This window comes from Natrix helvetica (genome assembly GCF_964273705.1).
Source record: "Natrix helvetica genome assembly, chromosome: 2".
NCBI classification, from domain to species: Eukaryota; Metazoa; Chordata; class Lepidosauria; order Squamata; family Natricidae; genus Natrix; species Natrix helvetica.
This window is the reverse complement of record NC_138552.1, coordinates 257,083,208-258,192,857: the sequence shown is the minus strand read 5'-3', so window position 1 is coordinate 258,192,857 and position 1,109,650 is coordinate 257,083,208. Positions and strand designations below refer to the sequence as shown.

Genomic DNA, 1,109,650 nt, shown 5'->3' with positions numbered 1-1,109,650 from the left:
TTATAAACTCCACATATGCATTGTTTAATCAATAAAGGAATAGATTTGTTTAGATCACTAAAATGATAATACATGATAATGTGATACCTGAATAAATGTCTTTGTAATATAGAGTGACTGAATCTAGGCTACAAATATGCAGACACCCTTGAAATGATAGTAAAGATTAGTGGGGAATTCTCTTTGATGTCATCTAGTGGCTGTTTCTATTTTTGCAGCTCAGATTTCTATTTTTACATTGTAATTGTATGAAAGTGAAAACAAACACAACTTTATCTTAAAAATGGAGGAAAAGCCATAATAACTTCAATTTTCATTTAACTGGATTTTTAAGCCATCTAATACTACAAGGACTTTCTAGAGTTCTCTTTCATCAGATGAGCTAGAAAATGCAACATTTGCAAGAAAAAGTCTCTGGATTCACAGGTATTCTTAGAAAGAAAAATAATAAGTGATTTTTTTATTTAATTTGGAAAGATGATATTGTGCCCTCCCAAAAAGACAAAGGTAAGGTATCTCAGTAGGAAGAATCCTGAAGATTAATTGTAGTGGCAAGAAACAATCTCACCAGTTTTGAGTTTTTTTGGCAAATCTTTACAACCATTTTGTGAACATGTAATCCTTCTCCAAAAGTAGCCATTTGAGAAAACACCTATACATAGTTTTCAAAATTATAAATACTTGTAGTCCTAAACCTTTGTTGTTAGTTGCAAAATCGTGTCCGATCCAGCATGATCCCATGGACAACATTCCTCCAGGCCTTCCTGTCTTCTACCATCCTCTGGCATCCATTTAAGTTCATGCCTACTCTTTCAGTGACTCCAGCCAGCCAGCTCATTCTCTGTCATCCCATTCTTCTTTTGCCCTCAATCTTTCCCAGCATTAGGGAAAGACTCACTTCTCCAGTCTTTCTTTCTCATTAGGTGGCCAAAATATTTGAATTTCATCTTCAGGATCTGGCCTTCTAAAGAACAGTCAGTGTTGATCTCCTTTAGGACTGACCGGTTTGATTGCCTTGCAGTCCAGGGGACTCACAGGAGTCTTCTTCAGCACCATAGTTCAAAGGTCTCAATTATTTGGTGCTCAGCCTTTCTTATGGTCCAACTTTCACAGCCATACATTGCAACTGTCCTAAACCTTATGTAAACCTAGAACCAGGTAATTAAAAATCCATGTTTGGCTTGTTTGAATATTTTTAAAGTAGCCATTTTTAAAAGTTATATATTTATCCAAATCATTTAACAAACATGTACATTTCTATAGCAATAACATATCTATGATATCAGCCACACAGGAAAACAGCATTTCCTCTCTATGAGCTTGCTCAAGGAGCAAAACAATATATAATAAGCAAGCTCATGATCAATAGTTCTTGGGGCAGTCAAGCATAGCCTTACTCCATCAGATATATTACTACACTGCCTTAACTTAATTGAAAATTTCATGGTTTGCTGTTGAAGAGAAATAAAAGCATTTTTTATTATTAAAACCTCAGATTAGTAACTAGACAAAACTGAAATATTCCTGTGAATATCTTTCAAGCATGATTGTTGACTTGTTCAACTAGACCAAATAAAGCCCCACTTGTTTTAAAGTTTTGAAGTAGGAGGGAAATGGTGTAGTGGTTAAGGCAGGGGTGTCAAACTCACATCGTCAAGGTGGTGTCACGTGATGTATCAGGACTTTTCGTTAAACTGGGTGGGGACATGGCCAGCACGTGACTCATCCAGCCTGCAGGCTGAGAGTTTGACAGCCCTGGGTTAAGGCATCAGGCTAGAAACTGGGAGACTAGGACTTTAGTCCCATTTTAGGCACCTGCCAGCTGGGTGACCCTGGGTGAGTCTCACATTCTCAATCCTAGGAAGGAGGAGGCAAGGGCAAAACCATCTCTGAAATCTTGCCAAGAAAAGTGTAGGAAGTGTACTATAATGCTTAGTACCTAAAACTTGCTCTAATGCCTAAGTTTCATGTGGATAACATTTTAGACCAGGATAGTTTTACTTTGTTTTAATACTGGTATTTTGCAGTAATAATATCCACTCCTTCTAACTGTCTTATATGAACCTACTAAAAAGCTTTCTTTTTAAAAAGTTATATTTAGATCACTGCCATCCCCCTTCAAAGATGTTTTCCCCCTTTGCAAATCTAGAAACACGAAATGGATGTTCCATCCTATGCAACAGATCCAAGGAAGTTCAGAAGATTATAGTTATCTACATAAACATACATGCACACATACATACATACACATAGGGGTATAGCCCCTTTCTGGTCCATTATTCATATTTTATTATTTTAAATCAACTCCCCTCCTATTGTATCATAAAAATACATTCCATTTTTCTCCATCATAAGGTAAAAAATACAATATCCTGTTCTACTTCCACCAAGAGTTTCCTATAAATGGGAGCTCCTTGGTTCTGGTTGTTTTCTTGCAGACATTTTGTTATCTGACTAGGTGACATCTTTAGCACAAGAAGCAGTGGGTTTTGTCTTTTGTTTTCTGTTTAAGTACATTACTTGGCTTGTCAGTGTTTTTTACTCCTTGGTAGTTCCTAGATTTTATAGTTGCTTTTCCTTTAAATCCCAATGCATAAAATTAAGTGACTAAAGTGAATAACTGAAATACAATGGGAACTAAAAACAGCACAAAAATTCTCATGCTCTTATCCACTCTGTGTTTTTCCCCCCTGTTATCACATATGTATAGTGAGAGTATCCTCAAGGAGCAGAAATCTATCAAAAAATATTCTCAAGGCAATCATTATCCTATTTCAAACAAGGGTTTGTGACTAAAGAAATATTAATTCATACCAAGGACCACCTACAATATCTGTTGGCCAAAGGAAGACTTGCATTTCTGACTTCTGTCTTTAAACTCTTCCCAGAATATTCTAGACCATGAAAAGTTAGTTGAGTTTTATATAATTGGCTCCAGAAAAGTTTATGTGAAATGTTTTTGATATTACTTCTAGTAGTTAAGAACTTTCTAGATGCAGGGGTGAATAACAAGCAGTAGAACAACAATAGAACAAATTAGCATTTTGTTCTTTGTTCTCCAGCAATCTCTTTATTTCAGCTTTATTATCTATTTTTATTGATAACATCAGTTGGGTTGGGATTTGTAAACATTGGCCACAACACTATTCTACCTTCATGCAGTTGCAATACAGATATTATTATTTTTTACCAAGCTAAGAAAGAGAAATGTGGATTCATTCAGGAATTTGATATGCTGACATTGTAATTAAAATAAAAGATCATAGATTTCATTTCTTACATGTTGCCATCACGGTCACCGACACTGCAATCATAGAAGCTCTATGTATTGATTGCATTGTTCCCTGGTATCCAAATCCTAAAATATTTGCAAGGTTTTGTACCTGTCTGCATTACTGGAAAAAAAGATTACTATCATCACAGTCAAGTACACTGAATGCAAGCAAAGCAGTTCTTGTCAATGATGAAGAGAAAGAAGGAAATGCATACCAGAGTTGCAGAGAACACAATCCTGGCTGTAATTGCTAATGCCTTAGAAGGTGGAAATAAAAGTTAAAATGATTTTGATTAGGGAAAAAAAGGGAAAAAAGCAGCAGAAATAACTTAAAAGACAGAAAATGTTCTTCACTTAGGAAACATAAATCATCTGCATTTATTATTTATTTGCATTATTCATATCCTGCATACTACTTTAACTGTTCTGGGCAGCTTATAAATAAAGAATAAAAACTCCCATAAATACAACATTAAGAGCATCACAGATATAATATTTTAGCATTAAAATTGCAATGTTAAAAGGCTTGGGAAAATAAGTGTATTTTGACCCCCGCCCCTCTGCTGGTCCATAATAAGCTCAGTGGCATTTTGTTCCTACAACACACATAAAAATCAGAATGGATATAACTGAGTCAAACTTATATCCTTAATAAGATCTCTAAGTACTGCCTTTTCAGCAGAGCAGGTAGTATTAAATAGGATTTTCGACAATAGGGTATAAGCAGTGGTAGGATTCAAGAAATTTAACAACTGGTTTTCTGCCCTAATGATTTTTTCCAACAACCAGTTTGCCAAACTGCTCAGAAAGTTAACAACTGGTTCTCCTGAAGTGGTGCTAACTGGCTGGATCCCACCAATGGGTATAAGCTATTGTAGTTTTTATACATCATTGTCAGCATCTTATGTGGGTCTTAGAAGGAAATCAGCAAACAGTGAAACTATCTCAGTATGAGAGATAGCTTTAACCTTAAACTATCTACCGTGGACCTCACACTATTCCTAAGAGGTCTGTAAGGGGGCGTGTATAAGCACACCAGTGTGCCTACCATCCCTGTCCTACTGTCCCCATTTATTTGTACTCATTTCATGTGCTCATGTCCATGTTTATACTTATGCCTGTTATCTCGTACATGTTTGACAAACTAAATAAAGTAAATAAATAAGTAAAAATAAAACAAAATAGAATTCTGGACCAGCTACTATTTTTAGAACATATGGAAAGGTTGCCCTACAAAGAAATGCATTGCAATATCCCAGCCTTGAGATTACCATTTTATGAATCATTTAAGACCTTAAGAATTTATTAAAGTCAGCCAGCCCTGCTTACTGTAGATGTTGCATGATTTTTCATCTTCTGCTAATATATTTTGGATGGTGTGGCATTCAGAACAGGCATATCTACCAAATCCTGAACTCCAGCTTCTGAAATTATTAGTAGATCTATATTGCTTACATTCGATTTCGACTTGTTTTGTCATATCAGAAATTCACACACTGGAGGCAGAGAGTTTCTAGAGACAGCCAAATCATAAATGTCAGGCTTACTAGTTCTAAACTTGCTGTCTTCTCAAGGAATCACATGAAATAGTATAACTGTATTTTTATTGCAAGCAGATTAGTTGCCTATTAAGACAATTGATCAGCTCTAATTGTTATTGAAGTTCTCAATGTAAACAGATTTAAACACTTTTATTCTATATTCTGCATTTCTTTTAGTCAATCCAAATCTAATTTTCCGTTCCTTACTGTCTGTCCAATATTTTGAGCATCCTTTCCCACCACAGAAAAGAAAGCATTGTCTTTGACCTATCTCACTTTTCTAATATGAAACCCATAGGAAAAGATAGGTATATCTAAGTATCATCAGCATCAAATAGCTGGTAACACTAATCTTGTGAAACTTTTCATTGGTTTCATATTGATGCCAATTATCCTAAGAGTTAAAATATAATTTTGGAGGACCCTTGTCAATTTTCAAAAGTTTGAATAGAAGTCTCCCTTGTTGATAGTGCCCAGAAATCTATGAGTAGAATCATTGCAAAGTAATACAATACAATACAATAGTAGAGTTGGAAGGGACCTTGGAGGTCTTCTAGTCCAACCCCCTGCCTAGGCAGGAAACCCTATACAGTTTCAGACAAATGGCTATCCAACATCTTCTTAAAGACTTCCAGTGTTGGGGCATTCACAACTTCTGGAGGCAAGCTGTTCCACTGATTAATTGTTCTAACTGTCAGGAAGTTTCTCCTCAGTTCTAAGTTGCTTCTCTCCTTGATTAGTTTCCACCCATTGCTTCTTGTTCTACCCTCAAGTCATGCTTCCAATAGTCAAACCTGCCCTGGGGATATAATAGCTGTATTATATATATTCTCTCTAACAGTTCCTAGACCTGTATCATCACCACCCTCTTTAAATGTAACTGAATAAGGGACTAATATCAATAGCTGTTAAATTCAGACAGGACTAACCATAATATTGTACTTTGTTTAAAGTGTTGGAGTATTTGACCTACAAACGGGAAGCATGATCTAAGTGACCATTAACCAGATGGAGTTGTCAAAGACCCTTATAAACTAAATGAAGAAAGAAGGAAATAATATTGCAAAGACATCCATGCCTGTTTTCCATTTCTTCAAGGTATTGAGAAAGGAAACTGGTTTAAACAAATATAAGTGTGTTATATTTAGCATATAAGCTAGCATCAAGTCCATTAATAAGCTAGTTTTTTTCTGAAAAGAGATATTCAGACTGCATAAGCTAGAGGTCAAAAAATATTAGAGCATCAGCCACAGGTTCTGGAAGTTGGCTCATCCTCTTCATTGGAATTTAAAAATTATCCAGAAAAAATACTGCCATTAGACATTCTTTGCACCAATTAAAGGCAATTCTTTAAAGAATTGTAGTGCCAAGCAGCATGGGAATAATTTTCAATACCTTAATACTGAAAAATTCATACTGAAACATTTACAAAGTGAGCAATTACAGTTTCGAAACCCTTGTTTGGTGTTTGACCAAGTTTAGTGAACAACATCTAGGAGATGAGCTGTAACTTAATTTTTTTCTCAATTAAAAGTATTTTTTTAAACAGTCAACAACATTTAGGGAAAAAAAATCCAGCCTGACATTTTGAAGATAAAGGTTTTTTTTTTTAAATAAAAAAGATGGCTGCAAAGTTGTTTTCTTTAAATTCCCAGTAATTTGTCAAAGCTAAACTAATACATGCCAACTGGTTATAGTTCTTGGAAATCTCCCTTAGTTATTTTTCCATAGTAACAAATGCCACAACAAAAAATATCACATTGCCAAGGGCTGTTATAAATGGATTCCAGAAAATGATGAGCAGACTGCCCCCAGATTAATTCACTGGTGGTCATGTTTCCAAATTCCCAGAACTATTGAGAAAGCACTTTTATTATTCCGTTGCAAAGATTGGGAAAGCCTAGACCAGCTGTGGGTGTAAATTACACAGATGTGCATACTTAGAATCTCAAAACTTTATTAGTTACTGTCCAGAAAATCTATTCAAACAAAGTGCTTCTTTTGGTAGTAAAAATGGAAAGAATAAACAGATGCTAGATGCTAAACAATAGGAACAGTGAATCGGATCTTCAATATCTAAGTAGCAATCACACTTGGAATTAGTCTGATTTCACATTGCTTTCTTTTCCCACTATATCACTATCATAAGCACCATTTCTAATTTTTATTTTCTTAACATTCATTCAATGATTTTACAAACAAGAAACACAAAAACCTAAGGTTGTTTTATATTCCTTTCTAACATTGTGGGTATTTCCATTGGCATAATACTTTTCTAAAATCTGCACTGCAGTACATAAGAATGAAGACAGTGTTTATGAATTCAAATATAATGGACAAGTTTCCTTGTCACCTAACATAAAGATTGACACACTTATACACAGCCTACCCAAAACAGCTTTGTTGCCTGATTTCTATCAAAGTACTTGTTTCTCAAAGGTACCAATATTATTTTGGCATCTCAGACTACTACAATATCCTTTTTAGTAGTAATAGATGGTCTCCATCTAAATACTAACCAAATCTAATCCTGTGGAACAATTTTGCTTGTTTGTTTGCCTAGGTCAGCCAAGGTCTAATAGGTGTTGCCTGAAGTAATTAAATCAACAAGCAATGCTGAATTATCTTGGATCAAACTATAATTGCTTTGGTGGACTTTTCTAACAGCATTTATAGCACATTCCTTCAATAGATGGTCACAGTAAGGCTATAGTAAAGGCATTTTGTACTGCAAAGAAGTGCTTTGTCAACCTAATTCTAAAGGTAAACCTCAGAGTAATATATTTCCCAGTACAATGCAAAAAAGGTTATCATATAAGGCAGGCAGAAGTCTGCATACTTTTTCTAAGTACTTGATATTTTTATGATTACTATGAAGAGAATGTTCCAAGCTCTGCACAAAGATAGGGTTTGCCTTGGAGGGGGGAGGGGTCTCATTGGAACTACCTTTGGTAATTTTATTGAACAATATAATTTAAAAGATGAGAAATTATACAAATTTTAAAAAGAAAAACAGAAAGTGCAGAAATGAAAAGAAAAAGGAGTAAGAGCAAAATAAATTAAAAGAAAATAATCTATAAAGGAATGACTTCATTCTTCATAACAAATATTAACAATTTTAATGACTTATCGGTTTTACTTAAAATACAATAAATTGTCTCTTCTTCCCATACCTCATCTCTTATCTATAAACAAATACTTAAGTCCTTATCAACAAAAAGTCCATTGAGGCTTTTCAGAGATAACAACATATCTAATTTAACCTTTGTTTAAATAAATCAACTTTATGTTATTTCCTTCCTTTTACTTTTAATGATCTTGAACTTTTATATTCCTTCATCCTTATTTTTAACAATGTTGAACCTTAACCCCCTGAAATAAAGTCATAGAACTTGCTTTCTTCTCATTTTTTTGTCCTTTCTTACAAATTTCTTCACAATGGTCTCTTGTGTAAATCCAATATAAAAAAGTTATCTGGGTCATTTTTTGTTTGTTTGGTGAAACATTAACTTATTTCATTTGTATAAGTGTAACATTTTCTCCACATCCATTTTCAGATCTGTCTCAATCTTACTCTCAGTCCTATCCAATAAAGTTGGTTCCTGTTTCATACCATCTTCCAAATATAGTCTGTCTATAAAGTTTATAGTTTAAAGTTAATTTCTGGGTCCATAGTTCATCAATATGCTTCAACACATCCAATGCTGAAGTGTTTTTCTCCATTACATATTAGTCATTACTTACTTTCTCAATTATATATGATGTATCAGTAATTCCTTCTGGTTCCCTTAAATCCTATCTAATCATATTTTTAAGTACTCAAAGCAACAACACTTTTCCACAGAAAGAATGTTTATAACTAGTTTCAAAAATATATTTCAAACCAACCTGTTCAAATTAATTTATTATGGTAATGCTGCTTTCCAAAAGCAACATTGATTTCCAAAATCAATGCTCTAATCACTTTTTTATGTTTACTCCAAAACAGAGAGAATTTTTAAAGTCCTTAAATTTATATGAAACTTATTTTACTAAGGTGAAGACAAGTCATCCAGTGTAATAAAACTTGCCATAATGAAGGTTCCTAATATCCAAAAAACAGTTAACAAGCATTTTCTCAAAATGACTAAGAAAGGAAATATGTGAACCCTGTGCTGATTACAAAGGCATAACCCATAGTTTGGGCTACAATGGCATTCCTTTGTCTTCCAGTGCTCTTAAGCCACTGGAGCTGCTGTTTTTTTTTACAATCTCCTTGTGAAGATCAGTTATCTGGAGCAGGGGTCAACAACCTTTCGGACCTCAGGGGCCACTAAATTCATAATTGTAAATCCCACGGACAACTAATATGATCTGCCTAATGACCGGCTGGGTGGCTGTGGCTAGGTGGGCATGTGAATGGGTGGGCATGACCAACTCGATGTCACTCACATCAAGAGACACCTCACCAGCCTCTATTCGCCCCTTCCCTCCCCGCCACTCCTTGTCTGCCTGCCTGGGCTCCTTAGGGCCCCAACAGGAAGCAGTTGTTGGGGCTAAGCAGCCACCATGACAAAGAGTTGGCAAAACAGCTGGCTCAGTTCAAATTGGATCTGATCAAAAGGACTATGAGCAAAGGCTTTCCAGGCAGAGGGAAGACCTGTGGGAGTGCAAGGCCAGGTATTGGCACATGGAGGCTTAGCAGGCTGAGATGGTCAGCCAGTTCCAGACCATGATGCAGTCCCACTGGAACAAGGCCCTCAAGCTCTTTGCCACCAATGGTACTTCCCTCCAACCTTCACCCAAAGCCCCGCACCAGGAGGTTGAAGCAGACCCCAATCAGAATTTCTCCCCCTCTCCAACCGGTACAAAAAGACCCCGAAGGGGGAGACTCTCTGTAGCAATTGCATGTATCCGGCCAAGGGGCTGCAGTTTGAGGACCCCTGATTTAGTGCAATATTAAAAAATGTAAATAATTTTTCTGTGGACCACCAAAATTTTCTTGCGGACTATCAGTGACCACTGATCTGAAGCACTTGTGGTGCTTTCCTTGTACAGAGAGGAATCATGAAATGTTGGCCCATTTACTGGCTCTTTATTCCATTACAATTGTCATCTCTGCTCTTAGTGGATCCAACTTCAGTTAGCCATGTTTTCCCTGGAATTCTCTCATTATAACCATTTTTGAGTGATGGTTACAAACTAATTACATCACAATCTCAGAGTTGTAACAACAACAAAAACTTGCTTTCTTACCTACTGGAAAACCAGAGAGAAACTGATTTTCATTTTTTAAAAAACAACAAAACCTGACATTTTGTAGAGTTGTTTGGGAAATGATAGCTGAAGCCTAGATAAATCATAGCCACAATAAACTAATTTTCCTGACTGACTGTGCACCCAGGTTGCTAAGGCAAAAGACAGTCACTCATCCCAGTGCTGCAGCCATCTGCTATGCTATTTCTGTGAGCGGGAGTGATTGTTGATTAACGCTTTCTATGCAAATTCCTCTCTCCGTATGAAGTAGCCTGTGATCATTTACATGGCATAAGCTGAAGAAGAAATTAGGACATCTATTAATGGAGATGATGGATCATTAGTGGTCCCAGACTGCCTATGAGTGTAGAACTGATGCATCCACTTTGGCACCTGTAATTTAGGGCTGGCCTGGAGCATCTCCTCTCCAGAATGCCCAGCCAACAATCATCTAGGCTCTTGCAATGACATGCTGTGTTCTCTTTCAGGGAGGTTGAGGACACTCAGCATTATGCCAGCTCATCAGACAGTGATGCATAAGAACGCTTTGTATTGAGGGTGGGAAGCTTTGATGAAGCCATGCAAATTGCCACGAAGAAACAGATTGCTGAGCACTATATGTGATAGGGAAGGAAAGTACTGCAGAGATATGAGGTATGCCACTTTCCTAGCATAGCTGGCAAAAAGCCTTTCAAAAGCCTAAGCAAGATAGCAACCACAATATCAATCTTCTCCATAGTTACTGACTAAAGTTTCTCACCAAAGTTTTGTTTTATGTCCACTTTCAAGCACAGAAAAGATTGATCTTTCTGGTTTAGCTCTTCCCAATAAATACTCTGAACAGGCAACAATTGTTTTATATTTTCCCAGATTTGGTTTACTGGTTGTGTTATTTAATTGTTTTACCCAAACTGCTCATAGTCACAGATGGGCAACTGTACCCATCAAATATACTTTTCACCATACTGTTTCTGCCTAATGATAAAAAGTTAAGGATTGAATCTTAATCCCCAAAATCTAATGGACAAAAATAGTAACAATTTTGTGCTTTCTAATCCCAAGATGTCAAAGATGAAAGAGTCTGAGAGAGGACAGTATTTTATACTAAAGCAAAAACCAGTACAGGGAGATGTCACTCAGAAACCTACAGGATTAGTTAGATAAGCAGCTAGAAGTGCATTTTGACTGTGTATAAGTCCTAGTTGGTGTGATGAGCACATAAATCTTTGCTTATATAGTAGCTTCTAGATTAGAAATCTTAGTTTATAGAGGTAAGGATGAGCACATTTAGGACAAAACTAGACTTTGCTTTGATCAAATGATGCCAAAATGCCCAGTACTGCCTTTAAAATGAGGAGAAAATGTTCCATGGGTACAATTAAGGTTTTGACCTATTCAATCTTGCTAAAATAATTGTGTGAATCCTTCAATTGATCAAAGGCAATTTTGCTTGTAAAAGTCAATATTTATGGAACCATCTGTAGATAACCATTATGTATTGTACATTGTCATTTGGCAATGTACAATAGCAAATGAGAAATTGCACAAGTTAATAAAGAAAATAAGTGAAGGAAAACAGATATGCTGTGGATGTGTGCAACTATTAAAAAATGAGCGAAATATGATCTGTATAAAGGCAATCCAAGCTGTGAGAGAGCTTAATGCATGCAGAGAGAAAAAAATAATGTAGGTTCAATTAAGAATTAAAGGACTAAAATGTATGTCAAGAATTACAGTATGAATAGATGTTATCTAGATTGCTTTGATTTTACAGGAAAATAAGAATGATAGATTTCTGACTGCTGAGTATCTGCTTTTTAAAAGATCTGCTTTTTTGAGTATACAATTTCAGGATAGATCCATTCATAAGTACACATGCAAAATATATAAATATAAATTTAAAACATAATTGATTTCATTGTTTATAATGAACGTGAGAATTGGTGAAAGTATGTTATGTAGATCTTGGGAAGATGAGCATAACAAAAAAAGAGAGAAAATGAAATAAATGCAGGAATGATTGCTGCTTTGAAAGTAACTAGCAGAGATAATAACTGAAGAACTAATAATCGCTTTCATTTTATTTATTAAACTTTGAAACTCCTAGAGAATAAGTGACGTTCCAGGTCATTATCTTCAAAAAAGAGAGGAGGAAGACCTGGAACCTCACAAACATATCACCTTGAAAATCCTCAAGCACATTATTATTAAACTTCATAAATGAGGCCACTTGTATAAGAATGCAACAATTGACAATTGACAACATAGACCTGTCACATACAAGTCATGCCAGATGAATCTGATATTCTTTGCCTTTGACATACTTATTAGGTTAATAGACAAGAGGAAAGTCACATACATAGTTTAACAGCAAAACATTCAACAAGGACCCTCATTAATGAAATGGTAAAATATACCTTTATATTCATTGCATTCATTTATATCCTGCTTTATTATATTTTTCCAAATAACTCAAGGCAGCAAGCATATCCAAAACACCTTCCTCCTATTTGCCCCACGACAACAACTTATGAGGTGATTGGACTGAGAGAGTGACTGGCTCAAAGTCATCCAGCTGGTAACTATGCTCTAAATCAGGGGTATCCAAACTTGGGAACTTTAAGACTTGTGGACTTCAACTGCCAGAATTCCCCATCCAGCCATGCTGGCTGGGAAATTTTGGGAGTTGAAGTCCACAAGTCTTAAAGTTGCCAAGTTTGGACACCCCTGCTCTAAATGATACAATTGTTAGATGGACTCAAGATGGACTCAAAGTTGATTGAATGACTCCCCCCAATGATGCTTATTAATGGCTTCATTTCATCTTGTAAAGAAATATAAAATGTCTGCACTGCTACCAGAATCTGTGCTGTCCACTGTTTTCATACATGACTTCAGTGAGGTGACTGTGATGACACTTATCCAGTTTTCAAATGGCACACAGCTGTGAGAGATCTCAGGGGTTGCCACAAAGAAGAGGGAGTCAAACTATTCTCCAAGGCACCTGAGGGTAGAACAAGAAGCAATGGGTGGAAACTAATCAAGGAGAGAAGCAACTTAGAACTGAGGAGAAATTTCCTGACAGTTAGAACAATTAATCAGTGGAACAGCTTGCCTCCAGAAGTTGTGAATGCCCCAACACTGGAAGTCTTTAAGAAGATGTTGGATAGCCATTTGTCTGGAACGGTATAGGGTTTCCTGCCTAGGCAGGGGGTTGGTCTAGAAGACCTCCAAGGTCCCTTCCAACTCTACTATTGTATTGTATTGTATTGTATTGTATTGTATTGTATTGTATTTTAGCGATGAAAAAGAAGATTCAAAAAGAAGGTTCAAAAATATCTGGAATGGCTTAAGCAGTAGACTTAAGAGAGTAGAGTTATTCTATGTTGCCCCAGAGGGCAGACCAGGAACAGAGGCATTGAATTAAAACTGCAAAGATGTGAGTTCAAGTTAGAAGTCAGGAAGAATGGATCTGAGTGTATGAATTGGTAGCCAATTGAACAGACTGCGACATAATGTGGTGGATGGTCCATCACTGGAAGTCTTTAAATAGGGGTTGGACGGTCATCTGCCAGGGATATTCTACATGAAGCCAGAAAAAGACCTAGATGACTTCAAAGGTACCTTTCCTTTCCACTCTATAATTCTATGAAGAAGAATAGAATTATGGGTATTAAAATATGCATCAATGTACCTAATATTAGGATAAGGTTGAAATGCTTGAGCTGTAGAAATATTTACACTCTGCTGAAATCTTTCTTTGCTCATATTAATGGTGAACATTTTTTGCCACATAGGATAATTAATTAATCTACTTGATTAAATTCTTTACCATTTTGGGTTACCCCAGATATTTTTATCATAACTGTAGTTTTTTTTTTTGTGGAAGGTCATTTATAAATGTTCTGTTCATCAAGCAATGACCCATCACACTGAGACAGAACAACAAAGAGATATGTGAAATCTATGTGAAATACCATTTGCTATTTTCCTAGCTACAGGCAATGATTTCTACTATAATGTTGCTCAATTTGACTTTGATTATTTTCAAGTACATTTATATATTTAAAATATATTTTAGTGGCACAATAATTCAAGGCCCAAGTATCTTCATGCACTGATTTCATTATTAGGTACGCTGTCATAAAACTGAAACAACATTTGTGTGTGTATTGTGTATTTTTAATAAGTATATTTCACTTCATTCACATTATATTTACATTAAAGATTTTTGCAATGTTAAATCTATATAAACAGCATAATTTTACATCTCTTTGCCAAGAAATCAATGCTATTTATTCCCATTGTATCTTACAGCTAAGCAATGTGCATAGAATTGCAATTATTTTGCGCAATATATATATACACACTTATAATTGTAATTCATCAGCATATTCAGAAGCTAAAATTTTATTTCTCTAAAAGAAAAGTGGTACAAAGACAAAAACATAAAATGTTATTGATAGTATGAATAAAATTTTAATAAAAAAATTAAAGAAAAAGGAGCAAACTTGTTAGCGTTAAAAGAAACTTAAAATATGGATTTATTCCAACAAAGTTGACAAAAATACTTGTAAATTTTTGGCACTTTGTAAATCCAATTTCAGGATGAACATGTATTGAACAGAGTAACAGAGTAATTTAAGTATATTTTCTGCAACTAGTAATCTTGGCAGCAAAGCTATTGATCTTTTAGGTGAGAGCAATGGCTATAGTAATGATTGCCAATTCCTAGCTTGTAGGAAAATCACTGCATATATGACTAAATGAGGGAAAGAATTTATTTAGTTAAAGTGTCTATTTTGTTTACACACATAAATACAATGCAATGTAAAATATATGCCATATTATAATGTGTTTATTGTTTGAAGATTATGTCAGATATGCAATTGGACAACCATATAGCAGAATTGAAAACATGGTGGCAAATAGATTTAATTTCAGGCAGGTTTCCAATAAGTAGAATGTAATTGGGAGCTACTTAGAAGATTTTTTTCCCCACAGCACCTGCCCAATCTCATTTAAACATGCTAAGCCTATTTGAGTTTTGTGTTTAGTAGCAGATTTAGTGGGAAATAGGCCTTACTGCAGATTCTACCATTCTGAAATCATGATTAATTTCAAAAGATATTCTACTAAGTGTATTTTTCACAAAATGCAAAATGTCCTGTTCACAGACTGTTCTGTGCTCAGAACAAATAATTCAAATTGCCCATCCCTGGAAAAAAGGTATACTTTTTCCAGGCATAGATCCAAAGCAAACCCAAGAATTATCCAGAGATACTCCAGGGTGGAAGACTATAAGGAAAAGGCAATACTATCACAATTGCAGCAGCCACACAAGGAAAGGTAACAGGAAGCCCATCAAGAAGAGAAGCAGAGAGGAATACACACTTCAAATCTTCCTCTACTTACCACAAACAACTCCCTTTGCTTCATCAAACCTTGAAACAATTGAAATATTCCAGGTTTGGCTCAGCCAAACTGCTACCCGCCCATAATGGTTTGAAAAAGCTTCCAAGCCACAATATGTGTATTTAATGCATAGAACACAAGATGTTTTTTGATTCATGAACAGCCCTAAGGAAAGGTTATGCAAAGTGAAATCTTATTATAAAGAGGTTGCATGGGCTCTACCAAATAGGTCTGATTTTTGTGACAAACCCAAACTTCATTAAAGAGCACTTCCTGTTTACTGACTGACTATGTCTCTTTAATGTTGAAATTTTCCAACACTGCCACATGAGAAATGAAAGAGGCTTGACAATAATATCTAAATAAAACCTGAAGTGATTTTTAGGACATTGTAATACCATTGAAACATTGATTTATTGAAGACTTGTTACAAAAAGCAATGTTATTTCCTTTCACTGTCAGATAAGGAGAAAATATATCTAATCCACAATATAATATCTCTTTTCCAATCTATGTTTTTTTTCCACATTTGCTCTCTGCCTGCTATTATGCTATGTGACAATTGTAAGACAGAACACATCTTAGCTACAGCTGAAACAGTACTTACTTTTTAATGCATTTTGATATGTTTTAGTGAAGTCTTCTCAAACCTGGTGCCCTCTAAGTCTATTGGACTTCCATCAGTCATGCTTTATCATGAATGGTGAAAGTGCTAGTTCAACAAGATGGAGGGCTCTCTGTAGTGGAAAGCTGTTATAATGTCTATGTCTGTGCCCTTTCATATTTATGATAGCAATATTCAGCAAATAGGTTTCAGAACATATAGTCATGCACCAGCATGATTCCTCCATTGTTTTTCTGCTGAAAGCACACATAATTTGTGCATAAAAACTTTCTGGGAGAAAAAAACCAAGATCACTGAAAATACACAAAGAACCTTTCCTCTGAAAATTATAACCAGGCTAGGAGGTGTTTTGAGTATTCAACTAACAGTTCTTTTTTTTTAAATGCAACCCAGAAGCTGCTTATTAAGGAAACGTTTGATTTTGGCAATAGCATATCTTGGTGAATTGACCTGATAACTATGTATACTCTTTGATGCAGGCAAGCTGTTTATTAAGTAGTTTATTAAGACACAGAGAAGCACAAGAGAATTAAAGTCCATTCCATTTTAATAGAGTTAATTATTCTACAATTATTATGGAATAAAGTTTAAAGGCATGTAGAAAAGATAGCCAGTGTGGTGTAGTTGTTAAGGTGAACTAGGACTGGAGAGATTCAATTTCAACTCCACTTATTATTTTCAGACACTTATGTGATGGCTTTGGGACAGTCATTGTCTCTTCATACAATAGGATTGTTGTTTTGGGGAGGAAATGTTATGTATCCCATCTTAAAATTCTTGGGGATACAAATGTAATTAATTATTTTTAATGAATAAAATAATAAGAGATAGAAGTAAATAGAAACCATGCAAATCAAGCTTAACAGGGAAAATGTCACATCTGAATAAAGTTGGCTGGAATTTGAGAATTTAGATAATGATAACATGAATCTGAGAGACTCTTCAGAAATTGGAAAAAAACAATGAAGAGAAAGTGAAAAATGAATAATAACAAAAGGTACTAAAAGAGGGACAGGAAGCCAACTGAAGATGCCTAGAAGGCTTATCCAATGCTAGTAAGAGGAATCATGTTGAAAACATCTGGGCTATATTTACAACTCAGTTATAGTCTAGATCTCTGTGCACCTTTCTGCCATACCAGTTATTGAAGATTTGCTTAGTGGGATAATAGACTGCTAAAATATTATCCAGCAATCCCATTAAAACTCAGAGGATTAATTGACTTTTAGATGCCATAGGCCCTGAAGGACTCATCTGCTAACTAGATTGTGGAAATAATTAATGTCTGGGGTCATGTGATCATAACACTAAAATGTCAAGGAAAAACAATTTGTTTGAACAAACAAAGCACTGCAGAATATCATCAGCCTTGGTAAGCAATGAGGTTTTATTTGTTATGTTTTTATTTGTTCTGGATTCAACGTATATAGAACATGGATTTATTTTTAATTCTGAAAAATACATTATAGATATTGCAGTTTCTTTCAGTATAAAAATTCCAATTATCAATGGGCTGGTTCATGATGCATTTCATTAAGAGATTCATATATTAAAGGTAGAAAATATCTATTAAGAAATGGAAACACGCAGCCTGTAGCTACCTCAAAAAAAAAAATAATAGGAAAATATATTTGTGAGCATGAGAACTTCCCACTGAAGATTATTGAGTAGGGATGCTTCCTGAAGCAACTGCCTCTGCTTAAAGTACAAGAGATCAAGACCAAAAGTTTCCATTTGGGCTTCTTTGGGACTTAAAAACCACTGTTCCAACCCCAGCAGTATTATATGTCTCTTTTTCTCAGGAGAGGCATCTATCGGCTAATGTTTTTATTTACCCTAAGAGTCAGTTCATACTGTTCAGATATTTTTGCTCTTAGTAAACATTCAGTGTTCTCCCATGTTTTCCTTTTGGGGGATACCCGCTGTTATAGTAATACGAATTATGAAAATCATCTCCTTTTTTCCCCTCAAGTTTATAAAATCCCAGTTTACTGTAGTGGGTGAATGCAATATAATTCTATTACAGATGGACAAAAACAAATATATGAAGGTTCCATGTAGTCTATTGTACCTACTGATTCCTATTTTGAAACATTGTTATCATATTGTAAGACAACTACATTTGACTGATTCATCTTTAATCAAGGGAAACAATATTCTCTTTAAAGGTACAGTGAATCATACACCTCTTATCCACATATCCTTTTACAGAACTGACATACATCCTGAGGGTGGGGGAAAGTATTTTAAGGGCTGTACTAACCATAATGAAAATAGCCATTTTCTCCTCCAAAACATGCCCAGGAACAAAGCTACATTAGGGGCTAAAAGAATTCCATCACAGGACGGTGGGCTTTTAATAAAATAAACATTGGATATTTTATATTCAGCAGTAAGAACTTGCTCTCATTCTCTTAATCCATCTTTTTCAAGATGGGAATAATCTCCAGATCTTTTTTTTTTACTTAGTGTCTCCTTTTTTTATCTTATTATCATTTACAGTTGAAGCCCAAAAATATGCAGAATATTTTAAAAGTTCTAATTGCAGTATTTTTCTCTCTTCTCGGCAATCTGGTTTCTGGTTCCTTCAATGGGGCAAAATCCTGTTCCAAACATTTCATAGGGAAAGATGCAATACTAGATCCATCCCTAAAACACAAAACTTTTACCTGGGCTAGATATTTGAGGCAGCACTCTCATTTATTTATTTATTTAAAAGATAGAAAACATGTTGTGGCTGAAAATTCTTTCCTAAAATAATATAAAAATAACTGCCATAATCCAATGCTTAAGAAACATTTCAGAACAGTGAAATGGAATTTGGGAAAGTGACACAGGTTGCCTAATTCAGTGTTTAGTGTTCCAAATAGGTTTGGGAAAACCTCAGGTCAGAAAATCCCCACAGTTTCTGTCTGACAGTTTAGATTAACTAAAGAATTGTCCTTTTCTATATATATATATTTACTTCTAAGATATTGGAAGGTACAGTATGTGATCAAGTAAAGGTGTATACTTTTCTTTCTACCATGATATTAGAAAACAGATGCTGCAGTTCTAGAATTTTCATACACGCCACTTGAGAAAACATGTTATGCTAATCATATAAATTAAAGGAGTGTGGGTAAACATCTCATTTCAAATCTCAAACTGTTAATTTTCATGTGTACATCTAAAAATCTAAAATTTAAATTTCTCAAAGGCTTAGGCTTTGCTTGATTTATGGCTTGGGCAAATCTTTGTAAGTCATTCATTGTGAATCTTTTGCTAACAAATGCAGAACTTCCACTAGAAAAAACCTTTCTGTTTTTTGTTAGCACTGCATCAAAATTTTAGCTCTGCCACAATTGGTGATAATTTGGAGAATAACAAAAGTGCCTTCACCTCTCCTATATCTTTTTAACAAACTGGCTGGGATTTTCAATTGAAATCTAGTATCTTAATAGTTCACCTCATCTCCTAGTTCCAAGGTGGCGAACCTATGGCACACCGGCCAGAAGTGGCACACAGAGCCATCTCTCCAGGCATGCCAGCCATTGCCCATTGCTCTTCTGAGTTCCAACCTGCACATGTGTGCCAGACATCTGGTCTTCATGTGTGTATGCATAGTTGATTCTTTTCTATTTTTTTTAGATTCTTTCTTGTTATATAAGGCATTGTCTCTTCTCTTATTCACTGATTTTGGTCTCATTTCACTACATTTCCTCTTTTTCAGTATTATAAATAGCAACTTAGTGCTCATTTTCCTATCTCTGATGAGTAAGATGATCCCTCACATGTAATAGTGACTGATATCTTGTACAAACCATGATGATAAAAAAAAAACCTGACAAGATTTGCCTTGCAAATTACAAAGCAAACTCTCACTTTTCTACTTGTGTCCCAATGTCAAACACAGTAAGACTTGTTATTTGTGTCATAACATCGAAACAGACATTTCCTCATTGGCCTCTTCCCCTGTCCCCCTCTAGATGCCTATTCTAGGCATTTATTCTGCCCAAATAAACAATGCCTATTTCTACATAGACAAATTACTCTGTAATGTGACGGCTTCTGAATCACCCTGCTTCTAAAATTATAGGTTCGGTGCTTAAAGCTTAGGAGCAAGCCTGATAATGGTATTTGTACATTGTCATTACTTCATGATATCTACTTCGCCTTCTGAGTTTGAATTTCTTGGCAAGCCTTCTATGCTTGAACCTACGTATTTCTGGAAGTTCTTGGGGAAATGAACTACAAGTGCCTTTGTTTCTTCTAACAATCCAACATAAGAATGTTTGAATGGAATGTTTGACAGTATCTCTACACAGATGATGTATGTGAGAATGACCTTGAGAGATGAGGGGAAAAGATGCTCCCTAGGAAATAATCAGAGAATGGATTGGGGAGCCCTTGGTTGCTTAATGGTCAAAGGAAGAAATTAAAGAAGGACACAGCCTAGTTGAGCAGGCAATTTAAAATGATGATGTGGGATCTGTACCTTCTGATTTGCAACTTTCTGCTAATGTAGTTTTACAATAAAGTAGCATTAGCTCCTCCAGTCCTGTTTCCTTCAGTTCTGATTTACCTGAGAAGGTTGATAGAAGTTGGCAGTTATCATTCTTCTCATCTACATTATTTCACACTTCGAATAATAAATATACTTATTCATGCTTATCAAAATTGGATTTATAGATTGTTTTTGCATCAAATCAACAGAATTCTCTGAAATCAAATTTTAAAATATTTATTGACATTTATATCTATCAGCTCATTATTATTGAGGGAGTTATAGTTAATTACAGGGATAGAAATGGCTCTCTCTCTCCATTTTCCTTTGCTGGAAACTTCCTTTGTAGTTTGAATCACTCTGATTCCTTATAACTTGACTGTCCCTTTACTTCTGGATTTTGTGTCTGAGGTGGAAAAAAAATAAAATTTTGGGCTTTGCTGATTAGAGAGATTTATTGTTATAGAAATGGCTAGTATAGATTACTATGTAAAAGTAAAAAGTTGAGATTATTATTATTACCTTAGTCTACTGTTAAAAACAATTGAAGTCAGCTTTTCTTTTCTTTCCCCGCTTCTTTGCAATTCTTCTTCTTTTGTTTTCCTACCGCACTTTCCCATTATTTTCATTTTTCTCTCTTTTTTGTGTTTTGATAAACTAATACAATTTGAAATGGCAAAAAAGAGATTGACTGTCTCAGTCCATTCCAATAGTGTCTATAACATTGAAAATTTTCATCAAAATGGCAGAAAGGAAAAAAAAAAAACTCTGACCCTTTCATACAGATGTGTGAGGTCTCACAGTGCACATACAGTTGAGAGTGAGGTTAGGAGAGACTTTGAGGCACAATGTTTGTCATTTTTTTCCCTTTGTCTTCCCCACATAGACAATTCTTTTATGGTCTACATACAGCTAGAAGGATTCATGCTCATAAAGGAACTTTGAGCACCATTCATATATTCACAATGCTGTGAGACATGCTTTCTCAATTTGGGATTACCAAGTTTCTATGCCTATGAGGGCTCTGGAACAATAGACATAGTGCTTTAGCACTGCTGCTATTGGCAGTCATAACAGCACCCTGATTGACATCATAAAACAGCAAAATTGCTCTTCTATATGCAGAATTTTTATTGAAACTTTTAAATCTGAAGATAACGGCTAATAAAGGAAGTAAGGAAGACAAGAAATAAAAAGGTGCAAGACAAGAGAAAAAAGAAAGAAAAATAAAAAAGAAAGACAAGTATAAAGAATGCACAAGCATCTGAACTATATTCTTAATTTTTTATATCTTATGAGAAACAGGGAGATGTGTTTTTCAATTCATTTCCTAGAAAAACAACAGTAGCTGCTCTAACCAGATTGCTAACTAAGAACCACCAGCATCTTACCAGAGCATTCCCAAATATACTGAGAAGAAAGGAAAATAGGGTTTGTAGCAGATAATAGTGAAGAACAAGGGTCTTTCAGGAAGGAAACTCTTCTGACAAATGAAATTATGAACAAAAACACATGCCGGCAATACTAAATTAACAAAGAAATGTCTGACTAATAAGGGATACATCTGGCGTACTGAGCAGAGACACATACAAATCTAGTTAATATTGAGGATTAATGTGAATGTCTGGCAAATGGCTTGGTTGAAACAAGCATATTGAACTAAACTGAATCCAGATGCCATTAGTTTCTTTAATAGCAAATGAGGATGGAGGTGGACTACAAAATTTTCTTTGGTTTCTCTGATTACTGTTATAGATACCCTGGTGTTATTATACCTATATATTTAAATTAAATAAATAACATTGTAATTAAAACCATTACTCATCCTGTTTAGAAATGTTTACGAAAAGTGCCTTCACACACACACACACACACACACACACACACAGGGAGAAGAGAGGGAGAAGTGAAAAAACAAAGAAAAAGATTGCATTATGAGAGTGTTCACAGAAACACATACACATTTTATGTAAACTAACAGGATAAAAAGGAGATAAGGACCTATTCATTCTACATTTAGAGTCTACATACAGACTAAGGAACAGAGAAAGAGCACCCAAATGAAAGAGAAATGGATGCACACATACAGTATATCTATAGCTGCCATCCATATCATCTTAGAAAAGACAGTGTATCTTGATCTACAGTCCAACTAAAACTTAATATTTTCCCTAAGGACCGTAGAAATTATAGCCAATATGGTGATGTCAATAGAGTGTGTAGGACTACTTTTGATTTGTGGGTGTTTTAAGCATGAAATTAGGTCACAACACTTGGAGAGACTTAAGATGGTAATTTTGTCTTTTCAATCCTCTCCTAAATAGCAAGAAATTACCTTTTTTTCTGCAGTGGAGAAGAAGGAATAATTTAAAGGCATATAACTGGTGCAAGCTTTCTTCCTTAAAACTATATTTTCCAAAGCCTAATAATAGTGATGATGATAATATATCCAAAATGTTTCAACACAAAATATTTTTCCCATATGAAAGAGACTTCTGTTTTTCTAATTATATTTTCAGACCACGTGAACATTTCTTTCAAATTTCTTTTTTGGTGAGAGTTTTTTTAAAATTATTTTCTTGATGGAGATAGCAAAAGTGTCAAACTTGAATCAAAATACTGCATCCTGAATGTATCCTCGAATTAGTTTGAGATGGCTGCAGTTCAACAAATACAACTCCAGTGGATGTCAGTATTCCATGTTTTTGTAATGCAAAACTCAAGATACTTTCAAGTGATTCAGCAAATGGAAACAGTGGAGACTCAGAATGAGTCTCTTGAGATACAAAAATCCTACATGATAGCATAGGTAGACAAATTTTAACCTTTCCTGCAGCCTAGTGATTGTCTGAGTTTTGGTGGCTGTAACACTAGCTTTCCCTGAATTTGGATGGTATATCTAATTTGCACTGGTTGAAATGAATGTGAGGAACAATTACTTCTACAATGGCTATCTGCATTAAAATCTTCTTTTTAAATCTCTCATACAAGAAAGATATAACTCTAATGGTCACCTGAAGCTTTTCAATCTACCTTTCTAGCTACAGCCTCCCTTTCTTAGAATTCAATATTAATTGGCCAGAGAGAAATTCCCTGAAGTTGGGCTCCAGCACAAGTCCGAAAGCTTGGAAGACAAAACAGACTCAGATTGGATCCTGCAACATTATCCTGGGACATGTATATTTGCCTTCATTCTTGACAATATTAATTTGTTTTGGGAGTATGGTTACAGTATATATTAATTGAAAGAAATATGAGAGAAGCTTACTATTAGTTATAATTACAATGCTCTCAGACTGTACAAAAGATCCTGAGATGATCTAAAATGTTTCCCAGCTTTGGGTGGGAAATGGATGAATTCCTGGATATTTCTTATTTCCTATCCTTACCATGGTAAATAACTCCTGGAAGTTTACAGTGCAGTCCCAAAGTCCAACTAACATCACACATGTCCAGGAATCTCTCCAAACTGAGAAGCTTAGAGAGCTTCATGCCTTCAACCAAGAAGATAAACTACAGTATGGTATTGCTACTTGAGATGGTTTGAGCAGCAAAGAAATAAAAATATTTAAATTTGGGAGAGCATATTAAAAGGAATATTTATGTGTAACTTCTACAGTTGCTATATGTTTCTTTTTATCTCTCACACAAAACCCATCCTTTTTGGTACAAATCTCCTCCAGGGCAGGAGGACTTCCTGACAGAAAATATTACATTCCAAGTCAATCTTTTAATGAGTTATTTAAAATACATATATTAAAATAATTTTCTAAATCCATATTTTTTGTGTCTAACCTTGCAGGCAATTATCAACATGGATTGCCCTCTTCCCCAGGTTCACTGTTTGGTTTACTATTTTTTTATGTCCTTCTGAGAGTCAAAGAAAGAACGAATGGCAAATTCTGCCTGATGGAGTGAGAAAATAGGAATGAAAGAACAAAAGTGGAAGGGAAAGAAAAAGGAGGGAAGGAGCCAAACTGCTTATCAGGAAAGGAGTTTCACTCAAGGGAGAAAAAATTGTTTCTCCTTACTGTCTTTTATAAATGTTCGTGCATAAACACTTGTTACATTTTTCTTTAGTAATTCACTGGCTTTTCTTTTCAAAGACACACATTATTCCAGTCTCAATTTTGTGCTTGAATCTTCATCCAACCAAATTCTCTCTCCCAGCCCCAGCTCATGTCCCATGCAATCTAGTAATAACTTGATGAGTGGAGAATAGTTGTCACCTATCTCAGCAATGTGCCCAAAGTGCTATGTCCATGCTGTGTGTATATATATCTGAAGTATGTGTGGCCCCAAACCGGTCTGCAAAGATAAACAGAGGAGCAATGTGGATCTCCTCCAATTTGATTCTCAATCAGTAATTATTCTGGAAATGAAAGGGACAGTCAGATAAGCCATGATGATAGATCTCATCCAGTGTGCATCTCTCAGATAAGCAAAAGACATAATGCTAAAGCAATCATTGCCAAGTCTAGGCAGACTTCACAATTGTTGCTCAAAACTGAAACTGGTCCACCTTTTTACCTTCCTCATTTGCTTATGTAGTGCAGGACAGAGTGTTCTCGATGAAACATATCATTTGTCCTTGCAAATGGTCTACCATATTGATCCACATTGAGATTGCCAGGCTTGGATCTTCCTGGGTATAAACCATGCCAGAACTGAGCCTGCACGCAATCCTGCTGAGGTAAGGGTTAAGGTGGCAAGGAACTAGAAATTCCCAGAATACAGAAGGAACTATGGAAGCATATCACTTTTGCCTTACCTCAAGGCTTCCAAATATCAGCTACCTGTATTGTGGTAGCAAAAACCCTCAAGTTTAAATATTTGAGAATATATAAAAGTTTTTCATATCTTGGTGATCAACCATTATGTAAGTGGTTTCATTCTTCTCCGCCATATGCTATTTCTTTGAATCTGTGGCCAAATAAAGCCCAGCAGTTGATTTAAGGTGATGTGTTGGAACATTAATGATTGCTAAACCTCAGTGCAAAGTCTGATAGCTGAAGAACAACTACCATACTTGACTGACTGCTCATTCATCTAGCTGCAGCCTGGTTTTTTCTCTTCCACCAAGGTTACTTCTGCAACAAGGAGGTCTTTTCATCAGATGAGACACTCATTGTGGATGTTAATTTTCTTAATCTTTGGGCCACCCAAGATGGTAAACATAAATGCTCGCTTAGAATCCAATGGCTTCAACTTCTTCACCAACTTGTAGGCAAATTGTTCTGTTTGACATCATGCTGCTTGTAAAACAGAAGTCTGAGCAAACAGATAGAAACAGATGAAAATGATCCCCCTTCTTCCAATTTTTTTTGAAAACTTACTTCAGTTTGAATAAAATTTACATTTGATACACAGCAGTTGCTTTAATTCTTTATAATAATTGTTATTGTATTCTTGGATGCATTTTTATATGTTGCAGTTTGCTTGCCAGAGAGAAACTGGACAGCTGCTAGTCAATTTCATAGGCTATGTACTGTCACTAGATGCAGATGGATATCTGGATGTTATCTGAACAGGCGCTTAAACATTCCAGGGACTGAAAGCTTTGGTGTCCTTTCTCTTCCTGACCTGCAATCTGCAGTGGTTGCAGACAGGATGATATCGGTCCACAAGAGCAAGTTCCTCTATAGATGTGCCTCTTAATTTTCTTTGGTTTCATTGAAAAGACCCCCACAGATTGTTTCTCAGTCAGTCTAAGCAAATAGCAGCAAGGACTTGACCGATCCCTTCCTGTTCAAATTGGCAAGAAAAAATAATTCACAAGATAACAGCTGAACTGTTCCAGGCAAGACAACTTCTAATCACATTATCCAAAACAGAATGGAACACTTGAAACACTTTGAAACAGCTGAAACCATATTTTGGTCCATATCGGAGGGGGGGGAGAGAAGCAGCCTTGTTTTGGTTCATAATTATACTTTGGCTGATACTTCATACTTTAGCTCATACATACAAAATATCTGAGACATATGGTGTGTGCTTTGTTCATATATTCACAAGTTGAAACATTTGTCCATGCTTGACATGGTTTGGATATGAGCTGTTTTGCACCCATATTCTGAAGTTTCATCTCAGATCTTGTAACCATCTCAAACATTCTTTTCTTTTCTATCTTTTTCTTGTCTTTAACCCATAACTTATTGGAGAAATTATGCCGCTGCAGAGGATAGTCAACTAAATCCCTCTTTCTAATTTAAATATTTACCCTATGCTCTAACTGCAATGGAAGAATCTCTTCATTCAGACTGAACTTTTTAACCTACCCTCCTGAATGAAAGGAGAAAGAAATAACATATTCCCCAAATTGTATTTTTTATTATTTTATTTATTTTTTATTTATTTTAAACTTTATTTATAAACATGTAAAATACACAAACACAAAACTTAGACGTACACCATATTTACACAATACAATACGAACAGGAGCTTCCTGTTCTTTCTAATAGCAATTGCCAATCGATATCGCTCACCTTAAATTGTTTCCCCTTCTATTATATTTCATTTGCATTTCACCATTCTTAACCCTCTTATCTTACTCATCTTTCTGCTATATTGGCTGATTACCTCTAGTAAATTTAAACCATATATGTATGTATGTATGTATGTATGTATGTATGTATGTATGTATGTGTGTTACAACCCCTGGTATGCCTAAATATGGGAGGAAGGTCACTACTCCCTCTTTCTGTCCTTGACTCCACCGATAGAACTTCAGGCTTCTTGTCTTTGTCTCCATGACACTCAGATAAATCTCTTGTTGTATTCTATTGGACTCCCTTGGAACAAAGGACTTAACTACTCTACTCCCAGAAGCTGTAATCAGAAAAAGTTCCCTTCTGCTTGGACTCCTTGCCTCCTAATCTCTCTTAGCGGTTTTCCTCCCCAATTGTTTCCTCTCTGTATTGACTTTGAACTCTTTCTGCTCATTACAACGCCACCTAAAAGACCACCCCCGGGGAAGCCGGGCTTTGCTGTCTCCGCCCCAACATCTACAGTATCCAGTCCTAGTGGACAACAGACCTTAACCTCCCTGATGCAGCCCAAGCCTTCTGAGACGGACTTTCAACAGATGTTTCAACAAATTTTAAAGGGACAGGAGGACATTAAAAGTCAACTAAAGGAGATGAAATAGCAGCTTAAAGAGAACCAAGATCAGACGAGTAAAAATTCAGTTTGTTATTGATTTTAGTCTATGAAACCAGCAGCACAATGCTAAGTCAAAAGAGTTTGGATATAAAATCTCAAATTAATTAATTCGTACTCAAGTTGAATTTGGGAACCAGGTGAATAGTCTTAAAACATCAGAGTTTCCTGATCAGTTTACTGCAATTTGACAATCTCAGCACTTCTAGAGGGCAGATTAAGGAAATTTGCTCATACTAAAGGAATATATCCATGTAGTGTCTGAACAGTTAATTTGCTGGATCATGACATACTATGCTGTGATTTTTACAAAGATTTCCCTAATAGGCTGATTGCATTATTAAATCATTTCCTGGGTGAACAAATGAATTATATGTCCATTATCTTTTTTTTGAGCAGGACACAAAAACCAAGTTTTATGTAGCCATTTCTTCTGTGTTAGCTTGTTGAATTGCCTGCATCCAGCTGATTAATTTCTTCTTGATTATCTTTGCTAGAGGTTTTAATGCTTGAGCATAAACTTGTAGCATATAATGATACATTTTGAAATGTCTATTGATTTGATTCAGTTTTGTTCACCATGATGTAGAAAAGATATGGAGACTCTAGAAAGAGTGCAGAGAAGAGCAACGAAGATGATTAGGGGACTGGAGACTAAAACACACAGTATGAAGAAACGTTGCAGGAACTGGGTATGTCTAGTTTAATAGAAAGAAGGATTAGGGGAGACATGATAGCAGTGTTCCAATATCTCAGAGGTTGCCACAAAGAAGAGGGAGTCAAACTATTTTCCAATGCACCTGATGGTAGAACAAGAAGGAATGGGTGGAAACTAATCAAGCAGAGAAGCAACTTAGAACTGAGGAGAAACTTCCTGACAGTTAGAACAATTAATCAGTGGAACAGCTTGCCTCCAGAGGTTGTGAATGCCCCAACACTGGAAGTCTTTAAGAAGATGTTGGATAGCCATTTGTCTGAAACGGTATAGGGTTTCATGCCTAGGCAGTGGGTTGGACTAGAAGACCTCCAAGGTCCCTTCCAACTCTGCCATTGTATTGTATTGTATTGATACCCATTTTAATGCTTTTGTTGTTGTTTTTCCTCTTTGTATTTTATTGTGTCAAACACAATAAAATTTGCTAAAGATTATATTTTATCCATTACATTTGTCAGTGATCATAATGAAAAAATTGAAATGAGCTGAATTAAATACTTTTTTATACAAATACTAAATAAGTATATGGGTGATTTGGTAAAGATTTGCCTTTGATTTCTTGTCAAAGTACCTTTATGTTAGCTTGGTGTATTTTTTCTAATTATGAAAGATAGTGGTACAAATAAAAAAATATTCAAAAATTATTAATTAGCCCTTAGCTAACACAACAATTACCCATGTAAGAATTAAGGAATTGATGGCTTTTCCTAGCCAGTTCTTACATCAAATTCTAATCTTTCACAATCTGAGAGGTGGTATAACTGAGATGTAGCTGGTCCTATCTCTAGATTAGGAAAAGTTTTAAAAACAAACAAACAAAATAGTACAATTCAATTCAATTTTGTAATTCCACTGAATAATGAAAAAGTGCAGTGTCTGACAATAAAGCATGAGGATCATTATCAAAAAGTTATATTTATGTATGTATGTATGTATGTATGTATGTATGTATGTATGTATGTATGTATATATATATATATATATATATATATATATATATATATATATATATATATATATATATATATATATATATATATATATATATATATATATATATATATATAATGTTTTGGGGGAAAAAAATCTTTACAGAATGAAGTGTTATTTCCACATATCATGATATGCATGAATTATATTGGTATGACTTTACAATTATGCTTATTCTATCTTTTTATATGAATAAACTTTCTTTGTATTATAGTGCCTTTATTTCCATAAGGTGTTTATATAAGATAGTCACAGATTTATGAGACTATTTCTAGAATATAGGAGCTGAAAATGACTATGCTTATGGTTGCATTTTTTTAAAAAAAGGATAATTTGCATAGCATATTTACTATATATACTGGCACATTAAATGGTTTACAATTCTCTTCCCAATCTACACCAGCCAGTTTGGTGTAGTGGTTAAAGTACCAGGCTAGAAATCAGGGGACCATGAATACAGTCCTACCTTAGGCACAAAGCCACCTGGGTGACCTTAGGCCAATCTCTCTCTACTTTAGCTCTAAGAAAAAGACAATGTCAAATCACTTCTGGAAGTCTTGCCAAGAAAATTGCAGGACTGGTCCAGACAGTTGCCAGAATACACAGAAAAAGATGAAGGAATGTTTGACTTTAGCTGAGTCCCTCAAAAAGAGTTTTATTACTTATCCACAAGGATGCTGAGACCTTTATAAACAGTGTCCAAAATACAGGGTCACTGCCAGGCATTGATAAAAGTGAATGTTTTGACAGAACATTGAACATCCTATTCCAGTAAATGTTTATAATATTTTTGAAGAAAATTAAAATAATGTCCAAAAGGCTCACTATATTTGTATCTATTTCTGGAAAATTAATCCATTCCAAATATGTTTGCCTTTCACATCTGTGTAGGTTAAGTAAATGGTAGATAGAGGCTATTACACAAAGTTTACACAGAGCAAGATTAACTGCCATTAATCATCACTGAGTTTATTCAGAATATTGACCACATCAAATGAGGTGTTTCCTTTTACAATCAATTGCTATGGCTTATTAATTTATTTATGTTCCAAAGGGTCAGATATTGCCTTAACAGCTTTCAAAGGAACCAGTAAAATACCTATTAAAAGATACTTAGCTGTAAACTGAAACAATAGCATTAAAATGTATGCAAAAATAGATTGTGAGTATGCAGATGAACTATAGTAAGAAATACTAATTCAACCATTGCTGGCTTCTGTCTACTGCTCCATCCCCAGCCTTTCTGGCACCCAAAGAAACCCCTAGATTTCTCTGGAACCAGTTTAGTTAATGGTTAAGATTAGAAATGAGGAAATAAGTTTCTAGTCTTGCTTTAGATGCAAAGCCAACTGCATGACCTTGAACCAGTCATACTCACTCAGCCCTAAGAAGGAGAAAATGGCAAGTCACTTCCATAATCTTGCCAAGAAAACTTCAGGGACCTGTCAGGCAATTATCAGGAGTCAACAATGACACAAAGTCAGAAAAATACATCTCTGTGAGTACGTGCTTGTCTTGCAGCAGATCATAATGAGGGCTGTTTTTTAAGCACTGATGATACCAAGAGGGTTTCCAATGCCTGCAAACTCTGATAGTCACCCCCCCTTTCCTTGATTATATTTATACCACTGGGAAAAGTTTAAATCAGTGGTTCCCAAAGTGGGCAATACTGGTGGGATGACTTAGGGGGGCGTTAAGAGGCAAGGGGGCAGCAGGGGGGCACTAAGAGGCAAGGGGGGTGGGAGAGGAGTGCTGGAGGTGGCCCCCTCACAGGGCGCAGTTCTGCCTGGGGCTCTGTTGGGCGCCAGTCAAACTGTTTCCCTCTGTCTGGACTCTCCCTTGCAGAGCTGAGCCTAGCATTCAGTTTAAAATCCAAGGCGGGGTAGGGGGGCAAAAGAGCAGCCAGGAGGAGGGGAAAAAGTTTTTCTTTTTTGCTAAGCTATTTCTTTTTTCAAAAGGAGAGGATGAGAGATGGACAGAGAGAGGGAGGTAGAGGGAGAGAGGAAAAAAGGAGGAAGGAAGTGAGAGAGGGGAGGAGGGAGAAAGAAAGTGAGAGGGAGAAAGATGGAGAGAGAAGAGAGTAAGAAAGAAGAGTGGGAAGGAGATAGGGAGAGAAAGGGGGAAGGAGGGAGGAAGAGAAAGAGAGGAAAGGAGAAAGAGGGAGAGAGAATTTTCGAGCTTTTTTGAACTAGAAGAGAAAGGTGGGATACAAGATGATGATCTTCAAGTTTTTTGTGACCATTTGGACATGCTGCATAAAGATATGTCTGAGCTATAGCAGGATCTTCTTTTGATGGAAATTCCAGATTGGGTGATAAATCCATTTTCAGATACTGAGGAAGATGAGGTAGTGGAGGAACAACTCATAGAGCTGTAAAATGACATTGAGCTGAAGCCAAAGTTTAAGAAATCGTACCAAGAGTTTTGGTTACAGAAAGAAATGTCTGATCTCTATCCTGCACCATGGACAGTGATTAAGAAGCTCCTTGTTGCATTTCCAACATCATATTTGGTGGAACATGGCTTTAGTGTGGTCATCCAACTTCTCTCCAAGCAAAGAAATCAACTCCAGTTTACTGAACATGGTGATTTAAGACTCCTGCTAAATGACTTAAAACCATTGGGAAACTGGTATCACTTCATCAAGCCCATCCATCACATTAAGAATTTACTGAACAGTGAAGTCGTTACTAAATTTTACTGAGTTTACAAAGTTACTAGTTACTAAAGTTCTTGATAAATGACTATCAGACTTTGAAAACCTAGTATCACTGGATCATGTTCAACAATTTTGTTGAATTAACATTAGCTAAAAAGGTCTGTAAATTGGATTTTGAATAAATGTGCAATTAATTGTTACAGTTTTGAATTTTAATGTTACTATCTTCCTTCCATCATGCAAACCCCCCAGTCACATGACCCCCCCAGCCATGCCTACCAAGCCACGCCCACAGAACCGGTAGTAAAAAAAATTGAATTCCACCACTGAGGATCAGTTTGTAGCAACAAGTGGGCAGTGGACTGAAAAAGTTTGGGAACCACTGGTTTAAATCATGTAAGACTTCATATACTATTAAAGATAGGGGCTCATAAAGAATGGGAAATTAGTGAAGGCATTTCAATATGTAGATATTGTGGGGTTCAGAAGCACTGCTCCCCAGATTAGCTGCTTCATTCTTGGTCAGGTGCCAGGTACAAGTACATAAGTCACTGAAGTTCTTTCTCCATCAACACATACCTGATTTATCAGACAAAACAGAAAAGAAACTCATTGCCACCAATATTATGCAGCTGTCCATCATCATTATTGGCTCCAGGATAAATCTACCCACCTCCATATCTCTCAAATCCTGATATTTCTCAATGCAGTAGAGTTGCAAACAATGTTTTCTAAACTGTTCTACTATGAAGAGCTGAATTTAGGTGATATTTTCCAGAAGAGAGTCAAGGAAAAGGGACCTTTGTGGATTCTCCTGGAACTTAGTATCATGAATTTTTTTCTGAAATAGTTGTCCAAACTATATGTTGTAGACTAGCCTTGGAGTCATTTTGTTAAAATAGATGGCCATTTCCAGAAGATGGTATTAAGAATTTTCACTCAGTTGCATGGTTTTTGTACTGATTCCACAGGGCTCTTTTATATCTACAATGTTCTTCAATGTTTACGAGAAACCACTAAAGTCATTCAGAGATTCAGAGTAAAGTATCATCAGAAAGAACCTATGATAGAAAGGATTGAGATAATCTATTTCTTCTAATTGCTTCTGGAACTAGAGCAGCATCAACCTCTTGAAAGTTTAAGGTTACCTTGGTGAAAGAGGAGGCTAAAAGATCTAGGCAGCATGATTTCATATCAGGAATACTGTGTTTTCATCATAGTCTAGATCAGTGGTCGGCAAGCCGCGGCTCGCGAGCCACATGTGGCTCTTTACACACTTTAATGTGGCTCTTTAATGTGTGCCGGGCGCCCGCTCCCCTCCCTCCTCTCGGGCACTTCAAAACAAGCGCCCCTTTCCCTTTTTTCTTTTTAACCCACAATGATTAGGGAGGATCCTGAAGTCGGGCGGGGACAAGAAGCGAGGAGGCAGAAAAAGAAACGGAGGCTAAGGAGCTTCCCCCCGCCTCCTCCCAGCAAAAATCTAACCGGGGAGCCGGGCGGGCAGTAGCAAATTAGCCGATCACGCCGCGTGATCAGCTAATTTGCTACTGCCCGCCGGCTCCCTGATAAGATTTTTGCGGGGGGGGGAGAAGCTCCTTGGCCTCCGTCTCTTTTTCTCCCTCGTCGCTTCTTGGGGCTCCACCAATGGGGGAGCAAGGCCCGCCCAGTGCCAGGCTTTGGGCTAACACAGAGGTCTGCAAAGTTGGCTGTTTTAAGACTGGTGGACTTCAATTCTCAGAATTCTGGGAGTTAAAGTCCACCAGTCTTAAGAGCCAATTTTGCAGATCCCTGCCTGGGCTAAAATGATTGATGCCCTTGGTGGACTTCAACTCTCAGAATTCTGGGAGTTGAAGTCCACAAGTCTTCAAGCTGTCAGGTTTGAAGACCCTGGGTTTTTTTTTCTAAAGGGTTAGGGGTGCAAGGGTCTTGCAACTTGACAGCTTTAAGACTTGCATGCTTCAATGCCAGAGTTCCTGAGCCAACATGACTGGAGGAGGAATTCTGGGAGTTGAAGTCCACAAGTCTTACAGCTGTCAGGTTTGAAGACCCCTTGGGGTTTTTTCCTAAAGGGTTAGGGATGCAAGGATCTTGTAACTTGACAGCTTTAAGACTTGTGTGCTTCAAATGCCAGAGTTTATTGAAACTAAAAACAGTGTACCATCCTATGTATTTTCGGTTTTAAAAATGTGGCTCTCAAAATAAATTTCAATCGTGGTTTTGGCGAGATTTGGCTCAGTTGAAAAAAAAGGTTGCCCACCACTGGTCTAGATAGAAGGAGCCCAGTACTTTAAGGATCTTTTCCTTGAGATATAATATCAGGAAGAATAAAGGAAGTATTGAGGCAACCTTTCAATCAAGAATTTGTTCTATATGGAGAACTATCATGCTGATGAGATTTGTTACTTGCGTACTTCAAAAAAAAACAAAACACCCTAGTTAAATTATTTCAACCAGACAACCAGTTCTCTAATCTTTATTTAGCCTACCATTAGTATGATGCCAAGATAGGTCACCTATAATTTCCATTTGATGAGGTTAGATGGGGATAAATTAAATTATATTCCTGGTATTTATTATGTTGATGTATGTTATGAGATGAATTGATCTTTTTTATGTATGTTTTTGTGTTTAACGTGATTTATAGATGCTGGTCTTGTATTCTTTTATTAGTAATCTGAGTCTATAAGCACAGCCATCAAGCAAATGAATAAAATCATGTTTAAAAAACTCCAGCTCTTCATGTTACAAATATATATATATATATATATATATATATATATATATATATATATATATATATATATATATATATATATATATATATATATATATATATATATATATATATATATATATATAAACATACATGAATGAGATTGAGATGATTAGAATAAAAATACATTTTCATGCTTTCAAAGCCATGGCTAACCAGGGATTTAGGCATCCAGATGCCTTTATAATTATTACTCAGGATTTTGTGAATCTGAGCTTTCACTAAAAGAAAGGTGAAACTGAGTTTGTTATTCCCTGGAACATGCTAAATATAATTGCTGTCTAAGATAATTTTGTCCTTCTGTCCAACTGTTTTTATTTATCTTCTTTATTTTCCAATTAACTTCAGTGGTGACCCGTTATCAGCTCTGTAACTCTGGTATTTTCTAAGCAAATAGCATACTAACAGCATAACATCTACAAAATTTCAGACAGACTGGAGAAAGAACCATTATTTTAGAGGTGATTAAACAACATGTTTCATACATAATTAAACTATGCATCAATTATTAAACTGTTGAATTTGCTGCCATCAAATGTGCTGTTGGCCACCAGTTTAGATGGTCTTAAAAATGGAATGGAAAAATTCATGGAGGATCAAACTATCAATGGTTGGATACTGCTTCCTGAATCACAGGAAACAGGAGCCATGCTGCTTATTTTAATAAATAAGAATAAGGATATCTATCCTGAAGCTCTGCCCAAATAGCATATCTTTTTGCAATTATTCAATACAACAAGCTTACATGAAATCCATGGAGTATGAACTTGCATTGATAGCACACAAGAAATTCCATATGCAGATTGTAAAAGCATTCAAATTCATTATATTTTTCATTTTAAACACTTCACTTGTTTTGATATGCAATCCTCCTTTTCTTAAAACAGCTCATTTAGCTTTGGTTCACTGTGGTAAGTTTATCCTGTGGTAAGATGGGCCATCAATAAATTTGATTAAAAAAATAAAAATAAAATAATAAAATATTTTTTCCTGTTGACTTTTTGGTGGTGTCTGAAAAACTGTTAGGTTCTCTGCATGCTGAATGGCGCTCTCTCTCTCTCTCTCTCTCTCACACACACACACACACGATAGATGATAGATAGATAGATAGATAGATAGATAGATAGATAGATAGATAGATGATAGATAGATAGATATAGATATAGATATAGATATAGATATAGATATAGATATAGATATAGATATAGATATAGATATAGATATAGATATAGATATAGATATAGATATAGATATAGATAATAATAATAATAATAATAATAATAATAATAATAATAATAATAATAACAACAACAATAATAATTTTATTTGATTAGCCACAACCCTCTCCCGAAGGACTCAGGGCGGCGTACAATCAAACGGATAAAAATACACATGAGACAAACATATATACAAAAGAACAAAGACATATACATATGTGCATAGAGGAGGATTGACTTATAAGTGCAAGACAGTTAAAAATACAATTTAAAATCCCCTTAGATAAAATTACTAAATTAAAAAACCCATCAGGAGCGTTACGAAGTTATGGTCGAGCCAGGCCAGCTATTTGGAAAAGGTGGGTCTTGAGCTTGACACGGAAGGAGCGGAGGTCAGTAGTGGTCCTAATATCCGGGAGGAGGTCATTCCACAGGGCTGGGCCCGCCACAGAGAAGGCTCTGCTCCTAGGCGCCGCCCCATGGCACTGTCTGGTAGACGGCACCTGGAGAAGTCCCTCTCTGTGCGAGCGGATAGGTCATAGGGATGTATGGGGCAGAATACGATCCCGCAGGTAACTAGGTCCTGAGCCATGGAACGCTTTAAAGATCGTAATCAAAACCTTGAAACGCACTCGATAGACCACAGGAAGCCAGTGCAGCTCGCGCAGGAGAGGTGTCACATGGGAGTACTTGGTACTCCCCATAATCACCCACGCGGCCGCATTCTGGACCAACTGCAGTCTCCGAGTGCATTTCAAGGGAAGCCCCATGTAGAGAGCGTTACAGTAGTCCAGGCGAGACGTCACCAGCGCATGGGTGACTGTGCGTAAGGCGTCCCGGTCCAATAGGGGGCGCAATTGGCGCACCAGGCGAACCTGGTGGAACGCCCCCCTGGCCACGGCTGTCACATGTTCATCCATGGACAGCCTGGCATCCAGGAGGGCGCCCAAATTGCGCACCCGCTCCACGGGGGCGAGTTGAATGCCCCCAATGGCCAGAGATGGAATTATCTGGTTGAACCGGGGGGCCGGAACCCACAGCCACTCCGTCTTGGAAGGGTTGAGCCTGAGTCGGTTGTCATCCATCCAGACCCGTACGGCTTCCACACACCGGGACATCACTTCGACGGCCTCGTTGGGGTGGTTCGGGGTGGAAATGTACAGCTGAGTATCATCAGCGTACAGATGATATCCCACCCCGATATAGATATAGATATAGATATAGGTGGGTATTTACGTTTGTGTTTGTGTGTGTGTGTGCGCGCGCGCAGATCTTGGCATATTCAGGTCTTTTCCCGTGTAAGATTGACAGTATCTTGGCGACGTTTCGATGAGGTCACATTCGTCATCTTCAGGTTGGTGCCTTTGGCTTCGTGCTTGTGCGAGCAAGCCCCGAGTCCTTCCGGGGAGAGGGGGCGGTCTAGAAATTTAATAAATTATTATTATTATTAAAGTGTGATTGGAGCTGCTGTTTTTCTGTAAATATAGGTGGGTGGGTGTGGAATGTTGGCTCTGTTGCTTTAAATGTTGTCACATCTTGATTGGTTGATAGAATTGATGTTTGGTGAGGGTGATTGGTGATGGTGTCCTGTGTTGTTCTTGGTCCTGTGTCAGTTTTTGTGGCTGGGACTCACCTATTGACTAGGGCTAGTTTCCAGATGTCTGTTAGGCAGGAGGTATATATATATATATATACTGTGTATATGTATATAATCCTCACACTTCAAGAAGGACCAGGGCTAATGGAAATTTATTTAATTTGTCTCTTGTTCATTGATACTCACACCAAATGACAAAACATGTTTAAGATTTTCCCTGGGTATGTTTAAAGTTATAGTACACCCCCCCCCCTTTAGCTGTGACAAAATCTGAGAAACCCTATGATTGGTGATATACAGTATTTCTGGGCTGGGAAACTGCACTCACCCTATGTGATCAGGCTCTATGGATACTCTGGATCAATCTCCCCACACCCTTGCCTCTTGGAGAAAGGTGTCCTCTTCTACTCTGTGTGTATGAGATGAGGGACAGGGAGATATACAGAGAGAAAGAACTATATAACCTCACTGTATTGCAAAAAGTCTGTCCATTTTTTATATTTTCTCTAACTAACATCAAATGAAGCATCTTCACATGAGCTGAAGATTCAACTGACTTTTTCATGGATTAGTGGTCATTCATTAGAGAAGACTTTTCTGCCCCTGTCTACATGAAATGAAATGAACAGTACAGTGTTTCTCTACCCCTTATTAATTTATTTATTCATGTATTTTAAAATAATTATGAAAGGGGGGAAATCTGAAATATCATTATGATAAAAAATATATTCAATGTCAAGAAAAGAAAAGAGATAGGAAAAGAAAAGAATATAAGGCACCAAGTTAGAAACCAGAAGACTATGAATTCTAGTTCCATTTTAGGCAAGGAAAAACAGCTATGTGACTGAGCCAGTTGCTTTTTCTCAGCCCAACTCACCTCACAGGGTGATTGTTGAGGGGAAAATAGGAGGAAGAAGGACTATAAGCATGTTTGCTGCTTTCAGTTATTTATAAAAATAATAATAAAAAATTAAAATCTAATCTAGCTTCTTTAGCAAGAGTGCCAATAGACTTTATATTATGCATTGTACAACAGAAATAATATTTAGAATTTATTGGACTCCATTATGTTTACATTCAAAAGAATTGTCAAAAGCAGGATTTTATTAGAGTTGTAATAAGATTAAAGGCTTATTTAAAACACTTGTTTTCACACTGTCCTGCACTTATTTCATTTTGATGGAAAATAACAGCCTATATAAATATAATTGTGTGACAAAAGCTAAACTTTCTCCAACATCCTAAGCTAATATTCTCTCGGACTATATATATTAATAGAATGTTTAAAATCTTTGTTTTTAAATTATCAAAATATAAAATATAAATTAAAATGAAAATAGTGGGAAAATAGAGGAGAGAAAATGGGGAAAGTATATTGTAAAGGGGGAATAAAGAAAAGCATTGACTTCCAACTCTTGTTAGCATATTAAAATATAGTAATAACATTACAGACTCATCTTTTTACTTTTGCATACTGGATATCTACTAGCCATTTCTATAACAAGGAACTTATTTAATCAGCAAGAGCCAATGTCATAACCAATATGTTAGAATAGTTAGAATTTGACAACCAGATAATGTAAATGGATTCTCTGTGCCCTTACTATGACCAAAAGATTGATAATGGGCATTTGGAAAGATAAATGTATGGCCCAATTCACTCAATGGATTCAAGATCAGATTGCATTTGCCACCTATAAGTAGATTGCCTACAGATACAGATTTGGATGGACAAACATGGGACTCATGTATACAGAATATAATAGGGCAGCGATGGCGAACCTTTTTTGGCTCGTGTGCCATAAGTGGGGGGAGTGCAGGGGGGCGTGAGTGGGCATGCTGCACCCATAATCCAATGTGCGACACACCAGCACACATGCGTGCATGACAGGTGTGACCCCCCCATTTTTGCATGCGTTTTCACCCTCCCCAGGCTCCAGAGGCTTTATAGGAGCCTGGGGAGGGCGAAAACAGTCTCCCCGCCTTCCCGCATAGGCTTCCCAGAGTGCAAAAAAACAGCCCTATGAGTAAATCAGAAGTTTGGAAACGGACTTCCGGTTTGCTCGTAGGGCCGGTTTAAGCCCTCCTGAGCCTTCAGGGAAGCCTCCAGAGGACGAAAAACAACCCTACAAGCAAACCAGAAGTTTGCTCATAGGGCCGTTTTTAGTCCTTCGGAGCCTTCAGGGACCTTCAGGAGCCTTCAGGAGCCCTATGAGTAAACCGGAAGTGACTTCCGGTTTGCTCGTAGGGTCGTTTTTCATCATCTGGAGCCATCAGGAAAGCCTCCGGAAGGCCCCTGAAGGCTCCGGAGGTCTTAAACCGGCCCTATGAGCAAACCAGAAGTCTGTTCCCAAACTTCCAGTTTGCCAGTAGGGCCGGTTTTTGGGGGCTCTGGAGGCTTCAGGGAAGCTCCTGAAGCCTCCGGAGGCCTCCGGGAGGCGGGGAGGCTGTTTCCGCACTCCCCAGGCTCCTATAAAGCCTCTGGAGCCTGGAGAGGGTGAAAAATGGCTTTAAAAAGCCTGAACTCAGCTGGCCAGCGCGTTCATGCAGTGCAATTGGTGGTTTGAGGCCACTCCCTCCACCTCTTTTAACATCTTAATTTTCACCTTGTTCATCATTCTATTTTTGTCTTGGTTTTTTTAACTATGCTTTTTATACTACTGAGTGCTTTTATTGTAAATTGTCCAGAGTCACTTTGATTGTAGGTGATTTCAATGGTATAGAAATTTGATAAATAAACATAAATTGATTTGCACCCTTTAATTCTTTTCACCTTCCTTAAGACAACTAAACAGACTGCATTGTTTTATACTGTTCCACTGTGTACTATGTCCCATTTACAATTCTTAGGTCTGGAATGAAAAGACACAAAGAGAAAATCACTAAATAGATTAGGGCAATTGCAAACTCTTACCCAACAGAAACAGAGCTTTATTGATACCATGTGCTACTATTACGATATGCACAGAGATAGAATAATTGCTTTAATCAAAAAAAGGAACTTTTTCAATGAGAAAACATCATTTTTCTTCTGAAAGAAAAAATAGATTATAAGTGAGGGAGATAAGGATCTGGTGAAAGACAAATGTGGAAAATTGACCAGTGTTGAGTTCTGCATCTGGCAATGTATAGATTCTGTCATTATCATAACATTGATTAGCCCAATTATTTCCATGTCTGTATTCAGTTTGCCATATTGTGCCAGTGTTGTATATAAAGTATTGCAAAGAAGGTCCTGGGGACAATTCCATAGGTATATCGTATAAAGCCATAAAGGTTTAAACTTTTGGCCACCATCTCCTGTGTGAATCTACTTGGAGTTTTAAAATCTTCATTGCAGTCTTTTCTTTCAGTCGCAGAATCAAGTGGCACTAAGTTAGGGTGAAAGTTAGAATATTTGGCTTGCTTTGGCTGTCATCACATTTGTATCATTTGTTGTCTTACTTTGTTTTGTTTTATATGGGCTATTAATGTATATCTTTGTTTAACTTCTGAGGGATTGATTAAATATAATTTGTTTTTAACACTGCTTTTTATTGTCTTGATTTTTCTATGGGTGATGTTTTAATATTTTTGATTTTTTTTTACAGTTCATCTTTGGGTACATTTTCTGAAAACTGAAAGATATTTTAGAAATTATTTTAGAAGTAAAAACTGTAAAATAAAATATGTTGACTTGTAACCTTCTCATCTATTCCCGTAATTACGAGAAGAGATAATAAGAAACCAATGTTCTGATGAGATTCCGTGAATTGTACCTTTCTTATTTAAAAATTTATCATGCTTATTGAAAGTTTTTTCCTTCAGCTGGTTCTAAAAGCAAAGTGAGGCTATAAATCTTTTAAGATTTAGCATAAATTGCATATGTTTACAAATATAAGAAATGGAAAGTATTTTTCCCATAAAAATATAAGCAAAGAGTTTTCATTTTGATTCCCCCCATGTGTTAGCACCATCATATGTTATATAAGCTTGCCTGAATATGTATGTCTTATGTACATTAACTGACACTGAAAGGTACAACTTCTATTATTATAATAACTAGTGAAGAGACTGAGTTGTATGACAATGGTTGCTTTCAGCCCACAAGGCATTGTCTGGAGACTAGAAATGGTTCGTGCCAAAAATATGAAAGTCACATTTTCTGACTGAGTTAATCCATTTTTTTTCTTTTTAGTTATCCAAAAGAAAAACCATATCACTGAATAGTTCCTTTGATCCAAGTTTTTGGAAACATTCTTAGCCAAATGTTTAGCTATAGACATTGCTAGTGAAATTTTGTAGGGAAGTTAAGGCTACACAATGGGTCTGGAAAAACAGTAAGAAAAACAGATGAACCCCCTATTTTGGAATGTTGTGAGGTTAGAAAAATATTGGTGTTAAGCATATCAGAAATGAAGGAAGCAGCATAAATTAGAGGTAAAATCACTTATATGCCATCAAGTCATTATTGACTCTTAGCAGCCACATAGATTTTCTTTGTGATAGAGGTAAAAAGGTAAATGCAAATTGTTGGAAGTTTAGGTGTTGTTATTGTTGCTGCTGTTCAGGCTCAGTAGAAAATAACCTTCAGAGTTGGGGGCAGAGTAAATAGAGAATAGAGATTAAAAGAAGAGATATATTATCAAAGTTAAAAAGAGATGAGTCTGAATTAGGGAGCTCAGAATCAGGAAACCTAATTTCCCAAGGATTAAGAGGCAACAACAAAATTGAACTATGAGGAAAAAACTGTGGGTATATAAGAAAGACACATATGGTGGGAAAGAAATGTGAGATATGAGTACAGATTCAAGAGAAGAGAAAAGAAAAAAGATTCTGATTCGCAGATCTGAGAAAGCAGAAGGATTTTCTCCTTGCAATATTCTAATCAGCAAGGATCCCACTCTCCACAGCAGGAAGGGACAGTTTGGGAACAATAGAAAATAAACATTTGTCCGTCAGAAGATGGAAAAGGATAGAAAGACTGGAAGAATCTCCAGTGGGGAAAATGCCCAAAGGATCTGTTAGAAGCAGCTGAAGAACTGAGATTTTTCATGGAGATTGGAGAAACAGACTCAGTTAGATAGGACAACAAAGATATAGTCTAACCCTGAAGAATGCAGAGAAAAGTAAGAAAAGTGCCAAGTCTCCAGCTGTTGGATTTAGTATTGCAGGAGGGAAGCAAAAGCCCATTTGGGTTGGTGGCTACAGCAACAGGCTAGAAATCAGGAGACTGTAAGGTCTAGTCCAGCTTTAGGGAAACAACCAATCACATCTAAGAAATAAGCAGTGACAAACCACTTCTGAAATCTTCCCAAGTAAACTGCAGGGACTCATCCAGGCAGCTACCAGGAATCAACACTAAAACTGAAGGCACTAAAGAGGAGGAAGAGGAATAGCTTCAGTTCTATAATAAACATTATGGGTATCTTAGCAGGAGAGGATAGACAGATAGATCTCAGCTAAGCTCACTCTGTGCACCAAAGAGCATCTTCCCATCGAGTTCAATAGTGTTTATAGTTTTTCTTGTGGCAGCATGGTAGTGTTTTGGCATTTGTATATCTGTATACAAATATAAAGCCCTAGTAAGACCACACCTAAACTACTGCATCCAGTTTTGGTCATCACACTATAAAAAAGATGTTGAGACTGTAGAAAAAAAGAAGAACAACCAAGATGATTAGGAGACTGGAAATTAAAACATATAATGAACAATTGCAGGAACTGGGCATAGTAAAAGAAGTACCTGAAGCACCTGAAGACCAGACAAGGAATAATGGAGGGAAACTGACTAAGAGAATTTCAACCTAGAAATAAGGAACACTTTCTGACAGTGAGAACAATCAACCAATGGAAGAGGTTGCCTTTGGAAGTTGTGGACTTCCGACTTTCCACTTGAGACTTTTAAGAAGAGATTGAACTGTCATTTGTCAGAAATGGTGCTTGTTGTGTATTGAAACATTCCTCACTTTCACTAGCTTGTTAACTGCGGACTGAAGTGTTCCTAACTTTCTCTAGCTCGCTACTTGCTTGCTGTAGGTTGTTGCAGGTCTGCTGTAGACCTGTCAGATAACTCATAAGCTGTGGCTTCATCCACAGCTACCTGCAACATCAGCTCTTTTCGCACCAGCAAACGACGCTGAAGTCTGAGGTCTCTAATGCCACAGACCAGCTGTTCTCGTAGGGCATCGTCCAGCACAGGGAACTCACAGTGGAGAGCCACCGTTCTCAGGGATGCCATGCAATCCGACACTGATTCGCCCTCTCTCTGTACTGTTAGATATTAGCATATATCGTAGTAAGTCTCCCCTCTGGTCCGCTGCTACAGCGGGAAACAGGTATCGTTCTGATTGGTCGAGGGGCGTACCCGATCCCTATAAAAGGGGAACCCTCCGACCACAGAGCAAGCTGGATCACTACTACTATTAATAAAGAGCTGTTAAGTCACTTCGTGTCCGCAGTCTGTCTCTCGTTGCCCAGATCTAACATTGGCGACGAGGATGGGATCGAGAGGCAGATAGGACGAAGAACGCTACCTCCAGAATCTCCGGATTTGATCCAGCCCAGGAATTCGGCAGAAATTCCGGCCGCCATATCAGATCACCGCAGCGCGGCAAATTCAAACAGAGAAGATGGCGATGCATGCTCCCCCCGCTCCTTTCGACCCAGAAAACGATGAATGGGAAGCCTTCATGATTCGTTTCGAGTGTTTCCTCAAAGCGAACGAATACACGGGGATCACCGACGCAAGGAAGAAAAACATTTTCCTCGGCTACTGCGGAAAGGAAGTCTTCAATACGGCCAGAGACCTCACCGCGCCTACTCCAATACAGGCAGTATCATGGGCGACGTTGCAACAGGCTCTACAGACTCATTACGCGCCAAAACCTTCCCGCCATGTTTGCCGCCAAGCGTTCAACACGAGGAACCAGAAGGCAGGAGAATCTATCAACCAATATGTTGCAGCCCTACGTAAAGCAGCCACACATTGTGGATTCAGAGACCTGGATGAGCAGATTATGGATCGACTCGTTAGCGGGCTGAGAGACATTTCCCTACAAAAGCGGCTGTTAGCAAAAACCAATTTAAGCCTACAGATTGTACTCGAGGAGGCAAGAGCTTCAGAAGCAGCAGACAGATCAGCGGAGACAATTCAACGCGGTTTCAACACTGACCAGCCAGTGCCAAGACACACCAAAGTTCACTACGAGGACACAAGCCCCGCCTACGAGGATCCCGAGTTCGAGGACAGTCACCTGATGCGGAGCAGTCACATGAGGCCTGGGGGGAGACCCGGATCCCGCTTGCCGCCCTGCGCAAGTTGCGGAGGGAATCACCCCAGGTCTACTTGTAGGTTCAGGAACGTTGTTTGTTCGCACTGCAACAAACTTGGGCCCATCGCACGAGTGTGCCGGAGCGGAGTCCCTGCCTCATGGCAGCCACCCATGTACCGCCAACAGAAGCCCAACCCAGGGGCTTGGCGAAATCAGAAAGGGCGCCCAGAGAGAAATCCACAAGTGTATACCCAGAGAGAAAGTTCCCAAAGAGCTGAGCGAGCGTATCCCCAGAGAGATTACTCACAAGGAGCTGAGCGAGCGTATCCCCAGAGAGAATACACACAAAGAGCTGAAAGAGCGTTCTATCAAGATGCTCAACGAGAGTATTTTCAGGATGTAGACGATGAGATAGAGTTGACCCAGAGAGGGGAGTTGCGAACGTATCTCACCACAATACATCAGGTCCGCCCTAAGCGGCCAAAAAGGCTGAGAGTCACAGCCCTCTTGGAGGGCTCACCCTGCGAGCTAGAAGTTGACACAGGATCGACCCTGGCGATTATTTCATGGGCATCCATGAAACAGGCTATCCCTAGCCTCAGAAAGAGCCAACTACGCGCTCCAGACGTCCTGCTACGAGACTACCAGGGGAACCAAGTCCCCATCGTGGGCCAAGGCACATTCCACATCCGTTTCAAGGACATCGAAGCCCAGCCGCCCGTGACCATCGCCAGCACACCATTACAGAACCTTCTGTGGCTTGATTGGTTTGAAGCCCTGGGGTTAGAAGTCACCGGAATCAACGCCGTGAGAAACAGCAGCGCTGAACAGATTTTTAAGGAGTTCGAGGATGTGTTCAGCCCCGGTCTTGGTAAGTATGTGGGTAAACCAATATCATTCAATTTAGACCCCAAAGTGGCGCCAATCCGACTTAAACCGAGACGAGTGCCTTTTGCACTCCGCCCAAAAATAGATAAGGAAATAGATAAGTTAGTGGAGCAAGGAATCCTTGAGCCGGTAGATCACGCGCGCTGGGAAACACCCATCGTGACCCCAGTCAAACCAGACGGATCAGTCCGCATCTGCGCGGACTATAAATGCACAATTAATGTCGCGCTACAACAGAGCGCATATCCTGTGCCTGTAGTACAGCACTTATTGCACTCGTTGGGGCCAGGAAAGGTATTTGCTAAGTTAGACATGGCACAAGCTTACCAGCAACTGCCAGTTGATAGCGCCACAGCGGAGGCCCAAACTATAGTGACGCATAGAGGAGCATTCAAATGCAACCGGCTACAATTCGGCGTGAGCATTGCCCCAGGATTGTTCCAGAGCGTCATGGAAAGACTTTTGCAAGGGATACCGGGAGTCGTCCCCTATTTTGACGACATCTTGGTGTCCGCTGCAAACGAGGAGCAATTAAATAAAAGAGTCAGAACTGTTTTGGCCAGAATCAGAGAAAAGGGTCTCCGCCTTAAAAAGGAAAAATGCCAAATTAACGTGCCTAGCGTAGAATTCCTGGGTTATAGAATCGATGGTCAGGGAATACACCCCACTTCAAAGAAAATTAAGGCGATCCAGGACGCCCCCACACCACGAAATCAGACCGAGTTGCAGGCCTTCCTCGGATTACTTAATAATAATAATAATAATAATAATAATAATAATAATAATAATAATAATAATAATAATAATAATAATAATAATATATTTATTTCTTAGCCGCACCCTCTCCCGAAGGACTCGGGGCGGCGTACAACGAAACATACGAAATAAATATGTGGACAAAACAAACATATAACAAAGACATATACTAAGACATACACAAGGAGGAGGTCGGCTAAAAATAAAAACAATTAAAATACAGTATTAAAACCCCTAGAAATATAATTAAAATACCCAGTTAAAAACCCGTCAGGAGCGATATGGTTAGATCAAAGTTGAGCCAGGCCAGCTGCTTGGAATAAGTGATTCTTAAGCTTAATACAGAAGGAGCGGAGGTCAGAGGTAATCATAATATCCGGAGGGAGGTCATTCCACAGGGCTGGGCCCGCCACAGAGAAGGCTCTACTCCTAGGCGCCACCCCACGACATTGTCTAGTGGACGGCACCTGGAGGAGGCCCTCTCTGTGCGAGCGAATTGGTCGCAGGGATGTATGGGGCAGAATACGATCCCGCAAGTAACTAGGTCCTAAGCCATGGAGCGCTTTAAAGATAGTTATCGAAACCTTGAAACGCACCCGATAGACCACAGGAAGCCAGTGCAGCTCGCGCAGGAACGGTGTCACATGGGAGTACCTAGTACTCCCCATAATTACCCGCGCGGCTGCGTTCTGGACCAACTGTAGCCTCCGGGTGCATTTCAAGGGAAGCCCCATGTAGAGAGCGTTACAGTAGTCCAAGCGAGACGTCACCAGCGCATGAGTGACTGTGCGTAAGGCGTCCCGGTCCAGTAGGGGGCGCAATTGGCGCACCAGGCGAACCTGGTGGAACGCCCCCCTTGCCACGGCTGTCACATGGTCATCCATGGACAGCCGGGCATCCAGGAGGACACCCAAATTGCGCGCCCGCTCCACGGGGGCAAGATGAATGCCCCCAATGGCCAATGATGGAATTAATTGGCTGAACCGGGGGGCTTGTACCCACAGCCACTCCGTCTTGGAAGGGTTGAGCTTGAGTCGGTTGTCATCCATCCAGATCCGTACGGCTTCCACACACCGGGACATCACTTCGATGGCCTCGTTGGGGTGGTTCGGGGTGGAAAAGTACAGCTGAGTATCATCAGCGTACAGATGGTATCCCACCCCGAAACCACGGATGATCTCACCCAGCGGCTTCATATATGTGTTGAACAGGAGTGGCGAGAGGACCGACCCCTGTGGCACCCCACAAGTAAGGGGGCGTAGGGTCGACCTCTCTTCTCCTGCCAACACACGCTGCGTCCGGTCAGAAAGGTAGGAGCCGAACCACTGCAAAACGGTGCCCCGGACCCCCAACCCCTCCAGCCGGCGCAGCAGGATACCATGGTCGATGGTATCAAAAGCCGCCGAGAGGTCTAATAGGACCAGGATAGAGGAACAACCTCTATCTCTGGCCCTCCAGAGATCATCCACCAACGCGACCAAGGCCGTCTCCGTGCTGTGACCGGGGCGGAAGCCGGACTGGTGCGGGTCTAGATAATCATTTTCCTCCAGATGTCATGGGAACTGGTAGGCCACCACACTCTCTACAACCTTCGCCAAAAAGGGAAGGTTGGAGACAGGACGATAATTGGCCAGCTCCAAAGGGTCCAGGGAAGGCTTCTTGAGCAAGGGTCTCACCACCGCCTCTTTCAAGGCGGCCGGGAGAGACCCCTCGCCCAACGAAGCATTCACTAGGCCCAGGAGCCAGTCTCGTGTAACCTACCAGGATGCCAGTACAAGCCAGGAGGGACACGGGTCCAATAAACATGTGGTGGGTCGCAGTCGTCCACGCAATCTGTCCAAATCCTCGATGGCAACCAAGTCAAACTCCTCCCAGATCGATACCTCAAGACTCGCCATGGGCGTCTCCATTGGACCACTGACAGGAACCCAGTCTCTCCGGATTTGAGCGATTTTATCCTGCAGATATTTACCAAATTCCTCTGCCCTGCCCTGTAGAGGGGCCTCCCGCGGCCTCTGAAACAAGAGAGAGCGGGACACCCGAAACAGGGCGGCAGGGCGGTTGTCCGCGGATGCAATGAGAGTGGCACAATATTGGCGTTTGGCCGCTCTCAATGCCACAAGGTACGTCCTTAAATGGGCTCGTGCCTGTGTTCGATCAAAACTTAACTTCTACAGCGTTTTTCTGAGGCAGAAGGCGACCGTTGCTGAGCCACTACACCGTCTACTCCAGAGGAATGCACCATGGAAATGGGGACGATCCGAAGCTGCAGCTTTCGCTGGGGTAAAGCGCCTGCTCACCACTGACTCACTGCTTGTCCAATACAGCCAGACCCTACCGCTGGTATTGACCTGCGACGCATCACCCTTCGGAGTTGGAGCAGTCCTCAGAAGCACCCATCGCCTTCTACTCCAGAACTCTTTCATCGGCCGAAAGGAATTACAGCCAAATGGACAGGGAAGCGCTGGCTGCTGTAGCTGGAGTAAAGCGTTTCCACGAATACCTCTACGGCCGCGATTTTGAACTAATTACAGATCACAAACCATTGTTGGGACTTTTGGCGGGAAACCGCCCCACCCCGGTCTCCCTTTCTCCACGCATGACCAGGTGGACTGTTTTCCTGGCTGCGTATTCATACAAATTGATTCATCAACCGGGCTCCACTCTCGGACACGCAGACGCACTCAGCCGTTGCCCATTACCTGACATTCTGCCAGACCCCACTCCATAAGTACCAGTATTGCTCATTGACTGTTTGGACTCTGGACCGGTTTCTTCATACGACGTTGCTAGGTTCTCCTCTAAAGACAATGTAATAAAGCAAGTTCAAACTTGGGTTTGGAGGGGGTGGCCGAAGGGAAATGTGGGCCCGGAATTCAAAATGTTTTGGTCAAAACGGGACGAACTCTCAGTGTTACAAGGTTGTTTATTGTGGGGGGATCGAGTTGTTATTCCGTATGTTTTACGTAGGAATGTATTAGATGCTTTACATGTGGGTCATCCGGGGATTGTTAGAATGAAGGCGTTAGCAAGAAGTTACGTTTGGTGGCCAAACATGGACAAAGAAATAGAGGAGTGGGTGGCCACTTGCGACCCATGCCAGGAATCGAGACCAGCACCCCCGGAAGCGCCCGCCACAGAATGGGAGAAACCTAAAGCACCCTGGTCGTGAATACACATCTACTTCGCAGGGCCATTCCAAGGTCAGACTTTCCTTATAGTTGTGGATGCATACTCAAAATGGCTAGATGTAGTCCTAATGACTTCAACCACGGCAGAGGCAGTCATTAAGGTTCTACGGCGACTTTTCGCCACTCATGGCCTGCCCGACCTCCTGGTCTCCGATAACGGGCCCCAATTCAAGGCCATGCATTTCGAAACGTTTTTAGCAGGTCAGGGAATTCGGCATGCCCTCGTCGCGCCATTCCATCCGGCATCAAACGGACAGGTGGAGAGAATGGTGCGATTCGCAAAAGAGGCCCTCGCTAGGATGGGTCCAGGTGATTGGCAAACACGCATTGACCATTACCTCCTAATTCAGCATATTACCCCAAGCGCAACGACAGGTAGGAGTCCCGCTGAACTACTCATGGGCCGCCGTCTACGGTCTCACCTGGACCGTCATCACCCAAATTACTCTGCCACAGCTCCCCCAGACTCCACAAGCAAAATTCGGTCTTTCAGCATAGGGGATTCAGTATACGCCCACAACTATGCAGGGGGAACATTGTGGATGCCGGCAAAGGTCATTGGCATCACGGGTCCACGATCGTATCTGCTGGAACTAGAAGATGGGCGGAACTGGAAAAGGCACATCGATCAACTTCGGGGTCGCCTAGCACACTCAGACCTTCGAAATGAAGACGAGATTTTCCTGCCTACAGAAAGTCAGCCACGCGAGAGCCCCATCATAGAAAACTACGACACCTGCGAACCAAGCTTGGAACAAGAAAACACGCACGAAGCAGAGCAAACCCCAGACAACGCAACCGAGCAGACTCCAGAACGCCCTAGCAACGAAGGCACAAAACCTCCCGAACGTGAAACAGGAAAAACACCCGATCCTGCAACCACTTCTAACCAACCCGAACTACGACGCTCCTCCCGAGCAAGACAAACACCCACATACCTAAAAGACTATGTTACCTACCGCAACGTTCCATCTAGGAGGGGAGGGGTGTTAGATATTAGCATATATCGTAGTAAGTCTCCCCTCTGGTCCACTGCTACAGCGGGAAACAGGTATCGTTCTGATTGGTCGAGGGGCGTACCCGATCCCTATAAAAGGGGAACCCTCCGACCACAGAGCAAGCTGGATCACTACTACTATTAATAAAGAGCTGTTAAGTCACTTCGTGTCCGCAGTCTGTCTCTCGTTGCCCAGATCTAACATGTACCCTCTGTCGGAAAGCATAGCGCCTGGCCAAAGGTGAGGGAGTTGGGGAATAGTGGTTTTTCAGTCTCTCTAGAAGTGTCTCTCAAGGTATGGAGTGCACTGACAAGGGGGCAGCTAGGGCCTGTGCTGTGCCAAACATTTCGTGGCCACAAGCGCTGAGGAAATAGCCCCTCTTACAGCCGCTGGACAAACCCGTGAAATCGTTTGCCTCTAGGAAGCACTCAAACCTTTTGAGGTAAGCGTCCCAGGATTCGGTGGCCGGGCTGAATGCCGAGAATGCCGGTTGAGAAGCCATCCTGAAAAGGACGGTATGGAAGCAGTGACAGAAGAGGAATTTCAATACACAACAGTGCTTGAATGGGGGGTTGGACTAGATGACCTATAAGGTCACTTCCAACTCTGTTAATCTGTTAAACTTATTTCTTATCTCTTTTTATTAATAATATTGCATTATTGTTCACAAGTAAGGTTTTCATTTTTACTAGACTTCATAGAATGGGATTAGGGGAGGGACCTGATCCATTATGTCCTTGCTACTTAAACCTTTGGCATTATTGTTTGCTTGAAGTAAATTGCAAAGATGCTAGTAAGGAGCCACTTAGAAATCTCAGGGGAAAATCAGCTTTTTGAACCCTGAATGCTCTCTGCTTTAACAGACTAATACGTTAAGGAGCTTTTTATGAATCATTCCATGTAACACTGCCTCTAATAATTGTAACGCTACATGGAATAGAGTTAGAAACTAATTTCAATTAAAGAAAAGTCAACAATTGATAGAAAAAGAAATGGATTTGAATGACTGACAGGTCTACTTTCTAATAATAGTTCATTAGGGACTGTATAGTCATCATGTTTTGCTAAGAAAGAGTTGATTTCTTTGCCTGAAAAAAAAGGCAGCTACATTTTAATGTGTTAGAGACCTAACTCTAAAACCTTAAATATATAATTCTCTAATTTTTCACAGTTTTTGCCAGACAGTGCTTCTATAAAAAGGGGGAAAGGGATAAAAAGTTGGGCAAAAAAAATCCCTTACAAAATCAAAAACTGATATGCTTATTCCCCACAAAAGGAGTAGTGGACATCTCATTCTGACCAAAAGCAGGATTCATTTCCTTAGGAGAATCTACTATAACTGCAAATTTCATCAAAGGACACTTGTGGGAGTAGGTGATAGTAAATATGAGATGGTGATTGTGACAGTGTGGTTACAGCCCTATCCCTTTATACAAGTATTGCATGCGTAATATATGTAGGGGAAAAAAAGATGATCATGATTTTCTCTGATCATGTATTTTCAGCCACTCCCTGCAGAGGCCATTGTTTCAGCCTCTTTTATTCCAAATAGAAGGAATTACATATGAGGCCTTGCTAGTCAATGAAAAACAGAAAACTTCATTTTCTCAACTCTTGTCTTAGCCCTGGTCAGTGATTTATAATCTAACGTGATTATGAATTAGAATAAGTGGAACCTCTAAGATACTGTCATCAGTAAATTAGACCTTTAAAAACTGACCTTTAGATCAATGGGTTTGTCTAAATAATATACATTTCATCTAAAAAAAATGTGATGGAAGAGACAAAATATGCCACCTTTTGGCCACTTAAAACCAAAAAGCAAAAGTCATCTTTACTTAGATTTATTCAGAAAGAAAATAAATTAGGTACAGAAATCTTGGCAACTGAATAGATTTACTTTAGCATCTGATTTATCTTTAACTTCATTAAGGCAGAGATTAATTGATCCTCCTGCTAACCTCCAACTGATGCACTAGGCTAGCCATTTTCCTGATAAAGAATATGCAATAATTCTGCATTTGTAATAATTTACACACAGTGTATCCTTCTTGCTGAAGTTTTGAGAAACCAGTTGTAAACCTATTCACAACAATCCATTATTCAAGCTGTAGATTTTTTTTCTCTTTTTTTACTCTTCACTGGAAATGAACAGATTTGGACATAAAGCTATTCACTGTTGGAGATTGTTTCCAAATCCACACATCCCTTGCAGCCTATGAGTTTCTCCAAAAAAGTCAAGCACAAATAGAGCATAATTAAACAGAGGCAGAGAAGCATAAAGTGAGAGAAATCACATCATGCTAATATTTCTTGTTCTACAGATGGTGTGAGATGCCAGAAATGATCAGCACAGACTTAATTACAGGAATAGTCTGATAGATTCTAGGAAAAGAGGAGAGTGACTATGAGTTTGACAATGCAGACAGACTATTGTATGAGAAACAGTAATATTGGCTATTAAGGTAACCAAGCGAAAGATATAAAAGCAGCCTTTGATGAGGAAAGGAATGCAGCCTGAAGTTCTTAATGGAGGGAGATACTGTACGTAGATTACAGTGACAAGATACCCATGTCATTTATTTTTATGTAACTTGCATCCTTCAACAGGTATTTAATCAATTTAAACTTATATAATAATTATTATTATACATTTTAACAATTATTGTATAAAAATACAGTTTGTATGAGAATGATGATGGAGTGTAATCTTTTATTTTAAGAGATATATCTCATGTTTATTATTTCACTTTTCCTTCTCTTAACATGTACATATTACTATGTACTTATAGTAGTGCATTCTTCTCAGTACTCATAATATTTTATCTAATCATTTTTTTTTAATCCAATACAATAACCCAATAGAAATGAAATCAAAACTCAAATAGCAAAAAACTAGGGATGCATGTAAAATATATGTATTGTTTCCATCTTGAAAAAAAATGCATACCCCAAAAGTGAAAGCCCAGCAACTTCAGATTGACCATAATTAATTAAACAAAATATGAAATGATTTGTAATAGCTTTCTAAGCATTTTGGCTTTGAAAAACAGGAGGTAATCCAGAGGTTTTGCTACTACATGGTAGCAAAGAGAAACATAATATTCTAAATCTTTGTTTCTCCTTAATGATCATCCAGAGTTTTGCACATCCAGTGTAAAAGCACTACTCTTCATTGAGCACTATCTAATGTGCTCTGCTCTTTTGTTAAATGAAAAGAATGTAAAATTATAACTGAATGGGATCTGCAACTTTAATCACTTATAGACCAAAGCCACAATCTTTTCAAATTAGCAGAACATCCTGGCAGAAAATAGTTTGGGTCAACCCATTAAAAGTTTTTTTTAAAAAAAAACCTCTTCAAAATTGTCTAGTTCTAAATGCAATCCTTGAGATACCCAAGATCTTCCTTCTTAATAGTTAAAGATCCGCCCGCACTGCAGGTTATTTTTCCTTTTGACAACCAAAAGCAAACAAAACAGAAAAAATAATGGATTGAAGAAATGTTGGGAGAAAGAGAGTTGGAAATTCCTCCCTGCCTGGCTGCCAGCATTTCCGGTACATCACACAGAACCTTGCTTTAACAGAATAAAAGAATCATGCACATATCATTGTTCAACAACATCACTCTTCTTTTTTTACACAGGAAGTTCTAAAGAGACAGAAAAACGGCAAGAAAGAAGTCTCAAAGCAACAAATTTAAACATGTCTTTGCAGCAAAATTCAGTAGGGACTTCATCTACAGGAGGCAAGCACATTCACAGAGTGTACATGCCCCTAGGTTTAGCAGACAAGAGTACAGGCTCTTTTTGCATTTTTAAATGCACTTTGAAGACTCCAGAAACAAAAAAGAGAAAAAGCAGGTACAGAGTGCAAAGATGATTGAACACAAAAATTTCAGCAAGCCAACCCAAGTACCATTTGCTTGTCACATGCATCCAACATCAAAAACTACATTGTGTGTAGCAACTCCAGATGCAGCAGAAAAGCTATCAAATCTGGGAAATGCTTTGAAAGGTTATGAAACACTTCAAAGTTATTTTATTTGATTCACTGCTTTGAAGCAACTTCCCATTTCAATTTGCAGATTTGTTTCATTGGAAGGCCCAGCTCTGTAAATTATAGGCCAGATTATTACTTCTGACAAAGGACTTTGGGGGATCTAGCTTGCTTCAGTTTTGAATCATCTGGGGGAAATGTTTTCTGATAGATTTAGTGATAATTTAGTTTCAAGTAAATAATCCCAGGAAAGTGTTTCTCTATTGCCTATTGAGATGATTTTTTCTTCTTCTTTTGATTTTGGGAATTTGGGGAGATGGTTGTATAATGTGTCTTATAAAGAAAAACTATGTTGGACCATACAATCTTTTCCAGATTCTCTGACCTTTCTTGTAAAACTTGAAGTAGGCTTTACTTGATATACTTGCCAGAGACTTAAGGGATGTATAACTACCAATATGCTATAGGTATTATTTGAAAATATTTGAGCATAAGACCAAAAACAATGTCTCTAAAATGTTGGAGACTTCTGGTGGCAACGTAGGTGCTGATGGACATTCCTTTGGGAAGCCAGCCCCGAGATTGCATTAGGCTGCTAGAACAGCGTAAATCAGCTGTATGGCAGTTTGAAAACTCTCCCCTCGGGAAAAGAGGGGGAGGTGAGCAACAGGGTAAGGGTAGAGCTCCCTCAGACCCACAGGAGTAATTCTGCGGGTTGAAAGGTGAGAGCCCCCCTGCAGCCCGATAGTGCTCCGCTCCCGGGGCGTCTCCGCATTGGCAGAACAAAGCACCATGACCACTCCTGCTATCAGTGCATTAATCTACATTTGAATAAGAAGCAGGCGGAGCAAAGACAGGAGTGATTATAATCGCAAGTACAAAACTTAACTCAGATTTATTATAATTTCCTTCTGTGAAGATTAAGGGGGATAAAAGTGAAGATGGCGCCTGAACATCAAAGGCGTGGTGAAAGTGAAACTTAAGAAGCAAGTATCTGTTAAGTGCTTGCTAAAGTTGTAAAAAGAATCAAGAGCTTGAGACTAAACAAAACAGTGGTGGTTTGCTAACAAGCTATAAAATCTAACAAGTCTGGGGGTTAGGTGGACTTTTTGGATAAGCAATTTGGCCGTTGAAAAGTTTGATTTGAGTATTTGGAAATGGCTTCAAAGCAAACTAAATTAACTGCCTCTAAGAGTGCTGGAAGCTCTCCAGCCCAGACACAAAAAATGCAATCTTTATTACCCCCAACAGAAGCATTAACACTTGAAGCCCTTCAAAGTAACCTTCAAAATGCCTTAAAGGAACAAGCCTCTGCTCTGGAAGGCAAAATTATTCAAGCCCTTAAAGATGTGTCTAACAAAATGTCTGAAATTAAGGACTTAATCCAAACTCGCAACCAGCAAATAAGGGAAGATATAGTGGATACATTTAAGGGCTTGCTTGGTTACGTAACATCACTGGAGGATAGAGTGGAAGAAATCAATCAGTCCAATGTTAATTTGGAGAACAAGGTTGTAGACATTCAAAGCAAGATTGATAAGTCAGAGGCAGAAGTCACAATGACACAATATAGAGCTATGGAGTTTGCTTTGAGAATAAAAGGCTTGAAAGAAAGTAACCAAGAAGAAAAATTAAAAGAGATATTTGCGGAAACTTTTGTCCAATTAACTGATGAATCCAAGACCAAATATGACTGGGAGATGGACAAAATTTACCATGTAAATTCATGGATTGCCAGATGGAGACAACTACGAAGAGATATTGTAATCTAGTTTGTTACCAGGAAAATAAGGAATGGGATATTACAAGTGACGTATAAAAACAAATTGCAGGTTGCAGGTCAAGAAGTGAGAGTATTAAAGGAAATTCCCCCTAAAATGTTGAGATCTAGAAAGGATTATGCATTCCTAGTGGATGAACTCCCAGATACAGTACAGATGGGAGGTTCCAGAAGGATTGGTGGTGAATTACTTAGGAGAAAGATATCATCTTAGTTCAGTCTGGAAAGCAAGAGATTTTTACAGCAATTTATTAAAGGCTGGACATCCTCCATCTCCAGGATCTAGAGGAAGATAAGAAGCAGGGGAAGATAAACAGGAAGATATCCAGGCACAAGCGGGTGCTGCTCAAACCCTGGACTTACTTGAGATAGAAGAAACAATGGAACAAAGACAAACCCAAGAGATTACCAAACATAAAGAGCAAGAATTAAAAATGCAACAAGCCCAGACAACAATCCAAGAAACTATAAGCATAAATACAGAAGCCGTGGGGGGAGCCAGACCGAAGATGAAATTCCAGCAGGATTTCCAGGTCGCTCTTAAAAAGCGTCAGGGGGCTGAAGATGACAATTAAATTTCTAACCTGGAACATTAATGGTTTAAACTCACCACAAAAAAGGAAAAAAAATATTCCACTATCTGAAACAATTTGAAAATGATGTGATTTGTCTGCAAGAGTCCCTTTGGGGAGAGGGGGTGGTCTATAAATTTAATAAAATTAAATTAAATTAAGAAACACATATTAGAACACAGGACCAGAAATATCTGATGAATGCAAGATTGGGACTACATTTTGTGGCATCTGTTCTGGAGAAGAAAAATTGTATAGTTATATACTTAAGAAAAGATTTAAAGGCTGAATTAATTGAAGCAGATCCTCAAGGAAGATACATTGCAATTGAACTATTAATAGAAGGAAAGAAAATACTTTTAACAGGAGTATATGCCCCCAATCAACAACAGGAAAAAAATTACAAGTTGCTTCATAACAAATTAATACAATGGGATTATAGATCGTGTATATTACTGGGTGATTGGAACGGAGTATTGGACACTATGAAGGACAAGAAGAGACTCTTGCAAAGTACTCAAACACGCACAAGATTGCCTAAATATTTTTTTGACATGATAGATGATATGGAACTGAGAGATATCTGGAGAGAATGGAATCTTAAAGAACGGGACTTTACATTTTTTCCGATAGGCATCAATCCTTTTCTAGAATTGATTTTATACTAATTACAAATGATTTCTTTTCCAGAGTGAAGAAGATGAAGATATATCTGAGAACTCTAACAGATCATAATCCGGTTGGATGGAATTGGAATATGGAGAGGGATCTAGGAGGTCTTGGAGGTTAAATGAAAATCTATTTAGATATGAGAGAAATGTTACAGAATGCAAAAAATTATTGAAACAATATTTTGCTTTTAATATGCATAAGGGGACATCTATGGAAATGGTCTGGGACGCAAGTAAAGCATATATGAGAGGTGTTTTAATAAACTTAAATAACCTACATAGATGTAGACAGGGAGAAAAGTGAAGGGAATTGGAAGAAGAGATAAAAAAGAAAGAGCAGGTGCTAATATCTAACCCAGATGATAAGAAGACAAAATAAGCAATTACTTTACTGCGAGGGCAGTTTAACATGTTGATGTCAATCAAGTAGCCACTAATCTGCTATACACTAAACATAATACTTTTTGTAATGCAAATAAACCAGGCAGGTGGTCAGCATATATGTTAAGGAAGAAACAAAAGTTTCATACTATAGAGAAAATAAAATACAAAGGTAAAGAAGTCTATCAACAAGACACGATTAAAAAGGCTTTTTTAGAATTCTATACTAGACTGTATGCTGGTGATAAAATACAAGGTTTAGATATAGATAGATATTTAGAGAAAGGGAAAATCCCTATAGTTACAGATGAGCAAAGGGAAAGACAGAATCAACTGGTAACCACGGAGGAAACTCTCCTGGCTATTAAGCAGTTAAAAATTGGCAAGGCCCCTGGTACAGATGGATTGACAGTGGTTTATTACAAAAAGTTACAATTAGAAATGGTAGAACCTCTTAAGGAATTATTTAATAAAATTCAATTGGAAGGAAGGGTACCACCATCTTGGAGAACAGCCTTTATTTCCCTGATTCAGAAAGAAGATCAGGATCACACTCAGCCAAAAAACTACAGGCCTATATCATTACTTAATACAGATTATAAAAAATTTGCTAAAATATTAGCAAACAGGCTGATGTCAGTTATACAACAAACGATTCACAATGATCAATCTGGTTTTATACAGGGGAGACAAATGAAAAGTAATGAAAGACAAATTGTTAATATATTGGAATATTTGGGGAAGAATAACCAAGTCCCCGCAGTGCTTATATTCTTAGACACAGAGAAAGCATTTGATCGAGTGAATTGGCAATTTCTAATGAAAATAATATGAAACATGCAGCTTGGAGAGTATTTCACACAATCTATTAAGGCAATATACCAGAAACAGACAGCACAAATTATAGTTAATGGTAGCTTAACAGAATCCTTTAAAATTGAAAAAGGAACAAGACAGAGGTGTCCCCTGTCTCCATTATTGTTCATCTTAACCTTGGAGTTATTGTTGGACAGAATATGTGGGTCAGATGATCTACAAGGAATTAAGATTAGGCATTATGAATATAGAGTATGAGCATTTGCGGACGAATTGGTTGTAACTTTAACCCAACCGGGGAAATCAGCTATAGGTTTAATGAATATAATTAATCAATATGGTCAAGTATCTGGGTTTAAAATAAATCTAGGGAAAACAAAGATGATAGTTAAAAATATGACCATAAATCAAAAAGAAGAATTAGAAACAGTAACAGGATGTGACATAGTAAAAAAGGTTAAATATTTAGGAGTTCATATTACAACCTCAAATGGGAAACTATATAAGTATAATTATGAACCATTATGGCATAAAATACAGCCAGAGATGACTAAATGGAAAAAAAATACAACTGTCTTTGTTGGGAAGGATAGCAGCAGTAAAAATGAATGTTTTGCCCAAGTTTCTATTTCTTTTTCAAATGATACCAATACTCAAAAAAGATGCAAATTTGGAAGAAGGACAGAAATGTATTAATAATTTTGTTTGGGCAGGGAAGAAACCGAGAATAAAACTTAAAATAATGCAAGATATATGTGAAAGGGGAGGTTTGAAAATGCCCAACTTAAAATTATACTATGAAGCAGTAGTTTCATCAACAATCAGTGATTGGATTAATTTAACAGAGGATAGAATACTGAATATTGAGGGGTATGATTTGGTATACGGTTGGCATGCTTACTTAATATATGATAAGAAGGTGGACAAGGTTTTTAAAAGCCATATTTTAAGGAATGCTCTACTGTGTGTCTGGAAAAAATATCAATATAAGTTAAATGATAAGATATCTATGTGAGTAGTGCCCAGACACGCAATAGAGAATATAAGTATAGAACAAAAACAGGATGTAATTACATATAGAGAGATTCTTAACATAGAAAGAGGTGTACTACAGTTAAAGCCTTGGAATGTACTAAGAGAGGAAAGGGTAATTCAAACCTGGTTTCAGTATGGACAGTGACAGGCCAGATGGAAAAAAGATCAGAAAATTGGTATCATGCAAAATGAGGATAATTTGGTAAAACAAATTAGGGACCAGGGTCAAATGCATGTAAAAAGGTTGTATAATATACTGATAGAAATGGATTCTGAAACAGAGTTAGTTAAAGATTGTATGATAAAATGGGCACAAAACTTTGAAGAACCAATAATGATGGAAACATGGGAAAAGATTTGGGTAAAGAATGTAAAATTTACACAAGCTCAAAACTTGAGAATTTTTATAAGATGTTTTATAGATGGCATTTAGAGCCTAAAAAGTTAGCTTGTACGTATCTGAATTTACAACCTAAATGTTGGAGATGTGACTGTACTGACGCTACGTATTACCATATATGGTGGACTTGCAAAAAAGTTAAAGCAGTTTGGATAAAAATATGGTGGATTATTCACTCCACAGCTGTTCTTGTTAGGGATAATTACAGACTGTAAAGTTATAGAGACTAATTTGATTCTGAATTTAACAACGGCAGCAAGATGGTGGTGCAGTACTGGAAGAAGGAAGAGTTGCCTACTATTCAAGAATGGACGTTAAAAGTAGTAAACTTAGCAGAGATGGCCAAAATCTCAGCATATCTCAAGGACCATTCAGATGAGAAATACAAGTTGGAATGGAGAAGATGGATTGAATATATTCAAAATAAATATTGGACTAAGAAATTCCAATTAGCTTATGAGTGAAAGAACAAGGATTGGTATAATTTATCTAAAGTTAGCTTAACAAAAGAAGAGTTAAAGTACAAGAGGAGGAAGATGTTAAAGTTAGTTAGCTTATGTTAGTGTATGATTGTTAAATGTTTATACCCTGTATTTTGCTCTGGGAGGTTGGGGGGAGGGAGGGTTGGAGGGAGGGTGGGATCGGGGGGGAGGGAAGGGAGGGGAAGTGGATATATTTGTAAAATTTATTAAAACTCTCTAATAAAAAAAATGTTAATCAAGATGAGAAGTTTTTGTGGATAAGATACAATAAAAACCATCAATAACATATAGAAAAAATATAGATTAACATCCAGGAAAAAAACCTAATAACCATTCAAGACAAAAGGAATAGGATCATTCAACCCAAGGCTTGGGAAAAGAGAAAAATTTTCAAGGCTCTAGAATCCTAGGAAAAAATATTCAGATCTCTATCTGTCTATATACCTACAAAGATCAGAAGTATGCAAGCTATAGTATTCTCTGTGACAGTCTACAGAAGTGAAAGCTGGATTTTAAAGAAACAAGATTTGAACAGTATGGATGCTTTGATGTTGGAGAGGGACTTCTATTTCTTTCTCTCTCTTTCCACCTTATATTTCTTCCTGATTGTTAGTTTACATAAGTTTTTATTTATACATTTTGTAAAAATATTAATAAAATTATTACACTTAGAGAAGCCTCCTGAGAATACTGTGGGCAGTCAAGAAAGAAAACCACAAAACCATCGAATAAATCAACAAAGAGTTTTTATTCAAATCACAAATAATCAGGCTCAAATTATCTGATTTGGACACTCTTTCTGGAGAAGGGAAAAGTAGTGGATAGGAACAGATGGACATAGAGAAAATATAGTGTGTAGTTTTTAGGAGTCAACAGAGACTTGATAGCACAAAATCAATCAATCTACAGTAGATGAACTTCAGAGGAGATTGTGTCCAAGGAAGCTAGTGCTGTCACAGGGAAGGCATTCAGCCCTCTGGACAGCCATACCTTTCTAAGATTCATCTAAATCAATAAGTAGAGAAAAATGATTACATTAAATAATTTGTATGATGCTTAATTATTTTTAAGATTATCATTTATCTTAAAGGTTATAAATGTAGTCAAAGAAGTTTGAGAGTTTGGGTTGCTTTCATCCACACAATCACTACTACATTACTAGGTAGGACATTTATATTTTATTAAAAATGTTAAGAATATTATTTTTTACTAATTAAGAAGTAATGTATGCTGCAATATTAATTTTTGTCATGAATTCCTTTAATGGTAATATTTACTAACAATGCTTAAGATTTTATGAAAAATTATAAAAAATGTCTATTTTCCAGTTTTCCATCCAAATCTGAATGCTATTAGTAAGTTCTGCCATTCTCATTTTCATAATATTGATGATAAAATTTGGTAATGTTATAGGATTCTTGAAGATGTATTCTTAGAACTTGTTAAATTATAGAGTCTGTCTAGAATTCTTTGGCCTGTCAAGTGAAAAATAGATAAAAATCTTAATTATGGTGATTTACTACTCACTATAATATTTATTATTTAATATGACACTATTTAATCCATATGCCATCAAAACTGTTATGTTAAATTATAAATATTACAGTGAATATCTCATGTTTCCTCCTACCATTAATTATCAATACACTTATATAGATTTATTTTTATCTATTGTTAAGTAATGGGACTCAGAAATTATTGTTGACCATTTCTGCAAATTATTCAGAGATCAATCACTAAAATTAGATCTACCTGTTACTTTCCCATGGATCATGGGATAAATCATTCTTTTTGCATTATAGGAGGGAAACCAAGGCACAATATAACATTAGAGAAAATTTGATCTCATCCTGGCATAAGATGTTCTGGAGATGGAAGATCCATTTTTTAAACCTATAGATCTCTGTTTCCCAATTCAATAAGGGTCATATGGTGTTTGTCTGTTTTTTCCACATATGTTGATTCAAAATCTGCTATATGCTTGGCTGAAGCAAATTTATTTTACCTTTCCCTGAATCTGGGGTGCTTGCTCTCGAAAGCCAGTGATAGTTGCTGAAGTCTAAGACAAGTGGAATAAGGGAAAAAAGTGTTGTTTCTATCTGGAAATGCTATTGTGTGGTCTGCAACTGAGTGCATGCTAAGGTCACCTCTGATACATGGACCTGGGATGCAATTATGATCAGATCAAACAGGGAGTGAAGGACAGCATCCAGTGTTAAGAATGCCAAGAGTTAACTGCAATGCAATAATTCACACTGAGCATTGCACCCTAACAAGTCAAGCTAAGGTGATATTCAAAGGAATTCAAGAAGAAAACTCCCAAAGGATAAAAGGACAAGCTATACAGCTGTCTTTTGAAAGGTTCCATTGTCTGAACTTTCCACCCATGCTATTTAGCTGTCCTGTCCAAACCAGGTAGAGTTTAACAGATTAACAGAGTTGGAAGAGATCTTGTAGGCCTTCTAGTTCAACCTCCCACCCAAGCAGGAGACCATTTCTAACAAATGGCAGTCCAGTTCCTCAATAATTCCTCAATTCCTCAACAGAAGAACACATGGAAAAATGGCAAAGATAGCAGAAATGGCAATACCAACAGTTGTAATTCGAGAAAAGAGTCATGTCCATTCTTAGTCATGGCACTTCACAGAGTGACTTTGGACAGATCACTTTCTCCCTCAGCCCAATTTGGATTGTTGCCGAGATAAATGGAGATCTCCATGTAAGTGACTTCAAACTCCTGGAGATAGACATGATATAAATCAAAGGATTAAAAAAATTAACTTACTAAATACCGTATACATATACATACACAAACACACACACACGTGTGTGTGTGTGTGTGTGTGTGTGTGTGTGTGTTGTATTTGTGCTGATAAATAAATAAAGGGAGACTAGTATAGATCTATTTCAAGCTATTTAGCTCTCATCAGCTAGCCATACCCTTACTGGGATTCAAACCTGGGCTGTAATACATATTAGGCAGATGTATTAGCCACTAAGCCACAAGATCTCCTCCTTATCAGCTGAGCCAGGGAAATATGTATGTATTTGTGTTACAACCCCTGGTATGCACCAATATGGGAGGGAGCTCACTACTCCCCTTTTCTGTCCTTCTGCTCACTACAGAAGACCATCCAGGCAGAAAACCATATTTTCATCACCACTTATTTAAATAAATACAAAGCTATAATTGCTCCATCAAGAAAAATGATGTGAAATTCTACTCCTGAAAGAATTTCAACAATACTTTTCTTTTATTAAATCAAATAAGAATTACTGTGGAAAAAAGTAGATTTCTTTTCCTGCTAGCATACATTCAGTGTTGTATTTGTGCTGATAAATAAACGGCATATTTGGGCATACCAGGGGTTGTAACACACATACATACATACATACATACATACATACATGTATGTGTGTGTGTGTGTGTATTCTGTTTGATAATATTTTGAAATGTATTGCATTGTGGTATTTAGGAAATTTGAAGAATATTTATGATCATATGTTAATGATTACAGCAATTTAAATTAGAATTTAAAAGTTCATACTCCTCTAGCATCTCTATCTATCTTCTTAAGACTTCTAGTTGTGTTAAAGTGGTAACTACCAAACATTCCAACCAGCATGGTATTTGGCTATGATTTTTGGAAATCATGTATTCATTTTTTTATTCTAGCCCCAGAAGTTGTGAAAATTGAGTAGGTAAAGCAAAACTACATACTGATTAGGGCAGATAAATTTCTTGCACTGAATGTATGCTAGCAGGAAAAGAAATCTACTTTTTTTCCACAGTAATTCTTATTTGATTTAATAAAAGAAAAGCATTGTTGAAATTCTTTCAGGAGTAGAATTTCACATCATTTTTCTTGATGGAGCAATTATAGCTTTGTATTTATTTAAATAAGTGGTGATTTGTTTTGTTGTGCTAATGTGCTGCCTTGCTTTCTTTCTACCAACATGTCTCCAGTTATCCATAGCCTCTCGGCCTCCACGTTTGAATTTAATCTGAAAGGAAGGCCTGATAAGAATTGCTTTCATTGGAGTTTCTCAACAGTAGCACTACTACCTCTGCTATGCAGATGTGTCTTTCCTCTAAACAAATTTGAAAAAGTCATCCACATAAATTTAGAGATGGGAGGAGTACATTTCAAAAGGTTATTTGTGCCAAGATTAATTGAAAATTCTCTTGTTAGCATATAGTACATGACTTTCAACAGCTCCACTAGCAGGAGCTTCATTAAGTTCAGCATACATCTGTTCTTCAGATTTAAGAGTAAGCCACAGGCTAATGTTTAACTTGCATTTATTTCTCCTTTCTTATTTTCCTCCATGCCTGCTATCTTCCCCATCTCCAAGTCTGATTGCTTCTATTTCAAATCTTTCAAAGTAAATTAGACAATTGTTTTGATGGCTACTGCTGCAAAGGGGTGTTCTTGAGTTTTACCTTCAATGTACTAATTAAATTGTATATAATAGTGACAGCACATTGACACTGCAGAAGTAAATGATCCAATCTGTTGGCAGTTGAGAAACATTTGGAGTTAAGTTAATTTCATTTATCTTGACCAATGTGAACATTATGAAGTGGGATATTTGAGGTAGAAAAATATCCTGAAGCATATTTGGCTGGCTGAATTGGTATTTCTAATTTAATAGAATGACATAACCAATTATTATTATTTGAAGATCAATTATCAAAGTGGATGTTATTGGGCTGGATGGATTTAAGACTTCCTGTGACCAGTATTGCTGTGTTTGATACTCCTGCTCTAGAGTCTGAAATGTTTTTAAAATGTAATTTTTTTAAAAAAAAATGATAATATGGTGACCAGAACCGTATGCAATATTCCAAGTATGACCTCACTAGTGCAGCAGAAAGTGGTACTATGGCCTTACTGAAAGTCCAAGTATACTATGTCCACAGCATTTTCCTGATCCACTGATTTAACCAGTTTAACCATGAAAATAATAGTGTTTTTTTGGTATGATCTGGAGCCATGGTGGTGCAGTTCTCCATTTAGGTTCTACACTTAGGCAAGAAAAACAAAATGCACAGGTACAATATACGTGTTACCATGCTCAATAGTAGTAACTGTCAAAGGGATCTTGGAGTTCTAGTGGACAATCATTTAAATATGAGCCAGCAGTGTGCAGCAGCTGCCAAAAAAGCCAACACAATTCTAGGCTGCATAAACAGAGGGATAAAATCAAGGTCACGTGAAATGTTAATACCACTTTATAATACCTTGAAAGGCCACACTTGGAATATTGCATCCAGTTTTGGACACCACAATGTAAAAAATATGTGGGGACTCTTGAAAGAGTGCAGAGAAAAGCAACAAAGATGATTAGGGGACTGGAGGCTAAAACATATGAGGAACGGTTGCAGGAACTGGGTATGTCTAGTTTAAAGAAAAGAAGGATTAGGGGTGACATGATAGCAGTGTTCCAATATCTCAGGGTCTCCCACAAAGAAGAGGGACTCAAGCTATTCTCCAAAGCACCTGAGAGTAGGACAAGAAGCAATGGATGGAAACTAATGAAGGAGAGAAGCAACTAGAACTAAGGAGAAAGTTCCACTGATTAATTAAAACAATTAATCAGTAGAACAACTTGCCTCCAGAAGATGTAAATGCTCCAATATTGGAAGTATTTAAGAAGAGATTGAATAACCATTTGTCTGAAATGGTATATAGGATTTCCTGCCTAAGCAGGAGGTTGGCCTAGAACAGTGATGGCGAACCTATGGCACGCGTGCCACAGGTGGCACGCGGAGCCATTTGTCAGGGCACGTGAGGCGCTGCCCTGTCAGCTCAGTTCACTCTTTTTAAAAGCCATTTTTTCACCCTCCCGAGGCTCCAGAGGCTTTACAGGAGCCTGGGGAGGGCAAAAAGAGCCTCCCTGCCCCCCCTGGAGTCCCTCCGGAGGTTTCAGGGACCGTCCCTGAAGCCTTTGGAACACTTAAAATGACCCTCTGAGCCGGTTTGCTCGGAGGGTCGTTTTGAGTGCTCCAAAGGCTTTAGGGAAGCCTCCGGACGGTCCCTGAAGCCTCCGGAGGGCCTCGGGGGGGGGCTCTTTTTGCCCTCCCCAGGCTCCCATAAAGCCTCTGGAGCCTGGGGAGGGTGAAAAAAACATGTAAAAATGGGGGGGGTCTGTGCCTGTTGTGCACGCATGCGCACGGGGGTCGCACATTGCATTATGGGTGCGGCACGCCTGCACACGACCCCCCTGCGCTCCCCCCACTTGTGGCACATGAGCCAAAAAAGGTTTGCCATCGCTGGCCTAGAAGACCCCCAAGGTCCCTTCCAACTCTGTTATTCTATTCTAGAATATGTGTTATGGTTAGAATGCAGTATTGCAGGCTAATTCAGCTCACTGTCAGGAATTCGATTTTCACTGGCTCAAGGTTGACTCAGCCTTCTATCATTCTGAAGTCAGTGAAATGAGGACCCAAATAGTTGGGGGCAATATGCTGACTCTGTAAACTGCTTACAGAGGACTGTAAAGTACTGTGGAACAGCTCATAAGTCTAAGAAGTGCTATTACTATTAACAAACTCAGTAACCACCTTGTTCAGTTATAAATGGGTATTGATGTCAATCTGATTGACCTATAGTTTCCTGGTTCTATTTGCCCTTTTTCTGAAAATTGGAACACATCAGTCATTTTCCAGTCTTTTAGTAGTTCTCATGTACTTCAAGAGCTTTGAAACATTACATTCAGTCGTTCTGAAATCACATCTGCCAGCTCCGTTAAAACTCTGGGATGTAAACCATTTGGTCAAGGTGGTTTGTATTCATTGAGGGGGGGATAAATAACCTCTTACTAATTCCTTGCCTACTTTGGCTTGCATTCTTATTCTATATCCCTCTGGGCTGCTTTTGATAGGTTGGGCTATTTCTTCCTTATGCATAAAGACAGAGGCAAAGAAGGAATTAAGCAGTTTTTCTATCTCCTTGCTGCCTGTCACCTTCTTGCCATCTTCGCCCATTAGTGGACCTATCATTTCCTTGGCTTTCTTCTTGTTCCTTACATATTGAAAGAAACCTTTTTTGTTGTACTTTTTGGCATTAGTGTTAGTCTTACCTCATTCTGGGCTTTAGCTTTCATGGCTTCCTCTTTGCAGAATTGGGTTATTTTCTGATGTTTTGTTTTAGTTATGTGTCCCTCTATCTATTTTTTTATACTTGTTCTTTCTCTCCTTCAATTTGTCCAATGATTCTTTGTTCAACCATGTTGGTTTCATCTGGAGTCTCTTATTTTCTTTTTTTGTATGTGCTGTGCTTTTTTTTTGTTTGGACTTTTATTGTCTAATACTTTTAGAGTTTCCAAGCATCTTGAACTGTTTTTTCTTTCTTTCTAGGAAGGACTCACTGGAGAAGAGCCTAATGCTGGAAAAGATTGAGGGCAAAAGAAGAAGGGGACAACAGAGAATGAGGTGGCTGGATGGAGTCACTGAAGCAATCAGTGTGAGCTTAAATGGATTCCAGAGGAGGTAGATGACAGGAACGCCTGGAGGAGCGTTATCCATGGGGTTGTCATGGGTCAGACACAACTTCGCAACTAACAACAATAAGGATTTTCATCCATGTAATCTTTGCTAACCTCTCTTATTTTATTGAAATCAGTTTTCTTCAATCTAAAACACCAGTCTGACTTTGTTCTGTTGCTTGTACCTGTATTATGTTGAATTCTAGTATGTCATGGTAGATCTGTCACCAAATTCCCATTACTTCTACTCATTCAACTATTTCATCCCTATTAGTGATGAAATACCCCCTGCCCCCCCAGGTCAAACACAATCCTGATGTGGCCCTCAATGATATCAAGTTGGACATCCCTTATCTAGTCCAAATTCCATTGCTATATCTGCACTAAAAAGTGTTACAGCATTTGTCAATTATTGGATTTTGTGGGACTTCAGAATCCAGACTGACAGGAACTTGGCCCATAACACACCTGACATAACAATAGTTGAAAAGAAAAAAATATGGTTCATTGACATTGCAATATCCGGAGATGCACGAATTGAAGAAAAAATCACAAAGTACCGGGACTTGCAAATTGAAGTTGAGCGACTGTGGAAAAAGAAATAGTGTGTTGTCCCGATTGTAATTGGAGCCCTTGGAACAATACCTAAAGGACTACCTCGCTATTTGGAAATTTTAAATTTATCAGATTTGAACATTCTGATTCTACAAAAAAACGCCCTACTTGGAACAGCTTATATCCTTCGACGTTACCTTAAGAGTTCCTAGGTCCTTGGTTAGGACTTGAGCTGTTGAGCTACCAACCAGCTCCAAAGGCTGTGGATCTCACCAAAGATTAACCACGCAATAATAATAATAATAATAATAATAATAATAATAATAATAATAATAATAATAATAATAATAATAATAATAATTCAGTAGCACAAATGATCCACTGGAATTTGTGCAAAAATTATAATATTAAAACAACAGCAAACTGGTGGGAACATAAGCCTGAAAAAGTCACCGAAAATCAGATGGTCAAGATCCTGTGGGATTTTCGTATACAAACAGACAAAATACTAGCGCATAACACACCAGACATCACACTGGTTGAGAAAAAGAAGGTTACAATCATAGACATCGCAATACCAGGTGATAGCAGGGTTGAGGAGAAGGAACATGAAAAAGTCGCGAAATACCAGGACTTAAAAATTGAAATCCAACGATTATGGCACAAACCAGCAGTGATAATTCCAGTGGTAATTGGCACACTGGGTGCTATTCCAAAAGCACTGGAATTACATTTAAAACAGTTAAAACTTGACAAAATCACCATCAGTCAAATGCAAAAAGCTGCACTGCTTGGATCTGCACGTATATTACGAAAATACGTTATGACATCCTAGGCCCCTGGGTGGGGCCCGACTAGTAATCAATGCCAAATCCGGCGAATCAACTGGCCGCTGTGATACAATCGTATAATAATAATAATAATAATAATAATAATAATAATAATAATAATAATAATAATAATAATAATAATAATAATAATAATGACTCACCCTCGAAAATGCTTCTCCTAAAGTTGAGAAGCCCATATTTTTCATTTCATTTCATTGTAATTTTTTAGTGACACCAATTGTTTCCAAATAGTTGATGATCCAATGATCTGGTAATAAATCAAATGCCTTTTTATAATCAGTTCAAACCATATGTACAGTAAACTGTACCATATGTACAGTAAATTGGTTTATCAGTTTTTGCAATTTTCCAAAATGATTTTATCAAGCTGATCTTTTGTACCTCTGCTTTTTCATTTATTTGCTTCATTTCCTTTTTATTATTAATGCTTGTGAATAATTCATACATTGTAGGAAAGCATGTTATCAGCCTATTGTTGTTGTTGTTTGTATAGTCAGCCAAATATATGGAAAGGACTTGATAGGCAGATATGTTCCAAGTAAACCTACCTCTTGCAATTGACTGTTGGTGATTTTGTCAATCTTGATGGTTCAACTGTTTTTATTATTATTATTATTATTATTATTATTATTATTATTATTATTATTATTATTATTATTATTATTATTATTATGTTAATCTTTGATGAGATTCACAGCCTTTGGGGCTGGTTGGCAGCTCAACAGTTCGAGTCCTAACCAAGGACCTAGGAATTGTTAAGGTAACGTCGGAGGATATAAGTTGTTCCAAGTAGGGTGGTTTATTATTATTGTTGTTGTTGTTGTTGTTATTGTTGTTGTTGTTAGTGTTATTGTTGTTATTATTATTCACTGGAATAATAAAAAAATGAGTAATTCTAAACTGTTGCTGAAAAATAATAAGCAGCTTCTAAAGGAACAATCCCCTTTAAGTTTAGGTTAAAATGATCAATCTTACACATTCATTTATTTGAAAGAAATTTGATATTGTTAAAACAATTGCTGTAGAAGTGCACACAAAAGCATAACAAAGGTTTAGTTCCATGAACCTGCACTGGCCAAAATCTAAAAAGCCATGAGGAAATTCAAAATAAATTTGCCATGAGTGTTCTGAAGACCAAATGTTCCTATGTCTGAAGGATTAGCCCATCTAAAAGGCCATATGGTTTGGAAAGTGGTTTTTTATATAGCATTTTTTTAAAGCCACCTGTACATGCCTGTACATAAAACCTTCATTCTTAACAGTGTTCAGAATTGTTAACAAAACAAAATAGCCATGATTAGAGGTGTCTTTGGAACACAGCCAGTGTCTTTGTATCACCTGAACCATCTCATAGGCCATATGGATTTTTCTCTGTAATTATTTTATTATTGGATTTCCTGCCATTCTCGTTGGTCTGGTAAACATTGTACTTACTGAGCCAACACAATTACAAATAAGTGTTCCCATGCAATGTGTTCCTTAAATATGCACTTATTGTATTATGTAGATTGCTTTTAAGAAAAAAAAATATTAAATGATTATATTTTTAAAAACAAAAATGCCAAGTGACCTTTCATTCACCCTCCATTCACTTTCTAGCATTATCTGACAGTCTGAAACAGGTGAGAATTTGCCTCAGTTATATTTGCCAAGATGCTAGCACTCTGACACACTAAGTAAATATTATTATTAAGGCATAGAAACCCTATCAGACAAAAGAAGTAGCCAATTTCTCATCAGTTTGTGTCACATCTGTGCACAATTATCTTTTCTCCTTCCTCCAGATAAACTGGAGTAATAAATAGCTGTGAGAAATTTGCTGGGCAGGAATCATTTGCTGCCTCATAAACTCATAACCAAGTGAAGCCATCGCTTACAAGAACAATTAAACAATCCCATTGCTGTTCTGGAAGAGTTTAAGTGAAGGGGATATTCTGCAGAACAGTAAGTTAGCCTGCCTCTGCCTCCACAAAATACACCTCCCCTCAAAAAAAAAAAAAAAAAAAAAAACCAGAAAGTCGGCTTCACGTTTTTTTTTAAATAATGTTCGAAGTTCTTTAAATTTGACATTATTCTCTGTGCTTCCAAACTGCCTAGATTTCAATATGTTCTCTGTGATTTGTGATCTAATTACCATTTCTCATTATGGGTGCTACACTAAAAGAGCAAATGAGCATTTGAGGATTTTGTTGTTGCTGGAATTGTAGCTGTTGTCTAATGTAAGTTATTTATGGCAGGAACCTTTCAACAGCCCTTTTGCTACAACTGTCAAAGGAAGAATTGCACCTTGCCCAAGAAATTTAATCAAATAAGCAAAACTTCAAAAGGCGAGAGCTCCACAGGCACTTGAAGGTATTAATGAGCAGCTGCATTACTTTTAAACTCTTAATGTGGCAACGTGTAAATGGAATGACCATGATTTCTTTTTTTTTCCTTGATAATATATGTTTTTAAAATAAATCTTCTGAAAAATCATAGAGGATTATGCAGCAATAATTAGAGGTTCTCTACAACATCTCTACTGATGTTTGAAGACTTACTTTCAGTGATGGACTTGAAAACATTTTGAGTTCTTGTGAAGAATTTTAAGTATCTTTCCCTACCTCTAATTCCTCCTATCAGTGCCCAGCTGGCAATTTTCCCACCCTATATGCTTTAAGAATTAATGTGTGATGACCATGATCTAAAAGTGAGCTCTGACATAGTAATTTTTTTAAAATTAAAAACTCATTGCATTTCTTCATAAAACCACTGACTTGGAAGTTTAAGTAGCTTTCTTGATTATTCTCTTCCTCCTTCTCTAGATAATTTTATGAATCTGGACTGAATATAAGGTTAGCCATCTGACTGGATGACTTCAGATTTACTAAGTATATTCTCTTTTCAAATGAGGAAAATGCAGAGTAGATTATGCCTCCCAAACAGAAGGCAAAGAAAACCTCACCTCCAGTCAATGAGGATGTGGCTATTCCCTTACTCCCTGAGAGCAACTTGAAATACAGTGTGATAACGTAAAAATGATGCAGGGTCAATTTTCTGAGTTTCTTTGAGAGCTGGGGATTTTTAAGACAATAATAGCACATTCATATGAGCCAATGTAACTGTATCTGTTAGATCTGGGCAACGAGAGAACAGACTGCGGACACGAAGTGACTTAACAGCTCTTTATTAGTAGTAATAGTGATCCAGCTTGCTCTGTGGTCGGAGGGTTCCCCTTTTATAGGGATAGGGTACACCCCTCGACCAATCAGAACGATACCTGTTTCCCGCTGTAGCAGCGGACCAGAGAGGAGACTTGCCACGATACATGTTAATATCTAACACCCCTCCCCTCCTAGACGGAACGTTGCGGTTAGTAACATAGTCCTTCAGGTACGTTGGTGTCTGTCTTACTCGGGAGGAGCGTCGCAGCTCGGGTTGGTTAGAAGTAGTTGCAGGATCGGTTTCTTCCTGTGTTTCGTTTCCGGGTGTTTGCAGGCTCTCGTTGCTTAGGCGTTCGGGGATCTGATCGCTTTCGTTGCTTGGGGGTTGTTCCGTTTCGTGCTCGACCTCTTGTTCTGTCCTTGGCTCGCAGGTGTCGTAGTTCTCTGTGTTAGGGCTCTCGAGTGGCTGGCTTTCCAATGGCAGGTAGCTCTCGTCCTCTGTTCATAGATCTGAGTGCGCCAGGCGACCCCGTAGTTGGTTGATGTGCCTTTTCCAGTTCCGCCCATCTTCTAATTCCAACAGATACGATCGTGGACCCGTGATGCCAATGACCTTTGCCGGCATCCACAATGTCCCCCCTGCATAGTTGTGGGCGTATACTGAATCCCCTATGCTAAAACTCCGAATTTTGCTTGTAGAGTCTGGGGGAGCTGTGGCAGAGTAATTTGGGTGAAGACAGTCCAGGTGAGACCGTAGACGGCGGCCCATGAGTAGTTCAGCGGGGCTCTTACCCGTCGTTGCGCTGGGGGTAATGTGTTGGATCAATAGGTAATGGTCAATGCGTGTTTGCCAATCACCTGGACCCATCCTAGCGAGGGTCTCTTTTGCGAATCGCACCATTCTCTCCACCTGTCCATTTGATGCCGGATGGAATGGCGCGACGAGGGCGTGCCGAATTCCCTGACCTGCTAGATATGTCTCAAATTGCATGGCCGTGAACTGGGGCCCGTTATCGGAGACCAGGAGGTCGGGCAGGCCATGAGTGGCGAAAAGTCGCCGTAGAACCTTAATGACTGCCTCTGCCGTGGTTGAAGTCATTAGGACTACTTCTAGCCACTTGGAGTATGCATCGACAACTATGAGGAAGGTCTGACCTTGAACTGGCCCTGCGAAGTCAATGTGTATTCTCGACCAGGGTGCTTTAGGCTTTTCCCATTCTGTGGCGGGCGCTTCCGGGGGTGCTGGTCTCGATTCCTGGCATGGGTCGCAAGTGGCCACCCATTCCTCTATTTCTTTGTCCATGTTTGGCCACCAAACGTAACTTCTTGCTAACGCCTTCATCCTAACAATCCCCGGATGACCAACATGTAAAGCATCTAATACATTCCTACGTAAAGCATACGGAATAACAACTCGATCCTCCCACAATAAACAACCTTGTAACACTGAGAGTTCATCCCGTTTTGACCAAAACACTTTGAATTCCGGGCCCACGTTTCCCTTCGGCCACCCCCTCCAGACCCAAGTTTGAACTTGCTTTATTAATTTGTCTTTAGAAGAAAACCTTGGAACATCGTAGGAAGAAACCGGTCCTGAGTCCAAACAATCAATGAGCAGTACCGGTACTTCAGGAGTGGGGTCTGGCAAAAGGTCCGGTAGTGGGCAACGGCTGCGTGTCCTAGAGTGGAGCCCGGTCGATGAATTAACTTGTATGAGTACGCAGCCAGGAAAACAGTCCACCTGGTCATGCGTGGAGAAAGGGAGACTGGAGTGGGGCGGTTTCCCGCCAAAAGTCCCAACAGCGGTTTGTGATCTGTAATCAGTTCAAAATCGCGGCCGTAGAGGTATTCGTGGAAACGTTTTACTCCAGCTACAGCAGCTAGCGCTTCCCTGTCCATCTGGCTGTAATTCCTCTCGGCCGATGAAAGAGTCCTGGAGTAGAAGGCGATGGGTGCTTCTTTTCCGTCTGGCATCCGGTGGCTGAGGACTGCGCCAACTCCAAAAGGTGATGCGTCGCAGGTCAATACCAGCGGTAGTGTCTGGCTGTATTGGACTAACAGCGAGTCAGTGGTGAGCAGGCGCTTTACTCCAGCAAAAGCTGCTGCTTCGGATCGTCCCCATTTCCATGGTGTGTTCCTCTGGAGTAGACGGTGTAGTGGCTCAGCAACGGTCGCCTTCTGTCTCAGAAAAACGCTGTAGAAGTTAAGTAGTCCGAGGAAGGCCTGCAACTCGGTCTGATTCCGTGGTGTGGGGGCGTCCTGGATCGCCTTAATTTTCTTTGAAGTGGGGTGTATTACCTGACCATCGATTCTATAACCCAGGAATTCTATGCTAGGCACGTTAATTTGGCATTTTTCCTTTTTGAGGCGGAGACCCTTTTCTCTGATTCTGGCCAAAACAGTTCTGACTCTTTTATTTAATTGCTCCTCGTTTGCAGCGGACACCAAGATGTCGTCAAAATAGGGGACGACTCCCGGTATCCCTTGCAAAAGCCATTCCATGACGCTCTGGAACAATCCTGGAGCAATACTCACACCGAATTGTAGCTGGTTGCATTTGAATGCTCCTCTATGCGTCACTATAGTTTGGGCCTCCGCTGTGGCGCTATCTACGGGCAGCTGCTGGTAAGCTTGTGCCATGTCTAATTTAGCAAATACCTTTCCTGGCCCCAACGAGTGCAATAAGTGCTGTACTACAGGCACAGGATATGCGCTTTGTTGTAGCGCGACATTAATTGTGCATTTATAGTCCGCGCAGATGCGGACTGATCCATCTGGTTTGACTGGGGTCACGATGGGCGTTTCCCAGCGCGCGTGATCCACCGGCTCAAGGATTCCTTGCTTCACTAACTTATGTATTTCCTTATCTATTTTTGGGCGGAGTGCAAAAGGCACTCGTCTCGGTTTAAGTCGGATTGGCGCCACTTTAGGGTCTAAATTGAATGAGATCGGTTTACCCACATACTTACCAAGACCGGGGCTGAACACATCCTCGAACTCCTTAAAAATCTGCTCAGCGCAGCTGTTTCCTACGGCGTTGATTCCGGTGACTTCTAGCCCCAAGGATTCAAACCAATCCAGTCCTAGGAGGTTTTGTAATGGTGCGCTGGCGATGGTCACGGGCAGCTGGGCTACGATGTCCTTGAAACGGATCTGGAACGTGCCTTGGCCCACGATGGGGACTCGGTTCCCCTGGTAGTCTCGTAGCAGGATGTCTGGAGTGCGTAGTTTGCTCTTTTTGAGGCTAGGGATAGCCTGTTTCATGGATGCCCATAAAATGATCGTCAGGGATGATCCTGTGTCAACTTCCAGCTCGCAAGGTGAGCCCTCCAAGAGGACTGTGACTTTCAGCTTTTTAGGCCGCTTGGTGCGGACCTGGCTTATTGTTGTGAGATACGTTCGCAATTCCTCTCTCTGGGTCAACTCTATCTCATCATCTGTATCCTGAAAATACTTTCATTGAGCGTCTTGATAGAACGTTCTCTCAGCTCTTTGTGTGTAGTCTCTCTGGGAATACGCTCGCTCAGCTCCTTGTGTGTAATCTCTCTGGGGATACGCTCGCTCAGGTCTTTGGGAATTTTCTCTCTGGGTAAACACTTGTGGATTTCTCTCTGGGCGCCCTTTTTGATTTCGCCAAGCCCCTGGGTTGGGCTTCTGTTGGCGGTACATGGGTGGCTGCCGTGAGGCAGGGACTTCGCTCCGGCACACTCGTGCGATGTGCCCAAGTTTGTTGTAGTGCAAACAAATAACGTTCCTGAACCTACAGGTAGACCTGGGGTGATTCCCTCCGCAACTTGCGCAGGGCGGCAAACGGAATCCGGGTCTCCCCCCAGGCCTCAAGTGACTGCTCCGCATCAGGTGACTGTTCTCGAACTCGGGATCCTCGTAGTCGGGGCTTGTGTCCTCGTAGTGAACTCTGGTTTGCCTTGGTACTGGCTGGTTTACGCTGAACCCGCGTTGTATGGTTACCGATGATTTCTCTGCTGACTCTGACGCTCTTGCTTCGTTTAGAGCTATCTTTAGGGTTAAATTCGGGTTTGCCAACAGCTTCTTTTGTAGTGAAATGTCTCTTAACCCACAGATAAGCTGCGCTAAGATATGCTCGTCCAGATCCCTGAACTCGCAGTGAGTTGCTGCTTTCCGCAGGGCTGCAACATATTGATTGATTGATTCTCCCGCTTTCTGGTTCCGCGTGTTGAATTCCTTGCGGCAAACATGGCGGGAAGGTTTTGGCGCGTAATGGGTCTGTAGAGCCTGTTGCAACGCCGTCCATGATACTGCCTGTATCGGAGTAGGCGCGGTGAGGTCTCTGGCCGTGTTGAAGACTTCTTTCCCGCAGTAGCCGAGGAAGATGTTTTTCTTCCGGGCGTCGGTGATCCCCGTGTATTCGTTCGCTTCGAGAAAACACTCGAAGCGAATCATGAAGGCTTCCCACTCGTCGTTCGCTGGGTCGAATGGAGCGGGGGGAGTGTGCATCGCCATCTTCTCTCGATTGAATTTGCCGCGCTGCGGTGACCGAGATGGCTGCCGGAATTTCTGCCGAATTCCTGGGCTGGATCAAATCCGGAGATTCTGGAGTAGCGTTCTTCGTCCTATCTGCCTCTCGATCCCACCCTCGTCGCCAATGTTAGATCTGGGCAACGAGAGAACAGACTGCGGACACGAAGTGACTTAACAGCTCTTTATTAGTAGTAATAGTGATCCAGCTTGCTCTGTGGTCGGAGGGTTCCCCTTTTATAGGGATCGGGTACGCCCCTCGACCAATCAGAACAATACCTGTTTCCCGCTGTAGCAGCGGACCAGAGAGGAGACTTGCCACAATATATGTTAATATCTAACAGTATCTAAAATTCTTCTCTCTTAACTCATTCTAAAATTTTGTTCAGTTTTCTCTATATAGTATTGAAAGATAAAGCTGTTTTCATTTTTAAAAATCTGCAATGATTGGACATTATATATCGGACATTAATACAATTGAGCGGTCCAGGGGTATTTCATGAGAAGAGTACTCCACTCCTCTGCTCACAATAGAATCCCTTATGCCACCAGGCTCAAAATTTTGGGCTTGGACAACCTGGAACTATACCACCTATGGTCTGACCTAAGCATAGTACACAAAATTGTCTGCTACAATGCCCTACCTGTCAAAGACTACTTCAGCTTCAACCTCAATAATACACAGGCAAACAATAGATACAAACTCAAAGGTTAACCACTTCAAATTTGATTGCAGAAAATAGAACTTCAGCAACAGAGTGGTCAATGCCTGGAATGCTCTACCTGACTCTGTTGTTACATCCTCAAACCCCCTTTAACCTTAAACTGTCTACTGTAGACCTCACCCCTTATGCATAAGTGCATAAGTATATACCAACATCCCTGTCCTACTGTTGCCATTCATTTGTACTCATTTCCTTTGTTCATGTCCATGTTTATATTTATAACTGTCATCTTGTACATGTTTGACAAAATAAATAAAATGAAAATAAATAAATAATCTGTTCATGCTAACCCATAATAAAATTGTAGATTTACCACCACCCCCACCCACAATGACATTAATATTTCTGAAATTTCTTCACATTCCAGTTGAAATAAATATAAATGTGTGAGTCTGTTCCATAGTTAAACAAAAATGAAGTTCTCAGCTTGCCTAATGGGAAACTTACTCCTTTTTTTAAAATATGCAGTTAACAATGTTAGTTATCTAATATTGTATTTCTTCTACTCGGTGTGGTCAAATCTCTGTGGTCATAAAATGCCTGTTTGTGCACCGTATGCTTCTTGCTATTCTAAAATGATTAAGCAAGCATTGAGGATGCCAAGGATGTCAGATGGTATATCTGTCATTTTACTGATTATGTACTTATACACAATAAACAAAGTAATAAAGAAGCATACAAAATAATTATTCATGTGTGTGATGCTTATGCAATAAAGTTTTTTTATACAGATGCCCATGATGTTACTCTCCAGAGGTTAGTTTCCTAGATATATCTGGTACTTTGATACATTTTCTATCTTTTCTTCAGGCATCCATGGCTATATGCAAATGTGCTTTCATCTTTATAACAAAATCATGAAGTACATTATATTGAAATAATGTGTTCAATCAAAATCCATTCAAAAAATTCATGGTTAACAGTATACCTAAATGTCCTTATATCCTGGGTTGCCGAACACATAATCGGTGAATAAATATATACTTGCAGCTACTTTCCTGATTTCTGCTCAGAAATACATGTAATGTATTTTTTAATTACTCTACAAAATAATCAAAAGAAAATTGACATAATGAAAGCAAAGTGCCGTTTTCCTGCATCCACTTAATTTATAAGAATTATTACGAGCTATACATGAATCTCATTGGCCTGAATATAAAAATGGTCCACTGATTTGTTTAAAGTATGTCCAGATGCATAGAAAAAAGAGAGAGAAAATGGATTTTTCATAGAAAATACTATGGACAATTTTCTTCCTAGTAAAAGTTGACCATTTCATGAATATATGCTGGAACTATTTTGTGATAGTGTTGATGCTCTCATAATTTCAAGCAAAACATTGAAACATAATTACCTTAAACATGCACATATTAGAGAAATGTATAAACAAAAGTTCATATATTAGAAGAAATATTCACCGAAATAATTTTAGTGTATATAGTCTGAAAAAACTAAGAAAAAATATATTATTCAAACTTTACAGTTATACTTGTTGCAAACTAAGAGAAATGAACTGTATTGTATGAGAAAGATGCAAGAATGTACCGTTTCTATAAAGAACCAACAGAACTAGACCAGATATTACTAGGGACAGATGAAAAATTAATTAAGAAAATATACAGCTACTTACTGAGTATTAAAATGGAAGCAGGACAAGTAAAAGAAAAATTATAAGATGGGCTAAAAATTTTGGCTACTCAATAGAATTAGATAAATGGCAGAAACTGTGTAAACTAACAATGTCAACAGCCTATAAGAAAAACCTATACTAAATGTTTTATAGGTGGCATTTATCACCAGAGAGGTTACAAAGATGTTTGAAAACCTATCAGCTAAATGTTGGAAGTATAGTCAGATACCAGGTTCATATTATCATATATAGTGGACATGTCCAAAGACAAGAAATATTGGATTAAAATACATAATTGGTTAGAAAAAAAAATGATAAGGCAACATATAGATTTGAAACCAGAAATATTTTTCTTGGGTATATTACCAGAACAGTACAATAAAGGGAATACATATTTAATTTTGCATGTAGTAACAGCAGCAAGAATAGTGTTTGCACAACAATGGAAAAATGATGAGGTCCCGACAGATGATGGTGTAATAAAAAAAATATTAGAATGTGCTGAGATGGATAGATAAAAGAAAAAGAAGAAACAGAATGCTTTTTAACACGGGATTTATTTTACCAATGGTTAACTAATAAGAACAGAGCTTAGAAACTAACCAGAATGAAAAAAAAGATGACAAAAATGTGTATTGAAAATTTGTAAGATGGCTAAACAAACTGTATTATTTGTGATTAATATTGATAAGTTTATTAAAATTACTAGTACGATTATGATTACTGTTGTATATTTATTTTAAATTAATGGTGCCCAGATATCATGCTGTTTACATGGAATTTTTTTTGTTTATAAAAGAAAAATGTATCTCTCTCTCTCTCTCTCTCTGTCTCTGTCTCTCTCTCTCTCTCTCTCTCTCTCTCATATATATATATAATCTATATCTATATCTCTGTGTGTGTGTGTGTGTGTGTGTTTGTGTGTGTTGTATTTGTGCTGATAAATAAATAAAGGGAGACTAGTATAGATCTATTTCAAGCCATTTAGCTCTCATCAGCAAGCCATACCCTTACTGGGAATCGAACCTTGAAATAGCTTGAAATAGCTTGAAATAGATCTATACTAGTCTCCCTTTATTTATTTATCAGCACAAATGCAACACAAATGTATCAAAGGCAACACTAAAAAAATGGCTTTCTGCCTGGATGGCTCCTAGGGTGAGCCGAAAGACAAAAAAAGGGAAGCAGTATGCTCCCTCCCATATTTGGGCATACCAGGGGTTGTGACACTCTTTTCCAGGGTAAGATTGAGATTGTCTTGGCAATGTTTCGGCGAGGTCCCACTCACCATCTTCAGGCTGGTGTTGTTGGCTTCGTGCTTGTGCGAGCCTGAAGATGGTGAGTGGGACCTCACCGAAACGTTGCAAAGACAATCTCAATCTTACACAGGAAAAGACCCGAATACAACAAAACCAACATACCTACACCCGTGAAAATCTACGAAAACAAATATATATTATTCCCATATATATATATATATATATATATATATATATATATATATATATATATATATATATATATATATATATATATATATATATATGGGAACTGTATTGTAATACTAACTTTTGCAAGTTGAATTTGTCTTACAGCCTGATAACGTTGGTCCTGTTGAATTTTTTCTCCTTTATGTAATATTGGAAGGTCAAGACCTTTATTCTGCTTGGATATATTTGCTCTATAAATGCTAAAATCTTCTCAGAATACTATAACAAATGAAACAAAATAAAAAACCTCAGCTTGCATTCAGACTTTCAATCTATTCCACTTGAAATAATTACTGTTGCTTGTAATAAGAAACTCCTTTATTCTGAGTTGATAAAGACTAAAAAACATTTTGCAAGAGAAGAACATCCAAGTATTATGCAGATGTTGGGGGCATAGTTCCCATAATAACCATGTGGCTGACATTTATGGAAGATATAGCAGGACATCCGTGGTACATGTGGATAATTTCCCTCATCCATGCTGTTGTGGTTCTCAGTTTTCCAATCAGGGACTTTCCCAGATAATTGGAGAAGTTTGAAACTGAATGTTCTGTATGCAAAAAAGATGCTACACTAATGAGCTATAGTGTTTTTCTGATGCTCCATTAGTATTACTACTATTATGTTGTTATAATACTGCTGCTACCACTATTCCCAGTACTGCTGCTGCTACAATTTCCAATGCTAAGAAATAAAAACTCACTCAGTTTGAGCTCCGGGTCCATGAAGTTTTCTTTGCAACAACATGAAAGTGATTTGACTTTCATTTCCTTTGGGATTTTTGTTTCCTACTACAGCTCTATTACTATTTAAATATTAATAGTAGTACAAATAATAGTTAATAATATGAACATTGTTTATAACTAGCACTCCATCAATATTTTTCTACCTAGGAAACTTGCACTTTACATTATCTCTTTATCTAAAAAAAAGGTGTCCTGCCATGGGGAGTAAAGGAACATTCCAGTTTAGAGTACAATTGGGGGGGGGGAATAAAATGTCTGAGATCAAACCCTTAGGTCTATGTCTGCCATTTTGCAAGGGCAGGCAGACAATCTGCTGAGATTCTGTAATATAGGTATCAATAATAAAATATCTTTTTGAGTCTCTCAATGAGTGGTTCTGTGCTTGCCCCTGACAAAATATAGATAATAAATTAATTCTGGGTTTCAGTTACAACAGACTTTCATAGGAACAAATGCTGAAAAATATGTTTCAATAACTTATGGCAAATATTGTAGGTTTACCTCCCCAATAAAATTCTTTGGATTGAATACTTTTTTAAAAAAAATCTAAGGAATGTTACAAAGGGGAGTTGATATCAATCTAAGGTCATCTTTCTTACTTTTAACATAAACCTTCAAATTTCAAAATTATTGAAATTTGATATGGTCTCTACATAAACCTCAACATTAATCTCAACATTATTTTTAAAAAACAGTAGCAAGTTGAATAATTTCACCTTTTCACCTAAAATGGTTGGACATTATCTATGCAATATACAGTACATGTTTCATTTTCATCTTTGAAATGGTTTTTAATAGAAGTGTCCTTCATGCAAATATGATAAAATGGAAGAAAGGAGGAATGTGGTGGAAGCACTGGTCATTACATTCCCATCAGCTGAACTCTACAACAGTGAACTTACCATCCATGGGCTGTTCTTAAGATTTGGAAGCATGACTGCACCAACACAAAGAAAGATTGTTCATATGTACCTGATTTTCATTTCACTGAAATCAGAGTATGGGAGGTGATAATGGGTTCAGGAAAGTAGAAGAACGCAACCATTATGTTAGGACTGGTCAATGGACCCAGGTTTCTATTCCAAACAGTTATGATTGAAAACAGGATGGCAGGCAAGGTTCAGTCATTATAAATATTCAATAAAACTGTGAAAATGTGTCTTCCTTCTTTAAATATTCAAGCCACACATATCTCCTTGAAGCATGATTGCAAAGCAAAGGAACATGCAGCTTTTTGAATGGCTAGACACTGCTTTGCTTGGTAACAGTGGCTTTAGCATATGTGTTGCTGAAGTGGCTAGTCAGTCAGGAAGAACTGGTTCCACATCAACATTTTGTTAAGGCAAAAGTCTATACCGCTCTAAAATGTTTTACAAGGCAGAGAAATGCACCATCAGAAAATTAGATGAAGCATCTCCTCAGAATATAATGGAATGGAGTAGAGTAGAGTAGAGTAGAGTAGAATAGAATAGAATAGAATAGAATAGAATAGAATAGAATAGAATAGAACAGAACAGAACAGAACAGAACAGAATAGAATAGAATTCTTTATTGGCCAAGTAATTGGACACACAAGGAATTTGTCTTTGGTGCATATGCTCTCAGTGTACATAAAAAGGGAAAAAAAGAAAAAAATACATTCATCAAGAATCATAAGATACAACACTTAGTGATAGTCAGAGGTTACTAATAAGCAATCAAATCATACTAGGAAACAAACAGAACAATATAAATCATAAAAATACAAGCAACATGGTTATAGTCATAAGTGGGAGGAGATAGGTAATAGGAAGGATGAGAAAAAATAGTAGTAATACAGTGTTAGTAAATAGTTTGACAGTGTTGTGGGAATTAACTGTTTAGCAGAGTGATGGCATTCAGGAGAAAAAACTGTCCTTGTGTCTAGTTCTTCCGGTGTGCAGTGCCCTATAGCATCATTTTGAGGGTCGAAGTTGAAACAATTTATGTCCAGGATGTGAGGGATCTGTAGATATTTTCTCAGCAAATTAGAAAATTAAATGAAAATTAGCTAAAACATCTCAGAGTAGATTATTATCAGTCTCCAAATCCTAACAGTGATAATGGTAATAATTACAGTATTATACTGGTTGTTGCATTGTTCATAGGCTTGTTTTATGTAATTTTGGTTTTATAAGTCATATTTCCCCAACCTAGTGTGAAAAATGAATACAAAATATTTATATCACTTGAGTTTGTATTACAGTTGACATGGAACTTTATTCTGTGGAATTCAATAGAAGATTCATTTGCAATTGTATAACTTTTTGCCTGGGAATGAAATAAATAAGCATACAATTATCTGTGAATGGGACTTGCTTCTGGGCAGATAAGCATAGGATTAAAGCAATGACAATTTAGTATGCCAAGACAGAACTCTGCAAGTGAACATTTTGGAACTGAAAGGAATCAGATGTCCTTGATCTCCTTTGGCCCTCTTGCCTATATTGGTCAGACTTTCATAAATCATATTTTGCTATTTATCTCAAACTTAATGTTGCTATGCACCAAGCGAGATTCCATTTTTTTAACCTTAAACTGCAGTGACCAAGCACCTTTGTATCTTTTTATTTGTTGCTTTTGTCAAAAGAATGAAGTTTTTTCCCCCTTTCTTTCCTTCTTTGTTTACAGAAGGTTTCTAATTATTTTGTGGGGAGGGGGCTATATTAGACATGCTTTATCTAATAAAATCAAGCAGATACCAGAATAAGATTATTTTCCCTGTGCATCCAATGTCTTTAAAATATAAAAACATTTTATGAAGACTATTACAGCAGATACCACCTCCGAGGGAGGAAGGTGCATAGGTCAAAAGTAGAGTTAAGAAGACAATTTTGTTGTTTTGTTTGTTCCAAATGGATTTTTTTCAACTTTTCCTATCTCCTGTATTAATAGTCAATTGCTAGTGGATCTTCTTGTGCCTGATCCTATATAATTTTATAGATGTCAAGGAAATAAAATAAAAAGCAAAGGCAAGATTCAGAAGAAAAGCAAATTTCTAATTTGGTTAGCAGTTTTTATTGCTGTTAGCTTGGTCCTCTTTGAAAATCAGACGATAAATAAATTGCATTTCCATGCAGCCTGAAAAGCCACAGTTAAATATTGATGAATGAAATAATAAATGTATGTAAACTTCTGCATATCTAAGATGTTTGAATTCTGACATAAAAGACAACATTTAGAAGGCGCAGCACTTCAACATGTACTTTCCATTGATGCCTAATCTCTTCTTGTCCTTCAAGAAACATCTTGGAAATAACTATTCTTGGCCAATTTAGCACGTCTGGTATTAAATCTTCAGAAAAAAATGTGTATGTTATTGAGCGATTTTTTTTTCTAAGCATCATATTGATTTCTGTAGTGGAAGCAAAGAGTTCCCAGATGTTAGTTTTTCAAGTCACTGACATTTCAGAGCTTTTGGGGGAAAATGTTCACAGCTCTCTATCAAGTAAAGCTAGTGAAAATGCTCTCATATGTATATGAAAGGAAAACTGTCTCAATAATAATGTTACTTCTGCTCATATTTCTAATATTCTCATACTAAGATCCATTAACATTATATCAATGCAGCAATCCAGCAAATATTTATATATTGCCTATATTAGATAGATATATTAGATAATTATATTTAAGTATTTCAGTACATATACCTATACAATTGCTTTATGTTCTTTATTTGCTTTCCCTTTAAAAGATTTGCTTTCCCTACATGTTAAGAATATGGATATGGAAGAAGAAGAAGAAACCGATCTCTGCAGTACCCCATAAAGAAATAACCATGGCACTGTTTCCCTTTCCTCTAACACCAATGACTGGAGCAAAGAAGAAGAGGAGGAGGAGGAGGAGGAGGAGGGGGGGAGGAGGAGGGGGAGGAAGAAGAAGAAGAAGAAGAAGATTATTAACAACAACAACAACAACAACAACAACAACAACAAAACTGATACTTAAGACACAACTAAACAAATCGTAGTAGAACTCCCAGAGGAAGCTGTCGGAGAGGAAATAACAACACTACCACCAGAACCAGTTACCATTGAATCAACTGATGAACCAACTCAAAAACACAAAGAACTGAAGGACAAGATCATGGAGCATTTTCTGGCTAGTGAGGAAAGGCAACATTTGCAAACTGTCCCTAAGAAAATTTTGGGTCCTATCATGAAAATGGTTAATGCAGTGCTTTCAACAATTGAATCGGGATCCATGTTGGAAACGAATCAGTTAATGTACAGTGCAGCTGTAATAGTCACTAATGAACTAGGCATTAAAATCAAACCACCTAAGCACACAATGGAAAAAGCCAAAGTGGAAAATCCGATTAGAACAAAAGGTCAAAAAATTAAGGGCAGATCCTAGCAACTTAAAGAACATGCATGAGCAATGGCTAAAAACAGCAAAATCATAGATCAGCTAATCAGAAGATATAGATTGGATACAAGAAACATCAATGAAGCTGTAGAGATTGTAAAACAGCAGATAACAGCAACAGCTAGAAAAATTGAGAGATATGAGGCACAAATCATCCAATACAAACAAAATCAACAATTTTGATCAGACCAACAGTGTTTTTATCAGTCTTAAAGTGAATGGTGACACCAAAAGTGAAAAACCAGAAAAGCAGGCTACAGCTGAATTCTGGAAAGGATTGTGGGAAAATGCAAAGGACTACAATAAGGAAGCAAAGTGAATACATGACTTTGAGAAAAGCATTGGTAACAAACAAATGCAAGTATTAGAAATAACAACTGAGATGGTCAAAAATCGAGTAAAAAAAGTAAAGAATTGGACATCACCTGGAAATGACCAATTGCATGGTTTCTGGCTCAAATATCTGACCAGTTTACATGTTTACAGTTTGCAATATGGTCAGGCAACTGAATGAAATTTTACAAAATGAAAAACATACTGGAAAAACATACTTGATTCAGAAGGATTGAACTAAAGGAACAATACCTGAAAACTACAGACCAATAACATGCTTGCCAACAACCTTCAAATTACTCACAGGCATTATTGCAGATAGTATTATGGATTATTTGGAAACAAACAACATCTTACCAGTAGAGCAAAAAGGCAATAAAAGAAGGAGCAGGGGCACAAAAGATCAGCTCCTGATTGATAAAATGATATTAGAAAATTGTAAGAAAAGAAAAATGAACTTGAATGTGGTCTGGATTGATTATAAAAAGGCATTCGACTCATTGCCGCAAAGTTGGATCATAAAATGCTTAGAAACAACTAGCATTAGCAAAAATATTACATTCTTCACTGAAAAGGCAATGAAATAATGGAGAACTGAGTTGGCAATAGGGAATGAGAATTACGGAATGGTTAATATCAAGCAAGGAATTTTCCAGGGTGATTCATTTTCACCTCTTCTCTTCATCATTGTGATGATCCCGCTATCAGTGATCTTTAAAAAATATGAAATTAGGCTACCAAACAGCCAAAGAAGCTGAAAAAGTTTCGCATGTATTATATATGGATGATTTGAAACTCTATGGTAAGTCAGAAATAGAAATCCAATCACTGACAAACACAATCCGAGTATTTAGCACCGATATTTCAATGCAGTTTGGCATAGAAAAATGCACTGTATCCATAAAAAGGGGCAAAATCACTGCGTTTGAGGGAATTGAAATGCCCAATGGCCAACTAATTAAATACAACGAAAATGAAGCCTACAAATACTTAGGCATTCTGCAGTTGGATAACATCAAGCATGGAGAAGTAAAAACTATTGTCAGGGGAGAGTACACCAACAGAGTTAGGAAAATTTTGAAATCTAAATTGAATGGTGGAAATACAATCAAGGCCATAAACACCTGGGCAATACCAGTTATAAGATACACAGCTGGTATAGTTAACTGGACACAAGCTGATTTGGACATTTTGGACCGAAAAACCAGAAAACTAATGACAATGCACTACAGTTTACATCCACGTGGTGACACTGATAGACTATACCTGCCCTGAAAATCAGGTGGCAGAGGATTATTACAAGTGAAGCAAATAGTTGAAGAAGAAAAACATGCACTGGCTGATTATTTAAAAGAAAATCAAGAACATCTATTAATCGAAGTAAAGAACAAAAATCTATTGAAGGCCCAACAGACGAAACAAGAATACAAAAAAGATGTGATAAAATTAAGAATGGAGAGTTGGCAGAACAAAGCATTGCATGGCCAATTTCTGGAAAAAATAAAAGATAAAGTGGACAGTGAAAAAACTTGGTTATGGTTAACAGCAGGTACATTAAAGAAAGAAACAGAGTCACTAATCCTGGCTGCGCAAGAACAAGCTATCAGAACAAATGCCAGTAAGGCCAAAATCGAAAAATCCTCTGATGATGCCAAATGCAGACTCTGTAAAGAAGTTGATAAAACTGTTGACCACATACTCAGCTGCTGTAAAAAAATTGCACAGACTGACTATAAAATGCGGCACAATTCAGTGGCACAAATGATCCACTGGAATTTGTGCAAAAATTATAACATTAAAACAGCAGCAAACTGGTGGGAACATAAGCCTGAAAAAGTTGTCGAGAGTCAGATGGTCAAGATCTTGTGGGATTTTCGCATACAAACGGATAAAATACTGGCGCATAATACACCAGACATCACACTGGTTGAGAAAAATAAGGTTACAATCATAGACATCGCAATACCAGGTGATAGCAGGGTCGCCGAGAAGGAATATGAAAAAATCGCAAAATACCAGGACTTAAAAATCGAAATCCAACGATTATGGCACAAACCAGCAGTGGTAATTCCAGTGGTAATTGGCACACTGGGTGCTATTCCAAAAGCACTGGAATTACATTTAAAACAGTTAAAAATTGACAAAATCACCATCAGTCAAATGCAAAAGGCTGCACTGCTTGGATCTGCACACATATTATGAAAATACGTTACGACCTCCTAGGCCCCTGGGTGGGGCCCGACTAGTAATGAATGCCAAATCCGGCGAAACAACTGGCCGCTGTGATACACTTCTGTTGATGGAATAATAATAATAATAATAATAATAATAATAATAATAATAATAATAATAATAATAATAATAATAATAATAATAATAATATATTTCTAAGATCTGTTAAGCTGAGAAAGAAATTAACAGTCCCAAATTTAGCCAATAAGTAGCTAGGAATGGACTTGGATGTTGGTTTCCCCAATCACTACTGTACTACTACCGTTCTATAGACACTACTGTATACCACAATTGTGTTATCATATAAGCTTTATGATCTTCCGTGAACTTCTATTCTACAATCTAAAACATTGGTCTCTTCCAGCACTAGAAGGGAGACTTTTTTCATTAACCAACCAAATATGTAGCAACAGTAGTTGACTTTTGTGGATATGGATGAATTAGTTTCAGGGGACCACTTTGACTCCTTCCTCTTTTTCCAAGCAGCAGGTAGAATTTCACTATTTGTATATTTATTGTATATACCATATTTGCTTGCATATAAGCCCATCTGCAGATAAGCCAACCATTGAATTTTTAACCCAAATATCACAAACAAGTGGCTCCTGCAACCACCCCTATTTTCATGATACTTTGCTAAGTATTCAAGGGTTTGTTTATCTGCAGATGAGTTTATCTGTAAGTACTTCTGGGAAATACAGGTAATTTTAACAAGCATTGTCATCTATACTTGCAGATAAGATGATCCACAGATATTCAAACCTAATACCTAATTTTGGACTTACCCACAAGTATATATGGTATTCCTTTTTCCTGAGGGAATTTTGTAATTTTACAATGACATCTATTCAGCTAGGCATTTTGAGGTCTTTACATGTATATATGTATCTTCTTCATATCTTATGTTCTAGCAAATGTTTTCAGATCTATTGATATGTCAAGCCTTAGACCAGCAAATCTACTGAAATGATCTAGCACCTGCATGATTTTGCAATATTTCAGCTCTTCAGGCTAGGTCAGATCATATGATCAATGGCAGATAACACAGTATTTTACTATAAAGCTATAGTAACAGAATCTTGCAAACCTGAATTTAAAGTTGGTATCTCTATTGTACAGAATTTCAGTATATTCCTTCCTTGGAATATATTGAAATTATATTTGCCTGGAATCAATTATTGTCTATTCATTGGCACTCATTGGCAATTGTTGTGTTAACAATTGGAACTTCAGAGTTGAAAGGGATCTTGGAAGTCATCTAGTGCAACTTCCTGCTATACCATTTCACACAAGTGGTAGTCCAGACTCTTAAAAGCCTCTAGCGATGAGGCACCTACAACTTCTGAAGAAATGGTCCGCTCTACTGGTTAATTGTTCTCACCATTAGAAATTTCTCCTTAGTTCTAGGTTGTGTCTCTTTTTGATTAGTTTCCATCCATTGTTTCTTGTCTTACCATCTGGTGCTTTGGAAAATAGAAAAATTGACACCCCTTATTTTGTGGCAGCCCCTTAAATATTGGAACGCTGCTATCATGTCTTCCCTAGTCCTTCTTTTCACTAGACTAGACATATTTCGGCAACTATTCTTCGTAGATTTTAGGCTCCTGTCCCTTATCGTCCTTGTTCCTTTTCTCTGCATTATTTCCAGTGTCTCAACATATTTTATATATTGTTAGATAAGACCCAGTGTTCAAGTCTGTCAAGGTCCTTCTGGATCTTGAACTATGTTCTGGGGTGTTGGCTATTCCTGCTAGCTTAGTGTCATCTGCAAATCTGATGAGTTCCCCTTTTATTCCTTTACCTAAATCATGTATGAAGAAATCAAAGAGTACTGGGCTGAAAGCTTCACAATGTTTAGCTTGAAAATGTTGGATAGAAATTGGTTGGCTTTGTTTTTCTCTTTTAATTTCACTTGGAAGTTACACATTAGCATTTGATTATCTGTTCCACAGACACTTATAACTGAGCTGCCCCATCTCTCTATGCCAATAATATAGACAATTTTACTTCTGTGTCCTCCATTATGTGCATATTGGCATTATTTGGTTGTTTGAATGATAGGTTAGTAATGAAGAAATCATTGGATGGCAGAACTTTGCCAATTCTCCTACTTCATTTTTGTTTCCTAACCAATGTACAATTACTCCTCAAAATACAATCATTCATTTAGTGACCATTTGAAGTTACAATGGGACTGAAAAAAGTGACTTATGACCAGTTTGTGCACTTATAACCATTACAGCTTCCCAATGACCATGAGATCAGAACGCTGGGTCTTGGCAACTGGCAAGTACGTATGATAGTTGCACTGTACTAGGATCATGGGAACACCATTTGTAACCTTTCCAGCTGGCTTCTGACAAGCAAAGTCAATGGGACTCGCTTAACAATCATACAATTTACTTAACCACTGTGGCAAAAAAAGGTCATAAAAATGACCATACCTCAAAATATTCAGTGTCTTCCTTTTCCTTAATTTGAAGTGTTAATTTATTCATTTCTGCACATTCTTAAAATTTTTGTTATTTTCTTTTCCTCTGTGGGGATCTCCTTGCCTTTCCAATGTTGTGTGAACACTATTCTGGCTGCTGCTAACACATGTATTATTAAATATGCTTTTACTGTATTTCTCTGGTATATTTCAGAAATACTTCCAGTTTTAAATCTATATGTTCCTTTATCGTTTTTTCTAGCCAGTTATGTATTTTGGTCCAGTATTGCTTTGCTTTGGGACATGTCCACCACATATGAGTCAGGGGTTTGGTTGTACTTCCAACGCTTGCCAGACATATTATTAAACATTCTAGTTAATTTTGCTGGGGGGAGAGAATGCCACCTATAAAACATTTTTTATAAGTTTGCTTTATATATGCAGTGGGTGTTTATAGTTTCTGTCCCACAACTTTTGCCATTTGTCCTATTCTATCAAATACCAAACATTTTAGTCAATGATATCATGGTTTCTTTTACGTGCTCCTCTTCCATTCTAATGGTCAATAAATAGTTAGAGATTTTTTTAATCAGTTTCTCCTCTGGTCCTATTAAGATTTGATCCAATTCTGATGGTTCTTTATAAAAAACATATGTTTTAACTTCTTTATAATATCTAGATTGCACCTATACATGCAGCCACTTTGCTAAATTTATTCCTTGGCTTTTCAATTCCTGTTTGTTTTTCAATTCTCCCTTCTCATTTAAATTACCTTTGTCTCTTACAATTTTTCCCATATCCATCACATTTGGGTATGTTAGAGTCTCAATAGTGGAGAGCCAGACTGGTATTTTTCAAATAGTGCTTTTCCTTGATTTTTGCCCATATTGAGAGCAGAGCATTTCTATGTAGCATCCCTGAAAGTATTTATGTGTTTTGTGTTTCTCATGCCATAGAAAGGCATGCCACCCCAGTTGTAAATTATGTTCCTCCAGTACAAGTAATCATCTGTCTCAGAGTTATCCATTCCTTTAGCCAAGTAAAGACATCTGCTTGATAATATAGTCCCTGATTTGGCAACCCAAAACCTCTTCTGTTGGTAGAGTCTTGCATTAATTTCAGCCTAATTCTTGCCTTTCTACCTTGCCATATAAATTTGGTTACCATTCTATTTAGTTTCTTAAAATATTTCCTTTCTAGCTTTATTGGTATTGTTTGGAATAGGTATAATAGTCTTGATAAGATATTCATTTTGATGGTGGCTATTCTTCCGAATAGAATAGAATAGAATAGAATAGAATAGAATAGAATAGAATAGAATAGAATAGAATAACAGAGTTGGGAGGGAACTAGGTCTTCTAGTTCAACCCACTGCCTAGGCAGGAAACTCCAATATCTTTTTAAAAACTTCCAGTGTCGGAACATTCACAACTTCTGGAGGCAAGTTGTTACACTGATTAATTGTTCTAAGTGTCAGGAAATTTCTTCTCAGTTCTAAGTTGCTCCTTGATTAGTTTCCAACCATTGCTTCTTGTCCTGCCCTTAGGTGCTTTGAAGAATATTTCGACTCCCTCTTCTTTGTGCAATCTTTGATAATTGCATGTTTTTTTTCCATTTTTCCAGATCCAGTTTGATTTGCTGTGTTAATTTTAAGTAATTGTCTCACTGATAGGTGGATTTAAAAAGCATTTCACTTTTTTTAATTATCTGAATATCTATCTTTTCCATTAAAATAAAGATTCTTAACTAGGAGTTTAGTTTTCTATTTGTTTACTTTCAACCCTGCAATGTCACTGTAGTCTTCTATTTTCTTTATTAGTTTGGGTTCCGTTTCTTGTGGTTCTTCTATGATGAACCTTACCTGGCAGGGGAGATACCTTGATCATGAAGGAGGTTTTCCCAGGGCGAGGCTCATCTACTTGTATCTTTTCCATTTCTGCCCCCAACCACAAGCAACATATGTTGCTTACATATTATGTCAATTTGAGATAGAACTTGACTATGAAATTAGTGATTTCCTTTGTGTCTGTATCAATGGTTGAAGCATAAACTTAGATAACTGTCATGTTAAAGGGTTGTCCACATTAAATGAGAGTATTCTGTCATAGACTGCACTGTACCCAAGTATTATTTTTACCATACCCTTCCTGATTATATAAGCAACACTGTTTCTTCTTTGATTTTTGTGTCCCAAGTAATAAATAACATGATCTTCTGACTGAAAGTCTATTCCAATTTGCTAATGTCTAAAATGTCAATGTGTAGTCGATTCATTTCATCTTTCACTGTGCTGAGCCGTCCTTGTTTATGCTTCTTTCATCCCATGTTTCTACTGTATTTCTGTCGTTGTAGCTTTGGATTTTGTTTTATAAGTTGCAGCATCAGCAACTAGATATCTCAAAGGTTTTAATCTAGTAGTATTATAAACACTTTGAAAGACCTTTACTTCTTCCTCTGTAGCATGATCATTGCCATCTGACCTTTGGGGCTGATCATCTAGCCTATATTGCCAATCTTTTTTTTTCTATCGATGTGGGGGTTGGGGTTGGGGGAGAAGTTAGGGATGGCTTATCTTTGTCTTCTCCTGCACAATATGAAATGCTCCCTTTGCTGTTGCTGTTGCCATGATCATCCAGCTCCAGTATCTATATATTACTGCATGCCTAATATATGAGCTGGGCATTTAAGAAGATATTCACACATACACTCCCAGAGTTCTTAGTTCCTGATCCTACAAGCACTTCCCCTAGCACAATGAGACAGCATAGCATACATGATCCGAAGATCTAAAATATTTGGTGGGGATTTATATGCTTAACAATATTAAATTGGATATTTAATTGCGTGCCCGGTGGAACGGGCACGCAATTTGGGCGTCCTCCTTGATGCCCGGCTGGCTATGGAAGATCATGTGGCAGCCGTGGCGAGGGGGACATTCCACCAGGTTCGCCTGGTGCGCCAATTGCGACCCCTTTTGGACCGGGAGGCCCTGCACACAGTCACTCACGCGCTGGTGACGTCTCGCCTGGACTACTGTAATGCTCTCTACATGGGGCTCCCCTTGAGGTGCACCCGGAGACTGCAGTTGGTCCAGAATGCAGCCGCGCGGGTAATTATGGGGAGATCGAGGTTCTCCCATATAACACCGCTCCTGCGCGAGCTGCACTGGCTTCCTGTGGCCTACCGGGTGCGCTTCAAGGTGTTAGTTACCATCTTCAAAGCGCTCCATGGCATAGGGCCTAGTTACCTGCGGGATCGTGTCCTGCCCCATACATCCCTGCGACCCATTCGCTCACACAGAGAGGGTCTCCTCCGGGTGCCGTCCTCTAGAGATTGTCAGAGGGCGGTGCCCAGGAGTAGGTCCTTCTCTGTGGCGGGCCCTACCCTTTGGAACGACCTCCCCCAGACATTAGAACAACAACCGATCTCCGCTCCTTCCGCAGTAAACTGAAGACCCACCTGTTTCGGCTAGCCGGCCTGGCATAATTCGACAACTTTTCCACCCCTAGGTCATTTTTAATTGTCAATTTTAGTTTTTAAACTATTAATGTTATTTATTGTAATTATTTATTTATTTTTTACCTCCTCTGTATGACACTGTGCTAACTGTTGCTTGTGTACGTCGCCCCGAGTCCCTGTGGGGAGAGGGGGCGACTAATAAGTTAAAAGCTTAAATAAAGCTTAAATAAATTTATTTAATTATTTGATTCACCAGTACACATTTCACTTTTTTTAACTACAGGAAAATAGGCCCATTTTCTTACACTAACTTGCACAAGATCAGGAATGCACTCTGGGTAAATCTTAAATGGGTCACTACAATCAAGTAGATATTATGTCACATATGAAAAAAAATCCAAATGATAAATAGATGGCAACAAAGAGATACAGTACACTCTATTTCAGTGCTATTATCTAATTGTCCTTTATATTTTTTGCAAACTAGTCCTAAGGTAATCATGATCCAATAACAATATTCATGCTTAGACTGCCTAATAGAGTTGCCAGGCTGAAAGGGAGGCACAGTGGCATGCAGTAATAGTTGTGGTGGAATGTGTTAAATAAATTGAAAGTGGGTATCTTTTTCAAATGCACAAACTATCATGTGAGAGTTTGCATGTGTCATCCAGAAAACAATATAACTCACAGAAGAGCCCAAAGGACGTATTCCAGCAGAAAAAAGTTCCCTGAATATGGGCTTCAGCATGAGACCAAAATCTCGGAAGACAATATCTCTGGTCCTAGTGACTGATCCAGATTTGATCTTGCATCATTATCCTGGGAGACATATGTTTGCCTTCAGACACATGTGCCTTCATTCGTAATATGAACATTGTGGTGGTTTTTTTTAAAAAAAGCACCAAGAAAGAAAGTATTTTTTCATAGTCAACCTTTTACACACATATATGAACTACATTAATCTGTGAAAAATAATTCCAACAAAGAGTAATCAGTAGGTGCCTTTAGATAATCAATGCTCATAATGCCTGTATCAGTTATGCTATTCATTTCCCTTTTTAGTTTTTGTAAATATGTTTAAATACAAAGCTCAACTTCAAAATCCTATAGACTGATAGCAGATGTGTGTCTTAGAATAGCCATATGTAAAGCAATGGAACAAAGTTCCATTGTGTTTTTTAATGTTGTACGCTGCTCTGAGTCCTTTGGGAGAAGGGCGGCATATAAATCCAATAAAACAAACAAACAAACAAACAAACAAAATGCAATTCCATGGAATGTAAGAATTAAAAAATGACCTGGAAAAAATAGTCATAATATTTTTAAAAATGGGAATATTGGCACAGTATTCCTTTCTCTTCCTTTGAGACTAAGAAGAAAAGTTCTTAAAAGAATCTAGAGAACTGGTCTATGGATTTTCCCAGGAAGGAATTTCAAAAGAATACATTCTTTAAAGCATACCGTAGCTCTGACTACATTTTCTATTCACTTCAGTGCACTGTCAAATTCTAAGAAACTGTCAAGATGTAAAGTGCATCACCGACCTGTGGTAATCAGAACTGAAGATGGAGTTCTGAATCATCTTGCCAACAATTGCTCAGTTAATACTATTTCTTTAATACCAGCCACCAGGTTGGAAGAGTTGACTACATTCAAATTAACATGTTGTGATGCAGTGTTTATTCCTATTCTATTTGCTATTAAGCAGAGCCAATAGCAGCTGATATCTCCAAAGACAGGGTTTCCTCCCCCTCCAATCCATTCTATTTTATTCTCCATGGGTTTCACCCAGTCACCTACCAGAATCCTGATAACTACCTTCCACCCCCTCTCCTTCTGCATAAGTGCATATGTAACTTATATCCATATGGAAGGAGAAGGAGAAAATCTTAAAGCAAATGTGCAGGTTCACCCTCAGGCAAACTAACTGATGTCCAGAGAAGACTAAAAGCAGTTTGTATTTATTTCTATTTAATCATTCTACCTAACCCCACCATAAATTAAAAACTAAAACTTTTATCTAATATTATAAAAATGCATAATGGGAAGGGGCTGATTAAAGAAATCATGTGTCCCCTGGATGGAAGGAGTCTTTTCCCCATCTCTGCATGAAACATTAGTATGGTCTATGAAATAACATCCCATAAACCAAGGGATTGTAGTTTAAAGATAATTTTAAAAACCATGGAAAGAGAGGTATCTTGCTATCATTTGCATTGTTTTTTATATATATTGTTATATATAATTTGCTACCTCTGATGAAGTGAAAGGGATCTTGGAGTCCTAGTGGACAACCATTTAAATATGAGCCAGCAGTGTGCAGCAGCTGCCAAAAAAGCCAACACATTTCTAGGCTGCATCAACAGAGGGATAGAATCAAGATCACGTGAAGTGTTAATACCACTTTATAATGCCTTGGTAAGGCCACACTTGGAATACTGCATTCAGTTCTGGTCGCCACAATGTAAAAAAGATGTGGAGACTCTTGAAAGAGTGCAGAGAAGAGCAACAAAGATGATTAGGGAACTGGAGACTAAAACATATGAAGAACGGTTGCAGGAACTGGGCATGTTTAGCTTAAGAGAAAGAAGGACTAGGGGAGACATGATAGCAGTGTTCCAATATCTCAGGGGTTGCCACAAAGAAGAGGGAGTCAAACTATTCTCCAAGGCACCTGAGGGTAGAACAAGAAGCAATGGGTGGAAACTAATCAAGGAGAGAAGCAACTTAGAACTGAGGAGAAATTTCCTGACAGTTCGAACAATTAATCAGTGGAACAGCTTGCCTCCAGAGGTTGTGAATGCCCCAACACTGGAAGTCTTTAAGAAGATGTTGGATAGCTATTTGTCTGAAACAGTATAGGGTTTCCTGCCTAGGCAGGGGGTTGGACTAGAAGACCTCCAAGGTCCCTTCCAACTCTACTATTGTATTGTATTGTATTGTAAGTAGTTTCATATATTCTGAAACGATATGACCCTACATTTGTTCTTATCTTTGCCATAGATTATTCTTTCATTTCCTCTATAGAATAAGAGCTTGCTTTTACAAATCCAAAACGAAGATTTGCTGCTGAAAGCAGAATTGCCCTGGGAAAGGCATAATTATAGTGACTGTACATTTGCAGTCTTTGGTTATAGGTTCAGTGCCCCTTAAAACAGATGGATAAGCAGGTGTGGTGTCATTGCCATAGCTGTATAACAGATGGTCATTCAGTGCACACAGAGCAGGGCAGTACCCGTTGGTCATATAAATGATGCATATTAAAAAGAAATGCATGGTGGCCTTGAATTTCAGCTCCCAAATCTCTGGAGCCAGTGATGGTTGTAGCAGAAATGTGTGACAACATGACCACTGTTATTCCAACCAGATGTTTCTAGAAAATATTCTACTTTACTCTCAAATTTGACTCCTGCTCTTGAGGATTGTTGGAGGAATCAATGTAACATATTATTTGAAGGTAGTTTTTGGCTTGATCTTCAAGCCTTTACAGCAGATGCCGTCACTGTAACATTGGGAAAATATCAGCAAACATTTGTTCAGGGATAATTTGGGGGCACATGTAGTGATTTGCTAAACAGATTATCAGTTACTGGTTTATAAAAAGAATTTTTCCAATGAGGAATCCAAAAAAAGATTATTTTTGTTCGCAGAACTGTAATGATGAGTACTTTTTCATTTGGCTCTATGGAATGTATAATTTGCAAGAGTTAAATTACCTACTGAATTTTAACATATATATAAAAGAATTTTTGTTTCTTTCCATATTCATTCTAGCCTGAGATGCAGTAACTATGAGATCAACAGTTTGCTCTATCAAAGAGGACCATGCCTGCTTTGCCTCCTTGGTATTTTTCCTGTGTCTCTCTCTCTGTACCTGTATTGGACATACAATATTTTTGCTTGCCACCTCTCTTTTCTATTCTTCATTTCATCTTTCTTATAGGCCAATTTGGTTTCTCTAATACTCAGTAAATCTTCATGGTATACTAGTTTCAATGCATCTTTGTCACTATCCTTCTGATAGTCTTCCAGTGCCCTTCTATCTTCTTCAACTGGCTGATGTACTTACAACATTCCATGTGCCAGGATCCAGCCTAGAGATAAGACAGGGAGGTCTAATCAAGTCAAATCCTAGATTTGCTTTCACATAATAGGCAGAATATTGCCAAACTAAAGCTATAGCTTTCTAATCTATTAGATATATCCTGATTGATTCTAGGGTGTGGTTATCCTGAACCTTTTTCCTGGTCCTCCTTCTAGCTCAGAACTATGCAGTCTCTTGATCTGGGTCTCCTTCTGGGAAGGTTCTGGGTTGGCAAACTCCTGACCTTCAGCTGCTTCAGTTGCACATTCCATCAAACCATGCCAACCTATGCTTCTTGGTAAGTAGAGTCTGTCAAAATCATGGGATAGATGAAGAGCATGATTAATTGCCATTATTTTTCTGGTTTTCCAATCTCAAAAATTATCATTAACTTTATTTACAAAACACATGAATAGCAATAACAATAGCACTTATATACCACTTTACAGTGCTTTACAGCCAGATCTAAGCATTTTACAGAGTCAGCATATTGCCTCCAACAATTTGGGTCCACATTTCACCCACCTCAGAAGGATGGAAGGCTGAGTCAACCTTGAGCCTGGTTAGATTTGAACTACCAAATTGCAAGCAGCTGGCAGTCAGCAGAAGTAGCCTGCAGTACTTCACTCTAACCACTGTGCTACTGTGGCTCATACACTAAACTATTACACCAAACTAAGTCTTGCTATGTTTATCCTTACTGCTGTTAATTGTGCAGTAATGATATCTAGAAAAACTCAGCAAATTTATAAAAAAAGAAAATTAAAAAAATATATATATAAGAAGGGATCTGAACTTGTTGGTTGATCTCTAAATATTTGACATTAACTACTAACCATCTTTATTTTTGGTACATCTAATTATTTACTCATTATAGCTTGTAGATATGTGGCTGGAGGTCAAGCAGGATATAAATGTAATAAATTAACCTACTGAACTTCCACAGTCCACTTACAAACTGTAAAATTGAACTGATGCATAGGAAACTTGAATTTCATCAAATTTCTCCAGACAAATAAGCATTTCTTCAATAGTTTCTAAAGGATAGTGCTCACCAGTAGCAAAGGTACATGACAATTCATCTTCTTAAGATGCTTTGATTTTTGCCATGCAGCAAATAAATATCCTGACAAGCATTTTGCAACCAGGATGTATCATTGTTCTGGGTCACACAGGGGAAGAAAAGGACAACTGCTACAAAAATAGAAAATGGACAGCAGAAGAACAAAAAAAATATGCAGAGCTGTCTTGTTAACATCACACATTTTCTAAATATCCTCAGAGAAACTTTTGCTCAACTCTATTTGTTACATCTTGACCATTTTGTCAAAGGAAGGAGCTAATGAGATAGCCAGAGATAGAATTGTCTAAGCCCTATAAAAACAATGTCAAGGAAGTGCAGTCTGCTGGGTGCTGAAGACCTAGATGGCCTCTACAGTTCTAGGTCTGAAGTTCAATTTGTAAACCCAAACCTCTTCCAATGTTTATTCTCTACTCATTTCCATGAATATACTTTTATTTCTGCTAAAGATCATTGTGACCACTCTGTGGCCTCTGCAAGATGGTGCTGCAGCATTTTTGACCCAAAAAGATTGGGGGGGAGGGGGAGGATCAGACAGAAACTAAATGTAAATTAATTAAAATTTAATTACACTTAATACTTTACTCTGTTATTATCAGAAGCAAAATATTATGGCAGGTTCACCAGGAGCTGCATCTAAGCTCTAGAGATTGCAGTTTATTGGATTATATCTTCCAATTGGTAGGGGCTGCTACAGGATCTTTGTGATCCTGTTCTTATTTATTGGAAGAGGCAAAAGCCCGAGGCTTCCCCCCTTCCTTTCAGCAAATATGTTTGAGTTTATAGGGTGAGGAAGGAAAGCCACAATGAAAGTTTACCCATGGGAAAGCTGTATTTATGCACATGTCCTTCATTCAAAAGGCTTTATTAGTCAATATGCACATAACCTGACAGCTAAAGTGGGAGGCTGTGAATTCTAGTCCTGCCTTAAGCATGAAAGCCAGCTGGGTAATCTTGGGCAGTCACTCTGTCTCAGCCCAACTCACCTCATGGGATTATTGTTGTGGAGAAAATGGGAGGAAGGATATTAGATATGCTTACCACCTTGAGTTATTTATAAAAATAATTGAGGCAGGATAGAAATAAATAAGTACATACATACCTGTATAGACACCAGTAAGAGAACCTAAATAATTCTGCACACTTTTTCAGAATAAATTAAAACCTGCTCTTTCCCTCCTAAAATACTAATTTTATTTTATTCATGGGAGCCTAATTGACCATTGGCTTTATTGTCTAAGGATGATAGAAGCTAAACTAATATGTTCAGGGGCAGTTAGAATTAGTCACATTGTCTCACCAATGATTTATATAGTTCTAACTAGGACTGTTCCTGGCTTGGGTGATAATGTCAGGGGAAAAATCACCCTGAAGAAAATGAGGTCTATGGATCGGGCTGATTCCCAACAGCATATGCATTAAGATATGAAGAAAAGAAAATAATAGTCTTGGGAAGCATATTCTAATTAATAAACAAACTTTAATATGAAAATAATAAAAGTAAATAAAACAGAAGCTAACTAATTGTTACATTTTGATAAGAATGTCCCGTCTGCCAGCTTTCTTGGCAGGCGGACAAAAGTTCAGCAGTAGCTTTCTCTTTCTCCCTCCTTCTCTGGAATGTGTGAAGACATGCGCAAATAAATCACTGTCAGATAAGAACTTTTATGACCTGCGCAATAACTCTTTCTCAGTTTAACTCTTCAGTGTCAGTTCAGTCAGTTCATGTCTAGCAAACTTTTTAACGTCGTGACAGATAATTCAAAGAAGATTTTACTTCAAAGTAAGTCTATGCTCTGGGAAAACAAAGTACCAATAAGGCCTTAGAGATTTCAGTGTAAAACATTACAAACTGGGGTCAGTCTCAATTTCAGCACTCTATTTCAATTTAACTGAGAGCTTAAGAAGACTCAATAATCAGATGATTCTTTAGTTTCACAACTTTTTGTTCTTTTCTTTAAAGAGATCCTATCCCATTCAAAACTCTAACATTTCTACATAGCTAAGTCATCATAGACATGATGGCAGAATCTGAATATTCAGATGAAGGGAGTTTTCAGAAAGCAGAAAGGTATAAAAGGGGATGCTTTATGGTTGGCAGGCATTTGGCAAGTTAAGCGTAATTTTCAAGAACAACCTGCCCCTTATGCCTGAAGAGAAAGGTTTTCAATCAGTGTGTGCTACCTATTCTGACATATGCCAGTGAAACACTAACTTCACAATTAATACGAAAACTAAGAGTGGTGCAAAGAGCCATGGAAAGATACATGCTCAGCATTACGAGACAAGATAGAAAGACTTGCATGTGGATTAGAGAACAAATAAAAATATGTAATGTCATCAAATGAGTAAAATAATTGAAATGGAAATGGGCTGGTCACATAGCAAGAAGAACTGATGGCAGGTGGACTAAGGCAGTCATAGAATGGATTCCACTTGAAAAAAAAAGTGTCCACAAAAGAGACCTAAAGCAAGATGGAGTAGCAATATAGTCAAATATTGTGGGCCCAATTGGCAAAAGACAACTCAAAACCATATTGGTTGGACACATGGGGAAGAGCCATTCATCCTGCAGTGGATAGACAATGGCTAGAATGATAGTTATGAAGAGTTTCCCAAATTAGGATTAATTCCCAAATTAAGACTGCCATATTTGAACTGCAAAATCTAAATAGCCATTAGATGGGAGCACAGAATTTGAGTTTTCAGTAGCTCTTTACTTCCACCTAAAAGTTATTTTGCAGCCCAGATGTGGTAGTAGCTATGGATAAACTGGGGATGATTACACTCTGAGTCTTTAATAGAATGCTTTTGTGCTCCTGACACTGGAGATATGACAAGATCCATGATATTAATTTCAGAAAAGTTGTATTTTTATGCTGTTATTGGTATATTTATTTCACATGTTCCAGCTTTTCCTCCCTCCCTTTTCCTCCTTTCTGACTGTTAAAACAGTAACCATCTTTGCCAATGGATTGTATGCATTAAGCATTTTCAAATAACTTTCTTTTCTTTGCTTCAGATTGTCTATTTGCAATTTCATGAAGCATGAAATGATTGAATTTAAAGAAGTTATTTTTCTTCCTCTTTGTTCTCTTCCACATTTTTACTCTGTTATGTCTTTCCTCATAAGTGTTGTTTTAAACCAAATATTCTTATGAAAAATCATTATCTTTATCATCTTAATCATTTGTTGTTGTTGTTTTCCAATCCCTTTTCCTGTTCTGTTTGATAGAAATTGATTTTATTAAGATTAATTGTACAATAATTGTCTTATTTATGTTATTGATTTACTCAGTCAACAATCTTTTCTGATTATAGAATGTAACCTGTTCTGTTCTGCATTATCAGGCCACATTTGGAGTTTTCTGTAATTTTAAATGTCACAATAGAAGAACAACATCATCAAATTACAGCACCATAAAGAAAGAATAAATAATATGTTGAGTGGCCTGTAGATCAAGTCCTGCAAAGAATGATGGAAACAGCTCACTTGACTTAAATTGGGGATTTAAGGGAAAGTTTTAAATAATCTGAACAGTTGATGTGCAGATGATGAAGCAGACTTGTTCTGTATTACTTTAATGGGCATGACTTGAACCAATAGGCAGAAATATCAGACAGGCAGATTTTTCTTAGTTTGAGTATTAAACAATACTTGATGGAGCTGATCAACTTATTAACTGAAAAAAGGCCAATAGCCCTGGAAACAAAAATTACTTATGGGCTTGTTTTTTTTTTACTGGAGATATTTTGAAGCAAGTTGGATAGCCATCTATCAGATATGTTGTAAAATGCACACATTTTGCATCTTTCTTTGGAATGAACAGAAATTGCTTAAATGCAAGTTTATTCATATTTCCTGGAACGATCACCACCAATGTCCCAAAGGTGCTTTTTCAGGAGACAACTGGGCTTTCTGATTTTTTTTCTTTTGAAGACGTTTTGCTTTTCATCCAAGAAGCTTCTTCAGCTCTGACAGGATAGTGGGGACCAGTATGGTCCTGTAATTGTTTTTACTTCATGACCCAACATGTTTTACCAGGATTTCTCTTCTCTTGATAAACTTTTACTTGAGAATAGGATGATTCTACACACATGCACCCTTAAATCAGTGATTTTCTCTTGGTGATTGCTTGGGCAAGTCCATGAAATTTCTCAGCAATATTTTTGGAGGTAGTTTGCCATTTCTGTCTTCCTAGTGCTGGGAGAGAGTGGCTGGTCCATTCATTTAGTTGACTTTGTGCTTAAGGAACAATTAGAACTCCAGTATCCAATTTCTAGCATGTTATTTTTAACTAGTTAACTCCAACTGTGATTCATAGCATTAACACTTTTTACTGTAGAAGTTGGACCAGATGATCTCTAACTTCCCTTTAATACTAACATCCTATGACAGTAAAAAAAAAAACTACTGCAGGTTGAACATCAATTATGTTTTCTGCATAATTTGGAAATAAAAAAACGGAAGAGGGAAATAGTTAACTAGAAACTGTACAATCAAGGGAAAATTGGTTTGTATAGAACAGGGGTGTCAATCTCATATCGTCACATTGTCATCACGTGACATATCACAACTTTTCTCCCTTTTGCTTAAATGAGGGTGGACATGGCCAGTGCGTGATGCATCTGGCCTGTGGGCCATGAGTTTGACTCTCTTGGTGTAGAATATCTAAAGCAGGAATATTCAACCTTGGCAACTTTAAGAATTGTGGACTTCAACTCCCAGAATTCCCCATCCAGCTGTGCTGGCTATGAAATTCTGGGAACTGAAGTCCAGAAGTCTTAAAGTTGCCAAAGATGGACTTCCCTGATCTAAAGTATACCCTGGAAAGTCATTCCCAGAATAAAAACAACTAAACTAGAAAGACTGTTGATCCAAGAAATTACTTTCATTCACAACAGACTGTCAGCATCCTGAGAACTGGGTTTTTTTTTTCCTGGGAGGCAAACCCGGATGGTTCTCCTAGACAGATTTCCCACTTTCCTTCCTTAAAGAAATTACTGTTCCTGAGCTGCAAAATAATGTGGTTTTTATGTAATGGATTACACAGGCATTTCTTTCCTCAAATTAGTATAACTAGCAATTAGCAGCATGTAATCATCTGCAGGTGAATGAAATAAAATGCCTAGGAAGCACATTAAGTGTCTGTGCAAAATACAGACATATGAGGAAATAAGAAAAGATAACAATAATTTAACATTTATTAATATTCCCCTAGTTCCTGGTCATCATTCATTCTGGCTGTTTCACATTAAATGCTCTACCATATATACAGTGATGGTGAACCTTTTCGGCACTGAGTGCCCAAACTGGAACACATGTGCATATGCGCATGCTGCAGCCCCAGAGACCCGAATACCAGCTTGCCAGTGTATGCATGCACGCCTGGGTTTTTTTTGGCCATTTTCAGGCTGTTTTTAGGCTGTTTTCAGGCTGTTTTTCAGGCCATTTTTTGGGCTGTTTTTCAGGCCATTTTTTGGGCTGTTTTCAGGCTGGTTTGGGCTGCTTTGGGCCGTTTTCAGGACCTCTGGCACTCACAAAGACCAGCTGGCCAGCACATCGGAAACCAGAAGATCTGCTGGTGACAGCATGCATGCCCATAGAGAGGGCTCTGCGTGCCACCTCTGGCATGTGTGCCATAGGTTCGCCATCATGGTGGTAGAGCATTTAATCTGAAACAGCCAGAATGAGTAATTATGAGGTCTCCATAAGAAATATGTTGGGGTACATAGTCTTTTAATGGAAGCTAACCAATTTCATTGTATTTATTTTGTACAATGACAATAAAGATTATACTATGCTATAAAGAATGAATATCCTATCTGGACAACTATTAGAATGTTCTCTGAATCTTTTCTGCTATTTAGAGCTTGCACAATGTACCAATTTTGCAGCTCAAATATGACAGCACTACCTAGTGGAGCGATGCCATGTTTGGGTCCCAGATATTATTTATACAGCTAGTCCTCAAATTATGGTGACAACTGGGACCTAAATTTCCATCCCTATACAATGTGATTCTGAAGTGCAACGTCATATGACTGCATCAATTAGGGATAGCATCCCTACAGTTCCCACTGCTGTTGTTCAGCAACATTAAGGGAGCACTTCCTTGCAACTTCTCACAGACATCCAACAATCAAGGTTGGTGGGGATCCTGGCAGAAAGTTGCAAGTTCCGGACAGTTCCCAAGCAGGCCAACAAGTAGATAAGCAGCTACTGCTGAGTAGAAGAGGGAGTGAATTGCACAAATGGTAGAGGAGGTATAACATGAACATTGTTGAGATTGGAGTAGCTGTTGTCAGGAGGTAAGGATACATGAGAATCAGAGGTGGTATTCAGCCAGTCCTGACAGGTTCTGGAGAACCGGTAGCAGAAATTTTGAGTAGTTCAGAGAACTGACAAAAAGGGTGGCCCCACCCCTACTGCCTCCCAGCCTACTAGCTGATGTTCTTCTGTTGCCCTGAACAGGAGAACAGAGCTGGAAAGCAGATTAGTGGGATGGGGAGGGAATGGGGATTTTGCAGTATCCTTTTCCTGGCACAAAGCCCACAATCACAAAGCCATGCCATGCCCACCAAGCCACGCCCACAGAACTGGTAGTAAATATTTTTGAGTCCCATCACTGATGAGAACGTGTGAATGCCAGGAGAGGCATGGCAGAAGTCCAATGAGGCCTGGAAAGTGTTGCAAGGGTGTGCAGGTGATTAGTAATGCATAGTCCAGTATGAGTATAGAAAGGTTAGGGGAGGATATGTGGACTAGGAGGCCTACCAGTTGTGGGTTTCAATTTATTTTACTACCGTTTTGCTCATGCGTGTGCTCACGCTCATGTGTGTGCAGGACACTTCTGTGCATGCACAGAAGCGTCCAGGTGGGTGGGCAGAGCCTCCCGCTGTCACCATTACCAGTTTGCCCAATCTGGGGCAAACCAGCAGAAACCCATCTCTGAGGCCTACCCAAGAAACTTAGGGCAAGTTTGGGGTTATTGTTTCTATTATTTTTGTTTTTATTGTTGTAGGCTCCCAGTCACTGAAATATGGGTGGCCATATAAATCCTCTAAACCAGTATTTCTCAACCTTGATGACTTTAAGTCCTGTGGACTTCAACTCCCAGAATCTCCCAGCCAGCTATAAAGGTTTGTTTGGCATTGTCTAGGCATCAGAGTTAGGCAAGAGGTTTAAACTTGGAAAAGTACTATTTTTTAGATATTAAAATATGGACTTAAGAAATAAATAATTTATCCACTTTTGAAAGACTATTTTTTCTATGAAACCAAAAAAAACCCCAACAACTTTCCTTTCTCCAGTTTCATAATTTTAAATTATTTTATGCACAATTTGATACATTATTGTTAAATAACCGAATGAATATGTGATATTTAGGTGATTTAGATTAATTTAGTAGGTTGGAAAAAATTTTCTGTTTATTTCTTTAATATTTCTTAGAGTTATATTTTCACAACTAATTGATTTGTTGGATATTACTGGTTTCATTTTAATTTTGGACAATGTTTTCTTTGTAGTTATCTTTTAAAAAATTAAATATATTTAGAGTATATTAGGATTGTTTTAATGTATCAACTTAAGGAATGATTTTTTTCCCCAGTCTTGTTTATCTGAGTTACGTAAACTGCAAAAAGAAAACGAGATGGAAGGAAACTGCTATATTTTCCATCTTTTATTTCAGAGTAGTCTAGGAATAATATTTTCAACACTTTGCAGCTTTTTTTCTTTTATTTTGAAAGGAACTTGCAGTCACAAAGTTTCCAGAGCAAACCAAAAATTGTAATGGAGAGTGTTGGGTTTATTTATTTTTGTTTTTCTTAGCTTACCTTACCAAATCTGTCTGGATTTGTTATTGCTGTTCTTTACTTGTTTCTCTTGAAAATCTCCACAGCTTCCCACAGCCTTACCATCTGCCTATGCTTCCTAAAAAGTTGTAGATTACAAACTACACAAAGGTATAACATTCCCAGCAACTTCAGGACATGCCAAATCAATTTAAAAAGCCATCAGCTCAAATTGTACAAATAAGACCCTGAAAGTTAACTATGTAAATAATGTATCTCAGATCTTAGGAGGTAACCAGCAATGTTGGCCTCAAGGTTACAACTGAACTGCAGAAATCCAGATGACCATTAGTTGGCAGTACAGAGTTACAAAACAGCTTTACAGACTTAGATGTAGAGTTAGCATCTGGAAACTGCAGTTCAGATTTACTAACTTTGAGAACCTTCAATATCTAGGGAGCTAACATGATGTCTCTAGGAGTCAGCAGAATAGGCATAAAAACCGAATAGGCAACAGAATGATGGAAAACGTGTAAGAGACATCTAGTTGATTGGGAACTCCATCTATCTCTTCCTTGACGTCTCCAACATCCTTCAGCAGCAGCCTGAATGGTCTAAAGAAGGAGGAAGAGGAAGTGGAGAACAAATCTTAGTTCAGTATTTGCAGGACTATAAAGTCATATTTTGCCACTGGTGGTCTCATTGCCAGACTGAATTTATAGCAGGCCATTTCATTCACTGATCTAAAAAGACAAAATGATAAATTCCTCACACCTTCACCTTGTTACAAGAAATAAAATATTGAACAAATAAATTAATGGGATTTCACCCCAAGGAAAATAAACAAAGGGATTTCAACCCAAGGAAAAATGGCAAGTACAGAGAAGGGTGAAAAGCAAGGAAGCATCCAGAACAAATATTGGCACCAGTTGCCAAACTAAGAATGATCATGCAACAGGAATAGGGGAAGTAAGTCATCAGAAACAGAATCAACAACTGCCACGAAGCACTAGCAGACATGTTGTAGTTAATACAGGATCGATGGCTATTAGCCTTGATGGCAATGTGATTTCCTGTGAAAACATCTGCTGAGAGACTATTGTTCTTCCTTATGAAGTTGGTGGGTTATTGTGAGGACAAACTACTGGACTAGATGAGGTTGAGGTTTGAGGTTTATTGGACTTATATGCCACCCTTCTCCCAAAGGACTCAGGGTGGCGTACAACATAAAACACATATTACAAAACTTAAAAGAAAGATTAAATAGAAGATGAGCCAGGCACAAGCAAGGAACCTCTTATGTTCGCAAGAAAAGGATGAAGTGAAATGCAAAGAAATGTGTGGCGGATTTTGTGGGTAAGAATTAAAAGGAAAGCTGTAAGAGACTCATTTTCAGAGACTTTGCAATTTATGGAAGCTACCATTGGACCTTAGCACTTGGTTTGCACTCAGCCCCTGGCAAATTTGGCCAATTTGTACTGGGAAAATGTGAGTAAAAGTGTGTACGTGTAATGTTTACGGGAGCTAGAGCCAATAAAATTTAGTGAGTTAAATGACCTGTGTGTTCCCTGGAGCATTTCATTACCGTATAAGATCTTGAACTCCTCTATCTTATTGACACTGTATAAATGTGTAGCGCTAATAAATCAGCCTTCCCCCAGTCCTGACTGACTAGGACCTTGTGTCATGAAGTCTAAGGTGCACCTCTCCAGTCTCTGGATTAGATAAAACATGGGAGACAAAAGCCTTGGGTACTTGAGTGGGAGGTCTGAGAAGAAAAATGAATGAATGAACTATAAATGGAGGGAATTGTAGCAACTAGATAGCAAATGTAGGTGACTGAATGGATCCAAAAAGCGATGAATGCATCTTAGCCATTATGTAGAATGTGTCACTATTGGAGGGTGAGTAAGGATAGGAACTGATCCAGACACAGAAACAGAGTAATCAAAGAAAGTGGCATTTATTTCAGTTTACAACAGATTCTACTACAACAGAAGTGGTAGTTTGTATTTGTATAAGTGAGTGCAAAAATTACAACAGAGGCTGTACAATTAGGGTGTATATAAATGAGAGCAAAAACGAAGCCCTAATGGAAAATGTAACAATAATATGCAATACGTACTTATCCATCTCTGTCAGCAAGACCCTTAACTTTCCCCAGCTTGCTAATGCACTTTGTTTTCGACTCCTTTCTCCCTCAATCACTTTGCTTAATTGCCTTCTTTAGAATGCTAACTTCCCACCTTCACTAGTCTTGCTGGTGCCACTAGAATAAGGTTTTTCTTGCTGGAAGAAAAGCCTTATTCTAGTGAGAAAAGACTCTTCTGTTCCCATTCCAAGAAACTTTCCTGCCAACATGTGAACTACTGCAACAGTCCTTGGTCCAAGGCTGCTTTTTCTGGCACTGCTTGGTTCTTCCTTTCTATGATGTTTCCCCGAGATTCCACTTTGGTCTGTTGCAGATGTAACAACTGCATCAAATACTAAATGACTTGGGAGCAAATACTCGGATGACATTTTGTTATTACATACCTGGTAAGATAGGAAAACAAAACTTTAAAAAATAAAATTTAAATTTAAGACCCCTATTTATTGTTTTAATGTTTTCCAAAGGTAAAGGTAAAGGTTCCTCTTGCACATACTTGTTAGATATTCCCAACTCTAGGGGGCAGTGCTCATCTCCATTTCAAAGCCGAAGAGCCAGTGCTGTCCGCAGACATCTCTGTTTGTCATGTGGTCAGCATGACTAAACACCCAAGGCGTATGGAACGCTGTTACCTTCCACCAATGGTGGTTCCTATTTTTCTACTTTCATTTTTACATGCTTTCGAACTGCTAGGTTGGTAGAAGCTGGGACAAATAATGGGAGCTCATTCTGTTATGCACTGCTACAGATTCAAACTGCCAAACTGCTGACCTTTCTGATCAACAAGCTCAGCATCTTAGCCACTGAGCCACCATGTCCCTTAAAATTTTATAGTGCATTTTATTTGAATGTTTGTAGCTGTTTGGGTGAGATAGACAACACAAAAGTTTAATAAATAAATAAACAAACCTTTTCTCCACACCCACCTTATTAGAACCCTAATTGAAAAGACAGATTATTCAGTAGCACCTAAACATCTTAACAATATAGGCAGTCCTCATTTAGTGACCCTAATTGGAACCAGCAACCCTTTCATTAACTGAAATGGTTGGTAAGTAAAACAGCTTGCCATCTTACTTCAACTTTCCTTTACTTTATTGTAAAAGTCATAAATGCCAGGATTGGTCATAAAGTTACTTTTTCATCACCATCATAACTTTGAAAGGTTGCTAAACAAATGAGGACTATCGGTTAAATACATCACCATGGAGAAGACCTGCATGTGTTTATTACTTATGGATGTATTTGTTTTGTTGATGATATTTATATATAGTGCTGTTCGAATATTACTGGATGTGTAACCTGCACATTAATTTATTGCAAAATATTTTGGAATGGAACCTTTTGGGAATTGTAGATAAATATCAGATGGATGGATGGATGGATGGATGGATGGATGGATGGATGGATGGATGGATGGATGGATGATGGATGATGGATGGATGGATGGATGGATGATAGATGATAGATAGATAGATAGATAGATAGATAGATAGATAGATAGATAGATAGATAGATAGATAGATAGATAGATCGTATGTAGAACTTTTCCACAAGAACAATCTGCTTCAGTCTCACAATCTCCCCTGTAGTCTCTTCCATCACTCACTGGCAACAGATGAAGGAGTTTTGTGATCAGGTGCTGCACACCTGCAGAAATTCTTTGGGGTTTTAGAAGTACGGGAAGAAACCTGTGCAAGAACTGGGAAGTTGAGGCAAGTGATGTGGGCTTTTCTTTTCACTCTTAAAAGAGAGGCTACATGTCATTTGGAAGGGATGCTTTGCCTGAATCTTCATCAAAGCAATGTAGCCCTTTAAATATATCAAATACAAGTGCTCAGAGATAACTTGATGCACGTGATTTTTAAAACACTGTTTTAACTTTAAAAGAAAAAGAAGCTAGCATAATGTATAGTACCAACAAAATTACATATATCCCCAATGTAAACATACTGCTGAAATTAAGAAAAAAGAATAGGGTAGCTGGAAGAGATCTCAGGGTTCTAATAAAAATACACTCTAAAAACTCAAATAGCATACTAGAGAATTCAATAATGGATTTCTCTTCAAGCAATTTGGGAAGATCTACCTAATACATTGCTGCATTATTGTCCATTATTATCCATTTTGAAATGTTTTGGCTTTAAATGTTTGTATGTTTTGAAGACAGAAGTGTGTTTGGATAGGAAGGAATTAGATGTCATTATCAATGTTACTCCTAAATATGCAATCTTATGCACCAGGAAAGCCCATATATAGACTACTTTCTAGGCCAGGGGTGTCAACTTTTTTATTTTATATGGTTATAAACAGTTTTGACTGTTTTGATAGAGATGTGATATTGCATACCCAGATAGACAGAGGTACACAGAGAGAGATGAATTCATTTATTTGTCTTATAGGTTGTTGCATTTGATGATGAAATGTATTATATACTTCATGAGTGTACAAATATCTAGTTCAAAAAAATGGGAGTTATAGTATCTGTAAAGTAAAGGTAAAAGTTCCCCTCACACATATGTTCTAGTCATTCCTGACTCTAGAAGGCAGAGCTCATATCCGTTTCAAAGCCGAAGAGCCAGCGCTGTCTGAAGACATCTCCGTGGTCATGTGGTTGACATGACTAAATGCCGAAGGCACAAAGAACGCTGTTACCTTCCCAGCAAAAGTGGTCCCTATTTTTCTACTTGAATTTTTACATGCTTTCCAACTGCTAGGTTGGCTGAAGCTGGGACAAGTAATGAAAGCTCACTCCATTACGCAGTGCTAGGGATTCAAATCACAAAACTGCTGACCTTTCTGATCGACAAGCTCAGCGTCTTAGCCTCTGAGTCACCACTTCCCTTCTACAGTATCTGTACATACATGTATTTGTGTGTGACTATGTATGTGTCTGCATACTTATATATAAAATGGTGTTTGTCCTTTTGGTTCAGACTTTCATGCTTTTCCTCTGGGTCTCCTGAAAGCTACTGTTCAACCATATTACCAAAATCAGAGTATTTTATTTATTTTTCTGAGTTGATTTATGAACTTCTACTTTATTTCCTGTTTTTTGTACTCTTGGAACTTGCCCACAGATTCTCCCAATTTTCTGACCACTTTTACTTCTATTCTTTATAGTATATAAGATTGCAGGATAATAATGAATCTATGTACATTTAATAGATGATTGGTGATATTATGCATAACTCTAAGTAGTGATGTATAGTATAAAGATATCTTGTTGTTGATAAATAGTTTAATAAGGAAGTAATGAAAGATTGGTATATCTATGAAGTGAGTATTTAGAATATTGTGTTTAAAAATGAAGGTATAACATTTTTGTTTGAATGTATGATGTACAAGGACAACAATGAACATAAGCATACTTGATGGATGATTAGCGGGATTATGCATAATTGAAAGTAGTGATGTATAAACATAAACAGTTGGTAAATTCTTTTACACTGTAAAAATAATCAGTGAGGTAAGTGATTATATAAAGGTATATTGTTATTAAATAGACAATCAAGAATGCAAGGGAATTAGGTTCGCTGAAAGGAAAGAAAGATTAACTGTAATTGAATATATGATGTACAATGAAAGTGAGGTATCTAGTCATATTAGATGGAAACTTTGTGATTGTATACGTAATTGAAAATATGGATGCACAAAAGCTTGTAACCAAACAACATGCTGTATGTAATGGATGAGAGTTTTTTATGTTGTCTTTTATGTTTAAAAATAAAATAAAAAATTATTTAAAAAAAGAATTGCAATTATGAATGAAGGTTCATTTATTCATCTGTAAATCTGAAAAAAAATATGGTTAGAAATAGATGTCTCTAGATTCATAGCTTTCAGCTGTGATACACTTTTATTGCAAAGATCAGAAGGAAAACTGGCTTATATTCTTATTTGTTGTTCACATGTGATGGGCTGGATAGTGTTCATTGCTTCTTACTCCACAGTAATAATCCTTCTTCACACTGGGATAAATACTATTATGAACAAATCCTAAATACGGCACCATGTTTCCTGATTACTAATAAACATTTATAAAGTGTAAATGATCACAGCATGTTAACAAACATGATCCAGCTCATATTTCTGTGACAAAATACTGATGGTTTCATCAGATGTGTTCTCAGCAACTAAAATAAATAACCAAAAATAAAAGTGTTATGTGTAAACAACAGCTTTGCCTTCTATTTTATCAAAAGCAGATTGATTATTTGGTATTCCTAACTGGAGTAATTTTCAGAAAAGGAAAGACTAAATAGGACATCATTTCGCAATGGAATACTAATCTTATTTACTACCCATAGTAGGGATACTGTGTCCTAATACAGATTTCAGTAATTCAAATGCAGGTATGGGATCATAAAATGTATAGCTGTTTCATTCTAATTCATATAGTTATTCATTACTTGTGGATGAAAATTTTCCTTGGTGCAACGTGATAGTGGAAGCAATGTCCAATTTCATAGAAAGGCAGTAAAAATTTCCTTTACTGGAAATGTTCAAGCAGAGGCTAGATAGCCATGGGTTAGGGATCCTTAATCTGGATTTCCACCACCAAGCAGGGGTTTGGATAAGATGGCATAGATCAGTGATTGCAAACCTGGCTGACATGTCAGGATATTTTGGATGCTGGTGTATCACCCAAACAATTTGAAAACATGCCTTGTTCTTGTGTGGTTTTCTGAGGCTATGGGGGCTGTGAAAGAATGGGGTGTACTCTTGTGTGTCCTCTGAACCTTCTGGAAGTCACACAAAAAGATGTACTCTCAGGGCCTCCAGAGCATCTGAAAATTGTGTGAGAATGAATAAGGGTACTTTTTTGCATGAAAACATGCCACGAACTCTGCAAAATTCTTGCAGACAAATATGTGAGAGTAACTGAGTCCGGCACTGTGTGATCTTTTGAGGGAATAATATTATCCTGGGTAGCATTAAGGAAATGTTGATTAACCCATTTGTGAAGTGGCTATCTCTGGACTCACAATATATTACACCACTATCATCAAGTTTCCAATCTTCTCTTTTTTTTAAGGACATTTGTTGCAATGTGCCCTAAAAGAAATGGATTGTCTCACCCCTTTCTAGTCAAGATTCAGGCCCAGGCATGGAACTAAGATGGTATTTGTCACTCTGGTAGATAACTTTTGTCAGGATGTGGGCAGGGAAAGTGCAGATGTCTTAATCAATCACTTATCTTCTCACTGGCCTTTAATGCCATTGACTATGATATCTTTCTGGATTTCCTAAGTGAGCTGAAGACAAAGCTACTGCTTTACAGTGATTCTGCTCCTTATTTGATTTAGATTTATTACTTATCCAATTTATATGACCATCCATCTATCTGAAGATACTGTGGGCAATGAACAAAATAAAAATATTCCATTAAAACCATGAACAAATTGAATTAACAAAATAAAAACATTCCATTAAAACTGAAAAAGAAACAAAATTGCAGGTCCCATTTAAAATTTAATTCTCACTTATCACATATGCCTATGCCAGAGATCCAGTTACAGTCTAACCCCAATGCCCAACTACATGACTCCAGTCAATAGTGGGGAGGATAGTTTCATTTCTTATGTATGTTCCCATTGGTTTGAGGTGAAATGCCACCTGTATACTGATAATACTTAGCCACAATATAACCTTGAACTATGTCTTCAATAGTGTAGACCAAATTACTATGAGAGTCTAGATTGGATGAAAGCTATGGTTGAACCTCAACAAGGCAAGACTTAGTGTTTCTCAAAAGTTCATCTGGTTCTCTGAATGCTCTGATGGTTACTCTGCATGAGGTAAAAAATGCAGTGTATTTACTCTGAAGATATGGTTGATTCATGGCTATTATTTTATTGGTAAGTAGATGCTCTAACCAGTAGGTCATCTGCCCAGCTTTGAATGATGAGCCAATTACAGCCCCATTTGGAACAAAAGGTACAATGTTAACCCATACTTCATCACTACCAGTACAGGCTACTGGAAACTTTCTACATTGGGCTTACATTCAAAACTCTCAGAAGCTGCAGTTTGTACAGAAACAACTCACATGTTCACAGGTGAGAGCTTTAAAACCATCAGATATACTGATATTGTAGGAATTTCATTGACTGCCAAGAGGTCTCTGAATAGAATTTTTCCATTTCTGGAGTCTTGCATCCACATGTTTACAATAACTTGCCACCCTATGTTGCCTACTGGTGCCAAATGAGTTTTTTTTTTTACAGATTTAGAGACAATAAATTGAAACCAGAGTGAAATGCCAAAACAGATTTTATTGAATAAATTTCAAGAGAGTCATAGAGCAAAAGATACCAATCTACATCTCTGCAGCTCGCCAGAAGCCCCAAAGAAGAAATCTCTGAAAATAGGATCTTAGGTCTATACTTTCGATCCAAGTTATCAAGTTCTAGCTGAGTCCAATCCAGAGGTGGGTTGCTACCAGTTCGCACCAGTTCGCACCGGTTCAGCCGAACTGGTACTGGAAATTGGGACTCGGTGGCCGAACGGGTATGGATGGCAGGCTGGCCACACCCCTGAACTGATTCCCTGGTCACTTCTGCCATTGCTGGCTTGTTTTATAGTCATTTTTTCATGTTCTGCACATGTGCAGAACAATTTACAGGCAACTGTGCATGGACACGCAGTTCACACGAAGTGTGCACAAAGCAAACTGGCAGCAATGCCGGGAGCAACCCACTCCCTGGTCCAATCAATTATTCCAATTGAATATAATATTACCAACATTGTCCAAGAATTAATTGCCTTTATATTTCCTTCACTTAGATTTGATCTCAAGATTTTTCTGGACTTGCTTTATGTATTTTGTTGAAGTAGCTTCCTTGACTTCGTTGTGCAACAGGTCAGAGGCTTTCAAAACTCCTAAGTACTTGTACCCTTCTTCTGCTGTTACTGCTTTTATCAACTCTTCATTATCAAGTCCAAATCCATCAACTTCAACTATTTTTCCTGCCTTAAGAGCAACTCTTGCACATTTGTCAATGGCAAATTTCATTTCAATGTTTCTGCTATACTCTTCAGTGCTTTTCACTAAGGAGATGATGATGACAATGATGAAGATAATGATCTTACCTTATATTTGTATTTTGTTTTTTTACATTGTAAGCCACCGCATGTGTGTGTGTGTGTGTTACAAGAAAGGAAAGAAATATAAGAAGGACTAGAACCGTGATGGCGAACCTATGGCACGTGAGCCCAAAGTGGCATGCAGAGCCCTATTGCTTGGCACGTGCAGCGTCATCCATTCCTCTTCCGAGTTCTGGTGCGCGTGAGTGCGTGACGATCAGCTGGATTTCATGTGTATGCCAGTGTTAGAAATTGGAAGAGCTGGTTTTCTGTTTTCCGGCGTGAACATCCATGCCAGACAGCTTATTGTTGCACATGCATGCATGCCAGTAAATGGAAGACTAGATGGCTGGTGTACATGCGCATGCCAAAACCCAAAAGCTCATTTTTTGGTGTGTGCGTGACCCCTGGGTATCTCCTCTTCCGGGTTGTGGCTCAGACGAACATCTGTGTACAAACGAACATGAGCAAACATGCACATACTCCCTTTTTGTCACTTGGTGCCGAAAAGGTTCCTCATCACTGGACTAGAACATACAGTATATGATAGAGCCCTAGCAGCGCAACGTTTAGAAAGCATTATTGCAGGCCACCCACTTCCCGGAAGTTTGATCCTGACCAGCTCAAGGTTGAGTCAGCCTTTCATGCTTCCAGGTTTAGTACAATGAAGACCTAGATTGTTGGGGGTAATATACTAACTCTGTAAACCATGCAGAGAGTCCTGTGGAGCATTATGAAGCACTATAAAAGTCTATGTGCTATTGTTATTGCTGGTAGATCTTGGTGATAGTCATATGTTTCCTCTGATATTCAGCAATTTCATAAAGAGGGAAGAAGTCACAAAAGCATTAGAATAGAAGAGAAGAGGAGAGTTGGAAGGGACCTTGGAGGTCTTCTAGTCCAATCCCCTGCCTAGGAAACCCTACATCACTTCAGACAAATGGTTATCCAACATCTTCTTAAAAACTTCCAGTGTTGGAGCATTTACAACTTCGGAGGCAAGTTTTTCTACTGATTAATTGTTCTAACAGTCAAGAAATGTCTCCTTAGTTATAAGTTGCTTCTCTCCTTGATTAGTTTCCACCCATTGCTTCTTGTTCTACCCTCAGGTACTTTGGAGAATAGTTGGACTCCCTCTTCTTTGTGGCAACCTCCAAGATATTGGAAGACTGCTATCATGTCTCCCCTAGTCCTTCTTTTCATTAAACCAGACAAACCCAGTTCCTGCAACCGTTCTTCCTATGTTTTAGCCTCCATTAATCTGATGAAACAATATGTATTTTTCCTTCTCCCCACCTATACCAAAGTGCACCAATAATATAATGAAAAGCTCATTGCACAATGCAGTTATTGATCAGAATGGGGAAAACGTGGTTTGCTTAACAAACGTCACATTATTTGCATTCTTGTATTTTTCCTTAGGTCTCTGCAAAGGAAATTGCACCAAGAAGCTTATGTTTCAGAATATGCCCATCCGTTGTTTCTCTTGTGCTTATACCAGAAACATATTTTATGTTTTAAATACGACAAGCCCAGCAGAATAGTTTCTGAAAGTTAATGAAATATTGTAATGTGATCAAGATCAAATAAGTTCATTTTTTTCCCTTTCTCTCTCACCCTCCTCTTACAAAAGTAGTGATTTATCTTAATTGCCACAAGCTGTTTACAGATGCATTCCATATAATACAGAATCATCACAATCAGCACATGGCTGGAACAAGAAAATGCAAGAGGAGGACTAGTCCCTCCTTTTTTGTACTGAACTGAACAGCCACTATTAATTAATGAACATCTGGTTCATTATCTGGTATAAAGATTATAATGGCCTAGAAGGCAGCATTGTCACTGAATGGCAACTTGGTAGTGCCTGAGGAGTGGCTATGGAACATAAGGCAAAGGATATTTTTAAAAGATCTCAGCAGTTTTAATTCTTACCATAGAGATGGCACTTGGCAGGACCCTTTCGTGGTTTTGCTGATTGCTTTTTAGCCAGACAGTTATTATATTCTCAAGTAGGACTTTCTCTTTTTGGGAGCTGGTGGCCCCTTTCGTGGTTTCCTATATCTTCTGCCATGTGTAGAGCTTGATTACAGCTTCTAGAACCCAGTTCTAGAACCCAGTGCTCTAGGCAGGATGGTAACAAATTGCTTTAAGACTATGCACTCACACCACAGACTTCTTGAGAAGTCTGAATTTTAGGACACAGCTACTTTCTGCCCCTCTCTCTGAGCTGGTTCAAGGCTTCTTTATATAGTTCCTCTACTTCGTGGGTATGAAACTCATTGTGTCATGTTGCCGTCACATGATATTTTGTGATATTTTTCTCCTTCGCAGAGTTGGGATGGGTGTGTCCTGCATGTGACACCAGTTTGACACCCCTGCTCTACTCTGAACCTCTCGCCTCAAAACTGTTGTCAATAAGCATCAGCAAGGAGTTTCAACTGTTATAGAATTACAGTCTGAACTAGTTTACAGTCACAGGATCCTGAGGTGAAAAACTGCTAAAAGTTTTCAAGACCTTCATAGTCAGGTAAAGAGCCAAAAGTGTACCTCATTCATCTGACTAGTGGCACACGGTAGCCACTCTTTCAAATATCCTTAAATAAGTGTCTTCTCCCCCAGCTTAACCAGCTTTATTTCTATGCAAGTTTGTGGCAGTGGAACAGCAGGAGGGGTTAAGGAAAGGGCATCCCATCTGCAGAACTCCAAAATAGCCGACATCTGCTTCTGATGCCTTTGCTCATTAGCGGGATCATTCTGATGCCTTTCCTCTCTGGCAAGTCTTTCTTTTTCCAGTTAATTTCGGTATACTGGCTCCCATTGTGCTGTATATTCCCAAGCTTATTCTGGGTCCATCATGGCTTGCAAAATGGCTATGGGATCCACTCCATATGCAGCCTGGTCTGGACTGGCTTCTTTAAAAGTGTTCTGGGGTTGGGCTCATCAGAAGAGTCATTCTGATTTAACTGCTGCATCTTTTCTTTCCATCTACTCAGTCATATCAAGAAACTTTTCCTAAACCAATCTACAGTAGGCTTAGGTTTTGATATGTAACTCTGATTCACCCAATTCATAAAATTTTAAATATTGAGAACTTTAAAAGCTTTTCTCAGGCATTATTTTCATGAATCATCTGCTTGCACTTTATGGGTGGGCCACTAGCTAGGGCCTCTTCCAAATCCCATTGCTGACACTCACAGAGAAGTAGAAATCCTTGTACGCAGAGAGGTGTGCAACTGACTGGTGAGTAACAGAAAGCAAACACTGGTCTCTCTCCAAAGATTTAGAAAACCTTCCTCAGTTTATTCCCCCCAGATGCTTGACCAGTTAGGGAGACAGGTTGTCAACAAAGATGGAATCTGAAATTTTCAGCAGTCCAAACCAAATACTTAAAAGTAACTCTCAAAATATAAAATCAAGGATGTAAATGGGTGTGGCTATAGCAAGTTGAGACTTATTCTCCTACTCTTTGCATTAATAGTCCCAGTGTGCTTTCCAGTTTCAGCTGTCAGGATATAGTCAATTCCTTATTTGAAAAGTCTCTGACTCCTTCATGCTTCTGACAAAGACTTTCTGTGTCTGGAAAATGAGCTGAATCCTGTCCAAGCAACATAGAATGACAGCAGAGTATGTTTATATTCAGATCTGATCAGAGTAATCTCAGCAGGCTTCTTTTATTGTCTTCTGGTATCTACCATCTCCATCAACCTTCTTCACCAGCCGTTTCCACATACCCTTTCTTCAGAGAAGCCTTTGTGCTTAGCAACTCAAAGTCTGCAGGCACTCATAATCTGGAGCCATGACTTAATCACAAGGATGCTGATGTTTTCCCTTCACCACACAAAGAATTTCATTTTTAGTTCATTGGGTTTTAAATGCTATGCTCTAGTGGTGCATTAATGTTCATCAGTTTGACTTTAGTTTGTGGTTCCTAGTTGATCCTTTTGTTCAATTAGTGTTGCAAGCAATTAAAGAATTCCATTTGACACTGAAATTATAAAATGTATTTGTAAAAAAAACTAGCAACCTAATATAAAACTAGCTTAAACAGACTGATTTACAGACTGAATATGCAGTTGTAAGTTGTACTTAATATCTATTTTTAAAAAAATTTCATACATATTGGCTCTCATATTTGGATGATTCACTGAATCTGAGGAAATACTTACAAACATTCTCACCTCTCCAAAGGCCTACATCTTGCACTCCCTCCAGATACAAATCAAGGCTACAAAGTATTCACATATTGAGGAAACACTGAACAATAGAATTGGATATAATCAACTTATTGATGAAAGTTCACTGTGTTTATTCTATTAATCATTCTCAAAAGTCTAATACTAATATTAAACAGCATTAGAGATAGACTTGAGCCCAATGGTTTAACTGCTATAGGGTTAAAGTTTAGCCATCAATTGCTGTCCTCTGACTATGATCACATAGATAAGAATATTGTCAGTGTATTAGAGTTCTCTAGTCCCAAACCTACAGCTGTGTGAAAAAGTCCTGCACCCTTTCAGTTTTAAGCTGTATTTACATGTTTAATCAACTTTTCACTCATAGAAACCACGCAAAATTAGTACTTTGATGAACATTTCTGTAATCGGATTGAGATGCATAATTTTTATTAATATAACTAAAGTCTTTTAAAGGTTTTGAGTGAGTTTATGGGCTAAAACAAACACAATGAATTTTTGAGAATGTTAGGATCGAAAGTAGCCAATCAGCAGGGAGCTTTGGCAAACCAATCAAAATGCATAGAGGCTAATCTATGAGCCAATCAATGTTGTCATACTCTCTGACTATAAATAGGTATGAAAAGCATTGAGAAATTTAATTTAGCTCTGGCTGCTGGCAAGGATGAAGACCTTTGCACATCATTGTGCTTCATGAAGGGGGTTACTTCTGTACAGAAATAGCCAAGAGAGTGAAATGCCATCGCACCACAGTGAGCAGAGTGGTTGAAAAATACCAAATAACTGGTTCAGTTGATGACAAGCTCTGCTCTGGAAGACCAAGAAAGTTAACAAAACGGCAAGATCGGGCTCTGCAATGCATTTTGATGGCTGACAGAAAGCTCATCTCACCTCAAATGACAAGAATTTGGGATGAAACATGTGATGTAAAAGTATGCACAAGCACAGTGCATCAAAGACTGCTTGCCAGAGGGCTCAAAGTAAACCTTTGCTCACAGATGCTCATTGCTCTCGTCAATGTGCGTGGGCCAAGAAGTATGCAGAGTGGACCAATAAACAGTGCGCCAAGGTCATCTTCAGTGACAAGAGCATTTTCTACTTGACTGGGAATCAGTGCAATGAGTATGTCAGAAAATTCCCAGCTGAAGAATTTAGGCCATACTGCCTGAATCTATCTGTGAAGCATCCATTGTACATGATGATCTGAGGCTGTATCGCTGCTTCTGGTATTGGTCGAATACAAATCGTGAAGGGTAATCATGAATTCTAAGCAGTATGTTGAAGTCCTGGAAAAGACCATGCTTCCTTCAGCTCAGCAACTTGTAGGGAAGGACTTTTACTTCCAGGATGACAATGCTCCTTGTCATTGAGCCAAGTCCATCCAGTAGTGGATGAAGAAGCATGGTGTTTGACTCCTGGATTGGCCAGCTCAGAGCCCATATTTGAACCCAATTGAGAATTTGTGGGCCAAGATTGGTTACAAAATAAGGAAGAAGCATCTGAAGACCAAGCAGGAGCTGATTGAATCCATTATTGCAGCCTGGCACCATATTGTCACCAAAGATCACATGCAAAGGCTTATACAGTCTGGTGATAAGCAATAAGGACTGGCCAATTTCATATTAGTCACCATGTTTGTTTATCTAAACCAGTGGTTCTCAACCTGTGGGTCAGGACCCCTTTGGGGGTCAAATGACCCTTTCACAGGGGTCACCTAAGACCATCAGAAAACACATATATTTGATGGTCTTAGGAACCAAGACACCAATTTTATGGTTGGGGGTCACCACAACATGAGGAACATTAAAGGGTGACGGCATTGGGAAGGTTGAGAACCACTGACCTAAACGGTCCTTTTCAGGGCCACAAACAATAAAAATGTTAACAAAACACTAGCATCAGCTTTAGTAATTGCAACACGTATGCCACTGGGTATGCATCAGTTAATCTGTTTTCATAGTCATTGTAAGCATGCATTGTTAGCATGCAAGAAAATTCACAATCCCCATCCAAACAGTACCAAATTGCAAAAAGCTTATGCTTTTCACTTAAAAACCACCAGTATTTATTTAAATATAACAATATTTGCATAACAGCTAGCACAAAATATCATAAAATCAATGGCTTATCCAAAAAATGTCATAAACCGTATACCGTAAACCATAAAGCGTGCAGGACTTTTTCACACAGCTGTAAAAGGATATCACAGTGAATTGAAACAAATGCTGCGGTGAATCGGTATTTTCTCCATGGAGAGGTAATTAATCAAAGTGACTACAGCTGGTTTGCTTCAAACTATCATGGTCCAGATAATACCCAGAGTGCGTGCCATTATATTATGTAGCCATTCAGTTGATGAAATGGAGTAGCTGTTGATACAACCATGAGACTTTGTAACATAGCCCTCAGATAAATCAGAACTCAGAGAAAGTTACAATTAGTTTGGTAATGACCACTCTGGCCAGTTTTCACCTGCTAATTCAACAATACAAGGAAGACACTCCCCTTCCCCCAAGTCATATATCTATTCCTGCAAGGGTAGTGCAATTATATTAAGAGTCGTTATTTGGAGTATCCTAAAGCCCCACTATATAAACCTATCCACCTTGCTAGGATTCACTTGAGTCACTTCTCCCCACTCCACCCCTCATTGCCTCCAAGCTGCAGGACAAGAGTTTGACAACATATTCAATGGAGCCTGGGGTCATGATATAAAGCTGGAAATCATCAGCATACTATACTGATGTTACTGGATCTCAAACTACCACATCTCCTCCCACAATAGTGGATGATAAATAATGGGAAGGAAAACCGATCTCTGCAGTACCCCATAAAGAAATAACCATGGCACTGTTTCCCTTTCCTCTAACACCAATGACTGGAGCAAAGAAGAGGAGGAGGAGGAGGAGGAGGAGGAGGAGGAGGAGGAGGAGGAGGAGGAGGAGGAGGAGGAGGAGGAGGAGGAGGACTCCACTGCAAAATGCAACCCAGAATTGTAGTCCAGAAGGATAATCTGTTTCCTCTGGGCTGCTCTGCATTTGGCCCCAAGCTACTGTCCCAACAAAGTTCACTAAAAATAGAACTAATATTTTTGAATTTAAGGAGGTTTCTTAACTTCTTTAAGGGTGGAAGCATTTATAACATCCTGGATCCAATGACCTACCCTCTTTCAGCTGCTCAAAGGGACAGAAATCTAACCCATGGGTAGCCAAAGATATTCTGTAATCCATTTCTCTATGGTTATAGCCCTAAAATAATACCAGAAAATATAATAAGGTGACGATATAGTCACCACACAAGACCTTGCCCAAATAGAATCTAGACTTTAGCAAATTTGAATAACTACATGAAAATTGGCTAGGTGACCTTGAACCATTCACTCTTTCTCAATCCAACTGACCTCACAGATTGTTGTTGCGTAGAAAATAGGAGGAGGAAGGAATATTAGGTATATTTACTGCTTGAAATTATTTAGAAAAATAATAAAGGTGTAATATAAAGAAATTGTAATAATTGGTAATAATTGCCAGATGGTATCTCTACTAAATGATTTTTATCTAGAACCTAATTAACCATCCCATGAAGGGCTGCTAGATCGCAATTGCCTGATATAGTAAAATACATCACCATATTGTATCTTCTGTAAACTGCAGGCTTCTCTTCCTTTTTTAAGCACAAAGCCAGCTGGGTGATTTTGGGCCAGTCACTTTTTCTCAGCCCTAGGAAGGAGGCAATGGTAAATCACTTGTGAAAAACCTTGCCAAGAAGCCTAACTCATGGGGCTTGTTCAAGCAGTCTCTGAGAATCAGATACAAATGAATGGAAGCATTCTTTAATGAAAAAAATACCAATCGAATGGGTTTATGTCTTGCTTTTCACCATGAGAAAGGATTCCCATATCCTCTATAAACAGCAGCCTTCTTTTTAGACCAAACAGTATGAAGATTAATTTTTTAAATCAGAAACAGGTAAGTTAATTCTCTCCAGAGGATTCAATCTATGGTTGCCACAATACCATGCTGTGAGCCATACTATTGGGGGCTTACAAAACTTTATGTGTTCATTTTACTGAAAAAAAAATATAATTATGTGGAAGACACTAGGTTGCCTACTTTTGTCTTTCAAGAAGTACGTAACAAGTCATATTTAGTATTTGGATTGTGTTACTAAAATATTTTTTGCGAGAGTAGAGATAGATTTGCTCCTTCTGTCTCTTGAGCGCTCTCTGGTCCTCCACGCTTCTCCATGGGTTACAGATTAAAAGTGCACAACAGAGAATCTTTGCTACTAATGTCATTTTGCCAAATGGTTCAACATGCTGGCAGATCATGTACGCTGCATGTTGAACTAAGTTGAGCAGGCTGTCTACTGCATGGGATCGCTGTACAAATTGTAGAGGGTAACAGACCTAGTATTTGAGGAGTCAGAACTATTGTACTTATTATTGCTCCTCTCTCTATGATATCAATTTTCTAGGGCTTAAAATCTTCAAATATGACTCAGCTATTCAGATGCTTCTTGAACTTCACATTCTAAAAGAAAGGTCTTCGTACCAACTGATAAATAATCTGAAGCAACATAAACAGCGAAATAGGAAAGTATCTCTACCTTTCTTAAATAATGTCATAGAACAGGAAATGATGAAAGGAAGGTTGATAAAAATGATTAGACAGTTCAAATATTTAGGATGAAAGTTTACATGATTATAGTTTAGGAAAAAATCATACTTTATAGTTTGAGGAAGGGAATAGGACACATAAACTGCTGCAAACCAGGGGATGGGATAAACTTCTAACAAAAAAGAACTGATCTCAACCAATGCTATTGGTCAGTCCCAATTTTGGCCAGTCACCTCCACATTCCATCAACATACTCAAAACCATGAAAAAGGGTGACCTTACACCTCATGTATCATTGTTGTGCCTTTGTTCTTTGGGCCAGTCACTATCTTTCAGTTCCAAAATGGCATAAAAGTATACACACACAATCCCCTTAACCATCCCAGACACAACATTGATGAAAAAGAAAGATCCTACCCTATCTGGATCCAACAAATATTCAGCATGTCTCAAGATGACTCACAAATATGAGAAACCATAAAATATTTTAGAATTACAAAATGATTAGCAACGGACAATAAAATACTATTGATAGTTAAACAGTAATTGAAAATATTTTTAAATATTTAAATATTTTAGGAATGAGAAAATAGGACAGTTTTATCTAATCCATAAAAAAATCCCTAGATCGGAAATGAAGACTGATACGTTGTTTTGTACATTTATTACCACTTTTTTGCAGGTATATTTGGTGTAGGTAAATCATTTATCGATTGTAATTATTTGGGAGTGCAATTGGGGAGGGGAAGGGTGTAAGGGGGTATTCCTACTTTGTAGAACCATCTATGATTATTTTGCAAGGAATGTTCATTATATATAAAGAGGTATAGCAAATGATCTTGAAACATATAGCAGTAGTCCTTGATATTTAATTTACTGGATGCTAAAATATGATTCCAAGAAAATCTCCTATCAAGAATCATTTTCACCTCATTATATATTGTGATTTAATATTATTTAAGCTTTTATACTAATCCATTGTTTCTCATATATTACCTGTTTATCTATAGTATTAGTGGGAAAGAAAGGGCTTTTCTTTTTAAGCGCAGAAACATTATTCTTCATTTTTAAAATTTTCATTTAATGAAAGAGAATTTTCTTTCAAAATTTCAGTGAAATGTTCAAGGGTTCAAGACATTTTGGTGTAGATACCTGTACATCTACTGTCTTTTACTGTAATATTATATTTCTAGTGTTTTGCAGTTTTCTTGGCTACCTGCACTTCAGTTAAATCCCGAAGGAAGATATTCCCATTGAGAAATATGGATTGCTGAAGTGACTTCAAAATGATGGAAGGACAAGTAACACAGAGCAGCAATAGCAGCTTCTTCTACTGTTTCCACCAATAAATTAAATCCCAACAAAAAAATTGTAACCTCCCCTACTTTAAAAATGAGGTTGGAAAACCCAGAGGAAAATGTTTGAGAAACTGCAATGTAGTTTTTAGCACAGTAGAAAACAAAATAGACCACAAAACAACAACAAACTCTACTCTCCACTGAAACAATGTTTATTTTCTAAATGGGGGTTACAGCGCCCTGTTGAAATTCTGGGAGAATTATATCATTTCTGCTCAAGCATTCATAAAATCAAAGGTTCTTAAATATCACAAGGCAACTGATGCTCCAGCCTAGTGAAGCCTGTAGATTGAAGTATTTTTCAAGTATTTGTTATAAATGTTTGCACAATATAAACTGGTATAAAGTGACCATAGGAAGCATTCACAAAGTCTGCAATAACAAAACAGTAAAATGCAACTTCCTCTTGTGTGTAAATGAGATTTTTAAAAAGTGCTGATTGTTCACACTTTAGTTGCAATGCATGCATACCACTTTTTATATCCGTGCACCATGCTAATTTTCTCTCTGGGCATACTGTGAACCATTTACATAATTTCAGCTTCCTAAAATCTGGAAACCTCAGGAAAATGCATGTGTTCATTTGCCTGGAGCAAAAATTCATTGAACCTCCAACAATTGGCATGAGCTCTTGGAAACATGAAAAAAAGGGGGAAAGGGAGACACTTTTGGAAACCTGCAGTTTAGCTTTGACAACTAGCACCACAATTTCAATTACTGTGCAACCTAAGGCTACTTGTCACAGTGAATGGTTGTTTAAAAACGGCACTTATAGTCCTAAGTACAATTGTTATAAAAAATAAAATTATGGAATGGTTATTCCACAATAGTCACAGTAGCAAAAGTGCAAATTATAATTTTCTGAATATTTTTTTTTAAGTTTCTATTGTGGGGGCAGAAAAAATATGATCTGGAAAAATATTTCAATTTGGTTGTTAGGATAGTTTATATTTTATGTGTATAATTATCATTTTAAAACAAGGCAAAGCAATTCGCAGCATTTAGTTGCAGCCATAAATATGTTTAAGCAATTCGAATCACCATTATATCATAACCTTCCATTTACTCAGAAATAAGTTGTCTGACCTCAAAGGACACTTCCCAGGCTCCCAGGTCATATGACTGCATTTTCATTATGTAATGCTATTTACTTGGACTTCAGTTAAAGAATTAGTTATTGTTATCTTACACCATACAATATCAAGATCATGGCATCTGGCCATCTCAATTCCTGGCAAATAGGTGGGGAAGAAATGGAGGTAGTGACAAATTTGATTTTCCTCGGCTCCAAGATTACTGCAGATGGGGACTGCAGCCAAAAAATTAAAAGATGCTTGCTCCTGGGGAGAAAAGCTATGGCAAATCTAAAGAGCATACTAAAAAGCAGAGACATCACCCTGCCAACAAAAGTGTGCATAATAAAGACTATGGTTTTCCCAGTTGCAATGTATGGCTGTGAAAGGTAGACCATAAGAAAGTCTGAGCGCCAAAGGATTAAGGCCTTTGAACTATAGCAATAGCACTTAGACTTATATACCACTTCATAGTGCTTTACAGCCCGTCTAAGCAGTTTACAGAGTCAGCAAATTGCCCCCAACAATCTGGGTCCTCATTTTACCAACCTCAGAAAGATGTAAGGCTTAGTCAACCTTGAGCCAGTGAGATTTGAACTGCCGAACTGCAGCTATCAGTCAGCTTAAGTAGCTTGCACTGCTGCACTCTAATCACTGTGTCACCTCGGCTCTTAATTATGGTGCTGGAAAAGACTCCTGCAAGTCGTCCATGTAAGATGACCAAACTGGTCAGTCCTATAGGAAATCAACCCTGACTACTCTTTAGAAGGCCAGATCCTGAAGATAAAACTCAAAAACTTTGACCACCTAATGAGAAGGAAGGGCTCACTGGAGAAGAGCCTAATGCTGGGAATGACTGAGAGCAAAAGAAGAAGGGAACAACAGAGAATAAGGTGGCTAGATGGAGACACCAAAGCAGTAGGTGTGAACTTCAATGGACTCCAGAGGATGGTGGAGAACAGAAAGGCCTGGAGGAACATTGTCCATGGGGTCATGAAGTTAGACACAACTTTGCAACCAACAACAACAACCTTACAATAAAGAATACTTTTGTATAATGAAAACAAATACCACAACCCCATTAGCAATGAGAAGAGAAGAACATGCTATTGAGTTCTATTAAAACATTCCATGTCTGGTATTTCTGCAACCAATATGCTGTTTCTATCCTGGCAAGTTGTGATTCAGGTGTTCATACATTCTAAACATAGCCTTTCCATGATTGATCTTCGACCATCAATTCTGCTTCTCTCTGAGCCCCTGGATTATAGACTGCTTCCAGCAGAAGCAGAAATGTAGCTATGCACAAGAGTATAGCGAACAGCAGACATTAAACATTTGCACATGAGATTCAGAAATACCATACTTTCAAACTATATATAATAACAATGTTATATTCAGACATACATCAGCAGCTTATTGAGTAGGGTAGGGAAAGAGGGCATTATAACTCCTAGAATTATAGAAATCCTTTGGTACTATTCTTTTCTATGCGTAGTTGCAGAATTACAACCCCAAATATTTGTTTGTCTTTCCTTTGAAAAAATATAAATTGCATGAGTTCTGACTGTAGAATACAATTAATATGCTGAATAAATATATGGTTAAATTGGGTGGGTACTTCTCCCTCATTTCCATATACAAAATTCAATGGAATAGATAACATGGAAAACAATTGTATAGCAACTATATAATTTGACAAACTAATCTATTATTATTTATCCAGGCTCATAGCAGTTCTTTAGAATATAAGGCAGTTATACAGTATATATTTTCACTGCTACCTTATAGAGATTTACCCTGTATCTCCCATCCAATTCACGGATTTACCAGGGAAAAAAAATCCACAATTTTTCATGCTCAGAATAAAAACTGTTTCTGAAGAAGATGAGATCACAAAATATAGTCATAACCTTCTTTATGCTTTCATTAAATTATTGGCAGGAAAAAAAAAGTGAAAAGGCAGCTCCCACATAGCTTGGCATATGTAAGTACAAAAGAAACAAGTCTTCCTTTGAGTATTATCTTTGCTAGCATCTTTATGATCATACTCATAAAGAAGAGACTTCCTGTTTCTTCTTCTTACTGCTGTATTTGAAAAACTGCATAAGATTACCGACTGTTTTAACCATTGTAGAATGGACTCTTTAAAGTAAATATTTAATATTTATTAATGGGTAAGTAATAGTTAAGGTTCTGGACTAAGAACAGAGACTAGGAACAGGAAGAACCAAGTTCTAGTCCCACCTGAGTATGAAAGCCAAATGGGTGACATTGAGCTAGGCACTTTGTCTTCGCCTAAAAAAAGTAGGCAAATGGCAAACCACTTCTGACAATGTTGCCAAGAAAATTGCATGGACTTGAAAACCACACTGGATTTGTTGGTAAAGAGGTAAGGAAAGATGTCCTCTACTCTCAGTTTCATGAGATTGACTAGATCACACCTATCAAACCATGTGACATTTCATGTTTCCCCATGAGCCGCCAGTTTGACACCGCTAGACTAGATACTCTTTCAGAGACTATTGCAAATTTGTTAAATAATGATCATCCTAGATTCTAGAGTGATTGTAAAATCAATTCTGCCTAAAATTCAGAAATTAACTAGCATATTTTATTTAAAAAGTTGTAAGGGTGAAACAATTCCATTTCACACTTACAGTATGAAATTGTGCTCTATGTTTTTAAGGAACAGGTAGGACAAACAAGATGTGAAATAAAGACTAAATCTTGATATCAAAGATTAAATCCTCACATCAAAAACATAAATGAGAAGGACAGCTGGATTATGAATTGAGAGCTTTGATTTGCAATTCTGAGGTACAGTACTAATCTAAAAGCACAAGGTAGGTCAGGACAGAATGAAACATTTAGTACTTTTATACATTGGCCTTTTGCAATGTGTTTATTACTATTATTTATTGCACATATATGCTATCCATCTCATTGTCAAGCAGCTCTGTATGGCTTTTTAGATATTAGATTAGCAGAGTTGGAAGGGACCTTGTGGGTCATTTAGTCCAACCCCCATCCAAGCAGGAGACCCTATACCAGTGATGGCAAACCTTTTTTGTATTTTTGGCTCACGTGCCACAAGTGGGGGGAGCGCAGGGGGGTCGAGTGCGGGTGTGCCGCACCCATAATGCAACGCGTGACCCCCCCAGTGCGCATGTGCGCACAACGCGCGACCCCATTTTTACATATTTTTTTTGCCCTCCCCAGGCTCCAGGGGCTTTATAGGAGCCTGGGGAGGGTGAAAAGAGCCTCCCCCGACCCCCCGGAGGCCCTCCGGAGGCTTCAGGGACTGTCCGGAGGCTTCCCTGAAGCCTTTGGAGCGCTTAAAACCACCCTCCGAGTAAACTGGAAGTGACTTCCGGGTTGCTCGGAGGGTCGTTTTAAGCGCTCCGAAGGCATCAGGGAAGACTCGGACGGTCCCTGAAGCCTTTGGAACACTTAAAACGACCCTCCGAGCAACCTGGAAGTCACTTCCGGTTTGCTCGGAGGGTGGTTTTAAGCGTTCCGAAGGCTTCAGGGACGGTCCCTGAAGCCTCCGGGGGGGTGGGGGAGGCTCTTTTTGCCCTCCCCAGGCTCCTATAAAGCCTCTGGAGCCTGGGGAAGGTGAAAAAATAGCTTTTAAAAAGGTGAACTCAGCTGGCCAGCGCACAGGGCAGCGCCTCGCGTGCCCTGACAAATGGCTCCGTGTGCCACTTGTGGCATGCATGCCATAGGTTCGCCATCACGGCCCTATACCATTTCTGACAAATGGCAGTCCAATCTCTTCTCGAAAGCCTCCAGTAATGAAGCTCCCACAACTTCTGAAGGCAAGCTGTCCCATTGGTTGATTGCTGTCACTGTCAGAAAATTTCTCCTTATTTCTAGATTGAATCTCTCCTTGATCAGTTTCCATTCATTATTCCTTGACTGGCCTTCAGGTGCCTTGGAAAATAGCCTGACCCCCTTCTAACTGCATTGTAAGACATCCAAATATACCTGAGGTAAATTTTATAAGTAAATAAATAAATTTGAAAAATATAATGTCGAATGAAAAATTTTGATTTATTAAATTTGGATTTCATGTATGAAACTGGATTAGTTGTCCTCCCTGGAAACCCGGTGATAGAGGTTGACTTTTCCCACAATATTTGGGTGGCTAACAAATTTTACAAATAAATACATAAATTGGAAAAAAATATAATACTGAGTGAAAAATTGGATTTAATAAAATAAATTTGGATTTCAAGTCTGAAACTGGATTAGGTCTCCTTCCTTGAAACCTGGGGAAAGAAGTTGACTTTCCACACGACATTTGAATGCCAAGACAATCTTATCAAAGATTAATAGGTTGTTTATTAAACTTGGTTCAGCATTTTAAAGATTTGGAAACATATTTTGTGTTTAAGGCCAATCTTGGTGAATGTTGTCCAGAGTTGATCAAACCAACACTCTGGACCAGAGCATCTGCCAAACTAAACCAGATACTTTCTGTGGTAGCTCAAAGTTAAACAGACATTTCTTCTTTCTGCTGTGGATATGAACAATGTCAACTTAATATAGAACATACAATCATAGAGTTGGTAAGGGACTTCAGAGTTCAACTACTTTAACTTTCTATTCAATTCAGGATCTGCTGAAACATTTCAACTGATAACTGTCCTAGCACTATTTGAAAATTTTCAGTGAAGGGAAATACACTATCCATTCATTTTTCTGTATGATAGTCATTAGATACCTGAAGATTTCTAATGTATTTCCTCTCAGTGTTTAGTGTAAGCTAACCAGTTTCTTTAACAGTTCCTTATACTGTTTGATTCCTAATCATTTGTTCTCCTCTGAACTTATTTCAGTTTGTTGACATCTGTTTTGCATTGCATTGCATTTGCCCTTTTAGCTTATGTATCCTTTTCAGATGTACTACTGGGAAGCTAAGTGTCCCACCCACCCCATACTGGTGTCTTTCGTTTTCTTTCCTTCCCTTCCCTTTATCTTCCTAGTTCTGTGTCATCTGCAGATTTGAATGTTCATCCCTTTAATTTCTTCATCCATAAAACTGGTGAATAGTACAGAACCCAGGATAGAGACCTGTGGCCCTGAACTGGTAATATCAAATCTGATGTAGAGACTTCTGAAACTATAATCTGGGTGCGATCATTCACTTGGTTATGGTACCTTTATGAGTTATATCATATTTTCCCATTTTATTAATGAAGATGTCATGAGAAACTTGGACAAATGCTTTGCTCAATTCAGGTATACGCACACACTGTTTGTCCAATCTATTAAACTACAGTAGTAATACTCTGCATATGTACATATATGATCTACAAAGCATATTTGTTAGACAACATTATTGTGACTTTTACTAAAAATGATTTTGAAGAAGTGAACCTTTGCTTTGTTTTGGATTTGATTTCACAGATCAAAGAGTTGAATGATAGAACAGGCCAGTGGTGAAATTCATTTTTTTTACTACCAGTTCTGTGGGCATGGTGTGTCTTGGTGGGCGTGGCAGGGGAAGGATACTGCAAAATCTCCATTCCCACCCCACTCCAGGCGAAGTATACTGCAAAATCTCCATTCCCACCCCACTCTGGGGCCAGCCAGAGGTGGCATTTGCTGGTTCTCCGAACTACTCAAAAATTCTGCTACCTGTTCTCCATAACCTGTCAGAACCTGCTGGATTTCAAACCTGGAACAGGCTCTGTTTCAGGCAGGATCCTTTGCTCATTGGATCTATTTCCCACTCAGTAGAAGGACCTTAAAATCAGACGCATTCATAAATTAAAAGAAAAACTAGCCACACTTGTTATCTTGAGCCTTCAGGATCAGAGCCTGAAGATTAGGACTTGAATCGCAAAATAATTTGAAATATTACAATAGTATCCAGAATACTCCAATTACAGGAGTTTCTTCCTTAATCTTCCAAAATCATCCATGTGATGGTTGTCCCAAAGGTGCTTTTTTTTAAAAAAAGCAACTGGACTTGAGGGGCTGTCACAGAGATGAGACAGTCAACGTAGTCTCCAAAGCACCTGAGGACCATTGAAGAGAGATTCAACTAAAACCAAAGAGAAATTTCCTGACAGTGAGAACAATTACTTCTGGGTAATTATGGGTGCTCCATCACTGGAAGCTTTTAAGAGATTGGACAATCATTTGTCTGAAATGGTATAAGGTCTTCTGCTTGAGCAGGGGGATGGACTAGAAGACATCAAAAGTCCTTCCCAACTCTTAATTCTGAGAAACTGGAAGAGAATGAGGTCTTCCAACAGAAATCCTTAAAGACTCTACACCATTGCCCCTAATAATTTTGGGGAGGACATTCTTGTATGAAATGAGAGCATCTGTTTGTAACTCTTCTCTCTTGGTAGTTGCTCACCTAAGTCTTCCTGGGGAGCATTATGGACAGATTTCCATCCTATGTGTATTGGAGTGTGTGCAATGTGAGAACAGATACTATTTGATGGTGTAGTGGCTGCCGGTATGACAACCCTGCAAGATTCTCGCTCCTCTCTTTGAAGTCAGTGCATAAGGGAATCAGAAGATGGTGGTGGCCTCCTCGGTTTTATATTTGCCTACCGACTTTGGTCTCATTGTATGTGAAACAGTGATTATCAACGAGTTATGGGATGAGCTGAATCGTCTTGAATAATCAGCCCTGCCGCCTGTATCACCCACAGCAACTTGAGAGAGGCAACTATTTACTTTATATAAAAAAAGAAAGGCAGTAAGGAGAGGAGGTCAACAGTTGGAAGAGATTAAAAAGGCTGCTTTTCCCTTCTTGCAGGCTTCCCTCTTCCCTAGGGGCACTAGAGCTTAAGAGGGGGAAAAAAGGACTGGTGGAGGAATCTTCCATGATGAGGGATATCTCCCCTTGTTAGCATCTTCGACTTCATCTTCTTCGGAATAAAAATGACACTATTAAGCATTCACCCCACCTACTCCAGAGGGTTGCCCCAAACACTTTCAATTAACTCCTCCGCTTCCCGCTCCATAGAAAATCCACGAGGATTCCATCTTCCCCCTTACCTGCAGCGCTGGCCCGATCCCCGCCAGAACGGCTTGGGGAAGGGGCCTGTAAGAGGAAGAATCACGTCACCCCTGAAATAAGAAGGAAAAAAAAGCCGGGGTTGGCTGGGAGCGGGTGAGTGGGTTGGGAAAGAGATGGGATAATTTTATTTTATTTTCATTTTTTATCCAGCCAGTCCCATCGCTCTCCCTTCTGAAGGGACGCGATGGAAGGACGGAGGCCGCCGTGCAGGGAGAGGTTCCTGTCCACGACGCTGCAGAGAAAACAGCTCCTCCCTCCTCCGGCAGACAGACAGCAAGGAGATGTCACGTGGCTCTCCGCTAGCCCTCCTTTCTCTCGGCTCTCCTCCCTTACTCCCGGAGATAGATAGAAGCCCTAGCCTGACGCTGCTGAAAAGGCGAGGGACGGCACTTTCTTTCTCCCCCCCCACCCCTCACCCCTTTTGCTTCTGCTTCCCCGAACTGCCTTATTCAAAGAACCTAACGGGGAAATGCTCTTGGACCAACGCCTTACAAGCGAGGAGGATAATCCGCGCAGGTAAACAGAGCTGGGTTTGGGGAGAGGGACAGGTGTCCGTGTTGTTGCTGGGAGGGGAGCGGGAAATGCCCATTTAGCTGGGATTCTGAACTGTCAAGGCTGCGCAAGGGGCTGGGGACGGTTTTTTGCACGCAGGATTTGGAAAAGGGAGAGGGTTGCAAAGCGAAGCGGGGGAGATGGTGGCGGCGGTGCTGCTGCGATTAGGAAGTTAAAGCCTTCCTTGTAGTGATTTAGTAATAATCGGGGGGAGAAAGAAAAAAAAAATATTGCCTGGAATTTTAGAGGCTCGGATGCGCCGAGTTGCGGGAGGAGGGGGGGGGGCTAAGAATCAATCGTATTGATTTCCCCCTCACCTTCCCTCCCCCTCCCTCCATTGGTAAAATATGTGGCAATTTGGCGAAGGAGAAGGCTAGAAAAGTGGAGCTATGCTTCGGATGCAGATTTATATTTCGGGACGATTTAATTGGGATCCATTAAATGGAGAGAGGAAGGGGCGTTCTTTTCTGCTCCTCTTTGCTTATCTGACATGTTAGAAGAAACTGCCTTAATCCCAGCTGCTGCCTCATTTTAGAATCCGTGTGTGTGTGTGTGTGTGTGTGTGTGTGTGTGTGAGAGAGAGAGAGAGAGAGAGAGAGAGAGAGAGAGAGAGAGAGAGAGAGAGAGAGAGAGAGAGAGAGAGGTATAACCTGCAGCTCCCTTAAGTAACAGAATACATCCAAATAAGCAGGCAGGCAAAAAAGAAAGAAAGAAAAGAAATAGGAAGAAATACGTTTGCCTAACAGTTAAATAAGTCAATTCTCAAAATAATTATATTGGAAGGTATAAAGAATGGTGGAAGGAGTATTAGATGAAAATGAATATATAAAAAGTATTTTTTTTTAATGAGGGCACTTATCTCTCCTTGCAGCAGAGAGTATTTTTGTAAAGGGTGTGGGGAGTTCCTCCCCCTTCCCAGCCCCTTTTTATTTCAGCTTGTAATTTGTGTACTCCCCAGGTCCTTCCTGCATCCAGAGAAAATCCTTCTGATATTTAAAACAGCAGGATGCTGGTAAGGCTATAGATGCCAAAATGACCTGCTATTAAGGATTTATTGTTGGATTTATTGCCATAATGCTCTGCCTTATTTGATTATCTTTTTCTTCTTCTCTGTTGCTCTATCCTTATTTAATATCCAAGTTGAGGAACTTATAGCTAAAATGCTATTTTAATAATAATAATAATAATAATGATAATAATAATAATAATAATAATAATAATAACAGCAATTTACTTTAAGGTGGAGGTATTGAATTCATTGATGAGTTTTGAAATAGGTATTCTCATCTATTAATTAGGCAAAAAGGACCACAGGCTTTTAAAAAAAAACAAAAAACTCTTAACAGTCCATTTAAGTCATGCATGTTAAATCAGCAGTCCCCTTTTCACAATTGCTTTGCAAACCACTAGACATTCACTGTTTATCATTGTATCAGCCATAATAAATTTGCAAATGGCTATTATTTTGCAGCTGTTGTTGTGTTTATATAGGCATAAGAAAGGTGGGCAGCACAAAGAGAGCAGAAGGAGCTGTCATCAATTTAATGTAAGAAGAATATTTTAAAAAGGGATCTCCTTAGTTCAGCAGCTGGTTCAGCTGACATTTATAGGAACCCTTCTTCTATTCACTTCTGATTTGCATGTATGTGTATGTGCATGAGAGCTGAACAGGCAAACATACAGCCATACAGAGCTTCCCACTTTCTGAAGACAGCCTAACTGGCCACTTTTTCTCCTAAGCAATTTCCATTGAACCAACAACAGTCACGGACCCCATCCTTGAAGACACTCCTTTCCTTTAGAAAACAACCGTAGTTTTATGATACAAATTAGCCATAACTACACAAATCCTAGAAGAGAATCTTTGATTAACCCAATTTAATTAATGAATTAATTACATTAAATTTAAGGATTAATTCCATTTTCTATTTTAGTTTTGGGAAGGCACAAAATTCCCACCCATCCCTGATTCTAACATTCTCAATAGATCTGCAGTATGAAGAGAGACACAAAGTCTTAGCAGAACCTTGAACTCCAAGGCTGTAATTCTGGGAAGTTTTTCCAACCTGTTAAGGATATCTTATACTCTATCTTTTGCCTCAGTAGCAGCCCTTATGCTGAAGCAATGTCACTTTCTTCAGATACACCAGGTTCTCTGTTACTTTTTTTGCATTCAGCCATTCACATAGAGGTACAAAAATATATCTTTCTCATACACTGAATCCATTTTTTGGCTCATAAACTGCTGCCAATCTGTTTCTCACTCTCATCACAATAACTACCCAGATCTCTATTTCAGTCTTTATTCACCCCATCATGGCATCTGCTGTAATGAGTTACACACTTAATTAGGATACGTTGATATTATACAACATTTGCAACATCATATTCCTGTAAAACTCTCTCTCTCTCTCTCTCTCTCTCTCACACACACACACACACACACACACACACACACACACCTTTCCCTTGAGTTCTCCCACCCCTTTATTATGCATGCTGATTCCAATCTTCACAATCTTAATAGTGACACCCACAACTATCCATTTTTTTTAAAAAAATCACACTTTGCCATCATGACTCTTGCCTGGGACACCATGATTAGGATAACATACCACAGTGATTCTTTCTATTCTTCCTTTTTTGCACACCCACCAACTCTTATCTGAAACACCTCAACATTCCTTGTGCAATCTTTGTTCTCATAGTCATACGGTCCCTGTAGATGGAGGATATTTTTCCTTCTTTGCTAATAGCAGTCTATTCTGCAAAGTTACTGATTTTTTTAAATTTTTTACCAACAAAAGGGTATTCCTTTTCCATTACTTACACTGTCATCTGAATACATTCATGCAAACATATTCTAGCTTCTTTGTTTAATCTTCTCTCACATACATTTGCACACAAATTAAGCTTTTCTTTCATGCAAAGTTAACTTTTACCTTTTACATTCATACATACATTCATGCATACATACATACATATCACATGCATTTATTAATCTTCTTTGTCTAATATTCTGCAGAAAATCTATTTTATCCATATAATCCTTTCCTGAGTTCTCACATATAGCAATCAATTTGTCTTGTGTGTTGTTTTTTTCACTCATTAATTCCTCTCCTCTCTTTAAACATTTTTTTTTCCTTTCACGGAAAAACACAGAATTATCAGGCATGAACATTTTGCTTTAATTCTGGGCACTTCCAGTTAAAACGATCTCTGACTGCAAAGGTGGAAAAAGCTCTCTGCTGCTTGTCAGATGAGACAGTAGACGGCTAGACGACCAAATGGATCCGGATTCATACAGACAAAGCAACATATATCCTGTTGGGACCTTTTTTTTGGTGGTGGTGGGGGGACACGACTCTGTGGTTCACCGCCGAGTTTTGCAGTGGTGGAAAATCCCAAGTTCAATTCTTGCTTGGCATCTGCATGGCGCACACCCTCATTCTGGGGAAGAGGCCGCTGTTCAGCAGCGAAGGGCAGTTTTTGCGTGCGAAGGTCTCCTTAGCACCTTCAATTTCGCGCGTTATCCGGGATTTTAGGAAGCAAGGCTGGAAAAACGGGAGCGCACTGTTGAGAGACCTTGGAGAGCTCTCGCAAGTTGGACGAGACAGCTTTTTTTTTTTTTTTAGGAAGCAAAGGCTGGGAAAACGGAGAGCTCTGGCTGAAACCTTGGAGAGCTCTCGCTAGTTGGACGCGAGAGATTTTAGGAAGCAAGGCTGGCAAAACGGGGAGCGAGCGCTGTTTGAGACCTTGGAGAGCTCTTGCCAGCTGGAGAGAGCGCGTCGTGCTTGGGAGACACAGCGCGTTCTTCACCGAATATTTATGTCTCTGTAATGCTTCGATCCCACTCCACCCCTTCTTTTCTCGCCCGCTTGCAGATAATGAATTCTCTCGCACAACTCTCCCACATATTCGTTAACACCGCCGTCCTGTAATACTTTCCGTCACACACTCCGGCGCTGGTTCTCCAGCACATTCACACACACACCCTTCCCCTTGCTCCCTCCCCCATTCCCCCGAGCTTCAGCACAGCCACCTGGAAACGGGGGTGGGGGTTGGAAACAGACCGACGTAGCCCGAGCGTCCCCCCCCCCCCCACTCCCCGGCCAGTCTCTAGCGAAAGCAGCCGCAGCAACGGCTTTGAAAAGCACGGGGCGTCTAGCTTGCAGTGCGCGCTCTGCCTGGCCAGAGGAGGAGCCCGGCAGCTGCCAGTGGGCGCGTGAGGAAGCGTGACGGCGAGGACCGGGGTGGGAGGGGGGCAGGGCAGCGGCCGAGGGCTGGATGCGGTGTCATCAATTTCTTGTTTCCTCTCCCCCCACCCCCCGGCACGTCCCCACCCTTCTCCCTAACGGAACAACCCTGACGGAAAGGGCCAAGGTGGTCCTCGGCGCCAAATAGGCTGCGCTTCTGTGAGCGGGAAAGGGAAGCCTCAGCGGGGTTGGCTGCCCCTCAAGACGGTGGAATGAGGCTTTTTTTTTTTCCTGCTTGATGGTGCTTTGGGTGGTTGCTGACATTGGCCGCTGCCTTGCTGATAAGTCCAGGCTGAGAGACAAGAGGCTTATTATGACGAAGACCACAAAAGCCTCAAAGGAAAATATCTGCTCTTTTCATAGACTAATCCCTTAAACATCATTTTTCTCCCTTCATACACTGTGTGTGTGTGTGTGTGTGTGTTCTCTCAAATAGTCTGCATGGAAATAAATTCTGCAACCAATCTAGGTGCCCCTGTACAGTAATTCAAACTTGCCTTTTCCTTTGCCTATTTTATTCACTTTTCTCAAATTTATTTCCATTCTTCCCTAATAATTCCTTGTTTTATTTTCTCAGGCACATATTCACCACTATGTGTGTATGATTCCCCCCCCCTTCTTAACATTGTGTTATCAGTTGGTGTTACGAGTTTAATGATAAAAGGTTCAGGTTATTCTCCCTCAACCAAATTCTGAAATTACAAGTTTGTAAGCTGCCTGTCCAGCACATGATGACAAATCCATGATCCATTTTTTTTTAAAAAAGCTTTCATCCCCCATATTGAAGTCTATTTTTGAACCAATAGAATGTCTATTCATATTTTTCTTAAAACCAAAAGAAAACTTGCCATTTTTAATAGATGGAAAATGTTTAGTAGAATTTAAACAAATAGAGCCAACATTGTAAAATATTAAATAGTAGGACAAGGAGGTAAGAAAATGATCCTTGATCAGAGAACAAGTTCTTGTAAGACTTTTTTTTCTTTAAAACATTGGGTAATATTAACTTTGAGAGTTAGTTTCTAAATAAATTTGAAATTTGCATCATAAGAGGGAAATATTATTTTAAATCTATTTCTACCTCTTTGAGTATTTGACTAACATGATGGTTTATGACTATATTATATACATGCAACCTTATGTATAGTTACAAAATTTAAAAAAAAAGTATTTGGGAAAAGGTATCCCAAACTCTAATTTCTCTCCTTTTAATATTTTTTTTAATATTTTGATTTCAAGCCAAAGTAATAATTATTCTTTGTGTCTCCAAAGATACAAAGTTTTATCAATTCCAAAATGATATACTTTTCCTTCTTCATGCAGTTATTTCTCACCAAATGGCATTAAAACTATAACAAGAAATCCTACATTCCATTTTTGGGGTACTTCTGGTGAACCACAATGTTGACATGCAAATTCTGTTTTGAAGTTAAAAGGTATTAAAATGTAGAAATTGCCATTAATTTATTGCATTTATTTAAAAAAAATATCCCAGTGTTTTCAAAATATTAATTGCACTACAATCATTGTAAGCTAGCCAGACTCATAGTGAGACAGGAGCATATAAATTTATTCATTTGTTCAATCAATGACTCAATCACAGTATACTGCTTGCACCAAGAAGTAAACAACATGAAGTGTTTTTCCTCTCCTACAGCCTTTGTGCTGTAATGGCATAGTGCTGAAATACTTCTAGTTGCAAAATGCAAATTATGGATATCAAGAGGTGCTTGCACTTAAGGTAGATGAAAGTAGCATATGTCATTTAATACTTTAGGCATAATCTGAAAGGTTTGTGCTCTGGTATTGCTACTATTGAGATTTTTTTTTATTTGCTGCTGCAAGTCAATTAGTTTTCTTAGATGACAGCTGTAGCTGCAGCGGAGTACTGGTATATAAATAATGATGTGATTGAACAAATATCAGTAAATATGCATTTTCCACAAATGGTGGGTATAGCTGGGAATATTTGAGGGGGAAGGCTGAGATAATATTTTAAAACATGGGAACCAGTTTAATTCGCTTTACAGAGAAACGTACATATAGTTTAGTTACAAATTATATCTCATGTGAGATTATGAGATTGCATGTAGTTGTTTATGCTAGAAATGATAGCAGATATTAATCAAAATTTGGCCTCTATTATATAAGCAATTGCAATGACTCAATTTTCCAAGTTTGAAAATGAATTAAAGGAAGCAGATTAAAATATACAAAGAGATATATCAATAAATATATTGATTCCAAGGGGAGGGGCAGGAAACAGGCATACCATTGAAGAAATTCACTCCTAGGTTGCTCTTCCTATGATTTCATCCACTTTATATAATATTACAAACATGTTTATTACATGGAAAATGGCTAAACATAGGATAAAGCAGGCAGAAATATACTTTTTACCATGAATCTTTTTGAGGGTAGTAAAATAGTAGTAAATATGTTTTGATATCCCCTTGTATCATAACTTTGTGTTTAATGAGGCATTTTCAATTTCTTTTTTGCATAAAAACTTACTGCTACAAATGTAGCTGGCTGTGTTACCAGAAACTTTTTGAGCACAATATATTAAGTATGTGGCTCTATTGCAGCAGAAGACATTCAATTTACTTCTGGTTCCATTTATATTTGCTGTTACTTTCAGCTCTTTATTTTTCAGGAATGAAGTACTCAGGATTGTGAATGTAATTTTGTTATCTTTGTAATTTTTGCAGGTTTTTGTAAAGCATTTTTTTTAAAAAAATGGTGCAGAATCTTCCAACAATCAAGCACTGGGATCTTTTCAGTTTTGGCTTTGCAGAAGAAAAACAAAATAGGAGCAGCTGTGAGGCTCTGCATAGCAAGTAGCTTCTAAGCTACATGACAGCTTCTGGATTTCAGCCCCATTGGGAAATACACAGTCTCCTGGTTTATTACATGGCAGGCAGTCCATGGTCTGATGAAAGAATCAACTTTGGAAAGACAGGATTGGAGTCGGTAAATTGCTTGCAGTGAAGGTGGCAAAATTCCTGGGAAATACGGCTATTGGATAAGATGACTTCTACATACACTTGGATACTGACTTCTCCATATATGCTGGAATATTGATTAAATCTTGCTGGATTTGTGGATCTTTTAAAAAGGTCTTCTAAGTAGTTTATGGACCTTCCTACATTTGTGTATTTTCCACCCATCCCCAGCTTCTTTTCATCTTGTCAACATAGATTTTTAATATTAATATATTTGCTGATTCACTCTTAGTCTTCGCTTTGAGAAGCAGATGACTGAATAACTTTTTTTATCAGTGCCTTTTATTTTTTAAACACTTTTTACAGTTCAAATAGAATTGCACATTGGTTGGTGCTTTATCTTTCCTTTCTTCCATTATTTTTATCTTTATTATTGAAAAAAGAACAATTTTGCATCTTGGCTGAAAAGCCTGAGCCCCTCCTACTGGGGGAAGGCAGCCACATTATTTTCCCCCAGAACCTGGAAAGCAAGAATTAAGTATCTGTTGTGAGTGGTCACTGGAAAGATTTTACCCTGTCTGCTTCAACGCCCCCACCACCACTCCCCCCTCCTCTTCCCCCTCTCCCCCACCCCACCCCACCAAGAATGGGGCCTGTGCTCCTTCGGCGTGGAGGCTGCCTCCTACTTTGGATGGCACTGCTCCTGGGATGTTGGGCTGAGCTTGGCAGTGGCTTGGAGTTCCCAGGAGCAGAGGGCCAGTGGACTCGCTTCCCCAAATGGAATGCCTGCTGTGAAAGCGAAATGAGTTTTAACATGAAAACCCGCAGTTCCAGTGGGCTGGTCCTTTACTTTGATGACGAGGGCTTCTGCGACTTCTTGGAGTTAATTCTGACACAAGGTGGGCGGCTCCAGCTAAGTTTCTCCATCTTCTGTGCTGAGCCTGCCATCTTGCTCTCTGACATGGCTGTCAATGACAACCTGTGGCACACTGTGGTCATTCGCCGCAATTTTAAGAATACAACACTATTAATTGATCAGGCTGAGGCTAAATGGGTAGAAGTGAAATCTAAGCGGCGGGACATGACGGTCTTCAGTGGTCTCTTTCTAGGAGGGTTGCCTCCAGAGTTACGTTCACCTACCCTGAAAGTAACACTCTCCTCAGTGAAGGATAGGGAACCTTTCAAAGGATGGATAACAGATGTAAGAGTCAATTATACACAGTCTTCACCTGTGGAGAGTCAAGAAGTACGTCTGGATGATGAACAGAGCCACTTATGTGCTAGAGATGTTTGCCTCAATGGTGGTGTATGCTCTGTGCTCAACAATCAGGCAGTGTGTGACTGCTCCCATACTGGTTTCCGTGGGAAGGATTGCAGTGAAGGTAAGAATCTGTTTTGCCCTTTCCCAGTTAGCCTGCCCCTCAATGAAAGAGGAGGTAAAGAGATGGAGACTGCATGGCTTTTCCTCCATAGGAGTGAATTTTGCAGCTGTGCTTTCCCCTGATTCATCTCACATTTGAATCTTTTGTTAAATATTCCAACCCCTCTTCTTCCATCTCTTTGAACTATGACACAAGCATATTTTTGCATTGTAAAGATCAAGCTGAAAATTAGGTTGAGGATCAGAATTTTGTAGAATTGTAAGGAATGCAAATAAAAAGAATAGAGGTTTGGAAAGCTGTATTGTGAATAGGTAGATATATTTTCTACCCCACTCAAGAAATGATAACGTTAGTTTTCAGGAAATAGGCTGGCAAATTGATCTACCAACCAGGTCACTTGAAGTATTACAATTTAACCTGAACAGTCCTAATAATTGGACAAAAAGGAATAATTCTAAATACAGTTACTTATATTTAACAATTGTGTGAATTTAGTTGTTGCAAGCCTCATTATCTGCATTCATGGGAAGAGAGTTTATTAGATTTATTTTTCATAACAGAGAAATTCAGTATTTCTCCTTATAAAGCTAGATTAGTAAATATATATAACAAATTTTATTTCATTTCAAAGCCATGGGATGCCCTCAGAGCCAATACAAATAATATTATATGAGGGAAAATAATGTATATTCTGTATGCTTGCACTAATAAAAGTAAGTTACATTATCAAAGGTGAAATGGAAAGGATTGTTTAAAATAGATACAAAATAGATAATTGAGTAGCTTCATTTAGTGAAGCCCTAGTCCTTTGTCTTTATAATTTTAATCTAATTTTACTGGCAATGGAACAAATACTTGTGGAGTATGTCTTTATGTGAATTTCCTGTCTTCTTTATACGGAAGTTAGCTTCAGTCACCCAACATTTTTTTTTCAATTTGACTCTTTATTTGATAAAACTTCATCTGATCTACCATTTTTCTACCATTAATCAAAAAAGCCACTCAGTCTGTTTTAATATATATTTACAGTTGCTCTTGAAATTGTAATATCTCATATGTTGTATTTTACTGGCTGCTTTATAAAGCTGGTCATTAACCAAAATTAATAAATATATAGCCTGTGTATTTGTAGTGGTTCACGAGGAAACACTTTTGAATTGGTCTTCTGGCAGTGCTTAGTTTTAAGATGGTATGGGACTTTAAAGGAATTTTTTGCATGGCTTTAGATTTTTCCATTTCGATATGTGAATTTTTTATGTAATTTATACTGATAATTAGTTGAGAGATTAGCTGAGAGATTAATTGTGATACCACCACAAAAGCTATTAGAAGTATAGCTTTAGTATAGCTTAAATCCTAAAAAACCTTGAAAAATTAAAACTCTTCATTTGAAACATAAAACTATGATATCTCCATTTTAGTTGTTTATTTCAGCTGATGCATATTAAACTCGTAACCCATTTTAGAAATCAGCAACAGTTTTAATAGGATAGGAAACTAAATTATAAGAGAAAATATATTTTCTCTTATAATTAAATATATAGTCCTACATAGTGTTTAGATTTGCCCGGAATCAATTTCTTTGGCTTTCTATTGGATATACAGGTAAGTGCATAAAATTGCAAAAATATATAGTATTTGTGTTCTCTAATTGCAAGGATGCTTTATCTAAAGAGTAAAAGTGCCTTAGATTAATCACAGAGGAACATGCACTGTTGTATAACTATAATGTTAGATAGACAGATAGATAGATGCATGGATGGATGGATGGATGGATGGATGGATGGATGGATGCATGGATGGATGGCAGGCAGGCAGGCAGGCAGACAGAGAGACAGACAGACAGAAACTTTCTTATTAATTATGGAGGACTATTACTCTCCCTTCCTTCCTATTTGTTAATGGAAGCAATTTTCATTAAGTTAAATTGCATATCAGCAACACATTGGTCTGTATATCAATTAATAATATTGAATTTGTATTTATAGGAATAAAATATCTATATATAACTTGTTGCACTCATTAAGGAGGGTAATCAGAATAGCTATTGGGTACAGTATTTTCATTTTTAGAATGTATTTTGAAGTGGTAGATTTGAAAACCTTCAGTGGATTCTACCCAGAGGCTGAGAAGCTGAAAGATGGTGTCCCTTGCATAGTGCTGTGTTTTATATGATTGGTGAAGTGTTGTTCATCAGACTTGTAATGTATTATTAATAGGTACTTAATGTATTTTGAATTTCTGGCTATTAACATTAATTGTATTATATTAGTACATATCATATAACTATTGCTATGGGTAAATCATAATTAACAAACTTACATTCCTTAAATATTTGCAAATCACCAAACGCTGCATTTGTAGTATTATTAAAGTTAGCAATCCCTACCCATTTTCTGACCTTGAAAAAGCTAAATAGCATGTTGTTTCCACTTAGTAGGAAACGTAAGGAAATCTTAGGCAGAAATTAAATTAGAAAGTTTTTTTAAAAAAAGTAGAAACAGGTAAAGGCAACCCATTTTCATTCTGTTGCCAGAAACCGTACATGGATATATTCATTAGTTATCAGGAATGAGAATTTTAAAAATAGTTTTGCATATTTAATCAATATTAGATACAGTAGTATGCAATTCATGTCTCAATTTAAAACATATTTCAGGCTATATTACCATGATAGCCTGTTCCATTTAGCTAGTCAGATTAAAAACCTTTCTATAGAATAGGAAAAAGGGTATAGCCACAAATATCTCTACATCCATAATCATCTAGTTCACTTGCTTTAAAAGACATAGCAAGCATGGTTTGGAACTAGAATGCTATAATTGTCTGCAATTTACAGCTTGTCAGATAATGGACATAATTTTTTTTATCACATGCATTGAATTTGAAGAAAAATCCAAGCAAAAAATTAAGATGTCTGAAAACCCGACATATTCTATTGCATAACCAGATCTTCAATTCCAGTTTAATTAATGGGTTTGTCAATTAACCATGCTGAAAGATAACAAAGAAAACTCATAATATTCTCACATTTTCAAACATTTAATATATTCATATATAATTTCCTTGATAAAATATCAAAAGATTTCTAACAAATTTCTAACAAAATGACTCATTTTTAGTAAATTAAAATAGTATTTCTGACAATGCAAATCTAGGCTTCAGCCTCCTGGTATAGCAACAGTCCAGGTTTGCTCCATATTACATTAGAAAAAGAATAGATGAAAATCAACTAGTAGAATGGCTAATTTTAATCAAAGACAACTGAAATTCATAACTACTAAACTACTAATTCCTTCATTACTACACAATAATTAACGTGGATCACTGAGTAAAAGGCTTCAAGGAAGCAAAATAAACCAATGGTTTATTCCATGTGAGGAAAATAGATAGGTATGAAAAGAATATTAGTGAAAAACATATATTAGCTGTGATAGAGATGAGTTCCATACTAAAGATGATTAGGATTTTTAAAACAAAACCAATTTCATATAAATTTATGAAGTCATATCATCAATACAGCATATATTTCTAGCTGTAATATCTCATAAACATAAATAAGATGTGTAGAAAAGGACCCCAAAAGGAGAATTAAAACATTTATGGAATTGGAAAGTCTTCATTTTTCCTTTATTAAAAAAAGGATGAATAACAATTAATCAGATTTATATAATTTTGTTCAAGGCATATATTGCATATACCTGATTTTTTAAAAAAACTTCCACAAGGTATGGCATGGAAGACACTGATGAAGTATATATTTTCTTGTAAACCTTGTGACTTAAGTATATACTTGGGTTTGATGTTGGAACACAAGGGCAAAAGGAATGAGGTTTGCACTATGACATATTTTGTTTTGTTATCATTAAGAACAGATGCCTATAAGAAGATGAGGGTTGTCCCCTCCACAAAAAATATGTGTGGATTGGATGGTAATCGTGCATTCTTTAATGAGAATAAAAAAAGTTGTTGAAAAGAAATAAATATGAAGTGCAAATAATTAAAGAGATTGCTGCTGCAGCATTGAATGCCTTTAAAAGGTGAACCTTAAGATTACTAGCTGCTTGGGTGGGACTGCAGGGGCGAGGCTATACATGCCTGCTAAATTTAACTCTTTCTATAATAATGTCCAATAATAAAGCTTTTCTCTATTTTCTTTACGTCTCTGTTCATTACTTCTTTCTTTTGCCTCATTTTATCCACTTCGTCCTGTGCTTCCTTTTGTCTTTCCCTTCCTGGACTAGTTAATAGAAAAGGAGGTAGAATATTTCTACACTTCTATATGAAGAGCTTGCATTGAAATACAGAATAGTAGATATATGGAATATTTTGTTTCACTATTAATATTAGCTATTGATTCAGTTAATATAAGGGCATTGCGTTTACATATGCATACATACATATGTATGGCAGATACATATCCACATGCATATGTAGAAGGGTGTCACATACATATATTTATGTCGATTGTGAAAATTTCTAGGACTGGTTTCAGTTGTATTGGATTATTTTAGGATGACAAGATATAGAATCTAGGATTCTTTCTGAGAGGATTTTCCCTTTTGCTTATTTCTCTATCTCAGTGGTAGTCAACCTGGTCCCTACCGCCCACTAGTGGGCATTCCAGCTTTCATGGTGGGCACTGGGCAGTAGGGTTTGCTGTAACTCTGCTTTATAAGTTTTATAAAGTAAAGTTACTTCCCTACTTTATAAATCACCATTACTGTGGAATCGGTGGGCGGTTAGAAAATTTTACTACTAACAGAGATACAAAAGTGGGCAGTAGGTATAAAAAGGTTGAGTACCCCTGCTCTATCTATTTTGCTTTCATTTATTTATGGATTTCTTTCTGATGGTTGCTTAAATTGAGAATAGTCTTTCTTTCAGGTAAATAGGGCAATGGATAGATGGATTATCCCATTTCTTTTTCTCACAATACCAGCATTTCACAATCCTAGCAAATCCAATGAAACAGTTTGGCAAGATTTCATAACATTTTTTTTTAAAGTCATTCTTCATACCTCTCCTTAATTCACTAAGATCTTTTCTTGCCAGACACAGAGCCAATGGCTTATACAGTAAAAGGAGATTAGATAAATCTTCAAAGAAAAGTATATTGATAGCAAATGGTTCAACTCTCAATACAGCAACAGCAAAGCATCAATAATGATTTCAGTTAAATAATATGTGCTCACAGAAATATAAACATAGTAAATCAGATCACATAATTTTAATTAGTTAAATCCTAGAATGTTTTTATGTTATATGATGGTATTTCTGCAATATTTTGAATTTGAGAAAATTCAATGGAATTTTCAATACTTTTTATTGAAAATTATTTTATTTCCATAAAAAACAACTTGATCACTATCTGAATGTTTTCTATTAAGACCAGAAATTATCCATGTACTGTTTTGCTAGTATTAAAAATCCTCCTCGAAAAATCTTGTTCCTTTTAATGAGACAATGATGAGCATTTGAAAGAAAACCAAGGAATAGAGTTAAAAGCAAACTAATCCATGTTTAAAACAATTATAATGTTCATTAAAGCAAAAGTTTTATAATATTATTCCAATATTAGTTAGTGGCCCTTCCTTTGAGCATTTTAATGACCAGAACATACTGCAACAGTAGTTTCTAGGTAATAAAGTAGTAAAACTGATTTATTTTATTTAAAGTCTTAAGGGTCATATTTGATTAAATTAAGGAAGAATATCTATGTACTTTCTAAATTAACTTAAATGAGCCTTCAAGTTGATGTTGATGTTTCTCTTCCACATTAGTAATTTATCCTTTCCTGTAATATAAAACCAGAAAACAATATCCTTTATTGCTTTTATTATTATTATTATTATTTGCTCAATGTGAAGTCATAGCTGCCAGTTCTTTAACTGGTGTTGACCTTTGTAGAACATAGAATAATAGGATTGGAAGGTACTTTGAAGATCTTTTAGTCCAACCTCCTGGTGAAACAGAAGATGCTATATAATTCTGGGCAAATGGCTGTCCGGTCTTTTTTTGAAAACCTCCAGTGATGGAGCACCCACAACTACAAGAAGTAAACTGTTCCACTGACTATTTGTTCTCACGATCAGGAAATTTCTCCTTAAATCTAGGTTGGATCCCTCTTTAATGATCTTCTACCCATTGCTTCTTGCCCTGCCTTCAGGTGTTTTGGAGAATACATTGAATCCCTCTTTTCTGTGACAGTTCTTCAAATACTGGAAGACTGCTATCATATCACTCTAGTTCTTCTCTTCGTTAGACTAAACATACCTAGTTCCTTCAGTTGTTCATCATATGGTATGGCCTCCAATACCCATTATCATCTTTGTTGCTCTTCTATGCATTCTTTCTAGGGTCTCAACAACTTTTTTGTATCATAGTGACCAGAATTGGATGCAGTATTCCAAGAGTGGTCTTACCAGTGCAGTGTAAAGTGATACTGTCAATTCACATGATATTGAAACTACCCTCTGTTTGTGCAACCTAGGATTGCATTAGTTTTTCATTTGCATCTTCTTCTCAAGAACCTTGGATGTCATAATATTTGTGTATATTATATATGTAGATCTAAGCAGAGTATATGTGTAGATCCAAGTATATGTGTAGATAGCATAGTGTATGTGTAGTTCCAAGCAGTGTGGCCTTTTGCAATTGATAGATTGAAATATTGCAGATCACTGGGACAATCACTGCTGGTTTATTCCAAAATCAATTTTGATGTTCACATCTTGACAGTTTGTGACCATCTCCTCCTCCCCCCTCCTCCTCCTTCTCCTCCTCCTCCTCCTTCTTTAGCAATAGTTTCTACATATACTTAACACTTGCCACATAAACTTCTGTTTTAAAATGTAATTGGCTTTATAATTACCATCTAATATCTTTGTTCATACAGGCGGCACACAACATTTATAGTTTACTACTTGGCACATTTCTTTTAATACAAAAGACAGCTGATTAATTTTATGTTAAATCACTGCTGAGTTTAACCCCCTATTATATATGTAGATTAACCAATATATGTTCCATTACTTACGTATTCTCAAATCCAGTAGCAGATGCCAAAGGCAATTACTCTGTACAGTGAGTTTTTTTTAAAACAAAATACAAATTTCATGTTGCATATAGTGAATTGTTTTTATTTTTAGTTTGAATACCGATTATATAAGCCACACAGAGTAACTTTGGATAGGGAGGTGGGCAGCATATAAAATAAATAAATGAGTAAATATATAAATAAATAAATTTTATTTGCTTCATGATGTATTATTTTTGTTTGTTTCTAATCTAAGTTATGGATTTAGGAAATTAGAAAAGAGGTTATATGATTGAGGCATCCTATAAAAAACATAGAAAGAAATACTATATACAAATTGCTTATAAACTATGTGCTCTACAGCTGAGTGATCTTTTAAGTTACTCACAATCGTGTGTATTACATTCACCCTACCAAAATAGTAATCAAAGCCAAATGGGTTTGATGTTAATCCAACCAAAGTTTAAAAAGTTATTCAATATATAGTGTAAATGTCAACATCTCAGACTTGGAAAAGAAAACAATATTAAACATGGTTTAATTTTAGAATAGGGTTTGAGCCACTGTCTCTGATGTTAAATTTGAAACCAAGTGCAAAGAAAGGTTACTGAAGATTAAAAAAAAAAGCTGCCAGTAATGGAAAGCAAGGGAAAGTATTTTAGTAAATCTTGGTAGAAGTTTTTATAAACATTACCGGGAAGAACAATGATTATTTGAGAGTCATCCATAAATTATTAAAGATTACGAAACAATATCTTGAGCATGCCTTCCATAATCCATTTCAGCAATAAACACAAATAGGAGTGTTGGAGAATCAGCCTAATCACCTAAATTATATAATATATCCATGAAAACATTATTTTTAAACAGTCCAAATAAACACAGGGCTCCTTTAAATCTATGAAGGCTTTCTCGTTGATAATATATCTATTTCTTTTGACCAATCAGTTTCTGTAATACATTTGGAAAAATTACCTCCTACATGACCTGCATTGATATCAAGGACTTGTGAAGGTGGGATTAGACTGTTCATTTTTCTTTGCCAGCCTGGACAAACCCTGGAGAGCATTTCCATGAATGGAATTCTTATGTGATTAGAAATATAACTACATTAAAGAAACCATAAACAATGGATATAACAATTGGCATATATTACTTCATATACAAACAAGCTGCTCATACATCTTCAACGTATTTTCTCAGAATAAGAATGCTTCAACAATCAATTTTCTACTGGTATGGGAAATGAAATTTGAAATGAAGTGAAATTCTTCCTCCATATACAATACTGAAACAATTAAGGTGCTAAAGCACAATCAGCTATTCTGCAGGACAGTAGGATTAGCTTCTTTCTATATATTTGTAATAGAAATGAACTATTAGGTCAGGAATGGAGTATTGGTTGTATTCTCTTATTATCCAACAGCAGTATTACTTTATGTTTTTATGTTAGCCTATTTCTACGCAACAGAAATGTTGCCTGTATGTAAAGAGACTAGTGTTTTAATTATTTTAACGTTATTCCTTTCTAGGCAATAATTTTATAAGTGATTAGTCCCCAGTAAAACATCAGAGGCCATTAAAATAGTTTGATAACATGTTTGTTATCATATATGTGTATTTATCTATCTGTCTATCTGCCTGTCATCCATCCATCCATCCATCCATCCATCCATCTGCATTGATGATGAGGAGTGGGGCTTCTGAATATCACTCACAGCATTACTGTAGCTATATACTGTAAAATGATTTATTTGATGTTTCCTATATTTCTTCTTGTATGTTTTGAATCCTAAAATCTCCAATTTATCTATCACATCGATCACTCTGTCCATTCGTCCATCCATCTATCCAGTAAATCACTGAAATGAATCTAAATAATCTACACAAATAATTATTTTACTATAGTGTAATAACTTACAACGCTATCTAAAATAGCACATACACATACTCCTCAATGAGTTATTGAATTTTATTTTCAGTTCTTTTTTACATATGACTAAAAGTGATTTACTTCATATAATTACTGTGAGGGACAATGGAAGGACGATGGAAGGTCTTCAGGCTGTGGGCTGGCATATGCCGCATGTCCGAAAGGGGGGGGCAGCGGTGGCGGTGGGAAGCTAGCATAGGCCAGCCTGTGGCTTTCGCATGGGAAGGCCTTCAGGCCTTCCCTCGCGAAAGCTGAGGGCTGGCATAGGCTGCGTGGCCGAAAGGGGGTGGGTGGAAGCCAAGTCCCATTAGCCTCAAAAGCCACTTCTGGACATCTATTGCAGTCATGAGGAACGCGCAGAGAAGAATGTGAAATCCAGTGGAGGCAGGAAGGTTCTCAGTGCTCTCCAGGCTTCCCAGACCGCTGACAACTTTCCTGCCTCCGCTGGACTTTGTGCTCTTCTCCGCACTTCTCAGTGAGCAAGCGAGCAAGGATCAGGCTGCCTGATCCTCCATCGCTCGTTTGCTCTTTTGCCCGCCCAGACCGCCTTGGCACCGCTCTGGCTACCTCTGTCCATCCGCGTCTGGCAGCTGCAGCGACTTCATCAAGATGAAGAGCGAGAGGGAATCACCCGTCCAGGAGAGGGCCCAGCTACTGCTTTGCCATAGCTGAAAGGTTTTCCTTGGGGCGGCAGGTGCGAAAACCTTGGGGGAAATGGGGATGGGTAGGAATCCAGGGTGCCTGGGGGTAGATGAGGCTTTTCCTTCTGGCTCACTTTGGCGCAGGCTCCTGGAAGTGACCGTGGGCTGCGTGGATGTGTGAATGACAAGGGTCAAGCCAAAAGAGTCAATTTCCTATCTTTAGGACACACCCTTGGTGTTGCTTGATGGAAGCCCCTTGAGGGCTGAGAAGAAAAGATGAACGGCAACTAAGAAGCCTTTTCTTTTGTTTATATCCCTCCCCACCTCCCCCGTTTCTCAGTTCTGGTGAATGTGCCTTCTCCCTGCCTTCATTAACTCCGCTCCTTCTTGTTTACCTGCATGTGCGGCTTCTTTCGTCAGGCTTCACAATTAGTATGTTCACTCTTAAGCAACGTGGAAATTACCTTGCTTTGGCTCTTTCAAAGTAGATGTATACTTTCTTTTGAGAGCAAATAACACCATTTCATTTTTAATAGATGCCTGCCAGTGTGCTCACCGTAAAGACATGACAACAAAGGTTATCTTAACCTGGAGGTTTTTGTAAGAATAGATTGAGGGGATAGCAGAGGAGTTATCCCTCCTATTCCCTCCCATCTCCAAACATTCACAGTTAAAGTGGCTACGTTTAGAGCAGTGTTTCTCAACCTTGGCAACTTTAAGATGTACAAACTTCAACTCCCAGAATTCCCCAACCAGCCATGGTAGTTGAGGAATTCTGGGAGTTGAAGTCCACAAGTCTTAAAGCTTTCAAGTTTGAACACTCCTGGTTTTTTTTTCCTAAAGGGTTAGGGGTGCAAGGGTCTTGTAACTTGACATCTTTAAGACTTGCGTGCTTCAAATGCCAGAGTTTCTGAGCCAACATTTTTGTTGCTAAGCAAGAGTGTTGTTAAGTGAATTTCACCACACTTTGCAAGTTGGCCATGCCCACCCAATCACATGACCACCAAGCCACTCCCACCTGGTCACATGACTGCCAAGCCACTCCCACCCAGTCCATGACCGCCAAGCCACTCCCACAAAACAGGCCACACCTACAGAAGAGGTTCTAAAAAATTTTGAAACCCACCACTGTGAAGCACCTGCAATTTCTTAAGGCAAACTGTTCCACTGGTTAACTTTTTTCACTGTTAGGAAGTTTCTCCTTATTTCTAGGTTGGTTCTCTCCTTGATTAGTTTCCATCCAATGTTTCTTGTCTTGTCTTCTGGTGTAGCCCCTGAAATTTCTCCTTAATTTCAGGTTCCTTCTCTTCTAGATTAGTTTCCATCCATTTTTTCTTATCTTTACTTTATTGTCTTTACTATATTCTTCTTGCCTATGAAAATAACAACACTCCCTCATTGTTTTTCATGTTCTGAGTATTCTAGTCAGTGATGAAATTCAATTTTTTTACTACCGTGTTTCCCTGAAAATATGACATGTCCTCATAATACAGCCATGCCACATTTTTCTGGTGAGCAAAAATATAAGTCCCCCCGCATATAAGCCCCCTGGACAACCCCCCCACCTCCGGCCAGGCAGAGCACCGCTAACCAACCTAGCAGTATTCCGAAGGTGCCAAGCCACGGGCACCTGGGGGGAGGCAAAGGTGATTGCATTGCTTGGTGCCTTTGGGATACTGCTAGGTTGGTGAGCAGCGCTGTGCCCAGCGGAAGAGGGGGATTGCCGGCCGGTTGCTCTCTTGTGAGCGGGCTCCCAAAGAGCCGGGCACAGTCTCATGGGCGAATGGCTGTGTTGCGCTGCCGCAGCAGCACAACACAACAGCCATGAAGCGATCATGCTCATGAGCAGCCACCTGGCAAACCCCTTTTGCAGCCGGGCACAGCACCATTCAATGACCTAAGGTTATCGCCAAGCCGCATGAGTGCCTGTTTGCTGCCACCCGACTCTCAAGGCTTGGCACCTTCTAAATGCCAGTGAATGGCTCTCTACACAGCTGGAGAGGGGGGTTGCACGAGCAGCTGTTCCATTCTGGCTCACCCACCTCCCAGCCTCATGATACATGGCCCAGCTCTCATTACGGAGCCACGGCACCTCCCCCACTGCCGCCATCCCAGCCTGGCTTTTTCTGTGGCTTCCAACCTGAGTCTTTCGGCAGTGGACACTCTGAGCGCACGCTCTATGGTTGTACGCTCTGCAGGCAGCTGGTCCACAACCATAGAACGTGCACCCAGAGCAGCCACTGAGTTTAAGTAGACACTTCTTAAAGTTATCAAAGTTGATAAATGCTGTCTTAGAGGGATAAGCATAATAGGAATGATGCATTGATTTGAAAGTACAAAACCAGAAAACAGAAATGAGGCTCTGCTTCTCCCATATATCATCAGTAGAAAAGAAACAAAAAAGGAAACATCAGGTAATGAATTACACTTGATTTGTTTCATAAACCTTTGAAATAGGATAAACAAGTTCAGTATAATTGTGATTGTACAGTCAATCACTGTATATTAAAGGCTAATTGATAAATCAACAGTAAACTGAACCAGAAGTGAAGAACAGTGCTATATTTAATAAAAGTAACAATTAGAATTTATTTTAATTTTTTTAGTGAGTAAACAAATCTGCCTCAACTGACCGCCTGTGGAAAGCTTTTTATTTTCCTTCACAGAGTGAGGAATAAATGTAGGAGGTTTTAAAGCAAGTCACATTCAATAAATGGTTGTCATGCTATTTTATGGATGATTATAAGGAAAAGGTAAAATAATCATCATTCTGAAACTTAAAAGCTGTTAAAAGAAGGCAATTGAAATGTGAATTGCTAAAATGCTAAAAATGCCAAATACTGTAAATACTGTAAAAGGATATGTGAATTTGTAACATATTTAATGGAATCTTGGATATTGTTTACATATTAATGTAATTACAATTTAATAATAATCTTCAAATATATACACATACTCTTAGATTAAAATGGAAAATTTAGTTTTGAAATAAACATTTCATAATCAACATTTTACCATGAAATACCAAAGAAAGTGAAAGACACTATGAGAGAGCACTGATAAAATGATCTGTTCAGATAAAACACAATGCTTGCCAAAATGACAGCACATTTTTAAGGTAACAAAAGGGCTTCATTAATTGATAGAAGAAGAAGAAAAGTCATACAGGTATTATTATGGTTCCTTGTACAGTCAACCAGATATTTAGATTGAATTTTGCATTTTTATCCAACTATTGAGTTCTTCCCAAATACCTCAAATAGCAGATGTTCTTGTTTGATGGTGTTAAAGATATCATTGCAGGATGTAAGCTGATCCAATTAAAGCTGCCTTTTGCAATTGACTGATGGTGAATTTGTCAATACTGATGGTATTCAAGGGGTTTACAATACAATACAATACAATACAATACAATACAATACAATACAATACAATACAATACAATACAATACAATACAATAGTAGAGTTGGAAGGGACCTTGGAGGTCTTCTAGTCCAACCCACTGCCTAGGCAGGAAACCCTATACCGTTTCAGGCAAATGGCTATCCAACATCTTCTTAAAGACTTCCAGTGTTGGGGCATTCACAACTTCTGGAGGCAACTTCTGTTCCACTGATTAATTGTTCTAACTGTCAGGAAATTTCTCCTCAGTTCTAAGTTGCTTCTCTCCTTGATTAGTTTCCACCCATTGCTTCGTGTTCTACCCTCAGGTGCCTTGGAGAATAGTTTTCTAGGTTTGGGTTTAGGATTGCAGCCAAGACACCTATTACTGGTTAGTACTATTTTTGCTTTCTTTTCCCACAGTTGTTCTACTTCAGTGTTTCTCAAACTTGGCGACTTTAAGTCCTGTGGACTTCAACTCCCAGAATTCCCCAGCCAGCTATGCTGGCTGGGGGATTCTGGGAGTTGAAGTCCACAGGACTTAAAGTCGCCAAGTTTGAGAAACACTGTTCTACTTCTATTTGCAGGACTTTGTTTCTCATGATTTTCTGTATTCTTTTTCTTCTATTCTGAAGTCTTCAGGTTACTGCCATGCCCACTACCAAGACTTTTTTTGTCTTTCTTATTGATAATTGTTAAGTTTGGGGTGTTATATTTTATATACTGGCTATGTAATACTTTGCCTTGCCATGTCCCTTTTCTGTTCTTCATTTGGTCTTTCTTGTAGGTTATTTTGGTCTCCTTTGCTTAATAACTTCATGGTATGCTAATTTCAGTCAGGGTGGATTTGATTTAAATCAAGTCGATTTAAATCACTAGTAAAAAAAGGCTTGATTTAAATCAACTCAATTTAAATCATAATTTTTAAGGAGCAACTGTCATCTCTGTCCTGCAGCAGCTCTTCCTCTGACCTGCTGTTGACTTATTGACAGTCCCAATACTGCAGAATACACAGCCTCATGCTCCATAACTAAGCTCCATTTCATGCTGAATAAATTAAATGCATCTTAAATAGAAAACTATCTTTAGATAGATTTTTACTCCAAAAGCAAATTTGACCAAAAAAAATCCAATTTAAATCCATTTTGATTTTTTTTTAAATCATCAATTTTTATCCACCTTGGTTTCAGTGCATTATCTTCACTGTCCTTCAGCTATTCTTCAGTTGTCTGGTATACGTGAAACATTCCTCACTCATTGTCATTATTTTTCTGGTTTTGCTAACCAGGGCTTTTAGTTCTGTTTGAATGCAGTCCATAATTCCACTTGTGTTTAATGACTGGAATTTCTCAGGTGCGAATTGGTTTTATGGAATTTCTGCCAGTGAGTTTGGATTTTAAGTTCTTCTTTATTCTCATGATGTACTCACTTCTAACATTCTTTTGATTCAGTGTGCTTGATAATGTCAGCTTGATGAATGCCCAGGCACTTGTAGTGACCATCCAGGCTCTTGGTATTATGTTCATAGTGCATCTTAACTTTTATAGTTTTCACTAATTTCCCCATTGATAATATGGCGCATTTGTCCAGTCCAAACTCTGTTGCAATATCTTGGTTGTATTGATAGAGATTGTTGAATAACACTTTTATTTCCCAGAGTGTTTTTCATTCAGATTGTATAGCCTGGCAGATGTTTTTGCTCTTTGATTACCATGGCCTGAGTTATTCAGTATTGTTGACAGAGGAATCAATGCAATGACAAACACTTGTGGGGAGAGTGTGTCTCCTTGACATTAACCTCTCCCGGTCTATCACCATTGACCAGCAACTGTGTCTTCCATTGTGCCATTGATCCTTGCACAGAGCTTCTGATGTTTCTACTACTCCTGTTATTTCTAGGCAATTGATTATCCAATCATGTGGCAGGAAGTCGAAAGATTTCCTTAATCAGTCCAAACTACATTCAAGTTGATCTTCCTTCTCTTAATTTTCCAAAATCATCTTGTCAGTTAGGAGCTGATCTTTTGGTCCTCTGCTTGTTCGATGGTTTTCTTTTTGCTTGATCTAGTTTTTAACTAGATGCTATTGGAGTGCATCCACTACCTCATCAGTTAGCTACTTGGAAGTTGTTGGTAAGCAGGTAATTGGCTTGTAGTTGCCTTTTGCCTCTATAGCAGGGCTGTCAAACTCCCAGCTTGCAGGCTGGATGCATCATGCACTGGCCATGCCCATGCCCAGTTTAGCAAAGGGGAAAAAAGCTCCAATGTCATGTAAAACTACCATGGTGACAAGTATTTGACACCCCTGCTCTATAGTCCCTTAAGATCTTTCATTATCAAGTACATTTTGCCATATGTTAACCAATCTTTAATTTCATCTCCTTTGTAATGTGTTGTTAAATTGCTTTTCAATGAGAGGGTGTAAACCAATTACATATTTCAACTAAAATGATGTATTTTATCTTTATGTGATTCCTGTATCAGTTCTTGATATTCCTTGCCCTTTTCTTTAACAATTCTGCTATTATTACCAGTTCTTTCATTTCACTTTCTTTTTTATTCTTATCCACCTCCTTTACCCAACCTGCATTCTATTTATATTTCTTTGGGTTGTCCATAGCTGCTGTAGGTGATGACCGGGCTGAGCCTGAGGGAGGGGTTAAATGCATCATCAGTCTTGACTCTCTTTGTGCCCACAAAAGATCTACATCCAGTCCACCTTGAATTCCATTGACTCCTATTTGCTGCCAATTTGCTTTGACCATTAGCAGTTCAGATTCTTATAGAGACAATTATCATTAACCTATATTCATTTGAACTGCCTGGACTCCTGATTTTCTAAGGTTGACCACTGTGCCCAGATCTGCCCTTTCAGGTGTTAACTAGTTCGCTTCAGTATTTCCTCTGATAGATTGGTAGAAACATTTCTGATTTAACTGAAATTGGAGATTTTGCTTCTAGGGTGCAATTACACACACATGCACACTTGTTTTTCAATCTCTTTTCTGCCATCTGTTCTAGCTTGCTTGGTTCTGATATTAGCATACTATCTTATTTTCCAATTTGATCTTCCATTTGGTGGTCCACTGGCTTTTTTGTTTGTTAATATTATATTTAGATATTCAGTTATAACTGCAGCTGTGTTATACATTAGTTGGTTTGTTTCTTGCAGTGAGCAGGTGCTTATATTCAATATTACAGTATTGATATCTTTCAATGTTTGTGCTATTTTGTAAAGCTGCAATTCATTCAACCTTATTGTGTTTCATGGTAATTCTTTGTTTCATATCATGAATCAGCATTTGATTGGGTAGTCTGTTTTCTATCACTTCCGATTTTGGATGGTATTCTTTCCAGAACTGGTGCATTCTTTTTGAATATTCTCTTCTTGTTGGACTTAATTTATAATAACAGATAATTATTTTTTTGTTTTTCAATCTTTGTAGATATGTCATGGGTAAAAAACTTTTCTTCCAATAGTGCTACAACTTCTGGCTCTGGTTACTTTGCCAATAGCTCTGACTCCAGTAGCTCATTTGTCACCAAATGTCAAGATACTTCAATACCTAGTACGGTTCTTATTGATTGTATATGGGTTTCTGTAAATTACATTTCATCATACGTTTCTGGCTTCTCTGATGAGGCCTGTACAATATGGTTGAACCTCTAGCATAGCTTTCATTTCCCTTAGAGTGCACAGTGCCACAACCATGTCAAGGGAGGGTTTCACTACAGTTGTTATTATTTTTGTCATATGACCACCAGATGTTTAGCTCAGATTTACATTTTTCTGCAGCTATTCAGTCTTATATTGTTGTTATTGTTATTATAATATTTATGATGCCCAGGTACTTAACAATTCTGGGCATTTCTTTGAGGTATTGGATTATCAAACAGGGTAAAACATACAACTTATTTCTTCTGTTCAAAAATATTATTCATATACTCAGACTATGAAAACTGATTCCAATCAAAATACTACAAATTGTAGTATTTCCCCATTATCCATTTCCCAAAATCAACAGAATGCCAATTGAGATAACGGGAAAACTTCTGAATGGTCCCATGTTTCAAATATGGACTATTTAAGTAAGTGCCACATTGTATAGAATTTATGGGGCCCTATAAGGCTTTCTTAGTGGAGCCTTTCATAATATATGCTTCCAATTTCTCATTATCTATCTGTAATTCCACTCCTACATGTTGCCTATGCTTTCACATTCTAACTGATCTGTACTTGTCACATTGTTGTACTGTACTCCTGCACATTGTTCATGTTTTCAACTTATCATCATCTGTCATTCTACTCATAGATGCTGCATTGAAAGAAAAGTTTAAAAAATAAATCATTCTTTCCCTTCACTGTATTTACAGAATAAAATAGGTATCATCATTAAATTATCTAAACTACTCATCTCTGGTAGTCACTCATCATTCACAAACTTCCAACTTAAGGAAGTCTTTACCTGCAAACAAAATAAACAAGCCAGCAAGTGAAAAACAAATAACCTTATTGAACAGGACTACCTGGATAACACTTCTGGTTTACTTTGTTATCTAATCAGTGAAGTGGACATCTCAGATGACAATTGATATGGAGTAGGGACAAATTGAATGTTTGTTAGGAAATAAAACCATATGTCACTAGAGTTGGAACTGCCCAATAAGCTTTCTACATCTTAGAATATGATGAATAATGCCATTGTTGCTGTTAAAGGATATGTAACTTCTGTAAATGGACTATGGGAAAGCTACTTTTCTTATTTGCCTTATACAATTTGAGCATATGGGTGGAAAACTGTGATGCTGTAGCTAATTTCTAGTAATCAACCCATCACTGTTTCCCTTTTGTGGAGTTTATTTCCCAGACTGATAACGGTTATAGAGGTCATTATGTAAAAAGATACATCATTATTCTTATTAAATTTATAGATATAGAGATAAAAAATTAATACAAAATGAGGAAAATATAAAAGTAAAAATGGAGTAAGAAAAAATTAAAAAGAAAAATAAACCATAAAAACCCACAATAAAAAAGAAAAAGGATTCCAAAGAAATTATTTTCCCTTCAAAACAAGTATAAACAATTTCACAATTTATCACCTCAAATATTATAATAATTCTTTTCTTCTCATATCTCATCTCTTATGTATAAATAAATGTTAAAACCTCATTCAGTCCTCTGAGAAAAACTAATTAGAGCTACTAGAAAGAACATCATATATATTTAAACTTGATCAAATAGGTCAACTTGATATTTATTCCTTTTGCTTTTAAAATTTTTTATGTTTATTCCCTTTGAAATGTTTATTCCTTTTATTGCCAAATGTTAATTTCTTTTCACTTTGTCTTTTCTCAGAAATGTCTTCATATTTTATCAGGTCTTTTTTGTAAGTCCAAGATAAGAATGTTGTTCAAGTCACTTCTCTGATTTATTATTTTTATGTCCCTTATATTTATTAAGATATCACCCAGTTTAATTTGTAAATCCAATGTAATATCTTTTTCCATATCATTCTTGTAGTGTGTCATTTTTAGATTCACATTCAAAACAGCCCAGTTTCAATATTGTCCTTCTATCACCTTTTATATATTAGCAAACTTATGAGACAGTTCTAAGTACATTGAAAATATCTCTGAATTCTCCCTGAGTTATAAATATTTATCTTCATACTTGAGTCTCTTCTTCTTTAATCATAATCTTTATGTCAAGCTTCAAAAGGCACTTTTGCTGATGCAACTATTATCACTTCTCAGCTTGCCATGGAACTATGGGGCAGGGAAGGAGGAGATAGAACTTAGGTTCCAGACTTCAAGATGCCATCCATGAGAACCAAGGACGATTTGGCATGTGTTTACCAGAGCCTAAAGACTTTCTCACAACAATACCAGGAGTCTCCATTGGACAATGTGACCTGGTCTAATAGGGGGAGGGAAGACATGAACTTTAACTATGCGGGTTTGCGCGAGAAATAGTTTGATCTGGTTTTGTTCTCATCTTTGCCAATATGATGTAGTCAATACAGTTTTGCATTAAGAAAGTGGATTGTCTCGGTCGTGCTTGCTTTGGTTGGGTTTGTTGGTCAGAACATTGACCCTTTAGTTCTTTTTGATTGTCTCTAGTGTCCAGCCTTCAAAGTTTCTTGCTATGTTTTTATCTAACACACATTTTGTAATAGAAAGATTTCTTAGATTCAAAATCTTCATATATTTTAATAAGATCTTAAACAACTGATAAGGATTCTTATATTTAATTTCACAATCTTATTTTAATGCATCTGTTTATAACTTTGAAAAATCAACATTCTAATTTCCCTTTTGCTATTTTTTTTTAAAAAAATGGACCGCCAACAGTGAGTCTTGTGAGACCATTCTGGGAGGAGTTTGATACTGTTGCCCCCGAGGATTTGGACAGGTTGCGTGGATGGCTGCGACCCACCACATGTTCAATGGACCCGTGTCCCTCCTGGTTGGTACTGGCATCTTGGGAGGTGACCCGAGGCTGGCTTCTGGGCCTGGTGAATGCCTCATTGGGTGAGGGATCCTTGCCAACCGCCTTGAAGGAGGCGGTGGTGAGGCCCTTACTTAAGAGGCCTTCACTCGACCCATCGGAGCTAGCTAATTATCGTCCAGTCTCCAACCTTCCCTTTCTAGCGAAGGTTGTTGAAAATGTGGTGGCGCAGCCGTTTCCACGACACCTTGACGAATCCGATTATCTAGACTCACGCCAGTCCGGCTTCCGACCCGGGCACAGCACGGAGACAGCCTTGGTCGCGTTGGTTGATGATCTCTGGAGGGCCAGAGATAGAGGTTGTTTATTTTATTTATTTATTTCTTAGATTTTTAGACCGCCCCCTCTCCCAACAAGGGACTCGGGGCTGTGTACAGTCAATGCAAATAAAATACAGTCGTAACAATGAAATACATTTAAAATACATTTGGACGGGGAGATAGACTGTACAAGAAATAAATTATTCTAAAACCCTAAAAACATCCCAATTAAAACCCCAAACCCAATTAAAATAAATCCCCGGGAGGTAAAACTAAGAGAGTGCCAGGCCAGCTGATTGAAATAGGTGAGTCTTTAACTTTTGACGGAAGGAGCGGAGGTCGGTGGTAGTTCGAATGTCAGGGGGGAGGTCATTCCAGAGGGTTGGGCCCATCACAGAGAAGGACCTACTCCTAGGTGTCGCCCGTTGGCATTGCCTAGCGGACGGCACCAGGAGGAGCCCCTCCCTGTGTGAGCGGATAGGTCGCAGGGACGTGTGTGGTAGGATGCGATCCTGCAGATAACTAGGTCCTATGCCATGGAGCGCTTTAAAGATGGTGATCAATACCTTGAAATGCACCCGAAAGGCCACAGGTAGCCAGTGCAGCTCGCGCAGGAGAGGTGTTACGTGGGAGTAACGCGTACTCCCCATAATAACCCGCGCGGCTGCGTTCTGAACTAGCTGCAGTCTCCGGATGCGTCCCAAGGGAAGCCCCATGTAGAGGGCATTGCAGTAGTCCAGGCGAGACGTCACCAGCGCATGAGTGACCGTGCGCAGGGCACTCCGGTCCAGTAGGGGGTGCAATTGGCGCACCAGGCGAACCTGGTGGAACGTCCCCCTTGCCACGGCTGCCACATGGTCCTCCATTGACAGCCGGGCATCAAGGAGGACGCCCAAATTGCGCGCCCGCTCCACAGGGGACAGTTGTTCGCCCCCTATGGCCAGCGATGGCGTCAGCTGGCTGAACCGAGGTGCCGGTACCCACAGCCACTCGGTCTTGGAGGGGTTGAGTTTGAGTCTGTTGTCCCCCATCCAGACCCCGACGGCTTCCAAACACCGGGACATCACTTCGACAGCCTCGTTGGGGTGGTTTGGGGTTGATATGTACAGCTGAGTATCATCAGCGTACAGGTGGTACTCAACCCCAAAACCACGGATGATCTCGCCCAGCGGCTTCACATATGCGTTGAACAGGAGAGGCGAGAGGACCGACCCCTGCGGCACCCCACAAGTGAGTGGCCTCAGGGACGACCTCTGCCCCCCTGTCAACACACATTGCTTCCGGTCGGAGAGGTAGGAGCCGAACCACCGCAAAACGGTGCCTCCGACTCCCATCCCCTCCAACCGGCGCAATAGGATACCATGGTTGATGGTATCAAAAGCCGCCGAGAGGTCTAATAGGACCAGGATAGAGGAACAACCCCTATCTCTGGCCCTCCAGAGATCATCAACCAACGCGACCAAGGCTGTCTCAGTGCTGTGCCCGGGTCGGAAGCCGGACTGGCGTGGGTCTAGATAGTCGGATTCGTCCAGGTGTTGTGGAAATTGCTGCGCCACCACATTCTCCACAACCTTCGCCAAGAAGGGGAGGTTGGAGACTGGACGATAATTAGCTAGTTCCATTGGGTCGAGCGAAGGTCTCTTGAGCAAGGGTCTCACCACCGCCTCTTTCAAGGCGGTTGGTAAGTATCCCTCACCCAGTGAGGCGTTCACCAGGCCCAGGAGCCAGCCTCGTGTCACCTCCCAGGCTGCCAGTACCAGCCAGGAGGGGCACGGGTCCATTAAACATGTGGTGGGTCGCAGCTGTCCACGCAACCTGTCCAAATCCTCGGGGGCAACAGAGTCAAACCCCTCCCAGAATGGTCTCTCAAGACTCGCTGTTGGCGGCTCATCTGGTCCACTGACGGAGGTCCACCCGCTCCGGATCTGATCGATTTTGTCCTGAAGATATTCCCCAAATTCCTCTGCTCTACCCTGTAAGGGTGTCTCCCGCGCCCCCTGAGATAAAAGGGAGCGGGTCACCCGAAACAGGGCGGCAGGGCGGTTATCCGCGGACGCAATAAGGGCAGCACAATGTCTACGTTTGGCCGCTCTTATTGCCACAAGGTAAGTCCGCAAATAGGCTCTTACCTGTGTTCGGTCAGATTCGGAGCGTGAGGACCTCCACCTGCTCTCTAGACGTCTCCTGTGGCGCTTCATCACCCTAAGCTCCTCAGTAAACCAAGGAGCCCGGGTGGGTCGATGCCGCAGGAGAGGTCGCAAAGGCGCAACCCGGTCCAAGGCCCCAGTCGTCGCCCTATTCCAGGCAGTCACTAGGTCCTCGGAGCGGGCGCGGGACAAGGCTACAGGTATTGGCCCAAGCTCCATCTGGAATCTATCCGATTCCATCAGGTGCCTGGGGCGGTACCAGTTTATAGAGTCTGGTTCCGCCTCCTCGCGGTGGGGGATAGCGCCAGGGAAGTCCAGCCGGAGGGATGAGTGGTCTGACCATGACAGGGGTGTGATGACTAAATCCCCTATTCCCAGATCACTCGTCCACTGTTCAGATACAAAAATGAGGTCCAGTGTGTGGCCCCCTTCGTGAGTGGGGCCCTGCACTAATTGGGTCAGGTCCATGGCCGTCATGGAAGCCATGAACTCCCGAGCCACCTCAGAAGCCGCTCCCGTTGACGGCAAGTTGAAGTCCCCCATGACCAAAAGTCTGGGAGTCTCAATTGCCGTCGTTGAGATTAGCTCGAGGAGCTCGGGCAGGGCTGCTGATGCATAGCGAGGAGCCAAGTATACAATCAGCAAGCCCCACTGCCTCCCTGGGCCCCAGTTCACACCAAGGGACTCACACCCGGGTATCTGAGGGACAGTGAACTCCCTCGGCTCTAAACATTCCCGAATAACCACCGCCACCCCACCACCCTTACCCAGGGCCCGGGGCTGATGGAATGCCCGGAAACCTGGTGGGCACATTTCCACGAGGGGTAAACCACCCTCGTGGCCCAACCAGGTCTCCGTTATCCCAGCAAGGTCTAGCTCCCCCTCTGAGATCAACTCATTAATGAGGGGGGCCTTGTTGGTAACAGACCTTGCGTTGCAAAGCATCAGCCGCAGGCCCTGGCTCTGTAGCACCTGTCCACCTAGACTGCAGGGGTTGGTACAAGCGACCGGGCATAACCAACAGCCACGGTCTCCCAACCGACCTTGGGATCTTATCCTGTCCTCGCATCCCTTCCTCCCCACAACCGTTGTAATAGGACAACCCTCTGCTTGAATGACCTTTACTTTCCCCACCACCACCGCATCCCCGTCCTTCCTAGACTCACCTATTTGTCCGGCGCTGGCTCTCCTCCCGGTCTGAATAGCCCTCCCCCCCACCCTGGAACCCCCTAAAAAAGATAAAAAACATTTTACTAAAAATCCCCTTAGCTTCCGGTTCCTGCACCTCTCGGGGTCCACGAACCCGTCCTCGAGGCGGGCCCTTGAAAGAGCCAAGGGCCAAACCTGCGAGAGAGGGGCCTCCCGCAGGCGGAGCAAATCTAGCCTCGAATAAGTTATTATCAAAGTTCCAATAGGGGTTAAGGTGCTGTAGGTGGTAAGAATAAGTCGGTATGGGGGGAAGGTTGAAGGCATTAGTCCCATAAGTCAATGTGGGAGGTGAGAGGCATTGTCCTAGATAATTCTTCAGTAAAGAGTGGGGGGGAGCAAATGTCCAAATGATGGGATTAGACGGATGCGACGATAATGGTAAGAATGATAGAAAAATGGGTGATAGCCCTAACTGTAAGGTTAGTGAAAACCCTCCGTAGTCTTAGATGGTCCTAGGTGGGGATAAGCTCAGGAACAGAGGTTCAGGGTCCTTGGTGGGTGGGGGGGCAGTCTTGGCCCAGGTATCCAGATAGCCATACTCCCAGGCAGCCTTCCAGCCTCTCCATGGTCATAGGCCCGGTCCATGGCTCTTGACCAGATCTCCCAGAGGCCTCAGATGATCCAAGCCCCACAACCACCATAACCACCATCTTCTCCCATTCTGTCCTGGCTCCCACCTGAAGGGTCCAGTAGTCCAGGCTCACCCAGTGCTCACCCAGCGTTCCTAAATTCCGGGCGTTAGTCTTCCGGCGTCTTCCCATCAGTGCCGGCCTCCAGGAGTCACCAGGAGCCGACAGAGGATGATACGAAGCCTCGGCGAAAAGCCCCTGCAAGGCCCTTGGCAGAGGCATTTTACAAGTAAAAAATACAAGCAGGTCTTCTTTCAGCCTTTCCTAATCGGCTGTCTCGCCTCTCTGCCGGCCGCTCTGTCGTCTCCACTTGTCTCCTCTGCCTCCTCTGTCTCATCTGCCGGCGCGCACGCCAGACGCCGAACGCTGCTGCGCCGCCGCCATTCCTTCCTACTCGCACTCTCCAGTCTCTTCCTGCCTCTTCCTGCCTTACGCCGATCTTCTGTGGCCTCCCCTCGACCACCGCGACCACCCTGGCGGACCAAAATACGTCCAAAGCCAGCCTGGGTGGTCTATGAGTCCGACTCGCGGCCCTCCGATGGAACGAGGGCCGGGAACAGCACCCATTGCCCCGTTGGAGCTCTCTGGCGTCTCCCGGAGCTCAGGAGGCGATCGCCATTACCGGAAGCTCCTCCCTCCAGGATTCCTCTATCCTGGTCCTATTAGATCTCTTGGCGGCTTTTGATACCATCGCCATGGTATCCTATTGCACCGGTTGGAGGGGATAGGAGTCGGAGGTACCGTTTTGCGGTGGTTCGGCTCCTACCTCTCCGACCGGAAGCAATGTGTGTTGACGGGGGGGCAGAGGTCGACCCTGAGGCCACTCACTTGTGGGGTGCCACAGGGGTCAGTCCTCTCGCTCTCCTGTTCAACACATATGTGAGGCCGCTGAGCGAGATCATCCGTGGTTTTGGGGTTGAGTACCACCTGTATGCTGATGATACTCAGCTGTACATTTCAACCCCAAACCACCCCAACGAGGCTGTCGAAGTGATGTCCCGGTGTTTGGAAGCCGTCGGGGTCTGAATGGGGGACAACAGACTCAAACTCAACCCCTCCAAGACTGAGTGGCTGTGGCTACCGGCACCTCGGTTCAGCCAGCTGATTCCATCGCTGGCCATAGGGGGCGAACAACTGCCCCCTGTGGAACGGGCGCGCAATCTGGGCGTCCTCCTTGATGCCCGGCTGTCAATGGATGACCATGTGGCAGCCGTGGCAAGGGGGGCGTTCCACCAGGTTCGCCTGGTGCGCCAATTGCGCCCCCTACTGGACCGGGATGCCCTACACACGGTCACTTATGCGCTGGTGACGTCCCGCCTGGACTACTGCAACGCTCTCTACATGGGGCTGCCCTTGGGACGCGCCCGGAGACTGCAGTTAGTTCAGAACGCAGCCGCGCGGGCTGTGATGGGGAGTACTAGGTACTCCCACGTAACACCTCTCCTGCGCGAGCTGCACTGGCTACCTGTGGTTTTCCAGGTATGTTTCAAGGTCCTGATTACCATCTTTAAAGCGCTCCATGGCACAGGACCTAGTTACTTGCGGGATCGCATCCTCCCACATACATCCCTGCGGCCAATTCGCTCACACAGGGAGGGGCTTCTCCTGGTGCCGTCCACTAGGCAATGCCAGCGGGCGACACCAAGGAGTAGGGCCTTCTCTGTGATGGGCCCAACCCTCTGGAATGACCTCCCCCCCGACATCAGAACCACTACTGACCTCCGCTCCTTCCGGCAAAAATTGAAGACTCACCTGTTCCGCTTAGCGGGCCTGGCATAATTACAACTGTTCCTCCTGGTAAACGTACTATTAACTGGTTATTTTAGGGGTATTGTTTTTAATTTAATTTGTGTGTGTCTTAGGGGTTTTAAAATTATATTTATATATACTGGCTAACTGTACAGTTCTTTTAATTTTATTTTAACCTCCTCCATATTTAACTGTACATATTTAATTCTTCTATTTATTGTATTTTGATATTTTTTGCATGGACTGTACACCGCCCCGAATCCCTTTTGGGAGAGGGGGCGGTCTAGAAGCACAGTAAAATAAATAAATAAATAAATAAAATAAATTCTTACATTATACTTGCATGAAGCTTATTTTGCTGAGGATTGAAGGAGAATTACCTGGTGTGATGAAGGCCAAAATCTACAATGATTGATGGTATTTAAAGATTGCTGTAGGAATAAAAACTTAAGATAGGAGAAGGAGTTTTAAACAGAATGACTGAATTTGAAATATTTAAATATAACTAAAATGCATATATTAATAAGTCTACTATGCTGTGCATATAAATTGATGTTAAAATATGACAAAGAGAAAAAGTAGAAAATTGTATGATAAAATGAATGTAAATTTTTAAACAGTTACAGTAATGGTAACTTACAGAAAAAATACTCAAGAAAATTTACCACATGTTATAAGTTTAAAAAATGGTAAAAATATTTCATAAAAGATTCAATAATTGCAAATGTCCTTCAATAATTGTAGAAATAGATAAATTATACAACTTAAAATGTTGAAATGTGATGATACAGAAGGAGCAGTTTATCATGTGTAGTAGTTGTGTAAAAAAAAATCTCCACAAAAGTACTGCAAAGAAATACATAGCAAATACATAGGACAAATGTGGCTTGGCATTGGAAAAGAGACACTTTGCTGGCAATTTCAGATTTGAAAACCAAATATGGGAAATATTCAGCTATATAAAAATAAATAGTATAAATTTAGAACAGAAGTTTTATTAAATTTAGCAAGAATAGTTTCCTCTATATATCAATATCACACAATAAGGTAAAATCAGACACTTAAGAGTAGAGTTTTTAAGAGGGAAATAATTGATGTAAAGTCAGTAATTAGAAACAGTTCCAATGTTTACAAATATGCTAATGCAATCATCACTTGGATAAAGTGGAAGGGAGTTTAAAACAATGTAGTTTCCCAACATCCTTTTTACTATTGCTCCTTTCCTTTATTTATTAAAATTGTTTATTATCATTATTTCCCTTCTCTTCTCTCTAAATATGCCAAATAGTGCTGTTATCAATATTATTAGGCTTATACTTTTCTTTATGATGTCATAAGCTTAATTCTATACATTTATTTATTTAATTTTGAATTGCATTAAAATCACAAACTTCATCTGTAAGAATCAAGAATGCAAGATGTAACAGTATAATATAATATTTTTTTGTGCAGAAAAAAAAATCATACTTGTGCTTGTGCAAAAGATCTTGATAGAGTAAGTGCAAACTGAATGAGAATCAGCAGATTAATGTTGCAGGAAAGAAAAGCCTACTGAAATGTTACTTCTATATTCTGAGAAGAAATATTTCCATACTACTGTTTTAATGAAACCATACCTCAAATAGTTGTCCAGTTTTGAGCAAAAAAGTTCAACAAATTTCAGAGAAATTACTACAGATTTAAAGAAGGGCAATGAAAAAAAAAATCAGGGACAAAAGTCTGTATAAAGAAAGTTGGTATGTTTAGTCTTGAGGAAAGATAACCAAGGAACAAATATAACCAAGGAAAAATAACCAAGGAACAAATAACATTTAGACAACGAAAACGAAATGCACAGGTACAGAATAGGTGCTACCTTGCTCAACAGTAGTAACTGTGAAAGGGATCTTGGAGTCCTAGTGGACAATCATTTAAATATGAGCCAGCAGTGTGCAGCAGCTGTCAAAAAAGCCAACACAGTTCTAGGCTGCATAAACAGAGGGATTGAATCAAGATCACGTGAAGTGTTAATACCATTTTATAATGCCTTGGTAAGGCCACACTTGGAATACTGCATTCAGTTTTGGTCGCCACGATGTAGAAAAGATGTGGAGACTCTAGAAAGAGTGCAGAGAAGAGCAACAAAGATGATTAGGGGACTGGAGACTAAAACATATGAAGAACGGTTGCAGGAACTGGGTATGTTTAGCTTAAGAGAAAGAAGGACTAGGGGAGACATGATAGCAGTGTTCAAATATCTCAGGGGTTGCCACAAAGAAGAGGGAGTCAAACTATTCTCCAAGGCACCTGAGGGTAGAACAAGAAGCAATGGGTAAAAACTAATCAAGGAGAGAAGCAACTTAGAACTGAGGAGAAATTTCCTGACAGTTAGAACAATTAATCAGTGGAACAGCTTGCCTCCAGAAGTTGTGAATGCCCCAACGCTGGAAGCCTTTAAGAAGATGTTGGATAGCCATTTGTCTGAAACGGTATAGGGTTTCCTGCCTAGGCAGGGGGTTGGACTAGAAGACATCCATGGTTGTATTGTATTGTATTGTAAAACTTCTTTTTGAATACCTAAAAGGAGATCAGGATTTATTCTTGCTCATTCCAGAGGGCCGGACCCTGAATAATAGATTTAAGTTACAGAAAAAAAGATTCCAAAATGAATTATCCTAATGTTAGAAGCAGTTTGACAGTGGAATCAATTTTCCAGTGAAATTGGGGCTCCCCCTACTTTGATGCAGTTAATTAAAGGCTAGCCTGTCATTTGTCTGCAATATTTTAATACGGGATTCCTGTACTGAGTAGAGAATTGAAATCAACAGCTTATAGGACCTTCCCATTTCTATGATTTTATACATGTATGATTGATCTACAGAATGAAAAGGCAGAGTTTCTCATATTTTTGATCTAATACAAATTCATTAGATGAGTTTTATGCGGCTTGTCTCATAAAGTTTTGTCCCTGTCTCCACTAAAATATAACAATAAATAATGCTACTGATAATATATTTTGGGATCAAAAATGGTATATAAATATTATTATACTTAAAAGATATCAGTTAAGTGATGATGATAGAAACTGGCTCAGGTCTATTTTTTTTTTTACTGTAACAGCAGTAATATTCTTACCAAAATATAATTTTCTCAGTTCCAGAGTAAACATACCATACAACTTTACTCCTATAAACAGAATAGTACCATGGTGATAAGATGTTTTCAGAACTATTTAGATTCTTATAAACCATACAACAGCAGAAAATACATATAGTTCAGAGGTCAACTCATTTTCTGAGCTTACTTTCTTGCAGATATTTTGTTACCAGGCTCAGTAACATCACTAGTGCATGGGGCATGATTTTTTCTGATTGTTTTGATATAACTAGTTTGCCTTGCTAGATTTGAGTATGTTTTTTACCTTGATAGTTTCTTGATAAAAAAAATATTACTTACTTTTCTTTGATAGCATAAGAAGATTTTAATCTTTTATATTCATTTGGCTTTTATTGCTGGTATTTGAATGCTGGGTTATGCCTAGTTGGGTCATCCTGCTGGAAGATGTTAGCTCACCAGTGGACTGGATTCTTAATAACTTTTGAGTATTTTCATATTCTGTAAGGATGGCAGTTGCTCAGGGCTGTTAAACTCGAGGTCTGTGACAGGAATGTGTCACGTGCTGGCCACGCCCATCCCAAGTTTAGTGAAGGGCAAAAAAGTGACGATGACGTGATGACACAAGTTTGACACTCCTGCTCTAAAGCCAAATTGGAGTACTTGGGGTGGGGAAGATTGAAACAAGTCCCATTATATAAGTGGAATTTTTGTATTGAATGTGGCCTTTCAATATTTTATTCTGCTGGTCTTAATTTTTTCTCTTAAGATATCTATATATCTATGTCTATGTCAATGTCTATGCCTATGCCTGCCTGTCTGTCGGTCGGTCGGTCCGTCCGTCCGTCCGTCCGTCCGTCCATCATCCATCCATCCATCTATCTATCATCTATCTATCTATCTATCTATCTATCTATCTATCTATCTATCTATCTATCTATCATCTATCTATCATCTATCTATCATCTATCTATCTATCATCTATCTCTATCTAAAATCACAACAATTTCAGGAAGTATGTCCATAAATAAGAGAGATTAAATCACTAACGAGAAAGCATATCTTTGAATAAGGAGGTAAATTTTATATATTCTGTGTGTGTGTGTGTGTGTGTCTGTGTGTCTGTGTGTGTATATACTGAGGTCAGATCACAAGAATAATGTAAATAATGGTTGTGCCATTAAATGGATAAAACAGCCACCACTATCAACATAGTTCAGAATCACAGAGGCAAATTCTCTGTCATCCTGGACACAGAAAAAGCAAAACATGTGCTTCTCCAGGGCCTGTACTACAAAGGCATTTGTAGTAGCCTCATCTCACTGCTCCTGCCTAAATACTCAGGTGCAAAGGACACTTCTATTCTTTCCTGCTGATTGCACATACTACCCTGCTAAATTATAAAAGTTGGGAGGTACTGGGCAGCAAAGCTGAAAATTTGTTGGATGATGACTTGTGCCCTAAATTAGATTTATTGAGCATCTAGTTCATCAAATTAGATTTAATTTGATAGGTCTGTAATTTGATAGTCATGTTTTTCCACTTTCTAAACTTTTTTTTGAAAAGATATTTTTTGGGTTAAACAGACAAACACAACACAAAATAAAAATAAAAAATCATCTTTCGTTACGTATTGTAGAAGTGTGTCGATTGGTTACAAATAACTTTCGTGCATCTCTTCCACAGTCATTACTTATAGTTCATATCACATTGTATATTTTAAATCAAAAATCTTTATATATCTTACTATCAACATCCCACAATTCTCATTTGACTATAATTGTTTTAACATCCTTTTGCATGAAATAATCCAAAATTGAAAACACAACCACATAGTGACATTTTTCTGTTATCATAGAGAAAGCAGCCAGACTGGGTATGCTCCAGTGTTGGGTTTCAAAAAATTTTGGAACCTACTCTGTGGTTGTGGCCTGCTTTGTGGGAGTGGCTTGCCAGCCATGTGACCGGTGGGAGTGGCTTGCTGGCCATGTGACCGGGTGGGAGTGGGATGTTAGAAGATCCAAAATGAAGTTAGAAAGGCTGGGTCCCAAACCGAGCTGGCTTAACTGGAATAGGGGGAATAGGGGCTAGAGGTTCACCAAGGACCCTCCTCTCCTTTCCCCTCCTGAGATCGCTGCCTTTCCCCCCAAAAGCAGAGGGCATCAGTATTTAGAGGGAGCGTCTCCCAACTTCCCCCCTTTGTGTGTCACTCTTTCTCTCTCTCTCTTCCACCCCCCGTTTCTCTCCCCCCTTTCCTTCCTCCTTCTTTTCCTCTGCATGGTTCCCCCCAGATTTTCACGCTGAGCCATTGGGGGAGGGCAGAGGGAGAGAGAGAGATGGAGTGAAGGGTGCAAAGAGATGGAGGCGTCCCATTTTGAGAAGCCTCCTTTCGCAAAAGATCGCTGAGAGGAGGAACGGGAGGATTCCCCACCCCACTCAGTGCTGTTTTCGAAGGGAGGCTTTTCCCCCCTCTCAGAGCTGTTTCCCAAAAGATCGCTGAGAGGAGGAAAGGGAGGATTCCCCATCCCACTCAGTGGGGGGGGGAGCAAGCAATAGAGTGGCTTCTGGACGGGTGGGGGCGAGCGAGTGAGTGACAGGGCCGGGGCAGAAACTTACTTCCGGGTTCATTGACCAACAGGTTCGCTCGAACCGGTGCGAACCGGCAGGAACCCACCACTGGTATGCTCTGTCCATTAACCAATCAGACTGAGTCTACACTTATGATGTCATCGGGCCCTTGTGGCACCTCCCCAGTTTCAGACTCAGTCCAACCTGGACTGGCTGTGAGAATTGATCTCCCCTCTAAATTATTTAATTATATCTTTAATTGGTGAATTTTTCCAAAAAAAATTCTTGTTCCTTTAAATTGGTTCCCTAAATAATCATCTTTTCTACAAATTGGAGAGAAATTCAAAACTGATCTCTGGCTGCCTCTCCTCAGCTGTCTGATTGCCTGCGGTCACGAGTTCGCTCAGGAAGCCTGCCTTGCAATCAGATCGGCCAGCTCACAAGCTATGGCTCCATGGCTGTTTCCCCGTGGCACTCCTTGATTCTGGGCACTCGGAGGGACACGCAACCGGTTGCTTCATGCGCAGCAGTTCCAGGCCATTCTGCAGATCACCTGGCCACACTTAGTATCGGTGGCCATTTTGCAGGTTGGAAAAGCCCACGAAGATAGCGGTGGCCATTTTGAGGCTCAAAAAAGCATCAGAGAACAAAAGTCGGCCATTTTGGACATTTTAAAAACAGTGCAAACTCTACAGCAGCCATTTGGAGTGCCCAGCAATGCGGGATCACCCCAAGTGGACTGGATCAGGAGTGCCTGGCCAGCAAACGGGTGAGACCGTTGCCTATCTCATTGGGGTGTTGATTTATGTTGGGGAAATGGCTGATCCAGCTATGGATACGAATGCAGGATTAGAGGAGGCAGGGCCATCATGGGCAAAGAGCAGCAGGAAGAGGCAAGCCAAAGAGGCCCCTTCCTCAGGAGTAAACCCCAAGGTCTCTAAAGTGACTACCAGGGCAGAAGAACGCAGCAGAAGGCCCTTGAGAAAGAATTTCAGAGGGCCCAAAAACAACAACATACTCTAACTGTCCAGCCCTCCCTCCCTCCCTCCCTCCCTCCGAAGATCACCAAGTGGTATCTCCAGCTCCACCTGCTTTGCCTCCCATGGGCCCTGACCTCCCCCCCTGGTCTATTCAGAAGGGGAATTGTCTTCTTCGGAGTCCTCATCGTTGATGGAACCTGACAACAGAGGCAATTTCTTTGATGTCCCTCTCAATAGGGAGTGCACCTTTGAACAGGCTTCCCTTCTGGTTACACATGGCTCTGGGACCCCCCACACCATGTACACCTCTCCTGCTGATATGGCAACCATCATTGCTGAAACCATTAAACAGGTCATGGCTGCTGGCCTACAACAGCAACCCCAATCTGCTCCATCACATGGCCATAAGCATAAATCTTCTGCTGCGGCTCAGCAACCTGATCCCTCTGCCTCTACTTCTCAGGACCTTCCTTCCCCCATCCACAATGCCAATCCTACACTCCCAGACAGGGATCTCACCAGGACAGGTCCAGTAGAAACACACAGCATTTCCCCTCCAAGAAATCTTACCGTGGAGGAGGCAACCACCATTTTTCATGTAGGAAATGACTATGTGGAATCTTCCAATCAGAGACCGCCTGGCATTCTTTGCTCACCACTGGGAGGAGGCCACAACAGACAATCGGGTACTCAAAACTGTCAAATTTGGTCTCATGCTAGAATTTCTCTCCATCCCCCAGGAACACTTCGTGCCATGCCCGGTCTCTCAGTGTCCTCGCAAGAGGACACTGATGGAGCAGGCCATTCAGCACCTGTTGGAGAGACGGGCCATCCAACTGGTTCCTCCCCATCAGGAAGGGCAGGGTTTTTATTCCCGCCTGTTTGTGGTACCGAAGAATTCTGGGGGATGGAGAGCAATTTTAGATCTAAAAACATTGAACTGCCACATTGTCTATCGGAGGTTCAAAATGCATTCTCTGCACACCATCCTCCAGGCGGTCAGGAAAGGCGACTTCCTCACGTCAGAACTTGACCGAAGCTTACCTTCATATCCCCATCTTCATAGACCACCGAAAATATCTCCACTTCTCCTATGGGGGGAGGCACTTCCAGTACCAAACTCTTCCATTTGGGGTATCCTCTGCCCCCAGGATATTCACAAAGGTACTGGCAGCACTAGCTGCCCACATTAGGTCATCCCCAGTTCGGATTCTCTGTTACCTGGATGACATCCTCTTGTTGTCCAGGTCTCTGGTTCAAGCAGAAAGAGATCTTATCCTCACCAGTCACACCTTGCGGAATCACGGATTCGAGGTGAATCTCAAAAAGAGTCACCTCGTTCCCAGCACTCGCCTTCTCCACTTGATACATAGACACCATGGCGGAGAGGGTGTTCCTATCCAATGACTGCATTCTCAGTTTGAGGAAAGTTGTCAGGAAGGTGCTACGTCTACACAAGGCATCCCTTCTTCTCTCCCAAGTCTTGGGCAAGATGGTATCCTGCTTCGGGATTGTCCCATGGGCCAGGTTTCACAGCAGGAGCCTTCAATGGTTCATGCTTCCACATCAAAAGGCCGACAAGGAACAGCTCCCCTCTCAGGGTCCCCCTTCCCAGACAGGTATTACACTCTCTCACATGGTGGCAGTCCCCGGTGTTTTTGCAAGGGATCTTGTTCAGAGAGCCGTGCCATCTCACACTTATGATGGACGCAGGTCTGACGGGATGGGGGGCACACATGCAGGACCTAGTGGCTCAGGGTCAGTAGTCCCTCAAAGAGAGCCAAAACAGCCTAAATTGGCTAGAATTGCAGGCGGTTCACCTCACCCTCAGACGCTTCCACCACAGAGTTCAGGCCCATCACATATTAGTCCTCATGACAATACCACAATCAAGGCACACATACACAGACAGGGGGAAACTAGTTCCTGGTCTCTGATGCGGGAATCCAACCTGTTGTGCCAGTGGACGGAATCTCACCTGTCACCTCTCAGGGCAGAACACATCTCAGGGGTTTCCAACATCCAAGCAGACTGGCTGAGCCAGACAACAATAGATCAGGCAGAGTGGACCATCCAGCCGAGCCCCTTCCATCGACTGACACTACGGTTCGGCCTCCCAGTCCTAGACCTGTTCGCAATGGCAGACAACAACCAGGTACCCAGGTATTACTTAAGGTTCATGGATCCCATGGCAGAAGGAGTAGACGCTCTCAGATGCCATTGGCCCAGGGGTCTCCTGTATGCATTTCCTTCCCTTCCCCTCATTCAGAAGGTAATTCAAAACATGCTGGAGCAGGAGGCAGAACTGTTGCTTAGTGCAGAATTGGCCATGCCGGCCTTGGTATGCTGACCTAGTGACTCTGTCAATCTTCACCCCATGGCACATCCTACGGTCTCTCCTGTCTCTACACCAAGGGTCAGTTTGTCATCCCGACCCCCAGTGGCTGCAGGTAACCTCATGGTGATTGAGCAGCAAGCCTTAACAGCTGATAACATCTCCCTCAACGTCATTGCTACCATTCAGGCATTACACAGAAGCTCTGCTAATCGCATTTATGATGCCACGTGGCAAACTTTTGCTCTGTGGTGTTCCAACCAGACTGTTGACTCACTTAGGGCATCCATTCCGCAGATATTGGACTTCCTGCAGAGGGGGCTTGATCAGGGACTTACCGCTAACATGCTACGCTGGCCTGGCATCCGAACATCTGCCTTCTCACCCCTTGATCCTGAGATTTCTCCGTGGAGCGTCCAACCTGTGTCCCCCTGCCATACATAGCTATCCGACTTGGGACTTGCCTCATGTCCTACAGGCTTTGACTTCCGCGCCCTTTGAACCTATGAGATCCACTTCCTTGAAATTGTTGTCCTTTAAAACGCTGTTTTTGTGGCTGTAACCTCAGCCAGACGTATTTCTGATTTGGCTGCTCTTTCAGACAGGCATGACTTGTGCGTCTTCCATCCAGATCAAGTTTTCTTAAGACTGGACCCGACATTCATACCGAAGGTCAATAGCTGTTTCCAGTGAGGTCAAGAGTTGACCTTACCTGATTTCTGTCCATCTCCCCATCACGTGAGGGAGCGCAAGTGGCACATTCTTGACGTGCATCGTGCCCTCAAGATCTACATCGACCGCACCACCTCGTTCTGCCACTCGTAAGCACTCTTCATCTCCTTTCACTAGGCCTCCTTGGGTACCAAGGTTTCACCGTCTAGTCTGGGGCGCGGGATAAGAGCTTGTATTAAACTGTCTTATGAACTTCAATCCACACAGGTCCCTGCAAACATTACAGCTCACTCTACAGGCAGCATTGTGACATCTGTGGCTTGGTCCACTCAAGCCACCTTGGAAGAAGTTTCCTGGGTGGCCACCTGGGCTTCTCCCACAGTCTTCATACGTCATTACAAGTTGGACAAGTACGCGTCGGCTGACACGGCTTTTAAGTGCAGGGTGCTACAACAAGTGCTTGTGCCCTAGCAGACCTTTTTTACAATTTCCCACCCTACTGGATAGTCCAGTCTTTGGTACGTCCCATTCTGGCTGCTATCTCTACGATAACTGGAAAATGGGCATTGGTTCATACCTGATACGCTCATTTTCTGGTAGAGTAGAGACAGCAGCCAGCCCCGCCCTGGTATGGGTCAGGCGAGTGAATTCCTTGTGCGGAGGAAAGAGATACAGTGACTATGGACTTTCACTTTTTGCTCACAATTCTCACTTGAGTTTACAGTTTTTCCTTCATCTGAAACTGGGGAGAAGCCACAAGGGCACAGTGACATCATAAATGTAGACTCAGTCCGATTAGTTAATGGACGGAGCATACCCAGTCTGGCTGCTGTCTCTACTCTACCAGAAAATTAGCATATCAGGTAAGAACCAACACCCATTTCATTAATTATTTCTAATATCATCCAATAACATTACACCTTTATAATATGTTCTAAATAAGAATTAATTATTATTGATAACAAAATTTCTAATCCTCTTTTCCAAGTCGCTGTTTACTATTTGTATCCCAATACCTTTAATTGAGCCAGTATATATATATTGTTAAGTATATCCCTTGTCATTTCATTGTTAATATTATAATTGTTATTTATTAATAGAAATTTATTCGCTAATTATATCAGGTTTCCTCTCTTCAAACCAACACATGTGTGTACCTTGTTATCATTATCAATTATTTATTTAACATATCACTCTAAAGATTACTAAATTACTAATCACTAATCATATTGTAGAAGTGTGTCGATTGGTTATAAATAACTTTCATGCATCTCTTCCACATTCATTACTTATAATTCAAATCACATTATGTATTTTAAATAAAAAATCTTTATATATCTTACTATCAACATACCACGCTTCTCATTTGACTGTGGTTGTGTTAACATCCTTTTGCATGAAATAGTCCAAAATAAAAAACACAAGCACATCGTAGCATTTCATTAATTATTTCTAATATCATCTGTTAACATTACCCCTCCACTATATCCCTTGTCATTTTGTTGTTATTGTTATAGATATTATTTATTAACAAAAATTCATTTGTTAATTATATCAAATTTTTTCTCATCAAACCAACACATGTATGTCAATTATTTATTTAAAATAGCACTCTAGAAATTGCTAAATTACTAATAACTAATTACTAAAATTAACTATTTTTTATTATCAACTTTCATATATCAGCTTGAATCCTTCCAATAATAATACAGTCTTATTTCTTTTGTCATTTGTGGAATTGATCTTCTATTTATTTCCTTAATAAATTTTTGGGGGACTTCTCTCCGCAGCTTGTTGCTTATAGCATCACTTAAGTAATCTTGATGCCCTCTATCTGCTATTTTAATCAGCTTATCTTTGGTTGTCAATCTTGCTTCTGAAAAGTTCTCTCTCCTTAAATCCATTGTTTTTCCTCTTTTTTCTTTTTCCATGCCTTGAAATCTGGGGTATAGTTCCTGTCAATCTAATTCCCTTTTCCTTACTCTCTTTTTCCCACTTTCAACCATATTCACTCCACTGATAAAGTAATCAGTTGTCTTGTCTTTATAATCATTTTCCCCTTCAATTTTTGGGACTCTGACCCCGTCATTTTTTGCCATTATAAACTCTATTTTTTCCATCTTCTCAATTCTCTCTGTTATTTCTAATAAATTTTGAATTCCAGCCAAGATATTTTGCAAAGTTATTGTTTCTTTTGAATATTGTGCCACTTTGGCAAGCTGGTACATACTGCCACTCTGGCTTTCAAGGCTTCTTATATTAAATTAGCTTAAACACAAGTTCATTTATGATCTTCAAAAAAAAAAAGGTTCTGTCTCTTTTTCTCTCCCGCTGCCAGTAAGACTCTCAAAGTGCACCTGTAAAACTAATTTGTGCCCTTGCTTCTTATCACTTTCTATAAACAAGTTGCCAAGCCTCGAGTTACAAGGTTAGTGAGATCAAAAGGAAAAGGAAAAGTGCATTGTTTCAAAAACTCAAGCCTCCAGCCTCCAAGTGGCAGTATTGCTTCCCACTCGCTAATGTTATTTCAAACTTTAAAAAAAAACAGAGTTCTTAAACAGAATTAATAGCAAGTAATAAAGTCCTTGTTGAAATAAAAAAGACTTTAATCCATAGTTTAAAAAATCAAAATCAAAAAATAGAATAAGAAAAACTGATCCGTTCTCTTAAAAAGCAAAAAAAAAGTTGCGAGCACTTCAATCCACAAAGTAAAATTACAAAGAAAAAGAAACATACTATCCAAAGCAATCCAATGTTAAGTAATTAAGTTCCCTGTTAGAAGAGCAAGTATGCAGAGAAGTGTAATGAGAGTGATATGGAATAACACGCACAAACCAGCATACACAGACACTGAATAGTATAAAATATAGTAGTTTACTATGTAGAAATATAGAGGTATTCAGAGTCCGGTTAACAGTCCAAGTCATACACGGTTCAGTAATTCAGTTATCAAATAGTCAGTCTAGCGCACAAAATATAGCTAACAGTAGCAAACCACAATACCTCACAATACCCGGACCAGTCTAGCAAAACAGAGAGCTAACAGCCATTCTGGCTCCCTCTTATGGTTGCAAAACATTCTCCCATCTTGGGTTGTCAATGTATTTACACACAACTTCACATTCCCAATCCATAATCATCACAACCATTGTTTATAACACACAATACAGTACATAATGTAGGTTCAAGATACATTGCATAATGCATCCCTTATCACACATAGAACATCATCTAACTCATCGGGGTTTACATAATTTCCATCCATAATGGTTTACATAATTCCCATTCACTCCAGTTTTACACTTATATACCTGTTTGCGTCCCCTTGCATATTTATTTGAACGTAAATCAGTCTTGTCAAGCACTCCCAAATCCTGCAATGACTTAAACTCACTGTTCATTTCAGCTTGCCCTACTTTTTTTTTTTTTGAACAAAGTTTTATTGGTTTTTTTAGAAATTTACAGGGAAAAAGGTAGTGGAAAAAGTATACAAATTTTGGCAGTTGCGAAGTGCGGTAGGTGCCCCCTCCCTCCATACTCATAATATACATCTAAACAAAATCATTAGTACATAGTAGTATATAGTCAGCATATTAATTCAATTGGTAATTCGATCAGTTTATATCAAAAATATTTTCTTGTTCATTTTTGTGATCTGAGCTTTCTTGGTATTGCCCCATCTCCTCCCGCCAACCGAGCTCCGGCCCCTCCCGTGTCCTGCGTGTCTGTTGTAGGGTCATCTGGTTTTTCTTCTGGTTCCGGCGGCTGACGGCAATGGGCAAGCTTTGCTCGCCCCGCGCTTCCCTGGTGGGTTCCCCATTCTGCCAGAGGGGAGGCACCGCGGGGGATCCCCGGGATCGGTGGCGGCTGGTGGGGGGCCCTCTGCCTTGCTCCAGGCACTGGGGAGCATGATGGGGAGACGCTCCGGCGTCTTTGCTGCGAGGCTGTGCGGAGAATGAGCAAGCAGAAGGACGCGGCTGCGGTGCGGTGAGGCGTAGACTCCTTTCCATTCCCTTTACCAACTTGGAGAAACTGCCAGCAGCTTAAATCTTTTCCTTTCGGCTGATTTGGAGAGGCGCAGCTGGAGGGAGGGGGATTTCCCCCCCCCTCGGACAGGCGGCTTGGAACAATTTTGCTCTCAGCCCCAGGGGAAGGAGGAGGGGGGAGAGCCAACCAATAATGTCACGCCCTTACTAAAAGTGATTTTCTCGGACTTAACCCCATAATATATTGATGATCTGGGAACTTTGGGAACTTCGAACTTTGAAAACTTTGTTATGCCTCTAAACCCGAAGCTGGCAGGGCAAGATGGCACACTTCCATTGTCTTTATGAACTGGGAAACCTGACTCCACCTTTAAAACTTCAGGCTTCCGGTCTTTGTCTCCGTGCTACTCAGACAAATCTCTTGTTGATTGCTACCTTTTGAACTCCCTGGAGTGAAAAACTCTGCTATATTGCCAGGGTGATTAGAGAAACTCTCTTCTGCCTGGACCCTCTGCCCCCTGGACTCTTCTGGCTGTTCTGCTGCTCTGATTGACCATTCTCTACACTGACTGAACTCTTTATTCCATAAACAATGTCTCCTAAAAGACCACCTCCTGGAAAGCCTGGCTTTGCCACCTCTGCCCCGACATCTGCAACCTCCAGTCCTAGTACACAATCAACGATAACAGCTTTCATGCAACCTAAATGTACAGAGACGGAGTTTCAACAAATGTTCCAGCAACTTTTACAGGGACAAGAGGAAATAAAGAAACAACTAAAGGAGATGAAAGAAGAAATTAAAGAGAACCAGGCTCAAATTAATAAGAACTCAAAGAGACTGGATCTTTTGGAGGGTGGGATGGCTAAGATGAGGGAGGGGGTGGAAGGGGTGCAGAAGGGAAACAAAGAACTTGATACCCAACAGATGAAAATAGAGTTTGAGAGAATGTCCTTTTACCTTAGATTCCAAAACGTGATGGAGGCAGATGATGAAAACATAAGGGACATCATGACAAGTATTTTGGCTGAATACATCCAGAAAGAAAAACAACAGATGGGGTGGGAAATTTGACCTGGTTTATAGAGTAAATTCAGCTTATGCTAGAACACACAACGTACCCAGGGAAGTACACATTAAATTTCTCAGAAAAAGTACAAGAGATGAAATTCTGAGTGCACAAAGGGGGCAAGCCTTGACATATCAAGACAGGGAAATAACCATTCTGAAGCAGATCCCCAAGAAAGTGAGGGAAAAAAGAAAAAGCTATTCGCAATTAGCGAATAAATTATACCAGAAGGGGGTGTGGTTCAGATGGTTGATGCCTGAAGGTATGCTAATATTCTGGGAGGAGACAAGAGTTAGAATTAATACACCCAAAGAGGCGCAGGCCTTTATGGAAAAAAAACAAAGCACACCTAAGCTTGCCCTACCAGCCAGGTACAAAGCACACCTAAGCTTGCCCTACCAGCCAGGAGGGACCCGTGCCCCTCCTGGCTGGTACTGGCAGCCTGGGAGGTGACACGAGGCTGGCTCCTGGGCCTGGTGAGCGCCTCACTGAGTGAGGGATACTTACCAACCGCCTTGAAAGAGGCGGTGGTGAGACCCTTGCTCAAGAGGCCTGCGCTCGACCCAATGGAGCTAGCTAACTATCGTCCAGTCTCCAACCTCCCCTTTCTGGCGAAGGTTGTCGAGAATGTGGTGGCGCAGCAGCTCCCGCGACACCTAGACGAATCCGACTCCTAGACGAATCCGACTATCTAGACCCACGCCAGTCCGGCTTCCGACCCGGGCACAGCACTGAGACAGCCTTGGTCGCGTTGGTCGCGTTGGTTGATGATCTCTGGAGGGCCAGAGATAGGGGTTGCTCCTCTATCCTGGTCCTATTAGACCTCTCGGCGGCTTTTGATACCATCGACCATGGTATCCTATTGCGCCGGTTGGAGGGGATGGGAGTCGGAGGCACCGTTTTGCGGTGGTTCGGCTCCTACCTCTCCGACCGGAAGCAATGTGTGTTGACAGGGGGGCAGAGGTCGTCCCTGAGGCCACTCACTTGTGGGGTGCCACAGGGGTCGGTCCTCTCGCCTCTCCTGTTCAACGCATATGTGAAGCCGCTGGGTGAGATCATCCGTGGTTTTGGGGTTGAGTACCATCTTTACGCTGATGATACTCAGCTGTATATTTCAACCCCAAACCACCCCAACGAGGCTGTCGAAGTGATGTCCCGGTGTTTGGAAGCCGTCGGGGTCTGGATGGGGGACAACAGACTTAAACTCAACCCCTCCAAGACCGAGTGGCTGTGGTTACCGGCGCCTCGGTTCAGCCAGCTGACTCCATCGCTGGCCATAGGGGGCGAACAATTGTCCCCTGTGGAGCGGGCGCGCAATTTGGGCGTCCTCCTTGATGCCCGGCTGTCAATGGAGGACCATGTGGCAGCCGTGGCAAGGGGGGCGTTCCACCAGGTTCGCCTGGTGCGCCAATTGCGCCCCCTACTGGACCGGAGTGCCCTGCGCACGGTCACTCATGCGCTGGTGACGTCTCGCCTGGACTACTGCAATGCTCTCTACATGGGGCTTCCCTTGGGACGCGTCCGGAGACTGCAGCTAGTTCAGAACGCAGCCGCGCGGGTTATTATGGGAAGTACACGTTACTCCCACGTAACACCTCTCCTGCGCGAGCTGCACTGGCTACCTGTGGCCTTTCGGGTGCGTTTCAAGGTATTGATCACCATCTTTAAAGCGCTCCATGGCAGTGGACCTAGTTACCTGCAGGATCGCATCCTACCACACACGTCCCTGCGACCTATCCGCTCACACAGAGAGGGGCTCCTCCTGGTGCCGTCTGCTAGTCAATGCCAGCGGGCGACACCTAGGAGTAGATCCTTCTCTGTGATGGGCCCAACCCTCTGGAATGACCTCCCCCCTGACATTCGAACTACCACCGACCTCCGTTCCTTCCGGCAAAAGTTAAAGACTCACCTATTTCAATCAGCTGGCCTGGCACTTTCTTAGTTCTACCTCCCGGGGATTTATTCATTTTAATTGGGTTTGGGGTTTTAAAAAGTTTTTAATACACTATATACTATATTTAATATTTATTATTCTATGTACAGTCTTGCAACCTCCTCCACCTACGTATTTAATTATTTAACTGTTTTGTATGTATTTTATAACGTATTTTAGTGACTGTACACCGCCCCGAGTCCCTTTCGGGAGAGGGGGCGGTCTATAAATATGAATAATAAATAAAATAAATAAAATAATAAATAAATTATCCTCAGTTGGATACGTAGTCAGCTCATGATATGCAGCAGGTACCTTATCCACCTTACATGCAACAAATGCCTCATACCTATCAGGTGGCCGCGTTACATGGGTTTACCATCTGAGTAACTCAGGCTTATAGGTGGACTATCCTGAACGTCCTCCTGCTTTATCACTTCCTCCTCCTGAGAAGACTCCTTCCCTTCATCACTCATTTCTGGTATTCCTGATACATTGTTTTGATCTACTCGGGTTTCAATTACTACCTCATCATTAGTTTCTAGTTTGTTCCAACCAACATGCTCCAGAAACTTTGCATTAGCACTGTGATAGATCTTAATTGTACCACCTTCCCAGAACCTATAAGATCTATGGTTTGAGTCATAATCTACAAATATTAACTGCCTTGCACGAGTTTGTCCCTTTCATCTGATCTGTGCTGGAATATGCACCCATGCAGAAACTTGGTTTCATCAGTTTTATGGATAGAGTTGAGTAAAAGACTACATGAGCATTTCCAAGCGAGCTAATGATTTGGCCTATGTTTTGCAGATGTACTGATACCCTGAGAATCAAAATTAATAAATGAAGAGGAGCTATTTAAGAGACTGTGCTTCCATCTTTTAGCCCATTCCACCACTCATTCACAAATAATATATTGGAAATGAATGCATATTATATCATTATGAAACATAACAATGGAGTTGGTGTGTTAGAACAAAAGTTCAGCCTTCTGCTTCCAGCCGCACAGCTGTCTCATACATTGAGTCAGCAGCCTGGATACTGTGTAAAACTCTCTTCTTTGAAAACTTAAGAGAATGTGGACTGTATATAACAGTGATGGCGAACCTTTTTTGGTTTGCATGCCAAAGCGGGGGAAGCACAGGGGGGTCATGCACAGGTGTGCCATATCCATGCTATGTGCATGACCCCAGCGTGCATGCATGCACATCCAACCTAGGGAGGGCGAAAACAGTCTTCCCCGCCCCCGCAGAGACCCTGTGGAGACTTCAGGAGCTTCTCTGAAGCCTCCAGAGTGCGGAAAACTGGCCCTATAGGGCTGGACTTGTTCATAGGGGCAGTTTTAGCCCTACAGAGCCATCAGGGGCCTTCTGGAGACTTTCCTGAAAGCTTTGGAAAAAACGACTCTATGAGCAAACCAGAAGTGACTTCCAGTTTGATCATAGGGTTGTTTTTTGCCCTCCGAAGCCTTCAGGGAAGCCTTCTGAAGGCTCCGGAGGACTAAAACCAGCCCTATGAGCAAACGGGAAGTATGTCCCCAAACTTTCGGTTTGCCCATAGGGCTGGTTTTTCACACTCCAGAGGCCTCAATAAAGCCTCCGGAGGGTGAAAAATGGCCTCAAAAGAAGGCCGAAGTCAGCTTTACCTTTACCTTTATTTTGATTTTTATACCGCCCCCTCTCTGCATGCTGGCCAGCTGACAGTGCAACGCCTCATGTGTCCTGACAAATGGCTCCGCGGGCCACCTGTGGCATGCGTGCCATAGGTTCACCATCATGGGTATATACCATTCTGACAGTGGTTCATTTCCTGAAATAACAGTAAATAAGTCACAGAAATCTACACCTTTGTGAAGTTTTGATCTTTCTGGAGTTCACTTGTACATTATAAAGTTACATGCAACTGTATCTCAGTACTGGAGATACAAAGGGACTTGGAGTTGCCTAGATTCTTAATGTCAGGAAATTCAAAGCATTAAGTTTATTACTTACTACTTAGACTCAAGAATCCAATGTACTAATGGTCAACGCCAATTGACACTATATAAAAATAAATGGAATTCATTGGGGGCTGGAATCAGTCTCTTGGAATATACGTAAGGATTCCAAACTGTGTTTGACCCCTACCATTGGGTTCTGTCTGGTTTCTCCCACATTGAAAATGGTAATAATTGGCTTTTAAGAATATAATCGTGAAGTGTATTTTTCATCTTTACTAGGTGAATTTTTGAAAATAAAACAGGTTCCAAAGTTTTAATGGGATGTTCTTTCAAGCATATTTAGACTTGCAGGTTCAGTTTTAGAAATTACATTGACTTAAGTGGGCATTACTGAGCATAATATTAAAGACTAAATGATTAATTGTGTGGTTAATACTAATAGCAATAAAAGCATAATCAATTATAATCCCATTTTCACAACTTCTGGAGCTTGCCTTGTGATGGCAAAACATCTGGGAAATTGTTTTATGGATTTTGGGAACCACAAATTGCATTTTATTTTCTTTCCCTGAACATTTTTGATTATTGGTGTAGAAAGACTATGCTAGTCTTTTCTCTTAAGTTGACTGCCACCATTCTCAGCTAAATGGATTAGTTTCTGGGGGGAAAAAATCAACATATGTTTGGACAATTTGCTAGCTTGCTCTGTCACAAAGAAATTGGCATTACTATGCCACCCACTCTGTTACTTCATCCATTGCCAGGCTGCCTAAATTCTGACAAACCATTTTTCATGTCATTTTTCCAGATGAAAGGCTTAGAGCTTGATACTTTCAGCAGGATATGTTATATGTGAACATAATCCTGTGGCCATTAGAAACACACTCAAATGGTTTTTGACATAACATTATTATATTTTTAGCAATCTTGAAGCTTTTTACGAAACTCAACTGCTTAACAGAAATGTGAATGATTATTTCTGTGAATGAATTCTGCTTTACTGAACAACATGTAGAGTTGCATGTTAGTTGCTTTTTTTTCCAAGGATGGGCTTTATAAATCAGTGAACAGACTAATAAAATGTTGAAAATATTAAATCAGAAGTAATTAAATGTTGCAGTATAAAAGAGTGGAAGCTTGATAAAGCTGAACCCAAGGACAATGCACAATAAATTGAACAAAGGCGGCAATGGAGGCAGATAGTCTTTGCTTGGCATTAAAATAAACCAGATGAACTTCCCTGAAAAGAGCATCCCACACAGTTCCATTGTCAAGTTGACCTATGCTGCAGCCTTTGAAGAAAAATCTCGTACTGTTTGAATGTATGAACAAGCATTCTTTTATGCACCCTCAACCCCAAATGATGAAAACCTTAAAAGTCAAAAACTATATCTGAGCAGGCTAGAAACAAACTGAGAGCCAGAACCATTGGCAAACCACAGGTAAAATGTAAGCATTGCACAGTCTCAGTTAATAGCTTCACATGTGCATTTTGGATTAATTGTAATTTCCAAATTGTTTTTGGAAATCTCATGTAAAGCATATTACAGCAGTCCAATCTAATTACTAATTACTCTTGTACTATTAAAGTTGAGTATCCAGAAAGGAGAAGAAAATGTAATCTCAAAGCATATAAATAAGGTCTCAAGAGCTGAATGCAAAGAAGACAGTAGCACAGGTAACGCGGACAACTGTTCTCATCTAATCCTTTATCTAATGTACAAGTACTGTTGTTGTAAAGAAAGAAATCATAGTTTAACAATATGCATTCTTTGCATATCAGCATCACCAGATTTTACCCTTTAATTTTATCAAATTAAAACGTCAGAAACCAAGATATGGAAAATACTTTTGCCTAATATCTTAGACCTTCAACCTATTGGAGAAGATGGCAGATCACTTTTGATTCTGTATGCAACAGTTTAAATTTAACTGTTGACAACTGATAAAGCTTAAAAAAATACAATGCAATTCATAGAACAATTCAAATGCGGGAACATGTATGGACTAATTGTTATGATACTAGGAAAGGGCAATGTTTTGTTTCCCTCTGTGGAAAAGATGACTGAGAAAGCAGAGACAACTTTGCCTAAGTTGTCTCCAAGGCATGTGAAAATCAGAAAGCTAAATGTAGACTGGTTGAAAGAAGATGTAAGGAAATGAGGTAGAAAATTATTTAAAGATAAGACCTCAGCAGGATTATAAATCCTGTCAATCAAAAACTCCCTAAAGTCTGAAGTCTCTGGGGAAATATCATTTTAATGGGTCCTTCAAAGATTTCTCACTGGTAATCTAAACCTCAGGAGGAAGCTGTTGATAAAGTTGTCATAGATATCTCCTCATTCCCCAGTCTAAAATTAGTTTACTATACAGTCACCATAACCAGATCCAAGCTATGACCTATTACATGAAAATTAACAGAAAGAGTTCTATATAGGTCACAATAAGCATCAGTTGCTCAGCTAGCTTTAAATTTGGCCTCAATCACCTCTATAATCAAATCAACCAGCTATTCTGGAAAGATTATGGACTAGAAAAATGATTTTATCTCACTGGCTTAGTGCCGAATACATGTTGTCAAAATTGGTGCTACAGCAGAAGAATTTCCTGGGATGTGAATGGAATCTCTAAACATAACAGTTAAGCTAGGCTAGTTACACCATGCAAAATAATATGTATATTTATCTATTAGATTTATAGGTCAGCCAACTCCATTATTATTCCAGGTTGCTCACAATATATATCTTGATTAGTTGATGGAGTTGATGTATGCAGATTAGTCGGCTGTTTTGTAACATCCTGTGTGGCTGAGGTACTAGCTATGTGCCCATTGTTCTTTTGTGTTGTAACAACCTGGGTAATGGACAGTGTGATGACATCCTGAGCTCTAGTGTAGTGATATCCTGAGTCCTGTGCTGCAACATCCTGGGAGGTTGTAACATCCTAAGCCTTTGTGTTGTAACCTCCTGACTTCTGTGAGGTAATGTCCTGAGCAGATAGCTGTGATGTAACATCCCGGGCTTTGGTTTGGCTCCGAGTTTGTAGTCTGGCCATGTGTTCATGGTGTGTGTCAGTTTGCTTTGTGTGGGAGTTGGAGGGGGTGCAGCAGTTGGTGATGCTGCCGTGGTTTGGGTTCTGGATGGTGGTTGCATTTTGTCTATGGGATGGGTTTGGGTTTGAGTCTGGTGAGGGTGATTGGTGGTGGCATCCTGTGTTGTTCTGGGTCCGGTGTCAGTTTCCGTGGCTGGGACTCGTTTGTTGACTAGGGCTGGTTTCCAGAAGTCTGGTAGGTGGGAGGTATCATCACGTTTATTCATGTTGTGGGAGTGTTTCTCTATTTCGATGGCTTCCATAATTATTCTCTTCTGAAAGTGCTCAGTTTTGGCGATTAATTTGGTTCCTTCAAAGTCAATTTAATGTCCTGTAGCTTTAAGGTGCTGGAAAAGGGAGGAAGTTTTTTTTTCTTTTTTTCTTACTGCATTCTTGTGTTCTGTGATGCGTGCATTTATTCTCCTGTTCATTTCTCCTATGTATGTTGCAGGGCAGATTTTGCATGGTATTTTATATAATCCTTGGTTTTCTAGCTGGATTTTGTCTTTGGGATTTCTTAAGATTTTGGCTATTTTTTGATCAGTGTTGAAGGCTGTCTTGATATTGTGTTTGTGGATAATTTTGCTGATTTTATCTATGGTGCCTTTGATGAAAGGGAGGAGGGTGATGCTGTTGTTCTGTTCTGTGTCTTGGTTCTTGGGGGGTATCTCCTTTTGGATTAGATTGGTAATTGTGTTTCTAATCCATTGGAAATTAATACGTTTGTGCGAGTGTGTAATTCAGTTTTCAGGTGGTCTTTTTCGGCTAGGGTTTGGTTCTGGAGATGAGGGTCATGGCTACAGAGTTGATCTGTGCAGGGTGGTGATGGGATTGTGCGTTTCAGTAGCAGTTGGTGTGTGTTTTTTTTACGGTAGATGGTGTGTCCTAGGGAGCCACTGGGTTTTTTGTAGATTAGGACGTCCAGAAAGGGAAGGTGGTTGTTTGCTTCTATTTCCATGGTGAATTGTATTTTGGGGTGTAGGCTGTTGAGATGTGTGAGGAAGTTGTCCAGTTTTTCCTTCCCGTGTGGCCAAATTACGAAAGTGTCATCTACATATCTAAGCCAGAGTTTGGGTTTGTGTTCGGATTTATCTAAGGCAGGGGTGTCCAAACTTGGGAACTTTAAGACTTGTGGACTTCAACTCCCAGAATTCCCCAGCCATAGTGGAATACACTGGCTGTTTCAGTGTAGTCCAGGATTCTCCACTCATAACATTTAAGGAACATTATTTATAACATTTGAACATTATTTATCGCAGCTTTCCTTTGATCTTACCCACTGTTGGTGTGAAAGAATTGCAGCTTTACAATTTTTAGGTAGTATGATCAGTGGCTGCAGAGTTCTGAAAGGAAAAGAAACAAGATGTGCCAGATTAGGAAGGACTGGCCTAATCAACTCATTAGACCAGGTGTGTCCAAACTTGGGAACTTTAAGACTTGTGGACTTCAACTCCCAGAATTCCCCAGCCAGCTGGCTGGGGAATTCTGGGAGTTGAAGTCCACAAGTCTTAAAGTTCCCAAGTTTGGACACCTCTGATCTAAGGCATTGGTTTCAAAATGTTCCATGTATAGGGTTTTCTTGATTTGATTGCTTCAGCTATCCAGGTAGCACCTATGTTTAATCGGCTTCATGTCTCCTAGGGCTGACATTCCACAGGTTCAACATCTTCTTCAGATTCAGATTTAGAATCTGAGTTCTGAACCTGGGCCATGACAGGCTGGGCATTCAGGAGCTACAGTACATTCCAATGTATGAGTTTGTGTGAAAGCTGTTCTAAATCTTATGGCAATACAGGTAGTTCTTTGGGTACAACCATTTGTTCAGTGACCATTCAAATTCACAATGATACTAAATGATACTTAAGTCAGGTCCTCATAATTCCAGCCATTGCATCATCCCTGTAGTCACATGATTGTGATCTGTGTACTTGGCACCCAGTTAGCAAAAATGATGTTGCAGCAAGCTGTAATCACACAATCACACTTCCCAACATTTCCTGCCAGTTTTCCACAATCACAGTTAATGGGGAAGATGGCAAGAAGTTATAATTTTCAACCATGTGAGGTCCACATTTGACAACCGGCTTGGCCCTCAATTAATGATGAAAACTAGAATTGCTGGAATTGCCATTTTAAGTGATGTGGTCAGGTGACCTTGCACTTTACAACTCCGACATTTAGTAATAACAATTCTGGTCCCAGTTGCTATCATAATCAAAGGACTACCTATAAATTCTACAATGAAGACAGCACGGTGAGAAAAATCTACTGTGCATTCCTTCTAAGAGATTGGATATAAAATTTACAACATTAATTGTAAAAGCATTAAAAAAAACATTAATTTTCTGTAAAATTTATATCTAAAGTATGTTGGCAATACATTTTATTAATTTTTTAAAATATATATATATATTCACTTTTGTGCAAGAAAGTTTCCCCACAACAACAAGCCTCAAGATGGACTGCAAGAGAGTAATTGACCAAAATCACAGACTCGACTTGTGTGACTTAAGATAAACTAGAATATGGGTCTTCTCCTAGATCAACACTTTAACCTCCATAACCATGCCACCTCTCACTTGACAGTTTTTAAAGTAAGAAAATGTGATTTTATGTTGCAATAGTTTCACACTGAATGTGGCCTATGTTCCACAAAGGAGAGTGTTTCTTAAAGACATTTTTTTTCCTTTCCCTCATCAAAATTGGCATAGGGAGATGATGGAACATCTCTGAGGCATGAACACTGTTGGGCTCCTCACTTTTAGCCTCACCAATTAATTGGTAGGCAATTTTTAAATTTGTGATTAAAGTTTTCATTTGATTAATGTACTAATTAATCAATTACACTTCTTAGCCATGATTCCCAAGGGAACTTTCCCTCTCCCCATATCAGAAGGCTGCAGAAAAATTACACAACTTTGTATGAATTTGATAAAACCACAAGTAGCTGTGTTTCAGGTACAGTAATATTTCTAATGGGAAGTGGGGGAAGAGAATAGTATTTTCAGGGTTCATTTTTTATTTTTTATACAGACATGGATTTTAAATGTATGTGTGATAAATTTCAGTCAAGCCGAGAAACAGGGAAGAAAAAGACAATTTGGACAAATCACTATATTGACTCATGAGGACACATTCTGGCATTGTGAATTCTGTTCATAATCCTTATGCCACTAGTGTTGTTTGCAAAGATAGCTCTGACTCATTTCCACGTAAAAGTTCACTATCATTAATCATAAGAAAATTACTTTATTACATGACTTTTTAAACACAAATAGCGTAGCCCCTTATTCTAAAACAACATACGCACACATACACATATACATGCACACATGCACACATGCTCGCGTGCGCATGCACACATGCAACACACAGAGAAGTATGCCCAGGAAGACCTGCTCATAGGAGGAAAAGAAAATGGCAGTCTTTTTATTGGACAAGAAAGGTGGCAGGGCACAGCTGCAAAGGAATTATCAAATGGGATGATGTGGTGGCTACAGGTCATATTGAACACTTTGCAAAGTACTGCCAATAGATTTTATAAAATGATCTTAGAGGCAAGCTGGAATGAGTACAGGAAAGAAAGCAGTTTAAATGATGTGTGTCTAAGTCCTTCAATTTCAAAGATGCCACCTGGTAAAATTTCCATTTAAATAGTGTACAACAGTGATGGGATATGATCGATACGCCCCGGTACGGGCATACCAGTGCCTGCTGGGAGCACCAGGTACTGTTCCGGTATAGTGCTCTGGAGGGCTTACCTGCCCGCATTCCTTACCTGTATTTGAGCCGATTGGGGCTTTTGTGCACAGAGGGTACGGGGCCTGATACTGTAAAGTGGACAATGTCACTAATAAGCATGACTCCCTCCCAATATAAAATATTGTATGCCATTTCAGAAGGTTCTATATTCTATATTCAGAGTCTACCATCATCCAAAAGACTAGATCATTCAAGTATCTTGGAAGTTCTTTCCATGCTTCAAAGCCATAATCCAAACAGTTGAGAGTAGATTCTTTCTATGCTCAATAAGTTGGTTGCCATATTGTGTTTTGTCTCCTGCAATAATGATAAGTATGTCAGCTCTTCAAAAGCAAGGGCTTATCTGATATCTGTGATGCTGGTTTGTTGTTATTGTAGTATGGCCTTTGTAGAAATCATGTAACCTAAATTCTTAAGGACCTAAATTCATGTCTTTGGGTGTCTCTAATGTTTTACTAAGATTAGAAGTATGGTTGAATTCTCTAGAAGCCCAGATTCAACTTGGTTGCCTTTGACACTTGCTCAAATTATTTTCAAAATCTTCTGGGTTTCCTTGGCTTTACATAATAACTTCGTTATTAATTACTTTAACCATCAGACCTCCCCATGAAATACATGAGTTTAGTTAACCACGAGAAAGTTCATGCAGAGATAAAAAGAGTTGATCTTTGATCTCGATCTACGAAAGGATTTAAATTCCATCCTCTCAAGCTCAACACAGTAAGCAAGATCAAGGAATCAGGAATTACACATATTTCAGTAAGAAATTTTCAATGCTAATCACAGAAAATGCAGAATCTGGGAAACTTTAAGATGAATTTCCCATTATTGTTTATAGAGAACTCATTACGGTAGAGTATCTTTTAATGATTTGAAATACCTTTTCCCAAGTATGTCCCAAAGTGATTTTTAAAAAGGCAACTGGGCTTTGTTTTTTTTCTTTGAAGACATTTCACTTCTCATCAAAAAGCTTATTCAGTTCTGACTGAATGGTGGAAGATGGAAGGATTTCTATTCCTTGAAGTCATCTGGTTGTTAGCACTCTTTCTGTGAGTTGTTGAGGCCACTTGAAGGCCACTCCTCAGATCTCCTGAATATTGCAAATGGATGTGAAACTTCCTTGGAACTGCTGAAAGAACTGTGTTGTAAACAGGAGACATAATGGTGTTTTATCCCTCCTCCTAGGCTGAGAGAGTCTTAAAGTAGATGGCTCTTTGATCTCTCTTTCAAATACGTGGTCCGCTCTGTCCAGAAAGTGGACTTTGCTGTCTTCAGAACAATGACTTTGTCTTTCAAATGTAGATGGATTGCTGAATCTTGTCCTGATGGGTTTGTTTTCCAAAATTGTTCCATGAGTTTGTGAATGGTTATTTTGTTTCTCCAATGTATAAATCTGTACATGTCTCACTGTTTTGTACTGCAGTACTGTTAGACTAGAAGATCTTCAAGATCCCTTCCAATTCCTAAGCATTTCTGCAATTAAACCACTTATTTTAGCTTGATGATTTTACCTAGCTAATGGAAAGAAGCCAGATACATTTTATGAAATAAGAAAATTTACAGTAACATTGCATAGCTTCTCAGAAATAAATCTTATTTCAGAGTGGTTTATCTGACATAAATTGCTATAATATTGTAACCCTTTCCAGAAATTTGAACATTTAAAAATTTACCTTGTAATTGATTACTTTAAAATAAATTGATGATTAAGAGATGACAACTTTTGAAAGGTTAATGAAGAAATAAAAATAAAATGTATGAATTAAACTATACAATGTACTTTGATGACATAGAAACCAAACAGGTTTAAGAAGGCATGAGTAACAGGAACCATTTCAATCTGGAATCAAACTTCAACTTCAGACTGAATCAGACTTGGTGCTGTTCAGATCTGGTTGGTGCTGAACATTTAAAGTTTTAACCCCATTTGAATTATAATTAAACTGCTATTGCTGTGCTGGAGAATAACAGGCTCCATTTTAAGGTGCTTCTTACTTTTAATACACATATTATTTTAGAAATTGTATTGAATTAATAACATGCTAATGATTTTTAATGCACCATAAATAATTTAATGCTTTTCCACTTGGAAATATTTTGTCATTATTAAATAATAAAGAAGATGATTGTAAATACTGGTAAATAGAAAAATTCATTGAGAAATATAAAACATTGAACTATCTCAAAAGGATAGATTGAAGCACATATACAGCATTTAATTATCTATAATTTTTCACTTCCCTTTAATAATGGCAAATTATATAACTGTGAAGTTTTATATAAACTAATATATCATATAAATAACTAGATAAATAGAATAAGTATTATATGGATAAATATCAGTTTATTTTTTAAAATTATCAAGAATATTATGTTCAAAAATATTCAAAGGAAACTAAGTGAAAACTCTGGTATTTTGATATTAGGAAAATATCATTGTGCTTTTATTTATATTTCAAATTTCTGTACTGCTTTTCATAAAATTATTTCAAATTTTCAGAACTAAAATGAAATTTAAATATTATAAACAATTATAAAGATCATTGAAATCATATATTTCAAATTTCACCCAGCATCCAAAGAATAAAAAATAAAAACAAAAGCAGAGAATTTTATATAGAAATATGTGTTATGCAACTGAGGTTTTAAAGATTTTTGACGCATATTAATTGTATCCAACTGAGTCTGATCATATAAGTCTTTGTAGTAGCAGGATTTTTTTTCTCTAAAATATCTGTTTGTTCCTCAAATATACTGCCAAATGACAAATAATCCTTTAGTAGATAAGAATTGTGTATTAAGGTGTAGGAGGAGAAGTGAAAGCAAATCATACCACATGATCTAAAATGCCATTTGCCTAAGATTGGATTTATTCATATATTAAACTATCAGAAAGGAGTTGAACAAAGATGTAACAAATTTGCAAAAAGCTGGTCATGCTTTAAATTGATTTTTATACAATTAATAAATCCAATTCTGTACTCACTTAGCTGAGAATAATTCTCACTGAACACAGAAAGAGATAGCAATGAGAAGATGTATAAAGAGTCAAATTATAATTAAGTTCAACACTATGAAAATAAGAAAGCATAATATAGGCAACCTTCATACAACAATAGGAGGCAGTAAGGTCATAAAATGTAGAATTTTAATAAAACCCAACTTAAAAAGCCTGAGCATATTTTTTTTGACCCGGCGTCAGAAAAATTGTAATGTTAAGGACCAATCAAATTTTCTTGAGAAGCAGTTCCGAACATGAATATTTACAGTGTACAAAAGATTTTCTCCTCTATACATACACATGACGTAATCCACCAACTGTAATAAACCTGGTGAATGACCTCATCTTAAGTTCTTATTTGACCATAAGGCAATCTGTGTATGAGTCCAATGGCTTTTGAAAGCCATTTAAAGAAAATAGGCAGTCAATATTTTTTAAAACACATTGTCATAATTTTCACAGTGACTTTTTGTATCGCAGCTTCTGAATTGTCAAGGACTCTTGACAATTCTTGATTAATGCATCACAGTAATCCAAACCAAAAACAGACCCCAGCATACAAAATTTTATAAAATTATAGCACTAAAAGGAATCTTGGAGGTCTTCTAGTCCAACCCCCTGCTCAAGGCAGGAGATTTATACCATCCCAGACAAATGGGTATCCAGTCTATTTTTGACACCCTCCAATGATGGACCACTCAATAATAGCTGCAAATTCAGAAATAGCTAAAGCTGATAAAATATGTTTCATAATACTATTGATAATTATTTAATAAGCTATGAAATATCTGTGATATGATGATAGTATATAAATGGACTGTTTCCTTAGTTTTAACAATTTTCTGTTAGAAAAATAAAGACTCAAATGAATCAGTACAAGAATCATAAAAAAAGAACACCTAATTCTTTTTTAATATTGATGTTCCACTTATTTGAGAATAAATTACTTTGTGTTTGGAACATCTTATAGACACTTTTGTTGATGTTTCAATAAGTGATCTGGGAAATAAAAAACTAAGAATCACTCTGTCTATGGTTCTATTTAATGGATATGAAATCAAATGTTGAATAACAAAGAATTGAGTGCCGCTTAGTTCTCCAACTTAAATGATAGGTCTATTTTTATGTTACCACTTACTGCAATAAAATAAAATATCAGATGATGAAGCAGCAATGGCAATGATTCAGCTTATGAATTTTCTATGTGTCTTCGATATTTCTCATGAACTTCCTCTTTCCTTTGTTCTTTCTGATATGATATGCTGCTTTTTTATTATATATTTCCATCTGATGTCATGCAAAATGCTTTAGATTATCATTAGATTCATAGTTTATATCTTGGAATTAATACAGCTAACTAATGTAAAGGACATAACTAATAAATAGATGATACAAAGCAGTTTGGCACATGTTTACACTGATAAAACCTATTCTGGAGCTAGTATGATTGATTTATACATTACTTAGTATTTATTCAGTCTAATTTAAGTACTTAGTATTTTGGACTTCCACTTTACTTTGATAAAACGTATCAACAAAGTGATTTCATCACAATATATTTATGAATTTACCTATGTTTGGCTATGTTTGCATATAAACAGGTAAAATGAGTTGGGGAAGAATATACAGTATTTTTTTAGTCAAAGCTACAGTGCATTTGATATTCAATTAAACTAACTCCAATAATTGTATTATGTTCTATTATTTTTCTATAAATAGTGAACAATGCATTTTGCACAATATGGCTTCATTATTACTTCTATTAAGTTTACCCAAAATCTTGATAATAAGGTTTTACTTGGAAACTGATTTCTTCTGTTTCTACAGTTGTTTGACTAACTATCAATCCATTGACTTTCCAAGTATCTGAACTGTACAAGAATTCTGTAGTCCTTGTGTAACAATAGAACACAGAATATTAGGATTGCCATTGCTAAGTGATGTGGTCATAAAGCTTGGCATCATGTGACCACATTCCTTAGTGATAGCAATCATGGAATTCCTTGTGGCAATTGTTAATCGAAATCTACTGGTCAAACTAAGAACTCCCCTTGATTCAAGACATTCCCAGCTTGGTTCTTCAGAGCCCAAAGCCTCAGCTCTTCCATGATTAGTGACTGTCTCCTCTTCAACTTCACTAATTGCCTATTCCCTCCCATTTCTGTCTTTTTGGTCATTCTGCCCCTGCTTTGCACGTGGCTTTGGGGCTGCTTGTTAAACTGTGGCTCAGGGGCTTTCTTGGCATGCTGCAAGAAGCCCTCACAGCACAACATTATATGTGTGTCATAGCACAATATTAAGTCACTATTGCACTGGGAGCAGTGTTCAGCAACACAACTCTATAGTGCAGTTCAAAGCCACAGCCACCCCTGCAAGCCCTAAGTTCAGCCCACCTCATCCCACTCTAGTCACCCTGAACTCTGCTGCCCCAATTGATGTTCATGCTCTATACTGCTGATTAGGTGGCCCTGCCTGGCTCTTTATGTGGCAGCTGATTGCTATGTGAGACTTTCTTCCCCAGGTTTAACAAGGAAGCCAGCACATGCAACCTTTGGAAAAAAAGGAAGGTCAAGCTGGGCACATCTCATAAGCAGTAGGAACAAGAAGATGATGAGGGTCGGTTAGGGATGGGGGAACAGAGGATGGCAGAGGCTGCGGAGGGCAAGGGGTGAAAAAGACAGAGATGGGAGAGAGATAGCAAGGTTGGGGAAGAGGAAGTCCCCTTGTGGTTGTAGTGTGGGCAACCTGCCAAACATGATCAAATTATGGTCATGTGGCTGTTAGGGGCACTGCAGCATCCATAAGTTTGGTCACTGAATACCATTTGTTCAGCGCTGCCATTACTTGAGGACTACCTCTAATGGAAAATAAGTTGTTCTATCTTACACAGTTCAGATTCTTAGAAATTTAACAGAACAACAAAGGGCATCCTTGTGCATGTACATACATACATGCATCGGTCAGAATTAAAAATTATAACAGCTTTAAAACTTTAAAAAAGAAATCAAAAAGGTGAATCAACTTTTACATAGTAAATGCAGATCGATGGGGTGATCTATAGGGAGAGCTTTCCAAATTCTACCACCATTAGAAAGCAAATAAACAAACATTACCTAAGGTTGTCATTAAAGTAACAATAAATGGCTAGTAATAAAAAGGTTCCAGAATTGGTTCCCTTAAACAGAAGTGTAACTCCCATTCATTTTGGAACTTTAAATGAGTTTGAAGACTTAAAATCTTGAGATTTATAATAATGAGGATAAAATTCAACTGACATTCCACTTCATTGTGACAATATTGCAGCCACATCATTTTTTCCCCTTTCTATACCTTTCCATCCCAGTTTATACCTTTTTGAGTAATTTATCAGTCAGACTAAACCATGATACTGCTTACATGATGAAATGTAACAAATCATCGTTCAGTGGGTTATTATAAGATTTGAATTCTTCAAGACTCGGATATATGCTGTATGCAAATAAATTTGATACTTCAATTTGGTCTTTGCAATATATAAAATGTTAACATTGCAGTTATTATTACCATTATGTAAATTACACACACACACACACACACATACACATACATATATGCATATATGTATAAACTATTTTTATTATATAGTTCTTAAAACCAGTCAAATAACTTAGGTATCATTTGTAAATTAGCTAGGCATAATTTATAGGCTGGCCATTGTCAACTGGATTGAGATGGGCAGCTAAAGAACCTGAATAAACAAACAAACAAATAAATAACTATAGTTTCTAAGTGTTGTTCATTACATTGCTCAGATGCTTTAAATTAAACTATAGTCCAAATTCTAGAAAAAATATAGCAGCAAATTGGGATATTCTAATAGCGGAGCAACTCATAGCACACATATAGAATCAGAAAGCCTGTTTGCAGTCCCTAGAATTATTCACCACTGCATCATTCTGTCAGCAGTTTATAAATATTTAAGGCAGCAAGCTGATGTTTTAATTTCTATATAGCTTACATTTTATTACAGTGATAAAATTTGTGTTTTTCAAAGGCTTAATTTTTTCATAATTCCCCTTGATTTTGCTGCCTATCATATCATCACCACAGCATTGATGACACAATTTAGGAATAATGTTTTGGAACAAAATCTGATGCCTCTCCAAGTTTCAATATTAACAGGCAGGTAAAAGATTAAGGGATGCTCTTTTTCTTATTTTGTTCAAAAATGGATCTCCTAAAGTTGTGCTCTCTATTAGGGTTGATCATACTTACTGTATTATTAGTATATTAGTTTAGTATTAAAGATGATAGCATCAAAATTAATAAAATATTGATATTGAAAACATGATGTTTGGAGTTTATTCTGTGACTTTGAGTTAGAATGTTTTCATGAGCAGAGAAACAAATGTGAATGAAAAGAAGCTGTTATTACAAGAGGAGGAAGGAAGATATTTTGATTTACTGCATATGTATGAACAGCTAGGCCAAGGGTCTGCAACACGGGTGGGTTCCTACCAGCAATACTACCCGTTCGGCACCTGAAAAAGTTTGTGTGCACGCGCTCTCTTCACTTGTGGGCATACCAGATGCCAGTACACAGTTGCACTTTAAAAGGTCTGTGCATGCACACAACATTAAAAAAGGCAAAAAATACATTTTTTCAATGAAGATTGTTCTGCGCATGTGCAGAACAGAAAATCAAGATGGTGCTGCCGAGGATAGAACTGGTTCGGTCATGTGTCCGGTCGAGTTACTACCTATTTGTCCGAATCGGTCCGAAATGGTAGGAACCCACTTCTGGTCTGCAACCCGCGGCTCTGAAATGTGGCCCTTTCATCCCTCTGCTGCGGCTCCCTGTTGCTCAAAATATGAGTCACAACTGTCAATGTGAGACATCCGCCGGCTTGTGATTTATTGAGGTTTTCAACCCATCTTTTCGTTTTCCGGAGTTCAAAATGTTTTTGTTGCATGCAGAAATTAAAAAAAAATGTTTTCTTTGTAGCAGTTCATCGATTTCATAAATGCAACACACTATAGTTTTTTATACATAGCATAAAGGTAAGAAAAAATAATATATGCAGTGCTAACTTCATTTTAGATGTCAAAAGGGTTTTGTGGCTCCCGGTGTTTTCTTTTCTGTGGGAGACAGGTCCAAGTAGATCTTTGAGGGTTTAAGGTTGCTGACCCCTGATCTAAGCTTGTTGAAAAGCCCTTCTATCAAGAAATTGGTTGGCTCACAAAGCCTTTCTCTTTTTAAAAGAACACAGCAACTTTCCATAGAAAGAAGAACATTTTCTTCTGGCCCAAATGATAATCCATGCCATCAATACTCTAACCCTTTTGGGTTCTCTCTAGTTTTGTGTATATCATCAACAATTCAGAATCTTAACGGGAATAAAATCAATTGATTGTGGCCTTAAACTAATGATTAGAAGTCAAGAGATGACCTAGGCTTAGGAAAAAAAATTGTCACAAATATTCACTGCATTTAAATGATGATCTAAATGCAAAAACATGGATTTAGTTTCCTAAAATAATAAAAGATACTGCCTTAGAATTTATTGCTATAGTGCACATCCCTTTCCTTTCTTTTCTTTTCACCCCTTCTATTTATGCTGTTCTCTGTGTCCCAGATTTTGCGAAACAGAGAAAAGTAGGCCAATATTTTTCATTGCAAATAGGTTACTAGGTTTTATGATAAAAGTGGTTAAAATACATCTAATAATCACATCTCATGATAGTGATAACTATGTATTTCATCGCTGTCTTTAGTTGAATAGATGATTTAGTCTTACTAAACAACAGCATTGCATTTTTGAGGATTTCCTGATTTGTGAAATGTTTCTTATAAGACAATCTATACATGCAGATATGTTTATACATTCTACAATTTTTAGAATTGTATTGTGTATTACTATTCATGATTTTTTAAAAAAAAATATTTCCTCAGATTAAGAGAAGGATTAAACATATTAATTTAGTTCATTCATGGAAGCATGACAGGTACCTAATAACATGTCTTTTATTTAGTGTTTTAATATCAAATAGAGGGAACACAAGGCTTGTTAGTTCTCACATATACACAGGCAATTGTGTTCAGAAAATAATTTGCATCTAAGTGTAAAAAGAAAATACAAAACCAGCAAATCTCTGTAAGATTTTACATATTTCTGCTTGCTGTGGTAGTCAATTAGTAGTCATGCTACTAATGAGATCAGCAACTATGAAAAAGAAAATGATTTTTGTATTTTTGCATTTTATATCTATCTGGAGGTAGGACAGTTTAACTTGTTTGAATTTTGGATTTTTTAATAAGCGGGGAAAAGGAAACAACTCCCCCCACACCATCTTTTTGCATGGGGCGAATATGTGGTATAGGTCATTTTTATTATCAGAACGTAATTAAATGTATATGAAAGCTAGATTGCTATTTTTAAAAAAACCATGTCAATTTTCACAAAAATCTGCATTTTTTTTAAAGCTTTGACATTTTCAGTTGCAGGGAAGTTAAACAGAATATAATTTGAGGAAATGGGGAAAAATAGGGAGGGAAATCTGATCAAGAATAGAATCCAGTATTTCTACTCCATCTCTTTCATACCAAGAGTACAGTATGTTTTTAAAATCATTTTTATTAGCATCAGAGTTCCCAAGCTACAAATCCAAGGCAGGGAATCATGGCAAATTTTGAGAAAAGCTAACAGTAATTTAATTCAACTGAAGTGAGGTACTCTAAAGTGGCCATTTCTGTTCAGATTTTATGATTCATGTCAAGTAAGTGCACAGCTCACTTCACATAAATAGAGGACTAATCTAACCAATTTTGTAAATAGTGTATATAGCTAGTTGAGTTTGGAAATCTAATCTGGCATTAATTTATACGCCGCCCTGAGTCCTTTGGGAGAAGGGTGGCATATAAATCCAATAAAAAGAAAACAAAAAACCAAACAAACAAATTTCCATCAGCTGGTAAATAGCCAAAGCAGGATATAATGTAATAGGAGAGCATTTCTTCTATCAGTTTATCCTTTTTCTGATACCTTTCAAATTACTTTTTTTACAACTTTGGTGATTCCAAACCAGCATGAAAGATGCTAATCTGAGGGAACTGTAGTACACTGAATATGTAAACAAATAATGACAATAAAAAGAATAATTTCAGAAGCTGCAGTCTCTATCTCAGAATTTTGGAGGAGATTTTTTTTTGCACCATATAGTATTATAGTCCAAGAAGAAAATTTGGAACATAAGTGTGAATGTAATACTAGAAGAAGAAAAAAACCAATTTCTTACACTAATCTGAAGATACTACTACGATAGCTGAAAATATAAATGATGTGCAAGTTGTAGTAATGGAAGTCAAGAAGCACGGTGAAAAAGTGGATTTGCCACTAAATATAAATAAAATTGAACTATTGAGAAACAGGCATAATAACCAGATCTGGAACTGACAGAAGTAATAGATAGCTTCTCCCCTATAAGATTGCTTATCAACTTTAAAGGAACCAACCATCAAGAAGTAAGTTACTGATTAATATTTGGTAGGCTATCAATAAAAGACTTGGAAGAGACATTGCAATATCAAGATGTGTCTTCTAGCCTTCAAAAATCACAATAGCAGAGGCCATGAATTTCCTGTGACACTTTATGGAAGCAAAAGTTGTATTTAAAGTAGTAGGAAAGAATTGGTGTTGGAGGAAACTCCTAAGAATGCAAGGGATAGCCAAGAAATTAAAAAAAAAACCTCCAAGTCCTTACTCAGGACGTAAATGAACCAGCTATCATATTTTGGATGCATGCATGAAAGTCAGTCCCCTTGAGAAAGATGGAAGGAAAGGAAAGAACATGACCAACTGCAAAATGGATCAAATTAATTACAGAAGAGATGCTACCCCATTGGAAGACCCGATCTATTGTGGACAGATCATCCTGGAGAAAACCAATCTGTATAGTCACTAACTGTTAGTACCAACTTGTTAGCACATAATCAATAAGTCAATAAATCATGTTTTGAACATCAGGAAGAAAACTTACTTGAAATCCTTATAATAAAAACATTCTAAAAGCTATTCTATTAACAAGCTTGAGAAATAATTAGCAAAAACAGAACATTTCCTTATATTACTCATTATTTAAAGCAGGAGTCCCCAACCCTTGGGCCATGGACCAGTATCAGCCTATGGCCTGTTAGGAACTAGGCCTTGCGAGCAGAAGGCAAGCAAGCAAAAGTTCATTGGCACATGTGCAAGATCTAGGTTGTGCATGAAAAAGATCCACCCTCCAAGTCCATAGAAAAAAATTCTTCCAAGAGACTCTAGTTTTGCTCTAGTGCAGTGATGGCTAACCTTTTTTGGCCCACATGCCAAAAATCGCAGGGGGATCGTGCATGGGCATGCCACACCCATAATGCAGTGTGTGACCCCCAGCACACATGGACGCATGACAGGCGCGACCCCCCCATTTTTTGCATGCTTTTTTCGCCCTCCCCTGGCTCCAGAGGCTTTATAAGAACCTGGGTAGGGCTAATACAGCCTCCCCACCCCTGGAGGCCCTCCAGAGGCTTCAGGAACTTCATTGAACACTCTGGAGTGCAAAAAAAAATGGCCCTGCAAACAAACCGGAAGTTGAGGAATGGACTTCTGGTTTGCTCGTAGGTCCAAGTCCTCTGGAGCCATCAGGAGCCTTCTGGAGGTCAAAAAACCACCCTCCGAAGAAACTGGAACTCACCTCCGGGTTGCTCGTAGGGCTGGTTTAGCCCTCTGGAGCATTCAGGGAAGCCTCCTGGAGGTCCCTGAAGGCTCCAGAGGGCTAAAACCGGCCCTATGAGCAAACTGGAAGTCCATTCCCAAACTTCCGGAGGTCGAAGTCAGCTGACAAATGGCTCCACGTGCCACCTGTGGCACGCAAACCATAGATTTGCCACCACGGCTCTAGTGGAAAAAATATTGAGGAATTCTGATTTAAAGAATGTTAATTTCATTGGTGAAATAATTCAGAATCCATATACTGTATTCTTAAAGTATATTGCATTCTTGAAGGAAAACTGAAATGCATTCTGTACAATTGTGAGAAAAATGTTTACAGTCTTTTGTATATAAGAGGAAAAATGGTATGTGGGGATACCTGTTCATCTACTGGATTTTATTTTTGAAGCTGTAAATGACCATGGATAAATTTTAAGTTTATAAAAACATGGGAACACGTTCCAGTATTCTGAAGATATAGGCCTTTTTACAGCTGATTGTAAAATTTAATATATATTTTTTAAAGAAAGCAGTAGAAAATTTTAAATGTCTAAACTATTTTTGTAATTCAAACTCTGGTTCGTGAATCTTGGTGAGATCAGTGTGCCCAAGCAAATTTGGGTTGGTTTGCACACTGTTCAGTTGTTCTCATGTAAGCCTCTTGGCAATATACAACATTTGGCAAACCTATAGCTTGGCAGCTTGGCAGCACTCACAAAGAAATGCTAGTTGTGTGAAGTGACATACATATTTATTGTTAGCCATTATTGACTGCACAGCTGCAGTACACATGAATCAGTTGCCCTGCACACTAACTGTGAATGTTTTATTAATTTGATATTAACAAATTAAACCCCCATTTTTAAAATTAAATTTGAATATTTATTTATTACATTATTAATGTACTGCAATTCTAACTGGACTCCCAATGGTTTACATACATACATACATACATACATACATACATACATACATACATACATACAGACATACAGACATACATACATGCATAATCTACCAAACATTCCTTTAAAATAAATCTCTCTCTCTCTCTCTCTCTCTCTCTCTGTCTCTCTCTCTCTCTCTCTCTCACTCTCACTCACTCACTCACTCACTCTCACTCTCACTTTCTCTCTCTCTCTCACACGTATACACGCACACACACACACACACACACACACACACAGAACATTCAAATTCACAAGGCAGGGAGAGAAATAAAAACAAGTAGAAATAGTTTTCTTAATTCAATTTCTTTAATGGAATTACCCTGACCTCAACACTCTGTCTATTTCTTAAACTTAAATGATGGAATTATTCCAAGGAATTAGGCTTTGAAGGCCAGAAGGCATCAACACCATGTTCATTTCTATTGCATCAGATATATAAATGATAATCACCAAAATATTACACTCATTTGAGTTTTAGGAATACCAAAAAGTTGTTTTCCTTTGGGAAAAAATGCATCTGTGCAAAGAAAAGTATTTTTCTAAATATATTTTTAAATTATATCATAATTATTGTGGTAAGTGTGAACATTCATTCTTGCATTGATAAGAAACATGTACTTTGAAAACAATCATAATTTTGGTTATCCCATCTTCACAAAAGAGTAGACAGTCTATTGTCTTTCCTAACACCTTGAAAACCTGGCTTTGTACTCAAGCGTGGATGTTGGTTAGAGGCATCCAAGACTCCATGCTGGATAATGGATAATGGATTTGATTGTGTCCAACTGCTATATGGTTCTTGTTTAATTGTATATTATGTGTTATGTATTATGTATTTTTATTTGTTTTACTGCAAGTTGTTTAGTGTCACATAAAAGTGACATGGGCAGCTATATAGATTAAGTGAACAAGCAAGCAAGCAAATAAAAGATACACTTCATCACTGGATTTTAGCTATTCCTAGCACTGCACTCTTCTGGACAGGGAACTCTAATGTCTACTGAAATCTCCCAGTTTAGGAGCCATAGCCCCAAGTGTTCATCCCACTACTGGGATTACTTTGATCTTTACTTCAGTTCCTTCTTCAGGCACTTGTACTTATCCAGTTTCTCATGCTTCTTTCTGATGTTGCTGTCACTTGGCACCACTGTATCACCACCACTGTCTTGTGGTCTCTGTATACTACCATGCTGTCTGGTTGATTGGCATGTACCTGTCTGTCTGGATCTGGAAATCTCATGGAATCTTAGCCATCTTGTTTTCCATTACCTTCCGTGGGATCTCCCATTTAGACTTAGGAGGATCTAGACCATATTCTGTACAGATGTTTCTGTATACAATGCCAGCTACTTAATTGTGTACTTAATTGTTCATTGTATGCTGTTCCAGCCTGCGTTGGTTTAGACTGTCTCTGAGGCTTCTCTGTATAGTCTGTACTTTGGGTGCTGTCTAGCGGGTGGACCCTTGCTTCTATGGATCTGACGCTTAGTGCCTGTTCTTATGCTACTATGATCAGTGCCTCAGGGCTGTCTTTTAGTCCAGCCCTTTCCAGCCAATGTCTAGCATCTCAACTTTATATCAATGGTACATCCCATGCAGCGTCTTCTCATGTAACCTTTTCTGCTTGATCTTTCTGCTTGGTCTTCACATTGGAAGTTTTGCTATATTGGCAAGATAATTGAAGATGATAGATCATATATGTTGATAGCAGAGATCTTGTTCTTCCCATAGAGTTGGTTCTTCAGGACATGTCTGATCCTTTGGTGGCACTTAGATGTTGTTATCTTCCTAGCCTCTTTACTTTCTCATGTGTTCTCATGTGACTCTGGGATACCAAGATATTTGTAACTAGTCTGTATGTCCGCTATGTGACCCACTGGTGGATCCATCCCATTAATCTTAACTACTTTTCCTCTCTTGGCGGCTATCCAACTACAGTTCTCTAGTCTGAATGACATCCTAATGTCCTCACTGTAGATTCATGTGAAGTGGATCAGCAACTTGATGTTGCTATATGTATATTCGTACATATAATTGATGTCATCCATATAGAGCAGGTGGCTGACGGTAGTTCGAATCTAGAACTTTATCCATATCTAGTTCTGGTTGATGGAGTTCTTGATGGCTCCATGTATGAGCTGTCTTGAGTTGATTTGCAGTGTTGCCTTCTACAGTCTTATTGAAAGGGGTGTTCTCAGTGTCCAGCTGATTTTCTGTAGCATCAGCCATTTGTAAATCCATGTATATTGTATTGAGTCATAGGCTTTCCTGTAGTCAATCCAGGCTGTGCTCAGTTTGGTCTGTCTAGAGTTTGAATTTTGGGCAACTCTCCATCTATGAGCAACTATGTTCTTGTGGGCCTGATGCCTTTCTGAGCTATGCTCATGTACTGGCCTGTATGGTACTGTAGCTTGCTGGTTAGGATGCTGATAGGATTTTGCATGTGTAGGTAGTTGGATTATTGGCCAGTAGTTGGATGATACGTTTCCCTTGTAAGAGTCTTATATGGTCAATACTGTCTTTTCTTTAGTCAGTCTTGGTGGGAGCCTGTTGCTGGTTTATCTACAATATTTCATGCACTACTGTAGTTTCCAGTAGATGTGGATCATGTCTTGCTCAGGTGCTGTCCAGCTCTGCATGTTCTTATCCTGCTGTTGGATGTCTGCTACTGAGATGGTGACTGGTTCTTGTTCTTGGAGATTTCTGTGGTCTCCATCAATCCTGCAGCCACTTTGCACTGGTGTTTATGTGTCTTTTGTTTTCCCCATATGTTTTTCCAGTACTGTCCAGATTCTGCTGTTGGTGGCTTTGCTGTTACTGTGTTAGTGCACTGGAATTTGATAGCTTGTTGGAGAACAGGGCATTTGTTTTCTTAATTTCTAGTATATATTCTTAACCTAGAAGTTAATGTGGTACACCTTTGTTAGGTAGTCTCGAGAGTTTCAGATTGAGTCAGGCCCTTTGTATTTTGCCAGTAGTGGAATCTTACCCCTAATCATCACTCCTTTCTTTATTTCTACCAGCTGACTAACTTCTCCTTGAGTTGCATTGGTATCAGCCTCTAATCTTATTTTCCTGGGATGATATGAACTGCTGTTCTTCTTAATTGTCTAGCAAAGCATCTCTAGGATTACATCATTTGTAGCATATATTAGTTCATTGGTTTGAGTTATTTGTGGTAGTGGGGATCGTTGTGAGGGCTCTATTAGCATTGCCTAGCATATTATCTAATGGTACATCTTTGTTGAGCCTTGGTAACCGATCTTGAGAGTTAATTGTAGCTTGTTTATCTGTGCTTTTCTGCCTCATATCTGCAGCTGTGTTCTGTAATGGAGAGCATGGTAATGACATTCCATCTTCGAGGGTTGACTGCTCATCCAGTTGTTCTTCTGGGTATTCTTAAATATGGGATGTAATCTGCAGCTGGTCTATCTCAAGATGTGATAACAGCTTCCTCTTTACTATGTTGAAGTGTTGGGTTACTACCTGTTGTATCTCACTGTGCACTGTCTTCCGTCCATCCATAGATCTTGCATATACTTCACATACCCTCTCTCATTAGCTTTGCTATTGCTGTGTGTGTGTATGTATGTATGTATGTATGTATGTATGTATGTATATGTGTGTGTGTTGTGTGCGCACATGCACATGCACATCTATCAAGTTATGCCACTTGTGTCTATTTTTTTTCATATTTACTGTTGAATAACTAAAAAATGCATGCATGCTTTAATCTAATCAAATAGTTTAAACATATATACATATGGGGAAGGGCCTCATTTCATTTTTATTTGTTTAATTATACTTCTTAATTCTTAACCACTCATCTTCCTCAGATTATCAACCACAAGTTTGGGGAGCTCAATTTTGGATCCACTAAAAGGGTTGTCATATAATAGAATGCAGCTGGTCCTGAAATATAGATTTATCAGAAGCCATTCTGGTGAGACCACAAAACAAATATTTAGAACAGAAAGTTTAAGATCTGAGCCTCAAATATTAAATCACATATTTGTCCCCACAAAATACAACAAAGTACCTGTTTTCTATGAAACAACTGGGAGTACTCAAAAAACTTTTAATGCCTATAGATTCAAGAGGCATTATTGTAAATAAAAGTAATACTAGACATTGCTGTATTGCTTTGCAGAATGCACTTCCTACAGCAGACAATCCTCAAATGTAATAGTTTTCAATTGTCTGAATTTTGAGTAGATTATAATCCAATGTATTTTATTTTCAGAATAACAACCGTAACACAAAACACATGTAGGTGATGATTGGAATTTAGACAGCTGTGACCATTTTTTTTATACTGTTACACAGAATAAGATTTTCTACTGCTGTGTTAAAATACTTCACAATCTTTTATTGGAGTATTTTTAAGCTGAAGGTTCTTCTGAAATCAAGGGTCTGTGAGTTTTTTAGAGTATGCATATTTGATTAAGTCACAAAAGAAATGTCAGAATCCATCTTATGTAGGAGAAAGAGCTTGACAAATCTCCAGTAGCCTGATGTACAACTGACAGAACTTTGACACTGAGAGAAGTATCTTATTATCTATTAAGATGGAGTTGTGTGTTACCTTTTTTTTTTTAAAAAAACATCAATTTTAAAATGCTGATAGTATAAAATTGTTATTCCCAGATTCATGCACATTATAGTATCCTACCTTATTTCATTAGAACAGCATTTCTCAACCTTGGCAACTTTAAGGATTTCAACTTCAATAATTGCCCAGCCAGCATTCTGACTGAGGAATTCTGGAACTTGAAATCAACACATCTTAAAGTTGCCAAGGTTGAGAAATGGTGCACTAGAACTTCAGAAGTAATGGAACTTCATTCAATCATAAATCGCAAGCAGCATGTTTACTATTTGCTGTCCATTGTTTTTAAATCCTTTCCAGCATCTTTAAACAATAGTACAAAATACAGGAATAAATATTAATTCTGTTCAGTTAGTTTGACATTTTTATTTTAAAACAAGATGCTGATTCACACATTTCTTCAGTCAGAATAAGATAGATAAAAATTTTGAAGGATAATGAAGGGAAACATGAAATTAACAAATATATTCATATCTAATTAACTTCTTCCAGTGTTTGGTAGATTTAGCAGTATAGAAATAGATGCATGTTAAGATGCAGAGCTTCTGGAAGAAACAGGATGTAGCTTACCCTTCTTTAACTGTTGGCACTACAGCACAATTTCTAAAAAGCATAACCAAATGTTAAGATTATTTCAGTATTGTGAAAAACTATAGTCTTAATACACTAAAGCATTCCAAACTAAGGAAGTCTGGGGTAAAATAAATTGTGACTGGTATTTTCCCCCTTACCCATTTTTTTCCACTTATTTCCCATTTCTTGACATTATTAGTGAAACAAAAACAACTGGCTTTTCTACCTTGTCTTTCTTCCTCCCCATTTATGTTGCCATCTAATGTAGGAAAAGAGCTAGCATTAGCCCAAAATATTTTGCTTTATGGGAGTCTTTGGACATCATAGAAGCAGTGGCTTGAGCAGCCATGATAATACAAGTGGCTGACAGAGTTATAATCAAGAGGAATGAAGATAATATAGTCTAATTTTGAAGAATCATCAGTGCTCACAATCACAAGAACTTCCAGAAACAGTTTCAAGTGCAATAACTGTGTAAAGAGACCAAAATTTGAAACATAGTATCATCAAAGGATCCAGTGATTCATGTTCCTTATTTTCAAGCACAAACACTGACTTTTAGAAACTGAATAATGTGAATGCCTGCATATAGGGACTAGTAAAAAGAACAATAATTGTGGTGAACAATTCCTCAGTTCTCTTAGTTGTTATTCATAGTCTACTCATCACCTCATCACCTGTAGAACTTTGAAAATTCTTGTTTATTATGTATGACTGAGTAGTGAAATACAATAATCAATGAATCTAAGAACGGTGGTTGGTATTCTACATGGCCAGGAACAATTTGAAAAGAATATAAACAAGTTAGCTAGAAAGGCAATGTTTCTATTGAGAAAAAAGAAACAAACGGGCCAATTTTAATATTGTAGAAGTGTTCCATCACCCATATAAACCATTCAATCTTGGAATAGGCTTTTTCAGAATAGCCAGAATATTTGATGGTGGATATTTTGCATACCCCTTTTATATATTTATTTTAACTAAACTGATGGAAAGGGACTGAAGAGAAAATGTAGGAAATCACTGAATTTTTTTTTAAAGAAAAAAGAAGCCATACCATTAACTAATTTATATCTATGTTTAGCCAAGTTGATCTTCATTTGCTTTGCTATTGGATGAATAGCAATTGATGATTCCTGTTCTTTTTGCTTAATGTGGAGAGTGGAGTGTACTTTCTGCAATCCTGAAACAAATAGTCCTGTATGTTTATAGGAATAAATAAAAATATATATCTTACAATATTTTAAAATCAGTTTGAAAACTCTGTGATTTTGGAAATGTATAATACATGAAAAAATGGAAGAAGCTTCATAATGTCTAGTTCTGTCTTAAAATTAATAGGAAAAATTACCTACTTTTAATTAATGTATTTCATTAAGGATTCCCAGTCACAGATGGTTGCGTACATGTTAACTTGGGATTCTATTTTCTATATTTAATGTGCACAATAAACATATCCAACACTTTTAGAGTGTTTTGTGGCACATAAGGCTGCATATCCAATTTGGCTATTCTTCCATTCTCAAATTATGCATGTTCTAATACAAATAGGATTTTCTTTTGCATGCTTATAAAGGTCCATTTAAATAGACCATCTTGCTTTAGTATTTCAGTTATTTTTTTGGGGGGGGGGGGAAATGGGAAAAGATTTGGGGGGAAAGTCAGATTTTGACACACCCCAGTCAAAATATGTTTATTTAAAATATTAGTAGTATAAAATACACTGACATATGAATCTCAGCATTTCTCTTGGGAGATCAGAATAGTGCATCATTATAACAACCTTCTGATTTAATTGAGAAGATAGGTGGATGCAGATAAAGGTTTGTTCTCTGAGCTTATGGATTGGTTTCCAAATGTTTCATTACCAGACTAGGTAACATCTTCAGCAGAGTGTAGGGGATGTCAGTGTCAGTGTTCTGTTTATAAGAGTTTAGGTGTGAGTCTGTCAAGTGAAGGTCTTGTGATGAGTTAGCTGTGAATCTTGTGATGGGTCTTGTGATAAGGAGATTACCTGAGGTCAGGGTCATTTGGAGGTGAACTGCTGCTATGTGTCAGTGGGGAGGGGGAATTGCATGAGTTGGTTGAAGGTTGGTGCTGTCTCTGGTTGGCTGATTTGGATTCTGACGGATTCGTAGGCTGGTTGTAGGTCAATGTGTCTGTTGATGGAATTGCTTGTGGAGTGCCAGGCTCATCACAAGACCTGTCACAAAACCCTCACATGACACACCCACACCTAAGCCCTTATAAACAGAACACCGACACTGACAACCCTGAAACTCCACTGAAGATGTTACCTAGTCTGATAATGAAATATTCGGAAACCAACCCACAAGCTCGGAGAATCCTATACCTGAGCTACAGATATTCACCACTATAGCAAAGATAGGTAGATCTTCAGTATACTGTATATCATCTTACTATTTTCCATATTTTGAATAATATTCAAAGAATGGCATATGGATCATGTTTCAACTATAAATATGGCTAACTTCTATGTTTATCATTAATTTTCTTTTGAGGATTTTAATCTATAGCAGACCTAGTTCTAAAGTAACATTGATGGTTCATAATTACTTTCTGTGCTGAACTAGAAACAGGCATTTTGCAAACAGGCTATAGATCTTTATCATTGTTGAGTCAATATGTAGAATTTATTGATTTCTTGTTTTTTAAAAATCCATGTAGGTCTAAGTTACATTTTTACTACTTTTCACATTATATTTGCATCTTCAAATGCAAATATGAATTCTACGGTCTAATTTATGCATTTAGTGTGCATATATCTTTCAGAATAAGATGTTTTAAAAACATTACATCTTTTAAAACTTTTATTTGCTAACTGCTATCTTGTCATACATTTTAATGCCTCATTTAAGAAAATGGAAATTTTATTATTCTCGGGTTATACTCTATAAAGAAGAAGGTGTTAGAAAACACAATTATATCTAAGTGACCAGGCACTTAAGTTTTTCTTGCTATGAAGCTCAATGCTTTCATTACCCATATTAGAATGCTGAGGTGATAGAATGTTCATAATTGTGTGTATAAATTTATGTATGTCTATTTTGTTTTCTGTCTTTTACTCTGCTGAATATTCAGGTCATCCTTTAATAAGGAAAAAACAAAATTTTAATAAAAAAGTTATTAAATTAATTATTGACCAAGTAAAAAGGTGACTATTAACTTACGTTGCAAATGCAGAAATAATAAGATCCAAATACTGTTCCAGAAGTAGTATATTGTTGGGTAGATTATCCCCATCCACAAATTGTGGATTTTCCTGGTGCAAAATAGACATAGAATTACCTGATGTCCAATTTTCCACCTCTGTTTGGATGCTGTTATTGTACATAAAAGAGCTAAGACTGGATTAGCTAACCTTAATTGCCTACAGCACAGTTTTTTTATTTAGGCTCTAGAAACTTCTGAGTTTTTTTTTAATGTAGCTATAGACTGCAAATTCTTGACCATTCACATATTATTAACTCTGTTTTCTGTCTTTTGTCCCATTTTGCTAGTTATTTAGTTTGATAATGTTTAATAAATTTATTGATTGATATATTTATACTAGCTGAACTGAGTAGCATTTGTGTTTAATCTGAATATAATTATTGACTTGGTGTGTACTGTGGGCAAATTAAACTGAAAGTTACTCAGAATAACTTTCTAATATATCTTGAGAATAGAGCAGAACATTGATTTACTGACAAGTGCATTTCTTCTCTGAGTAGTTCATGTCATGGGAGTATAAATCAATTGGTTCTTGATTGTTTCCTCATCTAGGTAGACTTCTGATTGGTCTATGTTGAAAAAATCCCAAGATAACCATTTCCTGAATGCCTTAACCTTAAACCAGACTGCTGATTCATTCTTTATATAGGTACCCTTCTAGCTTATATATTTTGGAGAAATTTAAGAGAAATGTTAGGTGTTCTTTCTAGTGAGGCTGCTGCTGATTTTTCAGATTCTCCTAGATTTTAATCAAATATTTTGTAGTTATAATATACATTTTCCACAAGTACAGAAGATGCTGTAGATGCATAATGATGACAGTGGATTTCTGCAGTTGTTAGGTGATTGAATTATGTCTTGAATATTTCTCTTTGTTTCCATTAAAATGTTCCATAAAACATGCTTTTTTTTTAATATGATTTAGTTGAAAAGTTGACTTAACTGTGTTTTCTTTTTGGGAAAAAATCTGAACTTGGTGTTTAGGCCACCACAGTATTAGGCTTTAGCATTTTTTTAAAGTTAATTTAATTTTGAAAAATAGCATTAATCATTTCTTGATAACAAGTTTTGTTAAATGAGGTGCTTAGTCTTGAAATCAACTCAAATATTTATTTAAAACGATTAAGCATAGAAGTATCTAAAATATCAAGTTGATATTTCAATGTAGATAGCCTCCATAAAATCAGATATGCATATCACTATAACTATAAGTGGACAGATATAAAACCATCAAATAATAATGTGAGAAGCTCAAAGTATAAATGATATTTTGAAAAAGAATGAAGTTTTAGAATTAGGAAAATAATTATTAAAACTATGTCAATTATTGTCAGTAATTATATTATATATCATCATGTCATTATGACATATCTTCCAAATTTAATAAAACATTTTCTCTATCAATCAACTGTACTCGAATATAAATTGAGCTTTAATACAAATTATCTCAGTGTATTTTTTTATTCTTTAAAAATTGCATTACATTTCACTGCAGCACCCTAAGTGCAGGTTTATATTTTTAAAGTTATTTCTAGTTTCTAGAATTGAATCAATATCATAATAGTTTGAACTTTTGTTGTTGTTAGTTGCAAAGTCATGTCTGACCCATTGCGACCCCATGGACAATGTTCCTCCAGGCCTTCCTGTCCTCTACCATCCCCCAGAGTCCTTTTAATCTCATACCAATTGCTTCAGTGACTTCATCCAGCCACTTCATTCTCTGTCATCCCCTTCTTCTTTTGCCCTCAATTGTTCCCAGCATTAGGCTCTTCTCCAGTGAGTCTTTCCTTCTCATTAGGTAGCCAAAGTATTTGAATTTCATTTTCAGGATCTGGCCTTGATTTGATTGCCTTGCAGTCCAAAGGACTCGCAGGAGTCTTCTCCAGCACCATAGTTCAAAAGCCTCAATTCTTTGGTGCTCAGCCTTCCTTTAGTCCAATTTTCACAGCCATACATTGCAACTGTGAAAACCATAGCCCTGACTATATGCACTTTTGTGGGCAGGGTAATGTCTCTGCTGTTTAGTATGCTGTCTAGGTTTGCCATAGCTTTTCTCCATAGTGGTGGAGGTAGCATCCAGGCTGGGTTGACCTTCATCCACTCATTGCAGGGACTGAGCCTGACAGTTAATTGAAACCACGCCCCTGTCACTAGGCAAAGCCCAGTTCCGACTCAGTCCCTCAGTGAGGATGAATGCATCATCACCTTGTTCCTAGGCTGAGAGGAATAGTTGTGGTATTGCCTTTGTGAGTACGGAGATAGTCTTGATTTGATTCCATCGTACAGGAGTGATCCTGGCTGACTAAACCTCCTCACAGAGCTAAAGAACCTTCATGGGTCAGTGTCTTTGAGCCCTTTCAGGGCATGACAGCGTTATCAGGTGAAAGCGGTTTAAAGCGGTTTTGCGGCTTGAAAAAGCGAGAGTGGCTTGAATTGCTATATTGCCTGTGAGGTTTGCATCTTTCAAGCCCACCGCCACCGCGCGCCCCTGCCTTCGCCGCTGGTCATTCTCCGCTTGCACTCAGGAACTGTCAGCTTCCGCTGTGAGTTCTGGACATTCTATCATGCCGGGAAACGCTCCGCCGCTCCTGCTTGCAGCAGTGGGAAATTCAGCTTGCGGAGCAGCGTGCAGTTAAGAGAAACAACTTGCTTCAGTGACCAGGACCGTTGGAAAAAAGGCACAAAGAGCCATTTTCATATTTGCATGCCCTTTTCTCCTGTCAAAATGGCGGCCACCATAGCCTCTGAAGCAACGGACGTTAGCAGGGAGACTACTGCCGAGGCTAGCATTCCCCAGATGGTGGAGGAACAAATGGGAGCTCCCCCCCCACTGCCTCCACCTCTGCCTCCTCTGGCACCACCAGGGGGCGCAAGAAGCCCTTAAAGACCTCAGCAAAAGCCGGCATGTCTAAGAAATCTTCTAAATCTGCTTCTTGTTATGAGAAGCAGAAGGAGAAGGAGTTAGAACACATTTACAGGAAAGCTGCTTCCAAGAAACTCCCCTCCTCTAATCCTACTGATTCGCCTCAGCTTGCCCAGATGCCATTGACTTTACAGCTTTCTCCTGGGGATAGACAGGGCAGGGAGGCTTCCCTTAACCCTCTTTTTCCCATTGATGTGTCAGGCATCTGGGGGCCAACACAGGAGATAAATCCAGCTGTGACTCCTGCAGTATCACTGGCACCTCCCACTTTGCAGAGGGTAGACAGTATTCCATCTACTTCAGCAGGCATTGGCCAACCTAATCCCCTCTGCATGGTCAATTTCCAAGACATCATTGCAACTGCCATTTCACAGGGCATTGCACCTGGTTTGCAGCAAAGGGATGCTCAATCCAACAAGCAGCCAGCCCAAATGCAATCAGCTGATAGACCTGCGGTGCCTCCACCCTTGGCAACAATAGAATCTTGGGCCCCAGTTGAGGAGGAATAAGGCCACTCTTCTGAATCCGAGGAAGGGGAAATTAAAGAGGCGAAATGTCCGAGGATGAGGGCAGGGAACTGGACCAGAAGACCTTTTCTGGCCTTTTTCCACCAACCCTGTTCCCTTCATTACTGTACAAGGCCAAAATGGCTTCAAATTTTGGCACGCAGCCATCGACCACCACCCCCGCCCAGCGACTGTGTCCGTAGACACCCTGTTTTCCAAGCAGGCTCCCCCATCATAAACGATACCTACCCCAAAGATCTTCGTTGACCTGGTGCAGCATCAGTGGGAAGCTCTCACCTTGGGTCCAACTCCATCGGCTTCTGACAAGAAAATCTTCAACATGGCCAATGAATTGGCTCAGTTTCTGTCAATCCCAGATATTGACGGTCCGGTAACTGCCCTCTATACTTCAGCCAATATGCTGGGGGGGGGGGGGGGCAGAAGATGTCCTTAAACCAGAGGACAAAAAAGCAGATCTCACTCTGCAGCGTGGCCACCAGGCAGCGGCATGGGCAGTCCGCGCCTCAACCACTGCCTCATTCTTCACCCGTTCCTGTCTTCTCTGGCGGCAGGACCTGCAACTGCGTATTCCCATTGCAGACCTCTGTGCCCATCAGGATATCACCATGTGGCGGCAGTTCAGTTTACATCTGTTTCTACCCTCTCATCTGCCAGATTTGGCTCCTGAGCCATGGCATCTTCTGTGGCATCTCACAGACTGTTGTGGCTTTGCCAATAGCAGGTGGACATGCGTCACAAATGGTGTTTGGCCTTGGCGCCTTTCAAGGGCAAATCTTTCTTTGGAGACACATTGGATCCTTTTCTCATCGAAAACAAGGAAAAGAGAAAGGTTCTCCCTTCAGCACCCAAGAAAGGGTTCTCCCGCTCCACTCCCTATCCCAGGCGGTCTTCCTTTCAAGGCCAAGATGGGGGGGGGGGTCATCCTTTCAGAACCAAGATTATGGTTCGTCCTTTCGGGGGGCAGACTATGGCAACCAGGGGTATAGGCAGCAAGGAGGATATTCCTCTAGGCAGAGGGGGCAGTCAGACTGCTACCAGAGGGGTAAGGCCTCCAAGTGCCCCTTTCACGGGCACAGGGGACATTTTTACCACCGGACCTAATTTACTGGCATCTAGTTATCCCATTGGAGGCAGATTTGCTTTTTTCGCTGATCAATGGGATAGAACCACCTCCAATGTTTGGGTTAGGTCTACTGTTCATTCAGGGCTCACCCTCGAGTTTATCTCCAATCCCCCTACCTCTTCAGGGCCTGCCTGTTATCTAACAACCCGGCACGACGACGCCTTATGCAAGAGGAGATTCAACATCTTTTGGACATACGGGCAGTCCAGCTGGTGCCGGTGGACCAACACGGCCAAGGATTCTATTCTATACTTTTTGTCATCCCCAAGGCCTTGGGAATCTGGAGAGCCATCCTTGATCTTAAAAAATTAAACAAGTTTATTCATTATAAATGTTTCAAGATGCATTCCTTGCAGACTATTTTGAGTAGAATTAGACACAGAGATTTTCTAACATCAATTGATTTAATGGAGGCATACCTCCACATTCCCATCTTACCCCAGCATAGGCAATTCTTACGTTTTTTCCTACCTTGGCCACCATTTTGAATATACGGCGTTGCCCTTTGGGCTGTCCTCCACTCCTCAAGTGTTCACCAAGGTGCTTGTGGCCCTGGTCGCTGCACTGCAGTAGGTACCTGTCAGATTACAGGCATATTTAGATGATATTCTCATACAATCTTCACCACCTAGTCAGGTGCAAAGGGACCTTGCAACCATGATGTGGGCCCTTCAGGTCCATGGCTTTTCAATTAACATACCCAAGAGTCATCTCCATCTGACCACCAGGTTAGTGCACCTTGGTGCCTTAATTGACACAATTGAGTGTAGAGTTTTCTTGTTGCAGGAGCGTCAGGAATCCCTTAAGTCATGGGCAGGCCAAGTGGCCAGGGGACACAGGGACTCCTTAGCCACACTTCCTAAATTGCTGGGCACCATGGTGTCCAGCATTGGAATAGTTCCTTGGGCATGCCTGCATTCTCGCAAGCTCCTCTAGATGCAGATGGCCTCCGGGCCTCCTCTATGCCTTTTCCCCATTTCCTCTCCTACCTCGTGTCATCCAGAAAATCATGGGAGAGAAGGAGGAGGTGATCCTGGTCACCCCCACTGGCTGCACACACATTGATTTGCAGACCTATGGACTCTTTTGGGGGACAGGCCCTGAGGATCCCTCGGGACCAAATCTCCCTCAGCCAGGGGTCGCTGGAACACCCCGATCCTCAGTGGTTCCAGTTGACTGCCTGATGCTTGAGCGGAGCGTCCTGAGGGGGGACAATTTCTCCTCCAGGGTCATCTGCACGATCCAGGCCATGTGACACCCATCCACCGAACAAATCTATGATTCCACATGGCGGTCCTTCTGCTCCCAGTGTGATGGTAAGACTACACATTAGGGCCACCATCCACATGTCCTGGAATTTCTACAGGAAGGTTTAGATAAGGGTTTGGCCATTAACACCATCCTGTGTCAATTGGCGGCCATCTCATTCATTTTGACCTGTGGGAGTTCCCCATCACTGTCCCAACAACCCACGGTATATCATTTCCTTAAGGGGGCTTCCAACCTTAAACTGCCAGTGGTGCACAGATATTCTTCATGGGATTTATCCAGGGTCCTGGATGCTCTTACTTCAGCCCCATTTGAACACCTTCGAGAAACTTCCCTTAGGTTCTTGACTCTGAAGGTATCCTTTCTGGTGGCCATTACCTCTGCCAGGATCTCTGAACTACAAACACTCTTGATCAGAGAAGACCTATGTGTTTTCCATCCAGACTGGGTGGTGCTATGGCTGGATCCCTCCTTCATTCCCAAGGTGTGCTCCTGTTTCCACCGAGCACAGGAACTTCTGTTACCCAACTTCTGCCCCTGTCCTGCTCACCCTTTGGAACCCAAGTGGCACACCTTGGATGTGAGGAGGGCTCTAAAGATCTATTTGAAAAGAACTCAGCCCTTTCGATTCTCAAAGTCACTTTTCATATCTTTCCAACCATCATCTCTGGGCAGGAAGGTCTCATCCGCCACCATAGGCAGGTGGTTGCGGGCCTGTATAGCTACGGCATACCAATCCCACTCTGTTCCAATTCCACACGGATTGACCGTACATTCTACAAGGAGTGCTGCTGCTTCGGCGGCCTGAGCGGCCCAGGCTTCCTTGGTGGAGATTTGCAGGGCAGCAACATGAGCTACCCCATCCCCCTTCATCAAGAATTATAAGTTGGATGTTTTTGCATCAGTGGATGCAGCTTTTGGCCAGCGGGTGCTTCATTCGGTCAACAGGACTGGCACTCGGCAGAACCAGTCATAAGCCCACCCGAGGGACGGATACTGCTTTGGTACGTGCCAGCCTGGATGCTACCTCCACCACTATGGAGAAAAGGCGTTGGTCCTTACCTGAGATGCCTGTTCTCATAGGGTAGCATCCAGCCCCTCCTAGGGCAGGACTGTTTCCTTTGTTTAACTTTTCCTTATTATAGTTTTTTATATCATTGCGGTTGGTTATTATGTACCTTTCTTTTGCGGCTGACTGTTGTTTTAGAATTCAATATAGTACTTACCTGCATCAGATGATTGACAATCGGCAGACTGCATCAGACGATTGACATTTGACGGACTGGATCTCAGGAAGTGATGATGCATCTTGTCTGACTTCCTTCATCGGAACTGGGCTTTGCCTAGTGACAGGGGCGTGGTTTCAATTAACTGTCAGGCTCACTCCTCACAATGAGTGGATGAAGGTCAACCCAGCCTGCATGCTACCTCCACCCTATGAGAAGAGGCATCTCAGGTAAGGACAAACACCCTTTCTCTCCAGGAGCAAGTGTCTTTTAATTTCTTAGCTGTAGTTCCCATCTGTGGTGATCTTGGAATCCATGAAAATAAAATCTGTCACTACCTCCATTTCTTCTCCATCTATTTTTCAGGAATTGAGAAGGCCAGATGCCATGATCTCAGTTTTCTTAATGCTGAGTTTCAAGCCAGCTTTTGTACTTGTCTCCTTCACCTGCATCAAGAGGCCCTTTAGTTCCTCTTCACTTACTGCCATTAGAGTGGTATCATCTGCATATGTGAGGTTGTTAATATTTCTCCAGTAATCTTAATAGAAGCTTTTGATTCATCTAACACCTTTCTTATGATGTGCTCTGTGTATAAGTTAAATAGGCAGGGTGATAGTATACAGCGTTGCCAAACTCCTTTCTCAATTTTGAAGTAATCAGTGGTTTCATGTCCAGTTATCACTGATGCTTCTTGACCCGCATATAGGTTTCTCAAGAGACAAATAAGATGGCCTGGTACTCCCATCTCTTTAAGAACTTGCCACAATTTGTTGTGATCCACACAGTCAAAGGGGTTAGCATAGTCAATGAAGCACAAGTAGATGATTTTTTCTGAAACTCCCTAGCTTTCTCCATGATCCAGCGTAAGTTGACAATTTGATCTCTAGTTCCTCTGCCTCTTCAAAACCCTGCCCATACTTCTGGTAGTTCTTGGTTCACATACTCCTGGAACCTAGTTTGTAGGATTTTGAGCATATCTTTGCTACCATGTGAAATGAGTGTTATGGTGTAGTTTGAACATTCTTTGGCATTGCCTGGTCCTCCCTGTTCTATTATTTTTTTCTATTTCTTTGCGCTGTTCATTTAAGAAGGTATTCTTATATTTTCTAGCTAATCTCTAGAATTCTGCATTCGATTGGGTATATCTTTCTCTTTCTCCCTTGCCTTTCACTTCCCTTCTTTTCTCAGCTATTTGTAAAGCTTCGTCAGACAGCCTTTCTAAATGCTTTCTTGCATTTCGTTTTCTTTGGGATGGTTTTAATTGCTACATCTTGTACAATGTTGCAAATGCTGTCCATAGTTATTCAGGCACAATGTCAGCTTTCCAAAAACATCCAAAATTAAATCAGAGTCCAAGGCAAAGCATTGCTCTAAGTTAATTTTGGATGATATTTGGAACATTGACACTCTTGTCTATCAGATCTAATTTCTTAAATCTATTGGTCACCTCTACTGTATATTCATCAGATATATACAATACAATACAATAGTAGAGTTGGAAGGGACCTTGGAGGTCTTCTAGTCCAACCCCCTGCCTAGGCAGGAAACCCTATACCGTTTCAGACAAATAGCTATCCAACATCTTCTTAAAGACTTCCAGTGTTGGGGCATTCACAACTTCTGGAGGCAAGCTGTTCCATTGATTAATTGTTCTCACTGTCAGGAAATTTCTCCTCATTTCTAAGTTGCTTCTCTCCTTGATTAGTTTCCACCCATTGCTTCTTGTTCTACCCTCAGGTGCTTTGGAGAATAGTTTGACTCCCTCTTCTTTGTGGCAACCTCTGAGATATTGGAATAATGCTATCATGTCTCCCCTAGTCCTTCTTTCTCTTAAGCTAAACATACCCAGTTCCTGCAACCGTTCTTCATATGTTTTAGTCTCCAGTCCCCTAATCATCTTTGTTGCTCTTCTCTGCACTCTTTCTAGAGTCTCCACATCTTTTTTACATCGTGGCGACCAGAACTGAATGCAGTATTCCAAGTGTGGCCTTACCAAGGCATTATAAAGTGGTATTAACACTTCACGTGATCTTGATTCTAGATATGATTTAGTTCATAACTGAGTGGCCTAGTGCTTTTCTCTACCTTCTTCAATTTAAGCCTAAATTTTGTAATGAGAAGCTCATGAAATGATCTGAGCCACAGTCAGCTCCTCATCTTCTTTTTACTGACCGTGTAGAGCTTCATAGCTCAGAGCACATAGTCAGTCTGATTTCTGTGTTGACCGTCTGGTGATGTCCATGTGTAGAGTCATCTCTTGGGTTGTTAGAAAAGAGTTTTTGCTATGACCATTGTATTCTCTTGACAAAATTCTACCAGCCTGTGCCCTGCTTCATTTTGTATCCCAAGCCAAACTTGCCTGTTACTCTAGTTACCTTTTAGCTTCCTACTTTAGCATTCCAATCCCTCAGAATGATAAGGACATCATTTTTTGGTGTTAATTCTAGAAGGTGCTGTAGGGATTCATAGAACCGTTCAACTTCATCCCCTTCAGCACCAATGGTTGGTGCGTACACTTGGACTACTATGATGCTGAATGGTTTGCCTTGGATTCGAACTGAGATCATTCTGTCATTTTGGGGATTGTATCCTAATATTGCTTTTCCTACTCTTTTATTGACTATAAAGGGTATTCCATTTCTTCGGAGGGATTCTTGCCTGCAGTAATGTACCTGTTGGTCATCTGAATTAAATTCACCCATTCCTATCCATTTTAGTTTGCTGATTTCTAAATTGTCAATGTTCAGTCTTGTCATCTCTTATTTGACCACATCTAGCTTGGCTTAATTTATGGATCTTACATTCCAGGTTCCTATGGAGTATAGATCTTCACAGCATCGGACTTTCATTTCACCACCAGATACATCCATAGCTGAGTGTCCTTTCAGCTTTGACCCAGTTGCTTCATTCTTTCTGGCGTTTCTAGTACTAGCCCTCTACTCTTCCCCAGTAGCATATTGTACACCTTTTGACATGTGAGGCTCATCTTCCAGCACCATATCTTTTTGCCTTTTGATATTGTCCATGGGGTTTTCATGACAAAGATACTGGAGTGGGTTGCCATTTCTTTCTCCAGTGGATCACATTTTGTCAGAGCTCTCTTCTATGACCTGTCCGTCTTGGGTAGCTCATAACTTCACTGAGCTACGCAAGCCCCTTCACCATGACAAAGCAGTACATGAAGGAGAGTTTGGTATAGTAACGTTTTAAAAAACTGCTAGCATTTGGTAGAAATGTTCATTTTTATTTTGTCAAGTCTCAAATTGTACTTTGTTTTTACAATAATTTAATATCCAGTGGTTTTCATACCATTTTTAAATGCCAAATAGCTATTCATTTTAAATGTGAAGTGTAAGTTATACAGCTTTTCTGTAAAACTTACCTACTTCTTTTAATTTTTAGTTCTTCCTGATCTCCAGCATTCCCTTTATTAAAATAAATTATACCAGGGAAATGATTAATATGCTGAAAAGCATAGTGACAAAATAAAATGAAAGGTTTGAAAAGGAATGCAATAATAGATATAACTTTTGAAAAGAGTTCAACAAAACATATTTAAGGATTATATTTTATAGAAGTTAATGTAGGAACAAAATGACAGATGTCACTGTCGTCAGGCCTACTTTAGAAAAAGATATGCATTTAAAGACCTTTCAAATGCCAAATTTTATATACTATCATTGCTGCATTTAATTATACAAAATTTTATGGTATATATATAAACTTGTTGCTCCTAAAATGGAAGAACTAATAGGAAAATAAAACATTTTGTAGTATAAGCTATAAGATATAAATTCAGCCTCTTTGTGTTGAGGTTGCAGATCTCCTGAAAGAGCAGATAAAGAACTAGGATAGCAGATGCAATATTTTATGAAGTTTTATCAGAGTTCTCCTGGGAGAAAGTATGATACTTTCTCAACTTTTATTTTGTTTCCATTACTGTATTGTTTTTTTAGATTTTAGGAGCTCAAGGAATTTACATACCTTCAGATTTCCTGTTCTGCTCTGTAGAGTTCTAGTTCATATTTATATTCCTTGAATATCTTGTGCCTGAAGATACATAATTTGCTTTCATTCCTAAGTAAAACATATCTTTCTAACATTTATCTTCAATCTTATCATGGGTGCTTTGTATTGGCTTTTTTATTTATTTATAAAATTTATAAATGTCAAGGTAACAGCTTGTGAGCAACCTACAATCATAAAAAATAAAACTTAAAACATAAGTTAGTACAAAATCCAAAATATAATAAGAGAATAAATACTACTCTAAAACTACTAACTAAAAAATGGTTAATCCGCAATAAATGTATATAAAATATTCTGAACATATTTGAAATATATTCATCAAAATGCCAATATGCAAACTTACTCATGAAGCTGTTAATTGGAATCCAGCTGGTGAGAGAAAATGAAAACACTAGAGGGACATCTTAAGATGTTCCCTTATCATAAAGACTTGAACAATCAATCCAGGCACAGATGGAAGCAAATGCATTTGGCAGAGAAACTGATTGCCTCCCTGTGTAAAAATAGTGATGTGGAATGAGTTTAATCTTATATTCTTTTAGCCAGATCATCTATGAGATGATCTAACACCATACATAGAAAATAAACTAAAAAAATCAAATTCCTCCCTTCCCCAATCTCTTCCACTTTACTTCTGTTTTATGCTTTAGAGTTGATTTGATACACAATGTTTATCCTAAGACAATAGAAGGCTTTCTTCTTAGTATACCAATAGAAAAATCTGAGAAAAATGATGTTTGCTAATTTCAATCAAGATTGGGCACCCCATAATAAATTTAGAGTTCCTCAGTTCAAGTAAAATCTAAGGGATGGAATTTATGATAAGTATAGTTCTCAGATTCATATTTTATTTTGTTACAGGTTCACTATGTGATAATGTCCTTAAACTGTTACTAATGGACTCCTTGGACTCAATCTTGTGACCATTCTACATATTTAATGTCTGATGTATATTAGTGAAATTTATAAAGAAGTTTTAAATATGCTATATATATGCTGCACCAAAGAAACATAATATTTCACTGTCCCCAGCTTTGAAGTCAGTTACTTTGTAATTATTTTGTAATATAGCTTTCTACAACCCGCTGCATCAAAATTTTCCCAAATTTTAAAGGATCACCCTAGTTTGGAAAGTATAGGAGCTGTGTCCAAATATACTGAATTGAAATGACTTCAATTCATAATATCTTCTTTATTTTTTTATATAACTGCCTCTGTGAAATCCATTGACATTGATCTTAGCAATTATTCTTGAGGTCTCACACTTTTCCCAAAGAGTTCTTGACTTTATTAATTTATAAATCAATTTATGAAACCACACAATGCATAACAACTCTAGACTCTGGCCTTATGTTGAAATAGAAGAAATCCGTGGCTGGGCATCATTTCCCCAGCTTCAGCTGCTGTGCTAGTCTCAAGAAGATGGGTGGAATATTATTTGCCACAAATAGTTGGCAAACTAACATCCCAAAGAGAGTCACATATCTGTTTTTCAAGTAGATGACCTGGCTTTTACTGCTTTATTCTTTGTAATGTATTTCATGGCTTAGGTCTTTGCCTCACACATATACCTTGGGCCAGCTTGCATCTGTGTGTCTCTTCAAGTACATTCTCTTCTGTTTATACCAATAATGCAGACTGTCATTCTGTCGGGTCATGTTCTTCAGCTTCAGAATCTGAAATATCAAGGTTGATCCCTAAAAGATCTCCACAAGGGAAAGTAATAACCAGTTGCAATCAAAACATGTTTACTTCCATATGTTTCATAGACTGTAATGTACTGTATGTATTAAACCATTTTTCATAAGATGTTAGCATTATTATGTGACTGCACTTAAGTGGTTTAATAAATCTGTTAATGGAGAGGAGAACACCAAAAATGAAATAATGTAATAACAGCAATAACATCAGCACCAGGAAAACCAGTTGAGTGGTGGTGGTGTTCCTCTTAATATGGGTAGTAATAATAGTTTTACAAATTTTTTCTTGGAAATTTGTTCAAGGAACATAGGACTGCACCTTGTCATATACCTTGCACTAAAAGAACAAATAAATAAGGTTTTCTGGCATGCTTATTTAAGAGAGAAAAATATTGGATTTTATTTAGATATTTTTGCTGGAGGTGAGAAACTAGTTCACAAAAATCATTTTGTTTAAATAAGGATCACCTTTAAAATTTCTGTTTGATTATGATAAGACTTTCATCTTATTCCTGAGTGCATTTTAATCTCCAGTGCATAGTTATTTTCAATGCATGCACACAAAGGGTATAGGTTGTTGGGGCTTTTGAAACATTATTTTTAACCATGAATACCTGTCTTGTGACTTATGTTCCAGTTTCATCTGTTTCGTATTTTAACCATTTTTAATGGGTGCTAAAAGGAGTTCTGGAGTTTCAGGTTACTCACCCACACCAGATCCAAACTATGGGTAGGTTGGGAATGATGGTAGAACAGCTTAACCTGTTTGATTAAAGAAAACCATAAACATTTATGGTTGACTGGAAATCCGTTATAGACCTTTTGAATGAAGCAGAGAAATGCACTTATGATTTATTGTTCTGATGACTTCAGAAATAGCCACTAGATTATAGATAAATTGAGCTTTTCCATAAACACAGAGAAAGAGATAATTTTAATAGTACTTCATATTTTTTTTTACAAAAAGATACCAGAAGTTTCTTTTATTTCCTTCCTTCCTTCCTTCCTTCCTTCCTTCCTTCCTTCCTTCCTTCCTTCCTTACTTACTTACTTACTTACTTACTTAGGTACTTAGGTACTTAACTATAGTTTTGATTTTTTTCAACTTGATTTTGTATGCCTGATCCTCCTAGCAAGAAGAAATTAAGTGATTCTAAATTCCTTAAACTGCTTTTTATAACACATTTTAAAATAATTTCAGTCAAGTTATAATTATTGCCTGAACAAATGATCCCTTAAATTTCAAACACCAAACATTATTTTATGAGCAAATCATCTGATGGCTAGTGTATTTTTATTATTTAATATTAATCTTTATCAAAATTATATAAAATAAAAATTAAATATATTTTTAAAAATAAATATTGTATATATTTAGGCAATAAAAACAAAACACACTGGTACAGTATATGTGGTACTTTGCTCAATAGTAATAACTGTGAGAGGGATCTTGGAGTCCTAGTGGACAACCATTTAAATATGAGCCAGCAGTGTGCAGCAGCTGCCAAAAAAGCCAACACAGTCCTAGGCTGCATAAACAGAAGATAGACTCAAGATCACATGAAGTGTTAATACCACTTTATAATGCCTTGGTAAGGCCACACTTGGAATACTGCATTCAGTTTTGGTTGCCAGTATGTAAAAAATATATTGAGACTCTATAATGGTGGTTCTCAACCTGTGGGTCAGGACCCCTTTGGGGATCGAATGACCCTTTCACAGGGGTCACCTAAGACAATCGGAAAACACCGAGACACCAATTTTATGGTTGGGGGTCACCACAACATGAGGAACTGTATTAAAGGGTCGCAGCATTGAAAAGGTTGAGTACCACTGCTCTAAGAAAGAGTGCAGAGAAGAGCAACAAAGATGATTAGGGGACTGGACACTAAAACATATGAAGAACGGTTGCAGGAACTGGGTATGTCTAGCTTAATGAAAAGAAGGACTAGGTGAGACATGATAGCAGTGTTCCAATATCTCAGGGGTTGCCCCAAAGAAGAGGGAGTCAAACTATTCTCCAAAGCTCCTGAGGGTAGGACAAGAAGCAATGGATGGAAACTAATCAAGGAAGGAAGCAACTTAGAACTAAGGAGAAATTTCCTGATAGTTAGAACAATTAATCAATGGAACTACTTGCCTCCAGAATTTGTGAATGTGCCAATACTGGATGTTTTTAAGAAGATGTGGGATATTCATTTGTCTGAAGAGATTTGGGGCTTCCTACCTAAGCAGGAGGTTGGACTAGAAAACCTTAAGGTCCCTTCCAACTCTGTTATTCTATAATTTCAGGAGAAAGAATGATTCACAAGCTGTGCACTATGGCAGAGAGAACAAGTCTTCTGGGACCCACCAAATGAAGGTCTCCAGCTAATTGTACCTTCAACATGCCTACTCTGCCAAATCTAGTGGCATAGGCTGATCTAACTGGGGAGAGGTGGTATTGCTTAATTTGCCAGGGGTTAAAAGTAAAGATAAAGGTTCCCCTTGCACATATGTGCTAGGCGTTCCCGACTCTAGGAGGGTGGTGCTCATCTCCGTTTCAAAGCCAAAACACCAGCACTGTCCAAAGACATCTCTGTGGCCATGTGGCCAGCATGACTAAATGCTGAAGGCATACGGAACACTGTCACCTTCCCACCAAAGGTGGTTCCTATTTTTTTTTCTTGCATATTTATGTTTCGAACTGATAGGTTGGCAGAAGCTGGGACAAGTAACGTGAGCTCACTCCATTATATGATGCTAGGGATTTGAACTTCCAACCTTTCTGATTGACAAGCTCAGCATCTTAGCCACTGAGCCAACATGTCCCTTCTGCCAGGGGTTAGAGATATATAAATGATTTCTCACCCAGTGGCAATGGATGAATTCACCCAGCAGTCTCTTAAAAAGGAAAGTAAAAAGAACCCAATCTCCGTAGTAACCTACATAGTAGAAGCCAGAAGTGGATCCTCTTTCCCTAAGTCATCATGAACTGAAAGAAGGAGATGAACTAGCACAACTCTGTGCTCCTTACCCCCAATCTCCAAGATGATCCAGAAGGATAACGTGACTGATAATATTGAAAGCTGCTGATAAGTCAAGTAGGGAAATGATGGATACACTACTTCCTCCATTCCACCCATGCCAGAGTTCATCCAAAAGCACAAGCAATGCTCATTCCATTGCATTCCTGCATCTGAATCCTGACTGAAAAGGATCCTGATAATCCATGCCATCCAAGACCCAGAAGCTGTTACGCAACTATTTTCACAACCATATTGCCCAAGAAAATGAAGTGACATACTGGATAAAAATTGTCCATTGTGATGGCTTCTTGTAGAGAGTCTTCTTTAAGAGTTAAAGGAATAGCTCAAAGAAGAATTAACCAGCATCTGAACTCACTTACATGATACATGACCAAGGGCTGCTTTGACAAACCAGGGCAGACAGGGATATAAAGAACAGGTGCTTGACCTAAAGATCTTCTCTAAAAGGCAATTGGACTTTCTTGGATGCAAAGCAAAACACTTTGAAGGAAAAAACCAAAGTAAGCTTAGTTGCCTTTTGGAAAAGTACCTTTGGAACAACCATGACCTGGATGATTGAGAATCTTCAGACAGCTGAGTTCACAGACCTCAGGACTCTGCCAATTTCCTCAGGTCTAATGTTCAAACTGTTTCTGTTAGAAGGCCAGTGTCCAACTGGGAACAAATCCAAGCAATTTTATCTGGCATATGATGCACAAAATTTTCCACATGGCTCTGTAAAAGGTTTTCTGAATCACCTTTACTCAAGAGAGCACATGCCACCCAAAATAGGGCTGCAAGGGATGCAGAGAGGGCAGAGATATAGTGATATGTCAATACTCTTTCTGTCACAATTTAGGCCTGAACAGTGATCATATCCAATATTTGGTCGTTAGTTTTTTGTTTAGTTCCAGTAACAAACTTAGACCTCTATGTCCCATTTCATCTCCACAGACTTCCGTAAACCACAGGGAGTGACAGGATCCATGAGAAGATATATTGCATACGGCAGACCAACAGGACTAACCCCAGCTCCTTCTGAAATCTATCTGGGTCTGTTAGTTACTTGGAGTGGTTCAGTCTAATCAATCCAGCCTACCTGCAGTGGATAGTATTCCTAGGGAATCCCATAGAAATCAGGGGGTTATCTGGAGAGAACACACAAAGTTCTCTCAGTTTCAAAGTGCACTGTTACTGCTTTGATAGAAGCACTAAATCTGGAGTTTGACCACTGTCACAAGTAAGGTTCTGTAATGGAAGCAGGAAGCCCCAGAGCCTACCCAGACCACATTCTACGGGAAGTCTGAATATAATCCCCTAGAACCCTAATTCTAGAGAACTTAACTACCAACCCAGCAATGGAGGCAAGGAAGTCAGGCTGGGAGGTTTCTATGAACCAAGTAGATAGGTATAACAGCAAGAATCTCAACTGATCCCTAGAGTTGTTAGATATTGTTCACTTAATGAACAGTGTCTAACAACTAGGATATCTGTGGCAAGTCATCAGAAAACTATAAGAGTTCCTGGTGACAATCACCACACCTCCATGTCTGCCCCAGAGTCTCAGTTGATAACACTCTAAAAATCCAGTTGGGCAAATTTCAGAAAAGGCAGCTCTTCCACTTCAGAACCTAGGCAGATCATGGTAATATATGCCAGGTCAGCCCATTCATCAACAATCAAAACCTAGGTGATGGGAGTCTTATTACAGAGTAACCTGATATTCATTTGAAGCAGCCAGAGACCAGGACCACTGAAGGTCTGTTGATAGAGCATCAGAACTGAGATCAAGGAAGTGGAATGTGGCACCCTTAAGAAAAAAATGTTTCCATGGTCCTGAAGGGCAGGCCACTCCATCTCTCCCACCATCTCTTCCCCTGACTAAGGCCACCATTCTCTCTTGGGACTTTGAACCTCCTAGTGAGTTCACCACACACTCCTGGAACAGGAGTCTGAGAAGCCTGCAGCATCAATACTTCTCAGCACCAATATGGCATCCCACCCTTACTGCCTCACACACATATCCCTCCTCTCACATGCATACATTCAAACAACCAAACCTACATAGATTGTGAAATATGTTTTTATTATATATTTTGATCTCAGATTGCAATAATATATTATCATAATCATCACTTTCATCACAATTGTTCCCTGATGTGAGCAATAGATTACTGAAATATATTTTTATTGAAATATTGTTTAAAGCAATATTTGTTTGAAATTTTATTTTATCATGAGCTCTTCTAACTAATTTTTAGAATATATTAATGGTACAAATAGACTTAGCATCACTTTTTAAATATCATTTTTCTGGATAGTAAATTATTTCCTTATTGTACTTCTTTTAAAAAAAATGTTTTAAACAAATGCCTTTATAGATTGTGATACCATATACAACAGCTCTATTGTGCTTTATTGGAGTAAATGTATATAGTGCTCAAACAATGAAGAGAAAGCCACAAATACCATTTTCAATTTTAATGTTTTTTTAATTAAACTTTTTCAGATGCAGAGCTTTAAAATGCATCTTGTATAGATACTCAAGGTACTAGGTTCCTTTATGACTTTTAGTGGCTCTTAAAATGTATCACTTGTGACTTTGCTTTATTTATCCATCAGCACAATGAGTCTACCAGATATCTCTTATAGTCTTTTTTCAATAAATACATACATACATACATACATACATACATACATACATACATTATTTATTGCTGTTTATTTCTATTTCTCTAATAAATATGGAGTAGGTGAATTGCTAACTGCTGATTTCTTATTTTATGGAGTAACTAAAATTAAAACAACACAGAAAGCACATATATATATATATATATATATATGTATGTATGTATGTATGTATGTATGTATGTATGTATGTATGTATATATATATATATATATATATATATATATATATATATATATATATATATATATATATATATATATATATATATATATATATATATATATATATATATAATTTGTTTTCGTAGATTTTCACGGGTGTAGGTATGCTGGTTTTGTTGTATTCGGGTCTTTTCCCGTGTAAGGTTGAGATTGTCTTTGCAACGTTTCGGCAGGATCTCACCTGCCATCTTCAAGCCCACGCTTGAAGATGGCAGGTGAGATCCTGCCGAAACGTTGCAAAGACAATCTCAACCTTACACGGGAAAAGACCCGAATACAACAAAACCAGCATATATATGTGTGTGTGTGTGTGTGTGTGTGTGTGTGTGTGTGTGTGTGTGTAGTGGGATTCAGCTAGTTCGCACCTATTCGGGAGAACCGGTTGTTAACTTTCTAAGCAGTCCGGAGAACCGGTTGTTGGAAGAAATGTCATTTTGTTTTTTCCCCCACTTTATAGGGCTAATCCTGTAAGGAAGTCAGGAAGGAAACATTCTGGTGTTTTTTTCTAGTCTAATCTTTATTGCCCTGCTTACAGAAACTGCCTCTCCGGTTAACCCTTATTACATTATAACAGCTGTGAAGCGCCCATCGATGTGAGTGACATTGAGTTGGCCACACCCACCCCATCACATGACCACCGAGCCACACCTACCCAGCTGGTCATTACGACAGAGAACCAGTTGTTAAATTATTTGAATCCCATCACTGATATATATCAAACTAACTTCATGCAACAAAAGTTAGTCTTGTGTTTATTTATTTTAAATAATGTTTAATACATTCCAATAGACTCTCTGTAAAAAAAGTTAGAAGAACAACAGCATCACAATTAAAACAAAACCTTGACTGATGCAACACAATTTTAAGACTAGTATGGCATCCTCATTTAGCTTGGACCAAAGATGTCATGAAAGAGCACTGTTTTTAAGAAGTTACAAAAAGTCAGGAGGATAACTCTGGGGAAGAGAATTTTACAAGTAAAGAGCCTCCCACTTTCTACCCTAAATAACAAAAGCAAGGATACTCTTAGCAGGCCCTCTCATAACCATCAAACCAGACAGACAGATTTTATCTTAAGCAGCATTTTGAACTCAGTGAGAAAACTTCTGGTAACCAATGCAGTTACCAAAGGTGTTATTCTTCACTGGCAGGGTTGATCTGTTAGTACTCTAGCTGCTGCATTTTGTCACAGCTATAGCTTTGAGGTTGTCTCCAAAGAGCAAGTGGCATGTTGATGCTGTCTCAATGAACAGTGTGTAGTCCAGATGAGTGGTGATTATAGCATGAATAGCTATTGCCTGGTGAAGTAGGATTATACTGGCACAACAAACTGCCAAGCTGAGAAGTCTAAAATGCTTCCCTGTGTAGCCAATAGTTTAATTATTGGTTCAATGATTATCTTCTCTATAAATAAACATTTATTCAACTTGTAGGGATTTGTAGAGATTCAGGCCAAATATGAATTTAGATTCAGAAATCTAAATTTCCCAATAACATGGAAATTATGCAAAATGACTCAAAAGATTAAAATAAAAATAAAAGTAGAGTAAAAGCAAAGTAGAGTTGGCAGTTTTCAAGAAGAGTTTGGACAACCATTTTATAAGGCTTTTTTTGGGGAGGGGGGTCATTAATTTAAAATGTAGAATGCATAGAAATATGTTTTTATTGTTTCAGATAAAGTTGAATGTGCTTAGAAAATTTTAAGATGCAGAAGTGAGCCAGTGATATTGCTGAGAAGGGAAATAAGAAAGTAAGATCATGCCATTATAAAGCATATGCCTTCCTTTTTAGATCGAAACTTCCAATCTTGAGAGCATTTTTTCAAAGAAAAAATAGTATTTAAATGGGTTTTTAAAATATTTCCAGCTTAACTGTATTTAAAAAGAAAATATGTACCAAGATGGGGTGGATGATGGATGTGGAGTAAAAAGTGGCAGAGGCTGCATTTTCAAAGCAAGCAGTCTTTAGAGAATGCTAATTTGACAAGAACTGAGTATGCAGTACTCAGATAATGCTAATAAATGATGAGCAATTATTTAAAAGTAAATTTCATTCTCTTCAGTGGCTTTTTTCACTACGAAACTATAATATAGATTGGAGCCATAGTAATAAAAACCATTAAAACCAAAATTGAGAGATAAAATTCAACTTTGTTCTTTGCAAGATATTTTTTAAAATTAATCATGCATGGAACATTTCAGGTTTGATAAACTGCATCATCATCACTTTTTCATTCACTCCACTGGCCTGCTAGCTGTTTGGTCTAGTGGTTAAGGCACTAGACTAGAAACTAGGGAACTGGGAGTTCTAGTCACATGGTAGGCAAAAAAGCCGGCTGGGTGACTTTGACTTTGTCACTTTCTTTCAGTCCAACCACCATCCCAGATTGTTGTGGGGAAAATAGGAGGAGAAAGAAGTATTAGATATTTTTGTTGCCTTGAGTTATTTATAAAAATAATACAAATGGGATATAAATAAATAAAATATTAAAATCAGAACTATTTAGTCATTTTATTCCTTTCTGCAAAGATACTAGCTTGAAATCAAATTTGTAGTAGCAGATACATATTTTTATGACAGTATATATTATGAACAATTATTCAGTGATGGAGAAGGAAATTTTATACATTCTAGGAGTTATATTCTCATAAAGTTTAGTGCTAGTATTCAAAACAGATTGAGCTGAATCCTGCTTAATGGAGCTTCATTTACAGATAGATGAAAAATTGCATATAAGAAAGAAAAAGGAAGAATTGCCGCTCAAAAAAAGGGTTTGAATCATATTTTTACAAAGGGATTCTGGGAAAAAGCAATACAAGACAAGATTGCCAATTATTTATTTATTTAAAACATTTAGTAATTTTAATATAGCCACTCAACTTTTATCAAACTCTGAACAGCTCCCAACTATTAAAAAAACCCATTAGTATATCAGTAACATTTACATATAGCTTACATATGGATGAATACAAAATATAGGGGCTTACAGTTTAAAATAGAATATTGAATCTTTAATTTATGTAAGAAATATACCATCAATCTGTATGAGAGTATCAGAAAGACTGGACGTCATGGTTTCAAGTAATGAATTCTGGGAAGTCAGGAGTCTGAAGCTTGGCTCAGGTTCAAGAATCCCTTTATTGAGTACATCATATCAGTACTTAGAAGGATGAAGCTATTCTAAATTATTTCCATGTATAGGGATAGTTAAAAGAATAGGATTTCCTCATCCCCCCCTAAGTCTCTCAGGGCACATGGGCAGATCTCTCCAGTTGTTGGTTCCCGCCCGGCTTTGACAGGTGTCTGATGACATGACTTTGGTTCACATGATGGCTGGTAGATGTTATGACTAGCCAGCTGAGGCACCACGTTCCTAAGTCCCCACCCCTTCCTTAATGACAACCAAGAAATGAAGCAAAATTAAGCATGGTTCCAGTTGAAGTCATTTTGCAGGTTGATACTGGCATTGAAATAAGAAGATTTTCTTTACATATTCACTTTATTATTTTTTATTTACATTTATCCAATTGTGATTCAAAAAATTCTAGTAATTTAGAATTTCAAATATGGGTACAACATAGTGCAAGTATGTTCCATGTAATCTTGGGTAATTTGTTTCTGCCTATACTTCTATTAGTTAACCAGGGAAAACAAGTAAATATTTGGGTTGGGAAGATTTTAGGGGCATGTAGAAACTTATTCAGATCCTTCTGGTCAGACATCTGGGAGATATAGATAATCCTTGATTTATGACATTATGACAACATCTGAGCCTGGAATTATGGTCATAAGTCATTGTGATCATAAGACGAGGCATCGCTAACCACACATGGTTTTTTGACATTTTTGGCAGTAACTATTAAAACACAGGTGTCAAACCCTCGGCATTATGTTGCTGTCACATGACATTTCACAATGTTTTCCCCTAATGGTCTGTGCATGACATATCCGGCTGCAGGTGGTCAGTTTGACACCCCTGTATTAAAGGAATCAATTTTCCCTAATGGAGTGTTTTTGCCAGAAACAGAAACTGGCAAAAAAATGCAAATACCAATTATATGACTGTAGGACACTGTAAACAGTTGTAAAGGTGAGTTGGTTGCCAAGCACCCAAAATGCAATCATATGGGCATGGTGTGAGTGTGGCTGTTGCAACTTTGAAAACTGGTTGTAAGTAGCTTGGGGGGGGGATGTTGTAATTCAAATGATTGTTAAGCAACCTGTTGAAAGTCAAAGACTATCTGTACTCATTACAAAATGTAATAAGAAATAAAAGGTAATTATTTCTGTAGACTATTATGTTGTTATTGTACATTTCTGGGAAGAATAGGGTTATCAGTATATGTTATCTTGGCTGCAAAAATCCAGACAACCATTAAATATCAATTAAGTTATATAAAAAAAAACTAATTCTGATGAGCTCGTTTAGATTTTGGTATCTGTAGGAAAGGCCCACATGCAGAAAGTAAGAGAATCCAATGTGCAAAGTGCAAACCCAATGCACACTTAATGCTGGAATATAATCCTGTTGCACTTTACTTTAAAGGTTCTGTGTAGTGCAATAAAATCCTCCTCCACTCCCAACCACAATTTGGGTTATGACATTCAACTGTTTTTATTATCATTTTTAATGATAACTTTTGAATGGTTATCAATATACACATGGAGAAAAACCACATTTAAACACCATTCAAAAGTATCTGGATGCTTTAGTTGGTGCCAAATGGAATGGTGCAGGCAGTTATGTGAGTCCTAGAGCAGCACATGTTACACCTTTGAAGCCCTTCACAGTATGGGACTGTGCTGTTTGCGGTTCTTCCTATTGTTGGTTGCATCAGTGCATCCACTAGATCTGTCAGAGTTGGCACGTTGTGGGTATCATTGTCTAGGGATCTTCATTTGGTGGATTCCAGGAGAAGTTCCCTCTCTGCTATGGCAACCACTTTATGAAACATTGTTCCCCCAGAAATTAGATTAGCTCCATCTCTTTTCATAAGCCATCCAGAGTTACCCTGTAGTATGATGGGCAGCCAATCAATCAATCAATCAATATTTTGCAAAACCCTAAACGTTTTGGCTAGATTGTCAGGATTGGCACTGCCAGGCAACAGGAAACCTGCTCAGATGGCTCCATTGTGGAGATAGCCATTTTTATTCTCCCTCTCCTGTGGTTGTATCTTTCATTTTTATCATATTTATCAATGAGGTTTTGTACATTGTACACCTTTGATTTTATTCATTGTTTTATTTGATAGTTGTTCACCATGCCGAGTTGCCTTCAGTGAGATGGGCAGCTATATTTGATACATTTGATTAATCAATACATTTGATTAATTAATAAATTAAATAAGTAAGAGAAACAATAAAAAGCTAAAAAGGGGAAAAAACAGAAGCGTGTCTCTCCAAAATCCAGATTCCATCTCTAACATCTCCAAGAAGGATAAAACAAGACATTGCCTTTGTGAAATCCTGTAGAAATACTGTTGGTCAGTGTTCATAACTATTTGACAGATTCTTTCTTTGTCCTGTTCTTCCAAATTATCCAATCATGGAAATGATTAATATGTTTTGACTGTCACAGATCATCTTATTTTCCCCCAAAAATAGGATGGTTGAAGTATTCAGTACAAGGAGACTTTGGGTTATGATAGTAGTTGGGACTGAGATTGCTCTCATTAAATAATGTAGTTATAAACTGTGATGTCTTGTGATTCTGTAACTTACCGACGACAAAGCCAGGCAGTCCCAATTGCTGCCATAACCCCAAGATGTAGGCGTTGTTAAGCAGAAGAGGCAGGCAAAGAACATGTGATGGGGAGTGCCATGGGAGGGTAAGCTAAGGGAGGAAGGAGAATTAGATATGCTTCCTGCCTTGAGTTATTTATAAAAAATAATAAAGGAAGGATAATCTATTTAGCAAGGCTAGTAGCTTTGGACTGTATTAGTGATCCATTCTGAGTACTGAGTACAGGTGTCCTCAGGATATCCACTGACTCCTCAGAATATCCACTGACAGAGGCTTTTAGTTCTGCTCTTTTTCTTAAAATTGTTTCTCCAGTGTCTTGCCTGTTCAAATGGAATGAGCAATTAATGCTAGTAGGACAGAACAGTTATAACTTCCATTGCTTTATTGCTGGTTTGTTGGCCAGCAGTAAAAAAAAATGATGAGGAGGAAAATGATGGTTATTCATGAAAGGAACAGAGTTCTTTGAAGATTTGTTTTGAAAGACCTTCTGAAATCTGGAGATGATATTGAGGGAGAGATGTGACAGACTGTACATAATAAATGTAACATTGTATGAATAGCATTACAAGGGAAACCATATGATATCTGTGGAAGTTTCAAATGTGATGGAATTGATTAAGAACTGAAATGAAGTAAAGTCCCATTTCTTTTCGATATGGACATTTGTAAGATATAAATATGAAAGAGATATTAGGATCAAATATGATTAATTCTGACTGATCTGTCTTGTGATTTGTCTACTTTTGTTTCCTTTCCTAATTGACCTCCTATGTTTTGGTTACCAATTGATTAATTTATGCTTGCTAGTATTATATGAAACCAAATTCAGTCCAGCAAGCACAAATGTAGCTTGCCAAGAGATTGACAGTAACTCTGTTATAATAATCTCAGGCAGAAAGTATATCCTTAAAGTAAGCTAGCTCTTACTGTAAATTCATAGCACTTCTACTTAAATCAGTTTGATATGTTGGATACTACTTGTTTACCAGTTTCTATTCTCTATTGTATGTCATGATCACACTAATATTGGGTTATGTACATTTATGTTATCTCATTTTAAAATGACCTGTGGGGTTAAGAATTCTTGTTTAACTCTATGTGTGATTGTAATTCACACAACCATTTATATTGCACTCCTGTACACCATTTGATGTAGCAGGCTAAACACAACTCACAAAGCACACATGACAAACCATTAACAATTTATTCCCATAACTGTGTATTCCATGTTCAATATTTATTGCCCATCTGGATTAAAAAAAATCAAAGTTATTAAGAAACTGGCCATTTTTTTTCAAATAGTACAATTTTAAAATATGCAGTATATGATCACACTCAGTAAAATACATGGGTGATGTAATTATTCTTGTAGAAAGTTTAGCTTAAACCAATTTACCAAATTTAGAGCCAGAGAGTATTTTAAATTAGGATTCCATTTTAATCTTAATGTTTAACAGCTCTGCTTCTCCTGTGTTTTTAATCTGTATGTAGAGCCATTTAATAGATGAAGTACTGTATAGTACAAAGATGAATAGTATAAAAAGGTCATCTTGAACAAAGCAAAGGAAATAAAAAAATCACTGGAGCAGAGAAACTAAGAAAACAAAACCAAATAAACAACTCTTATTTTTTCTAATGCAAGAACATTTCTAATGAAATATATAAGGATAATAAATAGGATTTCTTGACTTTGAGTTTTCTGTTTGGTTTTCCTTTAGCTCCTGAATAGTTTTTCTACCCTCTAAGAAAAGGATTTAAATCCAGAGGGTGAACCCTTCAGATAAACTTGAATCCCAGCAGCTTTCTCTCTTGCTCAGTTTAAAATTTTGTTCATGTAGAAAATTCAATGCTTGACTGATCTAAAAAATTATGACAGCTGAATCCAGATACAGCAGAGGCCCATTTAATTATCAAACTCTCCTTTCATTTGAGAAATGGCATGTTTTTTTCTTCTTCCATATTGTGTGGGATTCCCTTTTTCTTTTAATTGAAGAGACACTGCTTCCCTGTGCTTCGGGTCTCCCCTGCCCTGCTTCCTTTTGGATAATAGCAATGGATCACTTGCATGTGGTGTTTGATGCCTTGCATGATGCTAACATGCAAAGGCAAGTTCCAGTCTGCATGCTGCTTAATGAATGTTTTTCCCCTTTCTCTCCCTCCTTGTTATGTGCTTTCAGAAGACAACTATGTGAAAGGTGGGTGATTTCTATCTTATTTTTTTAAGCTCTGTTCTTTCCTTGCATTATCCTTCTCTTTAGTGTTTTGCCTCAAGGTTAGTGTTTATAATGATACATCTTATTAAAACGGTAAGTTTATTTTGTTCTTTCTTTATGAGAGTGTTGAAATCTTAAGATCATGGTTCTGGATATTTCTCTGCTACCCACCCTCACCCGCCAACTGAAAATTCACTGCTAAAAATGCAAATGATATCTTCGTTTAATTGGGCAAAGCAGAAGTCAAGTACCACATATTTGTGCTTTGTAAACTTATTAAGTGGTTGACTTCATATACAAGTTGCTTTAATGCATTGTAACATGACAACCAAATAAAGTCCAATTTAATATTTTGAAAAATTCTAATCAACATATCATGTCTCAAACTAAGGCAACAATAAAGAAACTACCCTGGATATGCATAAGAATTTATATGGTTCCCTAATTTTTCCCTTTAAAAATTGGTCATAGTATACTATAAGTTGCTTTTGAAGTTGCATTGATTTTTTTAAAAAAAAACCTACATTGTGATATGGCATTAACTTTGTCTTCATAATCAGTGCATCTAAAATTAGAAATCACTATATATTAATTCAAAATATATTATATGCCTTTCTTGTAAGCATAGAGTTCAATTCTAACTTTGACATTAAGAAACTGCTTCAATAAAGAGGAAAGGGGAAATTTCTCTTCTACATTTCTAGAAAGGTTCATGACTTTATATTTTTTAATGGAATCAAGCAGAGGAAAATCAACAATAAGAACCACAAAACTGTATTCACTGCATTCTCTATGGTTGCACGATAACATTTTGGATTATTGCTTATATTACTGTGGTAAGGAGTATTTATACTATTATTGTATAGAGAGGATGTGATTTAGTTTTATTACCTTACATGGTAGAGGCAGGACATGATCCGTATTCAAGAAATGGATCATATTCTCAAATTGTTCACACTAGTTTCTAGTTTTGCAAGAAGGGCTATTCATTTGTGTATTTAATACAATAACACAATAGCAGAGTTGGAAGAGACCTTGGAGGTCTTCTAGTCCAACCTGTTTCCTGCCTAGGCAGGAAACCCTGTACCATTTCAGACAAATGGCTATTCAACATCTTCTTAAAGACTTCCAGTGTTGGGGCATTCACAATTTCTGGAGGCAAGTAGTTCCACTGATTAATTGTTCTAACTGTCAGGAAATTTCTCCTTAGTTCTAAGTTGCTTCTCTCCTTGATTAGTTTTTACCCATTGCTTCTTGTTCTACCCTCAGGTGCCTTGGAGAATAGTTTGACTCCCTCTTCTTTGTGGCAACCCCTGAGATATTGGAACACTGCTATCATGTCTCCCCTAGTCCTTCATTCTATTAAACTAGATATACCCAGTTCCTGCAACCATTCTTCATATGTTTTAGTCTCCAGTCCCCTAATCATCTTTGTTGCTCTTCTCTGCACTCTTTCTAGAGTCTCCACATCTTTTCTACATTGTGGTGACCAAAACTGAATGCAGTATTCCAAGTGTGGCCTTACCAAGGCATTATAAAGTGGTATTAACACTTCACATGATCTTGATTCTATCCCTCTGTTTATGCAGCCTAGAACTGTGTTGGCTTTTTTGGCAGCTGCTGCACACTGCTGGCTCATATTTAAATGGTTGTCCACTAGGACTCCAAGATTCCTCTCACAGTTACTACTATTGAGCAAGGTACCACCTATTCTGTACCTGTGCATTTCGTTTTTCTTGCCTAAATGTAGAAACTTACTCTTTTCACCATTGAATTTCATTTTATTAGATAGTGCCCAATGTTCAAGTTTGTCAATATCCTTCTGTATCTTAAGCCTGTAGTGTTGGCTATCCCTGCCAGCTTGGTGTCATCTGCAAATTTGATGAGTTTCCCATTTATTTCCTCATCCAAATCATTGATGAAGATGTTGAAGACATCTAAAACAGAGCCTTGGGGTACTCCACAGCATTCCTCCCTTCATATAGATGCAGTTCCATTGAGGATTACATGTTGAGTGGGGTTGGTCAGCCAGTTACAAATCCATCTGGTAGTGATGCTGTCCAACCCACATTCTTCTACTTTATCTAGTAGTAGGTTATGGTCTACTTTATCAAATGCCTTACTGAACTCCAAGTAAACTATATCGACGGCATTCCTCTGGTCCACTAATTTTGTCACTTTGTCAAAGAATGCAATAAGATTAGTTTGGCATGATCTGTTTTTGACAAACCCATGTTGGCTTTTGGCTATTACTTTGTTTACTTCTAGGTGTTCGCTAATTTGTTGCTTGATTATCTTTTCTAGAATCTTTCCTGGTATTGAAGTCAGGCTGATAGGTCTATAGTTTCCTGGATCTATTTTTTTCTCTTTTTTGAAGTTGGGAACCACATCAGCTTGTTTCCAGTCCTCTGGCAATTCCCTGGTGCTCCAGGATCTCTGAAAGATATAGTTCAGTGGTTCTGAGATCTCATCTGCCAGTTCCTTCAGAACCATGAGGTGTAATCTGTCCAGTCCTGGTGATTTGAACTTGTCTAGGGTAGACGGGTGCTCACTTGCCATTTTCTTCCCTATTTCAATTTGTGTTCCTAATCTGATTTCTGTGGTGCTGTTTTTGATAGGTTGGACTGTTTTATCCCTTTATGTAAAGACAGATGCAAAAAATGAGTTAAGTACTTCTGCTTTTTCTCTGTTGCTTGTCACCTTCTTGCCACTTTCTCCCAACAATGGACCAATTGTTTCCTTAACCTTTTTCTTGCTTTTAACAAGAAGCTTTTTTTGTTATTTTTTCTTTTGTGGCAAGCCTTTCTTCATTGTGAGCCTTAGCTTTCCTTACTTCATTTGCTGATATTCTGCCTTAGTTATGTCCCCCTCTTTCCACTTTTTATACTTAAGTTTTTTGTCTTTCAATTTGTCAGAGAGTTCTTTATGCAGCCATACTGGTTTCTTCTGGGAGCTGTTATTTTTCTTCTTCGTTGATATTGTGCTAGACTGAACTTTTGTAATCTCATTTTTCAAAATTTTCCAAACTTCTTGAGTTGTTTTCCCCTTGAGGATTCTCATCCATGGAATTCTTCTCAAGCTCTCTCTAAGTTTATTGAAATTAGCTCTCTTAAAATCCAAGACTCTAGTTTGACTTTGTTCTACTACTTGTGTTTGTATAATGTTGAATTCCAATATTGCATGGTCACTTGCCCCCAGGGTTCCTATGGCTTCAACACCTTCTATCATTTCCTCTCTGTTAGTGAGAATTAAGTCTAATATGGCCGATCCCCTTGTTCCCTTGTCTACTTTTTGGGAAACAAAATTGTCTGCTAGGTTTGTTAGGAACCTGTTGGATCTTCCACTTGGTGCAGTGTTTGTTTCCCAGTTGATGTCAGAGTAGTTAAAACCCCCCACTATTATTGTGGTGTGCTTCCTACATTAGTTAGCTGACTAGCAAAAAGTTCATCTACTTCCTCTGCTTGATTGGGTGGCCTGTAGTATAGACCTATGGCAATGTCATTCCCCCCCCCCCAATCTTTAATATTGACCCAAATGCATTTATCAATTTGTTCATGAAATTCCATTTTTTAATTCATTAGATGTATATTCTACTATTTTTCCATGAGTGTAAAATGGCATATGTAGCACTCTCATCTGTTTTTAAACAACATCCCTATGAACAGGTTATGCTAAGAGATTGATGCTTTTAAAATCAAACAAGACTAAGGATAGTCATGAACCTGAATCTATCCAATCTCAGTTTAACATTTGAAATATTGTGTTTACAATGACTTTCAGTTGGCATTGAGTTTAATTTATTCCAATATCACAAAAAATAAATAACAATTGCTTATTAATAAGTAGCATCTTTTAAATTATTGCCTCTTATACCACTATTCTTTCACACATAATAAGAACTCCTGAGAATCTGATTGTGATCCAAATTCCTTTAGATTGCGTACAATTTATTTTATTGAAATTGCTTTAATAAATATTTTTAAGAACATCTTCCAAAGCAAATAACAAAAAATAGCACATAACCTTGATAAGTTAGTATATTGGTAAGTATATTTTTTTAGATAATAAAACATCTATAAGTATGTGCAGATTCTGTAACTTTATGGAAAAGTTACAGCAGATTAGTGTTTTGTTTATCTGATGTTTACAGGGAATCTGATGAGCCACCTACCAAGGAGAAAACTGTATCCACCATCTGTTGTGGTATAATTGTATTTTTGCCAATTGTATAGCCCAGGCAGGAAGCAAAGGAGAGAAGGAACTCTTCTCTTGTGGACTACCAAAAACACCATATGGTTCATAAGTAACAAACAGAACCACTCCACTTCAGGAAAATGGATTTAATTGTTATTGTAATATGTTCTAAAGAAAGATATGGCAGTTTAAGCAAAACCATCCCAACTATTTAATGAAAGGAAATACCTTTGAAAACCCAATGAGGCAAATATGGAAGCTCATGGAGAATCAGCTGGCTTTTCATTGCACTCTGTGGGTTCACTTCAGTAAAGAAGATTAAGGATTTTCTCCTTTAAGGAAAAATTTTAACCTAATTATTCATAAGAAGGAAAAAATAAGATACATGCTACTATTCATATGTGTTGCAGAATAGTGTCTGAAGAACATTTGTAGTTAGGATGAATTTGCAGAGGCAGACATTGATGTTTACATATTCTCACTTATTGTATCACTTACATCCATAGACATTTATTCATATATAAGCTTACTTACTATGTGATCTCCTGCTACCTTGATCAACATGTCTATCATCTAATGAGAAAAAAGTAACGAACAAAGGAATGATCAGCAGAACTTAAAACCGCCAAGTAACATCATCCTTGTGGTTCAATAATTACAAATAGTTCCTGATTTACAATCCCATTTTGGACCAGATTTTCCATTGCTAAGGAAGTCAGTTAAGTTAGACACAATTGATTTTATGACCTTTTTTGGCCATGATTGTTAAGTGAATCACTGCAGTTACTATGGGAATTATGTGGTCATTAAGCAAATCCAGCTCCCCTCTCCCCCTCCTGGCTTTGATTTGCTTCCTCTGACTTTGCTTGTCACAAGCCAGATGGGAAAATAGCAAATGGCAATCACTTGACCCTGGGATGCTGCCATTGTAGTAAAAACTTGCGGTTTGTCAAGTTTCTGAAGTTTAATCATGTGACTATGGCAGTTCTGCAATAGTTTTAACTGCAATGACTGGTTGTAAGCAGAGGTGGGCTGCTCCCAGTTTGGCCTAGTTCAGCCAAACCAGTAGTGCTGATGGCAGCAGGCTCTACCCACCTGCCCGGATGCTTCTGCGCATGCACAGAAGCATTGCGTGTGAGCAGGCATGCAAGCATGAATAAACCAGTAGTAAACAGGTTAGCAACCCACTGCTGGTTGTAAGTATTTTTTTTCAGTGCCATTGTAACTTCAAACGGTTGTAGGCAATGACTACCTCACTTCCTGTTTAAACTGGGAGACGAGAAAAAACAATTAGCAAACAAGTTAATCTCTTTAAGTACAGGTAATCCTTGATCTACAGCCACAGTTGAGCCCAAAATTTCTATTGCTATGCAAAAGAAGTTGCTAAGTGAATGTTGTCCTATTTTATCACCTTTCTTGCTAGAGTTGCTAAGTGAATCACTGCAGTTGTTAAGTGATTCTGGCTTCCTCAGATGTGCTTTGGGTTTGGAGAGGAATCCTGCCATTGTTTCCCACATCCTAGACCCTATAGAAATATCTGTGATTCCATCTATGGTCTAACAGTGCCGGAGCAGAGGGCATGGCATGGGGAGAAATTGAGGGAAGCACTGATGCTGAATGAGTCAAAACCTTCATGGTAATTCAGCATGTCCAAGAGTTGGTTTAAAACTAGGCAAACCCCAACCAATAATGAAGAAAATAAACAAATAAATGATTCAAAATGGCAAAACGGGGGTAAATTAGACTTCCTGACTTTTTCCCTGCCAGCGTGTTACCAGCAGAGCACTTAAAATATTAGAGGCTTTGACATTCAGGTTATCTGCGAAGTCAGGCAGAAACACTCTCTCAATCAACCATCTGCATTGGTTGATTACAGAATTTACATCCTAATTAAGTGATTGTTTTCAAAACTGATTAAAAATCCATCTAGAGAAGAAAAATTAGGTTATATAGTGGTACACATTTCAGTGTGAACTTGTATGAATGAGATCAATCAAAATTCTTTATATGTAACTGTGTATAATTGTAGATATTCACACACAGCAGAAGTAACATCTAAGCAAAGTGTTCATGGCCTAATAGAGCAGTGCATAAACGTTAAAAGCTGATGCATGTCAAAACTGATCAAGGTTAATATACCAAAATGATTTCGCTATGTGAGGCAATGAAGCCCATTTTAGCCTTTCCCCTAAAGATCATTCTTTTGTTTTAATTATAACTACACTTGCCTTTCTCTGATTATATTTATAACAACTACCCTGTTTTCCTGAAAATAAGACCTCCCTGGATAATAAGCCCAATTGGGCTTTTGAGTGCATATGCTAAAATAATCCCTTCCCTGAAAATAAGTCCTCCCCCAAAATATTGCAACATAGCAGCAGCCATGAGGTGAACACACTCGCTGCCTCCTGCACCTCAAAAATAATAAGACTTCCCCAAAAATAATGCCAAGTGCTTATGGGGGGGGGGGGGTCAAAAGAAAATAAGACCTGTCCTATTTTCGGGAAAACATGGTAGATATAGATATAGATATCATTAGAAATACCTTTCTCTCATCCTCATTTTGGTAACATTCTCTTACATGCACTTTCTTTAAATTTGTCTTACTTCTTCATTCTATCAGACATATTTTTCCTACTTCTCATTAGAATATCACCACATACTAGTGTGGTACTTGGTGTGAAGCAGAAGCCCCAGCCTAGAGAAGATCACTATTTTAAACAAACCTTTGCTGCCCAAGGCCAATGATTAGTTAATTTGGAAAGCTGAGAGGAAGAAGCTTGGAGCTTAAAACCTGGAGAATTGTAATTTCTTTGCTTTACAGTTGGCAGTCAATTGTTGTTTAAGGCTTCATTCTTGTCTACAACACAGTTTCTAATCTAGGCAAATTATATCTGGGACTTTTCCATCTAGTTTAGTCAAAAGGTGAATTTAGGGTTAAGTGTCTAGAGATCTGAGCCATGTGTGAAGTCTGACACTTTATAACACAAACTTCTTTATTCATTTGCAGAGTCTATATCACCTTTTCTTTCATTCTCTTTCCATTCATTTTGTTTAAATTATTTTTCATAAAGGGTTTGAACCATTTCTTCCTGTAATTGTTCTTCATTCACTTCAATTTTTTCCACTTTTCTCTCTTTCTTTTTTCCAAGATCATTTTTCTCAGTATCAGTGTTTATACTGGCAAATAATGATCCATTCCACAATCATTGGAGTCTCAGTACAGAGAGTCTTCCCGCAGCCAGCCCACAATCAGAGAGCGTAGTCCCAGAGTGGCCGCTGCTGGAAGACTCGGCAGCGGATCTCAGGAGTTTGGAAGCCGGTTATGTTCGGAGCATGGTTGTGGCAGCAGGGCTGCAACAGTGCTGGCACTAGCACCCTGGCCCAGCCCTGCAGGGAGAGTTGGGCATGGTGAGGCAGGGAGTCATGCGAGCTGGAGGCAGAACAAGTGCTCGCGCAACCTCTCTTTCCAGCTGGGCAGAGTGTCATGCGGCTTAGTGCCTTTGGGATATTACTGGGTCGGTGAGTGGCGCTCTGCCCGGCTGCAAAGGGGGTTGGCTGGGTGGCTGCTCGTGAGTGTGGTTGCTTCATGGCTGTTGTGTTGCACTGCTGCGACAGCGCAACACAGCCATTCACCCATGCAGCTGTACCTGGCTCCTTGGGAGCCCGTTCACAAGGGAGCAGCCGCCCAGCATCCCCAAAACAATAAACCCTCCCCCCCCAATAAAGCCCAAGCCATATTTTGTAGGTAAAAAGAAAATAAGACCCTGTTGTATTTTGGGGGAAACACAGTGCTATTAAGAGTTTCATTGGACACAGTAAGAAGTATTTGTATGTCAATGCTTCATACATACTTAGCTACTTTATTTTACATCACTACATTTTAAAACAAAAAAAGAATTAAATGTTGCACATTTTTAAAAAATTCAGTTTGACATTATTATGGTCACAGACCAATGTGCAGATATATAGTTAACAGATAACACAGGGAATATACAATTCAGATATAATAAACTAATATAATTTTTAAAAACCATATTAATGTTTATATTATCTAGCTGAATGAGAATAATATTGTGAGAGTAAAATGTGAGAATAAATGCTATTGTTCAAAATTCCATTTATGACAGGAAACGTAGTATATTCATTCATTATTTATTTATTTATTTATTTATTTTGTATAACCATCCATCTCAATCCAGTAATTCTGGGTGGTGAATAATCATAAAACCAATTAAATAATCCATTGGTATCAGCATAAACATAGCCCTTCACATACTTGAAAGACACCACCAGGTCTTTAGGACAGGGCTGAGACCATCCTAATCTCATGAGGGTGTTTTAGAGGGCAGGCACTATGCAGAAAAGCATGACTTTTGGTCCTTGTTAGCTGACATGCCTTGGTCAGTGCACGCCCAAGGTGCATACCCATCCTGCTAGACAGGATTGGATGAATAAAAACAAATGGAAGAAGTCCTTCAGGTAACTCTGTCCTATGCCATAAAGGACTTGGGTACCAGTATCTAGAATTCCATCTGAAAACACAATAGCAACCAATGCAACCCCTGAAGGAAAGATGATACATTGCTGAATAGCTGACACCATTTGCAACCCATGCAACTGCCTTCTGTACCAGCTGAAATTTTCAAATGCTCATCAAGGGCAGTACCATATAGAGTGCATTGCAGTAATCCAAATGGGAGGTCATGAACCCCCTAATCTAGGAATCAAAGCTACTGGTGCCAAGCCCAAAGGCAGTCTTAGCGACAGCAACCATCTACTGTTTCAGCAGGAGAAATGAGCCCAAGAAGATGCCCAGATTGTGCATCAGGTCCATTTGAGACAGTGCCACCCCATCCAAGACCAGAGATGGAAAAACCTTGGTACCAGAAAGCCCAAGAACCTACAGCCACTCTAACTTGCTTGGTTTGAGCCAAAGTCCATTTTGCCCATCCAGTGTCCTACAGCCTCCAGGAACTGAGACAGGACTCCATGGCATCACTCAGGCCCAGGGGGAGGATATTAGCTGGGTATTATCAGCATATTAATGATACCTCACCCCAAATCATCAGATCACCTCACTTAATGGCCAAATGTACATGTGAGATAAGGGGGAAGAGACAATAAAACCCTGTGGGACACCACAAATCAGGAGTCATGTGCTGTACCTCTTCATTCTTATCATCATCAACTGGAACAAACCCCAGAGGGAGGAGAATCAGCACAGCACTGTGCCATCTATTCCCAATTCCTGAAGGCAGTCCAAAAGAACACTATGATTGAAGGCTGCTGAGAGGTCAAGAAGAGCAAAGACGGATACACTATCTCTATCAAGCTCCTGCCAGAGATCATTCAGGAGCATAATCAACACTGTCTCAGTCTTAATTCCCAGCCTGAAAGTGATCCAGATAATTCATGACATCTAAGCCCTTTGAATTTGCCTTGAGATCACTTTCTCTACAACATTCCTTGGAGAAGAATAACTGTATATTTCTTATATTATACAATTTTGATAATTGTACTATTATAATTTCTAATTCTAGAAAGAACTTTAAATTTGCATTGGAAAAAAATGGAGGCGGGGTGCATTTATGCAATAAATCCCATTGAGTTCCGTGGAATGTAATCCAGAGAAGATGCATTCTGTAGATATGTTTTGGATTTAATTTTAAGACTGCTTTTATAACTTATTTGAGAATAACTTCTGCTGCTTATAGTGGTATTTATTTGGAATAGATTCCTTTACAATCAAAACAGTTACTATGATTATTGAGATAATTATGGAGATGCAGGATTGAATTTGTAACAGAACCTCAGTTTGTGGTGCAAATTTACTATATTGTTAAAAATGTTATTTCTTTCATTGATAATTTGAAATTTACAATATGAACTCTGCTTATAAGAGCATTCCTAATTTAGGAGATCATATTACCTTTTATTGCATATATGCTTAATTTTCTGTGTGAAGTAGAACCCTTAGTAAAGTTTAGAAATCTTACCTTCCAGTGAAAACCAGCATATTCTTTTTCAAACCTTATTTATATGAATAAATGTTTAACAATGAAATGCATGAGACTGTATTTTATGACACTTCTGTCTTCTTCCCAAAGGAATAGAATCTTATTTTATGGTTTTGCTTTTAAATGACTTATATTGAGGTGTTTATTTTGTCTAAAGTTAATTTCTATTAATGTTTGTAAAATTGAACATGATGCATATTTCTTTTAAGAGGATGGAAAATACAGTCCCCAATCCCACATTTGTTTATTTAAGAAAATATAGCTTTTATGTTTTAGAAAATTTGATTGGTAAGGAATTGTATAACCTATAGTTCGTTATAATTTTGAAAAACAATAATTAAGAAACAGACCTTAATTTTGATGAACCAAAAGTGCAATTCATTTTCAGCTGGTCAAAGCAACTGATAATAAGGATTTCCCCTTCCTCTTTATACTCTACTGTTTTTCCATTCACTGTATAATGATGATGCTGATATTCAGAAATGTATTTATTTTAGGTTGAATGTTTCACACAAACAAGGAGATGTCCCTTGCATTTTCATTTCAATGTGATAAAGTAATTATTTTATTTAATTATTTGAAACACTCATTTTCAATGAGAGGAAAAAGATCAGACCCAGCCCATTCTTCAGATTGACACTACTCCAGGTTCGGAAAATAAAAAATAAAATAAAAAAAGAAACTATTTTATAACTGCAGGATGAAGCATCCATCTAGCAAAAAAAAAAAAATGTGATCCAAGTATTTATGAGATTTATGAACAAATATTCTAGGAATTGGTTGAAGTTGAAATCATTTTCTTACTAATTTTGTCATTAAAACCCATTTTAATACTTAAAGAAAATAAAAGGTAATTCAGAAATATTGTGTTCAAATAGTAGTGCAATTGTCCCATTCCCACCTCCAAAAGAATTCCAACTGGTGGTTGAAACATGCTCCTTTAACTTTGCAGCATTATGCAAATACCTCACAGGAGACCGACACCTGTTATCAAAGAAAATTAAAAAGTCACTGTGACACTACCACCTTCCCTTGAACCCTTGTTCATTGCTGACTGTGCTCTTGTTTCCCTTTAAGGTCTGGCGCACTTGATGATGGGCGACCAAGGTATGGGTTCTGCTCCTTTTCCACTCTGCTTCGATCATTTTATTTTATTTTATAAAAGTCTTTGTTTCTTTTTTGTGTAGCTGCTTCAAAGCCCATCATAACAAATGATGGTCAAATGCTTGTGAGCTATCTCAGGCTGTAAATAATCACACAGTCCTAGTTACATCTTTCGTTTCTTCCCCCTTCTTTTGCACTGTGTGTCTATAAATAGATATATCTTATGTTGCTGTTATTTTTTTACTATTTGCTCCTGAACCCCTTTGTTCTATTTCTTTATTGTTTCTCTCATCCCACTAACAATAAAATAATTGTTTAAAAGGGTGCCATTTCTAAAAAATCATATTGAGAAATTGCTTTGTTTTTAAATATAACGTTGATCATAAAACCTGAAATGCACTCTTCACATAGATATGAAAGAAGACACTTGACTTATAACCCCACCCCCAAAGAAAAAGAAATCTGCTTTGCATTAATGCATGGTTGTTTGGAAAATGCAGAAACCATTTGTTTTTGGCTTCTGGAATGTTAAGAAGACTTTTTTGCAGCATAATGGAATTAGTGATGTGACCTCATCACCTTGTGAAAATTTTTGCCCACCCAACTCAGTGTTCATGTTACTTTTGTGTCATGCCTTTGAAAAATGAAGCATGGGTTACTTCTGTGTTTTCGTGCATGTACATGAAAGTTGGAAAGCAGTAATTCTTAAAATGTGACACCAACTGCATCTCCATTTGTCTTCAATCATTTGCCTCAAGCGTTGTCTCTTCATGTTTGGACTGTGATGGCATTTACATTTACACACGCAACTCTTACTGTTGTTTCTCTTTTGTTTTCTCTTCTGTCTGGCAATACTTTCTTCATGGAACCATTTCATCAAATCCATAGGTAAAAGTAAAGGTATTACATGACTTTCTTCTTTCCTTCCTTCTACCTCCCTTCCCATTCTTTTAAAAACCATCTATATACTGTAAAGTATGTCTGTGTGATGCAAGTACTGTATATTTATTTAGTGTTGGTACATTGTGTTGGTGGGAGCTAGGTATGCTTTTTTATTTTACAAGAAAAGTTGGTAAGGGTCAGGGGGGAAACAGACTTAAAAGTTTTTTCAAGAATGTTTGTGCCTTGAATATGAATAACAGGGCTGTGATGCTATAATCTAATGTTATCTTGACAGTGTAAAAAGCATATAGATGACATAGTCCATTAGCCAAGTTTTCCAATAGAAAAATTATGCATGGATCAAAGGTAGGACAGAGATGGGCAGAAATGTAGGTGAGAATTAATTGGTAATAGCTAAAAACTTTAGTGAGTGTACAATATATGGTATTAGAAAGGCGATGCCAAGCACCAATATTTGTTTGGAGAAAATATAAGGAGGAAAGGATGGGGATGGGTTGATAGAGGCTTTTCCAGGACAGAAGCTTGGAAGAACAATCGGAGGCAGGCCCTGGAGAAGCTGAATTCAACTAACCATCTGAGGTATGAATTCTGTTTTCATTGACCTCCAAATGCAAAGCATATCTGTTAGAAGCTGTCTTTAAGCATGAAGTCACCAGATACAGTAGTTGAGTCATGAAACTTGGCCCAAGGTCCACTGCAATGTAAGACATGTAAGTCTGAGTACCATAAGAGCAGAAGTTTTGTCTACTATAGAATGTTGGCTACAGTTTTGTCTGTAAGAGTTTTGTGCATAGGTTTTTAACTTTGTGTGTACAGCTCAAAGCATGACTACAACAAGAGAGACAGGAGACCCAGAAGGTTAAAAGAAAGTAATGTCAGGGTTCCAAGTACCACCCCCAATGAAAGATATGCCCAAATGTAAAAGATGGCTTCCAGGTCTGACAAGTACATTGTGTAAGATTTTGGGGGAAATTTATTTGTCTTCTTAAATTTGTTATTTAAGCCTCTTTGTGAGAACAAGTAAAAACAGGTAACTCTTGTATCATTATATAGTAATTAAAAATGAAGTGCGAACCATCCAAAGCATTTTAGTGTCACTGACTTTAAGTGGAAAATGAAACACCCAATTTTCTTTTGTTGATATCAGTGGAACTCAAAAGGATTTCCAATTGAAAGAATGTCAAAATATTTAAGTATATATAGTATGTTTTTGGAAATAAATTGTTTTGGCAATGTAATTGTATTGTTTGGTTAACATATGAACCACGAAATTTTCAGCCACTCTCCATTTTACATTCCATTTTACTGAATATATTGTAAACTACCCAAATTACTACAATAAATGGTGCAGCTTGCCTACAATTTGCCCCTGAAGCCAGTTGCTTTAGTGTACCTGGCAGATAATATCAGGAATGACATCACTGTAATAATACAATAAAAATATAATAAAGAAAAAATGAGATATTTTTGTCCATTCTTAACATCTAAATCCTCCCTTTGCCTAATAATAGGCTCAGCTATACATGCACTGACAGAAAATGTTGTATTATGAGAGTACGTCTGCTGATGTTGCTCCTTAACCTTAATCTGTATTATAGGACTTTACCTTCCTGCCGTTTGTAAGTTAAAATATTAAAATCTTGCAATTTAGTGCATGTGGTACTATGCCTAAAAATGCCCTAAAAGTTACAGTTCAATAAGCTATTCGAATAAGAAGCAAAGGAGGAAAACAATTACATCAATATATTTTTTATTCCCTTAGAAATAGCTTTCCTATCAGGATATATTGTTTCATTTTGAATGCCTACTGATTGTGGGTTTTGAAACAAACAAAGAACATGGCACCAGAATTATACATGATTATTGATATAAATGGGAAGGATTAAAAAAATTACAAATTATTCTTTATGAGATATAAATGTGAATAAAGGAGAAGTTCCTCTAACACTATCATACTATCACATGTAGGACTGGCCTTGATTTATTCAGATTCAAAAAGAAATGACCATTGGGCTTAGGGGTGGGGGACAGCCAATATTATTTATCTTCAAAGTGCTTCATATAACCAGAGTTTTCTGTGATGGTAGAGTCCCTATGATAATGGAATGCATATATAGTTCAGCAAGGAGGTGGGTAAAATAGTGACAGCAGCAAGGTCATGGCCCAGTGGGGAAAAAACACATTCTCTTCTAATAAAACATCCCTCCTAAGGCTAAATGAGTCAATATTTATTACATTTGTCCCTCCTTCTAACATGGGACTTGAGTTGATATGCATGATTTTAAAATCAAAAACACATCATGACACCATTATGGAAGATTATTCCGTAAAGATTATTAATCCTCATGCAATAAATTTGATAGCAAATAGGGATTTAATCAACAATGCCATTTTCACACAACAATCCTTTATAGTCTAAGCCAGTGGTTCATAAGCCAGGTCCATATACCCTTTGTATACATAGGTAGATTTCAGGGAGGGTCAGTTAAGTTGGTTTTTTTTGGGGGGGGGGGGCGAAGTACAATCTTTTTTTCACAATAATTTAAATTTACCTTTTCATTCATTAATTTATGTAGATAACAATGTAATTTATGATGCCTAGCCCCTGAAATGTTTAACTTCAGTAATATTATTATTATTATTATTATTATTATTATTATTATTATTATTATTATTATTATTCTTAAAATGTCTCAATATTTATTTAATGGATTAATAAAGTTACATATTTGTTATTTTTCAATATTTTTATGTCTGTAATCATAATCCATTTCCTATGCAGTCTATATCTGTGCATTCTTATGCAAGGTATTCATTGCAGTGAAACAGTAGACTCTCAAAGGAACTCATGGCAAAAAAGCTTTAAAGCCTTGACAGCAAGTGACCCATTAACTTTTTTGTTTTGTTTTTGTGACCCTCAAATGCATTCTGAACCACAATTCCTCAAAGCCAGAAGAATGATTTCTTGCCATTCAGAGACACAAACTCCCTCTAATTAAAAAAAAATCAGTTTTGGGTCCACCATATCCATAAAATCACAGCTTCTTGCTTTTTATGCCACTGCAATTTTATTCCAATACCATTATTAAACATTGGTTTTTTAGCTCCCTATATTTTCTTCTAGTACACTTTTCTTCTTGTTTCATATTCTCCTCTTTCATTACCAACCTCTTTGCTTCTTCATTTCTATCTTCCATGTGTTCCTCTATCTTTCTCTCACACAGATACACACTCCATATGCTCACACACGAAAATATATACTGCCAAAGTATTGCACTGGAGGTTCACAAGAAAATAATTTCTTTATGAATGAGAAGTTACAGTAGAACATTTATATATTTTATTTATGTATTTATCCCACTTTTATTACTTTTATAAATAACTCAGGCCAGCAAACATACCTAATACTGCTTCCTCCTCCCATTTTTCTCACAATCAAAACCCTGTGAGGGAGCTGGTCTGAGAGATTGACTGTCTGAAAGGAGCCCAGCTGGCTATCATGGCTAAAGCAGGACTATAACTCATGGTTTCCTGGTTTCTGTCATATTGTCTTAATCACTAGACCAAACTGGCATTTTTATTTTTATTGTCCCCCTATTTTTGTCCCATTTCCATCTTTTACACTGTTTTTAAAAGAACAAACAGCCAAAGCAATCAGTTTTATTTTCATGCCCCATGATTAAATCAATTAAATTAGATTAAATTACAATTAAATCAGTTAAATCAAATTAAATTAAAATAAAGATTGAATTCTCCATTTCTGAGTTAGCTTTGTTTTTCCTTATTTACACGGTCATATAACTGATATCACCAGCTGTGGGAGGTCCATTTTTTTGAATAGGTTTTGCTTGAAAAATCTAAATGGCATCAAAATTCATAATGACTGTTAAAGAAGCTTAGTATTGAATTCCATCAAACACTTTGGCCACCTAATGAGAAGGAAGGACTCACTGGAGAAGAGCCTAATGCTGGGAAAGATTGAGGGCAAAAGAAGAAAGGGACAACAGAGAATGAGGTGGCTGGATGGAGTCACCGAAGCAGTAAGCGTGAGCTTAAATGGACTCTGAGAATGGTAGAGGACTGAAAGGCCTGGAGTAACATTGTCTATGGGGTTGTGATGGGTCGGACATGACTTCACAATTAACAACAACATTGTATACCAAGCAGTAAAACTGCAAATCTGTCCCAAATGTACATTGAGGACATTTTGCAGTGCTCTAAGTAAACGATTCATATATGAATCAAAAAAGATCCAGCTATAGAAAAGAAAACATTCACAGGTAGTACTCTAGTATCTTTAAACAACCCCTCTTGACATTCTTGTTACAAGCATCTTTCTGGCTCCCTCCTATTACTGTATAATAGTAGGCCAACCTGATCTCTCCCCCCGCTCCATAGATTATAGTATAAAGACTTTGGCAGTTTGGTGATCTGGGAGGTGTCTGAAGTTCCATTCCATTAATACCATTCAATGTCTAAAGTTTCATATCTGTCAACTTAACACATCAGAGTCAACAGGGTTCTGTTATTACAGGTAGTTCTCACTTATTGAGCTTAACAAATTTATGTTATTAAGCGAGTTTTGCCCCATTTTATGATCTTTCTTATCACAGTTGTTAAGTGAATCACTGCAGCTGTTAAGTTAGTACAAAATAATCACACATGGTATTTAATTATCCTATAAATTATGACTTACTGATCTTCAAAATGTGATTAAGCTCGAAATAGATCTATACTAGTCTCCCTTTATTTATTTATCAATACAAATACAACACAAATATAAAAAGGCAACATTAAAAATAAAAAAAAATATGGTTTTCTGCCTGCATGGTCTTCTGTAATGAGCTGAAGGACAGAAAGAGGGAGTAGTGACCTTCCTCTCATATTTAGGCATACCAGGGGTTGTAACACAAATACATACATACATACATACATGCATACATACATACGTGTGTGTGTGTGTGTGTTGTATTTGTACTGATAAATAAATAAAGGGAGACTAGTATAGATCTATTTCGAGCTAATTAGCTCTCATCAGCTAGCCATACCCTTACTGGGATTTGAACCTGGGTTGTAATTCTGGAAATGTGTGTAGAGATTCTCAGTCTTCCAGGCACGTCATGGTTGTCCCAAAGGTGCTTTTTCTTGAGGCAACTGGACTTTCTTGGTTTTTCTTTGAAGATGTTTCACTTTTTCATCCAAGAAGCTTCTTCAGCTCTCATAGGATAGTGGGGAATGGAATATAAATCCTTCCATTCCCCATATCTTGTCAGAGCTGAATAAGTTTCTTGGATGAGAAGCGAAACATCTCCAAAGAAGAAACAAAGTCTAGTTGCCTCCAGAAAAAGCACATTTGAGATAATTGTGGAAGTGCAATTTGATGTCATTTGCACTTTACCTGAAATATTTGTCTCTATGTCAGACACAGGGGCTTAAACATCCTAGTCCAATAGGGAAAGCAGACTAGTAATTCTGATCTAAATCCATGGATTAGGACTTCTCCATCTCTAGGTAAGTTGTACGATAAATGAAAGATGGAGAGAGAGGAAGATAATGCACAATTGCAAAGTGGCAAATACTTACTGTTCATGAGATACACAGAGTTTATAATTTCATGAGGTGATTTGTCTAGTACCTATTTCTTTCCACATAAAATAATGAGAATCTGCTACTGTCAACAGTTGATTTCCCACTGTGTTATAAATCCCTTTAAAATAAGTGAAGCGAAGTGTTCCCATAAATATCACAGTTTTGTAGAACAATGAAACAGAAAAAACAACAACGTGTAGTTTACATAAGAATAGGAAAACTATCCATGTGTTATTGATACATTTCATTCTAGAAATGAAATCCCCTGCTAATGCATTTCTACAATACATTTTAAAACTAATTCAGAATCACTGTTCAAGGTGGAATGGTTGAAAAAGAATAACACGGATGAGACAGTTGGCTAAGGAGGAACAGCACCCCTTTAAAAAAAATCTAAACTAATTTTGTAAACCTATTATTTCAAAGAGGGTACACCATCTGCTATGATGATTTCTCAGAAGTAAACATAATTGGCTTCAGAGGTAAGTTTGTTTCTATTGTGAAACTGAGGGACAATATATTGTGCCCCTTTTCAAAGCAACAGCAATAAAGCAGTCATTACCAATTCACTAAGCTACTTTTCCCCCCTCAAAGTGTCAAAGTTTTATTTTATTGCAATGATACAGAATAGGTGTGTTTTGTATAAGAATAATATGTTCTTTTTCCTGTTGATTTTCTTAAATTAACCAACCAATCAACCAATCCCAAGTAAACTTTTGGAAGTCATTCAGTTAGGCTAACTCATGTGGCTTTGTTTCTCAGAATTACCAAGGCCAAGGTACAAATCACCTTAGCCTGTGTGTCATCCTTTCAGGTGTTCTCTTAAAATAAGATTTATTACATTTATTTATTTTCCAAATATGAGAAATGGATTAGAACAATGCGGTATCTTCAATTGCACTTATTTTTTGCTGGTGAAATATAGTTTGTCAACTTTCAAGCACTCAGAATGCAATCTGTTGATCCAATTAAATATTTCAGCTTTGCAGTTTTTGTGGAATTTAAGAAGAAACAAAATTATTTAGATTGTTCCATTTGATTCCAACTTTTCTGTATGGGGTTTAGGAGAATGAGCAAGATTCCAACATCCCAACTATCATCCAAACGTATTGTTTCCTCCACATATCTCTTACAGTTATGCAACTGAAGGGTTGTACATCTGGAGGCATTCAAGTTGAAGGAAGCTGACTTAGAGCACTATTGGCCAGTTCAAATTTCTCTGCCAACCAGGGGTGGGTTTCAAAAAAATTTACTACCTATTTTATTTTGTGGACGTGGCTTGGCGGCCATGTGACTGGGTGGGTGTGGGCAACTTGATGTCATTCACTTGGAGATGTCAAGGATTGGGTAAAATGTGGTGAAGCTCACTTAACAGCGCTCTTGCTTAGCAACCAAAAATTTTGGCTCAATTGTAGTCATATGTCAAGGACTATCTCTGCCTTTCTCTGCATTGCAGCCTTGTCCTAGTAAACTCCTTCTCCTTTCTGGCAATTTTCCTCTATGTTAGAGGCACCAAAATAATCCAGACAATGTAAGGTTTCTTGCTGCAGCAGGGGGTTGGACTAAATGACTTCTGAGTAGCATTCTAGCCCTAAATTGCTGTGCTGTCTTTCTTTCTTTCTTTCTTTCTTTCTTTCTTTCTTTCTTTCTTTCTTTCTTTCTTTCTTTCTTTCTTTCTTTCTTTCTTTCTTTCTCTCTTCCCTCCCTTTGCGGGAAGCAACCAACCCCCCAACCCCAATAAAATATTACTCACAGAAAGGCTCATTCCACATGTCTGCCAAAAAGATAATGAGATAATGAGCCTATAGAAAGTTTGGCTCCATTCACAAGCAGGGAATGATCCAAACCCTTTTAGAAACACAAAACTCATATTGCACAAACCCCAAAACTTCAAAAACATAGAACTATATAAGAATTCTACCTTTTATCCAGTTTGTTGTTCAGTTGACCCAGAAACAAACTGCTGAATGTCACTTTGCAAACTTCCTTTCCAATTTAAAGCAGATTTCAATTTAAAGTTTGCAGCATTAAAACTTGTGGACTTCAACTCCCAGAATTCCACAACCAGGAATGCTCAGTTCTGATTTAAAGCAACTCCCAGAATTCCACAGCCAGGCATATTCAGTTTCGATTCAAAGCAACAGCATTTTTTCTCCTTTGATGAATCCCAGTTAAAAAGTTAGATTCCTTCTTTCTTTTTATTTTTTTCTTTCTTCCATCCCTTCCTTCCTTCCTCCCTCTCTCTCACCCCCCCTCTCTTTTAGTTTTTAAAACTTCTTTTCCCTTGCTTGAACTGGCAGGGAAAAAGGGCTATTTTTTTAAAAAAAGGTTCTGATGGATGTTTAGGGGCTTGGCCAAGCCACCACTCCTACCGGTCCGGTCCGGTACACCAGCTTTTCACTACCTCTTCTGGTGTACCGGACAGGACTGGGAGGAACCTACCTCTGGTGCCAACTTACAGTTCTAATTCAACCTCCCCCACCAATTATTAAATCTTATTATTAGCATTATGTTTTGACCTTTTAAGTTGCAAGATCACATCAGGTATATAAAATATGTTTGTTCTAAAATGACACATAAGTTAGCTGCTATTACAAGTTTCATATTTGTTACATTTGTTTCTGAATATAAATCATTTTAGAATGCTGATTTTCAAGTAATTGCTGCTTGAAGGATCTTTTCTAAACTGCATCTTTCCCTAAAGGCACTTCTACATTCTTTTAAGATCAGCTGTTGGATTCCTCTTAAAGTCCTTGCAAATTTCAGTTGGTGCTAGTGCAATAGAGGATTTCTGGTACCTCAGAAGATCTACCTCTATCTAGGAATTCCACCCCCAACATAATACATTTAAGTTTAAACAAGCATTAATTTTACTTTTGCTTAGTAAATATTTTTTTTAAAAAAAATGTATCTTTGCTTCTTTCTCTTTGCTGTTTTCAGTATAATGATGTCTTATTATTGACATTTAATGTTTGCTTCTATACTTTGTAGCCCCATTTGAATGAGTCCTTTAATGGGAAGAGGAGGCAGGAGAACTTATAAATAAATTAGTCAGCACAAGTCAACACTCAGCAAATTTTACCATGGTACAAAAAAAAAGGAAGCTTACATTCAAATAGTACTTCTTTTGAAAAAGTCCTTTTTTGTTTTTGTTTCTGGCCATGTCATAAATTACATTAAAAATAAAAAGTTAATTTAGAAAACAGGGTCTCTTTTTCTCTCTTATTGTTATTCTCTGTCCAAGCCAAACCAGGTAATATGAATGAATGTAGTTGAGAGGGGAAAAAAACATAGTAATAAAAATGAAAGATCATATTGCCTGAATGTCATGAAAACCTACCTCAGAATAGTCAAATATCTACAGCCTATATAGTCAATATTCCATCAAATGGTTCTCTTTCTCTTATATGTACATTGGTGCACAGGAGTCTGTGGCAGGTATCAGATCTATAGCTGCAGATATCAGAGAAAGCAAGGTTGCTTTCTAAGGGAGAAAAGAACTTACCCTCATTATTTTGTATTTTGCAAAGCTAATATTCCCACTGGTCTTATCTTCAGTTTTGCAACACATGTTTCCCACGTCTTTCTGGAGAAACAGGAAAAGTAGTCTATCAGCCATTATTTCTTTCTTTCTTGTTTCTTGTTCTTCTAAGCTTTCTGTAATATTGCCCCACACTTTAGTTCTTGAACATTGACCTCTAGAAATTTCTTGTGACCTAGGCTTCCCAAGACCATGAAGCAAACTCCTTGTCCTGACAAAAACCCATGTTATTAATTTACTGTGAATTCTGCTCATTCACATCCAGCAAAGTCTTTCAAGAGAGAATTTACAGTCACAGACCTTATCTGGCTTTGAGAGCTGCCAGGCCAATATCTGCAAAATTTGGCAAGGAGTCTCGGAGTCATGAACCAATTAAGCGAACTAACTGTCTCCTGCAAACTCCACTCCCCTTTCACTCCTCTTTAGTCCCTATGGGAGGGGCCACACTGGGAACAGGCTCCAGCTGTTCATTTGCCTCAATGATGTTTGACTCTGAAGGCAGCTGATAACTTCCATACGGCTCTGGCCCCCTCTCTGCCTCTGACACAGAGCCCTCATCAGAGACATCCCCAGACTCCAGGACTGGCCCATGTTCCTCCCCATCCTTTTCACTGTCCAAATCTGCTGCCAGCTATGCTGGTCACTGGCGAGCTACAACATGTCCTATACTACCAGCCAAACTATGAGTGATGTTAAATTCAACCTTCTATTTAACTTTTTTTTACAGCATAGGTAGCAACCAGTGAGGAAAAGCTGATAATGTTTGATGTTTCAAAAGAAAAGGAGAATTAGCTCCAACATTTCTTCAGTTTCAAATGGCTCTGGAAAAAAATGACATTAAAAATGTCAGAAGGCTAGGCCACACGTTTCACTTCCAGTGTATGCAACAGAACCACAAAAAGCAAATCTTTTATCTAAATGCTAATAATAAGATACGAATTACTTCCTCCCATACTTTGTTTATGGCCATCCAGTGTACCAAAACTATGATCTGTACATTTCAAACTTTCTTTCCCATCTTTATTTCTAATACTACTTTGAAAAGTAAAAGGGAATTTGTTGTAAATGTAGGAATAGTCTCAACAATGAAAAGATTCCTTAATTGCAGTAGCAAACAATTAATTTGGAAAACTCTTCAAATTTCCTGTTTTAGCATTCCTGTTTTAGCATCCTTATAAACCAGTTTCCCCTTTCCCTAAATCTCCTATAACATAGTATATACTGTATACTTATCCATCTTATCCAAGTGTCAACACTGTTAGGTCTAAGGAGTGAATTATATAACTTTTCCTGTTAAATACGTGTTGTTCAGTTATTTTTATATATTAAAGGTGTCTACATGTGCATATTTATAAAAAAAATACATCTAAAAAGTTATTTACACAAATTTATACCACATTTAAACCATCATCATCACTTCAGTCTTTTTTACATAAAGGGAAAAGAAGAATCTTGCTGAATCAGACTAAGCTCATTCAGAAATTTCTTCTGTACAGTTGCTGACCAGATACATCCAGAAAACTCACAAACTTGGGCAGGAGGGTGATAATCCTCTTCTGTTGTTCCTGAGCAGCTGGCATTTAAGATGAGCTACCTGGTTTATTTTTTTAATTGCATTTTTTCTTTGACCCATTTAAACTTCCTGCTTGCCTGGCTAATTCATTTTCCCTTTCTACCTCCTTCAGCTTTAACTCCATCTCCAGCTTGCTTTTCTTTCCTTCCTAGCCATCTGGAGTGCCTGTTTTGCTGTAGCTTTAACCCAATCATTGCCACTTGAAATACAATAAAATAATTTTGGATAGCTTGACCATGGCAACTCACCAAAACTGCCTTCCCGGATTCAACACAGAAGTTGATATCAGAAAAAAAAACTCTCCTCTTTCCTCATCCCATATTATCAATATTTATAAAGCCAAATTTCATATAATGCACATCCCTCAGCCCAAATATCTTGCCAACCCCAAGAGGGCATATAGACATTTCTCATTTTTAAACTGTATTCAGCAGTAGTGCTATATTTTTCAGTCTTTTGTAAGGTGATAAAGACCCTGGAATTGGACCTAGGTACTGGGTGAGGCTATTTTGATATGGTAGCTATTTATTCTGTTCTAAATTTTGCACCATGCCAAAAAAATGTTGCATTCAATTGAAATATTTATTTGATTGTTTGCTTGCCATACTGAGGCACGTGTCAATTAGGTATACATGTATACTGTATCTATGTAATTAATAAATATACTGAAATTTAATAATGTCTATCTGGAGAATATAGTTGAAGATTTTTTGAAATGAAAAAAAAAATCTACCGAAGTGAAGTCTTGTCCAAATTACAGTGTTTGATGAGTAAATTATATTTGGCACATAATGAAATATTTTTCACTTTATGTTCCTTAAAATATATTTTTTTATAAATAAAAGAGATTTTATTTTGGGCAGCTGATGAAAATTTATTATTAATGCTAGTTTAGATTCAGTGCAAGATAAACTTTGTAGTAAGGAGCTTAGGTACATTAATTAAACTGCATTTTTGGCCAAATATTGGAATTAAGCAAAACATTGCATTGCATGGAGAGATAAAACACCGTAAATTAAATGTAGTGTACATATTTCTACATTTTTCCAGCTTCTGGGGTATAATCTCATTGTAAGATTGAACATAAATTTGTAAAAAAAAGTTGGTTTCATGTTCCCAATGTCACTTTTTCTGCAAGAGCAAACTGACATTTTTATTAACGAGGGCCAAAGAAATGCCATATGTGATTACGTAAAAGAAATTAAAAACATTTCAGTAATCTCCATCAAAGATTAATTTTATCTATAGTTATAATGAACAGATTTGGTTGCATTTAATTAATTTCCTCCCAGTAGATAGAAATGGCACAGAGCCATTTTTCTTCATTTGCAGGTCACTTTTCAGGTTTTCCAGTTTGTTTACTATATCAATAGTTGATACAAATTAAATAAAAGATGGTAAAAATTTAATACCTGGAAGATTTTGCATTTTCTTAATTTTGTCACTCTTTCACCTTTCACTCCTTTCCATCCTGTGCCTGGTATCTAGAGTTCAGGATAACATTGCTGTTACGTATACTCTGCTTTGTCAGTTTATACAATTTGAAAAAAAGTTGAAAAGTTCAAGTTGAATGACTATCTCCAGCAATCTACAGTACTGATTTCTAAATTGCCCACTGATAACCAAAAGTATTTTTGGCCTTCAGCATTCTCCTCTTATATATTAATATGCAGAGTTTAATTAGTACAATGTTTGTATGCCATGAAACTAAGCTTACCAGATGATGCCAAGAAGAAGTGAACTAGCAATTCACATCTTTTTGACTGCAATAGGGTCACATGAAGTTAACAGTAAAATTAATTTTGTTGATATTTTCATTGATTGCCCAAACAAGTAAAATTCATATGCCATCCATATTTTTAAAAAAAAATCTGAACATTTCAGTCATATAATTTTCTAGTCTACATATGTAATGTGGTAGAATCAAAAGTCAAAAGGACTTAGCACAGATTGCATTATTTCATGACGGACTATATGACACATCGTTCAACCCATATTTTAAAAGTTGCCCGGGTTTTTATAAGGTTAGTTATTAGTTTTAAGTTGTCTAGTTTCTTGTGCTACTATTACCTGAAGAAATATATATTTCATACAGAAAACTACACAAACGTTGTTTCCTTTCTCCTCAGCTTCTATTAGTTTAAAGCTATTCTAAGGCTGTCACTTTATTTGCTATGGATATGTATGAGGAAGCATGAGAGAAAATGGGGAATAGCTTTAGAGTTTATCTGTTGCTGTTTTTGCTTTAAACTTTATAGCACTTACATTTTAAATGGTTTTTCTTCCTAAGCTAGACTCAGTTTCTTATTTCTGTAAAATAGCTTCTAATGAATTTGAAAATATATGGGTTAAAAGAAGTGTTTTCAGACTCTAACAATCCCAGTCAAGTTAGTTCCCTGTTATTCTTAGCTCTGCTTCTTGGTTTCACATAAGTTCTCTATTCTCCACCCACAAGCCATAATGCATGCCAATTATCATTGGAAAATGTCCGACCATATCTTGCATAAAATGTTCTCTAGAAATTCATGCTCACATTCTATAATATTAGAAGCTTCACAGTCTCATCACAGCTGAGTAAGCTGCTATGACATAGGCAAGAAAGTAGTCTTATTACTCAGATGATCTCCCAGTGTTTAAATTTTAGGTTTTTAGCTAAGCTTTTCTTAGCCTTGAGATACAAAAATATTTTTCCTTGCACCATCTGACCTAAGAATCCCTGATTCCTATTTTGCCATGTTCAGTCCTTACAAAAAGAGAACAATAGAGAAACCATTTTAATGATCTCCTGAAGAAAGGGTGTAGTGGCTCCTCAGTTCTACTTTCATCTTTCCCAAAGAACAATTAGCTATTTTAAACCACGGTTGCTTTGCACAGTAAGAATGACTGAATTTGACCATTATCCTGAAACACCAGCTGTGTCTTCGAAGAGTGAAGAAAATAGGACAAATGTATTACAAGAACTGTTACATTCAGAATTTGCTTTTGTAAAAGAAGTGATGCCCATGATAGCCACAACTGAAAATACATGCAAAAATAGAAATAAAGAAAGAAAACAGAGCTTTGCAAACAAACATGGTACTGGATCTATTTCAAACTTTTACATAGTTATTCAATAATAATTTAATGCCACATCTTTTAGCAGTGGTCATATTTTATCTTTATGAAAATTAAGGCCAATACAACTGAAGGGTTTCAGGTGGGGAAAGTTTGATATTTACAAGTAAATGTACATATTTTTATTCTTTTAAGACTATTCTCTAAAAGAGATGCATATAAACTGACAAAATTATGTGTGTATAAATTTAATAGGCATAGTATTTGAATACATTATACTTGCACAAATTTAATGGACTTTCCTAAGAATGTAAGGCATAAATAAACACATACTAAAGCAATGTCTGAAATATAAGTTTCAGGATGTAACTTGATTGATTGATTGATTAGGTGCCATGAAGTTGCTTTAGACTCCTAGCAAGCACATAGGTACATTTTCTGCATGGTAATCAATCAATTTTTCAGTGGCATATTATAAAGGAGAATAATATGGACCAGGGTGTCAAATTTACATCATCATGTGATATATCAGGACTTTTTCCCCTTTGCTAAACCGGGCATGGTCAGCATGTGACGGACCCTGCCCACGAGCCAGGAGTTTGATAGCTCTGATGTAGACCTTGTGTATATCATGTGTATATATAGATATGTATATTTCCTATACTTTCTTGTTCCTTTCATCATTTTGTCCTCATAGCAAACAAATGCAACCAAAATTGTTAAACAAATCTAATGATGTTAGGAGCCATTCCCCTGAAAGTCCTTCTTTAGTATAGTATTTCAATAGAGACCTGCAATATTCTCAATGAAGCTCTTTTTAATATATATATATTCTCTTGTTGAGGTGTTCTTTTTTGGAGATTAACCTGGCTCCTTCAAAGTTGATTAAGAATCTTAATCATTTTAAGAAACCCCAAAGACAAAATCCAGCTAGAAAACCAAGGAGTCTACGAAATACCATGAAAAATCTGCCCGGCAACATATATAGGATAGACAAACAGGAGAATAAACGCACGCATCACAGAACACAAGAACGCAGTAAGAAAAAAAGAAAAAAAAACTTCCTCCCTTTTCCAGCACCTTAAAGCTACAGGACATGAAATCAACTTTGAAGTAGCCAGGTTAATCTCCAAAACAGAACACCTCAACAAGAGAATAATTATGGAAGTCATCGAAATAGAGAAACACCCCCACAACACAAATAAACGTGATGATACCTCCCGCCTACCAAACACCTGGAAACCAGCCCTAGTCAACAAACGAACATCACCCACCACCCAGGCCGTTACAATACAAAACAACAATGCACACACAGCCAGCACCAATCAGCACCAATCTACCAATCATGATACAACCACACAACCAATCATTCCACTTACTGAAACAAAGCCAGCACCCCATCCCCTCCCACCAAGATTTACAGAAAGACGGCAGCTCCAATCGCATTTTAAGCCCAAACCTGAAGATATATATATGTATTTGTGTTACAACCCCTGGTATGCCCAAATCTCCCTTTATTTATTTATCAGCACAAATACAACACACACACACACACACACACACACACACACACACACACACACACATATTGGCACTTTCTCATTGTTTCTGTGTTTTAAATGATCAGGAGATGCAGGTGTTTGTTTTGTAGGGATACCGCCAACATGACACTATAAGATATTTGCAAGGTCTAGATTGGGCAAGTTAATACAGAGAGTGTTTGTCCTCTGGCATATAAACAGCACATTTTAGACTTTTCTAGACTGTATTCTCCCTCCCCTCACCTCTCTCACACACACGCCTCTCCCAAAATTATGTTGTCCACTTTTTTTCCAAACAAGAATAATTTTTCAATAAAATTTCAAATATTTCATATTGATTTGCAGTTCTGATGAATATAGTTTGTCACTAATGTAGATATAGATCCATCTCTATTTATACCTAAATCTTTAAGCGATGGGAACACTTGCTTTCTTAGTTTGCCTCCCACGTTTTTTTTTTCATTCTGTCCAGAACAGTGAACCTGTATATCATTTTTTAAAGTATTTATCACTTTCCCAACTGTCAGATTTTAAGCTATAAATCTGTAGAGTCTAAAAACTCAATCCTGTATTTAGGAAGTATATAATAGCAGATATTTTATAGGCATGACATTGTTAGATAAGTTGTTTTATTGCAAAAAGAAAAGAAGTCATGTATACATAGAAAATCTGAGTAGTGCGGAACTCAGAATTCAAGTTATATGTATGCATGTCTCTCTGTCAACTGCAGAGTTTAAACTTTAACCTTCTTCTCATTCTTTCAAGTCAATGGACTGTTGAATATCTTTTTGTCAGCATTGAAATTGATATTGATTGTTCTAAAGTTGTAGACACCATTGAAATGAAAATTGGAAGAAAACAAAAACTAACTAAATGCTGGAATTTATTTTTATATTTTCATTGCCCCAACTTCTACAGAGGTTGACAGAGAGCTGCTAAAGCTCTAAATATTCATAACTGAGGAATGAGATACATGTATTTTCTATCTTGAAGGTGGTTTTGTTCTCTCCATTTCTTCATGCAGCTATAGTTGAGGGGCAAAGATAGTGGACTCTCCAGTTAATATTTGAAATAAAACAATTACAGAACAATAGTATCTAATCCTTATGAGTGAGTTATAAAGTCCATAGAACCTGTTTCAGGATTCCTGTGCAAAAGGAAGAGGATACAAAAATACTTACCTGGTAAAGGAGATTTCTTGATCATGAGGAGATGCAACAATTCAGGCAATTTGTTGGAGAAATGCCTGGTATTGCAAAAAGAAAAAAAAAGCCTGGTATTGCAAAAAAAAGTAGAATCATAATCCTTGACAAGTTGTTTAATATAAATCATGGAGAAAGAGATGGATAGCTTAATCTAAGAAGCCTAACTGCCTGGCTTCATGGCACATCTGCAATAAGGCTTCCCACAAAAAAGAAGAGAGATATAACTAGTCATAGTTGTGCAGTTCCCTTGTTTCTGCCCTCAAAAAAGAAAAAAAGAAAGAAGAAGGAAGGAGACAATGGATTTACTGAAGGTCATGCATCCAATTTCCCATTAGAGACTTAATTATGGATTTGATCAGTTAGTTGCTTTTCTTTTTCATAGAACACATCAGTATCACATGGTGAGAGGATCACACAATGGGGATTGAAGGAGAATGTTATTGTAAGAAATATTTTGGTTTAGCCTGATTGTTCTTCAGGAAAATGGAAGATAAAAAAATAGAAAAGTTCAAAAGAAAAGATAAAAAGTGTAGTACTTGATTTGGTAAAGTTTATAGCTGTTCAAAATTCCTGTGGTCCATTTAAACATATAGAGAGTATCTACTGCCTATGTTTTGGAATCAAGGTTGATTAGTAAACATCTGGTCACTGAAATGCCAATGACACAGAATAGTATTATGCCCACACCTTTCCAGATGCCCAAGACAAAGCCATACTTAGTCTCAAGAATGCACATGATCTGTTTCAATTAGAAAGGATTGCTGTGATGAAATCCTTGTTTTAAGCAGGAAAGATTAGTTGTTTTCAGAAATAGGCGTAAGAGCTGGTGATAATAAAAGGACAATACTTGGGAGTTGCCAGGATGATCTACTACAAGTATAAATAGGGGGAAAGCCTGAAACTACTTCTTTAACTTCTTTATTGCATGCTTCCTTTTCCCCCTAGTATATAAGACTGGTGCCTTTGAGATTTATTAGCATTTATTGACCTGTGTTTTTTTTAAGCTGCATTAATGTGCTTTATGATTATCTAGTTTTGCATTCTTAAAATTCCTTTTTTGTTTGTTTCCATTCTAATTGCTGGATCCATACTGTTTCATCATTTGGGGGATTTGTTTTTTACTAAATTCCAAAGTCACTAACCTATTTTGCCTTGAGATTTATATCAATCTTGTATTATTCATATTTCAGTATTTAAATGTGTCAAGTCTATGGCTAGTTCAGCACAAATCAGCCTCCCAGTGAAAAATACTTAACAACTTACATGCCTCAATATCTCAGAAGAGCTTTTTCTAGAGCTCAATTCAAACAACTGGACTCCATGATAAGATATGGAGGTTTAATGGAATCCCATTTGAAAAGAAGACTGCATTTGTGGAGCAACAGCCATTGAAGACATTGAACACATACTTATTGACTGCAAACTGTACTGTGCAAAAACGGCTGCTTACTTAGACTCTTACTGAAAAACTAAAAATATTCACCTGAGAGAGAATTTTTTGCAGGGAACAAATCTGCAAATCATTAGTAAGATTGCACTCTTTATGTCAAAGGCCATTAAGAGTAGAACAGAATATTTAGATCAGATTGAAATTAACTGTAGGTATGATTATTTATTATGAACATGTCCTATTGTTTTCTTTGTGTTTATTTGCATTTTTATCTGTTTTATAAAGTATATTTGATATTGGTCAATTGAAAATCAAAAAAGGTTATCTATTGTCTGTCTGTCAGTCTTGTCTGTCTGTATGTCTGTCTACCAACCTACCTATAATCTCTGTAGTGATACAGTGTTAGAATGCAATATTGCAGCCTAACTCTGCATTCCATCACTAGGAGTTCAGTCCTAACCGGCTCAAGATTGATCAGCTTTCCACTCTTTTGAGATTGGTAAAATGAAGACCCAGATTTTTGAGGGCAATATGCTGAATCTCTGCTTAGAGAGTGCTGTAAAGTACTATGAAGCAGTATATATCTAAGTGCTATTGCTATTGCTAACATCTGTCTCTATTCTTAATAGCTGTATTTGTCTTTCTTTACTAAACAGTTAAATTTTTAAATCTTGTACTTCTTTATATTAATATTTATCTTCCCAATATTTTAAAACTATTTCTTCTTCATTATTTTACTTCTGCTGCTCTACTTTTCTCTAAACTGTTCATTTGAATCTATGAGACTGATTTGTTATGCTTCTATAATATAAAACTTCTGGTTTGTCTTCCTAATTTCCCTACCTCTTAAATATCTTCCCTAGAATGACACATTTTTCTCCATAATTGTCAAGATTCTTCGAAATATTATTAATAATTCTCATTATATTTTACCATTTTCATTTTGATTGATTTTTGAAATAGCATCTCTAGCCTTGATTATTATAATTTTCTTCAAAAGTTTATTTGCTTCTTATCTGATTATCTCTATTTTAAATATAGATTCTTCACATGTCCTTGTATCTTTCTACATTCACTACTGTTTCTTGTCATATATGAGTCCCCAGGACCATATATGAATTGCCAGCATATTGAAACATTAACAGGGAAGAAAGAACAATGGTTAAATAAACATTTAAATTTAAAATTTAATAATTACACTGTATCAAATAACATTATTAAATAAATTTGCCAGTTCGATTGGTCAAATATTAGATTTGTGCCAGGGAAATTTGTGCCAAGTTCTAACCAAGGACCTAAAAATTATGAAAGTAGCGTCTACAGAGTGTTCCCTGTAACAAAAAATTTCTTTTTCCATAAGAGTTCAACTTCGATCTGTAAGTCCCAGTATTTTATAATGTTTCCAGTTGTTTTTCCTCAATCCTAGGATTTGCTTGGATGTTAAAAACCCATAAGATCTTAACCTGCTCATTTTCTAAAACCTCAATGTGATTGTCTTAGTAGCAATAGCAAAAGTACTTAGACTTATATGCCACTCAAGAGTGCATTAAAGCACTTCCTGAGTAGTTTACAATGTCAGCACATTCCCCTTCAATCTGGATCCTCATTTTACTGACCTCAGAAGGATCGAAAGCTGAGTCAATCTTGAGCTCATCAGGATTGAACTCGAGACTGTGGACAGAGTTAGCCTGCAACAACCACTGCACCAGTACATTCAAAACTTTGGCAAAATTTCTAGTGAATAATTTTGGGAACTCTGATGCTGCTTGTAGTCAGTTTGAGAAATTTTCCTGCGGCATTGTTTTATCCTGTTCATTACACAGCACCATTTGCTATTGTTTGTTACATAATGAATTTTCGTCTACATGCAATTAGTTGGCAAAGCTTGTCTTTGAGTTGGTAAAATAAAACCTTCAGTTTCTTTCTTTAATATTCCTGGTATCTTAACCAACTCCATATATTATTAGTAGAATCATGTGTTAAAGTTGTATGCCATCTGACTCTGGCTGAATGACAATAAAAATAAATTACAGATAAAGATAAAAGATGGCAATTCTGATAAAATGAGGGGTCTCACTCTCTCTTGCAAATGACTTTTTTTTTTTGAACAAAGTTTTATTGGTTTTTTTAATTTTAACAAAGGGAAAAGGTACGGGAAAAGTTACAAATTTTGGCAGCTGCGAAATACGGTAGATGTACACCCCCTCCAAACTCATAGTATACATTTGCATAAAATTCAATATTAAGTAATAACATAATAACATATAGTCAGTGTGGTAAATTCAATTGGTAATTTCGATCAGTTTATATCAGATGACTTTTCTTACTCATTTGTGTGATCTGAGCTTTCTTGTTGTCACCCCATCTCCCCCCGCTGGCAGAGCTCCGGCCCCTCCCGTGTCTTGTATGTCTGTTGGAGGATCATCTGGTTTTTCTAGGAGCAGTTTATTTTTCTCCATAAGGGCCTGCGCCTCTATGGGTGTATTAATCCTAACTCTTGTCTCCTCCCAGTATATTAACATCCCTTCAGGCATCAACCATCTAAACCACACCCCCTTCTGGTATAATTTATTCGCCAATTGCGAATATTGTTTTCTTTTTTCCCTCACTTTCTTGGGGATCTGTTTCAGAATGGTTATCTCCTTATCTTTATATGTCAAGGCTTGCCCCCTTTGTGCGTTCAGGATTTCATCTCTTGTGCTCTTCCTAAGAAATTTAATGTGTATCTCCCTGGGAACATTGTGTGTTCTAGCATAAGCTGAGTTTACTCTATAAGCCAGGTCTATTTCCCACCCCATCTGTTGTTTCTCCTTCTGAATATACTCAGCCAAAATGTTTGTCATGATGTCCCTTATGTTTTCATCATCTGTCTCCGTCACGTTCTGGAATCTAAGATAAAAAGACATTCTCTCAAACTCTATTTTCATTTGTTGGGTGTCAAGTTCTTTGTTTCCCCTTTGCACACCCTCTATCCCTCCCTTCATCTCAGCCGCCCCATCTTCCAAAAGATCCAGTCTCTGTGAGTTCTTATTAATTTTATCCTGGTTCTCTTTAATTTCTTCTTTCATCTCCTTCAATTGTCTCTTTATTTCCTCTTGTCCCTGTAGGAGTTGTTGTAAGATTTGATGAAGCTCCAGGTCCGTAGATTTAGGTTGCTTGAAGGCTGTTAACGTTGATTGTGTGCTTGGACTGGAGGTTGCAGATGTTGGGGCTGAGGCAGCAAAGCCTGGCTTTCCAGGAGGTGGTCTTTTAGATGCCATTGTTATTAAAGTAAAGAGTCCAGTCAGTATAAAGAAGGATCAGTCAGAAGAATAGAACAGCCAGGAGAGTCCAGGAGACAGAGAGTCCAAGCAGAGGGAAATTTTCTAATCACCCTGGCAGATGAGCAAAAGTTTTCCACTCCAAGGAGTTCAAAGGCAAACAGTCCACAAGAGAGTTATCCAAGTAGCACGGAGACAAAGACCGGAAGCCTGAAGTTTGGAAGGTGGAGTCAAGTTTCACATTTCATAAAGACAACGGAAGTGTGCCATCTCTTGCAAATGACTTTGATGAAGTGCCAGACCTTCACTCTCCTTCTACAGAGCCACAGAGTGAGGTCATCAGGAATCTCAGAGCGAACCTTGCTCTGGAGCAGGGGTGTCAAACTCATCTCATCACAGTGGTGTCGTATTACTTATCGAGACTTTTTTCTCCTTCACATGGGTCCAGCACATGACACATCCAGCCTGTGGGCCATGAGTTTGACACCCCTGCTCTTAGAGGCCAGGCATTGCTTCAGCGAGGGTGTGGTTCCAGTGCTCCAATATATAACATCATTTAATTTACATTAATTTACATCAAATAATAATGTTTATTGGAGATTATAAACATTACTGATTATTGTTTATTGTAGATCTTTAGGATAGATGTTTGGCAAAATTATGTAATTAAATTAATTTTGTAGAATAATTAATTGAAAATAATCTAATGCTGTAACTTTTTTTCATAACTATTATCTGACAGATTTATTGTGATTGCTACTCCTAATTTTTTTAATCAAAAATCTTGGTATTATGCATAATAGCAAAATGTTCACTACTTTGATGCTAATAATAATAAAACTGGAGCCAGATACAGATACAATAAAAAATGTAAAGCAAGCAATTCTTGTGAATTTCCCACTCATCTATGGTGAGAATTAATATAAAAAGCTAAGAACTCAGAATGAATGAGGATTAAACATTTCATACTTACTTTGCATTTAAAGATCTTGGGTATATGCAGTGACCTAGAAATATCACAAGAGCTAATGTTGAGAATTATTTTTAAACTACTCAAACCTTCAGGAGGAGCCAAAAGGGAACAATATATTAGTATATTCAAGGACTCTTCATCTACCAGCTTTATCATTATTTGTGAGTATGACCAGCTTTTTAAACGTTTGTGCTTCAGTCTGAAAAATATATGGTACAGGGAAATTTAAAATAGCTTATTTATATTGCTTGATAGGCCATACAAATTCCAAAGTCTCTGAGCAGCTTATGGTATACCAGCAAATAGAATTACAATTTAGTAATAAGATCTGTTCATGATAGAATTACATACATTGAGGGTAATATGATTTTGCTAATACCCAAATGCTTTCTGCAAAGCCATATTTTCAAGGCTATTTTGAAACAAGAAAGGGTCAGGATCATCTGGTGTTCTAGATATCTGGGGAAGACTATTTTTGAAGCTTTTGCTGTTTTAATAACTAGTTTCTTCCATTTTCAAAATATATAGTGGGACATCACACACACTTGGAAATAAAATATTATGTGTTATTATACACAAACCTACACAAACCACTGCCGGTATAGATATATGTGAAGATGGATAATAATTTCAGTAGTTTGAATACAGGTAGTTCTCAACTTATGACCAATTGCTTAGTGACCATTCAAAAGTATGATAGATCTACTTGTGGGATACTTGTGATCCAGAATCAATGATCCAATTATTGCCCCCTGCGGTCATGTGACCACACGTCAATCACTTGGAAACTGAACATTCGCAGTATCTCTCATTTTATGCTGATTTTGCCAAAAACTGGTATTTATTTTAGATTTTTGACAAAACTGGCCCATAGTTGGCCACAGCTTAGTTTAACAAATGCAGCATTCACTTAACGAAAATCAAAAAATAGGTCATACAATCGAGTTGTTCACATGGATGGCCTGATTTATGAACTTCATGAGTTATGACTGTAATGGGTAGTCTCTATTATGGTCATAACTCAAGAATTGTCTTTAATTAAACAAATCTGGAAAAAAACATTTCAGTTTTTCAGTTTAACAAAAAATGATAGGAGATGCCATGTCTCCAATATTTCAGTTGATTGTAGATCTGCAGACAAGGGACTATGGTTAGATTCTATTAACAGACTTTAAACCATTGTCACTTTATAATTCATTTTCTATAATCAATTTCAAGCACCAGGAACTGTTAATTGTCATGTCAAGTCTTTATTGTGTTCTTTTACCTGAATTTGATTCAACTTTGTCTGTTTCTATTGAGTAATCAAATAACCACTGATTTTGGCAGCACTCCTAGAATTTTAGTATTTATCTCACACAAGCTTCTGTGAGCATTATATTCAGGTACATAAATAAGTAGTTGAAGTTAAAAAGGAAGAGCAAAAGTTGTAAGGCAAATTAAAAAAAAAACTTTCATTATCTCAACAAACAAAGAAGAACAGCTGCTGGCAAATGAGCCAGCAAATAGAATATTTATATATTCCTCTCGTTTTTAGAGGTGAATCATCTGCATGCCCATAATGGCCATTCATTATTTACTTGTAGTGTGTTTGAGCCCTTGTTTGGTCTTTTCACCAGACTAGTCATTATAATCATAGAATGAGTATAATGGGCATATAGAACTCATAGAATCATTATACTCAGATCTTCTCTTGCCTCAAGGAAGGGAGGCTACAGTGTGTGGGGAACAATGATGAAAAGCGGATAGAGCATATGGGCAGGGCTGGTAGTGGTATTATCTGTTCGTTTCCTAGGTCTTCAGTGATAGAAGCTATTTTTGTTTAACTTTCATGGGAGCTGGTTGGCACCCTGAGAGCACTCCTTTACCTTTTTAATTTCTAACAAATTTTAATCAATCTTTCCTCCTTTTAAATTCTACATTGTCTAATTTTTTATATGCTGTTTTTATATTTTAACATTTTATTGTATACCACATAGAGTCCCTCCCTGACAGAAATGGGCAGCTTAAAAATGTAATAAATAAGTGAATAAATAAATAAATAAAAATAATTCATAGAGACTGTTCAGGAGAATACAGTTGTCAGATATCAAAGCCATTGAGAGATTGAGCAGAATCAACACTTCTTCATCAAAAAGGGAACAAAGGAGTGTGATGGTTCATGTGGTTAGGACAATTTATTGGAGGTTATGAAAGCTCGTGTTTGAGATACGAGTGCTGCTGCATAGGAGCAGGATGAGCTCCTGTCATTTGCTCCAGCTCCTTAACTCGGACATGAAAGGCATAGACATCCCCCGGACAATGATGATGTCACTGGCTAATCTTTGCAACATAGAAGCATATTGAATGGTGTTTCCAACATGAAAGGGACAGGGGGATGAAAAAGGAAAAGAAAAGAATTTGCTATAAATTATTAGACCATTCCCAGGGAGAAAAATAATTCCCAAAAATCTAGCAAACTTAACCGATTTGAAATAAATTGATTGGTAACAATATCGTACAACTTAGTACCAGTATAATAACTTGAGTTTAATAAAAGGACAGCCTGGAGAATTGTTAATAAGATGTTCTCCTGATTATACACCTTTCTTACTGCATCCCCTTGAGATAATTGTGAATTCAAGATAATAATTTATTAGCGCTCTTTCGGTACTCTATTAGGCCAGTGGGATTTGTTACCAAGGGGTTGCTAAAGCTACATTCATGTTACCTTTATTATGCTTCTTTTTAAAAAAAAATCAAATAATAGGATAAATATAAAGATTGACCATATCATGTATTGCTTTTATTTCTTTCTTCTAAATTTACAATTAACAGCCATTGTTGATTATAATGCCCTTTTGTGAGGAACTGTTTGCATGAAACACTTTGAATTCTTTGACATAACAAAAATATTAATATTTAACATTTCTTGAGCATTTAGCATCTCTTTAGGTCACAGGAGATCGAAATGATCCTGTCACTTCTTGAAAGACAGATTTCAAGAATAATGGCATTGCATAGAAAAAAAGGTTCTGTGCTACTGTGCCAAGTTGCCATAGTTACTGAGCACTGCTTCATGGGAATTTCCTAGCTTTACTTTAAGATTATTTTTAAACTGAATTTTGCTGCATTTCTCCTCACCTCTCCGTGTCCACCATAAGATTGTTTTCTATTTTTATATTAGCACCAAATCAATCATTACAATGCAGTGATAAAAGTAGTACATTGTGTATCTGGGAAGATCACAGAGCTTCCAGCCAGAATTTCTATAAATAGATATTCTCATAGATATCTCTGGTGCACATTTACTGTTTTACAAGCAAGAAAGCCAAATAGAGTCATCTCAGTTCCCAAGAAATAGGAATGTTGGGTGTTTGTGTTATATAGCAAGTCAAAATATCACAGTTTAATCACCGATAGAAATTATTGTATCTGATTCTATATTAACAGTGAATCTAGTCTCCTTGCCTAAGGAAGAATAAGTAAGATAAATATTAGCAAGGCTTAGAGGCTCTTTTCAATCTGCCTTCTGATTGTTTTCTAATGATCTAGAAGGCAGCAGTTTCTTCACTACCTAGACTACAACATTCATTCTTGGTGGTGTTCTTCCATTTTTCCAAATTGGTTGATTGTCTTGGCCTTCATACAGTATCATAAACTTAATGTAGAATGGCAAAACTTAATATATGGACTATTGATTCTTTATGGTTGGAATGTCTCAAATTGAATTTTTACTTTGCATCTTTTACATTAAACACTTGAAAAAGAAATGGGATTCACTTGTAACTTATGTTTATATTTTATTCTCAAATAACAGTATATTATTTACAAAAACGTATAGATATTAAATCAATATTATACAACACAATCCTATTTTGTTGCCAATGTCTGTTTCTCTTCACAAATGAATCTTGTTATGTTTAGTTACATTTTCTCCAAATAAACGTGCCCAAAATTATAACTTACACTTGATATATGCCTTTCCCTTCCTGCCTAGCAACATTTTATTTATTTGATTGTCATAAATACTGATGATAAACTGAGCCAATATGCTGTGCTCAGATTATTCTTGACTATAGGTTATATTCCTTAGCCTGCACCTGCACTCAAGTACAAAGATGGACATAAATGAGGAATAGGTGCATTTTGGTATCACTGACCTTAACTCTGAAACTTCCTGTCATAGGATATTACTTTTAAGGCAGACTTTGCCCCATCACCTCAGGCCCCAAGAACCAATAATTGTAAAACAAAGCTTCTCATAATGACAGGAGCTGAATGATTATTCTGAAGGCTGCAGAAAGCTTCTGTATTGTGCTGAAGCAACTGCTCCTCTTCTTTCATACCGAAAAACCCAGCTGGCTTTCAGATCTGTTCAAGATATGATTCCTTATACTTTGCTATGTACCTGGCTTGTTTTGACCTTGTTGAGTGTGACTTTTCTTCACCTGCAGCTATGCTGCTCTGTTTCACAAGTTTCATTATTTTTTAATTCAGAAGAGGATAAATTATTTTAAAGTATTTTAAAGTAAATGGATAAACTTTTCAGCAGTGTGCCATGGATAGGTATTCAAGTACACTAATGTCTGATCTGGGGACAGAACAATTTAAAATATATCTTTTTAAATGTTGGAAATATTGAAGAATATGATAGTAAGAGCAAATAAAACAGAATGAGGAAAATATGTATACAAATTACATATTGCATTTTATTTTAAATAAAACCAGGAAACTTGAAAAGGAGGCATTGAAACATATGGAATATAGCATTTATTATTATTTTTTATTTATGAGGAACAGAGTTTTATGAGCTAAACTTTGAGTATGACCAAATACTTGAACTTGCTAAGGCATTTTGCTGCTATTATTATAGGCATGTTATCTTACTAAATAGAGGTGACAAATTACAACCAACAGTAATTAGAACATCATCCTAAAGTTTTCATAGTGAGAAAATTATCTAATTCAATCAAATAACTTAGCAAAAAGATGTCTGGTTGATGATATCATTAATTTTATTACTCTATTAATGAAGAGTTGGATGTATTTAGTAACCAAAACCAAAATGTTTTCAATACTTCCATTAATAGGGCATGCAGTGATTATAGCTAACTTAAAAAATGATCCAATTTTAAATATATCTGGACAATGGAATTTCTGTTCATGGAAGAAAAAAAACATGTTTTAAGAAAGTGAGAAGATAAATCTTCCTTGTCACAAAGCTGTAGAACAATAAATGTTTTGAACTAGAGGCCAGGTTATCTGAGGGACTGCTTCTTCCAGATTACATCCAGGGGTGGGCTGCTATGGATTCGCCCGGGTCTGGGAGAACCCATAGCTAACATTATGGCTGGTTTGGAGAACCTCCAAATCCCACCCTTGGCTGGCCCCGCCCCTTCCACCCTGTCCCATCTGTCCCAGGAGTTTCCACACATATTTTGGGTGTGAGGTAAGCGCAGGACCTGTGTGGAGGTTCAGGGAGGGGGAAAAACGGGCTCTTGGGGGTTCCAGAAGCCCTCTGGAGCCCAGGGAAGGAAGTTTTCACCCTCACAGAGGTTTGAGGAAAGCCTCTGGAACCTGGGGAAAGTGAACCCACCCACCCTGCCATGGTGCAGGAGGCTGCTAGGCCATGCCCACCATGGCGAAGCCCATCCAGCAACTGGGCAGAGAACTCATTGCTGAAATTTTTGAAGCCCACCCCTGACTACATCCACTGGCATATCAAATCTGGCAGTAAGGGCAAGATGTGTGCCTTATTTATAAGGGTGTTCCATGTGGCAGGATTTAGGAGATGAGCATTTGCCCTTTGAGAACATCATCCCTCACTAGATGAGGTTAGGCCCGACCTTATGATCTTCTGTAAATTCTTCTAAATTGGTTCTTTTCTCAGCAAGCTTAGGTTCCCTGGTAAGGGGAGGTCTTCATGTTGGCTATATGATATATAATATTGGCCCTCATGAACTTGCTTTACTTATATTTATTGTTTTTAACTGTTTTTATATAATATTTTGATTGCTAGTTTCATTATATGCCACCCAGACTCGCTTTGTGGGTGGCAGTAGAAATTTGAGAAATACATGAACAAATGTGATGTAACGTAAATATAAACAAGTTATACTATAAACAAATGAGCCATAATGGCACAGTGGTTAGAATGCAATATTGCAGGCTACTTCTGCTGACTGCCAGCTGCCTGCAATTTGGCAGATCGAATCTCACCAGGCTCAAGATTGATTCATCCTTCCATCCTTCCATGGTGAGTAAAATGAGGGCCCAAGTTGTTGGGGGCAATATGCTGTCTCTATAAACTGCTTAGAGAGGACTTTAAAAACACTGTGAAGTGGTATAAAAGTCTAAATGCTATTACTATTTCTATTATACAGGCATACTTTCTGATATAATGCATTACTATTTTGATGAAAGAAACAAGTGTGAATTTTTTTCATCTTTCTTTAGAACAGCAGTTGGCCTTTAAATTGTTTGTCCCTCTAAGCCACTTCCTTCCATGTTACCCCTTGAAATGGAGAGGGAACCTTTGTTTTGTAGAAACAAAAAATTAACTGTAGAAGAAACACAACTAGAAAAAGTAATTCCTTTTCATTGATCCTTTGTTACCAGACATAGAACTCAGTAGGCTGCTGTGTGAAAAAATGATTGTTCCAAATTAGGTAGAATTTAGATGTTAACAAAATCACATATTGCTAAGAGGCTGCTCTCTGTATTTTTCATAATCTAAGCAGTAAATATATAGACAGATACAACATATTACAGTAAATCATATTGAGAGTTAGTTTTAGCTTAGGGGAATGTCTGAACTCTGACATTGTGGCTTATAAATTATGGTATGTACTATAATATTATATTGGTTTATCAAAAAAAAAAGATTAAAAAAATGTGCTATCATCTCTAGCTATTTTTTCCTAACTTTTACAGCTAATAAGATGGCATGTTATTAATGACAAATGATCCATGCTAGTTATCACTGACAATAAATTTATTATATTAATGTTACATTGGGCAAAACAAAATGAAACACTTTTAAAATGAACTTTTAATCAATTTGATTTGACAACCATAGGCGGTAGTGTTTTGAAATAGAAGACACAACTACCAACAGACAAAATTATTTCTAACACATAAGAGCATGCACCAACAAAATGTTTAATATTTAAAGTATATGGTAGCAAGTGTTTTTTTAGCCAGATTCTCATTTTTTTCTCATACTTCTACACGCATACTATAGAATACAAGCAATAAATGAAAGTTTGAGGCTGTCTAATTATAGTGAATTTACCAGAGCAATAAACAAACCTAATTTCCAACCTATGTTTTTTTTTTTAAATTCAGGTTTAACAAAAAAAAGCCCTGCCATTTCTGTCAGTCCAACCTTTCCAATCTCACCAAGAAAAGCAGCTGCTATCTCTCATTTTTTGGAAGCAGGATAACAAAAGCCAATGGAAGGCATTATTTTGCTTAGCAGGGCTGACCCTTGGAATGTCCCTCCTCTCTCCCCATAGAAGGCTTGTTTGGCTGCAATGTTATCTGCCTTCCAGAAACAAATGAAAACAGAGCTTTCCTGGAGGATGTATGTAGTGTTTGTGATATTATAATGATCATAGCTCTGCATTGTCTTCTTTTGTGAGCTACCAAGAGATTACTTGTGATTGCAGCAACGTATAGCATTAACATTTAATAAAATGAAATAAGTAATTAAATACATTTTTCATATGAAGATGATTCAAAATAACACTGGGTATTAAATGCTGATGGGAACCTCATGGGAGGCTTGCAATACATCTCTGTACATCAAAAATATATCATTGCTAGAGTGGATATCACATACGTTTTATGCTAATTATATACTCTAGATTTTAACCCTCTTTTTTTAGTTTTAAGGAAGATATTTTCTTCTGTTCAACCTTTTTTTTAAAGATGGAACAATCGGGAGTTATATACCATACTCTAAATATAGATACATCATACACTGGTAGAGTATTGTATGATTTTTTACAAAACAAAAAGTTAACAATATTGGTCCATTCCCGTCTAAAATAAAGTCTCCATATACAGCATTTATACCAACAGGGCATTGGCATTGTAATAGTGTGTTTCCATTACTTTATCTTCCCTGGATAGCTGAACCTCCTAGGCTAATTTTACTTTGATTTGGAATGGAATTTGATTAGAAAGAATTGTTTTCACATTTGCAAGAAATCTTGCACTCCTAATTCAGAAACTGCCAGTAGATTCCACAGCTTTGTTAATAAAACCAATCTTAATCCTTATGTCAAATTCCAGTTAATTTGATAATCCTTGAATAAAATGTTGTATTTCCCAATTAAACTGAATGACATATATCAAACCCTCACTTCAGCCCAGCTTTTGATCTCGGTACAAACAAGATACTGTTTTCCTGCCCATTCCCTAATTTATTTATTTATTTATTTATTTATTTATTTATTTATTTATTTATTTATTTATTTATTTATTTTATTCGATTTATCAGTTGCGCCCTCTTCGCGAAGGGACTCGGGGCGACGTACAATCAAATATATAGGCGTCTGGCATGGAGGAGGTAAATACATCAACATTTAACAATTCAAATAGAAATAAAAGCCACAAAGTTAAGATAAATAACAGTAAAATTACAACAATTAAAACAGTTAAAATACCCAAAAGATTTAAATTTACAGTTTAAAATTGCCAGGGAGGTTAGAGAGTTCTAATTAAGCCAGGCCGGCTAGTTGGAACAGGTGGGTCTTGAGTTTCGTACGGAAGGAGCGGAGATCAGTCGTTGTCCTAATATCTGGGGGGAAGTCGTTCCAGAGGGCTGGGCCCATCACAGAGAAGGCCCTACTCCTGGGCGCCACCCTCTGGCACTGCCTAGTGGACGGCACCCAGAGGAGTCCCTCTCTGTGAGAGCGGATTGGTCACAGGGATGTATGGTCGCAGGGATGTTGGACTAACTGGCCTTAAAATTATTCTAAAGTAGTTACAAAATTGTAATATAATTCCATCATCACAATTTTCAATGGGAATTTTTTATGCAGGGAGAATAAATGACCTTGTCACAGCCAAGCAGTGTTTTCCTCTAGCAAAAAAATTAGGTTTGGCAAAATGCCAAAGAAATTATCATAGCATGAATTGAAATCAAGATAGAGAAGAGTTACCACATTATTTTTCTATTTCTGTGTAGAAAGACCTTTCGTTACCCCAGGACCTGCAATTTAAAGAGTTGGGTACAGAATAAAGGCAAGTCCTGCAGTCTCCAAATAGTCATCTTGATGACCCCTAATTATGTTCCCTGCCTATTCTCAGCATTCTGAGGTTAGCAAGAGAGGAGCTGATTGCTCAGCCAATTTCAAAACACTTTGGAGAAATGAGAAGTGCAAGCAACACAGTATAGAAATGCCCAATGAGCCCTCCTTTAACTGATATCAAATGTACTCTGGTTCCATTATATATTGGGAAGATTTTTGTAAACTATAAGCAAAATGGCAGGGTTTTTGTATGTTTGTTTATTCTTTTTATTCTGATAGTAGTTCAATCACTCCTTGCGATAAAACATTGTTTAAATTATATGCTTGCACTGAATATGTTCTTTTTTTATGGAGTCTCTGAGCTTGGTTATTTTCTGCTAGACACTGCATTACCCAATTAGATTACATCTTCAGTGCTACAAGGGTGTGAGGTTTGCTGTCTGTTTATCAGGGTTGGTGGGAGTGTTATTTTCTCCTTGGTAATTGCTTGACTGGGCTGATTCTTACTGAAGAGGTAAAGGTAAAGGCTTCCTCTGACGTGCTCATCTCTGTTTCATAGCTGATGGAGCCAGTGTTACCCAAAAACATTTCCATGGTCATATGGCCAGCATGACTGTACACTGTTCCCTTCTCATCAAAGAGGTTCCTATTTATATATTTGCATTTTCATGCTTTCAAACTAAAGGTAGTCCTCAACTTACAGCAGTTTGCTTAGTGACCGTTCAAAGTTACAATGGCATGAAAAATGTGATTTATGGCCATTTTTCATAGTTATGATTTTTATAGCATCCCCATGATTACATGATCAAAATTCAGATGCTTGGCAATTGGTTCATATTTATGACCTTTGTTATGTCCCAGAGTATGTGATCCCCTTTTGTGAAGTTATGAAAAGCAAAGTCAATGTGGAAGCCAGAGTCACTTAATAACCAGGTTACTAACTTATCAATTGCAGTGATTCACTTAACAACTGTGGCAAGAAAAGTCATAAAATGAGACAAAACTCACTTAACAAATGTCTCATTTAACAACAGAAATGTTGGGCTCAATTGGTTGTAAGTCAAGGACTACCTGTACTATGTGGGTAGGAGCTGGAGAACATAACAGAAGCTCACCCCATTGCACAGTGCTTGGGTCTCAAATCCAGGCTGTCAGCTTTCTAGTTGTTACCTTATCTGGTAATGAAATACCTGCAAGCAAACAATCAAGCTCAAAGAGCACTAAGGATCCCACATTTCAACCCAGAGTTACATATTCTTCTATTGATACTTGTGCTTTTCTTCTAATATTGATCAACTACATGTTAGAATAGGGAAACAGTTTCTTGCATGAAATGAACTGTCAGTTTAGCATTGTTTTTCATAATCCACTGTAAATCTTTGATTTGTAGTTTTCCAAGAAAGAGGTATTGCAGACACCTTGAGCTGATTCATTGCACTACATTTTTCAGGCAAATTGACTTTTGCAAAGGAAAACATTTACAAAAATGGAACTTGTGAACCATGGAAAACAGTTGTTTACCAAACACTAGGCTAGATGAAAAATGTTCTTTCTTTGATCCTTGTGCTGCTCAAAGTATTACTAACTGATTTGCCTGTGGTGTAAAACCTCTGAATGCCATTTTTGCAGAATATCGTTCCATCTGCTTTATCACATTCCAGAAGCATAGCATTATTAATCTTTGTGAAACATTCTTGCTGGTTTCAGGCTTCCTGCTGTTGATTAAGGCCAGATTAAATTTTGCAGCTTGAAACTTGTTTTTACAAAACTTTTCTGCTGAAATGAAGAATTTTTTTTGTGGAAAATATTCCCATTCACAATCTCCTTTTTAAATGGCATTTTAAGTTTCTAGCAAAAAGAAAAAGAACAAACAAAAGTTAAAATATCAGCTACATAGATAGAACACTTTTTTTAAAAAAAAAGATAGCATAAATATTTTTTCAGTTATATATATTTCAGTCACTTTCAAAATTTGTCTTTTCACATAGTGTGAAAAAATATCATTAAATTATTTGCTATCAAAGCTTCTGCATTTTAAATAATCTTGCTCATTTTTTAAATATTGCACTATTCTAGGTATTTTTGCAAAAAAAATATCATACCATAGAATCCACACATTAAATAGTACCATAAAAGAGAGCAGATGTAACAGAATTTTGATAGTCATACATATCACTCTCACTAGGCGTACAATTATATATTGTATAATCTGCTAGAGCAGGATTTTCTTAGAATCTCAATAAAGCAGTGATCTAGTTCAGTCTTCCTTAACAAAATCTTGAAAGCCTAACATAATTTCTTTTCCCTCCATCTCATACCAAAGAGGGTCAAGATGGGGTAATCTTGAGATTAAACCCACATCCTTTCCTGTTTTCTGGATTAAATTCATGTTTTCATAATGGTTGTTGCATACCTTCTTTAAGGCTATCTCTGTACTCCTCTACGGCTACAGAGAAGTAGCACTGAAGTAGCTATTTAGTACTGAACTAAATGTCTACATGCAAATAACCAAGCTCAGGGGAGTGCTCAAGGACTGCACCATTCAACCCTGAGCTACTTATATTCTACTGGAAACAAGCAATTATGTCCATCTGATGATTAAAATATTCTTCCTAGCAGCCCTTTAGATGTCCTTCAAATCTTTCATTTCCTAAGAGAATCTATATATATTACCATAAAAATGTTCTACTGGCATTCTGTAGAAACAATAAAAGCAGAAAAATATTGTGTGTGTGTGTGTGTGTGTGTGTGTGTGTACATACATACATACATACACATACACACACACACACATATGTGTGTGTGTGTATACATACATACACACACACACACACACACATATATATATACATATACATATACATATACATATACATATACATACATACACATACAATTGAAATTTTCCCTTGTCTCTTTTCAGTGGTGTTCTAGATATCTCTTGTTTCATCTTCCTAGTGCTTCTTAATAAATTAAGCAGCTATTCAAGGATGGCATACAGAAAGAAGTTACTCAGTTGTAAAAGTGAGGTGCTATTCCTTATTCCAAGAGGTGACTGAGACTTTTGTTGAACTACTTGCCAAGGTCTAGGAAAGTACCTGAGGATGCTCTCAAAAAACTTTCTCCAAACAGAAAGTGATATGATCATGATCAAGGATTGTTTTTAATGTTTCCTACATTTATATCACTAAGCCAGGGACAAAAACTAGATCCAATACTCATGTATGTTAGACTGTTTACCTGAACCATGAACTCCAAATCTGCTTAAGCCTTCAACAAAATAATGCAACCACCAGATTAAGAAACTAAGAAACCAATCTGCATCAAGCAGGTCAGGCAGAGAAGATGCTGTGAAGACCAGTAAAAAAAGGAAAAGTGTTGTTTCTTAAAGTCCAATTTCACAACAAGGATCTGAAATCTGGTTATCTGAGATGTAAGGCCATCATCATTTCCTGAATAGTAACAGGCATTCTACCATCAGCCCTGAATTTACAGGCGATGCCACACCTGAAATCCAGATGGGATTAATTTAGATTAATATAATGTCAATGAAATAAATCAGGTTTGCCCTCTCACCCAATATAAATTGGTCACACAAGATAAGTTTGTGCTGGAATGGTAATTGTTATGAGATTCCAAATCTCCTTTCCTGGAGAATATTTCATTCCTATCTCCAATCATCAATGGTTCATTTTTTCTCTGCCAATCTCTACCAGCTGTTCCAGTATACCTTCAAGTCACCTATCTCTCTCCCATAATTGCTGAAGACCCATCACCAGTTCTTGGAGCCCAATCAACCACCTCTTGCTTCCTGACTCCAGCCACCTAGCTGACTAACCCAGACTTTTCCAGAGATCTGCAAGAGTTACTTACGTTCAGCCAACTGTCAAATCTTGCCAGAGTAAACAAAGTTAGTCTCAGAACTCTATTGTGTGTAGAGTACATTGTAAAAGTAAGGACAAGTTAGTCAAATTTTTATCTCAGATAAAGCAACATATTCCTTGTGGTGAGAGATATGGGGAAAATCACTTCAAAAGGACTCCACTTTAATTAATTCACAGTAATTGAAGGATTCCTAGTTTTCAAGATTCTATATTTACGCCAGACAATCATTATAGATTCAGTATAAATGCTAAAATTAATTCTTGCTTCATGGCCCTTGCCAGCTACATGAACAATGGGGAAAGTACACAGTCCCTCTGTATTTCACTTGGAAAAAGAAATCCAGACATCTTTCTCATCAATTCCATTCAGTACAATTCCACCAATAAAAATAACTTCCTGACCTTGGAGTCTTCATGGTCCTCCTAAAACTCCAGCTGCAGCAGGTATTTTACATCACTGAGGGCTGATAGCTACTTCAGTAAAAAAAAAAAATACCCACAAAATTTACAAAATGTCCACATTGCCTTTCAAAATCACAGCATCTTTAAAAAAAATTCTGTCATATTTTTCCTTCTTTAAACTTTAATAGGCATATTTGCAAGTAATTATTTTCCCTGGTTGATAATGAGTAAAGGCATTAATATCAATCAAATATCACCAAACTAGTTGGTGGTATCCAGTGTGGACAACCTAAGAGAGCCTCTTCAAGAAGTTTCATTTTTTTTCCATAGACTTGTCAGGCAGGAATAGGAAAATTCGTGTTTGAGTTAGTGAATGACAGCCTAGCTCCTTAGTTCAAATGTTTTCCTGTGACTGCAAAAGATGTGTTTTCTTCAGGGAGCCAGTGAGAGCTATGCATTAATTTTTAAGCGATCTTACAAGCTAGGGCTGGAAGATATTGTATAATTAAGCCAAAACTAAGAGCTGAGGTGATTAGGCAAAACATTTATTTTTTTTGAAGGAACAGACAAATAGAAAATGCCTATAATTTCTAAGTTTATAGATAGTTCAAATATATTATATGAGCTCAAAATCACCCTTGGTCAATCACTGGGACCAGAAGTTTTGTTTCTTGAGATTTTGGACTCAAGCTGGAGCCCATCTTCAGCACAAAGACGGACTCCAGCATGAGTCTGAAAGCTAGGAAAACAAAACCTCTGGTCCCAATGACTGACTAAGATTGGATCCTACAGCATTATCCTGGGACACATATATTCAATCTTCATTTGTGAGATCAGAAAGTTAAATAATTTTGCTCCATGCCCATTTTGTCTGAAGGCTGTTGAGAAGAGATTTATTGCCTTGTGGATAGCCCTAATAAAAACAAGAGCAGAAAAATATACTCTTCAAGCAGAAAGGAACAAGGAAATTCAGCACAGCATCCCTTGATTTATTTTACTTCATACAATTCATGTTTAGTCCTTATTCTTTTGTATCCCAACCAAAACAAAGTGTTGTGGATGATGAGATATTGATGCTTGTTAACACCTAATATCTTCAAAACTGGTTGTTTTTAATTATCAAATATCATTATTGGCTTTGTACCATCCCTCTATGACTGCCAAGCTCAGTGTGATCCTTGCGTGAATGCCAAGGCCATTCGGTTCAATTCTCAAGTGCCAATTACAACAGCTTTAGGGACTGTAAGGCAATTGTTCTCACTACTCAATTTTAAAGATCAGGGAAATAGAAAATGCTTCTGATGAATTGTAAGTACTTGTTTGTTCAAATAGAGGGACACATTTAATTATGTATGAAGTTCACTTTTAGGAGCTAACACTCCTATATAGTACAGGGAGTGATTACATTCAGTTAAAGCTCACAGTAAAAAATAATAATTAATGTCTTATTTAAAGAGTTTCATTCTATCTATATAAAATGAATGAAATTAGTCAGAGAACTGTTCTCCTAGAAGAGAACCCTCCCTCCTTCTTTCTTTCCCTCCCTCCTTCCTTCGTCCCTCCCTCCCGCCCTCTTTTAAAAAAATAAATGTAAGCACTGCTACAAAGCAATATTGAATTTACTATGAAATAAGAGAACTTGATTTTTATTCTTGGAGTACATAGAGTATTATTCTTGGAGACCAAATGTAAATATTCCTGGCACATGGATAGCATCATGTGGGATATTATTAATCTCTTTAGCTCTTTTCTAAATGATTCCTAATTAATTTATTGGTAGAAGAAAGGCTTCCTGTGAAAATACTTCAATTGCTTTATACTGTATGTATTTCTGAAAGCCATCCAAAACTTTCATTGATATAATATTGTCCAGGAAAATTGTATATGCAGTAGGATCCAAAGTGATCATAAATAATGTGATCACTATGATGTAGAAACACTGCATACCAAAAGAGCTGATTAATTTTATGCTAGTCCCACCCTTTCACTTATGCTATGAATTTGAAATGCCTATCTTTTATTGTAAATATCAATTCTTAGAAGCTAACTGGATGAAATTTTAAACCAATAGAAAGTTTAGGGGTAGTTTAAATCTCTAATTTTCCAATATATTAAGAACATAATTCTAAGGGGTTCATTAATAGTATGGTGGTTAATTAACAAATTAGTATGCCATTTTAACCATTTGAATAACAATTTTGTAAATGGGTTTTAACATTGATTGGTGGATTATGTGCATCAAGTTGCTGTCAATTTTTGTGACCACATAGATAATTTTTTTTCTATCACAATCCATCCCTAACTTGGTCTTTTAAGTCTTTCATCAGTGTACTAATATCCACCATAACTTTACGGCTCTTTCTTTCTTTCCACTCCTCCCAAGATTAGAACCTTTTCCAGCCAGCTAAACCTTTGCATAATGTGTCCAAATAAGATACTTTAAATTTGGTAGTTTGTGCCTTGACTCAGCACCTTGAATTGGTTTGTTTTCTCTTAACACCAATCCCTCAAAGGATCAATATTATTTCTATACTGCTTCTTCAAAGTCTAGCTTTCACATCCAAAATGCCAAAATTATGGTATTCATAAATATCACAGCATCTGAATATTGTTTCCAAGATCTTTGTGGCTAATCTACCTAATAGTAGCTCCTGGTCTATTTTCTGATTGCTTGTTTCTTTATTATTTATTTTTCTTTCATGTCTGATTTAGTCATGTCTGATTCTCAGAAACTTTTTGCACAAGTCCCTGCAGTTTTCTTTGCAAACTTTTTCAAAAGTGCTTTGCCATTTTCTCTTTCTTAGGACTGAGAATAAGTGACTGGCCGAAGGTCAGCCAACTGGCTTTGTGCCTAAGGCAGAATTAGAACTGTTTGTCTCTTGCTTTCTAGCCTGAAGCCTTAACTATTACATCAAACTGATACTCTATATTTAGTTGAACCTAACAGGCAAAAGTTGTCTATCACTTCTGTAACTTCATTATCAGTTCTGGGCTGGTGTCTATATATGTTGTCATTGCTTGGTTTTCAATATGTTCAATTTTATTTCCATTGTTTTTCACTGTGTTTCTTAACTCATAGTTTTGGAGCTTGCAGATTCTTTGTATTTTTGGTTATCAGAGTAGCACAGATTATTGATATTTCTTCCTTCAGTTTCAAAATGGCCTCCATCTTCCAATTAATGCTCTTTTAAATCTCCTTTTAAAAAAATGGAATGAAATTTGAGTTCTAATTTATTGTCATTTTCCAGACTTGGCATTGATTGGTTAGAATCATATATATATATATATATATATATATATATATATATATATATATATATATGTGTGTGTGTGTGTGTGTGTGTGTGTGTGTGTGTGTGTGTGTGTGTGTGTGTGTGTGTGTGTGTGTGTGTGTGTGTGTGTGTGTGTGTGTGTGTGTGTGTGTGTGTGTGTGTGTGTGTGTGTGTGTGTGTGTTGTATTTGTACTGATAAATAAATAAATAAATAAAGGGAGACTAGGATAGATCTATTTCGAGCTAATTAGCTCTCATCAGCTAGCCATACCCTTACTGGGATTAGAACCCAGGCTGTATATATCTTAGGCAGGAGTCTTAACCACTAAGCCACAGGTTCTCTTCCTTATCAGTTGAGCCAGGGAAATAAGTATATATTTGTGTTACAACCTCTGGTATGCCTAAATATGGGAGGAAGGTCACACTCCCTCTTTCTGTCCTTCGGCTTCATCACAGAAGACCATGCAGGCAGAAAACCATATTTTTTTTATTTTTAATGTTGCCTTTTATATTTCTGTTGTATTTGTACTGATAAATAAATAAATATATATATATATATATGTCTTTGGTTGTTCGGGTTTTCTCCCGCGTAGAATTGGAAGTATATTCACGACGTTTCGATGAAGTCTCATTCATCATCTTCAGGCTGCTGCTTCCGTCTTGGTGCTTCCGGCTTGGTGCTTCCAGGAGCAATGTGAGATCTCAGCCGGTTCCTCTTTTTAACTGCCAGTGGGGGTTTGTGCTGATTGGGTGGGAGCTTGGCTGCATTCTGATTGGGTGGAGGTGTATTCTGATTGGTAGGGGGTTTGGCTGTGCTCTGATTGGATGGGAGTTTGGCTGTGCTCTGATTGGATGGGGGCGTGTTCTGTTTGGGTGGGGGTCTGGTTGTGCTTGTGTTAGTCTGAGTTGCAGAGGGATTTGAGCTGGTGAGCTGCGTTACTGTTGTTTGGCTTCGCGTTTGTGGTCGTGCCACATCTCCGTGGTGGGCATCAGTTTGCTTCATGTATGGGTTGGAGGGGTTTAAAGTGGCTAATAATGCAGCTGTGGTCTGGCTTCTGGTTTGTGGTCGGGCTTCTGGTTTGTGGTCATTATCGGTGTGGGTTTGGGCTTGCTTTTTGCGTGGATGTGTGATAGTGACATCCTGTGTGGTTTTCGTGAGTGTGGGTCTGGTATCATTCTTAGTGTTAGGGACTCGTTTGTCAGTGAGGGCGGGTTTCCAAATGGCTGGTAGGCGGGAGGTATCATCTCGTTTATTCATGCTGTGTGGTCGTTTTTCTATCTCAATAGCTTCTCTGATTATTCTGTTGTTAAAGTGTTCAATTTTGGCAATAGTTCTGGTCTTTTTAAAGTCTATATCATGTCCTGTGGCTTTGAGGTGTTGGACCAGGGAAGAAGTTGGTTCCTCCTTTCTGACTGAGTTTTTGTGTTCTTCAATGCGTGCCTTTATTCTTCTGTTGGTTTGTCCGATGTATGTGGTGGGGCAGGTGGTGCATGGGATTTCATATACTCCTTGATTTTCTAACTCTATTTTGTCTTTGGGGTTTCTCAGGATGGTGGATATTTTTCGGTTTGTGTAGAATGCTGTCTTGATGTTATGTTTGTGGAGGATCTTGCTGATTCTGTCTGTGGTGCCTTTTATGTATGGGAGGAGGGCTTTGCCGTTTTCTTGTTCACTGTCTTGGATTTTAGTGGGGTTTTCTTTTTGGATTAGGTTAGTGATATTGTTTCTTTGGAATCCATTGGATGTTAGTACGTTGGTGAGAGTGTGTCGTTCGGTTTTGAGGTGTTGTTCGTCAGCTAAGCGTTTTGTTCTGGAGATGAGTGTCTTGGCTACAGAGTTGATCTGTGCTGGGTGGTGGTGTGAGAGTGCGTGCAAATAGCGGTTTGTGTGTGTTTTCTTCTGGTAGATGGTGTGTCCTAGGGATCCATCGGATTTCTTATAGACTAAGACATCCAGGAAGGGGAGTTGGTTATTGGCTTCTGTTTCCATGGTGAACTGTATTTTGGGGTGTAGGCTGTTGAGGTGTGTGAGGAAGTTGTCCAGTTTATCTTTCCCGTGTGGCCAGATTATGAAGGTGTCGTCTACGTATCTGAGCCAGAGTTTGGGTTTGTGATCGGATTTTTCTAGAGCTTGGGTTTCAAAGTGTTCCATGTAGAGATTAGCAATGACAGGTGAGAGGGGTGATCCCATGGGTGCTCCTTCTATTTGTTTGTATTTTTGTCCGTTATAGATGAAGTATGTGTTGGAGAGGCAGTGGTTGGTCAGATCTAGGATATGTTTGGGGGGGTTGTATTTGTTTTGGATAGCTGTCAAGGCTTCTTTGATTGGTACTTGGGTGAAGAGTGATACGACATCGAAGCTCACGAGTAGGTCGCTGGGCTGTAAGTTTTGTTTCTTTATGATCTCTATGAACTGGAATGAGTTTTTTACGTGTGAGGTGATGGATTCTGCATAGGGCTGTAGTTGTTTGGCGAGAAATTTGGCTAGGTTTTGTAGAGGTGAGCCTATGGAGCTGACTATGGGTCTGAGTGGGGTTCCTTCTTTGTGTATCTTGGGGAGACCATAGAGCTTAGGGCATCTGGATGATTTTTCTCTGGGAATGATTTTTTGCTGGATCTCTTCTCTGATGGGGGAGGCTTTTATTTTGGATCTGGTAGTTTTTTCTAAGTAGGTGGTGGGATCCGTGCTTAGGGGTTTGTAAGTGGAGTCTTGGAGTAGGTTGGTTAATTTGGTTTGGTAGTCAGATGTGTTCATGACCACCGTGGCGTTCCCCTTGTCTGCTGGAAGGATTATTATGCTGTTGTCTTCTTTTAGGTTAAGTAGTGCTGTCTGTTCCTCTTTGGGTAAGTTGCTTTTGGGGGGCTTGCTGGTGCAGAGGATGTTGGTGATTTCGAGTCTGATTCTGTTAGCGTCATCGGGGTTGATTTTGGTCAGGCTGGTTTCAACTCCGCATATAATGGTTTCAGTGGGGATGTGTTTGGGAGCGACTGCAAAGTTGAATCCTCTGGCAAGGACATTGGTTTCAGCTTTGGTGAGGATCTTATCTGAGATGTTATGCACTGTTTGTTTCATGTGTGGATGTGAGGGGGGAGGGGTTTGTTTCTGGCGTTCCTTTAGTCTTCGGAGTTTATTGGTATGTGTGTCTGTCTTGAGGGTGGTCTGTGTTTCGGCTCTCCAGGTGGCGAGTTGTTTGGATTTGTCCCAAAGTGTGGGGTGGATCTTGTTGCTGAGTTTGAGGTGAAGTGTAAGGAGATTTTTGTTGATTCTGTCTAGGTGGAATCTTTTTGTGTGAAGTTCATTTCTGATTAGGGCCATTTCTGTTCTTTTCAGGATGCGTTTGGTGGCTGCAGAGTTGGAGTGGAATTTTAATTGGAAGCATGTGGGGGTTAAATTTTGATCTCGGCAGTTGCGTAGGAATGTGAGGTCACATAAAATGGAAGCTCTTTGGACTTCGAGTTTTTCGTAGGTCCTGGTCAGATGGTGGATTTCCTCCCCGTAGAGGTACGATATTTGTTTTCTGAGGTTTTCGCGGGTGTTTGTATGTACGTCTTTGGTTGTTCGGGTTTTCTCCCGTGTAGAATTGGAAGTATATTCACGACATTTCGATGAATTCTCATTCATCATCTTCAGGCTGCTGCTTCCGTCTTGGTGCTTCCATCTTGGTGCTTCCAGGAGCAATGTGAGATCTCAGCCGGTTCCTCTTTTTAACTCCCAGTGGGGGTTTGTGCTGATTGGGTGGGAGCTTGGCTGCATTCTGATTGGGTGGAGGTGTATTCTGATTGGTAGGGGGTTTGGCTGTGCTCTGATTGGATGGGAGTTTGGCTGTGCTCTGATTGGATGGGGGCGTGTTCTGTTTGGGTGGGGGTCTGGTTGTGCTTGTGTTAGTCTGAGTTGCAGAGGGATTTGAGCTGGTGAGCTGCGTTACTGTTGTTTGGCTTCGCGTTTGTGGTCGTGCCACATCTCCGTGGTGGGCATCAGTTTGCTTCATGTATGGGTTGGAGGGGTTTATATATTATTATTATTATTTATTTCTTAGCACTTATAGACTGCCCCCTCTCCCAAAAGGGACTCGGGGCGGTGATATATATATATATATATATATATATATATATATATATATATATATATATATATATATATATATATATATATATATATATATATATATATATATATATATATATATATATATATATATATATATATATATATATATATATATATATATACACATACATACATACATACATACATACATACATACATACATACATACATACATACATATATATATATATACATTGCTTATCATATTTCTGTAGACATTCCATCAATTCCTGTAGCCGCCTGACTTGGCAATGACCAAAATGCTTATTTAATTTTATCCTCTATTACTTGTAAATACTTTATCCTCTAATTCTTGTAAATAGGGAACATCTTCTGAGGTATATTTGATGCTGATGTCTGGGATGTATCATATTTCAATATACTCCTTCCATGTTTTCTCTTTTTTAAGCCAGTTAACATCTGACCATTGGCAACTTTTAACATTTCAAAGGGTTGATTCTCCTCCTGAGTTCAGAGATCTCTTAGAAAAGTTTCTTTGTCATACAGATGTTGTAATGGTGCTACTTGTGTACACACACACACACACACACACACACACATTTTAAATGCTTAAAAACCATTTCATTTAATGACCATTTCACTTCTTATTTAAGGAAGATATTGTGTTTACTAAATAAGGAGAGAGCATGCTAAATTCCTCCACCTCCTTTTAGCAATAATCTATTCAGCTTGATTACTGCATCTGGGGATGTCCATGCATACATTTGTCCTATTATGCTATAAAAATAGCATTATTTAAGTAATCTAAACAGGAAACCAAAACCCTGAACACTAACATTTGTAAGTCTGAAAGTATTTTCTCCTCCCTCCTGCCTTATTTTCCAGAGAATTATGAAGAGAGGCTGTCTCCATCCCTGGCCCTCCTTTGGACACAAATTATCCAGGCTGTAGTTCTTCCTCCTCATAATCTCATAATCCATTACACTTTGCCACTGATTAACAGTATAGTCTGTTTACTTTTTGATATAATCTTATATTCTATTTTCATATAGAATATATATGAAATAAATAAACAATAAATGCAAACTGAAGTATACATTTAATTTAATTATTATTTCAAAAATAATTTTCTACTTTAAAAGCATATCAGCTGCTTTATGTAATGATGCAGAGATTGTCACATTTGGATCTGCCTATTTTCTCTTACTCATATAATGCATTTCAATAATAATACACCTTGTTAGTCTTGAAGTGTGTGTGTCAACAGTTAGAAAAAATGAAATTAACCCAGAAAAAACAGAAAAGGATGAGAAAGAAACTTAAGATAGGCACAATTCAGACTTTCAAGATTCAGCTATTATAATCTACATCAATAAAAATGAGAGTTCTCGTATTTCTTGTAGTGTCTTTTTGTGGCCTGGCACTTGCAAGGGAAAAGGACCTTGCTATTATTTTCTAATGTTGAGAAAAATCCTGTAAACACAAACCATTCTTTCCCTGTAAAGTTTAATTCCTAAAATAAGTTTTTTTTAATGTATCATTCAGAAGCCTGCATAAAATTCAGGGATACTCAGAATGGTCATTTCAGACACCACCTAATTGAATTTTCTAGCAGTAATTATTTAGTTCCAATATATTACCAAATTATGAGGATCTAGAAAATTGTTTGTCTTCCAACTTCAGCAGGGTTGATTTGCTAATCATCCAACACTTGGACAAACTATGCTTGAGTTCCTTTCCTGTCCTCAAAGTCATCACAGTAAGACTTTGAATCCATATTGAAAAGCAAGAGCCAACATTTTGCTAATTGAAACATAAAAAATAAACTGTCACTGTGAAATCAAGAAAGGGAAGAAGCGAATAAGAGAAGTCTGAATTGAATTACTGGTTTTTGAAAACCTGTCAGGTCTTTGAAAAGGAGTTTTGCTTTTCAAAAGAAAAGTGTCTGAGGTGATTCTTCCATGTGACTTTATTGTCCAGGCATAACTTTGAAAGGTACTATTAAGCCAGTCTCTTTTTTTAATTTTAGAAGGTGAGGAAATTGCTACCTTCTTCCTCAGAAGCATTAACATAAACCTTAAACAGAACTTAACATCAGCATTATAAATAAAAGCGGTCAATGCTTAATGCAACCTCTGAGAAAATTTATTCCAGGACTCATGAATCTGAATGAAGCTAATATAACCAAATCATTGAATATGCTTTAAATTAATCCAGGTCTCTTCATTTTCTTCCCATCATAATGTACAAAGCAAATGAAGCATTGTAGAAAAAGTGTGATGTGATACTAAGGAATAATGTTATATCAAAGTGGATTCTCAGTAATAACAGGGCATGTATACTAATGCTAATAAGATGTGAACAGAGCAGAGGGAGAATTTTCATTCTACAATAACACATCAATAACTTAGTAATACATAACTATGTATTACTGATAAATCCTTTGGGTTTCTCATACATTAAAACCAAAATGTCCAACTGAGTATAATTTATGCCTCTTTATTCAAAAGCTACAGGCACCAGTACTAACCAAAGAGTGCTAGTGGTATTAGAAAGCTGGATCTGCTATTTAATTCTAGTCATACCAATTATGGAGAAAAACAATTCAGTTTTAGAAGCTGGAACTGCTTCAACATTTTACATGCTTTTGTTTTAAATGGTGTTAAAGCTCTTAATGGCTCTAGGCTCAAATATCTGAAAGTCTGCTTCTTTTCCATAATAGATTGTCCAAGTATTAATATCACTTTTCAAAGTGATACCCATATGTGGCTTCTCTGCAGAGGTACCAGGATTATCCTAATGAATAATGGCATTACTTTCTTTGCTGAAAAGTTGTGCATTTTTCTAGTCACTATTTTAAAATTATTTTAACAATCTGCTTTTCAGGTATTGCTATTTGTTTTACTACATATATAATAAAATAGCCCATACATTGAGCTAATTGACAATTTATTCTAAACTAAATGAAGGGAAAAAAAGGGAGAGAGAGGGAGGGAGGGAAGATAGAGAGAGAAATATCAGAATATAAATAAGTCTGAATAATGTGTAACTCACTGAGCCAAATGTAGATGGTTATTAGATCCTCAATCCTCAATGTTTACTATGAAGTTGAAGTATATAGAAAGGGTTGTATTGAAGTACTTGAGAACCACAATCCATTACCAGAAACCAGTATTTAATGTGAGATGATCATAAGGTGTGCAAACTTATAAGAAAAACTAGCATTGATATGCATTTCTACAAATAAATCTTATTGGACTTCCCAGGATAATTGCTATGGTTTTTTGAAATTACATGTAGAGCATCAGGGCAGCAAACTTAAAGAGAGAATGCAAGAACTGTTAAGTAAATGTCAACTTAATCCTGGAAAGCAAAAGAGGTGTTTTTTTTTTTAAAAAACCATAAGTTGACTTGTTTTTATTCCATTTTGTATAAAAGATGACAGTGGGAAACATCTGTCCAAGCAGATGCCAGGAGTCAAGACTGACTTGAAGGAACTTAAATAAAATAAAATAATGAAAACAAACAAACAAACAAACATCCTACTGTTTCCAGTGTAAGCTTTCTTTGAATCAGTCAAACATAATATACATGTACATTTTAAAATACCTTGTAAAGAGCTAAGATAAATTTATCTTACATTGCAGCCAGCCAAATTTTGCTTATTCACAGTTCCCTGTAATTCAGTGTTTCAGTTTTGTTCCTTTCCCCTTTGTATAGAAGAATTATAAGGAAGTTCTTCCAAACACACAAGGAGGAAGAGTGACTGACAATGATGCCAATACATTCTGGATTCTGAAGGACAGATTCAGCTATTTTGGAACAAATTTAGATACAACCTGTAATGGGAAGCGGTTGAGCTGTTAAATTACAAGCCAGCCTTACATCTGTTTTTCTTTTTCTTCTCCTCTTCCTCGGGGTGAGTTCTGGCTGGCACTACTGCCAGTTTGCTTGTGTGTGCACTTTGCTTGTGTTTGCACTGTGCGCCCATGCGCATTACAATAGAAATTGTTCTGCGAATGCACAGAACTGAAAAACAAGATGGCGGTGGTGGCAACCAGGGAACCAGTTCAGGGATGTGGCAGACCTAGGTTGCTGCTGGTGCCAGTGACCCAGGCCACCAAACCACTAGCGGTTTGGCCAAACCGGTCCAAACCAGTTGAAATCCACCACTGCTCTTCATCCTCCTGAATATCTGAACTTGTTGTAGTAGTTTTTATAATTTCCTTTACTGTTGGAATATTACATCATACTTTTTGCTGATGCTTACTATTTCATGCCATATAAAATAATCAGTTCTGAATCTTTTTCCTTATTCTTTAACCTGTATCCTGTAAACACTGTTTAGTGTTTAGTTAGATTATTGATTTATTCTTTACATGTGGGTCATTGCATCTACAGACTGATTCTCCAGTTAAACAGTTATTCTTCATTTCTTTGTAGAGCAGAAAAAATATTATTTGCTTCTTTTGACATAGGTTGAGTGAGAAAAACAAACACTTTAAATGGAAAAATAGAAAATATATCTTTAGGTAATCTACTTGTAATGAAAAACAGTATTTGAGAATAAATGATAATATTCGCATTTTACTTAATTTCAGGGTTCTTTATATAATTCTAAATAGTTTAAGGAGTGAAAGTTGGAATTCATTTACCAGGGGTTTTGATTCCTCTCTTAATTATGGCAAATATTTTTCTCATAATACTCACAATATTCTCTTTCATGAAGGTTATAATTGCTTTACACATTAAAAAGAAAAACAAAAGCAAGGACCATGCTTTATAACAGAAATGCTAATTGAAAATTTGAGATAAGAACAAGCATAAAAAGAGAACCTCTGGGCTATATGGCAAAAAAGAACATCATATGTTTTGGTATTCTATTTTCAAATAATAAACAAAACAAAATGTATTGAACAATCCAATAAAATCATACTTTCATTTACGCTATCATTTTCTGTGGAGTCCTTGCTACTCTCTGAGCTTGATTATTTACTGGCAAATAATGAATTACCCATCTAAGTAACCTAGTAGTCAGTGCTAGTGATTGTGGGGTTTGCTCTCTGTTTATATATATAGTAGCTTCTCTTGCCAGTGTTGACCACAGTATTGTTTTCTCCTTGGTAGTCTTGATTATTATTTTATGCTTAATTATTTGTCTGAGTTAATCCCTGCTTATCTGGGTTTTAGCTGCTGGACAGGATGTATTCTGATCCTTCCTTCTTTCTTTCTTTCTTTCTTTCTTTCTTTCTCTCTCTCTCTCTCTCTCTCTCTCTCTCTCTCTCTCTCTCTCTCTCTCTCTCCCTCCCTTCCTTCCTTTCCTTTTTTATTGTCTCTTTTGAGTGGAATGGTGTGCAAATTGTGATTTACCTCTATGTATTTCTTGATAACCAATTTGTGCCAAGCTTCCAGGAATAACCTAGCATTTTCAGATTTAACTTTGTCTTAGATGGTCACAATTTCCCAGATGCAATTATGGTTGAGTCTGCTCACATGCTATGATATTAAGGAGTTTTTATTGTATCTTCTAACTGCTAGTTGGTGTTTATGGAAACACTCCGATATACTTCTGCCTATCTGTCCTATATAGTGCTGTTAAAGTCTTTACATTGTATTACATTGTAGATGACTGACATTTTTTTTTCTTCTTCAGCTATTGAGTCTTTTGATATACTTATGATACTTTGAAGCTTTAGTTGATTTGTGTGCAATGGGGATATTGTGTGGTTGTCATAATCTGCTGATTGTTTCTGAGATGTTTTTGACATATGACAGTGTTACCCTTTTCATAGTTTGTGTTGGTTGTGCTTTAGTATGTTGAGTGACCAGCATTCTTTGATAAAGTTGTCTGAGTATCCATTTTGTTGGAAGAGATTGGACAGACTGCATGCACAATTTGGAGTTTCTCCTAGATTCATGTACTTGCTCAAAGTACAGTGTCATTCATGGCTAGGAGAACCTTTGCACAATTTTTGATGTGCATCAGTCACACCTTTTCATGGATCATGAATCCCTGCCCTCAAGTCACTCATGTCCTACTCATCTTGTGTTTGGACTATTACAATGCTCTCTATGTGGGACTACCCATGAACTGTATTCAGAAACTATAGTTAACGTATAATACAGCCATACGGACAGTTCTTGGGGCTTTTAGGGCAGTCCATTTAACAGCTCTGTTGCTCAAGCTTTTACTGGTTGCAGGTCTGTTTCCAGATCCAATTCAAGTATTGGTTATAACCTTCAAAGCTATTTGTGACATGGGCCCAGGCTACCTGAGGAACCATCTAACCCCAACGGGACTGTCCCATTCCACTTATTCTGGCAGAAGTGGCATCAGTCAAGGAATTCCAACTGGTGGGGTCTAAGAGAAGAACTTTTCTGCCATCCCATGGCCCTTAAGGTGATAACTGCCCTTGCCCTCTTAGCTTTCCATACAAGCCTCAAAGGCTGACTTTGTCAGCTGGCCTGGAACCCCAATAGGATTATTTCATGTTGTAAATGGGCATTGAACTAGGAAAAGGGTCCTCACTTGTTATATTATGGTTCTGAGTTCTAAATCATTTAATTTTCTTTTATCTAATACCTAATGTTTTAATGTTTTGTGACCAGCACAATGGTCTAGAGGTGGTGCTCTTGCCTCACAATTAGGAGGCTGTGAATTCGATCCTAGGTAGCAGGATATATTTATCTCTGGGTGCTGCAAGCTCCATGTAGGCATCAGGAAGGGCATATGGCCAGTAAATGCTGAAGTTCTATTCAGTCTCCAGGACTACACTCCGATACAAGGGATTATAAGATCATTAAAAGAAAAATAAAGTTTAAATGTTTAGTATCTCTGTTTTTATAATATTTAAAAGCCTCCCAGAGTCATTTGTCAGTGAGATGAGCTACACACACACACACACACACACACACACAGATCTGGATAAACGCTGCAGGCGTTTATGCTATCAACTGAATTTAGATGGTTCTTGTGTGAACTTTCATTAAGTGGCATGCTATTTGGTTTAGTATTTTCATTAATTCACTCATTCGATTTATAGGACAGGTACATCACCATGTCAATTCTGGATGGCCAGCAAAATGTAAAATCAAAATGCAAATAACATAAAACTGCAATAGCAATTTATATTCTATCCTTAGTAGAGATCCTGGTTTCTTTAGTGCCAGGTCACCCAATACATTTCAAAACTGGGCAATTATATAAACCAACCCAAAACCTATTATGTTACACAAAATTTAGCCTATGATAAATCAGAGCACAATTTCCAGCATATCATCTGGTAACTGCTAGCCATTAGGATTTTTCAGAGAATCTTGGATTAGGTGAACTTTAGTGTGATCCTGGGTTGTTGTTATTTTTTACCTCTTCAGCAAGAATGTCCATTTAGGATTGTTAGTTTATGTGAAGGACCATAATAATCCTTAAAGGATACCTTTAAAGTATACCTTTATCATGTACATTAGTCAAAATAGAGGATTATATTTAAAAAGAAATAAAATAATACTGGCAATGGAACGTTGAAATGAACAACACTGCATTAACTCTTTTGTATCCTTTGTCAAATCCCAAATTTATCTTGAGAGCTGCATAGTGAAATTAGTTTATCTATTTGTCTTACAACACATCAGGACAAATTCTTCAACGCTGAAATATTGCAGTTACAAGAAAATATTCCATTAGCACCTTTACAGCTGATTGCAAGTCATTGAATTTACAGGCTGTTCTATTGACAAAGGAATATCAATCTGCCACTTTGGGATTTCACTTGTGCCCCTTGGAGGTGACATATTTAGAAATGTTGGGAGGTTAGCACCAAATAATTTAGTTCCATGTGGAGAAACATGAATATGAAAGGCCTGGCCTGAAGGGAGAAATGTTAATGACACTTCCATTGTGAAAATATTCTCTTATAACACATCTTAGCCACATAACATTTTATTTTTCACTCCAAAACACCCTTTTCTTCTCTACTTTCACTAGAGTGCTGTCACAACTAGTATCACACCAATGGGGACCCCCCCCCCCATGTCTTTGCATAGCTCATATCAAAGGTATGATGTGAGCTATACCTTTAACATCCTTGCAGACATTGCAAAGGAAGAGATCTAATTCTGATATTACCTATTTATGATATAGTCTTCTTTCTCTCCGGACTTAGATTCTATCACATTTAAGTTTTTGTTTTTTTGTTTTTTTGAAATATATGTTCAGGTGCAGAAGAGTGTTGGGTTATTTCTAGAATTAATTTAAAAATCATACTGATCTAGTGACAAATGACAGTAGCTGCATACCTTATAAATTCTCTGAAAACCCATTAGCTGTCCAAATTTCAGAAATAAATTCTACAAAAATATAATCTTTTTTGTTTGGCAATTAAGTATTGTTCTCCCCTCTCCCCCATTGAATCTTCACCTATAGCAGTTGTACAATTGTCTTTTACAATTATGTATGATTTAATTTTACAGTTAACCAGTTCAATTGCCAACAAACATAATTTAATGAAGCCTGATCTCCAGAATTGAGAAGACTTATTGGCTCTGTAGTGATGATCTGGCTGACTTTGACAATATCAAAAACAAAACTCAGGATCATTATTATATATTCTATGTTATCCAGGAACCTAGGTGCATTGTTACATTTAATCAGAAAACTTGAGGAAGCTACGAAGAAATATAAATATAATTGTGAAGGATGGGTGCCAATGACATATTTCTACCAGTTTCATTTAATTTATGAATGAATTCTAAAGATGTGTGAAATCAATATAAAAAATATTTAGGGTGAATCTGGAAATTGATTTCTATGTGTCATCTTTCAGAATCTGCATTAGGATTTTCTAAATTTAATCTCCCCCCCCCAAAAAAAAAACCTCATAGGCAGATTTTTTTTAATACTATAACTACAACTCCTATTATAACTACTATGAATAATCATGAAAACATATCTATGACTCTTCTCACTGTCAGGAGTTTGATCCTGACCGGCTCAAGGTTGATTTAGCCTTCCCTCTTTCCATGGTCAGTAAAATGAGGACTCAAATTGTTGGGAGCAATGTGCTGGCTCTGTAAACTGTTTAGAGTGCTTTAAAGCACTATGAAGCAGTATATGTCTAAGTGCTAGTGCTATTACTGCTTCTCCTTGATTTTCAAATGTTGAATTTTCAATTAAGTATAACAAGATTACTTGTTTCCCAAAAAATTAACAGCTTGATGGAAGCAAATGAATAGTTTCATTGTAAAACTACTATTATTGGGAAGTTTTTTCCCCTAACATTCAATCACTTTTTTTGTATAATGAATCCATAATTTTATGAGTTCAGAATGTGAAAGAATAAAACCTGAACTACTTATACGTGACATTCTTTCCAGTTTAAAGAATGCTATCATGCCGTACCCTCAGTTGCCTTTTGACAAAGCTAAATATACCTATTTCCTTTCATAGATCTTAGTTTCTATTCCCCTAATAATCTTTGTGGTTCTTCTTTGAAATTGTTTTAACATTCATACAATCTATTTAGATACAGATTAAGAGAGTTGGAAGGAACCTTGTAGGTCATCAAGTCCACCCCCCCCCCTCTGCCCAGCAGACCCTACACCATTTTTGACAGATGGCAGTCCAGGTTACTCTGACTAAATTGGTTCTTGACAAATCCCTCTTGATTTATAATACTCTGAGAGTGACATAGGTGATACTTAATTTAACAAACAAATGAAATAATTTTTGTATTGTTCTCCAAATGACAGCATATCAATCTCTTTAAAATCTGTTCTATAATTGTCCCAAATATTATTGTTACATTGACCGGTCTGAAATTTGTTAGATTTTCTTCTTCCCCTTTTGAAGATACAGAAAATCATTTGCCATATTCTAATTAACTGGCACTAGTTAAATATTATATGTGGATAGTTAGAACTGCAGAAAAACAATTGCAATCAGCCCCTTTCCAGGGAGGACCTGTATATACTGTACAAGTCAAAAAGAGGGCTGTGAAAATATCTACAGACCCCTCATGTCCTGGACCGTTTCAAGTTCTTCCCTTAATATAACACATTTGCATCTCAAGCACACACCCCGTGTCATCACTCTGCTAAATTCTCCAGTGTCCTCACTCTGCTAAACTACTAATTCCCACAATACTGTCAAACTATTCTATTCTATTCTGATTTCTTAAAGATAAATAGTCTTTGGTCAGACCATTAGGTAGTTTCTTCAGTACCACATGATGTAATTTCTCTATTTCTGGGAATTAAAACTCTTCATGTAAGGACGTGTTATGTGGCTCTACTTCTAGAGTCTCAATCTTATCCTTTCATTCAAGTCTTTACAATTTTCTAGTGGAATGCATTTTTTTTTGCTAGAGAAGATGAATTATAAAGTCATGAAGCAATTTTTTACTTCTTATTAAATGAAAACTTGACAAAGAATCATGAGCATTCCAAGAAATAAAAATAATGAAATAAAGGATAATATGACTAGCAGCAAGCACTCACACCACACACCAGTTAATCAATTCTAAGCTTTAAATTCAAAGTTAATTTTACACAATAAAAGAATAATGATCATGCTCACATTAGAGCACAGCTGGGAGACTGGCATCATAAATATTTTCTTTTTTTAAATCCCTTGCTCTCCTTCTTATACTTATTTTAGAAGAAGTATTTTTCCCTTTCTGCAAGATCTGAAAAGAGAGATAACTAGTGGAGGCAACTTCAAAGTGATTTCCTGAAGAAGCCTCTCAGGCTCCTGATTACACTTTCCAAATGAATCTACACACCCTAGTGACTTATGCCTGAATTGTTATCTAAGCAGGTTGCTGAAACATTTCCTGAAATTCTTCTACATAGAGAATGCAACCTTCTAAGAAATAAGAACTATGCTGTATTAGATTAAAGACCAAGTTGAATTTGCTGACTGTGATCTAGCCATCATGCATCATTATATTGATTTGCTATCCAATCCCTTTTTAGTGATATAAAAATTGGTAGCCACCACTGTACCATATAGTAGCACATTCTATGTTTATGCTTTCTTTTATCTAACTACTGTTCAATTTCATTAACTGGTTATAACAAGGCTTCCTTATTCATCCTTGTTCATGATTCTTTGGTAAAAACCTTTTTTTTTCAAAAATCATTAGAAACATCATTTCTCATCAGATTTATGAATGGCCAGGTGTTATCTACTGAATAATAATATTCTCTCCAAGAAATCCAAGTAACTGAAACAAGATTTTCCTCTGCTTAAACAATATTAATTCTTCCGCAGGAAAATCTGATCCTTTAACGTAATCAATATTTTTATCCTGTTAATACATTCTACCAGTTCTATCAATACAATTTGGGTTTGCCTTATATTGCTAGGCAGGAAGCTAAAATAATCATGTGACAAGATTTCTATTCAAGCCTATTGTTTTTTGTTTGTTTATTTGTTGGTTATATTTTTTAATAAAATATAAATATATGGCTTATATGTGAGTGTGTTGTTATTTCAAGTCAGCCCTGAGCCCTGCTTAGACAAGACCATGAACTTTTTGGGAAACATTTTTGAAGTGGTTTGCCATTGCCCTCTTTCATAACTAAGATAAAATGGATGGTCCAAGCTTTGTTCCTGCCTAGTCCTAGGCAGGACTAGAACTTACCATTTCTTGATTTTTAGTCCTGTATCTTTAACCATCATGCCAAACTCACTATTTTCATATTAGTTTGAGTTTACACTATAATAAAAATGAGGATCTATACAAAGTTAATTATACTAAGAATACAATGGGAACGAATAATAGAATTATTCTTGATTTCTAAGATTATCAATAAATAAAGACAGAAACATATACTTAAAGTCTGATGTGTTCCCATTCCTCTAAAAATAAAACTGTCATCTTCACAACACACATTGATATAGAGTGATAAATTGCCTGTCATTTATATTGTTTCATTTCTGCACTGTGTGCATAAAACTAAATTGCATAGAAACCTGCATTTGATTTCTTTCTTCTTTTAAGTGATGCCAGTTATTTATAGTGCAGTTGTTTTAAGATTACTAATATTACTCAGTCATTCAGATCTCTTTGAGTGAAGAGGTAAAGAGAAATGAGAAACACACAAGTATGTTTGTATTGTTTAAGCAAAACAAAACTTGAGATATATGCTACAAGTTCATCAGATCAGACGGTGGCGAGGACCTTTGAATTTAGATGCTCCAAAGTTCCTTCTGCTCCCTTGCAGAAAAATATATTAGTCCTGGGATTTGGATACTTATTTTACCTCCTATTAAATTAATAAGAGACAGTTATTTTAACAAGAACAATTTATATATAACACGCAGGGAGAAAAGAGAACGAAGAAACAAACAACCTTCTGGTTCTGTCTAGTAAGGATCATTAGGATTGCTTTACTAAAATAAGTCATGATGTAGCTGTTTATTTTAATCCCGTGGTAATTAAAGATATTCTATTCCCAAATTGACCAAAGTGTTGCTGATTCTTTCTCTCTCTCTATTTTTTTGGGGGGGAGGAGGGGTTGTCATTTGACTCACAATGATTTGATAAGCAAGAAGCAAATGACATACAAATGCTTATGCTTCCTTGTTTTTGTTTTTGTTTTTTACTGTGAGTGAATAAAAACTGCATGCATCTTTCCCTCTTGAAGGGAAAAAGAAAGAATAACTTCTACCCCCTTATGTAGTGTGATGAATATATTTGACTAAGTACCATGCATTTTAATGCAAATAGTTCTACAAACTATATTTAAGAATAATATTAATTTTAAATAATTTGCTGCATGGATTTGTGATGCTGCGGAAATTTGGAATGTTGGAAATACATTATATACTTGCAGTGTTCACACACTCCTAAGTCATTTGTAAAATAGGAAGGGCAAAGTCTTCCTTGAACAAGTTTGACTCTTTATAACTGTGTAGACATATTTTTGCCTTGTTCTTGCCAAGTTGGAAGTTGTTTGCAATTGCCTTCTAGGGTATTTGTCAACTTTGCAGTCTAGTCTCTCACTTTGATATTTATAAAATAACATCCAAAAATATTTCTGAGGTGAATGCAATAAATAAAACAGCTGTTATCTCCTGTTGCAAACAGAAATAGGGGATAACCTGAAACTCATTGACAAGAAAATCAATTATGATAGGCTGACACCAATCAGGCTGCATCTTCTGACACCCCCTAGTATGTTCAGGTAGGACGTTCTTAGCTGCCTACTAGGACATGTTTCTTCAGTCCAGCTTTAGGAGAAGAAAATGAAAATGTGTTTGTGCTTCCTGCCAGCCTTCAGAAATATAGACTCAACAAATCTCATTCAGACAGAAAAGATAGCTATGCAATCATGCAGTCTTGCCTGTGGGAAAGATTTTAATGAGAAACTTTCTTATAAAACCAGTGATGACAGATCTTCCCCTATAAAAAGTTTTTGGGGAGAGAAGATCTATAGGGAAAACAAGGGAAAACAGTAATCATAGGTAGAGAATTCCAAATAAAGACAGCACAGTAGGCCTACCTAATCAAATTATAACTTTGTATAAAGTGTTGGGTTTTATCACATTTTCTTTGTAAAAAAAGATGGTGAGAAATAGATCCTTTGTGCATTGTGCTTGCGTGTTCATCGCTCATTCTTCTTTTTCTTGAGTGACGATGCTCAATATTATAGAGTGCTGTATGAGGAATACATGAATGTGGGTACTTTTTTGGAGGGGGAATTGATAGTTATTCTATTCAATAAAAGACAGGATTCCATCTCTGATGTCAGGAAATTACAAATTATCTAGGAGCCAAAACCACCTTCCTAACAATCCTTGCTACAGTTATAAAAGTACAGAGGTTTTGGGAAAGTTCCCCTTTGTATCACATTGGAGAAGTTCTTCTGGAAAATTCTACCTCTTCAGGATCAATTTATCAGATGCTTTAGGGGGCATTGTTGTGCCATCCCCTAGGAAGCTTTTACCATTCTCTGATGATTCTCAGTGCTCATAATCAGTCAGACTGTAAGTACAAATGTTCCTGCTTACATATCCCTGCATGTTCTGTAATAATAATATTCCATGTAGTGAACATTTCAGCAGCTTCACACAAAACCCAAATCTCCCCTGTTCTCCCACTTTTGTTGAGAGTAATTCCTACCCAGCCAGCATAAATTTACAAATATATTGCCAGTATGAATTGCAGATTGTGTTCATATTTCCAATTTTGATTGCATAATAACACACAAAACGAGAATAGAATTGGCTGCAAAAGATGTTAATTCAATTGGTCCCTTTTAGCCAATTCTCTTCTTAGCTTTCCTGTCTGAACTAATGGAAAGTAAGTAATGGTAAAATAATGTAATGAGAAGTAATGGACCTTATGTTGATTGACTGTTGATTGGATGCCACTAATTTACAGAGCTTGCCTTTCCTTCAGGGTCCTTTAGCTGTACAGCTAGCTACCTAGCAACCATCAAGCCAGCACTCTTATACTGCTATGTAAAATATGAATAGCCTACTAGCACAATCATAGGAAAACTGGAGTACTAAGATTACACAAACTGATATGATGCTAATATTTTACATATTTTGAAATATTTCAGGATTAAAATGATTCAGGATTAAAGAAACAATTATATTGGTTATACTAAAGAGAGTCAGAGTTTGGAAGGTCCCCCCCCCCCTCGGTAAAAACTCCTAAACTAGAATGAATAATGAAGATTATTTACTCTAATATTACTCTTAATTTTTTTAAAAAAAAAATTTATAGTAGGTTTTTTTTAAAGCTTAATGGTAGATCACTTTCTGAGCTTGCAGATTCCAGATTTATTCCTAGGAAATGGAAGAAGACTATTCAAAGCTCTGAACAAAATCCTCAGAATGTTTGGTGTTGAGCTAAGTAGAAGAAACGTTTGACTTAATAAAAGGAAAATTGACATTCAACACATAATGGATCTATTCCCAATAAATGATTAAACATTAATTGTGAAGTTTAAAGATTAAAAAAAATTGGTATGGTATGTGATCTCCTGAATTCAGTGAGGTAAAGGGAAGTATATAGATAGTCCTCAGGTTATGATCACCTGTTCAGTAGCCATTCAAAATTATGATGGCCCTGAAAAGGAGTGTTTAGAAGTGATCCCCTGAGTTTTGGCCATTGCAGTGTTCCTATGGTCACATGAATGTCATCTGGATGCTTGAGTGCCCTGCTTGTGACTATGTTGTCTGGGGAGCTATGGTCATGTATTGGTACTTTCAGTGTTCCCTGCCAGCTTCCCAAAAAGAAAAGCAATGGGGATGTCAGCAGGAAATCACAAGTCATTTTTGCTCCTACCACATTTTTGCCTGCTTCCATAGTTCTTTCCCACAGCATCCTCTGCCCCCTGTGGCACCCACACACTTACCCACTGGCCTGCTTGCCTGGAAATCTGACCTCTTCCTACCTAATGGCATGCAACGTCCCGGGCTTATAATGGTGAATGGGATTAATGAGATTGCTGTTACTAAGCAATGTGATTATGTGACATTGCATTTTACAACCATATCACATAGCGATGGAAATTTGTCAAGGGTTACTTCTATAACAATACACTTGGCACCCAGCAAAGTTCCTGTTCCACCTGTCTTTATTCCACTCCATTCTTTTGATTTTTAAAAATAGTAAGGCAAGACAAAGATACAGAAATTTTGGAAAGTTAAAACGCCAAAAGGCTGTAGCCTAATGTTTTATTTTGGCACAATTATATTATTTAACTTATGAAGATCCTAAAATATTCAGGCTAGTAAAACCAAAGGTGACTCTGAATATCTGTAAGTAGGAGTTCTTTATTAAGGTCACTGATCAGAATTCTGCGAGTTAACAAAATAATTAAACAGTTTCTGTTCAGGGTAAAATAAGTTCTAGAAGGGTCTCTTTAAATTAGCTGAATGGTCAATCACATGAAAATGCAATTCAGTTTAGTAGGCGTGAAGTAATGCACACTGGAGCAAAAAGCCATTACTTAATGTGTATACTAATAGAATCTCAGCTGTCTGTAATAAACCAGGAAGAAATAATTTTTTGGGGGGGGAGGTCCTAATGGTTAGCTTGCTGAAAATGTCATAAGTGTGCATCAGCTATGAACAAAGTAAATTATATGCTACAAATCATTAGAATAAGGATCAAAAATAAAAATGATGACACTATACTGTGTTCATACAAATCTATACTATTTTAATAACTGGCATGCTGTGTAAATTTCTAGTTGTGATATTTGGGGATAAAGAAAGCATAGTAGATCTAGAAAGGGGGCAGCGAAGGCAACACATATGATAAAATGGCTGAAACTCTCCCCTTTGAATAAAGGCTATAATATTTATAACTGTTTACCTTGGAATAGTAGGGACCCAGTGGCTCAGTGGCTAAGATGCTGAGCTTGTCAATCAGAAAGGTCAGCAGTTCGGTGGTTCAAATGCATAGCACTGCATAACAGAATGAGCTCTCATTACTTGTCCCAGCTTCTGCTAACCTAGCAGTTCAAAAGCTTGTAAAAAATGTAGAAAAATAGGAACCACATTTGGTGGGAAGGTAACAGCGTTCCGTGCACCTTAGGGGTTTAGTCATGCTGGCCACATGATCACGGAGACGTCTTCAGACAGAGCTGGCTCTTCAGCTTGGAAACGGAGATGAGCACCTCTCCCTAGTCAGGAACATATATGCGAAAGGAACCTTTACCTTTACTTTGGAAGAAAGTGAGTTTATACACTTGATCATGGTGTATAAACCTTTGCATGGTATTGAGAAACTGCACAGAAAACAGGTTTTCTTCCTCTGTCCAAATAGTAAGACCCTGGATCATTTACTGAAGCTGACTAGAAGGAAATGTACAACAAATTAAAAAGTACTTCTTTACACAGCAGTTAATATTTTTTTTTGGAAGCCATAACTACAAGACATGGTACAAAACTTTGATAGATTGGGTGAATTCATGGAAGATAGGTCTATCACTACTATTGGTTTTAAAAATTACCTCTGGTTGGGAGCACCATGCCTCCAAGTACAACTGGCAGGGATGGAGAGGGTAAGTTTCTACCTCCTGCTTGTAAGCATTCCGGATGTGTCTGCTTGCTCATTATGTGAAATAAAATGCTAAAACAAGGATTGAATCAGTAGGATAGTCTTAGGTCCTTTTTCCTAAACTGCCTAAGTGGTGGGGTGGTGATGAAAGATAAACTGGGGTATGGAAGAGTGCACTATTACTCATGCTTTGATCATCCTCATTTCTATTACCACTATATACCACATGATGCTTGAAGACCACTTGAAAGCTTCAGACAGTCCAAAATACAGTGGCTTGGGCAGTTATTGGTTTATTTCTGTAACACCACAACTTCAAGAAATATGCTAGTTACCAGCCTGCTTCTGCATGCAATTAAAGGTCCTGATTGTCATTTTTAAAGAACTTTGTAACTCAGGACCTGGTTTAGTGGTGGGATTCACTTATCTTCCCTACCAATTCGTAAATGTGAGCCCATGCACCACATCTGTGCATGTGCAGTGCTCACACATCATATCGGGACAGGTGGGCAGAGCAGTGGTGGGTTTCAAACATTTTTAGAACCTCTTCTGTAAGTGTGGCCTGCTTGGTGGGAGTGGCTTGCCGGCCATGTGACTGGGTGGGAGTGGCCAACTTGTAAAATGTGGTGACTTAACAACGCTCTTGCTTAGCAACCAAAATGTTGGGTCAGAAACTCTGGCATTTGAAGCACACACATCTTAAAGCTGTCAAGTTACAAGACCCTTGCACTCCTAACCCTTTAGGGAAAAAAAACCCAGGGGTATTCAAACTTGACAGCTTTAAGACTTGTGGACTTCAACTCCCAAAATTCCTCCTCTGGTCATGTTGACTCAGGAACGCTGGCATTGAAGTGTGCAAGTCTTAAAGCTGTCAAGTTACAAGACCCTTGCACCCCTAACCCTTTAGAAAAAAACACCACGGGTGTTCAAACTTGACAGCTTTAAGACTTGTGGACTTCAACTCCCAGAATTCCTCCTCTCGCTCTTCATCTTGTTGATGTGAGGACGGGGGGAGGGAGCTGGAACCGGTTCTAAACGGCACTGTAGATTTGTGGAACCTCTTCTATAGAAGAGGTTAGGACTGGCAGGAACCTAGCCCTGGGACAGAGCCTCCCACAGCCACCTGAACCTGAGAGAATCGGCTGAATATCAACTCTGGCCTGGGTGGTTTCTATCCATCCCTTAAGATCAGGAAGAATGATTTTGCTGCATGTCTTGCCATTGATAAAGTATTATCTTCAGAAATAATGTAGCAGGACCTTCACTTTTGCCACTTCTTCCCTGAAACAGCATTTGCCTGAGAAATTACATCAATGCTACTGAATGTTCAGATATCTGAAATATTCAGAAACCAGCCTTCAGGACTTCATGTACTGTTGATCCTTCCTGCAGGTGAATGTCTGTAAGTGATTTGATATCAATCATGACTTGAGCTTTGGGATTTATATTTTTATATACCCCTTTTAGGCCAATTACAGTATTACTTAAAAGTCTCCAATAAAGGATAATATTTGTAGCTCAGGGTAGAAATGCAAATCTCTTTGCATAGTCTATAGATGTCTATTTTTTCTATTGATGGGTGATTTATCAGAGTGCCAGACTTCTAGAAATTCCCTGGCATTTTTGGACTTGACCTGGTCTAGGATTGTCACATTTTCCCAATTGAAACTATGATTAAATCTGTCTATATGTTGTGAAATTGAAGAATTCTTGTGATGTCTTCTGACTGTCAGTTGGTGTTTATGGATGCGTTCTGCCAGTCTTCTGCCTGTTTGTCATACATATGTGACAATCCTGCAAAAGAGATAATCAACCAGCTCAAAAGAGAAAACGAGTCCAGCACTTCTCCACCACTAATAAGCACTCAGGTCAGCATAGATTAACTCCAAGGTTGATTTCAGACCAACAGTCAAGTAAGCAATACCCCAATCAAGAAACTGCCAAAGAGTCATCAGTAAATGGCCCAACCAAAGAATCTCTAAGACTGCTCCCACCCACACAGACAGGCAAGACACCAGAATATTAATTGACAGCAAACAGCACTCCTTACTAGCACTGATGATGTTACCTAATTAGGATAAGGCAAGAAAACAACCAAGCTCATGTAAGAATATTTTATGATTTGAATGATATACAAGTCCAGTTAATTAAAATAAAATGGGGAAGAGGAAAAGGCAATGAAGAGAATTCCAGATTGTCTTCTAATAATTTCCTCACTGTGCCTATATCAGTGATCCTAATCTTTGAGAATTGGGCAGAAAAGAAATTCCAAACACAACAACCAATCCAAAATAGTATAACTAATTTATGATTCAGTAGATACTAAACATGTAAAATGGTATATAATATGCATTAAATAATAATCGTAGAATGTTTTCCTTACCTGATTCTGTGACCAATATCTTAATATCTGAAATATGGTTGATTCTATATTACAATTTCACTGAAAATTCATCATGTGCCCTTAATTTAGCAGGTTGGTATTTCTACTGTTTGTTCTTCATCTGAATTTAAAAGGTGTGAATTTGCATCATTCCAAAGCAGCCATAAAGATTTATTATGTTTTAATGGCTGTACTCTAGATATTTCAGGTTGATTGCTGTGTCTGTTATAAAACTAAATTGGAAAGAGTAAGAATACTACAGTAGCTTCAATGTGGTGCCAAATACGCAAAGGATCTCTCATGACAGAAACTCTTAAAATACATAAAATAAAAGCATTTAGATTAAATATGTATTTTATAGATTAGCATAGTTATGTTTATACCAATTGTGTTAAACATTAAGATGAGGATTTGATATCATGTAATAATGATAAAACATTCGGGTCAAGACTATCACAATTGTTTTATCAATGATGAGCTGTATTTATGGGTTTATTTTGATAACTTTATTAAAAGTTACAATTAAAAGAGATAAAACGCTAATACAAACTAAAAAAATAAAGAAAAATAGAAAGTGCATAAAAGATAATGAAACAGGAAAGAATAAGAATACAGTAAAGAAAAAGAAAAGAAAAAGAAAAGAAATATATTAAAAAATCAACAACTATAAACAATTTTAAATAAATACTTAACACTTTGTTGTTTGGTCCTCATCAGCAGGTGTCTGTTTATGGTTATTTATGGTTAAATAACAATGTATCTATTTTAACTTTGATCAAATAAACCAGCTTTAAATTCATCCCTTTTAATTATTTTGTTTTTAATCTCTTCAAATAATGTTCTAGAACTTGATTTCTTGTGTATCATCCCATATCATTCTTATAGCCTCTCATTTTTAAGTCCACTTTCAAATAAGTCTCAGTCTTGTCCAGTAAAACTTTTACCTCTTTTATAATAGTCTTCAATGTGTCCAATATTAAAATATTTTGATTCATTCTCTATTATTAAATGCAATTTAAGGATTCTTCTCCTTTAGGTGCAGCCTTTGTTTTCTTCTGGTTCCCTCTAGTGTCCAACCTTCAAAGTCTCATCCTATCATATTCTTTTAGAGAATTCACAGGATGTTTATAATAAAATTCAAAATCTTTTTTTCAAATTCAACTGGACCCTTAATCCATTTGTATAATTAAAATTCTAACCACCCCTTTTCTCTTCATCCCCCCCCATGCCCGTAAACCTGTATTTAAAACTTGTTTTGCAAAGGACTGAAGGAAATAATCTGGTGCTGTAATATATGTTGATCCAAAGGAAGTATTCATACCTGTGTCCTTAAAGATGGAAGGTAGTGTTTTCTCATCTCACAGATTTCTAAACTTGCCAGAGATTGTTGCCACTTCACAAGGAGTAATTCATATGCTCTTCTTGTCTGAAGAGGAATTACAAAGAGCTGCAATCACTGACTTTTCTTTTAGTGAGCCTTTTCAGTTCACCATTTGCTTCCCAAAAGTTTCTGTAATGACCCCTATTTAGGAATAAATATCCATTGTTTATGCAGCTCTTTTCTCCTAAGCTCCCGGAGCAAAACATAACAGAAATAAAATCAGGTGATTTTCTTCTGCTGTGCTGTGACTGGGACTTTATGCAACATGCTTCCACATTACTGTACTTTGCCTCCAGGCATCAGTTCTGATTTACCAACCTTATAATAATATATAATGTTTCAGTCGCTTGGGAAAAAATGGCTACTAATCACCTGGGACTAAAGAAAAGTATGAACTTCTTTCTTAAAATTCAGATGTCAAAACAATTCTAATATGAACTTTTAATATGTCCCATACTGAACAGAAACAGCTTTTTGTTGTTAATTTACACATAACTTTACTTCTTTACATCAGTTATGCATCACTTCTGTGTGAATATTTCATTTGTATTTTTAAAAATAAAAACATAATGTAAATACGGCATGATAAAAACCCATCTGCAATTGTCTGAGTTCTTTTTATTATACGAAATTATATGGAACTTGAAGATTGCTTTTCTCCATAAAATGCAAAATATAGCAGCTGTCAATGTCAAAGCAAATGTACTGAATATTTCTTTTATGAAATACTGCTGTACATTGAATTGACTTTACTCCTGGGCATTAAACAATGAGAAAAACCCTTGCTATATTATCTGTCAGGATTTTGTAAAGGTTTTCCAAACACTGTTTATGTCTTTCTCATTGCATTATTAAGCTAGTGGCCTGAATTCTCTACTATCTTGAATAGAGAAATATTTTCAGGCAGTTTTATAGCATCAGCTTTTTTGGGTAGGAAACGTTAACAGCTTTTCTACTGACAAACACAGAAGATAAATAGGAATAGTTTTGTGAAAGAATAATGACCATACAGAATCCCATAGTATTATTTATGCATTAAATGTATATGCTGCCGAACTCACTGATAAGGCAACCTTGGTCAGCTTACAACTGATAAAAAGATAAATATAAAACCAATTCAAAAAATATGCTGATGATATCTAGTAGCAATTTCCTTTTTTTTTTAGTTGAGCATGAGGGGGAGGTATGATAAACTACTTATTTCTTTGTTTTAAGTATATACTGCTTAAACCAATATGGTACAGTGGTTAACAGTGACAAGTCAATACCATGATTGATAAGAAGCTTTGCCAAATTAAAAATGATACCATTTTAGACTGATAAACTATTATTAGGAGCTCCTAAAATGAGAGCCCAGATTGTTGGGGCCATATGCTAACTGTAAACTGCTTAGAGAGAGCTGTAAAGCACAATAAAGTGGTATATAAGTCTAAGTGCTATTGCTATGTACAATATTTTGTGATAACAATATAGAAAATCAATATACTCTACAATCAATATATATTGATTGTAGAGTATCAAACAGTTGTTACTCTACAATCAAAATGCTGAAAAATTGAAGTATTTTTAATGAATATGGATTCCTTTCCTTTCATCTCCTTTGATAATAATTTACCAACATTTGTAAATCTCTTAACAATGAAAAAAAATGAAATTAAGACTGGGCTGAGAAAAGCAAAATCGTTCTAGGTGAAAAGGTCTTTTTTCCTAAAAGTATTTTTTTTATTACACAGATAAAATGTGTTTATGAAAACAAAAACAAAAAATGCTTAATACTGACAATGAGTCTTTGCCATGATTGGATTATGTGCAACATGGATGGATGACAATTTTGTTTTATAATAATTTTACCAAATGTTCAACTTCCTCCATATATGAGTTAAAAAGAATTTGAGATAAAAGTCATTTGAATATAAGAAAAAGTAACAGCACAGTTGGCTAATCTGTAATATAAGGGTCACATGTACATATTAAAAAAAATCAAAACATCAAAACAATTACTGTTTCTGCTGTCTCTATCTTTACTTCTTGAGTTGGTTTGTTTTAGCCACTTGATGCTAGTGAGTAGATATGAAGAGTTCTAATGAAAGAAACAGTAGAAGATGATACATGCCTGCAGCTTGTCTGCTTTTTTACTACCCCAAATCTTCATGACTTGGTGGCCTTGCAGGAGTGGAGGGAGGAGAACTGGATTTCATGAGTGATGAGCTGGCATGCATGTGCACATGTGCAGCTCAACTTGTACAACTAGTGGGCTGGCATGCATGCAAATATGCACCTATCTTGACTTGTACAAGTTGAGCTGCACACACATGCATGCCTGTTGGCTTGCCACTTATGCAAATTGAGCTGTTCACACGTGTGTGCACACCCACCACTTGTGCACCCCGCTTACAAATAGACCACAGCCTGATAGTGGGGCACCATGTACATCAAAAGAAACAGAAGAAACTATACTTTAGAATAACTCTGGAAAAATAATGTTATGCCCAGACAACAAATCTAATTAAATTCCCAAGAAGTATTCAAAAATATTGTGGTAAAAATAAAACCAGTGCTTAAAAAAATAAAAAAATAAATAAATTAAATTTTAATTTCCATATGGTCTCTTTCTTTGCAAGGTTGAGGGCCAACAGCATACAATAGTTCTGCATTTGCATTTTAATGTACAATTATCTTTGAAGAGTCTATATATTTTAGGTCAGAATAGCATCTATCTGATGTTCATAAATATGCTCATTACATGGCCCTGAATTTGTAGTTATTTTTCCGGCTTGTTTTGTTTTTATGTAGATAAGTAATAATGAATGAAGAAATATACATTAGTTTATTTTAATAGCAAAATGTAATGTTTATAGTTAACCCATATAGAGAAGCTGGTAGATAATCAAAGGCAAATTATGCAGCAGAATAAAGACTTCCAAACTTATTCAACTCTAAAGATTTTATTTTTATTTTTATCAACATTCCCATAGCTTCTTGGAAATTCCTGTGACATTCCATATAAAGGAGATCTGCTTCTCGTTGATTTCCTTTTGGCATTTTCCATACATTTAATGAAAAACAAAGCTGGTATATTTAATGGAAAAATGAAAGCATGCTAACTTGCTGTCTCAGCTAATCCTGCATTTCTGTTTATATTAAAAGAAAAATGTTTGTTTGTTTGTTTGTTAAAGATCTTTGGATAATTTCCACAATGAAACTGCTAACCTATAAGGCACTTCTTGTACATATTATATGAATATGATTTGACTTCCTTCAAGGGAAAAAAAAGAAATAGCTTAGGTGCATTTTCGGGGAACATATACACAGTAAAAAGTGAAGTTATGCCAAGCTCTATCTGAAGCTAGTTGTGGATTTGCTGTATAATTTCTAAAATGCAAAATCCAGTTTTACTCTGGTTTGGTCCCTTGTGGGTTTATTAATTGGTTTCTCAGGAACAGAAAGCAATTAAGGTTTCTGCAGCTGAGATATTTTTATGTTTATTTCAATAAGCAATGCAAACTTCTGCTGCAGGCACTATTTTGCCTGTTTTATTTTTAGGTAATCTTTCAGCACCTTCATTATAACAAAGAATTAAGTTTGATCTTTATCTTTGGGCATACTCTCTGTGTATGTGTTCATGTATGTGTGTGCATGTATATCAATGAATTTGACTGTAACATCGGATTATATCCAGAGAGAAGGACTAGGGGTGACATGTAGGCAATCTTCCAATATTTGAGAGGCTATCACTGAGAAGAGGGAGCCAACCTAAGGCAAAACAAGAAGTAACAAATAGAAGCTTACAAATGAGAAATCTAGCCTAGAACTAAGGAGAAATTTCCTGACCGTGATATGAATTAACCAGTGGAATGACTTGCCTCCAGGAGTTGTGGGTACTCCATCACTGGAGGTTTTTAAGAATAGATTGGATAGTCATTTGTCCAGAATAACTCCTGCAACTTTGACTATGCGAATTGAAATTGAAGATTGGACTATTAGGATTGTTAAGAGATAAGGTATGTTCATTTGCTGGTGATCACATTTAGAACTAGAAAGAGTGCAGAGAAGAGCAACAAAGATGATTAGGGGACTGGAGACAAAAAACATATGAAGAACAGTTGCAGGAACTGGATATGTCTAGTTTAATGAAAAGAAGGACTAGGGGAGACATGTTAGCAGTGTTCCAATATCTCAGGGGTTGCCACAAACAGGAGGGAGAGAAGCAGTGGTGGAATTCATTATTTTTTTTACTACCGGTTCTGTGGGTGCGGCTTGGTGAGTGTGGCATGGCTTGGTGGGCATGCCTTGGTGGGCGTGGTAAGGGAAGGAGACTGTAAAATCTCCATTCCATCCCCCCTCCAGGGGAAGGATACTGCAAAATCCCCATTTCCTCCCAATCAGCTGGGGCTGGGGAGACAGAGAATAGATGGGGGTGGGGCCAGTCAGAGGTGGTATTTACTGGTTCTCTGAACTACTCAAAATTTCTGCTACTGGCTCTCCAGAACTGGTCAGAATCTGCTGAATACCACCTTTAGAGCAAAGATATTCTCCAAAGCACCTGATGGTAGGACAATAAACAATGGGTGGAAACTAATGAAGAAGAGAAGCAACTTAGAACTAAGGAGAAATTTCCTGACAGTTAGAACAATTAATCAGTGGAACAACTTGCCTCCAGAAGTTGTGAATGCTCCAACACTGGAGCATTCTTTTTAAGAAAATGTTGGATAACCATTTGTCTGAAGTAGTGTAGGGTTTCCTGCCTAAGCAGGGGGTTGGACTAGAACAGGGGTGTCCAAACTTGAGAACTTTAAGACTTGTGGACTTCAATTCCCAGAATTCCCCAGCCAGCATGGCTGGCTGGGGAATTCTGGGAATTGAAGTCCACAAGTCTTAAAGTTCTCAAGTTTGGACACCCCTGGACTAGAAGATCTTCAAGGTCTCCAAGGTTATTATATTATATTATATTAATAATGTTACTTGGTAAATTAATGTATCATGAAGGTTTTTCAAATGAACTGACAATTCTCTGATTTAGGCTACAATTTAAATCTACAGAAGAAATAGTAGCAATAACAATAGCACTTAGACTTAAGTTCCGCTTCATAGTGCTTTACAACCCTCTCTAAGTGGTTTACAGACTCAGCATATTGCTTCCAACAATCTGGGTCCTTATTTTACTGCCCTCAGAAAGATGGAAGGACGAGTCAAACTTTAGCCAGTAAGAATCGAATTGCTGGTGGTCAGCAGAATTAGCTTGCAATACTACATTCTAACTATTGTGCCACCTTGGCTCTAATCAAACTCTTTCCTGTAGACCTGCCTCCAGAAGTTGTGGGTGCTCCAATACTGGAAGTTTTAAAGAAGAGGTTAGACAACCATTTGTCTGAAATGGAATAGGGTCAGCTGCTTGAGCAGGTGATCGGACTAGAAGACCACCAAGTTTCCTTCCAACTCTGCTCTTCTGTATTCTGTATCCTTCTGCCAGCAGATTGAATAATACTGTTGAAATAGATTCCTTGCTTCGTAGTTCCCTATGTGTAGGAATGAAGGGGGAACAGGAAGACTTATACAATGATTAACAACATGGGTTATGTTTTTATAATCTTTTAGATGTAAATGCACTTTGTGATTTCATTCCTCCATAAAAGATATGAAAAGTCTCATTTGGCAGGGGTTATGTGAAAACTGATTCTTTTGTCTGAAAATGCTATGGGGTTGTAATAATTTTATTTGTGATTTTTGCGGCTTCCTCTAATTGAAAGTTATGGTTATATGTTATATAAAGATATGATTGTTTCTTGTTCTGAAGACATGTTTGTCTGTTCTTATGTAAGCACAGCAAATGAATTAGTATAATTTCTAAAACACTAATTGATGTGATTATTCACTGTGGAATGCTGAGTGAGTTTTGAAATATACAGAGGTAATGAGAGGCTTTGAATAAGTGTTGGCCTATATTTAGTAGCATCAAAAGTATTTGTGGCAGGATACATATGGGGAAAAAAAGATAACAAGTAAAAGAAACTAAAGTAAAAGTAGAATGACACAAGAAAAATTAAAATTAAGATTAAAATTAAGTTTAAAAAACAAAACAATCCTGTTACATAACAGATAAAGCCCTCAACAAAATGAATTCAAATTGGACATAAGGAAAAGTGGAAGAAAGTGAAAGCTATTTGAAAGAGACTGAAAAGGATAGTAGTGTACTATTAATGAGAAGTTTTAAAAAGGTCACTTACAGGAAGTATGCTCTTCCTCAGGTCTTCAAATGAAATATGATCAGGCAAAGAAAACTTTGAAATAGAGTACAAATGACACAACATCAGGCAAATCTAGGGAAAACTCCATCCTTTTTGTTATCAACAAATAAAATGGGCCATCAACAGGCACATAAAGAACATCTACATGCCATTCAAAAAGTAAAATCAGAAGCCAAAACACTTCCTCACCAGTAATGACCATCTGGATGAGCAGAGGTTAACACCGAGATTAACATTAGACCAACAATCAAGAAGCAAACAGCTCAATCAAGGAACCACAAAGACCACTCCCACCACAAGTATGTAGAATAAGAGCAACCCCCACCCCCTTGTAGCACTGATGGTGTTACCAAGTTGGGTAATGAAATGTCTGCAAGAAAACAGTGACGCTCAGAGAGCACCAAGGACCCTGCACAAATACGTAGAGACATCATTACCCTGGCTCACTTTCACATGCAGTTAGAACAGCTAACCATAGGAAAACTTTTTTCTATGTTTACTCTCATGCTTGAAACTTCCCCCAGAAGTTTTGGATGATAAATGTAAAAAGTAGAATTGGCTCTGCCCGATTGACTCTTGAAAGTTGGAAATCTTGGAAAATGTACTATACTTCATTGTTGCTCCTTTTATAGAGATATTGAAGCTAGATTTATCTTCTTTATGCTCAGCAGATATAGATTTGGCTTATGCCCAGATACTACTGACAGATACACTGCCATTTATTACAGCTAGATTTTGGACTGCAGGTTGTAAGATTCACTGGATTTTGACAGCTCAAGCTCCTGTTATTTAGGTATATTCTATATAATTTTAAGTATTATCATGTTTTATGTAATCTTAGATATTATTATAGATACAACCTAAATATAGTTTACCTTTGTTTGGATTTACTTATGAGTCATATAATACACTTTATTTATGCATTTTTGTTTAAGTGGACTATAGTGGTTATAGATTCCTTATGGAACTACAGTATTTCTTATACTGGACTCAGAGAGCAATAAAGACTGACTGGAATGGTGAAGTTAAAAAAAAGCCTATGAATGAGGGAGGGGGAGAGAATGGTTTTAGAAGAAACAAAAATGCAAAGAAGATGTTATATAATGGGTATACCAAGAAAGAAATAGTTGAAAGCATTCAAAGAGAGCAAGGAGCAGGTATGATTAAAAGAGGCAGAGAAACTGCAGAATGATTTGGATGGACAAAATAAGGAGCTTCCAGCACAGGGAACAGGATTTAATAATAAAAATAATGACATGAACTCCGATGAAACATAAATGAGAGAATGTTGGAATCAGTATTTTAGAAATAGGTATGGAAATTTCCGTTATATGCTGAAGAATGGAATTGAAATGAGTAACAGAAATTGTAGTGTTTAAGAAAAAAATGAAACAAAGGCGATAGACATGACAGTGTTGAAAAATGATAATGGTAATTGCTTTGGTAAAGGTAATAGCAAGTGTGATGATGTGAATTTGGATACATTGAACTATGCATGTAGTTTGTTTATGGAGAAACTGCATAACTTGTTTTAATATGTGAGTGAAGATTACCTCTGTCTGACAACTGAAATTTTTTTTTTATCATTCTCCTGTAAAAGGGCAAAGGAGCAAGAATGAGCATGGCCGGACTAGAGGGAAAAATGTTTTTTTTTAAAAAAAAACAACATTTGTTGGGAAGGTATAGAGAAGTCTGCAGTTTTCTTACCAACATTTTCAATAGTCGTTTGCCATAGCCTTTTTTTTTTTTTAAAGGGATGAGTGGGGATTACTCACAAAATCACCCAGTTGTCTTCCTTGTCTAGGGTGGGCTTGGAATTCATGATCTTTTGGTTTCTAGATTAGTGTCGCAACCACTGTGCCAAATAGTTATAAATAATTTCATAATTATGATGTTGAGAGTTTGTTGTTTAATAGAAGATGAATAATATATCCTGCAGAAAATATGTGAAAATAACTTGTATGCCTAGTTATTGATTCAATATTGAGAAGTAGTAAGACAAAGCCTTGTGATGTCTGCTTCTCTTACTTGTACCTGTAGGAGAAATGTTTATGATAAAGTAACAGGTGGGATGGTAGGGATGTGAATATATATGTATATTTGTTTTCAGATCTTGCCATGTTTCTGGCTGGGAATTCAAATAGTTTCCCATGTATGTTAGTAAATTGCATGATGTAATGATTACTATGGATCTGAAAAGTAATGCATCAAAAATAAAAATATTTTGACATAATAGATTGTGTATGTACTAGAATGTTTATTAAAATGGGATGAAAAGTTTTTTAGATGTACAAATGATGATAGAGGGATAATTGGCAAAATAAACAGCTTAAATGGATGTGCATAAGATCCAGTTTTTCCTGTTATATGACGATGATAGCTAAAGTGACTAAAATTGTGGGGATCTGTGGTATGTAGATGATCTATGTGTATTGGTGAAGGGGTGAGTATATGAGTGCCTTGATCTGGGTGGAGGAACTATTGTTGGTTATAGCATGGGAGAAAGGGCAAGCAGAAAGATTGAGACTGATAGGTAGGCAGGTGTAATAGGAATCTGGGAATGGAGAAGGTTATCAGTTTCTCAACAGCCTCAGACTTCAGCTGATACTTTTGAAAGACTGATCAGTTTGTAAGAGAAAGAAGGACTAGGGGAGACATGATAGTATTGTTCCAATATCTCAGAGGTTGCCACAAAGAAGAGGGAGTCAAACTATTCTCCAAGGCACCTGAGGGTAGAACAAGAAGCAATGAGTGGAAACTAATCAAGGAGAGAAGCAACTTAGAACTGAGGAGAAATTTCCTGACAGTTAGAACAATTAATCAGTGGATCAGCTTGCCTCCAGAAGTTGTGACTGCCCCAACACTGGGAGTCTTTAAGAAGATGTTGGATAGCTATTTGTCTGAAACAGTATAGGGTTTCCTGCCTAGGCAGGGGGTTGGACTAGAAGACCTCCAAGGTCCCTTCCAACTCTACTATTGTATTGTATTGTATTGTATTGTATTGTATTGTATTGTATTGTATTGTATTGTATTGTATTGTAGTAAATTCATCCTCATTCATCATATTATTGTGGTTGAGATGCCAACCTAGTATATATAATTGAGACTTGGGTGGTTAAAGGAGTGTCTTCTGAGAAATGTGCCCACCCTGATTTTGTGTCTGGCATCATCCAACAGCTTTCAGAAAGTCCTTTATATTGTTATTAACAACTCATACTGCACTTTCAGAGCTCTACTCAACAGATGACATGATGGGAGACTCTAGTGTAATTGGGCTTTAGAGAACAATTGAGATTACTATTGCACTGTTTCTCAAGCTGCAGAGCATCATTCCTGCCTGACTTGCTATATCCCATCCCCAGACCAAGTATAGAGACTTAGGGAGTGAGATAAATAAGGTTATTCTTGTAATTAATTAGGGGAATACCAGAACTGTGAGGTTAATTGAGGAAGAGCAGGCCGGGTCAAACTGGGGCCTAACGGGAAATTGCTGGAGTCAGTTTCAAGATGCTGACATAAGGGGATCGATTGTCTTGTTATGATCTTATTATTTCCTAATATGATGGAAAGCGATCGGGGGACTTTCTGCTGAGGGGATTTTTGGGCTGGAAACTGTTGCCAAGACATTGTGTAACACGTGTTGTATAATACGAACTTGTGTAACACGGACATGTAAGGAAGTGGACTGTCACCCCAAAATTGTATTTAAACTCTGTATCCAAAGTTGTCAGACATTCTCTTTCTATCTTTCATGATTGAGAATCCTTTTGCAAAAGCTTATCTTAAATAAATATGCTTTTTATTTTATGGTCTCCTTTCCCCTTGTTCTTATGAGATAGAGATTTCTTTTTTCACAGGGAGTTTAATTTTATACATGGTGATATGAAATTTGTGCAGCTTGGGAATTCATTGTCTCTATGACAATTATGGATCTGTGCCAAATTGCAGTGAATGCATACTGTTGGTCATACTTTGGATTTTGGTTTTTATCTTGAAGCATTTGCAACATGAGCTGGCTTTGGAGGACATTATCATCAGTCTCTTGCTACAGATAAATCCCTTTCTTATTGACTTTTGGTTCATTGGTATCATTCTACTCTACAATAAGAAACAAGTCCTGTCAGATTGGTCTATCCTAGGCAACTTATGGAACAATGAGTCTCCAAAAGAAACTTTCCCTGAGGATCTGATTGGTGGTTTGGTGGAGGCCTTGAATAGGAAATTGATGGGGTTTTGGACTTCACTTCCTCTAAATGCCATCTCTTTTGTTACAGTTCTAAGGTACACTTTGGTTTTCTTAGGTCTTCCAGAGATAAAGTGGCAAAAGAAATGTAAGTGCTGTTGGAACAATATGAAGAAAGAACTGGTAGATCATATCTAGGAGGCCATCCTAGTAGTAAGGGTAGTGAAACAGTGTTACCTCTCTTTCTTTATTGCCTCTGTTAGCCCTGTTAAAGGTTTCTGGAGAGGAATAAGACCCAGGACTATCTACAGGGTATCTACAGTAAAGAATATTCAAGATAATTGGCAGGTAATTGTCAGATCTACTCAGAGTTGAGCTCCAACTGGACAAATCTAATAAGCGGCATGAGACATGAAGTGGAGTCCATGAAGTAATATCAGCTTCCTTGGCTTTGAAGGAGGTAGTGATATGTCCCCTTCTCAACCTACCACTAGACCCAACGATTCTGGACAATTTTTTAGGAAGGTTGTGGAGAAGATAGTTGGACTAGTTTCAGGAGGTCCTGGAAAATGCAACTTACTGGGATCCGTTTCAGCCAGGTTTCAGGCCATGATACAGAACAGACATAGCTTTAATCATTCTTGTCAAATATATTTAGTGAACTGAGATGAAAGTAGTATGTTCATGCTTGTACTCCTTCATTTCCTCAGTGGTTTTTCATTTCTGCAGTCTTCAGCCACCCTTCTGGACCAGCTGCAAGGCTTTGGAAATGGGGGTTCCATATTGTAACGATTCTCCTGCTTACTCCATGATGGTTCAATTTAATATTAATAGGGAGAAAGACAGCAAGCTTAACAGTGAACATCTGTCTGTCATCTACTATCTATCTATCTATCTATCTATCTATCTATCTATCTATCTATCTATCTATCATCTACCTACCTACCTACCTACCTACCTACCTACCTACATACCCACCTACCTATCTATCTACCTAGCTACCTAGCTACCTAGCTACCTATCTCTGAAAGTAAGAAGCCAGTATTTGTAAGATTCACATATTACTTTATTATATTTAGATTTTTTTAAAAAAAAATCCACTTCACTTAAATTTACTTACGCAGTGGAATCATGAAAAGAGAAACACAGGAGGCTTTTCTGCCAAAATCTTTTGAATATTAATCTTTGAAATCATGTTTTATGAATACTGAGTATTAAAACCAAGTCTTCTGCTCCTGCAAAGATTTATCCAAGAGAGAAAATGAGTCACCAAAAAGACAATGTCTAAATAGTTCACACTATGATTCTAGATAATAGTTCATTCTTAGTTTGAACATTCAACTCTATCTAACCTTACAGTCTGATAGTGAAATTGTAGATATATTCCAAAACTGACTTGCTGTTTTTCCTCGCTCTTATACATACTAATTTCCCAAAAGCAACAGTTTTTCCAACAAAAAAAGGAACAAACAATTTCAAGATTTTTTTACATAAAAGAGCTGTGCATATTCATGTTTCTTTAAATATATGTTAATATTGTTAAAATAGGATACTATATTTGTACACATGGATGTGTTATAGGCTAACTATTTTTCAAAGCTGACTTATGTTATTTCCTCTATATTTTCATTTTTTTCATTGTTAGTGTCCTATCTGTCCTACCCCAATTTTGCACTTAAAAAAAAACTATGTAATCCGCTACATCCTAAAATATATTTTGCATTTTTCATATCTGACTCTCCAAATGAGGTTGCTAAATTAGACAATCTAGTGTTCTGGTTTTTTTTTACTAACAAACCAAAAACAAACAAATCCTAATAATACTTGTGAAACCAACCCAGTGAAAATGTTCTATACTCTATGCTGGAATGTAAATCATGGTAACCAAATGTAGAGGATTTTTCCATAGAATTTAGTATATAATAAAATTTCAAAATCCATATGCCATAGTTATTCCTTTTTTGACAAAATATGTAAGGGGGTTCAAGGCAAATAAATGTCAATGATTAGATTCCAAATTTCAGCAAACATGCAGAGATTTCTCCTGTTATCTTTGCATGCAAAGACATTTCTAGGAGAAAGTGGGGAAATCCATTACATCAGTTATTCAGTTATTGGCAAAAAGGCCCTTGTGAGCTGCAATAAATCTGTAACAACGCTAGATGCCATCTATCCATGAAACTTCAAATTATGCTCCTCCTCTTCCTCTTCTTCCTTTTCATCTAGCTTCCTCTTCCTGGTATTATACCTACACGTTCAGGGGCTGCTTTTTTATTGTGCCTCAAAATTACCACATTTATTTTTTAAACAGACTAAACTCTAAAAAAAGAATACTGAAATAATGTGAGATGTGATGATCCAATGAGGTTTTATTGCCTAAAGCAATGGCACTTAGGGATTATCTTGTCACAATGTTAAATTATACTTCGTATATGAACATGGATTCAATTCTTATATGAAAGTAATGAAACCCTTAAATCAGGGGTGTCCAAACTTGGGAACTTTAAGACTTGTGGACTTCAACTCCCAGAATTCCCCAGCCAGCTGGCTGGGGAATTCTGGGAGTTGAAGTCCACAAGTCTTAAAGTTCCCAAGTTTGGACACCCCTGCCTTAAATCATCTCAATAGAGACTGGGAGAACATGTGATTGTCTTCTTATTTTATATTTTTTCTAAAAAAATGTATGATTGACCATATACATGGGAAGAAGATTTTGTTTAGCTAAAATGTATCTATTCCGTGCATATGATAATTTGTAATGAAATCAATAACAGGTTTAATATGACAGTATGGAGAAAATGAAGCTTGGGGATTTGAGGAAGGGGAATCTGAGAGCTTCACTCTTCAACCCAGTCACACTTGTAAAGGTTGTGTTATAGTTTATAATGATTAAAAATTTGTGGAGAATACTTGATGTTATATTAACATTGATGAAGCACTTGCTTGCTACATTTTGCATGCCGTTGCCATAGTAACTGCACTATAGAGTGACCCAAATTAATTTTCCACCAGCCAAACTTAGCGCCTTGACAATTTCTCATCTTGTTTTTGGATAAAGAAGCTAGAGTTTATAGATTTATAACAAGGAATAAGAAATAATAATATGCATACACTCATTTTGATTAAGAGAACCCTTTTTCATTAAAAAAAATGTTTCAGTGCCTCTTCTTTACCTTTGCAAATGTTTTTTTTCTCCACTTCTTGACTGTACACTAATATGCAAGTCCACTTTTTTCAAGTGTATCTAAACACACAGTTGACACTACATGCCATTAAATCACACAGTGGGCTTTTTTCATGGAAGCAATTTAGTGAATAATTAGAAAATAAAGAAGTGGAATTTTCATACCTGCCCTAATAGGTAGATAATTATAAGAGAGAACACAAGGTGCTCATGTGAACACTGAGATTTCATCAACTCTGTAATTTCTGGAGAATGCTAACCTGTGGCTTTGTGAATGAATCCTTTATGGTATTTAAAATGTGGTTGAAGTTTTCATAGCAATCTGTACAATCAGTTAAACATTTAGATTTAATCAAGAACAAGTATTTTTGAAAGAATCTGCTTTTCAATCAATCTGTAATTGTTTTCACTTTATTTTTACTCTGTGGCCCAGCTTGTTGATAACTGGAAGTCTCAAGGGAATTTACTGCATTAAATAAAAGCATGAAAAAAATGATTGATAATAAGGTTTCTCCCAATTCAGACTAAAAGTTTATTTAGGAGGAGTTGGGCATTTTTTCTTTAACAAAGGCCCAGTCAGAAACTCTACAATCTAATGATGCTATCCACTGGTTTAGATTTGGCTGATCCTAATGATGTTTGATTTTCTTTTCTTTTTTTAAAGAAGAAATTAAAATAAATTCTACTGGGTTTTTTTCCCCCTGCACTGGAAAAAAATATATGATGTAAACATATTTATTAATAGTAATACCTATGTGAACACTCTAAAATGTTGCATAATTCCATTAAAGACAAGTGGAAAGTTGGTTTATAAACTTCTAAAAACATTAGTCTTTGTTCTACCCTGGTGGGTTTCAAAATTTTTTAGAACCTCTTCTGTAGGTGTGGCCTGCTCTGTGGGAGTGGCTTGCCAGCGATGTGACTGGATGGGAGTGGCTTACCAGCGATGTGACTGAGTGGAAGTGGCTTTGCAGTCATGTGACTGGGTGGGTGTGGCCAAATTGTAAAATGTGGTGAAACTCACTTAACAATGCTCTTGCTTAGCAACCAAAATGTTGGCTCAGAAACTCTGGTATTGAAGTGTGCAAGTCTTAAAACTGTCAATTTACAAGACCCTGGCACCCGCAACCCTTTAGAAAAAAAAACCCAGGGGTGTTCAAACTTGACAGTTTTAAGACTTCAAGGTTTAGATAGGACTCTTAGAGATGGGCGGGGCGATTGGTGAGCCAGCCACTCAGTGAGCGGCAGGCGGGGCAAGTGTGATGCGGACGGGGGGAAGAGGGAGCTGGAACCGGTTCTGAACAGCACAGTAGATTTGTGGAACCTCTTCAATAGAAGAGGTTAGAACTGGCAGGAACCCACACCTGATATATATCCGTAAAGGCTACTATCGATTGTATTTGAGGCATGGTACCTGCCATTTCTATGTCAATCAAGTATATTATACAGTAAAATTCTAGAGGAAAGCCCTGATACAATTCAATGGTATATTCTGATTTGACATAGTGCCATTGACAAAACTTGCTCAAACACCTCTTCATCCTTCTAATAGTAGCAAGTCCATATTGTGCCAACTGGTTTCAATTGAGAACATTTTTACATAGAAACCATATTGGAAAGAATATTCAGTTCCTGCTGGGCCTGTAAGTTGTTGTAGTTTATTATACATTTTTTTTTTAAAGATTGGTTGCCATCATAGGATTTTTTATTATAGTTTCATAACCTTTGAAATTTAAAAAAAAATAATTTATCTGAGGCTTTATTGTGCTATGTCCTTTCAGAGGCTGATAGAAAAGTATGAATTGCATTTGACAGTTAGGGTTGTATGGAGTTACATAAAAAAAATGAATTGAACTTTTGAAAAAAGGTGTTAAGCAATTAAAAATGTAATGAATTGTTTCCTTCTTTTTGGCATGAACAAATGTCTTTATATTCCATAGCAGTTAGTTCCAAAAAGCCTCATAAACATATTGTTGACATTGAAATGTTAATAATGTCAGAAGAAGACAGATTACTAAGTGAGAAGGAACTCTCAAGTATGACCTTTTCAAAAGCTTGTCATGAATGGAGTGGTGCAATACTTTTCATTATGTCCTTCACAGAAATTTATACAAAGACTTTCAAAGAGTTTCAATGGTGATTTAAATAAATTTTAAAATGTGCAACAGTGTGAGTTATTTTCTATATACAATATTTTGAGGAGCAAGAATCATGCCTGCTATTTTCCACTATAAATATATATGAGTCATAACTAATTATTTGGCAAATATGTGGATCCATTTCTGAAAGCCTGTGTACCCAACTTTGCTAAGAATATATTGTAGCATAGATGTTGAAAAGACCCACTGTGGCCTAGGATGTCAAGATCAAAACTTTTAGAAGACAGAAAGTACTGGAGTACAATAAAGTCTAGGTCAATATTTGATATTATTTCATGTACATGTAATTAAAATTAAACAATCCTAGCACAATAGAAAATGTCCTTACATCAAGCAAACCTCTTGATATATTGATTTCCTTCCTTCCTTCTTTCTTTCCTTCCTTCCTTCCTTCCTCCCTCCCTCCCTCTCCCCCCATGTCAAATTCTCTCATTCTCTCCCTTCTCTAGAGAAATAAGTACTTTTTTTTATGGTCGTCTTCATCTCCATTGCTTGGAGACATCTTCAGTCAGCCATGACTCCCCCAGAAATCTTAATAACTTTAAAACTAATGAAGGTTATGTTCAGATTCTTGTTGCACTGAAAGAAAATCCCTTTTGGATATCTGGTAGCACTTTCTTTTTCTATGGGAACAGGAATTTTGAGCTTTTCTTCATTGCCTGCCCCACAACCAGTTTAGTAGTATTCATGTGTTAGTTTCTATTACGAAGACATCTGCCCTTTATATAATAGGCTTTGAACATGCTAGCTAAAAACAATGGACAATGAAGTTAAAAATATCTTAAAGGAATTGGATTGGAAAAGTCTCTGGTACATTATTACATAGTTGTCATAGATTCTGGGATAATACAATCAGCAGAACACAGATTTTCTTTTTTTCTTTCTTGTATTATTAGACAAGGCAAAGAAAGTTTTTCACTATATTTTTCAGTTGTCTTTTCTGCTTTAATTTCTGAAATAAATTATCTCCTCGTTTAACTAGTTACTTTTCATTTTCATCTTTTTTCCCCCAACTAGTTCCCAAAGAATTATTAAATCAATATCTGCTACTTTCTAAATAGCTTAGTGTGGGATATTCCCTAGCAAAGTTTATTCTACCTACATTCACATTATCACCACTGCAAGTGGCTGCTACCACCACTGAACAATTGGTATTAGAATTGCCACTTTGTGACATTTCCTCTCTATTGCCATGTAAGTAGGACTTGTTCTTTTAAAACCCTCTTTAAAATCCCTTTCTCATCTCCTAGGTGCCTATTATACTATTGGCACTATCTTGGCTTTTATTCTCTCCAAATTCTACTTCTATTTGTATATTTTTGTATTTTGAGATTTTCTCCAGTGTTTTCTCTGTCTCCAGGCACTGCAATATCTAGCATTTACATTCTATTGTTGTTTTCTCAGTTCTGGCTTTGTGTACATTTGCTTTTAAGGCTTATTCCTGTACAACTAGAATTAACTCCTCTGTCTCTCTCTTTAATTTTCTTGCTCTTAGCTTTGCCAGGTCTTGTTATCAGCTTGGCCTGCTGTTTTTATGTACTGGCCATATAATTTTGCCTTGTGAGGTCCCTTTTCTGTTCTTCATTTGGTCTTTCTTGTATTCAGTAATTCTTAAAGGTATATTAGCTTTGGTGCATGTCCTTCAGATATTCATCCAATGCTCTTTTTTACCCTTCAACTTTATGGTGTACTCATGACCTCTGATACCCACCTATTTTTCTTGGTAAATAAATATCAACCATTACATATTATTATAATTATACTTTTTTTTTTCTTGGGCAACTCAAGACAGCAAATTTACTAATTACTTCCACCTCCTATTTTCCCTACAACAATAATCCTAATGGTCATAGTCTCCTAGATTCAAAGCCAGGACCTTAACCACTTTGAGGATATCTCAAATTATTCCTTTGTTTAAGAAACACTTCTCCAGAAGTATCTCTTCAGAAACAAGCTCCTTCAGTTTGCTGTTGTTAGGGTATGGACATCAGCATGTTGATCTAAGATATATATTTTTACTTAGAGACCCTAACTTGCACAGAAAAGGATAAGGGTGATACAGAGAGAGAGAGAGAGAGAGAGAGACGCACGCACGTGTGTGTTTTAGGTATGTGTATATATATGTATAAGTATGTATGTATGTGTGTATACATACATAGCTATACACACACACACACACACACACACACATATATATGTGTGTGTGTGTGTTATATATATATATATATATATATATATATATATATATATATATATATATATATATATATATATATATATATATATATATATATATATATATATGTTGTATTTGTACTGATAAATAAATAAAGGGAGACTAGTATAGATCTATTTCGAGCTAATTAGCTCTCATCAGCTAGCCATACCCTTACTGGGATTCGAACCTGGGCTGTATTATATCTTAGGCAGAAGTCTTAGCCACTAAGCCACAGGCTCAACTCCTTATCAGTTGAGCCAGGGAAATAGGTATGTTGTAACATACATGCATGCATACATACATACATACATGCATGCATGCATGCATACATGCATGCATGCATACATACATACATACATACAGTATGTATATATGTATGTATGTATATAGTAATTGTGACATAGATGTCAAAATACATCAAAATTGATTGGAAATATTTTTGCCATTACCAGAATGACACAGTTAACTTTGTCTCCATGTTCTCTATTTTACTAAAATGTTTTATGTGAGAGATCTGATGGCTATGATGGATTGTGAATGACAATTTCTATTAACCACTTTCAATAACTTCTTTTTATTAACCACTAAAAAAAAACTTTCACACTGTTTCAATTCTGCAAAAGCAGTTTAAAAATTATTGTGGTAATTCTGTCAACTTTATGAGCCCTAGAACAAAGAATAACTATGCCATTCTAAGGTAATGAAGGATCTGGAGCAACAAAACATTTGCTTACACAAAATGAAGACAAAATAAATTGCTTCCATTCCTCCCACATCCATGTCCTTATTTCATATTGTGTACATTTCTTTTATTGTTTCTTTCACATATCTACAAACTCAAGTAAAAGTAGCTTTCTTTCAAAGATTGCTGGGGGGGGGGGGGGGCATGTTGAAGCTCAAGGCCTGAGAGGAAGGATGAGACAAATACTCCATAATCTCAACAAAGCCACTGAATTTCAAATAGTTATCTTTCAGTTTCAAGTACCCTGCAAGTGAGCTAGAAATAAATTGACTGAACTCTCAAAGACAGACAGAGTTGTAGGATCTAAGAGGTGTGGATATTTGAAATCGGCATAAACTTCTTCTGTGGAAGTGTCCATAAAGTGTTGTGCTCCCCCTCCCCACCACTTCCAGGCACACAAGTTGGAAAATATACAGTATGTTAAAAGGTTAATATTTTTGCTATGCTGTTTCAGGAAATTCAACTACTAAATATCATTGCATCTAGTATTCAGGGAGAACATGCCTTTGTTAACTTTGATTTAATAGAACATCCTCAGAACATTTCCTTTTCTTTCTTTCTTTTTCTTTTTTCTTTCCTTGTACTGTCACAACAAAATTCTCCATAGCTATTTTAAATTCTTACATTGCAGTAGTACTTTAGAAACTGGGAAAAAACATGAAATAGATTTATATGAATGTAAGAAGATGGAAGTTTACTGGAAAAATGTATGAAGTACACTTAATTAGTTGATGAAAAGCTCTATTTCTTGTAATCTTCATTACAGTCTAATTTGTATGGAATGAATAGTATGATTTATAAAGAGTGAACTGGCTCATATTCCAAGTTTTAGTTTTGTTAAAATAGTGCACCCAATATGGAATAAAGGTAGCTCTGGCTCCTAGAATCATAGAGCTGGAATAGGTCATTTGAATCATGATGAGTGTTGTCACTGGAAAGGCAGTCTTATATCACAAATTATTTTTTATTTCAAAATAAAAGAACAAGGAATTTTGCAAGCTATTGGAGAGTTAACCTCTATCCAGTGATAACATTTATGCTCTATTTTTATTATTATTTTAATGTCCAAAAGTTGCATTCCCTTAATAGTATTTTAGTATCTTTTTAATATAATTTTAAATGTAAAGACCACATTTCTTTAGTAATTTATTACACATTTCATTCTGCATGGATTGAAGCAAAATGTGATTGCGATTCAAAGATCAATGAAAATAGCAAGTAGATGCAGAATCTTTGTAACCCGGAATATTTTAAAAAAATTATGCACCCTAAATTATGTGTTGGTGTTCATTTGAAATCTAAAATAGTAAGAATGCTTTTTTACTGGGGCAATCATAGTCTCTTGAAAGACAAATTAAATTATATGTACAGTCCATGGGTGTTATTTTATCAGCATGGGATGTGAATCCTCAACATATTTGCAATATAGCCCAGAACACACTTAAATATCCATACTGTATCCTAAAGTGATTATTTTCAGCAGTGCTGTATTGCACCAAAAATATGTCTCACATGTAAATATTTCTAAAGTATATTAACGAGATCTTTTTTATTACTGTAGAATTAGGTCACAGATACAATCATTGCAGTAACCATGGGTTTATTGGTCATGAACTCATTTGATGGTCTTGGCAAGCAACAAAACTCTAAATTCCAGTTCTCTGTATATAAAACAATACAATAATACAATAATACAATAGTAGAGTTGGAAGGGACCTTGGAGGTCTTCTAGTCCAACCCCCTGCCTAGGCAGGAAACCCTATACCGTTCCAGACAAATGGCTATCCAACATCTTCTTAAAGACTTCCAGTGTTGGGGCATTCACAACTTCTGGAGGCAAGCTGTTCCACTGATTAATTGTTCTAACTGTCAGGAAGTTTCTCCTCAGTTCTAAGTTGCTTCTCTCCTTGATTAGTTTCCACCTATTGCTTCTTGTTCTGTCCTCAGGTGCCTTGGAGAATAGCTTGACTCCCTCTTCTTTGTGGCAACCCCTGAGATATTGGAACACTGCTATCATGTCTCCCCTAGTCCTTCTTTCTCTTAAGCTAGACATACCTAGTTCCTGCAACCGTTCTTCATATGTTTTAGTCTCCAGTCCCCTAATCATCTTTGTTGCTCTTCTCTGCACTCTTTCTAGAGTCTCCACATCTTTTTTACATCGTGGCGACCAGAACTGAATGCAGTATTCCAAGTGTGGCCTTACCAAGGCATTATAAAGTGGTATTAACACTTCACGTGATCTTGATTCTATCCCTCTGTTGATGCAGCCTAGAATAGTGGAAAAGTGACAAAAGCAATGTTGGAATAATATGAAGTGAGTGAGTTCCTATTGTAATAAGTTGGGATAGATTCCCTGACAGTGGAAGAAGATACTATATAGGCAGTGTTTAAGATATGACAAATCACTTAACATGCATATTTGTTTAACGATTTGGTGGGAAGAGAAGGAAGAGAAGGAAGAGAGGCTTGTTAGTTGATCTGTTTCATTTAGTGACTGTTGCAACATGCGACTGTAATGGTCAGTCTCCATTATGGACATATCTCAAGGACTATCTGTATGCTATTTCCTCACTTCAACTTTCCTGACTTCAACTTTCATCTCTCAGCTACTTCAAATATGGTGAAACATTTTTTTCCACATAAAGTATTTGTTATAAAGTGAAAAACACACTGTAAAATTTATTTTAAAGACCAGCTGCTGCAACAGCAGTACATGTGCAGTTTTGTTGTATATTATTATTGGTTTCAATTAGATTTTTAAAAGCCATTTATCATCTCCCTCAGGCACAATCACTTCTATGGTTATATCTTCTGAAACTTTCTCTCCAAGACTTCAAAAGATGTGCAAATACTGAAGGCAACTGGCTTTCACTGAACCTCTCTTGGCTTGTAAATCATGTTCGTGCCATTTTAAAAGAAAATTGTTGCTTTCCAAAAATCTATTTTCATTGTATGTATTCCAAAATGAAATACAGTATAACAATTGTCAGTGCTTTTCAGAGTAGGAATTGAAAATCATATAATACCACACTATATAGGGATAATTAAATCAAATAAGTCTGGACTTTTACCCAAGTTCATTCTTTCTCAGCCAAATAAAATTAATATATATATTCTGAAGTGTGGATGCCCTAATCTAATAGCATAAATTATTTGGATTTCATGACCCAATACTGCTTGATTTGTTGTTTGTTTTTAACCCGTTTATGCTATCCATAGCTATTGTTATAATGGGTGGCCACATAGATTATATAATAATAATAATAATAATAATAATAATAATAATAATAATAATAATAATAATAATAATAACAACAACAACAACAACAACAACAACAACAACAACTTTTATTTCTATACCGCACCCTTTCCTAGGCAGGACTCGGAGCGGTGTACAGTCATGTTAAAACCATATAACAAATACATAGACATGAACATAGACATAGACATAGACGTGGACGTAGACGGAGGAGGTAAAAAATATACTGTACAATTCTTAGTTAAAATACAAATATTAAAATTCCCTTAAAAATTCCCCAATAAAATGTTTGCCAGGAGGTGGAAGATGGAACTGTCAATCAGCTAAGCCAGCTAGTCGGAACAGGTGAGTCTTGAGCTTCTGTCGGAAGGAGCGGAGGTCATTGGTAATTCTAATATCGGGAGGGAGGGAGGTCATTCCAGAGGGTTATAAATAAATGAATGAAATCAAATTAATTTGAAATTCCACAGAGATCGATGTTCATTAAAATTAATCAAAGAAGCATAAAAGCAGTTAGGCTGTGACATCCATTTTATTTATTATGTTGTTACATTTTATTCTTTTGATACAATAATATTTATACACTATTAATTAAAGATACAAAATTGAACAGTCTGTTGTCCAGATGACTTACACTGTCAAAAATAAAGAAATAACAAATAAGTATTCTATCATAAGTATCATAAGTATTATATTATATATTATATATAAGTATTATATAAAGACAAGATTGTTTGACTTTTTCATCCTCATCAGAATTGAATATAATATCAGAGGAAAAAAACCTGCTGCAGATTACATTCAAATATTTCTTATACAAAAAAGTTTTCAATCTTGAGCTAATTACTCCTTAATTACTACTTATATAATGTTAATATATATGTTAATAATAAGAGGAAGAAAATAAATAGAGCACATTTTTCAGGCGCTTTCTGGGACTGAAAAGTTGAGGGGGCCCAAGGAAGCAGCAACTGGCCAGGACTAACCTGACCCTCGTTCCCACTCTCCCCCATCCCATGCCGTCTTCCTTTTCTCTCCCCCCTGCTCTTCTCTCTCCTGGGAAGGAGGGGACTAACCTTAAAAAAAATAAAGTGCTGCCACTGAGCAGACAAAGGAGTAGCTGGGAAGAATGTTGCCATGGAGTTAAAACGATGAGAAAATTGTCCTTCCCCCATTCCTATCCTCCCCCCTCTTTTTCTTGCCACCAATTTCTTTTGGCTTTGGCTCTATTGCCAAAAGAAACAATTCTTTTTTGTTTGTGAAGTTCCGCTCCTTTTTTTCCACCCAGCTGGAGAAAGATGGGAGAGGGCCACTGCCACTCTTCTCAGCCACAGTCAGTGGCTGCATCTCCCCGAGAAGCAGTGTGTCTCCCGTCACAGGCTGGATGTGTGACCCTACCTTGGAAGGTGACCGGATGATCCTGTTCAGGGGTGTGGCCAGCCAGAGGTCACTATCGCTTCGGCAACCCAGCCCAAATTTTCACCAACAGTTTGTCCAAGCTGGTACGAATCGGCTGACTATCACCTCTGGACCTTAACCAATCATAATACATGATGAATGTATTCATCAAATATGAATGTGTATTCAAATATATTTGAATGTGTATTCAAATATGTATTCACCAAATATGAATGTTCAAAGTTTCCATCTGAAACAGTTAAGAGATAACAGTTAGGATCATCTAAAAGTTTGTTTCACTTTAGCAGGGCTTAACAGAACTATATATAGTCAGTACATAGCAATACTTTGTATTTTTTCTAGTATATTGACTTTTTTTAAATGCTCACCACATGTGATAAAATTCCTTCATTTTTATAACATTTTCCATTTACTATTCTATGATTTGTGCATCCTAGATATTATTGACAGAGTTGTATACCACCCGTAGAGCATTTTTACCAATTTTTCTTTACATTACATCCTGGTTGCATAGATTTAGTCCACAATTCTTCTCATTGTTGTTTTTAACTGTTCCTTTATTTTTTTTATCCCTTTTGTCATATAGTTTCTGTTTGTTATGTCTTTATAGAATATCTAAGTAGACATTTATATATGTGCCCAACAGGTGGTATTGATTTTCTATGGGTATTTCAAATTTTGTTTTTTCCAATAGTATTATTCCAAGTGGTATTATTTCTAGATACCTACTCAGCTAGATTCCATTTATTTTCTCATAGTCTTAGAATTATTGATCTTCTTTTAGTGTAAATTGCCTTCCCAGGATCACAAATGACTTATTACCAATCTCGAAGGGCTCAGAAATGGAGACTGTCAGAAAGTGGGATGTAGATATTTAGGCATAGATGTAACATGATTGCAGATCTTAATAGATTCTGGTGCCATTGTTAACTTCATAGACTCACTAATCACAAGCAAATAAGACTCACCCATTCAGCTTGTAGAAACCCATGTGAAGATAGAACAACGATGGCAACTTGACTTAAGTTTCCCCTTTCCATTTTCCTATTGTTGTGGGATCTGTGTCAGAGAGCAGTGAAGAGGAATAGAGGGAGGTTGTCCCTGATGTGCGTGTGCGTAGAGGTGAGAGGAGAAAGGAACAGCTGTGGAGAAGACATCATAAAAGGAAGTAGGGACAGCTGGCTAAGGTTGTGGCCCCTCCCAAAGAGTTTATAGGTTGAGCGACGGGAAGGGAATCTTTGCAGGAAACAACAGTCCATTTTACTAGCCGTTGAGAAAGCATTCTGTAAGTCGAATCTTGATTTCTTGAAGATAGTGTTCTAGGCTCCTAGCCACTTTATTAGAATCATGGGACAGAACAGTTTGTTTCCTGTCTTAAAACAAAAGTTGTAAAAATCATCACCATGGAGCAGCTGCGTGCCGTGAACTCGCAACTTTCGCAACAGGTGGCTATGTTGGCTGCCCAGGTGGCACAGCTCCAAGCTCACCCTGCTCCACCCCCACCTCGGAGGAAATGCCCGGTTGCAGTGCCTGATAAATTTGATGGCAACCAAGCCATGTTTCCAGCTTTCTTGGGACAATGCCAGCTATTTATCAGCTTGGGAGCAGAGGATTTTCCCACTGACCGAGATAAAGTGGGGTTTATGATTAGCTTACTCTCTGGCTCTGCAGCTTGTTGTGCGGCGCCACTGCTAGCCTTTTGCTGGATGACTTCAGGGGGTTTTGTGACCACCTCCGATTAATGTATGAGGACCCCATTAAGATGGAGACGGCTACCCGACGTCTGAAGACTCTGAAGCAGGGCCGGGGTTCCTTGCAGGACTACATCAATGAATTTAGGCTACTAAGCCAGGATTCAGCTTGGAATGAGGCAGCCCTCACTGACACATTTGAGGATGGGTTGTCGGAAGAATTTCAGGATGAGCTGGTGCGTGTGGATAGGCTACCGAATTTCAACACGTTTGTCCACCTGTGTCTCTGCTCAGTTGCAGAGGCGAGGAATTCACCGCATTTTCCAGGAGAACAGGGTGGTGGTTCAGCCATGTGTGACACTCCAACTCCATGGGCAGAGCCCATGGAATTAGGTGCAGCCAAACCCCGCTAATCGATAACAGAGAAAGACAGACAGTGCTTAGGCGAGTTGTGTTTTTGTTGTGGGGAACCTGGGCACATGGCAGCCTTTTGGCCAAGAAGGGACAAGAGGCATCAGTTATGGGACCTACACCCCAGATCCAGAAAAATTTGTCAAGAAAGGGCCCCAAGCCTGATCTAAGGGAGACCTTGGGTCGGGCGAACATCAATTCAGAGCCATGTTCAGAGACAGTGACTTATGGCCCTCCCCGACACCTACAATGAATTTCATGTATGAGGCGTTTGCAACCAAGTATACAGTCCCTCTGTGTCCAGTAGATCCCCCTATGCTTGTGCTGACCATTGACGGCCAGGTGATTCTGTCTGGGCCTATCAAGGCCGCCACACAACCCTTGCGCTTGGTCATCGGGGCTCATGAGGAAGCCATCCTCTTCTACATTACCTCTGGCCTGCATTTCCTCATGGGCTTGGGCTTGGCTTGGCTTCTGGCGCACGACCCACAGATCTACTGGTCCCAGAACCTTGTCACCTTTCCAGCCTTGCAATGTGTGGGCCACACCTGTCATGTCTGTGCAGGCCAGCTGCTGAGTCCACCCGGGGTGTTCTTGCCTTCCGACATAGCAGATTTTGCAGACGTGTTCAGTGAACAAGAAGCAGACCAATTGCCACCACCATATGATTGTCCCATTGATTTGATTCCAGATGTGCCGCTCCCTTGTATTTGATGTCACACCCGAAGTTGGCCGCAATGCAGGACTTTTGGACAAAAACCTAGCTCGGGATTTTATCAGACCCTCGTCTTCGCCATTGTCTGCCCGGGTCTTGTTCGTCAAAAAGAAGACCGGAGATTTGAGACTCTGTTATGACTACCGTAAACTAAATTCTATCATGGTGCACAATCGATATGCTCTGCCCCTTATTCCTGAACTGTAGGAGCGGCTCAGAGAAGCTAAGGTGTTCACCAAATTGGATCTCAGTGGAGATTACAATCTTGTCTGGATCCGACCTGGGAAAGAATGGAAGATGGCATTCGGCACCAGGTACACACATTTTTACATGGTCATGCCTGACCAATGCCCCTGCTGTGCTTCGTTGACTGCACCCTTCATACGGCTCCTGCAGAAAAAAGTTCAATTTCACTGGGTGGGCCCTGAGCACCATGCATTCCAGGCCTTGAAGCAGACCTTCATGAAAGAGCCCATTTTGAAGCATCCTGACCCCCATCGTCCATTTGTAGTGGAGGTGGATGCATCTGATATCACTGTGGGAGCGGTGTTACTTCAGGCTCATGCCTCCGGCAGTACCCTTTTCCCTTGCGCTTATTACTCGCGGAAACTCAATTCTTCTGAGTGCAATTATACCATTTGGGAGAAGGAGTTACTAACCATTAAGGTGGCAATTGAGGCTTGGAGGCATCATCTAGAGGGGGCCAGGCATCAGATTGAAGTCTGGACGGACCATAGGAATTTGGAATTTCTGAAGACGCGTGGAAATTGAACCAGCGCCAGATCCAGTGGTCTCTTTTATTTGCAAAGTGCAATTACCATGTGATGTACATCCCCAGTGCGCACAACAAAATGGCGGATGCCCTATCAAGGAAACCCAAATATTTGTGTACTAAAGACCCACTTCCACCCCGGACAGTTTTGCCCATATAGTCCTTCTCTGCGGTTCACGAGCCTGTGGACTTACGGCCCCAAATACAGGAAGTGCAGCGGCATGACAATTGGGTGGAACAACGGAAGGCAGAGGTGGGGCCGGTCTCCCCATGGACATTCACCGATGAACTTTTGTGGTACCGGGACAGACTCTATGTGCCAGCAGGGCCTCTTCGGGGACTTATTCTATCCCACTGCCATGATAATCCTGTGGCAGGGCACTTTGGCCTCTTCAAGACCTTGAACCTGGTCTCCCGTACCTTCTGGTGGCCCCCATTGCGACATGATGTACAAACTTACGACACATCTTGTGTATGGTGTCGGCAGGTCAAATCAGCAACGGGAGCCCCTCCAGGGCTGCTTCAGCCATTGTCGACCCCGGAGAGACCCTGGAGGGCCATTTCTATGGACTTCCTGACAGACTTGCCTCCGTCTTCTGGATTTACCACGGTGTTCGTGGTGGTAGATATGCTGATGAAGATGGCGCATTTTATCCCATGTTGGAGATTACCAACAGCCCGCACCACCACCTGCATGTTTATCCAACATGTTTTCAGGCTGCACAGCCTACCTGACAGGGTTGTGTCAGACAGAGGAACGCAATTCACAGCCCAGTTTTGGAAAGGGCTGATGATGGCCTTGGATGTCAAGATCTGCTTGTCCTCAGCACGCCATCCCAAAACCGACGGAGGGATGGAAAAAGTGATCGGGATATTGGAGCAGTACCTGCACTGTTTTGTGAACCAGCAGCAAAATGATTGGGCAGACTACCTGGCAATAGCGGAGTTTGCGTTCAATAAGTCACAGCACACATCCACGCAGACGACACCCTTCTTGGCCTATGTGGGGTATCATCCTCAGTTCTTTCCCCTCACACCCATTGACTCACCGGTCCCTGCAGCTAAGGACTTCCTGTCGGAACTACAGGCAGTGCAACAAGTAGTGCAGCAATATCTGGATAAAGCCAAGGAGGACTACAAGAGAGTCGCCGATAGGTATTGGCATGCAACGCCGGCATTGACTGTGGGTGATCGAGTGTGGCTGTCCACTAGACACCTTCCGTCAAATCAGCCTGTCAAGAAGTTAGACCACCGTTACCTTGGCCCATTTCCTGTTGAAGCAGTCATCAATCTGGTCGCCTATCGCCTGACTTTACCATGTTCGATGCAAGTCCATCTGGTCTTTCATCGATCTCTTCTTGTTCCTGAACGGCCGGCTTTTCCTCTTTGCCAACCCGATCATCCCCAGCCAGAACCCCATGCTGATGAGACTCCAGCCAAGTACGAAGTTGCCAGGATTCAGGATTCCCGATGGCTGAAAGGACAGTTCCAATACCTGGTGAAATGGAAAGGCTGAGAGCTGGAGGATGTTACCTGGGAGGATGTGACCTCCGTGGAAGCACCTGCTTTGGTGCAGGCCTTCCATGAACAATTCCCAGCTAAGCCACACCCTGATCGTCAGACCCTGGGAAGGGCCCTGCGGTGAGGGATAGTGTTGTGGCCCAGCAGTGGCCGGCTGAGCTGTTGGTGGACTCTGACAGCTCAGACCATTGTGGGACTGCTCTGAATGATGAGGAGGACTCTGGAGGGTGTTTGGAGTCAGAGCAGGAACTAGAGAGGCCTGTTGGCCACCAGGTGGCATCTGAGTTAGGGAGCAGTGAAGAGGAACAGAGGAAGGTTGTCCCTGATGTGTGTGCGCATAGAGCTGAGAGGAGAAAGGAACAGCTGTGGAGAAGACATCATAGAAGGAAGTAGGGACAGCTGGCTAAGGTTGTGGCCCCTCCCAAAGAGTTTATAGGTGGAGCGATGGGAGGGGAATCTTTACAGGAAACAACAGTCCATTTTACTAGCCGTTGAGAAAGCATCCCGTAAATCTAATCTTGGTTTCTTGAAGATAGCATTCTAGGCTCCTAGCCAAGGGGTGGTTTTATCTCTGTAATTAGTTGTGGCAGACAGCCAAGCCTGTGTCTGCATATTCTTTAGAATCACGGGACAGAACAAACACCAAATAAGATTCTTTCAGAGTTACTTTTAACAAGATTATTAAAACAGAATGGACTAAAATTACAATAATCTTAGCAACTATGTGACACTTACTTTACAACCTGATTTATTTCTTACTAATTTAAGACAGATTTTCCCCCCAGTCTTTTTAAAAGCCACCTCTATATGAAGTGGCGGGCTCTTAAATAGTTTGAAAGGAATATTCAGGTGACTCAAATATGAATCTCAGATATTGCAGGAAGTATGCATCAATTAGCAAATCTGTAATATTTATGCAATTTATTAATTATATTTTCACAATCTGTTGAATGGGTTTTTAATAACTTATTTGAATACTTTCTTAATTTACTTTGAAGATCAGGAAGCCCACACTGAACAAGCCTAAATGGTACTTGAATGACCGGCAAGATAGAGAATATGCTAAGGGGGGGAAAGTGGTACTTTCTTTTTATATGGGCCATATTCCAGTAGATGGACTCCAGATGTACCTTTTGAAAGGGAATCTATTCTGTCTTAAGACTCCCCAAACATATATACTTCGTTTTCTGATCTTTGGAAATTTCTATTACAATTTCTGCTATTTTTTCTAGGGTTATCAAGATGCTGATATATTTTACTCTTTAAGTGAGATTCCAAGCTTTTATCTTACTCAAACAGACTTTCATTTCTTGGCTGTTCTCCATCACCTGATTCTCCCTTGTTATTCAAACTGGCACTTCTGATTTTACTCGGAAGAAGGCCTTTTAAAGCACATGTCAGAATTTGAAGGCAGACTGATCCCTTGTGCATTATTTTCCAGGCATCTTTTACTAAAAGACTGGAAGTATGATTTAAAAAATAAAATAAAATAAAGACCTATTGGCTATAAAGGAGGTCTTAAAACAATAGCTTTATTTCCTGGAACAAAACAACAACATTCTGCTGATGTACTTCCCATAAGTTTATTTAATACCAGTTCAGATGGGCACAATTCTTCCCTCATTTAAATTTTAAGTATTCCCTGTATTCCTAGCTTGCAGAATTAACAGGCTGATGCCTTGTCTCACCATCCAAAACATTGTATGCCCTACAATACCCTTCACCATTCCATCCTGTACTCTCCCTCATTTCTTTTACCTTTTGTGAGAGAGAACGTGTGTTGGCTTTCCTGCATTCATTTCACATGTTGTCAGAACAAATTCCAAAGCAAATAGCTCATGAACTGGAATAATGTATATGACATTGTGTGGCTGAAGTGCTAAAAGCACTCTTCTTTAATTGCTCACTCAGAGCACACTTCTTTGCTAAAGAGGTGCTAAAAGTGCTTGCAAGACTTTCTGTTTCAGTGTCCGTGTCACCAGTTTTGTTTTGCCAAAGAAGTCAATGCTTACTTGCAAATTTAATGTTACCTCTCTGAGATGTCATGCCCCATGCACCTGTTAAGTCAGTTGTAAGTATATAGTACTTATTCATAATGTATAGTTAGTTAATTGTATAACTTCTTTTCCATAAGTGTCCCCAGTAATGTAACCAAATAGCTAGCCCTATTTAATTTGGCATAAGAATTTGCGTCTGCTATATTGTTATAATTAAACTGTTCCTACAAAATGTGTGAGAGGTCCATAAGACAGCTATTAAACAGGTTTGATTAGAAGGTGGATGTTAGAACCTTTCTGTAAGTTATTTTTAGGGAATGATATATAGGGACTCACTAACTTCACATTAGACAATCTAAACCTACTGTTCCTACAGTCTGTTTCTTTGGAGGTATCAAAATATTGGAGCCTAAGTCTTTGGCTGAAAATATTGAAAATAATTCCACATAACCTAACTTGAGGAATATTTTTAATAAGTCATTTTCTGTCACAATTTCATGTTTCTTTTGTGCCAAATAATTTCCCGGGTGCTTCATGTACCAATTTTTGAATGTCATTGATGGGCAGTGAATTGCAATATTTTTTTTAAATGGCTATTATCTATTTATGGTCAAGTTTTGGGCAGTAGATATAGACTGGATCAAACTATTCACTAAGGCTGCATTACTATTACTATTAGTCTTCTCATCATTTCTATCACCCATTTCCTCCCATTTATGAATGCAGGACTGTAACTTTGTTGCTTGTATCCTTACGATTTATATTGATATTGATTGTTTCCTGATTGCTTATTTGTACCCTATGACTATCATTAAATGTTGTACATTACGATTCTTGACGAATGTATCTTGTCTTTTTATGTACACTGACAGCATACTGTATATACTTGAGTATAAGCCGAATTTTTCAGCCCACTTTTTGGGCTGAAAAATCCACTTCGGCTTATACTCCAGTGAACAAAAAAAAGGAGGGAAGCTTTTGCAAAGGCAAGTGACAACAAGTCTCCCAGGCTTTAATTTGCCGAGCTGTGCGCACGCGCCTGTTTTCCACGGCGTGGAGTAGCGGCAAGATTCTGGGTGGCGAGCGATGATTCTGGGGGCCATCAGTGGGGGGCAGGGTCCCCCCTCGCGTTCCTCATCTTCCCGGATGGCCCCTGGAATCATCGCTCGCCGCGCAGAATCTCGCCGCTGCTCCACGCCGTGGAAAACAGGCGCGTGCGCACAGCTCGGCAAATTAAAGCCTGGGAGACTTGTTGTCACTTGCCTTTGCAGAAGCTTCCCTCTGAAGCATTCCGAGGGAGGGCTGTAAACTTCCCTCCGAAGTCTTGGGATGTTCTGAGGAGCCCCCCAAGGCAAAACGCCGCTGCCAGGTAGTTAAAAGTACGTCTCTGATTCGTCTCTGTCAGTGTGTGTGTGTGTGTGTGAATGAGACAGACAGACAGAGAGAGGAACAGAGAGAGGGAGTGAGGGAGGGAATCAGAGAGAGACTGACACACATACACACAATTAAAGCAATTTTATTGTTATCTACCTGTATTTTTATTTTTGAAATTTACCGTGAGCTGCTGCATTTCCCAGCCTCGGCTTATACTCGAGTCAATAACTTTTTCCAGTTTTTTGGGGTAAAATTAGGGGTCTCGGCTTATACTCGAGTCGGCTTATACTCAAGTATATACAGTATACACTAAAGACAAATTCCTTGTGTGTCCAATCACACTTGGCCTATTCTATTCTATTCTATTCCATTCCATTCCATTCTATTATAAATAAGTTTGGGGTATTTTCTTGTTTTAAAATATCTTTTGTTTTATTTTATAACATATAAAAATCCATTTTTAGTTAAACAGTATGTTGTGTGTATGTATGTATGTATGTATGTGTGTATGTATGTATGTAAATAATATGTTTGGGGTACTTTCAATGAACTGAATAGACAAAGGGACAACTTTTGTTTCAAAAATTTTTAGATGAGCCCTTATAAATCAGAACATTGCACTAGTGAAATCCTTTCTGAAAATCAAGATATTTCTTTGTGATAACCCAGATTGATCCTCCATTTACAGGATAGGAAAACCATAGCAACTCTAGACATACATCAGACTGAAATCGTAGCCCCGAATTATATGCATGAAATGCAATTCTATGTCTTATATTAATTTTGTTCAGTTCACAATTATTCCATCACCCCAGTTAATTTAATGTATGTCCTGTCTTGGATGATGTAGATTCGAGGACATTTAGACAAGGTTTCAGAAGTGTCTTGCCATTACCTACTTCCTAGAGTTGAGGCAAAGTGACTGTCTCAAGTTCACCCAGCTGGTTTTGTCCCTAATTTGAGACTAGAACTCATGTTTTCCTGGTTTCCAGCCTGGTGCCTTAATTATTACACCAAATTGGCTCTCTGAATCTAGATTTACTGTTGTTTTAATGTTAATAATTGTTTACTAGTTCTGAGTAAATATTATCGTAATGATTTGTAATTTTTGGACGGTTGATGCAGGAGAATATGTTTTACATTATACCATGGTAAAGGCATATTATTATTATTCATGACCATGAAACTGATAATTTTCTGAAAATTATTTTTAATAGATCAAATAAAATCTATAGTTGCATTTTTCTGAAATAGATTCTATTTTTCTCTACTATGAAGTTAATGTAATTGGCTTTAACTTACAGTTACTATGCATGTGTCCAAAATATGTTTTTAAAAAGTACAATTAAATATATAATACATTTCCCAATTACATACATTTTGTTCTACACTACCTTTCCAGATATATTTAAAACTATTGAATCAAAAGCTATGGTTTAAAACAGAGAGAGAGGGGTGGGGGGTGGGGAGAACATTTCATCTCACTGTAAAGTCTATAACATAATTTAATATTTTGAACATTCTTAATTCTGGGCTACAGAAGAACTTCCAAGAAAACTGACATTCAATTTATTATGCTTCTAAAAATTCTGAGTTGGAGAAATTCATATTTTGAGCAACATAGTTATTTTTTGCCAGCACAATTTATGTAAAATATATTATGTGTTCAAAAAACTTAGAAAAACGCATTGGAATTAGAAGTTATTTTCATCAGGTTCTGACCAGTTCTGGAGAACCAGTAATGGAAATTTTGAGTGGTTTGGAGAACTGGTAAATACCACCTATGACTGGTCCTGCCCCCATCTATTATCTGCCTTCTGAGTCCCAGCTGATCAGGAGGAAATGGGGATTTTGCAATAACCTTCCCCTGGAGTGGGGAGGGAATGGAGATTTTACAGTATCCTTCCCCTTCAACGTTCACCAAGCCATGCCCACTGTTAAGTAAGTAAGCTCCCCGTTAGGAGAGCGAGTGTTCAGAGAAATGTAATGAGAGTGGTATGGACGAACAGGCACAAGCCAGCATACAGGGACACTGAACAGTATAAAATATAGTAGTTTACTATGTGGAAATATAGAGGTATTTAGAGTTCAGTTTACAGTCCAAGTCATACACGGTTCAGTCAGTCAGTTATCGAATAGTCAGTCTAGCACACAAAACAGCTAACAGTAGCAAAACACAGTACCTCACAATACACCAATCAGCATCTAAACAAACAGAGAGCTAACAGTCATTCTGGCTCCCTCTTATGGCTGCTTGAGTTAACAAACCAATTACATCTCTTTAGCATTTAAAGTAACAGATACATTTGTTACAATCATAGCTTATATGCATTGCCAAGCCAAGCCTATGGTTACATCCCTAACACCCACCAAGTCATGCCATGCCACTCCCACAAAGCCATGCCCATAGAAGCAGTAGTAAAAAAAAATGAATCCCACCACTGATTGAAATATAAAGGTTTTGTATGTAAAGAGGCTTAATGGTATGAAGACAGGATGAAAATAACAGGAGTGGACATGGACATAATGATGTTTCTTAAGATTGGGAAAAACACTTGGTGTGAAAGGGGCAGATCAGGAGTGGGTTCCTACCGATTCACTTCGTGTGGACTTTGTGCGTGCTTCATGCGGGCACAGTTCACTGTAAATTTTTCTGCACATGCACGAAGAACATGAAAAACTACTACAAAATATGCTGGCAATGGCAGCGGCAACTGGGGAACTAGTTCAGCAACTGGGGAACAAGTGCAGAAAAAAGTTCTGGAGTGTGGCCAGCCTGGGTTGTTGCTGGTTCTGCGACCAAGGACAAATTACCACTATCGGTTTGCCTGAACCGGTGCAAATCAGTAGAAACCCATCTCTCGCGCAAATGGGCCTTAAGTTTTTGTTTTCCTTATTTTGTTTTGAATTTTGTTCAAACCACAAATTTTATTATTCAAATAAAAGTACAAAATATTATCATAGTATATTCCTTAAAGTATAACCAAGAGTTTTTTATAGAGTTTGCTGGGGACTCCAAAATGAAAGGTAAGGTTGACAAGACTTTATTGAAGGATTAGTGGGCTCTATTAAACATGATAAATCATATGTAAATGAAATGACAGTCTTATTATATCTTATTAAAATTCATCTATTTTGCTTTTGGTGTAAGTGCCATAGAACCTCTAAGCAGAGAAGTATTTTTCAGAGTAGTATTTAAAGTTGAGGTAATTGTTACATGCAATAATTTGCTTCTTACTACTGCATGCAGTTATCTCACGACTATATGCAATTGTTTGGAGTAGATATATATAGATGTTAATACTGTTTTTATGTTGTTGAATCAGTTTTTACCTGATTGCCTGAACTGATCCTTGCAGTTTTGTTGGTAAGGTTTTTCAGAAGTGATTTTTCATTTCCCTTTTCCTAGGGTTGACAGAGAGTGACTGGCCCACCATCTGGCTTTGTACCTAATGGGGTCTAGTCTAGTCCCTTACCATTACACAAAACTGGATCTGGCATATCTAGAGAGTGTGGTAAATTAATATTACTAAATATTATTGTGGTAATTTCATATTTCCTACCGGTGTCAGGTATTGCTTTTACTGTACAGACAGAAACATGACTAACCATCATCTTCAAGACATTTCTTATAAAATTTCTATTGGAGTAAAGTAAAATAAATAAAAATAAATAAAATGTATGGAGAGAAATTCCTGGGCAGTGATAGAAGGAGTCCTAAACTGAAAGTATGTAAATTGGTTCTTACAATAGCAAAAAAAGAAAAAAGAAAAGAAAAGAAAAAGAAAATTATTTACAAGATTGAAGCACATTACATCACATCACTGAGCCATTGTGGTGCAGTAGTTAAAATGTAGTATTGCAGGCTAACTCACTGCTCACTACCAGGAGTTTGATTCTGACCTGTTCAAGGTTGACTCAGCTTTCCATCTTTCCGAGTTTAGGAAAATAAGGACCCCTGCTTTGACATTCTAAAGAAATCTGTTTATTAAAATACTCTATTCATGAATGCCCATTTATATGCTTATTATTTATACAATTTTTTCTTCATCAAAAAATATAATAAATAGCAATAGCACTTAAACTTATACATGGCTTCATAGTGCTTTATAGCCCCCTCTAAGTGGTTTACAGAGTCAACATATTGCCCCTAACAATCCCCAAACCCTGTGACATGGCCTATTTGGAATTAGCCATGTGAGAGGCTGGCTGGAGCATGCATGCTTGTCTGTGCACAGCGCAACCTGTGCAAGCAGTGGGCTGGTGGGAAATCACATGCACACATGCCGGCCCGTTGCTCACACAAGTTGAACTGTGTGCATGTGCGCCAAGCCGCCACTCATAAGGGCTACATGCACTTGCATACTGGCTTGCCACTCACATGGCTCAGTTCCCATCTCCCCTCCCCAGCCTGAGCCACAAAGTTTGGGGACCGCTGGTCTTAAGAACGTATTATACAAAATTAGAATTGTAGAATCACAGGAAGGGATGTTGTCTTAGGGAGGACAACTTCTGGTCCAGACAAGATAAAGCCATAAAAATGGGATGTTGGTTTTTACTTAGCACGACAGGCAAACCTACCCACTTTGGTTTGTAATATTTTTCATTTGATGTCTGCATACGATGCACACACACACACACACACACACACACACACACACACACACACGTAAACCTAGCCCTAAAAGCATGAAAAGGCCTTATCTGACAATGAAACTGAAACTAATAAATTAAAAATGTTCTTAGCTTTTGAACGCATCTGTTGTTTCTCTTGGTTCTCTGTGTTAAAATAAAAGTAACTTATCTAATTCATGAGAATGTTGGTTCAACATTTACAGCTCCTACAGAGACATTAAAGGGTATAATTAAAATGCGGTGAAATCTGGATATGAAAAAAAAAAACCAGATGCAACACATTGCAGTAGTGCATAAGCTTAATGTGCTGATACATTTACTGTAAACATACATTCATTCAAATGTTAGAACCTTTTTCCTTCTTAAGAGATGTATAATAGGAATGACAAATAAACAAAAGTGGTCTGTTTTGCTAAGTTTTACTAAGGAAGGGAAAGGCAAAGTTACATAAGCCTGTCTAACCTGCTCCTTGAGACATTCACCATGACTTACTCTATTATCATTACAGAGAACCGTCTGGTATATCTTCTCCATAAGGGTCATTTGAATATTTCTTTTTCATTCACCTGCTAAAGTCAATTTTCAGTAGTACATGCTAAAGGATACCTCACAATATATCAGGTATAACTTTAGTAGCAGCAAACTTAAATCAAACTTAATTTATTAGATATCCATGCAAAGGAATTTGAACCAGGCCATTTTTTAAAATTATTCCAAGTATAGTATTCCAAGCCTACCTGTTTGCACCCTCTGGCTCTCATGGAAATATGTTTTCTTAATTGATTTCTAAAAACAGAACAGGTTCTTGTGAATAAAATAACTGCCTGGAAAATCGACTCTAATGTCCAATATGGAACCGGGAGAAAGAAAATTACTCCATTACAGGTAGTCCTTGATTTACAATGATTTATTTAGTGACCTTTTGGAGTTACAAAAAAAGTGACTTATGATTGATGTTTAGGCTTACGACAGCATCCCTGCAGTCATGTGATCAAAATTCAGGAAACTGGCATTATTTATGACAGTTGCCCTGTCTTGGGGTCATGTGATCACCATTTTTAACCTTTCCCGATGGCTTCTGACAACCAAAGTCAATGGGGAAAGCCAGAGTTGCTTAATGACCACACAACTCACTTAACGTCTGCAGTGATTTACTTAGCAATTGCAGCATAAATACTGTAAAATAGGGCACTTAACAACTCCTCAATTGTGATCATAAATTGAGGCTACCTGTACATGCAAGCCATAATCAGATTGTTTAATGTTCTAAGCAGGCCTATATTTTTTAACATATTGAACAAGTAAACAACCAGTAAAATCAAACTTAATTTTGCTTATATATTTAAAACACATTTGTGACAGCTGAACAAAATATAACCTGTGGCTTAATTATTGTTAACCTTAATAGAACAATTTGATAAATATTACATTTTATAAAAACTAAAGGATCTAATACAGCAAATTTAAAATAAATCATTCTGTTTTGCCCCAAGAACTAAGCGCCATGGCATTTCCCCTGCTTGATTTTCCTCCTAGGGTCTGCTGCTGTATAAAGCATTTTCTCAGCAGCTCTTTTTTTTTGGTGTCATCTTGCTGAAGTACTCCTGGATATTCTGGGTTTCATCCAGAACAGTGGCTTTGATACTCACCACACTCTCCCACAATATCTTTGGCCGATGTATAGCCTCTGGATATTGCACTTGTTGTGGAAACTTCATACTTTGTGATGAGTTCCCAGATCTTCACACAAGCAACCTCCATGTTTTCCTTTGACCAGCTCATTATACCAGCTGGGTATCTGATGATTGACAGGACGCACATACTGATGCTATCTCCCTTACATCTTCCTCATGGTTCACATGACTGTGGGATACTAAAGTTCCTATAATTGGCCTATATGTCTGCTATGTGGCCCACTGATAATTCCATCACCTCTGTCCTAAATGTTTTCCATTTCTTTCCTACCATCTGACCACTCTTCTTAGATCTAAATGACATCCCAGGGTCCTCAACTATAGATACATATTAGGTGAACCAGTGAGTTGATGACTTGTTCACTCTTAGCATACATCTTGCTTGCTTGATGTTATCCATGTAGAAAAGGTGACTAATGATAATTCCCTCTTGAACTTATATCCATATCCAGCACATTTAAAAATAAATAAACATCCTCTCAAATACTACAATTAACATCATAAATATTTCTCCTGATACATTCTACCTGTTGCTTAAAAACAAAAACAAAAAAAACCATGTATTTATTCCATCATCTTTCTCCCACCAAAGAAGTACCTGAATATCTGCATGAAAAATAACTTTCCCAAATACCACAATTTTAAACGTATTCGGGTTCCAAATATAACTGCCCATTTTTTCTGCTTAATAGCAGTCTTCCTCAATTTATAATGAGTACCAATAATCATAAAATGTTATTTTAAAGGCAATAGTAAATTCTCAAATCTATTTGAAAATTGGAACATAGGAAACTTCCATTTTATTGATTCTTTTCTTAATGTAATAATTTAGAAAATTGCCAAAACATATAACAGGAAAATTACATATTGATTATAAGAGAAATGTTCCCAATAATTTCTTTAATATTTCAGGTGACCATTCTGTGAATGTTTTACAATACTTTACAAAGTGATGAGGGATAAGATGGCAATATATCTTTATTTAGCAAGAGAATAAACTAAATACATTCAAAAATTACAATTTTCTCAATCTAATGCCATGTTCACAAACAATGGTGCTTTTCTTCAGTAAAAATACTGATTATAAAACTGTTATAAGGCTTTTCTGTCAATCAGCTTATTATGTGATTGTAACACTTTTGAAATTGGTCATATTTTGGTCTACATTATACTGTAGTCTCCCTTGGAGATCAGAACTCTTTGAACTTTTAAAAAAAGATTTTGCATTATCTTCTTTTTTTGCCCTTTTTTAGTTTCAGTATTTTCTGCATTGGCGTCATACTTTCTTAATCACTTTAAAAATAGACTTTGCTTCATCTTCTAAAATAAAATGATAAAGTGGCCAAGGATGCTTTTGAGCATCCATCTAATGTTGATACAGGGTCTCCTTATCATTAAATGTACATACTCAACCATGAAAGTCTTTTCCGTGAAAGCAAGCAGTATGAGGGGAAAAAGCATTAGGAAGAAAAGTCAATCTCTCAGCAAAAAGGCAATGCATAAGGCTGTGCACTTAGCAAAATTGGTCAGAAATGTATGTGTATATTATACGCTGGGCTTATTTACAACAGTGCTAAATATTTTATGAACTGTATACCAAGACCATAATTGGAAAAAAAAACTGAAAACATGGAATTATGTGCGCCAATTACCCAGCTGAAAACACAGGGTAACAGGATGCTGTTGGTGCCTATACCTTTGATTATGGTTAGAGGGCCAGAAGTTGTATACTGAAAAAAAATTCTACATTTTCCAATTAGTTTTTGAAGCAGATATTTTGGTTCAACTATAATCAGTTTAATTCGAGTAGTTTACAGGAGAGACAAATGGTAGCAACTTCAAGGTGTTGGTAGGGTGAGAACTGAAGTAAGAACCATTAGTTATACTTAGTTGCCAGCTATGTAAACAGAGATCAACTGCTAAACTTTAAGGATGCCCAGCAACATGCCTATATCTGCTAATTTCTGGAAAAAGTGGGAGAGAGAAACGGATTTCTTTTTGTTAGCAGCTTGTCTCCATACTGAAAATACACCATCTTTCCTACTATGACATATCTGTTACACATCTCTGCCCTATACTCCTGCTCATATGAGACGGGAAAGGTAGAGAAAGAATAAGCATTAGAGCATAATTTTAAACTGTCATCTCAGAAGAGACAGACTTGAATATTTTATTTATTGGAAGGTCTATCTGCATACAAAATATCCGTTGGGTGGCAGATTATATAAATGCCCTATTTTGAAATGTCCATTTGCAGTATTACAAGACAGTTGTCTGACAGGCTGGGCAATGAAGTTTTTGCATTCCCAGCAGTTCTAAGATTGGAAAGAAGGAGTTGAGGACTCCGAGGCTGTAATAGAAAGATGGTAGCATCTGAACTGGGGAAGCAGAGTGGTAAACTAATAGGAAATACAGGGTAAAATAGAAGAAAAAAAGATATTGCTCCTTTCTATTGTCTTGAATCAGAAAGAGGAAGAAAAGAATGAGCTGAGATGCAAACGGGATATGGAGATGATGAATTACAGTAATGGCAGTTACGTTATCATATGGCAACTGCTTGACTTCAAGGGCATTAAGTGCTGTGTAAAGGCTTACTTGATTAAGGGAAATGGAGAAAGAGAAAGAAACAAGTTAAAAACACTGCAGAAATAAGAGTCATTTGCATCATATGGTCCTGTTAGATTCTTTCTCATGTCCAGTGACGTGCAGTGAGGTTTATGGCTGGTGAGGCACTGACACAGTGGTGAGTTTCAAATTTTTTAGACTTGTGGACTTCAACTCTCAGACTTCCACAGCCAGGCACGCTCAGTTCCGATTTAAAGCGACAGCATTTGTTTTTCTCCTTTGCGAAAGAAGTTTCCTTCTTTCTTTTTCTTTTTCTTCTCCCTTCCCCTCCTTCCTCCCTCTCCCTCCCTCCCCCCTCTCTCAAACACACACACACACACACACACACATGGAGAGAGGGGGGGGAGGTTGGATTGGACTATCTCTCCTACCCCCTTCCCTCTCCCTCCCTCCCTCACTCTCTCTCAAACAAACAAACAAACACACACACACACACACAAAGTTGGATTGGAGGGAAGAGCACCAGTGAGGAGACCACAGGAGGAGGCAGGAAGCTGGTCAAAGAGCCATACTGGAGCACACACACTTTCCCCCAGCCCCAGAAAGATCCAGCCCAGCTTCACTGATTACAGATTTGAAAAGGCAAACTATACCCCAGGGAGAGCATAAGCAAGCCAGAGTCCTTCCCTCCAGCCTTTGCCCAAAGCCCTGCACCAGGAGGATGAAGTTTGAATTCCTCTCCCTCCCTCCGACCCACAGGTACCTTTTCCATCTGTTTCAGAGAGGATTTCAACTCTGTTCTTGCCTCAGGTCTTCTGAAGAAGCCCCGCCAAAACGAGTGCCCTCTACTATGAGGGAGGAGAATTGCGTGCCTCACCTACATCAGGAAGTTTTAGGCTTTTAACCCTTGCTTAACTCTGCTCGAGTGATCATAAAACACCTAAAGTCAGTCTAGATGAGGCATGCAGTTCTCCTGCCTCATAGTAGAGGGCACTTTTTTAGAGGCTTTTTTAAACAGTTAAGCAGAGTCATCCACAGTGAGGCAGCAACTACCTCAGCCTCACCTTAGATCTCACCTTTTTCCTTTTTCCTTTTCTTTTCTTTTCATGATGACAGTGGTGAGGCTGTGCCTCCCCTGCCTCACTTGACTGCACGTCACTGCTGGAGACTGTGAGGAACTGGATGGGGATTCAATCTTAATAACTGAGTAGCTGTGGTTTTCATATCCCCTTGGTGCTGATGACTTTTTGTCTTTAGTTTTAGATGGAAGAGGGACTCCCCAGGTAGGATTTGTGCAATTTGGGAATCCACCTGAATTCTTTGTTCTTGCTTAGAATAGCCGGTGGCAGCTATGGTCAGGTAATTTCATTTTGACCATTAATACTATCAGTATTTGGATTGGGGACCCTTCTCACAGTCACTCCTGCATCAGTCAACTTTTACTTGGATAGCTACAATTTGATCTACATGGGCTCCCCTTAAAGACAATTTGAAAGCTGCAAGTGATTCAAAATGTGGTAATATGGGTAGTTATGGGCATACCTCAATATGTTATACCATTACTTTCATAAACTCATCAGTTTCCAATAGGCTTGTGAGTATAGTTCAAAAATTATTATCTAGAAAACTTTTTATGGCATAGGGCTAGAATAATTGTAGAATGACCAGCTCCTATTAATTCTCACCAAAACTAAAAAATTCAAATGGCTCTGATTTTATTTGCCATTTGTAATGTACTGAAGACAAGATTGTTCCTGTTTGATAAACCACCAGCTTATCTCTATATAACATATTGATCAATGAATTCATTTTTTCATTTCTTTTGTTTACTTTTGATGCATATTTTTATGATGATTAAAAAAAAGTTTCTTAGGGATATTTTATGAGTTGGGCATCCCTGCAAGGTGAATGAAGGGATGAAGGAAGGAAGGAAGGAAGGAAGGAAGGAAGGAATATTTCACTGACACTGAACAATTGTATATGGTTTCATTTTTGTCTGTAATAAAGTTGCATAGTTAGCTAAGTGTGGTTGACTCTGGAATTGAGCTAAGCCAAAAAGGACAGCCTGACAGCTTGATTGTCCATTCCTATTCCTGTTCTCAAAATGGTACTTCTAATGTAGTGATTTTTAAAATCTACATTAATTTTAACTTTATCAAATGACAGAAAACCATGCCATTCAAACCTCAGATCACCGCCTTCCAGTTTTAAAATGCTTTTATTTCTCAGCAACACCCACTCTTTCAGCCAACTCAAATAACAGACTACAAAATACAAATTCAAATCAGCCTGTCCCAAAGGAGTTCTCCTATTTGTGTTTGTCACATGTAGGCTTATGTATTTTCCCACAATATAAGAACAATATGAATAGGAGTTCTAGAAATACATAATACTTTTTCATAGATAACCTTGAGTTAAATTGCTAAAGATTCTGAAATGTGAACAATGTCAGCATTTAATACTGCTTAGTAGGTAGAAAAGTGACTTCATATCTTTGAGAGTGAGAACAATTAATCACTGGAACAGCTTGCCTCCAGAAGTTGTGAATGCCCCAACACTGGAAGTCTTTAAGAAGATGTTGGATAGCTATTTGTCTGAAACGGTATAGGGTTTCCTGCCTAGGCAGGGGGTTGGACTAGAAGACCTCCAAGGTCCCTTCCAACTCTACTATTGTATTGTATTGTATTGTATATCTATGTTATTTAACTATCTGAGTAATACTGAGAGTGAATCAAAGTGTATTTCTAGAGCATCTTTAATTATTACAGCTGCAGTGTGGTTACAGTCAATTGTAAGACTAAATATAATTTCAGCACTCAATATGTGTCCTATAAAAGAATACTCTAATAAAGCAAATATCATAAGGATTCATCAAATGTTCTCTCTAACCTATTACCCCCTCTGCAGTTTACAAGCTTGTATTGTTTCCTGCAAATCCCAGAGGGAGTTGGAGAAGAAAATTCAATTTTAGTTATATGAATTTATTGAAAAAAGCAAGCAATGAATCTTAATAAAGAGAAAGGATTGCGAATGGAGAACATAGGGAGTAGAGAAGGAAAATTGAGAATTGGAGAAAGAGAGTATCAGGAAATGACAGGAAAATCTGAGGAAATAATGCAAAGTTACTTAGAAATTAGGATGAAATAAAGAAGAATATGTATAAAATAATAGAATGGAAAATGGAAAACCCGAAATCAGAAAAACAAATACCGATAATAGAAAGCTGTAAAAGTTTAATTGTGATTTTAATGTTTGGAAAATGTCAAATAAAAATATATGTATTTTTAAAAAAACAAAGTTACTTAGAATTTAGACAAGCCATTTCTCAATCTCCAATATTTATGAATCAATTTGACATAAGATTTGTGTGAACAATGACATGCAAGCTTGCTTATTGTTATTTAGCCAAAAACTAAGTCATTGAGAAACAAGGGGAAAATAGCACAAAGAAATTTCAAGTCCTACATACATATGAAGGGGTAAAACCATTCTAAATTAAGTAATGTAACCTAGTTCTAATGATGACATATTATTCTTAATAGTTATAGAACAGGGGTGTCAAACTGGATTTCTTTGAGGGCCGAATCAGCATTGTAGTTCTTTGTGGGCTAGTTGGGGGGGGGGATGTAACAGAGAGGCAGGGAGCAGGGGGGAGAGGGGATTGATGCCTCCTGCAGCACCCTGCTGGCCAAAACAGGGCATGAGGGGCATGTGTGCCCCCCTCTGCCCCATTTTTGGTGTGAATGGCTTACTGCAGCAAGGAGATATGGGAGGGGATGTCCCTCCCACACTTCATTTTCACCCTCCATGGCCTCCTGCACAGTCTGCCTGCCAAAAACAGGCCAAGGGGGGGGGGCACATGCAGCCCATTTTAGCTGGCAGAGGCACTGCAGGACAGTCCTTTGATATGGCCTGGATTAAATCCCATGGGCTGGATTTAAGCACCCTTGTTATAAAATAACAAAGTGACTTTTGGACTTAATTCCTCACACATAGTTTTAATGTTGTTGCATTTGAAGCTACAGTGGTACCTTGGTACTCATTGTTAATTGATCCCAGGAGGCACAACAACTACTATCAATCAATCACAATAGAGCTGGAAGGGATATTGGAGGTCATCTAGTGCAACTCCCTGCTCAAGCAGGATACCCTATTCCTGGGATGGTGAATTTATGGCACGCGTGCCACAGGTGGCACACGGAACCATTTGTCAGGGCACGTGAGGTGATGCCCTGTTAGCTAGCCAGTGCGCATGCGCACGCTTACCAGCTGAATTTGCCATTTTCTGAAGCCATTTTTCACCCTCCCCAGGCTTCAGAGGCTTTATAGGAGCCTGGGGAGGGCAAAAAGCACTCTGGAGGCTTCAGCGACCTTCAGGAGGCTTCCCTGAAGCCTCCGGAGTCCTCAAAATGACGCTCCGAGCAAACCGGAAGTCATTTCCAGTTTGGTCGGAGCATCATTTCAAGTGCTCCAGAGGCTTCAGAGAAGCCTCCTGAAGGTCGCTGAAGGAAGCCTCTGGAGCCTGGGGAGGGAGAAAAGAGCATGCAAAAAATGGGGGGAAGCACCTGTAGTGCATGCATGCTCACTGGGGGAGTCGCACATTGCATTATGGGTGCGGCTTCCCCTTGCATGATCCCCCTGCACTCTCCCCACTTATGGCACGCGAGCCAAAAAAAGATTCGTCATCACTGCCCTATACAATTTCAGGCAGATGGCTGTCCAGTCTTTTCATAAAAACCTCCAGTGCTGAAGCATTTACAACTTCTGAAGGCAAGCTGTTCCAGTGATTAATTGTTCTCACTGGTTAGGAAGTTTGTCCTTAATTCCAGGTTGTTTTTCTCTTTGATTTGTTTCCATTCATTGTTTCTTGTCTTGCTTTCTAGTGCTTTGGAAAATATGATGATTCCCTCTTTTTTGTGGTAGCCCCTCAAATACTGGAATACTACTATCATGTCACTGCTAGTTCTTCTTTTCTCTAGACTAGCCATACCCAATTCCTGCAACTGTTCTTCATATGTTTTTGTCTCCTGGTCTTTAACCATCTTAGTTGCTCTTCTTTCCAAAGTCTTGATGTGTTTTTTTGTAATGTAATGTATTAAAAGCATTGAGTACCAAACAAACCACATGACTTACCAAATGACCCTTTATTTTGGCCAGGAAGGATTTCCTGTCTGTCCCTTTTCCTGTGTCAGCAACCTTCCTAGCATGTCAATTCTCCACAGTGGTCCCCCTCTTCCTATTGTGATGCATTGGGTTCGAAACAAATGATGAGTACTGGGACAATAATTTCATGTAAAAATGCACGAATTTTGAAGAAGTTGAGTTCCAAGGTACCGCTATATATCTATGTTGGAGTATCATTTTCTGTATTTTCTACCTTTACTCTTGTTCTCTTTCTGCTTTCCCTCCTACTCCTACATCTCTCAATAAAGTCCCTGGATACTTGTTTGCAGGTGTGTGGATTTCCTTAGCTCATTGTTGCCAGTATGGGAGATTTAGAAGTCTGCATGTCTGGACTGCTACTACCTCATTTGATAACTGCTATATTATTAGTGCACATAAAATTAATATTGCTATATGTTGTTGTTGTTTTGTTTCAATAGTTTTTAAGTGATGTAAGAAATCGAGGTATTTCGCTGGGTCTTAATAACTAAGAGATGGAGGCAAAGTTCACATTAATAATTGGGTGACTTTCCTGAGGAATTAACTGCTGACTGAAAAATAAATCTCTCACTACCATGAAACATGATTATTGACATTTTCCTGTTATTGCTTCTGTGTAGCTTTGACAGCTGGATGAAAGGTAAAATATCAAAATAAGAAAATTTGTGCCACCCTGCAGAAGAAGAAAAACTCTTTCAAAGGGGTTTACATTAAAATGTTGTTTAAAATATATGTTTAAAAGTGTCATAATATTTTATTACAAAATTTAAATTAAAAGTATAAATTTCAGAATAAATTTATATTAATAATAAAATCATGTATAGGGGTTAGATTATATCTGCTATAGAAGGCAAAAGATAAAACATTATGCCTAAGTCTGAATAATTTAGTATGCTCAGATAGTTCACTGGTTGGCTTTATAATAGCCAGCAGAGTTAAGCTGTTCTTCAGATAGGCCAATAGTGGTTAATTTATTTTCTACTGTTAAGGCCCATGAGAAGCATAGTCATCCATTAGAGTCAGTGGTGTTGGGCCTAATAGAAAAAAAGAAGCTTCAACTAATAAGTCAAAATTGCCCTCCAAGTCTTATGTTTGATTTTGGGCACCTCTACCTCAAGTTTAAGGGCTTCATTAATATTGCTTTTTGGTGAAGGAAAGTATTGATCAGAAATGTATATGACCTTGTGGGGTTGTTCTGTAATAAAATGGCTAATCTGTTCTGCATATATTGGAAGATGTTGTAAGATGTGAAATGTTTGCCCTCAAATGTTTAAGGGCTGAAATCCTCCTCCTCCTATATCTCCCAATGGCCATCAAGGATCTGCTGTTTCATTTATATGTTCAAGGCGGGCTTTCCAAGCGGTATAGAATATTGTCACAACATATTTGAAGGATGCTTCTTCTGAAATAGTTTGTTCTAAAACCATTATGTTGGACTTTTGTTGGTTAATATTTAGCTTATGAAGACCGCAAAAATGTGTAACAGCACTCAATGTTCTTGTGAGCCCAGTTCAAGAATAAGAAATGATCACAGCATATAGAAAAAGAAGGATCTGATATCCAAACATTTAAGGAGTGTAAACAAAACAAAGATCTAGGATTTTTGCCACATTGTTGATATAAAAGTTGAATAGTGTGGGTGCTATGTGCATCCTATGTTCACAATTCCAAGGACACCTTTGGAACTGTGTACATTCCTTGTGAATGCTCTTTGAAACCTACATTTTACTCAAAACAAGAATGTGGCTTCTAGATTAGAAGTCACCATTATCTTTGAGTGTTGGTATTTCACATATTTTCCCATAACAGGAAAATTTGAGGTATTGAATCAAAGTCTGACTTAAATTCAAGAAAAGCTGCATATAAGGGAGATTTATATTTATGAATAAAATTCTCTATTATAAGGTACAGGACAAATATTTCATCTAGTATGGAATGGCCTACTTAGAATCCAGTGTATTTGAGTCTGATAATTCTTTTGGTGTCTAGCCAGACCTGTAAATTCTAGTTCAAATATACTCAATAGATTTACATCATTTTTACAATTGGTGATAATTATTGCTTTTCTTCAATACTTATATTTGAGATATTAACTGTTGGTCATTATGGTTGAACAGAGAACTAAAGAGAGATACCCACCAATCCAAATGTTGTTTGAGCATTCTATAAATGTAACAGTTTCTAAGAAAATTACTGGTGGCCAATTCTCATGGTCTATTCCAGCATCTAACCTACTAATACTACTGTTGTTTATGTGTTTGTTTGTTTATTAACAAATTTATATAGATGCCAGTTCATACATAGGAGACTCAGGGTGGCTTAAAACATTTTTTTAAAAACCCATTGTTGTTGTTGTTGTTGTTGTTGTTGATACTAATGCAATGAATATTGTTGTAGACACTTTGACAATTATTTCCTAAAATGATTTGTGCCCAGAGAGCACACTGTTCAATTGAAATTGTATTTTTTGTATGTTGTAAAATAAAATAAAAACTTGTTATAAAAAAAACATTTTAAAAATCCACCACAAAATAAAACCCATTAAAAAAAAATCCCGCCTCATCCCAGCCCACCCCAACTAAAATGTTCTTCTCATCAAAGATGTTCACCCAATACATTGCAAATTTGTTGTTCTTTTTAAAACTATTTTATATTTACAACTAAATTGTTAACAAATTATTTTATTTTGTTTGCTTAATTTTTTCAAAAATGCTGGTCCAGTTGCCATACTGTTTGACCACTGCCAGACTTCGGATCTAGACCTTTCCTTTTAGTGAAAGAAACCAGTTGTCATTTTAATTTATGTCTAATTAACATTTACCAGAAAAGAAAAAAAAATTAAACGATGTAGAACTAGAGGTACAAAAATGTTTTATCATAGGAGGAGGAGGAAATTAGAGGAATTCTGGGCATGAAAAACTGGGACTGTCTTAGGACTGACATAGCTGATATTATTGCTAAAAATATATCATATATTAATTCATTGCATACAACTACTTTCATTAGCATCATAATAGTGCAAAATTAACATATAACAAATAAGTGTGCTATGGGGGGGAGGGGTAGCATGTAATACTTTGTCCAAATCTTTTATTTTTATTTTGAAAGAAAAATAAAGTTTTCTTTTACAAGGAAACTATTTTTTAAAGAAAGCATCCTCCATTGGCCAGTACAATAAATACAAAATGTACCTATGTGGAAAGTTAATTTTAGAAAATCATTCATCTAATATATTGTATAGTTTGACCTTTAAAAAAGTAAATGTGAATGTTCCAGTTTGAGTCAAGTACATCTCAAGGGATAAGAAAAATGTGAATAAGTTCAACAATATTTTATTTGAGAATCGGATTATTTCAAATATAAAAATGCCAGTTCATTAGACTTCTGAAATTCACCTTTGGTCCGATCTGTGGCTATGAAGAAGATACTCAAAATAGATTTAGGTAAATTTGTTGGAGGTTGGGATCCATTCTATAATTTATGTTCTTTCATTCTGACTAATAATTGAGGTTTTGTTCTAAAATATGAATATGAGAGCATGCAATTTAGCGCGCACACACAGACATATATGTAACAATATATTTTGGATTTTGTTATGCAAACTGCAAAGGATCTTCAATGTTAATAAATATTAATATATTATTATTTTATTAATAAAATATTAACAGATATTTTACTAATACTGTTATATAGAACTTTTTCCTAAATTGTACATTTTTTCTTTTTATTATTCAAGAGCAACATTGATTGACAATATGCATTGCAATATCTGAAGTGGTGTGAATGTCAATGGAAAGCTGTGTTTAAGTTTACATAACGGATCAAAAAGCATAAATCATGTAGGTTCTCATTAAAAAGTAAACTAAAGTCATTTACCCTCCCTGATTTCTCTTTGGAGGAAAAATCAATCTTTAAGCAGTAGGCATGTAGAGTAGTACTTATTCATCCCTCACCTTTTTAGAAACGGAGTCTTCTCTCATTGAGAGTGTTACTTGGAACCCTGACACCATACTTGCAGGTCTAAAAAATTAGATGTAACTTTAAGATTAGTCTCTTTTAAAATATTTGTTTATGGTAAATACAAACAGGCTGATTTTCTGATATTAAACACAGCCTCCTTCCTTTCCGTTCCTATCCAACCCGACCCCCAACCAAGAACACAACTTGACATTTTTCACTAATGCTTTTTAATGAGACAAAATATAATGAAATTTGCACTGAAGTTACCCAGCCTGGTGTTGCCTGGCAGCAGAGTGGCATATGGTAAAACAGTTGTAATTTATTGGCAAGTGCTTTGTAATTCCCCATCTTTCCTTATTTTGGAAAGCCATTGCCTTCTGACAGAGTGGACTGTGTCTTGATGTTCTCTGCTGAAAAATAACTGATTGCTGCCAACAAGTACACACTCCTATTTTCAACCAAAATACCTCCTGAATTTCTATGGAATGGAACTTCATTTTTAAAATAAGCATTTACCTTGACTACAGGTTTTGCATACGTGACAATATAGAGAAGAAAAATACCATTATGCTTCTTTTCCATATGTACTCTAAAATTCCTAGATTTAAACCATTGTTTTAACTGGATTGCTTTTCGTCCTTGACTTATGACCATAATTGATACCAGAATCTTCAGTTACTGAGTTAAGCAGTCATTAGGTGAGATGCCACATATCTGCTTTGCTTAATGACCACAATCATGGCATTCCCAAAATGCAGTCATTAAACCATCTCCCAGGTTATTATGTAGATGGAGCAAAACAGCTATCTTCTGGAGGAACTCAGTCTTGCATAAGGCTGAAACCCTCTCACAGGGGCCCCTTTTACTCTCAAAGAGGCTGGCTGAAAAATCTATTGTGAAATCCAAGCATAATTTTGACACAAGGCAAATCAAGGTAATTGCATTCAGCTCCCAGAGATAACAGAACTTCCTCTGTCTTCTGGAGGCTGGCGGCAAATGCCCCATACTGAAAACACTCCATGCCAAAATCCTATTTGGGTTTCAGAATGGACCTTTTTCAGCCAGTCCCAAGAAACCAGAAGTTCTCTCAGCAAATGGCAGTGACCTTCCACCCTGGCTTCTGTATTTATTTTCTGGGGAAGCCCACAAGGAAGATTGCAAATGGCAAGCACAGGATCTCAGAGTGCTTGACAACCAGTGGTAAGTGCAGACAGATTGCCAAGCTCCCAGACAGTAATAACGAGACTGTGGGAGAACTGCAGTGGCTGTAAGTTTGAGGATAGATCCTAAGTTCCTTTGTTCAGTGCCATCATGTTTTCCAAATGGTCACTGAACCAGTGGTCATTAACCAAGGACTTCATGAAGCTCTGTTTAGAGATGATGGAGGAGGGATTTTGTACTATATGACTATTTCTCATTAGATCTGCATTTTTAGGCAACTGTGCATAATTACAACGACCTATCTATATGTCAAAAAGACCCAAATTCTTGCTCTTGTTTATAATCCAATGATTTTTAGTTCATTATCAGTAACTTTGTAACAAAAATATTATTTATAATATAGGTTCTAATCAAATAATTGGTGCATTATAAAATTCAGTGTGGAACTTAGAATTTTCCATACTAACTAGATATGTCACAGGAATGCTTGGAATAGGAAAATCTACTTATTCCTCTTTATAATTACATCTTTTAAATGGTAGGACACAGAGAACTGAAGTAATAATAGCTATATAGGGCCCCTTTGAAATTAGAGATGTTCTTTTAAAAAGAGTTTTGTGGTGGCTGTTCATTAGTTTTTGGTAATCTAAAATATTATTGTACTAAAAACAGCCATTTCTATTTCTGATCAGATTTTAAACTTGATCACTAACATTTATATCAGAATAATTTGTCATTTATGATTTACAAAGAGACATTGTTAATAACAATCAATGCATATTAAGATCGAATAAAACAACTAAAATACAAAATGATAAAAGTGGCATGAAAAGCATCAGAAATAATGTTTGTGATGTTGTATGAGATGAAGTAAAGCTGTTTCTACTTTAAATGATAATGGCAAATGTCACATAAAAAAATCTGTTTAGTTTGCAGTTCACACTTCAAACTCAGATTCTGTTGTTAAATCAAATACTGTATGTTATAGGACAGCGATGGCAAACCTTTTTGGGCTCCCGTGCCAAAAGCGGGGGGAGCGCAAGGGGATCGTACGCAGGCGTGCCATACCCATAATGCCATGTGTGCGACCCCCCATTGTGCATGTGTGCAAACACACCCTGCGCATGCGTGTGAGCCCTCCCTTTTGGCCCGCGATAGACCCGTTTTTCACCCTCCCCAGGCTCGAGAAGCTTGCAAGGAGCTTGAGGAGGGTGAAAACAGCCTCCTCCACCCTCCCGAGGCTCTTTGCTGTCTCTCGGACTGCACTGAGGGAGAAGCATTTGCAATCGGTGTCTGCCCCGCCCACCTCCCCCATGGCAGCTTCTCCTTCTGGCTGCTCCAGCAACCCAGCCAGAAGCAGCACTGTGACAGCCGCTGGGGGTGAGGGGGCAGCGGTGGCAAGCATGGGCAAGGGTTTCCCTCCCTCCCCACACGAGCGGGCTGTTTCCCTCCCTCCCCACACGAGCAGCACTGTGACAGCTGCTGGGGGTGAGGGGGCAGCGGTGGCAAGCATGGGCAAGGGTTTCCCTCCCTCCCCACACGAGCGGGCTGCTTGCACAGCTCTAGCCCGCGGCTCTAATGAAGATCTGCAGTCTGGAGCGCTGCTACTTCTACCAGACCCTTGACGGCGTCTTTATGCGGATAGCTCACCTCCCTGCCAGCAGCTCATCCAGCGTCCCGGCTGGAAGCAGCAGCGCAACAGTTGCTGTTACCAGGGGCGAAGGGGTGGTGGTGGAGGGAATGGGCGACCACCGCCCCATCATCCTCTCCCCAACAGCGGCTGTTTCGCTTCTGCTTCCAGCCGGGATGCTGGCGGAGGAGCTGCTTGCGGAGAGGTGAGCTACCCGCATAAAGACACCACCGAGGGTCTGGCAGAATATATCCTGGCTGGAAGAAGCAGCGCAACAGCAAAGGAGTAGCGATGGCAAGGACAGGCGGTCCCAGGCTTCCTTCCCCCCCCCCCCGCCTGAGCAGACTTCGTCAGAGCTCCAGCCTGCAGCTCTGATGAGGATCCGCGGTCCGGAGCGCTGCTGCTTCCAGCCGGGATATATTCTGCCAGACCCTCTGCGGCGTCTTGATGCGGGTAGCTCGCCTCCCCGCCAGCAGCTCCTCCGCCAGCATCCCGGCTGGAAGTGGAAGCGCAACAGCCGCTGTTGGGGAAGAGACAAAAGGGCGACGGTCGCCAGTTCTCGCCACCGCCACCCCTTCGCCCCTGGTAACAGCGACTGTTGCGCTGCTGCTTCCAGCCGGTGCCTGCCCGGTTGCTTCTATGCAAGTAGCCCACTCAGGCAGGGGAGGGAGGGAAGCCCCGACCACAGCTCTACTAAGAAGCGATGGCCAGGAACCCCTCTCTGTCTTTTGGCACGCGCGACCGTTGCTCTTTCTGTTGCTGGTTTTTGGTGTGCATGCGTGCCAGGAACCAGATCACCAAATGGCCGACACGCATGTGCACCCTGGAAACAAAAAGATCACGTTTCTAGCGTGCGCATGCACATGGGGGGTCCACTTCTGCTTTCTGGCACGTCAATGCGTGTCAAGACCAGCTGGCTGCTGCGCCCGAACCCGGAAGAGGAACTGGTGATGGCTCCGCGTGCCAGGAGAAATGGCTCTGCGTGCCACGTCTGGCACGCGTGCCATAGGTTCGCCATCACGGTTATAGGACATTAGAGTTAGTATGTTTGTGTATTTTTTTTCCATTGCAAATTGTTTACTTCAATTTTATCTGCTTGAAAATTGTATGAACTTAGTTCAGATACATCTTAAACCCTGAACAAGGACATATGGAAGTATAAGTTATAACTGATGATCTCTCAGTTATACAGGATTGAATGGATTACTGGTTATATAAAGTATAGCTTTCATGGGAAACACAGGTATGTAGGCTCCAAGGCTGCAAATCTACACCCAATTTCTAATGAAGATTTGAGGAAAGACACTGGATATACATTGTTTTCTTTAATAAGAGAATTCCAGTTCATCAACTGATCAACTAAATTTATGAAGAAAGTTGCAGATTGGGGTATATTTTAATGTTTTACAATAACACAATTAACTTCACTGAATTAACCAATAGATTCTGGGTGCTACAAAAGGACAACATAATCTTCAATTTAGTTTGTGGAATTTCTTGTCTCTTGTAAACAACTGTGATTTGACTTTGTTTTTCAGATTTCTAATTCTCAGTCTGAATTAAATATTTTAGCATAGTGATGTTTTAAATCTGACAACAGCAGATTTAAAATAGCAGATGATGTAAATGAGGGTAAAGACTTATCACTGTTGTTTGACTATAGCTCTGTTTTATGTTTTATATTGGGTGATTAGACTGTATGAGAAGAAATGCTCCCTGGCACAGTGTTCAATTAATCTAAAGCTCATTTTCTGACAGTATCCAAAAACTACCTCCTGTGGAAGGTGATATTGCGTGAAGTTGAATGTTGTAAAAAGTCAAAACTAAATAGATATTTTGGTATATTTGTCTCACACAGAGAAATTCCTCATATTATTAGAAAAAGACACTCAAATATGAAGTTTTGTATTCTTGTTAATTAATAAAATGTTTTGTGCCCCAAGTTGAATCATTCACACTTCTGTACAAGATTTGACAGTATGATTTAGCCCTCAGATTGGTTGTCTTTAATTTGCACTCTTAAGATGGGACATTGCATTTACTGTTTCCTACATGACAAGCCTAATAGTATGAGGGTGGACAACTAAGTCACCAATAGTAGTATTTTTTTGCAAATTACTGTATAATATCACTGTTTGGGGCACAGTCCAATTAAGGTTAATTACCACAATGTAACTTTTGCAATGAAAAAAATATTTATTTGAGAAAGAAGAATCTGATATGTTGCACACAAAATATAGTGTGTTGTTTATTCACCTTCAGTTTCTAATTCTACATTCCCCATACCTCTTTGATCAACTACCAGGCTTTATAATGGCTAGTTGCTCTGAGAAATCAGAAATCTTACAAACAAGCCCTCAGCAAATACATCTGAGCTCCTTTTTCTGAGCTTCAAGGCAGATTTACTGAATATTATTCTTATAATTAATGTTGAAAATCATAAATCCATATTTGTCTTAGAATTAAATTGCTGTAATACATACATGCAATTTATTTAATATTATTATTTATTATCTACCCCAGGGATCCCCAATCCCTGTGCCTCAGCCCACTACAGGGCCTTGAAATTTGTAACCAGGCAGTGGAGGTAGTAGACGAGCATTCCTGCATGCACATCCCCACCTATATGTGTGCCCAGAACTCATGCAAATGGAGCTATGGCTGCATGCACTTGCCCACAACTTGCATTGAACCATCCCCTCCCCTGGTCCGCAAAGACGGGAAGGTTGGGGAACTCTGATCTACGCATTTAATGCTCTAGGCAAAATACAAAGCTACTTAGAAGACATTTTAAGCAACAGATATTTAAACAACGCTCGAAAACCAATAAAGCTATGTAAGCAAAATAACAATAAATAGTATAGAGAGAAAAGTTCAGTAAAGAATGGGTATGTAACGGAAAAAAAATCATAGAAATCCTTAGAGAAAAGGAGAGCTTGGCTTAGTACAAAAATATTAACAACAATATTGAACTGTCATTGGAAGAGTTTGATTTTGCGCTTTCTTCCATTGGCTACTGTGTTTTTGTCTGATTATTGTCTGACAGTAGTTATGCTCATGGTTATATGCAGTGTCTTTGAGATACAGCACTCACCCTTAGAAGACATGTTGCATCTTTGTGAGCATTTCTTTTCTGCATTTGGCTCTTCTTGTTCAATGGAGATTAGTTAACCAGAGCAGATATGTCATGTGGGCTGTACTTCTTTTTATCCAACTCAAAAAGCTGTAATTGGGTTGCTAATACAAGATATAATCTAAGCAAAATGTCAGTTCTGCACCTGATGGCTGACAGTTGCCACAATAGAACTTGTATACACTGTGTTTACTTGGAAGACAGAAAAATTGCAGGATTTTACAACTATTGGTTAGACAGCTGTAGTTTCTAAGCTTCCATTATGATGAAAAATAGGCCTTTTGTAAAACATTCTTTTCATTTCTGAATAAATTAAACATTAAGCAACTCTCCATTGTTTAAAAGAAATGTGAAAGCTATGATTCAAACATATCACCTCCCAAAATATATGATTAAAAACCTACCATAATTATTTTTGGAAGAGTATATGCAGATTTGACATTATTTGGAGGGCATTAGAATATCATTAGGCTTAATGATATTCCACTCATGAACAGTATTTTTCAAAATAATTCTTCAATAATTATTGAAGAATATAATTTCTGATTAATAAGAGTTGCTTTCCCTCAGCTGTAGGAGTCTGTGGATTTAGGTTCTTATTATGATGCATAACTAGGCTGTTATAGGGATATGGATATAAACATAAGTTGCAGAAATTTTGCCATAATCAAGTAAAATGTGGAAATACTGTACTGTACACATTAGATAAGTGTAGATGAATTGGTGAAGCTGTGCTGTTCTGTTAGAGTGGCTGTTAAAATAACCTAGGAAAGGAGAATGTGACAAGTAAACACATCTCCTTTATATATATATAAAAAAACCACCTAAAACTATAAGAATAATGGTACTCACTGAGCCTATTCAAACTTGAGTTGGTATTTATGTTTTTGGCATAAATATGCTCTTTTTTTCTTTCTTTTACTATCTAAAGTCCCCATAACTGAGATATAGAGTGTATAATGATGATGGTTAACATATCTGATATTCAGATTGTGATCTTTGATCATAGTGAACTTATGAAATCTTTTTGTTTTAGTATTTTGAATAAAGTGTATTAGTGCAACTTCTTTGGAATTTTTTTACCGATTACCAGAACTGGGCTGCAAAAATACAGTGTCAGGAAGAAAGTCAAGGAGGTTTTATAAGTTTCTTTGCTATCATCCAGGCTCATCCAAATTTTTGCAACCAAGATCTGGTAGTTTAGCCTCCATTTTTCATTTCAAAAGATGGCTTTAAAGGAGATAATACAAAAAATATGGAAAGAATTGTCAGTCTGTGATGGTGATGATGATGATGATGATGATGATGATGATGATCATCATCATCATCATCATCATCATCATCATTATCATCATCAACATCATCATTATCATACCAAATGAAGCATTGTCTTGAAGTGGTTGTGGGGATTTTACACTGATTACAAACAGGAGCATGACAAAGTAGTAATGGTGCATTGGAAGATCTGCAAGAAAGAACTGGTGGGACAACAAAATAGTTGGGGCTGCAGTACTGATTAGCTGTTCTCTTCTGGACTTGGGGTGGAAAAATGAAACTTTGATTTTAGGTTTTGCTGTTTAGATTGGTTTGTTGTTACAGAAATGACTAGTTTATACTATTATGTAAAAGTAAAAAGTTTAGATGTGATGTTATTATCATAATCTATTGCACCAAAGGCAGTTGAAAGTCAACACCTTTTCTTTCTTTTTCCTACACTTTCCTCTTAACTTTTCCATCCATTATCTTTCCTACTATCTTGTTTTGATTTCTGTATCTTATAGTATTAATACATAAACTAAATTTATCCACAAAAAAAATGAAGTTGTCAACATGAAAGTGAGACTCTTCAAGAGGGAGAAGGAGGGGCAAGATAAGTGGGTAGAAAAAGCTAAGCAGGCACAAACTTTCCATGACACATTTCCACGGTCATTAGAGAGACAATTTGGCTTAGGCATAGTAAATTATTATGAAACAAAGGCTGTAGTATGGGTGAGTATTTCATAATTGCAATAATCTGGTTGGGCAGATTTATTATTGAGATTTTGGTACTATTAAGTGATAACTTCTTCGCTTTTCATGTCTTCAAACTTTACTAAATGAATGATAGAAGCTCTTTTAATGGGAACATATTTTAAATGGTTGGATACTCATGGCAGAAAGAGCAATTCACCACAGCTCATTTGTTTTAGATAGACTGCCATTAAGTGAATTAAAGCATCTTCACTATTAAACAGCTAGGTGTATCTATGTTTATGTTTAAAAATGCTCGATGCACCATTGGAACTTCCTCAAAGCATTTTAAAAGCAATTAAAGAATTAGCATAATGCTAATGTAGTGACATCAGCTTATTTATTAATTTAATGAAGCATGAATACATACCTGTATCTTCCTTTATTATTATTATAGAAATCATTATTAGAGCCATTGACCAACTACTGTACTGAATGTTAGCTAAACATTTGCAATTTTACTGAATAACGAATCAATTAGTACAGGGGGAAAGAGAAGAATGGAAGCTCATTTTATAAGGGAAGGAGAAGTGTTAAAAGAATATATATTAAATGTTCAAAAGCATCAACTAATCAAAGGTATCAGCCAAATGGTTGTTTTAAAAACCACTGATGTGCCACATTGAAGAAACTTCAGTAGTCATTTGGTATTATTGATCCCATCTGGGGTGCCTTCTAAATTTTTTGGAATCTTCAGGATTGCTTATGTGAAAATAATTACCTTATGCAATTAGTTTGAATAGCACAAGTACCATATTTTTTTGGAGTATAAGATGCACCAGAGTATAAGACATACCAAGGTTTTGAAGAGGCAAATTAAAAAAAAAGTTAGGTAGGTAGGTAGAGGGATAGAGAGGGAGAGAAAGAGAAAGAAATACAGTAGGTAGGGAGAGAGAGAGAGAGATAGTAGGTAGGTAGGTAGGTAGGTAGGTAGATAGGTAGATGTTTCCAGGTGTATTTATCCATGTGCTGGAGAAGGAAATTGCTGACAATCTGCAGCACCTAAGACTTTGTTTCTGCTGGCACAGCACTTTATCAATGTAATTCTCATCAATCAGTTAAAGAGCTTTCCAAAAGGGGAAAAATAGTTTTTGCATTCTGTAAACCTTCCAAAAACGGTCCGTTTGTGGGGGCTTGCAGAGTGCTCTTGGGGGTGGGGGTGGGCACAAATGAGCAAAAAATGGCCCGTTTGTCGTGAAACAAATTGCATGCATAGCCTTATGGAGGCTTATAGAGTGCTGCTGGGGGCTCGGGGGGCAATAAGTCCCGTTTGTTGCTCATTTCTGCTCTCCCCAGCCCCCAGGAGCTTTCTGAAAGCCTCCATAAGGGTATGTACGGCCATTTTGGTGAAGGGGTGGGGCTTTGGGAGGCAAAAAATGCTGTATTCAGTGTATAAGATGCACCCAGATTTTCAGCCTCTTTTTTGAGGAAAAAAGGTGTGTCTTATACTCCAAAAAATACGGTAGCTTCTTCTCTGGAATTCCATCCCTTTCAGTTCCCAATAGAAAGGGCAGTTTCTTATCAATGACAATCATTGGATTGCTTTCCTCCCCCAATATAATATTTTCAGAATATTAACAGAAATAAAATATAGAAACACATCAAGGGTCTTAGCCCTGCATTGATCTAGTTATGAGGAATTCTGTTTTAAAACGTAATGTGATTTGGCTGCATATTACTAAAGAGTACAACATAGAACAATTTTCCCAGAAGACTACTGTAATTTTAATTTTAGTGGAAGTGCTGATTTTGCATGATTAAACTGACTGTGCCTGAAGGTCTCAGCTCAAGTAAGGTAATAAATAACACCACATTGAAAATCTCCATATGTTGCAGTTCCAATATAAACCGATATCATACTGAGTTGAATAGCAACAATTTAAATGAGACAATTTTAAGTCATGTTTTTGCTTTAATATTAGATTACAAGGCTAAAGAGTACAGGAACAAGCATGGATACATTGCAATGACTCCCAACTCTCCTTTTAAACTAAATATATATATAAGTGGTAACTTGGCTAGATATATGCTTTACTACTCAGATTAAACAATTCATGCTTCCTGGGCTTATTCAGTGGATCAGAATTGATTACAAGGAGATGTTTAAGAACACATGGGTAGATAAACATGTTGTCATTATAACACATTATAATTCATTAAAGACACTGGATCTGTTTACAACTTTTCATACAACTCCAACAAAATATTTTTCTTTTTCTTTTTTTTTATTGAAAAAGTTTTATACAAACAAATTTTCCCCCTTTTAACCCTCCCCACCATACAATGTAAGTCTCATACAGATACTATGCCCCCTCCCCTCCCCCCAACCCCCAAAAAATTTCTCATTCAAATATACTAAATACTTTACCCCCTCCCCCTGTCTTAAAATAGATTACTCATTCACATATTGTACCCCCTCACCTCCCAACAAACATAATATAAGTTTCTCTTAAAGTAACAATAGCCCATTAATCCCATCTTCTAAGTTAACTAAACATATATAAAACATAATATAAATTTCTCTTAAAATAACAATATTTCATTAATCCCATCTTCTAGTTTAATTATGCATATATATATGCATAATTAACCCACCCCCACCTCCCACTCAAGCCCCCCCGCCCCTGACTTCTGCTATACACCACTCTAACAATTCCAAGCATCCCATGTATTAGATTAAAATATTTTTCTAACATGTTTTATTGTATGCATCTTTCGATAAAGATGCATACCGGACCTATACGGAGGATTAAATCATTTTTTTCATTTTAAAATACATTGGCAACCTGTACAATGTTCTAGCAGGAACACTTGAGTTCTTCCAGGTGACTGAGTGTTGTACTAATTGAACTTTCTAGACACAAAGACAATCTCATCTAGGTAATATTATATTCATGACCTCTGGTAATTTCCAATGCCTGGTCAATTGTTTTAAGGTCATTTTTCCCATAAAGGAAAGAAATAGGCACATCAAGCAAAGCTGATTAAACCTGTCACTTGCTGTTGGAACAATCTGATAAATGAGAGAGTGATACAGATGAAGAACTATCTTGCAAACTGAATACCTCTTTTTTTTTCCCCCTTGGAAATCGTGATTACACTAAAAACTAAATAAAACAGCTCCCTCTTTATTTTATTAATAATGATAATAATAATGATAATAATAATAATGATAATAATAATAATAATAATAATAATAATAATAATAATAATAATAATAATAATAATAATTTAATTTAATTTGTTAGCCGCTCCCTCTCCACAAGGGACTCGGGGCGGCGTACAATTAAAAACATACATAAATACATATAAACATACACATACACACATACACATACATATACATACACGGAGGAGGTAACAATTACATATATCACAATAATAATAATAAAATTAACCATTAAAAATACCCCATAATAAAATTACAAATTCAAAAGGACTGTCAGGAGGAAAGGATAAACTACGGTTGAGCCAGGCCAGACAGTTGAAAGAGGTGGGTCTTGAGCTTTACACGGAAGGAGCGGAGATCGGAAGTAATCCTGATGTCACGGGGGAGGTCATTCCACAGGGCTGGGCCCATCACAGAGAAGGCCCTGCTCCTGGGTGTCGCCCCCCGACACTGTTTAGCGGACGGCACCCGGAGAAGTCCCTCTCTGTGTGAGCGGATTGGTCGTAGGGATGTATGGGGCAGGATGCGATCCCGCATGGTAACTCATTACTCATCCTATCCAGAGAAGCTACTTAGGTGTCATGAATATCCGGATAGTTTCTAAATATCTTATTATATCCTTCATTGATTTAATAGGGATTGAAAAGTATGCAAGTTATCATGGAACCATAAAATGCAGTATCTTCCATTTCAAAGAGCAAAATCTCTCCAAGCAAAATGATCTGAAATCTTTTTCACAGTAGAATCAATGCAAAGCAGTGCTTTCTATTTCCAAATTTCTCAAGTGATCTGGAAAGTGGCTGAGGCATTGAATGCTTCTAAGAGAACCAGGAAAAAAAAAAAACATTTTCTGCCTTTGAATTGTCCAAATATAAATTTAAGCAAATAAAAAATTACAGTTTCTGTGCATACGGTTCATTATACAGCAAAGCAAAAGCAAAGCACACTTGCAGTGTGGTTTCTAAATGGGTGGTAAATGCTTATAAATATTACAAAAGGGTCAGAGTGCATAGGAGGGGAAATTTAGAATTTAATCTACCAAATACAAAATTAATTACATTTCAAATTTCTCAAGTAGTAATGCCTGTGTAAATACCAAATATCTCCAATACATTATTTCATAAATTGTGCATATTACAAATGTATAATTCCAAAATATCTTTGATTTTTGATTCACAAACTGCATCACCCATTTCTGTTCTTTCCTTTTTTTTAAACTATTCTTTATTTCTTAATAAATATCACTGTAGCTGTAGGATAGGAAACCAATTTTCCCCTTGTGTGTTGGTATATAAATTGGTACTAATTATAGTTGAGAATGCTCATTTAGATTTTTCTTGTGCAGAAGATAGATTAATAGAGAAAAAAACAGATATACAAACGTATAGGTATACACATACATACATACATACATACCAGTGGTGGGTTTCAAAATTTTTTGGAACCTACTCTGTGGGTGTGGCCTCCTTTGTGGGAGTGGCTTGCCAGCCATGTGACCTGGTGGGAGTGGCTTGCCGGCCATGTGACCGGGTGGGAGTGGCTTGGCAGTCATGTGACCGGATGGGAGTGGCCAAGACAATGTCACTGAATTTTTTGCCCCAATGAATGATCTACAAAAAGAAGATATCAAAAAGGAAATTTATTATTTTGTGCACTTACTACTTAAATAAGATTAAAATAAGTACACAAAACAATAAAAGAGATACTTACAGAAGGTAAGTAGCTTACTACTTACTACTTGCATTTCAAAGGAAATAAATACATATTTAATTTTACACATGTTAACAGCTGTTGGAATTGTGTTTGCACAACAGTGGAAAAAACAAAGATATGAAAATGAATAAATATTAGAATGTGCAAGAATGAATAAATTGACAATTAAAACCAAGAAGGCTTTGAATACTTTTTCACGTGGAATTTGTTTTATCAATTGCTAACTAACAGAAACAGCAATTAGAAATCTAAAAGTATGAAAGAAAACACCAATTATGAAAGGAAAGGTCATTAAAATGTATAAGGAAATATTATTAGTACTTGATCATTATTAATGTGTAGATAACTGCAGGACATTACATACCCACAAACACAAACTATGACAGTGCCAGGAAAACACACACACAAACACACACACAAACAATTTCCCCCCAAAAGACTGCAGATGAAACCAGTTTTTTTCCCTAACCCTAAGAACAGGAAAGACAAAGCCACAGGAATAAAAACCATCAAGGCATTGTGGGAAATTATAAAGGACAGTGCCAGGAAGCTCACAGAACCAGCAACCACCAACCTGGCCTGCCCATAGAAAAGAAGCCACCTTGAGACACATACCATACACCAACCTGTACACTTAAAAGCAACATATTGCATCACAAATAAAACATTTGCAAAAAGGAATAACATTTCTTGTAATAAACATTCTATAAACAATAAATAAATAAAAATTCCCTAAAAATAATTAAAAACCACCAGGTTCAGAGAACACCAAAGGAACCCACAGTCCTCTCCCTCCTTATCTTTTTCCTTTTTGTCCTTCGACTTCTTCTCCTCCTCCTTTCCCCACAACCCCAACTGATGATGTTACCTAGTTTGGTAGTGAAATGTCTGTAAAAAAAACCACCAAGCTCAGAAAGCAGCAAGGATCCCACTTTCCCCCACCTCCTCCCTCTTTCTCCTTTTTGTCCCCCCCCCCCCCGCAAAGACTGCAAATGAAAACAGTGTTTTTTTTCCCCCTAACCCTAAGAACAGGAAAGACAAAGCCACAGGAATAAAAACCATCAAGGCATTGTGGGAAATTATAAAGACAGTGCCAGGAAGCTCACAGAACCAGCAACCACCTCACAATTACCTAAACAACCAGGTATCACATAGAAACACACAAAATCTGGCAAAGCTGCCTTGCACCAACCTGGCCTGCCCATAGAAAAGAAGCCACCTTGAGACACATACCATACACCAACCTGTACACTTAAAAGCAACATATTGCATCACAAATAAAACATTTGCAAAAAGGAATAACATTTCTTGTAGTAAATATATTTTATAAACAATTAAAACATAAAAATTCCCAAACAATAATTTTAAAAAGATATTCTATAAATAAAAAAAATCCTTAAAAACCATTGTTAAGTATTCCACCAGCAATAATTTATACTATAACTATTTTAAGGTATTGTACCAACTGTAACCATTATTCCACCAGCAATAATTTATACTGTACCATTTCAAACTACTCCACACACAATAATTTAAAATGAAACCATTAAAAACATTCAATACACAATAAATTACAATAAAACAATTTAAAACAATTCTATACACAATACATTTTAAAGTATTGAGTATAGAATATTTTAAAATGGTTTATTTTAATTTATTTTGGATAGAATCTTTTTTAAAATAGTCTGAGACAATTTAAAAAAAGAATCCATACACAATAAATTGAAGTAAACCATTTTAAAATATTCTACACTCAATACTTTTAAGTAAAAATATTTTAAAAAATTCTATGCACAATAAATAAAATATTATTTTAAAATACATTAAAAAAATAAAAGAAAAAAAACCAGGTTACTTACCAGCAGGCAGAATCAGCAGCTCTCCGATGCAACAGGCAGCAGACAGGCAGAGAGGCAGGAGGACAGGTAAGACTGTTTAAGACTCTTAGGGCTTAGCCAGCCAGGTGAGGCTGGAGAGGGGAGGGTGGGGGGCTTTTGGCCTAGCCTCGCGGAGGCTTGCCGCCCACGCCAGCCTGGTGCTTTGTCCCGGAAAGGCCCAGGGGCCTCTCCTGGGCTGAGCTAGCTTCCCGGCAGTCGCGCGTCCCACGCGACGCCGGTGCTTCGCCCCGGAAAGGCCCAGGGGCCTTTCCCGGGCGAGCTAGCTTCCCGGCGGTCGCGCGTTCCACGCGACGCCGGCGCTTTGTCCCGGAAAGGCCCAGCGGCCTTTCCTGGGCGGACCTAGCTTCCCGGCGGCCGCGCGTCCCACGCGACGCCGGCGCTTCGTCCCGGAAAGGCCCAGCGGCCTTTCCCGGGCGAAGCTAGCTTCCCGGCGGCCGCGCGTTCCACGCGACACCGGCGCTTCGTCCCGGAAAGGCCCAGCGGCCTTTCCCGGGCGAAGCTAGCTTCCCGGCGGCCGCGCGTTCCACGCGACCCCGGCGCTTCATCCCGGAAAGGCCCAGGGGCCTTTCCCGGGTGAAGCTAGCTGCCCACCGCCCGCACGGCCCACGCCAGCCCGCCGCTTCAGCGAGGGAAGGCCTAGAGGCCTTTCCTCGCCAAAGCTAGCCTCCCGCCCCCCCCCCCCGCGCTTAGTTGCTTACCTGAAGGAAGCAGCAAGCTCCCAGCGAAGAGAAGGGAGTTTTGAAATGGAGGACGACCCGCTTTTAAACGGGTCGCCTCCAGCCCGCTCACTGATTGGCTGAACTCCAGCCAATCAATGAGCGGCTAGCTGGGCTAGCTAGCTTAGTGCGGATGGGTGGGGGAGCGAGCGAGCTCCGTTGGGATGGCAAGGGGGATAAAGTGACAGGAGCGGTGCCGGTTCCCGGTTACTTCCGGGTCCGGTTACTTCCGGGTTCAGTCTTCAACCGGTTCGCGCGATCCGGTGCGAACCGGTAGGAACCCACCACTGATACATACATACATACATACATACCTCTTTCCATTAATTGAATTGGACTGACATTCCAAATCATGCTTTTTTCTATCCTTTGGCATATAAGTGTGGCCCCCTGTCCACAGATTCATAAGATTTAAGTTAAAACTAAAATTTAAATATATTATTATTATTATTATTATTATTATTATTATTATTATTATTATTATTATTATTATTATTATTATTAACAATAACAATAACAATAACAATAACAATAACAGAACATTCTGACTACAAAAAACCACCCTACTTGGAACAACTTAGATCCTCCAACGTTACCTTAACAGTTGCTAAGTCGAGCTGCTTAGGACTCGAGCTGTTGAGCTACCAACCAGCCCCAAAAGCTGTGAATCTCACCAAAGATTAACCAAATAACAACAACAACAACAACAACAACAACAACAATAATAATAATAATAATAATAATAATAATAATAAATAAAAACATCAACAAATTGCAGTTTCCTGCAATAACACCCGCAGAACTGCAAAAAACTGCGCTACTCAGAACATATTATATTTTAAGAAGGTACTTGGTTGATACCTAGGATGCTGACAGCAAACCGTATCAACCATTAGCACCAGTCAATGGTATTTGTAATGCATGTTTGAATGTTCAGTTGGCTGAGTTTCATGTTTAATGACTAAAGTATATAATAATAATAATAATAATAATAATAATAATAATAATAATAATAATAATAATAATAATAATAATAATAATAATAATAATAATAATAATAATAATAAATAGTATTTTTGCTAGAACTTCCTCTGAATTGCAAATAGTTTTTTTAGAAGTGCATTTTATCCAGAATGAATGAATGATGGAATGTATAATATGATTTGCTATAACATAACACTTATTACATAGCACTAAAAGTATCTGCATCTTTCTAACTTTCACCTATTTCCTTATTAACTCTCAGTTTATTACTGCTATTAAATATGTATTAATCTCATTAGGAATTGGTATGTGTATCTGGCTCTGTACATGTGTCAAAGGAAAGTGGTGTTTCCTGTACATAGACAAATTAGGGGTATTAGTAACAAGGATTCCGAAGGGTGATCTACCTGTTCATGGTAATCTACTAAATATATTTAGGTAGAATTTTGAGAATACAAGTCTATTAATAGAACATCACAGTTATTGGCAAAAGGTCTGGGTCATTAGAGAAAATAATCATATTTTTTGAGAATATAATTGATATATTTGCCTGAATACCTTTGTGCCCTTTTAGAAATAGAAATAACACTTATATACTACCCCATAGTACTTTACAGAACTCTCTGGATGGTTTACAAAGTCAGCATATTGCCCCCAACAGGATTCTCATTTTACTGATCTTGGAAGGAAGGAGGGCCAAGTCAACCTTGAGCCCCAGACTGGAACTTCAGTCTATAGGCAGAGTTTACTTTTGGTAGTGCATTCTAACCACTGCCTATAAGGGTTCTTTATTCCTTGTTCAGCAAGATAAAGTATCATAAGTACAAATTGAGCACTTAGCACTATTTTATCTCTACAAACGTTGTAACAGATAATATATCATGGTTTATGCTAAACTGCTTTCCACCAACTCTCCAACTTACTCAAAATAACTCAATGAAAATCAAGTCTTACCAATAAGTTTCAAATTATTATAGTTGAACTATTATAATTATGTGAGAACAATATTGTTTTACTTATTATAAATAAAAGTATACAATACAATCCATACTACGAGCTTATAACTTGGAATCTTGATTGTAAGATTCAAGTTGAACAAATATCTAAAAATGCAAAATAAAAATCTTGTTTGACTAAACAAAGTATACATGCGGATTATAACTTAAGCAATGATATTTGCTTAATGCTGGTTGAATCAGTGATTCGCTACAGAACATCTGATACATGATCTATTCTATTGACATCTTATCTTTATAGAACTGATTATAACTTATGACTTAATTTTTCTGTGATGGATGTTTAAATGGCAATAGAAAAGGGAACTGTTTTTCTCTTGTTCTTTGTTTTAAATAACAGTGTGTTGGTAAAGAAGGAATGGAAGATGGGGCAGGTCTAGTCTCCTTCCATTGTGTCCCAGATCTGCAGAAGTATGGTGCCTTCAAGTGAAACAAGTAAATGGCTGTGAACTTTCATATTGTAACTGATGTACCAACAAGCAGCTGTTGGTCTTCCCATTCCTCAACTTTTTCTTTTTGAAGAAAAAGTCTAGATCACTGCAATAGAGGATAATGTTGTGAACTATCTTTTTTTCATGCAATAGAGTCAGTACATTTTAAATTAGTGATTTTTTTAAAAAAAATATTACTTAATTTTTTTATTTGCTGAAATAATAACTCCACTTATTGAAATGTGAGCTTTTCAAGTACATGCGTCATTGGAAACAATCTATATCTTTGATTACATCCTTAGGCTATAACAATGACAACCAAGAAGCTTGCAGTAATCCAACTATCTCTGTATATTCATCTGCCTTCTATAGTACTTGCTAAAAATTTAAAGTATATCTTGAAATTCAACCTTTTGTTTCTCATCTAAACAAGTCATATATTTGCCTCAAAGGTCATTCCTTTCAAAGGTCCATTCTATTTCTGCTCTTAAAAGTTTTTCAAAACCATACTTACATCTCCAATATTTTGTGATGAAAGGCACATTTTGCATTTTGAAATATGTTATAGATACCACCATCATAAGTTCAAATAGTAGCAAACACTAATTTCACAGACAGATGCAATCAATAAAACTAAATGATATGTAACTTTCCCAATGCATGGCAGATATATAGAGAGAGCACCAAAATCAAAGTCATAATTATGTCATTCAGGATATGCATGCACATGCATTTATACACAGAAAAAGAGAGCTATTATCACACTCTCTCACTGCACAGCATCCATTAATCATTATCTATTCTCCATTTTTATCTTTTCTTCAGGTTCATTCATGAATATACAGAGCCCCACATATAGCAAAGAAATAAATAAGACTTTTCCTTGCTTTCTCTCTATCAACATAATTATCTGGACTAATATGGGTAGTACCCCTCATTGCTGTTTATCAGCATCTCCACTGGAGTTCTGCTTGTTTAGTTTCTATTCTTAACATGTTAACATGTCACATATTCTTGCCCTTTCATTCCTAATAGATAGTGGCCATGAAATCTTTATGGCCCTCTTTAAAACTTTTTTCCCCAATCCACAGACAATGCTTCAGAACCAAGCACCGACTTTCAGATATTTGCATTCTGTAATTACTTGGAATTTATTGGATCCCAAGAAGATAAGAATACTATGGAAAACATAGTTAAATAATGCAAGTTCCAGGATTTGCCCTTTTATCTGATTCCCGATCATCAAACTTAAGTAATTAATCAAGCACAAATAGCTTTAGTACACCTTGTAGGCACAAAGATATCTGCATAAGATGGTATTTGTGGGCATTATACCATTCTCTTATTGGTATTATTATGGTTATTATTACTCTGTTGTTTTGCGTGTACACGGAGAGCTTCTGCAGCAGAGGCAAATTCTTTGTGTATGTTATCACCTTTGGCCAAATAAAATATTCTATATGTCAAAAACATGTGGGGGGGGGGGGGAGGTATGCATTTAATAGCTTTTATTTTTATATATAAATATCCAAAAGCTTTTAAAACCTCTTAGATATATTATTTTATTTTATTTTTAATTGCAAATTTTCTATGGGGAGTGATTGTTTCTTACTAAGTTTCATGAACTTTTAACAGATAATGGATAAGTGCCCAACATCTTCGATCAGAAAATCTACAACATAGGTTTTCAAGGCCTTGGAACCAGTTACCTTAAAAAGAAACTCTGAACTTCTGATCAAGACACAAAGCAGTGAATTATCATAAGTCTTGGAAGCTGGACTTCTAATTGGCAGCTAACAGCCCCTCCCTCATTTCTATTTCCAGTGTACCTTTTAAAAAATCATTATGGAAGCTATATCACTGGCTATTTTATTAGCTGCATTTAACTGAAGAGTTTGTTTTGTTGTTTTTTATTCCCTTAGACAAGCCTATGAAGTTCTCATAGAACTTTTAACTTCAATGAAATGTAGTTGCAAATCCCTCCTTTAGATTAGGAGGACTAAGCAAGAGGGATGCTTTTGTGCTTTATAGCCCCAATCATGTGCCCCTGCCCATGGGAAAACTTCCTGCTGTTTTGGGAGTTCAGAAATGATGAAACGTTATGGACAACACATGCTCTTGAATCTGTTTTTTCCCTGTACTACTGCAGCCAGAAAACAACCCAGAGCCCATGCCAGCTTTGCTAGTGAATTACATGATGGGCTCTATCCACATTTTTTTCTGCCTGATCTGCCATTCAGGAGAAAGCCTGGAAATGTGTACATAAAGCAAGAACATTCACAATATTTTCAATTATGAAAAAATAAAATCAAAAAGGTTATTTTATCATTATTATTCAAATAACCTTTAATAAGACTATTTTGAGCATATTGAAAATGTAGTTTTATTAAGAATATTAATTATATTAAATTTATGCAAAATGAAATTTTAAATAAATTCTATAATTAGATAACTGAAGGGTAAAATATCTACACGGCATCAAAATTGTGGAAGGATGGAATAATCCATGACTGGATAAATCTTTCAGTTGTCTCTTTCCTCTACCAAATTTTGTGACTTTTGAGCATTTCTAGAAGCAAAAATTCCCAAAGCCATTTTGACTTTACAATACATAATAAATACACTGTCTTGTGTATACTAAAAACCACTAGACAGTTCATTTAAATTGCATGGCAGAGTTCAGTGAATTATCTTTTCCTCCATTGCAAATTGAATTTGCTCATGAAATTTAAATAATGAAATAGTCTTAGATTTGTCTATTTAAATGGGAGAAGGTGAAAAAATGTCAGAAGATTGTCTGTAAACAGAGAATAAAAACAGGTATCTAAAGTGATATAAATAAAAATGTTGCTGTAGAACATAATTTGGTGAATACCATTAGCAAATAATCTGGAATGTAACTGTAAAAATCAATTCTCTCTTTTTAGATAAGTAATAGTGCCTTGGTAAATTTAAAGTGCCATATATCAAGATCAAGCCTATGTTGTATATGAAATTGAGCTTCCATAACAATAGTAGAGTGCACTATGAAGTTGATGCTTATGTAAATTGAAAGGTATGTCTTAATGTGTTTTTGTTTGCAAATCTGGTCAGTGACCATAATAAAAATATTCATTCATTCACGGCTGTGGAGCATCTCACAGATGAAAGTTCATGAGAAAAGGTTTGTAGATGAAAGCAATGAAATGTTAAATTATTTTGATAGTTCACATATTAGTGAGACAATTGGAGAAAATTCGTAACTTCGTTTGAATTGTTCTGTGGGTTGTTTTTGCTTGCTTTAAAATAAAATAAGAGAACTTTACCTTAGGAAAAGCAGTTAATCACCTCAGCAGTCTTTTTTCCAAGGCAGCATTTATAATATCTTAATTAATTTCAATCAAAGTCATGCACATTTTCCCCTTCTTTCCAGGTATGTCAACAAGGGCAGAGAATATTGCCTGAACAAGGCAATCCGTGTTAAGGCAATATTGTGTGATGGTGATCACTGGCAAAGCAGTTAGTGGCCTTTCAGTTGTTTTCATGAAAAAGTCCCTCAATTATAAAGACAAAAATAACACAAACGGATGAACTATTATGCTTTAAAAATAGTCATTAGTAGGTAGATAACAAATTTGGAAATTTATTCATATTTTTTCATCTCTGAATATTATTTATAAATCCAATGATTGCAAAATTATCTGAGTTCATTTATTAACAAGAACAAAGTAAATGTTGTGTGGTTGGATTTCATTCACTTTAAATACAGCAATTGGAATTTTAACTTGTTTGAGAATTAATAAGCAGCCGAGTTGCCTTTAAAGGCAGTAAGGAAGGAAAGTGCACTTTGTAAAGAGTAAGAAATGTAAGGAAAAAGGAAATCTTGAAAATTTTGCCTTTTTGTGTGTGTATCAGTTGCTATTTTGCAGATTTGATTGTCTTTGACCTTTAAATCAGAGACTTACGTAATAAGCTAAAAATTGAAGTACTATGGTAATTTCATAATGTTCTAACAATGGTCTAGAACTATCCTTAACTATATGTGCAAAATAAATGACTTCAGCTACTTTTTTAAACATTGCTTTATTTGTATATGCTGTTACAATGGTAATCAGCAGCACCAAGTGGTTCTATTAGGACCCAGAGGCAATAAGCATACCTAGGGAGTGCAACAATCAACCAATGAAATAGCTTGCCTTCAGAGGTTGTGGGAGCTACATTGGAGGCTTTTTAGAAAAAGATTGGACTGCCATTCATCAGAAATGGTGTAAGGTCTCCTACTTGGGTGGGGGATTGGACTAAATGACCTACAAGGTCCCTTCCAACTCATCTAATCTAATCTAATCTAATCTAATCTAATCTATCAACTGTTTATTTGCTACAAAAATTTAAACACAGACAGAAGTATAAAGGAAATATTACCCAAATCCATATGTATTCTGTTACCAGAACCTCCTGAAAGACAATGGAAGACACTCCCAAATAGTCAAATGGAGCATATGTTTTCCAAAAATATACACACAAGTCCCCAAAGTCATCATCTGTCATTTATATTTTACATTGCACTTGCTTTTATCAATAAGTTTGTCCTTGGGCAAAGGGCCAGGGACATTCTTCTCTAGATATGCTTGAGCCTTTGCAGGTTTCCTATTAGAAAGATAGACTAGGTAGAAGATTCCTTTACACAGATTTGTGTCCATTTTCTATATTAGAGGCAAATTCAAGTACAAATAGAGAAAGCAGGAAACATAGTAAATTGTTTTAACTTGTTCATATGAGTTAAAAAAAATATGACAGCCCTGGCAATATATATGTGCAGATATGCAGCTGTTGAAAGAATATGTATTTTAGTATTGCCAGTAGTAGATAATTAAAGCTTAGGGGTTGAGCTGTGCAGTCCTTGGTGCTCTTTCAGCTTGTTTGCTTGCAGACATTTCATTACCCAATTAGGTAATATCATCACTAGCACTGATGGTATTACTTAGTCAGTTAATGAAATGTCTGGAAGCAAAGTAACCAAGCTCAGAGAGAACTGAGTATTCCGCATTAAAGTATCAGGACAGATAGGGAGATTTTTGCCTAAGGACATTAACTTCATTGGTCCAACTCTGCTGGGAGGAAGAAAACTTCTATTTCATATATTTTAATTGTCATTAAAACATCTAAAAAAGTAATGCTGATAATAATTAATATAATTGTGATCTCAGATAATGTTTCAATTAATATTTCATTTTAAGGATTCTCAATTAATGGTAAATAGTATTTTTGAAAAGGCTGAGATTTTTTTTATACACTAATAAAAATGATGTTAGATTTTCCTTTGGTATAGATTTTATTTAATATTTTCCAAGAACAATTTTATATATGATACATGATATTTATTTACTTTCCATGCTTATAAATTTTATAAATAACTCAAGATGGGTGTCTATGGAGATTCTCATCCAGGTCATGGTTGTCCCAAAGGTACTTTTTCAAGAGGCAACTGGACTTTCTGGTTTTTCTTTGAAAACATTTCGCTTTTCACCCAAGAAGTTTCTTCAGCTCTCAGAGCTTCAGTTCAGTATTACCACTTTTTGTTTGTTTATTATAGTGTTTTTTTTAATTACAGCATTAGGCATAGAATCACCACAAGATTCTCTTGCAATAATATTATTCTTCAGTTCAGCTGACTAATTTAACTTCCTTTAATCTTCTCTCCTCTTCCTCTCCAGATCTCCTCTCTCTCTCATTTTACTTCTTTTGTCCTCAATATACTCTTGCCTTTAACTCAAGAATTCATTTCTGTTGAGATAGCAAGGTCTACTTTTTACACTTAAAAGAAAATCTTGCAAGGATAATGATTCAATTTGGACATTACTTAAGTCTATTTATAAAACAGTGAAGAAGCAAAATTTCTAGTTTGCACAATTTGCACTTACTTAAGTGTTTGAAGAGTTGCAATGGCAATATGCAGTTAAATGTTTCTCATCAGACCCTTATTCTGCCATTCTTAGTATTTTCTATTTATTTTCTTTAGGAATCTATAGCTATTAGCTTGGGTTTCTAAATGTATGTTGAAAGGCTGAATAGGTACATTACTTGCCCTAGAATATATCAAATTGTGGAACACAGTTTAGAATGGTGCTAAAGCACACACACATACAGACACACTTCAGAATGAATGCAACAAAAGTCAATATTAAAAATAATAATAATAATACAAATGGACAAAATACTAGCGCATAACACACCAGACATCACACTGGTTGAGAAAAAGAAGGTTACAATCATAGACATCGCAATACCAGGTGATAGCAGGGTTGAGGAGAAGGAACATGAAAAAGTCGCGAAATACCAGGACTTAAAAATTGAAATCCAACGATTATGGCACAAACCAGCAGTGGTAATTCCAGTGGTAATCGGCACACTGGGTGCTATTCCAAAAGCACTGGAATTACATTTAAAACAGTTAAAACCTGACAAAATCACCATCAGTTAAATGCAAAAAGCTGCACTGCTTGGATCTGCACGTATATTACGAAAATACGTTATGACGTCCTAGGCCCCTGGGTGGGGCCCGACTAGTAATCAATGCCAAATCCGGCGAATCAACTGGCCGCTGTGATACAATCGTATAGTAGTAGTAGTAGTAGTAGTAGTAGTAGTAGTAGTAGTAGTAGTAATAATAATAATAATAATAATAATAATAATAATAATAATAATAATAATAATAATTTCCAGTGGTAATCGGCACATGGTGCTATTCCAAAAGCACTGGAATTACATTTAAAACAGTTAAAAATTGACAAAATCACCATCAGACAAATGCAACAGGCCGCACTGCTTGGATCCGCACACATATTACGAAAATACGTTACGATGTCCTAGGCCCTTGGGTGGGGCCCGACTAGTAATTAATGCCAAATCCGGCGAAACAACTGGCCGCTGTGATACAATAGAATAATAATAATAATAATAATAATAATAATAATAATAATAATAATAATAATAATAATTTCTTTCAACATTTAAATAACAAGAAAATAGTCAAGGAAACAGTTGGTCCACTAAAGATAGCAAGGAAGTAATAGGCAGTAGAGAGAAAGCAGAGCTGCTTAACACATTCTTTGCATCAGTCTTCACACAAAAAGAAACTATAAACCAACCTACCAAAAACATAGCTGTAAAAGACAGACTAGAAATAAAAAAATAAATTAAGCAAGAATATGGTAAGACAACACCTGACTTTGATTAATATAAATCACTGGGACCTGATGGATTATATCCCAGAGTTTTGAAGGAGCTGGCAGATATTATCTCAGAACCATTGTATCATATCATTAAAAAATCTTGAAGCCCTGGGGAACTACCAGAGGATTGGAAAAGAACTGTTGTGGTTCCCATCTTCAAAAAAAAAAAAAAAGGAGTGGGGGAAACAGACCCAGGAAACTGCAGACCAATGAACCTAACATCAATACCTGGGAAGATACTGGAAGAAATAATCACAAAAGAGATCTGTTAACATATAGAAACAAATAAAGTTATAACCTGTAGCCAACATGGGTTTATTAAAAACAGATCATGCCAAATCAATCTTATTTCATTCTTTGACAAACTAACTAAATTAGTAGACCAGCGAAATGCTGTGGACATAGTATATTTAGACTTCAGCAAGGCATTTGGCAAAGTAGACCACAACCTACTTCTTGGTGACCTAGAAAAATGTGGGATAGACAACATCACCACCAGATGGATTTGTAAGTGGCTGACAAACTGAACTCAAAGTGTAGTCCTTAATGGTACTACATGGAGGGAAGTAAACAGTGGGGTACCACAAGGTTCTGTCTTAGGCCCAGTGCTCTTCAATATCTTTATAAATGACTTAAATGAGGGAATAGTAGGGGAACTCATCAAATTTGCAGATGGCACTAAGCTGGCAGGGATAGCCAACACCCCAGAAGACAAGCTCAGGATCCAAAAAGATATTGACAGACTTGAACAATGGGCCTATCCAACAAAATGAAATTTAATGTGGAGAAAAGCAAGGTTTTACCCCTAGGTAGGCAAAACCAAAGATACAAGTACAGATTAGGTGAAACCTGGCTCAAAAACAATAACTGTGAAAGGGATCTTGGAGTCTTAGCAGACAATCACTTAAATATGAATCAGTGTGTGGCGGCAGTCAAAAAAGCTAATACAATCTTTGATTTTATAACCAAGGGATAGAATCAAAATCACGTGAAGTATTAATGCTGTAATTGTTAACACACAATTCACAGGATTGAAACATGGTTTTTCTGAATCATACCTTATGCTAAGTCATAATTTATGGTTTACAAACCACAATTGCTGGGTTTATACATCTTAAAACAGATTTTCTCAAATTTTCTAGTACAATGATCCCCTAAAATGGTAAATTTCTGCAACCCCTACACAAATAAATTTAGGAACAAATCAAGGAATAAATTGCTGCAATTGGTGGGTGGTTTCAACAGATCTGTCTATGTATTATTCAAAACTCTGAGCTTGCTGTCTATTGATTTGGGCAAGCCTGCTATAGATTTACCCAAACAAGGGAGGGTGAATTTTTACAGTTCTTCTTTGCCAGTGAAAAAAGAAAGCCTCAAGGTCGAGTCACCATTATACCTTCTTGAAACTTAAATCAAATCATATTTCAGCGTGATATGATATGTTATCAGGTATTCATATCTGCTGGGTACATATATGCATACACATTTTATGGCAATATTTTTTAACCTCATCAACCATAAAATATGGGGACTTTAACTCCCTGAATTCTACAGCCAGAAGGGTGGGAGTTAAAGTTCATATATCCCAAAGTTGCTGAAGTTGAGAAACAGTGTTCTATAATCAATAAATATGCCCCCAGCTACTGGATTTACAAGAATGAAGCTTAATGGAATATATCCGCTGCATATTTTATATTATACACTAACATGCCAGATGCATTTGATATTTTTTCTTTATTTCAGATATACTTGAATGTTCTTTGCTACTTCTTAGATATGATTTAAATTATATCTTGACACCCATTATATACTTCAAATACAAATGATTCTTTAGATCCAAAGAGCTTTTATATAATAAAAAAGAGAAAAGAAAAAAAAAACATATTTTTCAAATGCTAATTTTTCAGAGACACTTGCTAAGTCAAACTTACTTTGTATCTCCCTTGTAAATGGATGTCTGGTACACTCTACATTTCTACTGTGTAGTCTAAGAGTTTATTTACCAGAGAAGCAGGTGTTATTTTGTTTGTTTCAGCAAAATTGCAGCAACTTAAGCAATGGTATACATATTACATTGGAGTATGAACAGGTGCATGGCCCCCTAATGTTATGGATATTATTAGGATGTGTATTTGCATATTAATATTTATGTCTCAGTTATGCAGTTTAGTGTCACTCGTGAGCAGCTGTTTCAGGATAGAAAACTTCTGGTAAATTAGAAGAAGGGTTTCGAAGGGTGTTAAAAGATGCAACTTCTTGTAGGACTTTTTTTCGCCCCCCCGGAAAACTTGAAGTACATTTCTGAGCCAGATTTATAGCAGATTGTTGCATCTGTTAACTTGTATAAGCTTCTTATTTATGCTTGAAGAGGGGGGTTTGTGCTTAACTTCTGGTGAAACATTACACTTATGAAGAACAATAAAACTGTGTGCTGATGATGACAATATAGTTGCTATATAATATTGAAACTATTAGATTCCTAAGATCTAATATTTAGTTTATATAAAGGGATTATCTCTAAATAGGGTTTTTCCCATATCCAAAGCATATATAGTTTTTTATTTATTTCTCTTATAAACTGTGATTAGGGGAGCAAACCACCTAATTTTATAATTTGTATATCCTTTCTATTTTATGTGGATGCCAACAAACTATCCAATTTTCTAGTTGTCAAATCTCTTTACCTATGGATTTGGAAACCGTTCTGTTTTTCCTACATGAAGAATTCTATTTGGCGTAGATTTACTGTCCACAGAGAAACTTCCCAAAAATTGAAAGTTTATTAGTTTATATTTCTCTAAAATATTACCTATTATGCAAATTCTAAATACTCAAGTTAAGAGAACATTGTCTCTCAATGATCTTCTGTCCTTAAGACATCAATTCTTTGGACTGGTTTTCTATGTTTACATATATATTTAACATCTGCTCAATTATTTTAACACTCCAGAGGAAAGGCTCATAGTACTAATTTAAATGAGATTAAAAACCATCAACACAATAGCCAGTTTATCAAGCCCTTTAGTTTTCTTTTGCTTTCTTAGGGGAATGGAGTTTTAATGTTAAAAGTTATTTTTCATAGAAAGATTACTAATATAGTAAATATAACATCAGTCCCCATGAAAGCATTGCGACCAAGCTAGTTAGTATTTTGTACTGGGTTTAGAAAACATAGACAACACTTTGGGGGACATAGGTAGAAGACCATCCCACTGTACTTGTTGGATATTAATTTTAAATATGCACAGGGTTGCAGTTGAAAATATATGCGTACGGCACAATGACCTAAATATCAGAATATAGTTACAGTTTGCAATATCTGAATCAAGTCGGAATAGGACATTGCTCAGAACTGGAGAACAATAAAAAACAACCGTGGAAGAGCAGGCTACATAGATATAATGCAAGTATCCCTACTGCTTTCCTCCCTTCCCATTTGATCTTTTTCCCAGTGATAGCCCTGCAGTGTTACCAAAAAATTAGCAACATTGACACAGATACGGGAGCCTCAAAAACAACCAAATAATATAAGGTGTTTTTGCTTGAAAGGTAGTGGATGTTTCAGGAGAAGTTTAGAGGCACAGCAGAGAAAAGCAGAATGTGGAAAGGTGCAAGTGCTGTACATCTTGGGCATTAACAGAGAAAATAAAAGCAGAAGAAATCCCAGAATGGAATTAAAACAGAAGGCAGAATTGTGAGAAGAAAACATGTCTCTGTAATACTATAGAACAGGGATTTCAAACTCACGTTTTCATGGTGGCATCACGTGACATATCGGGACTTTTTTTCCCTTTGTTAAACCGGGTGAGGGTGTGACATTGTGTGACACACCCGGCCCATGGGCCGGGTGTTTGACAGCCCTTCTATAGAATGTAGTTCAGCAGTAGTAAAGAAAAAAAAATAGAATAGTTATACTATAGAGTATAGTGGAGAAAACGTTGCATTATTTATTTATTCATTCATTTATTTAGAACATTATATAGCCATTTAGCTAATGTTGACTCCAGGTGGCTTATAGAATGAAAACCTCAAATACAAAATCCAATAAACTCTTACATACACAGTTATCGGTTGAATATGCCAGACCAATTCTCGAATACAGCTTGTCTGCCTGGAATCCACACTGTATATCGGACATTAATACAATTGAGCAAGTCCAGAGGTATTTCACGAGAACAGTACTCCACTCCTCTGCTCACAATAGAATCCCTTATGCCACCAGGCTCAAAATTGTGAGCTTGGACAACCTGGAACTAGGCCACCTATGGTCTGACCTATGCATTGTACACAAAATTGTCTGCTACAATGTCTTACCTGTCAATGACTACTTCAGCTTCAACCTCAATAATACATGGGCAAACAATAGATACAAACTCAAGGTAAACTGCTCCAAATTCAATTGCAGAAAATACGACTTCAGCAACAGAGTGGTAAATGCCTGGAATACACTACCTGACTCCATTGTTACATCCTCAACCACCACCCCCCCACAGCTTCACCTTAAACAGTCTACCATGGACTTCACCCCATTCCTAAGATATCTGTAAAGGGGGCATACATAAGCACACTAGCATGTATACCATCTCTGTCCTACTGTTCCCATTTATTTGTACTCATTTCCTTCTTTCATGTCCATGTTTATACTTATACCTGTTATATTGTACATGTTTGACAAACTAAATAAATAAAATAAATAAATAAATAAATAAATAAATAGCAATAAAAAAAAGCAAGAGACAATGGAATGTACTCATATATCACTTTTTTATCCTGCTTTTTTGAAAATATTTCCCAATCCTTAGATCAAGATTTTAAAAAGTATCTGTCAAGGGTTCAGTTTTTAAGTGTCTGTTCTGAGTTCAGGTAAATCTAACTGGGTAAAAAAAATATCTGGCAGCTCTATTTTTAAAGAAATGCATGATTTAATTATTATTTCCTAAAAGGCAGCTGCTGAGTCAACCAAAACCCTGAAGGAAAATTAGACTCATAGAGAAAGTGGTTATTGTCTAATGACTACGTTTTATTTTATTTTTGCAACGTTAGATAGCAAAGCTACACCTCTAACAAAATTTTTAGCTATATTTTAATCATATTTTTAAAATTATTATTTTTGCCATTTTATGTATGTATTTTATGCATATACAATTCACAAATGGATAAAATGGATAACTAATATAATGGATAACTAATATATTACGAAAGGCCATTTCATATGACATTTCAAAGGTACTATGTACTCCTTGCATAACAATGTTTAAAAGAGATTTTTGGAATGCCTAGATCCAGTTATTTAATCACTTTGGTGTAGTTGCCCTGGGGGACACGGAGCAGGATAAGATTTTTGAAACAGAGAATCATGCTCAATCTTTAAGTAACCTTCCACTGAACAAGAAAAATCAAACACTAAATTGAATTACTTTTTATTTTGTACAAAAACTATGTTAAATTTAATATGTATGATTATTTTTCAGTAATATTCATTTTTAGGATTTGATCTCTTCTTCCCATTTAAAATTACAATATTGAATTGAATTGTAATGTATCCTACCCAAAGTTACAACTATTTGTTGTTGCCTCCTAGAGTCATTTTTGTGAAATGGGCATGATATAAATCTGATAAATAAACTTTTGAAGAAGCTCTGAAGACATTCATCTTGTGCACCCCAATTGATATAAAGAGTTTCTAATAACATTTTTTTAAAATATCAGGGAATCTCCATTACTGTCTCATATGATGTAGTTTGTGCTTGATGAAATTTGTAATGTTGAAAGAGCTGTAAAAGGCACAAAGACAGCTTATATTTACAATCCCCCACAAAAATAAATGATATTGTGTTAGTTTAGCATAGTTGACATTGAAAACAATGTAGTAGTTGAAGCATTGATTATACTTCCTTTTTGCTCTAGGTGTTCAGTTATATAACAATCCTCCATTTTTTTCTCCAAAACAACACCCTTGTGAAGTATATTGGTTTGAGAGCAAGTTTGGTCCAAAGATACCTAGTAAGCTTCTACATCTTGAACATGGATTTGAAATTGGATTAGAACAGGGCTGTCAAACTCCTGGCTTGCGGGCAGGATGCATCATGTGCTGGCCACGCCCATGCCTGTTTTAGTGACGGGGGGAAAAAGTCCTGATATGTCACATGATGCCGCCGTGATGACGTGAGTTTTGACCCACCATAAGGCCGTAAAACAATAATTTAATCATTATATCACATACAAATTATATTCTCAGCTCTATTAATAATACCAAACGTATGGATTTTCTAGTTTTTGGTATATTTTCTGGATGTAAGACTGATGCTTAAACTTCTATAACTTATACATTGTACAACATTTTATGTTATCCCAGTACAATATTAAAGTAAAATGAACTGTACAATTCTCAGAATTTAGTAACTGGTAGATACCTTTCTTTTTGTATAGTTTATAGATCAGAGGTGGTGTTCAGCACATTCTGACCATTTCTGGAGAACCGGTAATGGAAGTTTTGAGTAGTTCGGAGAACCAGTAAATACCACCTCTGACTGGCCCCATCTATTCTTTGCCTCCCAAGTCCCAGCTGATCAGGAGGGAATGATGATTTTGCAGTAACCTTCCCCTGGAGTGGGAAGGGAAGGGAGATTTTACAGTATCCTTCCCCTGGAGTGGGGATGGAATGGATATTTTACAGTATCCTTCCCCTACCACACTTACCAAGCCATGCCCACCAAGACACGCCCACAGAACTGGTAGGAAAAAAATTGAATCCCACCATTATTATAGATCATTCCTAGATGCACCCATTCAACATGGATCCAGCTTCTTTAGCCAACTATCGTCCGGTCTCCAACCTTCGCTTTGTAGCAAAAGTTGTTGAGAGTGTGGTAGCATGTCAGCTTCCCCAGTACTTAGATGAAGCTGTCTACCTGGATCCATTTCAGTCGGGTTTCAGGCCCGGGTACAGCATGGAGACAGCATTGGTCACATTGGTCGATGATATCTGGCGGGCCCAGGCCAGGGGCTGCTCCTCTGTCCTGGTCCTATTAGGCCTCTTGGCGGCTTTTGATACCATCGACCATGGTATCCTACTGCAATGACTTGGGGGATTGGGAGTAGGGGGCACCGCTTTATGGTGGTTCTCCTCCTACCTGTCAGTTCGGTCGCAGTTCGTGTTGACTGGAGGCAAGGATCGACCCCGAGGCACATCACTTGTGGGGTGCCCCAGGGGTTGGTTCTCTCACCCCTCCTGTTCAACATATATATGAAACTGCTGGGTGAGATCATCCGTGGTTTTGGGGTATGGTATCATCAATACGCTGATGATACCCAACTTTTCATTTCTACCCCAAACCACCCAAACAACGCCCTCAACGTGATGTCCTGATGCCTGGAGGCTGTGCGGATCTGGATGGGGAGGAACAGGCTCAAGCTCAATCCCTCCAAGACTGAGTGGCTGTGGTTTCCGTCATCCTGATTTGTGCATCTTGTTCCATCTTTGATGATAGGGGGAGGAATTTTAGCTGCCTCAGAGAGGGCCCGCAATCTGGGAATCCTCCTGGACACGCGGCTTAGTTTAGAAGAACAGCTGGCAGCCGTGACCAGGGGGGCCTTTTGCCAGGTTCGCCTGGTACATCAGTTGCGCCCCTTCCTGGATCAGGATGCTCTATGCACAGTCACTCATGCCCTCGTCCTTTCTCACCTGGACCACTGCAATGCTCTCTACATGGGGCTGCCCTTGAAGAGCACCCGGAGGCTTCAGCTGGTCCAGAATGCGGCCACGTGGGTTATCATGGGGATACCTAGGTGCTCCCATGTTACAGCCCTTTTAGGCGGCCTGCACTGGTTGCCAGTTGTTTTCCGGGTGCGATTCAAGGTACTAATTATGACCTTTAAAGCGCTCCATGGCTTAGGCCCAGGGTACCTGCGAGACCACCTAATGCCACCAGTAACCTCTCACCATCCAGGGCGATCCCACAGAGTTGGCCTCCTCAGGGTGCCATCGGCCAAACAGTGTTGGCTAGCGACCCCCAGGGGGATTCTCTGTGGGAGAGCCTTCCCTCTGGAATGAGGTGCCCCCGGAGCTTCGCATAATCCCCGACTCCGGTCCTTCCGACGCGCCCTAAAAAGTTGGCTTTTCCAGCAAGCCAGCCTGGCCTGTTAATTTTATCTAATTTTTAAAATGTTAATGTTATATTAATTGGGTTTGTTTTTTAGATTGTTTCTAATTTCCTTTTAACTTTTGTAATATGTGTTTTTTAATGCTGTACGCCGCCCTGAGTCCTTTGGGAGAAGGGCAGCATATAAATCCAATAAAACAAACAAACAAACAACATGGGTTTCACTGAATTTATTGAGAGTAATGTTAAAAAGGAAAATATGAATTTATAAGCCTAGTGAATAGCAAGGAAGTCAATTTGGGTGAGCCATACATTTCAGGGGATTAAAATAAAACTCATCACTGAAGAGTCCAAGGAGAAAATTATCTGATGTCCCTACTTGAAGCTGAGCATTCTTTTACATGGAGAGGGAAAGAGATAATAATGGGCAAGCTGTGACATTTAAGAGATGAGGCAATTCCATGCTACAAAGTTAATGAGGGAAAAAATTATACAGTTGAACTTTTGCACTTTAATTACCATGTTTTGACCTTTTCTTTTCTGGTTCTTTTTTCTACTCTTTCATTCTCTTTGATTCCTTTGTTTCTCTGCATTTCTTCACTTTTCAAAAACTTATTAACTCAATATTCTTTTTGAGGTATCCATTTTCTCTTTCTCTCAGGGAAGGAAATGCTTCAGAATCATCTGCAGAGCTTCTACTTCTCATTCAATATCGTGTCATGTTCATCATTCTTGACTAGAAAAATTGATATTTGAGGAAGGATGGAGAGGCCTGCACTGGTCTCCTAATACCACATTTCTTCTAACATAGTATTTTTGTAGTATGTGGAGGAAGAAAACAGGATAACCACTATATAAGACTGAGTAGTAGACGAACGGCCCTTAAGGCCGCTTCCTATCATAATCTGAAGAATTGAATCGCAACTCTACTAGTCTGCTAGAGGAAATTACTAAAATGGCAGAATTATAATCAAAATCCAAAAAAAACCCAGCTAACTGATTAGAGCCTAACATGATTAGAGATTTTAGTATCTCAATTATCTTTCCAACTGCACAGTAAGCTGCTTTTGGGGGGGGGGGGAGTAAAATAGCATTCACTTAAATATGTACAGTACACACATTGTGTAGAATGTTGTAGTGGCTGACACTACAGCATCCTCTCTTTTCCTTTAACACCTTGCTTTGAAATTATGTCTCTTGAATATTTTTTTCCTTCTAAACAGCGAAAGTACGGATAGCTTTACATGGCAGTTCATTGCTAATACATTAATATATTCATATTTGAGTCAATGAAGCCACTTCTGAATAAACATTCTGATGTCATCAGCCTGCATGATTGAGGCTTAGTCATTCTGCCATAGTAAGGTTAGTGTATAATGGGCCCTAAAAAAATGAGACTCCAAATGTCTGGCAATTTAGAACTTCAAAATATGAATCACTTTTGCTAGCATCATTCATATTTGCTTTTTTATTCTCAATCTGCACATTTGCCTCTTTGCTGCATATACAGAATTTTCCATTATAAAAAATAAACGTACTGTAAGTACTTCGCTCTAATCCCCAGAGCAAACTGTCTCTTTATCAAGTTCAGTAGGGATCTGAAAAACCAAATACATTTTGCTAAACTTCCAAATTTTTGCATACCTTAATACAAGCATTTGTCTGTGCATCAAAGTATATGTTTATTTGAACTTAGCAATACATCTGATGACTTGTACTGCACTACTATCTAAAGGAAAATCCATAATATTTTTTCTTTGAAAATATCTAGAAATTTAGTATGGCCAGAAAATAAGAGATAGTTGATGTTATTCATAGTACGACCAAGGATATTTTTGCAATATTTTGCTACCTGCAAAAAAATAAGGTGTCCCTTTTCTCTTCCCATCACAAAAAATAATCATACATTGTATGAAAAGCCAACCAAAGTATTATAATATATAATGCAAAAAATCTCAGAGGCATACAGTTTTTTGTCAGTAAAAGAAAAAAAAGTATATTGATATGCAATATTTTGTCTTCCATGGTTTCAAAATTCCGCTGTTTGAGGTATTAACTCACTCTACTTAGTAGAGTTTGAACTAAATTGGAACAGAATAGGATTATTTATACATGGTAGGAAAGTTCTTGAATGTTCTTACTCTGTCTTAATCATGACAGAACTGTTATATTTAGCTATTTCCAAATATAAAATGTGCATTTAAAACATAAGATGTTTAAAACCAGTAAAATCTTATATTTTGTCTAAAATTCTTTTTATTACTCATCATTCAAGGTTACATGCTAGTTTTAAGTTATCTAAAATATGAGAAATTACAATATTAGGGTTATATCAGCCCTGGTTTATTCAGTCATATCTGACTCGGACCAGAATATTAACTTCCAAAACAGTAAGAAGATTAAAAAGTAAAACATGACAACACAAACCTAACAATATATAATATAAGCAATAACATGCTAAGGACTATGTCTCCAGTGTACTGGGAGAGGCTAGGACACACACAGAGTATTTGTTGCAGAATGCTGAAAAATTAACTTTGGTCCCACAAAGCTTTTCGGAAGTCCTAAAGCTTATGCTCAAATCATGCTTCTTTGTGGTGCTGAGTTAGGTACCTTAAGACTATTGCAACTCTGGAGTACTTGCAATCAAAACGCAAGTAAGATATCTCCCAATTGCCCCAAATTTGATTGTGTGTCAAGAACAAGGTATAATAAAAAACTGTAATGTGGATTACTGTTTAAGTTATTTTCACTTAAATTATTTCATTTATTTATTTCTCCCATCTTTATTATTTTTACAAATAGCTCAAAGTGGTATATATATGCTGGTTTTGTTGTATTTGGGTCTTTTCCCATGTAGGATTGAGATTGTCTTGGCAACGTTTTGGCAAGATCTCACTTGCCATCTTCAGGTTTGGGCTTAAAATGCGATTGGAGCTGCCGTCTTTCTGTAAATCTTGGTGGGAGGGGATGGGGTGCTGGCTTTGTTTCAGTAAGTGGAATGATTGGTTGTGTGGTTGTATCATGATTGGTAGATTGGTGCTGGCTGTGTGTGCATTGTTGTTTTGTATTGTAACGGCCTGGGTGGTGGGTGGTGTTCATTTGTTGACTAGGGCTGGTTCCCAGATGTTTGGTAGGCGGGAGGTATCATCACGTTTATTCATGTTGTGGGGGTGTTTCTCTATTTCGATGGCTTCCATAATTATTCTCTTGTTGAGGTGTTCTGTTTTGGAGATTAACCTGGCTCCTTCAAAGTTGATTTCATGTCCTGTAGCTTTAAGGTGCTGGAAAAGGGAGGAAGTTTTTTTCTTTTTTTCTTACTGCGTTCCTGTGTTCTGTGATGCATGCATTTATTCTCCTGTTTGTTTGTCCTATATATGTTGCCGGGCAGATTTTGCATGGTATTTTGTAGACTCCTTGGTTTTCTAGCTGAATTTTGTCTTTGGGCTTTCTTAACATGTTGGCTATTTTTTAGTCAGTGGTGAAGGCTGTCTTGATATTGTGCTTGTGGAGAATTTTGCTGATAATATATATCTTTGAATAATTTCATTTCTAAAGATTCAGATTCATTTTATCTTCAATATTCACTGAATAATGAGGATGGCACAGTAGCTATGGAGATTTCTTGGAAATCTTTTATTGAAATATTTGCCAGGTCGGAGGACCCTGCTTAGCTTTTGAAATTTGCCAAGTTTGACTTGGTGCTTGGCTTGGTTAAATGAATCAGTTCCCAGGAATCTAACTAAGCATTTCTTCCAAATCAGTGTGTTCATGTCTTCAGATTGTATAAGTCTTTTCCAAATGTGTGTCCTTTGCATTTTAAATAACAATAGTGATTTATTAATTCTTCATAGGTTTTAAAATATAATGTACAAATAGGAGGAAATCAAGAAATAAAAAAAATTGTTTGCATTAGCGTTGAACTTACTGAATTATCTTCTCCAAATAAGTTTGACTTGGAACTATTTTGTGATGCTCTGTTATCAGATGAAATGTTTTAATTCAATCAGATATTAGTTGAATTAGGTGTTCGATTCGATTCGTTGGGGGGAATGACATTCTATTTCTGTTATAAGATTATAGTAAAAAAAAAAAAAATCCCCGCTGTACATTCCCCTGAAATCCTAAGTAGCATGACAGGCTATTTTAAACAAACATTGAATTGTCCTTTTAGAGCTATTTTGTAGATTTTAGAGAAAATTATTTTATATTAGAGATGCTTGGTAATTTGGCTTAGTACATTCAAAATGTGATGTGTTCTATATTTCTGTGTTCTATAGAACAAGATATAAAATACCATGAATAAATCAGCTATTTAGAGAGACCGAGGGATAACAACCAGCTGAAAGGGAGCCAGTGAGTTTTCATGTTTGAATATGGATTTGACCCTGGGTCTCAACAGTCTTAGTCTAAAAACTTAACTTCAACACCACATTGGAATGTGAAAAACAAAAATACCTGGAAGAAGCCTGACAGGTCACCTTATCAATCACTCTGATCTGAGTGTTTTCTGAATAGTATTCTTCTATACCGTAATGACAGTGCATTATAGCATTTCAGACATTACACTTAAAAACAAAATTCAGTAAAATACTGTAATTTAGAAAATGGTGTAAATTGGCAATATATTAAGGGTCAGATACTCTGTCCATGAACCCTTCATTTCATCTTCCTCTGTGGAGTTATACTGAGAAATGTCAGGTTGTTCAAGAGTTTGCCACTTGGGAATCTCTAAAGTGTGATATCAGGACTATGACACTTGTAAAGGGAATATATTATTAAACCCTTGAACTCACATAATGCAATGTGATGATTGCTCAGATCAGGATCATTGAGGTCGGGCAGAAGGCAAACGGTATCCAAAGCACTTAGAGTTTGTCGAGACATGAAAAACAGACATTCTCTGAGTTTTCTTCACTTACTGTAATATGGCTCAAATCTGAACCAGCATCATTTGCATTTCAAGACAGTGGGCAGGTCTAGAGAAGCCACTTAGTGTCTGCCAATTGCAGGGAGAATTTTCTGTCAGTGCTGGTAATGAATCCTGACCCTAACCCTAACCCTAACCCTAACCCTTTTTTTATTTTTTTAATTTTTTCCTCAGAAAAATAAACATCTTTATTGCACAACAAAGGGGGTGGTAGAGAACCAGAAGGCTTGGGGGAGGGGATAAAGGGCACTGGAAATTTTACTGGAAATTTTAAAAAATACTTTTTTTTCGTCAAATGTATTTTCTCACTTGCTAAATATGACCATTGTTGGACTTCTCTCTTTAGTTTTCAATGAAAATACCATTTTAAAAAAGCAGCAACTTTTTTTATCTTTTGCAGTTCTGATAACGGCATCTAACCATTTCAAGAATGATACTTTTTAATACTAATATATTTGATGATATTCAGTATCTACAGTTAAAGTCAGTTGATTTGCTTTCTATATGGCATTCCATATAGAAGCAAAGGAAATGGCAGGCAGTATATCATTCAGATAATTGGCATAGTACTTGGGTCTCATAGATGTCAAAAACCCACAAGCATAAAATTTCAAGCATTCATATTTTTGTAATATAATTTTTCCATGCAAATACACTATATTGCCAAAAGTATTCGCTCACAACTGAATATTTGGATGGGTGAGGAATACTTTTGGCAATATAATGTATCTTGACTTTAGCTTCTGCTAATATTGTCTTACTTTAATTTCTATACATTATATAGTACAAAATATGTCCACTTTACTAAAATTGTCTGTATATTAATCTGGGGATAGACAACATTATATAAAGTACATAAGAGCTAGCCCAAATAAAATACAACATGAGATAAGAAAAGGAAATACAGCTCAATCTATTGTATCCTCACCATTTGTTGTTTCTAACTCTACCTCTCTATCCTTTCAAACCACCCTTCTAGTAGTCTGTAGATTCATATATTTTTCTTCATTCTTTAAATGTCCACCACTCTTCCTCTGTTCCATTCGATCACAGTTTATCTTCTGCTTGTTCATATGCAATGCTTATTATTTGCATTGTATTTGCATACTGTTATTTCTACAATGAGTCCTGGCAGTTGACGAAAAGCTTTCCACGAACGCATTAAAATATCCAGAAAACATCTGACAATTTCTTAATTAGGTTGAATAAACTCTTAATATATTTGTTTTATTTACCTTCATTTAGTCTCTCTATGCCACCAAATGTCTTCAACATATTTCTTTCAAACCTAAAATTTATGTATGGATTAATCTATTCTTATTCAGCATCCCTTCATTTTGGCCATATCTTTATTTACACTTAAGTAATCCATTCTTGTTGCACTGAACCTTTATGTTTCCCATGAACAACACAACTCTTACTTCCAAAGAAGTTATTGGAAGAATTATTTTAGGCAGGCATCCATACCACATTGAGATTACATTATTAAATATTACCTAACCTCTATCATCCTCTGCATCGTCATTAAAATGAGCAGAAGGATTATTTGAATATACTGCAATGGAATATACAACATAACCTACTATCTCTTATCTTTGCATGTTATATGTATATTCATGTTATGTACATTTATTCTCCCTCATTACCAGCAATTGCACTGATTGGTTGATAATTGCTATACAGAAGACAATGAAATCCATCATGTATTTTTGTTGTGTTTTAGATCAGATCTCCTTCACAGGTACAAAATGTCTCCAGGAAATTGCCAGGGTATTATTAGTATCTAGCTTAATTCAGAAGTATAGGACAATAATTATATAGACTTGAAAAACTTCATATTTGAAAAAATTAAACTTTTTGTTGCTGTTTATTATATTGAATAATTTTGTAATAGCAGGAATAGGATTCCAGACATGCTTGTTAAGGAAATGTCTGCTCCTAGATTTAAGTATTGAGCAGATGTATTAAGAAGGGAGCTAAAGTAACAACATAGAAGTTCCAAAAAATCATCTACTTCATATTAGAATAGGAAAGTAGCTAAGTAACAAAGAGCAGGTTTATCTCTGATGAGGAAGGACAGGTTGCACCTTCTAATTGTTGAACTTGAAATAATGCTGTTAACGTTAGAAAATGATTTTTTTTGTTCTTCATTCTGTAGAAAGTATGCATAACATGGTGTATACATTGTATTAATTAGTAAAATTTTCCAGAAGTGATAATATCAGACTCCTTTGGGCATGCCAGTAACATTTTATGGAAATATTATATCTTCTCATATAGTTAATTAATATCATAAATCTTAATGTTGCTGCAGTTATAGAAAACCAAGAGCTTATTTCTGTTCCCCACCCCCCAAGGGAGAGAGCTACTATTTTTAATAGCAGATATATAGTACAACAGCAAGGACAGTAAGGTTCTTCAGTTTTTCTTTATACTAGAAAAGCTTTATATGAAATCTTAATCGTAGATACCATCATAAAAATTGTTGGTGTAAACCAGGGGTGTCAAACTGGAGCCCACGGGCCAGATGTGTCATGCACAGGCCACACCCACCTAGCTCTGCAAATGGGGAAAATGATGTGGAAACGTCACATGATGGCAACATGGCATAGCAAGTTTGTCACCTGTGGTGTAAATTATACTTAACTCTGTGTCACTTTATACTAAAGAACTGTTATATATTGGTCAAATAGTCCTAAAAGTTACATCGCATAATGCTGGGTCTAGGATCAAGACTCATGTAACACTACTAATTAAAACACTGAGACTCTATTGAACTGATCAGATCCAAATAAATTGTCAACTGTATTAGTCCCTTCTACAACATTCTATATGATTCCTGCCACTACTTTATATTTGATATACTATATATCAAACTAATATATCACAACATGGGCTAAGATCGATTTCAGTCTGCAGCATTTGGAGAAGCTGAGAACCACAGGAAATGTAGTTCCCATAGCCCACTTCATCATACTAAAAACATAGGAAATATAATAGCAGCAACAGGTAGGAGTTCAAGATTGAAACACACCTGACTCTAATTTTTCCTTCAAATGATGGGAATGAGAGAGGTTCACATACTTTTGTCACATACAAATACAGTAAGTGGCTGTGGATCATTTTCTTCAACAAATAAGTGAACGAATGCAGTATATATGGCTTGTTTGTTTAAATGGATTCTCTTTATCTAATTTTAGGATTTGCGTGGATAATAGATTACATTGTAAGTCATATTTTTTGTGGAACTACTGAAAATTCAAAAAGGTCCACAAATTTTTAAAGCATCATTGTATGTGCAGTCTTTAAAATATCAGCTTTCTGTTATGATAATAAGCCAGAGGCAAGTTACTTTACAAAATCTTTTAAATGAATGTTGGCTAGGAATTGGCATCGAATCAAAGTATGATTGAGTTATATGTACTGTTGCAATTCCAATTAAAGAGGTTCCTGTTGCCCTTCTTATACTTCTATTGACACTTTATTGTATGCACCCTGAAGAGTGCTGCTGAGATTCCCAGTTTCCATGGCAACTGGAAAGCCTATCATTTGGAAGAAGACTTCAGAAATCAATGTCTTCCTCTTGGAGGGAATAGAGGGAGGGGTGCAGAAAGGTGATGACAGGGGAAAAAAGGGAGGCTGCTGCTTATTTGAGAGGACACATTTTCAAATGCCAGTATCCTATTAGTTTTTGTAACATAAGACTATTTAGAGGTATCCATGTTAGGTTTTACTTTTTCTGAAACATAAACTAAAGAAGATTAGAGTAGATTTAGAGAGAGAAAGGAAGGAGGATAGATTTCCAGAACATGACAAAAAGAAAAAACAACAACAACGCTCCATCTCTGGCCAGTCTGGCCATATCTAAACTGTAACAAAATATATTTGCAATAGAGCTGTGATAATGAACCTATGGCACATGTGCCAGAGAGGACACGCATTGCCCTCTCTGATAGCATGTGAGCCATCATCCCAGTTCAGCTCCACCGTGCATGCATGCTGCTTCCCACCAGCCAGCTGATCTTCAGGTCTCTGCCGCACATGCGTAGGGGAGCTTGCGGGGGCATGCATACATATGCAAGTGTGGGGTGCATGTGGGGGGCTTCACACACATGCAGGGGAGGCAGGGGAATGTAGAAGGGACATGCACACATGTGCGGAGGGTGGGGCACATGCAAGGGATGCACGTGCATTGTATTTGAGGGTTTGGGGCACGTGCACATGCACATTAAGGTGCACACACACACACTTTGGGCACTCGCTCCACAAAAGGTTAGCCATCGTTGCAATAGAGGCTTGTATTCCCAAATTCAGGATAGAATAACAAGATCCTGTTATGATATTCACAGAACTTCAGGGCTATCATATATGGGCTATGAAAATCTGGCTGGCCGTTTGAGTTTCATAACAGGGGCTGGAGAGTCAAGTGCCAAGTAAAATTACACAATCCACAGCCCCTCACAAAGGGAGATGAGCAGTTAAAAGTTTGATAGGTATATCAATTCTGGGTAGCCAACAATATAATTTGAAAATAAGACCCCCCCAAAGCATCCAACATCTGAATTGTTAAAAAAAATCCTGGGTCTGAGTCAATTATCTGTAGCAAAGGGGTTATGATTTCAATGTTTCCTTGTTGCTTCTGATATAGTATAGCCTTAGAGTGATGCTATCAATGGCGTCAACAATAACTCTCAAGCCTTAATTATCATGAGGAGGTTAACTGGACAAAATTGCGCATTGTAAGGCAACGATTTTTGAACTTACCTCAAATGAGCTATGTGTTCAAAATCCAGAATCAATGACTCCCAGAAGAATGGAATTTGTGGAAGTTGTGTTGCTTCAGTGCTATTGGTTGCTTCTCAGCTGCTGCTGTGGTCCATCATCTTCATTTTCAATGTTCCCTGAAAGTTTCCCAACCAGTTTCACAATCCCTTGCTTCCTTCTCCATCCAGCAACATCTACATATCTGACTGCTGGGAAAGGAAGGAAATGGGGAACATAAAGATAGAATGACAGAAAGGGAGGAAGGGGGGGGGAGGAAGAGATCTTGCACATTCATGCAATCTTCTTTCATTCTTCTTGACTCATACTAATCCTTTATGCACTCCACCTACATAGCACCACTTATATACTCCCATGACCCTGCCCCTCCCCACACTTCCTGATCCACACCACTGCCACCTTACATGCCCTATGCCACCTATACAAACCTCTCATGCACCTCTAGGCACCCTTCGCAACATATGCCAACAACCACATGACCTCCCTGACCTGCATGGCATCTCTGTCACACAGTCTTCCCAAACCATGGCATCTCTTGTGCAACCCTAGGTACCTCCTGACACCACCACCACCTTGTGCACCCTCCCCAATCCCACTTACTGCCTGTTGGTCATGTACTGGCAAATTCCTGCTGGCTTCTCCATTGACCACTTTCCATGAGTAAAATAAATAGGGAAGCCAGAGGAATTCAAGGGAGGGATGGAGGAAGGGAGAGATGGATGGAGGAAGGAAGGAAGGAATATTTCAGAGATTTTTTGCCAGTTTACCACAAGGAAACTCAATGGGAAAATCACCAGGAAGTGAGTAATTGCTCCCTCTCCAACTGCTTTTTTTGCCCATCTTTCTTTGTGTTTCTTTGTTTAAGTAAAGAGATATCTCTGAAATGAGGACTCAGTAGGGCATGAGTTGTTTAGTAATATCTAAATCTGAATGCAGCATCATTATGTCATCATATATACAGCATGGATATGTATTAACAATCTCACAGAACTGTGTGTGTGTGTTTGTTTGTTTGTTTGTTTGTTTGTTTGTTTATGGATTATTCTCAAGGCTGGCTTGGGTTATTTGTTTTGTTTTGTTCTGTTTTATTTTGTTTTAATGGCAGAATATTTAAAGAGGGACAAAGAAAGCATTCATAGCCTTGAACGTATAAACTTAAATCCCCAAAGTAAAGGGAACTCCATTATGCATTAATGCATTTCCATTGTCAGTAACTATAGTAATATAATTTCTTTGTTGCTTTTCCCCCTTCAGAATATGTATGTATGTATGTATGTATGTATGTATGTATGTATGTATGTATGTATCCATATCTGGGCATTATAATATTGTCTGTGTGATGAATATCAAGCAAGGATGATAATAAGCAATTAAAAGGTTTTATCAAAGATAGATCATAAGATAAAAACTGCATCCTGATTGAAGTTATTAGAACTTTTATTAAAGTTACACTTTTTTTCATTTTTCACTGTCATCCAGTTCATTTTTCCCATAAAATATCAGCTTAAATGGGAAAACAGAAAATTAAAAATAATTTCCAATTGGGTAATGTGAATCTCTTTCTTTGAGAATGTAGTTCTTCTACAAGTCAGTAGCAGAACACAACCTTCTGTTGTTGTTATTGTTCCTTCCCACACAGACTCCATAAGAAAACATTACTTTTTATTATTCATAATTATTTTTCTGATGTATTAGAATTCTTATTATTTATATTTATAACTAAATTATAATTTTATATATATATAACAATTTGCTGAAGGAGATCAGCTTGAGCCAGTATGGAACTTTACCTGAAACTTAAACTGGCTTTTTAATATTCTGAGTGCTTTGTTGCTACTTTCTGATATAAAATTGTGTTTGTAGTCCCTGTTCTTCATTCAATTAAACTTTTTCATTTCAATCCAACAATAATCTCTATAACTTCTTAATATTAAGAGCAAGATATTTCCACTGTGGAATTTGAGATAAAGTGTGGATGAAATAATCAACATGGAATTTACACACATTCATTATGTTTAGATGTGTGCATGGTAGAATATGCTAAGTCAACTATTTCCAGTTTATATTAATGTCTAGGATAAAACAAATTGTAAGATGGTACATGAACAGAATAATTATGGAAAGCCTGGCTATAATGTTAGTGCAAGTTTCTCTCTTTCATTAATCTCTGTGAAAAAATAAAATATTGGGAAAACTTGTAGTGAATTTATCCTTGAAAATGTATCCTTGTATATATATACAGATTCTATTAGAGACAGATTTAATTCTATCAGTAGCTGATTTAATGACATGGGGTTGAAAAGTTGGAATTCACTCTTTATGTGATGCTGTTGTTAAAAAAAACAAGGACAACCTTAAGAATAAGAGTGCAGCCTGAAAAATGATTATATAGAGGTAATTAGATCTCTACAGGCATGGAAAAGTCAGCAGTATTCCATGATGCCACTGCAGCAAAGCATGAAAATATATTTTCAATTGGACTGGAAATGAAGGCTCACTGCAAGGCCACTGACGCTGCTTCTTTTAGCTAAAATAAATTTACTAGGATTGGCCTTGTATTGGAGAAGATTATATTACAGTATCCCAGGACATCATTCATTGATGACAACTGGTCATGCTCTCTAGGAGCACTTCCCAAAGACTTTTCTTTTTTGTTCTTCCAACTCATCTAAATCAAGTTCAAAATTATTGTCAAAATTGTGTGCTATTACTTAGGCTATTTTCAGCTCCATTACAACAACAGAACACACAATATATTTACATATCTCAAGTCTATAAACTGACTGAATGCCATGAGACAACCTTCACTTGTCCTTTCTTGGCAGTAGCTGAGCAGACAACTAAGGAAGTCAGCATTTGCTTTCTAAATATCTCCTTCTGACCTCTCAAGTTTTTCCTTAAATATGTATGACTTACCTTCTTTGCTTGTGGTTTGGCGTTGATCACAGCAAACTACTATCGCCCTCAAAATTCCTACAACTGACAGTTCTGCCCTTAGGCCCATTCTCCAACTATATGAGCATGCTCTTATGACATAGTCCAAGAAGTGAGATGTGATGAACCAAGAATTTGTTCCAAGAGCAAGAACATTCAAATACAAGAACATTCATTCAAGAACAAGACAAATACAATGCTCTTTTTGGGGGTTACCTTTGATACTTTGAAATGGCATTTCCTTGTCTTTTAAGCAAATGAAATCCCATGTTACTGTGGGTTCAAATCAATTTGAAAATAAAACCAATGTGAAAAGAAAATTAGTAGCTAGGGCTAAAGATCTGCATTTTGGATCTTGCTGATCAGTTGAAGCAAACTGATTTTTCCTTGCTGTAAAACCAAATTCAGCAAGGCTGAGGATTCAGGCAGTCCAAGAAATCAATTAACCGAAGGTGGTTCAACTCCTTTAAGATGCAGCTTCCTGCTTGGAACTACAATTGAAGTTGAACACAGTGGAGAATCTGACAATCTCTGGTCATTTGAAGGCTGATCAACTGCCTTAAGTCCTATGTGAGATAGGAATTTTGCTTCAGATGATTGAAAGAAGTTTCTCTTTGAGCTAAACAAAAGACTCATAAGTGAAGAGGGGAGAAAAGCTTTCCACATTTCTTGACTTGAGGACGAGCTATTGGTAGAAAAAAAGAGAGTGAATAATATTTTTTTTCCTCAAAGTAGATGCCTACTTTGAGCCAAGAGTATAGCTATTTTTTATAGTTCTTTCTTTGGAAACTGGTGGACAAACAACTTTGTTTATGAGCAGGACTTAAGAACAAAAAATGGCAATGCAAGCCCACATCTTTTGTATGTGCATGAACATAACATACATAATCAGAAGTGATGAGGCTTGTATCACAGTGTTCTATGATCTTGCCAAATTTGGCCCACCCTTTGTGGAAAAGTGGTGGGAGAATTGGGCCAGGTGACTGAGTTGTATTAATGATTTTTCCACTTGAACAAAAGAGTTGCTTAAAGCTCCAAGGTCATGGAATGTTTATCAGAAAGCTCTGGTCCCGATAACCCACCCTGCTTACATCTTTTATCAGATTCTTATTAACAAAGAAGGATCAATGAATCATTAAAAAGCATAACCTACTGTTCTGACTAATGAAAGGAATGCCCCACAAAAACTTCATGACTCTGGTAATATTTCCTTATGAGGCAAGCTTTTCCTTATGAGGCAATTCTTTTTTTTTTTTCAAGTTGGGTCTTTTACCAACTAGTCATGTCTCCTACGTTCCTTCTAGAGGAGCTAGTAGCATTGTTCTTAGTGTCTGCAGTCAGTCAATTTTGTTGGCTTTGTAGCTTGTATTCTAGTGTATATCTTCTCTATGTTGCCAAAAGTGGGTAAGAGAAATTATTGACTATCCATAACCGTAAAGGAAGCAGAGAATAATAATGATGTTAGGGTCAACCAGGGGGGGGGGGTTTGATATTGAGTCAATGGGGGGCGGGTGTACAGTTTGGTTGGCAGGACAAATCAGCCTGTTCTGCAACTTCAGTTAAATGTTCATTCAAAAAGATTGATCAGAGAAACAATGGCTAAGATTTATTTATTTATTTATTAAAAATATTTGCCACCCACCTCATTTTGAAGCAACTTTATGAAGCTGATCATCAGCTTTGAAGAGATAAAGTAAGGAAATATATTCAAATGCAATTAAAAACACCTGCAGAAAGATGTAGTCTTGGGAAACAATTGAAAAGGCAAATCCCTTATTAACTGACAATGCATATTAGTTTTCTTTTTCTGCACAACTTCTGAGAGGTTTAAATATCTTTTAAATTCAACAAATGACCATGATATTTTAGTGAACTTCAGGAGAGCTATGCATGAAGAACATTTAACTTAATTATTATTTGTTTAGAATATTCATTAAATAATTTAAAGTTAAACACATTTGTAGAAAATTTCCAGCAAATACCAACAAATGCTTTATAATAATATTAGCAGTAGTATGTACTTTTAGTCATAAATATAAACAAATAAACAAAAAAATGGGAATTGTTGTACAGCTGTAAACTGGCAGTTTTAAATTTGCAAACCAGTTTTTGCTCTTGAACAAGTCATTGAACTATGTATATTTCTGAGAAAGTTTATTGTAGGTAATTTGATTTAGACAATGCATATTATAAAGTGAACAAGATTAAATGGACTGTTTTGGACTGTTTTGCCTGAAAATTGAGTTCTAGGTTGTTTGCTGAATGCCATGATATACGGTAGAAATAAGGCATGCACCAAAATAACATTATTAGTGTAGGTTCAAGGAGCAGGGAATAAGACAATGATTTGCAATAACTTTTTATTGGCTGTTCAATGTATTTAAGAGAAAAACATATAAAGGTGTGCTTGTGGTGATAACAGAGATAATGTTGGTTGGGATGTGAATGCATGTTGATGATGCTATGTTATTGACCAATAATCAGAATGATTTGCAATTCATGTGGGATAGCTTCTATGCTATATTGAGAAGTATGGCCTCTGAAACTTGATATATCAAAGTAGATGGTAATTTTATTTCATGTTCTGCATCATTAGTTCTTCTCACATCTCAAGTCACAACATTCCTTATGTCATATGTCTATTGCTGTAGATATTATCCTCTGCCAGCTTTTATGGCTATGGATGGTCGATACTTTCCCTATCCCCCGCTCCTTTTGGCAATAGAGAGGAGATATACACTAGAATAAAAGCCTATTTGCTCCTGTGCTGCATGCAGAAATTTTTACTAATATAGAGATAGTAGTGGCTAATTAGGGCACATTTTAATCAATAAAGCATGAGTATCAAATCTTCCCTCCCCTATATTCCCACTTTTCTAGAAGATTGGATCTGCAATCCAAAGGCTGCCTTGCAAGACAATGTTGCCAACATTTTACCTACCAGGAGATATAAAGTAAAATGAGTATAATGAGAATGAGAATCCTGCAACCATCTGGGTATAGGGTGAAAATACATAGTCTATAATGATTGATCACAATCCTAGGTTTAATTTATATTTAAGAAATATGCACCTTTCTGTACTATCACCATGTATATACAGTACAATGTAAATGAAAGGGCAACATATACCATCTGTTTAAATTGGATGTAGAAGTTCTGATTCATAGACCAAAATTTGTACATACTCGAATGGTGTGGGAACGGATCTCCAGAAAAATTGCTTTACGCAGTTTCAAATAGGGTTCACATCCATTTGCCTTCAAGGGACCCTGAGGACACAGACAGACCTCCAAGTGACCTTAATAACAACTCTTTAAAAGAATGTAAATGATCAGTTGTCTGAGAGGAATATAAATCCTTCCAGTCCCCACCATCTAGTCCAGTGTTTCTCAATCTTGTCAACTTGAAGATGTCTGGACTTCAAGTCCCAGAATTCCTCAGCCAGGAGTTGGTCCAGACATCTTCAAGTTGGCAAGGTTGAGAAACACTGATTTAGTCAGAGCTGAAGAAGCTTCTTGCATGAGAAGTGAAATGTCTTCTAAGAAAAACAAGAAAGCCCAGTTGCCTCTTGAAAAAGCACCTTTGGGACAGTATTTGAAATGCATGTTTGAATTCACATGATTCCAATCCTACAACTATTTAACATTTCTAATTTATACCAGATTAGAATATTTGCCTGTTTATTCCAGGATTTCCTGTGCTGATAAAAGGTTCCCAGTCCCATCACCTCTAATCTGATAATGGAAACAATGTTTTTTTTTAAAACCACTAAGTTATAATAACTATTGTCCAAGAGTATGAGAAAAGCTCTTAGATTACATGATTACAATTAAAGGCCCTAGTAATCTAGTATCCTGTTTCCCACAGTGGCCAATCAGAAGACATTTCACTTGATTAATCCTAACCCTGCTGTTTTTAGAATGAGAATGACATTCTTTAACTGTTGCATATTTTATGAAGTAGTGGGTAAATAAAATATAATTGAGATATACAGAATAACAGACTTGGAAGGAACTTGGAGGTCTTCTAGGTCAATCCTCTGCTCAGGCAGGAACTCTATACCCCGGGATGGCGAACCTATGGCACGCGTGCCACAGTGGCACACAGAGCCATTTGTCAGGGTACGAGAGGTGTTGCCCTGTCAACTGAGTTCAGCCTTTTTAAAAGCCATTTTTCACCCTCCCCAGGCTCCAGAGACTTTATAGGAGCCTGGGGAGGGTGAAAAGAGCTCCCCCCCCCGGGAGGCCCTCCGGAGCACAAAAAAAATAGCCCTATGGGCAAAACGGAAGTTCGGGAATGGACTTCAGTTTGTTTGTAGGGTCGCTTTTAGCGCTCCGGAGGCTTCAGGGACCTTCAGGAGGTTTTGGAGGGCTTAAACTGGCCCTACGAGCAAAACGGAAGTGATGAGCAAACCGGAAGGCAGCCTAGGATTGTGTTGCCTTTTTGACAGCTGCTGCACACTGCTGGCTCATATATAAGTGATTGTCCACTAGGACTCCAAGATCTCCCTCACAATTGCTACTACTGAGCCAGATACCCTCTATACTACACCTGTGCATTTGCTTTTTCTTGCCTAAATGTAGAACCTTACTTTTTTTCACTACTAAATTTCATTTTGTTAAATAGGGCCCAATGTTCACATCTGTCAAGATTCTTCTGTATTTTAAGCCTATCTTGTGGAGTGCTGGCTTTTCTTTCCAGCTTGGTGTTGTCTGTAAATTTCATGAATTCCCCATCTATCACCTCATCTAAATCACTGATGAAGATATTGAAGAGAACTGGCCTAAGGCAGAACCTTGGGGTAGCCCCTGCATACTTTTCTCCATGTGGTATCAGTTCTATTGAGGACTACACACTGAGTGATGTTGATCAGACAATTGCAAACCCATTTGGTGGTGATTCTTTCTAACCCATGTTTTTCTATCTTATCAAGAAGTAGGTTATGGTCTACTTTATCAAGTGCCTTACTGAAGTCCAAGTAAATTATATCCAAAACATTTCTCTGGTCCACTAATTTTAAAAACTATGGGATATTTTGCCATAGTTCCCCCTTACTTGGAAGCATTTTTCTAATCTAGTTCCTGAAACACAGCGGGGGTTCCATTATGCAAAAAAAAAAAAAAAAACTTTTTGTAAACTGAAGCAATCTTTGGAGTGTTAGCAAAGGCTGTTTTCCTTTTGGAGAGATTCAAACACTATTTTCTTTCCTTGAGAGAGATTTGCTAGTACTTGCCCTAAAGCTAACACAGATAAATGAAGAGGTGAGACATTTCTTGTAAGTTAATGACAAAAAGTAAAATAGAAAATAAAGCTCAGATAAAGGCGGAGTTCACTTACTTAACTGAATAATTCACAATGGTCAATTTTTCACAAAACCATAATGCATAAATCATAGTTTACTATGATTTGAGTTGAGTTTGAATAACATATATGAAGCCAAGGTGAAAAGAAAATGCAATATGACCTAGCATAACATTTAATGAAGTAGACCACATCCTAGAAATTAAGAAATGTATTCAGTTAATAGAATAGTAATTATTATTTTAAACTTTAATAAGTATCCCAAGCTATGTAATCTTTTCTTTCAAATATAATAGGAGGAGTGAATACCAGAAAAGCAAAAGAGAAAATGCAGCAGTTGCTAAAATATATCTGATTTTGTAATTTATTGGGGGGGGGAGAGATGTTATCATATTATTTGTGAATGCAAAGTGTTTTTGCTACTGCAGTCATTATAGTAGGCATTTCCTTAATGTTGCAAGTCCAAGCCTTTGGGGCTATATGTCTAAACAACTGATGAATAATTACTATGGAGCTCTGAGGCAGAAAGCAAAGAAAAGGGGAAGCTGTTAGAAGAACTTTACTTGAGATATGAGCTAGAGCAGATTGCTATTATTATTTTTTGCTTTAGGGAATGACTGAAGTACACCACATTCTCTTAGAAAATAAAAGAAACAATATCATGCACCTTCTATGGGGTGAGCATTTTTATCACCTCTGTAATAGTCTTTAAGTCCTTTAAATCAAAGCTACCAATACAGACTGCTTTTTTTATGGACAAAGCAAAAGTTTACACACAAAAAGGTACACAAATAAACACACACATACACACACACACACACATGCCAACAGAGATTATGGGATAGATAAAGAGAAGCTTAGAGAAAGACCAATGCAATTAGAGAAAGAATCCCAATGACCCTTAAGCATCCCAATGCTTACCTAGGCCATGAGTAATTGGTTTTCTAGCTAACAGTTCTAGACAATTAACCTTGAATTGGTTGGCATTAGTTCCAAAGAAACTTAATTTTATCTGGGGTTAAACTAAGTAGCTCTAGTTAACCAACTACTCGTCATTCAAATTACTTTAAAAATAAAAGCTCCCTTAAGTTGAATTTAATGTGTTTAGTGATTTTATGGTCGTTACTAGGCAGCAATTCAAAAGTGGTTTGCATCACTTTTTTCTGAGATGCATGTGTGAAGAACTTTCAGAACCTATGGGAGTATTAGTTGAAACATTTCCTATCAATCTCAACTCTACAAGAAATCACAAATCATGTGATTGAAAGAGATGTACATATATATACACAGTCCATTACATTAACTGCAGTGACCTCTTCACCTCCACTCTTGTGTTATGAGAAATTGCTTCGGTATCTTGTCATTATCAGAGATTATTCTCAGAAATCCTTTCATACTAATGACAAATGCAGGGAAAACATCTTCATTGTTCTGGCCACCAATCTATAAAAAAGGTTCCCAAGAGTAGTGCATCTCATATGAATATTATCAGCTTATAAGAATCAGCACTTTAAAAAAAATCCTAGGACTTTCAAATATGTTTAATTCTTAAGGATTTATCTATTGTGTTGAATTTATTGTGTGTAAGATGATCGAAAATGATTCTTTAATTGGACTGCTTCTTGTCTGGATTTCTGAAATTTCCAGATATCATTATCTTTTATATATGTTCCAACAATGCATGGATACTTATAGGGGGGAAATTATAAAACATATCACAATTCAAACTCTGCAATTTTTGTACTTGTATTGTGACATCACCTGCAAGTATGTTAATACCAAAGCTTTCATTGTGATTTCAAAGCCTATTTTGTCATTAAAAATGAAAATGTATGCTACATTGAGCTTATTTTTATACAGTAGAACTTCCTAATATGCTTCATATATTAATAATACAGACTAACACAACGTTCAACAACTCTTTTAAACTAATAAATATATGCCCTAACCATATCTTAAGTGCATTAGAAAGAATATATCAATTATTGCTTCGATGTTCATGCTTAATAAAGCTATAACAAACTGTTGGAAAATCTTTAACTTAAAAAGACTTCCTTTTAATCAGCCTCTTCTTTAAAAGTATTTGCAACAATTATAAAACTAAATGATTAGTTTTTTTTATTTTTATTTTATTTTCTGAATCCGACATACAAATTACAAGTTATCCAATAGGCACTGGTGAAAAAAATGCCAATATTGATGCAGCAATTTTTCATTATTTTCTTCAAATGTTAACCTTGGCGTAATATTTTAATTATTTTCTCTATTGTATGCACATCAAGAGAACTTTAAAGGAATAATGTAATCACAGTAAGCATAACATGGATTACCTAAAAAAGGAAGAGGGTGTTGGAAAGAAATTTAAAATGCCTCTACCTTGACTGCCTTTAGTATATGAAGAACTGAAATGAAAATATCTTCAGCTTTCCAAAATTCTGCTATTGTATTGTATACTGTAAAATTTATGTTTTTCCATCTTAGAGGCAGAATTAGTCTATAGGGTTCCCTGAGAATCAGCCATTAAAGCCATGAAATATATTTGCAAATAAATCCAGTTGAATATATCTACTGTCTGACTCCCCACTTCTAATTTCTTTGGATTATTACTATTTAATTGTCAAGGGCAGGAGAGAGAAAAGGGGTATTAAAATTGTTTATTTTTCCAAGAATGTGTTGGGGAAGATGGCCAAGGAATATATATTCAGAGTTCATCTACGATCTTGCACTAGCAATATAAGTGAGATAAAAAAAATAGGATACTTATTTTCATTTTATCTAATATAAAATGAGTAATCAGTGTTTCCTGCAGGTACTCCAAAGCTTGCAGTCTTTGCATACCTATATAGAGTGGGTTGTTCCCTCAAAGAAATGTCTCTGTTATTGGGATACTGTTTTTATGGCCAAACTTTGGTTTGAAAGAGGGGTTAAGGAGGCCATCTATGTCAATATTTAACTGCCCTCAATCAAAAGATAGGGAGGGATACAAAATCATCAATCTCCAGTCCACAATACAGTCTTTTTAGCAGTTCCATGAAGGCTCCACACTATTTACACTACTCAGGTGACCCTGAGGACATGAATAAACCTCCAAGTGGCATTCTAAAAGATTACACTGTCTGCAACAAGTGTAAATCCTTCTATTCCCTACCATCCAGTCAGAGCTGAAGAAGCTTCTTGGATGAGAAGCAAAACATCTTCAAAGAAAAACAAGAAAGTCCAGTTGCCTCTTGAAAAAGCACCTTTGGCATAACTATGACCTGGATGACTGTGAATCTTCATAGACATTCCCCTCAGGACATTGCTATAGGGCACTGAATGCCAAAGCAATTAGACCAGGGAAAGGTTTTTTTCCCCCCTTCAGGTCATCACTCTGCTGAACACCTAATCCTCACAGTATAGTATTACATCCAGGGGTGGGGGTCAACCAGTTCGGACTGGTTCAGGCAAACCGGATGCTAATTTTACATTATGCCAAACCAGTAGTTAGAAAGACTAGCTGGACCCACCCCACACACCCCACACAACCTGTCCCTTCCTCCGAGGAGTCCCCACATGGCCCGTTCATCATGCCAGGTAAGTGCAGGGCTTGCACAGACGCTCTGGGAGGGCAAAAAACAGGCCTCCTAGAAGTTCCAGAATTCTAGAAATGGGCCAGTTCCTGGCCTCCAGGGGGCCTCCAGAGTCTAGGGGAGGCCATTTTCGCCCTCCCAGAGGCTTGAGAAAGCCTCCAAAAGTCTAGGGACAGCAAAAATGCCTTTGGAAGTTCTGGAAGTCCAGAACTGGGCCTGTTTCTGGCCTCCAGAGGGCCTCCAGAGTCCAGAGGAGGCTGCTTTCGCCTTCCTGCAGGTTCGAGGAAAGCCTCTGGAGCCTGGAGAGGATGAAAATCCCCCACACACACCATGGTGCAGGAGGCTGAGTAGATCACACCCCCATGGCCACGCCTACCCAGCAACCAGGCAGAGAACTGGTTGCTAATTTTTTTCAGTCTCATCCCTGATTACATCTAAGTATATTTACCCATATTGTATGGCTTTAATATTGTTATTATTATTCTCATTTTCTCTACTACTCCATTATTTCTATCATTATTAAAATGATTATTATTGTGTTGCTTGCATGTATACTGAGAGCTTCTGCAACAAAGACAATTCTTTGTGTGTCCAATCACTCTTGGCCAAATATTCTAATTCTAAATTTTAAGTTCATTTGTAAATTTGAATTATTGTAACTTTATGAACTGTATTGGGCTTTATAAATCAATATTTATGATTTTATATGTTAATGAAGCCACCTTCTAGTCATGTTACTCAATAAATCCAATTTAGCCATAATATCTGAACAGAATTTGAAAGTTAATTTAGGCCACTAAATTCAGCTCCTACCCAGTGTAAAATACCAGATTAAACCATTCCCAACGGATGTGAAGGCCAGCACTTTTCTGAATAATTGATGCCATTGTCAAAACACTCATTGTGATGAACTAGCTAGGAAGAACTACTGACACATTATCACAGGTGTTTTGAGGAATAAAACGCAGCAAGAGGAACTTTCAAATAGTTTTTTAGTATTTGTATTTATAAAACTTCAAATACAGCTTGATAAAAAATAGAGATTAATTGATTATTTGAATGGGTTATTACTCAAGAATATTAAATCAACGAAAATATCAGGGAAAATCCTGAGAAAGAATAAAGCTTATCTACCTCTGAAACTGGTAATTGATTCCATAAATCTGCTTTAGATTATTTCAACTGCAAAAAGAATCCACTTCAGACAGAATATTTTTACTTTTGAAGTCTGGGGTTAACATTTCAAAGCAACACAGGCTTTTATTTATTTATCTGTATATTCCTAGTTCTTTCCCTATGGGTGTATGTTTTGTTCAACATTCCTCATATTTTGTTTTATCATGTTTTTTTTTAAGATTCTTCCACTTGTCTCACTGATTTAATCAAATGAATATTAAACAAAGTGCCATAGTTTAAAGTTTTGTATGTAACCAATGTATAGTATACAGTATATAATGCGTAGGCTAGGGAACCAGAGTTAAGATCTTAGACCTGTTTTGTGATCTTGGACAAATCATTGTCATATTAAGGCATGATTTGTTTAACTCTATGGTTGTCAAATAAATCATTACAAGGTGAATACTTATGCAAGAACGAGCCATAATTCACAACCTACAAGATCTATTTTGCTGTAACCTATCAAAACAAATACAATAATTGCATTATGGTCCACATGAATTTGGTTTCAATCTACTTTGTCTGTCAAGGGGTTAGAACTTATAGGGCAATGTAATTCAGCAATTTGTAGAAATAATGGGTTGCAAAATAAATACTTTAAAAAATAATAGCAAGGACTAATATATAGTATAAATCATTTCTGGATTATTTTATAATGCCACCCCTACTTTTTCCTTAAAAGAAGAAGACTGGAGTCACATAGACTCAGTGTAGGAGGTAAGATGAGGCAAGAAGTGGAATGATTATGGTTAAAATCAATATACTAATTTTATCAGCTTTGTTTGCTACCATTGTGTTACATTGGGTTTAGGTTAATCACCTTTGATGGCTGAACAAGAAAGGAGAGTGTTTCTTATTGATAATAGGCTTTTGTTTTTAATCAATATCTAAATTTTGCATCAATATGCTGTTCTCTGGCAATTTGCTTTCTCTTGGTCAACACAGACAGTTTACTTACTGCATCTTATAGGAGCATTTGGACTAATCTGGTGAATGATGTGGAATCTAACCAGCCTAACTCTGATGATAGATAACCTGAGGGAGTCTCAAATGCTGAGAAGGAGTCCTTCACATCCAGTCTGCTTCAGCTTTCTGAATGTTGATCAACAGAATGAGCGTGGCATATGCTAGCACAATCAAACATGAAGCATTCACAGCTTTAGGAACTAGGAATCCAAACTAGGTGGTTTTGGAGAGAAAATTATCTTCACTGATTCCATGCATTGTTCTATTTGGCAGTTGTGGACTGAATTAAATATATATATATATATATATATTTTCACGTGTGTAGGTATGCTGGTTTTGTTGTATTCAGGTCTTTTCCCGTGTAAGATTAAGATTGTCTTTGCAACGTTTCGGCAGGATCTCACTTGCCATCTTCAAGCTTGGGCTTAAAATGGGAATGGAGGCAGCTCCATTCCCATTTTAAGCCCAAGCTTGAAGATGGCAGGTGAGATCCTGCCGAAATGTTGCAAAGACAATCTCAATCTTACACGGGAAAAGACCCGAATACAACAAAACCAGCATATATATATAGATAGATGATAGATAGATACAGAGATAGAGATAGAGATAGAGATAGAGATAGAGATAGATAGATAGAGAGAGAGAGAGAGAGAGAGAGAGAGAGGAGAGAGAGAGAGAATATTTAATTTATTTAGGATTTAGAAAACTTCTCGTGAGTAAAAAAAATTCTTAGGTCTCGAGAATTTTAGTAATTGACCACTAGCCATGTTGGTCCAGGATAATGGGGTCCAGGATAATGGGATCCATACCAATCTGGACAGATGTCAAATGTTAAAATTGTTTTTTTTTTTAAGTTTTCCCTAATGAAGTCACTACTTGGTAGTACTTCAGGAATCCTCTAAGGCAGGGCTGTCAAACTCCCATCCCATGGGCCGGATGCATCACGTGCTGGCCACACCCACACCCAGTATAGCAAAGGGGGCAAAAGTCATGTTACATCATGTGACACCACTGTGATGATGTGAGTTTGGCACCCCTGCTATGTGTAGTATTTGTCCTTTTCTCAAGTTACCCGTATAAATAGATAGTTATCTCTACTCTGTGGCTATAGCTCCAAGGCAAATAAAGATTAGGTAGCAAACTTCACACATCATATAATACACACTAATGTTCCAGATGCTACTCTTAAGCATCAGTAAAAAAAAACCAATTTTAATTAGTGTTACACACATAAGAGATATATTCCAACATCAGATGTTAACATCATGATATGATAGAACATAGAAACACAATCCTTTTCATGGGACTTGGTTCAAAGGATTTATTGGGGTTGGGAAGGATGGACATCTGAGAAACTGGATGTGAACCAAGTACCCATCCTTTTATTACAGGATAAATAAGCTGCATGCCTTACTTTGGTGTAATGGATGTGGAGATCATCCTCCAGGAGATATACCCAAATTCATTAACCACTTGATGACATCTGATTTCTAATCACCATCAACTAGTCAAGATTTTATAACTCTGCCATTTTTTGATCTGTAGATACCACCATATCAGTCAGTGTTATGTTTATAATACAGTATATGCATACCTAATAAATGGAAATGACTGAATGAGTGAACATACAATATCAGTCTGATCTACCTGATAAGTCTAACAGATTCTCACCTCCAACTGAAAAAAACTAATTTCAGAGCTGACTCCAGGTGTCAGAAGACTTTGACAAGTGTCTTCCTGTAGATCACTTCATATTGCAAAGCAGACCGAACTTTGTCCATTGAAGAATTATGTGTGTCTGCAAGGATGACAAGGGACAAATGACAAATTGCTGATCATATCATCATGCAAATGCCTTGATTTAGATACTTGTATGAGAAGTCATTATGCAAACACATAGTCATGTTATTTCTATGATGTCAGCCCATGCATATATTCATTTTGGTGTTAGCAAAGTTTGTTAACATTAGGGCATGAAGGAACTCCAGGACCAGGCTATGTTTCACAAAGTCCATATAACTTTCTTGCAATTCCCTAACTAACTAGGAGGCCAAAGGCAACTCGGGGTGGCTGTGGGGGGGGGGGGAGGATTTTCCATTATAGATCTAGAGAAAGCAATGGAAAATAAACTAATGAATGAGCAATGATTCTAATATACATTAATACATATGGAAAAAGAAATGAATCTATATAATGGATTTTGTGTGGAATGACCTCCCTCCGGATATTAGGAATACCTCTGACCTCCGCTCCTTTCGTGTAAAGCTCAAGACCCACCTTTTTCAAGTTGCTGGCCTGGCTCAACTTTGATCCAACTATATCGCTCCTGACGGGTTTTTTTATTTGGGGTATTTTAATTGCATTCAATTTATTTAGGGGTTTTTAAACATTGTGTTTTTACTTGTTTTTATCTATCACTTCACCTCCTCCTTGTATATGTCGTGTATATGTCTTGGTATATGTTTTGTTATATGTATGTCGATATATTTATTTCCTATGTTTTGTTGTACGCCGCCCCGAGTCCTTCGGGAGAGGGTGCGGCTAAGAAATAAATATTTATTATTATTATTATTATTATTATTATTATTATTATTATTATTATTATTATTATTATTATTATTATTATTATTTTGAGCCAACATCTTTTCCTAGCAACCAGCCCTCTTTATTGAACTGTTACAAGCTGCCAGATATTCAGTATCTTGCTCATAATTTTTGTAGAACTAATTAAGAAAAAAGAACAGTATGCAGTCTGAATTGAGAATTTTGAAAGGAATCTTATTCAATCATTGCAGTGTACCAACTCAGTCCACAGGGAAAAAAAACTCTTTTGTTTTAAAAAAAAAAACATCAATAAATACAAATGAGTAATGTCCTTAATGTGGCCTCTAAATGGCTTCCTCAGGGAAATGGAATGGAAATGGAATAATATTTTTTGTGTATGTGTGAGAGAGCTGAGCTCTCCTTACCCTTGGTACAGTTGTGGGATTCAAATAATTTAACAACTGGTTCTCTGCCCTAATGATCAGCTGGGTAAGCATAGCTTGGTGGTCATGTGACTTGCTGGGTGTGGCCAACTCAACGTCACTTAGAATTTAATAAGGGTTAACTGGAGAGGCAGTTTCTGTAAGCAGGGCAATAAAGATTAGGCTAAAAACAACACCAGTGTTAGATTGGGTAATGGATAGGCACACACAGGCTTAATGGTAACAACAGCTCTTTATTAAGTACAACAAGTAAGAACAATCCAGCGAAGGTTGAGTCTGACAGCAGCCCTTTTATAGGGAGATGTCAGACACTTCGACCAATAGGATTAAACCTCTGTTCCCACTGGAACAGAGGATCTTGGTGGAAACCACTGTAGTTAGAGCAAATATCTAACACCCCTCCCCTCCTGGATGGAACAATCCTATTTGTTACGTAGTCACGCAGGTAGGCGGGCTTTTGGGTAGTTCTGCCAGACCTGTGCAGTTCAGTAGGAGTGGTCTCCTTGGACAGGTCAGACGGACTTGCAGCTCTGCTTGGTGGAAGCTCCTGGAACCTTTCACAGGCCGCGGCTGGAGATTCTACAGCTGGTTCGCTCAGAGCTCGCTCCGGGCCTGCAACATAACAGGATAGGTTTCCCAGTACCTTTGGGCTTGAGCTGGCCGTGGAAGGAGTGAGTGTTTGCTCCATTTGGGTAGGGCTTTGGCTAACTCGTGCAGGAGTTACCTCTGGTTGTCTAAGAGTGGAGTTGGAGAGGCGGCCACGGAGTTGGTCAATATGCCTTCTCCAATTCCTTCCATCCTTGAGCTCTAGAAGGTAAGAGCGTGGGCCAGTAATGCCTATCAATGTGGCAGGAATCCACAGTTCCCCTGGCTTAGTTGTGAGCGTTTACCGAATCCCCTACGCTAAACGTCCAAATCTTGCTTGTGGAGTCTGGGGGTGATGAGGCAGAATAATTGGGGTGTAGCCAGTCTAAGTGGGACCTTAGCTGGTGACCCATGAGAAGCTCGAGGGGCTTCTCCCTATACAATAATACAATACAATAGTAGAGTTGGAAGGGACCTTGGAGGTCTTCTAGTCCAACCCCCTGCCTAGGCAGGAAACCCTATACCGTTTCAGACAAATAGCTATCCAACATCTTCTTAAAGACTTCCAGTGTTGGGGCATTCACAACTTCTGGAGGCAAGCTGTTCCACTGATTAATTGTTCTCACTGTCAGGAAATTTCTCCTCAGTTCTAAGTTGCTTCTCTCCTTGATTAGTTTCCACCCATTGCTTCTTGTTCTACCCTCAGGTGCTTTGGAGAATAGTTTGACTCCCTCTTCTTTGTGGCAACCTCTGAGATATTGGAATAATGCTATCATGTCTCCCCTAGTCCTTCTTTCTCTTAAGCTAAACATACCCAGTTCCTGCAACCGTTCTTCATATGTTTTAGTCTCCAGTCCCCTAATCATCTTTGTTGCTCTTCTCTGCACTCTTTCTAGAGTCTCCACATCTTTTTTACATCGTGGCGACCAGAACTGAATGCAGTATTCCAAGTGTGGCCTTACCAAGGCATTATAAAGTGGTATTAACACTTCACGTGATCTTGATTCTATCCCTCTGTTGATGCAGCTTAGAACTGTGTTGGCTTTTTTGGCAGCTGCTGCACACTGCTGGCTCATATTTAAATGGTTGTCCACTAGGACTCCAAGATCCCTTTCACAGTTACTACTACTGAGTAAGGTATCACCTATACTGTACCTGTGCATTCCGTTTTTGTTGCCTAAATGTAGAACCTTACTCTTTTCACCATTGAATTTCATTTTATTAGATAGTGCCCAATGTTCAAGTTTGTCAAGATCCTTCTGTATCTTAAGCCTATCTTCTGGAGTGTTGGCTATTCCTGCCAGCTTGGTATCATCTGCAAATTTGATGAGTTACCCATTTATTCCCTCATCCAAATCATTGATGAAGATGTTGAAGAGTACTGGGCCTAAAACAGAGCCTTGGGGTACTCCACTGCTATAGTGGCACTGGGTGTGATGTGCTGAATTAGCAAATAGTGGTCAACCCGTGTTTACCAATCTCCCAGGCCCATCCTAGAGAGGGCTTCTTTTGCAGATCTTACCATTCTCTCCACCTGACCATTGGAGTGAATTGGGGCCCGTTGTCAGAGACCAAGACGTCGGGCAGGCCATGTGTGGAAAAAAGTCTCCGTAGCACCTTGATGACCGCTTCTGCCATAGTGGAGGTTATCCGGACTACCTCTAGCCATTTCTAGTAGGAGTCCACAACTACGAGGAATGTCTGGACAGGGAAGTGTCATATGTCAGCACCAGTGGCAGGGTCTGGCTGTATTGTACCAGGAAGGAGTCCGCAGACAGAAGTCGTTTTACTGCGGCAAATGCTGCAGCCTCGGCTCTGCCCCAGGACCACTTCACGTTCTGAGCCAGGATACTGTGTAAGGGCTCAGCAACGGTGGCTTTCTGTTTAAGAAAAACGCTGTAGAAATTAAGGAGCCCAAGGAACGCGTGCAGCTCGGTTTGATTGTGAGGTGTCGGGGCATCCCGAATTGCTTTAATTTTTTGTGTGATCGGGTGAATCCCAGAGCCATTGATTAGGTACCCTAAGAATTCAACCCTTGGCACGTTAATTTGGCATTTGTCTTTTTTGAGACGGAGGCCTTTGTCTCTAATTCCAGCCAAAACTGTTCGTACACATTTGAAAAGTTGTGCCTCATTTGCAGCCGATACCAAGATGTCATCAAAATAGGAGACGACTCCTGGGATCCCCTGCAAAAGCCGTTCCATGAAGCTTTGGAACAGCCCAGGGGCGATACTAACGCAAATTGTAGACGGTGACATTTGAATGCACCCCTGTGCGTCACAATGGTTTGGGCCTCCGCCGTAGTGCCATCTACAGGCAATTGTTGGTATGCCTGCACCATGTCCAATTTTGTGAAAAGTTTTCCGGGGCCTAATGAATGAAGGAGGTGCTTTACAATGGGTATAGGGTAGGCACTTTGTTGTAGCACTTTATTTATTGTGCACCTGTAGTCCGTGCAGATGCGGGCAGACCCATCAGATTTGACAGGTGTCACTATAGGGGTCTCCCAGCATGTGTGATCGACCGGCTCTAGGATTCCCTGGCCTACGAGTTTGTCAATTTCCCTGTCAATTTTGGGGCGGAGAGCAAAAGGTACTCTTCTGGGTTTTAGCCTTCCTGGGGCTATGTTGGGGTCCAAACTAAAGGAAATTGGGGTCCCCACATACTTACCCAAACCGGTTCTTGAACTCCTTAAAGATGGCTTTAGCACCGTCATCTTTCAAGACGTTGATACCGGTCACCTCTAGGCCCAGGGCTTGGAACCAATCTGACCCTAGGAGGCTCTGCAGGTTGCTGCTGACCACTGTCACTGGGAGTATCCCGCTGAACTGCTTGAACTTCACTTGGAAGGTGTCTTGGCCCATGATGGGGACCCGGTTTCCCTGGTAATCTCATAGGTGGATGTCAGAAGTGTGAAGTTGCTGCTTCTTTAGGCTAGGAATAGCCTGCTTCAGGGTAGACCATGGCATGATGGTCAGTGATGACCCGGTGTTGATCTCCATCTCACATGGAAAGTCCTCAATGAGGACTGTGACCTTATTATTTATTTATTTATTTATTACTTGAACTTATTAGTCGCCCCCTCTCCCCACAGGGACTCGGGGCGACGTACAAAAGTATTATATAGCGTACAGAGGAGGTAAGAATAAATAAATAAGTTACAATACCTAAAAAAGTTAAAACCCCAGTGAAATTAACCCTTAAAAACTAAAATTACCAATTAAAAATGCCCTGGGCTGGAGAGATTGTAGTATTATGCAAGGTTAGCTAGTCGAAACAGGTAGGTTTTCAGCTTCATACGGAAGGAGCGAAGGTCGGTTGTTGTCCTGATGTCTGGGGGGAGGTCATTCCAAAGGGTGGGGCCCACTACAGAGAAGGCCCTACTCCTGGGCGTCGCCCTCTGGCACTCTCTGGAGGACAGCACCCGGAGTAGTCCCTCTCTGTGTGAGCGGACGGGTCGCAGGGATGTATGGGGCAGGACGCGATCCCGCAGGTAACTAGGCCCTGTGCCATGGAGCGCTTTGAAGGTGGTAACCAGCACCTTGAAGCGCACCCGGTAGGCCACAGGAAGCCAGTGCAGCTCGCGCAGGATGGGTGTTATATGGGAGAACCTTCAGCTTTTTTGGCTGCCTGGTGCGGACTTGGCCGATTGACGTATGGTAGGTGACTCTTTTGTCTCCCTTTAAGGGCCATGGTGGCTTTTGCCAGGCCCCTTGGTTGGGCCTCTGTTGGCAGTTTGGTGCACTCCTAGGCTGCCAGGCAGTGGCATGGAATTCACTCCGGCACACCTTGGGGATGTGCCCCTTTCGCTCGCAGCGTTGGCATGTTGCATCATGAAAACGACAAGCTGATCTGGCATGATTTCCTCCGCAGCTAGCGCAAGGCGGGAGACACGGTCAAAATTTGCGCACAGGCTTGGCACAGCTACTGCGCATGCGGCAGCTGTCATATTCCTCGTTTTATGAGCTCTTGGGCTCTGCAGCCTCGCGATGTACGCATGTACTCTTTCATATGTCTTGTGGAGCGCTTTGGCGCTGCAAAATCTCAGTAGATTTGACAGCTGATTCGGACGCCCTGGCCTCATCCAGTGCGATCTGCAGAATGAGGTTAGATTTAGTGAATAACTTCCTCTGTAGGTTAATGTCCCGCACACCACAAATTATGCGGTCCAGAATCAGCTCGTCCAGGTCTCAGAATTCGCAGGACGCTGCGGACTTGCGGAGCACCGCAATGTACTCGTTAATTGACTCACCCTCTTTCTGGTTTCTGATGTTAAACTCATGCCGGCGAACGTGCTTGGACAGCTTGGGTACATAGTGGGTCCTCAGCGTCTGCTGAAGCATGGACCAGGTGACTGATTGTAGCGGTGTCAGCTCAGAGAGGTCTTTCACCGTCTCGAACACTTCCCGGCCACAATATCCGAGGAACATGTTCTTCTTGCAGCCTTCAGAAAGGCCCATGAGGTCGTTTGCCTATAGGAAGCAGTCAAATTGTAGCATGTACGAGTCCCAGTGCTCAGTGACTGGGTCATAAGGAGTTGGTGGGGCGTGCATGGCCATTTTGTGTTCAGAGGATGTTTTGAGTTTGCCGCTCAAAAATGTCTGCTCGAAGCCACGCTGATGTACTTGCTGGATGTACTTGCTGGATTGCTACACTCTTTCAGTTTGCTTAGTTGCCTTCCAATCCCACCTTTGTCGCCAGTATTAGATTAGGTAATGAATAGGCACACACAGGCGTAACGGTAACAACAGTTCTTTATTAAGTAAAACAAGTGAGAACAATCCAGCGAAGGTTGAGTCTGACAGCAACCTTTTTATAGGGAGATGTCAAACCCTTCGACCAATAAGATTAAACCTCTGTTCCCGCCGGAACAGAGGACCTTGGTGGAAACCACTGTAGTTAGATCAAATATCTAACAACCAGAATGTTTCCTTCCTGCCTTCCTTACAGGATTAGCCTTGTAAAGTGGGGGAAAAAATGAGATTTCTTCCAACAACCGGTTTTCTGAACTGCTTAGAAAGTTCCAAATAGGTGTGAACTGGCTGAATCCCACCACAGCCTTAGTACCCTTTATACTAAGACACTTTACAGATGGGTCATTTCCTCAAAAAGAAGGAACTATCAGAAAATTCTCCCCTATGGTTTTGTTGTAATTTGAGAATATGTAACACTTAATTTTTTTTTTAAGATTCTGCTTTTTATTTTCTTTCACTTCTGTTTTTCCTGTGTTCTCATTTTTAACTGGCTGCTTAAAAAGAAAATTCATTTATTTAGATCATCTGGAGAAAATAAGCAGGCAGGCCTTTAATGATACTTGAACAGATGTGTGAATTCCATCACAGTTTGCTATATGCTGACAGAGAAACAAAAGCAGCGCTGAAGAAAAAAAAGTAATTGTTTAAAACCAATGAGTTTGTTTCTTATTATGATTGTATTCAAGTTTACAGTTAAACAAATAAAAACTGATACAAACCAATGAATTTAAAGGTACAATAAAGTAATTGGTTATTCCTCAGAAAATTTTCCATTTCATTTATAAGACTGAACTGACAGAACCTCTTTATAAATGCTAACTAAAGTTATCCTAGTTACATTAACTTGGTTGTTTGCATTGCTCAAAGTTTGAAAGAATAGTAGAAGCTCCCAAATTTAGATTACCAGATTATGTTGATAATGATATTTCAGAGTAACAGAGTTGGAAGGGACCTTGTAGGTCTTCTAGTCCAACACCCCTGCTCAAGCAGGAAATCCTATATCATTTTAGACAAATGATTGCCCAATCTCTTCTCAAAAAATGAATTAACATTGATTAAAATATGTTCTCTTGGGTTTGTTGAGAAATTAAAGTATGTCTGATAAAGGATATCATGGATCTGATTTTACACAGGTTTTAAACATTTGTGCTGGCATAAGCAAATAATTTCATATCTTGGCCCTAAAGGTGTATTTTGAATTCTCGTACTAACAATATGAGAACAATTATTTTATTGTAGAAATTAATTACTTTTAAAAAAGTGACTGAAGATCTAACAACGTCAGACCATAGGATCTGGCGGAGTTCAGTTTTTTATTGATTTTGATTTGATTGATTGATTGATTACAGTTCATATGTCACATACCAATAGAAGATAATAGTTGAAATGAGGGATCCTTGGTGCTCTGTGAGTTTGGTTGTTTTCTTGCAGATGTTTCATTATCCAAACTAGGTAACATCATCAGTGCTGTTAGGGAGTGGGGTTTGCTCTCATTTTATATTGTAAGACAGTGATGGCAAACCTTTTCGGCACCAAGTGCCCAAACCAGAACATGCATGCAGGAGCTGTGGCATAGTGCCAGTAAGCCAAAGACCAGCTGTCCGGTGTGTGCATGCCTGTTTATTAGCTCTTTTTGACCATTTTGGGGGTTTTTTCCAGGCTGTTTTTGGAAACGGTCCAGAAAATGGCCCAAAAGACCAGCCTGGTTTTGGCTATTTTCAGGCCGTTTTCTGACTCTCCGGCACCCGTAAAGACCAAGTGGCTGAGAAACCAGAGGAGAAGCTGGCAATGGTATATGTGCCCACAGAGAAGGCTCTGTGTGCCACCTCTGGCACACATGCCATAGGTTCGCCATCACGGTTGTAGGGGCTTGCCCTGTCAGTGTTGTGGTAGTGGGTCTTGGTGGTTCTTTGATTGCCCTGCTTACTGTCACTTAATCTAACAAGATTCAGAGCAGCTTACAATAGACAACAACAATAACAATATAAAACCATTATAAATAAAGCTAAGCCAATCTTTCCTGACTTGTTATTCTGTGTCTTGCATTCATGTACTCTATACTCCTATCATTACCCTCCCAAAAATATTTTCCAGAATTGGTTGGTGGGAAGCTGTCAAGGGACTCCTGCAGATGCACAAACTCATCACCACGGTTTTGTAACTGAAGTCAGGGAAAGATTTCTTCCAGGCAACAAAAAGCAATAAAATCTAGTTCATTGAAAGGAACATATATGATTCAAGCTGCTTTATGACTGAAATAGAAATAGCAAATATAATATCATTTGCCAGCTGTCTCACAATTGCTCATTTAACAACTGTCTAAACTCCTGATGTGACTTGAAATGGCTATATTAAATACAGTGCTGGGAGATTACTGGAATATCTGCTGTTTCCTTTTAGTTCTATAGAATTTATAGATATCCAATAGGCTTTCTTGCTTGCTTTATTCAGTTTGTATGGCTGCCCATTTCAACAAGTGATGCTGTCCCATGTAATCCTTTAATGTATGTTTGAGTGAGTGAGAGAGAGGGGGGGAGAGAGGGAGGGGGGAGAGAGGGGGGGCAGACAGACAGACAGACTCTTACACAAAGAAGGAATATATTGTGAAGCAAAACACCAACCTTATCATCTTTATTTTCAGGTTTGGTTCTGATCTGAAAATCTCCATATCAAGCTTTCTTAGCTTTCTTAGAAAATGAGAACAAGGAAAAATAGCAACGTGCTTGCTTAGAAAAAAAAAAAAAAGGACCAGGGATCATCTCTTCCTGTAGAAGAGAATGTTAATGTTGCAGTACATTTCACTAGTGTTAGGTAGCATTTTATTAAACTTAGGCAGTATACTATACATAGCATGCTTTCAAAATTCCAGTTGAATCACCAGCCCCAAAAGGAGACCACTGCAATAGTTTGAATGTTTTTCCTAGTGTTCTCTGATATCAAACAAATATTTCTATAGTGATCATTATAAAAGAGAGAGTGGAATGAATGGTCATTATATCATAAATATTTTTTTTTATCATTTCATCTCACAGGAGTTGTGCTTCTCATTTCCTAGGCTTGCCATAAATAAAAGTAGTTGGCCTGTTTGATTCATAGAAAGGCATCTATTGCCACTGCTACTGTGTTTCACATTATAGCTTCATTCACCATGACATAGGCAGTAGAGATTTTAGAACTAAATATAGTGATAAGATAGATACATCAACCATCTAGAGCTGTGACTGACCAAGAAATGTATTTCTGCATGCAAAAGTGTGCAGAAAATACATCATGCACATGCTTTCTTCATGTACCGAAGAAAACATTGATTGTGAATCATAAAAGTTAGTCACTCCTTGGATTAGGATGCACTTTGAAAGAGCCAAGTTTAATATTAGTACAGAAAGATAATAGATTAAGTGAAAGGAAGGATGACTGTTGTATTCCATGAGCTAACTATTAATGAACAAGGTGGTAGAATTTTTTTAAAATAATACACTGTGGCATTACAACACATAGAACCTTATTTTTATGCCTTAAAGGAATGGAAATCTACTACCAAAGAGATGTTCTATGAGTGCATAATACACTGGGATTCTGATTCAGAAGAAGTAACAGAAACCTGAACCATAAGAATTCAGAAAACAGAGTTGGAACAGACCATAGAGATGTTTTAGTCCAACCCCTGCTCATGCAGGAGACTCTATAGCATTTCAGACAAATAGCCACCCAATCTCTTCTTAAAAACATTCAGTGATGGAACACCTATAGTTTCTGAGGCAAAATAATTAATTATTGTATCTGTCAGGAAGTTTTTCCTTATTTCTAAGTTGGATCTCTCCTTGATTTAGTTTCCATTTATTGTTTCGTTTTTGTGGCAGCCTCTTAAGTATTGGAACACTACTGTCATATCAAGACTTGTCCTTCTAAGGAATGACATTCTGGATACTAACAGCATGTTAAAATAATTTTATAAAAGTATTAGCAAAGAATAAAAAGCGGCAATAGTCTCTTATTCATAATATAGATAGGACCATGTTTTGAAGATATTCCTCAATTTTCTCTGATTTTTTTTATAAAACACTCAATATAGGAAGTCTGTTTTTAATAGCTGCACATCATCATTTCTGCAATCTTCTATTAAATTTAAGATGGATTTCAAGAGCCTGTGGCTGAAGTCAGCTGCATTCCCCAATAATATGATATGCTACAGCAAATCATTATAACAGAGAGGCATTTCATTATATGAGAGAGTTTTGTGCTAACTTAAAATGAACAACACCTGAAAAATTTAGAAATCCATTATAAGTCCACTTATCATTGGTATAGGAAAATTCTTTATTGCTAAATGAGATGATGTAATCTCATACAAGTGATATTTTTATTTATAGCTAGCATGACCCTAAATAAAATGTAATATGTGTTTATTGCCAGTGAGGAAAAGAAAATTCAGTCCAATCCATATAGGATCAAAATGACCAAGAATATTCAAAATGTCTAAATAAACTGTAAAATGTCTTCTGAAAGATATTATTATTCCAAATCAAAATCCAAATTATGACATTAATCAGAAAAATCTGTTCAAAACTTTTGAAGTCCTATCTGTTCAGTCTTACATTTTCCCACGTTGATCTGTCTGATATCTATGGAAAATGAACAAGCATGGTATGAGTATATTATTATCTGTTGCTCATATTCCCTAATTTTTAGAGTCATAGTTATTTTTGAAGCTCAAATTATGTAACTATCAGTATTAATAATGATTAATATTTATCTCATCTCATGTCAAAGAAGTCATATTAGCCCCCATTTTGCCTGGTGATTTCCTGGCATTGTTTCTAAAGACAAACCCTACACATGATTTCTATTGTTTTGGTTTTTGGTTTTTTTTGCAAGATTTTATATATGTGTGAAGACTATAGGGGTTCTTTGTCAGAATTTTTGGCTACTTCAGTCCATCTCGTTTTATCCTCTTTTACTGAATAATGGGGGAAAGGGAATCTCAACCAAGATTTGGTTTCAATGTTTTGGAGGTTTGGAATTAGTGCAATCATAATTGTTGTTGTTTTTCTTTCAATAGTTTACTAGAAAGGGATATAAATGAAGAAAATTAATGTGAAAAGAAATAGATATTCTCATATCTTAGAATTAATGATAGACTTTCAATAAATGGACAATGAATAATAGAACAATCTTTTAGAAATTGGAGCTATTTTGTAATTTCTATCCTACAATGAACATATCAACTTTCCTTTATAAAAATATAATTTTTTGCTACACAAGGGAGGGAGGGAGAGAGGGAGAGGGAGAGGGAGAGGGAGAGAGGGAGAGAGGGAGAGAGGGAGAGAGGGAGAGAGAGAGAGAGAGAGAGAGAGAGAGAGAGAGAGAGAGAGAGAGAGAGAGAGAGAGAGAGAGAGAGAGCTCTTCTTGCTACCTCTCCCAAGGAAGTCAAATGGAAGATATGTTGGCAATAGTTCAGGTCAACAGCTTACTCCTGTCTCACCCACTGCTGACCAGCTGCTAAGGCTTGGTCCAAAACATGGATGACTCCATAATGATTAAAACTGTTGGAGAAGAGACTGTCTGAGCTAGGCAGAAAAGTCATATGGGGAATTAGTCTGGAATCTCTACATAGGTACAAGAAGGCAAGGTCCAGCCCCCCTTTCAACTCTGTTGAACCTTATCTAGTCTGGCCCAGGTGCAAACCACCAGTCTGAGAAGATTCCTATGTTATAGGCATGAACAATAAAATAACTATTTGAAATCATGTGCAAATCTGATTATTTGCACCTAACAATTACAATGCTGCTAGATGGCTCTGTACCATCAACTCTGCCAAGCTGCTATCTACCTCTCTGGGATCTAAGGTCTGAAGTTGAGTCACAGTGATGATTCTATGTGATCATTTCATCCCCAGAGAGCCATGAGGATTACCCCGGCTTCTCTTTAGCTCCATATATATGCAGAATAGAGAACTCTTGTCTAGAGACGTAATTTTATTTTAGATAGTCTTTCAGATAAGTGATGTGCCAAGCCGTGCATGAATGCTCTGTATGTTGTGCCATACATTCTTTGTTATCCTTTCTTCCAACCATTACTACTTGTTTTTAATAACCATTTGAGATCTCACTTCACCCAAATGTCTATGTGTATAATTTGTACTTGATTTGTTTATCCATTACTTTGAAGATGCAGAGTGCTTCAAAATGTCTTAACAACACGTAACTTTGTATAGCAATTATGACAACAGTAACAACAGTAACATTGCAATTTCACTCAATGTGAAGTAAATTGGCCTGCAGGCTTTGCTGAAGTATCCATAATTTATTTTAAAACTTATATACAAGTTTTCTTTAACCAAGCATCATCCACAAAACAGAATTAAGTAATAGTTAATATTTGTTTCAATTAGGAATAACCTTACTGAATACAAGAATTATTATGATTCTTGCATTAGGAAAAGAAAACTTAATTTATGTTATTGTTGCATTTTTCAATCTTGTATGTGCAAGAATCAATTAATTACAAAGATTTTCTCTTTTCTTGTTTATTTAGGAAAAGAAGAATATATTGCAACATTCAAAGGATCAGAGTATTTCTGCTATGACCTCTCCCAGAATCCTATCCAAAGCAGCAGCGATGAAATAACTCTGTCCTTTAAAACTCTACAGAGGAATGGACTAATGCTTCACACCGGGAAATCAGCTGATTATGTCAACCTTGCCCTGAAAAATGGAGCTGTCTCCTTAGTTATTAATTTGGGCTCAGGGGCCTTTGAAGCACTGGTGGAACCTGTGAATGGGAAATTTAATGACAATGCCTGGCATGATGTGAAAGTAACCAGGAATCTGCGTCAGGTAACAGTACAATGGTTACAGCAATAACTGACTTTGCTTCTGCTACAGCTAAGTGTGTGGTGATCTTGCAGTTAGAATTACATGCAGCTGAGTGTTTAACAGACCTCTGAACCCTAAGGTTCACTATGTTATGTAGAGATGTATAATTCTTTTTTATACATGAGCACAGGCACACCTAGAAAGTAATTTTTAACCAGGATTGCTTTGAACAATTATGCAAACACAGCCAGATGCTTAAAGTTGTTTATGTGTGAGAGGCAGGTGGACTGGGAAGAGTAGATCATTTTATCAAGAAGAGTAGACACTTGGATAATCAATTCTTTCCCAGGCTAATATTTCATACTTGTAATTTTCCAGAAGCTCCTACTTTTCTATTGCTGAAACAAAGCTGAATGTTTCTTTGTTTTTATCTACTGGGTCCCTCAACTATATTTTAAGAAATAAAAAACTGATTATAAAGATGAATAAATACCTAAAAATACATTTATAACAGAGCATTTCCTCAAAGAAACATGTCCTGCCAATGAACTTATGCATAGCATTTATATCCCTAGGTTGCACTTCTGTATATAAGTTACTGCAAGAATTCCAATGAAATTGCTGAGAGTTATCCATGCAAAAATGGTGGTAGGATCATATCCTAAATAGTTCATTCTATTCTATTTCATTCAAATAGTTGTGAACAATTTTGCTTTGATTGTCAAGTTAAAAAAAGATTGTGATATTTTAGTGGTTATACTTGCTTTCAGATCAAACCTTTGCTTTGCTATAAAACCAAACTTAGTGAGAGGGAACTACATTAATAGTGAGACACTAATATCTTGTGAAGCTATGACTGAAATGGGATACAGACAGTAAGCCTAAATGTAAACATTTCAATTCTCCATTGTGGCAACAATATATCACACTTAACTCTGTGTGGGATTTGACTCTTACTACCAGTTACCAGGAAGCTTCTGCTGATTCTGGACAATTTGCTGATTTTAATCCAATGTAGACATCTCTTTTATGTACAGGTCTACCAGTAAGGTTGTAGCCAGGTCTGAGCCTTCTTCTATACAATTCAAAAGCTGTGCAAAATGTTTCTAAGGATAACCCCTATGCAGGATGCTAAACATCTTATTAGAAGAAACATGTGATAGACATTTTTACAAGCTCTCTGATGAGCACAGAAAATACCGAGGAGACAAGAAGGATTCCATCTGGGATATTGTTAGTGGTGCTTCCAAAAAGCTGTGAGACAGAGTGTAGAGTGTATAGAGGTAGTAAAGAAATAACATAAATAATAAATATATTTAAGATGTAAATATGAAAGTTTTCACTCTCTCTCTCACGCACAAATCCTTTTTAAACGTTAAACAGGAATTGTAGCAGAAGCCATGCTTTCTTTCTCCTATTTTCATTGAAATATGCAGCATATAGACAGTTCAGGTTTGTTGTGAGGAGAAGAATGATAATGTTCATGTATTTATATAAAATAAATACAAGCTTAATCATAGAAACAGTAATTAAAAGAACATGAATACAGAACAACTAATTTTTAAAAAGTAGACATTGAATTAGACTGCACTTTCTAGATTTGCCTTTGCTCATCCAAAAGTGTTGAAACAATGAAGCTCTTTAAAAATTATATACATAGAGAGTGAAAGGGGTCAGGTACAGATTGTTCTGGCAGGTGCATGATCAGACAGTCAGATGCAGAAATCCATTCTACTCATTGTTGTGTGTCAGGATCAGGGGAGTCCGTGAAGTGGTCAAAAAAGTCAAAATGGTACCCACATCTGCACAATCAAAACCCTGACCCTTTTAATGAAAGGGTGGGGTTTTAATTGCATAACTGCAGCTGCCATCTTGACTTTTATGACCTCCACTCCCACGGACACCCCAGGTCGAAATATTTGCTTGGTTTCATCGCAGTAAATTGTGATCCTAAAGTCCATCAATATGACCGAAAGACATATTGGAGTTGAAAAGGAGTCCTTGTGTGCTGAGTGAAAAATAAAATGAAATGAAATGAACATAAAAAAAATTGAGTACTAGGGGATTCCTAGTGATTTGTTGGAAAATGAGTTTGGGAAAGGTTTGGGGATCAGGAGAAGCCGAGGTCAGATGATGAGCTTTAGGTATTCCAACACAAGAGTCATTTCGAATGTCTGTCAGAAACATTCAGCTGGAGGAGAACAAAAGGAACGTGGTTGTATATCTGTTTCTGTCTGGTGGAGAGCTGAAATAAGATCTACAGTATATATATAAATATATATATTTAAAAAAACTATATTGATCAATATCACAATATATATTTGCAGGAAAATACAACTGCTGTTACCTCTATGGAGGCCTATCTGTTAGTCTGCTTTTTTATTTTTCCTTGTAAAATTATTTTGCCCTTTTTTCTGTGTTACTAACATGCTTAATAACTAACATGTCATTCATGGAATGTTTCATTCTACTAACCGTTACCTGAACCAAAATAATGTACTAACATTGGTAGTGACCATCATATTTTTTAAGTAAACGATCGTTATTCTGTTCACAAGTTTTTAATTTCCTTTCTCCCCCCTTCTCCACAAAGCACTCAGGCATTGGACACGCTATGGTAAACAAACTACATTGTTCGGTAGATATCATTCTAATTGTTTCTTATTTTGGGTTTGCCGTGTGTTTCCTTTCTTTCTTTTAACTGTAGACATCATTAACAAAAGAGGAACTGCGGTTGGTACTCTTCTGCTTACTTTTTTAACCTCCTTGTCATCTGTTGTTGATCTCTTTTCTTTTATTTATCTGTTCCTGTCCGACTCTTTCTCTCTCTTTCTCCTTTTTTTTCTTTTTTTTTCCTTTTCCTTTATTTTTGGAAGTCACATGTAGAGGGGCATCGTTAACATTTTGCATCAGAAGCTGTGGTTTACTAACAAGGGATTAAGCTGGCCTAACATGCTGCTGGCCTAGCCAGCCTTCTAACCATTCATAATGCATGGCATGTAAGCATGGATGGGGACGATGGAAGTTACACATTCATCCATTGTTACTTCATCAAGGAGCCATTTGATTCTCTCCATTCCTTTCTCTTTTCTTCTCCTTCTCTGAAATCCGCTTTCCTGCATGTGCACATCAAAGTCTGCTGCTGCCACTTGGTTGTTTTTTGCTGGTTTTTTTCCTTTCTTTCCCCCCCTGCTTTGGCATGGAAGTAGGCCCTTGCATGGACAGTTGCTGCTGTATATATATATCTATATCTATATATAGTGCAAAGAGTGATTGTGCTGCTGGCAATATGGCTTGTGCCTTTTTTCTGTTATCAAAGTGCACGCTATTTTTATTAGTCAATGACAGACTTTAATAAACTTACTAATATGTAACACCAGCTAAACTAACCTAGGAAGCATTCTACTAACACCATTTTTGTGTCTGCTAATCAACCTTTTGAGTTGCAAATAGGGACTGCTGACACTAGCTCAATAATAAGACAACTCTTTTAAATAGTTAGAGCTCCTAGGGATAGAATCCAAGTCTAAACCTCAAACAGACATGAAAATGGGCTCCGCCTTAGGTCTCAAAAATAAAAACAAAATAAAAATAAAAATAAAAACCAGGCATATCCCAGGACATTAGTATGTAGGTCTGAGTATAGCGTGTCCTTTCCCTGTGCTTTGTTATCTAGGTGACTATATCAGTGGATGGAATTCTGACCACGACGGGCTACACACAAGAAGACTACACCATGTTGGGCTCCGATGATTTTTTCTATGTTGGAGGCAGTCCTAGCACAGCAGACTTGCCAGGATCACCTGTCAGTAACAACTTTATGGGTTGTCTCAAAGAGGTAAATAATGTCACCATCATAATTATCATTCCATCATGAATACATAGAGATTGGTAAGGAGCAGGAGTTAAAAGCTCAATTTATTTTTACATTCTTCTGCTCTGAGATTTGATTAATTAACTTTCTTTATCAATCTAACTCTAAAAAGGAAATCTGAGATTTTGTGAATTCACAAAGTTGTAGACTTAGACATTTAAGTCTGCCTCCTTTACCTATCTCTAATATCATGAGTAATCTACTGTATGACTGAATATGCTGTTTTCTGAAAATGCTTAAAATGCTACTGAATAATACATGCTGCCTTTAATAATACAATATAAATATTAAAATCACTTTTGATGTTATTGAGCGTGACCAGTCTTTGAAAAGTTTAAGATCTCTATGAATTTTTGATCATGCAAAAACAAAAAAGTGAAGAATGTTGTTATGTTAGGTCATGAGTAACACAGCATTGTCACTCAGTACATCAACTTGTATCTGAATCTAATCTTACCAGGCTGTTGGTGAAAGCGCTCAAAATCTTTAATCCCAACAAATGAGGTCTTTGCACATAAATTATTAATGTGACAGATACTTTAGCCTTAGTATCTCCCTAAAGTGATAGTTTTCAGTTACAATGGATTTTAATTGAATACACAATTGTACTATTTGTCAATCAAGGTAGCATACAGTACCTAAATAATTACCGTATGTATGAATGCTATGTTTCCAAAATGGTTTTGCTTAATTTTTTCAAGTAGGTGTTAGTCATGTTTAATGGGCTATGTTCAATAACTTAAATAAACTTATATGTTCGTATGTACATATATACATAAAACATACATACATACATACATACATACATACATACATACATACATACATACATACCCCCTCTTCTCTAACCTGCGGTCTTGGTGCATCTCTGAAATCTGCTCCAAAAGTTATCCAGATATTAAGAGCAGGCAGGGTAACATCTTATTGCAGGAATAAAGTGATTGTCTCCATTGGAGGATGCAGTTGTCGTTTAAATATGTAGCACTACTAGGAATAATAATACAAGTGTTTTACTAAGGAACTTTAAAAGATTGGAGGAAATGGCTGATATATGAAATCTCATATCCTAATCCAGTAAATCTTTCCCAGCATGTTTTAGTGCAGAGATTGAGCTTTCCAACTGAATAGATTTTCTAATACCAATACATAGTTATACATATTTCATAGAGGAAACTTCTCCCTCTAATAAAACGAATAGGAAAGTTTTCCTGTGTTATAAGATCAGTGGGTATGAGTGTATTTTATATTAGTACTTGGAGATGAGCTATAAATTACATACCGATATGGTAAGAGTGCTCCTTTACATCATTTGCATGTACAGAAGTGTTGATTAGAAATAATATTTAATTAATTTATGGAAATCAACAATGACCATCATTTTCACAGGATAGATTAATTGAAACAAAATGTATATATCTAAATATTAGAAGATGGGGGAAATAAATAATGGGTAATGATAGGTATCATGTATATTTTGGAATCTTCTCAAAGATTTATTCATAACTAAAAATAAGATGATAGATTACTAAATATAGGAAGTATATAAACAGGAGCACCTTAAATCAAGCCTGGTGATAATTTGGTAGTCAGTGAAGATCTTTTAGTAACAGTTTTATATGATTTATCTATCTTGTTCTGGCTGCCATGTTTTCCTCAAACTTGACTACCTTTCATTAGTAGGCTAATGTGAGTGCATTGTTTCTAAAAACAATGTGGACAATGTCTGCCAATTCTGCACAGGAAGTATCATGAGCCACTAACAATAATTTTGCAAATACGTTACTTGCAAATCCAGTGGGGTCAAAGTGCACAAAGAACACTGACAAATCTGCTCTTCCTGGGAAAGTACGACTCATTTAGAAAAAGTTTTACCTCAGTCTCAGAGTCCTGCTTACATTTATCCATAACACTTCCATCTTGTCTGGATTTAATTATATCTGTTATTCCTCATCCAGCCCCTTATTAAGATTAGGCAATATTCAAAGTTATTGTTTGTTTGAGCCGTGGTGATGCAGTGGTTAGAATGCAGTACTGCAGGTTAATAAAGTAGACTACATTACTCTACTCTACTGCAGAGTAGTGTTTCAGATGACCCCATCTTTCAACTCTGTGTAAGGTACAATTTATCACAATAATTTCTCTATTCATTCTGTGGTCTAACCATTGTAGTGGTGCAGTGGTTAGAATATAGTACCTTAGGTTAATTTTGCTGACTGCCAGCAATTTGGCAGTTCAATTCCCACTGGCTCAAGGTTGACTCATCCTTCCATACTTCCAAGGTCAGTGAAATGAGGAGCCAGATTGTTGGGGGCAATATAAACCTTTGGGGGGGCAATACAAATCTGTAAATGGTTATAGAGGCTGTAAAGTACTGTGAAGAGGTATATAAGTGCTGTTGCCATTGTTCTATTGCTGTCAGCTTCCAGGTAAAGGAAATATGGTATTTAGGTACTATAAGATTAACTAAAGGGGTCGTTTTGCATATTTTACAAGTCAGACAGACTTTAACAATATTGTTGGTAGATGACACAAGGCATTCCACAAGTACCTTTAGAAAAAAAAACACATCTGAATTCATCAGATATCTGAGCAAAACAATTTTAACCAGTGGCTTCCCAAGAGCATGAAGCAAACTCCTGGTCCCGACAAAAACTCCTTTTATTAATTTACTGTGAATTCTGCTCATTCACATACAGCATAGTCTTTCAAGAGAAGATTTATAGTCACAGATCTTATCTGATGTAGAGAGCTGCCAGGCCGATATCTGCAAAACTTGGCAAGGAGTCTCAGAGAGCCATGAGCCAATGAACTGAACTAATTGTCTCCTGCAATTCCACTCCTCTTTCGTTCCTCTTTTATTTCCTCTGGGTGGGGCCATTCATTATCCACCTGTGACCTTACTCCTAAGTTGACCCCTGTTCTGGCAACTCTGCACATGCACACAGTGGGAACAGGCTCCAGCTGTTCGACTGCCTCACTGATGTCTGACTCTGAATGCAGCTGATAACTGATGTACAGCTCTTCTCCCCTCTCTGTCTCCAACACAGAGCCTTCCCCAAACTCCAGTACTGGCCAATATTCCTCCACAACCTCTCTACTATCTGAATCTGCTGCCAGTTCTGCTGGTCGCTGGAGGGCCACAACACCAGTTCCTTGATTGGGTATACCACAATCAAGAAATATACCCTAATCATGGAATGCCAAACAAGTTAAGGGTAAATAGGAAGTAGCCCAACCAAAGAACCTCCAAGGTCACTCCCACCAACAAACTGAGAGAAAATCCCACTCCTAACTACTATATCACTGATGATGTTGCCTAGTTTGTGAGAAAACAATCTATCTTAGAGAGCACCAAAGACCCCTCATGTCAACCCTGAACTACAAATATCTGGCTTTATTGGAATCTTGTAATACTTAAAATGCTAATTAAAAATATTTTATTTTTTGTTATTATATCAGCAATGTTATGAGAGAAATAGTTTGTTTCGTAACTTTATAATAATAATAACCTGTTATTATTCAAAATCATAATAACGTCTGTTATTATTCAGACTTCTGAGATAGTCCAGAAAAGAAGCACACCCAGAAATACTACCTGTACTTTATTGTACAATTACATCAACATAATTTTGCAAGTTTTAAATACATCTCCCCCCCCCCCCTTACCTTTGCAGTCAGAGAGAGAGTCCCTTTGGAAATGTTTGCATACCCATTTTTTTTCTGGGGAATCAGCAGCCTCTTATCTGATCATTGTGTCAGCTGTGGCTCTTCCTCCTGTCTCAAGGGGAATCAAAAAGATTGTACTTTAGTTACTTAATATACTGGATATGCGGCTTAGTTTAGAAGAACACCTGACGGCCGTGACCAAGGGGGCCTTTTACCAGGTTCACCTGGTATGTCAGTTGCACCCCTTCCTGGATCGGGATGCTCTGTGCACAGTCACTCATGCCCTTGTCCTTTCTTGCCTGGACTACTGCAACGCTCTCTACATGGGGCTGCCCTTGAAAAGCACCCGGAGGCTTCAGCTGGTCCAGAATGCCGCCGCGTGGGTTGTCATGGGGGTACCTAGGTGCTCCCATGTTACACCCCTTTTAGGCGGCCTGCACTGGTTGCCGGTTGTTTTCCGGGTGTGATTCAAGGTATTAATTATGACCTTTAAAGCGCTCCATGGCTTAGGCCCAGGGTACCTGCGAGACCACCTACTGCCACCAGTAGCCTCCCACCGTCCAGTACGATCCCACAGAGCTGGCCTCCTCAGGGTGCCGTCGGCCAGACAGTGTCGGCTGGTGACCCCCAGGGGGAGAGCCTTCTCTGTGGGAGCGCCTTCCCTCTGGAATGAGCTGCCCCCGGAGCTTTGCATAATCCCTGACCTCCGGTCCTTCCGACACGCTCTAAAAAGTTGGCTTTTCCAGCAAGCCGGCCTGGCCTGTTAATTTTTAACTTATTTTAAATGTATTGTCTTTTAAATTCGGTTTGTTTTTTTGGATATGGATTTAATTTTTTTTTAACTTTTGGGATGTATGTTTTTTAATGTTGTACGCTGCCCTGAGTCCTTTTGGAGAAGGACCGCATATAAATACAAACAAACAAACAAACAAACAAACAAACAAACAAACTTTGAGTTCAGCTTGTCAGCCACTTACAAATCCATCTGGTGGTGATGCTGTCTATCCCACATTTTTAAATGTATTGTCTTATAAATTCGGGTTTTTTTTGGGGGGGGTAGTACCGTGTTTCCCCGAAAATACGCCAGGGGCTTATATTTTTTTGACCCACGAAATATGGCCTTGGGCTTATTAAAGGGGAGGGTTTATTATTTTTGGGTTGCCGGGCGGCTGCTCCCTTGTGACTGGGTTCCCGAAGAGCCGGGCACAGCCTCAGGGTCGAATGGCTGTGTTGCGCTGTCGCAGCAGCAACGCAGCAGCCATGAGGTGACCAAGCTTATGAGCAGCCGCCCGGCAACCCCCCTTTCCAGCCGGGTACAGCGCCGCTGACCGACCTAGCAGTACCCGGAAGGCACCAAGCAACGCGAGCGCCTGTTCACCGCCCTCCGCGTCCCGTGGCTCGGTGCCTTCGGAATGCCCCTAGGTGAGTGAATGGGGCTCTGCATGGCTGGAGGGGAGTTTCGCAGCGGCTTTTCCTCTCCCCGCTCGCGCGAAGGGCATCTGCGCTGCTGGCGCCGTCCGCCGCTTGGGTTTTTTTTTCAAAGCACGGAGGATGGATGCCGCTCTGGAAGTACGCTCTATGGTTGTGGGCTGCAGATTGTACAACCATAGAGCGTACTTCCAGAGCGGCATCCATCCTCCGTGCTTTGAAAAAAAAAACCAAGCGGCGGACGGCGCCAGCAGCGCAGATGCCCTTCGCGCGAGTGGGGAGAGGAAAAGCCGCTGCGAAACTCCCCTCCAGCCATGCAGAGCCCCATTCACTCACCTAGGGGCATTCCGAAGGCACCGAGCCACGGGACGCGGAGGGCGGTGAACAGGCGCTCGCGTTGCTTGGTGCCTTCCGGGTACTGCTAGGTCGGTCAGCGGCGCTGTACCCGGCTGGAAAGGGGGGTTGCCGGGCGGCTGCTCATAAGCTTGGTCACCTCATGGCTGCTGCGTTGCTGCTGCGACAGCGCAACACAGCCATTCGACCCTGAGGCTGTGCCCGGCTCTTCAGGAGCCCGCTCGCAAGAGAGTAGCTGCCCAGCAACCCCCCCCTTCTTCAGCTGGGCACAGCGCCGCTGACTGACCTAGCGGTACCCCGAAAGCACCAAGCAACGCAAGCGCCTTTGCCCCCACCTCATTCCCGTGGCTTGGTGCCTTCGGGATACCGCTAGGTCGGCGAGCGGTGCTCTGCCTGGTCGGAGGGGGGGGATTGTCCAGAGGGTTTATTTTCGAGGGTGGGCTTATATTTTTGCGCACGCGAAAAATGTCGCAAGGGTTTAGTTTCAGGACATGGTGTATTTTCGGGGAAACACGGTATTTAATTTCTTTTTAACTTTTGGGATGTGTGTTTTTTAATGTTGTATGCCACCCTGAGTCCTTTGGGAGAAGGGCGGCATATAAATCCAATAAAAAACAAAAACAAAACAAACAATATGATGCCATCTAAAATATGTCAACAATCGCCACAATTGATGGGGATCATTGTTTTAAAGTATACAGTACTGCTATTGTATAAAAGTATTTTTATCAGATACTTCCCATTAATGTGTAATTTTTAAAAAGAATCTAGTTTAAGTTTTTCACCACACCTTGGCATATCTTACTTCCATCATGTACTTATTAGATGCCCCATTGCTCTTTAAATTTTTCATATCTCACTTTTTAAAAAATCCTCATCAACTCCATCCGGCCACAAGTTTCTCAGCTTTCCTCCCAACCTAGTTCTATATCTCTAGCCAGAGCAAAATGGTACATGTGTTAAATGTTCTCACCAGGTTCCTGGAGATTGTCAGGACGAGGAGAATCAGGTGAAGATTCTACCCAAAGAAAAAGGCTCTTAATTCAAAAGTCTACTCTTTCCATTAGTAGACTGGAAATATTTTGAAGAGGTTCTAACATAGAGAGAACAGGTCTGTACATGGGAGATCCTTCCGACAAAGGAGCAGATGGAAGCCATAGTTAGACAGAGCCTTTTCTTAGCTTTCACTCATGCTTAGCTGTAGCCTTTTGTGGAACAGGTTATACTGATAAAAAATATTCATGTCCTTGTTATCTCTCATTTGGATTCTTATAATTCTACATGGGAATGTCCATGTGGACTATCAAGAAAGTGTAGCTTCTCCAGAATGCATCAGCCCACATGTTTTACTATTCAGGTTTAATGTTGCCATACTAACAATTACTGCGGAACAGTAGTGGGATTCCAAATCTTTTCTTATGAGAGAGTGGTTCATGTGTGTGCGCAGCACTCAAAGACTTCCCTCAGTGTAAGCACTGGTGAGCCGAGCAGTTATATAGTTCAGTTGAGGCATGGCAATCCACTCTGCTATGCAAATCAGCTGAGCTAAAAAACAAGGGAATATAGGACAGGGAAAAATGGTGGTGGGAGGGAGGGCCCAACCAGTGGTGGCATTTATTTGCTGGTTCTCCAAACTACTCAAAATTTCCAGTACCAGTTCACCTGAACCAGTCCAAACCAGCTGAATACCACCTCTGCTGGGGAAGCTGCATTTGTTATCAGTATGTTTCTGGGTTCAGTTCAAGGTGGTGATCATCACCATTCCAACTCTTAATTACTTGGAACCTGAATATCTAAAAAAAACTAGCTTTCCTTGATGAAATCTGCCTATTCTGCCCAAACACGTATTAGAAGGTGCAGAGAGAGGGCACCCAAATAGAAATTGTGACTCATCTCCATAACTTAGCTTATCCTTAAAGAGTAGAACAGCCCTCATTTTTATAGCATCTGGTAAGAAACTGGCTTTTCCAGAAAGTCTTTCATCATTAATTCTCATGGCAGTGTTCTAAGATTTAGATTTATTACATTTATCCAAATGGCAAACCTGTTTCTATAGAAGGGTATGATGGATAATGGAGTTGGCAATAAATCAGATGGTTTCCAAACAAACTGTAACTCTATCTTATTCAGTCTGCCTATATTTTGTGTGCTCCAATCCTCTAGCCACCATATGGAGCCATCGTCAATACAGCCCAAGATACAGACATAGTTGTGTATTAGCACATGTAGATTACACTTTTGCCTAAATCAATGTATTCGGTCTCTGGGATTTAATTGAATAATTATGGAATAACTTTTGGGAGAGAACAAAGCTTCATGGCACCCAGAAAAGAGTTGCTGCAACTTCAACTGCTGTTCCCCAAAGGCATCCGAATGGAAATGTCCACTCAGGAAGGAGTTAAACTTTCATAAAGTTGTACCTCCCATCTCCAAGCTTTGCAAGCATATCTCTATGGCTAAGCTTTCCAAGTGGACTAGAAATGTACCATAGCTAAACAGTCCAACCGAGCCCAGAAAAGAGATCCATAAGAACTGTGTCAAAAGTGCTCTTGACTTTTGGCTAACAAAGTGGCAACTGTTTTGACCTGAACCTTTTATTTCAACTACATGTCTTTCAATTGTGCAGTTTTTACAGAAATTTTCACTTTATTATAAAGGTTCCTCAGAAAAGTTATCTTGATATATTCTGCTGTACGGCATAATCTACACAAAAGACTCAAAAGTGAAGGCAATTCTCTCAGTTTTGGATAGATTTTATCATTTACCTCCAGAGCAATAATCCATAATATAGATTGTTTTACATACATAGAAACTTTCACTTGCATCCTTTTTCTTTGATGTAACCACATAATACCAGTTTTTTCCAAACTCTGTGCCACATGTTCCAGTTCCATATTTGTTGACTCACAGCTGTAATCACTTTAATTGCCTTAAGTGTAAAATATCAGTGGATATCACCTATCTTCTATTATATTTATTTTCTATTATATCATCTAACTTATTGTGCATTCCTATGATTAGATTAGATTAGAACATTTATACAATGCTAGGCAACCTACATAATATTCCTTTTTCCCCATAACAATCCTGTGAGGTGAACTTGGCTGAAAGAGAGTAACTGACCAAAAGTTATCTAGTGAATTCTATGTCTCCTGGTTTCTGGTCATCAACCAATTATGCCACATTTTCTAGGATAGTTGTATGGTCTCTATATGAAACTATTTTCCTCGTTTTATTATTCAATATGTAAAGAGTTGTAATATAATAAATGTATATATAGTATTTCCATTTTCCTTTAATTGCATTTGCCTCTATTACATCTTTCTTTCTTTCTTTCTTTCTTTCTTTCTTTCTTTCTTTCTTTCTTTCTTTCTTTCTTTTTTCTTTCTTTCTTTTATCAAAAGACTAAGAGCTGCAAGCGTTTATTCACACTGTACATCACAGACCCTCAAAACCCGTATTGGAACCCCTTGGCACCTCTTATGAACTGCTGAATGTTAGGCCTCCTTTTTGCCATCTGTTTGTACCATAAAATCACACTGGCTCAAGTGCATCACACAATACCATTCCCCTTTATTATTCTTTTACATCTATCAGCCTCTATTACATCTTTCATAAACATGTATCTGTACTTAATTGTACATTTTTCTATGATTTTTTCTGATCTTAAAAATAACTCTCAATTTCCTTTCTTTCTCTCTCTCCCTCTTTCTTTGTAGTTTCTTGTTTTATTCTGGAACTCTGCGTTCAGTCATTATAGATCTTATTTTTCAGGTTTATATCGCTCAGCTTCCTTTGGCTATCATTGTAATTTGTTTTGAAATTGTGGGAATATATCTTTTCACATTGATTTTTACAATATCATTTATCTATCCCTATTGTTGCTCAAATTCTCTTTAGCATAAGATAAACAGATTGAATCAATGTATTCCTTACATTGTATTCCTTACATTGATTTTGTATTTATATTTTACATGTATTGTTGGACAAAACTTTCTAGCACACCCATTCTTCTACTTTTCTAAGTGTAACCTTTATATTTGACACCAATAATTTATTATCTGATTCATAATCTGTCCCTGGAAGGTTCCTCACTGATTGGATTACACTTTCCCAGTTTACAGAATTGATTTGATTCCAATGTTATCCATCTGGTGATATCCAGCTGTGGAGTTTGTATTTTAAGTTGTATGAAGCAAGTGTTGGCAATAAACGAAGTCTTTTCCCCCAAATCTGTTCATTTATCTCTTGTATTGTTTACCAGATCCAAATCTTCATGTAATTTGAAGTTTTATCTTTCTCCAGCTTTAGCATTCCATTCATTCATTAGTAATATGACATATTTTCTTGATATCATATTTAGCATCACTCCCAATTTCTCTTACAATTCCTCAATATCGTCCAGATTTATCTGTGGTGGGTATATATGCATTGACGTTCATTGGATATCCATTAATTGCATTAGACATGGTTCTGTTATTTACTAATTTATAATTGAGCACATCCATTACTTTGAAATGTCTTTTATAAATATAATTGCCTTCATATGGCTTTTCACATTCCTAAAACATCAAATTCAGTATACTTCATTTCTGCCTTAATAATTTTATTTTTTTATTGATACCTCATATTCCAGTTCCAACCATGGTCTTGTAGAATGAGGAACTTTTTCTGTCAGTCCTGGCATGAACTGAATATATGATCTTATGCTTCTTTGCACAAGATTGCCCTGCAATTTGAATCAATTTGATGATTCTCTCCCCCCGCCCCCAATTCTGCCCTTGATTGCATTTCTTCAAACAGCTTGCTGTTAGGTGGCCAAAAGAAAGACTTTGTTTGATGTTGCCCCAAGTATAATGTTTTTAGTGTTGTAAGTCATTGGCATATTTTATCTTTATCCATTTTTTCCTAAATCTTTGATAAAAATGGACTGGTAGTGATTTTCCTTGCCAGTATTCTATTCATTTTTAATGCATTATTTTGATATTCATGTTTTTTCCTGTTCATTCAATACATTCTAGTTTTTAACTTGTGCCTGTTCTTGACTGTATTTTACATAATTAGCCAATGCAAGTCTTTCTTCTTTGACAGTTTGACTTGAAGTCAAACTTTTGCCTGCATTTTTGCACAGCAGGTATAATCTATCAATATCACTACGGGGATGAAATCCATACTGAATAGTCATCAGTTTTCTTATTTTCTGGTCTAAACTGTGTTCAACCTGTGTTCAGTTAATAATTCACCAGTGTATGATGTAATAGGTATGGTCCAGGTATTATCGCCTTTGAGGGTGTTTCCACTGTCTAATTTTGTCTTTAACAATATTCTCATTCTTTGGATACATTCTTAACTATTTTTTTTCTTGTTTGTGCTTTATCATATCCAACTATAAATTACCCAGGTACTTTTAAGTTTCATCCTGATGTCTTGTGATGATGTGATTATTTGGCATTTCAATTCCATTACTGTTCATAAATTTACCCTGGTTTATTGGTCCTGTAGCCCATTTCTTTAGATCAAATTCCATTGATATATGTGCTAAAAATTCTAATGATATATACCAAAGACTGGATTTTGATTTCCCATTTCCATAAAGTTCCAGATCATCCATCTAAGACCAATGTGAGATTTTATAGCATTTTAAAATGTTTGATAGCCAAGGTTTGTTTTCTTCAAAAGCATAGAAAATGGTATCATAGAAATGAGAAATAATAAGAATGATAATGGATCACCCTCAAAGATGCCTGTCCTAATATTGGCAAAGCTATATTTTTCATTTCCAATTACCAATTCTGACTTCTGCCTTATTTTTTCTGAAAATATTTTAATATTTTTCCTGACATTAGTTGTTTCCAAATAGTTGGTGTATCCAACGATGTGGTAATAAATCAAATGCCTTTCTATAATCAATCTAGACCATTGTAACAGTTTATAGTATAATACTATACAACATATTATATAATATTTATTTATTTGTCAAACAAGTACAAGATAACAAATATAGCTATGAACATAAACATGAACAAATGAAGTAAATACAGATAAATGGGGACAGTAAGACAGGGACAGTAGGCAAACTGGTGCACTTATGCATGGCCCCTTTACGGACCTCTTAAGAATGGGGTGATGTCCATGGTAGACAGTTTGAGATTGAAGCTGTGAGGCTTTGAGACTGTAACAATGGAGTTGGGTAGAACATTCCAGGCATTGACCGCTCTGTTGCTGAAGTTGTATTTTCTGCAATCTTGAAGTGGTTTGCCTTCAGTTTGTATTGATTGTTTGCCCACTTATTATTGTGGTTGAAGCTGAAGAAGTCATTGACAGGCAAGACGTTGTAAGACAATATTGTGTACTATGCTTATATTAGAATATATAATATAGTACTATATAACATATGTTATAATACTATATAATATGTAGCATATTACATAATATGTTATGATTTGTTACACAGTCTAAGATGCTTAGATTGGATTTGGCATTTTTAACTACCTATCGAGTTCTTCCCAAGGACCTGGAATAGGCAAATGTTGTTTCATAGTGTAAAAGGTATCATCACAGGATATAAACTGTTCCAAATAAAGCTGCCTTTTGGAATTGACTGATGGTGATGCTGTTCAAGTTGTGTTGCTGTCCAAATGTTTGGAATTGAACCCATTGGCACTGTATTTGCTCTTTTTTTTTGCCACAGTCATTCTACTTCTATTTGCAGGACTTTGAATTTGTGATTTGCTCCAGTTCTTTCTCTTCTGTTCTTCTGTCTCCAGATACTATCCAGTATCTTGCAAGTGTAAATGCACCTCATCCACCATCCTTTCTCTACATGGGAACTAGGGAGGGTCTTGTCTGCAATGCTTACTCAGGTTACATGTCTGGTCCAGACTCAGTTTTCTTTTATTAGTTTGTTATCCTGGTTGCAGCTTTCCTCTCTCTCAACATGATTCCTTCTCCCATTACAGGACTTAATTTTTTATTTCTTTTTATTTAAGAGACTGATGACTTTTTGGCTTAAATTTGTAGACTTTTGTACCTATCAGTAGTATGTTAATTATTTTCTACATAATGATTTTCACATTTTGCACAGTGGATCATTATGTTTGGACGATACTGTATTGGAAATGAGAAATATTATACTTAACATTTCAAGCAGAGGAATTAAAAAAAAAGAAATGAAAATGCATCTGAAACTATTATAATAAAATTCTACATCAACAAATGCATATAGTTTACAATATTAACAAATGCATTCACTAGCTACTGTAATTAATCAGTAATAAATATAATAAAAAGTATGGTGCAGCTGCCTTAAAAGAAGAGTAATAATTTATGTTGTGATAGACAATGCCCCTTTATCTCATACAATGTCAGACATACTCTATGTACACAATTGTAACATATTGAAAGCAAACGTGTGCAGGATACGGAATACAAATCCAAGTACTGAAAATGGTGGAATAGAGACATAATTTAGGTATCTAATCAACATGACTCTAAATGAAAGCTTATACTAGAAAATAGAGACAGTTGGACTATATGAAATAATGGGAGGACTTGGGGGGGGGGGAGTCCAACTTATAAAAGAACAATATTTTTTTTTGCATGTCTGATTGCTGGTAATATTATATAGAATATTCCTGGGTAAAAGGTAATCTTAGTTACCAGTCATGACTTATGAGTTAATTTAAAGGACCAGCTATGCTTTAGATAAAAAAAAATACTTTGATGTCTGAATGATTTAGAAATGGTTTTAAAGCATTGGTCTTAATAGGATAGAAGTGTTGTTCAGGCTTTGTTGTCTTTGTGGTAGTCAATGTGTCTTAAATTTTGTATAATTACATGACAACTTCTTCAGAATGGAGAGAAAGTCAGTTCCAGTTAGAAAAAAAACTATTGTTTTTAACTACCCAGCTTTTTATAAACCATATAATAGTTGCAGTGAGTTTCCCAGAAAACAGAAATTGATGTTCTTGAGAAGTCATTTCAGAAGGAAAAAAAACTGTATTTTCAACACGGTTTCCAGTTGTAGAAGTGAAAATTGTGGTATTGTCAGCATTTGGCTTTTTACAGCATAATTAATTTAGGTATGGAAGATACAGAGCTAAGGTCAGTAACTATCTTTTGTGTATGATTGTTGCATATGTAATTGAAATAGCCCAGTGCTCACAGTGCTCTTGTTCCAAATATGTAGGACAGAAAATCAGTTGAATTTAACTAGGACGTAAACTGTTATTAGTCCCTGACAAAAGGTGGCCTGTACTTACAGAACCTAAGAAAACTTCCCATGTAAAGAAGTTTCTGCTTCTGTCAGCAGTTGGAGATGAAGCTAAATTTTATTTCTATGTCTGCCTGTCTGTCTGTCTGTCTGTCTGTCTGTCTCTCTCTCTCTCTCTCTCTGTGTGTGTGTGTGTGTGTGTGTGTGTGTGTCTGTGTGTGTGCATGTGTGTGCACACAAAATCTATCTAATTTGATCTTCGTTTACTGGAGGCTTCAGAAAATATAAAAGATTCATATTAAAGTAACAAAGTTAGGGAAAACTATACATCAGATCAATACAATAACACCGTAGCTAGCAGCCAACATCTTAACTCAAATTTCTCCCTTGATGATCTTTGCCCATGGTTTATTTTTGCATATATCACTAGATTAAAATAAATAAATGAATAAATGATATGCTGCAAAAGCGCTACTCAAAAATAAAAAGGAAGGGTAGCTACAGCCCAGTTCTTTTTTTGGAACCTGTTCAGGAGAGACAAGAAGAAAAGAAACAGAAAGATGATAAAGAACTAATGTATTACCGTCTTCCCCAATGAACCATGGTGGCACAGTGGTTAGAGTGCAGTACTGCAGGGCACTTCTGCTGACTTCTGATTGCCGGCAGTTTAGCAGTTCAAGTCCCACCCACCCAAGGTTGATTCAGCTTCCATCCTTCCCAGGCCAATAGGGGCAATAGGCTGACTGTAAACCACTTAGAGAGGGCTGTAAAAGCACTGTGAAGTGGTATATAAGTCTTAGTACTATTGCTATCGCTTGAGGGAAGCTGACAGGGAACATCGGAAATCATGTTTACATGCGGCAGCAATGCTGCAACAGCTGGAATTCTGAGGCCTGGTTTTAACTACTAATTGTTCAGCACTGTTGTAGGTTTGAAAAGTTGCTAAACAGCTGGTCATTAAGGAAAGTCCCCCTTTAACTGTTTTTTGTTAAATAGACCACTGTTGAGCGGCATTGACTATCATAATAGCCATTCTGTGAATATTTCAAAGAAGATCACAGGGCCCAAGATTTTTGGATCCTCTGCTGCTAAAATGTAGCACCACTCCCACCCACCCAACAAACACACACACACACACACACACACACACACACACACACACACACACACACAAAACAGTGATTTTCTCTCCATGGAGCAGAAATGCAGTATATTTACTTTCTATTTAAATGTAAACTTACACAGTTTAGAATTCCTGAACAAATATGTAAACAAAAAACAGCTGTATGTCAATAATCATTTTTCCAAATTGTTTTGGTACAATGCTTCTATCCTCTTTAAAAGTGTGATTAAAGTTCATATTTTAGGGAATGTCCTTGAAAAAATTAATACACACAAAACATGTGGGCAGTATATCTACACACAGAGAGAGCGAAGACAGCAAGAGAAAACACAAATATTAGAATTATGTACTACAGTATATCTACACACAGAGAGATACACAAATATTAGAATTATGTACATTGAGTCAGATTTTTATAAGAACAAATTTAAAGTTAAAAATTAAGAAATCCAGAAACTTCCATAGTGCAGAGCAAACCTGATAGGTCAGCAAATGGTTGTTGAATCAGGAAGTTCTTGACTCAGTCCAAGATTCACCACTGTGCCAAGATGGTGTAGTGGTTAGAATGAAGTATTGCAGGCTATTTCTGCTGATTTCCTACTGCCAGCAGTTCAAGTCTCATCAGCTCAAGTTGACTCAGCCTTCCATCCTTCTGAAGTTGGTAAAATGGGGACCCAGATTGTTGGAGTCAATATGATTTCTCCGTAAACCACTTAGAGAGGGCTGTAAAGCACTATAAATCCATATATAAGTCTAGGTGCAAAGTGATATTGTTATCAACAATAGTCTCGGATTCATTATTAAGCATGCTGGCTAATTCTTTAGCCAGAGGCAAAGCTGTTTTCATTCTGTCAGTTTATTGTCTGACTTTTAGCTCATAACTGGAGCCAATTATGGTCCTTATTTCTTTATTCCAAGATTTATTATATAAAAATATTTGTGTGGGTTTAAATTCAAAATATTTAAATAGAAGATTAGTGATGAAATAAGGCAAAGTTTTCCAATCTGGGTGTCTTCTTGCTGCATGGATTTCCACTCTCAAAATTCTACCGCATTATTGCTGAGGATTATTGGTGTTCAAATCCACACATCTGGAATGTACCACAGCTGATAAAGCATGCAGCAAGAGAACCATTTACATTGTGCAGGAACAACATTCTGAAGACTGCTGGTTTTAGGGCCCCATCTCTAACAACAGCTGAAGAGATTTTACTTGTTAGTGCAACACTACTTTTGTCAGCATTGATTTTGACGCATTATGTAAGAATTTAGACACATAAGGAATGTGCCCCTTTCAACTTCATTACCCCTTTTGCAGAATGATAATGTCACATTGTATCCATTTAAAGGAGGCATAAAATGGTATCTATTTTCACAGTGCAACATGTATGTGTGTCTATGTGTGTGTTTGTGAGTGTGTGGGTTATATCATCTATCTAATTCATCAGAAAATTGTTCACAAGACAAAGAGAGATCATAGATCAAGATAAATTAATAATTAAAGATAATTTAAAAGTCTTATACATTATGAATCATACTTGGACAATTCTACGGAAATTACCACATATTTTATTATTTTAATTTCTGATTTAAAGTTAGCTATAACTCAACTATAACTCAACTTCGACAATATATTCTTGCCCACTGAATTTGGTTAAATGGTGACAACCATTTAAAATATAACAACCTTTAAAGTGACAATCTTTAAAGTATATCTAAGAATGTTCTTGGGTATGTAAGAGTAAGGTTCTACATTTAGGCAACAAAAATGGAATGCACAGGTACAGTATAGGTGGTACCTTGCTCAGTAGTAGTAACTGTGAGAGGGATCTTGGAGTCCTAGTGGACAACCATTTAAATATGAGCCAGCAATGTGCAGCAGCTGCCAAAAAAGCCAACACAGTCCTAGGCTGCATCAACAGAGGGATAGAATCAAGATCACGTGAAGTGTTAATACCACTTTATAATGCCTTGGTAAGGCCACACTTGGAATACTGCATTCAGTTCTGGTCGCCACGATGTAAAAAAGATGTGGAGACTCTAGAAAGAGTGCAGAGAAGAGCAACAAAGATGATTAGGGGACTGGAGACTAAAACATATGAAGAACGGTTGCAGGAACTGGGTATGTTTAGCTTAAGAGAAAGAAGGACTAGGGGAGACATGATAGCATTGTTCCAATATCTCAGGGGTTGCCACAAAGAAGAGGGAGTCAAACTATTCTCCAAGGCACCTGAGGGTAGAACAAAAAGCAATGGGTGGAAACTAATCAAGGAGAGAAGCAACTTAGAACTGAGGAGAAATTTCCTGACAGTGAGAACAATTAATCAGTGGAACAGCTTGCCTCCAGAAGTTGTGAATTCCCCAACACTGGAAGTCTTTAAAAAGATGTTGGATAGCTATTTGTCTGAAACGGTATAGGGTTTCCTGCCTAGGTCCAAGGTCCCTTCCAACTCTACTATTGTATTGTATTGTATTGTATTGTATGTTAATGAAGATGCTATGAATTTAGACTGCAGGGACGTGCGGTCAGGGGAGGCAGGGGAGGCAGAGCCTCACCTCTCATCATGAAATAATATATAATAAATTATAATAAATTATAATATATATTTCCTCCCATCCCTTTTACACGGTTCCCGCTAAGCTCCAGTAAGGAGAAGAGCTTTTGGGGAGTGAAGAGGAAGAGGAGGGAGGAGGAGGGAGGAGGAGGGAGGAGGAGGAGTGCGCACGGGGTGGTGCCAGCTGGGCAATCGGCGGAGGCAGGAGGGCTCTCGGAAGCGCCAATAACCTTCCTGCCTCTGCTGTACTTTGCGCGCTCCTCGCGACTGCAATAGACATCCAGAAGTGGCAGGGGCTGTTGGGCTGGAAGCCCAAACCCCATTAGCCACAAAAGCCGCTTCTGGACGTATATTGCAGTCGCGAGGAGCGCGCAAAGTCCAGCAGAGGCAGAAAGGTTCTCGTCGTTCTCCAGTCGCTTTCGTTGCTTCGTCATCAAGATGAAGTCCGGGAGTGCCGACAACATTTCTGCCTCCACTGGACTTCGTCTTGATGATGTCGCCGCAGCTCCCAAGATGGATGGAGGTAGCCAGAGTGGTATGGAGGCAGTCAGGCGGACGAGCGAATGAGGATCAGGCTGCCTGATCCTCCATCGCTCGCTCGCTCACTCTTTCGTCCGCCCGGACCGCCTCGGCGCCGCTCTGGAGGTCCGGCCACGCCCAACTGCTGCAGCGACGTCATCAAGATGAAGTGGCTTGGAGGCGAAGTGCTTTTCAGTGCTTTTCTGTGCGTCTGGCGTTTAGGTAGATAGCTGGATGTCCTAAACGCCAGACGCTCAGAAAAGCACTGAAAAGCAACTGCTGTTGGGGACTGCGGAACGTGAGCCGGCGGAGCACACTCAGGAAGGCGGGGAATGGGATCACGTGTGCTGGAGCTGAGGCAGCCTCAGCCTCCAGTACACGTGGTCCCATTCCCCTCCTTCCTGATGATGTCACCAGCCTCACCAGCCATAAACCTCACCGCACGTCACTGTTAGACTGAACCAGTTTCCAGGGATCCTAACTCCTTGACCGCATCTGCATTTCACATAAGAAAATACTGTATGCATGTGTAAAATTCACTGTGAATGGATATTTGGTAATGTAAATGTACAGAGCAGATGTTTTCTAGATGTTTTCTTCTTAATTAGTCTAACATAAATAACTGAAAAAGAGAAGCACAAAACCTTCATTATCAACTTTATCAGTTCTCGTGCTAAATTAAAGTTCCTTCCTTCCTTTGTTGGAGCTCCAAATAACTCCTTTTTCTTATTGCGCTTTCCAGAGAATACTCAATGGAAAGAGCTTAAATTCATTGAAATTATCCAGACCAAACAATGTTGGCATTGCAAGGGTTGTAATTTATTTTAATTGAAATCCCTCACCTTGGTTTTCATTGTCAGCAAGACAAAGAGATTTGATTGGGGAAAAAGAAAACCTTTCAGACAGAGATTATATTGAGGTTATATACAAAATTTATACATATACACTTATCTTAATAGCATACCTACCTATAATAGCTTTATTAATAAACTGAAATTTTATAATCATTACTATTGAATTTTCTACTCTAGGCACAATAGTATGAATAATGAATAATACAATCCTCATCATCTTTTCTTTAAAAAGGTGATACTGTACTCAGTACAAAATATTATCTAGCAGTTAAATTTAGACTACAGGTCATCTCCAGTTTAAGAACAAGTTGTGTTTCCAAGATCCATCTTTAAGTTGAATTTCTATGTAATCCAAAAGAGTATTAGTGTATAATACTGTATAAGTAGTACTGTTTAATGAACTTGAACCATTGTATATTTAACTTGAATCCTTCCAAATTTTGCTATAAAAGGCTCCATTTTTAACTATGGGTTGTCTTAAACTGAGGTATTCTGAATCCAGGGACTTGCCGTATAATATTTCCTAAATGAAATCTTTCCAAGTATCCTCAGGTATGGAAGAATACTTTTTTAAAAAAGTGTTGACACCATAACTTCTGAACATTGTCAAATTTATCAGTTGATTTATGGGATTGTTTTCATGTTTGCAGCAAGAATTTCAATTTAAAATACTTCAATTCTTTCAGACATGGCAAAATATATATTCTTGTATTTCCATGAAATGTCCTACTCGTCCATCTTATATCTTACCTACATTTAGAAATGACACTGGCAGATTCATATAACCTTTGAACAATGTTGAGCTTCATGGTTTAGATAACAGATTTCCTGATATTGAACTGGCAATTTGCCTTCAGAGACAAGGTGGTCTGCTACAGAGACCCCAGGCAACTGAGCAGGGAGTGATGGGGTTTCCTATCACTATAGCCATCCTGATTTCTGATTTGACTGGGCTGGTTTCCGATTGGCGCAGATTGGCTTATCTCTAATTGGTTCTTTTTTTGTGCCAGATCCCAATTGGTCATTTTGTTGGTGTTGATTCTCAATTAGACTTCATTCATACTGGCTTCTGATTGGCCATTTTTGAAGTGCTAATTCCTGATTGGTTTTTGGTTTGTCTTGTTTTATACTATCTAATTGCTTGGTACAAAAGATAACCCTAAACATCTTTAGGGTATCTGACATTTGTGATAATTATATATTCATCAGAATTATCCATAATAATAGCTGAATTAACTATTAATAATAGCATCTTTACAACATGTATTATGTGTACTTTGGCTGGTTTAATTTTTTATCAACGTTCTTGAGGGATGGCATAGTTTTGCCAGACTTGAAGGAAACAGTGCTATGCCCAATCCTCAAGAAGATATTGCTGACCCAACTGCTGTAAACAATTTTCATCCAGTCTCCAAATTCCCCTTTCTGGTTGATTGCAGCTATAGAGGCCCTGTACCTTTTCAGTACAGTATCCAGCCTGGCCATAAAACTTAAATGATATTGGTCATGTTTACAAATCACATATCTCAGAACTAGAATTAGAATCCTGGGTCTCATTAATCTCTCAGGACCTTTCAATACATTTGATCTTTGTATTATTCTACACTGCATATGAGAAGTGGAAGCAGGTGTCGCTTTAGATCAATTCCAGTTGCATTGTTGGGTAAAGAAAGATCAAGTGTATAACTCCTGATTTGGAAGAACTAAAATGCTAAACCCTCTTTCCCTCATCCAGTTTAATGTCTACATGAGGCCAGTTGGGAGATAAAAGCATTGGGTCAGGGTCAGCTCAGGTATCATCAAAATATTTTGATACTTTGATACTAAGTATCATTAATATGCAGACAATTTATTTGTTCAATTTGGATGCCACTCAACTCCAGTCTAGCTATCGGTGGCTTACATTATTCAGTGCAAGGCTATTGGAATCTGAGTGTGGAAGAACATCAAACTTAATCCTAGCAAGATCAAGTTATCCTTTGACTTCACAATTTCAGGGACTTTCCACTGTTGGTGAGGAATAGGTACATTTGAATTGGTGCACTAGCTGAAGGTCATCTTGGACTCACATGCTCAAAGGAGCATGTGACAACCATGAACAGAAATACTTTAAATAGGTTGTCCCAAAGGTGCTTTTTCAAAAGGCAACTGGACTTTGTTTTTCTTTGAAGAACAAGGAACACAACATTATGTTGGGTGGGAACCTTTGTTCTCACCCAAGAAGCTTCTTCTGATCAATTTTTAATAGGTTCAATTTATTCACCAGTTATACTCATCCCTTTCCTGAGCAACAGTCACTCATGTCTTGGTGACTCTATGGATTATTGAAATGACAAAAACAACTGGCCTTACTGCCCATTTTTCATTTTATGAGATGTCAGTTACAGTTCAAGATTTTGGTTATTACTTACAGTATAAAACCCTATATGGCAGAGAATCTAGCTAGCTAAGAGACCACCTGTATTATCCTGTGTATTGACACAGAGTTGTTTATTTTGGTTGCAACACATAGTCATAAAATAACCTATGCACAGATATTAATTTTGAGCCAACTATCTTTTTCTAGCAGTTTCCTTTACTAGCTTGTTTCATTATGCAAGAGATGCCAGATGTTTTTATTTCCTTCAACTATTATGGAATTGTACAATTTGCAGTGGCGAACTCCACAGCTAGCTCTGGTGATGGGAGAAAAACACTTTTTCTTTTCCATCCCCTCCTTCAATCACTCTTAAGTCAGAGATTTGTAAATAATTCCTCCAGAAACAACTGAAATACATCTGTTGCTAGCATTATGAATCCAAGATGTCAGGACAAAACTGAACCATTATTTAAGGAAGGCAAGAGGCATGTACTTTGTCAGAGCATGTAGAACATTCATTTATTTAAGATTTTTCTATTGACATTATGCTCTCCACCTCTGAAAGATATATAATATAAATATAAAAATTAAAATGGAAACATAAAATGACACACATTGAAATATATTAAAATATATAAATGTATTAACAAGGGCTTTTAATTATGGAACATTACTAGCATCAGAAGTCAATCCCAAGGCAATACAAGTGTCGCTAGGATGCACTTAAATTAAAATAAGGTTAATCAGGACCCTCAATTCTCTCTTCTTAATTGGTGTGCATAATGAGTGACTATTGTTGATTATGATGATCTGCATGTTAGTACCAGGTCAATGGCATATTTTTTTAAAAAGAATTAAAGCAAAAGGAGTATTTGGCTTGCTTTATTGTTCATAGCTATTTTATTGTCAATATTATAGTCAATAAGAGTAAATATTAATCTCTTATTTTAATATTAATATCACATAATTTGCTCCCACAATAGTTCCCCAAACTCACTTCACTAACTGAGGAAAATGGCCCCAAGGCTATTAGGAACATAAAATATGGAGTCTAAATATTAATTCCAGCTTCATTCAAGGGATAAAATCTTCCTCCATGCAAAGAAAGTCATCGGATACATTTATTTATTGGCTGCCCATCTTACCCTAGGATAGCTTACACACACACACACACACACACACACACACACACACACACACATAAAACATAAATAAATTAACACAAGCAAACACTATGATCCAATTAAAAATGGGGGGGGGTCAAGATGGAATAAACCACCTCCACTGTGATACTCCCATACTGGATCCCCAAGCTAACTGGCAGAGTAAAGTTTTTAAGTTCTTATGGAAGGTCCTGACCTTACATCAGTAGGGAAGGTTCAACAACAGAGAAGGCCCTTCTCCTGGACTCCACCACCCAGAATAATCAGGTTGAATCATGCCTCTTCTGCTGGCAGGGGTAAAGTGGATCAATCCCAGTATGATGAGATAGTTCCTCAAGTAGTCTGGATTTATGCTATGAAAGGCTTTAAAGGTAATTACCAACACCTTGAATTGCACCTGGTAACAGACTGGCAGCTAATGCAGCTCAGGGAGAAGTGGTATTACATGGGCCAATCTTCAGGCCCCAAGAACTGCCCATACCTCCACACTCTGCACCAGCTGTAGCTTCCGAATATTGTTCAAATAGCCCCATATAGAGGACATTGCAATAGTCCAACTGTGAGATGACTAGGGCCTAACCCTAACCCTAACTGAGTGCAGGGGACCTTGATACATCTGAAGTTGTACAACAGCTCACCTAGCCATAAGTGTCACCAGCTCTTTGAGCAGGAATCACATCCAGAAAAAAAAACCCATGCTCCCAAAGACATTTGGTCTTGCCAGGATTCAGACAAAGCCCGTTGTCCCCCATCCTGGTTATGACAAACATGACAAAGCCCTGCTATTCTTTCTACCCTGACAAATATGGAATTACTTGACACAGGAACTGGCATGTTCCCAGGCAAACAGGAGTTCAGAGATGGGCTGGCAATATATCTGTCATATTAAAGTAGGATCTCAGGTGATGGACTGACAATATCATCCAGTAATGCTTCCATTGTGGGGCTTTGGTCATCGCCCAGCTGTGATGCATGTAGATCTATCTTAACCACACACACTACACACACTACAAGCAAGTAATATTCCCAAAATAAAAGGCTGCATTCCAGGAAAATGTTACTGACATTTATAGGGGGTTATTGGGTTTTGTATTGGACTTTTATTTCTGTAAGCCACCCAAAATTACTGAGTAGTCATATAAATTTTTGAAATAAATAAATAAAAATAAATAAATAAATAAAATACTAGAACATGAAAATAGGGAGAAACAGTGAAGACAGAAGGACAATGTTCTCCTTCAGTTACCTATTGCTGAAGGATACTTTTAAGGTTAGTTTTTCCTTTCCAATTATATTATGTGCTTATCTCTTCATTTTTCAACCTTCTGCAAAATGAAACAAGATCCGGGAATTTGACGGAACTTGCAGCTTCACCTAATAAGAGATGTCTTAGTAGTTACTGTAAAGTGTCCCCATATGATTTTTATTTACATTGTTACTGTAGCTCTCCATGCATTCCGTAATCTAGTAAAAGATGGTATTCAGATCTTCTTCTTAGCTTGTTAACTTAAAGCACATCCCCATAACCAGATCTTTTTTAAAAAAAATACTTACAAAATGCCCTCAACTAATGTGTCTGCTTCTTGCAGAAATAATACTACTATAACTCCTTGTTTTGTCTATTTATTTTTAATAAATTAAATCTTTCAGTCTTTAGATTAGATTTTGTTAATCTAAATGAAGTTTCATGGAGTAAAATTGATGGATACATGTAAGGAGGTGAAGATGTTGATTTAATTATAAGTAAATGCCTAAAATCACTTCAAGGAGCATGGCTTGATGTATACAGGTGGTTATATATAAGAGTTAAAGAAGGAATACACAAGTTGTTCATAGTAACGTTTTGCATTTAATGGAATCAGTCTAATAAAAAGCGTAACATGAATTTGGGGAAATTAATCCAACATTCTAAATCCAACATTCCAATTATTATGTTATGTGACGTCAAGGTGGAAATTAAGATGAGAATGAAATGATTACAAAAAAATGACTGGGGCATTTAGAGGTCCAATTTATTTTCACAAATATAACTCTGATTAGGAATTGATGCATTTTGAATCACAAGTTAATTAGATTTGTATATATAAAATAATTCTTCCTGAACTGTAATTGTACATTTGTTTTATGATGTGCATATAAGTAAAACTTCATTGGTTGACAGTGGAAATATATAATGCCAAATACTTTGATATTTGTAATGCTGGTTCCTTTATATTACATAAATTTGCAAGGATCACAGCAGGGCTAAATCTATGTTGTGAACATATATCAGTTTAAGGCTAATTTTATTTCCATATAACTTCTGTTCCCACTCTTCCAAAGAACATTTTTGAAAAGGTGTTTGTTGGGAGTTGCAACACAAAGATGGGTGGACAATAATTTTTAAATAAGTAAGTAAGTAAGTAAGTAAGTAAGTAAGTAAGTAAGTAAGTACGTAAATAATCTACAGTATATTACTGCATTGTACAGATTGTATTGTACAGTCCAAAAATTCTTCATCAGATCTTATTACAATCAGTAGATGAGTTCCTAGGTAGCCAACCCAATTCTTTTCTCATAACTATTTACTTACTAGAAATGCATTCTTATATACATAGTTAAATTCATTTGGATGACAAAATGAAAAGAAATTCTGTTTATCTGTGTACCAAACTAAGATTCAGCTCCATTATAAAACCTATTTTAAATCTGTATTTTCCCACATTGACTTTATTGCATTGGTCCAGCAATACCCTATACAATCTAGCTAAATTAAAGTGCGTGAACTGAAGCCAATTACTCCTAAGGGTCAAAATAGTTTTACATTTAAATCTTAATACAACTTTAAGCTCAAATGGAGGAATGTATTTCAGTAACCAGCACATTTCTTCTTCTTTCTCACATGCATCATTAATCTGAATGTCTATTTGGGTGAATCCTTCTAAGTAAATTGTTTATATCAGTTAGATGCCTGACTACCTCCATATACTTTGGTTGCATATAAAATTTAGCCATCAAATGTCATTGCTTACTTTTAATTTATAATCACTGGAATCTCAAATAGGCAAACGGATGATTTGGAGTGATACATAAAGTTTAATATAGGACTTGGTTGTATTTTATTTTAGTACTGTTGCCTTAGCTCCCTACATTTAAAAAATCAGCAGAATTATTTTTATTTTCAGATATTAAGTTCTAACCTAACTAGATTTTAAGAACCACAAATAATTTGAGTTTGGCAGGATTCCAACTCATTTGAAAATGCTAAATAGGGATACAGCTAATTAGTATTTAGGAAATTGTGAGGAAAATTCAAAGGTGTACAGGGAAGTCAAAGTAACATCTGAAAAGAAAGTAAAACAAACAATCTCTGTAATATTGAAAAAAATAAAATAAAATAAAAGTACATGAATACTTCCTAATATCCCTCTCATAAACATTCAGGTGATGAGGGTGTGGTCAGTGATAGGATCCTGTGGAGAGGATTACAAAGTTGAATTAAAAACAATTATGGGAAAATAGAGATGGCAGCATCTTCAATTGCCTTGCTTAAGATTTCATTATGCTAAGCACAAATATAGGTAACATCTTTTTTGCAGCTTATACTTGAGTGATGATAGCTTTAAAACAAATAAAAACAGTATTACCAACATGCTCAGAATATGGTGGCATGTAAATGATACCATAAAGAAGTACGCTTTTCCCGCACAGATTTCCATAATCTAATTAATTTATTAAGTCTGATTTACAACATTAAAAATAAGAAATGCACTTATGGCATGCATTACTTTTTATACTGTTACCGTTTCCATCCTATGTTTCCACTAAAATGCCCTCAAATTATTGAACAAGGACAGTAAGAAAATGAAATAATTATTTACATCTAAAATGCTAAGCCCAGAGATCAAAAACATAAACCCACAAATTGATTAAAAACAATCCTGTATTTTCATTTTATTCCTAAAACATGGCAGGAATCAGGGCCAGACCATCTTAAATAATTTCAGCATTTCCAAAAGAAAATAATAATTTCCTCATTGTCCCTAATCCTGTCTCAGGAAGGAAATTCGAAATCTTATCTCTGAGGGAAGCTAACCAATAATTCATATAAATGAAATCTGCAGTGGTAGGCAGTCCTTTAGGTATTTTGGGCCAAGTCAGCATTGTCCACTTTGATATAACTCAAATGTGAGTAGACTATCTGTACATACAAGCAGCAAGTGGAATTACTTGAATCATGAAAATCCATTCCCTATAATTTGGTATTTGTATTCTATAGAATTTCATTTCCAAGAGTGACATCTGAATGAGTCATCTTATGAGCTTCTTCCTTGTTACTAGACTTCTAAATGCTTAAGGTAGTGTTCATCCTGAAAGTTAAAAAAAGATATACAGTCTAATAACAATTATATGACTGTCTTTCAATACATTAAAAACCACAGAAAAACAACACATTTGATTAACATTTCTCTCTATGGCCTGGTTCCAAGTTATGGTCCAAAGAGATACCATATGGCAATGTTGCTGAAATTAAACTATTTTTGCAGTTAGGGCAATGAGAAATCTATTGAATTTTGGCATTTATGTGAAAATATGTGCTATAAGAATCAGTGGAATTCACTATTCCTCCACATTAACAGTTTATCTCAATTACAGTTTAACATTATTTTTAAGATGAAATATCACTTAATTTACTTTCGAACTGTTGTTAATATTCTCAAATCTAATATTCTGTTGATTCCAATTTTAAGACATAGAGCTAAAATAATTTGCAAAACAATGCACATAGCCTACCAGCATGTTACTTGAGGATAACTTTGAATTGTTGGTTGGATGAAGCAAAAGCAAGTAGACTCAATTTTTCTTTTTAAAAAATGGCAACAAAATAAAATAGCAAGTTCCCCTTACTAATTTTGCACTACAGGGAAGTGTTTGTTTGTTTGTATAAGTCCTGATCCATATTTCATATCTTTAGATTAACTACTGAAGGTTCAGTTGTCAGAACAACATGTTTAACAATTTGAATAGACATTCACACATACATCCAATGATTTAAAATGATTCCCTGGTGTGACGATATACAGTTTGCTAGAATATCACCAGAAAAGCACTTTCAGCCTAATGAGTTTGTAATGTTATCATCTTAATTGGGGCTTAGTTGACATACATGCAATTAGTATCAAGTTCATGCAGTGATGTGGGGCTTTAATAACATTAACTAAGTATGATTTTTTTTTAAAAAAAGCTTCAACCTTATGGCTATTCTGAAGAACATATACATGGGGAGCATAGTAAAAATGAAAATGAAAGAAGAGATACAGAAAATGAACAAAACTAATGCATTTTGAATCGTATTCATCAGCATTGATTATAAAGCAGAATTTTTAACTTCAGTCAAGTGAAAGGAAAGCCAGGTGAAATAATTCTTGAGAGTCCTTTTTGAATGAAGTGTTGATTTTAGAATGGAAGCAATTTACTACAGAAAAATACCTTATATGAAAAACATTCTCTTCTTATAGATTTGAATTGTCCCAGGGAGACAGACATTTTTCCCCAGTGAAGGTACTATAGAAAATCAAGTGCGAACAAAATCTAGTGAGTTCTCTATGTTTTGAGCAACATTTCCAGGTTTCCTTCAGTCAAAACTTTAGTGTGAAAAATAGGCATATTTTCCAAGAGGAATTAGAGAAAAAAACCTGTCCCTTACTTCTGTAGTGTACAAACTCCAACAATCTCACTTCTCTCCTACGTCAGTTTCGAATTTCCTCAAATTTCAAATGAGTTGAAATGAGTTTCACCCTTGGTTCACACAAGGGAGACTAAGATGTAGCATGGAATATGAAATACTAGGTAAGCAACCTTTAAGTAAATAGGTTTTCACCTAACACTGGAGTGTGAATCTTGATTACTGATATTGATAATAGAGTAGATGATGAAGAAAAGTGGGCCAGGACATGTCAAAAGAGGATGAGGATAGGATTTCTTTCTTTTTTTAAGAAGAGGTTTTAGGAATTTCATTGTCTAAATTCCATTTAGCCTACTTATGAGTTATTAAACTCTAAATAAATGCCACCACTTCAAAGGTCAAAAGAGGCTCTGCAAAATAAATATTTACAAAGTACATGCACTCCTAAGTTTTATTGCATTTATTCTTATGCTAGATTCTGTAGTTTTAATCTATATGGGAATAGTTAGTTCTTATTTTATTTTTTTGTTCATTTTTGCAGTGATAATTTTAGCTCAGTGTGAGACAGTTATTCTGCTTCACTCAATATATCTCATAAAGCTACTGTGAGGATATGTCACATTCACTGCCATAAGTTCCTTTAAGGAAAAGCTGTATATAATTATATGTTAATGTATATAATTTAAGTTATCACTTTGTGCTCAGTTTCATTAACCCAGCTCCATGGTAATATCCATTGGATATAAATCTCATAATGGTTAAAGTTAACTCTGTGATCCCAACGTTTATTGATTTATTGGATTTGTAAGGCCTTGAAATCATTCTATAATTTGAGAAATGAAAGACTTTAATAAGATTGTGGTAGTGAATGCATAACACTAAATATCTAGATTGATTTCCATATATGGTGCCTTGAGTTCCAGGAAAAGAATTGGAAAAAAGATTGATTATAAATGCAATATAATTCAGCACAAAATAATGTACTGGAAGACAAACATTACATAAATTTTAACTATGGAAAACAAAATATTGTTGAGTAAAGATGCATAAATAAATTGTCTTAGAAAACTCAAGCAAGCTAAATAAAGTGAATAGATCTGAACTGGAGCAGAAGAAGGAGACCAGTTCTCAATTTAATCTAGGGGTTTGTCTTAATAATTTCATTGGGGCTAACAGGATATGTATGCACAGGATTGTGGCATTGGACTTACATATTAAAAAAGTGCATAATCACTTTAAGATGTTCTGTTTTTAATTTAATAACCGAAGACTGTCCCCAACCATCTTCCACTTTTCACATCATTGTATGAACAGAAAATTATCCTGTCCAGGGTGTAGTTGTGGGTAATGGGGAACAGCAGCATCAGTATCAACAGGGAATCAATTTTCATTTGTAGAAAAAGAAACAAATCATGAAAAATGAATATCTTCCAGAAATAATGTTGATCTATGTATTATTGAATTAATAAAATTTTGCAGAAAAAGTAAGACAAGCATGTATATAATTAATGATATATTATTAATAAGATTGGTAGTTAATTAGAAATAAAAATTATTTTAATGGTATTTTAAGATATAGTGAAATTGAGCATGATGTACATGCTGTGTTTGTAATTTAAGGATCACTTGTATGCATAAATGGAAGCAGCGGTTATACAAAGACCTTCAGAGATCTAAACAGAATACTAGTAAAAGAAAGTACCATATAGATTTTTATATTTATAAACATACTATTTGTTGTAGGAACCAACTGTCAGATAAGCCATGTGATGGGCTTATCCCAAGGTCCTTAGGTCCACAGGCAAAACCATGTTTTCAGGGCCTTTTGAAAGAGTATGAAGATGAAAGCCAATATCATCTCTGCATGAATGATGTTCCACTGGGAGGGAGCCACTGCAAAGAAAGCCATTCTTCATTCCATTAGATGGAACTCCTTAATAGAGGGAACATATCCTGCCTCCCTACTCTCGAAAGACAGTTCTCCAAATAGCCTGGCCCCAAGTATGTAAGGTTTTAATGGTGACAATCAGGGGTGGGTTTCTGCCAGTTCTAACCTCTTCTATAGAAGAGGTTCCACAAATCTACAGTGCTGTTTAGAACCGGTTCCAGCTCCCTCCCTCCGTCCGTCCGCACATCATCAAGATGAAGAGCGAGAGGAGGAATTCTGGGAGTTAAAGTCCACAAGTCTTAAAGCTGTCAAGTTTGAACGCCCCTGGGATTTTTTTTTCTAAAGGGTTAGGGTTACAACAGGTCTTGTAACTTGACTGCTTTAAGACTTGCGTGCTTCAAATGCCAGAATTTCTGAGCCAACATTTTGGTTGCTAAGCAAGAGCGTTGTTAAGTGAGTTTCACCACATTTTACAAGTTGGCCACGCCCATCCACTCACATGACTGCCAAGCCACTCCCACCCGGTCACATGGCTGGCCAGCCACTCCCACCCAGTCACATGGCTGGCAAGCCACTCCTACAAAGCAGGCCACACCTACAGAAGAGGTTCTAAAAAAATTTGAAATCCACCACTGGTGACAATACATGGAAGCAAATTATAATAAATGCAGCTCCTACAAGAGAAGTGACATATATACAAATCTGGACTTGCATGAAACCAGATGGGCCACCATGTTTTGAACTAATTGAAACTTCTATATATTGTTCAAAAACAGTGCCATGTAGAGAGCATTGCAGCAGTCAAGACAGCAATGTGGATAACTGTGAGAGGGCTTGTTGGTATAGGAAAATGCATAACTAATATACAACCTGCAGTTGTTCAAAAGCCATCCTGCCTTGAGCAGCAGTTGTGAGTTCAGGAGAACCCGCAGATTATGTAATATCTGGGGGTGTGCAACTCAATCCAAGGCCAAAATTAGCAAATCTCCATAAACCAAAGAACCCCATAGTCAGCATCATTCCATCTTGTCAGGGTCCAATTTCAGCTGATTGCTCCCCATTCAGCCCTTAATAGCCTCCAAGTATTGCACAAAGGAGGTCATGGTATTGCTTAATTCACCAGGGCTGAAACATAGAACTGACTATAATCAGCATACTAATGATACCTCACCTGTGGTATAGTTCATCTCACCCACTGGCTCCATATATGTTAAACAGAAGTGGAGATGTTTCCAAAACAAAGTAGTTGACTGAAGGACTAAAAGAATTCTAAGCAGATAAGTTTATTCCAAGAATTTTTTGTAAATCTTTTTCTATATAAATAATAAATCCATATATCACCGTGGTGGTTCCATCTCAGTATTAAAAGCAAACATTCAAAATACAATTCATGCCTTTATACGTATCATGTTTTATTTTTATATTTCACCAAATATTTTATTCTTATGTGATATTTCAAACATTTCATCATTGACCTTTTATGGTTTCTTACTTTGATCGGTCTCCTTTCATTTATCATTTTCTGGGATATTTTAGAGATCTTCCTGAACAGATGTTCTCATACAATGGGCTCACAAAAGGTTGTGTTGCTCAAGTAATTCTATGACTGGTTGTATATATAGTTACCTAGTGCAAGTATAGAAAGTATACAGAAATAACAAGAAAAAAAAGAAATAATAAGAAATAATAAAAAATAAAGAAAATACTCCATTACAATTCAAACTGAGAAATTGGTTTAATTTTTAAATAAAAAATTAGGATATGTGATAGACATTTATAAAATCAAGAGTTATAGGAAGTTAATTTATTCTCTCTCATGTAGTACTTGCACTTAATTTTCTGAGCTTTAGAAATTCACAATTCTTTTGCAATATCTCACTAACAGATTTTTAAGTCTAAACAGAGGCCACCTTAGGGCTTTGAAGAAAGGAATGATTCTTCCTGTCTTTGGCAATAGAAGAGAAAATATTTAGCAGAAGAAGTACAGTGATGAAACCATAACCTGGAGGATTGACAATGTCCAAAGATATTTGGTTAATTAAATGGTTAGCATGTTGAACAACCATTCTCCAAAATACAAACTAATAATATTCTTTTTTTGGTATCCTATCCCCAAGATAGTCCCTATTACCTTCAGAATATTTTGCTTTTGTTTTGTTTTTCCTTAGCAGGTGGATACATTTTCAAACAGAATATTAAAATGAAGCCCACCCACCTGCCTATCTTCTTAGAAAGCCTCTGGGACTTTACTCTTATTTACCAGAAAATAAAGAGTAGAAAATAAGAGTGGTGCTAGAGATTTGTGCTTTGATGTGTAAGCAGAATAGTTTCCTATTTATTTTTAATAAAAAGAATGCATAATAAAATTAAATCAGCTTGATGTGTATTAAGGGAAAAGCTAGCATGTTTCCACACAAAAGCATTACCCGATAGTAACATGGTACCTGTTTGCCTACATGTGGAGCAGTAATAGCAAACTATTCATGAGAGTACCTCTTTGGAAACAATTCTCCTTTTTTAACAGCAAATGAATTAGATATTCATTTGTGTTCGTAATTTCCATGTATCATTTGTAAAAGGAAAGCATTATAAAGCCAATTTGTGGGATTGTTTAGTTCTCTGATGACACATTGAGTCAAAAGGATTTATGATAGCTCATCTACTATTATATCTCAAAGCATGCTGCTTTTTACAGAAATCTTTTTAAATGTTTAGCGTTTGAACTTTCAGGGGAAAGGACCATTTCTGAGAATGCAGCAAATGTATCGGCCAACTTGCCAGATATACAAAATATGTTAGCTAAGTGACCCATATATCTTTTGTTGTCACTCAAGAAGTGCCTCCTTGACAATTTACGGTGATAAACTGTCATTGCTTCCAAAGTGCCTTTTAAAAGGAAAAAAAAATACATACGTATTTCAAGATATAGTCTAGTTTGATTTCTCCCTGATCTCTCTTTGTTTTAGCAGTTTAAGTACTTTGCAGCTCTGTTGGATCAGACCAAAAGACTACATAATCCAAGCCATCATTTATAATCACCAAATAGATGTTTAGGGCAAATCCACAAGCACAATTTAAGACCAGTAACAAATCTCTGCTTATGCTCTTTTCCCCTGCCTTGTTTTCCACAACTATCGTTTAAATCAGGGGTGCCCAAACTTGGCAACTTTAAGACTTGTGGACTTCAACTCCCAGAATTTTCCTGCCAGCTATGGAGTTGAAGTGCACAAGTCTTAAAATTGACAAGTTTGGGCACCCCTGATTTAAAGGGTATTATCTGTATTACGTTCTTCATGTGTTTGTTTGGGTGTGTTTGTGTATGGGTATAGATAATATGATTAGCAGTATTTGATAATTTGCCCCACATGTATTTTTATAACATCTTTCTATAGGGCACATTAGTGAATTCACTAGTACAACTTCATAGAGAATAAAGAGTTACTTTTTCTATCCAAATATCATTATTTGTTGTTGCAATTCTACCACAAATTACCCCGACATCTACTAGTAGACCATATCTACTTATCATTATCTACTATTACTGTGCACTATAAAAATAATTTTAGCAATCAAATCTGTGTGAAAAGCTGCCCAACCATGTAGATCATTCTGTGATTATCAAATTCTGTGATTATCAAACATGTGCAATATGTTTTTCAAGCTTATTCAAGCTAAGCCTTCATGGCAAACTTAGATGTTTCACTTGTGGACTGTTCCCACCAGTTCCTGACACTGATATAAAGCTGATGTTAAAAATTGCACTCTAGATTTCAGCGGTTCAGCAATTTGGTTTAGAATAGTACTTGGACTGCACTCCAATTACTGTGGTTTATTCCTTGCTTCTTCCCCTTCCCATCTGTACTGGGAAAATAAACCTCACTGGTTGGTCACTTCCCACCCTGAATCATTGTTGCTTTGATGTGATAATCCTGGAAACAAAGAAATAAGGTGTTTCTTCATTCTTACTCTCTCTGGAAAGGCCATGAAAACTGTAGGCAGGAAATTGAATACTGAAAATATTCAGATAAATAGCAATAGCACTTAGACTTATATACCACTTCACAGTGCTTTACATCCCTCTCTAAGTGGTTCACCGAGTCAGCATATTGCCCCAACAATCTGGATCCTTATTTTTCCGACCTTGGAAAATGGAAGGCTGAGCCAACCTTGAGCTTGGTGAAATATGAAATGACAAATTGCAGGCAGCCAGCAGTCAGCAAAGGTAACCTGCAGTACTGCTTTTTAACCACTGCGCCACCTCAATTCAAATTATTCTGATATAGATGATCATTGTGAATTTTTTTTTCCTATTATTCACTTCTGTGTTTAGTAGAATTATGGAGAATTATTCTTTAAAGGATATTTGAAAGGATAGGCATTATATTTTCTATGCTAGTGATATAAAACATTGAAGGTTCACTGACTCATATATGATCATGTGATTATTTAATATATTTTGGGGATACTATATTAATGTATATAAAATCATTTATTGAAAAATCTTAAATTTTAATGCCAGTGTAACATTTAAGTGTATATCAAAGTTTTGGATTCGGTTTATCCAGTATTGTGTTTGTATCAAGTGTGTGTGAGGAGGAGAAAGAATGGCTAAAGGAATCATGTTGAGAAATTAGATATATGATCTTATTCCAGATATCAACAAATGATTGTTATAAAAATATCTGTTTTGAAAAAGGCAATATTTTCTACTAATCAAAGTATAGAACAATATGTGTAATTTTGGCAGAGATTCTGTCATATTTTGTAGTAATATTTTATATTGATCATATTATATTGATCAATCAGTGACAACTGATAATTATAAAATATAAGGTAGATTTTTAAAAAAGCTTTATTTTTGTTTGTAATTTGTATAATGGGTTTACTTGGAGTAATCTCTTCTATGCTTTAAAACTTTATTTAATTTAAACATTTTTCTAAAATATGTACAAGTTTTAGAAAAAGAAAAAGTACTTAATAAAAAATAAATAATTATATAGAATTATCAAGAAGAGAAATAAATTACATATCCCTCCATCACATTCTGGTTTGAAATCCTATTTCCTACATTATGAACCTATATATTTTCATGAGCAAAAAATCTCGGGTGCAAACTACCATAAAGAAAGAAAATAGATTGAGATCACTTCCGGTTCCCGTAGGCGACAAACATCTTGTCCACCACTCGTCTTCTTGGAGGGCTCCGTTTAGGAGCACAGGGGACTTGGAGGGGTCTCCTGCTGCAGGGCAGCTTGCCGGAACCCCCCAGACTCAGCGGCAGCCGGTGGGGGTGTTTCCAGCTTCGCCCCAGGAGCCGGGAAGCGAAAAGGGGGGACATGTTTGCCCTTTCGCCGAATGGGCTCCGGGAGGAATGGGTCAAGCAGAGGAAGAGTAGCTGAAATGTTGGTGGTGGAGGATCCTTCCTAATCTCCTTAACTATCGTTAACGGATAAGCAGCAGACAATTGTAAAATCGTGTTCAATCTATTTAAACCAAAGATTAGAGGGGGGTGTTTTTCTTCTTTTTACCCCCCCCCCGGACAAAGCGACATTTAAACTATCTCTCCTACATCGGAATGGAGAGAGAACAAAGGCTGACTTGCCACTTGAATTAACTATGTGAGAAAGATCGAAATCACAGTTGCAAGAGGGGATTGCTGAGCTGTTTTCTTAAAGAATGGAAACTTTTGCTCTTCTCCCTGCGAAAGGAGGAGTCAAGATGGCTTCCCCGCGTCTTCGTTTTTGTACTTATAAATGAACTCTGCCTTTTGAAACTACCTTTGGAAAAAAAAAATCTGGTATTGTCTTAAAACCTCCCCTGAAGGTGCTCTGGACCTCTCCTATTGCGTGGTCTTTCTGGATTTTGATTATTTGACTTTCCCCTTTTTGGTGTATCTCCGTGCCTTGGAAGAGTGAAGGAGAACTAACTTCTCACTTTCGGATTTGCCTGCCACCTTGAATCGGCTCGGCTGCTCTTCCCTGACGCCATTTTCTTTGTAAAAGACTTATCATCTCTGAATTCAGACAAATGGGACCTAAGAAGCCACCAACGGGCAAGTCATTCTCGGCTCCTGCCTCGGCAACCTCCAGTCCAAGCATGCAGCAGACCAAAATTACTTCATTGTTACAAAAAGAAGGGGCTGGAGAGAGCTCAAAAGAGTTATCTGTCAACCAAATGTTTCAGGAAATTATGAGGGGTCAAAACGAGCTTAAGAATGAGGTGGCAGATCTCAAAGACGAACTCAGAGGGGTACAACATCATATTACAGAAAATAAACAGAGAATTGTGGTGTTGGAGGAGGGGATTGCTGGGCTGGAAAAAGAGGTTAAGGCAGTCCGGAAGGGAAATTTAGAATTGGATAACTTTATGGCAAAAATAGAACTTGAAAGAATGTCCTTTTTTCTCAGATTCCAGAACCTACCAGAAACAGAGAATGAAAATCTTAAAGCTATTATGAGTACAATTTTAGCAGAATATATCAAGACAAATAAAGAACAGTTGTGATGGGATATGGATCTGGTCTATAGGATCAATTCAGCATATGCTAGAACCCATAACGTTCCAAGGGAGGTACATGTTAAATTTCTTAGGACCACGAGGGATGAGGTGCTAGGGGCCCAAAGGGACGGACCATTAAAATATCAAGATAAAAGAAATTACCATTCTTAAGCAAATTCCGAAAACAATTAGAGAAAGAAAGAGGAAGTATTCCTCCTTATCAAAGAAATTATACAATAAGGGAGTTTGGTTCGGATGGTTATTGCCAAAGGGAATGCTGATTTTCTGGGAGGGAAACAGAATTAGAATTAATACAGTGGAAGAGGCTGAAGCCTCCACTAAAAAACATTTTTATCTCCTAGAGGATGACAATAAGGGAGATGGTGAAAAAGCAGCAATGTACAAGATATGGGGGAGGGGGCGTGGCTCCATCTGGGGACAGGGAGAAGGGAGCAATATTGAAAAGTAAATGTATTTGAAATATTATTGTAATTGTTGATATACTAGAAAGTGACAAAGAACGAGATGGTTGAACACATGATTAATATAATGTAAGAATTCTGTTTATGCTTATCTTTTATACGTTGTTTTCAAAATTGAAAAAAACGTGAGATTGGGAGGGATTTCTACCACTAGCACGGGAGCTGCCAAAATTTTCTATGTACCTTTGTATCCTTTCCCCATAAATGTTTTAAAAAACCAATAAAATCTTTAATTAACAAAAAAGGAAAAAAATAGATTTTCAGGTTAGATTAGAAGCAAACCATGGGAAAGTTCTCAGAAAGTCATGCAAAACTAGCAAGCCAAACTTCTACTGAAACTACCAACAATAATTTATTGACTATACAAACATATACCTCAGTACCAGTTAAATGGAAAGTGTATGTGTGTATTAGTGACTGTTTAAAGCAGTGTTTCTCAAACTTGGCGACTTTAAGTCCTGTGGACTTCAACTCCCAGAATTCCCCAGCCAGCTATGCTGGCTGGGAGATTCTGGGAGTTGAAGTCCACAGGACTTAAAGTCGCCAAGTTTGAGAAACACTGGTTTAAAGCATCATGGAAGATTAAACTTAAGTTACAAGAAAAAAAATATTTTCCTAGTACTCTAAAGATAACATTAAATTCTGTCTTAGCATTTATTATTATCTCATCTATGTCTTTCAAGTAAAATCAGAAACATGCAGGAAGTCTAGAAATTAGGTCTAAGGTGGTCAAAAATTTCATTTGATTTGTATTTTGAAGCAAAAGCCACCTGATTTATGCACCCTAAATTAATATGCAGATCTGAAAATATACTGTATATACTACATGTTTAGTCTCATGTTGCAAGTTTTAAATCCAGCTACTTGTCAAATGCATGTAAAAGAAAGGGATATACAATAGTTAAACACTGAGAAAAAGAAAAATGCATAATAATTCTCTGGAGTGATTATAAAACTGGTGACACCAGCTAATGGTTACAAAGAGTGTCATCTTTGTTAGTTCTATCACTGCAGGTAGCAGTTTAAATATAAGTTTTGTGTAGACATAAAAGCTGCATTTATTATGTCGGTGTTTTTGTTATGCAGTGATATAGTAGCATCCAAGGCATTATGAATAATATTTCAAGTCCATTTCAATTGTCCATCTAGTTCAGCATCCTATTTTTCATATAATTAAGATACCTCAAGGAAGATTTTTTTAAAAAAAAAAAACAACTATGGAAACCTACACCAACTGTTTGAAAAGAAGGAAGTATATCATACCAACAGGAAGTCCCATCCGTGCTGAACAATCGTCTATGGAGATTTTCAGTCATCCAGGATATGGTTGTCACAAAGGTGCTTTTTCAAGATGCAATTGGACTTTCTTGTTTTTCTTTGAAGACATTTCGTGTCTGATCCACGTTCAGAAGAAGCTTTGTGGATGAGAAGTGAAACATCTTCAAAGAAGAACAAGAAAATCTAGTTGCCTCTCGAAAAAGCACCTTTGAGACAATTGTCCAGAAAAAAGGAGCAGCAATAGGGAATTTTTCTGCATTGAAAAAAAATAATAATCAGTGCCAATTAACCAGAAGAGTATCCAAAAGAAACAGGTTCCAGCCCCTTCATTTGGCTGGAACTTTTCAAAAAGTCTATTGCAAATCTCCCTTCCTTGATTAGAACATTTGAGCTGGTTGAGATGAGAGGCCTTCCCAGTTAGTACCCATTCTGCTCTGGAGTGTGCGTCATCTAGGAGACAGCTTTAGTACCTCCCTTTTTGCTTTCCACAAGGTAATGCAAATATTTTGGTTCCATCATGTATCCATCTGATTGAATTATTGACTGTGGGTATTCGATCTTTTTAATGTTTTTTAGTGCTTTGGCTTTACACATTTTGTTTAATTCTATGTTCTTTTGTTTATGCTACCCAAATTCTCACAAATGAACAGTTTACAAAAAAAAATGAAAAACAAGCAAACAAGAATAGCTGGATTATTGGGCATGTATGACTCGTCTTTCTTTGTGTCTAATTATTTGTATTATTGCATATTGTTTCTAGGCCATGGTAAGAGCAAAGAATTGGCACACATATCATTAACCTTTTCAGTTTTGGCTCCTATTCAAAAATATAAATATATATTAAAAAAAAGCATCAGGTAATGATTTTTTTACTTCCACTATTTAATTTTAATTCTGCAAATGAAAACATACAATAAGGAAAAAAGCAATCAACCCAGTTCTAAACAAATAAGATTAAAATTACATTAAATCTAATTAGTTAACTACAAGATTTTTTATTTCTTAATAAAAACAACAAAGCTAGTAAGCAATAGCAGACTTAAACATCTACAGGTGGAGGTCTAGACAATAGGGAGAGACAGTGATTGATGACTAAAGTAGAATATAAGCTTAAATTGCTTGTTGATTTGATACCGACTCATCTTCCTTTTCCATGCTTTATTTTTCTGTGATTTCCAAAAGCATGCCTATAATGGGAGAATACATTCTGAATTCTGACACTATAAAATAAAACATTTTTATTAAGCTATAAAATATTTTAGCAAGTGTTTTTTTTTAAAAAAATACAAATGAGATGCTTGATTTTAAGGTATTAACAATGATACATTTGGGAGAAACCCCCAGTAATATGAATCAAAAATTAAAAAATAAAAATAAAGACTAGAAATTTTAAAAAAATACAATTCATCACTTTTCTATGCTCTAGTATAACAATAGCTACATTTTATTTATGCAAAACATTAGAATTTTTAATCAACATACTGAATTGAGACCATATGAAATTATACCACCTGAACTTGCTTCATTGATAGCCAATTCAAAAACTAAGAACTGACTGGTTGAATCCATCAATAGAGTTTGGTACATACTTCCTCCATAATCTTTATTTTTAAAATACCTTTTACTGTAGAATTTTGCAATACTAAAAAACAATAAAATAAGAAATGAAGAAAATAATAAAAAAGAGAAGAAATGCAAATACAAAAAAAGAAAATAATTTTTAAAGGACAGGGAAAAAAAGGAAAAGAAAAGAAAAAGAATATTTAAAGGAACAACTCCCTGCATTCCTTGCAATAAATAAAAGCAAATTAATAGTTTCCCAACCCATATGTGGCAACATAAATGATTCTCTCCTTCTCATAACATCCGCCCTCTTCCTTTCTACCCAGATATTGACAGAAAGTCATTAAGGGCTTTCCAGAATTTTATAAAGTTAGTTATTTTAACCCTGGCTAAATAGAATGACTTTATATTTCTCCTTTTTACCTCTAACAGTCTTAATATTTCATTCATCAGGCTGCTGTCTTACAGATTAATTGTCATTGTAACTTTCTTCCATTTCAAAGACTTTTTTTTCAAGGATCTAATACCTTTTTTAGGTCATTTTTATTGATTTGTAATTTGCATTTCCATTCTAACAGTCATTTCTGTTTTTTAATCCACCATTTTCTCCCATTTTCAATATTTCTATACCATCTGAGATTTTCTTTTCCACGTGTTTTAAATCCTTAACTTTGTTAAAATATTTTTAATCTCCCTGTGCATGCACACATGACCCCCACCCTCCGGAGGCCCTTCAAAGGTCAGACATCAGCTGTCCAGTACACATAGGCACGCTGCAGCTGACCTAAGGCAACGGCTTGCGTGCCCTCAGAAATGGCTCCATGTGCCACCTGTGGCACACGTGCCATAGGTTCACCATCACGATGATATGAATTTAGTGTCCTTATAGACTCATATGACTCTATATATGAGTTCTTGATGGATTTCTGTTAGCCTCCCAATTACACATGACCGGAAACAAAACAAGATGAGCTTATTCTACTTTATCACAAAGCTGCATTAACAGAATTTTGCAAGTTTGAAAGTGCAAACATCCTATGTTTTCTTTTACCACCTCATAAATTAGGACAGATGCTTTCTAAGTTTTTCTTTGCCTGTAATTAGTTGTGGGCTCCTCTCGTCTAATCTCATCTTTTCCTAGGTGTCATTTCTTAGTTTCCCAAGGTTGTCCCCCCACCATACCATTACACTTTGTTACCTTCTTGTGCTCAGACGCAGCTGGAATACAAGTGGGCAATCTCTTGTCCTCTGTTTGGAAACATCTATCACAATTTCCTCACCTTCAAGTCCATAGTCACATTTAGTCAACTAAAAATCCAATTTTAAGAATACAATTTAGAAATGCAATTTAGCATCCTAAACTTTAATTTCCTGAATCTGGTTCACTACAGTGAGTAATATCTAACAACTAATACTGTAGTAGTAATATCTAACAAAATAAGAAATCTATAAGTGGGCAAAGTGTATTAACTAATAGCAGAAATTTAAAAAAAAATCAGAGGAAAAAAAAAGAGAAAATGCAACTATGTAGTAGTTAAAAACGTCAGATTACTTGTTCTTGTCAGCTTAATGTAATATAGGTTAATATAAAATTATATTTACTTAATTCATATAAAAACAATATTCTCAGCTGATGATAAGCATACTTCAAATATGATTCATTAGTCAAGCTGAAACAAATAGGTCACTGCAATTTTAAATTTTCCATTCTTTTTCGCTTTGTATCTTAAGTATTTGGTAGAATAATTTATGGCACTTAAAATATGAATAATTGAGAACAATAATTTACAACATAAGTTTCTACTTTTTTGCCATCACACCTCCATTCAATATAATGAACACAACTCCACTAAAATTCAAACCCCAAAATGAACACAATGAACCATGAAAGCAACAATGAAAAATTGGATAAGGTCGATTTATTGTGACAATGTAGCTAAAAAAAATTTTTTTTGTTGTTGTTGTTTCTGCCCTGAACTCTGTTTGGACCTCCCCAAAGGAGTTCTGTCCACCTTGTGGGAAAACCTAGTTTGGAACAACAATTCCCCCAACATGGAACCTTTCAGATGCATTAAATTCCCTGTCAGCTTGGTTGTCAACATGCCAGCTGGTAATTCAAGCAGATGTGGTTTACCACATTTGGGGAATACCAGGATCAGAGAGGATTGATTGATTTCCATATATATGACCTTCTGTCATTCCTTTGTATAATAGTAGAACTGACTGGCTTGGGAGTGGCTTGTCTGTTCTTTGGATAAAATGCAAGAAACTTGGCTTCTTCATAGCGGAGACATTTACTAGAACTATGCACAAAACCTGCAGAGTGTATGTGTATATTTAGAATACCTGTATACATGCACACACACACATTTATATTCTTCCCAAGTCCTTCTAGCCTTTAAAGAATTTATTGCTGCTACAATCACCATATTCCAAGCTATCTTCCCCCATTCCCACCATAAAGAATAACATATCAGATTTAATCTTTATAAAGATTGGACTAGGTTTTCATATAATACTCTAAACTGTGCCTTCTGTATTGAAAATAGCATGTCTATACATGCTGGGCTAATCTGTAGTGTAATATAAACATACACTCTCAACTGCAAACTTTTCTCCTAAATTGGGGTACAATAATAATGGGAATTATCTGCAGTAGCTATTATTGTATGTGTGTGTGTGTCTGTGTATCAGAGGTGGGTTCCTACCAGTATGGACCGGTTCAGCCAAACCGGTAGTAACTTGGCAGCCTGGGTCGCTGGAACCAGGCCTGCCACGCCCCTGAACCAGTTCTCTCAGTGGCGCCATAGGTGCTGCCATCTTGTTTTTGCCTTCTGAGCATGGACAGAGCAATTTTTGTTCCGATGTGCATGCGTGCACAGCGTGCATCAAGCACATGTATGTACATGGCACGTCCCTGAGCGAACCGGCTGTAGTGGCAGCCAGAACAAACCCCTTGTGTGTTTCTGCGTATGAAAATATTACTTGATATAAGCTTATGTAGCCAACCTGCTTGTACACTCTATTTTGGCTCTCTTGTATTACTTGACTTACTTTTTTTTTTCTTTATTTATTTACTATTCATTTTGATGGCATGTTGTCCTCCTAAGATGAGTTTTTTACATTGAATCCATGTCATAAGAGGGAAACAGAGCACATAAGTTCCGTTTTGAATATAAGAAATCTTCATGATACCCACTTTATTTTACATATTATATTTGGTGTCACATCAAAAAAGGTAATCAGGTTCTGTTGCAATTCATTAAAAAAAAGGCTTTCTCTATTACTCAAGCTTAATACATGTTTTTGTTTCTCTAATCACTTTTGTATCTAAGTTATCTCTGTACATTACCGCATCTAAATTATAAAAATCTGGATGATCACTAAATAGCAGCAAAGACATAAAGGCAATACTAACTCTTTGTTGTTATATAATGGCTCAGATTTCTGTAGCAAAGGATAATAATCCAGCATTTATCTTTCAAAAAGAGAAAATAGTCAAAAAGAGACTATTCTGTAAGGAGAATTGATTATATACTTTCATTACTCTATAACTAGTAATGGTTACAGTACTTTCACTTTATTCATCAATTTTAAAGATGTAGATAACAGCTCACAATAAATTATTAACCCTTGTAAAAAACAGTGAAACTGGCAAAGAAAGTGAATAAATTCATTTGGAAGATGTGTTTATCTGCAAAAGTAAATTTGATTTAATGGATTGTTACTGGTGGGCATAATTGGTAAAAAATAATCATATTGGCTTTCTTCTATTTTTTTAATATATAAAGTCATGGAAACAAATACAATCTAAGATTGATCATTCTAATATCAACTTCAGAATCATCCATCTTACTTATATTTACTAACAACCTTTTCAAATGTTTCATCTACTATAGACAACTTTGTATAAATTTAGAGACAAACCTTCTTATTTACAGTAAAACCCAAACCACTGGGAAGTTGGCTGAGTTTTCAGATTTGTGGAACTATAAAAAACTACTGCATGCTATATCTTAGGATAGATGATAAGGCAAAAGGATATGTATTTATTTATTTTATTTGGTTTGTCAAATGAGATAACAGGTATAAGTATAAACATGAACATGAACACAGGAAATGGGTACAAATAAATGGGAACAGTAGGACAGGGATGGTAGGCACCCTGGTGCGTTTATGCACGCCCCCTTACAGACTCTTGGGAATGGGGTGAGGCCCATGGTAGACAGTTTAAGGTTAAAGTTATGGAGCTTTGAGGCTCCTCAAGTAGTGCATTCCAATGCCTGGAATGCACTACCTGAAAACAGAATCAGTAGTGCATTCCAGGCATTGACCACTCTGTTGCTGAAGTCGTATTTTCTGCAATCAAGTTTGGAGCAATTTGCTTTGAGTTTGTATCTATTGTTTGCCATGTATTATTGCAGTTGAAGCTGAAGTAGTCATTGACAGACTACAATGACTACATTGACATTGTAACAGACAATTCTGTGTACTAAGCTTAGGCGGTGTAGTTTTAGGTTGTCCAAGCCTAAAATTTCAAGCGGAATTGATGGAATAAGATATTCTATTGTCACCAGAAGAGTGGAGTATTCTTCTTGTGAAATACCTCAAAAATCGCTGAATTGTATTAATGTACAATATACAGTATGGATTCCAAGCAGACAAGCTGTATTCGAGAATTGGTCTGGCAAAGGTTTTGTATGCCCTAGTTTGCAGTACAATGTTACTGGAGAAGAAGCGTCACAAAATTAGATTAACGACTCTTAATGCCTTTTTGTCAATGCTGTTACAGTGAGCTCTGGGGCTTAGATCATTTGAGATGAGTATCCCCAGGTCCTAGATGGAGTGAAAGTCATCTACAAGGTCATATCTGCCCAGCTTGTATTTGGTATTCTGATTTTTGTTGCCAATGTGTAATGGGACTGTTTAGCAATTTACAGTTCTATGATTTATGAACTTGCAGTATGGAATGAATTTGGGGGCTTGTTTGAATAAAAGGAGAAGCCAGGGATGCTTCTCCAGTTCATATTATAATTCAATTCTTTATAATATTAAGCTTCCAAAACAGAAAAAGTCAAAGGTAAGCTCAACAAAGGCTAACTTTCAGGAACATTTAACTTCATTATATATAGTAATTCTTATATCTAAACTAATCTGAACTAATTAAGAGAAAGAGGAATATATAAGTTTGTCCATGCATTGAAAGGAGTGGGAATAGAACTTTCAATTTTAATATTAATTTTATTGAAACACTTAAGTGTTTATGTTTATAAATGACATATCTTCTGGTTTGGAACACATAGCAATAAATATATTAAATGCAAAATTCCAAGAAACAGCTGAAAACAATATGAAAACATAATAACACTTGGATAAAAACTGTCTGTTAATCTATCTCTAATTAAAGAACTCTCTAAAACTTTCTAGAACTTTCAGCTTGCTAACCAAGTTTTGATTGAAGATGATATCATGCATATGGTTTGGTTTGGTTTGGTTTATTTGGATTTATATGCCGCCCTTCTCCAAAAGGACTCAGGGCGGCGTACAACATTAAAAAACATACATTCCAAAAGTTAAAAAAAATTAAATCCATATCCAAAAAAACAAACCGAATTTTAAAAAAAAACAATACATTTAAAATAAGTTAAAATTAAAATTAACAGGCCAGGCCGGTTATGAATGAAAAGTGAAACATAAATAGTAAATTGAAAAATATGCTCCCAGCACTTTTGGAAAATACTGAATTGGAAATATTAATGACAATAAGTAAGCTCTATATGTATTTTCAGTGTTTACAAAAATAGTGGATTATTGCTATGCTTAATACAGAAGGAAGACATTATGGGTTAAGAATCAGTTAAGTATGAACCCTGTATATGTCAAACAAATTATTTCTGTGTTATTCATGTGCTGATACATTATTTTAACAAGGAATAACAATACAGCCAGGTGGCTAACAGGATGGTGCAACCACCACCGCTTATCTTCATAATTGAAATATGAACAAGGCAAGATGCAGCCACAGACATCTGTTATAAGCACAAGTGATGGCAAAATAGCAAAGTGTGTGTGCCATGATGTAACAATGCAATTTTAGCATTTTTATATATATGCTGATATCATAACACATGCTTTTGTCACATGTGCACTGTAGCACTCATCTGCACCTGCCTACGGGAATAACACAGGTACAGGGCTATTATAAATAGTGTTGAATGCTGAGCAAGCCATGTCAATGATCATCTTTATGTCCAGAAAGTAATATATTAGCAAGCAAGTGAGCCCTTTCCTTCCATTCATTTTTTTTGAGGGGGAGGGCTTTCATACTACTTTGAAAACATATGACTATCTTTCCAATCCAACTATCACTGTTTATTTTTATAGCTCCTCTTACATATAATATATTTTAAGAAGAATTGGACAACCATTTGTCTAAAATGCTATAGTGTTTCCTGCCTGACTACGGGGTTAGACTAGAAGACCTCCAAGGTCCCTTCCAATCCTGTTATTCTGTTATAACCAGGTGCAAAGGGCAGCAGGGCTCCTGTAATGTTAATACTCACTGCTGCTGGTGTTGATTGAAGTTTTTTTTAAAAAAGAAAACCTATTGCAAATTGATATTGGGAACTCTCTACACCTTCCTGCTAAAAGGTATTTTGTCAACTAATTGCAGGTAGTTTTGGTTCATTACCTCTCATGGGGGAAAAAAAGTTAATTAACAAGATGATACATTCTGAGGAGGATAATTTATCCTTACTATTATTGTTGGTGATATTAATAGAAAGCCATTTCAGGAGGGTGCATTAAAGGAAAACATTATCCGTAAACAGCACACCAACTCATTAGCATGTAGATAGCCCGTTGATTAGCTAAGGATTCTACTAGAACGGTGTTACATACCTTGCCAAAATTGGAAACTATGGACATTTTATAAGCATTTTATAAGTTGCAAAATGCATCTTAACATTCTAGAAGATATGAGTGATAATGTATAATTGCATTCCACCCTTACACAAATATTATATGGGTTAATTTGGGTAGAACATACATTAAAATGTAATCTAAAGAACTGTCTCCATCGTTCCTAGTAGCAGATGGGACATCTTATCAGAAGAACATAGCTGGATGAGGCATTTCTTTTCTCAAATTGGAGCTGGCAACCATGTGCCTCCTCATTTTCTCAGTCTTATACTCAGTTACAGAAAATGGAGGACATTCTCTGGCAATTCAGAGAAACTTGCAAGTGATGGTTATAGGATTCTAGATTTCACCAAAGGGTCTATTTCCATTTTTCTGCTGGACCTGGTGATAGGTTAATTTTAAAAATGAATACTTAGGAAGGAAGTAATGAAAGATAGATCTCTTTTCTAGACATTGGGCCATATCAAGGTGGCGTGTCAAACATGGGCCTGCTAAATAAATGATTGCTGCTCTTTGTGTTCCATTGTTTATGTACATCTTTATTTATACATGAGGCAAAAGTTATCAAATAGGATATTATAATTAGTAGTCAAAAAAAGATTGTAAAATTGGAGACCTCATATAGCGAAAAGAAAAGATGTTGATCAGTCACTACAATTACTGGAAGGTAGGAAATAGTTAGGAGGATAACATAGTGCTATAACTTAGAGTTCTCTTAGCAGGGTTTATTCCAGTATATCAGATTTTATACTCAGGAAGGCAGAGAGTTTGCCAGAAGTCCTTTATATTCGGGTAGAACATAATAATCAGCCTGTAATCATAATAATCAGCCTATAAGAAAAAAGATGAAACCTTGAACAAAAGAGAAAGGTAATCTAAACAATAGCCTGGGAAACTAATTTGACTTTTTAATTAATAGGTGGTTTATCCAAGAGAAGAATAAATAGGGATGAATTCAAAATGTGAGTCATCTGCCAAGGAGAATTATGCAGGAAAAAAGATGTCAAACTAACAGCTGGTCAGCAGAAAACAGCTTAGAGAAACAGCAAACTTGTTGTCAGGCAATAATTATTCTGAAGTAATGGGAATAGGCCAACAACTACCATTCTGTAAATACTAAAGGGATATATTGAAAGGAAATCTGTTAAAGGAAGCAAATAGAAAAAAAAGTTTCTTCTGGCCAAGAGTAGGAATAAACACAGGAAACAAAATTGAAGTCACTGTCCTTATCTGAGAATAAGCCTTAGTAAGCCACATGTCTACTTATCAGTTGCATTGTACAAGTTGAGATGCTGGAGATTACAACTGTTTTGATTGTCACTCCAACAAGAGTACCTGGTGCAGTTTAGGGCTGTATGAATTAATAAAATCCCTTTAGTACAGGGATGTCAAACTCACATCGTCACAGCAGCATCACATGATGTATTGGGACTTTTTCTTCCCTTTGCTAAACTGGGTGTGGGTGTGGCCAGTGTGTGACACATTCGGCCCACGGGCCATGAGTTTGACACTCCTGCTTTAGTAATATATCAGTAGAAAAACACTCAAATGGTTTGAGAATAATATAACAACAATGACAATAATAATATCTTGTAACATACAGGAACTTTGTTTGCAACAGATAAATTTTTGTAATCTCTAAAGTAAATTCTCCAAGAGCCATTTTTAAATGCTAAATGCTTGATCTAATGGAATTCAAGGTTCAAGGTGGGTCTGATTCGATCTTAAATACTAAAGTTCAAAGAAAATTTTGGGTTGGCTCTGTATGGAAAATGACACTAAAGATGCTAAAATGAAGTTCTCTTCCAGTAAATAGAAGGAGGATTGCTTCAGGTAATCCCAAATGAATATTTTGTAGATATGTGTTTAAAGAGGAGATTCAAAATATTAGGTTGGCATTAATCCAGATTATTTATTCTCCAGTCATGAACAATTGATTATACCAAACAAAGATTACGGGATAATTCAGTACAGGAATTAATGGTCAAAGCTAAGTATCATGTTCACTTGTAACATTTGGAATTACAGATATATTTTTCAATCCCATAAATATTTGAATAACTTACAATATATTTAAGTAAGTAAAGAATAGTCTTTTTAAAAAACAGATAAAATATGTTGCCATCAAATATGCTATATGGTAGATTTTTTAAAAAAATCCCAATTTCTCAAAGATTTCATCCCTGTAATGGTACAGGTAGTCCTCAATTTATGACCCATCACTTATCAAAAAAAAGTTATTTATGACTTGTCCTCAAAGTTATAACTGCCCTCACAGTCACATGTTCATATTATGGGCAGTTGGCAACTGGTTCATATTTATAATTAATGCATTGTTCTGTAGTCACATGCTATGTTTTGGCAAAATATGCCCATTGGATAAGATGGATTTGGACTTACAACCATGTGATCCATTTTATGACCATATGAGTTACTTAAAGACCTTGGTGGCTCTCTTAACTACTGTCATAAATATGATCATTAAATCAAGCCAGGTTATGTGTTGATTTCATTTACAATGTCAACAACTTACAACAAAAATGCCAACCTCAACTGTAGTGGTAAATTGAGAACTATCTTTACTGATTCTGAAACATGGGTATTTTATTGTATTGTGAATTTTATAAGTCTTTAGCAGGAAGTTATCTGACTTATTTTAAAATCTTAACCAGAAAGAAATACTTCTGAGTATGTAAGATTTTTACTAAGGTTATGGTGGCAACAGTCAAATTTTTAACTATAACTATATAAACAAAAATTTTAATAACAAATTAGTGAGCAGGGATTTTAAGTCTGTTTTATAATTGTTGTTAAATATTTTACTTGTTAAACTGCTGAGTTTAGATTACTGATCAGTTTATATTTGTAACTTGCTTTTTGTGCATTTTGATAGTAAATAAAACTTATAACATGATTATATCATAAAATTCCAGAATATGAGCTTGGGAATCATATGAATTTGAGATAATATGAACATGCTTTCAGTCTTCTTAGTCAAAGAATGTTGGTAGGTGGGTTCTAGAAGGTATGTCCTTTTTGCCCTAGCATCCACTTCGTTGAATCTACTTATTCTCCCTCTGGAGATAAGGATTGCACTGACCATGCTGGCCATTCATAAAACCCTAAAGACCTGGTTTTGTGCCCCAAATGTGTTCAATAACTCACTTCTTGGTTCTACTAGTGATTTTGGTTATGCTGTTTCTAATCTGTTTGTATTTTAATTTTTGTAACTGTTTTTATTTTATTTTAGTTCTGCCCAGAATCATTTGTTGAGGTGGATGGATGGATGGATGGATGGATGGATGGATGGATGGATGGAGATAGACAGATAGATAGATTATATAAAGTATAAAAACTTGGCCTCTTGTTAAACATTTTTTTCTATTTGGACATAGTGTTCAGTTTATATAATTTGCCATCTTTGCAATATTACATATGAGTATTTAAAAATCCATACAAGTGTGGACATTTAGTTCTAATTAGGAAGCTCATATAAGAATATAATCAAAAATTTCAGCCATGACTTTGTGTATTATTTTCACATTAGAACAGTGGAACAGTTTCCTTCAAACAGTAAACCAGCCAAGAGATTGAACTGGAAAGCTGGCTTTTGTCTATGAAAAGGCATGTCCCACAACAACTGATAACTGGATTATTATAGGCCACTGTAAGCTATAATTGGTCAATTAATCGTTGATGGTATCACTTTTTGGCAGCAATGGGAGGAAATTGAATCAGGAGGGATTTTATATTAAAGACAGAGAACAGAAGACAAAAGATGCAAAGGTTTGTTGGCATTAGCACTACCTCTTGTGGCATTGGTCTTTAAAATAAAAATGAACCTCTTTATCTTAGGAGCTCAGAATGGCAAGGCAATTCTTGCCTGACTCAACTATTTTTCAAAAAGATTGAATAGAAGCAAATAGAGAATAAGTGAGCTATTTCTGCTGAATATTTTTTTTCAGTTGAAATTTCCCAACTCTTTATCCTGTTGGGTAAAATTTGCAAACATCATATTGAGCCTAGTAAATTTTTCTTGTGGGGAAAGTAGCGAATCCTTTTCCTTCTTTTCTGCATACTTCTCCATAAATGCCAGGATTTCTTATAGTCTCGGTTAAGAGGCTTCTACTGCAAAAAGTAGGCAGCAAAAGCAAAAGTGCATTTGTTTATTTATTTATTATTTCCCCACCTTTATTATTTTTTTATAAATAACTCAAGGCAGCAAGCATACCTATACCAGTGACGTGCGGTGAGGTTTATGGCTGGTGAGGCTGGTGACGTCATCAAACTGCGTGGTTGCTCCGATCGCACGGGCGCAGCCCAACCAGAGAAGTTTCTCTTCTCAGAAATGTCAGAAAGGGACAGGCAGGCTGCCACAGCTCCACAGAGAAGACATTTCTGAGAAGAGAAACTTCTCCTTTCTCCTCCTTCCCCCCCACCCCCACTCCCTTCTAGCACTGATGATGTTAACTAGGCATTTTTTGCATTGGGCGAGCCCGGGATCCTTGCAAGGGGAATGGGACCACGTGTGCAGGAGGCTCCTCAGCGCCAGCCTCAGATCAGCGCAGCCGTGGTACCCTTCCCCTGCACACGTGGTCCCATTCTCCTCCTTCTTGAGCCAACATGAAGGGGACCGCGGCTGCGCTGATCTGAGGCTGGAGCTGAGGAGCCTCCTGCACACGTGGTCCCATTCCCCTTGCAAGGATCCCAGGCTCGCCTGATGCAAAAAATGGTGAGATCAGTGCACTTGGGGTTGCTGCTGCGATGTCCAGGGAGGCTAAACCAAGCCGTGTGCCTTTCCCAGCCACTTTCGCGGCTTCCCGGAGTATTTTTATTTTCATGATGAGAGCAGTGAGGCTCTGCCTCCCCTGCCTCCCCTGACTGCACGTCACTGCCTAATACTCCTATCTAACAATCTTTCCTCCTCCTATTTTCCTCATAATTACCCTGTGAGGTGAGTTGGTCTGAGACCCTGTGGGTCCAAAGTCACCCAGCTGGCTTTTTCATGGGCAGCTTTATCTGAAAGTGAATTAAAATTTATTTTATAATTTGTTTACTTTTTTTGAAAAAAAAGTTAACTGGGTTCTTTAGATTCCCTTTATTCACGTACCCTAGTCAATTTTATTTTTCAGCTAATTTTGCTTGTCATTTTTAATTCAGTTGGAGGTGGGAAAAAAGGACCTCCAGCTTGGTTTTTAGCCTCTGATTTCCAGCTTAATGTCAGTAGAATGTTTAAGACTCTGTTGGAAGAAATGTCCTGGTTTCGGCTCCAAGTGGGGAAAAAGACACTGGAGACATGGAGGCTGCTTGGAAAGATGGTTTAATGGTGGACAGGATCACATTGCTTGAGCCCTGAACAGAAAAAGGTGATCACATGCTTCAATGTTGATGGAGAAGAGAAGGAAGGGCTGAGATGCTGAGACCCTGGTTTTATGCCCTCTCTGGCCTTTGATCTTGATCTTGTATTCTGATTGGTTGTCAGACTCCCATGGGGCTGTGCAGGGGCAGCTCTCTAGACTGTGTTTTGAATCCGGGTTTGGTTGAGTTATCAGATGCCATGTGGTGAGTTGGGTAAAGGGCCAATATTATCATGCCTTAATCCCATCCCCCTGGAGCTGAAGGGGAGAACTCTTTATTATGTAAAGGGACTGGTTTGGCCTTCTTAATGGCCCATTGACAAAGTGGGTGTGGGCAGGAAGCTGCAGGGAGCTCTTCTCTCTTTAAAACATGTTTCTTCCTTTTCACATCCAAGGAAATATAATATTCTGCCTTTTCAATATTTCCTAGAATATTTCATTTTTCTGGGAGAGAGTTGGGTGATAACTTCCTACAACTCCTTGTCATGAGAATATACATATATTTAGTGTATACAAGCAGTACACAAGACACTCTTTCTCTCTTCTCCCTCACTCCTGTTACAGAATGAACATAGCGGCCATAGTAACAGTGGCATCTGCAAATCTAGCAACTTAAACTGCAGGGCTTAGCAAAAAAAAATGTATTAGAGTTATGTGTGTATCTGTGAACACATGCTGTAAGCACTTTATTAAAGCACTCGTAGACACAGCAGGGTGAAACTCATTCTGACAAATTTCATGATCAAAGAGATTATTAAAAGCATTGATTTTCAAAATTTAATGTATCTTTAAGAATATTCTGGTTTATAATTGCCCAAAAGGAAACAAAATAAGAAACTCTTCTTCAGTATCATAAAAGTGAGTTCAGTCCCACAGAGCATGAATTAGGCAATACACACAGATGCAATAGAAATTGGAATGTTGGGAGTCAGTCATGAATTTGGTAAATATCAAAAAGAACAAGCAAAATGTTTATTATTACCTGAATGAACTTTGGAGGCCCTTTTCTGAATCTAGACAGTAAATCTTACCAAACTCAAATGCATTTCCTAGTCAATGTGTTCTACCCCATACCGTATGTACAAATGTATTTAGTTTTTAAGAAGACCAAGACTAGCAACCAGATAAAAGATTCCAAGGGTGAATATGTACCATATTTTTCGGAGTATAAGACCACACACTTTTTTCCCTCCTAAAAGAGGCTAAAAATTTGGGTGCGTCTTATACTCCGAAGGTAGCTCCACCCTCCCAATGGCCCCTACCCTTCGGCCTCCGTGCATCCTCTTCCTGGCTGCCGAGATTGCTATCGACGATGGCTTGTGTTTTTGGGTTCCGCATTTTGCATTTTCAGTGTCCAAATGCTCAACATGTGGTGCCCAAAATGGCTATCTGGAACAGCTGCTGCCTTCTTTTACCCCTTGCCCACTTTGCCTGCTTTAATCACTAGAACTCCCTCCGAGGATCAGCTGTGCTTTTGAAGCTGTTTTTCAGCCCAGGCACAAGTTAAGCGATCTTCCACGCTTTGCCTGCTTTTCTAATTGTCCTCCAACTATCAACTGCACTTTAGAAGCATAATCTTCACCATCCCCAACCTCAAAATCAGTGAGCAAATTAATGTGCTGAAGCTTATGCCTCATCATCCCCAACCTCAAAACCAGGGAGCAAACTAATGTGCTGAAGCTGACCAGGCTAAGGAAAAGCCAGATGAATAGCTGGTAAGCAGATTTTTTTCTCTTTATTTTCCTTCCCAAAAACTAAAGTGTGTCTTATACGCTGAAAATATGGTACATAATTTTATGACCTTTTCTCACTGCTGAGTTAGCAAAATCAGCAAAAGATTACATAGGCATGAAGTTTTCTATTCCAATTCTCATCCTGCACCTATTGTTCCTGTTTTAGTTTGTGGACAAACAATGCTTTTCAGATTATACATTCTGCAGAGTGTATTAAATGAAATTGTTTGTTTAAGCCTCTAGTTCTACTTCCTTCTGCTCTTCTGAATGCTATTAGCCAGTAGGAAAACATCCATCAATCATAACAATGATGCAAGAATGAGACCATTTTACATCTAAATTGTAAAATGTTCCTGAGACCATTTTACATCTAAATTGTAAAATGTTCCTGCATTCTTTCTCTTGTTTGTTTGTTGTTTGGTTTTATATGCTGTTCTAATCGGACTCCAATAGTCCCACAAACACAGAAAGCACAAAAAAAGTTCACTAGTTTCAGAGCCAAGGAGAGCTATTTACAGATGATTTCAATGTATCCTAATTTTAGCTTTGTGCAAAACCTGTTTCCTCTGTGGAATTAAATCTGAGAATGAGATAAAGCAAGACAGCATGACAACTAGTGTCTTTGTGTAAATCCACAATTCTGCAAAGTCCTTGGTGCTGCTGATGGTGGTCATTTATTGTTCTTTCTACAGCCTGACTTAAGACTGAAGGAATCAGACTACATCAGCCTGAAACCCCCCTCACCCCCATTGAGAATCCTAGCTCCAGGACAGTGTGTCAAACTCAAGGCCTGCGGGCCAGATTTGGCCAATGGGTGCTTACATCTAGCCTGTAGGTCTGCCCTTGAAAGTGCAAAGGACCAGACTTCAGTGCCTCTGCCTGTGAAACGGAGCTCGGAGGTCTGTGCATACCCCCACAAGTTCTCTTTTCATTGGTAGAGGGCTGCTGGAGCCCATTATGGACAAAAATGGAACCCAGGGAGCTGCACGCATCCCCCCGGCTCTATTTCTGCTGGCAGGGGGTTAGCAAAACAAACTAAAAACAAAAGAAAAGGAGAAATGTTTCCCCTTTTGCATTTGAGCAGGAAAGGAGAAAGGGAAAGAGGAAAGACAAAGAAAAAGAAGGGAAGATGGGAGCAAGGAAGGAAAAAGAAGGAAAGGGGGGAATGAAGAAGAAAGGAAAATGAAGAGGGAAGCAAAAGGGAAAGAGGAAAGACAAAGAAAAGAAGGGAAGATGGAAAGAGCAAGGAAGGAAAAAGAAGGAAAGAGAGGGAAGGAAGGAAGGAAAGAAGGAGATTATAATAAGAGGTAGGGAGGGTCTGAGGGAAGTTCTGCTGTAGCACTTGGCCACCACAGGTGCCCCCAACGTGAGGGACATTGAGCTGGCCATGCCCACCCAGGTCACGGGGCCCCCTGCTTCCCCCCCAAGGTCAAACATAACCCTGATGCAGCCCTCAATGAAATCAAGTTTGACACACTTGCTCTAGGACACCTGAGTTCATCACAAATGGAATGAACAGTGAAGCACATCTAATTTTGCACACCTTGCTACTGCTGTTGTTTGCTGTCAGCCTAAGGGGTAAAATGCTAGTTCAGTTGTGAATGATTTTTGCCAATCTAATTTCATGGGCTCCAGCTGAGATGAAGGATGCATGGCAAAGTAAAGAAATAGCTAGGTCATATTTATATTATTGTGAGATAAAGTAGAAAAAGAGACTCAAATATTAGCCTAAGGACTGACCAATCCATTTCATATCTGGATTTTCAAATTAGAAAGTGGCTTTATCTTTGTCTTGTAGTGGTGCTGACTAAAATGTTGTTTATTGAGATAATAGTCATAAAAATGGCAAAACATATATTTTATTTAACCACCAACTTTTTAAAAAAACATGTCAAACTTGGGTTATATTGCAAAAGGAATGAGGAGAGAGTTGGAATGGGGTAGGAAAGTAATTAAAAGTTAGATTCACAGAGTTTTTTAAAGCAGTGATTTATTCATTTAATTTATAAAATTAAAATTATATGGTTCTGGGATGGATAGCTTGCTACTCCTCCAAAACTTTGTATGCAAGGAAAAATAATTTATTTCATCTTGTTTTTGGCTTTAGCTGAAGCTAAATGATGATATTTTTTATTATTTTCATAAGAATCTTTAAAATCCATTGTATTGTTTTAATTACATTGTTACTGTTTCATAATTCACTGCCATAGTCCAGTGGGAGTACATCATCCTAGAAATGCTGCAAATATATATTTAAATCTTGCCAGAGTGCTGCATGTACAGTTTCCTGATTATAATTCCATTCAGAGCTACTATTACATTCCAGATTGACAGTTTTGCACACATCAGTAAATTCCTAAAAAAAAAAACAATTTATGGTGGCATCTAGAAAACAAGGTTCTTTTATGTGAAGGATTTTGGATCATATAATGAGCTATTGGCAAGGGGTGATTTATGCAGGCATTAGAAGGATTTATTGCACGGTAAATGGTCGTTCAAATAGGTCCACAATCTGTTGGGCTTTTTTTCATTCAGGCACTTCCTCTTTATAAATAATAGATGGATTCTTTCATATTGATTAGAAAGCCAATCACATTAAACAACATTGTTGCATTTCAGTGGTGGAGGCTGAGTATACCATTCAGTAAGCGGAATAAAAACATTTCAGAAAGTGAAAAAAGATTTACTTGGACATGAGATCTTATCTCATATATTTATCTTGCAGAACATGAATCTGAGTCATTTTTTGCATCCCCTTGACCATCATAGCTTAAGCATCACTCTGTAGTATACAAATATATCATGTAAACTTTAACCATAATCTATCATAACAAGATAAAGCACTTGCCCTGCATTCAGGATTCTGATGTCCAAAATCCTTAGATAAAAGGATCAAGGTTCAAACAATGGAAACATATATATCTTCACCTAAGAGATATAATTTCTATAATTATAATCTATATAATTTCTCAGAACATCTTTATGGATCACCAAATTATTGTGTTTGAAGATAGTGCTCTGAATGTCTTCAAATTGCATATCATCTTTAAAAAAAAACCTGTTCATGGGTAAGTGTCATTCACAGAAATTGCTTTTTGATTAGTAAACCAGAAGTATTGATATAACTTTTAATCAATTATTTAAAAAGCTCTGATGTAAGAAGAAAAGTAAGCCAGTTGCAGTAAATCTTCCATGTAATGGATTTTAGTTTAGCAAACCAGGATTTTACTATAATACAAAGTCTTATCTATAATTGTGTGAGAGTAAGTTCAATTAAATATTCTGGAGTAAACATATCTTGCTGTGAGAAGGAACTGCATATATGCTTTAAGTACTATTAAGGTACTTAAGTATTTTAAGAAGTAAATTATAATATCATTAAACCATTATATTAATATAAAATAATAAGCAAAGTAATAATATTATTTTACCACCAAAACAAATGGAAATTTTCAAAATCTTTGAATATGGAATGCATAACATAAAAGCCTCCTTCGTGCAGTTTCTTTCCAATTTCTATTTTCATGTTGACAAAGCCCTGCTCTCTTAACTTTAATCTATCCTAACTAGAAAAACTAGGAGTTTCAATCTAATCCTTCTGAAAGATGCCAGTCAGACTCTCATCCCATAAAAAGTTCACATTCCATTATCTATGATCTGGATGTATGTTAGATATTCTGCTTCCTTTTGTGTTAAGTTGTTCAAATAAACAAATGCATTTTAAGGTATATTAATAAATGCATACGAGCCAGTTCAGTGTAGTGGTTAAAGCATCAACCTAGAAACTGGGACACCATGAGATTTAATCTTGCCTTGGGCATTCAACTAGCTGGGTAATCTTGGCCAGTCATATTTTCTTAGACTTAGGAAGGACACAGTGGCAAACCACTTCTGCAAAACCTTCCAAGAAAATTGCAAGACTATGTCCACATAATCTCTGAGCATCAGTTATGTTAGAACAGAAGATAGATGATAGATAGATAGATAGATAGATAGATAGATAGATAGATAGATAGATAGATAGATGATAGATAGATAAATGCTTATATATTGTTTGCATTAATTACTTGCAGTTGTTGCCATTTTTAGAAGTACATGTTTGAAATAGATATGCTGTGAATATTCTCTGCAGAATTTCAGTAGATGAGGTTTTTTTAGAAACAACATATATTGCCTTTACTTAACACTTCTTCGTATAATTAGTTGTAACAGATGAGTGTATCATCATAGGCTTGGAAGTTTCACTTTTATAGAAAGCTGCTTAAAATATTGGTTAATCTCTTGCTTAAAAATATTTAAAAATGGAGCAGTCAAAGGGGCCTATTTGGTTTTGCATTGAACACAGAAGAACACACGTTTTATTCAAAAGAAAAAAATTCTGATAATAAGCACACCCATGGCAATCAATCAGTGGTTAGATGAATGGGAACAGTAAAGAGGATAGTAGTAGGAACTGAATGCAAAAGCAATTGGGAAGATGGTAAGGAGGGTGCATTGCATTCAAATCCTGTCTTTTCACTAGCCCTATTTGGTTACTGCTCTAGTTTTTGGATGTCATCCCAGCCTTTCCTTGAAAGCCTTTTGTTGAACGTAATTGCAACCCTACTATTGGACAATAACAAGGCATGCATAGAATGATCTGGGGTGAAACACAAGGGCAGCAGCTTTTAGGTTATTGAATTGATCAGCTGAAGTAATATTTTACCAGAGAAGGTTCTTGTCAAATTCACTTAGCTGCTAAAATATGTTGGCCTGTCAAATGGGGGGAATGAGCTATTTACTTCTAAGGCAGGAAAATGGCACTGATGATGCTATCTAGTTTGGTAATGAAATGTCTGCAAGAAAACCACCAAGCTCAGAGAGCACCAAGGATCCACTATGGTGATATCCTACAAAACACTAGGACTCAAGAGCAATATATATTAAAAGCCGATTTGGTCTAGTACTTTCTGGTTTGGTGGCCTGGTTGAGGGGGGGGGAGAGATAGTTCCTTGCAAGTGGCACGTGGGTGGCCAGGTGCATGTGCAGCTCCGTTTGTGTGAGTGGCAGGCATGCATACCCTCTGCTCGCATCAAGGGTAGCTTCACATGTGAGGGCAAGTGACTGCCACTCACAGGAGAGGAGCTTTGTGTATGAGGGCAAATAGCTACCACTCACACGAGGGAGCTTCACATGCAAGTGCAAGATGGCAGCTGCTTGCACAAAGGAAGCTTTGCATATGAGGATAAGCTGCTTGCACTAGGGGAGCTTCATGTGTGACTGCAGGCTGCCACTTGCACAAGGGAAGCTTTGCACTCAAGGACATGCTCATCCTCTGCTTGTGTAACCCAGTTTGGAACAGGCCACAGTCTACTAGTGGGGACTCCTGGTCTAGTGATTACTGTCAGGGTTCTGACCGATGCCCTAATTAGGCATAATTCTAGTACAAACTAGAAATCAGGACCACAAGACCACTGGTTGAAGGAGTCAGATAGCTAAGAAGAAAAGTATTGAACCGTTGCAACAGGAGTTGATTGACTGGCTTGTCCTGGACCCTGACATCATGAGCTTAGAAAGAGTGACTGACACAAAGTTACCTAGCCAGTTTTCATGTCTAAGGCATGCTTGAACTCAGAGTCTGCTGGGTTTCTAGGCAGGTAAGGTAAGTGTATATTAATCACTGCATCAAATTGAATCAGATTGCCCAATTTATGCTAGCACAAAGCCCTGAGGTGGATAGAAGACAATGTGATGCATTTCTGCCCTTAAAATGTTAATGGCATTTACTTGTGCTGCAGCCAACTGATCCTACAGATCAGCTCGTTAGTCACTGAATAGACAGTAAATACACATACATACATCACTACTGGAATCGGAATATCCTCCCAACACTGTTAATTAAGAGTATGAGTATTTCTATAGCAACATTTTAAACATTAACATTCAGTTAACATCTACTCTCTTTTGTGCTTTTTGTGCTTTTTCTTTTTCTTTTACATTTTAACAATATATTTTTATATGTTTACTGTTTTAATTAATTATTGTACACAACCCACATTTATGTTTTGTGAAATGGGCAGCCATGTACTCTGTTTCCCTGAAAATAAGACCTCCCCGGATAATAAGCCCAATCGGGCTTTTGAGTGCATGCACTAAAATAAGCCCTCCCTGAAAATATTGCAACACAGCAACAGCCATGAGGTGACCATGTTGTCACCTCCTGCCCCTCAAAAATAATAAGATCTCCCCAGAAATAAGGCCAAGTGCTTATTTCATGGGTCAAAAGAAAATAAGACCATGTCTTATTTTGGGGAAAACACGGTAAATAAATATTTTTCAACCCTTTAGGATCAATTCTGGATCATTGAATCCTTGATGTCGGCTTTAAAGTTCAGGCAATTCATTTTTTGCTCTGCTTTGTTGTATTTAAAATTCAAGTAAAACCAATAGTTTCTTTTAGATTACTACATATGGATGAGCTATTTTCAAATCAATGTTAATTCTTACTTCATCCTCCCCAAACCTCCTAAATTCAAACAAGCCATTGCTCCAGCTCCCAAGAACATTCATGCTGCCGTAACTTGTTTAGTGAATATGATTTATCTGCTAATATGTATTTATTTTCTCTTTTGAGCACATTGAAATTACAATTGAATCACAACTTTTGTAGAGTCTTGTAAGAGCATACCTAAAGTTCTGCTTTATAGTATAAAAATAACTTGAATATGCTGATTATGTGCTAACAAGTTGGTATCAACTTTTAGTGATCACATATATTTTCTTTGTGATGCTCTGCCCTTAAACTGAACTGTTAGGCCTTCAGTATTACACCCATTGCTACTGTGACTGAATCCATCTATCTTATAACTGGTTGTCATCTTCTTGCCTTTCTTTTCACCTTTCTCATCATTAGTACCTTCTCTAGAGAGCTAGATTTTCACATAAAGTAGGATAATTTGAGCCAGGTCATTTTTGCTTTGAATGAGAACTCTAGGAAGACTTGTTCAATGGTCTGTTGTTGGTTGTTATTGTTGTTTTGGCTGTCAACAATATTCTTTCCAAACACCAATGGTCAATTCATACATATTCTTCTTATCCAACTTCTTCAAAAATTCAACTTTTGCCTACATAGAGTGTCATTGTAAATATAATTTCTTGCAATGTTTTTATCTTTGTTAATATTTATTTACAATAATATGTATGTATATAAGTATGAATGCATGCAGGCATAAAATCTTACAGCTTGGAATATCTTTTCCAAGGACTTTATGGCTGTTCTGTCATGTGCCAGTCTGCGGGATATTTTGGGACTGCTTTTTTTTTTAATGATAATGTTTGATCTGAAAAGAAAGAAGCTACTTAGTATCATTTTATCCATCATTTCAATGTTTTCTTTGCCAATTCAATGGGTGGTTGTAGTTATACTAATTGTTGTTAGTTGGTCTTCTTTATATTTAATTTTAATCCCATTTGTTCACTATGGCCCTTGACTTTTATTAGCAGCATTTTAAGCTTCTTTGTATTTTCAGGTTATTGACACAAATATAGCTGAGATAACTGATGTTTTGTCATTCAGTTTTAAAACCACATTCTCTTCCAAATCAGCTTTCTTAATATATATTCAGCATATAGGTTGAACAAATATGGGAGAGTATATAGAATTAACAGCCTTACCTTATTATTTTACTGTAGCCATGCATATTTTAACTAATATGTTTAGTTTCCTTGGTGATTATGAGGGAAAGTACCTTCACTATGATTCAATATTCAGAGACAGATATTTTGGTCCCTATGAAAAGAATATTATCTCATCTAGGGATATAAACACATTATGGCTTCCATATTATAAAATGTGTCAGTCCAGCTTGAAATAGTTACTGTAGTGCATAGTTCTCCAGGTTAGTTGTTCGGGAATATGCTTGAATGCCAATGGTGAAATTTCTATACATTCTAAGTGCTGCAATTTCAACAAATGTAAACAAGTATAAAATGAATCATTTTACCATGAAAAACACAACCTTCATCGTTATAGTAATGAGATTTTTGTTCGGAATAACTAAGCAAGACATTGGTCTGTAGTCTCAGTGGACAAATCAATTAGAATGTCAATCCAGTGTGCAACTGACATAAAAAAATATTAAAAAATCATGTTTGGAATCTTAGAAAGGGAATTGAAAAAGAACATCATAATGCCATTAAATACACCTATAGAAGGAGATAGATGGATGGATGGATAAGTAGGTAATTAGCTAGATAGGTAGATATATGATAAATACTACAATTCTAATCACTGTATCTTAAAAAGAAAAGTATATAGCATAAACTATGCACACGCATACAGAAAAGGTCAATGATGGAGTAATTGTCCTAAAAGGAAAGAATACAGAAATCAAAGACTTTTAGGTTGGACTGAAGGAATGAAAGGAGAGGCATGATAACAGTATTTAAATCATAAGCAGTATTTGTTAGGTGGATCAAAAAGAAATTCTCAGTTTCCTAGAACTGAAAGTCATCCATTGAAACAAAACATTAGTGAAATTCAGGACATGTGGTCAATGGCTATCCTCCCCCCCGCCCCCGGCCATAGCTACTAATATAAATGGTTATTTATAGGAGTGCATATTAACCATAAAATATATTTTAAGTCTAAACAATTGCATTTTGGAAATTCTGATGAACAGTTTTCTTTTAGCTGAGGGCTGGGGGGGGGATTGTAATATTTTGAATTTTTTGAATTTTGGCTAAAATAACATTTTAGGGATGCTAAGAAAGATTTTACAGATGAATGGTTCTAGGCTGGGATAAATCAACCAGTGGTGGTTGTCCTAGTAAACTCCCTTCTCCTTTCTGGCATTTTTCCTCTCTGTTAGAGATACCAAAATAATACAGACAAAGTAAGGTTTCCTGGCGCAGCAGATGACCTCTGAGTAGCCTTCTAGCCCTAAATTGCTGTGCTGTTTTTCCTTCCTTCCTTCCTTCCTTCCTTCCTTCCTTCCTCCCTCCCTCCCTCCCTCCCTCCCTCTCTCTCTCTCTTCCTTCCATGGGAAGAAACCAATCCCCCTGCCCCAATAGAATATTACTCCCAGAAAGGCTCATTCCACATGCCTGCCAGATGGATAATGAGATAATGAGCCTATAGAAAGTTTGGCTCCATTCACAAGCAGGGAATGATCCAAACCCTTTTAAAAACATAAAGCCCATATTGCACAAACCCCAAAACTTCAAAAACATAGAACCATATAAGAATCTTACCTTTTATCCAGTTTGTTGTTCAGTTGACACAGAAACAAATTGCTGAATGTCACATTGCAAACTTCCTTTTTCAATTTAAAGCAGGTTTCAATTTAAAGTTTGCAACTTTAAGACTTGTGGACTTCAACTCCCAGAATTCCACAGCCAGGCATGCTCAGTTGCAATTTAAAGCAACAGCATTTTTTTCTACTTTGCTGAATCCCAGTTAAAAACTGAGATTCCTTCTTTCTTTTTATTTATTTTTATTTCTCCTTTCCTTCCTCCTCCCTCCTCCCCTCTTTTTAGTTTTTAAAACCAAATTTCCCTTGCCTGAACCAGCAGGTAAAAAGGGCTTTTTTTAAAAAAAAAAAAAAGCTTCTGACAGAGGTTCGGGGGAATGGCCAAGCCACCATTACTACTGGTCCAGTCTGAATCGCCAGATTTTCACCTCTTCTGGCGTACTGGACAGGACCGAGAGGAACCCACCTCTGAAATCAACCCAGATTCAAACTGGAGAGTTTAAGTACAGTGATGGTGAACCTATGGCACGCATGCCACAGGTGGCACGCAGAGCCATTTGTCAGGGCATGCAAGGTGCTGCCCTGTCAGCTGGCCAGGGCGCATGCGCGTGCTGGCCAGCTGAGTTCACCATTTTTAAAAGCCATATTTTGCTCTCCCCGGGCTCCAGAGTCTTTATAGGAGCCTGGGGAGGGCAAAAAGAGCCTCCCTGCCCCCCCGGGTCGTTTTAAGCGCTCCGAAGGCGTCAGAGAAGCCTCCGGACAGTCCCTGAAGCCTTCGAAGCGCTTAAAACGACCCTCTGAGCAAACCGGAAGTCACTTCCTGTTTGCACGGAGGGTCGTTTTAAGCGTTCCGAAGGCTTCAGGGAAGCCTCCGGATGGTCCCTGAAGCCTTCGGAGCGCTAAAAACGACCCTTCGAGCAAACCGGAAGTCACTTCCGGTTTGCACAGAGGGTCGTTTTAAGCATTCCGAAGGCTTCAGGGAAGCCTCCGGATGATCCCTGATGCCTCCGGAGGGCCTCCGGGGGGGCAGGGGAGGCTCTTTTCGCCCTCCCCAGGCTCCTATAAAGCCTCTGGAGCCTGGGGTGGGCGAAAAAAGCATGTAAGAATAGGGGGTCGCGCCTTTTGTGCGCCCATGCACACTGGGGGGGTCGCACATTGCATTATGGGTGCGGCATGCCCGCAAACGACCCCCCTGCGCTCCCCCCAGTTGTGGCACGCGAGCCAAAAAAGGTTCGCCATCGCTGGTATAGAAATTAAGAGGACATCTTTACATTATTCAACCATTAATTGATATTATTTTTGTCATTGTGCTATTTTTTTTCCTAGAGTGTATTTATGTCTTCATTATTGTACCTAAGAAAGTGTGTATGTACCTAAGGAAGTATGTATGCTATTTACATGTATAGACGTGATATTGTGTCCATGGAACTTTACAATTTACTTTTATTCTATTAGCATATTATTCCATATTAAATAAAAAGTTGGGATAAAGAATTAAAGCCCCAGCCCCACAAATTCATTTAGCTATTGTTTAGTTCAATACTTAATAAAGTGAACTGGAGAACCCAAAATTTCACTTAAATTTTGTTGTAATTTAATTTTCAGAGTTTAAATTGCAGAATGAGTTTCAATTAGAGATGAAATATAGGTTCAGGACATGGCTTTCAGAGAGAAAGAGGGGTGTGGTCCAATTTATGTGATATTTACAAAATGTGTTATTTAACCTGATAACATGAAACTTTATAAAAAGTAAGGATGCAATTAATGTTCAAACTGATTTATACAGTTTAATCCATTCTGGGAATTACTTTGCTTTGCTTGTAGGTTGTTTATAAAAACAATGATGTAAGACTGGAATTGTCTCGACTGGCCAGACAAGGAGATCCTAAGATGAAAATCCATGGTGTCGTGGCATTTAAGTGTGAAAATGTGGCAACCTTGGATCCAATCACTTTTGAAACACCAGAATCCTTTATTTCTTTGCCTAAATGGAATGCCAAAAAAACAGGCTCAATATCCTTTGACTTTCGCACTACTGAACCCAATGGGCTGATTCTCTTCAGCCATGGCAAACCACGACATCAGAAAGATGCCAAACATCCACAAATGGTTAAAGTTGACTTCTTTGCCATTGAAATGCTTGATGGGCACCTCTATCTGCTTTTGGACATGGGATCTGGAACAATTAAAATAAAAGCTTTGCAGAAAAAAGTGAATGATGGAGAGTGGTACCATGTTGACTTTCAAAGAGACGGACGATCTGGTAAGTTTTGACAAAAATACTCAAGACCTTTAAATCCTTCATAGTATAAAAAATAAAGAGAAAAATGTGTACTTAATTCAGTATTATTCTAGAACAGCAAAGCACCTTATATTTTGAAATATTTAATTAGTATTTTTAATTCCTGAACAAGTTGGAAAGTTTGAACAGTACTCAGCAGATAATCAAATGATACTTATTTTGTGAGTATTTTCAGTAATTAGTAAATGTAATTCTCACATACAGCCCCAACACAAGAGTTATGGAGAATACTATAAAAATAATAATTAAAAAAACAACATAAAAGACCTATGAACTATTAGTATCCTTTACATCACACATGAAATGGTTCCATTTTTCAAGTATAGACTCGATCCATTAGTAGTTGTACACTATTCATATTTTTTTCAAATATCTTAACTTAGTTGAAAAAGAAATGATCAATGAACAATTGCACTGAATGAATCATAATGCATCGAGGAAATGCATCTACATATGAATAAAACATTAGAAAACATCATTGATGTAATTATACGTATGATAAAATACAGTTACATTTTGATTGCTGTTAGTTGTACTATTAAGTTCTTCGTATATTGTATGGATTAATCTCTGATGAGGAAAAAAATCAAATCGGAGTTGAATCAGAATTTCATGGGAATAGTTTTCTACAACAAATATTATATTATGAGATATGCACAATTTATTTTGTGGGATTCTTCTACTAAAATTTAACCAGTAAAAATAAAATAGCACATACATTTCACATTAAGCTTTCCACACTTCTTGGTGCATCAGTTTTCTGGGGAAGAAAAAGGTACAACTCAGGGGTGGGTTGCTTCCAGCATTACTACCGGTTCGGCACGCAAAAAGAAAAAGAAAAAGTACAACTGGAGAAATGCTAAAATGTGGATATAGTTTGTTTATAGCCTGGCTGTGTAACTTGTAGGCTTGAATTGTGAAACTTTTTGTATGAATATGGAGTTGAAGGCTGGTTGCAAAAGGCAATCACTGAAATATATAGATGAAACTTTTATTGGACCAGATCCGATTTAATGTGATATTGGCCACAGAATATCACATTTCATAAAAATAAAGAAAGTTACAAGATTACTGTATGTGTATGGATATCTGTTACTTTTTGGTGGAAAATAATAGGCAGCCTTATTGTCAGGATCATAGATGTTAGTATATATTATTTTCCAAAGTACACCTTATTATTTAAAAGTAATATAAAAAAGGGCTTTCTAGCTGTCAGAGAGTAAAAGCCCCATACTTTAATCTTAAACCTGTCTATTTCATATGTAGAATCATACTGTGTGCTTCCTCTATTAACACTCAACATTTTAGTGCCTTATTTTTTAAATCTTAAACTTATCTCACTGTTGATTAGCTTTCCAGCCAAAGTGCAAAAAAAGCAATATATGTTACAAATCAATTTCATTTTCATCTCATTGCAGTTATTTTGCTTGAATTTGAAACTACAGGTAATTGGAAATAGTTTCTATGAACATGTTAGGATTAAACCAGATTGCCATATTTTTCGGAGTATAAGACACACCTTTTTTCCTCAAAAAAGAGGCTGAAAATCTGGTTGCATCTTATAGACTGAATACAATATTTTTTTGCCTCCTGACACCCCGCCCCCAGGAGCAGAATGAAATGAGTGAAAAACATGCTCAATTTTTGCTCAATTTTGCCCGCCCCAGCCCCCAGAGCACTCCCCCCAGCCCCCAGAGCACTCTATAAGCCTCCTAAAGGCTATGCATGTCCTTTTTTTTTGACAAAAATAAGCCTCCTAAAGGCTTAAAGCACTCTATAAGCCTCCTAAAGGCTATGCATGTCCTTTTTTTGACAAAAATGGGCCTGTTTTCTTAAAAACATGGGCTGTTTTTTGCTCCCCCCACCCCCCGCAGATCACTCTACAAGCCTCCTAAAGCTGTTTTTGGGAGGTCTGCAGAGTGCAAAAACTTTTTTTTTAAATGCCTCTTCAAAATCTTGGTGCGTCTTATACTCCAGTGCATCTTATACTCCAAAAAATATGGTACATTACAAGAAACTTAACTTGTAATGTACCATATTTTTTGGAAGCAATAAATTGCCGTTAATCACAAATGAAAGCATGCCTAGCATCATACCTTCATTTAAAGTTGTAAGCCAGGGCTGTCAAGCTCCCAGAACTCAGGCTGGGCTGGCCATGGCCACACCCGGTTTAACAAAGGTGACAAAAGTCCCAATACATCATGTGGTGCCATGATGACGTGAGTTTGACACCCCTGTTGTAAGCTGTTTGGTGACTGACTGATTATTCTACCAGTATAGTAAGGAAAAGGACACTACTCAGCAGCCAAAGTAAGCCATCCCTCCCTTTCTTTCTTCTGCTGAAGTATGGTGGTAGATAGTGGAAATGCTAATGACTGTCAGATGAGCAATGGAAGAGGGACAATTCAGACAAAAGTGGCATCTTAACAGAGCTGATATTGTCCCTATTTCCTTTCATTTCCTCTGCTACTGCCTAATGTAATGCCACTGCCAAGCCTCAGTTTTAGAAAGCAGACTTGTTAAAATGAAATTGCTGAGATAATGAATATAATTGAAGAGGCTCATTAACTCATACCTATGGGAAATGTTTGTCTGTTGCTGCATTGCCAACCTTGCAGGTAAAGCAGAGAGGAGGAGGTGAAAGTGAGAGGTTGGAAATCCCACAAAAGCATTCGGCAAAGCTTTGTGTCTGTGGCTTTTGCAACCTGTCAAAATAGCACCGATAATTGTGTTATGAGACTACTTCAGCACTTCAATGTTTTGTTCAATTCTTAAGAATGTTAAAAGAAAAAAGAAGGAAGCCCTTCACAAGAGTTTCCTTAACCAAACTGCTATTCAAACATCTGGAAAATCATGATTGTGTTTTTGAATCAGACAAGAAATTCAATATGGTCAAATTCTACTTGTACATGCCAGTGTAAACCAGACTATATAAACAGTTTGTTTTCACTGCTAAGCGTACATTTAACAGCTAAAATGTCATTGAATTTTTTGAATTAAAATCTGAATTCTAGTTTAAGTGCTAGAAATTATAGGGTGGAAAGAGGCTCATGGCTTTTTTTCGGAGTATACAATTAGAGGCCTGGAATAATCACAATCTCAATCAAAGTAGCATTTTCCAGATATCCATTTCATTTTTGGAAGTTTTCTCTATCCCCTTATGCCATCTAGGAAGGGTTTTTTTTAAATGTCTCCCTCTGTGTTTCTTCTTCTTCTTCTTCTCCTTCGTCTTCTTCCTTCTCTTCTATCTACATACAGTATATATAAAAGGATGTATATATGTATGTATGTTCCAGCATAACTCTGGAACGCCTCAAGCAATTTAGACCAAATTTAGTACACAAACGATTTACCCTCCGGAGACAATCTCTCTCTCCCTCTCCCTCTCTCTCTCTTTCTTTGTGTTTGTGTATGTGTGTGTGTGTTCCAGCATAACTCTGGAAAGCCTGAGCCTTTAAGGAGAGCGAGTGTGGCATCCTAGAGCGGCAATTGTTCATGATGTCATGGGAGGGGGAAGGAAACCTGATTAGGACAGTACAGAGATCTTTGATTGAACGTGCCATGGCCTAAGCAGATCGCCCGCCCCCACCTCACCGTGGTGGCCTGATCTCACAGGAAACAGCTTTGGCCTGTGTTCCAGGGATCATCCTTTGCCCCAACTCAGGCCCAGGCTTCCCTCACACAGTAGGCCTAGGAAGGGAGCCTGATTAGGTCCGTACAGCAGTAGGCCTAGGAAGGGAGCCTGGTTAGGCCAGTACAGAGGTCTTTGATTGACTGTCCTTAAGGCCTAGGCCTCCCTCACACAGTTGGCCTACAAAGTGTCAGGATTGTAGATAGGCCAGGAAAGAGGAGACATGGGAGGGGGAAGGGAGAGGGTAGGGATGATGGGCATGAGAGCAGGGGGACAAAAGTCCCCTTTCAATGGCTCCGTCAGAAAAATGCTTCAGGACAAAGTGTCAGGATCATACACAGGTTGGGAAAGAGGGGGATGATGGGCATGGGAGTAGGGGGAAGAAAGGCTCCTCTCAATGGCTCCCTGTCAGAGAAACATTTTGACGTCTATAAATACCCAGGCAATGCCAGGTCATGAGCTAGTGTGTGTATAAAACTATGATACTTTCCACTTTGTTCAAGTACTTTTCACATTATTTCTGATTCATAGAATCCCAAGATGTAGGGGATAGGTACCCTAACTAGATGTCTGTAAACAATAAAAAAAAACTTAAGTCATGACCAATCATTATAATGATAAAACAAATCAAATACCAGGTTTCTACTCCTTGGGAGTCAGTTCCCTCTGTGGGTTGAAGTCTGTTATGCCCTGCAAGTATTTACCCATAGTAAGCATGTTTAAAATTTGGGACTATCAAGGGTTTCTTCCAGACATTCTTTCCTGGATGAGCAGTAGCAGATCTGTCCACATTTTAAAGTCAGAAACAGGATCAGTTATCGTGTGTGTGTGTGTGTGAGAGAGAGAGAGAGAGAGAGAGAGAGAGAGAGAGAGAGAATATATGAAACTGCTAGTGTGTTATATGTGTTAGCACAAATAATACACTAGCAGATTCTTATAAACCTGCCCCTGCTCTCATGCTTTTCTTTTCTTTCTGAGCAATGTAAAACATCCATAGAAGACAAATGGCTATTTCAATTTTCAAACTGCCTGTTCAGATCTGAGTCCTGCTGAGTTCATTGAAGTTTATTCCTAAGTAAAGTATAGTAAGATTGCAATATTATTAAACAGAATTTAACAACAGAAACAGAAGCTAACAGTTGATTGCATTTGCACTTTAGCAGCAATTTATGGGGAAAAAAGTGTATTTGGAAAAACACACTTTATTTATTTGACCTCCCCTTGTAACTATTGTTTATAATGCATAAAAATAAAACACAATCAGGAGAAACCGCCTATTTCTTCACAATTAGAGAGAGCTAGTTTCACGCATGGATATCTGCTTTATTCCTAATCTCTGCTCAAATAGATGTAGTCCTGGACTTAGAACAGTTCATTTAGTGACCGTTCAAAGTTACAATGGCACTGAAAAAGTGACATGACCATTTTTCACAGTTCTGACCTTTTCAGCATCCCCATGATCATGTGATCAAAATTCAGATGTTTGACAACTGGTTCATACTTAAGATGGTTGTTGTGTCCCATGGTAATGTGATCCCCTTTTGCAACCTTCTTACAAGCAAAGTCAATGGGAAAGCCAGATTCACTTAATAACCAGGTTACTAACTTACCAACTGCAATGATTAACAACTGTGACAAGAGAGTTCATAAAATGGGGCAAAACTTACTTAACAAATGTCTCACTTAAGAACATAAATTTTGGACTCAATTGTCATCATAAATTGAGGATTACCTTTAATAAACTCAATTCAAAGGGAATAGCTATTCCTAAACTGAAAATGGAAGGCAACTTCTAATGTTAACTCATTTCAATAAGGCATTTAAAAACAGGGGTGGGCTTAAAAAATTTCACCAAGAGGTTTGTTGGTGATGGGCATGGCCATGGTTGGCATGGCCTAGTTGGTCTGCTACACCACGGAGGGGTGGTTTTCCTCGAGCTTCTGGGAGGACAAAAACTGCTTCCTCCAGGCTTCAGAGGCCCTCCAGAAACCGGAAACAGGCTCATTTCTAGACTTCTGGAACCTACTGTATGCCCATTTCCCTCCCTCCCTGAGTCTCTGTGCGAGCCCTGCACTTACCTGGCATGAGAAACAGGCCATGTGGAGAATCCTGGGAGGGGAAGGAAGGGAAGGGCATGGCCAGCCAGGGGTGGCATTAGGGAGGTTCACCAAATTGGGCACAATCCTAGCTAGAGGATTGCCCAAACCCGTGCAAACGCCCAGCAGCCTACCCCTGTTTTGAAGGCAGAATGTCCTAAATACCAGAACATCCACCTCTTCTAGATTTAGATGTTGGGGGACAAAGACCCCACCACCTGTTTTTTGAGAGGCAGGAAATTTGAAGGGATGAATGTATAGATAAAGAGGAAGATAAACTGAAATCACTATAGAAAAGGGCCTCAGATCCCCACCTTTCTCTGGCATTTCAGAAGGATAAATGATATCAAATGTTATTGACAGGACCAGAAGGCTATACTTCCTTTATCTGGGTCCTAACCAACATCATCTGCCAGACCATCTAATGCCATTTTTGTCAGAAGCCCAGAAATGAATTGTTAATGGAAATAGCAGCTTCACCCAAATTTGCTGTAATGTATGTCTTACAACCTTCTTCAACATTTGAAATTGTCAAAGCAAAAGTTGGGGATAAGGCAGAAATTATCCAGAATAGCCAGTTCAGGAGACAACATCCAAAGTAACTTGGGAATGTCTTCACAGAACAGGAATTGCCTCTCCTGTCAATCAACTTGGGAAAAAGATTCTCAACTTCCCTTCACTTCAGAATATTAAATAGGACCCAGGAAGGAGAGCTCTTCTATAGCTGGCTTAGTTTATTTATTTACTTTTTATTCATTTGAGGTTTTTATCCCATCTTTATTATTTTATAAGTAACTCAAGGCAGCAAATAGTCTTTCCTCCTCCTATTTTCCCCACAACAACAATTGTGTGATGTTAATTGTATTGAGAATGAATGACTGGTATAAAGTCACTTAGCCAGCTTTTGTTTATTAATCAAAATTGCATAGCTGCTCATCTCACTAAATGTAACTCTGGGAAGCATACTACGATCATTACAGAAGTTAAAGTATTGCTACCTTGTCTGAATGATGTTAGGAATTAGTTGGGCAGCAAATAAATATACTTATTGTTATCAAGACACCTTTGTCCTTAATTAGTTGCTACTGATGTGATAATGATGATCATCATCATTGGCATGTTTCACCCAGTGACGTGCAGTCAGGTGAGGCAAGTGAGGCACAGCCTCACCACTCTCATCATGAAAAAAAAAAAGTAAAAGTAAAAAGCTGAGCTAGTTGCTGCCTCACCGTGGATGACTCTGCTTAACCTCACTGGTGCTCTCCCTCCCCAAGTGTAGTGACTTCCTCCCCAGGCCCCCATTCATTTCTCTCACACACACACACAGCTGGATAAAACTATATAAAAATCTAGCCCAGCTTCACTGATTACATTACAAGTTTGAAAAGGCAACGTGGCTCCACCTGCAATCAAACTACACTTGGGGAGGGAGAGCACAAGCGAGCACTGAGGAGACCACAGGAGGAGGCAGGAAGCCAGGCAAAGAGCCATGCTGTAGTACACACACTCCCCCCCAGCCTCTTTCTTTTGGAAGGCTCGGCTCGGCTCCCCTTTGGCTTCTCTGCCTCTCCTCTTACCCCAGCCTGCCAGCAGGAGGTGGTAGGTGGGCTTTATTGTGTTCCAGGCATTTCCCACCCAGACAGCAGGCTGCATTTGCAATGGTGGAGGTGTTTGGGAAAGGCAGCAGGGGAATGGGGGGGGGGGGGATGGCAGAGGAGCTGCTTTCAAGCCACTGGAAAAGATATCCAATCCAACTTTTGTGTGTGGGGGGGTTTGTTTGAGAGTGAGTGAGAGAGGGAAGGGGTAGGAGAGATAGTCCAATCCAACTTGTGTGTGTGTGTGTGTGTGTGTGTGTTTGAGAGAGGGGGAGGAAGGGAGAGAGGGAGGAAGGAGGGGAAGGAGAAGAAAAAGAAAAAGAAAGAAGGAGCAAAGGAGAAAAACAAATGCTGTCGCTTTAAATTGGAACTGAGCATGCCTGGCTGTGGAATTCTGGGAGTTGAAGTCCACAAGTCTAAAAATATTTGAAACCCAGCACTGGGTCAGTGCCTCACCAGTCATAAACCTCACCGCACGTCACTGGTTTCACCAGTGGAAAAGTGGCCATTGAATATCCAGAGAAAACTCCCCAGGGAGAAAACAGATAATATAAAGTAAACCTAAAGAAAGTAAAATGAATTTACTGCATCTGTGCTGCAAAAATCTGGATTGCCACAACTTGTAAAAGATAGAGAAAACTGCCATTAAGATTTATTATGCCTAACTGCAACTGTTTAATGATTTCAAATCTCAGTTTTAAGTTTCAAATCATTTATTAATTTCATTTCTTTGGAATTTTAGAGCTTTTGCTCTGAGAACACTTAAAAACATCGTGGTGCTGTTACATTTGTGATGATTACGGTACTTATGCAGATGAAATTTTGACAAATGCCATAACCTGGTGAAATAAGTAATACACTAGTAAAGGGTGGTTGTTGTTGTTTTGACAATATTAATTCAACACAGCAGTATTTTTTTTAAACAGGTAAATGTTTAGATTCAGTATAAGGCAGTTAATTTTGCCTAGATATGATTTCTAAAATTGCATGTCAACTCTCTCCCTCAATGCTTTCACATTATGGTACTGGAGAAGCCTTTTGAGAGTCCCTTAGACTGCAAGGAGATCAAATCAGTCTTTGGAAGGACAGTTTCGGAAGCTGAAGCTCAAATACTTTGCCCAAGCTAATTAGAAGAGAGAACTCATTGGAAAAGACCCTGATGTTGGGAAAGGAGAAGGGGATGGCAGAGGATGTGATGGTTAGATAGTGTCATTAACTCAATGAAAGTAAATTTGAGCAAACTCTGAGAATAATGGAAAACTGAGTGAGGAGGCGTTGGCATGCTATGGTCCATGAGATCGCAAAGAGTCGGACTTAGCGACTAAACAACTTTTTATCAAAGCCTTAGGCATGGCTACCCAAAACCCTGAAGTTCCTTGGAAAATATAAAAAAGTACTCAGATTAAGTATATTGCTTTAATTTTCAAGCAAATCAAAAATTTCTATTCTGATCCCAACAATTTGTTTGTCTTGGCTTCACCTATTTTTTTGTAGTGCATCCCCTAATATATCACTCAAAGATCAGATGTAGCCCTAAGCCTAAAAAAATTAAAGTATGTTCTGATATACAAGACCTTGTCCCAGATGAATTGCTAGTCCCAGAAAATAATTAATGAGAAATGCATTTTACTGCTGTGCAATTTCACAGAGCTTAAAAGGACCACTAAGAGCTTTTGATTAACCTGTTGGGCTTTCCTTTTTGTCCTTAAGCACTGCACTGCATTTCTTGTTTTTACATTTTTTTTCTGGCATCCCAGAATCCATTATTGATCAAACTCCAGGAGAGCAAGAATAATATTCATGTATCTGCATTCTGCAAAATGTTGCAATATGATCCACTAGTAGAGATAGATGCACAAACACACAAACACAGACCACACACACACACACACACACATACACACACACACACACCTACATTAAAAGCATACAAAAAAGTCATCACCTTTATGTCTAACTAAGTATAGATTTTAGATTTCAAAGAGAACTTTAAATTAGCTTATATTCCATTAAAGAAGCATGGTAAATATTTCCAAGTCTTAAGCTTCCTCCCATCTAAATGTAAGAACAGAAGAAAGATGGTTGTTTTACTAATAACAGATCCACAAACAATGGACAACTAAATTGTTTCCCGGTAACCATCTGACTGTGATTCTGATGTAGATGGTTTTGAATAATGTATTATGGAGCTGTTACCTTACTTTCAGCTTTGGCCCTTTCACATCCAGCATTCGTTACAATCAGGAACTGGTGAAATGCTGTGCCCCTCCCACCACCCCGGCCATGATAAGATAAATCTTTGGTGCAGTCTCCATTTTTTCTGACAACATAGACACCTCAATGCATTTTTCTTGGCAACAATATAGAAGTGGTCCTTGATTACTAATAGTGTTTCCCACTATACCTCTGGGATTTCCTGGAGGCCTCCCATCCAAACACTTGCCAAGCCTAACCTTACTTAAGTTCTCAGTTTAGACCAGATCAGTGAAGTATTGCTCCTGCTACCTAGTTATTTAAGTAGATGAGCCAAGACTGCAACATTTCCGTTTGCTAGTGCTCTTCAGGGCTCTCCCCCCTTCCCCCCCCTCTTTTGTTTTTCTCTGTCTCCCTGCCTTCTGAATTCAAATAAGCCATAACTTTCTCCCTACTCCCCCCCCCCCCCAAATATATTTCTGTTTGGTTGCAGCTGTTGGGGGAGCATCTGTTGCAAAAGGAAGGCATTATGCCATCATCACAGATTTGAATGAGAAATAATAAGCAAAAATATTAATACTTTGACAAGTAGCTTTGTTCTTACACCAATTTTGTTTGCTTGTTTTATTCAAAGTGGCCAAATAAGCATATTTCATCGTACAGGTTCTTGACTTACAACCATTCATGTTGTTGACTATTCAAAGTTGTAAGGTGCTGAAAAAAGCGACAACGGGTTCTTGCACTTATGACTTTGCAGCATCCCCATGAACACATGATTGCTATCTGAAGTGCTTGGCAATCAGCTTGCATTTATGATGGTTGCAGATCACATAATTGCCATTGTAACTTTCCTAGCCACCTTCTGACAAGCAAAGTCAATGAAGAAGCTGGCAAGGAATGTAGCAAGTTAGGGGTCACGTGATACCTCGTTTAATAGTTATACAGCTTAACAATGAATTTTTCAGTCCAGTTATGGTCATAAGTCAATAACTACTTGTATTTTGTAAACACAGGGGAAAGAATACTATAATTGTTCCCTTCTATGTGAGATATAGATGGGAAGATGCTGACTACTCCAAGAGTGGCTGTAGCTTAAGGCACTACATTGACTGAATGATGATTTTTGCACTCTCCAATTTATGGGCAGGAGGGAAAAATAATTACCTCATAATATTCTCTCTCTCTCTCTCTCTTCTTACCATTATAAAGTTGGCAGAAATGAAAATGAGTTTACAGAAGGTCTCTAACACTTTGGTGGGATTATGCAATGAATATGGAATTATATGGAACATGCCTTTTATATATTAAAAGTGCCTATTATAGAGTTATATATTGCATTTCATGGTTCATGGCTAAAACTCTGACTTTTTCTAGGAGAATGAAAAAGAGCTGGAGACAAATATCTTTTCAAAATTCTCCCTCAAATTTGTAGACAATGAAATTAGATCAGTGATTCTTCAGGGAAAGAAGGATTCTCCAATTTTTCAGGAGGCAGAGATCTATAATGAAAGAGGAAGTTTCCCTCAGGCCATCGGAGATGTGATTGCACAAGAAAAGGCAGGTGTCAGGGTTCCAAATAGCATCCAAAAGTAAATCAGAGTCCAAGGCAAAGTATTGCTCAAAGTTCCAATATATTAAGAGAGACATGTTGGCACATCTGGGAAAACCCAAATCTGAAAGTGGTTTTCCCCAATCATTTGAAAGTTCAAGAACTTCTCCCTATACTCCCAAGTCCATCACATGGTCAAATCTCCTACTGCTGTGCTGGCAGTTCCACCCACCCAATTCTGGTCAGGTGCACAGATGCAGAGACAAAGGATGACCTTGGCTTTTTTAGAAAGAATTTTGTTGTGACTTCATAGTATGTACTCCTTACAATCCCCCCTTCCATTTCCCCACAATAGAAAATGCATAACAGAATAATAGAAAGTATGGCAGGCCAAAGACCCAAAAGAAAAGATGGCTGCAGGCCTGACAGCAGGACTTAACACACTTTTACTTCAGAGGCTCATATTTAACATGACCATTCTCCAGATATGAAGATTTCTCCACAATTTTCCTTTGCATCAATTTCTAATGCAACTTTTGCTTTTTCAGATAAAATTATAATGACTAGAAAAGTGTGTGTGTGTGTGTGTGTGTGTGTGTGTGTGTGTGTATTAGCATGGCCAAAGTTTGCATACAGGATATAAAAGACCCCTTGGAGGAAAGCTCCAGCTGGCAGTACTGTATTATATAATTAACAATCACAGTTATTGACTGATCTATGTTTAAACACCAGGACAAATCTGAGTTAAAATGTATACTTTGAAAATTTAGACTTAGATCCTGCTTCTTTCATTTTTTTCTACTTTGTAAACTTTTTTTTTAATGAATTTAGCATAATTTGCTGGCGAGGGTATAGTGCTAATCAACAGTTCAATTCTATTTCAGCCTTATGCATATCTCCTCAGAAATTACAGCCTGATTAGTTCTAAAGTTTACTTTTACAAAAGCAAATTTTTGAAAAACTGCCTATAAAATTGGCAATATTTAGGTTTGCAATTGTGATTTAGGAAAATGTTCCAAAGCTTAGATTTGAATAAATTGGTAGAGTAGCTAACTTTTTTGCAGCATGGTTACTCTGGCCTAAGGCATAACTTTAAACAAATATCCTTCAACTGACACTGCTAATATTTAAGAAACTTTGATGAAAATGAAACTCTTCAAATAATTTAAAAAAGTTTAGGGGAAAGGAGTTGGATCCATTTAGATATCTCATTTTTTATTAGGTCTTATTTGTCTCAGTATTTTAGGAGGAGCAGTCTGTAACACAAATGTTGAATAACTAAGATGGTTATGATGGTTCTAAATGGCAATGTCATGGCAATGAACAAAGATTGTTCATCTACTGGTGCTCCATGTAGCCCAAGAACAGGACTTTATGCAAATGTGCTTAGAGAAGAATATTTAGTATAAATTCATATTTAATGTTTAAGATCAAATTATTTCAATATAAGAAACAGTTGGAAACTCTCCGATCATGTTTTTATCCCAGCACTGTATTCTTTTCACATGTATCTTGAAAATATCAGGGGAGGTCCTGGTTTCGATACCATCTGATAAGTAAGCAAATTGTGGATTCCTCAATTGGCTTTCCATGGTGTTCTTTTTTCATACTCACACTAGTTACTTTTTAAGTTGTTTTTAATTATTCTGGATTGTTCTTCGTCCATTTTTCATTCAAGTTATTTTACGTAGTAGTGGAAACATTTCATTACTATGATATGTAGCTCCTGAACATATGAGGAAACATTCACCTCATTTTTCTGCTATTTTTTTTACATCTGTTTTATTTTTTTGTTTTCAATTTCATAAAATTACACACACACATTACTAAAAATGATCCTTCAAGAAGTTTGCTGGTTATAATTTTTGTCTCCTATTCACATGGTGTTTATATTCATGCATTGACTGACTGACTGACTGATTAATGTTCTTACACTTCTTAGAAGAAAAAAGAATCAAATATGGTGCTAGCCTGTTACAAAATGTGCCATCTTGATACTAATGAATACAGATGATCAAATTATATGCTATAAAGGAATTAAATTGGTTTTATCACACAATCTTGTGTAGTATCTACCATGTTAGAAAATCAATATACCTTCTTGCAAATATATTGTTGAAAATTGCATTGTTTTTTTTATCAGCAAATGAAACAAATGAACATAGAACTATAATTCTTCCACATGATTAATTCTTGTAATAACAATTGAATGAGTTATTTCTATTCCTTTTAAAAATAATTTATTCAAGTTTCCATTTTTCTCCAAATAAATGCATGTGGCCTTAAGAAATATTTATTATAATTACTGGAGGGTAGGGGAGAGAATGACTTTAACTGGGAAACAGAATATTAATACCAATAATAAATAGTTAAAACATATTGTCTCAAATGAATTACTTATGTTTTGTTCCTAAATAGGTACTATTTCTGTCAACACAATGCGTACTCCATATACTGCACCAGGAGAAAGTGAGATCTTGGACCTCGATGATGATTTATACCTTGGAGGTTTGCCAGAAAATAAAGCTGGCCTTGTCTTTCCAACAGAAGTCTGGACAGCCCTTCTAAATTATGGCTATGTGGGCTGTATTCGAGACTTGTTTATTGATGGACAAAGTAAAGACATCCGTCAAATGGCAGAAATCCAGAGCACATCTGGGGTGAAACCCTCCTGTTCAAGAGAAACAGCAAAGCCATGTCTAAGCAACCCATGTAAAAACAATGGTGTATGTAGAGATGGCTGGAACAGATACGTCTGTGATTGCTCTGGTACAGGCTACCTGGGCAGGTCATGTGAACGAGGTAAGTCACTGTCTTCAGACCTTTGATTTGCAGAATGAGGACAGAATGAAATGAAACAGTCACGTACATTCTACCCTGTTTCCCCGAAAATAAGACTTCCCCAGATAATAAGCTTAATCAGGCTTTTGAGCGCATGTGCTAAAATAAGCCCTCCCCTGAAAATAAGCCCTCCCTGAAAATATTGCAACACAGCAGAAGCCGTGAGGTGATCACATTCGCTGCCTCCTGCACCTCAAAAATAATAAGACCTCCCCAAAAATAAGGGCAAGTGCTTATTTTGGGAGTCAAAAGGGAAACACGGTACTGATCTAATATGTGTGTTTTTTTCTGCATACAATTATATGGATCAATCATTTGGTTGATAATAAACATTATTAATCTATAAAGCACTGAATGAAGCAGTGGACAAAATATTCCTTTGAGAAAGGAAAACTTCCATGAAAATGATATAATCTTCAAATGCAAATTAATACTGAACGGAGCAAACTGATATAGAAATTGTTCAAAAAGTGGTATCTAAGAAGAGTTTGTTGGGAGGATTATATTGTTAATGCAATATATGTAACAATAATAATACAATATTGTTCATTGCCTTCTAAGACTTTGGAACAATTTACTTGGTTTATTTTGCGGGATATAAAAATCGGGAAGCTGCCAAATAGACCTTGCAGTATTGGTTAAATATATAATGAAATTTATGAATAATATTTGATCAACACTATAACTATAAAGCTGTCAACAATAAAAAGCTTTGCAAGAGTAGTTTGTTTCAAAGGTAATGAAATCTGAATGAGGTGCTGCTTCAATGTGGCTTCATGAATATCACCCCCTGCCTCTAAACCAGCAGTGTCAAACTTGCAACGACACATTGTCATTACGTGACATATCACAACTTTGTCCCCTTTGCTAAAATGGCAGTAGGGGTGGCCAGCGCATAATGCATCTGGCCCGTGGACTGTAAGTTTGACATCCCTGCTCTAAACAAGTGGGTGTGTTGTGTTCTTTTATTTAATGTCAATTTGGGGGCCTGTTCCAGAATGTCCAGGAATTGGAAAAGGCTTCTGTATATGGAAATGCCAGAGAAAGCCCAGAATCAAAATGAAATGTCTCAGTAAGAACAATTACACTGCCATTGCCTTCTCCTTACATATTGCAACACTTCACCATAAAGGGCTAAATGCAAGATGCATTGCATAGCCCTAGTGACTAGTAATTTTTCACACAGCAGAGAGTTGTAGCTGACCACACTCACTCATTTTCAAAGCAGGTAACTCACAATGGGATTATGGTTTTCACAGGATACCCAAAAGGAGAATACTTAAGAGAATTTATAGATTATCGGTATAGGAGGTGGTATTCAGCAGGTTCTGACTAGTTCTGGAGAACCGGTAGCAGAAATTTTGAGTAGTTCGGAGAACCGGTAAATACCACCTCTGACTGTCCCCGCCTCCATCTATTGTCTGCCTCCCAAGTTCCAGCTGATTGGGAGGGTATTTTGCAGTATCCTTCCCCTGGGAATGGAGATTTTACAATATCCTTCCCCTGCCATGGCCACCAAGCCACACCCACAGAACCGGTAGTAATTTTTTTTTGAATCCCACAACTGTTCAGTATCAAACAGAGAACAGGGTTTCAGTCCGAGATTTTTCAGGAAACGATGTTTTCTTTGGCCCACAAAGTGAAAAAAAAATCTCACTAGACAAATGAAATTATAAGGTTGGTAGGGAAAAGAAATAGAGATCTCTAGACCTGGAAACAGGAGCAAAATAAAATCAGCTATATAACCATCATGAAGAATCGTTTACAATAGTTAATGCAAGAAGCCTCTTCTTAGGCAAAGAAGAAGAAAAAACCAATTGCTATCCTAACCAATGGATAATAATTCACAGTGTCATAAGATTTTTCTGTAACATTGGTTTTACCTTTAGTATTTCCCAGTTTGGAAGTTTTCAGGCATGTGGCCTTCACGTCTCCAGCTACATTACCCAGTTTGGTTAAGTCTTTGTCAGAGAGGATTGAGCTATTTTCTTGTCAGCACTTTAAATCAACCAATTCAATCATTGTACTACAGACCACAATGAAGGTTTACAGTCTGATAAGCATTGCCAGATACCAGCATTTAGATAAGAGTAGCCTGTAACAGAAAGAGTATATGTCCTTAACTCAATCAGCAGAAGCCTTATTAATGCTGACTTTAATAGATCTCTTGTGTCTAAATGTTTCTCAAATCTTTTTCTGTGCTATGGCATCGGAATAGAGTCTATAGGAAATAAAAAGTGTAAATTGATCATGGACAGAGATCCAACACCACTGAAGTCCTCTGTTGTAGTTCTTATTGGTAATTGATCATGTTTGCAAGACATTTTCTGACATCTATACTCTAGCAGTTGTCCCAAATGTTTCATTAACGTAGCTCCCCAGAACAACAAGGAACTGAGACAGGCTTTATGGTTTAATCAAAGACATTTGGGAGTGATCATCTCCAATCTTTCTGGTGGAGATGGAGATCTTATTAAGGCTACTACCTGCAACAAATTCTCTGAAAAGACTCCGAAAATGTTCTGGATTCACAGTCCCAGAGAAAATCAGTCACATTTATTTTCTACTCTAGCTGAAGTTATAGGTAGTTTTAAGGTTCAACTTCTTCAAGTAGTGATTTGTCTATGACACTGGTGTCCGAGAAAATGAAACTTTCTCTGTGTATGAGCATCCCTAAAAATATAGCTTGGGAAGATAAGTGAAGCATTAAGTTTAATTGAAAAACAAGAAAGAAAATGCATGAAGGGGAAAGACTAAGCTAAATAGTTAGCTAGTTACTCTCTCCTAGAAGGAGAATCAAGTACAAAAGGTCCATGCATATGTGAATTAGGATTAAAGAGCCTGTATTAGCAATGTGCTTGACCATAGATCACACTTGCCCTGACTTTGAGATCATAATTGAGAATAGGTCACCACACTGGTGCCTCTATCTTGGGGCCAGCTTTGTTTATTTAACAATAAAATTTGCATGCCATCCAGCATCCGAAGGTCATTGTAATGGTGAAGTGAGCAGCATTGCAATGCACTCTACATGGGGCTCCCCTTGAAGAGCATCCAGAAACTTCAGTTGGTGCAAAATGCAGCAGTCCACATGGTTTTGTGCAGATCCCTGTGTGCACATGTATCGGTTGCCGATTTGCTTCCAGGTACAATTCAAGGTGCTGGTTGTCATCTTTAAGCCCTTCATGGCTTGGGACTGAGTTATCTGAGGGACCACCTCTTGTCTGCCACATCTACCTGACCCACCAGAGTGGGGAGACAGGGAATGTTGAGGGTCCCATCCCCAAGGGAGATGCACCTGGTGGAACCCAGGAGAAGAGCTGCCGTGGCTCCCTCTCTCTGGAACATCATTCCCCCAGAGATTAGAATGGCCCCCACTCTAATACTCTTCTACAGGAAGGCACTGAAGACCTGGTTCTGCCAGCAAGTCTGGGGAACCCAGAGCAGGATGGAGCCCATTAAATGGCTCGTGTGATCTGCTGACACCAGGATAGAAGGTTGGAGGTGGGGGTGATTTTGTTATATTGTACTATGTTAATTTATTAGATTCTTTTTGTTAGTTTTTATTGTTTTAAATGTGGTTTTATATTCTGCAAGCCGCCTTGAGTCACCATGGGTGAATAAGCGGCAATATCAATTCAATCAATCAATCAATCAATCAATCAATAAACAAACAAACAAATAAATAAATATAGATTTTTTTTTAAAAAAAAATAATGAACTCTAATGATTTTGGGCAGCTTCTGGCAGAAAAAAAGGACACCCTCCTCTATTCTGATTCTTTTGGAGAAAGAACCTAGAGAAGGAACCTGCAGAGCTCCAATGGATCCTTCTCTTCTAGTCATGGGTCTCTGTGATCATTTCCCCTTTTCTTGTCAGAGAAAACAGAACCTTCCTAGGCAGTGTTGTTGTTTCTTTGACTCCAACAGGAAGGCATTCCAGAGACTGATATTTCTATGGGATTGCAATGCTTTCCACTATGGATTATATAACCATACTTGACTAGTGCACGGTTGTGGTCTTCCACACAAAGAGGAACTCTGTGCAATCAGATTTCTCAGCATGTGGAATACTGTCGATTTCAATTCTTTTGTACAACCTATGGTAACATTGACTACATGACACTACAAAGTCTTATAATATACTACTAACGTATCACCTACCATACATAGAAAATGAGAATCGAACATGATTGAAATGAAAAACTACTTCAGTCTTTATGGGAAAAAGAGATCATGTTTCATTATGCTTAATTCTCAATAAAATGTCCTTATTATTGCATTTTCATAATGTGAAATAGTGACCATAGCACAATAGTGCATTAAATTCAACATTCAGACATGAGATAACTTATATAGCAAGTCCTGCAGAGTTATATTTCACTTCAAAGAAGGGAAATTCTCAGAACGGAATAGACTGATGAAAAGAAAACTCAAATGGGAAGCCAAAAAGGCAATCCCACACTAGAAAGCTTTGCTGTTGTTTAAAATCACAATAATAGAGGCTCTGACATAATCAAAGGTTGATTCTGAGTAATTTTAATAGCCATAGAATAAAAGGGTGGGCCCTCTTGGATAAGCAACTAGGTAAAGAATAGAAAACAAAGAGCAAAAGTAAACACTCATTTCTCACAATGAAAAAGGTAACTCTAGGATTTTGTCTAGGATCAAAATAGAATAGAATAACAGAGTTGGAAGGGACCTTGGAGGTCTTCTAGTCCAACCCACTGCCTAGGCAGGAAACCCCACAACACTTCAGACAAATGGCTATCCAACATCTTCTTGAAGACTTCCAGTGTTGGGGCATTCACAACTTCTGGAGGCAAGCTGTTCCACTGATTAATTGTTCTAACTGTCAGAAAATGTCTCCTCAGTTCTAAGTTGCTTCTCTCCTTGATTAATTCCCACCCATTGCTTCTTGTCCTACTGTCAGATACTTTGGAGGGAGCTTGACTCCCTCTTCTTTATGGCAGCCCCTGAGAGATTGGAACACTGCTATCATGTCTCACCTAATCCTTCTTTTCATTAAACTAGACATACCCAGTTCCTGCAACCGTTCCTCATATGTTTTAGCCTCCAGTCCCCTAATCAACTTTGTTGCTCTTCTCTTCACACTTTCTAGAGTCTCCACATCTTTTTTACATCAGTGCTTTTTAAACATATTTATAAATGACCTGGAATCACCTGTATTTGTAGAATAGCCAAGTTTGCTGATGACACTAAATTGTTCTGAGTGGTAAAAACAATAAGTGAGTCTGAAAAGCTCCAAAAGGATCCTTGCATATTGGGGGTGTGGGTATCAAAATGGAAGATGCCATTCAATGTGGGCAAGTGTATAATGATGCAAGTTGGGGCCAAAAGCCCCAATTGTTTATAAAAACTAATGGGATCAGAAGTTATAAGGAAAGAGTTCATGGAATGAAGATGTCAACATAGTGCATATATGTTGTAAAAAAAAAAGGCCAAAAGCTTGTTAGAGATAATAGAAGATGATATTGGAAATAGTCATGCCAATATTATAATGCCTTTATATAAATCCCTGGTGCAACTACATCTAGTACAGAGGTCTCCAACCTTGGCAACTTTAAGCAAAGCTGGCTGGGCAATTCTGGGGGTGAAGTCCTCCAGGCTTAAAGTTGTCAAGTTTGGAGACCCCTGATCTAGAATATTGTGTGCAGCTATGTTTGCCATACCTCAAAAAGGATGTAGTAAAGCTAGAGATGATTTAAAGGAGGGCAGTTAAGAAGCTCAAGGGATGGTGCAACATCCCTTCTTTCAAGACTTTTGGGTCTAGAAAGGAGGCAGGGGAGAGGATATGATTCAGGAATACAAAATTATGCATAATATGGATAAAGTGGACAAGAAAAACATTTTTCCCCTTCTCAAAGTACTATAACATCTTGTTGTTAGTTGCAGTCATGCCGGACCCATCATGAACCCATGGACAACATTCCTCCAGGCCTTCCTGTCTTCTACCATCCTCTGGAGTCCATTTAAGCTCACACCGACTGCTTCAGAGACTCCATTAGGCACCTCATTCTCTGTTGTCCCCTTCTTCTTTTGCTCTCAGTTTTTCCCAGGATTAGGCTCTTATCCAGTGAGTCTTTCCTTCTCATTAGGTGGCCAAAGTATTTAAGTTTCATCTTGAGAATCTGGCCTTCTAAAGAGCAATCAGGGTTGATCTCCTCTAGGACTGACCAGTTTGATTGCCTTGCAGTGCAAGGGACTCGCACACATTTTTACTATACAATAATTGTTTTTTAGATAAAAACACTCTCAGTCCTGCACACATAGGTGTGAATGGCTGTACAACAACCCTTTTAACAACATTACACTCCCTAAATTTAGATTATTTACATTCTACTAGTTTGTGATCATTTTGCTATGATCTCAGGCAATTAGAAATCAAATTGATGTGATTATGTCAGATTGTATGCAATTCTTACAAGCATTGATGACATTTTATCTTGTTCTTCCCTCCCACAGTCCTTTCTCTTTTCTTGTAACTCTCAGAACTGTTTTATATGAAGAAACTACTACTGCACAAAGGCATGTTCACTCATATAACAATGACAGTAGTTTATCATACTAAGTAGTCAATCAAATGTAGTTATGGTATGTTGCAGAATAAATTTACCATAAAGATTTTGAACTGACAAGCCCATTTGCCCTGCACTTTATTTGCACCCCACCCCTCCCAATTAGCTTTAAAAAAGTCAGTGAAACCCTGAGCAAAAACCCCCACTTTCTCTCTTTAGGACCACTTGAGGCATAGCAACCTATTTGTACTGTTATAAATAAAATCACATCCTCTTATTTCTTGTTTTAGAGTATGAAACCTTTTGGCAGAAATCCAAGTATTCCGTTGTCCCTTGACTTTTCTATTACTAGTAGACAATGCTGAAAGGGGCTTGAGGTGGTGGAAGTGGGGGCTGTAACTAGACATCAACTGAATTAGAAAACTCTTCAGTTAAATAGAGCTGGTGTACCACCCTGTGGCAAAGCCCTGCTATTACACAGGCAGGCACTTGCAAAGACAAAAGCACAGAGAGCAAAGAAAGGATTGTGAACAAAGTGTGCAGCTTTAAAAATCAAAAACTAAAGAATTCATGCAAGTTATGCAGTTATTGAAAAGAGGATAACTAAGCATGTGCAAGTCTATAAAATGTGAAAAACTCCACAAGTTTAATAAAATGCCTCAAAACATGTGTGCGTGCACACACACATTAAGGGTTTTTTTTCAGTAATTCATCAATTTACTAATTTCTTAGTTCAAGTTGTCTGTCTTTTTAAATCCTGTTTTTATTATTATTATTATAAATAACTCACGGCAACTAATACATGATTTAATCCACAATTTAATTTTCTGAAACATAGACCTTGAGTTGATGGGACCAATGCTAATCTGATGTACTCACAAGGTTATCTGGCTATTTTTCCTGCATATATCTGTAGTATTTATTCAGCACATGGGATATTGAATGTTACCCTAGAGCTTCCCTATCTGGAGGAAGTTATGCTCACAGCATTTCTTTCCTCCCCTTCTTCAATAATAATTGTATCCCAAATGGCCATGCATTGATATGATTACAACTTTTGGGATTCCAAAATACAATACATTCATCCTCTTCCACAGCATTGTCATGCTACCCATGTGTGCCTGCTGACAAAAATTTCTAGCCAATAAGTATAATACCATTACAGTTGTTGCAGGAAATTAAGGAAAAAAAGGGCAGCAGAAGTATATGTTTACTTCAGTGAATAAAACTCCTTCTGGAGAAATAAAGGAGAAGCATGTTGAATGGGATGAGGAATTTGTGTAATATGAGAACCAAGGCTTATAGTAAATGCTCACTAACTCTTATATTTTAATTTAAATCAGGAGCAAAGCAACATGCCACCTTGATCAAAGAAGTAGTTTGGTCTAGTGGTTCAAGTTAGAAACCATGAGACTATGAGCTCTAGACCTGCCTTAGACATTAAAAGAAGTTGGGGGACTTTGGGCCAGTCACACTCTCTTAGCCCATCATGTCAGGCTCAGGAGACAAACAGATCAGTCAAATTCTTGTCACAACCAAATGGATCAATATTTTGTTGATTTGAAAAAATAAAATAAAATGGATCCTGCACTTGCAAGAAAAGTGCTAGGAAGCAAAATAAGTGTTCCCTTTTCAATATTGGATCAAAGCAAAGGTAGTCTTTTTCATTCAGGATCCTACAGTAGCCAATCTAATGTTCCTAAAATCAAAACCTTGAGCACTATGCCTAATTTTTTATAATTTTCACAAGTTTCAGCCCTTTGCTGCCTATTTCCACACAGTATCCAACATTCAAAGATACACTGCTTTTACGACTTTAAAAAAATGAAGACTTATTTAGCTAATTTAACTAATATTACATAGGGTAAGAGGAACAGATAATTTTTTCTAGTGTACCATCCTGTTCTCTGAAAAGGAATGAAATATCACAAGGGAATATTATTTCTTGTCTATCCTCCCCTTCTAATTTGTCTGATGTCGAGCATGGCAAACAATATCCTGTTGTTCTATTCATGCTCACTCTTTCTTGGCAAGCTCCATTATTCCAAGTGATTTCGTGGGAATAAAAAGTGATGGCATTTTCATTCTTGGCATTTGCACAGAATTAAACATTTGGTTTGAGACCCAGGAGCTGCAATATTTATGCAGGAAAAATAGACTATCGGTGATTACTCTGCTTTATTTGGTCTTTGAGAAATGCTCTGCAATAGAATCTTTCCTAGCGTTAGCTACAAGCCTGAGAGGACAGTTAGAAAGCTGTCTTCCTAAAAACTTCTTCAATATTACCGTGTTTGGTTTTGTAGCTGGTGCTATAATGAAATGGCTCCTACTGATTGCCATTCAACTTTATAGATTTCTCACTTAGATTGCGCTTTCATATTGCTGGTAAATTCATGCTGTTTGTTTGCTGTAACTTTTAGATGCCCCTTGAAGCCTTGAAACAGGAGATTCAGATATCTTGCATTAGCTATAATTGAGTATAAGTAGTCTCCGTGTTTCAAGTTTAATTTTATTTTATAATTGGAAGCTAGAAAGTATTTTCCTTTTCATGTAAGAGAGTTCATAAAAGGTGTGGCCCATGGGGAGAGTGGAGAGAAGGAAGCTATTGCTTGTGTGTGTGTGTGTGTGTGTGTGTGTGTGTGTCTTTCACCCCTGAAGGTGGTTATATTCTCAAATAGGCTAAAGGTAATACTCTTAGAAGTTATAGTGTTCTACACTTATTTTGCTACTGTGAGTTTTGGCTGATTATGCTGAAAGTATAAACATCAAAGTAATCAGTGGATGGGCTTTGTTTGTTTATGGTAACACTAGCAGATGGCAAGACAGATGTCATGGCAGCATCATTTTTTTGGCTTCTCTCTTTATATTTTATCAGGGTTTGGAGTACACGATTACCTTTTGGCAACGGCTTTCATAGGTGTTCATTTTCAACAGGGTAGCAGCAGCAATGAAAAGGGCAATATGAATGAAATGACTACAAAGATGCAGATTTTTATTTCAATTTGCCCTAAACCCCTTTTATTTTCTGTATTAGATGAAAAGAGGGGGGGGCAGCCAAACCGTTTGCACGTCTTCAGCTAAATGAAACAAGTATCAATGAATATTCCGTGTGATCATGTGATCACTGCAATAGAACAACGAGTTTATAAAGAGTAGGCAAAAATGGGGAAATCAAGCATTTAAATTGACATTCACAGACCAAATGCCTAAACAGCCCTTCAAATTGGATTTCAAGTGATAATAATGCATGTACACACCAGTGTACATACTAAAGGGGTATCCTCCTAGGTTTGTAGTCTTATTACCGGTATTTATTTATTTATTTATTTGCAAAAATAAAAGCATGTAGCATTCATTTCTGGTATATCCTATCTGAAATAAAATAAAATTTGAAAGAACATAAGTATTTGTAAAAAAAAAAAAAAAAAGATGCATCTTGCAGAACAGAATTAATATTTGAATGAATTTATTTCCAGAAATAAATCATTAGTGCCTATTACCACATTATTTAAGCCAATGAACCCTCCAAGAACCCACCATTTTTACCTAAACACAAGTGTGCAAATGCACATCTGTGCATGGACATTCATTCATTTAGAATTAGAGTGTAAAATCTCAGATAGTGCCATCTAGTGATCAACCATATATGTTTTTTCATTCCAGAATTGGCAGCTCTAATAATTCCAAAGTCAGAACCCATACATGGCTAGAAATGTTCTATGGACAAGACTTCTGACATGAACCTCAGACAACTTTGCCCAGTTATTAATAAGCTGAACTGATTGTACCCAATCAGGAGAAAGACTCTAATGATCAAGAATTAGCGAAAGAAAACATACTAGTATTCCATATAGGCAACATACAAATTCCATATAGACGGGTTTGTAGAAATAAGTTAAAAACAAAACTGCCAATAATAGATTGCCTGTATGTAAAGGGATGTTGGCAGCTACCTAAACTACTATTTCAGTTCTGGTCATGGCATCTTGAAAGGAATACTGTGGAGCAATGAGCAAAAGGAATCAAACAGCTGAAACAGCACACCTAAAAGGGGGAAAAATACATTTTAATATAAACTTTAATATAGAAAAAAATGAATTAAGAGAATGTGTGGATTTGTTTCAAAAAGTGCAAGGTATAGAAGTAGTGAAGAAGAAATCATTTTGATCACATAAACTTAGAATCCAGTCCCATCCAGTAAAGCTGAATGAATAGAGATTCTGGAAAAAGGCAACATCTTCTCAAAAGAAGTTATAATAGGTATCCGGTTGAACTCTTCTAAAATGTAAGGAATGTAAGAAATCCATATATGTTACTATCACCTAGCAGTCTTTATGCTTATATTCTCTGTAATAACTAAGAAAGAATTGATGTGGGAATTATTATGAGACCACCATGTAAACTGGCTATGGCAGGAATAGATTGCAAACCAGAGAACTTGTTGCTCTGATCCAGAACACCTCTTATTACTGCTGAATGCTGTTCATGTATGTTGCCCAACTTGGGTGCCCTATCAATATATTCCAAAATCTTCAACAGGCAATTTTAGATGGCTACTCAGTGACAGATATCAATATTGTGTGAAAAGTCTTCTGTGCATTAGCAAATTCATTAGCAAACCCATTTCTCCATTTTTCATAATCCTTGAAATTACTATTATTTACTTTCAGGATAAAGCTTCTAAAAACTTACTAATATAATTCCTTCTGCCTTTTCTACCCCAGCCCTTAAGGGACAATTGCTCTCTTGTGTACTTTAATAAAGCCATTTCCTCCCTTTATAACTGTTGCATTACTAATGCAGAAATGATGGTAAAAACTTTTATTCCCTGCCCTACATGCTGCAAGCTGCCTAATGAGCAAGATATTATTAAACATTTTTTCCTGTTGTTTGGAGCATAACTTTCTGCTCCATTGCTGTTGGCTTTCCATTCCCTTTGGAATTGAGACTAAGAGTGAGAATAGGCCTAAACCATATATAATCTGATCTGAATGAAGTATAAAAGCTCGTCCACCTATATCCGTGATGGCAAACCAATGGCACATATGCCACAGGTGGCATGCAGAACCCTCTATGCAGGCATGGCAGCCATTGCCCAGCACAGCTCCACTGTGCATGTGGATGCGCCTAGCTGGCCTTTGGGTCTCTGCCACACATGCATGGGGGGCAGTGCTTCCCTGATCTCTGCAGGTTTTCCCCCCAGTGTGCCCTAGCTTTCTCCTTCATTTCTGCCACCGGTGCCTTCTCTGATCTCCGCAGGTTCCCCTCTCCACAGGTGCCTCTCCGTTGCAGAAATGGAGGAGAAAGCTAGGGTGTGCTGGGGGGAAGACACTGTGAAGATCAGGGAAGGCATGTGTGGTAGAAATGCAGGAGAAAGCTAGGGCATGCTGGGGGGAGAAACTGCGGAGATTGGGGAAGCCAAAACGGGGTGCTGGGCTACTGCACAAGGCCTCCGGCTCCTCATTTTGTGCCTGAAAAGCCTCTTGCAACAATCTGGAAACCAAAACAGGGGCACATGCACATGTAAATGTGCTTGCATTGCATTTTGGGGATTTAGACACTCAGCTCCAAAAAGATTAATCATCACTGATCTATATTGTTCAGGGGAGGACCAAAACCCAAATCCAAAGCCATATTATAAGACATTATAATAAACTACAATATTATTGCTGATGCAGTGAAAGTATGGAAAAAAGTGTCTGAAAACATGTGGCAGAGCATAAACTGAAGCCTTGGCCAAAAGTGGGAAAAAATCTACACAAAAACAAAACAAGAAAAAGCAAATATATCACCACCATTTGATTTACCATTATACATAATTCTTTAACAAAAAAAATAGGCTTATCATATTGTCCAGACCTGAAAGACTGTATAACATGATTTGCAACCTGGTTTTCGATAAAACCAGGTTATACCCATGCCAAATCACTCTGTGACATCCCCATATCCCTGGATATACTTTGTTCCATTGATGTCCATGGGATTTTTTTAAGAAAGAAAAATGGTGTTGTCCATAGTAAAATTTGCCTGTTCTGAAGACTGTATAAAGCAGTGATTCTCAACCTTCCTAATGCCGCGACCTTTTAATACAGTTCCTCATGTTGTGGTGCCCCATCCATAAAATTATTTTCGTTCTTACTATGTAACACCGGGAGCCACAAAACCTGGGTGGGTGTGGCCAACTCAACATCACTCCCACCCAGTCACATGACACCACCCCCCATCCCTGACATGCCTACCAAGGTTTCATGGCTCAGTGTTTTCTGTGGGAATAGGGTCTCTCTCTCTTCTCTCTCTCTCCCTCTCATTTCTGTTTTTCTCTATTTTTCCTCTCCCTTTCTCTTCTTCCTTCCTTCCTTTCTTTCCTTCCCTTTCCCTCTTTCTTTTTCTTTCTTCCTCATTGAATACGAGAGCAAATCCAAAAAGTTATTAATTGTAGGAAATTGCTTCTCTGTAATCTTTTTATAGTGAACTCTAAGTTGATAAAGCTGGCAAGATTGTACTAACAGCAATAGGATATATATTTTGATTTCTTTTGAGTTGGACAATACAATACATTATTCAAAATTATAAATAATCTTATTTTCAGTTGCATTTTTTTTGCCATCTCTGTTATTTTCTTTTTAAAAAATCAGATTTGCTTCCAACTTTTGCCTTCTGGCAAACTGCAGTTTTCTTGGCAAGAGATGTAGCTTGCCATTGCTTTTGTCATAGGTCTGAGAATGTTAGTTTCTTTCTTTCTTTCTTTCTTTCTTTCTTTTCTCTTCCTTTCTTTCCCCCTGATTTGTTTCCCTCTCTTTTCCGTCTATCTCATTCTCTCCCTTTAGCTCTCTTTCATTTATTTCTCCCTTTCCCCCTTCTCCTTTTAATTTGTTTCCCTCTATTTTGCCTCTCTCCCATTCTCTCCTTCCAGCTCTCTTTCATTTTTCTCTCTCTCTATCTCCCTCTCTTTCTCTCCTTTTCTCTTTCATCTCTTTCTTGCACATGCAAGCAAAATACCCTCCTGGGCCAGGGTCACGGCGGTGTGGACAGTGACTCCTCCCATTCCCGCCACTGAGAAGTGAGTAGCTGGCTACACTGCACAGGAGACTCCTCAGCTCCAGACACAGGTTGGTCCCCTTTGTGTTGACTCAGGAAAGAGCCGGAGCAGTCATATCTGGTTGCAGATTTCCAGAGCCCTGCGCAAGGAGAGCTCTTCCCTCCCTGCACCCAACCAGCTGCTGCTGCTGCTGCTCCCCATTCTCCTCCTTCCTGAGCCAACACAAAGGGGACCGCGGCTTGTGCTAATCTGAGTCTGGCGCTGAGGAGTCTCCTGCGCTGCAAAACCAGTTACTCACCTCACTGCGCATTGGCGACAGTGGGAGGAGAGTCGTTGTCCCCTCCGCCTTGATATTTTGCTTGCGCACATGTGCGCAAGAGATAAGCACGAGAAAAGGGCTGGAGCTTTTCCCAACCCTGAGTTGCCTGCGAAAGATGCTGAATCACAAAAGCAGGCGAGAGGCTCTTGCCTTCTCGGGGCGGAGAGCAGATTACGCGATTGGGTCAGCAGGGAGCCGCAGGAGAGGGGCCAAAGCCTATTAAGAATGTTACCCATGCTAAGTGGGAGGCTTCTCGGCGACCCCTGTGAAAAGATTGTTCAACCCCAAAAGTGGTCGCGACCCACAGGTTGAGAACCACTGGTATAAAGCCTGTTCACCAAGCTAGCAGGGATAATGACACCAAGCTACCAGGAATAGATAATACCAAGCTTCCAGGAATAGCCAACATGCTGGAAGATAGGCTTAAGATACAGAAGGATCTTGACAAACTTGAACATTGTGCACTATCTAACAAAATGAAATTCAATGGTGAAAAGAGTAAGGTTCTACATTTAGGCAAGAAAAACAAAATGCACACATACAGTATATGTGGTACCTTGCTCAATAGTGGTGATTGTGAGAGGGATCTTTGAGTCCTAGTAGACAATCACTTCAATATGAGCCAGCAGTGTGCAGCAGCTGCCAAAAAAGCCAACACAATTCTAAGTTGCATAAACAGAGGGATAGAATCAAGATTACGGGAAGTGTTAATACCATTTTATAATACCTTGGTAAGGCCACACTTGAAATATTGCATCCAATTTTGGTTGCCACGATGTAAAAAAAGATGTTGAGACTCTAGAAAGAGTGCAGAGAAGAGCAACAAAGATGATTAGTGGACTGGAGGCTAAAACATATGAAGAATGTTTGCAGGAACTGGGTATGTCTAGTTCAGTGATGGCAAACCTTTTTTGGCTCGCGTGCCACAAGTGGGGGGAGCGCAGGGAGGTCGAGTGCAGGCGTGCCGCACCCATAATGCAATGTGCGACCCCCCCCCCAGTGCACATGCGTGCACAACGTGCGACCCCCCATTTTACATGCTTTTTTCGCCCTCCCCAGGCTCCAGGGGCTTTATAGGAACCTGGGGAGGGCGAAAAGAGCCTCCCCCGACCCCCTGGAGGCCCTTCCGGGTTGCTCGGAGGGTCGTTTTAAGCGCTCCGAAGGCATCAGGGAAGCCTCCGGACAGTCCCTGAAGCCTTCGGAACGCTTAAAACGACCCTCCGAGCAAACCGGTAGTGACTTCCGGTTTGCTTGGAGGGTGGTTTTAAGCCTTCCGAAGGCTTCAGGGACGGTCCCTGAAGCCTCCGGGGGTGGGGTGGGGGCAGAGGAGGCTCTTTTCGCCCTCCCCAGGCTCCTATAAAGCCTCTGGAGCCTGGGGAAGGCGAAAAATATCTTTTAAAAAGGTGAACTCGCCTCGCGTCCCCTGACAAATGGCTCCGTGTGCCACTTGTGGCACGCGTGCCATAGGTTCGCCATCCCTGGTCTAGTTTAAAGAAAAGAAGGACCAGGGGAGACATGATAACAGTGTTCCAATATCTCAGGGGTTGCCACAAAGAAGAAGGAGTCAAGCTATTCTCCAGAGTACTTGAGAGTAGGACAAGAAGCAATGGGTGAAAACTAATCAAGGAGAAGCAACTTAGAACTGAAGAGAAATTTCCTGACAGTTAGAACAATTAATCAGTGGAACAAGTTGCATCTGGAAGTTGTAAATGCTCCAACGCTGGAAGTTTTTAAGAAGAGATTAGATAACCATTTGTCTGAAGTGGTATAGGGTATCCTGCCTAAGCAGAGGGTTGGACTAGAAGACCTCAAAGATCCCTTTCAACTCCGTTATTCTATTCTGTTATTTGGGGGGAGGGAATGGCATGTATCCTTGTTAACCAGTCTTTGGAGTTTAGTAAGTCAAATGATATTTTTAAATGTATGTTTTGGGGGAGGCTAATAGATAAAGATAAAGGGCCATTTTATACATAGTGAATGTGCAGGTCTGGAATTCTCCCTCAACTCCTCTCTTCTTTTATTTGTTTTTAATGGTGTTGGGATGTTTATATTAGGAAATGGTAAGTAATTGACTAGTAGATGAATGCAACATTTGAAACAGATACAATATTCAACAATCTATTCTTAGGTGATAAACTGTATTTTGTTTATAAATGTATGAATTGCTGTGGAATCATATCTAAACAACAGTATATAATATTGTTAAGTAAACATTTGAAGTGAAAATGTAAGCATATCTTTCATTTGATAATTGTTATATTACAGCTGTTATTATTTTCTTTGAAGTTATTGGTGTTAACAATTCTTCTTTAGATTCTGGGCAGAGTTTAATGAATAGAAACAGCAATCCATCAGATTAATCAGAGCCTGCCATTTTTATAATACAGACTGCCCAGTTCTTGTCACATCTCCTGTTTACAGTATTTAGGAATGCAGTTGGAAACAGAGATTGATTATGCCTTTGTGTTTCATTGTCTATAGTTGGTAGGATATGTTTACCTTGGTGCAGAACAAGATTTGTAAATCTGGCTTAATATATCAAGATGCAACTCTTGGCATTCCCCCCCCCCCCATGCATTTCACCTTGCAGAAATCCAGGATGATAAATTTCTTATCATTTTCCCGCTTCTCCACTTTCAGAGGCAACTGTTCTAAGCTATGATGGAAGCATGTTTATGAAAATTCAACTCCCTATGGTGATGCACACAGAAGCAGAAGATGTCTCCTTACGGTTCAGGTCTCAGAGAGCATACGGCATTCTGATGGCCACAACTTCAAGAGAATCTGCTGACACATTGCGTTTAGAGCTGGATGCAGGACGAGTTAAGCTAACAGTCAACCTAGGTAACATTCGCCCCCCCTCCCATCCTAAAAATTTACATTTCAAACATCCTTTTTTTTATCTTTGCCTGCTAGCATCAATTCAACAGCCTGTTTGACACTGAAAATAACCTGTCTTTTATATATGAAATTTGTACATGTGTGTGTGGGTGTGTGGGTGTATTTGTAATATTATTCCATTATTTATTTATTTGGGTTTTATATTTTTTTTATTTTTGTGCATTCTTTTTTTCAACCCACTACAATTAATTTTGATCTGCAGCCTGTTCTAAAAAGAGAAGACCAGCACTTCAGTGGTGTTAAGGAAGTATTCCTTTTGAAAATATATATGTATACACATACACATACAAAAAATGATTTATCCGGACAGATATGTCCATATTGCTAGAAATTCAGCATCAACTTCTGTTCCTGAAAATATGTATTCCTGGCTTTGTGTTGCATTTGGCAATCTTTCACCATTTATGCAATCAGTGAAGAAGCTAATTCTCTTTGGGAATACATGTTATTGTTAGTATTATGGATGAGGATAGTCTGAGAGCGGTCCAAAATAACTATAATAATAAATAAAATCCCTGGCTTTTCTACGTGGCCTTCAGTCAGAAATAACATCCTAAGTAGGTTACTTGTGAAAACAAGATTTATTTTCAAAATGTTCACAAATATGTCCGAGCCATCCTGAATATAGTTTACTGTTTCTGGCAATTTATAATACATTGCAGTTTATGTAAAATGTACGAACAAGTGTAGAAATAAGGTATCTTGTAAACCTAAGCCACAATTACAAGTGATACGTTTGTTTGCTATGGTCTTCTCTCTCTGTAGCAGTCTGTCATTCTATGTTATCAAAATCATCCTTCCGCTCTGCTTTCTGTTGTTCCTTATAAATGCTCCCACAAACTTCATATTAGTTTTTCTGTGTCACAAATAAGACAACCCTTCAATGCCCAAAGTCTGCGGCCCTCAGCAAACAGCCATGTGAACACGAACCACATAAACTCTTCTGCAGAACCAAGGTCATGCTTTCTAGGGTATTTTAAAACAATTTTGTAAACAAATTCCTTTCTTCATTCACAAAGCTTCCATAGGTTTTCTTGAAGAGCTTCCTTTTTTGAGATTATTTTCCAGACCATTTATGCGGCATATTGAAAAGCTAACCTGAGGTGATTTTACTTTTAATTTGAAAGAAAACAACAACAACAACAACAACAACAACCTAATAGGACAGTTGATATATTCAAATCCCATTTTAAGGAACCTTGAATAGTTGGATTTCGATGGTGTTAAGGAGATTTTACCTAGAGCCCTCTTGTGGCATTTTTAAGTTACTGCAGGTAGTTAAATAGTTTTGAATTGAGAAAATGGCAGGGGTAACAATGAAATGGGGTTTATTTCAAGAGAGCTTTCTGGAGACAGAGTCACATAGGGGATGTTCCTTGGCTGTTTGTAACCACTTTTCTGATGCGGTTGACGACACATGACAAACTCAGCTACATGGAAACAAAATCTAAGCTTTTTTTTTTCTTTAAATGTCTATAAATCCTCAAAGACCTTGAAGAGGAATAATTAAAATGCTGATCGTCTGAGCATAAATCATTCATCCATAGAAATCTAGCAGAGTCTACATACAGAAGCAAAGGAACAAGAGCAACGGTTTTCTTTTTACAAGCCTTATTCATCCTGAGACTCAAAAGTCACTATTGAGGCTTCGATATGGGAAAACAGACAAAAAAGAAGCCATCAATCATAGATATGATTCAGAATAATTACACTTTGGGGGGAAAAAATAAAGACTACATGAAGGAATCACTTTCCAGCTATTTATGAATTGTTTAAATGCAGCAGCAGATATTCCAGAAATTGAGAAGCAATCTGAAGTAGTTTAAGTGTGACTTTTTTAAAATTTTGAAATATGGATCCTCCTTTGAGGCAATACCAGTGGCCCAGAATGTGAGATTTTAGCCTTGGCCAACACTATTCCCCATTGTGACGGAGCACTTTTTGAAATTATAATGGAGATCTTCTTGTTCTTTCATATATGGGAGAGAATGTTGCAGCCAGCTTAAATCCACTGACTGGAACAATTGCCACAAACCATTTTTGTCACTTAGATTTGTCACCATGAAGCTTTGTTTGAAATTGGCCATTTTTTTTTGTTACCCTATTATCACTTCTTCTACTTCTAAAGTCTTATCACCATATAACTGCATACTCTGGTAATACGGAAAGAATCAAAACATATAGTGGCCATGTTTGCATGTGTCTGTCCCCGGAAGGGTGGAATGTGATTTTACTGGATGTCTGCAGCTAATACTTTGAAGGATAAATTTTCATTTCTCATCTATTCTTCCCCATCTAGACTGTATCAGGATTAACTGTAATTCCAGTAAGTGCCTATTCAAAATTTTTAAATTTATTATTCCTCCATTATGAAGTATTTGAAAACTTTAGATTATATAACAAGTCACATATCATTTTTGCATAGTAGAATGACTTCTGTGGGATGGTGAGGTACCTTGGGGGAAATGTCATGGATACAAAAAGAAACCATAACATAAACTCTGTCATGGTCCCTTCAAACCCCCAGATAATGCTTTAGAAAAATTTCAAGAATGTCGGCAGGGATTTTTGGAGTTTCAAATCAATTTTGAAAGGAAAAATATTTTATTATTAGTATCATGATTTGGTGGCCGTGGTGGCAGAGTGGTTACAATGCAGTACTGCAGGCTACTTCTGCTGACTGTCGGCTTCTAGCAGTTCGGCAGTTCAATTCTCACCACTTCCTATTGACTTCCTATTGCAACATACTTAAAATCAATTACACAATCACTTCTAGATAAGCATTCAACAATTATTCACCCAAATTAAGAGCTTCCTCTGATTGCTTGAATATAATGAAAACTTCAATGAATATTTTAACAATATTAAAGGTTATATTTATGTACTGGCTTCTTTTTGATCCTATGGTATATTGTTTTTATTATATGTCTTGCATCATTTTTACTGGGTAAACTGATAATAAGTTTTTAATCTTTCTGATATTATTTGGATTAAGATTCTATGTTCTGAAAGAGGATTGTGGACTGTGATTTTATTTTGAGTCTGTGGATCTCCCAAACATTCTATAGTAAGTACAATAGATTTTATTTTTCCTTTTGGGGAAGGATGTTAAATGTTGCAGCTTTTACATAGTCAGTGTATATTAATATACAAATAAATGACAAACTTAAACCTAATTATATCAATTTCAATGGAAGAATTTCAAAAGTGATTTTACCAATTCCACTCATAACATTGAAAATTCTAACCTTAACTAGGTTATGCTTTTCATCAAATATTATAACACAATTGCATCAAACATATTGTAACACAATTCAGTGGAACTTTGTAGATGTAAGGAGAGGGAAAAAGGGTGCTTATTGAATTATTGTCAATGGTACTCTGGATTTTTGCTTTGGAACACTCAAAATCTAAATTTTCTTATTCAAAAGTTTCTTTGTTTTTATCTCAGAACTGTATATGCATGTGAAGGCCAGGCTAATCTCTTCCTTAACAGCTTTTAAAAGCATATTAAAAACTGAGATTTTCTGGATACTATTCAAATACTTCTCACTTACACCATCATTAACTTTTTTTATTTTTTACTGTTATAGGTATGTGGTTCTTAATTTTAAAAATGTACTCTAATTATCTTTTTTGTTTGTAATTAAATTGTATTGTGGATTTTTAAAAACATTTCATATGTTGCCCATCACTTGTGAGAATCGTAAGAGTGCAGTGGGATAAAAATGTAATAAATAAATAAATACATTATTTAAGAAGGAACATAATGTTAATCTTAAGAAAAAAGAAAGTATAGTTTGCCATGGACACAGTAAATAACTTCAGTAGTTCATGGCCAATCTGTTGGAATCAGTGGTGGGTTGCAGGCAGTATGCCCCGATACAGGCGTACCGGAGCCTGCCCGGAGCACCGGGTACTGTTCCGGTACGGTACTCCGGAGGGCCCACCCACCCGCCTGAGCTCCTTACCTGTCCTTTAAAGCCTTCAGCACTTCTGTGCATACGCATGGCACGTATAGCGCCTGTGCGACGCTCCACCGAGCAGCTGGACCATCGCAGAGGCTTGCAGAAGCATCACTGGCATTGCAATTTGGCAGTTCGAATCTCACCAGGCTCAGGTTGACTCAGCCTTCAATCCTTCCAAGGTCGGTAAAAAGAGGACCCAGATTGTTGGGGGCAATATGCTGACTCTGTAAACCATTTAGATAGGGCTGTAAAAGCACTATGAAGTGGTATATAAGTCTAAGTGCTATTGTTAATGATTTACAACCGTTTGTTCAGCAACCTGGAGCCTCCCCCATTCTGAGGCACTCCATGTTGCACATAATATCCACAACAGGGAGAATCAGAAATGCATGAGCCCCTTGCTTAATGACCACAAAAACCTATGACTGTAATTTTAAGCAGAATTGTGGCCATAGTCAAGGACCCCCACTCCGTACAATGCTTTCTAATGTGTATCACCTAGGTTATTGTTAAAGTATACATTTCAGCCATTAGTAATGGTCTGATTGGTGCACAATTAGAATACAAAGCCTTCATGAAGATGGACCATTTCACACGAATGATATACTAAGGGAAAGAGTGTGAAATACTTCCATGGTCAAATGTGTAATCCATGGTCAAACTGGTCATCACATCTGTTTTGCTGAAGATAGAACTGCTGACTCATAAATAAAATGTAATAATGTTCCAGTTAATACATCATCTAAGGAAAATTTTTGAAAGAAGGTAATCTGAATCTTGTAACTGAACATAAACAAATAATATTGTTGATTGTATGTAATGGTCCAATATACCTCTTTTGCAATTTTCTGATTTCTAACATTTTATAAATTTAATCTAAAATATTTACAAGTGTCCAAAATGCTTGTCCAACTTTCCAGAATAACTAATTTCAATTACAAAATTCCATATCTTAAACTTAAAATAAAACCTTTCAGTTTCTGATGTGATATTTTTATTTAATACTTTATGGTATTTTTCAAATGCTTTCATTTTAGCAAGCATTGAAAATGATGAACTGTAAATGTAAATGTATGTTAAATATATCTGTATTGGTGTGGATGTGTGGTTTAGGTATGCCTGCAGGAAAAATAATATCAACATTGTAAGTAAATGGGGGAATTAATTTCCTTTTATGAAAGGGGAGTTTTAATTCTATACTCTGACTTTTTTATTTTATACATTATTATATTATTATATATTATATTGTTATATATTATTATATAGTTACAGTATATCCTATATTTCAATTGAAATTTATCACTGAAACCATTTAGAAATGATATGTGAACTAGAAAAAGTTATCATTCAAAAATGCAAGTTAAAAACAATAGAAAACCAGTTGAAAATTAAAAACCTGGTACAGATATCTAAGTTGTTTCTATAGAGACAGAGAAACACAGCTTCTGAAGACTATGTATCAGACCTACCACAAATTTAAAGCTCTGAATTGAAAATAATCCTTGGTTCCATTTTCTGAAAAAAGGTCTTTATTAGAGGTCAAATATATTGCTGTAGTGCATAGCCAGAACTGAGATTCACACACCAAGATCCCTACATTACACCTTCCCCTCCTTTCCCCTCCTTAATTTAACTCTCATTTCCCACCCCAAGATAACCAATTCAAATCTTGCAACCTATTTTCCTAATGGTCAGCATGCTCTGGTATGCTGCTCCCTCCTTCTTCCAGCTGGATGACCTTGAAGCGGCTTCTCAAGAAGGCACAGCATCTACTTTCAATTTCCCAACCATTCCCCCTTTCATCTCCCTTCTCCATAGTTCATGGCAGACTATCACAGCATATCAGCAATACACAAGCAAGCATGGGGTGGTAGCTAACACCGTGTTCTACAGCATGAGACAGGTTGCCTGTAATGATAGAAGGATATTCAGAAGATTTTCTCCTGTGATCTTAATGCCTGATCTGATTTGTCCAAAGAGAAGTGATCCCTCAGATATCCAGAACCAAGTTATTCAGGCATTTAAAGATTAATGCCAGGATCTTAATAAGAGTTGGCTGGTAATAACAGGTGGATCCTTGTAATTTATACTGGTGGGTAGTCTGAGTACCATATTTTCTACCATTTGAAATTTCTGGACACTTTTCCATAGCAGGGAAAGGATCATATAGGTAAACATAGATTTTTTTTTTTTATTTCTTGGATTTCTAGACCGCCCCCTCTCCCAAGAAGGGACTCGGGGCGGTGTACAGTCAATGCAGATAAAAATACAATCATAAAACACTTAAATACATTTGGATGGAGGAGATAGGCTGTACAAGAAATAAATATATTCTAAAACCCTAAAAAACATCCCCAATTAAAAACCCAAACCCCATTAAAATAAATCCCCGGGAGATAAAACTAAGAGAGTGCCAGGCCAGCTGATTGAAATAGGTGAGTCTTTAACTTTTGACGGAAGGAACGGAGATATAATCACAGAATTAGAGATCATCATTTTCAATGACTAGGTATTATACAAATAAAAGAGAGAGGGAGAGGGGGGGAGAGGGAGAGAGGAAGAGAGAGAGATCTCCCACCAGACTTGGTAATGACTAACATTTGTGGCATTGTTTAATGGCCATCAATACTGCAACAATCAATGTCTCCAATTTGTATAGATATACAAAGGACACTGAAAAAATGTTACTGTTGATCCTTCTAGCTGCAGACTACTTCTTTGGGTGATCTGACACTGGTAAATTTAAGAAAAAGAATAATACTGATTTTTTTAAAAATGGATAGGAGGTAAAATGATAGCCACCTGGAGTGGGATGTCATAGAGACAAATGAAAAAAAAAAGCAAGTAAGTTTTGCAATCAGAGGGATTATAATATCTAACTGGCTGTGGATATTCTTTGAAAAATTATACAAGACTGTCAAATAATGTGGGAGACAGCATTTTTTTTATCATGTTACTTGACATTTCTTCCATTTATATTGTAGCAGATAAAATTGTGACATAGTTGTAGTGTTCATGCCACAAATGTAATATAAATGTGTACTCCTATTTTTGAGTGTTTTAATGGTGCAGAAAAAGCTCTTGATGTGACCCTTTGATATACGTATATATTGTTGCTATGAAACTGAGAATCTTTTCTGTAGTCAGGGCAGCTTTTCTATTTTTGTGTTATTATAAAGTGATAAACATCTAGTTTAAAAAAGTCAAACTCTGATCTTTCACTTGTTGCTTAGATTAGAACATGATCATATCTATAGTATGTGAGAATAAAGTTGTCTCAATCTCCAAAACCCATTGCTGAACTGTCATCATAAAGAACCCTAAATTATCTCCTAATTGCATCATGTGCTTTTAATTTAAAAATAGTATTATCAGGTTATAACTAAGATATTCCCTCTAATTCTTTATGTCATTTTTTTACCTTTATCTTCCCATCCTTTATGACTGGAAATATAGGACCCTCCTATTTTACTGTCACAAATTGTATAAAGGTTGAGTTTTGAATGGATAACTGGAATGAGATTGTTCACTGAATGAACTTCAGGCCCTACGAGAAGATTTGATTTCAGCCCTTTAAAAAGTATGCTTGTTTACTGCAGCATGTGGAAATTCAGAAATCAGTTAGCTATTGAATTAGACAGATTGACAGATTCATCAACTCTTCTTTCATAATATCCATTACTTTATTTATTTTTTAGAAAAGTACAGAAAATAAAGTGAAAGGTAGGCAAACTATTGTGACAAGGTAATTGCCCAACTTCACGTAAGAGGTAGGGTAACTAAACACTGATAAATAATAGTATACATTACAATTTGAAATAATTGATTATTTTCATTTCAGATAATGCATACCTATCTGCATGGAGCTATGTACAAGAATGATTTCAGTACTTTTAGTGTGCTCCATGCTTTATTTATTGGGTTGCTGAATGTTCACTGCAATAGAAGAACTTAAAAATATGAAAATATAGCTCTTTGACTCCATCTTCTTTGTTTTTTATTCCCAGGCAGATTGAAAGTCTGCCTGAAGGACTCATTAAAAGTGACGAAGCAGTTACCAATAGCAGCAAGGATTGCTTAATTACGCTTTTAAAATTCTTGATAGACAGTTTTACTATTTTTTTTAGATTCCATTAAAGTATAAGGAGAAGCATATGGGTTACTTTAAACATATATTAAAATTACAGCTTTTGAATGGTGACTTACGCTTTTACAAACTAAATATCAAATATTGGAACGGAATCATTTATCCCCTCCCCTCTCAAAAATTGTAAAAAAAATGAGAAGAAAAGAAAGTCTGCAAATAAATATTCAGCCTCTGATCTCATTGAAAGTTTCACAATAGGTGGTAAAAGTCATAATCACTTTCTCCAGTGCAGAAGACAAAGATCGAATTTCATCGGACAACCCAAACAAGAAATTAATCTTGATTGGTTATTTGTTAAAAAAAAAAAAGGAATAATAATAATACCAACAAAAACAAAAGCAACAAAAACAAGGCTTGCTAGGTGGACAAAATGTCAATTCAAATCTAAAGATCTGGCTGCAACCAATCCTCATAATAAATGCTATGGGGAAAATGTCCTTGTTAAACGAGGGATCAAAGGGATTGAGGATGGATGTAACAAAACATATTTATTAGCATGCACAAGCCACACAAAGAACCCAAACAAAGCAAAGTTATAGATTATATATGCTTGGTACAGAGGGAAGTTAAAGAAAATACTGTAAGTCATAGAATGTTCCTTACATCTTTTATAAGAGATTGGAAATAATATTTTTAAGGTGCACTCTTCCACCTTATAAAGATACAATATTACTAGATACCGTCAATATGACAATGTGTACAATTTTAAAAATAATGCTAGATGTATCCTTCTCACATGCAAAAGTGGTAAAATACATTTAAATTTAAAGAGTAATTTTTTTACTGTTTTTTATATAAATACTTTTCTTCTTGGTTAAAGAATCCAGATATCCAGTGTTATTTTTTCCAGCAGAGATTATCTATACAATACAATACAATACAATACAATACAATACAATACAATACAATACAATACAATACAATACAATAGTAGAGTTGGAAGGGACCTTGGAGGTCTTCTAGTCCAACCCCCTGCCTAGGCAGGAAACCCTATACCGTTTCAGACAAATAGCTATCCAACATCTTCTTAAAGACTTCCAATGTTGGGGCATTCATCTAGAAATTAATAACTTTAGAGGAAACATATTTTATATACAGTATATCCATTGTGTAATATTTTGATACACATAGAATTTGTATGAGCAAGTGGCATCTCCCCTCCCAATCTTATTTATTCTATGTAGACAAAATGTCTTTTTATAAAGGTCAGACTCTACAAGAGTCATATTTGTGAATTCTTTATATTTGGAAATTCCTTACTTTGGGGAGCCATTAGATAAACACTGAGGTGTGACACCCAGATGAATTGACAACCAGAAGGTAGATGCCTATAGGAGAGTTCATAGGGAGAGACAACTCTGGAAAAAGATCAATATGCTGTTCATTTGAATCTTATCAGATATAGTCTATAAACTTCTTTTTGAGTATGAATTCTTAAGTTTTTTCCCAAACAAACAAAATATAACCATGACTTCTTTCAAATTAGGAAACTTATTTGGACATTTGAAGCCTTTCTCCTCCTCCTTTATATCCATGCTATTTATTCTATCTCTTCTGTTTTCCAAAATCTTTTTCTGTTTTCTACACCATCCTTTTTAGTGCAAAAACTGTCAGAACGTCTTTGATGTTCTATTCGCTCCAACAGTATTATTATCAGCAACAGTTTCCACATTCATCAGCCACCCAAGGAGTTTCTTCCATATTATCTTATCAGCAAATGTTAGGGAAGGAAGCTCAAACATTGATGTACAGATACAACACTTTTCTCAGCTTGCATCTCTGAAAGAGGCAGAAATTTAATAAAGTCCATTTGTTTCCTTGATATGTCAAGCTTTCAGTAATGCATAAGTGATTGCCATTTATTTTTCTGTGGATACTGCAATATTTTACTTGAGATCAAATTGACTAATATATTATCCATGTGTTGTCTTGATAGGATTTAGTGAATAAAAAGGACAAAATAAAAGGCATCTAGATAATGCTTCCTTTTACACAACTTATCTATGGATAAATAAAACGTCTCAGAATGTGGCAAACCAGATTAGGTATTTGGCTTTCTCTAGACCTTTGGTATAATCTTAAACTGTGTTTTTATCTCATTATTTTATCTGAAAAACATATAATATCATATGGTTAAAGAACATCAGGATGCTGGAGGGTTGTAAATAGCACATTCAACCTTTGGCCACTGCTAGTGTGAGATTAGTTTCAAAACAGAAGAGTTGTGAGCATTGGGTCTTTTCTATTTTATAGAACCAAATCCAAGTATTGGCTGAATTTTTATTTCTTTTGGAAATATTGCCACTAATTCCTTCCACAACAGAGTAAAAATCCATCCCTCTGCTATTATGTATAGTTCTTTTCTCTTGCTGAAGGGAAATATGGAGTACAAATCCAATAGCACCACACCATCTACAAATATAAATATGTTGTATTTGTTCTGATAAATAAATAAAGGGAGACTAGTATAGATCTATTTCAAGCTATTTAGCTCGCATCAACTAGCCATACCCTTACTGGAATTTGAACCTGGGCTGTATTACATATTAGGCAGGAGTCTTAGCCACTAAGCCACAGGCTCTCCTCCTTATCAGCTGAGCCAGGGAAATAGGTATGTATTTGTGTTACAACCCCTGGTATGCCCAAATATGGGAGGGAGCTCACTACTCCCCTTTTCTGTCCTTCGGCTCACTACAGAAAACCATTCAGGCAGAAAACCATATTTTTATTTTTAATGTTGCCTTTTATAAAAAGAAAATACATACATACATACATACATACATACATACATACATACATACATATCTCAAAATAGAAATAAAATGTCACCTTGGAAGCAATGATAATTCAAATCATAATGATGATGAAAATCAAAGTTGGAAAGACATGACATAAACCAGCCATGGCGGTCCCAGTGGTTATCGACACACGTGTGCCATGCCAAAAAATCTTGGACAACACTTAGAAAACTTGCACATTGATTAAATTTCCATTTCTCAATTACAAAAGGTCATATTGTTTGGATCTGCACATCTTATTCCTTTCCTGAAAGAAGACAGTCCAAGGATCAAACACATTTCCCAAAAAAGAAATTTCATTGCCTTGGAACAACAGAAATCTTTCTTCTGTGAATCCAATTAATTGTCTTCATGGAGCAAGGATAGCTTTATTAGGGTATCTCCTGCTAAGTTTAATATTCAAGTGATTGTTATATGTTTTTTTTTTTGTATTTATTAATTTAAATGTTCATACAGCCATCCATCTCTCAGGAGTGATTCTTTTAAAATATCTATTGTTTGGATGATCATCCTTATATGATTTTTAGATAGTTAAAACTAAGAAAGTAAGCATTTTGTAAGTAGACTTATAAATATGGTTTTCTGTATATGCCCCATAGCTCTGTAGTTCACTAGCTAAAACCAAATAACAGAATTGGTTTCCCTGTGAGAAAAAAAAAAGCATAATAGTAGTTGATAATGCACTGAAGGGTCTTGGACAGCAAATGTTTTGCTAGAATATAAACCAGCAGAAAGTTACGTACAATTGGGAAATACTCTTATTTTTTTATGAAGCTTCTTTATTATCTCATTAAAGCGGCTCTGAGATTTCCAAGATGAAATGGTTGATAAAAATCAGGCTTGGAAGCTAGGGAGAAGAACTATCCAGGACTGGTATTTCTATGTTTTCAACATTAAAACAAAGACACTGGAATTCCTCTTGAGACAAACACTTTTTTGTAATTCCTCTACGGACAAGGAGATTACCTACAAGTACTCCAGTCAGTAGCTCTTTGCAAAAAGACCACAAGGCAAGAGTCTCTGGTGGGTTTAAATCTCTGGCAGACAAAGACACTGCCATCTTGTTCAAACCATGGCTAGCATCTTTAAGGACATTGGGTTTCAGTGTCAATTGGACATTGATAAAATCTAGGTCCATCTTTCAGTGGACCTAGAAGTTAATTTAAATAATGTTTGTAAAAGATTGTGTTTATAGGCTCCAAAAATGATATGAAAAAGATACTACATTGGATAAACAAAATAAACTTGCTGGTTCTTAATAATTACAATGATAAATAACCAATCAAGAGAGTGACTGGATAATTTTCCTATATTAGATATACAAACAGGTTTCTTAAAGCTTTGAATAATTTTGTAAGAAGGGATAAATAAAAGAAAAAAGTTTTAGGACATTATTTGAAGGGACTAAAGATCAAGGTTGTTAAAAGTAAAATAAAAAATAAAAACTTGGTTCATTTGATCAAGGATAAAATAGATGCGTTATTATTTCTGGTAACCCCATAATGGACTTTTGCTGCCAGATTGAAATGGGGCTGTAATGATTTGTTTATAAATAAGAGATAGGATACAGGAAAAAAAGATCATTTGATGTACTTTAAGAGAAGGTGATAAGTTACTAAAATTGTTTATACTTGAAATGAAAGGGGAGTCATTTCTTTATATGTTTCTTTTCTTTTTCTTTACTACAGCATTATTTTTCTAATTTTTTTTCCTGGACCTTCTATTTTCCTTTTTATTCCTTCCTTTTTATTTTTTTGTTTCATTGTGTTAAAGGGTGGTTTTTTGCAATTGTAATTTTCAATAAAATTACTATTAAAGAAAAAGATGAAAAAAGATATTTTGTCATGTATCTCCAGTAATACTATATATAAAATTTTAACATATGTGAATTGATACAACCAAAATAGAAATACATTTGATGCATTATGTATCCTTGCAGACTCCAATGGTATCTTGGAAGTAAATATTCTATGTTTAATGAATTTTAGTAAGATAGCTGAGCTGTCAGTTCTAGAGATGAAAGTTTAACAATTTCTTAGAAAATACAAATGTATTATGCATGTTGGATACAGGAAAGGCAAAAATCTATATTTATACAACTATTCAAATTTAAAGGTGAAAGCTTCTACCAACTCAGATGTATAGTTTCAGTATGGGTTTAGAAACACCAAAAATGTTTAAGCAAAAATTATTGAAAACATGTGCAAAGGAGGACTGCTGGGTACTTTAATATTTATTAAGATTGGTAAATTTTACCATTGATGTACAGTATTTATGCCTTAATTTGTGGGACTAAAGTTTAGTAGATCTGGGATCTAGAAATAGTCAAGTAAAAACTGTAATGTACTGGGAATTAGAGTATACAGATTTAGAATCGTCATCTGGATAAGTCATACTTAGGATATTTAGGACTGAAATTGCAGGTTTTCAAATCACTCTTTTTATAGTCAGAGTGATACCAGCCATACTAGTGCATAGTTAAGGACATTTATTTTTTTTATTATGACATGTAAAGTATGTTGTACTTTTCTACCAAAAATTGTAACTTATTCCCAAGAAAAGGGATTTCCTGCCTAAGAGCTAAACCTAATATTTTTTCCCCTTCTCCTTCCTCCTATATTGATTACACAATCAAGAATGTCAATAGAAAGAGATAAAGGAGAATATTATTTTTGCACTTTACAGAAGCTATCATTAATTCCATTATCAGACAGTCATAAATTCTACAATATAAAATTATTCTAGTAACATAACCGAAGGTGTCATGGCAAAATTAGGAATAGATTAAAAACTGGTGCTTTTCTTAATAGAAAGCAACAAAGATTTGACAGGAAATTCTTCAGCTGGACAGATGTGGGGGATGTAAGTCTGAAGAGCCTCACATGAACTCTGTCTGACAAACCAACTCCAGGGATCCTCTTTTGGATCACAACCCCTTTGGAGGGGGAGGAAGAAGGGGCAGCATCTCATCAGACCCAGTGGAAGGCAACAGGTCCCTCACAGGTCGGAGATTTGCCCTGTGAATTGGAGTAGGTGCGGCAGCATGGAAACATGGCTGCACAAGAAGCTGGCTTCCAGCCAAAGCAACTGAACAGGAGTGTGAGGTTGGGATGAAAGACCAGTAAGAAAATTCATTTAACCCACAGGCATAAATCAAAACTTGGAAAAGGCGAAGACTCTTGAGAGTACAAATAATATTAATAGACAGATCTGGATTTTGGCAAAAGGAAAGAAAGAAAGGAAAATGGAGGGTTGAAACACTAGTGCCCCCCAAAAAGACATTTGTTTGAAACAATTTGGACAGAAAGGGCGAAAGCAGCAAAGTGACAAACCCATTCAAATACAAACTCTAAATTTGGGGTTGGATTTGAAATAGAAACCAAACATTCTAAAGGAATTACTTCATCCGAATGTCTTCCAACTATTATATCTTAAACAACTCCAATTAATGAGTGGTGGAATGCAACAACGGAGAAAGATCAAGAAAAAAACCACTATTTTCTCACTGGAACTGATAACCTAATCTTACCTGTGTGGGAAGTTTTAATTAACCAACTGCCAGAACATGGAAAAGCAGGAGGCAAATGAAACATATGTGGGTTTGGCTGTTCCAGTTGAGCAACTGTGGCCAATGAGAGGTGGAGAGTGGCAAGAAAAAAATAATAATAAGGTCAAAAGCTGGGAAAATATGAAGTTTTTTTCTTTTTTTTCTGCAAAAGATCAAGATGGCTCCAACTTCTCTTCCGTTTTCATATTAGTTGAATTAGCTATATTTAAGGTGGACCAGAACTTTGAAGTAAGATCTGTATAACTAACTGCAATTTTGGAACTGGACATTAAGGAAGAACAAAAGACCACAATGGCTCCCGTCATTCTTCTCCATAGCAGCTGAATTAGATAAATTAATTCTGAAATAAGAACTGTATAATTAACTGTAACTTTGGAACTAGGCTTTATGGAAAGGTGGGAATTTGAAGATCTACGTGAAAATATTAAAAAAAATATGCATCAATCATTAAAATCAAGCCTAAATAGAATTCTGAATTCAGAAAAACAGGTATTTAAAGAAGAAGGGAAGGAAGAAGTGGGAAGATATAATGAAGGGGTAAAAACAGTTGGAAATAAAAAGCAGATAAAATTCCATTGGGTTTGGCAGTGGTATAGTGAAAATAGAAAAGGAGGGATGTGTCCCAACAAATGGAAATAAAAAGGAGACAAAATATGTTTCGGAGGTTGACAGTGGCATAAGGAAAATTGAAGAAAGAGATTACGCTCCAACAAAGGGAAATATAAAATATGTCTTTGACGGTGGTTTGGGGGAAAATAAAGAGGATGGATGTGTCAAAACAAAAAAAAAAGGGAGAAGAAAGGAATAGAGAAGTGGGACAAAAGACTTACTAGGAAAAAATCAGACAACTAGAAATTGTTATATGGGAAAATACAAAGCTGCGATAAGGGGTTTACTCCTAAATATGACAATAAAATTAAGTTGCTAATTGATTCATTATGATAATGAAAGATGATTAAATAAAGGTTAAAATATATGAAATATGGACAAATAAAATTGATATGGGGAGATTGTAAAGCAGAGGTTTGTGATTCACTTTTATACATGATAATTAAACTGAGTTGCTAATTGATTGAATATGACAATAGAAGGACAATTAAGCATGTGTCAAAATATACGAAACATGGACATATATAGAACTTATAAGATGGTGGACAAAGTGAGATGTGTACCACTTGTTATTCTATATAGTAAATTAAGGGAATTGTAATGAACATTGAACAGTAAGGATTGTCATTTATAGACAATTAAAGGTAACCTAAACCAAGATATGGAAAAATGGAGAGGCAACAAGACATATACTTACAATGGGAAATTATTGAGATTTAAAGACAGAATCACAAGGTGGGGGCGTGTAAGGATGCATAATTATATAAATATAATGATGAAAATAGCTGGGAATTGTAACCAGGTCTATATCTCGGCCAAAATGAGGCTGGGGGGGGGGGGGGAGCTTAAAAGCACAATGACTGTATATGTATACTTTTTTCTCTCTTTTTAAAAAAGGAGGAAGATATATGTTAAAATTAAATATGTATATTGAAAAGGAATTATAAATACCATCAACATTAAATGGAGCTTGCTCAGAAGCTGAAATACACCAAGTAAATGAGATGAAGAGTGTGAAGTAGAGGGGAGAAGTAAGGGAAGAAAAGAGGGATAGGAAAGAGGGAGGGGGAAAGAGGAGGAGAGAAAGAAGGAGTGGAAAGGGGAGAGAGGAAGGGGAAGTAGAGAAGAGAAGGGCAACAGAAGGAAGAAAGGAGATAGGGAGGCAGAGCAGAGAGAGAGAAGAAAGTGATGGATAAGGTACAAATATGGTGTATGGAGAGCAGAAGAGCCAATAATTGTTTTTGGGAGTTGATGGCAAGACAAATTGATGTAAACATTTAATAATACAACATGATGTTGGCTATGTAGTAGGATACATGTGGTTATAAAAGAAAGCGATGAAAAAAATATTTAAAAAGTGGGAGAAAGTAGATTTTAGTAGACCTGAACATCTCTAAAATTCTAATGGAAATTTATTAAAAGCTACAAAACCCCAATTCTAATTTGTATTGATTTTATGCCATTGCATTAAAATGTCCAATATTCAAATTTGTGGAGACTTTTTGTGGGGTCTTTTTGTTTGATTTTTTTTCATAAAATTATAAATAATTTATTGAATGGATTATCTTTCTTTAAAAATGAAAACTTAATTAAAAGCAACATAGCTTTATAATACTCTGAAATTAAACAAAAAAAAAACACAACCCAAATCCTATTAGAAATAATTCATTAATGAGCAGGATATTGCTGGTTGCAATTAAAATTATTAAGAACAATATGACCATATTATACTTCATTCAGTTTTCTTAATGCTAAATTACCCTTTCCAATGAAGTTGTGAATAAAATAAAAAAGGAGGGGAATGTGATATGCCTACACTACCACACATACAGAATACCAATTGATGGCCCAATTCAGAATACCAGAAACAACATGAGAATTAATGATAGAACTACTTAATGCATGCTTGTCATCTGTGTTTACAAAATAAGAAACATTGTATTGGGGCACTGATCCAAAATATTAAAAAAAAACCTCTTGTCAGCATACTGAAATATTTGCACTTTAGTGAATATTTATTATTTTCACTTTCCAAAGCAAAAAACCCAGATTAATTACTGTAGGGGGGGAAGGTGCAAGATATTTCTGCAAACTAAAGAAAGAAAAGAGAAAAGAGATTATTTACCATAAGAATTGGGTAACTCTCCAACTAGCATCTCAAATAGTCTAGAATTAAAGGGATCCTGAAAAATGTTATTCTTGCCAGACTCTGGACAATAAAATGTTAGGCAATAGCTTTCACTGAAATCTTTAGTAATCACTATAGTGTTTTGTAAACATATCTAGGAATATTTTACCTATCAATACTAACTACATGAAAAATCTTTGTTTTGGATTCACATAAGACATTGGATATAATACATTTTCTGACTACTAAGTGAAATTAGGATCTAAATTTCACATTTATAACTCCTACCAAATATTGTTAGCAAAAAAGTACACTATTTTATCCAACAGAATGTTTAATCTGGCTTCCAGTTATTTTGAAGCAAACACTGGAGTTCTAAGACTTTCATCTTTGTAACCTGAAATACGTTACACTACATTATTTCTTATTCTAATCAAATTAAATGGATGAAATGCTCCCTAGATCTCTTGGATTGTAGATTTCTATAAATATCCACAAATTTTCACATTGGAAATGCCACTTAATGAATGTTTAAGCCATCAAGGAAAAACCAGTGGAAGAAATCCTGCTATTGTTAAAGGATAATTAAAATTTCTTTTTCAAGAAAAAATGTTGCAGCATTTTTAGGAAAGCAAATCCATTTGAGCTTTAAAAGATGCAATTAGCTGGAGAGATCCACATATACAAAAAAAAAAAAATCTTGAACATAGAATTTATCTATAACAAAATATATGCAAAGCCACAGTTAAACAAAGATGGAAATAATCCTCAAATTCAATAACTTCTCACTTGGATAGAAATTTGTAAAAATATCCAGATTTTGCAATGCCATGCCCCCCCTCCCGCCCACCCGGGGATAACTATCATGTCTCAAGCTCTTTTAAAGAAAAATACTGCTCAGTGCAACCAGATGCTAAAGTAAAATACAAAGCAGATCTGAGAATCCTTACACAAACAAAAGACTGTTGTTGTTTTTCAAAACAAACTGCAATTTTCAGCATCATGATCAAAATTCCTCCAAGTGTTCATCATATTGAGAAGTGTTCACCAGTTGTTATCCATTCAGTGGGAAAATAGAGACGCTGAAGTAAAACATGAACAAAATTTCAAGAAAATATGGTTTCAGCAGTAATAATAAAACCTACTCAGTATTCAGCACGTCTTTAGATTATTGCTGGATTTCACATGTACTTCGAAGCAAATTTGCATTCAGAATATTTCAAGAAAAGCCACTCTGGAATATCCAAAAAGGTTCAAATTCCCCTCTTTACATTGAAGACATATCAGTTCCCAAAAGATTTTGCTTCCTTCCACCACCACACACAGACAAAATCATCATTTTTCCTTTCTTATAGCAGACACATTCAAGTAACTAAAATACTGGACACAGGATAAAATTAAAATTAACTGTGCACAGGATGACTTTTCCAATTTTTTTGACTGCACATGCTTTTCTTCAACAGAATGCCCAATAGCTCACTTCCTTCCCTTTCTTCCCTGTTCATCCTCTTAATATTACTCTCATTCTTCCAGCATTAACTGTCCTTTATTTTTTTCAGCTTGCTTTTCTACCAAGTGTTACAAATAAGTGAATATTCAGTGGAAGGATGAGTAAGTATATACAATACTGATTTGATTTATTTTTCTTTATCTATCACCTCATCCTTATGTTTGTATCAATGGACATAAATTTATTTTCATGCAACATACTATTTATGTTGCAATGTGATTGGGAGCCATAACATCCCTTGCTCCTATTGGCTTATCTAATATAGAACTTCAAAGAAGTTTGAAACATCTTGGAATTTTCATAGCTGAGGAAAGAGTTTGATTTTAACTAATACTTCATAGCAATAGCAATAGCACTTAGACTTATATACTGCTTTAGCACCATCTCTAAGCGGTTTACAGAGTCAGCATATTGCCCCCAACAATCTGGGTCTTCGTTTTACCAACCTCGGAAGGATGTAAGACTTGAGCCGGTGACACTTGAACTGCTGAATCAGCCAGCAATACTGCATTGTAACCACTGTGCCACTGTGACTTTACTGACAGAAAGAGCTCTGCTTGTCAAGCAAGAACTATGAAGAAGTCTTGGGAGGCTAAGGCACTTTAAGAAAAAAGAGATAGGGTATCCTATGGAAGAGGAACATCAGTTGTGATATAAATTTAAGAATCTTTGGAATTATATTATCAATTGTATGTAGAATATGAGAAGAATTGGGAATGCATGAATAAGACCGAAGGTAGAAAAGTCTAACAGGCAATTAAGAGTTAAATTGTTTAAAATAACTAGCCAGATTGAGGGAAGAGAATGCCCTCTGTCCTTTGAGAGTTTCTGGAAAGATAAGCCACAATAATTAATGTTGCCTGTTATTACTGGCAACAGTTCTTATCTCTGAGAAGATCAAATCTCGCTAATATTGAGGGAGGTTGCCAAGCAGAGGAAAAAATCAGGAGTCAAGAGCTGTGCTCCTTTCTTTTCTTACCTGCAAGACAGTGAGAGACTGAGCCAACATTTATTTTTATTTCTCACAAATGTATCCCATTTTTTTGTGTCTTACTTTAGATATTTACATCCTGAATGTTAGTTTAGGCAAGCCCATTTGCAATTGCCCTTTTGAACCAAATTATGAAAAGTCACTGCATTCTTTAACTTTGTCACAGACACCTAAAACTATTTCTCAATATTTACATATCAATAAATGTCACACACCTAGAGATGTTAATATTTTCATCCTCTTTGAAGTATTTTAATATAAGAAAGGCCATGTAGGTAGAGACTGTGGCAGCACATATCTCCTACTTGTATATATTAAAATATTTTAAATTTCTTATGATGTGATACTGCACTTGGTATTACGATACATATTTCACAGATTCTGAAAGTGGTTCAGGTAGTATTTCTACTACTAATACCTTAATAAATGACTTTCATATTTCACTGAGAGACTCAAGGTGCTTGGCTATTTTCCTAACCATGGAAAAATAATAATCAGAACATATTAATTCACTAATTGAGATATTGTTTGATCTACCTTGAAGTCATGGGCATATAAAATGAAATAACTGAAGTCATAATAGGTAATTATATTCATGCCCTATTAACACAGGTAGGCCAAAAACACATTAGACTGTAGTTAATGACTGTTACACTCTGTTTTTAAAATAACTATTATCATTAACTATGTTTTATTAATTGGAAATATATGTATATTCCCAAACAACAGAGCAATTCTAAACTAGTACAGCTACAGTATAAATTAATAGATTTGACAAAATGCTTCAAATGTAAAGATATTATAGAGATAGTAACTATAGATAAAGCATATCCTTCCCACAGTGAAACATTAATAAAATGTGAATTAATATCTGCTCATATAGCTTTATGGGTACACCTAACTATTTTGTTACCATTGATCATCTGAATAAATCATTTTTGTGCCTCCATACCCACATATTTTGATTCATCTATCCATATCTGATTTTATGGATTTGAAATTAAAGACCTGTTTAAATTATTGTATCAGTTTATATTAAGCTTTCCTCTTGGAGGTCAGGAATGAGATTATACTCACTGTCCCAAATCCTGACTTGCAAATGTGAATCTAAAGATCAAATAAAACCTGTGACAACAAATACACTCAATTTGTGATCATATAAACATATAAACTCAATGTGTCATCAAGAAAGCTTGTAAAATTTGCTGTATTATAATAAATAATATACCTGCAAGAACACCTTGGACTTCCAGATATTTGCATAAGAGACTGATGCTGGGATAGTGGTCATTAAACCCACAGAAATCTTGTAGCAATACATGAGTTTTGCCCTTCCTCCTCACTGTATAAACTGGTACCTGAACTATCAGTCACATCATAGTTAAATCATGCTTTGTCAATAATAAAAAACATGGTTAAATAATCAGTTTGGTTATAACTAACAATTGTTGACTTGTAATCATTTTTAAAACATTGTGTATATCAGAATTCACAATGAAACAGATACTACAAAAGGAATTGCAAAGTTAGGGCCTTTTGATAATAGTAAAAGGCCTTGGAGAAATGAGGAACAAAGTCTTTATCTGTTTTTCTAATGTCTCCCCTTCTTACTCTACAAATAGTTCTGGTTTGGAACAGACTACATGAATTCAATCATCCTATGTTTATGTCAATAAAGCTTTGGCTCAATTCAAATTGAACTGTAGTTGAAAATCCAGGTTGAAAAGCGATATGTTTTTGTTGTTCTCGATTTCCCATTTTGAGAGAAGTCTTTTGATTTAAATGAATCTAATGTTTTCCAAGAAAGATGTCGCTTCCCAACTTTTAAATAAATTTGTCTCATTCTAAGCTACCCCAAGTTCCATCTCAAATACCATGTGTGTCCTTTTTCCTAAATATTTTCACATAAAAGTTCATTCCTAGATCCTGATGCCTTATTGACAAGAAGCCCCCAACAGAAAAAAAAATCCAGTTGTAATTTGTTTAAGAACATCTGGAGCTATTGTCGATTTTTTGTTTAGAACAATAAGGTTTCAAATATTCAGAACATTATCCATTATACAACGTAAGTTTCACAGAAATGTTTCTTGTGTCTAAATAAACAGCAGCAATTACCATGTGATCTTTGCAGCTAAACAAAGTTTAGATATATTATGGAAGCTTCATACTAAAATTACTAGACAGCAATGAAAACACGAACACAAAATTAACAAAGATTATAACCACATTCATAATTTCTCCTCTTTTTCTAATTGCTCTAGTCTTACCCTTCTGGTTTGGTGATGGAAACAAGAATCCTATTTACATATTTTACTGTAGTTCACAGTTGCAACAAGAGGCCAAAATTTGTCATTGAAAATTATTGTTTAGTGTTATGCAACAAGTCATGTGTTATTCACTGTACTTATTAGCACATAATGATAGAGCCAAAAGCTAAAAATCACGTCATGGCTTAGACTTAGAATGATACATAAATCCAGCCATTGACTTGGTATACTTTCTATTAATAAGTATACGTTTACCAGTGGGAATTAACTCAGAAATAATAAAATCAAATGAGGACTTTCCCCCAAATTCTGTTTTTCTGTAGAATATATTTACCTATACTTTAAATTTTGCATACATTGAACAGTTTTTTCACACTATTGAATGAAAATAGGTTCTATACTTATTCAGTAATTTACTTTTTGAAAATAGAATTTTAATAAAAGCTTATTGAAATTCATGTTACCACGAGCAACTAAAAATATTTATTAAAGATTATGTTTCCACTGGAGCCTGTTAATATGCGTGAAAAATTTTCTCTATTCATATTTACTACTCAATAGCTTATTACTGAAAATGTAATAGTTGTAATATTTGGATCTTTATAATGAGTATAATAAATGATACTTGACAAAATAGATAAACTGCCATTCAAGCAAAGCTCCTTTTGCAAGCTGCATACAGGATGCCTTTCCACTGCCTTTCCCTGTTTCTTTGACAAGATTATCAATAACAGGTGAATTGGCTGCTTTACATAATAGTTGTGGCTGGAAATGTGCATATGGTAGAAATCAGCATTCTAAAAAGCATATATTTGCAAAACAGAAAAAAATAATTTGAGAATAGTGACTAGTGAATAGGGACTAATAGTGACAGCAGTGGGATTCAAATAATTTAACAACTGGTTCTCTGCCCTAATGATTTCTTTCAACAACCAGTTCACCAAACTGCTCAGAAAGTTAACAACCAGTTCTCCTGAAGTGGTGCAAACTGGCTGAATCCCAACACTTGACGAATATGTTATGAATCTATATGTTTGGGGACTACAAAATCTCCTTCTGTTTAAGATACAAATTACTTTCATCTACTGGCGAGTCAGATCATTTTCTTTTAAACCAAACTACATATTTGATAGCATTTAGGCATATCTAAGAGTTTGCAGGAGAGAAAACTAAGACTAGACTAAATTCACCATCAACCCCCACCCCTCATCGGTTCGTAGGTACATTTTAGTGGGAGAACAAAAGGATTGTTGCCTATAAATGTGTTTATTTTTGGTTAATATTATTTAACCGAAGAATAAAAGTTAGTATGGAAATAACCATGTGCTAAAATTGCTTTATAGATAGGGCAGCTCTAAGGAACTCCTTGAAAACACAGAGATCAGGGACTACTCATCCACATGTACTTTTGCATGCTTAGGCACATGACCAATTTTCACACACAAGTACCTTTTCAACATAACATGTAACTACTATGTGAAGAAATAAGCATATTGAAATATACTTCTGCTCATATCTTATTGTATATTTGATGTACAAAAATATTTCCCATTGAAAGGACTACATATGCAATGATATGCAAAACTTTGGATCTGTATCTATTTTATTTTTTGCTTCTTGCCTAATGGGAAAGAAAATCAGTATAGTTCACAAGTGTTGCAGATTCAGAAAATAAAGCATATTTCACTGTTTTTTTTGGAGTCACTTACTAGATGAAAATTGGAGTCTTTATGAAATTTATGAAATAACATTTACACTATGTTATAGACTAGCATACATTGATTACCTATTAAAAATGATATGCAGAAACACTTAATTTGCCTATAGAGCTAAAATCCAAACAATATAGTTACTTTCCTATTTTTTAAACTAAATATTATAAGTTTTTTCTAGAGCTTTGGCATCTTGGTATTGTGAGCTTCATTGTCATATCTATCTATCATCTATCTATCTATCTATCTATCTATCTATCTATCTATCTATCTATCTATCTATCTATCTATCTATCTATCTATCTATCTATGCAATGCAATGCAATGCAATGCAATGCAATGCAATGCAATGCAATGCAATACAATACAATACAATACAATAGTAGAATTGGAAGGGACCTTGGAGGTCTTCTAGTCCAACCCCCTGCCTAGGCAGGAAACCCTATACCGTTTCAGACAAATAGCTATCCAACATCTTCTTAAAGACTTCCAGTGTTGGGGCATTCACAACTTCTGGAGGCAAGCTGTTCCACTGATTAATTGTTCTAACTCTCAGGAAATTTCTCCTATCTATCTATCTATCTATCTATCTATCTATCTATCTATCTATCCATCTATCCATCTATCCATCTATCCATCTATCTATCTGCTATCAGCTATCAGCTATATATGGTGTAATACTTTATAACAAATATTTTGCAATTTAGACTTCAGTATGCCATGGAGCATGTTCTGAACCTTGATGAGAAATCATCATGTTATTAATGCTAAAAGTAGTGAATGTATACTGTTTGAATGTATATTCTCCCTCTCCATTTGCGTTGTTAAGATTGTACATGAGAGAAGTGTCATGGGGTTCCCTATAGATTAAGAAAATGATGTTTTAAATAAAATACACTATTGCACATATGCTACCTTAAGATTAAGAAAAAAATGCTGCAATTGTTGATGAGATTTATTTATTTTCAGCATTTTTAAAGCCATCCATCTCAATAATGTGATTCTGGGTAGCATTCAACAAACATGATCAATTGTGATCCATATTTTAAAAAAATATTCAATATCTGACTTAATACCCCAAAACAGATAATCTACATCAAGCCTAGAGTTACATCATACATAAAACTTTCAGGGTGAGAACCATAGAAATCTCTGGCTAGATGCTGTTTCATTTTGCTGGGCAATTCCACCTAAGACTTTCTCTGAAATATACACAACAGATCAGACCTCTCAACTTGTGAGGACTGTTCTCACTCACTGATCATAAGCACTCTCTTGGTTTACGAAGGAGAAATGAGGATGAAGCAACTGATAAAATTCTTGCAGCAACAATTATATAAAACCAAATGTGAATAAAGCTAAGCCTCAAGTGGCAATTAGAGCATAGAAAGGTCTTTTCTTCTGAAAATTCCTAACTAGGCAATCCTACTCAAGAAGGATGGGGAGGACAAAGCATTAAGAGGTCATCCCCATACATGCCTCGATTTCCTTGCATATAAAGTTGCTCGAGTTAGTTCAGTATAGATGCTAGTTGGGCATAGCCAAATATAAAGAGTAGAGCAGGAAGATGCTTGTTCTGCGAGTCATGCCCAATGTTACAACCTTTGTTGCCATGGTTGTTAAGTGAATCACTGCAGTTGTTAAAGCATGAGATCTTTTTTTCAGCAATTTTGAATGGTCACTAGATGAATAGTTATAAGTTGAGGGCTACCTGTACTAGAAAGCTTTTTAATCAGGATCTTCTGTGAAGAACATACTTTCCCTTATAGCTCAAGAATACATGAGAAAGATGGACATGTTCTGTTGTATTACAATTTTTGTTAGTGCTATGTGATACACTTATTACCTCCTTCTTTACTTATCTGTCACTATTATTAGTTGGTAATACTGTAAACTTTCCAGTGATTCGATAATTTGTATACATTTACTGGCAATGTATCATTAATTATAATGTCGTAAAATTTATTTGTCAGAGTATAGACTTGCAATCAATAACAGGAAGGAACCAGGACAAATGATAATGCATCTTTTTGTTGTAGTGTATAATTTTCTACCACTGTTATATTTTTAGTTTGTTTATTTTATATTGTATCATTTTCTAGATATTTTGTTTTGTACTTATATTTGAAATTGCTGACCTTTGAACAAAGCAAATGTGGTATCCTGTATGCACAGATGAAATGACCAGAGTTGTGAGGTCCTTATTCTTTGGGTTTATAGACAGCACTTTGCAAAATGCTCATACAAATGGGTTTTCAGAGTCTTATTTGTTATTCTTCTATCAGGCAAGACATAAGACAATGAAACTCTTGGAATATTTCAGTTGAAAGAAGGATTGACAATTGCTAGGGATGCTACTATGGAAATTCACTAAGGTAGTCTCTCCTTCAAAAAGCTCTGGTTGCAGTTATCCACTATTTTTAAGTTAGTAGGAAAGGTCAAAGTCTCTAAGGAACCAACTTTAAACCCAAGTTCTTTCCTAATATAGACATTCTAAACATAGTACTTAGCTTTGTATTTTTAATGTATTTTTTCCCTCCTGAGGCAGGAGGTCAGAGGTCCTGTCTGTAGACACTTCAGTATCTACTTCATAATCTAGGAGTACAGCAATTTCATGAACTATTTTTTATTAAAGTTAGTGGAATGGAATTAAATACTCTGCATGGGTTAGAGCAAATGAGTTTGCTATAGATTTAATACTAAAAGACAGACGTTTAGATGCCAGGCTGAAGACATGGAAGTTAGGGAGAATAAGGGCTATATGATGTATGCATGTATATTTTCTGGGTGAAAGCCTCCTCATCTACACATCAGAAGAGGGTGTATAAAGCTATTATGCGTATGTTGTTTTATGTTTGTTTTTTGAATGATGAGTCTTCAGGAGCTGCTTTGATAAGGGAGAAGCGGAAAAGTGCCATATCAAAAGAAGATGCTTCATCGGTTTAATAACTTTCCTTCTGAATAAGTTTATAGTGAGTGAATTGGGGTGGGAGCAGCAAAGAGGTACAAATGAGATAATATTAACATTAAAATAAGTTATTCAGAGAAACAGATGCAAAAGCAGTCTCTATGAAACTACACATGTGAAGCAATCTGCATTAACATTGAAATAAGATAAATTATTTTAAACTCATGAATGCTAAAAAATAATTGCAAAGCTTTATGTATACTTTTTGCTTCTTTCTGTTTTTTTTCAAACTCTTCTAAGAGAAGTATTTAAAATGAGTTCACATCTGAAACTGAAAAAATAAATGTTTTTTTTTTTATGAAATTAGTTACGTGGAATGAAGTCTCAAAGGTGTTTTTTTTTCAGAAGGCAAATCTCCATAGACACATGGAATGAAGACATCTGAAAATTAATGGGAGATTATTCATTACAAAATAAACTCACAGTCCAGACTACTTCTTTCCTGAACTTACATTTTTGTTCTCAGTTTGCTTTCTCAATGTACAAAAGTAAAGTAGTACTAGTAGAAAAATATAAGAATGTTTTGCCTATTTTATTCCATGTTCCAGTTTTCTTAACATATGAATATACTGATCAATTTAGGAGAATAGTATTGTTTTTTTTAATATTTTTAAGATTATATTTTATTTTTAATGTCAAGTTGGAATGATTGTGATGTGACATAAATTGACACAGTCAAAATCAGGAAGATAACCTCAGATGTGTTGGTCTGCAACTTTCAGAATTTCCACTTAATATGCTTTCCAGTATCACAGGAAGCCATCAGGTTATCTTTAAATTATATCTGGAGATCCAACCTTGTGTATGAAACTGGGTTCAAGAGCAATTAATAATTCTTACATGAATAAAAATAGGCAGCCTTCATTATAGTATTGTAAACTGAGAAATATTAGAAAAGAAACAGGAAGTAAGGAACAACCTTGTCTTTTCCCTCACATCCACAATTAATTAATTGTTTACAGTTTCCCACTTTCCTGTTTTCCACAACAAACTGTTCTAGAAACATAAAAAAATATATAAACTGACATATAGGAATAGAAAACATGAAGGATACCCTTCTATATTATCTCTCTAGAATGCAGATAGCAATAACCATTTTGATCTATTTTACTTATACCAGAGAGACTCTGATGGAAGACAAGCATGCTCTAAATTATGAGGAAGTTGAAGTCTCACTTTGTATTTTGCATTCAAATGCCATGGATGCCACTGGTACTTTCAGCAGATCAGGATTGCCTCTTACAAGCTTTGTTTGTATTGGCAAACAATACAAACAAATATTTGGAATGTCTATTTGACCATGTAGTACTATATTCTTTTTCCCAATGCTTTCACTCTCCTAAGTACATAGTGTGTGTGTGGTGGTGGTGGTGGGGGAAGACACACTAATATAAAGTTATACCAACTGCAACTAACATCAAAATATACCTAAAGCAAGACTAGAACTCATGGGCTTCTGAATTTTAGCCTAGTGCCTTTAAGCAATACACCAAACTTTTTCAGAAATTGATAAAACTTAATTTTTAGGATTTCTAGTCATAATGACTCTTCTCAGTTTATCCTGTTCAAGGATTACAATGATTAATATATTTCCATTTCATATTTTGGAAGTAACTTTGGACAATTATTATTTGTACACGGCTTGCTTTTCGAACTTACAATACAGACTGGGAGGAAATAATGTGCCATATGGGTATTCCTAATGCTTAATACATTTTTTGCAAGATTTTTTTTTTTTTTGTGGGCAATACAAGGATACTTGTTATGTCTTTAAGAAGTGAAATGTTTGATATAACCAAATAAATCCATTGCCCTTTTGTGCTGTGGATGCAAGAAAAGGGTCCCAATATTAGCATTTACACATTACCAGGGAAATTCCACTAATTTAAAATAATTATATGTTAGAATTATAAATTGTTTAACTAGTTACTTTTACAGTACTATACATAATGTACAGAAAATAATGTATTTTCTAACTGTTTTTGCAGTCCATCCAAATGTATACTTTTTGTTATTTATTGATATCTTTAAAACTAGAAATTAAATTATTGATAGATTAATGTGACTTCTTTGAAATATTGTTAAATAGGAGAAAAATATGAGGAAAAAACAGAAATGTTAACTCTATAATAAATTTAAGTAGAATTATATAATTATGGAATTTGAACAAAGTCAGAAATATGTGACCCAAGAATTCGTACTAAATGGAAGTAATTCATTAACAAAGCAGGATATTAAACAACTTATTTTCTTTCAGATATAGAATACTCTGTGTGTGTGTGTGTGTGTGTGTGTGTATTTATATATGTGTGCATTTGTGTGTGTAGGTGTGTGTACACGTACACACACACACACACCCATTTGTGTGTGTGTGTTTGTATTTTCTAAAGTTAAAGCAAAATCAAATTCTTACTTTCATGGGCCAACTGAGAACCCTAGCTTAATACATCCTTGCATGCTTTTTGCTTCCATTCCGGACATAATAGAGGGAGAAATCTAGAAATACTGCAGTGGAAAACAATAAAAACCAGAGTATTGTGCAAAGCATTTCAAAGAGATGCTTTCAGTCAGAGGAGCTTCCAGTGAAGTGGTTATGCATGCAATGCATGCCAAGACAAATGGAAACAGCTTTGAAAGCAATCTGCAAGCTTTGCAAATAAGGTGATTGCTTTAGTAATTTGAAAAAAGAACATACCATTTTCAAATGCTTTGCCCAGCCCTGCTGAGTTGCCTAAAGCAAAAATATACAACCAAAGCAACAAATTTCATCAGCTGCAATTGAATCTGTAGTGTTATTTCAGTACCTTATTTTTCTTATCACATATTTGTTTATTGGGCCATTGACATCAATGGGCAAAACACACGAGGTCAATGCAGTGGCCTAGGATGCATAGAGGGGGAAAGAGTGGGGGAGGCTAATCTCAAATATACAATATGTTCCAGATTTTCGGAGTTTTTAAAAGACCACAGATGTAGGATAATTCCTGATAAATTAAATCACAGTTAAATTATCATCTGCCCAGGAATATCTTCAGGGGTGATAAAAAAAAGTCAAGATGGCAGCCGCAAAGGCCAACTTCTTATTTACATGTGTAAAAAAGTAGCAAGCTTTAAACATGCCATCTTGACTTTTTATTATATCCCCTGCAAATACTTCTGTTTGCCTTAGATCCAGAAAATAATATGTATAAAGAAGAGACATTCACTCACATTTCTCCATATTTCACCATTCCACTGAAGTTCCTAAATCACTGCAGTAGTATGAGTAGAAACTTTATGAAAGCCCTGTTGTGCAGATATTCACACACTCTGAATCACATTATTTTCTGCCATTCAAATGTGGATTTTCGGTCATTTGATTTCAGTAGCTTATGAGTGGGGTATCTCTCTTTTTTTGGAAGGAATAGAGAGTTGTAAGGAGAATAGAATAAAATGTTAAGGCAATGCTCAGGGAATATAAATGCTGAATTATTTGTGTGACTGTAGAAAACAACTGAGCACAGGCACAAGTAAGAGTAGAGGCCTTTGTTCAGAGCAATGATTGAGAACGGTGATAGGACATGGATTAGGGCACAGTGATATATCAAATGTAGTAGTTTGAAATAGAGTTATTCATCTCTAATAAAGGCAAACACAAGATTCAGGAAACAATCTAATATCTTCTATAATGCATTGGAAGCATTAATTTCAAAAAGGATTCTGTACTCAGATCCTAAATTTGCTCACTAGCTACAATTGGAACTAAACAAAAAGCTGTAACAGAAGATTGATAAAGTATGGGAAAACATGCCTCAAATACTTGTAGGGACGTTGAACAAAAAAAAAGCCTGAGACCTGTTCCTTATCACCCCCAGACAGCAAGATGTGCAATAAGGCTTAAGTGAAATGGCTTTTAATCTATTAAATCTATTAAAACACAGCCCTTATCCTGTTGATTGGAACTACCTTGATTCCTCAGTCCCTGATTAAATGGCATCATATTATCTCCATGCCTCTAGACATTGCTTACACATTCCTTACTGCTTGGTTGTCATAGATGTAAATTAAACTGGCACAGTGAAACATATTTTATTTACTTAACATATGTGCCACTCATTTCACTGTTGAAATGACTCTGGATGCATTACAAAATGATAGACAGATAAATATAAAAAACAGTTAAGACTAGCAAGAACTATATAGAAATTTTTAAAAAGTGGATGGCCAGCATTGGGGGAGGGGGGCGTGTCTTCTCTTTTAGCTGGTCAGCTACCTTCAACATAGAGTATGCCCATAGGAACTCCAAGCCAACCAACAGAACAAGATTTTAAGGTCCTTCTGGAAGTCCAAGACGGTGGTGTAGGATCTCACATCCAGCAGTAGATTGTTCCAAAAGATGGGATGGAGCAGAAAAGATGCCACCCCACCATCTGAAATTCCTTGACAGACAGGATCTTTAGCATGCCCTTTCTGCGGAAGCGAGTGGGGTGGTCCAATTCCATCATAGCTAGTCAGCTCCCACAGATAGAATTATCATACTATCAAAGTGTTCCAGAATCTGCAGTGCTCATTTACTGGAGGGTTTCCATCTGTTATCCCCTGCCATCACCCCAGTTTGATAGAATGCAAGGGTTTTGCTGCTGGATTTCTGCTGGCATCTCACTGGAAAAGGGTTTTTTAGAAAGCCGAGAGATTTCAGAAAGACAACTGCTGATCTTCTACAGCAATTGTCAAATGCCCCCATGAATGTAACTATTCTGTTCCATTAAAGATACTAAAAAAAGTCTAGGAAAATAAATAGGGAAGTTCAAATTGTTTTATTTATTAGAACAAGCTTATAATTATTGTAGAACATCCATTATAACTGGTTCATTAATCATAAAATTATGCACTACCAGGAAATTGCACATTATCAGAAAATTACAGAAAATATTTGTAATCATTGCCATGAGATATTCTTTTAGAACCCAGTAAGGGAAGTAAGGCTAGCAGGTTGTTGGGGCTGAATTTTTAATTATTTATTTGATTGGGTAAAGGACATTCATTATTAGATAGGAAACCACTCTTCACAAAGGAGGTGTAATATACCACCATGTCAATAATGCTATTTCTTTGAAGAAATGGGGAAGGGGAAATATCCAAGCTTAATGAATGGCAAGCTAGTGACTACCCGGAGTGAGGGGTTAAAACAACTGTTTCCCAAGTCCTTTTGGCCACGCAGCTAGGAATTCTAAAAATTGTACCCTAACTTACCTAAATTCTGTTAGCTTGGAGAGAGGATACATTACATGGCCTACTAGAACTCAGTTTTCATTTAAGGGTTAATTCTAGGAGAGCCATTACAGGTCAAGCCTAAAATGGGTCGATTATAACTCAGTTTTGTCATTTATGCACATAGGAAAAGCGTGCATGTATCCCTCTGTGTATAAATGTGTATGGGTGGAAGGATGCATGGAAGAATAGTCAGATAAATAGATAGAGACAGAGAGAGAGAGAGAGAGAGAGAGAGAGAGAGAGAGAGAGAGAGAGAGAGAGAGAGAGAGAGAGAGAGAATATTAGGGGAGGCTGTTCATTTTTGTTTTAAGTTTACCTGTTATTTATACATTCAAAAATAACACAATGTTTAAAATGGAATTTGATTTTTCTAAAATATACCATCTCAACTAATACAAATTCTTGTATGTATTTATTTGTCTAATTTATGTAGCTGCCCATCTCACCAAACAAACAATTTTATTTAACATTCATATTGAAATGCCTTAAGAAACTGCATTAAGAATGCAGGAATATCCATAGTTTAATCTAGGTTTCTTCTGACATCAGAAAGCTAATGAATATAAAATATAATGAAATTTAAGAATATAATAAAATAATTATTTACTTACAATAAAATGTTTGCTGTTTATGAAAGTTAAAAAAACCTTGCAATTATTTCATTATTTTGCCTTTTTCTTTTGTTCTTATAAACTATAATTTTAACCAAAAAGATAGAGAAAAGTATTCGTAGCTCAGGGATGAAATAAACAGTACTTGGTGCTCTATGAGCTTCATTGTTTTCTTGCAGATGTTTCATTACCCAAGCTACGTAAAGTCATTAGTGCTAGCCGGGAGTGGTATTTGCTCTCAGTCTAGTGGGTGTTGACTGCTAGCAGGGAGCTTTATTTATTGCTATTTTCCCTTCCCTTGGCTTGTTCATTGCCTTCTTTAAATAGTATGTAAATGTTGTTTATGTCTGTGTGTCTATAGGTGGCCCATTTGTCAGAATTCCAAGCTACCAGGAATTCTCTAGCATTTTTGGATTTGGTCTGGTCTAGGATGGTCACAGTTTTCCAATTGAACTGGGAAACAACTGGAAACTGTGACCATCCAAAATGAGCAGAGATTAACATCAAACCAAGAATCAAGAAGTAAATAGTACCCCAATCAAGGAACTTCCAAATAAGCTAACAGTAAAGAGCCCAATCAATGATCTTTCAAGACCACTCCCACCAACACTGATAGGGCAAGTGACTAGAACGCAAATGGGGAGCAACTCCATTCCCTGCAGCATTGGTGATGTTACCTAGTTTTTATAATGAAACATCTGCAAGAAAACAATCAAGCTGAGAGAGCACCAAGGACCCTTCATTAAGGTAAAATATTTTTTTTAAACCCATCTGCTTAGAATATGTCAATGATTATCATTGGGGTTCATATAAAATTCTTAGTGCCACAACCACAATCTATTTAATTCAAGAAGCACAATTCTATATCTTTCTTATTTAAAAATAAATGATACATGTTTGATAATACATTATCCTTATTTTTTCATATTTAATTTTCAAAATTACATTTAAGCCTCTTAAGAGCCTGGTCGTATATATCAGTGGTGGCAAGATAACATTTGATGGGCCACAAGTTGCCTTAATCACCCCATTTATGATAGCTAGAGTCCCAAATCAGTTGGTAGCCACAGTAGAAATATGGGTGATTTTCAGCATTGCGATTAGGTTTCCTTTCAAAACTTTAAGGGTATTAAAATTAAGAAAATTCTCTGGGAAGAAAATCTCTCCAATCTCCCTTTAAAATCTCCATTCACATTCTTTTATGCATAAAAGGCCATCAGTGACATTTGAAAGTTTTGCTGTTGAATTTCAACAGTATGATTTGAACCATTTGAGTTTAATCCTCCCAGACAAAAATCGGTGCATTTTTTTCCTAATGTCACAACTTTTCATATTTAATATATTTTTAATCTCAGATCAAATGATTGCTTCATATCCAAAACGTATTTCCAAATTCCATGCTGTGGTTTTCATTTATTTCTAAGACATATGGCACATTTTCATAGACACCATGCTTATTATAATATACTTTTAATATAAACCTTCTATTTCTATTTCATTGGAAAGTAACATATAACCATGTATTTTATTGACATACTTTCCGTATGAGATATTGTTAAGAGACTTTAATCGTGGCATTTCCAGATTTAATATAGAAGAATTAGGATTCAGTACCTTAATAATTAATCTAATACAGTTTGTGACACAAAGTCAAAATTGTTACACTATCATCCCACTCCTACCTTTCTAAAGTTATAGACATTAGATCTGAAATATTCCACTTTGGCTTAGCTTAGTTATTTCACAATATGCTATTTTATTTTTAAACACACACACACACACACACACACACACACACACACACACACACACACAGAGACAGACAGACAGATGCAGGCAGACAGGCAGAATAGCTATGATGGATCCAACGCACAGATCTGATATCTTTCCTATTATCATTCAGCATACTATCTATTTTGAAAGGATAGCAGCAGTATGTTCTAAACATGGATAGGAAGCTACAGTTTCAGGTAAGTTGAAAGTTCTTATCTCTGTGAAAGCAGTTTCAGATAGTCCTCGACTTAAACCTGGTTGTTTAACCACCACTTAAAGTTACAAAGATCTCAGAAAGGGTATTTTACAGACAAAAATCACTTCTGATTGTCTTAGTGTCTCTATTTCTGTATTCCACCAAAGTCATTCTTTTCCACAAGAAGGAAAGCTAACTTCCTTCTTCAGGCAGCTCTTTCAGCCAGCCTCTAGAGATGAGAGGGAGCCAAAATCCAAGCGGAGAGTGGAGAAACAGCAATAAGAGTAACCCTAACCCTCATGGTAAGATGGGCAGCATTTTTTTAAAAAATAAATGATATAAACAAATAAATACAAATAAATAAGTAAATACATACATAATAAATAAATAAATATTTTGTTGTTAGGCGGACGGAGTCTCAGGTAAGGGCATCGGGTGAATGGGAGAGGCTTTGGAAGGCTCAGCGTAAGCCACATGCAAATGTCTCTGCCTCAGGGGCTGAAAATTCTGCTAGAATTTCAGCAGGGATTTTCAGCTCCTCCCAGGCTCTTCCACCCAGAGTAGCCTGTTCTCCTTAACTGAGACTCTGCCCACTTAACAACCCATGTATTCGCTTAACAGACACAATCAGCAATGCTGGGATTACGGATGTTGAGAGAAGCAGTCATGTGGGTAAACCATGTCTCAACACTTTGCTGCAACAAGTAAGATTTTGATCTTAATTGTGGTTGTAAGTCAAGAGCTTACTTATACTCTGAACCTGTATAGTAAATCTCAGCGGTATATTGCAAAGTCACAGTGCTTATTTTATTGTAATCATAATTCCTGTGTGATTGGATGTCAGTTTGTCAAATATTTATTTTTTTGCAGGAGAAAGAAACAGAAGCCTTAGTTAAACTCTGAGAGGAATACAATAATGTACTGACATTAGCTTCCAAATGAATCCCATCCACATATGGTTCACTTAAAAGATGTTTCCAGGAGCCTTTCAAACATAATTTGCTTTTCTGTGTCTAATGGACCTCCATCCATCTCTCAAACATTGACAAACATGGACTTAGAGAGCTGCATATGCTCTGCAATCTTGCAGTTCATATGCATCAGAGAGTCCCCACAAATGGAGAGCTCAAACTGCAGTTAAAGCAGTCCTGTTCAAACAATTTCTTGTGATATATGTCTTACAATCTTAGTTCAGATATTCTGAATTTAATATACAGAAAAATACTATAATAAAGTTTAATTATTTTGTGGTCTAGTGGTTAAGGCTGGAAATCAGGAGGCCATGAGTTCTGCTTTAGGCATGAAAGTTGGCTGAGGGATTTTGGGTCAGTCATTCTCTCTCAACCCAACTTCCCTCATGTGGTATTATTTTGGAGAAAATAGGAGGAAGGAGTTATTAGGTATTATTCCTTGCCTTGAGCTATTTAAAAAAATAAATAAAGATGGGATTAAAAATAAATGACTTTACAACAAGCATATACCGAAGACACTGATATGCTAGTTTCATAGACTTTTTCCAATTTTGGAGAATTTTCATTTTTAACTTAATTACTACTCAATTAACTTTACTGAAAAGGTGCAACTTTGACAAACCGGTATCACTAGTAGTTATCAGCTCTATGTTGACTGTGTCCATTTATGAAAACACTGCTTGTTGGCTATATAGATATATATACATTTAGTGAGAGAACATGCCTGCAGTATACTTAATTGTTTGATAACATCTGTCTTTGAAAGATGTACTGTTATTTTTAGAATTATTACTGTTTATTTATTTTGGTCCAGCAAAAGTGTCTCTCTTTTGGTTCTGTTTCTTGTTGTGTTTCTCTTCCTTTCTCTTTGTCCCCCTATCTTTCTCTCTCTTTCTTGTGCTCCCTCTTTCTCTCTTTCTCTCTGAGGTTCACATATTGCATGATGTAAAGATACCATAACAAACTGTTTGGCATACCCTACAGGCAAAGGTCCAGAGACTCTTTTTGCTGGATATAACCTCAATGACAATGAATGGCATACAGTACGTGTAGTTCGAAGAGGAAAAAGTTTAAAGTTAATAGTAGATGACCAACAAGCCATGACAGGTATTAATGACTAATAACCATTCTCCTGATTTTCCATTCACTGTGTGTTTAGTTATGATTGCTCTGGTGGTGAAAATCATTTCAGCTCCTTGGATATAGACAGAAAGTACGACAAAGGACAATTTCTTTTAAAAGTCCATGTGAGGTATTAGGAGAAGACACTTCTGACAGATTGAAGCAGAGAGGAGGAAAACAAAACCAGGAACAAAAGTGTTCTAAAGACAAATATAGATACTGTATAATGATATAATAAAGTTGAAGGCTGCCAAACTTTACACATTTGTTTGAAACAGAACATCAATACATTCTGGATAACAATTGTAGTTGAGTTTAAAAAAGTGATATCCTTTTCCCTATTACAAGATATCAATTTACTTTTCTCTACCATAATTATATCATCAAATCCAAGAACTGATCTAAGTGGAAAGTGGTGGAAGAAACCCAGAAGAGCAAAGACTGTGTTTCTCTAACTTTGTCTGTTATCTTACCCACTTTTAAATCATCCAAATATTTCCAACTTTTACTGTGTGCAAAAAGAGAGGCTAAATTGAAGCAATTAAGGTTAAAAAGGTTTCAATTATAGATAGATAGATAGATAGATAGATAGATAGATAGATAGATAGATAGATGATAGATAGAGATAGATAGATAGATAGATAGATAGATAGATAGATGATAGATAGATAGATAGATAGATAGATAGATAGATAGATAGATAGATGATAGATAGATAGATAGAGATAGATAGATAGATAGATAGATAGATAGATAGATAGATAGATGATAGATAGATAGATGATAGATAGATAGATAGATAGATAGATAGATAGATAGATAGATAGATAGATAGATAGATAGATAGATGATAGATAGAGACCAAAATAATAAAATATACCTTCTTCAATAAAGGACACTTTGTCCAATATCCTTTATAAAGATAGATACAAATTATTCCACTCTAAAAAGTGGAAAAAATAGACCCATTGTTTTTGTATTTTATAATTAGCAGAGCTCCTGGAGGTACATGTAGAGAAGCCTTCAAATTTAAATTTGAATGTTCAAATAGAACATTCATAGGTATTTTCTTCTCATTTACTGTATCTTGAGATTCCCCCAAACCCTTGGTTAAATTGATAACTTTTTCCTTGATTTGATTGCTTAAATTAGGATGCCTTCAATGCTTAATTCATTTCACTTGTAAGTTGTGCACTGAGTTATTCTTAAACAACTCAGATTGTTGGAAACAATAAGAGAAAAGTACTAAACAAATGGGCCCTTCCTGCAGATATACTTTCTATGTGAAAATACATGAGGTAGAATCACATGGTCAGGGTTGCATAAGAGACTTCAGCATTTGAAATGGCCCTAGCTTTTTGGTTATAACACTAATTTCTCAAAATTGCTTTTTACTTAAAGGTCAAATGGCTGGGGATCATACAAGACTGGAATTCCATAATATAGAGACGGGAATCATAACGGAACGGCGTTACTTGTCCTCAGTCCCTTCCAACTTCATTGGTCATCTACAAAGCCTCACTTTTAATGGCATGGCATACATTGACTTGTGTAAAAATGGGGATATTGACTACTGTGAACTAAATGCCCGTTTCGGCTTCCGGAACATCATTGCCGACCCAGTCACTTTTAAAACGAAAGCTAGCTATGTTGCTCTTGCCACGTTGCAAGCATACACATCTATGCATCTGTTTTTCCAGTTCAAAACAACATCATTGGATGGGTTAATACTTTACAACAGTGGAGATGGCAATGACTTTATCGTGGTTGAATTAGTAAAAGGGTGTGTATGCAACCTATTTTACAGATGTTATCAGCTCAGAAAGCTTAATGGGCATTTATTAGGCAAGCTCTTGGACTCTATGACTTTTGTTCTGATCCATTAGTGTGAGTTCCTGTGTCCTTAAAGATGAGCACTGTTTACCCTTCTAAGAAATACATATTTGGATGGTGCTTCTTACACTGCAGTTTCAGACCATTTTTCTCCAGTGTAAACATTTGGCTAAGAGAGTAGCTAACAAGACCCTTATGTCTTTTTATAGTATTTTTTCTAACACTGGTTGAGCCTTCACAGGCTCAAGGTAGCAGCTGCCCTCAGTGGGAATTAAAACTATATTCAAGTCAACATTTAAGGAGCATTAAAATATTATTGATATATTTAAATATACAAAGAATAGAAATGTGTCCTCCACAAGGAGGATCATGTTCAATATTATAAAAGGGAAATATAGCAAAGAGATCAACCTTTAAAAGTAAGTGGACCTCTGATAAAATCTACCTGCTTGTTAAAGTGGAGTCTTCCCCAGTATTGTTTTGATAAACACCACGGGTTTTTTTTTTTTTTTTTTTTTGAAAATTAATCTGGCTTCTCACTATTCTGGATCTGAGGGAAAAAACCCATTTTAATGAAGCTATCTCTGGATGGGAAGGGAACTTCCAGGAAAATGTAATCATCAATTTTACACATTTTCACCCCGCAGCATTTATTTTTCACTTATGTGAAATATTTTCATCTTTCCTCTCCATTGAAAAAGCAGGCAAAATCTGTTTCTGTTCCTGTTACACCATTCGTTGCTCAGCTGGAACTTACTTGGCAGTTGCAACAGAAAATGACCTTCCTGTATTTCCAACTGTCCAGAGCTTAGCATTACTCAAAGGCATTATTGGAAACCAGATTAGTTCATGACCATTCTGTACTGGAACTGTGATATGAGTTTAATTAATGAAATTATAATAATAATGACCACCACCATAATCCCCACTATCCCACTGGTCCTGTTAGTAGGTAAGCCTATGGCTGGAAGTTCCACACTAATATAAATGTTTGTGGGCTTTGTGTAAAAACTAGAGCTCCATGATCTTTTTCAGATCTTTTGTCTGGAGTAATTACCTGACAATAAAAAAGTACATGCCATGAACTCCTGTGAGGAACTCGTGGTTTTTCTCTGCCAAGAGGGAAGTTATTTATTTGAAAACTGATTTAGCCTAGTTACTGAAAATATTTAAATATATAGTAGCTACATATCTTCTGACGGAATGATCATTCTTTGGAATGAGTTGAAATTTTAATCAAGAAATGTAATTTCTCTTTTGAGAAATACAAAACTTTCACTGGGGAGATCTACAAAAAATTAATAGTTTGGATAAAGCAGTAAAATTCTGCATTGTATTCAGATTCATTTTAAAAAAATATGGTGCCAATATACATACCGAGACTTTTAGACAGAACTAACTGGTGAAAGAAAAAAAATCCAAAATAATCTCAATTTGTTTATATAGCTTTGATAGGGATAGAATAAGTTTGCCACAGAAAAAATAAAATTTACAAGTCATAAAAAGGTTATAAAAATGAAAAATAACTTCAAGAGATTTCAGTTGAATTAATACTGCTGTTTTAATTCCATACATGATGAATAAAAGATGTAGTGGGCTAAGGTAGGGGAAAGAAGCCGAAGTCAACGTTATAATTTCCTTCTGCTATACTTTTAATAGATGGCATATTAAGGAAGCTATTTTGCTCAATATTCTCAGAAGAATTTGATACTTTTTTCTTTTAATTCTCTCAACATTTTTGACTTAGACATTTTGATCTGTCCCAAGTTAGTCTTGTTAAATGTAAGAGGAGTTGACTAAGAACTTTATGAATTGCCAAATAATTTAAATAAAGAAAAGAAGCAGTGAAGAACTGTAATTTTCATCTACTCAGTTTAACTGTTTTTCATTTTCATTTACAGGTATTTACATTATGTGTTTGATTTGGGAAATGGTGCAAATCTTATCAAGGGCAGTTCCAATAAACCTCTGAATGACAATCAATGGCACAATGTGATGATATCACGGGATACCAATAATCTCCATACTGTAAAAATTGACACAAAAATCACAACGCAGAGCACTGCAGGAGCAAGAAACTTGGATCTCAAAAGTAAGTGACAGTGACGGAAACAATAAAGGGGCTAGAAGAACAGAGTGTATATTATGATATGGTGTGTGTGTGTGTACACACACACACACACACACACACACACACACACACACACACACACACACATATATATATATATATATATATATATATATATATATATATATATATATATATATATATATGAAAAATATAGAATGCTGGCTTAAAATGAGTAAGCATATTAGTTTAGCCAGCTCAGCTTGGCAACATAAACTGGTAATATTTCTCCATGGTTGTTGTTGTTGTTAGTTAGTTGCAAAGTCGTGTTTGACCAACTGCAACCCCATGGACAACATTCCTCTAGGCCTTCCTGTCCTCTACCATCCTCTGGAGTCCATTCAAGCTCACGCTTACTGCTTCAGTGACTCCATCCAGCCACCTCATTCTCTGTCATCCTATTCTTCTTTTGCCCTCAATCTTTCCCAGCATTAGGTTCTTCTCCAGTCCTTCCTTTTCATTAGGTGGCCAAAGTATTTGAGTTTCATCTTCAGAATCTGGCCTTCTAAAGAACAGTCAGGGTTCATCTCCTCTAGGACTGACTGGTTTGATCACCTTCCAGTCCAAGGGACTCACAGGAGTCTTCTCGCAGGAGTTGTAGGTTGCAGGTTGTAGATGGAGAGTTTTGTTCCCACAGTTGTTGATAGAAAAGCTAGGATGTGAATTTGTGACTTCCTACAAATCACTTCTGAGAAATACCACCATATGTTTGTTATGTACCATATTTGTTTATTAGTCTATTTTTAATTTATATTTCTTTCCATTGAGGACTATACACACTCAACGTGTAGTCCTCAATGGAACTGCATCTACATGGAGGGAAGTATGCAGTGGAGTACCACAAGGCTCTGTTTTACTCTTCAACATCTTCATCAATGATTTGGATGAGGAAATAAATGGGGAACTCATCAAATTTGCAGGTGACACCAAGCTGGCAGGAATAGCCCACACTCCAGAAGATAGGCTTAAGATACGGAAGGATATTGACAAACTTGAACATTGGGCGCTATCTTACAAAATGAAATTCAATGCTGAAAAGAGTAAGGTTCTACATTTAGGCAAGAAAAAACAAAATGCACAGGTACAGTATAGGTGGTACCTTGCTCAACAGTAGTAACTGTGAAAGGGATTTTGGAGTCCTAGTGGACAACCATTTAAATATGAGCAGTGTGCAGCAGCAGCTGCCAAAAAAGCCAACACAGTTCTAGGCTGCATAAACAGAGGGATAGAATCAATCATGTGAAGCGTTTTTACCACTTTATAATGCTTTGGTAAGGCCACACTTGGAATGCTGCATTCAGTTTTGGTCGCCATGATGTAAAAAAGATGTGGAGACTCTAGAAAGAGTGCAGAGAAGAGCAACAAAGATGATTAGGGGACTGGAGGCTAAAACATATGAAGAACGGTTGCAGGAACTGGATATGTCTAGTCTTATGAAAAGAAGGACTAGGGGAGACATGATAGCAGTGTTCCAATATCTCAGGGGTTGCCACAAAGAAGAGGGAATCAAACTATTGTCCAAGGCACCTGAGGGTAGAACAAGAAGCAATGGGTGGAAACTAATCAAGGAGAGAAGCAATTTAGAACTGAGGAGAAATTTTTTGACAGTTAGAACAATTAATCAGTAGAAGAACCTGCCTCCAGAAGTTGTGAATGCCCCAACACTGGAGGTTTTTGAGAAGATGTTGGATAACCATTTGTCTGAAGTGTTGTAGGGTTTCCTGCCTAGGCAGTGGGTTGGCCTAGAAGATGTAGGTCCCTTCCAAACCTCTTATTCTGTTCTGTTCTGTTCTGTTCTATTCTATTCTATTCTATTCTATTCTATTCTATTCTATTCTATTCTATTCTATTCTAATGCATTAATATTTGCATGTTTGTAAAATCTGCTGTTTCCTGCCTAGGCAGTGGGTTGGACTAGAAGACCTAGGTCCCTTCCAAACCTCTTATTCTGTTGTATTCTGTTTTATTCTATTCTGTTCTACTCTATTCTATTCTATTCTAATGCATTAATATTTGCATGTTTGTAAAATCTGCTGTTTATCCAAAGTAATAAACATTACAAGGAAATTTTTTAATGCATGATTGTAAACTGAAGTCCTGCCTATTATATAGATAACATAATATAAAAATTTTCCAAGGCAATATCTACATGGATGAGCCCAATTCATGAGAACTGATTGTTAAATAGCTAAACCAAAAAAAAAATATTTTTTTTTCTGTGCTCTGTCAGAAAAGCTGACTTATATTCAAAAGTACTTGCATATCATAGGGGTTTGAAATTAACTTCAGTTAAATTGTTCACTTTAGCCAAACTTTGTTATTTTAAATTTGTGATCTCCTGATCTTGTGATGAGAAAAGTCAATCTTATTTGCAATTTTAGTGATTCAGGACATCACGAAATTTGCGAACCTCTATCTAACTTCCATTGTTGCAATTACTGATGTAATACTTTATTATTAAATATGTCAATATTTCTCATTTTGAAGTGCTAACATAATGAATTTTGGAGAAATTTCCTCCATAATTTTGATAATACACCTGACTGGAACAAAATGCCACTATTAGAATTTTGCTTAGTTTCTCTACTTACATTACTTATGAAAAAGCAACTGATTATTGAGTTCAGCTCAAATTGCTGATTTTCCCTTAAAAATGATTTAGGGCCCAAATGTGTGAAGATGTTCCTCTCCTCTCATGTGTTGAAATGACCCAAAGATGGGTCATGAGATGTTCCATTCATGAGGGGATTTATTTATTTTTGGTTAGTGCAGCCTGTGATTTTGTTTGGAATGCCCTTTCAAAGAAATATATTCAGTGTCAGTCCTATATTTTGGGAATAGCATGTTAAAACCATATTTATTCAAGGAATATTTAAAAAAATATTTCAAACACTTTTTAAAAAGTAATTGTGCTTTCAATATTGTAAGCTTCCTAATGTCTTTTTCTCCTCACATGCTTAAGTGAGCCAGGATTGGGGATATAACATGTTAGTAGAAGCACTGAAGGAATTAATTAGCCCATATAACTAATGTCCGTGAATTACATTTACAGATATTTCATTTTTAATTATAATTCATTCAGTGACTATTCAAAGTTACCACAGCATTAATTGAGGAGATTTGAGGCAAAGCTGCAACCATTGCAATGTTACCACAATCAAATGAACATGGTTTTGATGCTTGGCAGCTAGCCAATAATGAGGTCACACCATCCTATAATCACATAATTGTCATTTGGTACTTTCACTGCCAACTTGCAACAAATAAACTAAATGGGGAACCCAGATGAAGTTGCAAATGGCGATCCCATGACATCATATGTACCAACTTCACTAAAACTGCTGGAACTGCCATCATAAGTCAATGTGGCCAGGTGACACCACACTTAGTGATCACATTATTTAGCAATGGAGTTAGCAATCCAAATTACTGTTGTTAACTAAGGGCTACATGTAGTCCCAACTGATTATAATGAAATGTTGAGTTAATCTAACTACCCATTCAACCTTGTTATGAAAATACCTAAAGTCAATCAACTGACTCATTGTGCAAACTCAGTTCTCCAAACAAGGAGATGGAGAGATATAGAGACTTTCTTACCGAATCTTTACAGAACACTTTTCAAGTGGTAACAATAATTAGTGCATTGCTATATCTGCTGCCCTGGTTAATGGAAAAGGGATTCATTTAATGAATTTTCAAATATGGAACATGGATTAATGTGGCACCAGGGACTTCCCAGAAAAAATGGAGGGTAGACTTCAAGTGGTTTTTTTGACCAGGACACATGGTCATATGCTGGATTCCATATTGGAACAGACCCAATCTATTTAGGCGTGATAAAAATGAGATGGATGAATAGTTTTCATGTATAACAATTTGCCTAGCAAATAATTTACTGAAATATGTGGTGAAAGGGATGGTGCAACTTCTTTCTTATGGAATATGCAGTAATTATATAAAAAAATGAAAATAATCTAGGAAAAGATATCACCAACTTAAACGGTTGCACATCAATGCTAGATTTCTTTGCTTGCTTAGAAATAAAGTTCTGGAATGAAATGCAAATTGCCACATATCTCTAATAATTATATGACCTTGAATTTAAATCTATCCAACTGAAACCACAATAAAATATTGCAGTACAGGGAATTCTTACCTAGGTTTCATGTACCCACTCCATTGCCCTGTTACCAAAATTATCTAAATAAAGCATATATATATACAAGCAACACCTGTGTAGCCTTCTAATTAGGTCTGCATTCTGAGTTATCTCTGCTTTTATATAGCTAAGGTTGTAAAAATAAATAAATATTTAATCAACTCCATCAAATGATTTCTTACCATTCATGGTCCAACATCTGTCTTCCCCTGATTTTGCTGCTTTCACCTTTGCAGAGATGATGCAAGGTATCTTATGTCATAAGACAAAACAACAACTAGTACTTAACACCCTTGAAAAGGAAGGTGCAGAATATCTTAAAAAGTAGCCAATTATTTTTGGAAACTAAAGAACAAAATCCCACAAGCATTTTCCAATAACAACAACTGATTGGCTGTTTTCAGCCTTTATAATATGTATAATACTCAAAATCTGCTGCCTGGAACAACCACTTCACTATCTAATGGAAGAGCCTGCTCTTTTCCTCCAGTAGTCAGTTAAAATTATTGTACTTTAGAATCATAGAACACCCTTTCCAAACACTAATTGGTTGTAGTGTCTAAGCAACATCTACAGTATTGCTGTTTTTCTAACCGATGGGACAGGGTGAAATGTTTCTTAGTGCGAAGGCTCATGGACATTAGCTACTTTATAGAGATTGTGGGTGGGACCTCTGTATTCTCAAAGTAGTGACTTTTGACAAGTTTGATTTCATCAAACAGATAAATAAAAGAGATTTTATTGTAATAGTGACTGTTTTTGGATTCAGCACAGTTTTATGAAACTAGAATTGTTAATACATCATCATCATCATCATCATCATCATCATCATCATCATCATCATAATACTTTAATTTATAGACCGCACCCTTTCCTAAACAGGACTCGGGACATAATTAATAAAATAGCATGCATAAGCTTATTCTGTGAATTAGAATATGAGAAACCTCAACATTAAGCCATAAATATCCGCACTTTCTCTTGGAACCACCAGAAATATTCACAGGTATCTGAGCAACACAGGAATCCCCATAGAGATTGGATCTCCATTCATTTTCAAACAAGCAGAAGTTATGGAAAGAAAGGAAAGTGTACTGTCTGTTAAAAAAAATGGTGGACGTATACTCTTTCAGAGAAGCATATCTGGAACTTTTTATCTTCTCACTGAAGAAAACTTGATCAAGTTCCCAGTTTTATGTTTAGAAAAACAACTTTTTTAAAACAAAAAAAAGCCACTTGATAGCCATCTTTCTGTTAGAAAATGCCCTTTCCTGTCAGCTTGGCAAGAAAAGATTAGTCTAGGACATCTTGAAGAATGTCTGCTATCACCATGTCCCTTTGGCCAGCTGCAAGGTAAAAGTTTAATGCAACTGCCATAACATAAAAGATTTAGTGAAAATGTAGAAGGCAACAATAAAGTCTACTGAACGTAGGGAGATGTCTTAGTTAATGTGTTTGTTTATTGTCTCCCATGTTCTTACATCAGGGTTCTCCCCCCTCCCCCCCCCAGCATCTGCTCTTAAAGATATTTTGAATTGTACATGACACGAATGCTTTCTGGGACATTCACCACAAAAAGTATAAATCTCATTAATCTTCTATGGTCTTTTTTATGTGAGGATATCACAAGACTGATAATGTTAAAAGAATTAATCCCTTGATAATTATTAAGGTTTTCAGTGTCACGGCTGTGTTGATGAAACACACATCTGTAGAGGAAAGTGTATGGTCAACAATGACAGAAATGTCTCATTAGCATTTCATCTGGGAAGTTGTCTAAATGCATTACTGAATATGGATAAGATGGAGATTGCCATGTTTCAGCCAATTGCCTTCCTCTTCTCTTTTGTGTTTTCCCACAGCTTCTAGATTGTCCCAGTTTCTTCTGCCCTTAGTCCCCAACTTTTGATTGACTCATGCTCATTTATTGATCTTAAAATGAAGACTCCCAGTTTTTCTTTCCTAAATATTCATAGGATTGGAAGCAGGGGAGTAATAAAAAGGGCTACAGTTTTATTGGTATTTGCTTTGGTTGTTTCAGTTTTATATCATTGCAATAGTCTCAATGATGTTTCATGTTTAGATCATCACAATATCCTCCCAATTCCTCTGCCTGTCGTGATTATAATTGATCCTAATTATGGATATGTGCAGGATTTGTAATGTCAAAGGGCATTCCTTAGGTTTGCATTGTGATAGTTCTAACTTCTAAATATTGATTTAACTACTTAGTTCTTAAATTATGAAACGGAATGTTGTAATTGTTGTATTGGTAAAGACATCATAAACGCCTGTCAAAAAAAAAAAATCCACCTGAGCCCACTGGCTTTCTTCACAGTCTGTCATCTGTGGAATTGTTAATTATCTAAGCAATTTGATGTCAGACCTTCAAGGTATTGCAGGTCAGGAAATAAATTCAAGAACTAATTTAATGCTATGGGATATAATAGCAAAATCTTGAAAATCTGACAGAGTTTTTCTCCCCCCTCTTGTACCAAAGAGAATCAAGGCAGGACAATTTTTGAGTTTTGTTTTCACTAGTTCCTCTTTTTCAGAGATAAACTGATGTTTACATAATTGATCTTGCATTCCTCCTCTAGCTTATCAATGTAATTTTCTACACCTGGTTAGGCATGAAGTAGCATAGAAATGGGTTGCTGTTTAAGTAGCGAAATATTTAAACTAATGTTATAAAAAGTACAGGATAATGAGTTGCCTTATGAGTGAGATGAGTGGCATATAAATTTAATAAATAAAATAAATAATTGAAATGTTCTTATAAAAAGAGAAAGAGGGGTGATAATGGATCCATCCTCTCTGCTCCTAATATTTGTTGCAGCTGAAACATGATACTGGGTAGGGAGGCTTCCCCCAGCAGAATCCCGACAAGAACTGAGTAGAAAGTGCCCTACTTGCTTAACTATTACTCAGTTTTAACTAATATTAATTTGACTCAAAATCTGCCTTTGCAATTGCTTTAAAAAAAATTATTCCCTGTGAAAAAGGTTTCTGTTTTCCTATCTTATACTCAGGGCACTTGAAAATTTGAATCTCCTTTGGTGTGATTCAGAATCAGTTGTATGAAATAATTGAAGATGATACTTCTGATAATCTTGCCCTTACACATCTTACTATCACATTGAAACTTCCCTGACTGCCCACGCTTTCTAATAAAAAAAAAGTACCAAGAGAGGAGTTTCCTCTTGATGTCTGTCCATAGCAATTGAAGTATGAGAAAATAAGACAGCTGCAATTAAACAATGGAGTAATTATTGCACAATGTTAGTCTATAACTTAGTGTGAAAATATCAGAATTGGTCCATCCAAATATCACCAAACGTGTCTTCATCGGGGGGGGGGGATTCAAAAGCCGATTAAGTATCTTCAAATTGAATAACAATTAGTAGGGAAAAATGCAGGATAATTTTGCAGTGTAGGGTAGGTGCGTCTTCAACGCATGTTTATATTCCTAGCCTTTAAATTGACGGTTTCTGCTAAGGAGGAACCTAAAATGATCATTTTTCTCCTCTTCTCTTTCATCTTTACATATCTTGGATGTACTTTTCTCCACTTTATATAGTACCATTTGCCTGTATTATGTTGCATGCTACCTTTTGCAGTACTTTTCATGACATGGAAGTGTTCAACTAATTCGAGGATTTCTAGAATGAAGGTCTGATGGTTTTTTAAAAAAACCTGCATTTGAAATAGTGTTAGAAATTGGTGAGGGGATTTTCTTTCTTAGAAACATATTTAGATCATATTTAGTTCTGGTTTCCTGCAAAGACATGAATTGCCTCATCATACACCACTCTGAGAAATGCTTTGAAAACTTGCTACATAAAATTTTGAACAGCATTCCCTCCTGACAGAATATTAAGTTAGCTAAACCAAAGCCAGATTTCTGTTTATTTTCGGCCATTACTCCAGCCTTTAAAACTACCATGCTTAATAAAAGCACTAGAGGGCACCATTATGTCACATAATATAATTCCTGGTTCAGTCTCAGACCTGGAAGAGATTCTAACTGCAGTTCAACTAGGGCTGAGTTATTTAGCTATTTTCTATGTTCTTCACATTCTAAATTCCATAGAACAACATTCTAGGCAAAATTAAATTCTTTCCCACAGAGGTTCTAACCTGAAGTCTTGAAATGGCAAAACTAAAATAAATCTATAAACATTTTAAACCAGGGACTGGAATAATAAAAGACATGCAGCAGCTATCCTCTTCTTTGAATCTCCAAAATAGAGTTGGAACTGGGGGTGGGGGTGGGGGGAAAGTGATGTTATTCTGTGTGATGTTCAAAGTGATAATGTTTACATGAGCAATCATTGTTTCTTTCATTATGAGAAATATAGAAAACTCTGATGAGTCAGAAAACTTTCCATTTTCCTGTTTAATGGCTAAAAATTGCCTTTTAGTTTCTTAAAATTTTATTTTGATTGAAAAAATACGCAAGTAACTATAAAATAATAAAATGCAATATTAAGCCCTTTAAAAAGATTTATTCAAAAACCCTTTAAATTTCTTTCTGTATTGTCACCTGTTCATCATATTGTAAAGCCTGAAATCAGAGAAGGAAATAAAAAGGTGAACTGATTCTGCCTAGGTTAGAATGGATCAGATGGCCATGAAATTTGGGGTCTCCTTCCAAGTGACTAAAAAGAAGCTAACCAATCAGTCAGTCAGAATGGAGCTGGAAGGGACTTTGGAGGTATTCTAGTCCAACCCCTTGCTCAAGCCCTTGGGGTGGGGAGGGGTGAGAAGTCTTCTCCTTACTCAAAAGGAAATCTCTGCAGAGCTAAGATTGGAAAGTTTCTTGATGTAAATCATACAAGTTCAGGTGTCTAGAGAAATCCACAGGGCTCCAATGAATGGAGAATCCTGTGGAGTTACCACTATATGTTTCCTCCTTTGTTTTCAATGATACAAAAATAATTCAGAGAAGGGAGGGGGAGGAAACAAAAATACAAAATTTGTTTCTTCTATTCAGAGGCTGCATTCCTTGATAAATTGTAGGATTGCTGTGCCTATGCCGCAAATCCACAAATTTTACACATATTGCTTTGTTTTAAACCGGGATTGTACTGCCTACTGCAGACTCAAACAATTGCTTTACAATTGCTTGTTGCTTTACAATGATTAGAATGACTTCTCCAAACCTTTCTCAGTCCACTTTGGAATGCTGGATACTGAATTCTAAAATATTTGCATACAAAGTATATACTTGGGCTTCTGAAAACTATTCCTCCACTAAATGTGATTTCAACCACATTAGACCAATTGCAAGCATCATATCTCACAGTTATTTGCATGTTTAGTATCCAGCAATGAAGGGAGAAAGTCTTTCAAGATTAATCTGGAAGCAAAAGGACGAAAGCAGATTGGGACAGTCCATAAATAATTATTTAAAAGTTGTCTTGAGATTTGGCACTTTTTTTTTTTTTTTTGTTCTCAAGACTTCTCAAATAACTGAGAAGATATCGAATAGAATGTATGCAGGATTAACAAATGATTAACTCCTATTTATCCATCAATTTATCTGGCCATAATAATGAGATATGATAAAAGAATAAAAGGTTATATTAGGGCTTGATGGTTTTGTGTAAGAGCAAATGTGGAGAAAAAGAAATATAAGTAACTAGTATAAATGAAACCTGAAGGGAGAAGTGGATGTCTGAAACATATGTCAACAAAGTTAACAATACAAGTAGAAGGTGTTGTAAACACATATGCCCAACATCCCCCATAATCTTTCTTCATATTATGCACTCTTCATATGCATGTGAGCCTCAGGGTTGCACCCTCCCAGCCAGATGGAGGATATTAGAAATGTTTACATCTATTTTCAGCTAACTGGAAATAGAAAACAAATGGGAAGTGCATGAGCCTAAGGCTTGTCATGCAATGCTAAACCATAATTTAGTATTACAGCTGCATGTAGCCAATTTAATTGTGTCACTGCAAATTCTTAATACCATAAAATAAATAAATCTGTGGATATTTTTTTTCCTTTAAACTCTTTCAGTACTGAGAATTTCAAACATATATCAGCTATATTTCCACATAATCTATAATAATTTTATACATAGATGTACGAGATTTATATGATATCGTGACTGTATTGCCTGCATCAATATAATTAGGTATTCATTTATTTATTTTATTTGCTTTTATTTTTATTTTATTTGTTATGTTGCACGATCGGCAAAGTTGATGGTTTAATCATGCATTTAGCTAATTGTTTAAATTGTAAATTATTTCATAAAGCATGATTATTGGCAGAAAGTGATAGGTACATCAGTAATACTAGTATTCTTATTTATCCAGACACTCAGCAGAGAAAACAAATGTAGCTTTATAACTGTTTAATTTCTGAAGTCTGTTTACATAGCCATATGCAAACAAACAAATACATTCTTACCTACCTCACAGTCTAAGAAGGCAGGTTAGTATTTAGTATCGTCTTTATTGTCATTGTACAAAATACATACAGCAAAATTGGTTAGATTTAAGTTGTAGAAATGCAGAAGCAGGAAAACCACTGGGCATGATAATTTATTCATTTATTTCAAATTGATAGTATTTCCTCCTAGTTTAATGGCAATCAACAATGCTTGGTATGCTGGTGCCAAGCATAACTGTTTGCTAGTAGTGTTCCACTTGAATGCCATCTCTCATCCAGTTTACACGAGATCCATGACTTTGAGTCTTTCCTCTATGGTCTGTTTTGAGTGGGCACCATGCATTCCTTATTATCATCTTTCATACACACCCATTCCAGAGGTGGTATTCAGCAGGTTCTGACCAGTTCGGAGAACCAGTAAATACCACCTCTGACTGGCCCCGTCCCCATCTATTCTTTGCCTCCCAAGTCCCAGCTGATCAGGAGGGAATAGGGATTTTGCAGTATCCTTCCCCTGGAGTGGGGGGGGGGGGAGAATCAAGATTTTACAGTATCCTTCCCCTGCAATGCCCACCAAGCCATACCACACCCACCAAGCCATGCCCACAGAACCAGTAGTAAAAAAAATGAATCCCACTGAGCCATTTATATCTTCACAGAAATACTTGGTACTAATGAACCAGACAGTTAAAAAAAAAGAATTACATAACAATACTAGTAACAACATGTTCATAACGAGTTGATACGGTGGGTAAATCCAGTCAGTTTAAAAATGTGAAGTACTTTAAGACACTACCCAGGTAGCTGGATATACTAACAATTCGATTTGAAAAGTGTGATGCTCAGATGAAGGTTGCTGAGGATTTATATTCTTCAGTTAACAGATCTTTACAAGCTCATTGCATTCTGCTCAGCTGTTGCTTGCCATGATTGCCAGTTCTAATGAAAGAACAAATGGTGTTCTGCTTTCTTTTTATGCCCCACAAGAGAATGAGCTGAATTTTTACAAGCCCAAATGATTTACTAAAGGACCTTTCTCCTTCAACAGGTTGAAACTGAAATTGAATCACAAATTATTTAAAAAATTATGTTATATTAGTTGCTATTGTTTTATGTAAGAAACATCTTATTAATTTTTATTACTCTGGTTTTTTTTTTTGGTTTTTTTTTGCTCTTACAAGTTCAATGTAGAATGCAGCAAAAGTCTAATGAGAAAGGAACATTTAACTGCCAGTGCTGCATCAGATTAAGAAATGGCCATAACTGTTGCCTGAAATCATCATGCCTAAATTTCAGCAATCTTAACTATGTGTTGATTAAAATGCCATGCAGTATTGGCCTTCTCTTGCAGAGATATAATTCAATTTTTACCCTTAAGAATTGAGATACCAATCTCTAAATTTCTTCCAAATATCACCCTACTACTTCAGTCTAATATAAGATTATGGCAGATTCTATATATAGAATAGAATGGAATGGAATGGAATAGAATAATAGAATAGAATAGAATAGAATAGAATAGAATAGAATAGAATAGAATAGATAACAGAATTGGAAGGGACCCACCACTTCAGACAAACGGTTATCCAACAACTTCTCAAAAACTTCCAGTGTTGGAGCATTCACAACTTCTGGAGACAAGCTGTTCCACTGATTAATTGTTCTAACTGTCAGGAAATTTCTCCTGAGTTCTAAGTTGCTTCTCTCCTTGATTAGTTTCCACCCATTGCTTCTTGTTCTACCCTCAGGTGCCTTGGAGAATAGCTTGACTCCCTCTTCTTTGTGGCAACTCCTGAGATATATGAACACTGCTATCATGTCTCCCCTAGTCCTTCTTTTCATTAAACTAGACATACCCAGTTCCTGCAACCGTTCTTCATATGTTTTAGCCTCCAGTCCCCTAATCATCTTTGTTGCTTTTCTCTGCACTCTTTCTAGAGTCTCCACATCTTTTTTACATCGTAGTGACCAAAACTGAATGCAGTGTGGCCTTACCAAGGCATTATAAAGTGGTATTAACACTTTATGTGATTTCTCATTGCAATCATTATATAACACACACACACACACACACACACACACACACACACACAGAGTAAATATTTAATGTGTGAACATATGGAAGTATAAATTAAGATCAAATGCAGGAAACTATGGAAGAGTAAATAGAGGATAGTGAACCAGCCTCAGATTATCCTCATTTGAAGGCCTGAGACAGATTCACAGACAGAGGTTTTATCTGTGCTTTGGGAATGTTTGGTTTTTTTCAGCATTCCTGATTAGGTGACATGATTGCAGGCCTCATCATCATCATCAAGTAGTAGTGCATTGATTTTTCATGAAATTATAGAGAATACTATAGATGGATAATTGATAAAATATTTGGAGGGTTTGAGAAAGCCATTTGGCAGAGAATCTATTCTTCAAAATATCTGGAGAAGAATGTGTGAAGATTTATGTGATTCAATAAGTGATTACAACAGAGCATCTTGCATAATATAGTAAGAGGGACTGTGACAATGGTTCATAAATCCTAAACCATGATTTACTGAATAAATAACTGGTTGGTTTTATATAGTACACATCTATAAACCATTTCTTACAAATATGGCTGGATGTTAATCTATCCCTGGACTTTACTGAAAAAGGAAAAGAAAAGAAAAATATATATTGTGCGCTATCAGGTCATTTTCAACTTCTAGCGATCATATAGATTTTCTTAATAAATTGGAAAAAGGAAATCAAGACTTTATAGAGTCATTTTACCTACAAATGCTTACATTATCTAGCCTTTAATATAGTACATCCTTTGAAACAATTACTTAAGACAACTAACAAGACATAATTTGCCCTAAAAAACAAAAATCCCTATCCAACCAATGTGATCAATATTTGCAATGACATTACTAATTATATATATATATATATATATATATATATATATATATATATATATATATATATATATATATATATATATATATATATATATATATATATATATATATATATATATATATATATATATATATATATATATATATATATATATATATATATATATATATATATATATATATATATATATATATATATATATATATATATATATATATATATATATATATATATATATTCTCCTGTAAAGTTATTCATTGCAACTGAAGCATAGATGCTGATCTAATCAAGATGTTGGGCAGTTTGGCCAAAACTTGATTTGTTTACTTTAAACCCATATATTTTGAAAAAGAAGATCCATTAAACAGAGTAAATGTTAATTCTGAATAAACATGCATGAACCTAAGCTGCCAATCAATCATTTATTATAAAGATGTACAAACCAGGATTGTAAAATCACATGGAAAGAAAAAGAAATTCAGTTCAGAGCAGAAACCATTAGAACACCTTTTCCTACCTGATTTCCTGTCCATAACCTTGTGACATAGGCTAGATTTTCACCAGCACTGTCATACTTTGGCTGCAAACAAGACACAGAACCATAGAAGGATAAGGCTAATTTAGACAGATAACACTTCAGAGGTAGCAGCCTTCAATAACAATCAAGGATGACATAGAATAGTGATGGCTAACCTTTTTCCGACTGAGTGCCCAAAGCGCACATGCGCATGCCCGAACCCCCAAAATGCAATGTTTGTGTGCCCCCCTGCATATGTGCCCCACCTCCATGCAATCATGCATGCCCCCTGCACGCCCCATGTTCATGCATGTGCAGTTCCCCTGCATGCTGCATGGCCCCCGCGGGGGCAGAGACCTGAAGGCCAGCTGGCCTGCAGGAGAAGCACACACATGTGTGGTGGAGATGAACTGGGGTGATGGCTTGGGTGTCCACAGAGAGGGTACTGTATGCCACCTCTGGCATGCATACCATAGGTTTGCCATCACAGACATAGAACAACTGGGAGCCTCGTCTACCTATTCTTAAAGGGAGGCAATGAAATATTAGATCAGCCAATAGATTGATCAGAGGCTTATGTTCCTAATGGAATTATTCTTAAAGAGACAGATAGAAACTTCTTCTGTAATCTACTTATCAACTTATAGCGTTATATTGCTTCATCTAGGACTTCTAAACAAAGCTTAGAAATATGTAAACATGAGAAGGGAAAAACAGTTCCTCGGGAGAGTTTGTCTTGGTGAAAGTTGTTCTCAGTGTAAAAACATAGTGCAGGATATTCTGACTGAAAGAGACTTTAATTAACATAATAATTTATTGTTGGTTAGTATTATCCCATGATTTTTTTTCACTGGAGCTTAATCATAGCTAAATTATGATTTTGTTTTCTGGAATGCAAATGAAGAGAGAGATTTCTACTGTAATAATAAGCCATCCATACAGTTTAATGCACAAATTTTAGTGCATTAGCAACAGAAGGAACTAAAATTTTGGATTTTAAGCTACCAGGCAGTGGAAGAATTGAACTGGGGAAAAAGAGCAGCATTAAACACTAGTAATATGCATACTATCAAGAGCCTTATTTTGCTGTCAGGCTGAACCAGATACGGTTGTATTAGTGAAATGTCTTTAATCTTATAGCAAAAATTTTTACACTTCTTGAAGTAAATCAAAATAATGTTATGTACTTTTTGGAAGATCACTAATGTTTTAAAAATAAAACTGCATAAATGATATAAATCAGAAAGGAAAGCAATATCCAAAGTGATGCAAAATGGAAGCACCTCCCCTAAACCTCAAACTGAAATGATCAGCTGCAAGTAGTCCAGCCTTATCTGGTACATTTTATTAAAGATTACTACTGGATTTCTATGATGGATTTTAACTTCCAGACGTTTCTGAGACACCTAACTTCATTAAAAAAAATATTGCCTGCACACTAATAATTTTAAGTCAGTGTGTACTGACATCAAAATCTTGTTCCTCCCCTGCCATGTAAATATTCAAACATAGGAATACATCCATATCGACACTATGTTAATATTCCATCAATTCACAACAAATGGGTTGCCACATGCATGGCAATTATCTTATCTTTTTCCCCCCTCACAATTTAGCATGCCTCAGCAACTTCTTTGCACAGTCTGTTGGACAAACACAGTCCTCTACTTTTTAAATCTGCTTAATCTCTGTCAATAGGCATGCCTTTCATTTCAATTTACTAACAAAACATTAGAGTCAGAAACTCACTAATATTCTGGAACCTAGTTCTGCATGAAACAATCTGTTTCTCTAGTTATCTCTATTTTTTATACCTCATAGTGTAGATCAATTTAATTGACAAAATATGAGAAAGTCAAGAACATGATTCAAAAGATAGTAAACAAGGGTGTTATAATGCATTACAAATACATTTCGTCTTAGTTTTATTCCAAACTTCATTTAATAGGAGTATATGTATATGTGTTATATGTTTCATATATAATATACGTATATCCACATATACATATACTCCCACTCTCCTGCCTTGGTGACATCATTTTTTTTGTAAATGTTTAGTTGACTGAAAAAAAAGATTAAAATACATAATGAAATGCACCATTTCAAATATTAAGGCTCATTCACCTAATGCATAAGATTGGGATTTTTTCTGTGATTGGAAAGCTTGTATACAAGAAGACCAAGAATCTGCTGTTACTACAAATGGTGCCTATAACCCTCCAGATTAAACTGAAATAAAATAAATAAATGAATGAATGAATTTAGTTTCCCCAAATTGTAAAAGTAATATGTTAGAACATTGGGTTTTCGTCCAAATTTAAATTACAATTATAATAATATTAAAAGATAAGACTACCTATGAGATTATAAACTTTGTATAATTTCAGGGGCTCCAGAGAATCTTATAGCAGTGGTCTCCAACCTTTAAGACTTGTTGACTTCAATTCCTACAATTCTGGGTGAAGAATTCTGAGAGTTGAAGTCCACATGTTTTAAAGTTGCCGAAGGTGGACACCCTTATCTTACAGGATATCAGTCAGAACCAAAAATGTCATGGCATTTCAATGTTCCCCTGCAAAATTCACTGTTATGAGTGATTTTGGCTATTTTCCCATTATGAGGAGAAAAATGATGATAGTGATCTTAAGAGATTTCTTGTAATGGGTGGCCCTTCGTGACACTGCATAATAGATCATATGTCAATGCCCAATCTCTTTTCTCCTTGTTGGATTGCTGAAAGCCTTGAGAAGAGCTTCTGGGAACTGCAGCATATCTGTAGAATGCCTAGTTTTCCATTGTAGGATGAGTTATAACTTAGATATGCTATTGGCAAATTAGCATGCAGTCAATATGGCAACGTTGCTGAAAAAAGAATAATATATTTTTAATAATAGTATTTTGACTTTTCTCAGGGTAAATATCTATCATTGTCTCTTTCTAGTGGATATAGTAATAGCCGCTCAGTGTCACCTTGAACTGTGAGATAGACGGATGGAAATTTAGTAGATAAATAAATAATATACTGTTAGGTACTCTGTAATGTAGCAGAATTTTTGCCTGCCAGTCTACTGGATAAGGTGCATGACAAGTTCATTGGTTTCATAGCTTCCCCTGAGGAAAGATGACAATGTATGCATTTTTGTTTTCTTGATGGATGCTAAGGATTAGCTGTCTGGTCATGTATATGTTAACTTATACTGAGACTAAAAGAAAACCTCAATAGTATGGTGAACCCTGCCTGAGCTGTTTAGAAAAAAAACAAAGGCGAGAAAAAACAAAGGGAAAAAATAAGAACAACAAAAGGATTATCTAGTTGAAAATAATGTGTTATAGGTATCACAGAGGTAAAGTCAAATCTTACATTATAGTATACTTTATTTTAACCATTTTCCTTTCCTAAGAAAAAAATATAGTTCCTACACACTTATTTCAACAATATTTGGTTACTTTAGCTTCTAGGCAATAAGATACGAGAATTTTAGTTAGCAGTGTCTCTGATATGAGTTTCCCACAAATAGAAGAGAAGACCCAGAGTGCAGCTAGCAGAACTGAAGCTTTAAGCAAGGGGTCATGGGTAGCAACAGAAGAACCACAAAAAGGCTATGGACTTGCATAAACCCATCAAGGGAGCAGAAGTTAAGTGGAACCAGTCAATTGGAAAAAAAAGTTTAACCTTCAGTCTGAATTCTAACTGGCTGTCAAATTAGAGGAAAAAGATTTTGCTACAACTTTCCTTCTTTTCACTGCATATATCAAGAAAATGAACCATTACAATCATCTGATTCACCTTGTTCCCTTCCCTTATACATGTCACTCAACAGATTGGATAGCACGGACATGCTCTTTGTCCCTTCCCTTAAATGTTCCCATCTTATGGGAATATGAAATGTGCCTTTTCCATTATAGTTCGTCCCCTGTAGAACACTCCCCTGAAATTCAGCAGACCCTAATCTTTTAGTCTTCCAAAAGCACGGAGAACCTGCTGTTCCCCCAAGCAGCAGGAGAGGGTAAGCAAAGTATAATTATATTGCTAGGGTTTTTTAATACTTTTGAAGTTTAATATATTTAATATGCTTCAATGTAATACTTTTATCATACATAGATGTGGTTTTATCTTTTGGCCGTGAGCCACCCAGAGTTAGGTACAAGGTGGGTAGCTATATAAATGTTTTAAACGTTTTAATGTTTTAAATTAAATCAAATTGTGGTAGATAGGTACAGTAGCCACTTATAATTTTGTAATATTAAAAAAAAACCACTGTCAGTCAAGAGGAGAAGCTAATGTTGGCCATCCCTAAAACATTCTGTATTGTGGAATGTGTATTTAATGTGTAATGAAATATACTTAGCCCTGAGAAGACAAATTATCCTTTTCTGAAATATAAGGGAGGCTTCTTCCCTATTCTCTGACAAATGTGATGCCACACTCTAAGAGACAGAATTCCAGGTTTGCCAAGCAGATGAAAAGGACAAGCATGCAAATACTCCCTTCAGTTCCAAGGGACTATGATAGCCAGGGACAAATCCATCTTCTGCTTGTGTCTTCCCCCACATGGTGTTCTCTAGAAGCAATTCCCAGTGTTTCTTCAGCAACAAACATTCTACACCTAAGTGTCTGCTCCTAACCATGATGCTGTAATGATGAAACATGTGTTGTGACATTATGATCCAAGTGTTAGATTGGGTAATGAAAGGCACAAAAGGCTAAGATAACAGCAGCTCTTTATTTGGTCAAGTAGAGGCATCCACTGAGTGAGAGGTCTGGCAGCTCCCTTTTTTAAGGGGAGCTGGCCAGCGCTTCAGCCAATCAGGTCTCTCTCTGTTCCCGCCTGAAAAGAGAGGACCTGACTGGAAACTACTGTTGTCCTTGCCACAACTAGAGGGGGGAGTATCTAACACCAAGCTCTGTACTTTCCTACTTGTGCTGTGATGTTGCATTGCAAAAATAAAAGGGTGGAGTGTGCAGCCTGACACATGTCATTACCACCTTGCCAATCACTATGAATGCCTATTAATATTATTAGTATACATTTTACTAAAAATATAGATATTAATGATGCATGGTTCACATAACTAGAGGCGCTAAAAAGATTCCTATTTGAAGCTGTATTTTTCTGAATAAAACATTCAGAAATAATTGACAAGGTTATTTCAAATCAAGAGAGCAGACTTTGGAGATGAAGTCAATCATCGGCCGTGTCCATTCCTAGAAATCCATAGGATGTCTATTCCAGTCATTTTTGCCTTATCAACATAATAACATGTTAGTGTTCACCTGTCTTTCTCCAGTTGTGGTGTTTAATGAGAAACAACAGTTCAGGATTGATTGTGACACTAGTTTCCAAGAACTAAATATTGACCATATAATCATTGTGCATTATAGTAAGACTTTAACATGATGTATAATTCACTTGTACAGTACTATACTTGTGTCAAAAAGATTGTAAAATGGGGCAAATCTCACTTAACAAATGTCTCACTTATCAACAGAAATTTTGGGCTCAATTGTGGTTGTAAGTCAAGGATTACCAGTATTTAGGTTCTAGAGAGAGGCTGTATTATTTTTCTCATGAGCAATTGACATTTGCTTTTCTTGTTTTATTTTATATTCTTGTTTATTGGCTCTTTGGTACTCTCTGAGCTTAGTTGTTTTCTTGCTGACGTTTCACTAGCCAAACTAGGTAACATCATCAGCACTGATAATATTATCTAGTTTGGGTAATGAAATATTCTCCTTTGGTTTTGTTTTTTTGTTTTTGTTTTTTTTGGGGGGGGGCTTTTTGTTTTATTATAAAAAATTAAGAAAATGCTTTTGTGCAGCTATGGTAGATTAAAACATGTTCAATTTATCAATGAATAAGATTAATAAAAAAAATATTCATCTAAGCCTTTTGTTTGACTTCATAGGTGATCTATATATTGGAGGAGTAGCAAAAGAGACTTATAAATCCTTGCCAAAATTGGTCCATGCCAAAGAAGGATTTCAAGGCTGCCTTGCCTCTGTGGATCTCAATGGGCGTCTTCCAGATTTGATTTCAGATGCTCTGTTTTGCAATGGACAGATAGAAAGAGGATGCGAAGGTATGGTTGATCATTTCATAGACTTGTCTCAAACTCTTATGGTGTAACCAAAATGTTTCTGATTTTAATATCATAGTTGGGGAGCTATGGCATCTTTTCTGTTATGTTATTTGTATTTGGACCCTGCCAGTTTCCCATCTTATCAATTTGTTCTTTGTTACAGTTGTTAAATTAGATAGTTTACATAATTAATGAAAGTAGATGCTATCGGTTGAGAAATGCACTCCAATGGCACAAAACTCAGTTCAAGCTTGAAAACATTAAGTTATCTATCAGAACACAATTGGTCAATCCTGCTCTTTGCCATGAATTAGCTGATTTGCCTGTCTTTGTTTTGTTTGCGCAGTATCTTAATTAATTGTTGTGCTAATTAGCTCCCAAGCAGCATTTTATATAATCACAGTGCATAGATACTACTTAGAGCACTGCAGTACGTAGATAGTAGTTAGAGTATAAATTAACTAATTTAATTAACATGCACATTTCTAAGACACATTAAGTGAAAACAAGATGTTGGGGTTCTATAGAGAGTCTGAGTCTAGGGAGTCTTTCAAACAGCCAAGTTAAAGTGTTCTCTACCAGTCTTGAAATGGTGGTGGTGGTGGTGGGAGCTGACAGATATATTTGCTGTCCATATTACTGGTTACTTTCCCATCACAATAAGAACAACCATCTTCAATTGCTCAGCTTGGTAATTATATCCATCCTGCAGTTAATCATCTGCATTCTGGAAACTGGTAATTTTTCACACTTTTTTCATGGGCATATATTTGACATAATTTGAAAATGTAGCAATGAAGGGCCACCCAATAGTTTGTGCATATTTATCTGTTATGTGAGATAAGAAAACATTCACACGACTCAATTGTTTAACTAGGAATGACTAATCATAATATATTTGTAGAGCAAGAATTTTCAGATATAGAAAATGAAGGGGCAAAAACAATGAATTATCCTTCCATATTATATGGATTTTATTTAGATGCTGTACTACGTTCTCCAGCTAGATGGCAAAAGCTAGCTGACCTCAAGGTGTTAAACATCTGATTAGTAGATGGATGGGAGACCACTCAGAAATATCAGAGTTGGAAGCCAGGCAGAGAAATTGTATAAGCCTCCAGAGGTAGCCGTATTTATACTGCTATGAAGAAAATAATACAAATGATAGATTTATCACCAAGATAAGAAGTTATCTTGAATCAACTTTATTTTATAGTTAGTTTTAAATGTCCCCAATTACATTTTGTTACTGCAGTTATCTACCTAGATGTATTTAGCATTAGTTCTTTGCAGAACATATTATGACACATATCATTTCCCTCTGGTTTCAAAGGCATATCCACTTAATAAATAAGTCATTATACCAAGGATTTCCTTAGGTATTGCTTCATGACTATTTCCTGCGTAGGCTGGAATTATATTAGCTCTTTATATCCTTGGTCCCAGCAGACAAGGTCATGGAGGAAGTCTGAAACAATATTTTAGAACTGTACTATAGGATTTGGTAAATATTAAAATAAAATTAAAATAAAATTAATGGTAAGCAAGGATTATGGATAGAAACAAAAAATAATTTCAGAGAAAGAAACGATGCAATCCATAAGCTCAATAACTAATCTCTCACTTTTTAAAGATGATTTTTATTCTATGCTTTTGTGTGAATAAGAAGCGTTTTCTCTTGGGCAGAGTTGTGGCCTGTCATTAAGCTTCCCCAATTCATTTTTTTTCTCTTTTCAGTGATCTGTGAAAATATGTACTCTCCCCACTTCAGATTTTATTTAAAAACAACAACAACAACAGGTGCCCCCTATAGGCACAATTGCAAAATGTGTCCAGATAATTATTTTATCACCAATGTATGTTTGTTTAGATGCAAACAATTGTTTCAAACAATTCATAGGCATAGGAGCAATGGGGGCATAGTGGTTAGATTGCAGTACTGCAGGCTGCTGACTGCCAGCTGACTGCCAGCTGACTGCAATTTGGCAGTGCAAATCTCACCAGGCTCAAGGTTGACTCAGTCTTCCATCCTTCCAAGGTAAAATGAGGACCCAGATTGTTGGGGGCAATATGCTGACTCTGTAAACCGCTTAGAGAGGGCTGCAAAGCACTGTAAAGCGATATGTAAGTTTAAGTGCTATTGCTATTCACAACATTCATTCTACCAAGCCAATAGTCATATATGGCAGCTAAAGAGAGGGATAAAATACAATACAATACAATAGCAGAGTTGGAAGGGACCTTGGAGGTCTTCTACTCCAACCCCCTGCCTAGGCAGGAAACCTTGTACCGTTTCAGACAAATGGCTATCCAACATCTTCTTAAAGGCTTCCAGTGTTGGGGCATTCACAACTTCTGGAGGCAAGCTGTTCCATTGATTAATTGTTCTAACTGTCAGGAAATTTCTCCTCAGCTCTAAGTTGCTTCTCTCCTTGATTAGTTTCAACCCATTGCTTCTTGTTCTACCCTCAGGTGCCTTGGAAAATAGTTTGACTCCCTCTTCTTTGTGGCAACCCCTGAGATATTGGAACACTGCTATCATGTCTCCCGTAGTCCTTCTATCTATTAAACTAGACATACCTAGTTCCTGCAACCGTTCTTCATATGTTTTAGTCTCCAGTCCCCTAATCATCTTTGTCACCAACAGAGAGAACATGATAAGTGTTGAAGCCACAGGAACCCTGGGGGCAAGTGACCATGCGATATTGGAATTCAACATTATACAAACACAAGTAGTAGAACAAAGTGAAACTAGAGTCTTGGACTTTAAGAGAGCTAATTTCAATAAACTTAGAGACAGCTTGGAAAAAATTCCATGGATGAGAATCCTCAAGGGGAAAATAACTAAAGAAGCTTGGGAAATTTTGAAAAATTAGTTTATAAAAGCCCAGTCTACCACAATACCAATGAAGAAGAAAAATAACAGCTCCCAAAAGAAACCAGCATGGCTGCATAAAGAACTATCTGACAAATTGAAAGATAAAAAAGATAAGTATAAAAAGTGGAAAGTGGGGGTGGGGGGGGACATAACTAAGGCAGAATATCAGCAAATAGCCTGAGCATGTAAAGATGAAGTGAGGAAAGCTAAGGCTCACAATGAAGAAAGGTTTGCCACAAAAGTAAAAAATAACAAAAAAAGGTTCTTCCAACATGTTAAAAACAAGAAAAATGATAAGGAAACAATTGGTCCATTGCTGGGAGAAAGTGGCAAGAAGGTGACAAGCAATAGGGAGAAAGCAGAACTATTTAACACATTTTTTGCATCTGTCTTTACACAAAGGGATAAAACAGTCCAACCTATCAAAAACAGCACCACAAAAATCAGATTAGGAACACAAATTGAAATAGGGAAGAAAATGGTAAGTGAGCACCTGTCTACCCTAAATGAGTTCAAATCACCAGGACCGGATGGATTACACTCAAGGGTTCTGAAGGAACTGGCAGACGAGATCTCAGAACCACTGAACTATATATTTCAGAGATCCTAGAGCACCGAGGAACTTCTCTGGAAAAAAGCTGATGTGGTTCCCATCTTCAAAAAAGGAAAAAAAAAACAGATCCAGGAAACTACAGACCTATCAGCCTCACCTCAATACCAGGAAAGATTCTGGAAAAGATAATCAAGCAACAAATTAGCGAACACCTAGAAGCAAACAAAGTAATAAAACAAAGTAAAGCCAACATGGGTTTGTCAAAAACAGATCATGCCAGACTAATCTTATTGGATTCTTTGATAATGTGACAAAATTAGTGGACCAGAAGAATGCCGTTGATATAGTTTACTTGGACTTCAGTAAGTGGGCCCCTCCTGACTCATGGGGGGGAACAGGGTGCCTTGTAAGGGCATCCTGCTGAGGGGGCGGCTTGCTGGAACCCCCTGGAGCGGCGGCGGACGCAGGGGGGCTGCCAGTTTTGCCTTAGGTACCGGGAGGCTTTTGGGGGGTGCGCTTGCCATGCACGCCTTCGTCCTCAGGAGATCGGAAGAAAACGCTCTATGTGAAGGCAACAGCAGAAATGCGGTGACGGGGGAATTCCCCCGGGGTCTTTTTCCTACTTCTTTGAACAATTAAGTAAACAAGGATTAGCAGTTTTCTTAAGGCTCTTTGATCTCGACAAAGTGTTAAGATTGGAGAGGGAGGTCTTTCTTCCCCCATTTCGGAAAAGCAGCTTTAAATGATCTCACTCTCGGAGGAGAGAGAGAGAATTGGGAAAAAACTCTTTGATATTCACTTCTTTCAAGCAATGGGGTAATGACTCTCTTGAACAATTGTGAAAGAAAGAAAGTGAACTGACTTAATAAACTATGAATGGAAACTTTTTGAATGATTGTTCTCCGATCCCCTGAGAGGGCTGAGCAAAATGGCGCTTCTTCCCCCGTTTTTGCTGTCATTACAAATGAACTGTTGTTTTTGAAAAATCTTCTGGGTTGGAACTATGAAACCCTGGTGAACCCTAGAGGAATCTCTTTATACAATCTTCCTTGGATTGGGGAAAATTGACTATAACTAGAGGGGAACTGTATTGAAGACTGATATCCCACACTGGATCTTGCCTGCCTGTAGACCTCGCCCGACAGCGTGCTCCTATAGATGCCATCTTTTCTGTCTAGACTTATAAACTCTCTCTGAACTTTACAATGTCTGCGAAAAAGGCCCCCATTCCTAAACCAGCCTCGGCTCCATCTTCTTCTGTTTCAAGTCCTGTTCCACAACAAACACAACTATCTTCCTTTTTACAACCAAAAGCCTCCGAGGGGGAACAGCAGTCTCAAGAAATGTTTCAACAAATGTTCCAGACACTCTTAAAGGGACAGGACGAAATAAAAAAACAGTTGGCGGATTTAAGGGAAGAACTCAGAGAGAATAAACAACAGACTTTACAAAATAGCCAGAAAATAGACTCTCTGGAGGAGGGGGCTGTGGGGGTGGGAGAAGAGATGAAGGCTTTACCAAAAAAAATGCTGGGATTGAGAATTATATGGAAAAAATGGAATTTGAAAGGATGTCTCTTTTTCTTAGATTTCAAAACATACCTGAAATGGAGGGTGAAGATTTAAGGGAGATTATGATAACAATGCTAGCAGATTATATTAAAAGAGATAAACAACAGCTAGGGTGGGTGTTGTGGCCCAGCCGGTGCCGGTGCCGCTGCCACCAGACTCCGACAGCGAGGTGTCCTCTGAGTCGGCTCAAGAGGAGGTGGGGGACCCTGGACAGGGTTCCGACGCTGAGCAGGGTGCAGAGAGGCTGGTTGGCCACCAGGGGGCGCCTGAGGCATGGAGCAGTGGTGAAAGCCAAAGGAAGGGGGCTCCTGATGTCATGCCTTGGAGCAGTGGGGAGGAGTCACAGGACAGTGAGTCAGACAGCAGTGAGCTATTAGATGCTCGTTACCGACGTGCTACCCGGCGTAAGGAGCAATTGAGCAATTACCGGAGGTAATGGCTCTCAGCTGGTGATCATTAGACTCCTCTCCAGACTATAAAGGGACTGCTTGTGGACACACCCTTTGCAGGAATCAACTGATCATTGGAGTTGGAGAAGCTCAGATCTGTGTCGTACTTGGATTGCTGCTAAAGGTTTTACCTGGATTACTGTCAATCTGTTCCCTGGACCTTGGCTGCTAAGGTGATTATCTGGAGCTTGGTAGCTGGATTGCTGCGAAGGGGTGTCGCTGTAGCTGGATTGCTGCCCAGAGTGCTATCTTGACCTTGGCAGGCTGGATTGCGGCCAAGGTGGAACCTGTATGTCAATAAACATCTTTGAAGAGACTTTGTGTCAGAGTGTCTTGGTATACAAGAGGAGGGGGTCAGAACAGGTGGGATATGGATTTGATATATAGAATTAACTCAGCATATGCTAGAACACACAATGTTCCAAGGGAAGTTCATGTTAATTTTTTTAGAAAGACTACAAGAGATGAGATTCTAGGAGTTCAAAGGGTGGAACCTTTAAGATATAAGGACAAATAAATAACCATTCTGAAACAGATACCAAAAAGAATAAGAGATAAGAGGAAGAAATTCTTTTTTTTAACTAAAAAATTATATGAAAAAATATCTAGTTCAGGTGGTAAATTCCAGAAGGCTTGTTGATTTTCTGGGAGGGGGGTAGAGTGAGAATTAATACAGTAGTGGAGGCAGAAGCCTTCATGGAAAAACACAGGAACCTCCTAGACGAAACAAGGGACAGTGCACAAGACATGAAAGGGGGGAGGAGCCATGGCTCAGCCAACAGACAGGGGAGAAGAGACAGCACTGAGACTTAGGTCATAGAAATGATTTTAAAACACATTGCAATTGTTAATACAATGAAATGGTTAGAAGTGATATAAAGTATGGTTGAAGATGTTAAAGAATTTGAAGTAAAACTAAACTGCTAATATGTATGTAATAATGATATTTTAATATATATAAAATAAGAGAGAGATGTAAGACCCCGGGGAAGTACAACCTTCCGTATGATGTAGCTGTCAAAATTTTTCTCCACATTTATTTACCCTTTTCCCCAAAATACTTGAAAAAACCAATAAAACTTAAAAAAAGAAGAAGCATTGGATGGAAACTAATCAAGGAGAGAAGCAACTTAGAACTGAGGAGAAATTTCCTGACAGTTAGAACAATTAATCAGTGGAACAGCTTGCCTCCAGAAGTTGTGAATGCCCCAACACTGGAAGTCTTTAAGAAGATGTTGGATAGCCATTTGTCTGAAATGTATAGGGTTTCCTGCCTAGGCAGGGGGTTGGACCACAAGACCTCCAAGGTCCCTTCCAACTCTGCTATTGTATTGTATTGTATAGTGAGAATTAAGTCCAATATGTCTGATCCCCTTGTTCCCTTCTCTACTTTTTGGGAAACAAAGTTGTCTGCTAGGTTTGTTAGGAACCTGTTGGATCTTCCACTTGGTGCAGGATTCCATCAAAGGCGTTCACAGGAGAGGCACTTAAGATGGAATTCATGACTGCACAAAGGAAGATATTTACCTTTTAGCACAGATGTAAAAATGGATGAGGCTTCAATGAAATATTCACAGATGTCATGGGATTTTTTTTAAAAAAACATAATTCTTCTACTGTAGACATTCCAATATTCAATATTCCTGTTGCAACCCACAAAACCACCTGCCTGGAACAAAAAAAAAATCCAGATGTTTTGAGTTGAGATTTTTTTCTGCATATAGTAAAGGTCTGCTGATTGGTTTGATATGAAGAGCCAAAACCCAAAATTTGTCCATTCAACTTTTTACTACTTACATGTTCATTCATATTATCTAATTGTCCACATGGTATTTATTTTTTGTTTGAATTTTTAAATCCTTATGACTTGAATTCTAATTTTAATTTGATGATTAATGTTTTTTTAAAAAAAACTAAAGTATAACTCAATATATGAATACATAGCTTCTATACACCTAAAGGCAATTTCACTTTATTTTCTAAAGCTTGCAAGTAACAGATTCCAGTGCAAGTGAGAAAGAGGGCAGATGGTGATACATTCTGTTAGTGATTAGATCTTGGTATTAAAATAATCATTTAATTATGTAGCACCCAAATTCTTAAGAATCACCTTAACTGCCAAGTAATTTATATAATCAAGCTTATTTACAGAATCAAACTGAAAGGCTGAAAATAATCTGAATGGATGCGGTCAGAGTCTAACATTAGCCCTGAATACATTTAACCTATACTTAGGTCTTTGTTATAAAACCAATGAAAATGGGTTTAATATGGATGTCAACTGAGGACACCATTATATGACCTAGATTAGCAACAGTGGTTAGTGGTTTGGTCACTCAGTCAAAGGGGTCCAGCTAAATTAGTAGCTCTACTGTGCTTAGATCTAGGTTCTAGAAAAAGGGACCGTCTGGTAGAAGACTCTCTGTAACTACAAATCCCAAGCTATACAGATCCTACTGCCCTTATATGCCATTTTTTTACACAGATTTCCTTTTCTAGATCCAAAAATAGACAACCTAATATGGAGATTCCTATTTCACATTTTGTACCTACTTGAGATTTTCAGTTGCTATCCAATCTTCTCTTATTCTTCAGTCCCTTACCACACTTGTTTCACTCAGGGCTCAGTAGCTTTTGGAATGGAATAACAGAATTGCAAGGAATGTTGGAGGTCTTCTGATCCAACTCCCTGCTCTAGCAGGAAATCCTATACCAGGGGTGTCCAAACTTGGGAACTTTAAGACTTGTGGACTTCAACTCCCAGAATTCCCCATGCTGGCTGGGGAATTCTGGGAGTTGAAGTCCACAAGTCTTAAAGTTCCCAAGTTTGGACACCCCTGCCCTACACCCTTTCAGACAAATGGTTGTCCAATCTCTTCTTAAAAATGAAGATTCTATTATTGATAGCCACTCTCAATAAATTTTGAAAAATCTGATGGGGCTCTCACAAAACTGTCCCATAATTTATTGTGTTTTGTGTATATCTCAATTTATTAAGATTTCCTCTTTCAGCATATTCAGAAATGACCTTAACCTTTTACTTCCATTTCCTTCAACTTGCTTTTTAAAAGAGCCGGGTGTTACAACTGTACTTTACCATTGCAGTGGTAAAGAATATACCTTTTTTCTTTGACTTCATCCAAGACGCATTCAAAATAAATCTATAACTCAACACATATTTCCAATATTTATTTATTTTATTCATTTGTATCCTGCCTTTATTAGTGGTAGTCCTCGGCTTATGATGACAAGTGAGCTCCAAATTTATGTTGCTAAGTGAAACATTTGTTAAGAGAGTTTTGGCCCATTTTACAACTTTTCTTGCCACAGTAGATAAGTGGATCACTTCAGTTGTTAAGTTAGTAACACAGTTGTTAAATCAATCCAGCTTCCTCATTGACATTGCTTGTCAGAAAGTTGCAAAAGGTGGTCACATGAGACAGGGACACAACAACTACCATAAATATGAGTCAGTTGCCAGCTTCTGAATTTTGATCACATGATCATGGGAATGTTGCAATGGTTGCAAGTAAGAAAAAAAACTCTTAAGTTGCTTTTTCAGTGCCATTGCAACTTCAAATGTTCACTCAATGAACTGTTGTAAATCGAGGACTACTTGTATTTTTTACAAATAATTCAAGGCAGCAAAAATATCCAACACACTTTCTTCCTTCTAATATACAGTTTGCTTCATTATAGTATGTTCAGCAAACTACAGACATCTATCACATACAAATCAAAAAACGTTTTCACCCAAAATAAAGTCAAATGCAAACTACAATATATCAATCAGATAATTGTGGGGTATTTGCTGAATTCCAAAATGTCAAGAAAGCAGCTGCATGAATAGCAATAGCACTTAGAGTTATATTCTGTTTCACGGTGCTTTACTGTCCTTCTCTAAGCAGTTTACAGAGTCAGCATATTTTCCCCAACAATCTGGGTCCTCATTTTACCTACCTCGGAAGGATAGAAAGCTGAGTCAACCTTGAACAAATGAACAAAGCTCTGCCCATTTTTACATGTATCAGATGAAAAGAGTTTAGAGCTTTGACTGTAGTCCCAGCCCTCCTCTTGACTGCATATGAAATGAGTTGTAGATCACAAAAACATGTGTTTTTTGATGACATGTGTAGTTGCCACTTGATACCACACCAGTCTCCCTCTGATCCTTGGGAGAAAGGAAAGCCCCCCCCCCCCAAATACTTTGCATAACATGGAAGAGTATGTTCAATTAACTGCTTACCAAAGCTGCTCCATTTCGGCTAAATCTAACCTTTTCCTAGGCTGCATTCACGTAAGAAGCTAAGTTACAAAACAAAACAGGATTAAAAACATGTTGTCCAAATACAGCTACTAGGTCTTTAACTGACTCATGTAGGATGTGAACTGAATTATAGGGTGTAGTTCTTAATGTACATTTGAATCCAGGGATTTTAACTCTTTTGGTCTGCTACACATATATGGAATTTTGAGACTAACTGGTTGCTAGGAAAGACACAAAATGACTATCATATTGCCTATGGCCAGTGAAGAGCATTCATTTACCTACCAATCTTCAACCTTCATTTGTATTTTTTTTCTTTCGCTTAACTATTTACAATAATATGTTAAGTCATACACCAAAAGCTAAGTGTCTGCTATATCGATTATGGAATAAAAATGGTGAATGCCATATACTTGTGTCAGTTACCTCAGAGTATATTAATATTTTTTTAAGGTAAAGGTAGAAAGATACCAATATTTTTGACTTATCTGTATATCTTAATTAGGTGGAAAGGGAGCTAGTAAGCGTGAAAGCAATTCTCTGGAATGTGGGTACCTACAGATCCTTCAATTCCTCTAGAGAATTAGGATGGCAAAGGATAATGTGTTAACGGTTGAACTGCTTGTATCTGAACATAACAAATGGCTACTCAAGATTAAACCATCCATTTCCTTTTGCTAATGTGTTCACATTTATCCTATGAAAAGAAATTATTTTAATTTTCCTTCATTACATGCCATCAGCTCAATTAACCATTATATTTGTAGTAAATGCTGGCAAATTATTGCATTCTCATTTTGGCTTGCTGGATATTTATGTCTATTAGCATCAATTTATTTGCACTACTTGGAATTTCTTTTCCTCTTTGAGAGCAGCATGCACTTTTTTTCCCTCTGAACAATTTTTCTGTGTTTGCTGCCATTTCAATATTTGCTTACTAACATTTAATATATTTTGCTTTTTTTTATTTTGCTGGCAAAGTTGCATTGATGAAAGCTGATTTGCAAGGTAGATGCCCTTGTATATATTAAACAAGACTGAAACCCATACAGCACATTGAGAACCTTCAGCCACTTCTGTGCTGATAGCTGTGTGTTGTAGCTCATTTTCCTGTTCTTCCCATTAAAAATATGGCACAGAGAACTATCTTCTCCCAGGATATACTGAAATACAGGCTTTCAGTCTTGTGTCTTTTTTTTTTTTTGTATAGTGATTGCTTCAGTGCTTTGAACATGCCTCTTTCTTTAATGTTTTATTTGTTTGTTTCTCCCAGTGGTCTAATTATGATCTTTAGAAATAGAATAGTTTTGTTTATCATGTGTGAATGTCATTTTTTTTAGCATGTTGGTGCATTCGTTGGCTGATTTCTCCTCTCTCTACTTTGTTCTTTAAAAACCTGCATGGGACAATTTAAAGCATGTAAAAAGATACTTGCCAACATTCCTGCTAATGAGAAAATATGTTTTTTTTTTAATTTAAAAAATGCCAACCGAAAGTTCTTCTGACTGTCAGTAGATATAGCTGTTTATCAAACCATTGTTTGGATAGCCATATTTTTCTCCCCCTTGCTTGCTTTTAATATGATGTGTGTGGCTTTCTTTTTGGTTGTTTCTATTTTGTTTTGTTCTGGTTTTTTTTTTTTTTTTACAGTTTTATATTCTGTTTTCCACAATCTCTAGTAAAACTCATTGTTTTGGAAAATATAGTTTATAGATGTTAAAGTAAAATTAGAAATATATGTGAGAATTATCACTTCCTTTTGCTTGAGTTACTTGCTTCTCTTATGTTATCATCCCAGATGAATTCATATCTTCGTGTTACAAACAAAAAACATATGCCTCTATATAGCTTGAATATTATTGATAATATGGGTTACCACCAATCCCCTTATCAGCTTTTCCCCATAATTTACTCTATAAACACGAGATGTTGGCAACTACCCTGTGTGATCCAATGACACATATGGTCACTCTGAATGACAGACCTTCATGTTCTTTTCTATGGTGTGCTTTCTTGTTAGGTCCCAGCACCACATGCCAAGAAGACTCTTGTACCAACCAAGGTGTCTGCTTGCAGCAATGGGATGGGTTTAGCTGTGACTGTAGCATGACTTCTTTCAGTGGGACACTGTGCAATGACCGTGAGTACACAAGTGACTTCCCTCTTTTTCACTCTCTCTAAAAAGTGTTCCAAAATGTTGTCTTGAAGTGAATGTCCAAAAGGTTGCATCAATTTAATAAGTTATAACCAATTTATCTACTAAACTCTGCAACAACTACTAGGAGTTCCTGATATGACTGTAGGAAGTATTTGACCAAAGTACAGAACTGCCTTAGAAAGCAGATATGCAGGGATTCTAGAACTGTGATTTTGGAAATTTCATATGTTATATGGATTTGAATAAAGTTCTGAAATAAAATATATTAGATATAGGCATTTTATTCTTGGTATCAGTTTCTTAACATTGGGCTTCAGTTTTGACTTCTTTTATTTCTTGCTTTATTGAGATGTATTATAACTTTGTAACCTTATTCCACAAAGTTGAAATTACAAATGACAGTTCTTTCTTACCTTCCTACACCAGATAGGTTTAGGTGACCTGAAATATTCCATCAAATAATAACTCCAGGCTTTATTTCAGTTAAATGTCATCTGAATACATTTTGGTATCACTTATTAATTGTATAACCTTTAGGGATGGAGGAACTGTGTTTTTAGATGTTAGAATCTTCTGACATGAGTCAATACAATGATGAACAAAAGTCACAATACATGTCTTTGCTACCATAGTACATAATGAATGTATGTTTAGTAATTTAGTAATCTCTACTAGAAAATATCTGGTGGGAGAATTTCTAGTTGTGATATGAGTAAGATTAAGCAAATCATTTTCAAGAAATCTTATCAAATAAACAAGGGCAGGTAATATGTGAGACATGAACACTTCAATTCTTTCCAGCTTGTCATCATGGGACAGTGCACTGGGACAATGACCACAAATGCAAATGTGAATTTGTTAAATGTTTCAGTAAACTCCTGGAAATAGCATTACTTTATTTTTAAGTACATTGCATTCTTAATGCAGACAAAGGTAGGGAGTAAGAATAATGCTAAGAGAACCAATATGTGAAAATGCTGCACTTCCTGCCTAATCTATCCTAAGAAATGAGATGGAGTTGGTTTGTACTATCTTATTGTCTTTAAGAGACACATGTTTATCTTTCTTAAAATAAAGTCTGTTATTTTTTTAAAGATTACATTCAAAATGAGAGTTGATAGAGAATCCCTGACTATTATGGGAACATTGAAACCTTTGCTTTTGACCACTGTGTGTTCATTGCTGTTCACTTAGCTCATGAAATGGTACAGATATTATTACTGTACTCAGGATGATATTTTCACAGTGTCAACCAAGGTGACCTCAATTCATGGAGGCTTGACATTTATATCACCTCTAGCTTTCACTTCAAGCCTCTTTCTTTCAGATATTATTTTTGTCCTTTGTATCCATTGCAAGATCTACAAAATTGATAAATGGAAATGTAATGGTTGGGAGAAATGTGTACTTAGATTATGCAGTAATATATGTCCGCCATATTCCAGTTTGAAAGGACAGCATCAGATATATTAACAATGAAAATAACAATTATATTACTAAGGTGTAACTCAACATTACATCAATAGTATATGTCTCAAATTGCTGTCAAGGTGCTTCCTTGAAGGCTATACAGGCCTGGATGGTGAAGAATCGGCTGAAGTTCATCACGGACAAGACTGAATATTTGTGGGTTTGAGGATCCCCTGTATCTAGTAATTTACCATATTTAACTCAGTCTGGGGTGACCTTCAGTCAGAACTTGGGTTAATCTGGAGGTTCTCCTAGACTTTCTTAACTGCTTGAAGGATGGTGGTAACCATGGCCAAGAGGGCATTTTGTTCAATACATCTGCATTTACTCACAGTCACTCATACCTTAGTCACCTCCCAATTAGCTTATTGCAAGGCACTCCATACAGGACTGATTTGAAGAGAATTTGGAAGATCCAGAATGTGGCAGCACTGGAAGTAGCAGCACACCTCAGTAACACTGCTGCACCAGCTCTTAGTAGGCTTCCATAATTCAAGGTGCTGGTTATCACATTTAAAGGCATTATGTGGCATATGGACATGTTACTTGCAGGACCACCAATTCTCAATGGTTTCTGCCCATCCCAACTACGTCTGGCAGGATGGGCATGCTCTGGGTCCCCTCGATGAAGGAATGTCACATGATGGGGCCTCACCTGTCTTATGGAACAGTCTCCCCTTGGAGATTCTTCAGAGGCAAAGCTGATTCTGGTGGCTTTCAGGAAAGCAGTAAAAATCTGACTCTTACCCCAGGCACTTGAGCCAGTATCTTGGGAGAAATGGCATGGGTGATGATGGATGAGTGGGAATTATTTTTTTCAGAGCCTGAATGTTTTTCATTGTTTTAAATGATTGCTTTACAATATTGAGCTTTTTTTGTGGGAAATAGCAATCATGTTTTCTTTGTCGCAGCATCTGCCCTGTGCAATAAAATGTACTCAGTGATCTAGATTGCCCAAACCTTGTTGATCTTCTGTAAGGTGCTAAAAACTTGGACCAAGTATCATTCTTGGTCCAAAGGATTACAGTAGCGCAATTGGTAGATGTGTCTGGTTGTGTAGATCAAAATCAGATTAAGTATTATTATTGTAATTCCTATTTTAAAGTTCCATCAGGAATATTCTGGCTTGGGTTTAGTTAAATCATTTGCACACTGCCCGAATTTAGTTTAAAAATTTGTGTACTGACTTACTGCTGTGAGATGGGTGGCTATATAAATTGTTTAGGTAAATAAATGCTATGTCTTACAGTTATTTCAAAGTCAGTATTTTTCTGATTTTAACTGATCTAAGGCAAAGTGTAAGAATGTGTTACATAATGAAATCTGCAAATTTAAAATTAATTAAATCAAGCTAACCAAATGATTCAAAATGGTATATTATTTTTTTTATAAATATTGGCTATATAGTTTCACTGCTAAGCAGTGAGCCAAATATTTAATAATGATAATAAATGTATGAAATGATGAAATATATTATTCAGAGTTTAAGAGTTTTCATAAAGAACACTTGAAATATAATGGATAATACATTTACTTGAACCTGGGGAAATTTGTTGAAAATGTTTATTTTGTGCATAATATATTGCAATAATAACATAACAGAATTCAAGTTTCATGCTTGTATATTCCTAAGATTATCTTTTGTTTGGTTATAACTTTGTTAAGGAGACAGGAAAGAATAGAAAATAGAACTTGTAGCTGTAAACAGTATGGGCTAAGAATCTGTTTTCAAGAAGAGAGCTAGATAGTTGTTCCCCTGAATTCCTACTCAATAATATTTGGATCCTCAAAGAGCCCTTAAGAAACTCTAAGAGAACAGAGACAATCCCTTTGAAAAATGACAGCTAGTTTCAGGAAATGCATTTTCCCTATATATCTTGTGCCTAAAATCAGGGGTGGGTTGCTGATGGCGTTACTACCAGTTTGGTGCGTGTGTGCTTTGTGTGCACTCCATGTGCTTGCACAGTTCCTGTAAATAGGTCTGTGCATGAGCAGAACATTTAAAAAAGCCAAAGAAAATATGCTGCGGCAACCGGGACACCGGTTCAAAGGTAAGGCCAGCCTGGGTCGCTGCTGGTTCTTCAGCCCAGATTGGGCAAACTGGTAGTAGCGGTGGCAGGAAGCTCCACCCCTGCACCCAGATGCTTTTGCGCATCCGCAGACGTGTTGTGTACACGTGCAAGTGTGGCCGAACCAGTAGCTTAAACATGGCAACCCGCCACTGGAACCGGTAGCAACCCACCTCTGCCCAAAATATAAGTAAGAGAAAATTACAAAATATAAACCTTTTTCAGAAGAGTAACTATACAATATTTTAAACAGTAGTTGGCTAGTTGGGATTACATCCTATTAAACTCAGTGGGAAGTGCTTCTGAGAAAACATGCATAGGCTTGCACCACTAATACTGCTAGGCCAGAATCAAATATGATTGGATATGATAATAAAGAACAGAGACCCATGTGACAGTGGGCAAAGCTATCCTCAGAAAGAGGAGTATTTGAGTATTTAAATATATGACATTACCAAGTTGTGGGATAATTCCATCCATGAAAGTGATTCTGATGTCCTGCTACGATCTGTAGCATCTGTTAATGGGTATGACATTTCTTCAATGTGCTGTTAGAAGTCTTTGCTGGACATAAACATTCTCCCTTTTCATGGTGCAGTCCCATACTGAACTCTCACCTTCATCTGCATAGGCCAGTAATAGCATCCTAACTATATGTCATGGTTGCAAATTTCCTTGCATAGCACTAGCAATGGTGGTAGGGTTGTGGGGAGGTTATAGGGGTTAAAGGAAAGCCAAGAATGCCAGTTTGAAGCCTTGGACAGTGCTAGCCTCCCAAGGTTATTTGCTGGGGATGTCCGCCAGAGTGAAGAGCCTGTTCCACAAACAAAAAGGAATGTAAGTGATTGGATAGTGAATAATAACTATGGGCAGGCCAAGGAAGAAAGGGAAAGTTAATTATGCTTTTTGCACGTGAAAATATTAGAGCTGGTTTTGCTTTTCTTCTGTAATCATTTTAGATTCCAGTAAATTGTATTCTTGGTTAAACAATGGCCAATGTGCCTTTCTTTGTTAGCTAAATGAATGGGGCAGTTGACATTATGACCAAATTAGAACCACAGAAAAAGTTGTAGAAAGAGCAGCACTCTTCTAGTGAATAATTCAGGAATTCTCTTTTCACTGATGTTAGCAAAGTCCTAATTACAATTTGAATTATAATATATGTCTGTAACTACTGAGGCACTATGGACAGTTAGAATAGTGATGGCCATTACAGCAAGAGAGAAAGTGCTCCATGATGGATTGTCATAATTGCCTGTTGATATGCATGGGCCCATTTATCTCTAAAGTCAGCTTGTTGACCCTGAAGGTCTAAATACTTTCCCCCATTGATTGCAAAGGAAACATTGTAAATATATAGTGATTGACCTCATATCACATTTTTCTTTTCTCTTTTGACAAAGGGACTCATGTAGTTACAAGGCTAATGCAATATTAGGAGGTAAAATACAATGAGAAGAGTTATATATTGTTCGGCACAAAGACAACCAGTAGGAGAAAAAACTATTTCAGAGAACTAGGATTATATAGGAAACTGTGAAAAAGACACATAATGATTACTTTTACAAATGGTTCCTTTGAGGAGAGAAAAAAAAAGTCTTGTAAAAAACAGCTCAAGTATTAATAACAGCAGGGTTTTGGTGTGTGAGCTGTTCTCTTACAGCAGCCAGATTTTATATAAGGATAGGATTGAAGATGCTCTTTAGCTAAAATTAGATCATCTGTATCAAATGTTCTCCTTACTTTTTTGGAGGAAGTATAAAGTTACTGCATATTTCTGACTTGGTCAGTGGCTTGGTCTTATAAAATATCATCTTTGTGGAATGAAAACTCAAAATATTGATAAATTTTATCTCATGGTCAGAGAAGCATGCTGGGCTATACTGGAGCCTGAGCATTGTCCTTTTAAAAAAAAGGTATTTAGGGAAAATATTCACCATAGCGATTTAGTAAACAGGTTTCTCAAGCAGATTAATAATAATAATAATAATAATAATAATAATAATAATAATAATAATAATAATAATAATAATAATAATAATAATAATAATAATAGAAGTTATGGGGAAGGAAGTGGATCCTAACTGCAGTTCAGATGGAACGGTTTAAAAATTGCTATGGGCTCAGAAAGACATATAACACCATGTACTTGGTGAGATTCAGTGTGACATCATACTTGAGAAGTTGGCATGAACCAAGGACACACAAGGACAAGTCTAGTTTTAGCCTATTAAGTAAATTGGGTAACTTTGGATCAATCACAGATGCTTTATTACCGATTGTTATGATGGGGAAATTAGAAAAGATGCAAGACACAACTCTCATATATCAAATAAATCTTTAGAGTTGGTGTACTTTATAGAAAAAACATCTGGGAGGTGTATCTGCTTTTCATTGCAACAGCAGCTTGTCAAAAAAACATTTCATCCTTCTTTTCTCCAGTGCCCTGGTTCCAACTCCAATCCTCCCTGCAGCTGCTACTAACAGATTTTTTTGAAGACCATTCCTGGATCTCCTGAATTACCAAACAAGCCACTGCATGATGAGATTGCCCCTATTTACACAATACATCCCTCAAGGATGACAAGAATCAGTATTCCAGCTGATGGAACATGCCCTTGGATCTTAGTTTTATCTGTGAACTTCCCCTATTTCTTATTTTCTTAACGAAGCCTTCTGATAGGGAAAAGTCTGAAACTTCTCCGTGAAAAAACTTGAAGCAAAAAATAAATAAATTGCATACAGTATATAGAAATGGGATGTAGCCCAATCTTCTCCAACTTTATGTCCCCTTCATTTGTGTTGGCTTACAGCTCCCCAAGTTTATAGGGAATTGTGGGAGCTGCAATCTAACACAATAGCAGGCACGAATACAGCCAATTCTTCCTTTTTGTATAACTACTTCTTGGGTGTGTCTTATTGCAGATCTACCCACTGAGGGATTTGCATGTTGATGTAAGTCATTTTATTGATTGACTCGTAATCCTCCTGATCAACCTTATTATGATGCTAAAGTCAATAATAACTCTACTCCACATTAATATTCCAAAGTAATAGAATTTGATTACTTCTGCCTATTATTTCTTTTACTTATTGCTACTTATAACCCATCCCAATCCCAGAGACCTCAGAAGGTGGCAGGCAGTAACAAAATGCAGACAAAAACAAAAATAACTCACAACACAATAAAACTATGATCCAAAAAAGCAAACAAATTTAAAACAAGCTCCCACAATCAATCAATTGGGAATTGTATAACTTTCTGGGGAATAGGGGTGGATATTTCACAAAGTGGGAGTTACATCGAAGGAGGCCTACCTCTCACTCCTACTCCATGTACTACTTGAAGCTTGAGGAATTTCAACCAGTTGTTTCTGGATAATTGGACCAGATTTATTTCTGATGAAGTGTCTGATGTATTCTAATGCTTCCCCATTTACGGCTTTATAGGAAATGTTTACAATTTTCAGCTGAGTCTGGAAGCATACTGGCATTGAGGAAAATGATTTTAATGTAGGTGTAATTATAGATTGTTGGGGTTAGGAGCGCAAGCACGCTCACATTTGCGAACCAGGAGGGAAAATAAGTGAATCCCACCTCTGAGTTGTTCCTACTACTAAAACATTTTTTTTTTGCTGGGAGTACAGAAAGTGGCATCCTTTACTATTCTATTGTTTTTCATGTGAAATATATCGGGTTCTTCATAGCCTTTGTTTTTCCCTATTTTTCCCTATTTTTGATTTTATGACCTCACTGAATATATTCCAGCTTGTCTACAGCTTTTTAAATGTTGAGCAATATAGGATTGATCGGCATAATCCTATCAATTATACTGCGTAGACCTATGAATAAACTATTCTCAAGTATCACAGTATTGACTACCTCTTCCCTATATCACTTCACTACACTATCTTTCTTTGGCTCATTATTGTCAATTTGTTTGTTTTTTTTAAATTTTGTTCTGCCTCCACTTCTTTTAATAAAGCTTTATAATTTGTCTTTATTAAATCTTATTGCACTACTTCTCATGCCATCAAGATCACTCTGATTTCATATATTAACCTAGTTCTAGAATATATGGAGTCATCATTTGCAATTTGTTGCAAGTTTGTAGCATGTTTTAGATTATGTGACCAAAATTTATTTCATTTCATTAAAAAAAAAACATTTGAAATACTAGCATCTGAGGTAAAATTTGAGATGTTATATAGAAATGAACAGTAGGAAAATAATTGGCTCAGTGAATGCTCTTATTTGGGGTTTTAGAAAAATCAACAGCAGACTTTTACAACTGTGTATTGGTACCCCAGATTCATTGGGATTGAAATTCCAGAGTTGTCAATGACTGCTAAAAATGGCCGTATGGCCAAAGACTGTTAAAAACTTCTAATGGCCATAATGGACAGATGGACAAGTAGACCTTGCTGAAAATATGACAGCTATGAAAACCAGCTAGATTCTGCTAGGTGGCCTTAGTTTGCAGAAGAGAGGTGAAATCACATAATAAGCACTAAGAAACATTTAAACATACTTTGCATAATCAATCTAAGCCAGCTTTCTTTGATCATTTGGCCATATTGGCTGAAATTCTGGACCTAATATAACTTGAGTAATCTAAGACAGGGAAGAAGGGTAGATCAGTTTCTCCTGGGAAGGATGCCATGAAAATAATCACTGCCATGTGGTCTTGCTTTTCTAGTTTTCAGTGAGCCATCATCAGTAATCATCCATTGTGATAGTCCCATTTACTACAGATATATCTCATTCCAGTGTTACACCGAAGACAGCAATAATTTCTACATTTTGTGGCAGTGAATTTCATCTATTAATATTGCATAATGTGAAGGAAGACTCTTCTTTGCTTGTCATAAAATCACTGCTAGTCCATTTCTTGGAATAGTGTCATTTTCTAATTAACCCCTTCTTCATTCCATACCACATATACTGTAACTGTAATTTCCCCTGCTACACACACACACACACACACACTTTTTCTGTATTAAAAAGCTCCAAACCTTCAGGAAAATTTATCTTGCCTTAGGCTGCTTCAGAAAATTATTTGAAATATATCTCTCTTTTTCTATTATTTCAATATTCGAATATTTAAAGAGATCCTCAGTCTTTTTAAAATGAAGCTTCTATATGATACTGTCTTATTTTTGTATTCCTATGGCCACAAATTTTCCCCCTCTTCCTTCTGGAAGACTTACCAGCCCTTCCTTCTTCAACTCTGTTCCATAGCCTTCACAAAATAAGTTTCACTGACACTTGAGATCAATTTTCCTTTTTTCCTTGATCTGGACCACCCTGTCATGTGGCATTTCCTTGGGAATAAATTGATTTCTTGGAAATAAACTGGTTCTGTTTAGTCTTACATTTTCCTTTTAGCCTCTTTTTATAGTCTCCTTCTCTCTCCCCCTCCCTCCCTCTTTTTAAGAGACAAGTAGAAAAGGCATATTTAATGGGCTTTCATCTATAAATCCCTTAGGGAAAAAAGTCTTTACGTTCAAAGAGATAGTATCTCAGCAATTGAATGTAGTACCAGCCAAAATGAAAAACAGATTTAGAAAAAAAAAACATTGTCTTTAATCAGCAGTGGTATGTTAGATCAAATTCCAATAATTTAGGGCTCAAATTTGTAAATTATTTTAATTTTCTGATTCTCATTAATCCCAATCAATTATAAGAAAGATATAATTCAATGTCTTATAATCTTTATCCCTCAAGACATGTGCATATCTGGAATTTCACCCCAAAGTCATTATCATTTTCCAGGCATAAATCATTACTGAATGGTACTACTAACAGAACTTAATTTAAATGACTGAATGTGGCATTGTTAAGGAAACAGCTAACTTCAAAGATAATGTTCTCTTTATAACCTTAGGATTGTGCTACGATATTTTCTGTACAAAGTAATATTTCCCTCCTGCAGAACATATAGTAGGGCAGATAAATGCAAAGGTGGTGGGAGAGGGATTGTAAATGTTTGGAAAAGCTAGCAATATAGAGCAATGTTTTTGCTTAATTTGTATAAAATTCCATGTTGTTACCTTCATCAATATACCCATTTATATAGAAGATTTTCCTCTTGTATCCCAGATGACTGACCCCTCAACATAGCCCAGAAATTCTCAAGGGTTTCTTTCAGGGAAATGATAAAAATGCTTTAGAGGAGAAGGGTACACTTTTTATAGAATGAAATAAAGAAAAAAAGATCACTGAAACCAGATTTAGATATTTAAAGTGTGCAATCTAAGCACATTTTACTTCTTTCTATAAAAAGTGTAGTCTACCTTTCTAAAGCATTTTTATCATTTCCCTGAAAGTAACCCTTAAGACGCATTGAGACTTTGTGGGTTGGTGAAAACACTGTACTGAGGGGCAAGTCATATGGGATACAAGAAAGAAAATATTCCATGTAAATATATCCAGGAGGCTCCTGTGACATAACAGCATTTGTTGGAGCAATGCAATACTGCAAAATTGTGTATGCAGCCACAAGAAGTGGGAGCTGGAAGGCTGCTTATAATTCTGCTCTTGATTGTCTTGCTGCCAAGACACAATTCAGCATTTTGCTGAGAATCACTGATGTATGTTCTCAAAAGTTCATCATAGGTTTTGCAGCAGTCATCAAATTCTGAAAGAATATTAAATATGTGTGTTTATATTTCTGAAAAAGGTGCCATAAAAGTCAGTTAATAATTATGAATTACACGGCTTCAGGTGGTTATCTGAATGCTAGGAAATACAATATTTGTTTTATGACCATCAGCAGGAACATAAACATAAACAACATTTACATGCCGTTCAAAAGAGACAGTCAAAAAGCCAAAAAAAAAAGATAACAAAAAGCCCAAAACACCTCCTTACCAGCAACCAACATCAAGATGAGCAGAGATTAACACTGAGATTAATTTTAGGCCAACAATCAAGGAACAAACATTACCCCAATCAAGGAACTGCCAAACAAGCTAACAGTGAAAAACTCAACCAAAGAACCTCCAAGGCCACTCCCACCAACAATGACAAACAAGCCACCAAATGAGAGCAAACCCCACTCCCACCTGGCAGTGATGATGTCACCTAATTTAGTAATGAAATATTTACAATAAAACAAGCAAACTCAGAGAACAACAAGGATCCCACAAAGTTTATTTATTGTAGCAGTTCTTAGGCTTGTTAATTGTTTAGCTTCTCAAATTCAATATTATCCTGTTAACTTTCTGTTTTAGTAAGAGGGGGGGGGATACAATGTTTGCTATAACTATATAGACTCCAAAAGCCTTTTGCATTCTGATACCCAGTTAAACTTTAAATTATTTTGAAGGGAGAATCAATAGGAAAAAATGTCCCTATTCCTGGCACAGAGACAGAGGAGGGAGTAGTAAAAATAAGGAAAGGTTTGAGGAGGTATGGAAGTTGCTGTAGCTGAAAACTGAGATTATTTAGAAAGGGTTATTTGAGGTTATTTGGAGAAGGTTATTGTGTTTCACTGTTGGGGACAAGATTTTGGAGAGAGAAGAAGGAATTATACTTTGAGGTCCTGCTGTGAGAGTTATGGTTAAATATGAATCTACGTTCTACAGCATAAGAATGAAGAATGTCTGGAATTTGAACACTGAGGCAAAGCCAGAGACAGTCTTTACAGTTACAGAAGACTGAACAGAGTTTGTGCAACATGAGGAGATACAGTTAAATCTGTTGGCAGCATCCAGGACAGTTTGTTTTGTGGAGATGGATGACCAGAGCCATAGATGAAATGTGAGAATGGATTAGTAGAAAAGGGAGGAGAGTCCAAATTTGCTCATACTGGACCGAACTGTATTTGATGTTGTATGGATTGGACCTTCTGGTGTTTTGCAAATGGTCTAAACCACGTGACTTCATATTTGGTTCCATAAAGTTTCTACTAGACCAGAAGTGTTTTTCCCCCTTGCAAGGACCTGGTATCCTTTTTGCATAAGCAGAGTCAGTTTTGGGGAAAAATATTTTTTGGTGGATACCACTGTTTACTGGTGGCTATGACACACTTAACTTGAGGAAACTGAAATGAATCACTTCTTCAAAGAGAGCCAAGTGATGGTATAGCTGCCATTGTAATATATCATAGTGATACTGTATTTTTCTGTATTACTCTGGAATACTGTATTATTCTGGACTACTGTATTACTCTAGAATACTGCATTACTCTGGAATACTGTGGGAAAGTTACAGAATCTCTAATTTAATACAAATAGTAGCTGCTTTGTGGTGTTTGAAGCTGTATGGAAAAAAAGGAGAATCCAGTACTAGCATCAGAGGTGAATTTGCATAAAAGTTGCATGACAATGGTTTCCCAAATGTTGCTGATCCTTTCAAAAGTTTGCTTGGAAATTTTCAATTGGTATTGGATATACTTTTCTGCTGTATATCTTTGCTTAAGAAGAATGGGCTTGATATGGAACAAACCATAATAATGTTGACATGTAAAGGATAATTCCAATGTAATGTCAATACTTTGCAGCATGAAATGTTCTAATGAATGTTTGCTTCATGCTTCTGAAGATATTGAAGGATTTTAAAATATTTTTTTCTGGAGTTTTATGATCCTTAGAGCTGCTTTGATATTAGATTCAAATAGAAAGGAAGGATGAATTCCTCAGACCATTCTATTTATGAATGCCCTCTGACCCCATCCAGCTCATACACGTATGGAAACGCTTGTAAGAATGAGTTGCAGCACATGTTTCTCTCCACTTATATCAAATATTTATTTGTATAACAATAAAAGTAAAAGTGATCGTTTCATTATTATCTTTCCCATTGCTTGTTCTGCTATTTCAGCATTTCCAAGGCTGAAGCTTCGTCATAGGAGAGTAAAACTTCTGTCTAATCTTCATAGTAAGTTTATGTTCAGATAAAACCATTTGAGCATAATTGCAGAGTAGAAAATTAACTGATGGTAGCAGCGTGATGATGGCATATCAAAATCTGTGACTATTAACATGTGGTTCTTATAATTCAAGCTGTCCCACATTGGCTGGTTCATGACCACCATCTGCAGTTCTTTCTAAGCACCCTGGAACAAGACTGTTTGACTAGATGAGCATTTCATCTGATTAAGTTTGACAGTTCTTCTGTGGGTTATTCATTCCATAGACATTGACGATATCCAAATAACTCTTGTTCAGAATGGATTTGACATGTCCAATATGGAGTAATTAACTTTTAATGCTCCTGTGTCATGAGAAGTGCTATACTCTCCCAGGAGAAACTGTTTTAACCATTAACTTAGGAATATTGGTACATCATGGTACCAGGTCAGAAAGAATCTAACCACATAAACAAATGTGTTAATACTGTGTGTTTCACAACATTTGAATGTAGTGTGATATTTATACTGTACAGATTTTGGAATGATGAAAGCGTGTAAGAATTTCCAAAATCTCTATTTTTAAGTATATAGGCTTACCCCATGTTTCATAATGAGCCTGGAGTTATAAGAAGCAGATTGGAAGCAATTCCACTGATTTATTTTTAAAGGTGGGAAATCATTTCTTACTTGTCTGAATGCCACTCAGCTGCAGGTAAATTAGAATTCTACAGCTTTCAGATTGCCAATTAGAGCCAATTGTACTCTGAATGGCATCGCCTTGGCACTAAGGTTCTTACAGTTTCTCCCTCTTTCTCCCCCACTTTGTTTCTGTTTCACACCATCTCTGCTCCTTCACTAAAAGAGAATGTTTCAGTGGCTTGCTATAATTTTGGAAGTCTTGAATTCAGCTAAAACATAATTATTATTATTTAATTGAAATGAACAAAACAGCACTTTGGTATTTAGAACTAATCAGTAGCATTTCTTTGATTTAGAAATAGATTTTCAAAAGGGCACCAACTGACAGAATCTATTGCAAGAGGCTTGCAACCAAGTGGAGAATCTAGCAGAACCCCTAGAATTTCTTGTCACTATTACTTCCCTCCTTCTCTCATGCTTCTTTCCTGAAAATATCAGCCCATGCAGGCGTTTCTGGCTTGTAAAATGAAAATTCTGGCAATAACTTAATTCAGCTTCTCTGCAAGCTCTTTACCTTTATTTACTTCCTTTGTGATCTGAAGATGAAGACACATTCAAATGAATTAGCCCATTCTATGGAAGGTCTAAACAACTTATTCTCACACATTGAAGTCAAAAGATAGCAAAACCTGTTTCTTGCTGCCCTTGATACAGACAGGTTTGTTGGCCTGGGTTCACTCCATATGATAAGTTAAAACCAAATGAGTCACAAGTAAACAGCTACAGTGGAACAGGAAAAAAAAACAGTCACAGAAGGACTGATTTAAGGATTTTGTGGCTCAATAAAACATCATATTTGTAGAGTCCTACACAGAACATGATTGTCTATACAAATAGATTTCTTCAAAATTAGATGCTGAAATGAAGTGTTCAAAATGAAATGTCTATAGAACCTAAACTTAAAGATGTATCTCAAAGAAACACTGCATAGAAATCTAAATACTTATTATATTTAAAACAATTCACAGAAAAAGGTAAGGAATGTTCAGCTTGGCAGAATGAGGAAGAAATGATTTTGCTTTTAAAATGCTATTTTTTTCTTGCTTTCTGTCCCACAAACATTGCAATCAGTTTTTAGTGTTTGAAGTCTGAGCAATAATATCACTTTCAATTTCAGCAATTCTAAACTAGTCAATAAGTCTTAATTCACTGAAAATCTCAAATAGCTTCTATTAATTTCAGTTTTGAAGAGTTGATTCTGCTGAAGCTGCTGAAACAGGCAAGAAAAATCTGAGCATAGAATTTAAATTTTGAAATATCAATTGGAGTTTTGTATTCAAAATATACTGCCATGCTGACAGATTACTACAAAAACTTTGTAGTATATATAAATTAATCAATCCATCACCATGGGATCCTCATACTTCTAAAAATGATAAATCTCTACCCATTTATGCCTGCCCTTGTGTGACTGTTTCCTGTCCTTTAGCAGTTACCTATCCATGAAAAGACATCTCTCTTAATCCACAACTACTAAACTTCCTCAATTATTAATTTGCACATGTGTGAGTGTGCGTACACAAACTCGCACACGCCATTTGCATGCAGGCTTTGAATATTGGTATTTTTGCATTGACAGAGCATTCACAGAATTGTTTCAAATATATCAGAAGATGAAGGGACTTCTTGAGGACAAAAGAATATAAATTGGGAAAAATAAGCAGGGAAAGGCCTATGGATGGGGAATTCTAATATGGACAAGATCAGAAGATTGAGGAGAGAACAAAAGATAAAAATAGCGCAATGTGCAGTAACCTGGAGTATATTGGATCCTAAATAACAAAAGAGGACATTTATGAACAATTAATCAATTTGTGATTGATTCTTACTCTAAATCCCAAATATTGCCTAATTGCAAAGTTCAAAAGAATGGATGAAAGTGAAAATTGAAACTTTCTCCATCCCAAAAACTGAACATAGCAAAATACTATAGACCTGGTGCTAATATATTTTCTAGACTGTATTTGCTATCCCTTTCCATCACTTCCTATAATTTGATTAAACAAATAAATAATGTGTAACATCCTAAGCATAGAAGTAACTGTGGCAAACAGGAAAAAGCATGCAGAGCATGAATTCTTGAATTCTTTCAACCCCTCTACTTCCCTAGAGCAGCATACTGACTGGGGAATTCTGGGAGCTGAAGTCCTGAAGTTGCCAGGGTTGACAAAAACTGCCTTGTAATGATGCAATTCCTTTGCATTTCAAAGAAGCAAAGCAAGGGATTTTCTGAAACAAATTGTTTAAAACTCAGAACATCCCCTGTGCTTAAATGTTTCACCTAACAGTTTGAGAATGGAAACAACATAGAAGGCTTTCAGGAAATAGCCATTTGGACTTACAAAGAAATCTGAACAGACTAGCCTGACTTGCCAGAGAGTAAAATTCTTTTTAAAGGATGATTGTGTTCCTAATCTACTGATTGGCATTCTCTTCAAAATTCTCTGATAGATCTGTGGGCTGAAAATCCCCTCATCTCCATCTGATTATGGATTAACAAGGGGTTGTGTTAGCCAGACCTGTACAAAAACTCCACTGGCTAGATTTTCTGAATTTCTGAGTAGAAAAGAAAAAAAAACCCATCAGGATCTTTTCTTCCATCTGGTGAAACACCTCAGGACAAACATGAGCTACTTTCTTGGAAGTAGAAGGTTGAAGACAGGCAACCACAACCTCTTTGCTTTTCAGATCACTCTCCCAAAGCCTGCTGTTGCACTTATGAACTTCCACTCTTTTAGCCTTGTAAGCTGCCCAGAGTTGTCTTATGGCAAGATGGAAGACAAACAAACAAACAAATAACCAATGAAACTACATATGCTGTGCTCCTTAACCTGGCCCTGAGCCATAGTTCCAGTCAGACATTAATTACTTACAAAGCTAGCATTAACTAAACCAAGAAGTCAAATGCTTTCATGCTTGGAACAGTGCAAACATGGTATACCATATTCGTTGTTAAATAGATAGGTATGTCCATGATTATTAATGTGAACCCATTTCTCTGAGAAGTCTTTCCATCTGGCTGCCTGCAAGACATTGAATGGATTTGCTAAGATTTACAATTATCTTCTGCTTGGTTTCTCATTAATTTGTGGATTGATTGACATGTGAGTCTGCCCATGGAAGTTGACTTAATGGTCGGCTTATGAATGGAAGCAGCTGAGAAGCTGATCCCTTTGTAAGAAGAAAAATCAGCCACACTAAACTAACGATTACCTGAGATTTTATGTAAGGTTTTTTTTAACTGCATGATTAGATTTTTATGGCATACCATTTGTACTCTTTTGCTCTTTAAAATTCTGTAAGCTTTGTGCTTGGCAAAATAACTGCTGTTACAGTATACTTGTTATTTTTATATAGTGTGCTTTAATGCCATAAAATAGATATCCCAGGGATAAAATTACCTGGTTTCTACTGCTATGTCTTGTCCTGAGGATTTGAGCAGAATAATCTTTCAAATATTTTTCATTAGTCACCCATCTTTTTCAATGCTGCATTTGGCTTGAAACATACAATACAATAAAAGGTAGTTAGTGTTTTTGGACATCTTACTGGAGGTAGCTGGAGATGTAGCAATCGTAAAAATTGAAATAAATCCAGCTCAGAATTTTGCCAACTGAACACTAAAATCCTTGTGTCCAGGTCTACCTTCATTCAAGCCAACAAAATACAAAAACAATTTCATTAAAATGAAGAATGCTATTTTATTTTGAATGTTGTGTGTTGAGTTCACACATTATTTGGGGAGATTTACACTGTGAAACCATAGCTTCTTCAATGTACCACGACTACATGCAATTTAAGAACACAACCTGCTGAAAAAATATATCAGATCCGTCTACTGCTTTACTATATAGTTCTAGGATAATTCCCAACCTGGCATGCCAAAGAAGTTTTGAGACTGCCAGAACAATCAAGCAGCATGTTGGTTAAGAATTTTAGCAGGTATAGTCTCAACACGCCTCAAATATATTAAGTTTAAGAAGACATGAAGCTTTTGTATTATGTCAATGACATGGACTGAGATTTACAAGTGTCTCATTCTATTGTTTATAGCTGTTATTTATGCACCTATCTACCCCCATGAGGAGAAATCAATAAAAGGGAGTATCTCTCAGAAAATCCCAGCTCTGCTGGTAATTGAACTTTGTAATGAACTAAAACAGCTCAGTATGAAGCATATGTTTCTTTCCAGATCATCTCGCTTAGCATTATCTCAAATCTTAGAAGAATAACCAGACTTTTAGATAATTTGAGAAGCATCAGACTCTGGGGATCCTTGTATGTGCTGAGAAAAAGGCTAATAGCATATGAAGTTTTTTTTTTCCCTTTAAAAGCTAGATGTGCTTTTATTGCATGAAGGATTGTCTGATTCAACGTCAGATATTGGCCATGTAAAACTGGAAAATCAATTTAATAAGAAAATAACAATTATAGAGATTTGCTTCTTTTGGCAAATTCTTCTTTTGTGCCATATCATTACAATATTACACCGAGTCCCTTGGTGGAGAGGGGGCGGCCTATAAATTGGATTAATAAATAAATAAATAAATATTTAGAGGTAGAACAAGTAATGTAATAATTTCCTGGATATTCTGACAAAGGGTTCACTTTTAACCACAGCTGTAATGTTTGATTCATCATTAATGTCCATCACAGTGTTTTCCATTTCACACTTAACTCATTTCTTAAGTGAAACAATTTAATACAACCTCGCTGTTTCCCAATTGATTCCATTGTTGTTGTTGTTGTTGTTGTTGTTGTTGTTGTTGTTAAATGCTGGTAAATTTTTCAAGGCAATAATCTGAATTATTAAAGCATCATGTACTTTATAAAGCAGAGATAGCAACCTGCAGCAATCTAGACATTGCTGAACCACAATTCCTAGCATTGTAATAAATAGACAGATTAGCTTTTACTAGTGAAAAGCAATACTATGTATATATTTATAGAAAGATGGTATCATATAAATATATACTACAATTTATGTATTGTAATTATATACATACATACATACTGTACATACATACATACATACATACATACTGTACATACATACATCTACCAGAATCATTAACTTGAGATGGATGGCCATATAAATATAAATAAGTGAATGAATATATAAATAAATCAATTGTAGTAGGTTTGGAAAACATCAAGCCTTATATTGAATACTGTGCATGGTACTCATGTTGATGACTAGTAAATATGGATTGCATGTGATCTCAGCTCATTGGCAAAAAGAACACATCAGAAGAAAGTGGTATTTTGTGATCTCTGTTTCCATTCTGTCTACCTGCAGTGTAGTCAGTGGGTTATCATAAGGCTAAGCACAGAAGCTGAAGTCCCTCCAAGCTGTAAATTGTAAACACCTCTGTGGTTCAGTGAGGTTATTTACTTATCGTCACAGTAGGCTGTTTTGATAGTGAGGACTTGTCTGTCGCAACTGAAGGGTTTTTCAGAAAAATGTGACTGTCATCTACAGCTGTGTGAATCTTCAAAGAAGTACTGTGTTTCAGTAGAACCTTGAATGAGCCATCCTTCCCAGGAGCTTAGCAAAGCAGCACGGCCTCCTCTCTTCTGATAGCAGTGACCAAGTTGCTTATCTTTGCTCTCCTTTGCAACAGCCCTTTCTCAGTTTTTGAACCCTGTTTGTCAAGCTTTGGGGAACCCTGTGGAAGAACTTGTCTGTATGCCTGTGGCAGAGCCTTGTATGAAGACAGGGAGATTATGCAGGAGCCACTTTCACCTTTAACAATACTAGGGAAGAGACAGGAGAAGCTTCATGGCAATATGTTGATTCTGTGTTTCAGCAGAGATGATCTAAGTCAATCAGCAGAGGCCTAATTGAAAGATAAATCAAATGGGCTAAAGGAATGAAGGCTGAAATGTATGTATGCCTGTTAGTCGGTCAATGGGATATGCTTCAGATTGGATAGAAGCTTGTTTTTTTCTGTTTATCCCTAACAATTTGTAGAATCAAAGCTCATTAGGTTACATCTTCTTTCATAGTACATAGTAACTTAGTTTCATAAATCGAATGGGAGGCATCATCTCTCAAATTTCAAAGAAAGTATTTTTCTGCCTTTTTTTTCTTTTCAGTGTAGTAAGTTGTCCGGAATATGGACACCATATAAAATACAAAATAATTACACTTAATTGTTAATTAATTAAATTAAACTGAGATGCCCTATTTGTTTATTGCATAATTTATATGATGTGTTTGTGTATGTGTGAATTCACGCATGTACATCTAATTACGTGAGCAGAGGTGCTACTGATTTCAGCTTATGTGAAGCTAAGCTAAAATGAAAAGGAAAGAAAAGAAAGAAAACGAAAAGAGGAGATGTGTCATATATGCCATGAGATGACAAGGCTGAATTATTTAGATAAAAAGACTGCATTGTCTCAGGCTTCTAGAAAGGTGAGACATGGCTAGAGATATATGATCTCATAATTTTTGCAACTTATACTTTATTACCCAAGCAATGCAGCATCCCGAGTCTTCTGTACATGAAAATGATCTGGATTTTTTCTTTCTTTCTTTCTTTCTTTCTTTCTTTCTTTCTTTCTTTCTTTCTTTCTTTCCTTCCTTCCTTCCTTCCTTCCTTCTTTCTTTCTCTCTTTCCTTCCTTCCTCCTCCTTTCTTTCTTTCTTTCTTTCTTTCTTTCTTTCTTTCTTTCTTTCTTTCTCATTTGCTTGCTTGCTTGTTTTTTATTCCTCCCCTCATTTCTTTTCATATTTTTTTTAAAAACAAAGTTTTATTGGTTTTTTTAGGGAAAAGAAGGGAAAGGGGTGGTGGAATGGGTTACAAATTTTGGCAGTTACAATATGTAGAAGGTGTCCCCTCCCCCCGTACTCATGATATTCATTTAAACATAAACTTTAATACTAAATAGCAATATTTGTCAGCATATAGATTCAGGTAATAATTTCAATCGATTTTTATCAAGCAGATTTTCCTGTTCATTTTTGTGATCTGAGTTTTCTTGGTATTGCTCCTTCTCCCCCCGCCAGCAGCGCTCCGGCCCCTCCCGTGTCCTGTAGATCTGGTGTAAGATCATCAGTTTTATCTAGGAGTGCTTTGTTTTTTTCCATAAAGGCCTGAGCCTCTGTGGTTGTGCTAATTCTAACTCTAGTATCCTCCCAGAAAATTGGCATACCTTCAGGCATCAACCATCTGAACCACACCCCCTTCTGGTAAAGCTTCTTCGCTAATTGCGAATAATTTTTTCTTTTCTTTCTCACTTTCTTGGGGATCTGTTTCAGAATGGTTATTTCTCTATCTTGATGTTTCAGAGCTTGCCCCCTTTGTGCACTCAGAATCTCATCTCTTGTGGTCTTTCTAAGAAATTTAATGTGTACCTCCCTGGGTACATTATGTGTTCTAGCATATGCTGAGTTTACTCTATATACCAGATCCAGTTCCCACCCCATCTGTTCTTTTTCTTTTTGAATGTATTCAGCCAAAATGTTTGTCATGATGTCCCTTAAATCCTCATCATCTGCCTCAACCACATTTTGGAACCTAAGGAAAAAAGACATTCTTTCAAATTCTGTTTTCATCTGGTGGGACTCAAGATCTTGGTTCCCCTTCTGCACCCCTTTCATCTCCCCCCTCATCTCAGCCGTCCCCCCTCCAAAAGATCCAGTCTCTGTGAATTTTTGCTCGTCTGGTCCTGGTTCTCTTTAAGCTACTCTTTCATCTCCTTTAATTGACTTTTTATGTCCTCCTGTCCCTTTAAGATTTGTTGAAACATCTGTTGTAAATCCGTCTCTTGAGGCTTGGGCTGCATCAGAGATGTTAGAGTTTCTTGTCCACTAGGACTGGATACTGTAGATGTCGGGGCGGAGACAGCAAAGCCCGGCTTCCCCGGGGGTGGTCTTTTACGTGGCATTATATTGAGCAGAAAGAGTTCAAAGTCAATACAGAGAGGAAACAATTAGGGCGGGCAACCGCCAAGAGAGATCGGGAGGCAAAGAGTCCAAGCAGAAGGGAGATCTTTCTTTCTAATTGCAACTTCTGGCAATAGAGTAGTAAAATCCTTTGTTCCAGGAGAGTCCAATACAGACAAGAGATTTAAAGAGTGTCACGGAGACAAAGACAGTAAGTCTGAAGTTCTATGGGTGGAGTCAAATTTCAATGTTATATATTTTTTCTTATTATCCTTCATCAATACCACCAGAGACAGTGTATGCAGTTATACCTAAACTATTAAAAAGGAAATACAGAAAAGCACAAATATGTACTGTAAAGTCATAGTAAATGGAACCAAATACCTGCTTTCTTTGATCTCTGCTAGCATTAAAAAAAATAGATCTTGCCCCTGGCCATATTTATTTTTATTTATTTCCAAAGTCCTAAAATTATAGAATTTGTTCATCTAAGATTTGATCATTGCTTTGAATTGATATAGTTTTATTTATAATATTGTTATGTCATTTTAGTTATAATATTGCAAATGCAGGAGTGCAAATATATCTTTGACATGACAATTTTTTTAAAAAAGGAAAGAAGTATGTACTTCCTAGGCTAAAGGACTTTGTTTTTGCAGTTATGATTACATTAGGAAGAAGAGGAAACTTGTCCACTGAATCCTATTCCGTTCTATCTAACATTCAGAAAAGAAAACATTTCAAGATCTCTTGTACATTCTGTGAGTGTGCTTAAAGTAGTTTTGTATAAAGGAACTTCAAAGTGCTGAATTACATCTTTAAGAAGTTCAGTTCTGTCACCTGTGGCTTGAACTGAGATAACAAGTTTCTATGCCAGTAAAAGTGTTAATTAGCTTACCAGTACAAGAATAGTTGTGTTACAGTGTGTACAGTGTGTGTATGTGTCTGTATGAATGCATATGTGTGGGTCTGTAATGTGTGGGCACACACACACACACACACACACACAAGACATACATAGAGATGAGAGGGAAGGGTGTGTGTGTGTGTGTGTGTATGCATTTCTGCATATACATACTCACACACACACACACACTAGTTTTTGAGGAGGTTGGCCTGTCTCCATCTCCCTTCATTTTGGCAACTTTCAGATTTACTAATAAGTTGTTTTTCAACAATTTTGTGAGAATTAATTCTCTTGCTACTCATCCAGCTGCTTCCCCCTGACACAACTGGGCTCCTGAGCAAATAAGCTTCACTGAAGCAGAAGTCATTCAAAGTCCCAAAGGTGCTTTTTCAAAGGCAACTGGACTTTATTTTTTTAAAAGACATTTCACTTCTCATCCAAGAAGCTTCTTCGGTTCTGACTGAAGCAAGAAGCTTCTTGGAGGAGAAGTGAAATGTCTTCAAGGAAAAACAGTTCAGTTGCCTTTGAAAAAGGACCTTTGGGACAACCATGACCTGAATGACTGAGAATTTCCATAGACATTCAGAGATGTTTCTAGTGTTAATATGACACCACCATGACATTAATATTTCCGAAGTAGAAATATTAGTAGCCCTTGATATTCCATCAAATTAATTTGTCCATCAAATTCAACAGTTTATCTATGCAGTTTGTGAATCAGATTATAATTTCTTGCATTTAATTTTAAAAGGATTATTTTGAATTATAATATTGTAAGGGGGGGGGGACTTCTGAATTCCAACATTGTGTATTATTCAGTGGTTTGCAAGATACATGTAGGAAGTTCACAGATTAGGAAAAGAACACATTAACCCTCTTCCAATACCCGATATGATCCCTAGTAGTTGGTGTCAAGGATTTACCATATGCCAAATTGGACCTATCCATTTAGAGTTATCAACTTATTTCAGATATTTCTAGTAATCTGATTCAAAGTGAAGCCTCAACATAAAAATCTGGTTGTTTTGACTACAGTGGTAAGATTTCACCCTACATGCGGGATTTCTTAAATAAGAAATCTAAGATCTGAAAAAGCCTTTTCCTATGATTCAAGAACACCTCATTTGTGCAGAAACAATGTTCAAATCAAATTGATTTGTGTTTTCTCTCCTGTCCTATGTAACATTTCAGAATCCTTTTATAAGCAAGATGGGTGGCATAAAAAATAAATTTAATAAATAAATTTCTGTCTGTTTTTGAGGAATCTGCTTTGTCTCTATCTAGCCTTCATTTTGACAATTTTCAGACTTTCAGATTTGCCTAAGATTAACCTTTAGAGCTGTTATTTTGCTTGCTTTCCTGTTTTGAGCCTAAATCTTGCCTATTTTTTTAAGGTTACATTGATTAGTATAGACCAGTGGTCAGCAAGCCACGGCTCATGAGCTACACGCGGCTCTTTACACATTTTAATGCGGCTCTTCTGTGTGCCGGGCACCCGCTCACCTCCCTCCTCTCGGGCACTTCAAAACAAGCGCCCCTTTCCCTTTTTTCGACCCACAATGATTAGGTAGGATCCTGAAGTCGGGCGGGGACGAGAAGCGAAGAGGCAGAAAAAGAAACGGAGGCTAAGGAGCTTCCGGGGGCGGGTGGAAGCTCCTTAGCCTCCGTTTCTTTTTCTGCCTCCTCGCTTCTCGTCCCCGCCCGACTTCAGGATCCTCCCTAATCAGGAAATCAGAAAAACTAGTACTGACCGTGTCAGTATTGTTTGGAATGGAGCTGAGCACAAGAGAGTCTTTAGAATAGAACAGAGCTGTAAGGGACTTTGGAGGTTTTCTAATTCAGCCGCCTGCTCAAGGAGAACCTATACCAGCTCAATAAATTGTGTATACATTGATGGCATTTTTTAAAAAAAGGCTTAGTCTGTAAAATGTTTCAAAAACTAAAGACAGCATGGCATAAATGAGTGGGATAAATAAATCAGCCCACTTTGTGAAATAAGTGGGAAACAGAATTAACACACAGCCTTGACCTTTTAGTTGTTTGGATGCCTGGAGTTTCTTGCCATGAGCCTTTCTATCCTATTTTAAGAAGAAATTACAATTGGAGTATGGCTGGCTGGGGAATTCTGGGAATTGGAGTCCACACCCCTTAAAGTTGTCAAGGTTGAGAAACAGGCTCACCTTCAGCTTAATGATTTTTAATTTGTGTGTGTGTGTGTGCCATTCCAGTCAGTCTTGATTACTTTATGATTGGGTATATGTGGAAATGGGTGAGTTAATTTGGTGGCCATGGGATTTGGTAACAAAGTTGTGGGAAGGGAACCTTAATCTGGGTGCACTCAAAATGCTTTCGGGGAAGTTGCAATCACAAATTGGTTTAGTATTCTTGGACAGTTCAGCATTACAAACGTTAAGTCATTTGGGATCCTTCCATGTTGCACGCTGGTTTTTGTTCACAACGTCCTTCCAAGCGTTGATACGTTTTGAGGTTAATTTGCTACTGCCCGCCCGGCTCCCCGGTTAGATTTTTGCTGGGAGGGGGCGGGGGGGAAGCTCCTTGGCCTCCGTCTCTTTTTCTCCCTCCTCGCTTCTTGGGGCTCCACCAATGGGGGAGCAAGGCCCGCCCAGCGCCAGGCTTTGGGCTAACACAGAGGTCTGCAAAGTTGGCTGTTTTAAGACTGGTAGACTTCAATTCTCAGAATTCTGGGAGTTGAAGTCCACCAGTCTTAAGAGCCAATTTTGCAGATCCCTGGGCTAATATGATTGATGCCCTTGGTGGACTTCAATTCTCAGAATTCTGGGAGTTGAAGTCCACAAGTCTTCAAGCTGTCAAGTTTGAAGACCCTGGTTTTTTTTCTAAAGGGTTGGGGGTGCGAGGGTCTTGCAACTTGACAGCTTTAAGACTTGCATGCTTCAATGCCAGAGTTCCTGAGCCAACATGACTGGAGGAGGAATTCTGGGAGTTGAAGTCCACAAGTCTTAAAGCTGTCAGGTTTGAAGACCCCTGGGTTTTTTTTTCTAAAGGGTTAGGGGTGCAAGGGTCTTGCAACTTGACAGCTTTAAGACTTACATGCTTCAATGCCAGAGTTCCTGAGCCAACATGACTGGAGGAGGAATTCTGGGAGTTGAAGTCCACAAGTCTTAAAGCTGTCAGGTTTGAAGACCCCTTGGGTTTTTTTCCCTAAAGGGTTAGGGATGCAAGGATCTTGTAACTTGACAGCTTTAAAACTTGCGTGCTTCAAATGCCAGAGTTTATTGAAACTAAAAACAGTGTACCATCCTATGTATTTTCGGTTTTAAAAATGTGGCTCTCAAAATAAATTTCAATCGTGGTTTTGGCGAGATTTGGCTCAGTTGAAAAAAAAGGTTGCCCACCTCTGGTATAGACCAAATTCTGTGCCTTTAAGGAATAATGGATTGTAGGGAAGGGATGAAAAACTGGAAAATTGGGGTTGCAACCTTCCCCTCCCTCCAAAAAAAATTGCCCAAGGGAATGCAATATATTATATAACATAACTGTATGAACAGGTAAGCCATGAAAATATGCAAAGGTAGGCTTTATATATAATAAAGTATCTAAATATTTCCCTTTCTCTGAAAGAATGCAGACCTGGCCTTGAGTATGGGAAAAGAATGAGCACTCTGTTAAGGGAAGACTTTAAAAAAGAAGACTCAGTCTTGAGAAAGGAAATTTGAGAAAGAAATCACTGATTTTGCTTGTTATAAGATGGAGAAGAGAAAAAACTTTGACAGGCTGTCAAGAATATGCAACTCTAGTCTGTTAATGAAGAATATCCATGAATGCTTTTTTCTTGATTTTGCCTACATTGAAGGGCTAGTACTTTCTGATGGGACAGTCTTATGAAAACAAACGCAAATAATATTTGGTCCGCCATGTGCAATGAAGCACAGTTTGATATCAACTGTTAATATCAAGGACAGAACATCTAAGGTTTCCTTAATTACAAAACAAGGTTTATTTCTATTTCACATTTAGAAGATGCTAAGAATATAATTATGGGATAAAATAAAAATAATCTTGATCCATTATCCCTGTACAGCTTCATGTAGCCTGCACGAACCATTCGACTAAGCAGCTGTTAGCATGAAATTTATTTGCTTATTTCTTTCACTAAAGTAAATATTAGTGTGCACAGTTTGTGTTTGTAAATTCTATCTCATACCTGTAATTTACAGCTTACAAGCTGTTTTTCCCCTCCTAGTTTGAATTTTTACAAAACTTGTATAATATCACAGTAAAAAAATATACAGTTTGCTGATTAATCTGCAACTGAGAATAGCATAATTTGTTCTAGGATCATTATTCTTCTAGGTTAATATTTGGATGAAGAGCTGGAAACCAAATACTAGGTGTGTGAAACATAGAATCTTAAAAAAAATAGTTTCAAATTCTTTGCTGAATTCTTTGCTGAATTTGAAACTGAAGTCTAATATTTATGGGTATAAAGTTTGTTCTATGAAACAAAAAACATAGTTCAGGTGTGGAATAATGTACTTGCACAAAGATCAATACAGGATTTTTGGCATCTCTAATTAAAAGGGTCAGATGGTGCAAAAAACCCTCTTCTTTCAATTAGTGAATGTCTGCTCTAGATGAAAAATCTGATTAAAGGTACTGTCTAGCTCATTTATGTACTATGGTTGCCAATATTCTTCTCTGTGGCCTAGAAGAGTGTTACCGTTTGAGTTCACAAAATCCTTGAAAGTGCATACAGGTAACTAAATGGTAGCCCAAAATAGTTGATCATTGAGAAGTTGTCCATTAAAGAAATGGCTTGTTCCTGTAACCTTTATGCATGCAAATCAAATATTTTTTCTTCGAATAGATTAACAATTGCATATCCCTTCTGTTCCCAAGATCAGTTCAATGTAAAAACAAAATGGAGCTCTGAAATGAAATGGTGCTAGTCTAAATGACTGTAGTTTGAATATTATCTTGAGAGTTCACTTAAGAACTGTCACTGGGAACAGAATGTATATTAATAATGATGCAATGGAAGTGAAATATCACATGATTGTGCTGCTTAACAATGGAAATTTGGGCATTTGGGTTGCAATTGCTAAGCAAATCACTGTGAGTCATGGTTGGCCCGTGCAGTTTTCTACCATTGACTTTGCTTGTAAGAAGCCAGCAAAGAAGTTCACAAATGGCTATCAAATGATCTTGCTAGTCAGGCACTCAGCAACCAGATTGAGATCACATGACCCTATGGACACTGCAACCAATGTAATTACAGAGATTGGTTGTAACTACCATTCATTTAGCACTGCAATAAATTCAAATAGTTGCTAAAAGAATGGTCATTAAATAAGGACCATCTATATTATTTTCTGCAACCTTTCCAGATGCTCTGATGTGAAGGGAAGTATCCAATGAACATGCAATATTCAAATGTTAAGATTCCTGTTTAAATCTCAGTTCCCACCTGGTTTATTCCAGCCATTCATGGTTTTAAGAAAATTATAAGTAGTGGAAGCCACTAACTGAGAAAATTCCTCCTGGAGAGATATACATTTAACATTTTCTCCATTATTTTATCTCCTGTAAGAACCATGTTTTAATGTTCTTACTGACTTTTGCACATTTTAATCTATTTTATTAGTGTTTGGTTACTTTGATGTGTCAGTAAATTTTACCTTATTTGTTATACCTTATTTGTTGTATGTGAGCTCCCATTACTTAGGTTATCTGCTAACCTAGCAGTTTGAAAGCATGTAAAAATACAAGTAGAAAAATAGGGACCACCTTTGGTGGGAAGGTAACAACGTTCCATGCATTTTGGGCATTGTGTCATGCCAGCCACATGACCACGGAGACCTCTTCTGACATCACTGGCTCTTCGGCTTTCAAACAGAGATGAGCACTCCCCCTAGAGTCGGGAATGACTAGCACATATGTGCAAGGGGACATATTTACCTTTATTTGTCAAAACAACAAACATATTAAAATGAATCTTAAAATGCAATGCAGTATGGAGTGTTCCATGTTTAGATTCTGTATTTTCTGGCATATGGTTCAATCTGATGTATATCTATCATAAATTTAAGTCTGCTATATGAAATAGGTTTGCCCAAGTAATAGGCAAATGATCCTTCCCAGCTCTCACCTTCACTGGTAGCAATCTGAGTTTCCAACTTAAAAGTTTAGGCATGGTATCTCTATTGTTATTTAATTATGCCATTAAAATGTGAAATAATTTGGAAATACTTGCACAGGTGTAATTTCAGAAAATAGCAAGAACAGGCAGCATTCCTATAAGATTGGCTGACTTGTTCAGTCAAGTTTTGCATTTCTTGTAGCAGGTTAGTAATCTGGGTTACATTGGTTCTTTTAACAAATGTTACTGAAGCAATGTATAATCCAACTGGTTTCCGGCAGGTAATCTATGAATCAGTATTTCATAACATCCTATACAATCATGTACAGTCAGAAAATTATGAATTGTAGTTTGCCAAAATACAATGCCAGGCAGGTAATAAAGTTAACTGTTGCATTATTCCTTCAAATTCAAAACCTAACAACTCCAGAAGAAAGTACAATCAAAATAGGCTGTCTCAGAGGCAAGTCAATGAAACTGCCTACAATTATACTTGCTTGAAAAGTTGTATGTTTGACTTTAGCCTTCCTATTCAATTGCAAGCTGTCAAGCAAAACAGTGGTTGAGTCATTTTGAAGTTGCTCTAATGGCGACTCTTCTCTTTGAGAGAACTTTAAATATCCCAGACTGTTTACTTCCAAACCAGGTACAGTGTAGACTTGATTTACTGTGTCCAAACTAATAAAGGAGAATATTTGTAGCTCAGGGGTGATATGAGGGGTCCTTGATGCTCTATGACCGGGATGGCGAACCTATGGCACACAAGCCACAGGTGGCACGCAGAGCCATTTGTCAGGGCATGCAAGGTGTTTCCCTGTCAGCTGGCCAGCGTGCATGTGCGCACTGGCATCTGAGTTCAGCATTTTTAAAAGCCATTTTTCGACCTCCCCGGGTTCCAGAGGCTTTATAGGAGCCTGGGGAGGGCGAAAAGAGCCTCCCCCACCCCCCCTCCCTGGAGGCCCTCTAGAAGCTTCAGGACCTTCCCTGAAGCCTCCAGAATGCAAAAATTCCCTATGAGCAAACCGGAAGTTCGGGAATGTACTTCCGGTTTGCTCGTAGGACCGGTTTAAGCCCTCCGGAGGCTTCAGAGAAGCCTCCTGAAGGACCCTGAAGCCTCCAGAGGGCCTCCGGGGGGGCAGGGGGGGCTGTTTTCACTGTCCCCAGGCTCCTATAAAGTCTGTGGAGCCTGTGGACGGCGAAAAAGCATGCAAAAAATGGGGGAAGCACCTCTCATGAGCGCTTGCGCACTGTAGGGGTTGCATGTTGCATTATGGATGCGGCATGCCCACTCACGACCCCCCTGCTCTCCCCCCTTATGGCACGCGAGCCCAAAAAGGTTCACCATCACTGCTTTATGAGCTTGCTTATTTTTTGCCTAGAGCCTGAATCTGTTCTTTTCTGACATACTGTGATTCAATTCCTTTTCTGACATACTGTGACTCTTGGGGTACAGAGTCACTGCCTTATTCCCATATCAAAAAAGTTAATGTGTTCAGCTGAACCTTAGGACTTGATAGGTTTGTTCATTAGATTAAAACAACCTAGAAAAATCTGAAAGTGGGTTGACAGATCATTTCTGTATGGAATTTCCTGTTTCTGACACCTTTATTTTTCCTGTTTGTTTTCTCTGACGTATCTTTAAAACACAGTTCCCTGCAGAGACAGATAGCATAGCTCTTATTACTGATCACAAGTATACATGTTCTGATATTGTCCACCTCTGCTCTGCACTCAAAATAGCAACATTTATTTTTGTATCAGAAAATTGCATTAGCTACTTACCACAAAACACCAAATCTGCTTTTATTTGACAATAGTGTGTCTCTCTTTTTTTAGAGATAGCAGGAATAATTATATTTTTAAAATAGATAACTACAAATTTTATACAACAGTAACATTATATACTTAATTATATTCTTTAGCAGCTTGTTAATCAAAAATGGAAATATTCTGTCTGTATTATTTGCAATATGAATGCCAGATGTTGAATTAAATGACAACTATTTGCCCATCAATTGCAAGAAGTATAGTTCCCCAGAAACTATTTTCTACATATTCTAAACAACCCTTTTGTTTGTTTCACAACCTTAGCGTTACTTCTCACAATATGGGAAGAATATTTTTAAACCAATTATCACTATCAACCATGTCCCTGAGATCGGAAGACACTGAAATTCCCAGCACTGTATTTTGTCACCTATTAGATCAGAGTTTAATAATATTAAACAAAATTCAGAAGAAAATTCTTTCTTTTGAACATGAAGAATTCCAATGGTCTACATGTTAATTTTCCCTTAAAATATTGCCTTTTGAAGAAAATATTTGTAATAATGGTATGTTCATTACATTATTTTTAAAACAATAATACAGATAATCTAATATATTAGAATGGAAAGAATCACAACAGTTCCCCATTTAATATTTGAAATTTAGATTATGTTAGTGAGAAATGTACAAATGAAATGATTGCAAATAATAAGTGCTAGAGGAAAGTAAGCAAATAAAATATTAAATATTAAAGTTAATATATCAAGAATTGCCACGTTTCAGTGACCCTTTTGCACATTCCAATATATTCAGTAAATGCAGAAACAGAGTAACATAAAAATTATCAGCCAGTTGGATACATTTTACTGATGGGCACAGAAAAGAGTAGGATTAGTACAAGGCAAGGCCATAAAAATTACATTCTTAATCACACTGTATGTGATAAATACAATAACAGAAAATATATGAATGTATGCATGTCATTCGTTGAAAAAAAATGGAAATAATTATTTCTGTCATGTTGAGACTCTCTTTCATAAACTGATTAATTAAACATAAGATGCAAAAGCTTGAGAACTTCACATCTGCTTTTATGCAAAAGAAAAAGCAAGCCTAACAAAAGCAACACTGTGGAAGACAGAACTGGAATGCAAGCTAATATAGGAAATAAATTGGTAAGAGAACACCTATCTGCCTTAGGCAGTTCAAATTGCCAGGACCAGATTATTTATATTCCAGGGTACTGAAAGAGCTGACATATATGATCCAGGAATCATTGAATAAAATATTTCAGAGCTCCTGCAGCATGGGGGAACAACCAAATAACTGATGTGGTTCCAGTCTTCAAAAAAAAAGAGGGGGGGGGGAGAGTGGATCCAGTAAACTACAGACCAATCAGTTTGATATCAATACCTGGTAAAATCCTGGAAAAGATAATCAAGCACGAGATTTGTGAGCAACTAGAAATGAACAAGGTGATTATTGGAATCCAGATCTGTTAAAAGCAGATCATGCCAAACAAATCTTATTGCCTTCTTCAACAAAGTGACTAAATTAGTGAATGAAGGAAATGTGTTATTATAGAAGAAATATATAGCATACTGAGAGTTCAGTAAGACATTTGACAAATCGCAGCTTACTTCTTAGTAAGATAGTTAGTACCACCAAAAGTTGGATTTGCAGTTGGCTGACCATCTGCACTCAACTTGCAGTCTTCAATGGAACTATATCTAAGAGAAGCATACAGTAGGATACTTTGAAGTTCTATCTTGGGCCTAATGCTCTTTAACATCTTCATAAATTACTCAGATGAGTAATTTGAGAGGGATCTAGGTTGATGTACCACCATTTAAGTATGAGCCAGCAGTGTACTGAAGCTGCCAAAACAGCCAATGCAGTTCTCAGCTGCCTCAACAATGGGATAGCATCAAGATTGCAAGAAGTGATAATACTGCTCTATAATGCATTTGTGAGGCCACATCTGGAATACTACATCCTGTTCTAGTCACCACAATACAAAAGAGATGTTGAGACCATAGAAAGAGTGCAAAGAAGAACAACAAAAATGATAAAGGTCTGAGGGCAAACACCCATAATGAACAGTTACGGGAACTAGGTATGCCTAGCTTATTGAAATAAGGTTTAGGGCATGAGAATCCTTATTTGGTGTCTTCCAATATTCCAATGCTTATTTGCTGTCTTCCAGTACTTGATAGCTGTCTTCCAATACTTGAAGGGCTGTCACAGGGAAGAGGGGGTTGATTTGGTCTCTAAATCACCTGACGGCTTCCACCTGAAGAAGATCCAACCTAGTACTAAGGAGAAATTTCCTGACAGTCAGAACAATTAATCAATGGAGCACCTTGCCTCTCAGAGTTGTGAATGCTCTATCACTGAAGGTTTTCATGAAAAGATTGGACAACCATCTGTCCATGATGTTATAACGACTCCTGCCTTGGGCAGTGGGTTGAACTAGAAGATCTATAAGGTGTCTTCCAACCCTACGATTTTATGATTTTACTGGAGTAAAATACATATAATATACGTGGACACTGAAAGTTTTAGACACACAACTACATTTTGCATGGTTAAATTAACAATAGCTCAAGGGATGTTGTGGTTTTTACTACACAATAACAGAGAAAGATTATTACAGAAGAAAAGCAAATTCTCTATGACATTTGTAAGACCTAATGAAATAATATGCGCATAATTTGTATATACATATATAACAAATTGGGCTACAATTTTAGTATGGGTCTTTCCTAAGAAATTTTTTCAAGGCCTTTGGGAGAATGAGGACACATTGAGCAGCTATAATGACCTGCAGAGATATGCATGTTAACAAACAGAAGGATTCAGTGGCTGGGGAATCTGTTAATTAGCTTTCTCTTTTAAGCAAATAAGGATTCTCATACCACAGGAAGATTAACTCCACTGGGCTTGCAGTGCAACTGTGCAGAGCTGGAAATTGGAAAGAATTTAATCTTGAGGGAATGCCATATTGTAATATAGTCACAGTTAAAATGCTTGGATGACAGCATTGCTGGTAAGGAAGTTGTACTTGAGAATGGTTCAGCTAAGGATGGACAGCTTTTGAGTTTTCTCTCCTCTAAAGCTACTAAGCTGGTACCAATGCAGTCCAACCACATGTGAAAATGAAATGTAAACCTGAAAGAACATTGGAGAAGGGGTTTGACAGATGTAAGAAGCATGTATTTCAGTAACATAAAGTTTTTTAGTTGGGAAGAGATTAAGTTATGAATTTACTTTCCAAAGATTCGTTACTAGCAACAGATTATTACTGATCTACTGACATTGCCAGAGTGGAGAACTGGCAAAACATAGTACACTGAATAAAACATGAACAATGTGGCATAGTTACAGAATACTTTATTGTTATTAGGCTTCACATCTGAGCTCAGCAATAAATCATATATCTTTGGAAAGTTCACCTTTGATTAACTTATTGGCTGGACTTGGAGAAGGCTCTCAAATAGGCTCAGCTAGATTAGAATCTTTATTGCAGACAAGAACGATGCCATACAGACAAGAGTTGCTTACCCCCAAGGACTATTATATATTCTCAAAAGTTTAAGCCTCCTATAACTACCGTATTTCCTTACATCTTTCCAAATATTCATTAATTTATCACATTGAATTCAACAAAAAAAAATCATTAACAGTTCAATGTTCTCATTTCTTTCCATATTTTTCGCATCTCTTGGCTTTTTTTGTGGATTAAAGGTTCAGTGTTTGCAAGTTTACTATATTATAATTGCCTGTTGAAAACATAATTCAGTGACAGAGCACATTTACTATGAAGACCTGGTGGCACAATGGTTTTGAATGCAATATTGTAGACTAACTCTGTCCACAGTCTGGAGTTTCATACTGATGGGCTGAAGGTTGACTCAGCCTTCCATCCTTCCAAAGTCATTATAATGAAGGCCCAAATTGTTGGGAGCAATATGATAGCTTGGAATAAATATATACATATAACACAGAATAGTTTGTCTATTTGTAGATAGTATTTTGCTTTTCTTTGGTTTGAACTTAATTTTTTCTCCCACATATTAAATACTCTTCATGGAAAGCTTTATTTCAGTCTAGGTTTTTAATGTTTTGCAGAACTTGGTGAAAGGGTTTCTTGGAACTTTGGTTAAATTATCTCCAACATTCCCTTTTCAGTATCTATTTCAGACTAAAACTGGGAAGGGGGTTAACTATTAACTAATAAGAAGCAGATACCTTAATGACAATGAATATTTTTCTCCTTATTGGATGAAGGTGAGAATCAAAGGTAAAAAAATAAATCAAGGAACATATGTTATAAATGCATCCCACTTTGCATTTATTTCCTTAGCAGAACAGGCCTAGAGTTTAACCACCTTTATAATCAGAATTGTCCAATCATGGATATAATTTACTTAAGGTCACTGAGTTAGAATCATAGTTGAGCTAAGATCAAGCCCAAAGGCTGATATTTGAAACTGATCACATTAAAAATGTCAAGCACAGAAAATCAGGTGTGAAGGCAGTTTAAATGTATATAGGTTTATTGCATGCTAACAATCTATACAAGAATCTGAACTACTAATGGTCAAAGCAAATTGGTGGTAGATAAGGGTTGAACTTAGATTTCTTGGGTGGGCATGAAGGAAGCTATAACTTGAAGCATAGCTTGAGATGGAGATGAATAAAAATATATATTCCATCCCATATCATGTTTATATCTTTTTGTTTATATATGCATTTCATTCATTCCCAGGGACTATATTGGCCACAAGATGCCAATGTTGATGCAAATGGGAAAATATATTTTGGGGGGTTTGAGTTTTTTCCTTATCTCTTTGTGTTTTTTAAGCTTATGTAGCACTTAAAATAGTAGAAAACAATACTATCTGTTTTTAGCTATTGTACATAGGGGAGGCATGTGAGAGTAGGATGGGGGAGAGATGCAGGAAGAGACTCAGAGATTCATGTGGTTCTGGGAGTACAGGTTGTCCACCCTGTTACAGTAATATATCAGATGGACTACACATAAATCCTAGAGAGACAGCTAGATAAATAGGTTTTATTCAAGTTGAAGTTCACTTAATAATACATTGGTTCATACATTTTAAATGTGTCCATATATCTGCCTTGTAAAATGCAATGCTTCCTATTATCAGTCAGTCCCAGTCAAACACCTTGTCTGCAATGTTCCCTTGTGGTGAATACAGGTTGTGGATAATTTACTGACATGAAAGCTCCTTCACTGGTTATGTAAGATTATGCACGGCTGTATCATCATCACTGTACATCAGAACTATAAAATGCCAAGGAACAATTCTGGCAAGGAAACCGAGAAGCCTGAATTCTTCTTTTTCTCAAAAGCTTTTTCATTAACTAGCATGGGAAACTTCAATGTAATGCTGCCTTTTCATTAGAGACTCTCGGGTAGATTTGCCAAGAAGTATTTAAGAGTAAGCAAAAAGACTTTAACTAAAGGCTATGCAATTTCACGGTGAGTTATGTGTCTGGAAAGCAATAGTTTGTCACCTCTAAATTCACACGGTTCATTACTTGCCAATCCAACATACAGAGACATCACTGCAGAGGAATCCAAATGGATGCTAAATCGACATGAGCCTGTAATTATGAGGCAATCAAAATAAAAGTCACTGGTTTCAAAGTTAACATGAAAATCTGTAATTATCTTCCCTTTAAAATAAAAACACCAAAGAAGCTTATATTAAAGAAAGTGAGAGGGAGGTAGAGAACAAGGGAGGGGGAAGCCACTATATGCAAATCAGATAAAGGCAGATGGCGGAAAAATATTGTTGGAGGCCTTTCTAAATAATAGGCAAGGTAGCTATAGAATGATTTCCATGAAACTTCTGACAACCATGATTTATGATGTTCCTCAAGCACATTCAATGCTTGAAAAGTCAATGGAGAGTACTTGATTTCCTTCACTCTCATCAATCGAATTAGATTAAAATGGTGAGTTAACTTTGAAACTCAAAGGGAAGGTATGAATTGTATTTATGCAAGAGGCGGAGGAAATAATACAGTCTGAAAATTTTCACATGCAAGCCTGATCATTGTTCTTACTTGCATCATAACTTGCCTGAGAAGATTTGAGAAACAGAATACTTGAAATGTCACATTTAAAAGTTTTTGCAAACCTGCACAATGTCAGGAAGAGGTGAGGGACTATTCATCATAAGTCAGTCAATAATGTAATATCTTTAAGGATGAGGATTAGCTTCAATATGCCTAAAGCGATTGACTCTTGGAGCTAGTAGCAGATTTATTATTCCTTATAGATCATATCTTAAGGTTACCCATTGACTTGCCATGATCCTTCTTTTAACTACTAGCTTTCCACTCATAGCTATTTCTTCATTCTCTGGCTTTCATTATATTCACATTCTCAAGCTTACCTGAGGGTCTGACCTCAAGATAATAACTGTGTATGTTGCTATAAGGCATTTCATTTATATTCCCTTGTTTTGTAATTCTTTTTCTTCTGGGATTAATAGTTTGATTAAACATACCTGGAAGTAAGCCACTGTGAACTTAGTGAGACTTACTTCTGATTGAGATTGAGCATTGTTCTGGCTCTGTTTGCTGTGAAAACTACAAAGGTAATGTTTTGTTGAGTTCCATAATCATACAGATATCTAATTACTTTCTGTGGGATTCATGAATTTCTTCTGAAATTCATGAATTACCTCTTGAATCTCTCAATTTAAAGTTCTAAGGGTAATAAGAATACAATATTGTTTTTCTTCCTTTTAAAGCTCTTTGACAGCTCAAATGTTTGATAATGAATACCTTTTTTATAAAGATGTTCACAATTGATAAACAATGTTGAAATTAAACTGAAGGGACCTACCTATCAGTTCTATACACAGAATAGATTCAAAAACGACTTCGTCTATACATCAAGTTATCCAGTGGGCCTACATCAATACTGAGCCATCATGTTGCACACAATAATTATATAAATAGAGCAGATTGCACAGAATTTTCTTCAGTGGGCCCCACAACTGGCCTTCAGTTACACGTCATGATCTCCACATCAGAAGCTGCATTTGATTTAATTTCATTTACCCTTGCATTTAATTAAAAATAAACCTAGTTAATATGTTCACTTTCTAGGCCCGCCTTTAATTATGTTTTCCCCCCTTTTTTCCCTACAATATTACAATTTGAAAGCAAGTATGGGTAGTCTCTGAAGGCCCAAGGCTAGACCCTTAAGTGCTGCATACAGTCCTTGGTCATCTATCTCACCACCTTAGAAGTTACAAGACACTGAGATGGCTTTTCATGGAAAGGCCCACTGGACATGAATTAAGAGTATTCAGTTTGATCAAATTATATGGTGATGAGGTGTGTGATTTGCTTGCATCCTTCAGCAGCCATCAAGTAAGCTTTTTTGTCCTGCTAAGTATTTATAGTAAAAGAATCAGTTTAGTGTAGTGGATAATACAAACTGGAATACTATGAGTTCTAGCCCCATTTTAGGAACAAGCCAGCTGGGTGATCTCCAGGTAGTCACTTTCTCTCAATCCTAGAATGGAGGCAGTGGCAAATCACTTCTGAAATCTTGTCAAGACAACTGCAGGGACTTGTCCAGACAGTCATCAGAAGTCAACAGTGACTTGAAGGTGTGTGTGTGTGTACACGTGCACGCACACACACATACATACATGTTCACGAACACACACGAACACACACAAACTGGTGGGATTATTATATTTTTACTACTGGTTCTGTGAGCGTGGCTTGGGGTGTGTGGCATGGCTTGGTGGGCGTGGCTTGGTGGGCATGGCAGGGGAAGAATAGATATGGGCAGGGTCAGTCAGAGGTGGTATTGAGTAATTCAGTTCTCTGAATTACTCAAAATGTCCGCTACCAATTCTCCAGAACTGGTCAGAACCAACCAACCTACCTACCTACCTACCTACCTACGTACCTACCTACCTACCTACCTTCTCTCTCTCTCTCTCTCTCTCTCACACACACACACACACACACACATACACACACACATACACACACACACACACTATTTTGATCATCTTTTTGGTATGGCTAGATTTAGGCCATTTAATCATGTCTGATTCTCAATTTAGGTCCACTCTCAAAAGCTTAAGTAATTTTAAATTATGTCGTCTCCATTCAACACAACCCACAGGGCAGTTACGTGAAATTGTAACTGAGTTACATAAAATTGAGGAGCTTGTAGATTTAAGTCTCCCTGAGTCTAAAGGACAACTAGGATAGAAATTTGAAAACTAAATAAAACGTATAAAACTCATTTTGAAACTATCATGGATGCCCTTGTACGGGTGAGTCACAGATTGTCTGAGTCAGTGTTTCGCAACCTTGGTAGCTTTAAAATGTTGACCTTCAACTCCCAGAATTCTCCAGCCAGCATGCTGAGAACTGGTCCAAACATCCTAAAGCAGGGGTGTCCAAACTTGGACACCCCTGTCCTAAAGCCACCAAGGTTGTGAAGCACTAATATAAGAGAAAGCTGGCTAGATTACAGTGTAATTATTTTCATAATATCTTTAAAGAGGCACTAACTCTTTCTGTTAATGACCCAGAGACATTGGCCTGAGATGGAAATAAATGAATAAATAAATAAATAAATAATCCCTCCCCCCACTGCCATCATTTGTTCCAAAAAAAAAAAAGAATAGACAAAGGAGTAAGATAACTGAAATAATTATGAATCATTTTTTTTTTCAGATGATAGACTAAAAATTAGAAGTTAAATTCTTAGGAGGCTGTACTTAAGAGTCCAATGTTTAAGGCATTGTTATTCAATGAAGCCCTTAGAAGCATTTAGCTTTTATTATGTCCCATTAAATAAACATTTCCAAAGCTCATCTAGGTGTGCTTTCATTACTTTACTCCTAGAGGCTTTTGAGATTTCATGAACTCAGATACCAATAGGGCAATCTGACAGCAGGGTTCCTTTAATAGCACTTCTGAATGTTATTCTGAACATATTGTTTTCTGACTGGCATGTAAGAATGAGACAAGGAATAAAAGAAGCTATTTCACTTCCATTACTTTGGTGAAGCTTGCTATATCATTTTTATGTTTAAAATAGAAATACATATACAATGACGTAGGAAAGTTTGAACGGTAATAAACTCATAACAGAAGAAACATAAAAAACAATGGCAGAATAGAACTTAAAGTATGCCAATGGGCTTGTTCTTATTCTTTTCATAGTGTTGTGTACATTATCCTCTTCCACCAAATTGTTGCTTTCGCTATGTACAACAGAGCAGGGATCACCTGGTGGTCTGCTTTCCATCTATATTCTACTGCTGTTATGTACACTATATAAAAAGGTTAACTATAAAAGAATAACTCTACTCCTTTTGGGATGTCCATGCTAATTACAGTATTGTTTCCACTCTAGACAGTTCTGTAGTTTTGGATACTGGTGTATAGTTAGAAAATACAAATTGTCACCTGTTGTTAATCTCTTTCTCTCTCTCCCTAACAATTAATTAGTAAGTTTATATTTCCTGGTGTTTAATAAATAAACATCAAGCTATATTTTTCCTAGCTGAAGGGGCAGCCTGTGCTTGCTCTAATCTGGAAATGTGAACTGACTGGAAGTGTGCCACAATGGCTCTATAAAATTTGGTATTTTGGGGTATATAACAGACACAGATAGTGTAAATTATAGGCTGCTGTTCATCTCTCTCTGCTAGTTAACTAAACTGGAAATTAGCAGTGGCAATTGGAATTAATGATCCAGTTAGACAAGTTAAAATTGTCAAGGAAAAGATCTGAGTATTGTTGTTGCTGAAATGCTTGATTTCTCCGCTGCTCTTAGCACCATCCTTGGCATGAGAAATATTTGAAAAAAAATTCCTCTCCCCCTCCCCCATTGTTTAGAAATTTGCTAGATATTTTAAAGATATTTTAATCATCTCTAACAATTTATATAGATACAGAAATACAGAAGATTCAGAGAGCTGACTATTTGAGAAAATAAAGCAAGTTTTACAGGCCAAATTGAAGCATGGAAGATATATTGTTACTCCCAGCTTTTCCCTCACCTATGTATCAAACAGCATTTGGTTAGGGGATGGTACTAAAAAAGAGAGGAGAGGATTTAATCCTTTCTGTACCAACTGCACTAAGAAACAAATTGCATAGTTACAATTCTATAGACTTTTAGCTATGCACCCTGTATAATTTCATTCTGAAATTATATTTGTGTTGAGTTTGAAGGGTCTATCATAATCAGCAAAATGTTTTAGAAAGCAAAGCTTTTGAAAAAAAAATGTTTGTTGTCCAGTGTTATGTGGTTATAACTGTGCTTGAGTGCTGTAATACCAAACGAAGACTTTGGGTAGCCTGACTAGGTGGTTCAGTGACTAAGATACTGAGCTTGTCAATCAGAAAGGTCGGCAGTTTGGCAATTTGTATCCCTAGTACAGGTCTCCTGTGTGAGCAGGGGGTTGGACTAGATGACCTCCAGGTCTGTTACTATTTTTTATCCATTCTGCATATACTATCTTGCAATCCTTGTGCAAGTAGAAAAAAAAAGTTTGTGCTTATAAAGAGAAGGTTAATATTTAGGATTACAAGCATGGCAACTGACAGAGAAACCAGGACACTGGAGACTTTTATGCTTTTTTATTACATACATCAAATCTAGTTACCCTAGATATTTACAAGAAAATCCTGGCTGCTACCCAGTTTCACTTCTTCCTCCTCTCTCTCCCCAAAATCATTCCTCTCTTAGTCTGCTCCCAAATAGTTTACTCCCTCCTCTGTTTTAAAGAAGTGGGGGGGGGGGGAAGAGGGTTCTCAGGATTGGATCTGCTGAGCAAATCATCATCCTTGTCTCTTCCATTGGAAGATAAAACACTCTTGGAAATCTTCCATCCCAAAGACTAATGCTTTCCTAAATACTTCTGTCCACAGCCAGCCTTTTCTCTCCTTTCCATCTTGACTGAAGATTCTGTTTCTCTGGGACCTCACTACTCTTCCCCAGGAAAGCCACCCGTTGACTTTCTTCTCCCTCTCTGACACTGGAAGCCACAAGGGCTCCCACTCACATCAACTTTACTCTCTCACATTTTTTCTCCAGCCATTCCCCTCTTGCAACTGTCTTGGTGGTCTGTGTTGTCTCTTCTCCTTTCTCCCTTTGTTTTATCTACCCTCCTTTTCTTTCTTTCTCTTTGTCTCTCTTCAGTTTTAGATGGAATGCTGTCAATTGTAAATTGGGCAAGACTGAATCAAAGGGAATATTGTCTAGATCTACCCCAGAATGGTTCTGGCTAGCAGCGGGTTCAACTCATCAGACTACATGATAATAAATATATATGCACATCAAGTTATATCATTGTGTTCCAACGTTATATCTGTTCAGTTAAAAGTCCATAATATCTAATTTTGGCAGTGCATCATTCTCAGTTTGTCATTGGGTGCATCTTTCCATTATATATATTTGGAGATATAACTTTGTACACAAATTTTCCTGGGCTATGGAACTTTCTAAATATCCATATTTTTGTATGCAATATGTGTACTTTAAACTTCATTGCAAATTTGAGGGGCTGTAAAGTTAAAAGAAAAAAAAGTGTATTAAACTTTTTAAATTATCTTAAGATGTGTGAATGAGGACAGTTTGCTTAAAATGATAGACTGAAAAAAAAATCCCCCAGCAACCACGTGGGTTTTTAAATTACAAATTTATGTTTTAGGAGTCTTCTGACATTTATATAAATATATTTCATATATATTATAGCCTCTGTGCAATGTATAGACTTTTGGAATTAACATTCTTTTGTATTGGCAAACATTTTTATTTCCATGAATACATTTTTACATGGATTTCTGGTTGATATTCTTTTAAAAAAAACTACATTGGATGCAAACAGCTTTTGTGTTTTGTCCTTTGTGATTCAATGATCAGCTCAGCATTCTATAAATGGAGTAGGTTGAACATGTACAAGAACACATTGCATGGAACTGTGCTTGCTCTGCGCAAGGACTGGGCTCATGGCTAAAACTCAAACACAAATGTTGTTTTCACTTGGAAGAGCTCCTTATGTTTGCTTTTGGAAACTTCTCAACAAGTGGTAGTATGTCCTACCCACTTTCACCATCTCGCCCATCTGGTGTTCTTCCATTATTTTTATTTTTTTAATAAATAAATAAAAACCTGCACTAAACATCTGTTATTTTCCAACTATTTTTGAATGGCCAGGCTTTTCAGAAAAGCAACTTTGCACTGAGTACCAAAGTAAATAAGAGATTTAGCAGGAAATTATAAAAGCTTAGGGACTCTCTCAGTGAAGCTACCGTTCATGAAATTACAGACCAGCATTTAAACCTTCCCAGATTTCAGGCCTGATTCATCACTGTTATCCCTGTTCAGTGGTTTCTGTTTCCTAAACTTATCTCAGTAGAGAAGGTGCTGGCTGGAAGTTTTAAAGTTCAAGGCTTCTATCACCATTCAACAGCTTTTTGTTTGTTTGTTTGTTTTTAAACAAGCATAACCAAGATTTCCATTAGGGAAATGAGGCTTAGCAGACAGAACTCTTTTCTGTTCTCCTTCAGAAAATCCTATGTCTCTCAAATTACTATATTAAGATTTATTTATTTAGGTAATTATTAATATTTTATATAGCAATATTGCTATATATTAAGGAGCCTTGCATCCAATAATTGTAAACAAATTGGAGAAAATGAATGAACTTAGTAGCAGGAATAGTGAGTATATAGTATAACTTGATTTGAAAGTAATAGCAAAATTAATTAAGTGAAATTTGTTAAATGTATATAGATTCTTTGCTATAGCGAGGCCGGGGTGAAAAAAACCTTTGTTTTCTTTTTCAGGCTTCTGTGCTATATAACAAACTATAGTACATGATAATTAGTTATCTAACTAGTTTAAAATTATCTGTATTTATTCCCGTGTTCCTCTGTAAATCTAAGAACAGGTGAGGAATATTTATCAGCAAAACAGTTTATTTAGAAAAAGCTTGCCTTAAAGAGTATTATCGTTAAGATTGTCTGCCAATTAAAGGTTTTCAAAATGAATATTTATTACAGGCATTCATTTTCAATAGAAAAGATTTAAGGTTGTTGTGTTTTTTAAAAGAATACAAATCAGCATCAAGAAGTTCCTGATCAGATCTCCCATTTCATCTTTGAAAACTGAAGTATAAAAAAAGTAACCTTCGCCCACATTCTTTCTTAAAATGTTTCAGCAATAAAGCTTTTAGTTCAGTAAATGCTTAAAGATCCCACTGAGGATAGACACTTATATGTACCTGCATTTCATTCTCATTTCTGAAAAGACAAATCTATTGAGCACACAGTTAAAATAGATGTGTGTATCTTCCCTACCCCAATATATATATGCCTTTTCAAAATATTGAACATAGCTGGAAGAGATTCATAACCCAAACTCATTAATCATTTTAGGTGAAGACCTTGTCCAATATGTTTGAATGCTCCTTCAACCCAAAGTACTTAATTGGATAGGGGGAAAAAATCAAAGGCATAAATACAGGATGGGGAGAGATTACTGGACAGCAGTATGTGCAAAATTGTCTGTCTGTCTTGACAGAGCACAAGCAGAATATGAGCCAACAGTGATGTAGCTGCAAAAAAAAATCCAATTCTAGGCTATTTCAATAGAACTAGTGTTAAGATCAAGTGAAATCATCAGTTTTCTGTTTTCTATATTGGTCAGCCTACATCTAAATTATTTCCCCACTGCTGGACATTTTAGGAAGGATATTGAAGAAGCATGGCCAGATTAAATACCTTATGGACTTTTGTGTAAAAATGAAAAAAAATAGGGGGGTGACAACTTGTGATTTATGGTTGTGAAGATTAGACAGAATAGACTATAGAAAGAAGATACAGATGATGTAACTTTAGAGAGAGATACTAAAATATACAGTAATTGTACTTACAAATGCTTTGAAGTAGATCAGAAGCCACTTCTTTATAACTTTGTCTTTTTTCTACTTTCTTCTGTTTTTCCTTATTGTACTCTTAACTTTTTCTTTTATTTCCCATTTTCTTTTTCCTTTTCTTTGCTCTAATTTAGTTTTACAATTGCTGTTTAAAAATCTCTAAGATAGATAGATAGATAGATAGATAGATAGATAGATAGATAGATAGATAGATAGATAGATAGATAGATAGATATATGATAGATAGATAGATAGATAGATCATGACCAGATGAGATCAAACAAGATGTTAAGGGGGCTGGAAGAAAAAAAAACCTATGAGAAATTATTGGAGGCACTGAATATGTTTAGCTTGAAGATGAGAGAATTATGGGCAGCCTTGATAACTGTCTTTAATTATCCAATAGGCTATCAATCTTCAGTGTTGTAACTAGGATGCAAGAATTGTTTGGCTGAAATATAAAAATGCAGATTTTGAGTGGACACTAGGAAGAATTTCTTAACATTGCTCGATATTAGAAAATACTACCTTGAAGGACTCCCCAATACTGAAAGTATTTATACAGAGGTTGTATAGAGGTTTGTGGGAAAAGTGGATTTCTGCAGCAAATAAACTATTGGATTAGATCAGGCCTGTCAAACTGGCAGCCCTTGGGCCGGATGCATCACACACAGACCATGCCCACCCTGGCTCCACAAAGGCAAAAAAAAAAGTGATATGTCACATACATCATGTGACGTGATCGAGTTTGACACCCATGGATTAGATGATCTCCAGTGTTCTTTCCAGACAGTTTTCATATTCTATGAAATGCTCTAGCCTGATCTGGTGCAGAACAGCCAAGAGATTCACTCTTGAGGAAAAATGTTGGAAAAAGGAAAAGAAATGTTATATTTCTTGGAGAAGTAAAAAGCTATTTGATGCCTTTGATTATTGTAACAGATGTAATAAACTCTTATCCTAATCCAGTGTGAAAATGCACATCTATAAACAGCTTCTGCCTGCATATCACATACTGAATTGGGAACTACAAGTGTACTGAATCTGGTACACATACAAATAATTATGGATGCAGTCTGTCCACATTGCTTTGCCTTTGGGGAGATTTGCATTTTAATGCACAGCCTTATTCATACTTAGTCAAACAGCCATAAATAGAGAACCCATATGAAATACAACTAAGCTTTTGATTGGCAGATATGTAACCAGAGTAATAGCCATTATATTGAATTTTTCCAAATTCTCAAGACTTCCAAATTTACTTCTCAGCTGCAGAGTATCTAGAGTTTCCTTTTTGAATATGAAATGAGGATGGTGGGTAGAAATTTTTTTCTACCAATGAGAGCACTAAATTACTGTGGAGGTTTTGTTGAAAACAAATGGGAATTGTTGTTCACCATTTTTTTCCGTGACTCCTTTCCCCTACAATTTTCCTTCTTTTCTCTTGCACTCTTCTAGAAAAGCCCAGAATGCTACAGATGCTTTATTATTTATTAATATTTTCTTGTTTTTCTTCCAATTTCAGTTGTATAAGAAAACCAAATGATTTTCAAAATCCAGCAAGCATATATTTTGAAGTAATTAACATTTACTCTCCATTCTACAAGATATATTGATATTTTCAAATAAGACTAGTAGTGTTTATAAATGGAAAAGATTTCTCATTTATATATAACATTTCCCTCTATCAGCTTGTCATAAGTGAGTATTATAAAGTAAATATATTCTTAAATAGTGCCTCCACATAAACAGGATGTTTTTGTTTCTTCTTGTTAGTTTGTGTTATTTGTATCTTGTTTGTTTTAACCAAGATATCATTTCTGAGTGTATGAATCCTACTCATTGGATTCTTCAGAGCTAATCTGACTAATCCTCTAAAAATGAGTGGCTTGCTTATTTTGATGGTACTCCTATATTTTATGAATCCAAGGTTATCATAGTTTTAATATATTATTCCACTAATGCGTTCAGGATATTTTACAGATCAGAAAGTTATGGTATCTAAGTATCTAACAAATGATTTCCTGATGAATCATACCCATGAATCACTGCCACCAATTGAGATATATTCATTCTGAACTACCACCTGTCCTTCTCAGTTTGCAACATATTTTCTAATTTCTAACAAACAAACAAAAACAACCTCTTAAAGGTATTAAGCCTTACCTAATAAGACATTCATAACTTGTTATCATGTAGATATTTTGTGTAGCTTAAATATTATGTATGATATTTATTATTTATTATATTATATGGTATTCATTAAGTATAATCTTCAATGTTTAACACACTGCTTCTTTGAATGATAATGTGACTACGTTGATGTTGCATTTTCACCTGATTATGTCAGAAAGCACTGTGGGAGAAGCTGCATCTCTGCCAAGAGCCTCATACTGCTATGATTACTTGTAGGTGGTTTAAATGTTAAATGTTTAAAAAAAAAACATAAAGTACTACTATAACTTTGTACAATGAATAAAATAAGTGGCATTGGATTTCTAAACCAGGGGCTGAACATTAGCAAAATTCTGCTTGTGGCTAGTATTATATCTATAGATCTGATTTAACCTTCTCCAACCTGGGTGCCTATTTGAAATTTATGGATTTCAAATCCCAGAATTGTCTGTTATGGCCATTCTAGTTAAAGTTCTTGAAACTTTAACAGATATTCCTCCTATCTTGATAATTGTCTTAGATATTCCAAAAATAACAATAGGTTTCCAAATAGTCAACTGCCCTCTTTATGGAATAATAGTTGAAATGGACCTTGGAGTCCAATTACCTGCTCAAGCAGGAGATCCTGAACCACTTCAGACAAATGGCTGTCCATTTTCTTCTTAAAAACTCTAGTGATAGAGGCAAGCCATTCTACTGTTTCATTGATATCACTGTTAGGAAATATCTTCTCCAAATATCTATTCCAAAGCATCTGAAAGCAGGACAAGAAGCAATGTATGGAAAATAATCAAGGAGAGATCTGACTTAGAACTAAGGGGAAATTTCACAACAGTTAGAACAATCAGTCAGTGGAATGGCTTATTCCCAGGAAGTTGTGGGTGCTCCATTGCTGGAAACTTTAAAGAACAGATTAAGCAACCATTTGTCTGAAATGGTATAGGATCTCCTGCTTCAGCTGTGGGTTAGACTAGAAGGTCTCCAAAGTCCCTTCCAACCCTGTTATTCAGTATTCTGTATCTCCTTAGTTCTAGGTTGCATCTCTCCTTGGTAAAATTCTATCCATTACTTGTCTTACTTTCAGGTGCTTTGGAGAATAGTTTGACCACCTCTCCTTTATAACAACCCCTTAGATATTGGAAGACTACTATCACAGCACCCCTAGTTCTTCTCTTTACTAACTAGACATATCTAATTCCTGCAAATGTTCTTCATATGTTTTAGCATTCAGCTCCTTAATAATTTTAGTTGATTCTCTTTGCGCTTTCTAGAATCTCAACAAAAAATTTTTTGTATTGTATTGTGATGGCCAATGCTAGTATTCTAAGCATGGTCTTACCAAAGCATTATAAAGCTGTACTACTACTTCACATGATCTTTATTATATTCTTCTGTTGATGCAACCTAGGAGTGCATTGGCTTTTTTGGCATCAAAGAACAAATTTTGCTCATATTTTTTCTTCTCATATTTTAACGACAGAGCATAAAACTCAGCAGTTGAAAAATGGATTGAATCTGCATTTCAACGGTGTACCTTATCAATGGATTTATGTAGTCCAAAAATGCATGGGAGAATTATATGAGAAAATCTATGCTTGCAGAATTGCCAGAGGTGATATGAGCTTTTTCTGAGGAGTATGAATAGAGTTAGGGTTAGTTATATAGAGTTTATCATGACTATTAAAATTTTCCTTCATCTCAATTAACAATGCTAGCCCTGTTTTTAGATAAAAAGGCCACTTTCAGAAAGGTAATGAAATAGAACAGAACTTACCTATACCCACTCTCCTCTCAACCCATTGCCAAAGTTACAAAGTTGTGCTAAGTGTAGTTTCAAGAGCAGATTACTACCCTGTTGATTATCCCCTGTTATGTTATTCTGAAGAACTCCTTGGAGCTATGCACATAATAATGCTTTACACTAAGAGCCTCTGCAGAGAGATAATTATAAGGCATCCAGTCATTGCCTGTCCTAGAGTGAGCAGCAGCACTCTTGCTGCTGGGGAAGTGGTTTGGAGGAGAAAAGACACAGTAAATGGAATAGCTGGGAATCAGGTCCAGTGGTATATAATCTCCCCCTTGTCCCAAAGGAAAGGAGTTTCTTGGTCTGCCCTCATGGTCTGTAAATTGGTGCATAGCAATAGCAAATTAAGATACCTTTATATTAAATGTCTAATATCTTCTTAGGTTGCAACCTCACAAAGGCAAGGTATATTTAAGCTGCATATTCCTACTTGCTGTTTCTGTACTGAAACTTCAGTATTTAAATGTTGTTTACACCTGCATGCCACACTGACACACATGTACACACTAACAATGTAAACATAGATAATCTATAACCCACCTACACTGGAGAACTTAACCATAACAAAATGGTTAACTACTTTCCAATCAATCAGTTTTGGACTTATATTGTTGCCACCTCAATGCAGTCTTCTACAATATTTTAGCTTTATGCTTTAGTTGAATACACAGAACCCAAAACAGTGATTTTGCTTACAAACCCTATAAATATATTACAGAGCTAACAAGGGGTACAAGAAATCTGAGCAGTTCTGGAACTCCCATATCATTCCCAGTTTTGTTTTTATTAAGCAGTCCAGCCAATGGAGCATACCAACATGATATTCCCAAATCTCTAATATAAAAGAAAACAAAGAAGAATGAAATTGAAATGTGCAACCAAATTTTAGAATAAAATGTGGTGATATTTAAAAAAATTGGGTATGGAAGAATTAAAATGGTAGAAACTCACTTAAAATACATCCATTTAAAATACATCCCCAAAATTGGGTTCAGCTTATCTATAAGTATATATGGAAAAGATGTGCTCCATGGATTATTTCCAGATGGAAGTATGAAAAGTAAAACATGAAAATTTTGAGGTTAGGTTTTCCATGGGTGGACCATTTATTTTAATATTCTGGTTAAAAAAATGAGGGTTGGCTTATCTGCAGATGGGCTTATATGCCGTACACAATATTACATTAAGCATTAAAAATGCATAAGATGAAAATGTGATACCATAAAAAAGAAAAAAGGCTTTATGATTTAGAGCAAATATGTGGCATACTTTTGGCAAATGAGAGAGTTTGGTGTGACCTACAACATCTTAAATGCAGATTTCCAAATTTGGGTGATCAGGATGTAGGATCCAAATGTTTCTGTCAGTATATTTTGGCAGTATAGTTAATTTTAAATAGTTTAGGAAAAAGGTTCAAAGTTTGATGCCTGCTTTTCCCATTTCGCACATTTTAAAAATACACTCTCTAAAATGGGACACAATTCTAATATCAGCACTGTTACAGCTTCAGCAATAAATGTTGATAGGTTGGTGGGGAGTCTGATGACGTAACTTTCTTTCACTAAGTATCTTTTAGCACCTGCCACTGCCTCAAGGCTCTTCCTTAGCAACATTTTATTTTTTAAAAAAAGATTTCAGATTCTATAACTGGCAATCTGCTAACGGCTTTGCCTCATTAATTTGAATGTAATAAGGTTCATTGCAGACACAGAGATCAGTAGTGCAAAATATTTATTTAAGCAGTATTTTTCTATCATTCTCCTATGCCACTTAAATTGATGAATCCCTCTATATTTCTCCAGACAGTGCAAGCCACACCATAAAGTTATATTTAGTCCTCCTAATTTTATTACAAGAGGTGCGTACAATATTTGATCACCCCTTTGATAATAAGCGATAAGTGATGGCCCAATGTTATGTCATTCTTCTGCTTTCACCACTGTATGCTAGACTTAGTCCATTTTCCAAAGCTGATGTTGATAACAATAGGGAAGGGAGAAAAAGGAGAATTCTTCTACATACCTGAAGGTGTGGCTGGGACAGGTTATCCCATGCTGGTAATGGTAGGAAGATGTTGGTTAGGTTTTAAAGAGTTTATTTTAGGACATGTGTGTCTCATATGCATTTCAGCTCTAAGACCCAAGGCAGTTGACATATTTGCCCCAAATAGCAGCAGAACTTTTCATAAAGATAAGCTAAATTCACTTTCTAAGTTCAATTTAACACTTTATAGCTATTAGAGACCTTCAAAACAGCAAGCTCAATTTGGTACCCGGTGAGTTTTACTTTTGCAGTTTTAAGAAATTTTAAATTTAAATTTAGAATGGATTGGGAAACCAAAGAGATTTGGAACATTAGTTAATTTTGCCACAAGTTTTGAAATGCCAATATATAATTAAACAATACACTCATGAGAAAGATACAAAGATGACAAAAAAAACTTTAAAAAACTTATCTGACATAGACTTTACAGAGTTTGAAGGCATGGAAAACAACAAAACTGAAATGAACCAAAATGGGAGTACAATAGACAAAGGAAAGGATATGGACATGGAACAGCTATAATAAGAAACCCTGGCAATACCTGTTTATGGGATTTATAAAGTTGGCTGAGGAAACCTTTGAAGACCCCTTTTAAATGTCAAAGAATTATGACAGATAATTGTGATGTGATGTGATAGAAAAGATTCAAAGGTCACCACTTTGTAGAACCAAAACAAGGAATATGAAGTTAAACTGTTTGATCTGAAATAAATTAGTTGTTTGATATTTCTGGTAATTCCTAATGGATATTTTGCTGAATTAGGATTGAAATGATGATAATTTCTGGACTGTGTATAAATAAAAGTTATGCTATGGGAAGAAGAGGGTTTTTTATTTGTGACTTTATAAGAGTGAAAAGTTAGTATATTAGCTTATGTTCAGTGCAGAGATGGGTTCCTAGCAGTTCGGCATGGTTTGGCAATGACCCGGGCCTGCCATGCCTCTGGACCAATTCCCCGGTCAGCGTGGCATGTTTTTTTTTTTCAAAAAATAAATAAATTAATGTTCTGTGCATACACAGACCTATTTTTGGGCAACTGTACACGCACACGGACTGCGTGTCTGGTGCACGTGTTTGCTCCACTCACATGTGTGTGCAAAATTGTGCACACACCAAACCTGAAGTAATGCCGGCACCAACCCACCCCTGGCTCAGTGCACTGAAAATTGGAAATCCTTATTGTCTTTGTTGTCTTTTTCTTTCTCTTCTATTTTTTCTTGTTTTTTTTTTCTTTTTCCATGCACCTTCTCAACTGTTTTTCATTTCTAGTTTAATTTGTATTAGTGTGCATTATGTTTATTTAACATTTCAGTATATTAAATAATAATATCCATTGTTATACCAAAATCATGATTGTAACCCTCTTGGTAATATCTAAAAGACTTCCTTGATATCTGAAAATATTGAATTTTTCAGACCTGATTTTACAAAAAGGAAGGAAGGAAGGAAGGAAGGAAGGAAGGAAGGAAGGAAGGAAGGAAGGAAGGAAGGAAGGAAGGAAGGAAGGACTTTGCTGCATAACAAACCTCACTAAGGTTGTTTTTTTTTTGCTTAGAAAAAAGAGACCGGCTAGAGTAGACAGATGAATTCCTTACACACCTCTCTCCTTCTTGTTCTTTCTTTCAGACCTTGCCTGCCAATCCCTATTGTAATTCCCATGAGTTGATCATTTGTTTCTTGCAGTTTTATTCCTTGATGTCAATATAGTGGGTAAAGGATATGCTGTCTCTTCTCGGCTGGGTCCTCTTAATCACAGCCATCTGTCAAGAAATGCCTACAGAACCAGCCCGAAAGCTTTGGCAGTTGACATGTTGATAGTTCGGCAGGGTGGTTCTTTTCTCTTCATTGTCCCCTTCCTCTTAATCCATTTTCAAATGGTACTGTCCAACTGTGATAACAGGTAGACAGAAAGGTAAAACGTTTACTTCCCTGGTTAAACCACAGTTGTGCATTATAACTGGAAAATATGGTGTCATTTCTATCTAAAATTGCCCTCAATCATTTCAATTCCTGAAACTTAAGGAACCTTCAGCTATTTATCAAGCTGTTTACTCAAGTCTTAGAACCTTAGGCAATGCCTTCCACAACCATTGTCCTGTCTTTCATGTAAGAATGCCCACATGTCATCCTTCCTCTCACAGGAAATGATGACACATCAGTAAAAAGGAAGGTTCCCATTTATCTAAACCAATTGGAAATTTGTGAACTCCCAACTAAGCAGATTTATCTTTGAAGAAGAACCCCAGAAGCTTCTAATTAAGCAGCAGTTAAATCACCATTAAAGTGGATTCAGGTGTACCATTTTGTTGATGTACATTAGGGATGTCAAACTCATGTCATCATGGTGGTGTCATCTTATGTATCAGGACTTCTCCCCCTCCCCTTCGCTAAACCAGGCTTGGGCATGGCCAGTGTGTGATGCAAATGGTCCGTGGGCCAGCAGTTTGACAGTCCTGATGTATGTTGTCTTTCCAACATCAGTTTGTTGCATATTTTCTTTTTCCTGCAAAGTTAATAACAGGTTCTGTGATAAAACAACATGGGAAAATGGGGTGAAATATTGTCCCATCAACATTAGAGTCTCTTAAGTTGCTTTAAAGTATCCAATTATACAAATAAGAAATGTGAATGTAATTCTTTTGCATTATATTGGCTGCCATAATGGCTTTATGCCATTATCATTCCTCAGCCTTTTATATTCCTCTAATATTCTCTACTTGTGTCTGAATTTAGCCCGCATAATCTCTTATATTATGCCACTACGGTAGTGATTGAATTATTATAGGTGTTAAAGAGAACTTTCTCACAGACAATGTCCATGGTATTTTCATGTTATCCTATTTCCCTGAAAATAAGACCTCCCTGGATAATAAGCCCAATCGCGCTTTTGAGCGCATTCACTAAAATAACCCCTCCCCAAAAATAAGCCCTCCCCTAAAATATTGCAACACAGCAGCAGCCATGAGGTGACAGAGTGCAATAAAATCCCCCCTTGTGAAGTGTGAAGGGAAGGCACAAAGCATCTTGTCTTCAGGAGGGAGAGGGAACTTTTAAGAGTGGGAAGATAGGATAAAGCAGGACTTTTGCTAATTGGAAGTTTCCTGCCTGAGGAATTCAGAGTAAATGCTACAAATGTCTTTGCGGAGTTTCCTCTGAAACAGCAATAGAGTCAGAATTAATTGGCTTAGCTTGCAAATACCTATTCAATCTTTACACTGTCATGGGGATACAAGGCTTTGCTCCCAATCTTGAATAGATGCAGCCCTTGTATATGGAAGGCATATAAATCCAAACAAACAAACAAACATAAACAAGGAACCCGAGTTAGATTCCAGCACATCTGAGGGTAACCATACGGGGGCTGTCTGCATTAATATGAAAACCAAAATCCTTTAAAAAGCCTAAATAATTTTGTATGAATAACTTTACTTACTAAAGTCATTATGGAGTTTTGCGCTCTAGTGATTTAGAAGTTTTTTTTTTTTTAAAAAAATGTACCCACACACCAAATGTGGAGTGTTTTACTGCTTTCTTAATTGAGTATTTGAAGGAGGTCTATTGTATCCATCACCATGTGCCTATAAGAACTTGTATTTCCTTGTTAACAGTTCTCTCTTTTGTGCACTTTGCCACTTGAGAAGTGGGGCTGTTTTATCATAAGCGACATAAGTGGACCATTTGATCTGGAGATCAGGTTTCACATAGTATAAACCTGGTTGGAGAATTCTGGGAATCCTAAAGTTACCAAGTTGGGGGGGAAAAAAACTAGTTTTTCAAACTCTCAGGCAGTTTCCCATGAAGTCAGTTCCAGAGCACCATTTATAATTGTCATTTAGATTATGCAGTAAATTATGGAGGAATGGATCTTCAAAATGCAAAGCATATTTTAAAAGCAATGTACCATGCCTCTTTCCTATCTAGTTACTGCTTTTCCAGATTTCTCTTGAGAATCAATAATTAAAAATATTTTATCTATTCCAAATCTGAATAGTAAATATCTGGGTAACTCAAATTAAAAAGTAACATTACAGATCTTTGCTACAGTGCATTCATATCTTATGGGCTTGCTTATGCTTATACCAAACAAAAAGCTAATCATCACCATTTGCCATAAATGGCAAAGTTCCGCTGTTCGTACCATCTGTTTCTTAATATCCTGACTGCCACATTAGCCAATGTGCAATGCTGGGAGCTTTCCAGAAACTCAGAAACATACTTTTGTAGTTACCAATAAAAGCCTGTGTACCATTCCCCCCACCCCCCGAAACAGCTCAGTTAATAATGAAAGCTGCTATCTGAAGTGACTGCCTTGAAATGTGTAATAGGTAAAATACATGTTTCCAGCCCGTCTGTTATTTTTCTTTCAATGTTTTCTGTCTCTGCATTCTGTCTAGTGCTGCATATCTATGAGGCAAAGAGTTTAGTTGGCCTTGATAAAAACAGTCTTTAAAGTTGCAAAAACAGTCACACACACACACACTTACATGGTGTCTTTCCCTTGTACCGTGCATCAACCAGATGGAATGACAGTGCATTAAAACCTTCAAAAGACTCCTTGGTTACCTTTCATTATCAGCTGCCTGTTTGTGGTAGAAAACAATCTGATTTCGGTGCTTGTTGGATGCTGAGAAAATAACATGGCAGGCATAATAGCCAGTGAGCTTTGAGAGTAGGCAGGAATTAAAACTTCCTGTGCTGTCTAACTCAGTGATAAAGGGTATGCTTCAGTAGAGTTTTCAGATAATGTGGGATTACTAAACAGTTTTATGTGAACTGGAAATAATGAGGTTACCTCAGCCAATTCAGGAGTTCCATTTAAGCATGGCACTGCAAATAACATCTGTTTGGCCTGAAGAATTTTAGATATTCTTGGCATACAGAAGCTAATGCTTGATGGGACCTTAGCTGGAGCTGTACCTTCAAATCGTCTCAGAGATTTTGCACACATCTAGCAGCAGGCATTCATCCATGTACTAATTATTCTATCATTTATATATATATAAATACATATATATATATGTATTTGTGTTACAACCCCTGGTATGCCCAAATATGGGAGGAAGCTCACTACTCCCTCCTTCTGTCCTTCGGCTCATCACAGAAGACCATTCAGGCAGAAAACCATATTTTTATTTTTAATGTTGCCTTTTTATATTTGTGTTGCATTTGTGCTGATAAATAAATAAAGGGAGACTAGTATAGATCCATTTCGAGCTATTTAGCTCTCATCAGCTAGCCATACCCTTAGTGGGATTTGAACCTGGGCTGTATTACATATTAGGCAGGAGTCTTAGCCACTATGCCACAGGCTCTCCTCCTTTATCAGCTGAGCCAGGGAAATAGGTGTGTGTGTGTGTGTGTGTGTGTGTGTGTGTGTGTGTGTGTGTGTATACAACTGCTACAACTGTGCAAATTCTTCCCTGGTTATATGATCTGATGCTTACTTACAAAGAGTTTTTTTATTTTACTTTATTTTATTTAATCAATTTATATAGCTACCCATCTCGGGGGTGCTCATATTAAATAAAAATAATTTCAAGAATAAATGCAAAACTTAAAATGCAATGCAGCAAAAGAAATAACACAGTCAACAATTATTAATTGACCCAGGAGATATAACCCTTGGGGCACCAGGCCTAGACAGAGATTTGGGTTTTAGGGCCTTATGATAGGCCAGCAGGGTTGGGGCCATTCGGATCTGTGGAGAGATCATGTTCAATAGGTTGGGCACTATGGCAGAAAAGGCACTTTCTGAGCATCATCAATTGGCAAACCTTAGCCAATGAGACCCTAAAAATGTCCAGATTAGACAGGTAAAAACAATTGGGTATATATGGTTCCTGAAGGGCTTTAAAGGTGACAACCAGGACCTTGACTTGAACCCTGAAGCACATCAGGAACTAATGCACCTCACAAAGTAGTTGTGTTACATGCACCAATTAACTAACATTATTTATCACTTTTATGCTAAGATTTAATTATTTAAAATCTTCCTGTCTAGACAAGAGACAAAAGCAGAACCAGATACTTAACTTTTCAAGGCATATTATTTCAGTTATTTTATTGTGTTCTACCAACAAAATTCCTAATTTTCTTAGCCTTCTTACTTGTCTTCAAAAGCCTCAAATGGTTTTCATATAATTTCTATTCAAGGATTGTTTCCTTTAAGTGCTTTGTTTCTTCTTGAAGCCACTTTAAAATTTTGCACTTTCTAACTTCTGAGACAATCCAGTCCATTGAAATATCTGGTTAACAAAGGAGACTAGATTCATATTATTCACTAGGATAAATCTTAGAATCAAGGAGTTGAAAAAGACTATGTAAAGCATGAAGTATAACTTCCAGTTTAGTTTAAGAATTTTTATTAAATCATTCCTGAAAGATGACTTATCCAGCCTCTGCTTGAAAACATCCAACTAATGAAGCCATTCAGCTCCCTGAATAATTAATTGCAATGTCACACTTATCTTACTATTTTCCTAATATTCAACCAGAATTTTGGTATCATTGTTGTATGACTTGCCCTTGGGCATGACTGAGAATTAATCTTGACTTTTGATATCATGTACCCCTTCAAGAAAGTGAAAAATGCTGTCACATTCCCCTTCTGTAGAAATATATTTCAGCAGATATACATTGCGGCCTTTCCTGTAACTGATGGCTCTTTTCTGCTGTTACAGTACAGTTTGCACACAATTCTGTGAACAATCATATACAGTGGGACCTTGCGTCCCGAAGGGCTCAGACAATGAACAATTTGGGTGCCAACTGAAAAATCTGCTAAATGTTTCACTCATGTCATGAACATATCCTCAGGTACCGAATAAACACAGCCACGGCGATTTCCCCTGTTATGCCATTTTTGTTTGTGCACATGCATAGTTTGTCTTGCTTCTGGTCACAACCAAATCGGCTGCTGACTGAAGTCCTGGAATGGATTATGGTTGGCACCCGAGATCCCACTGTACAGTCATTGGAGAGATACAAGATAAGACAGTTCTGAAATATAACAGATTAACAAACTGAAATCCACATTTGTCTGTGATTTTGAAGGGGGGGAGATATTAGGGGGGGGAGTAACCAAGCTTACTGAAGAAATGGAAAACAAAGTGATGGGAATGGATCCACCTTTCTTTATAACATTTCCTCACATAGGCATTCTGTTCGAAATATCCAAATCAGTTTGAATATTACAGATTGCTTGGTATATTCAGTATATTCTTACTTGATTGTTGAAAAAGCAATCACAGAGCAGTTCAACATTATGTTCCAGACGGTACATCATCTTGCATAACCTTTCTACTAATGTGTAGAAGTAGCTACCATCCAAACAAGCTCACAATACACTGAGACCTATCTGAGTACTAAGTATTTGGTTAGGTGATGGCTTGGGAGTTTACACATTCTCCGCCAAAAGTCTTCAGTGTTTGATTTGATATTATTTGACAGAATATTGGTTTTGTTGTGAAATTAAATTGCTCAGTAATTAAACTAAAAGCTGATACTAAGTGAACTCTTCCAAGCCTACTTTATTCCAAATTCCTTGGAAAATGATGCAGATCTAAAATAAATTTGGATATAATCTTTTTATTTAGTGATTGATTATGTGTCATCAAGTCATTATTGACTCTTTATTACCTCATAGATAGATATATGACTTCTTTAGTGGGTGACCCCTTATAATAATTTTCCCCAGTCATATATTTGCTTTCATTCCAATTTGAAATGAAACCATTCTACCCTGGTTTTCTCCCACTTCTAGTATTGAGCGGGATAGCAATATGATAAATCTCTAATATGTATCATATTATTCCCCCTTACTTGGATTGTTCCGGAAGATCTGCATGGCCATCTAATTCTCTGTGTGAAAGGCTTTGCATTTCCTGACTAAAGCTTCCTTTTGCATTCTCCTTGTTCACGTACTTCTGATCATCTTGTTAAATGTCACCTTTTCTATTCTATTCTTTTACTCATCTGTCTTTTAAAAACACTTAGCATGATTGAAATGAAAAATCACTTCAACAGAGTGCTATGTCATACAGCAGCAGTAAAGTTTAAAATACTGGGTCTTTCCTTACAGTCACCCAAAACAAATAATACAATCTATAACTGTGATGGCCAACCTATGGCACATGTGCCAGAGGTGGCACGCAGAGCCGTCTCTGTTGGCACGTGCACTGTTGCCCCAGGTCAGATCTCCGTGGCATTTCTTTCGTGAGCTTTTCCTCAAATGACGAAACAGAAACTCACAAAAGGAAAAGGTCTTACCTCTTGCTGCACTGCCAGTCTTGGAATGCCCCATCTCCCACCAGCCTGCCAGCCGGCTGCGCATGCCGGCATGTCTGTGCATGTACATTTTTGCACATGCCTGTACATGGGGTGCATGTGCACACATGTCCTCACATGCACACATTTGTGCATGCACCTTTCAGTTTGGACACGTACACACAGTTTGGGCAGTCGGTACCTAAACTGTTCGCCATCACTGATCTATAAAATGGTAACATTCTCAGCATAATCAGATTTTCCAAACCTAAAGTAAAAGCCATAGTTACTGTATGGAGTATTATTTGGGGGGATATATTTTGGTAGGCTTAGCATATACTCATTGTACTACATTCACAAAGTTCCTGAGACTGCAAAATAATAATTGTCATAAAATAATTGTAAACTCTAATATAAACTGATTGAATCTGCATCTCATGAATTCTTGCAGAGCTCAATGTTGATTTATGTCATCTTTCCTCAGTGACTGGGCTGTTTTGTTTCTGGTTTTGGAATAGTATGTTTTAGGGGAGGGCTTTATTTAACTTTATGCTTTTGTATGTTTTCTACTGTTTTGAATCATGCAAAGTAGGTGGTATTCAAAGGTTTGTATGAATAAATGAGTAAACAGATGCAGTTCTTGACTTGTAAAGAAAGCAAAAGAAACCTAAATTGTAAAATTTTAAAGAAAAAAAATAGGATGCATATTTTAAGAGAAAACAATCTTAAAAGGTCCATTTGGAAAAAGCATGCTTAAAGAATGTGTCCTTTTTAATGTATGGCTATAAATACCTTAAGCTAGAGTTTCTCAACCTTGGCAACTTTTGTGGCCTTCTACTTCCAGAATTTCCCCGCCAGCATAGGAGTTTAAGTGCACATCTTCAACCTGCCAAGGCTGCCTGAACGATAAATTAATATTAATGGTAATGTCATGATGAATAAGCAAACATTTGAGGAAGCTAATAATGACATCCTGATAAAACAAAGCATTTCGATTAATGTTTTGGTTCACAACTTTTTGTGTTATTTTGGGCTGCCAGAGGGTTATGGGATGGATCACTCATTTATGAAACAACTGCCACAGTGGAATAGCTAATCAAAAGATGCAGCAGACAGTACACTATTCACAAAGTACTTATTGTATATAAAGAGTAAATATATAAGTAATTTTTTTTGGGGGGGGAGAGATGCAGCGCAGCGTAAAGGACAGCTGGGTGCACGAGTGGCCCTGAATTCCACAATAGAGAACATTGGGTTTAGATGTGTATTGTTTTCACACAACTTTTGGAGAGAGTGAAATAAACCAGGTTTATAACTGCTCTCTTGCCACTGAATAATATTTGGATAGTGCCTTATGTTCAAATATATCAAAATCCTTTTGAATCCTAATAGCAACACTAGCAGACCTATCAAAATCATTAAAAAGATCCTTAGTTGTCTTGCCACATTATTTAATTGCAAGATTGACTGTTTTGTTTCTAGGCTTTGTATGGGTTTTTTTTTAAATCAAAATGGGTTATTTTATTATATTTTATTACTATTTCATATGTTCCAGCGTCTGTAATGTAGAATAAAATGTGCATCCAACTTTCTTTCCTTCACCTCACAGTGAAGTCACGATGGGATATCAAAGTTAAATGTTCTTAGTGCCATTCAGTAGAAACAAAAGTATGGTGTTTTCCTTCCTGCCTGGTTTTTAACTTTACTTTCTGATTCTAAATACTTGAAGGTGAGGTGGCTGTCTCTGTCAAGTTCCAATTAGATCAGAGGTGATATTCAGCAGGTTCTGACCAGTTCTGGAGAACCAGTAGTGGAAATTTTGAGTAGTTTGGAGAACCGGTAAATACCACCTCTGACTGGCCCTGCTCCCATCTATTTTCTGCTTCCCAAGTCTCAGCTCATCGTGAGGAAATGGGGATTTTGCAGTAACTTTCCCCTGGAATGGAGTGGGAATGGAGATTTTACAGTATCCTTCCCCCGCCATGCCCACCAAGTCACGCCTACCAAGCCACACCCACAGAACTGGTAGTAAAATATCTTGATTCCCACCACTGAATTAGATGTATTTCATCCTCTCCCAGTCTGATGTAGACACCATTATGGAGAACATACAAATATATTTTCCATTGGATTCATTTTGATAGATAATAAACAACAATGCTAAATATAACATTTAAGGTAAGAAAACTGTCTTACCCTGCTTGTTGAGCCAAATGTACCACAAAATGATTGAGACTATCTGAAAGCACTGTATCCTTGGCTCATTGAATGAACAATGTTATAAGAAGTGCATTGAGTCAAACACAACACTATTTTGAAGGGTCTTTGATTGTCTCTGAGCTTGGTTTTTTTTCTTGCAAACTTTTCATTACCCAAACTAAATAGCACTGATGATGTTACCTAGCTTGGGTAATGAAATGTCTGCAAGAAAACAACCAAGCTCAGAGACCACCAAAGATCCCTCATTTTAACCCTGAGCTATAAATATTCTCCTTTAGAGGCACTTTTTATTGTTTTCAGGCTTTCATTCTTGAGGAATATTTAAATTAATATAGGAATACTGGTACAACAAGGCAACAGAGTAACTACCAGATGTTAACAAAAACATCTGAATAGTTAACTGCAACATTAATAGATTTTTATCCCCTTTCTGAAGTACCCCCTTTTTGGAAAGTTCAAATATACTAAACCAAGGACAGTTGCTTGATGTACCAAAACTTTTCTAAGCTGTCCTTTGTTTCACATAAACCTGAAGACATCATAGGAAAACCATCAAAGTAAAGTTATCATAAAATCTAATCAGCAAAACTAATCAGTCTTAAACACCCGACAAAATAGAAATATCTTGATTATCCATCTAAAACTATAAAGGAAGATTTGTTAGTAACCCATGAAATTGCATTATACTGAATCAGGCCATTGCTCCTCAAAGCATAGCTACATCTACTCAAGTTAGCAGCTGTTTTGGGGAATCTCATGGAAAGCAATGAGTTTTACCTTCCCTATTAATTAAAATCAGGTGCTGATGATAGAAGCAACAATCTTCTAGAGGCATGAATGCATACTTCCTTTGAGTGACATTCCTTTCTTAGCTAAGGAGCAGAATCACAAGTAGCATAAGTTAAATGCCAACTATTAAAGACCAGCAGTGTCAATTTTTGTGAGCTTCTGGAATGCATTTGGTTGGAAGTTGTGGGATACAGTAGAATATACAGGCCATTGATCTGACCCACCAGGGATCCTTTTTGTTTTCTTTCATTCCAGAACTTGTAGTAATTTCTGTAAATAAAAGCAGTTAGCTGTGTACATATGTGTTTTACTTTTCTCCCAATGGATTTAATGATTAAACATTCAGAGAGGTTATTCAATTAGCAGGACCGCCAGTATGACCCAGAAGACTATTATTAAGTTTTTATCGATGACTGTTTGTTTCATCCATGACATTCATCTGCAGAAAGATGTCAACGTTTTTGGAATCTTCAAGGATAATGATATTATTTCAAAACATGTGGGATTAGAATTAAGATTCATGGTATTAGAGAGATGCAAGGCATCCAATATTTTCATTTGTAAGGCATCTTATTCTGTCCCAGACATGTCAAATTGGCACCCAGCTTCATCTTTACTCTTTATTAAAGTGTGGTAAAATGCATTTATATCTTTTATATAATATTGCAATCAACAATTATATGAACTAGCAGCAAAACCAAATTCAGTTCCCCTATTCTAGGAATTCACAAACCAAAGACTGTAATTCAGTTTTTCCCATGGTGTGACAATAAAAGTCCTGAAAACAGACAGAGAAAATTGTATGGGGCAAGCACAAAAAGAAAATAAATATGACATAATGGCCTTTCCATTTCTGTACAGTATATTAATTTATTTTGAGATGTATAGTTGAGAAAAACAATTTAGAAAAGGTGTAGTTAATGTTCCTGCTGTAGGACAGAAAATCAAAATAGTAATATTACATATAATGTAAAATAAACATCAGCAATCTAAGAAAGGTGATTGTTTGCAAGATCATTCCAGTGTTTTGAGACTGACCTATACATTTTTCTATCTGAAATGATTCTAGAAAAATGCTGCTTTGTTACTATTACAGGTAATCCTCGATTTCTGGCCATTTGTTTAAGCAAGTGTTTAAAGTTAAGACAATGCTGGAAAAAAACCTGACTTACATCTAGTATTCACACTTATGGTCATTACAGCGTCCCAGGGTCACATGATTGCCCTTTTTAATCTTCCCAGCTGGCTTCTGAGAAGTAAAATCAAAGGAGAAAGCTGAGTTCACTTAATGACCATGTGACTTTCTTAACAACTGCACCAAAAAGAGAAGTTCAAGGACTATCTGTAATCCAACTTTTGAGGTTTTCTCTTTTTACTCCATCATAAATGGTTGAAGGATACAGGTATTCCTTGACTTACGACCACAATCGAGCCAAATTTTCTGTTGCTAAGTGAGACAGTTGTTAGGTGAGGTTTGCCCTGTTTTATGAGCACTCTTGTCATAGTTGTTAAGTGAATCACCGAAGTCTTTAAGTAACTTGTTAGTTGAATTTGGCTTTCCGCTGATTTTGCTTGTCAAAAAGTTGCAAAAGGTGATCATATGACCTGGGATACAGCAACTGCCATAAATATGAACTAGTTGCCAAGATCCAAATTTTGATTACATGACCATGGGGATGCAGGAACTGTTGTAAACGTGAAAAACGTCAAAAGAAACTTTTTTCAGTGTCATTGTAATTTCAAATATTCACTAAATGAATGGTTGTGTCAGCCCTGGAAGCCATCTTTTTCGTTGGAGCTTTAGGATTGCCACATTTAGTGCATGGGAAAACAGGAGGAATGGTGGAGAATTAGCCATAACAACATTCCTTTCTCTGGGAGTCAAGGGCATTCTGCCTGCACCTGGATTGTAGTCACTGGGGGTTGTCTCCAGTTGAGATGGTGAATTGATTGGACCATGTGATGGACTTGTGGGTGTAGGGGATGGATCTTTGACTTTATTTGGGGTGGGGAAAACCTGGAACTCTCAGTTTTGGGTTTTCCCAGATGTGCCAATATGACAGCTCTAATAAAATGGAAATTTGAGGAACTTCAAGCCTCAGAGTCTTCTTTCGTTAGGAGTGTTACTTGGAACCCTGACAGGTTGTAGGTCAAGGACTACCTGTACTGCATGTGAGGATCATAAAGTTCCACCATGTAGACTTGCAGTAATATAGCACAATTGAAAATTGTTTGGCCCCCAGCTGAGTAATTATAGTAGGCACTGTATAATAATACTATCTTTTTTAAAAGAAATTTATAAGGCCACCCAATAATGTATAATGATTCTGGGAAGCATGTAATAAAAACAATAATACAATATAATTAAAGCAATCAAACATCCAGACTCTAGAAGAAACACAACAATTAAAAGAAATCAAATGTGCTGGATCTGCCACCCACTCTAACCCAAGGTCCAGAGTGGAAAACCAGGTTTTCAAGCTCTCTTGAATATGGTCAGGCTGACAATCAGGGGTATTTCAAGGGGAAATAGAGCTGTGACAGAGAAAATCCATAACAGTTCCATAGATAAGTTGTCAGCTCTCCCTCTCTTAGTCAATGGCACCCAGAGCACATTCTTCCTGCCAGATCAGATAGGGTGTGTAGAAATGACCTGAAACATATAGCACCAGAGTCCTGAATCAAATGAAGCACAGATGCATAGAGGCGTGGACACTTTGAACAGTCCAATAATCAACAGTAAGTTAGTCATCCACTCTAAGAGGAAGAGCCAAGAGTCAAGGAGCAGAGCAGGAAGCAAGAATACCAAAATACAAGCTTTTTTTTTCCTTGGGAAAAAAGGTCATACTTCAATGGCTGCTCTTAAAAAGACCAGATGCAGGTAGAGCTCAATTACGAGTATTGACACCTTTGCTTCTTGAAAAACTGAAGCTATTGATGTCTCCTGGAATGAGCACTCTGCCAGGATATTCCAGTTTGTCATCTGACTCCCCTGCATCTGCTCCTGCTGATTTCCTGCTGAATCAGCTTTGGTGGTTTGCCTATTCCCAAGGTTGACAGATCAGGCTGCTCAACCTCCAACTCATAATGGCTATATTAACTCACATCCCGTTACCAGCTGGTTAGAATACTACAAGGCATGCTACCTGAAAATGTCTTTTAAGACTATTCAGAAACTAGAGCTGGTCTGGAATGTAGTAGTCTTGGTCCTCTGAAATAGGGACATATGATACTGATATTACAGGGTCTGTTGATTTCCATGTATAATTCAATGCTGGTTTTGACCTATAAAGCCTTTTTATGGTTTCGCACCATTGGAGTCAACCTGAATCAGCCCAATCTAAAAAAGCATGTAGGGAGAAGCTTCTGGCAAGCCCACGTGGAAGGAAGCTAAAGCCAGGAGGTACTGCTTTCCAAGGGACACTATGGTTCAGTGACTAAGGTGGTGAGCTTGTCAGTCAGAAGGGTCAGCAGGTTGGTGGTTTGAATCCCTAGTGCTGCATAATGAAATGAGCTCATGTTACTTGTCCCAGCTTCTGCCAACCTAGCAGTTTGAAAGCATGTAAAAATGCAAGTAAAAAAATAGGAACCACCTTTGGTGGAAAGGTAACAGAATTCTGTGCACCTTCGGCATTTAGTCATGCTGGCCACATAACCACAGAGACGTCTTCGGACAGCGCTGGCTCTTTGGCTTTGAAATGGAGATGAGCACCGCCCCCTAGAGTCGGGAATGACTAGCACATATGTGCGAGGGGAACCTTTACCTTATTTTTTTTTCAGGGACACTAATAATGATTGGATTAGCCCCCACCCTCCAATGACTTTTTCAATATTGTTAAAAATGGACTTCTTTCATAAAACATTTTATCTATGTTCATGACTTGGTCATCTTTTTAAAAACTTCTCTATTACTGTCTTATTTTCCATGTTTATTCTGTTTTAATAATTGTTGCCGATAAAATTTATTTATGATTTTGTGATTTAGACTAAATATTTTATGCTTAATATACTGTGTACATTCTAATTCATTTTTAACACTATGAAACCTCTGACAGTCTTTGAACTGTGGCAGGATAATAAATATGATAGATACATATATAAATAAATAAGCAAATTATATATTTTATTGATCCCATATTTTTTTAAAAAAAGGTCTGGTTCTGTGAATGCTCTCTGGTAGAGGGCAATCTGTGAATGCCAAGAAGAGACATCCCCTTTCAAAAGTATGATTGCTGCCCTCATGACTTGGAAATACATCTGTATAACATGAGTGTTTGGAACTAAGTACTGGAGGGTTTAATCCCCTTCAAACATCATCAGCCACTTCATCATCAGTACTTATGTTGCCATCCTTTAAATGCCAAGTTCTGTAATTGGGCAATCAGGGATGTACAGAAAATAACTTGCAAAAAGGAAACACTTTACAGAAATGAAACTGTTTGATAAATTGATAAACCAGCTTAATAACCTGCTTCATTAAGTTGAAAGAAGAATTTATCTGTGGAGACATTTACATTTAAGAAGTCAGTTACTCCATGGATTCCTTACACACACAAGGGTTCATATAAACATAGTAAATAAAACATGTTATCCAGTGGGAGAGCTTTTTTCTATCTATCTAAACTGTTAAATGAGGAAGATAAAGTATAATTTTAGAAAAAGAAGAAAAAGAAGCTACATCTTGTTCCTTCCTAATTCTTCCCACTTTTGAACAGAAAAAGTTTGATATAATCTGGGTCAAAATTAGGCATGATCTCAAAAGATCAGCAAGACTATGCCAGTGGTATGTAAAAATTAAATAAGTGGGCAGTCTAAAACACTTCTTTCGAAGAAGTGCTTTAGCCGGTCCACTTATTCTATACTGCTATACTTTTCCTCTTGGGCTGTTTATCCTGCAGTTGTCATTGATGCCCTATCCCTAAATCTTATCAGAAGTCCTATGTTGTATATCAGCAGGAGGTTTGTAACTATGCAACTAAATAAAAAAAGCCAGAAAATCATAAATAGAAGAAAGCCCACATACATAAAGTATGTTACCATATTCATGAATGGCTATAATGCAATACTAGCTTGGCATAGCCTACATGCATAGCACACAGGGGCTGTTTTCAAAGAGGGTAGGAAAAAACAGCTCTCTAAAATCTAGAGAGCCACTTCTGGAGAGTGTGAGAATGTCAAATAAGATTGAATATTGCTTTTTGTTTGGAGAAAGACAGAGTCCTAAGTTGCAATAAACTTTTAGTAAAAAACCTTTCTATTGCTATGTGATAGCTCTCATTCTCCCACACTGATTGGGTTTGGCAACAATTATCTGTGCCTTGATTATAAACCATCCTGGCTAGTGCAGCATCCTCTATAATAAGGACTCTTGCAAATAGTCTAGAAATGGTGCAATGTGTAGTGAGTAGGTTGCACAGTGATAAAATGATACAAGGACCAAATCAGGGCTGTACTGAAAGATCTGTCATGTTTGCCAGTTGCCTACTAGCCACAAATTAAGGTGGTTGTACAGCATGGGGCTACCTAAAAACCCTCTCTCTCCTTTCCAACTGTTGCTATGTAAAAGGTAAGCCCTCTTGCAAACACCTCATTCAAAGATTTACCTACCTATGCCCTAGGAAATTTATTTATTTATTTATTCATTCATTCATTCATTCATTCATTCATTCATTCATTCATTCATTCATTTATTTATTTATTTATTTATTTATTTATAAAATGTATTGGTCTTGCCATAAATATGTCTACATTAAAACCTGGATAACTGAAATCACGGACTCATAAAGATGGCAGGGGAAGAATAGGGGAGGTGGGATCTGTTGTTACTCAATCAACCACCTCCACTGTGCTGGTCCCCCATTGGGGACCCAGGCCAACTGGCAGAACCAAGTCAATGAGCCCTTACAAAAGACTACTTCAACTTCAAATCAGGGAGCAGGGGAGATGTTCCTGAGGGCAGGAACAACAGCAGAGAAGGTCTTCCTCCTGGACCCCATTAGCAGGATTAATCAGGCTGATGGGACCCGCAGCATACCTCCTCTGCTGACCCAAGTGGGATGGGTAGCCTGGACTCATACCATGAAATGCTTTAAAAGTGATCACCAGTAGTTGAATTGCCTGGAAATTGCCTTGTCTTACACTGCTCCCAACCTATAGAGTACACGCCCTCCCTCAAAAATTGCATTTGCCTCCCCCGCCCCTTCTCTCAATATCTAGAACATTTCTAAAGCCCCATATCTTTGGGTGGGCTTTTAACTGTTTGGTGATTGTAATGACTATAATCTTGTGATTTGTATTTTACATCCTATTACATTTTTGTTCAAAGTATTACTAACCATAAAAGTAGAAAGACAAGTTATAAATCAAAGAAACTAATAGTGCATTAGTAGAGATTAAGTACAGGACGTCCCTTTTAAGGTAGCTATTTTTGCTTTTAATATCCAAAGGGAGAAGAGAGTCATTAGACCCCAATGGTTCTCCTGACCTGGCTCATTTCCCATATGAGTCTGTTATCCATGTACAAGAGAAACTAGAGGAAGTATGTAGTTTACGCTTATAAAAATAACCAGGTGATTTCTTGGGCTATTGGATCTTTCTTCCTGGATTTTTTAAAAAAAGCTAACATTGAAATTACAGCCTAGAAAAATAATAGAATTTATTATCCCATTCTTTAATGGAAGAAATTTAACAGTTCAAGGTGGCGAACATAAATTTGGTGTGTAGTGGGAGAGGATTTTGTTTGCTTTATTATTTCGTTATTTAAGGTGTGTTCCTTTTATGGCTTTCACTAACTAAATAATAAACTCTGACCTTTCAAGAAAAGAATGTCCTAAAACAATCATTACCATGGATTAATAACACAAGGAATAGATAAAAGTCACATCTCTTCTGACCCTAAAGATATGGTTATATGTTAGAAGCAACCTCCCCCTCACCTCTTCTGTGAATTTTAATTAATATGCTAACTATTAATTGCTTCTAAATATGTGTACTAGTTGTGTGTGTGGGAGAGAGAGAGAGGAGAGAAAGGGAAACTTCCCAATCTAACTTTAATAGCTTAAAAATAATGTTAAATGTATATCCGTTGCACAGAGGGAGGAAAGTTGGGTACATTTCAAGAACATAAATTGATGCAATCTATCTCTCTTCCTCCTCTCCCTCCCTCCCTCCCTCCCTGTGTGTGTGTGTGTGCGTGTGTGTGTGTGTGAGTGAGAGGGGGAGGGAGGGAGGGAGGGAGGGAGGGAGGGAGGATGATTTAAGTCTATATACATTCAATCAGAATAGTGGATTTCATAAATTAAGAAGATAGGAGAAGGTGTGGATGGAGGAAGGTCAGTGAATCTCAGATGTATAGGTGAAACGTTGATCGGGGAGATACTGTTTCTTCCTAAATTTATAGCATCTAAGATTTATAATCATGTCAGAACTTGAATTGTTGCTGCTTTATATGGATTTTTTTTTAATTTTTAAAGTTTCTGATCACAGAAAAGATCCATGATTAACCTAGTAATAACTATGAAAACACTGATACTTAATGACAGAGAGCCTACTTTGCCTGCATATCATCCCAAGATCAATGCCTAGAACTCATTAAGTTGGAAAAGACCCTAGTCTTAAACCATGAAAAGCTGTTGGCACTTTTTGTAGGTAAAGCAGAGATTGGAATAATATTATTAGCTTCATAGTGAAGAAAGGAAGTACTGTTTTTAGTGAAGAAGGTGATTTTCTGGGCATAACCATTGCTATGTTCCAACAAATCAAATATTCCAGCCTTGACCAGTGAGATTGGTCTTGGAAACTCACCTGAAAGGATAGTGGCAACATGCATTCCTGGTTGTTAACAGGTTAGAAGAAGAGTTTAAAGGAAGAGTCTGAAAGACATGGGCGGGTGAAAAAGGGAAAGCTGACCCCAACAGAAAGAAAGAAGAGAAATATACCCTTTTATCAAACAGAGGAGTTGGAAAAGCATAAGTCAATAGCTTTGCTTTGGGTCTCTTTCATTGTAATTTGTCATTTATTACATTTTGCCATGTACACACCAGTGATGGGTTTCAATTTTTTTTACAACCTCTTCTGTAGGTGTGGCCTGCTTTGTGGGAGTGGCTTGCCAGCCATGTGACTGGGTGGGAGTGGCTTGCCGGCCATGTGATGGGGGTGTGGCTTGCCAGCCATGTGACTGGGTGGGCGTGACCAACTTGTAAAATGTGGTGAAACTCAGTTAACAACACTCTTGCTTAGCAACCAAAATGTTGGCTCAGAAACTCTGGCATTTGAAGCACACAAGTCTTAAAGCTGTCAATTTACAAGACCCTTACACCCCTAACCCTTTATAAAAAAAACCCCAGGGGTGTTCAAACTTGACAGCTTTAAGACTTGTGGACTTCAACTCCCAGAATTCCTCCTCTCGCTCTTCATCCTGATGATGTGTGGACAGGCGGGGGGAGGGAGATAGAACCAGTTCTAAACAGCACTGTAGATTTGTGGAAACTCTTCTATAGAAGAAGTTAGAACTGGCAGGAACCCACCCCTGGTACATACATACCTAATAGGGATCCAAAGCAGCTACCAAGTAGTTGGACCCTTCTCTGATATTCCTCAAAAGATTGAGCTTATAAAGATCAAACTTTTTTATATATTTCTGGGGTTTTGCAAGAAGACAAATCTCCAGTAAGAAGGCAAATATATTTTTGAACAATGACTGGAACATGAATCTCCACAGGTTATATTAACTTGTCTGGATTTCAATATTTTGGGATTGAAGTAAGGGGAAAATGCAAATAATATATTTTTCTTCTCTTTTCTCTTATGAAATATACAATACAAGTCATTTGTTCTACGTAGAACCACAGGTTTTTGTTATCAGCTTTGTTAAATTTCAAAATGAAACATCACATTTTTTTCATACATTTCAGATTAGAGTAAAAAGTATCCATTCCTCAAGTTGAGTTAAACTATATGAATGGGTTTCTATGTGAAATAGGCCCTTCACAGCTGGATTTAAAGCAGCTGTTTAAGCATTCTAATTGGGGTGCATTTGTAGGAATATATAAAGAAAAGATTTGTCTGCGACATAATACACGAAGGGAAATATATTCATTTGGAATCAGTGGGCATGCTTGGATATGCAGGATATGTTTTGCTCCATAAAAGTACCTTTTGTGTCTCTACATTCACTACTGAGTATTGCTGAGAATTACACAAGAAAATATTTTTATAGTCAGTAACAGATGGTCAGCCACCATGCTTACCTACAATTATACCCTAAATCAGTGTGCAAGATTATATCATCAAAGAAAATAATGGAACAAATGTTCCCAAGCAAATTTCAGGCATGGAAATGCTTGCCAATTGCAGAAAAAGTTTCAGAGTTATTTTCAGGTTATGCCCAGAGAAGTTCCCAACAGTGGAAAAAGAAAAACAAGTTGGAAAGTATAGAACAACAGAAGGATCCTGGCAGAAACAATGTGCAGCATTATATAAGCTAGTCAAGAAAAGGCAGATTCAATGTACATCCTGAATTGCAGATCATGACCTATTGAGACAATAGTATGGGGAAAGGGGTAAATAATAGATCCCAGAAAGTACATTCATAATTGAATTGTATGTAGAAACAAATATGACCTGCAAGAAAACAGTGAAAGGAATTTTCCTTTCTTACAGTAGTCATGTCATCTTCAGAGTACCAACAAACCATTCCATTCTCTCCTGTCCTGTTCTTTGGCATCTCCAAATTAACTTTGCAATCATAAGATGTCATAAATACAGGTTCTCAATTCTTGAATTCCTTCCATGGGTAATGAATAATACCTTCACGATTCCACTGGGTTGTCATTAGAAAATCAAACTTTTCATAAACTTAAGCAATCTTAACAAATGCTAGGATATGAAAGTCCCAGCATCTCTGCTCCATCCCAGCATAAGGGTTCCCATGCCTCCTAATTCCTTAAGCCTTTATGCAAGCAAAATGTATTGTTGTTGTTTTTTTTATTTATCAAAGAGACCAGTGAAAATCTGTCTGGATAATGGCAATTTTATACACTTGCAATTAGTAGCACTTATTTAACTCAATTGTGGAACACTCTTAGCTATATTTTTCTGCAGAAATTATGGAAAACAGCATTATTAATAATCAATGTCTTGTGCCAGTGAACTGTTGAGCTGCTTTCCCTGGTAACACATACCTAGAGTGAGAAAAGATACAATCAGGAATTTTCTTAGATCAATTCTGGCTTATCCGATGTGCTGATCTTGCTATTCAAGATTTGTTCTCTGTAATCTTTACTACAATATCTCAAGCTACTGTCTTGTATTCTTGTCTGTTTTCTCAGCCTTTGTATATGTGTGGGTGTATGACTGTCTCAATCAATCTCATTCCACTGGGATTGGCCCACCCACCTGTGCCAGCAGAGGAGGCATGCTGCAGGCCTTGTCAGACAAATTATTCTAGCTGGTGGGCTCCAGGAGATTGTCTTCTCTGCTGCTGCACCTGCCTTGTGGAACATCTCATCCCCCAGTATGAAGTCAGCCTTCACATTCTGGAAGAGCCTAAAGACTGTCTCTACCAGTTAGTTTGGGGTACCAATGAGAGAGTATCACAGTGAAGGTGGTTGATTGGATCTCACCTCCCCACCCATCCTGTTCCTACCCTTTCCAATTAGGCCATGGTGTCCTGGAGTTTATCATCATCATAATCTTTTAACGACCCCAGAATCCCTTGTGTGGTGGAGTCTGGGCAACTGAAAGGAGCTAGCAGACTGCTTAATGGCCAGATGTCCTTCCTGTCGCCAATGTGGAGTTTTGTTCAGCAGATATATACTCATTGTGCCCAGAGAGAGAAATATCTGCCTCTTCCTAGGATTGAACTCACAGCCTCCTGATTGTGAGGCAAGAGCTCCACCTCCAGGTGTCTTGGATTTTATATTAACTTATTTATGTTTTTAGTTTATATGGTTTTTATTTATGATTGTAAGCCACCCAGAGTTACCTTGAGATAAGATGTGTGGCCTATACATAAACAAACAAACAAACAAACTATGATATGGAGAACCGTTTGTGTAATGTTGTACATAGAAAGAGCTGTTTCTGCAATTGTGATTGCATTGTATTCCAACATGTAATGTACCCATGCAAATAACTAAACCAAGGACATCAAAGAAACTGCATTAAAGTGTATTTTTAAACATAAATGGGGAATAAATATTATATTAGATCAATTTTCATGTCTTTCACAATGCTGTTTGAACATGCTTTCAGTTCTGACATTTTTAGGATGATTTTTCCCCCAATGAAATGAGAACATGTTACTAATCATCTAGCTGACTTCACAATCTTCATGTTTTAATTTTTTAAAAAAATCTCCAGGTGCAAGAATATTACAAATACAACAATAAGGTTGAAGGAATTAAAAAGAACTTGCACTAAAATGGAACTTGCACTAAAATTTAGAAGTGTGAATCAGTATCCTGTGAACGAAAGCATCTTTGAGCAATATATTTGAGATGGTGATTTCTCACTGTCACCATCCTTTCTTTCTCATCCTTGTAATGTTGGCATTACTTAAAAAAAGATAGAAAGGGGCAAGAATAAACACCATGTGCTACTATCACTGCACATGATGAAACTTCAAATAAGGACTAAGCCTTATTTGTATGTGTTAAGTACATGTTACCCTTGGCCGGCCTGTTAAAAAAGTGCTGTTGTTACTGTTGAAAATTGTCCTCCTTGGGATTGAGCAAACCTTCATGTCCTGTTGAGAAGGAGTGAAATCAACCAGATAATTAACATGTTCCTCATTTCGTTTGACAAAACTCATACCACATTGCTAAAAAGGTCAGCATGAAAGCATGTTCGAATAACGTTTTGGAGACAAGTCAGACATATAAGTTTAGGAAGTTTAGCAGATTCTAAAAAGCATATTTCAAGAGAATATTGGTTGAATACTTTTCTTCAGTCAAGCTGCAACCAGATCCTTTGTGGGAACTCTCAGATTTCTAACTGTTGCCCTTTACATAGAAGGACAGGAAGTCTCTGGATTCAGATCCCATTACAAAGAGATAGTGTTGGCCTTTATGGGAATGTGTTCTCTGATGAGTCTATCAGAAATGAATAATGTAGTGGTAAATCATGGTACTCTGAAAAGAAGTGGCACGAAGCCAATCCTTGGCTTTCATCTACTGCAGCCACTTACCAAATTAAATGATTTCAAAAGGCTAATTTAGTAGATATCTACGTTACTGCAGATGGAAGGTGAAGGGTGGCCTCACTCCAGGCAAAGGGATAGTTTTTTTTTTTTTTTAATGTGAGCAATCATTGCTATTTGCAAGTTGTATAAGATGTGTTTACTTGCTTGCTTTTGTAACACATTTCTATACTGCCCAACTCATCTAAGTGATTCTGGGAAGTTCTGGGAACAAGGGGAAACAATGAGAAGGGGCTAAAAACTAAATGTATTGTTTGAAGTTAAGATGTAAAGAAGATTCAATGCTTCTAATAACACAGGAATTTGAAAAAAAAATTGGAAATCCCAGTAAATTATCATCTCCTCCTCCTCCTCCTCCTCCTCCTCCTCCTCCTCCTCCTCCTCCTCCTCCTCCTCCTCCTCCTCCTCCTCCTTCTCATCCAGAATAGCCAGTGTACTTCATTGCTGCTTGAAGTATTGTCATGATTGTTTTTCTTTTCTCTCCACCTTTACCTACCAAGATCAGAAAATTGTGCTTTAATGTCAGAGTGTTTGATATGCATTGCCTTTTATCAGAAAGACTTTGGAGTGAAAACTTATGTAGGTGTTAATGATCATCTATGATCTCTTTTACATTACATAAACAAAATATCAAAGTTCTGATTCCCCTCTTGTTCCTATTTTTACTACTCTTTTTTTAATTGCACAGTTCAGTAATCTGCTTTTGAATGGTGGTGCTTCATCCCAGAGTCAATACTGGGCTTGTATAATAGCTGTATTTTTTGTATATGGATATGCCTGCATCCATTCACATATTCTTTAAAGAGGAAAGATGTAGCATGTTGATGTGTCTATTCATGCCTTTACATATATGTTTCATCAACTACCTTGGGGTACATATGGACTGCTACTGTTTAAGGAATGCCCATCTATATATCAGAACATTTTGTAAGCAAAAACATCAAATTTCAGACATCTAATCATTCAGTTATCTTAATATCTGACCTCCATTAGTAAGTCAGATTTTGACAAAGATGTTACTTTGCAGTCATATGTCATTGAATTGTCATAATTTCATATGGTGGATTATACAACATGCTAAGTCATAATCAAACAAACCTTATTAGGTTTTAGTGTAATCTACACATAGACAAATACCATTTGGGATTGTCAGCCTGGATATCTAAATGTTAACTTTCATATTTTCTGTGTGCCAAGGAATTTTTAGTACTTTTAAAATATTAAAATGTCCCTGTCTGAATACTGATATTATATTAAACTAAAGACCTTGGAAGCCAGAAAAAAAATGACTATGAAATTGTCCATTATTGAACAGACATAAATCTTGTACTTAATTACTGAAAAGTTATAAATCAATGCTATTGTGGAACTCTTTCATTTAGCATGGAAAAAAATTAGATCATTGTTAGATCACATGAGCCACCTTATGTTAAAATGTTAAAATATAATTTTCTTCTGTCCCAGATTTTCCTGATATTCCTTATGTCTGATAAAAATGTCCATCAAAAATTTCTTGTTAGTTGTAGAATGTTTGGAGTTAAGAGGGAGTTCCCTTTTCTCTCACAATATTAAAGAACCTTTCTTGCATTTGATCAAATGCAATACTCTGAAATAAATATGGGGGGGGGAATCAAAGTGAATAATGGTCTTAATGCTAGTAGCATTTGCAGTTTTGATGGCTCCTTGATGGAATTATAGCACACAACAATTCTAGATTTTATTTAATATCACCTATCAATCTACATTCTCTTATCTTCCTACTCCCAACTCCTCAATTTTTTATCCTGTTCTTCCATTAGGTAGAAAATAATAATTTTGTCCATCTACCTTAACAACCATGATTCCTAGTAGTTGTTCAATCTTTGACCTCTTCCTGTTTTTCTGGAACAAGCTAGGAAATCATGTTTATACCAATGTAAAATACAAAGCTACTTCTCCACTCTTGTTATGTCCATAGACTGTCAGCCTGCTGCACTGTTTAAAGTGTGTGGGTTAGCAGATTTTTCAGTCATTTGGCTGGGCATCTTGTGGTGGTGGTGGGGAAACTCCACTCATATTTACTCTGACTTGGAAGGCAGATGCCAGAATCTACCAAGATAACAGAAGTTACACTTTGTGGGATTATCTGGTAGGTCTTTGAGCTCCTGAAAAAAAATTGAGTTTTCTGCAATGTTAGCTCTGCAACTTGAGCATTGATCCTTTGTCCTACCTGGCTAACTAAAGAGGACTCAGAGTTGGACCAGAACTGCAGTTAATGCCTCCTTGAAAAGAAGAGTTGACCCAGGCTGCAGTCAATGCCTCCTTGGGCTGGAGAGGTGCCAAAGGTTCTTAAAGAGGCTTCTTAAAGAAGCACTGCTTCACTCACTCAATAAATGCCCAAACCAAAATGCAACAAAACTAGACAACTACTATCCTGTCTCTAACCTTTCCTTTTGGGGAAAAAAAACATTTTTTAAAAATGTGGTGGGGTTATGGGTGCAAGATGATGCAGATGATCTGGGACTTTGCAGTCTCAATTCACAACTGTGCATGAGGTGGAAACGTCACGGCCCACTTTCATGAACACCTTTGGCAGAGCTTGGATGGAGGGGGAAGAACATTCTTGTTTTCTTAGATCTTTCAGTGAGTTTCAGTACTGTCCACTATGGTATTCTTTTGCATTGACTGTGAGATTTGGGTGTGGAAGGCAAAGTGATTCCTTGCCTTTCTGAGTATGTGGGCCCAGGTGGTGGTTGGGAGTATGTATTGAGATGAGACTCACTGTTTTTGGTTAATTTAGAATTAGCAGGTTAGATAACAAAAGGCTGGAGACAGGATAAGACACTGGTATTATTACAATTAAAAGTAAGACTTTGTTAATGAAAATCCAATATTTACATCATAGAGATTCCTCCTGCAACTCATGTAGTGAGCCAAAGCAATAGGAGAGAAACTTCCAGGGAAACAAAAACATATTTTATAACCCTTCAACCTCTCTCTTCAGGATGCACTGGCGATGGTCACTCATGGCCTTATCATCTCTCTTAGATGACTATAATTTACTCTAAAAGTGGCTTCTCAGGAAGACCACCCAGAAACTTTAGTCAGTTCAAAATGGAGTGGCATAATGGCTTTCAGCCATGGTACTGCTGTGTACTTGATGCACTGGTTACCAGTAGGTTTTCAAATACAATTTAAGATCCTAGCCTATAAAAATCTAATATGTTTCAGGGACAACCTTTCCCCAATAGATTCTCCTTGTATTACCCAGACAGTAAGGGAATGCCTGCTAAGAGTCCCCATTTACCAAGAAGGTGTGATGCCTGCTAAGAGTCCTCATTTACCAAGTGTGATGTAGTCCAACAGAAAATGTTCTCTGTAGCAGCTCCATTTTTCTGAAATAGGTTGTCCTCTGAAGCATGGATGCCCCTCCTCACTGTCATTCTAAATGGACATGGAAATCCCAGATGTTTTTTTAGGGATTACTAGGCCTAAAACAAGGACCTGCCTTTTCTTGGCTTGGTGTGCTTTTTTTGTATTTTAATAATGTTGTCCTATTTTGTACTCCATATTAAATACATAAACTGTAAGCTGCCAAGACTTTTCTGATTTTAGGTGGTCTGAGTAAATAAATATATAGAGTATCTCTGTATAGGTGTAAGAGCCAAGATGTTTGGGCTTTTCTATGTTCATCATAATCATTTTAAAATATAAATGTCAACACAAGGTTTTCAGAAGATTTGCTCATCTTAAAATTGCTCATATTGAACAGAGAAGCAGCATAAAAATGAACTATCCAAGCAAAAACTTTTTAAAGTGGTTTATTATTTCTTATTTGATGCTCACAGCATACATAGCACTTTACAGAATAATAAAAGAAGAAGCTCCCAGCAGTGTCAACCTTTTAATCTAAATTTAGACAATGGAAAACATTACAGTCCAATAATAGTACAGTTCTCTGTTGCCTAGAAGGCAAGACTTGATTTAGTGGTATTAAGTTGCAGCAGGGTAGATTTTCGTTGAAATTTTTGGGGAGAAAGCACCTAAATCAGTGATCCTCAACCTTGGCAACTTGAAGATGTGTGGATTTAACTCTCAGAATTTCCCAGCTGGCTGACATGTGAATTTTGGAAGTGGAAGTCCACACATTTTCAAGTACTCAGTAAATAATCTTTCCTCTTAGAATGCCTTCTTGCAGAACCTGGACAGGTAGAACAGCTTTGGAAGTCTTGCATCAAGCAAGGAACTGAATTTACTGGCCTAAGCAAACTGGTCTCCAGATTTTCCTACAATATTATGACCACGAAAATGAACAAAATAGGAGGAAAGTAAAGAAGGTGCTCTATATACAGTATGTAGATACCCACATGTACATATTCCCTAATGCACCCACATAAATGTGTCATAGTTCTGGCATTAGCCTTCCTCCTCTGTCAATAAGAATTAGGTCTTTATGGATGGTGATTCTCCCCCCCCCCACTACATACCTGTCCTATTAAATTTGAAACTCTTTTGAATTCCAAAAGAGGTTTCAAGATACCTCCTATACATTATCAATCTTGCTTAAACTTAATCGCTACATTGTGTGCATGTTGGGCAGGAGAGACTGAAAAAAGAAGGCTTTCAAAACACCATCAGGATGAATAGTTAGCTTTTCACTGCCTACTTCAGTTCTGATACCTCCTCTATAAGAGAGGATTATCCTACTGTGGTTAATAACTATTATGCAATATAAAATAAAATAAAATAAAACTCCAAAGGGCAGAGTGGTCTACTTTCTCAGGGCAATGGGGTCCTCCTTGTTACAGAGAAGAAAAAAAAGTCAGATGATGGAGGAATGGGGTGGTGGAAAAATTCAGGAGCAGGTTGAAATGACCCATTAAATGGTGTCATACCTAATTACTGTCCCCCTGCATTGCTTTCTCTTCTAAACTGTCTATCCAAAAGGGCAACTAAATGCCCAAAGTGCTGTGCTGCACAAAACATTGCCAGGGGAGCATGTTGTTTTTCGTCTCCCTCTCCCTCTTCAGTCTGAATAGCTTTCTTCAACACGAGCTATATTCAGACTTTCTGGCTTTCTTCCTGGCTTGTCTATCAATTTTCTTCCAGCCTATTTACTCTCTCCCTACTTGTGTTCATTCTCAGAATGGACCATGAGGCTGGGATTGCTAGGAGGGCACTCACAATTGATATTGGATATCACTTTAGGTCAAAAAAGAGAAGCAGTCTGCAAGTATGCTGGTGTGAACTTATAATTATTATTATTTTGATTTCATCATAAAAGAAAGAAGAGAAAGAGGTCAGACACATATGTGAGAAACCTTACTGCTGCTACTTAAGATTTTCTCAATTATTGTCTTAAGTCTGCCTGAACTGGATTAGGAAAAAGAAAAGAAAAATCCCCTACTTTCAACTATCTCTAATAGAACCTGTTTAAAAATTACAGCAAAATCGGGTGTTTTTTTTTTAAAAAAAATATGTTCACATGAAATCATTGTGGGAGGAAAATCAATGAGGGAGGGAGGTTTGAGTTTCTGTAACCATTTGTCTTGCAGGTTGTCGAAATGTAAGCTCTTCTGCCTCTACTCTGCCAACTTCAATTTTATACAGATCAAGTGAAAGTCCGCACATTAATATGAAAATATTATTATTATGACATTACAGTATTATGGTATTTTTTTGGAGAAGGGGGGTCTGGCAGTGTTTTTTTTTTAGTGGTGACCTTATTGAGATGAGTGCAAGAATGGCAGAAATGACAGAATGCTGGAAGCAGAAATGGAGGAAGGATTGAATGAAAAATCAGGCAAAGCAAGTTTGCTTCCTCAATACTCAGCGACCACCTCATTCATTTGATTGGTTGTAAAGGATACGTAGGGTGCATCTGGATCATAGCCATTGATAAATAGATCAAGCCTGGGGTGATCATGAATTTGTATTATGTGGTAGAGAATCACACATACAAGAAGCCTAGGGAGATGTTGAAGACCCACTGCCTCCTTCATACCAGACACAAAGGATAATTAAAATCATGAAAGGCATCCTGTTTAATGAGTTCTTCATTGTACTGTCAAACATCTTCAGGTAGAAGAATTTTAGAATTCATAAAAAGAGAGGCATCTTTCTTAAGCTTTTAAATCATTCACTGATCTGTATTAAAATCCATTCTGAAGCAGACACATTGGTTTCTGACCCTCTTTCTCTCTTACTGTTCCTAAACACTGGTCCATTTTCTTTTTCCTCTTTCCTTCTTTATCAAGTAGCAGTGTTTGGACAAGCCTCAGTAGAGAAGTGATAATTGTCCAGCAAATCATAGGATATGTCATGTTGCAGAGAAATAGAAGGTTATAGAAAGCATATTTTCCAAGTCCATGAATTGGTTTGGGGGGGGAAAAGTCAGCATCTTTTCTGAATTAATCCAAGGGAGCCTTAGAAATGCTCACCCACTTCTTTCTGCAAATGCTCACACATCAACAAAGTTTATTTTGAGATAGTTCTTTTAGTACATAATGTGGCCTCTAACAATCTAAGAATAAATGGGTGGCAACAGGTTTGTCTGATTTTACAAAAATGTTGCTAGGATACTGTTTGACTATGGAAGAAAGAAAAGTAGTGCTTGAAAGAAAGGAGAAGGAAGGGAGTGATTCCAGGCACCATTACTTGTTACTGGAAAGTTCCCAGAGAAAAAAAAAACAGCCTAATACATTTGCATATTGTTGAAGTAAAGTTTAGTTTAAACTGGGGTGGGGTTCTGTAAAAGATAAGTGCTTCCAAGGAAGCTCTGCTATTCTGCCATGAAACCTGAAAGACATTTCCTAAAATATTGTAATTCTTTTCTGCCAGTGAGAAATTAATGCATTTAGCATCGCTAGGTATATAGAAATTAAGCATGAACCAGATGTTGCCTGCAGCCATACAATCAAATGGTAAAGATGACGTATTTTGAAGGAAAAGGAAAGTTATAGCTTAGTGGCGAAACATAGTGCTTTGCATAAATACGGTTTTCATTTCAAATCTTATTATCGCCAGTGAAAAGAACCGTGTAGTAAGTGATTAACAAGTCCTCTGTTTGAGATCCTGAAAAGCTATATTACATGCCAGTTTAATCAAGGAATGTTGAGTCCTGCGCTTTCAAATGTTTTTGGCTGCCTCTCCCATCCTCCTACCGATTGATGTGCTAGCACTAAAAAGCTCTTTTCAAGGGAAAAGAGAAAGTCTAAGGCTGGACACAAAAAGGCATAATCGAAAATTTTACACTTATAGTGGAAAGGGGTAGGTGGAGAAAAGATAGTATAAAGAAAGGGGTTGTTTTTCACCCTCACTAGACTCCGGAGGCTTTCCTTGAGCCTATGGAAGGGCGAAAACTGCTTCCTCTGGGCTTTGAAGGCTCTCTGGAGGCCAGAAACAGGCCCGCTTCCAAATTTCCAGAACTTCCAGTAGGCCTGTTCTTTGCCCTCCCCAGGCTCCGGAAGGTTTTCTTGAGCTTCCGGGAGGGTAAAAATTGCTTACCCGGGATCCAGAGGTCTTCTGGAGGCCAGAAACGCCCATTTCCGGACTTCCAGAACCTCCAGTAGGCCCATTTCCACCTGCCTGAGCCTCTGTGCATGCCTTGCATGTACCTGGCATGATGAATGGGCCACGTGGAGACTCCTGGGAGGGGTAGGGTGGAAGGGACAGGGTGGGCGTGGCCAGCCATTTGGGGGTTCGCCAAACTGGACAGCATTCTAGCTCGAGGATCACCCGAACCTCCAGCAGCCCACCCCTGAATATAATTAGAACATACAATGAAATAGCATAAAAAGGCCTATAATAAAAGCATGAGCCAGAGTTGTTAGAAGCCTTCTATGCATAACAATTTTACATATTAAATTTTAAAACATTTGAACGATTCTGAGGAATAAAAAATGTATTTCCTGGAGCCAAAAATAAAATCAGGCATGCTTCATTGAAGAGGTTCTTCCAGACTCAGAGGAGCTACAAATGAAAGATCCTGTCCCAGACATCTAATGTATGAAGTCCTTGACTTACAATCACAACTTAATTAAATTAATTAATAAGGAAGACACTTGTTGTTTTGCCCCATTTTACGACCTCTATTGCCACAGTTGTTAAGTGAATCACTGGGGTTGTCAAAGTTAATAGCATGGTTGTTAAGTGCTTCTGGCTTGACTTTGCTTGTTAGAAGATTACAAAAGGTGATCACATGACCCAAGGACACTGCCACCGTTATAAATGCATGCCAGTTGCCAAGCATTTGGATTTTGATCACATGACCACAGGGACGCTGCAACAATCATAAAGGTTAAAAATATTAATAAGTCATTTTTTCAGTGGTCATTAATTTCAAATGGTCACTAAATAAATGGTTTTAAGTGAGGGATTAACTCTAAACCTTGTAGTTAATGATCTATAAATGTAGATATAATGAACTACAAATGTAGATAAAACAACTATAGTTAGATAAATCACAGAAGAAAATCCTGCAAACTGTTTATCTATGTGTCTCCTGAGAAGCACTTCAAAGCTTCCACCCCTTCCTTTCTTAGGAGCTTCATCTTAAATCAGAAATATTCCTCAAGCAGAGGACATCTTTAATAGAGAATGGCCATTACATAGCATAGCTCAAACATTTACAGTTGTAAAAGGGAAACGTAATGATGACATATGTATTGTAGAAGTTCCTTCATCATTTGTGATCTTCTCAATGAGACTATTTATACATTTCTGAGGGATTTCTCAGTTATGTAGAGAGGCATTGTCTTCCATGACCATGTTAGTCTCTGTATCCCCTTGCATAAAAGTTAAATTAATCATGAAGAAAGTGAGTTGAGAACATAAGAACCTGACTTACAGTTTTATAATTTCTATTCATTGGACTGAAATGTTTTACCATTCAGAAGCATGACCAAGAGGCTTCTGTTTGTGGGATGCTGGCATGCACCCATCAGCTTGGTTGGAACAATGCCAAAATTGTAGGTACTGTGGATTTTGTCTTGTCCAACATTAACCCTGCCTCGATGTATAAATGGTTTTACCAAAATAATATTTGTTCGTGCCTGCTGTGTCATTCATAAAAGCAGGTTCAACTTTATCTCTTGCTGTTCAGCACTGATATAATCTTAGATAGGGGCAGATTACAAAGTAGAAGCATGAAATCCCAAATATATGCCAATTAAAAGCAAATTAAAAAATAAAACAAATTGATGCCATAAAAGTTGAATAGAAAACCAATTCAATAAATCTCAAATGCCTGCTGAAAATTAAACAAGAGTTCAATGCCTAAAGTGCAAAGGAATGAATACAATTAAAATAAGTTATGTTTAAAAATCCAGTGCCTAAAATTCATAAAAAGAAGGAATAGATGGGATATGATGGAGATATTGTGTTGTTAGTTAGATAAACTTTTTTTCCCTTTCTGATCCTGAAATTTGGGACTATCCACACAATCCACTGAGATTCTGAACAATCTCAATAGTTTTCTTGACTACTCCAAATTCTAGCATTAAAAAAAGAAAGAAAAAGTGAAAGTGCATTTTTTATACTAGGTGTACACTTTACAATGTTTAGAATCAACTAACATAAGATGTGACTGGAAGTAGTTCACAGTCCTTTAGGTTATTACCAAATTATGATTTACTTTCTGCCCAATCACTATCTAACTCAATCTTTCCTAGTCACATCTTTCAGACAGTTTGCCCTTGTATCCACATTATTCTTCACTAGACAGATCTCAACTAAGAGCATTCCAAAAGGCTAAGTTTTCTCTGCAAAAGATGGAACCAGAATTCTCTGTGCTGGGGAAAGTCAGAATGGACATTCTTGTGTGCAGCCAGAAATATCTGTTGGGGTGGCCCGAAAGAAGCACCATTTTAAAATGTGTAAGTATTATTGGAATTGCATCTGTATATCCATAAGTAGCTAAATTTGTTGCAGAATTATGCTATAGATCGGAGTTTTTCAAAGTTGACCCTTTACGATACATTGGCTTCAACTCCCAGAATTCCCTAGCCAGAATGCTGAAGTTCACACAACTTAAAAGTTGTCAAGGTGAAAAACACACTGCTACAGACAAATATTTGTGAGCTCTTTTATAGTTGCAAATATATCTCTCAAACTTGTTACGGATGCAGAAAACTAGAAGTAAAGTTAGAGACAAGCAAGAACATACATGGACTATAATCAACATCAGCAAGAAGTCCAGTTCCAGTAAATGAAGATGCTTTGCAAATGCAGACATACCCTAGAGGGAATATATTATCTGAAAATGGTGAGGCAAACAGTTTGGTGCGCCTACTGGTTGTGTTATTTTCAGGTTTACATGGGCTGAATGTCCTAGCACTTTCCCTCCTTTTGCAAGTTGTTATATAAATAAACAGAATTTGTCATTTTATTTAATTGCAATATATGTGCCAATTCTTTGCAAAGCAAAGGAAAATATGCGGCATGACTCATAACAAAAGCAAAAGGTAGCTACAGTTGATGAGATTACAGCATTCAGGTCCCCCTGATCTCCCCCTCCATCTAAAACTCTTAAAATCTTGTAAACAAAAAACCACAGCAACTGATTGCAACTAAATGGGCCACTGGATATATCAGCCTTTCCACTAGGCCAAGAATGAGCAAACGCTATACCAGGGGTGTCAAACTCAAGGGTGCTTAGATCTGGCCCACAGGGCCGCCCTGGAAACGGTGAAGGACTGGCCTGCGGTGCCTCTGTCAGTGAAAATGAAGCTCAGGAGGGCTGTGTGTGACCTTCTGGTTTTGCTGACAGAGGATTTCAGGAGGCTGTTGCAGCTGCATTTTCACTGGCAGAGGGCAGCAGGAGGCTATCTCGGCTAAAAATGGAGACCATTTCTCCGGCAAAGCACTTAGGCCACCACAGGCGCCCCCGACATGAGTGACATCAAGCTGGCCATGCCCACCCTGGCCACTCCCACCTGGCCCACGGAGGTCAAACACAACCCTGATATGGGCCTCAATGAAATTGAGTTTGACACCCCTGTGCTATACTGTAGTCCACATCACCAGTGTTGCCAGTGAGCCTGGCAAACTCAGGAAGCAATAATCCTTTAGATTTCTGGAAAGATCATTATTGCTGATAGGCAATGTCATCTTGAAAGCCTATCAGAGCAACTCTCCCACTCAACTTATACTTTGCATAATTAAAGCAGAGTTCTGAGTCTCTTCCTCCCTTCCTTGGACTGAGTCCTTTCTTTTGCAAAGTTTTTGTTTCCTCCTCTCCTTTCCCAGGCTCTTCCATCACTGTAGCCAACCACTACAACAGGGGTGTCCAAACTTGGCAACTTTAAGACTTGTGGACTTCAACTTCCCCAGAAACAGAGCTGGCTGGGGAATTCTAGGAGTTGAAGTACACAAGTCTTAAAGTTGCCAAGTTTGGACACCCCTGCACTACAACAACCAGAGCTATAGCTGGAAGAATGGTATATTGTGACTCTGTTTGGTGTAGATCACGCCTGCACAACATGTGGCCCATACACTGTATGTAACTGCCAAGCAGGCTCCTGCACCCTGCTGGCATTTTAAAATAGTCAATAAATTATCACATCAGTGCCCAAAAAACGGCTCTGCATAGTGCCTCCAGTGCCTCCAGGCTTCACTTGTGTCACCAGCTCCAGTGCACCTGGTGGTCCTCTAGCTGATTGACTTGCCAGGTATTCCTTTCTGAATTTCCAATTACTTTTCATTTATTAATGTGGACATTTTCCCTCTACAAGTTGTGCAAACCTGAAATAGATCATCTCAAGAAGATGATTCTAGAAATCATGAAAGAAGAGCAAATGGTTGGTTATTATATTCCCTGAGTATGAAACCCCAAATCTAGGTACTATGCATTTGATCTTGGATGGGAAATGCTAAACTATATTAAGTCCTCCTCCTCCTCCTCCTCCTCCTCCTCCTCCTCCTCCTCCTCCTCCTCCTCCTCCTCCTCCTCCTCATCATCATCATCATCATCATCATCATCACCACCACAACAGAATGCAGCATCTAGCCAACTTTATCTTAGCTGGGAAGCTAAGTATGTCCAGGCCTGCTTAGTGTTATATGTGAGACCATAGGAGAATTCCAGGGCTGAGAGGTTGAAAGTCAAAAGTATTCAAAAGTCAGCAATGGCAAATGACTTTCATCCTGTTGTGAACAAAACTGCCTGTAGATGTCTGTAAAAGAGTTGAGCTCCACTTGAGGGAAAATTGGCTTATGCTTTTGTTAACCAAGGGCCTCAGAATTCTGGCATTTATAGGAATATGAAAATATTTACAGGTAACAAGGACTTCTGGCTTATAAAATCCATACTGTTCCTGATCGTGTGTGTGTGTCTGTGTGTGTGTGTGTGTGTGTGTGTGAGAGAGAGAGAGAGAGAGAGAGAGAGAGAGAGAGAGAGAGAGAGAGAGAGAGAGAGAGAGAATCATCTATATTTCTCCCTGCAATAAAACCTCTTGTACTTCATCCTCATGAGAACAAAGAGATTCTGTATCACTTGAAAGTCTTCCTTGTTAGGGTAATTATTTTTAGCTTCCATGGCAGCTTAATTTTTCCCGCTTTATCAATGGGTCTGCTTCAAAGGAATATGCATTGAGGATTTTTATCTGTGCTATTAATTACTCAGGAAGTAATATGTTTGAGATTCAGCTGTTGTTTCTCTGGAGAATATTTATTTAAGGTGTGTGTGTGTGTGTGTGTGTGTTTCCATGTGAGAATGATGAAGAATCAGCTGTATGGGGTGGGAAGGGGTGGGAAGAATAATTTAAAACTTTGATTTAACAGTACAAAGGAGAACACTGTTTAATCCTTGAAGTAGGAAATTGCTGTTCGTCATGATCCATTGCTTTTGTTCTGTTTCTGACTACAGGGGCTGAAGAAGAGGAGTGAGATTTTCTTGCCATTTTGCAACCTTTTGTCTGTTTGTGTGCCTCATTTCTTCTACTTGATTTTGTTCTTGAAACTGGGCTCTTAAATTGTAGCTGAAAATAATCCTTTAAAAAAAAAAAACAGATGAGAGGGAAACTTTCCCAGTGAAATGATCACTGAGTCTCCAGTGTACATTTGTGAACATTGGAGCAAGGCAGGCATTTACATAGGAAGGAAAGAAATTATACACCTGACACTTTAGACCTCTGTAGCAATACTTTATAATGTTCCAAATCTCTGAAAGCATTCAGAAGCATTTGCCCATAAAATGATTTTGAAAAAGATGGGAGGAAAATAGGTTTCCTTTCCTTTCCTTTTCTTTTTTTAAAAATCTGGTGGATAATCTGATCAAGATATAACGAACAATAAAATTTATATGCAGCTGTTCGGAAATCAATACTAGTTTTGTTTCATCTCTCTGCAACTAATGCAATGTGTTGGCTAGAAGAACTGATAGCCTGAGTTTATGATTATCTTGGCATGAAGACCACAAACAAATGATGGAAACAAACTGGTCTTTATACATACCCAAGAAAGCTTCTGAAAGCTAGTTCTCGTTTTATGGCAGCAGGAATGGAATCAGCTGAAACCTGCAATGGAACAGTCCCCAATGTTGTCTCATTCCATGCTTTGCATTGTGAATAATTCCTGAGATGCCAGAAATCAATGTGTAGATAATTCAAGCACAAGCACATTCCCTTTTCCCTCTTTACTGTTTCCCCTAGCCCCATGATGGCAAACCTATGGCATACATACCCTTTCATACATACATACATACATACATACATACATACATGCGGCCTTTCCTGTTTCTGGTGCGCATGGGTGCATGATGATCAGCTGTCCTTTGGGTGCGTGGCAGTGCAGAAAACCAGCCTGTGCATGTGTGCTGGCCAGCTGATCGTCAGTGCAGCCCCAACGACCGTGTGCGCAACATTTCCATGTGACCTTTTTTGCCATTTGGTGCTGAAAAGTTTCGCCATCACTGCCCTAGTTGTAATGTTTGGCTGATGATGGAATGGAAGGCAAACTAATGTTCAACCATGTCACCTTCACTCAGGGCCCTACAATATATTGTTCCACCCATTTTTAAGGAGAATGTAGAGGAAGCTGTTTCTCTTACTTTCTATGATTACCTCTGAAAGTAACAAGATGTGAGTGGATTTGGCTAAAATTGGGAGAAGTTTGGATAGGATTAGTAGACTCTATTTGGAGTTCTCTTTGTATTTTATATTTTATTTTATTTGTTGGTAGACACTCTGCATAGCATTGTGTGAGAAACACAAGGGTTAATAGCCAACATATGACCACTCAGCATTTAAAAAAGTGATGTAAAAAAAAAACCTGCCATGGCTTTCAAGATCTACCAAGACGGACTCTTGTCAGTATAAAAGCTGCAGCATAGAATGACATATGCTAATGCCATTCTCTGCTGAAAAATACATATACCCTCCCCAAAAATGCAAGCTTTGATAGTATATACCGAAAAAGATACATTCTTATTTTTTAAAAAAAGCAAAGGCTTGCACCAGAGAAATTTGTGTTAAAATGACTGCATCAGGGGGAATCTGTGTGTGTGTGTGTTTTTTTAAAGGACATCCTGGGGAATTTATGTTAACCGTTAAGTACATTAGGCAAAGTTGTAAAGAAACATTTGGTACATCAAAGAAAGCTGTGAACAAAAAGAGATTATTTTCCCCCAGATATTTTTATTCCATAAATAACACTGTTCACCAGAATATATAGGCAGCACAATAGAGAAGATTTATATTGATATTCACATTACCAGGCATTAATCATATATGTTTCTCCTCCAAATCTACTATTACATGGGGCTTCCCTTGAAATGCACCCGGAGGCTACAGCTGGTCCAGAATGCAGCCGCGCGGGTAATTATGGGGAGTACTAGGTACTCCCATGTGACACCTTTCCTGCGCGAGCTGCACTGGCTTCCTGTGGTCTATCGGGTGCGTTTCAAGGTTTTGATAACTATCTTTAAAGCGCTCCATGGCTCAGGACCTAGTTACTTGCGGGATCGTATTCTGCCCCATACATCCCTGCGACCAATTCGCTCGCACAGAGAGGGACTCCTCCAGGTGCCGTCCACTAGACAGTGTCGAGGGGCGGCGCCTAGGAATAGAGCCTTCTCTGTGGCGGGCCCAGCCCTGTGGAATGACCTCCCTCCAGATATTAGGACTACGTCTGACCTCCGTTCCTTCCGAGTTAAGCTCAAGACCCACCTATTCCAAGTAGCTGGCCTGGCTCAACCATGATCTAACTATATCGCTCCTGATGGGTTTTTATTAGTGTAATTCAATTGAATTTATTTATTGGGTTTTTTTAAATATTGTGACTTTTTAATTGTTTTTTAGCTATCAGCCTACCTCCTCCTTATATACGTCTTATATACGTCCTTGTTATATGTATGTCCTGTCCAGATTTGTATTTGTATTTTGTATTTTATTTGTTTTATTGTACGCCGCCCCGAGTCCTTCGGGAGAGGGTGCGGCTTAGAAATAAATATTCTATTCTATTCTATTCTATTTGTAAAGCTGTGCTCAGAAATGCAGCTATCAAGTTGGACTCACTTTCTGCTTAATATTTATGCTTACATTTGGAGCACTAGGCAAATGAATGAACCAGATGGGCCGAGGTGGAAAATCCTAGCAAATCCTGTGTTGTTTTGACATAGACTCATGGCAGAGATTAGCACACAGAACAAGAATCCAAATTATTAAAAGCACAGGCATGCCATTCAAGCATCCAATTATTCTTTACCAGTAAAAATATAGTGTATTATGCAATCTTTTTACATGAACAAGATTTTTCTCCAATCTCCTGGTACAATTCCAATGATTTCGTATTCTAATACAGAAAAACCAATAATTTCATATTATTCTGCCCTGCTCTGTAAATTCTGGCTACATTGCTTGAGAAGAGCACTGACAAAAAGTAACATTTGTTGTTTTAAAAGATAGAGGAAAAAATTAGATGAACTTTAAAACAAACTTCCCAGTGACAAAATCTATTTGAGAACGCAACAAACTATAATTCTATCACTCCAATCCATTTATGAATGATGCAATGTATTTAGATCTGTGGAGCTGGAGGTATAGAAATACATTTATAAAGTCATTCAGTTAATGTTATTTGTGTACTTACTTACTAATCATATGTCTGTGCCTGCCTTCTGAGCTTTGGTGTCCTGCCCATTTAGAGTATGTCTGATCAAACTATCTCCTACTCTAGCTGCTGTACAATATGCAGCTGTGTTTACAACTATTGGGAAAATGCCAGCTTTAAAAATGCTGACATATTCTTTCACCATCATAGCTAATAAGAACTGTTAAATGCAGTGGAAAAAAAGGTAGCTTGGCAACGTCATACTTTCTTTCTCAGCTCCTCAGTTCTTTTTCATATAAGCAGACATATTTGGACATGGGTTAAAACATAGATGGGCAGAAATTAGCAACCAATTATCTGGGACCTATAATGCTTCAGAAAACAGGGCACTGGCAGACTACAGTCTTATTAAGGGAATGACTGGCTCACAGTATTCCCTGTTTATTCTCAAAGTCTTAAGACCAACAAAAGAGAAGAGGTTGAACTGTTTTGAAGGATTGAGAAGACTGAATGGCAGAGTCGAATACTCACAAATAGTGTATCCCTAAATAGCAGATGCTGAAAACAGAAGCATCTGCAAGGGCAGTCAAGGGGAGGGGAGAATGACAAAAGCAGCATCACAAGCTCCATCCCTTTTGTACATGTGCTCTGATGTTGCAACTTTGAAAGGGATGCAGTTTGTGTTTTGCTTGCACCACAGTCCTTTCATCATTTTGATGAAAGTGTTGGAATCTCTAGATACATCTGGCTAGAGAGAACAGGAGACAATAAAACTCTAGTCTTTGTTTATGAGCACTTGGAAGAGGGAAGGAAGGTAGGGAATGAGAATAATTTACACAGATGCAGTCAAAATAATAGGGATAGATAAATAGGGCACATATGAAGAATCTCATATGCAAATAATAAATAGATGCTAATTTATCGAAAAGAACCAGAATTACTATATGGCAACCATGCTGCTCCAGTCCTCAAAGCAGGAGGGAGGGAATGCTTGAGTGGTCAAGACCTACAACTCACAATATTTGGGAACGTCACAAGAAACCATAATAATATTACAAAATGGCTGAAATTTTTAAGGCTGTTTTTCATGTGTTAAGGTTAGATAGAAATTAGAGGGCAGTTCTGTTCCAAATTAGCAGTTATACTGCTGAAAGATACAAATTTGTCATAGCAAAGCTAACAATTGAGGTACTGCGGGACTACATTTGTATGCAGGTTGCCCATTCATTCATCCTTCACTAACATTGTACACACACACACACACACACACACACCAAATTAAAAGAAAAACATTACTTTATTGATCCCTTTATTGTGCACATAACCTGGCTGAGATTTCTGCTTTGGTAGTGTACTAATCTCATGGGTTAAGTAATGATTTAGCTTGGAGATCCAACAAGTATTTTTTGTTGGCAATTCATGCAAATCAAAAACAGTCTTCTTAGACATTTATTTTACTTTTTTAGAAAAATCAGACACAGCTTAAATGATAATAAATTATTTAATGATAAAATATAGTTTTAACTCTGTTATAAGAATAAAGTGGATTTTTAAAATATCCATAGAGTACTTCAGCATGAGAAAGGGGGAAAAACAGATTTCCTAAAAGGAAAAGAGAAGCCAAGACAAGGGCAGGTGCCCTAAATCTCTCAGCTCCAATTAATTGGTATAATGTATTAATTAGGGATTTGAATTCAACAGTAAGAATTGACTATTTTTTAAACCAACACTTCATTTCTACTGTACTACTTACAATTTCTGAATACTTTTCAAGGATAGCCCCATGTAAAGTGCATTGTAATAATCCAGCCATGAGATGATCAGCACTTGAATAATTGGGAATACAAGGACTCCCAATCAAAGACTTTGTGACTCAGTCAGACTCCCAAAAAAAGAGGAAAAAAAAAGATTATTTTTCTCCAGAGACAAATATGTTTTAGGTGCATATCAGTGGTTGGTTTCAATTTATTTTACTGCCAGTTCACTCGTGCGCACACAACTTCTGCGCATGTGCCGAAGTGGGCAGATGGGTGGAGTCTCCTGCCACCACCACTACCGCTTTGCCCAATCTGGGGCGAACCGGCAGAAACCCACGTCTGGCACATATGTTTGACTTTATCACTTATTGTTCCTTTCCCTTTAATTCATGACTGTAGTAATCAGAGTCCATAGTTACCAAACAATAAGGTGAACCACAGAATGAAAATAATATTGAAAATACGTATTTATATAATGAAAATTGGAAAGCAGAAAAAATACCCATGCCTTTTAATTATTTTAAGCTTCAGCAATATGGGATGGTAAAGAAAACAGAAAGTCAGCACCATATGCCCAATGAAGGCATCATTAGAAGAGCATTAGTGGATTAATCCAACCTACTGTGTACTTGATATGATTTGAAATGCAATAAGGTAAGTTTATTAGTTTGCTGTCTTAATGTTTTTCACTGTACCTCAAAGCAGGCAGTAACAATTCCAGGGAGGCACAGTAGAGCTCAGTAACACCTGTCAAGATAAACACAGAACTCTCCGAGGAAACCATCTTGGCAACCTAATAGAGGAAATCACCAGGGCAGGATGGCACAAGGAGGGGAGGAGAGAAGCAAGCTTTTTCACACAGGTACTAAAAATGGGTCAGATTTCCCTGTTGGTGCCATAAGCAACAAAAATGTTTACAGGGTGAATTTCCTTCAGCTTTGGTAAAGAGAGAGCATCGGGGGCTTATGCCTTTGGTCATCTATCATTGGAATGCATGTGTAATAGCTAAGAGGATATTAACTGAGGAGCAGCAGCAGTAGCTGCATACAGATAAATATAAGCAGTTATTACTTATTCACATATTCTGCATGCAAAGATATGCAATACCTATACATGAACTCAACAATAGAAACAAGGGAAACATTTAGAAAAAAATGAGAAAAAATAAGGTTCTGCAGAGAAAATAAGGCCCTACACCTAGGCAGGAAAACCCAAATGCACAGTTATATAATAGGCAGTACCAGGCTCAACAGTAGTAACTGTGAGAAGGATCCAAGTGCCTTAATGAGCCACTTTTTGAGGAGGAGCCAGCAGTGTGCTGCAGCTGCTAAAAAAGGTCAATATAGTCCTAGACTGCATTAATAGAGGGATAGAATCAAGATCATGAGATATTATAGTATCACTGTATACTGCGCCAGTGAGGTCACACTTGGAATACTGTATCCAATTCTGGTCACACAACAGGAAAAAAGAGAAAAGCTGAGTTTGCAGAAGAGCAACAAAGCTGATAAAAGGTCTTCAGACTAAAGTGTACAATGAACAGTTAAGGTAACTAGGTATAACTAGCCTAACAAAGAAAAAGTTTAAGGTGGACATGATACTTGTCTTCCATACTTGATGGGTAGTCACAGAGTTAAGGGGATTTATTTATCCTCCAAAACACCTGAGGACAAAAGCTTGTTAAAGAATGATCCTACCTAGAACTAAGGAGAAATTTCTGGACAGTGACAGCAATTAACCAATGGAATAAGCTTGTCTCCTGTAGTTGTGGATGTTCCATCACTAGAGGTTCTCAAGAAAAGATTGGGCAACCATTTGTTTGGGATGATATAAAGACTCTTGCTTTGGCAGCTGGTTGGACTAGAAAACACCAAGGTCACTTTCATCCCCATGACTCTAATTCTAAGGAAGAGGTTTCTGTTACCTACAATTGTTCATGAGTTGTAAGAATCTGATTTAGTTTATTGTGAGAAAGACAACTAGGCAACTCTTTAGGAAGATAGGGCTAGTTGAGAGATCTTTAATTACTGATCCACAATTTAAAAGCAAATCATCAAGCAACTTGAAACCTTAATATGGAATAGTACGAAGGATAGATTTCAGAAATGTAAACAGAGAAGTGAATCAAAATAGCACATAGCTATTGGACTAATTAAAATTAAGAGAGCCTTCAACGTTCCACTTCCAACCCAATTTGAAGAGAATAAAGAACGTAGAACAATTACTTATTTTGAACTCAAATGTACAAAGCTCATCCATGCTTTGGAATCATTATCCACTGCCCTCAGGCTTAACATGAAACTTGGCTCTGTTCTCCTCATTTTCTACATGATCATTTGTCAATACAGTCTACCAAATTGCTGTGGTTTTGTTCTGATGTCTCTATCATGACAATAACGATGCCACAAGTCCACTTGACACAACTTCTTCCACTGAGGAAATCACAACTTAAACTTTGATGAAGTAGAAAAAGGAGAGAAAGGGAAGAAGATGCAGAAGTTGTTTCAGATAGACAGATTTGCGAAGCTGTTTTTCTGGTTTGGATTGAAGACACTGTATTTACCAATTAGGTGTTGTCCTCCCTCTTATCCTCCATCACCTTTAAAACCTTTCCTTTTAAAATAAAGAGTAGAAGTGAAATATAGTAGCAGAACAGAAACTAATTTAGATCCGTATCCAAAATTTAGTTAATAGGAAAGTGGAAATCTTTTTTAAGTTTTATAAATGTGTAAGTTCTTTTTGTGTAGCTATTTTTTCAAGAAAGATCTGAAGTACTTATATATTCCTGGAAACAAGTGAGAACTATCCTGCTTATTGGACATTCTGCATCTGCAGCAGCTGTTCCTACTGTTTGCTCCTCAACCTCCCTTCAAGAAGAAAAAAAGGGTCTTTTTGAATCTCATTATCTATAGGCTTCTTGAGTATGAGTATTGTGTAGCTGTACAAAAACATGAATGTTCAAATCTCAAGGGTACCCTTGAAGAGAAAGAACTAAAAATATAGTATCTTTTGTCTCCTGTGCATTTATGCCCAGCAGTACGTTTTGCTCTGTTCAATGGGATTTACTCCAATGTAGCTTTTCACAGGGCTGTTCCACACAAACTCCTGTAAGCCCCCATATGCAAGAAGTGCGGAACTTTCAACTGTTTAACGTATTATCCATTTCTGTTTTGAAAGGAAGAATTTGCATCTATTGACATAGTGGTCCCAAAAAAGAAACTGCACAATTTCCTTTATTCACAAATGAAAAGTGTTTAGAGAAAATTCAGGGGGGAAAACATGAATAAATTTAAGAGTTACTATGAAGAGTTCATTGCACCTAATGAAGTGTGTGATAATAATATTAATAACTGCACTGTCAGTTCTGATAGGTGCTTCATTTTTACAATTTATATCATTTTTTCCCCCTTTGGGGTCACAGTGTGAAATGGAGGCTTTGCTTCCCTCCTACTCAAGTACTGATTAAAATTGGACCCAAACCATTCAATTCCTTTTGTCCCTGCCCTAGTGCACAGTAACTTGCTGAAACATTCAAATTCCTATCTGGTGTCAGCAGCAGGTTAAAAAAAGATGTTGCAGCCCTCCCTGGGTTTGAATAAGACCTGGTGCTTACTATATATTTTAATAATATTTACCGACAGCTGCTTTAAATCTTTATCTTTTGTTTAAAAGCTTAATACTCAGAATGAGGAAATCCTAATTATGCCTTTTCAATAAAACATAAAAAGGATAACTACGTCTCAAGTCTGTTTCCTTCAAACTAAAAATATATTGCAATTTATTTTAAAGGAAAAATCATTTTGGAAATTTCTAGAACAAATTAAAAAATGTAGGCATGTGCTATGCTCGTTACAATTCTAAAATAAGTTGGGTTGAAAAAGTGGAGATTTGTACAAAAACTCACCCATTTTTTTTAATTGCTTAGGGGGCACTTTCTCCTTCATATGCCCAGCAAGGCCCATTACTTAAAATTGGTCATTTGACTGGAATGTCTAAGCTCCTTCAATTGCATTGTTTAATCCAGGTCACAAGGCTTTTGCACTTACTTCTAATGCAGCATTGGGGTTTGTGAAAATGTTAAGATTTTGTCCTTCTGTCCAGCTTTCACACTAATCCTAAATCCAGGAAAAGGAATCACTTCATTGCAAAAACACAGTCTCTAATCGATGTGCCCAAACTAATACATGAACCATAACTGGATTTCAATTAGGAGTGCATTGAATTTGGATGAATCTTGAATCTCAGACTAGAGTGGTCAGCATTTTAGAAATGTAGATGTCTCTGTTCAAGTGTGCTTCCTCTGAACTGCATCAAGTGATTTTGGATCATCACAAAAATGTGTGAGTAGTTTGGCAATTCATAGACAAATGTTTGGTTTGGTTTGGTTTATTTGGATTTATATGCCACCCTTCTCCAAAAGGACTCAGGGCGGCGTACAACATTAAAAAACACACATCTCAAAAGTTAAAAAAGATTAAATCCATATCCAAAAAAACAAACCGAATTTTTAAAAAAACAATACATTTAAAATAAGTTAAAATTAAAATTAACAGGCAAGACCGGCTTGCTGGAAAAACCAACTTTTTAGGGCGCGTCAGAAGGACCGGAGGTCAGGGATTATGCGAAGCTCCGGGGGGAGCTCATTCCAGAGGGATGTAAAACCATATTGGAAAAAATTCAAATGTTTTTGCATAAAGAAAAAATATATGCCTTAATTGTTTAGATGAAGTGTTATAATAAACCAATGGAGTAAGAAGATAAGAGCATGATGCACACTGTCTGTTATTTGTTTGTTTGTCCATCATGTCTGTTTGAATTCATCATGTTTGCACTGTAATATATTTAAAACGACAAGAAAGACATATTGTACCTATCTCCTTCTCTGGTTATTGCTTTGCACAGAAGCACTGAGGTAGCTATTATGTTATTGTAGATTGGTAGGCCCACTTGATGTACATAAATGAAACATGGGTTGGAGAACTGAGGGGTATTACTGTAGTCTCTCCCAGGTATGCTCCTTTGGATACTTGATACAGCACAGAATAGGACAGAGGGAATATATCTATAGGAATTATCTTTATCCAGCTTTGCTGTCTATTCAAGTACCGCTATTCAGTGCTGCTTGTATTAGGTATCTAGGATTTTGGTGCTGCGCTACCATACCTGCCAACAGCCTCTCTATCTAAGTCAATGAAGGTGACCTCAGATCTGATGATGAGGAGCCCTAGAACATTAGTTCTGAGAGACTTCAGCATCCATGGTGAAGTCTTAGTTGGATCACATGGCCATCATAACAATCATGCATGTCTCAACTTGTTATCTATTGGGCAGAGGATGGCAATCTGAAAGTGGGAGAATTTACATCTATTCCCTTGCAAAGCCAAAGCACTCTGCTGAGCACAAACTACTCCTTTCTACCAAGGACAGGCACCTATGAGAATGGAGCACCCTTAGAGGCTAATATATTCCACAGGATTTCAGAAAGTTGTAAAGATTTATTTTTTTCCTGGTATGGCTGGTGTTGTGTCAATGATTTACCTTCCTTATGGAATATACAAATGACAATACCACTGACCTCATTGTTCCTTGAATTCTCTCCCACATTATATAGTCCCTTGGTACACAATGAAGCAAATCAGAAGGACTAAAATACAAGTGAAGGGATAGATCTTTTTTACATCTGATCAAACACTAGTTAGAAGTAATTTTCAAGCTAACGTTTGGGTGGTGATGGAAAACAGGTAGATTTTATTATCTGTTATTGCATTCTGACAATGCTACCCAGTGGAACTTTTCTGAGTAGTTTGGGGCTTTAAGCAATCCTCCAGCATGCCACTATGACATGTTGCATAGACATTTTGAAGGCAATGTTGATCAAATTCAAAACTTAGACTCTTTTATTTTAGCAGTTAAATTTGTAGAAGTGCCCAGGGCTCTGCTCATGACTTTAGATGAGATTTTATTTTTCAGGCTTGACTGATGCAGACAAGATGCTTAGGTGAGTTCAGCCAACTATGTATTTATTTGAACCATGTTCCTCGTGGCTTATTACAGCTTGCAAATCAGGGATATTCACTGGATCCAAAAGGTCAAAATAATTATGAGCCAATGGCCAGCAAGGGGTGTGTGCAGCTTTTGTTACTCTTGGATCTTTGGATAGCAAGATAGGTGATATATTATTTATTTAATAAATAAATACATTAAGTGAATTTCTACATGTTTCAGTTGGGGTTTAGACCTAACTGAGCATCAAAATCTCCTTGGTTACCCTGTTGGATGAAATTTTCAGGAGCAATGAGAGGGTGGCCTTTCTGTTGATTCTATTAGATCTCTCAGCAGTGTTTGATACTAGAAACCATGGAATATTTTTGGTGAATTTGGTGAGAGAGCTTTAAAGTAGTTCCATATGGAACTGGATGCTAGTCTTCAGAGGACTATGCTGTGGACATTTCTGCTTAAATTCAAGGCATTTATGCCATAAAGTTCCACCGCTCCATTTTATAACCAATGCTGTACTCCACTAAACATGAAAACTCTGCGTGAGATTATTTATTGATTTAAAATAAAATGTCTAAATTTGCCATATATATCCAGTTCTCTCTTTTTCACTGGAATCACATGACATTGCTGAGGAGATAGACCAACAATCTGTTGCATTTGTTATCCATCCAGAGGAATGGTCTTAAATCTGTTCTGGATATGGTTATACTGTCCCTATATAAAATAGTAGATCAAGGTTCTTCTGCATACAGTATATCTTTAACATTAGTGGCACTGCAGCATGAAACACCTTTCATCAGTTCAGGCTGTACTTACACCAGCAAAGGTCTTACTTGCATGCAGGACACCTTGCTAAGGTAATCCATGCCCTGGTAACTTCTCACTTAGAATACTGCAGTTCAGTAAACTTGAAACTTCCCTTCAGAAGTTCAGAAAGTTCAGAAAATTTAAGTAGTACAAAATTCCAAGGCAAGATTTATTGGCTAGAACTGGGTGGTATAAACAAAGCATGCCAGTTGTTTATGTTCTTTCCTGGTTCATTTTGGTCTAATTCAAGGTCCTTATTTTGACTTAGGGTCATGTCTTTGATGGTTTTTTTAATGGTTTTAATAGGATTTATATGTTGTTTTAACTTTTGATTGGGAGTTGATTAGAAGATGAATGACTATATAAATCCTTTAAGTAAACAAATAAAACTTATGAAGTATTTCTCAGCTTGGGAACACAGTATGTGAGGAAAGACTTTTTCCTTTGATCTATTGTTTGTTCCAGGTGCCCTCCCATATTGAAGATAGTTAGTGGTTAGTGGGAGCCAGCTTTTTCAGTTGTTGCCCCAACATAGCAATACCCTTACCTACTACTTTTCAGTAGCAAGGGAAATAATTTATGCTCCCATAATATGCCCTTTTAAAAATAGCAATAGCATAATTTAAAATCTTCTATTGATTTTTATTATTTTTTAATTTGTATTCTTCCAAACATTTTACATAATATTTTAATGTATGTCTTTATTAATTGCTTTATTATTGCTTTATTACTGGTTTTATCAAAGGTGATTTGTGAATTAGATTATAAATAGGTTTGTAAGAATAGAAAGGTACACAGACTGTTGTTGGTGTAAACTAGATATAATGTACCATATTTTTCAGTGTATAAGATGTAATTTCCCCCATCCCAAAAGTGGGTGGAAATGTCTGTGCATCTTGTACAGCGAGTGTTACTGAAGCCTGCCCTCCACTGGTCCCCATCCTTCAGCCTTTGCCTCCCAGCAATTTGCTTCCTTGCAGCCAACAACAAACAGCCTGGTTAGCTTCAGCACAGCCTGATTTAGTATGAGCAGCTGATTGACAGTTGGATCTGCCTCCCAGAATACTGCCTATCAGTTGTTCCAGGCTGTGGGGATTGCCACCACGTATCGCCAACCATTTCCACTCATTGCTGCTGCCACCTATCTCCACCTCTGTGTGCTCAATTTTTGGCCTCATGTTCCATTTTCGGCCTCTGCATGTCCCATTTTCAGCCTCTGCATTCTGCATTTTCGGCCCATTCCAGGCAGCAGGGATTGCTGCCACCACTTTTCCCCACCACCTGGAATGGGCCAAAAATGGGATGTGCGGAGGCCAAAAATGGGGCGTATGGAGGTGGCAATAGGCAGCAGAGGCAATGGGTGGTGACAGTAGCGATGGGCAATGGCGATCCCCACAGCCTGGAAGAACTGATAGGCAATATTCCAGAAGGCAGATCCAACCACCAATCAGCTGATCGTGCTAAATCAGGCTGTGCTGAAGCTGACCAAGCTGTTTGCTGCAAGGAGGCAAGTTGCTGGGAGGCAGCGCCAAAGGGAGATTTTTTTCCTTGTTTTCCTCCCCAAAATCTAGGTGTTTCTAATAGTCCAGAGCGTCTTATAGTCCAAAAATATGGTATTTTCTTTTCTTTGTCTTATCTCATGCCTTTAATTTTCTGGCTAATTACTTTGCAGTCCTTTTTTGCATTTTGTGTAACCCTGGAATATGTATGCATATATGTGCAATGTTTATTTTTTAAAATATGTAGTGGTATATAAATTATTAAAAAGATACACCCATAGATTTAACTTTACATTTAAAAAGTTACAATATAAACAAGTAGGAATAACAATGTCCTACACTTTCAGTCCTGGAAATGCTGAAAGGATGCTGTTTAGTTTTGTCAATTCTATTTGCTACTTCATTTCAGTGGGAGTAACAAATTTATTTAAGATGTCTGAAATGAAGTGGCAGATAGAATTGACAAATCTAAACTCTATCCTTTTAGCATCTCCAGGAATAAAAGTATTGGAAGTAGTTGGGTAAATTGGTGACAATTTTGTCTTAAGATATTTATACTAATGTAAAATAGGTAGACTTTAGTGTATAATTAAATCATTTTTAAAACACATACCGTATTTTTCGGAGTATAAGATGCACTGGAGTATAAGGTTTTGAAGAGGCTTTTTTTTTAAAGGTAGTTAGATAAGAGGGATAGAGAGGGAGAGAAAGAGAGAGAAATCCAGTAGGTAGGTAGGGAAACCTCCCCAAAACAGCCTGTTTTTTTTCAAAAACGGGCCTGTTTTTTTTTTCAAAAAGAGGCATGAATAGCCTTGGGGGGGGGCTTGCAGAGTGCTCCTTGGGGGTGGGGGCCCAAAAAAAAGCAAAAAATGGCCCGTTTTTCGTGAAAACAGGCCCATTTTTTGTCAAAACAAAACAGCCTGTTGTTTGCTCATTTCTGCCCTCCCCAGCCCCCAGGAGCTCTCTGAAAGCCTCAATAAGGGTATGCATGACCATTTTGGTGAAGGGGTGGGGCTTCAGAAGCCAAAAAAGGCTGTATTCGATGTATAAGATGCACCGATTTTAAGCCTCTTTTTTAAGGAAAAAGGGTGCATCTTATACTACAAAAGTATGGTATTTATATTTTCACTTGCTGTACTTTTGACATTGAAAGCTATTTTAAAAACAAAATGTGCTTTCTCATACTAGTTAATTCAGCAAGTTTGTTGATGTTCCCTGCTTAGATATTTGCTAAGATTTTTTTTTATTCCAACAGGCTGTAATTTAATCTCATGTATTAATGAAATACTTAATTTTTTTTTGGGGGGGGGAATTCATATTATTAGAATTAGAATGAATGTCACATATTTAAAATGTGGATGTCACTCCCTGCAGCAAGAAGAACAACTATGTTTTGTATATAGTATATAAAACTAATGTTTTTATTCATTATTTCCACTTGTTTATATTGTAACTTTTTGATTCCTCAGTGAAGAGGACCTTCACAGTTGAAACTTTTTTGAAGTTATCTCATATCAGAAAGTAAATGTTATCTGCTACAATCCCGCCTTGGCAATCTAATTTCTTCTGTATGTTTGGTTTAACTCCCAAAAGCTTTGGCTGGTGGGAGATGCTGAGAGATTTTATTCATCAACATCTGGCCAATGAAAGTGGCTCTACTCTTGATGTGGGATGGGATGGGAGGAGGAGAAGAGAAAGATATAATTTTGCAACTGATAGTCATAATTTTCAATGTAGGAAGGACTGTACCAGAGCTGTCCTTTTTATTTCCCATCAGAATGTTTTTGCAAAGCATATAGATGGAACTTCTCCAAGTTTGTTCCTATCCATGTACTGCTTTTGTGTCTGTGGAAACAGAAATGCAGGCACAATAAGATGTCTAGGTGTTTAACTAAGCTGAGAAGTCAAACAGCAGTTTTTCTTGGGAGCTGTCCAGCACCTGAAAAGAAACATTGATTTGCACTACTGAAAAAGAGAAACAAGTCTTGCTGGACCAGCCCTATAATATATTGAATCCAGATATTTTATTTTAATGGTAGCATGCCAGTTTTACTAATAGGAAGTGTACATGTGGGGAATGCAGGCAATAGGCTCACTCCAGCACCTTTGTGTTAAGTTTTATTGGCTCCATTTACATACTATACTTAATACTATTCTCTTAATCCACCACCTTCCAGAATTACTAGACAGGGTATAGTTTTTATTCCAACCCTGAACTTTCCTTTTTTTCCCCTCTTGTGATCTGCTATATTTTTGGCTTGCACTGACCCAAACTTCATTTAATCTCCCCTTGCCTATAACCTCACCCCATTTCTTATTTAAAAAATAGCTTTTGACTTAGAATTAAAGAGTTGGAAGAACCTCAGAAATCTCCTAATACAACCTCACTGCCACCAGGGACAAAATATGTTGAATTTTTGTTTGAAAGCCTCTCATGATGAAGCACCACTACTCCTAGAGACGGGCTGTTCCATTGCTTAATAACTCTCATGATCAGGAAATTCCTCCATATTTAACATTCAGATCTTAGTAAATGTGCCTTCTATTGGATTTTTTCTTACATTTGGGAACTCGGAGATTAAATTCACATCCTCCTCCTTATGACTTCCTATAGAAAAATAAGAAAACTGAATAATTCCCTGAGGCTCCTTAGCATTATTCTCAAATGGGAACTCTGAATTGTTCCTTTCCTAAGATGTCAGAGCCATTATAAATGTTTAAATCAAGAGTTTTTAGTTTTAGCTTGTTGGAAAATAAATGAGGCAGAGTTCCTAATTTATACATAATGCTAAGAAAGATATGTATAAAGCTGTTTGGATATGTTTTGCTGCCCCTATAGGAAGGAGAAGCTAAGTGGAAACAGTGAAACAGCAAATAACTGTTCATCACTATGAAAAATAACAGTTTAAAAAAATGTCTGAACATGTCCTTTTTGGGCTACAATTGGCTGCAATTTTCTTGCTCTGAAATCTATCCCATTGCACATCTCACAGTCCAGAGGCAATGTGCTATTTTTTTCCCCAGAAAAAATTAAAGGTAGCATTTAAGACTGGGCAAGATCTGCATGAAGCAGAGTAAAATAGTCAAAAATCAAAAGTAAGTGCTTTTAATAAAATATGTTACTTTTGTATAATTTAATCATTTTCAAATTGGAAAAAGGTGAGTGCCACTGGCATGCATGGGTAAGATGAATTCCAATTTAATTGTCTGTAAGAATCATTCAAGGTGTAATATTTGAGATCTAACCCCATAGGGTCAATCAGTAGGTATGCACATAAGAAAGAGGAAAAGGGAGAGACACACAGAGATTATAAAAAACCCAGAAACAAACCTCTTGGCCATCTCCTAATAACTGCTCTGCCAGGATGAAAGAGATTTAAGATCTGTCTTCTTATTGCAGCAATTGCCCAGGAACTCCTATGTATATTTCAATGGATTTTAACTTGATTATTCAACCAATTAATGTTTAAATAATCAGAGGCTGAACAGCAGTCAAGAGATTGTTATTTAATGATACACACAATGGTCCTCCACTTTTCACTCACGTTTGCTCAAATGATACTAATGTTAAAGTCTAAATGTAAATTAAATTAGCCTTTAGTAGTCTGACAGGTTGGGAAGGTTTATTTTTCTGGCCTAGATTCTAGCACTTCTGTAGATATTTTTGCTCTTGATATTTAAGACAAACAACTTCATAGAAGTGAAGTGTCAGTAATACTAAGGAAATCACTTCCATAAAACAGGGGGGGAGATTTGGTAGTTTAGTTATCTACCAAACATATGCCTCACTTCTTTTCTGTACAACTGAAGACAAGGTCCAGAAAGCTATATCCTTCCATTTTCTCCTCAGCAACAATCTTATGAAGTGGATTGAGCCAAGAAAGAATGACTGGTTAACAATTAGCCATCTGACCTCTGTGCCTAAGGGAGATAAAGAAAACTTTTTTTTCAGGACTTTTTTTTTTTTTACTGAATCTTGTCAATAAAAGCACATATACCTTAGAATATAGGGATGTGATGGCTCAGTGGCTAAGATACTGAGCTTGTCGATCAGCAAGGTCAGCAGTTCGGCGGTTCAAATCCCTAGTGCCGGGTAACAGAGTGAGCTCCAATTACTTGTCCCAGCTTCTGCCAACCTAGCAGTTCGAAAGCATGTAAAAATGCAAGTAGAAAAATTGGGACCACTTTTGGTGGGAAGGTAACAGTATTCTGTGCGCCTTCAGCATTTAGTCATGCTGGCCACATGACCACGGAGACATCTTTGGACAGTGCTGGCTCTTCAGCTTTGAAATGGAGATGAGCACCACCCCTAGAGTCAGAAACAACTAGGCATGTATGTGCGACGGGAACCATTAACTTTACCGTTAATCTCCTGAAGGTTTTTTTTTTAAAATAAACTGCCAATAGTGAGAAGATTCATAATATCTGACAGAAAACACTGTTTGAAATGCTGGCGTAAAGGAGATATGTGGAGATGTGATAACACAAGGTTTACAAATGGCTGCTTTGACATTAAAATACATTGCATGAAGTAGCAATGAAATGTAGCATGAATCCTTTACTGACTTTAACATATCTGTTAGTGAATTGTTGCTTTTTACATTATCTGTTTTGGAAAGAAGTTGCATCTTTGTTCAATTCTTATGTTTGGAATGTATTTATTTTCATATCTTCCTGGATTGTTAGCTACCGATTTTCAAACAAAATAAAATCCTGCTATTCGTTCTATCAGCTCGAATCTGTAACAGAATTTCTAAAAAAAATAAAAATAACCACAAGTAGTGAACACAAAATGTCCCTATTTCAAAAGTTGACTCCCCCACATAATTGAACCTCTGTTTCCCTCCCATCTCTAATTTCAGATGTATTGATCTGCAATACATTTTGCATTATTTTGCAAAACTAAATCAGTTAATGAATGTGAAATGTTCTGCATGATTTAAAACAACAGGATTAGGCAACATGTAACTTCAGGCAATATTTGCCCCTTGATTAATTTCCAGGACCTCCATGAATGAGAGCTAGAGAGTAGTGACAAAATAAAAAGTAGTGGCCCCATGCATGCTTGGTTGTAGCCCAATCTTCTGGCATTTTAATCCTGAAAGTTGTTCCCTTAAATCTTTCTGTTGTTGTTAAATGTTTCTGTGATAACAATTTAGCAAGATAGATTAGATAACTCAAAAGTTTTGAACTAACTCCCATTAATGTCAGTCAACTGATCAATGGCAAGGAAATGTGACAACTGTGATTCAAAACAATGAATGTTTCAAAGCACAATTAACCCTAAGTGGTAGTATCTAAGATATTATATGAATCAATGGTGCAACTGCATCTGGAATATTGTATGCAGTTCTGGTTGCCGAACCTCAAAAAGAATATGGTGAGCTAAAGAAGTTTCAGAGGGGGGGCAACTAAGATGATCAATGGATTAGAGCAGCTACCCTTTGAAGAAAGGTTGGGAGATATGAGGCTTTTTAGTCCAGAAAAGTATAGGGAACCTGACCGAGAAGTATAAAATTATCCTTGGTATGGATAAAATGCCCAAAGAAAAGCTATTTTCCTATTCCTAAAATATTAGAACCATGGATCAACTAATAAACTTGAATCCAGGAAGAATCAAGACAGAAAAATGAAAGTATTTTTTTATACAGCACATAACAGCTTTGGAATTCACTACCATGAGATTGATGATGCTTACCATATCTTGGTAACTAGTGAAAATCATGAAGATCAATGGCTATTAGCCTTGATGATAGTGTGACTGCCTCTGAAGGCCACCTGCTGGGCTTCCTTGTGCAATTGGTGGGCACTATGAGAACAGACTGCTAGACTACATGAGACATGGATCCAATCCTGCAGGGCACTCCTTATGTTTATGCTATGAGGGAATAAAAGGGCCAATATGATATAGTTGGTGAGGTAGGGTGGACTGAAAAGATCACAATCTACTGTTAGGTTTGGATGCTCAGCAGTTCATTTTGGCCTTCTCACTCTTTAAATCAATGTAATCTCCTGAAGGGATGTGGTGGCTCAATGGCTAAGATGCTGACCTTGTCGATCAGAAAGGTTGGCAGTTCGGCAGTTCGAATCCATAGCACCATGTAACAGAGTGAGCTCCCATTTCTTGTCCCAGCTTCTGCAAACCTAGCAGTTTGAAAGCATGTAAAAATGCAAGTAGAAAAACCTTTGGTGGGAAGGTAACAGAATTCAGTGTGCCTTCGGCATTTAGTCATGGAGAGGTTTTTGGACAGCAATGGCTCTTCAGCTTTGAAACGGAGATGAGCACCGCTCCCTAGAGTCAGGAATGACTAGCACATGTGTGTGAGGGGAACCTTTACCTTTACCGTTAATCTCCTGAAGGTTTTTTTAAATGGGATTAAAATTAAAGAAAGGAGTGCTAGGCATATTTTCATTTTGCCATTTCATAAAGAGCCACAATTTATTGACTGAGCACATTTGGTACAAGTCCTTCTCCTTCACCAAGGCAGTCCTTCTTTTCTCCGGGACGCTTCCACTGAGTGTTGTGTTAGCAGGCATTTAGTGAAAACTTCTACACCGAGTGTAAAATCTTTTAGTAGCTGGGACTAAAGTAAAACATTTTGGGGGGAACCAAGAACCGCAAAGGGAAAGACTATGAAATAACAAATTGATGTAATAGGTCAAGATTTGTTACCTATTCTGGGAAAACATCTTCAGTCGCCTAGCCATGTTAAATACCTGAGCGATACACTTATTTTATTTTGTATGTATATTTCCTTCTAGAAATCAGCAACAAATTTGGAGCACTGTTGCTTGGTAATTTGCTTGTGTATTTCAGTGACATAATCTCTTGGTCAACTAGAAGTGTCTTCTATAATTTAATTCAGGTGGTATGTAGATTTAAACATCTACCTCATTCAGGTAGGATGTGCTGTCCACCAAGCTGCTTTTCATTATACAGAATTGCCCTTCTTAGCACCATTAAAATAGATGATTGAGTCCAATTCTTTCCACTGCACATCTCAAACTGAGGTAGTGGCAACCATCAATTGCCAAATCCTTATTTCTTCAGGCTCAAGAAGAGCAGAGAAATACAAGCTCAGTAAAGGGGAGCAGCCATTCCTACCCAAGACTGTTCTTCAGCCTCCTTAGGTAGTGCAGAACAATGGACTGACTGTTGCAGTTGGAAGTGGGGGGATAGAGGGAAAGAGCTCACCTGTATCATCTCCCTCTCCCTCTCTGGACATAAAAGCAAATGACTGAGCAGTCCAGTCACCAGAGAGGGGGAAGGTGCTGCTACTGGCTCACCCTGTCTTTTGTTTTCTTTGGAAGGAACTGGGTTGCCCACCTGCCTAATCCTTCTGCAGTACTCTATCTGCTGGCACATTCTTTCTCTTCCAGTGAGAGGAGACAGGACAGGAAAGCAGAAAAAAAGGGGTCTAGTGCACAGAGGGAACCATTGTAGGGTCCCCCACACCCTTCGTGGAATGGGTGTAAACTCGGTGGAGAAGAACGGATGGTGGTGGGGGCTGTTAATCAGGAAGAGAGCAGAGGCGGGGTTGGCAGAGATCTTATCTTGGATGCTCGTCCTCTTGCTTGTTCTCAGAGGTGGCAGGGCTTGGGTGGTCTGGGGAGGCGTCTCTTGTGAAAGGGCAGGGGAAGAGAGGAGGACTGATTGCGCTTCCTCCCTGAAGCATCTCCACTCCTCTCCAATAGGCGGCTTTCCCTTAAAAGATGAGAAGAGGCGGAGAGGCATCCCTCGCTTAACGTCACCCGCAGATTGGCCCTGGAATACGGACAGAATTAATCTCTGGGGGAGGGCGCGGAACAACAATGTTATTTGAAACTATCTGAGTCTTCAGCTCCCCCATCCCACCCGGAAATTCTCCCCGAGCAAGAAAGCTGCAGAGCCGCCCGTAGGCTACGATGAGCGGCGCGCAGCCTACCTGCCACATGGCCCACTCCAGTTAGCGCGCCGCCGCCGCCGCCTCTGCGAGGAAGCGAGCCGGGGCCAGCGCCCGCTTGCTTACTCCCCCATAGGCTGGTCCGCTGCATTGCATAGGGGCGCCGGTGATTTGCTGTTGGGAGACTGCAGATTTGCATAGCGCTCGCTTCGCCTTCGCTGCCAGCTAGCATGGCTCGCTCCTCGCTCACTCTCGCCCGCCCCCCTCGCCGCGGTGGCTCCGCTCAGACGCGTGCAATGGATTCTCCCTGCAAAGCTCCGCTCGCCGCCTCCTGCCCACCGCCGTTCTCGCTGTCGCCGTCGCCGTCTTCCTCTTCGCCCTCGTTGCGCTGGCAATAGGCGGAGAGCAAAGGAGAGAGGAGGCTCGCCCGGGGAGCTGCGCGCGTTCTCGGCGCGCCTTTAAAGAAGCGCTTGCCGCTCGCTCCGCTGGATGGATCCCCCCCTGCGACGGTTGCTTTTCTTTGGGAATTGGGCGCCCCGTCCCCACCTCGGCTGGCCGTTCCCAGCGGGAGGATCGCCCGCTTTGTGGATTATGGAGGAGAGTCCCCTGAGCGCTGCTTGACAGTGGAGGTAGCCGCGCGGAGAAACACTGGAGACTCCTCGGAGCCGTCCCGACGCGTTTTCTCCACGGGAATTTGGCGCTTGTCGGCCGCCCTGGACTATGTTCGGGCCTCTTTGGGGCAAGAAGGGACCCGGGGCGAGGGATCGGCGCCCAGCAGAAGCGGCCACAATGACGAACCGCTTAGTGCGGTGAGCCGCCCGTCTGCGCTTTCCTCGCCCAAAGTTTGCCTCGCTCCTGACGGGGTGGGGTGGGGGTGCCCCCGCCCCGCCATGCCCCAGCGGATGAGGGAGCTCGTGCTGTCCGAGCCAGTCCAATCCCGTGGCCAGCTGGCCCTGCTCTGGATACTCCCGTTGACTCTCAGTGGCTTCCTCGGGGTGGCTTGGGGTGCCTCCAGTTTGGGGGCGCCGCATATCCACCATTTCCATGGCAGCAACAGCAAGCACCCTTCAGTGCCTATCGCGATCTACAGGTCCCCGGCTTCCTTGCGAGGCGGACACGGTGGGTCCCGGATGGCTCGGCTGGAGGGGACGCGTGGGGTCGAAGTGACAGTGGGGAGCTCCCCATTCTAATGACAGAAAATGGGGAGGTGTGACACACACTCACACGTGGCGGCGGGGAGCGGGTGGATTCTTAGCCAGGGAACACGCCTAAACTGAAGAGGAGTCGAGGGCGCCTCGAGAGGTGCGCGGTTGAGGGCGTTGCAGGGATCTCTCTGCCCCCCCCCCCCTTTAGGTTTGGTTTATTAGGACGGGGGTGGTGGGGAAGAATGGACAACAAGGAGGCGAAGAAGGGCTCGGCGGTCCATCAAATCTAAGCCTGGGGGGGTGCAGTTTTTTCTGGAAAGGCAGGGCGCCCCCCGGCATTTTGGCTACCTGCGGGATGATTGACGTTGAACCTCTGGGCTGTCCCAAGGTTTTGTGGTCGTGTGCGCGGGGACGGTGGTGGCAATCGCCGGGTGCTGAAAGAAAGGCGCAAAAGACTGGAAGGGAGGGTGAAGGTGCAGCTCAGCGGAGCCTGAGGCAGCCGCCGGGACTAGCACGGTAGGAGCCACCGCTACACCTGAGGGGGAAAAAAGACACACCCCCTCGGCAGAGGCGGGGAAAGGACGGAACTGCAGCCTCTTGCCTAGGAGAAGATTGTTTTAGCCCAGTTTTCTGGTCTCCCCACCTACCCCTCAGCTCAAAGGCGTTGACTGTTAAAAGAAGCTGGGTGGCGCTGGAAGATTCCCCCCCCCCCACCCGCCCACCCGCCCGCCGCCGCCGCTGCTGCTTTATTATTCTTATCATTATTGTGGCTCCTCCAGAGATGCAACACTGCCTTCCTTTGCCAGCTCACCCTGATTTCTTTCTCCCTCTTCCCTATTAATGGGGTCAGATTCCGGAGGAACAGAAATGTGCAGCTGCTGATCTTGGCTTCAGGGCAAAACTCTTTCATTGAAGTCTGCCATTCTGCCAGGATGAGAGTGTTGCAGTCTGGAAGTGTATGTGAGGGGCATCGGTTATAATCTGCCCCACGACCACCTAAGATAACCATATTGCACCAGGAGACCTGACATAATTGCAGGAAGCCAGCTTTCTTTTATGACCCCAGCTTTGTGTTTCCTCTCTCATTGTTCTAATCTAGAGGTGTGTTAACCGCAGATCAGAAAGAATATATATATAGGTTTTGCCCAATAGTGGTGTGGGATTTAATGAGCGGCAATATAACACTCCCCCCCTCCTTCAGTATTCCTTCTCTCTTGTTGGGAATACCACTTTTGTTACAAGTGTGACTGTGTGTTTGTAGTGCTATTCTTTTATTGGAGGTCATCATCTTTGTCTTGGTGACAAGAAGAGCAATTCCAGCCTGCTCTGTTCCTCCCTATTCTGAAGATATTGGTTCCCAGTGACAAGCTAAAGAAATATGGTCTGTGATGTTGGTGATCCATGAATGATCTATTTTATGATTTACACCCTTTGCAAGGTGGGCTTGGCAATGATAAATGAGATCTAAGCTTATAGGTACATAGGCAGTGTTTCCTGGCGTTCCAGATGCTCACTCCCCCCCCCATTTCTGCAGTGTTTTGTTTGAATGTAAGTGAAGCTCATGTATTGAAAGATGCCCAGATGGCCTTGCTGAACACACAAGGTGTGGGTGTGGGTGTCTCCATGTCTTCTAAAGGTAATGGAGAAGAAGCTGCCTGTTTTTCCTGACCTCTACATCCTCTATATCCAGCTGCTGAGAGGAGGACTTTGTGGATTGTGAGATCCCTTGGCAGAGGGTGGGGGGGCAACCTTGCCTACTACAGAATGGTCCTCAACAGAAAGTCGCACCATATTTTCTATTGCTGCCTGTTTATTTGTGTCACGTTAGAGAGCGAACATCCTTTGCTTTCTAGATTTGGCCCATTAACATGATTGTACATCTCTCCCTGTTTGGGAAGGCAAAGTACAAATAAAATTAATTCCCCTGCCTTCCCTTTTTCCCCTGGTCCCATTTTCCTTTATGCTACAGCAGTTCTTATTTGTTTCTGCAAACAGTTTCCACGAAGCCAGTTTTCCTAAGTGCAAATAGACAATTGATGGCCAAGCATATAATGTCTCTCTGGATTGGTTGATGTCTGTACTGCAACACAGCTGTTATTGAAGAATCTTCTGATAATTAGACTGCTTCTAATTAATTATCTTGGGCTGATTAGCTAAACCTAAGGTTGTCTAATTAGATAAAGGGCCCAACCCCCTAGGAAGTAAACACCTCATGGTTCAAAGCAGCTGTAATAGCCTTGATGTTTGACTTTGTGTGTGAGAGAGGGGGGGCAGAGCTTGAGAGAATGGAAAATAAAAGGAGACAGTGAGGTCCTTTGCTGGCAAATCTGGGTTTTGAGTTAAGAATGTATAAGAGTGGAGAATAATGGGAACGAGAGTAGCAGCATTTAAATAGAAACATCTGAGTCCATCTATCTTATTTATGTGTAGCCAAACGAATAAGACAGAAAATGGATGAATTTGTGAAAAGTCTGTGAGAGGAGAGCACACACATACACGCACAGAAACACAAACACACCCTTCTTTATTTATCTGCATATTCATTCAAGGGTATTAATTCACTGAGGTGGTCTAATGTAATCCAAGAATGAATGTCTTGTGTTTTAAACAAGTTTTGCTTTCATCGGAGAGCACTTGGTATGCTGCTATAGCTTCATCCTTCTTCATTTTCACATCCCGCTCTGCTTCATTTCCACTATCATGTGGTGTCATTCACAAGCTTTGCAAGGTAGTGAAGCAATCTTGAGGGAAGCCATTGCATCCTTGCATAAGTGACCCACTTGCAGGAGAAAGATTCTGTCATACATACTAAATGTAATGGTGATGTATACCCCCAACAGGAGAGTTCCCTTGAATTTGGTGAGGATAACCAGCACTTGTAAACGTTGAATAACACCAGAACAATATATTGGGGGGGGGGGGGGAAATATCTTTCTTTGGACGATGCATTTTGAACTTTCACTGTCAAGTAAAAGTTATGTAATCATCAGTCATTTTCCTTGTGTTAATTTTATAAGTGCCTGAAAAAAGAATTGGCCTAAATCCAAAAAAGAAAGGAGGGGGGAGACGAAGAAACTCCGTTAACCAGACTAGCATTCTGTTCCCTCTTCTAGGATTCTGCATGTTCTTCATTCATCACATATGCCTACATGGCAATATATTAAGAACCAAAGGCTTTGTGTAATTTCAGTTATCAGACATTTGGTTTAAAAAAAAAAGGGGGGGGGTCCATTCAGAATTTCCTGGAACAACAGTCCAGGAAGCCTATCGGGTTCTGTTTCTTAGGCAATGCCTTCAGTTATTTATATGCATTTGCCTTGGATTCATTTATGCTATATGAGAAAGAAAAGCAGGGGATGAGGAGGAAAATATCTGTGCTGCGGTTTCCATCTTTGCTTTAAAAAAAAGCAAATGTTCTACAGCAGTATTTTAGGGTAGAAGTGGTGGGATTCTTGGAAATTACTTTGTTGTATGATGTCTTAGACCAGGGGTGTCCAAATTTGGGAACTTTAAGGCTGGCTGGGGAATTCTGGGAGTTGAAGTCCACAAGTCTTAAAGTTCCCAAGTTTGGACACCCCTGTCTTAGACAATACCCAGCAGAAATCCACCTGTAATCTGTCCCTATTTTTAATGCTTTTAAAAAAAAACATACTTCCAAATAATACCACTTTCAAGCATGAATTAAAGAAGAATTTCCTAAGCAGACTATGTAATTAATAAGGGCCAGTAAATAATTGATTAGAGTTACTTCTGGATGGGGAAAAGTGTGATTCAGCTTGGGGATGCTGCTGTGATTCATATTTCTTTTCCCCAAACATGTACTGTATATATCTTTATATTAAAACTGCAAATTTCATGTGCAGTCAGAATTCAAAAATTACACATAATGCAGCTCTTTGAATAAAACAGTTCAGTTGACATCTGCTTGTGTGGCTCTGATTGAGGTAAATTGTAGGGGGAATACAAAAATATGATTTGCATTCTTTATTCTTTAAAAAAAAACAAATTTGGTTCTGTTAAAATATATGGCCTTATTAATTCTGTGTTCTTTATTCTGTACTTTGATATGGCCTAATGGCTGGTCAACAATAAGCAATTGTTTTATTATTGTCCCAATCATGAGTTCAGCCTCTTAATAAAATATGCTTTCCTAATGAAAGATGCAGATTTCTTTTGCACATCTTAGTGCAATTTTCAAAGATAATGTCTTCCTCAGTGTTTTGGATGGAATTTGGAGCAGCACCAGATAGATGAAGGCCAGATGTTATTTTGGAAGCTTTTTATAATCTTGATTTGCTAATATTTGTGCAAGAAGTCTCCCCATTTTGTACAAGCTTCACTGGAGCAGAAATTTCTGGCTGATCGTGGTCCTGCAGTGTACATTAGTGCAGCTGCTAAAGGCATGATTTGGGAGAGACTCAGACACTTTACCTTCCTCATGTGCTTAGTGCTTGCTTTCTTTAGTAGCTCTTGCCTTATAGATAAAATGTAGGTCTGACTGCTGGTGGACATGCATAATGGCTGAAAGAATATTTATGCTCTATATTTAAGATTGTCGTTGTTAGTTGTGAAGTCATTTCCAACCCATCACAACCCCATGGACAACATTGCTCCAGGCCTTCCTGTCCTCTACCATCCTCTGGAGTCCATTTAAGCTCACGCCTATTGCTTCAGTGACTCCGTCCAGCCACCTCATTCTCTGTCGTCCACTTCTTCTTTTGCCCTCAGTCTTTCCCAGCATTATGCTCTTCTCCAGTGAATCTTTCCTTCTCATTAGGTGGCCAAAGTATTTGAGTTTCATCTTCAGGATCTGGCCTTCTAAAGAGCAGTCAGGATTGATCTCCTCTAGGACTGACCGGTTTGATCACCTTGCAGAAGTCTTCTCCAGCACCATAGTTCAGAGGTCTCGATTCTATATGTAAGATATAAAATTAAAAGCACATGCTTTTTAAAATAAAACTTATTATGCTGTGTGTGCAGAGACCATGGAATATCTATGAACTTTTCATGTTCAGTTTAAAAGGGACAAGTTGAATGAGGAAAACAAATTATTGGGAAACAAGTATCTCACATAGTTTATACATCAAAGCATTACTCCCATGGGACTCTGCAACTGATGAACTTGGATTATTTCAGGTGAAATCTGAAGAGGTGTGTAGTGTTTTGTGGAAAAGTCTGCATTATTAAGGCCAGTCTTCAGTAAGCTATTCCAAAACTGTTTCAACTTGCTTATAAAAGGTGGGAAACTTTCAATTAGATTTTTCAATAATATATGTAATAATAGAACCTTTGATTGATTATGTACCATCAAGTTGCTGTTAACTCCTAGCAACCATATAGATAAATTTCCTTCATGATGATCTGTCCCTAACCTAGTCATTGAAAACTTCCAACAGCACATCTGGTAACTGAATCCAAACATCTTGCTGCTGGTTGTCCTCTTCTCTTTCCTTCCACTTCTCTCAGTAGTAAGTATGTTATACAGAGAGCTAAATATTCACAAAATGTGTCTAAAGTATGACAATTTGAGCCTGATCCTTTATGCCTAGAGTGATCCATTTGTTTATTGTCTTAGCTGTCCATGCTATTCTCAGAGGTCTTCACCAATATTACTGTTCCAAGTGTCAGTACTCTTTTTATTATACTTCTTAAAAGTCCTACTTTCCCTTGCTTAGTGTCACAAGGAATATCATTGCTTGCTGTTCTTTGTAGACATAGACCTATCATGGCATCTGAATAACTTTTCCAAGCCTTCACTGCTGCTCTACTAATTGTTAGTTTGGTGCACTTCTTGATTGCTTATTCATTTGCTGTTGATGGTTAATCATAAAACAAACAAACATAAGATGTCTACCACTTTAATACCTTAATTATCTAAGGCTGGTAGTTTTAAGGCTGGTAGTTACTGTATACCTGTTGTTATTAGTTTAGTGTCCTTTAATTTTGTCCTTTTTTCTCTCCTCTACACTTTGACTTTAATTATTAGAGCTTGTAATCCTTTGCATTTTCAGCAATCAGTGTTGGGTCTTTGGCATAGTGCAAGTTATTGATGATTTGTCTTCCAAATTTAAAACCACATACTCATCTTCTTCCAATCCAGTTTCTTTTAATATATCTTCAGCATATAGGTTGAATAAATAAGGAGAGATTTTCTCACTCCTTTGCCAAACTGGAGCCAGGCTCTTTTTCCATGTTCTCTCTATATTGTGATATCTTGATTTGCATATTGGTTTTGCATTGCACAGCCCACAGTTTGAGAGTAATAGAAGGGCAAGATCCTAATCTTGCATGCTTTTCCTGTTTTTTTTTCTTGTGTAAAACTCTGTACTTCTACTGAATTAAAGTGTTCTCTATTAAGTGAAGGACTTGGAATGCCACAAAATAATGTAGCATATATTTTACAATTTTACCCAATGCCACTCCTTGTGCTGCCTATAACATGTCATTGAAAAGTGGCACTATTCAATTTTGATAATATGCCACTACTTAGAGGCACTCTTTTTCTCTTCTTAACTTGAATGTTACCTTCTTTCAGTTGTTCTTTTCTTTAGTTTGGAGTGGACGTTGTTTCAATAGGTCACTAGAAAGTGGGGAAAATATCCACCTGTCAGGGCACTGAAGCCGAAATTGAGAGGGCACAGCTTCTCCTGGCTGCTTTAATATTAAGTATAATAACAGAAAATATAAGGTAAAATAAAAGAATAAAAGGGGGAAAGTAGGGCAGAAATAGCCCAAAGAAGAAGGAGACAGATTCTGCCCTGATTGTGCAACTAGCTAGAGTAGAACTCCATAGAGAAAACCGATTAGCTGCTGGGCAACAACTTTCTTATTCCACAGGGAGGAAAGAAAATGATTGAAAGTGACAAATAGAGATAGGCAAACTAGCAAATAAGCAATAAAAGACCAGTCCAGCATGCCTCATTATTTTTGGGACGAGGCAATGCATATTAGAGTAAAGATGTATTTCTTTACCTGCGTGCTTGTTAAGGAAGAGGTGTATTTCAGAATACTGTTAAAGTAGATTAATATAAACATGCTCAAGATTTTCAACAGATGAAATAAAGGTCTGCTGAACTGTATTGTAGCTTGTGGAAAGCCTGGAGAAAAGTTCATTTTAAAAGTGGAAGTGATGGGAAGTGATGGACATTTAATTACTGGTACCCACAACACAACTTTGATCATATCCACTAATTGACTTTGCCTCCAAGATAAGGAGTGGCAAAGCATGACAGATTTTAGAAGAAATCTTGCTTTTGCATTTCTCTTTGATTTTTTTAAAAAAAATATCCTAGTCTAGTCCACAACTTTGCCACTTCCACTCCCATCCAACTTTGTTTAACTTCCAATCCCAAACTAATAGTAGGCTATATAAAAGATTAATGCTTTTAGCTTCATGACAATTTAGAGTCTAAATATGTTCAGTGAATGAATTCCTCCCTTTCAGACCTTAGGTCTATATCTAAAGAGGTTAATTTGGAACTGAAGAAAGAGGAATGGCCATGAGATATAATGGCTAATCTGTAATGGGCATTATGTATGTTGTTCCATTTCCTTTTAGATATTGTGCTGCTTGAAGGCATGAAAGAATTGTTCAGATTGTTCTCTATTTTCAAATAGTTTTAAATGACAAAAAAGAGAGATAGACATTTTATTAATAGAATATGGACAGGCTAGGCCTTAGATTAAAATGAAACCATAGCTGACAGATTCTATCTCTATGAATATCATTAAAAAAGGAGCTTCTACATGTCCTAGAGGAAGCATCTTTCATTGTCCATCTGCAGATATGAGCCTGTGTCTTTTGGTAACAGCTGCTCTTATGATTTCCATTTTTTCCCATAATAAGTACCAGTCATAGCCTCAAAATAGAAGAGTTAAATCATAGAAGGAGAAATCAAATAAAGGTTTGGATTTCTGTGGTGTTGTAAGAACTGAAACAAAATCTTGCAGTCCCCAGATCATACAGTGAAATCTTATAAAAAAAACTTAATACTGATTATGATGCTCCTTGTATTTTGTAATAGATACTAAAGCCAGAGTAAACTTGTTGGGAAGGACCAGACATGATTTCAAAAATAGACAGCTTGGCTATATCCTTTCTTCAGTAATTTTAAAAAAGTTGATGATCATTCCAACACTGATTTATTTTTAACTCAGTTTGACCCAAGGATTTAAATCTGATGAAAATTTGAAGTGACATTTCCTAATATATAACTTGAATGTTGATTTTTGAAACTGGAACCTGTGACAGTAGAGGTCTTGGCAAAATATTTACTCTCCTTTTTACAGATTTGAAAATTACTTCTTGTATCTAATTTTATTATTTTCGGTATCATTAAATCCCACTAGACTTCAGGTGCTAGAATGCAGGAATCATTGGTTGAGTTTGATAAATTATATTTTATCTTAGATTGTTCTATTTTGGTATCATTATAAAGAAGAACAAAAGTTATATTTGGGGAGATGGTCTAGCTAAGTGACAACTTTAACTGGCTTTGGTTGATCTTGAAAAGATAATCAGAATTTGTCTTAATTAGTATTTGGATGGGAGATCACATTGTAGGCTAGATTAGGAAATCCTCCTCCTCCTACCCCCTTCCAAAGAAGGCTGTGGCAAAAAGTTTCCATACTTTTACCAAGAAAATAATCCATCCTGAAAGAAAGTACTTTTAGACAGAAGGAAGCAGAAAAGTGACAGAGAATTTGGGAAACTGTAGATGTAGAATCAAGAATGGTAATAGTTTCAGAGAATTTTTGTGAGTTTTACAGCAGATTAAGACCAAATCCTGATGCACAGATCTGAATTACCAAATAAATGTAAAATTCATCTGGGGTGTAAGATATAAAATGCATACATAGCAGCTCAGTTTTATTTTTTATAGTTTAGATCAGTGATGGCGAACCTTTTAGGCACCAAATGCCCAAACTGAGAGGTGTGTGCACACGTGTGAATGTGTTCATGTGCAAACATGTGCATGGACATGCACAAATGTGTACATGCACAGACATGCACGCACACATGAATGGGCATGCACGCATGCACAGCAGAGACCCGAAGACCAGCTGGCCGGCTGGAGGCGGGACATCCCAACACCTGCAGCGCGGCAAGAGGTAAGATCTTTTTCTTTCATGAGCTTCTGTTTCCTCATTTGCAGGGAAACAGAAGCTCACAAAAGAAACACCACAGAGATCTGACCTGGGGCAATGGCATGCCACCCTGCATGCCACTTCTGGCACACATGCCATAGGTTCACTATCACAGGTTTAGATTGTTTATGACTTCTAAAGTTATTACTACACTCATAAAGGGGCCAGAGAAAAGAGGAGGAAGTTCAAACACTGTCGGAATCAAAGGACCACGTGACACAGAAATACTTGAAAGAAGGCCTACAATACAGCCTCCCACAATTTCTGTAAAAAAGTAATGCACACGGACTAGCCCTAAGTTTCGAAAAACCTCACATTTGGAAATATATTTACTTCCTTTAGCTAACATTTGAAAGTGAACTGACTGAATTCACATCTCCCAAACTCATGTGTAATTCAGAATAGTTTTCTTGCTGATTCTGCACTTTCTCATATTTTATTATTCTGGTTTTTTTTTTTTTAAATGGACCACAATGCATATAAAAATCCATATTTTACAATAATGTGTATGCAATGTGTATACTGCTATAAAATCCCTATAAAAGATATATTCTGCTATAAAATACACATTACCATAAAAAGTGCTTAAAATGTGTGTGAGTGTAGCGCCTGTTAACAAAAATAATAATAATAAAAGTTTGATCTATTTGTGTCACAATCGAATACAGTGAACTACTACTGTATTTGCTGAAAAGTAGGTTTGTATTTTATCTCTGAGAATATATCTGTGGGGAGGTAATGGTGGTAGAATATGCCTACTAATAAGAACAGAAAAATGTTCTTCAAGAAGAAATGTTGAGTAAAATAGAATTCATTACAATATATAATGATTAATTACTGCTTATATGAAAATGTTTTTCTGGTTCACTTAACCCTTTATGTAATGCTTAAATGGTGCTAATGCTTTCTAGAAAGCTCATGGATTGAAGATGTATATTTCTGCAATAAAATCCCTTTGTTAGTAGGGTAGAAAAATGATTTTGGGGAGTCAGAAAAGGGAAATTATTGCTTTGTGAACATTTTTTTAAAAATAATTCTGTTATGTATAATGGTGAATAAGAATTCTGTAGGAGGAACTTATTTGTTGCAGCAGGAAATAGCACATTTATATAACTTTTTTTCTTTATTGACTGATTTGTTTTAAATAAGATAAAGCACTTGAAAGTTTGGTTGGCAGCCTAGAAGGCTAATGTGTGATATAGAAAACAGTGGTTAATTGTACATCAATATTGTACATGCCCTATGAATTCTATTTCATACAGTAGAATCAACTTTCTGCTCTTTTATTATTTGTGCCAGAAGCACCCTCAAATTATAAACATATAACATTCAACACTGAGCAAATAAAATAGATATAAAATAAGTCATAAAGTGTAGCGTATGTAAACAGTAGGTAAAATAAGTGGGGTTAAAACTAAATGATATTTGTCCAGTATTGGGCTATGTTGACAGCATTTTCTCTTACCAGCCTAGACATGCTCCATCATAGAGGAGCTGATTGTTAATATTGAGCAAAATACTTCCCATTCTATTTGAAAGGAAGTAACTCTCTATTTGGATCTCTTCAGCATTGTAGGTGGAACTCTAGGAACTGTAATATTTTTTCTATTATTACTGATTGGGGGATTAAGAGGAAATCTGCTAAGGATTCACTTTAGCAATAAAATATATATATTTAAGGCATTTAAATAAAAACTTTCCAAACCCACTAGGAAATAATTTATATAAGCATTTTGAAAGTCTGCGAAAAAAGTGAAACTAGTTCTTTCTCACTATCTCAGGAAGCATTGACTGAGAAATATCTCCTCATGATGGTCCAAAGGAACCATCCAGACTCTGGAACTGACTCTCCAGGTTTGAAATTAAGAGACCAACAATGGTCTCTTTAGCTTTTTCTTTTTAAATGCATCCCTTAACTGCAAAAATCTTGCCTGCCTACAATCTGAATTAATAATATTTGGACTGGGCTAATAATGTCGTACTTTGTAAAAGAACAAGCCCTATTTGGAGCAGATGAGGGACAGAAGAACCTCAAGACTCAAGAGTCAGTTTAATGAAATAAATGAGTTGGAAAGTGTAGGTATGAAGGAAGTATTTGAGATAGAAAAAACTGAAACCATACAGGCTGTGGACTATCAAGTAAATATTTTGACAATTTGCAATCTTCTCTATTATTCCAGATACTAAACCCATCCTGTAGAAGTAAATAATGTACTGGTATATGTATTTATGTATGCATGTCTCTGAGTACATGTTGACTAATGGTGTCTGAAGGGACAAGTCTCTATAGTTTTATTCGCAAGATTTCAGATGGAATGGGACAACAGCCCATTCCGCGGCCATGGCCAACTTGTTGCAATCAACTCAGCTCTTGTCTCACAGTGAGTTGTCCTGTGGTGAGTTGGCCATGATGAATTGTGATAGACTCAATTTCAGAAATGGCTTGCCATTGCATGCTTCCTAGATATAAGACAGAAAGACTGGCCAAGGTTCACCCAGCTGTCTTCATATCTCCCCATATCTAGCTTGTTGCCTTATCCACTAGACCAAATTGGTTCTCAAGTGTAAATTGTTACATGCAAGTAATTGTGGGCTACAAAAAAGCAGGTTTTTTGATCTTGTGGTATAGACATAGACCTTTGAAATACTTCAACCTAGAAATGCACAGTCTGTTACAGTTACTTTTATGATAAAGACAACCTGCTTTTGATATCCGAATGGAATATTTCAATATCAGGACATTTCCATCATGAAACATTTTGCACATTTCAGGAGAAAAAACACTGAATGTTGCACATAGCACTGATCACAAAATCCTCTCAGAGCGGGTCCTTTCCCAAATATAGGGTTGGTGAGTACCCATTGTGTTCAGAATTGTGTGGAAATATGCAGATGTAGACAATTCAGCAGACACACTTTAATTCAGCTTTGAGTTTTGGTGAGCACCTTAACAGTGTAAGAACAAGCTTTGAAATAAAATTTACTGTTCAGTGTTGTTTTGCTTTTCTGGCTTTGGTTTCTGGGGGAAGAAGACGGAATGATGTATCAAATAATTTTCAGAATATCTTTGTATTCTTCAGTTAATTCATGTTTTGGAGGGCCATCCCAATGAGGGAGCATCCCATAAAAGAGAAGGGGATTTTTGGGTATCAGGATCATGACTTATAAGTCTTCGCCAAAGAGCACTTTTAAGTTATCACATTTTATATTTGCTTTCTAAAATTTCCATTCTGCTGTTTCAGTCATTTTTCATGCTTCCTGCCAAAGTATTAACCTAAGTTGGAATAAAATTAATAATAAATCAATCTCAGTCAGCAAAGTGGTTAATTGGATGTGCTCTTAAATATGCATATGAGGTTTAGGAATATCTTTACTATAAGCGATTCCCTATTTGAGTGATAGGCTGCCTTTGATGCTATCCTGGTCAGGCTGTGAGAGGGTAATCGAAAGTGGAGCATGGCTGGTGGATTTCTGATAAACATCTTTATACATGCCCTTCCACCTCAGTACATTCAGAGACTATTGATTGATTGTGGTTCCTTTCCTGGGCTTGAGTAAAAACAGCCTTTTATTGTCACTTATCTGTAATAGCACTGGGCTCCGTCTGGGGTAATCATGTATTTCTGTATTATTTTTTTTAAGGAAAAAAACAGCACTAAGATACTATCTATAAAATGTGTGCTATTGTTTTCTAATCAAGTGCTGTACAACCAATGCTAAGAGGAGAAATTAATTTGCCATACAAAGACATCGATTAACTGCTGATTTTTCATTTGAGGAATCTATAAACTGATTTATTTACAATTTTAATTACAGCCAGTCAGTTTAGATTCTGGCAGCCTTCTTAGGGTTTGTTGTAGAGTATGGAATGTGATTGTGCCTCAAGAGATGTATTAAAGGTCTAGTTATTATTCAGGTATGATATTGCTTAGAAACTTGGTTGTTATAATATCTACCTACGTATTGTGTTATTTAGATAACCTAACTGATATTATATATGTGAATACAGGATAATTTGATATCCATTTTGGAGGGAATGACGACTACATTTAAACAAATAAATATTATTTATTTATTAGAACTCAAGTTAATGAAGTTTTTAAAATTCATTGGCTAAATTCACATATCCCATTGGATCATAATGTGATCTCCTGGGTTAAATGTCAGGATTTTTCAATGCAGCCACTGAATTTGGAAGCAATGGTTTGTGCTTTATTGCTGTGTGTGTTCCTTCTTAAGCTTCTAGCAGAATTTCGATCATCTCAAAAAGTTCATCAGCTAGGGCTGGACTGTACTTAAATGGAAAATTATATGACATTCCAAGGATCTGGACTAAATAGGAAAGATGAAAAAAAAAATCCAATGAAACCACTTCCACACTGTTACTAAGTAAATTACATGAATCTGTGAATGTACTCTTCCACCAAGAATCTCAAAGGAGCATTTTGACTTGAAGAAGATTGTAGCTTATGGTTTAATAATAATAATAATAAATACTGGCTTTCTGAGGACTGCAGCATAAGCATTTTCTGTTGGTGAGGTTGTTCCTTTTCATCTCCATCCTCTTGTTTCTCTTTTCCCTATGGTGGCATAATATTGATCTGAAAATAATAGAGGCTAAAAACTTAGAAGAAGAATGGTTATGGTGTGTTTTTCAACTATTGATCCTGTTTAGAATGTAAGGTATGTAGGTTATAGAGAAAGTAGTTAATCGGAGAAAGTGAATGTACTCTTCCAACTATAATCTCTCTTCAATGCTTTATTTGGCTCATAATTCCAAATACATATCCTTTTGAGAATAAAACAAGGGAGTTAAGGATGGCAAAATTCTTCCATTTGTTTGAGAGGATTCCACTTCACATTTGTATTTCAAAGCATGGTTCTAAAGCAGCAATGGCAATGTAATTAAAAAATAAATAAATTCAAAGAACAATAAAGAAAATAAGCCCACATAGGAACTAATAAAAGAATGGCAATATTAATACAGAAAATAATGGTAAAAATATAATAGGTATAATAAAGCTAGACAGCGCAGATACAGTATGTTTGTGAAACAAATAAAATGCTCAGAATGACTGGACAAATAAATGGGAATCATTGTGTCAGAAGTTTAGGAAAGACATTACTTTTTGGAGTTGGTCCTATAAGCTAGGATCTTACTGTTTGTGTCTCATTGTGATTAACAGTAGATACGTAATATAAAAATTACCACTATTGAAGCTGAATATGATTTGATTATTTTTCAATCTGTGTGGACTAAAGCCAGGCTAAACCATATTTATGACATTGACTTTAATTTGTTTCTACAACTTTCTTTTTATTCTTTATCATTAGTCCAATAAGAGTTGATTCCTGTTTGGTCAACATAACTCTGAGAGATTTACACACTGAGAATGACACAACAATCTTGGTAAAATTTGCTTAATAGCAATTGAATAACATCCCACCCTACCCAACAGTACGGACAGACTTAAAGAAAGTTTCGTAGTGATATCTGAAATATATTTAGAAGGTAACATTAGATTTCACACAATAGTGCATGGACCACTATAAAGATAGGTGGAATTAGAGGAATATCACAGTATAGAAAACACCATAGATCAACTGGTGCTGTTGGCCAGTTAATAAGAGAGAAATATTTACTTACTTGTAAACACCAATTTCCTGTAGTTCATTTTAATTTTTGTAGCTACATTTATATAATTTCAAAGGTTTTGCCTTCTTTAATGGTTCAAAATACAGCTTTGGGGAGATTGCCACGAAAGGTGTGATTTGAAAATCACATCAGAGGCTTACAGCTGAATTCATAATGATAAAGTCCAGTGCAATGTTTGTCAACCATGGCAACTTTAAGATATCTGGACTTAAATTCCAACATGCTGGCTGAGAAATTCTGGGAATTGAAGTCCAGAGAGCTTAAAGTTGTTGTGGTTGACAGACGCAGGTCTAGTGCATCAGTCATTTTTAGTACACAGTTCTAAAGTCCTGAATCATGAATTTGAGGAGGAGCAATCAGAAGGATCTGGAGAAAACTAATCTGTGTCAGATTTTGGGCAGTGCTACTTAGAGAAGATAGCACAGTTGTGATGGCTGAAGGGTTGCCAGTCAGTACTAGGATTATTAGATAGATTCATTGACAATGGGACTGTCAGTATCAAACAGGAAAAACTATAGAATCAGTAAATACTGAGTGTGAGTGGTTAAGCGGTTAGTGTCTGTTTAGGAATTTCCCTGAGGCATTAGGCTGTCCACTGTGGAAAATAAATAAGTCATACAGATGGCTCTTTGGTTTGGTTCCCTATGGCCATTGCAATGTTTTAACATTCTGTACTGTATATATATGTAGCAAAGAAGATTGCCCTTCTGGAAGTTCTGGATATAGTAAGAAATGCATAGCTTGCTGACAGAGAGATTTCTCAAATGTAAAAGTAGTTTGTATTTACAATTTATTGTATTGTGTGTTTAATTTGATCTCGAGTAATGTGCCAAATATTTCACTACCTCTCATTTTGCTCTATTTCACTGTGTTAAATGTAGTATTTCATTGTGGGAACTACCAGAAAAAAATAATGTGCTTGATGTAGGAATGAGCAGAGTTACATATGCAAATAATAGCTTGTCTGTGATATAGCTTTTGTCTCCTCTACCACCAATTCACTGCTAGTCTATAATTAGGAATAAGGAACAGAAGGAACAGTCAGCAGAGCTGAGTAATACCCCGTATGAATTTCAGATATGATCACAACAGAGCTTTGTAAGCACAGGGTTTCATGGTGTGTATAGATTGCATCCAAGCTCATCAACCCTGCCTTCGAATTCAAACAATGCAGCTCTTTTCAAATGTTTAATAAACTAGGAACTGGATTTTACACATGAGAATTTTATATTGGCTAGAGTACCATTGCAGAAAAATGCAAACAGGCAAATACCACTTAAAGAAAATGTGGGAAATAAAAGATCAGATTATCAAGGCAGATGCAAACAAAGGAAAAAGGAGGTTGAACCCAAGGGAATCAACCCTAACGGCTGAAAGATTGTTTTAATAATTATTATTTTGGCATCTGGCCAGTCAGTCTTCAGCTCCATCCAGTTGCCCTGACTCAGAATTAAGGGATTACAGGGTCTAAAAGGAGTGTGTTATTTCTGTTTTATAATAAAGTCTTAGCTGTAGTATATTGAGTATGTATATATGGTCTTCGTCAAATTTCAGACAAGTTTGTTGAAGTTCTGCCTTGGGAGATCTGACAGCACACATGTGCCCATCACATAATGATGTAACAGGAAGAAGATAACCCCAAAGCTGAATTTTCAGATTTGTCCAAGCATTATGCTTTCCATCTGAATAATTTCATGGCTTCAACATGAAACCTAAAACTAAAAAATATCATTATATATGAGTAAATTCAGATAGCTGGAATAGTTGGAGATGGAGTAATGAGGCGAACTGCTCCTAGACTCATTTTTAGAATTGCTTTTCTGACTGGTATAGATAGGTTACAATCTTGGGAAGTGTCTTTTTACTGTTCCTAGAATAACATAAAACTAAGAACCTAATAGTACTTTACATTGTGGAGAGTAGGTGTAGAATGGAAGGATTAACATTTTCCTGAAAACTTACTAGATATGAGCCTCTTCAAATGCTCAACTGAAAATGCTCATCTGAAAATATGTTCATACCACATTTCAATTCTGAGATAAGCAGAAGTAAATACTAAAGTAAACATAAAATATTAGATTTGTATTTTATCATCAGGCCTGAAAAAAGAGACTCTGTGTGTACATATGTGTATGACTTGCTCCGTCTGTCTGTACACCTGTAGCTGATTAGAGCTTCTATGATTGAAAAGTTGTCTAGAGTTGTACTATCAAAACTGATCGGTCTTATATTAAAATAAAGCAACTGGTAAGTGGGACAAATCCTGAAATACGTGAAGCTTCCATAGTTTTAACTGGTTATTCTAAAGAACTGAGGGAATTGTAGGAAGAAAATAGCAAAAGCAATCATGTAGTCGTGGATAACTGTGTATGAGATTTCCAGGTCAAATTTGCTTGTTGATCTGAGTAGCTAGGAGATTTACTTCTTGCCAGTTACAGGCAACCTTTGCCCTGCCTTCAGGTTCACAGAAGCTGCATCTGACAAGTAGTTACCTAATGTAGAGAAGAGAAAAAAATATTGCTGGATTTGCAGCCTAAACATCTAGATATTTGGACTGGGTGATGGGGTTGCTTGGAAGATTGATTTCCAAAAGGTTCTGCCACTGAGCATGTATTTCCTCTGGTCTTGAGAGCATTAACATAATAGCACTAATAAAGTTGCCCATTATCATTATGCAAGTTCAGGATAGAATTTGGGGACAAGAGACGCCTCGTACAGTTTCAGCCCATTAAATAACAATGATTTTGCATGACTTGCTATGTGTATTATCAACATATGCTAGGAGTCAACAGAGTGCAAGTTACTGCTGTTAAGGCCAGCCTTAACTTCTGCTCAAAACTCTGTTGCCTTATGCTTAGAAAGAAAAAAATTCTCTCAGGGCTTGTTTCATTTAATCACATTATTATTATTATTATTATTATTATTATTATTATTATTATTATTATTATTATTATTATTATTATTATTATTATTATTATTATTATTATTATACCACAACTTAGCTATATCACATATAGAGCTATTCTACACAAGGATTGCAGATTGGGTCAGAATAGTATCAACAAAATGTATCCCTCTTATAAGACAAAATGTCAAGATTTGCATGGATCAGAGTAAAACTGATGTCCTCTAGATGTTTTGGATTGCCTCTATAGTTCCTTGTCATTAACTGTGCTAGTTGAAGTTAATTTGTTAGTGTGAATATGAGATCATAAGATTGAAATAGTATTCATATGGCTCAGTTTCTTGTTAATTTTAATGTCCCACTAATGAAAAATGCGGCCTTTTGTAATCGCCAGGTAGAAATTTGTCAATGTGTAGATTTTCTAAGTGTCATTCAAGATTTTTGGGTATGGCACCCAATGTGCCAATAACGATTGGGCCCATGGCCAGATTATGCCATGATCTTTCGATTTTCATTTTGAGATCTTGATACATTGTGATCATCTCCATTTTTTTAATCCACCTATCGAGTGCTTCCCAAGAACCTGGGATAGGCAGATGTTGATGTTTTATGGTTTTAAAAAGTATCATTGCAAGATGTAAACTGCTCCAAATAAAGCTGCTTTTTGCAATTGACTGATGGTGATTTGTCAATGCCAATAGTATTCAAGTGATGCTCTAGTTATTTTCAGATTGATGTGATTTGTTGCACAGTCAGCCAAATGTTCAGACTGGATTTGGTATTTTTATTCACCTATAGAGTCCTTTTTAAAGATCTGGGATCAGTGCTGGGTTGTAGGCAGTATGCCCCAGTACGGGCATATTGGAGCCAGCCCAGAGCACTGGATACTGTTCCGGTACAGTGCTCCAGAGGGCCCACCCACCTGCCCGAACTCCTTACCGGAGTTTAAAGGCTTCTGCGCTTACGTGCAGGTGCATGAAACGTACAGCTCCTGTGCGATGATCCGTGAAGCAGCTGGAGCATCGTGGAAGCGCTTGAACACATGTGCACGCTGCGTGCGTCCATAAGGACACCAACCGCCCCGTTCCAATCGTACCGGTTGTAATGGGATTTGCAACCCACCACTGCCTGGGATGTATGATGTTTTATGTTGTTAGAGGTATCATTGCAGAATGTAACCTGTTCTGAATAAAGCTGGCTTTTGCAATTGACTGGTTGTAGATTTGTCAATACTGATGGTTTTTAAGTGGTGCTCCAGTTCTTCTCAGTTTACACCCAAGGTGCTTGTTGCTATTGGTGCTACATTTGCTTCCTTTTGCTACAGTCATTCTATTTCTATTGTTAGGTCTTTGTATGTTGTTATCTTCTCAAGTTCCTTCTCTTCTATTCTCTGCTTCCAGATATTGCAGTGATCCAGAATTTTTTTGTCTTTCCTGTCAAGAATTATGAAGGTGAAATATGGCAGGTGCTTGTCTGTTTGATTTCTAAAGTCCCAGAGCACTTTAGCTTCTTCATTTTCTATTTTTTTCTATTTTATGTTCCCACCAGTTTTGTGTGCAGGCAAATGGTATATCTTGCAGATCTTTCAATGCACCATTGTTGTTACTTTGTCATGCCATTATTGTAGTCAGTCTGTGTGATCTTGAAAGCAAATAACAGTGATCCACTGTTTCATCAGCCTTTTTGCAAAGGTAGCACTTACTATCTATTGCTGTCTTCTCAATTCTGGCTTTGTATGCATATGTTGTTAAGGCTTGGTTTTATATAGTCATATCTCTTTATTCTCTTCATTCAACTTACCCAGGTATTAGTTGCCTTGATCATATTTCCTCCATTGAGTTTGGACTTTAAGTTCTTCTTCACTTTCTTGATATATTCATTTCTAATCTTTTTCTTGACTTCATTGTCCTTGATGTTGTCAGCTTGAAGGATACCCAGGTATTTGTAGTGATTGTCTTCCTCCAGACTCTTGACGTCATTTCCATAGAGCATCTTGATTCCCTCAATTTTCACTCTTTTTCCCCTTTGATTGTAAGGATGGCACCATCCAGTCCAAATTCCATTGCAATATCATGGCTGTACATATAGACAGTGTCAAGCAGCAATTCTATTTCAGACAGCAATTCTATTTTTCCTTATAGCTTCAAATCATTCATTGAAAGGAGGTGGGATATCCTGGCAAATGTTTTTGATGTTTTATAGCCATGGCTCAAGTTATTCAGTACTGTTGACAGAGGAGTCAGTGTAATGATAAACAGTTGTGGCAATAGTGAGTCTATACCTCCCATCCCTTTTTGGAGACTCTTTTATAATCAAACAAATTACAATAAAAATCAGTAAAATATAAAATAAGTCTGGTGCAATAGATCAGGTAGAATGAAGTAAGAAGTCTCCTTCTCCCTTGCCAAAGGCCTGGGTGAAGAACAAGCTTTCACAACTCTTCTAAAGAACAGCAGGAGAGGGACCATCCAAAGCTTGGGGGAATCTCATTACAGGAAATAATGACTTTAATTGTGGACTAAAACTAAGATTTCTGCCAAAACCTAGGGGTTTTACAAAAGTAGAGTTTTCTGAAAACATTATAGAATTTATGAATATTTCCACTTGCATACTTTTCAGCAATATTGTTGCACCACTAACAATGTACTGCTTGCTTCAGAAAGGATGCATCATACCCATATATGAGATCTTCTAAGATGATACATTCACTTACCCTCAAAAAAAAATGAGCAAAAGCAATAAGCAAGCAAATTCATCTAAATTCAAATTAGAGTGATTGGAATCTGAGAATAGCCTGAATTTTCAAACAGAAGTAGACATTTCAGATCAAATGTGATATCAAAGTGTAGCCAGCTTCATTTTACTACTTTATGAGCTGTTGGTTAGTTTGCATAAGAGTTCTGAGAACTTGCCGGGGTTGTTTTTTGATGCTCAGCTTGCCTCCTGTCCCTCAGAACAAGAGTGCCAATTGATCTTGAGAACATGTCCCTGTTGCTTACAGAAACATAGCTTCTCCTTTTTCCCCCTCTGCATGGCAGTTTGGGAGTTGCCAAGATGATGACACTGACAAGTAACATCTCACTATGACTTATAACAACTGGAATAGGAAAGATCACTTACCTGGGGCTTATGTTCATTTATTTATCATTTTAAAAAAAATATTTTAAATTGCTCTTCAGCAATAAATAGCATTTTGAAGAAACCCCTAATCATTTATAGTTTAAGCAATAATAGTTGATAATCACATGTTTAACTTACTCTTGAAACTGGAAACCCAACCTGTTGATTTCTGTCAAAAAATAGTTTTGAGGCACACAATAAAGAAAATTCTGCCTTCTTTTCTGAACTTGCAAATAAGCTGAGTTACAAATATCAACCATAGATTTTTCTGTCATAAGCATTTATTCAAAACTTTGCCAGAGGCTCCATTTATTGTATTATGTCTCTTAAACATGTTTTAGAAATGGACTTACCGTTTATCAGATTCTTGATTTTAATGTCAGGGGCATTTCTCTTTCCTCCATATAATCCTTCATACTCCTAATTCAGTTTTAAGTGAAATATATTCTTGGTTTTCTTTTTGGATGTGGCAAAAAAAGGAAAGAGAGTTAGCTGCAAATAATGACACTAGGAACTAGTAAACAGACATGACCATATTCTGAATTTTGTAAACTTGCTTAATTGCAACAGCGCTGACAGTGATTTACTGTGATGTAATATAGTGGCAACCTGCACCCGACAAGCCAAGGCAAGTGCTTTATTATTGCTGCCGGTTGCATTAGAATTAAACTTCAGTTTTAGAAATAGTATAAGAAAAAATATATAGATACTATTATACTTTAATGTTGGTTAGGCCATATGAGAAGTAACTGACTTTGTCTGTGATCCAGGTTGATATTGGTTTCCATTGCTGGCAAGTTCCAACCCCCCCCATTAGCTTTGTGCAAGTTCTTGGAGTAATCAAACAATGGACACTTAGAGGACTTAGGAATTGTATCTCCCGCCATGATAATGAAGCACTTGAGATTTTTCATGTTGATCAAAAGGCATCTAATACCAGTTTGTTACAAAATTGGTAATCAGATGTCATGATCAGGGACTTTCAGTGCCCTAAATTTTCAATATCCTATACCATCCTGGATGGGGGAGTGGCTCTGCTTTTAGCCTGCCATTTGAACTCCAGTTTTTGTTCTATAACTGGATTTGGAGATACTGAGACTATATAAATGCTGGCTGGGTTGCAGGTTGTTAGGATCTAACTGTATCTAACAATTGCTAGAGGCTGTTGAACTGTTCAAAAGTGTAGTTATGTGAGTGAACCATTTTGATTAATTTCTTGAGTGGGTGAGGCATTCAAACTTTTGCCAGAAGTATTTTGCATGAATTTCTTGTAATGTTTGATACAGGACAGAGGTGGTATTCAGGAGGTTCTGATCAGTTCTGGAGAACTGGTAGCGGAAATTTTGAGTAGTTCAGAGAACTGGTAAATACCACCTCTGACTGGCCCCACCCCATCTATTATCTGCCTCCCGAGTCCCAGCTGATCGGGAGGAAATGGAGATTTTGCAGTATCTTTCCCCTGCCACGCCTACTAAGCCTTGCCACATCCACCAAGCCATGCCCACAGAACCGGTAGTAAAAAAAACCTGAATACCATCACTGGTCCAGGGTACTAAACAGTGGAATTGCCTTGTTCTGTTAGTAAATGTGCAACTATTCTCATATGTGTTGTATTTCTGAGAAGTTTTGGCTATTAGTTCCTGTTCTGCACAGATATCAATAACTCAACAAATTTATGAACAGGCTTCACGTTAGATTTGTTGCAGAGTTTCTACTAGTCTAGATACAAAAGAATTGCATTGGGGATTAGTTTTTTTCTTTAGAAGGGCTGCATTATTAATTTACTTTGCCTGCACAAGACACCTTAAGCCTTCTCAAATGAAACTGGCAGCAGCTGAGACAGCTGCATCAACTCATAGTGCTGCATCAACAAGGTAGCCCATGTCAGGGGTGGCTAATTTGTAGCCTAAACCTGGGCTGACTGTAGTTCACAAAATTTAACTAGCCCCTGGTGGCCTTACACAATTTATAAAATTGTATTACAAATGTTGTCATCAGTCTCATCCAGATAAGGAAAATACTTTGCCCCACAGTTGTACAAAAAAATATTTCCTGTGTTTTTATATTGCTTCTTATTTTGGGTTTATAATGACATCTGCCTGTCTTTTGTGCTCTGCTGTTCTGAAGTCTTGATTCTGAGGAATCTTGCTTTATTCCAGAGCCTGAAATAGGAACTTGCTAGTGGTCCAGATTCTCCTATCAACTCCCCTTCATCCCTTTGGGAATGGCATCCCCACTTAACAAAATTTGTGCTTTAAATTATACTGTTATGGTACAAGAACAAATGTCATTTGCAAGAGGTTCACATTTTGCCAAGAGTTGTGGCAGCTCATAAGTGTATACAGGCAGGCCAGTATGGGCCAGATAACCTTCTGAACTCTTCCAAATGCTTTGGGCAGGATAACAGCCTTTTAGAGGAAATCTGAGAAAAAGCAGATTTTCCAGTTTTACTACACACTGGTGAGCCCAAGGGTTCATGTGATGGTGGACAGCACCAGTAGTAATTCTGCTATTAACATTAGAAGTCTTTCTTGTTCATTTCTCATCATGCCCTTAAGTAATGCTATGCAAGGGCATGGTGAGAAGTTAAAATAATACCCATCAACTTTGTATAGGGGTAGGTAGGACATTTTTCTGAGAATAGCTTATACTGATTTTGCTTCTTCTTGCTTGTCAGCATGAATTACTTGGAGGAGGTTTAATTCTTGCTGCTTTGTGAACTTCGTGCCTTGGCCTCCTTTTATCTTTCCCTTCCTTGAACTTGCAAGGAATAAGCTTTGACATTTTGCTTGCTTGGTTGTTCTGGAACTCTGGGCCACGGTCCAAAAGTGCTGTATAACATTTATCCTTGGCTGAGGATTTTGTGTATACACATATCAAGAAATTGATCAGTACATGATATGCCTTCCCTTTCTTTAGAAGTGTGACATTAGTATAAATGATCTTGATTTATTCTACTTAATTGTCTATGGTCAGGGAAGGTGCTATAATTTAGATACATTAGTGTCTGACTCATGTTATGAATAGCCCTTTGTTAGATATGCGTTCTAACTACAGTGGTTTCCACCAAGGTCCTCTGTTCCGGCGGGAACAGAGGTTTAATTCTATTGGTTGAAAAGTCTGACAGCTTCCTATAAAAGGGCTGCTGTCAGACTTAACCTTCACTGGATTGTTCTCACTTGTTGTACTTAATAAAGAGCTGTTGTTACCGTTAAGGCTGTGTGTACCTATCAATTATCCAATCTAACACTGGCGACGAGGGTCATTATCAACTCGCATGATCAGATGGACCATCTTCCTAGCTGCCTACTCCTACTGTCTCCTCCACCGACCAGGCTCCACTTTGGGGCATGCTGATGCTCTAAGCCACTGCCCGCTGCCTGAACTTCTCGCTGACCCTACCCCCGAGACACCAGTCCTCCTCATTGACTGCCTTGAGACTGGGCCTGTCTCATCCAATGACGTTGCCCATCACTCTGCGAAGGACTTCACCATCAAACAAATTTTGAACTGGGTGTGGAAGGGGTGGCCCAAGGGGCCTGTTGGGGCTGATTTCAAAATGTATTTTGCCAAACGCGATGAGTTATTGGTTGTAAATGGCTATTTACTGTGGGGGGACTGGGTCATTGTTCCACTCAAACTGCACATTGCAGTATTAGAGGCTTTACACGTAGGGCATCCTGGAATTGTCAGGATGAAGTCTTTGGCTAGGAGTTATGTGTGATGGCCTAATATGGACAGGGAGATCGAAGAATGGGTGGCTACCTGCACATCGTGCCAGGAGTCCAGACCAGCTCCCCCAGAGGCGCCCGCTAAGGAGTGGGAGCGACCTCAAGCACCATGGTCTAGGGTGCACATTGACTTTGCTGTCCCAGTTCATGGCCAGACATTTCTCGTAGTTGTGGATGCCTACTCAAAATGGTTAGAGGTAGTCCTGATGACCTCCACTATGGCAGAAGTGGTCATCAAGGTGCTACAGAGACTTTTCTCCACGCACGGTCTGCCCGACGTCTTGGTCTCTGACAACGGGCCCCAGTTCACGGCCATGCAATTCAAGAACTTCCTAGCAGCTCAGGGAATCAGGCATGCCCTGGTCGCGCCATTCCATTCGTCCTCCAATGGTCAGGTGGAGAGAATGGTGAGATCTGAAAAAGAGGTCCTCTCTAGGATGGGCCCGGGAGATTGGCAAACACAAGTTGACCACTATTTGCTAATTCAGCACATCACACCCAGTGCCACTACAGGGAGAAGCCCCTCCGAGCTTCTCATGGGTCGCCGTCCCACTTAGACCGGCTACACCCCAATTATTCTCCACAAGCAAGATTCAGACATTTAGCAGACAGGATTCAGTATATGTCCACAACTATGCTGGGGGAACTCTGTGGATTCCTGCCACAGTGATAGGCATCACCGGTCCTCGCTCTTATCTTCTAGAGCTCGAGGATGGTAGGAATTGGAGAAGGCATATTGACCAACTCTGTGGCCACCTCTCCAACTCCACTCTTAGACAACCAGAGGTAACTCCTGCATGAGTTAGCCAAGGCCCTACCCAAACGGAGCAAACACTCATTCCTTCCACGGCCAGCTGAAGCCCGAGGGTACCGGGAAACTTATCTGTTCCGGCGGGGAACAGAGGTTTAATCCTATTGGTCCAAGGGTCTGACAGCTCCCTATAAAAGGGCTGCTGTCAGACTCAACCTTTGCTGGATTGTTCTCACTTGTTGTACTTAATAAAGAGCTGTTGTTACCATTAAGTCTGTGTGTCCCTACCCATTACCCAATCTAACACTCTTACAAAAACTTAACAGAATATATTACAGCATGCATCTTTCTGCCTTCTAAATCAAATTCCTTTTGACTCAGTAGTAGCATTAATAAGCAACTGATCCCTTACACTATGCCACTTACCTTGCCCTTCTGTGTTGTTAATTATCTGTTCATTTGTGCTGAATCTATTAGGAGGAGACGATTCTCAATTGCTGGATGCTATCTAAGAAAACAGCTTTTTGAAAACAGTCAATTGAAAAGAAAATGAGTTTGGTAGAGTTGCTTCCACAATTTTCCATTCCACCTACAAATTGTTGAAGCTAAGTTAAAACAAAATGGCTTTTTTTTTACTGCTAACACCAAGGTCATCTGTTGACCATTTCTTTGTTATCTCAGTCAGAATGTTTACAGCTAAAAAAGGATAACCATTCCTGTCTTTTCTTTTTTTTTTTGCTCCTTCAGAAGAGTGATAAAATGATAGTCTGTTGTTTATAAGCTGCATTGATCACATAGTGCTTAACTTTGGAGAATCAGACCAAAATCCATCTACTCTGGTGTTCCATTTGATAGCAAGTTGTTAGCCACATGCTACAAAAGAAAGAAAGAAATAAAACTGCTATCTGAATATATAGGGTTGTAGGGAGAATCCATTAATATGTGGGTAAAAAATATTAGAGGAAGCATCTGCCTCGTTAATGAATTTATTGGCCGGTTTCCTACAATACAGTAGGGTATAGCATATTGATAATTAGTTTATATTTCAGTACATTGTGTGAACCCAGGTTCCATGGTTATTTTAGGTTTGGTGTGATATGAACACTCAGAAAGTTTTATGAGTAAACTATGGTTAACTACCTATGAAAAAGGATGCCCCAGAAACATAGCCATTATGAAAGATTTGAAAAACATTCAAAGGATGCCCACTAAAGATCTTTTCCAGATCACTAGCTGCTGCCTTCTAGAAAGACTTGGAGATTATTGTGATAGATGTTCAGGTACAGGTAGAAGGATTTGATCATTCAGTTTTTTAAACATTTCATCCTTTGTGTTCTTAATTATTTTGTTTTCCATGGACTCTTGAGTAGTTCTTGGTTCATAAAAACTACTGGTTTCCTGCATGATCTTATTGAAAAGAAATATATCTTTGAAACATGACTCTTAAAAATGCTGGACTAAAAGGTTTAATTTTATGTGCACACTATAAAATTGCTGATTTAGCATTAAACTGGTAATAAATTAATCACTTTTTCAAACCTGAGCAAAAGCACCTCAGATTTCTTTTTGAAGGTTGACCTTCTGAACTTTTAAAGAGACTCTTTAAGTCTCAGCATTCCCAAGTTGGCAAAAACTGTCCCGTATTTTGCCATATTCATTTTCTATTAATGATTATATGGATATTTTTTATGAACTTATAGAGTCGTCGTCGTCCCCCACTTTACTGAGGAGAATTCATCGTGCTAATATATGATTGATGAATGCCAATATTTTACAGTCTACTATTTAGGCAGGAACAAATCTGACTTTTGGATACCAACATAAAAGGGGATGTTCTCACATGCATAACTTTTAATTGTTCCCATTTAACAAAATGATTTTCATTTCCTCTTATTATACAGACTTTTTGTAGAGTAGGAGTAGAGTATACACATACACACACACACACCTTTGAGAATCTTAGGATGGGAATGAGAAAGACACTTCTATGTGGCAAACCCTGGCACTTCTCTTTGCCCCCAAACAGCTGAAAATTCCATGCACAATTTAAGCAGTCAATGTTGGGTAACAAATGTTAGCAAACAGCAAACAATAACCCAATATTGCTGTTGGGTTACATATGATAGATAATATTTATTTATTAATTTAGTGTATGTTAAAAAAAACCCATCTTTATCATTTTTTTCAAAGTCAATATCCCCTCATCTATATTTTTTCATATATCCATCTTTTCCCCAATATTTAAAATTGAGTTTCCTTATAAAGTCAATTTAGCATGGGAAAAAGATCAAATATTTTTATTAGACATTGCATTACACAACTTTCTAAGTGACATAATTGTTTCCAGAGATAGTCTAGTTCTAGTGTACATACACCTAATACACTGTTTACCCACCCAAAGTGCTTCATAAGTATATTCAAAGTGGCACAAATCTGAAATATATTTTCCAAAAATATGAACTGATATTCCTCTCAGAATATAAATTAACCCTGGAATAATATTCATTTTGAGAGCATTTGACATGCAGGGGGTAAGAAATAAATGGAATAAAAATTTAGGTGTCTATAATTGCTTTGCTTTTCCTGTTTTTTAAAAAATATTTTTTTAAAGTACAAATCTTTAAAATATAATGAATTTTGTCATCATTATATTTGCATCTTCCACTAAAATGTAATCTATCTTGACAAATGGAGCAAGGGTCATTCCATACTTTGCATGTCATGATTATAACTTGTGGTGCTGAAGAATTACATTCACAGTTTTCAGAATCTCTGACATTTCAGGAACTTTCACATCTGTGAGTCAAGAAGTTGTGTGTCTTTAACTTGTTAGACAGTGTAGCAAAGGCATCATCATGTGATTTGGAGGAAAATAAGTTTATTGTTTAGTACAACTTAAAAGTTGTTTATAACTTGATTATTTTCTCAAGTGTTCGTTTAAACAGAGATCTCAAGATATAAATATGCATTTCTTAAAAGCATCTTAATACTTACACAATAGAAACATACCTTAGTTATGTGTGTGTGTGTGTGTGTGTATGTGTATGTATATATATATATGTGTGTGTGTGTGTGTGTGTGTGTGTTGTATTTGTGCTGATAAATAAATAAAGGGAGACTAGTATAGATCCATTTCAAGCTATTTAGCTTTCATCAGCTAGCCATACCCTTACTGGGATTCGAACCAGGGCTGTATTACATATTAGGCAGGGGTCTTAGCCACTAAGCCACAGACTCCTGCCTAAGACTCCTGCCTAATATGTAATACAGCCCTGGTTCGAATCCCCGTAAAGGTATGGCTAGCTGATGAGAGCTAAATAGCTTGAAATGGATCTATACTAGTCTCCCTTTATTTATTTATCAGCACAAATACAACACAAATATAAAAAGTCAACATTAAAAAAAAAATATGGGTTTTTCTGTGATGAGCCGAAGGACAGAAAGAGGGAGTAGTGAGCTTCCTCCCATATTTGGGCATACCAGGGGTTGTAACACAAATACACACACACATACACACATACATACATACATACATACATACATACATACATACATACATTCATTCATTCATTCATTCATTCATTCATTCATTCATTCATTCATTCATATTTTCGGAAGCATTAACTCCCTAACTATGTATGACTATGGAAAAGGCAAGTATACATAGTTTTAATGAACAACTAAATATATGTTTTTGATAGCTGTCCTTCTACAATGACTGCCAATCTCATTGTTCAAAAAGAAAAAAATATGTAGCACTAGCATATAGTTTAATTCACTTGGCATTAATGCTTGAGAATATGGTCAGCCATTATAATAGCCTTTCATTTAGAGAAACAGATTACTTCAGTTTAAAAGAGGGAGGGAAGGCAGTTCAACTTAAATGAGGACAGCTCTCATTTTTTCACAAGGACTTCATCAAAGGTGTGCCATATGACATCACCACTCCAAGCATTTAATGACTCTTTTCAGGGGCAACTTTGAGAAGGGAGTTGTGCCAGAGCTTTCATGTGATGATGAAATTCTATATGAGCCCACCTGTAATTAGGGTTGTAATTATTTGTGACAAGTCCATGGCCACAAATAGGCAGTAAATACATGAGCTGCAACAAACCACTCCCCAGGGCATGGAGATTGAGATCAACCAAGAGAAACAAACCTTGGAAACTCCAGCACCATCCTCAGAATTATGTTAAGCAGTTTTTGAAGGGCTGTTGCGAGACAGCCAGGCAGTTGGAACACCTACTGTACTCCAGCTTGTATTTGCAGGCCATTATTGCAATTAGAAACTTGCATCCAGTCACCTTCAAGGCATTACTCCTTGTCACTGCAAGAATTTCATGCATAATCACAGGTGGCCCTATTCCCACCCCTTGTCATTATGGTTGCTGTAGGACCTGGAATGTGGGCAGGCAGACTTCCAACTCTATTCCCATCAGTGCCCAGCCGGATCTAGACAATAAATCCTAATTTGTTACGTTCAGATATTTCCATGCTGTAGATGGATATTTTATTCTGCTCAGACCTGATGCTTTCCAGATTCAAACTCTGGCTACTTGGGTTCAGGATTGGACAGCTGTCTTACAAGAGGGGGCTTGTTGTCTGCCTATCACAATAGTATTTTGAGTCCTTATCACATCATCCTTAGACCCACAGAGCCTTTCACTTTGAGTGATGTGCAAGTAAGCATTATAACATACACAGCCAATTCAGTGAACTAATATTTTCTAGGCCAGCGATGGCGAAACTTTTTTGGCTCGCGTGCCATAAATGGGGGGAGCACAGGGGGGTCGTGTGTGGGCGTACCGCACCCATAATGCAATGCACGACCTCCCCAGTGCACGTGCGCGCACTACAGGCGCAACCCCCCATTTTTTGCATGCTTTTTTCGCCCTCCCCAGGCTCCAGAGGCTTTATAGGAGCCTGGGGAGGGCGAAAACAGCCTCCCCGCCCCCCCTGGAAGCCCTCCGGAGGCTTCAGGGACCTTCAGGAGGCTTCCCTAAAGCCTCCGGAACAGTCAAAACGACCCTCCGAGGAAACTGGAAGTCACTTCCGGTTTGCTCGGAGGGTCGTCTTGAGCGCTCCAAAGGCTTCAGGGACCTTCAGGACACTTCCCTGAAGCCTCCGGAGCAGTCAAAAGGAACCTCCGAACAAACCGGAAGTCCATTCCCGAACTTCCGGTTTGCCCGTAGGGCTGTTTTTTTGCGCTCGAGAGGCTTCAGGGAAGCTCATGAAGCCTCCGGAGGGGGCTCTGGGGAGGGCGGGGGAAGCTCTTTTCACACTCCCCAGGCTCCTATAAAGCCTCTGGAGCCTGGGGAGGGCAAAAATGGCTTTAAAATGGGTGAACTCAGCTGGCCAGCACGTGCATGCACGCTGGCCAGCTGACAGGGCAGTTCATCACGTGCCCTGACAAATGGCTCCGTGTGCCACCTGTGGCACACGTGCCATAGGTTCGCCATCACTGCTCTAGTCAGTTTAGCCGTTTTGACTGACTGGAAACTAGCTGTTCTGACTAGACTCACTAGAAACTACTTTCAAAAAGAAACAGAAAAAACTCACAATTCTAAAGTGCTTTCTGGATGCATGGAGATGACTTCTCCCAATATATTTTGTTATTATCTCTGTGATGATTTGTAAGTAATATTGTCTTGACTATATTCTCTCAATTTGAAATCTTCATTGTCATAAACACCCAGAGAAAATTTGACATCTACTTTTTCCCCACTAGTAGATGTTTATGATTGCTTACAGATTTATTCAAGCCTGCAAGCATTTGAAAAGCACACTTTCTTCTTTGTGTTTAGTTTTTATTAATGGTTATGCTATAGTGCTAGTGGATATTTTATGCTATTAGTTTCATTTGGTTGAGTTGCCATTACAGTACATATTTTGAAGGAGATTTAAACAAAAATAAATAAAAGTTGCCTGACTCGAAAAACCCATTATTTGTGATGGCCAAAAATTATTTCCAGTTGACTAGTGAATGGACCTTTACGAAAATTGATTTCATTTTGACTGTTTTTAAATGTAAACTCGTTTTCTACTTTATTGAAAATGCTGCTATAAAACAGCTGTTATGAAAGGAAAGCCGCACAATGTTTTGGCTGATGACATTGAAAAGGAGTAGTTTCTCAGGTCTTCTGGTGTTCGTTTGCAACTATCTGGTTTTCACTTCTATAAATAGAGAAGTATATTTATTTGCAACTGGATAATCCAAAGCAGCTCATATGGTCTAAAGCAGCGATGGCAAACCTTTTTTGGCTCACGTGTCACAAGTGGGGGGAGCGCAGGGGGGTCGTGTGTGGGCGTGCCGCACCCATAATGCAACGCACGACCCCCTCCCGTGCAAAGCGTGACCCCCCCATTTTTACATGCTCCCCCGTCCCCCCCCGGAGGCCCTCCAGAGGCTTCAGGGACCGTCCGGAGGCTTCCCTGAAGCCTTCGGAACGCTTAAAACCACCCTCTGAGCAAACCGGAAGTCACTTCTGGTTTGCTCGGAGGGTCGTTTTAAGAGCTCCGAAGGTTTCAGGGAAGCCTCCGGACAGTCCCTGAAGCCTTCGGAGCACTTAAAACGACCCTCCGAGTAACCCAGAAGTCACTTCCGTTTTGCTCGGAGGGTGGTTTTAAGCGTTCCGAAGGCTTCAGGGAAGCCTCCAGACGGCTCCTATAAAGCCTCTGGAGCCTGGGGAAGGTGAAAAATAGCTTTTAAAAAGGTGAACTCAGCTGGCCAGCGCACGCATGCGCGCTGGCCAGCTGACAGGGCAGCGCCTCATGTGCCCTGACAAATGGCTCTGCGTGCCACTTGTGGCACGCGTGCCATAGGTTCGCCATCACTGGTCTAAAGCTACTGTGGGTATTGCATCCCATGATACTTTCTGCACTGTGTGGTTCATATTCAGGTTGAAAAGCATGAGCAACGTAGATTTCTGACTTTCGTGTTCTAGGAAATGATACAAAGTAGAACTTTCTGAATCTTTAGTACCATTAGACAGAAATTCTATAGATGTAGGTGAAGCTCAAGTATTTCACTGTTCCAAAAGGATTAAGGCTTTCTTCTATTGTCATCTCTATGTAGTGCCTGGTGTCACCTCTTGCTGAACTCCATGCAAATTAACTAGTATTTCCATTAATATGAATCATTGTCTAAACTTAGTCCATGTAAATGCTCAAAAATGTAAATTTCACATTAAATTGATTTAGACTGGAACATCTTGCTAGAGTCAACTGTTAGAAGCAGCACAGGAGTCATCAGCAAACTCTAAGGAACCTCAAGGTTTTCAGAAATATAAACTATTTTTAAGAGGGGAGGGGAATATCTATAGCAATTTTTGTTTGTTTGTGAGGTCTGAAGATGTGGACAGAGTGCTAATACTATAGTGTCTGACCAACTACATGTTCTCTTGACCTCTCCCTATCTTGGCTTATTTAGTTGAGTGGTAGGGGATCAACAGGCATGAACACTTCTTTCTGTGATAGAATGGTATCACTAGTTTTAAATGACATGGGGCTTACTCTTTCCAAAGAAAGGTTTCCTGATTCTAGAGGTTTATGCCAACTACTGTCCAAGTTCAAATAAATCTTTTGGTGAACAAATTGTCTGAGTGCAATTACTGTGATTCTTTTCCATCTTAGTTTAACTTGGTCTTGAAATCCTGATACATGATTTTGCATGTCCTGAAAATCCTGGACAATGATTTAATGCTTCAGTGGTTTTGTTCTTATTTGCAATTGGGGGCAGCGGGGGGCTCTTAGAAAGTAAATCTGGATAAATCTTAGCTTTACCCTGAAGTCTGTGGCTATGACTCTTTTTCCCCCTTGGCTTTTGATCGCATATATGAAGCCAATGTGGGGTAGTAATTAGGTATTTGGAGACTGGATGATAGCAATAGGATGGGGTTTATCTTTTTTTCTATTTAGGATATGGATTAGGGGAGGTTGTGATTGTCTTTTGTTTTGAGGAGGTTGAAAATTATTTGTATGCCATGATTGGGAGGAGATTGCCCCCCCCCCCCCGCCATTGACTGGAGTGGAACCCTGACAAAGCAGAGGCTTTGTGAGTAGGTGATTTCTGAATAGGGAATTGAGAAGTGTATCTGGGTTTGTAGTTGCTTTTGAGGTGATAATTGTAGAGTCTTAGACACTCTGTGGCTAAGAGTGTCTCTTTTATATGGTGGAGGGTGGCAACTGTGAGTCAGTTTTAACTCCTGTCAGTGTCCTAGTAAAGTTATACAGTTCTCTTGGCAACCCTTTTAGGAGTGCTTTGTCATTGCCTTCTTCCTAGGTAACAGGCCTACAATGGACCCTGATGGCTTTGTGTCTAAGACCATCTCCCAGTTTCTAGTCTGGTGCCTTTAACCACTATATCAAACTAATTCTAGTAGGATCTATTTCAGTTTATTTTGGTATATCAACTGTGTCTTTTTTTTTTATAGCAACACTCCAACTCTACTGTTGGTGTACCCTATACCGTAATGAACGTCATGTGGAACTATTCTTGACTTTAGATTGAAAGCTGCAGCGGAAGTGTCATTTAGTGGAACTTGTCTGACAGTGATCAGGTGAAACCTGTGGTCATACACATTGAATTATTTCTAAAGCATCTGTATTGTTTCAAGTTAGTTTTAGTTAGATTTAAGCTTCAGCTTTTGATATATAAGGCTCCAAATAATTTGGAACCAGGGTACATGAAAGGCTGCCTTTGCTGTTACATATGTGGTCTCACTGAGATCAAAAGAAGTGCATGACATGGTTAATAGACTTGGTGGGTCCACTTTGCACTAGTATCTGCACTCTAGAGTATTTTTCTCTAAAACATGACATTGTACATTTTAATGTATCTATTAAAGGTCTATATCTTTATATATATCTATACTGTAGCTATTTTAATATTTTAACCCAAATTCTTCCCTTCGTGAATGATTGATGAATGGCGTTTTCTGCCCTTTGCCTCCATTTTATTCCATTGTTTCTTACATTCATGTATTGCTTTTATCCTTGTGTTTTAGTAATTTTTCATTGTAAACCACTTCAAGGTGCAACTGTATGAGATGTAATGTAGAAATAATAAATAAATTACAAATCAATAAAAACTAGGGACAGCCATTCAGTCAGTTCCCCCCCCAAATCAGTGACTGAGCTGATGGAGAACAAATTGAAGACTCGAAGACTAAGTGGCTGGAACACATTTTATGGCAGTTAAAACACCATGCAGACCTTTGATTTGGCTATGTAGAAATGCTAATTTCTGCGCTGTTGAATTTTAGGTTTTAAATGAGAGGTTTAATAATGTATGAAAGACATAACAGTAACAACTAGATAGTAAAATATATATTAATTTTTAATCTGTATTTTTTTTTGTTCATCTATTTGGATTTTAATTATTATTTTATTATGCATTTCCTTTTCCTTAAGGAGAACAGTTCACTAGTTCAACCAAAATATGCCAAGCTACCTGATTTCTCTAGGTTACTGTTCCTGAACTGTTGGAGACTGGCTTAAGTTGGTGAACAGACAAATGTAGACACCCACTAGGAGTGGAGAAAATAATGCGGTTGTCATCTTTATCTTCTTTCAAGCTTTCTGCTGATTATGTTTAAAAGATGAATGCTACCTTTAGCAAAATGCAATGTGATTTTTAAAAGCTCCAGCAGTCATGTCTGTGAAAAGATTACGGTTGCAATCATAAGTGAATACTGATGTGAGTATACAAAGAACAACTTTTTTGTGATTTTAAGATCAGGAATAAAAGCTTGGTGATGAAAAGAAGGTTGGTTTTATAATGGATAATGGGAGTTCGCATTTAATGCTTGGCTGCAGTGTCGTCTCCAATCACAAAGCAATTTGCTTTAAATGTATGGGTTTGCTGCTTTTCTTTCCTTTCTTTCTATTTTTTAAAAACTATTCCAGAAAGCTTTCCATCATCAAGGCTGTTTTTAGCTCAGGTAAATAAAAGTGGCAGGTAAACTGTAAGCAAAACTGAATAGTATTGGATTGATGCTGTTTTTATGTGGGTAGATAGATTGCAGAATGAATATGAAGTTGATTCCTCTTCTTCACCCTATCTGTAATTAAAGCTGTGGTACAGATTCTAAATGCGCATTTAAAAATGTTTCACAGGTTACCATATTTTCCTGTTGTTGTAGCTTATCTGCAAAAATACTATGGATAGTTAATATTTAAAAGATGTAATTTGAGTTAAAATTGTATAGGTTTATCTCATAATGAAACACTTGAAGGAAATCTGTCAAAAAAGTAGCACATTCTCGCACTTAGAGAATAATATATCAATAGAAATAATGGATATTAATTATAGTTAAAAAGTGGTGCTTCAGAAACAAAATGTTTAAATGCTATTAAAATATAATTTGGGTAAAGAAGATCCCATAGTGGCTACCCTAGATTTTTTTGGGGGGGAAAGTAATTCACCTAGTAGGTGCTAGGGGGCAGTGACGTGCGGTGAGATTTATGGCTGGTGAAGCTGGTGACGTCATCAGGAAGGCGGGGAATGGGACCACGTGTGCAGGAGGACGAGGCAGCCTCAGCCTCCTGCATACGTGGTCCCATTCCCCGCCTTCCTGAGTCAACATGAAGAGGACCACAGAACACGCTTCGCGGTTCCGCGGCTCGTGCTCTGCAGTACCCTTCAGGGGAATGGGACCACATGTTCAGGAGGCTGAGGCAGCCTCAGCCTCCTGCACACATGGTCCCATTCCCTGCCTTCCTGAGTCAACATGAAGGGGACTGCGGAGCGCACTCCGCAGTCCCCTTCATGTTGACTCAGGAAAGCAGGGAATCGGACCACGTGTGCCTTTTCCCTTTTCCCTTTTTCTTTTCTTTTCATGATGAGAGTGGTGAGGCTCTGCCTCCCCTGCCTCCCCTGCCTCCCCTGACCGCACATCCCTGCTAGGGGAAAAAAAAATCTTCACTGGCTTCTTGAAAGCTGCTCCCTAGTGCAGTTGAACAGATGGACCAGGACCACAAGACTGATTTCTATAGAAAACAGTTTCCAAAATTCATCTACAGCAGGTTTGTCAAACTCGTGGCTCACATCACGGTCTGGCCATGTCCACACCAGTGTTCAGTGATGATGTGGGTTTGACACCCCTGATCTACAGAAAAATTATGTTGCATTGAGGAAGTTTTTGCTGTCTAGAAAACATAAGATTAATTACATTCAACCTCATCTAGCGCAGTCAATAGTCCAACATCTACAGAACACAGTTTCCACATCCTATTTTACACTTATAATATGTTCTTGGATTTAATCCTCTACTCCATATTTTTAATATGGAGTTAATACTTTCCAGAATTTTCTGAAGGATTAAAACATGTAAAAATGCTATATATATTTGATTAATCAATGTCAGAATATCTTGCCAAGTTATGTTTTAAATATTAATAATTTAATAAGAAATGTTTTGAATTTCAACCATAGTAATTAAATATTTAGCCTAAATCTCCTGCAACTTTGACTATTTGGGCTGATACATGTAGGAATTAATGCTATCAATATTTTTTTTAAAAAACGGTGCTGGGAAAAACAATATTGCGTGGAAGCTAAAATACAGATCATTATTACATTCAAAATACTTGGCATTGTACTTCATTTGTTGTCAGAATAGTCTTTGCATTTTTGTTACACTGGGCCTTGTAATTTTTTTTCTCTTCTGTCTAGAGGGAAAAAGAAATGCAAGTAATATTTAGCAAATCTTAGTTATGATTCTTTTAAATCATCTTAATCAATGTCTTTACTATGAACCGTTCTCATCACTTTTTAAACTTTTAATTTGAAATATATATAAATCCATTTGAAGCCTTTAAAACACCTTCCGCAGTTCAGTGAGAAATTAATTTGATATTGGAGCCAGTATTTTTAAAAAATCCCTAATTTATTTATTATATAATTTTATTCTGCCAAGATGACCAAGAATAGTAAATCACATTGATTTACAAAATATAATGAGATTGTATTATTGAAAACGCTTTAGGTTTCTTCCTGGAATTACTTGGCAATTGAAACAAATTAGATTTTATCTGTGGCTTTCACATCTTAAAAAATAAACTCAAAAGAGGAAGGAAAAATAAGGGAAGAGGGTTTTTTTTTTTTTTTGAAATTGCATAGTAGCTGCTATAATGAGTAATTGTAATATAAACAAATAATGGGGAAGAATCAAAGGAAGTTTGTCTCTTAGCAGAATTAGTAATCTTCATTTCTTGTCATTCCTACCTTTGCAGTAGCCATGTAGAATAGCATTGCAAAAGAGCCTCCTGGAACTGGTCTACTTGCAGGGTTGAAGATTTAGATATTTCTTTCACCCGCTATAACAGAAAATAAAAATAGCTTGCTTTAATAAGCTACTTTTGAAACCAAAATACAACAGAGACTTCCAAACTGGACAAATTCGATCATATCTCCCATCTTCCCAATCAGTTGTTATGAGGGGAGGTTGCCAAATTGAGGTAAAAAAGAATTCTGGGGATAATAACTGGTATTTATTTTCCCATTAATTGGAAACTTAATAAATCAGCCAGCCATTGCCATGGAACTGTTCTCCACTAAACTTGTAAGGTTAACACAGAGTCACCGGGAGTTAATAAATCATCATTATATAGTTACTCCTCTTTTATATTGAACTTTGTTTATTGTAACCCCACTATTTTATTATATTTAATGTGTTGCTGAAAATCGAAGTTTGTGTGTTCTATGGCGATATGATACAGCTTAATTGCAGCATAATAATAAGCTGCCAATTTTGTATTTTGACTTGATCTTTTTCATAGCAGGTCCTTTTATTTCAATACAAAGACTCATCTCATCATTTGAAATGTACACACCAATGCTCTATTGATTCGTAACAAAATAAAAAGAAAATAAGACACAGTGTGAAATAATATAGGATACAAAAGACAGAAAGAAACAAGCATCTGCAGTTGTCTAGAACACTGGTCCTCAGCTCTTCTAGCACTGTGGACTGGGCAAGGGTGGCAGGATGGTGGGTAGAGGGGATGGTTCTGCACAAATAGCACACTCATTCATTCAGTTGTTCACCTGCCGCTTGTGTGGCCTAGTTCCTAATGGGCTGTCGCCCAGCACCGGGCCATGGCCTCGGGGTTGGGAGTTGGGGACCCCTGGTCTAGAACATCCAGTCAGAGATAATTCAATATGATGATGGTGACTAATTATTTCCCTAAAATTGTGTGAGGCATCTCTAGATGGATTTAAGCTTTTAAGCAAAGAGTACACTTTCATGCACACTAATTCGGATATTGAAAAGTACATCACTTTTCAATATCTGAAAAGGTAAAATTGGTGTGATAATTCAGACTGACTGCAGTAATTTCCTTTTATTTAATTTATTCAGTTTGGATGCTGTCCATCTCCAACAGATTCTTGCCATTCCCTGCTTCCATTCACACAAATATTGTGTCAGTGATATATAGTGATGCTCAACTGCTGCTGTTGATCATGAGCCTGGATTTTTTGTGTGGTATCCAGAGGGACAAATGTTCTTGGTGAGAGCTTTCTTGGAAGCTTCCAGGATTCATGTCCTACTTGATTTAATTTTGTTTAGGTTATTTTAATTAACAAGAAATAAATTGGAAATGGGCATAATGCACAGCAAAATGCCTACATCATCTCTTTCCAAGAATATGTCTAGCTCTTTCCTAGGCCCTCAGACATTTTAGACAATGGAAACAGACCAATGCTTTGTTTGGAGGTATGCCCATCTTCATTCCCCTTAAGACAAAAAATAAACTATGTAGTAAAAATCATTTTGGCAGGCTAAAACAATCTTACCAGTTTGCAGAGACATCCATGTGGGAGATGTGCAATAACCATATGATTACTCCTTTTTACTTTTGTGATATAGGTATAAAAGTAGCAGGGCTTCAATTATGCAAGGGCAAGAACCCCTCCAGTTTGTTCTCTGGTACATTTATTCATTTATTTTATTTCTATGTCCCTTAATCGACATATGTATCTTACAATAGCAAACAATAAAATATATTTCATTTTTTCCAAGTTACATGTTTTGCAAGTTACATAAAGAACAACAGTTAAAGCACCTAAAAATCAGAAAGTTCAATTTCCTTTTTAAATTTTATTTTATTTTCAACGCAGTGGATATTATATGAAAGAAAATGCATACAACTCTAATTAGATTTTATAAGAACATGGATCTGGGTAGTACGCAATAATCATAGCTTTTTGCACATAATAAGTTTAAAGCAGGTGTCCCCCTTGCTTTATTGTAATATTGATATTTTATCAACCTTCCCATTAGTTTGCTAATAACATTTGGTACAATATGTAAGTATTCAAATCATTCTTGTTTTCCAAGTTCTTGCCACCAGCTGCCTGGTTGCAATCAACAACAAGAACAGCCATTATCAGTTATATATGCTTTAAAATACCATTACCAGATTCGTAGTAATATTAGTTTAGGCTATAATATAAAAGCCTGCATTGTTATTTATCTTATTTAAACTATAGTTTCATGCTAAACAAACTGACAAGACCACCAAACTGAAAATAAAGTTGTAGCTCACAAAGATACAGTATTTTCTACCTCAGATGGCAATCCCTTCCATTAAACGGGAGCTACCACAATGAAAGCCTGCTTGCAAGAACATAAAGGATTTCTTCCCTGGTTGATGTGGTAGAACCACCAGCTGAAGGCTAGAGGGCCATCTAAAGAAACATCCCATTTTGGAATCTTTTCAGGGGAGGGAATGTCTGACGTCAAGCCCTTAGGTCTATATTTGATGTTTCCCAAGGGAAGGCAGACAATCTGTCAAAATTCTTGTACTATAGGTGATCAATAATAAAATATCTACTTAGACTTAGCCATATGTGGTTCTGGTTGCTTTGGCCTGACAATTTGATTGTACCAGATGACCAGATTTTATTTGTAGCAGTCCTGTTCACATGGACAGACCTTTTGTGGGGATACTGATATTACTCTCTTTGAAATGTAATGGAGTGCTAATGAGTAGCCTATGGGTTTGAGCAGCATTAGACATTTTTCTTCAATACACATTCCACATTTAATACTCTGGGTATAATACTTCATACACTCTCAGAAGAGAGGGAGAGGATAAAACAAGAAGGTCTATTTCTAGATAGTTGAATAAATACAAAGACCTATTCTCATTGAGGCATTTGCATTGTCTTTTTTCTTTAAAGTTACAAGATTGTTCGTAAATTAAAATGAAGAAAGGAGAGCAGGTTGGAAATTCCACACGCACAAAAATTAACACCTGAGAAAAGAACAAAAAAGAAAACTGAATGCAAAATAACATTATGAAACCCCCTCCCCATACTGGGGCCAACATACCTTTCAGGAGCTCAAAGGTAGTTTAGTTTAGTCTAGCCAACAAATCTTCCAGCTCAGCTAATCACCCTTTTTTTTTCTTATTCCCCCTCTCCCCCAGACTTTTCCCCATAATTATCATTGTTTCTTGCAACTACAAGATAATGAAGCTAAGAATAAATTCTGAATAGATGTTGTAAGGGAGAAACCAAAGAAAAATGTTCGGAATTGCCTCTTTCAGTAGTACATAGTTAAACTATAGAACTTTCTTCCACAAGATGTATTGATGACTATCCAACAAATTACAGTGGTGTAATGAAATTACTCTATATATTGCCTGCAATTCAGAGATGATATGCCTCTCAGTACACTTGGCAGTCGATAATACTATTGTATAGGCCCAGTGGGAATAGAATGCTGGACTATATGGGTTGTTAGCCTCCTCCAGCATGTAGTAAGTCTTATACAAAGTAGAACTTTTTGAAAATGATTGAAAAACAATTGTGACATCATTTTCAGTAGCTCATCTGGCATTTTACTAAAACAAATATAATGCTTGATTTTAATATCTTAAAAAACCCAGGAGCATTTGTTGGCCAATTACAGAACTTATGCTTGGAATGTAGGATGTCCTTGGCATCTTGAGCTAATTGTATTACATTGCACTTTTGCAACTTGTTCATAAAATGAATTAGGAATGTGAGCCTCTAAATGAAAAAATGCAAATGTGTGCCCTTGAGATCCATTTTGATATCCCACTGAGATTAGGAAATATGTAGGCAGTTTAATTTGGCAAAAGTTTTAATTTAATTTTGCTTGTTGAGCCTGGTGTTCCAATTCTGGGTTGTACTATGTTCCACAGCTGTTCCCTCCCCACACAAGAACCTTTCCATCTCTTTGTAACCCCAGAAGAGTTAAACTAGTTGTACCTGGAATAAGTATGACTCTTCAATTTCTTTTATTAAAAGGAGATTAAGGTTTGCTGTCAGATGCACCTGGTTTGTGAGCTCTGAACAAAGTTGTTAGAATTGTTTATAAAAAGCAGCATATGAAGACATGAGTATATAGGAATGCTAACTTTACCTAAATGGGCAAAGATTTAACAGCTGTTTCCTTTGCACAATGAAGATGAGTCTTTAGGGATTACCTGACATATTTTAGCCATTTCTGCATACAATATATGCCAAGGAATGTGGTGTTCTCTGCCAACATAGTGCTAATTAAGAAACATACCTGGCTCATTCAAGGCTTAAGGTGAACACCTATTATAGCAAAGTGGCTAAATATAAGGAACCTGGCTAGGCTAGGATGAAGAAATAGATGAAACTCTGTTGGCCTTCTATCTTGTGTCTACAAAGATGTCATATGAAATTCCATTCCCTTAATCCTGATTTTGAGTACAGCATTTGAAATAAATTACACTGAAACATCCATAAGGGATTTCTCTTGTCCTAATGCTAAGTGTAAAAATCACATTTCTGTACAAAAAGAAGTTCTATAAATAAGTTGTCTTGCAAAAAAAGGTCTCAGTAACTGCCAAATTTAGCTTCCCCCTCCAGTTCTTCACCTTGTGTAACGGAACAGTCAGATCAATCTCATTCACTATGAATAATGGAAAGTCTTCCTGTATTTCATGCTTATAGAAATGGACAATTTCAAAGCTGTGGAAAGAAAATAGATAACTATTGTTTAATCTGTTGAGAATGACTGGTAAGTGGAGGATTTATAGCAGTTTCATTTATACAGTTTGTATCACGGAGATCAGTATTTCTTACAGCGAATAAATATATGCCTGGTATACATTTCCTAAAATGTATTACTTCACATTAGCCATGTTAATGGAAATTGAATCCAGTTTAGCAATTTAATTTTTATGAAGGAAATCCAAGAATGAAATTTGGTGAAATCATTCATGGTGAAATCTTGGGTGGTATAATTTGTCTTCTTTTACGAATTATCTTCTGTATATATAAATACAAATATTTCTTGGGACATGCTAAGTACCTTTGGTGATTTTGAATTTTTAATAATGGTGTTTGGGTATTCCTCAAAGATATTTTAAATTTAAAATGAGAAACTCCAGATGATATTTCATGAAATATTAAGATCTATAGAACAGCATGTCTATCTGGGTATTGAAAACCCTTGGGATAAGATAGTAAGATAATTCTTGACCTGGAAATATAGATATTACCAAAGGGCGACAATGTGATTTAGGATACTACCCTAAAACTTTGATTTTTAACTATGTTTTGTTCACAGTGCTTATTAAACCATAAAGTAATAGTAAGATATCACAAATCAACCTTCTAAATCATTTAGAGCAGTAGAGGAGATCATCCAGTCATATGGTAATGTTACAAGAACCATAGGCAGGACCTTTTTCACTGGAGGGATTTAAGGGTGAGAAAGTTGCTGGATTTTTCAGTAAGACAAATCTAACCCACCTCTGCCTTTAAACTTCTAACAACCTTGAAATGGGGAAATGAATGGAAAATGGAGATTGGAGATTTCAAAATTGTAAGGCTGCCAAAAGCCACAGCAGATGGACACTAATGTGATTGGGTGGAGTTAGTTTTTCTCTCTCATTTTTTGGAAGCCCATGTTTCTTAGTTTAAAATATAATATCAAGCTTATTGTAGGGCTTACATTGCAGTTCCCATCCATTTTGTATGTCAGGGTAGTGAGAAATTATACACTATTTTTAATTTTGGGACTAATCATGGCTCACCCTGGCCTTGCATGTGCCAATACAAATCCAAATGACATTTTGTACAAGAGTAATCATTTCTGAAGTTCTCGTTATCCTAATGCAGTTGAAAGTCTTCCGAACTTCATCTCTTAGACTTAGAATAACTATATTGTCACTTTGAATGTACTCAATTGGCATACATTAAAATGAAATTTCATTGCATACAGCTTTCAAAGGGTCACCACCTCCAATATACACTTCATAAACGTGTCAAAAGAAATACATACATACATACATACATACATACATACATACATACATACATACATACACCAGGGTTGGGTTCCGGCAGTCACTACTGCCAGTTTGCTCGTGTTTGCACACCCCCACATGTGCATGCACAGTGCAATAAAAATTGTTCTGTGCATGTGCAGAAGCAGAAAACAAGACAGAGAACTGGTTCGGGAGCATGGCAAGCCTTGGTTGCTGCCGGTTCCAGTGACCCAGGCCGCCAAATCACTACCGGTTCAGCCAAACCGGTCTGAACCAGTAGGAAACCACCACTGATACATACATGCATACATATATGCATGCATTCATACTTATGCATATACCCACATATATTATATAACACAGAGAAATGACACAGTTCTAGTTCAGATGTATACATGTACATAGCGGGAAAAATGAATCTTGTGAGTTTGCCAGATGGATGGCATAGGGACCAAACCTTTTACAGATTCTTCCAACTCTATAACTCCATATGAATGTAAATTTTTGGTCACGTTTCTCCTCTTATCCCTGCATCATGTGCAATAACCAAGATAGAGCAAGCAAATCATAAGACGTTCAGGATAATGAGCAAACTCTTGAAATCTACTAACTTTCTTATCCATTCTAAGAAAAAAGCTGAAATCATTTTCACCTTCTACAGGAGAAAACCACTGATGAGTAATAAAGGAAAGTTCCTTGACATTTGCTCATTATCCAGAACTTCTTCTGATGTGTCTGTGGAGATTCTCAGTCATCCAGCTCATAGTTGTCCCAAAGGTACTTTTTCAAAAGACAACTGGACTTTCTGTTTTTCCTTGAAGACATTTTGCTTCTCATCCAAGAAGCTTTTTGAGTTCAGAACTGAAGTCCAGTTGACTTTTGTAAAAGCACCTTGGGGACATTAGAGGGTTTGGTGGCTGGAAATTTGGAAGGATTCAGGGAGCAAATTACATCCTCAAACTTCTAGCTGTTGACATTGTTGAGAATTTTTAGGCATTATATCTCTGCATCTCCTCACTCATTTTTTAAAAATATAAATACTATTTTTTTAATGAGTGGAACAATTTAACAACAGAAGCAATAGAAGTCTTAAAAGCATTGTTATTCAGAATTTAGAAAAAAAAAGGATAGAGACGAGAGAGCTTTTATTTCTTTTTGCTTGGAAGAAAGGTGACCTGTCATCTTTGAGCATCTTTCCATCAACCTCCACAAGGTTTCTTAGGGTAAGAGGCACTGCCTGTGGCTTGAAGAAAAGCTGCAGTCATTCTGATCTAGGAAAATTGGCAAACATTGTTTCCTTGGCTGGGTAAGAGAGGCATGGCTTGACTTTTAAAGAAACTGCTGTGGTGCAGATCACCTTGGATTGAATGATTCATATTAGTTAAGTGTTAACTGGTTCTGGAAAATGTGAAAACTTGGCTCTGAAGTGACTGATCTTCTGAGGTGAACTTTTTTGTAACATTCTTGAAAGCGGAAGTAGGTTGCTTTCGTTTTTATTAAAATACCTCAGCAGCAAGTTTCTTGAGAACTAATGTTATGTTATATACACTATTGGTAAGAATGGAGTCATGGCCATTTATTTATGTTCCGTCTGATGATGTTCCGTGAGACTAACTATATTCTCCAGAGCAAAATCTATATATACAGTCATGGAAGTTTTGACCTGAACAGGATAAAACAGGTATAAGCAATCTTTTGGTGGCAAGGTGCTGTACACAACATTTCTGTGGGGGAAGGAAGTGAGCGGACTACTGATGAGAAATAAATAAGATTGGATTCTGCTTGTAGAGAAAGCTTAATATTTTTTTTTCTTAAATCCTGCCTGGGAAGGAAAGTAGAGAGGCTTTTTGTTTGTTTGTTTGGACAGCTTACACTGCAGTTTTCATGTGTCTCCTTAAGCACTGCCAAAGAACACAGAACACAGAGGTCACTCATCCTTGGCATCAGTGAACACAGACAAAGCCTTAGACAGCCAACACCATTTCTGGCCCATCTGGCTCTCCAAAGCCTCTTTTAAGGATTTTAAACAAGAGTGAAATAAGTGAGAAAAGAGATGTAGAATAGTGTACCAGTAGTTCTAATACAAAATTTCCAGACATCCTTAGTCTTCTTGGATTCTGTTTATAGTATAAAGCTATATCTTTAATCAATCAATCAATCTTTTGGAAGATTCCTAAATTAACCCTAAATTGAAAAAGATTATCAGCTTCTACCCATATTATATCCTCCCCATCTTTGGTAACATTAACATGATAAGGTCAATACAGTAACAATTATATCTGGCTGTTGCAAAGATTTTTGAGAAAATGTGTCTAAAGTGCACTATCACAGACCAATGGTGTGCCATTGGCTATTTTGGCAAAACCTACAGTAAAATATGCAAGAAAATGACAGTTGATTCAGAGATCTTACATATTGGTCAATCAACTCTGGCCCAATCATTAAATTATGCTGAATAAGATATCCCAGAGGTGAATGATACTCAGTGTATGCCTTTTGAGGTCCATTCACAATATCTGGCATAGGAAAATACCTATTCTGTATCTAAAGATAGACTTTTCTCCATACTGATGGAATAGTGGCTTTAATCATATCAATGAATGCATGATTTCTTTTTCATTAAATGATTTTGTTCAATCACTGGTGTATAAATACATTCACCAATCAATCCTGAATCCATCAACTGCAGGACGAAAGTCTCTTCTCTGAAAGTTAACAACCCTAATATCTGGCATCTGCTCCAATGTTTGCTTCCTAGTCTAAGGCTGAGTTACTTATAATGTGAGAAAACCAGAAATGGAGAGAGAAACAACACACACACACAGAGAGAGAGAGAGAGAGAGAGAGAGAGAGAGAGAGAGAGAGAGAACACCCACACATCTACAAACTTTATCACAAAATAGTGCATGCAGTGGGTACTTTTCTGTGTTTTCTCTTTGCAGTGAAAACACAACATGCACACTGTTTTTTGTTTGTTTGTTTTATTTTTTTCTGGGGGAAATAATAGATTTTTATAGGTTTGTTTTGGGGTTATTTTTATTTTCTTCTGTAAACCTCAGTATTCATGATGATATATTGTCTTTTTTTTAAAAAAAAGCACTGTCTTTAAGGAAAACATTTGTAGTTATTCATATCGGCTAGAAACTATTATGAAGGGAAGATATGCATGTGGAACTTACAATTGCTCCCAAATGACATTTGTGCACTATTGCTATCAGTAAATGAGAGAAAGAAAATATGACTTTGCCCACAATGGGAATCTCTCCCGCATGAGAAATTGCCTGAAGAGTTAGATAAATAAACAATTTTAGGATTGAAAAATGTTTGTTCCTACATGGTAAAGGTTATCTTAACCCTTCTTCCAAGCCCATCTGATGAAACCCTATGTTATTATTCAAAGGGTGGGAAAGGATTTTGGAATATAATATATAATTACAGTATGAAGCCAAATATATTACAAAGACTGAAATAGTGAGGGATGTGATAAAGTCATCCTTTTGCATCCATGAAGTTATTAGCATGATAAAAACTGAAAAAATCTGTTGCCAAACTAGGAATTGCATTAAAGGATATCACCATAGAAATTAATCCACAGAAATTAATTGGACAAATTTAGTAAGTGACTTCCTTTCAAATGGAATTTTATAAATAACCTCCACCACTTTGCATTCTATTTTGTGCAGCCTAAAAAGCTATAAATGGAAACCAATTGACTGATTAGTGTGCTACAGATGTCACCTCAGCAATAAAAGGTCTAATATTTACTTTGATTAATGCTGATCATAGTTCAGTTTTAGTACAAGCACTTCATCCATCTCTGTGATACATCAACTGCATTCCATTAACATAATTTGGTCGTTAATGCTTAACTTATAATTAACATTGCCTCATCTTTCCGCACAGATATTCTGTGGTTTTTTAAGGGAGTAATTCCATGTTTTGACTGTGTAAACAATTAATATAGATTGTAATGTACATTTACGCACAAATAGCATAAGTAGGTTGCAGCAGAATTAATGTGGAGATACTAATTATCACACAGCGGTAAAAAATTGATTGGAATCATCTGAGAAGATACTGATGTACAATATTTTGTCTGCACACTGATAATACGATGATCATGTTTATATGTGTATTGTTGATAATGAAGGGTCTGAGAAGTGATGGTGAACCTTTTGGGCTCAGAGTATCAAAAATTAGGAAAATGCCTAACTTGATTCTGCTGATGTGTCACCAGCTTCTTAAAAAAATAAACTTTTTTTTCTTATTCATTTATTTTTAAACAATCCAGTACAATCATATGTGGGAGCCTTAGAATTTGTCATACATCCTTTACCTTCAGGTGTTCTCTTTTTTTTACCAACCCCTAGAATGTTGTGAATGTGCATGGAGTAAAATTGGTCTTTGGTTGCAGTTGTGGCATATTGACCAAAATGTGCCAGAGTAACTGATACTCTCTTGATGCTAGCAAAGAATGTTTAATAGGCACTAGTGTAATTAACCTGGGCATTACTACAGAAAAACTTAATATTTACTGACTTTCGTACCCATAATCTCATGGAAAAGGAAGACTATTAATAGATTGTCAACATTGAGTGGGTCAAAAGTGAGTGGAGGAGACAGTCTTGTAGGTCTATTGAGTCCTCAGGGTCAAAACATGAAGTGTTTGATTGCTTGTTTATCCTATCCTCTGGACTTCTACTTCTTCATTCCCTGACAAGTTTGCTTGAGGAAGGAATGTGACAGGAGAAGCAATGAGAACCAGGAAGGAAAATGTTTCTGTGATAATAATATACAGAACACAATGATATCTCTTTTGCAGATATATAACAAAAGAGAGCAGGTACTTGTAATCATTTTTAGAACCATAACTAATATAGAAACATTTACCTTCTTATATAATGTGATGTGTTCTCATTAAAAAGCTAATATATAAATTGGTCCTTGATATTGATATCAAGGGAAATGTCAAAGATGCCAATTGTTTTATGGAAATGTCTTTGTACATAATGAATGCATAAACATTTGATACTGTGGCCGAGCAGGATGTTGGAGTTGAGTCCCAAAAGTAATATAATAGTTGTAGTTACTGTAACCTATTTCGGCAACAAGAACAGTTTGAAATGTTTAAGGTAAATTAAAGTCTGATAATTTAGTGATGCAGAGTGACAGCATGGTGAGGAAGTTTAACCATAGACATGGCAGGGAAACCTTGAGAGAGGTTGTTCAAGAGAGAAAATGAGCAGTCTAAGCCAAACAAATAACTGAATTAAAATGGGTCAGATTGAGGAGAAGATGACAATAAAAACTGAATATCAAGGCAAGATAACAGCTGTATGTACATGGCTCATAGAAGAAGTGTAAGACGACTGATGACAGGAAATGACTCATTCTGTTCATGGTCACCAGGGATTTTTTTCCCACCTTTGATATGTTCATCAGGTTCTGCTCCTACACAGCTTTTATTCATTTCAATAGAGGTTCTGTAGGAACACTGCATGATGAATAAAGGTTATTTAGCAGAACTGTTTAGGAAAATGTATTCAGCATCTCACAGAAAAGCATGATACTTTTTTTTTTCTGCATGGAAACCACCAAGTTGGTAATTCTAAACACCCCCCCCCAAAAAAAAAACCAGGTAAATGTATTTCAACAGCTCATGAATCATCTTACAAAGGGTTTCACACTTTAATAAATAAAAATCCATACTGGATGAATATTTGTTAGCTAGAGAAGACAATGCTGCCTTCTTAGTACATTTGCTTTTTTCAGTGCAGGATTAGTGTTGGTCATTATATTCTCTAGGTCAGTGTTTCTCAAACTTGGCGACTTTAAGTCCTGTGGACTTCAACTCCCAGAATTCCCCAGCCAGCTATGCTGGCTGGGGGATTCTGGGAGTTGAAGTCCACAGGACTTAAAGTCGCCAAGTTTGAGAAACACTGCTCTAGGTTCTCCTGATTTTCTTTTTGCTCATGCTTCACTCTAGCTAGCTCCTTAGGTTTTTATTATTGAAAGAATGGTACTGTAATGTATTTTACAAGAAATACCAGAATTTTACCAGACTCCAGTTAGATAAACTCAAGGACAAAGCTTTTATTTGTTTTGAGATTAGAAAACTATTTTTTTTCATTCTCACACTACACTTTCACCATGTTTGGAGGCTGGGGGTGTGGGGGTGTTGCATGATGAACAGTAGTCTTCAACTGAATCCTGATAAAATTGAGTGGTTATGGATATGCTGAGAAGAAATGTGATGAATAAATATCAATCAACTCATTAGTCAAGGACTACCAGCCAAATTCTCCTGTTTCCCATCTATAGACTCCAATTCCAATGAGTGGTATGAAGACAATTGAAGCTCAAGGTGATGCCTGAGGCTTTAAATGTGCAAACAGAATGTGGCAAAATAATTGTGTTGTTGAGTGTGCATGTGCAGAAAAGATTCGGAAGGTTTTTATTAATCTTATTCAGTTCCTTTCCTCCTTACATTATAGTAGATTACATTGGACTCAATTCTTCAGATTTTTTCTGAGGTAATAAATAGCAAAATATTCAAGAGTTCACTGTGCATTTAAAACCATCTCAATGTCAAATTGTATATCTCTAGTTAGGTAGGTCTCATTCCTTCAGTAATAATATGCATACAGTACACAGTATATTTTCTAGTTTTAACATTTGTTTTCCTTATTCATTGTTATAAATATGTAATATATGCAATTGAATGCCATTCCCTTTCTCTCTAAAGAACACACTCTGTCAGCGTTCCAAATATCATGCAGAATTAAATCAGAGTCCAAGGCAGAGCTATCCTTAAAGTTCCAATTTAATAAGACAGACATGTTGGTACAAACTGTGGAATCCCAAGGATTCCACCCAGTTGAAAGTTCATGATCTTATTCCCACACCCATAAATCCATCACATGGTCCAATCTTCTTTGGCCACACTGGCATCTCCACCCAGCTGGTTCCGGTCAGGTGCAGAGGTGCAGAGACAAAATATGACCTTGGGCTTCTAGAAAAGAATGACAACAACACATTCCACAATTCTACTCCTTTCTATTCCCCCCTCCCAACTGCTACACTAATGAAACAGCACAGTGAAATAATAGAGAGTGTGGCAGGCCAAAGATCCTAAAAAGGAATATAACTGCAGGTCTGACACTCATTTTGTAAATCATATTTGTATTCTCCCCTTGAGTTTTGCTTGGTGGACTGAGGGATACCTCTGTGGGTACCAAAGGAGAAAGGAAGCAGATAAAGTCCCAGATAAGGAGCATGTGTGTGTTATGCGCACGCCACAAAGAGATGGGGAAGAGTTGGCAGAGGTGGGTGTGATCTAAAAGGGTATGGTATCCATATGAACATATGAAAGCCAGAAAGGAGGTTGATGGTGTGGGTGGGCATTTTTTTTGAGCGCAGAGAGGCTCAGGAAAAAATGTTCTTATGTGTGGTGGCCAGGAATGCCAGAGAAAGGGGATGCAGTGTGTGTGAGAGAGCAGAGGAAGGCCCCAAAAGGAAGCACTGGTGCATTTGTGTATGTATGTGGTGTACAGGAAAGTCATGGAAGAACTTGAGATTTTCCCTGTTGACTTCCTCATTGATTTAGTTGAGGGGACCTGGTAAGGAGCATTGGAAATGACAGCAATGTGGTAGCATTGAAGTGACCACAGTTTTGCCATATTTTATTTCTGTGGGCGTCATGGTTCCTGGCTTTTGGACATTTTTTTAACTTAGCTCATTTGAGTTACATTGGTTCAAAATGGTTGCCCTATGATGCACCCTTTCACCATATTGAAGGTTACAAACAGAGAAGATATTTTTAGTAGTATATAGATCACTTCATGGAAAAAACCCCAATCCTCCCTTATGAAGAGTTAATGATTGTGTTTATTCTGTTTGCAGTGTAAATGTTTAAATATTTATTTGCCACTCAAATAAAATTGGCGTATACACAGAACTTTCTAAGCTCTAGTATATAATTGTTCAGATTAAAGAATTTAAGTTTCATTTTATATTCTATTACAATTTCAGATTCCTCTGTTGGCTCCTGTTAAATACACAATATTGTTAGTAAATATTTTGCACATGCTAATCATTGTATTTATTTTACAATTCATCTATTATGTTTACTATGTATAGCTATAACCTTTATCCAGATGAACAGAATAAACATTTTAAAGAAGATATTCATTAATAGAATATCTTCCTCAATTTACAACAGTTCACTTAATTACAATTTGAATTTACTGAAAAAAAATGACTTATATGACTGTTTTTCACATGTACAATCATTGCAACATCCAACAAATCCAGATGCTGAGCAACTGACTCATCTTTATGACAATTGCAGTGCTCCAGGGACATGTGATCCCATTTTGCCACTTGACAAAGTCCATGGGGAAGACATATTTACTGAACAACTGTGTTACTAACTTAATAATTGCAGTGTTTCACTTAACAACTGTGACAAGAAAGGTCATAAAATGGGGCAAAATTCACTTAACAACTGTCTGCAACAAAACAATTGGGCTCAGTTGCAGTTGTAGGTTGAGAACTACCTGCATTAAGGCTTGGTTCACAGAATTTTAAATGGTGGTGTATCTTTTAGCAGCTTAACCAGATATCTATGTATAGTCTTCTTTATTCTGGGATAATTGATTGGTTGGATTAAAATGGCTTCGTAAGAACTATGATCCATCTAGTAAGGACAATCAACTTCTTTTGCTTTAGGTTTGGGGTTTTTCTTTCTTTGTGAATGTTTTGGCAAAATGTAACCAAATTTGTTACTAAATTTGATTAAAGAAACTTTAATGTGATTCTACATCTTTATCAATATACTTTGGGGAAGATTTTTAAGAAGCATTCATATAAAATATCTACATACATTTCAGTTTGGGCTTCTTGCTAACATGTATCTAAATAATTATTGCATTAGTTTTCATTAATCAATAAATACCTTTCAAATGCAGTTCGATTCTAAGCGGCTCAAAGTTGACTCAGCTTTCCATTTTTTTCAAGGTCGGTAAAATGAGGACCCACATTGTTGGGGGCAATATGCTGACTCTGTAAACTGCTTAGAGAGGGCTGTAAAGCACTATGAAGTGGTATATAAGTCTAAGCGCTATTGCTATTGCTATTACAACTGCTTGGATTTCCAGCTGACAGCAAAGTACTTCGTGTTGGCTTGGAGTTGTCCAGGGTTGGTATTCACTTACTTTTCCTACCAGTTCACAAATGTGAGCAACCCCACCCACACAAGTGCTCTTTGATCATGCACGTGGCTTACACGCATGTGCACGGCTTGAAAACATGCCTTAATAGAGCCGTGGCAGATGGGCAGCCCCCAATTTCTACTACTGGTTCGGGTGAACCAGTCCAAACTGGTTGAATACCATCTCTGAAGTTGCCATTCTAATATAGCTGGAAGGCTTGTATTAGGGAAACCACTCAAACAATTCTAAAGTTGATATGTTTAAAATAACATTTTATTTTTATTTGTTTGTTTATTCACTTGATTAACTAAATAACCACCTAATATTGCTGTTGGTAGTATACAAATCAATAAATAAATTTTAAAAAAGAAATAAATTTACCCTCATTGTCATTATAGTAATACGAGTTAATCAATAGAAATCTTTAAAAAAACAAATTTGCTTGAGTAAATTATTAATAGTGGAAATATAACCTTTATCATATTCCCTGGGCTGTTCCATTTTATGTGCCTTTGTTTTTTATAACTATAACATATTGCAATAAATCAGGCGGCAGATGCAGTATTACTGATAATATATGTTTTCAGAATTTTAGCTTGCCTTCACAAATACTGCTTGAATGTTGTATTTTGAAAAGATTCCTGTGTTTGCATATTTGATAATGATATATAGTTCTCCCAAATCTTTTGTTTTAGAGTTACTCAACAGCTTAAACGATAGAACAGTAGATCCTAAGAATATATGACTGTTTTGCTTTTCTTTTGTTTCTGCTTACTTAAGGCAAATTGCACATATAATTGTACATTAAAGTCCTATACTTACTTATTAGAAATTGAGCTCCATCAAATATGAGAGTAATTACTTTGTAATAATTTCACAAAATATAAACATTATGCCCATTATGCCTTAACAATTAACCATGGCCAACTTGCCATGCCCAACTCACCATGCCCAACTCGCCATATCCTGATGCCATGAAATCTATTACAAAATAAAACTCAGAATGGGCAACTCGCCACAGCCAAATTGCCATGGCCAACTCACTGTGGGACAACTTATCATGGCCAACTTGGAGAGTTGACCCATTCCGGGTCCTATGAATTTTATTTTGTAATAGGTTTTGTGGCTTCCGAATATCCTGACTATCCAGAGTATGCATGGATAAAACTACTTCACAGTATTCTACTTGGTATTGATATGCATCACTTTAAATAATTGTTTGATTAACCGTTGTTTGTTGAAGTAAATTGGATATATGCCAAAATCAGTCTTTCAGATAATCATGGTTTGTTTGTTCAATTCCTGCCTTCCATTATACCTGTGTCAATTAGTGATCAGCTTAAGCAAGCATAAAAATAAACTAGGAATAATATTGATGACCCATTTCTAATATAGAGCAAAGAGTTCCTCTAGTAATTAATACTTCCCCTGGAATGGGGTCAGGAATGGAGATTTTGCAGTAACCTTCTTCTTCTACACCCACCAAGCCATGCCACACCCACCAAGCCACGTCCACAGAACTGGTAGTAAAAATATTGGAATCCCACCCCTGTTCAGGACATGTGTTAATGGACAGCACTATACAAACTCAAGATGTTTGTATGGAATTTTATTGTATTACCTGCTGGATATTGCAAACATACCTAATTCCTTTTGCAGCATCACCTGTGCCCGTGATGGTGAACCTATGGCACACATGCCACAAGTGGCACATGAAGTCATATTTGCTGGCACGTCAGCAGTCAGCTCTGCGCGCGCCAACCATCTAATTTCTGCCCTTCTGGAGGGCCAGGTGGGAGGCTGTTTTCCCCCTTCTCAGGCTTCAGGAAAGCCTCTGGAGGCTGGGGATGGCGAAAAATGGTCCCAATGAGCCAACTGGAAGTTTGGGAATGAAGTTCGGGAACAAAATTCTGGTTGCCGCTTTGGGTCTGTTTTTTTGCCCTCCGCAGCCTCTGGAGGTGGAAGCTGGAAGCACATCATTTCTGAACTTTTGGTTGGCCTTTTGGGGGTGGTTTTTTGCCTCCCTAGGCTTCAGGAAAACCTCCAAAGGCTGGGGAGGGCAAAAAATAACCCCAGTGGACAACTAGAAGTTTGTTCCTGAACTTCTGGTTGGCTCATTGGGGCCATTTTTCACCATTGATATTCTTATGTTATACAATTCAATAAATATTCTATGAATGTGTCAATTTTAATTTTTAATATGGACAATATCAATAAATATAACCCATACAAAAAGTTTAAGAACTACTGAGCTAGACCAAAGAATGAGGTAAAAAAAAAGCATCTCTCTTAGCTCTAAATTATTTAACTTCAGCTTGCAATGATTCTAGTCCCATTACTTGGAGATTCTTTAACTGCTTCTGTAAATGTGCAAAGCAAAGACTGTGTTATTGATCATGCATCTTTTAGTCTGTCACCTTCATGCTGGCAAAACCCTCCAAATAGCAGGCCACAAACAACTTCTTCTGATTGTACTCTAAGAATGTACTTTAGAGACACAAAAATTCTGCACTGGAAATTTCTGGCACCTTTCAGTATGGAGACATGATTCTCTAAATCATATTTTAAATACATATATTAATGTTTTAAAAAGTTTTTTTAAGTCTTAATAAGTTAAGACTGTTTAAGAAGCTTCTCATTGAAACTTTTAGTTTTCAGTTAAACCTTACAGCAATAGCCTCATCTTTATGTTGACCTTCATTCTCTCTTTGCATTTTCCTCATTGTTCTCACCAACAATACTGTTCCACTACTAAAATCCTTATTACTTTGCAGTAATAAAATGCTATCTGTGTACCTTAGAGTCTCCCTTTTCCTGTGTTATCCTGAGTGGTAGTGAGGGAATGTATTTTCCTTCCACTTAACATATAGCTTCAGTATTCAGTGATTTACAAGGTTTTTAACATGTTAACATTTTGGATGGGTTTTGTTAAGTTAATACATGGTTTTATTCGTTTACTTGTAGGGTTGAAATACTCAGAAGGCCAATCTGGCATTCCAAAAAGTGATTTTTCTCAAATACTTTTATGTCTTTCATATTTATGTAACCTGCCCTATAATCATTCTTTAGGATTTCAAGGAAATTTTAAGCAACTGTGTTTTGACAAGCGAACAATGACTTTCAGACTCAAATTCAGTAGCTTTGAAAAGCTATGCATTAAAACCCATTTAGAGAAAACAGAGCTATCAAAAATAGTTCTTGCTAAAATGGAAGTGGCAAGTCAGCTGCATATTGGTTGTAAGCTTTCTAGTAAAGCAACAACTAGAAGATTAGCATAGGACATTTCTGCTTTCAAATTTGTACTTAGCAAGGAGAAAAAGCTAGTTTGGGTAGTCTGTATTCATTTTAGTTATTTATTAAATAATTATAGTTGCCCAACTCACAACAGCAACCACAACTGCTTGTAGCATATAGCAATAAAAAAAACCCAAACAATTTAAAACCGTCTACATGTTTCCCCCAGGCAGCAGTGATTAAGACAATCAAACAAGCCACTTGATCTCCTCTGTATCAACCTGGGGTCCCCAATTCTTTTTCACTCCCTGACCCTCTTTCTCTTTTAAGTTGATAACATTCTGTGCCCTCTGAGCATGCTCAGTCCTCATTAGTTGACTCCCCCGTTTCTTTTTTCTCCATTGATATCTATGAGCAACTTTTAGTTTTGTCCGTGATGATCTTTCCAAATTATTTCTCATTGTCAATAGAAATTGGTGTAACCATACACTATGATTATTTCTATAACCTCTTTTTCAGACAGGTAATGTTTTCCCATACTTTCATTCAATATTCTATGCTTCTGTATTGTTACAGAATTGCTATGCATGGTTATTATTTGCAGCTTTTCTTCACCTTTCGCAGGGTTTTTCATATTTCTGCAAATCTTGGAATTTCTATAGATCAAGGGTGTCAAACTGGTGACCTGCGGGCTGGGTGCATCATGTGCAGGCCACACCCACCCCGGCTCCGCAAAGGCAAAAAAGGTCTTGAAATGCCGTGATACGTCACGTGATGAGATTGAGGTTGACATCCATGATATAGAACTATTGAGCCATATTCTTACATTTGGGTAATGTGATTTATCTATATCCAGAGTTGGATGAATACATTTCAATTTTAGATCTAGAATATCAAAGTGTATCTCAGGTACTTTTCATTTTCTTGTGAGTTTCACAATCAGGAATCCAAATGTATAAGTTGAGAGAGTCACAGTATACCTTTTGAAGATGACAAAGCATTCAGAAAATTTTGCCTCTAGGTTCTAACTCTTTAAAGCCAATGTTGGGGAGCTGTGGGATCATGTTTTTTTTTGTCCCCTCTTCCAATTATTTTAAGTGTTGAGGGCTGCAGGAAATTATGGTAAGGATATAGAAATCTCACAAATTCTTTAAAAACATAAGGGATTTTTGTTATTTTGCTTTATTGCACTATATAAACATTTTGGAAATGTATATAAGCCTTTTTGAGTGTTAACAGATCTATTTTCTGCTTAAATCTACAGGGTGCACATCCATATCATAAGCAGACATTGTTTATACTTGTATTGTTAATATTTATGTGACTGTATTTTGTCTCTTTACTTGTTATGTTATTAAATTGTTTCTCAAATATTTGAGCTAATTCACATATACTGTAAAAGCAAAAGGTGTGGAAAAATCAGTCCTTCAGTTTTAGATTAATAAGCCAAATGCCAGCACTTAAGAAATTCAGAAATAGCTTATTTCAACACCTTTTGATCCAATAAGACATGCTTTTTATTACTGTGCCCAGATCTTTAGTCATACTGTTATATAGATGGAATGCTGATCTGTATTGATTCTTGTATTGATTGTCAGTGTCCTTTCGGAATCTGTTTCTGCATGCAATTTTTAACCAATTATTTAGAACATGTATTCAAATTAACACTTCCTCAGTCCCATCTTGTTTTGTATTTTGGGTGACTTTGCCTAGTCCTGGATCCTCCAGTCATGGATCTCTAAGATAAATAGTGCAAGAGGAACTCCATGGACGATATCTGGTTAAAATCAGTTAACAGCTGGCAGTTCTGCTGAATGTTTTACTTGATGCAGAAAAAAGTTTACATCAAACATTTTCAGATCAAGTCTGTGATTTGCTAAACAACATTTGCTACTGAAATGATTTTGCAATATGTGTGTGTGTGTGTGTTCTCATGAGTGTAATGTAGCAATCTTGCACTTAGCTACAAGATCGGATTCAATGTCTTTTACTGTATAATCCTCTGTAATGGTTCCAGTTTTCCTGGCCTCTGTAATGGTTCCAGCTTTCCTGAATTCCATGGGAAGGAATGATATAGATTTCTTTTGATCTTTTTATACAGAGAAGTAAAGATAGTCAAGGAGAATTCGAAAAGATGGAAAAATTTGTAACTGAAACCAACAACACAAGTGGGTAGAAAAGTATCAAGAGAAAATTGAAAGATATTTTCAAGGATCCCGAAAATATAGTGAGAAACCAGACTCCTCTGTCACAGTAGAAGAAATATTTTGAATCTTCTGACTGTGTTTCATCAGTGTTTTTTAAATCCCATTCCATTTCATGAGAGTGTCTATGTTCCATAAACTTTTTTCACATGGCACAGCAACTTAATTGTTTGTCAGTTCCTTATTTTTCCCTGTGCAGAAGGGCATATTTTTTAACCAAACTGCATTAGTGTTGTTCCCGATGCCTTTGCATTGTTCTCTCTTCAAGAGCTCAACAGCTACGGCTGCTTATTACAATTCTCTGGTTTACCTTGGCAGACATTTAGAAATCTTTGCCTTGTGAGATGAGACCATCCATCCTGTCCCATCCTGACATTCTTTGAATATGCCTGCCTTGGAGGGAAGAAAGGAATCCTCAAGGCACATAATCCAAACAATACTTCTGCAGGATTAGATTCTTTTTCTTTTGTTCAAACCGTGTAAGTCACAGATGAGCAATACTTCAAAAAGAGAAACAAGATAGCAGCTTAGAACAGAGAATGCAAAGAAAGGAGCACAAAAGTCTGCGCTGTTAGTATGATTTGATCCTGCCAAAGAGCTATTATCATGATTTTTTTCCCACTCACAATCTATTACCACCACAAAAAATAGGCTGATTGCTTTTGTAGATCATACATTTGTAAGGATAAGCACCAGTCCTGCAGTGCAGGACCTTGGTGATATGATCAGTGCCCACCACTATAAGAATTTCCCTGTATAGGCTTAAGAGTCTGTCTTGTCAAGAACTACATGTCCCTTTGTTTTTAATTAAAACTCTCACAATATTATTCCTTGTGTATTAAGAACAGAAAAACCGAGTTGGAAGGGACCTTGGAGGTCTTCTAGTCCAACCCCCTGCCTAGGCAGGAAACCCTATACCATTTCAGACAAATGTCTATCCAACATCTTCTTAAAGACTACCAGTGTTGGCGCATTCACAACTTCTGGAGGCAAGCTGTTCCACTGATTAATTGTTCTAACTGTCGGGAAATTTCTCCTTAGTTCTAAGTTGCTTCTCTCCTTGATTAGTTTCCACCTATTGCTTCTTGTTCTACCGTCAGGTGCTTTGGAAAATAGTTTGACTCCCTCTTCTATGGGGCAACCCCTGAGATATCAGAACACTGCTTTCCTTTGTTTATGCAGCCTAGAACTGTGTTGGCTTTTTTGGCTGCTGCTGCAGACTGCTGGCTCATATTTAAATGGCTGTACACTAGGACTCTAAGATCCCCCTCACAGTTACTACTATTGAGCAAGGTACCACCTATACTGTACCTGTGCATTTTGTTTTTCTTGCCTAATATAGAACCTTACTTTTTTCACCATTGAATTTCATTTTGTTAGATAGGGCCCAATGTTCAAATCTGTCAAGATCCTTCTGTATCTTAAACCTATCTTCTGGAGTATTGGCTATTCCTGCCAGCTTGGTGCCATCTGCAAATTTGATGAGTTCCCCATCTATCCCCTTATCCAAGTCATGAAGAGTACTGGGCCTAAAACAGAGTCTTGGGGTACTCCACTGCATACTTCCCTCCATGTAGCTGCAGTTCCATTGAGGACTACACATTGAGTGCGGTTGATCAGCCAGTTACAAATCCATCTGGTGATGATGCTATTAAAAAGTCATTGTAGAAGTAGAGGATCAGTGATTTAAATCAACTTTATAAAAGCAGTAAGACACTCCAACTTGAGAAGTTGAAAGTCTAAGGTAACTGTGTTTAAATTATTTATGATTATGTTGTCACTTTGATTTATTGGTGGAATGCTCAAAACAAGACTGCTAGAGTTCTGGGTCATAGAAGCAAACAGAAGACACTTTCAGTGTCTTATCAAATGTCCTTGAATATTCTATGAAAAATTCATATGCATACATATGCATGTTAAGCACCTTTAGGAAATTGATTGAAAATAAAATGAAATGGATCACATCTGTGAGATGACCAGGTCTTAAATAAACATTTTTCTCTTTTGCTATATAAATAGATTATAGAAAAGTACAGAAGTGTAAGTGGAAGAGTTGCAATCAGAAGATCAGAAAATTGAAGCATTTGGTTCAACAAAACATTTGTATAAACATTTGGCTTTTCATGGGTTTTTTACTTCAAGAAGAAAAAAAATGACTTGAAAAGTGGTTAGAAAGCTGATTTGGGATATATACAAGAGAGGTCAAAATAAGCACCACTTCATCAGCTTAGTTCTAGAACATTTGTATGATATACATGAGGTCCCATGTTTGGTTATAGCAATCTCCAGTTATAAAGTGAATTAGATAACAAGTAACAGAAAAAAACCTGATAAATACTGAATGACAGCATAGCCAAAGACACTCTGGTAATAGTAATCCATCTCTAATCACTATCCTGTTGGGCTGTTACAATGCAGGCTGTTGCATAAGACAGTTTTTGGAAGATGCATCTAGTATAAAATATAGCATTTAGGCTCCTGATTTGACACCCTGAAAGGCTGAATAAAGCCTATTTTAAACTCACTGCATTGGTCTCTGGTAAACTTCAATTAAAAATGTTCATTATCACATTTAAAGCCTTTATGGTGGAGCACCAGGATATATCAGGCAAGGTCTTGCCAGAATCAAATCTATCTAGCAGCTCTAATGGGGTACATGGGGCTTGGGCCAGGTGACAAACCCTCTCAATAAGCCTACCATTTGATGGAATATTTTCTGCCCAGAGTCCCAATCTCACTGAGAATTTAACAACAAATCAAAGCAGTTTTGTTCCAGTCTGTGTGTTGGTCCTTAGACAGGTTTAGTGGCCACCTATTAAAATGTGTATTCATTATTTATTGATGCTATTATTTTAATTATTATCTATAAGTTTACTTACCTGGTTGTGTCCCTTTTAGGTTTGATCAGATTGGAAATATTACAATATATTCTGAATTGTAAGCTGCACATAGACATTTACTGAGAGTGCCATAGAAATGAAAATAAATGAATAAATAAACAAATAAAATAGCTTAACTGGTTTTCTCAGGGAGCTCCCCAGTGTCCTACTGTGACTACAATGCTTGTCAGTTGTCCCCATGCTATATTTTGTTCTTTCGGCCTTGATTTTCCCAAATGCATTTTCCTAATTTGACTCATTTACTACAACCTTAGAAATCTATGGATTTCCAGCTGATTTATATCATCTGCCTGCCTGCCTCCTTGCCGGTCTGTCTGTCTGTCTGTCTGTCTGTCTGTCTGCCTGCCTGCCTGCCTGCCTGCCTGCCTACCTACCTACCTACCTACCTACCTACCTACCTACCATCTATCAATTTGCATTTACATTTTCATTCCATTTGTTAGCTGTAAAGGTATAATGGAAGAATATATTGGTATCATGACACAATGAAGAAATGCATGTTGTTACACAATGTTGCGCCATCTTTCTGTACATAGGTTGCGATGTTACACATCATTTTCTGGTTCTCAAAGCATCTTTGCCATTTTAAAATCTTGGAATATAGGCGAGAGAGCCTTCTTCCCCCAATAATGTTGCATCTTAATTCTTGCAAATTGCTTGCCAATTTAATACTGGCAACATCTAAACAGTAAGTAATTGCTTATGATAATGAGTGCAGAGTAATTTACTGGAATATGTTAGTATTCACAATGCACATTTAAACTGTTCGTTGTTCCAGAGTACAGCATTCTGCTTTAACTGCAGCTTTTGGGGGATGGCGCTGTTGCTGCAAAACTTATTTTAAAAAAATCCTTCAAAAAGACACCTTCTAATTGCTTATAGTTATCACCATAAGAAGTGACCCATGTGGTGTGAGCTTTCTTCATCTTCTGAGAATGGAGCAGTGGCACTTAACAATTGTAGCAATCACAAACAAGGTTTAAATAATTCAGCATAATTACTGATGGATGTCTTAGAGATAAACATTTATGCCATGATAGACTACTATTGTTCCCACATGGACTGTAAAGATTAATTTAAACTTTTTTTTTAAAGCTAAGCCATGCAGTCATTTATAGTTTTTTCTTTTTCTTTAGTGGCCTTCATTCTGGAAGAGATAATGTCTCCACTGCAGCACTCCACCGACTATATGTCGCTATGATTCTGTTTTGTCTTATTAAAACATAAAAGGATGAGCAAATAAAAAAGTTACTTGACAGAACATTTCTTATAGCACAGAAGCATTTTCCCTTGGTCTGCAATCCCATAAGGATTAATGCCAGGGTTCCAAGTAACACCCCTAACGAAAGAAGACTCCGAGGCTTGAGTTTCCTCAAATTTCCATTTTATTAGAGATGTCATATTGGCACATTTGGGAAAACCTGAATCTGAAAGTTTCCAGGATTTCCCCACCTAAAAGACAATTCAAGTCCCTGCCCAGCACCCACATGTCCATCACATGATCCAATCAGGCATCATCCGAACTGGAGATGCCTCCCAGTCATCTCATTGCAGCTGCAAGACCAGTTGACCTTGAATTTCTGAGAAAGAATGTTATTATGGCTACATAGCACCCACGCTCTGTATAATCCCCCCTCCCATTTTTCCCACAGTAGAAAATGTGGCAGGCCTGAATTCCACAAGGTAAAATAAGTCTTCCAGGTTTGACATCTGCTTCCTTTTGAACCATGTTTCTACAGGAACAGAATTCCCTTTACATTGTCATAATTCAGGACTGTCAAACTCACTGCCCAAGGATTGGATGTGTTACTCACTGGCTACACCCACACCTGGTTTAGCAAAGGGGGGAAAGTCATGATACGTCACGTGACACTTTGACAACGCGAGTTGGACATCCCTGTCATAATCCATCACCATCATTTTCCTATTCAATCAGTTGGAGGGAAGGGCATTGAGATCATGTCAACTCCCTGTTAACAAATGGTTGCAGTTTGTTATCAGACAGCTTGTTCAAGGAGAGACCAGTTAACTTTCACTTAAGCAAAGCAATGTGAGTTGTGATGGTGTGAAGTGTAGCAACCCCTGTCAAATGGATTCATATGTTGTGCTAAGCTACACATCGAGTTCTACAACATACTGGACCAAAATTAAACCAATCACAACAGTTGAAGGCAATCTGTAAAGCAAACTATAATGAATTAATTATTTAATGTGCCATTTTGTGATTCCAAGAAAAGATCTATGCCCTTGATGCAGAGGTGGGTTGCTCCTGGTTCGGCCCAGTTCGGTTGAACTGGTAGTGGACTTCAGGCCTGGGTCACAGAAACGGCAGCAACCCACGCCAGCCACGCCCCCGAACTGATTCCTTTGCTGCTGCTGGACCACCACCATTTTGGTTTTTAGTGACTGTGTGTGCGTAGTAAATTGTTGTGTGCATGTGCGAAGAACAATTTACATTGAACAGCGCATGTGCGCACAGTACACGTTGCACGCGGGTTGCAAACCGGTAGTAACACCGGCAGCAACCCACCCCTGCCTTGATGTATATTTCCTTCCACTGCAATAAGTATCTTACTGATACTCATTAAGCTTCCTTGCAAATCCTGCATTTGTTTTCCTTCACGAAAACAATCCATTTTTTTCTTTTTGTTCTCATTTTAAGCAATATTGGATTGATAGATTAAAAAATGCTCCTTTGCATGTGAATTGCACATAGTAACCACTCCCAGCATGAAATATGAAAATAGGTCTATCAGCTGGATCTCTACATTTTGACACGACCATCTGCCTATAACAGAGAAGTTGCTCATTCATAGTTTTTCTCCTTGCAGATATCTGCAATGGAATGATGTCCAACGAAATTTGAAACACTGCTATGTTAATATATTGCAATGGGACAGTCATTTATTGTGAGAACTTAGTCAGGAATAGAAAGTTGGGGTTGTTGGCAAGCTTTGAAAGACCCCCAAAGCAATATAAATGCTTAGATTTTCAGCTAGCTGTCATGAAAAAATAATACAGATTATAATCCACTATAATATAAAATAGGAAAAGCATTCAGTTTTTGTGGTGAAGATCACATTTCAAGTAGCCCTTATTTAGTGACTGCAATTGGTTTCAGTGAAATGGTTTCTCAGTGACACAGTTGTTAAAGAAATCACATAGAGAAAGATGTTGTGAAGATCACCAAATTTTCCACCAAATTATATTTCCCCCCTTTTTTTGCTGTATGAAACTGACCAGACCATTGTCAGTTTCATGTTGAAGGGTTTTTTCCACCTAAATGAATGCATTGTTTGGAAAATGATTATTACCATCTTATTTGCAAACAGTTGTTCTCCAGGGGAGTTACTAAATAAGGACTAACTGAACTTTAAATGATTAACCATTCATGCTTGGCAATGAAGAAGGTTCCAGGTATGATTTCTAGAATTAGTGTGAAAAGAAAGACATACATATGTTTGAGGAAACTAACAGAAATTAGCTCAATGCTTAACCTGCACAGCTAAGTAGGAATATTCTTGCATACCACAATCAAGCCACTTTAAGCTAAAAAAAATTCTCCATCACTATGGAATTCACATAATAGGCACCCTTTCTTAAAACTGGCATTTCTCTTTCCTATCTTCCTATATCAGCAGACACCTTGATCCACATTGCTAGCAACTTATTGTTGACACAAATCAACATTTCTTCAGTGAGAATTCATCTCTTCTCTAAGAACTCCTAGAGAAGCAAAGCAGGAGATTACCCCAAATATATAGTCAATTGAGAGTCATAGAACATTATAGCTTCCTGCTAATATATATATAGGAGGCATTCACTTTCAAATAGTTGTATGATAATTTTTTTTCATACTTTTTATTTATAGATGCATCTGAAGCATACACACAAACTTTGTAATGTATGAAGTGGCATGTCTTGCAAGATCAAGCATATACTTAGCCTGTTTATCTGTTTTGCTTGAGCTTAATACATACATTGTGATCACTGTGTGATAGATCTAACATTGTTTGTTTTCATACTGTGTACATGTGAGAAAACATTTAAAACACATCAAGCTGATGGATAAAATGTAGAGTATATAACAATCTTGCTGACAATAAACAACAATAATGGCAGTTGCAACAACAGTGTGCCTATTTCAGCTACCATTATTATGGGCTTCAGTGAGTACACGAACACTTACTCGGTAATTACTAGAACTATAAAAACAAATAGTTCAAAGCAAAATACACTTATTTGTCACTTTTGATCTCCTTCCTTGGACTCTGGCTTTAGACTCTGGCAGTTAACTTGTCACTCATGAAGAATGGGATAAATCTTTTCCAAAGCTGAATGATAGCAATTACCATAATGACACAGTATGTCACTTTCTTTTTGCATGTGCCAAGCTTAATATGTAGAGAGGGTATTGAGAAAAGTGGGGAAGAAAAGAAATCAATGATCTGCTATAACATAAGGGAAGGAAATGAAAAGAAAGTTAGCTCTGTCTTTTGTATCTCCGTTTTAACAGGCCCGTTGTCTTCAGATGCTTAATACCCCTTGGTTCTTTTTTCTGGCTGTTGGTTTTACAAGCCCATTTTAGAATTGTGAGCATTTTGTTCTTAGGCAAAATTTGGATAATAGTTTCCTTCCCATTTATTTTGGCTAGATTTTTTAAAGAGTATCTTCTCATGATTTTATTACCAAGTGCTTTTCAAAACTCTAATAGGACTACTATGATTCTAATAATGACAAAAGGTGTTCCAACATGACTCTGGTAGGACAAAGAGTATTCTGGCAGCAAGCCCACAACCTTAGACCACACTCCCAGAGTGGCCGCTACTGGAAGACTTGGCACTGTTCTCTGGAGTTTGGAAGCCGGAGAAGAAGTTATGCTCGGAGCGCAGTGATGGCGGCAGTGGGAGAGCTGGGCCAGGGCATGGTGAAGCTGGGAGACATACGAGCTGGGAAGAAAAGGGCTTGTGCAACCCTTCTCTCCAGCTGGGCAGAGCACCATGCACTACCTAGGGGGTATCCCAAATGTGCCAAGCCGCAGGAGCTGGGGGGGGACAGAGTACCATGCAGCTTGGCACCTTCGGGATACCCCTAGGTCAGTGAATGGCATTCTTCCCAGCTGGAGAGGGGGGGTTGCTGGGCGGCTGCTCGTGAGCATGGTCACCTCATGGCTGCTGGGTTGCGCTGCTGCGACAGCGCAACACAGCCGTTTGCCCCTGAAGCTGTGCCCAGCTCTTTGGGAGCCCGCTCGCAACAGAGCAGCTGCCCAGCAACCCCACTCTCCAGCTGGGCACAGTGCCACTCAACAACCTAGCCCCCCCCAGCTCCCGCAGCTTGGTGCCTTCAGGATACCGCTAGGTTGGTGAGTGGTGCTTTGCCTGCCCAGAGGGGGTGGGTTGTCTTGGGGGCTTATTTTCAGGGGAGTGCTTATATTTTTGCCCACCCAAAAAATACGGCATGGCCTTATTTTCAGGACATGTTGTATTTTTGGGGAAACATGGTATGTATCTCTTCCTACTAGGTCAGCTATACTATTTTTGATACATGACCAATGAATATAAATATTTTAATTTACCGAGCCACAAATTCTTGACTGATTACTCTCCATATCACTACTTAGAGCTAATTTTGTTTTCTATAAAGGGAACTTTAAGCAGTTCATATGTGAGTCGGCATGCAGGGAACTATCTTATTTGCTATTCAGTGCAGTTCACATGTATATTTGAAATACACTATATTGCCAAAAGTATTCGCTCACAACTGAATCTGATTATTTGGATGGGTGAGCGAATACTTTTGGCAATATAGTGTATATCTTTTATCATAACACTTTCTGTTTGGCTGCAGTAGTGACAGTGTGTGATATGAAGCCTTTGGAAATCATCCAGAGGATATTGCTCATGGGACAGTAAAAATGTTGGAAATTTATAATATACATGAGATGCATGGTGATCTTTCATTGAACTGCACGTGCCCTATAGAGCATATTCTTAAAAAAAATCTCTGCAATATCTAAGATCATGTTGATGGAAAAGTTAATGCAGAAAGAATTCCTTAATGCTTGAAAGCTTAAAAAACTTTCTCCAAAAGTACATTTACAACCCATCCATGAAAGAAAAATAAAACCTGAACAAAAATACCTATTTGGCAGCATCTTTCAGAAAAAACTTTAGTATCATTCAATCACACTCTCTGTTGCTAGTTTTTTTGCCTCAATGTACTTTTTTTCCCCTATTCATCATTCTGGCTTATTAATCATGGATTGTTAGGGCCGTTGAGAACACTTTAGTGTCATGAATTTAAAGGCTTCATTTCTTCAGTTATTACTTTACAAATCAAATGGATTGTGAAGAATTGAGCTTGGTACTATCAGAGTACTTATTTAGGATTGGTGATATAATTTTACCTGACAGCAATTAAAAGAATTCAGCTACTTGTCCTGACAGCAAATGGAGCGGGAAGGGAAGTGCCACTTCAAGGGTGTGGTGTGTGCTTATTATGCAGACAACCCTTCTAGAAGAATGCTTTCTCAAAGAACTTCACAACACACTGTAACCCTAACTTTAAAAATATATTTGATTGCCAGTCTGTCATTCTAGCAGGACTAATATTTATTTGCTTAACTAACTGGAAACAATTCAAAACAAAAACAATAATTGCACTGAGGTATCTTACTTTTCTTCATGTTACTTACTTAAGGAAGTTCACTGAAGGAATACTCTGCCCTCTTTGCTACTTTTTATCTTATTTTCCCATCTTCCTGTCACTTATTTTTCTCACATCATATGAAAAAAATAATAAATATACTCCAATATTAACAATGTTCCGGTTCAAAATTCGCCAAGACAATACAGGTGTAAAATGGACAGAAATTCAATGGATTGATCCAACATGTGTTCTCTACTTTCTCTCTCTTCCCTAAGAAATTGTTCTTTCTTAATTGTTCTCTGTTTAAATAGATAGTCTCTACTTCTTATGTTTATTAAATATTCTGAATTTTTATGCACGTATATTCAGAATGCAGTTCTATTTGATTCACTGTGGCTTACTCCTTGGAAATAGTTATATGAATTCAGTTTTAATTTTGTCTAAAGCAGTGATGGTTAGCCTTTTTGGCATCAAGTGTGGAAACTGGAGTGTGCATATGCCGGAGCAACGGAACATGGAAGAGAGCAGCTGTCCGGTCCTCATGTGTATGGCCACCAGCTGCTCTTCCAGGTTCTATCATTGCATGCGTGCTGAACATCTGGTCTGGCGCACATGCACACCAACCAGCTGCTCTCTTCTCGGTTCTAGCATGTGCATCTGTGCCAGCCAGCATTTACGCTGTAACCCGGAAGAGCAGCTGGTGATGGCACGTGTGGCCACAGAGAGGACTCTGCATGTCACCTGTGGCACGTGTGCCATAGGTTCACCATCACAGGTCTAAAGTTTAACGTTTAAAGTATTGATTATAGCTAGAAAGGTGAAACAATAGTTCTCAAGGAATTGCTGAACTATAGGCTCCCAATAGCCTTCATTATTGGTCAAAATAACAAAACTTTTGCAAACTGTAATTCAGCAATCTCTGGAAAGTCAAAAACTTGCCCTGGTTTCACTTTGGGAAAAAGCATTCGGAAGCATCTCTGTTTATGTCAATATTTCCTCCAAGAGTCTGGATATATTCACTTTCATGCATGAACTTAGTCTTACATATCATCCATGTTATAAATTTATCATGCAATGCTAGAAGCAGGGTTTTCATAACAGGGTTATAAAATTATTTCCCTTTGTTCTAAGTTATTTCTCTTCCAACTCTTCATCTATGAAAGGTTCTTGAATCAATTTTTGTACTTTTCCATTGGATTGTTTAAAAGCAGTCTGCTTTACATTTTAAAGCACATTTTTATAAGCCCTGTATTTTGAACATTATGTTTGCAAAGTCCACGGCTTGGGTACTTAAGATAACTCCATTCCAGTTACAAGAGAAGGCTGGTACTTGGCAATTTCCGACTACTCATAGTGCACAAAACAAAGATGTTTCCTCTTGGCCCATTGAACACAACATTGCTAGAAATAAACAGGGAATACAAAGTGGTGGTGGAGAATGGAGAGACATAGTTGACTGAGCAGTGCAGAGGAGTCTTTCATATTGCCACAAGCTGCTCTAGATTTTGTTTTTGCTTTTTCTGTTTTAGTATTATGTTATAATTACTTGTTCCTCTTTCAGAATTCAATATGCTTTTAATTGATATAGGGTGAATATTAATAATTGTAAGTAACAAGAATACAGGTAGTTCTCGACTTATGACTATAATTGAGCCCAAATTTTTGTTGTTAAGTGAGATATTTATTAAGTGGGTTTTGCCCCCGTTTTAAGATCTTTCTTGCCACAGTTGTTAAGTGAAACACTGCAGTTGATCAGTTAGTAACCTTGTTGTAGGTGAATCTAGTTTCCCCATTGACTTTGCTTGTCAGAAGGTTGCAAAAGGGGATCACATGACCTTGGGATACGGCCATAAATGTGAGTCAGTTGCCAAGCGTCTGAATTTTGATCACTTGACCATGGAGATGCTGCAAAGATCATGTGTGAAAAACAGTCAAACACCCCTTTTTTCAGTGCTGTTGTAACTTTGTATGGTCAGTAAATGAACTATTGTAACTCGAGGACTACCTGTATAAATGTTAGCTCCATTCTACAGATGATGATTGGATCCTAAAGAAAAGATAAATTTATGAACTGGCTCCTCTGAAAAGCAGTGGACAAGGCGTTTAAATTATTCTCTCCTCCGAATCTTTGTGAAGGCCTAGCTATTATTCACTTCAGACGGGTTGCTTTAGTTGCATCTTTTTTTTTTTTAAATGCATCATTTAAAAAAAAAAGAAATTTGTGACTCAAGCATAGATTGATCACTTAAGTAGTTTGAATAAATAAAGGAAATAATGGAAATGTAGATATAAATATATGTGTAGATCAAAATGTTTATACTATTAATAAAAAATATAACACATCCTGACTTAAGAGGAAAATGTGTCTAGCTGATCTGAGTTTGCTGTTCTCCAGCTAAATATTAAAGGATAATTTCAAGGCCACTCATTTTCCTTTTCATGCTTCTGGCGTGAAACAGGATATAAACTGGATAATTTTCAGGTACAGGACTAACATTTATAAAGTTGGAAAAGAGAACTACTTACCAACTTTCACTTTTTCCTTTGTTTTTCTAAAAAAGATGGAAAAGTTTATTAGAGTTGGTTGGCTTGGAAAATATTCTACTTTTGCCAGGAACGTCTGTGCACCTTATAGTAGAACTCCTGAGCTATTTCAAGCAGGCTTTTAACAGATGGCAACTCATTTGTTTGCAATGAAACTTGGTAAAATCTTAACTGGACTCCTGACTCTGTTTTAAGTAGCTTGTTCCTTTAACTGTGCCAACTAGCCCATAACTAAACTCCCTGAGCTTTTGATACAATTAATAAGTCATAAGAAAAGGACTGCTGGGAAGTATAAGGTGTTTTTTTTCCCTACCAGTAAAGCTCAGTTATAAGTCTCTTCATTTCTAAAGCAAGTGTGAAATTAGCCACTTGTTCATACAATATTTAAATTTTACCTTTGAAAATTACATGTTTTGTACAAAGATATATATGATTTAATGGTGTGAATAAAGTATATTTCAGCCATTGAAGTTTTCCACTTCTTTGAGAAAGTTAATCAACAATCCATGAGGAGGTTGTAGATTTTCTAGAGGTTTTAGATTTATTTATAGATATTTAGTTTTGTATTTCCATGTGATGCTTTGGCAAGAGAAAAACCTTTGTTGCCTGTAATAGAATTATAAATGGAGCAGCATTTTCTATTTTGCCTGCTATGTGGCATTTTACAGCCTTCTTTGATGCCTACCAAGACAGGCACTATCTTATTAAACTTATTGGAATCCGTGCTGGAGAAAATTTCACTGTGTGCAATAATGGGCTAAAAGTAGATGAATTTTCCTATGCTAAAGCATGTGCTTAATATACATATGTGACCCAGGATTCTACTATTTACACTTAAAAATATTTTATGAGTTGTGAAAAATCTTAGCATGGAAACTCCTGGGCTAGTTTGTATGTATGTATGTATGTATGTATGTATGTATGTATGTATGTATGTATGTATATTTATTTATTTATTTATTTATTTATTTATTTATTTAGTCATGTTTATGTAATGTATGTTGGAGGTGGTGATCTTTTGATAGCTGTATGCAATAAAATTTCATTTTAATGTATGCTGATTAGTATACATTTAAAGTGATAATAAAGTTATTCTAAGTCTAAGTCTTCTCCAAACAAAATGTGGGTACTGCAAATCACTTGTGGAGTCACCCCCAACTTAACCCCATAGAAACTATCCTTTTGCAACCAAATGTAATTGGAAAGAAGAGAGTGGATGCACACTAGATAGATCATGAATTGTGAAAACTTGGATTCTAATATCACCTCAATATATCACCCTATTTAGTATCATTGATAGCCAAAATATAAAAAAAATGTCCCTTCTTGCCTCCATTTTGTGAATAGTTATGCCTACATACACACACACACACAGACACACACACACCATAGACCATTAACTTCTCCTCTTCCTGGGTAACAGATTTTTAAGCAATCCCTTTTAAATGGGAGGATCTATTTCTGTTGGTCCTTCATTTTTGCAGAAGCCACATTTTCCAGCATGTAATTTTTAATGAACTGTGAAAGAACTACTACTTGCATACTTTCTCATTCCTTACCGTCTTATCCCTGACAAGGTTCCTAGGTACTGTTTTCACATGTACCAGCTGGTCTGCAATAATAATCAGTTATTGAAGCTTTGTTATTTATTCATCTTAGAGGGCTGCTAAACCAGTAAATAGGAGAAAAGAACCATTTCACACATTAGCTCTGAACATCTGGAATAAGATTATCTTGTAGAGACTGTGCAAACTTTAAAAAAACAAACAAACCTGAAATCTTTGCGATTCCAGGGAGTATCTTATCTAATTTACTTTATTTTCTACTGCAGTTACAATGTTGTTATTGTAAAGCGGAGAAATCCACCTGCATTTTTTCCCTGTCAATTTTCATTCTCTTTGGTGAGAGAGGACATGTTTCAGGGTATACAAGGGATAAAATAATTTAGAGAAATTCTCCTGACTGTGGCATTCTTGAACAAATTTGTTACCTGGTGAACAAAGGAGGAATGCCAGTGAAACCCTGTCTTTCAGCCAGAGGTGGTATTCAGCCGGTTCTCTCCGGTTTGGGCGAACCGATAGCGGTGGCTGTGGGAAGCTCCCCCCTCCAATGTAATGTGTGCACTGTGCATGGACAGAAGGCAGTGCACAGATGTGGTGCGTGCGAGCGCTCACATTTGCGAACTGGTAGGAAGGTAAGTGAATCCCACCGCTACTTTCAGCCCTGTACAGTTGATTCATCTACAGCCTCTCCGGGTTCCCACGTTTGCCTTAACTCTCATGGGAAGACACAATAGGGAAACTGAAATGATTGAAAAAAACTATTTTTCCTTTGTACAATCTAAGACAAAAATATCTGTCCAATTTCTCTATGTAGGAGAATAAGGGGGGAAAAAAACCATCTGGCCAGCTCTAGTTACAATAAGATGTTGGCTTAATATTTAATTGTTGGCATTTGTAGATGTTGCCATTTTCTGTTGTTTAACATTGCATGAGATATTATTCTATTTTGAGAAGCATTTTTCATTTGAAAATGGCATAGAAATGTTTTAAATAATAAATGAATGCCTGTAAGTGTTCATTTAAAAAAAAAACACCCCATTTTTTTAGATTAGAATTTCTTGGTAAGCAGCAGCATTTGGTGTTTTGAGTGCTATAATTGTATGATTGAATTCAGATTTACCGTACTGTGAGTGTTGCTTCTTGAGTTCATTGGATATAATGTTACACTGAAAGAGAAAAGTACAAATTAAAAGATTAGGACTCCCCTTATCCCCAATTCATTGTTACTCTGCAAATTTGAAATGGATAGCGAGCCCAGTGTTTTATTAGAACAATATCTTAAGTTCCTTGTAGGATTTAATCATTAATGGAGGGAGGGAGGGCTCGATGACAGTAAAAAACCAAATGGCTCACAAGTAATGAATTTTACATTATTATGTTTGCTTTCTGAAATCTAAACACTAAGGGGCCTGTTCTGGAATATAACAGATACCATTTTTTCACAATTAACATGAGAAGCTCAGAGAACAGCAGCTTTGTAGATAAGACAAAGGCTAGTCTAGTGTTCCTTAACACAGATTCATTAGCTGGTTATTTGACTCTCCCCTGGTGTTCCAGTATTGGAGTGATGGGCATGGAGGCAGAATAACCCAGATAAAATTAAGAGTTCCCAGGAGAAAGGAAGGGAGGTTACTATATTCATTCATATTGTGTTGTTTGTGAAAGTTGAGTAATAGATCTTTGATCCATGCTAAGGTGAAGAGCATAATTTACATCATGTCGGATTGCACCTAACTCATTACTGGTTTTTATAGCTGGCAATATCTGCAGCAGTGTGGATAGAGAAGAAGAGGTGTTTGTTTGTTTGTTTGTTTAAAACATGTATATAGTATCCCTTCTTATAACAAACTCAGGGCAACTGTCAATCAACAGTTATAACTGTTATAACATCGTATAACGCCTTCTTAAAACACATTAGAAACATCAAAAACAACAACCTGATGCCAAGTCAAACTTTTAATGTGCAATCACCTAATCTTATCCCATTCCTTACAGGAAAAGTCAGGTCTTCAAAGCTTTTCAAAAGACTAGGAATGTAGTCCCTGCCAAACTTCAGGGAACAGAAGGTTAAGTTCTGTTCCGTAGGTTTAGTAGAGAAGAGAGTCTTATTTCAGAACTCTAACTGGACGAACCTAAACCCTTCTTCAGGTGCAATAAAAGTAATCTGGTTCTCAAGGTTAATAAAACAAAGGAGATTATTGTAGATTTTAGAAAGAGCCAGCATAGTCACATTCCACTTAGTATCAAGGATGCAGCTGTAGAGGTGGTCAACAGTATTAAGTATCTGGGAATGCAGATAACTAACACTCTGAATTGGTCTCTTCACACATCATCCTTAGTGATGCATGCAAACCAGCATCTGCATTTCCTGCGTCGGATGAGGAGAGCACATCTTTCTCTTTCTGTCCTGGCCACTTTTTACAGAGGTGCAGTTGAGAGTATTTTAACAAACTGCATCACTGTTTGATTTGGTTTGGTGGCAGCAGTGCCTCAGATAGAAAGTCCATACAGAGAGTAGTAATGACAGCTGAGAAGATTATAAAAAGCTTAAAGTTTATAAGTGCTATGTGGTTAGAGCTCAAAGCATTGTTAGAGGCTCCACACACCCACTTTACAGTCTGTTTCTGTTGTTCTCCTCTGGGAGGAGGTTTCAAAGCATTTCTAGCAGGACTACCAGATTCTATAACAGCTTTGTTCCCTATGCCATCTGTCTGGCAAACTTGCAAGATTCGTTTTTCTCGCCATGTACATGTATACATTCGGATTAAACTGTACTGTCTCACTGTGTCATATAATATATGTAGGTCTGTGGATATATACATAATTTTGTATGTATATATGTATGTATGTATGTATGCATGTATTTATTTAGTCATGCTTATGTAATGTATGTTGGAGGTGGTGATCTTTTGATAGCTGTATGCAATAAAATTTCATTTTAATGTATGCTGATTAGTATACATTTAAAGTGATAATAAAGTTATTCTAAGTCTAAGTCTTCTCCAAACAAAATGTGGGTACTGCAAATCACTTGTGGAGTCACCCCCAACTTAACCCCATAGAAGCTATCCTTTTGCAATCAAATGTAATTGGAAAGAAGACAGTGGATTCACACTAGATAGATCATGAATTGTGAAAACTTGGATTCTAATATCACCTCAATTCAAATTTATGTTTACAAGTCCTGATCAGACAATCCTGTTAATTAAGTCAGAACTATGAGTAAGCATGTTGTGGGGCCAACTAAACAGGGGGCGGGGCTAATTACAGGAAGTTATTGTGACCGTAGCTCACAAATGTATATACGTTTCAATAAGATTTTTAATGATACTACCATATTCCTTAGGGTTTTAGGCTCATTAGTGGTTTGAGAGAGACAGCTTAATAGTCAAGTGACTTACCTGAATTGATTTTGCAGCGTGGTCCATAATGGAAGGAAGGAACTTATAGTTCATTTGTTATGACACTTCGGAAAAAGAGCTCCTGGCATTCAAGAGAAAAGAGGAAGACTTGACAACTCATATTTATATCTCCAGGGTTTTTTAACCCCCTGTCCTCAAGTGACTTACCAGAATCGAAAAGATTAGTGCTGGAATATGTAATAAATAATTTCTTATTCCACAGTTGACATCCTGGCTCATAGGTAAATCCAATGTGAAGAATTTTGGAGCCAATGCAATACCAGGTTTGGATCATTTACACAGCTCTAGACTAATATTTCAGAATAATTCCTGTAAAATAAGATGTTTAAAATTATGTATTCATAATGAATGCCCACAGAACCTGAAGTAAAAAGTAAGGTTACATCTAGGATTTTCATATTAGATAACAAAAATGAGCACATAATAAAATCCTACTTAGGATAATAACTCCATTCACTTGATTTGTACATTGGCTAAGATGTTGCTGCATTAGATCAGCCAACCCATTAAATCTATCCTGTACAGAGATCTGACTTCCTAGGGGCAGACCTGTCCACTCAAAATCACCTTTTTTTGAGCCTAATGCAGCTGCATATGTTGTGACCCCACTTAGAATAATAAGGTGGAACATAGCAAAATTGAATCTTGTTTAAGATTGCAGACAAATACAGGTAGTCCTTGCTTAGAGAGTTCATTTGTTTCCTATTCATCATTGTGTCACTGCAGTTGTTAAGTGAAACATCGTGTGATCGTGACTTGCAATTTTACTACTGGCTTCTCCATTACCTCTGTTTGTCCCAAGCTGGTTGGGAAGCCCTCAAATAGTGCTGAAGTGGTCATAAATGCTCACCAGTTGTGATGGTCATAAGTACAAGGCTTGGTCACAAAACTGTTGTTTTAACCCATCATAATTTTCATCATTTTATAGTACTATTGTAAAGATACAACATTTACAATACTATTTGATTCTATTCCTAATGTCCCTAAATAATTCTAAAGGTAATTATAATATTAGCAAAGGATGAAAATATCCTGTACCAGACTCAAATAAACTGATCTAGAAAGGCCAAAATTTCACTTGCTGTTATTCAGTTTCCTTTGACGTTCCCAGTAAACTGCTTTGAATATATGGATATGGAAAGTTTTGATAGATTCCCCTGGTTGACTCTAAAGCATCAGACAGTTGGGGAATTCAAATGATAGAGTGAGCCAAAATGGTAAAAAATTCTGACTTATTCATGAATAAGATTTCTCCTATTTGGTTCCCTCTGGATAGCACCATCCATTATTTTATTTAAAATCATATGCAAATCAACACGTCTGAATTTGTGCCAGCCCTAACAAGCAAGGATTAAAAGGCCCAGAAAAAAAAGCATATTTTTAAAATCTGATTTGTTAAGTGTGAAGCAAGCTAGAGCTTTTGGTCTGGCATAAAGTTCAACAACTCTTAAATGTAACTATCCATACCTTCAATTTAGTCAAATACATAAGCTATCACTGTACTCACCGGGGGTACTATTGAGAAATGTATGTGGCTCAAACAGCTGCAAAGTGACCAGTAGTAGTTAAGGCTGTTTTAAGAATGTCTGAAAACTGTGCAATAAAGTGTTATTCTAAACATTTAATGTCCCTTGCTTTGAACTCTGGCAAAAACATTGGCTGTGTTTTATTATTTTCAAATAGAAGAATCTTAAGAACCTTAAGGACTGGATACGAATGTACTATATGTTGTGGTGGGGAAGTGGTTAAAATGCAGTATTGCAGGCTAACTCTGCCCATAGCCAGGAGTTTGATTCTAAGCCTTCCATCCTTCTGAAGTTGGTAAAATGAGGACTCGGATTGTTAAGCCCAATATGCTGACATTTATAAAATGCTCAGACGGTACTGTAAAGGATTGTGGAATGGTATATAAGTCTAAATGCTACTGCTATTGTTATGGCTCTTACAGTTGCATGGTTTCCATTTAAAAACAAGTAAGACAAGAACTGATTGTGAGGAACATGGGTTTGAGCAGCTTGTTATGCTGAACAAGTGGTGTGCAGCTGCTTGTTATTTTTCTTTAATTACCAACAAGGGCTAATTAAATCTCATAGCTGTGCTGGTATATTTGTGTGTATGGATATAAGGGTGATTTCATCCCAGTCACAGAAAGGAATAAGCCTCCTTATCCTCATTGCCTGTGGTCCCATTAGCAGTTGAATTGCACAGCACTAATGAAGATATAGTTGTATGCTGTGCTTTCTGCATAATGTGCAGTTTTTCCCTCAGGCAGGATCCTGCTATCTTTCTGGTTCTTTCCCCCCACTCCTTTTTTGAGGGGGGGGTAGTGTTCTATGGTAAATCATTGAGAAAAATGAGTCCGTTACTATGCTCCCAAACTCTTAGCTAAACATTGAACTTCTTCTTTTTAATCTCTCAACTCCTTCCCTAAGGGGAGACAGTAAGGGAGGTAGTTCAGCTGTTTGTTGTCTCAATTACACCAGATATTTCTGTAGTTAATTATAAACATTTATATTATTCTGGGGGAACCCCTCTGGATTTTCATTTCCTTTATGCTTAGTTCAAACTATGTTCTGATTCATTTACTTGCTCAGGAAAAAAAATGACTTTTTTTTGGTTCTTAAGAGACTATTTTGAAGGTCAATTGGGTATAAGCAGGGAGTAAAGTTTGTATGTTTGAATACAACTAAAGTGACCCCAATGAATGGTCATTTAAAATCTGTTTTAAACATATAGATAAATTTACAATGTATGAATGAATATATGATTGGATATATTGAATGGAATTAGAAATTACCTGACAGCAATGTGATCTTGTTTCCTTCAACTGCATAATTTTTAAAAATGGCAACGGACTTGAATGTGAGTTATTCATATATGTATTCTTTTGCATAGGAATATAAAACAATGTCCCCTCAAATTTCACTGACAGCAAAGTTAGATATTGTACTCCCACTGACTTCAGAGGAAGACAAATGTTATTGTCAAGTAAAATCTTTTTGTGGTTTTTTTTGTTTGGGGTGGTGGTGACCAAAATTTTACATGAAGGGGACTAAAAAGATTGTCCTCCTGAAAATAGTGTACAAATAGCAATACAGTTTTCAATGAAAACAACTTATGTAGAGGGATTTGCATTTTTAATTTTTTAATCAAGGACATTTACAGACGATTTAAAAGAACTGTATTATAATTGCTTCTTAAGTAATTTGCATGATTAAAAATAATGCACAGAAAACCACAGAAAAATACAGTATGGTAAACATGAAGACATTATGAACATGTTTCTATGAATTTTTCTGTGAGTTTTAAAAATTCAGTAGGAAATACAAAGGCAAACTGGATACTGCGGTATTGTTAGAGACAGTAAAACAATTTTAAAGCTATTTGGAATCCTTACTGACCAAAGCTGTTCTTTTAATTTTAAAATGTTTGGGTAAATTCACATCTTTATTTCCCAGTGATAAGTTCTCATTTAATATGTATGCATATGGGAACTAGTTCTTTAATTCTGATAATACAAGTTTATAAGTATAATTACTCCCCAACCCATCATACATCTGGAGACTGATTTCAAAAATCTGAACATGAAAAATGATCCGAAAAAAACAATCTCAGAGCTTCGAGATTTAAGAAATATTAGTGCCAATTGAACAGACTGCAATAAAGTAAGAAATTGTAAAAAAAAAAAAAAAAACACAACCCACTAGTAAGACTGTGGGGAGTGATAAATTACGAGCAGTAATTCAGACAGCATACCATGGATTACAAGTGTGATAGCATCTGGAATACCTGCACAAGTCCCAATTCCAGCATTGTGTGTTCATCTTTGGAAGTGATTATACACACATGCTCTTGAAAATCCTTAATGCATTTTCTTGTTTTGGGGTAGAGTTCAGATTGTATGGAGGCTGGTGAATAAGTTCAATCAAATGCTCTTACAGACGGCATATAGATTCTAGACATTTATAGACCTAGACATTTATACACAAATAGATGTTTGTGAGTCTTGGGGGCAATAGTTGTACATGCCCTCTTACATCACACTATTTGCTTAAGTAGGACTAATATCAAAGCCCTTTAAAAATAGCATGTTCCCTCTCAGTTCTACACGGAATATTCCCAGGTCAATGAATATAGGATTGCAGCCCGTATATAAAGAAATATGTATAGAAAAACAGGCAAACATTGGAGAGGGGGTTCTGAGAGGGTGAGAATTATATTTTAAAAGGCTTGTAAAGGCATTAGAATAAAATAAAACCAAATGCATTAACATATATGGCACCTTGTTTCCTTTTTAGAGCGGACTCACTAATTAATTTGTTTTCTTTCTTACAGCGGGAACAACATACATATTTAGCAAAGGTGGTGGACAGATTACATATACCTGGCCTCCCAATGATCGGCCCAGCACCCGAGCAGATAGACTGGCCATAGGGTTTAGCACAGTTCAAAAAGAAGCCATCTTGGTGCGTGTGGATAGCTCGACTGGGCTTGGTGATTATTTAGAGCTGCACATCGTAAGTACCGTCAGCAAAATGCAATGCTACTATTTGTCTGAAAGCTTCGATTTTAGCTTTTGCAATGGCTATTACAGTATTGTCTTTTCTGAAATTGATCTTCTACCATTGAATAATATTTTCCAAAGCAATTCAATGATTTCCAAAATTCAGTCTCAGTTTTGGAAGAGATGTTGGTTAATAGCAACATATACAAGAGTTTAAAGCATTTTTAATGAGCTGACTTCAGTATAATTTTAAAAGGCTGCAGATTTGGTTATGAATTGTTTTCATAAAATAGGATTCTCTTTGACCTATTGCAATTATGTATGAGATATGAAGCTATATATTAAATTGTGAGTATGGTGTATAATTATGTTTTTGACATGCTGGGAACAATGTAATCTCTTTTCATCGTTTTGTGTGCTAAGTGCACACTAAAAATCTCACAATTGTACCATATAACACCAAATCTAACATGGAAACAATAGGTGTAACTTTTTAATTATTATTTTGTGTAGCTTTTTAATTAATAAACTAAAAGTGAAAGAAATATGACAAAGAAAAAATCTGCAGTATAAAAAAATCATTCCAGCAGTAAAAAAAAATCAATTTTACATATACTCATTCAATGTATAATAATAATAATAATAATAATAATAATAATAATAATAATAATAATAATAATAATAATAATAATAATAATAATAGTTTCTCTTGCATAATTAATATATTTTAACCTATTGTATTTTGTGTAAATGAGTCCCATTTTTCATTATACTTGTCTATATAGTTTATATAGACTTTATATATAAAGTTTAAACAGTCAGCTCCTAGGTGGCAAGTGCAATCAAGTAACAATATCGGGTATCAACTATTGTAGAGTGAACCAGCTTGGTGTAGTGGTTAAAGCATTAGGCTAGAAACCAGGGACCATGATTTCTAATCCTATCTTAGATTCAAAGCCATTTGGATAGCTATGGGCTAGTCACGTTCTCTCAGCCCTAGGAAGGAAAAAGTGGCAAAACACTTCTGAAAAACCTTGCCAAGAGAAGTACAGGAGTCTAGTCTCTTGAGAACTGGACACAATTGAATAGAAGAAAAAACAGCAAACTTGCAATGTATGGTTGAAATTTCTATTCAAGTGTAATGTATCCTGTGGAATTCAGGTTACCATAGTTAGAAATCCTAGACCTCAAGTTCCCTGAAAGCATACAAAACCCCAGAAGACTGTGATGTGTTTGAAAGACTTTTCTACTTTCCATATTATGTCTAAAAAGGAATGTGGAGAAGCTCGTGTCCTGAATGGTGTGGTTTTTGGAATATCTGGCCCATAAAAAGTTAAGACCAATTTCATTTTGAGTTGAATTGGAATTTTGTACGGTCCAAAGCGGATGCATGGGCTAGGAGTAATGCACAAATTTGAATATCCAAACTAGCCATTGTTAGAGCTGTCCACATCATTGGTCTCAACCACAGTAATATATTGTAGCTCAGTAGTATGAATGTCAGGAAAAGATGTATTGGTATTAGCAAATTTAGAAAAGAATCTGTCAGGAATTGTAATGGTCCTATTTGGTTGGATATGTTGTTAATCCTGACAAGAGCTGACTGATCCTATCATTACCGTGAGGTGATAAATGTTGAATAGAAAACAGTTGACACCCTGAAAGGTCTAGTAGGGTAATTTCAAGTTGCCTTAGAGCAAACAAGTAGCAATCAGCATGGAAAGTGTCTGGATTTTTATGGCATAATAAATAAATGATCAGTTGAGATAAACTTAAGTAGGGCATCTGAGCATTTTAGAGTTTACATTAATCTCAGCTTTGTTAATATATTAAGTTTGAGCCAGATTTAACAGCAACCTTGCTACTTCACTGAAGAAGAAATAACTCCTCTGGCAAGAAATTAGTTTATTGATCTATTAGCAATATACACTGTCACCTTGGAAAATGTTCAGTAATATTATTTCTATATTGCCTCATCCCATCTAGCTAAGTTATGTATGATCTGCTCTTTTATATCCCAAACTTTTATCTGTTAGTACCTTATCTTATTTACTCATTTATTTTTGATATTGTAATGCTGTCAGTATTGGCATTGAGTTATATTTGTTCAGCAACCTTAAGGAAAAGTAACTCTCCTCTTAAATCATTTTAATGCTGCCTTTTAGGAACATATTTTACAAGCATTTTGTTTTTAAAAACAAAACAAAACTAATGTGATGCAGTTTTTAAAGCCAAGTCAACAAAAGAGTTGTGCAACATTACCATACACTTAGTAATAATGACAGCAAAACAAAAAGAATGCAAATGCTAAAAACAAAATAATCTAACAGCAAAGCAAAGAATTATCCTTAAGATGTTTCTAGATTTCTTGGCCACTGTCTTGAATCATGAAAGCTATTCCTTGGAAATATGTCTTTATTATAGTTTGTTGCAGTCAGCCAGATGTTCAGACTGTATTTGGCATTTTTATCCATCTGTTGAGCCTTTCCTAAAGACCTGGGATAGCCAATGTTGTTGTCCTTGTTGTTATTATAGTTAATTTCATAGTCAGTCAGATGTTTCAATTGGATTTGTTGTTCTCCACCTATCAAATACTTTCCAAGGATCTGGAATAGGCAGATGTTCTTTTTTAATAATATAACAGGTAATGTTGCAGGATGTAAGCTGTTCCAAATAAAGCTGCCTTTAAGAATTGACTGATGGTCATTTTGTCAGTGCTGATGGTGTTCCAGATGTTTTTGAATTGCACCCAAGCCACCTATTACTGTTGGTACTACATTTGCTTTCTTTTTGCCACAATCATTCTATTTCCAAGTCTTTATATGTTGTAATTTTTCTCCAGCTCTTTCTCTTCTATTCTGCTGTGTCTAGGTACTGCAACATCCAAATCCACAGTTTTTTGTCTTTCTTATTGATAGTTTTCAAGGCTGCAGTGTTCTGTGGCATGTGCTTGTCTGTTTGAATTCTAACGTCCCAGAACACTTTAGCTTCTTCATTTTCTATTACTTTCTCTATTTTGTGGTCCCACCAGATCTTTCCTGCAGGCAAATAATACTTCTTGTAGATATTATACTGCACTGTTGTTGCTACTCTGTCACTATTGTTTATGGTTAGTTTGTGCAGTCTTTTTGCAGCAGCTCAGTAGTGGTTCATTGTTCCTGTTGTTTCATCTCCATTTCTTTTTCCTTCTCTTTTTCCTTCTTTTCCTTCTCCCCTTTCCATTCATATTCTGTTAGATGTTGTGCCCATATCCAAATACAGTGATGACATACTGTATACTCCCTGTCACAACAAACTGGTAGAAAATTGTTGTTTGATTCTGACTTGACCATTTGCATTAATGTTTACATCGATTTATGTAAAGAGCCTTCCCAGATTAATTGTCACTAAGAATGAGGAATTAAAACACTCTGTTCTTTAAGGCAGGGCTCTCCAACCTTGGCAACTTTAAGCCTGGCGGACTTCAACTCCCAGAATTCAGCTTTGTTGGTTGGAGAATTCTGGGAGATGAAGTCCACTAGGCTTAAAGTTGCTAAGGTTGGAGACTCCTGCTTTAAGGCACTGTCAAGTGTTTGGAATATTAGGCTGCATCTTAGAATTATATGTCTTTAAAAAAATATTTAAAGAAGTTTTTCAACAGAATTGAAATCAGTGCAAATTTTGAATGAAAGAATGAAAACTAACAAGAAAGTGAAGAAGAAACAGGAATAGAAACAGAAAAGAAAAAATCTAAAAAAAAGTGGTTGCTGATTATCTAGATAGCCCTATAGATATTTTAAAAACTTACCCTCTATCTCTATGATTATACCATAATTTCCTTCTTTCCATAAGCTACTCATTCTAATTGTCAAACTCATAAATAAAAACTTTTGTTTTTCTCATTTCATGTCCAAAGCTCTTAGCCCATTTTATCATGCATCTTTTATTTATTCTTTTTCCATTTCAAATAGGCAATAAATTGCATACATTTTAGAAATTATATATTCATTATTGTAAACAGTTCAGCTTCAAATTCTTTCTTCTGCTGCACTTTATCTACTTTATCTGCTGCCCTTTATATTTTTCTTAATTGTGCATACAAAAACCATTTAAAATTAAAGCCCTCTGCAGTCAGGTGCTCTCTTTCCATCTTATATTCTCTATGTTCCTGTTCTAACAACCAGAATTGTATCTCAGAGTGTTGCTGCCATGTGCAAGATGGCAGTGCGTCAGTGGTGGGATTCAATTTTTTTTACTACTGGTTCTGTGGGTATGACTTGGTGGGCATGGCTTGGTGGGCACGGCAGGGAAAGGATACTGTAAAATCTCCATTTCCTCCTGATTAGCTGGGACTTGGGAGGCAGAGAATAGATGGGGGTGGGGCAAGTCATAGATGGTATTTACCAGTTCGCTGAACTACTCAAAATTTCCACTACTGGTTCTCCAGAAATGGTCAAAACCTGCTGAATACCACCTCTGCAGTGCGTGATATGTAACATTCATACAGATACTAAGAGTGCTGTCATTGTTAAAATAATGTAAATGATGATACAAAATTACAGTTGGATGATCTACATTGACCTTAAATGTCCACAGTGCTTTGTATTCAAATGGGAAGAACTATAGAATTATAGAATGTAAGCTTGAAAAGTATCCTGGAGATCATCTGGTACAATTCCCTTCCAATGCAGAAAATTATTTATATGGCATAACTGTGTGTTTCCAGGGTCCACTGAGGTAGATGAGAAAAAAAAGTGTCTACTTTAATGAGTTGCAAAACAGGGTCTAAATTTGTGTTTCCACATGTTCCAAAGGACTTTCTTAGTCCTCAGACATGTGTGATCTGTGTGATCACACATGTCTGAGGGCTAGTACCTCAATATGTGTGACCCTACTTAATATTTGTATATAGACCATTTGATTGTTTGTTTGTTTGTTTGTTTGTTTGGATTTATATGCCGCCCTTCTCCCAAAGGACTCAGGGCGGCGTACAACATTAAAAAATGCATATCACAAAAGTTAAAAAGAAATTAGATACATATCCAAAAAACAAACCCAATTAATAGGACAATAACATTTTAAAAATGAGATAAAATTAACAGGCCAGGCCGGCTTGCTGGAAAAGCCAACTTTTTAGGGTGCGTCGGAAGGACAGGAGGTCAGGGATTATGCGAAGCTCCGGGAACAGCTCATTCCAAAGGGAAGGTGCTCCCACAGAGAAGGCTCTCCCCCTGGGGGTCACCAGCCGACACTGTCTGGCCGAAGGCACCCTGAGGAGGCCAACTCTGTGTGATCGTACTGGACGGTAGGAGGCTACTGGTGGCAGTAGGTGGTCTCGCAGGTACCCTGGGCCTAAGCCATGGAGCGCTTTAAAGGTCATAATTAATACCTGGAATCGCACCCAGAAAACAACCGGCAACCAGTGCAGGCCGCCTAAAAGGGGTGTAACATGGGAGCACCTAGGTACCCCTATGTTAACCCACGCAGCCACATTCTGGACCAGCTGAAGCCTCCGGGTGCTCTTCAAGAGTAGCCCCATGTAGAGAGCGTTGCAGTAGTCCAGGCGAGAAAGGACGAGGGCATGAGTGACTGTGCACAGAGCATCCCGATCCAGGAAGGGGCGCAACTGACATACCAGGCGAACCTGGTAAAAGCCCCCCCTGGTCACGGCCATCAGGTGTTCTTCTAAACTAAGCCGCGTATCCAGGAGGACTCCCAGATTGCAGGCCTTCTCTGAGGGCACTAACATTTCTCCCCCTATCACAAAGATGGAACAAGATGCACAAATCGGGATGACGGAAACCACAGCCACTCAGTCTTGGAGGGATTGAGCTTGAGCCATCCAGATCCGCACGGCCTCCAGGCATCGGGACATCACGTCGAGGGCATCGTTTGGGTGGTTTGGGGTAGAGATGAAAAGTTGATTTGATTGTAGGATACACATGAATGTGCTTAACTTCTCTGATTTCCTGAATTACTTAAAAAAAATGTATCATGCCAACACACCTTTTTGGGAGAGGGGGCGGTCTAGAAATCCAAGAAATAAATAAAAATAAATTTGTAAAAATAATAAAGGTGAGATACAAACAAACAAGTAAATAAATAGAATGCAACCTTAATAGACTGCATACTTTATGCTATTTTGTAGTTGCAGTCCATATGATACCTCCGGGCTGTGACTTGTAACTACATTAGAGTTTTGATTGATATCTGCATTTCAGAATGAACTTTTTTTTTTCTTATGAAGATAATTCTTGGATGATCAGTATTAATGTTCACTTGGGAATATTCATTCACTCACTCATTCATTCAATTTGTATAGCTTCCCATCTTGCATATGCAAATGTGGGCTATAAAGTATAGGGCATTCTGAGGTCTGTGGGCATTACTTCTGAACTGAGGTGTATTAAGAAATCTCAGAGTTGTTCATTATTCATGAACTACATAATCCTTGTTTATTGGATAGATAGATAGATGGATCCCAGGATCCAAAGTTTGCCTATCCAATAGACATGGATCCTATTTTTTGCTAAACAAAAATGTCTTTGAGTGGCCATTTGCCATGTAGAATAGCTTATCAGGCTTGTGAGTGCTTTACAGGTTCTTGTAAAACTTCATCCTTGTTCTTCCACAGATGATCTGATTAATTAGGTAGGTAGTAAAACATACAGAACAGCAAGATATTCTGCTGGTTACTAATAGTGATGCTGGGCTAAAGATCTTTTGTCCGGGATCATTAATAGCCAGATCTTCCTTGGGGGAAACTTTAAATCCGCTCTACAAATTATCATGTTGTAGCAGTCCTGAGTAGAATTTTTAAAGAAAAGCTTTAGTTCCACTTCTCCATTAAACAGTCCTTAAGAAGGAAAAAGATTGCCCTTTCTTTTACTGTCTTCTTTACATTAACTTCTACCTCCCTGAGGACCATACATCTAGGACAAGCTCCTCCTTGCCCATTTAATAATCAATTTAATAAAAAAAATGATTCATGTTCTTTAAAACTATTTGTATGTCTGTTATCAGTTCTTGTATTTTGAACATTTATGCTTTGCAGGTTATTTTTGTATAGTTTTCACAACGAAACTTTCTGTCCATAATACAAAGTATTATGCAAATATTTTCATTGAATAGATAATCATTGATCAATGTGTTTGTACCAAGGCTGGGTTCTAGCTGGCGTTACTGCCAGTTCTCTCGTGCACATTTATTTATTTATTTATTTATTTATTTCTTAGATTTTTAGACCGCCCCTCTCCCAAAAAGGGACTCGCTTCAAGTCCACAGGTGCTGGATGCGCTCTGCGTGCACTTGCGCAGTTCAATGAAAATTGCTCTGCGCATGTGCAGAACTCCAAAAAAAGATGTCGATTGTAGTGACTGGGGAACTGGTTCGGGGACGTGTCAGGCCTGGGTCACTCTGGCATACCACTACCAGTTTGGCCTCACTGGTCTGAACCAGTAGGAACCCACCTCTGCTTTGTACATTGTTCCTCTATCATGCAAAATGTAGCATCATTCAGGGCAGTTGAGACACATAGACCTATACCCAAAGCAAGCACATTATGCTTAATTAACCTGAAATTACCCAATATAGCATCTTAAGTTTCTTTTGTTTATTTGTTTGCAAGGGATACAAAAAATAAGCTGTGGCAAAGATTAAAATACTCTTAAGATGCAACAGTGAGCAATGGATAGAATGCAGGAATGAAAGCTTTTATGTGAGCTTAAAAAGAAATTAATTGGCCTTGCAGAAAGGAAGGATGCCTTTCAGCTTCGCCATCGCTACATGTAAGTCTGGTTTACAAATGGCCGGCATCTTTGTTTGCTTTTTGCCAGACTATAAACTGGATCCTCCTGGTCTCAGCATTGCTCCCTATAGATCTTAGAACCTCATTCTTTTTCACAACTTGCTTCTAGTCAAATGATGAGAAGGGGTTGCAGACAGATGGCTTGAAGATGTATTAAAATAGATTGAAAGACACTGGATTGATTATTTTTGCAAAAATAAAAATTCCTCTCGTACATTCAGACAATAATACTTTGGGTAATAATTGTTTTTCCCTCCTGGGAACAGCTATATCTGCTATCATTTTGTGATTGGTTGATTTAATCAAGTTTTAGCACTCTTAAAGTAGGCCCTTGGATCTACAAAGCATGAAAATATCTAGTTTACCTCAGATGTCTCTCAGCCAACTCATTGTAGATTTGTATTCTGTGCACACTAGGGCAGATTGCCTTTGACAATGAAGCATGGTCAAAAAATTCTACTCAACTTAATTCACTTATAGGTGCCTCTCACTGCCCCTTATGTGCATAGTTCGATATAAGGAGCAAAGCTGAGAGATAGAGTATACAGAAATCTTGCATAGAAGATATAAACATTGAACATGTATAGGCCACATGTTGCATAACTATGTTTTAGGCTAAAAATAGATCCTCAGCATTATTGCTTTGTCCCACATAATACCCTTAAAGTGTTTAGAAATGGTTGCCCTGTATGTTTGAATATCTATAAAACGAAGATTCCTTTGACTGAGATTAAATTACTGACAATTATATTGGCACATCCGTACAGTTTTTATGGCAACATTCTAGAAATAATTTATGGTTGCCTTTCCCTGGAATTTTTTCACTATCCAGGCTAGCCTGCAGTCCTAGAAATTCCTAATGGTCACTTCAGCAATCACTAACTAGATTCAGTCCTTCTTACCTTTTCTCAAAATCAGCTGAGGTCAATTAAATGCTGCTATCTGCTGTGATGTTTACATTTGTATCTGTATCTATGTATATTGCTCTCAGGAAACAGAATAGAACGATAATACAGGAATCAACCAGAATCTGATAAGAGGAGTGGTGTGATGCATAGCATAGATGGTTCCTGGATGTGATGGGTTGATGTTCAAATGTTTCTGGATGGGGTGTATACTGTATACTAAAAAAACATTTCTGGGGCTGTGCAATCAGAGAATTCTTAGGTTAGCACTTAAGTACTAAGAATTAATGACTTATTAATCTGGATTTGTAAACTGAACTGCTGTGCTCACTTCTGCTCCAGAATAAATTTCATTTTTTTAAAATAATTTGGGTCCATCCCAGTAAGACTCCTGGCTTCATTTCTGTTCAATCCTCACTTCGATTATAGTGTATATGTCTATCAGTATAATAGAAAGGAATTGGAGAAAGTCCTCCTTTTCTCCAAGAATGGCATCAGTTCAGCTGAAAGTGTGGTTTCAATTCCAAACATTTTGTGCAGATCTGTATAAGTCTCTATGTTCATCTGGGATAACTCTTGTTCAGAATAGTGTCAGGGGAATGTGCAGTTGCCAAGTACTGCTATATTTGCTCTCCCTGGACTAGTTCTTTTACAGCATTCTGTGTGCTATTTTCCAATGTCTAATTGCTTAGATCTGGGAGAAATAAACAAACAAAGAAAGCTACCAAATATAATACAATGCAATGCAATGCAATGCAATGCAATGCAATGCAATGCAATGCAATGCAATGCAATGCAATGCAATGCAATGCAATACAATACAATACAATAGCAGAGTTGGAAGGGACCTTGGAGGTCTTCTACTCCAACCCCCTGCCTAGGCAGAAAACACTATACCATTTCAGACAAATGGCTATCCAACATCATCTTAAAGACTTCCAGTGTTGGAGCATCACAACTTTTGGAGGCAAGCTGTTCCACTGATTAATTGTTCTAACTGTCAGGAAATTTCTCTTCACTTCTCTCCTTGATTAGATTCCACCCATGGCTTACTGTTCTACCCTCAGGTGCTTCAGAGAAGAAGTTTGAATCCCTCTTCTTTGTGGCAACCCCTGATATATTGGAACACTGCTATCATGTCTCCCCTAGTCCTTCTTTTCATTAAATTAGACATACCCAGTTCCTGAAACAGTTCTTTATATGTTTTAGCCTCCAGTCTTTAATCATCTTTGTTGCTCTTCTCTGCACTCTTTCTAGAGTCTCCACATCTTTTCTACATTATGGTGACCAAAACTGAATGCATTATTCCAAGTGTGGCCTTACCAAAGCATTATAAAGTGGTATTAACACTTCATGCGATCTTGATTCTATCCCTCTGTTTATGTAGCCTAGAACTGTTTGGCTTTTTTGGCAGCTGCTACACACTGCTGGCTCATATTTAAATGGTTGTCCACGAGGATTCCAAGATCCCTCTCACAGTTACTACTATTGAGCAAGGTACTACCTATCCTGTACCTGTGCATTTCGTTTTTGTTGCCTAAATGTAGAACCTTACTCTTTTCACCATTGAATTTCATTTTATTAGATAGTGCCCAATGTTCAAGTTTGTCGAGATCTTTCTGTATCTTAAGCCTATCTTCTGGAGTGTTGGCTATTCCTGCCATATATATGCTTTTGAGTCTAAAACAATGGCTGTGCAGTTTGATAATGCCGGATTTTGCAATGGGCCTCACGAAAACCTCTGAAAAGAGTTATGTGTGTCATATGGGAAAAGCAACAAGCTTTAAAACAATAAAAATGATAGATATTAAATAATTCAATACAGCACATTCAATTTGTGTGCTTATATCTGCTTTCCCCAACTTAGCACCATTGTCTTGGCCTGTATGGCTGGGAATTGTAGAAACCGAAGGTCATCAGCTTAGAAAATGATTTTTATATTTTCTATATTTTGTTCAAAAATAAAAGAACACATGGAAAAGAACTTTGGAAAACAAGATCTAGAATGCCAAAAGATGATGAAAATAAAATAAGTATTTTATTAATCTCATTGCACTTTATGAATGCTGATATTGATAGTTGGGGTGTAAGAGAATAGGATTTGTTGTGCTTTTTTATAATCAGGTTTAGGATTTGTTTTCAAGAGACATTTAAAATTTATGGTATCATATTTACTAAGTGGAATGGGTAGGCAGAAAAGCTTTTTTTTTTTTTTGTTACCAATAATATAATTAGCACTCTGATTTTTGTAATTGCCAATCTCAGAATTGCTTGCTGTTTAATATAATGTAGTCTTTTAAATGTATTTTTAAAAAGCTTGATTTAAATTCCATTGAAACAATGAAAAGATTGTAATTGCATTGAGTCACTTAATGCTATTTCACTTCTCCTGTTCACATAGTTCTAATGCTATCTAAAAAATCATTTGGGGGTGGGGGTGCTCCCATGATGGAAAGTTCCTTCATTAATGTAATCTCCAACGTGTAGAAAATTGACAAATCTGAGGTGGTTTGAAAATCATCCTATTTATACCAGAGCTTTCTATTTAATAGACCCCCCCTGCCCCAAATGGTCACAGTGAGGAACGTTAACTCACATTAAGTGCCATCTTCAGGTTGAAAAACTGTAAGGTGAAATTGCTTGAATTGCTTTACTTCTTTTATTGGGTTTATATGCTGCTTCAATCAATATATGGATTTGTGGTTTATAACTTAGGATAGTTAGAATAACTGAAGGATTCCTTCTGCGGGAATAAAATGGAGGTTCCATTAGAAACCATGCACTGCTGTTTCTGATACAAGGCTGTGCTAATTGTTTGACAGGTTGCTGCAGACAGGATACTCTTAACTTTGCTGATAATTTCAGCGGAATCATCTTCAATGAATACATATGTATTTATTGGTGACTTCAGAAAGTCAATAGCCTTGATGAGCCTTTGGAAGGATGTAGCCATAGCACTTACTTCTATACCACTTTACAGTGCTTTACAGCCCTCTCTAAGTGGTTTACGCATATCGCCCCCATCAATCTGGGTCTTCATTTTACCAATCTCGAAAGGATGGAAGACTGAGTGAACTTTGAGCCTGTGAGATTTGAACTGCCAAATTGTAGGCAGCCATCAGTCAGCAGAAGTAGCTGCACTCTAACCACTGCGCTAGCACAGTGTAGCCTGTTCAATACTTTGAGACTGGTGTCACTGGCCCCCCAAAGGAGTTCTGGTTATAAAATAGGGACACTGCAAAAAATATGATCTGCTTTTCCAAGTAGTAGTAGCCAAAACTAACTGGACTATGATTATTAGAAGATATCTGCAAGCAGCAGCTGAGAGCTCAGTGGCTGAGATGCAGCTCAGCCTCCTACCTTTCTCCTACCTTGGTTTAACTTTGCAGCTGGCTGTTGCATGCCATTTCAAATTTAATATTTCCTGCAATGTCCTGGACAATGCTACATCATAATATTAAGGGAATAGGGAGACATCCATGCCACATACACCATCTGTTTCCAAAAATGGAAGTTATACCACACAGCTAGTTTCAGGGGATCAGTCATTACCTTCAAATGCAGGCTAATATGTGTTGCTTGAATGGAGATATGTATTGGAATTAACATGTTAATTAGCTGGCTATTTCTTGTTTTTTTTATAAGGTCCATTCATTATTGCCATTGCTTATTATTCAAGTGTGCCACTCTGCTTATGCTAATTTTAAAATTATTCCTGCTTTTTTCTTTTTTTTCTTTAATAACTATTTATGACTCTTAGAAAAATACATCTAATTAATACCTAGTCACAGTGCTGCAATTAGATGTTAATCAGATTTGATTTCGAGAGTAATGCACCAGCAATCTCCTAATCTCCTGAGTTATGACTTGATGAAAACTTGATTATCCTAGTTATGAAGTTCATGATTCTGAAAGATTCCCCTGTCCCTTCAAGCTCAGCTCAGGGCCCATTCCAGTTTATATTTTGCTTCACTTCTTACTTTCAGTAGGGATAAATTACTTCAAAATGAGAGGTAATCATGGCAGAAAGAAAGTTAAGCACAAACTTAAAATAAAGGACCTCAGTAACTGGCACATATTGACCTGAGTGAATAAATTCCAAATTCAGCAAAGGTTGTTTCTATTATTATTAAACTAAGGATGGCAGTCTGACCAATTATATTCCCTTCATTTGCATTATAATGGAAAGAAATTATCAGGGCAAGTTGCTTACGACTTTTAACCTAGAAACTTGGTAGATTTTTGGCAAAGGTGTCATTTGGGGAGTACAAAGGAAGCTTTTTCAGCTGTGGGTTGAAAAAGAGCACAGTTTTAAAATAAATACCTGCTGCTATGGGTGGCATTCAAGGTTTTTCCATGGAGAAGTGTACTAGATTACCATTGCTTTAGACTAATTGGGTTCTAGTGGGCAGTGCGGCTCTCTATTCCTGCCCCCTACTTTCTGTCACTGTTTCAGGGATAGCTAAACTTAGGACCAATTTAACCTGTAAGCATAAATAAAATGGTAAGCCAAAATTGTACCACTTTATATGAAACATTCACCTTGTTTTCTTTCATATAGATATATGAATATTTTACTACAACTAAACAATCAGGCTATCTAGTTTTATCTTACCATGTTTGTTTTCTATGTACATGGAATGTGCAGTCTACCCCTAAGGATGCATTGAAAGATTGAATAGTGTCTCTTAAAATTTATATCATATTATTTAGGATCTTTCCATATTTCCTTAAGCATCAGATGTTCACCACAGTTAAGTAAAGGCCATTTAATCTGACAGACTGCGGGTCTGATCTGCTTTGGCATACCTTCTGTTTCTCATTAGCCTATTGATTGGTCCATGTTATATAGCCACAAACAAATGTCATGTTCCATGAGGACTTCAGCCCTTTAGGATCGATTTCCAATGGTGGTAACTAGTAAGCATTGGAATATGGGTGTTATGCCATTTTTCTTTTTATTTGCTATAAGTACATATCAGAAAATGGCAAATTAAAATGTACATAGCAAAATAAGAGTGTGGATTTCTTCCAATTGTTGAAAAAAGTTTCTGATTTTTAATTTTTGTGTGTAGGATAATGTTAATTAGTCTATTCTGGTCTCATTATCCATCCCTAGCACAGCTTTTGAAATAAAGTGAGGGATTGATTTATAGGTGGCAGAGTGTTTGAAGGACCATAACAAAAGCAGGAGTGGTCAGTCTTAAAACACAGTCATTTCCAGTTAGTGGCATCATTTTCAAGTGGACAGTCTGTACTTTTAGTAGCTCATCATGAAGGACCACTTGAAGGGATGATCTTCTAGGCAAGACTCTAGGCAAGAAAATGATTTTACATGCACACGCATACACTTTGACACACTTCAAAAGAGCAATCATTTATAAGGCATTTTGTTCACAAAAGACCTGGTGTTTTAAGCTCTAAGCCTGAAATGCCATGTAGAATAATTCACTAGGTCTATGAATAAAACATGTCTTATTGAAGAATCCCTTTTACAATATACAATTTCCTTTGATAAGCCTCCCCTGAGGATTCAATGTATGTATGATGCTCTTGTCTCAAATGTATTCACAGTTAAAAGAATTGTAGCTTACTGTTGTTGGATACTCTGCAGAGGTGCTCTATTTTCCCCCCTTCTTCCCCCATCTTCTGACCTAATTATGTATATATGCACTTGTGTGCATATTTGGGTCGGGCTAACATGTATCACGGGGCTTGTGCTTATCTTACTGCATTGTTTGTGTCTTGTCCTTCACTGTTGAAGCTACAGTTCCTCATTCATTTTTATTTTAAAGTCAAGGTCCATTTACTGTTTATTATTTTTAGCTTTCAAGTATTGCATATGATTCATGGTTTTATTGGGCGTATTATAACTATCAGGCCTTTGTCAATGCTTCTACAATGAAAGGTGGCTGGAATATTGGTGATGTAATCAAAAGGCTCTAGTGTAGAAAAATGAGGGCAGGCAAGTGTTTTCCAAGGAGAAAAAATACAGAGAGAAATTGCCTTTTCATAATTTGATTTAGGAAACAGGCTGAAGCAGTATCAGAGGTTTTTGTCAAAGTGATGAAAGCAGTGTCGCATCCTATGTACAGTATGTTTGTCTCTTTTGTACATGAATGCAATATAAATATCTCAGTGAGACAGGTGACATAGATATTTAATTACATTTTTGAAAAAAAATCTCTCTTTTCATCTGTTTAATATATTTATTTATTTAAAAATGTACCTTTCCATCCTGCCTAGGTCTGAGTGAGAAAGTTATCCCATCCAAATTTGGATCTCTAAGGCTGTACCTAATATCTGAAATTTACACTTTTCAGAACTGAAAACATAGTTCAGATTTTAAAACAACAAAAGTAAAATTGGTGTTTAAAGGGAAAATATAAATTATACTGTATGTTTATGGTTCAACGAAAAGGAGTACCCAAATATTTAAAAAATCTAGAAAAAGCATCTGAAAAATATGTATATTTCTTCACAAGGCATTCTTTATAAAACCAGAAAATTAACCTGAAAAGAAAAAGAAAATTATGTTGACAGATTCACCCATCCCTATTCTTCAGCAAATGGTGGCTGTTGACAGCAGATGCTGAAAGCTGTGGATGAATTAGATTGTCAAAATTTGTTTGACTCAGATTCATATCTTTGCAGTCTGAACTTCATTTGTTGTTATTTTATATCATTTAGTTTTGTGTATTTCTTTTAGTATATACAATTGTGTAGGCACTTTTTCATTTTGCAAGCAAAATGTACTGCATATAATATATTGCTATATATTGTTTTCATTGATATAACCATTTGGTGTCCTCTTTTCTTTATTATATGCATTTGAATCATATTCTGTTTGAAAGACCACATTGGTCTTTCAAAAGTTGGAAGTTGGAAAAGTGCAGCTAACTTACGTAGCCATAAGATGTCAAAATTTTTGATAGTTTTGAATATATTGGCTCCAGGGAACCTGACAAATAGTGTGTTTCAATACTGCTATTGTCTGGGACAACCATGTCAGTATGATTTAATAGACAGAATAGTAGATTTAAAATGTAGAGCAGTCAATTCAAAGAATTTCATCCAATCACTTAAGTCTTGGGATATATTGGGTATTTTAGGAAGAGAGATTCACGCTCAAAAGCAGCTTTTATAACTGAACTCAACAAATAAAAAGTACCCTGTATAGGTAACTGGCCATAAAGACAGAACCAAAATCTCATCTGAAAATATATCAATAAACAATCACTACTGCAAGTCTTCCCTCTCACATTTGCAAAAAAATACCTTCCGTTTTTTTCCTTACAAATCAAGGACTCATTTACAGTCAATTATAGACATTAGTAACCTAGATTTACCTGTTTAAGACATCCATTTATGTTTCTATGCAATTCAGCTATAAGTAAAACAAATAGGATTCTTACAATGTCAGCAGTAATGTGAAAAACACTGTCCATTCTAATGGTAATAATGTTATGTTTCTGACAGGAAGGGTTTTAAAAGCAAGCAACACATTTGGGAAGGATTTTTAAAGTAGTGTTGCTCCTGAAATTTTGTTAGGACAAAAGATAGCAGAATGTATTATAGTGTTGTATTTCTCAACATCGGCAACTTCAAGGTATATGGACTTCAACTCCCAGAATTCCCTAATCAGCATGCTGATAGAAGAATTCTGGGATTTGGAGTCCACATGTTTTAAAGTTTCCAAGTTGAGACTCTTTTGACTCCATACATACATTCATTTCATTTCCAAGGAAGATTCATTTATTAGTTTTTACTTTAATTTATCAGTTATGCCAAAAATATTACAGTGAATTAAATAAGGGCCTCTCATTATCACATGAAATCAAACTGTATTCTTTGCAGAATGAGATGCACTGGGAATATCCCACCTTCTCAGAAGTGTTAAATTAGATCTTTAATGTTGATATTTCAGATTATGTTTTTATAATTTGCACAAGATTTCCTGTCAAAGATATGTTTGAGGGCTGAAATTAGAACAAGGGTTTGGAGTAAATGTTTCAGATATTTGGAAACCAAGGACCCAGAGTATGGAGGAATGGAGAGGCCAATCAAGCACAGTAATCCCACGGTCATTGAACCAGGTTTTGGTGCTTTTGGCAAAAGTTGCTCTCATCAGAAAAGATGGCTTTGGACCATTGTGCTTCATTAAGACCAGGGTCAACGCAGCCATCTACCAGGAGATTTTGGAGCACTTCATGCTTCTTTTCTCAGACGAGCCTTATGGGGGATGCTGACTTCATTTTCCAGCTGCCCACACTGCCAAAAGCACCAAAACCGACGACCGTGGGATTACTGTGCTTGATTGGCCAGCAAACTCGCCTGACCTGAAACCCATAGATAATCTATGGGGCATTGCCAAGAGAGACATGAGACCGAACAATGACGAAGAGCTGAAGGCCACTATTGAAGCATGCTGGTCTTCCATAACACCTCAGCAGTGCCACAGGCTGATAGCTTCCATGCTACGCCACATTGAGGCAGTAATTGCTGCAAAAGGGGCCCAAACCAAGTACTGAGTACATATGTATGCTTATACTTTTCAGAGGTCCGATATTGTTCTATGTACAATCCTTGTTTTATTGATTGCATATAATATATATATATATTCGTAGATTTTCATGGGTGTAGGTATGCTGGTCTTGTTGTATTCGGGTCTTTTCCCATGTAAGATTGAGATTATCTTGGCAACGTTTCAGCGAGGTCTCACTCACCATCTTCAGGCTTAAAGTGTGATCGGAACTGCAGTCTTTCTATAAATCTTGGTGGGGGGTGGAGTGCTGGTTTTGTTTCAGTAAGTGGAATGATTGGTTGTGTGGTTATATCATGATTGGTACATTGGTGCTGATTGGTGCTGGCTGTGTGTCTATTGTTGTTCCGTGTTGTAACGGCCTGGGGGGGGGCTCATTTGTTGACTAGGGCTGGTTTCCAGATGTCTGGTAGGCGGGAAGTATCGTCATGTTTATTCATGTTGTGGGGGTGTTTCTCTATTTCGATAGCTTCCATAATTATTCTCTTGTTGAAGTGTCCTGTTTTGGAGATTAACCTGGTTCCTTCAAAATTAATTTCATGCCATGTAGCTTTAAGGTGCTGGAAAAGGGAGGAAGGGTTTTTTTTTTCTTCTTACTGCGTTCTTGTGTTCTGTGATGCATGCATTTATTCTCCTGTTCATTTGTCCTATGCATGCTGCAGGGCAGATTTTGCATGGTATTTCGTAAACTCCTTGGTTTTGTAGCTGGATTTTGTCTTTGGGGTTTGTTAAGATTTTGGCTATTTTTTGGTCAGTGTTGAAGGCTCTCTTGATATTGTGTTTGTGGAGAATTTTGCTGATTTTGTCTGTAGTGCCTTTGATATAAGGGAGGAGGGCGATGCCGTTGTCCTGTTCTGCACCTTGGTTTTTGGGTGGAGTCTCCCTTTGGAAAAGGTTGGTAATTGTTTTTCTTTGGAATCTGTTGGAGATTAATATGTTTGTGAGAGTGTGTAATTCAGTTTTCAAGTGGTCTTTGTTGGCTAGGCATTTGATTCTGGAGATGAGGGTCTTGGCTTGATCTGTGCAGGGTGGTGATCGGATTGTCCGTTTAAGTAGCAGTTGGTGTGTATTTTTTTTTGGTAGATGGTGTGTCCTAGGGAGCAATTGGGTTTTTTGTAGATTAGGACGTCCAGACAGGGAAGTTGGTTGTTTGCTTCTATTTCCATGGTGAATTGTATTTTGGGGTGTAGGCTTTTGAGACGTGTGAAGAAGTTGTCCAGTTTTTCTTTTCCATGTGGCCAAATCATGAACGTGTCATCAACATATCTAAGCCAGAGTATCTGAACACAAACCCAAACTCTGGCTTAGATATGTTGATGACACTTTCATGATTTGGCCACACAGGAAAGAAAAACTGGACAACCTCCACTTGTCTGGAATGGTATAAGGCAGTGATGGCTAACCTTTTTGGGATCATGTGCCAAAAGCGGGGAGAGTGCAGGGGGGATCATGCACGCGCATGCCAACACCCATAATGCTATGCATGCGACACCCCCCCCCTGCTTTTGGCACACTTTTTTTGCCCTCCCTAGGCTCAGAGGCTTTCTAGGAGCCTGGGGAGGGCGAAAACAGCCTCCCCGCCCCCAGAGGCTCTCTGGAGGCTTCAGGAGCTTTCCTGAAGTCTCCGGAGGGTGAAAAACAGCCCTTTGGGCAATCTGGAAGTTTGGGAACGGTGACTTCTGATTTGTCCATAGTGCCATTTTTTGTCCTCCTGAGCCTTCAAAAGGCTTCCCTGAAGGCTCCGAAAGGTGAAAAACAGCTCTACGGACAAACCGGAAGTCCATTCCTGAACTTCTGGGTTGCCCATATGGACAGTTTTTCATGCTCCAGAGGCTTCAAGGAAGTGTCCGGAGGGCAGAAAATGGCCTTAAAATAAGGCTAAAGTCAGCTGGCCAGAGCGCAAATGCGCACTGGAGCTGACAGGGCAATGCCTCGCATGCCCTAATAAATGGCTCCACATGCTACCTGTGGCATGCATGCCATAGGTTCACCATCACGTTTATAGGGTCTCCTGTTTTTGCAGGAGTTGGAGTTAGAAGACCTCCAAGGTCCATGTAGGGTCAATCATTTTCTTAAAAAACTTTCTTTTATCGTTGGACTTTGTGAAAACTCCAGAAAGACTGAAGGTCTCAGCCAACATTCTGCTTATCCTATTCCACCTCCTAACTCTTCATCTTGGAACTCTAGACAACTGAGATCTTACCCAAGTTTCCTTTTCTAGTGTAAAGAATATGTTCTGCTATTTGATGTCAGCTTGATTTTTGAGGATTTTGTGGCAGTATTCAGCTCAGAAACACCTACAAAACTAACTGAAGGGTGCTTCTGGATTGGTTTTGCTGATGAAAATACTATTGCCTAAGGCAGGGTTGTCAAACTCTCAGCCCATAGGCCAGATGTTTCACGCGCTGTCCACACTCATGCCCAGTTTAACGAAGGGGGGGAAAGTCCTGATATGCCATGTGACACCACTGTGATGACCTGAGTTTGACACCCCTGGCCTAGGGGATGCCCGATTGCCAAACCTAAAGCAATCTTTGGGAAGTCTCCTTTCACTTCCCCCTTTGTGCAATTAAGGATTCATTACATACTGTTTTTCTACATACAGCCATAGTATTTGTGTCATCTGTTTCATGAAGCTTTAGCATTATAATTGTATAAGATTAGGTTAGGATGCTATGCTAGGACATGTATTTAAATGTTAGCATTAATTTCTTTTTGTTTTTGATCTTCCATTTGGATAAATAAATTGCTTTTGTTTTCTGATTTATGACTATAATAAAAGAGTATACCTTTGAGTTGATTTCTTTCATGTGTGGCATTACAGATGTTTAAGCAACTCATGCGCTTAAATTATATGGAACTATCACTTGTGCCCTCCAACCTTTTTCTCACAGTGTTTCCTGTCTTTTTCCAAGACTACAACTAATGAGAGAATAAGTAGACACACAACAGCTGTGGTAGCAGTATGTCTTCTTATTTATTGATGAAGAATCTCAGGAGGTGGTTGTGTCTCAAACAGACATACCTGGAATCAGCACTAGAAGAAAAAAAGAAGAAAAATAGGATCACTTGTATCATGTTCTCTGGCTGGAAGGAACCAAATCTGAATGAATGTAGTTGTCAAACTCAAAAGCACCTTCTGGAAGAGCTTTTCCCAACCAGCTCTCCCTCCAGATATTGCCATAATTCTGAGACAGAAACTGCAGTCCAAACTTATTATCTGAGAAAAGCTATTTTGGAGAATATTTTAGTGTCTTTTTCCATTAAAAAATACATTATTGTGGTTGCCATTTTTTTTAATTCATGAGGTCTTTAATAATCATGATATTTGTTTAAAGGCTATTGCCTCAAGTGTGTTATGATTCCTGAATCGAAATATCATTTTGTGCCCATGTCCAGTCAATGGTTTAGAATAGTTTGGAACTGTCATAGTTTCATCTCCTTAGGATCATTGCAAAATAACTTCATTCCAAAAATGGACAAGGTCACAGCCCAGCACAGGCAATTGTAATCAATCCAGCACAAGCTATTCTAATCAATCTCTCCTCAAACATATTATCTATCCTGTAATTTCATAATTCAGTACTATTGCAAAGAATATCTAGGTTGATTTTTTTTTCTGGAATTGTGAGAAGGGTTGTAGCTCAGTAGTAGAATATGTTTTAATGCAGAAAGTTCTTTCACAGAATCTACATTTAAGAATCAGGTGATGGATAGAAACATTGCCTGAGGTCTTTGTGGGTTGCTTCTAGGTAGTTTGAATACACAGTATTGAACTAGATGGATAAAGGGCTTCACTGGGTATAGGTCATCATTGTATGCAAAATACAGTTTGAAGTTATTGCCTATAAAGTGCTGCAGGACCACCTGTTTTGCATAGAGCTAAAAAGTTCAGTACTTTTTAGTTTGTTGCTTAGTTTTCCTATGAGACAGTTTGCCCCCAGAGATCCAGCTGGCTCCCTCCTTCTTAGCTTTTATAAAAGTAGTAAAAACTATTCTGTGCATTATTTAAACATTAAATAATGTGTAATTTATAATGTTTGAAAGGGATGTTGAAGTGATTATACTTTATGGCTAAATAAAAATATCAAAATACTTGCAGATAATATGATAAATAAATAATGTTACATACATATACAAAAGCTAGTTTTATGTCATTATTAAAGACCCTATGACTAGAAGCTAGCTGATGTAAGTTTTAGTCCTATTTTAGGTCTGAAAGTCAACTGGTGACTTTATTTAGAAAATCTATATAGCCACCTATCTTAAATGAATAAGTACTTAGATAGCCAGCAATATACATGTGTCTATTGTTGGATGTGTCTATTGCTTGAGGAACACAGTGGCTCCGTGGCTAAGATGCTGAGCTTGTCAATCAGAAAGGTCGGCAGTTTGGCGGTTCAAATCCCTAGTGCCACCTAACGGAGTGAGCTCCTGTTACTTGTCCCAGAAACTGCCAACCTAGCAGTTCGAAAGCATGTAAAAATGCAAGTAGAAAAATAGGAACTACCTTTGGTGGGAAGATAACAGCATTCTGTGTGCCTTTGGTGTTTAGTCTTGCCAGCCACATTACCACAGAGATGTTTTTTGACAGTGCTGGCTCTTAGGCTTTTAAATTGAGATGAGCACCGCCCCCTAGAGTCAGGAATGAGTAGCAGATATGTCCGAAGGGAACCTTTACCTTATTCTTTCATTATTTGATTATTTACAAAAAAGAGAAAGAAAGAAAGAAAGTTAAAACTGCTCAATAATCAAAGTTAAAATAATCTAATAAAAATAAATGAAGACACCATGTAACAATTTTACAAACTAGACACATGTATATTGGGGTTCTCTAACCCCTGGGGGAAAATCCATAATGGCCTTCTAGAAGCCCATGAGGGATAATGCCCTCCAAATTTTGGGTGGGATGGAGGCTATTTCATAGGGCAGGCACTGTAGCAGTGAAAGCCTGTCACTGTTTAATAGAAAGGACTAGAAATTCCACAAGATCTGAAATAGACAGAAATCCTCAGAGATAGGTAGCACACAAATTCAGATCCATTTTTATATTTGTGTTCTCTGTAAAACAAAAAAAATCCATAATATAGAAAAAAAATCTAGATGCCAATTGTCTATGGAGATTTCCAGTTATCCATGTCACGGTTGTCTCAAAGGTGGTTTTTCCAAAAGGCAACTGGACTTTCTTGTTTTGTTTTGTTTTCCTTTGAAAATGATTCACTTCTCATCCAAAAAAACAACAACAACACCTTCTTCAGATCAGAACTGAAGAAGCTTTTGGATGAGAAGCAAAACATTTTCAAAGGTGGGGTAAGTCCAGTTGCCTTTTGGAAAAAGAAATACCTCTGGGACCAAAATGCCAATTATGTATCACCACACAGAGAAAAAGGAAGACACAGTAACTTCATTGGATATAATTATAATAATTAATTTATTAAATTTCTAGACCACCCACTCTCCCCAGAGGGACTCGGGGCGGTGTACAGGAATAAATGTAAAACATACAAACAATCATACACATAAGTAAAAATCGGATTTAACAACCCCTGTACAATTTATAAAAATTAAAAAACAGACCTTAAAACCAATCTTAAAAAATTTAGAAATAGGACTGAGGTGGGATAGGTGGAATTAGGCCAAGCCAGCTAGCTGGAATAGGTGGGTTTTAAGTTTCTGACGGAAGGAGCGGAGATCCGTAGTTGTTCTAATGTCGGGGGGGAGGTCATTCCAGAGGGTCGGGTCCATCACAGAGAAGGCCCTTCCCCTAGGCGTCATCCGCTGGCACAGCCTAGTGCACGGCACCCGGAGGAGTCCCTCTCTGTGTGAGCGAATCGGCCGGAGGGATGTATGGGGCAGGATACGATCCCGCAAATAACTAGGTCCTGTGCCATGGAGCGCCTTAAAAATGATGGTCAACACCTTGAAGCGCACCCGAAAAGCCACAGGTAGCCAGTGTAGCCCACGCAGGAGAGGTGTTACGTGGGAGTAGCTAGAGACTCCCGAGACTGCCCGCGCGGCCGCATTCTGAACCAGCTGTAGCCTTCGGGTGCATCTCAAGGGGAGCCCCATGTAGAGAGCGTTACAGTAGTCTAGCCGGGACGTCACAAGTGCATGAGTGACTGTGCGAAGGGCGCTCCGGTCCAATATACCATATAGAGGAAAAACTTCATTAGATTGATGCATTTTTCTATATTTCATCTAGTGCCAACTTTTATGAAGCTCTGAGAAACAGCTAAAGCTCAGCATAATAAACATTTCTCAGCACAATGCTAGATATTACCTGATAATTAGAGGTACTTGTTAACAGATTTAAAGGGCTTGCTGCAATCCTCTTTTTTGACATTTTGCCCATGTAGCTATAAGCCTGTTATAAGCCAAAAGAAGTAAAGGATAACTGCAACTCTTCAGAGGACTGCCAAATAAATCAATAACTAGATTTTTAGCAAATGAGTAAAAAGCCTCTCCAGTGCATAAAACCCAGCTTCTAAGTAGCTCAGAATGATAATTCAGATTTCAGAATGGCAAAAGTCTTAAAAGTGCCCTTCCTTCCTTCCTTCCTTCCTTCCTTCCTTCCTTCCTTCCTTCCTTCCTTCCTTCCTTCCTTCCTTCCTTCCTTCTTTTCTCCCTCCCTCCCTCCCTCCTTCTGGATACAAGATATAGATTTTTGAAATAACTTTTTAAGAAAGTCTCTTGTTCTGCTTCTATTGTTCTCTTTTTGCTTACCTCTTCATTACTTCCCCATTTTTTTTACAACAAGAAATATTGATAGACTGTAAAAGAGGTGTTTTTAATTATAAATGGGCATGAAAACAACTCAATAACTCAAGCAATGTGGAAAAAAACAAAGGAAACCAGAATCAAAAAATAATTCAGAAAAACCAGTCTGCTAACTGTAATTTAGGTACTGGTTGCATACTTAAAGCATGTTACTGGTTAACAAGATTTACTGCTATTTACTGAGCTACTGTTAGCTCAGTCAGGGTTGATGTATTAGTGCTTGGAGGAGTATAGTGGGATCAACTAACAGACCTTGGTTTGATTTAGTGTCTAACAGGAATCGACATGTTCAAAGAGTATGAATGAATAGCAAGTGATAATGAATATAGGATGATGATGATAAAATGCATCATCAGTTGTAAAATCTTAGTAATAAATGAATGAATGTATTTAGACTATTTCACACAAATAATTAATTGTCCTGAACAAAAAGTGCATAGGAGTTGTGGGGTTCCCACTATAATTTTCTTTTTCACATATCACATATCACCCTTGGAGAAGGCTCGCAATCTGGGAGTCCTCCTGGATACGCGGCTTAGTTTAGAAGAACACCTGATGGCCGTGACCAGGGGGCCTTTTACCAGGTTCGCCTGGTACGTCAGTTGCGCCCCTTCCTGGATCGGAATGCTCTGTGCACAGTCACTCATGCCCTCGTCCTTTCTCGCCTGGACTACTGCAATGCTCTCTACATGGGGCTGCCCTTGAAGAGCACCTGGAGGCTTCAGCTGGTCCAGAATGCAGCCGCGCGGGTTATCATGGGGGTACCTAGGTGCTCATGTTACACCCCTTTTAGGCGGCCTGCACTGGTTGCCGGTTGTTTTACGGGTGCGATTCAAGGTATTAATTATTTTAAAGCGCTCCATGGCTTAGGCCCAGGGTACCTGCGAGACCACCTACTGCCACCAGTAGCCTCCCACCATCCAGTACGATCCCACAGAGTTGGCCTTCTCAGGGTGCCGGCGGCCAGACAGTGTTGGCTGGTGACCCCCAGGGGGAGGGCCTTCTCTGTGGGAGCGCCTTCCCTCTGGAATGAGCTGCCCCATGAGCTTCGCATAATCCCTGACCTCCGGTCCTTCCGACGTGCCCTAAAAAGTTGGCTTTTCCAGCAAGCCGGCCTGGCCTGTTAATTTTAACTTATTTTTAAATGTATTGTCTTTTAAATTCAGGGTTTTTTTTTTTTTTTTGGATATGTATTTAATTTTTTTTTAACTTTTGGGATGTGTGTTTTTTTAATGTTGTACGCCGCCCTGAGTCCTTTGGGAGAAGGGCGGCATATAAATCCAAACAAACAAATAAACAAACAAACAAACATAGCAGTCATCTTCATAGGGCTGTTACATGACCATAATTGAGAATGAAGCAGGCAAAGACTTCTTAAGCAAGAAGATGATTTTGCATGCCTTCCTGAATTACTTGTTCACAACTGTGCTAGACCCAAGGGGTCATCAAAGTTGTTATTTGTGATGGATGGAATTCTTGCTTTCTCAAGTGTTTTAAAAGTCAGAACAGATCGAATACACTGATATCTGATAGAAAAACCTTCACATCTGAATGTATGTTATGTTTCTCTTTTCACAGAGTTTCAGAATTTGGAATAAATTCAGAATTTATTTTCTATTGTGTATGTCCAAATTAATTACAGATCTATTTTAATATTTGGTATATTGCACTTTAAAACAGACATGTGAATAAACAACTGTCATTGTTCCAGCATGTAAAGTAAGGAGCTCAAAGGACTGCATAGGTGTGGTCCTCTTTTTATCCCTCTAATATGAAGAATATGTTTAGCAGAGAAAAGTAACTGGTCAAAACTAACCAGTGAATTCTCTGGTGAAGCCAGAGTTTGAAGCCTGTGTTGTCCTCTTCCAGAATTACTATGCCATAACTGTCTCTAAAAACTTTGCTTAGATGTGTATCTAACCCAGTCCTGAGGTAAATCCTCAGCTAGTTTCTCTTAATAGGCAATATTAATGTATAGCATTACAATGATGTTTAGGCCTGTTTTTTTTTCTTTCAGTAGGTTATATAATCATGAGGTAAGGATTTATTGGACTGCAACCATGCATGTGTCAAGAAAATGGCAGGGAGAACTTTGGTTGCTGTTATTGAAGCAAACAAGATTCCAGCAACTACCTGGCTTTTTACAGGAGTATTTATAATAATGATAAAAGTGGATATAACTGGAACTCTTTGAGCAATATCTTATTAGCCTATAATATTCAAATTCATATTTTCCCTCCCAGTAGGAAATAATAGCAACTCAGTATGATACTCAAATTGTTTTAGTCCACCACAAAACAATCAGATATTCATTTTCTTTTCAAATGCTAAGTGTGGCATCTTCTTTTTTTCTCTTACACAAAAATACTCTGATGCATTATTCACAAAAGCTGATGGAAAAACCCTGAGAACAATAAAAGTATAACTGTGCTAATGTGTAGAGGGCTATAAAAAAACACCATTCAAGAGTAAAAGAAGAAGCAAAAACATTGATCAGATAATGCATAAACAATATTATTTTGCTCTCATCAGTTTTCTCCTAGTACTTCCAGTTGTGTTGGAGTAACACTTTCTTTATGTCAATCCACCAGAACCAGCATCCATTAAGCTGTGGGGGAAATGATGTGATAACAGTAAATGTCCTGCTATTGTGTAAACAAATTGAAATAAAGTTCCAAATAAATGGACAGGGAAGTAGTAAGGACATAGTGAGATAAGATCCCAATGAAAAAATGGAAAGCCCAAGAAGAAAACTCTAATAATGATGGCAGGATTGGTAGCACATTTTCCAACTAACACATTTTATTAAAGGGCATAAGCTTTCAGCTCCTGATTTTTTGCCACTAGAGACTAATATGGCTTTCCTCCTATAATATCTATATGTAAATTTCACTTAGAATAAAGAAAGAGGAAATCATTTAACTTGAGCTTCCCACCAACAATTTAATATTACTATATGCAATTACTGGGGGGATCAGACAATAAATAAAACTGGATTTTTTTATATCCTTTGTATCTTATCTACTACAGTTTCTATTGCTGCTAATGATTACCTATTCAGAAAAGGAAATGCAATTTTAGCAGGATGAGGGGACTATAATGTAAATTGGCAATCTGAATTTACTTGGTCGCTTTGGATTTTATTTTATTTTTGATTTTATGGTATCCCAAGATCCAAACTTATTCTTCAGAAACGTGCTAGTCAAACAGACAAGAATCTCCTGACTTTTAACATATTGTGAGAATGCCACAGAAAGCCTCAGTGGCCTTATCAGTTTCATTTAAATGTCAACTTTTCTATATGAAACCTGTGAATACTTGAGTAATTTTTTATGGTGGAAACACTTGCTGAACTATCTGATGTCAGTTGATGACAGATTTACACAAAGAAAATAAAAAAGGAGAGAGTTGTAATTGTTATCCATCTCTTTATGATTAATTTCCCTGACTGTTTCTTTTAAAATGTAAGTTGAAATATTTCAGGAAGAATAAATATAAAGCTGTTGGCCATTTAGTGTTGTGTTGTGGACTTCTGATCCTGAAAATTTATACATGGACCTACAATTTGTGGGACAATTTGCTAGGTGGGTTTTCGTGTCTGATAGACAACTGCATCTAAATCTGGTTTATATCAAGAGCATTCACTAGCATTGCCATACTTTTCTAGCCTTGCAAATTATCCTTGCCAGTACCATCTTGGCTTGCTGTTTTGTGCAGTACTTTCTTCTTTAATTTTCTGAGCTTTTTGAAGTTACCACCAAAACCGTGCAGCCATGACTTTCTTGATCTTACCCTACCCTCTCAGCTGTGTCACTCTTTCTTGTTTGTTTTACAATTCTGTCCTCCAGCATTCTCTCTAAGGACAACACTGGCTCAAAATAATTCTTTGGCATTGGTCACTTCCTTTTGTTTTCAATCCATATTCATTCAGTACCCGTTCATCCTTCACTTTTTTTGTTTTTGTTTGGCTTTTCTTAAGACTTTTTTTAAGTCAACAATTCTATCACAATTTCAGTAGACCTTTCTTCTAAACAAGGAGCTGTAGAATTACAGCTGAAATGAGGTGCAAGGTTCAGATAAACGCTTCCTAAATTACATTGCAATTTTGATGTTGTGATGCCATACAACATTTCTTCCTATATAATGGTTTTTTTCTGGAGGCTTCGCCAATGAAACCATGAATAGCATAAAGAAAAGAGCCAAAGATAATTTCTGATACCTATACTTATTCTTTTCTTCACCAAAGCATCTATCCTCAGCAGTTTTAAAAAGAAGGAACTTAAAAGTCCTGTGTAAGAGAGAGAGAATTAAGAGACTTCTGAGGCCTTTTGCACAGATTTTATCATATGCAATAATAAAAAAAAAAGTGGAAAAAAGTTCACCAGAAGAAGAATCATTCTTGTTCTTAGCATGCCAAGTAGGGAATTAGTTGATATCTTTATGGAAGAATGCAGATTTCAAGGGGAAACTAGATATGGTAGTGGGTTTGAGCCAGTGCTCAGTCCTTTACCACTTCATCTTCCAAAAATTTCAGACAGGATTTTGGGAACACATACTGGATCTGAGCTCCTATATTCAGTGTGTATTATATTTTTAGTAAACGAGCTCAGATCCAGAAAATGGACTCAAAACTTTTGGCTGTGCTGTCTGAGATTTCTGGAGGCAGAAGTGTCCACATATTTGGTCTGCTCTAAAATGGGAAAGGTTGCTGTAAAACAAAAAAGGCAAAGCAAGTAGAAATTCAGGAGAGATTTACTTCTAGACTGACTAAATGAGAGAAGGGTATTTCATTACTGGATCCTAAACCGTTTATCCTGACATATCCATGGTAGAATCCATACTAGTTGAGTTTTTCTTTTTTGCTTTTGGTATTACCAGCGTTCCAGATGATTTTCTAGTCCTTTCAGATTGTAAATTAATCTCTCCTGGAGACCCATGAAAAAGCTAAAACTAAAACATCAACTGGTAAAAATAGATGACAATTTGTCAATTTCATTGGCCAAGGTGGAAGTGCTGACATGGATTGTGATTGGAATCTGACCCTCCCCCCCCTTTTTTTTTTACAAAGACAGGCAAAAGTGTAAGAAGTGTAGAAATTCTGGAAGTTCTACCCTGTTTCCCCCAAAATAAGTCCTCCCTGGATAATAAGCCCAATTGGGATTTTGAGCGCCTGCACTAAAATAAGCCCTCCGCCCAAAATAAGCCCTCCTTGAAAATATTTCAACACAGCAGCAGCCATGAGGTGACCACACTTGCCACCTCCTGGACCTCAAAAATAATAAGACCTCACCAAAAATAAGGCCAAGTGCTTATTTCGGGGGTCAAAAGAAAATAAGACCCTGTCAACACGGTAGTATGGATCTTTTAATTCTCAAGCAGTTTTGTCACCACTTTACCCTTTTTCTGGCACTAACCTTTGTAAGAAAACTCTATTATTGTCCTTAACAATGCAATCACATGTTTGTTCTTGGTCATAAAACAAGGGAACATTGCCAGAGCCTGTAGCGATAGAGGAGATGGTAAAATAGGTTTAAGAAACATTTGTATCTTAGAATGAACACTTGAATTACCTTGTAAGAAAAGTGGTATATTTTCATTTGAAAAAGAGAGCCCAATGGACTCCAGTGCAAACTATAATGGGAGATGGAATGAGGGTGGATGGAGTTTTAAAGAGGAATAAATACAATAACAACCACTTAAAGACTCATCTTGTTCTATGGCTCTATAATCAGTGGTGGGCTGCTGACAGTTCAGACCAGTTTGGGTGAACAGGTAGTTCCGAACAGGGCCCGGGCTCCCAACCCACCCTGGCATTATCACATCCTATAAAATCGCTGGTTTTTCAATGCCACGTGCATGCGTCGAAGGCATGCTCAGATTTTTGGTTCTGGGCAAACCGGTTGTTACAGCATGTGACACCCTCCTCTGTTTATAATACTGGTTGGTTACAGAGGGAATAAAGTAGAAAACCATGAGACAGGTAAATAATAATTATCTAAGCCCTAGCATTTTGTGGTATATTCCATTTGTATGCTGTAGACTGAAATGAAGGAATTTAGGGTTAAGTCCTACAGGAAAAATTACTTTTTTTTTAATCAAATGACTTTTATTTATCTACTGTAATATTACAAACATTGTATCATGCTAATTTAAAGATTATATAAGAGTTAGTTGATTTACATCACATTAAAATATATTCCATTACTAGCATTTTCTAGTTACATCGTATAATTGCATTGACATTTATTTTTATTACATCAAATAATTGACTCTGGAAAAAGAATTAGATAAATGTGAGCACCAAATGGCAGATAAATGTTATCAAGGTGGTTTAGTGTTACTAAGAGTTGTTTGTTTATACCATTTGAATTGATTGCCTTAGAAAACCAAAACTGAAAACCTGAGAGTGAAAGAACAGAAAGAACATGACTATCCCTTTTACAGTTCTCTGAAAATGAGATTTAAATGAATAGGCTTCAATTCTATGCAGTATTCTCATTCTTGGGAGTAAGCCTACCAACGTTTGGTTAGACTTGCAAAGAAAATAGCTGTTAATCTGCAGAATATGTCTATTTCCATGGGTGTGGTCCTAATTTAATCAATCAAATTTTCCTCTGTATAATTTTGTCAGAAATTATACAGAGGAAATTGGTTTCAGTAGAGATAGGAATGGTGGCAGTGAGGAGAATATCATAATACTGTATAATTTTAAGTACCATGTTCTTCCTGATTTTCTTTATATATTTATTTTAGTCATATGTTGTTATGCCCTCTATTCATTTTGAGCATCAGCAGGGAAGGAGCTGTGGTCCTTATCATGGGATGTTTGACTCAGTCTCCTCAGATTCCTGGGGTCAGTAAAAAAACCAAAACCCTTGAATTCCACTGTGACTTGAAAATGTTTTCCTTGTGTTACATATGAATTGCCACACCTCATCTCCCCATCTTAATAAGTTTAAGTATTTGTGGTTCTCCTTGAATTCTAATTTTCATAATGGTGCTGATTTTACAGCTAGTTTTTTATTGTTTTCAAAGAAATCAGTAATAATTCAAGCAAGAGTAATGTGAGCGTCAAGTACAAATTTTCAGTGAAATTAGCTTTAGGTTTTCTATTGTGATACTTTCCAATTAAAATCTTTGACAGCAATGTCTTTATCAACAAATCTTTTGATACTTATTTTTTTTTTCAACAGGAGGAAAGTCATAGTGCTTTTATTGGTATAGGCCAGCGATGGTGAACCTTTTTTGGCTCGTGTGCCACAAGTGGGGGGAGTGCAGGGGGGGTCATGTACAGGCGTGCTACACCCATAATGCAATGTGCGACCCCCCAGTGCACATGCACGCACAATGTGCAACCCCCCCATTTTACATGCTTTTTTCGCCCTCCTGAGGCTCCAGAGGCTTTATAGGAGCCTGGGGAGGGTGAAAAGAGCCTCCCCGCCCCCCCAGAGGCCTTCTGGAGGCTTCAGGGACCGTCCGGAGGCTTCCCTGAAGCCTTTGGAGTGCTCAAAAGGATCCTCCGAGCAAACCGGACGTGACTTCCGGTTTGCTCGGAGGGTGGTTTTAAGTGCTCCGAAGGCGTCAGGGAAGCCTCCGGACGGTCCCTGAAGCCTTTGGAACGCTTAAAACCACCCTCCGAGCAAACCGGAAGTGACTTTGCTCAGAACCAGTTTGCTCAGAGGGTCGTTTTAAGCGCTCTGAAGGTGTCAGGGAAGCCTCCGGACGGTCCCTGAAGCCTTCGGAATGCTTAAAACGACCCTCCTAGCAAACCGGAAGTCACTTCCGGTTTGCTCGGAGGGTCTTTTTAAGCATTCCGAAGGCTTCAGGGAAGCCTCCAGACGGTCCGGAGAGCAGGGGAGGCTGTTTTCGCCCTCCCCAGGCTCCTATAAAGCCTCTGGAGCCTGGGGAGGGCGTAAAATGGCTTTTAAAAAGGTGAACTCAGCTGGCATGCGCACTGGCAGCGCCTCGCGTGCCCTGACAAATGGCTCCGCATGCCACCTGTGGTACACGTGCCATAGGTTCACCATCACTGGTATAGGCTCTCATGGTCAGTATCAATTAAGCAGTGATGTGTTTTGAGCTGAATGGCTATGGTGCGCCAGACACCTCACTGGCAGCTGTGGCTGGCATCTTCAGAGGCAGATTGAGTTACTTGATTGTATTTCTTGGCAGCTCAAAGGGAATTGAACTAGGGGCATGGGTCAATATTCAGATCCAGAGTGCATCACTGCTTGATTAGCAGCACTTAATTTCATTTTATGGCTTGTTTTCTTCATCAGTCATGATTTAATATCTTTAGTTGATACGGCAACATGTTATATCCTTGAGCTGTTGCCAAGTGTTTACTATATGTCTGCTATTGACCTTTTCACATTCCTGTGCAACCTGGTCTTCAAAACTAGTTGTGACTCAATGATAGAGCAAGTCATTTAAAAGTGTGTCCAATCATTGCCTCTCATATATGCTGGAACTGAATATGTACATGTCCATCACATTATTTCCTTCTGAAATAAACTGGAAATTATGCAAAGTGCAGAAGTGGTAAACAAAAAGAAACTGGAGGCAGGAGATCACAAAAAACAAAACAAAAACTAAATCTTGTTTAGACTAACTTCAGTCACTACTTCAGTCACTATATTATTGTCAGCCCCACTACATAGACCAGGGCACAAAATCAATTTCACAGGAAGATTAGAACTATACTTTATTGAGGTAGACTACAATAACAGAATCTTGTAAGCCTGATTGTGGTTTACTTTCCCTACTTCCTGGAGACCACTGAATCAATAAAAATCCTGTCTGAAGTACTTTTGAATACTGCCTTTCTTCCCAGGGCTTAAAGAATGCTTCAGCTCTCTCTATATATCCTTTATTTATGTTCTTGAAATATTTTTGTCCTTTATCCTGTACAATTTCTCCATACCACTTTTGCAAACCATCCTTTCTTCCACTATCTCCACACACTGATTCATACTTTGCACTTTATTCTTTAAAGTTCTCATTTCTTTCTTGGTAAGAATCTTATTAATTCTATCCAGCCATGGCTTCCTTGGTCTTCCTCTCCAACTCTTTCTCCATGTACTGCATTTATTCACTCCATTTGAGCAAACACTACTAATCACTAACATTTGTGCTTTAAACTAATCCATTCAAATTCTTAACCAGCCCTGTGAAAAATGATGACATTGGCCAGGAATTATGGATGTTATAGTCCAATTACATTTACAATACAATACAATAGTAGAGTTGAAAGGGACCTTGGAGGCCTTCTAGTCCAACCTCCTGCCTAGGCAGGAAATCCTATACCGTTTCAGACAGATGGCTATCCAACATCTTCTTAAAGACTTCCAGTGTTGGGGCATTCACAACTTCTGGAGGCAAGCTGTTCCACTGATTAATTGTTCTAACTGTCAGGAAATTTCTCCTCAGTTCTAAGTTGCTTCTCTCCTTGATTAGTTTCCACCCATTGCTTCTTGTTCTACCCTCAGGTGCCTTGGAGAATAGTTTGACTCCCTCTTCTTTGTGGCAACCCCTGAGATATTGGAACACTGCTATCATGTCTCCCCTAGTCCTTCTTTCTCTTAAGCTAACCATACCCAGTTCCTGCAACCGTTCTTCATTTGACACATTTGACATTTGACAAAGGCCAGGTTAGAAAAGGCTCGTCTACTGTGCATGATACAAAGCAATGGTTAAAGACAACCATTCAGTAGTATATATGGCAGTGATGACTATCTTTTTTCTCCTTAAGTGCTGAAATTGTGCGTGCGTGTATATGTGCCCTCACCCACAATGCAATGTGTGACACACACACCCCGCGCAGCCTACTCAAACTCCTGCACCATGGTGGTGGGGAGGACACATTTTCACCCTCCCAGGCTTTGGAGGCTTTCTTCAAGCTTCCTGGCACCAAAAATGGAACACAGGGGGGGCGTGCTCTCCCTGCCCCCCCGTGCAGGTGCCTGCCCCCCATGCATGCACCCGCGTGCTCTCCCTGCCCCCCCCCCGTGCAGGTGCCTGTCCCCCATGCATGCACCCGCATCTCCCGCATGCACAGCAGAGACCCAAAAAATCAGCTGGCCACGATGGAGCTGAGCTGGATGAGGGCTCGCGTGCCCACAGAGGGCTCCATGTGCCACCTATGGCACACATGCCATAGGTTTGCCATCACAGATATATGGGATTTGCTTTTTGGCACTCCTTTTATAAAGGATCCTGAAAATCTAGCTCATTTCTATACTTGCATTCCTTTGTATGGAAAAATAACATTATAAGGCTGTTTTGGTTCTGCTTTTTGTTGTTGTTTTGCTAAAATTATTAACAACGTTAGAGGGGCTTGGTATCTCACTCTGAGAAGCTGTTTTCTCTGATCCTGATTACCATTGACAGCTGTTCATTTTCTGCCTGACTGAATTCAAAAGAAGTCATATACCTTGTGAGTAATGAACTTTATATGATATACAACCATCCTCATTTGGTATAGTTTACTCACCATAACAAGAGACGCTTGGATGTCTCTCTCTGTTAGCTAATATTTCATCAGACTGATTATTGGTCATGTTTCTCAACCAGTGAAAATAATGGCAATAAGAATAACAATGTCATTATTCAATTGGAGGAGGGTATAGCATGAAAGGTTTATGGAATCATAAGAGGAAAATATATCTTCCAGTAAGCATGATTTTAGTAGAAATCATGGTCTAAGCTGCATAGTTTGCCAGATGTCAAATCACTCCCCAGTAATATAAATAAATAATCTCTTTACACGATAGTGGTCTTAAAATCATTATCATCCCACTCATAGATGTGCATATACATGAAGTTTAATTTCAGCTATTTGGATGTGGCTAAAGAATTGAACTTGGAGATGATAAAACTAAAACCTGAGCTGATAAAGGTTTGGCTGTGGCGTATAGAATCTATACTTGGTTTAATATTCTTCAATTATAACGCTTATCATTCCCCTCCATTGCTCATATTGATTTCAGATGATAGAAAGAGAACCCTAACGTTAAACATCGGAGTATTTTTTTTTATTCTGCTTTAGACAAGAACTCAGTTATTTGATTCACACAACAGACTATGTTGTGATGTGGTTTGTTTGGTTTAGTTTAGCAATGATAAATGTATGTAGCTTATAAGCCATGATTTATGCTTTAGCAGAGTAACAGAATAGCAAAGTTGGAAGGGACCTTGGAGAACTTCTAATCCAGTGTGCTGCTCAAGCAGGAGACTCTGTACCAGTGGTGGGTTTCTACCGGATCGCACCGGATCACGCGATCCGGTTGAAGAATGAACCCGGAAGTAATTTCCTGCCCCGCCCCCTTGCCGCTTTTTGCATCGGGGCTGACTTCCCGCTGCCACTGCTGCGCTACCTCATGTTCCTTCTCTTCTGGCCGCGGCCCCACTCCATGGAAAATATAGGCGCAATTACAGCCCGGAGCAGGAGCAAAGCCCCTTTCCCAACTGGCCCTTCCTCCCTCGGAAGGCTTGGGAGGGAAGCTTCTGCAGAAGCCCGGGTGAGTGACAACAAGTTCCCACCGTTATGAAGTCTCGGAGGCTGTAATTTTCTGAGCTGTGCGCGTGTGCCTGTTTTCCACGGCGTGGAGCAGCGGCGAGATTCTGCGTGGCCGGCAATGACTCAGGATGCCATCCGGGAAGACGAGGAACGCGAGGGGGGACCGTTGACGGCCTCCGCAATCATCGCTCGCCTCGCAGAGCCTCACTGCTGCTCCACGCCGTGGAAAACAGGCGCGCGCGCACAGCTCAGAAAATTACAGCCTCCGAGACTTTGTAACGGCGGGAACTTGTTGTCACTTGCCCGGGCTTTTGCAGACGCTTCCCTCCGAAGCGTTCTGAGGGAGGAAGGGCCAGTTGGGAAAGGAGCTTTGCTCCTGCTCCGGGCTGTAATTGCGCCTATGTTTTCCACAGCGTGGAGCAGCGGCAAGGCTCTGCGCGGCCAGCGATGATTCCGGAGGCCATCAGTGGGGGGCAGGGTCCCCCCTCATGTTCCTCATCTTCCCGGATGTCCCCTGGAATCATCGCTGGCTGCGCAGAGCCTTGCCGCTGCTCCACGCCGTGGAAAACATAGGCGCAATTACAGCCCGGAGCAGGAGCAAAGCCCCTTTCCCAACTGGGCCTTCCTCCCTCAGAACGCTTCGGAGGGAAGCGTCTGCAAAAGCCCGGGCAAGTGACAACAAGTTCCCGCCGTTACGAAGTCTCAGAAGCTGTAATTTTCTGAGCTGTGCACGCGCGCCTGTTTTCCACGGCGTGGAGCAGCAGCGAGGCTCCACGAGGCGAGCGATGATTGTGGAGGCCGTCAACGGCCCCCCCTCGCGTTCCTCGTCTTCCCGGATGGCATTTGGAGTGATTGCCGGCCACACAAACCTCGCTGCTGCTCCACGCTGTGGAAAACAGGCGCGCGCGCACAGCTCAGAAAATTACAGCCTCCGAGACTTCGTAACGGTGGGAACTTGTCACTCGCCCGGGCTTATGCAGAAGCTTCCCTGCAAAGCCCTCCAAGCGAGGAAAGGCCAGTTGGAAAAGGGGCTTTGCTCCTGCTCCGGGCTGGAGGCTTCCCTCCGAAGTCTTGGGATGTTCTGAGGAGCCCCCCAAGGAAAAACGCCGCTGCCAGGTAGTTAAAAGTACCTCTCTGATTCTGTCAGACTCTGTCAGTCTCTTTCTGATTCCCTCTCTCACTCCCTCTCTCTGTTCCTCTCTCTCTCTCTCTGTCTGTCTCACTCTCACACACACACACACTGTGGTCACCTTGTTGAGTGTTCCAATCACATTTGAAACACTCAACAACTGGCCTGCATTTATGGTATTTTGCAGCATTCTGCAGTCATAGGACCAAAATATATGCTTTTAACCATATATTTTGGTCCTATGACTGCAGAATGCTGCAAAATACCATAAATGCAAGCCAGTTGTTGAGTGTTTCAAATGTGATTGGAACACTCAACAAGGTGACCACAGTGTGTGTGTGTGAGTGAGACAGACAGACAGAGAGAGAGAGGAACAGAAAGAGGGAGTGAGGGAGGGAATCAGAGAGAGACTGACAGACACACACACACACACACAGACAGAGAGAGACAGAGAGGGGGAGGGAGGGAGAGAAAGATAGACAGACAGAGAGACACACACAGAGTGAGTGATTAAGTGAATGAGTGAGAGACAGACACACCCACATACACAGAGTGACAGAGAGAGAGGAAGGGAGGGGAGAGAGACAGAGGGAGAGACAGACACACACACACACACACACACACAGAGTGAGTGAGAGACAGACAGACACACACACACAGAGTGACAGAGATGGGGGAAGGAGGAGAGAGAGACAGAGAGACAGAGAGAGAGACAGACAGATAGACACCCAGAGAAAATGACAGAGGGAGACAGAGAGGGAGGGAGGGAGAGAGAGACAAAGAGCCAGAGAGAGAGAGAGAAAGAAAAAGAAAAAAAGAAAGTGGGAGAGAGAGATGAAAGAAAGAAAGAAAAAGAACTTATGACCACAATTGAGCCCAAAATTTTGGTTGCTAAGCAAGAGCATCGTTAAGTGAGTTTCACCACATTTTCCAAGTTAGCCATGCCCACCTGGTCACATGACTGCCAAGCCACTCCCACCAGGTCACATGGCCAGCAAGCCACTCCCACAAAGGAGGCCACACCCACAGAGTAGGTTCCAAAAAAATTTGAAACCCACCACTGCTCTGTACCATTCCAGACAAATGACTTTCCAGTCTCTTCTTAAAAGCCTCCAATGATGGAGCACTCACAACTTCTGAGTGCAAATGAATAGCTGTCTGCAAGGAATATAAATCCTTCCATTCCCCACCATCCAGTCAGAGCTGAAGCAGTTTCTTGGATAAGAAGCAAAATGTCTTCAAAGAAAAAAACAAGAAAGTCCAGTTGCCTCCTGAAAAAGTACCTTTGGACAACCATGACCTGGATGATTGAGAATGTCTACAGACTTTTAAGGAGAGAAGCAACTTAAGACTAAGGAAAAAATTCCTAACCAGTGTCATTTGCATCCTTTTTGAGGGTCATTGTGGCACCTCAAAGCAAAAGCAAGAAGAAGCAATGCATTTGGAAGATGCAATATTCCAAATGTGGTCTTACTAAGGATTTATAAAATGGTATTTATACTTCATGTGATCTTGATTCCACCCATCTATTAACGCAGCCTAGAATTGTATTGGTTTTTTGTTTTTTGTTTGCTGTTGCCACTTGTTGCTGGCTCATATTTAAGTGGTAGTCCACTAGGGCTCCAAATTTACTCTTACAGTTACTGCTACTGAACCATGTTTCACCTAATCTGTGTTTTTCTTGCGTAAGTATAGAACCTTACTTTTCTCTTCATTGAATTTCACTTTGTTAGTTAGGGCCCAGTGTTCATTGTGTTTGTTTGGTTTAGCTGAATAATGACAAGCCAATGTGGTTTATAGGCCATGCTTTCTGACTTAGCATATTGTTTAAAATCACTGAGTAAAATTAATAAACCATGATTAAATTAATCATGTATAAATCCAGTTAGTGTATTTCATCCTTGCTTAGAACACTCCTGCAAAATCGAACAGAAGAGTCTTTCTTATATTGCCACCACAGTTTCTGAGAAACTTAATACAGATCTGTTTTATTTTCATTTCTTTACAAATTTGTATCATACACATGGACACACACACAGACAGAGAGACATACACCCACTTAAACACATAAGCATGAAACTAGTTAAATTTCTGAAACACTTATCTAAAAAGCTAAGATGTTTAAGCTCACTTCTAACATGTACCAAGGAAGAATTCTGTCTCAAGTCCATTGGTGGAATATTCCACAATGGAAATACATTGTAGAAAAAGCAGAATTTATTGCTAATATTAGATTTATCCAGTAGCATCCCTGGATGGGGGCAGGAAGAGGTGAATTACAAATGCTGTGTCACACCAATGTGACATAAGCTTTGCCCCCTTTGTACATGTGTTGTGACATTTTGACAAAAGAATTGGATATTGTACATGCCTGTGGACATATCTATTTTGTGACCTGCAGAAAATGCTGTATTGAAGAATTAAGAGTTGAAGTAAAGGGCACAAGAGTAGGAGACCCTTAAGTGAATTAGATCTAATCTATGTAAGGAAGTTACATATAAGAAAACAAAAATATTGGCATGAGCTTGGAAAGCAAGCAGAACTGTTAAGAGTTTATGGGGCTATTAAGTTCCATATAGAATGATGGGTTGGGGGAACGTGGATGGCAAAACAGAAGTGTGCATATGTGAGATAGTAAGTTAATAGTTAGCTGAGCTTAACTGGGGGATATAATAATTGATTGAAATAATAAATTTCTTTTCTATTAAAAAAAGAAGCTCTATATTATATTATGTTATGTTATGTTATGTTATGTTATGTTATGTTATGTTATGTTGTTATGTTATGTTATGTTATGATATTATATTATGTTATATTTATATATTATATTATATTATATTATATTATATTATATTATATTATTATTATATTATATTATATTATATTATATTATATTATATTATATTATCATATCATATCATATCATATCATATTATATTATATTATAATCAGGAGAGGAAATCTAAGATTCTATAGATTCTTTCCAAACTTTTTTCCATATTAAAGATATGTATCTATAGCAATCAAATAAATATAAATTTTCCAATCAGATATGCAAACAAAATCCTTGCAGAGCTCTACATAACATCAAATATTTGTATTTTAAGAAAAAAAATCATCCTTGCTAAGAACATTCCTGCAAAATCAAACAGAAGAGTCTTTCTTGTATTGCCACCCAGGTTTCTGAGAAACTTAATACAGATCTGTTTTATTTTCATTTCTTTACAAATTTGTATCATACACATGGACACACACACACACACAGAGAGAGACATACACCCACTTAAACACATAAGCATGAAATTAGTTAAATTTCTGAAACACTTATCTAAAAAGCTAATACCCAAAACATATACTATTAGAGAAAATAATTTACAGAGAACCCTGCATTAGAAAAAGTACATTCCAAAATATTCATTGGAAAAATTGCTCGTGCACACACAAAAATATACATTTTCATTTGTACCTTCAAAGGAACCGGGGCAAACATAGAAGGGAATATATTTAAGACTGAAAAAGAAAAAGAGAGAAATTCAGCATGACACATTTGCTTATACTGAGCCAAGAGATAGTGGCACATACATGGATATGTGTCATTGCAGTGAGATTACAAGGAGACGAGACAGGATGCAAATTTCTTTTAAGCACTACTAGTAGTATAAGGAATCAGTTTTTGTCTGCAGTTAGTTCTTGATTTCAACTTGTCAGTATTTACTATTCTGATCACTCTCACAGCTATTTAAATCAATAGATATCAGGATTACCAACACAGACAATTCTATACTTGTTTCCAAAGCCTTTTGTCATAGTATCAGTTAAACCCTACATTTTCATTCTCACAATGCCTTAATTGCTTGGGGGTTCTGCACAGCAAGTTAGGTAGGTAGTAACTAAAAGAGCCACCACACAACAGGAAAAATAGAATAGCAAGGGTGGGAAGTAACTTAGTTTTTTTTAAAAAAAAAATCTCTTTATTGAAGTTTTTTTTCCCCTATGCCCTATTTAGGCACAAATTGCTCTTAACAATTGTTCCCCATTCCCCGTTATTAATTATATCGGATCGAATTTACCCTCAAATTAATAAAGGCTTCCAGCCCTGTTTTGTGTGAATACTTTTTTTCCACAATTGTTCAGCAATTAGACTATTAATTGAAATAAAACCCACTGTTTTTGATGAAATAAGAATAAGGACATTTTAGGTTAAGCTTGTTTCAGTTGTTAAATGGATACTGTGCATTCATGTGTCCTGTTTCTTTTATGTCTTTTTCTAAGTGACAAGTTAGCAGCAGAAACCTCCCAACATTATCAAACTCCCGTTTTAAATGCTTATAGGCAAGATGCTGTATTGTGTTTGAATGTCAGGAAGTGGTAATAAGTGGCTTAACTAACAAATGTGTCACATATAAATGGATTAAAAAGGGGGTATATTTAGCTTTGTATTTAGTAATACATTTCTAATCTGCAATGTTTTTAGAAGATTATGCATGCAAATACAGAATAATAAACACACTGAATGCTGCTGAGTCCTCCTAAATGCTACTGTAGCTAATACACAAGCACAATTATCAATAACACAGTGGGGAAAATAAATCTGTGCAGTGACTTGGTTAAATAGTGCTTGGGTAAGCTTGTGTTTGATAAACCCTTGATATTGTATCTGCATTTTAAAATATAAATTCTGAGTTGCAGAAAGAGGGCCAGAAGTTTAGATACATACTATGAATTGCATGTATATGATTTCCTTTGTGCCAAAAATTCAGAGTGAAATATATAATTATTGCACATAACAACATACAATGTATCCTCACAGTTTCTGCCATGGTAAAGCAAACTAAAATATATTGATTGCCTTAAGTTTAATAGGAAGGAATAGAACTGTATGTTTGAAAACCATTTAGAAGAAATTCTTTGGATCTTAAATGAAGCCAGTACTTTTCTGCTACCTGTTAAAATAGTTGTATTTTTAAGTTATATTTTCTATAATGCTGAAAAGAGGCATCGGCTTTAATGGGCTGACTTATAAGTGCAGTGGTAATAATTAATATTAACAATTAAAACAGCAAAATCTATTTAGGTCCATGCAGAAGCTAGAAAAAATGTGTTATGCATAACAGAGAATATATTTATGCACATTCCAAAGCAGTTTTGCCATATAATTTTTGAGGAAGGCATAAAAATAGCAACAAAAATAATAGATTAAAATTGCATGTATCTCAATATGTTGAGGCAGCTAGTCCTTATAATGAACTAAATTGGTTCTTGCTACTTTAATCTAGGATGAATAACACTTTAGCAATGATAAATGCATTTGATATTTGAGTAGCATTCTAGGAATATACTTCAGTATCTAAATTTTATGTCATTTAGTTTAATTAAAGTACACATGAAAATAAAGCATGGTTTACATATTCTACTCTCTTGATCAACCACTACGTTATATGGCCTCTTATATATGGGTATAATATTTCTCAGTTTAAGAGGGCAATCTTGCTTTTCTTTGTTCCATGTACAAGCAGATTAGCAGAGCTATGAATCTTGCTGTATACTTTCTATTTACTCATTTGGCCTTCTCCCTTTCACTCAATATTTCATATATGAATTTAGTAATAGTTTCAGAGTTCATAATTACCAATATTGTGCAGTGAAATTGTTCTGCTTGCAATGTTCATTGGCATTATAAAGCTAGCTTGTTTGTCTTCAAAGGCTATTGCTGGCTTTTTAAACACCATACAACCATATTTAGAATAGAATATAATTCTTTATTGGCCAAGTATGATTGGACACACAAGCAATTTGTCTTTAGTGTATATGCTCTTAGTGTACATAAAATAAAAGATACATTTGTCACGAATCATAAGGTTCAACACTTAATGATAGTCATAGGGTACAAATAAGCAATCAAATCATATTAGGAAATAATCAATATAAATCGTAAGGATACAAGCAACAAAGTTACAGTCATACAGTCATAAGTGGAAGAAGATGGGTGATAGAAACGATGAGAAGATTAATAGTAATAATAATAATGCAGACTTAGTAAATTGTTTGACAAGTGTTGAGGGAATTATTTGTTTAGCAGAGACATGGCATTTGGGAAAGAAACTGTTCTTGTGTCTAGTTGTTCTGGTGTGCAGTGCTCTATAGCATCGTTTTGAGGGTAGAAGTTGACAAAAATTATGTCCAGGATGTGAGGGGTCTGTAACTTAAGGATTTAAGAGCCTTTAAATACTGTAGTTTACAGACTTCTGGCAATTGGGAATGGAGCTTTTGCAAGTTACAAGGAACTACTGAGGAAGAGAGGCTTTACAGAAAAAGAAACTTTAAGTCAGAAATCTCTTTTCCCATTGAACCATGGGGGAGAAGATAAAATAAGATTGAATTGCTTGTGATGGCAAGATTTTAGGAGGCCCACAAAGTCTGAATACACCGGACGGCCACATAGATTTTGAAAAGTGGGTGTGTTAATAAAGCCATCAGCTTAACAACCAAAGCAAACGTTTAACAATTTTTGAGATATTTATAAAAGCACAGCTTTAAACATAAGGGTTTCTCATGTTCTGTTAAATTGAAACATTCATATCTGAGGGTTCATGTGAGTTTTACATTGGATTCCTGGAGATTTAACTTTAAAAAAAAAAAAGAAGAAGCTCAGTTTGCTGTTAAATATTCAGGAAACCCTACTCTATCTTTTTTAAGTCAAAAATTGTGTCATATATGCAATGTCTTATCAACACAGCAGTTGGAATTATGCCCTGGAAATTTAATGGTCAAGTAATAAATACTAATTATATTTATTGCACCATTCTATAGTTCTGTTGGTCTCAAGACTTTTTTTTAAACAAAGTTTTATTGGTTTAAAAAAAAAATAAAAAGGAAAGGGATGGTGGAATAGATTACAAATTTTGGCAGTTACAGCATGTAGGAGGTGTCCCCTCCCCCCGTGCTCATATTTTCCATTTATACATAGATAAGTTTAACACTACATAATAATATTTTGTCAGCATATAAGTTCAGATAATAATTTCAATCAATTTGTATCAAGCAGATTTTCTTGTTCATTTTGTGATCTGAGTTTTCTTGGTATTGCCCCTTCTCCCCCCGCCAGCAGGGCTCCGGCCCCTCCCGTGTCCTGTAAATCTGGTGTGGAGTCATCGAGTTTATCTAGGAGTGCTTTATTTTTTTCCATAAAGGCCTGAGCCTCTATGGTTGTGTTAATTCTAACTCTTGTATCCTCCCAGAATATTAACATGCCTTCAGGCATCAGCCATCTGAAAAACACCCCCTTCTGGTATAACGTCTTCGCTAATTGCGAATAGTTTTTTCTTTTCTCTCTCACTTTCTTAGGGATCTGTTTCAGAATGGTTATTTCTCTATCTTGATATTTCAAAGCTTGCCCACTTTGTGCACTCAGAATCTCATCTCTTGCAGTCTTTCTAAGAAATTTAATGTGTACCTCCCTTGGAACATTGTGTGTTCTAGCGTATGCTGAGTTTACTCTATAGACCAGGTCCAAGTCCCACCCCATCTGTTGTTTATCTTTTTGAATATATTCAGCCAAAAGATTTGTCATGATGTCCCTTAAATTTTCATCATCCGCCTCTACCACATTTTGAAACCTAAGGAAAAAGGACATTCTTTCAAATTCCGTTTTCATCTGGTGGGTCTCAAGCTCTTGGTACCCCTTCTGCACCCCTTTTACCTCCCTCCTCACCTCAGCCGTCCCCTCCTCCAAAAAGTCCAATCTCTGTGCATTTTTACTTGTCTGGTCTTGGTTCTCTTTAAGCTGCTCTTTCATCTCCTTTAGTTGACTTTTTATGTCCTCCTGTCCCTTTAAAATTTGTTGGAACATCTGTTGAAAATCCATCTCAGAAGGTTTAGGCTGCAACAAGGAGGTAAGAGTCTGTTGTGCACTGGGACTGGATACTGTAGATGTCGGGGCGGAGACAGCAAAGCCCGGCTTCCCCGGGGGTGGTCTTTTAGGTGGCATTATGATGAGCAGGAAAAGTACAAAGTCAATACAGAGAGGAAACAATTGGAGAGGAAAACCACCAAGAGAGATTAGGAGGCAAGGAGTCCAAGCAGAGAGGAGCTCTCTCTAATTATAGCTTCTGGCAGTAGAGTAAAAATCCTTTGTTCCAAGCGGAGTTCAATAACAAGAGATTTATCTGAGTGTCACGGAGACAAAAGCAAGATGCCTGAAGTTCTATGGGTGGGGTCAAATTTCAATGTCTGTGAGGACGACGGAAGTGTGTCATCTTGCCCTGCCAGCTTCGGGGTTGAAAGGCATAACAAAAGGTTTTCAAAGTTTCCAAAGTTTTCAGATCATCACCTCATTTATAGGTTTACAATCCAAAAACCGCCTTTGTTATGAGCGTGAATTCATTACTTGGTTCTCCCCCTTCCTCCTCCTCTAGAGCAGAGAGGAAACCGTTTATAGCCGCCTGTCTGAGGGGGGGGGAAATCCCCCTCCCTCCAGTCACGCTTCTCCAATCCACGTTGAAAATGACTCTAAAAGCAGCTGGCAGGTTTTTTTCCTTTTTCAAGCAAACAAGGGAACGGGGGGAAGTTTCCACCTCACCACACAGCAATTGCGTCTTTCAGATGGTGCGTTCTTCCAGCTGCCTTCTCACAAAGACGCCGCAGCGCCTCCCCATCATGCCTCCCGGTGCCTAGGGCGATGCGGGGAGCCCCCCCGGCTGCCGCTGACTCAGGGGATCCCCCGCTATGCCGCCCCTTCAGCAGGAGCCCCTCCAGGGCGTCCTGTGCCCCCCAAATAATGGGAAGCCCACCAGAAGAGCGCGGGGCGAGCAGAGCCTGCCCGTCGTGATCAGTAGCCGGAACCGGAAGTCGGTCTCCTCAAGACTTTTAATATGACCATGCTGTTGGGGATCCAGGAAGTTGGAGTTTGATTTACTTACAAGGCACATATTTGAGAAAGATTCCTGTAAATATAGTTGGAGCTATACTGAGGTTTATTAGGTCAGTGTACTGTTCTCAACAGTTTACTCTAGGATAAAAACATACAAGGAATGAGTGACCATTTAAATTTCTTCTTAGCCCAAATAACACAATTCACTGTCATCCTAATTATTTTTAATGGATTACTTTTCCTAATTGGAGTAGGTTAATAATGAAAGTCTGGTTGATAAATGTGCTTTAGCAGGCATCACTTTGATACTTGTCTAGTTGATAAATGGACAGATAGGCTATAATTAACCCCCAGCTATTATGTGCTGAATTGACTATGTGAAAAAAGAGGTACCTGAACATCCCTGAAATCATCAGCTTACCTTTTTATAAAGGTAATTGAGTTTATTTTTAAATGGATTTGGAATCTCTATGGCAATAAAGATAGAAAATTAAAAGGTTGGCAAGGGTCATTATATTATTTTCTTCTAGATATTATTCTTCATTGGGTTTCAAAACACTTTAGCCGATAATGGATATAAACTTGTTTGATGATTGTTTCTTTCTGGCCCCTTTGCAATGTTCTTTGAATCTTCTTTTTTTTTTTTTTTTCATTAAATGGGAAATAATGTGATCAATGCACGTTTTTGCCACAATTGTGCACAAAGCAGCATGAGTTGGGCTGTATAGAATTCACAATCCCAAAACATTTAGAGGGAATTATTTCTTCTTACTTTGAAAGGCAGGTAGCATGAATAAACATTTGGCACAGAGCTGTTTTCCTTTTGCCTGATGTTAATCTCTTTTCATGGTGGAAAGTAAGAGAAGTGAGGCAGAATTTTTGGAAAAATCTCTGGGGCTTCCTGGAGTGCTTGCAGTGATGATGGGTGCAAAGCTTGCCCCCTTTTCTTCAGAACAAGTTCACATTTACCAACTTGTATTGAAGCTCGGTCAATAGCTCTAAAAAGGATTGGCTATATATTACTATAAAAGTAGTTTAGGGCTTCGCTTTCTATTTATCTTGTCTTATCATACACCTGCTAAGTAGAAGCACCAGCCACTTTTTTTCTGATTAAAAAAAAAGTGAAACACTTAAACAGGGTGAGATTTAATAAGCACTTTGATAAGAAATCAACAAAAATGCTTAGAAAGGAAAGAAAAATCCTTATCTTTTATATTGTCCGTGGTGAGATTCAGCCAGTTCGCACCTACTGTGTTTTCCCGAAAATACGAGAGGGTCTTATTTTCTTTATACTTACAAAATATGGCCTTGGGCTTATTATGGGGGAGGGCTTATTGTTTTGGGGTTGCCGGGTTGCTGCTCCCTTGCGCACTTACTCTTGAAAAGCCGGGCACAGCCTCAGGGCGAAGCAGCCATGAGGTGACCAAGCTCACGAGCAACTGCCCGGCAAACCCTCTCTCCAGCCGGGCAGAACGCCATTCACTGACCTAGGGGGTATACCTAAGGCGCCAAGCCACATGGTGTTCTCCCACTCCCCAGCTCCCGTGGCTTGGCACATTAGGAATACCCCCTACATCAGTGCATGGAGCTCTGCCCGGCTGGAGCAGGGGGTTGCGTGAGCGCATGTTCTGCCCCCAGCAGGCATGCCTCCTAGCCTCAACATGTCTGGGCCCAGCTCTCCCTGCAGCAGCGCCATCGCCGCCGCACTCTGAGTATAATGTCTTCTCCAGTTCCAAACTCCCAAACTCAGCTGCCGAGTCTCTTACAAAGTCTTCCAGCAGCCAGCCCACAACGATAGAGCACACTCCTAGAGCGGCCGCTGCTAAAAGACTCAGCAGCCGAGTTTGGGAGTTTGGAACCAGAGAAGACGTTATGCTCGGAGCGCGGTGGCTGCTGCTGCAGGGAGAGCTGGGCCTGGACTCTTTGGAAGCCAATTTGCAAGGAGCAGCCACTGGCAACTCCCCTTTCTGGCCAGACAGAACGCCAGTCCCCAACCTAGCGGTATCCCGAAGGCGGCAAGCAATGTGAGCACCTTTCTTTCCCCCCCCTGGTCCTGCGGCTTGGTGCCCTCAGGATACCACTATGTCAGTGAGCGGTGCTCTGCCTGGCTGGAGAGGGGGAGTTGTCCAGGGGGTTTATTTTTGGGGGTGGGCTTATATTTTTGCCCACATGAAAAATGTGGCAAGGCTTTAGTTTCAGGACAGGTCGTATTTTTGAGGAAACACGGTATTTGGAAGAACCGATTGTTAACTTTCTAAACAGTTCGGAGAACCAATCTCCTTTTGTTTTTTTTCTCCACTTTACAGGGCTAATCCTGTAAGGAAAGCAGGAAGGAAACATTCTGGTGTTGTTTCCAGCCTAATCTTTATTGCCCTGCTTACAGAAACTGCCTCTCTGGTTAACCCGATTACATTGTGACAGCTAAGGCAAAGCGCCCATTGACATGAGTGACGTTGAGTTGGCCATGCACACCCAGTCACATGAACAATGAGTCACACCTACTCAGCTGGTCATTAGTGCAGAGGACCGGCTGTTAAATTATTTGAATCCCACCACTGTATATTATCCTTGCTTAGTTTGCATTGAAACATACATCATGTAGTCCCAGTACATTTTACAACATTTGAAATAGGGAGGGGTATAAGAACAGATAATAAAGTCAAGCAATCAGCAGATAAATGACAAATTAAAACCATGATAATAAAATTAAAGTTAGAACAACAAATAAAGGGAAGTAAAAGTAAAGTTGTAAATTGGAAAGCAAAAGTAAAGTTGTAAATTGCTAAGGTCTAATATTTGGATTTAAACTGAAAGAATTAAAATGGTTTTAGTTAAGTGGTAGAAGAACACTCAAATGATTTTTATTAACAAAACATTTCCCAAAGGTTTAGGGGTGAAATGCTCTGGGAAGAGACAGGTACTTTGCTACTATGAAAGGTATGCCCCAGGCTTCCAAAATTGCTTCAGGGAAACTTCAATAGTCTCCTCCTTGCTCTTTTATTGAATAATTTTTAAAGCAATATTACAATCCAAAATATCTAGTATCCAAATGATTGCTTTAGGCCAGGGGTGTCCAAACTTGGCAACTTTAAGACTTGTGGACTTCAACTCCCAGAATTCCCCAGCCGGCTGGGGAATTCTGGGAGTTGAAGTCCACAAGTCTTAAAGTTGCCAAGTTTGGACACCCCTGCTTTAGGCAGATGGACACAGGATGTGACTACCTTCTGTATCTTATGCTCCTATACATTTCAATGTTTCCAATGTATCCCATCTTCCCTAGTCAGCCATGACATAATGATAGAGTAGACATTTCAAAGATTTGTTTTTCAGTCCCATGTTCAGTTCCAAATGGAACAGAAAAAAAGGCCATTTCAGAAGGAAGCTGATTTCCCAATGAAGATGAATGAAAATTTTAACCCCCTATTCACCACCTCTTATTTTGAAGGAAACCAAAGTCATGTGGCCTGCTGTCTCCTTGAGTCTGACAATCATCAATAATTCACTGCTTAAAAACCAAAGAGACATACATACATACATACATACATACATACACACACACACACACACACACACACACACACACAGATATATATGTATGTATGTATGTATGTATGTATGTATGTATGTATGTATGTATGTATGTATTTGTGTTACAACCCTGGTATGCCCAAATATGGGAGGGAGCTCACTCCTCCCTCTTTCTGTCCTTTGGCTCATCACAGAAAACCATCCAGGCACAAACCCATATTTTTATTTTTAATGTTGCCTTTTTATATTTGTGTTGTATTTGTCCTGATAAATCCCAGTAAGGGTATGGCTAGCTGATGAGAGCTAAATAGCTTGAAATAGATCCATACTAGTCTCCCGTTATTTATTTATTAGCACAAATACAACACAAATATATATATATATATATATATATATATATATATATATATAGATAGATAGATAGATAGATAGATAGATAGATAGATAGATGATAGATAGATAGATAGATAGATAGATATAGATATAGATAGATAGATAGATAGATAGATAGATAGATAGATAGATAGATGATAGATAGATAGATAGATAGATAGATGATAGATATAGATGATATAGATATAGATATAGATATAGATATAGATATAGATGGATATAGATAGATAGATAGATGATATAGATATAGATATAGATATAGATAGATAGATAGATATAGATATAGATAGATAGATAGATAGATAGATAGATAGATAGATAGATAGATAGATAGATAGAGATAGATAGATAGAGATAGATAGATAGACAGACAGACAGACAGACAGACAGACAGACAGACAGACAGACTGAAAAAGAAGCTCATTCTTGTTTACAGAAGATGAAGGTTTTGAAACGTTTTCTCTTCTCGTATGGGCTTCTTAACAATATCTAGTTTTTCCACTGGCCAAATTCTAATATATTTTGTGATCTTTGGTCTTGAAAATACAGTATTAAAGAAAGCTTTGACATAATTGCATAACTGTATCTCAGTCACTAATGGATACTGCTAAGACCAGATATCATGTCTAAGGTTAGATGTGAGGTTTATGGAATGCCCTTGAAGAAATCCCTCAGATCTAGGTATTTAAAGTGGGATGTGATTAGGTTTAGCCATCTTGCAAGTGTGGACTGGAAGCAAGATGGTGATAGCAATGTTGTTTCAAAGAAAGATTATGAAGATTGGGTAGTATTACACAAAGACTCTGAGAATATGCACATGATACAATTGGGTAATATTTAGGATTTATTCCAAAACATGGAGAGTTGTGCATGATTGTATGGAGTCAAATGAAGCAATTATCTGCAATATTTTAAAGAAGCTAGGACTTTTCCCAGGATAAAAAGTTGCAGACAGGCTCATTGTGTGCTCCAAAACCCTTTAAAAGAAAAAAGAAAAAAAAAACACCACTGCATACCACTGTTGTGGAAAACATTGTAACATATCTGCATTCTTTGTAAGCAATAATAAAAAGAGTGATCATATTTTGCAGCTTATGCCCCCTTTTTGTTTTGGCGTTTATTTGGTCCTTTACAATTCAGCAGTAGATGAAGGAGTAGAGGATGTAACTCTTCTAAATGCACCTGGCATGCTTTCCTTTTCCTACTGTGCAAATTGATTTTTGTGAATTTCTCTTCAAATTGATGTTCCAAAGCTCTTTCCTGAAATTGGGAGGTTTAAAGAGCTATCGAGTACAATGGCAGAATGTGAAATCACACACAGAGAGATTATAAACATCTCTTATCCCAATTCATTGGATTGTACTAGATTGGGAGTGACACTATAAATTTCTGTATGCAAGAAATCCACATTAAAGATTAAATGTTCTTTGACACTTCTGGGGAAAGTATTGATTTGAGGGGTGGGGGAGTGGGTGGATAATTTTCTGGTGACACAAAATCTATCCAAGTGTGCTATTCCTTTGGTTAATGTGAGACTTACCTAGGCACCTGGTACGCTTCTGGGTAGCAGCCAGATGCTTCAATAACTGTGTTGTGGAATGACTTCAAGAATATTGTTGTTTAGAATTGGAACTGAACTAAAAACTACTTCCATATTCTAATAAAACTTTGGACAGTCTTCTATGAAACATATTTGCTTTATTTATTTTAGACCACCTTAGTCTAGTATGACCACATTACAAATAGTAATTTACCCAATCTATATACATACATACATACATACATACATACATACATACATACATACATACATACATACACACACACACACACACGCCAAATACCACTCACTCAACATGAAATCTCCAGAACCGTGAAGTCTACAAACTTGAAATTGTGCTCACTAAGAAAGAATTTTTTCAAAATGACCATCAGATCATTAATATTTTAAACCTGAGGCGGAAGTAGCTTTATGTCTTCTGAGTGATTAAAGTGCTTAGAAATATTTTAAAATTCTTAACAACTGACAGCACACGACCAAGGGGATCTGCAACTCAGAAATGAATCAAGTATTAGTCTGTTTAGAACACTAACATGGAATCACCAGAGAGTACCTAAGCTAAACTGGAAAGCTGAAAAAGCATCCCAGAAGAAAGGAGTGGCAAAACACTTCCTTATTGCTACCAGAGAAACTACCCAGCTGTGTCCATGAAATCATCAAGAATTAGGCTCAGCTTAGGAAATTGTCATTTAATATTTTCTGCACAGGTCCTCAAACTGTATCTTGGGGACCAAGAATGTGTTATATAGTAGGATACAGTGTCATGGTCTACAACACTTACCTTCCCCAGATTGCTTGTTCTATACTTATTCAGGATAGTAATTTGATACTGATGATATTAGGGAACAGCTGTGGAAGCAAATCAAAGCTGAAGCACAAGACTCAACCTCTTCTTCATTACAGCTTGGCTAGACTTTCTCTACACTAGTAAAAGTTTTAAAATGTTATTATTAACATTATTAAAAAGATCCATAATGGATAACAGAGGTCAATGCCCATCTGATATCATCCATGGCATATGGGTGATTGTCACCTGGAGTAAATTGCAACAAACATAAATTTAGACATAGAAAAAATAGCTATGTAGTGTGTCTATGGAACTCAAACCTGAGAAGAATATAATTAAATAAATGGTAATTTGAGTGTAGTTGATTGATATATGCAGGTAGGCAATGAAGATATAAATTTAATAATGTATGGAAATACATTATTATTGGTGATGCATAGCTTATTGGTGATGCATAGCTTATTATGGAAAACAACCCCAGCATTAGGGGACATGAATGGATAGGATGGGAATGAGGTGAGAGAGTATAAAAGAAAAAATAGATAGGGTTACTCAGAGATCCAAGTATGAATGAAAATGTTCAAGTGTGTACTTGGAAAAACTTTTTTTTTCAAATAATGATATATATCTATTCATAACTACACTTGAAGAAAGAAAGAAATATTGATTTAATTGTTTAAAGTGAGAGATTGAATTGGTGAAAAATATGTGTGCATAAGAGATTCTACAGTTGGACAGATTATAATTTGCTAATGTTCATAATAGAACCTGGGGAGATGTGGACAAGAAAGAAATTAAAATAAATGAAAGAAAGAAAAAGTATAACAAATACAGGAAAAGAAAGACAAAATCTTTTTTTTAAAAAAAAAGATACCTTCAGACAGATTAGTTGCCCAGCAGAGTGAAGGAAATGAATATAAGGAAAGAAGATGGAGAAACTGCTTGAAACAATGAAAAAAATTATATTATGTGTAATGGAAAAACAATCCCTTCTCACCCTTATAAGTGATCTGTGTCTTCCTCAGTCTTAGGTCCTGCACGAAAAGTCAAGGAGTTAAGAGAGTTTTGCAAAGAATCTTAGCTGTATTTAGCCCTGCACTCTTTCTGGGCAGACAGCTCTGATATCATTGCTGGAATCTGATGGAGCCCCTCTCCCAGAGTCACAAACTCAAGTGCTCCTATCACTACTAGGACCACTTTGGCCTTTACTTTCCACATCCTCTCCAGTAAAATATTGGTTTGGAACTAGGTGAAGAGGGTTAAAGCAAGGAACCTACAACACAAGTACACAATTATATTTTTTTAAAAAAAAATCACATGAAGCTGAAGTGAGAGAATGCTGAAAACAGTATTTGAGATCTGTATATGAGTGATAATGATCTGTCAAAGGCTGGAACAAGTGCTATGAATGTTACTATTCAACAAAAAGTTGATAGAAAATCTAGTAGAAAATGTTGAAAAATTGTAAAGTTGCATGCCTACAGTGTTATTGGTGAAATATTGAAGTATGGATTTAATTTGCTTACAAAATGGCTATGTGACTTTTTAAAAATGTGTGTGAAGATTTGTGGCAGACTATTGAAAAAAGACTTTTTTTGTTCTCTTACACAAAGGGGAAGTAGGAAGATTGAATCCAGTTATTAGCTAAGTACGGCTGGAATGGAGTTTCTCAGATTTCTGACAGATATACATAATGGAAAAAAAAATAGAAAGAAGAATGAAACTTTGATGGTGGGCAAGAGAGACCAAATTTCTATTTGTTAGCAAGTCATTGAGAAATGTATGAATATGTATATTGAATTAGAGAAATGAGCATGATAAAGCAAATTGATTTGAATTATGAATTATTATCTGTAAATAGCAAATAGTTCAACCCTGAGTAGGGAGTAAGTCAAGGATATGCAATATCCCCTTGAATGTTTAATGCATGTAATTATCACACATGCCTATGATCGTACAAGGGGACATGCATCAGTGTGTACTACTTTATTGCAGCCAATGCCATAATCTTGGCTAAGAACCTAAGATATCTGCAGGGAATATAGGTTAGATTGTGTGATACAATGGCAAACACAGGTAGTTATGTTTGGCAGGCAAAACTGATGAATAAGTTTCAAGTTACATGAGGAATGAATATTCATCAAAACCACAACACGGCTGCATATTACAGTATGCTCCTGCCCACTTTGTTATGGAGAATTGGTAATTTAATCTATCAGGATAAAGTTGGGAATAAATTGAATGGAGTGGTAAGGGAATGCTTAAGAAGCCTATGTGGTAAAACAAGAAGAGATGGGACAAAGAATGAGTAAATACTGAATGAAAGTAAGTTGAACATTAAAGGGAATTACCATTATGTAAGAAAGATATTGGCCATGTAGAATGAATAACCCAAATATAAGAAGAGTGAAAGGGTTGAGAGGTAATACATGTAGTCCTCGACTCATGTCCACAATTGAGCCCTGTTGTTAAATGAGACATTTCTTAAGTGAGTTTCGCCCCACTTTATGACTTTTCTTGCCACAGTTGTTAAGTGAATCACTGCAATTGATAAGTTAGTAACTTTATTGTTGAGTAATGAAATGAATGAATGAAATTTAATTTGTTAGCCGCACCCTCTCCGAAAGGACTCGGGGCGGCGTACAATAAAACACATACAATATACATATATATACAATACATATACAAATACAAATAAACACATACACATACATGTACCTGGAGGAGGTAACACTCATAAAATATATATAAAAATAAAATTAAATAACTATTTAAAACACCCTCAGTTAAAATTACAAAATTTTAAAAAACCCGTCAGGAGCAATAGGATAAAACTGTGGTTGAGCCAGGCCAGCTAATTGGAAGAGGTGGGTTTTAAGCTTTACACGGAAGGAGCGGAGATCAGAGGTAATCCTGATATCAGGGGGGAGGTCATTCCACAGGGCTGGGCCCGCCACAGAGAAGGCTCTGCTCCTAGGTGCCGCCCCCCGACACTGTTTGGTGGACGGCACCTGGAGAAGTCCCTCTCTGTGCGAGCGAATTGGTAAAACTGGCTTCCCCATTGATTTGGCTTGTCAGACAGTCATAAAAGGTGACCCCATGACCCTGGGACACTGCAACCATCATAAATATGAACCAATTGCCAAGCACCTGAATTTTGATTACATGGCCATGGAGATGCTGCAAAGGTCATAACTATGAAAAATGGTCATAAGTCTCATTTTTCAGTGCCGTGGTAACTTTGAATGGTCAGTAAATGAACTGTGGACTACCTGTATAAAATCAAAAGAATAGCGGTGGGATAGAGTTGATGAGATCCTCAAAAAGAAGAAGCAAAAACAAAACAAAAGATACACTAGCAGTATATGGACATTGAAAAAGCAGGGGTGGTTTGCAACGATAAAAAGATACAGAAAGGCTCTGTTGCCCTTTGTTATTTATTATTTACTTTTTTTCTGTGCTTTGATTAACATTGTTTATCCCAAGAGTAAACATTGTGCTAATATAAATAAAACAGCAACCCTGATGGATGATGTCCAAACTGGGATGATATGATGAAGTTGAAATGGCTCCTTCATTTATTCATATCCTGCAATCTTGTATCTGATTAATTGAAAGTTTTTTTTTTTTTTTTTTTTTTGCTGAGCAGACATGTAGAGCATTATGCACTGAATTACACTGTGCGGATAACCATGGGTTTTTAAAAAATGCTTGCATTTTCTTGACTTTTATTTGGCTGAGCCATGTTCTCCATTTTCCTCTGCAATTCCTACTGTTGCTTGTGGAAGTCAAGTTTGAGAGTATGAAAAAATTAATTGGCACAATTCATCGTCACAGGATGGGATCATGGTTGTTCAGTTCAATGTTGTTAAAGGGTAATTAAACAAACATTAGATCTATCAATATGTGCCAATCCTGGATATGGACGTGAGTAGCTACCTGAATTGAACAAAGGCAGAAGATGGTCCTCTGTCTCATGACCTCCTTGTAGTCTTTCTTGAAGCATCTGATTGAGTACTATAATGAGCTGGATGCTAAGTTAGGTAGCCATTTGTTCTAATATTGTGCACCTCTGCTCATATTACATTTTTTTTACCTCTTTGGTTTATGCAGCACAGCTGGATGTTAAAGTCATAAAGGAGGGTTTAGAGTAGCAATTATAGAGCTTCCCTTTGAGAACTTCCAGATGGTAATCTAAATTAGGATTGCCATCTAATTAAAGAAAATTCAATCAGTGTGTTGTTTGAGTTGGTTTCCTTATTCCAGTGTACATGTTTGAATACAGTATATCAATAAATAAAGGGAAAATGCTTGTTTTTAAATAATGCATGCATTTAAAATTGGCATTCATTGCCTCTTGGAAAAAGCATTTAAAAATTTTGGAACCTCTTCTGTAGGTGTGGCCTGCTTTGTGGGCGTGGTTTGCTGGACATGTGACTGAGTGGGAGTGGCTTGGCAGTCATGTGACCGGGTGGGAGTGGCTTGGCAGTCATGTGACTGGGTGGGAATGGCCAAGACGATGTCACTGAATTCTTTGCCCCAATGGATATCTACAAAAAGAAGATATAAAAAAGGAAATTTATTATGTTGTGCACTTACTACTTAAATAAGATGAAAATAAGCACACAAAAAATATTTCAAAGGGAATACAATACATATTTAATTTTACACATGTTAGCAGCTGCTGGAATTGTGTTTGCACAACAGTGGAAAAAACAAAGATATGAAAATGAATAAATATTAGAATGTGCAGGAATGAATAAATTGACAATTAAAATCAAGAAGTCATTGAATACCTTTTCACGTGGGATTTGTTTTATCAATTGGTAACAGAAACAGCAATTAGAAATCTAAAAGTATGAAACAAAACACTTATTATGTAAGGAAAGGTCACTAAGCTCAGGAAAGGTCACTAAATCACCAAGCTCAGGAAACACCAAGGACCCCGCTGTCGTCTCCCTACTCCCCCCCCACTCCTCTTCCTCCTCTCAATATATCCCACTCTTTCTACCATTGATGATGTTACCTAGTTTGGTAATGAAATGTCTGTAAGAAAACCACCAAGCTCAGAAAGCAGCAAGGATCCCACTATCCTCCATGTCCTCTTTCTCCCTCTCTTTCTCCTTTATGTCCTTCTATCTTTCTCTTCCTTCCACCACAACTCCACTCCCTTCTAGCACTGATGATGTTACCTAGTTTGGTAATGAAACGTCTGCAAGAAAACCACCAAGCTCAAAGATGCTGGCCGTGCCGCGTAAGCTCCCACCACCATCCCCACCCCACGTCCATGCTTTCTGGTGGCCCTGCGCTATAAGCGAGCCCGGGATCCTTGCAAGGTCGCAAAAGGTCACCGGACTTGCTTATAGTGCAGGGCCGCAGCAGGCCGCTCCAGATGGCTGCCACAGCCCACCCGCCCCGCGCTTATTTGTAGCTTACTTACCTCCTCCGAGTCGGCAGGCAGCAATAGAAAGCCAAGGAGGAAAATAGGTAAATGGGTTTAGATAGTGTTCTTAGAGGCAAGTGGGGCAATTGGTGAGCCAGCCAATCAGTGAGTGGTGGGTGGGGCTAGGATAGTGTGGATGGGTGGGGGGGAGTGAGCAATGGAGCGGCTTCTTGATGGGCGGGGGTGAGCTAGCGAGCGACATGGCCGAGGCACACCCTCCGGAACTTACTTCCGAGTCCACCGGTGGAACCTCTTCTAACCGGTTCATAGATTTGATGAACCAGTTCTACCAAACCAGTGCGAATCGGTAGGAACCCACCTCTGGTATACATTATGTATTATCCGTGAACCTAATACACCCAGTTGCCTACATAATCTCTCCTTTTGTTTCTTGTCTGTAGGGATGATTTTGATTTCAGTCTCTCACAGTTCAGTGTTGCATCAAAATTCTAAATTATAACGAAGACTTATTGTAAGTTTTCTTAAAGCAAGCTAGGTTTCTAACCACTTTGTTTTAAACAATCCATAGTTTTGTCACCTCGAGTAGATATTAAAAGGAAAGAAATTTTAATTATTTTTAAAAGCTGATTGTTTTGTGTTACATCAGATGAAAAGCTCCGATTTTTTTAAAGTGAAAGATTACACTAGCAATTGAAATAGAAGATATAACTAATGATATATCTCTTCTATAAGTTTGTATTAGTTTTTTTTATTAGTGTCCTTAAAATATTCAGTTACTTTGGGATAACATTGGTAGCAATCCAGTCACTAGTTACAAAACAAGATATCATGAAAAAAGACCTTCCCATTCCCAGTCCGGGTTGGTCTGGAGCAAACAAATGAAGCGAACAAAATGTTAAAAAGTTCTGTAGTTACTTACGAAGCACATCAAATTATATTAAAGTAACCAAAATATCTTTACAATCCCCAAGGCATGTCACAACTTTTGAGCACCCCTAATATTTGGAAATTGAATGTTGAAAAAAATGATAGGCTCTAGTCTGGGCATGAGGGACATAGTTCTACTTATATCCTAACATCATCACACAAATAACATGAATTATGTAATTTATACCATGATCATGATAATATCTTGATGCAGCAATGACATAATGGCTGGTATCAAGTGTCTATGGGGCTAGTCACTCTAATTTCATGTGTACCTTTATGCTGTGTCTCTTAGCTTTAAGACAATGTTGATTCAATCAATGGCTATTTAGAAAAAGGCGAAGTCCATCTGAGGGATCATTAGGAATGAAAAACAAAATGAAAGCTACTAATATTATTTTTACATGTAAAATTGCAATCCTCATGGTATTTGGGTTGCCACATCTCTGAATAAATACGGAGAAAATGAAAAAAAAATGCAGGAAGAGAAAATTGAAATGTTCAAGAGACTGAAATAAGTCACCTAAAAGTTAAACTATTTGAGGCTTTTGGAAAGGCAGCTGACTATATAGCAGGGGTGTCCAAACTTGGGAACTTTAAGACTTGTGGACTTCAACTCCCAGAATTCTGGGGAATTCTGGGAGTTGAAGTCCACAAGTCTTAAAGTTCCCAAGTTTGGACACCCCTGCTATATAGAGATATGCATGCTTTGCAGATTAAGGATCATCAGGCATAATTATAAATGGTGACCGATTTAGACCAACACAAGTTGGGTAGTCAACTTATGACTGCAATTGGGACCAGATTCCTGGTGGTAAGTCATTGCAATTGTTAAATAAAGGCACCTGTACCTTTTAAAAAGATTTTGTGAGTCAGTGGTTAAGTGAATCATTGCAGCCATAAAATGATTCTGTGGTCCTTAGGAGACACCGCAGTCTTAAGTGTGATCCCATTTTTTCAGAATGGATATGTTTTTTGTTGAAAACTGACCAAGAAGTTGCAAATTGTGATCTCATGATCATGAGCTACTGCAACTAGTCATAAAAGTGAGCTGGTTGCCAAGTATTCAAAATTTGAAATCATAATTTCAAACAGTTGACTTTGTTCCAGGCCTATCATAATTTGGAATGGTCATATAGCAACCGGTCGTAAATTGAGAGTTCCTGTACAATGTATGTCCCCAGTGTAAAGGCTTTAGAGAAGTGGTTCTCAACCTGTGGGTCGGGACCCCTTTGGGGGTCGAATGACCCTTTCACAGGGGTCGCCTAAGACCATCGGAAAACACATATTTTCGAAAAAAATACAGAAAAAATAAAATAATTTTATGGTTGGGGGTCACCACAACATGAGGAACTGTATTAAAGGGTCGTGGCATTAGGAAGGTTGAGACCCACTGCTTTAGAGGAATATTTTTATGTATATTAATTCAAGAGTAGAGACATATGGATGGTACTATTATTACTTTATCAATTGTAGTACCATTCATATGTATTTGTCTGCAACTCACAGAATTTCTATACATCTGCTGGTTGGGAATTATGGAAACCACTATTCTGTAAAGCTCCTGAATGAAGTATAAAAGTGTTTTGGAAGAGAACTTTTTCTTTGACTGTATGTTTGTAGAATGATTGTGGCCCACAATGGGAAGAGAGCATGAGAAATGGGAAATAGTTGTTGCCCTTGTGTATTTATATGCAGCCTCATTCAGTTGTCTTTATTATATTTTATTATAAACATCAAAATAACAAAAGTATATTTTTTGTCATTACCCAGTGCAACAAATATTACGCCATTCAGCAAAATGTAATGATTGAGCAGGCATATAGGATTTCCAGTAATAAAGGGGAATAAAAAAATCACTATCATCTAATGAGAGATTGCTTCAATAAAGTAAATTTAGACTGCACTATAGGATGCCAGACCAGACAAGGCGACGGCATGGAAAATTTAGGAACATGTTTTATTACTATAATGTCTTCTCTTTTTAATAGGAAAAGCATTCTGCTCTCTTACTAGTTCTTCTCACTCTTTCACTTAGGCCTTTCAAATGCTAACGGCATGGAAATACGCTCAAGAGTTGGCACTATTTAATTCCTTCTCTTCTCCCCTCCCCTAATTTCTCCTTTCTCCTTTTTTTCCTTTTGTAAACTGTTTGTACTCTTCAGCCTTTATCTAAAAATTAGTCCTACAAACCTAACGAGTCCCTTTTTGGGAGAGGGGGCGGTCTAAAAATCTAAGAAATAAATAAATAATAAATAAATAAATAACTTCTTGTTTTAATTGGATTTGTAAAAAGAAACTTATTTATAAAATAACATCCTGATCTCAACAATATGAATTAAGTAATTAATTAAAATAAATTGAAATGGAGTAAGTGCAAATGGAATAAATTTCTTCCACCTCTCTAACCACAAATGGGGGACAGACTAGGTGCAAATAGATCATACCAATCAGGTCGATCTGGAGCACATGAGATAAAAATCCGGGTCCTGAAAAAATTAGACGATGAAGAAGAATATTTAGACTTTATCTATCTCTACAGAATTTAGAATTTATTGCTAGTAAATTATACATTTTCTCCCTTGATTGTACTTAGATAAGGAATATATTATAGTGATTCCTGGATTCTCATGAAATGAACTCAAGGTTTAAAAGGTCTGGCTATTGGCTTGGAAAATTATAATATGCACTGTCAAATAATGTGTCCCAGAGAATTTTGCAAAAAATGAAGGAGGATGGCAAATGCAAAGTGGAGGGCTAAGCAAACTCAGGCACAGAGTAGTGGATGTGCATGTAGAAAGAACATTATTTCAGGTGCTAGAGAAAAGTCTCAGCTTGTTGGTTCAAGGAGACAGTAGACAGTATTGAGCAAGGAAGACAAGTGATTTGATAAAGGGCTGTACCCCTGTTCAAATGCTAATTCCTTTCTGTGAATTAAATGCCCAGCCCTGGGGAGGTGGCAGTTGCAGGGAAAGAGAGGCTCTTTTCTAGGTCCCTTAGGCCAGGGGTGTCCAAACTTGGAAACTTTAAGACTTGTGGACTTCAACTCCCAGAATTCCCCAGCTGGCTGGGGAATTCTGGGAGTTGAAGTCCACAAGTCTTAAAGTTCCCAAGTTTGGACACCCCTGCCTTAGGCAATCCACTACTAATTTTGTGGTATCCATTCCCAACCTCTGGCTTGAAGTTTTGTCTCCTTTCCTTTCCTAGGCAAGGAAACCACCTACCCCTACCTTCTCAACATCATTGTCAAAGAGGAAAATTATTTATTTTAAAATCTAATTTATATAGTTGCCCATCTCATGAGAAATGACATTGGATGGTGTATAATGATCAATAAAAAAGAACACATATACAAAATAGATATTTTAAAATAGAAAAAAAACAACATTAAAAAATTGAGTGAATTAAAATTAAAAATACACACAGACCCAAGCAAATGGAAAGTGAGTACATCCATCTCAATACTGGAGTCATATAAATACGTCTCTGGCTCCCCGGGACCCACAGGCCTGATGGCATAACCAGATCTTTAGGGACTGCATCTGTCTATCTATGACTGGATTAGATGCCCAGCCTTGGACAGGTGACAGTTGCAGGGAAAGAGAGGCTCTTTCTTTTCTAGGTCCCTTAGGCAATCCTAGGTTTACACACCTAACACCATCTTTACAAGCAAGATTGGTAGAGGATGTTGTGTGTAACATCTGGCTTTCTCTCCCAGTTTGTTGCAAAGTACTCCTCTCTGTTGTTCAAACTATTTCTGAACACAAGTTTACCCCTTTTCCAGATGACTTTGCTGTAGTTCCATATTGCATTTGTAGTCAAATCTGTTAGTTGTTGTTTGGGTAAAGGTTTTTAACAGTGATATACTTAAGGAGAACTTTAAGTTGTTTAGGTGTTGGCTAAGGATAAGATGAAGGCAATGAGAATATGACAGAAGGAAGAAAGGGTTGTGACATGGTGACAACATTTAGGTACAAGACAGGCGTGCGTTTTGGCAGAGACTACTGCTGGTTTGCTCAGGGGCGCATTGTGCATGCACTCTTTGTGCACGCATGCACAGTACAACTAAAATTGAAACAAAAAACGAGATGGCGGTGCCAGGAGAACCAGTTTGGGCGGATGGTAGGCCTGGGTCGCTGTTGGTTCCAGCAACCCAGGCTGCCAAGTTATTATTGGTTCAGCCGAACTGGTGCGAACCAGTAGGAACCCACCACTTGTACAAGAGGAAAAAAAGTCAAAATATAAGGTGACTTTTTTATGTGCCCATAAAAGAAATTGGGGGAAAAATGTAAAAGCAAATACTGGTCTGTGTGAAAACCATTCCACTTAATTGGGGGGAAAGGTAATGGAAATGTTTCCCCAAATTTACTGCATTAGAAGTTGACTTCTATTATATTTATGCTTGTTTATTTTATTTTGTTATTGCACAATGCTTTGAGAAATTGGTTTGGGAAGATAACTAGCATAACTAATTTTACTATATTGAATTGCTTTATTCTATTAGATTGAATATTCTCTGCCATCCTCTGCTGTAACAAACCTCTGTTGCTGGAGAAGCCCAAGAAACAGTGACTGATGTTTGGTGATTGAATTATCCTGTTCCAGTTTATCTGGGCCAGTGTGAACAAACACTATGTGGCCTAATAAACTGCAGGCTGAAATGTGAGAAATTACTTGGTTTTTTTGTGATTTTGCGTTAAGAAGCTGATCTGTCCAACTTCTTTTAAAAGCTTGCTTGTAAACCTTACAGTTGTGACAATAATAACCATTATATAACAAATGATACTTTGCTGTTTTACAGGCATTAGTATACAATTTCTAAAGCATCCTGACCCCTCACCACAATGTAAGCAGTCAGAATCAGCCTCTAAAAGAACCATTAATAGAAAGGCTACTCCTGAGTGATGACTAAAATACAATCAGAGCCTTGAACTTCCCTGTAGACAGCTCATGATCTCAATAACTAAAGCATGTTCTCTTTGAGAAAAGGAAATTGCTGAAATCCTGTCCTCTTGAAATGCAGAAAAAGCAAGCATGCATACAATGAATGAATTTACAGTAAGCCTTCAAAATCCTCTCCCTCCTCCCTCTTTGTGATGAGAGGCCAGCTCTGCAGAGCTTTATGGTTTGTAGGTAGCTTGCCTACTCTCATCCATCAGTAGAAAAGCAGTAGGTATACCTCCCCCAAGAAATCTATGGGTAGAAAAAAATATTCTCTGAGTAAAATTTCTAGAAATTTAAATTGACATGCCAAATTGCCCTTCTACCTGTATCTTTTTGATGCCTCATATTGATTGGAAATAATTTCTCAGAAATTCTCATTGATGGACTTAGATCCGTTCAGTTTCAAACTGTTAGGATGTATGAGTGAATGCTCTGCCTTTTATCGTACAGTAATCTATTCAATGGTCATTTGTTGTTGTTTTTTAAGTTCTCCACGCATCAGTTATATTAGAAGTTATATTGTAATGTGAGGGTTTTTTTTAGTAGCAGTGCTACTATAACTACTAGTGGGGAGTCTTGCTCTGAGAAATGGAGACTTCCTTTTCCTGAGAAATTTCAGAGAAAATGTCCCTGCCGTTTTTCTCTACCTTTAGCCTTGTTGGAATGAGCTAATCACCATGTGTCTTCAATATTGTGGGGGCTGGACAGGATAACATATTAAGTAGAGGCATCAGCTGTACGACAAGATGTCTGTTCCACATGAATCATATATGCCTGTGTACAAACTATTTGTGGCAGTTTTGCTTCTTACAATAAGCGCCTCCCTCATACAGTCCTTCCTATCCTATGAGCCTGACAGACTTTGTGGAGGCAGCTGAAGTTAAGGCCAAAAAAAAAAAAAGTGGCCCACGGGTATTTTAATATCTAAAGCTGCCAGTGGAAACAAATAAAGAAATGTACACAAAGCCTTGCTTAATCATTAGGTAAATACTGCCAGTGCAAAATTTAGAAAAATAAATTGACAATACAGATGCATTAGACTTCAGCTATGAAAAGCGGACACAGTATTTGCACAATCCACTTTACCTTTCCAGTCTTCTACAAGTACCCTGCATCTGGTTCTCTCAGGGATGATTTCTCTGAAAACCAATTTTAAAAAAAAGTGCCAATACCCCTCCCCCTCCATTTTAACATGGAGCTACAAAACCCTAGAATAGGCTAAATTATCAGACACTTCTCTGTGAAGGGAAGGGCAACTTTCCAGTTTCATAGATTGTAGCTTTCTAGGGTTCTCAAACAAATGCTTGCTAAATTTCCATTACACCAAACAGTTGAAGTTTGGCAAACATAGTTTCAGTTGAGAAATGCCACTGGTCATGTAATGGTCTGTTTGCATAGTTAGGAGGATCAAACAAAATAATTGGCTATCTGAAACAGAGAGATTTTGCTTGTCAAAGATGAGCAAGTCTGTCAAATTCATTTTGTTTCCGTTCCCAGTCTTCACTTCATTTTGCTCAACTGCCATATCAGTGTGCAGTTCTTTATATAATCCACATAAGCATGTACTTTCATCTTAATATATGCACTGTGATACATACTATTCCATATGTCTCATAATAATTTCCACATTTTCATACCCAACGTTGCAAATAAATTTTCTTTAATATAGATTGCATTTATATTGGCAATTTCACTAAGCTGTAGCACAATTTTCAGAATGTGTTTATTACATTTATTTAGACATTGCTCCTATCTTAAGACTGGGCAGCTGACAAACATTAAAAAACAAAGAAATATATTATAAACAGTATACATAAATTTCAACTAATGTATTGATTTGCACTTGACTGGCACTACATGACACAGCTTCCCTCTTTAAATCCAGTGAGCCGTGTCTGGGATGGGCCACCATGTAGATGTCATTTGTGTCATGCATCTGCTACCTAGTGCTATAGTTATTGTATTATGTCTCTGTATTTTGTTGATAAAAGTGTTATACTTACTTAGGTTGTGGATTGTTCTTAGAGGTTCAGAGTTATCAGTGGAAGATGGGCAGTACCCATATATATATTTTTTAGATAAATATAAAGGCAAGTTTGCATTAAAAAGCAAATCTAAAGAGGGGGAAACTGTCTTACTTTACTACAACTGAAGATATATTACAGGGTCTTAGCAAGAAGAAGGAATCAGCTAAGAACTAATGCAGTTTGCTTAGTTTTGACTTTCAAACAGCTAGTTGTAGTCTGTAGATTACATTCTAAGGCTTAAAAAGTTCCAACAGTTCAGAAAATTATTAGTAATCTATAGTTTAAACAAATCATGGTTTAATGTAGCATACAGACACTAGTGGTTATTGATGTGAACAAGATAAAATATTAAATGTTGATCTATTATTAAGTAACGTGATAACTGACAATAGATGGTCACTCAACTCTGAAAGAACTAAGAACTGAAACACTGAAAGTTCTTTCAAGTATGCAAAATAATGAAATAAACAATGTTTCTATATAACTTTTTTCCCAGTTAGCTCATTTTCAGATGGAAGATTTTTCAATGGCTGGGGAATTCTGGGAGTTGAAGTCCACAAGTCTTAAAGTTGCCAAGTTTGGACACCCCTGGCTTAGGGTTTTTAAAGTTAGATGCAGCAAGCAATCCTTTGTGTTTGTTTTTTAAATTGTTTTTTTCCCAAATGTGTACCACTCTCAGGCTATATATTTAAATTATAGCTAAAATAACTGAATTTATTTCATGAAATATTTTGTGCATTAGGTGACTAAAGGAGGCTTTCCACTTTGTAGTATTTTGATACCCCATCTAGCAATAACACAAGGTTCATTTTTTGTTGTTGTTTCTAAAAGGGCAAAAGGCTTTAGTTTCCTACTAGTTCTGTTTCGATACATTCACGGAGGCATGACAAAAGTATTCTATAGTATAGATTGTCCTGCAATGATTCCTTTTCAGTCTTCTATTTAAAGAAGCATTTTTCCTCAAGCAATAAGAATTAAAAAAAAAAAACAATAACAAATGCAGAACAGTATGATGCTACCATCTTCTTGTTTACTGTACTTCCCTTGTCCTTGAGAATGTTTTGCTGGCAAAATTACTTGTTTTGTCATGACAGTAGAATACAGAACATTTGCTCTCTTTTTATAAATGGATTGGGACATCTAGTTGGCCACCCATTTAATGCAGAAATTTCCCCTACTGTACACAATTTTGTACTCATATCTCTGTATAGGGCACAATTTGCATGCCATTTCACTTCATATTGTATATGCAAGAGCTCATACAAGCAAAGTAGCTAAATGGGGACAAAGACCCTGATCCGCAGTTGAGAGCAAGATATAAAAATTAAATCACCAATTTAAAAAGTGTAGGAAAAAGTCTGATTTGAGGGTTACTTCAAATCACTGTTATCCTTCAAAACAATGTTTTGCAACAGAAATGCTCACTCATGTAAATTCAGTTTGATCCTATTAAATTATTTTTTTTCTACAAAGTTGCATAACTGATGTTCAATATATCAGGGGCATATTTTTATACGTTTCAATGAACAAAGTTGCCCTTGTAAGATTATTGACTGCCAAGGATTACCAGATGCCAGGAAAGGAACACATTTCTTCCTTACTTACAGATTCGGAATATTAAAGAAATGGGTGCTCGGTTAATACAAGCCAGTACCACTTGGGCATTTGTTTGATCATATTGGGAGATAATATATAATTTGAATGTTACTCCTGGGACCTGATATTCCCAACCTTCATCTCCATCTCTGGCAAATTACCTTATAGGAGTTATAAACATCTTTTGAATTACAGCGGATTTTAGCAAATGTCTGCATTTGTGTAGGTTAAATGTATATCAGTAGATGTTTTTGCTAGTCTGTTGAATTTTGTGAGCAAGGTTTTTTTATAGACCCACTACTCATTTTTCCTTTTATCTTTTTTTTTAAAAACCTCACTTGATTTCCTCAAATAGATGAAATGGGGGTTGGTGGCAGAATAATTCGATGCTATAGAGAAACAGCTAGTAGAAACCTTTCCCTTGTTTGTTCAAAGAACAAATATATCACTTATGGTATTGTACAAATGTTTGGCTGCATAGTTCACTGGCAGAGCATCTAATTTGCATACAGAAAGCTCCAGCCTTATTTCCTGTCTGCTTCAGTTTCAGGACCTCCAATAATTGGGCCGTGGAGAATCCCTGCCAGTTAGAATAGGTACCATTGGTTTGCCTGATCCTGGACAGGCTCTTTCAAATTCATGCATAGATTGTCTTCATTACTTTCATTGTACTTCATGTTGTGTAAACCCTACTTGTTGCTATCAAGGGTTGACTTAATGTCCTTGACATCATCGTAAACGCACAAGGGAATTTTCATCTGTACCCAATGATTCTGCTGGAGGAAGCCGATCTTTCCTCATTGTTTGCATTATTGATTCTTAATAAAGTAAAATCCATGCCTTACCCACTTTCCCACTCCACTCAGTTTAAAAGAATCTTTTTATATGTGCTTATGTGACGGCGGTAGTGGTGGTGGTGATGTGACATTTTACAAAGGCTGGAAATACTTTATAGGTTGTAAAACACTCTTTCCAAGGCCACTGTAACTTTGAACAGTCAGTAAAAGAACTAGTTGCAAGTCAAGGACTACCTGTAATGCAATGAATTATATCAAGAATACAGATTTACAGAATTAATTTCTATAAAGAAGAAAGGGGTATACAGAATACATGTTTTTAGGACCCAATTTTAGATTTTGATAGAGAACAATAAAAGCGTGGATTCCTTTGATTTAGTATAAAAATGTAAAGGTAAAGTCATCTCTGATTCTAGAGGATGGTGCTCATATCTTGTTTTTTAGCTGAGGGAGTTAGCATCCGAAGAAACTTCTGTGGTCATATGGCTGTCATGGCTATACACCAAAGCTCACGAAATGCTGTTACCTTCCCCCCCAAATGATACCTATTTATCTACTCACATTTGCATACTTTCAAGGTACTAGATTGGCAGGATCTGGAACAAGTAATGGGACCTCATCCCATCACACAGTACTTTGGTCTTGAATTGCCATCTTCCTCACGCTCCTCATAATCTTGGTCATTAATTACATTTATTTAGGTACCATTTTGAGGGGAAAAAGTAGACAACAGTGGCCCAAACTCATCCTATACTATGCCTTGCATACTGATAGAATATGCTGAGATCTGTCTCTTTCATGTCCCTCGATTGCCAATCAAAATTTGGTACTTTTAAGAAATGGATTCAGGCTTTTGATTGATTTCTAACCTGTATATACAGTTTTGTTGTTTTCTTTTTCTTTTTAAAGAAATAGTCTTGTTTCCTTGTTGATTTTGATTTCCCCCCCATGTCTTGGCATAAAATACTAAGTTATATTTCTTCAGAATACAAATTAGGACCTCATTATACCTAAAGCTTAGTGATTCTGAGACATATTATTAAAATCAGAATCCTAGCAAATGCCATTATTTATTAATAATAAATTTTCAATTTTAACACTGCCTGTCTGCCCATCAGTAATGCTGGGTGAAGGCTCTTGTTTAGGGATTCTTCTGGAACTCTGGCTTTATACATTTATACATACATACAGTGATTCTGATCTCTCAGACTAATGAATGTAAAATTTGATTATCCTATAAATGTCATACTTCCTAAATGTTCTAGTACAAACTTAGTTTCAAAAGGAAAAAAAAATACAAGAAAAAATATTTTAAAATGTTTTATTTTGGTAGAAAATGTATATTAGCATTAATTTTGTCAAAGAAAGTTAAGATTTTCAAATATTTATTCAAATGCTAATGTTCAGATTTAAGGATAACACATTAATGTGGAAATTATGAGTGAATACATATAGGGATAAAGATCAGAAACACATTGATTTGTGTACACTCTCCTTACTACTGACCTGCAACAGAGTTAAGAGACATTTCCAACTAGCAGGAATAAAGAATTTGGGCAGCAATTATCTTCATTAGAATTGGATGGGACCTTGGCAGCCTTCTAGTCCAATCCCCTGCTCAAACAGAAGATCCTATATTATTCCAGACAAGTGACTGTCCAGTGTCTTCTAAAAAGTCTCCAGTGATGGAGTACCCACAACCCCTGAATGCAAGCAGGTGTATACAATTAGAGAGCGGCAAAATGAACTGCTTACTGCCATGCAGTGAATTTAAGATAACCATCAAGTAGGTAGCAGCTGCATGTATCCATTGGCCACCAGATGAAAGCTAAAGGGAACTTGGAGTCCTAGTGGACAACCATTTAAATATGAGCCAGCAGTGTGCAGCAGCTGCCAAAAAAGGCAACACAGTTCTAGGCTACATCAACAGAGGGATAGAATCAAGATCACGTGAGGTGTTAATACCACTTTATAATGCCTTGGTAAGGCCACACCTGGAATGCTGCATTCAGTTTTAGTCGCCACGATGTAGAAAAGATGTGGAGACTCTAGAAAGAGTGCAGAGAAGAGCAACAAAGATGATTAGGGGACTGGAGACTAAAACATATGAAGAACGGTTGCAGGAACTGGGTATGTCTAGTTTAATAGAAAGAAGGACTAGGGGAGACATGATAGCAGTGTTCCAATATCTCAGGAGTTGCCACAAAGAAGAGGGAGTCAAACTATTTTCCAAGGCACCTGAGGGTAGAACAAGAAGCAATGGGTGGAAACTGGTCAAGGAGAGAAGCAACTTAGAACTGAGAACAAATTTCCTGACAGTTAGAACAATTAATCAGTGGAACAGCTTGCCTCCAGAAGTTGTGAATGCCCCAACACTGGAAGTCTTTAAGAAGATGTTGGATAGCCATTTGTCTGAAACAGTATAGGGTTTCCTGCCTAGGCAGGGTGTTGGACTAGAAGACCTCCAAGGTCCCTTCCAACTCTGCTATTGTATTGTATTGTATTGTAAAGGGGGGAAAGAAGGAAATTGAAAAGCCTGTGCTCCTAAAGAGAGTGCCTCTCCTCTCTTCTTCCTTCTCTCTGTGTGTTTTTTCTTCCTTCTCCCTCCCCCCTCTGTGTGGCTTTTTCCTTCTCTCTGTGTGTTTTCTTCATTCTCCCCCCCCCCCCGTGTGTCTTCTTCCTGTACTGACAAAACAGTGGGAAGCCATATTTGCCTGGTTTCTATCCATCTTTAATCTTATTTCTCTCATTTTCCACTTAAATAATATTCTCCATTACATAGCCTTTATCAGAAAACTTACAGGTTAAAAATATCATTTCAGAATTGAAAATAATGGTTAAGGATCTTGCTCAGCAATCAATACTGAACCTTGTCTGCAGCTACTGATTTTCTCCTGGTTATTTTATTTTCTCCACTAGACTTTCCATGTTGGCTAAGTGCAGAAATGGAGCTAGTTTCTGGATATTTTCTCAAAAGTACAAGGGAACAATGAATGTCATTTTGCACATAAATAGATATGTCTGTTTCACCAGAAAGTTTGATAATGTTGCTTTCTTTCATTTTTATTCTCTCAATAATCTTGTGTAGTAATTTAAACTGAGATTTAATCCTAAAGCAGCCATAGAACTTCAATTATGAGAGGGGATTTAAATCAGGATCAGTAGCTGCAGTCCTTCCAGCAGTCTAAATATGGTTTGTGAATAAATGTGAATAAATTCTCCCCATGTTTTACTTCCTGAATTATCTTAGTTGAATAGTAATTTGATCTGCTGGTACTATGATCAATTGAAAAGTATGGTCTCTGTCACTTAGGCTGGTGATTGTATAGCAAATCCAGTGGTTTCTATGAAACTCAGAATAGGCCGTGATGGCACTGTCAGAAATACTTATATGCTAAAAAAAATATGTATTTTCTATTTGGCAAATGTGCTGATATTGCATGTTCTTGCCTTTTCTTCCCATAGTATTTTTACTTTGGGGATCAGAATATACCATAATTCCCAAAATAAAATTTAATGGCCACTTTGATTTCTCTATGAGAAATGGTCAGGTTGGCTAAGTCACAGAACATGTATTAAATAGGCCCATTGTAAAATTCTTTATCATTTTAATTAAAAAGCAAAAAAAAAAAAAAAAACACAAGCAAAACCTGTGGTAAAAACTACAAAATTGGCACAGCTGGGGTTGAGGGCTTGTTACATCCTGGTTACAAACGGGAAATTTAATGCCATGCAAACATTCCATTCTCAATTGGTTGGAAGATAAATTGAGGGGAACTTTTCATTGACATTCTCCTAGTACAAGGCATTCTTCAGCCGTTTCCCATCTCTCTTTAATCAGATTTAATTAATTAATTAATTATTTTCATCTTTCTTAACCATCCATCTCCCTAAAAGCTTAACTCTTTGTATATTATCAATCATATTCCACGGTGACTAAAATAATTCCAGAGCATGTGAAAGGAGAAATAGCCATCTAAAAAATAGTTGAAAATATTTGATTTATTTCAAAATATTTCAAAAATCTTAGGAAAAATGGTGTAAACTAGCCTTCCTTTCTTGAGAAGGAAGAATGGAGTTGAGAAATACTATATAGTTGGCTCGATGCTACTGAGCATGAAATTCAAATATATTTTACATTTTCCTTTGGAAAGTCAATATTTCAAACCATTTGGAAAACAAATGCGATTTTGAGTTCCAATCTCCATCTGCCTTTGCTTCCTTGCTTGCAGTTCTAAAATTACTGGAATTACTGGAACATGAGCCCCCTTACATGGAACATGGGTGGCATAAGTATGCAATAAAAATAAATAAATAAATATTTAGCTTTAAATCTGTTTTAAGAATAAAAAGTGTTTTCTCCATATCTATTATGTGAGAAATTATATTGTGTTCTTGGATTTGATTTTAGAAATTGGACTATTGTTGATTCAGTTCTAAAATAAAATCCCTGTCAGTTGGGAGAATAGGAAGAGAATAGGAAATTGTGCAAGTTGTAGACTTATTTCTTCCTGTCATAATTAGGATGATATGCATTTTAGACTTGGTCCTCAATTTTTCACTCCCCTGCCCAGAAAAACAAGCTCATTATCTGCATGACATTCAGCATCAATGGTGACTAGAACAATAAAGGAGCTGTTTAATGGAGAAGAATTTTCCTTGTCTTAGAATACCAAAAGAACGACTTAGATAATTGTTTCCTCTTCAATTTACAAAGAGCTTGTTAAAACTTTGAAGAACTCTGTGCGATAGGATAAAGAAGAAATGAAGAAAAATCAAATGTACAACAATATTTAAATGAATTAAATATTAAGACTGATAGAAGGCATAAATATAGAATATAAAGTTGATTTATTTGATCAAGATTGAAATAGATATGTTGTTATCTCTGACAATCCTAAATGAACATTTGCTGACCAACACTGAACAATAAGGCTTTAAAGATTTGTTTAAATATGTTTGAAAAGATGAGATGTTCTTTGAGAAGGCGATTAATTACTAAAATTGTATGTCCTTGAAGAGAGAAGTCATATCTTTATATCTTTTTCTTACTATTTACTGTATTCTTTCTTTCTATTCTATTTCTTCTTTCTTTTCTGCTCTTTATATTTTTTATTCCTTTTAATTTGTATTAGCTCTCAGCATTTTAATTTTAACTTTTAATAACTTACTATTTTTTTTAAAAAAAGAATACCAGTAGTACAATCCAGGCACAATGGACATAAACTGGTTTGGTCTTCACAGAAGTGATATACACAAAATGTTATTACCAGATTGTAAATGAGATTGAAACATATCTCAAATCTCTCTCTCTCTCTCTCTCTCTCTCTCTCTCTCTCTCTCTCTCTCTCTCTCTCTCTCTCTCTCTCTCTCTCTCTCCCTCCCTCCCTCCCTCCCTCCCTCCCTCCCTCCCTCTCCCTCTCTCTCTCTCCCACCCTCCCCCTCTCCCTCTCTTTCTCCCCCTCCCCCCCTCTCTCACACACACCAACCACACACTTTGGTGAAGAAAGCAATCATTTATGGAAAGAGTTAAGGAAGAAGTCTATTCCTTTATTTTCCAGTTCTTGTTCTGATGTCTGCATGTATTTCTTTTTTGTACTGAAGAGCACACTTATAATATAAGCCCATACCTGTTACCTTGTCATACTATGGACTATAATATTTTTCAACTATCGAAGTCTAGGTTAAAATAGAGTGTTGGAAAATAATTGCTTTAGAAAGGGCATGTGCAACATTGACCACAACACTTGAAAAGTTGTTTCTTTTTCAGACAGTCTCACATTTGACAAATTGGATTGTTATTTCCTTCTTTTATTTTCTGAGGTTAATCAATATTTGCTATCCCAATCTATTACTGGATTTTAGCAGTAGCCCTAACTAGGAAGGGAGTAGAAGCAAAACACATCAAAAATCTTTTCTTCTTGTTTTTGCCTGCTTTCAGTTGGATTTGCAACCCAGACAATTTTTATTTGATCATTCAGTGTGCTTTGTTCTGGGGTATTTATGTATTTATTTATTTTTACCTTTCCTGCTGTAATGCATGATCAAAAATACCTGTTTTTATGCTGATGGGTTGGCACTCATAGCTCACTGGAGTACACAGGGAAATTGTCGAATAGTTTGTTTGAATTTGACAAGATTTGAAGAAAAGAGAAATGTGTCCATGTACAGTTTGTTGTCAATTTACCACCATTCATTCAATGATAATTCAAAGTTATGCTGATGCTGGACAAAGAGACTGGTTCCTGAAATTATGGCTGTAGTAGCATGCTACATACATAGGGTTGTAGTAGCATACTACATACATAAGTTTGACTCAGCCTTCCATCCTTCCGAGATTAGTAAAATGAGGACCCAGATTGTTGGGGGCAAAATGTTGACTCTGTAAACCACTTAGAAAGGGCTGTAAAGCACTGTGAAGCAGTATAGAAGTCTAAGTGCTATTGCTAAATGCTATTGCTATACCACAGTCATGTAATCAACATTTGGGTGGTTAGATATCTGCCCACACTTAAGCCACAAGGATGCTTAAACTTCACCCACCTATCTCTCCCTTATCTGTGCCTTTTTTTGATCCCCTGCACTTTATTGTTCCTGCCACCTTAACTGACCTTTAATATCTTCTTGCTCCTGCAACTGACCACAGATGTCCAACGTGACCTTCTTGCTCCTGCAACTGACCACAGATGTCCAACGTGACCATCTATTGGCCACATGAGCTTTCTTCTCTAGTCACACATGGTGGTTTTCTTATGAGAGTTGGGGAAGATGACCTCACATAGCTAACAACTTCCTTATGAAGGCCAGGGTGGCACATTTCATTGTCAGCAATAGCAAGACACCAGAAGTCAGCTGGGGTGGTTGGGTGCAACTCAGCAGGGACCTATGAGTACAAGATGGCAAGAGTGGGTGCATTTGACACCAGGCTGGTGTGACAGCTGGAGTAACTGATGTTTCCCAGGCCAGTTCCAGCTTTACACTGTGTTGATCGAGTGACTGGGACTTCCTGGGGCACTGCTGCTTTGTGTCATGCTGCTGTGACAGCTGGGGCTTCTTGGGGCACAGTGGTTTTCTACTGCTGGCCTGATCTGCAGCAGCTGAGGGTTCAAGGCCAAGAAGCCCCTGAATGGCAAGCAGGATTTCTCACAAGGTAGAGTTCGGGGTGACCAAAAGGGCAGAAATGGGGGGAAGGTTAAGGTGAGCAGGGTCAGTTACATTACTGAGGCTTGGGGTTGGGCTTAGAATGGCTTGGATTGGGCTGGGTCCTCAAGTAACAACCAGTGGAATTTGGTGACCTACCTCAACAGGAAGTGTTAGGATTGCCATTGCTAAGCAATACAGTCACGTGACATGCTATGTTATGACTGTATCACTTATTGATAGAAATTCTAGTGCCAGTTGTGGTCATAAGTTGAGGACAACCTGAATAGGCAGAAGCATGTTCTTATTATGTCTCAAGTATATCTTGTCACTGTTGTATTCAACATGTTCTAAAGTAAAACCAGCAGGAGAGAAGGGGTGGAGTATCAGTGTCAAATGCTGAATATGGCCTATTTTTAGGAATTTCAGTAAAGAGCATAAACCTCTCTGCTTTCAGAAAGTTTCTTATTTCCACCATCCATATGAAATAGTCGTGCATAGTTTATGCCTCGTGGGATCAAAAGCAATCTTCTAATTATATACTGTGAGATGCCTAACAAGGCAATGGTCTTGTAGTTCTGTATTGGGCAGGTTGCAGAACAATGGATGTTTCCTGCTCCCAGTGGTAGCCAGGCCTATTCGATATAGGACTCCTATTGCAAATCTAGTATTTTAAATTAAGCAGCAATGAAAGTGGACTTTCTTGCAACTGGGAGAAATTTCACACTTCTTTGAACAACGTCTTTTATAGTAGCAAAAACGGAGGTGAATTTGACCAAATACGTTAAGTATGGGGAGATATTACTAATGGCAGTTACCATAATATAATTTTATCTCTAGCAATTTCACTTTCCTTCTGTGCAATGTTGCAGCAAGAGAGGCTTCAGGTGCAGAAAAGAAAAGAAAAAGAATGGTTGCCAAGACTATTTAACTATAAATTCTCCTTGAAGAGAATTTTGGAAGGATTCTCAGTTACATATATTATTTTGTAGTCATCTTTAATGCCATTTCTAAGAAAGCTGGGTGCACCATTGATAAGCTTGCTTTTTTTCCCCTATCCAAATTACAGTTGCTGATGGAAAAGCATTAATGTTCATGATTTATCAAAGCCTAAATTGCAATTTAGTAATTCATGCAAGTCATCAATGTCAGCAGAATGATGTTACGACCTGCTATACCCTGGACGCATGGGAATACCCACATGGTTTATTTTCTTTCGCTGAAGGCAAAAGAGAAACACTGCTCATATTCTCCATAGTAATATTGATCAGTGCTCATATAAATCTGAGATATTTGGCAGGATTCCTCAGCTATATTGTATTTCAAATTTTTATCTCTAGTTTTTTTTCTTCTTTTTTTCAAAATTTGGAACTTAAATTTTCAATTTCATTAGAGATTTAGTATCTCAACCAACCAAGAAACTAGCCGAAGTGTGATGCTTTGGATTTCAGTCATAAAGAAATAAGAGATGTGCAGGTTCCTAATCAAATAATAATGAGTATTCAAAGGGTAGGAGGTGAGAGTTAAGAATTAATTAAGATCAAACCACTACACTTGTTAAAACTCAAGTCTCTTTATTGAAATCCATTATTCCCATTTAACAACTTCAGATCTGGATTTTTTCTATGTGTGTGTATAATCACTCCAGATTAGAAGTGCTGCCTCAAAGCACTGCCTTGGCGCAGCTTGATGCAATGTTTTGAAACATGATGCCAGGTGCAGTTCACCAGATCATTTGCGAACATCCGGGTTCCCCATACATCCATTTTTCGCCCTCTGGAGGTTTCAGGGAAGTTCCTAAGGCCTCCAGAGGGCGTCGGGTGTGTGTGTGGAAAGGCTGTTTTCGTCCTCCCCAGGCTCCTAGAAAGCCTCTGGAGTCTGGGAAGGGTGAAAAAACTGTGCCAAAAGCGGGAGGTGCTGGTCGCGCGTTGATGTGCTCATGGGGGGCGGTGTCATATGCATAGCATTATGGGTGTGACACGCCTGTACACGTCCCTCCCTGCACTCCCACCACTTTTGGCACGGGAGCCAAAAAAAGTTCGCCATCACTGCTCTATAGTATTCCAGACAAATAGCTGTCCATTCTCTTCTTAAAAACCTTTAGTGATGATGGAGCACCACAATTTCTAAAGGCAAGCTATTCCACTGATTAATTGTTCTCAATGTTAGGAAATTTCTCCTTAGTTCTAGATTGCTTCTCTCCTTGATTAATTTCCATCCATTGTTTCTTGTCTTGCATTCTGGTGCTTTTTAAAATTGGTTGATCCCCTCTTCTTTGTTGCAGCTGTCAAATATTGGACACTGCTATCATGTCACCCCAGTCGTTTTTTTTTTTACTAGAGAAACCCAATGCCTGCAAGTGTACTTCATATATTTTAGACTCCAGTCTCCTAATCATCTTTGTTGCCATTTTCTGCACTCTTTCCAGAGTCTCTGCATCTGTTGTATCATATGGTGACCAAAACTGGATGCAGTATTCTAAGTGTGGTCTTACTAAGACTTTATAGAACAGTAGTAATATTTCACTTGATCTTGATGCTATCCCTCTGTTAATACAACCTAGGATTGTTTTGGTTTTTTTTGGCTGCTGCCACACACAACTGGCTCATATTTAAATGCTTGTTCACTAGGACTCCACATTCCTTCACAAAGTTACCACTATTGAACCAGTTCCCACCTATTTTATATCTGTGCATTTGTTTTTTCTTGACTAAATGTAGAACCTTTTTCACCATTTTATTTTATTTTGCTAGATAGGGTTGAGTGTTCAAGTCTTCTGTATCTCAAATCTATTTCCTGAAGTGTTGGCTATTCCTGCCAGCTTAGTGTTGTCTGCAAATTTGATAAATTCCCGTTCTATTCCCTCTATTTGTCTATATATGTCTGTGTACATACTATACTGAGTACAGGTTTAGACAAAATGGCATCCATTGTCCCTTGCTTGATTTTATAAAGCTAATAATTCTCCACATCATATTCCAGTTAAAAGTGTAAAATCTGGAACTGGTATTTAGAGTGGGCTTTATGAAAACCTCAAAACTTTTCAAGACTGTCTTAGAATAATTGTGATATTTATGATAAACTCCTGGGATCCAAATATCTTTAGCATTAGATAACCTAAAAATAGTCCTAGCATTGGGCTACTAGAGTTCATTGCCTCAAGCAGCAGACATCAGCAGTTCTTTTTTTTTTAATCCCAATTTTCATGGGAAAAGATTTGGTTCATAAACTGTCTAAATAATTCATTTATTACATGAGAAAGAAGATATTATAGGAGGGCCATTAACTGTCTCAAATCAGTGGCTATGATCATTCAGAGCCATAAAAAGCACATTTGAAGCACTTCATCTGTTTTCCAGGCAGAGATCCCATTATTAAAAAAAAGAGTAATAATGCAATGTAATAATTGTAAAGATATAAAAGGGTTTAGTACTTGAGTGATAGAATCAGTATTTTTCTTGTCACCAATGTTTATTTCTCTCTGTTTAATGCCTTTTAAATGTGTGAAATATTCCTTGCCTCCAGTATCTTTTGCTGTGATTTATATCTGCATTACAATCATACTGTTTAAATGTCACTAAATGTAGGATAAATTTGAATTCACAAGAATGCATGAAAGGCATGTTTTCTATGGTTATGTGCAAAAGAAAAGCAGAGGTAGGTTAGGTGAATGCATTTAGTGTATACATATTAGGTAGGAGAATGGAAATACTGTGTGTATCACATGTAGAGCTAGACACAAATTGCCTATTGAAATACTATTTTTTTAAAAAAAAAATGGGTTAGACAGTTTTTCTAAATTTCTCCAGAGGAGAAATTCTCAGATAATTTCTCATAGGAAGATATCCACTTATGAGTAGCAGTATCTTCATTGTTTCTAAGGTTGCTTAAAGTATCTTCACTCATGATTTAATGGAAATATGGGAGATCTCCTGTGTTTTACATAACTGAAGATCTAACTATGGAGTGAAAACCAAAGTATTGGAATAAAAACCAGTGGAAAAATATTGGAGTCTCTTTTCTCAAAAGAAGGTGATGATGATTATGATAATGATTGATGATAATGATGATGAGTCTACAACATAGAGTACAAATGAAAGGGAATATGAATGTGACCCATACTTAGTGGGAGTAGTGATCCATGGCCAGAGTTACAGCAAGAACTTAGCAGTTATGGACTTGAACTATTGAATTTTCTCAGAGTCAAGAAGGAGCTAGAGAGCTCACAATTACGTCCTCAATGAACCCAAATGACATGCTTAACATCAACTTTCAGAGAAAACTGCTTGCTTGAATTAGGAGTTCCATAGGTACAGTAGGTTCCTCATTAGAAGTGCTAACCTGGTACTCAAAAAGTAATTCTATTCCTAGCTTCCAAATATTACACAATTCTACTGAACTGATTGTTAATGTTACATCTGCAGGGAAAAATATTCATGGATATTTTTGCAATGAAAGCACAGATCTTGTTGAATTTCTGTCTCGGGGGGGGGGGGGGTGTCCACTATTAATTTCTACAGTTCTTGGCCTACCTTGTCCATTTTCTTCCTTCTAAGTAAATGGGTGCACTCATATTCCTGTAACTGAGTCTGTCCACTTTCCTGCTCTTCATTCTCATCTCCTCTTTCCTTCCACCTTCCCTAGAGAACTTGGTTGTATAATGTAGAGTAAAAGAACCCATTTCTTTCATATTACTTTCAAATATGCTTCTCCAAGCCAGAAGACAAATAAGTAGGCAGGCATAAATTGTACTTCCACTTCTGTGAAGGTTTTCTTTACGTTCTTTTTTTAAAAATCATTTTCTTAGCCATTTTCTTTTCTCTAGGCACTGCTACCTTACCTACTTAGCAATATCATGCAACACATTTCGGTCTTTTCTTTTAACCTGCCTGCCAGGCACAAAGCAACTAGGGTGCTCATTACTGATCCTTCTGCTTGGACATATGAATAGCCGCTGGCTGCATATAAAAGGGGATGGTGCTTCTTAACTATATGAATAACATTAAAACAAGGCACAACAGTATCCCTAGGCTGTCTTGTAGAAAGCTGAAATTTCATCAAAATGAGAAAAAAGTACTTTGTGACTTGCACATAATATTGTAACACAAGTGCAACAAGAGTGGTGTTTGTACTTCACAAAGCACATTTTGTTATTTGCCATCCTCGGAACTTGCATAGAGAATTGTGCATATCAAAGCTATATAAAACATCCCAATATAATTTCTACATATGAAATAAATCCTAGAAATTTAGTATCTTGTGCTTTACTTAGTATCAGTAAGGCACCAGAACCTGCATAGAGCATATTAATACATACCAAACTCTACAAACCACTCTCTAAATCAACATTTTTTTGGAAATCTGTACCTTTATAACATAAGCAGTATTAGCAACATGTGTATGAGGAACCAAATATGCACATGCCTAAACATTTACATTAATGTCTGCCAAAGAACTATCTATCTATCTATCTATCTATCTATCTATCTATCTATCTATCTATCTATCTATCTATTGATTAATCAGTAGTTGGTAAACCACATTGATTAATCAGTCAAAAATCCACATTCCTTTCTCTCTTAATCCTTTGGCGCTTAATCTCTTATGCTCACAAGAAAAGCACAATGGAAAGACATTAGACATCACATTCCATGCAGCAAAATCTTAACTAGTAGAGAGTCAGGTATCTATATCATGAAGTGATCATGAAGTGTCCATAAGGTGTCCATGAGGAAAGCATGCATCTGTAAACCAATCAATAGTTGCCAAGTGTATCTATCTATCTATCACCTATCTATCTATCTATCTATCTATCTATCTATCTATCTATCTATCTATCTATCATCTATCTGTTGTATTTGTGCTGATAAATAAATGAAGGGAGACTAGTATAGATCTATTTCAACCTATTTAGGTCTCATCAGCTAGCCAAAGCCTTACTGGGAATCGAACCAGGGCTGTATTGCATATTAGGCCGATGTAATTGCCACTAAGCCACAGGCTCTCTTCCTTATCAGCTAGGCCAGGGAAATAGGTATGTATTTGTGTTACAACCCCTGGTATGCCCAAATATGGGAGGGAGCTCACTACTCTCCCTTTCTGTCCTTCGGCTCATTACAGAGGACCATCCAGGCAGAAATCCACCCTCCATGTTAATTCCTTCTTAGTTAATTAAGATCAAATGGTTTTAACTTAAACAGGCAGACAGGTAGTATACTTCCACATGTGACCAAGTGCTTAAATGCAGTTTTGTCTTCAACACTTCACTCTCTGAGTCTAAATCTTCTTTGCAGCAAAGACACACTTTGTGTTGATTAGACTTGGGAAGAAAAGTTTGGAAAAAGGCTTATCAAATCATAACTCGCCAAACAGTAGGCCAGTTGCAGATCAAAACTTTCAAAACAGGCAAGTCGTCCCCCCCTCCAAATAAGGAGATTCGAAATGATCCATTTGAAATTGGAATGTTTTGAAGTCAAACTCTTTTACATTTTCTTGATTAGAAGAAAAAATAGCAGTGATACATTTGATCAGTACATCCCATCTGGCCATCTACTTTAGACTTGTTTTTCATGTATTTTTACATAATAAGTATATTTTGGGCTATTTGGATTTTCCCACCAAAAGGGAAGATATTCTCCTTTGTTCTTAATATTAAAGGAACATAATAGAGTTCCAGGTCCTCTTCAGTTCATTAAAGTAGCATTTCTGTAATTAAAAGTAATTTTGGATCACATTCCAGAAGGAAAGTACCAAAATAGAACACTGCTTCCTAGATGCAACCTCTGCTTGTACTGTTTTTTACATGCAAATTTTAATGAGATTTCCATATAACAGTAACTCTATTGTTACCCTAAACCAAAACCAAATTGCTTTAAATGATAACTGAATTATCAGTTGTAGAACTTCTTACAGTCTTTCAATGATAGTTCTTGACTGGATAACTAAATTTCTTTTAAAGCACATTACAAAGAGAGAGATTTGGTGTTAAACAATCTTGATATTGAATTGTATTATAAACACTAATGTAATCTGAATACGGAAGCAGTGGCAATATTAACATAATTTTTGGTTGAGGGTTTTTTAAGTTCTCTTCAAAGTTTAATACAACACTTTACAATAAAATGTGGTATCACTCACATATGCCTAAAATTTTAGCCTTGTGAGAGCCCAACACAAGTGAAAATCCTAGTCTTTGTGAATTTTGAATCCCTGGTTTCAGTTAGGGTGGGCCTTTGTGCAAAGATGGGGTAGGCAGGATGGCAAGAATGCATCTATTCAAAGGTAACAGGTTCTGCTGTAGGGACTTGCTGCACTGTGTGTTATTAAGACATTCAAAAACATCCTCTAAAATTCTCAACTTCCTTAAAGGAATGTCAGAATTCTTCAAAAACTAGATATTTGGGTTGAAATTTACTTCTGAAGCATACATTTATCTAATCTCATATAGGCTATGAAAGAGCCCTCCACTTGATAATGCTTTGAGCACTGAGAAGTGAGGTAATATTTTGACTCACTGTGTCAATGAAAGGGAATATATCCTTAAGTAACCTGGAAATACTCCCTTTTGGGGGGCATTGTAGCTATAATACAGAAAGTTTCAAAGAGTTAGTGGTTGTCCAGATAGCTTAAGCAATTTTGTTCCTACCTTTCTAGTTCAGTGCTGGAGAAGAGATAACAGAAATCAAATAATAGGAGACTTCTATTGACACTCTTGTAGTATAGTCAATCTGATTAGCTACATAACATAATTATGCCATCGTGATCAGTATATAATCACTAAATGGTTAATATGGCTACAGTTCTAGCACATGCTTATAAAGGACTGACCATAGAATGGCTACATCGATCTACGGTTTTGCATTCATGTGGATTTTTTAATCTTCCTGTGATATTCAATATTGTTTGTGTTGCCAGTTTTTTGAAGTAGTGAGTTCTGCCACATAAAAGCATGTAAATGCATCTAGTTACTATAATTTGCATGCACCTGCTTAATTTTTTAAAGGTGTTTTGCTTCTTTTTTCTGTTTATAAAATGTTATATAGGAGCAAGTGGAAGCAAGTAGGAAAGACATGGATGAATACTGAAATAAAAGAACATCATCAAAATTGGATGGATTTCAAAAGCATTTGATTTTGGAGCAAAAAAGTTGAATAAAGTATATGTATTTTATAGTCACATGCCTCTGGGGAAGTTCTTAAATATTTAATAATTCATGAAAAGGGATGATTGCTTACAGTGCCAGAGCAATTACATTTTTTGTTTGTTTGTTTTTACGTTTTCTGATAAATATGAAAAGCTGAATAAGAGGGTGATTAAAACACATGAATTGCACAATTTGTCACTTCAGTTGCTGAAGCAGTTTAGAAGAATCCATATATTTTTTTGCCTTGGAATTTGTTTACCTAGAAAAAAAGGTTCTGGTTTTTTCCTGTCACCTTTTCTAAGCAGGTTTTAAAATGGCTTTTCTTTTAAATTATTTTTCCCCCTCACAAAGGAAGAACAGATGACCTCTACTCCAACCTAATATTATATATGCCAGGTCAATGAAAATCCTCATAAACACCTCAGGCTCTCTCCCGTTGTTCTCAAATTAAACCCCGAGGCAAGGTGGTGGTTTTGAACTTAGCCAATCTCCCTGGGGATAATTCTAGCTGTGCTCTGTGACCACAGTCTGTATATGATAAGGAAGTCTATGCAATTCACCCAACAAATTTACAGTTCCTTTAAAGAGTGTTATGTTTAACTGAGGGGTGTTGTCAAACATGCACATCCCCATCTTTGCCTAATCTTACAATTAAGGCTGCTGGTAGGAAGCACTGACGTTGTTAATGCTTCTTTGTGAAGGTTTCTCAATATAGATCTGAAATATAGTATAAAAAGTAATACAAAACTGTATAATAATAAAAAAAAATCAGGAGGATGCAAAAAAAAAAGAGAAAAGAAATAGTACATTCTCAAATAAGTGATTTTCTACTTGTTTTCGAACCTGGGGGGTTTTCAAAAGGTGCAGCAATGAAGTTTATTTATTCAGTTGTTCTACTGTTAACTATTATTATTATTATCACTAGTACTATGACTGTCTCCTTTTTTCTTCTGGCTTTTCAGTTTGCTCCTTTCTACCCTCAGTTTTATCAGAATGATTATTCAGAAAAAGAGCATTTCACTTGTCTTTGATGGAAATAAAAATCAATAATTGCTTTAGTCTGTATTTTTTAAATGAACACAGCAAGCTACTCCATTAAGCAGTAAATTCCCAGTTATGAGTCCTTTTTTTCATAATAATTAAAATAGATAAGAATATTTGGAGTGAATTGTTGCCTGAGCGATGTGGCAATGCTTTGAATAGATAAAACTACCTAATTGCCAATACTGCTACTACAATTTTATGGGAAGTGGGTCTAATTAGAGCTGAAACCAGTTTGCCCTTCCTGGTGTTTCAGATTAGGGACTGTTCTTTCCTTAGTTCAGGAGGTTGGTAAATTTCCATGTGCTACATTGAATAATATATATCTTCTAGCTCAGTGACGTGCGGTGAGGTTTATGACTGGTGAGGCACTGACACAGTGCTGAGTTTCAAATATTTTTAGACTTGTGGACTTCAACTCCCAGAATTCCACAGCCAGGCATGCTCAGTTCCAATTTAAAGCGACAGCATTTGTTTTTCTCCTTTGCTCCTTCTTTCTTTTTCTTTTTCTTCTCCTTCCCCTCCTTCCTCCCTCTCTCCCTTCCTCCCCCTCTCTCAAACACACACACACACACACACACACACACACACACACACACAGAAGTTGGATTGGACTATCTCTCCTACCCCTTCCCTCTTCACTCACTCTCAAACAAACCCCCCCACACACAAAAGTTGGATTGGATATCTTTTCCAGTGGCTTAAAAGCAGCTCCTCTGCCACCACCCCCATTCCCCTGCTGCCTTTCCCAAACACCTCCACCATTGCAAATGCAATACAATACAATACAATACAATAGTAGAGTTGGAAGGGACCTTGGAGGCCTTCTAGTCCAACCCCCTGCCTAGGCAGGAAACCCTATACTGTTTCAGGCAGATGGCTATCCAACATCTTCTTAAAGACTTCCAGTGTTGGGGCATTCACAACTTCTGGAGGCAAGCTGTTCCACTGATTAATTGTTCTAACTGTCAGGAAATTTCTCCTCAGTTCTAAGTTGCTTCTTTCCTTGATTAGTTTCCACCCATTGCTTCTTGTTCTACCCTCAGGTGCCTTGCAGCCTGCTGTCTGGGTGGGAAATGCCTGGAACACAATAAAGCCCACCCACCACCTCCTGCTGGCAGGCTGGGGTGAGAGGAGAGGCAGAGAAGCCGGAGGGGAGCTGAGCCGAGCCTTCCAAAAGAAAGAGGCTGGGGGGAAGTGTGTGTACTACAGCATGGCTCTTTGCCTGGCTTCCTGCCTCCTCCTGTGGTCTCCTCAGTGCTCACTTGTGCTCTCCCTCCCCAAGTGTAGTTTGATTGCAGGTGGAGCCACGTTGCCTTTTCAAACTTGTAATCAGTGAAGCTGGGCTAGATTTTTATATAGTTTTATCCAGCTGTGTGTGTGAGAGAGAGAAATGAATGGGGGCCTGGGGAGGAAGTCACTACACTTGGGGAGGGAGAGCACCAGTGAGGTTAAGCAGAGTCATCCACGGTGAGGCAGCAACTAGCTCAGCTTTTTCCTTTTACTTTTTTTTTTCATGATGAGAGTGGTGAAGCTGTGCCTCACTTGCCTCACCTGACTGCACGTCACTGTTCTAGCTGTGATATAGAGCAGTGTCTGCCTCATCAATATTATCCACCCAGGACAATACTACATTTAAATACTGATTGAGAATTCTAATGTTGATCGTTCTGTTGGTTCCGGGATTTTATTTGGGATATTTGTTACTTAACAATAAAATTACAGTTCTAGGATTATTCCTATAGGGAGGGAGGAAAAAGTCCATTTGAGCAGATTTCTTTAAACAGTGCTCATGTAATTTCTTCCCTTGCCCTTCAGAGATCTCTTCTAGAAGGAAATTGACAATAGTAGGAGGGAAGAAAATTGCATAGAACTTTTGAGGAAGATCAATGTTACCTATGCTATCCTTCTAAAGATTAAACTGAGGAGAAATTATCCTTTCAAAGGGTAAACTAGATAAAGCACTGCAACTCAATGTGTAGAGTAATTTTTTAAAAAATAACTACTAATATCTTCCATTGTTTCTGGCTTTTCTTCACAGCACCAAGGAAAAATTGGTGTTAAATTTAATGTTGGAACAGATGATATCGCAATTGAAGAAGTCAACGCAATCATTAATGATGGGAAATACCATGTAGTACGTTTTACAAGAAGTGGTGGCAATGCCACATTACAGGTGGACAACTGGCCGGTTATAGAACGCTACCCAGCAGGTGAGAATGTAAATACAATCTGATGGATTTGTGGAATTACAGGGATTTAAAGAGGTTTTTTTTTCTTGCATAGGTATGTAGGATCTTTGCTTCTTCAAGATGCTTAATTGTTCTTTGCTGCCGTTAAAAATGTTTTTACCAATTGTTAAAATAGCAATTTTTTGAGTCTTTATTTCATTACATTGGACAGATGAATAAAACCAAGGAGATGATGAAGATGTCAAAATTCTTTAAAACAAAGTTTTAAATAACAATAATAAGGTATTAATGTATTGTTGTATTTAGATAATGCAAAGGCTTTGACAAAAATAGCTTAATATATTGAAAAACCATTTTAAAAATCTGGAATTAAAATAAGTACTGAAAAACAGTGCTCATTTTATAAACTATTAAGCAGAAATTGTGAAGTAGAAAAATATATTACAGCACAAAATTAAAGAAAAATGGCATTAATTTTACAAATATTTGCTAGTTGTGGTTCACTAGCTATTTATTTTAAGATATCTCATCAAAACCTGCCCACCATATGGTTTTTTCCCCCAAAATAATTTTTTTTGTTTCTCATTAGATGAGCTGTGATATGGCCTCAGCAGATCATCAATTATATTAAGTATTTTTAATTGGCCAAGCCAACAGACAGCCTTGTGACTTGCACAAAACCATGAAGTTGTATGCTGAATCTTATGGAAATGATGTGACTATTCTGCAATATTATAAATTGGGAAAAAATGAAGTTTAGGAGAAATAGATACAAAAACGTGAATATTTTTATGTAGCGTCTAAAATAACAATACTTGATGCAAAATGAAAACAAGGCAAACTGAATGAGATAAAACATAATGGGTTCATGCAGGCATTTCTACAATTCTTTTGTAATTAAGATGCTCTGATGTCACTGAGATATTTTCACAAGATGAAATTAAAGTTTCAACATTTTATAGCATAGGAGTCATGCTTTGTGGTCTTACAGCCAGGTTTGGGCTCGACATTGCCATTCTTGACTTCCAGTCATATGTGATAAGAGTCTAAATCAGGGGTGTCCAAACTTGGGAACTTTAAGACTTGTGGACTTCAACTCCCAGAATTCCCCAGCCAGCATGGCTGGCTGGGGAATTCTGGGAGTTGAAGTCCACAAATCTTAAAGTTCCCAAGTTTGGACATCCCTGGTCTAAACAAAGGAAAGGTTGCTACTTCACCTGAAGTCTTCTATACTATTGGTCTGAGACCAATTAGCAAGTTCATGATTTTTTCTGGTACTTCTGACAATTTCCAATTAATAAGCTGTGATCCTCTGCACTAATGAGTGGCAAGAATGGAGTCTTGCGGAGACTTCTCAGGTTTTCCAGTATTTAAATTAACAACAGTGGAACAGTGGAACTTCTGCTGTTCTTTAAAATCAGCATCCAATTTTTGGTTCTCTGGTAAAGGCTGTGAGTTTAAGAAGGGAAGCTTTTCTTTTGTCATTCCTTTTTGTGTGAAAAAATGCATATTTCTTAATCATACGTTGTTGGCTGGCCTTCATAGTCAATATATTCTTGACTATACTTATTTAATTTTAGTGTCTGTGGATTGACTTAGAATTGTATCTCCTGCTATTAATGTTATTATCGTATTTGTTATTTTCATTTCTTACATAATAAATGCAATTTGGGGAGGGAGGTTGAGCTTTTTAAAATTAAACTTTCCCTTTACTTTGATTTTAATGCTCAAAAGCAAGTTTAAAGTATGTGCAACAATAAAAAACTCTATGCTACAGAATCCTTAGGCATTTGGATTTAATATTAACACTAAGTCATTTCCTGTATTCTTCTCCTCCTCCTCCAGAAAAAGAAAACTTTGGAAACGTTTCATAAAATGTTAAATGAGTGATCACAGTCTTTCTGTTGATTTTAATAGTTCCTTGTACACTACAGCAGGGTCTAATTAAAGCCACAGTTTCAGTCATAACTCAGAATTCCCTTGTGCATCTTCTTGCTCAGCTCAGGACAGTTGTTCTTAATCTTTAATTTTCTTTAAGCTTTTATCGATATCATGATGGTGCCTTTGTAATGTAACAGCAAAAATTGGTGTTTTTTTTTGTTTTTGTACTTTGTCTTGATTTAACTTTGCCATTACAACACCCCTTTTGCTTTTGTGCTTCTTGTCTAATCTATAAGCCACGTTCGTTCTGCATCTGGATCCTTTTCAGTTCCTGGCCCAACCACAGGACTGAAACTCCATTGGTGACATCCATTCTTGCTCTTCTTGATCTGCTAGTGGCTTTCGATAATATCAACCATGGCATTTTTTTAGGTCAACTTAAGGAGTTGGGGGAGGGGAGTACAGTTTTTTTGCTGGTTCACCTCCTACATCCAAGGCCGGTCCCAGTTGGGGTTAATAGGAACCAAGAGGTCCTGCTCACAGCACCTTCTTTGTGTGGTGCCACAGGGCTCTTCTCCTCTTTAACATCAACATGCTGGACAATATCATCCATCACCATAGGACAAAGTATCATCAATAAGCTGATGATACCCAGCTATATATTTCCATCCCAGCTGAAGTGAATGATGAAGTGGACACCTTTTTAAGGTGCCAGGAGGCTGTGGGACTCTAGAAGGAGAACAGCACACTTCAACTGAAATCTAGTAAGACAGAGTGGCGGTGGATAGGCCCCTATGGATAGGTCCCTATTTAGGAGTTTATCAATTTTGGTCCTGGATAGGGTTGCACTACCTCAGACCAGATATATAACTGGGGGGTCCTTTTGGACTCAACTGTGACCAGGAGGGTGTTTGTCCAACTTTGTGTGCCAGTCACATCCTTTCCTGGACAGGGAAGCCCTCTGCTTGGTTACTCATGCCCTGATCATCTCACAATTGGACTATTGCAACATGCTCTATATGGAACTACCCTTGAAAAGTATACAGAAGCTTCAGCTGGTGCAGAATGCAGCCACATCAGCCATACTAAGTGCTTAAGGAAGGGCATATATAACACCTTTGCTCCACAAGTTGAGCTGGCTGCCAGTTTGCTTCTAGGTCCAATTCTACAGACCCCATCAGTTAAAAATTTTCAAGAAAGACAGATTTTCTGCCACTGTCACTGCATTGGGAAACATCTTGCCCTCAGAGGTGAGAAAAACCTCCCATCTTTTGACCTTCTTTGTAGGCCTGTGGTGAGGAACACAGAAACCCACACAATCAGGGGACTTGAGAGGGCTCATAAGAACCCCCTCCCAACACCTGCATTAATAACTGCTAATCTCCCATCTTGGAATTCTTTACCTTCTGAAATTTTTGGTATGGAATGGAATAGAATCGAATCATTCTTTATTGGACCAGTGTGATTGAACATACAATTTTATCTCCGGTGCATAAGCTCACAGTGTACATATAAATCAGAACTATTGAAGAACATTTCACCGAGGCTGCCATCAGCAGTGGCATCTTTAATGGAATCTTATATGTATGTATGATTTTTAATACTATTGTTTTACAATTTTAAAATTTTTAATCCTAAATTATTCTAATTTTAATTTTTAATTTTATTGATGATATTGTACACTGCCTAGAGTGAGGGACATGGGCAATTAAGAAATATAAAATATAAATAAAATAGTACTCCTGAGGATAACAATACTTTCTGTCCATTTTGGAGTGGTTTGGGGTTTGTTTGTGTATGAATGCAGTGGCCTACATATATATGGCAATGATGATTATGTGGTCTATACTACGTGCCTTGAGCTGTTACAGAAAATTCTAAACGTTTCCTGCTGCATTACAGTTATCTGCTGTTATCTATTCCTCCTTTCCCTTTCCAAACGGCTCACAGTTAACTTCATCTCCAACTCTTCCATGGGTTGTTGTGATCCTTTGACCATTTTGTCAGTGAGTGTCTCCCCCCCTTTTTTAAAAAAATGGACTGCTGCTACCATGGGGAAAATGTGGAAGTGATTGTCATAAGGCCAAATTCCTGTTTCTGGATTCTGCTAATAATAACCTAATGGTTATTGCTCCATTGATTCAAGGCTTCTGAGAGTAAGCAGCTGTTTCAACTTTGAATCAGTGGCTGACGCCAGTTTTATTTTATCCCCTATTTTCTTTTATTTCCAGACTCTTTTTACAGGGTTTTTACAGTCTTTAAAGAGTTTTAAAGAGTACTGTGGTACTATTTCATACTTTGAGCAATCAACTGAGGAATTCAGGATTTAGATCAGGCTTCCCCAAACTAGACTCTTTTGTAATTTGTTTTCTACCTCGGACTCCCATCAATTCTAACAAACCTGACTGGTGGTCAGGAATAAAGGGAGTTGTAATTAAATCCTCTTGTGAATCTAGGTTACAGAAAGCTGGATAGTAAGCCTTGAAAGAGAGAAACATGTGTCTCTGAAGGCAGTCAGAATTTTTGAATGAATGAATGAATGGTCACATTGACAAGGAATTCTATTGCAAAAATACTGCACAGCAGATCTGATATTTCCCCTTACATTTCTATAATACTTTCCTAATCCATTGTATACTTTTTTTTAAATGGGCAAGGGCTCTTCTATTTTTGGCTATGAATTATCTCTAGCCACTTCTGCTATCTAGAGCCAGTTGTGTTTCAGAGCCCTCCCTCCCCCAATTCCTTTGCTGGCTTTCCATTAAATCATAATTGTTCCAAGCAGTACAAACATATCAATAATAATAATAATAATAATAATAATAATAATAATAATAATAATAACAACAACAACAACAACAACAACAACAACAACAATAATAATAATAATAATACTTTAATTTATAGACCGTGCCCTTTCCTTGACAGGACTCGGGGCGGTGTCCAGCCTATCATTATCTGGTACAATATTTTAGACCAAGCAATGAATTTTGGAAATATAATTAATGCTTATTATCATGACTTCAGTGTGTTTTAAAAAAATACAATTGTTACCATGGCATCTGCTTTTTAACTTATCTCCTGTACCTGTATCTGGGTTTAATTAAACATTCACAAGATCAGCAGATTAATTAAGAAGTCTTTTCATCTGAACTGTGCAGTTGATCCCTTTTTCTCTGAGATGGAAGAAATCAGCTTGACTTCCTGTGATACCTCAGCCTGATTAATTATTTGTCCAGGCAAGCAATCTAGATGTTTTCACTTGCTTGTCCATTTAAAACTTTTTGTTACTATATGAATTTAATAATACAGAAAAAAAATGGTTTTCATTATGTAGAAGTTTTGATTTGCCTGTATGTGTGTATTTTTTCCTTCTGAATTGCATTATCACGTTTGTTTGTTATTTTCAATTAATTGTCACACATTTTTCCTTAACAAGAGAAAGTAAAATTCTATGTTTGTTGATACATATAAAGCTCTTTGGCACTTCTGCATAGTTCAAGTGGGAATAAGAAAATCATATATATTATATTCAGCTGCATATTGAACTAAATATTTACTGTGTCCTACTCTACGCTCACTTTTACACACACACACACACACACACACACACACACACATACACGGGAAGTTTCAAGAAATCTCACCCAGTCATCTTTTTTTATCTCACCTTTATTATTCTTATAAATAATTCAAGGGAGTGAAAATATATAATCCCCCTTCTTCCTCCTATTTCGCCCCACAACAGTCCCGTGAGGTGAATTGGACTGAGAGTGATTGGCTCAAAGTAACCCAGCTGATTTTTCATGCCTAAAGCAAGACTAGAACTCTGTCTCCTGGTTTCCAGCTTGGAGCCTTAACCACTAGATTAAACTGACTCTGATATATTTAATATTATCTGCATAGAAAAAGAAAAGTGCAGTCAATAAATATTGCACCCCTGTTTTCAAGGAGAAAGAGAGAGAGAGAATGTGTGTGTGTGTGTGTGTGTGTGTAATTATGATTATGATAATTATGATTATTGCAACTATCCACAATTTCAGCATAGTAAAACTAAGGAAAAGTAAAGTTAAGCTCTGTAATTTGGACCACGTCAATATAACTGACAATATTTTTCTTCCTTACTATTCCACTAAGAGTTAAAAGTGATACAAAGCCAGCCATCACTTCAGATTTTTGAGATCTTTTAATCTCCTTTGACTTTGGAGACTTTTGTTTTCTTTAGCAAGCAATAACAAATCCATAATCTTGTCTCATCAGAGGTTTTAATAATATTTCTCAAGTTCGCATTTTGTTTTCTGGTTTTAATTAGACAAATAAATATTCTTAATTTGTGATATTTTCCTTTGTATATTTATGAGCTTTCTCTTTTGCCCTTTTCATCTTTAAGACTATAGTAAGGAGCAAAATCTTATTGTTGCTTACTTTTGCAATTAGAGAATTTTTTTAATGAAATGTGTGGTGTGCTTACTAATACTTTATTGACAGTTTCGGCATCATTTAACACACTGACACAGCACTTATTTTAAAGAACCTGGAGGTTGTCATATGAGTTGTGCTTTTGAGAGATGATATAAACTATTAGAAGATTTCAACTTCTCCTGGAGAGATGTATAACTATATAGTAAATATAACACGGAAAGAATGATGTTATCAGACCTTAAAGGATCTTTAAGCAGTTTTCAATGTCTGAGAGGACACAGTAGGCAAAGTGTAGTAGAATGGTATAATAATATACCACTTATTTGAATTGTAGGTTGCAAGATTACTCTCCAGTGGGATTTTGTATAATGGGAGGAACAGATAAAGTGAGGTAGCTATAGTAAATTGTTAGAAATCAAGCCTGTAGCATATTTTGAATTGTTTATCTGAAACACATAACAATTACTTAGTTTTGAATAATGGCGAGAAATGAAAGGTGATACCAAGAGGTTGAAGCTTGTTATATCAGCAACTCAGAATCTTTCAGAAATATGTTTTGATCTTCCATAACTATTTTTAAGTCAAGCTTCCTTTTTTATTTAAATATACTTATATAATTTATTTAAATCAACATCTATAGTCACCCAATTTACATATTGTGACTAGGAGCAGTGAACATAGGACTAAAATTAAAACCACATTAAAATTAAAACTACAAAAGCAAGAAAATTAAAACCAAAGCAATAGTAATAATAGTAACAGCAGGCCAGCCCTTAAATCCACAGACAGGTAAATATATATATATTGATAAGCTCCTTTTAGACTCTGTGCTTGAGAGAGCATCCAAGTATTTGAAGAAGGAGGATGTTTTTTTTAATGAAATGTTAGCAGACACCAAACAAATCTCAGGAACCATAATTTGCAAAATTCAGGCATCTTTCCTGGGCCTTGTTGTATAATACTGTGTAATAGTTGAGGTCCAAAGTATGCACGCCTTGCTGATCTGGAGGAAGGATAGAAACATTTGGACAAAAGTGGTCCCTCAAATATGTCGCTTCCAGGCTGTGAATGGCTTTATAAGTGGTGACCAGCACCTTTAATTTGCGCCCAGACTGCAAATCAGTGCAGCTCAGAGAGTAATGGTGTACTATAAATGCACTGAAAGGCACTAATAACTGCCCAACCCATTGTATTTGGAACCATCTGTAGCTTTCAAGTTTTCAGCTATTCATTGAATGCATATGGTGAGGAGTAGAGATGCATTATCATCCTTGCTTATGATATTCTGGACTCCTTACATTTCCTAATTTTGAAATTTGTAATGTAAATAGTGTCTCTCAGATGGGCCATTCCTGCTCTCTGAAAATATTTCTGAGTGAAAGATATGTTACTTGACTAGGCAACATCATAAGTCAGTTAACTGGGTTTAACACCAGACAAATAAATCTAGCAGAAAACAATATTTTAATCAAGGAAGTATCAAAGAGAAATCCACACTGCCGCCACCACCACCACCACCAATGGCAGGGCAAGCCTACTGTACATAAACAGGGAGCAAACCTCACTTTCATTAACACTGATGATGTTACTTAGTCTGATAATGAAATGTCTGTAAATGAACAATCAAACTAAGAGAGCATCAAGGATTCCACAGTTCAACATATAATAATAATAATAATAATATTTAATGCTTCTAGACCGCCCCCTCTCCCGCAAGGGACTCGGGGCGGTGTACAGTTCATACAAAATATAACAGGATACAATAAAATTAAATTAAATATGTACAGTTGACAATTGACATGGAGGAGGTTAAAATGTAGTTAAAAGAACTGTACAAAGCAGATATAAAATAAATTCAAACCCCTAAAAACAAATACAGTAAATTAAAAAGCCCCTAAAATAACCAGATATAATACATTTGCCAGGAGGGACAGTTGAATTATGCCAGGCCTGCTAATCGGAACAGGTGGGTCTTCAGTTTTTGCCGGAAGGAGCGGAGGTCAGAAGTGGTTCTAATGTCGGGGGGGAGGTCATTCCAGAGGGTTGGGCCCATCACAGAGAAGGCCCTACTCCTCGGTGTCGCCCGCTGGCATTGCCTAGTGGACGGCACCAGGAGAAGTCCCTCCCTGTGTGAGCGTATTGGCCGCAGGGATGTATGTGGGAGGATGCGATCCCGCAAGTAACTAGGTCCCGTGCCATGGAGCGCTTTAAAGATGGTAATCAGCACCTTGAAACGCACCCGGAAAACCACAGGCAGCCAGTGCAGCTCGCGCAGGAGAGGTGTTACGTGGGAGTACCTCGTACTCCCCATCACAGCCCGCGCGGCTGCGTTCTGAACTAACTGCAGTCTCCGGGCGCGTCCCAAGGGCAGCCCCATGTATGTTTTCTTCTATTGAAAGATACATGTATTTGCCTGTACTCATTTATTTTTTGCTGCAATAAATAAATATGAGCCCAGGGCTTTATTGTTCCTTTTATTATTCTTCACTTTTATCTACATAGAACTTCTTCTAACAAAAATTGAACTATAGCTCAAAATACATTGACCGCAGAATGGTCTTTTGCAATAAACTTATTTCTGAACTCAGTTCTAAGAAGTTGTTGTTTTCACTTTATTTATTGGGGTGTTTTTTAGCTTTCTGAAAATTGATAATCTAATTCAACAAACTTTGACTATATCTCTTTCTGTTTTTTTCTTCTTAACAATGCTATCTTGTTTGTTCTGATTCATTTACCTTTCCTAGATTCTAATCTTCAACTTAGATTCTTTTGTAATAGTCATCTATCTCTTCTCCACCTGCTTTTTTCTTTGCAATTCTTCCATCTTGCTTTTGAAAAGATTACAAGAGGATTCACTGTGCTTGAGACCCAGTCTCTCTGTTGAAGATCAGCATCTTAAAGTGGATCTACTCCCATTTGTGTTAACTTAGACATCTGAATTGCAAATTTAGTTTCAAAATAACTCTTATGAAGATTAATCAGAAGTCCAAAGTTGATAGTTTTGAGTTAACATCTGCACAATAAACTGAGCAGGAAACACATATTATTCTCCAGTTGAATAAGAAGCAGCATATTCTATTTAAGATAGAACAATGATTTTCAAACTTGTATAAATATCATCCTGTTTCATTATCTTGATTGATGATATATAAATTGTCATCATGGCTCCCTAAGAGGGCTCTTCTCTTATGACAATTAAAATAATTGTTAGATATAATAATTGTTGTATTCAGCTACAATAATTGTTGTTTTAGGACAAATCTAGAGATTTTTATAGCCTAAAGTAAAAAGTAACTGGTGATTAGGTTTCAGCTCAAATTTAGGCAAGAGTAGCTGAAACAAGGCAAGGAATCTATAATTTATGTATATGCTGAACAGGAATAAAAAGCCTTTACATATATTTATGCCCCCACCTCCCAGTATAGCTTAGGAATGCTTTTCCCAAGCAGCATGCCTAGTGCCTATCTGCCACAGTTTTGACAACACAAGACAACAATCATCTTATGAATTATGTATGATGTACATGTTTCTAACTTGCAACTGTTTATCATTATTTCATTTTTATGTCCCTAGGATTAATATTTTTTTAAAGTGTTGTTTATTATATTTGCTTTGCTTTGGACTTTTATTACAAACTGCCCTGAGTTATTTTGGCCAACTATGTAGTGTTTGTGAGATGGGTAGCTACAGAGTTGCATTTGTGAGATGGGTAGCTATAGCAATTGATTTAAATATCTATCTGCCTATTTTCTGTATGTCTTATCTCAATATTGATCACACAGTCTAGATCAGTTTGGTGCAAGGATGGATATAACCCCTAAAAAAGCATTTTTGACAATCAAGAAGAGTAGAACAACCAAAGCCATCAGCCATACAGATTATGTCCGGTCCTTTTTGGCTTCTCAGATACCTTGTGCGTGTCAACTGAGCAGCAGCAGTAACTGATTCTGATCATTGCACAGTGGGTTCTAAACAACAGCAGAAATTAGTCTGTGCAAGGCCAGGCCTATCCAGGACCATACTCAGAATAGCGTATTAAGTTGTCTTTGGTTTTGCCCCAGATTGCCTGTTTGTGTTGAGTTTTGGTGTTATGCTGGATGGTAGCACACATATTCTCATAAACTTTTCTGTCAGCCTGTTTTTCTCTGCTTTGTCATTGTGGTGATGCATTTTGTTTCCATTAAGTCCTCAAGCAGCCCTGAGGTTGCTCAGAGTCTTCCAAAAGGCAGCATAAATGAGCTGCTGAGTTGAGCCTTTGAGCCAGACAAATTGCTGTTCCCGATATGAAACAAACAAAATTAATTTCTGGGAAACAGCATTGATTTTTGAGATGTATTTGAGCCACATGGTGGGTGTCTTTCTGTGCTTTTTTTTTAAACAACAACAAAAAAAGAATTGGTCACATTTGTCTCTATCTATTTGCTAGCATTGTGAGTTGTCACAGTGCAATAGAACTTCATGTCTTCAGGACAAAAGTTTCTATTTAGTTAGCTAATTCAGAACGAGTCCCTATAATTCATACTGGAAATGGAAAAAGTGACATTCTTGTCTGGCCTAGATGAAAAAAATTGAGAGGAACAACCTAAGTAATTCAGATACCCGAGAAGATATTAATCTCTTTGTTACATCTACTTACATTGTAATTTTTTTTCTTAGCCTGACTGTTAGGCATTTTATGTGTGCATTTTATTTATGCCTTGAGAAAGTTGGCCTAATCCCATATACTTTTCAGAAAAAAAAACACCTTTATTGTGTCCAATTCTGTCCCCAATTCGATTGAATTTATAACCTTGTAGTAACAGTCACAGCTTCACAAACAGATGCATAAGTATTCCTTTGCAATCAAAATGATTTTCCAGGAAAAAAAAGACTTTTGATATTAATAATGAACAAAAACAGAAATAACTTTAAATGGAACTTGCAATAAAATTTTGCAACGTGAAAAGTTTTAGATATTAGACATTCTATTATCTCCCTCACTTAATAATTGAAATCTTTCATTCATTAATACATCAAATCCTGATTATCCTGAGTTGAGTGATGAATAACAGTTCCCTTCCAAATCATAAATCAAGCCACTTTTGGTGCTGTTTTTGAAGAAGCTGTCTACGTTTGAACAGGAGAATATAGCAGCTCTATACACCGAGACTGAATAGACCACACCACCTATGGCCCTGATTCTTGAAAGGAGTTCTTCGTGAGATAGAAGGACAGAAGAGATAGATTCACATTAAACTTCTTTTAAAGTGAGAGCATGGCTTTCTTTTTGTTTTTTTTAATATAACTGCAACATCATATCAGTAAATGTTACTTTAAGGGAGGACAGTTGATATTGTAATTAAGTTGATGGAGTAGAAACTAAGGCACCATGAATTCTAGTCTTTGCTTATCATGAAAGCTGGTTTTGTGTCTGACCTATCATTCGGTCTCTCAGTTCAACCCACCTCACAAATGGTGGTTGTGGAGGAGGAAGGAGCATTGTATATTCTGTGCAAAATTAAAGGTGAGAAATGAATCAAACAAATAAACTAATGAGAATGAGATCTTCAAATGGATTAATTACTGCTGTTCTGCCTCCTTTGGGGAAAAAATGCAGTGGCTGTACCTTAAAATGAAAAACCGAGGAACTGATCATGTTAGGTGAGGGTTATGGGAGTTGATATAATATAGCATAGTCGTTATTGTCATTGTACAAAATAAATACAACAAAATTGGTTGTATCCCAACATATTGGAATGGAACCAGGTTGGAAATGGCTGTCATGGAGCTGTGCTTTAAATGAAACTGTGCATATCTGACCTACTGCAACCCTGTATCTTATTCCTTGAGTACAGTTTCATTTTTACTATTCTCCTCTACCACGTGCTTTCTCTCTCTCTCTCTCTCCCTCTCTCCCTCTCTCTCTCTCTCTCTCTCTCTTTCACACACACACACACACACTCTAAAAACACTATGTTGTATTCATCAAACAAAGAATCAATACTTAACTTTCTTTCCACATCCAACTGCTCATTTGTGGTCAGTATATCATAAAATATTAAAGACTCAGTGTCATTAGATTTGGACCTCTAACACTCATTTTTTCATTGGCTCATGCAACAGTCCACACAAATCTCATAATCTCTCAAAGGGTTTGTGTTATTCTTTGGACTGAAGCTAAGAAGGAAACATGCCAGAACATCTTCCAATGGGTAATATTTCAATTCAATAAGTCTCTTTTGAGCATCTTCCACATAATGATATTTGGTATTTATATGCATTGATCTGGATGTAATTTTCTCTGAAAGAATTGGATATATCCTTGGTTCTTCTGAAACAGGACTATTGGCTTTGGTTCATTTATCCAAAAGTCCCATTTTCAGTGTATGTAGCCATGCAGCCTATTAGCATGCTTGTGCTGCAAATGCATACTTTGCCTTGGTGGATAATAGGACACCTAATTGATCTTTGCTTGCCCAACTAATCTCACCATCCTCCTGAAAGAACAGTTGGTTGTTTATGGACTCACAATCATCCTTGCCTTCTGCTCAATCTGCTGTTTTGTATCCTACAAGCTAAGGTTTGCAGTTACTTGGTGATCTGAGATCTAAGTATGTAATGCACTTTTTAAAAGTGGGAAATATATGCTGAACAAAACCTCCTTCCATCTATTTTGCAATGTTTTAAATAAATGACAAAGAAAATGAATTAGGAGTGGGGGAATCCAGTAATAACTATTAATAAAATTAATTTAGTCTTCGGCTCATCATTAAATGTAGACCAGAGAAAAACATATTGCTTTATTCTTTGTATTCATTATTAGAATACGAAGAATTTTCAAGACTAGATAACAAACTCATATCCTAGATCCATTTCTTAAAATCAAGAGGATGATTTCCTTCTATTAAACATACAATTATCCTTCTTGGCAATCAACAATTTTAATGACAAGTTCCATCTTATAGGAATACAATCCTTAACTATAATACTTCTTGCCAAAGTTGTATTATACACATGTAATTTTTTAAACCAAATCACATAAATGAAAGAACCTTCAAACCTTCCAATGCCAACAGACAAAACGTAACATCCATTCTTTTTCAAACAGTTTTGAGGGGTCCAATAAACAAAACATCAAAAGCCAAGTTTGTCTAAACCAAGAAGTTGCCCAATTAAATTTAAAAGAAGCCCTGCATTATATCTTTAGAAAATGTATTAGTTACTAGTAGCTACATGTGACTTTTACAGGGAATTTGTTCTGCAGATAGTTGCTGTGTTAATTGCTTCTGTCCAGTATTTATTTGCCATTCTAAATTTGCAACATGCATTTTATTATTCAATTAAGCAATAGATTATTTTCTGTCTGTTACACCATTCTTTACTGAGATATAGACCACTGTAATTCCTTGTATAGTCACCTATACCATCAGGTCCTTTATATGTTGTTTGCTATAAATTATCCCCTACTATCTGTTCATAGTACTTGTGAGTTTTTTTTAAAAAAAATGTTGTTTACTAAAGTCACACATTCTTTTTTTTCTAGTATAGTACTTGACTGCTTTCACTGAGCAACTATCAAAATATGTGTATCTTAAGTAATCATCTATGATTAGAAAATTATTTCTGTTTTCACCTGGTGTGATGATGGCATTGACTCACAAATGTCAGCATGCACTAGTTCTGATGGTTTCTTTGCCTCTTTTTTAATTGGCTTAATGCCTTTGGCTTTTGCACAATGTGCACACATTGACTGATTCACACATGGCTAGAACTTTAGTTCTTTGACTAAGCTCTCCAATTTGCAAACAGCATCTGGGACTTTTGTTTCATTATCTGGTGCCATTTGATTACACAATTTTTGTAGTCCTATTTCTCTGGTTCCCTTACTTTTCATAGTCTAATTCAAATTGTCCGTTTTTCTAGAGGATCCTTTTCATCAGCAATTCTACATTCTAAGTTACTTAACAATTATTCTGTTTAAACATTACATTGCATTCTTTCTCTCTGGTATATATTACTAACTCCAGATCTGGGACATGTAAGACATTCTTAATCACCTTTCCTTTTACAAATACATAACAGAGTCTTTGTCTACTTGTCAAGCAAATGGTAGATTCAGTTCAATGGGTGAGCCTTTTGTTCTGTTTAATGAAGCTAAAAGGTGCAGCAGGATCAACACAAATGCCATCTAGTGGCCTATATGTTCTGACACTCATTACCTTATTATCTCCCTTGTAGTCTTTTGTTTTGAAATGCAGTCTATAATAGGTTATCTTGTCTTCTTTGCCTAGATCAATTGGTTTTCGGATAGTCCAAGCCACTGCATATGAAGAATTTTCTTTCTTCTTACAAGAAGATTCTTGACTGAGAACTGCATCTTACAGTTATGCAGATTTTCCATTATAGTTGTGCAAATTATAATCTTGGAATTATCATCATAAATTATTATGAAATTTATATCTATTTTCTCTTTGTATTGCATAGAGGAGTTTGGTATTGTCTAGGCCAGTGGTCGGCAAGCCGCGGCTCGCGAGCCACAAGCGGCTCTTTACACATTTTAATGCGGCTCTTCTGTGTGCCGGATTATTATCCTCCCTAATCATTGTGGATCGAAAAGAAAATAAGGGAAAGGGGCGCTTGTTTTGAAGCGCCCGCTCCCCTCCCTCCTCTCGGGCACTTCAAAACAAGCGTCCCTTTCCCTTTTTTCTTTTCAACCCACAATGATTAGGGAGGATCCTGAAGTCAGGCGGGGACGAGAAGCGAGGAGGCAGAAAAAGCCCCGTTTCTTTTTCTGCCTCCTCGCTTCTCGTCCCCGCCCGACTTCAGGATCCTCCCTAATCATTGTGGGTTGAAAAGAAAAAAGGGAAAGGGACGCTTAAAGGTTCAAACAGTAGAGCAAACGCTTCAGAGGCAACAGTTTTCACGGGGAATTAGAACAGAGAGCCCTGGAGTTTCGCTGCCCACCCGGTCAGACCTCGCTTTCCTCGCATGATTGGCTAATTTGCTACTGCCTGGCTCCCCGGTTAGATTTTTGCTGGGGGGGGGGAAGCTCCTTGGCCTCCGTCTCTTTTTCTCCCTCCTCGCTTCTTGGGGCTCCACCAATGGAGGAGCAAGGCCCAGCACCAGGCTTTGGGCTAACACAGGGGTCTGCAAAGTTGGCTGTTTTAAGACTGGTGGACTTCAATTCTCAGAATTCTGGGAATTGAAGTCCACCAGTCTTAAGAGCCAATTTTGCAGCTCCCTGGGCTAATATGATTGATGCCCTTGGTGGACTTCAATTCTCAGAATTCTGGGAGTTGAAGTCCACAAGTCTTCAAGCTGTCAGGTTTGAAGACCCCTGGTTTTTTTTTTTCTAAAGGGTTAGGGGTGCAAGGATCTTGTAACTTGACAGCTTTAAGACTTGCGTGCTTCAAATGCCAGAGTTTATTGAAACTAAAAACAGTGTACCATCCTATGTATTTTCAGTTTTAAAAATGTGGCTCTCAAAATAAATTTCAATCGTGGTTTTGGCGAGATTTGGCTCAGTTGAAAAAAAAGGTTGCCCACCACTGGTCTAGGCAATGGTTTTAAAATGAAGGCAACCAACATTTATTCCACTGTAGTATAGTTATTGTTGTTGTTTTGCATTTCAAACTGATTGGCAATATATTTAATTTGATTAATGTGGAGCTTTTGATTCACCCTCCAGACACTTGCTACACAAATTTCATAGAGGGCTATTTTCACAAAAATCTGGGAATATTTTCCAAATATGTTTGGTTTGCTTTAATCTCTTAAATGTCCAATGATGAAGTTACTTGCAGGCAGCAGATCATTACAGGTGTTTGTTTTTTGCCGCATTGCAGGCTCTTTGGCTATTGCCTGCTTTTGTGGGTATTTCTCCACCACAAAGATAATTCCTTGAGTCTTTAGGAATGTTGTCTTTTTGAATGACAGAGAATTCTGGTTCTTCCAGCTGAAACATTCTTGAATCCATTTCTTAAAATTTTCTGCCTTATTTCTGTCCTTTGTCTAGATTGGGGTTATCAAACTCATGGCATCACTACAGTGTCACGTGACATATCAGGACTTTCCCCCCTTTCACTAAACTGGCCAGCGTGTGACACATCTGGCCCCCTGGCCAGGAGTTTGACAACCCTGGCCTAGATACTCAGGGAACTTATGCTTTTTCTCTCCTTTATGAAAAATCTTTATTTCACTTATTAGATCTGTAGTTGTTGGAGGTTGAAATGTTTAAAATGTCTATAAATTGTTACCTTCACTATGCTAGATTGAAAAATCAACTGAATATCTGCAAAAGTTGCAGTGGTCAACTACTTCACTGCCGTTTCTCCAAAATAACATCTACATCTACATGAAATCCAACCTAGAACTGAGGAGAATTTTCCTCACAGAACAATTTATTAGTGAAACAACTTACCTTCAGAAGGTGTGAGTACTCCAACACTGGAGATTTTAAAGAAGAGATTGGGCAATCATTTGTCAGAAATGGTATGTTTTCCTGTTTGAGCAGAGGTTGGACTAGAAGACCTCCAAAGCCCCTTTCAACTTTGTTATTCTGTTAAATCCTCAGGAGTTAAACTAAATTCCTTTAAATTAAATTAATGACTCAGGTTTGATGATCCACCTACTTAATGTTTTCAGTATTTTTACTGTAAAGTGTGGGAAGGTGTTTGCTATAAATTACTCTAAAACCTTCCTGTAATGTTTTATCTTTTTTCATTCTGCCTCCTGCTTGATTTGCTGATATGGACATTTTTGATTCTTTGTTTTATCATTTTTAATTTCTGTTTGGAACATTCATGTTTAGCATTTCCAATAAGAAAGTATCTTGTTCTAGAGAAGATACAATAATAATGGAAAAGCAGGAATGCAGCGGGTCTTGCCTATCCAGAAGCAACCTGAAATATTATAGTCTTTATTGTCAATGTACATCATGTATACAACGAAATTGGTTGAAACCTATAGAGGACTTCTGTGAAATATTTCTGATTTAATTCAGTACATTTTTAAACCCAAGCAGAAATGTTCTTTATATGACGTGCCATCTTTCAGAACTTGGTATTGTGTAGATGTCCTTGAAGTACAGTTCTGAGCATCCTCCTTGCATAGCTGTGCTAGCTGGAAGTCTTGAAAATCAGGGGTTCTAACACATCTGGAATAGGAGAAGTCTGAATTAAAGGAACTCTGCAAATATTTTTTTCTTCAAAATTCAAAATAAACATAAAGATAGGAGGTTCATTAATATTAAAAAGAAAATCTTCAGTCTTTCAAAAATACTTAACTGCAAAACCAGTACAACACTATTACAGTTGTAAGATTTGTTTCATTCCAACAGTATTGGCAAAAACATTCATGGAAAACATCACACCAACGCATATAATAGATTTAACTAGAAGTTAGGTCACTGGCCATCTACATTAAAATAGTCTACTGTAGTTCCCTTTATTCTTTAAGGCCTCTAGTCTTTAATCTGCACATACATTTACTAAAGATTTGAAAGGAATACACTGAGATGCTAAAAAAAAAGAGCCCAGAACTCTAAAAATGGATTTCCGTGTTGCATAAGAGAATAAGAGCAGCTGGGACAAATCACATTTATCATAAACACAGAGGAACAGAGAGACTGGAAATCAAAGACCATAAGTAGCATCATGCTTGCTGTCATTCCATCCCATTTTAAGCATCACACTGAAGAATTAAGCTGCTGTTTTTGGATTCATAGAGGTCTTGCTAAGTGCTTTACTCTTTGCTTGATATTTATTCTAACACTACAGCAAAATGGACTGTGAATGTACTTCACCCTTAGCCTCTTTTGACTATTGATCTGAATATTGCACGGTTTCTTTTTGGGGGTATAATATTTTATGCTGGTCTGCAGAAATGACTTGGGAGCATTTCAAGTAAGAAAAATGGGCAGAATCTCTTTCTCTTTCCTTCTATTGATCTGTTGCCAGTAACTTCATTTGGAGTTTTCTCTAGGAATCAATAATGGGATGCAGACTATTTTGCAAATCCTACTAGTTTATTAAACTGAGAAGCCCATTAATATTACAGTGCTTACCTTGCATCATTTAGCTTTAAAGGCAGTCTTTTCAAAGCTGGTTATTTTGCTTCTACTTGATTATAATTAGCAGCAAACACTTGGAATGAAGCAACTTGTATTTTACTAATAGTTAAGGGACAATACACCCCATATTAATAATGCATTCACTTTGTTTACATGGGTATGTGTTAATGAAGCTGTCTGAGATCTATAAAGCTGCTATAGCGCAGTACAGTATTTTAATGCAATTGCTTGTATTTCAGACTATTGTGAGAACAGTCAAGTAGATTCCATAAACAATATGGATTTGCCAATTGTGTCAGGAGTACTATTTTCTTTCAAGGATCATTCATTCCTCTTTAAACTTTGTTAACTATAATAAAGGAGTTGTAGCTTTTGTTTTGAGCAGTGGGATCTGCATAAATAGTTTTCTCAAGAGAAAAAAGTTACTCAAAGAAAGAGGGGAGGAGAGGGGGAGCTAGCTTTGATGGTAAGCAATTCAGGTTGATTGTCTAGGCCAGGGGTATCAAACTCATGTCGTCATGTCAGCATCACATAATGTATCAGGACGTTTTCCCCCTTCAGTAAACCGGGCATGGGCATGGCCAGCATGTGATGATGCTGGCCACGCCCATGCCCACGGGCCAGGAGTTTGACAGCCCTGGTCTAGGCAGTGATTTTGCTTCATTAGTGTGTTATGTTCTTCTACCCAGGGAAAGAAAAGAGAGAGGAAAGGTGTGTGCTGATGTGAAGTACCAGTAGGCACATATTTTTTAGATGGTACTTATAGCATACTGTGGATAGCTCTTTCACTTGTTAGTAGGAAAAATTAGGGGTAGGCCACAGATGAAAGGAAAATGTGCAATGATGAAAAATATCATTATTGTATTAGAAAATATGTATGTTAATATTAAACATAGGGATATTCCTTAATGCCTACATTAATTAAAACATGCTAAAATGGTATGCATATTATTTGATTCATTGTACAGAAAGAATAGAAATAAAATAAAGAAAAACTGGTAAAATTGAATAGCTTGCAAATATAGAGATGACAAAACTAAAGACATGCAGGAGAAACAAACAAGTCCCATAGAAGCCTAATTGCTCTTATACTATTTGATATACATGATTTAAGGTTCAGCTTGACAGATGTAGGGAAAAATGAGCTTTAAGAGAAGCATGAGAGTTCCTGCGAACTAAGAACATTATGAAAACAAAATGAAACATTCTTAATCCCTGTGAGGAGTTGCTTTGGAAGGGAGAAATTATTCAGCATCATGGCAGTGTTCTCTGTGGATACACAATGTGTATTTATGGCTCGGCAAGAATGGCCAGGAATTGCAAAGGAAAGAGCAGATTACAAGTGGGTGTTTGGGGGAAAAAATCACTGAAGGCTAAAATATTGTTGGGGGAAAAGCCATGGATTTGGAGAAGATTCTTCTACCCATCTTAGAACAAGGCTTGAATTAGCCTGTGTCACACAATGTTTACTGTCATAGGAGCCATCTGTAGTGGTTTCAAGTGTTCATTCTAAATGGAAGTTCTTAACTTCCGTGATATTAATGCCAGTGTTCACTATGCGAGTAGAAACAGCCCTTTTTGGTCTGGTATTTACTGGGCCATGGTGGCACAGAGGATAGAATGAAGTATAGCAGGTTAACTCACTGCTCACTCCAGGAATTCAATCCTGACCGTCTCAAGGTTGACTCAGCCTTCCATCCTTCTGAGATCAGTAAAATAAGGACCCAGATTATTGGGGGCAAAATGCTGACTTGTAAACTGCTAAGAGAGGGCTATAAAGCAACCTGAAGCAGTATATGTAAGTCTAAGTGCTATTGCTGTTTTAGCTATTGGGGGCAAATCCAGATTGATTTACTCAGAATTCTTTAATGTAGGAAAAAATAGGATTGCATTGAGGGTTTAGTATTTGACCTAAGAAATGTAGCCCCACAACGTTAGGCGAAATCAAAATATAACTGCTTAATTGACTTGGGATTTTTAATAAATAAATAAATAAATAAATAAATAAATAAATAAATAAATAAATAAATAAATAAATAAATAAATAAATAAATAAATAAATAAATAAATAAATAAATAAATAAATAAATAAATAAATAAATAAATAAATAAATAAATAAATAAATAAATAAATAATAAGTATTAATAATTAAAACAGCAACAAGGGTAAGTGACTTAGTAATAGCCAACTACCCTGTGAGTTCAATTGTGAGAAATTTAATGAGCCCCCTGTGAGTATTAGATAGATAGCACATCTATCCATCATTCTCTGATGGAGAATCAGAGCAGAATTGCTTTTATCTGTCAATAAACACAATTCTGCTGAGTACAACTATCAACCAAATTATGTAATATAATTATGACAGTTGCCAAATGTAAGAACTTTCAAACACTTTGCATGGGATATGCAAGTGATATGGAGATTTCTTTGATAAGGAAAATTATCCTTGCTATTTGTTTCTTTTCACACAACTGTGTATGGTAAAACACTATTCTTGGATTAGAAATTAGATTTGCCAGTCCGACCTTTCTTCTTCCTATACATATTTATCATATATAGCATAAGTGGACAACTTGCAGGCCCCATGTAGAGCTCAGTGGTCAGTTTTCCTATTCATTGCCATTCTTCCATTGTTAACCTACTGCTCTGATAAAAGACAGTCACTAACAGAGCCATGATGTCCTTATGGATGCTTCTCTTAGAATGGCCACTGTCAATATCACAGTGTGAGTGGTCCTTTGGGACTTACATTTTTATAGGATCCCTGGCAGTACCGCAGGGTGTAAGTACTATGGAGTGTAAACAGTTTGCTGCCTGCTTTTGGCAGTGGGGGAGGGGGGGTAAAATAATTGAACTTCATATGTACGGCATGTGCATTGTTAGTATATTTATATAAGCTGTATTTGAATGCCATTTCTTCATAGTGTGAACTAAGAGTAACCCATATACTTCAAGGATATAGGAAGCATCAGTGGACAAAATCCTTGAACACTGATATATTGGGAAATGAAAACAAAATAATGATTGCTTTTATTCAGACAGTCTGATTTTATGTATCCCCTTTAAAGTGCCATATTATTCACAACACTTTTTGAAGATCCTGAACTGGCTCTGATTGTCTCAGAAGGGATTATTCAATTCAGAAAAATCAGACACTTTCCATAGTGACATGATTCTGTTTCATGATTCGGTCATGTTCATCTTTATGGCCCATGGGGTCATCAAGAGTCAGACCCAATTTAACGATTGAATAATAGCAACATGTTTCTGGCAACTATAGTGTGTTTATAGCTTATATGTGTTTCTTGGTCAAACTAAGGACATAACACTACAACATATCTATGGACCCAAGTCAACATGGAAAAGAGCCAACTTGTTATTTTTTATTGAAATGTGAAATAATCAACAACTTGGAAAACCTTTGCTTTCTTAGTATTAATTTTCTTTGACAAGCTCATGTTGAGACAGGATATATATTTAATAATGTTGAAAATAAATTGGTGTTTCTAATTCAGAATGCCTGTTGCTTTGTCAAAATTATTTTTAAAAATCCTGATTGTACAGGTTTAAAACTTTTTTATTTGATATATACTACTCTTTGTAGTCAAGAATCTGAAAGGCAAAAAATATACACACTGAAATGTTCTGTTTAGACATTTATTTCATGAGATTCTAAAGCTTAGATCAAGGGCTACTGCTTTTGCTGTGCATTTCTGTCTACTTTCACAAGGACTAAAAGCAGTTTACAGTCAACAGTAACATCGGAGTTTAATATTGAAAATAAACAAACTGAGTAACTAAATAAACTAAATAACTTAAGCTAACACAGCCCTATTACCATCAGTGCCTATATGCTCTATAGAATATAAAGAAGTTAAAAGTCCAAGTTTTGGAGCATTTCTGATCTCAAAAGGCAAGGAGTTCCAAAGGATGGGGACAGCACATCATTGAGAAGGCACATCATCAGGTCCTAACCCATTGCTTTTTCTGAATTTTTTAGAATTTGTGCAGGGTGAGACAATTCTAAGTGAGAAAGACTAATCTAGTTATGCATCAAATTATGAAAGCCTTTAACGATGTTAACTGGAACTCTGAATTGGAGCTAGACCCAAATTAATGATCCTGATAAATATTCTATTCCCAGTTAGCCAATAAGCTGGTACATTTTGGAATATTTGAAACTTCCAAGGTATCTTCAAAGGGAACTCCCTATAGGGCATGTTATAGTAATCTATCTTTGTGATGACACTATTCTTGAGTCACTATTGTTTGAACATCCAGTTCCGAAAGATGTTGAATTAGTGTACCAGCTGAAGCTTTGAGCCTCAAGGGAGTGTCACAAATCCAAGAGTCTCTTAAAGACAGTGCTACCCCATTTAGTATCAGAGTTGGAACTGCGATCAGGGTAGATAATTAATTAACAAGCTATATCTCTGTATTGCATAGATTTGATCCAAACTGTTTTGACTGTAGACTTTACAGTTTAAAGGCTCCAGACCAGACTTTCAACAGCATGCCTGATCTGGCTTCAAATAATAATGTATAAGTAGCCATCACTAGCATTGGCACAGTGGTTCGTATGCAGTACTGCAAGTTAGCTTTGCTGACTGCCGATTGCCAGCACTGTGGCAGTTCACATTACTCCAGGCTCAAACTTGACTCAACCTTCCATCCTTCGAAAGTTGGTAAAATGAGGACCCAGATTATTGGGGGGCAATTTGCTGACTCTGGAACTGCTTAGAGAGGGCTGTAAAGCACTGTGAAGCTGCACATAAGTCTAAGTGCCATCATTATTGCTATTTTGATGATACTGCATGACAAACCGAGAGATGGCCTGTCCAGCAACTTTTTGTAGATATTTCACTTCATAGCAGAATTTCCACATTGGAGCAGCTATAGGAATAATTACTTATTCTTCGTGCATATCAACTGGAACCATATCTTTAGGAGGAAGACAAATCACTACAAAACAACTTCAAGCTGCAATATTAGCAGATGACCAATAATAATGCTACAGTCAATGGTACTAAAGACCACTAAGGTCTAACGGACTAGAGGAATAAAAGAACTAGGAAAGATAAAATATTGAATCTGAATTTATCCAGGCACACTTCTTCTGGCTGCACAGTTGGTTCAAGTTCACAGTTGGCAGACATCATGCCACAGTTAGCAGACATCATGCCCTTTCCTCGATTTCCACAAGCTCAAAATAATTCCACATCATACCTAAAGATATTGCCTTAGCCATCTTGCCAGACCCCCATCCAAATGGAATTAAGCTTGGAATGAAAGAGATTCCAATGTTAACTGTTAAAAATGTATCAGAATCACTTTTGTTTTCTCCAAGAGAGCAGAGGGTATCTTGAACAAAGACAATGGGTGTGCATCTGAAGATACAATAAGGACAAAGAAGTAAGGTGCTTTATCATTTTTATCACTATTATGTATTTTTAAACAATGGCTTTCAATCATTAGTTCACTCTGTTCTTCATCTTCCATAGTTCTTCAGTAAACCAAGGAGTTTACTGCTTATATTTGTTTTGTAGATTTTCACGGATGTAGGTATGCTGGTCTTGTTGTGTTCGGGTTTTCCCATGTAAGATTGAGATTGTCTTGGCAACGTTTCAGCAAAGTCCCACTCGCCATCTTCAGGCTGGGTTTTGGGCTTAAAACTTTAAGACCAGCATACATACATACATACATACATACATACATACATACATACATACATACATACATACATACATTATGATTGCTTTTATTATTACATATATCAAATTAAATAAAAAATATATAAAATATGAAATTCCTAAGGAAATTTGAATCCTTTCAATAGCAGAATAGCAGAAACTTTCAGTGCATCAGAGGGCAAATATCCCTTTTCTTTCTTTGTGAATTGGTAGTATGTTTCACAGTGATAGAATATAGTGTTATTGTCTTCTTTAAAACCATCTTGATTTTCCTGGGTATAAGGAAAAAAAGACACATATTATGCTATGGATACCTTTGATTTGAATAAGTGTAATGACAGCCCTATGATTGTTAGAGTTTTCTCCGAGTATGATTTCTGACAATGTACAGAAAGTTTGTACTTTGAGGTGTGAAATAAATGAAAATTGTAATATAAATCCTAAAATAATATCCTCAGCCCTCATTACAGAGGAATTATGTTTCCAGAGTATTTCTTGTGTTAACACATCTCTATGATATTCTGATAATATATAATAATAATTATATGATTTCACTAGGACGAATGCTTCAACAACCGTGGTTTCTATTTCTGTAGGGGGTTTGAACAATGAAGTGGAGGCACATTATTGTTTCTCGTTTTACTTTTGTTGTTATAAATGCAGGCATTGGTCAGGAAATGAATTTAATATTATTGTCATATTTGTGAATGGTCACTCTCTGAGGCAGTTGCTAAACAAGATTTTCCTGTACCTGCTTTTTTCTGATTGTGACTCACTCACTAAGTTGACATTTTCATTTATAATATAGAGAGTATCTTGAAAAGGGCTGTTATTAGAGTATTCATTTGAATTACTTTCAGCTCAAGTGGCATATGTCAAAAACAATAGAAATTTAAAGAAAAAGAAAAAGAAAATAAACAAAAGTAAACACTGGCATTATTGGTTCCTTTGAGCAATAAGAGGCACTAGACCAAATAATTAGTGGGAAGTATTTGGAACCAGTTGGTAGCCAGTTCTTTAAGCCTCCTGCCCCATCATTTATTTCCTATGTTCAGGGATGAGGGGTTTCTTGTCATCCTCTTAAAACAAGTTTCAATTGGCTGCTATAAGTTGAATTGATTTTAACTTTATTTTAAACTAGCACCAGCTGTTACATTTTTTTACATTTTGTTATTATTTATATATTACTTTTCATCCACATTATGAAGAACGTTTTAAGAAATCTTGTTAAAAGACCATTAAATGATATTAAAAGTATGAAGAGAAATGGCATCATCTCTTTTTTTGTCTAAGACAGCAAAAGGGATTTAGGACACAGTCATTATGGGTTTAGTGGAACAAAAGGAATGAATGTACGGAAAATGCTGTGACACTGTTAATGTCACAACTACTTTCATTCTCTTAAGAGCAAAAAGCAAAGAACCAAAGCTGTCAAGGGAAATGAAATAATATTTACAGTTATGCAGAATGGGGGAGAAAGTTTTAAAGACTCAGACATGAAGAACTTACCAATGCAGCTATAAAAGTGGGCTGGGGAAGTTCTAGAAAGCCACACATCTTAAAGTTACCGAGCTTGAGATACACTGTTTTAAGGTATCCTTCCTCAATCTGACCCCTTCCAGATGTAGTCCTAAAACGTATTTATATCTATTTATCGAGCAAGTTGGAATGAATGGACTGTCATAGTGCAGGATATTTTGGTGAAGAACAGTCTATTGGGGTTGATTTCTTAGTTGCAATCAGAAGGCACTCAAGGGTTTAAATCAGGTGTCTATCCATATCCTGCATGCCACCAGGATTACTTCTTGAAAAGAGAAACTGCATGGAATTCAAACTGAGATGATAGCACGAATTAGAATTTTTTTAGTCCTAAATAAGACACATAATGTTATTTGATTGATTGATGATTGATTGATATTGTTGTACATCTTGCTGAGGTGACTATTTGGGGCTTTTCTTTGTTTTCACCGAAAATGCATTTAGATTGAAGTTAGCCATTGGCGGCAATATCTGTGTCTTTAGCTTGGCAAACACTCCCTGATTCTAATACTTCTTCAACTTTGGTAGCTGGACTTTGTTATCAGTTAGAAGCTTTTCAGATTGGCTGAAAGACTAGGCTCATACATAGTGCAAAGCATTCAGTTATTGGTTATTATTCTATATAGCATCATGTAAAACATTTATTGTTGGATAATACCAGCAGCAACATTTTGGGTTACTTGAAGTTTAAGGAAGAATGATGGAAATTATCTGTTGTTGTGTGCAACACGTAGGATAGCAATGGCTAATACCACAGAAAAGGAAGAATGAAACAAAGGAAACATATTGACTTCTACTCTGTGAAGAGATGAAAGAAAAAACCCCTTGATTTTCTAGGTTTTCTATGCTTATGAGATGACAAATAACTGGACTTGGCTATGTTCTGAATATTCTCTCTCTCTCTTTTTCTCTCTTTCTGAGTGTGACTGCACATGCGTTTAATTGGTTTTAACCTATTTTCTCATAGCTTTGTTGTTAGTAGAGTCTGTTAAACAGCCTGAACTGCTGACATTAAAATTTGGACATACTTTTATTTTACACTTACTCTTTTGAGAGATGAGTGAAAGTAATCAAAATTATTTTGTGTGCATGACCTTTAAAAATCAACTGGCAATCTCTCCATTTTTCATTTGCTTTTGAGCTCCCAGTGGTGCAGAATTGTAACAGATGGAATGAAATGTAATTTGTAGATTTTAGAATATTGTAGGAAACCACTGAAGTTAGTAAACTCCATATAGTATAGTGATTTAACTAAGAAATGTTTTGAAAGAAAAGTTAGGAAGCAAAGCAGAAATTATTCTGAGTTGATTAAAATATTGAGCTCCAAAATATGAAGTTTCAAAATCTTATATTATATTCTTTATTATGTTAATAAGCAGATCAAGATAGAAAAATAGGACATTTCTTTAAAAATATATATTGTTTGTACTGTTATATTTAAGCCACATTTTATTTGATTTTATCTTTAAAATCTTGAGAACAAGTGTGGGAGAAAAAGGAAATTAAAAAAAACTGATGATAACGTGATAGCCATGTGATTACTTTGGAACATTAAGAGAAGGATATTTTGTGTTTGGAGAGATAACATTTATATAAAAAACCATGATTATGAATGATGAATTGTTGATAAGTGAAGCAGTAGTAAAAATTATGTGCTGGAAAATAAATAATTAAAATTTCATAGGTTGTCCAAGATTTAATTGTCAATCTAGAAGAAAAGAATCATACCAGAAATATTCTAAAGACATCAAAAGATTTCCATTGCTATTACCACTGGTACAGAACCAAGGCAAGGTTTTTAGATGAATGAGATATTCATCATTGAGACAAAGTTAGATATAATGCTTCACCTTAACAGAGGTGAAGCAAGCCTTCAATAAGTTTCAACCTGTTCTATGAGTTCCTGTGTAACATTCTCTTTGGAACTGTAATCTCATGAATGTATTTATACAGAAAAGGAATCTTGAGAACTAAAATTCACATCTGCAATACAAGATATTGTTGTTTATGTTACATGTCGTCCTCTAAGAAAATTATATTATTCTCTCTGGTTTATTTTATCTATGAATTTGAAATAGTGGTTCATACATGTGAAATTGCCTGATAGTACAGGAGTCTCCAACCCCCAGTCCTTGTACCAGCACCAGTCCATGAATGCCAGAAACCGGGCCAAACAAACAAGTGAAGCCCCATCCACGGGATACAAGCAGCATGCAAAACCATACCCCCTATAGTCTGCGAAAAAACCTTTCTCTATGGAACAGGTCCCTAGTGCCCAAAAGGTTGTGGGCCACTGCGATACGTTTTTTTGGTTGAATTTGAAATTGTTGTCAGTACTTCAATTCATCTGTATTAGATGTGTAGTACTCTCAGGGTTAAGAAAATCTCCTACATTTAGTCTTCGTTCTAGATCAGATCGTTCTAGATTAGAATATGTGTTCAGTTTCCAAATTTTCTTAATTATTTAGGGCTTAACAAGCTTTGTTGAGGTTTTGCTGTTTGTAAATTGTTATTCTCATCTCTTGACCAGGATACCCAAGACATATTCTTGCCTAAAGTAGAATAGCAAAGGATCATATCACCATTTCCCTTTGGTCAAATATTACCTAATGAATTCCAAGTCCTGTTCCTATCTAGCTGGCCATTAAATTACACTAACTAAAGTAAGTCTTAGAAACAATCTTGTAAGTAAAGGTTATATTAAATAATATTTGGCAGCAAGCAAACACACACAAACAAACAAATGTTTGTGTCCGTGGACATAGTAATCCATGATTACAATATTTTAAAGGCTGTGGTCCAAGATCTGCAAGATTTATACATTCTTTATCCTGTTTATTTTAATGAAATCTTAAAACATATTTTTTCCTGGCTTGGAATTTTCTTATATATTTAGACAATATTTTTTTGTGTTATTTTTGTCAAAGCCTTGATCTTTATATTATAACTATTCTGTTACATCTTTGATTATGTGAAATAATGGATGACCCAATTTTATTTTCTTTTGCCATCTGTTCAGTATATTGAAACTGTTGGGATTAACAAAATTACAAAATAGAGGATTTTTTTTTTAAAAAATGTATTTTTCCTGACTTGGATATAAATTATATCAGATTGATATCTAGATCTCAGACATAAAGCTGTTCTTGAAGATGGTTTAGCACTCTGTTGTTATTCTTCTTTAAATGACTAACCTGGACTAAGAGATTGGAGCAAGAGGTATTTTGCAAAATTAAACCTGTTTCACCTGAACATGTTTTAACTAGTTAATAAGAAATATCAAAACAAAAACAAGGCAAAAGACAAAAGTCAAAACTCTAAGGTCAATGAGCATTCTTTCTGAAAAGTTAGTATTTGATGTTTAAATTTGTTTTTGTGGGGTCTGTCTATAACATAAGTTTTAATAACCTAGCTCAAATGCAGATTTCTAATTTTCAATTAACTTAGGAATAATTTTGTTTGCTAAAATAAAATAAATGAATGACAAGTCTGAACCTTGAAATGTTCTAGATAGAGCTTTTTAAAAAATTCCAAATTTTTTCAAAAAAATAATAATCATGTGGCAACTGTATAGCTCAAGCTTTAAGTATTAACTTTTAACCTTTGACCTTACAGATTTTAACCAATGAAATGTCTCTTTAAACTTTAAAGGAAACAATGATAACGAGCGCCTGGCGATTGCTAGACAGCGAATTCCATATCGGCTTGGTCGAGTAGTTGATGAATGGCTACTCGACAAAGGTAAAAACATTGATTAAAACTTCAAATAAAAAATAATTTGAACATAACCAAGTAGTGCTTCATTGTAACACCAATAAACATAAAACAATAAATTTTTCAGTAAAACTAAATTAAAAACAAATTTTAAACAGTTAAATGTAGAGTAAATATTTGCATACAGTATATATAATAATTTCTATACATTTTAGTGGTACCGCCTGTTTAATAATCATACCCTGATAACTTAAGGTTAAAGGGACTGTTAAATATAATCCACTAACTCAATCTATGAAGATATTCATAGCAAATATTAATCAAAACTGATAAATTATTCATAGATTACGCTACATATTCCTTCAGCTAAATTATCAACTAAATATCTATATATGTATGTAGTTATGAGATCTTCGTTCCTGAAACAAAACAAAAAAAATCATTTTTTAAACTGTAGGTTATATCTTAAATAGTGGGCTGTATCATTGCCAAACAAGATGAAGTCCCTTTAACATTTGCTACCTTCTAAGGAGATTTTGGAGCAAACACTAATTAAAAGAGTTTAAAGTTGTGTGCATGCTGTTATTATGAGCAGAATCCAATCTGCAAAAAAGAATATTATGTTTATGAATATTCCTATTGATAATGGGTTTGCACTGGTGAGGATTTCTTTAAAAAAAAATAGCAATGTGACATGACTCTTCATTGATATGTGTATCATTCCTTGAAATTGTTTTTACATTAAAACATTTTTGTTGCTTTTTTTCTTTAGTTGATGGCCTTGCTGAAAGATAATCAGACATTTCTCTTTCTCTCTTTTTCTTTATCATTTTTTTTTGTTTCTGAAATGCTCAGCATAGAATATGTATCCCATGCCTTCTCAGTGTCTACATGTGTATGTATGCCTTTCGTAAAGGAGTAACTCAATGTTCATATATGAAGTCTTTTTATTCGAAATATAAGGAGTTATTCTTACTAACATGTTTTAAAACAGGTAGCCTTATGATAGCATAACATACGCAGATTTATATCTTATGTTTCAATTTAATTCTTTAAGGCTAACTTTATTCAACATCGTGGTAGTTTCCATATTACGTAGGTTTACACAGAAATGATTCTACGAAAGTAATATCATATACATATATTGTGCAATCCCTGAATATTGCACATTTTATATGATAGCCCCGACTATCTGTCCCCACCGTACATTTAAGATAAAGAAAACCATTTGGAAAAATGTGTGAGAGGAAATAGTGGGAAATAAAGTCAATGAAGTGGCAATATTAACAACATTCTCAGTTTGCTTTTTTATCATCCTCACACACACCCGAAACAGAGCTAAGCAGTTATGCATATAAAACAGTTCTGCATTCCATAACACCTCATTAAAACTCATATGAAATATGAACAAATTTCCTTTCTTATACTTTATTATTCTCATCCTCCACCCCATAATCTGTTTAAATCATCCTCTTTAAAAGTGTGGTGTTCACAATCAACATTTTTTGCATGTATGTAATATTATTTTCACAGGGCGTCAGCTCACAATCTTCAATAGCCAAGCAACGATAAAAATTGGAGGCAAGGAGCGAGGCCATCCATTTCAGGGTCAGCTTTCTGGACTCTACTACAATGGTTTGAAAGTCCTGAACATGGCTGCTGAGAATGACGCCAACATAGTGATAGAAGGGAATGTCAGACTCGTTGGTGAAGTGCCTTCCTCTATGACAACTGAGTCAACTGCCACTGCAATGCAATCAGAGATGTCCACCTCAGTCATGGAAACCACTACCACTCTGGCTACCAGCACAGCTAGAAGAGGAAAGCAGCCTACAAAAGAATCAATTGTTCAGGTTAGCCGACCGTGATTTCATTTTTTAAATGTGTGGTTTTCTTTCTAGATTTTCAGCATATACTTGTCTTTAGTAGATGAACAAAATCTTCATGAATCTGTAAGGTTATAGTCATCAGATTATGGATGCAACATTGACTTAAATGTTGTAGAAGGAAAGGCGTGTTGATGTATGGTATGCATGCTTCTGATGAAGTAAGTTATAGATCATGGAAATGTATACTTTTTAATATTTATTAGTCCAAAAGGTGTTTGTTTAATAATTATTAGTATAGAAAGGTATTACTATTTTCCTTCTGATTTTGGAATACACAGGCTGTAGCAAGTGCCTTCTCTGGGAGACCATCATGTGATAACAGTGTGCCTATGCTAATTCTCATAAAACCAGTTACTTTTTCCTTATGCTAGCTTGAAAAAAAGCAGACATCATCAGGAATGAGGAATTTGTATCTTAAAACAGCAGCTATGCTAAAATTAAGCATTTGGATTTTATATAGTAAGCATAACTTTAAAAAAAGCAGAATTTTGACTTTTTCAATTTGAGCAAATTAATTATTTTGAATGTCTTAGTAATAAGGAATGATATTTCTACTTGCTCCTTGTTAAACTCAATTTATGCCTTATGCAGGACAACTGTATAAGATATTTCGCTAGTATGTCAGATTAACGACCTGTCCAATTCTTAGTTGTCTCCCAGACTTTCCATTATTTATATTCTGAGTCTTTCCCAGCCTAGAAACTTAAAGTTTCTTGTATACTATATGTCCAAACATTCATAAAAATGAAATGTGGTTGTTATACAGATTGTAACAAAACGTAATGAAATTTCCGATCATGACGCAAGTGAGACTCTAGCTGCAATGTGTTTGTATTACTTTACCAAACATATCTTGAATTTGGCTTAGCGGCCTTTGGATTTAGTTTGAAATTAGCTCAATTTTGTACCATTCCAGATTTCCAGTTGTTGTTATTGTGAGCTTAACCTACCACCTTAAGGTGATGCTTTGTAGAAATGGGACTGACCCGTGTGAGCTATTCATAAAATCATATTTGACTCTTAGCACATGTTGAGGTAATGTTGAGTTATCCAGGAAGCATCACTTTTAAGAGTATATAAAGTGAGAAGTGTTTGCAGTTAATCACATTCACTGTGAATCAGGCTGAATACAGCTTTCACAAATAGGGCATGCTCTAAAATGACTTATTCACCAGAATTTGTGCAAGTGAGGAATTGTAGCATTATGTTGTGGTTTAGAATAATTCTACTTGGTCACTTCCAGCATACTCTATTCCACTTTTTCTCCCACAGATACTGAACATTATATGGTCACTAGGCACACTTAACTCTTGTTGGACCATTTTTGTGAAGGAAATGATTTATTGCTTTACATTATGCTTTCTCTCCCTTGTAAAAAGTATTAGTTGTTTCATGTGAATGTCAGTGCTTCCTTCTCACTCTACCTTGCTATCATACCAGTTTTGAAATAATCCAAATAGATAAACAGTTAGAATAAATTATTTCTGGTTATAGAAAATTCTAGCACCTTACTGCCTTCTATAGAGCATTTGCATTTATATAATATGGTTTGACTTACCGTATTTTTCGCCCTATAAGACGCACTTTTTTACTCCAAAAAAGAGGGTGAAAATCTAGGTGCGTCTTATTCGCCGAATGTAGCCACCTGGGTCATCTAAAAATGGGGCAGGCAAAGCGGGCGTTGCAGAGATCGTGATGGCTGGAAAGGAGAGAGGTTTCGCTTTCAGAGCTCCCGCTCGGCTGGGCTCCCGGGAGGGCTTAGGCGGGTGCGGGGGCAGCGGATCCTCACATTGCTGGGGAGTGAAGTTGTTATGGCCATTGTCTCCCCTGAGCTGCCCCCCCCCCGAATCTCTGAGGCACCTTTCGCTTGCAGGAGGAGGAGGGTGAGCTCCGAGTATACCAAAGCCTCTGAGTAACTGGGAAAGAAAGCCGCGCTTGGAACCTGCCGAAAACTGCCGCCCGAAAAGCACGCCTTTCTTTCCCAGTTACTCAGAGGCTTTCGTTTAAGGAGGCGCTGCTTTAAGGCTCCTGAGAATCCAGAGAGATTGGGGGGGAGGGGTGGGGGGAGGAAGGCAAGGGAAGAGGAACGATCTCCTTTTTACAAAAGCTTTTCTCAGAACGCTAGATTGGGAAGTTAAAAACCTAGAAAGGGATATGATCAAGCTTGATTCAAAGGCTTTGCTTCCTGAGAATCCGGAGAGATTGGGGATGGGTGGGTGGAGGAAGGCAAGGGAAGAGGAACGATCTCCTTTTTACAAAAGCTTTTCTCAGAACGCTAGATTGGGAAGTTAAAAACCTAGAAAGGGACACGATCAAGCTTGATTCAAAGGCTTTGCTTCCTGAGAATCCGGAGAGATTGGGGGTGGGGGGGTGGGGGAAGGCAAGGGAAGAGGAACGATCTCCTTTTTACAAAAGCTTTTCTCAGAACGCTAGATTGGGAAGTTAAAAACCTAGAAAGGGACACGATCAAGCTTGATTCAAAGGCTTTGCTTCCTGAGAATCCGGAGAGATTGGGGGTGGGGGGGTGGGGGAGGAAGGGAAGGGAAGAGGAACGATCTCCTTTTTACAATCTCCTTTCCAGCAGCATTCACTCAAACCAGATGCATATGAGGGAGTTAGAGACCACCAGATGAAATATTGGGTTAGAGAGCACCAGATGAGATATGAGAGGGTATGAGACCACTAGATTCACTGTTTACTGACTTTACTAACTGTTAATGAGAGTAAAGATAGTTCTTAATATGTTACATGGTTGACATAAAATTGTTCTTAAACTGCTGTTAACTTTATACAGTTGATATAAAATATTTTACTACAGTATTTGGTTCAGAATCTTTTTTTTCTAGATTTTCCTCCTTTAAAATTGGGTGCGTCCTATATTCCAGAGCATCTTATAGGGCGAAAAATACGGTACTTCTTGGCTGCATTGTTGTCATGAATTTGTCACTGGAACTCACCATCTGTATATATAACAATTACATCATTGTTGCACCATCCACATATATCTATATTAATGTTATGCAATATAAATTGCAATATAAATTGTAGTACTTGAGGTGGAACTGGTGGCTATCATTATAAAAAGGTGAGTAGGAAAATATTTTAATTATCCAATTCTGAAAGTAATTTAAATCTGAAGGTTCAAATTTTGTTCTTTCATGAAGTCTAAGGCAGGTGGCTTTTGTGTGAGCTAACTTTCATTTCATTCTGTATCTTGCTCGTATCTTTTTGCCAACAACAACTAGATCAGTTAGATTTATAAACAGTGTTTCCTTTTAAGAGTATGATTGCCAAGCTACCTAAGACAGGCAACAAAATTAAACAAAATCAAATGTTGTAGTGTGAAGCAGTGGTGGGATTTTACTACCAGTTCTATGGGCATGGCTTGGTGGGTGTGGCATGGCATGGTAGGTGTGGCTTGGTGGGTGTGGCTTGGTGGGCGTGGCAGGAGAAGGATAATGTAAAATTTCCATTCCCACCTCACTCCAGGGGAAGGTTACTGCAAAATCCCCATTTCCTCCCGATCAGCTGGGACTGGGAGGCAGAGAATAGATGGGGGTGGGACCAGTCAGAGATGGTATTTACTGATTCTCTGAACCACTCAAAATTTCTGCTTCCGGTTCTCCAGAACTGGTTAGAACCTGCTGAATACCACATCTGGCGTGAAGTATTCCAGTTCTAAACAATCAGACAGAGCCAAGACCTTTGTAGAAGAGGTCATTCTCTTTTTTCATCTTTTTATTTTCCAGAAGATACCTTGCCTTCTCCAGTCACTGATTTTGCATAGTTACAGCTGGGCTATCTTGTTGCTATTCCAGTATAATTGTTACTATAATTTTATTTAATGGTAAATCTGTCATCTTTGGTTGTCCAAAGCCTTTTGTTCCTATGCTGAAATAATTACAACTTTAAAAAGAGGCATAGTTGGCAAGTAGTACTAGGTAGTAGCGTGTGAATCATATATCTATAAACCAAAAGAGCAATAATACATTCTGGATTAGTGCACTTGAGATTGTGATTTTATTTTATTTCAAAATGACCGGCTTAGTTCAATGTAATAGCTGTCTTGCACCTGTCTTTCGCAGTACTCTTTTCAAATTTGGATACTGTCCCCTTTGTAAACAAATTACTAGTCTACAAAGACAGATTACCTATCTAGAATCTCTAATCTGTGCTCTCCAAGCAGAAATTAGATGCACAATTTGGCCATTCCACACTATGGAGATGCCACACTATCAGCCCCCTCTACCGCAAAGATCCTGCAGGAGAAGAGCAGTCGGGACAACCGTGGGATCTGGCAGGGTGAGAGCTGTGAACCATAAACACAAAACTTTTGCTGTGACCCAGCATAACAGATATAGTGCCCTTTCAGACCTTAATGGGGACACTAAATAGACAGGTCAAGGTAGTTGTGATACTGATGACTCAAATAAGCAGGGGATCGTGGTCCAAAATGAAGAACTTTCTTTGGAAAGGCAAAATGGGGACCAAGGTATCACACATCAGTCGCACAAGAAGATCAAGGTATGTAAAAGGAGAAGTCACCTTCTGGTTGGTAATTCAATCCTAAGGGTTGTAAATTTAGGAAAGGATATGGAGGTTTTAAAAGAGGTCAGGTGTCTGCCAGGTCCTATTGCCAGCAGAAACAAGAGGCATATTCTTAAGATAGTCAAGAATGCAAGTAAGGACTATGACGTTGATGCTATTATACATCTTGGCACAAATGATCTGTCCCAAAAAGATGTACTTTCTGTGAAGAATGATTTCCAGAGCTTGGGGTATGAACTTAGTAGTGTAGGTTGTAGGCTTACCTTTTCAGAGGTTTTACCAGTATATAATGAACAAAAAGGGAAGGGCCAGCATGTAGCAGAGTTTAATGTGTGGCTAAAGGAGTGGTGTAAAAGGGAAGGCTTTGGTTTTATTAGTCATGATGTCTGCAGCTGGTCCAACGAAAAACTGTACAAAAGAGATGGTTTGCACCCATCCAAGAAAGGGACTGAGTTACTTGGCATTAAATTCAGAGATTTTCTGGATAAACATTTAAACTGAACAGCGGGGAAAGAAAATTAATTGATACAGAACATTTATGTCCCCAGCAATCTAAAACTCATAGGGTTAACAGTGTATGTAACATAGATGTTTGTGCGGGTAAGATTATCACTCCTGCTGTCAAGCAAAACCAAGCATTTAATAGTGAGTGCCATACCATGTGCATGAATCATACAAGTGGCAAGAAAATAGGGGCAGTCAGGCATAACACAGGTTATGTAGACAGTAAACACAGGGTCAATCAAAATGGACTCAAATGACTATACACCAATGCCCAGAGTATGAGGAATAAACAGGGTGAATTAGAAATTCAAGTAAATGAGGGCAGATACTATATTATTGCCATTACAGAAACTTGGTGGGATGAAACCCACAAATGGAACATACAGCTAGAAGGATTTAAATTATTTAAAAGAAATAGACCAAATAAAAGAGGAGATGGAGTTGCACTATATATAAGAAATAACTACTTCTCTACAGAAATAGAGCACAACAATGATGAGAACTATCTTGAATGCATTTGGGTCAATATTAAAGGTTGCGGAGGGGGAATGACATTGCCATAGGTCTATACTATAGGCCACCCAACCAAGCAGAGGAAGTAGATGAACTTTTTGCTAGTCAGCTAACTAAGGTATGTAGGAAGCACACCACAATAGTAATGGGGGATTTTAACTACTCCAATATCAATTGGGAAACAAACTCTGCACCAAGTGGAAGATCCAACAGGTTTCTAACAAACCTAGCAGACAACTTTGTTTCCCAAAAATTAGAGAAGGGAACAAGGGGATCGGCCATATTGGACTTAATTCTCACTAACAGAGAGGAAATGATAGAAGGTGTTGAAGCCACAGGAACCCTGGGGGCAAGTGACCATGCAATATTGGAATTCAACATTATACAAACACAAGTAGTAAAAGTAGACTCTTGGATTTTAAGAGAGCTAATTTAAATAAACTTAGAGAGAGCTTGGGAAAAATTCCATGGATGAGAATTCTCAAGAGGAAAACAACTCAAGAAGTTTGGGAAATTTTGAAAAATGAGATTACAAAAGCTCAGTCTAGCACAATACCAATAAAGAAGAAAAATAACAGGTCCCAAAAGAAACCAGTATGGCTGCATAAAGAACTCTCTCACATATTGAAAGACAAAAAAGTTAAGTATAAAAAGTAGAAAGAGGGAGACATAACTAAGCAGAATATCAGCAAATAGCCCGAGCCTGTAAAGATGAAGTAAGGAAATCTAAGGCTCACAATGAAGAAAGGCTTGCCACAAAAGTAAAAAATAACAAAAAAACTTATTCCAACATGTTAAAAACAAGAAACAGGTTAAGGAAACAATTGGTCCATTACTGGGAGAAAGTGGCAAGAAGGTGACAATCAACAGGGAGAAAGCAGAACTATTTAACTCATGTTTTGCATCTGTCTTTACACAAAGGGATAAAACAGTCCAACCTATCAAAAACAGCACCACAAAAATGAGATTAGGAACACAAATTGAAATGGGGAAGAAAATGGTAAGTGAGCATCTGACGAGTTCAAATCACCAGGACCAGACAGATTACACCCCAGGATTCTGAAGGAACTGACAGATGAGATCTCAGAACCACTGAATTATATCTTTCAGAGATCCTGGAGCACCAGGGAACTGCCAGAGGACTGGAAAAGAGCTGATGTGGTTCCCATCTTCAAAAAAGGGAAAAAATAGATCCAGGACTATTAGGACTATTATAGTAATAGATCCAGGACTATACTAATAGATCCAGGACTATTATACTAATAGATCCAAGACTATTAGTACTATTATACTAATAGACCTATCAGCCTGACCTCAATACCAGGAAATATTCTGGAAAAGATAATCAAGCAACGAATTAGCGAACATCTAGAAGTAAACAAAGTAATAGCCAAAAGCCAACATGGGTTTGTCAAAAACAGATCATGCCAGACTAATCTTATTGCATTCTTTGACAAAGTGACAAAATTAGTGGACCAGAGGAATGCCATTATAGTTTACTTGGACTTCAGTAAGGCATTTGATAAGGTAGACCATAACCTACTACTAGATAGAGTAGAAGAATGTGGGTTGAACAGCATCACCACCAGATGGATTCGTAACTGGCTGACCAACCACACTCAACATGTACTCCTCAACAGAACTGCATCTACATGGAGGCAAGTATGCAGTGGAGTACCCCAAGGCTCTGTTTTAGGCCCAGTACTCTTCAACATCTTCATCAATGATTTGGATGAGGGAATAAATGGGGAACTCATCAAATTTGCAGATGACACCAAACTGGCAGGAATAGCCAACACTCCAGAAGACAGGCTTAAGATACGGAAGCATCTTGACAAACTTGAACATTGGGCACTATCTAATAAAATGAAATTCAATGGTGAAAAGAGTAAGGTTCTACATTTAGGCAAGAAAAATGAAATGCACAGGTACAGTATAAGTGGTACCTTGTTCAACAGTAGTAACTGTGACAGGGATCTTGGAGTCCTAGTGGACAACCATTTAAATATGAGCCAGCAGTGTGCAGCAGCTGCCAAAAAGCCAACACAGTTCTAAGCTACGTAAACAGAGGGATAGAATCAAGATCACATGAAGTGTTGATACCACTTTATAATGCCTTGGTAAGGTCACACTTGAAATACTGCATTCAGATTTGGTCACCATGATGTAGAAAGGATGTGGAGACTCTAGAAAGAGTGCAGAGAAGAGCAACAAAGAGGATTAGGGGACTGGAGACTAAAACATATGAAGAATGGGTATGTCTAGTTTAATGAAAGAAGGACTAGGGGAGACATGATAGTAGTGTTCCAATATCTCAAGGGTTGCCACAAAGAAGAGGGAGTCAAACTATTCTCCAAGGCACTTGGGGGTAGAATAAGAAACAATGGATGGAAACTAATCAAGGAGAGAAGCAATTTAGAACTGAGGAGAAACTTCCTGACAGTTAGATCAATTAATCAGTGGAACAGCTTGTCTCCAGAAGTTGTGAATGCCCCAATACTGGAAGTTTTTAAGAAGATGTTGGATAGCCATATTTCTGGAATGGTATAGGGTTTTCTGCCTAGGCAGGGTGTTGGACTAGAAGACCTCCAAGGTCCCTTCCAACTCTGCTATTGTATTGTATTGTATTGTATTGTATTGTATTAAGTATCCTTTTTGGACTATCAACAGAACTTGAAACATTATTTTTGTTTGCTTGGGGTTTTTTGTTTGTTTATTAATGGCATTGGAAAGTTGTAATCACATTAGAGGGATTAAGAAGGAAAATAAGTATAGGTTTAGAGAAAGCGAATGGATATTGACAGCGATGGGTCAGATGGAACCTTGGTCTGTAGGATGAGATGAGACTAAACCATGACTACTGGTATAAGTAATCTAAAGAAATCTTGCTTTAGTTTTTTCTAACCACGTGAGGATTAATTCACATGGCAACTCTATGATTATGTTGAACTCTGTGGAAGAGAACTGATGATGATGTAGAATCATTCTTACAGAGATGTGATCAACTAAGCAAGATATCTTGACAGTTAGTATGATTTGGAGAAGAAAGAGAAGAGGGAGGATGAAAAATGGAAGGCTGCAAGAATTAGACTCTGGGAGGGGTATGGAGACTATAGAAAATAGGTTTGTTAGAGAGTGGAAAGATCCATTATCAAGGCAGCAAAAAGATAAAGAGCCTATAGAATAAACGGATTCATGAAAATGTCAAAGACAGAGCCCCCCCCCCAATTCATATAATATATGAAAGAAGGAGGAAAGGAAGCAAATTAAGACCTACACAATTCTGTAATTATAGCCATTATTGTTAAGATTTAATTTTAGATCTATGCATTTCTGTTTCTTGATTTGGTCTATCATAGGGTAGAGAACAAACAATGGTTATTTTGAGTATGTATAAAGATATAAGTGGTTTGACTTAGTCTTGCTTTGGATCCACAGTTGAATGGGATTGTTACCCCTGCAAGCACCTAGGACAGTGTTTCTCAAACTTGGCGACTTTAAGTCCTGTGGACTTCAACTCCCAGAATCCCCCAGCCAGCATAGCTGGCTGGGGAATTCTGGGAGTTGAAGTCCACAGGACTTAAAGTCGCCAAGTTTGAGAAACACTGACCTAGGACAAGTTGGGGGCTTTGAAAAAAGATGGGAGTATAGAAAAAGGGACAATTATAGGGATTGGCAGAGAAAGAATAGCAAAAGGTGTGAGGTAATTCTCTCAGTGAAGAATGTTGGAAACCAATCCTCATTTACATTCCCTTGTCCTCAAACCGGAAGCCTTTGAACTCTGGCTGATTTTGCTGAATGCCAAGCCTGCCTTTAATAAATTTCCTCACATCCATGATTTTACTTATGAGTGAGAGAGCAAATCTGGCCTATATTACTGAAGGAGAAAGGAGGTGTTCCCCTTTATAAACTGGCATAGGAGAGGAAGGTAACAGTTGCAATCTGTTGGAATCTCTTGATAGCATTTAGAGGCATTGTTTCACAGATAACTAGATGTGAAGCATTGTCTGTGTGGTTGGCTTCTGGGACAGGTTAGGGACCTGGGACCTGCTGATGAGGTCCAGCAACCTGGCAGTATCCGTGACTGGGCGGCTGGACCTCATCACAGGACTGGCTGTGAAGTTTCTCAGGCAAATAGTGCTGAGTGACATCAGTTTGTCTTCTATGGTCAGAGTGGCCCAGGGGTTCATAGCCACAGTGGTTGTGTTTCAGACCATCAAAGGCCTAATTCACATAGGAGACCATACATTCGATCTGGGTTTTGTTTTATGGCAGATGCAATGTTACAATACAATACAATACAATAGCAGAGTTGGAAGGGACCTTAGAGGTCTTCTAGTCCAACCCCCTGCCTAGGCAGGAAACCCTATACCATTTCAGAAAAATGGCTATCCAACATCTTCTTAAAGACTTCCAGTGTTGGGGCATTCACAACTTCTGGAGGCAAGCTGTTCCACTGATTAATTGTTCTAACAGTAAGGAAGTTTCTCCTCAGTTCTAAGTTGCTTCTCTCCTTGATCAGTTTCCACCCATTGCTTCTTGTTCTACCCTCAGGTGCCTTGGATAATAGTTTGACTCCCTCTTCTTTGTGGCAACCCCTGAGATATTGGAACATTGCTATCATGTCTCCCCTAGTCCTTCTTTCTATTAAACTAGACATACCCAGTTCCTGCAACCGTTCTTCATATGTTTTAGTCTCCAGTCCCCTAATAATTTTTGTTGCTTTTCTCTGCACTCTTTCTAGAGTCTCCATATATTGTCCACATCGTGGTGACCAAAACTGAATGCAGTATTCCAAGTGTAGCCTTACCAAGGCATTATAAAGTGGTATTAACACTTCATGTGATTTTGATTCTATCCCTCTATTTATGCAGCCTAGAACTGTGTTGGCTTTTTTGGCAGCTGCTGCACACTGCTGGCTCATATTTAAATGGTTGTCCACTAAGACTCCAAGATCCCTTTCACAGTTACTACTGTTGAGCAAGGTACCACCTATACTGTACTACTATACTGTAATGTTATGTGAGGATAAAGGATATAACACATATACACAACTTTGTTGTGGCCAGATCATATTCAGCTTTAAGTGAGGTTCACTGATGCCATCAACTTTCAACAGAGAGAATAGACCAATTGATCAGTCCATCCCAGTTATCTCATGGAACAATGTAGTTTCCATAGGGCACTTTCTGAAGCTGTAGTAGATAGTTCTGCTAAGTTTTTTTTATAACTTATAACAGGAGGAAATTATATCCTTGCATAGGTTTACACCTGAACAGCTGCTCCCTATTGATCTTGGAGAGTTTCTTGAAGATGAAATAGCAAAGAAACCTAAAACAATGCTGGTGAAAAGTAAATAATATATGAGATTGAAAGTGGTTAAGAACTCATTTTTGAGTTCATATTGTGGACATGAGCAGCAAAGTATAATATTTCTCTGTTCTTGATATATCTATAAAATACCACCTTTATATATCTATAAAAAAAGAGTATGGATCTCTTTTAAAGTGATCCATACTTTAGTAGGGAAGGATGGGCTCGGATATATTTGCAAAGCTACTCAGAGCTGGGTGACTTCTGGGCATCATCATGATAAGGTGAGTGAAACCATATTTTGTGAGAATATTTGGGAAAAGTTTGAGCATTTAGTCCTGAAGTAGAAGGGTTCTTTATTACCAGCATCTTGGGTATCAGGAAGCTGAATATTTGATGAAAACATTCTTGGAAGTGACAGGGTGCTGCTTCAGAATAAGAGCAGATCCTTGACAGACAGTGTATTTCTTCCTGCTTTGAAGGAGGCAGTGTGCTCTCTTCAAGAAGTCATTGCTTAACCTAGATAAAGGGGTTAATTATTGAACTGTGTCCAACCTTCCTTTGTGAATAATAATTGTTCAGGTGATGAGATTGCAGGTTTTGAGGCACCTAGAAGAAGTAGATTATCTGGATCCTTTTCAGTCTGGCTTCAACTTTAGGTATGATACCAAGACCATACTGATTGGACTTGTGGATGGCATCTGGCATGACTAGGATAGAAAGTACAACCCTCCTGGTATTGCATTTTGTAGCCTTCTTTAATATCTATCATAGTAGATGTACGAATTGACTTTGAGGATTGAGAGTATCAGTGGGATACTCTATGCAATAATTCTCTACTTTCCTAATTAGGTGGATCATGTGACAGTGGGGATGCTGCAACAGTCATAAGTGTGAGGACCTGTTATCCCCAAAGAGAGTGGAAGATGTTCAGCATCTGGCAGGATGCAGTTAATTCCCTGTGTTAAACCTCCTTTAAATGTTATCTTCATGACTAGTTCTGCTCTTCTGTTGTTTTGGACTATTTTTCTTCACGTGCCCTTGCTGCCTTCTCAGAAAGTGAAAGATATTGACTTTAAAACTTTATTCAGCCCTAAAAGGAAGAACCTTTCCTTTTCTTTCAACATTCAATTAATTGATGCAATAGAGAAAAGAGGCAATTGAATATTAACTGCTAATGAAAGATACTTAATGATGGTACAAGCAAATGTACGTTTAAGGAGAAAATGAGCTGATAAAAAATAAATGATCTAATCAATTAGAGATTATTTGGTCCATTTGCAGAGTTATTGAATTCAATTAAAGATTACAATTCTCATTTTAAAAACATCCTTTCAATCCTTTATGGTTACTTATTTAAAAACACATTTCAAAATGGAGCTAGACTTGTACTAAACATAGGTTTTTTTCAGCAGCGGTTCTCAGATGTTATGAATACAGTTAATCTGGTATGTATTAGAAGTGATCAAGTATCTCTCATTCATCAGTCATACAAAGTCACACCACTTTTATTGATCTGGGCAAATGGCCAAAATGGAATTTCAAGACAATTGTTCCTTATGGCTGGTTTCTTTCTTTCATAGATGAGACTTGTGGAGACTTGCTATATCTGTATGTTAACCTGATCACTTTTGGGATTTACCACCTGCCCAAGCACAACCTCTGTGATACAGGATAGTCTACTGTTTGGCCTGCACATGGTACCAAATTCAATTTAGAACATTCTTTTGTGAGGCTGGAAACATATACAGCTTTAAACTGTGTCTGCCAGCTGCATTCATTACCGATAAGGTCGATTTTTGTGGGCAAACCGCCTGAGTGCAGAATAATTTCCCATACTACTTGTGTTCCAATCCAAGATTGTATCCAGCTCCAAATTCTTTCCAATGTCCTAATCTTGGATTATATCCCAGTCCCAACTGTCTTTCACATTTCTATCCTGCCTATCCTCCTCTTTTAGCTCTTGTTGAGAAGTTTTCACCCAGAGATGTAATTTTCTGAAACAAATGACAATGGATTGAAAAATTTACTTAGAAATAACTCTGCTTACTTGAAATCATAATTCCTCCCCCAGACCTGACAGTTTGTAACTTAACCAAATTCAATACTTCTCCATTCTAACCTAGATTAATTATGTATTTGATCCTTTTCTTGCAGGGTACTTGACTTTTTGTAACCTTAGTAAAAAAAATCTACTCCCCCTTACAATTTTCATAGACAGGGGAAGGTTGTCTGATTTCAGATGGTCTGCTAAAATGTCTGCTGTCAATTTGTTCATCATATAATTGCCATATTTGAAAAAGAGTGGCCTCTCAGTAAATCACCCTAATTTCAGCAAGAAAATTGGAAGGATTTGTAGTTATCTGGAAGATAGATTTGGTATCTCAAAATATTTTCCTCATTTCTTCAGTAAAATCCATTGTTTACTCATGTCATATTTTAGGCTAAAAGGTACTGTATGTTGTTTGCCAATTTAGCTTCAGAAAACATCTCTCTTTGATTTTTTTGCTTAAAACCTTGGATTCTTTGTTGTATAATAATGCAGTTTGTTTTATTTAGTGTGTTTGTATATATGTATGTAAGTGTGTTGTGTGTCTTTCTCTGTCTCCAAATAGTTACTCCCATTCAGAGATTTTTTTTTTGATTTACCTGTTGCTGGTAGACTGCTGTAGAAGACACACTCTAAAGGCCCACGTGTAAACATGTCACAAACAGCAGCTGAGCCTGAGCCTGTGCCTTTATGTTTCAGGGTATGGCTGTTCTAAAGGCATTAGAGGGCAACTGCAGCAGCAATTATTACACTGAAAGAACACATCTTTGAGTTAACATTCAAACAGAGCATGAACAGAGAATTTGGGTATAGGGACACTCTCTAATTTTGCTATCATGCTTAGAATCAGTTTCTAAGAAAGTGGTACTGATATTCCCTCTAGGCGGCGATAGTAGGTAGACCATTATGTTTGTTTGTTCATGGTGCTATATACTTGGGGTCCCTAACTCCTGGACCACGCACCAGTCTGTGGCCTGTTAAGGAACCGGGCTGCACAGCTGGAGGTGAGTGGTGGATGAGTGAGAGAAGCTTCATCTGTATTTGCAACCATTCACCAGCACTAGGATCACTGCCTCAGCTCCACCATCAGACATTAGATTTTTATAGGAGTGTAAACTCTACTGTAAATCGTGCATGTGAGGAATCTAGGTTGCACAAACCTCCCCCATGGGTCTGGGGAAAAATTGTGTTCCACTAAAACTGTCCCTGGTGCCAAAAAGGTTGGGGAACCACTGCTTTATACCACGAGATATCTATCTGTGGGATAATTAATGGTATTCTCAAATATTCTTAGAGAATTTCTTTTCCATTGCTAGCGATTTTACCAAGGTCTTTGACTCACATGGGAATATTCAGGTTAAAAAAGTGACCAAAGACAAATATGCTCTGCAGTGCATAATAATACTTCTCCATCCCATTTTTAGCATTTATTTTCCTTTTTTTAAATGAAGGGAAGCTAGCATGGGGTAAGGCAGAGCTCCAGCTGAAACATAATCTTTATTTTCAGTAGAAACAGAAACGTCTGAATACTGTTTGTGGAAAATCAAACAACAGATGGCTGCTTTGCTTGTCTTATGATATATAGATGTTCAGTAAAGATTGCCTACCATGGCAACCATTTTGGAAGAGTGACCATAAAACATTCCCAATCTTCAACATGTCCCTACTAATCCCAAAAGATTTTAAAAAAAAAACCTGAATTAGACATGGGAAGGTTAATAAAAGGCTCACCATGTAGGGCAGGGGTGTCAAACTCAATTTCATTGAGGGTTGGGTTTGACCTCAGTTTGGGCTGGGGTGGGTGTGACCAGGGTGGGTGTGGCCAGCTCGGTGTCACTCATGTTGGTGGCACCTGTGGTGGCTCAAGCACTCTGCCAGCAAAACAGCATCCTGCAACCTCTGCAAGTGAAAACGGAGCTCAGGAGGGCTACATGTTGCCCTCTTAAGCTCTGTTTTTACTGGCACAGGCACACACAAGCCAGTTCTTTGCTGTTTCTAGAGCAGCCCTGTGGGCCATATCTAAGCACCCTGTGGGCCAGATCCGGCCCCCAGGCCTTGAGTTTGACACCCCTAATGTAGGGTATCACTAGCATCAGTTCCACTAAAGTGAAATCTCAAATCTCCAATGAACTCACAGATTCAGTGAGGTTTACAAAGGGTGGAGTAGGAGGAAAACCCAAAATTGCAAAAGAATGAAAATGCACAAAAAGAAATGATCCTGGGAAATCTTACGGTATGCAAAATAAAATGATCTCTCTTTTCCACCAAAACCAATTTGTAGCAATATTTTCCTAAAAGTTGGATTAAGAAATGGGTGTAGAATCTGTAGTCTTTGAAGAAGATTTCAGGTTTTAATTTGGATTTCTTCAGTCCAAATAAACCTGAGGGGACAAATGGAATCTCGGCTGTTCTATCTAGGAGCCTAGGTCCTCTAAAACTCAGTACATATTTGTCCACATGAAAATTTCATTTGTTTCTCCAATAACCAATTTAAATAATTCTGTTTTATTTCAGTGAGTTGGAAACTTGCTGGTGGATTTGGGCATCCAGCAAAGTGAGTGATGCTGTTCTTTGCATGCATCAGAGCAGCTAACTTCCAAGAGGTATTAATCAAAAGCTAAGGCACAGGATGCTTGGATCAGCACCTTGCAACCTAATTAAAACCGAGCACATTAAATAAAGGAAAATGGAAATGGTTCTATTCTTAAACTGATGCATTAGCAGTAAGGTCGTTTTTACACGCGTTAGTGGATCTTCACATATTTTATAGTGACACATTTATAATGGAATCAGGGTCGTTATCTAGAAGAGAATATTATCCATTCCCCTGTTTTAATTATTAATAATGAAAATGATCTGCTACTAGGCTTATAATATCTTTTCTTATAAGCTTTTCAGTTAAGGTGCCCTCTGATGATTTCCCCGCACTGTGGGACAATAGGCATAACTTCATAAAGTGCTCAGTTTGCTCCTTGCGTGAGTTCCATTGAACATAGGAAACTGTTCTACCTGCCAAAGTAGCCAACTGTCCATCTAAGCTAGTATTGGCTCCTGCAGAGATAAATAAGCCATATATGGTGAGGGACAGCCCTTAAATTTTTCTGGAGGGAGGGAGGTAGAATGGAAGAACTGTAGTGAGCATCCTTTGCTATTTCCCATTTCAGCAAGATGAAATCTCTGCTACATTTTTAGACTGTGAATTGCCACTCGGATCTACTATGCCTAGTAGTGGTTGTCAGAATCTCCTCTCCCAAGACTTAACCACTTAGAGATAGAGGGACTGAACATCAGGCATCACAAATCACGAGAGAAATGGCAAAGCTATTATCACTAGGTTTGCACAGAAGATTTGAAATCGGAGACTTATAACATTACATGGGGGGGGGGGGGAACTTGTTTGATTAGCTCTTTTATTATAGCATGATACGTAGCCATGCTTAATAAAGCCTGGGGTACAATATAGTCATAGCATGAGTCACTTAAATGTGTTTGTCCATAACTTGGTATAGCTGAAACTATTCCTGTTGATTTAGTGATCTCTGCTATTAGGCAGTCAAATGTGGCTAACTGAGAGGAGCTTTGAAACCTTAAATTAGAAATTGAATGCAAATACATTGAAGGACAAATATTTTAGTATCAATATGCAAATTAAGCATGAGGGAGCGGTAAAATACAAAGACAGATGGAACTGGCATTTAGAGCAACAACTCCCAATCAAATAGCATATACCTGGAACTTCTACTTTTTTATAAGCAGTTTAAGAAAAGCGCCTAAAAACTTCAACTTCCTTTAGGGAATATATTCCACCACAGAAGGAATGGTTTTTTTTTATTGTTTTGTTGTGGTTGTTTTATTTGCATTTGCATTTGAACACATCAACCTTTGTCTCCATGCTCTCTTTGGCCACTGGATGGAGGTAGTTCACTAAAAGCTTCCAAACAAGTATTTCCAGAAATTACTTCACTTATTCACTCCATACTTTGGTATAGGAGGTATACATTACCCCCAGGCTATAGTGTTGGATTTGAAAATTTGCGATGATTTCTTTGTTTGCTATTTTTTCTTCACTTATGGGTTTCAAAAAACAGTCAATTGTGTCCATTTATTTCAGTTATCTCACACTTTTTTCCCACCAAAGAGATGGTTTTGGGCTTAGGGTTACTGATCAATGCTGAATGTTACCTCTGCAAATTTATATACCCAGTACATAATAAGAATGAAATATGCCCGGCAGGGCAAAATCTTTTCAGCCATGTATTTTGACACTGGCAAAAAGCAAAAATGGAACAGGAGCAATAAGCATTCAGCTAAAATGCTGAGAGTGACATTATATCTGAGGGAGAAAGATTTTAGATACTTGGGAGGAAATTCTAGAGAGAACTAATCAACAGCTTTATAGCAATGGCAATCCTATCATGGACATGAATCCAGATGATCTGATAGCTTTATTACCAAATCTGGTCATCTGTAGAAAATGAAATACCCAGCCAGCAGCTGTCTAAGATTATATATTGACCTAATAGCAGAGCTAGATGGAAGACAGTTGCTTGATAAACAGAGTTTCCCCATTAACACTATTCTCTGCTTGTAGACAGAGAAGGGGCCTGGAAGCTTCTAAAGGAGAATAGAAAAAGAGGATATGTTTCTTTTTTGAAAGCCAGGGGATGGGAAAAATTGAAAATAAAGCAGATAACTACATCATAAACTATTTTTAAAAGAGTATGTCTTCAATCAGATCACAGGGAGGAGGGAGAGAAAAGAAAACATATTAACTCAGTAATAACCACATCCTAAACTAATAAACGCCAAGGTCTAGATTTTTGCCTCATAAAATCTTCAATGGTCCTATGAGTGAAAGATTCTCAATCATTTTAACAGAGAATTTATAAGAACAAATGTATATCAGCATCACTCTGGTTTCACTCCATTAACCTATCTCAAACAGGAAGCCATTGCTTATGACAAATGCAGGGACAACTTGAGAGATTTAATGCTTGAATGATGCTTCTTTTCCTTCCTAGCAGTGACAGTTTGGACCCAGCAATAATAGATGAAGAATTACCTGCAAACATCTTTACTCTTTTCTTCTGCCCCTATGTACAGTTCTGTACCTATATGACCTAGTTTTTGGTTTGTGCATCAGTACCACTTCTTAATTTTCATTTCTTAATTTTCTCATGATATTTCCCATTGTAGGGAAATGGAGAGAAATCCCATTTCTGGAGGTTCAGACAGAGTAAGAATTAAAAGAAAACCTGGGCCTCACACTGGAACTTAATGGGTGGAGAGATCAGAAACCCACAAAAACTAACAATGAAGAGCCAATAAGGTGCAGAAGGTCTCCTAAGATCACCTTTTAAAAATGGGAATGGTAGGAGTGCCTCTTTTTTGCTTTTTGTTTTGGTGTTTGTTTGCAAGATCACTATTTCGCGGAACTTGCTGAAAGTCTTGTTTAAACAGAAAGAAAGAAAAGAAAAACTCCTGTCCATGGAGGTCCATCTTGGAGATTAGGGAATTATAGAGCAACCTATTGTGATTTTGTTTTCGGAATTGCAATTTGAGTGATGAGGAGAGTGGGGATTATGGCTTTAAAGAACCAGCAGCTGAAATCAAATTATCCAGAAGTTGTGGGGTTATTGTGTAGTTATTTGGTTGTTCCTTTTTCCCTTTCTTGTTTCATGCCTTTTCATCTTATTTTTTAGTTCCTTAGCATTTACATATACAATAAAGACATACATTCTTAATGAATGCAATGCACATTCTGGGGAAAATATCAGCCATTTTTTCCCTTCTACTTAGGATGCTGATTGAAGAAAGATTGACTCTTCCTGATTAAAGCATGGCAGAGATGGAATATTTGGGGGGAAGGGGGGAAAAGTAGTAGTAACATTGCAAGGGGATATTTTCCAATTGTAAGGATACAATAAGATTGTGCATGGGACATTTTGGGATCCCGCTTCATGAAAACAAAAAAGCTAACTAACCAGACTGTGTGTGTATATGTTACTGTGAAAGTCCGAAATCTGGTAAATGTCGACATTCACCGGTGAATGAAAGTCTGAAATCTGGTGAATGTCGACATTCACCGGTGAATGTCGACATTCACCGGTGAATGTCGACATTCACATAGTCGCTTGATGTATGTCCTTATCCTCTCGACACCCTTACCCTAATACCCTTAACCTAATACCTCGGCTCCTCGCTTCCTTTTAAGCGTCTTCTGTTCGCGGAGTTTTTTTTTTAAAAAAACCTGCGATCCTGCGCGGTTAGAATGCCGCGGTTAGAACGCCGCGAATTGAAAAGCAAAAGTAAAGCGTTACGCTGACTCGTTATATATGTCACAGTGAAAGCCCGAAATTGGTATGTGTCGACATTCACCGGTGAATGTCGACATTCACCAACATTCACCGGTGAATGTCGACATTCACCAAATTCGGTCTTTCACGGTGACATATATACATACTCTGTTTCCCTGCTGTATTTTGCTGAAGTTTGATTTTAAAACCTTGTTTGGAAATATTTGCTACAATGTATATTTATTGATAAGTCATCAACATTTTCTTAGTGTGGTTGTTAAAGAAATCTAATAAAGCCAGTTCCTATAGTATATGAAGACTATAGATGTGACCATACACACTACAGAGCAAATAGGTATTCATTAATCACGGAAAAAAACGCAAAAAAATATTTCTGTGTTGGTATAGGCATATTCTATAAGCAGCATCCCATACCACCACCTGCACTGCCTACCTCTAACACTGATTGCAAATGTTCGCATAGAACACCAAAGCAAAGATGACAATTAACATGGACATAAAATTCTTTTAGTTGGACCTGGCTGCTGCATTTGATCATATGAAATGGTGTTCATTGATCCGAAAAGCAGAGCCTGCACCTGCAGGAAAATGCTAGGATGATAAAAGAAAAAGAATTTGCTATAGTCTAAGAATTGGAAAATTGTACAGTACATAACAACAGTTAATTACTAAAATACATTCCCAGTGACATTTCTGTAAACATGACCATTGGATCCAAATCATGCTTTTATTTTACTTTTACAGATAAAACTGCCACTTGGAAAACAACATGTTAAAAAGAGCCCTTCGTAAAAGCTTAGAATTTAAAATATGTCATGCTACACCCAGAATTTATTTTCAAAGATGGTAAGAGGGAGGAATTCATTTGGATTTAATATTTTGACCTCTATGTTTCTTCAGATTATTTCCAAAAAATGAAAATACGTAGGAAATTTTCAAATTTTCAGAAGCCAAAGTAATATGGATGAATAATAGTTTCATTACAGCCATTGTTAGGAAAAGAAGAATGATTATAAAAGTAAACAAAAATAACTGTACTTGTTTATATTGAAAATAGACACAAAATTCATTATTTACTTCTGAGGTATCTTTCAGCAAAATTGTCACTTTTTTAAAAAAAAAATCTTTAATTCAAGCCATATGTAGTTATAACTATAACCAGATAAATACTGTTTGATATAATAAGTAATACCTTACAATAAATAGCATTCTTAGTTATTTCATTCTGGATTCCCAACAATTGCTTAACAGTACAGATGGAAAGCATTTCAGTTTTTGCCAGGCTTTCAGGCTTTGCTAATTAACAGATTTAATTCATATATTCTTTAACAGTGTATTAGCACTATGCATGCTATTCTGGAAACCCACATCTGTTAATATTGGTATCCAAATAAGATCTGTATTAAACCAGCCAAGCTTTAGTACTTTTGAATATATATTGTTAGAGACGTAGAAATAGATATAAATATATAAGAGAGAAAAATAAGTAACTGTTTCAAAAGTATCCCACTCTAAAATAATCTTCAGAACTAGAAATGAAATATTATTAACTGTGGTGCCTACACTAGTAGTTAAATGAAGATTTTTCTAATAATTACAGAATGTGAAGGTTGACAGGGTCTTGGAGATTCATTCTCATTTCAATTCTGTGCCTAGTGCAAGAATTCATTATGACGGCATCCCAGACAGATGGCCATCCAACCTTTGTTTAGGCATCAGAAGCAGCAGGAAAGTTTATCATCTCCTGAGGCATCTGTTCCACTGATGAGTTACTCTTACCATTAGCAAGTGTTTCTGATGTCCAGTCAAAATCAAGTTGCAATTTAAACCCATTGTTTCTTATCCTACCTTCTGGAAATACTTTGTAAATGGTGCATATGTAAACTAGTAGTCTCTGTTTTTATTCATTAGACCAGCAGTTAAACATAGATGATTATAAATGAATGCCTGATTTAGGTATTAAAGAGAAACAAAATAAAACCAGAGAATCAAAACTGTATAAGTTCTCCCTGCTGAGTGATACAGCAATTGATAATATTTGATTGAAGTATATAAAATGATATACGTTACTATATTAGAAGTCCTATATTTATATCTGTTTTAAGGATTCTAACACATGATCAATTCCAAAAACAAATTCACAAGATCTCTCCCCATATTTTTTTTATTCAAACATTTATTTTTCAGTAATCAGGGATGGGGTAGAGCTGTAATGAGATGGGGGCTCCCACTCCACTAAGGCCTGAATACTAAAAGTAATTTAACAATTACATATATTCCAGAAGTCAAAACATGATAATATAATTAATTTAATAAAATTTATTAAAGTATTTCTGAGGCAATCAAATACTTTCGTGATATTTAGAAGTTGTAATGAACAATTTAAAAGGATCTCTGTCAGGCCAGCTCACTTCACAGGGTTGTTGTGGAGACAATAGGAAGAGGAGGAAGGAATATTAGGTATGTTCTCTGCCTTGGATTATTTATAAAAGTAATGAATGTGGGATTAAAAACTAATAAAAATAAATAAAAATGGAAGTGGATAAGAGAAGGAAGCGAGAGGAACTTTTGCAGTAGTTAAGCAAAAGACTTACTAATAAGTTATTTGATTCTGGGTCAGTTTGGAAAAGAAAGAGAAAAGGAGTTACCTGTCCATTTTTTCCTAGTTTGTTATGTGATGGGAGCTGGTTTAGCTCCTTTTGTGGTAAAAGAGAGACAAGGATGGATGGATGGATGGATGGATGGATGGATGGATGGATGGATGGATGGATGGATGGAAGGAAGGAAGGATGGATGGATGCAGTGGTGGGATTTCAAAATTTTTTACTACCGGTTCTGTGGGTGATGCTTTGTGGGGGTGGCATGGGAGGATACTGCAAAATCCCCATTTCCTCCCCACTCTCAAAATTTCCGCTACCGGTTCTCCAGAACCTGTCAGAACTGGCTGAATACCACCTCTGGATGGATGGATGGATGGTGGATGGGTGAGTGAGTGAGTAACTCTTTTGAGCAGAAATCCCATTCTTTAGATAAAAGCAAAAGGGGTGAAGAGAAAGAGAGAGAGATGTAGAATCTTGCAACCCACCTCTACTTTGCCTGTCTTACCTGGCTTTTAATAGAGGCTTCTCCTTTCACCTCCAAGCCATCTCCAGCTAAATGTTCACTATCAATTCCCTTTGTTGGGATGGGGATATTACCTTATCTTGGCTTTGATTCTACTTTCTCCAATGATCATTTCCAATATTACCAATGGTAATATTATTCTTCTTACAAGTAATTGATACCTGAAGAGTCCTTGGTACTCTCTGAGCTGGGTTGTTTGCTTGCAAATGATTCATTACCCAACAAGATAACATCAACTAATCAAACTAAACTCCAGACTTAAAGAGTTACCACAGAACCCAATATTCTCCAATAAGGACTCAACTGTGACATAGATAAGGGATATGTAATTAATTTTTCAAGGGAAAATGTGAAACTGGGCTGAACCAATAGGGCCACCACTGCCTCAGGCCGGACAAATACAGCCAAAGGACCATGGACCATAGAATGCTGGCATCTGACATAGAAAATGCTAATCAGTTAGAATTCTTTGCAATCTTAGAAAAAGCATTTAAAACCACAGGACTTGCCACCAAAACCCAAGGAAACATTAGCTATGCAATCATTAAAAAAGGCACTGATGATGTTTACTTAGTTGGTCTGCAAGAAAGAAACTCAGAGAGCACTAATGACTTCATAGTTCCACCCTGAGCTATAAATATTATCTTCTCTTGGAATTTTTACCTGTCAATTGAGAGCTCATTTTACCCATGGGATATCATCATGTGATCATATGATTGCCTTTTTTATGTAATTGTAGATTTCAGCTTCTCCTTTCGGCCGAAAACGCCGAAAGGAGAAGCCGAAAAGCCAGAAATGCCAGAAGAGGAGTAAGGAAGAGGGGGTGAGAGGCTCCGGAGGCCCCCAGAGACCCAGAGACATCAAAGGGCTTAAGGGGGAGCAACGGGATGCAACAGGACATTGGAATAATCAGCTGATAGGTGAGAAGGGCTGGGAAGCAGCCAGAGGCAGAGGCAGTCGGAGGATCAAAGGGAGATGCCTGCGGCGGCAGACGAAGGGAGGGAGCCGCAGCCAGGGACTCCTGGGTTATTTTATCATTCCTGGCTGCTCCCATACCCCTCCAGGCCCCCCCATCCATCGGGGGGGGGGCTGTATCCACCTGGAAACAGCTAAGCTGAACTTTCATTTACCCTCTACTATTTTTGCTACCTTTGCCTTCCCCCTACCACCTGGGATATTTAATCATTTCTTGCCCTCCCCCCCCCCCCCTGCCTCCAAGTACCAAGTACCACCTGGACACTGGAATATCCCCTACCCTCCATTGAGACTCTTCTATTTATTAACTTTCTACCCTCCATTCCACCGAGACTCTATTAATTACTAACTTTGCATCATCTGCACCCCTACCCTACTGGGACTATTACAACGTTTTAATTTATTCGAGGTCTGATCTGCTCCGCCTGCGGGAGGCCCCTCTTTCGCAGGTATGGCCCTTGGCTCTCTCAGGGGCCAGCCTTGATGACGGGTTTGTGAACCCCGAGAGGTGGAAGAAGAGGAAGCTGAGGGGCTTTTTAGCTAAATGTTTTATATTGTTTTTAGGGGGTTCTGGGAAGGGAGGGGGGGATAACCAGGCCAGGAGGGAAGCCAGTGCCAGACGAACAGGTGAGTCCAGGAGGGAAGTGAGCGGAGTGGGGGGGGGAGAGGGAACAAGTTATTCCAATAGAGGGTTGTTTGATTACAACGGTCGCGGGGAGGGGGGGATGCGAGGACAAAAGAAGATTACAAGGTCGGTTGGGAGACCGTGGCTGTTGGCTACGCCCGGTCGTTTGTACCAACCCCCGCAACCTAGGTGGCCAGGAACTACAGAGCCCGGGCCTACGGCTGATGCTTTGCAATACAAGGTCCGTAACCAACAAGGCCCCCCTCATTAATGAGCTGATCTCTGAGGGGGAGCTGGACCTTGCAGGGATAACGGAGACCTGGTTGGGCCACGAGGGTGGTTTACCCCTCGTGGAAATATGCCCACCAGGTTTCCGCGCATTCCATCAGCCTCGGGCCCTGGGTAAGGGTGGTGGGGTGGCGGTAGTTATACGGGAAGGTCTAGAGCCGAGGGAGTTCACTGTTCCTCAGATATCCGGGTGTGAGTCCCTTGGTGTGAAATGGGGCCCAGGGAGGCAGTTGGGTTTGCTGATTGTATACTTGGCTCCTCGCTATACATCAGCGGCCCTGCCCGAGCTCCTCGAGCTGATCTCGGAGACGGCGGTTGAGATCCCCAGGCTTGTGGTTATGGGGGATTTCAACCTGCCGTCGACGGGAGCAGCGTCTGAGGTGGCTCGGGAGTTCATGGCTTCCATGACAGCCATGGGCCTGACCCAGTTAATTCAGGGCCCCACACACGAAGGTGGCCACACATTGGACCTTGTTTTTGTATCTGAGCAGTGGACGAGTGATCTGGGTATAGGGGACTTTGTTGTTACACCCCTGTCATGGTCGGATCACTCATGTCTCCGGCTGGACTTCCCTGGCGCTACCCCCCACCGCGAGGAGGCGGGACCAGATGGTCCAAGCTGGTACCGCCCCAAGCACCTGATAGAGCCGGATAGGTTCCAGATGGAGCTTGGGCCATTACCTGTAGCCCTGACCCGCGCTCGGTCGGAGGACCTAGCGGCCGCCTGGAATAGGGCGGCGGCTGGGGCCTTGGACCGGGTTGCGCCTTTGCGACCTCTCCTGCGGCAGCGACCCACCCGGGCTCCTTGGTATACCGAGGAGCTGAGGGTGATGAAGCGCCATAGGAGACGTCTAGAGAGCAGGTGGAGGTCCTCACGCTCCGAATCTGATCGAACACAGGTAAGAGCCTATTTACGGACCTACCTTGTGGCATTAAGGGCGGCCAAACGTAGATATTGCGCTGCTCTTATTGCATCCGCGGATAACCGCCCTGCCGCCCTGTTTAGGGTGACCCGCTCCCTCTTGTCACAGAGGACGCAAGGGGCACCCTTGCAGGGCAGAGCAGAGGAGTTTGGGGAATATCTGCAGGATAAAGTCGCTCAGATCCGGAGCGGATGGGTCCCCCTCAGTGGACCGGACGGGCCGCCAACAGCGAGTCTTGTGAGACCATCCTGAGAGGAGTTTGATTCTGTTGCCCCCGAGGATTTGGATAGGTTGCGTGGATGGCTGCGACCCACCACATGTTTAATGGACCCGTGTCCCTCCTGGTTGGTACTGGCATCTTGGGAGGTGACCCGAGGCTGGCTTCTGGGCCTGGTGAATGCCTCATTGGGTGAGGGATCCTTACCAGCCGCCTTGAAGGAGGCGGTGGTGAGACCCTTACTTAAGAGGCCTGCACTCGACCCAATGGAGCTAGCTAACTATCGTCCAGTCTCCAACCTTCCGTTTTTAGCGAAGGTTGTCGAGAATGTGGTGGCGCAGCAGTTTCCACAACACCTTGACGAATCCGAGTATCTAGACTCACGCCAGTCCGGCTTCCGACCCGGGCACAGCACAGAGACAGCCTTGGTCGCGTTGGTCGATGATCTCTGGAGGGCCAGAGATAGAGGTTGTTCCTCTATCTTGGTCCTATTAGACCTCTCGGCGGCTTTTGATACCATCGACCATGGTATCCTATTGCGCCGGTTGGAGGGGATAGGAGTCGGAGGTACCATTTTGTGGTGGTTCGGCTCCTACCTCTCCGACCGGAGGCAATGTGTGTTGACAGGGGGACAGAGGTCGACCCCGAGGCCACTCACTTGTGGAGTGCCACAGGGGTCGGTCCTCTCGCCTCTCCTGTTCAACACATATGTGAAGCCGCTGGGTGAGATCATCCGTGGTTTTGGGGTTGAGTATCACCTCTACGCTGATGATACTCAGCTGTATATTTCAACCCCAAACCACCCCAACGAGGCTGTTGAAGTGATGTCCCGGTGCTTGGAAGCCGTCGGGGTCTGGATGGGGGACAACAGACTTAAACTCAACCCCTCCAAGACCGAGTGGCTGTGGCTACCGGCACCTCGGTTCAGCCAGCTGATTCCATCGCTGGCCATAGGGGGCGAACAATTGCCCCCTGTGGAACGGGCGCGCAATTTCGGCGTCCTCCTTGATGCCCGGCTGTCAATGGATGACCATGTGGCAGCCGTGGCGAGGGGGGCGTTCCACCAGGTTCGCCTGGTGCGCCAATTGCGCCCCCTACTGGACCGTGATGCCCTACGCACGGTCACTAATGCGCTGGTGACGTCCCGCCTGGATTACTGCAACGCTCTCTACATGGGGCTGCCCTTGGGACGCGCCCGGAGAGTGCAGTTGGTTCAGAACGCAGCCGCGCGGGCTGTGATGGGGAGTACGAGGTACTCCCACGTAACACCTCTCCTGCGCGAGCTGCACTGGCTACCTGTGGTTTTTCGGGTGCGTTTCAAGGTGCTGATTACCATCTTTAAAGCGCTCCATGGCACGGGACCTAGTTACTTGCGGGATCGCATCCTCCCACATACATCCCTGCGGCCAATTCGCTCACACAGGGAGGGACTTCTCCTGGTGCCGTCCACTAGGCAATGCCAACGGGCGACACCAAGGAGTAGGGCCTTCTCTGTGATGGGCCCAACCCTCTGGAATGACCTCCCCCCCGACATTAGAACCACTTCTGACCTCCGCTCCTTCCGGCAAAAATTGAAGACTCACCTGTTCCGATTAGCAGGCCTGGCATAATTACAACTGTCCCTCCTGGCAAATGTATTATTATCTGGTTATTTTAGGGTTTTTTAATCTGTTGTGTCTGTTTTAGGGATTTTAAAAAATTATATGTATTCAGCTTTGTACAGTTCTTTTAATTGCATTTTAACCTCCTCCAAACTGTACATATTTAATATTTAATTTTTTATTGTGTTTTTGTGATATTCTCTATGGACTGTACACCGCCCCGAGTCCCTTCTGGGAGAGGGGGCGGTCTAGAAGCACAAAGAAATTGAAATTGAAATTGAATTCTGTATATATGGATGGAAATCCATAAATGTTACATATATTATTGTAATATTGAATTATATACCAAACTTTAGTGTTTACTAGGAAATATTGTTGTATCAGGCATAGGGTCTGGCTAAAAGAATCATGTTGAACATTTGGAAAAGTAATATTTCAGATGGTAAGGAATACCTTTCAGAAATGTTGGACATGGTAATATTTCTATCAAAACAATATGTGCTACCAAAACAAAGATTTGTGCTATATTATAATAATATTTTGAACTGGTCATGTATATAGACAGAAAATCATTATATTTCCTCAGAAGACAGTAAAACCAATGTAAATGCTGAAGTAATCTCAAATGATCAATCCTGAATGATTCATCTCATTTTGGTAATTTTAAATGTGTCATTGCTCCAGGTTATAGAGAAAATCATTCTTTTTAAATTTTTCTTTGTCAGCTATTTTGTTTTCCATACAGGTAACAAACCTTTTAAAAGTCACACACTTAAATTAGAAACTATTTAAATTTGTCCCATCAAGGAGAAAACCATATACTTAAAAAAAACTTCGCTTATTATGAATAATCTTTGATCTCATAGCTAGTTCATCTTTCTGTAATCTTTTTTTTTATTTGCCTGGAAAGCTCAGAGGAGCACCTGTGTCTTTCTGAAAGTAATTAAGATGAGCTTAGTGCCTGTCATGAAGGCAAAGTGGAGCTGTACTCACCAACCAAAGTAAAAAGAAGAGGGATATCAATGAAACATCATTCATGCTATTGAACTGTTTGTTTGCTTTTAATTACTACTTATCGAAACTAAGCATGGTGAAAACTGCATTCCAAATCAATGGCTCCCTGGGTGGTCTTGTGTGGTGATAGCAAGGTAGTAGCGCCACATTACAGATAATCATAAACTGCTTTCTTTGAAAATAAGGTTCTCTTAGATTTCTCTGCTCATAGTATTTACTTGAGCATTACTTCTGACCTTGATTACCATGATGTATGTGTCTCGAGCTTCAAAATGTGTTTTGAGCTCCAGAAAACACTGTGGCTTCAAAAAAAAAAACAGTGCGTGATGTAAGCCATTGGGTAAGTAGAATGATTTTGCTCTCTTTTGGATCTAACAGCAGGGACATCCCGTGTAGAAACAGACTGAGTTGGTATACAAATTCACACATATTCCCACCACTGCATCTGTCATCTACTCCTCCAGCAGGACCCAGAAGTTTAGGAAATTGTTGAAATTGTCCACCAGCTCCATTAGGGTGATGCTGTCACACTTAAAGCCAAAGACAGTACATTTCTAGATATGGAATGTCACCAAAACCATAGCCATTTGTTCTTGCCATGGTTGAATTTCTCCACCCACCTCCCATCCAGACCATTAAAGCCTCAAAAACTGAGAAAGCATCTCGCTGAGCCTGAAATAGAGATATAGAAATGGTATCATTAGTGTACATAGTACCTAACTCCATGTTTCTGGATGATATCACTCAGTGGTCTCATCTAGATGTGGAATAAGAACAGAGAGAGAAAGACACATGAAGAAGCCTACACATTAGGAACCTAGTCCTGGACTTCTCCCCCGCAAACACTGATTGAAATGGATCTTGGAGGAAGGAGAACTAATGCAATAGTTTGCTTACCATTCATGGTGGATGCACCTCCATCATCTCAGTCCTCTCAGAGGTCATCATGAAGTGTTTTTCACTGAGCTTCTGCATATTTTTGTTTGATGGGATTTCACTCTCTCGGACCTAGCAGCAGTAATAATAAAGGGTCATGAAGACCAGTGCTATTTCCTGGCTTTCAGCACCATTAACTCGGTTGGTTAGAGTAAGGAAAAGCAGGTTGTTCAACCTAGGTGTCTTATATTTAAAGCTCATTCTTTCTGATTCAGAAATCAGGTTATATTTCCTTGCTATGATTGCTCCAGCAATTTGGCAGCATGCCTTTGTAATTTCTCTTATTGCTCGGCAGCCATTGACCTGCCCAGCTCTTCTGAAGATCAATTTCTGCCTGTTCAGACACTAAAAATTGAATATTATGAGTTGTTTTATCTGATCTTGTGCTATGCTGTTTGGTGCCAATAGCCAATGTCAGCCCTTTGCAATGACTACATTCTTTGCAAAGGCACAATAACATTCCTACTATACTCCCTTGCATGTAATTGGGGCTTACACAAGGGAATGTCTTTTTCAATTATTCGTAGCCAAGGGGTTCTTTTCGTTCTTGCTGCTTGATTGTAGAAATGTTAGTATTGCTTATGACCCAGCCATATTATTAAGAAAACCTTGTCTTAGAAAATGGTAGGTTCTGTCCTCTGTAATATTTCTAGTAATGGAAGACAGTATGGGTCACTTTATAACTCTCCTGAGGGGGCAAAGCAATTCCAACATCATGGGCCTTGCATATTCAATGTGTTTTAAAACCCCGTAAAAAGATCAGTATTTATTTAAATTATCCAGCTTGTGCAACAAATATTATGCACTGTATTTCAGGTACTGCCTAGAAATGTGGTGTTTTAGAATCTAGTAGTGGAAATTATTTATTATCCCTAACTCTCTTCATCAATTTTCCTCTAGTCGGACACAGGGTGGAGAGACAGCAAAGAAGGATGCTGAGGTTGAGTGTAGACAAGTTAAAAGCCCCGTATTTGTAAAAAAGATAGTGAAGGGTAAGTGTGAGTTAGGTGAGAAAGATTTAGCTTAAAATTCCTTCATTCCCCAATGCTGCCGTAGATTGTGCTCTATATCAGTGTCTGCCTTCAGCCAATGTCACCATTGTCTTTTTCTGTTGAAAGGAAAATCCACTTTTCTCTTTGATAAGTCTGCATGGAAATTTAATAGAAAAGAAGGATATGTATCTTGAATGTCACCATTGGATTTGATATATACATGTAAAGAAGTGGAGGCGCAATTTTATGAATGAAAAGTCTAAAATACATGTTAGAAAGAAAGTGATACCATCTGTATTGTTGAAGCCCGTAGTAGGAACCCATAGGATATTGACAGTTGCATGCTACACTATAGCGAATGCTATGTTGAAAGAAATAGAGTTTATAGAAAAAATGTAAAGCATTCCGAATGAAGGTAAGCCAGAGGAAAATATGTTCTGCTAAGTGATGTGAATGGATGGTTGGTAACAAGATGAGAGCATATAAGAAAAGTGGTCAAGCATTTGGAATTCAAGAGTGACTAATGCCTGTTTGGTGACTTTTTCTGCTTAGAAAACGATTTGGTTTGTATATATGGCTTAAGCATAAGCCTATTCTTACCTACGCCTGAGAAAGAAATAATTCAGAAGGAATGATTAATTCAAATGTTTAAGTTGAAAGATTGATGAAACCTGTCAGGGGTGATGAGGGATTTTTTGCTACTACCAAGACTGGATCTTAGGGAAAAAAACAAGCATGGAAAAAAGAAAAAAGAATTGAAATAAGGAAAAGCAATATAAATTCCCAACAGAATGAATGGAAGTGAACATGGAATGTGGTTAGAATAGAGTAAACAAGTATTATTTTATAGAATATCATAAATGTGTGAGAAGTTATGCTAATAAGAATGCAATGCTGAAATATGAGAGAAAAAACTTGTCTGCTACAAAGTACGAGAGAGATGTTGTACAGCATGTATAATGGGGAAAAGTTAGTTTCATGGAATGCAGTTAGAGAGCAGGATGAAAGCTGTATGGAATGGAAATTGGATATGTTGGAGGAACATACGAGTAAGTTGAAAGAGGGGGTAATAAATTACTTAAAGGTGTGTAGGATAAAACAGATCCAGATAGTGTCAAGAATGAATGGGAACTGAATGAATGTGGATGAATGGGAAGAAGCTTCAGTCACTTGAAGAGAATGAATAACAGTTGAATCACCAAAAAAAAAAAAAAAACCCTACATAGGACAAAGAGAAAGACAGAAAATTGTGGTTATGGAATTGCTATGATTGTCAGAAAAGAAAGAAAATGAAACAAGAGGACCATGTCTGAAGCAGTTGTATGGGCATGATAGAAGCAAGGATGTTTTGTGTGGCTATTTAAAAAATGAAGAGATATATTGAATGGGATTGGTTAAACTAGATTAAAATATATTTTTAAACTCATGCTGTTATTTTATCTGGCTTACTGTTTTATCCCTTTCTAATGCTTTCTATAACATTACTTACTCTGAAAGGGAATGGTGTGACAGGCGTGTAAATTTATTATGCTCCCCTTTGTCTTTTAATAATAATGTTCTTCTCTTCCCAGTAATAGCAATCCACCCTAAGGATTCCTCTATATTTTTATTTTATTTTATTTTTGTTGCTTTTATGTTACTCTTATATTATCAGTAGTCAGTCCTCTCGGGATATTCCTGTTTAGGAATATGCAAAAATTAGGAAACTGTACTTGCTTTTTTTGAAAGTTTTCTTTTTAAGCTTCATTAGCTCTCAAAAATTGCATCTGGTGTAGTTGATGTTGCTTAGGGTTTTTCTCCTATCTTCACTTTTTATTGCCTGTCTAGAATCTTAAATCACCTGTCTGTTCTAATAGATTATGAATCGGCTGCTGAGGGTTGCTGGTGATTTCTAGCTTATTAGAATTAATCTTTTTCTGTCATAGGTGTTCCAGGGTTGCTCATTATGATCTATGTTTGATAGAGGAGATGTATTCCCCAGTAGGAAGCTTTTGCACGTTGCTGTAAATTGGCACTGAGAACTCGATTTATTCGATTGGGTGTATTGCCACAGAAAAGTGAATGTTAGCTCAGGCGAATAATATTGGCAGGAGTTGGATAGAGTTACATTAACTGCTAACATACTGTATTTCTGAGAATTTAAAGAAAATTGAAAACCCAGGGAGGCATTTCAAAAAGCTTGTTCTTTCTTACAAATTTTAATTATTTTATCCCAAAGTGTATTAGAATCAGTAAAATGTACAATGCATTTTCCTTCCTACTGTGCTTTTTCTTCTGGACTATATTTAGTTTTGGTCCTTGATTTTTGTTTCTGTTTTTGCAGCTCTAGCTTGCTCACTTTGGAACATGCAAAGACATAATTGAAAAAATTTAATAAATAGCAGTGGATTAGTATTGTAGAGTTGTATCTTAGTACTGTCTAGAAGAGGCAGCCAGAAAGAACTACTGCAGAGCCCAGTGACGTGCGGTGAGGTTTATGGCTGGTGAGGCTGGTGACGTCATCAAATGATCATCATGAAGGGAGGACTGTGACAACTTTGATCTTTGCAAGGGTGCAAGCAAAATACCCCAGGATCACGGTGGCGAGGACTGCAACTCCTTCCCTGCGCTGCGGAGAAAAGCCACACTGTGCTCCTCAGCGCTAGCCTCAGATCAGTGCGAGCTGCAGTCCCCTTCATGTTGGCTCAGGAAGGAGGGGAATGGGACCGCAACTCGCACCGATCTGAGGCTAGTGCTGAGGAGCCTCCTGCACACGCTGTCCCATTCCCCTCCTTCCTGAGCCAACATGAAGGGGACCGCATGTGCAGGAGGCTCCTCACTGCTAGCCTCAGATCAGTGCAAGCCGCGGTCCCCTTCATGTTGGCGCAAGAAGGAGAGGAATGGGACAGCGTGTGCAGGAGGCTCCTCAGCACTAGCCTCAGATCAGCGTGATCTGTGGTCCCATTCCCCTCCTTCCTGAGCCAACATAAAGGGGACTGGGGCTCGTGCTGATCTGAGGCTAGCGCTGAGGAGCCTCCTGCACACGTAGTTCCATTCCCCTCCTTCCTGAGCCAACATGAAGGGGACCGTGGCTCATGCTGATCTGAGGCTAGCGCTGAGGAGCCTCCTGCACATGTGGTCCCATTTCCCTCCTTCCTGAGCCAACATGAAGGGGACTGCGGCTTGCGCTGATCTGAGGCTAGCGCTGAGGAGCACAACGTGGCTCTTCTCCACAGGACAGCGGAAGGAGTTGCTGTCCCTGCCACCGTGATCCTGGGGTATTTTGCTTGCACGCGCAAGAAAGAGATGAAAGAGAAAAGTGGAGAAAGAGAAAGAGATAGAGAGAAATGAAAGAGAGCTGGAAGGAAAGAATGGGGGAGAGGAAAAAGAGAGGGAAACAAATCAGCGCTAAAAGCCACCCCCGTCCTCCCTCCCTTCCTCTCGACAACCTTACCAGCAGCCATTTCATCTCCACTAAAGTAGATACATACACACACGTGTGCGCAAGCGAGAAAGGAAGAAAAAGGGAAGAGTTGAGTCACAGGAAGAACGAGCGCCCTCTACTAGGAGGCAGGAAAACTGCATGCCTCCCCTACCTCAGGATTTTTTAGGTTTTTAACTCTCGCTTAACAAGCGAGGGTTAAAAGCCTAAAAAATATCCTGAGGTAGGGGATGCATGCAGTTCTCCTGCCTCCTAGTAGAGGGCGCTTTTTAGAGGCTTTTTTAAGCCTCGCCTCAGCATTCACTTTTTCCCTTTTACATTTTTGTTTCTTTTCATGGCGAGAGCGGTGAGGCTCTGCCTCCCCTGCCTCCCCTGAATCTACGTCACTGGCAGAGACACTATTGCAGAGACACACATGTCACACTATTGGTAGGTTGATATTAGAATGGAATGGAGCAAGATCAAAACCTGAATTCAGACAGAACTTTTATTAATTCAGAATTAAATGGTAAAGTAAGCTATGAAGTTCTGACCAGTAGCACTTCAGACTACTGGATAAAAAAATCACTTCAACTATTAGTGCTAGAAATCAGTTGAAATACCTCACCTTTTTTGAAATGAAAAAACAAATTAAACAATTAAAGAAATGGAAAACCAGTGGTAGTGATTTCCCCTGAAGTGTTTAAAGTATGTGCAATCTGACACTGGCAGCATTTTGGATCATGCAGACCAGATAAGGCAAATGCCAGATAACTGGCAATGTACAAGCTTTGTCCTAGTTTACAAAAAAGGTAACAGAAGTGATGCAGCCATTTATCATCCTCTTAAATTTCTGAATATTTGAATACATACAAAACATTTCTTTTGAAAACTACTAGGTTGCCTGCAGCAAGAGTTTTTTGATGGTGGAACAAATTGGTTTTCAATCTACAGTTGATCTCCATATTCCCCAAACCAATCACTACAGATTGATCAGTGCCTTGTCCTACGTATTTAGCTGAACAATATTAAGTCATTCTCATAAAGAACTCTCTATAGACTTCAAGAGTTTAAAATCTGTTTTTGACCCTAGTACAAAACAAAAGTATGGAAGAAATTGGGAAAATTTTCCACTGGTCAGCAGTTAATGCTAATGTTTCATAAAAATACCTCAATACATATTAGTCATTGATGAAAAGCAGCCATGATATCATAACAGAGAAGCCTTCAAATCATTCTTGATTCTTGCCTGGACAAATGAATATAGTTTTCTTGGCAAGATTTTGGAAGTGGTTTACCATTGCTTTTTTTCCCCTAGGGTTAAGAGAGGGTGATTGGCTCTATCTCCTGTGCCTTTAATCACTACACCAAACTGAATCTCAGAATAGCCATTGAAGAAAGCACATTGGCTGTTGAACATCAGAAAGGCAGGAGTATAATTGCCGGTCAGAATGCAAAGGTGCTTTTTCAACTGGACTTTGTTTTTTCCTTCCGGAAAATGTTTTGCTTCTCACCCAAGAAGCTTCTTCAATTCTGACTTTGCAAATATCTATTTAACTTAACATTTACCTTAGTATGTTGTAAAACTTTACTGTCAACCTTATTGGAGGAGAAATTTCATAATATTCATAATGATTTGCCTATGTGAGGTTAAGAGAGATAAAAACAATGGTTCATCTACTACTTAAGTGAACAGACTACAAAGTATTTAATCCCAAATTATATTATTCCTTTTACAGACAAGTCAGAAGAGAGGCCAGAGGGAGCACATATTATTTGTTATACTACTATCATCATACCAGTGTTTAAACACAGGTTGCTATATTTCATTCTACGGGCCCCACATATATGCATAAGCAGTGGTGGAATTCAAATAATTTAACAACCGGTTCTCTGCCCTAAAGATTTCTTCCAACAACCAGTTCACCAAACTGTTCAGAAATTTAACAATCGGTTCTGCTGAAGTGATGTGAACTGGCCGAATCCCACCACTGTGCATAAACTACTCCAGATGCCAAAGAGGTGTTAACTTTATTTATTTGTCAGAAGTATATTTATAGTTTGTATTAGGGTTTTTTTGTATTTATAAAACATTACTTTAAAAGTGCTATAGTTTATTTAAATTGATCAGGGGATTCCAAGAACTTTTGGACCTTGCCTGTCTCAAAAGTGTTTGTCTGTGTTTCATTCCAGTCTACAGTATCGTTGGCTCCTAGAAACAGAGGATGAAAGTATTCCATCTGAGTTGATCAGTGCTAGTTGACTTTTGTTTTCAACTTGGTAATAGTTAGTCATCTCACCTGAGGGTGGCAGCCCAATTCAAGAAACACAGAGAGTTTTCCAACACCTTGCTATTATTCTCTCATCACATTTAAGTTGCCTAAGGCACCTCCTCATTAAAGCTGTAGCTATCCTGCCTCAGGCCACAGATACATTAGATGCATTCTCCTAAATATAGGTATCTTTGTATGGCCTGGAAAAACCAATTGTATGATTATTTCATGCTTTTTAAATAGAAGTATCTCAGTAATGGATGATATAAGATAAAAAAATGTTTCCGGTTTCCTGTACAAAATAGATATTTTCCATGCTATGAGCTGCTTAAAAGTATCCCCCCACCCCAAATGACCAGCTCTGATTGTAATTCAGGATGCCCAAACATATTGACTGTGGTCTGTTGCAACTTCCATCCATTTTAATATGATATGGCCAAGATGATTTTGTCAAGATTTGTGCTATTGTACGGTATTGTACCACAAAATAATTTCACTTATTTCAAACTTCTTTATAAATTGCCTATCTGCCAGTATTAAGATTATTTTTCTCTGATGCCACTAAAGTAATGTATTTTGGGATTAATGTGGCATAGTTTCTTCATTTTTGTTCTTGCACATCTATTTTTATCTCAAAAGCACTAGGAGATATGTACTTGGAATTTCTATATATGTGACTTCTAGGTTTTAGAGGGGAAGGGATGAAATTGTCAAAGAAAGGTTGCAATATTAACAGGAAAGCGTAGCAGCTTAATATCTAGTAATATTTGTTTTTTATGTTAATTTCATGAATTTGAATAAGACCTATATCTACATAGCTTGTGTTATTACTTAGAACACGATTTTTTGAAATGTTGGCAATATTCCGATAGCAGCCTGACAATTTGTGTACCTGGCCAGTAAACTTGTTGCTATTATCTGCCAGGAACAAGAAGGTTTTTAATCATCCTCTCTGTCTGTTTTTTTTTTATTAGGGGCGTAATTAACATATCACAGAAGTCTCTGTATAAATTACAGTACATTCCAGTGGTGTATAAATTACAGTACATTCCAGTGGTGTATAAATTACAGTACATTCCAGTGGTGTATAAATTACAGTACATTCCAGTGGTGAGTTCCAGATCCCGTTGCAACTGGTACAGTGCAACGGGGCCCGGCGTCCACCACATGAATGCGCGCAGCACACATGCACACACACAGAGCGCATGTATGTGTCCTTACCTCTTGCGACACCTCCGCGACGCTTTAGCTGCTCGTGGAGCGTCGCACAGCCGCCGTGTGCTCTTTGTGCGGAAGCACTGAAGAGCTCAAATACAGGTAAGGAGCTTGGGAGGGTGGGTGGACCCTCCGGAAGGGTATCCTGTGCTCCAGGCAGGCACCAGTATGCCCCTTCCGGGGCGTACCGCCTCCAACCCACAACTGGTACATTCTCTACAGCATGGAGTCACATGGACAGACATTCATGAGAACAGATATTTTGATATATTACACTGCTGTGATTCTGCATCAAACCTAGCTAGGGCAAATACTCTGTAGTATTTATGATTTTTTCCAGAATTGAAGCTAATCACCTGGCTATGCAAGTACAGTAAAATAACATGAAGCTTAGATCATGTTGTATGATTCCAAGCTGCAGGATCTGAAGCATTCACAAACTTTATTTCACCATCATCCATGCAAGGAAGTGAAGATGTAAATTAATTATGAAGGAGAAGACTAATATATGTAGGCATTCAGAGGTAGCCAACGTGATAATAAAACATGTATTGTGACATTATGAAATAAGCTTTACTGTTTCATACTTGTGTTGTGAGGTCACATGCATTTAGGCAGTAGATGTTGAAAGGTGTGTTTCCTGACATCTTTATCTTGCCCCCCCCCCAACCCTGTGAGTGTATATGATCTAAGAAAAAAATGTGCAGCATTCTGAATAAATATGATCCAGAGAAAATTATTCTGTTAGATGATATCAATAGATTAGTGAAAACAAGTTGAGACACTACAGAGAAAACAATTGAGGCATTTGAAGATACACTATTGAATTAGAATGGCAACTGTTTGGTAAACATCTTCTTAGAAAAAAGCTCTGTTTCATATATGTAGTTTGAAACTTTGAACATAAGACTACACATGAGGAAGGGATAAATCTAAATCTAAATGCAAATTTAATTTGATTGCTTATGATGACCAGTTGAAAGAATTACTGAAGGATACAATGGTGATAAAAAATACATGTGGTTTGTTAGAGGTGTGTGAATGTGAATGCACTTTCTGCATTTGATATCATTTATTTGGCTGAGAACCTGAATAATTTACAATGAATATTAGACAGATTATAAGATGCAATAAAGAGCACGGATCTCCTCTTTAGTGTATCACAGAGATGGCACAGAGATTTTGCTTGACAGGGAAAATTGGAATGATTGATTACTAGTTAAACATAAATGGTGAAAAGTAGAGCAAGGGGATTTATATATCTTGTTGATATGTTTGTTAAGGGGAAAAATTGTTTGTTAGGGAGAAAAATTGGATAATTTTTGAAGGTATGCAAGTGCTGATAAAAATGTTAGAAAGATATAATAGATAAAAAAATGATCACAAAAGAGTGCTTTGTCTACTTTGGCACATGGAAATAAGAGATGAAGTCAGGAGAAACATAAAGAAGTTGTGTTCAGTAGACACTGTCTTCTGAAGCAGCATATGTGATAAAATAAGAAAGATTAGGGTGAAGTGTGAATGGATTTAGGCTAAAAAGCAGATGGATCATTACCAACGAAACATACTGAGATGATTTGGTCACATAGAGAACAGTGGTGGGTTTCAAAAATTTTTACTACCGGTTCTGTGGCATGGCTTATTTTGTGGGTGTGGCTTGGCAGTCATGTGAACGGGTGCGCGTGGTTTGGTGGTCATGTGACTGGGGTGGGAGTGGCTTGGTAGTCATGTGACTGTGTGGGAGCAGCTTGGCGGTCATGTGACTGGGTGGGTGTGGGCAGTGTCATCCATTGCCAATTTAGCAGTCCATTAAACAATACACAGCAGATCCCTTTTCTATTATTTTTCATATTTTATGAAGTTTTTGCTCTAGGTTTTTTTTTTTACCAGGGGGAAGAGGTTGGCAATGCCAGGGGATTTCTGGGAATTTCTCCTCTGTGTTAGAGGCACCAAAATAACCAAGATGATATGAGGTCTCCCGCTGGAGCAGGGGGTTGGACTAGATGATCTCTGAGGTCCCTTTCAGCCCTGGATTGCTGTGCTGTTTCAAAGCATCCTCTAGTGCCAGATTTTGTAGTCCTTACTTCCTCTCATTTTTTCTCTCTCTCTCTCCCTCCCTCCCTCCCTCTATCCATCCACCCATCCATCCATATTTCATTCACTTTCCCTTCCCTTCCCTTCTTTCTCCCCTCCTTCCCTCTTTCTTAATTTCTTTGTTTCTTTCTCCCACCCTTCCCTCTTTCTCCCTTCCCTCTCTCCTTCTCTCCCTCTTTCTTTCTTTCTCCCTTCCTTCCCTCCCTCCCTCCCTCTTTCTTTCCTTTCTTTCTTTCTTTCTTTCTTTCTTTCTTTCTTTCTTTCTTTCTTTCTTTCTTTCTTTCTTTCTTTCTTTCTTTCTTTCTCCCTTCCCTCTTGGTCCCTTCCCGCCTTCCTTTCTCTCTTTTTCCCTTCCCGTGAAGAACCCCAGAAGGAGACGGGAGGAGGCAGCTCCATTAGGGCGCATGGCAGGCACCATGTGGCAGCTTAGGCAGGCAAGCCACCCAGGAGGTGAGGAGTGACTGGGTGGGTGGGTGGGGGGGGGCAGGGCAGGCCTGGGTTGCTGCCAGTTCCAGTGACCCAGGCTGCCAAACCACTACCAGTTTGTCCATACCAGCCCAAACCGGTAGGAACCCACCACTGATAGAGAGAAAGAATAAGGATTAAATCTATCTATATATCCATATCTACATCAGTAGTGAATGGATTCAGAGAAAAGAAAATGCAAAAAAAAGTCTTATCTGGATAGAATTTATAAGACACTCAAAAAGTGAGAGGTGAAAAATGGAAAGAACAAAAGCAATATGTAAAGGAATACCCTTAGGCATGGTCTACTCTTGCTATCAGAACGGGAGACCTGAGTCCAGGAGGACATACAACTTGCAAGCAGTGTATGGATATGATGGAGGTAAGGATTAGAAAAATACCAAGAAGTATAATGAGTGGTTTGGTTTTAAATACTGGATTATTCTGTCAGGTCCAGGACAGTTAAGTTACCTATAGAAAAAAAGTTTTCTGTGTATTTTCTATATAAACGTCAGCTACATATAGTGAAAAATAAATATCTTTCTATGCATTTTCAACACGTATTTAATTTGTAATAATTTTAACTTGTTATTAATTTTAATTATTGTAATTATTCATTAAGAAAATAACAAGAGTAACATGAGGTTTCTGGTTTTGGTTTTTCTTTTATTTATTATTTTTTTTGGTTTTGCGACACTTTTCTATCTGTTTATTATAAACATTAATCAGACATCTGCTAGACTCTTATGGGTCAATAAGTAATCATGTATATTTCAGTACTGGCTGACATTTCAGGGCTGTTTGCATGTTGAGAAGAAACAAATGCTGAGTGTAAAATTGTACTGAGGTGACTCTGGAAATAAAATATTATAAAAGCAAAGCAATCTATCTAGGTGTGCTCAATCTCTATAGATGCTTTTTTTTTGTACCAAAAATGAAAATGACTTTCCTTAAGTGCCATTGCCGTTAACAATTTAAAATTGTTGAGGATAAATTTAGTAGAAAAATACCAATATTTCTGTGTGGTCCCTGGGCTATTTTTATATTTTAATACATAATTACGTTCTAGTCAAGACTTTTGCTAGATGTTCTTTTTCAATAACTTTCTCATATTAAATTTGAAAGATTAATTTCTTCCATATTAAATCATGCAGGCATTCATTAGCCTTTCCAAAAGAGATTTGTCTATTATATTTATACCTTATCTGTGCCAAGTAGAATAAGGCTGAGTCCAACTCCTTTTTTCAGGGTAATATTGCAGTAAAACTACAAACCTGTGATCACTTATCTATATTCACTTTCCTTGAATTATTCTTGAGACGCTTCACAGAGATTTTATTAACTTTTGACTCACTAGATTGGTACATTTTTAAAAAGATGCATTAGTGCAAAATCTGAAAAGCCAGAAACTTGGTTGAATCATAATTTGAAATAGGAAGAATCATTTTCTTACAGTTATTGTTTTTCTAGAAATCAGTCAAAGTGTGTCTGTACTGTCCCAATAGCAGTTAGAGCACTACAGATGGAGTGGGATAAGCCAATTCTTTCTTGAGTCCTTTATTTTCAAAATAAAGCATACATAACAATAGAAAAGAATATTTGCAGGCTGGGGTTTCACTGTGGAGTCCTTGGTGCTCTCTGAGCTTGATTGTTTTCTTGCAGACATTTCATCACCAAACTAGGTAACATCATCAGTGCTAGTAAGGGAATAGAGTTTGCTCTCATTTTATATACTAATGGTTTGCCCTGTCAGTATTGTATTGGGCTTGTTGATTTTTAATTGAGCTTTTGTTTGCTGTTAGCTTGTTTGTCTCAGCTCGTAGTTGATAGTTTTGTGATTGGGGTATTGTATTGGTCTAGTGTTAATCTTGATGAACTCTGTTCATCTGGGTGTTGATTGCTGCTGAGGAGGGTTTTTTCTTTTTTCTTTGGCTTTTTGATTGTCTCTTTTGAGTGGTATGTAGATGCATTCTAGACCAGGCCAAGTCAAAAAACACTAGAGATTTTTTGGAAGCCTGGTACTCAGACAAATCAGCCATCAATAAACACATAGAGATAAACAACATCTGCATATAAAATATGAACAAATCCTACTCCTTCACCAGTACTGATGATGTTATCTAGTTTGGTAATAAAATGTCTGAAAGAAAACAACCAATATCAGAGAGCACCAAGGCCAGGGGTGGGATTCAGCAAGTTCAGACCGATTTGGGCGAACTGGTTGTTATGATTTTCTGTAGTTTGGAGAACTGGTTAAATCAATCACTGGCTAGCCACGCCCACCCCACCCCACCCTGCCCAATATAGTATCTTCCCTTCACCATGCGGTCCAGCTAATCCCTGTGCCTCGCCTGCTATGCTCACCAAAGATAAACATGCTGCCTGCTCACTCTTTGCTTCAGGTTGGACACACCATTCCCCAGCTCCAGTTATGCCCTGGGCCTCTACCCGCATGCCGCCATCCCCCTCTGGCCTCAAACTACTGGATGGTTCTTCTTACCTAAAACACTGCAGTGGAGATCTTGCAGCCATCTCTTGCCAAGGCTTGGTCACTCATGGAGATGCTCCATGTGCTCCATCTGGAAAACGTGCAGTACAGAGAGGCAGCATTCAACATGGCTGTTGCTTCTCTGTGCTGCATGCTTTCTGGATGGGAGGAAAGCGGTGGCTCACAACTGCTAAATTGCACAAGAGACACACTGTCTCCCAACAATAACAGCAGCAGAGAGAATAATATTTTTTTAATAATTTTATTTGATTAGCCGCAACCCTCTCCCGAAGGACTCGGGGTGGCGTACAATCAAAACGAATAAAAATACACATAAGACAAACATATATACAAAAAGAACAGAGACATATACATATGTGCATGGAGGAGAGTTGACTTATAAGTGAAAGACAATTAAAAACACAATTTAAAATCCCCTTAAATAAAATTACTAAATTAAAAAACCCATCAGGAGCGTTATGAAGTTATGGTTGAGCCAGGCCAGCTATTTGGAAAAGGTGGGTCTTGAGCTTGACATGGAAGGAGCGGAGGTCAGTAGTGGTCCTAATATCCGGGGGGAGGTCATTCCACAGGGCTGGGCCCGCCACAGAGAAGGCTCTGCTCCTAGGCGCCGTCCCATGGCACTGTCTGGTGGACGGCACCTGGAGAAGTCCCTCTCTGTGCGAGCGGATGGGTCGTAGGGATGTATGGGGCAGAATACGATCCCGCAGGTAACTAGGTCCTGAGCCATGGAGCGCTTTAAAGATCGTAATCAAGACCTTGAAACGCACTCGATAGACCACAGGAAGCCAGTGCAGCTCGCGCAGGAGAGGTGTCACATGGGAGTACTTGGTACTCCCCATAATCACCCGCGCAGCCGCATTCTGGACCAACTGCAGTCTCCGAGTGTATTTCAAGGGAAGCCCCATGTAGAGAGCGTTACAGTAGTCCAGGCGAGACGTCACCAGCGCATGGGTGACTGTGCGTAGGGCGTCCCGGTCCAATAGGGGGCGCAATTGGCGCACCAGGCGAACCTGGTGGAACGCCCCCCTGGCCACGGCTGTCACATGTTCATCCATGGACAGCCTGGCATCTAGGAGGACGCCCAAGTTGCGCGCCCGCTCCACGGGGGCGAGTTGAATGCCCCCAATGGCCAGAGATGGAATTATCTGGTTGAACCGGGGAGCCGGAACCCACAGCCACTCCGTCTTGGAAGGGTTGAGCCTGAGTCGGTTGTCATCCATCCAGATCCGTACGGCTTCCACACACCGGGACATCACTTCGACGGCCTCGTTGGGGTGGTTCGGGGTGGAAATGTACAGCTGAGTATCATCAGCGTACAGATGATATCCCACCCCGAAACCACGGATGATCTCACCCAGCGGCTTCATGTATGTGTTGAACAGGAGTGGCGAGAGGACCGACCCCTGTGGCACCCCACAAGTAAGGGGGCATAGGGTCGACCTCTGCTCCCCTGCCAACACACGTTGCATCCGGCCAGAGAGGTAGGAGCCGAACCACCGCAAAACGGTGCCCCGGACCCCCAACCCCTCCAGTCGGCGCAACAGGATACCATGGTCGATGGTATCAAAAGCCGCCGAGAGGTCTAATAGGACCAGGATAGAGGAACAGCCCCTATCTCTGGCCCTCCAGAGATCATCTACCAACGCGACCAAGGCCGTCTCTGTGCTGTGCCCAGGGTGAAAGCCGGACTGGCGCGGGTCTAGATAATAATTCTCCTCCAGATGTCGTGGAAACTGAGAAGCCACCACACTCTCTACAACCTTCGCCAAAAAGGGAAGGTTGGAGACAGGACAATAATTGGCCAGCTCCGTAGGGTCCAGGGAAGGCTTCTTGAGCAAGGGTCTCACCACCGCCTCTTTCAAGGCGGCCGGGAGAGACCCCTCACCCAACGAAGCGTTCACTAGGCCCAGGAGCCAGTCGCGTGTAACCTCCCAGGATGCCAGTACAAGCCAGGAGGGACACGGGTCCAGTAAACATGTGGTAGGTCGCAGTCGTCCACACAATCTGTCCAAATCCTCGATGACAACCAAGTCAAACTCCTCCCAAAAAGGTTTCTCAAGACTCGCCACTGGCGTCTCGACTGGGCCACTGAAGGGGACCCAATCCTTCCGGATTTGAGCGACTTTATCCTGCAGATATTTCCCAAACTCCTCTGCCCTACCCTGTAGAGGGGCCTCCCGCGGCCTCTGAAACAGAAGGGAGCTGGACACCCGAAACAGGGCGGCAGGGCGGTTCTCTGCGGATGCAATGAGAGCGGCACAATATTGACGTTTGGCCGTTCTCAATGCCACTAGGTACGTCCTTAAATGGGCTCGTACCTGTGCTCGGTCAAATTCGGATCGGGAGGATCTCCAACGACTCTCTAGGCATCTCTTGCGGCGCTTCATCACCCTTAGCTCCTCGGTAAACCAAGGAGCCAGGGTGGATCGTTGCCGCCAGAGAGGCCGCAAAGGCGCCACCCGGTTCAAGGCCCCGGTAGTCGCATTATTCCACACGGCCACCAGGTCCTCTACCCGAGGGCGGGTCAGGGCTGCAGGAGGTGGCCCAAGCTCCGTCTGGAACCTGTCTGGTTCCATCAAGCGCCTGGGGCGGAACCATCTAGTGTTTTCCAGTTCCGCCTCCCCGCAGCGAGGGGTAGCACCAGGGAAGTCAAGTCGGAGGAGTGAGTGATCTGACCATGACAGAGGAGTGATGGTTAAATTCACTCCTCCCAGATCACTCAACCACTGGCGAGAGACAAAAACAAGGTCCAAGGTGTGACCTCCCTCGTGTGTCGGGCCTTGAATCATTTGAGTCAGGTCCATGGCTATCATGGAAGCCATGAACTCCCGAACCCCCTCTGATGCTTCTCCCACCGACGGCAGGTTAAAATCCCCCATCACTAGAAGTTTGGGGGTCTCAACCGCCACCGATGAGATCAGCTCGAGGAGCTCAGGCAGGGTCGCTGATGTATGGCGGGGAGCCAGGTATACTATCAGCAGGCCCAACTGCTTCCCAGGGCCCCATTTCACAACAAGGGATTCACATCCGGACGTCTGTGGCACAGTGGACTCCCTCGGCTCTGTAAGAAGCAGCCTTTGCCCTGGAGAGCAGAGGTGGAGCGGAGCAAGCCCCAAAAGGCTGCTCAGTTGACCCTCGCTGCATGGTGGAAGCTGCCCAGGTGCAGAATGCATACGCACCAGAGGTGGTATTCAGCGGGTTATGACCAGTTCTGGAGAACCGGTAGCAGAAATTTTGATAATTTGGAGAACCAGTAAATACCACCTCTGACTGGCCCTTCCCCCATCTATTTTCTGCCTCCCAAGTCCCAGCTAATCAAGAGGGAATGGGGATTTTGTAGTAACCTTCCCCTAGAGTGGGGAGGGATAAAGATTTTACAGTATCTTTCCCCTGCCATGCCCACCAACCCATGCCACACCCACCAACCCATGCCACACCCACCAATCCATGCCCAGAGAACAGATAGTAAGCATTTTTGAATCCCACCACTGATGTGTACTTTCATTTTTGGCGAACCAGTTGTTAAATGGGTTGAATCCCATCTCTGACCAAAGCCCCCACAACTCATGCATATTTTTCCAAGGGAGAAAAAAAGTAGGGTAATAGAGACTCCATTGTAAAAGTTGATCCATTATCACTAATTCTAGTATTTCTTGGAGTTGATTTTTTGAGCTTTTTAAGACAAGGAACCTCTTTACTCTGTGAGTGGTTCCAGTTTGGAGATTTTGTAAACCTGGTTTTTTTAAGCCATACATTTGAGGTTTGCAGATGCTTTTACAATATGTTTTTATTTTTGTAATAACCTGATCTGTTGAACGCAATTTAGTGAGACCAAAGGTTTTTTTTTTGCTATTGTTGATTTCACTAAAGTACATCCAGTGAATCAGTGTTCTTAATATAGTGGATCTTAGGGTGATTTGGCAAAACATGTGCTCAGTAGCTAATGGAGCAAGCCCTTCTTCTTCCATTGAGTATTGGCAAGTAGAAAATTTTTTGGAGGACCTGTAATGTCTATATCTTTTTCTGTTACAGACACTAGCTGGGTTATTTCTCTGACCAGAAATTTTACATTCACCTGGCTTTCAGTGCTGCTGGGAGGGGTTGCTAAAAGGCAAAATACTTTGCTGGTTCAGATTTATATTGCTCATAATCCTTTATTTGGGTTTCAAAAAAAGATGAAGCTCCAACTTTGTTTTCTCATATATTGCTAAATTTTAAAACCACTTTTTTCTTATTTCTTCCCCGATGTGCATTTTCTCCACCATGCCTATTTGAATGTAACTTTTTGCAATACCTTTAAACAAATAACTCTAATTCATTGAAAGTCATTTTCTCGCATTTGCATTTTGTTCTTGCAGCTTTTGCAGATGTGTAATATTTTCTTAGGCAACCTTCTCAATATACAAATGTTGTTTATAATTTTTGAGCTGAATGCTGGTGAATTTTTATACCTGTTAATGCCATATGAATTCTATTTTGTCATATGAAAATAATTTACTTTGGAAAAAAAAGGATTACTCTGATATATCATGATATTGCTTTATCTTAATATTCTTTATGAAACAGCAATTATGTCGCAGAAATAACATATCAATCTGGTTTTAGAGTAACTTTGAATGTCATTCAGGTTTCTAATGTATTTCAACATTCTTATTTTGTATTTACATGACACCAATATTGCAGAATACCAAGGTATCTTCTTCAATTTGGGGATCTCCTGATGTGTCAGGTTTAATAAGAATTTCCTACCATTATAGCTGATATGATATAGTATTCATCTTTCTATATGAGTTACCCCATTCCTCACATTTATCCTTCTCTTTTGGTAAAGCATAAAACTAGTCTAAAAGCAAGCATAGGGCTTGTAGGAGTCTTATTCTATTAAAAAATGCTGGAACCTTTCTTACTTTACTATTCCAACAGCCTTAAGTAGAACCCAGATGTGGAATCGTATATATGTAAGCCCTAAAAATAGTTCTAGGATTGCCTTCTGCCATGTTAGTCTAATGTTAGTTCAGAAATATAATGACTTTTAAAACCAAGATATTTCTTCTTCAAGGAGACAGTCATTCATTTCATTTCTGCAATGTTGATATTACCTCATATTTACACAAACACGAATCTATATATTTTTACTGGATGAGAAGATTTTTTTTTAAGATAACCCCAGGGAGATATTGAAAGAATCATACTGATGTAGGAACACATAACAGGGATCTACATTTCTTTTGAGTTTAGGATGGGGAACTGTGTAGGTCCTAGCATTAGACAAAGGAAGGCTGTCACTTCAAGCAGCAGAATGGGTAGCTTAAATCAAGAGCAAATGTTGTGATTTCATATGTTTTTAGATTTACCCATGGGCAGAAGTGCTAATGGGATCCTCCCGGCCCCCTATCACTGTTCTTCAGGTGCCAAATAATGTGCCTTGCTTTGGATGTTGTGCATGTTGATATGGTGGGTGGGTTAGCTATAAATCCTTTCATAGCTCTACCTCAGGCAGGAAAATATCTTCAAACAGCCACATAGCTAAAAAAAATTAAATTTAAATTATAAAAACTTAAAATGTAAAGTCAATTTATCAGGAGAAATGAAAGGCATCAAGAGCTACTAATTTCATACATTCCATTCATTCTTAATTTTTTTCTATTTATTTGATGTTTATCCTGCATTTATTACTTTATAAGTAACTTAGTGCAGCAAACATGCATAATACTCCTTCCTCTTCCTGTTTTCCCCACCACAACCCTGTGAGGTGAGTAGAACTGAGAATGAGTGACTGGTCCAAAGTCACCTAGCTGGCTTTCATTCCTAAAGCGGGACTAGAATTCACAGTCTCCTGCTTTCTAAGCCAGCACCTGAACCACTAAACAAAACTGGCTCTCCTGCACTTAGAGATGTCTCCAGTGTGTCCTCAGTTTTTAAATTAAGAGAAAAACTTTTTCCTGTTAGATCACGGGTGTCCAAACTTGGGAACTTTAAGACTTGTAGACTTCAACTCTCAGAATTCCCCAGCCAGCCATGCTGGCTGGGGAATTCTGGGAGTTGAAGTCCACAAATCTTAAAGTTCCCAAGTTTGGACACCCCTGTGTTAGATGGATTAAGCAAACAGTCAATAGAGCTAGATTGGGTCACTTTGTTCTTGCTCTTTCTTGTATCCTCTTGTTCTGTTTTCTACTCGTACAGCAGACAGCTCAAGAAAAATGGCATTGCTTTTGACAAAAGTCTTCTGAAGGTAGGCTAAAAGATGTATGCCATTCTCCCCAGACGTGAGTTGCTGCGGGTTCACATGGGTTTGGGTGATCCTATACCTAAGGATCTGCCCAGTTCGGCAAACCTGAAAATCCCACCCCTGGCTGGCTCTGCCCACCCCACCCCTCCCAGGAGTCTCGACGCGGCCTGTTTGGGACGCCAGATAAGCACAGGGCCCGCATGGAGGCTTAAGGAGGGTGAAAAACATGCACTCCCCACCATGATGCAGGAGGCCAACTACGCCACACCCAGCATGGCCACGCCCACCCAGCAACCAGGCAGAGAACTCATTGCTAAAAATTTTGAAGCCCACCCCTGATTCTCCCCTATTTTTCATGTTCTTTCATTATCCTCTATTAGCTCAGAATTACCACCTGTTGTCTCTATTCTTTTGATTTTGATTCAAAACACTGGAGATTACCATTTTTTGTATCTTTCTATAAACTGTCACCCAAAACAGCAATGCATACAATTGTTTTGTTTTTTAAAAACCCAGCTCCCTAAATATATCATAGGTTAATGCTTTTTAGAGAACCTCTAGCAAATGCAAATAAATGTGTTTGAAACCAGAGTCATACAAGACATCTTTCCTTGGTTGTGTGCCAAAGGGGAAAAAAATATATCATGGTCAACTGATCATGGTTTCAAATGCAAATCTTAGCAGATCCATAATTTGGTTTACATAGTGCTTTAGGAAAGGTGATTAATCGTCCTTGAATGCCAATGTGCACTCTGGGGATGCAGTATGAACAACAAATGAGGTAATGTTTTGTAAGAATCTGAGCGGCTATGGTTGCTTGAGAAAAACACTGAATTTCAAAAGCACATGATGCTAAACTCTTATTTAACAGCATGCTCTACAAAATCTCTCTTTAAGTATCCGTTCAAATCAGGTGCTTTGCAATTGGGCTGTTCTGAAAGAAGATTTTTGTTGACTCTCAAATTTACTGTATGTTTCCTGAAGCAAGTTCCATAGCTGCATAATAACTGCATTCCCCGCCTTTCTGTTTGCTGCATAGATCCTTCTTGATAGGTTTTGGCCACTTTTTAGCCTTCCTTTAGTAACACTTACTTTCACGTATTTGTCAATGTTATTTGTCTTACAACAGGTGAGCAGCATTATTTTTCAGAGTTCTAATGTGTGAGTAGAAAAATGAAGATACTAAACAAAAGATAAAAGGAAAAAAAGACCTTTTTCAAATATTCCCCCCTCTCCCACAAACACATCCTTTACAAATCTAGGCTTAAAGAAGTACTACTTAGTTAGCTAGCCTACTATTAATTGGGAATGATAGTTCAGATTTTTAACTGCAAGACACAAAGTGATAAAGGAATATGAAAATAGTACTAGGTGTGGATGATTTATGCTTAAGAAAATTTTAATGTTAAATAAAGTGGTGTAAAATTGGGAAGATGAAACTTGTGAAAGAAGAAAGTTTTTGCAGATATGATCATCTGTGCCTATGTCAGTACTGATTTTGTTGCTGAAAACTTCTTGGAGTTAGCCGAAAGACTCTTCTGTCCTTGGGGAAGTGCTCCCAATTTTGGGAGTCAGTAAATATGCAGTCCACTTTATCCTGGACCACTTGCAGTATCTAGGTTGCAGCCCCATGATTATAGCAGTATTGTTTTGAATGGTAACATCAGATGCCTTAAAAAGCCAGACCAAAAAATCAACTCCAAGAAACGCTAGAATTACTTTTATTGAGATTAGCTGTAACAACAAAAATCTGATTATGGTGCACCCCCTCACCTCATATACTGCACTCCAGGAAATCACAGAGTTGTCTGCCTAAGTTGTTTCTAAGTAGTTCTTGTTCCCAGAGCTTAATAGATCTTTCCCAGTCTTTGTGTAGGTAATGATTCTTGCATATTTCTGTAAAGGCCATCTTCCTTACAAAGTGGAATCAAAATTGCAAAATAGAGTTTCAAATCCCCAAATCTTATAAGCATTTCAGTAGGATAAGACCAATGATACCAAAAGCTTCCTGGAAATCAAGAACTTACCAACCCCACCCCACCCCCAACATCTAACTCCCAATGCATCTAAGAAATAACCTCATGCTAGTACTTTGGCATACCAAGCCCTGAATTCTCAAAGAGTAAATGTAGGAAAGCTTCCTAGGATACCAGGGGCTTTGCTAAATGAGGTGGTAATGATGGAAGGACAAAAACTGTGTTCACACCACACTGATCATATTGCCAGAGTTATTGTTCTCTCCTTTTTGTGCACATACTTCTTTTCTTTATAGAAATCTTTCCAACACCAATTTACATACCTGTAAAATAAAAGATACAGCAACTTTTGGACATTTATATGCATGACAAGTTTATAGGATTACAAAGTTCAAAGAGCTTTGTCTTTTGTTCCTCAGTCTTTTCTTAGAGGTCATCTTGTCTAAAACCCTGCTCATTCTTATAGCGTATTTGCCAGATGATCACTCAATCACTTTCTGAAGACTTCCAGTGAAGGAGAACCCATAACTTCATACCCAAACCTTGAGGAATATCTGATCACTTTGATGATGCAGATTCCTTGATTGAATGATTTTTCCACTCCCGCACTTGAAAATAACCTTAATTAAACCTGTTGAATAATCAATATTTTATTATGTGCTCAAATAAAATAAAAATGAATATTGTCATCCTTTTTCAACCACATTTTAATAAATCCCTCAGGTTACGGAAGTACAATCATCACAGTAATTTCTGATTGATTCATTTATGTATTCTGTAGCCACATATAAGTTGAAGAGCTAAAAAAGAGGGAATACTTTAGGCCCCCTTATGATCTCAGCTGCAAATAAAACCCTCATGGATCTTTCATTTCTGTATGAGACTCAAAGTCTTTAAAGTTTTAATTGCATAGACTACCAGGCCACCAAATGATTTATTCATCAACAATGAATGAGAAAATAGCATAGGGATGCTCTCATGCAAATGAAAGTATATGTGATCAGTTATTTAAGTAATTCATGTTTGTCCTAATTTCAAATATTTAATTCCCCCCAAATGATGTTATTTTAAAAAAGAAGTATCCCTTTTAGATAAGCACGTATTCTGCAGTTTGGTTGCTTCAAAGATGGCATCTTTCATAATTTCAGGACAACTTAAAATTGCATAGCCTTCTAGTATAGAGATCTATTTATTTTGCTTAGGTAAAATCTCCACAACCTAGCATCTTCCAGTTATGCAAGTGCTGCAACTCCCATTAATGTGATCTGTCTGTCTGACTGACTGACTATCATCTATCTATCATGGCACCTATCTCACTATTCAAAGCGACTCTGCATTATGACTTTAAACAGAGAGAAATTATTTATATTGTATAAAGGAACTTCAAATGTATGTTGAAAAGGTGAACAATGTAAAGGGACATTTTATCATGCATGTAACAAAAGCAAAAAAAATATATGATCTAAATACCTACTTTGATATAAAGGATTTTAACGATGAATATTCAGTTGAAACCAGCACTTTTCCTTTTAGGATTAATGGATATACAGTTTAAAAAAAGACATGGAAGATTATTTCAGTATAATCAGCAAGATTATTCTATGCACAAAGATAGAAAGATTTGACACTACGCACTATGGATGAATGGTTGGTGACATTTACAGATTTATCCAGCAATGGATAAATTAACCTCTCTGATTAGAGAAAAGACACTATTAACATGTCTTGGTGATTGGAAGCCTCTAAATGAATGTTTTGTGTGATTTTATATTTTATATATAATACCTGACTTACAAGTTTGGTAGTTCGACAGATTAGATTATCCAAAGAATAATATAATATAACTTTAGAGACAAAGGTCAAATATATATTTGGATTTATAATTGCTACAAGAACATCGGAAGCTACTTCTTTATATTGTTTTCTTTATTTTTCTTTGACCTTTTTCCTTTTCTTGCACTTAATTGCATTTTCCTTTATTTCTTTTTTTCTTTTTACCTTTCTTATTGTCTATTAGTTTATGTTAGCCTTTACCTTCTTATTTAAAACCTTTAAATAAAATTATACTAAAAATAAGATATAACCTTGAACCCAAAACTTCATTCAGTGTTCATGTTTTTGAATTTCAGACAGAATCTCCTTGGTTAAATGAGTTACTGGCAAGCCTTAATAAGTCAAGCTGGCAAGGAAACTGTTAAAAAGAAGTAATGAAATTGAGAAACATCTCCTAAGATAATGCAGAGAGGAGTCTTGATGTACTCTATGTCAGATCCTTTGTTTTCAAAGCTCAATTCTTTTTTCTGTTCACAAAAAAGCTAACTAATACAGTGCAGAACAGTGGATAGTTAAATGGGTTGTTTGTTAAGATGTTCCCTCTTAACACGAAAGCAAAAATGGTAGGCTATTTAAACAATACAGAAGATAATATATGTCTGTGAGGGGGCGGATATGTATCTGTCTCTGAAAAGAGAACATTTTAACAGACTTCAGTTTCTTAAAAGGCATGATAATTAGCAATCTATTACTATATGCAATACAATATTGAATCTAGAAAATTATCATTTCTTGCAATCTCTAATCCCCATTATGGAATACAGTATGAAATTGTAGGCCATTGAAAATATGCCCCTATTTAATTATATTTGAAGACCTACAACTTTATGTAGAATGGCTTCCACTTATTTGTAATAATTTTATTTAACTTTATAATCAGAAAAGTAAAAACTAATGCAAACTAAAAACATGGAAGAGTAAAAAGAAAAAAAAAGTGCAGAAAAGAAAAAATAGAAAGAAAAAATAGAAAAGAAAGAAAAAATAAGACCATATTAAAGAAAAGAAAAAATACAAAATAATTTCCTCCTTCCCCAGAATAAGTATAAATAATTTTATTAATTTATCACCTCTTAAAATACAATGTTTCTGCCAACCTAGCAGTTCGAAAGCATGTAAAAATGCAAGTAGAAAAATAGAGACTTTAACTTTAACTTTAACTTTTATTTAATTTATAAACCGCACCCTCTCCCAGAAGGGACTCGGGGCGGTGTACAGTCATATTAAAAACACAATATGAACATGAATACATACAGATATAGTTAAATATACATAAATATAACCTTTGGTGGGAAGGTAACAAGCGTTCCATGTGCCTTTGGCATTTAGTAATTCCAGCAACAGAGATGTCTTTGGACATCTTCTTTGAAATGGAGATGAGCACCGCCCCCTAGAGTCGGAAACGACTAGCATGTATTTGTAGGGGAACCTTTACCTTTAAAATACAATGTGTTTTCTTCATCCCATATTCTCTTATCTGTAAACAAGTCTTTAAAGCCTCATCATTTAGAAGTCATCGGCAAAAGTCCATTAAGGGTTACCAAAGATAACAAAATATATAGTCTAATCTTGATTAAATAAACCAACTTCATATTACTTCCTTTACTTTTAACAATCTTGATCTTTAATCCCTTCAAATAATGTCCTTGATCTAGGACATTATTTCTTTTCTTTCTTTCTTTTTTGTCTCTCCTCATAAAACCCTTCAAAACTTTAACAGATCTCCTTTTGTAAATCCAATATAGAAAAAGTATTCAGGTCAACTCTTTTGATTTATTTTGTCTATTCCTTTTTTATTATTAAGACATCAGCTAGTTTCATTTACATATCTATTTTTCCATATGATTCTTGTTTAAATCTGCTTTCAAGTTTCAGTCTTCTTGGATGTTCCTGTTTCATAATATATTTTAAACACAATCTATTTATATAATTGCAGACACTCTTAAAATTATCTTCTGCATCCATTGTTCACAAATATCCTTCAATACATCCAATGTTGAAGTATTTTGTATTCTGTATTAGTAAATCACATTTTCGTATTCTTCTCCTTTAATTTTAATATTTATTTGCTTTTAGTTCTTTCTAGTGTCCAACCTTCAAAGTTCCATCCTAACATTTTTTTTAAACAAAACAAGACAACAGCATTTTCTTCATGGGACAGATTCTTATAATTAATTCAAAACCGTATTTCAGATCCATCTGGATCCTTAGTCTATTTTCCAAAATCAAAATACTAATCACCCTTTTGCTATTTATTTCAACAAAACTTGTTTTTTTTCCCCTTCTTAAACTTATATTTCAAACTTCTTTCATTGAGGGAAACTCTCACCCTCTGTTATAAAAAATGTGTCACTCCAAAGGTTCTTAATAATAGCAAAGCACTTCTGAAAGCGATTTAGAAATCTGGCTCTGCAAACTTTGTATCTATGTAGGCTACATTACAACTGTGAGTTTGATTGAAATCCTTCCACTATTAGCTGATCCTTCCACTATTGAAATCCTTCCACTATTAGCTGATCAACTCACAAGTCAATCACAAAAATCCTCAATTCCTCCAGGCTATTTCTAAGGAGCAGCTATCCAGAGTACAGTGGGTACGGTTGCAGGAACTAGGTATGTCTAGCTTAAGAGAAAGAAGGACTAGGGGAGACATGATAGCAGTGTTCCAATATCTCAGGGGTTGCCACAAAGAAGATGGAGTCAAACTATTCTCCAAGGCACCTGAGGGTAGAACAAGAAGCAATGGGTAGAAACTAATCAAGGAGAGAAGCAACTTAGAACTGAGGAAAAACTTCCTGACAGAACAATTAGTCAGTGGAACAGCTTGCTTCCAGAAGTTGTGAATGCCCCAACAATGGAAGTCTTTAAGAAGATGTTGGATAGCCATCTGTCTGAAACGGTATAGGATTTCCTGCCTAGGCAGGGGGTTGGACTAGAAGACCTCCAAGGTCCCTTCCAACTCTACTATTGTATTATTGTATCTCATGATCTCTCCTTTTTCCAGAGAGACAGAATTCACCATCTGACTATTCATTGTCATGGCAATGTTATCCCCACTCTTTCGGTGATGTCTAGTTTGCCATGAATCATCTGGAAGTAGATTACAAGTCTCCAGAAAGCTTCCACTTGACCTAGTATTTATTTTACTAGTTCTCAGGGTTGTATTACAATATATACTGTGACTTGCCAATTTGTTCAGTTTTATATTGAGATAATTTACTATTAGATGTTTGGCTGCAAACATGGAAACAATATCTGTAATCAAGCCAACTTTTCATTTTTCACACCTTACACACACATAGAATTCTAGTGTTTTTCTGTCTGGTTCCTGCTCCTTAAAAAAGGTATTCTCTTATTTGTCTTGTCCCATTGGTCCCAATATTCCTTTAATTCCCTAGACCTTAGTCATAAATATTCCCAAATTTTTCTTTGTTTCTTAGCTTTCATATTCGCATAAGAATAAAAACCTGGAGAAAAACCTGCAGATGATTTGAAACTTCAGGATAGCAAAACAATGAAACAAAAAAATGGAACTGAGTGGGGGAGGGGGAGGGGAATGATTAAGAGCCATTTATGTGAGTTGACAGAGTTTGTGCATATCTGAATGTTGCAGACATTATCTGTATCCTTGCCCATTTCAAAGCTAAATGAATACAATATCTGCCACATCCATCAGAATTTCACCAAAATTATTTTCCTCCTCAAAAGCAAATTATCTTCCACCAAGTTCAGTGGATGCATAAAGTCTGTTAAAATGCTAGGTTTCTGAGATGGAAAAAAAAGATAAATCACTTCAGAATTCGTTCCACCTTTAACATAAGCTGTACAATTCAATTCTAGGAGGGCAATTCATCTAGGGTGGAAATAGTAAAAAAAAAAAGTACAATATGGTTGCATAAAGATGCACACCTTTAAATTAATACTTTTTTGAAGCACCTTTTGATTTCATGATAGTATTCAGTCCACTGGGGTAGGAGCTTATCAGCATGGAACATTTTGCCTTGAGAATCCTTGCAAAAGTGCTCCAAATCTGTTACAATTTCAATTCAATTTCAATTTATTTGTGCTTCTAGACCGCCCCCTCTCCCAGAAGGGACTCGGGGCGGTGTACAGTCCATAGAGAATATCACAAAAATACAATAAAAAATTAAATATGTACAGTTTGGAGGAGGTTAAAATGCAATTAAAAGAACTGTACAAAGCTAAATAAATATAATTTTTTTAAAATCCCTATAACAGACACAACAGATTAAAAAACCCTAAGATAACCAGATAATAATACATTTGCCAGGAGGGACAGTTGTAATTATGCCAGGACCAGTGGCGTAGCGTGGGGGGTGCAGGGGGGGCCGGCCGCACCGGGCGCAACATCTGGGGGGGCGCCCTGACTCGCCCTGCGCCGCCCTTTGCCGGACTGTGGCCGTCTCTTTCCTCCCGAGGAGGAGCTCGAAGGGCAGCGGGAAAAGGCTCGACTGAAGGGAAGCAGGTGCCGCGGGGGTGGGAGGCGCACCGGGGGCTTCGGGAAGGCGCCGGCTTCCCGGGGCGCTCCAGGCGGAGCCGAAGGAGAGCGGCGCTGCGCTGCGCTCCGTCTGCCCGCCGCTGCAACGCCACCGCGTCCTCCCGCTCCGCCTGGAGCACCCCGGGAAGCCGGCGCCTTCCCGAAGCCCCCGGTGCGCCTCCCACCCCTCGGCACCTGCTTCCCTTCAGTCGAGCCTTTTTCCGCTGCCCTTCGAGCTCCTCCTCGGGAGGAAGGCAGGAGGCCAGCATGGAGAGCCTCACTTGACTGATGCCGACCCAGGGGCAGCTGCAGTCGGGCCGCCCTCGCTTTAGGGGGCGCAAATTACTTGCCTTGCCCCGGGTGCTGACAACCCACGCTACGCCACTGGCCAGGACATCCCCTGTGCACAGCTCTCTTCAGCTCACACCCCAGATTTTCAATTGGATTAATGTCTGGACTCTGAGTGGGCTGTTCCAAAACTTTCATCTTCTTCTGGTGGAGCCATTCTTTTGTTGATTTGGAGATATGCTTTGAATTACTGTGTTGAGAGGTGAAATACCTCTTCACCTTCAGCATTTTAGTAGAGGCTTGAAGGTTTCATATCAAAATTGACTGATATTTCAAGTTTCCTCCAGCTTGACTAAAGCCTCAGTTGCAGCTGAAGAAAAACAGATCCAAACCATATTGCCCTCCCACAGTGTTAAACTGTAGGCATGGTGTACTTTTGATGAGGCTCAGTGTTTTTCTGCCAAACACATTTTTGGAATTATGGCCAAAAGTTTCGATGTTGGTCTCATCAGACCATAACACATTTTCCTACATGCTTTTGTCAGATTTGCTGTAGGTTTTGATAAAATAAGTTGGGATTGGACATTTTTGTTTGTTTCCATCTTGCCATCTTACCCGACAAATACAGAACAACAAAGAATACAATTGATTGTTGTCATATGTAGTACATAACCAGTACTTGCCAGACATTCCTGCAGCTCTTTTAATGTTGCTTTAGGTCTCAGACAAGTTCTCTTCTTGTTTTTTAATCATTTTTTGGGGGACATCCATTTCTTGGTAATGTCACGTTTTGTGCCATATTTTCTCCACTTCTTCATGACTGTCTTCGCTGTGTTCCATGGTTTATCCTGACTGATACTTTCCAACAATGGGATCCCTTTCACCCTTTGTAAGATCATGGCTTTTGGGGTAAAGGGAAATCCAATAAATGTCAGGAAACTCCTACTATAACAGCTAAACTTAATGTGGGCTTGATCAGAGTCACTTGAATTGATGGTGGGCATGTTCTGACACTACTTAACTTCAATTGTCAGTTTGAATATGATGGGTTAATTCTGAACTCAGCCACATCCCTGCTTATAAGAGGTTGTGAATTCTTATGCAGCCACATTATTCTAGTTTCGTTGTTGTTGTTGTTTTCTCCCTTTAATATTTCACTTTGTTTTTTAATTGAATTTTACATATTTTAAACTATGCTAAAGTTGAAAAGAAATTTGATTTTTTTTACATCTCCAAAACTAGGCATTTTAAGATGGGTGTGTAGGCCTTCTATAGGGACGTGATGGCTCAGTGAATAAGATGCTGAGCTGGTCGATGAGAAAGGTCGGCAGTTTGGTGGTTCAAATCCCTAGTGCCACGTAACGGAGTGAACTCCCGTTACTTGTCCCAGGTTCTGCCAACCTAGCAGTTCGAAAGCATGTAAAAATGCAAGTAGAAAAATAGAAACCACCTTTGGCAGGATGGTAACAGCATTCCATGTGCCTTCGGCATTTAGTCATGCCAACCACATGATCACGGAGATGTCTTCGGACAGCACTGGCTCTTCGGCTTTGAAACATAGATGAGCAGTGCCCCCAAGAGTCAGGAAAAACTAACACATATATGCAATGGGAACCTTTACCTTTAGGCTTTCTATATCCACTGTATTTCAAAACAAGGAAAGAGCAAAATGGAAAGAGGGAAGGAGAGGACATCTAATTTGTCCCTGCCTCCATCCGTCTTGAGATTATTCTAAACAAAGAAATAAAGATGTGATTATGAGGCTACATTTCCAAGTCTAATTTTCTTAATTCCTTTGGGCCCAGCATTAGCCAACAAATATAGAGGAAAAACAAGCACCATCATGGCAGAATTCTAGATTTCTGAATAAAAGGAGAGCCCCCCTCCCTCCCGGTTAAATAACCAAAGTAACTGCTAATTTGTGGTTTAACAAATGTGTACAGTGTAAAATGAATATGAATAATCTGTCAAGTGTATTTGCTTGAAAAATGGGGAGTATAAAAAGATAATGAAACCTTTACACTTATCTTCCATTCCTAGATGCTAATTCATCATGTTAAATTAGCTTGGATATTGCCACAAGATGTTGCACATTATTCTTGCAAGTTCAGATAACTGATATTTTAAAATGTAATCTGTGCTAAGCATTCCGTGCAATTTGAAGGCTTGTTCTTTTAAATAAAAACTAACATATTCAAAAGGCGGCATTGAGAAAGCATTTCTTCTGCCTTTGCGCTTAGATGTAAACCTGAATGTGACAAGAAAGAGGAGCTAGCTAGTTATTAAAGCCATTAATCCATGAATATTGTCTGGTTGCTCTTATAATTTACAGAGCACTTCTACCATTTTGAAGATTTTCCCCAGGCTGACTGCACTATACAGTATATCGACTCAAACCAAGAAAACAGGGGTTTATTTTTCACATCTTCCTATTTCTTCTAATGGTTTTTTTTTTAAAGTTAATCGGTTGCAAGAGATGTAAGAAAAAAACAGACTACTTCTTATCAGCTTCAGACACCTCATCATCATGACTGTATGCCTTCAGGTTCTTGGTTTGTCCCAATTCTGTTATCTTTGAGATCTGCACTAAAAATGGAAGAAAAAGCTTAAACCTAAATATTTTATCTTCAGAAATCAAACAAAATGATCTGCTAGAATGCTGAGGAAGCAAGATTGAGATTAGAAATTTTGCAGAGCATTCTTCCAGAAATGCTTTCTCATAATGCCACTGTATTTTGCCTAAGGAATTACTCAGATTTGTTATGTCTTTATAGAAAACCTAATGCTGTAAATTAAAGGCCTATATGGAAGACTTAGCCAATGTAACACATGCACAAACTGAAAAATGCATTCATCTTATCCAAATCCAGTACTTTTGATTTCCCTTAAGAATCATCTGTTTCTTGCCTAAGAAAAACTTCCAAATTCACTGTGGATGATTCACTTGAAATACATTATCAGTAGCAGCCAGGAAGTGCTACTAAAATTTTACCTCAAGCTACTCTGCGCAATTTCTGTTCCTTCCAAATTTAATAGGGAGAAAATCTATCTATGTAGTCATTAAGAGTCAGTCCCAACTTGATAGCACAAAATCGATCTATTAAAAAACTTACTAATGAAGAACAGAATAGAAAGAAGCATATAATACATAAATGGTGTTTGGCTTTTAGGAATATGATTTAGGAGCTACTAAGGCTCTTAATAATATTTCTCTTCCCTTCTGTATTGAAGGTTCAATTAATGTGCTTGGCAGGAACAAGATGATAATCTTTTCCAGACTGCTTGGAAGAGCCAGTTTTTATTTCCAATAAGGTAAAGGTAAAGGTTTCCCTGCATATGTGTGCTATCATTTCTGGCTCTAGGGGCAGTGCTCATTTCTGTTTCTAAACTGAAGAGCCAATGCTGTCCAAAGACCTCTCTGTGGTCATGGGACCTGCATGACTAAACGCTGAAGGCGCATGGAGCACTGTTACCTTCCTACCAAAGTGGTCCCTATTTTTCTACTTACATTTTTTGCATGCTTTTGAACTGCTAGGTTGGCAGAAGTTGGAACAAGTAATGAGAGCTCACTCGGTTACGCAGTGCTAGGGATTCGAACCTAATCATAATAATCATAATAATCATAATAATCATAATAATCAAATGGTCAAGATCCTATGGGATTTTCATATACAAACGGACAAAATACTGGCGCATAACACACCAGATATCACACTGGTTGAGAAAAATAAGGTTACAATCATAGATATCGCAATACCAGGTGATGGCAGGATCAACGAGAAGGAACATGAAAAAATCGCGAAATACCAGGACCTAAAAATTGAAATTCAACGATTATGTGGTAATTCCAGTGGTAATCGGCACACTGGGTGCTATTCCAAAAGCACTGGAATTACATTTAAAACAGTTAAAACTTGACAAAATCACCATCAGTCAAATGCAAAAAGCTGCACTGCTTGAATCTGCACGTATATTACGAAAATACGTTACGACGTCCTAGGCCCCTGGGTGGGGCCCGACTAGTAATCAATGCCAAATCCGGCGAATCAACTGGCCGCTGTGTTACAATCGTATAATAATAATAATAATAATAATAATAATAATAATAATAATAATAATAATAATAATAATAATAATAATAATATAGCGCCCCCCCCCCCCCCGTTTGCTCTGGACACCTCCACAGAAACGCCGTGTTACCCAACCTGGCAGTTTACCGTTCTGGTGCCAGACTTACCTTGGCAATCAGAGTTGCATCCAAAGTTGCCGGACAGAAAGTTAGCGCAGTTGCAGGCAGTTCCCCTGGAGAAGCCTCCTCCTTCTCCTTCTCCTGTGTCAGTTCCAGCCGAGCCAAGAAGATTGAACCGCACGCACAGGCAGCCTGCATATTTGCAGGATTACGCATGCGCCTGACTGGTGGAGAGGGGTGTTATGTCTTAGCCTTGGAGACGCTCCAAGGCTCTCCATTGCTCAAGGCACGCACGTGGCAAGAGCGGGAAAGTCACTGTACTCTGATTGGCTAACTGTGGGACTGCCTGCATATAAATTGCTGTCAAGTGGGAACTGTTCAAGCTCACTGGTTCTGCTGTTGTGTTACCTGTTCTAATAAAGCCTTGTTATCCGAGTCCTGCCTTGCCTCAGTCATTGCCACCCCTTTGAATTTAATAGAGGCTGATAGGAAAAATGAGCAGTAACTCTAATTCAGCATGATAAATGTGGTTTACTACATAACAATTCATAGGGACGCCGTGGCTCAGTGGCTAAGACTCTGAGCTTGTTGATCAGAAAAGTCAGCAGTTCAGCAGTTTGAATCCCTAGTGCCATGTAACGGAGTGAGCTCCCATTACTTGTCTCACCTTCTGCCAACCTAGCAGTTCAAAAGCATGTAATAAATGCAAGTAGAAAAATAGGAACCACCTTTGGTGGGAAGATAACAGCATTCCGTGCGCCTTTGGCGTTTAGTCATGCCGGCCACATGACCACGGAGAAGTGTTTGGACAGCACTGGCTCTTTGGCTTTGAAACAGAGATGAGCACCGCCCCCTAGAGTTAGGAATGACTAGCACATATGTGTGAGGGGAACCTTTACATTTACAATTTACATAACAATTCAAAATTGGTAATTTATGAGCTCAGTATTCTAAACTCTCTGGAGTGACTAATTGGTCAACCTCCCTTTTTTAACATATTTTTTTCATTGCAAGCTTTTTTTCATTTATATAAAATGCAGAAAGATTTTTCTAAAAAAAAACAAAAAAAACCAACAGAATTCCCGTCTAGGAGGTAATTGATATAGAGAAGCTTCAGCTGAAGTACATCTGGTATAATCAGGCACTTGACCAGATGAAATTAGGCCCTAGCATTTATAAAAGACCCAGCCAATTATAGTGGCAGTTGATAATGCCTGTCACTGTAATGGTGGTTCTTTACCTTTAAAGAATGAGCTGATTAGGGTAATACTAGAATTTAGAGACATTCTTGAAAACTAGAATGGTAATTGTAACTATCATCTGTCTGTCTGTGTCTATCTTCCACATCAGTGGGTTATGCAGGGCCCCAACCTTTCTCCCACCATGCCAGGTGCTACATGTTATTCCACTTCTGATCTGTTCTGTTCGGCTTGTTGAAGTCTGAGCTTCCAATTTGACTTTCCTATAATGGGGTATATAATTCAAGTCTTGGAGAACTAAGCAATAAACACAAAATCTGAGCATAACAAAAAGCTACTTATCTAGTCTTTCCTAGCAAGCACATTATAGATTCCAATCTAATTGAAATCTAGTTATGACAGTCCCTCAGGATAGTGCTAGAATAAAAATTACAAGATATCTGTAATTAATTTGGGATCAGTTATCTAATGTTAATGTATTACATACTCAGCACTTAAATAGTAGTTCAACTTCTATCTAGTCTCTCTCCCTGCATCTGTTATCCAAAGGAGGAAAAAATGAATAGACAGTACTGATCTAGGAATGTGAAAAAATGAGCTACATTAATGGTTTGAAAATCTAAAAAAGGTACACGGCAGAATATGGGGTGGATGTAACAAGCCATAGTTCTACATATTCTACATACAGATAGTCTTTGATTTACAGCTGATTGCTTAGCAACCATTCAGTGTTAGTACAGACCCTGTTAGCCCCCAAAACATTAGCAATTCATTTGTTTTCCCTCCTCTATTGACGGAAATCTTGCCAAACTAAAGCAAACAATTTGCATCACTATCAAACGATCTCATTATACTGTGAGAACTTCTCGGAAGCAGATGACCCTCTTCTTCTCAACCAAACTAACTAAACCAGGGCTGTCAAACTCGCGCCCTGCAGGCCAGATGCATCACATGCTGGCCACACCAACGCCTAGTATAGTAAAGGGGGGGAAGTCAAGATACATCACATGACGATGCTGTGACGACACGAGTTTAATACCTCTCATCTAAACTTTGCTGTCTCTTTTTCTTCTGTAATGCGCTCCCTCCCTCCTGGGAATCAGGAATATGTTCCACCTTAAACCCTCCAAAAGTTATTTCCAACCTGGTTTCAAAGTTCTGCTGTCATCTACCTTCAGTCACATGACCACATTCTCAGAAACTGAGTCAAGCATCCTGCAGTCACACAATCGTGATTTACAATGGTTTGCTGGAAACCAGCATACAACCATCACAACTTATGACAATTGCCAGGCTCAATTATGGTCATAAGTCAAGGACTACCTGTATTACTGCTTAACTTAATTAAGCATATATACAAGGATAAAATTTAAAAATCGTAAGTACTTAATCTGGTTCCTACCACTTTGCAATGTATTTATTTTCCTAAGATCCATGTGATGAAAGGATATGCAATTATCCCAATTTAAGCCACAAGTGCATAACAGATTTTGACAGTAATTGCAACACTGTTTGGTATGCTAGTCTATTAGTCACTGTCAAGAACAGTCATGAGAATTAAAGTTCTATATAGTTATACGGTTACAACTATTTGTAATTAAATTTCCTATTGTTTATGGGAGAGCATATCTGGATATTCTCTTCCAGTTATTAATGTAGGGCTCATGGATCTCTGTGGTGGATTATCATGATTCACTTACATGATCATGCATATATATCTTTTTTTTAAATGGCATCAAAATCAGATGTCTGCTCTCTTTGTTAGGCATTGTAAGTATGTTGAGGGTGGTTGGAGAGAGGATAGTTGGTAGAGGTATTATCCTCCATGTTGGCTGAGAAGCCAGCAGTGAGGGCCACATATACATTATGGTGGTTGTTTTACCAGATCATTCTCCAACTGGGCATCTGGATTTTAGACAACTGTGGTTGTAGGAACAGGTTATATTGTGCAATTTTCCACATGGGATAGTGTCTGTTTTAGCCTTTTTTATCTTTTTGCTCACACTGTGCTATGGAGTTATGTGATGTGAATGAGAGGACCAACCTGTATTACCAAAAGCTGGGGGAGGGATTTCCATCTTAGAAAAGTGGCATCAATTTAAGTTCTTGGGCAGGGATGAGAAGTGCTGATCTCAACTGGTGGCTGTACGACGTTGCTCTACTGATGAATTTGGGCCTTAGGATGAGATGAGATTGCTGTTTGTGTACCTGCCTCTCTGCTACTTTGTTTCCCTACTAGAGCAGATCAATTTCAGGCCTACTATTGGGGACTATGGCAGAGCAGCCTGCCTTAAGAGTTGAATGCAGTTCAGAATTTAATAGCAACCATAGACTTGTTCCAAGGTCTATTAATAGGTCAGTTCACAATAGGAGTCAAATGTTAGAACTGGATTTTATCTGTTGGCAAAAGCAATGTGTTCTGAAGTTAGGATACATTATCATCAATCTCTTGCCATCAACAGATCATTCCTGTTAGACTATGGCTGAGATGGACCTGATAGGGCTCCAAAGGGAACTTAAATGAATCCCTGGAGCCCTGGTACATGGCTCAACCAAAGCTTTACTTGCTGCTTGGAATGAACAAGTGATTGTGACCTTGGATCAGATCATGCTTGTCAGAATCTTTATGCATGTGAATCCCACAGAGCAATTTGCTTTTCAGAAGGACTTAGAAGATGAGAAAGGCCTAAAATACTGCTGGACAAATGACAGGTCTAATTGAGCATAGGTAAGAAGCTTTAATTAAGGATTACCTAATGATAGTAAGAATAGAGAAATCATTTATTTCAATAGATGAGAATATATGTAACTCAGTATTGAACTGTGAAGTCTTTGGTGCTCTCTGAGCTTGGTAGTTTGCTTGCAGGTGTTTCATTAGCCAACTAGGTAATAACATCAGTGCAAGTGAGTATGGGGCTTTTGTTCCCTGTTTACAGTAGCTTGCCATGCGTTCTGGTGAGGGTGTATTTTTCTCCTTGGTAGTTCCTTGATTAGGATATTGTTTTCTGCTTGATTGATTTTATTGTCAATCAGCTTTGTATTACATTGCCCATCTGGTGCAGAGATTCTCTCAACTTTTTATTATAGAAATATTATTTGTATTATTTATATTATAATATTTGTAAAACTTACTATTTATAGAAATAACTATATATTTTCTTGGCTTCTTTTGCTTTCTTCTGGTCAGTCACCAAGCTGTCTTCAGGTTCTTAATATTAGTATGTGACCCTATTCACAACTCAGTACAGTGGTACCTGGATACTCAGCATACCAGGTGGGATGCTATGTGATCCTAGTGAGTCATGAGGCAGCTAACAACAGCAAGTTCTACCTTGCACATCAATTACCAGGAGAAAAATGAGTACCCGGACAAGCTTTTTGCTTCAAAGTGTGTCAAGTGCCAAATTTGACAAACTTTGAAGCAAGTATCGAGGTACTACTGTACAAGGTATCTACTGGGAGGCAAGGGAGCAGAAATCCACATAGTGTTATAAATCTTGACCCTCTTTTATTTGGGATACAACATTGTGCAGGTATTATACTGCATGCATACAACCAGGACAAGATTCCTTTGAAAAATATTTCCAGTGAGATTATTTTCCCAGAGAAGTCCATTCCTTGGGGAAGGTCCTCCTTTCCTTGTCATTAATTGCTTTTAGGGTTAACTGAAGAAGACACGCTGGCATCCGTTCTGTACAATGACCTGTCCTCTGCAGTCTGACAAGCTCCAACATTTAACATTTTTGTTATCTCTTAATAAAAGTTCTGTGAGTTGGCCTTCATCAGTTATTAACACAACCTTTACTTTTAATGAATTGCTGCTTTGAGATTCTTTTCAACGAAAGGCATAATAAAATATTTTTATAGCAACAAAACCTATTTAAATCATACAGACAATTTTATGAGTCACTCTCAATGAGCTCCATAATTGTATTTCAATGCACATGAACCTAAAGTAAATAATACACTTCCTACCCGATGGAACTACTGAGTTGGCATTCCCTTCACAACTATTTATTTTATTTTTCATCATCATCATTTTAGCCACTGTCTGCCCACTGCAGGATGAAGGCCTGTTCCGCATGTTTCCAACCAATACACTTCTGAGCTTTCTTTTGCCAATTGGGCCCTTGGTACTTGCTGCTGTCATCAATCCATTTTATTTTAGGTCTCTTTTGTGGACACTTTTTATCAAGAGGGATCTCTTCTATTTTTTATTTTATTTTAATTTATTTATTAAATATGTTGCCCATCTCTCCAAGGCAACTGTTTTGACTATATGTAAGCATAGCCTACAGAAATTATTCTGATTTCTGTATGTATTTATTTAGAAAAGTTATATGCCTCCCCCATCTTATGAACCACAACTTGGGGAAGCTCACAGCCACAACAATAAAAACCTAAGAAAAACAATTAACAATGTTCTCCAAACTCTTCCCAGTATCCCAAAGCAAGTAATTTGCCACTGCCTACTTTTATGATACTTCTTCAGTTTCACTGTCTAGCGGTTCATGGTGATCACCCATCCAAGAACTGGCCAGGTATAACCCTCCTTTTTAAAACCAGGCAGGGCTAGCTAAATGCAATTCTCTTCATAGGATTGGCCATAACTTTGATTTCACTATCAACATCTTTTATCTCTGAGTTTACTTTGTCCAAGCCTTGTGGAAGACTGACTGATTGCAAATTCCAGGTTTATATTGGTCATATTATAGAGATTTTTCAGTACTGTTAATGCGTTGCTGTGGTTTTGTTGCCGTATGATTTTATTACATGTTTCCATGTTTGATTTCATAACAATTATGGCAGTAGGCATTCCATGACAAGAAAATCATTGCGCGAAGGGTACCATAGTCACGGGTCAATGCATATTATTATGAAAAGTTCTCTATATGTAGCTGTAAAGAGGAGAGGAGAGAGGTCTGTTAACAGTCAGGGATACATCGTAATTCCTTGTATTCTGAAACCATTGGCACACTGTATCATTCTGTGGGAGCTGTTCGAGGGAACAAGGACCATTTTCTTTCCCTAAAAATAAACTGAGAGGTTTATTTGTGTCTGAAGAGGTAATATTGTATTTAGTATCATATCCAGTCTGGGTGAAACATGTTAGGCACCTAACAGCCTATCTGGTAGCACCTAAAAATGGGAATAAATAAATATAATCCATGAAGGATGTCATTACTACTTGCAACAGAAAATCCATTGTTTTACAAAATTAAACATACAATGATTACCTGTAAAGTTTGGCAATTCCAAAATATAATGAATATTGCAGAAAACAGCAACGACATGCTGACTGATGTCTAATGGACAACTCCTTGGACATGCCAAAATCAGCATTTTAAAGAGATTTCGAGGATTTTGTTTTCTCCTCCTTACGATCTAACCACTGTGAGAAAGGTGCATGCTATCAGAATGCAGGTTAAAAAGGAATGGGAGTTTGATCACATGGTTCTGACTTCTGTGTTGAATTTCTTTTCATACACACCCCTGAATATGAAAGCCTAAGTCACTCATATCAAATGCAGACAGTGGTCAGAGGTAGGTTGCTACAGGAAGGACAGGGATGATACCTGGCAAGTAGACCAGTTACTCCCACAGAAGACCTGGGAAGCCTCATAGAGTTGACAAGAATCAGCTGGCTACAAAGACCTTGTCTGGTTTTAAGCACAGCTTGTCTTGAAATAGAAACTCCAAGGGTAGGGAAAGAAATTAATGCCTGTTGCTTATCTGGAACAACATCAGTAGATCAGAACTAGGCATCATTCCAAAAGGCCAGCCAAAAATATAAGAAAATAGGCCACTTGTACTTTTTTCTTCATCCTTCATTAATTCTTATCACATTTGTATTTTGTGGTGCCCTTTCTGCACCATGAACTGTAAGGAACGAACTCTTACAGGCATTGTACAGGCCTGTGTATTTAAATATGGATTAACAATATTGCTACTTCAATAGATTTTTTTGGATACAATAAAGAAAAGTTAGTTAAAAAGAAATAGATATGTAAATGTATGTTGGATCTGGGAAAAATGGTTAGTTTTGTTTTTTTGCAAATCTGTCAGGTGATTTGTTGTTTGAGGGTTAAAATGTAAAACAAGATTGCATTTTTTTTTATATAGAACTAAATAGATCTTCATTCCTTGATATGTATCTATATCAGTGACGTGCGGTAAGGTTTATGGCTGGTGAGGCACAGACACAGTGGTGGGTTTCAAATATTTTTAGATTTGTGGACTTCAACTCCCAGAATTCCACAGCCAGGCATGCTCAGTTCCGATTTAAAATGACAGCATTGTTTTTCTCCTTTGTGAAATAAGTTTCCTTTTTTATTTTCTTTTTCTTCTCCCTTCCCCTCCTTCTTCCCTCTCTCCCTTCCTCCCCCTCTCTCAAGCACACACACATACACACAGAGAGAGAAGTTGGATTGGACTATCTCTCCTACCCCCTTCCCTCTCTCACTCACTCTCAAACAAACACACACACACACACAAAAGTTGAATTGGATATCTTTTCCAGTGGCTTGAAAGAAGCTCCTCTGCCACCCCCACCCCCATTCCCCTGCTGCCTTCCCCAAACACCTCCACCATTGCAAATGCAGCCTGCTGTCTGGGTGGGAAATGCCTAGAACACAATAAAGCCCACCCCTGCTGGCAGCCTGGGGTGATAGGAGAGGCAGAGAAGCCAGAGGGGAGCCGATCCAAGCCTTCCAAAAGAAAGAGGCTGGGGGAAAGTGTGTGTGCTACAGCATGGCTCTTTGCCTGGCTTCCGTGGATGACTCTGCTTAACTGTTAAAAAAAGCCTCTAAAAAAGCGCCCTCTACTATGAGGCAGGAGAACTGCGTGCCTCACATACGTCAGGAATTTTTAAGCTTTTAACCCTTGCTTAACTGCTCGAGTGATCATAAAACGCCTAAAGTCAGACTAGAGGAGGCATGCAGTTATCCTGCTTCATAGTAGAGGGTGCTTTTTAGAGGCTTTTTTTAACAGTTAAGCAGAGTCATCCATGGTGAGGCAGCAACTAGCTCAGCTTTTTCCTTCTACATTTTTTTTTCTTTTCATGATGAGAGCAGTGAGGCTGTGCCTCACTTGCTTCACCTAACTGCACGTCACTGATATTAGTTGGGCTATTCAAAGTATTTAACATGTAAAACATTTAAAGCTCAATGCTTGTTTTAAGGGTTGGAAAGCAATTTTGAAAGGGGCTATCCTAACCACGCTAAGAATGCTTTGAAGCTAAAGCAGCTCTGAATAGACTTTTCAAGTTCAACCAGACTGACTCTTCTAAATTCAAAAATTTCAGGAATGGATATCACTGTGATGGTGACCTTATGGCACGCATGCCAGAAGTGGCATGCAGAGCCTTCTCTGCTGGCATGCACGTCGTTGCCCCAGGCATTTCTTTCACAGGTTTCTATTTCCCTTCAAACAACGAAAAAGAAGTTCATGAAAGAAAAAGAGCTTACCTCTTGCTACGCTGCCGGTTTTGGGATGCCCCACCTTCCACCCGCCAGCTGGTCTTTGGGTCGCTGCTGCGCATGCGTACATGTCCGTGCATGTGCATGTTCACATGTGTGCCCGCACTTGTATGTTCATGCACACATGCATGTCCACGCACACACACACCTTTCAATTTGGGCATGTGCACAAACAGTTTTGGCACTTGGTGTCTAAAAGGTTTGCCATCACTGGGCTATAATAATCTATCTCAACTTTACAACAACTATTGTAAATTCAAATGGGATATCTTAGGCCAAAATACTTTTGAATTTGGAACATAAAAGGGATATGCGATACCTGAAAAGCTCCCAGAAACATTGAGAGGATAAAGCTTGCTTCTATTTTATGTCCGTCCCCCCAACCAAAATGGGGGAAGGAAAATAGAATATGATTTTTTTCATATTTTTTTTCAATGAAATGGTTTCTGTTTGAAAATACTGTTTGATTGGGTTGTCTGATGATTTTACAACTCCTTCAATTGTTCAAACACATAACAAAAAGAGGGGAGGACAGTAATGGCATCAAAATAAAGGCTTTTATATATGGTATATGCTTGTAGTTATGTCAGAAGGAACATTTAAAGATATTCATCAATCACGTATGTATCTTCCAGGGGAAGGTGTACATACATACATGTGCATTGGTTTATGTTTGGAGGACTGTACAGTTGATTGTTGGCAAATAAATGAATGAAGGTGTCTCTTGAAAAACACATAAAATGGATTTGTTTCCTCCAGAACATTTATTAGAAAAGAGCTATCATCATCTCTTTTCATATAAGACAATTACAGTCTACTAAAAAAAAGCCCCACAAAAAATGTTCAAAATGAGGGATTTATTCTCTGAATCCAAATTTGTGCCTATTCCACAAAATGCCACATTAGAGCAAGGTATCATATAAGTCAGGGGTGTCCACACTTGGGAACTTTAAGACTTGTGGACTTCAACTCCCAGAATTCCCCAGCCAGTTGGCTGGGGAATTCTGGGAGTTGAAGTCCACAAGTCTTAAAGTTCCCAAGTTTGGACACCCCTGATATAAGTCAATATAAAGCGGTAGTTCTGAGACATCCCTCACTTGAAAAGAGAAAATGATGTGCAGTAAAAATATTGAAAAATCTACCATGAGATTATGACTGTGTCACAACTGATAGTTCAAAGTAGATGAATTAACATATCAGAAATATGTGTTGAAATGTAAAATTAAAAATGCTGAAAACATTTACTGCCTAATATCTCAGAATGCCCTATTTTGATTCAACACCATAGATATTCATGAGATTTACAAGCACTAGTGCATTTTAGAACAGCTGGGCAAAGATTAAGGTTCAAATTTAGCTATCAACACAACTGATAATTCAGTGGAGGTCTTTATTGGCAGATTGATTTTTCTATATAGTGACTATTTTGTAACAGATCTTCACCCAGTGACTGCAATTGGTTCCAGCAAAATGGTTACTAAACAATCTCTTCCTTCCTGAGCAGCTTTTCTCTGCAGCCTATCATTTCCCTAAATATATTAATAGCAAGTTAACAAACTCAGCTCTATGACTTTAATGAGCTGATTAGAACCTGCCTGGCTGGTAGCTGCTGCCTGAAACTGGCCAGAACTTAACCGGTTTCACACTGAAGATTTTTGTTATATTTTTCCTATAAAAAGATATTTTGTTATAAAGATTTTTGTTGTCCTAAATGGCGCTTTTGTTGGAAAATACATTTATTACAATTGTTTTTGTGAATAGTCATTACCCAAGGTAGTTATTAAATATAACAAATATATATATTTGTTTGGCCTTAGCAAAGATGTGATATATCATGCTGATGGAGGAATAATAACAGATGTGCTTTGTTTGCAAAAAGCTTTCTAGCTGGTTCTTTGCTCTTTGGGGAAACAGTTGTTGATATTTTATCTGGGCAGGATAGTGTTAACAGTAAATTAGAGTTTGCTAATAATGCAAACACTATATGTGGCAGAAACCTCATTATCTGTACCTTGTTGATCTACGGCTGACACTATTCATAGATTATCTGATTAGCTGATTCCCCAGTTTTGTGGAAGGCTCCCAGGCTACATAGATCCTTCTTTTCTTTCTCTTTGCTGACCTACTTATGTGCAAGAGGCTTTGAAAACATTGCTGGAGCTTCTTCGTTTTGTTCCCTCTCCCCCTTCCAAATCACATGCCTAGCCTAGTTGGTATGAATCTTTTAAAACATTGCAGCTCTCATTAGCGCAGCAGCATCTCTGTATAGTATCTCTCTATTTTGCTTCATTGTCTTTGTGGATCCATTGTTAAAAAAAACATTAATTACAGAGTGTAACATGCACACCACAAATGCCATTGATTAGCCTGGATTTTTTTTTGTTTTTTTTGTTTTTAAAAGGATAATTACAGTCAGAAGGCTTTTTCCGAGGCATCCTGGATTGAGGGCTGTGTGCTAATTGCTCTGTTTAAGGCTGCAAATTAATATGAGGCAAAACACAGTAATCATCTGAAGGGGAATAGATCAAAACAGTTTAAGTGGGATCACAGTGAGGGGCTTTATTGCTCTATCCTCCCTTTTCTCCACGCCATCACATTTTTACAGTTTCATTATAAGGTGGAGAGGATTTGATTGTGTTATGAAAATATGTAGCATTACTCCTTAAATCTCAAAACAAGAGAGAGCAGACTGACTAGAGTGGTACCCAATGGTGAAACGCAGCACTTTTCATCCGCAGAAGAAACTGCAGCATCCTCTACTGCAGAAGCGATTTGCCCATTGGCTTCTCCTTAGCATGTGACCAACGGAGCTGTTTCTCTGTGTTTTTTTTCCCCCTTTCCTCTTCCATCTGTGTGCAGAGCACTGATAGGCCGGGCTGATGCGCAGACAATTTATCATCTTGATCTCCCACTGAGTCAGGGAGCTCTCCTGTCACCAGTATTGATTTCAGAGGATGGACTAAATTTCCTAGGATTTCCATTAAGAATTAAGAAAAAAGCTATAAGCACGCAGGGTAGCCAGGCAGACATGGATATGAGATGGCACTGTGAAAACTCTCAGGTAGCCTTCTTCTCTCACGGCCGATGCAGACCAGAGGCTAAGCACTGCAGCATGCAGGGTTTAAGAGACTGTTAGTCGAAAAGCAAAAATAATAATAAAAAAAATAATAAAAAATTTAAAAAAGGAGAAGGAAAAATCATTTGTATCAATTACTGTTTTTTAAACAAAATTGCTTTTATTTGAATTAGAAATTGTCTCCTTGATGATTGCATGCCATTGAAATCAGGAGTTCAAATTTCTGCACGCGATCGGCTTTTCAATTTCAGGATCTTTTTGCGTTTAAGAGAATAGCACTTTAAACCCTGATGCTTTTGATTTTCTTTATCTGCTGATTTTCTAATCCATTGCTTGTGCGTTTCTGTGTTCATGTGTATGTGTCTTTTAATTTTTGCATGCTTGGAAAAAGGAAAGAAGAAATCAATGCAAGCATGGGGAGCAGACTTTTTCAATAATTGCTAGGTTATTTAGTTATTAATGACCTGGTGATTATTTTAGTTTAAAAATGCTTAAATTCCGAGTGTGCATGATTCGTAGCACAGTTTTGCATGTTGTGTGTATATATGTGGATTTGTTCTTGTTATTTGTGACTGTTTACTGAGCAATGAAATATACATGCATTATTTTTTTAATGCAAAGGAATAATTGCCTTTGGTTGTCTAACATTTAATGGTAAATAATGCAAAAGAGCATTTTTAAAGAAATTGCCGATATATTTCTCAATGGGGGGAATCTGCATCCTATAGCAATGTGGGACTTTTTTATATTGTGTTGAGGAAAGAGATTTAACTATTTGTTTCTTATGTGTAAGTGGCACTAACAAACCTGCAGAGCATTGATTGTTGTTTATTGAAATTATTCTAGAATCATTCATTATTCTTCCCAAAAGTCAGGCATCAGTTATGTGTGAAAACCATTTTTGTGCTGAATGTATGTGCATGTTGACCGCTGTGGAAATATTGCCTTGCTTTTTCACAATCTTTTTTATGCCAACAAGAATGAAAGGGGTTGAATGTTCTATCTTGTGTGTACTAGGAGAGTGGTAGCAAGCTCATTACACAAGGAGACAAGCATACGATAAGAGATGAGAATGTAAAACAAAAGATGTATTGGGAAGAAGAAACAAAGGATCACCACGGAGAGAATAAATGGTGTGTGTGTGTTGGGTGGGGGGGCTTCCACCTCCTCTGTTCTTAGAAGGGTAAAGGATTCTTATCTCCTGAAAGCTCTGGATAATTATATAGTCACCAGAATGTGTGCCTCAGTATTTTGGGGGAAATGTTAATCCACTGCATTTCATATGGATTGCTTTTTAGCTCTTTGAGTTTGAGGAAAGGCTTTCAAATGGGAAAGGGAAATTGTATCCAGCTTTCATTTCAGTACTGAAGTTTCTGCAAAGTTTCTTTTTGAAATTGTACCCCAATATTAATCCTCTTTGTGACTTGAGCAAGCTGTTTTCTGGTGATGAGCAGAAACATTCTCAATCTTTCATAAGTTAATTGTGAGCTTGGTTTTATGAGGTCAGACATTTTAATTGTGCATAATGTGCTGCAGAAGCTTCACAGCTCTATTATTACGGTGGTAGTGGTGTTATTTTAAAAATACAGTTTTACTGATTTGGGGACAAATTTGTCAAGGGCGTAGAAATTGTAATATTAGCAGAGAGAGATTACATTAATTATTGGGTTGTCTTGTTTTGAAAAGCTTCTACCCATGTTGAGTTTCTACCTAAAAAATATTATGCCTAAGAATGTTGCCATTTCTCATCTCAGTTTTCTTAATAGCCATTTATCTTGGATCTCTTGGGCGTGATAATTTGACACAGCTAACAGCTGCGAGAAGAAGAGGTGAAGAGGTTAGGTCACCATGGAAATTGAATTGCCTCCACCCCAATTCTCCATCAGAGAAGATCCTTGCCAGTTAACGCAGAGTTAATTGGCAGAACGAAAGCATTAAATCCATCTACTTTTGTAAGTGAGATGGCAGGGCAGCAGGATGCAGGCAGACTGCTTCCACGTTATGCATGCTCTGATTAGTAAGACTAAGGTGGGCTCCATTTTTGTGCACTCCAGAGCTGATGTCTATGGTTCACAGAATCAAGTGGCAATGTTTTTCTGGGCTCTGACTGCTTGTGGTTATAGATGTCTGATGATTGATTGAATGTTCTCCTAGCAGAGAAAGTGGGAAAAAACCCTGCTGATAGAAAGAGAGCAGTGGGGAAGGAATCATTCACCGTTTTTATGCTTTGCATAGACATTTTGTTTTTGTCCTCCTCCTCCCCGAGAAGACTATTCCAATATTTGTCCATCTTTTCATTTTACTCTCTGATTCTGCAAATTACATAAAATGTTTCTCATCAAACGCAAGTGATATTTTAGGTTTTAAAAAAAATATCTTTCTCTTTTGAAACATCAAAGCATTTTTGCAATTTTGCTGACCTGAGTACTAAGCTTTAAATAGCTATCATTTCGGGTATTACCTGCAGTGGTAAATGTGTTAGATTTTCTGTTTTTCCTCCATTGACTGCATTATCAACAGAAAACTGAAGGCAAGCTGTTTTTACTGTGGAGATTGCTTGTAAAAACAGTGTATGGAAGGTCCTCCCAGGAATGTTCAGTAAGGCAGCATCTTTCTCTTACAGGAGCTTGGCTACTATTTGGTTTCTCTAGAAACTTTTTGTAGCTATGTTATTGTTCTTCCTTCCCCAAACTGTTGCTATCCATTGGTGTTTGGATTCTGACTTCCAGGTTTTTTTTAGCTAGAATGATAGCCAGACTGGCTGGTAATTTGGAGAGTTGTACTCTCTAGAGTTCAAGGAGAGGGTGGCAGAGTTCTTCTAAATGTTATTAGGTTATTGTAGTGTTCTTCTTTTATAGATAAAAGGTGGTGATGAAACTGGTTTTAGGTAGAGATGATGCTTTCTTTTCTATCTTTACTATTTTACTGATTTATACTATTACCATTTATTGTCTTCTTTGGGTAAATGGGATATGCATGATTTGAAAAATGTGCTTATTTGTTTATGTATATGCCAAATTTCATCCCCCCCACCCCCATTTTCAGTAATAGTTGAGGATAATGTCTTCAAATGCTGAGGGCAATTATATATGAACTGGACCTATCCAGAATCCAGATAAATGAGAACCAAAACACCTTTTACATTAAAGTTACATCATATGTGTATTTGAGATTTTGTTTTGTTTCACAAAAGCTTTAAAATTACCATTGGCCAGAATTAGGATTCAATTGTAATTTGATGCAAAGAGTGAGTATCCCCCTAGAAGCTTTAGTTGAGGAAAATTGCAGATGCCAGGGCAGGTTTTATTGAGACTGCATTAAATGGAGGAAAGTTTTTTTTTTCCCTTTGCTATTCCTGAACCAGATTCCTTCCTCTGCAAGAGCTAAGTTTATAAAACAAAATATGTCAGGATATATTTTTTCGTATGTAACTATTTCTTCTCCCCCCCCCCCTTTTTTTCTTTTGGGATATCTTTTTCCTTGTTTTTTTTTCCCCTCTCTTCTGTATGTGAAGTAGAAAATTAAAAAATAAACAATATTTCAAGTAATTATACTAAGAATGCATGAGTTGTAGAAATATTTTGGTAAGCATGATAGATTATTATTTGCAGTAGCTTTTCCCTGAAGAAATTCAGCCTTTGGAGTGAACATTCCTATTCCATGTTGTTGGCTGATTTCTTCCACTGTAATCAAATACATTGCAGAATTATCCTCACATAAAAAATGAAACAAGTCATAAACCTATACCTTTACACTGTACCAAGTTACTTGATGCATTACTTCTGGAGTAAGAACATATTTTCCAGACCTATTTCAGGAGGAATCTACTTCATATGCATGAGAATTACCTGCCTGCTGAATTTGCTTCTTTGTAAAGTTAGTTCTTTATTGCCTACCTTCACTTGGTGCCCTATCTCTTCCTCCTTCTCTTTTGCTTTTCTACTAATCAATTCTATCCTTGTCCCTCCCTCCCTTTTTTCCTCCCTCCCTCTCTTCCTCCCTTAACTTCCTCCCTCCCTCCTTCCTTCTTTTTTGTTCAATCTTCACTCCCTTGGTGTGCTTGGTTTATGCACATTCTTCTCCCATGCACTTTTAATTATCAGCATAATTTTTTTTTGCCACTTACAATATCCATGACAATATTTAAATTCAAAGAAAATTCCATATTCTAGTGATGGTGATAGTTGCAGTCAATATCTCAAATGAGGAAAAGACCTGCTGCTGTTGTTAACTATGAATGCCAAAGGTGAGAAAATTTACACAGACAAAACCGGGGTCAAACAAAATGCACAGGTACAGTATATGTGATACCTTGCTCAAAAATTGTAACTGTGAGAGGGATCTTGGAGTCCTAGTGGACAACCATTTAAATATGAACCAGCAGTGTGCAGCAGCTGCCAAAAAATCCAACACAGTTCTAGGCTGCATAAACAGAGGGATTGAATCAATATCACGTGAAGTGTTGATACGACTTTATAATGCCTTGGTAAGATCACACTTGGAATACTGCATTCAGTTTTGGTCGCCACGATGTAGAAAAGATGTGGAGACTCTAGAGAGAGTGCAGAGAAGAGCAACAAAGATGATTAGGGCACTGGAGCTAAAACTTGAAGAATGGTTGCAGGAATTGGGTATGTCTAGTTTAATAGAAAGAAGGACTAGGGGAGACATGATAGCAGTGTTACAATATCTCAGGGGTTGCCACAAAGAAGAGGGAGTTAAACTATTCTCCAAAGTACCTGAGGGTAGTACAAGAAGCAATGGGTGGAAACTAATCAAGGAGAAAAGCAATTTAGAACTGAGGAGAAATTTCCTGACAGTTTGAACAATTAATCAGTGGAACAACTTAACTCCAGAAGTTGTGAATGTTCCAACACTGGAAGTTTTTAAGAAGATAATAGATAACCATTTCTCTGAAATGGTATAGGGTTTCCTGCCTAGGCAGGGAGTTGGACTAGAAGACCTCTAATGTCCCTTCCAACTCTGTTATTCTATTCTATTCAAACATTGCAAGAAAAGGAACTATGGAAAGATGGAACCAGTTGGAAACTTAGGAACAATACTTGATAAGAAGACTTTAGGCTGCCGGGCCTTTCTAAAATACATTCTAAATTAGAAGGCTGTTGAAGTGGAAGTGGAATATGATTTGTTGTCTATAAGCAAAAGAAAAATTGCAAGAGATTTAAAAAGTAAGGAGCAGCTAGATGAGTACCTTAGAAAATAAATCATTATGGAAAACATTTGAGATTGTGAGTGGATCACTGACACTGAGAAAAATCCACCACACTCTACTGTATGAATAATTGTTTCTTAGTATTAATAGGGAGCATTAATAAATATGATTTCCTTAATAAAACTGAGATTTAGTATGTGCTGATCCCATACTGAGGTTGTCCATATACCTCTCAAACAGCACAAAATAGAACTCTCACCTGTATGGTGGGGTAAAAATCATGTAGGCAAAACTGTGCTCCTTTTTTGTACATAAGTCTGATGTGTATCAGTTTGATGAATAATTGCCAAGAGAAAAAATTGAATAACTCAGCCTTGTTCAATACTTTATACAAAAAAGATGGGAAAAACATCGCAAATCTGTGGCTGCAGTTTACCTTCTATAGGGGTGAAACTTATTTCATGGGAAGCAAAAGTTATATCAGTGCAGAGTGTCAGTGCTATGAAAGGCATACAAAAACTCAAAAGCTACTAGCTAGAAAAACTCTCAAATAAACACTGTAATGTGTGTATTGGCTGGCTGCCAAGAACCTGATAGATATTGGCAGCAAAAGGCAGAAATAATTAATGAATTCGTCCTTAAGCATATTATAGTCAATAGTGTTAGAGAACACAGATTATCATAACAGAAGGTTTACAAGTATCATCACTGAACTCAAAAGACAAGAGTAGTTACAAGCAACAAAGCAGTTATCTTAAAACTAAGAGAATAGACAATACAGGTAATCCTTGACATTCAACAGTTCAGTGACTATTCAAAGTTACAATGGCACTGAAAAGAGTATCTTATGACCATATGGAGGTGGGTTCCTACCAGTTCGGACCGGTTCAGCTGAGTAGGTAGTAATTTGGCCTTCCACACCCCGAAAGTGGTTCTATTCGCAGCACCAAAGACAGCACCATCTTGTTTTTTGCTTCTGCGCATGTGCAGAAGCTTTTTTTAATTTACTACTTAATTTACTACTTAATTACTACTTAATTGGGTGGGTGTAGAACTGGACATTTTGCTGCTAAATTGCATTCATTATTTCAAGGTTTGGGGAAAAATTGGGTGTTAACAGTGGACTGTCCATTTCCAGCAGATTTCATTAAAAAACCTGAACTGGTTTAGATTCCACCCTAATAACCGAAAAGGTATCCAGCTATGTCATCCATGCAGGTAGTCTTTATGTTGTCACAAAGATACTAGGACAATGTTACACATTGGTAGTGAAAGTAGAAGCCATTACTGACAAGTAAAAAATTCAGAATTATTTACACTGCCTGATCTGTGTACTGTAGAGCACCACAAGATTAAACTGCTACCATTGGGGATTTCCAATTCTGCAAAAGTGCAAACTCCAAACATAACAGTATAGCAAGAGTTGATACAAGATTTGGCAAGGAACACCTTTGTAATCTGCCACAGCTTTATGAACCAAGCACCTTCAATTGAACTAAAATCATTCAGCCTCCTTAAAATTCTACAGAAATATAATGCACAGTTCTAATTAGAGCATGTCAAAGAGATAGTTTATATTGTAAAAAATGCTGGTGATGATAATGAAATGATTATGATGATTATGATAATGAATGGTACTTTTTATAGCAGTTCTTTAGGTATGTCATACCACAATCTCTTTGTGCTTTTCATCTTTGAAAAAGGTGAGAGGAACAATATGAAGGATTATTTAATAACCTTTGTTGCAGTCATCCTTTACTTGTATGTTGAATTTCTGCTTCATATTTTTTTCATTATAGATAACAAGCAAGACAGGTGGGGATTTTGTTCAATACTTGTAAAAATACATTGATTTTTTTTTAAATGGCTAGACTGACTCTAAGCTTTTGTGTCAGTACAGTGCACAAATCTAATTGGTATTGGTTTACATAATAGCCTCTACTTTAAATAACATGGTTTGCACATAATAACATGTATATGGTTAGGGTAAAACTGAGCACTGCTTCTGCTTGTGATGCATTCCCAAAATATGCCAAACTGACTGGTACTCCACTTACCTTTAGCAGGGAATGCTCTATGTGGTGTGCAAATACCTAAGAGTCTTTACAAATTTTACTCCTACTCAGTGTTATTAGAAAAATATTAAGTGAAAGCCTCAACTAACGAAAACAATGATGGATGTAGGTGATGGCAATATCTGTAAGCCCATTTGTGATTAGAATTAAATCTAATTGTAAGCCACCCAGAGCCATTGTATCAGTGAGATGTATGGTATAATTATTTAATAATTAAAATAAATAAATAAAAATTAACCACTGAAACGAATAAAAGATAAATAGATGGGTTATATTTCTATTAAATTAGGAGAAATAGGAAGGATGTACTGAGATCGTATGGAATGTTTTTGACAAATATACGCAGAAAAGTAGAGTGTAGGCTTGTTTAAAAATGAAAGGGTTATAAAATTGGAAAGTATAAATTGATGTCATCAAGACTGTTGTGGATAAATGTGAAATGGAAAATCCATAAATCAATTAAATTTCCATATCTCACTCCAGTAAAATATAAATCTTTCATTTAGTTATGAAAAATGCATAGACGTAAGTATAGAATGGGTGATACCATGCTAGTAGCAATACGTGTTAACACAGAAATGATCTGCATTATCTGAACACAAGCTTAAAATTTGCCAACACTATGATGCAGCTGCAAAAAAAGAAAAGAAAAGAAAAGAAAAATACGCAGCCCCAAGACTGCATCTACAGAAGTATATTGTCAACACCTAGCAAAGTCATCACTCCACCTGAATACTAGGTACAGGGATGGGCGCTATATTTTAAGAAAGATATTGACAAATTGGGGCATTTCCAGAGATCAGCCACCAAAACAATAGTCTGGAAGCAAAAACTAATGAGGAATAGTTGGCAGTACGGAATATGTTTAGCCTGCAGAAGAGAAAACTGCAGGAAAACATGATAGTGTATACATATCAGAAGTACTGTCATGTAGAAGACGAGACAGAATTATTCAGAGGTATTCCAAAATATAGGACAAAAAGAGAATGGTTAGAAAATAGCTTAGTATTAAGAGAGAATAAAATAAAAATCTGTAATGACCTATTGATGATTTAATGTATATGTGACAAAATAGTTATGTACATAGAGGATATGTAATTGTTGGGAATGCGTAGTTAGTTGAATTTATGTATGTAGTTGATGCCACACTGTTAGCTGAGAACCTGAACGATTTGCAGAAAATGTTAGATTATGAATGATCAGGGTAGTTGTGTTTAATAGAAAAAAAATGATTTCAAGTTATTAATATATTATGAAAAGCTATAGCAAGTTAATGAGTATGTATATTTTATATATCTTGGTAAAAGATAACAAATTGGGGTGGAGTATATTTTAAGATGTACAAATGATAGTAGAAAGGGAGTGGATGATATTAAGTTTATTATAGGAACTGGACTCATAGTTTACTAGCTACTGTTCTGTCACTAAATTTCAGAGATTTGGCAAGCTGCTTTGTTTTGAAAGTTTTGTTTTAATTAAAAAGCTTCATACTGAATACAGAAGCATCACTATTTTTATCTGGAATTTTTAGTTTAGCTAAGCTTTTGAATTAATCATCCACTTTTCTGGATTCATGAATTTTTAATTTATCAAGATTTCCAATCATCACCAGCTAATGAGGTTTTATTCTGTTTTTGTGATGTACAGCTGGATAACTGTGTCATAAAATGTCACAGAGTACATTATTTCAAAAGGAGTTTACAAATTATCAAAATAATGCTTTGAAAAGGATAAAGAAAGCAGAACTATTCTCCATTATTTTAAAAAATAACACCACTCATTGAGTCATAATGTTGTATAAAATGAAGATTTTATACAACATTATGTATAAAATGCAGATGCTAATATTTATGGTGGTTGTTTATTTGCATCAACCTTTCAAACATCAACACTCCTGATCTGTTGGATTACAATTTATTTCTAATCAGCATAGAAATTGTCTACAATAGACTATTTGATCCCATTTCCACATCAACCTGTGAACGAGAAAAAAGGTGCTTGCAATGTACTGTATATAATGTATATTATATTCCTAAATAAAATAGAAAATAAAGACAATGACAACAGTATGGATCAGTATCTTGGAGACAGACAGAACAGCTTTCCCTTAAATAATAGTAACAACCTTTTTTTAAACAAAAATCAAAATTCACCAGAGTATGGTTTTTATAGTACCAAGGATCATATTGAAAGAGTAGAATTATAGAGCAGAACTGCACTGATATTCTCTCTGAAAGTATTTTTTTCTTGTTCATTATCAATTGTTATAACTGTGGTGCAGTTTTCCTCAAAGCAGCACAGGAAATAACACAATAATATTTGTGACTGTTTAACAATTTGCACTAGTTAATGGAGTAGTAATAGGGCGCCTCTTAGAAGTACAGTACCATGGTTCAATGATGGGACATTTTCCTAGCAAATGCCAAATTCATAAGAAGAAAATGATAGAATAGCAGAATACTGGCTGTACTGAATGTTTGCGTCACACTTGGCACCTGTTACCTTCTCTTCTTCCATTAGTGGAAGCAATCTGTACTCAGCAGTGTTTATATTTTATTGAGAGTAAATTCTGCAGCTCAAGGAAGGCTCTAATTATCAAACACGGAGCTTCTTCTGTCATGCATTTTGTGGAAGATGTGTAACATGACAAAAATGATTAAAAATAAATTTCAGCCTCAAAATATGAAAACAATGAACACACCTCTTTCAAGGCATCTTTGCTCCCTAAGATGTCACCCATTCTGGCAATAGTGGATGTCATGGTTTCTGCAAGAATTGCAAAATGCAACCAAGCCCAGAGATCACAATGTAAAACCATTTTTATTTTAACTTGATCAACAAGGAAATCTCTTGATGACATAGGAATCTCTGTGAGGGTTTCCGTAGTAAAAGCAGTGTCTGATTGAGAAGTACACAAAGTGCTTCTGCCCAGTGAATGCAAGCAAGAATTGTATTGCATTATAGGTTCTTTTGTTTGTTCTGTTTCTAATTCGACTTTCATCTAGATTCTTCTTAAATGGATTATCAACTGAAACCTACCCAAGGATTATCAGGTACCAGGGATACTGCCAGGTACATTAGTCATTATGTGGAAACTATGCAATAAATAACCAAGCTGTAGTCCAGAAAAATGTGTATATAGTAGAAACATTTGGAGAAGTCTAACAGTATGATTCTGTTCCAAAGCAGCTGTTGGAAGTTGAAGTTGTGGATATATGTAACCACCTGGTCTAAACCTATAATATGAATTAGCTAGGAAAGAGACTGTGCTAAATGCTAGTGGAAACACAGGTTACTAGGAACATGAATTTCAAAAGCTCAGTAAAAAAAGGTTCAAAATTGTAGAAAAGTTGTCTTGAATACCATGCATGCATATGTTAATTCTTCAAGATACTTCTGGATGAGCTTCCAAAATTCATGTTCCTAATACTCTCAGTTTACATCTAGTGTATAGGGCCATCAAACTGCCACAAAATAATATCCGAAGTTCCAAGTTCTTCCAAATTTATTAACAAATGAGATAACTTTTTAAATAGATGTTCTTAACAGCATTACCTTGATGCTTGGATTATTGTTTTGTCTCTACTCCTGGCTTTTTCTTTTTTTCTTTTTCTTTTGTGCCAACTCACTTGTTAAAGATATAAATTATTTTGTGGCATTTTGATGGCCTAATGATGGTCTTGCTCAGCCATAATTTTGGATCCCGTGTGTGTGTGTGTGTGTGTGTGTGTGTGTGTGTGTGTGTATCACCTTTCATAAGAATATCCAAATATTACATTCTGATGTTAGAATTTCTAATTTGAGATGTTATTCAGTTAATTCAACATTGGATGTTTGTACAAAATAGCTAAATCTATTAAATCTACAGTTTATTATGAAAATCAGCTTGGAGCTGACCATTCAAATAATATAATGTTAAATCTAAGGAAAACAGCTGTGTAATATGGAATATGGTCCTAGATGCCACATGAGGAAGTTTGCATAATAAAAGGATATGTAACTTGAGTTACTCTATGATGATTCAGGTTTTTTTGATAGATGCTAGAAACAATCCTTCTCCTTTTTGTGTTTTGTTAATTTATAAAACTCCAGGTGTATTAATATTCATTTTCTATTACTTTACTTTTCTTACTTACATATAGCTTAATGAAAGCATAAGCAATAGTATGACAACAGACACCTCCTCAAGATGCAGCAGATTGTCTTTTGCTTCTAAAAATAGAAATATATCATCTAAAAATGGGATGGTGGAGTAACATCAATATGCTGATATTGCCGCTCTACTTTTCACTGTACTGGGTATGTTATAGGGATTCTCACCTAGTACCCAGGGTATGTTACGGAGGTGGGTTGCTAATTTTTTTACTACCGGTTTGGGTGTGCTTCCGTGCGTGCAGAAGCGTCTGGGCAGATGAGCGAATGGGTGGAATCTCCCACCGCCGCTACTATCAGTGCGGCAATTTTTGGGCTGAACCAGCAGCAACCCACTTCTGGTCTATAAGAGATTGGAGAGGACAACACCTGATCAGACTGAATCCCAGCAATAACTTCCCACCTAATACATGGATGGCCTTCAGCCTCTTAGCCTTTAGTATGGTTATGAAGGCCATCGATTTCCACCAAATTTTTGAGGTCTAATATCTATGCTGGCCTTTGTGTTATTGTGGGTTTTAAAAATTAATTATAATGGTACTGTTTACTAATTATATGTTCATGATGGTTTTATAACTGTTACCATGAGTCTCTTTACCTGGAGAGCTATGAACAAACAATAAATAAGTCAAGAGCATCAGTTTTATTTACAAAAATGCCTCTGGCCCACTTAGATGTCCCACAGAATCCTACAGTCCACTACTTTCTTTGCATTATAACCCACATAACCTCTTCCCCTCCTCCAAGACAAAGTTTAACTGGAATGGTAGGAAGATCATTGCCGGGGAAATTCAACCATCCTGAATTTAATCCACTGCCATTTTTAACTTTGAGCTCTTTCTTAGCCAATGTTCTACCTTTTCTGGCTAGGGAATTTTGTGAGTCAAAGTCCACACATCTTGAAAGTTTTCAAGCTTGATAAATACTGCTGTAAGCAATTTCCATAAAGCCTGCAATTTGCAGACCTTGGGATTAATGTGAAATTTTTAAAAAGAAGAGCAGGTCTTGTCCCTCACACTGTGCAATGTATCTACTGAAGGAGGAAGGAGTTAAATATTATTACATACTTCATCAGGAATGTATGCAGTGAGTGCTTCGTTTAATTGAAAGTGGTAAAAAACCTGTCCTTGTCATTTTGCCATTTGTAAATCATAATTGCATATTTGAGACTTTCTCTGCAACTTTCAGATACATAGAGTGACTGAGCAAATGCTCAGTTCTCCTGTTTATATGTGAGTGCTTTGGCACTTTGACATGTTTCCAGTATTAAATGAATGCATGAGGTAAAAGCCTTTGTAAGTACAAATCAATGCATGTGGCAGTGGTTCAATTATGAACATAATCTCATCAAAAATGAATTTAACTTAGAAAACTGAGTCACTTGGAATGCAATCTTCACAAAACATTTGCTGAACTGTGGGATGTCTTCATTGTGGCGTGCCTTGTGTTGGGAACTTAGAAGTAACCGTTTTTCAATAAATTGGGGTATAGAGATAGTTTCTCTCCCAAAATAATATATGGCAACAAGGGTATTAATGTTTGAGTAAATTGTAGTATTAGAACAGTAATAATGAAAACATTTTCTTATTCAGGAATAATTAATCATCTTTTCAAGCAGAGGTGGGTTTCTGCTGGTTTGCCCCGGATTGGGTGAACTGGTAGTTGTGGTGGCAGGAGGCTCTGCCCACCTGCCTAGATGCTTCTGCGCATGCACAGAAGCATTGCACTCACACACAAGTGCATGCACACAAGCGAACCGGTAGTAAAATAAATTGAAACCCACCACTGTTTTCAAGGTAGATAAGGGCACTAAATTAGGGATTATTCTGTATTTTTAAAATGTGATTATTCTTCCAGTATAATTTTTTCATATGTTTGGTATATTATTCTAAATATGTTATGCGGGCATTGACATTGTCAGAAAAGATTGTCCATCACCTACATTCAGAAGGAGAACAAAACAATTCTGCAATCTCTTTGAATATTTGTGGACAATTGTGTAAGAATTAGCTGTGTGGTAACGTTTGTAACTCAATAGAGGGTGATGACTGAAATAAAATAGCAAAAGTAGAGTGTTTCCAGAACTTTCTCTACTTACTTCTTTTTTCAGTCACAAACAGGAGCCAAACCACTACCAAATTTATATAGCCGTAGTTTCCAGCATTTATCAGCTGATTAGCACATTTGATAGTTAGAATATTACACAAACGTTTCACCAGATGGCTGTTGAGGAGATTACTTGTCTATAAAATAACTGTCATGAGCAATACGATCAAATATAGATTATCAGTTAATTACAATATTAACTATATTCTACCTCTCCTATAGAATGTTCTTTTTTCATTAAAAAAAAGAGGTTATGGAAACAATTGGAAAACAGAAATATTTTTAGAATGAAATTGATGCTGGAAGGTGACATTTTACTTTATAGCATATAGCAGCTCCCCCACTTTTTAAAATTAAAAGCATATAAAATATTTAAAAAGTTCATGAGAAAAGGATTGTGAAAAAGATGTCTGCAGGCACATTGGCCCTCTAGGCATCATATTGGGAAGTTCAGTTATATACATATTATATACGATACGATGAACTCATGAAAACACCATTGAAATAAATGGAGAATGTTCCCTAACTGTGCTCCTTACCCAGAGATTATCACAAGATAGATCTGTCATATTCATGATGGATTAGTTTGGTAATCTCAAAAGTTGTTATTCTATCCCATATAGTTAGATGTACAATGTTAGAGAGCACCAGTTGATGTGTTAATAAACCATTCTGTTCTACTCATTTGCAGTTTAAGAGACACTTTTGCATGAATAAGTTGACTGTATCCCATGTGATTGCTTGAAGCATTGCCCTCAAAGAAGATTTGAGAGACATCACAAAAATAATAACCTTTCAATAGTATGTACAACAACATGCCATACGTCAATAGATGTTGTTAGTTGATGCACAATTTATTACAGGTAATTGCACAATAAACTCCAGACAGCTGCAAAGCTGATAATATTAAAACTATTTTTTGCTGTGGTGGGAAGATCAAATTAGTAAGTAAATGGACATGATCATTTGCTTTGTACCTTGACAGATCTTTCAATTTTCCATATCCTCCATTTGCTTCTGCAGCTAAATATTAGAAAAGGTAAGAATGATTTATAAAGGGGAATTAGAAGTTTGGGAGGTTTATATAAATCATGAAACAAACAAAACCCACCCTGAAATCTTATTTTGGTACATTGTATCCATACAAGATGGAAAATATGGAATCATAATGCTTTTTATTTGAGGTTCATGTATCTGTGCCAAGAAATAAGAACCTTGATGACATCTCTTACCATTTTTTTTAACAATTGAGCCTCATCATGATATAAAAGCTGCTGAGATCATCCTTCCAGAAGGAGACAGAATCATGTAACTCTGATTACTAAATGCAGTCCAAAGAAATGGTTGAACAGGGGAATTAGAAACAACAGCCATGAAAACCATGGAGGAATCCACAAAATCCAATAAAATTATGTCTCTTTCTATATATTTGCTAAGCATTGTCATCACCAGTGTGGCTAGGACTGTGTCAGTCCTAAAGTTAAACTTGAAATAAGATTGGGGGGATCTCAGTGATTGGAATCATCCAACAGTGCCTAGATATCAGAACCTCTTCACATTCTTTCCTGGCTTCACCTCTCAATCCACAGGAACACCGTAAACCATAGATACTCCATACAACAGCAAAAATCAATTGATTTGCACATTAATGTAAAGTGATGTAAATTAATTCATAATTTCCAAGGTAATATGAAGACCAGAATTGTCAAATTGTTGAGACATATCATAAGCACCTATAAAAATGCATATATCAGGGGAAAGTGTGCATGAAGTTATTTCCGTCAAAATGCTTGTGAAGTTTGCATGCACTTATGTAAAATCCATAACCTAATTTGAGAGTAAGGCAATCCAAATGGAATGTGAAAAGGGAAAGCAATGACAAAGGGATAGATGCAGACTTGGGGGGACTTATATTCTAATCCCAGCTCAAGTACAAAGATCTCTTAAGTGATCAAAAACTCCTTATCCTGTTTAATGAGTTTAAAGTGAGGAAAATTCTCTACAATGAGATGTGGTTCCCAAAACTGTTTTGGTGGCCCCTTGGAGCTTCTTCCAACTGTATTCATGAATATTCATTTGGTTGTTTTCACTATTTATATTCCTCCCAAACTATTTCTTTAAAAAGCATGTATTTAAACAGAAAAATAAAAAAAGACAAAAGCAAAAAGCAAAACATTAGCAACACATACATGCGGTAGTGGGTTCCGGATCCTGTTGCAACCGGTAGGATGCAATGGGGCCCCGGCGTCCACCACATGAACACGCCCATGCGTGCTTACCGTGATGCTCCAGCTGCTCGGCAGAGCGTCACGCAGGCTCAAATACCGGTTGTAACCCACCACTGATACATACATGCATACATACATACATACATTATAATATAATATCTGCAGTAAAGGATTGCCATATTTCATTATAATTATGTCTGTAAGCAACTTGTTCATAAGCTGTAAGTAATATTAAGTCTTCAACCCACTGAATAATTGGGGTCATACATTTTTATCTTTTAACAAGAGGAAGGGCATGGAAAATTCATTCTTACAATCCAACTATCACTTTTCATGTCGTAAGTATGTAATTCAAAGGAATATGGGCATCAAAAATACTGTACTCCATTTGTAACGGATTGCGGCAGGAGACAATACCTTGTCGTTCAGGCACTCAGCAAGAGTCAACACTGACTTGAAGACACATACACATACAAGAAAAGTATTCAAAGTTGTAATAGAGTGGGAGCTTACTAGGACAAGGCCCATAATGGATTTGGTTTGCCTTGTAATTAGAGGGAGAGGTAATTTTATTCAGTCCATCCTAATCCAATGTCTTTTTTGTGTTATATGTGACTGAACCCTGAAATTAAACTTGAAAATTTCTGTCATTTGGGAACTTGTTCTGTGCATAAGAAGCCAAAGGCACTAGAGCAAAACACTGATAAGGGGTGGGGAGATAGCTCATTTATTTCTTACTTGTTACTATATGTGAGAACAAAAAAAGTGACAAATTACACTCTTAAGATTATGTTTTTCATTATATAGTCAATTAAGAAAAATATTTTACTGTAAAGGGAAAATGATCCAAACTGAACTTGGCGAAGAAATGCTTCTGGGCAAAATAATTGTCTCTACAAAAGCCAAATCACAAATTGGTTTTCTAGATAGGAACCATATTCCTTTTTTACATCAGAAAAATATTATTTTAAAAATGGAATGGGGAGATGAAACAATTATATTAAAATATATTAAGTGCAGTAATACACATATCTAAATAAAAAAACTTCCATGGCAGAAGCCATTTTGTCCATTCCTAGTTTCGTCAAATGGCCGTAACAAAGTTTTCGTTTTTAATTGGAAGGCAATTAATTCCATGAATTTCTATTATCTATTAGTGTTAATCAGCATTGCACATGTGAAAAGACTCGGTATCCAACACTCCATATTTACAAATGTTTTTGTCTCCATACATACAACAATGTTACCCTTCATCAATAGGCATTAAAGAATTGTAAGTCAGAGCCATCAAAATCAATAGAAACTGCTACTTACAGAATAAAAAATAACAGAATTGCAAGGGATCTTGGATGTCTTCTAGTCCAACCCCCTGCTCAAGCTTGGAAACGCTGTACCATTCCAAACAAATGGTTGTCCAATCTCTTTTTAAAAACCTCCAGTGATGGAACACCACCAAGTCCTGGAGGCAAGATATTCCACCGGTTACTTGTTCTCACTGTCAAGAATTTTTCCCTTAGTTCTAGATTGTTTCTCTCCTTGATAAATTTCTATCCATTACCATATTTTCCCCCTAAAAGAGGGTGAAAATTTGGGTGTGTCATACACTGAATGTAGCCCCCACCCATTCCCACCAGAGGCCAAACCCGTGGGGCATGGAGGCAGCGATGGTCTGTGGCAATCTTTGCAGCCTGGAACAGCTGATTGGGGTTTTTTGGCAGTCTGATCCACCCGCCAATCAGCTGTGCTGAATCAGGCTGCAATAAGTGCTGAAGCTGACCTGGCTGGTCAGAGTTTGCAGCAGCAATCACATTCAGAAAGCACAGAATTGATTCAGCAGGATTCAAAATAATATTAATATACAATACATTACAATAAGCAGGTTTTCCAAGGTAGCAGTAAATACAAGCAAAACACAAGCAGTTTCACTTTCAGTTCTTCGCTAAGCCAGGCTCCTTCCTGTCTACTCGTTGCTCACAAAGCAAATTTCAGAGTCCAAATAGCCCACATTGGCTGACTTAGTTGTTATGCCTATTCATTGGCTGACCTTGTTACTATGTGTTAGCTGAATACCATGGATGCTGGTAGGCAGAAGCAGAATTTTTCTTCTTATTATTTTCCTCCCCAAAAACTAAGGTGCATCTTATAATCCAGAGTGTTTTATACTCCAAAAATATGGTACCTCTTGTCATGCCCTCAAGTGCTTTGGACAGTTGGCTGAACCCCTCTTGTCTGTGACAATTCTTCAAATATTGGAAAACTGCTATCATGAAGTTATATGCTAACTTCAGTATGATATATAGCCTATTCTTTTACAAACTGAATCGTGGGACGTATATATATGGTAGATTCAATACAATTAGATTATTTGAAATATATGCCTATGGAGATTCTCAGTTATCCAAATCATAGTTGTCCCAAAGGTGCTTTTTCAAAAGGCAACTGTGCTTTCTTTGTGTTTTTTTTCCCTTGAAGATGTTTTGTTTCTCATCCAAGAAGCTTCTTCAGTTCTGAGTCGAGTTGCCTCTTGAAAAAACACCTTTGGAGCATACCGTGTTTCCCCGAAAATATGACAGGGTCTTATTTTCTTTTGCCCCACGAAATATGGCCTTGGGCTTATTATCAGGGAGGGCTTATTGTTTTGGGGGTGCTGGGCAGCTGCTCCCTTGCGAGCTGATTCCCGAAGAGCCGGGCACAGCCTCAGGGTTGAAGCAGTCAAGAGGTAACAACTCTCACGAGCAGCCGCCCAGCAAATCCCCTCTTCAGCTGGGCAGAGCGCCATTCACTGACCTAGGGGGTATCACTAAGGGGCCAAGCCACATGGTGCTCTGCCCGCCCCCCAGCTCCCACGGCTTGGCACATTCGGGATACCCCCCAGGGAAAGTGCATGGAGCTCTGCCTGGCTGGAGGGGGGTTGCGCGAGTGCCTGTTCTGCCCCCAGCAAGCATACCTCCCAGCCTCACCAAGCCTTTGAGCAGCTCTCCCATGGCGCTGCCGCTGCCACGCTCCAAGCATAACTTCCAAACTCCAAAACTCGGCTGCCGAGTCTTCCAGCATCGGCTGTTCTAGGAGTGCTCTCTATGGTGGGCTGGCTGCCAGACAGAGAGTCTTCTGGACAGAGAGTCTTCCGGACAGAGAGTCTGCCAGCAACTGGACCACCATAGAGAGCACTCCTAGAGTGGCCGATGCTGGAAGACTCGGCAGCCGAGTTTTGGAGTTTGGAAGTTATGCTCAGAGCGTGGCGGTGATGGGCGATGGCGGGTGGCAGTGGTGCCCTGGGAGAGCTGCGCAAGGGCTTGGTGAGGCTGGGGGCAGAACAGGCACTCGCACAACCCCCCTCTCCAGCAGGGCAGAGCTCCATGCACTGACCTAGGGGGTATCCCGAATGTGCCAAGCCGCAGGAGCTGGGGGGCGGGCAGAGCACCACGTGGCTTGGCGCCTTAGTGATACCCCCTAGGTCAGTGAATGGCACTCTGCCCGGCTGGAGAGGGGATTTGCCAGACAGCTGCTCGTGAGCATGGTCACCTCATGGCTGCTTCATCCCTGAGGCTGTGTCCGGCCCTGTGCCCGTCCCTGAGGCTGTGTTTAAATAAATGCAATGCATATTCATATTCAACATCTGTTGGCTATTTTGGAGGTGCCTGCTTCTTTAGAATAAATCACCAAAATGAAATGTTACCCCAAAATGAGTTTCTAGTTCTGTTTGCTTTGCTTTTCAAACCAGATGGATGTGGGAGGAAAGAAACATACTTTGTCTTGATGTTCTTTTTCTGTTTCTAAGGGAATAACATTTTCTCTAGCAATCCTTCCAAGTAGAATTGTTTCTCTGCTCATTAACATTTTGTGAACCAGATATGTGAAGAACTCTGTTTTTCTTTGCAGTCCAAATAGCTTTGGTTCTACATGCAGTTCCCATTTTTAGGTTTTGTTTTAATTATCTAAAATCTTTGGTAATTAAATCAGGTCCCATTTTTGAGTTCTTGAACCATGTAATGTAATAACCCTGATTGAAATTTCAACTACTCTGAATGTTGCTACATTTGGCAATCTTGTTAAGATTTCATCCATTTTTAAAATCATTTTCAGATGTCCACAAATAACTATTAGGAGTGTTGCTGGCTTCTGTGGGTGCAGTGTTTCTGATCAGTGCAACAGTGTTAACCTGTTTATTCAATTTGCACACCATGTAGATCGCAATTAATGTAAAATGGAAGTCTGTTTTGTGGAACAAAGTGAGATAACCTGAGCCAAGACATACTAAGCTTGTTCTATCACTAAATCAGATTACTCAAATTGATGCTATGTTATATTGTACCATCCAGAATTCCTACTTCCTACTGGGAAATGGCCATGCTGGTTGAGTATTCTAGGAATGTTACTCCCAATACATTTAGAGTGTATATTTGGTTGAAGAAAACGATTAAACTATAATTGATATCCAAGTAGCTCGTTGTCTCTTCAGATCTACAATCTTCACTAATCCCCCTGTTCATTACAGTTTAGATTTAAATTTCTTTACTCTTAAATTCAAAACATTAATCACTGTAATGCATGTGCTTTAAATAATTCAGAGAGTCAAAGTCAATCCTTAGGAAAAATGAATGACCACCCAGGTTTCTAAAGGTGGTTTCTAACATTAAAAAGCTACTTCAGAGATTAATCAGATAAATATAGTGCTCCTGGACAAAGGTGGATACCCCATGTCCTCACAGTCCTCACATTTTCACACAGACACACCCCAAAAAAGAGATCATGTCACCAAATTCTAAAATAGGGTGTCAGGAAAACAATGTTTGGCTTAACATGGGAAATAAGGGTCTAGATGTATTTTGTGTGGGGTTTTTTTTTTTTTTTTTTGGCATGAAAAGAAGATCAGGAAAAAGCAGTAAAACTGTAGTGTGATGTAAAAATGTTGTAGGGCCTATGACTAGAGAAGCCAGTTGCTATGTGGAAGAAGACTCAGGCAGAAGACTGTCCAAATAAAATTGACACCCTGCCCCCTGAAAAGATCATTATATAAAGAAAAAAATATTTCTTTCAGGTGAATATATTGATTCTGGGAAAAGAATGCTAACCCAACCAGGTTGGCCTTTAGGTGAATTGTTCAGAAGAACACTCTGTTATATATTGTTTTGTTTACTGTTACGTGGTGGTGGGAGGTTTTTCTTTTGATTTATTGCTTGCTTTCTGTGCTGAACACTGTCCAGAATCACATTGGGTAGCCTTAGGAATCGTACAAATAAACAAGGAGTCACCATAACTCCTAAAACCCCAAGAATGAAGTTCAAAGCAGGACATTTGGAAGATTAAATAAAACAATTCCAGTGAGATTATTGTATTTATCTGTGACTTGAATTCTGAATCATGCAAAATTGGGAGATAGTCAAAACAGTTAAGTGAGTTGTACATTTTGTCATCTTTTTTGCCATGGTGTTAGGTAAATCACTGCACTTGTTACGTAAATTGTGCGGTTGTTAAGCGAATCTGGCTTCCCCCATTCACTTTTTTTGTCAGAAGCCATCTGGGAAGATTACAAATGGTGATCACATGATCCCAGGACAGTGCAACTATCATAAGTACATGGTAGCTGCCAGGCACTCAAATTTTGATCACGCAACCATGGGGATGCTGCCGTGTTCGTAAGTGTGAAAACCAGGCATAAGTCACTATTTTCAGTTGTGTTGCAACTTTGAATGGTCACCAAATGAATGTTTGTAAATCAAGGACTACTTGTATTTAAGCTTCCAGGGAGAGGGAATACTGATAAAGTTATTCTTTCTTTCTTTCTTTCTTTCTTTCTTTCTTTCTTTCTTTCTTTCTTTCTTTCTTTCTTTCTTTCTTTCTTATTTGATGGCTCAAATAATCACTGGTAGAAAGAAGGTACAAAGAGCCTCTCTTCTGGGAGAAGACTATACAATTTTACTACATACAAAAGAAATATATAATAACAATATAATCTTCATTACTCCTTGGAGATAATAATTTCTGTTTTTCTTTGCTTTTATGAATAAAATGTAAGACTCGATAAAAGAAACCAAAGATCAAATTTTCAGGAGGATTCTGAAATCCATATAAGAGATAGAGATGTTGATATGAGATCAAATCACAGTATTCATTCCACTGATGTATATGCATATTAACATGCATAAATTGTCTTAATTTAATATTGTCAGTTGAGGTAATATTTCAAAATGTGTCAGGTATACATTAACCATTTCTCAAAATCCTGGAAGGATAAAGGAACAGTAGATAGACTAATATAAATGTGTGGAAATGCACTTTATTTCATACCAAAGTAGCTAAATATTGTTACGGATTCTGTGATTTATTAAGCAGATGACTTGGTAGTGTTTTATGCGGCATAGTAGCTAAGGTGTTGGATTCATAGACAGAACACCCATAAAAGTTCACTTGTGACTTTGAATCAGTCATCTCTCAAACCCAGCTGATTTCACAGGGTTATTATGGGGGAAAGTAGGAAGGGGGAGCACCAGAGGTGGTATTCAGCAGGTTCTGACCAGTTCTGGAGAACCGGTAGCGAAAATTTTGAGAAGTTTGGAGAACCGGTAAATAACACCTCTGACTGGCCCCAACCCCATCTATTCTCTGCCTCCTGAGTCCCAGCTGATCAGGAGGAAATGGGGATTTTGCAGTAAACTTCCCCTGGAGTGGGGTGGGAATGGAGATTTTACAGTATCCTTCCCCTGGAGTAGGGTGGGAAAGGAGATTTTACAGTACCTTTCCTCTGCCATACCCACCAATCCATGCCATGCCACGCCCACCAAGCCACGCCCACAGAACTAGTAGTAAAAAAAAAATGAATCCCATCACTGGGGAGCACCTTGAACAACTGACTGAAAGATATGGTATACATTTAAAAATAATATAAAATCTTGATAGAGTAATGTGGAGGTCTGAATGAACAGGGTATTGAGAAAATGAGCTTTCCCCAGCTAAAGAAAGCAAACAAAGATGTGGATTATAGGAAACATTTTAAACCAAATGCCTGCCTAAATAGTTCCTCTTTCTTTAATCAACAAATAGGTGTCTTTGTAGGAGTGTCTGCTTCTATTCTTCTTTAACAGGCTTGGGAAATGTAACATTTTGCAAATTCCAATATGAAAATATCATCCCACCTCCATTTTTCAAATTATTGTGAATCAAAAGCAGATTACCCATTAGAGCTGATACATCTTCTGATGGTACAGTGCTATTACTGGCAATTTAAATGGACCAGAATAGCTTTATAAAAGTTGGGTTGAAAATACACATTTAAATATGGATTTAGAAAGCAAATCTAATTAGTGCAAACCTGTAATTTCTTATCTCCTTGAAAAGTAGAGGATGTGTTTTAACAGTACAGAACCCATTTCTCCAAGTGAAAAACTGTCAAGCAGTAACATGAGATTAATGCTGTTGTGTTTGGTTTAGTTTTATTGTGTATAAAAAAGGTTATAAGCAAGGGGAAAAGAAAGCTGAAGAATGGGATTGATTAATGTGACATATCTGAGGGTTTTTTTTTCTTCCTTTCTTTCTTTCTACTACAAGTCTCAGCAGCCAGTCAGTGAGATCAGCTTCACACTCAGTAAATTAAATTCAAATTACAGTCTTGGTGAGAAAATTGCTCAGTTAATCTAGCCACCTGAAATGAATTTTTTTTCCACATGAACTCCATCCTAATTTTTCATACCCTGTTGTTTTCTGCTAGAAATCCAATCGTTTTATGTTACTTTATTTTTCTCTCTCTCTCTTTTCTTTTTTAAAAACCAGATATTAGTTTTCAGCAAATTTATCTTACGGCTCAGGAATGTAATATGTTCAGAATGGAAGAAAGAAGTGATAGCTAAATAGCTGCTGTTATTTTATTATATGGAAGGGGTTGGAAAAGCATTAAAAATCCAAACATTTGAAATATTATCCATGTATTTTGCTATTTTAAAATACTGCAGGAAGTTTAAACAATGAAATGTTTATAAACAGTATTGTAAATAAGCAAATGTACAATAAGTTGTTTTATTCAAGAAAGTGTAGCTAATGGGAGTGTGCAATCTGCTAAATAATAATATTGCAAGAATTAATACTGCTGACTGGTTGTGGTTGTAGTATTGGACTAGGTAGGAAATGGCCAATAATTACATCCTTAAATTGCCTTTAAATCTCTGTTAGCAATTTTGGTCTACTTCTCTGCCAATTTTCCTGATAATATTCATTCATTCATTCCATTTATTAACCACCTGCAGTCAACCATAAATAATACAAAAAATATTCACAGCAAGCTATATGTCTACAAATATTACAAATTAGCAGATGTATAAAAGAGGGGGGGGGCAGAAACCCTAGTCTTTTTTTATTCTTTTTCCCTACTTTTTTTGGTATTTTAATTCTTGTTAAATGTGTGAAAAGGGAGCAAGACTGACTTCTGTAGGGATCCAGTTCAAAGGTCAGGTATAGATACTGTGAAGCTATTGCCTTTGAGTCTTTATAAACCCCTTTACTTTATGAAAGTGGATATTGCCAATAGCTTCCCTTAGGATGTGGAAATCAGATGGTAGATTCCAGCCCCAATGATACCTAAGATACCTAAGAGTATCTTCTTCTAGCTCCCCCTATCTCTCAGAGTTTTTGCCCACCAGAGTACATCTAGCAGAGTGGCATGGTCTGTTTCTCCTCAGTGATGCTGTGTCACCTTGTGGGTCCTAGAAAGAATGTTCATCACTTCCACCGCAAGATTAAGTTGGCCCTAACCCTTTGGGCTTTCAAGGAGGCCATGAAGACTTGGCTTTTCCCCTAGGCACTAGATTCAGAATGTTAGTAGAATCCAGCATAAGGATGTGAGTTGTGTTGGTAAGGTGTTTTTATGTGACATCAACTTGGTTCTATTCATTGATTTACATGGCAAGTTTTATTTTAGCTCAGTGCCCAGAGTTCTGTTGGTAAGTGGGTAGCTACATACTGTTGTTAAATAAATAAATCGGCATGTAAGTAAATAAGTGATAAGTCCCATAGGGTTTTACAGATTTAAACCAGCACTTTGTACCTGAAAAACTGTGGGAAGCCAATCAGGACCTATAATGTGCTCCTAGCAATGTGCACCAGCTAATAAATGGACCAATGCTTTCTGCACCAATTCAGCTGGTCTTCAGAAACAGACCCAAGTGGAGCACATTGCAGTGGTATACCACAAGTGAACATGTGCTATACAAGTAAAGGCATGAGTTATTATTTGTTTTAATATAATATATAGTGGGGAAAGGATATTTTAGTATCATAGGGTAGGAAGTGACCTTGGAAGTATTTTATTCCATACCTCTAACCAGGGCAGAAACTCTCAGATTATCTCAAAGATTAGCTATCCAGGCTTTGTTTAAAAATCACCAATAATGCAACACCCACAACTACATGAGGCAGGTGGCTATTCCACTGCTTAATAACTCTCATGGCCAAAAGGTTACTCATGGTCTTGAGCATGTATCTCTCTGTGTAAAGGCTTCCATCCACTGGCTTTGTCCTACCCTTAGGAAATACAAAGAATAAATTCACACTCTCTTCCATGTGACAACTGTTGAACTATTAGATGATTGCTATCATGACTCCCTTTAGTATTGTTTCCACTTCTTTTAAATGTTCTTTATAGGATCTACCTTCCAAGCTTTCCATCATTTTTCTGCTTTTCTCCATGCTCTTTCTAGTACCTCAATATCTTTCTCATATTGTGGCTACCAAAACTGGGCACAATATTACAGGTATAGTCTAACCAGTGCAGCATAGAATAGAACTATCACTTCCTGTGATGTCAATATTACAATCTTGTACTGCATCACTGTGGATGCAGCACAAGATTCCATTGGCTCTTTTGGCAACTGCAATACATACCTGGATTCTGGTATGTAGGGTTCCTGTAGGGAAAGAGTGGTTGTAAATAATTTAAAAACATGTAATTTTTTAATTACTGCAAATTTGTATTGCTTTGTAATATCTAAATTAGGACAATGTGTCTATATTAGACCACATAGGAAAACAATGTGATACACCTGCTTTTAAATACTCCCTTTAAAAAAAATCTAATTGAATTAAAGAAAAATACTACATAATGTTGACCATTCAGCCAAGAGAGACCTTAATTTATGGATGTATCACTGTGATTCTGTCAATCTGTAGGTCATTCTACTACACAGAGCTGGAAAGGAGAGAGCTTTTAAATCTGCTGCTAATGAAAACTCTCTGAGCAGCTGCCCTGCAAATTATGACTGTTTATCATGGTTGCTACTAAAAATGACTAGCATTCATTTTTGCCAAAGAGATCTTTCATCCACCTTTTATCTTCCAATTAAAGAGGACAAAATTAAAGCCCTAGCAAATGCTACTCTGTGCTATATCATGAAGTTGGATAGTGTTCATTTTCTGTGGTTGCTAGAAAGGTAGAACAGGAATCAGATAAATCCGCAACTTCTTTTTATATCACAGGTGAAATGTGAAACAGCCTTGAACTTAATTAGATTGTTAGTTCATTTAGTCTTGGATTATCACTATGTTATGAATAACAAATCTCAGCGAACTTTTTATCTCTTCTCTGCTTCTAATATCTTACAGGTTATGAATCTTTTTAAATATTTATATTTTATTGTGTTTTACTAATCTAAGTTAAATGTTATAAGTTATAGGGAATATATGTTGCTAGACCATGTATGGCACGCCATACACTAAATAAATAACTAACAAAAACTGTTATCGTATTTTGCCATTAGTTTATTTCTCTCAGATTACTCGTTTGAACACAAGTTGATAAAACCCAGTAGTAGCGGTTGCTAGTTAGAAAGACTTTCCCTATTTTCTCCCGGGAAGAAATACCTATGCATGGGATAGGAACAGCATTGATCATTCTGGTGAAGGACTGCTTTAGGACATGAGTTAGGGAATGCATTTCAGGATTATCAACCATTATAATTTGGGGGATTGCCCGTAAGGTATGGGAGTCAAACACTCTTTTAGAATGAGTCTTCTTTTTTTCTCAGTGAATAGTTCCTGTCAATGCTTATGAGAAATGATGGACTCAAAAAGTCTTATCTGTGTGATGTCCCGCAAGGTTCATTCCCCCTGCTCTCTTCATTGTTTACATGAAGCTACCATTTATGGTGAGATCAGTAACATCAATAGTCTGATCATACCCATGCCGCATTACCCACTCAAGGCCAGGGTGGAGATACAGTGGAATCATGACCCAATGTCTGGATGCTATGGAGGTTTAAGTGAGACAAAACAAGTTAAAATTGAACTTTAGCATGATGGGTGTACTCTTTGTCCAGTGGAGTTCTTTATCAGCTGCAATCTGAATTCTGGATTGTGTGGTAGTTCCTCTAAAGTACCAGGTTTGTATTACTATTGTATGCCCCAGGAGCATTTTTTTTCAGCTTGAGTGCCAGTTTTAGACCTACTTTGAGAGGGATAACTGATGCTCTAATCTCTACTTGCTTAGGCTGCTGCAAAACACTCTTCATAGGATTACTTTTGAGGTCACTTGGAAATTGAACTGATGTAAAATGTAACAACCATTTCATGAGTAAGAGAACATATAACACCTGTTTGTAGGCCTGTATAGGCTTCTAATAAGTCTCCAGATTTAATTCAAAGTGCAGTTTTTAATCCTTAAAGCTAAATACGGCTGAGCTCCCAAGAGTCTCCAAGACCATTTTCTCCAAGTACAATTCTTCATATGAGAGATCATTAATAGCCCTTCATTTCTTGGAGAAGGAGAGCAAGACCTCCTGGAGAAGGGGACAGACTCCTTCCACAGGCTAGGTTGTTGCAAATCCAGATGGTATTCCAAATGTTGCTACTCTGAATTGTTTTTAGAGTCTCATCACACTAACTGCAAAGTGTCTTCTGTATGATTATGGTGTATACAAAATAGACATGCCAAAGAGCTCATCTGAATCTACTGAACCTGCACCGACATCTTGAAGAGCTTTTAGGATAGTTATTGGGAATGAGTTTTTAAAAACATAGTGGGATTTTTACTACTACTGAAAACAAGTATGTAAACAATTAAGCTGTAATGTATCTATGACTGCAAAAGGTGAGTTTTCCCTTGACATTTTTGTCTCTCACCTTGTTCCCTGTCCTATCATAGTTTGTTTCCTCAACAATGTAATTAGATAGCAAACACCTAGGAATGAAATGTTTTATACAACATTCCATAAAAGCACCAGCACCACTGAAATTATTGGATTTATATCCCATCTTTATCCATAGTTATTAAAGGTGACATACATAATATCCCTACCTCCTATCTGTCCCAAAACAATTACTTTGTAATATTGATGGGTTTGGTCTGGGAGGGAGTGACTGACCCAAAGTCATTCAGTCAGCTTTCATACATAAAGGATTAGTCATCTCCTTGATGCTAGTCTAGCACCAATAATCATTACACCAAACTCGCTTCCTCTCACATGTTCTTTTGTAAATGGGGATTTCTTTTCTGACTCAGAATCAAAAATTGTATTCAGAGGGCACATATAAAAAAATCTGTGCAAGGTGTCAAGAGTTCTTGGGAGTATTTAAGGGATATTTTGAATCTCAGCATATTGCCTATTGAAAGTAATAATGCTTTTTAAAAAAAGGAACTGAAAAGGAATAATTTGCGGAGGCAGTCAATTCTATTACACTCTCCTATCAGAGAGTAAGAACGATTAGAATAATGTCAGGGGAAACCAGGTAGTCATGTAAGTGAGATTTGGTTAATTTTTTTTCCAGAAGGCTGTTGAGTAGCGAAAGGTTTCCAGCTGTAAACAGATGGTGCAGAAAAGAGAAAAACAAGAATAAGATGTTGTCATGGTCAGAGAGACAGAAAGCAACGCTGAATGTCTCAGTGGACTTGTGACATAATCTTTTGTTAGCTCTCAAATTAAAAAAAAAGCTTACATCACCATTAAAAAAAAAAGGTCTCACAGAATGTTATGAGTTTCCTAGGATCAGTTATGATTGTGCCTGCAGAATCTTGACAGGTGAGGACCGACTTGGAGCAGTTTGATTGATCCAATGGATTCTCTTATTTATTTGCAGACTACAGATGACATCTTGGTGGCCTCAGCTGAATGCCCCAGCGATGATGAGGACATTGATCCCTGTGAGACGAGCTCAGGTGGGTTAGGTTAGTCAACTTTTTTTATTACTTCCTTTTTATTTTTATTCTTTGCATGCAGCAGTGATGAAAGAACATTTTATTTCAGCCTGTATTGATGATGAAGCAAAATTCATTCTCTTGGGTCCCAGATAGGAATTGCCAACGTAATTCTCTCTGTGTATATGTGTCTGTTATGTATGAGAGAAAGAAAGAGACATAAAGACTCCTACTAAAGGGATTATTGTCCTTTGGGTGGAAAAACCTAAACATGAGTGAGTGCCTATAACTATCAATATATATTAGAATGTTTATTCTATTATTCCTCCTTTGAAAATTATATTGGCTACTTAGGTTCCTTCTGTTGTTTTTATTAAAAGATCTTCAAGAGCACCTAATTTATTATATGACACTGGACTATTTTAAGCAATATGTTCATTAAGGATTCTGTAGAACAGATATTTAAAAAGCAGGGTTTTTAGTATTTAAGATTTGGGCCCTCTGAAATAAATAAAAAAAATGTATCTATGACTGACAAGACTTTCTGGTTGCCTGGACTACATATTTCTGCTGAGCAGAAGGCATTTTGCCATGGAAGATGTCATAGATGTGAAACTGAAAATATTAGATTTGCAGCCACACTATGAAATCCCAATAAGTATTATTTGTTTATGGTTATTGAGAGATTTCTGTGTATGTAGGTAGATGATAGAGCACACCATATAACCTGGTGAACAATTCAGCCATATTCAAATTACACCTGACCATCTCTGCTTGCAACTTATTTTAGGAGGAGGGTGAGGGGAGGTTGAAATACATCCTTGAAAAGATTGATAATCACAAATACCCATTCCTAGCATTGGCAGCAATGTGCATGGATGAGTGACTGACCACAACCTCTAAGATATACAGTTGTTTCCATTGTTAAGGTTTTATCATGGAGCTTCTTTTTAAAGGGACAGTTACGTTATCTGCAACAAGATAAAATTATAAGAAGATTGAGAAATAAGACAAGAAAGGCATTTGCTTTGTGCAGCAATTTTGATATGTTTTTCCCATGGAGATAATACCATTCCTGTAGAGATAAGATTGGCCCCCACTTTGACACAAAAATCTTGAAAAGACCTGAAGATGTGGTTCTGCCAGTGGGGACCCCAGAGTGATAGAGGATCCCAAAGTAGACTCCAGAGTGATATCCATAAAGTGGCTGGACTGATTGTTGTCAGCAAAAAGTGGTGGTTTATTGGTTTTTATACAGGGGTTTTATCTTTGTAAACCACATGGAGTCACTATGAATGAATTGGGAAGCCATATAAATTTTATAAATAAATATGTTCATTTTCCTCCATAATCCCAATGGCTATACTTTTTTTTAAAGTTCCAGGATCTTTGGTATGCTACACATGGTGACACCTAAACCTGCCTTATAGTCAGGATGTAGATCTCCTAGGCAGTTCCCCAGGGCTTCAGATGGACTTTTCCATCATCTGATTGGCCCTCTAGCAACTCCATGGGTTGAACTGAGATCATTCCTTCACCGAACTGATTGGTTCCCCACATTCTTCATTAGATTTGTTTTATAAAGACCAAGAAATACATTACAATTTCCTTACAAGAATTCACAGAGCCCTATTACCTTCCCACTGAAGTGGTATCTATTTATATATTCACATTTGCATGCTTTCAAACTGGTAGGTTGGCAGGGGCTGGGGTGAGACAGGAACTCACCCCATCACATGGCACTCAGGTCTCAAACCCAGCTGCTGGCTTTCCAGCCAACAAGCCCAGTGTCTTTAACCACTGAGCCACCATGCTGCCCTATTGGAGTTAAGAGTCAAATTTAACTCTCTTTGATCTAGATGAAACGATTGACATATATTAGTATTATTATACTATCATATATTGTATTAGTTAATGTAGCTACATATGGTTGATATAGTCCTAAAAATAGATGTTAAGAATTCTCAGTGAAATCTCAGTCTTCTACAAGTTAAGATTTACTTATCCTTCTGTGTTGAACCAATTCATCTACCTACTTTGGAATAACACTTTGTTTTTGAGTTAAAGGTTATGAACTCTATTAGCAACTCCAAAGACTTCAACAACATCCCCAATCATTATTTCCTTCTGTATTAGAATAACTTGCTTCATCCCTCCTCCCCCCCTTCTTTTTTTCCATGTCTTCACACATAGCTGATTCCCCTTGTTGCCTTCTGAGAAAATATCTCCTGAGAGGAGGCAGCATTTCTAGTGTTGCTGTACAGTGCTTCTAAAAGATATTTCAGCTCTGATATTTTGCCTCTGTGAAGAAATTTGAACCCTAGAAGATTAGCCACAACACAATCCTGCCCATGTGCCTTTCATTATATATAAAAAAAACTGGCTGGCATATAGATACATTTGAAGGAAACAAAATCATGTACCCTTCCTATAAAGTCATGTATCTAGAAGTGATGACAAAGAAATCACTGAACATTGAGAGGGGGAGGGAAGGAGGGAGGGAGGGAGAGAGAGAGAGAGACTCAAGACCTAACACAGGCATGCTGCTTTAGAGCAGCAGCTGGGGTAAGAGTGGGGGACACAGCTCTTCATCTTTTTGTTGTCATCACAAGCTGTGTTCATGTGGTAGGTTGTCATGGATGCTGAGATAATAATGGCATTTATCTGATGTGAATGCTTACGGATAAGTGTTTTTGATGTATAGTAAAAACTTTAGTTAACATAAAGGTCCACATCTATATTTCTATAGTTTGCTGACTTATAATTTAATATAGGTTGTGCTGAATTATTAATTTTGTTTATTTATTTAGAAGCAAGGCATAGTATCAGTCCCTGGGAGAAATAGTCTATCAGGATTGTCACTGCCAGCAAGTCCTTGTCTGTCATCTCTTATTTTGCTTGCTGTGCACCTACCTTTCAATAAATAATGAATGCAAAGATGTGACTTGCAAGAAATATAGGAAATGAAAATGTAAAGGAGACTAATGGACACTAATCAAGCAGTGCATGAAACATTGAATCAAAATAAAGCCAGAATAAAAAGTGACCAAATCATATAAAGCACAGCTTACTTTGTAATACACAAAGATATCACACAAACAGTATTTACAGAGAGAAAAATCCAATCGTACTCATGCCCATTATTTGCTCTTGGATTTCAAACTTTCCACTCCTGTCTGTATGTACTCGGTGTGTAAGGAGAAGAAATCTGTAGTTCCTGCTCCTTGAGCACATCTCCTCAAATATGGGTTTGAATAATAAGGATATATTCCAGTATTTGAGCATGGAAAGTGGTTAAGGTAAATCAGCAGACTAGAAATAATTTATCTTATCTACAACCAAAGTCATTCCCATGAAGATAATTCTCAGCTCCTCTTCCTGATCCTGATATGATTGAGACACTGCTGTCATTTTTATATCATTGTATTATTTTCCATTGCAGATTTATTTCTGACATGTTCACTTTTCTTATTTGATAGACATGATAAAACCAGACTGATATGTGTACATTTTTGTTTCCTTTATGAATTGAATTCATTATGCATTCAACAGTGACCTTTTAATTCCTGCTGATTATTTATAAAGATAACTATTATAAGATCTTCAAAAAAATGTGAGTCTGAGATTCCTGATGGCACAGTGTTTAGAATGAAGTATTACAGGCTGACTCTGCCCACAGCCAGGGGTTCGATCCCAACAGGGCTCAAGGTTGACTTAGCCTTCCATCCTTCCAAAGTCGGTAAAAAGGAGGACCTAAGTGTTGAGGGAAAAATGCTGGCATTGTAAACTACTCAGAAAGTGCTGTAAAGCCCTATGGAGCGGTATATAAGTCTAAGTGCTATTGCTATTCCTCCAGTATTTTCTAAATAATAACAAAGTATTCATTTATAGATAATCAAACATGTTGACAGGTTGAATTTTCAAAGCTATTTGAAGTGTATGCCAGCTTCTTCCCATAGATAGCATCAAATCTCCATATGATAGACTATATATTAGAGCAGATTTTTAATCTATCTAGTCAAGATTTTTTTAAAAACAGTAGCAGAAAGTTATTTCCACATTCTAGAATCATAGAATTGGAAAGGTCACTGATGCCAACTCTTGTTCAGTTCAAGGAATCTAGTTGATCCCTCATTGCCATGTTCTATGAATTCTTTTCTTAATAACCTCCAAAAAAAGGGGAGACATCCACCTCCATAAATAATTCAGGTACCAAATACTCTTCCTATAGATTAAAAAAAACCACTCAATTGGAATCTGCCTCTCTGTAAATTCATTCCATTACAACAAATTAATATGTTTGAATATATGTTTCTAATTTCCAAAGTAAACACAATGTGGTATTTTAAGATACTTCTTTTATTAGGAATCCAACAGAAAGCTTAATTTCTTAGGAATATCAGGAAATTCAAAAAATCTTCACAACTAAATGTTTTACTAGTGGATTAACTCCAGAAAAAAGTATAGTAAATTCAGTTTTTCTTGGGTTAAACTTTCATTGTATTACTTCAACTGCATTTTCCCCTCCTTCTCTCTGTTACTTATATATACAATAAACCTAAAGCTGAAGTAAGCAGCAATTTTTTGCTGAGGTCTATATTCCCTTAGGGATAGCAGAACTAAAACAATCTGGAGCTGAGAGAGAGCTAAAAAGAGTTGGAGCCATCAGTTACAGTATTTCATTCCTATTCTTCTCTCTCTCTCTTTTCTCTTTCCCTTCTTGACAGTCTTTCTCTTCTTTCCACACAGCAAGTTGCTGTAGATGGAAAGAGATCATTCCTACTAGGCATTTTTGCAGATTGTGCGTTTTAAATATACTTTTCAATGAAATGAACTATGTGTTCACTATGTGTGGAATTGTCTCTGAGGCCTCTCTGCATAGTCAAAACTCTGTAGAGATTCTCAGTCATCCAGGAGGCAACTGGACTTTTTGTTTTTTTCTTATGAAGACGTTTCGCTTCTCATCCAAAAAGCTTCTTCAGCTCTGACAGGACAGAGGACAATGGAAGGATTGATATCCTTTGCAGACAGCTGGTAACCTGAATCCTTTTAGAGGGTCCTTGAAGCACTTGGAAGTTTATCTGTGTCCTCAAGGTCACCTGAGTAGTGATCCTGCTTTCTGTAGTCCGCAATTTTTTTTGTCCTCTGGAAATCCATTCCTACTCCCACACCATTCCAAGGTGTTCATCTCAAAGGTGTTCCAGGGGTTTTCATGCCCTCTCTGCATAGTCTCCACCTTGTGTCCTGTCTGTAAGGTAGACTGTAAGGTAGACTCTTGCTTCTATGCATCTGGCACTTAGTGCCTGTTCTTATGCCGCTATGATCAGTGCCTTAGTGTTGTCTTGTACTCCAGGTCTTTCCTATTTATACAATACAATACATTTCAATACAATACAATACAATACAATACAATACAATACAATACAATACAATACAATACATGTTTATTGGACCCGTGCCCCTCCTGGCTGGTACTGGCATCCTGGGAGGTGACACGAGGCTGGCTCCTGGGTCTAATGAACGCTTCATTGGGCAAGGGGTCCTTACCGGCCGCCTTGAAAGAGGCGGTGGTGAGGCCCTTACTCAAGAAGCCTTCCCTGGACCCGACGGAACTAGCTAATTATCGTCCTGTCTCCAACCTTCCCTTCTTAGCGAAGGTTGTAGAGAATGTGGTGGCACAGCAATTCCCACGGCACCTGGAGGAAACCGATTATCTAGACCCCCACCAGTCCGGTTTCCGACCCAGTCACAGCACGGAGACGGCCTTGGTTGCGTTGGTGGATGATCTCTGGAGGGCCAGAGATAGGGATTGTTCCTCTATCCTGGTCCTATTAGATCTATCAGCGGCTTTTGATACCATCGACCATGGTATCCTATTGCGCCGGTTGGAGGGGATGGGAGTAAGGGGCACCGTTTTACGGTGGTTCGGCTCCTACCTCTCCGACCGGACGCAATGTGTGTTGGCAGGGGAGCAGAGGTCGACCCTGAGGTTGCTCACTTGTGGGGTGCCGCAGGGGTCAGTCCTCTCGCCCCTTCTGTTCAACACATATGTGAAGCCACTGGGTGAGATCATTCGTGGTTTTGGGGTTGGATACCATCTGTACGCTGATGACACTCAGCTGTACATTTCCACCCCAAACCACCCCAACGAGGCTGTCGAAATGATGTCCCAGTGTTTGGAAGCCGTTCGGGTTTAGATGGGGGACAACAGACTTAAACTCAACCCCTCCAAGACAGAGTGGCTGTGGTTACCGGTGCCTTGGTTCAACCAGTGGACTCCATCGCTGGCCATAGGGGGCGAGCAACTGCCCCCTGTGGAATGGGCGCGCAATTTGGGCGTCCTCCTAGATGCCCGGCTGTCGATGGACGACCATGTGGCAGCCGTGGCAAGGGGGGCGTTCCACCAGGTTTGCCTGGTGCGCCAATTGCGCCCCCTATTGGACCGGGACGCCTTACGCACAGTCACTCATGCGCTGGTGACGTCTCGTCTGGACTACTGCAATGCTCTCTACATGGGGCCCCCCTTGAGATGCACCCGAAGACTACAGCTAGTTCAGAATGCGGCCGCGTGGGCTATCATGGGGAGTACTAGGTACTCCCACATAACACCTCTCCTGCGCGAGCTGCACTGGCTGCCTGTGGTTTTTCGGGTGCATTTCAAGGTGTTGATTACCATCTTCAAAGCGCTCCATGGCACAGGACCTAGTTACCTGTGGGATTGCATCCTACCGCATACATCCCTGCGACCAATTTGCTCTCACAGGGAGGGACTCCTCCGGGTGCCGTCCACCAAGCAATGCCAACGGGCGGCGCCTAGGAGTAGAGCCTTCTCTGTGATGGGCCCAACCCTCTGGAATGACCTCCCCCCCCCCGATATCAGAACTACTACCAACCTCCGCTCCTTCCGACAAAAACTTAAGACTCACCTGTTCCAATTAGCTGGCCTGGCCCATTTATACCTCCTGGCAGAGGTGGGGGAGATTTTGTAACTCCCAGTTCCTTTTTTTAAAAACATAAAGAGTAAATTCCCTTTCATAAAACTTTAATCTATCTAGTACCATAATTTTGCCCCAACTCTATTTAAAGATTTCAGTAACAGTAAAATCATCAGAGGATATTTATTGCAGACACGTAATGCTAAGAAATCCTGGAGTATAACTGTCCAAATGAAATGAAGTTTAGATAAGGTGATAAAACTCAGAAAACTTTTTGGTTTCCAGCTGCTTCCAGATTGAAAGCCTACCAGAGACTATACTAATAAGCAATTTCACTCATACCCCCATGTAAAAAGTTGATGAGTAAATAGGCAGAGAAAATGTATGTAATCTTGTGAATAATTTTCTAATCCCCCTTTTCCATTTGATATATGCAAAAGCATGAATATGAACCAAGAAAAGGTCTTAAACTGTATTTTTGTTAATAAAAGCTTTTGCTAATCTCAATTCTCAAACACTCCAGGAATCTGCAATTCCCATTTTCTTTTCACAGCATTAATGAACAATGGACATTGGCAATAGTCTTTTTTTTTCTCCTGAAAGAACTGCCAAGAATTATAATAAGCCTGTAATATGTAGAGGAAAAGTCTAAACAAGTGTGACTGTTCTGCATAAGTTATTTCATGGCTACAGAAATACAAACAGGAATACAAAATCAATCCCGCCCAATAAGGTCTACAATATAATTCAGTAGGTTGCATAATAGTGGGGAGCGGAGAGAGAATACTGAATGAAAACAAGTGCAGCATACCCATCTCACTGATAATATGCAAAATAGTGCATTATAGACAGAATGCCTGTTTAATAGTATTTCCATTCCACTCTCAGAAACTAAATTGTATGATTTTCCACTTACCCTCAGCCAAACCATCCACACAGCCAAACAAATAGCTTTAGTACTTGCAGGTGTTCCTTTCTAACACAATCACAAGAGATTCTTTCCAAGCTGTTCATTTTATCATCTTAAATCTATAGAACTGGACTAGTTACCAGTTTTTCATCTGCCATTGCTTGGACAATAATAAGGTACTGATATTATTTTGGTTTCTTTTCAACATACAACAAAGCAGTCTTTTAAATAGTGTTCCCCCCCTCCCCCAGAGTAATAAAGATATGTTGGCAGGCAGTGCTCATTGAATTGCTGTCAGGAAGCTATTAGCAATCCTTTTTAAGGAATAAGTTTTAACGGCCTGAAAATATGTTTGCATTCAGGAAACTATGAAAATTATTTTGCAAACATGTCCTATCACCCAAATTACAAAATAATTATCAATTGCAATGTTTCCTATTTCTCAGGAAAGGCTGTAACAGTTAAATCAAGTAGAAGACCAAAGTAGACTGCTGTTTTTAAACAGATGTTTTGTGAGCATCCTGTGAGCAAATTTAATCAAAGTCTGATTCAGACTTGCTTGACAGTTTAATGGCTGCAACAAGGTTCATATTACTTCAGTTATAGTGCATTCATTGAAGTTAAACGTTCAAGAGTATGGGTTGGATAATATAAGTGTAGACTTACTGTGCCACTGGAGCAGTGGTGGGTTCCGGATCACGTTGCAACCAGTATGCTGCAATGGGTGCCGTCGTCCACCACATGAACGTGTGCAGCACATGCTCAGCGCACACATGCGTACTTACCACCCACGGCACTCCAGCTGCTCGGTGTAGTGTCGCTCTGGCATCATACGCTCTGTGCATGCGCGTAAAAGCCCTTATCGGTTCAAATAGGGGTAAGAAGAGGGGGGGGGCTCCAGAGCACCGTACCAGTTGTATCCCACCACTGCACTGGAGTAGCTCTAACATCACAGAACAGCTTCTCAGGAATGTTGAAAAACTGATAAAATTTACAGTTTATTTCAGACACATGAAGAAAAACTCCAGGTGGCATAACTGGCACTAAAGAGACTAGTTTCTTCTTTATGTATTATGTATCTTATTATTTATGGCAACTATGTTTTCCCATCTTTTCGATAAAAGTAATACTCAAGTAGGGGCATCTGCAGCTGCTCTGCCCCTTTGAAATGGCATGCATTGCCACGATGTATGTATAGAAAAGGGAGGCCCTTATCACAATGGTGCAATGTTCTTTTCACACATTGACTGGTTTGACCATAACCATTCCCCCATCAATAGATGTGGCTATTACAAAAACTCTTCACTTCTCTTTAAAAATTTATTTTGATTCTGTAGTTATGAATAGAGCATTTACCTATGAAAATGTCCAATTCATGATTACATTCATATAGTATTTCTGGCGTGTTCTTTATACTGGATAGGTTGTTGTGAAAAACAACCAATATTGATAATATTGAAAAAAGTTATTTGTCTTTTTATTAAGGCAATTAAAACAAAACAAAACAGAGTCTTCATTGCAGTTTCCACCCCATTTCCCACAGCCGATATTAGAAGCTACTACTCTTGACAATGCCTGGAACAGCTTCAAGTTAATTAAGTAGTTCTGTAGTCTTGAAACAGATGGAGCGAGATGATTGTGAAACGTTGCTTAAAGTGAAACAATGCCAGCAGTTTCAGATTATTTTTAAGGAAAAGTAAAATTTTCAGTTTTATATCTTTTACCTGGTATTCATTGGAACATTTTACTGTAAAATAAGTTTGAAAGTTGTTTTTTACTGCCAATTAATAGAAATCTAATTGACAGCATTTGCATAAAATGCCTACATTCAAAAGATGATATTTAGCTTGTCAGGTAGCATCATCTCTTTTTAGCATGTTCCATTCTTCCTTGAACAGAAAGTAATTTCCAGAATCACATTCGGCATGATAATTCTCCTATTTTCATTTTCTATAGCTGTTCCTATAGAGTTATCCTGTCATAGCGAATTATGAAACAATTGTTGACATAGCCAGCTCAGATGAATTTCCACATAATACTGGGAATAGAATGAAGAATTAAATTAAAAGAAAGATGTGGTTTCTAACCACCTTAGTTCATCCTAAACTCAGAAATGGAAACTTAGTTTGCTGGCTAGAAAATCCTAGAAGAGAAAACCTGAGAAAAATCTTTGTAGACTTAAGGTAGATAATCATCTAAGCATGTTGTTGGGAAACTTACCAAGCTGAAGTGGATATCATACTGCTTCTTCAGCCAAAGCTTTCTTTATAATTATCTTGACTCCTTGTTGGGGATCCATAAATGGCATCTCCAGAAAAGTATCATCTGGAGGACCCTGTCACCTGTTACTATCCTACTGAGCATCAAAAGTCATTTTAAATAAGACTCGTGGATCTCTTCTGGAGAGGACAGGGGGACAGGCCAAAGCACAGGTGCAGGGCAAAATGCATGTCAGAACTGAATGTTTATTAGACTGGAAAGAAATACTTTTAATACCCATGTTCATTAAGTATCTAAAACAAAAAAGAGCAGAGAACAAGGGAGTTTTTGAGACTTAAAATAAAAACAGTAGCTATTCTTCGTGCTGAATATTTGAGAGGATGGAAGAATGGAGGAGAAAGAAGAAACAGTGATAGTGGTAGCAGAGTGGATGCAGTTGTGTACTTTTCCTGCTGTCGCTTTCCTCAGGGCTGAAACTAATATTGGGAATTTCCCCATGCATTTCACCTTCTAAATTGTAAAGTTGCCTCCCTTGCCCCAACATTTATTTGGTTTACTTGCTCATTTTTTAGCACTGGTCCCTCTTCTTCCTCTCCCATATGCACTTTTATGCTTTTCTTTTCCTCTCTTACACTTTTCTTCTTTGATGGAACTCCTTTGCTTCACCGGAAATGCTTTGGTTGAGTCTGCCCTTTCTTTCAAGGGTTTTCCATCTCTTTTCCTCCTAAACTGTGTGATGCACACTCTTCTTTATCATCTTTTTATCTTTTCCAAGCCATTCTTACACTTTTCTTGCTCCTATCCACTTTCATTTCTTAGTTTTCTTGTGTTTTTTTCTAAATACATTCATTCATACATACATACATACATACATACATACATACATATACATACATACATACATACATACATACATACATACATGCATGCTGTGGTAGAATATTTATTCCTCATATATTATATTTCCACCAGTAATAAAAGCTTTCTTTACATGTACTGTATAAGCATTCATATTCTAATGGTTATTTTACTGATTTCAGATTTTATTTTTTTAATAAGTGTCAAAGATCATACGCAATAGACTTGCAGAATCTAATATTCGTTCTCTAGTAGCATAATGAAACTGTGCAGTTTTTGAAAAACTGCAGTAAATGCCTTTTCTAAACAGATTATAAAGTTCTAGGTAGTCAGATCAGCATAATGTAAAGTTGATTCTCTGAACCAGATTGTTCCTTGGGAAATGGTGGGGCGGAGAAAAAACTGATTTGCCCAACTTTCCAGGATTGATTCCAGAATCCTAAAATGAAACCAGCTTTCCAAAGCAATAGAGTTACAGTTAGAAAATGTTAAGGTGATTTTTCTACTTTGCATTACATAAATGTTTTTTTTTTCATCATCTGCTTACAGCAAGTCCCACCAAACCAGGACGGGGAGGATATCCAAGTTCAGAAGAGGTGGTTCGGGAATCCAGCAGCACGACTGGCATGGTGGTTGGGATCGTAGCAGCAGCTGCTCTGTGCATTCTCATCCTCCTGTACGCTATGTACAAGTACAGGAACCGAGATGAAGGCTCCTATCATGTTGATGAGAGTCGAAACTACATCAGTAACTCAGCACAGTCCAACGGGGCTGTGATTAAGGAAAAGCAACCCAACAGCTCTAAAAGCTCCAGCAAAAATAAGAAAAACAAGGATAAGGAGTACTATGTCTGATCCCAACAACTGGAAAGAACAATTGTATAGAAATAGTCTTCATTTTATCTGAGACATAAAACAAAACTTATTTACTTTACTTTTTATGAAGCACATACAAAGTTTAAAAAATGGGGAAAGGAATATGGGGAATGCAAATAGAAAGGAAAGACTTTTTAACAAAACAAGGAATGACAAAAAATGAAATAAGCATTTCATACTCTGGTTTCTCTGAAACGGGAGTCAGTAAACCCCCTTACGTTCACAGTGTTTTCATTTACTCTGCCATCTTTATGTTGCTGGAATGTTTCTGAAGAAGATGTTGGTACTACTGCACACTCATAAGGCAAAGAGTATTACTCCAAAACATCACCCAGCACAACACAAATTGTGACAAACTGAAACAAAGAAAAGATGAAATCATGCACACACCCACAGTAAAGAAGCTACCTATGAGTCTGGATTTAGCCAAAGTGCTAGCACTTTCCTGAGGAGTAAGTCAACCTGATTACCTGACAAGACTTTGCCATTCGACACAAGCCCTCAAGAAGCAAAGGTTGAAACTGAGCTTGCCAACTGGTGCAACAAAACAATGATTGGAGCTTGGGTTTGAAGTAAAGTGCTGGCTTTTCTGAATAAACCACATTTAAAAACAGAAGAAGAAAACATTTTTGAAAAAAGCCCCTTTCTGGTTGTGAGGAAAAAAAATATAGCGGCCTTATTTTCAAAAAAAATAACAATAAACAAAGAAACGAAATACATGAAATATAAGGCTTATTTTCACACACCATTTACCAACAAATCCTAAACTGAGGGCAAAGATGCAATCATTGGAATAAAAAAAATCATGCACGCTTAGTATGTTATTACCTATGTTTATATTAAAAACACATCTATATGTGCTTTCTGGACTGTGATAAGTGATGTTTTCTAGCCTGTTGTATAGAAAATGCAAACTATATCTGCTCTTCAACCATTTTTGGTAAACTCAATGTTCTAAGTGTTGCTAGGTATAGAATGTTTTATGACATCTGGAGCAACCAACATTTCTGTTTACTTTTACAGCCATGAGAAACTGCCACACTTTTTATTCCCTTCTTGTCTTCCTTCCTCCCTCCCTCCCTTCCTTCTTTCCTTCCTTCCTGGGTTTGATTTTAATTTACAGTGTAGTAAATATACTAAACAGGATGTGTATGAATGTATATAAGAGTCAGCTAATTTTCTTCTTAACTTGTACAGCCTCTCTTCTTTTGCAGTTCAGTTTTAGTAGTTTGTATGAAAGAAGTGGACTTTAGAAAGCAAATATATATAGATATAAACTTCATAATTTTCTTCTCCAATTGTCTATCCTCTCCTATGATACATTAGCAAGATCGATCACAATTATGTGATTTCAGCTCCTTTCTCTTCCTACCCCATTAAATCCAACAACTGCTGATATAAGTGACCTTTACACTCTATTTCAACTTTCTGGCTACTTGTCCAGGAATTGAGAAGAAAGGTTGAATTTCATGATATCTTTCACCTTAACCTTTATTATCATTTGCTTTTTATTTGTAGTACATCATTAGAGAGCTGGTTGGTAAAGAAATTCAGAAATCTGCCCTTTAAAGTACTCTAGCTCCTCTCACTAAAGCAACCCGAGTTGGGGAAAATACTAATGTTCTCAACATAAACTGTACAAAACAAGAACAAAAGTTGCACCTTTTGTCAAATGTGGAATGATTCTCCTTTTAATTTGTTACCCAGTTCTTACCCTGAGCTTGAATAGAATTTCTTCTTCTAAGGTAATGAGTACAATGGTTTGGTTAAAAAAAATGATTCTCTGCAAAGATATATGTATAAACATTACAAACATTCTGGTGTGTATATATATACATATATATATATACATATATATATATACATATATATATACATATATACATATATATATATATATATATATATATATATATATATATATATATATATATATATATATATATATATACACACACACACACACACACACACACACACACACACACATACACATGCTTACGTTACAGATTTTCAAGGTGTTTTTTTTTAACAACAACAAAGTGACTGCTGCACTGGGTTCCCAATGATATGTCATTCTGTAGCATCTTACTTAGAAAGATACAAGTACACTACATGGAAAGATAGTTCAGTAGAAAATCCGCCTTATCCTAGAAGGCCTCCTGGGAGCAGTAGAATTGTTCACACTTTACAGACAGGGAAAAAGGAAGTTAAAATTAGCTTTAATCAACAAAGCACTGTATTTTCTTGTATACTGTTTGCTGCTGTTACGGCAAAAGCCTGGGAACTGGTGTTCAACAGAGCAATACGTTAGAAATACAGTAGAACACTGCTAAATGATTTGTATAATGTGCTTTTTATCAAGGGCTTATGAAAGAAAAAAGGACGATGCATGTGACTATCTGAAAGCTATGTTGCACTCAAGATAATCTGAAATTATTTGGCCAACTGTCCTTGTATCTACCACCTTCTGCTGAGGGGAGGGCAGGAATAGGTTCATCCTGCATTATAACAATGGCAGAAACCTGGAAAGCCATCAGTGAAGAATGGATATTCATCATTAGGAGAGAGAGAGAGAGAATTTAAGCTTTGGTATTCACTGATGGCAAGGTTCATATGTGACTTCATATACTCACTTTGTTACCCAACTTTTCCCCCAAGCAATTAACATACTTACTTTAAGGGGTAAGTGATGGGAGATTGCTACTTCTAGCAAAGATATTTCAACTTGTTTTTTGAGGAGTTACTCCCGTTCTTCCTTGTTGATTTTGTGATTTAATAATGAGCGAGAAGTTTTTGCATTTATCAAATGTTTGCAGTAGCTATGTTAAAACACTATTCTTTTCTTTCAAAATTGCATAACAAATTCATTAATACCATCTCTATAATAATCTAATTTGTTTGACTAACGCTGCAATCCTATGCATAATTAGGGGGGAAGGGATCGGTCCTATTTAAGTCATTGGGACTACTTCTGCATAAACACACCTAGGATTCTGCTGGGATGAGATGGCTATGGGTTGGTTTTTTTTATTACCGTATTGTGTTGTCTTTTTTTTAACAAAACACTAAAAGAATATGTGAAATTATTCATTCCCAAATTATTAAAAAAAGGTCAGAAGCCCTTAACCTTATAGTGCTTTCTGTGATAGATATTTACAATTTTTTTTAATTGTTGCAAGGCCAATTTATCCATTATTGGAAATGCTAAGCAAGTGGAATTTACCGTTTTGTTAATAAAATGTTTCTTAATACAATTGGTGGCTTATTATTTTTCAGCTCTTTGCACTAAGTCTGCTATCATCCTAATCATCATTCCAGAGAGAGAGGTCAAAATGTTGAAGCTGTGGCCACAACTGTGTGATCAAGGCATCACCTGTTTTTACATGTGTCGTTATATAGAATTGAATGGATAGAATACGTGAAAAAGGAGCAGGGCTTCAACTGCCCAATCATAGAAACCACAGAAAAAGGCATGTTTGACTGCCTAGGGCAGGGGTGTCAAACTCACGACCTGCGGGCCAGATGTGTCACACACTGGCCACACCCACCTCTGGTTTAGCAAAGGGGAAAAAGTCACAATATATCACGTGATGACAACATGACACCACAAGTTTGACACTCCCTGAAAATTGTGTAGACCTCAAATCAGTTTAAATTCTCTAATTTTTCCTCTGAATTATTATATATGAAGCAGACCTGCAGAAACACATTCATATTAAAAAAGCAGGTGCCGACTATTGAAAATATAAGAGAAACCATATTAGCCATATCTTGATAATTTGTTCTTAATAAAAGGTTTTAATTTGATTCACACATCGCTATGTTCACAGTTTACAAAATGAAATACAATTTATTGAGTTTGCTGAATAACACTAAGTCATAAATTAGAGTTTAAAAAGTACTATGGTTGGAGTCATAGAATGCACTGAAGCATAATCAAACAAGCAACTTTATAACTTATTGAGGTGTCTGAACTCAATCTTTGTATTAGGGGTGATTAATCATAGCCTGCTCAAACTGATCGGCTGATTACATGTGGATCAAGATGCAGGCAGAAAAGACAATCTTCAAAACTGCCCTCAGACAAAGGGGAAACCTCATCTCTTTTATCTCATAAAATAAAACAAAACTAATAATGAGTGATTTCAATTATAGGAACAGAAAAGTCTTATTACAACGAATGGAAGCTTGGACTGTAAAACCGCAGAATTGTGTCTACAGATAATTCAGACTTTTACTAATGGTCATCTTTAAGCACAAGCCATCTCTAGCCTTAGATTCCCTACATCAGGCAATTAAATGAACTAAAGATCCTTGGTGGTACAGTGGTTAGAATGCAGTATTGCAGGGTAATTCTGCCCACAGCCAGAAGTTCAACCCTGATGGGGCTTGAGGTTGACTCAGCATTCCATCCTTCCGAGGTCGGTAAAATGAAAATCTAAATGATGTCTTTGTAAACCACTCGGAGAATGCTGTAAAGCACTATGGAAAAGTTTATAAGTCTTAAGTGCTATTCCTAAGTGTCTAATCCCTTCTAAATTCTATGATCCTATAAAGATAAAGTGACTCCTACATTTGCAATAGTTGGGGACAGTATTGTAACTATTGAACTTATCATTACCGGTAACTCCTAGTTTATTCCATTTTTGTCATGCAATTCTGATGTTAAACAGCTGCTCATTCTACATAAATCCTAGCTATGTACCAGCTAGGACTCTGAAATCTGGGCTGAAACATCCCTAGTAAAGCCATTATGTAGATTTGTACTTAATGTGATTTATGAAGCTGGAACTGTTTATGCCACAATGTGCCAAATCAGACACAATTCACCAGTCAAGTACAGAGACTGACAGTTCCTTGGAAGTATGAAAAAGATGTTGAACTCTAAATGGCTGTCATGTATGGCTCCTCTTGGTGCCAATACAGGATTTCCAAACAAGAATTTGGAAATCCTGTATTGGAAATGAATATGATTTGTTGCTGTGTTTACAAGCATTTATGGGCCATTCTTAACTACCAAGACATGGAGCTTTCTAATGAGTTTAGACTTAAAATGGATATGATTTGGAAACAAATGTCAGACTTCCTTCTTTGCTATTTTGACTGAAAATGTTTATTCTCATAAATGAGAAAGTTAGAGCTCAGATTTTTAGCATGTGTTAGAAGAAACATTAAAGTTCACCATACAGGAATTCCAGCACATACACTCTACCGGTAGTCCTTGACTTACAACAGTTCATGTAGTGGCCGTTTTAAATTACAACAGCACTGGAAAAAGTGACTTATGATTGTCTTTCACACACACAACTGTCACAGCATCCTGATGGTCATGTGATCAAAATTCAGATGTTTGCCAACTGACTCATATTTATGACCGTTGTCGTGGGGTTGTGCAATCATCTTTTGCGACCTTCTGACAAAGTCAATGGGGAAGCCAAATTCACTTAATAATCCTATTACTAACTTAACAACTGCAGTTAACAACTGTGGCAGAAAGGCCGTAAAGTGGGGCAAAATTCATTTAAAGATTCTCTCAGCAACAGAAATGTTGGGCTCAATTGTGATCATAAGTCAAAGACTACCTGTATTCAATTGAGAAATCTATTTATAAGGACACTCTTGTCCGTTTCCTTGCATTCTTGTGAATTTGGAAGAATATACATCTCTATATTGTAACTTTTCCCTTGCTCTCCCATTAGCAGTGAAATGCATTGGCTAAATGATCTAACACAATTCTAAAATACGTGAATAGAACATAGTTCTAAGTAATGTAATTTCACTATTCTGATTTTATCTGTCCTCACCTGGATTTCTGTCTAATTTTGGAAACTAGAAAATTATTAATTAATTTGAACATCTTGGTCCCAGCGATCTTCAATTATTTTCATAAATGGCTCAGATGAAAGGTTGCTCATCAGATCAAAATTCAAAAGGATCTTAACAAACTTCAGCATTGGACTTTATCCAAGAAGAAGGTTCAGTGATGAAGGTCTTGGACTTAAGGCAGGAAAAACCAAATGCATAGGTATAGAATAGGCACCTAAAGGTGCTTTTTCAAGAGGCAACTGGCCCTTCTTGTTTTTCTTTGAAGTTTCAAGAAGCTTCTTTAGCTCTAACTGGATGGTGGGGAATGGAAGGATTTATATTCCTTGCAGACAGATGGTCATTTGCATTTGGATACATTTAGCTATGCATTTTGGGATGAACACCCTTTGAATGGTCCAGCAGTGTGAACGATTTGAGATGCAGATGGCACAGGCTCATCCCCAATGGCCTATGTCTGTGTTTGACAGTGGGGGGACATAGGGCAGAGAGGAGTATCCTGAAGGGGGCACAGCTCCACAGCACAGTCTTTTAGCAGTTCCAAGAAGATTCCACATTCATTTACATTACTCAGGTGACCCTGAGGTCACAGAAAAACATCCAGGTGGCCTCAACAATTCTCTAAAAGGATGCAAATGACCTGCTGTCTACAAGGAATATAAATGCTTCCATTCCTCACAAGAGCTGAAGAAACTTCTTAGATGAGAAGCGAAACATCTTCAAAAAAAAAGCAAGAAAATCCAGTTGCCTCTTGAAAAAGTATATTTGGGACAACCACGACCTGGATGACTGAGAATATCCATAGACATATAGAATAGGCAGTGCCTGGCTCAACAGTAGTACCTTGTGAGAGGGATCTTGGTGGCCTGGTGGATCACTGCTTAATTATCAGTCAACAGTGTCCTTTAGCTGCCAAAAAACCCAATACATGCCTAGACTGCATCAACAGAGAAGTAGCATCACAATTTGAGAAGCAATAGTACTGTTCTATATTATACATTGAGGCTACCCTTAGAATACTGAGTCCCATTCTGGTCACAATGATACAAAAAGAAAAGTGCCGATACTCTAGAAAGAATTCAGAGAAGAGTACCAAAGATGATAAGGGGTCTGGAGGTTAAATCATACGATCAACAGCTAAGGGGACTAGGTGTGTTTAGAGGAGAAGACTCGGGAGACACATGATAGCAGTCTTCCAATAACTAAAGGGCTATCACAGGATGCTGATTTACTCTCCATAGACCTGAGAGTAGAATAAAAAGCAATGGGTGGAAGCTCATCAGAAGGAGATTGACCCAAGAAATAAGGAGGAATTTCCTAACAGTGAAATCAATCAAACACCATACCTCATGGAGTTATGGATGCCCCATTGCTGGATGTTTTCATGAATAGACTGGACAACCATTTACATAATGACTTCTGCCTTATGCACGCAATTGCACTAGTGACCTCCAAGATCCCTTCCAGCCCTGTGACTGGGGAAGAAGCAAATAATAAATTCAGTGAGGAATTAAAAGTGTTTTAAAGTGTTAAGAAATTCTGTAAAGAAAGATTTGTAAGGGTTGGAACCAAGATTAGTGGAAAGTCCAGAAACAGTCATGCCAACTGCAATTTGTCTATTATCAATGTGGAGAATCTAGCTCCACAAAGGAGCCCTGAATGTATAGAAAGAAAAAACAGAAAATCTCTGCCTTAAGACACATGGGGGTACATTCATTCATTTGCTGCAATATTTGTAACCACATCCAATTCTGTCAAAAAATGGATGTGCTGCACAGGGCTCTTTTGCTTATAAAAGAGTTTTAGGCAACTGTCAAAATGCCTGTGTCTATGTAGGCACAGATTCCATTAAAACAAGCCTAAGCTTTCAAAAGTTTTCTTACTTGAAACAAGCACTTTGAAAATCACAGGTCACTTTAGAGGGTGCAATGCTCCTATAACATGTTCTTATCGATGTAATGCATTGCATTAAGCGCCTTTCTTATTTCTTAGAACCTACCCATCAACATGAAGGCAGATATGCTTAAATGCATCTTATTGGTTCACATTGTCTAATTAATTATAAATAGAAACTTTTCATGCATATTGTTAATACAGATGGGCACTATAATATGCTTTAGATGAACATAATGTTTTATAATATTCATTGACATTGATTCATTTGCTTGATGTTAGAGACTCAAAGGACACTGAGTTTTATATGCAGCAGAGTTGAAACTGGAGCATTATGAGTTCTAGTCTTGCCTTTGGGATGAAGCCAGCTGGGTGATTTTGCCCCAGTTATACAAACTCTCTCTCTCAGCTCTAAAAAAGCAGTAGTGGCAAATCACTTCTTAAAAAGTTGTCAAGGAAACTGCAAGAACTAAGCTAAGCAGTCACCCTGCATAATGGTATGTGGGAATGACCTTGGCAGAATGGGCCCAGAGATACTGCCTAGGGGAATGGTCAGATAAGAGGCACCATAGTCTGCAGTTGGGTAGTGGATGAGGGCAAGAGGCTCAGAGTGGACACTCCTTAATTTCTCAGAGTATAAAGGAGATGGGGAGAATTCTACTTTCAGACCTGCAAGATTATGTTAATATAGCCTTACAATAAAGTAGAATTAGCTCATCTGTTCATGTTTCTTGTCTGGTTTACCTGATTAGGCTATCTTGCAAGTCAAAGACACAATGATTGCATTGTGGTAGACTATAACTAGCTCATTAGCAGCAGATGTTCAGGGCAAGCATATCTTATGGGTACTGTGGGCATCATACCAGCAACCTCCACATGCATATGACCCATAACCCTCATTTCTGAATTAAACCTTCGCCTTATGACAGAATTCAAATGACATGCTTATTTAAAGAGCCTGAGTAATAGAATTGGATGTGTAAAGCTAATTGCATTGTGTAAACCTGGAAAAGCTATCATTACCCACTGGCATGAACAGGGATTTAAAACAAGTAACTATTTGGATAGCTTCTTGATTATTTCTGCCTGCCCCATCTAGTCTGCCAGAAGAGGCATGCTCTGGGTCCCATTTGCTAAGACAGAAAAAGCTCATCAAAGTTTTCTTACTTGAAACAAGCACCTTGAAAATCACAGGTCACTTTAGAGGTTGCAATGCTAAGGGTATGGCTATCTGATGAGAGCTAAATAGCTCGAAATGGATCCATACTAGTCTCCCTTTATTTATTTATCAGCACAAATACAACACAAATATAAAAAGGCAACATTAAAAATAAAAATATGGGTTTCTGTTGGATGGTTTTCTGTGATGAGCCGAATGACAGAAAGAGGGAGTAGTGAGCTCCCTCCCATATTTGGGCATACCAGGGGTTGTAACACAAATACATAAGTCTCTGTATCTCTCTCTGTGTATCTCTCTCTCTCTGTCACTGTCCCTCTCTTTCTTCCCCTCTCCCTCCCCTCTCTCTTTCCCTCCCTCAACCCCTCTCCCTTTCCCTTTCTCCTTCTTCCTTTTTTTTCTTTCTCTCCCCCCCCCCACTTCTTATAAAATGAAAGAGAAGGAAGATCATATTCAGTGTACTTAAAATTTGTGAACCATTTGAATTTTTGGAGTAAAATAATTTGCAAATATAACATTTAGAATCATTTGTTTAATTGGGATCTTTTTATGTACTTTTAGGATATGTGGAGAATAGATCATGTTTTAGAACAAATGTATGAAGAAATGTTGAAAATTCAGGAGTTTACAGATTTTTAAGCACTACTATATTTAAAGGTGGAAAGTAAGTTATAAACGTAATAAAAGGTACTCAGAAAAAAATAGGCATTGATATACTTGATTAACAGCAAAAGGATATTGATCCCAGAAGGATGACAAATGTTCCATTTCATCCAAAAGTCTTGGAAACAATTGATTCCCTGAAATACATAAAGAATGCCTGACTTCTTTTTTTCAGCTCTCTTGTCAAATTCCAATAACCCATGTGTACAGTTTGAAGACATACAGCACTTAGACTTATATACCACTTCATGCTTTTCTATTCGCTAAGTGGTTTACAAAGTCAGATATTGCCCTCAACAATCTGGGTCCTCATTTTACCAACCTCAGAAGAATGGAAGGCTGAGTCAAACTGAGTCAGCTGAGACCTCAAGCTGGTCAGGATCAAACTCCTGGCAGTGGGCAGTCAGCCTCCGATACTGCATTCTAACCATTGTAGTACCACTGTTCCCTAAAAAGGCACAGGCTTTTCATAAACATACATAAGAGGGTAGTTCATGGCTCCATAATAACATAGTATTATTGATTGTTAAACTGCCAGCAGCATGTGAAGAATTAAAAAGGCCATGTTAATATGCAAACTTAGATGCTTCACAATTTTCATCTTCTAACCACAAAGAACTAAAAGCGTTAGCATACAATTCTGCATCTGCAAAAAGGTATTGAAGGTAGAAAAAGTGGCCCCAAAGAGCAGACATGATAACGTTATATAAAGTTATGCATGATGTAGGCCAAAACTGTTCTCTTCCTTTTGCATAGTGCTAAGCCTTAAAGGTCCAGAAAGAATAAGTTAAAATACCCCCCTAATATCATACATAATCAGTTACTGAATTTGCTGCCAACATATGTGATGATGACTACCAATTTGGATTCATTTAAAAGAGCTACATATAAATGTAGGATGCTCAAGTTAGCAAGAACTTCTGTTCATGGGTGTGTTGCTGCCAGCATAGCTGCCGGGTTGCTGCGCATGCATTTTGCACGTGCACAAGCATGCACAGTTGAGAGCAAATTGTTCTGCGCATCGCAGAACACTAAAAATTATTAAAAACCAAGCCGAAAACGGCTGCGGTAACTGAGGAACCAGTTCGGGGGCGTGTCCAGCCTGCTGTCCCTACTGGTTTGGCAAGCAAGTCCCAATTTTTACTACCAGTTCACCCGAACCGGTGCAAACTGGTAGCAACCCACCTCTGCAGCTGTCCCTATATTTGGAATCACAGGAAGACAGTGTATCTTCAATATTATATTCTGGGAAAGAGGGATACCACCAGGGGTGGGTTCCTGCCAGTTCTAACCTCTTCTATAGAAGAGGTTCCACAAATCTACAGAGCCGTTTAGAACCAGTTCCCGCTCCCTCCCCCCGCCCATCCGCACATCATCAAGATGAAGAGCGAGAGGAGGAATTCTGGGAGTTGAAGTCCACAAGTCTTAAAGCTGTCAAGTTTGAACACCCCTGGGTTTTTCCCCCCCAAAGGATTAGGGGTGCAAGGATCTTGTAACCTGACAGCTTTAAGACTTACATGCTTCAAATGCCAGAGTTTCTGAGCCAACATTTTGGTTGCTAAGCAAGAGCGTTGTTAAGAGAGTTTCACCACATTTTACAAGTTGACCACACCCAGCTAGTCATATGGCTGGCAAGCCACTCCCACCTGGTCACATGGCTGGCAAGCCACTCCCACAAAGCAGGCCACACCTACATGCTTGCATGCTTATACACTGAATTGGCTTATGCAGTAAGGCAAGGTCAGTAGTTGTGATTGCTTTTATAGGGCCCACTAAGCCAAGTTGAGTTGAGAAAGAGAGAGGGAGGGAGGGAGAGAGACACAGAGAGAGTACTATGCTTTTGCTACAAAAAAGTGGCTTGTTGAGTTCATAGTGCAACACAATTGTTATGCCAGGTAAATCCCATACTACAATAACAGTTTTTTTTCCTCTAAGCAATGTTTAAGATAACTCTAATATGTAGTTTTGGCTTATGCAGTAAGGCAAGGTCAGTAGTTGTGATTGCTTCTATAGGGCCCACTAAGCCAAATTGAGTTGAGAAAGAGAGAGGGAGGGAAGGAGGAAGAGAGAGAGAGAGAGAGAGAGAGAGAGAGAGAAAGAGAGAGCACTGTGCTTTTGCTACGAGAAAGTGGCTTGTTGAGTTCATAGTGCAACACAATTGTTATGCCAGGTAAATCCCATACTACAATAACAGGTTTTTTTTCTAAGCAATGTTTAAGATAACTCTAATATGTAGTTTGACCCTAAAATGATTTTTGATGATGACTGAATGACATTTCAGTCTATTCAATCATCCAGTTGCTTCAAACTCTTTGTGACCTGATAGTCATCATTTTGGCAGGGTTTTCTCATAGTAATTGATTCTTTGAGTTCCTGTAATTTCAGTATTGTCTCATTCTGGCAGTGTATTGTATTGTTACCCCCACCCCATTTCCCCCCAAGCATTACGGTATGCATCCAAAATAGTTCAGGTTTTGCTTCTTGCTGGAAAATTACCGTGGGTAATTTCCAGCTTGGTTTACCCACAGCACACTCCCAGTCAATCACGACATCCAGATCAGAACAAGCACCCACGCCTTGCAGTTTTGCTAGCAAAATATATAGCTTAGTATGTCTTTATTAAATATCAGCAATTATTAAAGACAGTTAAGTGGCAAAAGAGAACAAAATGTAGGCAAAAGTAGGAAGTAAATACAATATTTAGGTGGAAAGTTGTGGTGGTGTCATCTCCTGGTACCTTAATATAAACTTCATATTATCCTACAGCACTGCATCTTGTATTACTTATGTACTTTTCAGGGGTGGGTTCCTACCAGCTGAACAACCAGTTCACTGCACGCACGTGTGGAGTTTAGCAAAAATGGAACTTCCGCATTGCAAACAAGGAGAAAGGAAAACAGTTGAGGGGCAGCAATTCAATCTGCCGCCACTGAGCAATTGGGCTTCGGAAGCAGAAATAAAGGTCAGTTTAACCCGGGGCAAGTGGGCAAGCCTACTTTCAAGGAACCAGCTTGCAGTCAGAGTTACTGGTTCTGCAGAATCAGCCTGAACTGATAGTATCCCACCACTGGTACCTTTGCACTCTGAGTTTCTTCTGCTTACTCACAATTTTATCTCGTGTAAAATTAGATCAACCTTCTTCATGTCTGAAAAAAATATTTAAAAGAACAGAACTCAAGAGTACAGTGGAAACTTCAGCACAGACCTAACCAGGAAAGTGCTACATTCCTGCTGCCACAGGAGACATTTAGTAGACACCTTGTAATTTACTGTATATCACTTCAGTAAATTTTTCTTTTTTTTTTATTGAAAAAGTTTTATTCAAACATATTTTCCCCCTTTAAGCCCCCCACCATACAGTATAAATCCCATACAGATACTATACCCCTCCCCTCCCCCCAGCCCCCCCTAAAGAAAGGAAATTCAAATATTATACCAATTATTTTACCCCCTCCCCTCCCCCTGTCTAAAAGTAGATTACTCATACACTTCAGTAAATTTTTGAGCTCTTTGCTCTATGGCTGTGTTCATTGACTTTAATCCTAAAGAACTTATTGGCATCCAATTGGCCACTGAATGGTAGAACAGAAAGACATAATCATCAGCAAGTGTTAAAAGGAGAAGAAGACTTAATATCGACAATCACACCAGTTGATGTAAAATTGGATGGGGTAGGGGGTAAATATTATAAAAACCAACCAGTTTTGCCCTTTTGTCTTTGCCTTCCTCAAAAAGGGAGACTTCCTCACTTCCAATGATCAAGTACTGTAATAAGACCAGCATATCTGAGCTCTTACATGTTTCTGTCTCTGTTGTTAGGTATACTATTTTACTAACTCATGCTATTTTTATTGTGATGTCATTTTTCTGTTCTGTGTTTAGTCTGTTTTGTGCAGACTGCTAGGATTTTGTAAAATGAAAAGCAATATAGAAAAATTGTAAGTAAATAACATAAACTGACAATAATGTTGATTGTATATAAGGCCTGGTCTTTAAAAATGTTGAACAAGTCTACCATTAACCTGCCTAGTGTCTGGAATGGCACCTATTGTAAAATTGCACATTTAGCAAAGCCATTGATTTGCTTCTACCGTGTTTCCCCGAAAATATAACCTGTCCTGAAACTAACACCTTGCCACATTTTTTGCGTGGGCAAAAATATAAGCCCACCCCTGAAAATACAACCCCTGGACAACCCCCCCCTCCAGCCAGGCAGAGCACTGCTCACCGACCTAGCAGTATCTCGAAGGCGCCAAGCCGGGGGAGCCGGGGAGGGAAAGGCGCTCATGTTGCTTGGCGCCTTCGGGATACCGCTAGGTTGGGGAGTGGCATTCTGCCTGGCTGGAGGAGGGAGTTGCCGGGCAGCTGCTCCCTTGTGAGCAGGCTCCCGAAGAGCCAGGCATAGCCTCCAGGGCAAAGCAGCCATGAGGTGACCACACTCACGAGCAGCTGCCCAGCAAACCCCCTCTCCAGCCAAGCAGAGCACCATTCACTGACCTAGGGGGTATCCCTAAGGCACCAAGCCATGTGGCACTCTGCCCGCCCCCCCTAGCTCTCACGGCTTGGAGTTTGGAAGCCAGAGAAGAAGCTATGCTCAGAGCGCGATGGCAGTGGCTGCAGGGAAAGCTGGGCGAGGGCATGGTGAGGCTGGAAGACATGCTTGCTGGGGGTGGAACAGGCGCTCGCACAACCCCCCTCTCCAGCTGGGCATAGCTCCATGCACTGACCTAGGGGGTATCCCTAATGTGCCAAGCCGCAGGAGATGGGAAGCAGGCAGAGCGCCCTGTGCCTTGGGACCTTAGGGAAACCCCCTAGGTCAGTGAATGGCGCTCTGCCCGGCTGGAGAGGGGGTTTGCCGGGTGGTTGCTCGTGAGCATGGTCACCTCATGGCTGCTTCGCCCTGAGGCTATGCCCAGCTCTTCGGGAGCCAGTTCGCAAGGGAGCAGCTGCCCGGCAACCCCAAAACAATAAGCCCTCCCCCTATAATAAGCCCAAGGCCATATTTTGTGGGGCAAAAGAAAATAAGACCCTGTCTTATTTGGGGGGAAACACGGTACTTTACAAGATAATTTTATATTTCCTTCTTTTATTGTCCTGTTACTGCTCACACTTCCTTTCTTCTTCAGATGTATATGTATAATTTCATTTAAATAGTGATCCTTAAACTAATCTTTCAATAGAATCAAACATGGACTGTTTGAGCAATACTTCAGATCTGTTTTCAGATCATTTTTCATGATTTTAGTCCAAATACATCTTTTAAAGGTAAGATGGGGCGAGCAAACATTGCAGTTCAAAACAGAAGGAACTGCCCATCCAAAGCTGAGTTTTATAATGCCTTCATTTTACTTCCTTTTATTTTCACCTCGCTGGAGACAAATGTTGCCTTTGTGAGGAGGTAATTCAATGGGAAATATTTAGTGGATTTTGATCTGGTGTTTAGAGATAAACATTTTTAAAATAAATATATGGTGCACATTCTCCAAAGTGTGCTCTGAAAAAGATTACATCTCAATGTCTCACTGCGGAAGAAATGTAACTCCTTGCAAGTTTATGTGTTTTAACAATTTTGGCCACTCCTTGATCCCATACTATGGGGGTGTCAAACTCTTGCCGTCACAGTGTCATCATGTGACATTATGACTTTTTTTCCCTTCACTAAACCGGGCATGGGTGTGGCCAGCATGTGACACATTCGGCCTCTGGGCCACAGGTTTGACACTCCTGCCCTACCATAACACCATCTCCTCTGTCTTTTTCTACTGTCCAATTGACCCGTTGGGAAAGAGGTAGATGAAGACTCCTGTCAGATTTGAGAAGCTTATTATCAAGGCTTTTGAAATGAGGCTGAAAGAAAGGCTGATCAAGATGCAGTTTGCTCATCCATATTATTACTGATCACTGCCTACCTTAGCATCAACTTTAAATAGATCCTGCTTTTTAGTGCTTTCTAGTAAGATGTGAAGGAACAGCGAGTGGGTTGAAAGGAAAGACTGAGAAATTTATGGCTGGATGCTATTGATGAGTTTGATGAGAAAATGGAAGAACCAAAATGTTTAACAACTTGCAATGATTAAGCGGTGGGTGGATCTGTTGGAAACAAGACTGGTCTGCAAGGATAGAAAGACATGGAAAATTAATGTGAATGGTGTTGGTGTAAACCAAACTGAATTAGATTTCTTTTCATTTTTTCGGATATCCTATCTCCAATTTATTTTCCATACTATTTCTTTCTTATACATTACATGACATAGCTTATCCTAAAAAGAGAAGTACCAAGATGCTGTTATGTAAATACATATTGCAAAACATCAGGAAAACATTCTTTTTGAGAATCTTAAAAGAGATAGCTTTTCCTAAGCTGCAGAATTGCACAATTGAAGAAAAGCACAATTGAAGAAAAGGAGAAGTTGCTGTAAAATTAAAGGGAGGGAGCATCTTCATACTCCATAACTGCTCCTTTTTACTAGGCAGTAGTTCTATTTCATCCTGTCTCAGAGGAAGGACTTTAAAATCCCCCATCACTGAGGAACGTGATGGGACAAGTCACATACTGCATATTAGCTCCATTGTTATAATCAATATATCAACTAATGATAATCTTCATAGTATTTTTACAGAGTACCTTGGAAGAGATTCTGTGTCAGCCTCTACTTTGCTTGCTTGGCTGCCATGGAAATGGGGAGGGAGGGGGCTTGAGGTATTGGGTTGAGGGAATTTATGGTGCTGGAGGAGTTATCAGAAGGGAGTTTCTCATCATCTTCTGCGCATGCTGATGGCCTGTGTTTCGACTTGGTCAAGGTCAACCATCTCTGCATAACATCTGAATTAGGGTTTTGAAGATGCACCCCAAATGACACCTTCCTTTGGGAGTTGCAGATTGGACATTAGGTTGGGGTAATTGGGCGGGGTGCTGGTCAAATGTTTGATATGTACATGTTCGGGCCTTTTGGCTCAAATCTTGCTTTTCTTTCGCTGCTATCTTTTCATAACCAGTAAAAGTATCTTTAATTCCAAAAACAATGCAGTTGGGAGTTTTCTTTCTTGGTTATTGAAGGAGGCATACCTGACATTAAGCAAAACCACCACTTTGCACCCATCCTGGAGCTAAAAACTTCCGTGTGGAATGCATACAAAGAAAAAAAAAAGATGTCTAATCCCTGCAGTGACCAGGAAGACATGGGAGCTACTGGATCATATTTTCCTTTGGAAATAGAACAGATGGCTGAACTGGATTTGGAGGAAAGATCCATCCAGCCCAGATGGTCATTGGGAGTGGGGCAGAAGAGTGATCCCGAGGAGACTCCAGCCAGAGTTACTACCAGCCGACACTGGCTACCAGAGGCTGCCTGGCAGGAAGCCGAAAAAGAGGCGCTTTGAAACTTCTTCAAGAAGCATGGGAGAAGCACCATTTCTGTGAAACCTGCGCTGAAAGGGAGATTGAATTAGCTGAGTAGGTGGAGGGACGAGCAGACGACCTACCTAACCCTGAGACAGCCCTGGGGGCAGACATCAGAGCTGGCCAGAATGGAGGAGCCCCAGCCGCAGCAGCAGCCGTTCTAGCCCCTTCAAGGGAGGGAGTGGGCCCTGCAGGCGTTCAGTTCCAAAAATCTCTCCCCTTGGAGTGAAGTACGGAGGAGATTCCAAAGAGTTGGGAGAGGAGTAGTGGTTCAGGTTTGGAATTACATGCAGCAATATGGGGAGGATTTCCCATCTTAGGATGCCAAAGTGAGAGTTGTTATTATCGCATTGGAGAGCAAAGCGGCTGCCTGGATGGTCACTTTGCATAATGATGATTCCCCCCTGCTGAACAATGTGTTTATGAAGCCCTGAAGAAGCGATTTGATGGCCCCCTCGCAAATCAGAAGGCAAAAACCAGGATGAAAATCCTAACCCAAGGGAGGAGGCCGGTGGCTGAGTACACCCAGGAATTTCATGAGCTGTCTGTGCATAGGCAGGGATAGTCCAAATAGGCTTTGATGGAAAGCTACATGGACAGCCTGAATGACAATGTTTACCAGAGCTGTGTGAAAAGCTGCCTGCAATGCTGGTATGAGCTGATAGCGGATATGGAGATTGATTGACCTAGCCAGAAATCAATACCGTGGAGGCAGCAGCAAAACCAACCCCCCCCCCACCTCGAAAAAGGCTCCAAGAAAGGATGGTCTGCAACTAAGCCCTGATCAACTGCCTGTTTCCGTTGTGAGAAGGAGCGGCATTGGGCTGCCAACTGCTACTCAAAGATTGGCCCAAAACAACCACAGCTGGAAAAAAGAAACCTAACCAGCAGCCAGGGAAATGCAGAGAAACTGCCCTGAAGGGTGTGGAAGTTGCTGATGTGAAGTAAAACCAACGCCGGTGACAACCACCTGGTAATTCCCCGATCGGGCCCCATGACCAACCCAGTAGAAATTAAAGTACCTGGAGCCCAGGGGAAGATGCTGGTCCTTTTAGATTCTGGCTGCACCCGATGTGTAATTAGCCCAGAGGTGGTGGAAAAAAATGGATTTAAGACTGAGAACTTTGAAAGTTCCCATTGCCTTTTGCTAGTTGGATGGGTCAGTGGCGGGGGGGGGGGCACCCATTTTGTAACTGAACCTGTAGAAATGTGGATGAGAGATCACCAAGAAACCTTGAGTTTTGTTGTCGCGCCAGGGATGGATCGGCCCCTCATACAGGATTACCTTGGCTGCAGAAATGGAATCCACATGTGAACTGGAGGAAGGGGTGGCTACGCATCCATTCATCTTAACCGCCAGAGATGGAGGGAAAGATTTCCCATCTAGCCAGAGCTGAAACAGACCTAGCAGCCATTACAGGCGAGAAACTTGAGGGGACGGAATAAATTCTGAAAGAATATTGGGACCTCAAAGAGGTTTTCAACAAAAGGGCTTCCAACAAACTTCCCCATCCCTCTACGCAACCGATTGCAGCATAGAAATTCTCCCAGGGGAAAAGTTCCCTAAACCACAGATTTACTCGATGACCTCACGTGAAATGGATGAGTTACACAATTTCATTGATTAAAAACTTAAAGAGGGGGTTCATACAACTTGCTAGGCCGTGGGTGGTGGCACCCATCTTTTTCAGAGAGAAAAAAGATGGCTCTTATCATTTGTATGTGAACTACAAAACCTGAACATCATTTGCGTGGAAAACGTGTACCTCTGCCTCTCATGAAGGACATGTTACCTCATTTGGGCAAGGGAGAAAGTTTCACAAAACTGGATTTAAGAGAAGCCTGCTACAGAGTCAGAATAAAAGAGGGAGATGAGTGAAAAACTGCTTTTAACTGCCCTTTGAGCTGTTTCAGGTTTAGAGCACTCCCTCAAGAGTGTCAAACTCACATCGTCATGGCAGCATCACATGACATATTGGGACTTTTTTCCCCTTCCCTAAATTGGGCCTGGGCATGGCCAGCACATGATGCATCCAGCCTGGTTTGACAGCCCTACTGTATACAATACCATTCTGACACTGGGTTCTTTTGGGTTCTTGTGGCAGATTAGGAGTCCTCCTCTCGGAGGGAGCAGGGAATGGATGATAAAATGAAATTCAATGGTGAAAAAAGTAAGATTTTACATTTAGGCAAGAAAAACAAAATGCACAGGTACAGTATATGTGGTACCTTGCTCAATAGTAGTAACTGTGAGAGGGATCTTGGGAGTCCTAGTGGACAACCATTTAAATATGAGCCAGTAGTGTGCAGCAGCAGCCAAAAAAGCCAACACAGTTCTAGGTTGCATAAACTGAGGGATAGGATCAAGATCACGTGAAGTGTTAATACCACTTTATAATGCCTTGGTAAGGCCACACTTGGAATACTGCATTCAGTTTTGGTCACCACAATGTAAAAAAGATGTTGAGACTCTAGAAAGAGAAGAGCAACAAAGACGATTAGGGGACTGGAGGCTAAAACATGCGAAGACCGGTTGCAGGAGCTGGGTATGTCTAATTTAATGAAAAGAAGGACTAGGGGAGACATGATAGCAGTGTTTCAATATCTCTGGGGTTGCCACAAAGAAGAGGGACTCTGAAGCACCTGAGGGTAGAATAAGAAGCAATGGGTAGAAACTAATCAAGGGGAGAAGCAACTTAGAACTAAGGAGAAATTTCCTGACAGTTAGAACAATTAATCAGTGGGACAACTTGCCTCCAGAGGTTGTGAATGCTCCAGCACTGGAAGTTTTTAAGAAGATGTTCGTCTGAAGTAGTGTAGGGTTTCCTGCCTAAGCAGGAGGTTGGACTAGAAGACCTCCAAAGTACCTTCCAACTCTGTTATTCTATTCTATTCTATTCTATTCTATTCTATTCTATTCTAGAACTAATGCAATTTTTAAAATTTCCTAGGAACTCTCAAAAACTTAGAATCCTCCCCACCCATTACCTGCTATTATATGATGTCATCTACAGTATATGAAGTCAAGGTCATTTGAGCCATACTACCACTTCAAGTAATTCCTTTCCGAATCGTTTCTGAAATAGCTGAAGGCAAACCAGCTTATTCTATCTCAGGATAGAATAAGAGTGTAGCATCTTCACAAAGTGGCAGCTTCATAAGGACCCCTGAAATGGTGCCTTCAAGATTCCAAGCCAATTTCAAAGCTGTAAATCCTGCCACACGTCCAACTTAAAAGAAAATGCATATTGTGCATTTGTTCATCTCTCAGTGCTACTCAGCATACATGCTGAGTTGTAAATCAACTAACAGTTGGGCTGATCAATATCTTGATCTCTTGGCCACATAATGTTATATTAATTTTTTCATTCATTTATTTAATATTTGTACAGTATCCCAATAATGTATTGCTTTAGCCAATAAAATGGAGAAACTTTAAAAAAATGTATTTATGTATCATGGCATTCTTGGTGCTAAACTTGATTGTTTGACTGCAGACATTTTATCACCCAACTGGGTAACATCACTGCAAGTGAGTATGAGGTTTGCTGCCTGATTATATGCAATAGCATATGTACTTATTTGGCGAGGCAAAAACTGCACGAACATGAGAATTTTAACTAAATCTCAAGCTATATTTTGCTGGCTGAACAGCCTGGCCGTCATGCTTCCTCTAATTTTAAAATCCAGAGACTGATTGTGTGCAAATTACTTGTATGCAATTTACCCACACTAATTTTCCAATAATTTGAAAGGCACCCACATGAGGGCAGATCGCTCTAGCACACTCACAAGGAGATAAAGGGTACCCTTTTTATGACCTATCAGCTTTTGTTCTAATAAAGAATATATCTAAGGATTTCTGAGAATTAAAATTGAAATGTTTCTGGAAGGCACCAACTTATAGCTGTCTGCTTTAGAGTCACAGTCCTCTCATAGCCCTTTTGCTGAAAAGAAGAAAATATGATGCTATTTATCAGTGCAGCTAGTGCTGTAGCAATAAAAAGAAATTAGATCTGGGCATCCATGGGCATTACTTGAGTTATAGGCAGAACTCCTGACCTTCACTCAAATGATTAGCATGCTGGGCCAACCAGATAGCCTCCCCATACACAAAGCCTAACTCTCATTTCAAAAGAGAAAGCAGAAATGGTTATGCTTCCTCCCTTTGAAAACAGACATGTGCACTTTTGTTTAATTTTTCTTTTCTTTTTCTTCCTTGCTTTCTCTTTTCTTTCTTTCTCTCCTTCTTTTTCTTTCCTCCCTCCCTTTCTTTCTTTCCTTCTTTCTTTCTCTTCTTTCTCTCGCTCACACATACTCTTTTCTTTCTTTCTTTCTCTTTCTTTTCTTCTCTTTCTTTCCTTTCTTCTTCCTTCCTTCCTTCCTTTTTTTCTTTCTTCCTTTTCCTTTTTAAATTGAGTAGGACCAGTACACCTAATAAAAGCGTGCAAGAAATCCTCTAATCATCTCACTTCTTTTCTACAATTTGGAGAAATAATTGGCAAATGGGAAAATTAGGCTTCCCAAATAGACATAGGGAAGCCATTTTTTTTATTTGTACATTTGTGGGGCCAGGGTGTTGACCCTTGCAGCAACCAAACCCATATTTTTTTCATATATATGTATTATAAATTATATATGCCAGAAAGTGAAAATATGATTTATTCAGAACTTTTGCACTGAAGCAGAGAAGATTCTGCTAGCCTCATCTTCAACTTGTTTATTCAGAAATAAATCCCTAGGATTTGCTTCCTAGTAAGTATAGCTAGGACTGCAGCTTTGGGCTAATATTTACCAGTCCCAGGATTATATTTAGCTGTTAAAAGTCAGAAGCTTAGCATGTTGTGTTTATTGTATGCAGTCAAGAACAGAGAAGGAAGTTTCTTCCTTCTTTCTCTTTAACTGGCTATGGAAGGTGAAGTCCAACACATCCAGAGAACATGAGATGGCAGAACACTGCTGTAGAGTCACAAAAACCCGATCAGTGGTTTATTCTTTTTGCTTAATGTAATAATGCAATCAGTACCAAACTTTTAATCTGATTAACTTCTGTTTATAGCAAAAGCAATAAATTATTTAAAGCCCATTCCTTTTTTTTTAAAAAAAAAGTCACCTTCCTAAACACACTCTATGCATATCCATAATTCCCTTACATCCTTTGATGTCTGCAATTAGCAGCCAAGTATCTTGCCTGTTTTAGAAAAAGTGATAGTGGCTTGGTGGCACATAAATTTTCGCCTTTTCAAATTAGCAACAAATAATATTTGTATCTGTTACAGGCACATGTTAACCTGGCTTTAAGGGGAAGGAAGGAAGGAAGGAAGGAAGGAAGGAAGGAAGGAAGGAAGGAAGGAAGGAAGGAAGGAAGGAAGGAAGGAAGGAAGGAAGGAAGCTTTCAGCCCCACTTTCTAATTAGTATTTTACGGAGAGCCATAAAGTCATAAAAGCCCCATTATGCTCACTTGGGATACAAAAGTGTACATATTTAAATGTTTTATTTCACAGATGAACACCTGTTCCTTTTTGCTCAAATCAGGGGTGGGTTCCGGCCGGCTTTACTTCCAGTTTGCTTGTGCACATGCACACACACGCATGCTGGATGCATGCTTTGCGCACATGCAGAGTTCAATAAAAATTGTTCTGCAGATGTGCAGAACTTAAAAACAAGATGGCGATGCCAACGGCGCTGACCGGAGAAACAGTTCAGGAACGTAGCAGGCCTGGGTTCCAGTGGCCCACGCTGCCATACCACTACCAGTTCAGTCGAAGCAGGCTGAACCAGTTGGAACCCACCTCTGACTCAAATGTGTATAATATTTATCCTTCTTTTGCTGAGGTTTCCTGAGATTGTCTAGACCAAGAAGTTTTCATGTTCAACAGGAAATTAAACATATTTGTGCATGGGGGTATGTTTAGACAAAGCAGGAATCTGTACTTGAAGTGCTGTCACAGAGAAAAGGGGTCAACCTCTTCTCCAAGCAACTAAGGGCAAGACAAGAAGCAATGGGTAGAAAATCACTAGAGACATCCAACCTACAACTAAGAAGAAATTTCCGGGCAGTAGGAACAATTAATAAATGGGATGGCTTGCCTCCAGATGCTGTGAGTGCTCCATCATTGGAGGTTTTTAAGAAGAGATTGGACAGCCATTTACCCAGAAAGATCCATGGTCCCCTGCTTGTGCAAGGGGTTGAACTAGAAGACTTCGCTCCCTATTATTCTATGTTCTATCTCCTTCTTGTAGCACATATCACCTTAGTCTAGAGTACAACTCAGCCATTTCTGCTGTGAATTAATCATATTCATACACTTTAAAATTTGCTTAATTTACTTCAATTAAAAAAATACACACAAAATGCAAACAATCCCATTTTCCTTTACTATAAAAATACCAATGCAAACATTCAACCCCTCTCAAAAAGAATATAATCAATAACAGAAGAAAGGAAAATGAACAATGTGGGTATACCACCTGTCTGTCAAGGTCCCATTCACATGCATAGCATACAGGACACTTGTTAGAGAACTGGGATTGGGCATGGCCAATTAAACATATCCACCAATTGGCTGAATCCAGTGGTGGGATTCCAAATTTTTTACTACAGGTTATGTGGGCGTGGCTTTGTGGGCGTGGCAGAGAAAGGATACTGCAAAATCCCCATTCCCTCCCCACCCTCAAAATTTCTGCTACCGATTCTCCAGAACCTGTCAGAAATAGCTGAATACCACCTCTGGCTGAATCTAACTTCCTGAAGTCAGGTCTTTGCCAACCAAAGGAAAGCTTTGTTTCGTTTGTTCTTTGAGTGATGGTCTCCAAACGAAGGAACTTTCACCCTTGGCACCCATGCTGGGATAAAAGGAAATGTTTAGGTCTCTGTATAAATATCAATGGGAAAAAAACAGCCACCAGCAGCTACAAAGCTACAAAACATCACACTGACCAATGTCTTTGTAAGCAAACTGTTTTCATTCAATAAAGGACTTTATGGGAGAGATAAACAACTTGAAATATTACTAATGGTCTAAATGTAATTGTAGTGACAGGGTATATAGTGAGATATTGGTAGATGTAAATGGACTGCCTGAATACTTCCAGAATAATATGATAAGTGATTAATAAGTTGCTGTGCTTGTGTTTTGGTTTGGTTTGTTTATGGTGCTGTAGGGACATTTCAACACTGCTGCATTGTTTTCTTGATCACATATGAATGAATAGCATTATCACATTATGGCAAAAGGTCTGTTTTAAATCTCTTTGTGCTGAATTTGCTTTAATATGCTTTAACTCTATAAAGAAATTGCTAGCATCAGGCATCTCTAAGCAAAAGCTATTCAACATGTTTTGGTTTGAATTAATATCTAAACACTTTAAATCATCACAGAATGATAAATGCTTATGGATGAAGACTTTGGGGAGGGAGGGAGAGATCTATGACATTTATAAAATTATTGTCACAAGATGAGATAAATTCGTAGCTTGTTCTGAAATATACAGTACCTTCATTAGAGAGAGTAGCCAAAAACACCCAAGACTCCTATTGCCAGCAATATTGTCCTCTTTGTAGATATGACAGTGAAATTTGATTTTTCTAACAGCACATATATATATGTATATGTTGTATTGTGGTTTATCTTTTTTTCTTTTTAATTATATCATCATGAATTCATGCATAACCACGTGGCTTTAACAGATGAGGACATGTGGAAATGGCAAACTGCAAATTCAGATATTTAAGATACAAAGTAGAAAAAATATTTTATATTTTCTTCGAAGAAGTTTCTATATCCAATCCTACCATAGTATGCCAGAAGGACTGGAAAAAAATGATGGGAAGGGAAGGAGGAAAATCTGTATGGGTCTTGTTGTCCTATAAATATTCTATGATTGAAAGTAAAACTGGAGAACTAGTCACTTTTACCCTGAAATTTATATACTTCAACCAAACATGTGAATTTGGAAGAAGGGCTAGGAAAGGAAATGCCTGGAGAAGAAATTAATAGATTTTCTGCTTTGGAAATTTTAAAGTTATAACCAAGGAGTCACCACAATTACCAATTGCTATATTCACTCATTCATCCATCCATCCATCCATCCATTTCTATAGCTGCCCTGCTCAGCCAAATGACTCTGGGTTGCTTAGATACCTGTGCAGAATTTATCCAAGGTACACATTATGGAATAGCAAGATTTATCCAAAATTGCTTTGCATGATTTTTTAAAATATTTTTTAAAATAATTTTATTGAGGTTTTATAGTAACGATAATAAAAATATATATAATATATTAGAAAAAATAAAAATAAAAGTGCAGAAAATAGAAAAAACAAAAGGAAAATAAAATAAAATAAAAAGGCAACAGACAATAATAAAATGGTTTTCCACCTTCATCACTTTGAGCATAAGCTAATATAATAATTTTTAAAGTTTTTAAAAGTTTTTTTTTACTTTTTAAAGTTACAAATAAAACACTGTTCTCCCCATAGCCTAATTTTCATCCATACGCAATCCAGAAAATCCCCAATCCTGATTCAGCAAAATCCCCAATCCTGATTCAGCAAAAAGTATATTAGTAGTTATCAGAAATATCAATCAAAGAGTTTATCCTTGAAGAAATAGTTGAACTTTATATCCCCCCCCCCCTTTCACAATCTTAACCTTTAAATTATTCCAATGGCATTGCAGGATTTGATCTTTCATCAATCTTTAACTTTCAAGAGGCGTCTTCAAAGTTTTCACCAGCATACTTTGTAAATTTCTTTGTAAATTATTCTATATACATATCCTTTTCTTGATTTGCCTTTTGTATTCCCCTTTTGATAATTTAAATTTTCCATGCCTTCAGACTCTATAATGGCTATGTCAGGCAATTTTTAAAAAATGTTTTCTAAAAATGTATCCAGTGAAATCTGTATCCTTCCTGAAATACCGAAAGAGTTTCATTTCAGTTATTCCTCATGAATATATTATTCAATTATGTATTTGTTTTTCAATATTTTTAGTAAAAATAATCCATATTCCAATCTCTCTGGAATCCCACTGTTTAAGGTTTTTTAAATCTTTTTTTTTTGCTTTTTATCATTTGTATATTATTTTAAATTCATAAATCTCTTCTTAAAATTTAAAATGTCAAACTGAAAGAAGGTAAAACTCATCATGTGTCAAATTAAGCTTGCCATTTTGAAGGTATTTAATATCCATAAAATTGTTAAACTAAATATTGAATGTGATTAAAATGTGGTTGACTGCCTTAGTCCTTATTAAAGACTCTGCTGGTGTGAGAACAAAGATGTTGACATCAGCTCCTGGTGCTCAAATCCAGGGGAGACCAGTTTCATTGTCTCCTATTGGGAAGCTGAACATGCATGGGTGATCTCTCATTCTTTCCTTCTTCAGAGAGTTTCAAAGGCCTAGTGTACTCGGCAGTGTTTTTTTTTATTCACAGTGGTCATTTTTTCTGCTCATTTGCAAGAACACCTTCAGTCAACCACTACTCAACATGATTTCTAAAAGAAATCTTCACACACCTTATTTGAACTTAGCAGGGTCTTAACTGGGACTATTTTCATGCAAAGCATGCTATCTACTTCCAAGTTGAAGATCTTCTTTGAGAAAAAAAGTTGAGGAGTTGTTGTAGCTCCAAGGGTTTTGTGAGTCTCCTGGGACCTCCATGGAAGAGTTAAAGAAATCCCCAAACCACAACAGCAAATGTCTCTGTTATTCAAACTAACTCTAAAACATGGCACTTTGGAATTAGTACAAAGTTGCTCTCACGAAGTCTAAAATAGTCAGACTAATAAGAAGTGTTTGACTATTTATATATGCAGCAGTATGCTTCTCAAGTGCAAATTGAAGAGATATATTTAGCTTTCTGTTGGGAGTCATGAAATTGGCATCAGATACAAGGCAACTGACACGAGAATTATCCTATTTCTTAAGCTAAATGAAAACAGAGGAGTAAGCAAACAATGATTAAGCATCCAAGTAGCCCATTCTTTTTGTACAAGCAGCTTCATGCAGAGATCCTGAAGAATAGCCAGTCTTTCAGAACTAAGGGATTTTGTTTCCACCCTCAATACATCTCCATTTCCATTGTAGTTATGCTTGGATTCCTTCCATCAGGATACTACGCTATTTCCTTCTTCTACTAAGAAAGTGGAACAGACCCTGCTTTTAACTGGACTGTTCAAACCAAGGGCCTGAAATCCACTAAGGCTGGCATGAGTTAGACAATCATTTGAATTCCTGCCTATGAAACAATGGAGATATACATCTTTTCCTAGCCTTCATTGAACTTGAAGGCTACCTTCCTCTGGTTAATAAGATAACTTTGTATTTCCGGAGAAGTCTTTATATCAGCATGGCTACACATGGTTTTTGTTTGTATGCTTGTTTGTTTGTTTTTGCTAGATCTACAACTCAAACGCAAAACAGCATTTGCACAGAGTGGGCATGATTGTAGCAACATGGCTGAAGGATGAATGGGGCACACAGATATCACCAGTCTAGCAGTCAGCCCAATTTGATGCTGCTGTTTTGGAGCTCTGAGTTCTTAAATATATATATATATCCCCATCCAAATCTTGGGCCATTGAGAGATGTAGATGTAGAACTCATCACCTGCCATTTGGAGATTGCCGGGTTTTGAATGGGGAAAATCAGACTCAAACACAGGCCAAACAAGATGAAGGAGCTATTGATTCAGAGGCCATCTGATTTTAGGATCACATTATCATTGACTTGATGAAGATAGGTTTCACCAGGAAGATCAGACTTCAAATCTGATGGTCTTCCTTTACTCTTAGCTCCTGATCAAAAATCTGATGGAGATCATGACTAGAAGGGCTTCTGTACTGGTTCAACTGGTGTCGCCTTATTTGGAACAAGACTATTTGTCAGGGGCTGGCATTTAGGGACTACCTTTCTCCAGTAGTTTCTGTTATTCTACCCAAATTGCTGCTAAAATGGGCGTTGGTTCCTACCTGATACGCCCTTTCTCGGGATGGTGGAGACATCATCCAAGCATGGGTATGACTCCGTCAGGATCCAATAGGACTGGGTCTACAAGTATTAAAGACATGCCCACCAGGCTACTCCCCAGAAATAGATGGAGTGACTTGTACACCGTTGTGTAAGCAATCTGAAACAATATATAATATCTCTCTCCAAGGAGCACAGTAAAAAGGAAAGGTACATATTAGGAAGGAAAGGTAGTAAGCCCCAGGAATAGGGTGGGGCTGGATGATGTCTCCACCGTCCTGAGAAAGGGCGTATCAGGTATGAACCAACGCCCATTCTCCAGTAGCTGGAGACATCATCCAGGCATGGGACATACCAAAGCCCATAGTCCCATCGGGAGGGAAATAAATAGATAAGAGACTTAAGTGGCCACCACTTGTTGCAGCACGCACCATCCGAAAGAAGCATCAGCTGAGGCATATCTACCCAGCTTATAGTGACAGATGAATGGAGTAATTGAGGTCCATGTAGCAGCTCAGCAAACGTCCTCCAGCGGAGCTTGAGTCAACCAGGCCGCAGAAGTGGCTGCGCTGCGTGTGGAGTGCGCCATGATATGAGGTGGAACAGGCAGAGAGAGAGCGGAATACACCCAAGAAATATCCGCCCTAACCCAACAACCGATGTCCAAGGGGGAGGCCTTGGATCCCTTCTTACCTCCAGGTTGGAACTTGACGAAAAGGGCCTCAGATCACCTGAAAGAAGCAGTTCGTTTAATATAAATGCATAAAGTGTGACGCACATCAATGTAATGCCACTTACGTTCCAGCTCGTGTGATGGACGAGGGTAGAAGTCTGGAAGCACCAGTTCTTGGGTTCTATGGAATACAGAATTTACCTTAGGCAGAAAGGTTGGGTCAAGCTGAAGGACTACTGTGTCTGGGTGAAAGATGCATAAGTCTCGTCTAGTGGATAAAGCTGCCAACACTGAGACACGCCACGCCGAGGTAATGGCTGCAAGAAAAACCACCTTTAATGTTACGACATGCAAGGACGCAGAGTGCAAAGGGTCAAATGGAGACCGAGTCAAGGATTCCAGGACTTCGGAAACATTCCAGGTAGGTAATATGTGAATTGTCAGTAGCTTGATATTTGTGGCCCCTCTCAAGAAACACCGGATCAGAGGTTCATGAGAGAAAGCCTGGGCCACAGTCAGAGAGAGGACTGAGGACAGGGCTGCGACCTGGCAATGAAGAGTGTTCGGTGAAAGTCCCAAGTCGAGCCCCCGTTGCAGAAATTGGAGAATTTGGGGAACAGACGCCTCGAGGGGAACAACGCCTTTTGATTGGCACCAAAGAGAGAACTGAGTCCAAGTGGCGTCATAAATGCGGTTAGTGGAATGGTGCCTGGAGGCTTGAATTGTTCTGATGACCTCCACAGAGAGGTTAGCGATCCTTAGAGCTTCCCGCTCAACCTCCAAGCGGTGAGGTGCAGCCACGGAAGATCTGGATGTTGGCACGCCCCTTGCAGGAGTAGTGATGGGAATTGGGGCAATTGCCACAGGGGGGGTGGTCACTGAGAGATTCATGAGGTGGGCATACCAGGGCCTGGGGGCCACCGAGGAGTGATCAAGATTAGTTCTGCCCTTTCCACCAGCATCTTTTGAATCATCCTTTGGATGAGAGGGGAAGAAATGGAAAGGCATACAAAACACCTGGAGGCCAGTCGTTCCTCAAGGCATCCACCCCCTCTGCCCCCGGAGATGCGAAGCGGGTGAAGTACTTTGGTAACTGAGTGTTGTCCGGGGAGGCAAAGGGGTTCCGAACCTGAATATCAGCTGTTGGAACATGTGGCGATGCAAGCTCCACTCTGCTGGATCTATGTGAATGCAGCTGAGTTCGTCTGCCTGTGTGTTGTGGATCCCCGATATGTGTTCGGACCAGAGCAACAACAGGTGGGCTTCTGTCCAAGATATTAGTTGGAAAGACAGAGACTTCAGACGCCAGGATTTTGTCGTCCCCCCTTGCCGGTTTATGTGTGCTTTGGTGGTGGTACTGTCCATAAGGATGAGCACATGCGCATTGGCCACGAGAGATTCGAACCGGAGCAGGGCAAGAAACACGGCTTTCAGCTCCAACCAGTTGATACTGTTCCTCTGGTCGGAGCGTGACAAAGCCCTTGGGCCATCTGAGACAGGATGTGAGATCCCCAACTTTGCAGACTTCCGCCTGTCATTAGTGTGATGTATGAGGGTTCGTGAAATAGAGAGCCCAGTGTCACTGCAGGGGAGAGCCACCAGTGTAGGGGTCGCCTTACCTCCGAGGTGAGGAGAATCTGTGAGAAGAGCAACTGCAGTTTGCCTTTTGGTATGGGAGTAGAAGCCATTGTAGTTGGCGACTGTGGAATCTGGAACGCGGAAACCATCTTGCCCAAGAGTTGAGATAGTTGAATGAGCGGAACCATCTGCTGGTCGCGGATGGATAAGACCAGGTCGCGAATGCTCACCTGTCTCTCTGGGGATAAAAACACCTGTTCCAGAGAAGTGTCTATTACTGCCCCGAGATGTGTGAGATGGGTCGTGGGCTGCAGACGACTCTTCTTCGAGTTGACCAGAAAGCCATGGTCTGCTAGGGTCTGGAGGGTGAGCTGGACGTCCCGGAGGGCCTGATGTGATGACCTGGACAGTACCAAAATATCATCAAAATAACAGAGAATTCTAACTGGCATAGATCTGAGATGTGCCACCAGGGCAGCTAAAATTTTAGTAAAGACCCTCGGGGCCGAAGATAAGCCAAATGGAAGTGCTCGGTATTGGAAGTGGTTACCGTCATAAGAAAACGTAGAAAATTCCTGTGATCTGGAAGAATGGGGATACAGAGGTATGCCTCTGTTAGATCAATGGAGGAGAGAAGGTCATTGGGCTGAATGCTCTCCAGAATGGACAACAGATAATGCATTTTAAACCTCCTATAAACAATAAATTTGTTTAGAAATTTAAGGTCAAGAATAGCCCTCCAACCCCCCGAAGACTTAGGCACTATAAAGAGGCGGGAATAAAACCCACGCCCTAGTTGGGCAAGGGGAACCTTCAATGGCCTGAATTTGGAGGAGGCGGCTGATAGCTAGTTCAACCAGGTGTCTTTTGGAAATGTCCCTGGAGACGGGACAGGGTACGAAAGTCTGCGGGGGGCTGGAAATTCCAGAGCCAGGCCAAAACGGACTGTACGCTTGATCCAGGAGTCGCTGGTGATGTTATCCCAGCGATCAGTGAAGGAAGACAGGTGGCCTCCAATCGGGAGGTCTTCGAGACCTTCACTTCTGCTTTCGGAAAGTTCGGTTTGACCCACCCTCAAAGGTTTTTCTAAAGGAGAATCTCTGGGAGTTCTGGTTGGACTTGTCCTGGCCTTGGACTTGTCCTGGCCTTGTCTCAGGGGAGCCTGGTGCTGAGGACAGGGGTAGGCAAATCCCCCATCTGTCCTGCGAAAGAGTGACCTGTGGAAGAAGGAAGAAGGTTTAGGGTCAGACTTGTGGTTTCCAACAGGAAGCACCTTGCACTTGTCTTTGGGACTCTACCAAGAGAGGCTCCAGAGGAGGACCAAATAGCAGACCAGGTGAGAAGGGTGCGGACGCCAAGCGCCACTTTGCTCTGGCCTCCGCCTGCCACTGCTTCAGCCAAAGGAGGCGCCTCGTAGCAATGGAAGAAGCCATGGACCTTGAAGAAAAACATGCCGCATCCAGAGAAGCATCTGCTGCATACTCCATTGCCGCCTTTAATTTGATAATGTCCTGGTGGGCACAGAAGTCTCCAGGAGGGATCCTGTCCTGCATCTGCTTTAGCCATTATTGAAAAAGGAAGCAGAAGAGGTGGTCCTGACTGCCCAAGCGGCTGACTGATGACCCTTCAGCAGTGACCGCTCAAAGCGTTTGTCCTCAGGGCAGAGGGCGCCCTCAGGAGCATTGGTAGCTGCATTAGGCGATGACAAGGACACCACTGGAAGATCAATGGAACCCCCAAAAGTTTAAAAAGCTCTGGGCTGACATTATACAACTGTTTGTCCAGACTAAAGGGGAGGGGCCCTGACCCTGGGTAACCCCATTGGTTTTGAATCACCTCTAGAAACAGTTTTGGGGAAGGAACGATGTCCTTTTCGATGGAGGGATGTGAGAATAGGGGGGTCTGTGGAGTTTGATTTGTTTGTCTCCGTGGATGAGGATGGTTTTGAAGCCGGAATACCAGAGACCTTCTTGGCTTTAAATAAGAGATAATGAAACATAACCGGCTTGAACAGCCCAACAAGGCAGAAGGGGCAGGAGACAAGTCCTCATCCTCTGACAGGTCAGAATCACGAGTGGCCTGTTCCTCAGTATGTACATCAGAAGGCTGAGAAACGCTTGCAGAAGCAACCCCTTGGGCCTGAGTAGAACGCGCCCTCTTGGATTTGTTAGAAGAAGAGCAATGAGGAGTGGCAGGTGCAGGGGACTGATGTTGCAGGCCTGAAGCAATGCCCCTCTCAATGGCAGCTGCTATGATATTAGCCATATCATCGGGGTTGATGGTGACTGCCCTTGGAGCCAGAGAACCCACATCAATGTCTGGGGTAATGCTGCCATCCCCTTCAGAATCAGATTCCCCCTGAAAACCAATCCCATAATCTGGATTCAAAGGAGAAGCCGGGGGGGGGGGGAGCATCCCCATCGGTATCAGGGGAGAGTTCCTCCATAGGGTTAAAATTAGAAGGAACAGGAGCTCTAGGAGCTGGATTAGGAATAGAGCAATGATTGGTCTAGGAAGTGGCCTTTCGAGGAACAGGATCATAAGCCTTGTCAGAATCTGCACTGGGATTAGAGGCCTCTTGAACCTCCTGAGGAGGAGCAGGCCTAGATACCTTAGCTGGTTTAGGAGCAGAATGCTTAGAATAGGTTCTCTTTTTGTTCCTAGGTTCAGCTGGGGCTGGAGCAGGAGGGGCAACTGGACTGGGGGAATCCTCCCCCTGAGAAACCGAGGCCTCATTGGTCGCCATTACTCACAGTTACTTGAATCGTTGAGGAAGGCCTTCCCGCCCAAACAAAATGGCCGCCATTGATTTTGCACCCAAATTAGCTGCCGTCTGGATAGACAGGGCCCTGAAGAAGGCCTGAGGTGGTGAGCTGACAAAGCAGCTTATCACCCAGCAGTTAGCAGCCTGCCAAGCACTTCGTCGTGAAGCGCAGAGATTGCAGCCGAAGGCTCACGTTGCGGGGCGGCAAGAGGAAGCAGCGGCTGGCAAAGGTGATCCTCGTGGCTTGAGGAGGCTTCCTGAGCGGCGCAGCAGCAGCGCTCGTCTTTCTGGCAGTGCAGCTCAGCGAATGGCGCTTCAAAGGCTGCCGTTCTTTGGGCGATGCGGCAGCAGTGATCGGCACGAGAGAAGTCTGAGGGCGAACCTCATAGGCTAGCCAAAAGGCTCTGAGCTTCTGAGGCAGCTAAGCCTGAGAGAAGCAAGGCCTCATAAAGGCTGTTGTTTGAAATCAGCCCAGAAGGAGCCTGATTGAGGTTAATTGAGAGGGAAAGCCAATTGAAGAATTTGAGAGAAGTTTTTGAAGAGAAATGGAATTTTAGCAAGGAGAGATAGGGAGACACAGCTAATCAAAGGATCGACTGAGTCTATTTCTGGGGAGTAGCCTGGTGGGCGTGTCTTTATTACTTGTAGACCCAATCCTATTGGATCCTGACGGAGTCATACCCATGCCTGGATGATGTCTCCACCTACTGGAGAAAGCCTGATTACCAGGAGGAGGGAACTTGGAATAAACATTGTCTCTAGCATCTTTCCTTCTTTGTAATAGCTTGTCCTCTGATGTAAAGATGGCTTTGCGGAAGCATATGAAAATGTGGCTTTTCTAGAGGGTCTTTGAAGATTATGTTAGGACTATCACAGTCAATAAGTTTAACTTGCTTTTTACATTAATTTAAGAAGAGATTTAATTGGATTATTTTAATATTAGCATGGCTTGTATTTTTTATAAGTACATTCTCTAAGCTGCCTTGAGACTGGTTTCAGGTAGCAGATAAATCTCACAAATGAGTAAACAAACAAACAATAAGTGGGGTGGCTCTGACCAGAAAGTAGCAGAATTTTTTTGGGGTTGTTGGATATAATGTAGTCTTTCCTCTTTTGTCATGGGAAATTACGTAGGACCACAAAAGTAAGAAGCTTTGTCAAAATAATGGGTGAGAGTCTAGATGTTATGGATACAATCTGTCCTTTGTATCATTGGGCACAACATCACAGGCCACAAGTACAAAATAACATACTTTCATTTGACCTCTTGCCCTCCTGCAAATAACCTCATGTGGAACTTTTAATGGAAATATTCCAGGAAATGGGAGTATATGGGACAACCTAAACAACTAAAAGAGTACTGGAGATGATCTTTTAACCGATTGGCTTTGTTGCCTCAAAAAAAAAAACCTGTTAAATAAGCAAACTCTCCTTAAGTTTGCAGCTGTGTGCTGGAAAACCTACCTTTTGAATATCTGCCATTTTGCCCTTCTTTGGAAATGCATCTATATGAGTAACCTGGGAAAATCAATCCCGGTTCCAGTACAATGCAGTGGTTAAGGCATTGGATTGGGAATGGGACAATAAAGCTCATGGCATGACATTTAATCAGCTGTTCTTTCAAAGGATTTACTCAGCCTTATTTTCATCCAGAGGGACATGGTGGGTCAGTGGCTAAGACGCTGAGCTTGTTGATCAGAAAGTCAGCAGTTCAGCGGTTTGAATCCCTAGTGCCGAGTAACCAAGTGAGCTTCGGTTACTTGTACCAGCTTCTGCCAACCTAGCAGTTTGATAGCACATAAAAAATGAAAGTAGAAAAATAGGGACCACTTTGGTGGGAAGGTAACAGTGCTCCGTGGGCCTTCAGTGTTTAGTCACATGGCCACATGAGCACAGAGATGTCTTTGGATAGTGCTGGCATTTGGATAGTGCGGCTTAGTAAAGGAGATGAGCACCACCCCTAGAACCAGAAATGACTAACACGTATGTGTAGGGGAACCTTTACCTATTTTCACCTATCTGTCCACCATCTTATTTTAAAGTATTCTCATCCTTGTGTCTGCAATCTTGCAGAAAAATTAGCTCCCAATTTTCAAAAACTCTGACATAAAGGACACTAAGATGGAGATGGAGAAGGATCAGGGACAGTGGTGGGATTCAAATTTTTTTACTACCAGTTCTGTGGGCATGGCATGGCTTGGTGGGTATGGTAGGGGAAGGATACTGTAAAATCTCCATTCCCTCCTGATCAGCTGGGACTCAGGAGGCAGAGAATAGATGGGGGTAGGGCAGTCAGAGATGGTATTTACCAGTTCTCCGAACTACTCAAAATTTCAGCTACCGGTTCACCAGAACTGGTCAGAACCTACTGAATACCATCTCTGATTAGGGAAGCATACTAGGAGGGATGCTCAAGGATTGCCTGGATGGAATGGGTTCCTCCTCATTGTGTTGCAGGAACCACCTAAATTTAAATAATAATAATTGGGGGAGATATGTTTTCCTTGCAAATTATACAAATTTCTTGATAAAAGATTTGGATACAGCTGGATGTACTAGCTGTCATTAAAGACTAGAATTGGGGGAGACAACTTCCGGCAGCTGAAGGCGACGGTTGCGTGCGTCCACATTCTCACTGTTTCGGTGGGCTCCCCTGAATCCTAGGGGGAGCACAGGGTGCCTTGGAGGGTGCCCTGCCGTAAGAGCGGCTTGCTGGGACTCCCTGGAGCGGCAGCGGCCGCGGGGGGTCCCCAGCTTTGCCCCCAGAAAGCATAGGGAGCGCGCGGAATGCCTCCACGCACTTCGCCGAATGCAGCCTGGAAGGAAATGATCAATCTGAATGAAACAGCTGAAGTGCGATGAGATGGGGGTCTTTTACTGTCTTTACTCTATTGACTGATCTGCAGTTTTTTGGGGGGGACTTTGTTTCAACCCTTGGAGGAGTTAAGATTGGAGGGGGGAAGAAATTTCCACCCCCCTTGGAAAAGCGGCACTTGGAAAATCTCTCCCTTGTATGGGAGAGAGAGAAAGTTTAAAATCTACTTTCACTTCCCTTAAATAATGGGGGGGGGGATTTATTTTTTCTCTTTTGACCACAATTGTGAGAGAAAGGATGGTTGAACTGATTCTTCTCTAAACTATGCATGGAAACTTTGATTTTGTTGTTTCCTGACCACTGTACTGGCTGAGCCAATATGGCCAACTTCCTCCTTCTTCTTTGTCTTTGTGAATGAGACTCCTCCCTTGAAAAACTTTATGGCTTTGAACTAATTTCCACCCAAGAGACCTCCAGGAGCCTCTTCAAATACGTTTTTCTCCTGGATTTGGAATATTTTGATCCACCTATCTGCTCTAGTTTTGTATTAGATTATTTATTCTCCTTTGGACTTGCTTGTCTGGTGATCCCTACCAGCTGGGCTTTCCCACAGACACCATTTTTCTGTACAGAACAATAACTATCTCCGAGCTTCATGATGGGTCCAAAGAAGTTACCGCCTGGAAAGGCCTCATCGGCCCCGACATCTTCTACGTCTAGCCCCATTGCTCACCAGTCACAACTGGGATCTTTTTTACAACCTAAAGCCCCTGAAGAGAGTTCAAAGGATTTGTCCATTCATCAGATGCTTCAATCCATCTTAAAGAAATGAAAAAACAACTGCAGGACTTAAATGATCAGCTCAGAGAGACGAAACAACAAACCACACGGAATGAACAGAGGATAGGTGTACTGGAGGAGGGTGCAGTTGGGATGAGAGACGACCTGAAGACAATCCAAAGGGGGAATGTAGAATTTGAGAATCATGTGATAAAAATGGAATTTGAAAGGATGTCTTTTTTCCTTAGGTTCCAAAACTTGCCAGAAGTTGAGAATGAAGATCTTAAGGAGATTATGACCACAATGTTAGCAGAATATATTAACAGAGAGAAACAACAGCTTTGGTGGGATATTGACCTGATCTATAGGATTAATTCAGCCTACACAAGAACACACAATGTTCCAAGGGAAGTTCATGTTAAATTACTTAGAAAAACCACAAGAGATGAGGTTCTAGGAACTCAAACGGGAGGACCATTAAAATATAAGGATAAAGAAATAACCATTCTTAAACAGATCCCAAAGAAAGTAAGAGATAACAGAAGGAAATAGTCCTTCTTAGCAAAAAAATTATACAATAATGGGGTTTGGTTTAGGTGGTTGTTACCAGAAGGCATGTTGATTTTTTGGGAGGGCAGTAGAATTAGAATCAACACAGTTGTGGAAGCAGAGGCTTTCACTAAAAACACAGTGCTCTCTTAGGGGATATGGGGGATGTTACACAAGAAACAAAGGAGGGAGGGGCTGAGGCTCTGCCAGTGGACGGGGGGGGGGATGATGTGATTTGAAACATTATTGCAAATGTTGTTACAATGTACCTTTATGGAAGTGATAAAAACCAAAATGATTGAAACATACTGATGTTTTTGTGTTAAACTTAAAACTGCTAATACCTATGTAAATGTTGATAATTTTCTATTTTTTTTGTAAAAGTTGCGAGACCTGGGGGGCCTTCTCTCCCCCCCCCCGCACAATGTAGCTGTCAAAATGTTCTATAACCTTTTAACCCCCTTTTCCCTGTAAAACTTTTAAAATCAATAAAAATTGGACAATAAAAAAAAAGACTAGGATTGGGCTATACATAAAATATACAATAATTTGTTTGATGGCTAGTACTACAATTTTCTCCTGTATGGTGGTATGGCTAAAAGTAATTTGAGTCATTTGAAATCCATTGCATTTTACAAAAAGCAAGTGTTACTGTATAATAATTCCTTTAGTTCTACCAGCTGCAGCACAAGTGTACATTCTCCAGCTTACAAATAACTCTAAATCCTTACATTTACTCCTTGCTATTATTCTTACAGATAAAAAGAACAGTATTTTTACATTATGAACAGAAAATTGGAATCCACCTTAATAATACCCATTGGGTTTTTTAAACAGATTAACAAAGTTGGAAGGGACTTTATAGTTCTAGTCCAACCTCCAACCCAAGCAGGTGGTCAGAGAGAGTGGAGGGAAGAGTAGTGTTTTGGGCTATCATAGTTGAGCTATACAAATTCAAACAACTGGATGATAGCAAAGACAAAAAAAAACCCACCTCACCAAAATTTTCCTGCTGTCTAGTAGTTCTCGGGATCAGTAGACAGTAGATAGAATATAGGCCAGGGTTCCAAATGATTTGAGAATGGAATCGTATGGGATGGTTAATATAATATGCTAATGAGCAAAAAATCCTGGGGCCAAATTAAAGCCTATATAACCCAAATACATTTTCTCAGGAAAACTGAAACCATTTGCTCAGCCATAAAACATTCAGGGCAAGGAATGCTGATCAGCTGGGAAAAGATACTGTGAGGTGAGCAGAACTTTGGGAAAGCAAAAGAAAGTCACTCCCTACAAAGAAACCACATCTCTTATATCCTGTCTGGCCATTAATATAGCATCTGCCTTTAATCAGCTGTGCCCTCCTGCATGCTTTGCTGCATCTCAAAATATTAGTTAAAATGTGCTTCTTATAAAGTGATAATATAATTCTTAGAAATGTTAATAGGAAGTAGCCAGCACCCCAGATACTCTTCATTTTTCTCTGATTTGAGCTGACTCAAACTACAATGTGCTGATCTATTGTTCTTTCCACACACATATCAAGCCTGATTACATCACCCTTGATCGAAGAAAGAACTTGACTTCCCTCAGATATTTTCTACTTAAGTCACAGGTTGAGGTCAATGAGATAATTACTTAGTTCCCATGGCAGCACGTTTCTAGCTTCACTTGACAGGCGTAGTAAGATTATTAAAAGACAAATCTTTCCAAACACTAGCCTTACACAATGTTACACAATGGGAAGGGATTGTAGAGAGCCTTCAGTCCAAAGAGGTAGACTATAGGTTGGGAGGGGAAGATCTCTATGTATTAAAGATTTGCAAGAGCAAAAACCCATCTCAGATTTCATTATTGATTAACATTGTTAATTGGGGGAAGCTACTTATAAACTTCTAGGGCAGTGATGGTGAACCTTTTTTGACTCCCGTGACATAAGTGGGGGGAGCGCAGGGGGGGTCGTTTGCAGGCGTGCCGCACCCATAATGCAATGCGCGACCCCCCAAGTATGCATGCGCACACTACAGGCGCGATGCCCCCCATTTTTGCATGCTTTTTTTGCCCTCCCCAGGCTCCAGAGGCTTTATAGGAGCATGGGGAGGGCGAAAACAGCCTCCCCTGCCCTCCGGAAGCCCTCCGGAGGCTTCAGAGACCTTCAGGAGGCTTCCCTGAAGCCTTGAGAGCAGTCAAAACGACCCTCTGAGCAAACAGAAAGTCCATTCCTGAAGTTCCGGTTTGCCCATAGGGGTGTTTTTTTGCACTCCGGAGGCTTCAGGGAAGCTCATGAAGCCTCCGGAAGGCCTCCAGGGGGGTGGGGGAGGCTTTTTTCACCCTCCCCAGGCTCCTATAAAGCCTCTGGAGCCTGGGGAGGGCGAAAAATGGCTTTAAAAAAGGGTGAACACAGCTGGCCAGCACGAGCATGCATGCTAGCCAGCTGACAGGGCACTGCCTCGCGTACCCTGACAAATGGCTCTGCGTGCCACCTGTGGCACACGTGCCATAGGTTCGCCATCATTGTCCTACGGTAAGGATTTTTTGTTTATCATACCAGTATTGACTGAGGTTATTAAGAAGTGATTGGACAACAATTTGTCTGAAATGGTATAGGGTTTCCTGCTTGAGCAGGGAGTTGGACTGGATTCACATGGGTGTCAAACTGGTGGCCTACGGGCCAGATGCATCACATGCAGGCCATGCCCATCCCACCTCCAAAAAATTTCACAATACATAACATAACATCAACATGACATGGTGAGTTTGACACGCAAGGCCTAGAAAATCTCCAAGGTCCCTTCTAACTCTGTTATTCTGTTATTTTACAACTGAGTCTTGTAGTGTTGGAACTAAGATCTTGCAAGCCTGGAGTCATCCCATCTCTGTTCTAATTTTACTTCCCAAGTTTATAACATTAAACAATGATCTACTAGCACTATTGGATTTGCCTGAGATCTATCTAGTCTAGCCTCATTGTTACAACAATGGCCATTTTGATTGCGTTTCCAGTTATTTCATATAAATGTTCTATAAAGCAACATAAGGGAGAACCTAAGCAACAGCAAATAGGAGTTTCCTCTGATTCAAGCATTTCCCTTGGTTGGGGTGTGTGTAAAAAAGATAATGGGGTTTATCTAGATTCTTGGGGTTTACAATGTTCATGCAGCTTACTTACCCTACTAAGTATGCGAAGAAAATTTTTTGATGCTACATCCTGTTGCATAGAACAATGTTTCTCAACCCCAGCAAATATATTGACTTCAACTCCCAGAATCATCCCAGCAAGCATACAAGATAATTTTCAGCATCCGTGTGCTCCTTGCTTATTAAAAAAACATTTCCAGCAGCAGGGAATGATAATTCCAGATTGTTTTGTTCTATAATATTCACTTTAAAGTCTCAGTTCTGAAAAGTTGAGACTGAAGTATCTGTGTATGTGTTGTTCATTATCTGGGTTCACACAACCATCTGGACTAAACTAAAAAAGAACTAAGTCATTTGTGCATTATGTAAATCCAGCTATTAGCAAGACATGTTGGGTGAATCAGACCACTGTTTGCCAATATATTGTTTATTTATTTGGGCATCATATGATACATGAAAACAGCAATTATGTTTGGTTAACCTGGACCCCGCTCCTTAGTATATATTGATATTTGTAGTCCTACTATTGGTTGGTAAACATTCTTCTAGCAAGATAGCAAACTGATCAGACAATAGCTAGTTGCAGTATAAACAGAAGGGACCCCTACTAAGGCTGGTTCAATACAAAAAGGTTAGGTTATCATTATTATAAACACATTCTCACTACAGATGTAATCTCAGCAGGACTGACAAAAAAAGAAAATGATTTTTTTATGTAGGAGTGAGAGCCATTTATTACATCCCTACAAGTATAGCAGAGGAATTGGAATTTTTTTTTAAAAAAACTGGTCTCCATCAAGTTCAGGTTGAGCCCTGAAATAAATTTTGAGTCACCTCATACCTTGAGATGGGTGGCACATAAATGTAATAAATGATAATAATTTTAATGCAAATTAAATCGGGTTTATACTTGGTTCTTATCGGATAGTCATAGACTATTTTTAAAAGCCTATGTTTTTTGTCAAATGTTAGACCGTAGTTAGTACTTTAGGTTAAATCTATAATAAGGTTTACAGTTTTGACCAGGACAGGATCTCTGCAGGTACACTAGGTAGAAGTTGATTGTAATGGATGGCAGAATCAAGTAATAATTTTTGTTTTTGCTAATTGTGTCACTGTATACATCTAGGCTCTGGAGATCATAAAATAGTAATCTAATATTTATTTACCTGGGTATATATTGTATTCTCACTGTATTCATGGGGATGTACGTAGATACAACTAGACCTATATAGGGCTGAAAAGTAAACATACACATTAAAGGTTATGCTCCTAAAACTCCTACCATATATTATGTTTCAATTGCAAATCTCTGCAGTAGAAGCAGCATCTTCCAGATTGCAAGGAGAAGTTTCCATGTACTGTCAGGAAACTGCATGAAATGTCTAGAATATATTGTTTTTAATAGTCTTTCCTTCCCGCAGAGGTTTGTGATCCCATTTATCCCATCACAAAGATAATGGAACCCAGAGAAAACCCAAATCATGACACATCTAATTTGAGGTGAACACCAGATCTAGAGCTTTGCCAGCCATGTCAAGCCAAAGATGACATGAGCAAGCCCATATTTTCTGAGTGGTTTTGAATACCTGACAAGCTCCAATCCCAAGGAGACAAAGTTGAAATCATCCATTACTAGCAGTATGGATGAATCCACATTCATCCCTGAAATGATATCTACTCAACTAGGAAACTGAGCACCTTAGACCAAACTAAATCCAAAAACACCACGGAATTCCTAGAAGTTTGCCATTCAGACAAATCAGCCAACAAGAGACACATAGGGCTAAACCACATTTACAGACCATCCAAGAGACAAAGAAACAAAAAGACAAGAATAAATCATCACTAGCAGCCTATACCCAGACAAACAGGGATTAACACCAAGCAATTAGAATACAATAACCTAATCATGAAACTACTAAGGAAAAAAATTACAACCACCAACGACAGGATAAGCCACTTTATATAAACAGGGTGCAAACCCCATACTTACTTTCATGAATGATGCTACCTAGTTGAGTAATGAAACATCTGTAAACAGCCAACCAAGCAACCAACCAAGTTCAGAGAGCACCAAAGATTCCACAATTCAACCCAAGCTATACATATTCCCTTCTATCATTATATCATTGTAATACCATTCAGCTGCCTTTGGAGTCAGACATCAGTGACGCAGCTGGAGCCTCTTCTCAGTGTGCCCATGTGCAGAGTTGCCAGACAAAGGGAACAGTTAAGAAACAAGGGTCGACTTGGGAGTACGGCTACAGGTGGACGGTGAATGGCCCCTCCCATAGGGAATAAAAGAGGAGCGAAAGGGGAGGGATGTTTTCAGGAGACAATTAGTTCATTCCTGCATTCTTGCCATGCATCTGAAAAATATCAGCCTGGCCACTCTCCAAGCCTGATAAAGGTCGGTAATTGTGAACTATCTTGAAAGACTGTGGACCGGGATTTCGCTGGAGAAGAATTCACTGTAAATTAAATAAAAGGGGTTTATCGGGATAAGGACTTGGCTTTGTCCTGCTGGGGAAGCCTAGGTCACAACAGGATTCCTGCATAGTCCTCATGTTAAAAGCTATGTCAGAATTGTTGAGCTGTGCCCTAGGCATATCCTTTTGTGTGTATGAGACTCAACCTGAGAGAGTGAAATTGAGTCCAGTGCCAATACTCTTTCTTATACATTGTCATGTCTATGATGAGAGAGACAGGCCTTTGGAGAGAAAGGTTTTTGGCCACCATCTCATCCTTTGGAGCTTAAGGACAGATGGAAAGCCCACTATGAAACCACCCTATAATTGGGATATATGTGGGTGTATCCAAGACCAGAAAAGCAAATGTGTATTGCACAATGACTTACCCTCTGCAACATGTCTTCATTTGTTCCTTTTTGTTTGCCTGAGTTCTATTCTTTCTAATCCAAAAGGATTCTAAGTGGCTTACTTCCTTATTTTAATAAGATGATTCAACTAACAAAAAACAATAATAATCTTGGAAATACAAGTATTAATAATGAAGCAAATTATAAAGAAAAGGGTAGCAAATTTTGCCATTAGTTTAGTGCAAAAAAATGAGCTGTTTTTTTCTTCTTCTTCTGTAGAATATGAGGCTCTCTTTATATATTCAGGTTACAATCAAGAATTTTATTACTGGGTATATTGCCTGTGTTTGTTATAATTTGTTGTCCTCTGTTTTTCTTAAGGTGCTCAGAAGCTTGTAAGCTATAAATTATCATTTATTCTAATTACCACACAATCCCCTGAGGAAATTAAACTAACAATATGCAGAGCCACATCACAGTGCCAGACCTAACTGGAAAAGCTGAAAAAGCTGAGGAAATTCAAGTAGATAAAAGTGTTTTGGGCTTCATATACTGGCCACTGTTTATGCCCCCCTAGAGAAGCCAAACTCATTCTTAGGGAATTATTGAGTCAAAAGTGGATTAAATTCAACTCCTCCAGTTTTCTTCTATGAAACCGTTCTTCTAGTAGGGCCCAAGAGATATGCCTCCTCTATTCAGTGCCCATCCTACATGACCTTTCTTCTGAGATCTGGATGGCCATGATCCTTCTGACCTTTCTAAATGATACAGAGACCTCAAATATTAGGGCAACTAACCCAAAATCTATCTTTTTTTGGAGTTGAGAGTTCATTATGTAGTTTCTTGCAGTGACATGCGGTGACGTTTATGACTGGTGAGGCTGGTGATGTCATCAAACCACATGGTTGCTCCGATCGCACGGGCACAGCCCAAACGGAGAAGTTTCTTCAGCTCCAGCCTCAATCAGCGCAGCCGCGGTCCCCTTCATCTTGCCTCAGGAAGGAGGGGAATGGGACCACGTGTGCAGGGGAAGGGGATCGCGGCTCTGCTAATCTGAGGCTGTGCGCTGAGGAGCCGCCTAGAAACGTGGTCCCATTCCCCTTGCAAGGATCCCGGGCTCGCCCGATGCAAAAAATGCCTAGGTACCGTGTTTCCCCGAAAATACAACCTGTCCCGCGCTCACTGACCTAGCGTTATCCCGAAAGCGCCAAGTTACAGGAGCCGGGGGTGGGGGGAGCACTCACGTTGCTTGCCGCCTTCGGTATACCGCTAGGTTGGGGAGTGGCGTTCTGTCCGGCCAGAGGGGAGAGTTGCCGGGCGGCTGCTCTCTTGTGAACTGGCTCCCGAAGAGCCGGGCACAGCCTCAGGGGCAAAGCAGCCATGAGGTAACCATACTCACGAGCAGCCACCCGGCAAATCCCCTCTCCAGCCGGGAAAAGCGCCATTCACTGACCTGAGCAGCCGCCCGGCAAATCCCCTCTCCAGCCGGGAAAAGCACCATTCACTGACCTAGGGGGTAACCAAGCCCTTGCGCAGCTCTCCCAGGCCACCGCCGCTGGCTGCTGCTGCCCGCCGCCGCCCGCCACCGCCCCGCTCCGCGCATAACTTCCAAACTCCAAAACTTCCAGCATCGGCCGCTCTAGGAGTGCTCTCTATGGTGGGCCGGCTGCCGGACAGAGTCTTCCAGCAGCCGGCCCACCATAGAGAGCACTCCTAGAGCGGCCGATGCTGGAAGTTTTGGAGTTTGGAAGTTATGCACGGAGCGGGGCGGTGGCGGGTGGCGGCGGGCAGCAGCAGCCAGCAGCGGTGGCCTGGGAGAGCTGCGCAAGGGCTTGGTTACCCCCTAGGTCAGTGAATGGCGCTTTTCCCGGCTGGAGAGGGGATTTGCCGGGCGGCTGCTCATGAGCATGGTTACCTCATGGCTGCTTTGCCCCTGAGGCTGTGTCCGGCTCTTCGGGAGCCAGTTCACAAGAGAGCAGCCGCCTGGCAACGCTCCCCTCTGGCCGGACAGAACGCCACTCCCCAACCTAGTGGTATACCGAAGGCGGCAAGCAACGTGAGCACTCCCCCCACCCCCGGCTCCTGTAACTTGACGCTTTCGGGATAACGCTAGGTCAGTGAGCACGGGACAGGTTGTATTTTCGGGGAAACACGGTACCTAGGCATTTTTTGCATCGGGCGAGCCCGGGATCCTTGCAAGGGGAATGGGACCACGTGTGCAGGCGGCTCCTCAGCGCACAGCCTCAGATTAGCAGAGCCGCGATCCCCTTCCCCTGCACACGTGGTCCCATTCCCCTCCTTCCTGAGGCAAGATGAAGGGGACCGCGGCTGCGCTGATTGAGGCTGGAGCTGAGGAGCCTCCTGCACACGTCCCATTCCCCTTGCAAGGATCCTGGGCTGGCCCGATGTAAAAAATGGCGAGATCGGCACACTTGGGGCTGCTGCTGAGATGTCCAGGGAGGCTAAACCAAGCAGCGCGCCTCTCCCAGCCACTTTCACGGCTTCCTGGGGTAATTGTTTTTTATTTTCATGCTGAGAGTGGTGAGGCTCCACCTCCCCTGCCTCCCCTGACTGCACATCAATGGTTTCTTGGATACTGCACTATGATTTTATTTAAAAAAATATTCTCGTTATACAGTTATTACCATACCATATCTGAAAATATGACCTATCTTGAAACAAGCCCCAGATAAACCCTACTCCAAAAATAAGCCCTAATCTCCTCTCCATCTGGTTGTAGAAGGCGGGGTGAGGTGCAGACGTAAAAATCAAGCTAGGGTGGTGGTGGGGCAATGGAGATGCCCCCACATGCCCTGCACCCACTTACCTTAGGACTGCCACAGCCAGGCCTCCCACGCCCTGACATCTGTTGCACCGCTGCCCAACTTCTTGCAGCTGCTTGTGGCCAGACACCACACAGAGCATCACACAGGTGCCGCCGCGTGAAGCAGAATGCCACAAGGCTCATCGTACTGGTGCTACTGCTTGCGGAAGAACACTGCAAGGCTCACCATGCCAGTGCCGCCACTCGCAGTCAGATGCCATGAGGCTCATCATGCCAGTGTCACTGCTCATGTGTGCAATGGCACACCACACCATGCAGCCTCCTGCCATGAGTGGTGCCATCAGTGTAACAACCCATGCTGTGAGCAGCAGCACCAGCATGTTGAGCCAAGTGGCTGCAAGCGGTCACAGAAGTTGGGCAGCAGCGCAATAGGTATCAAGGCAAGGGAGGCAAGGTTGCTGTGGTCCTAAGGTAAGTGGGTAAGAGATCCCCTGAAAATAAGACCGGATGCTTATTTTGTGCTACAAAAATAAATAAATAAGACCAGGTCTTATTTTGGGGGAAACACAGTATTATTTCTGATCATAGGATTCAAATTATTATATTGTGGGTTTTGTCTGCAGATTGGTCATTAGCTGTACACAGATGGACATGTCCATTTTCTAGATGAATAAAATATGTCCTAAACAGAATAATTGATAATAAAATCTTTACATGCTGCATGTCTTACTTTCATATGCACCATGGATTCCAGTCATGCTCTGCATTATATGGACATGCCCAGGAACTACAAGTTCTAGTTGCATGGAGCATCTTCACATATGCCAGGAAATGAATTATTGAGGTGGTTTACATTGCCAATAACACTGAATCCTCTCTCTTGATTTTTAAAAAAAATAAAAACATTGATAGTTTTTATTGCAGGGTGTTTTTAATGTTTATTTTACGGCCTCTTATTTATGCCACCCACATTTTGTGGGATGGACAGAAAACATAAATATATGGTTCTCCTCGGTCTTTTATGACCCAATTTCTCCCCCAGCACTAGCTCAACATTAATACATATGTTGAATAAAAACTATGACAAAGGACCAAAAAAATACTTTATATGTATTAAAATGAAAAAAAAATGAAATGGATTGCTAAACAAAGCAAATCCTTAATTATGAAAATGGATGTAATTACCAATATAGTTGATTGAATGCCTTCATGGTCTGTAGAAACGACATGCTTAAACCAGGTGTTTTTCTTTCTAGCAATCAGAAAAGAAAGATAGCACTGCATTAGTTGCCCCCCTTCCCTCGACTTCGAACTGGTAGAGGCAAAGGCAAGTAAAAAGTGTCTTCTATTTGTTGTCTTGAGATCTCCTTTGCTTGGGGGCATTGTCTACAAAGAAAACAACTTTTTCTCTGAGAATCAATATCATTCGGGCATGGCCGTATGTGACACAATTATGTTTGCAGCAGAAGAGACTGCTCAAAGAAAAGGGCTGAAAGGAACAGAAATCCATCGAAGAACATGAGACTTGTAAAGAAAAAGGAAAACTGGAGGCAGACCGGCAGAAAAGAAGGAGGTTGTTCCTCTTAACCTCAGATCGCCATACACATAAACTGGACAGATTTGGACTGAACTTAATGAGTAAGCATGGAACAAAATGGATCTTTTTGGGTGGGGGCAACAGCAACTGGAAGGCTGTTAGGCAGCATAAAAGAGGAGAAAATAACCTGTATTGTTATGGGAATGCTGAATCGGGATCTGTCTAAAGGATTTGTTGTCTGTAAAAAGGCAGAAAGTGCTGCCACCTAACCCTTAAGATAAACTGCCAGACAGTCATGCCTGAGAAAGTGACTTTGGTGTCTATGACAAAGACATGACTTCCCTCTTTCTGCCGCTCTAAATAATTAATAAGCTAACTAACCATTTGCTCCTTTTTCATGACACATAAAACCAATTACTTCACAGAGCTGGTTCTTTCTGCTTAAAACTGTGTAAGAAACACAGCATGATTCTGGTAGCTCCATTTCAAAGAGGATATCCCAGAGCTGAGAAGGGCAATCAAAATGACAAGCAGATTGGGCCTTCTCCTTCATGGGCACAGACTCTTGTTTGCTTAGTACAGAAACCAATGATCTAGGAAGGAAGAACAGCACAACAGCAGTTATAAAATTATGCATAATGTGATGCACTGTGGAATTTTCCCCCCTTTCCTCTTATGCTTGTAAATAGTTAAGAACTGGGCTTTTATCACACAATTACTGTCCAAATTATACAAAAAGTCCAGCCTTCTTTTTGCATTCCCTTCCTTCACTTCATGTCCACTCAGTTTTATTCTCCCATTTGTCTTTATTTATGTCTCCCTTATTCCTCATGTAGCTACCATTATTCCTTGACTTACAACTGCAACTGCAGTTGTAGCAATGCAGTCATTTTTGCTACAGTAGTTAAGCAAATCTGGTTACTCCTATTGGCCTTGCTTGTTGGAAGACCCACTAAGGTCACAAATAGCAAACATGGAACACAGGCATGTTGCGACCACTTGCAAATATGTGCTGGTTGCCAAGCACCCAAACTTACCAGTTGTAAGTTACTTTTTTCAATGCCATCATAACTTTGAAGGGTCACTAAGCAAATGGTTATACATTGAGGACTACCTATATTCCTTCCCTTTGTCCATTTCTCCACCCTCTGGCATCCTTCCTTTCAGCTGGAAGAGGCATGAGAAGTAGCGTGTGGATACCACGTGCATACTCATATCTTTCTATACATTTTGTACATCAGATAGGGTTGTTAAATGAAGATAGGAGATTAATTTTTAAAAATAGGGACAATTATTTTATAGGCAAGTGATTTGTATTGGTAATTATTAATTTAATTATCAACCCTTGATTCCATTTTGTTCTAGTCCTGCATTTGTTAGAATATGGCTTCTGGCAGATGCTCATCTTTGAGCATAACGATAGCCCTATTGGATCGGTTGAGGCATCCTTAATACATGCAACAAGGAGACGGAGAAATACACCTCTCCCAGCACAGCTGCCCTGAAATTAGTTTTTGGAGGCAGTTTATCCTCAACCTGAAGGAAACATTAAATCTTTAAGCCCTTAATTCTGTTCTTGACTTTTTCCTATTGCTTAGTGTTTATTTGTTGATTTACTTATTTATGGTTTAAGCCATATATACGTACCCCTTCAATACTGTAAAATATGAAATGTGTAATAGCATTACAGTACAAAACAGCATAATAATAATAACCTCCACCTTGCCGACTCTGAGGAATATCAATATTCAACAATGTAACAATCACAAAGGGAAAATTGACCTCTCAGATCTGTCGCAGATTAACTGCTTTTCTAAATGGCAAACAGGCTGATGTTTATCTAACCTCAAATGGAGTGCTGTAATGTGAACCTTATAAGGAGAGACACTGTCCTGCAACCTGAGATCCTCTGGCATTTGTTCTAAGACAAAACAAAAACAAATTGCTGCGTGACCAGCGGTTCTGATGAAGACCAAGTTTGGCATGATTTCCCTCCAATTTTCCTCCAATGAAGATAAGCTGAAATCACCCAGGTCCAGGCCTGGGAACTCCAACAGCCATCTGGAATGCTTGGGAAGGAAGAAACAGAGCCATGAAGCAGGGGAATAGTAGTAGTCCTAGCATAGACCTCAAATCCAACAAGATAGACCCAGTAATCTGCTGAACGAGGTCTCTAGTAACCTGCAAACAGCAATAGTAATAGCACTTAGAATTATATAGTGCTTTATAGTGCTTCACAGCCCTCTCTCAGTGGTTTACAGAGTCAGCATACTGCCCCCAACAATCTGGGCCCTCATTCTACCGACCTCGGAAGGATGGAAGGCTGAATGAATCTTGAGCCCGGTGAGATTCGATCTGCCAAATTACAGGCAGTTGGCAGCAAGCAGAAGTAGCTTGCAGCACTGCACTCTAACCACTGTGCCACCATGACTCATGCCTTCTTGCATAGCAATTCACCTTTTTTCTGCCCATGTAGATCTTGGTGACACACGCCAGATCTGCCTTCTTACCCATAACTGAACAAATCAGGAGAGATTTGTTATGGACAGACGTAACATTGCAAAGCAACAGAAAGCCAGTTGCCTGCCTTTCATAATAAGGCCATAAGCCAAAGGTGGACCTGGTCTTAGCCAATCCCAGTTCCATAAAACTAGCCCTCCCGGCATATCTCACTCTGTCCATTGCTATCCTGATCTTCATTTTTTTATTTTCCTACTGTCATATTCCACCAATTGCTCAATTTATACAAATCTAAAGCATAAAGGTTAACAGGACCATCTCTACCATATCCCTAGTTGACATTTTCAAAACACTATAGAAGATTGGTGAAGCACAATTTACCTTTGCGGACTCCGTGCTGATTTTCTTTCAGCAAGAAAATATGTCTAGCTATTTTTCCTTTGACTATGCTTTCTACTAATTTGCCCACAACAAATGTTACCCTCACCAATTTATAATTTTCAGTATTTTCCTGAATCCTATTTTAAAAAAATACAGTTGTCACATTTGGTACCTTTCTAGCCTTTGATATGAGCCCAATTTGAAGGAGAAGTAAAATACTGTATTGAAAATGTCAACTTTTTTCCAACAATTTTAAAGCACAGTCCTATTTAGACTGTAGCATCAATGAGGGATGGGTGGGTAGAGGAGAGTCAAAAAAGTCAAGACAGCCAGCACACTCATATGCCCAAAGGCCTGTTGCTTTTTAACATGTCACAACATGAATAAAGGGAATAGGACTTTGATTTTGGAGTCACAGACCTTATCTTGACTGTTTTTAATCTCTCATTTCAGACACCCCTGGATTTAACCTAAATTTTAGTTTCTTTGCCAAACATACCTAGTTTATACGGCGTAATTGAAGTTCCTCATTATTACAGCTTCTCCTTTTGTTTTTTCATCATCTCAAGATTACTCTTAGCAATTGATTAATTGCATTTTTCAAGATCCAATTTATATTTGTGACCAGATTTCCACATATATTAATTCTGAAGAGCAAGCTAGTCTTCCATTGTTTTTCTAGTATCTAATAGAGAAAAGAATATATGTAGCTCATGGTTGAACTTTGGAACCTTTGGTGCTTTCTGAGCTTGGTTGTTTTCTTGCAGATGTTTCATTACCTGACTAGATAACATCATCAGGGCACTCCATAGAGTATGTTCTGAAACATCTCCACCATTGTGAAGCAGATGTGGCTCAGAACCTGTGAACCTTTCTCCAAAAATCAGTTTTAAAATGTTTTGTTATGTTTTAAATATTATGCATTAGCCGTCTGATTCCATTTCAGTCCAAATGAAGCTTGTGTGCCTTGTGCAAATATGGATTTCCCACTGAGATTCCCTGATGCCCAACAAATCTAAAGCTCTTTACCTGGCACCATTATTGCATCCAACACCTTATTTATTTTATTTATTTATTTCTTAGATTTTTAGACCGCCCCTCTCCCAGAAAGGGACTCGGGGCGGTGTACAGTCAATACAAATAAAACCAGTCATAATAATAAAATACATTTAAGATACATTTGGAGGGGGAGATAGGCTGTACTAAGAAATAAATATATTCTAATCCTAAAAACATCACAATTAAAACCCCGAACCCTATTAAAATAAAATAAATCCCCGGGAGGTAAAACTAAGAAAGTGCCAGGCCAGCTGATTGAAATAGGTGAGTCTTTAACTTTTGCCGGAAGGAACGGAGGTTGGTGGTAGTTCGAATGTCTGGGGGGAGGTCATTCCAGAGGGTTGGGCCCATCACAGAGAAGGATCTACTCCTAGGTGTCGCCCGCTGGCATTGCCTAGCAGACGGCACCAGGAGGAGCCCCTCCCTGTGTGAGCGGATAGGTCGCAGGGACGTGTGTGGTAGGATGCGATCCTGCAGATAACTAGGTCCTATGCCATGGAGCGCTTTAAAGATGGTGATCAATACCTTGAAACGCACCCGAAAGGCCACAGGTAGCCAGTGCAGCTCGCGCAGGAGAGGTGTTACGTGGGAGTAACGTGTACTTCCCATAATAACCCGCGCGGCTGCGTTCTGAACTAGCTGCAGTCTCCGGATGCGTCCCAAGGGAAGCCCCATGTAGAGGGCATTGCAGTAGTCCAGGCGAGACGTCACCAGCGCATGAGTGACCGTGCACAGGGCACTCCGGTCCAGTAGGGGGCGCAATTGGCGCACCAGGTGAACCTGGTGGAACGCCCCCCTTGCCACGGCTGCCACATGGTCCTCCACTGACAGCCGGGCATCGAGGAGGACGCCCAAATTGCACGCCCGCTCCACGGGGGACAGTTGTTCGCCCCCTATGGCCAGCGATGGAGTCAGCTGGCTGAACCGAGGTGCCGGTACCCACAGCCACTCGGTCTTGGAGGGGTTGAGTTTGAGTCTGTTGTCCCCCATCCAGACCCCGACGGCTTCCAAACACCAGGACATCACTTCGACAGCCTCGTTGGGGTGGTTTGGGGTTGAAATATACAGCTGAGTATCATCAGCGTAAAGATGGTACTCAACCCCAAAACCACGGATGATCTCACCCAGCGGCTTCACATATGCGTTGAACAGGAGAGGCGAGAGGACCGACCCCTGCGGCACCCCACAAGTGAGTGGCCTCAGGGACGACCTCTGCCCCCCTGTCAACACACATTGCTTCCGGTCGGAGAGGTAGGAGCCGAACCACCGCAAAACGGTGCCTCCGACTCCCATCCCCTCCAACCGGCGCAATAGGATACCATGGTCGATGGTATCAAAAGCCGCCGAGAGGTCTAATAGGACCAGGATAGAGGAACAACCCCTATCTCTGGCCCTCCAGCGATCATCAACCAACGCGACCAAGGCTGTCTCAGTGCTGTGCCCGGGTCGGAAGCCGGACTGGCGTGGGTCTAGATAGTCGGATTCGTCTAGGTGTCGTGGAAATTGCTGCGCCACCACATTCTCAACAACCTTCGCCAAGAAGGGGAGGTTGGAGACTGGACGATAATTAGCTAGCTCCATTGGGTCGAGCGAAGGTCTCTTGAGCAAGGGTCTCACCACCTTCCCAGCTTTCCTTTTCTACCTGGCACCACACATGAAGCAGAGAATTCCACCCTGGCAAGCCACATTGGTTAACACTTTCTCTCTCTCTCTGTCTCTTTGGTTAATGACCATGATTACTTTCAACTAAAGTTAGCAACTTTACGCTGACAACTTTAAAGCTGACCTTTGCCAAGCATTGTTTGTATTTATATATTTTCTTTTGTCTATCCTTCTTTTGGGGGAAGAGCATAGTAAATGCAGGACTATCTTGCTTTCAGGTAAGTATTTCAGGTAAGAATTGTGGTACTTGTTGTTGCAAAACTTCAGATCAGGCTAATTTCATTTGAGGCTATCTATTTTCAGCCAAAATGTTACAGTGAACAGTGAAGCGATTTTACTGACATTTAACTCTCTGACATATAAAAAAATATGTCTTGTGTAAATGCTAGTGGAAAAATATATTTACTAATGAAATCATTTCAAGCAAATTGGGATTTAACCCCAGCTTTCTGGCAACATTCCAGAACTGGTAATTATATTCCCGCTATTTGTATTTCCCTTTGGAATTTCTCTCATACAAGTTAGGGCTTGGTTTCTATTTTAAACAAGTTCATACTTGTCAGGCTTCAAAAAAACAATTTCCAACTGAAATATAGGGAAGCTCTGGGAATAAGCGATGCAGAAGATGAGCACGCTTGAGGGAAAAAAAAGGTGAAATACAGAAGCCAAGGAGTGCAAGTTAAGTTTCAACATGTATGGGAGAAACAATTCTCACAATTTTTAAGGAACCACACTTGCCTCTGTGCCATACAAATTAAAACAAAGTATATGGTTCCTTTTTAATAGCTCATAATAGTTATTACAGCAAAGTGTAGGCCTCAGTCATCCTGATAAGAATGTTCCTTGATTATAATTACATAAATTAATCGTCCCCTTTTTTTCCCACTTTAACCTACCTGTAACGGTAGGTGAGAGTGATTTTGGGAGACAGGAGGAATAGCTGCAGAGTAGACAATGGTCAGATAAGTAGCAGCTGAGTCCATAGAAGGAATGTTGGTTTGACAAACATTTCAGAAGGAATCTTCCTAGTTTCCTATAAAATTTAGTGGGGAAGAGAGGTACTTTCAGCTTTATAAGATTCTGTTAATGTAACAATAACATTAGAGCTAGTATTTCTGATTGGGCTTCTTGCCTGGAATACCTTGCAGTGTTATTGTCAAAATTTTAAAAATGAGATGAACTTCAAAGTAAAGCTGCAGACATTGAGGGGGAACTCAATACCTTAATGGAGAATATAAGTATAATAAGAATGCCCTGTTAGAGAGATGTGGAATGGCCAAATGGCAAATATGAAGCTGTGGTGGTGCAGTGGTTAGAATGCAGCAGTCCAGGCTAATTCTGATGACTGCCGGCTGCTTGCAATTTGCCAGTTCCAATCTCACCAGGCTCAAGGTTGACTCAGCCTTCCATCCTTCCAAAATTGGTAAAATGAGGACCCAGATTATTGGGTCAATATGCTGACTCTGTAAACCACTTAGAGACGGCTGTAAAGCACTGCAAAGTGATATTAGTAGTATAGCCTTTATTGTCATTGTACAAAATAAATACAACAAAATAGGTTATATATAAGTGTAAGTGCTATTGCTACATAAATGAAATCTTTGTCACACATTATTATTCACAAATATTTTTCAAGTCAATTGGTATAGAATTCCCTGTGATTTTGCCAATTTCCTCATGCAGTGCTACAATTGTCTTAATTTGCATTAATTATTACTTATTTTAATAAACTGTTTTAATCTGTTAATCATTGATCACATTGCGAGCTACTGTATATATGATGGAACATTAGAGGGGGATATTACTAGGACTAGGCTATGGAAAATTGGAGTTGGAAAATTAGGATTCAGGTAGTCCTCAACTTATAGCTATCTGTTTAACGATCATTCAAAGTTACAACAGCACTGAAAAAATTGAGTTTGACACCCCTGCAATAGATGAAGCCAGGTTGGCTTAATGACAGCACATTTCACTTAACTACATGGTTTGCTTAACAACAGTATCAAAAAAGTTTGTAAAGCAGGCACAAATTACTTAGCAACCACTTTGTTTAGCAACACAAACTCTGGTCCCAATTGTGATCATAACTCAAGGTCTACCTGTTGTCAGAAAAACAAACAAACATGTAAGCATGAATCAATACCAAACTAGAATTAGCAATAAATAGCAAGTAAGGAGTCGGGATCAAAAGTACCAAAAGTGATAATGGGCAATTAATCCAGTTCCCAATCAAATGCAATATTTCCCAGAGCCTATCGTATGCAAATCACAAAGCATATTTGCTTATTTTGTTGCATTATTAAAAGAATACCAGATAAATATATGAAGGAAGAAAGCATGGCAAAATTGCTGGGAAAAGTAATGTATGATAATAGATTAGATTTCAGCTGATTAAAGATAATCCCAAATGGGAATAATTAGGATTAATTGCAAAAGTGCCTGCAATGTATATATTATGAGAATATGGGATAAAGTATTCTAAAAGTTTCCATAAAAATCATACTAATGCAGAAACAAATACAATACAATAGCAGAGTTGGAAGGGACCTTGGAGGTCTTCTAGTCCAACCACCTGCCTAGGCAGGAATCCCTACACCATTCCAGACAAATGGCTTCCAGTGTTGGGGCAATCATAACTTCTGGAGGCAAGCTGTTCCACTGATTAATTGTTCTAACTGTCAGGAAATTTCTCCTCAGTTCTAAGTTGCTTCTCTCTTTGATTAGTTTCCACCCATTGCTTCTTGTTCTACCCTCAGGTGCCTTGGAGAATAGTTTGACTCCCTCTTCTTTGTGGCTGAGATATTGGAACACTGCTATCAGGTCTCCCCTAGTCCTTCTTTCTCTTAAGCTAAACATACCCAGTTCCTGCAACCGTTCTTCATATGTTTTAGTCTCCAGTCCCCTAATCATCTTTGTTGCTCTTCTCTGCACTCTTTCTAGAGTCTCCACATCTTTTTTACATCGTGGCGACCAGGACTGAATGCAGTATTCCAAGTGTGGCCTTACCAAGGCATTATAAAGTGGTATTAACACTTAACATGATTCTATCCCTCTGTTCATGAAGCCTAGAACTGTTGGCTTTTTTGGCAGCTGCTGCACACTGCTGGCTCATATTTAAATGGTTGCCCATTAGGACTCCAATATCCCTCTCACAGTTACTACTGTTGAGCAAGGTACCACCTATACCTGCGATGGCGAACCTTTTTTGGCTCGTGTGCCATAAGTGGGGAGAGCAAAGGGGGGTCATGTGCAGGCATGCCGCACCCATAATGCAATGTGCGACCCCCGAGTGCGCATGTGCGCACTGCAGCCACGACACCCCCATTTTTGCATGCTTTTTTCGGCCTCCCCAGTCTCCAGAGGCTTTATAGGAGTACGGAGAGGGCGAAAACAGCCTCCCCCGCCCCCCGGAAGCCCTCCGGAGGCTTCAGGGACCTTCAGAAGGCGTCCCTGAAGCCTCCGAAGCAGTCAAAACTACCCTCCAAGCAAACCAAAAGTCACTTCTGGTTTGCTCGGAGGGTTGTTTTAAGCGCTCCGAAGGCTTCAGGGACCTTCAAGAAGCTTCCCTGAAGCCTTCGGAGTGCTCAAAACGACCCTCTGAGCAAACAGGAAGTCCGTTCCTGAACTTCCGTTTTTGGCGCTCCGGAGGCTTCAGGGAAGCTCATGAAGCCTCTGAAGGGCCTCCGGGGTGGCGGGGGAGGCAATTTTTGCCCTCCCCAGGCTCCTATAAAGCCTCTGGAGCCTGGGGAAGGCGAAAAATAGCTTTTAAAAAGGTGAACTCAGGTGGCCAGCACGCGCGCATGCGCGCTGGCCAGCTGACAGGACAGTGCTCACGTGCCCTGACAAATGGCTCCGCATGCCACCTGTGGCATGCATGCCATAGGTTCGCCAGCACTGACCTATACTGTACCTGTGCATTTCGTTTTTCTTGCCTAAATGTAGAGCCTTACTCTTTTCACCATTGAATTTCATGTTATTAGATAGGGCCAAATGTTCAAGTCTGTCAAGATCCTTCTGTATCTTAAGCCTATCTTCTGGAGTGTTGGCTATTCCTGCCATCTTGGTGTCATCTGCAAATTTGATGAGTTCCCTATTTATTCCCTCATCCAAATCATTGATGAAGATTTTGAAGAATACTGGGCCTAAAACAGAGCATTGGGTTACTCCACTGCATACTTTCCTCCATGTAGATGCAGTTCCATTGAGGACTACACATTAAGTGTGGTTGGTCAGCCAGTTATGAATCCAGCTGGTGGTGATGCTGTCTAACCCACATTCTTCTACTTTATCTAATAATAGGTTATGGTCTACCTTATCAAATGTCTTACTGATGTCCAAGTAAACTATATCGACAGCATTCTTCTGATCCACTAATTTTGTCACTTTGTCAAAGAATGCAATAAGATTAGTCTGGCATGATCTGTTTTTGAAAATAAGAGTGTACATGTACAGTACATCAGCATTTTTCAAACTAAGAATTCTGGGACTTGAAATTCAGACATCTTAACATTCCCAAATTCGAAAAACACTGATCTATATCATTGTTGTTGAATAGACTGTGAGCTGCCAGTCAGTGCTTCTTGTCTCCTCAACTGTTGTCCAAACTTAAATTCTTATGGCAAAATTCAAAACTTTTTTCTTTAATTCCCAAAGGTGCTTTTTCAAGAGGTAACTTCAGCTCTGAGCTGAAGAAGCTCCTTGGATAAGAAGCGAAATGTCTTCAAAGAAAAACCAGAAAGTCCAGTTGCCTCTTGAAAAAGCACCTTTGGGACAACCATGACCTGCAGAACTGAGAATCTGTATAGACATTTTTTCTTTAAGGTTCTCCACTTTTACGGTGAGCTTGGAATAGATTACCTTTCAGACTGCAAACACACTTCAAAAAAGAACACAGCCCTTTGTGAATGTAGCACACATTGCTATCTAGAGCCACCTTGGGGCCCAAACCCACAGTGACATAGCTGCATTTTAATCTTTAACCCGAAATTTGCATGGTAGCATTTTGATTTGCTTGTGACTCTATATGGGCTTTAGTTGCATTGGTTCTGATCCACAAGTTCAAGTGTTTTATAAAAACCGCTTTAGTAGTTTATGCATTTGTAATAACTCACAGGAGAAAGATTTGATCCATTACATTACATTAGAAATTATATCAATAACCTAGAGCTAGATTCATCATCATGCCTTTATTAATCCATATGAATCAGTCTAGTTTAAGTTAAAAAAAAATCTATTCTTTGTTAGCTGATATAGATGAACACATAATGCAACAAATTGCATTGTTTACAATGGTTGCAAAGAAGATATGAAAGCATATGTTAAAAAATAGTGCTGTTAATATTAGAAGGGATTGATTTAACTGATATGGATTGTTGTAATTTTATATCCTTTTTTCTAAAACCTATGTTTGCAAATAAATGTGTATGTTACTACCAATGTGTGAGATTAGGTATTTTATAGAATGCCTAGGAAATCTGTAGATGCCAGAAATGAGACGGCAAAGTATGAAATGCTGAATATTTCACACATTTCCTAGGCATGCAATGCCATGCCAAAAGGTATAAAGTATAAAATACTCCTGCTAAAATGCCAATCTAGCTTCCCTTGTTGCAAAAAATAGATTAGTACTGGTCTCAAGTCCTGTATTTTATTTTGCATTTTTTTTACAATTTGAGATACATCTTTTCAATAACCCTAGAGGTAATCCTAACCTTAACCCTAACCCTTTTCATGACTATTTTTTCATACTTTGCCTAAATAGTTCTTTTCATTCTGCCTACGTATTACCGTATTTTTCAGTCTATAAGACACCCCCCCCAAAAGTGGATGGAAATGTCTATGTGTCTTATAGAACAAATGTTGCCAAAGCCTCCCCCCTCCCCCCACTGTTCCCCACCCTCCAGCCTCTCTCTCCCACCAATTTGCCTCCTTGCAGTAAACAGCCTGGTTAGCTTCTGCACAGCCTGATTTAGCACAAGCAGCTGATTGCCGGCTGGATTGGCCTCCTGGAATACCGACAATCAGCTGTTCAAGGCTGCGGGGATCATCGCCGCCATCACTACTGCCACCTATCACCACCTCTGCATGCCCCATTTTCGGCCTCTGCTTGCCCCATTTTCAGCCTCTGCGTGTTCCATTTTTGGCCTCCACATTCTCTGTTTTCAGCCTCTGTGCTGTTTAATCTTTGCTGCAAGGAGGCAAATTGCTGGTAGACAAGAGGCAATTTTTTTCTTGTTTTCCTCCCCAAAAGCTAGGTGCATCTTATGGTCCGGAGCATCTTATAGTGTGAAAAATACGGTATATACAATGCCTAGGGAAAGTATACAGCATATTAAAATAGCACAGCCATTTCATACTTTACCTAAAAATGTCATATATTTTAAAGATTTCCTAGGCATTCTATACAATGCTAGCTTTTCAAACATTGCTGGTAATATATATACTACCGTAAATATATTAAATGGCTTTAAAGATTATAATGCGATTGCAATCATAATGTCATTAGATTAAGGCAAATGGGTATAAGGGCTTCAGATGACTTTATCTACATTCCAAAAGTTTACTTTCATTCCTCATTTGTAGAAAAGTAAGCAATCATAGCTTGAATGATCCAGTAGCTAATTTTCTAATAGCTGATCACAGAGCACTTGGATAATATTTAAATGAAACATATTGCGGGGGAAGGGGGGAGCTTCAGAGCCAAACATCATAGTAATTTGGATTAGCATGATCAGGGCTGGACTGGACAGCTACCATATGGTTACTGTTTCCACTGCTGACATCTAGTGGCTGCCATAACAGTCATAGTAGATGAAGAGCAAGGCTGTGTTAGGAGTGATAGCAGAAGGAAAGAGAAGAGCTGCTGCAGGTTGAAAGTGGTCTCTTCCTCCCTTCTTGCCCCCCTTCCTGTCATCAATCTATATCTAGCAGAGGTATAGTATGTACAACAAAATTTCTACCTTTTTGCTGCCATCTTATGGTTGTCCAGGCTTTTGACTTCAAGGTAGCTGGTGGAGAGGTGTGGGTGCTGCAGGCACGCATGGTGGTTCTCTGACTGGGCACATGAGGAGATTTCCTCCCTTCTGAATCTAACAATTGAGCAAGAAGAAAGAAGGAAACTTTGGGTGAATGAGGAGACCCTTGTGGGCCTTGGTCCTGCTCTTGGGGGAAGAAGTCTGTCTTCCCACCCTCACTTGGTGTAGCAGAGCTCAGGGTCTGTGCTGTCTCACTATTGCAGTCTCAGTCAGCATCTGAGAGATATGTCTTGGGGCCCAGAGAGATCAATTTTGGCCCTGTTATGCAGTAGCATAAAGCATAGAGAAAAGTCATGGAGTAAATTTATCTGATTTGATGGCACACTATTATCATCAATACCATTATAAGACATATGGACATATTGTGCTCAGAAAAAAAGAAAAGTTTCAAGAACCACTTCGTTCCTTATGATTCTAATAACATATCAGAATTTATATGATACTACAGGCATATGAGAAAGAGGGAACACTCACAGCATTAGAGTGTAATCTTTTCTTTCTTTCCCTTTATTTATGATCTTCACATCAATGTTGACGCCTGGTGACTACCTGGATAAATCCAGGCAATTTTCTTGGCAACATTTTGGGAAGTGGTTTGCCACTACTTATTTCCTATGGCTATACAAAGAGTTTGTCAGTTGTTCTAGATACTTACATTATTTATGACTTTATAACTTGTAGCAATTATTTCAGTGGTTGGGTCTATCTAGCATTTCACCTTTTTTTTAACAGAAAATCATCACTATGCTAATTTTCCCATCCCCCAAGCACACAGTTTTGAAAGCTGCTCTCCTGCCTCCAACAAAGCAAGCTTTCCACGGGTAAACATGGAAGAATCCTCTGGTGTTGTACCTTTTAAAGAAATGCATTTGTTTTTAATGCAATTATTTCATCCATTCTGTTTTGCACATGAAAATGTATTTCATTCCACGAAACCTTATTTGAATGAGCATGATGGATGGGCTGCCCAGAAAACTCCACTTACACATACACACAGAGAGAGACACAGCTACACACACTGCATTCCTAACCCTTGATCTTAATTAACTCCTCTGTGTATGTTTCCATAGAAACAGCCATACAATGAGTGCAAAAATATACAAAAATTGATGAGATTTCCCCCCCATTCCCTTCACTTGTTGGTGTCTGGAAATGACATGTTCTCACCACCTAATATCCTAAAAGATAGCTGGTACACCTTCTTATAATGTAGTCAAAAAGTAGGTGAGATTTATTTATAGGTAATCATCTTGGCGGACATAGATGAGATAAATTTAGAGGTATTAAATTAGACAACAGCCAGGTCTGGAGCAGGTAAGGGGTAGGACAGAAAGAGATGGCTTCTTACATTGGGAGAGAGTCATTCCTACCCCTACTTAGCTCTCTGGGAAGTGGGAAGCAGTACAGTGCCCCATACTTGTACTACAGGAGCAACTGGGTCAATGTTGCCATGTGCCGTGAGTAGAGCTCGGACACTGCCCTTGCTCACTTCTGACCACACTACCCAACATATTTCTCTGAAGATCAAGCAGGGAGATTGCACTGTCTTTGAAGAATTAATAAGTTCTTGTGAACTAGAATTAATCAGCTAGATAAGAGCCCTTAATAAAATACTTTCAGATATGTACCTACATCTGCATCTATGTCTTTACTCAAAGGTAGATAAATTAGTATGATATCTTATAGCTACCATTATGAAAACCGAACTAGTCTGTTGTTAGAATTATATTTATTTATTTTTTGATTTTTATCATTTATCTCCATCTTTCCCTTGATAGGGCACTTAAAGTAGTTGTCAAATATAAAATATGGTTGAAGAGGTATGTTAGATTCGGGCAACGAGAGAACAGACTCTGGACACGTAGTGACTTAACAGCTCTTTATTAGTAGTAGTAGTGATCCAGCTTGCTCTGTGGTCTGAGGGTTCCCCTTTTATAGGGATCGGGTACGCCTCTCGACCAATCAGAGCGATACCTGTTTCCCGCCGTAGCGGCGGACCAGAGAGGAGACTTGCCGCGATATATGTTAATATCTAACAAGGTAAGTCTTGGTTTTCTTCTAAGTGTGAAAAGAAGGAGGATAAACCCATATTTGCATCATATTATTTTAAAACTACCATAAGTAGCCTGCAAACATTGGACAAACACAGGGTGCAGACAAAGAGATAAAGAAAAACAAATTCAGTGCTGTGATCTAACAGCCATCTGGATTGTTGCAGCCTAGATATTGTAGCCATAATAATTTAGGAATAGCCCAAGTTAAGGTCCTTTCTGCAAACCAAACAGAGCTCAACTATTTCTATCTTCAGACTGAGTTTATGGAAGTTATTAATGAAATTATACATGTGTCAAATATTTGAACATTGTAATTTCTCATTTCCTTCCTAAAATGTTTGCTCAGTAAATCTTAAGTAGCTGGCTTGAATCTGCCTTTTCTATGTAGGCGTCCCACTAAAATTCAATGCCTTGCCTTTTCAACCAATCCAAATTAGAAAATGAGCAGGTTTGGAGACTGAATATACCATTAATTTCTTATTATTCTTATTAAGTTCTCTGCTGTGCTTCCAGTTTCAAAATCCACAGGTGAGACATTCTTTCTTGGTGGGGAGGCTGTGTTCTCTCCCCCTCTGAAGGCGTATGCTATCTGCTGAACCTTTACAAGAATTCAGGCTCTACACTTAAGCTGTTAACTGAATTGCCTTATTAACATGATGCCTGAGGATTGTTGGCAGGTTTCCTGAGTCAAGTGATGAGGAAAAAGCTAGGCTGTAGAGAAGGGGGAAAGGCATGTTTACATCTGAGGTGGAGAACCTGCAGTCGTGAGCCTAAATACAGCTCTCGGCCTAATTTCATCTCTAAGCTGGCACTGCAGACTTTTAGGAGATGAGCTTCTACTTGGCATTCCAACATAGCAAAGAATTTGAAAGAAGAGGACATTTGAAAGAAGCTACTTGTGGGGTTGCAGGCAAAGGTATATGTCCCAAAAGAAGCACACACACACACACCAGTGGTGGGATTCAAATTTTTTTACTACCGTTTCTGTGGGTGTGGCTTGGTGGGTACGGCATGGCTTAATGGGTGTGGATTGGTAGGCGTGGCAGGGGAAGGATGCTTTAAAATCTCCATTCCCTCCCCACTCCAGGGGAAGGTTACTGGGAAATCACCATTTCCTCCTGATCAGCTGGGACTCAGGAGGCAGAGAATAAATGGGTGTGGGGCCAGTCAGAAGTAGTATTTACTGGTTCTCCAAACTACTCAAAATTTTTGCTACCGGTTCTCCCGAAGTGGTCAGAATCTGCTGAATACCACCTCTGAAACACACACCATCTAATGTTACTCACCCTTGTGTTACTCACAGCCATTTCTAGTCCGGTGCCCTTCTTACTTTTATATCCAATCTCTTTTTCCAATGTAAATATATTCCATATATATATTTACTGTAAATATCTTGCCTCGCCTTTATTTACTTAAGCTATCTGCGGACAGGAAGGAAAAGAAAATGGCAAGGAATGAGAGTACAGGAGGCCTTTCCTATTAGTAAATTACACAATGTTTATAAATAAAAGCAGAGTTCAAGCAAATGTCTTCCCCTTGCTGCAGGCACTGATTCAACCAAACATTTTGGCTCAGTACACAGGGATTCTTGGAATCATTTCCCCAAATATGTACCTAACACTCTAATTAAAGTCCAGAGCCATTTATCTCTCTAATTGCAACCATGCCCTCCAGGATCATTTCTTCCCAGATGAACCATTCTTCTTTTTTGCCTGAGCAAGTGACTTTAAAACCACCTGGAGCCAGTCCAAATTGTGAAGTGACAAATTTACTGACGATGAGATCAACTAGAAACAGCAGGACAGAATAGAAAATGAAAGAGGTTGAGCAGAGTGTGATTTTTTTCATCAGGCTCCAAGAAGTGTTGACTTTAATGCTTGAACATTATTTGGATCTTATTTGATTTTCCTTGGAAATTGGTGTGTTTCTTCTATAAATAAAGTTGCACCCCAATACTAACCTCTGCAATTTGAAAGGAGCAAGAAGAAATGGCTTTGAAGAACTAGACAAAGCCCCACAGCTGTGAAAACTGATCTAAGTACCATACCAATACTATCCAGCTAACATGTTTGGAATGCCAGTCATTCTAATGCATGTTGCATTCTATCCCTGGGAATATCAAATAATCATGATATGAGACAGAAGGAAGAAGTTAAGAAAGGCAAACAATGGGGCAGGTAAGAATCCAAAATACAAGGGGGAGTGGCAACAGGCACAGTCCATCATCTCCCTCAGAAGTGAAGATTTGCAGTCCTGTGGTCATATGTGGCCCTCAAAGACTTTGTTGTAATCCTTGGAGCTATTTATTCTCTTGATTACTCAAAAGTGATAACATAATTTCTCCCCATTTTCAAATGGAAAATAGAGTTTGGTCCTTTCATCTTGATCACCCCTTTCCTTTCTCTCAGAATTTTAAGTACTACCCTTGAGTGACAAATCCAGTTTTGTTTTATTTACAAATCATCATGTGTAAAAGTGAACATGAATGGAGTTTCAATCTTTAGGTCAAATTTAAACCATCTTTTAGGAATACAGTGGATAAACATATGAAGAAGGATGGATGGATGGATGGATGGATGGATGGATGGGAGGGAGGGAGGGAGGGAGGGAGGAAGAAACAAGGGAGGGAGGGAGGGAGAGAGAGAGAGAGAAAGGAAGGAAGGAAGGAAGGAAGGAAGGAAGGAAGGAAGGAAGGAAGGAAATTTAATTTTTCTTGTGCTAGTCTCATCACATCATATTAGAAATTAATGCAAAGTGCTCCTCATGGTGAAAAGCACAGATTGCCTGAGAAAGCACTCAAGTGCCTTGGGGAAAAGGTATCCTAATAATAGAAATCTATGCATTGTTATAACTGTGTTGCTTTCTTGTGAGCAAAAAAAAAGTTAAAGTAGTTTTGAAAGATAGTGATTTGATTGCCCTCAAAGCCAACAATAATATGCTAGCTTTTAGACAAGCAAAGTCGATTGCCTGGTCAGTCAAGATTACAGATTATATAACTCCCAGAGAATAGAATGAATATATACAGTATATGTGTGTGTGTCCCTATGTGTCTTTATACACATACACACACACACACACAGAGGAAAAAATTAAAACCACTACTATCATGCCAGAGTTCTGCTTCTTTGAATACAGGCAATAATATTATTTTCCTCAAGCATTAAGGTAAGTCTTGCCATTTAGGGAGGGTTGAAGGTCCACATTAGAGCACATACTATGTAAGAAAAAAGTTCCAAGTGTTGAGTTGGACCTTAGGGCTCCCTTGAGTGGATTTCCTGTGATTTTCACCCATAATTTCTCCTGCACTCCTGAGGAGAATATGTTCAATATAAAGCTATCAAACACTATTTTCCAGAGAAATTCTCTCTAGTACTGAATTATTCAAGAACAGATTTTCTCCCCTAGTTTTCCTTCTTTATTTGTAGGTTAATTGAAGGGGGTTCAGTTACTGTTACACTGCTTTCAGAATGAATTCCAAATCAATAAGAATTCAAGTCTTTATTATGTATTTCAAGGAACTAAATTGGCATTGAAAGCTAAAAGAAGAAACTCTAATTTCTTCATAATTTATATCAGTAGATACTCCTTAGCAAGTAACACAGAGCAGCCAAGGGAGATGACACAAGCAAAACAAGTAGAATAAAGCAAGGAGTTCATATCATTTTCCACAATATAAAACCATAACCTCTATCTGCATCAAACTCTACTGTTCCCTACAGTGCTGTATTTTTCTTGCATCTATAGAACTTCCAGATATATTGGGTTTTATGCTTAACCAGCTTTGAGCCAGCCCAGGGACAGACTCCAATTCCCTCTTTAGAGAAAAGCAAAAAAGATTGGCATAATGGAGTTCAGCTTTTTTCTTGTTTAGAAGCCCACCTGAAAACAAGAGAGAGTTGAGGAAACAAGCAGGTTGAAATGCTGAAGAGGAGAATACTGAGGAGGCCTCATGATGGGATGCAATCTCCATGCTGCCACTAGTAAGTCTTTTCAATAATGGCCATTTCACATAGAAAAAAATCCATCTATTCAGTCCTGGAAATTATATTGAGCTAAATTACAGAATTAGGATATTTTTTGCTCTTCTAAGTTCCCATTATTCTAAGCTGCAAAGATGTATGCCTTTATTTTCTCCACAACTCCCTCTCTCTCTCACACATGAAAACAACAAGACTACAGTTCATGCATTTCTATTCCTTCTTTTCATCCCAAACATTGCTACATGCTAATGAACAGCGGGGACCTGAAATGGTGGTCTTTTTAAAGCCCTGTGAAATAAGTAAATTCTGATAGTTTCTAACTAGAATGACATGAAGAACTTTGCCCCAAAGGTGCTTTTCAAATGCAACTGGACTTTTTGTTTCCCTTGAAGATGTTTCGCTTCTCATCCAAGAAGGTTCTTCAAGGTTTTTCAAAAGGTGTGTGTGTGTGTATGTGTGTAAGACATTTTGCTTCTCACCCAAGAAGCTTCTTCAGTTCTTCCAAACTGAAAAATTTCTTGGAGAAGAATCAAAATATCTTCAAGGGGGGGGAAAAAGTCCAGTTGCCTTTTGGAAAAATACCTTTGGGACAACCATGATGTGGCGGATGACTAAGAATCTCCATAGACATGACCTGGATGTTTGAGAATCTCCATAGATATGAAAAACTTTGAAATTGTGAAAATATTTTCCACTAGTTCTGGAATGATGTGCCAAAGGAGGAGAAAGGACAATTGGTCTGTGTAGCTCTCTGCACATTTGGAAGGGATAAAGAATCAGGGGAACAAAATTTACCTCTAAGGCTTGATTTAGAGAAATGGCAAAAATTGTGGTTTCAAAATGTCACTGCGTTAATTGGTTTGCCAACTTGTGCTTATATTCTGAGTTATACAGTAGACTGAACTGTTTCTTATCTGACAATGATTAATGCGCATGTCAGACATAATACGTCACACATTCTTTCCTTTCCTTCTGATCTTCCGTTTCGCCTGCCAAGAGGGTGGGCAACCTAACTCTGCCAAAATGTAGTTAATTGAGTTAGCAAGTTTTTGTATTGTATTTTATTTTATATTAAAGTGTTTTCATTAGAACATGCTTCGCGCTTTATTTTGCTTGTCTTCGGATGTATGCTATAAGGAGTGCCAAGATCTTCGCCTCATTAATTCAGGGTGGAAACCCCCCCTTGACACAAAATTACAAAATGACAATGTCAACAGCTTATAAAGAAAATTTGTATAAGATGTTTTACAGGTTGCACTTACCCCCCCCCCCCCCAAGAATAGCAAGAATGTTTAAGAATAAATCCGAAAAATGTTGGAAATGTCATCAGATACCGGGTTCATATTACCATATGTGGTGGACGTGTGCAGAAGCTAAAAAATACTGGACTAAAATCCACACACGGTTGGAAAAAATGATAGAAAAAAATATTGACTTTAAATCAGAGATATTTTTATTGGGGATTTTACCGGAAACATATAGATGACAATTGAAATATTTGATTGTAAATGTGTTAACAGCGGCTAGAATTGTATTTACTAAAAACTGGAAAAATGAGAAAATACCAACGCAGGAGGAAGTTATTCATAAAATAATGGAATGTGCTAAAATGAGTAAATTGACATTTAAATTAGAGAACGACCGTTGGCTTACCTGAATGGTCCTTCTCTAGGCGCTGCAGGAGTGTCCAAGCATGGGTTAACTTCAGCTTGCTGCCCAAGGACTGAGTTCAAATCTTTGTGTAGCCACGCCTCCTGCTCCCTCCAGGAGCTCAGTTTTAAAAACGAAGGAATTCTGATGAAAGGTCGCTGTGTGTAACGTCCGTGTCCCTTGGTGCAAAGACCAGCACCTACGTAGAGAAACGACCCCAGGGTGGGGTTGGACACTCCTGCAGCGCCTAGAGAAGGACCATTCAGGTAAGCCAACGGTTGTTCTCCTAGGCGCTGCTTGGAGTGTCCAAGCATGGGACATACCCAAGCTATGTGGTCCCAGGGTGGGAAGAAGGAACTGTCTCATTTCCAGGGGCCGCAATGATCCTCTGCAAGACCCTCCTTCCAAATGAGGCCTCAGCCAAGGCAAAAAGGTCCAATCTGCAATGCCGGATGAACGGAAACGACGAAGACCATGTAGCTGCCTGGCAAATTTCTTCAATAGAGGCTTGAGTGGCCCAGGCGGCCATCGTTGCGGCACTCCTCGTGGAGTGCGCCGTAATACGAGGAGGAACAGGTCTGGCCTGGAGCTCATAGGCCAACTTGATGCATGCCTGCAGCCAGCGGCCAATGGTGGCTGATGTGGATACATCCCTGCGACCAATTCGCTCTCACAGAGAGGGACTCCTCCAGGTGCCGTGCACTAAGCAATGCCAGAGGGCGGCGCCGAGGGGAAGGGCCTTCTCTGTGATGGGCCCAGCCCTCTGGAATGACCTCCCCCCGACATTAGGACAACTACCGATCTCCGCTCCTTCCGCACGAAACTCAAGACCCACCTGTTCCAACTAGCTGGCCTGGCGTAAATTACAACTGCATTTTCTAATCCCCCCTGGACAATTTTAAATTTAAACTAACTGATTTTTAGTGTATTTTAATTGTTTTAAATTTTATTGTGTTGTTTTTAACTTATGATTATTTATTTATGAATTGTACAATGTTTTGATTACCTCCTCGTTATTTATTTGTATTTTGAGTTGTACGCCGCCCCGAGTCCCTTTGTGGAGAGGGTGCGGCCTATAAATTGAATAAATAAATAAATAAATAAATGTCACCTTTCTGCCCATCGACGCAGGTTGGAAAGACACGAAGAAGGACTCGGACTGACGGAATGAGGCTGTCCTCTTCTTGTACACACACACGGCCTGGCGCACATCGAGTTTGTGCCAAGTTCGTTCTCTAGGGTGCGTAGGGTGCGGGCAGAAATTGGGCAGGATTACCTCCTGTGTTCTGTGGAATAAACTGTTGATCTTTGGCAAAAAAGCCGGGTCCAACCTCAGAACAACCCTGTCCGAATGGATGATGCACAAGTCTTCCCTCACGGAGAGTGCGGCCAACTCCGAAATTCTGCGTGCTGATGTAACAGCCAGGAGGAAGGCCGTCTTGAGGGACAGGTGTCGTAAGCTAATCGAGCAAATAGGCTCGAATGGCGGGTGCACCTTTGGGGGTTGCAGGTTGGTAGCCCCCTTCAGGAAACTTCGGACCCTTGGGTGCCTGCTGAGCGGCAGGGAATCACTCCTGGAGAGGATGGTGGCCAAGGCTGCTGTCTGCCTCTGAAGCGTGTTGAGAGCAAGGCCTTTCTCCAGGCCTTCCTGTAAGAATTCCAGGATTTGCGGAATAGTGGCAGCCGTGGCCCTGACTTGATGGGATCGACACCAGGATGAAAAAGAAGACCACGTTGCCTCATAAATGCGCACGGTTGAGGGCCGTCTGGATGCCAAGATGGTGCGTATCACTCTGTCTGAAAAGTTGTCCTGCCTCAGGAGCTCCCCCTCAAGTGCCACTTGGCCAACTGTAGCCATCGAGGGTCCGGGTGAGAGAGACTCCCTTGGCATAGGACTACTTGCTCTTGAGGAATGCGCCAATGCTCGACTATCGATAGACTGATCAGGTCGGCGAACCAGGACCTCCGCGGCCAGTGCGGGGTCACTAGCAACACCTCAGCCCCCTCCTGTAGTATCTTCCTGATCACCTGAGGGATGAGCGGAAGTGGCAGGAACGCATAGAGAAGCCCCGGAGGCCAACGACACCGAAGGGCGTCCGTCCCCTCCGCCTCGGGACAGTGGAACCGAGAAATGAACCTTGGAAGTTGGGCATTTTCGGGAGTGGCAAACAGGTCGACCACCGGAAGGCCGAACCTCTGCGTCAGTTGCTGAAACAGGGCCAGTTATAGCTGCCACGATGGTCGTCCTGCTCAGCCAGTCCGCTGTTACATTGTCCTGTCCGGAGATGTGGTCCGCTCTCAGGGACTCCAGGTGGCATTCCGCCCATCGTCCCAACGCCTCCGCCTCTATCATCAGGGCCGTGGATCGAGTGCCCCTTGGTGGTTTACGTAGGCCTTGGTTGCGATGTTGTCCGTCAGGATGAGGACATGGCGGCCTTCGATGAATTGACGGAAGTGGCGCAGGGCGAGTCTGGCAGCTCTGAGCTCCAGCCAATTGATGTTGTGGGCGAGCTCCGCCTGCAACCACCTGCCCTGCGCTACGTGAGTCCATAGGTGGGCGCCCCAGCCGAACAGGCTGGCGTCTGTTGTCACGACCAGGTGCTCCGGTTCTTTGAAGAGGGACCCTTTTGTCATCGCCAATGACTGCCACCATCGAAGCGACCGAAGAACCTTCGGAGGAATTGCGACCACCCTCTTGGAATTGCTGGCCTTTCGTCGTTGGATGGGAAGAAGGAACCATTGCAGTTCCCGTGCATGCAGACATGCCCATGTGGGTCTTATGACAGGCTTTCTCCATCTTCCTGTCTTCCGCCTTCAACCCTTCCAGCAGGTCAGCTGGGAGGGCCGAGGGGGAGGTTAGCCCCACTATAGGGTCATCCACCTGTGGGAGCTTGAGGAGCTCCTCCATGGCAGACTCTACCGAATAAAGCTTTTTGTCCACCCTGCTGGGACTGGCCATAGTCCCAGGCTGGAGCCATTGGCACTGGATGGAACAACTGGGGTGCCGGGACTAACTCTTGGGGCGGTATGATTTCATTAAATAATCCCTCACCTGGATCCCCCGGCCCAATGGTGTTCTTGTCAGCAGAATCGGTAGTGGGCTTATCCGATTGGGCGGGGAGTCCCATCTGGATAGCCGAGGCCCTTGCCTTAGTCAAAATAGCCTTAAACACAGATGGCTTGAATAAGCCAGAGCAGGCAGGGACGTCGGGGGTCGGATTCTCATCCTCTGAGAAATCAGGGGCCTCCTGCCCAGCCCCCTCCTCATCAGACGCCTCACTGACCGCTGAGGAGGCTGGAGGGGAAGCCCCAGAGACCAGAGGAAGAGTGCGGGGTTCGGCCCTCTTGCTCTGGATTTGGTAAGCTGTGGCAAGGTAAATCCTAACTGCTGGATCCCACTAGCAATACCCTGTGAGATTGCTCTCTCAACCACTTCCTGCATTGCTAGGGGTAGGCCAGGGTTTTCCACAGCCCTACGTTCGACTGGAAGGGGATCTTCTCCCAACAGGGAACAGGCCTCTTCCTCCTCTACCTCCTCTAGGGAAGAATTGAAGGATCTGGGGGAAGCCCTGGAAGGATTGGGTGAGAAGCCAAGTCAGGTAGGCCTTCCTGTGGGGCCTGTTCCAAGTCACCCTCAGCAGGAACTGATGAAACTGGCAAGGCTCTGTTTTGCACAGCCTGTGCACTAGCTGCCTTCTGGAACTGTCTCTCCAGGGCCTTCTGTCTCCTCTCTGCCAATTTCTCTGCAGCTTTGGAAGTCTTTTTGGCTTGTGGCTGCTTCCCTTTCTCAGGGCAGGCTGCACCATCTCCCTTTGCAGCAGGGTTGGTTTTGCTGTGCTTGCTGGGGGGAGGCTCAACTGGGTCTCTGGCTTCAGCCACGTTCTTATTGGCCATGGTACCTCTTTGCCCTTAAAAGAGCTTTAGAAGAAGCTGCTCCCAGTAGTAAAGGCCCTGCAGGTAGGCCTCTTCACTCCAGGCCAAGCTCTGATGGGACTGGGGCCTTGCCGGAACTCAATGCAGCTAGCAGACTTTTTGGCGCCAAAAGGCAAGGTTCCAGGCAATGCAGATCAGCGTATTAGATAGGCAAGGAACGGCCCGAGAGAGCCAAACTCCTTACTGCTGCCCACACGATCTTCCTGGAGAGGGGGGGGGAGATCCTGCCTGGTGACCCAGGGGAAAACCCAATTTAAGGCCCTCCTGACGGCGATCTGCTCAGGGAATCAGGCTGTGGCAAAGTAACGGCTTGAGAATAAAGCGCACCACTTTTTTCTTTTCAAAATGGCCACCGCAAGCTACGGAGCGCACCGGGGAACTGCCTGCAGCTCGGAGAGCTCAGTAGGGCTTCCGATCTACGTTTTAAAGGCCAGGCAGCGAATTCGAGGGGTTCCTGGCTACCTACCTGCCCTCAAAGCCCGTCAGCAGCCGCTAACGTGCCTCCCGGTGGAGCCTTGACCGCGGAGATCGCAGAAGACCCACGCGCTCCGAGCGCCTGTCCCACGCTCTCACAACACTTTTATAAGAATACTAGTTTAACAAACTACACTAAACTAATACAAAAATAATAAAAAGAGGCTACACTAACTGTATGGAGAGTTCAATTTGCTGCTCAGGGTCTGGAGACTCTCCAATTGCATCCTTTTAGGGCAACTGAGTTTTTAAAACTGAGCTCCTGGACGGAGCAGGAGGTGTGGCTACACAAAGATTTGAACTCAGTCCTTGGGCAGCAAGCTGAAGTTAACCCATGCTTGGACACTCCAAGCAGCGCCTAGGAGAACAAGAAGATAAACAATTTTATAAGATATGGGATTTATTTTACCAATGGTTAGACAAAAAATATGGAAATGAAATATGACTGAAAATTTTACAATACAAGGACAATGGAATGACACAGAATATAATATAAAGATGTACTATTATTGGATGGATTTAGGAGGATGTAATGAATTGTTATAATATAAATTAATTCAAAATTTAGAATAACTTGTATAAAATGAAGGAATAATAGTTATAGTCAAATGATTAATAATGATAATAATGTATACATATATATTAGATTGATATGAGATTTTATATAAATTGTAAGTGAGGACTATGGAGAGGATGCACAAAAGTTTTGAAACCGACCTACATGCTGGATGTTGGAGGATGTTTTTATGTTTTATGTTTTGTTTGTGCAAGTTTGTTTTTTAAAAAATAAAAATTCTTTTAAAAAATTACCCCTAAGAACAAGCTGGACAGAACATCAGGCCATCACTCATGTGTGGAGGAAAGGATAGCTATCTGGGGGTGGGGTTGGGGGTTGGGGAATCTAATCTTCACTTGAGTCAGATTTATGCCTGGCAGAAAAATAGCTGAAGGCTATCTACTGAAGATCCCTTAGTTCATCCCTCCCAAGTCTGTAACAGATGTAGATCTTTAAAACCAGCAATGGCATCATGACCAAATTAGTCCAAAAAACAACATTTAAAATGGAATTGACTACCAAGAAACATTTTCAGATAAATCACACTCAATTTAAAGTTCTACAAATGTTGAAAGAGCTGCTTAATCAGAAGTTGGTAGAAAATAATAACAGTTTTATTGGCTTTAAACTGAGATTATTCTTTAATATGAGCTTTTAATAATGTCTTATATCTATACTCCAACACTTTCCATATGCATTTTGTCGCTTTAAGAATAGGGATTGGAAAGGTTCTTCAAACAAGCAGAGATCCCATTGCTTGTTAGGATTACATCAGGGTCAGATAAAAATTGGAGAGAATTCATGAGTAATGTTTCCAAATTTGGGACACCTGAGAAAGATTACTGAAAAGGACTTCAAATTCACCTGAGGCTAGTTGCTAAGGATGCTATCTTAGCCAGCTCCTTGTCTATAAAACTTGTTTTCATTATAAAAACAAACCAATAACATGTCTGCATTCAAAAACTATAGTGAAGTAATGAATATGCTAATTAATGATGAAAAGTTTAGATCTGAAATCTGTCTCCAGCAATTCTTTTACTGGCCTTTTAGCTGCTAGGAAAGGACTCAACCTAGAAATAGAACACAGTATCCATGGTGATACATATAGTTCAGTTTAAGAAGAAAACCTGTTCTGCTTTAAAAACTGTTTTTATTTATTCATTGCCCAACCTTAAACACATTAGGAAATAAAAGAATTCTGGCACAGTGAGAAACAGTTGTAGAAAGTAAGGAGTGTTTCACTAGGTTCAATTTATACATGTGAGAGGAATAATTCTTTAATTATGTCCTTCTGCCCTTTGGGGGGTGAAGTGCCTCTCAGAGGCTTCTATGGGCTAGTCAGAAGATTCAAATACATTCCGTTTATTTTCAGCTCAGAGTCAACAGCTTTTTTTTTCTCAAATGAATGTATCCCATAATGCAATGGGAACCTACTGGGTTCCAAAACTTTTTTCCTTAACTGAAAACTCCCTGCTCTTTTAACAATAGCTTAAATGAATAAAATGAACATACAAAAAAAGGGAGAAGAGGGCAAAACCAAAACAAAAAATAAGGAATAAAAAAGACCATAAAGATGCCCCCCCCCCAAAGGAAACATTGATAGAAAATCTCTCAAACTACTTTTTAAAACACATCATTAAACCTTGACTGCATGGAATATTACTATTTGTATAATCAATTTCCATTATCAGTGGGGATCCATTTTATAAACAGAAAGTAAGCATATGTTGTTGATTGAAGTTGCCCTGTCTTTCCAATATTACATATCTGCCTCTCACAGTGCTTCATAAATTCATAATTATTCACATAATGGTAAGTTTCAGGTTTGATATAATCCAAAGTTACCTCCACATTTTAAATTACACTGGTCGTTGTAATGCCATATTAATAAATACATGGTTCTTAAATCTCAATGGGGCAAAGATTGGACAGGACCATATCCTGCTCTCTCCCCATGCAGAATTGCTGATTACTATGGCATCTGTCTTTTGCTATTGAATACATGTCAGGTTTATTTGAAATATGATTATATTATTTCATGATTTAGTGGAAAAACTAGCAAGTATAGGATCTAGTATATAACCTGAGACTTGGTTGAGTACGGACAGGGGTGAGGTGGGGTAGATCTATCAGAGATTTCTTCATCAGGATTTCAAATGTTTCAGTAGCTAAGGTTCCAAGATTGGTATTGGCCATGGCTACAGTCCTACACACTCCTATAATTAAAATTGAGTGTAGGAACAGTTAGGGATCCTAGTGTAGAACAGATCTTCCTGCTGGCCCAGTCTCCCTAACTGAGCTTAGGAATCTTTTTGTGAGGCTGATATTGGATTTCTCCAAGCTAATGGTTTGGGGAACTTTCATTTCCCTGTGCTAGGTGTAGAATCTACAGTGGCTCAGACGTGTAAAGCTTCCATGGCAACAATGAACTTATCCCAATTAATGCACTTCATATAACTGAACAAATAACTGAACAAATATTAAATCAGGTTTTTACCTAGCCTGTGATCTGAAGGATTATTAGTCCCTTGTTATGGCAACATCACTTTCTGGCCAGCTTGTGGGTCAGTCAACGGCAAGAACATTTCAAAGGAGAAGAGCCTAGGAAGATGGTTCACACCAGGCTCCTTTTGGATTCACTAGGTTTCTAGCAATTGCTTGAGAAGCAATTGATGAAGTTGTCAGATATGCAGGAGTTCTCCATTGTTGACTATGCAGCTTTGGGAAGTGAAGTATCAGAAGTGATAGACATAGAGATAGTGATAAAAGATGAGGATCTTTTATGATCAGTATCATAAACACAGGTAAGAGATCATATTCAGGCTACAACTGCTTTGGTGAAACATCTATGTTTTCCCATTCTCATTGAGGTCCACACTGTATTGTTCACTGCTGCTGATTAAGACAGATTGCTGCTTTTTGGGGAAAGATAAGCCATTGTGCAGAGAAAATCATGTTTACTTAGATCCAGAACCACATTAGGAAAACATGAAATAGAGGTCATTCAGTGTCTGAAGATGAAGGGCTAGAAGGGGAACTCATTAAATTTGCAGATGACAACAAGCTGAGGGGAATAGCCAACACTTTATAAGATAGATTTCAGATATAGAAGGATCTTGACAGACTTGAACATTGAGTCTTATTAAAAAAATATAATTCATTGATTGGAAATAATGGTGGGTTGCAGGCGATACGCCCCAGTACAGGCATACCGGTGCCTGGCGGGAGCACCAGGTACTGTTCAGGTATGGTGCTCCGGAGGGACCCCCCCCCCCTGAGTGCCTTACCTGTATTTGAGCTCTTTGGCGCTTCCACACACAGAGCGTACAGTGCCTGCATGATGCTCTGCCGATAAGCTGGAGCATCGTGGAGACATCGTGGAGATAAGGACGCATGTGCACGTGTGCACGTGTGCTGCACACATGCATGTGGGGGACGCAGGGCCCATTGCACAGTACCAGTTGCAATGGGATCCGGAACCCACCACTGGTTGGAAAAGTAGGGTTTTATGCAAGATAAACAAAAAATGCACAGGTATAGAATTGATGGTACATGGCTCAAAAGCAATAAGTGTGAGAGGATTCTAGGACTCTTAGGGGACAATAATTTAAGTAAGAGCCAGCAGTGTACTGCAGGTGCCAAAAAAATGTGGGATGGCTTGGTGAGCATGGCTTTGTGGGTATGGCAGGGGAAGGATACTGCAAAATCCACATTCCCTCCCCAGCCCACTAACCTGCTTTCCAGCTCTGTTCTCCTGTTCAGGGCAGCAAAAGAAGATCAGCTGGGAGGCAGCGGGGACAGGGACAGTCTATTTGCCAGTTCTCTGAACTACTCAAAATTTCCACTACCGGTTCTCCAGAACTGGTCAGAACTGGCTGAATACCACCTCTGAATGCAGTCCTTAGGCTGCATCAACAGAGAGATAGTATCAAGGCCACATGAAACCATTTTATACTGCTTTGATAAGACCACACTTGGAATACTACATCTAGTTTTGATCACCATGATACCAAAAAGATGTTGAGACTCTAGAAAGAATGCAGAGAAGAGCAACAAAGATTATTAGGGGGCTGGAGGCTAAAATATATATTGAATGGTTGCAGGAATTAGTCTAACAAAGAGAAAGACTAGGGTGGCAGTCTTCCAATATTTGAGGGGCTCTGACAAGAAAAGGGGGTCAACCTATTATTCAAACACCCGAGGACAGGACAAGAAATAACTGATGGAAAGTTATCAAGGAGAGCCAACCTAGAACTAAGTAGAAATTTCGTGACAGTTAGAACAATTAATCAGTGGAACAGCTTGCTTCCAGTAGTTGGGGGGTGTTCCAACACTGGAGATTTTAAAAAGAGATTGGACAACCATTTTTCTGAAATAGTATAGGGTTTTCTGTTTGAGCAGGGGTTGGACTATAAGACCTCCAAGGTCCCCTTCCAACTCTGTTATTCTATTATTTTGTTATAAGGACTACTTGTAGCTGTGGCATTTTAGGAAAAGGTGGAAGATGAAGAAAAGAAAGAAAGAAAGAAAGAGAAAAGGATCGGTTAATTTAAAAAATATATTTAGAAATTTATTTCTGGGGCTCTAAAATATTTCTGATGAATATTAAAGGATCTATGGATGGTATATCACCATGTGTTCAAACCCAGCTAGAATAAAATGGTATAACCTACAAACATCGTAATGACATTTACTGCCAACATTTCAAAAAAATATTTTAATTGGATTGCCCTTAATTATACAAAATAAAGGCTGAAGTCAGCCATTCCTGGCCATAATTTGCTTTATTAAAATATTTGCTGCCTCATTGCTCAGGTATTTCCTAGATGTGAAAAATCTAGAACTTTCCTTGGCATAATACTTTCCCTTGTGCACCTTTCCTTATAATACCTTCAGGTTTTGTTTGCCTCAGGGTAGGGGAAATGGATTTGAGGAGAGCCTCATAATTCACCTGACAGTTAGGAACCACAGTAGGTTTAACAATTTCAGATTCTTACTGATGCATTTAAGTGCCTATGTCCCTCCATCCATCCTTCCT

The 1,109,650-nt window shown here is 37.9% G+C and overlaps 1 protein-coding gene across 18 annotated transcripts; it reads left to right on the top strand.

Annotated features, from left to right (window-relative positions):
* Positions 1 to 135,805: 135,805 nt before the first annotated feature.
* NRXN1 (neurexin 1) lies at positions 135,806 to 1,033,869 on the top strand. 18 transcript variants are annotated; one of them, XM_081941967.1, is made up of 22 exons: positions 135,806 to 135,900; positions 142,902 to 144,505; positions 243,166 to 243,183; positions 254,493 to 254,522; positions 440,809 to 441,110; positions 443,683 to 443,706; positions 444,766 to 444,927; positions 509,636 to 510,074; positions 523,596 to 523,979; positions 540,555 to 540,758; positions 543,115 to 543,141; positions 577,270 to 577,392; positions 578,809 to 579,190; positions 581,142 to 581,332; positions 601,265 to 601,438; positions 613,177 to 613,296; positions 801,328 to 801,509; positions 887,352 to 887,523; positions 916,736 to 916,825; positions 918,332 to 918,651; positions 1,020,139 to 1,020,217; positions 1,031,669 to 1,033,869. In XM_081941967.1, exons 2-22 carry the CDS (start codon positions 143,770 to 143,772, stop codon positions 1,031,971 to 1,031,973), a joined length of 4,464 nt encoding a protein of 1,487 aa, XP_081798093.1. In that variant the 5' UTR covers positions 135,806 to 135,900; positions 142,902 to 143,769; the 3' UTR covers positions 1,031,974 to 1,033,869. The 18 variants fall into 18 exon arrangements, with proteins under 18 accessions (XP_081798093.1, XP_081798092.1, XP_081798083.1 ...); XM_081941966.1 differs by lacking the exon at positions 243,166 to 243,183 and having other exon boundaries at positions 1,020,139 to 1,020,226; XM_081941957.1 differs by lacking the exon at positions 243,166 to 243,183 and having other exon boundaries at positions 443,683 to 443,727; positions 1,020,139 to 1,020,226.
* Positions 1,033,870 to 1,109,650: the final 75,781 nt, after the last annotated feature.

Excerpts from the sequence above, each read along its gene's own strand:
- NRXN1 (XM_081941957.1), top strand. The coding sequence starts at position 143,770 with ATGGGGCCTGTGCTCCTTCGGCGTGGAGGCTGCCTCCTACTTTGGATG. Across the intron at positions 144,506-254,492 it reads TGGGAAGGATTGCAGTGAAG|GTCTGGCGCACTTGATGATG; the intron begins GTAAGAATCTGT and ends TTTCCCTTTAAG. Across the intron at positions 613,297-801,327 it reads TGGGACACTGTGCAATGACC|CGGGAACAACATACATATTT; the intron begins GTGAGTACACAA and ends TCTTTCTTACAG.